This window comes from Sciurus vulgaris (assembly GCF_902686455.1).
Source record: "Sciurus vulgaris genome assembly, chromosome: 2".
Lineage (NCBI taxonomy): Eukaryota > Metazoa > Chordata > Mammalia > Rodentia > Sciuridae > Sciurus > Sciurus vulgaris.
This window is the reverse complement of record NC_136462.1, coordinates 117,448,289-118,360,389: the sequence shown is the minus strand read 5'-3', so window position 1 is coordinate 118,360,389 and position 912,101 is coordinate 117,448,289. Positions and strand designations below refer to the sequence as shown.

The following is a 912,101-nucleotide window of genomic DNA, read 5'->3' as shown; positions in this document are numbered from 1 at the left end:
TGTGCTAATATCCACCATCTTGCTGCAGAGGGAGAGAGCCTTGCAAGGGGTCGGTAGGTGGGAAAAGGGTGTGAGGGCATCTTGATCCTGGCTCATCCAGCTAATCAGCCCGGCACCCACTGGGATCCCAGAGACAACTCAGGAGCACTTATTGGAACCCAATACCAACCTCGTCTATGACTCCACGGAGCACCTGGTCCCATTGGTTTGGCAACCAACAGGGCCCTGCAGCTTCTCAGTCTTCAGTCTCACAACCATGCCCTGACCACCAACTGGCCCAGTGCCTGCAGCTATGTGGCTGGCACACAGCTTTCAATGTCTAGTCCTGACTTGCCCAATACAGAACAACTTTTCAAGATAGGTGCACAAGTCCTGGTGCTCAGGCCTCAGAACCTCCAGGGAGAGAGGTTCCTGATTGGGAAGTTGAAAGGGCAGGGACATAAGAGATACAATTTAGAGACTAAATTATAGACCAGGAATTCTGGGGTCCAGAAGTGAGGAAAGGGACTAAGATTAGGCTCCTGTGTCACATAAGTGGACCCCAAAGGAGAGTCCTGGGGTGCAGTCTTCCAGAGTGACTGGGAATTTCTATACCCTGCCTCTAGAGTCCTGCCTCCAACTCTAATTCTCCCACCTTAGTAACTGTCATCATCCTGAGGGTGGAGTTACCAGCAAACTCCAGACAACCCCTCCTATCAGAAGAGAAGGGAATCAGAGAAGATATTGAACTCCAACAGAAACAATTGTTCAATTTTCCTTCAAGACTTTATTTTCTTTTCCCCAATTTTTTTTCTTTTTTTTTTTCTTTTTTTCTTCATTTTCTGCTCTCACATCCCTATCATCTTTAAAGTCAAGTACCTTTTATGCTTCAGGGACCTGAAGTCTGAGAGGTTTGACTCGTATATTACAGTTTTTGTTGTGGTTTTTTTAAATTTTGATTTTTAAAAATTTTTCTCACTCTATTTTCCTCTTATCCGTTCCCTCAGAGTCTCTTTCTCCCTTTTCTCACGCTAACAACCAACTACTTTTGATTCTGTTTCACCCTTCCTATGATCTAATACCTCTATAGCCTCACTGCTTACCTCATTAACATTACATCCTACACCCTTCTCCCATTCACTTTGTCCACCATTAGAAATTGTAGACCCTATTGCAAACTTATTATTTGTACTGTAGATAATAATCGAACTCATCATCTCTGTTTATTATGACAATACTGTTAGCATCTTAATAGGGTATATTGGTCAGGGCTTTCTAGAGGAACAGAATCAACAGGAAGTATAATTATGAAAAGGGGATTTATTAGATTGGCTTACACGACCAGAAGCTGGATAGTCCATAATGACTATCTGCAGCTAGAGAGCTGTAAGAAACAGCAGCTGCACAGTCCAAGACACAGAAGCCCCAGAACAAAAACGATCAACAATGCTACCCTAGTCTGAGACCAAGGCTTCTGGAAACTACCTAGAGAATCACTGGTAGAGTCTGCTTTGGAGGAGTGAAGAAGTGAGAGTCTGATATCCTCAGATGATCTAAGCAGCAATCAAGAACCTGTTCAAAAGAGCCAAGCTTGCATCTACACTTGCTTCCTTGTTCTTCCAACTTTTATTCCATCCTATTGGACGGTGCTACCCATGCTTAGGAAGGGGCTCCATTGCAGTTCACTATCCCACATTTCAGTCATTCCTAGACACACTCTCATGGACACACCCAGAAGCCTCTTAATCATCGGCATCTCTTAATCCAATCAAGTTGACAATTCAAATTAACCATTACATACAGGCTATTGGATTTAAGGCTGCATATTGTTTGCACTGAGTGCTGTTAATATTTATCTCCCCCACTTAAAGGTGAGTTGTTGAAAACCTTCAGGGACACTATAAACCTATAGGAGGGAAACTGTAATACCTTGGATCCTCACTGCTTAGAGAGGAAGATACACGAACAACATGTAAAAACAAGGAAAGAAAATTCCCCCAAACAAACCAAGATGCTACATTAATAGAATCTATTGACAGAACAGTAGAAGAAATGTCAGAAAAAGGAGTTCAGAATGTACAAAATTAAAATGATCTGTGAAATAAAGGATGTTATAAAAGCAAATGCAGGCAATGTATGATCACTTCAACAAAGAATTAAAAGAGCAAATGCAGGAAGCAAAAGATTATTTCAGTAAAGAGAGATTATGAAAAACAAACAGGAATCCTTAAAATGAAGGAAACAATAAATAAATTTAAAAACTCAATAGAATGTATCACCAGCAGACTATATCACTTGGAAGACAGAACCTCAGACAATGAAGACAAAATATTTAATCTTGAAAACAAAGTTGACCATACAGAGAAGAGGTAAGAAATCATTAACAGAACCTCCAAGAATTATGAGATAACATGAAAAGACCAAATTTAAGAATTATTGGAACTGAAGAAGCACATAGATAGAACCCAAAGGAATGAACAATCTTTTCAATGAAATATCAGAAAATTTCCCAAGCCTGAAGAATGAAATGGAAAATCTAATACAAGAGGCTTACAGGATACCAAATATACAAAATTACAACAGAGCCATACCAAGGCACATTATAACAGAAATGCTCAACATACAAAATAAAGATAGAATTTTAAAGGCCCTGAGAGAAAAGTATCAGATTACATATAGGGGGAAACCAATTAGGATATCAGCAGATTTCTTAGCTCAGACCCTAAAAGCTAGGATGGCCTGGAATAACATATTTCAAGCCTTGAAAGAAAATGGATGTAAACCAAGAATCTTATACCCCGTAAAACTAACCTTTAGACTTGATGATGAAATAAAATCCTTCCATGATAAACAAAAGTTAAAAGAATTTACAAATAGAAAGCCTGCAGTACAGAACATTCTCAGCCAAATATTCCATGAGGAGGAAATGAAAAACAATAATGAATGTCAGCAAAAGTAGGAACCACACTAAAGGAAAAGCCAATCAAAGGGGAAAACAAGTCAAATTAAAAACCAAAAAAAGTCTTTTGACTAGGAATACAAATCATATCTCAATAATAACCCTGAATGTTAATGGCCTAAACTCATTAATCAAAAGACATAGACTGGCAGATTGGATTTTAAAAAAAGACCCAACAATATCCTGCCTTCAAGAGACTCATCTTGTAAAAATATACATCCACTGAAGGTGAAAGGATGGGGAAAAACATATCATGCACACGACTCAGTAAAAAAGCAGGGGTTTCCATCCTCATATCAGATAAAGTAGATTTCAAGCCAAAGTTAGTCAGAAAGGATAAGGAAGGACATTTCACACTGCAAAGGGAACCATAAATCAACAAGATACGACAATCATACATATTTATGCCCCAAGCAGTGGAGCATCTATGTACGTCAAACAAACCCTTCTCAATTTCAAGAATCAAGTAGACCACAACACAATAATACTGGGTGACTTTAACACACCTCTCTCACCACTGGATAGATCTTCCAAACAAAAACTGAACAAAGAAACCATAGAACTCAATAATACAATCAATAATTTAGACTTAACAGACATATATAGAATATTCCATTGATCAACAAGCAAATACACTTTTTTCTCAGTAGCACATGGATCCTTCTCTAAAATAGACCATGTGTTATACCACAAAGCAACTCTTTGCGAACACACAAAAAAAGAGATACTACTTTGTATTCTATCATATGATAATGGAATGAAAGTAGAAATCAATGATAAAATAAAAAATAGAAACTACTCCAACACCTAGAGACTAAATAATATGCTACTGAATGGGTAGCAGAAAACATCAGAGAGGAGATAAAAAAAAATTCTTACAGGTAAAAGAGAACACTGATACAACATATCAACATCTCTGGGACACTATGAAAGCAGTACTAAGGGGGAAATTCATTGCATTGAGCTCATTCAATAAAATAATAAAAAGTTAAAAAAAATGACCTAACATTACATCTCAAAGCCCCAGGGGGGAAAAAAAAAAACAGATCAACATCAAAAGTAGGATAAGACAGGAAATAATTAAAATCAGACCTGAAATCAATGAAATTGAAATAAGACAATTCAAAAAGTTGACAAAACAAAGTTAGTTCTTTGAAAAAATAAAGAAGATTGATAAACCCTTAGCCACACTAACAAAGAGAGAGAGAAAACTCAAATACTAAAATTCATAATGAAAAAGGAAATATCATGACAGACACTATCAAAATACAAAATATAATTAGAAGCTATTTTGAAAATCTATACTGTGACAAAATAGAAAATCTTGAAGACATCAACAACTTTCTAGAGACATAAAATCCACCCCAACTGAATCAGGAGGACATGCACAATTTAAGCAGATCAGTTTCAAGCAATGAAGTAGAAGAAACCATCAAAAGCCTACCAACCAAGAAAAGCCTGGAATCAGACAGATTCTCAGCCGAGTTCTATAAGACTTCAAAGAAGAACTAATACCAATACTCCTCAAAGTATTCCATAAAATAGGAAAGGAGGGAACCCTTCCAAACTCATTCTGTAAAATTAGTATTACCCTGATACCAGAACCAGTCAAGACACATCAAGGAAAGAAAACTTAAGACTAATATCCCTGATGAACATAGATGCAAAAATACTTAACAAAATTCTGGTAAATCACATACAAAAACATATTAAGAAGTTAGTGTACCATGATCAATTGGGGTTCATCCCAGGGATGCAAGGTTGGTTCAACATCCAGAAATCAATAAATGTAATTCATCACATCAATAGACTTAAAGTTAAGAATCTTTTGATTATTTCAGTAGATGCAAAAAAAGCATACAGCACTCCTTCATGCTCAAAACACTAAAAAAAAAAAAAAAAAAAAAAAAAAACAGGGATAGTAGGAACATACCTCAACATTGTAAAGGCTATCTATACTAAGGCCAAGGCCAACATCATTCTAAATGGAGAAAAACTGAAAGCCTTACCTCTAAAAACTGGAACAAGGCAGGGATGCCCTCTTTCACCACTTCTAGTCAACATAGTCCTTGAAACTCTAGCCAGAGCAATTAGACAGATCAAAGAAATTAAAGGGATATGAATAGGAGAAGAACTCAAACTATCACTATTTGCCAATGACATGATTCTGTATTTAGAGGATCCAAAAAATTCCACCAGAAAACTTCTAGAACTAATAATGAATTCAGCAAAGTAGCAGGATATAAAATCAACACTCATAAATCTAATGCATTTCTATTCATAAGTGATGAGTCCTCTGAAAGAGAAATTAGGAAAACTACCCCATTCACAGTAGCCTCAAAAAAATAAAATACTTGGGAATCAATCTAATAAATGAGATAAAAGACCTCTACAATGAAAACTACAGAACACTAAATAAAGAAATGAAAGAAAACCTTAGAAGATGGAAAAACTCCTCCATGTTCTTAAGATAGGTAGAATTAATAGTCAAAATGGCCATACTACCAAAAGCAATATACAGATTCAATGCAATTCCAATTAAAATCCCAATGACATACCTCATAGAAATAGAGAAGTAATCATGAAATTCATTTGGAAGAATAAGAGACCCAGAATAGCCAAAGCAATCCTTAGCAGGAAGAGTGAAACAGGAGGTATCACAATACCAGATCTTAAACTATACTACAGAGTAACAAAACGGCATGTATTGGCACCAAAATAGACAGACAAAATAGACTATTCTTACCAATGGTACAGAAAGAACAACACAGAGACAAAAACCACATAAGTATATACTACTCATACTAGACAAAGGTGCCAAAAAACATACAATGGAGAAATGTATGTTCCGCAAATGGTGCTGGGAAAACTAGAAATCCATATGCAGCAAAATGAAATTAAACTCTTATCGCTCACCTTGCACAAAACTCAACTCAAAATGGATCAAGGTCCTAGGAATTAGATCAGAGACCCTGCACCAAATAACAGAAAAAGTATGCCCAAATCTTCTTCATGTCAGTTTAGGCCCAGACTTCCTTAACAAGACTCCCAAAGTACAAGAAATAAAAGCAGGAATCAATAAATGGAATAGATTCAAAGTAAAAAGCTTCTCTCAGCACAGGAAACAATAAAAAAATGTGAAGAAGAGCCCACAGAATGGGAGAAAATCTTTATCACATGCACTTCAGATACAGCACTAATCTCCAGAATTTATAAAGAACTCAAACTACTAAACCAATAAACAATAACCCATCAATAAATGTCCTAAGGAACTGGGCTGTCACTTCATAGAAGAGATATACAATTGATCAAACAACATATGAAAAAAATGTTTAACTTCTATAGTAATTAGAGAAATGCAAATCAAAACTACCATGAGATTTCATCTCACTCCAATTAGAATGGCTATTAGGAAGAATACAAGCAACAATAGGTGTTGGAGGATGTGGAGAAAAATCCACTCATATATTTGCTGGTGGGATTGCAAATTGGTGCAGCCACTCTGGAAAGCAGTATGGAGATTCTTCAGAAAACTTGAAATGGACCCACCATTTGACCCAGCTATCCCACTCCTTAGTTTATAACCAAAAGACTTAAAATCAGCATTCTACAGTGATACAGTCACATCGCTGTTTATAGCAGCTCAATTCAGAATCCTAGATTGTGGAAACCAACCCAGATGCTCTTCAATACATGAATAGATTAAGAAACTGTGGTATATATACAATGGTATATATATATATATATATATAATATATGGATTTTATATATATGGATATATATGTATGTATATATATCTATATTTGTGGTGTATATATATATCACACAATCTATATTATATATATATATACACACACAATATACTCAGCCATAAAGAAGAATAAAATATAAATGGCATTTGCAGGTAAATGGGTAGAGTTGGAGAATATCATGCTAAGTGAAATAAGCCAATCCCAAAAAACCAAAGTCCAAATGTTTTGCCTGATAAGTGGATGTCGATACATAATGGTAGGGTGGGAAGAATGGAGGAACATTGGATTGGATTGTGTAGAGGGAGATGATGGGAGGTGAGGGGGCAGGGGGCAGAAAAGATGATGGAATGAAACAAACTCATTACCCTATGTACATGTATGATTACATGAACGGTGTGAGTCTACATCATGTACAACCAGAAATGTACTCTATTTGTACAATGAATCAAAATGCATTCTGCTGTATATATAACTAAATAGAACAATAAAAAATGACTCATCAGTTATTGTAACTCTATATGCACCTAACGTTGAAGCACCCAGTTTTATAGAAACAGACATTATTATTCTAAAGGAAAAGATAGGTTCCAATACAATAATAGAGGGGAATTTTGAAATCCCACTTTCATCAATGGACAGATCATCCAGACCACCCTCAAAAAAATTAAAAAAAGAAACAGTGAAATTATACTTTTTCAAATGGACTTAACAGAAATTTACAGAACATTCTCTCATATTCATCATATGGAACTTCTTCATTCATCAACATATGGAACTTTCTCTAAAACAGATCATATATTAGGCCACAAAACAAGTCTTAACACATTAAAAAAGTAAGAATCATGCCTGTATCTGTCCTGATTACAATGGAATGAAACTAAAAGTCAACAAGAGAAACTTCAGAAATCGTACAAATATATGGAGACTGAAAACATACTTTTGAATGAAAAATGGGTCATTGAGGAATTCAGAAGGGAATTTTAAAATCATCTTGAAACAAATGAAAACAGAAACACACATAACACATACCAAAAGTCTGTGGGATATAGCAAAAGGAGCACTGAGGGAAGTTTATAGCAATGAGTGCATATATTAATAAAATAAAGGATAGTGGGGTAAAGGAGGTTGCTTCCAAGCTGCTCCATGACATGATACCAGAAAAGAAAATAAACAGCTTCTTAGTAAGTTGGGTAAAAACAGAAATTTTAGTGGGATTTCATACTGGACTCTCAGAACAGCTTGGGGACTCAGAAGTTAGGATATAATAAAAGAAGAAAACCCACCACCAATGTGGCAGTCACTGGAGCTGACCCATTGCAAGCAAATCAGGAAGCGGGGCTAAGAAACCCACATTTCAGGTGGCACTGTGGCATGTCTTGGTAAGGAGAAATCAGAGATCAAGGACATTGTCAGACTGATCCAGAGGGTGAGCTACACTATATCCTTGTGCGGGAAAGACACCCATGCATCTTCTGGTTGTCCATGGACAGTAGGCAGGAACTGTTTTTCTGGTGCTATAGAGGCTGGTGGTTATGGGAACAAGTCCCAGAGCCCAGACTTGTGTAATCCAAGCTGGGTGCAAAAACTAGACGAGTCCCACCACATGACTCAGAGTGCACCTAGGAAACCAGGAGAATTCAGGCAGGAAGACTGTTTTACCCAGTAAAGACAGGTCATTGAAACCCAGCAATCCTGGGTACCTTTTATCCTTTGAGTCTGAAGACTTGCAGGAACAACTAGGGCAAGCCAGAAATTTGATCAGGTGGGTGGGAGTGACTGCGTGCTTCAGGACGAGCCTAGGAGGCTGGAAAGGGCGGGGTCTGTGGGTGGTGGAGGGGGCAAAGGATTGGCTCCTCCACCACATGAGTGGAACCCTGGGAGTGGAGACTCCTGGAGTGCAGACTCCCAGCGTGGATTGGCAGCTCCTAGGCTCTGGAAGTGTTTTGATTTAAATCTTCAGAACAATCTCCATTCAACCAAGCACCTGGGTCCTACCTAGACCAGAATGCCACCTTCAGTAGCTCCACCTGTGGGAACTCCTCTCACAGAACTCTACAGCAACCTCATCCAGAGAATAGGGCAGACAACACTCTCCAAACTGCTCCACCTCATGCTGCCAAGAAGGGAAGCCAAGAGTTTTTGAACTTCAACTGGCAACTGCTGCGCAACATAAAAGGAGGAAGGATTGACAACCTGACACTACTATTCTTGTGCACAGTACATACCTCAAGAAAAAATGGAAAGAAAGTCATTTGAGAACAGAAAATGACAATATATTCTCATTGACAATTTTTGACCAATGCAACAGAAACAATTCCCTAATTTTTCATCAATCTTTAAAAGTTTTTGATTTATTTTCCCCTCTTCTCTCTCTCTCTCTCTCTCTCTCTCTCTCTTTTTTTTCTTTGATTGTGCACTGAATCATTCATGGATATTTGTGTGTGTGTATGTCTGTGTGTCTCAATTTTCTCATTTCTAGCATTTTGTGAAGGTAGTTATCTTTCCTGAGTCTGTCTTTTGAGGAGCAGGGTTTTTGATTAGTATATTTTGGTTTTGTTTCTATTGTCATCACTTGTCTATTTCTATTGATTCTCTCTTTTGCTACCAGCCAAATTCTATTTTTCTCTCTTTCACATGTTCTTTAATTTTTTTACTTCTACTTTCTCTCCTTCTCCCTCATAATCTTCACATCCAACATCTCTTCTGCATTCTGCCTGTTCAACTTTTGAAATAGGGAACACTTTTAGAAACTTACTGTTTTTACTGTTGGCAATTGTTTATTAAGTCATTTCAGCGTATTGTACCAGTTAACACTGTAGATGTCATAAAAAGAACTAAGTATTTAGTTTAATGCCATATATTGTTTCCATTGGTTGTCATTATTTGTCTCCCCCAAAACCATCAGACAATGGAACCTTCAGGAACATGATAAGTTCATAGGGTAGAAGCTCTGCCACCTCAGATTCATACTGATAATGCACAAACAATATGAAAAAGCAAGGAATAAACCATTCCCAAACAAACCAAAATACATGAATAACAGAATCCATACACACCACAGTAGAGGAAATGTCAGAGAAGGAATTGAGAAAGTTCAGAGTTAAATTGATCTAAACATATTAGAAGAAAATGTAGGCCCAACTCTATAACATATTGGCTCAGGAAACAACTTTTTAACAACACTCCTAAAACACTAAGAAGTAAAATGAAAAATCAGTGAAGGACAGCATCAAATTAAAAAGCTTCTGAACAGCAAAATGAACAAGAGCATGAAGAGAGAGTTCACAGAAAGGGAAAAGATCTTTGCCACCTGCTCCTCGGGGTATTAATATCCAGAATATACCAAGAACTCTAAAAGCTTAACATCAAAAAAAAACTAAACGAATAACAAAAACCCCAATCAATAAAGGGGCAAAAGAATGAAACAGACACTTCTCAAAAGAAGAAATATAATGGTCAACAAATATATGAAAAATGTTCAACATCTCTAGAAATGCAAATTAAAACTACACTGAAATTTCACTTCACTCTAGTCAGAATAGCCATTATCAAAAATATGAGTAACAATAAATCTTGGCAAGAATGTGGGAAACGGGTACACTCATACATTGCTGGTGGAACTGCAAATTAGAATAAACACTCTAGACACAGATGCAGACCAATGCAACAGAAAGAGACCCTGAAATAAACCCATACATCTAGGGCCAACTGATTTTTGACAGACACCAAAAACACATATTGGATAAAGGACAACCTCTTCAACAAATGGTGCTGGGAAAACTGGACATCCATATGTAGAAGATTGAAACTAGACACTATCTCACACCCTGTACAAAAATCAAATCAAAATGGATGAATGACCTTTTTTTTTTTTTTTTTTTTTTTTTTTGCGGTGCTGGGGATCGAAACCAGGGCCTTGTGCTTGCAAGGCAAGCACTTTACTGACTGAGCCATCTCCCAGCCCTGGATGAATGACCTTAATGTAAGAAGTGAAAGTTTGAAAGTACTACAAAAAAACAGGGGAAACACTCCAAGATATTGGCACAGACAATAATTTCATGAAAAAGTTTACAATAACTCAGGAAACAAGCAATAATTGACAAGTGGTATTACATTGAATTAAAAAACTTCTGTGCAGTGAAGGAAACAATTAGCAGAATGAAGAGACAATCTGTAAAATGGGAGAAAAATCTGATTATTTCAACAGAGGATTAATATATGAAATGTTGGGACTAATGACATGTTAGCTAACTCAGGCTGACTCCTTACTTCCTGGTGAGTGAGCAAGATCAAGGCCTCAAAGGCGGTTTCAAAAGTTAATGACGATAAATCGGACCACCGTCAGGGATTGGTTAACAACACTTCTGCGAACTTGATCAGCTCGTGCTTGCCATATAGTCCTATGGGACTCTCTCCTGCGCAAACCCCCTCACCCCCCCCCCCCCTGCCTTGCTGACCTTTAAGCTGATTGGTTCCCGCCTAGCCTCCACCCTACATAAAAGCTATGTGACTTCCTCAATAAACAGTTCCTGCTATGACTGGTCTCCCTGACAGGTCTGATTGTCCTCTGCTGGGAGGGCTGGGTGCGGGGGTCAGTCGGCCCTACCTTTCCCGGTCTGACCTTGTTGGGGAGTGTTCCCTTCCCTTGTCTCTGGCGGAGAAGAGCAAGGGGGCTAAAGACCCCAAACAATGAAATACAGAAATAACCCAAAAAAGTTAACAACAAACACATAATCCAATAAAAGTGGGCAAATCATCTGAAAAGACACTTCTCAAAAGAAGAAACACAAATGGCATATGAAAAAATGCTCAGTATCATTAGTCATTAGGGAAAGCAAATCAAGACTACTGAGATATTGCCAGGCATGGTGGCGCATGTCTGTGATCCCAGCAGCAGGGGAGGCTGAGGCAGGAGGATTAGGAGTTGAAGCCAGCCTCAACAACTTAGTGAGGCACTAAACTTAGTGAGACCCTGTCTCCAAAGAATATACAAAAGGACTGGGGATGTGGCTCAGTGGTTAAGCACTCTTGGGTTCAACTCCTGGTACTAAAAAAAAAAAGAAAACTACTGAGATATTATCTCAACCCAGTTTATTAGCAAAACCCAAAAAGATAATGAATATTGGACAAAGAGGAATCCTTGTACATTGTTGGTGCAATATAAATTATATAGCCACTATGGAGAACAGTATAGAAGTTCCTCAAAACTAAAAGTTTCCTATGCTCCAGCTAACCTACTCCTGGGTATATTAGGAAGTGAAGTCAGCAGAAAAGGAGATGCTTGCATACCCATTTATCACGGCATTGTTCAAAACACCCAAGGTATGGAATCAACCTATGCCCGCCAACAGATGAATGGATAAAGGAAATGTGGTACGTATACACAATGGAGTATTATTTGGCCACAAAGTAGAATGCAGTTCTGTCATTTGCAGCAAACTGGGTGGAACTGGAGGACATCATGTAAAGTGGAACAAGCCATACACAGAAAGACAGGTACTGTGTGTTTTCTCTCAAATGCGAAAACTTAAAAAAAAAAAAAAATTGTCAAACTGAAAGTGGAATAGTGATTACTGGAGTGATTACTGGCGACTGGAAAGGGTGTGGGTGGAGGAAGCAGGGAGTGGAGGGTGGTTGGATATGATCAATGCACACTGTAGTATGCACCAGTAGTGTATGTTAGTAATAAATAAATAAGAATTTTATCATTTTAAGGCTAGACAGGCAGGGAAGACAATGAGTCTGTCTGGTGCAGAAAGATCTGCTAATAGAAGGTTGAGGATTTTCACTGAAGGCAGAGCAACGAGTTGCAATAAGAAGAATTCCAACCTATGTAGTTCCCTCTCTGCATGATTTTGGGAAAATCATTTGCCCTCTCTGGGTGTCAGTTCTCCTATCTGGAAGTTAGATTTCCTTTTCTGGATAAGTCCTACTGACTCTCAGTTCTTAGTGTAAAAGTCAGTACTGGAATGTTTCTCTTCTGACCTGACCTGAAACTGTTTTAGGTGTCTTTTCTTACCAACAGTTTCCAGTATTCATTGTATTCACTGGCAGGCTGTGGGTGTCAGCTAGCACATAACAAAAGGTCCTGGGCACTTAGATATTGATGAGAGGGTTGAGTAGGATCAGAGGTTCCCAAATGCCAGACCAGGTTTAAGGTGTAATGGGAAAAAAAAATAGTTTTTCCCTAATGCCACATTATCCAAACCCTAAAATTCTGAGATCATTCTTTCATGTCTTTTCATATTAAATTTACATTAGGTTTAATACAGATAGTGAATTCTAATTTTTTTTTAAAATGTCCTTAATTACAAACAACAAACCCAGAAATGACATTTTAAAAGCTTACCCCTGAGATTATTGTCTGTAACAAACCTTTCTGATTAAGACATGAGAGCAGAAAGTATAAGGAGATGCAAGTTATAAACAGGCCAGAACTTTTTGGTTTTGTTCAATTGTTCTTTCTTCTGGATTGTGTGGAAGTGCAGTGTCTCAAAGTCAGGAACAGAGCCTTGAAGTAGAAAAGGACATGTAATATCTGACGGTTGAATCTTATAGGCATATTGGACTCCACAAAGAGTGTCACTCCAGGTTCCATGCGGCCATTCATCCTGCATTCAGCAGACACTGAGTACCCAACGCCATTATCCTAGGTGCTCGGGTTACAACAGAGAACGAGACAACAGGATCTCTGTACACTGTGGGCAAAAAAAACCAATGATGACCACTGAATGCAGATCAGACATCCATAGTGTCTGGGTTTGACTCTCAGATGATAATTATCAATTCAGCATTTTTTCATATCTTTAGGTCATTCTGTACCTCTTCCTATCTTTAAATATCCCCTTGGAAGTAGAGATGTATCTCATGAATCTGAACTACAGTTTCAGTTGAAAAGAAAGGCCTGCATAGGCCCACGAGGACATCTTCTGAGGTGCTTCCCCACCAGAGGCATTCTGGCATTAAGGACAAGAAAAGAAGCTTTCAAATTATCCCCTCTCCTAGCAAGGACCCTAAATGCAATGAAAGAGCCATTACCCCATCAGAATTCAGTAGGGCCCATTTACCACATAGTTGAATAAATGCGAAATCAACTGACAGCTGTGCCATATTAGTGAGGAAAACACCAGTGTACTCCAGGTGAGAAGGATTTGGTATGAAATTAGGAACTGACATAAACACTGGAGGAACAGCAGTCTGAGAAGTTCCCAGGAAGGTCAAGAAAGCCAATACTGGAGTCAACCCAAAGTTGTAAAGTTCTCAAGTGATCACCTGGAAGCTCCTACAGTTCTAAAGAGCTACCTACTGTGAAATCTCCCATCCCCCCCCCCCCCCCCCACGCTAGCTGAAAACTCTCACCAGAGTAAAAACACTTCTCTTTTGTTTTCAAATCTCCTGTGGGGCCTTCCATAAGCAAATCACAGCGGAAGGGCATTCTGAGAATGTGATATGTTAACTTTCTGGCTTGACAAAATGCAGGATAAAGTTTGGTCCATGCTCATTGCACCATTGTTTCTGGACCTGTGGTTAGGCAGAACATTTTTTTAACATACCATTAGCATTTTATCATATTTTAGAAAAACTATGTAATCAACATTTTAAAATTAGTTTCTTTGACCTTTCTACGATAACTTTGTTTTATAAGGGTTTCAACTTCTCATTGCCTTTGTTTAATGCTAATTAAGAAAGATCAGATTCATAGAACTTTTTTTTTTAAAGCTCTGTTAAGTCTTAGCTAACACCTGATGAAGTGGATGATGGTACAAACACTGAACAAGGACAAATATTTTAGTGAATTCTGGAAAGTAGATACTAGGAATAAGCTCAGATTTTTAATTTGCCTGAGACTTTTTTATATAGTATTGTTTTATTCATTCATTTGGCTTCACTATAATTAGTGACTGGGATAATGTGCTAGAATTTATAACATGATTCTGACTTGTTACTGTAGACCTTACATCTTTGTTAATGTAAACTCTAAATCCTTTGTCTTCTTCTTCTTCCATTCCACAGTGCCATGTCTCCTGAGTCATATATATTTTTTTTTAATTCATGGACTGATCTTTGGTTTTAGAGTATTTTTCTTTACTTCCTGACCTTAGAAATAAAAGTAGAATAGCAATCTTCTAATCCTCCTAATAGACATTCCATTGAATGTTTTACTTTGGTTAGTTAACCCGAATGCCCTTCGGACTAGCCCCCAGTCTTTACCTTATCACCTTGACTAGATCAATAGTTTTGTTTTATGTTGGTTTTTTTTTCCTTAGTTTCTTTTTTCCCCCACATTTTTATTGATGCATTACAGTTGTACAAATTAATTATGTTGTTATTACATAATAATACATGCACACAGTTTAACAATATAATTTGACCAGTATCACTCTGTCACTTCTGCCTCCTTCCCCACCTCCCATCTCTTGGTCCCTTTCCTTTATTGATCTTCCTTTGAATTTTAGGAGATCCAAACCCACCTTTCTTTTCCTTTTTCCTCTCTAGCCTCCACATTTGAGAGAAACATATGGCCATAATGTTCTGAGTTTGACTTAATTTTACTTAACATAATAGTCTGTAATTCCAACCATTTTTCCTGCAAATGCCATAATTTCATTTTTCTTTATAACTAAATAAAACTTCATTGTATATATATACCACATTTTCTTTATCCATTTACCCATTGATGGGTACCTAGGCTGGTTCCATAGTTTGTGAATTGTGCTGCTATAAACATAGGTATGCATGTATCACTGTAGTCTGATGAGTCTACTTCTTTAGGATAAATACCAAGGAGCAGTATAGCTAGGTCATATGATGGTTCCATGCCTTATCTTTTGAGAAACCTCCATACAGATTTTCATAGTGGTTGTACTAATTTATAATCCTTCCATAGTGTAAAAGAGTTCTTTTTGTCTATATCCTCTCCAGCATTTATCATTTATATTCTTGATGATTGCCATTCTGACTGGAGTGAAATGAAATCTCAGTATAGTTTTGATTTACATTCCCCTAATTGCTAATGATATTGAATATTTTTTCATGTATTGTTGGTCATTTGTATTTCTTCTTTTGAGAAGTGTCTTTAATTAATTTGCCCATTTATTAATTGAGTTATTTGATTTTTGGTGTAAAATTTTTTGAGCTCTTTCTAGATTCTAGATATTAATCCTCTGTCAGTAGCTAGAACAGTAGCTAGCAAAGATTTTCTCTCATTCTGTGGGTTCTCACTTCACCTTCCTTATTGTTTTCTTTGCTATGCAGAAATTTTGTACTTTGATGCTCTTCCATTTGTTAATTCTTGACATTACTTCTGAAACTTTAGGGGTCCTATTGAGAAGCCATTGCCTGTGCCTAAAAGCTGAAGTGTTGACCCTACATTTTCTTAGAGGAGTTGTATAGTTTCTGGTCTAATTCTGAAGTGTTTGATCCATTTTGAATTGACTTCTTGCAGGGTGAGATATAAGGGTCTAGTTTCATTCTTCTACATGTGGATAACCTGTTGTCCTAGCACCATTTATTAAAAAGACTGTCTTTACTAAAAACAAACAATGTATGTTTTAGGCACCTTTGTCAAGAATCAGATGACTGCATTTGTGTGGGTTTATCTCTGTCTTCTATTCTGTACCATTGACCTGTGTGTCTGTTCTTATGCCAGTACCATGTGGTTTTTGTTACTATAGCTCTGTAGTATAATTTGAAATCAGGTATTGTGATGCCTCCAGCATTGCTTTTTTAACTTAAAATTGCTTTGGCTATTCTGGTGTTTTATTTTTCCATATGAATTTTAGGACTGTTTTTTCTAGTTCTGTTAAGAATGTCATTGATATTTTGATGGGGATTGTATTGAATCTGCATATTGCTTTTGGTAGTATGGCCACTTTAACAATATTAATTCTGCCTATCCATGAACATGGGAGGTCTTTTCATCTTCTGAGATTATCTTTAATTTCTTTCTTCCATGTTCTGTAGTTTTCATTATAGAGATCTCTCACCTCCTTGGTTAGATTTATTCCTAAGAGTTTTGTTTTTCTTTGAGGCTATTGTGAAAGGAGTTGTTTTCCTGATTTCTCTCTCCACAGATTCATTCTTAGTATATGGGAGAGCTATTGATTTTTGTATATTGATTTATAACCTGCTACTTTGCCAAAAATTTACTAGCTCTAGTGGTCTTTTGGTGAAGTTTTTGTTTTGTTTTGTTTGATCTTCTAGGTATTGGATCATTATCATTTGCAAACAGTGATAATTTGACTTCTTCCTTTAGTATATTTATCTCTTTTATTTCCTCCTCTTGTCTAATTTCTCTGGCTAGAATTTCTAGCACTATAATAAATAGCAGTGGTGAGACTGAACATCCTTGTCTTGTCTCATATTTTAAAGAAAATGCTTTCAGTTTTTTCCCATTTACTGTGAAGTCAGCTTTGTGTTTCTCATATATATATAGCCTTTATGATGTTGAAGTTGGTTTCTTCTATCCCTGGTTTCTTCAGTGTTTTTATAATAAATGGGTGCTGAATTTGTTTGCAGGCTTTCTCTGCATCTATTGAGATTACTAAGTGATTTTTGTCCTTGTTATGTGATAAATTACATTTATTGATTTGTGTATATTAAACATCATCCTTGCATCTCTGGAATAAAATCAGCCTGGTCTTGGTATGTAATCTTCTTAATATTTTGTTGAACACAACTTGCTAATATACTATTTTTGCATCTAAGTTCATTGGGGATATTGGTCTGTGATTTTCTTAATGTGGCCTTATCTGGTTTTGGCATGAGTGTGATACTGTGTTCATAGAATGAATTTGTGAGTGTTCCATCCCTATTTCATGGAAATAATTTGAGATGTATTGGCAGTAGATTGTCTTTGAAGCTTGGTAGAATTCAGCTGAGAATCCATCTGGTCTTGGGCTTTGCTTTGTGGAAGGCTTTTTATTACTGCTTGTATCTCATTATAGGTTATTGGTCTGTTTACCTTTTCTGTGTCTTCTTGATTCAGTTTTGGCAGATCATATTTGTCTAGAAACATATCCATTTCTTCTAGGTTTTCCAGTTGATTGGAGGATAAACTTTCAAAATAATCCTTAATGATCTACTGGATTTCTGAGATGTCTGTGGTGATTTCTGCTTTTTCATCTCTAATTTTGTTAACTTGGTTTTTCTCCCTTTTTTTCTTTTAGTTAGTTTGGCTGTGTGTTTATCAGTCTTGTTTATCTTTTCACAGAACCAATGCATTGTTTCATCAATCCTTTGTATTATTCTTTTATTCTCAAGTTCATTGAGTTTGGCTCTGACTTAATAATTTCCTTCCTTTTGCTGGTGTTGGAATTGGTTTGTTTGTTTCCAAGGGAGTTTTTTTTTTTTTGTTTTGTTTTGTTTTGTTTTTTTGTTTTTTTGTTTTTTTTTTTGGGCGGGGGGATTTCTGATTTTCTTATGTAGGCACTCATAGCTATAAACTTTCCATTAAGAACTGCCTTCATAGTGTCCCAGAGGTTCTGGTATGTTGTATCACTATTCTCAATTGAGCCTAAGGATTTTTTAATTTCTCCCTTGATTTCTTTCATCCCCCTTTCATCATTCAAAAGAGTATAGTTCAATCTCCATGTGTTTATATAGTTTCTGTAGGATTTTTTGGTGTTGATTTCTAATTTCATTCTGTAATGATCTGGTAAGATGCAAGGAATTATATAATTTTTTTGGTATTTACTAAGAGTTGCTTTGTGACAAAAATGTGGTCTATATTTTGGGGGAAAGCTTCCATGAGCCACTGAGAAAAAAGTGTATTTAGCTGTCATTGGATAAATATTCTATAGTTGACTGTTAGGTCCATTTCATTTATAATATTTTCAGTTCCAAGAGTCTTTACTGAGTTGTGTCTGGATGACCTATCTAATGGTAAGAGACCTGAGTTGAAATCACCTAGTATCATTGTACTTTGGTCTATCTGGACCTTCAATTGGAGTAATATCTCTTTTATGTAATTAGTGGCACCCACATTAGGGGCATAATACTTATTATTGTTTTATCTTCTTCTTTGGATTATTCCCTTCATTGTCTCTTTTTATTAATTTTTGTGTGAAATCTGCTTTGTCAGATATGAGATAAGCTACTCCTGCTTGTTTTCAGACCCTGTTTGGCATGATATATCAATTTCCATTCTTTCCACTTTCCAAGCCTGTGGCTATCTTGCCTGTAAGGTGCATCTCTTGCTCATAACATAGTTAGGCTGATAGAATGGATTAAAAAACAAGACCCATGTCTTTTAATTGGAGATTTGAGACCATTTACATTCATTGTTGTTATAGAAAGATATTTATGTATTCCTGCCATTTTATTTATTATGTTTAATTTGGTCCTGTGTCTCATTTACTTAGCTACTCTTCAAATGAGATTTGTTTCTTTGTGAGCTCTGGGGTTGCTTTTCATTTCTTCTGTGTGCAATATTTCTTTAAGTTCTGTAATGTTGTTTAGCAGTCATGAATTCTTTTAGTTATTGCTTATCTCTGAAGATTTTTATTTCATCTTCAATTTTGAATTATAGTTTTGCTGGATACAGCAGTCAACTGACAGTTACTTTCTTCCAGGACTTCAAACACATTGTTCCAAGCCCTCCTGGCTTGTAGAATTTGTGCTGAGAAATCAGAAGTGATTCTGATTATTGACTTGCTTCTAATAGGTGTGACCTGATAGTTTTATCTTCAGACTTCTAAAATTCTATCTTTGTTTTGCATGTTTGGCATTTTAATTATAATGTATTGTGGAGAAGCTCTTTTTTGATCTTTGAGGTTCTGAATGCCTCCTGTATCTGGATTGTCCATATCATTCTGAAGGTTGAAAAAATTTTTGTTACTATTTCCCTGAAGAGTTTAATCCATTCCATTAATATCTCACAGCCCTCTCAATTCAGTGATTCTTAAATTTGGTCTTTTTATATCATCCTACAGTTCTTACATGTTTTGATTATGGTTACTTTTTTTTTTTTTTTTTTTCTGAATGTTCAAGGCTGACCACTTTGTATTCCATCTCTGAGATTCTGTCTTCAGCATGGTTTACTGCATTAGAGAAACTTGGAACAGACACTTAGATTTATTGTGTCTTTCATTTTCAAGATTTTTGTTTGGTTCTTTTTCAGTATTCCTATCTCCTTGTTGAAATTCTCATTCATATTCTGTCCTGTCTTCCTTAATTCATTCAATTCTTTTTTCTGTGTTCTCTTGGCATTCATCGATCATTTTATGATGATTCTTTTGAATTCCTTATCTGATATTTCATCCACTTCAAACTTTTGGGGGTCATTTGCTGGTGAATTATCACCTTTAGGAGGTATTGGGTTAACTTGCTTTTTCATATTTCTTGTATTTATGTGTTGGGTTTTAGGCATCTGTTGAAACAGATTTCTCTTCCACTCTTATGTGTGTTCTTTTTAGGGCATAGACTTCAGTTACTAAGGTCCTAGAGTGATCTGGATTGAAGACCCCCCCCACACACACACACACACAGTGTGGTGTCCCCAGCCTTTGTGTTATTTCTTTCTGTTTTTGCTGCAGCAAGTGTGGATGTCCATCAGTGTTTCCTGGGGGTTGACCACTGGCCATTTCTAGTTGGGGCTTGGTTAGTAGTTTAGGTTTTTGTCTATTTCTATTTAAGTATAGCTGAAGATTGAGTGTTATTATTTTGTGTGTGGAGCAAGGAGCTTATCTTTTCATTGAGTTTAGTTCAGCAACAGAGTTTCTACCCTGTGAACTGTAGTGTCCTCTAGGTTCCCAGCACTTCAAAGAGTAGTGGGAAACAAATAATAGCAACAGCCTCACAGAAAAGCAGTACTTCTGTTGCTTGAATCCTGAGTCATGGAGCGACGAGAAATGCAGTGTTTCTCTAGCCTACCATCTTGAATGTCCCTGATAACTTGTCTTTTGACAAGTTGGAGAATAGTCCTCTTTTCAGTTCTATCAAAGAATTTTCATGTTATTTCTTGTTTACCAGTAAATCTAGGCCTAGATTTTTCTTTCTGGAAAGGTTTGTTATGAATCCAATTTTTTTAGTATAAAAAAATTTTTTTAATATTATTCACATTTTTAATTCTTTTTGACTATAATAAGTGGGTTTTTGTAGACATTTTTCCACTTTGTCTAACAGTTGTCTAAAGGTGTTCATAGTATACTACCTCTTAACCTTTTCATGTCTATAAGATATATTGTGATATCCACTGTTTCATTCCCAACTTTGGTGATTTTTTTTACCTCTATTTTTGTTCATCAGTCTTGCCAAAGTTTTAAAAATTCTTATTAGTCTTTTAAAAGACTATATTTAGGCTTTGATCCTCTTCATTTTTTCCCCCCTTTGGGCTTATTTTTTTTTGTTCTTTATCTGGTTTCTTGAAATAAATACTTAACTTTTTACTATTTAACTATAACTTTAAGGTAGACAGAGCTTACACAGGTTTTTATATTATTTTTTAATTTAAAATATTTCCTAATTTCCAGTGTGGTTTCTTCTTTGACCATGAGTGTTTTAGAAGTCTTTTTGTTAATTTATGAATATAGGCATTTTAATTTTTTATTTATAATTGCACTATCAGAAAACTTAAATTGCTTTTTCAATACCAATGACATTCTTCAAAGAACTAGACAAAAACAATTCTAATATTCATTTGGAAGAATAGCCAAAGAATTTTAAGCCAAAAATGCAATGCTGAAGGCATCACAGTGTCTGACTTCAAATGTACTACAAAGCTATAGTAACAAAAACTGCATGATAATGGCATAAAAACAGACACATAGGGCTGATGTTGTAACTCAGCAGTAGAGAGTGCTTGCCTAGCATGTGTGAGGCACTGCGTTCGATCCTCAGCACCACATAGAAATAAATAAAGGTATTATGTCCATATACAACTAAAAAAAAAAAAAAAAAAACAGACACATAGACCATTGGAACAGAATAGAAGACACACACAAACACACACTGACACAGGTGCCAAAGACATTCATTGGAGAGAGAAAGGACAACATGTTCAACAAATGGTGCTGGGAAAACTGGTTATCCAATGTACAAGAATGAGATTAGATCCCTATCTCTCTCCCTGCACAAAAGTCAAATCAAAATGGATCAAAAACCTAAGAATTAGATCAGGACTAATTATGTAACTTCTAGAAGAAAACATTGGGTCAACACTCTAGCTTTAGGCCCAAGCAAGGATTTCTTCAGTAGGACTCCTGTAACTCAGGAACTAATACCTAGGATTAAAATATGGGATGGCACCCAAATTAAAAAACTTCTGCACAGCAAAGGAAATAATTAAGAATGTGAAGAGAGAACTGACAGAATTGGAGAGAATCTCTTTTAGTTACTCTTCTGACCAAAGATTAATATCTAAATCTTTAAAGAGCTCAAAAAATTTAACACCAAAACAAATAAATAACTCAATCAGTAAATCAGCAAATGAGCTAAACAGATACTACCCAAAAAAGAAATACAGATCACCAAATTGAAAAAAATGTTCAATATTTTCAGCATTTAGGGAAATGCAGATCAAAACTACACTTCAGTTAGAATGGCAGCCATCAAGAATACAAACAATAATAAATGCTGGAGAGGATGTGGGGAAAAAGGAACATTGTACATTGTTGGTAGGATTGTAAATTAGTATAACCATTGTGGTAATCCATATGGTGGTTCTCAAAAGGCCAGGAATGGAACCACCCTGTGACCCAGTCCTTGGTATTTATTCTAAAGAATTAAAAATCAGCATACTGTAGTGGTACATGCATACCATGTGTATAGCAAAACTCAGAAAGTCAAGGGTTGTATGTTTTCTCTCATGGAAGCAGAGAGGAGAAAAGGAAAAGAAACAAGGTGGTGGGGAATCTTACAAAAATTAAAGGGGGACCAATAGAGTAGAGGAAAGGGACCAGGACAAGGAAGACAGGAGAGAAAAGGGGAATTATATTAACCAAATTATATTGTTTTATCCCATGCATACACAGATACGTGATAATGAATCACACTGTTATGCACCAATAAAATTATGAGATAAAAACAATAAATAATTTTGTCATTTAAATTATTTCAGCCCTTGGAATACTATTGTCTTCTTGTACGTGTTTTTAAATAATGAGTATTCTGTAGTTAGATACTAAAGTCTGTATGTATCTGCTAGATCACTTAACAGTAAGCTGTTCAGTTCTGTATCCTGATTGGGTGTACATACTTGTTTTATCAGTGCTGATTATAGTATTTCTGTCAGTATTTTATAGTTTTTTAGTATTTATGTCAATAGTTTAAATATTTTGAAGCTATTTCTCAGGTACATACAGATTTGAAAATACCTTTTTTAAAATTTTTTAGTTATAGGTAGACACAATACCTTTATTTTATTTTTATGTGGTGCTGAGGTTTTAACCCAGGGACTCATGCGTGCCAGACGAGTGCTGTACCACTGAGCCACAACCCCAACCCTGAAAATACCTTCTTTATATCTTGAACTGTTGTCACTGTGAAATATCCCTCCATCACAGGTAACACTGCTTACCTTCAGTTTTATATTGTCTAATATTAATACATCTGTATCAGCTTTCTTATTAATAGTATTTAATATGCTGAGGATCAAACCCAGAGCCTCTCACACATGCTAGGCAAGTGCTGTACCATTGAGCCACAAGCTTTCTGAATTCTTATGTTTTCTGTGTATCCCTTAAATGTCATTTTTTTTCTTTCTTTTGTTTTTGTAATAGGATTGAGATATATCACTAGCCCTTTCTAGTTTTTATTTTGATACAGTGTCACTAAGTTGCTGGGCTGGCTTTGAAATTGTGATCCTCCTGCCTCAGGTTTCCAAGTTGCTGGGATAATGGAGTACATACCATGCCTAACTTGTTTTCTTAATACAGGCTGATAGCATTCCAATTTCAACAGGAGCATTTAATCTATTTACTTTTAATATAATCACTAATATATATATACACACACATACATACATTTGGGTTTAAATTTTATTGTTATGTGCTTTTTATTTGTCCTATCTGATGTATTTTCTTTTCTTTCTGTCCTGTTCTTCTTTTTTCTTTTGATCACTTATTCCATTTTTGTTTCTGTTAGAAGTTGTACACACTTTTAAAGCTATTGTTTTTGTACTTAAAGATCACATCATAAATCTGTAACCTATCAAAGTCTGTTCATTGGTACTTTTATTTTTTTCCCCAGATAATGCACAAGGATTTTAGTATGTGACTTGGTTATCATTATTGTATATTAATTATCTGCTTATTTTAAATCCAAAATATATTTTATGTGGTCAGTATTCATTTAGACTCACATATTTACTGTTGTCATTGCCTTTTATTTATCCTTGCATCTCTTTTCTTATTGGTCATTTTCTGTCTGTTTTTTAGTATTTCCTTTAGCATGGGTCTGCCAGTGTCAGATTCTCTTCTTTAAGATAGTTTTATTTCACCTTCATTCCTGAAAGTTGTTTTTGCTATATATAGAATTCTAGATTGAGAGTTACTTTTTCCTTTCATCACTTTGAAAATATTCCGTTTTCTGCCTTCCATTATGTCTGTTGACCTTTGAATCTAGTAGTTGCTCCATATTTGCAGGTAATTGATTTTTTCCTCACTATTTTTAAGATTTTCTCTTTCCTTGGATTTTTAGCAGTTTTGTATGTCTAGATATAGATGTCTATTTGTTTTTCTATAGGATTTCTTAAATCTTAATATCTTTTTTAAATGCTCTGCCATTGTATTTCTTGTATAGGATCTATGTTGTCTCTTCTAGTATTTCATTTAAACATGTTAGATCTTTTTATTGTTTTTTTTTTTTAACCTTCTTTGATCAATTTTCTATTCTTTTTGTTTTCTCCCTGCTCTATTCTAGAGTCTTCTTCAGACCTCATTTTCAGACTGCTAATTCAACATGCCTTTCTCTCTCTTTCAGTATGGTTATTTTAAGTCTAATAGTCACAACATCTGGAGTTTTTGAGGGTTTTTGTTTTTTGTTGTTTTACTAGTTTTCATTTATATCGTCTTGTCTTATTTTGTACTTGGTTATTTTTGACTTGAAAAATTACTTGTAAAACTTTTGAGGCCTAGGATGATGCTACTTTTCTGATCCACTACTAAGAGTCCTCCACTGTTTATCTTCGTTTATTTCTGCCAAAATTTAAGTTACTGGCAATCAGGAATTACTTTAATCTAATTTTAGGAATTATAGTTTTCTGGACCATTCTGATGACTTGAAGCCAGGCTATAGTGTCTTCAAGGATTGTTAAAATTTCAGTTTACCCTTATGTCTAGAATATAATTCTTGGGAATCCCAATGTTTGGCATGGAGGTTCTACCAGGCAGCAACCCATATACTTTTTATTTTCTAACTTGGGGGTTGGCAAAGTTTTGGTTTTATTAAAGACAAGAAAATATATATTTAAGGCTTTGTGGACCGTACAGTCTCTGGCACTGCTATACAAAACAGCCATAGACAATGAGTGAATTCCAGTAATGTTTTGTTTACAAAAATGGGCACAAAGCTAGATTTGGCTCATGGGCCAAAGTTTGCCAACCCCAGCTCTAGCCTGTCAAAAGCTCTACTCAGACTCTCTGCCACCTCTTCTGAAATTCAGATTAGTTCTAAATGCTGAGCTAGCTTCTTCTTGTTTCTACCCTTTTAGCTCTCCAGTGTTTTCAAACATATACATATGTAGATTTTTATGTTTGGCCTAGTTATTCTTAGCAGGAGATTTAATATGAAAAACCTAATATGCTGTACCAGAAGCTAACATCAATGTGAGGTAACCCCTTTTTAAAAAAACAAGGAGATCTCTTCCCCTCCCTGATAACAAGAATGGAAATTTATGAGGAAATATATCTCACTAGCATTCTGTAATATATAAACTTTTTTTAAACAAAACCAAGTTTCAAGATGTTTCAATAGTCTTTCTAAAGAGATTGTATATTCCAGTATTACAGAGACCTGGTGTCCATCAGAACACCAGGACACTTTAATAATGGAAATGCACTTTAATGATTACCACTGGTTACCTGTGGCCTATTGAACACTTGAAATGTGGTTGGTGTGAGCAAAACTAAATATTAAATTTTAATTGGCCTAAAGTTAAATAGCCACCTCTGACTGTTTAGTTTGGAGTAGGTGCAGCTTAGATTAAAAAAAAAAAAAAGAATCTCATCTTAGTACACAATGGGTTCTTACACTCCCACTCACTGATGTGTCTATTTTCCAGTGCTCTTGCAAAAAATCTTTTGACCTAAATGTGTTGTATTTATGATGTCTCACTAAATATCCTAGGTCCCACAGAATGTTTCCATTTATCCCTACCATTCTTGTGGTGTGATGGAAGTATACTCATTACCCCAATTAAACAATGTAAACTTGATGAAGTCAGTCTATTTTCTAATATGAATTTTTACCTGCAGGGAAAGGGGCGTGTTCGTCGAGGAAACTATCCAAGTCCATCCTCTCCAGTTACAGTTCGGTTGCCTTCCATGTCTGATGTCCCAGAAGAGACCTTGACTAATGAGGCAACCACAGAAACTGACATCACAGAACAGCAGCAAGTAGCTATGCAGCAGGAGGAGAGAATATTGACTGAACAGATTGAGAACCTACAGAAAGAGAAGTGAGTGTCCAGGAGGAAGAAGAGAGATCAGTTCTTGTCTTTTTCATTTCCTTCCTTCTGTTCTTCATCTTTCCTTATATTATCAAACACATTAAGGTGATACAGAAGACAAAGGCATGTTGCCGGTACTCAGGTAAAGTGTGAAAGTTGTCATCTCAAAAAAGAAATTTCCATGAGCTGGAAGACTTTATGCTGCTATAATGATCATTCTGAACAGGCTAACTATGAGGAATTTACACTATCCACAGAGTAATTTAGTCTTGGTTAAGATTCATCTGGTATAAGTTAGGAAAACCAAGATGAGGTACTAGTGTCCTGATATGTCAGGGACAAAAAGAAGAATAAGAATCTCACGTTAAAGCAAAGTCCCTTTCAAGGGCATCACAATTCTCCAAAGGAAAGTTATGGCTATGGGTCCAGGAACTGAATGGTAGGTGCTGGGATACTGTGTTTCAGTTTATGAGAGAGACAGATAAGAAGCTCTGTTACCTCCATCATCACTAGGGTGTAGGGTTGGGATGACACTACCCCTTAGAGATATGAATATCCCATAGTTCTCCCTGAGTGTACTATGCTGATTCTGGCCGACATGGATGAGTTTTAAGGAGTCCTAAAATTATCTTTGTTCTTGAGTTCCTGGAAATTTCATCTGAGGTCTCAGAACTTGATTCACAAGGGAATATGAGATATTAAAGTACTTTTTGTCAGGATTGATTAGACCATAGGTCAAGGTAATATACACTGCCTAGGGATGACAATTTGGTAGAAGAGTGAAGACCTTTGGTGAAGTTGATATTAGAAGTATCAAAGAATAAATAATAATTTGCTAAGAGGGGGAAAATCTTTGCTGAAAGAGGAAGAAGTTTGAGCAGCCTCCAGAAGTGAATTCACATGGCAGTTGTAATCACTATAGTAAATTACTGGTGAGATTGTCCTTGAAAAGATTGTCTGTGTATCTCAAGCTAGGTAAACTTCAAGGGAAGCTGAGAGGGGTCTGACAGGGAGACTTGATTACTTGATTTAAAGGGAAGTAAAATTTGGAGGGATAAAGAAGTGATGGATAACCCTAAGATTCCATCTCACCCCAATTAGAATGGCGATTATCAAAAATACAAGCAACAGTAGGTGTTGGCAAGGATGTGGGGAGAAAGGTACACTCATACATTGCTGGTGGGGCTGCAAATTAGTGCAGCCACTCTGGAAAGCAGTGTGGAGATTCCTTAGAAAACTTGGAATGGACTTACCATTTGAGCCAGCTATCCCACTCCTTGGCCTGTACCCAAAGGATTTAAAATCAGCATACTACAGAGATACAGCCACATCAATGTTCATAGCTGCTCAATTCACAATAGCCAGATTGTGGAACCAACCTAGATGCCCTTCAATTGATGAATGGATAAAGAAACTGTGGTGTATATATATATATATACATATATATATATATGTATATATATACATACACACACACACACACACACACAATGGAATATTACTCATCCATAAAGAATGATACAGTTATGGCATTTGCAGGCAAATGGATGAAATTGGAGAATATCATGTTAAGTGAGATAAGCCAATCTCAAAAAACCAAAGGATGAATGATCTCGCTGATAAGTGGATGATGACACATAATGGGGGGGTGGGAGGGGTTAGTGTTAGGGTTAGAGTTAGGGTTAGGGAGGGGGGCAAGAATGGAGGAAGGAAGGACTGTATAGAGGGTAAAGAGGGGTGGGAGGGGTGGGGGGAAGGGAAAAATAACAGAATGAATCAAACAACATTACTCTATGTAAATTTATGATTACACAAATGGTATGCCTTTACTCCATGTACAAACAGAGAAACAACATGTATCCCATTTGTTTACAATAAAAAAAAATAAAAAATAAAAAAGTGATGGATAGAGAATGGAGTACTGGATTCAAAGCTGGTGTATTTACAGGGGATGATTAGCTGCAGGATCTACCCATTAGAGAAAGTTACATTTATAAAGTAGAGAAAAAGAAGGTGCAAACATAAAGGAACTTTGTAGTAGGATTTCGAAGTGGAAGTGCATTTTTACAAAGGTATTAATTGAAATAGATTTTGAGGTATTATCAGGCAATAGGGAGAAAGCAAAGACTAGAAGCCAGATGCCTTAGGTAATAAGGTATGTGACTGAGGTAGGTGGGTGGCTGTGATGAAGAAGAATAGAGCAGACTATGACTATGAGATAACACAATGCTTGAACGGCTAGAAAACATCAGTGTTTTACTTTATCAAGAGGCCTCTCTGTGACCGTGATAGAGAATAAAGGCCATATCCAGTTAGGAAAGTTAACGGAAAATAGTTTAGGAACTGGAGGGAATTTAGAGATTATCTATTTAATCTCTTTGTTTTCTGGATGAGGAAGCTGAGGTCTAGAGAAGAGGAAAGAGTTTAGAACTCTGATACCCTGGTTTTCAGTCCAGAGTTCATTTTTAGCAAAAGATCTCAGCCTACCCTTAACCTTGTCATTGGTCCTAGGTTTGTTGTTTGTTGTTGCCTTGTCCTTTAATCTGTATGGTTGCAGCCTTCACTGTTACTTTGGTATACTGGTCTTCATCACTACCCTGGATGCGGACAATAAGAAGTACTCTTTGCTATTTGGATTCTTAACTTTATAAAAGGTCTTTCTTTCTGTTACTGTCCTTACTATCAAATGCTAATTAATTTATTGGTTGTATCTTACAGGGAGGAACTGACATTTGAGATGCTTGTACTGGAACCCCGGGCCTCTGATGATGAAACCCTTGAGTCTGAAGCATCCATCGGGACTGCTGATAGCTCTGAAAATTTAAATATGGAGTCAGAAGGTACCACCTCTGAGAGATCAGGTAAATGAGCATGTTAAACTGAAGACTTAAGATTTCTTTTATAAAGTAAGAATAGAATTCTCAAGCTAAGACAGAGTCCTTTTAATGGTGTACTGACCTTACATGAAAAGGTGACAAAGTCCTAAGAATGCATTTATCTTTATAAAGCCTCCATATAAATTGTTCACCAGACCACCTCTTCAGTGTAGTGCAGTTTTTGTTACTGTTTTTTTCCTGACTTACCAGAGAAAAGCCAGTAATCACATGTTTTACTGTCTCATGCCCCTTTGCTAAGAGTAGGATGTAAGATGGGACTATATGTCAAAGAAGGCATTTTTTTGGGTAGTGTGTCTCAGGGAGGCAGAATTTACTGTACATCCAGTTTTTTAAATGATACTTTTTGGACCTCTGCTGGTAGCATAGTTGAACATAAGGACTTCCTCGGGGCTGATTCTGAAATGATGTAGGAGAGCCCTTTTTGAGTTTTGCACAGAGTAGATCATCCTGAACCCTCCAAATTTTAGCCCATTTGGTTTCATATGTGAACAGAGGCACCTATTCAATACATCACAGTTTTCTTTAGAGGGAACTGTAATTTACAATTTGTTCTCTCTTTGTATTAGAGAGAAGCTTAGCCCTTAGCTCCCTAAAAGCAGCTGGCAAGTCTGAACCATCAAGCAAGTTGAGAAAACAGCTAAAAAAGCAGCAAGACTCTTTGGATTCAGTGGACTCCTCCATCTCTTCTTGTCTATCTAACACTGCATTGTCTCATGGCACCAGAAAACGATTTCAGATTTATTCTAAATCTCCATTCTTCCGAGCTGCCTCAGCTGGTGAGGCCTTGGGAATGGAAGGACCTTTGGGCCAGACCAAATCCCTGGAAGAGAGGCCTCAGTTCATCAGCAGAGGAACCTTCAATCCTGAAAAGGGCAAACAAAAACTAAAGAATGTGAAAAACTCACCTCAGAAAACCAAAGAGACCCCGGAGGGGACAGTCATGTCTGGCCACAGAAAACCTGTGGACCCAGACTGCAGCTCCACCCAACAGCTAGCTCTCTTTGGCAGTAATGAGTTTATGGTATGAACTAGCAGATGTGTATCCTTTGTGGCTAGAGTGGTAAACACATCTCATCTTGGGGCCTCTTGTCTCCTCAGGCCACAATAGTCATTCCTAATTGTGGTCCTGCCTCTTGTCTCAGCGTATGGCTAAGACTTTATGTGCTGAATTCCTGGGCCTCCTACAGAAGTGGAAAGGCCTCTTTGAAGTCTGCTGGGGATTGTGCCAGCTGTGCCTTGGCTGCTGTATTTGAGTTGAAATTTCACTAAACAGAGCCACCTTGGGCTTGGGGATTTTTGTCAGCTATATGTGCCTCTTCCCACCCTCTTCTTTCCCTTCTCAGAGAGAGAAGTTGAATTGGGGGAGGAGGGGGTGTTGTAGACCTAAGGGATCATCTGAAATTTTGCGATTTCTGAAATTTGAAGAAAACATAAGCTTTCTTAACCATGAAAGCAAAAAGCCTTTGGGTTTATTTTGGGATAGTTCGGAACTAGGGTAAAATATGATTTTTTTTTTCCTATGGAATTTATAAATGAAAAGCCTAAATCCTCTATCTTAAAATTTTAATTTTGTGATATTTTGGGAAAAGTAAAAAAGCTCTTGTTTCCATTAAGCCATCAGAGCCTGTCTCAGATATCTGGTTATACAATGAAGATGAGAGTACATGCTTTGTTTTTTGATGATGTTTAATGTCAAAATAATCAATGCTGGTTTAACTGCTGGTTAGTTCCTGCCAAACATATTGCATGGACTGAAGTTTCAGTAGTCATACTGTTCTCATATTCACTGATCCTAAGGTCAAATTCTTCTAATTTTTGTTTAAATGCCCCAGAGACAATGATCCCTAAACATAAAGTTTCTTCCTAATCCATCCAGGTTTTTCTCTTTGTATAGATTAAATGGAAGACCACATATGAGCCTATTGTCTTCTGTGGATTCCCACCACAGATTCAGACAAATAATGTGACCATTTAATCACTTCTCTCAAAATAGTCACACAAAATATTGCATGATAAGTGTTAGAGAAAGCTGCCAAAATATAAATATTTTTAATATCATCCATCTAATTTTCATCTTCTTTTCCTCAGACGATCAGTATTAAATAGATGGAAAAAATCAAGAACTACTTGAAGCTATTTTTGTTAATATACTGGTTACTGAAGTTTACTGTAAATATATATGTACAGTATGCATATTTCTTTTTAACCTTGTCCTTCCCTTCTTCCTATGGAGTTTCTTCCCACAGATTAGGGGCCATTAGATAGGGGGTGAGAGCCACTCATCTCTGGGTTGAGGGAAAGTAGGACCATCTTTTTCATTACTGTTGATCTCCATACACCTAAGTTACCATACTAGTTGAAGCATCTTAGCATTAGAAATTTGTTTTTGCTATTTATAATGTATGAAAAATGAAACATGATGCCCTTTCTTGAGATAAGTATGTGAAAATGTATATTTTTAAAGTTACTAAATGCATCTTGTCTCACTACCACATGCACTGTTCTGAAAAAGAGCCTTTACCACCTATAACCAGAATTTTGGTTGTTCTTCCTTTTCATCCTTTGCTTTGAAGTTATGTTTTGTTAAGGCAGAGTCTCTCCTGTTACACAACACTGAACCTCATGCCACTGCCTCAGTGGTCATTGGCCAGCCCCGCAGGTCAACTTAGAGCACTATTCTGCGTGGCAGCTAAAGGTAGCAGGAGTCTTTCCTCTCCCTGATTGGAGTTTAGAATTAATCCAGGGAAAGGAAGCTTTTAAAATCTCCATAATAATGATGCTTCATCAGTGAATGTTGGGTTTTATATCCCACAGACATCTGCCACCTTGTTCATGTTGTCCTGATGAGTAATGAATGTTAAGGCTTTTAAAGTATGAAGTTCAGAGATGCTCCTAGAGGAAAGCACCTCAACATGACTGTGTCCAGCTAGGGTGCTGCTTCCTGGGCCCTATGCCCAGCTGCACAGTCTGTGTTTCAGTATTCTTAGGAGAGTAGTGTGCTGCTGGGCATTAACTGTTACTTTCTACTTGTTCCAGAATGTTGGTTAAATACCATATTTAAAAAAAAAAAAAAAAGATGACCCTTGTGAATTATTTCCTTTGTCCCAGAAAAAGGGCCTAGGGAACACATCTGGGCACATGGTTCTCCCATCTAAATCTTTGTATGGCTTTTTTTTTTTTTTTTTTTTTTTTTTTTTTTTTTGGTAAGGTAAGTTTTTGGCAGTTGAAAAAAAAAAAAAACTACTTATATAGGTCACTTTATAGGAACTAGTTGATGGATGTTAAGAGACTTTATAATTTTTCTCAGGGACTTAAAACCTGAATTTGAACAAAATAAATAAAAGATATTTGTTTTTTCAGTTGCTAGATTTGTGGATTTCTAGTCATTTAACAAGCTACCAGAATGGGGCCAGGGGGAGATTCATGCAATTTTAAGAATGTCTCAGCAAGTGTGGGCCCCCTCTTTGAGGGAGAGAGAGGTGTCCTCAGAATAACAGGCATCGTTGGCCTGATAAAGAGATGAAGCCATAACTCTTTAACTGTCAGAACCAAATGCTATGTCTATTTCCATTTGTTCTTAACTGATCCTCCGCATTGTTAAAGTTGTGTCACCACAAAGTGATGCTGTATTACAATCACTCATGATTAGTAATTTAACCTTAATATATTATGTTCGATTTGTGGTTTCCTATTGCTTCTCCTTTGCTTCTTTTCTTTGATCTCAGTTGCCTGAAAGAAAATCTCCACATGGCAGCAGTGGGGCAGCACCACATTTGGAGCCCATACTAGTCACATCATATATTTCCAGTCCCAAACAAAATCTGTTTTTTTCTATTCTTCCCACTAAAGCTAAAATATCCCTGTAATTGCATATGTATCATGGAAAATGTAACAGAAGCAGAGAAGTATAATTCCATTCTAGATCACAGATTGAAGCACATTAACAGCAAATGCAGGATTCAGGAAGTGACTTACATAGTTTCCAATGTACTTTGTACTTCCTGCTATTTAATTATTTGTCCACACTTGGCTTCTTAAAACAGAAAGGGATATATAACCCTCCACTATGAGCCTTGCAGAGACAGAAGGGCCTTAGGTTGGGGGATGGGATGCTAGTGCCCCCCACTTCCCATGCTTTGGAAATTTGCATAACACTTACCCTACTGGAAGACTAATGAAGACTTCTGTTTGTGTTCCATCATAGTAGGATTGTCTTCAGGGTCAAAGATGGGTTCACAGAAGGGTACTATAAAATTATGGTCTAGCAAAGTTCTGCAGTTCCTTCAGTGCCTGTGGGCCATGTGTTTTTAACTGTTAATGAATGTGTACCTTTCACAAGCACTTTGCTGAACTAGAGAGAAAAAGGGAGTCTAAGGATGTGTTCAAAATAAAGAGTTTTAGTTATAAAAACAAACAGTCCCGATGGCTTTCTCATCTGCCTCTTTCTAGGGTTTTGTTTTTGTTTCTTTGGTGGGGAGCTAGACTTGAGGCTTGCATCATTCTGTATTAGAAAAGCATGTTATGCCCACCTGTACTCTTGTGATAACTCCCCAGCACTGTCCCCAACACCATGCTGGCCTTGGTGGTAGAATTCTTGGTATTTGTGGGAGTTCGCTTTGCCCCTGAAATACTTGTAACCACTTTTCTTTGGAACCACTCCCACATTTGCTTTGGTGTTAAAAGAGTATCAGCAAAATGATTATAGAAATGGAAATATTAGGTCTTATTGATCTCTTGTTTTCAAAAATGCTCCACCAATGAGCCTGTCATCTTCTACCCATCCATTCTTACTGCCTATTTATCGGCCTTCTGAGGTCATATAAAAGTTGGACCTCTTGAACCAAGTATTTGTATTTACTATGGGAAAGGTGTGGACTGCAGATTAGTATTATATTATTTTAATGGATTTAAAAGTAATTTATAAGTATGCCGAGTGTAAATTTTTAAAAGACTATGTATTATAAAAGGACATATCCTGTGAAATATATATCATTTTACTGTTTAATAGAATAATTCTATAAGAAGAATGATTTATCTCACCCACAGAACTGATTACATTCCTGATGCAACCAACTGGCACTTTGTAATTTCCTTTTTTGGTGGGGGGCAAGGCATCATCTGTATAAAGTGCAGTTTGTGTCACTCAAAGTATGCACTGTATGGCTACACAAAAGCAGCTTGATGAACAAATCACCCCATGGCTCATTAAAGAACAAAGCTTCCAGAAGCAGCAATATGTGTGCTTTGTTTTCCAAATATCCTATCTCCCACCCCCAACTCTTAACCCCCAAGGAACAGCAGTGACTTCTTAGTTACAGTGATGAGTTTTAAGGAAAGGGCCCAACCCCAGATTGACAAAATGTGGAGGTGACAGTTATTAAAACTCAACTGAATTCAATTGAAAGTGAAATCCAAGGGGTCACTTTTTCTGCAATGGATACTAGCTGCTGACAAGACTTAATTTAGCAGGGATTTGAAGATGACTGGATAGAGATACCCAGCACTCACCTATTCCTCCAGAAGGTAAAAACAAACAACAGGTGTGTAACTGCATTTGGAGGTGAACAACCATGGGAGAACACTGGACATTAGCAGAGAGAAAATGAAACCTTATAAGATCCAGAGATCTAAGACAACAGTATAAGAAGACAAAAAGTCTAGCACCTGCTGCCCCAGCTCCATAACTGGAGGGGCAAGCCATCCTTCTGCACAGATAAGGGTAAAAGAGTCCTAGCAAACTATCATCATGTAGACTGGCAATCCTAGCTATTGGAAAGTATCACAGTCCTCACAGGTTTTATATTATTATAAAGAATTGTTTTAAGTTACCTGAAATCTGCAGATTTTTTAAAAGTATTTTACATCATACAGTGATGCCTCCAGGGTGCTATAACCAGGAGCCCTATTTCAAATAAGGATCTGTTATCTGAATTTGGGTTGCTCCAGGGGCCTGGAATCCCTGCATATTTCTATCTTTGGGATCCCAAGGACTTCACTGCACTGGCTCAGCCAGTAACTGCCACAAAAATCAAATGTGTTTCTGTAGTGTGACCCTGGATCAAACCTGCTCAGTGCCCTACACCGTCGGAGGATAAGTGTTGCAACATGGAGGGTAACAGTGCTGCCCTTGAGAACTGGGAGATTTGGTAGCTTGACCTCTGAGGGGAGGTATGTGTCCAACCATGCAGTTTATGCTGGGTGCTGGGACTGAAGGCAATCACCCATGTGTTTCCCACCACCCCTATTTCCAGCACCACTCTTGGGCCTCTAAGAAGATGGGGAAAGAGCTCCATGCGTTCACTGTTGCCCTGCCTTTTGGGGTGTGCTGTGGTGGCCTTGAGCATCACTGTTGTTCTTGTTTTCCCCACCCCACTGGTACAAGCCTAAGGAGGTCCGGAGGTCCAGGGAGAAATTTGACCCAGTGCTGCTTGTGTCTTGTTCTCACTCTTGGCTGAAGGAGTCAGGGTAGGGGGAACCGAGCTGTCACCCTACCTTTGGGCATGCACAACCAAAGGAGGCCCCAAGATTTCTGCCTAGCTCCAGCTACAATCTTAACTCCTCTTACTCTTAGTAGGCACTGTAGCTCAAAGAGTTGAAGGAAGAAAAGGCCCTGCCATCACCCCATCTCCAGGTGTGTATGACTTTGTGGGGAGGGACAAGGTCCTGCTCCTTGGTGGGCACACCCACAGTAGCAGTAGATAGGAACATCAAAATTCATGCTGCTACCACACCTACATACCCAACGCCTTGTCTGACTAAGCACTACTATCATGATGGAGTAAGTACCACAGAGGATTGCTGTGTCTCCTACCACACCTCTCTCTCCCTTCACTTGGGTCTCCACCACCATTTGGTCAGAGGACAAGTGCTTCAGGCCCCTCATCACTACTGGTGCAGCCATTGCCAGATAATCTTATAAGTAACCAAGTCAACATTAATAGTGCCTGGACAAACCCCAAGTAATAGGGGCCATCACCCCCTTTGCAGGAGTAGCCACACAGAATGCACCCCACACACTGTTATCTATACCACACCAGCCTGAACTGCTGGAGGGTTCCAATTCCTGAGTGGCCTGCCAAGACAGTGAATCTGACTTTTGACATGGGATGGACTATGCCCAAACTCACTAATCAAATCTAAAGATACTACAGGGAGATTTCACTATGGTGCCCAGGTGGAAATAAAGCTAATGTTGCATTGCCAACCAATACCAAAACATCTTCAGGAAAGCAGCTTACTAATAAAAGTGGAAAAGATACCTGATCCACTTTATACACAAATCTCAAAAGCAGGAACATAAGAAATATGAAAAATAAGGTAATATAACACCTCTAAAAGATTGAAACCCCCTAGTAACAGATTCCAGGGAAAATGAAATGAGTCAAATTCTTGATTAAGAATTCAAAAAAATGATTTAAAAATAATACAATTAAATGTTTAAAATTAGGAGGACAATGCAAGATACAAATGAGAATTCCAAAAGATTTTGAAGAAGAACCAAACAAATCTTGGAAATGAAGAGCCTATTAAGTAAAAATATTTAGTTGAAAGCCTCTGCAGACTAGTTAAAGCAGAATATGTGACCTTGAAGACAAGTCATTTAAAATTCAGACAGAAAAAAAAAGGAAAAAATAAAAAGGATGAAGATAGCAAGATATTTAGGACACCATTAAACATCTGCATTCCTGGAATATCTGAAAGCAAGGAGATAAAGATTAACTAATAGGTCAGGAAACTACCTCTGTAGTTCCACTGCTGTTCTGCCTGCAGGGTGTGCTGGGGTGGAGAGAGTGGCTTTGAGCATCACCATAAAAATTATTCAATGAAATAATGGCAGAACTCTTCACTAATCTTGGGAAAGACATGGACTTCCATGTCCAGAATGCTTACAGGACTGCAAACAACTAGAAAAGATGATCATGATGATATAGTTAAACTATCAAAAGTATAGGACAAAAGAATATAATTTAAAAATCTACAAGAGAAAAGTACCAAGTCACATGTAAGGGCAATATCATTAGACTGACAGCAGATCTCAGTAGAAACCCTACCGACCAGAAGGAAATGGAATGACTTATAGGTACTAAAAGAAAATAAATTCCAACCAAGTTTACTATACCCAACAAGGCTATCCTTCAGAAGCAAAAAAAGAAAGACCTTCCAAGATAAGCAAAAACCAAGGAAATTCATGACCACCACACCCAAAAGATGCTTAAGGGAATCCTTTACCCAGAAATAAAATAACTACCATGATGTTAGCAGGTGAAAGCATAAATAGTAGTAGAAAAGTAGATTCACAAAAGAGAAATAGAAAAGAATCAAACATTATCAATACTGTAAACCATCAAATCACAAAGGTGAATAAGAGAGGACAAAAAGAACAAAGACTATTCAAAATAACTAGAAGAAAATGGACAAAATGTCAGGCATCAGTGTCTACCTTTCAGTAAAAAACTTAAATGTAAATAGTTAAGTTCTCCAATTAAAGGATAAAACCAGATGTGATGGCTCATGCCTGTAAGCCCAGAGGCTTGGGAAGCTGAGGCAGGAGGATAGCAAGTTCAAAGCTAGCCTCAATCAAAGTGAGGTGCTAAAGAACTCAGTAAAGACCTTATCTGTAAATAAAATACAAAATAGGACTGGAGATGTGTCACAGTGGTCAAGTGCCCCTGAGTTCAATCCCTGGTACAATAAAAAAAAAAGAAAAAAGAGAGAGAGAGACTGGATGAATTGATTAAAAACAAGACCCAACAATATATTATCTACATGAAACTCCCTTCACCAGTAAGGACACAGACTGAAAGGAAAACTATGGAAAGTGATAAGCAGATGGAATCCTCAAGCAAGCAGGAATAATTACACTTATATCTGACAACATAGACTTTAAGACAAAAACTGTTAGAAGAAACAAGAAGGTCACTATATAATAATGACTCATCAGCAGATCTCCAGTGCCAGCCTGGCACCACACAGATGCCAGCGCAGCGGCTCCCCATCTACCAATGCACTCAGATGCCGATGCCACCATCTTTAGTTGGGGCAGCTTCCATCCTGGGACATTATCAAGGTACCTACAGGTTAGCCACTGTTGTGGCCACCAACTTGGGATGTGGCCACTTACATCCAGGAATATCAGTCAGATCCTGAAAGATCATTACCAAGGGCCCTGAAAGCTTGGTTGCATCTGAGGTATCCATGCTAGGTGTGCTAATATCCACCATCTTGCTGCAGAGGGAGAGAGCCTTGCAAGGGGTCGGTAGGTGGGAAAAGGGTGTGAGGGCATCTTGATCCTGGCTCATCCAGCTAATCAGCCCGGCACCCACTGGGATCCCAGAGACAACTCAGGAGCACTTATTGGAACCCAATACCAACCTCGTCTATGACTCCACGGAGCACCTGGTCCCATTGGTTTGGCAACCAACAGGGCCCTGCAGCTTCTCAGTCTTCAGTCTCACAACCATGCCCTGACCACCAACTGGCCCAGTGCCTGCAGCTATGTGGCTGGCACACAGCTTTCAATGTCTAGTCCTGACTTGCCCAATACAGAACAACTTTTCAAGATAGGTGCACAAGTCCTGGTGCTCAGGCCTCAGAACCTCCAGGGAGAGAGGTTCCTGATTGGGAAGTTGAAAGGGCAGGGACATAAGAGATACAATTTAGAGACTAAATTATAGACCAGGAATTCTGGGGTCCAGAAGTGAGGAAAGGGACTAAGATTAGGCTCCTGTGTCACATAAGTGGACCCCAAAGGAGAGTCCTGGGGTGCAGTCTTCCAGAGTGACTGGGAATTTCTATACCCTGCCTCTAGAGTCCTGCCTCCAACTCTAATTCTCCCACCTTAGTAACTGTCATCATCCTGAGGGTGGAGTTACCAGCAAACTCCAGACAACCCCTCCTATCAGAAGAGAAGGGAATCAGAGAAGATATTGAACTCCAACAGAAACAATTGTTCAATTTTCCTTCAAGACTTTATTTTCTTTTCCCCAATTTTTTTTCTTTTTCTTTTTTCTTTTTTTTCTTCATTTTCTGCTCTCACATCCCTATCATCTTTAAAGTCAAGTACCTTTTATGCTTCAGGGACCTGAAGTCTGAGAGGTTTGACTCGTATATTACAGTTTTTGTTGTGGTTTTTTTAAATTTTGATTTTTAAAAATTTTTCTCACTCTATTTTCCTCTTATCCGTTCCCTCAGAGTCTCTTTCTCCCTTTTCTCACGCTAACAACCAACTACTTTTGATTCTGTTTCACCCTTCCTATGATCTAATACCTCTATAGCCTCACTGCTTACCTCATTAACATTACATCCTACACCCTTCTCCCATTCACTTTGTCCACCATTAGAAATTGTAGACCCTATTGCAAACTTATTATTTGTACTGTAGATAATAATCGAACTCATCATCTCTGTTTATTATGACAATACTGTTAGCATCTTAATAGGGTATATTGGTCAGGGCTTTCTAGAGGAACAGAATCAACAGGAAGTATAATTATGAAAAGGGGATTTATTAGATTGGCTTACACGACCAGAAGCTGGATAGTCCATAATGACTATCTGCAGCTAGAGAGCTGTAAGAAACAGCAGCTGCACAGTCCAAGACACAGAAGCCCCAGAACAAAAACGATCAACAATGCTACCCTAGTCTGAGACCAAGGCTTCTGGAAACTACCTAGAGAATCACTGGTAGAGTCTGCTTTGGAGGAGTGAAGAAGTGAGAGTCTGATATCCTCAGATGATCTAAGCAGCAATCAAGAACCTGTTCAAGAAGAGCCAAGCTTGCATCTACACTTGCTTCCTTGTTCTTCCAACTTTTATTCCATCCTATTGGACGGTGCTACCCATGCTTAGGAAGGGGCTCCATTGCAGTTCACTATCCCACATTTCAGTCATTCCTAGACACACTCTCATGGACACACCCAGAAGCCTCTTAATCATCGGCATCTCTTAATCCAATCAAGTTGACAATTCAAATTAACCATTACATACAGGCTATTGGATTTAAGGCTGCATATTGTTTGCACTGAGTGCTGTTAATATTTATCTCCCCCACTTAAAGGTGAGTTGTTGAAAACCTTCAGGGACACTATAAACCTATAGGAGGGAAACTGTAATACCTTGGATCCTCACTGCTTAGAGAGGAAGATACACGAACAACATGTAAAAACAAGGAAAGAAAATTCCCCCAAACAAACCAAGATGCTACATTAATAGAATCTATTGACAGAACAGTAGAAGAAATGTCAGAAAAAGGAGTTCAGAATGTACAAAATTAAAATGATCTGTGAAATAAAGGATGTTATAAAAGCAAATGCAGGCAATGTATGATCACTTCAACAAAGAATTAAAAGAGCAAATGCAGGAAGCAAAAGATTATTTCAGTAAGGAGAGATTATGAAAAACAAACAGGAATCCTTAAAATGAAGGAAACAATAAATAAATTTAAAAACTCAATAGAATGTATCACCAGCAGACTATATCACTTGGAAGACAGAACCTCAGACAATGAAGACAAAATATTTAATCTTGAAAACAAAGTTGACCATACAGAGAAGAGGTAAGAAATCATTAACAGAACCTCCAAGAATTATGAGATAACATGAAAAGACCAAATTTAAGAATTATTGGAACTGAAGAAGCACATAGATAGAACCCAAAGGAATGAACAATCTTTTCAATGAAATATCAGAAAATTTCCCAAGCCTGAAGAATGAAATGGAAAATCTAATACAAGAGGCTTACAGGATACCAAATATACAAAATTACAACAGAGCCATACCAAGGCACATTATAACAGAAATGCTCAACATACAAAATAAAGATAGAATTTTAAAGGCCCTGAGAGAAAAGTATCAGATTACATATAGGGGGAAACCAATTAGGATATCAGCAGATTTCTTAGCTCAGACCCTAAAAGCTAGGATGGCCTGGAATAACATATTTCAAGCCTTGAAAGAAAATGGATGTAAACCAAGAATCTTATACCCCGTAAAACTAACCTTTAGACTTGATGATGAAATAAAATCCTTCCATGATAAACAAAAGTTAAAAGAATTTACAAATAGAAAGCCTGCAGTACAGAACATTCTCAGCCAAATATTCCATGAGGAGGAAATGAAAAACAATAATGAATGTCAGCAAAAGTAGGAACCACACTAAAGGAAAAGCCAATCAAAGGGGAAAACAAGTCAAATTAAAAACCAAAAAAGTCTTTTGACTAGGAATACAAATCATATCTCAATAATAACCCTGAATGTTAATGGCCTAAACTCATTAATCAAAAGACATAGACTGGCAGATTGGATTTTAAAAAAAGACCCAACAATATCCTGCCTTCAAGAGACTCATCTTGTAAAAATATACATCCACTGAAGGTGAAAGGATGGGGAAAAACATATCATGCACACAGACTCAGTAAAAAAGCAGGGGTTTCCATCCTCATATCAGATAAAGTAGATTTCAAGCCAAAGTTAGTCAGAAAGGATAAGGAAGGACATTTCACACTGCAAAGGGAACCATAAATCAACAAGATACGACAATCATACATATTTATGCCCCAAGCAGTGGAGCATCTATGTACGTCAAACAAACCCTTCTCAATTTCAAGAATCAAGTAGACCACAACACAATAATACTGGGTGACTTTAACACACCTCTCTCACCACTGGATAGATCTTCCAAACAAAAACTGAACAAAGAAACCATAGAACTCAATAATACAATCAATAATTTAGACTTAACAGACATATATAGAATATTCCATTGATCAACAAGCAAATACACTTTTTTCTCAGTAGCACATGGATCCTTCTCTAAAATAGACCATGTGTTATACCACAAAGCAACTCTTTGCGAACACACACACAAAAAAAGAGATACTACTTTGTATTCTATCATATGATAATGGAATGAAAGTAGAAATCAATGATAAAATAAAAAATAGAAACTACTCCAACACCTAGAGACTAAATAATATGCTACTGAATGGGTAGCAGAAAACATCAGAGAGGAGATAAAAAAAAATTCTTACAGGTAAAAGAGAACACTGATACAACATATCAACATCTCTGGGACACTATGAAAGCAGTACTAAGGGGGAAATTCATTGCATTGAGCTCATTCAATAAAATAATAAAAAGTTAACAAATAAATGACCTAACATTACATCTCAAAGCCCCAGGGGGGAAAAAAAAAACAGATCAACATCAAAAGTAGGATAAGACAGGAAATAATTAAAATCAGACCTGAAATCAATGAAATTGAAATAAGACAATTCAAAAAGTTGACAAAACAAAGTTAGTTCTTTGAAAAAAATAAAGAAGATTGATAAACCCTTAGCCACACTAACAAAGAGACGAGAGAAAACTCAAATACTAAAATTCATAATGAAAAAGGAAATATCATGACAGACACTATCAAAATACAAAATATAATTAGAAGCTATTTTGAAAATCTATACTGTGACAAAATAGAAAATCTTGAAGACATCAACAACTTTCTAGAGACATAAAATCCACCCCAACTGAATCAGGAGGACATGCACAATTTAAGCAGATCAGTTTCAAGCAATGAAGTAGAAGAAACCATCAAAAGCCTACCAACCAAGAAAAGCCTGGAATCAGACAGATTCTCAGCCGAGTTCTATAAGACCTTCAAAGAAGAACTAATACCAATACTCCTCAAAGTATTCCATAAAATAGGAAAGGAGGGAACCCTTCCAAACTCATTCTGTAAAATTAGTATTACCCTGATACCAGAACCAGTCAAGACACATCAAGGAAAGAAAACTTAAGACTAATATCCCTGATGAACATAGATGCAAAAATACTTAACAAAATTCTGGTAAATCACATACAAAAACATATTAAGAAGTTAGTGTACCATGATCAATTGGGGTTCATCCCAGGGATGCAAGGTTGGTTCAACATCCAGAAATCAATAAATGTAATTCATCACATCAATAGACTTAAAGTTAAGAATCTTTTGATTATTTCAGTAGATGCAAAAAAAGCATACAGCACTCCTTCATGCTCAAAACACTAAAAAAAAAAAAAAAAAAAAAAAAAAAAACAGGGATAGTAGGAACATACCTCAACATTGTAAAGGCTATCTATACTAAGGCCAAGGCCAACATCATTCTAAATGGAGAAAAACTGAAAGCCTTACCTCTAAAAACTGGAACAAGGCAGGGATGCCCTCTTTCACCACTTCTAGTCAACATAGTCCTTGAAACTCTAGCCAGAGCAATTAGACAGATCAAAGAAATTAAAGGGATATGAATAGGAAAAGAAGAACTCAAACTATCACTATTTGCCAATGACATGATTCTGTATTTAGAGGATCCAAAAAATTCCACCAGAAAACTTCTAGAACTAATAAATGAATTCAGCAAAGTAGCAGGATATAAAATCAACACTCATAAATCTAATGCATTTCTATTCATAAGTGATGAGTCCTCTGAAAGAGAAATTAGGAAAACTACCCCATTCACAGTAGCCTCAAAAAAATAAAATACTTGGGAATCAATCTAATAAATGAGATAAAAGACCTCTACAATGAAAACTACAGAACACTAAATAAAGAAATGAAAGAAAACCTTAGAAGATGGAAAAACCTCCCATGTTCTTAAGATAGGTAGAATTAATAGTCAAAATGGCCATACTACCAAAAGCAATATACAGATTCAATGCAATTCCAATTAAAATCCCAATGACATACCTCATAGAAATAGAGAAAGTAATCATGAAATTCATTTGGAAGAATAAGAGACCCAGAATAGCCAAAGCAATCCTTAGCAGGAAGAGTGAAACAGGAGGTATCACAATACCAGATCTTAAACTATACTACAGAGTAACAAAACGGCATGTATTGGCACCAAAATAGACAGACAAAATAGACTATTCTTACCAATGGTACAGAATAGAAGACACAGAGACAAAACCACATAAGTATATACTATCTCATACTAGACAAAGGTGCCAAAAACATACAATGGAGAAATGTATGTTCCGCAAATGGTGCTGGGAAAACTAGAAATCCATATGCAGCAAAATGAAATTAAACTCTTATCGCTCACCTTGCACAAAACTCAACTCAAAATGGATCAAGGTCCTAGGAATTAGATCAGAGACCCTGCACCAAATAACAGAAAAAGTATGCCCAAATCTTCTTCATGTCAGTTTAGGCCCAGACTTCCTTAACAAGACTCCCAAAGTACAAGAAATAAAAGCAGGAATCAATAAATGGAATAGATTCAAAGTAAAAAGCTTCTCAGCACAGGAAACAATAAAAAAATGTGAAGAGAGAGCCCACAGAATGGGAGAAAATCTTTATCACATGCACTTCAGATACAGCACTAATCTCCAGAATTTATAAAGAACTCAAAACTTAACACCAATAATACAAATAACCCAATCAATAAATGTCCTAAGGAACTGGGCTGTCACTTCATAGAAGAAGATATACAATTGATCAACAAACATATGAAAAAAATGTTTAACTTCTATAGTAATTAGAGAAATGCAAATCAAAACTACCATGAGATTTCATCTCACTCCAATTAGAATGGCTATTAGGAAGAATACAAGCAACAATAGGTGTTGGAGGATGTGGAGAAAAAGATCCACTCATATATTGCTGGTGGGATTGCAAATTGGTGCAGCCACTCTGGAAAGCAGTATGGAGATTCTTCAGAAAACTTGAAATGGACCCACCATTTGACCCAGCTATCCCACTCCTTAGTTTATAACCAAAAGACTTAAAATCAGCATTCTACAGTGATACAGTCACATCGCTGTTTATAGCAGCTCAATTCAGAATAGCTAGATTGTGGAACCAACCCAGATGCTCTTCAATACATGAATAGATTAAGAAACTGTGGTATATATATACAATGGTATATATATATATATATATATATAATATATGGATTTTATATATATGGATATATATGTATGTATATATATATATATATTGTATGTGTGTATATATATATATACACACAATATATATATATATATATATATATATACACACACAATATACTCAGCCATAAAGAAGAATAAAATATAAAATTATGGCATTTGCAGGTAAATGGGTAGAGTTGGAGAATATCATGCTAAGTGAAATAAGCCAATCCCAAAAAACCAAAGTCCAAATGTTTTGCCTGATAAGTGGATGTCGATACATAATGGCAGGGTGGGAAGAATGGAGGAACATTGGATTGGATTGTGTAGAGGGAGATGATGGGAGGTGAGGGGGCAGGGGGCAGAAAAGATGATGGAATGAAACAAACATCATTACCCTATGTACATGTATGATTACATGAACGGTGTGAGTCTACATCATGTACAACCAGAGAAATGTACTCTATTTGTGTACAATGAATCAAAATGCATTCTGCTGTATATATAACTAAATAGAACAATAAAAAATGACTCATCAGTTATTGTAACTCTATATGCACCTAACGTTGAAGCACCCAGTTTTATAAAACAGACATTATTATTCCTAAAGGAAAAGATAGGTTCCAATACAATAATAGAGGGGAATTTTGAAATCCCACTTTCATCAATGGACAGATCATCCAGACCCACCCTCAAAAAAATTAAAAAAAGAAACAGTGAAATTATACTTTTTCAAATGGACTTAACAGAAATTTACAGAACATTCTCATCATATGGAACTTCATCATATGGAACTTCATTCATCAACATATGGAACTTTCTCTAAAACAGATCATATATTAGGCCACAAAACAAGTCTTAACACATTAAAAAAGTAAGAATCATGCCTGTATCTGTCCTGATTACAATGGAATGAAACTAAAAGTCAACAAGAGAAACTTCAGAAATCGTACAAATATATGGAGACTGAAAACATACTTTTGAATGAAAAATGGGTCATTGAGGAATTCAGAAGGGAATTTTAAAATCATCTTGAAACAAATGAAAACAGAAACACACCATACCAAAAGTCTGTGGGATATAGCAAAAGGAGCACTGAGGGAAGTTTATAGCAATGAGTGCATATATTAATAAAATAAAGGATAGTGGGGTAAAGGAGGTTGCTTCCAAGCTGCTCCATGACATGATACCAGAAAAGAAAATAAACAGCTTCTTAGTAAGTTGGGTAAAAACAGAAATTTTAGTGGGATTTCATACTGGACTCTCAGAACAGCTTGGGGACTCAGAAGTTAGGATATAATAAAAGAAGAAAACCCACCACCAATGTGGCAGTCACTGGAGCTGACCCATTGCAAGCAAATCAGGAAGCGGGGCTAAGAGAACCCACATTTCAGGTGGCACTGTGGCATGTCTTGGTAAGGAGAAATCAGAGATCAAGGACATTGTCAGACTGATCCAGAGGGTGAGCTACACTATATCCTTGTGCGGGAAAGACACCATGCATCTTCTGGTTGTCCATGGACAGTAGAGGCAGGAACTGTTTTTCTGTTGTGCTATAGAGGCTGGTGGTTATGGGAACAAGTCCCAGAGCCCAGACTTGTGTAATCCAAGCTGGGTGCAAAAACTAGACGAGTCCCACCACATGACTCAGAGTGCACCTAGGAAACCAGGAGAAATTCAGGCAGGAAGACTGTTTTACCCAGTAAAGACAGGTCATTGAAACCCAGCAATCCTGGGTACCTTTTATCCTTTGAGTCTGAAGACTTGCAGGAACAACTAGGGCAAGCCAGAAATTTGATCAGGTGGGTGGGAGTGACTGCGTGCTTCAGGACGAGCCTAGGAGGCTGGAAAGGGCGGGGTCTGTGGGTGGTGGAGGGGGCAAAGGATTGGCTCCTCCACCACATGAGTGGAACCCTGGGAGTGGAGACTCCTGGAGTGCAGACTCCCAGCGTGGATTGGCAGCTCCTAGGCTCTGGAAGTGTTTTGATTTAAATCTTCAGAACAATCTCCATTCAACCAAGCACCTGGGTCCTACCTAGACCAGAATGCCACCTTCAGTAGCTCCACCTGTGGGAACTCCTCTCACAGAACTCTACAGCAACCTCATCCAGAGAATAGGGCAGACAACACTCTCCAAACTGCTCCACCTCATGCTGCCAAGAAGGGAAGCCAAGAGTTTTTGAACTTCAACTGGCAACCTGCTGCGCAACATAAAAGGAGGAAGGATTGACAACCTGACACTACTATTCTTGTGCACAGTACATACCTCAAGAAAAAATGGAAAGAAAGTCATTTGAGAACAGAAAATGACAATATATTCTCATTGACAATTTTTGACCAATGCAACAGAAACAATTCCCTAATTTTTCATCAAGAATCTTTAAAAGTTTTTGATTTATTTTCCCCTCTTCTCCCTCTTTCTCTCTCTCTCTCTTTTTTTTCTTTGATTGTGCACTGAATCATTCATGGATATTTGTGTGTGTGTATGTCTGTGTGTCTCAATTTTCTCATTTCTAGCATTTTGTGAAGGTAGTTATCTTTCCTGAGTCTGTCTTTTGAGGAGCAGGGTTTTTGATTAGTATATTTTGGTTTTGTTTCTATTGTCATCACTTGTCTATTTCTATTGATTCTCTCTTTTGCTACCAGCCAAATTCTATTTTTCTCTCTTTCACATGTTCTTTAATTTTTTTACTTCTACTTTCTCTCCTTCTCCCTCATAATCTTCACATCCAACATCTCTTCTGCATTCTGCCTGTTCAACTTTTGAAATAGGGAACACTTTTAGAAACTTACTGTTTTTACTGTTGGCAATTGTTTATTAAGTCATTTCAGCGTATTGTACCAGTTAACACTGTAGATGTCATAAAAAGAACTAAGTATTTAGTTTAATGCCATATATTGTTTCCATTGGTTGTCATTATTTGTCTCCCCCAAAACCATCAGACAATGGAACCTTCAGGAACATGATAAGTTCATAGGGTAGAAGCTCTGCCACCTCAGATTCATACTGATAATGCACAAACAATATGAAAAAGCAAGGAATAAACCATTCCCAAACAAACCAAAATACATGAATAACAGAATCCATACACACCACAGTAGAGGAAATGTCAGAGAAGGAATTGAGAAAGTTCAGAGTTAAATTGATCTAAACATATTAGAAGAAAATGTAGGCCCAACTCTATAACATATTGGCTCAGGAAACAACTTTTTAACAACACTCCTAAAACACTAAGAAGTAAAATGAAAAATCAGTGAAGGACAGCATCAAATTAAAAAGCTTCTGAACAGCAAAATGAACAAGAGCATGAAGAGAGAGTTCACAGAAAGGGAAAAGATCTTTGCCACCTGCTCCTCGGGGTATTAATATCCAGAATATACCAAGAACTCTAAAAGCTTAACATCAAAAAAACTAAACGAATAACAAAAACCCCAATCAATAAAGGGGCAAAAGAATGAAACAGACACTTCTCAAAAGAAGAAATATAATGGTCAACAAATATATGAAAAATGTTCAACATCTCTAGAAATGCAAATTAAAACTACACTGAAATTTCACTTCACTCTAGTCAGAATAGCCATTATCAAAAATATGAGTAACAATAAATCTTGGCAAGAATGTGGGAAACGGGTACACTCATACATTGCTGGTGGAACTGCAAATTAGAATAAACACTCTAGACACAGATGCAGACCAATGCAACAGAAAGAGACCCTGAAATAAACCCATACATCTAGGGCCAACTGATTTTTGACAGACACCAAAAACACATATTGGATAAAGGACAACCTCTTCAACAAATGGTGCTGGGAAAACTGGACATCCATATGTAGAAGATTGAAACTAGACACTATCTCACACCCTGTACAAAAATCAAATCAAAATGGATGAAGGCCCTTTTTTTTTTTTTTTTTTTTTTTTTGCGGTGCTGGGGATCGAAACCAGGGCCTTGTGCTTGCAAGGCAAGCACTTTACTGACTGAGCCATCTCCCCAGCCCTGGATGAATGACCTTAATGTAAGAAGTGAAAGTTTGAAAGTACTACAAAAAAACAGGGGAAACACTCCAAGATATTGGCACAGACAATAATTTCATGAAAAAGTTTACAATAACTCAGGAAACAAGCAATAATTGACAAGTGGTATTACATTGAATTAAAAAACTTCTGTGCAGTGAAGGAAACAATTAGCAGAATGAAGAGACAATCTGTAAAATGGGAGAAAAATCTGATTATTTCAACAGAGGATTAATATATGAAATGTTGGGACTAATGACATGTTAGCTAACTCAGGCTGACTCCTTACTTCCTGGTGAGTGAGCAAGATCAAGGCCTCAAAGGCGGTTTCAAAAGTTAATGACGATAAATCGGACCACCGTCAGGGATTGGTTAACAACACTTCTGCGAACTTGATCAGCTCGTGCTTGCCATATAGTCCTATGGGACTCTCTCCTGCGCAAACCCCCTCACCCCCCCACCCCCGTGCCTTGCTGACCTTTAAGCTGATTGGTTCCCGCCTAGCCTCCACCCTACATAAAAGCTATGTGACTTCCTCAATAAACAGTTCCTGCTATGACTGGTCTCCCTGACAGGTCTGATTGTCCTCTGCTGGGAGGGCTGGGTGCGGGGGTCAGTCGGCCCTACCTTTCCCGGTCTGACCTTGTTGGGGAGTGTTCCCTTCCCTTGTCTCTGGCGGAGAAGAGCAAGGGGGCTAAAGACCCCAACAATGAAATACAGAAATAACCCAAAAAAGTTAACAACAAACACATAATCCAATAAAAGTGGGCAAATCATCTGAAAAGACACTTCTCAAAAGAAGAAACACAAATGGCATATGAAAAAATGCTCAGTATCATTAGTCATTAGGGAAATGCAAATCAAGACTACTGAGATATTGCCAGGCATGGTGGCGCATGTCTGTGATCCCAGCAGCAGGGGAGGCTGAGGCAGGAGGATTAGGAGTTTGAAGCCAGCCTCAACAACTTAGTGAGGCACTAAACTTAGTGAGACCCTGTCTCCAAAGAATATACAAAAGGACTGGGGATGTGGCTCAGTGGTTAAGCACTCTTGGGTTCAACTCCTGGTACTAAAAAAAAAAAGAAAACTACTGAGATATTATCTCAACCCAGTTTATTAGCAAAACCCAAAAAGATAATGAATATTGGACAAAGAGGAATCCTTGTACATTGTTGGTGCAATATAAATTATATAGCCACTATGGAGAACAGTATAGAAGTTCCTCAAAACTAAAAGTTATCCTATGCTCCAGCTAACCTACTCCTGGGTATATATAGGAAGTGAAGTCAGCAGAAAAGGAGATGCTTGCATACCCATTTATCACGGCATTGTTCAAAACACCCAAGGTATGGAATCAACCTATGCCCGCCAACAGATGAATGGATAAAGGAAATGTGGTACGTATACACAATGGAGTATTATTTGGCCACAAAGTAGAATGCAGTTCTGTCATTTGCAGCAAACTGGGTGGAACTGGAGGACATCATGTAAAGTGGAACAAGCCATACACAGAAAGACAGGTACTGTGTGTTTTCTCTCAAATGCGAAAACTTAAAAAAAAAAAAAAAATTGTCAAACTGAAAGTGGAATAGTGATTACTGGAGTGATTACTGGCGACTGGAAAGGGTGTGGGTGGAGGAAGCAGGGAGTGGGAGGGTGGTTGGATATGATCAATGCACACTGTAGTATGCACCAGTAGTGTATGTTAGTAAATAAATAAATAAGAATTTTATCATTTTAAGGCTAGACAGGCAGGGAAGACAATGAGTCTGTCTGGTGCAGAAAGATCTGCTAATAGAAGGCTTGAGGATTTTCACTGAAGGCAGAGCAACGAGTTGCAATAAGAAGAAATTCCAACCTATGTAGTTCCCTCTCTGCATGATTTTGGGAAAATCATTTGCCCTCTCTGGGTGTCAGTTCTCCTATCTGGAAGTTAGATTTCCTTTTCTGGATAAGTCCTACTGACTCTCAGTTCTTAGTGTAAAAGTCAGTACTGGAATGTTTCTTCTGACCTTGAACTGGTTTAGGTGTCTTTTCTTACCAACAGTTTCCAGTATTCATTGTATTCACTGGCAGCTGTGGGTGTCAGCTAGCACATAACAAAAGGTCCTGGGCACTTAGATATTGAATGAGAGGGTTGAGTAGGATCAGAGGTTCCCAAATGCCAGACCAGGTTTAAGGTGTAATGGGAAAAAAAAATAGTTTTTCCCTAATGCCACATTATCCAAACCCTAAAATTCTGAGATCATTCTTTCATGTCTTTTCATATTAAATTTACATTAGGTTTAAATACAGATAGTGAATTCTAATTTTTTTGTTAAAATGTCCTTAATTAGCAAACAAACAAACCCAGAAATGACATTTTAAAAGCTTACCCCTGAGATTATTGAGTCTGTAACAAACCTTTCTGATTAAGACATGAGAGCAGAAAAGTATAAGGAGATGCAAGTTATAAACAGGCCAGAACTTTTTGGTTTTGTTCAATTGTTCTTTCTTCTGGATTGTGTGGAAGTGCAGTGTCTCAAAGTCAGGAACAGAGCCTTGAAAGTAGAAAAGGCACATGTAATATCTGACGGTTGAATCTTATAGGCATATTGGACTCCACAAAGAGTGTCACTCCAGGTTCCATGCGGCCATTCATCCCTGCATTCAGCAGACACTGAGTACCCAACGCCATTATCCTAGGTGCTCGGGTTACAACAGAGAACGAGACAACAGGATCTCTGTACACTGTGGCGAAAAAAACCAATGATGACCACTGAATGCAGATCAGACATCCATAGTGTCTGGGTTTGACTCTCAGATGATAATTATCAATTCAGCATTTTTTCATATCTTTAGGTCATTCTGTACCCTTCCTATCTTTAAATATCCCCTTGGAAGTAGAGATGTATCTCATGAATCTGAAACTACAGTTTCAGTTGAAAAGAAAGGCCTGCATAGGCCCACGAGGACATCTTCTGAGGTGCTTCCCCACCAGAGGCATTTCTGGCATTAAGGACAAGAAAAGAGAGCTTTCAAATTATCCCCTCTCCTAGCAAGGACCCTAAATGCAATGAAAGAGCCATTACCCATCAGAATTTCAGTAGGGCCCATTTACCACATAGTTGAATAAATGCTGAAATCAACTGACAGCTGTGCCATATTAGTGAGGAAAACACCAGTGTACTCCAGGTGAGAAGGATTTGGTATGAAATTAGGAACTGACATAAACACTGGAGGAACAGCAGTCTGAGAAGTTCCCAGGAAGGTCAAGAAAGCCAATACTGGAGTCAACCCAAAGTTGTAAAGTTCTCAAGTGATCACCTGGAAGCTCCTACAGTTCTAAAGAGCTACCTACTGTGAAATCTCCCATCCCCCCCCCCCCCCCCCAAGGCTAGCTGAAAACTCTCACCAGAGTAAAAACAACTTCTCTTTTGTTTTCAAATCTCCTGTGAGGGCCTTCCATAAGCAAATCAAAGCGGAAGGGCATTCTGAGAAATGTGATATGTTAACTTTCTGGCATGTGACAAAATGCAGGAGATAAAGGTTTGGTCCATGCTCAATTGGCACCATTGTTTCTGGACCTGTGGTTAGGCAGAACATCATGGGGGGGAGTGTGTGGTGGAGCATAGCTGTTCATCTCATGGTGGCAGAGAGAGAGAGGGGCCAGGTCCCCAAATCCCCTTCAAGGGCACACTCCCCAAGTCACCTAACTTCCTTCCATCTATGCTCCACATCTAAAGATTCCACCACCTCCCAATAGCACCGTGGACTAGTGACCACACTCTCAACACCTAGACCTTTGAGGGACAAGATCCAAATCTTAACATGTGGTTCCTGGCATCTCTGCAATGAAGAAAAGCCCTTAGAGGAGGGAGGGAGGGAGTGACATTGATGCCAGGTTGGTAGCCATCAATCCAGCTTATGTACCTCCTGGAACTCTCTAAGTTTTCCTCCTGGAAAGCCTCCGATCTCTTTCCCAGTATAATTTTGCTGTGTTCTCACATCCCAGACACCAACCTGTGAAGTTCAGCAGTCCACCTTTGCAGTCTTCCATGTTCTCAAAAGCCAGACTGTCAGATAAATGTGCCAGGCTTATCTGCTCATATTTCAACTGTGGTTCTTACCAAGGTGCCTCTGCCCAGGGTTTACATCTTAGGGGTAAAACTTTTGATGGGGGATCAGAGAGAGTAGAATGGCATTATAAACATTAGATGACCTAAGCAACCAAGACCAGTCTGATGTTTTTAGAAAATAGAGAATCTCAAGCAGCTTGCATGCTCTGGGCCAAATCTAGCTTGTCATTTGCAGTGTAGACATGATAGCACTGCAGCTGGTATAATTTGAACACAAGCCAAAGGGCAGGGAACCCCTAGGATGTCTCACATGACCCTTTCCTTCTTGACTCATGCATTTCTTCTCTGAAGGCAGAAAATGCAATGGAATTATTCAGCTGATTCTGGGGTGGAGGGGGAGAAGGGAGCAGGCAGTGTCAATTAAACAGCACTAAGTTGAGACACACCAAGGTGTCAGTCCTAAGCCTCTCTGTTTTTTATTATAAATGGTGGTAGTCAGTCCTTCCCCCAGAGTTAATCTGAGATTAAATAAGAATGTGTATTAAGTGTATAGCTCACTACCTGCCATATACATTGCCTGTTATGTTTTTAACATACTACGCTTAAGTGGAAACATAAATATATTTTAACTTTTTAAGTTCTTTTCTGTCTCCTGAGTCTGTCTTTGAAAGGGATAAGGTTTTTCTGAGCTTCATCTCTCAATGAGGAATTAAGAAGTGATAGACCTTTTCACAAAAAACTTCCAGTAACTGCCTTGAACTGAGTTGGACAATGTTCACCTTTATTTATGAAGGGGATGAAGAAAGATAAGGAAGATAAAAATTGAGAGATGCTGGGAATGGTCAGATGCCATTTTGGTTGTTTAACCCTGTGGGAGATTTTCCCACTGAGCTTGAATTCATTACACTTGGACTTTGACTTGGACAAACTCAAAGACCTTGTGCTCATTCTTGTCTTTGAAGGGAGAGCCTTGACCACACTCACCTTCCTGTTTGTTTTTTCACTTTTTGATTTTTAAGTTGTTTTGGTACTGCGGTTTGAACTCAGGGGTGCTGTACCACTGAGCTAAGTTGCTGAGGCTGGCCTTACTTATGATCCTCCTTCCTCAGCCTCCTGAGTCACTGGGAGTACAAACATGAGCCCAGCTATTTTTTTTTTTTTTTACATGTTTATTGAGGTCAAACCAAGTACAGTGAAGTCTTAAATGCACAGCTCAAGGGATTTTTAGGTTACGAATCCCCTTATGAATCTACCACCCAGATCAAAATGAAGGGCATTTCTAGTACACCAGAAGGCTCCCTGGGCCCCTCCCTCATCAACACCCAGAGGCAACCACTACTCCAGCTTCTACCACTTTCAGTCTTGCATGGTCTTTGACTTTGTGTAAAAGGGACCGGTGTCTGGCTTCTTTCCTTCAACTTTCACGCCTAGGAAACGTATCCATGTTGTCACACATATCTGTAGTTCATTCTTTTTTATTGCTGATTTCAGTATGTGAATACACCACAATATATTAATCCATTCTACTGTCAGTGTGGTATTTGGGGCTATTATGAATGAAGCTACTGTGAATATTCTGCCCGGCACACATACCTATAAGTGGAATTGCTGGGTCAAGGAGTAGGCAAATGTTTAGTTTCAGCAGATTGTTTGCCAGAGTGTCGTAAACATTTACTTCCACTCCCTCTAGTTTTTGAACATATCACAAAGGAGCTTCTCCATGGGCGTATTCCCAATGGTCTTACGGAAGAAGAGGAGCTCAATGCGTTCAGAGGTGATGAACCTCAAAGACGGGAGGAGTAGGAGCAACTTCCCAAACCTGAACAGGAGAGAGGGACCATCGGTTTTATTGCCAGCTTCTGAGCACTAATCCTTGGGGCAGCACCCTCCCAGGAAAGGCAGGAAAGGAAGTGGGGAGAGGATCCCATTCACTAGAGGGCTTGTCTCCACCTACCCGGACGCCAGAAGTGGGATGAAAACAGTGAGTGAGTATTGTTTATCACGTGTAAAGGTTATAAAGTGAGAAGTCATTTATATTAATCCTGTATATGAATATGTTATTGTAACTGAATATTATAATTACATGATCAGTTTTGTATATAAAAATATAAATTCCTGCCCATAAAATGCATAGGATGATAGTTGCCATTACTGGAAATGAAATCCAGGGAGAATTTGGGTGACTGAGATACTCATGGAGCAAAAAACTCACTATAGTCTTAAATAAGAACCATTTGCTAAGGCAGGGTCCCCAAGGCAAAAAGAGACAGATGGGGGATCAGACATTCCCTGGGTAGATGGCCTGCAGCTGGGCCAGTGCCCAGCATCCAGGAGAAACCTCTACAAGGGGTGACTGTGGAGCCAGCACCCACCTGTAGCTCCATGGGAAGACCCTCCACTACCCATGAACCACTGAGCTCACCTAGGGGCTTCCTTTCTCCTGTGATGTCAGGTAAGTGACAATGAGCCATGATACCCCTCCTATCTGCCTCCTCCTCTTCTGTCTTTCTGATCTGAGGAGTAGGAAGAAGTAACTGTATAATCAACTAGATAACTGTTCTCAGACCACGAGTATATCACTTAATGGATCTTAAGTTAAATTTAATGGGACACAACCTACCTTTTATTAAAATAGAACTAGAGTAAATTATACAAAGTAAAGGTAGGTATCACTTGGCAGAACTTTCAAAGTCTATGTGTATATTAGTTTACAACAAAAACGCATTTCTTCTGGAGTCTTGCATTTTATAAAACTGAAATAATCCAAGACCACTATCTTAACCCTCAGTTCTGCCTCTAGTAGATAACAGGAAATCTTAACCAGCATTTCAAAATTTGATACAAAACCAATAGGCCAGGATATCTCTGGGAGCTGGTCTCAACAGAAATTTGGTCTTGGAAGGCCAGCGGCTGCTGAATGTCTGGCTGACTACTCCTAGGATGCTGTGTCAGGTCTCAAGGTACTAGCGACAAATTTTTCTCCCTTAATCTTCCTGTGCAACTCAGTGTAGACCTTGTCTACTTGGACTCTCCTGAAAAGGAGTTTACCTCCTCTTGGGATCAGGTCTCAGATGGAAGTGATTTGAGGATGCTCACGTTAGCTCTCTTCTTTAGTGACTACAGCCAAGAGCCTCCAGAGAATGCCGGTGAGATCTAAATAGGCCACAGGTGCCTGGAGGCCAGTGGTCCAGCCTTGCCAAGGATCCTGTGTATGTCCTGGTGCTGGGTCAACTTGGGCAGTCCCAGGGCACTGGCTTCTACCTCACTCTCCCCTGCCACACTCAGCCTACAGCTCTTCCTTCAAACCCAGCCAGGACAGACCACTTTCCATGTGAGTGCATGCTGGCTTATGCAGTGCATTGCTACAGGATGCCCACTGCGCCTCCCTCGGACCTTGCCATGTTCCCTCAAAGCCATCTTTTCTTTTCAAATTCCTCTTTATTGTTTGACTACTTGCTGCTCCCAAGTAGTTCCTCCTCCCTTATTCCTTACTGCCATCTAGCTGCCAAATCTGACTCATTCCAACTCCCATGGCAGTTATGGCCACTCCCAAAGATCAGAACTCCATGGAATCCCTGGAAGGTGGTAGCAGCTGTTATGCCCTCCCTGGGAGCACACTCTGTCCCCACTGCCATGCCTGGCTTCATGAGGTTCAGCCTGTATATGATACCTTCCTCTCAAAAACCTGAAGGGGCTCCCCTCTGCTTCCCACATCAGATGTGGCCATGGGTGGGCACTCAAAGTCCTGAACAGTCTGGTCCCAAGGAACCTTTCTGGCCTAACCTCCCATTTTCTTGCTGGCAGGAATCTGTTGTAACTTCTGAACTGGACTCCTATGAAGGGGCTTCTCTGTGTAACTTTGTAAATCATGCTTCTCTTCTGTTAGACCCACTCTTCCTCCCAAGTTCAGCCTATCTTCACTAAGTCCCTCCTAATTCTGCCTGCCACCTGCCACCCCTATGAGTCTGTGTCTCCCAGACACATGTAACCTTCTATACCTGACTAGGGAAGTTCTGTTGTCAGTATGGTCAGGTATCCCTGGAAGGCTGCAGCTTTGTTTTATGAATTCCTGATCCTCTCTTAGGGTCTGGCACTGTGTCTGGCCCAGGGGAGATGTTGGAGATGCTGGTTGAATGGAGACCCTTGTCCTGTCAGGGGACACCAGAGATGATGTGAGAGAGGCGTGCAGGGTAAAAAGAGGAGGGAAAGAGGGGTGGGTAGGTATGCACTCAGATCACCTCACAGGCTGGCTGGGATGATGGGCCTTGCTGTGCTGGCTCAGCATCACTTGGGACTGGTCCTGCAAGGCCTCCACATGCTCAGGATCCTTTAGGCCCCGTGTCTCTGGGGAGAAGTGGCACCTGTGAGCTCCCCCTCCAGGGCCTCCCCAGCCTGCTCTGCTCCTCCCAGTCATCCAGAAGGGGACCTCTGGGGAAGGGAGTGAGGTCACCCCTCTCTCCTCCTGCCCCTCCCCCAGGGAAGAAGCCAGCACATTTGTGCACACGTGTTGGGTTGTGGGAGAGTGAGGGGCAGAAAAATGTCACTGGAATTCCTATTCTCCATCCCAACCATTCCTCTGGAAGGTTTGGGCCTAGATGCAGTACCTGGTTTGAAGAGGACCAGGGCCTTCATACAAGCAAACTCCGTGGGGTCCACCGCCAATGCCCGGAACCGGCAGATGGTTTCCTGCAGGAATCGTGTCTCCACGCTGGCCAGTGTGAACCGGCCCTGAGAGCTACCAGTAGCAGAGGCCTCTGGTGGGGCCAGTAGTGGGCAGCTGTCCAGGGGCAGAGACCACTGTATGGCTCCAAGGAGGAAGAGTTCACTCCATGCCTCTTCTAGCAGGATAACCTGTGCTCAGAGGGTGTGAATGTTACAGTGCATAGCTCCTTCAACTGGCCGGAGCCTCTGCCACCTTCTCCAAGAATGGAAGGGCTGGTCCCAGGTGCTCAGAATGCTCTCCTGACCTCTGCCTGACATAGGTCCTGGCATTTGGCCCTATCTGGCCCAGCTGCCTTGGTTCTGAGACACTATGGGTTCCATTCAGAGCTGGGACATTTATGAAAGCCTAGAATCATGGGATGCCAGGCAATCTCAGAGCACACCTAAGAGTGTCCAAGCTGAATATCCTCAAGAGACACCCTGAATCTTCTGAGATGCTCTCTCTAAACACACAGACTGGCTGAAGGCTCAGCCCTCTGTGCCTCTTCCAGGTTCATCGAACTCTGCTTGCCTGTTAGAAGCCCTGAGTCCGTCCCAGATGTGGAGAGGTTGGGTTTACACTCAAGCTTGAACCTGCAGGAACTCATGCTCTAAGGGGGCCTAGAGTTGGCCACTCACGGTGCTCAGGACATGGATATCACTCTGTCCCATACAGAAAGTCTGTGGGCCCAACAGTCTATCCAGAAGGAAAGAAGATCCAAGAAGCTGTGGGCATTGCCTTCAAACTCTGGGCCCCTGTGCCCCTGCACATCCTTGGCCATCATTGTCCCCTAGATGTGCACTCATACCCCTGATTATCACCAACTCAATCATATAGGTCTTCAACTGTCACTCTCTGAACTGTGCACAGCTCCACTCCTCATCAGCCAGCACAGGGGTGTATGTATCCCCAACCTGGATGATTCTCATGGCTGCTGGCCCCAGCCCAGCTCAGCTCAACTCTAGCAGGTAGGCTGCACAGCATACCTGATCCCGGAAGGGCAGGTTGGAGAACACGGGCAGATTTTTGGCCCACTTGACAGCCATGAAAAGCAGGCGAGCTGATGTCTCATGGATACTGTCCAGGCTACAGGGGGATGAGGGGAACTCAGGGTCATTGCTGGTGACATCAATATTTTCATCAGCTGTTGGAGAAAGAAGTTGTGACCTTAGTCTCTGCACCATGGGAGGTGGGAAGAAAGACTCAGGTCCTGGTTGTGAGGCTTTAGGGTAAACATAGGTCTGTCCCTCAGCCACCCTCCCACTTACCATCCTCTGGCTCCAGTTTAGCGCAGGTTTCGGCTGTTATGAGGCTGGCCATGAAGTGGTGGCCCAGGGCTCTGGCTGTGGATGTAGGTGTGGAGCCCTGTGGGCTGGGCCCTGCCTGAGCTGGAGAAGCCACCAGAGACTGAGGGTGGGGCTCACCATCTGACTCCATGCTGTCCAGCCGGACCTGGGCGGTACTTCTGGGCTGGCGCTCGTTCTGCACGGCTAGGGAAGGAAGAAGGTTCAGGACCCTGCCAGGGTCAAGTTGTCTGTCTCTTCTGTCTTTCTCCACTCCCTGTGCTTCCCACTCACCATCCTGGTTCATGCCTGCTTGCAAGCACTTCTTCAACCGGCAGGCCTGGCACTGGTTGCGATGGGCCTTGTCCACAGGGCACATTCCTGCCCCCACCTGACACCTGCAGGGGACAGGGGGCCCCGGGGGTGGGGGTCAGTGTCCCAGGCCCTGGACCATGGATTTGGACATTTTGCCCTAGTCCCTTCATCCCTGACCGACCTCTACCTGTCCCAGGCACCCTCAGGGGCAGGAGCCAGCAGGGCTTACCCCCCTCACCTGTAGATGAGCCTCCGCCTCACACTTCTCTTGAAAAAGCCGCTGCAGCCGTTGCAGGCATAAATGCCATAGTGCTTCCCGCTGCTGCTGTCCCCACATACACGGCAGTGGAGTGAAGCGCCCACACCTGAGCGACAGAAGCAGCAGCTGGGCCCAACCCCCTCCACCCCTCCACCGCCTCCGCCTCCACATTCCTCTCCCTGTCCACAGGTTCCTGTTTTCCAACATTTAGATACACCCTTGTTGCTCCCAGCTGGAAAAGCATCTCCCCACCTTCCTCCTTCTGAGACCAGTTTTCAGCAAGGCTACACACCCTGCCTCCACTTCCCCAGCTCCCATTCCTTCCCTGTGGGTGACTTTAGACCCCCATAAAAACATTCTTGACCTCACCTCTAGGGACCTCTTTGCTGCTAGTCCTAAGGGTGCTTCCCTGCTTTATTCCCTCCCCCCATCAGCACAGTTATCCGTCCTCTCTGCCCACCTCCATGTTTCTAAGATTCTGGGCACACCAGCATGTTCCCTTCACATTTTCCCAGAGTCCTTGGGGCTGGGACTAAGTTGGTCTGGCACATTTTCTGCTCCCTAAGGGCCCAGTTCTCATCTCCAAGAAAAGCCATACCTGTCAGATCCTCCCCCAGGCCCCACCTGCCTGGAGACTCCTTCCTGGAGGCTGTCACTGTGGCAGGCACAGCTGTGGTCATGCTGGAGCTCATCGGAGCTGCTGGCCTGGCCCTGGAGGCTCAGGGCTGCAGAGGACACTGGCTGACTGGCTGGCCCAGTGTCTGCCTAAATCTCCACCTGCCCCTCTCTATTCTTTTCCCTTTTATTTCTGCTTCTCCCTCTCCCAGGTTCTGACCATCTCCCTGAGTTCTATCTCTTCTCTGTCTGGACTCAGGAGCTTCCCAAACTTCCCCAGACCCCTTGCAGCAGCGGCTCTGGCTGGAGCAGATTTCTCTCAGGGAGCCACTGGGCACAGTTTATGATCCTCTTAATCTTTACTGTCTCCACAGAGGATCAACTGGCCACACCTGCAGCATTACCAAGGTGCCCCTGGGAGCCAGTTAGTCCTGCTGTCCCCATACTAGCTCTGGGGCTGTCCAGTGTCCCCAGGTCCTATCTATACTGTGCTCTCAACTGTTTGTCATTCAATGTCAAATATTGGAGAGAGGTGCATGGACTCCAGTTCCTCCTTTAATTTTGTGTGTGTGTGCGCACGCGCATGTATGCGTGTGCTGGGGACTGAACCAGGACCTTGCACATGCTAGGCAAATGCTCTATATCCCAACCCATTTTATTTTGACAGGCTCAGGCTGGTCTCAAACTGCCTCAGTCCCTGAGTAACTGGGATTACAGGTATGTACCACCATGACTTTAATCTTTTTGAGGTGCTTAGCACGTGTCTGAAGGCAAGTGTGTGTGTGTGTGTGTGTGTGTGTGTGTGTGTGTGTGCGCTCACATGTGTTCACGCACATGCATGCACCTGTGTGTGGCTTTGTGTTTGTGTGGGTCCCTGTGTGTAGGTGCTCACTTTGAGTCCTGAAGAATCAAACCCTCTGCCCTGATGATTCTCACTTCTTGATAAAGGCCTGCTTTATCAAGTGATTTGAGGATTTTGCCCCCCTGCCCAAAAGGCCAGCAATTCTCAGATGCCCATGGAATCAGTTCCAGTGTAGGGTCTGAGGCTGGCTGGAGGCAGGAGGCCTGAGAGGTGGCAGACAAAAAGCTGACAGGCATTTTTATCACCCACCTGCAGCACTGGACCTGCAGAACAGGAGGGAGTGAGGAGAGAGGTACCTGGATCTGGCTCCAGGATCTCAGGTAGCATTCCCGTTCCTCGCCTGACCTGGTCTCCAGTCCCTAGGCATCTGGTCTCTGCTGCTCCCCAGGCCTAGCTTCCCAGCTCAAGGCCAGTTCTGAGGGGTGGAGTGGGTACAGATCAGACGCTGGGTCCCTGCAGGCGTGGGGACTGACTCAGGCTCACATTCTTGCTCCATCACTTCCTGAGCAAGGGTCAGCCTGCCTGCACTTCAGTTTCCTCATCTGTGAGAAGGGATGACAGCTGTAATGTAAGGGGGACATAGTACTGGTGGTTCTCACAGTGTGCTTCAGTGTCCGGTACTTAATAAAAGCGTTATAAATGGGGCTCTTGCTATTACTCACACTTCTCAGGGTCACTGAGAAAATCAGAGCAACACTCAGTAAATATCTTTTCTTTTCTGCCCCTCCACCTCCTCCTCAAGCCCTATCCCATGCCCCAAACAACAGTCCCATGTTGGCCTGGAGGGGACACCCATCCTCAGCTGACCTCTGCTCACTGCAGGAGGTAGGCTGGCCTGGGGTGGGGAGCTAGCCCAGCCTTAGAGCCCGGGGACTCTGCAGTTTTTGGATGAATCACAGAGTTAAGGGAACAGGAGCAGTGGGGCATGGCCCTCATGTAAGTGGGGTTAACCCTCCCTGTGACAGAGAAGCACTATTGGGGATTTGGAAAGTCAGTATGGAGGCTTTGCAGGATAATCTGCTTTCTGGAGCCTCAGAAGATCGAGGCCACAGGGTGGAGGTCCCTCAGCTGTTCTCCTGTCTTCTGTCCTCACCCTTCTTGCGCTCCTCCTGCCAGTTGGCCCCTTAAGACCCTCCATGGACAAGGTCTCCAGCCCCACCTGGCAGTCAGAGCCAAGGCAGTGTCCTTGAACTTGGATGAGCACTCCCTGTTTCCTGAAGGTGCTCTCCTGATCCATCTGGAATGTGGGTCATCACCTGAACTTATCATCACCCCCACATGCCCAGAGGTGGCCCCAGAAATTTTTTCACCCTCTCCATGGGCACTCTGGTGCACATTCACTGCTTCCGTGACCACTTGATCCCAGACTCCTACCTATTTCTCTGCCCTGAGCTCCCCACGTATAGATCCACCTGGGTTCCACTGTGGAGTCCAATTCCACTGTCCCCACAGCCAGCCCATCCCCAACTGACCTGCACAAAGATGGGAACAGGGTCCCAGGATTGAGGGATCACTAGTGCAAAGAAAGAATGACTAGGGATGAGCTGATAGTCTCTAACTGAGTCAAGGAATGGGCAGAGGAACTCAGGAATCCTGTGCAGGAGGGAGGGGTCAAGATGGCGCTTCACCAGTCAAGTGCTCCATGAGGTCCCTGCCAATAGTGAGATGGAGAAAGTGAGTGGGAAGAATTCTTACACAAATACTTGCAACGTGATATTCAAACCTTGAAGCAACCATAGGCAGGAGCTGCCCTTATTAGCCTCAACTCACAGCTGAGGAAACAGCAGAGGAGGCTAAGTAATTTGATTCAAGTCACACAGTTACTGAGTGGTGGTAGAGGCTGAATACGAGATGAGGATTGCACACTTGCATTTGATCCCCAAACTTCTGCTCCCCACAGAATCCTCTCCAAGGAGCAGCCCGAGTAGCTTAGCTTCCTTTGGTGTTTGCAGCCAGAGTAGCTGAGCAGGGGCCAGGGTGGAGGGAGAAACCAGAACAGCACACAGGCCACGAGGGAAGGAGACAGGCTGATAGGGGATCACTCAGGAGAGATTCCCCCGCCCCCACCAAGGGAGATATTTAAAGAAAAATATTTTAGGAGAGGAATTAATTTTTAAAAATGGGAGATACAGAGGAGAAGGCAAGGGAGAGAGGGCGAAGCCTGAGATGGGTATGAACCAACTGCTGATCCACCCTGCAGTCTCACAGGAGACACCAGAGCACACCTGGCTGTGGGCAGCCAGAGCCCAAGAAGAGGGGCTGCTCAGGTCTGTAGAGGGGTCATCTGAAGAAATTAGGGGGTCCAGGGCCTGAGGGACAGGCGTGGGGCCAGCACACCTCCTCTCAATTCCAGTTTTGGTGGGATTAGAGCAGGTGCTATGTAACAAGGTCAGTGGGATGGAGGGGAGGAAGGCAGCTGGCTGGGATCCAAGGGCAGAGGGTGGAGTTTTTCCCTTTTCTGAGGCACAGCAGGCCTCTTTGGGGAGTGGGGACACTGAGCAGGGGCTAAGGAGGGAGGGCAAGTTGTGAGGCAGCCCTAGTGGGAAAGGGGCCCAGCAGGGTTTTGGAGAGCTCTGCAGACAGCCAGTTAGGGACCTTGACTTTATGGGTGTGTGGTCCTGGCAGGTATAGGATTTTCCCTAAGGCTCTCAATGGGGTGGCAGATACTGGGAGAAGGCAATGTGAGGACTGATCCATGGCACAGGAGACTCAACCAGAAGGACAGTGGGGAAGGTATTGAAGTCAGGTCCAGGGGCTGGGCTGGGAAGGGGTCTCTCCCACTCTGCTCCACCTACCCATCCTTTAAGACCTGTTCAGATATCACCTCAGCTCACCTGTTCTCTCCTTCTAGAAAGATCCTGTTCCAGGTCATGTCCTTCATGTTGAATTTATTCCAGGTCAAGTTTCTTTGTCCAGATGGGAGATCCAGGAGTGGGTTTATTATTTTAGTTTAGCAGAGTATGTGGATCACAAGGTCCTTAGTGGATGGGAAGCCTTTAAGTCCATCTGTATTTTTCTGATATTCTGTAGTGGGTATGTGTTAGTTAGAATGACAAACAACAACAGCGAAAACCCATTAAAGAACCTGCAGTATCTGCCTGCCTATGCTTATTCTATTTATTTTTATTTGATTATGTCAACTCCTCACATCATTTCAATGCCAGCTGAGCTCCTGTGTAAACCTGGTCCTCCATTCTGGGGTCTCTAGCAGGTGAGGCCTGGCCTGAGCTGAGCCCTGTGCAGGGGAAAGCAGAGCCTGGAGATTGAAAGGGGGTGGCCCCCAATCTGTGACTGCCAGCTGCTGGGGCAGACGCCAAAGGATTACTCAGCTCAAAGCCTTGAATCTGCTGACGGAAGCTACCAGAGGCCACCTTATCACTAATACAATTATTCCCCCAGGGGACAGGTCAGCAACTTCCTCTGACTCCCTGAAGGCCTGACTGGGTGGGGGTGGGGAAAAAGGGGGTGTGCATGATAAAGCTGCACAACTGACCTCCTTCTTGAGGTCCAGGCAGGTAAATCCCCTGCCCCAGGCTGCTAGGGACATCTAACACTGCATCACTAGGTCCCGGGCTTAGGCATGACTGGGGTCCTGCCAGAAAGCAGGCAGTGGCTCCTGGATGATTTGGCCACTCATCAAGCTGACTGACCTTGATTTCCATCCCAGCAGCTGCAGGCTTTGGGTCTGGGAGCAGTCCTGTTCACAGCTTAGGGTCCTAGGAACATGTTTTTTTCCTGGGAGTTCTTGAAAATGCCCCCCTCTGTACAGTTGTCTTCACTGTCTTTGAAGCAGAGCTAGTAGCAAGTGCATTGGCTCCAGAGCTGGCTACCCAGAGACTCCATTTCCGGGAACCTTCCCCACACACAGTTTCACAAAGATTTAATTAAAATTGCAGCTGTGGCAATTTTAGTAAAACACCCATCTGCAGACAACCAGCTAAATTAGGCTCCATCCCTGCCGAGGAATGCCAGTAGCCATGGCAAATGGTGGCGTTTCTATACTCATTTACATGAAAATATGCCCACAGTGTTTTTACTTCAAAGCCAGTTACAAAACAGAGCTTATAGGTCAATTTCATGTGTCCCAGGGGAATTTCTGGCCAAGATCATGGGCCGTCTTTCTCCTTGGCAGGACCTATGTGAATCAATGGCTTCTTTCTCTAGAGTGAGGAGTAGAAAGCTCAGAACTCGAAGAGGCAGACACCAGCAGGAACACTTCTCAACAAAACCTCTTTTATCTCTTCTCAAGATAACATTTAGATATAATCAGATACTCCCTTGCACAATGTTCCCAGCCCTTGGCTAGTGAAGTCCCCTTGAAACATTTCAAAGTCCTGAGCAGAACCAGAGGGTCCCTGTCCTGTCCTCGGATGGGAAGACATAAAGCAGTCTGTTCTGGGGCTTCATGACCAGGTGACCCTCTGCCTCCTTTGCACTGGAGATGACCGAGACAGGGATGTATCCAACTCAGCTGCTCTGTCCTCTTGGGTCCTTCCCCCTCCCCCAGGTGAGCTTCTCGGGTTCTCTAGCAGAGTATTCTAAAGACTCCATGGCAGAAATTCTCACCACAAGCAGAAATTTCCCTTTCTCATTTGAAAGTTTCATGAAAACATGTATTGCAATTACAGTCAGGGCAAAAGAAAGCTCTTTGCATTTTTAGAAAAGAAAAAAGAAACTTGGACTCAATATGACCTATAATAATACTAAAAGGAAATATTTATGAAGAAAGGAAGGGTGAGGATGCAAAGTGGGTCATGGCTCATTTTCTTTCCCTCATTAAACTAAGGCAGAGAAAAACTCTTTAGCAGCTGCTCAGGCCTGGACCTCCGCTGACAGGAACAGCTGCAGCCCACAGTCGGGTGGGCCCATCCTGGGAATTCCCCTGCACCTGTTGTACCAGGTGTAAAACCTTCACTAAAGAGAGAATCTGTGGACCCTAGGGAGTGGGGCAGGGTGAAGAGCTATCTGAAAACTAGCACAGAAGTATTTTAAAAATTGAACATCAGGCATAGCCATGCCAATGCACACTAGCTCACTGACCCTCCTAGTTATGATGTTTATTTCTTCCTAGAAACAAAACAGCCTAAGGCAGGGTTTTTCAGTCTTGGCATTATGGACATTTCAGGCCACTTAATTCTCAGTTGTGGGAGCTGACCTGTGCATTGGGATGTAAATTCAGCTAAATTTAGATCTAAATTTAGATCCCAGCATTAGCTAAATTCAGTCTAAATTTAGCAACAGCCCTGGGCTCTACCCACTAGATGCTAGGAGCACCCCAGTTGTGACATCCAAAATGTCTTCAGACATCACCAAATGTCATCTGAGAGGGAAAAGCAACTTGGATTGAGAAGGGAGATTTTGCATGACTGGCCTCAGCTATGTTCATTCATTGCATCTGTTCTCACAAATGCAGGAAGCACATGTCCCAGAACTCCTGGGGCTCCTCCTGCCCCAGGGAGCCCCAGGCTCATGGGGCTGCAGCACTCTTCCTGGTTTCATGGTGTGCAGACTCAGGAACTGTCAGGAAGGATGATCAAAGTGTCCAAAGAGTTTTCTCTGAAGCAATATTTTGTTATTTTATTTTTCTCTTTATAGTTTTCTGTATTATGTGTTTAGTAATGACCATGCATTATAATTATAATCAAGATAAAATAAAACTTTTTTCAAATTTTTGAAAGAAATCAGTTAATTTGAAATGTGAATAATTATAAATATATATTAAGAAAATTATATTTATTTCTTATATCTATTAAGAAAATTATGTGCCAGACCCAGTTCTGTGTTTACATGTGTAAACTTAATCCTCAGAAAACACCATCGGAGAGGTATTATCATTATCTTCATCTTACAGAGGAGACTGACATCACAGGGGAAGTTTAGCTACTTGCCCAGGGTCATACAGTGAGTAAGTGACAGAGCTGGGATCTAAATTAAATCATATAAGTTGGCGATTTTATGAGAATTTATCTGCTCAAGGATAAGAAAAAAAAAATGGGAGTAAGACTTTCTGTGTGGGAAAACTTCCATGTTTTCTGTGTCTGCGTTTAACGGGGTAGCTCTGGGGTGGCACTGGGCATGACTGGGAATTGCTGTAGTCATGTGTGTATGCATCTGTGTGCAGGAATGCACACGTGGGGTGAGACTGTCACGTGGTTATGGAGGGCTGAGATATGCCGTGCTGGCACAAGAAGGTCACCGCACTTGTCTATTGTGGTTTGTTCTTGAGGTCCCAGATAATGCCATGACAGCTGCAAGGATTTAAAGAAACTTCTCGAATGGAACTCCTAAGATGAATAGTATTCAAAGGTGACATGGCATATTTTCCTACATGACTTTTGATATTAAAGTAAGTTCTGTTTTCTGATATATATTATTAGCTCTATTTATTAACTTGGCAAAAATGCTAAATTGAGGTAACGCATGTCCAGTGTCCCTCCACAGAGATGAAGGATATGTTCTTCAGAAAGACATTCTAGAAAAAGCACATGCTCAAAGCAATTCTTCCTAAGACATAAGCTACAGGATGGTCCTGGTGGCACAGCTGCACCCTGCTCTGGCCACAAAGGTCTCAGGATCCCTGAACACAGCACACTTCTTCCCAATACACGGCCTTCACAAAAGCTGTCCCTTCTTGCACTATTTAGGCAGAATTTCTTACATGAACTCTGCATCATCATCAGTACTGAGAGTTAAAGTCAGGGGCACTCAGTCCTTTTTATTTTTTAATTTTGAGACAGGGTCTTGCTAAGTTGTCCAGGCTGGCCTTGGACTTGAGATCCTCCTGACTCAGCATCCCCAGTCTCTGGGATTATAGGCCTTGCCATGGTGCTAGGCTTTGGCAGTCTAATCTCAAAGGTGACTTCTAACAGTAAATTTGTGACCTATCTTTTTTTTTTTTTTTTTTTTTTTGGTGTGTGATTTATCATTTATTCCTAGAACATGATCTTAAGGTAAGGCTCCTGCATGAGGCAGTGAAGTTTAAAGTATTTTTCCTTTAATGGAAATGTAAAAGTGTTTTGAAAATAGAATGTTTAAAACAAATGCAATCAAAGCACTTTAGTTTCTATGATGATGGCATTGCAGTTATATTTAATAAAAAAGAATCCTTATCTGCTGGAGACTTATCCTGAAGTACTCACAGAAGTTTCTCAGTGTCTTGGATTTGCTTTTGAAGCTTACAAAGTTAAAAGGCAATGAATGAATGAAAGGAGGTGAGTGAACTGAGAACAATTGAAGCTGACAGCTGATGAGCGTGAGGAGTACTTATATTTTATCCATATCTGTTATTTCTAATTTTGTTTGTAATTGAAATTTTACATAATAAAAATGAAACAAGAAATCCGGTTGGTGACTTTGGACATACTCCCCAAGTCTTTTCTCCTTTCTGCCTCTGCTCCCACCACCTCCATCCTAGGTCTGTCTTCACTGACAGTTCTTACCTTGCTATGATGCCGTGTGTGAGGCCCCGCGGCGGCTTTGAGCGCCTTGGTTGCTGCGTGCCTCAGCGCCCTCTCCCAGAGCGGCGTGCGTGCTCCCGGGGAAGGAGCGCCTGGCTTCCTCTGTCTACTCCTGGTGTTGGCGACTTGGAATGTCCTTTCCCTCCTTCTCCAACCGACTCCAACACGGGCTCCGAGGTCTCTCCTCAACCCTGATAGTTCCCCACATCCCAGTCATGATCAGAAACCATCATTCATTCATGATTGCCTGTGACCTCCACCGAGAACGCAAGCTTTATGAGAGCAGAAAACTTGTGTCTTGTCGAAAGGCCTGATAATTACTTGTTGAGCGACTACGTGGATGCAAGCTAGCTGCCTGGGGTCCCTGCAGATTGCCGCTCTTGCAGGAGAGGGTCGACCTGCCCAGCTGGTGTCCACTGCTCCCACCAGCAACCAGGCCTCTGCATGCTGCTGCCCACTCCCCAATGGCCTGCATCGCTGGCCATTCCATCTACACATTTACTTGCAACTGAATAAAAACCAATTTAGAGACTGTGGGAAGAAAGATGTGAAAACAAAGAATTGCTGATAGTTGATAAGGAGAATGCGTTTTAATAGATGGGATTTATCTGGTTGGCACAGAAAACTGGACAAAGTAAAAACCTCCCTGAGACTGGAATGCTCTTTTCCCAGATATGGTTCTCTAGTTTCCAGTGATGTTTCTGTTGACCAGAAAAGCAGCCCCTGGTGTGTGACAATGGGTTTAAAGGTGGGCTCAGCAAAGGGCGCTGGCAAGGGTGGGTCCTTTTGTCACTTCCACCAGAGCATCCTTGCTTTTGATCTCTTATACTTGGTAGAATTTTGATTGCAGAAAGGTTTCCTTTTCCTAAACAGGGACAAGAGGATTGCAGGAGATTTGGGTAAGAGATTACTTATTAGCTGGGTAGGGTGGACAAGTCTCTTCCCCTCTCTGAGCTGCTACAATGAGTAAATAGTTAAAGTCTTACCTGGGTGAGGGCAGAGGACTTGAATTAAGGACCCCTCAAGTTCTCTACAGATGTAACTTAAATGTACCAGTAATCACAAAATATGGGTGGTCTGGCCCACTTGCAACGCCCAGAAAGACCACTAGATGGAGGCATTATTCTGTGAGAGAAGATTTCCTGGCTTTGGAGAATGTTTCATTCCTCCCAACTCTAGGACGTTTGTAGGAATATGAAGTCGCAGAAATGAAAACATCATCAGTACACACTTGCAACTTGAGGCAGAGGGTTGAAGCTCAGTGACAAATCCTGGCAAAGTTGCCCATTGTTTAATTCACAATTTCTTTTTCTCTACCAAAGAACTAAAGAGAAGCTTATATAATGGGTTCATGAGACATTTTCTAACATTGAAGTAGCATCTCCATCCCATTAGAACATTCGTTATGCATTGTTCTGATACATTGGTTCATGTGTGCTAGAACTACTGACGTTTCATAAACATCCAGAATATGGGTGTTGAATGGAATGGAATTGGATTTGTTGTATTGAATCATCAAATGGGACCTTGGCATTAAAATATACAGTATTTCCAAAAACAGGATTTTATATTTTCCTATAAGAATTGTTGAGATGGAGACAGAGTTTTTGAATATACTTTTTTTTTTTTTTTGTATTCTACAGGTGATTTCTCTAAGGATCGGGTTACCAGAAATTGGTGAGCAAGGAGCGGGAGGAACATTTATTGAATCAAGACAAGGTGCAATTGTTAGGTTAAACCTGGAAAACCTATAATTTATGAGGGTCTATTACACACTGATGACATTCTGCAGTCATATTTGGTCAGGGGTCTTCGTCATGCTACACTTTACTATAGGAAAAGGAAGTATGACAGCAATGGGATTAGGCAAACACTGTTGGGACAGAGAGGGCAATTTACTCAGCAGATGCTCAGAGCAGGGCAGGATGAAATGAAGGAACCTGGTGAATAGACTTCCAGCAGCCACGAGAGGCAGGGAGCTCTAACGTGCTTGGAGAGGTAGTGGAGATGATGGTGGCTGCCCGAGGGCATTTGTGAAGCTCAAGAGTGGTGATCAGGAGTAATGCCCAGAACCTGAGAGCCTGGGAATTTTCTGGACAGAGATCTATCTGCTGCTCTCCCACAGTGCAGTTACCACCGGAATAACTGAACTACTTCTGAACCAGGCTGCAGCACCTGCAGGGAGCCCACGTGGGAGCCTTGGTGCTCTTGTGGATAGGCCTGGGTAGGTAATGACTGGCCCTTTGCCATCTTGAGTGCTGCTGAGGCTGTAGCAGCTGAGAGCTTCCAGCACTTCCTGAGTTGAAGGGTAACTCTTTTTTTTTTTTTTTTTTTTTTTGCCTGGGTATCCTTTTTTTTTTTTGGTAACTCTTAATAGTAAAATAAAAATGAAGTTGCTAACTGAATAAATCACTACTTCAAAACAGAATTAAAACCAACATTGATAAGAGAATGCTTTGCCGAAACTCAGTTGCCCTTTGCAACATGGAGACAGGAATCAACTGAATGGTGGGAGTTGCTTTGGGTAGGGCAAGTAATAACAATGACCTTGCCACTTTTCTCTGTGTGCTCTGCTGCATTATTTTCATATTTGCTTAGCTCATGGCAGTTAAGGAATTATGACCTGACTCTGGTGCTGGATTAATGGTGGCATTGGGATAAGGTGGTTTGTCATGAAGCCATGGATAATGTGCGCAGGGGTGGTACCTGAGAGTTGGGTTGATTGTGAGCAGCATTATTCTGAGCTTTGAGGAGCCACCAGGCAAAATGATACTGAAAGCCAGCCTGACAGCACCTTTGCGCTCATGTGGAAGCAGCAGCCAGGAATTCCATGGTCAAGATAAGAAACTTGAGGCTGGCATTGGTATCAAGTTCAAGCAAACTTAATTTTTTGGGTCCCAGGACCTTTGTTACCCTTCCTCCCTGACTCGCTTCTAGACAGGATTGACCCTGGGCTTAGAGAACAGATATTTGGAATGTATATATTAGGCAGGACATAGAAGTAGAGGTGATTCCTTGAAGCATCTTCCTTGGAAGCAAAGATATTTATATGTGTAAATATCACAGGAGTGTGTGGTCCATTGTCCTGAGTCTGAGAGTGGGAGAATCTCTGTGAAGCCACAATAATCAACAAAAAGATCTGCCATGATGAACACCACATGTTCAGGAAGCCAGTTCTGGCTGAAATTCAGTTTTAAAGGAAGTTTTGCCTCACATATGAGTTTGTGTGATGCTTTGAGACAGGCAGTCCCATTCAGAGGAACAAGATAAGTTCTGAAACCAGACAGACTCGGGTTCGAGTTCCTCTATCATGTATGATCTATGCAATTACAAAGAAGTTCCTTACCTGGCTGATACCTGGTTTTCCCAGCTGAAAAATGGAGCAGAAAGTACCCAGTTGCCCAGGGGTCTCTGAGTGTTAAAGGACACATGGATGATGTTGCACAGAGATGCTACAAGTGTAAGCTCTTTAACCATCTGATCAGAAGTAAAGTCTGTGTCACATCACCCATTCCAGCTATCAGGACCTGGAGAGCCTGTAGTATCTATTTATAATCTGTTCTTTGCATAATCCTGGCTGCACTCCCCCCCGCCCCGAAAACACTCCAACCCTTCCAGAGTGTCTCCCTGTCTTCAAGTGTTTTAGGTTACACAGCATTTTGTAGGATCCGTGGGATTTATGCATTTATAATGCCCAAAGTAGTGCTGGGCACATAGCGTGTGCTCAATAACTATTTGTTGATTGAAGGGAAGATGACAGCCTAAACCTTTGTTGGAGTGGCTTCCCAGTGGGCAGAAGATGCAGACACTGCAGTGTTTGAAGTTCTTTGGCTCCTATCTCAAGGGGTGCAGTGATCAGACATCATTCCCATTTTCCTTCTCTGTTAACAGAACCCCATTGTGTCCAGCAAAGTCATGTGTCTAGAAACCAGTGATGGATCCTGACTGGTTCAAGCTAATCAGGGCAAAGGAATCCCCAGTTGCTTTTGCAGGTAGGAATGGCCACATTAGATTGTATTTTGCCCAATAAGATCTAAGAGGAAGTATGTTGAATACAGGACAGGGTTCTGGGAATGTTTAGAGACAAATGCAACTGCAACTGCTCTTCCTATGTTTTTTCCTGAAGACAGATGTGATAGCTGGAGCAGAAGAAACTGTCTTGCAACCACAAGGAAGGGGCTCAGAGAACTTCAGAGAAGCTGGCCCTTAAACTGTTGATTTACTGAGCCACTACCAACAACTGCCTCCATTCAGATTTCTTGTTAGAAAAGAAAAACCAGCATAGTCAGATTTTCTTTTATGTATGGGCAAATGAATGCCTAAGTGATACACAGATGACCTGATTAAATCACACACAGCTCATGAGCACAGAGCCTTAAAGCCATCTCAGCATCCCATTATTTCATTGATCAGAAGGGTTAACTGGTAGATTGATAGAATCTAGACTTTGCCAACACACTCTCCATCAAAATACCAATGATATTCTTTGAAGAACTAGAAAAAAGACAGTACTGAAATTCATTTGGAAAAATTAGAGACCCAGAATAGCCAGAGCAATCCTTAGTGAGAAGAATGAAGCTGGAGGCATCACAGTATCAGATTTCAAATTATACTATGGAACTATAGTAACAAAAACTGCATGGTACTGGCACCAAAACAGACATGAAGACCAATGTAACGGAATAAAAGACACAGACAAATCCACATAAACACAGTTATCTGATACTAGACATAGGTGCCAAAAACATACATTAGAGAGAAGATCCTTTTTTAACAAATAGTGCCAGGAAAATGGAAATCCATATGTAGAAGAACAAAATTTGATCCCTAACTCTCACCTCAAAGTGAATCAAAGACCGAATCAGAGCAGAAACCCTGCACCTATTAGAAGAAAATATAGGCCCAGCATTCCAACATGTTGGTTCATAAAACAACTTCCTTAACAAGATTCCTAAAGCACAAGAAATAAAATGAAAAATCAATAAATGGAATGGCATCAAATTAAAAAGCTTCTGCACAGCAAAGGAAACAAAAGCATGAAGAGAGAGAGAGTTTACAGAATGGGAGAAGATCTTTGCCGCCTGTTCCTCAGGACATTAATATCCAGAATGTACCAAGAACTAAAAAACTTAACACCCACACAAGAAAAAAAAATCCAAAAACCCAGATACAACAACCAAATAACCCAATAAATAAATGGGCAAAAGAACTAAACAGACACTTCTCAAAGAAGAAATACAAATGCTTAACAAATATATGAAAATATATTCAACATCTCTAACAATTAGGGAAATGAAAATCAAAGCTACATTGAGATTTCATCTCACTCCAGTCAGAATGGTAATTATCAAGAATACAAATAATAATAAGTGTTGGTGAGGATGTGGGGAAAAAGGCACACTCATACATTGCTGGTGTGACTGTAAATTAGTGTAACCATTCTGGAAAGCAGTATGGAGATTCCTCAAAAACTAGGAATGGAACCACCATAAGACCCAGTTATCCCACTCCTCAGTAATTACCCAAGAGATTTAAAATCAGCATACTACAGTGATGTAGCCACATCAATGTTTACAGCCAAGCTATGGAACTAACTTAGGTGACCTTTAGCAAGATGAATGGGTAAAAAAAAAAAAAAAATGTGGCATATACACAATGGAATATTTCTCAATCTTAAACAAGAATGAAATTATGGCATTTACTTGTAGATGGATGGAAACAGAGAACATTGTGCTAAGTGAAATAAGCCAGTTCCAAGTAAAAGGTTGAATGGTTTTTCTGATATGTGGAAGCTGATCCAAAATATGGGTCAGGGGGAGAAAGAAAGAGAGAGAAAGGAAAAAAAGGGAGAGGGAAACTCAGTAGAATAGAGGAAAGATCAGTAGAGTAGAGAAAGGGGGTGGAGGGGGATGGAGGAAGGAGGAACTGAGAAAGGGAAGAAGAGTAGAATCAATCTGATGGAACCTTTGTACATGCATACATGAATATCCCCAACATCAAGTATATCTGTGAGACACTAATTTTTAAAAAAAACTATAAATAAGTTGAGAAAGATCAGTAGAGTAGATGGAGGGGAGCAGAGGAAGGGAGAAGGGGAGGGGGGGAAGTGCCGGAGACTGAATTAGAGCAAGTTATAGACTGTGCTTTTGTGATTATGTCAAAATGTGTCTTCATGTTAGATATAACTAGAAAGAATTGATAAAAAAAAGTCAATTAGGCTTCTATGCTAATTAAAAATTTTAATTAAAAAATCAATTAGAAAAAAGAATCTGCACTTTGCAGAAGACAGTTGTATAAAGAACCTCAGAAGTCATTTGCTCATCTTCCCAGCAGAGCCTGCAACATTCATAAAGCAGTAAGAGTCTCATTGTTCTAAGTGTGGTCCTGGCCCAGCAGCATCGGCAGCACCAGGGAGCTTGGTTGGGATCAGGCCCCAGCACAGGGCTCCCAAGTCAGCATCTAAATTTAACAAGGTTCCCAACTTAGACACGCTCTTCCCAGGGGCCCTCAGCCCCTGCTGGTATATCCTGAAGTTTGAAAATACTTGAACAACTGAATAACTGAACAACACTTCAACAACTGAACGCTGGGATTGTGGGGAGGGGACTCCAACATCACAATAATTTTTTTATTTTTTTGAAGTTCCATTTTATTTCATTACATAATGAGGCTTAAAAAAAAAAAAAAACCTAAGCCAGATCCTGCCATTTAATAGCTGTGTCTTCAGTCATATTACTTATTCTCTTTGAACCTTCATTTATTTTTCCGTAAATATTTTTCCGTAAAATGGTCACAAAAGAATGCTTGCTGCAAAAGAGTTGTTGAGAAGATGAAATTAAATGATCTCAAGGGCCTAGATGATACCCAGCACATAGTAGTGCTCAGCAAATTAGTTTTCTGGCCTCGATGATAAAGATCACCTGGTACCTGGAATCCCATGCAGATTTGCAGGCCTGTTCTGGTATAGGGAGAGGCACCTGGAGGCTGACTGAATGAGCAAACCAGGTGATTCTTAGTAGGCAAATTAGGAAAACATTGCAAAAGGTGAGTGTTCTCTTTTTTTTTTTTTTGACCCATAACTTTTTATTTTGGAAAAATTCAAACTTCAGACATGTATTGTATAAAGATCATGTATACCCTTCATTAACAGGCATTTGGTCACCTAAATTCATTTCACCTTACTTGTGCATTCTCTCTCTCCCTCACACACACACAACACCCACACACACAAAACACACACACACACACACACACACACACACACAAAACACACACACACACACAAAACACACACACAACACACACACCGTACACACATGAGAGCAAATGGCAGACACCAAGAGATCCATTGTCATATACATCACATACTTCTGCTTCCACACCCTAAGTCACAACCAAGAAGTTTTATACAGATTCAGTCCTATTGTATTACATACTATCTACATTCATAAATTTCCTCTTCCCTAAGTTTTCTGATCACTCATTTTGTGAGGGTCTCACTGTTTTAGTTAGCTTTTGTGCTGCTGTGACTAAAAGATGTGACCAGAACAATTTTAGGGAAAAAAACGTTTATTTGAGGGCTCATGGTTTCAGAGGTCTTAGTCCATAGAAGGCTGGCTCCATTCCTCAGGGGTGGAGGTAAGGCTGAGCATCATGGCAGGAGAGTGTGGCAGAGGGAAGCAGCTCACATGACGATTAGGAAGCAAAGAGAGAGAGACTCCACTCACTAGATACAAATATATACCCCAAAACCACACCCCAATTCCCCCCTGCAAGGTGAATGGAAGCAGGAGAAGGTAGCATCTTAGGTTAAGATAATGTTTTTGAGAATTATTGGTGGAATGTTGTATTGGACAAGAGTCAAGAACAGAACTTTCAGGCCCTCTTCGGACACATGCTAGTTAAGGATGACTTTCAGTCAGCGTTAGGATCCAAATCATCTATATTATGCACAAAGATAACCTGAAAGACTTGCCAAACACCTTGCTAACATTGAGACCAAGGTGAAGTCAGGTTAAGGGGAGTTGGAAGGAATTTAATTCAAGTGACAGATGGAGCGACTGATGCAGAAGAGTGATGCTCAGTCTTTACTGCACAGTAGAATTACTTGGGGAAGGTTTAAGGAAATACATGTGAAATTGCAATCCTGGGAGGTGGTGTACGTGCCCAAGTGTTTAAGCTTCTCAGGTGATTCTGACACACAGTCAAGGTGCAGGACCTGGGTCAACTAGCAGGCTTGAGTTCTTTTGTTGAAGGGTGTGTCCTGTTCCCAATTGGCCCAATCGCCTGGAGAGCACCCAAGTTATCATCTGACCAGCCAACTGGCCTATAAAAGGCTTGATTCTTCTTTTTGGAGGCAGGTATTGGAAATAAGATGGATAAACCATGAGTAAGGTCAGAGAAAACACATGTTAACAAAGCAGATCTTTTAACCAGTTTATTGTATTTTTACAATAAAAATAAATTAGTCATACACAAAAATAGTTGTCATTTTTGCTGAAGAGAAAAACAGACTGTATTTACTCATATAATTCACCTTCTACTCTCCACCTTCTTACATAATAATTTAACACTATGAAGGAGACATGGAATTGATGGGAGCAGTTAGTGGGCTTCTTGCTCTTAGTCATGCAGTTCACAGGACATCTGTGAGGCCCTGGCCCAAGCAGTCCCCAGCAGGGACTGTGGAGGTGTTGTCAGACCCAAGGAAGGCTGACACATCCTGCCAGGCGACCCTGCTCATTCACAGCTCTGACCAGTCCTCCTGAGCAACAGATGCTGGTGAGCCTAACAGAGGAGGAACAAAGAAGGGATGAGAAAGACAAGGAACATTCCTTCTCCAAATGTTGGGGGGTGAGGAGAAAGCAGATTATATGAGGAAATATAATATTTAAGACAGAAAGGCGGCAATCCGGTTCACGTAGAATACCAGGGGTGAAAGTCCCTTGGAAGAGTCAAATAGCAGAGCAGTCTATATTTGATCTTAAACCCCAAGGAATTTGGTTAATCAGTATACTAAACATTTGTAAAAATGGACTTAGAATCTCTAAGGCATTATTGTGTGCAACATTCCAGGAAGCTGGGTTAGTAGGATCAGATGATTTTACACAAATGTGGATGGCATATGTAAATAAATACCTATTAGGTCCCTTTAAAATTAACATACTCTAAATAATAGAACTATTTTGGTGTAGTGACTCATTCTGCACATAGAGTTCAGAATACATATTTCCTATAAACATTTTGTATTTACAAAGAACAAAATAATAAGTTATAACAAATTATATCCTTCTGTCAAACTGGATGGCGGGGAGCCGGGGGTCAAGGCAGGTGGGAGTTTGTTTGTGTAACAGAATGGATTTTCTCTCACTGAGGTCAGGGACTCATTGTCTGGAAGATGCTGAGAAGGTTGGCTGGAAGTTTCTACCCTCTTGTGGTCATTTTTCCACAGTAGGACGGGAGTCTGAATAGGACCAGGAATGGGGGATGGTGCAGAATTACTTTGCACCAGCAAAGGTGCAGGAAAGCAGAGGAGGTGAGAAAAAAATGGTAGGTAAAGGAGCCCAGCCTGGCGGAGGCTCAGCCAGTCTGATGTGTGATCCCAGAGAAGTAGCGAGGTCCACATCATGCCTCCATACTTCTCTGTGGCACAGGACCAGAGGGGGCAATCTGACCATGTTGCTAGTGATGCTCAGAGATACGAGGCCACAATCAGCTCACGGGAGGGGTGCACCAGCGAGCTTGGAAAGACTGAGAGGGTGGCCAAAGTTAGGAAGGGGAAGTATGTGGGTTAGGGCACTTGCCATCCTGGAGAGATGGATCAGAGAAAGCTGTGCTTCTTACAGAGTCACCAAAGCCCAGACCTGAAAATGATCTTGAATATCATGTTGCCCAGCCAGATGTCTTAATCCCTCTCCTGCATCCCAACATATGGCCATTTGGCCTCTGCTGACACCTCCATGATGGGTCAGTCACCACCTGCCCCATAGTCCCTCTACCTTCAGCAGGATCCAACTTGTGGATGGTTGGTTTTTCTGCAAGAGCTAAAATCTGGCTCCTTGCAACTTTTACCTCCTGGTCCTAGGAATGGCTCTCTTGGTGCCTGAGTCTCTTCTCCAGGCTGCATGTTCCAGGAGGTCCTTTCTGCTGTTTCTGATCATCTGCACTCTTCACTGGGATTGGACATTCTCATTTGAACGCTACACATGATCAACAATCTTCCTAAAGTGTGACTCTAATGATCACAGACAAAACACACTTTAGGAAGACAAAACTCTTGTCCATGTTTTCTCCTACGTAGTCTAAATGTATCGTGGGTTTTATTAAATTTTTTGGTGGCTCTCTCCTGCTTTCTCAACACACTGAGCTTAGTTACCTGAAACTCTTTTATATCTCTCACACCTGGTTACTTGTGTAGTTAAAAATTTTTTTTCCTAACTTAGACTTTTATGTTGCTTCCAAGTGACTTGTGAAACTTTGGGATTTATTCTAGCTTCCTTGCTCTTACTTGATCCAGAACCTCTTACCCAAGCCATTAGCTTTCCAATTTCATGACATCCATGATTTTTATTGATAGAGCATCCATTTTTCTATCTAAACTGTGTTAAAAATGTCTTATCTGTCAAGGGATCAAATGTTGGTCTTTGCCTTCCAGGTGGTTACAGATCATTCAGCTTGTCTTAATGTAGTTGTATTTCTTTTTACCACCTACATTTATGCTTTCTTCCACAATAGAAATTGATATTTCAACTCTAAAATGGCTGTATTAATGAGGGGGGGGGGAGACAGTGGCTTAGGAAGTTTGGCTTGAATTTGAGATTCTCCTGCCTCAGCCTTCTGAGTCACTGGGATTGTAGGCATGAGCCACCATGCCAGGTAACAGTGGCTTGGAAAGGAAATATCATATCTAGATTTCTCTCTCTGCCATACAGATCCATGAAAATAAATTAAGCTGGTGTCCCTTTTACCCCTTTATAAAGCCACATTTTCTAGAAGAAAAAGTGCTGAAGGTAAATAAACACTTTGGGAATAAGTGGGAGATACATATTCAAGGACACAAAGGAAAAAACAAAACCCAATAAAGTCTGGGCCAGAGAAGTGAGACAAAGGGCCAGAGGGGGCAGTTCTGAGCATGCCTGCCACATGGTGGCTCCCCAGAGTGGGGATGAATCTCCTTCACCCTGGTTTCCCACCAGCTGGCAGGGGATGGACCCCAGTATGGCTTTATGAAGGGAACTGATATCCTCTAGTGGCCGGGTTTACAAGGTGTCTTGCTGTTGATGTGATTTCTTGTGAGGTCCCTTTTCTGTGGCAGGAACTGCAGGTGGTGGAGAGAACCAGGAGGATGAACGGAACAGGTTAGCCTCTGCTGAGGCGGCAAGAGGCATCATTTCCTTTTCTGATAAGTCAAAGTAACAAAGCAAACTATTTTTATTGGAAGTTTTGCTGTGTGTGTGTGTGTGTGTGTGTATGTGCGCGCTTGAGAGAAACATGTAATAGATTTATCTAATTTAAAAATTCAGATCAGGGAATGGGGCAATCCAATGCACAGAAAAAAAAAGTGTTAAGATAAAAATTTAACTTCCACATTATGGCAATGAAGGGAAAGTGGAGAGGCCTGAGAAGGAGATGGCAGATAATGAAAGGACAGGGTGAAAAAATGGGACTGAGGAAGGAGACAGAGCCACCTGGAAGGAGTCATCCCGAGGTGTGCTTTTCTCATTCTTCCTCCCAGGAAAGTGGTCTGGAAACATCCAAAGCTCTGACTGCATGGGTTGTGCTAGGGAGAAGGGCATTTGGATGCCCGAATAAGAAACTAGGGAATTAGCAAGAATTGGCTTTCTAAGACAAAAATGCCAATAAGCCCTCTGTTCTGTAATCTACAACCTTCCAAAGACTAACAGACTCCTAGAACATCTCAATTGTTTGCTGTAAGAATAAAAAGACCCCTCACTGAGGTGCCCTTTCCCCAGCTGAAAGCACGTCTGTTTGTTCCTACCTAGCTGTTTTCATGGGAGGGTCATTGTCCTTTAAAGGAACTGTTAGGTAACATTCAGGATCACAGGACACTGTTTCATGTCAAAGAGACAAAACCATGCTGACCTTGCCTGGTCATGAGAATTCCTAAGTTGGAGGACTGGCATGTGCCCCTCCCATTTGACAGAGAAGTTCCTTTGGGGACAGAGAGTCCCTGGGATGTGGTGGCTCTGTTGGGCAGCTTTGATGGCTAGAACATTTTCCTTCACTGGAGCTAAAATCAGCCTTCCTCTCTTCCAACCATTCATCTGTCCCACCCCCCAGCAGGTAAAGAAAACCTCTTCTGGGTAATCCTTCAAATGACCAGCTTGTTTAGTGAGATCTGGAAGCAGCTGCATTATAGAAAAACTTCCCTGTGACAAGAAGCAAAAGCAAGTGGCAAGAGGGAAACAGAAGGCACTGGACAGAAACTGTCCATATGTGTGGCTTCTCACATTTTTTTGCTTGGTCAGCAGGGCAGGCAGGGCCTCTGCTGGGCTGTGGAGCTGTAGGAGTCACATGAGCATCAGGGGGTATGGGGATGCTGTGGGAAATGGTGTCTGTGCTCTCCAGGAAGAGGAGCTGGAAGAGACCCTCAGAAGGCCAAAGGCTGGTGGGAATCCTTGTGGGCTAGGCTGGTACTATCTCCTCCCAAAGCTGCAAATGATCATCAAGTTGGCAGAGTTTCAGGTAAAAGAGCTCATGGGAGAAACACAGTTGCTAAAAACACAGGCTTGCTTTATAAGGGAAACATGCCCAGGGCCAAGAATAAGAGAAATTTTCTGTAAGTTTACAATTATTTATCTTGATATGTTTCTTAATGGATGAAAGAAAATAAAAGGTTGCTCTTAACTGGCTTTTCAGTTGGTTCACTTTTCAAAATGTGCTGCACTCTGCTTGAGATCCAAGGCCTCTGGAACTATGTAGTTGGTTAAGTGAGTCAGGAAATACGGAGGGGCTGTCACAGCTCCTTTTCCCAGGCTGGCTGCATTAATATGGATCTTGGTGGTCAGGTCTGGGGGGAGGTAAGAATTGAGTCATGGGGGAGGGGAAGGTAGTATGACGTAGAGGTGTTATTTGGGACCTACCAGCTAGATTTTCTACTAGGCTATGTGGTGAAGAGCCTGGAGAGGTGCCTAAGGAAGGCCAGAACCGGGAGCCTAGGGCTGTGTGCCTTGGGAATCTGCTCTGCCACATGGAAGGCCCATGGCCAGAGGGATTTGTCACTTGAAATGGAACCAGAATTCCAGGCAATCACCTGGTTCTCCCGGTAGCTTTCTCATTTCATGGAACAGTTCTGCTTAGGATGGAGTTTAGCAAAACCTGCAGAGTCCTGTAACCAGGACCCGTAACTTTATGGGGAAAATGGAAACAGACATCTGAATGCTGGGGATCAGGACTTGACCTCATGGGTGGAGGAAAGAATTCAAAGGCCTTGGCTTTACTGGTGGTAGGAAGCCTCAGCCTTTTGGTCAGAGATGAAGCTGCATCCTTCGGACCAAAGACCTCTACAGTCGCAGGCTGGTTATTGGTAGAGGTGCTGTGGGGCAAGGGTTTTGTTCAGGCTACTGGACAGGCACTCAGTTCTGCCACTGAAGGGCAGGTCAATTACCAGAGCCGAGCCTCGGTTTCCTCGTCAATAAAGGGGGATGATTATCCCCTGCCTCCCATTCTGGGGTGTTGTGGCAACTCATGAACTAATATCTGTAAATACACCTGCTAAACAATGAAGCACTACATTAATGTGAGATATCTGTGTTGTAAGGCAAGAAAACAGTCTAATGTCTTTGAGAATGAAAACAGGCACAGCCAGGCTGAGGTGACAGAGGGTGTGCAGGTCTCAGCAAGGCTTGGTGGGGCTTTAGGACAGCGTGCTGCCTCTGACTTTCCAAGGATGCTAATTTTGGAAAGGTCAGTAGCACCAGGGATGAGGCAGGGCTTGGTTAGTGGCCTGTCTGCTTACTTGCAAAGCACCAGGACAGGAGTTGGGCTGAGAGCTAGAGTTTCCCACTGCTTGGTTTTCAGAGAGCATCATTAGCAGATGTCAGGTCTCAAGGAAGGGGTCATCAGTACAGAGTGATAATTAAAGGACCCACTGGGGCTTTCCAACATCCTGGGCACAAAGCTCCTGGGTACCCTGTGGTACACTTGACCGAAGGCAAGGGTGGTGATGAAGTTGACTGGCAGTGTCCTGGGCCAGGGAGCCCTGGTAGAACGGCAGCCAGCTAGGCACACTGCTTACAGCCCCCAGGAGGGCAGGGATGCTGCCCCACTGACGGGAACGCGGGGTGTTATCTACTCCCCAGGACTCCCGCATGCCTATTGGCCACACGGGTGCAAGAGGCACAGCAGGCGGTCTTGTAGTAGTTGTAGACACAGAGGCGCGCCTGGACCACCACGTTGCAGTTGTAGTACTTGTCTTTGCAGTTCTCGTCTGTAGTGGGAGAGAGAACACAAGACACCTGAGCCCAAGAGGCAGCCTGGACCAGTGCAAAGAGGAAGGTGGTGGATGTGGCTTTTCTTCCTGTTCCTGCTATTTTGTTAATCTTGTAGTTCCCTTTTTCCCTTAATTTGATTTTACATAATTGGTAAACAACTAAATTCTTTTTCCCCCTTGAAGAGACAGCGTGGGCAAAAATAGACGACCAAATTGGAGTTGTAAAAAATATTCATATCACATCTTATTAGTTATAAACCTTTGCCAAATGTGTGCCAGCTGAGTGACAGGCCTTCAGAACAGACGAATTTGTTATGCCAGTCATTCCTGGCTTTGAAACTTGCATAATCAATTCCAAGGATCTGGCAATTCAAACTATCTTTAATTATCCATATCTGTGTGCCTGAGACAAGCAGGCAACTTAACTTATACAACTATTCTTTTCAATATTGCATTTATAATAAGACCTTAAAAAAACAATATAAGGGACAATTTGTGATCCAAACTTAAATTAAGTTTCAACTCTGCAGTGTTGCCAATGCAAATGAACATGTTTGCGTGTATGCACAAACAGTAATTACGTCGATACTTGTTCCTCGGCCTCCTGGCTGGACATTGTGTTTTATACTGATGGTAACACATTCTCCTAAAATGTGTTTTGGATATTTTCTCATGATTTTTCCTATACCCTTCCTTTCTCTCTTTACTTTTCCCTTCTTTCCAACTTGGACTTGACATCCTAAACAAGAAAATGCCTTTTAATTTATTATGCTCTCATGACCAGCAATAACATCTCAGGGTTTTGGGTCTAGCTTATGAAGGCTTTAATCGATTCCAAGATATATATATATTTTTTCTAGCATTTTTATAGTGTGTTCTCTGTTAGGATTTTTAATCTATTAAGCACTTGTTTTTATTTGTATATGGCATGATGTAAGATTCAAGGTGTCCTGTTTATAAAAAAAAAAATTGTCTCAATACAATGGAAAGTTCTCCTTTCCTCCCTTACTTAACTTTCAAACTTTATCCTAGTTAATTTCCCTTACATAAAAAAGTCTGTTTCAGAATTCTGTAGTGTAACAGTTGTCTGCCTCTGCCCGTATCAGTATTATGTAGTTTTAGTTTCTGTAGCTTTATAACATGTATAGCTAAATGGAGAACTGCCACAGTTGGAATATGGCTTGTCCCCCACCTTTTTGCAGATGTTTAATCCCCAGAATTGTAATGGTATCAAAACTTGGGAAACTTGATCTGGCATGGTATTTAGAGGCTGGGTCTTGAGAAACAGATTAGACGTAGATAAGGTAATTGTGACGGAGTCCCATGAGTGAATCCTGGTGGCTTTCTTTTTTCTTTTTTTTTTTGGGCGGGGGCGGGGGGTGCTGGGGATTGAACCCAGGGCCTTGTGCTTGCAAGGCAAGCACTCTACCAACTGAGCTATCTTCCCAGCCCCCCCGGTGGCTTTTTAAGAAGAGGCACAGAGACCAGACAGAGGCGGTATGCTCCCTGTCTCTTGCCATAGGATGCGACGGGCTGCCTTGGGACTTTGTTAGCAAGAAGGTCATCTCTCCAACTGAGCTAATGCCAGGAGCTCAGCTTTGAGACTCCCAAATGTGAGATAAGTAAATCTCTTTTCTGTTTGCTGCTGGGAATTGAACCCAGTGCCTTATGCATGTTAGACAAGTGCTCTACTACTGAGTTACATCTCCAGCACACCTCTTTATAAAGTTAACCTGCCTCAGACATTTAATTATAGTAACAAAAAGTGACTGATCTATAAGGCAAGCTCCACTCAGGATACATCTTTTATTATCTTTATAATATTGAATCTTTCCATCCAGGGACATGTTGGTTGCTCTATTCATTCACATTTAAATTTTACATGGTTTTCTTATTTATTTATTCTTCTACACAGGTTTTATATGTTTCTTACCAATTTTCTTCCTATGGTATTTATATTTTTGGCTCCTACTGGGAATAGTCACACTCATAATGTTTACTCATTGGTCAGGTCATTGTAGTCCATAGGACACTCTTGACTATAGAGCATCAATTCTGTAACAGGCACAGACTTCCTGGGATAGGAAGGACATTAGGTCACTATACTAAATCCTCTGACTTGGCCCAGCAGGAGGAATCCACTACATGACAGCCTACTGATCCGTTAACCTGTTTCCTTTAATGTTACTGTGAAGACGAGGAGAGTAAATAGGTACCTAGAAGACCCGGAAGAATTCTAACAAAGGGGCTTTGTTAGTCAGTTTTTCTTCCAGGTGACCAAAATGCCTGACAGGAACAATTTAAAGGAGGAAATGCTTAGTTTGGCTCACAGTTTCTTAGGTTTCTGTCCATGGTTGGCTGATTCCATTGCTTTGGATCTGAGGTGGGGAAGAACATCATGGTGGAAGGGCGTGGCAGAGGAAAGCTGCTCAACTCATGGCAGCTGGGAAGCAGAGCAGGAGGAAGGGGCTGGGAACAAGATATCATCCCAAGGACACACCTTCCAAAACTCTCTCCCTCCAACTAGGCTTCACCTCCTACAGTTTCTAGCACTTCCCAATAGTCCATTCAGATTATGAATTCAACAATAGATTAATCCACTAAAGAGGTCAGAACCTTCATGACCCATTCACTTTCCAAAAGCCCCACCTCTGAACATTGATGCACTAGGGCCCAAGTGTTTAACCCATGAGCCTTCGTGGGACATTCCAGATCCAAACCATAATAGGGTTTTATGGTTTAGATATGAGGTATCCCCCAATTAGTTCGTGTGATAGACAATGGGAGAATGTTCAGAGGAGAAATGATTATGAGAGCTGTGACTTAATCAGTGAATTAATCCATTTGATTGATTAGTAAGTTGAATGAATTACTGGGTGGTAACTGTAGGTAGGTGGGGCTTGGCTGGAGGCAGTAGGTCACTGGGGATGTGCCCTCGGGATTATATGGCTCTTTGCTCTCTCTCTTTCTCTGTTTCCTGGTTGCCTTGAGTTGAGAAGCTTTCTTCCATCATGCCCTTCTGCCATGGTGTTCTGCCAACTGACCATGGACTGAAAGTCTGAAACTGTGAGTCCCAAGTAAATTTTTCCTCCTCTAAATTGTTCTTGTCAAGTATTTTGGTCACAGCAATGAAAAACTGAATAATACACAGGGGTTCAGCACATTTCTACTCCGAAGCTAGTCCTGACAAGCCTGGTAACATATTCTGAGTAGACTGTGGTGGGGTTTGGGGACATCCAATATGCCTCTGAAGTTATATCTTTACCCACCTCACACCTTTCTTTGTCCAGTAGATGTGTAGGTTACCCTCTTTAGTTTTTTCACTGTAATTCAGTTCCTCTGCAAGGATTAGGACCATTCCTCATGAACTGCACCCCACAAGGAGGCCTAAATTTCCCAACTCTGCCTTCCCTAACCAATGTCTTCTTCCAGGGAACTGGACCCAATTTCCAGGTTGTAGGTTGGGGCCTTCTGAATTGCAGAGCTGTTGTTCCCTGTAGGACTCCAATCATGTGGAGCCAAACTCTCCCACTGTGATCTCTCCACTCTTGATTTTAGATTCTGGATTGTGCCACACAGACATCTGATCAGACTCTCCATCACGGTCTCTGTCTGTTCTTGGCTCTCCCCCTCCTCCTGCTCAACCAATCCACTGTGAGGTCTCAGCATTCTTCTTCATGGACAAGTGGCACTAGTTTGCATGTACGATTAAAAGTTGGAAATGTCACTACTTTAACCTTAAGAATGATGGAACTAAATCTTTGAATGCACTATAACTTTAATGAATTCATGCTGAAGTTTCTCCATTGGTGGGTGGCTAGGATAGCCATTTATGCTGTGAATAGTCATCTTAAACCATTTAACTTACAATGTCAAGAGTATTTTGACCCCTGAACTCCATGACTGCGCATGAGGTCATAGACACACCTACATGGGTTTGGCATTTTCAGAGTTTAAGAAAGATGAATCTTTTCTCTAACAAGAACTTAAGGGACTTACCAACTTCAGGGACACAGTCCTGGGGGTTACAAGATTCTCTCTCTTCTGGTTTCAACTGAGGGTCACAGAGATTACTTAGGGTCATATCATCTGACAGACACCTCACTTCCCGGACCCTGAAGCCACCCTGGCAGCTCTTGGAGCACTGCATGGCAACAAAGGGGAAAAGTCAGATTTCTTGGCAGGCCATCAGCTCCACACACTGGAGAGGAGAGACATTGGGAAACTTCAAACATTTCCAAAATGGAGACAGAATATTAAAGCAAACTCCTGTGCACCTATCAACTCATGCTGTGTTCCATCTGTACCCCTCTCCCTGCTACTCCTCAAGCTGTCTTGAAGCAAATATAGACATCATATCACTCCTTCCATAATATTTTAGTTTATAGCTCCAAATGACAGGGACCCTTAAAAATTATAATACCATTGTTACATCTAAAAATCAACAGTTCCTTATTATCATCAAATATATATTCAGTGCTCCTATTTTAACTTGCCTTATGAATCTCATAGGTTTTTAAAAAAACTTGCTTTTCTTTAAACACCAGGATTCACATCAGGTCTGCACATGGCGATTAGTTGATATCTTTTATGACTCTTAATCCACAGGTTTCTTTTCCAATGACTTTTTCCCATGTACTTAAAACATTTTTTGGTAAAAGAACTGAGTTTTTGTTCTGTGGAATCCCACAGAATGGATTTTGCTGATGGCATCCCCATGGTGCAGTTTAATATGTTCCTCTATTCTCTTTATTTCCATCAATTGAAAACTGGATCTAGAAGAGGCCTCAGGTGCAGGATTGATTTGGAGTTGTGTGGTTCCCTCTCCTCTGGGGATGTTAGCAGCCACTGACATGCAATGCCTAGATCCTTAGATCATTTGGGGCTGAAAAATGATTTTGCTCTCATTTCTTCTTAAGAATCCCTTTCCCAAATTTACTTTTTGCTTATTGGGTGGTACAGTTAAAAAAAAAAAAAAAAAAAGAGTAAATGCTTGATTCTTTCTCTTTATCACTTTTCAGAATAATGAGGTGTTTCTCTAACATCTTGTAATGGTGACCTATTAGTTTGTTATGCTCTTTGAAAAATGATTTATTTATTGTTTTTGGCTTTTTTTCTGCAGGACTGGGGATCAAACCCAAGGCCCTGTGCATATTAGGCAAGTGCTCTACCACTGTGCTCATCCTCCAGCTCTTAAGAATTTTTTTTTATTGCTATAAACCTATTACAAATGAATGGATTTAAGTATATACAATGTATTTCATTGAATTAATTGTAGTTTTATTCTTACTAATGCTCAAACCATCCATCAGTGTCCAGCAGAAGACTATAAAAGTTGTCTCTTGACAGCTGTTTTTTAGAATTTTCTTGCTACTTTTTTGCTATGAGAAGCTTATATCTGCCGTCTCAGATCTGGAACCAGCCTTTTCTTTAAGAATCCCTGATCCCTTCTAGTGGCAAGGGATATTTAAAAACTGCATTCTGGATGTCAGGAGTGCCCTTTGCACTGCATTTGTCACTGTTCCTAGGATTTTTCAGTGGATGAAATGAGAAACTAGAAAACAATCTTGAAAGATACATTAATTAATAAGTTATAACACAGTACCTTATTTTAAGTTACGATCTATTACCTTTGACAACATTCTTTAATCCTATCAACTATTGTTCCTAAGCAGTGTGGTGTTTCTCAGAATGCAGACCAAGGCTGACTGCTTCCTGCTTATTAAAAATGCAAATTCTTTGTCCAGGATGGACCCAGACTTGGCCTTTTCAAACAAGGTCCCCATATGATTCTTATGCACACTGAAAGAGTCACTGCTTTATGCCCTCTACAATTTAGAAGTCAAGATCATCCAAGCTTTAAGTTCACCCCCACTGAGCAGGGGGCACCCCAGCAGTAGCTAGTAAAGTATATTGCTACAGAGTCTAGAATCCACTCTTCAACTGAGCCCAGGCCTGGCCCAGAGGCAACTCTGAGAGGCTAGCAGAGGAACACTGTATTAAGACAATGTCTATCAAGAGCATCAGGACTTACCATGCTCCATTCTGTGCTAAACCATTTAGCTCCACAAGGTTGGAGGTGGCAAGACTGTTGACTGGGGGGTCTTTCCAGGAAGGAACATTCATAGGGATCCAGCACTTCAAAGGTGTCTGCGTTCTTCCTCACACAAATCACCTCCCTCTGCTGAGTGCCACTCCCACACCCGATGGAACACTGGAGAAAGCAACAGAGGAAGATGGTGCCATGTGATGGAACACAGACAAGAACTACTGTCCATCAAGGGACAGCACCCACTCTGCCACCAATTCAGTGAGGAAGAACCCAAGGGAACCTGAAACTGTTTCTGGAGGAGAAGTTACATGTGGATTCCAGTCTTCCTAACCGTTCTGCTCTGGAATGGAGAGTCAGTGTCCTTGGGCTGTCACAGCTCAAGGGTGCTGGTCCTTGATACCACATTGCCTTCTGTGCTGGGATTGAATTGTTTCTCTTAAACTCCCTACAGGAACCTGACAGCCAGTTAATTTGGCTATTTCTATCCAGTAGACTGACACTTCTCAGAGGTACTATAGCATGGATGAATTAACCTCTCAGAGCCTACACACTTGAGGATAAAGGACTACCTTAAAATTCTTTGAACACATAAGCTGAGGAAAAGGCCCCAGACTTGGGGCAATGTCCCCTATGGCCACTCCTCCCTTCCCAACAGGCAGGCCCTGAATCCTGCTCCTTTCCCTCTGCTCAGCCTAGTGCCATGGGGTCCAACTGAACTTGTGACTGCTGAGGTCTAATACTACAGTTTCACAGAGGTTTCTTCTGTTGCCTCAGTTTTCATGGATATTTGGTATATTTAGAGTCCCATAAACAGTCATCTCTGAATTATTTGGGGATTTAGGTCCTAGGTGCTTTGCTACCAATAATATTTAATTAAAAAAAAAAAGAAAAGTCTGGTTAAAACCTGCTTCACCCAAGACCCTGTGCTCTGAGCACCCTGGCCAAGTCTCTTGGTACCCTGGTCTCTCAGCTAAGAACTCTTCATGCCTAGCACTGCCCTGGGGCTCTGGTGGGTCTGGGGGGTGAGTGGGCAGGGGAGTTACCCCAGCTTGTACTTTTCAAGCTCTTGCCACATCTCTGCTGACTCCCCTCCCTCATTCACCTGAGAGGGACACTGGGCCTGGGGCTTCACAGAAAGGGATGAGAAAGGTGCTGGCTTGACATACTCCCCACCCCCTCAGATCCAGCCTGCAGGGCTTGGTGTCTCCCTGGGAGTCAGCTCCCACGGCGAAGGTTACTTGACTTGATGTGTGATTCTAAGTGGGATCTCCAGTCATCCGTTCCACCCTCTAATTACAGGTGCATAGAATCCGCCTCAGAAGGCAGCGCCAGTGTGGTCATTTAGAGGCTGAGCTACTCCTGTTTGCATTAGGGCTAGGGAGCTTTCTTGGGGGTGCCCTGGGTATTGCTTACAAACCCCAATCCAATCTCTTTCCTGGGGGTACCTTGTACCTCTTCTCTAGCTTCTCTTGCTCACAACAAGATTCCCCTGACCCCTAAGACCTGAAAGAGGAAACAACAGCAGCACTGTGGGAGGGTCCCCAGTACATTGCCGTGTTTCTGTTTCTGGTCAGCAAGTCCTGGGATGCAGGCTCCATTAGGACCTTGAGAGATTCATAGGTTGATCTCCTGCCTGTGTTTTGTGCCCTGGGGAGCTGCAGGCACTGGTTTGGCCACGCTGTCTGCCCACCCTGGAGGTAGCAGGGATTGGAGAGATGGCAGCAAGTCACAGCAGAGCTGAGGCAGTCAGGTTCCAGCAGCTGAGGACATGAGCAGTGTGTTCGTGCATATGTGTTGATCTACCTTGGCACAGTGGCATGTCTGGCCCTAGCTGGAGCCATGCTTTGTGGGATTGGGTCAGTACTGAGGGCCAGAGGAGATGGACCAGGGCCTGGGTCTCAAAGGACTCTGGAGGACATAGGGCTACAGCTCAAGGATAGGTCCATCTTAGCCCATGGATGCCAGGAACCTGGGCTCCTGACTGCTTGGGGCTGGAGGTGTGGTGGCAGTGGTGGCAGCAGCTGTGGGCACACTGCAGTAGACTCTGGAGCATGCATTTGTCTTTTCCTTTCCATTGTGGCGTGTGTCCCTTAGGGGGACAGTGCTGCAGCTATTACTTAGCCCTGAGCTCTGGGTTTTATAAACAATGCAGCTCAGGGTCAACTCAGCCTCAGTCACCTTGGGTCACCCAAAGTGGTGCTTCCAGCTTGCAGTCCTATGGCAGAGACCCTCCCCTTTCCAGCCTGCTCCTCCTCCTCTGCTGGTAAGCTTGGGCCCAGGGCTCAGCATCTCTGGACTTGGGCAGGGGCAAACATGTCAAAAAACTGGCAGAAAATGGAAACAGAACTAATATTTATTAAAGGTTCCCCATGTCCCAAGCAATGAATAACTCCCTGTATGTGCTGCATCTTATGAAACCTGTTAACAGCATGAGGAGATTGGTACTATCCTTATATTCAGACGAGAGAATAGGCTCAGAGAGGGATTAAATTACCAGCTCCAGTCAGAAAACTAGTGAGAAGTGGAGCCAGAATCAGTTATCAATGTGTCTGACTCTGATGCTCACCAGAGTAGGCATTGGAGGTACTTGAATTCTCTTTTTGTCTGAATTTTCTGAAATTTTATGGATCGTATTATAAGAACATTAAAGAAAAATGGAAAAGAAACATTTTTTCCATGCTGTTTACATAAAAACTATATTTTGAAGTGGTTGAGATCATAGGGTTTATATATTTTCGTGTTCTATTTTCACTTGCTATTACCTCACATACGCTTTTTATATCCTTTAATGATCATTGTCATTGGTACATGATCTTTTACTAAGTTACGACATCCCATAATATCCCCAACCATCCTGCTGTCATGAACATCTCTGTTGAAAAAGCCTTTTTCTTGTTAATTATTTCCTTAAAGCAAATCCCCCGGAGTAAGGTGACTGGGTGAAGGCAAATGAACATTTTTATGGGTCTTGACTTTTATTGCCAAATTGCTTTCCAAAGGGCTTGTATCAATTTACAAGGACAAGGCAGTCCAGTTTTTTCAAGGTCTGTTTTTAAAACTACTTAAAAAGAAATAAAATTCTATATGGAGCCAGAGGTCCTGATAATGTGTAAATCATAACCGTCAGCCAAAATGTCCTTGGAGAACCAGCCAGCCCCGGGAGCCAAATGCTAAGTGGTCCAAGAACTCAAACACCAAGGGGAATCACAGAGGGGAATCAGAGGGAACCACTTGCCCCTTCGCCTTCAAAGTTGGAACAGTGAAGAAAGAATTAATTCATCAATCAAGTTACTTTATTAAAGTATTCAGTATTATCTGTTCTTTATAATGTACAACTCCAGCTTGTAAAATTTTCCACTCTGACACCGTGAGTGCAGACGAAGCTGACCTAATTAATAGTAAAAATATGAGAGCAGCAGCAGAAGCAGCAGCTGTAACTTCCTGTGTTTATTGTAACTTCCTGTGTTTATCACCTCATAGGCAGGGTCATTGCCAGCATTTTATAGATAAGGAAACTGTGCCAGACCATAAGCTCCCTGAGAGCAGGGCTATTTGTTTTGCTCACTGATGTAGCGTAAGTGTTGAAACGAGCACACAGTAGGTGCTTAATGAATACTGCCCACTGCATGAGGCACCAAAAGCCCAAGTAGCTTCTCCAGAGTCACAGAGAGCCAGTGCACAGCTGGGATTCAAAGCTGGGACACCTGCCACAAAGTTCTGGTTCCTAAGCCCTCTGGATGCTGCCTCTTGCATAGGATAGAGAGACACACCCAGTTCAGGCCACTCACCTGACTCCAGCTCCCAGCGAACCATTCCACCTTGCCAGTACAGGGCCCATTGTCACATGGGGTGGCCTCCGCTGGCCGGTTGTTCCCGCAGCCCTCCAAGGGCAGGCTGCTGACGTGATTGGTCATGCACACCACTGAGCGAGTCCGCACTCCAGCCCCACACTCAGCTGAGCACTATGAGAAAGGAGGCCAGGTTAGAGAGGAAGCAGCCCAGGCTCTGAAGCCTCTTCCAAATGATGCCAAGGAGGATGGATCACCTTATTTCTCTGTCAAATTCTTTCCCTAGATACAACTGACCACTTCCCATGCACAGCCTACCCCATTATAGTAGCCTCCCCTTATCTGCTAGTTTTGCTTTCTATAGTTTTGGTTCCCCACAGTCAACTGTAGTCTGAAAATGCTAAATAGAAAATTCCAGAAACAATTCACAAATTTTATCTGGTCCCAATTAGCTTTCTTTTTCCAGACGAATGTTCCATTATTCCATCCCATACACTTCATGCTGCAGAGCCAGGGTGGCCACAGTTCTCTGATTGCAGGACAGGTTCGGAGCGCCCACAGTGAGCTGTTTCCTTGGCCTGGAATGCTCTTCCCATCCCCAGGACCCCTTTAAGCTCAAATGGTCATCTCTGTGAAAACTTCCTTGATCACCCAATTCAGGGCACTTATTAGCATCAGAATTCTCATGGCACTCTGTAGTCTGTCTTCTTTTGTGTTATTGTTACTTGTGTCCTAGCTCTTTATTTTTTTCTTTATAGAAATAATCTTGGCAAGGAAAGGGACTACTAAATCATTTTTATTTCCTTCTCAGGTCAGCATCTTATCCATGGATGAATCCATGAATATGAGCTGAATAAATGAACATGGACTTGGGTCCTCCCTTGCTCATTTCTCTAACACCTTTGTCCTGTAGGTGGTCATTTATAGCATGACCAAAGCCCATTCTAAAGGTTTCTCAGTTTTCTTTTCTTTTTATGTTTTGGTGTTGGTGATTGAACAGAGGAACGCTTTACCACTGAGCTACATCCTCAGCCCAATTTAGTTTTTATTTTGAGACAGGGTCTCATTAAGTTGCAGTGGGTCTTGCTAAGTTGCTGAGGTTGACCTTGAACTTGTAATTCTTCTCTGTCAGACTCTCAAGCTGCTGGGATGACAGGTGTGTGCCCAGCTAGGTCTTCTTTTAAGGACAGAGTTAAAGTTTGGTTTCTACCAATTACCACTTAAAAATTTGTGTATGTTTTTAAGGTCTACAACATGATATTATGGGACACAGAAATGGTAAAAGGATTACTATAGCAAAGCAAATTAACATACCCATCATCTCACCTAGTTACCCCCCTTTTTATGGCCATAGCAACTAAAACCTACTCATTTAGCATGAACCCATATATAGTACAAATTTATTATCTATAGTCCTCATGTTGTACATGAGAGCTCTAGATTTTTTTCATCCTACATATCTGCTATTTCATATCCATTGCCTATAGTTCCCCATTTCCTTTTCCATCCACCCTTAGTAATCACTATTTTGAGGAAAGGAAAAAAATCCTCATAACTTCATTTCATTATCAAAATTTCCATTTCCATTTTTGTCTTCTGCTGTCTATTCTCATAAAACCACACCTCAGGTGAACAGTCAAACATTTACATGGCTTCTGCTGAGCTGGGCCAGACTCTTCCTGGAGGAAACCCCCTCTGGATAGAAGGGTTTGCAAAGGGCCAGAACATGCCACCCGAAGTATGCTGCTTCAGCGTACTAATTCTTTTGAGCTGAAGGCAATTGAGAAATAACAGAAGCAAGAAGGGCTCTCTGTCCTTCCCTTTTCTTCCTAAAAGCAGAGCATGAATTTCCAATGAGAAAGGTGTCTTTCCAGTATTAGGAAGAAGAGAATATTTTTATCTCTGAGATGAGTCTGCATAGACTTAATCAAATAATCCTTATCTTCCATTACTTCCCCCTTATACTTCTTTGTCACTTTCTTATAACTTACTTGAACCCCAACTCCTTCCCCTTGTTTAGTTACTTCTCTACAATTTATTGTTCTTTGTTAAAGTGGTATATTAACCCTTGAGTGCAGATGCTTCTTTGGAATATTTGCTTCTTTTCCCATGAAGTTCTTTGTGTCACACAAACATATTAACATCCAATAAAATTTGTATATCTTCCTCCTGTTGATATTTTGCTAGTTTAATTCACAGGCTGCAGTCAGAAAAATCTAAGAGGGTAGAGGACACGTTTTCCTTCCTTTATGTGTTTACATATGCATTTTATGACTTTTGCTCTTTTTGCATTATTATTAGAAATCTGAGACAATGAATCAGTTCCTTAGGTTAAGAATATTCTGTTAAAATAATTGGAATAGTATAGTCTGGAGGGTTTTCTGTTTCAGTTGTGCATGATCGGGTCTTCTTCCTAACTTTAAAATTCAAGGTATTTATACTCACTCTCTTGTAAAGAATACAAAGCAGCTGGGTGTGGTAGCGCACAATCTCAGGGGCTTGGGAGGCTGAGGCAGGAGGATCGAGCGTTCAAAGCCAGCCTCAGTAAAAAGAGAGGTGCTAAGCAACTCAGTGAGACCCTGTCTCTAAATAAAATATGAAATAGGGCTGGGAGTGTGGCTCAGTGTTCAAGTGCCCCGAGTTTAATACCCAGTACAAAAAAAGAAAAAGAGCAAAGCAAATATCGATTATCTCCATGTTTATCCTAAAGATATTTCTTTTCTTTCTTTCTGTCTGTCTTTCTTTTTTTTTTTTTTAAGACTATCTTGGGGAACTCAGGTACAGGAAGGTTCTTAAAATTTTTTTTTTAGTTGTAGATGGACATAATACCTTTATCTATTTATTTTATGTGTTGCTGAGGATCGAACCCAGTGCCTTACATGTGCTAGGCAAGCGCTGTACCACTGAGCCATGACCCCACCCCGCTAAAGATATTTCTTCCCACATAATTTTACATCTGACTAGATGTAATTTCATCTTCTGCTTTCCAAACCTAGAACTCACAGGCATCTGGGAAAATTTCTCCATATTCCTAGGTGGCTTAATTTAGAAGACTGTTAAGGACGAATGAGAGGTCATCACACTGATGGGACCTGTAGAGAAGCTTTGCTTTATTACACCAATGGCAGTGAAAAGCACAACTTTAAATGTGAAGGGCCCAATTAGGGCCTGGCCCAGGAAGCCTACTAGCAGAAATGGGGGGCAGGGGAATCCCTCTCGGCAGCAGGGACTGAGTAAGCTTTAAAGTAAGGCAATGAAGACACACCCATTCGTTTTCTCGGGTCTGTCCCTCTCTTTAAAATTGTCTATTAATTTTTTTGCAGTACTAGGGATTGAACCCAGGGTTTCATAGGTGGTAGGAAGTCCTCTACCACTAAGCTACATCCTCAATCCTTTTTATTTTATTTTGACATAAGGTTTTGCTAAGTTGGCCTTAATCTTGCAATCCTCCTGCCTCAGCCTCCTGAGTAACTAGAATCATAGGTGTGCACCACTCTGCCTAGCTCTGGTCTCTCTTCCTTGAGCTCAGTGAATCAGAGGCTGTGTCTCAATCATGTGTGGTATGCGAGAGGTGCTCAATACATGCTAATTCTCAATAATGAAAAATTGCAAATATAGACTGAAGCTTAATAGGGTTGATTTTTATATAAAGCGACTATTCAAATGTGGAGCACTGCCATCAGGTGGTCAGTCCTTTCATGGAGAGTGAACCTCTTGTAAGGTCAATTGGTGGCTCAAAGGTCCAGCGTAGACATGGGACCTATGAAGGACGAAGCAGCCTGCAGAAAACTCCCCACTGTGCCAGCCTCACCTTGGTCATGATTTCCAATGCATTAATCCTTAAGGTTCACCTGGCAATGTTACAGATGAGAAGACTGAAGCTCAGAGACTCAGCAGTTGCTCAAGGTCAAATAAGAAGTAAGTAGTGGTCAGGTATGGTGGTGCACATCTGTAATCTCAGCGACTTGGGAAGCTGAGGCAGCAGGATTTCAAGCTGAGGCCAGCCTCAGCAATTTAGCAAGGCCTCAAGCAACTTAGGGAGACCCTGTCTCAAAGTCAAAACTAAAAAGGGCTGGGGATGTTGCTCAGTGGTTAAGCACCTCTAGGTTCAATCCCCAGTCCAAAAAAAAAAAAAAAAAAAAAAAATGGCCACAGAGATGATGCCAAAGGCAATGAGCTGTCCTTAAACCCAACAGCATCCTCCTACCACTTAGCTATTTCTAAAGTTCTAAAGTAAGAATGGACATTTAGGGATAATTATATATTCTAGGGGTAGACAAAGCAAAATTTATTTACTTACATCCTAGGCCCAGACTTATATGTCTTGAAATATCTTTTCCATAAAGAACAAAAATGTTCTCTAAATAGAAGAATAAAGGATTCATTCTTTGCTCTATTTTAATTGTAAGCTAGGGACTAGATGCAGCAAATACTTATGTTAAGATAAAAAGCAAATTGACATTAAGGGGAAATTTAGAAGTTGTTACTGAAGGGGAAATAGCTGGTGTGAAAATCCTTGGAAAATTTATGTGTAGAGTTTTACTGTACTAAATAAATACACAGATGCACAGAGCAATGAGCCAAGGTAGTTTGTTTTCCTGTCCACATAGTTGCTTTATCTTTATATACTGCAGTCTGAGTCCAGCTTTTTTCAGAGAGTAGCAAAGACAGAGAGATGGAATTAAAAACTGTAATGATTCCCAGCAATAAACTGATTATTAAAGCGCTCTTAGTTTCTGTTGGGGACGTTCTAAGTTGAAATAATCTTTCTTGAGAAGTCTGTTAAAATGTATTATGAGTTCATATTATGCTTCCATAACCTTTGGTCCAATAATTCCACTTCCTAGACAATGGTTTAGGGGAATAAGAAAAAGCACATATAAAGAGTGATGCAGAAGAATATTCACTGAATATCCTTTGAAGGTCCCATTTAAAATAGTAGAAAATTAAAAAAAAACATGGGGGACTGGTTCAATCATAGTATGCAGGGGGCACTCGGATTCTGTAAAGGACAAGCAGGAGTTGGTGGCACTTTGTTTCACTGTAAAAGGAAACCTCCCCATACGGTGAGCTGCGTGAGAAACAGATCAAAGTGTCTGGACACTGGGAGAACTTCTGACCCAGGAATCAGAAGAACCTGAACAACCCTTGGCAGGGAGGTGCAGAGCATCCCCACGCTGGCAGGGAGCTGACCAGCGTGACTTCGCCAACTCCTTCCAGCACTGATTCCACACCACTGCCCACTAATGTCTGGGCTGGAGGCTTGGAAAGGGGGGGTATGCAGGCAGAACTGGGGTGAGCTCCTCTGGACTCAGCGGGAGGGCCAAGTCTGAGTTGGTGGCCGCCTTAGACTAACGCTCACTTTCCATTTGTTTCCTTTTTGGCGGAGCCTCCCAGATGGCTAAGCTGGTGCCCCTTACCACCTCCTGAGACTCAGGGCCCAGTCGGCTCACCCTAAGGGCTCAATGTTTGCACCAAAGGCTCTCTATCTGGAGGGGTCCTGGGGCTCAGGGGCGGCCGCTGTGCGCCACGAGGAGCACTGAATCCACAAGAAGACAAACCCCTGCATGAGCGTCTCAGGCCCATCTCTGAGGGTGGAGCAAAGGCTGCATTCACAGGTTGGCCCTTCTTTCTGAATAACAAACTCTGATATGGATTATGTGATGATGAGAGGACGAAATTAAAGGACACTTGTTATCTCTTTCCCTTCTCTTTTCCCCACCCCAATGTATGCTCTTTAATTTTGCTTAGTGTTTTTTTTTTCAAAAAATAAAAATAAAAACTTATTTTTATTGTTATGTATATTTATACATAAGACTTGTCATTGTGACCATTTTTAAACACTCTTCAGGGCACTAGGTGCATTTTCTGTGTGGCCCTCACCACCCATCTCCAGAATCCCTTTCTCATAATAAACCCTATTTTTGCCTGTGACAGATTAACTCAGTCTAAACCTGGCTTCCCTTGCATACAAGTCACTGCTGGACTACTAGTTAACTACGTATGCCTTTGGATTTTTCTTTGACACCTGGCACCTGAGAGCCTGAGGGAACCAGGCTACTGGGGAGAAGAACAGTGTCTGAAATGTTCTTAGTTTTTAAATAGCAGAGCAGGTGGGGTTGGGGCTGTGGCTTAGTGGTAGAGCACTTGCCTAGCATGTGTGAGGCACTGGGTTTGATCCCCAGCACCACATAAAAAAATAAAGTTAAAAAAAAAGCAGGGAAGGTGCCTACCATTTGCTGAATGTCTATTATTTGCCAGGCACTCACAAAGCATGAAAGATGTGATGTAATCATGCACTATATTTAGTATTTCACTTTTAAATAATCATGCACAGTGCTAAGGAGAGTTAAGTTCATTTTTTTCACACTCACTCCTCAATCTTGGAGCCTCTCAATCCTCAGATGAGGATACAAAGCATGTAAAAATTAATCTCTGGTCCTTTTTTACCAAAGTCAGAAACCAGCCTTGGAAAAATGGTGGAAGGAGACAGAGATCATTACCCTATGTACATGTATGATTACACGAAAGGTGTGAATCTACATCGTGCACAATCCTAGGAAGGAATGACGTACCCCCTTTATGTATAGTGAATCAAAATGCATCTGTAAAAAAAAAAAAAAAAGAAATAAATCAGCCTTGGGATTCTAAGCTAGTGATTTGTCTTTGTATGACTTGGTGACACCCTAGGACATGCAGCTCTTGCCCTCGAGCTCAGCAGCCTGGCCCAAAGGCCGTCTGCCACCGACACACTCACCCTTTCGCTCCACTCGGTAAGGAACCAGCTCTTGGCGCAGGGTCCCATGTCACAGTTCTCGATGTCATTTGGCCGGAGCTTCATGTTGCATTCCTCATCATCGACCACGTCCCCGATGTTGCTCACACACTTCACGTCGCGGGTCCTCTGTCCCACTCCACAGGGCACTGAGCACTAAAACACAGCAAGCTTACATCAGTGGCATGTGTCCTCCCTCTTCATCACCTGCATCCTGAATGGATAATTGTGGTGAGGTCCCCGGTGTTGCTAGGTTCCCTTGGAGGATTTCCAGCCCTAGAACACTTCACACCTCTTTTCTCTAGGACCTTCTGAGAAATCTTGTCTACTTTATTCTGATGGCTCTCAGTCTTTCCATCTATAAAATGGGAGCATTGGCTATGCTAACGGTTGCCAATCTTCACTCCACCACGACACCTGGGTCAGGTGAGGTTGACAGGCACAGGGCTCCCATGGGTTCACCCATGAAGTTGACTGGGGGTGATGCACAACAGCCTGAACTATATCGAGCTGTTGGTACATCCCAGAACTTGCAAACACAGTAAACCAGCACCCCAGGGATGGGCTCCCTCCTGCGGAGCTGAGGGTTATCGTGTCTCAGGTCCTGGTGGGAAGAGGTGGGAGAGTGTTGGTGGGTCCTGCAGGCCGTCTGCAGCAGGCGGCCCCACCCCATACCGAGGTCCAGTCAGTCCGGATCTGCCACTCGCTGCAGATCTTGAGCTGGCAGGTGCTGGTGGTCTCAGGCTTCTCCAGGTGCTGGCAGCGGTAGGGCTGTACCGTCAGGCTGCGGTTGGCATACACCTGGCGGCACAGAACCTGGCGGTGCTGCATGCCCAGGCCACAGGTTTTGCTGCATTCAGACCACTCCCCGATGTCCCAGCTGGCTCAGGAGCAAGGTGGGGGTGGGGGGCAGAGAGAGAGAGAGAGAGAGAGAGAGAGAGCCAGCCTTCAGTTAGCAGAGGGGAGCATGAGTCCAGCCTGTTCAGAATCATCATAGGGGAAGGGAATTTTGTTTGACATGCTATTTACCAGTGACCAGGGCTCAGATTCTTTTTTTTTTTTTTTTTTTTCCAGTGCTGGGGATTTGAACCCAGGGCCTTGTGCTTGCGAGGCAAGCACTCTACCAACTGAGCTATATCCCCAGCCCCAGGGCTCAGATTCTATGCAAAGGTATAGAAAACTGAGAAGGTACAATGGATTTCTATCTAGTAAACAAGGCAAAACAAAACCGAACAACTCCAAAAGGGACTTTAATTGCCCTGTGGAACATAATCCCAGTTTGGAACTAAGAGACCTCCCTCCAGCAGCTCTGCCTTTGCAAGGACTCCACATCCGTTTTGCACATCCTCCTCTGCTGTCCCAACTCAGTGATTAGTTGTGTAATGACATCAGCACGTGTTCATTATGCATTTGGATGAGAATATTTTTATTTTCATTATTCAGAGAATTAGGCTTTGGCCTTTTAGGGTCTTTCCCCCCATTCTCTGGAAGTCTCTAACCAGGCTAAGACCTCTTCCAAGACACTTTTCCTGAATTTTCCAGGCCACTCTTAGCACCCCCTCTCTGTACTCAGCTCACCATAGCACTGACCATACTGGGTTCCCATTCTTTGCTTCCTCCTGTTTTCCTTACCAGGCTAAAACCCAATTGCCCCAATTTCCCAAAGAGCGGGCTTCCTTGCTCAGTGTGCCCACTTGCCAAAGGCCAGCAGCTCCTGGGTTTTCCCAGAAAGGCAGGCTTGCCAACAGACCACGTGGCATGCATAGCCCAAGTCTGGTGTTTCCAAATCGGATTTCGACTAGTTTAATAACTCCATTCTATCTGCTCCTAAGGTCTCATGCATACCACCCAGAAGTGACCCGACAATAAGTGGCCTAGACAGAGGCCTCTTACAAGGCTGGGCAAGGGAAGAGGTTGCAGGGCTCCTCCTCGGGGGTTGGCTTCATGCTGGAGTCACAGAAACTCTCTGGAACCTCTTCGTGAGTATTTCTGTGCACACAGCGGAAAACAGGGTACTGCGATCCTGTAATGACAATGAATGCGCCAAGGTCATCTCCACACACTTGAAGGTGGGCTCAGGGACAGGCGCAGGTGTCAAGGCGCCAGTGAAAGGAGGACATTCCCACAGGCCCTGCTTCACTTGTGTGCTGACATGCACCTACTCACAGGACTCCACCAGGGACCGTGGTGTGCAAAGGAGTCACACTCAGCTCCTGCCTCGAAGAGCTTATACTCTATTTGTGGACATGGTTTGAATATGTTCAAAGGCTGATAAAAACAGTTTTCACAATTGTTTGAAATAACAAAAAAGAGCTCATTAGGCTGGGAATGGACACAAATAGTTATTTTCTAAGGTGCTCTGGAAACATCCCAGATAAAGTGTCCTGGAGGGGTCAAGCCATGTTTCAGAGAAAGACTTGGGCTTGGGGAGTTTAAGTGCACCTGTATTGGGGCAAAGGGCCGTCCAGGTGGTTAATCTGTAATAAAAGTATCTGCTTGAAAACTGATTTTCTAGACCAGGTACACACATGCGGCAGGTTGAAGAAAAGCTGGAAGAAGATTCAAGAATAGCTTCTACCTCCCTTTGTAACATATTTCTACATTCCTCTAATAATTCAATGGCATTCCAGTTATCAGGTGCATCTGCTTCTCATGAAGATAGTGGGCTACTCAGGGGCAGGCCTAGTTCTTATTCATCTCAGTAACCCCAGGACCTAGGAGAGTAACAGGTGCTCAGTACGAGCTTGTTGAATGAATATTTATCAGAGGTTATTAGAGTATGGATCTGGAATGTCCCCCAAAGCCTCATGTATTCAAGGTTTTTTCCCCAGTTGCAGCAATATTTGGAGGTGAGTTTTTGAGATGTGATTGGATCATGAGGGCTCTAATCTAATCAGTGGACTAAACCACTGGTGGAGTCATAATTTGATAGCATTAGTGGAAGGTGGTGGAAACTTAGGAGGTAAAATCTAGTTGAAGGGAGTAGGTCCTCAGGAATGTGCTCTTGGGGACTTTTTTTTTTTTTAACCCCCAGCACCCTGCTACATGCTTCCTGGCTGTCATGGGCTGAGCAGCTTTCCTCTGCCATGCCTCTCTGCCATGATGTTCTGCCTCACCTCAGGCCCAAAGCAATGGAGTTGGTTGATCATGGACTGAAACCTCTGAACCCATGAGCCAAAAGTTAAACTTTCCTCTTCTAAGTTGTTTTTCTCAGGTTTTTGTCACAGTGATGAAAACCTGACTACATAGAGGTACTATACCTGTTTTCTAGTATTTTTCTAAAAAAATACTGTCTCAGGTCTTTGTTTTAAATACACAGCTGAGTTTCACTGACTTAGTTAGGATAAAACTATTTTGGATAACAAGCCAGAATTTGTTACGTGGAATTTCCAGCTCTCAATTCAGTTCTATCTTCCTCTCTGCTGCCGCCTGCTGACCACACTGGGGTATAGCGGATATTAAAGAAGGGAGAAAAGAAGCCTGTGGAATAAACTGCCTGAACCAAGCTTCTGAGGATGCTTCTTCACAAATAGCTATCTACCTCCAGTCCAGGGAGGTGCACAATTCCTGCAGGGAAGAACACTGTAATTTACTCTAAAGCTGCTTATTTCTGTTGCTAATTGGCCGGGCACTTATATTTTCTGGACCTCCAACTTGCTACAATTTTAATTGTAATGAGAAGGTTTTTAACCCAAGTGTCTCGTATGTCATCAGTCATGCAAGTGTCTCAGATATCCTTCAAACTGACTTTGTATGACCACAGCGAGCCAGAGGGTAGTTCTTGTAAGAAACTTGACAGTTTGTAAGATAGTTTTGAATCTGAAATGATCATTTGTTTAAATGACTCTGGTAGTAAAAATTTATAGTGCAGCTATAACTTGAGACCATTATTTAAAATAACCTTCCAATTAGGCCCAATTATTAGCTCAGTAAAAAGCAGTGCTGACTGTAAAATTAATGGGAAACAAAAACTTTTGTGGAATTAAATTTTGTTCAACTACGTATCTCCTTCCATTAAACAGAAGAGATTTCTAATTAAATTCAACAAACATTAAGCATATTGTGCTGAGTTAAAAAGAACAAGACCCAGCTCACAGCTTGCAGTGTGCCCACGTAGGACACAGCTATTGAGAGATTAAGTAAAGATCTTATTTAGCTTATTCCTTTCCCTCCAGACCATGTGGGTTTAACTTTTCCACTTATAAGTTTGTGGATTGGAAAGCAAAAGTCACTACCCCAACCACTTGGCACTCACATGGGGGAAACCTAATATTTTTAGCTAAAACGATACAGGATACCATAGGAATGCTCTTGCTTGGAAGGATGGGTCCTGCTTGGGGACGTTTGGCAGGTGGCCACTGCTTGCCTTTCCCCCACCATTTTATTGCCTTTATGTGCCTTGTCCATTGTCAATGGTCCAGCTCCATGGAAATGAACCAAGGAAATGAAATCAGAGGCTCTTTGTCTCTCTGATGGTGAGAAAATACCAGATCTACAATTCTGGACTCCAGAGACATGCAATGGTTTCTTTCTTTAGGTGAGTTCTTGTATCTGCAGAAAGGGAGACTGTCACTCAGAATGGCACCTGGCCACCTCCCATTGTTCAAGATTATAATCCAATGATTCCTCTCACTGCCAGCAAGCAAGGACAGGGTGGTGAGGGCAGGTGCTGGCTGGGCTTCAGGCAGAAGGACAAAGGTGGGTTTGGTTTGTCTGGCTTGGATGTGGGAATGTTGATCAAATGAGAAGTATGCTATGTTAGAATTGGGAACTCTCCCACAGGTGATTAGGATATAATAAATGGGGTTAGTCAGTGAATTCAAGGGATGGTGTAGAGGTCAGTGAGACATTATGGAGAGATAGAAGTAAGATGAATCAAGTAAAAGATTAATAAGTCTAGGCTTGAACCTGCAGGAATCAACTGAGCCACAACTGGACCTTGACAGAGGTCTGGGGAGTGACCATATGGAGTATGGGCCACTCTTGGATGCTGCCCCGAGAGGATGACGCCATGACTGCCATGGTGCTACTGAAGCATTACAAAAAGGGATATGCAAATGTGAGACACAGACATGTGTGCTTGGTTCCCCTAGGGAGGGTGGGGCAAGAGTCTGGGAGATGAGATCCCAAGAGGTGTGGATTTGGGTGGTGCAGGAGTGGTTGGGCAGTGCTGGCACTTAGAATCTCTTGGTCACAACACACTTGATTCTCCTGCTGGTGACCGTGATGACTGTGAGGTGAGCTGTATGTTCTGTGCATCCGCATTGCCTCCCTGGCCTTGCACATCTGGTGACATCACTTTAGAGGGAGCACAGGAGGGGCACCATTGGGCTGCTGGCATTTGTCACGTGAAAGAAAAAGAGAGCTAGGACTATAAGTAAAGGGAAAGGTAGGGGAAGAATACACCTCCTTGTGTGTTTTATTCCCAATGTACCTCTGCAGTGTCTCTTTGGGCCCCAAACCAGTATTGTTTAGCAAGGAAAAGAAGAGGGTAGGAACGTCACCTCAGATACTCATAAGTGGCCGATGCCAAGTGTGGCTGTACACAGGCACAGGTGGTTGCGTACAGGCTAAATATTTAAAATGAGCAACATGGATGCTAAATTCCATACTTCACAATCTGGTAAGAGAGTCTGTATGAGAGTCCACCATGTCAAGGAGAAATGCTACCTCAGAAGGTCATACAGAGTCATATGGAAACCTAGAGACACAGATTATTTATTTTTGAATACATAAATCCACATTCTTTATGTTACTGACATAGCACAGGGGTAAAGGCGAGGATAGAATTGTGTACCTAGGATATAACAAAGATATAACTGCTCTTGTATCTTTTCTAATCGTTCATAAGTCCACATTTGAAATGTAATGATCTATTCATTTATCCTAGACACATTTGAGGAGTGCCTGCTGGGCTATGGTACCAGGTGCAGAGGCTACAAACTGCCTATGCATGGAGCCAGCCTAGCCAGGCAGGGTGGGGACAGATATGTGTCCTGAACTGCTGGGAGTCCCAGATGCAGAAGCGCCTACCTGTACCTTGCAGAATCGGGGAAAGCTTCACAGAGGAGGTGGCGTCTGAGGTAGGTAGGTCTAGGAGCATGAACAGGAGTTTGCTGTTCATCATTCAGAGGATAGGAAAGAGAGTTTTGACCTCAGTGTGGATCACATAGCCAGGGTGGGTTAGGGGCCAAAGTAAATGGAACCTTTGGATAAAGGGTTTCTTCATGTCAGGTATAGAACAGAGAGAGGCCTGCTGAATGGGCACCTAGACAAGGAAGCAGCATCAATCCAGTTACTGCTGGATACAGAGTCTAGAGGATGTGTTGGCCAAGGGTACATACTTCTGTCTTTATCTCACTATGTCCACAATGCAATACCTTACGGTGGCTGGGTGAGGTGAAAGAGAATCTTCTATTTATGCCACCCTTGATATAAAACCACATGATAATTTTCAGCCTTTTAATGACTTTCCCTCATTTTCATCTAGTTCTGTGTATCTGGTTCCTTTAACAGGCATCACACCACTATATAAATGGCAGAGTATTTTGGAAATAATACATTATGATCTTGGGTTCTTATGTTAATTACATTACATACTACTTATCTATAAATGTCATGGCCAGAGTTTCATTAAAATGATTTTGGCCTTAATGCAGAATTATCCCTAGCTTTCTGCCTCTCTCAAGACACATTCTATAGGCATTTAATTTTCCCTCATAAAGCTTACAGAAGAAGTTGGGTTCAATGAATTGCCAATCCACATTCTTTGCACATGTATCAAGCATGAGCACAATAAAATTGAAATAAAACCTTATAAATGAATACTCGAGTTACCAAGTCATTATGGAATGGCAGAGGTTCTGGGCAGGAGGAGGTCCAGCTCCCAGAAGAATCTAAGACTTAAATTTTATTCTCAAAGCCACTAAGTCAATGCTCTTATGAGGAAGACAAAAGCTTCAGAAGCAATCGTAAGAGGGTTTTCCATGTTCTAATTATGTCAAGATTTCCAAATTTCATTCTCTCAGGTTCAAGTCTCTTGAAAAAAAGAAAAAGAAAAAAATTGAAAAAAAGAAAAAATTTTTTTTTCTTGAAAAAAAGAAAAAAATTCCCAAATCACTCCTCTGGGTGTATCGTACAGTGTCCCAGGTTGTAGAAAATCCTGGGGGACACAGGCTTTTTGTTTCTATAATAAACTCTCTTCAGACAACAGTCATTTCAGGGGCAATAATAGAATTTTAGAACAAATGAGAGGTTATTATTACATAAATGAAGGGAATGATAACTACACAGTTCATAGACGTATTCTTGCAGTGAGGATCAAAGTTACTTTGAAGCAGAAGCAGAGTTCATTTCCTATCAAGGGGCCAATGTCACATAAGGAATTTCTGGATACCACGATCCACATCTAACCTAACCTTAGAGTTTCCAAGGAAATGGAACACTGGGTTCATGTTCAGGCCTCCTGTTGACCCCATGACCCAGCAGTATTTTGCTTTGAGCTTATCAAAAACCTGCTTTACCGAAATGACACCCAAACTCCATCCATCTCCCAAATCCTATAACTCTCTTTTGATTGGAGAGACACCCCACGCTTCTTCAGCTTTCTAGTTTCCCTTCCTGCAACGAGTTAATAAACCTGACTGTTGGGTAATAGGTTTGTCCCTGGAAGTCCCAGCTGACTGGGTTAGGATATTGGAGGAATCTGGAATTAATATTTTACTGGGAGAGTATGGAAAGGAAATGGTGACTGTAAAAGTTAGCTAATTAACACCCCAAGTTCCCAAAGTAAGTTTTTTCCCTGAAATTCTTAGATTTGAGCGAGTTTCAAAAGTCATTTGTGTAAACCTTCTACAACCTTGACTTGTGCATCAATTTTTAGATCTGAAATGTGCAATTATTAATGAATATATATGCCCAGAAAAGGCTTAACTCAGCAGCTCTGGGTTGCTCAAACTCTGCATATTGCATAGAAAGGCCTAGTCTCATGATTGGCTCTGAATCAGCTGCTGGGAGATGACCTTGGAGTCCTTGGAATATTCTATTGGCAAGTGTTTTTCTATGCCTGAGATCTTGGGTTGTGGTGTACGGATTTGTCAAGATAATTTATGGTGACAATGTGATTTATAGTGACTGTTTTTGTATGCCTCAAGCCTTGGTACATTGTATTGGTTTGACCTTGGGGTGCTAAGGCCTGAGTAGCTAATCGCCAGCCATGTGGAAATTACATGATTATGTGACCAGTCCCCCCAAAAACCCTGGATACTGAAACTTGGGTGAGCATCTCTGGTCAGCAATGCTCAGCATATGTTGTTGCACATCACTGTTGGGAAAATGAAGTACATCTCTGTGTGACTCTACTAGGAGGGGACACCTGGAAACTGACACTTGGTTTCCCCTGGACTCTGTCCATGTGCTGTTTCTCTCTGCTGATTCTAATCTATATCCTTTTACTGTTATAAAGTGTAAACATGAGCACAACAACCTTTCTGAATCTTGTAAGTCCTCCTAGTAGATCATCAAGTCCAAGGGTCATCTTGGGGACCTCTAACCCAGTATGTTATGCTAATGAACCATCTCACACGTGGGCCATCTCACATGGAAGTGAGGATTTGTCACACCCCATGGGACATACCTTCCTTGCTTGGCTTCTGCAAGGACATCCTGTCCCACAAGTAGGCTCACCTTTCCCACAGGTTGTGGAGCATTCTGTCATCCCCAGCTGCTTCCAGTTGTGATCCCGGCTTCGCCGCGGGGGCTGTGGTGCTGGTGGCACCAAGTTGTCTGGTCGATGGGAAGAAAATCTATCTGGATGCCTGACTGGGAAGGTCTGCACGGATTCTGAGGTGAATATTTCAGGTGCTTCACCATGCAAATCTTCCTTCTCTCCGTCCCTCTCTTTCTCTTCTCCATCTTCCTGGCTTCTACCTTCTGCTTCCAGCTGGCCATTGAAGGGTTCCCCTAGGAGAGGCCGGTGCACACACACAGAGAAGCAAGATCATTTGGACACAGAGCTGAAAGAGGAAATTGCTTCAGCATTAGAAATTACATGGCATGAGATCATTTCTAATCTGCAACACTAAAGTATAGGATATTTAAAATAAAGACACTAGTTTTCTTAATATTCAAGACATGACTAAAAATCAGTAAGAAAAGGATGAACATCCCAATAGGAAAATTACACAAGGGCCATGGAGGTGCAGTTTCCATAAAAAGACAAGCAACAGTCAAAAGCCACAAGAAAACTTCACTCCTAACAAAAGAACTACATCTGAAGATAAGAAAAAAAACATCGATTGCTCCATTTACCTAATGATAAGGATTAGAAAGTTGGGAAACCCCAGAGTCCTAAACTTCTGGTTGAAGGTGCAGGAAAACACTTAAATTCATTGTCAGTGAGCCTGCAAATAGTTGCCCAATTTTGGAGGGTGATTTGGCACTACATAACTACAATTTAAATTAACATATACCCCTTTGACCTCGTGATTCAGCTTCTAGAACATTTGTCAGAAAAATATTCTCATTCTTTGATGTAAAGCTGTGCATACAAGCATGATTACTAAAATGGTTATTATTTGAAATAGCAAAACAGAACAGACTGCCGTGTTCACTGAGAGTAGGGATTAAAATATATGATGCTGCAACTACAAAATGGAATACTACGCAATTGTTTTTTAAAAGAATGCAGCTCATCTGTGTTCTGGCATGGAGATATTGACTGTGATATGTTGTTTAATGAACAAAAAAGGCATAGAATTCACTGTGTATACATAGGCACATGCAAATGTGGCGGGTCACTTTTTGAGATGTTGATTTGTATTTGGTTCTCTATCTTTTTTCCTCCTTTTTTCTCCCCCAGACTGAAAGGGGAGCCATGCCCTTACATTTTTGTGCTTTGGTTTTTGCAGGAGAGAAAAGTAAAGCTGCATTGTGCCTTTAGCACAGGGCAGCGGGGCTCTCAGAGGGTAAAGTCAGCTGAGGAGAAGGAGGAAGAGAAGAGGTAGGGGGAGGAGGAAGAGGTAGGTAGGGAGGGAGGGAACAGGGAAAGGGCTGTTTTGTTTGTTTGTCATTTCCACAATCTCAGAGGCCTGGGGACTCGGACCCGGGCCTCCCGCGTGAGAGGCAGGCACTCTAGGAGATGGGCTATATGGCCTGCACGGGAAAGGGCTATTTTGAACAGAAATATTTCCAACGGAGGAAAAGTAGGAGTCTGAGGTGTGGGGTTTTCTGAGTACCATGACTTTTACATGCACCAGGCAGCGACCCAGAAGGAGGCCACATCTGGAGTGGGGTTGGGGAACTGGCTGCCAGCCTCATCAGCATTCTTGTCCCCAACACAGGCTGGGAGCCAACCTGCACTTCCCTTGAGGCTGCTCCTGTCACCATCTCAGTGGAGTTGGCATGGACAGACCTCCAGAGGGTCCAGCCAGTGCTTTGGACCTTTAAGATTCTGGGATCTTTCCTCGTATCTGACTGTGTGTGCATGGGTGTGTGTAGCCCCCACGCTGACAGACCAAATTTTCTACCAGTTTCAAAGAAGGTTGAAAATGTGGTTGGATTTAAACGGAGTGATGGAAAATAATATTCTGTGATATTCCTCATATATTTGAGATTGTAGACAAAGATTTGGATTGTCTGCAAACATGTTTGTGTATGTGTATAAAGGGCGTGGCAGAGTCCCATCAAACTGTTAAGAGAGGTTCCTTCTGGGAATGGGATGGGGCTGGAGGCTGTTGCTTTTTTATTTTTATTTTTTAATTATTTTATTTTATTTTTTTAGAGCAGTTTAAAGTTCAAAGCAGCACTGAGAAGAGGGCACAAAATTCCATATGTCCCCTGTCCCCACACATGCCTCCTTTACTATCAACATCCTGCATCAGAGGGTACACTTGTTACCACTGATGAACTTAGATTGCCACATCATTATCACTGGAGTTCATAGCTTGCACTTGATGCTTACATCTATAGGTCTGGACAAAAGCATAATGACATGCATTGGCCATTATAGTGTCATATAGACAGGTTTACTGCTCTGAAATCCTCTCCTCTACTGGTCATTCTTCTCTACTCCCACCCCTGGCAACCACTGATTTTAAAAAATTGTCCCCTTAATTCTGACCTTTCTAGAATGTTATATAGTTGGAATCAGTAAGTATATAGCCCAGATTCACTTAGTAATATGTATTTTAGGTTCCTCTGTGTTTCATGTTTTTTTTTTTTTTGTACTGGGTATTGAACCCAGGGGTTCTTTACCACTAAGATATATATATCCCCAGTCCCTCAATTTAAAAATTTTTAAACACGGGTTCTCGCACAGGTTTTGATAAGTTGCTGAGGCTGGCCTCCAACTTGTGATCCTCCTATCTCAGCCTTCCGAATCACTAGGATTACCAGTGTGTGCCACTGTGCTTGGTCTCTTGGTGGCTTGGAACCTGATTTATTTTCACCACTGAGAGCTGTTCCACTGTGTGGATATGCCATTGTTTACTCACCTACTGAAGGACATCATGGATGCTTCCTAGTTTTGGCAATTACGTGGCAGCTGTTTTGACTTTATATATTTCCATTTTGATTGAATACTGTTCAAGCATGGATCATTTTAATATAAAATAAGGAGGCAAATTCTAGAGTTTCTATAAAACACAGTTAAAAAAATATAGGGCTCTCTCCACCCTTTATCAGTGAGTGCTTTCTTACTTTGTTGGCTTTAAATCACCTTGTACCAACCTTGCTGATTCAACAACAGAATGAAGACCAGACACATGGACATAAATGATGTTATGCAGATTGTTATTAGACAAAAACATTTAAAAATCTTTTTAGTATCTTATATGTGCTGGGCACTAAGGAAAAATGAAGATACCCTTTTTATTCAATTTCTACCCACATCTCCAAAAAGATGACTTTTGAATGTAGTTTTTCTTTTTCCCTTTGTTGTTTAGACCGGGAATTTGTTCAGAGAAGTTACCGACTTTCCTGAGGGTTCACGGAAAGAAAGTGGCAGAGCTGGATTGAGACTCTGGTCTCCTGACTATTGACATGGGGATGGAGCCTGGTTCATATGCCCCCTTCCCTCCATCACTTTTTACAGCTGCTCCCTTCTAGCCTGCTCTGCTCCAGGAAGCTGATCCCAGAATCCCCATGCTATTTATTCACTGAGGTCCATTAAGCCTGTCACCAATTATCATCATCCTGTTTGACTTCAGTCTATCCAACTGTCCCTAAAAACAAGCAACAGATCCCAGAAATCCCAGTATTTTGCCATCTGTGCTTGATTTCTCAGACTGTGTTTCGCTCCTGGAAATGGCATCCAAATTCTGTGTGGGTATTGTGCTGACCTGGAATTTGGACAACACCCCTACCCCATGTGCTGGGCACCTACCACAGACTGTCTCCAGGCAGCCAGGGGGCTCCTCCCTAGTCCGTGGCCATCAGAGAGCTTAGTCATCCAACCTGTAGCCCACAGACAGATGGATAGGCCAGGTCTGGCACCTGTTTCCTCTCTTCCTAGGACAGGTGCTGGACCAGGTAACTTCCAGGCAGTATAATAGCACAGGGTGGTCACATAGGCCAGCCTAAGGTTACTACCCTGGTGTGGAACTTGGACAAGTAGCTCAATTTCCTGCAGCTTCCATTCCCTACTCTTAAATGGAGGCTAACTATAGCATCTGCCTCTGAGCACATTGGCAGAACTCAAGTGCATGTGAGTGATTAGTCTGAGGCATTTCCACAGTCTCTCTGGGTGATGGGCTCGCTCATCACCTCGTGGGACCATGTCTGCAGAAAGCAGCACCATACCCAGCACCACCACTTTGTCCCCTTTGGGAAGCTGCCAGGTGGGTCATTGGGTGTCAACTTGTGATCTTTTTTTGATAGGTCAAACTGGTTATTAACAGAAGCATCAGGGGATCAAGAGAAATGACATGTAATAAACAGATAATCCACCCTGCCCCCAAGCAGGTCCATGTTCTAATTCCTGGAACCTGTGAAATTTATTACCTCATATGGCAAAAGGGACTTTGAGGAAGTGATTAAAGATTTTGAGATGGACAGATTATCCAGGATTATATGGGGGGGGGGGGGGGGGTGGGGCTCTGTAATCTTAAAGGTCCTTAAAAAGAAAAGAGACAGGAGGATGAGACTTGAAGGTGCTATGTGCTGGCGTGAAGGTAGAGGAAGGGACCAGGAACCAAGGAAGGCAGTAGGTGCTTCAGGCTGCACAATCAGGGGAATGGGTTCTCCTGGGAGCATCCAGAGTGAGCCTGGCTCTGGCCCTGCTCACACCTTGACTCTGGCCCAGTGAGATCCCTTCTAGACTTCTGACCTCTGAAGCTGTAAAACAGTAAGTCTGTCTCATTCTGAGTCTCTAAGTTGGAGGTAATTTGCTACAGCTGCCATAGGAAATTAATGTGCAAAATCTCAAAATGCTGGATTAGAAAGGCAGACCCGGATATGTTCACCTTAGTTTTTGAATTAAGTGAACAAAACCACCTTATCAGTAAGACTTAATACTTGTGGTAAATTATGCCATGATATTAAGGCCCACTGACTTTGAAATATATGCTCATAGTTTTCTCTGTGTTGACTGAGAGAGAGGAAGCACAAGAAGGGAGAGAGGCCTTTAAAAGGAAGTGTCTCAGTGCTTGGTGGCACTGAGGGATTTTACCTGGTCTCCTGTGAGGTGGCACCTGTGGGCTGATGGCATTGGTTCCCATGATAACATACTCGTAGTGGACTCCTGGGTTGGGCTGCTGGTGTATCATCTGATGACAGAAAAGTCAGTGTCACCGCTGTGGCAGACATGTGCATCCCCTTTCCTGCTGGCTGGGGTTTCAACGGTACGAGTAGCACTGTTGCCACATGAGAAGGTTCAGTCACATCTAGTAATGTTAGTGACCCTTTGGCAGATTAAACCAAGTTATTTTCAGATGGCTTCTCATCATTCGAAGAATGAAGAACTTCATTCATGAGCAGATCAGAAGCAAACTAGGCTAAGAGTCAAGATTTCACAAATACCAAATAGGAAGATGGAAGGAACAATAGCATAACCTTTCAGTTGGATTTTGGCCATTCTAGGCCATGGCTTTGAATGTGCTCATTGCTCTCTATATGTCCCACATAGATAAATATGTCTATACTGCAGGAGAACCTGCTTGAACACTAGGTGGTGAGGCACAGCATGCAAACAGAGCAGGCCTGGAGCATTAGGTTTCTTTAAAGTGCTCTACTTGGCTGGGAGGCTGGCACAAGGCCTGCCTCTTGTTGGCTTTCTGGGTCCCACCCCCTTTTCATCTATGGCATGATCTAGAATCACAAAGAGACGGGGTCGAAAAAAAGGTTCCTGAGTCATATTCTTTCAGGAACCAGTGACAAAGACACAGGACAGCAAGCAGGAGGCTGGTGGAAGTCAGCCCTGGAAGAGGGTCTGGGATGAGGACACAATGTACGGGAGCATGGTCCCTGGAGTAAGCCCCTCCCTATCGTCTCTGGAGCACAAAGTCTTCAAGCCTGTGACTGTCATGGGGGGAGGCAGGGCTTAGGCTCAATGAAGAAAAAGAATGAGGATTTACAGTAAATGAGATAAGCAAGGAGATGCCGCCATGTTTTGATATTCCCATCTTGGGTGCTTTATGAAGTGGCTCTCCAGCTGGCACCTGTATCGCCCAGAACAAGTCTCCGAGTCCCACAGTTTTTGATTTCTTCATCTGGAGAAGGAGGAGGTGAGAATCTCAGTTGGTTTCTTAGGTCCTGGGTTCCTACAGGCACCGTTGACTTGCTCTTGCATGGGGGTGCTGTGCCTGTCCTTCCTGTTTATACCATCATCTCTTGCCCCTGCCTTCTTGGGGAGTGGGTCTCCATCCCATCAGTCACCCAAAGGTGGGCAGACATGAGACGCAAGGAGCTTCCTACACCACGAACAGATCCCAAGTCATGGGTGTTGTGTGGGGATGGGGCAGTGAGCATAGAGCCCTGAAAGACACAGTTGTGAGTTCCTGCTGTCTACCCCAACCCCTTCACTTCCCTTTCACACTCTGTTTCTGCCCCAACTCCTCTCCTGCGTCTCTTCTGCCAGTCCAAGCCTTGTCCTGTTATGAAATTATTGTTGGCTGACTTTCCCAGACCACCCACAGCAGACCTTTCACAACCCTAGTCTCTGATACCATTTCAAATTTACCCAGAGTCAACCCACCAAATGGACAGCTTAAAAAAACAAAACAAAACAAAAAAACCCAAATTGACTATAACAAGGCTTTCTTTGTAATTTCTAGTCCACTACACAGACCCAAGAGGAATAGACACAGAATTGTAGAGTGGGAGAAATAATCACAATGCAATTAATTATATTTCTAAAACTCTGACCCAGCAAATATTATGTAGACCAGCATGGCTTTGGGGACAGTAAGAGTATGTATATTTATGGTGAGTGCATTCTTTTTATCCAAATGTAATTTTAAGCTTTTATTTCTTGTCACCCTTTATTTCCTGATCTTTTCAGGAGAATAGATTCCAGTTGTTACTTTTAAAAAAACAGGGATCTTTTAAAACTCTTGGGCAACTTGTATTTTAGTTTTAAGTAAAGTAAATCACAGTTCTCTTTTGTGAAGCAGGGAACTTCTAGTAAACCTCCATATTGCTGCTCTAAGCTTTATTGTTTTATCTGGAGTGGTCTGGAGTGCTGGTTTCTCCATTTGCTTTAGCAGAGTTTGAAGAGGGCTGGGAGCTGGGAGCAGTTTTGTGCATTTGGCATTTGCTTTCTTTGCCATGAAAAGAAAACATGCCAAATTAGCATTAGGAGGGAAGTTCCTGGAGGAGATCCAGTGCTCATGAAATAAAGGATATGTTTGCCTCTGATTTGGTTCAACAAGTAAAATTGGTTTTACTGGGTCAATAAACTCTGAGGGTACTAAGCATCTGGTAGAGTTTAAAGTTTCTATGAGCGAGGTGCATTCAGGGGTAAATGACAGCGATGAATGCCAAGGATTTAAGGGGTATCTCCAATAGGCTCCATGCAAATGATTTTATTGAGCCCAGGCAATGATTTATTGCTTATTTGTTCTAAGTGTGTTCTTTGGAAACAACCAGATACAAAATCTAGAGAACAGTCCAGAACCGTCCAAACTCACATAGACATCCAAGATCTCGTTAGTGGGACCTTCGGCCAAAAAGGACTCTCCAGCAGTGCTCGAAATCTCATTTGGACGCTTGTAGGTGAACATGGTCCCTCCGCCCTCGTATTTCCCGGGACGGTCAATCGCCCAGTTCCCATTGATAATGGAGCGGCCAGAACGACTTCGTAAGGCTGTGGAGAAAAACCAGAGAGTCCCTCAGATCAGCCGGATATGCACAAGAAACTGGATTCACTCCCCCAGCCGCTGGCCTATTCCTCTATCCGGGGTTTTGGTACAGGCTTCTGTACCCCGCGCGCTGATCCACACGACTGACCAGGATAAGGCATTGAGAACACATCCCCTGGGGCTTCCACCATCTTTAACCCTCTCCATTCCCCTCTACCACTTGGACTTGGTATAGGCATGAAGGAAGGGAGCGGTTGGGAGAAGAGGATGCAGAAAGGGAAAAGGAAAGAAGAATGGGAGGAAGACAAAAAGAGGAGGAAGGGCAATGAAGTTGTGTTATATGCCGTTATCCAGGTGAGAGATTGCCCACGGGCAGCCCAGTCTCTGATTCTGGCCTGTAGATAGGCTTGATGTAGCTTATGGAGTATTTCTCTTTTAAAATAATTGAGCCCAAATTTGAGAATTGGGAGAATTTATATAAGAATTTAGAGTTCTAGCTTTTCCTGTAAAGCAGGAAGACATGTAGCATTGGTTCCACATTTGCTGGTGGCGACCAGCTGGAGCCTAGGAGAACTGACTTGTTATAGGGGATCTGTGTGCTCTGATGTGCCCCACTCCTCAGCACTGTCTATTGCTCCTCAACACTGAGGCTAAGTCTCAGTTGATTACTCATTTGTTTATTAATATGATTTATCACTTAGTATCCTGCTTGCATTTTTTTCCCCAGTAGAACAGAATTTTTCTTTCTTTATATTTCTATGTCTACTAATGATGGCAAAGCTCAAGACAGGACCAGACGGTTGCATGAGTGTTTCTTCTATACCCGGTCAGCTAACTTCTGGGGGCACTGAGGCTGTGGGCTGTGCTAATGTCATCCTTACAACATTGCTGAGCAGATGTATTGTCCTCATTTTTTCAGAGATGGTTTCAGAGATGTGAGGGGACTTGTTGAAGTTCATGAGGACCAGAGTGACAGATCTGTGCTATGAAATCACACTCAGGAGGGAGGTGATAAAGGAGAAAAGGGGCAAGGAACAAGGTGTTTAGATCAGTGGAGAAGAAAGTAGAATTTCCTCAGATCCATCTGACACCCTGAAACCAACAAGCCAATGGTGGATTGGGCTTAGAGATGTTCCAGTTTTAAATGTAGTGTACTATGTAGTGGACCTGGGATGGCCACTGGCTCTTTGTACCTTCATTTTATAGAATATCCTTATTTAAATTTTTAAAATTTAGTACAAAAATTTTATTCATAAAAGTAGAATACTACAATAAATCCCCACATAGACATCAACAAGCTTCAAAAATGCCCAATTTAAGGCTTATCTTGTTTCATTTTGCAAATCCCAGACCTTATTGATCCTTAAATCTTTCAGTAGGTATCACAAAAATATAAGGACTCTTTCTTTCTTATATCCACTTTCAGCAGCATTTCTATGATGGGTCTTCCCAGACACCAGGTCTACACAGGCAGAAGCTTCATGAGGGGACAGAAGAGTCTCCAAACTCAGGCATCTTCCCCTGTACACACCACTCTTGACTGACTAGTTGCCATGGCTACTGGGAGAGCACAGCAGGGAGCTCAGAATACTTGTTATAAAATCAGTTCAGCTGACTGAATGGCAAAGAAGGGACAGGTTTGAAACTGTTATTTTTTTTTTTTTAATTAAAATAATTTTTTTAAAAAGTAAGAACCACATTTCTTGAGAGTGATCCAGACAGTACTTTCATTTCTACACTTCCCACTAATTCCTCAACCATCTCCAATCTGGCTCTTGCCCCCATTATTTCGTTGAAAAAATTCAAATGAATGTCACCAAGGTCTCCATGCTGCTAAATCTAATGTTTATTTTCCAGGTCTCCTCTTCCTAGATGAAGAAGCAGTCCTGAGCATTGCTTCAATGGACTGCAACACTCTCCTGCTTGATTCTGGGATCCTGCACTCAGCTTGCTCTCCTTCTGCTATGAACCCATCCTGTTTTCTGTTTCATTGCTCTCTCCATGGCCACTAAATATTAGCATTCCTTACGATTGAGAGTAGCTGCCATGGGCTCTGTATTCCCTCTCTGAGCAAGTTCATCTATGCCACGGCTTCAATTAGTACATGCTGGTGACTTCCAAAGTTAGTTCCCAGCCAGACTTTGCCTCTGGTCCTAGACTTTTACATCTAATTCCCTACCTATAGCTTTGCTTGGGAGTCTTAAGGCTGAACTCCTGCTGAACCTTTCAGTTTCTGATTCCGGGAAATTGTACCACCATCCGTCTAACTAGAACCCTAGGATACACCTTAGGTTCATTCTCCCTTCTTTACCTCTTGTATCTAATCCATCTTAAGATTTTATTTAACCTCCTCCATATTTCTTGAACCATCTACTTCTCTTCATGTGCACTTCCATAATCCAGGGCCAAGATACTATCAGATCTCATCTGGACTCATTCAAGAACCTTCTAATTGGTCTTCTTCTTTTCTTTTTCTCAGCCAGACATGATTTTTTTTCTTCTTCTCAGAATTCAGATTGGATCACCAACTATGGCTCAAACTCCTTGAATGACTTTCATTAAATCTAAGAGGTAAAAATAAAGCAAGTCCAGTCATTTTTTATACCCAGCTGATGTAGCCCCAACCTCACCTGTCTCTCTGTGCTCTTTTCTATGGTATTAGCTCATCAAAGACATCATGTTTTCTTCACAATGCTGTTCTTTTTTTCTGGAAATGCTGCCCCAACTCTAAATCCTGTTCATTCCTTAGATGTTGGCTGCCCTGGGTAGGTCTTTTCCCATCCTGTCCTGCCTGCATCTCCCTGGTGTGCTTTACAAGATGCAGGAGGCTTCCTTCAAGACCTTTAACTCAGTTTGCATATAAACCTATCCACAAAACTATTTGATTAATGTTTATTTCCCAGGACATTGTAAGTTCCCAGAGGGCAAAGACTGTAGTGTTTATTCACTGATAGGGCTCAGCACAGTCCTCACAGAGTGAGTTCTTAATATATATTTGCTGAAAAAGGTAGAATGATCAAATGAAAGACAGGTCAAGAAAGACAAGTAGGTGATTCACAGAAAACCACGTTCAAGTATACTATAAGCAAACAAAATGTTGTTCTGCCTTACCTATAATTTAAGAAATGCAAATCAAAACCACAGTGAGATATATTTGATCCACCAGGTTGGCAAACATTAAAAAAAATACTACTGCCAGTTTTGAACATATTTAGCCACACTGGAGGGCAATTTGATTACACTGGTATAAGTATACAAAAATATTTTCAATGAAGATATTTGCTGCAGATCTTTTAAAATAGAGAAAATCAAAAGCAACTTAAATTCCTATCAGTAAAAGATTGCTTAAATAAATTATAATGCTAGATATTCACACAATGAAGGACCAAGTGGCCCTAAAGAGGATGAAGTGATATGTATACATGGGTGTGGAGAGAACTTTGTGATACATTTTAAAATAAAACGCTGTTTTTGGTATGACTCCATTTGTGTATACTTTTATATAAAAGCATATATCTATAATATGCACATGAAACTATTTAGAATAGCCTGGTTATAAAACTGTTAACTTTTGGAGATGGGAACTAGAACTTAAGTTGGGATGGGGGATGAGAAAGGAGACATCTATTTTCCATTTTATCATTTTACTACCATTTAAAATTTGTTTTCCCATATGCATATATTACTTTCATTAAAACTTAAACACTTTTAATTGATATAAAGAAAAGGTCCAAACAGAAGTACTCCTGTGGGGTATAGTCATTTCCCCCCTTTTTAATAGCTTCTCCTTAAAATCCCATTCACAGCATAAAAAAGCTTAGACTTGAGATAGTTTCTGGCTAAGATTTTATTGCTGGGAATGGCAATTTTGTAGAAGAGGTTATTATCTGGAAACCAAAAAGTCCATTAAAGAACTATTTGAAATATTACACAGAAGAAAGCTGCAGGAGCTACCCTAGGAAATAAAACAGTGAGACCCTGAACCTTCTTACCATTGACTACTACTACCCACACAGCCTCTCTAAAGGGTTAGATGAGTATTTAACCAGAGAATAGCAAATGATTTTAAATTCACATTTTTAACAAATGTGGTCCCAATTCCACATGGCATGGGCTGGCTTCTGAAACAGCTCCAAATCTAGCCCCCACCTGGCCTTGCATATAGAAAACAGCTGCATCTACAATTTATGTGTCTGTAAGCAGTTCCAGGACCAGTAATGTTGTCCAGAACCCCCTCGCAAAAGATGCAGGTGGGCCGTGGCTCTTGCTAGAGGGTGTGTCCAGTGAAGACCAAGCTTCGGTATTGCTTGATCAAGAGGAAACCTCACAGCTCTGTCAATGTGAGGAAATCTTTACTCTTGCTTGACATTTGGGTTTCATTCCAGTTTTAGTAGTCAGTTCCAGGCATATACTTTGGGCCTAAATATCTGTATCAACAGAACCCTTCTCTAAGAATCATACAGGAATAGTCTATATATGCAGGCACTGATTCTTATGAGAACTGATTCTTTTTTGTTTTTGCGGTGCTGGGGATTGAACCCAGGGCCTTGTGCATGCAAGGCAAGCGCTCTACCAACTGAGCTATATCCCCAGCCCTGAGAACTGATTCCTGATGCCACAATCTTAATGCCCACTATAGATAATGATCAAACCCTTTGCTCCTACAACCATATGAAGAATGTCATTCCCTTGCTGGGCACATGCCTGTAACCCCAGCACCTTGGGAACTTGAGGCTGGAGGATCGAGAGTTCAAAGCCAGCCTCAGCAACTTAGCGAGGCCCCAATCAACTCAGTGAGGCCCTGTCTCTAAATTAAAAAAAAAAAAACAAAAACAAAAAAACAAAATAGGGCTGGGGATGTGGCTCAGGATTGAGTGTCTCTGAATTCAATCCCTGGTACCCACCCCCACCAAAAAAAAAGAAGGTGATTTCCATTTAACAAACAGATCTCTGTGAACTAGCTATCTGTTTCTTCCTTTGAGAAACAAAGGTTAAATTCTTCCTAGTGACAAAATCCCAAGCTTCTTAATGTTTCAGCAGTTCTGTCCAGGAAGTAGCAAAACAAGTTCCAGGTCAAAGTGAGCAGACATCACTGATCACTGTCACAATGCCAGCAGAAGGCCTGGAGCTGGTTCCTTTGCCATCCCGGTCTATTCCACAAGCCACCACGGAAGCCGATATGTGGGCACGCACCCAAGTGACTCAGACAGCATTAGCTAATCTGGTAAGTCTGAGAATGGAATACGACTATGAACTTCATATGACCACCTTGGAGGGGTCTATGGATTCCATCTTTATTTTAACAGCCTCCAATAGATATTTAGCATTTCCTTCTGTTATCAATGTCAGCAACAAACCATAAGTGTATGTTCTGTGACTTTTGTCACGTATTACAGATGTTATAGGTATTTTGAAATTTTATTTAAAACTCATCACTACTTTGAAATTGCAATAATTATTAGACCCTCCTGTGTATCTCCTATTTTAATGTTAAAAAAAACCACATTATTTTAATGTAAAATTTCTTTTTTAAAAAATATTTTTATAATTACATTTCAATATAATTGGTTTCCTTTGTACTCTTCCATATTTTATTTTGTGAATTTGAACATTGTCCATAGATTGCCAAGGAGCCTTGGTCATATCGGAATATTCCTATTTAAGAATTCTAATCTCAAAAATGTCCTCCTCTCCTCTGGACCAACATGGTAAACATATGCAATGATACATAAAAATTCTGTTTAAGACAACAAAGTAAATGTATCTTCTTAGGCAGACTGGGTCCAGTTTGATACAATGTTCAAATCATGGTTTCTGTTAAACATATATGCACACCTATCACACAGTAATTTTTCAGTTTAGATTCACTTTGGCATTCTGAGTTGGATAAACTTGAGCCTGAGTGATTGTCACACATTTGGATGGCAATCATAAGCTTACCAGAGAGAGAAGGTTGGCTTGTTTTCTGGCACTCTATAATCCCAGGTTGGGAGGAGTTTAGATAAATTGAAAGGCCAAAGCTTTGTTCATATTTCATTGCTAAACGAGTTAGGTATATGGCTAGTTCTTATTCCTTAAAATATCCAAATAGCTGATTTATTTTGACTCCAAATTTCCTTTGAATATTTACTGACTTTAAAGAAAGTTTGTGTGTTTTTAAATCTCAAGTAAGGTTGTATGAAATAGATCCTGTGGTTTAAGTAAGAAAATAATTATGCAAAGAAGTGTTGGGGACCTGAAAAGAGAGGACACAGCCCGTCTTTGGGAGCTCTGACTCCTTGGGGCCAACACAGCATGAAGAGAGTGATGGCGACATTTCCAAGGAATACAACGGATCTGGGAGCCGGGGCGTCTGAATCAGGATCCGCACTGTGAGCTGTGGTTCACCAGGGGACAGGGGCAGGGGCACTGAGAACAGAAGAGACAAAGGTAGAGGCTGGGAGGAGTGGGCCTTGGAGGGATGGCGGACTGGTGTGACTGGGGTGTGGAATAGGAACCCCTGCTGTAGGTGAAGGGAAGACCTGGGCAGCTTTGAGGGCTTGACTGGGCACAGGGGAGGCATGGAAGGTTTCTGATCAGGTCAGTGCAGCTGAGATCTGGGTGTAGACGCTAACCATGGCTACAGAGTAGGAAGATGGGTAGAGTCTAGAGTCTGAAGTCCAAATGTTCATTCATACCACAAATGGGCCCCTGAATATGTGTCACATCTCTTCCTGCTCGAGGACAGCACCTGCCCACGCCATGCTCTCCTCTACAAGTTCAACTGTCCACTTGCCACAGCACGGAAAGTTACGTATGCACTTTAGGGGAAATTCCAGGAGGATGATTCCTCCAATGGGTCTCTTATAGCTCAATTCATTTAGCGATAAACCCAGTATCTTTCTTGTCCCAATGTAGCCTGCTTCTTGATCACCTCCTTTAAAAAAAATTCTCCCATTTTTCAGACTCCTGTTTTGGCGGTCTTCTGTGACTCGTCTCTATTTTTCTTCCTCCCTAGCTAGTCACTCACTAGGCATATCACCTCCTTTAAACTGCTGCCACATTGGTCTCCCTCTCCTTCCTCTCCTGCCTAGTCACCTCTCACATCGAGGTTGTCTTAGCCTCCCATTTGGACTACAGCAGAAGCCTGATCATGGACCTACCTGGATGCTACCCTAGGTTAATCTTCCAGAAATACCCATTTCCTCTACCCCTAAGTTTCTATGCCTAAAAGATAAAGTCCATCCTCCTCTGATTCATAGTCAAGGTCTTTTGTAATTTGACCTAACCTGCAGTCATCTCACACAGCCCCCTTGTTTTGATTCAGTCAAGTACAGAAAATGACAGTAATTTATGCCTTTGCTTTTTTAAAACTTCTACTGTGATTTTTCATAAGCTAAGATCCTTGTCTTATTTAGTACTTTAACTAATAGACACTCAGCAGATGTTGCTGAATAATGCCAGAGTCCCAGGCTTATCCTGCAGGTCTTGTTCAAGTACTGGTCATTTAACAGTGCATTTATTCCTAGGTCTCATGCTGTTCTCTCTTTAGTGTCTATGCTCTGTCTAAGCACCCCGCCCCCCATAAACCTCAAGAGCAGAAAGTGGGACTCATCAGACTCTTCAGCTCATGGTGCTTTTGCTGTAGGAGTTTGCCTCTCTTATTTTATTTTCCCCTTTATTCTGGGTTCCCTTGTCATCACCCTGCCAGACCCGATGATCAGCTACATGATACATGTTATAAAACTTACATAAATGTTACTGCTTTGAGGCCTGTCTTGGTTGTGGTCAGGGACGTCTAGGTAATCATTTTCTAACTGCTGCAGGGTTTTGCACAGTGTATACCTTCCTTGGTTTACCTATCCAGCCTCCTAGTGCGGGACTGACTTTAAACTTTCTCTTTATGATCCTCAGTGACAGGAAGGAATGGGTATTTAGTGAGAACTTGTTGGGTATTGGAAAATACCAGAAGCCAAGAGGGCTGATTTTGAAAAACAGCAACCCCCTCAATAGCAAGAGGAGAAGTATTTAATCAGCGTCCTTGTCTGGATACAAATTGCAGCAATAGACACCCAAGGAGGCATCCTCTGGGCACAGCCAGGGAAGAGAACAGCTGTCCGAAAAACATGTCGCATATATTGGAGGTGGGATTAGAATTCAGTTTCTCCTGCTTCCCATTCTGGTAGCTCTGCCCACAGGTTCCCATGAAGGAACTGTACATTGGGATCCTGCATGTGGGGATTCAAGGATTCCACAAGGTGATCAGAACACACCAGAAGAGAAAAGAATCGTTCAGCATATTCATCAAGTGGGGAATCCCCAAGGGGCGGGTGGGCCCTGCCTGACTTTGGGAGGAAGGTAGTGGTGGTCAGGTGGATGGTACTAACCTGCCGTCAGATGTGCCCCACAGCTGGGCAGGGTAACTCGCTGGCCAGGCCCTACCCCACCAGTACTGTTGGCTGAAATTTAAAGGACTGGTCGTTCAATAGGTCAAAGAAACAAAACAACAACAACAACAAACAATAACACACACCCCACTCTACAAAATAGGAAAGTGCTCGACCAAAAGAAGCATGAGACGGACATTACTGCACAGCTGTGTGTGTTTCTGTGTAACTGCAGAGCCGCAAAGATACTGGGCTGACTTGAATGCTGTCCTTCCAAAACCCGTCCACGCAAAGCCCTGAATGTGACAGGGTCTTTGCAGATGGAATCAAGTGAAGAAGATGAGGTCCTACTGGATGAACCCTAAGTCCAATGTGGCTGGTGTCCTTAAGAAAGAGGGCCATTTGGACAGACAACAGAGAGATGCACAGAGAAGGCTTCTTGACAACACAGGCAGAGGCTGGAGTCAGGCAGCCATGAGCCAGGGCTCATGGAGGGACTCTGCCTCAGGCCTCCCACCAGGGAACCAACCCTGCTGACACCGGGCTCCCAGGGCTCGAGAAAATGAATTTCTGTTGTTTTAAGGCACCCAGTTTGTGGAATTTTGTTATGGCAGCTCCGGGAAATGAATACAGATCCCTGTTATCTAATTCAGGGTTGTAATATTTTGGTGGCTGTGGACTGATGGCTACTGAAGTTGGCTTGCATCTGAGTAAAACACCAATATTTGAAGCCAGGATTTTAAAATTCAATAGATCTATTCCAAATAGCCAAAAAAAAAAAAAAAAAAAAAAAAAAAAAAAAAAAAATCCTCAGGGCCTAATTCCAAATCCTTAGCACCAAGCCTGGGGTTCATTTGGGATGATACTGGGGGATAATCAGAAGGGTTGAATTTTGCATTTTATTTTGTTATGAACCAAAATATTTGTCTATGATTTTACACACACACACACACATGCACACACAAATGGCTCCCACATTCCTCTCTAAATACTTGCTCTAATTTTAAAGAATACATCAGTACACAACTATACTTAATTCCATTTCTGTTCCAGGCACTGTACAACCCAAAACCACTCAGTGCTGGGGATCTGGGTATTTGTTTTTAATTACAAAAATGGTGACTAAAAGTGGAAGTTCGAAGCATCAGCTTAAGTCCAATGAAAAGAGGCAAAATCATGAGGGAAATTCCAAAGAGCCCATCCAGAGTTGTAACCAACCATCACAGTCACTGAGGACCTCAAGACAATGGTGCTGATTCATGCTGGACTAGTAAATCGGTCATGGCAGCAGCTGTCAATCTAAGACACACAGGAGGTCCTTGGATGCTAACATAATAATGAGAGTTGGTTGTAGAGACACAAATGAACACAAACTTGGGTGTTTTTTGAATATGAGAACTCTAAGCAATAACTGAATATCAATTTTAATATCCTTTTGGAGCAAATGTACAGAAAGAAATTCCTGTTACTCTGTCAGGTTATTACTCTTGCACATGTCACTCTTACAAGACTGAACACTTATGTCTCTGGAGTTACAAGGTCACACATTCAAGGATGGCAGCTCATCCACTCACAGTTTGAATGGGTAGGGAACATTCCTGTAATAATAGTACTTTAAAACATTATTTGTAGATAGAACCGAATGGATGCAAACTCAGATGTAAAATCACATTTTGAAGATAATACACAAGATTTCAAGCAAACATTGAATTGGGGTAGAATAACCTGGGATTAACTCTTTACTCCCAGGTAAGGATTAACTTTCTGAGGCTACTATGGGCTTATTGGGAACGTGTAAGTAGCACTACTGGAGTGGATTCATCTCTGGTCAGTTTGCAAATTTAACACTTTCATTGTCTTATGCTAGGCCCCTCTATAATCTAATTTTGGTTGAAAATTTTTTTATTGGAAAATTTCAAACCAACAAATTCTCATGGGTCCATCACCAAGCTTAAGAACCATTAATGTCCAGTCATTCTTGTTCCCTCTCTAACTCCATAGTTGCTTCCAGAACTTTTTACCTTCTCTGGGAGGAAAGTCTTCTTCTTTCCTCTGGAAGTAATCACTCAAAGAGTCCAAGAACATAGATATTTTTTAAATCTCTACTTTCATTTCCTTTCCAAATTGGGTTAAGGAACACAAGGTGGAGCTTGAAATGGACTTAACTCCATCAGAGTCTGCAGCTGCAGTTGGGGCACTGAGCACCAAGAGATGGATGGGCCTAGTTACAGTGGCCTAGATCTAGAACCATGGTTTTCAAAGTGAGAGAGATCCTTAGACTTACAGTATTGGCAACATCTGAGAACATGGTAACAATAAAAATTCTCAGGCTACACTTTTGACTTTCTAGTCCATTTGGAGTTGCTACAACAAAATACGTGATGTTGGGTGATATATAAAGAAGAGAGAATTATTTGGCTCATGATTCTGTGACTGAAAAGTCCAAACAGCATGGTGCTGGTGTCTGGCCAGGGCCCCCTGGCTGTATCACAACATGGTGGAGAAGCAGAAGGGGAAGTGGGCAGGTGTGTGAGTGAGACCAAGAGGGGAAGTGCCAGACTTGCTTTATGACAATGTACTCTCACATCTCATGGTAACCAGTCCATCCCATGAGAGTGAGAATTTACTTCTGCAAGAAAATTATTCTTACCTCTTTTTTTTTGTACTGGGGACTGAACCCAGGGGGCACTTAACCACTGAACCACATCCCCAGTCCTTTTTATTATTTATTTTGAGATAGGGTCTCACTAAATTGCTGGGGATGACCTCAAATTTGCAATCCTCCAGCCTCAGCCTCCTGGGTTGATGGGATTACAGGTGTGTACCACCACACCTGCCTTATTCTTTCATCTTATAGGCCCCAATACCTCTCAACACCGTTACATTGGGGACCAAGCACCAACATGCAAACCACATCCTGAATCAGAACCTCTGGAAGTGTATTCAGCAATCTGTGTTTTAGCAAACACTTCTGCTGCACACCAAGTTGGATAACTGCTCAGGAGACTTGGATAACTTGAGATACGAACAACTGCAAGGATGAGTGACATGATACCTAAGCCACATTCTGTGAATACCAGGTGCACCTGTGCAGACCATGCACATTCACATAAGCATATGCCTACTTAAATAGCCTCAAACTTACTTCTACATGATAAATGAAATATAAGCATAAGAAGGATATATACAAATGAAAATCCCAAGGCAAAACTTAAGCATCCATCCTTATGCTACATTTTATCTTGTTTATTCTGTTTGTAAATTTTATTATAAATTATGTGCAATAGATATTGCTGAAACATGCCCATTTTAGGTCTTAACCCATCCTGAGGCCTACCTGATGGTCATTCAACAGATAGCTATTTACTGCCTATGCTGTGCTAGGCTCTGTCCTAGGAGCTGGGGACATACTAGGGAATGAAACACATTATCCCCCAATTGTTTTTGCCCTCATGGAGCTTACATTCTAGTACTTATGTAAACTATCTTATTTACTTTTTATAATCCTGTGGGACAGAGTTTTGTAGGCGAGAAGAATTAAGTTCAGAAAGGTTAAGTACCTTGCCTACAGTCACACAGCAAACAAGTACCAGAGCCATGACTTGACCCCAGAGTTGCTGACTTCTTCTATGGTCCACTCTTCCATTTCTCACTGGAACAAGGAAATATGGTGGGTGTGTAGGAAACTGAACATAACAGCTACTCACAAGGTTGGAAATATTTTCAAGTACGCATCCAGTTTATCTACAAATACTTTAACTTGGTTAGGTCCCCTAAAATATTAATACTTTCCTTCTGCTATAATATATTCAGTCATTTCTCATTTATTACTTAACATGGCTCAAATAATCTCTTTACAGCTTGGCAGAAGTTAGAAATGAATTTATTTGGGATAGGAGTGGGATGAGAGATGATATCTAAAATCTACTTTGATCTCCAAATTGTGGCAAAGATTACAGTAACAGACTGATTCTTCCCTGATGATACCCTGGTTGTTATGGTAATGGGAGAGGACTGTGAAATAGTGCAACAAAGCCTCACGTCTTTTTTTTTTTTTGGTATTAGGGATTGAACTCAGGGGCACTCAACCACTAAGCCACATCCCCAGCCCTATTTTGTATTTTATTTAGAGACAGGGTCTCTCTGAGTTGCTTAGTGCCTCACCGTTGCTGAGTCTGACTTCGAACTCTTGATCTTCCTGCCTCAGCCTCCTGAGCCACTGGAATTACAGGAGTGTGCCACTGTGCCCGACTTACAGAAGTCTTTTACAAAACACAAAATACATACTTCCATGCTAGATGGGAGACACTTAATTATGGCATTAATGACACCTAAGATTCTGTAAGCCAGACCACATGTCCTTTACAGAACTCAAGAGCAATGGCTGCCGAGTGGAGCAACATGGGGGAAGCAGACGCTGTGTGGGCACAGTGATCTTAATATAGCACCTACTGGAGCCCCGGAGAGGACATGAGGAGCTCCTGAGGTGAACAATAAGAAAGACCCAGGCAGCTCATGAGGGCGGCTCCCAAGGGCCAGAGTAGCACCGCACAGCCCTGGAACAGGGAAAATTTAATGCTTGGCAAAAAGACTATGTGAGCTGTCCTTCCCGGTGAGAGTATTTGGGATCCCAGGGATTTCACTGATAGGACCCTGGATGAAGACTCTTCCAGGCATTGTTGACTTCACCCTTTTTGGCTAAATTTCCCAGGTTTCATTAGCTAGAGAAATCTGGGTCACCTTGTTTTTCATCATAATGTTAAACCAGGATCATGGCATTATGCTGGTTCAAAAAGTGATAAAACTTTTATGTATATGAACTTGAGATGTTTTAAAACTCGAGTCTCAGCTCCCTGAAAAATTCCCTTGTGTTACCACTTTTTAGTTAAACCCTTCCCCCATCTCTCTTCCCTGGCAACCACTGACCTTTTCTCCAACCCTTCATTTGCATTTTCCAGAATGTCACAACAAAGTGACGTCTGTGTTCTTTCACTCAGCATTATGCATTTGAGATTGATCCATGTTGCATGTGTCATAGCTTACTCTTTTTATTGTTGAGTAGTATTCCACGTTGTATGAGCACACCACACTTCATTCAGTTGAGAGTTGTTTCTAGTTTTTGGTGCTGCAGAATAAAGCTGCTTTAAACATTCATGTGTAGGTTTTTGTGTGAATTATAGTTTTTATTTCTCTAGGATAAATACCTAGGCATGGGGTTTCTGGATAATATGAAAAGCATACATGCAACTTTATTACAATGCAATCCCCATCAAAACACCAATGACATTCTTCCCAGAACTAGAAAAACAATTCTAAAACTCATATGGAAGCACAAAAGACCCTGAATAGCAGATCAATCTTGATCAAAAAGAACAAAACTGGAGGCATCCAGCATCTGATTTTGAGATACACAACAGAGCATAGTCAGCACAGAAACAGAGACATAGACTAGCACAACAGAACAGAGAACCCAGAAATAAACCTATGCACCTATATTCAACTGATTCTCAACAAAGGCACCAAAAACATACAATGGAGAAAGGACAGCACCTTGAAAAATGGTGCAGGGAAAAGTTGAAGACTGAAGTTTGATCCCTCTCTCTCACTCTGTACAAAAATCAACTCCAATGGATCAAAGACCTGCATAAAGAGCTGAAACTCTAAAGCTATAGAACAAAACACAGGGGAAACATTTCAAGACATTGGTATAGGCAATGCTGTTTTGGATAGGACCCCAGAAGCACAGGAAACAAATGCAAAAATTAACAAGTGGAGTTACACCAAACTAAAAAGTTTCTGCATCAGAGTGAGGAGGAAATCTACAGAAAAGGAGAAAATCTTTGCCAACTATTCATCTATCTGAGGGTTACTATCCCAAAACTGATCCACTATCAATAAACTAAACAATAACAAAAGCTACACAATTAATCTAATTAAAATGGGCCAATGACCTGAATAGATAATTCTCAAAGGAAGAAATACAAATGGCCAAGGGATACATGAAGAAAATGCTCAATACCAGTGGGTATCAGGGAAAAGCAAGTCAATACTATAATGAGACATCGTCTCACCCTAGTTAGATTGGCCATTATCCAAAAAACCCCAAATTAACACATGCTGGTGAGGCTGTCAAGAAAAAGGAACACTTACATACGGCTGGTGGAATGTGAATTAGTACAGCCACTATGGAGAACAGTATCGAGGTTCCTCAAAAAACTGACAATAGAACTACCACATGGTCCAGCTAGTCCACTCTGTGTATATATCCAAAGGGGATGAAGCCAGAATACATAATAGACACCTGCATATCCATGGTTATTGCATCCTGTTCACAATAGCTAAGGTATGGGATCAACGAGGTGCCCAACAACAGATTAATGGATAAAGGAAATGTGGGTATGTGTACACACACACACATATACACACACTGTAGTATAGTCATGTGTAAAAAAGAATGAAATTCTGCGACTTGCAGAAAAATGGATGGAGCTGGAGGACATTATGTTAAGAGAAACAAGCTAGACAGAAAGATAAGTACAGCAAGTTTTCTTTTACAGTGAAGCTAAAAGCATCAAGCTGAATGTAGAATAGTGACTAGTAGAGGTTGGAAAGGGGTGTGTCGGGGCGGGTGGGTAAAGGGTGGTAGAATCTGATCAGTGCAAGTGGTATATGAGTGTATGGAAAATCACACTGAGCCCCACTAATGTGTATGATCAATATGCATCAATGAAAAATAAGAAACTGCCAAATTCTTCCAAAGTGGCTGCACCATTTTTCATTTCTGTCATCAGAATGTGAGAATTACTTTCCACCCTCACCAGCGCCTGATACTGTCAGATATTGAGTAGGGTTGCTTTTTCCTTTTGGTTATTTTAATAGCTGTGTTGCTGTCTCTCATCATGGCTTTCATTTGCATTTCCTTAATAACTAACGATGTTGACCATATTTTCATGTGCCTATGTGCTATCTGCAGAGCTCTTGGATGGAGTGCCTTTTCCAACCTTTCCCATAAGTTTTAAGTGGATTGTTTGCTTACTGTTGAATTTCAAGGTTTCTTCACATATTATGAATACAAAACATTTACAGAGGCAAACGTTTTTAATTTTGGTGAAGTGCAGTTTGTCAATACCTTCTTTTTTATGAATCTAGTTTTGGGTGTCATATCTAAGAAATCTCACCTGAGATCACAAGGAGTTTAACTTGTTTTCTTCTTTACAGTTTTACCTTTGACATGTAGTTCTATGATTATTTTGATTTCATTTCTCTTAATGTGGGAGTTATAGAATGAGGTTATAGATATATAGGACATTAGTTATAGATTGAGGTTTGTATCTATGTATTTATGCATATTCAATTGTTAAAGTGCCTTTTGTTTAAAGGATGACCTTCACCCCTCTCCATTGAATTTTCCGTGCAACTTAGTAAAAACTCAATTTTCTGTCTTTGTGTGGTTATACTTCCAGACTCTACTCTGTTCCAGTGATCTGTGTGTCTGTTCTTTGACCAATACCACACTCTCTTGATTATTGTAGCTGTATAACAGTCTTCAGATCAGGAAGTATGAGTCCCCCAAATTCGTTCTTATTTTTCTAAATTATTGATTATTTCAATTTTGTTGACTTTCTAAACATATTGTAGACTCCACTTGTTGATATTTAAAAAAATTCCTGTGGGAATTTTGATTGGGATCTAATTAAATATATTGTCACTTTTGGGGAGAACTTACAAATTAACAACACTAAGAACAACAGTCACATAAATTTAAGTTCTTTCATATGTTTTGAGTTTTCAGTATATAAATTATGTGACATATTTTGTTATATTTGCATCTGAACCTTTAATTTTTTGTGCTATTATAAATGGTATTAAAACATTTTTCATTTTCAATGGTTTCCAATTGTTCATTACTTGTGTATTGAAATACAATAGATTTATTTGTGTCATATCCTGAGATTATACTAACCTTAATACTTTCTTCGAGTAGTATGGAGATTTCATAAGATTTTTACACAGATGGTCATGTTTTATGTATTCCTTTCCTGACTATTTGTCTTTTCTTTTTCTTTCCTTAAAGCTCTTGGAAAAAATTTCTAATAAAACATTGAACAGGAGTGTCAAGACTTGTTCCCAACTTAAGGTACAAATATTCAGTCTTTCATCAGTTTTTGTAGCTTCTTCTCATCAGGTTAAGGAAATTCCTTTCTATTTCTGATTTGCTGAGCATTTTGTGTTTTGTTTTGTTTTTAACATAAATGAATTTTTTTTCTTTTGTTGTGCTGGGGATCAAATACGGGTCTTGTACAAGCAGGCAAGTGCTGTACACTGATGAACTACATCCCCAGCCTTGATTGTTGAATATTTAATTGCTTTTTCTGCACTAGTTAGATAAATATGTGGCTTTCCTTCATTAATCTGTTAATACAGTGAATTACAGTAATTGAATGTTAAAAAATGGACACCAAAATTGTACATTTGTATGGGGTATCATATGATATTTCAATATATGCACACATTGTGTAAGGTTCAAACCAGGTTAAACATTTATCTCCTCAAACATTTATCATTTCATTACAGTAAAAGCATTCAAAATCATTTTTTCTAACTTTTGAAATATGTTATCTAGAGTCATCTACTATGCAAAAGAACAACATAATTTATTTTTCCCATCTAACAGTAATTTAGTACCAACAGTTCCCAGTACTTCCCTAGTAACTGAATTTTGAAAGTTGGACCAGCCTTGCATTCCTAGGATAAATCCCACTTGATTGAGATGTATTACCCTTTCTATGTATTTCTGGATTCTATTTGCTAATACTTTGCTGAGGAGTTTTACAATTATGTTCACAAGGGTTAGTGGTCTATAGTTCTCTTTTCTAATAATGTCTTGTTTGGTTTTGGTATCAGTGTAATGAGGCCTCATAAAATGAGTTGGGAAGTATTCCTTCTCTTTGATTCTGGACAAGATTGCAGAGAACTGGCATATATTTTTCTTAAGTGTGTGATAGAATTAGTGAAGACTTGCTTTTTTATGTTAGAAGGTTTTTCAACTTTTTGAACATACTTAGGACTATTCACATTATTTGTTTTTTGTGAGTGAGTTTGATAGCTTGTGTTGTTCAAGGAATTTATTTCATCAAAGTTGTTTACTTTATGGACAGAGAGTTGTTCACATTATTCCCATTTTTTTCCTTTAATATTTATAGAATCTTCAGGGATATCTTCTTTGATTCTAATATTGGCATTTTATGTCTTCTTTTTTTTCAGTCTTGGTTAGTCTGATAGAGGTTTATCAGTTTTGTTTTAATAAGAGATTTATTGAGATATAGTCCACATATCAGAAAATTCATATTGATCTTAAAGTACATACAGTTTACTGGTTTTTATTCATAGAGTGGTACAATCATCACTACCATCTAATTTCAAAATACTTCCATAACTCCAAAGAGAAACCAATACCCATTAACAATCACTCCCTGTGATATTTTTCAGACTATTTGATATAAGGCCTTCTCTTTATTTATGTGGTGCTGAGAGAATCAAACCCAGTACCTCATATGTGCCAGGTAAGCACTCTACCACTGAGCCACAAGCCCGGCCCCATCCTCAACTGTCCTTTTAAATGATTATTAGATTCAGGGAGGACTAACTTTGGAAATCATTACTTGAATCTAGGTAGTGGTACTTGATTTTTTAAAAGAAGTATGACTTGCTTATTTGAAGAGTATTATTATATTGATTATCAGAATAATAAATGTTATTAATGGAAATCAAATTTTAGTGAAAACAATTTCTATATTATCAATTCATTAATCTCAATTAAATGACAAAAGATGATAAACTATGGCAGACTATAAATGAAAATTTCCTGTAAACACGAGTGTCAGCTTTCAGATTTTTTCTTCTTTGAATTGCTCGGGATTGAACCCAGGGCTTTCCAAGTACCAGGCAAGTGCTCTACCACTGAACGACATCCTCAGCTCAGCTTTCCTTTCAGACCTGCTTAGTGACAGATGTAACACATTCAGTTAACTTCACTGAATAATGTAGAAATTAGGTCAGAAAACACCATCCACATTGAATTTGTCTTTTATTTCAGTCATGTTAGTGAGAGTGATGTGGTATCTAAGTGGATTTGATTTGAATTTATTATTGACTAGTGATTTGAGCATCTAAATGCTTATTGAACTTCTTTTTTTAATCTTTGGAGGAAGACCTATTTAAATTCTTTGCCCATTTTTAAGTTGCACTATTTGCCTTTTTATTGTAGAGCTGCAAAAGTTCTTCACAAATTCTGTATGTAAGTCTTTTATCAGATAAATAAGTCTTTTTATCAGATAAATGACTTACAGATATTTTTTCCCATTCATAGGCTGTTTTCACTTTGTTGTTGGTGTTCTTTAATTTTGGGGAAATACCATTTATTATCGCCTTCCTTTTGTTGTTTGTGCTTTTGGTGTGTCACATGTAAGACATTACCACCTGATCCAAGATTATGACTATGTACTCATTTTTTTATTTTTTTGGTACTAGAAATTGAACCTAGAGATACTTAACCACTGAGCCACATCCCCAACCCTTTTATTTTTTATTTTGAGACAGGGTCTCACTAGGTTTCTTACAGCCTCACTAAGTTGCTGAAGGTGGTTTGGAACCTGTGATCCTCCTCCCTTAGCCTCTGGAGCTGCTGGGATTTACAGGCATGTGTCACTGTGCCCAGGAATCTACTCTTCTATTTTCTTTGAAGTTCTGTAGTTTTAACCTCACATGTATGTCTTTGATGCATTTTTGAGTTAATTCTTGTAATGGTATGAGATAGGGGTTCAGCTTCATTCCTTGTCATGTGGATATTTAGTTATCCCAGCATAACTAATGTTTGATCCCCATTTGGAAAAGTTGGTTACCTTAGTTGAAAATCAATTGACAAGGAATGTAAGGACTCCTTTTGGACTCTTAATTGTATCCATTGACATATATGTCACTCCTTAGGCTAATACTACACTGTCTTGATTATTGTAGCTTTGTAGTAGTTTTGAAATTGAGATTTGTAAGTACTTCATTTTTGCAAGATTGTGTTGGCTTTTTAAGTCCCTTGCATTTTCCACATGAATGTTAAGATTAGCTTGTCAACTTGCAAAACACAGCTGGGTTTTAATAAGGATTGTGTTGACTATGTAGACTTGTTTGGGTAGTATTGTCATCTTAACAATATTAAATACTCAATTCATGAGTATGGGATATCTTTCCATTTTGGTGTCATTAATTCCTTGGTCTTCTTTAATTCCTTTAAAATGTCTCATAGTTTTTATTGTCTAAGGATCACATTTTTTGTGTGTGTAAAACTTATTCCTAAGTATTTTATTTTTTCCATTGCCTGTGCAAGTGGGCTATTTTTTCTTTTTTTCATATTCTGATTATTTGACATCAGTGGATAGCAATGCAATTGGTTTTTATATATTGAACTTGTCTCTTTCATCCTTGCTAAAGTTATTAATTTGAATAGCATATTTTTTGACAGGGAGCTACTGGGGATTTAAACTCAGGGGCACTCGACCACTGAGCCACGTCCCAGTCCTAATTTGTGTTTTTATTTAGAGACAGGGTCTCACTGAGTTGCTTAGTGCCTTGCTAAATTGCTGAGGCTAGCTTTGAACTCACAATCCTCCTGCCTCAGTTTGCTGAGCTGCTGGGGTTACAGGCATGTGCCACTGTGCCTGGCTCCCATTTAACTTTTAATCTATGTATACTATTACATTTAGAGTGGGTTTCTTGTAGACAGCATGCTACCAGACCTTTCTTTTTCAACTTAATTTGACAATATCTATCTTTACTTGATTATTCAGATAATCTACATTTACAGTAATTACTGATTGTGTATAAGTCTACTATTTTATAGTGTTCTTCTTGCCTTTCTTTGTATTTTGTTCCTCTGTTCTCCCTTTTCCTTTCTTCATTTGAATTTTAATGAGTTTTAGTACTCCATATAATTTATCTATTGGATTGGTCATAACTGTACTATTTTTTAGTGTTGTTTGGGGATTATACTACATGATTGTCACAGTTTTATTTAGAGTAATATTTATCATTTCAAATGGAATATAGAAGACTTTCAACAACAATGGGGGAAGCCATCCATATGTGAGGGAAAGGAATTATATGGGAAATCTCTGCCTCTTCCACTCAGTTTTGCTATGACCATAAAACTGCTGTAAAAAACAGTCTCATCAAAAATCTGAGGGCGCATCCACGATGGTGGACTAGAGGGTGACTGCATCTCCTGTTGCTCAGAAACCAGGATTCAAGAAGGGAGGCATTGAGAGACTCGGACTAAAATAGAGCCATGGGGTGAGTCTCCCCCACTAGGTGAAGCTTGGCCTGGGTGGCAGGCCCAGATAGGGGCGGCTTCTCAGAGCAGGGCAGGGTAGCTAGAGTCTTCCCCAGGTAGCCCTGCTCCCTCCGGTGGTGGGCTCCTCCCACACGGCCAGCTTCTCGGAGGCAGGCCACCCAGTGAGAGCCTTTCTGCACAGAAGCAGCTCCGAGTCCGGGAGCCAGCAGCGAGCTCTGGCCCGCAGGGCAGCTTCAGGGACAAGGACAGGGCAGCCAGGGACTTCCCTAAGCAGCCCTGCTCCCTCCGGCGGCAGGCTCCTTTCACGGCCAGCTTCTTGGAGCAGACCGCCCAGTGAGAGCCTTTCTGTACAGAGCCAGCTCCAAGCCCTGGAACTAGTAGCGGGCTAGGGGCAGCTTTCTTTGGAAGCACTGCATTATCAAATTCCTCCAAGACTTCAGGCTACTGAAGGCTGGGATGTAATATACTGGAAATCTACAGGGACACTATTAAGCCAATAGAGGAATCTGCAATATCTCAGAGTCCCACTGACATCTGACCAAAATGAGAAAAAAAGGGAAGAAAATGTCCCAAACAAACCTAGATTACTATATCAATAAAACCCAATGACAGCACAGCAGAAGAAATGACAGAAAGGGAGTTCAGAATTGTACATAATTAAAACAATCAGGGAAGCAAACGAGGAGATGAAAGAGCAATACAGGCATGAAGGAGGAGATGATAAGAGCAAATGCAGGCATTAAATGATCGCAGTAACTCAAACAGTTAAAAGAGCACATACGGGAAGCAAGAGATCATTTCAATAAGAGAGATACTGAAAAAAAACAACAAACAGAAATCCTTGAAATGAAGGAAACAATAAACCAAGTTAAAAACTCCTATAGAAAGCATAACCAGTAGGATAGAAACCTGGAAGACAGAACCCCAGACATTGAAGACAAAATATTTAACCCTTGAAACAAAGTTGAACAAACAGAGAAGATGGTAAGAAATCATGAACAGAATTCTACAAAAATTATGGGATATCATGAAAAGGCCAAATTTAAGAATTATTGGGATTGAGGAAGGCTTAGAGGAACAACCAAAGGATGCTGAACAACTATTCAATGAAATAATATCAGAAAATTTCCCAAACACTGAAGAATGAAATGGAAAACCAAGTACAAGAGGCTTATAGGACTCCAAATATACAAATTACAACAGACCCACACCAAGGCACAGTATTATAAAATACCTAACATACAAAATAAAGACAGAATTTTAAAGGCGCGAGAGAAAAGAATCAATTACATTTAGGGGAAAACAATAAGAATATCAGCAGATTTTCTAGACCCTAAAGCTAGAAGGGCCTAGAACAACATTACCAAGCCCTGAAAGAAAACGAATGCCAACCAAGAATCTTATACCCAGCAAAACTTACTTTCAGATTTGATGACAAAATAAGATCTTCCATGATAAACAAAAGCTAAAGGAATTTACAAAAAGAAAGCCGGCATTGCAGAACATTCTCAGCAAAATATTCCATGAGGAAGAGATGAAAAACAACGATGCAAATCAGCAATGGGAGGAACTAGCCTAAAGGAACAGCCAAATAAAGGAAAAACCAAATCATGTCAAAAAACAAAAATGAGTCAAATGACTGGGAATATAAATCATATCACAATAATAACCCTGAATGTTAATGGCCTGAACTCATCAATCAAAAGACATAGACTGGCAGATTGGATTAAAGAGAAAAATCCAACAATATGCTGCCTGCAAGAGACTCATCTCATAGAAAGAGATACCTAGAGACTAAAGGTGAAAGGATGGGAAAAAACATACCATGCACACGGACACAGCAAAAAAGCTGGAGTATCCATCCTCATTTCAGATAATGTGGACTTCAAGCCAAAAATAGTCAGAAGGGATAAAGAAGGACATTACATACTGCTTAAGGGAAGCATAAATCAGCAAGACATAACAATCATAAATATCTATGCCCCGAACATTGGCTCATCCATGTTCGTCAAACAAATCCTTCTTGATTCCAGAAATCAAATAGACCACAACACAATAATACTAGGCGATTTTAACACACCTCTCTCACCACTGGATAGATCTTCCATACAAAAATTAAATAAAGAAACCATAGATCTCAATAACACAATCAACAATTTAGACTTAAAGGACATATATAGAATATACCATCCAACAAAAAACGAATACACTTTCTTCTCAGCAGCACATGGATCCTTCTCTAAAATAGACCATATTTTATGCTACAAAGCTACTGTTAGCAGATACAAGAAGATAGAGATACTACCTTGTATTCTATCAGATCATAATGGATGAAATTAGAAATAAATGACAGAATAAAAACAGAAACTTCTCCAATACCTAGAGATTAAATAATACACTATTATATGATGAATGGATAACAGAAGACATCAGGAGGGAAATAAAAAAATTCTTAGAAGTAAACGAGAACAAAGACACATCATATCAAAATCTCTGGGACACTATGAAAGCAGTACTTAGAGGAAGATTTATTTCATGGGGCGCATTCAACAAAAGAAGTAGAAATCAACAAATAAACAACTTAACACTACAGCTCAAAGCCCTAGAAAAGAAGAGCAGACCAACACCAAAAGTAGTAGAAGAGAGGAAATAGTTAAAATCAGAGCCAAAATCAATGAAATTGAAACAAAAGAAACAATCAGAAAAATTAACAAAATAAATAGTTGGTTCTTTGAAAAACTAAACAAAATTGATAAACCGTTAGCCACACTAACAAAGAGAAAGAGGGAGAAAACTCAAATTATTGAAATTTGGAATGAACAAGGAAATATCACAACAGACACGAGTGAAATACAAAACATAATTAGAAGCTATTTTGAAATCTATACTCCAACAAACAGAAAACCTCGAAGACATCAACAAGTTTCTAGAGACATATGAATTACCTAAACTGAACGAGGAGGACATACACAACTTAAATAAATCAATTTCAAGCAATGAAATAGAAGAGGTCATCAAAAGCCTACCAACAAAGAAAAGTCCAGGACCAGACGGGTTCTCAACCGAGTTCTACAAAACCTTTAAAGAAGAGCTCATTCCAATACTTCTCAAAGTATTCCATGAAATAGAAGAGAAGGGAACCCTCCCAAACTCATTCTATGAAGCCAATATCACCCTGATACCTAAACCAGACAGAGACACATCAAGGAAAGAAAATTTCAGACCAATATTCTTAATGAACATCGACGCAAAAATTCTCAACAAAATTTTAGTAAATCGCATACAAAAATATATTAAAAAGATAGTGCACCACGATCAAGTGGGTTTTTATCCCAGGGATGCAAGGTTGGTTTTAACATCCAGAAATCAATAAATGTCCTTCACCACATCAACAGACTTAAAGTTAAGAATCACATGATTATTTCAATAGATGCAGAAAAAGCATTCGATAAATACAGCACCCCTTCATGCTCAAAACACTAGAAAAAATTGGGGTAGTGGGAACATTCCTTAACATGTAAAGGCCATCTATGCTAAGCCCCATGGCCAATATCATTCTAAATGGTGAAAAACTGAAAGCATTCCCCCCTAAAAACTGAAACAAGTCAGGGATGCCCTCTTTCACCACTTCTATTCAATATCGTTCTTGAGACTCTAGCCAGAGCAATTAGACAAACCAAAGAAATTAAAGGGAAACTAATGGAAAAGAAGAACTCAAACTATCCCTGTTCGCTGATGACATGATATATATTTAGAGGAACCTGGAAATTCCACCAGAAAGCTTTTAGAACTCATAAGTGAATTCAGTAAAGTAGCAGGTTACAAGATCAATGCTCATAAATCCAATGCATTTTTATACATAAGTGATGAATCTTCAGAAAGAGAAATTAGGAAAACTACCCCATTCACAATAGTATCAAAAAAAATAAAATACTTGGGAATCAATCTCACAAAAGAGGTGAAGGATCTCTACAATGAGAACTACAGAACACTAAAGAAAGAAATTAAAGAAAACCATAGAAGATGGAAAGATCTCCCATGTTCTTGGAATAGGCAGAATTAATATTGTCAAAATGGCCATACTACCTAAAGTGCTATACAGATTCAATGCAATTCCAATTAAAATCCCAATGATGTAGCTTACAGAATTAGAGCAAGCAATTAGGAAATTCATCTGGAAGAATAAAAAACCCAGAATAGCTAAAGCAATCCTCAGTAGAAAGGGCAAAGCAGCAGGTATCGCAATACTAGATCTTCAACTCTATTACAAAGCAATAGTAACAAAAACGGCATGGTATTGGTACCAAAATAGACAGGTAGATCAATGGTACAGAATAGAGGACATGGACACAAACCCAAATAAATACAATTTTCTCATACTAGACAAGGGGCCAAAATATGCAATGGAGAAAAGATAGCCTCTTCAACAAATGGTGCTGGGAAAACTGGAAATCCATATGCAACAGAATGAAATTAAACCCCTATCTCTCACCCTGCACAAAACTCAACTCAAATGGATCAAGGACCTCCGAATCAGACCAGAGACCCTTCATCTTATAGAAGAAAAAAGTAGGTCCAAATCTTCACCTTGTTGGTTTAGGATCAGACTTCCTTAACAGGACTCCCATAGCACAAGAAATAAAAGCAAGAATCAATAACTGGGATAGATTCAAACTAAAAAGCTTTCTCTCAGCAAAGGAAACTATCAGTAATGTGAAGAGAGAGCCTACAGAGTGGGAGAATATCTTTGCCACTCATACTTCAGATAGAGCGCTAATTTCCAGAATCTATAAAGAACTCAAAAAACTCTACACCAAGAATACAAATAACCCAATAACAAATGGGCTAAGGAAATGAACAGACACTTCACAGAAGAAGATGTGCAAGCAATCAACAGATATATTAAAAAAGGTTCAATATCTCTAGTAATAAGAGAAATGCAAATCAAAACTACCCTAAGATTCCATCTCACCCCAATTAGAATGGCAATTATCAAGAACACAAGCAACAATAGGTGTTGGAGAGGGTGTGGGGAAAAAGGTACACTCATACATCGCTGGTGGGGTTGCAAATTAGTGCAGCCACTCTGGAAAGCAGTATGGAGATTCCTCAGAAAGCTTGGAATGGAAGCACCATTTGAGCCAGCTATCCCACTCCTTGGCCTATACCCAAAGGACTTAAAATCAGCATACTACAGAGATAAAGCCACATCAATGTTCATTGCTGCTCAATTCACCATATCCAGATTGTGGAACCAACCTAGATGTCCTTCAGTTGATGAATGGATAAAGAAACTGTGGCATATATATACAATGGACTATTACTCAGCCATAAAGAATGATAAAATTATGGCATTTGCAGGCAAATGGATGAAATTGGAGAATATCATGTTAAGTGAGATAAGCCAATCTCAAAAAACTAAAGGACAAATGATCTCGCTGATAAGCAGAATGAGGACATATAATGGAGGGTGGGAGGGGTTAGCGTTAGGGTTAGGGTTAGGTTTAGGGTTAGGGTTAAGGAGGGTGGTAAGAATGGAGGAAGGAAGGACTGTATAGAGGGAAAAGAGGGGTGGGGGGGGAATAATAGAATGAATCAAACAACATTACCCTATGTAAATTTATGATTACACAAATGGTATGCCTTGACTCCATGTACAAATAGAGAAACAACATGTATTCCATTTGTTTACAATAAAAAAAAAAAAAAAAGAAACTACAAACCTCCCAATCCAAAATAAGTCCAAGCCAGTTAGGGAAATTTTTTTTTTTTTTTTGGGTGCTGGGGATCGAACCCAGGGCCTTGTGCTTACAAGGCAAGCACTCTACCGACTGAGCTATCTCCCCAGCCCCTAGGGAAATCTTAAAACAAACAAACAAACAAACAAAAAAACAATAAAAAAACAAAATAAAAACTATTAATATGTAAGTCCTTCTACCTTCCCCTATTTATGTCTGCCATATTTATTTTAGCTACATACATTGAAGTCTGTCTAATGTTACAATTTTGCTTTTGATAATCATGCACATCGTATAGAACTTAAGAGGATATGACTTTAGCTTTTTTTTTTTTTTTAAGCTCACAATAATCCTGTAACAGATAAGAGGTTAAAAAGAAATCCGTTTTGAGGGCGGGGAAACTGATAACTGAGATGCCGTGTCTGCATGCATACATCCAGCTAAGAGCAGAACCTGGACTCAACCCTACATCTCTTCACTTCCTATTTCTTCCTCCAATACTAGGCTGCCGTTTGTTCCTCAAATGTAAGTTATGGTTGTAGTACAGAAACTAGAGACTGTGCAACACAGAAGGTGCCATAAAATTGCAAAAAGACACTGGCAATGAGAACTCCTGCGTTCAAGACCTGCTCTGCACACTGCTGGGCATAAGGAAAGAGCTCAATCCAGGTGCAGCTTGGAAAACAAATCTTGGGAACTTCCAGCAAAGAGTATATTACAGCATTCTTCCTGTAATAGCAAAGTGAACCAGACAAGGTGGCTTTTACATCTACTTGTGGCACCAACGTAATAAGCAGAAATGGACCTGGGTCTCATTTCTAAGGCACTGGGTCAACCACAAGCTGTCTGATGCTATTCATGTTCCCAACTAACAAATAGCTTGGTTCCATGGTCATTTATCTTGGCTCTCCTCCATTTAGGATTTGCTACTTCTATTCATCAAAATAATCAAGATTCCAACTACAGATGGTTGAGTATGGAATTTGTTTCTGTGGAAATTCTATTTCCCTTCCTTGGTGGTTTTAAAAACTGTGTTCCTTGGAGTTTAAGAGATTTTCATTAAGTTTCCAGATTTCCATGAGGTATCCTCACAGGTCATCATGGAGAAGAGAGTGGAATGGAATGGGGTGTGGGACAATATTGTTTTAAATATTTTATATGAACAAAGTGTTCCTTGGTATTAAAGAAATTTGGAAGCCTCCACTTTAGAGCATTGACTTGGTGCCCCTACCCCTGGATGGGAAGGAACGTGAATTTCAACTACTTTGGTCTAACCATCCTTTGAAGGCATGAACTCATCCTCACGGAGTGACATCCAGTCTGGATTTAAGAAGCTTCAGTGGCAGGGAATTCCCCGCTTGTCTGTAGCTCATCCCCACCTTTGCTTGGCCTGATGCCATCCGTCCTTCTGTAGATCACTGCTTCTCAAATTCACCTGTCCATGGTAATAATCATCTGGTGAGTTTTTAAAAAAAATAACCGAGGCCTGGGCCCCACCCCCAGAGAATCTGGTTTAATTGGTTTTGGGTACAGTCTGGACAATGGGAGATTTAAAATCTTCCCAGATGATTCTAATTTGTAGTGAAATTCGGGGCCCACTGCCTTAGACGAACTGAGATCTGTACCTTTCAAATGCTCCCCTTCTGGAAGGCACAGATATAAAGTCAAATCTATCTTCCACCTATGAACCTTTAAAACACCCAAAGAGAGCTTCACTTTCCTCCCAGAGTCTGTCCCTTCCTATTAAAATCCTGGTGCTTTCTGGAGGCCTCCTCCTGCGACATGTTGTCTGGCTTGGTCTCAATGTCTGGGGACCCTGGGTGGCTGCCATGGTATACACTGCACCAGGATGGATCTGATCATTTCATTGCTACAACTTTCTATGGTGCACTGCATTTGGGCACTAATTACAGGCTGAGGGCTAACAACAACCAGAAAACCAAATCAGAAAATTCCGTAGACAATTCACCTTTACATTACTGTAGCATCTCAGAGCTCGCAAAGTAAATTCACACACCTTGTTTCAATTACTTCTCCCCTTAGCTGCCCTTTTTCCAATCCTGGTTTTCAGGTGAGGGGAGGGGTTAGTTTTAAAGCAAAGTAATCCAAAGCTCTCACTTCCATATTTGGTGGTCCTTACACCGGGCCTCACTGTGTCCCGCGAAACTGTGCAGTCCATGGTAGGCCAGGGACAGGGCCTCACAGAACACAAACCTCCGATTAGTGCTGCTGTTTTACATGGCAGTTCTCCAGGGCCACCCAAGCACTATGAGTTGTGTGCAGCACCATAACCACAGGATGGGGGTCTCTGCCAGGTTTCAGGGCAACATTCTACGCTCCTCATTCTGGATGCTGATAGAAGTTGTGTTGTGACTTCAAAACCCCCTGGAGAAAGGCCACCACGTGCACGGGTGAACTCAAAACGAACAAAACCCACGTCAGAGTGGCAACCTGTTGGGCAAAATTTCACAGTCCATCTCATGATGGACGCTTCCTGTATATCCACGAGAGGCCTTATGCTCCTTTTGCTCCCCGACTTGCCTTTGCCATGACTTAGAAAACCTACTCTAGCAGTGACACTTTAACAATATATCCTTTCAGTTCTAGCTTAGCTCTGTTCCTGGACGTCAGTTTTCTGGTTGCACACTTAGAATATTCTCAGGATTCCTTCATTTCAAACTCCCATGGCTAACCCAACAACAGACCTTAATTTCCCTTATTTCACGGATTGGACTGTCACTCTCTGTCATTACTTAAAGAGTGATATCACTGGTGGAGCAGGAGGTGTGGTCTATTCCAGGCGCATTAAAGAGGTGCATTATCAATGGGGGATTTCAGAACAATCATAAAACTGTCTGGAAGTTGGTGCTTTTTCTTATCACTGTGATGAAATATCCCTCCTGTTGGGTTGGAGCCCTCACTCTATCCCTCTATCCCTCTTCCTCTGCCTTGGCATGCCACTGGTGCCATTCAATCACAGCTGGCCATCCCAAGCTGACATGGCCCTGCGTTCTGTTTTTATGTGTGCAGTGTGTTGGGCAGGACAAAAGTCACATCTCACCAGGCTCAGGAGGTCATCTACAAAATTTTGTCAACAGTTCAGATGGAATGGAACTTGGTAACTCTGTTAGAAACAATATAGTCCTAAAACATAGGGCAGCTTCTATGGCAGAACAGAAACCCAGAGAAAGCTGGATTTTAAAGGCTCCAAGAATATAGTTTGCACAACACATTGGTTATTCCCAAACACTGGAAAGTATTGTGCTGGAAAAAGAGGGCATGAAATTGTTTTTATTTGAAAGGCATTTGTTTGAGAAAATGATGGTTTCTCCAAGCAAAATGTTAGCTTGCTTGGTTAGAAGTTAATTACAATATTTATTGCTTAGAGCCAGCCTGGAATTTTGGCTTGAATTCTTAGAAGCCTATGATTCAGGGTGGAAATTACCTATTCAACCCAAGGCCAGCGAGCTAAATGTTGATCTGATAACTGCTTATTTCAAAGGGACCAAGAGATAAGAAATAGTCTCTGACAGTGGAAAACAAAACTGTGGTTTGAAATCCGGGAACATTATCACGGAGATGCAGGAATGTTTGTTATTGAGATTGGAACTAAATGAGGAAATGTTTTAAAAGAATAAAGTGGTTAGTTGCCTTGATTCCCAAATTAATAATGTCCTTGTTCTTTTGATATCTCTAATACTTACATGTTGGTTTAATTAAAATATTTGGAGGTTGAAATCCAATGCAATCAGAGAAATCATGCATTTGATATGTGGCTTAATGGACTTTAGCTTTATCATTCTAATCTATCTTTAAAAGCAAACATTATCCTTGTTGCTCATCTTCCTTCAGCCCCATCTTCTGGGTTGACCAGCCTGTTTGGGCCTCTGGACATCACAAGTTATGTCTCCTTAAGGCCTGTTTGACCCTTAACGTGAGGTCCCAAGTTTCCAGCCTCAGTCCTTTGGTTTTCTTCCTGACGCATGACCTGATCCTTAGGGCATCAGAGCCCGCCCCTGCAGGGCTCTGGAGGCTGTCCCTCCCACCTGAGCTCAGGACTTTAATTCCAACTGTGGATGGGCTGCCTCCTTGACCTCACTCCTCCTGCCTCTCTCAGGATCAGCTTCTATCATGTATCCCTTTCTTCCATCTCTACTCTTCCTCTCTGCTCCCCAAGAAACATTTTAAAAAAAGAAAAGAAAAACCTCATCTTGCCTCAATCCTGGCACCCCTTAATCTTTCTTTTCTTTTTCACTGTCAAGCTTCCTAGATAACATTTACTCTGGCTGCCTCACATCAGCAAAAGTCATGAGTCATGTTCTAGTGGCTGGATCCAGCTGCCTCTTTCCTCAGGGGTCATGTTTGTGGCATGTGAACTCTTTGTGCTAGGACACAGGCTGCTCCTCCCTGAATCTCTCTTGTCCCTCACCTCTAGGACACTGCATCCTTAGGTCCCTGCCTGCCTCTCTGACCCACCCCTCTTCCTCTCCAAACAGAGTTGTTGCCACAGTCCTTGAAAGGCAGCTCTGTTCACCAATGTACCACCAGAGCAGTTAGGGTTTCTGATCAGTTTCTACATATCCCTTGAAAAATACCGACTATTCACTTGAAGAGATAACTCTAATTTCTATCTTTGGTCCTGATCTCCTTTTTGAGCTCTAGCACCAGGTTTCCCATGCCTACTAGAACATTCCCTCACACAGTTCATAAATGCTGCCACATGGATACCTTCCAAATCCAACACATCCTTTCCCCTCTCAGACCACTGCTTCCGGTTCACTGGCTCAGGTGTCCTCCTACTCATCTGCTGGAAACATCTGGTTTTCCCTGGTTCTTCCTATATTCCTGGCATCACATCAATTTGGAACTCCTGTCTTCCTTATTCTGCCACATGTGGTCAGGACTTGGATGCCTCCAGGCCTCTGCCTACACTGCATTTTATCTGGAGGGCTCACCCCTTGGAAGGAAGGTGCTGCATGGAGAGATATATATTTAGGTAAAGGCTCAGTTTGAAGACCTTTCATTTAGCAACATGGACCTCAGTTTCCTCACACATAAAACAAAGCTTTAGACAGGCACTCTCTGAAGTTTTGTGACTCTCTGGATGCAATTTCTCACCATGTCTGCACATCCAAACCCTATCAGTCCTGTAAGATTCACAGTAATTGCCTCCTTCTTTCAAAGCACTCTCTGAGCCCCTCGGCACCCCACCCAACTAGAAGGAAGGTCTCCTCACTCTGGATTCCTGTAACACTTTATATAGTTCTTTTAAGGGAATCTCTGATTGTTTACTTCTTGTTTCCCTCATTGGATAAACTGACTACTCTAAATTCTTGGAAGGAAGAGCCCACATCTCGGTCTTCTTTCTTAAATCTCTGTATACCACAGGCAACCAGGGAATAGTTATTAAATAAATGAATGACTGCAAAATCCTTCCTCCTGATGAAAAACCTCTGGTAACTTCTAATTTCTCCTGCCTGCCATCCTGGCACAGGGTGGAAGAGCTCACGTATTCTGAGAGCTAGAGTAAGAGGTAGGCCAGCCGGGCAGCCGCTGGGGGTATCAAACTACAGGAAGCTCTAAAATCTCTCCAGGATAGCAATGGCTTGCCAGAAAGGATGAGGGCCCTCCTGTGTGCAGTAAGAGTGATGTTCTGCATCAGCTGCCTGGGGTCAGACCCTCTTCCACCATGGTGTCATGCTTCAGTTAACAACAGAGTTCGATCCAATGCCTTCCAGAAAATGAGGGTCTGCTTATCTTTAGGGCTTTAGACTTGCTGGTTGGGGTGCAGAAATTGGGTACTGTGGCATTGGACTCTCTTTCCTCACACAGGGCTCAGCCTCTCCTCCAATACTCACTGCTTTCTTCCTGATTCGAAGCTGAAAGTAAACTTTCTCTACCTTCCCAAGCACCCAGGCCAAGCACTTTACACCACAACCCACAAAGACAGTGTCACTTCCACTTATCACTCAGAAAGCTACAGTCAACAGGTGTCCCATCTGGACCAAAGCTGACCTTGGGCTCTGGTGTTCTTGCTACTTTCAGGGTATCATCCTTTCCTGTTCCATCATGTGTCACTGTAGTTAGGGACTGTGTCTAACTGGCCTTTGCATGTCCACATATAAGTGCCTGCTTCATAGTGGTCGCTAGATAAATGTATAATAATTATAGTTTATTATAAACTTGCTATCTTTAGCTGGTCATGTTGAGCTTTTCAGTTAGGTGGTAAATGCTAAGAAAACTGGCTTCTCAGGGCAAAATCACTTTTGATTTGGTTAAAAACTGTATTGACTAAAATTTGCCAAGATTCATGTCTCTTACCAGACAGGGGGCAGAATACAGTCCTGACAACCTTTTCTATCCACCACTAGACCACAGTAGAGCCTCAGGCCTGCAGCTAAGCCCCATGGCTGGACTGAGCTCCTGTGGCTGGACTGAGCTCCTGTCGTTGCCCTGACACACATATGGCTGAGGACCAGCTTCTCTGGAGGAGCTGCCTTCTGTGGACTGACCAGCAAGAGGTCCAAGGGTGGGTCTGGCTTCAGCTATCTGTTGTGTGTACCAAGCCCCTGGGGCCCTGTCCCTGGTGCTCTTTAAGACCTCTATGAAATCTGTCCCCTCTCTGCTGTGTCTCAGCTCATCACCAGTCATAGGTTCTTCACTTGCTGACACAGGCCTCTACCCAAGAATGCCTGAGTAAAACATTAAGATGCCAATGAACAGCTGAGAAAATGACACAGCTAATGGGAAAATGCTCACTCTCCAAAACAAACAATCATAGAAGAGTGGGGGCCAGAAGCCTTTCAAGAGTAGGTGTCAGATGTGCTCCTTCATTTGCTCAACAAACTCTCCCTGAGCCCCTACCATGTACCATGTGCTGTGCTGGGAGCAAAGGATACAGCACTGGGCAAAGGCACCCACTCTGTCTTCTCGGAAAAGACAGGTTTCCGAAGGGGAGAATCATGGGAGAGGGGATCTCATTTAGATGTAAGGTCAAGGATGGCCGCTGGAGAAGTGCCTGAGAGTGGGGAAGGAGCAGCTTTGTGAAGTGCAGGGAGGGAACAGCCTGTGTAAAGACCTCAAGGCAGGAAGAACTTGGGTCAAAGAAATTCCTGCAGATCTGGCTGATGGCTTTTATTCTCGTGAATAGAAGTGACCACATTCACCCTTCTGGAGGCAGCAGCAGGGTGGCAATAACATTCCCAAATAACATTCTGCATAGCAGGGGCAGAAATTGGCTCTGATAAAAAGCAAGAAACATAATGAGACTGAGTCCCAGCATCCAGGGTCTTAAATCTAATACAACTGACTCACAGTCTTGGTCCTCATATTTAAAATGTTAGGATTGAACTAAAAAAAATCTCTAAGGTCCCTTTAAGTGAAAAATTCTTTTAAAAGATTCAATTTAATTAAAATAATAAATTCAAAATCATGAAATGAATCAATTAACTCAGAGTTTAAATATGATGATGAGCTCCAGAGACTTGGTGGCAATTTCCTCCCTCCTTTCTCTGGTCCTGTTGCAAAGCTCCAGGCTTCGGGTCCAGTGGGAGGCCCTGGATGAGGCGCTGTGCTTGGGAAGAATCCTGAAGAGCAGGGAGACCAAAGTGATGGCGCTCCTGACGCCTGTGGGGACTCACAACGTGGCCTGCAGAGAGACAAGCCCTGGGTTCAGATGCTCAGATGGGGAGGAGGCCTGGCAGGGGGCATCTGGTTCAAAGGCACTTTCCAGATTTGATCTGTAGGCTGTACAGCAGTGTTAACTCTGGCAGTTTTCTTTTCCATATGTTTTTCATCAGAACAATTAAATTTTTTTTTTATAATCACAGAAATCATCATCATTAAAAAAAAAAATTCTGTCCTAAAAGAAGGGGAAGTTCTCCTCATCCTCAATCTCACTTCACTCCACCAGCATAACCACTGTAAATGAGTGGTGAGGCTCCTTCTAGACCTTTCTGTGCATATGAAGATGCAGACATAAATATGATTATGTATCGTTTCACATGGTGCATTGTTAATGCAAATACGGGACTTTGCTATACATTTTTAGCCCACTATCACTTCAGGTTCTTCATCCCATGATGGTATTTAGAAACAGTTACTCCATTTTTTTTAAATGGCAAAGAGGATTTCATAGATGGAAATAACATAACATTTAATCATTTTCCTATTGGTTAGTTAGATTATATTTAATTTTTCATTTTATAAAAACTGGGTGCAATGAGCATCTTGTACAGGTCTTTTTGCTCTCAAATGATTATTTTTCTTGATCAGGGTTTGCATACTGTGGTATGAGTATACTCTCAATAACACTTGATGAGAGTTGCTAACTTCCCCCCACATCTCTCTATTCTGTATTTTACCCACATCTTAAATTTCCGCAATTGGATAGGCAAAATTTGTAATGTACTGTAACAATTTGCATCATCCTGATTATAGTGGGGTTAAATATGTTTTCATATATTTTTAGGTAATGGGCATGTCCCCCCTGGGAATTACTTGCTTAAATCCTCTGCCTCTTTTACATAGGGTTGGTTTATCTTTTCTTAATGAAGTGTAGGAACTTTAAAAAAATATTTATTAGGGATGTTACACATTAGCTCTTTGTTACATGTTCAGAAATATTTCTCAGTCTTTAATGAGATCCTTTGACATAGAGAAGTCTCTCATTTTTATTAAACCAGATTTATAAATGCTCACAGAGGTTGAACGGGATCTTGTTAGAAAGGCTTAGGGTCTCGTTAGAAAGTCTCCCCTCCCCACATGATTTAAAAATATTTTCCTGGGCATTTTTGTCAATTTCATTTTTCTCTCATATATTTATAGTTTTTATCTTGGTATATTGCATATTTTTTCATAATGATAACTAAATTATCCCGGGGCCAATTATTGAATTGTCTAACCTCTTCTCAATTATTTAAAATGCACCTTTTATCATATACTATATTCTTATACATGCAGGGGTCTTTTTCTAGATGATTCTTTTACTACAAGTTCTTTGGGAAGTCTGTTTGCCCCACATTGATTCAATTGCTCTGGGCTTATAAAATTTGGACATATTCTCACGCCATCTTTATTCAATAACATTTGGCTATTCTTGAACATTTGCTTTTCCAGATGAACTTTAGAATCAAATAGTTTTCATTAAAATTTCATTGGAATGTTGATGTGTTTTTAAAAATTGAATTTTGGATTAATTTTGGGGAAATATATGACTTTCATATGGAATTGTCTTAGATAGAAACATGAGCTATATTTTAATTTATTTAAGTTTTCTTTCATTTCTTCTGGTAAAGTTTCATCATTTTCTTCATATGGCTCTTATCCATTTGCTCCATTTATTCCTAAATACTTAAGATTTCTGTTGGTATTGGGAATAGTAGCTTTTTAAACCTATGTGTTCTATAAGGTTATGGCTTATATATAGAAAACTATTGATTTCTGAGTGTTTACCTTGATCTGGGTCTGTCTTGAACCTATGATTAAGGCTGATAGTTTTTTGTAAGCTGTTAATAATTTTTTGGTAAAAATGTAATTTTCCACAATACTTATACCTCATTTATTTTTCTTGCTTTATGTCACTAACTAGAACCTTTGCAGTAATATTAGGTATTTCTATATTTCCCTGAAATAGGATTGTCTCTTGTTTCACCATCAAGTATGATGTTTGTTGAATTTTGATAGATGCTTCTTATCAAATTTAGGAATTTTATCTCTATTCCTAGCTTATTAAAAATTTTATACAGATTGATTGGTATATGCTATCAAGTCATCATTTTATCATCTATTAAAATGTTATTTTCTTTTAATATATTAATGTGGTAAAATATTTCCTAATATTAGCCATCTTTTTCTTCTTAAATTATTTGAAATTTTAAAATCAACTACTGTTCCCCCTCCCCCACAAGCTTTCTGATGGGATTGATTGTTCATGAAACAACAAGAATTGTCACTAATATGGAAAATGAATTCCATTAATGACTGAATGCAGGACCAGCCATCTCTCCATTTCCTTCTCTGGCAGTTTCAGGCATGGAGTGTTAGACATTTCTGTTGCATCATGTCTTGGTTATTGTGGTTAATGCTGCAATGAAGAAGGGAATGCATATGCCTCTTTCGGATCCTGACTTCAAGCTGGAAGACCTGGGCGTGCACTTGGAATTGAAGGTGGCTTTGGCAAACTCTGGCCCTTCCCTGTCAAGCAAAATGTGGAATGTCCAATGCAGAGAAACAAAGGGAATGGCATCAAGGAAAAGAACCCCAAACCCACTTTATCCAAGTATGACTGACATACAAAAAACTGTATATTTAATGTCTACAAATCGATACATTTGGAGATAAGTGGAAGCATCACTGCAATATGTGCCACAAACATGGCCATTTCTTCTGAAGTTTCCCCTCAATCCCTTTAGTTATTATTATTTGTTCATTTTAGATATTCATGACGGTATAGTGTATTTTGACATAGCATACGTACATGGAATATAACTTCCCATTCTTGTGGTTGTACTTGGTGTGGAGTTACACTGGTCGTGTATTCGTATATGAACACAGGAAAGTCACTTCCGATTCATTCTACTGTCTTTCCCTCCCCCGCCCCTTTGCTTCATTTCCCCTTGTCTAATCCCCTCCTATTGTGTGTTAGCATCTGCACGTGAGAGAGGGAATTGGGCCTTTGGTTTTTTTGGGATTGGGCCTATTTCACTTAGCATGATAGTCTCCAGTTATTATTATTTTTGGTAAGAACTCAACTAAGATTTATCCTCACCAAAATTTAAATATACAATATTTTTAAAAATTTTTTAGTCGTCAGTGGACCATTAATTAATTAATTAATTAATTAATTTATATGCTGGTTTTTTTTTTCAGCATTCCAAAACAAATTTATTGTCACCCTAAAAAAATTTATGTTTTTAAAATTTATTTTTATTGTAAACAAATGGGATACATGTTGTTTCAGTTTGTACATGGAGTAACTGCATACCATTTGCATATTCATATATTTACATAGAGTAATGATGTTTGATTCATTCCGTTATTTTTTTCCTCCCCCCCCACCCCTCCCACCTCTCTTTTCCCTCTATACAGTCCCTCCTTCCTCCATTCTTGTCCCCCTCCTACCCCCCATTAAGTGTCATCATCCGCTTATCAGTGAGATCATTCTTCTTTTGGATTTTTGAGATTGGCTTATCTCACTTAACATGATATTCTCCAATTTCATCCATTTGCCTGCAAATGCCATAATTTTATTATTCTTTATAGCTGAGTAATATTCCGTTGTATATATATACCACAGTTTCTTTATCCATTCATCAATTGAAGGACATCTAGGTTGGTTCCATAGTCTGGCTATTGTGAATTGAGCCACAATGAACATTGATGTGGCTGTATCTCTGTAGTGTGCTGATTTTAAGTCCTTTGGGTATAGGCCAAGGAGTGGGATAGCTGGCTCAAATGGTAGGTCCATTCCAAGTTTTCTAAGAAATCTCCACACTGCTTTCCAGAGTGGCTGCACTAATTTGCAGTCCCACCAGCAATGTATGAGTGTACCTTTTCCCCACACCCTCTCCAACACCTATTGTTGCTTGTATTCTTGATAAACACCATTCTAATTGGGGTGAGATGGAATCTTAGTGTAGTTTTGATTTGCATTTCTCTTATTACTAAAGATGTTGAACATTTTTTCATATGTTTGTTGATTGCTTGTAGATCTTCTTCTGTGAAGTGTCTGTTCATTTCCTTAGCCCATTTGTTGATTGGGTTATTTGTATTCTTGGTGTAGAGTTTTTTGAGTTCTTTATAGATTCTGGAAATTAGCGCTCTATCTGAAGTGTGAGAGGCAAAGATATTCTCCCACTCTGTAGGCTCTCTCTTTGCATTGCTGATAGTTTCCTTTGCTGAGAGAAAGCTTTTTAGTTTGAATCTATCCCAGTTATTGATTCTTGCTTTTATTTCTTGTGCTATGGGAGTCCTGTTAAGGAAGTCTGATCCTAAGCCAACAAGGTGAAGATTTGGACCTACTTTTTCTTCTATAAGATGCAGGGTCTCTGGTCTGATTCTGAGGTCCTTGATCCATTTTGAGTTGAGTTTTGTGCAGGGTGAGAGATAGGGGTTTAGTTTCATTCTGTTGCATATGGATTTCCAGTTTTCCCAGCACCATTTGTTGAAGAGGCTATCTTTTCTCCATTGCATATTTTTGGCCCCTTTGTCTAGTATGAGAAAATTGTATTTATTTGGGTTTGTGTCCATGTCCTCTATTCTGTACCATTGATCTACCTGTCTATTTTGGTGCCAATACCATGCTGTTTTTGTTACTATTGCTTTGTAGTATAGTTGAAGTTCTGGTATTGGGATACCCCCTGTTTCATTCTACCTGCTAAGGATTGCTTTAGCTATTCTGGGTTTCTAATTCTTCCAGATGAATTTCATGATTGCTTGCTCTATTTCTGTAAGGTACGTCATTGGGATTTTAATTGGAATTTAATTGCTGTTTTGAAGATCAAGCTCAGGGCCTCACACGTGCCAGGGAAGTGCTCTACCACTGGGCCACTACCCCAGCCCTACAATATAATATTGTTAAGTGTAAGTCCTATAGAGTTCCAAAGACCTCTGGAACTTAGTCATCTCTCATAACTGAAACTTCATACCCTTTGACTAATACCTCTCACTGCCTCTCCTGGCCAGCCCCTGGCAAGGACGACTCTGCTCTGCTTCTACAAGTTTAACTATTTTAGGTACCTCATATGAGTGGGGTCATATAGCATTTGCCCTTCTGTGTCTGGTTTCTTTCACTTAGGATAGCATGTTTTTCAGATTTATTCATGTTGTCACAAAAGTCAGGATTTCTTTCTTTGTCGAGGCTGAACAATACTCTTTTGTATGCATATATGACAAGTATATATATGGCTGTTTAGATTGCCTCTATGTTTTGGCTATTGTGAATAATGCTGCAATGAACATGGGAGTGTCGATATCTCAAGGTAGTGATTTCAATCCCTGTGGACATATACCTAGAAGGATTGCTGGATCACATAGTAGTTCTATTTAGTTTTTTGGAGAACCTTCAAAATATTTTCCATAATGGCTGTATCAATTTACATTTCCACTAAAAGTGTATAAGGATACACTTTTATCATTATTCTGTTAACACTTTTTGTTGTTTTTTGATAATGGCCATCTTAGCAGGTGTGAGGTGATATGTCCCAAGGTTTTGATTTGCATTTCCCTGATGATTAGTGATGTTGAGCATCTTTTCATGTACCTAGCAGTTATCTGTGTGTCTAGTCAGGTTCTTTGATTTTTTTTTTCTGCAATTGAGTAGTATGAGTTCCTTGTATAGCTTGAATATTTATCCCTCATCAGATGTACAGCTTACAAATATTTTCTCCCATTCCATAGCATATTTATTTTGCTGATTATATCCTTTGCTGTGTAGAATTTTTTAGTTTCATGTAATTCCACTGATCTATTTTTGCTTTTGTTACCTGTGTTTTTTGCAACATATGCACCAACTCATTGCCAAGGCCAATGTTGAAAAGCTTTTCCCCTTGTGTTTTCTTCTAGTTTTGTGGTTTTGGATCTCATGTTTGAGTTTTTTAATCCACTTTGAGATTTCTGTGTATGGTGTAAGATAGTAGGGTCCAATTTCATTTTTCTTTTGCATGTAGATATTTGACTATGTTATTTTTTAGAAAGAGGATAATAGACACTAAAGGCTAATAACATTACTAAATATTAAAATAAAATATTTGCAGAAACATTGCTTTGAAAGTTGAAGCAAAATACCAGATTTGAAGGTACAAAATAAGATTTAAGATATACACATTCTTGGCTATGAAAAATTCCTAAATATTTAGTTTTCTTGTTCCCCACAAAAACATTTCCTGCTACCCGTTTTTAGGTAAGGCCTTGCAAGAGTCTATAGGTCCAAATGCTATCTTGAATCCTATGGGGCTGGCTGGGCTATATCCATGGGGTCAATCCTATGACCTCATGAATGCCTCAAGTTGATGTGAAGAATCTGTCTGGCCAGTTCTTCCTCCCTCATCGCTCCTTGACTTCCTAGTTCACTTTACCCAACCTTTCCAGTCTCACCTTCCACCCACTTCATGGTTACTCTATGTCCTAGAAGTTCCAGACACTGGCTCTATAACACTTCTGGAACATCCTGTTCCCATTTCACGTTAACGTACTTGCCGATTTGTTCTCTTGGCCCTTCAAGGTCTTTCTCTGTTCTTACCTAGAGAACTGTATTTATCCTTCACAAATTAGTTCAGAAGTCAACTTTTTGAGGGCTTTTGTCACCCCTTTTCTCTCCTCTCTACTCCCTCGAGGTAGAGTTTATTTTTCCCCTTTGATTCCATCTCAGCACCTACCTCATTGCATTTCACAGGGTTGCCCATCCTTCTGCCTGCCTTCCAGACTCTGAGTCCTCTGAGGGAAGTAAATAAGATTCATTTATCTCTTTGGCTTCCCCACATATTGTAATAAGCATCAGAGGGTTTTTGAAGAGTGTGCCACAAAACCCTGTGGTCTTGGGAGCATCTTGAAGGACCCTGCAGTGTAAGGAGGGTTGAGCTGAGGAGGCTGCAGGTCTTCGAGCCCCACTCCCAGTGACAGAGCTACTTTTTGTGTCTTCTTTATGTACTGAAGCGGGGGCTGTGCAATAATGCCATCTACTAATTTTTCACGGTTATAAAAACAATAAAAATGAGCATCCCCACCCATGTCCACTTTCCATCTAGAAAAAATACCAGGTCTAGCTTTCAAAAAACTTCAATGATGAGATCCTACATCCTGTTGCACAAAATGGACTTAAGTGTTGTAATTGGAAAGATGTGATATTCTACAAATAACCAGTAACATTTCCCCTGCAAATACCAGCTCAGGTTTTGCAAACTCAGTGCAGGTTTGGAAATACCACATTTACATGGTGCATTTTGGACTCAGGGACCTGGATTCTACAGATTTCCATTCTATGGTGTTTCTAATCATCCTATTTTTTTCTCACCTTTCACTTGGGTCCCAAATATGTATACCTTTATAGCAGACTCCCTCAGATGACCCCATCCTTCCCCCTGCTGGCTGGCCCTGGAATCCTCTGCAGAAGCTTTCTGGGAGACAAGGTGTCTATGTCTATGTGTGTATGCACTCGCTTCCCCTCATTGTCCCAATGAACACTGAGTTTAATGAAGGATGCTGAGTCCCACAGCATGTGCTGCCTCCCACTGGTTCATTGCTGTTTCTGGATTTCATGTGCCCCTCAGAAGTCATTCATGCCACTGTCCTCCACTGTCCTCTTCTAACTGTCATCTCACAGTTACAGGACAGCTACACCACTACCTTTTTTTTTTTTGGTACTGGGATTGAACCCCAGGGTGCTTCACCACTGAGCCATATCCCTAACCCTTTTTTATATTTTATTTAGAGACAGGGTCTTGCTGAGTTCCTCAGGGCCTCACTAAATTGCTGAGGCTGGCTTTGAACTCATGATCCTCCTGCCTCACTCTCCCCAGCTGCTTGGATTACAGGCATGTGCCACCTCATCTGGCTACCACTTCACTTTTTAATTGGTTTCTTTTCAAGCTCTTAGATTTAGCATTCCTTCTGATGTTTTTCCTGCACACCCCGTCCTGCTCCCCTGTCCTGGATGATGACTCTTATCTGTGCCTATCTTCATTTCTCCCTCCTCCCTTGCCCCCATTTCAAAGGCTGCCTATTCAAGTCACACTGAATCTGCTGCATGCTTTGTTTTTAGCATTTTCCTGCTTAGGGTAGATTTATTTGAACTTGGAAGTGGTCTTAGGTCTTAGATGGCACTAGTTCCCTCCTTCTCTCTTTCCTATAACTCTCTCTTAGGTGCACTTAGGGTTGTCCTCATCACCAGGTGCACATCGGCTCTGGGTGGGTGCCGTGGGGTGTTGTGGGTGGTTCATTGTCCTGTGGGTTCTACAGAGGTGGTCCCTCATGCTATGACGGGACTGTGTACTACCTCAGAGTTGGGCTTCAGGCTTCTCCAAACAAAGCTACATGTACACAGCGTGACCTGATATTTGCACTTTTTCCTGGGACATGATAATCATTTGATTTTCTTCTTTTTAATGGTTCTTTTGTTTTGGAGCAGATAGTTTCACTCAGTTAAAACCTGAAATAATACTTACAGCAGCATTTCTTACAGCAGCATGTGAGTCCACAATTATTTCAATTAAAATGTCAATTAAACTATACAGAGAAGGGGAAAATGAAGTTGTTGAGTAACTTACTGAGCAAACTGAAGGTAAATGTTTAACTCTTGGAAAACTTAACAATGCTAAAAGAAAATAGGATAACCCAAAGTCAGACTTAAAGGATGCCAGACCTTTTAAAAAGTCACTAGAGATAGCATATCTTGGAGGCAAATGATGAAAAGCTAAACAGATCCAAATCTACATTAGGTTAAAATACTTTCTAAAGGGGGAAAAAAAGGAAAGACATAAATGTAAACATTCAGAACTAGATGAACTCACTGTGACGCTACAACAATAAAGTGACCAGTATGGAAGTGGATATCCATTTGACCACTGGTGGCTTTTCAAATGGAGCATCTGACCAGGAATATTTCTTTTTCATATGGTTTTCACCCCAGGGTTGACCTTCATCTGAAAGGGGATCTTCATGCTGGCCTCCACTGAGTCCCATTTGACCACTGGCTTGTTCCATTGCCTCTACCTCTAGTTCCTTGCTGCCAGTGGATTCAAGGGGACAACCCTAAGATGAGGACTGGCTTGTCCTCCCTCCTCCCGGACAGCACCTCTGTACCACCCAGGAATGTTTCTGCTGAGAGTTTTTCTGGTCTCCACACCCTTTGTTAGCTGTGAGAAAGGCTCCTGATTTTCTTCTCCTGCTGGGTTCCCCCACTTTGTCCCCATATCCTGAAATTAATATTGAGTTAAGATCAGAATGTCTGCAGACAAATTGATTACTAAACATCCAGAATCACAGCAAGAAATCTGAGATGTTTGAATCTCTCTTCAAAAGCAATTTTGACTTCCCTATTGTAATTGGTTTAGGAAACTGCTCTTCCTGAAATGATTCTTCTTTGCTCAATTGGAAGTTTTGTGGATTCTCATTCCAGGATAATGATGTATAGAGTTTATTTAACTACCTAAAAGGTAGTTTGAAACATTATACATTGCATAGGTCAGCAGGTCTCAATTGTCTTTAATGGAACGTGAGAACAGGTATGAAGCAGGATTTCCTATTTCCAGGAATTGAGCCAGCAAACCTCCTCTGCAGCACCTGGTTGTCTCTCCCTCCCTTCCCACTCTCTCCTGCTGCTTTCCTAAGAGTGCTTTCAGATGTCAGAGCTGCACTTGAACTCAGGGACTCCTGGTCAGCCCCAAGCACAGAGCAGGTGATTGAACTGAATTCACCACAGCCTGAGTCTTAACCACCAGCTCACTGGTAGCTCCCTGCAAACAAAATTCAAAGCCCAATGTGGGGCTCCACATCTGGGGCTCCCTCCACTGCTCATGGATGCTGCTTCTAGAAGATCAGAGCTAGAGCTACTAAGCATCCTGAAGAACCAGAGAAAGCAGGCCATGCCAGGTCTATAAATCATCTTAGATCTGACTGGGCATATCTCCTTGGGGATAACGAGAAGTTTAAAAAAGTTTTCGAAGGTTAAAAATACTTTGTAGAAACTTCCAGGAGGATTCTTACTTTCTTTGTCAGATTTTAGACAATTTATCTGTCAGAATCTCATTGAGGAAGAAGTAAACTGAAGAGCTCTGCAGGTCCTTATAGGCAGAGTATCAGAGTGTAGGATCCCTGGGAAGAACCTAAGACCCAAAGATGGACGAAATACTTTTGTGTGCTTCATCTGAAGGGCCAAGATGGAGAGGAGGCTGGTAAACGGCCTTGCTCTAGAGAAGAGTCACAAACATGTGGTTCTGAAACATCTGTCACAACATCAAATGGAAACGTCAAAGTGAATGACATAAAAAAATAAAAAAAACCTGGCAGGAGGTGATTATTCCAACATGTTAACATTTTGCTCACAAGAGTAGGTTTTTAAAAAATTATAGGCACCTCACAAGGAAAAAAAAAAACACCTAAGGTTATTAAACAGGTAACTTAATAGAAGAGTGTTATTTTTAATTATGGCAGTTTTAATTTCCCCTTTTTCCTTCATTATTTCTGCTAATAAGCTTGTCATTTGGGCTGGAACTGATTATAAAAGTTTGGGAAAAGATTTTATTACCTGGAATCACAGTTTTACACATTAGCATTTTACTTTTCAGTTTTATGAATCAACTGCAATATGGAGTCTCTTTAACAATTAGGACACAATTCAGAATATTACTTCATTCAAGCATGTGAATGCACTCCTCTTAGGGTGAAGTCTGGGTCCCAGTGATGACTAATTCCATACAAGTCCTTAAAGGCAGAAAGGAAAGTGTTCTTTTCTATCTGTGGGAACTACAGAAAAAGTTAAGGGAAGAGTTCTGTATGGGGCTTAACACAGAACTGGGTTATAAAGGCTTCCTATCAGCTAGTAAATCAAAGCCACGCACTAAATCTTTATTGCATGAAGAAGGTACAGTTGGGAACTGTGGAAAATAATGAAGAAATGGGAAAATGCAAATTTGTGCTCACTTTTTTTTTTTAATCAAAAGGCAAAGTAGAAGCAGTTGTTTTGTAGAATACATAAGAACATATGTGAGCAAAACAAACTTTTACAAGAAACTATAATAGAAGCACAACTGTGACCTAAAACTGACTGGGTCATAACAGACTCTTAATAAATGTCCAATGAATTAGTGAACGAGTGAGTGAAAGAATAAGCATCATCTGCATTTGTAATTTGCAATTATTTGCACTCAAATATTTTCGACAGACTAATGGTTGATACAGATGAATTTCTGAGATGCAGTTTTTAAGGTTAATTTTTGAGTTTAGTTCCTTAAGTGGTGATTCATTTTCTCTTATGCCTGTTTCCTAAAAATAGAAAATACTGTCAAGAGGAAGCAGTAATGCTCTGTTTATGGTCTTCTGGACTAAACAGCCACGAATTCACAACTTTTTAAAAAATAAAAGCAGATCAGCATAACATCCATAGAAAATAAAATTCCCATTTAAAAAAGGAGAACATTAAGAAGTGGATTAAATGGTCCTTAGGCTCAAGCAACTGAAGAAGGTAAACACCTAGTAAGAAGGTGGTACTTTAGTTTTTATTCTCTAAAAGTTAAGAACCTCCATCTAGCTTTATGCTCAGAGTTGACTGAAATTTTCCTAACTAAATGTTGGAGGAGGAGAGCGACATCCAGCTTTGGCACTTGCTAAGAGACAGGCTATGTGACTGTCATTGTCCTGGTTACTCCTCATCTGCTGCTGTGGAATTCCCTGTTAAGATGGTCAACTAGTAAAGAGTGACCATCTATAACTCTGACTTATCCATAACTCCTAGTCAGTTTTTGGACCCACCAGGCCTTCATTTAGGGCAGGGGATGGCAAACTATCACCCATGGTCCATATGTGGCCTGCCAACTGCTCTTGTCAATAGTTATATTGGATATAATAGTCACTGATTTTGCATTATAGCTGGAAAGCTGAGTAGTTGTGACAGAGACCACGTGGCCCATGGAGCCATATTTGGCTTTTTACAGGAAAAATCTAGTGCAGCATGTCTGGAAACTTTCACCTTACCCTATTGTGGCTCCTTCTGCCCCCTGAGGCTGAAACGACAGAATATACCACCAAGGTCATTGCAACTGCCACCTCCTCCACCACCATCACCACCACCACCACCAATACCACCACCTCCACCTCCTCCACCACTACCAAGTTCACTTTCACAGTTTCAGGGATTCTTCCTCTTTCCTGACCTTAACAGCAAGATGACATGGGGAGAAACCATGCCATCACTCTCTACATCGCCAGTGTTTTGATTTCATGGTTTAAGCAGGAAGATGAACTGATGAGGTGATGAAGGAATTGGGCTCTGGCCAACTCAGAGCAAAGGTTCTCCCTGTGGAAAAAACATGGCCACCATTTTTTAACGAGAAGCCCTGCAGCACCATCAAGGACACAGAGGGAGAACATTTTTTCCTACTTTTCATGCTGACCCAAGTTCTCAAAATTGTACCAACCACATTCTCAGAAGGAATAAAGTCAGATCTTAACCACATAAATATAACCTCTTAAATATGTGAATATTAGTAAATGCCTTAAATAATTTGGGCTGCAAGGTAAAATTTATATATAGTGGACATAGAGTTTCAGTTCAAGAAGATGAAAAAAGTTCTGTGGGTGGATGGTGGCACTCCATGTGAACACACTTCCACGGAGCTGTATGTTTAAAAAAGGTAAAAATTGGAAATTTTATATTAGGTTTATTTTATCATGATTTTCAAAAAAGTTCCTATCAGAAGAAGATGTGGGAAGGGTCAGTATGGGACCTCTTTGTACTATCTCTGCAACTCTTCTTTAAATCTAACATTATTTAAAAATAAAAAGTTTCCAAAAAATCATACATATTTCTATTTACTTAGAACAGTGTTTCTCGAAAAATGGAAATTCAGATCCTTCCAGGGGGTCTGTGAGCTCACACAAATTTCCATAATAACACTAAGGAATTATTTGCCCTTTTCTTTCCCATTCTGTCATGAATATAAAGAACACAACAAAATTATTGTTACAGTTTCAGATTCCACATTACAACTAACCTTTAAGAAACTATCATTTTTTTTTTTTTTTTTTTTTTTAGTTTGGTGTAGTATCAAAGGAAAAGATCCACAATTGTCTGAAAAAACTGCTAAACTATGTCTATATTTTTCAACTATATATGTGCAGCCAGATTTTCTTCATATACTGTAGCCAAGACAACATATCACACTAGATTGAATGCAGAAGTAGATCTGAGAATCCAGCTATCTTCTGTTAAGTCAGACATTAGAAGATATTTGGAAAATTATTAAGTAATGCCACTCCTTTCAATTTTTTTTTTGCTTTGGTAAATATTCTTCAAAAATTGATATGATATAATGAATTTATTATTGCTATATTGTAAGAAATTAATAATTTTCAATTGCTTAGAATATTATCAATATCAATGAATAAAAATATATAAACCAAAGCTGGGATAAGATTTTCCAGAGTGGTGGGGGGTCCTGAGCTGAAAACATTTGAGAATCAGTGACTGAGAATATAGCAAAAATGAAACTGCTACATACTGAGTTTATAAGATATGGTCAAAGTTTTAAATACTCCTATTTCTTAAAGAAAAAAAAAAAAGGAAAGGAAAAAAGAAAACCAAAATATAAATCTTAAAATAGAATTTTATGAATTAAAAAGGAAAACTTGCATTACAACCCAGGAGCTATTCTCCAAAATTAAAACATTTTATAAAGAAAAAAATCCAATAAAACCCAAATAAACAATTTTAGCACTAAAAAATAGATTACATCAAGGACATTTTAATTATAAGTGAATGCTATATGTAATTCTATACTACCACATTGGGAAAATCTTCATGAAAAGATAGATTTAAAAATTTACCAAGTCGACTGGATCAAGAAAACATGATAGACTGATATAGAAGGATTTTTTAAAGTCACAATAAGTGATTTCTTCCAAAAAGATTCTAGGGCCAGATATTTTCTTCTTTTCTGAATTCCATCAAAAATCTAAAGAAACAGAGTATTATATAAACCTCTCCAGAGCATATAAAAATTGGAAGTCTAACCTGAACTACCCCTTAGAGAGGCAGTAAAAAATGAAAGCCAGAGGTCAAATCTCCTGAATGTAGATTTAAAAAATTCTAAGGAAGGTACTAGGAAACAGAATTCAAGAGAATGTTAAAAAAAAGAAATCACTGAGCAAGATCAAGCAGAGCGTATTTCAGGAATGTAGGATGATTTAATATATGAAACTGTTAGGAAAACAATTTAAATAGATGGCAAAATGGCATCTAAAACTCATCCTGGTAAAAAAATAAACATTTACAAAATTAGAAACATACTTTTTCAACCTAATACTGAGCATGGAGTCATGTATGCATTTAAAATATTTATTGAGCATACACCTATCTTTCTTGATAGTGAAAAACAGAGGTACTTACATTAAAATCAAAGACAGATTAGAGATGTCTGCTGTCACTAATCACTGCTTTAGAAGTTTTGGTAACTATCATAGAAAAGAAATCAGAGGTATGCTTATTGGAAAGGAAGAGACAATGTTATCATGATTTCTATATGATATGTTTATATTATTAGAAAACCATGAGAATCAATTAAAAATATTCACAATTTATAAAGTTCAATGAGGGGTCTAGAGACAGATAAATGTAGGAAATCTGTACTTTTTTGTTTTACATATTGAGAATAACTCTGAAGATAAAATATGAACAGATTTAATTCCCTATCATTATCATCATATCACCACAAAATATAATAAAGTACCAAAGATCAGTCTTCACAAGAAATGCTTGGCAGGAAATTTCAAAGCTTCATGGACAGATATAAACTATTAGAATACATGGAAATGATGTTGTGTTCTCAGACTGAATATTTTGACTCCATCTCTTCCTTCCAAGTTGGTAACAGAACTAACGGACTCTTGGTGTGATGCAGGTTCAAATTCAAGCGTCAGTTCTTTTGAGAGATGGACAAAACCTAATTTAAATAGTTCCCCCCTCCTCCAGTCAGTCGGCCCTTTTCTTCTTTCCTGGCCTCATTTCCTTGCCATCTGAAATGATTTTTTTTTTTTTTTTGTCCTTTTGTCTCCTCTACTAGAAGAACAACCCAGGTGTGTCTTTGTACTCTGCTATTCCCAGTGCTCAGAACAGAGTCCAGCATACAGTAAGTGCTCAATACATGTTTACTGAGTGAGTGTTACAAAATCACATGAAAAAAACCAATAGAATAGAGGGAGGTGGGAAGGCAAGGGGGAAATGCTGGGGGATGATAATGACCAAATTATATTGCTATATTGTGTACAAATATGTAACAACAAAGTCCATCATTATGTACAAGTATCATAAGGCATCAATAAAAATATGGAAAAAAAGAAGTGAAAGAGGGAGACTTGCCATGTGAAATATTTAAACACATTTCACAGCTATAATAGTCAAAATACTCAATGTGATATAGAAATATCTGGCAGATAATCAGGACAGAACAAATAGCCATGAAACAGACCTCGGCAAAGTATGAGGGCTGAGCACATTGTAAACATTCCAGTGTTAAATAAACGAATTATTCAACAACTTGTGTTAGAAAATTGGCTGAATAATAAGGGGAAATCTACATCCTTGTTGTATACTATACCTCAAGGTAGATGTTAAAAATGTTGAGCCCCCCCACCCTGCCAAAAGGGAAAGAAAAAGCTAGATACAAAATAGTTCATACTGTATTATTCCATTCATTTAAGGCTTCTTAAAGGCAGTTTATGGTTGAATAAAACTCCATCGTGTATGTATACCACCTCTTCTTTGTCTATTTACAATTACAAATTCTACAGTCAGGTTTTCAGTTTGCTTCTTTACCTAAGGACTCAAGCATGTAAGTAAGCATGTTATCTCAGGTTGATTCAACATGATTTATCAGAATTCATGTCTGGCATTCTGTCTTTTTTTTTTTTGGGTGCTGGGGATTGAACCCAGGGTCTTTTGTGGAAGGAAGCTAGAAAGGAAAAAGGAAAATAAATGTTTGGGGAGTGAGCCGGGATCCTATGAAAATCAAAGGGAGATCGATAGAGGAAAGGTACCTGGGGTAAGAGGAAAGGAGGAAGGGGGAAGTGTTGGGAATGATACTGGCCAAATTACGTTGTTATATTGTGTGCATGTACAAATACATAACAAATCCCATTACTATGTACAACTATAAGGTCTAATAAAATATATGGAAAGAGAGAGAGGAAAAAAAAGCAGTTTAAAACTGATCATGGTATTAACAATCAGAGGATGGGGGTTCTCTAAGGAATTGGCTGATGACTCTGTCCAGCGGGGAGGCTTCTGGCACTAAACAGGTGTCTCTTTTTCACCTGAGCTTTGAAAGAGGGGATAAAGTTCTGTGATAAGCTTATTTATCGTTACTCAAGTAAATAGGTCCATAAAGACCTTGGATTGAACCTTCTAGGAGGGATCTGGATCACAGGGGCTCTAAGGAGTCCCCTTGCTGAGCAGCACTGAGGGTCCATGCCCATGACTTTCATGTGCTCACAGCCGAAATCCCATTGTTCTCTGGGTTCCCTAGGGGCAGCTGAATGTTATTAAAGACCAACATATCACAGAATAGAAAGTCAGTATTTGTGTTTTGAAAGTAGAACATTTAAAGCCCTCATTCCTCACCCAGACCTTAAATGCATGCATTGGTCAACAACTGATTGTACCTACAAAAATCTTTGTCCCACCTTGAGCCAAGAACTGCATTAGAGGACACCAGACTTAATGGGTACAATCCAAATAGCTCTGATCTACTTCACCATCAATCATAAACGCATAAGACTTTGATTTCACTATTGGCCTGATATGGTTTGAAAAGAAAAAGTCTTTTGTGTTTGAAAGGTATTTATTTTCCAGAGAAAATCTCAAAGCACAAATATTTGGATTGATAGCCATATCATCCTGGACTAGTTTGTGTAATAGCAACAATAAAAGTTACAATAACATCTGATACTCATTGAATAAGTATTTGTTCTAGTCACTATCCTGTGTGTTTTACCAGTTTTCTTATTTAATCTTCCCAGCAATCCTAGAGATGGTTATTATTACCAATTCATTTTACAGATAAAATGATATATGGAGGGGAAGTAACTGACACAGGCCATGGAGACAGACGTGCATGCTGAGTGTAGAACACTTAATCAGCATGAGCCTGCTTGTGTTGAAACTGTGAGACTTTGTACTTTGGCTCCTTTTGCCAGTGATATTGGTTAACCACTAGTTTTTCTTAAAATTCCACATTTGTCTTAGCCATGCACAGTGTTCTGAGGAGAGGCTTAGGACAAGGTGGGGTATCCTTTTGGAAGAAATCTCAAGTCAGTTGATTAGATCCTTTTTTTTTTTTTTTTGATGAACTAATTAAGACATACTAATTAAAAGTGATCTTAAGGGTTAATAGTTTTCTTATAGCAATTCTAGAAACTTAGCCAATATGTGATTTATTCAACATAGTTTAAAACAGAGGAATGCAATGTACAGCATCCATGCAGGTGAGAGCTGCTCTCAGGATCAGGTCCTTCCCAGGGTGAAGGTCTAGACCCTGTTAGCTCTTGTGGATCCCGAACTGACCAACAAGGAAGGCCTGGGCTGGGTTTCCAAAGTGTTGTTTCAGAAACAAGGAAAGGGCTTAGCTTTTCTCTTAAATGCAGTGTGGATTTCCCTTTGTTTATTATTCCTCTCTCATGATTCACTTTTTAAGTAGCACTGAAGTTCCCAACTCCTGAAGTTGCTTGTCAGTCTCTCCTTCCCTCATTTACTCCAGATCATCACAAGATGCCAAGAGCAGTTCATCATTCCATGATCTAGCAGTACCTTGGTGTGTTATGTTCTTCGGTAATAAGATGCTTAACTCATATTTCCTGATTAAACATGCATGTGCACAAGCTCTGGTTTTGAATGAAGGTTGAGTTTATTATTTGGAATCACTGAGCTCACTGATACACTTGTGTTTTGGCTTACTAGTCACCTCGTCGAGTGCAGACTCTTGGTATGGACCTGGATTTCTGTAGCAGTTACTGTCCCTTCCCCACCTCCCCTACTACTGCCCCAAACTGTCTTTGGAGTAGAGGCACAAACCTATCTCAAGCCTCCTCCAACCCTGTGGCTTCAGTGGCTGACCACTGATCAGATTTAATCCAAAGGATGTACTTTGGGATGAAAAGTATTCCACAGTCTGGCATCTGGCCACATCCTGTAGCTTCAGATGCCAAAGCCACATGCACTAAGTTAGTCACCAGATCCAGAGCATGCCTCATGTCCCCTTCTTCTCTACCTTGGCTCATGCCACTGCTTCAGACAGAAATGCTCTTTCTCCTACTTCTTTCTGCTAAAAGCTGGTTCATCCTCTAAAATGGTAGTTGAAGGCCAACTGCAACAGCCTTTCTTGAACATTGAGTTTTACTGGAGCATGGCCATGCCCAGGCATCCACATATCTATTTCTGCCTTCTCACTACACAGCAGAATAGCAGCAACAGAACTATAAGGCCCAATGTATCTACTACATGGCCTTTCCAGACATAGGCTGTCACCTTCTGAGCTGAAAGCCCAGTTTGTCTCCTCCCCAATGTGCTTTCTCAGATTATCCTATTAGAAATAATGTCTCCTTTTTCTGACTTGACTAGTGCTGAGTCTCTTCTCAACGTCATCACAAGATCCCCAAATGGACTGTAAATGCTTTGCAGGACAGGGACCTTGTATTGTTCAATTCCAGCTCTCTGCAATACATTGCACAGAGTAAGGGTTTATAAATGTCTACTGAAATGTTTAATTCTGTTGCATAGATGTCAATAAAAGAGCAATTTTTACTTAAAGAAAATCAGTTCCCAATTCAGATTACATAAATACTAGAAAATAAATGAAAAGATAAAGATAATCAAGGAGGCAAATTTTGTCCCCAAAACATAAAAAGTACAGGTGTGATGGCAAGACAACAAGGGAATTGAATGGGTAGGGTTATGTGAAAGAATATTTTCCAAGGAAGAATATGAATATTCACTCAGTTCAGAGAGATGGAGTGGATCTGACACTTACATAGTTTCTAATTCAAAAAATAGAGTGTGGCTCAGAGAAAGAGGAGAGTAGAATGAGGAAATGCCAGAAGTTATCCTTAGAGTTGATGCTAAAACAGCAGGAGAAGACCTAGTAAAGGCAGAATCTGGTTAGTTCTGCTCAAGGGAAGAAGGGAGAGGCATGCTCAGGGAGGATTCCTGAGGGAAGGCAAGACCTGGGGAGAGGAGGGAATGGGCTCTCACTTCTGAAAGTTTGATCCTCCTAGAGGGCAAGGGAGGGCCCAATGACAGCAGTGGCCTTGGAGTGGCTGGTGGACTGTCATAGCTGCATAAAGACAGTCTCGAGAGTCTTGTGTTCCTCAGGTGTTGCTTCTCTTTCATGAAGTCAACTGTGGTTACTCAATGTCATTTAAACCTTAGATATTTCTTCTAATGGCTTAATGAGTATTAATCCCTAATGTGGGAGATCAATGATTTAACTCTTTGCAGAAAGTCAGACTTTGATTTAGAGAGGGAAGCCTTTAAATGGTCCAAGCAGGTGAGGGAATGGGTGGATTTAGACACAGTGCTGTCCACCCTGGCTCATGTGTTCTGAGCTATAGCCTAAGCCAGATAGGAAGCCTGGGAGTGGTCAGCAGCCCTGCTGCTGATCTCTCTGGAGATGCTGCTGCCTGCAGCAGGCTGGGACACAGTGTTACTTTTTCTGCAACGATGGAGATGTCAAATCACTTCCATAAAAATCCAAGAGTCAGACCACTCAATGGCTGTTTCCTGCCTTTGAGGAAAGTGTCCCATTAGGTGTGGAAAAGCAGGTGTAGGCACTTTGCATATTTCTGAGACAGACAATATAAATGAAAGCAAAACAAAACAAAACTAAACTAAACTAAAAACAAAACTCCACAGCTTAACATTTCCCACAAAATAAATGCACAAACAGGCAAACTCAGTCTTATACTTCCAGGGGAGCTAGGTGCTAACTAAAAAGTAGAACACGTGAAGTGACAATGAACACGTGGGGGTGGGTGGAGTTGATTTCATTTTGTTCCAGTATATCTGAAAGCTTTTCAAGGCCGAGCAACTGTGGAAGGAAAAAGAAAGCCCCTGTAAACAGATGTAAGGACATCAGAGCTCTCCTAAATCAAAGGGAAGTGCACTGTCAGACACCAGGTGGAAAGTATGTAATACAAAATTAAGTCCAGGAGTGCTAAAACAAACAACAGCATCTTTCCAAATCACAGCAAGAGGGCATGGGCTCTTTGGCATGGGCTCTTTGTTTTGCAAAGCCTGGGTTTTGGATAGGAATCATAAAAGCTTGTGCTGAAGGAAAGGCAAGAAATGAATCCAAATTAAAAACAAATTCTCAAGATCACCTTTCTCATCTGCAGTGTTGATGAGGAACATCCAGCCCAAAGTTAGGACACGCTTTTGAGTGTTTCCAGTTTTGCTTCTCCCCTGGGGCTGCCACGACCCATGGCGGGTAATCAGGAGGGTCAAAAAGCCCATCTCTGTGTCTTGTCATGGTTTCTGAAAGCAAAGCCCTGGTGCCTGCCATATCACCTGCTTAAATACTCTCTCAAGAACACATCTGAAGTGCTGAGGAGGAGGTGGAGAAACTGGAACTCGGAGGGGAGGTACAATGGTCCAGCCACCATTCAACTGTGGAAAAAAAGGTTGGATACTTCTCAAGAAGTTAAATAGAGAATTAACATGTGACCCCGAAAGTCCACTCCTAGGTATGTGCCCCAAAGAGCTGAAAGCAGTGGATTCAAATAGGAGTTGGACACCAAGGTTCATAGCAGCCCTACTCACAGTAGCTAAAAGAGAAAAAGAGCCCAAGTGTCCATCAACAGATGAACAGATAAACAAAATGTGGTAGGTACATAAAAGGATACAATTCTGATATATGCCATAATGTGGATACGTCTTGAAAACATTATGCCATATGAAGTAAGCCAGAAATCAAAGGACCAGTATGTGATTACACCTGCACAAGATATCTAGAATAAGCACATTCATGAAATAGCAGAATAGAGGCTGTTGCAGGGCTTGGAGGAGGGAGGAATTGGGAGTCATTGCTTACTGGGTGCAGCTTTTGGGGATGAAGTAGAAGTTCTGGAAATGGATAGTGGTGATATTTGCACAGCATTGAGAAGGTACCTAATGCCCCTGAATTATACATATAAAATAGTTAAAATGGTTAATACGTTTATACAAATTTTATGCAATAGAAAAAGTAAAAATGATGAAAGGATTTCTTTCATCGCTCCAAAATGTTCTATTTGGAGCTGGATGTTCTTTTAGAAGCAGTTCTAGAAGAAGTCTGCTGAGAAAGTGAAAGTCTGGTGACCAGGAGGACATAACTATGGTGGTCCAAGGGTGAGACCCATGGTTTCAATCAAGGGTGAGGGAATGGTGAGGAAAGGGAGGGAGCAGTGTGCAAAGGAGTCCAGTAGACCACGTCTTTCTTCTAATGGTGGGGGAGGAGAACACAGACACCCAGCCTCATTTTCCTTGCCAAAGGTCATGGTCACACACACAGAATGTAGGCCTTGAGCAAGGCCTGCACCTGGGTAAATTCCAGACTCCACTGTTCACAAACCATTGATTACATGGAGGTCCCTCAGTCATGTTGGCTTGATGTCCTCACCTGTGAGATGTGAGTGTCAGCACTGGTTCCCGCTTTGTATGAATGTTGTTAGGATTAAATGAGACTGTGGGAGCAGGAATCTAACAGTGTACTGCAAGGTAACGTGAGTGGGGTCTCATGACCACAGTGGGCTGAAGGTGTCCAAGCAAGACCCTGAAGATGGGCCACACACAGCCTGCATGGGCCTCAGGAGAGCCAGCACTGTCTTCATCTCCAAATCCTCAATACTCAGTACAGTTCCTAGCTCATGGCAGATCCTGGAGAGAAAGAACGTCTAAGGCTGGCCTGCTTGTCTTCAAGGAGTGCTCAGCCTCACTGGGAAGAGCACAGACTTATAAACAGATAAGGGTAATAAAATATGGTAAGTGCCAAACTGGGATATGATCAAAGTCCCATGAATCTAAAGAAGAACTTTCTTTGCTTTTCCTTTGATTCTTCTGCCATGTATTAAAAAAGCAAGAAAGACTCCAAATGCCAGAAGGGCAGGCTATGGAAAGCATTTGAAGCTGGAACTTCTGTTGTTGGGGCTGTTTCCCAGCTGGTGAGAGATAGCAACCTAGAAGCCCCTGCCAATCCATTGAGTGAAATCTTGAGCGTAAACTGAAAGAAGGATCTTGGATTAGAAATGAAGACTTCAGAATGACTGGATGGATGCAAACTTAATTGTAGATAACTAATTGTTCCAACAGCACCTTATTATCATTTTTAAAACCCCATTCTGAAATAAGTACCCATAAGTCTTCAGGACCAAAAGCCATCTTAGGTGGCCACATCGGCCAGGGTTTCCTGTCTCAGCACTATTGATGTTTGGAGCTGTCCTGTGCTTTGCAGGATGTTTAGCAGCAGTCCTGGTCTCTATCCCCTAGATGCCAGTAGCACCACTGTTCCCCTCTAGTACCCCAGTTAGAACAATCAAAATGATCTCTAGCCATTACTCAACATATTGAAGGGTGCAAAATAGCCCCCAGATGAGACCTAGTCACATAAGGAAATGGTCTTCTACTCTGAAAGGACATTGGAATGACCTGAGAAATTAAACAGTCCTGACATCTAGGCTGTGCCCCACACCAGATGAATATGCAGGTGAGACTCCAGGTATTGGCATATTTCAACCATGCCTCAAATATCATGCCTCCTGTGAGTCCAATCGGCAGCCATGGTGAGAACCCCTGATCTAGGGAGAAAGGGGAACTATCAATTATGAGAAGCTAGGTGTTTTACATGATTAAAGTTAATAGTTCTATGAAATTATAATTGCTTTCTGATAATACCTATGAGGTTACTGAGTCTCAGAAAGATTAAGGAACTTGTTCAAAAGCAAATCCCATCTGGAGATGGAAGTTCTGCAAAGGTCAATTTCAAAGGGCAGTGCAGACTGTAAATGGAAGATAAGGCCAAGAACTAGAGGCAGATAGGTGCAAGAGCAGAAAAATGCCTCTCAAAGTCCTGCTGCAGTCTTAAGTGAAAGAGTAAACACATCACCATACAGTTATACCCCAGAGAAAGCATTTTCTGATTGAAACAAGGTCAGTCCAGGAGAGACACCAAACAAGCATACTTTAGTTTCTCTTTTGTTCTGTGGGAGGAAGAAACTCCTAGACAGACACAGGGTACAGAAGTTACCAGGATGCTCAGCTAGAGCAATGAGATTTTATGTTTGAGAAGAAAGGTACACTCTTTTACACCTGTGCTGCCATAATCCTGGTTGCTTCTGGCAGCAGAGTAGCAGAAAAAGCTATTTTCCATTTAGCCACCACATGCTAGGCAATTCGTTTGTTTTTAATCTTATTGAATCCTCACATCTCTTTAGGAGAGGTGGCTTTGTGTCTGCTTGCCTGTCTGCCCCTTGCCTATGCACACTCGGAGGAGACCTGCCACAGCAAGTGGACCTGCTCCATTTGGAGGAAAGGCATATTGCAAAAACAGATGAAGATACTTGTGGAGGAAACTCAATGTATTGATACTAAGCAACATTCATCAACTTCATATACTTAAACTGAAAACTAAGGATCAATCATTAGATACTCAGGAGGAAAACAGACGTTTCCAATAAAAATATGTAAAAAGCTAGTTTTTAGAAGGAAAAATTCCTTGCTCTGATAAAGGCGTCCATCAGAGACCTAAGCAAACATGTTAGTAGCATTCTCAAATGTCAGAAATCAGATAAGGAAGTCAATTATTATAATTATTTCCAAAATGTTTGGCGGTCTTAGTTTCTAAGTACAACAAGGCAAGAAAGAAAGTATGAGCAAAATATTTTAAAGGAAGATAATGATAATATTATTTATAGATGTCATGACTGGCCATTTATAAAAACCTAAGTAAAAAAACTAAAAATCTAATAGAAGTATTAAAAGAGTCTAGAAGAGCATTCAGATTGAAAATAAATATATAAAATAAACTGATTTCACATATACTCACATGACTAATTGAAAACGTAATGGAAATGAAGATGTCATGTACCATATTTGCAAAAACTATAAATTTCATAGGAGTAAACCTAATAAAATAGATACAAAGTCTAGATGAAGAAACTTTATTAAAGAACACATAATGGGAGACATACTATTCTCCTAAATCTAAAGACTCAGTGTTGTGAAGACATTTTTTCCCCACCTCAAATTAATCCATGTTTACTGCAATTCCAACCAAAATCTCAACAGAATTTTTATGGATATGGCAAGATGATATTAAAGTATTTTTAGAAACAAATGTTCATGAAATCTTTGGAAAAGAACAAAGTGTTGTTCTGGGTTTGTGACTCAGTGGTAGAGTGCTTGCCTAGCACATGTGAGGCATTGTGTTTGATCCTTAGCAGCACATAAAAATAATAAATAAATAAAGGTATTATGTCCATCTACAACTAAGAAAATTGTTTAGGTAGGGAATTAATTAAATGTTTAGGCAGAGAATTGAGCTACAAAAGAATAAAACATAGGGACTGGGGTTATGATTCCGTGTTAGAGCACTTGCCTAGCATGTGTGAGGCACTGGATTTGATTCTCAGCACAACATATAAATAAATGAATAAAATAAAGGTCTATCAACATCTAAAAATATTTTTCAAAATAAGAATAAGACATATTATGAAACTACAATGCAAACAGTATGGTACTAAAGCAGAAGAGACAAATAAATGAATGGGCCTGCACTGAGAATCTACAAGTGCATCTAAATATACTTTAATTTAATATATGGTAGAGATGGCATTTCAAATTAATAGGAGAAATTTAATAACTGGTGTTGTAACAACTACCTATGTGGAAAAAGAAAGTTGAATTCCTACTTCATACCACACACACACACACACACACACACACACACACACACAAATGATTCCAGATGTATTATATATTTAAATATAAGAATACAGCCATAAAAGTAATAGAAGAATACTTAGAGAATAATTTTATGATATTAGAGGTGGGTGGGTCTTCCTAGGTAATATAAAATCTATCAGCCATAAAAAATGATTGACAGACTTGACTATATAAAGATTAAACATTTTCACTAACACAAGATAAAGACTAATATTTGCATTAGATATGAGCAGAAAGTGGTTATTACTCACAACATATGTGACTTCTGAAAATCAGTAAGAAAACTACAAACAACTTAAAAATGGCAAACTCAGATTATGTTGTTATATCATATGCATGTGTGAATATATAATAATTCCCACTATTATATGCAACTATAATACACCAACAAAAATATGCAAAAATAAATATGGGAAAAAATTCTGAAAGCAACAAAAATAGCAAACTTGTAGGAGTACAAAGAATGATAAAAGTTAGTATTCAGAAAAATGCAAATAAAAAGGATTTACAGAGCTGGAAATTTAGTACATTCATGTTTAGTGTTGGTAAGGGTGTGGAAAAAGGGTTCTTTTATATACTTTTGGTGGGAGTGTAAATTAGTACAACTACTCTGGAAAGGAATTTTTTTTTTCTTTCAGAATTTTGCGTTCCATTTCATCTGCAAATTCTACTTCCAGGAATGTGTCTTACAGAAATACTTAAGTGTGAAAGGATATGCATCTTAGGATATTCATGGAAGCACTATGTGTTAGAGAACCTTCCTTTAATTTCTTCTCCAAGAACTTTGCTATTTCTTCCAGAAACAACTTTTCCAGTTATTTACCTTGGGTTTTCTTGTTCACTCTATAGGCTTCTAAAAATGTAATGATCCTTAGTTGTTCATTCATGCTGTTTTCAGTTACCCATTGATATGTAGGACAAGAGCCATGAGAAGGCTGCCTGAGAACCCCACACACATCATTAGTGCTTATTAGCAGGCCAAGTTCCAGAGAGTGAGGGGATGGGGTACCAGTCAGTAATGGCTCCTTTCTCCAATTCCAGAATCAATATTGATGTCTGTACTTGGAGCATCAACCCTTCACCCATGTCCTATTTCCTTCAGTTTCTGAATGAGGAGGTAGTTGCCAGCATTCTGAATCTCTATGTGTGTGTATGTGCTAGGGTGGTGTGTGTGGGGGTACCTATTCCATCTTTAGTTTTTTTTCAGAGGAAATCAAAGTTTAGTATGGTTCAATTGGTTCAGCTTATCAATGTCATTATGTATCCTTCAACTTTACCTCCTTCCTCCCAGGCTCAATAGTTCCTGGGCTCTGTCCCACAGGTCCCTCCTTAGTATAGTCACTGCTCATACTGAGCCTGTGATGCCACTGCTCTGTCCTGTTAATGAAACTTCTTCCATCTGCCTTCTGAATTTCAGAAATTTGTTACCATCATTTGTGCATAGATGGCCCCCTTCCATTCTGCTTGGTGATTGTAGGTTATAGATCTATATTTTTATTCCTTTTGTCTTATTTTGATGGAATCTTGGGAGAAGGGGAAGAAAACCTCATGTGTTCAGTTTGCCATCTTAAGCCCAAATTAAAGTATTATTTGCAATATTAGAAAACCGAAGACAATCTAAACATCCCTCAATAGGGAAGGACCTAAACACATTATATTACATCTGCTATGTGGAATACTCTGCACTCAAAGAAATGAATTAGCTTTATATGCATTGATATGAAAAGATGCCCATGATATTAGTATTAAAATAAATAAGCAATTTCAAAAAGTGTGTATGATAATATTGACTTTAGAAAATATATACTTTCATTTGTATCAAGGGATGGAGAAGACACACTGAGCTGCTAACAGTAGCTCCTTACCACTGTCATAACAGTTGAGGACAGCAGAACTAGTGTAGGATTCCCATCAAGAGGGAATTTTATCTTTTTGCTTTAGATTGGCTGTATCACTTGAAAATTTTACAACATACATGAAAAAAATTTCTTTGGGATTAATCTTCAAACAGACTTAAAACATCATTTAACATTAAATATTTTTTAAACATTCTAATCTTTCCCCATATAGAAAGTTCCTCAACTAATAAAGTTTGAAAATAATAGATGGTCCATGATACTTCTTCATTTTTAAATGCTGATCATTTCTATTGTTTAAAAATTGTATGAGCACAGGCTTAAAAGTAAATGTATTGCCAGTTTATTTTTAAAAGCTTACAGACCTTCAAAAATTCCTTTCAAATCTACAACTCTATGACAATGTAACATGTTGCCAGGTGGTAATGTTCTGAATAATCAGTTTCTGCTTGGTATGCTTTCATGTCTGATTTCTTAACTGTTGCATAATGACATTAGTAAACTGAACTGACTGAACTATGTCAAACTTGGATAGTTTATCTAAAATAATTTTACAACATCTTATTAAGGAAGAAAAAATTAATATAAACTGCCAATCATTTAAATAATGTCAGATTGAACTTTTTCCCCCCAAATAGCAGGATTGAGAAAAATTCACATATAAAGGGAGAATTCCTAGCTTAACAACAGATAAAGGGAGTTCTAAAGTTTTACCTCTTTAAAAAAAATCTATAAATCTAGAACCCATTAACAGTCTAATTTTGGAGGATTTTAAATAAATTCAAATAAACACAGAATTTGGGAGCTCAAATGAGATGATTAAACATTCTATAACCTGAAATATGCATGCCATTAAATGTCACAGTTTCCCCAGCTTTGCTCAGAGAAAACAGTAGCATCATGACATGGTGAGCTAGCTACCTCCCCCAGCTCTACATGGGCCAGTCCTCCTATGGCAGGGCAGGGACCAGACACAGACTGCAGAATCAGAGGCTGGCAGGTCTGGTTTTGTTGGCCAAACTCAAAATTAAGTTCAATGTACCATTGCTGTTAACATATTAGCCAAGATCTCTGGTGTACATGCCTCCTCTACTTGGTTTTTGATTTTTAAATTTCAGTTTTCATACCCGAACTCTATAACTGTATCTTTAGTAACTACAAATCCTTTTTTAATCAAGAAAAGTAAACAATGTTCAGTTTGAAAAGGCAGAAGACTACTTGTGGAATTGCTTCAGAGACTTAAGTGCCATAAATATATATATTACTTCAGTATGTTGTATGGTATGACTACTATCATTATCCATATAAGTAGGGTAAGTAATTTAAACCTTGAAGGCTTTAGAATCTTTAAAAGTGAGATGATTATACCTATATCTCTAGCACTAAAAATGCAAGTATACAAGTCTGACCATTTTTATAGGAATCTATTTTCTATTGCTATCAAATTTAGGGATTCAGTCACTGAAAAAGATTAAGTATTTCACACAAAAAGTTTGAATGCTATTACAAATAACTAAAGATAATTCTGGAAAACAACAGGGCAACTGAAAGAACAAGTTGTACAATTTCAAAAAATAATGATTCAAAATTGGAATAATTAATTTCCTTTAGACTGCTTATTCGACAGAATAAACTTATTCAAATGGATGAGATGATATTGTGTATGAAGTCGAATTTTACAGGAAATTGCAATTTGCAGGTGTGTCCAGGTGATGTAAGTGTGACAAAGCATTCTCTCTCTGGAGCCTGCCTGCTATTTCTGCCCTCTCTCCTAGCCCACGTGGCATCACGTAGTGCTGCCATGGACACGAAGGTTTTCTCGTGCACCACACTGGTCTCTGGGCATGGAAAGCTGAACTTGACCTCCTGAATCACCTGCCTATTGCCTTTTGCTACTTCTATTTTCCCTTTTCCTCTTCTTCATCTCTTTTAAGGAGAGAAGGAGTTTTTATTTTATGAAGTTTTTAAAAAATTTGTTCTAATTAGTTATACATGACAGAATACATTTATGCATTTTGACAAATCATACATAAATGGAATATAATTTCTTATTTTTCTGATTGTACATATTGTAGGATCATTGCAGTCATATATGTACATGAGGTAATAATGTCTGTTTCATTCTATTGTCCTTCCTACCCCCATACCTCTTCCCCTCCCTTCACTCCCCTTGACCTAATCTAAAGTACCTCTATTCTTCCCTAGTGCCCCCCACCCCTATTGTGGATTGGCATTTGCATATCAGAGAAAAACATTCAACCTTTGGTGTTTTGGGTTTAGCTTATTTCACTTAGCATGATATTCTCCAACTCCATCCATTTACCAGCAAATGCCAGAATTTCATTCTTCTTTAAAGCTGAGTAATATTTCATCATGTATGTATATACCACATTTTCTTTATCTATTCATCTGTTGAAGAGCACCTAGGTTGGTTCCATAGTTTAGCTATTGTGAGTTGAGCTGCTATAAACATTGATGTGACCATGTCACTGTAGTATGCTGATTTTAAGTCCTTTGAATATAAACCAAGGAGTAGGATAGCTGTGTCAAATGGTGGTTCCATTCCAAGTTTTCTGCGGAATCTCCATATTGCTTTCTGTAATGGTGGCACCAATTTGCATTCCCACCAGCAATGTATGAGTGTACCTTTTTCCCCACAACCTTGCCAACGTATATTGTTGCTTATATTTCCATGAAATTTTCATGTCCTGACAAACTCTCTGGGGCAAAATAAAGGGAGTGGACTTTTGCCCACTGCCTAACAAGTGTCAGGGGCTCTGTTGAGCATCTGTTATCCTACTGATTCTCATGACCACTAATAAGGTGAAGATTTGGATTCACATATTCCAGAAGGAAACAACAAGGGCCTGAGAGCTGTGTCCATTCAGTCACCTAGTGGATAGTCTCTCAGAATATTTATTTTGTCTTCAAGTGTACAACCTGAAAAGTGCTTGTGGAATAGGACTAAGTATGGTCAGGGAAAATTTGCTAACACAACACAAAGCTAATCAAAAGCGGCATTGTTTGTGGGAGCATTTGAATACAATCACACTTCAAATCATCCCAGGAAGGACAATTTCCGTTCTAGGAGACAGGATGTTTATGGAGATATGATCTCATAAAAGTACAAAAGAAATGAGGAAACACACAAAGACTTTTTTTGTGTGTGTGCTATTAAAAATAACATGAACCACTCACTGGGAAACTAGGCATTCTGTCACTTTGGTGGCTCCTGGATTTGCCAGAGCAAATATAATAGTTTTCTGCTTTACTTGGGCTTGTCTCAAAGACACATCTGCCATCCTTCCTCCTCCAACCAATAAAACCAAGTTAGCTTTGGAGTTAGCTTTGACTGCATTTGGCTGGGTGGGGAAGGGAGGAGCTGTAGAATGTGGTGGTCCTGGGTCTGGAATTATCTTCTGGAGTGATCCTGGTACTTGAAAGTTGCAAAATTAATGATCTTTCAACTGTTGCAACTGTTTTATGCCCAATAGTGTGCCAGTGGAACTGAGGTTCTGAGACTACTCTTGGGTATCATCTTTTAGATAACCCTACCTGGAACTAGACTGCCTGGATTCGAATCCCAGGTCTACCTCTTTCTGGATGTGTGATCTTGGCAAGTTCCAATAACCTCCCTGTGCCTATTTCCTTATCTTTAAAATGGGATTGGGAATAGCTCCTATGTCCTAGAGATGTTGAGAGGATTCAAGATTTTAAACATGGAAAGCATTAAGAATATTGCCTGGCACATAGTTTGTGTTGGATAAATTCCTGATCAATGAATAATTAAAAATAAAAATATTGCTTTTCACTTAATGACATTAAAAAATGGCTTCCTTATATTATCTCTCTAATTTGTACATGCTTACATGAATTGCGAATCAGCAAAAACTAATTCTTTGACTGGTTTGCACTGGAAGGAATGCAAATGGCCTGGAAACCCAGAAGTAAATATTAACAAAGATCTCCTTTAGTAGGAGAGTAGATTAAAAACAGCCTTTTAGTACTGATGATATTGTCCAACATGATTGCTGAAGAGTTCTACAGCTCTCCAGATGATATACGTACTACTAATGTAAGAGACCTGTTGCCCAGGCACATGAAGCAGAAAGAAAGAAAAGTACTTTGACTTTAGACCTCCAGAATCTGTGGCCTCTGGTCACTTTGATCCCCAACAGAAGGAAGATCCACAGACCTACTGGTTCTATAAAGAGCCCTTCACATCTCAGAGGGTCAATGTAGTCTGTTTTCCACTTCACAACCATGTTTCTCTCAGGAGGAACAAAATCTGGTTTAAATGTGTCGATATTCTACATTTAGTTGCAAGACGGATTTTCCCTTTCTTTATCATTTGGGACTGCCAGATGGACTTGGGGGTTCCTCAGTGGAACTCTCTACATGTCTCAAGGCCTCTGGATACTACCATGTCCATCTCACCACCCTGGAAGGAATATATCAAGTTGCAGCAACAGATGGTTTCCTCTGGAAGAAGACCACACTTACCCAAATAGTTGTTGCTCTTGTGCATCTCGGTGATGTTGATTTTTGTGGCTCCTTGGGGAATCTCTACAACGCGATGGTAGCCCAGGCTGGTGAGGGCATGCTTAAACACCCCAGACACAACCTGACAGCCTGTATTATCGCCTCCGCATACCCCGCATTTGTCCACGACTTTATCGGAGCCTAGGTAGTCATCACAGCCAATGCTCTGCAAAGAGGTAAGACAAAAGAGATTCTTGTAGCATGTACCAGGAGCATCCAGGAGCAAAAGGGAGAGGGACGACTGAAGATCTATTGGTAGGAATCAAACTGACCTTCCTGCTCTCCTTGCACTGGTAGATAAGCAAGTTCATGCTTGCAGTCACTCAACAGATATTCACGGAGTACCTACTCTGAGCAAGAACTGCCTTTCCTATCGATTGCTGAAATGTACATTCCAAGGGCAGGGTGAGGGCCACAGACAATAAAGAAGTGAATAAAACAGTACATTTGCTGGTGGTAAGTGGGCTGGAGAAAAGTCACACAGGGGGAAAAATAGGGAGGAGATAGGGCCTAGAAGTCTATTTTTGCAGGTTGGACAGTGAAGTTGTTCTGTGAATTTCCACTGGACTATGGGAGGGCCAAAGATGTTCTATGCTGTACATTTCAAATGGAGAATCTTTTTGGAACCATGATAAGGACTAACTTAAAATTGAGGTTGGCCTCCAAATCTTCTGTTCCAAATTACAGACACAACAAATACATAGCAAAGTATCCCGCCCCAAAGTTGTGTTCCCTGGCCCAGTTTTTTAGGAAATTCAGCAGTCTGAGATCTGAATCTTCACTGATAACTGGCTCTGGAAAGTTAAGCTGCAGGAATTTTGCTTGGTTACTCCAAAGTACTTTTCTTAGAGCAAAAGGCCAGAAACACCAACAAACAGGATGGTAAGCTTCTAAATAATGGAGAGCTCTTTGTATAGTCAGTCTTGTTTAAAGAAACTCTGTCTTTCCTGAATTATCCCCCAAAAGAGTTTCCATTACTCATTTAAGATCTTTTGGCTTTTTCCACCCCCACCCCCGTGTTCCTGTTGGGACAATTTTATTTTGCATTAAAAAAAAATCAAACTTAGAATAGAATAATCTTCATGGAATCTTTCTCCACCTCTGGAGCTCATTCCACAGGGCTCATGATCATGTTTCCTGAACCCAAAATTGGGACTCATGGTCTGAGCAAAGAATTCTGTCACATTTCTGTGGGCAGATGGAAGTAAGCAGAATGTAGTTTGAATGATGAAATATTGGGATTACAGGATTATTCACTGACTTATGGGGATACAGAAAGATGCTTGAAATCAGAATGGTATTCTGAAACTTGAGACATATGTTCTCTGACTCACAGCCTTGTCTTGGTTCTTGAGTTCTAAGAGTAATCATCAGACCATTCTGAGGGACAACATGATCATCAAACCCTCCAAAGCCCACTTTAGACTTGATTAAACAACCCTGGGTCTGTTTATGTGGGTCTTACAGGTCAATCAATGTAGGCAGGGTCAAATCAAAAGACGCTCATTCATTCTTGCCCCTCTAACTTCATGTTTGATTGACATCTTTCTGCAGGCACTGTATGTTTGCATTATTGCTTCCATATTCCTAAGTGCACATCAATCCATCAATAATAACTGGTGTTGTTTCACAAATAGCTTCTCTGTAAAACATTATTTCTGACAATAACAGAACATCATCTCAATATGTTCATCCATACTCAATTAGCCTTTCAAAATGCCATCTAGGCTATGTATTTCTCCTCCCTCAAATATTTCTTGACCCTGCCCCATGCACATTTGAACATGAAAATAAGGAAAATGTCTTCCTTGCATGATTTTCATACCCCCATTGCCTTGGTTCTCCTTTACTTTGAAACAAGGAGATACACTACCAACAGGCGTTTGGTAAAATAGAATCCATGTTGACAAAGCAAGGTTCTAACTTATTTAAGGAGATGGCTCTCACTGTGATGGATGGGGAAGATGGACAGAAGAGCCCATCAGCACTCACTTCTTGCACTGTATGGCAGCAGCTCACTCTCTTCCCTTTTCCAACCTCTGGGCCATTCCTGCTAACCCTGGGCCCAACTAGTCCTAGCTTGAGCTCATTCTCAAGGCATATGTGTTTAAGGCAGAGAAGTTAAGAGCAAAGCATGCTTACAGAATGACAAGGAAAAAGGGTAGGGCCATTAGGAGGGATGGAATGAGGCTGAAGAATGCAGCAGAATTTAAGTATCTTATTTGCCAGGGTGAAGAATTAGAATCTTAGCCTATGGAACCACTGGATGTCTAAAGGGAGGAAGGGCCATGCTCAGACTTACAGATGGTGATTTTGGCTGCAGGGTGGAGGGGGTCCAACCTAATGGGGGGAGTGTGAATAGGCAGTTGAGTGAGTCTCTCTCTTGTAGATAGGATATAGAGGATATTTCACAAATGAACAGGAGTCACCAAAGCTGAAACAGATATTACATCAATCCTTGGTCCCAGTTCAGTTAGAATGGGATCATCACAAGGAAATCACACAAATCTGCATCACTTTAGACAACCACAGGCACAGACAAAACGTTAGTTGATCTTGTGAATCAGACATTACATTCAAATACTGTGCGGAGTCAGATGGATCCTACACCAGATTTCCTGTACTATATGGTCACTCTGGATGAATCTAGACAGGGGGAGGGAGGGCTTCAGCAACTTTCCCTACTAAATGTCCTGCATCCTGGAAGTTGGCTTCAGGAAAGGGTGCGGCCCCACAAGTGATGCCAAAATCTAATAGTGACAACCTGTCTCCTCGGAGCCCAGCTGGATTCTGAGCACCCATGGTTTGCTTCTCAAAACAGAAGTCAGATGAGGGGTAAGCAAATGTCCCTGAAGTGTGGAAACAGCCTTCAAATGTTCTAGTGGCTGCCAAGGCCTCTGAGAGACTGAGTTGCTATGAACTTACAAAGTACCCATATCCACTCCACAAAGCAGAAAGGCCAGTTTCAGAATGACAACTGGGAAGACAACATGTTTTTAAGACCTTTATTTTTTAGTTGAGGCCACAGGCAAATTACGTATGTGACAATTGTCCCTTTCTGCACAGGGCTATTACAAGGATCGTATGATGAAGAATTGAATCAGATATAATTAGATATAATTTGGATTGGCTGAAGAAATTACCTTTGGGCTGAATGATAAGAGAGGCCAACCATGACAAGATCTAAACACCTAACATGTATTTTATCACTGACAGTGTTAAGTGGCTACACCAGGCCAGCCATCTGGGGACTCCCAAGCTGAACCAGACATAGATCCTGCCTTTGGGAATTTGAGTCTTATTGATGATTAGACATATACATAGATAACCACAAGTCATCAGGCAACAAGGACTCTGCATTCTCTATGCCATGCTGGTGGAAGATCAAATTTCCTTTAGAAAGTTGTTAATGAGTCATTGAGTACATATAGTCTGGAGGGTGCAATATCTCAGCCTGAATTAGGGGAATGGGGATGGAGGAAGAGGGTTTGAGAGAAGTCTGGGACACAGTGAAGAGGCCTTGGTGACCCATAGGTCAGGAGAGGAGGGAGGGAGCCCTTCTCCTCCCCCTCTCCCCTCCCCTCAACATTGTTATGTTGTTCACAGAGACTTAACTATATATTCCAAGCTCCTCTGAACATCTATCTTTCTCATTTAATCTTAAAAGCAGTCTGTGAGATGCTAAAAACTATAAGGAACTAAGACTTAGGACAGAGATTAGGTACCTTGCTCTTGGCCATGCTGCTAGAAAAGGGGAGCCTGATTCCATACCAAAACCCATAATTTTAACCATTAAGTAAAGACTGGAAGTCAGAGAATTAGTAGTCACGCTGAGGGTTCTAGTTTTGTGGAGGGAGCAGATGTGGAAGTGACCTAGGTGTAGAGTACAAGTTCAAAGCACTGTTGCCAGAGAGCCCTGGGGAGAGCCTGGCCGGAAGTGACTCTGCAATCACCTCTTCTAGTCTTGAGAAGGACCAATCACCTCATGTATCTCTCCCACTCTGGCTATTTTAACATTATACTCTACACATAGTGAATAAATATTTTAGCTCATCTTCCTGTTACCTTAATTTATAACTTATTTTATAACCTAATGGCATTGTCTAAATGATGTAAACCGGTGACATTCGTATTATACCATTAACTCAAAATCAGAACTTATTTGGATTATCTCAGTTTTTATATGCACTTCTTTGGGCGTATGGTTCTATGGATATTATCACATGCATAGATTATATGCTATGTTGTTTTCTTTAAAGCAGCTGATGTTCTCTTCCAGAACACTGCTATGTAATTGATAAGTGCAGCTGGTGTCATTTAGCAGGAAAAGCAATTTGAAATGATGGAAAGAATGATGGACCAGGCACCAGGAAGGTTGGGTGTAGTCCTGTCCCAGTCCCTGACTTGCCATGTGATGCTCTATGGGTCACTTCCCTCTGGGGTGCTAAAAACAGTCCTACCACCCTCCAGATCTTTCTAAGCACAATATTCAAAATTGAATCTGGCCTGAATTTTGGTTTGTGTATCAGAAGGCTGATCAATTAGCTTCTGATGTAATGACTTAATAACGGCTGCCTACTTTCAAATTCTTTCAAAGGCACCACCAAAGGGTCTTCAGTGGTGCTAAAGTTTGGCACTACAGTCTGCCATTTCCAGGTTGTTGTACTGGCTCTTGCAAATGCTGCCTCTTTGGGCATGTCAATGAGATTTTTCTGAGCCTCTACTTCTAAAAAAAATGTGACTAGGGATAGTGTACTAACTATCTGTTCAGACTGTTGAAAAGATCAAATGGGAAAAACATGGAAAGTACTTAGAGCAGAATGCTTCACTATGGTAGCTTCTCAGGAAATGCTGGGTTTAGTCATCATTGTCTTCATAGATTTGATTAAATATCATTATCATGTAATCACTGGGCCCACCCCTATTTGCATATAGCATTTTAATTTTCTGTTACTTTTTAATTTTCCATTTGGATGAATTGGGAAAAGTCTGAAGATTAAAAAAAAAGAGAGAGAAAGAAAGAAAGAGAAAGGAAAAAAGCCATGGTTGACCATAAAGGCAAGAAGTTTATGCTCTTCCTGTCTTAATAGTACTGAGAAAAGCCAGAAAGAACATCTGTTCCCTGATCTACCTCATTTGGTATTTTTTTGCTCACCACGTAGTTTAGTTCTGAAGAGGTATTTCTTTCCGTTGCAAAGGTGATAGACAAATATCATATATCCTTAATATTTTTCTAGTGATTTTTTTTTTGCAATAAGTTGTAGGAAATTTTTACATGTTATAAGCCATCATAGAAGAAAGCACTTAAGAATTACCCCCAATTTTGTGCCAAAATTAACCTAAATGAAATTTCCTGAGGGAAATGAGTAATCTGGATGACATATTTGGTGGTGAATTTCACAGGGAGGAGGCCTCTGTCCATCATGGCAGGGAGGCTGGTGCCAGGCAGATAGTGGAGGTCCGGTTCCCTAATGGGAAGCAGATGTTTGTGTGTTCTGCATGAACACATGAGCCAGGGTAACCTCGACTGGCTAGTTAGATGACCTCGACAGGTAATACAACATGCATTAACAATCATGCCATTACAACAGTGTGGGAGAATATTAAAATGACTCGTTGCTAACACCAATTTACTTTTATTTATGGTGAGCTAAATAAAATATGTATTCATGGCAATACATATGGAGGCCAAAACTTCTATTCATAACATTCTGTTGAAAGAAATCCTTTGCATATGATAAATATCTCTCTCATGTTACTGTTGGGAATGTAGATCAATAGCACCTTCCTGGAAAGCAATTTAGCAATATATACTGCTTGATGCAATCAATTCTTCTATGAATTCATGCTAAGAAAATGATAAGAAACAAGGCCAACAATTTCACTATAAAGGAGTGCATCAGAGTATTATGAACAATGGAAAATTGGAAGCATCCTAAATGTTCAATGTAGAGAATTAGTAACTTCCTGGGTAGTACTAGATGGATCTTTTTCCAATTGTTATTCTCATTAGAATCTTCTAGTATTTGGCCTTGTACGATTGACCTCAGCATTGTTTGGCAAATGTTTCCTGAGTCAACCCCAACTGTATGCCAATGTAAGGTTAGGCAGGGCAGACAAGAAGGTGAAACAAACAACAGATGAAATCAGAGGTCAGCAAACCACAGCTTCCAGAACAAATCTGGCCCACCATCTGTTTTTGTAAATAAAGATTCATTGGGACATAGACTCTCCCATTTGTTTGCTTGGATGACTGCTTTTGGGCTACAGTGGTAAGGCTGGGTAGTTAAAAATGGACAGTATTGTCTACAAAGCCTAAAATATTTATGATCTGGCCCTTTACAGAAAACTGTTGTCAACCTCTGGTCTAAATGGAAGAAGGACACAATCAAATCACTTCATTATAGATTGCAAATGTGGAGAGGAACATGGGTCCAGAGTCCTGAGAAGCCAAGATTGAGGTTCAGCAAGATGCTGCCAATTTACCTCTGAGTGCCCCATCCTATCTCATCTATGCCTAGTTTGATTTGCTCCAATTACTAATCATAAAACAATGCAGAGTTATCAGCTTCTATCATAGTGCTTTTCAACTTTTTAAAGTAGGAATATCATCCTTTTCAAACAAAACTTCACGCAGAAGTTTTGCATGAACTTATACAATGAGAAAAGCAAAACATCTTTGATTAAAGAAGGCAGCTAGGGTCTGGAAGCCCAGTGTCTCACCTTCCTGCCTGCTCTTCCTCCACATGGTTAGGGTTTCTCAACTCCAGTTCTGCTGACATTCTGGCCCTGAAAGTTCCTTCTTGTGGAGGCTGTCTTACGTGTTGTAGGATGGTTGGCAGCATCCTGGCTTCTACCTATTGGATATTAGCATCTTTCCTTCTCCACATGAAAAAAAAAAATGTCTCCAGACATTGCCTAATGTCCCCTGTGGGAGCAAAACCACCCAGTGAGAGCCACTGTTCTCGTTTATTCCACAGCTCATTTGACATCCAGGAGCACACAATATATCCCCCAGAAGGCTTTGAAACAATGGTAATTTCACAGAAGTGTGAAAACAGTCTTTGTAGAAGTCAGGGAAGCTAATAAGCTAGTAACATTTAATCGTCCAATTAAAAAAAAATATTTCCTAGACTTCTAGAATTCTCTAAGATTGCCTTAAACTTTAGCATAAGTAGGATTATGTACTGGAAATAGCACAGTATTTGGCACATAGTAGGTTCTTAATGAATATTTTGCTGAATGAAGAGTTGCTGCTTGAGAAACCAAGAGATCAAAGTTGCAGGACCATTTTTCTCTTTGAACTAGATCATTTCTAAGATCACTCTGGTGCCAAATTGTTTCTGGAAAAAAAGAGATAAAGCCCTGATGTGAAGAATACTGCCATGTTTAAAGTCAAGGAAATTTGCTTTATGTAGACAAAATTAAACTGGAACCAGGAATCAGTGGAAAAAAATTGACAATGTCATTCATTTGAAGAGAAGAAATGGTCCATGGGATAAAAGGTATTTTGGCTTCTCTAATGAAGGCAATTTGGAAACTAGTGATCTGCTTTTAATCAAGCATATGGTTGTTACATTTCAGTACCTCATCCTACTTCATTAGGGAATAGCTCCTCACCAAGCAACTCAACTGGAAGAAAATATTGGCACTGCTGTAGGATAAAAGGAATCAAGTGCAGAAATTTTTAGAAATCTGAAGAAAGGATCCCTGACAGGCAAACATTTTTGTCTCTGTAAAAGAATTACCACCCCTTTCCTTCCCACTCGGGTCATCTTTCCCTCAAGGGTTGGGCTATCCTAAACTCTAAAATTCCAATGATTTCCTTTCATAATCTTCCTCACTGAACTTCACTCTACTTTTAAAATCTAAGACGGTATGGTGAATTCTGTTTAAAGAGACCATAAAGTATCTGACCAGATTGTATTATAATTTATTAGGGACTCAGGAGGAGCCAGCACCAGGAAAACCCATGTGGGACAGGTCTGTTAGAAGCTGTGAGTCTGGATTGCTAAGGGGTCAGGACTAGGAAGTTTCCTGTAGAAAGGAGAATGGGGACACTCTCTGCACTCCACAGGCCTCCTGGGTGCAGGCAGTATGAGTCCACAGGCTGGCTCACAGCCAGAGGCCCTCAGGGGACCAGGTGAATCCCAAGACCTTAAATTAAAGATGGAGATGCTTGCGGGCATCCTTGTCATTTCCTTTCCACATGGCCCACCCGCAAACATGCCTGTTTGCATTTCTCTCCACAAGATGGCACCTATAAGCCTTTGTAAGTGGACATCATCTAAACAATTCATTTAGGGACAAGAAACAGTGGTTGAACATTTAAAGGGATGATTGTTGAGAAACAAAAGAGGAAGGGCAGACCCAGAGTTTCAGCTGATTGTATAATAATAATCTTGGTGTTCTTATGTGTAAGTTACTGCCATGTTAAGGCAGATATCATTTCTTAAAATGTTTTTATGAAACTTTAAAAATGTGGGTGGAATATGCAGGCCTTTTATTTCCAGAAAGTTTAAGAAAACACTTAAAAATCTATGTAAATGAATCACAACACTGGGGGCTGTATGGGCTTTTTAGATGTCACTGGGTGATCTCCACAGAGAGTTGATAGACTAGCTGAGTTTCTGGGATGAGATGATGAGAGAGAAGGTTGGCGCGAGCACAGTGTTTTGAATTCCAAGACTCTCAAGTGGGAGGATGGCATGCTGAATGCTGTTTTCAGAAGGTGCATGGCAGACACAGATGGTGGCCCGGAGATGAAGAGACTAGGGTTTGAGAAGCACATGGTCAACTGCATTAGGATGGGCACAAAGTGACAGGGGCTGGGCCAGAGAGATGGGATGAGAACAGAGGGCAAAGGTACACTAATGCTGAAGGAAGGACGAACTGGACTGAAGGTGGATAGTCTACTGCAGGTGAAGAAGTAGAGATGACTGAGGTCAATGTCCTGGGACCTGGAAGAATATCAGTGTCCCCCAGGTCCACAGTGGGGTAGAGGGTCTGAGTGTGGATCTTGACCATCATTCTTTCATTCATTGAATTTAGTCACACTAGTTTGCTTGCTCTCCTTCTTTCACTGGAACTTTCCTCTAAAACCAGAAACTTTTGTTTTTAGCTCTTGGATGGGAATCCTTCTAAAGTATATTTTATACTCCTCAGTTTCCTTTTCTTTTTTAAAAGTCAAAAGTAATAAACATTATTTCGTCTTTTCCAGGTCCTTGTTACTCAAGGTGTGGTCGGGGACCAGTCACATAGGCATTGCCTCAAGACTTTTTAGAAATCTGGGGTCCCATCCCAGACCTACTGAATTGGAATTTGCATTTTAACAGCATCCTCAGGTAATTTCTGTGCACATCCAAGCTTAAGAAATATTGCTCAGATCCAAGGGTTGGCCAGCTTCTTTTGCAGAGAGACAAAGAAGAAGTATTTTAAGCTTTGCTGTCATGTGGTCTCTATTGCAACCTCTCAGTCTGGCTATTGTAACATGAAAGTCACCAGGAGACCTAATGGTTGGGCTGTGCCAATAAAACTTTATTTACATAAATAGGTGACAGCTTCATTTGGCTCAATGCTAGATTTGGTTCACCTGTCAGGTTTGCCAGACAGACTACAGCTCACTGACTTTGACTATAGATGACCCCAAAATATTCTGAGGTGTGAGGGATTGTCACCCTCTATGTTTAAGTAGCTCCACTTGCTAAAAAAGACTCCGCTTTTCCCCTCTGGATGTTAGAGGTCACTTCTTACAGCAGGAAGCCCCTTTCTTGTCTTTCTAACTCATTGATTATTGTCATCTGGAAATAGCTAAAAGGTAAATGAAATAGTCCAGAACTTTCTGGACCAAAAGATGTGGGCCTTGGTACCAGTTATATCACATCTTCTCTGAACGTCTGGGGCAAGTTACTCATTGGCTCCAAGTGTGTGTTTCCTCATCTTTAAATGATGTTTCTCATACTTCTCTGCTTATGGGACAGAGGTTCTGGTAGGTTGAAGACAGAGTATTAAAAAAGGGGAGTTAGTAACTCATAAAGCATCCAGCAAATCAGAGCTATGAGTCATTTTCGTTACTCCTATACTATGGAGTTTCAGGACTGCTCGGACGTTCTATCCCTCATCATTTAATTCCCACAGCAATCCTCTTTGTTAAGAACCCAGGTCTTAGGGAGACTTAGGAACTTGTCTAGTTCCGTCCATCCTTGGCTCAAGAGCTAACTCCCATCACTATACACACTTCCAGGTCAATGAGAAGCTTATGAGGGAGATTTTGTGCTTCTTTATGGGTTTCCTGACAGTCAAATTAAAATAAATTTTTTCTTGTTCATATGCTCCTGGAAGACCGAAGCTGCTGCAATCTGGGGTCATTTGACCTTGTAGGTCACTTCTTGTTTACTGATGTTCTTTCTCCTTTTCTCAAATTGCACCCCAACCCCCATGTGACAACAACTCCCCTTCCAGTCAAAACAAAGACAACACAACCCGACCACCCTTTGGTTTCACACGGAAAAGAAAAATGCCTATGGAAAGCTTTTGCCTGTGAGGGTTTTCATGGGTGCAGAGGTGAAGAGAAGACGTTCACAGTCTCCTGAGAATCCCTGTCCTGGAGGGGGAATGCTCTGGAGCTCCAGTCCCTTGCCTTACAGATGAAGAAACCAGGTCCCAGGGGGTGAAGGGACTTCTCCAAGTTGGCAGAGAGAGGACCGACTTCTTGCCTGGAGACTCCTTCTCATGACACTGAGATGCCCTCCTGATTCTTTGGAGGCAGATTTTTACTATTTCCTCACATCTAATGGTCTCCTTTTCTTTTCTCTTACTGTGTTCCTGTAAGGAGGTGAGAACAGTTTTATCCTATAATCAACCCAGCAACTCTCCTTTTAGAGAGCAAACCACCACTGTGAAAATCCTTGGATAAACTGCTCGAGGTGGAAGATGGAACCCCCAGGCCTGGGGTTGGCAGAAACCAAGGCAGCAAGAAGTGATGGCTAATCTGAGAGGAAAGGGACAGAGAAGGGAGGCAGGAGAGAAAGTCGGAGATGGTCATTGAGAAGTGAGAGCGAGGGTCGCTAAAGATGAACCTTGAATCTGAAGTTTGCTTGTGTGAATTAAACCTCTTTCTGTTTGCAGCCCTGCCAAATCTCCATTGAAATTCTACATCTAGGTTTACACTTAGTTTTCTGTCTTTAGATTTCCTGGTTCAGTTCCTTTCACTCCCTTTCCATTTCCATAATCTGAAATAAAAATTTCTGTGATGGCCCCATATGTTGTCCTTCTAGGTCTGTGGCTGTTCACCTAAGAGCATCACTAATGCACCCGACACTTTCTGAGCCTTACTTTCTTTACCTATAAAACAAGGGCATTCAAGGATAATTCATAATCTCTTGTGAGACTTAAATGAAACATGCAGATAAAGTACCTGGCTCAGAAACAGTGCAGAGCAGGGGCTGGTATGCCTTTCATTCTCCTTGAGTCTGCCTCTGCCTCTCTCAGCCTCCCATTCCTTGGCAATCTGGCCATGGGATCCCTTATCTCACACAAGGTACATATACTTCCACACCAACAGAGCAGGCTGGTCTGTTTGCACTGTCCCCTGAAGTCCCACTTCTATTTACACACAATTCTTGAGTAGTCTTTGAAGTCAAAGCTGTAACAGGTGAACTGCTACAAACTATTTGTGTTTCATAATGTTCTGAGATGATAGTGATCAAGACTTCCAGAGATTTCATATAACTTTGCTACCTTTCTATTTTTTAAAATAAGTATTATCTTCTGTTAGTCCTTCTTGGTTTGTCTTGGAGGCCAGCTATGGAAAGCCTCAAAAGTGGAACAGGGGTCTGTTCATTTTGGAATCAGCAAGGGAGGTTGTTAGATGGAGCCCATAGCTAGGGCAGGTTGGAACACAATCTTAGACAAATTGTAGCTAGAAATCAGATGCAAGCAGAGATTCAAGCATCTCACAGGGATGCAGGCAGTAGGAAGCCTCTGGAATATAAGACAGCTCTTTGCTAGAACACTTACCATGTGCTCAGCACCTCACATATATTATCCTGTTTAATCCTCTTGACAACCCTGGGAGGCAGGGAAATATTATTGCTATCTTACCAAAGCTCAGAGAAGGTCATATGTCAAAGCTCACACAAAAGCGGTGATGTGGGTTTGAAGGAAGGGCCTTCCTCTTTCTCCTTGTACAGTCCTTGAGGACAATGGAAGCTCTTTCTTACCTGTAAAAATAAGGCCTGATAGGCAGCTGATCAAGGGATATATACACCAGATTGTTTCTCCTGGCTGTTCTCTGGCTTTCCCCAAGGCCCCTCCTGATGGCCCTACTCCGGTCTAAGTCCTCCTTTTCCATAAGGACTAACTGAAGTGTTTCAGCCTCTTCTGTAGCATCTCTTTATTTTCCAACTTCCAACTTCCCTGAAGACCTAGGCAGTGTCCATTCACCCAAGTGAAGGGACATCTGTACACCCTTCCTCCCACCATGAGTTCCTAGGTCCCAAACTACCTACACATGAAATAGTGGCTACACATGAAATAGTAGTAATTTTTCTCATTTGTGTTCCTGGGAATGGAAACTGTTGGTTTTCCAAGTCAGGAAATATTTACGATTCAAGAAAAAGCACCAGGTTCCTTGGGAGATGTTATTACCCAACTCAAAGGTTCGCTCAAATTTGGGGCTAGAATGACTAAGAGATTAAATAAAGATAATTCCTTCTTATTCTCTTTTTGAACCATAGATGCATCCAATATGAATACTTATTTCACTAAGAAATAAAGACATTGTGTTTCGTGCATTCTCAGAAGGAAGAAATTTGGCTGAAATATTTAAACACGAAGGCTCCTTCATGCTTCTTTTGAAGGATGGCTAAGAACAGGGTTATCTGTCAAACTCAATGTGTTCCATAACAATAAGTCAGGTGGCGGCCAGATGAATAATGCTCATGCTGCCAGAGCATCTTCCTTCTCTTGCAGCTTTCAACCAAAAGGTAGGACAATAGCAGATCTAATGCCCAGACATGGTTTCCAAGTGACCATATACTAACAATATGCACTTGTGTGGATAAATATTTAGGACATGCAAAGCACTTGGATAAACACTGATCCTTCACCTTTTTGGTGGAACCTTGAAATTCTTAATTTTCACCAGTCCCTTCTTTAAGATCCAGATCATATTTATGAGCTTTTAAATCATGCCCCCCAGATGTGTAAGCATAAGAAAGGCTAAATGTGGTGGTTTCAGGTAATCCATCCTGCATGTGGCTGTGAAATTTATCTTCCTAAGATGCTGCTGTCATCATGTCATTCCTCTGGCTCAAAAGGCTTCCTGATGTCAGCTGTCACTTAAACAAGCTGATTATTTCCGCTGAGGCATTATGCATATATTTGTCTCTGATTTTAATTGGAAAGGAGTGCCTGGGGCTATAGTTTAAGGATAAGCCTTACCCCAGGTGGGGATAACTGAGTGAATGTCAAGTTTTGAAAGTAATCCCACTTCCATATGCTTTGAGAGTAAAAATACTTTGTTAAAGTGACCATAACTATTAATTAGCAATAGTAATTATTAATTTCATATTCTGAATTCACTGGGTTATTTCATAAGGATAATGAGTGTTTATGTTTGTAAGAAGCATCTGACACATGGAAGGAACTCACTGCATATTATGTTTTATTTAAAGTCAAGTTCAAGATAACATCGAGAACAAATTCCAAGAAACACAAACAAATGATATCCATTCCTAGCTTAAACAATAGCTGCCCTGGAATGTTATTTAGCTAAAGAATGGCCTGCGTACACTTTAAAGAATGTGGAGTGGCAACAGATATGGAAGAAAAAAGAAAAGCATTTCTCCAGCAGAGTAAAACAAACCCTAGTTCACAAAAGAGCCAGAGTTAAAAAGAATCAAAGATTCAATTTTGACATTTGATGGTCTCTGATCTCTTTGGATCCCACAAATAAAGCTGCTCTCATTGTTCAGAGAGTTCTACAGAGATGCTCACAAGCACCAAGAAAAGCAAGAGGAAGAAAGGAAACGTATTTGTTGAACATCTAATGGGGTGGAAATATTTACCACCATCTTAATAGAGGAGGAAAGAGAAAGGTTAAGTAACTTGAGTGAGATCACAGAACCAAGCACCAGGATCTGAACCCCAAACTTAAAGCAGAGGTGGAAGCCAAAGAGGCAAGGTTAATGGGTGAGCACAGGGCAGGTGGTGGTGAACAGTAGACTCCAAGAGAAGAGATGCACCATCACCGCCTTCCCCTTTACACTCAACAGGAAATGCCAGTTTCCCAGAGGCCTTGAGTTCCTTGTTGTGCATTGCCCACACAGCTGCCTGAAACCCTCCCCCAAACATTTCTTCCTGTTGGAACAAGCGGGGACAAAAATGCTTTTCTCACCATTGCACTCCCAAGGGCTTGGGACTCTAAATTTTTTTGGATAACTTCAATTTTGTCTGGTGGCTCACTGTGCCTAAAGCCTCCAGAATGTTCTTTGATTGTCAGAAGGGAATCAAAACTCAAGGCATTATGAACTTAGAGGCCCGGATTTCCCAAGTACCATCTTCTCTTTGGGTTAATTGGAGTCATCCTAGCAACTCTGGAGTTCCCCCTTCTGAGGTTCTAGCCTCTTTGAGGCTGTATTCTGCATAAGGTTAAAGGCTGCAACAAAATCACTATATTCTTTCAATATATTCAACGCGTGTTTTTAAATTTAGGAAAAGAGCCTATTCCCTTTAAGATAAAGGAACGTCTAGAGCTCTTGAGCAGAGACAGGCTATAAACTTATAACTTATAGAAGCTGCTGCTGTAGAATATTGACTTTGAGTTGTCAGTGCCTCCTGTGGGTTCCATGAGTAACCAAGGCATTGCTGTTGAGCTGACAAATGAACTGAACTGCTAGAGAAAGTTGCTGGAAAGGTCTACTTGAACAGTGGAAAGTCCTTGCCTCATATAAGTTGTTGGTGGTGACCATCACCAACTTTGCTAAAAAGTTTGCTAAACTTTGCTAAAAGTTTGCTACAAAGCTATTCAGATGGTAACTTGCAAGAGGATTTCTTCTTATGTTAGCTGAAAACCATGTCAATCAGCATAGGTGAGGTGCTTGTCTACCTTTTTGCTCTGACTCATTGACAAATTGAACCAGTTTGTTTGTTTTTTTCCTTTTTAACAAGCTAAAATATCAAGGGAACATAGTACAATGAAGAGTGGCATTGGGTTTGACCAAGCTGGCTATAAGATCGAATTTGGATTTCCTTTTAAATTTGGAGTTTACAAGTACCAGTGTGCATTAGTAAGAGCTGCTATGTCTCCTTGTTGAAGACCAGAGTTCTCTATTCTAAATTAACATCACTTAAATGCACCAGAGCAAAAATAAAAGTGAGCCTAAAATGAAAGACATCTATCCTTTTCAGAAAATACAGCTGTGAAATTTCATTTCATAATAGATTTCTGTAATATTAAGAAGAATTATGATTGTAATGTAGTAAAATCAGCTTTCCTTGCAAGTATTTCACTAAATATAGAATGCTAGAATTATAAGATTTCTGAGTAGAAGACAGCATGATGGGTTTGGGGAGCGTAGCAAGTGGGACCACAGTTCAATCCTTAGTACCACATAACGCGCGTGCACGCACACACACACACACACATTCACACACAGAGAGGGAGGGAGAGAGAGAGAGAGAGAGAGAAGGAAGAATACATAGAGGTAATCATCAAGTCCTGTGAGACCTGGCTGGCAGCCTGCTGTTTCCTGGAAAACTTCACTGGGGCTAATTTAACCCTCAAAATATGTTTGCTAAATGAGAAAGGTCAGTGGCTTTCAAAGTATCCAAGGTTCTGCTTTAATGTCTTCATGATCTTTAAAATGTATTTTTAAATATATTTTTATCATGAAGAACTATCATAAACATCATACACACTCACCCACAGTACCTGCTGAAGGACAACACCCGGGACATCACAATATTGATTCATTTTTGTGCAGCCCTCCAGGCATACTGCTCCCATTTATACTTAATCCAAGAGATTACCTGTATACGATTTACATCGTGAATCAAGAACTCCTCAAGAAATGCAAACTGAGGCAAAATTCAGAAGCAAATTGAATGCTGAGGCATCTAAATAATTTTCCATATTCCCTTTGCTAATTTTTTATTTTTATTTTTTGTACCAGGGATTGAACCCAGGGGCACTTTACCACTGAGTCACATCCCCAGTCCTTTTTTCATATTTTATTTAGAGGAAGGGTTTGCTAAGTTGCTCATGGCCTCACTAAGTTGTGGAGACTGGTTTTGAACTCGTGATCCTCCTGCCTACACCTCCCAAGCCGCTGGGATTACAACCATGTGCTACAGCTTCTATTTGGCAAAATAACCACTTGCTCACAAATTGCCTGAATAATAGTTAAAAGTTAATGTTTTAATAAAAATCAATTCATACTAACAAAACATTAGTGATGTTTAAAAATTTGTTTTATGTACTTGGATTCCCCATAGCACTTCCTTTGGAAAGAGCATTACTGCTAAGACATTTGTGAGTCTCCAACAACCTGGGTCTGCTCTTGATGAGCAGAGCCCTTACTGGCTTTTGCTGAACTAGTATAAGAAAAAACAAAAAACAAAAAAACAAAAACAAAAACAAAAAAACCCCTATGTGTTAAGCCACAAATATTTTGTCATTGTTTGTTAATCAAGCATAACATAACCTATTCTGATCGACACAGAATTTCTAGTTAAACTCTGGGTCAAAAATTTGTTTAGAATTTCATGCACAGTCCCAAAGACTAAGTCATATTAATTTCCAGTAGCTGATAAGGTCAAACTGTGCCCTGGCTTCTTCCTTTCAAATGCCCCAATAAGAGGTGACAATCCCAACTTTCGTGGTAGCACTATATTGATACAACCTCTACCTTTAAAATACACATAACATAAAGCTTACTGTCTTAAGCATTTTTCATGTATAATTCAGTGGTATTAAATGCATTCAAAATGTTGAATGACTGCCACCACAATCCATCTGCATAACACCTTTTCATCCTGTAAATCTAACTCTATACCCACAGAATACTAACACCCTGTTCCCTTCTCCCTGCTAGCCCAGGCAACTACCACGTCCACTGTTACCCTCTCCACTGCCAATAACTTGAGCAAGCATCCACTATCACTCCATCACTTCCCCCTTAGCCTTCTGCCACAGGCTGTCACCCTCACCAGGTTACTGACATTTGTCTTCTTCAAAGGTGCCAAGGACTTCATCTTCCCTGCATTGAGTGGGGACCTCTTGCTTCTTGCCCTCCACTTCTTGAATTCTTCTCTGCCTCCCCTGGCAGGGGGTCTTCCACGCTGTCCTTTCCTGTGCTGTGCCCAAACTGGGGACTTCCAAAGACTCAGACCTCAACTGTGTTTTCCTGTATACGACCCAAGCTGTTGTTTTGAAAGTCAAATGCTTTAAGAATTTATGAAAACAGGGGAATTATGGAAAGTAATATTCCCATAATAGCTCCCCAAGAAAAATGAAGGAACAGTGTAGCTGAGGAGGAGAGAGGGGAAATTGGCCAAACATTAAACCTTTACCAGGGCACCTTTTCCCAATAACAATGGGCCCTGAGGGGATAAAGCAAACTTTCATCACTTCCCAGGTTCATCCCCAGCCTCTCCACCAAAAGCAAACATTTACCTCTTCCAAGCCCCAGTGCATCTTGAAGGAAGGAGGCAAATACTGAATGCTGGGCCCTGAACTTTGACCTTCTCCCATCGCAAATTAGTCCTAAATGGAGGCACAGCAAATACTAAAACTCTGGGAAACAATGGATCCTGGAGAAAGTAAAACAATGGGCAAGATTTGAGTACTCAGCCCTTGGGGTCTGGACTTGGAATGTGTTTGAACCTTGTTACAACTACTCTCCTAAGTTACAGTTTTAACCTGTATAACTAGCCCCTGACTGTCCAAACTGCACGTCTGCAGACTCCAGTGAAACTACAAAAACCTAGATTCCTTCTGTAGCTGGTGGCCGGCCCCATATCCAGAAAATGGGCCCTCCCGTGCCTGACCCATGGACCTCGCTGCAGAATAAAGGAAAGCTTGCTGATCCGAGGTTTGCTTTCCATCTCCTGCCTCCGTCATTTGTGGGCCATGAGCTTATAAAAACTGTTCCAGTTTTGATCTAAAACGTTAAGTGCAGGTGCCCTGAAAGTAAATGAGCAGTCAAAGGTCCATAAACAATGGTTAAAAGGAATCATTCAGACTTGAAAACAGCAGTGATCCTTGACTCCCTCCCAAGAGAACCAGTCACCTTCAGAGTGCTATCGGTGAGCTCACCCAGTTGCTACCTCCTCTACCTCAGCTCCGAATCCAAAAGTTCATGTATCTGAGAGAGCCCTGAGGGGCCCATGTTTTCCAGAAACAGCCCATGGATTACATTTGAAAAGCTTCTACTAATAATTGTCCTTCTTCTTGTTTACTCAACCTCCAGGAAATTCAAGCTGAGAAATTCCAAAGTGTGTCTAAGAAATACAACTTAAACCTAGAAAGTAATTCTGAGGGAGAAAATCCACTGGGTTCAGAGCTTTTCTCTTAGGAACCTGCTCACACTTGAGAAATCCCCCAACGACAGGGTTTGCTGGACCCGCAGTCCACTGTGGACTTGGTGATGTCATGGGAACCCGAGAAGGGAGCTGGAAGTGGCTGATTCCTGGGGGATTGCCCAGGGTCAGGGGTGAGGGTCAAAGGCTCAGCTGTAGGTAGTGCTCGGGAGTGTGGAACAGAAAATGAATTCCCTGTGCTGCTGAGAATGGAGGGACAATGGAGCAGAAAGTGGTGGGAGCTTCAGTCCAGGGTCAGGAAAAAGAAAGAACTGAAATGGAATGAAAGAGTGGGTGTGGGTTAGGGGTGGGCTGGGTACAGAGCACTCCTACGCTGACACTTCTGGATTTCATTTCTCCTTAGTTAGTCCTTACACTAACCCATGAGGCAGCTATTATTTTTTCCTATTTCACTTCAATTAAGGAACGAAGTTTCAGGAAAATTAAATAGTTTGCTGAAAGTCACAGGTCAGAAATTCTGGTCTGTTTCCAAAGTCCATGTGTTTCCGTTGTGCCAGGATAAGGAAGGGTTAGGAGCAGGAACATCAAGGCCGACAGACCTCACTGAGATCTGGTTGGGACTTGCTATATATCAGCTCTGTGACCTTGGGCAAACTGTTAAGTCTGCCTAAGCCTCAGTTTCCCTATCTATGAAATGATCATATTAGCACCTATCTCATGATTTTTCAAAAGTCAGATGAAGTAAATGCATGCATTAAAAGTGTCATATTGTCAACATCTATAACCTAAATTTCTTCAGCATTATGATTGAATTTTTTAGTATCATCTCCAGAATCACACTTGCTCCAAATCATGCCACTGGGAAAGAAATTGATATTTCTATTTCTTTGATAATGGGCAATCTTTGCATAGTATGTTTTTGACTCACTATTCATTAAAGCATTTGGTAACTACAACATGTTTTCCAACCAATCCACAATGTGTTCCCTTTAGAGAAAGACACGAGAAAACACATTCAGTTCTCTTGCTTTCTAGCAAAGGAGAGTTGTAAACTGGTCTATTTTTTTTTTTTTTCTTTCACAGAAAATCCAGCTGCTATCTTCAAGACCATCTTCTCACATGATTACTTTTCCCAGATAGCTTTTCATTTTCCAGGGTGCCTCAAATACAGCCTGTGTGCGTGTGTGTGCGTGTATGTGTGTGTTCCCACTCAATAAATTTCCTGCCTGGCAGAGAATGTTAATGGCTTCTATGAAAGAGTCTTTTTGTCCCTTTTTGTCTAAGAAGCTTTTTCATTAGAATCCTGGAAGTCAAGGTAAATGCCATGGGGATACAAGGATCTTGGCTTTTCTCCGATGTCCAAATTATCTCCGGAAAAATGAAGTCCTACATTCCCTGTAGTCAATTAATGGAAGTGACAGCTCTGAGAGCTTCAAATCTGGCCTTAATTAATGGGCTCTACACAAATGTGACCAAAGCATATTTGCAAAGAAGGGGCTTTAAATAGCATCAAATGTTGGTGAGCACAGGGCCATGCGATGGCAGGAAGCAACTGGCCATCTTAATGGGTTAGAGCTTTTGTGTGTTAACAATAGTGAGCAAACCACAGCCCAGCTGAGGGCCATTAGGACAGTTGTCACTGGGGTGGTGTGTGGAGGCTCTTAGAGAGTCACTAGTCAGAATAGAGAAGAGTAAACACACGGCATGACGCAACCGAATTAACACTGGCACCCACAAGAGTGACCCCAGGAGGTGTCCATACAGCTTGCATGGAACGGCCTCCCGCTTCAGCTTGCTGCATCCTCTCCTTCAAGACCCTCTTCCCTGACCTCTGAGGCAAGCTTCGCTCTTTTGTGTGGACTGACCTTTCTTCAACGTGTTCCTCCTGCTCCCTCAGTGAGGTAGGCCCCACTTCAGGGCTCATCTCTGATCTGGTCCTTTATGTGAAGGATTCCCTGGGGAAGACCCCATCTCCCAAATCACCTGGGGGATTTAAGAATGTCACTCGACCAGCTACCGTCAAAGTGCTGGGTGTGCCCTGGGTCTTGTGTGTGTTCACAGGCTTCTCTAAATACTCACACCAAAGACAGGGGAGAAGAGAGAGTATGGCCTGATGCTCACGTGCTCCTCTCAGACACTTTCAGCCTCAAAGATTGATCTAGAAGCTGGTGATGCAGACACAAGACTCCAGATTCTCAACTCACACAAACCATTCTCCTCATCACTGCGGTTGTGGGTTACGTGTGCCAAGCCTCTGTCCCCCAGGTGCTTCACTCACTGTCCCACTCAATGCTTGTGACCACCCAGCAGAGTGGTACCTACAATCCTGTCATTCAACAGGTCATTTGCACAGTCCAATAACTTTCTCCAGCTGGGGAGCTGGGAAGCAGCAGAGGTGGGATGAGATGGGGCTCAGCTACTGTGAAACCCCATCCATGGTGCTGCCTGACCTTCCTTTCAGTTATTTACCTCCCAGTCAAGCAGAGGGAAACAGACAAATGAGTTCACGATTTGATTATTAATACCCAGCAGGAAACCAAGCTAATTGGAAGATAAATATTAATAATTTATATAAATATCCAGGTGAGCTATCTGGTCAAGGAATCAAAATTTGTCCCTTCAAAAGAAATACAACTGACAAACACCATGCCCTGTCACTTACGTGTGGAAACTAAAGTTGGTCTCAAAGAGGAGGGGATGGAATATTGTTCACAGAGCTGGGAGGGCGTGGAAGAGGAAGGGGTGGAAGGAGATGCTAATGAGCACGAGGGTACGGGTGGATAGGAGGAATGACTTCTAAGGTTCTATGGCACAGTACGGTGACAATGGTCAACCACAATTAATGAATATTTCCAAACAGTTAGTAGAAAGGGTTCTAAATGTTCTTAATACAAAGCAGTGATATATGTCTGGGGTGAGATGCTGATTACCCTGAGCTGATCATTACTTATCGTATGCACATATTGAAATGTCACTTTATACCCTATAAATATGTTCAATTGCCATGTGTCAATTAAAAAAAGAAATGCATTTAAAAAAAAAAAAAAAAAGACAGGAAGCCCTGTTTCTAAGTCAAGGCACAGTGCTTCCCAATTAGACCTGTCCTCACCCTTAGTGGTATCATTCCCAAAGTTGGGGATGGTCATCTGCATACCCAGTAGATCACTGTTGACTTAAAATAAGAAACTGAAGACTCTGGCTTTTAGAACAATGCAATAAAATATTTTTGGAAGCATTTTTCAGTTGAAGGTCAACCAGTGCCCTGAAGTACTGAAGAGTCTGGTTTCAAGGCAGTTGGTCTTTTAGTTGCTTTCCTCCTTCATATCCTCTTTCCTTTCTTAGCCCCTCTTGACCCCCCACAAAAGGAAAAGCTATGGGATAAGAAGCCAAACTCGGGAGACCTGTGATAGAGCAACTGCCTTTCACAAGGTCTATCTCTCAGGAGGCCTGTGGCCACAACGGGCTCAACAAGAACTGAAAGAACCTGGATAGCAACTTCCTCTCGCTTGGGAATTAGCCTTCGTCATCCGCCTCTGTGTAGTCGGGGAAAATGTCACGTGTCAGTTGTTAGTGCAGGCTTCTTGTTAGTGTAAATAAATAAGGTCCTATGTGAGATGCAGAAAAGAAATTAATCAGGACCAGGCAATGCTTCCAAATAACTTAGAGCATTTGCTGGGAAAACAACACTTTAAAACATAACAGGAAAAAAATGTGCAACACTTCAGTCCAAAGCATGTAAACTGTGGACAGAGAAGTTCATTCGACCAACATTCAGAGTGACTTGAAAACATGCAGACATTTAAAACACAGTGAGGGAAGCCAGTCAGCACTCTCCCGTCATGGGAAACCAAACCAACAGGCTGGGGGACCACTGGGCAGCCAAAGAAGCAGGTCCAGCCCATGTGGTGTTTGAGTTTCAGCCTGTTGGCTGCAGACAACCCTGGAAACTTTAATCAGGACTCACATGATCCTAAAACACCTGAGAGGTTCAGCTGGATGCCAGAGAAAGGCAGACATTTCGGGGCAGGGGTGGTGACTGGGAGCACAGACTTAGACAATGCCAAAAGGGACAGGGAAGTAGATTTTCAAATAGCAATTCCAAGGAACAGAGAATAGGACTTCTTGACCCATTGGATGATGTGGCCAAACTAATGATAGTAGCTAAGATTTAGAGAGTATTGTACCCATGACTCCCTTGTTAATGAATTGAGATGTCCCCAACCCTACTTCTCTATGAATGGGGGTCATGAAGCCAGCCTTGCCTTCCCAGATCTCAACACTGTGAGTGTGTCCTAGGATTGCTCTGGTGGGCTTTCAAAGGCACAAATGCCTGGGCCTTGCCCCCAGGACTCTGACTTACTTGCTCTGGCATGGGCCTGGCCATGGTACTTGGTTAAGTGCTCCGCAGGTGATCCTGCTGAGTGCCCACTGCCTGAATCTCATAGGCCCTGCCTTCTACTCAGAGGGATCCTCTTTCAAGTTCATTCAAGGCAGAGGTTCTCAAGTGGCAGAGATTTGCTTTCCCAGGGGACATTTGAAAAGGTCTGGAGGAATTTGTGATTGGACACCTGATGGTGAGTGAGGGTGAGGGAAGCCATCCATGACTTGTATGAGAACCAAGCATAGTTGAGCCATTAACCAGGAGAATCTGGCCTCAGGGACTCACAATTATTGAATTGTTCAAGAATGCCTGAGTCATGTGGTTATCCTGTGTTGGTTCATTGCTGAAGTTCAAATATAAGCATTGGAAGTGGGAGTGACCCACTAGAGCCAGATGGCTTGTTTACCTCCACCCCCCATCCTATTTTTCGCGGAAGCAGCTCCTACTGGTCCCTTTTGATCTGTACCGATATAAATAAACCAAGCGCGGGCTCCTTCCTTTGTTAGAGCCAGACCCTTCTGGACAGCTCACTCAGTCATGTCCCTGCCGTTAAGATAATTCTGTCTTCTGTCATTATTTCTGATAAATACATTTCATAGCTTTCACTTCGTGGCCAGCCCAAAACTCTGACAGGAACCCTTTCCTTCGCCCACGCTGGATATGCAGTAAGAGGAGGGGCTGCTGTTGACATCTGGTGGGTGGAGCCCAGAGACACTGCTGGACAAGCTAGAATGCACAGGGTACCCTCTGCCATACAGAATGGTTAGTCTGAAAGGTGGATGGGGCCTCTGTGGAGAAGCCCAGCTGCCACAGGCATGGAGACATGGAGACACGTTCTGCCTTCAAATCCCTCAGCAGAGGCCCTGTTTGGAGGGTCGCATCTCTGTGAGGCCCCTTCTTGCCTGGACAGGCTGGGCTGTGGTTTACTGTGTGGCAAAGATGGTTCTGCCACACCCTTGCGGACTTGCCCTTGCAAACTCGCTCGTTCTCCCATGCCCTTTGGTGCCCGGGGAAGATAGGGGAAGCTGCCTCTGTCTCCAGAGGAGGAAGCAAGCTTTGTGTTCTCCTGCACAGTCACGCCCAAGACACTCACACCTCTTTAATTACATAAAGAAATTTCTCAAGGAAAGCATGACAAGAAACAAGAACCCTGAAATTGGGGGTAAAATATAAACAAATGTTTTGGCTGATGTAACGCACATTTTTTAATCACAAAGTGTGTTTTCAGAGTGTTCTGAGCCCTGCCTAGAATGGCTCAAATTAAAGATCAAAGGCAGTGCCGTGACGAGCCTGAGTCGAGCTCTGGGCCAATTTACCATGCCCCGCCCCTCCCTGGAAATATCCATGTGTTCATCCATTTGCCTAAGAAGTGCTTGTCTGAAGCACCAGTCAAGACAGCAAGTGATGATTAAAGCCGAGAGTCTTTTTTTCCTTTTTTTTTTTTTTTGGACTGTTTGTTTTCTTTTTTATTGGGGGAGCTTTGGAGTGTGGTTAGATAGCAACAAATTTGAAGAAAAGGAAGAACACGATTGAGAGCCAACTTTCAAAGACATAAGTTCGAGGTTCATAGAGTGGAAAATATCGAGCGATTCCAACTTGAGGCAGGAGGAGGGAAGCTGGCCAAGGGGGACAGAGGCCCCTCTGAGCACACAGAAGGCCTGGCCACGTGCACTTGTGGGTGGGTGCAGAGGAACCTCTATGGGTCCCAGAGCCAAACCATCACTGCTCACACAGGGCTGGCTGTCCTGGGCACAGTGACCAGAAGCAGTAAGATCTTGAATGCTGAGGTTGCCAGCAAAAAACTCCAAAAGATGCACTAGCAGCTGCCTACAAGATGAATTTATTTGGGATGGGAATGGAAAGGTAAATAAGCAAAGAGAAGCTTCCAGGGAGGCTGGTGAAACCATCGGTGTGAGATGTGGCGTGGGAGCTGCAGGTGGGACAGGCAAGTCAGGCAACTGATGTCATAAGGGGATAACTGTGTGTGGGGGGAGTCCAAGAGTAGTAGATATCATTTCCTCTAGAGTTGAGCCTCTCAAACTGTTTTCACGGAGTAAGACTGGAGATAAAACCAAGGTGTGATTGGCGCTGAGAAGAAACAAACACGGGATATGTGATGGCAGGTGGCGGGGGAGGCTGCTTCCAGGTGGGGCAGTCTGGGAGGGTGGTATTTATTTGAGTGTGGCCCCAAAGACAGAAGGAATGTGAAGGCACAGGAACAGCAGGGGAAAGGGCCTCAGGGTCCCCTGGGCTCTTCTGACTCAAAGCAGGATCAATACTGCCAGTTTTTTGAACAGTGCTCATGGGACGTGGCCTCCCCGCTGTCTGGCTGCTTTTCCCTGGAAAAGGCCCAGTTTGACACAGTTCCCACTGAGAGAGAGGTCCCAGTATCTGAAGCCAGTCAGTGGTGCAGCTCCAGACTGACCGGGCAGCGGGAGCCGGGCTGTTCCATGGCTGGTTCAGGACACTTCTCCTCACTTCTCCGACGGAGCCTCCCTAGTTTCTGGCAGTTCCACTACACTGTTTATTCATGTCGAGCCAACCCGGTGACAGATTGGACATAAAAGGCGGCAGAGGGAGAAAAGTTGGGTGTTTCAAGGGTTTGGGCCAGGAAAATCGTAAACTACACACGTTACCAGACCTTGTGATAACTGTTTTGGTTCAGATTCCCTCTCGTAGGCTACACAAATGTCTTGTTTATCTTCATGGCTCATATGTCTAGAACAGTCTTCAGTTCACTGAAGACACACTGCAGATCTTGAGGAACAATGAGATAACCATCCCTAGATCCATCACTTCTTCTCATTTCCCAGGGAGGCCCTGCTGTTCCCTCGGTTGGGAGTCAAGGTGGAGGCTACCCCCAGTTGTATGAATTCCAGGGCCATTTCCTTCATTTTCTCGTTTTTCTCATTTGGCAAACAGTCAAGTTCATGTGCAATTGAAGAATCCTGAATAACCTGATCAAGACTGATACTCAATTCTCAAAGTGACTTGTCAGCCTCAATATCCAGAGTGTTGCCTGTAGGTCAACAGCACCTGCATCACCTGGGAGTTCATTATAAATGTAGGTCCTCTGGCCCCACCCCAAACCTCCTGAAACAGAATCAGTACTTTTCTAAGATCCCCATGAAACTCATGTGTACACACTCAAGTGTGAGCAGCCCTGGTCTCCACCAAAATGAGCCTAGACGCAGTGTACCTTGGTTCAAATTCTGGTTCTGCTATTGCTGTGCAACCTTGGGCAAGTGCCTTAATTTTTCTGAACCCTGGTATCTCCATATTTAATATGGGGATAAATAATGCATAAATTATGCAAATAATGCATAATAATGAAACATTAAGGAGGTCATAGACATATAACTTTCCAGTGTAGCATCTGGAGTATAGAAGGACCCAGTGGTGTCCACGCATGACCCTTTATAAAACATTTTCCTGAGACCCAGTCTACCTGCAGTCCCCACTTGAGTTTCCTTTTCATCGTCAAAATTAAATTTCTCATACATTGCTGGCAGGAATGCAAATTGGTGCAGCCACTCTGGAAAGCAGTATGGTGATTCCTCAGAAAACTTGGAATGGAACCACCATTTCACCCAACTATCCCACTCCTTGGTTTATACTCAAAGGACTTAAATATCAGCATACTACAGTGACTCAGCCACATCAATATTTATAGCAGCTCAATTCACAATGGCTAAACTATGGAACCAACTTAGGTGGCCTTCAACAGATGAATAAAGAAAATGTGGTATATATACACAGTGGAATATTATTCAACTTTAAAGAATGAAATTATGGCATTTGCTGGTAAATGGATGGAGTTGGAGAATACCATGCTAAGTGAAGTAAGCCAAACCCAAAAAACCAAAGGCCGAATGTTTTCTCTGATACGCGGAAGCTAATTCACAATACCAGGAGGGAGATAGAGAAGAATAGTTACTTTAGATTAGATAGAGGGGAGTGGAGGGAGGGGAGTGGGTATGGGGGAAGGAATGATAGTAGGGTGAAATAGACATTATTACCTCATGTACATATATGCTTGATCGATGTGATACTGAAATATGTATAATCAGAAAAATGAGAGAATATACTCGAGGCATGGTCTATTAAAATGTATAAATGCATTCCACTGTCATGTACAACTAATTAGAACAAATCAAATAAAAAGTTTTAAAAAATTCTGCTTTGAGTCAGGAAATTCTCTTTTTGAATCCTCCACAAAAACTCCTCCAGCAAAGGAGGACTCACAGCTCAACTGGAGGAATCTCTTTATTTTGAACCTCACTCTACTTTCCCACACCCTTTCATAACACAGTGCACTGAAAATAATCTTTAAATGTAAAATATCTATCATAAGGTGATCCTGATCACGGGCTGTCTTCACTGTCCTTCTCAAAGATAAATCTACTTCTTATCCAATGAAAGGGTTGCCATTTAGAGCCAAAGTGCTGACTTACGTCCAGAGCTATGTAAACTCAGATTTTCCCGGAGAAGTCATTGTGGGCGCAATGGTCCTTTGCTGCCTGAGGTCCAAGTCAGTGATCCAAGAAAAAAACCAATGACAGAATTAAGAATGATTGACTCTGTCACAAATAAAGACATCAGGAGTTTTCATACTACACAAACACACACGAACCGAACGTTTCCCTCTTGAGAGAATTTCTCTCAGGACAGATGCACTGCTCAGAGACACAAGCATGTAAGTCCCTTTAACTCATCCTGACAGCCTAGTGGCAGGATGGCTCCCCCTAGAGGATCATCAGGGCACTACTTCCCTTCCTGTAACCCCCACATGAACAACAACATCCTTTTCTTCCAGGAATACCTAATAAATAAAATGGGCGCCAAAGCTAACGCAATACAAAGAGATAACATATGTAGACCAATATCCACTCAGCAAACTGATATGGTAATAAGAGAATCCACCTGTGACACACCTTCCACTCCCAAACACCAAACCCAGAGATTGACAGATAAGTCCTACTAAACATTCAAGGAATGACGTCCCCCAACAATTTCAAAGTTGTTCTTGCTTATAGAAAAAGGAAAGCTTTCTATTTCATTTAACGTTGTGAATACATTTTTGATTCCAAACCAGGCTAAAAACAGTGAAAGAAAAGAAAATGTTCCCCACTTTAAAATGGCACAATCTTGAATACTAGCTAACGGAATACAGGAGTGTATTAATATAATACACTATAATTCAATGATTTTTATCCCAGAATGTAAGGATAGTACAAAATCTGATATAATCTACCAACATAACTCATTCATAATTTATTATGCATTATCAACATAATTCATTCTATCTTTGGTACCAAAGAAGAAAACTTGTATGAGCATCTTAAAGATGAAATTTGAATAAAGCATTAAAGTTCAATTCATATTTAATATTGAAATTCTTTGAAACTTAGAAGGGTATTTCTGGAACCTTAAAATGATTAGCTACCAAAATCTACCAACAGAAAATACCACTTTCAATGGAGAATATTTAAGACTCATTCCCTTTAACCCATTAAATCCTAATGTTCCAGATATGGGACACCTATAAAAACAAATTGAGCAACAAATATATCACTTATAATGACTTCTGAAATAAATAAATATTATGTTTTTGGAGTTTAACTTTGAGAAAAGTAATAGGTGAATGCTTAGAGTGCTTGAAAAAATATATGTATTTTTTTCACATGAAAATACAAATAATATATATGCTCTAGATTATAATTTCTGGCCTATTTTAATGAACATGTGGCAATTTTATTGAAATATTCACAGAACTGAGAGATTGGGACCTAATGGATTAAGATCTGGGAGAAGAAAAAGATGCTCACAATCACCACACCATCCAGAGAGATGGAGGTCCCAGCCAGTGCAATGGACACAGAGAGGAACTAAATAAAGTCTAGAAAATATGAAACCATATTGCATTGTTTGCAAATGATATGTTTGTCTAAACAGAAAACACAATGAATCCAAAAAATGTTAAAAGTAGTCAGAGAGGGCCAGCCATGAGTTGGCAAGCTATGCAGTACCATACCAAAAACAACTATTTTCTATAACCAACTGCAAAAAGAATATACAATAACACTCTTCACAATAACATCAAATACTATTTAGGAATAAAGCTCATAGTCACTGTCTATGATCTTTGTAGAAAAGATATAAAAGTCTTTTTATAAGATATAAAGGTAGATGTAAATAAGGAGAGCGATGGGCCACAATCATGAAAGGATAAACCACACTGACTTGTCTATTTCCAGTCCTGAAGATCTCTCTAGACCTTCTCCAGGGAGTGCTCCCCAATCCTCCAGGCAGGGCAGGGACAGCCAGTCTGTGCCATCCCAACTCCCCTGCCATTCACCTTAGCACTGTATCTTGCCTTGGTCTCTTCCCCTTCCCCAGAGTCTGCAGCATTGATCATCCCTGACCTGCACTCCTAGCTTCCTGCTCAGTGCTTGGAATATGGTGGCTGCTAAATTAACGCTTATTACAATGAATGAACACAAGAGTCACAGGTCCTTGTTTACATGTTCCTACTTATTTACTATCCATCAAGATAAACACAAGATTCATTTTCATCTAAGAGTAATGGATAAGGTTATGAAAATAAATAAAGGAAGTTTGAGAAGATCTATGAATCTTAGAAGTTTTTCACAGTCCCTATCCCTGGTCTCTAGTTCCTAACTCTGTTCTGTGTTCTCTTGTTCTCTTTCATTTAAGGACTGAGTTTTTCAAATTTCTCTTCACCTTCTTTTTCATTTCTAGATGGCACACCGCACTTCCTCTAAGAAGATCTTTCCTTTTGAGATTTAATCTGTTAAAGAGCCCCCAATTTACCCAATGGGGGATCTCACCTTCAAGGACCTCATAGAACAGATTGATGAACTGATCAAAGGTCTCACTTCACCCACTAGACAGAGGCTCTCAAATTCTGGTGAATCCTATAAGCTGTAAAAGGTAAGTAAGCCTGGATCCCACCTCAGCCTTGGAGGTACAGCCCAGAAGCACCTGTGTGCTTACTATTTGTCAAGATCCCCAGATTATTCTGACACAGGACAACTTCCACATGGATTCTCTCTATAGGCAAGCTAGCCAGACCTTTTCAATGGACTTAAAGGATGACTTCACAAGACCATATAAGTTGGATTCCTGGCCATGATGATACTCTGTGTCCTTTGTTTAGACTGAAACAAGAAAACCAGACTAGACTTCTGTTTAAGTCATCATAAAACACAGGAAGGTGTGGAAATAGTACTGGATTTACACATTAACACCAAATGAACCCCAAACGTGTTTCAATTAGGCCACACACATAAAGCCTTCCATATCGATTACTTTCATGAAGAACTGAGGAGCCACTCCATGGCAACAAATGCATTGACAGATTTATTGGAAAGCTTCTCCTCACCAAAAAGTACTTTAAAATATTCCCCCAAAATGTGATTGAAGTCGTTTATATGTTGAAGAGAGGAATTTAACAATGCAACATGTTCTTCCATTTTGTTGCTGTGGACGCTGTCAGGTGTTACTCAGATTCACTTCAGGGTGAAGCTGGAGAGTCACAGCTGAGTTCCTCCCTACAGCTGACATCAGCAGAAGGAGGCTGCTTGGCTCAAGGTCATCCTCCCTTCCTGGGAGCAGCAGCGTCCATCCACTCACTGGTTGATGGAGGGGTGGAAAGGCGCTGTTCCTTTGCTGACCTTGATTGGGACAACTCTGAAAGGTCATTTTGGCTCTAGACTTCCATGTAGGATCAGGTGAGGTCTCTGCTGCCTCTTCCCATCCCCACATCTCTCAATCCAGGAGAGTGTTATTCCTGAGCACTCTCTCAAATAAAGCTCTGTGCACAAATCTTAAAGTCTTGTTTCTTGAGTAACCTGATCCACGACATCTGTCTGGGTCATGAATTATTTCACTGTTGTAGTACTTGTCTGATCATATTTTAAATGCTTATGACAAAATTTTATGACAAAATGCTGCTTTTTTTTTAAAAGAACTACCATAATATTCACTATAGTACTAAGCAAAATAAGTATCAACTAGTTTTCATTTCTACCTTTCAAATATTTCTAATGTCCTTCTTTATAGCATGGGCTCAAGTATCAGATGGCTTAAGTCAAGGTCCTAGTGCTACCAATTACCTAAGGAAAATCATTTAATTTGTTATATCTCACTTTTTTCATCTGCAAAATGGGACTCAAATAAAATACATTTTAAAATTTATTTTAAATTACCTATAAATTTCCACTGGCGAGTGGGGAAGTGGTTCTTGAAGGAGACCTAGGAGACTGGCTTTGGTAAGTCAATAAGATTTTAAATGTGGTAAATAAAATATTAACTTGGGATAAAACAGAACTTCTCTCATGAGGTTGGCACATGCCTGGCACAGGAGCCTGAATGAGTAGCTGCTGCTATTGTTAAAGGCACTGCTCTGGTGACCTCAGTCGTCACCGAACTCCTTCATTATTACAGTAGAAACTAGTCTTCTGCCTTTCAGTTTTCCTCTCTATTATTCTTTCCTTCCAATTTTATCCAACACTACCAAATTAACATTCTTAAAATGTAGCTTTCATTCTATCACTCCTCCACTCAAAATTCCCCTGGGACTCCTGATTTCCAGGACCTTTATAAACTGGCACTGCAATAGCCATCCAACCGTGGTTCTGATGGAGAAGACTCCTCTTCACTGGTTCTGGATCCTTCACTTGGTCTGGATCACTCTCTCTGTTTTTTTTTTTTTTTTTTTTTTTTGTCAGTCTAATCCTGCCCAGCTCCAAGCGGATCCCCTCGATTACACTTCTTCTCACTTTAGTTCCATGGCTGCCCCTGTTCTGAGATTTCACTTCCCCTAACCTTCTCCCACACTTCCAATACTGCATGATTGAAGGTATCCTCTCGCTTTATAACTGAGTCAAAAATCTCCCCTGATAATCTCTTCATCAGGATTTCCTACCAAGATTGTTTTTCTGAGCTTTTCCATTGGTCCTTAAATACTTTCCATATCTTTACAAATGACAAACGGATGGTAATAAAATGATGGGATGGATATCTCAAGGAAAAAAAGAAAAGATTTAGAACATGTTAAGATTAAAAAGTGAATCTCACCCATAAATAACACACAAGACCAAATGCTGGGCTGGGATGAGGTAAGGAGACATATGGAATTTGTCTAAAAGCAGTCAACTGGCTTCCAGATTTGGGGGATTGATGCCTCTGAGTTATTTTTGCTGGTAGAGATTCCAGTTTATGAGTAATATGTGGGGCAGAGTATCCACAGTCAACAGTTCACAAACTCTTGAAAAAGTCTCTCAGTAGAAAAGGTTTAATTAAACTTGACAGAAACTATCTAGCAGCTTTCGTAAGTAATTGCTATTACCCAAAATAGGACCAACTTATAAATTGCATGATTTCAGAAACGATGAATCAATAAAAATGTTTATAGAAATAGCATTTTGATTAATTCCTTCAGACTAACAAATTCATGGCACATGTGATAGAGTGAGATTTCTATTGTCAATTAGGAAAACTCAGAAATCAAACCCAGCCCTTGACTAAGGCCCTTTGGATAAATGATCCCAGATTTTTGCACTGGGAATCACTTTCTAAGCAGTTTCTCCAAAATCAACTGCTCCACACTTTTGTGCCTTATTCCTAAGATGGTCAGGTTCAAAATTGCTTCAGTTTTTCAGCTAGGCTAACAGTCAAGTGACACTGATTACAAATAATGTGTCATGATCACTAACAAAGCTTCGTAAACCAAGCAACAAGTTATTTATAAGTAACCAATGACTTCTTATTCTGCATATAAGCTCAACTACCATGACAAAAAAAGTAGCAGTTATTTCTCCTCTATTGCTAAGTGAGAATTCACATTTATCTAGATCACAAATAATAACTATTTTGTGTTATATGGTGCTGTGCTGTAGCAAATGACTCTTGAGCTTCTATAAGAATCTAAAGCACTTTTTTTGTGTGGGGGGCAGGTACCAGGAATTGAACTCAGGGGCACTCGACCACTGATATATCCCCAGCCCTGTTTTGTATTTCATTTAGAGACAGAGTCTCAATGAGTATCTTAGTGCCTCACTTTTGCTGAGGCTGGCTTTGAACTTGAGATCCTCCTGCCTCGGCCTCTCGAGCTGCTGGGATTACAGGCATGCACCACTGTGCCCAGCTCTAAAACACTTTTAAAGCCATCAACAGACATGAAAATACTTTCACAATAGTTAGTGTCCAAATATATCTATTTTAAAATAATTACTATATGATAGCTTTAGTAACACTGAACTAATCAAACCATCAATACCTTAACACTCCAAAGGAACTTTACATGCGATTATTTAATGGCTACAATATTACCATGTTGTTCCCATAAACAACCTATTTTTTTTTCAAAATGCTTTATAGTTAAGGAATGAATACACAAGACAACTAACTAAACTGAAATAAAGTTAGCAGGGCATAGCATCTCAGGGTTGAAAAGGACCTTTGGGGTCACCCCAACCAATCCCTGCTAGGGGAAAACTGTCCTAGCAGCTTGTGGAATATTTTCCACATTGATGATCTCTACTAAAGTTAAAAGGATGACATTCTTCTGTTTTCAATTAACAAATTGACAGCAATCTTCAATTTGTAATATAGAAGCTCTTAATTTATATTTATTTCCGTACCTTTCACACATTTGATTATATATAGCATTTCCCAGACATCTAAATTACCATTAACTCTAAGTTGCATCCTGACTTCCCAGATGTTAAAACAAAGAAAAGTACATTTTAGAACTAACAACATATAGTAGTTTTAGTATTTAATTATATGTGCAAAGAACTTGTAACATGTAATATGGAGCAAAGGACCTAGAAATCATCTTGTCCAGCATCCTACATCCCTATTTTAAACATTCAGAGATTTAGGGCCAGAGAAGATTTTTGTCCAACAGGACACAATAGGGAGTAGGTAATAGGGAGACCTGAAAGCAGGTTGGACTACCAACCAGAAGTTAACCTCGCTGGTTGTTAAATCTTTTAAACCATCCTCTCTACTTGAGGGCCAACATGTCTTCACTACCAGTGGTGGTCAGCAAGGAAGGGCATCTGGGTGGAGGGGCAAGGTATGAAGGATGCTATGGGATATTTCTGTCCAACCACCCCAGGGCTTCCCTTCTTAGCCTTGCACAGTGTTATTCACAGAATTCATAGGTCTAATTGTGTTGTTTGTCACCACAATTATCACTAGAGCAGCTTCAGCTGAGTGGCTGGGATAGAGCACTGAGCTGCTCTTGATGCCCTCCTCCGACAAGTCATTATTCATGAAGATTATCATCATTTTGGTAAGGAACCTATCTCTGGTTAAAATGCCCAGGAAAATCTGGGAATACCAATCTGACCAAAGCTGGACCAATAGTTTTTCTATATTAATGCATGATGCAAAAATTGTGGGTCTTTATAGATAGGCATAGCATTCATACGTCTCCACCTGTGCTTTGTGTCAGGGACAAGAAAGAAGAAACTACTAAGCTTTCAGATATCAACAATAAGTTAGATACTATACTAAGCATTTGACATTACTTATGCTTAATTCATAACTCCATTTTTTTTTGTATGAAAAAACAGAATCAGAGATTGTTAGGTAACTTCTCCAAGTTAGAGTTGGGATCTGAAGCCTCATTTGCTGGACCCCAAACACTGGGTTGTTTCCTGTATGTCTCCTACTTATGACTTTTAAAGGTCTTTAAACTACAGCATCAGTACAACTTGTAGTACATTTTTTTTTTTTTTTTCTGACTGGCTACTAGCCTGCACAAGAATTTCTAAAGAGCATACATGTGATCAGTCTTACAGGCTGATCACATTTGATAAGAAAAAGATGTTGAATATCTACTCAGGACAGCAGAACAGAAATAATATTAAAACATATTTAAATAACTTCAAATCTTGATCAGGACTTCCAAATAGGTGTTAACTGAATGAGTTGAAAAAAAAGAGCAATTTACTATCAAACAGACTTCCTTCCACATGTGTGCGCAAGTTGAGCACGACATATCCAAAATACTTGGGACCATGAAATGTTTTGGATATTGGAGTCTGGAATACTTGCACTTAAATAATGAGATATCTTGGGGGAAGCACCCAAGTCTAAACATGAAATTCACTTATGTTTCATGTATACCTTACACACATAGGCTGAAGATAATTTATACAATATTTTTAGTGAGCCTGTGTTGTGAGGTCAGGTTTGGAACTTTCTACTTGTGGCATGGTATCAATCCTCAAAAATTTTTGGATTTTAGAGCACTTCAGATATTGAATTTTTGGATTAGGATGCTCCATTGGTATTAAATATCACCTGTCAAATAAAGTGGGTGGTCCTATTTGTTTCTATGTCCTATTTGGGGCTGTACATTTGAAAAGTCACAAAGTGGCAGAAGAGATGGGGGCGAAGGAAATTTCAATTTATATTATCATGAAGTGGGATTTAAAAAAAGTGATTGTGCCAGGTAAGCAGAATGTGACCAGGACACAAGTCATTCAACAGTTAGCATTCATAGAATCTCTGGAGCAGTCTACTAAAAAAAAAAAAAAAAAAAAAAAGATAATGAGTTGATTCATGCATAACTATCCTGGGACCTCTGTTCTCTGAAGACTAGGCTTGTCTTCCCAGATGCCAATGACCTCTGCTCTGCTGGGTTTAGGGACAGCCCTCCTGGGTGCTCCACACTGCCTTCATTATTTGTGTTTAAATCCTGGTTTGGCTTTATACTAAATTTGTGAAATATGTAAAGATGTTGAAAAGCATAGAAAATAATCCAAGTATTCACCAAGTTAAGTTATAGTCATATTTGCTTAGATCTTTTCTTTTTTTAAGGAAGAACATTAATAATGTTGAAGAAATTTTGTTTCCTTTTCCATCCTCTCCTCTCCCCAGAGCAGCTTGTGAAACCAGGGTGTGTCCATGCGCTTAAAGGTATGTTTTGTGTTTTATTTAAAAAATTGCATAATGGTAATGTACCTTAGGTGGCTGGCTCTCTTCCCTCTGTTGTTCTTGAGATCTCTCTGCGTCCACACTCTGGATCTAGTTTATTCCTTTTAGCTGCTGTTGAAGTGTGTACATATGGGACAGTTGCCTGAAAGTCTCCATTGAGAAGTGGGCTTGCCTGCTTTTATGGTGTGCATATTTTCAATTTTTACTAGAAAGTCTCTCTTCCTTTAAGTTTCACTTATCAGTTCACATTGTTCTACTTCTAAATAATTCTACCTCCAATGGTACTAGGTGAAGGGAGAAGTTTTATGAAAACTGGGGTTAAATGAGCATCATAATTTTCTTCAAAAGACCACTTTAGATACTTCTTGGTTTTAGATCTTTCCATGACTCAATGTGTTTCCAAGCTTTGGGCGAAGACCAGAGATGGAAAGAAGGCCCTTGTTGTTCAGAGGTGTGTGCTGATTGTTTAGGGTCTTTGGACATCAGCTCATGCCAGCTGGGTAAGGATTGGTAAATGGCTCCTTTGAGGAAAAAGATAAACAGAAATAAAGAAATGCCAGCACTAACTGGAAAATTGTTTTCATAATTCGATTTTGTTTTACATAACCTTGCTCCCCAAATGTTAGCAATTTAGCTCAAAGAGCTGTTAGTGTTATTAAATAGTCACTAACTGTTGGAGAGAGACAGCTCAGCAAAACTCACGAATCGAGAAACCATTTTATGACCATTGTTTCACCTCTGGGGTGGCTTGCTGCATTTCGTTCCAGGTCCCCAGAGCCCAGAGGTAATAACATCTGTATTTTTAAGACCAGCTTTGTACCACACCTGCATATCAATTCCCTTTTTTGACTTTTGCCTCTAAACCAAAGCCAAATGTTTGGCTACAGATTTGGTTTCCAGGCCAGTTGAGTATTAAAGGCAGCAGCTCCAAGACTTTGCTGGTCCCACACAAAAAATTTTTAAGTGATGTTAATTGAGTCCTGGGAAAGTTTAAAAACTTTGAATGCTTAGAGGAAAAGGAGATGAAAGGAAGTAAAAGAAAGGAAGAAGAAAAGGGGCAGCCAATGAGAAATTATGACAAAAATGGAAGTTAAATCTAAATGATGGTAGAAAATTTCAAACTGAAATAATTTAAGAAAAATTATAGTTTAATTTCATGTGCTTCCTTTAATTTATTTCTGTCTTCTATCTGATTTTATTTAAAAGATAGATTATTATTAAATTCTAAAACATTCTAAAAATTCTAAAAGAAACTAGTAGAGAGAAATTTGAGGAATTTAATAAATTTGAAGAGTTCATGTTAGTTGATTTATCACTATAAATTTCTGCTGATATTTACCATGATATCACATGATAAGATGTGAATCAATTTTCTAAGTAGCAAATTTTTTTCTAATAATTAGAAGTAATTATAGTCAGTCACAGTGCCACATGCCTGTAATCCCAGCGACTCAAGAGGCTGAGGCAGGAGGATCAGCAGTTCAAACCCAGACTCAGCAACTTAGCGAGGCCCTAAGCAGCTCAGTAAGATCCCGTCTATAATAAAATACAAAAAAGGGTTGGGGATGTGGCTTGGTGGTTAGGGAGCCCTGGGTTCAATTCCTGGTACCAAAAAAAAAAAAGAAGTAATTATACTTTGATCATTCCCTGATTCCCTGGTAACCAGAACAACTCCACTTTTATATCTATAATTATAATGCACTAATTAAAATAATAATAATAATAATAGATCAGTAGAGCAGAGCAAGGGAAGGAGGAGTGAAGGGAAGGGAGACATACTAGGGAATGGGATTGATCAAATTATTAATGTGCATGTACGAATAAGGTGTAATGAATCCCAGTATTATGTATCATTGTAATGCACTGATAAAAAATAAATAAATAAAAGAGAGTCACTTTACCTAATGAGTAAACTTTTTCTAGTCTTTCCAGTTTCTATTACAGATATTGGTGACTATGAGGAACTGACCTAAAAAATAATGTGAATGGAGCATTCAAATGGCTTTGCCACATAGTGGCCCTCATCTAGAAAGGCTAGATGAGGCTAGATGTAGAGAATAAATCCTATTCCTCTTGAATGAAGGAAATGGTTGTGGGCGCTTGAAGTTGTAGACCACTGAGTCCAAACTTCTCACCTAATGCAGGAATTCCACCTACACTTCCTTGTATGTGTTATCAGCCATTGCTAGAACATTTGTAGTGAAGGGAGCTCTTTACATCTGGAGGCAATTTTATTTTCTAGAAAATTCTCCCTTCCAGTGCATTGAATGTTCCCATCACTTGTACCCATTGCTCCAAGTTCTGCATTGCAAGTGGTACAGAACAGGTCTATCCTTACTTTCCAAAGCTTTGCATTGTGGCCTCCTCCTCCTCCTTCTACCTATTCTCCAGGTTAAACCATACCATCTTTCTCTCAACTGTACTTTTTGGACAGGGATCCTAGAATACTGGTCCTTGTCACCCTCCCTTGGGTATGTTCTAGTTTATCACAGCCCTCCTTAAAATAAGCTGCTCAGAACAGAGCAACTGGTCTAATCAATAAAACAAGGATGTCCATGATTGCTCAGGACCCTCCATTTGAGGCGGGGTACCAGGGATTGAACTCAGGGGCACTCAACCACTGAGCCACATCCCCAGCCCTATTTCATATTTTATTTAGAGACAGGGTCTCACTGAGTTGCTTAGTGCCTCACTTTTGCTGAGGCTAGCTTCGAACTCTCAATTCTCGGGTTTCAGACTCCTGAGCTGCTGGGATTACAGATGTGTGCCACTGGACTAGGCTGACCCTCCTTTTTTATTAATGCAATCTACAATTATATTTGCTCTTTAAATCTTTCCATTGCACTATGTTTTCTAATTGGAGGTCAGCTCAATATTCTAGATGAATTATAGAGTTTAAAACCACTTATTTAAGTCCATTCAAGATATTTTTAAACTACCATTAACTATCTGTAGTTCCCAAATTATACCCATCTTCCATTTTGAAAATGTGGATATTTTGTATTGTGTGTCTGTTCTGGGCAAGAATAAATCCTTTTTACTCCTCATAGCAACTCAGTGAGGTAGGTATTTCTATCCATGTTATAGGCAGTTACATTTTAAACTCAGGGCTCCTACAATGAGCGTATTTGACTCTGATTTTTTGTTTTGCTGCACTACTCACCTGTAGGCCAACAAGATGGGCAAAGTATCCAGAGACCTTTTTCTTTTTCAAGAGTCCCAGTGGATTCAGGGTCTTCCTGACTCCATTTTCCTAAATTCTACCGCCATGTTCATACTGGGTACAGGAGCCCCTTCTACCTACCGGCACCGCCATTTTAGATGCCTGAACTTGTAGCTTCATGAGTTTCTTTGAAAGTTTCCTGTTTTTTTTCAGGAAAGTTTGAAACTTTTCCTGGTTCTCAGTCGCATTCTTCATCATAGAAAAATGAACTGAATTTAGGGGTTTTGCTTGGTTGTCTTGTTTTATTAATTTATTTTACCTACCTACTTATGTTTAATTTTTAATCTTTCATCCTTTGGGAATCTTATTTTCCTCTGGAGTGTCCAACTATGGGAACCTGTTTTTCTTTTCCAAAAAACAGAGATTCTGTGTATCATAGAAATCTCATTTCCATTTTTTACTGCTTACAGTTAGAAGGAGGAAGTGAACTAGCCTGAGGGCAGAAGTGGAGAGCTATACCATGTTGGCCAATTGTGGTCCTTGCAAAAACAAATCCCTACTCCTTACTACTTTCCATAGAAAGTACCATGATCCAAGAACTCTTCTGAATTATTCTGAATTCCAGCCCTTTCTCAGGTTCTGTTTTTTAAAGCTGGGTGGTGTGTTGGTAAAGATGGTGACGTCTCCTTACCCTGCCAGCACACTTCATGCACAGGCCTCTTATACTGGTTCTAAGAACTCAGGGAGGGAAACAGGCCTAGCCCAGCACCCAACCTTAAACTGAAACCTGGGGTGCTGGGGGTTCACCTACAGTCTGGTGGGATGTTTTCTATCCTTTCAGGTATAAGTCCTACCTTTAGAAGAAGGAAGAAATAGTCTCTTAGATTCCTTGTCTTTGGAGTACAGAAATTAAAATATCATGTCTTCATCTCCATTTAAAATCACATCTTTTAGTGGGGCCCTTCTGTAAGGATTCTTAGCTATACTAACATCTTATTCTTGTACTTGAGTATGTCTTCCAATTAAGCTTTTCTAGATTTAAATATTTTCAGAAACTATTAAATATCTCAGATTTAGGACTTTTCAATGAGATGATTCTGTGATAAGGTGGGAAACAAATTTTATTCTTTTCTCCTTGACATACCAGTATAGTGTTGAGCCCAAGGCCAGAAAGGGAGTTAACACTTCTGGTGTAGGCTCACCAAATTCTTAACACACCCATTTACAATAGAGGGCCACTGGAACTGCAGATAAATGAAATTTCTCAATAAAACATATACATCTTTCAAATGATAATTGTATCAACTAAGTCAGGGAAGGTTTCTAAGGACCATTTGAGGGTATTAGAGTGAGACATTTCCACAGAATAAAGCAAACTAAGTTAATTAAACTCTACTTATTTGAGCAGGACTTGGAAGAAATAAATCACCTTTATAGACATTTCAGAAAGTCAGAGGGAATCAGAGATGATCCTGATGTTTTAAGTTCAATTGACCTGAGAAATTTATAATTCCACTTAGAGAAAGAGAAATGTAAGGAGGAGGCAGCAAGTTCAGTCATCTTCCTTGGTTGTCCTCTAGTACATTAAAAAACATTCGGAGGTGGGATCACACCCATTAAGCAGTTGGGGATAGATAAGATGAATGTATGGCGACCTCCCATGTGGAAAATGGAGACTGGATGGGCTGACTCCAGGAGTATGTAGGAATATGTAGGAGGACGGGGAGAATTCAGAATCCTCTAAGTCAGGAGAATACAATTCTCAAGAAGGTCCTGAGGAAGTGGGAAAAAACCGGAAGCTGTGAATATATCAATTGGATTTGATAATTAGGCAGTTTCCTATGTCCTCAGAAATATGGGTAACAGAAAGAAATAAATGGTGGTTAGTAAATAAGAAGTAGGCTAAGTTCTTCCCAAACACTTTTAGAAGAAGTGTTTGGAGCAGCCAGGAAAATAATTAGCCCAGAGTTGCTGAGTTTTAGGGAAAGGCAAGGCAATTCAGGGAGTAATTTTCAGGTGACTTCTATTGTTAAAAGTTGCATTAATAAATATTCTCTATATTATGGGGAGGATAGAGAAAAGGATATATTTATTCCTTGAGTTCACAGTCTAGTCTACATCAATAGACCCCCAATCACAGCACAAATGGATACAATGTACGTAAATGCAAAGCCAGACAAGTCATACTTAACCCTACATAAAAGAGGCATGTGGGTCACTTGGGACTTTGACCCAAATATGATACTACTTTCCACCTAATCAAGACTGGTTTATTGAAGTACCTAAGTTCTGCACGTATTTAGTTGTTTAGATGGGATATGCTCCTGTGTGTTGATAGAAGACCTGCAGACCTCATCACTGCCAAGGGTCTGGGTTCATAAACAGATTGCAGGAGGAAACATGAAGATGTGATCAGACGAGCATTGCTTAGGTAGATGTGGGCAGTTATGACAATGAGAGGGTCAGGTAAGGAAGAGAGGCTTGGGTAGAGAGATTGTGACTCACATATATGGCTCCGTATGTATCTTCTGACTATAGAGTCCCTGACTCAACATTGTCAAAAGTAAGAAAAGATGACTGACATATCAATAAGTCCTATTCCTATTAATGTCTTAATTCTCTAAATCAGCGTTTCCTAAAGACATTCTGAATCTGCAGGATCTAAAAAATGTTAAAATTGAAAGAAATGAACAAACAATAGGTCTAAGTTTGGGAAATACTAAATTATACAAAGTGAATCAAATTTCCTTTACTACAAGTTATCCTAGTCTTTACTACGTCAGCAGGCACAGGATACACAGCATTTCCTGAATTTATTTGCATGTGAAACTCTTCCTGTGTGTAATTTATAAGACTTGAGGTCCTGGAACATGTTCTGGAAGAGGCTGCTCTTCACCAGCCCTGGTATGCAAATGTTACACCCTTGATTGTGGTCATTAGCAAATGAAAGTACATTTGCTTTTCCATTAGCCAAGATGAATGTCACCATGCTTCATAATTAAGGAAGTAGAATCCACAAGCTCTTTACCCTGTTTATACATGTGACCATGTGATAAGGAACTGAATTAGACAAATAATATTCCTCTAGATAGAATTATTGCCCAAAGCACAATTTGTGAGTTTGCTAACTCCTTCTTACTGATGGTAATAACATTCTGTCTTTAGCCACATTTAGTAACCATCAGAAATTCCAAGAAAGCAACACTTGTCCATCTTGCTTCAAGTTCTCTAGAGTATCCTGGATTGGGCCTTTGGAATATATCACTGTGCCGACTCTGTTGGGAAATAATTTCACAACTGGAGCCTCTTTCTGAGTGTGACCCTTTCAATTGTCAGATTCAGAAGGCAGAGCAAATGTGAGAAGAAGTTGAATGGCCTCCCATTCAAGTCCCACAGCAATGTGTCAAAAGTTTAAGCAGCTGCATATCCTTCTTTCTCTGTCAACAGCTGTGCTGTGGAACCCATCCCCTTTCATGGGTGTCCACCCAGAGAATAGTCTAACAAATATTAGCTCACACTAACAATCTGAGCAGTCACACAGAGCTTGGGACACAGTTCTGATTTCCTCTGGCCTGCCCTTTGAATTCTAGGTTCTCCATTTGAAATATCCATTTGTAGAAATCCTTGAAGTCAAGGTACCATATTATGCTAGAGGTGTGCAGATTGAGTCTGGCATCATTTCCACTGGAGTGTGATTAGTCAAAGTTGCGAGCTCATCTGACCTTAGTAAGCCTCACTGTCTCCTTTACAAATGGTACTAATTCCCCTTTAAGGATTATACCGACAAAGGCACAAAGACATTGGTCATTCACAACCCCATTCCAGTGGGCCTTAGGCTTCTTGGCCCCTTCCTGACCACACAACTGGTATTTCCCAAACCTTTAGAGCTTGTCCTTTTCCAGGAAACTGGCTTAAAGGGATGCCTTTCAAACAACCCAGTACTCCTGGGATCCACATGTCTTAGCTGCAGGTGATATACAACATCCACTGGCTTACATACCGAGACCCAGCCGCAGTTCTTGGCAAAGGCACTCACTGAACTGCTCAGCTTAAAGGATCCAAGACCCAACCCCTGTCTAATTTTTGAGCCTAATTTATAGCCATTTCCCACCCTTCCCCCCAATTTACATCCACATCCAGCACCCCTTGGGATGCAGGCATTCCAGACTTGTTCCTGCTCCTTCATCCTGTTGTGAATGCTCCTGACTCCAGGCTTTTACCCCTACTGTAGGCTCTGCCTTAATTGTTCTCCTCAGTAGCCTGGCAAGCAGCATCTTGTAAATTCCAACTGAAATGTCACTTCTTCTGAGGCCCTCCTTGACCTCCTTAGGCAGGGTTCATCCTTCTCCCTCCTCCACACATAACATGAACCGTTCACCTGTCACCTTAGACAATGGTGGTTGTTACTGATCTGGATCTCCTACATCTGGACTGTGAGCTTCTTGAGGGCCCCCTGTGCTTGGCACAAAGTAGGAATTTAGTTCATAGGATGTTCACTGAAAAAATCAGAAGAACTGTGGAGTTTTCACTGTGGTCGGGCATAGGAAATGCCAAGGGAGAGTCAGCTTCCCTAGGAAATGTGGAAGGTGACAAGTAGAAAGTAGCAAAATGGGAAAATGGTCCCACCCTTAATCTATTTCTAGAGGGAAAATGGGAATAATTTCATATTCAATGAAAAATTTGGAACCCTCCAAATGCCTGATGCAGAAAACAGGAGATCAGTACAGCAATCCTAAGAAACTGGAAAGGTAGGGAATGAAGAAGAGAATCTGTTCAGTGGAACCGCCCCCGCCCCCATACTTGCATCCTATTTAGTGATTCTAAGGCAGGTAAAGTGGCATAACTGAGGCTCCAGTCAAGCACATTGGCTGTAAGTTCAGTGCCTTTTCTTCTACAGTTTCTAAAAGCACTTTTAAATTTGCCATGGCTTCTTAGTTATCTGCTAAGAATAAAGAACAGCACACTGTTTATTCGTGCAATCTTCTCCATACCCCAGTCTTTCTCCTTCTCTTCATACACACACACAAATACATTTACATAAATGTAATGCATGCATACACCTGTGGGTGGATGTTACTCAGCTAGGGAATCCTTTAGACCCCAACTTCCATGACACAACTCCCCCATTGCTCTCCACCACACCACCCTCCAATTTCTATTTGAGGAGTGACTCTCAGAGGGTTGTCTTTCATTAGGTAAGCAAAGAAGTATAAAGATGGGCATTTTATACAACATGGTGAAGAAGATGCTATTAAATATATGTGTATACCGCAGTAAGCATATGTGTAAATGTATATAAATCACTCATGTTTATATTTAAGCACAGAGAGTATTAGTAAATTACTAGAACCAGGAGTGTCCCAAATATCTGATACCACATGAAATTCATATCCATGGGAACCCACTTCCATTGTAATCTCCCTGTGGTTAATCTCCCTGGACTCTCTCAAAGGGCAGTCCCTTTGATAATTTGAGCCCTGTTGCCACAGGATTTTTGTTTTGAAAAAATTCCCATTACCCCAAGTGTACGTCCGTTCCTTCCTAAGAATCAAAGTTCTTCATTGGTGACTCTGTGCTGTTCATACAGGCTTAGGAATTGTGATGTCCTGTCTCAGTAACAGGAGTAAAGAATGAAAAGCCATGGGCAGAGGTAGGAGAGGGCAGAAGGCCTCCTATGTAAAAAGGGGCCTGGAATGGAGGTGACCCACCCCACTAGGTTCTCTGCCTCTCTGCAATATATATTTCCTCTTGAGATGTGCAAGTAGTCATTACTGTCAATTCGATGCTTTCCTCTTATTTAATACAGTGCATTCTTTAAGTGAAGGAAGAAATGTGCATGACTGGATGTGTTTGGAAACAGATTATTTAAATCTCTTTGCAAACAGTTTTAATCTCTTTATTGTGGAGGACCGTCTTGGATGTTACGTCAGAGAACCTGTATTTAATTTAATTTGCTTACTTGGCCCCAAACACGTGAGAGGGAGTTCACGTTCTCACAGCACCTGACATATAGTAAGCACTCAATAAACGGTAGTTCTTGAATGTTACTTTTCTTGCACTCTATTCCTCCATGTGTGACCAAGTGAGATTACTGGCTTCTCTGGGTCTTTGAAGAAAGCAAATCAAATCCATGTGACTAATCTGGTCACAGCTCAAGTTAAATCTTGAAGTGACCCTGGACCCTGGAAGTACATTACTGCTGACCTTCAGGTCTGAAAAACTCAAGAGATGAGGGGGAATCAGAGTTGTAGCTAAACTAAGAGCAGCTGAGCTTCATCACTAGTGAAATGACCACTTCTATAATCAGAACTGCACAACACTCTTTAGAAAGTGCAGTGGTCAGTTTTGTTAACCAATTTGTATGAACTCACATGTATGTTACTTATTAGCATTAATAACTTACATCACATTTTTCTGTTCTTTGGTTTTCTTTCCCTCTCCAAATAGCCAGTCCTCAGTTGGTAAAAGCTCTGCAGAAGCAGTGTGTTCTGGGGTTAGTTGGCAGTGACTCTTTAGAGTCATCACCCGCAGAGAAGCTAGCACTAAGAAGAACAGGCAAGAGACCCTGGAGTTCATGTCACTTTCCAGATTTAAAATCCTCCAGGGGTCTGCTACCTGTACAGGGAGAGAAGGATGTAGTTCCTGAGTTAGCCAACCTGGGCCTTGGCTCTGTCTCTGTGCCTTATAAGGTATGTGACTCCAAGGTAGTGAAAGAGTCTGCTGGCCTCGTTTTCCTTATCTGTCAATTGGGATAATGGGATCACACTGCATGAGAACACTCATTGCATGAGGATATAGTGAGGATTAGTTTGATGTCAATCAGATTTTAAATTATAATTTTCACTTTTGGAGAGTATGTGGTAAAAAGCTGTCATCTCAACACAGATGGGAAAGACTTTTGGGGAAGCCATTCAGTTTTGAAAGTCAAGAGACTTCAAATGCTCATGCCTTTGGCCCAGTCATTCCTATTGTGCAAACTAATCCAGAACAAGGTCAAGGATTTATAGATATGTATGTGTATCACAGCTTTGCATTTACATAAAACTGGAAACAACCCAAATGTGCAGCATGAGGTGAATGATTAAGTTATTGTATACTCACATGATGGAATATCAGACATTACTTACATGACATTGTTAAGAAATTTTTAATAATGTGGGAAATCCCCTTTGTAAAGTTAAGTAATAAAAGACGATACCAAGAAGTATATCAGATTGCTAAGAATGGAGGATTGTTTTCTTCTTTGTACTTTTTGGGTTTTAAAATATTGAAAGGTCAAAACTAAAATGAAAAAAAAATTGAAAACCTTAGCAAAGGGCCCACCACTCTGTAGGCATGTAACAGTTCTTGGTCTTTCCCCTTAGGTATGGTCTCTACTAAGTGACAGATATCTGGTCTTACTCTTCTTTCCTACTAATTTCCTGCTATCCTCTTGATTCCAAGCACTTCCATAATTCTCAACTCCTCTACCTCCCAGGACCTTTCATGCTCCTCCACATGCCCTGGTGTTTGTCCATACTGGAAGAGTTGCAGGTCCCCTACCCACACCTGCTTAAAGCCCATTCAGTAGGACTCAGATCTCACACCTGCACTGAGACCCACTCTACCAACGCTGGGCTCTCCTGGGCACCCTCTCACCCCCCAATTAAAGCCCTTATTAAGTTGGTACTGTGATGACTCCACACTTCTGCTTCACCAAGATGACATGATCTCTAGCGTATGGACACTGCACCTCTCTCACCTTTGAATCCTTAGCACTGGGCATAATACTTGGGCCTTAGCACTTAGTCAAAAGACATAGGAGAATCTCCCCTTCCAATACCTTAAGTTAATACAGTCACCTCTCAGGGCCCTTGTCATTTATAAATGACATTCATCTTTGTCTTGGAAAGTTCTGGCAAGCTAGCTACCTGCCTGTGATCTTTCTCATTCTCACATATTTCCAAGACAGGAAACTGCCTATTCCCAACCTTTGGAATGGCTGTTAGGAGCCCACCTCTCCTTTGAAATGTGGTTTTCTCTACCACCTCGGGGATCCACATTTAGCCACATCAGTTCTCTGCTCTTGGTTGTGAGCTGGTGACAAAGCATCTCCATTTGCATCTCCTTCAAAGTTTTCCAAACTCATCTTGCCCTGGGGTCCTAGCTGGCCTACCTTTCTCTATCAACACATTTCTGTTGGAGTGCCAATAAGTTGTGGCTCCCCTCAAAACTTGGGTATACTCTTTCTTTTCACCTCACACATCCTTAAAAGCCAAGCTGTCATCCAGGCCTGCCTGTTTTCCCCCTCTGAAAAGTCTTCAGAGTTTATCCCTATTTTCAGGACAACCACATTACAAGTGTCATTTGAAATGTGTTTCTTCTGGGAGGTCTTTGAACAGTTTATCCCGCCTCCTTGCTGGAGTTTGCTGCCTCCAACTGCACTCACTCTGCTGCAGGAGCTTAAGTGACAAGGAATCCAGAATGAGTTATCACACTCATTTAACTGCAAAGTCTCCCCCCTGCCCCAGAAGCCAGACGCCAACAGCAGAAACAACATAACTTCTGTGGTCTCTGGCTAGCCACTGTACAAAGTAGTTTAGAAGGAGGTTTCTTGGAGAAATTTCTCTTGCCTTTTGCTTTTCACAGGAACCAAGAGGAATGCTGAGTGGGGAAAAGAAAACCCCAAAAGTCCCAGAGACAGCACTGTTTCTTGAACTTGCTGCACACAAATTTCTACCCTCACTACATGGACATCTCCATTGTCAAGGTTATCAATGATGCTCGGCTACTAAACATGATGGCCAACTCTGACACTAGCTTGTTACTCCTTCATCCTTGAAATACTTGCTTCAGTTGGCTTCTGGCACAGTACACTCCCTTGGTGTTTCTCTCTCTCTTTCTCTCTCTTTCCTGCCCTCTCATTGCTACTCTTCAGTCATGTGTTTTCTTCTTCATGTCTTGGACTTCAAATATTGGAGACTTCTAGGGCTCAGCTCTTTGACCTCCTTCTTTCCTGTCTACACCTGGTAATGTCATCCGGGCTCTTGGCATTAAATACCTCATTTACATCTCCAGCCTGAAGCTCCTTCTGGACCTCAACTGTATGCTAGCTGGCTCTCTAACATCTCCGCTTAGGGGTTCAAAAGGCCCCACAAACTTCCTAATCTAGAATCTAGTTCCCACTCTTCCCTCCCACATTTGCTCTTCCTTGTCTCCCAATTTCATCTGTTAACCGAGACCCTTCCAACTGGCAAGGCAGAAAACCAGCCACACACCGCCCTGACTTCTACCACCACTGTGTGACCCAGCACCCTCGCTTCTCACTGTGTTTGCTCAGTAGTCAACTAGCAGGAGCCCTTTCTTCTGTTCTGCCCACTCCCTGTGACAGTCAGAACGATTTGTGGTTGAAACCCCTGCAGGCTGCCATCTCCATCTGCATAAAGGCCCAAGTCTTGAAGGGATCTCTACTTAGGTGACCACCGAAGTTCTCATCTGAAGTAGAACATTCTTGAGCATAAAATAATATCCAGACAGTAAGTATAAATCTGAATTGTTCCAGGAAAACAAGATATTTATCCTTTCTAGAATGTCCTACACAACCTGGCCCCTGTCAACTTTAGGATGTCATTCCTTTTTCTTTTCCCCATTGGTCCTTCTGCTGGGGTCATGCTGGTCTCCTTGTTGTTTCTGAAACAGGTCCAACATATAGCCTTCTCTGGGCTTTTCTGTTCTCACTACTACCTGGCATATTCTTCTCATATCTGTCAACAAAGCTCACCCTCTCATCTCCTTCAGGTCTCTGAGCAACCACTGCCTCCCCGTAAGGGTCTACTTTGTCCATGCTACCTTGTCCTGCTCCCATGCATTTCCTATCAAGCTTTCTTGCTTTATTTTTCCCCAAAACATTTCTTCTGCCATCATTGGTGAAGCATGTTTTTACCAAATATGGAGTTCTAGGTTGACAGTTTTGTTTTTTTTTTCTCCTTTGTCACTTTCAAAGATGACATCCCACTATCTTCTGGTATGCACACTATAAACAATATTTTATGCACCTTAAAATGGTAAACAAGTAGCACTAAATAATACATACACATTTCCAGTCCAAGCTTGCTGGAACTTTCCCAGAACTTCTCTTAGAAGGAGACATTTGTTGATTTTATGCAGGTAGTATATATTTTGCCAGGTGACTGACATCCAAATATTCAATACCTTTCTGATTCTTCCTCTTCAATTCCCTATGTCACTTGCCTGAAGTATATCCTTGGACTTTAATACATTTTTGTCTGAGAGTCTCAAACTGTTTCATAGTAAATCCAATTATATATTTCATAAGGCAAATTCACCATTGTGGAAGATTTATGACAAAACTGTGTGACAATAAGTAGAATAAAAGGTATCAAAGCAGTCTGAAAATTACAAAGTGCTATAAAAATGCCCTGGATTGCTAGCATAGCTATTCTTCCAGAATTCTCTGTGCACAGCAATCAGATCTTGCCTTCCTAGAGTGGACAGAAGGAAAAGGCCATTCTTGTCTAGGCCGAGAGTCTGGGTGATATTCATGAAACTCTTGATTCTTCTTCCAGTGTCACCACCCCAAACTCATTAGGTCCTAAACTTATTTCATGATCTTCTCCTCAGCCTGGGCCTCTCCTTTCCAGTCACAGCTTTGCCTACTGCCCACATCCTTCTAGCCTCCAGCCTGGAAAAACTGGAGTTTAAAAGGAGAGAAACTCCGGAGTGTTTGGTAGCTCCTCCCTCTTCATCTGCTGCTGAGCTATTCCAGGGGAGCCCCTCACCCACATTTTGCCCTCTGATTTCAGTTGCCAGCAGTCAACCAAGGTCTAAAAATATTAAATGAAAAATTCCAGAAGTGAGGGATTTATAAATTTTAAATAATTTTACAGCATGTTGTTAAAATTCTCTATTTTATTATTAGTTATCATTGCTAATATCTTACTGTGTCTAATTTATAAACTCATAGGTATGCATGGGTACCTATGAGAAAATAGTATACACAGGGTTTGGTACTATGTGTGGTTTCAGGCATCCACTGGGAGTCTTGGAACATATCCCCTGCAGATAAGGGGCAACTGGTTTTCTTTTTTCTAATTTTTGTCCATAGTCAGCACTTCTTTCCATTAATACTACCAAACCCATGGGCTAAATTATCTTTAACTCATGTCCAAGGTCCTATCTTCACACTAACCCACCAGAAACTTGCAAAAATAATCTTCCTTATGCACCACTTCCTGATGCACCAAATCAAAATACCCTCACCAGAGAACAGAGCATTTCAGCCTCCTGCCACAACCTCTCCGCTGTCTCCTGCCTGCTGCTGTCCCTGGCCCACTAATGACACCAAGAATATCCCAACATCAGACTCCACCAGCCTCTGAACCCCTGGAAGTCCACAGACTAGCGTCTCTATCCTGACTGACCAGAGGTGGGGTCCATAATTGGTCCTGTTATCTTCAAAGCCAGTATCTTATTATAAACTGCAACTCGAAACATCACTGTGTCTCCTGCCACACTGGTTCCACATGATAACTGCCAGACAGTTTCACTGCACTTGCAGCAAAAACACATTTCATTCTTTAACCAAAAGTTTGTAGCTGTCCTCCCTGATAAGCCCTATTACATCCCGAAAGTACAGAAAACAGCATGATAGACAGGAAAGAGCACAAGCTTTGTAGCCAAGAAGTGCTGGGTTCAAATCCCAGCTCCTGGCCTTGGAAAGGTTATTTGATCTCTTTGAGTTTAGGTTTTAACCTTTATTATTTTTTGATATAATTTGTACACCATACACATTACTCTTTTAAAGAGTACCATTCAGTAGTTTATTCAAAATTTATAACTATCATCAGTATTCCATTCTAGAATACCTCATTGCTCCTAAAAGAACCCCTACGTCCACTAGTAATCACTCCATATCTCCTCCTCCTCTCAGACCCTGGACACCTACAATCTGTTCTGTCTCTATGGATTTGCATGGTTCTCACATTAAATGATCTCTAAATTTACCTTATAAAGTTCTGAGGATGGAGGTGGGTTTTGTATAGCTTCCAGGTCAAATCTGGCATTTAAGAGGACTTTACTAAATTACCATTGGCATGTTTTTTCTCTTTCCACATTTTTTACTGGTGCATTATATTGTACATAATAGTGAGATTTGTAGTTACATATTTGTACATGCACACAATATAACAAATAATTTGGCCAATATTATTCCCCAGAACTCCTTCCACTAATATTATGTTAATTGCTCCTCTGCTCCTTCTGACTCCCAAGTATGGAACCCTTAAGTGCCGACAACTCACATTCTTTATCATCAGTGGTATGTAGCCACCTCTTTTCTTACCCCTGGGCTCATTTCTGACTCCTTGATGTCTGCTTCTCCAGACCCAACATTTAAGACCCAGCGGAAATCCTACCTCCTACATGCAAAAGCTTCTCTGGTATAACTCTGCTTTTCATATGGTTTTCCTAAGCTACCCTGAAGAGGGAAAAAAGCCTTCCAGCTGAACTTTAAACATTCCCAATATAATGAGATTCTGGCCATGACTCCAGGCTAATCAAACTTGTGTTTATTCTAGATTTTGCTATGTGACACATACAGCCTGCACATACACACAGCTGCTTAGTTACAATAAAGAGAAAGGGTGCTATGATATTTTCAGGAGGGGTTTCTGATCTCGTAACCATACTTCCATGACAAGATGACGCCCAAGCAATAAATAGTGACATTTCAGTAGCCCCATACACAGCAGCTCTATTTTTCCACATTCTTGTGATTCACAAATTTGGAGCCATCGAAGATTATAACCTCTTCAGAGTTTATTTGTCTTGGAAACCTTTTTAATGAGTTTGACATTTTTATTAGGCTCAAAGTCATCGACCAAAGCCTGGTGCAATTATAGTCATTTATAAAGTAGCCAACATGAAAAGAGGCTTGGCAGGCCCAGGACAATGCCTTGCAAAGTCCAGCAGCCTGGGAATACTCCCCTGTTTTCCATTCCTTGTTTTGGAAGCACCATGGTGGCCTTGGGGGGCAATCCCTAGAGTCTGAGGAGATGACTCCTACTGCTCTTTCTAGCTGCCAAGTGCTTCCATTTGGGGCTGATTTCACAATTGCATCAATTCTCCCCACTACCTTCAGCCAAACCCTTGAGGGAATAAAGATAAGATCTGCTCCCACACACAGCAGGACCCAATCAGTGACAGTCTTTAGTATAACAGACTTGTTAATGGTTCTGGTTAATGGTTTAGTAAAACAGTGGTTAATGGGTCCTTGCTCTGTAGTTAGATGGACCTAGGTTCAAATCTCATTTATATCATGTACTCCTAAAAATCTCATGGACTCTTTTATTCTTTTTTTGGTACCAGGGATTGAACTCCAAGGCACTTACCGGTGAGCCACATTCATATATATATATATATAAAATTTTTTTTTTTTTTTTTTGACACAAGGTCTCACTAAGTTGCTTAGGGCTTTGCTAAGTTGCTGAGACTGGCCTTGAACTTGCACTCCTCCTGCCTCAGCCTCCTGAATTGCTGAGATTACAGCTACCATGTCCAGCTCACTCTCATGGATTTTTGAGCAAATTATTTTCTCCAAAACCAAGGTTCCTCGTCTTCAAGATGGGTATAATAATAAGGAATTCACTGAGATAATACATGTAAAGTGCTTAACATGGATTTAGAATGAAGCAAGTGCCCAATTAATGATGACCACCATTACTGTTTAGCTGTCAGCCTCATCATCGTCAGACAACACACCCAGACACAAGTTGGGGGAGGGCATTCCAAATGGTTGGGAGAGAACGATTTAAGTAATCCCTTGTCATTCCATTTTCAGGCCCATCCATCTAAAATATTAAGAAAGTGCCTTGTATGTACAAAGAAACTACTGCACTGGCACTGTGGGCATGGTGACGATTAGGACACTGATTCTTCCCCCAGGGATCTTCCAGAAGAATCCAAGTCAGGTATTAAGACAAAGGAGATTAAAGAAATCCAAGAGAAGGGCAAACAAAACCACATGGGAATTCAGAAGGGGAGTGCCTGGAGGAACAGAAGTCAGAGAGAGCTTTCTGGAGGAGGTGCACCGGAGCCACTGAAGCAATGCCAAACTTCGACCATGGGAGACAGGCACACCAGGAGAAAGGCAAGCTTCTGAAATAAGGACAGAGCTCTCTGTGTGAGTGACAGTCTTGTTTAACCCACAGTATCAACTGTAGCTAATTAGTGGTATTTTCCCAAGACTACTCTGCTATAAAATCTTAATTGCTGTTTTAGTCTTTCAAAAAAATGTTTTTGCCGCTCAAATCAGTCACTTTGGAAGGGAAATTAAATAGGCTTTCACCAGATGGAGTCATAACAGAAAGATGACACTAACTAAGCCTGGATGTTTCAGAATTTGAGATGTGAGAGCTTATAGGCAAACAGAGAGCCAAAGTGTCTCTCGGTGAGATTTGTAGCTCTGTCTTTGAAAAGGAGCTTCCCATACCAGGGCGCATTGTGGGGAGGACATTGGGGCTTTATGCTGCTTCCAGTCTTTAGGCACAAAGCGGCCTCTCCACACAATGGGAGAGACCACATTTGCCCTTGAATGCACACGCATTCCTTGGGGCCCTGAGACCAGAGTCCACCGGAGCAGCTAAGTGGCAGAATGTAACAGCTCTTACTTTATAAAATGCTCCTCATCAGGTTTTATGAAGAAAATGGAGTGGGCGCTGGCCAGGGGGTGTGCATACCACCAGACTGGTGGAGTGTGATTAGCCTGCGTTATGAATTGGGCAGGGATCTGGGTGTAAGGGCCTTTCCATCCTCCAACGCTCCACAGCCTTTCTTTGTTTTTCTTTTTTTTTTTACTGGTGCATTATAGTTGTACCTAACGGTGGGATTTATTGTTACCTATTTGTACCTGCATACAATATAAAAATACAATTTGGCCAACTTCATTCCCCAGCTCTTTCCCCTTCCTCCCCTCTTCCCACTCATTGATCCCTTTCCTCTACTGATCTCCCTCTGATTTTCATGAGATCCCTCACCTTTCTTTTCCTTTTTCCTTTCTAGCTTTCACCCTTGATCTTCCAAGTTTGGCTTATTTGGCCTAACATAATGATCTCTAGTTCCATCCATCTTCCTGCAAATGTGATAGTTTCGGTTTTCTTGATGGCTGAATTAAGCTCCATTGTGTATGTAGACCACGTTTTCTTGATGGACACCTAGGTTGGTTACATAGTTTTTCTATCCTCCACAGCGTTTCTGTGACCTCACAGGTGGCCAAGGTGTGGTAGAACAGTGAGGAGTTGTAAGCTTCAACTTTAAGAGCTAAGAGAAAACAGCATGATGTATAGGAAGGGATCTGGTGTCTCAGGGGTCTGGCTTGCTGTTAGGTGACCGATGTCAGTGAATACACTGATAGGAACTGCACTCCGTGCATGACATCGGCTCAGTGGACTTGGAAACTCACCAGGAGCCAAGCATTTCTATTTCTACTTTTAAAAAAAAATTTATTTTTACGGACTGCATTTTGATTCATTGTACACAAATGGGGTACAACTTTTCATTTCTGTGGTTGTCCATGATGTAGATTCATTCACACCTTTTGTGTAATCATATGTGTACATAGAGGTAATGATGATTTCCACTGTATTGGAAAAAAATACAGTAGATCATCAATAAAGCATTTATATTGCACATACCATGCAGGCGTCACTGCGCCATGCCAAACATAATGGGCTGGGTTCAAAAGAATATATGACATGCTCTCTGCTCTCAAAGATCTATAGTACAGTTTGGGAGACAAAATTAACTACATAAAGTATTTATGGGCCTTACCAAGGTTTTGAAATGGTCCTAACTGAAAACACTGACTTTACCCGCAGGTGGAGTTCAGAGGGAGAACAAGAGTAAGTTTGAGTAGTCAAAAACCTGTTGTGGGGGCGGAGCTTAAGCTAGGTCATTCCTAACACAGGTGACACAGATTCATCAATCTCTAAAAGGTAATTTCTGAGAGAACTAGTATGAATTTTATTTATTACATTATCTCTTTACTCAGACACCTATGAGGTAGTTACTGACCAAGGTGGTTAGTCAAAGGTGAGATGGGATTTGAACCCAGGTTCAAATCAGGAGTTCTTGAGCTCCACCTAGCGGCACAAGTGTTGTTATATATTTATACCTGCACACGCTGTAACATTGTGAAACTTGCCCAAGCCCTGTTCTTATTCTAAGAATTATAAAGGTAATTTGGTTCTTTCAGAAGCATATTCAGATAATATGACTTTTCTGGATCCTGCATTAGGTAACAGGAAGGGATTGAGAATGAAAAGCAGGATTCAACACAACAAATTTATTGTTCAATGAGTACTAAATTTAGAATTTATAAAGGATCTTCATTCTCCCACTTGAAAGCTCAACTATGGAAATACCATTCTTGGCATTGGTCAGAGACATCTGCCATCTTGAACAGCAGCAATTCAATTAGCAAAGATTATGGATAAACTCAGCATAGGACAGTGCTCCTTATAGTGTCATGTAGGATTTTCTCAAACCCTTGAGGCCTGTTGGTTCCTGTCTCAAAAAAGTATCTTAATGACTGCTAACATCCCTGAATCCCTGACTGTGAGTGAAAAGACTCCAGCACAAAGTGCAGGTGGTGTGTGATGGGGTGATAGAGGGAGGGTAGCAGAGCATGGGGGCAGCAGACCCAATGAAATGTGCAACCGCTCTCCCCAGCCTTCAGTCAGATCCTGGCCTTTACAATGCACCCCTGAGTGTATTTACACTTGATATCATATATACCTTCTGGCTTTTCTCTTCTCCCTCCTCCCCTCCACCTCTCTTTTCTGGCCTTTCTCAATACCCATCAACGTCTACAGATTACAGGTCAAACTCTTGGTCTTGGGGATGTGTCCTACCTGACCTTTCAACTTCATGATATAGCAACACTTGCCCAATTAACACTTCCATGGTTGCACCCATTCCACCCTCGGTTCTTGCTCTTGCTCCCTAGGACTAGAAGGCATTCTCACTCCTCTTCTTGACCAACTCTTAGCAGCCACTTAGGGCCTAACCTAAAAGTGACCAGCTCTGTGAGACTTGGTCTTCCTAACCCTACCATCCATGAGAGCCCCTCCCACCTGTTCCCCTGGGCTGCTTCTTGCTTGTCTTAGTGTGTATTAGTGAATACTTTTTGCTCTTCCTGGTGGGCTGGGAGCACTGGAACTATGGTTTATTTTTCAGGGTGAGCCAGGGGCCTATCACAGTCTCTGGCCCTGAGTGGACACTCACACAATGTCTCAGAGAGGAAGGAAAAGCAGTTCAAGGGGATACCTGAACCCACTCCCTTCAGGGCCAACACAGACTCATTCCCTGATGAGATACAATGCATGGCCCTGGGGGCTTGGAAGCTGTGCTTGAAGGGGTCTGTTTTTCCTCCCAAGAAGGCCATGGATGGAACAGGCCCTTCTGACCTGAGGCACTGAGCTTGTTAAAACCCCCTAAGTATCATTTGATTACTTGGGGGAAGTATGTAAGAGAAACTTAGTTATGGTGGGTAGGCAGCTTGACCAGGGCCTCCTTATCTTGTTCTTTCAAGTGAAGCATGAAGGATGTCTTCTCTGGACACAAGTTTTTTGATGAAAAGTTTTTTCTTTATAGATCTTAATGTTATCATCACTTCTGTTTTTATGTCCTTTGCAATATGTATTATCTATAAATAGAGATGGTACAAATATTTTTTATTAGAAAGTCAAGAAGAGCTGTACATAATCATAATCATCCTATCATCTATCTATCTATCTATCTATCTATCTATCTATCTATCTATCTATCTATCTATCTATCTTTCTATCTATCTATCTTTCTATTTAGCAAATCTTTGAAAACTTGCAAAATACCCATCAGATGCTAAAGAGTCAAACTGTCAGTGTAAGCCAGGTTGTTTTTACACATTTTTGCTTACTCAAGAAAGGAGATTCTGAGTAGCACCATGGAAGACCTATGATAGAAAGCATACCCAGGAATTTGAGAAATTTGATGCTACAATTTAGAAATAATCTAAATAGTCTATGGTTCCACCCAAAACAAGATTAAAAGCACAATATTGTTGGAACAATAAGAAAAGAAACAACTTCAAAGCTAAACTTTCAAGCAAAGAATTTGGACCAAAAGAAAAAAGTGAAATCTAGCTAAATATTTTGGTTTAGCAATAGTTCCTCTTTGCCTCACCCAGTCCAGTTCCCTAAAGCTTGTGGCTTCAATGTTCTTTGGCTGCTTTCCTTTGTCCCCACCCCCCTTTCTGGCTGAAGCTCTTAAACAACAGCATTCCAAGCCTGGAGGGCCAGGGTCACCCCAGGGCCCTGTGAAGCACTGCTGTTTGCCACCTCCATCTGCTCCTGCAGGCTTCTGCCCTCCCCAAACAGACAACACCCCCAGCTAGAAGTCTGCAGGATTCTAACCCCACCTGGCAGAAGAGGAGACAATGGTTTTATCACTGACAGATTGGCCAAATTGAGTTTAAAGAGCTTTATCCAAACAAGTATCAACCTAGAACTTTTCAGCAGTAAGAAACTTTAGAATTCAAAGAGCCACCCCCACTTCCCCTGCCAAAGTGACTCAATCTGAAGGAACTAGATAGAACTTAGATAAAACTAAATATCTTAGTTTATCCCCATGGGCCAGCCTTAGGTTCATATTATGAACAATCAGTACCTCACAGTTTATAAAATACAAAGCTCTTAACTATAAGCTTCTGCTGCAATGGAGGAAAATGGACGCTTGGTGTATTTATTGGATTAGAGAAACAGATGGCTACTTCTGGAATGTGGGGGAAGATTTTCATTAAAAAAAAGAGGATCCTCTGGATAATTATCATGTATTTGTCCTTGGAGAACAGAGAGCAAGTGAGAGAAAACCACAATGATGTCATGATTTTGACTACATACCCACCCATCACAGGGTGGCACACACTGGGTTATTTAGACAAGGTCACTTTCTCCTCAAACCAGTCAGCAAAATAGAAGTGGCCTTAATGCTTTACTCATTGCCACAGACACAGTGATGCCTCCAAAGGCATGTTTTTAATAAAGGAGGGAACGCATACTCCTCAGAAACAAAAACACAAAAAGGAATACCTCAAGAACATTCTGGTTATGATTTTATAAACATAAAACAAACCAAACAGAGCCTTTAACTAGGGGAGGGGGGAAGCAGTCATGAGGTTAGCCAGAGGATTGTGACCTGACTTTAAGGGTTAGGAGATGCTGAAATGGTCATCAATAAAAAATGGGCTCTCTCAGCAAACTAGACTCAAATCCTTCTGTTGCTTACCCAGACAGGGGGCAAGTTTTTTGGGTCTTGCTCGCCTGGCCTACAGAATGGGTTATGGCAGTGCTTACTGTCTTTAACTAGAGGGAGGGCATTGGTCTTGGGGTGATGGAGCGCTTCTAATAATTCAAGGAAGAAACGTTCTCCACTCAAGTACATTTGCAGTTCATTATGAACAGGAATCTTTGGAAATACAATAACTAGGAAAGATGTATCTGCCTCCTCTGGACCTGCATACACACATATGCTATTTTAAGACCTCAGAATTTACAAAGCTCTAATGATATTGCTTGGTAAAACAAATCTTCAGAATTCGCAGTCTGACTTTGGGCCCTTTCTGCCCATGATGCCTTGAATCATCCTCTGTGATATCTAGTATCAATACCCAGTACCTGATCCCAATCTGATTAAAGAAGATGCACACAGTTTTAGTTGAGTAAGAATATTACCTGATATGTTGCACTTGGCTCATCTTTGTCCTTGGCTCCACACTCCTCTTGTTCACACTGTAGCCAGTTCCCAGCGCTGGGATGACCCATCCCTTACACAGCTGTAAATGCTTCCTCCTCCTTCAGTGCCCAGCTCAGAGGTCACCTCTTCAGAGAAGGAGTCCCTAATTCCTTCCCTCCCAGGGGACACTCTACTACTCACTCACCTTGCTCCCAGCTCTCTGTTCATCCTTTATGCATAAAAATACTGGGGCAATAGGGAACCCCACTGATTAGGGGAGATGGTATCACCTAGTCACAGGTAGGTTAGGCTGGATACTTCTGGGCTGGGGAAGAGATTGGCTTATAGAGAGGTGGAAAACCAGCTGGGGAGATCCATGAAGGCTTGGCAACAGGCTTGGGAGCAACTCTCCAGTTGGTGCCTGTGCTGTGGAGGGTGGGAAGAGGACAGTGGAGGCACCTGGCTGGAAAAGGTGGCTGCCATGCCATGCTACACTCAGAGTCCCCATGCATGAGCCCCACCTCAATACTGTCTTGGTGACTTTATTTATTTATTTATTTTTATTAAAATATTTTTTATTTTTACAAAGAGTCACTGGTTTGGGTAAGAAGAATTTCTAGCCACATACATAGAGGGGAGGGGAGATAAGACAGAGGGGCAAGGAAGCACAGAGGCAGGCAAGGAGCCTGCCACCACCCTGCAGTGAGTACCACCCTGACTCCAGCAAGTCAGTGGGGTTTTAAAAGCCATCTATGAGGCTTTCTCATAGGTTTTTTAAAAAAATCATATTGATGCTAAGGGACAAGGCTGGCGACAGGATGAAAACCTCTCTCCATTCAACTTGACTTTGACTTGAACTCCCTCTGGAAAGAACTTGAGCTTCAAACCTTGATTCTCCCAAGTTTCACACCCTTGGAAAAGTTAAGTACTGTCTGCAGGATTCCGATTCCTCTACGCTCCTCCTGACCTCACAGAGCTGAGTTGGCACTTGACCAGAGAGGGTACTCAGCTCAGCGCCCACGGCATGTGGCTGCTGGCTAAATGTCACTCAGTCCTCTGGTCAGTGAGCCCCTGCAACATCCGATTAGCAATACCTGGATGCTCAATGTTCTTCTAGCACAGACTGTTCTTAACTGACAGGCAGGCCATGTTCCAAACGGTTATGTGAAAGCTGAGCTACCAACACATTTTCTTACAATGGAGACTGGGTTCCCAGACCTGCCCATGAAAGCCACTCCAGCCCATAGTGGACTCTGTCACTGCCTGATAGATCAGAATCCAACTACCAAGGAGGAGAGAGTTTCCACGGGAGCATGTGTTCTGAATTACCCCTGTGATGCCAGGCATACAGCTTCTCCCTGCTCCTCCACAGAGAGGTGGCGGCTGACTGGTGGGTTGGCAGGGCTGTGTGGCTCTGCACGTGCCGAGATGGCTCCTGCAGTTCTCAGGGAGGTACTTGGGGAGCTGCTGGCAGCCACCTTCTCTCTGCTGCTGTGGGCTGCAGCTCGTGCCCACGGTGCCCCTCAGTGATGGACAGAACATGCAAGAAGGACAGCTCAACAACCATCTGCTCAAGAACCTTGAATCATGTCCCTGCTGAAAGATCCAAATTTCCTCTTCCAGTTTCCCAGGACTTCCAAAACTTGCTTCTTCCCATGATGATCACATGCTGGCTTGTAGAACATGTTCTTTTCCTTTTCAATTTTATCACCAAGTGATTTAGAGGGAACATTGTGAGCTGTGGAGCAAAACTAATTCAAATCCTGGATACAACATGTAGTAGCTGGTGTTCTTGGACAAACAAGCTAGTCTGAGCTCTTTTTCTCATCTTTAAATGAGGGCTATCAACACCTGCCTCACAGAGTTGTTGGGAAAAACTATATGAGATGGTGTTCATAAATACACAACAAGGTGTCTGTCACACACTAGGCCTGCAAACATTTTTGTCTTTCCTTCCATTACTTACATAGCAAAGCCACTTCTAAGAGTACCACTGGCTTTCTTGCCTTTTTCCTGTTACATGCCCACTTTTCTGTTTGTTAGTTTGAGGTATACGGGAGATGTCTAAGTTCGTTGAATTTTTTTGCTTAGGAAAACGTCTGGCTCCAGTCTAAACATCACTCCTCACAAACGGGCTAGCCACAAACATTCTTCTGGAAGGTTGCACTGGGCTTCATTCTTCCAATAGCAGCCCTCAGACATCCCCTGAAGTTCTGCCAACATGAGCCCACCAGGTGGTGGCCCTCGAGGTCTCCATTTCGGTTTCATTTGTCATACATGGAACTTACTATACATGCCCCAGGGAATGGCCTGTTCCTACATGGGAAATGGGAGGGAACCAAGAGGATAGTTACAGCAATAGTCTTGCTTTGAGAGAACTGAAATTGATTGCTTAATCAAAAGCTTATATAGCCTTGTGTTATGACATGCATAAATGAAAAACGGAAAAAGATTTAAAGGAGGACAGTTGGGCTTGGTCAAAGGTAGGTCCGATATGCCAATTTGAAAAAGTGGAAATGCCCCAACTGACCAGGTTCAATTCCCAGCTCCAGTATACAGTGCTGGTTTGTTGGAGACAAGTCACTGAAATTCTCAGCTTTCTGAGGTTAATAATAACAAATGACTGCCCTATTTTGTGACAAAATGAGAGGAATTCTATATAAGTGCTTTCCTATTTTGAAAAACCCTTCCCAAATGTACAGTATTGTTATTGTAGCTTTCATATGCACTGCTGTATGGGCATGGCCTCTTCTTATCATGCCCTGGTGCACACGGCCTTAAAGCTATGCTGTTGCAAGTCTCTAAATCAGGCCTGCACTAACTCGCAAATAATCCTATAATTCTGCTCTAAACAAATATATTATGGAATATTTCAAGTCTGCAGAAAAAAACAGGGAATGATGCCACAAACACATAGATTCTCATCACCCAGATTTGTTTAAACCCAACAGCTGTGGCTGAAAGCTCTTCTTCCTGACCCTGTTCTCCTCTCTTTATCAGCCACTATCCTCAATTTGACATTTATCATTTATATGATAAACGATATACATATACTTCAACTAATATGTACAGATCCATGAATAATTCATAGCATTGTTTTGCATGTTTTAAAGTAGAGATGAATAATATAATAATACATTTGTAATTAAGAAATAATTCTTTCATTTCCGACTTCTTTTAAAATTTTTTGTCCATGATGATACATCTAGTTTTACTCATTTTTAACCATCACTCTGTACTCCATTACATGCATAATCCACAAACTATTTGTCCACTCTCCTGAGAAGGGACATTGAGAGTGTTTTCAATTATTGGTGATTATCAACAGTGCTGCTAGCAACATTACTGTACTTGTCTCTGTGTACACATGTGCAAGAATTTCTTTTGGTAGCATTTTTCATTTTCTTTTTACTGAAAGTCACAGAAAAAAACATGCATTTTATATCACAGCTTACTACACAAAACATGTAAGCACATACACATAAATTGAAGTTATTTGAAGAAATAAGGCTTGTTATTCTTGTTGCACATTGCATCCTATGTTCTCTAATATATTTAATTTCATTCTATTCTGTATTTTAAATACTGATTGAAACCCACTAAACTTACTTAATAAACCATCAATGGGCCTAAGGTATATACCCCAACACAGAATTACTGAAGGGATAGGTTATGTGAATCTCCAACTCCTTATTATAATACTATTTTAAATTGTTCTCTAACTGAAAACACACAATAGGTCCCTAGTGCTTAATACCCCACTATAAATTTCTGGGTCTCTCTCATAAGGCTCTCCATGACTCATCTACCTCCTTGATCAAACTGCAATGCTCACCAATTAATCCTCTGACAGGTTTTCCTCCTGCCCCACAACGTACTTGGTTCCTGCCTTTATTTAGACTGTGTCCCCTGCCTTTAGTGCTGTGGTCTGAATACTAATACCCATCTCCCCAGTGTGTATTCCCAAGCTTCTGTAGCTCAATACTGCCCTTGAACTCAAGATGCATTGAAAAGTACCACTACTATATCTTCCAACCTTCACCTGCGGCTCACCTTTCCCAGTGACAAAGATTCTTGATGGTGCAGACATGCCACAGTGAAAGTTCTTGCCTTAGAGTCACAGGAACTTACCCTTGAGTTAAAAGTCCCATGTGCAAGCAACTGGATTTTTCACCTTGGGTTAATCTTTCAAACTCTCTGGGCTCCGGTTTTCCTCACATAGGAAATGAAAATGTGCAAATTTTTTTTAAAATAGGAAATGAGATCACAACTTTGGAAGCACTCTGAAAACTGTTAAAGGACAGAAAATGGCTATTCCCATGTGCATTTTTATACCCTCCACAGGGCCTTGCCTGCAAAGGGTGTGATGTATTGGTTCTGATAAGCAGCTTTCCTCCAAGGATGCAAACAGCTCCATGAGGGAAATTTGGAATAGTGTGGAAGGCTGGGATGAGTCCCAGATTTCCTGCTCCGGTTATTACACATGCCATGGACAGCCCAAGGATTAAGAATGTGAAGAAATTTATTCCCATTATTAAGTGATAGTAAATGGCACAGCTGATCTTCAGATTTAGAGATTATCTGGGTGACCTGAGCTAATCACATGGACCTGAAAAGTATTATTTTTCTGACTGGCCACTGGTTTGAGCATGAGGAGGATTTGTCACACTCTTTCTGGTTTGAAGATGGATTTTAGTCCAGTGAGGCCCTGAGCAGGAAACCTAGCCATTATGTGACAAGACCTCTGGCCTAAAGAAACTGGTATAATACATTTATGTTGAGGGCAGTGATATCAGCAGGATGGAAAAATAGAGGTCCTCAGACCATGTTTTCCCAGAGAAACAAATATTTGACAGTCATCCATTAACAAGTATGCTTTCTTAGGAGCTCTGTCATCCAAGGAAGTTATGAAATCCTGGTGCAGCCCAAGATCCCGGGGTCGGGTGGGGGGCAGGTCTGTGCTTGTTGGTAGATCCTCCAACAGTGGTCCCATCTGTGAACTAGAAGCAACACAGTCTCCTTGTGGGCTCAGCCTTGGCCCTAATTGTCTGTAATCCTGTCACAAGCCTCTTCTATCAGGGACCTACCCATCTGTGCCCCTGGTAACAGGGTCTGCCAACATTGGACCTGACTGTGATCCCTTAAGCAGGTCCCTTAAGGGGCATGCCAGGGACCCAGTGGAAGCCACACCTGTTCATATCACTGGTAATAGGCTTGTCAAACCTTGACTTGCCTATAGATCTGACTCAAGTCCTATTCTACCATGTTCCCAAAGGCAGGCCCATCAGTCAAGAGGAGGTTTTTACTTGCTGAGAACAGTCTGTAAAGATAGGAAGAGGTGGTTTCTACTTCAAATGTATAGACACCAGTTCAAGGTTACATGGATCATGACAAATCAGGCACGCATGATACCATAAAAGGAAACTAGTAAAATGTCAGTAACCTATCCTAAAGAAATGCAGATCCAAGAACTTCCCAACAAAACATTAAAATCAACCATTCCAAAGAACTCTAAGATCTACAAAACCACAAAAAAGAACCAAAAGCAACAATGTGCTTAATAAAAAAAAAAAAAAAAATCATAGAAATCTTAGAACTGACAAATTCAGTTACTAAACTAAAAAATTCAATAAAGAGCTTCTATAGCAGACTTACTTATGCAGAAAAACCAATGAGCTCAGGGCAGATCGTTTGAAATTATTTAGCTGGAGGAACAAAAATAATGAAAAAGTCTGAAGAAAGGCTACAGGGACTACAAGACACCATCAAGCGAACCAATATATTCATTATTGGTGTCCCACAAGGGGCACAGAAAGAGAAAATGGGAGAAGGCTTATTTAAAGAAATAACAAGAAACTCTCCAAGTCTAGAGAGAGTTGAACATCAAATTCATGATGCCAAAGAACTCTAATTATGTTGAACATTAAAAGATCATCACTGAGACACATTACAATCAAAGTATCAAAAATCAAAAACAAAAAGAGAACTTGAATGTAGCAAGAGAAAAGTAACTCATTACATACAAGGAGCCTCCATGACTATTAGCAGATTTCTCAGAAGAAAATTTGCAAAAACCTAATTAAGTTCTCTAGACTACAAGAATGTAAGAAGATATATTTTCCAAAAAAATGCTAACCAAGAATACTACATGTGGCAAACTATCCCTCAGAAATGGAGAAAGAAAGACTTTCTCCGACAAAGGAGGAGAGAATTCATCACTATCAAATCTGCCTTATATGAAATGTAAGTCTCCAAGTTGAAATTAAAGGACACTATATAGCAACATACAAACATATTAAAGTATATGATACTCACCAGTATAGGTAAGCATATAGTTAAATTCATATTACTTTAATCTTGTAATGGTAGTACATAAATCACTTCCAACTCTACTTTAAAAGCTAAAAGATAATGTATTAAAATGTATTATAATTACAGTAATTTGTTAGTGGATGCACAATATAAAAAGTTGTAAATTTTGACATCAGTAACACAAAGTGTGGAAGAAGAGAAGTAAACGTGTAGAGCTTTTGTATAAATCTGTTATCAGCTGAAAATAGACTGTTAATAGCTATAAGATGCTTTATAAAAGTCTCAAAGCAATCACAAACATAAAGATCTGTTAGATACACAAAAGATGAAGAGAAGTAAATCAAAGTGTATCATCACAAAAAAAAATCCTCAAATTACAAAGGAAGACAGCAAGGAAGAAAGGAAAGAAGGAGTTACAAAATAGTCAAAAACCCACAACAAAAGGGCAATAATTATATTAAATGTACATGGTTTAAATTTTCTAATCAAAAGACAGAGTGGTTTAGTGGATTAAAAAAAAAAGAAAATACTACTACATACTATTTATAAAAGACCCACTTTAGCTTAAGGGCATACATTGGCTAAAAGTGAAGAAAAGAGATATAACATGCAAATGGTAGTCAAAAGAGAGCAGAGGCAGCTATACTTTTACCAGACAAAATGGATTTTAAGTCAGAAACTGTCACCAAGAGGCAAAGTTACATAATATGGAGCTAATTCATCAAGAGGATATAATAATTTATCTGTCTATGTATGTATGTATGTATGTATGTATGTATGTATGTATGTATGTATCTATCTATCTATCTATCTATCTATCTATCTATCTATCTACCTATGCATCCAACACTTATATAAAGCCCATAAGAACAGGACCAAAGGGGAAACAGCAATATGATAATTTCAGGATATTTTAATCCACTTTCAAAAGTGGATAGATCATCTGGACAGAAAGTCAATAACAAAGCAATGAATTTGAATAACACTATAAATTAAATGAACTGAACACAAAAATGAAGAATATTCTATCCAACAGCAATAGAAAGAGAATACACCTGTGTGTGTGTGTGTGTAGTACCTAAGACTGAACCACTGAGCCACATCCCCAGTCTTTTTTTATATTTTATTTAGAGACAGGGTCTCACTGAGTTGCTTATAGCCTCCCTAACTTATGATCCTTCTGCCTCAGCCTCCTGAGGTGTGTGCAACTGCACCCAGCTATAATATACATTTTTATCAAGTATATATGAGATAGTCTCCAAGATAGATCAGATTTTAGGAAAATGTCTTAACAAATTTAATGGGATTAATATTATATCAAGCATCTTTTAGATTACAATGGTATAAAATGGGAAATTGATAACAGGAGGAAAATCGGAAAAATCACAAATATATGAAAATTAACCAACTCACACCTTTGGATACTGAATAGCCTATAAGTCAAAGAAGAAATCAGAAAGGAAATTAAATATATATATATATATATATATATATAGAGAGAGAGAGAGAGAGAGAGAGAGAGAGAAGCAAAAATTGAAACATATCAAAATGAATGAGATATAGTAAAAGCAGTCTAAAAAGTAAAATTTATAGCAAGGACAGCATTACTTGGACACTAGCACCAGACAAGGACACTATAAGGAAATAAAATTGCAGGCCAATATCTCTGATGATCATCAAAGTAAAATCTTCAAGAAAATACTAGTCAATTGAATTCAAGGACTTACGAAATAATCAAATGGTATTTATCCCTGTGATGCAGATGGTTCAAAATACACAAATCAGTAAATGTGATATAAACTAACAGAATGAGGGACAAAAACCATATGATTATCTCAATAGATGCAGAAGAAGAATTTGACAAAATTCAATGTAGTTTAACAGTTAAAAATTTAAAACAACCCTAAGGTATTAAACATGGAAGGAATGTATCACAACAGAATAAGGGCCATAATTAAGTAGCTCACAGTTAAGAACACAATAAAAAATCTTGAACTTTTCCTCTAAAATCAGTATTAAAAATGCCCACTCTTGCCACTTCTATTCAATTTAGAACTAGAAACCTTAGTACAATAAGGCAATAGAATGAAATAAAAAGCATCAAACTGGAAAGAAAGAAGTAAATTCTCTATTTGCAGAGGACCTGGTCTTATATAAAGAAAACTCTAAAGACTCCACCAAAACAAAAAACAACAAAAACAACAGAAAAAACATATGTTAGAACCAATAATAAATTCAGTGAAGTTGCAAGATACAAAATCAACATACAAAAATAAGTTGCATTTCTACATAGTAACAACAAACTATCCAAAAAATACCTGAATAAAACAATACCATTTATAATAACTGCCAAAAAATGCTTAGGAAAAAAATTAAACCAAAGTAGTGAAAGATCTGTACACTGAAACTATAAAACACAGATAAAAAAAATAGAAAAAGATACAAATAAATGGCAAGATCTCCCATGTTTGTGGATTGGAAGAGTTAATATTTTTAATTGTCCACACTATTGAAAATGATCAACAGATTCAACACAATCCCTATCAAAATTCCAATGGCAATTTTCACAGAAATTGAAAAAAATACTTTCTGAAATTCATATGATACCACAAAAGACCCCAAATAGCTAGGGCAATCTTGAATGAGAAGAACAAAGCTGGAGGCATCATACTTCCTGATTCAAAATATGATATGAAGATACAATAATCAGAACAGTATGGGCATGAAAACACGTATAGACCAGTGGAACAGAACAAAGATCCCAGATATAAATGTATGAAGATAGTCAGTTGATCTTTTGCAAAGGTATGAAGAACACACAATGTAGAAAGTAAAACTTCTCAGTGAATGGTGCTGGGAAAACTGGGAGTCCACTGGCAAAAGGATGAAGCTGTATTCCTGTCTCACAGCACATAGAAAAAAGGCAACTCAAAGTAGATTAAGGACTTAGATATAAAATCCAAAATAGAACCACAAACTGTAAAACTACTAGAAGAAAACATAAGGAAAAAGCCCCATTACATTGGTCTGGGCAAGAACTTTTTTAAAAAAATATGACCCTAAAAGCACAGGCATAAGCAAAAAATAGACAAATAGGATGGCATCAAACCAAAGCCTTGTGCAGGTCCAAGAAAAGAATTAATAAAATGAACAGACAACCTACAGAATGGAAGGGATATTTGCAAATCATTTATGTTGTAAGGGGTTAGTATTCAAGATATATAAGGCATGGGGACAGCTCAATAGAAAATTTAATTCACAGTGCAATAAATTAAATAATCTAATTAAAAAATGAGAATCTGAATAGACATTTTCTAAAGAAGACATACAAATGTCCAATAGGTATGTGAAAAGTCCTGGACTTTTCAGGAAAACCAAAACCACAATGAAATGTCATTTTACTCCTGTCTGGATGGCTGTTATCAAAAAGACAGATGACAAGTGTCAGCCAGGACAAAGGTGGACCCTTGTACACTGTTGATGGGCATGTAAATTGACATTATGGAAAACGACATGGCAGTTCCTTTAAAAATTACAAAGAATTACCACATGGTTTAGTAATCCCATTTCTGGATATATATCCAAAGGAAATGAAATCATTATCTTGAAGAGACACCTGCATTTCCTTGCATCATTCACAATAGCCAAGGTATGGAATCAACTAAGATGTCCATCAAAGGATAAGTGGAAAAAGAAAATGCAACATATACAACAGTGAAATACTATGTAGCCTTAAACAAGAAGGAAATTCTTCCATTTGCAATACCATGAATGAACCTAAAAGACATTATGTTAAGTGAAATAAGAAAGTCAAATACAGCATGATCTCACTTATATGTCAAACCTACAAAAACTGAACTCATACAAGAGAAGAGAATGGTGGTTAGCAGTGACTGGAGGGTAGGGGAAATGGGGAGACATCAGTCAGAGGGTGTGAAGTTTCAGTCTTGCAAGATAAATAAGTTCTAGAGCTTTAATTTAGAGTGTGGTGACTATAGTTTACAATACTGTTATAGAATTGAAATTTGTTGAGAGTAGATCTGAAGTGTTTTCACTTCACACAAAAAAGAGGTATCTATGTGAAGTGATGGATATGTTAATAAGATTCATTGTGTTAATCATTTCAAAATTATCACATGGTACCCCTCGAACACATACAATTATTATTTGTCATATCTCAAAAAGCTTGGTTGGGGGCAATCAGCTGGCCATTCAAAGACCTAACTCCTTTTCCTAAGTCATTTCTCACACTATAACCTGGACAAGACTAGGTCTTCCCGTATCTCACTAGCTTTTCAAGTTCAGCTCCCCTATCACCTTTCCTACTTCTCTGAAATTATCCTCAGAACTGCCTCAGCCTGACATCTATATGTGGCTTGGCACCTGATTTGCACAAGCTACCTGGGCTTTACAACAATTATCCTAGGAAGGCACAAATTTCTTGAGGTCAGGACATTATTATATTGTGCTGTTCTTTTTTAAATCTCTAATAAGTCACGTTGAGTTGTATACTGTGGTTGCTTAATAAATGCTGGGTTAGTGACATTGATTTATAGAAACAAATCTGACTGAGCATCAAAAAACTCACTAAACACATTTAAGTTGATTTAATTCTCTACCTTTTTGGTAGTTTGTTATATGTCATTAAAATACTAATAAATAGAAAGTTAGGCAGGTTTAGTTACTAGAGAGGTTTTCCATTTCTCTATCTGAAAAATAGGTGACTTTCATTGCTTTTGTTTTTACCTTCCAAACCAGGGTGATTCCACTTCTCTGAAAGCTATGAATAGGGAATAAAACCATTGTTGAGGGCAGGGAGGGATGGAGGACCTGACCCGAGGGCTCCATGCCATGGGGACTCAGGTACTACTGCAGAGCAGAGGGGAGCAGTGCACTTTCTTAAAGCCATGAAAAATTGCTTTAATAAAATAACAAATCTTCTGAGCTGGGCTAATTAGGGCTGAGAAGGGGAATCCCAAATGTTAAATTATTACTTTCACACCTTCTGGGGACTTCCGATAGGCAGATCATCAAGACAGCAGGGCTGGGTTCCATTTTGGAAGGACATGCTGGCCCTAGGCAATGCTCTCTCAAACGCCAGCTGTTCTCGAGCAAGTTAATTATAGTTTCTGTGCTTCTATGAACAGCTAGATGTTATGGAGAGTGCAAAAGAAATAAAGTAATAATAGTCTCCTACCTAGATCAGTTTATGTGTTAAACTGAAAAAAAATACTACTGATCTCATAAGAAAATAGTTAATGCAATCCAGAGTTCCCAAAGTAAATACTGCAGTCAGCAAATATCACTACAATGCTCCTAATTACTTTACTAATAATATTAGCTAATAATAATTACCATCACAATATAACCTAACCAGTATTTTCCCTTTATTATTTAGCTTATCAAATGGCTGTCAGCTTTCCTAGGCTATTACCTCTGAATACTTAAGACTATACTAAAACAAACAAACAAACAACCCCCCCCCAAATCACTAAAAACCTACGTACCTGATTTTCAAAGCTTATATAATTCAACCTTTAACTTAAAAAGGTAAATTCAAAAGAAATCAATGAACAGAATACAAACGGCACCATAATTATCAAACCGGTTGACATCCAGAGCATAATCCCCACTATAAACCAGCAAACCTGGGGTCATCTGAAAGGACAACAGTCAGTCAGATGTTGGCGCCAACCATTGTGTTGCCCGGATGACCACTTGCAGGCCACACAGGTCAGCAATCCAAACTGGTTTTCAAACTTGCAAAGAGAGCCCACTCAGAGTTCCATGAGGGGCATGAAGTCAAAATTTTAGGAAAGCTAAAATGTCATAAACCAATTCCATATCAATTGTAAACCAATTCCATATCATTTCACAGTTTACAAAGCATTTCTCCATCTTGAAAGTTTCTCCAAACACCAGTTTGTTTCCACCTCCATGAATCTAAAAATTGTCACCACCTTTCAGTCTCTCCCTACTTTACAACTGTCAAGTCCCAGAATTTTAGAGAACTTAGCCATCATCATGTTAAACATGTGAGAACCAAAGATGAGAGAGGTAAGCATCCTGCCCTCCCTTGAGCTCCTTGGACCTTTGCTAAGAAAGTTTTCCTAATTCCCAGAACACACGGATCAATGGATCAGTCACAACAAGAGTTCATGGAACATGCCTCTTGCCTGGCATGAATCTAAAAATGATATGAGGGATTTAAAATAATACATAAGACAAGTTTGCCTCCTACAAAAGTGGTTACATTCTAGTCCAGTAAACAAGGTGAAATAATTTTGAATATGAGAAATATTTAAAGTATTAAAGTTTTTTTGTTAAGACAATCATAGAATATACTCTGAAGACATGTATAGTTTATACTGCATAATCCAGTACTTTCCCCAAATGTCATTTATAATATAAAGAATCATAAGTATTTTTGAAAGTATTTGTGTATCATTCCAACATAGGCTTGGGGATGTTTATAATAAAAACATTATAAAGTTGGTAAAAAAAAATGTAAGTTTGGTTAAAAGAAGAAACCTGGAAACAAAATGAATTAATCTTAAGGGCAAATAAAGTTGTTCTGGCTGAGTATAAAATCTGAACTTGAAGCTACAGGCAGCCAAGTCATAAAAGGTAACAGGTTGTTATCTTCTTATCTGAAAAGAGGAGAAAAGGAAAAGTCACAGGACATTAGAAAGAATCCTAAAACTTCCTTCTACAGACTTGCAGGTTTAGTGTGCAATACAAGAGAAAGTATCTTTAATAACAGTTTTAAAATAAAGCAAGGTAATTGGTTGTTTCCTCTTTTGATCTTCATAAAAGCTAAGAACTCAATAGTAGAATGTAGTTCAATAGAGATGATGTGTGCAGGGGGCTGAGCTATGAGGTCCAAGGAGCCTCATTTGCTCAGAGTAGATTCAGAATTCTCAGTTGGGGCTTGGGGAGGACAAAAACCTTGGACTATTTTCCTAAATGTCTTTTGTGTAGAAAATGATTTTTAATGGGAGTCAGGCTGTAAATGATATGAGGCTATATAAAGCACATACATATTCACGTACACTGAGAAGAAATAAATACTTCTATATTTGTACCTGTTCTTACTTGACCACAAGTTTCCAGAATTTTGAGCTTTTAAGCCAAAATTTCAAGATGTACAAAAGGAACTTTAAAGGCTCTGCATCTGTCCACTTTTTTATTGTCAAGTAGAAACTTGAAATAAAGAGTGCGTACCATCAAAATCTTACTATTATCTCATAATAGCACAAAAATAACAGAAAAGATATAATCTCAGAGTAAAAGAGAATTTATGATAATGAATAAATTTAGCCTCACATAAGACTCTACAGATGGTCTTCCTTTTGACATTTTGCTCAGGATCAGGACAAACTGCATTGAGAAGCTTTGGGAATCTCTGTCCTCAATGGTAAGTTCTTTGCAGGCAGGCGCCAGCTCACAAGCAGTGATACCATTCCAACTCTTTTCATTCCCTTGCCAAATATTTGTACATCCAACCCCATGTAAAGAGACATATGCCACATGCTTGTAGGGTCAATCATAACTTTTCCACAGTCCTCTGGAAAGAGTCCATATAGCTGGGTCCATTTTAGAGATAAAAATGATGTAGCGTCACCTAGTGGTACTAAAGGTAACTGCAGGCTTTCAAAAATTCTAGATAAACCAATTTCCAGGTATGAAATTTGGCTGTGTAGGACTTCCAATACAACTAATTACAAACAAACAAACAAACAACAAAATGTCATGATTTTAGTACATTTTAAGGTATGTGAAGGCAATCTTCTTGCTCATTGAGTCAATGATTTTCATTTTTATTGGCTACTGTTTCTAAAAAGGATTTAAGGCAACTTACAAAAATATGCAATGCAATAAAACAAAATAAAATTTAAACTAAGTAGGTAGGAGTTGTGTTAAAAGGAACAATGGTATGAAGCCAAACATGCAATCAGTAGCAAAATATATGCCACAAAGTCTTCATAATTGTCAACAGCGGATCACAAACACGTCAATACTGGATCACATACTCTGTTCTAAACTTTATAGCAAACAACTTGAAAGAAACCAATTAGCTTCATAAGTCACAAATACATAAGATTTTTTTTTTTAAACCCAGTTTCAGCAAAGCCAGGTATGCCTAGTAGTCCCATGATGTAATGAAAAGAACAATGTCCTCAACAAGAAGTTGGGAGTAAATATGAGAGTGAGCTGCCCAGTTCAGTTTCCCATAGCTTTCCCTAGGCATGGGCTGACACATCCCTAAAGCCCCATCAATAAAGGAAACTTGATATTGGATCATAATGCTCTGGTCCAGGTATGCAGCTTCTGTCAGTCCAACTTGGTCAGAAGATAGCAGGAGAAATTGCCTAGATTGTATTAGCCCAACACAATCACCATGGTAGATTTCAAAGAGGGCTGCACTCACGCACATTTCTCTGCGTCGTAACTGTGGTAATGTGTCCTTGTGGGTCCTGCTATACAGAGGCAGAATCTATTTCCTCACCCCTGGAGGATCTTGCAAGCTTCTGCTCAAAATCTAGGAATTCTAACACTGTCATGTAAACAAGTCTGGGAAAGCCTGGCAGAGGATGAGAGAGGTGGGATTTGTTCACCTTTGTCACCTGGGTGGATGGCCATCAACGGCCAGACACGTGAGCAAAAGCTCTCTTAGATCAGTTGTCTCCTGGCCAACCACAGACACATGAGTGCACCCAGCTGAGATCAGCCACACACAGCCTGGCTCTGCAGAACCGTCTTAACTGGCCCCAAGACTCAAGGACAAATCACTGTCATTTTAGGACTCTCTTTTCTGTCTCAGATTGCTGCAACCATCATGCCCAGATGATTTCTTCTTAACAGCTCTTGGGTCCAACTGCTCTCCTCCATCTATTCTGGCGCCCCTCAGTTGATCAACTCTTCCTTAGGTATGACATACAGAGGTTCAGAGAGGTAGGAACTTCTCAGGAAAGTGCACTGAGACAGGGATTCAGACACATATGTGACAGTCCCTTATGACACTCCACTTCATAGTCACCACTGTTCACTGTGTCAGTGAGAGGAGACAGGAAAGCCAGTTTTGGGTACCAAGAGGTTGTGGGTGAGAGAGCCAGGTTCCCCTTTGACTTCATGACCTTAGATACGTAGCTTAGTGTTTCCAAATCTTTTCCTAGAAGGGGATTATAGTAATATCTACCGGTGTTGAACACATCATGTATGTTTGCTGTTGTGTTAACACACCATAGGGGCTTAATAAATGCTGGGCACACACTTAAAGAGATGCACCACTGCCCAATGCACTGGTTTGAACTAGGAGCTGTTATCTGCCACCAGCAGGGCTGGTCAGTTGGCTGCTACTCAATGGGTGCCTACTATGTGCCAAGGTGCTGGAATGAAGGAGTGAGTTAGAGATGTGCAATGTTACTTTTTCAAGGATCAAAACCTTGGTTTCACATCTTAAGTTAATCCCATCTGAACTGCAGTTCTCTCTGACCTCTCTGAAATTCCTCTGAGAAGCATATTTAAAAGACTAAAAGACCTTCTTCATTCAATAGACATTTATTAGGCACCTTGCTTGTTCCAGGCACTCTAGTAGATGCTGGGGATACAGTTGGAAATCAAAGGTAATCAATATGACACAATTAGTATTAAGTTACTAAATGAAGTCACAACTAGCAAGGCTGCAGGAAATCAATCAGAGCTCATATTGACATTTATTACAGGTCATAATCCTTCAAAAATGGCTGATTCATGACCTACCCCGACGGCAGCGGAGCACATGTGAATGGAGCACATTGTAGAAGGGAAATTAGATTATCCTATTCCCTGAAGAATAATTAATTTATACAGTGGATTTGAGGAAATATTTTTACATTAAAACAGTATGGTGTTTAACTTATTTCACAGGTGGCATTTTGGGGAAAAAGAGACCTATTGAATAAAACCAAACTATGTAATTCACAAAGCAGAGATTAAAGTTTCCAAAGGCCTAGAAACATTCCACTAGCTGATTGGTGCCTGAAGTCAAAGACCTTTTCAAAAGGTCATTTTTGCTCTTGGCTAAAACGTAATGTTTGTTGGGTTTAAAATCAATAAGTCTCATCTATGTTCCTTCTTAAACTCCTCTCCTTTGGGTTTCTGCCTTCCATTCTCACTGCTGTCCCCCTTGGCGGTCTCCGCCTGGGATCCTGTAAGAGCCCCTTTCAGATTTAGCAAGTACTGAGTATCCACTGTGTGTCAGGCGCTGGGCAAGGCTCTGGGTTGAGGTCAATAAACATCATGATTCCTGAGCCTGGGTGGCTCAGAGTCCTCACTTACCAGCTGTTCCCAGAAACCCTCCATCTGTTGCCTCCCACCACCACAGTGAATTTCCTGAGGAGCATGTCTGCTGAGCTCAGGCCCCAATGTGCTGCCCTTGGCAGCTTCACCAGCCTCTTTCCCTGGTATCACTTTGTCCTTTAAGAACTGTCTCAAGAGTCAGATATTCTTGGGGAGTTTTCTCCCCACCACTTAATACCACCTTTCAAACTTGGAAAACAGTAAAACAGACATAATGCTAAGATTATCCCAAATATGACCTAGGATGTGATGACTCAGCCAGCCCTCTTGGGCTCTGCGGTGCCAGAGGGGCTGGCTCCTAATATTAAGTATCACTTTTAGCAGACGCAATGCATGCCTGGTGCCAGCACTCCACACCCCTCTCCCTGGGGACACATGGGTGTCTTTAATTTCTTTATCCGAAGAACCAGCTCTGTGCCAGGCATGCACTCCACGCTGTGAGTGGCCACCATGCAACAGCAGCTGCCTTAAAGTTGGGTTTGAAGTAAAAAGGTTGAAACCGGTTACAAGTCCTGCACACAGGAAATGGTTTGAATGACAGCTTTGCCTGCACGATGGAATGTCACACAGCTACCAACAACCAAGGTTTTGAAGACAATTTAATGATATAGGAAAACTGTTTGTAATATGATTTAATTATTATCCTCCAACTGGAAATTCACATCATGGGCAAGGGTTGAGGATACATAACTACTGAAAAGCATTCTTCCATAAATCTAACATTAACAGTAATAAACTCATTGTGATGGGATTTTATTTCTAAATTTCCCTCTGCAGTCTCCCTCTGTCTGTCTCTTTCTCTCAACGATGACCACAAATTTCTTTTGTAATAAAAAAGATAAACATTTTAGGAGGGAGAGCAGGTTGGATTGGCAGGGCACTTGAAGCAGATGAAAAAATATCCACTCTTCTAAGATGCTAGAAGAAAGAAAATATAATTCATGGAGACACTACCAGGGCACTTCCCAGATGTCAGGCTCGTGAGTGAAAGAAGCCATTTGTGGTCACCTATAGCAGTTGAGTCCCACCATTGTGAGGAAGAACAGATGGCTACACAGAAGTGCAAGAGTGCACAGTATAAAAGGATCAGTATGCATGGAAGACAAGTATGTCTGTAGATAAGAGCAGAGACTTCCTACGGAGTCCTTGTAACCCTTGTAAGGAAAGAATGAGGTGGATTAGTCTTATTCAGCTACTCTATCCCCCCATGGGACTTACGGGAGAATCCTGTCCGAGATAGGTACTCCAAATGTGTTCCAGAGGCTAAAACAGGCATTTTTTTTTTTTTTTTTGAAAAGTGTACCAGACATCTGAGGATTTGGTGAGGCGACCTTGCTTAATGCAATGGGAACATGGAAATCACATTTTGAAATATAAGCCTGGGGATCTCTTTTTTCCATTAAATAAAGAATTTCTTGGGATTTGCTAAACAGTTCTGTCTTATTCAATTCAGAAACTTTCAGGCAAAGGGATGCCAGAAACAAACCTGGAGCCTAAAGCTAGGACAGGGTTTGTTTATTTGGGCACAGGAAATGAACATGCAGTGTTCTACCCCCCAGGGAAGCCCTTCCATGGAGACACAGTCAAGAAGCCAAGATGTGCACATGGGATCTTTGGACTCAGAACAGGTTTTTTTTTTTTTTTTTTTAAGTGATTTCTTCACCAGTTCTGGTGCCAATTTCAGGCACTTCCCAGCTCTGAATCTTCCTTAGAAAATCCACAGAAGATGAAATATATCCATCAACTACCATCAAGACATGTCCCGCTGATGCTGTGGAGACGCCCTGTGGAACACCTCGGGCTCAAAGAGAGTTCTGGCTTCTCTCAGCCTTGTAGCCTGCAGGCCCCCAAGCAGGCTGGGATGACAGCGAAGGTTAAATGATCCACAGAGGCGCAGAGTCCTACCACAGAGCAACTGCTAATGCGAAAATGACTAGGAACACCCCCGAGTGCAGTCTGGGAAACCGCCTGGAGCCACAGAGACCAGGAGACTGCAGGCTGTCGCAGCTGGAAGGAATCTTCCCAGACAAGTCATCCACATTCTCACTTTGCAGTTGAAGCTCTGAGAAGAGAAGGGACTGGCCTGGCAACCCACAGCCAGCTCACGGTGGGCCGAAGAATAGGAATTTTAAGATCCTAAAGACAAACATTTCTATTTCCATCACCAGGATTTTACTCCTGAAATCCTAAGTATAAAAGGTATATCTGAAAGCTCTGGATTTACAGTCTAGGTCCACCAATGATTAGCAATGTGGCCTTACTTACCTTGTGGAAAAATCTCTTTCTGGTTAATATCTCATAGACTGCTGTGAGTCATTCCGTTACATACAGAGGAGAGCTTTCTGTAAAGCATAAATTCTACTTTTAGAATATAAGTAGCTGGACATGCACGGTGTTCCTTTGTCATGATTTGCTTGGCATATATGAAGACTTCAACTGATGTTAGGTAGAATCGCTACGGGGCCTCATAAAGAGTGGTACTGGGTGAAAGGGCTAATATTTTTTATGCTCTTTGTCTTATTTCCCCAATTTACTTAGCTCAATAACCCACTCCAAATGAATTAGCTTTATCTTTTTGTCCTGTGAGTCACATATTTGATCATGTTTCCTTCTTTGCCTTTACTCTTAGACAGATCAGAGTAAAAATTCTGACCCATCCCCAGTAGGACCTAATGGCGTGGATTTGTGGTACCAGTCTTATATTCATGTCTTATCTTTTCTACTCAAGTTTCCCCTTTGCTCCATCCATTTTCTTCCTGAAATTTTCCTATACATTACATTCACTAAGTTTTAAAAGGTCGTTTTAAATCCTTTTTAGAAGAAGGCATCTTAAATAAATAACTTTTGAGATATGCTGAGTCAACAACATTGGTTATTGGAATAAAAAAGAAACAAACAAGAGTGGGTTTGGCTTTCAACTTTCTCTCTTTCTCCTTGCTTTCCTCCCCTATCTCTCTTCTGCCCTCTGACACCAGCCTTAATGTTTTCCTTGAAACACAAAACCAAATGGCAAAGGAACACTTAGTGTGGGTCTGTACCCATGTCTGTGAGTATCAGAAGGCAGAATCTTCACTTCGGGGGTTCTGCAGAGAAGAAAACAACGAAGACCTTAGATTTCTGACTGTTAAACCACATTTTACCCTGGATACCTCCAGCAAAACATCTATATTTAGAGAATAAGAATTTTAGAGAGATGTTGCGATTAAAAAATATGCAGATGAGATAAAGTGCTTTTTCATTTTCTCTCCATATTCAAGAAATACATGCTCATTTAAGAGAATTTTTGGTGTATTCTACAGATAAGCAGTAAAATTAATTGCTAAGAAACATGCACAGGCTGGGTGTGGTGGTGCATAACTGTAATCCCAGCTGCTTGGGAGGTTAAGGCAGGAGGATCATGAGTTCAAAGCCAGCTTCAGCAACTTAGCAAGGCCCTAAGCAACTCAGTGAGACCTTGTGTCTAAATAAAAAGGGTTGGGGATGTGGTTCGGTGTTTAGTGCCCCTGGGTTCAATGGCTGGTACCAAAACAAACAAACAAACAAACAAAAAAAGACAAAAAACACAAAACCATGCACAGGAAGAAATACTTTAAACACTGGAAAAGAGAGAGGGAGAGAGAGAGATTGATTACAGCTATGAAAAGTTCTAGAAGCTACTTCTACCAGTATGGCTTTCATTTATTTTTTTGTTTTGTGTGTTGTGAAAAGGATCCTGAATCCTGGTTCAGGGGATCCAGTTTGGCCTTTGGAGACCTCTCATGGCCCCAGCCATGTAATGCAGGAGTCCTCTATCTTACAGCCTTGTGGGGCTGATGGACATCCGGCTCCTGTGACCACTTGAAGAGCACATGAATTCTACTGACTTTGCGATTCTCTGGTGACTCATAGCACATCTGATGCATGGGCAGGAATTCTAAGGTTTTCCAAAGCTGTCAGGACCTTCATTGTGCAGACCAGGGAACCCTACTTTTTAAGAAACCTTCTTTAGGTAACACTAGAAAAGAGCCAGCCACATGGCAGGTCTGTGATGAGTCCCAGGTTGGTCTCTTTTCACTGGGTAACTGGCTTTTGTGCTTATGTGTGCCCATCCTACGGCAATGGAAGGATTCAAGGGAGCTTTCAGAGGCATACACAAGTAGGCTAAGGGAAAGTATCACAGGGATTGAGGCAGAAGCAAAGCAAATAAGATAAATAAAGAGTAAGGTGGATACAAAGTTTACATCTCTTTAAGGTGTGAGCCAATAAATACCGGAGGGCATAAAATGCTTCTGAGCTTCAAAACAGCCAAAACCAAGAGGCAAGCTTGATGGCTCATCAAAATCAGGGTTTGTAGGTAAATCAATCACACACAGGTGTTCAGGTTTCCCTGTTTTGGGCTGCGAGAGACCCTCCTCTTGGGGACCCCTGTGAATGGCTCCCCATTGCCCATGTGCCTGCCTGCCTTCCACACTCAGCTCCGAGGGCAGCTTGCTGGAAGACCTGAGACTCTCTGCCTGGGGACTTTGTTCTTCTTGGGAGCAAGTTGGAAGTTCTTGGAGAGGCAATGCTCCAGAAGCATCCTTTGATTATAGAAAAGAAGCTGGCAGACAAATATGCTGGTTTCCTTTCTCCTTTGCTAGATAATTCTAAGATGTGTGCTACACTGACTTCCAGAAGTCCCCAGCAGTGGCTTCAAGGTCACTGGCTTGATAACACACTTGTGTTGGGAATCATCCCTCTCTAACTGCTCCCCTTAGTACGACCACTTACCAAATGAACTAGGGGCACTCGGATCTTTGGCTATGGTCTGTGCCTGGGAAATCCAAACTGAGCAGGGACTCTGTGGGTTCCAGTAAACAGTGGTCTCACAATGCCTCCAGTGAACACAGTGATGACTGTCACACTTGGCCTCTCAGGAGGTCCTCTCACACAGCTGAGGGCAGTTCCCATAACCAGTGCCAGGCTATCTGGCAGTGTCCTGGGCGAGGGGTCCACAGCCCAGACGGAACCTTTGGCATTGCTGTGTCCGGTTAAGTCAATTACTTTATTTGCCCAGCAGTTTCTTAATGTCTAACAAGCGAGCACTGGTCACTTGTCCTTTCTGGTTCTACAATTCCTTCACATAAAATATGCCACATAAGTTTTTAGGAAGGAAAAAGAAGTCACAGTGCTCTCTGCTGATGTGTTTTTCAGAGACTCACAGTCCGTTTTGTGCAAGTCCTCAGGGTGAGAAAGCAGGGAGTTGCCCCCAGCAGGATGACAAGCCAATGTCTGCAGTAGCTGTGGCATCTCTCAACGTGATAACGAAGGGAAGGGTGTGGGGAGGGAGGAAGCAGGGGCCCAGGGGTAAGAGGGAAATTTGTGAACCAAGAGAGGAAATGACAGGGCCTTTTGGAGGCACAGTGGCCAACACAATCTTCTTGCGGAACAGGGAAGGAGGAGCAGGGAATGATGGGGCAAACAGTTCAGGTCTGTACTATGGAAACTCAGGGTGGGCGGATCATATGTCTAAGGGATAAAGGAGAATTCTAGCCCCACCTGCAACAAGTTAAAGTCAGCAAGCTACTTTTCTAACCCTCAAATGCAACAATAATCCTGATCACAGAGGGTTATGATGGCGATTAAATGAAAATATCTAACACCTGGCCACAAAAGAGATGTTGAGTAAAGGCTGATGTTGCAATCTGTTGTCTGATCCTGAATTCAGGAAACACTTGGACACCACCTTTGACCACGAACTTCTCAGCACTCTCAAAGTAGATATTTTGACTCAGTTATTTCTAAGCTAGTTTGCATTTTTATTTGATTAAATCCCTGTAAAGAGAAAACACACACAACATCCAAATCATGCACTGTTATAGAATAACCATGCCTTAAGGATACTTGGATTCACTATTGAATTTCGGGAAAAAAAATCTAAAATAAAATCAAATGAAATGGTTTAGTCGTTACTTTAAGAACCAGCTATGACCATATCAAGTTATTCCCCTCCTTGGACATCGGATTTCCCATAACTAAATCACAGGGCATTGGGCCAGATGGATTTGAAGTGTTCTTTCAGGTCTTCGGTTTGTTTTAATTCTAGGACCCCCTGGGAAAGCAGAGAAATGAGACCTTTATGTGCTCATAAAGAGTTACTTCTGTCTGCTACCATAACGCTTGTGTTCAGAGTAACTCAGAAGTCAGTTTAGGGGACCTTACCCTTAATGGGGCCTTTGCTTTTCTTTCCTTGTCAATAAATGAGAGAATGTTTCCCCCTTGTTACAATTCCCCTGTAATTTATGTCCTATGGTCTCAGAGGTTCACTCAGGGTCCAGGAAAATCTTCCTGTGATTCCCTCCACAAGTTTGATGTTTGCAATTAAAAAAGAGAATCCCAAGAACAAACATCAGAGATAATAGGTCTCTCCCATTAGGTCCAATATGTCTGTCCAGGCTCAAGCTCAAACTCACCCACCCCGACCCCCAACACGCCAGCCTGCTCATTTCAACAGATGTTCTCTGTATTCTGTGTAATTAGCACCTCATCATGTACTTTGCTAAGTTCTAATTGTCTGCATCATATAATTGAGCAGTGACTTGCATGAGGGTAAACTGTGTTCCTCTGATATGTGTGAGCAGCCTGATCTAACACGGGCTCTGGACCAGACAGATGGGGATCCAAATCTTGGGTCAGCTCTTAAGGACTTTGTGGCACAGGACATATTACGTCGGTACATCTGTGATGAATTTATAATGGACATCTGTGATTTTTATCTACTGATGCATCCCTTTTTCTGGAAATACCATCCTGACATTATTTTGTGATCTGGGCAAGTTGAATCCATCAACCAGCTCCAGGGCTGTGCCCAGGACTTGAGTTAGCCAATTGATATATTGATCTCCAGGGGCTTGGGATGCTCATGTGGCTCAAGACAGCTTGGAAAGAGTTAGCTCTCAGAATTTGCTGGAAATGCAGTTGCCATCCTTTCAGTCAAGAATCCCAAGTCCCAAACATTTAAAAACCTAAAGTGTCTTTATTATAGATGGGGCTTTCTTGTTATTTATTTATTTGTTTATTTGTTGGTGAGTTTCATATTCAAACTCATTTGGTAGCAAAAGATGGCTTAATTGATGAGACATTATTAAAAATAGTCTTCATTTAATGCCACATAGCATGACTATTCAGGCTGTTCATATATTTGACTAAAACCTGCTGAGTGTGTTATGTAACATACAATATATGTACCATATTACCAAACTAATATCCACAAATATTAAACTTGAAAACACATCTGTTTTACAGAAGAAACATGAACTTAGACTTTTTACATTTGTACGTACTATTCTCTCTGTCTGGAAAGTTCACCTGCCCACCTCCCACCAATCTTCTTCAGTTGACAAATTATTATATATGACCCAACCTAAATGTCCTCTCCTCTGTGAGGCATCCCCTGACTCTCCTCAGCAGAATTAGTCATGCTGTCACCTGGGTTCTCATGACATTGATCCACATGCACCATAGTGGTTTTCACACTATATTATGGCTCTCTGTGTGCAAATCTGTCTCCTTCAGTGGGCTCTGAAGTGCAGGGACCCATTTTTGAATCTTCAGTTTCTGGCATAATATCCAAAATAAGTACAGGGGCCAAAAGGTGATCTTACCTTGACTACTTCTTGGAGAAGGAAAAATGGGTGGAAATTTTATAGAATCATCAAAATACAAACATCTAGTTCTACAAACTGTGAAACAGAATCTATTCTGTGGTTCTATAAAAACTGTATTTTCTATCAACATAGAAAGGTAAAATGAAGAAAAACTCAGTGCTCTTTAGAATTGGTCTAATGACACATCAACTAAGACAACTCATGGATAGGCCCACCCGCCACCTCTAACAAGCCAGGGCTGCCTCCCATTTAGAATTCAACTGACACTTCTGAGAGCTGGCATATTGTGTGGCCTCAACAGACACTTGCCACACGGGAAGAAGGGCTTGCTTTTCAGTTAGATAATTATGGGAGATGGGAACACTAACTGGGAAGGGGGCCTGACTGGATGGCAACATTTTTTGGGGTTGCACAGAGTCATATTTATTAAGAACATTGACAGATATACTCTGAATCAGAGAAAACAGGGAACATGTATATACTAGAATCAGGCCATTTAGACGCAACACAAATGACATGATTTCATTCTTCTTTATGGCTTAACAATACTCTTGTGTATATATACCTTATTTTCTTTATCCATTCATCTGTTGATGGGCACCTGGGCTGCTTCCATACTTTAGCTGTTGTGAATACTGTCACAATAAACATGGGTATACAGGTAGCTATTTTGTATGCTGACTTCTTCATTTCCTTCAGAAAAACACATAGGTGTGGGATAGTTGAATTATACAGTAGTTCTATTTTAGTTTTTTTGAGGAAACTCCATTTTATATAGTAGCTGTACTAATTTACATTCCCACCAACACTGTATAAGGGTCCCTTTTTCTCAGCATCATCACCAGACTTTGTCATTTATTTATTTGATAATAGTCATTCTGACTGTGGTGTGATGGAATCTCAATGTAGTTTTGATTTACATTTCTGCAATGGCCAAAGATACGGAGCATTTTTTGATGTATTCATTGGCTATTCACACTTCTATTAAGAAGTGCGTATTCAAATCATTTGCCCTTTCTGATTGGATTACTTGTTCTTTTGTTGTTTCTTGAGTTCTTAATATATTCTGTATATTAATCTTTCGTCACATGAGTAGCTGGCAAAGATTTTCTCCCATTATCTAGGTTGTCTCTTCACTCAGTTGATCATTTCCTTTGCTGAGCAGAAGTTTTTAATCCGGTGTAATCCCATTTGTCAATCCTTGTTTGTCTCCTGAGCTACTGGAGCTCTATTCAGGAACTTGTTGCTGTGCCAATATCTTGGAGTGTTTCCCCTATGATCTATTTGAATAGTTTTCAAGTCTCAGGTCTTACATTAAGGTCTTTGATCCATTTTGAGTTGACTTTTATGCAGGGTGAGAGACAGGGGTCTAGTTTCAATCTTCTACATGTGGATTCCTGTTTTCCCAGGACCATTTGTTGAGAGGCTGTCTTTTTGCTGATGTATGTGCTTGGCACCTTTGTCAATAATCAGTTGACTATAGATGTGTGGCTTTTTTTCTAAATCCTCTATTCTGTTCCATTGACCCACAGGTCTGTTTTAATGCCAGTATCATTCTGTCTTTTTTTTTTAAAAATAATTTTTAGTTGTTGATAGATATTTTTATTTTATTTATTCTATTTTATTTTATTATTTTATTTAATTATTACTTATATGTGGTACTGAGGATCGAATCCAGTGCCTCACACATGCTAGGAAAGCACTGTTCCACTGAGCCACAACACTAACCCCCACTTTGGATACTATGGTTTTGCAGTATAATTTGAAACCAAGTATTGTGATGCCTTCAGTTTTGCTCCTTTTACTCAGGGTTGCTTTGACTATTTGGGGTCTTTCTTGCTTCCACATGAATTTCTGTATTATTTTTTCAGGTTCTATCAAGGATACTATTTTGATATTTTAAATGGGAATTGCATTGAATCTATAGATCACTTTTGGTAGTGTGATAATTTTAACCATGTTAATTCTTCTAGTCCAAGAACTTTTAGAAGAAATCTTCTAGTTTCTTCAATTTCTTTCTTCGTTGTTTTGTAATTTTCATTGTAGAGGTCTTTCACCTCCTTTGTTATTCCTAGATTTTAATTGTTTTTGAAGTATTAGAAATGGAATTACTTTCCTGATTTCTTTCTCAGGAGTTTATTATTGGCATGTAGAAAGCTACTGATTTTTGTATGTTGATTTTGTATCCTTTTACTTTGTTGAATTTCTTTAACAATTTAAAGAGTCTTTGGGTGAAGTCTTTGGGGTTTTCTAAGTATAGAATCATGTCATCAGCAAATAGGGATTATTTGACTTCTTCCTTTCCTATTTGCATTACTTTTATTTCTTTGTCTTGCCTGATTGCTCTGGTTAAAATTTCAAGTACTATATTGAATACAAGGGTAAAAGTGGACATCTACATCTTGTTCCTGAACTTAGAGGAAATGTTTTCAGTTTCCCCAATTCAGTATCATGTTGGTTATAGGTTTGTCATATGTAGACCTATCATGTTGAAGTAGAATTCCTAATTTATTCAATACTTGTATCATGAATAGATGTTGAATTTTATCAAATGCTTTCTTTGCATCTATTGAGATAATCATGTGATTTTATCCCTAATTTTACTTATGTGATATGTTATGTTTATTGATTTGCACATACTGAACCATCTCTGAACCCCTAGAATGAAACCAACTTGATCATGGTGTATGATCTTTTCAATGTGCTATTGAATTTGACTTGCAAGTATTTTGTTGAGTTTCTGTGTTTATGTTGATGAGAGATATTGATCTATAGTTTCTCTCCTTCCTCCCTTCCATTTTTTTTTTTTTTTTTTTTTTGGTTATCAGTAGTATCAGGGTACTACTGGCTTCATAGGATGTATTTGGAAAGGTACCTTCCCTTTGTATTTTATGAAATACTTTGAGGTGCCTGGGATAGTTCTGTGGTAAAGTGCTAGCCAGGTATGCGTGAAGCACTGGGTTTGATCCCTAGCATTGGGGGCAAAAAAGTCTTGTAAGATTCAGCAGGGTATCCATCTTGTCCTGGGCTTTTTTTTTTTTTTTTTAAGATTTTTATTATTGCTTCAATCTCATTACTTGTAATTGATCCATTTAGGTTTTGAATATCCTTTGTGTTAATTTTTGTAGGTTATATATGTCCAGAAATTTGGTGGAGTTTATTTTTCTTGACTGTCTTTCTACTTCAGTGTGCTTTCTTTCTCAGGAATAAGAGCCAGAATGATTAAGTGTTATTTGGCTTAATCATTATGATGTGTATCCAGCTTTAAGTATTGGCTTATTTGTGTGCCTGTATGAATATGTAACAATGAATCCTACTATTATATATAATTACAATGTACCAATAAAAATTTTTTAAAGTATTGGCTTAGAATTCTATTAATCATCAAAATGCTTCATAATTAGAGGGCGCCCTTCATCTGAAAAACTTAAAGTGCTTACACATAGTTCTTACATGTTTTTAATGGTGTTTGGGATTTCAATTATCTTTGAATGGTTTTTTCAGAGCATCAATATGAAATGGTTCCAAAGTAGCTGCCTTCACAGTACTAGCTGTTCTTCACATCCTGAGGCTTATGCTGAAGTTCCTGTAGTGGTTTTGCTAGTAGATATCCTAGCAAAGCTCTGTGCCTCTTGTCTGACAGGTGTCCCCATTAGTCATGACACAGCTTTTCCATCTCAATATGAAATTATGATTCAGTAAACACGTGCTGCATGTAAGTCACGCAATGCTCTGCACCACTAGATGACGTGGGATATAGGAGAAGGTTCCCTAGCTGTGGGTGCTTACAGGCAACCTGGGAGATCAGATGCTCATTGGGGTAACAGAAAGAGGGAACTGAGGTCAGACTAGAGCCAAAGACTGATGTTATGGAATATGTCAAAGTAAAGGACCTTCTAAAACCAGAGATGATGTGCTCCAGTGTCCTGGGAGAGGTGGAACAGGGGTGGGCAGGGTGCAGGAGCTATGATCAATTGGACACAGCATGGCATCCAGACCCTGGCAATTCTCAGATTCCTACTTCTCTCTCATATCTCCTGGGATAAGAAAGCTAGACTGTGAGGTCAGGATCTTTTTTTGATACAGTTACATATGCCAATCCCTTGCAACAGGCCCAGCACGTAGTAGGCATTCCATAAGTAATATGTTGAAAAATGATAGTGAAGTCTTGGATCCACCCTTTCCTCTCCTTCCCTGCCACCTTCTAACAGGTGCAGATGGTTGATGTTCAAGTCTAACCATCACTACAGGGTCAGCATACTTGGAGAACAAACTCTGCACACTTTTGGCCTCTTACAAATAGTTTTGAACACATTTGTTATGGTTTAGATAAGTGTCTTCCACAAGCTCATATTTGAGACAATGCAAGAAAGTTTAGAGATGAAATTATTGGATTATTGGAGCCTTAACCCAATCAGTGAATTAATCCCCTGACAGGGATTAACTGAGTGGTAACTGTAGGCAGATGGGGTAGGATTGGAGAAGGTGGGTCACTGGGTGTGCCTTTGGGGTATGCATTTTGTCCTTGTTGAGCAGAGCTCTCTCTCTGCCTCCTGATGTGATGTCCTGAGTCACCTTCCTTCAACACACCCTTCCTCTATCATCAGGTCTGCCTCTCCTTGAACCCCAAAGAATGGAGTCAGCCCATTATAGACTTAGATCTCTGAAATTGTGAGCACCCAAATAAACTTTTCCTCCTTTAATTGTTCTTGTCAGGTCTTTTGGTCACAGCGATGATAAAACTGACAAAAACAACATTTTCTATATCAGGTTTAAATATAAGTGATTTAAATATACAGGCATTCTTTCAAGTTTCCCCAAGCTTTCACTCACCCAAAGGTCTCAGATGCCGCAATAGGACCTGTTGAGATTATGTTGCTTCTAGACCATCCTGAAACTACTGTGTGGTCCTGGGCAGACCACAACCCCTCAAAAGATTCCAGAGACTCCTATGTAAAATAATTAGGTTAGACTAAATGACCTCCAAAGGTCCTTCTCCAGTAATGATTCAAGACTGGAATTCAGTGTGTAGCACACGTATTGGCTCTCAGGAAGAGAGAATATTTTTTCATTTGAATTCCAGTTCTACCCTTTTGCTGAGAAAATCAGAGACTTCACAGCCCTGTCCTTCACCAAGTAGGAAGGACATGGGCAGCTTGTTGTAGTGTTAGGAATTCTGTTTTCATTCATTTCTTTCCTATTTTAAAGCATCCAAATATTTTCTTCTCTATCCCTCCCATCAAGACTTGGACTTCATCAGATTTGGGTAAGGAATTTGGAGGTACACTTCATTTTAGGTTTCTGACTATAACGAGCTCTCCAGCACCCCTTGTTTCTATTTCCATTCTCATGGATGCATTCCCCTCCAATTTCATGAGCATTCCCTCTCAGTTCTCTCATTTCCATTCTGCTGTAATTTGACAAATCCCCCCTCATAGCATTACACAAATTCCCTTGCTTAACTAAAGAATCCTCCTCCATTAGACTTGAGATATCAAAAAAAAAATTTTTTTTTTACAACAATGATCACTGCTGTCCATTGAGCCTCCACTCTGCACCAAACGCTTCAAGTGGAAATCATCTCCTTCATCTTCACTACAACTCTATGAGGTGATATGAGCTTCCTGTTTCAAACGTGATGACAGCCATGCTCAGGGAAGTTACTGAGCCTGCCTAAGAAAAAACACACGGAGGCCCAGGGATTCAAGCACAGGCCTGGTGTCTCATAGACTGTGGGGTTTCTCCCACTGTACGAAAAACACTAACTCTATTCAGGGTTTCATGATACATATTTGTAGCTTGGAGGTCAATCTTAGAGAATTTAGAAGTTGAAACATATTTAAGAAATCATTTAATTTTAGTGCGTTCTTATAGAACATGAGAAATTCAAGAACATATCCAAACGGAAGAGAGGAATTAGATATAATGACATGGAAGAACACACACATATTATATACATCTATATTTTTAATACACATGTAAATTATATTTTTGCAAAATTCCATGGAACATTTATAAAAAGTGGTATATTTGACCACAAAAAGCCTCAATTCCTTTTTTTAAAGCTGGAACTATATTGTGTACAACATGTCCCCAGTTACCTCCCATGCATTATATTCTACTGTGAGTATTTAATATTCTAGTCAAGAGTTTAAAAGAAGAAAGAAGAAGTATTTGTCATTGTCTAAATATGCCCTTACCTTACCCAGTTCAACACTCTATCACGTTGTTCCTGAGGCTGAGAACACCTTCTTCCAGTATCTGTCTAGGGAACGTCCCGCCATTCTCCAGTCCCATCTCCAATGCTATTTTCTCCCTAAGGCTGATCTGATCCTCATGAAAGGGTGTGATAGGCGCTGGGTTGTGGCTCAATGGTAGAGCACCTGCCTAGCATGTGTGAGGCACTGAGTTTGATTCTCAGCACCACATTAAAAAATGAATAAATAAAACAAAGGTATTGTGTCCATCTACAACTAAAAAATTTTAAAGGGTGGGATATATTTATTAGAGTGACTTATAGATTAGTCTTCACTAACCTATTTGTTGGGGCCCACCTTAGAGGGAAGAGGGGGGTCTTACTTCATGAATTCCACAGCACTTAGCACAAAACCTTACATACAAAATGGTATTCAATATGTAGATTTTAAATTTAATTCAGAGTTGCTTATTTTGCCTTAGTGGAATGTAAGAAAATGAAAAAAAATATATAGATAGGCAGATTTCAGTACATTCTAATATAAACCACGCTCTATCTTTTACATCAGCTACTCATTTTGTCCCTTAAATATGCCTGGGTTGAAATTTCAGCATTCTTTCTGTCAATTCATATTAGCTTTCTAAGCTAAAGTAAATAAATTCATATAATATAATGAATCAGCAAATATGGCTTTTTAAGTAAAATAATATTATTTTTAAAGGAGAAATGCCTAATTGAGTATGCATGCCAACAGCACAGTATAAGAAAATAAGAAAAAAAAAGTCACCCACTATAGCATTAGTTTTGAGACTCAATAATATTTCCATTTATAAATCATGACTTTCTATTAATGCACCCAATAGTTTCTTGGCAAGTATTTTTTTCTTAAGAAATGCAAATAAAATTTTGTTTGAGCCTGTCACGATATGCCAACCACAATTAATCATTTTTCTCTAATGTAGCTAATACAAAGGAAAGCAAAGTTAAAGGAAGGTGCTAAAAGCTACTCTTGCATTTGTATCAATCTTTACAGTTTGTAAATCAGTTTCATTGACGTGATCTTATTATTGTTCCTTACATGTCATTAAGACAAGTATTATTGTCCCCATTTTGTAGATGTGACAACAGAGGACTAGAAAAATAATTTTCTTAAGAAACTACTTTGGGAGAAAAATTTAAAGTGGGAAAAGAAGAAGAAGAAAAATGTGTCTTGCGAAGGGTCAATATGGTAGACTGAGCAAAGGTATTTGTTTTTCTCTTTCCTCTCCAAAATTCCATTCAAGTGTCAGAAAAGATACACATGTGACAACAACTGTAAAACAAGAAAGGATACAATCAGCAGATAAAAATTTCTGAGGAACTTCTGGATGTTAGGAAAGTTTATGTTGGCAAGAAACCACAGAAGAAGAAACCACCAAAACAAACTATTGAAAAGAAGAAAAAATTCTAAACTCAGAAACCTATGGTACAATGAGCAGGAGGGGCTGTGGAGTAAGAGTGGTCATTAACACTAGACACAGACTGCCTGCAGGCTGACTTCATCCCTGCCCATCCCCTCCACAGACCAACAGACAGCTGGTAGGAGATGTCGACATGTCTTCCTTAAACACTGATAAATGAAGCAGACAAACTTTAGTAAAGATGAAGACTCAAGCAACTCAGTCTGGAAAGTCCATTAATAGATACATAAAAGTTTCTGTTTACTGTAGCACTATTCACAACAGCCAAGATATAGAACCAACCTAGGCATCCACTAATGAATGAATGGATAAAGACAACGTAGCACACATACACAATGCAATATTATCCGACCATGAAAATCAAATCTGTTATTTGCAGTGACATGGATGGAACTGAAGGACATTGTCTTAAGTGAAATAAGTTAGGCACATGTTTTATCAGCTTTTTCACTGCTGTGACCAAAAGACCTGACAAGAACAATTAGAGGAGGAAAAGTTCATTTTGGAGTTCAGGGTTTCAGAGGTCTCCGTCCATAAATGGCCAATTCTATTCCTCAGGACATGAGATGAGGTGTAACATCATGGTGGAAGGGTGTAGAGGAGAAAAAGAGCTCAGGCATCATACCAGGAAGGAAAGGGAGAAAGAGAGAGAGAGGGAGGGAGGGAGGGAGAGAGAGAGAGCGCTCCTCACCACTGACAAAATATAAACCATAGGGTATATCCCCCACTGAGCCACCTCTAGCCACACCCTACCTTCCTGCAGTTACTACCTAGCTAATTCCTATCAGGGGATTAATGCACTGATTGGGTTAAGGCTCTCATAACCCAATCATTTCACCTTAAAACTTTCTTGCATTGTCTCATGCATGAGCTTTTGGGAGACACTTCATATTTAAATCATAACAGCACAGATAGACAAATATTCCATGTTCTCACTTACATGTGGAAGCTAAAAAGGTGATCTCAGAGTCAGAGAGTAGAATAGTGTTTTCCAAAGGCCAGGAGGTGATACAGAGATCAGCTGTGGCTGGAGAGGAAGAATAGCTTCTAATGTTCTGTAGCAGTAGGATTGCTATGACTGACACCACTCATTTATAATTAATTTATAATTAATGGTGTCATCCTAAAAGAGAGGATCTTGAATGCTGCCAACACAAAGAAATGATAAATATTTGAGATGATACAATACCAAGTACTCTGATCTGATCATTATACACTATATACATATATGTATATTTAAATACCACACCATACCCCTTAAGTATATACCACTATTATTAATTTAAAAATTTAAAATATATTTCAAAAAGTCCCTGTACCCAATATATGCAAAAACAAAACCAGAAAGGCTAGTGTAAGAAAGAAAAATTTACAGGCCACTCTTGAGTATAGATTTTTAAAAGAAAGGTCTTAAAATAGATGTTTAAGGTTAATTTAATAAAAAATTGAAATAGCTCATAACTAAGTTGGATTTATTCCTGGAATGCAAGGGTGGCTTAATATTATAAAATCTATTTTAGTAATCTATCACACTGACAGATTAAAGGAAGAAAACCAAATGATCACCTCAAGAAACATAAAATGTTTTAGATAAAATTCAATAGCTATTCATGATTAAAAAATAAATTACTGACTAGGAATAGAAGAGGTTTATCAAACTGACAAAGTGTACAACCAAAAATTTACAGCAAACTTTATTTTCAATGGCAAAATGTTAGAAGTTTTCTCTTCAAATCAGGAACAAAATAACACTGCCTCTATTCAACATTTTACTGGAGGTCCTAGCCAGTGGAAAGATTAAAAAATAAACATACATTTGCAATAACAAAAATATAACAAGATAGCAAGGAATATATCTAAAATAAAACAATGCAAGACCTTCATGTAGAAAAACCAAACATTGAAAAATGTTAAAGGAGATCTAAGTAAATGTAAAGCTTATACTATGCTCATGAATAGGACAGCTCAATATTGGAATGTTCTTATATTGAACTACAGATTCGGTACAATTCTGATAAAAATTCCTAAAGGATTCTTCAAAGAAAAACTGATAATATAACTTTAAATTTCATTAAGTTATGGCTCGTCCAAAGAATAAAGTGGAAAGACTTGCCCTACACACATTGTGCTATAGTCATTGAGGCACTATGTTACTTATGTTAATGTTACGTTAATGTTATGTTAATAATTAATGGAAGGAACAATGGAGGCCAGAAAAAGACACACTTGGCTAGGGGCTGGGGGTGGGCATGTAGCTCAGGGGTGCTTGCTTAGCACGTGTGAGGCCTTGAGTTGGATCCCCAGCACCACAAAATCCAAAAACAACAAACAAGACACACAAATATGGAAACTTGATATTGGGCACAGATGACAGTGCAAATTTGGTAAAAAGACAAAACTATTCAGTAAGTGGTCCTACCAATATGGAAAAAATTAGATTAGGTCTCTTATTCACACATTTTCTATGGGAAAATGAATTCTGAGTGCATTAAAAATTTATAAGTGAAATTAAAAGCTTCAATAATTTTAGAAAACAAAATAGAAGACTATGTCTATAAACTTGGGACACAGCATTTCTAAAGAAATAGAAAGTGCTAACAGAAAGAAAACTAAAAAATTTAAACACACTAAAGCTGAAGGCTTCTGTTTAGTGTATGATACTATAAAATTTTAAATACAAGTCACAAAATGGAGAAAATATTACATGGAACAAACAAGCAAATGATTCACATTTAAAATATATAAGGAACTCCTAAGTCGGTAGTGAAAAAGAAAAGAACCAAATTTAAAACTAGAAAATAGATATCAACAGGCATTTCACAGAAGAGGAAACATGGTCTGCACAGAGATACAAATCATGTGGTGCCAACAGTTAGTGATCAGGAAAGTGTCAATCACCACAAACCAAGACCCTTTTATGCCTGATAGGGTAAAAATCAGCCTATCTGATAATGCCAAATATTGGAAAGAAGATAAATCCTTGAGAATTTTTACACACAGCTAGTGGAAATGAAATGATAGAACTTCTGTCAAAATCATCTTGACATTATCTTGTCAGAGTTGAGGCAACATGTATTCTATGACCCAGCAATTAGACTCCTAGGTATATATACCCTCAAGAAATCCTTGTACATGCATGTGAGGAGGCATGTTCCAAACGCTCATAGCAGCATTATTTATATCAGAAAAAATCCAGTGGGAAAAATCTAAATATTTTTTCCCAATGGGAAAAAAGGTGGTATATTTGTAGGGAAGAACACTACACTGCAGAGAAATGGAACAGAGGAAGCGCTGGTACATTGAATAATGATTCAAGTTGAATGAGGAGTTCAAGGTACCATGTTTATATGACTTAAAACCAAACAATATATTCTTCAGAGACACATGCATGTGTGCTAGTGTTATTCTTAAAAGCAAGGAAGCAATGACCATAAAATTCTGGATGATGTTTCTCCCTACAGGACTGTAGTAAGAGGGACCTGGTGTGGAGCAGCTTATAGGACTGGAAATGTCTGATTTCTTCAGTTGAGAGGTGGGCTCACAGATGTTTGTTGGATTATTCTGCTTCATAATTTGCTTATATACTAAATATATTCTCATATATATTAAATATTACACTTTTTTAGAAACAAGAGAAGTGGTTACAAAGGTACTCAGAGATGAAAGGCTTTTGAATTTATTTTACAAAACTATTAAAACCATGGTCTAGCACAATAAAAGAGCCACAAACCAATAATACCTATTTATAAAGAAAAAAACTGAAAATGAAATATTCGTAAATCAAACCCAGTAGCAAATTTAATGAACAAATCATCACAAAGAGGATAATTAATTCTATGTCAGCAAAGACAGTTCAACGTGCAGAAACCTCTAATATAAATCACCATATAACTAGATTAAAGGAGAACACTCATGTGGACGTTTTGGTCAAGGCAAACAATGTTGGGTAAAATTCAACAATTCCTGATCAAAACTCAGAAAGGGGCTTACATTTGGAATAAAATTTATTTACCTAAAATATCTGGCAGTCATCATTCTCAGTGATGAAATATTAGAGGCATTTCCATGTAAGTCTAGAAGGAGTTGAAAATGTTGGTTTTCTTTGCTCTGATTCAACACTGCCTTCTGGAAGGCCCAGCAATTGCAATAAGACAAGAGGCAGAAGAGAGAGGCACAGATATCAGAGAAGAAGAAAAAGTATTCATAGGTTGTACACATACACACAAACTCATAGGCAATACATATACCCAGAGCATTATGTTTATAAGTGTATAGGTATGGTTCTGGAAGGTGCCAAACAGTGAACCATGGCTTCACTTGCGGAGGGAAGAAGGAGCAGAAAGAGTGAAGGTAAAGAGGAAACTGGAACTTTTATTCTTTTATAGTTTACTGTTTGTTTTTGTTTTTAAAATGACAGCTTTCATAAATTAAAAAAAAAAAAAAAAGATTTAAACATCGAAAGTTAGATCCAAGGCTCAGACTCAGGCCATGTGCTGTCACATTCCATGTAGTGGGTTTTGTATTTTAGAAATACAGAAAGAGAAAGAAAGGTGGAGCTACTGAGAATTGTGCCACCAAGAATTAGTCATTAAGGCCATTATGCTGATTTCTATTTGAAAGTAATATTCCAGGGACCAAGAGTGATCACTAGCTTATGAAGCAACTCTACAATCATAATATAATTTGTCTTATTCCTTAGGAAATACTTATAATAATAATCCGTGACAATAAAATGTCTTAAAATAGTGACCCAGATGATACATCCTAAACAGATTTTCTTGAGACTGTAGATGCAGACTGTCTCAAACTTTCAAAGCCACAGAGAACTTCCGCTCATAAGATGCGCTGACTGACGACAGATCGACCATGTCCCTCCCAGAGTATGCTTCCCAGTTATACCTTCTTTCCAGAACACACCTTGTCCTTTCTTATTTCTAGTGGTCTACAAATGTTTTCCTTTGCCTGGAATGTCCACCCTCCCTCCCTCCAACTTTTACACTTAAAATGCTCACCCACCCATCAGAAACAAGCTAACATAGCTGTCCTGACTGCTCTCCTTCAGAAGATCTACTTCCAAGGTTGGCCCCTGGCTGGCATCTAGGAACATGGATTTGGGGAGGGTCCTGCTATTCCTGAAACTGACAGGAACAGTTCTCTGTGCCTATACTATACGGACATGGTTTATGTTGAACACCTGTTTTCCTTCTGGGTGTCTGCAAATTTGGTATATAACAGGCAGAGGGTGCCTATGTGGTCAGTCCTAATAAAGACTGTAGGTCCTGAATCTCATAAGCTTCCTTGGTTGCCAGCACCTGCTTTCCCACCCCAGCCAGCCTATGGCCCTCTCTGTCTTTTATATCCTTCCTCAGAGGCTGGACAAACACGTTTTGGACAATGGCAGCATTTTATAACCATTGTTCTACCACTTGCTTTTCTTACCTAACAACATACACTGAATAGAAAATATATTTACTGTTGACTTTTAATCTTAAAAATTGATTTATAATTCACAGACCATAAAATGTATTTAAAGTATGAAATTTGAGGCTGGAGGTATAGCTCAGTGTTAGAAAGCAGGGACCTGGGCTCAAACCAAACCAAACCAAACCAAACCAATAAACATACAAAAAACCCTAAACCAAATCAAGCCAAGCCAAACCAAACCAAACCAAAACAAAATAGGATACAATTCAGTGATTTTTAGTATAGCTGCAAAATTGTACAAGAATCTCTACTAATTCTGATTCATTTTTGCCACAAAAAGAAATCCCATACCCATTAGCATCTGGTATATTTATTTTTAATTTTGATGAATTTTGCCATATTGGTTCATCAAAATAAATTTTAAAAACCTTCTGACCCACTCTGGTAATTTATCTCATATAATATATAGATCTGAATGTTTCTATGTGCCTCTCTTCCCCTCTTCCTCCATATAACATATCTCACTGACCTTATATGAGAAAGTCCACATTCAGGAAAGAAAAGGCAAGTCTTCCACCCCCTACCCCTCCACCACCATTCTGCGAATGCTGCACAGAAACTGGATCCCAACAGGTCCCCACACTGACAAGTGCACTGAGTCCAGGCTGACTAACCATTCCTTCACAGTTTTAAAGGATGTATCCAATCTGCCTGAGCTTTTGCTACCCTAACCTTGTCAAAGGCATTCTAGTGACCTCAGTGTTCTTATTTTAAGGAAAGCAGGGACTGAAGCTATACCAGGTTATCCTGTCCTTGCGATGGTGCCAGCCACCGGATGCCAAACAAGACTTGCCCTGCATCATGCGCCCCTCCCTGCACCTGCAGGCCCCCACTTATCTGGAAGAACCGTGCACCCTAGAAAACTGACTGTGAATTTGTTGCTTGGCTGCCAGCCCCAGGCTGAGAACACAGCCAGCCAAGCAGCCCGAGGTGGACGACGCCTCCTTCCCCTTTCTTCCTCTCCTCCTGTGTTTTTAGGAACGTCCAGGGGGAAGATAATTAAAACCTGCAAGAAATCCGGCTGGCAGAGAAAAAGAAAATCTTGGTGACGACGCCACATGTTTATGGGTAAGTTTTTTAAGTAACACGGCAATAAAAAAAGAGGCTCTTATAAATAAATGCCACATTCTTCAAAGCTCTGTATAAACGACATTCTTTTTAAGGAGGTGGGGGGCTTATGCATACTCATGTTCCTTTCTCGTCTTTTCATTTCCAACAATGGAAAAGGAATCCTAATTGTACAATTTCCTAGGAGCATAGGAGTTATGGAGCCAACAGCATGGGAACACACACACACTCATATGCACACTGAGGGAAGCAAGAAAGAAAAGAGGAGAAGACACTGGAAGATGGTTATTTCATAGAGCTGTTGGCACAGAACCAAGGAGCAGAAGGGCAGGCATCTCCCCACCTCTGCTAGGGTTTTTCTGACTGTTGAGCACCCCACTTTTAACTCAAAAGACCGAAGCTTTGCGGTCCTCTCCTGAGTGAGCGTTGAGTGCTGTCTGACCAACATCAAGATCAGAGTGAGCCTGGGTGATCCCCTTTCATTATTCCTCTGCTTTACTGATTGTAAGGTGAAACACAGCCGGCTGCCTCTTGCCTGTGACACAAGGCTCAAGGACTCACATTCCAGAGTGGCCCTCCCCAGGAACCAGCTGTGGGCAGGTAACTGAAGCAGCCCTTTGCTTTGCTGTTAATAAGAGTAATTGGCACGCCACTGAGGGGCTGCCGGAGCACTGTGATTTGCTCCGTAAGGGGGTCTCCCTTGACCATATGTGCAGGCAGCGGTGATAGAAATATTTTCCATATGAGCTTTCCTCTCGCCTGCTTAAGTGCTCAGGGCTGAGTTAGGCCAGCCCATTTGTCATTTACTCTACACAGTAAAAAATCAACAGGGAAGTTGCGAACCTCAGCTACAACTAGAGGGCAATGGTCTGCTTTCAGCTTCCAGCATCACTAACCCATTCAGTTCCTCAGGCTCCCATTCAAAAGCTCAATCCCCCCACAGGCCCAGCATGTATCTGGAGAGCAGAGGACATGGGTAACTAACAGGCGAAAAGCCTACAACAAATGACCCGTTGCTGCACGCCTCAGAGCTGCACGTCTATTTTGAACAGAGGAACAAGCCTGCTGAAACCACAGCTGGCTCTGCAGCCGGGGCTGGGGAGCACTCTCACTTCCAGACCTCTCAGAAAAGGGAAAGTAATTACATTAGGCTTTCAGAGCCAGCTTGGTCCCTGACAAGGCTAACAAAAGGCAAAGCTGTGAAGTGGCCTCGTGGCCTTTTCTAAGAGATACACTTTTCACTTGGCTTTCCAAAGAAGAAGACAGATTCAGGAGAAAGGCTGTCCCTTCAAAGTCAGGCATCAGACTCTGAGCTTTTCCATCAAGGCAAGGAGCGACAGGAGTGGAGAAGGCACACTGGCCATAGGCTTATTTGCAGGTGAGGGTGGATATACCCAAGTTCCTTCTGGGCTGAAGGAACATCCCTTCCCATCTCTGTCTGCCTCAGAAACTGGCTCCCAGAGGTCTCAGTGATGTTCAGAAATGTAACCAGTAAACACATGAGCTAAACCAATAAGAATAAATCATCTTCATAGGCCTTAAAAATGCCTCTCTCTATGGTAGATTCGAGCACACTCCTAGTCCCATTGGACATCACTGTCCCTCCTCAAACCTACAATAGAAAGTTATACACAGATCTTCCAAACACATCAAAGCAAAAAAAGAGAAAAATGTGGTGTAGAGGCAGGAAAGAAAGATCAATCCCTCTTGCACACATATTCTCTCTGTAGCACAGGAGAAAATTTCCCCAAAGGGAATTTCCTTTCCTGCCTTTGTACCAGTCCCTACTGGAATCTGACATGCCACATATTTTGTTCTGCAACAGCATCTGTCACCCAGGCCAACTCCCCAGTGTGGCAACTATACAGACAAGCTCAGAATGAGATTTTAGAAAGTACAGGGTTCTTCAAAAAGAAAAGAAGTCTTCATATAAGAAAAGGCAAGAGAAATCTAAAAAAGTAATATCAAGCATTATTCTCTGCACACCATAAAAACCCACTGCCTGATCCCTGTTGGTAGATAGAAGAGGAAATTTAATGCTGACAAAAGTATAACTTCTGACAAGATATTTTATTTGGCTTACCTCTCCCCCAGGTCTTGCTAACATTGCTGTTTGAACGTGGAGCAATGTTAATATCAGGTAGCTGACAAACATTATTACCCAAAGTTAGAGCTACCCTAGAGGAGAACTCCGTCTGCCAAGTGCTAACAGCTAGCAGATGCACTTGTGTCTCGGGATTCCAGCCCTGGAGTTCCGCTAGGCACCGCGCTGGTTCCCTCGGCTCTCCCTCACTGTACTACCCGGCGCTCCGAGCTCAGCCTCTGCTCTGAAGAAAACTGGTAAGCTGATCTCTTCATGTAATAACTTCTCCCGGCTGGGGGAGGGGACAGGAGCCAGCTGGGAGCTGGGGGGCTGCCTTTAACAGAAAGCAGAAAGGGGAGGGACAGAAATGATCAATGTGGAGGTCTGCATCTGGTCTCATTCATAAAAAGGGCTCCAAGGTAAGCACTTCTCATGCAGGGGGACAGCCCCTGCCTCATCAGTTGAGGCAGGCAGGAGGCAGCGAACTGCAGCAGGATGAGCTCCAGGCTGGGAGCTGGGAGACTGGGGCCTTCCTAGTCCAGAATCTGGGGCTGACAAGAGCTGTGTGTACTGGACCAGCTGCCATCCCTCTCTGGGTGTGGCTGCTTGTTCTCACTAGTACAATCAAGGTTGGGTGGCTGACTTCTGAACTCCCTTTTAATTCTGATGTGATGGTTACAGAGACCTAGGCAGTCTAAATCTAAATTATGAAGTGCAGCCTCCAAGGGGAAAGAAGTAACCAGGGTGTTGTGTGTTTATGCACCAGTCACATGGATGTGAATGGACCAGAATTGGGGAATCCACTATATTTTCCTCTTGCTGCATTCCTAGGCCACTGTGCCTAATTACTGTTGACTCTGATGTAAAGATAAGTGGTAAGGCAGGAACAAGTAACTCCCAGGTGTTAGGTAAGGCTGGCAGAATGCATGCAAATATAGGATGGCTTTAAAGACAGAAAAGAGCTACCTCTTAATTGCTCAGAATGACCATCAAAGTGGTCACTGAGGACATGAGGAGTGTAGGGAGCAGGATGGAGAACAGGTCTTGCTAAAGCTGACATATGGTCTGCTTGAGACATAGTTCAGGGTCAACTCTGATTCAATGCAATAGCAGGGATCATGGTTCAAATGGGTTGAAAACTAAGCAAGTATTGGATGCTGTCTAGAATGGGCATACAGAATCCTTCTGAGCCTGCTGGTGTCTGCAGGGGATAGAATGACAGTGTGGAGCAGTGGAAAACAGCCCGGGATCCTAGAATCAGGCAGGTGTCACTTCAAACCCCAGTTCTCCTAACTCCCTGTGGGTCTCAGGGAGCCCCAGCCATCCTCCTGTGAAGTGGGGAAATACACTCCAGTGGTCAGGATGATTCACCAAGAGATCACCTGGGCACAAAACTGGGATCGTTTGTGGCACAGAGTAAGTGCTAAAGACACGGTCTTTTCTCTTTGATCTGAAATAAGTATCTGCACTCAGTCCCAGAAAGTAAACTAACAAACACTTGAAAAGCCTCAGGTTATGGGCATTTTCCTGCATTAATGAGGAAACTTTAAACCTACTGCAGTTTTCAGTCATCTCAGGGAGTTTATTATCACCAGTAACATGATGATTTACTAGTGAGGAGTTTTTCTGGGGTTGGAGGGAGGCGGTTGGGTGAGAGGGACTCACAGTTCCTTCTTCCAGGGCTGTGAGAGGCTGATGGTATGGTGAAGGGAGAAGAAGGCAGAAATGCACTTCTCCTTCCTTCTTATTCATTATTATTATTCAGTGTTGGGTCTGTTCCGCTACCAAGTTGAAGAGGCACTTGCTATCGGTAACTTTCCAGAAATGCAAGAATTATTTAAGAAAGTCAAAGTTCTTGAAAGACCAGGATGTTTCCTAGCCTTGGAAGCTTTCTGTAAAGGGTTGGATAGTAAGGATTTTCAGTTTTGCAGGCCATATGTTTTCTGTGCCAACTACTCAACTCCACCATCATAGAACAAAAGATAAACAACACACACATAAACAGGTGTGGCTGCATTCCAATAAAACTTTATTTATAAAAGTAGGTGGCAGACCAGAGTTGACTGTAGTTAACTAACCTCTGGTCTAGACACTTGCCAATCACCCTTCAGTCCATTGCAATGTGACCTTTGACATCTCTGCTCCACTAGAAGGGCCCTGAAATTGTCACCAATAGCCCTTTTGTCACAAAGTACAAAGGACAAATTTTCACCATATATATATATATAATATATATATAAGTATATATATAATATATATATTTTATTTATCTTTTAATTTTTTACAAACTGCATTTTGATTCACTGTACACAAATGGGGTATATCATTTCATTTCTATGATTGTACACGATGTAGATTCATACCATTCGTGTAATCATACATGTACATAGGGTAATGATGTATATCTCATTCCACCATTTTTTATACCCCCTCCCTCTAATTTCCTTCTACATAATCTAAAGTTCCCCCATTCTTCTCTCCCTCCCCACCTCCCCACCCCCATTATATATCATTCTCCACTTATCAGGGAAAACATTTAGCCTTTGGTGTTTTGGGATTGGCTTATTTCACTTAGCATGATATTCTCCAATTCCATCCATTTATTTGCAAATGCCATAATATTATTCTTCTTTATGGATAAATAATATTCCATTGTGTATATATACCACAGTTTCTTTATCCATTCATCTGTTAAAGGGCATCTAGGTTGGTTCCACAATCCAGCTATTGTAAACTGATCAACTCTTTTATATTGATTTCTCTGCAGCATGAGTCATGCTCTCCTTTTTAAAAATATTGTGGTAAAATACACACAACATAAAAGTGACCATTTTAAACATTATTAAGTGTACAATTCTGTGGTACTAAGTACAATGTTGTGCAACCATCACTGCTATTTATTTCTAGAACTTTTTCATCATCCCAAGCAGTAACTTTGTACTTATTAAACAATACCTCTCTACTTCTTACTGCACTTGACCTCTAGCAACTTTAATCTACTTTCTTTCTCTGTATGTTTGCCTGGTCAGTATTTCACATATGTGGAATCATACATTGTCTTTTTTTGGTCTGACTTTTCACTGAGCATAATATTTTCAAGGTTGATCTATGCTGGAGTGTATATAAAAATTTCAGTCTTTTTTAAGATTGAATGATATTCCATTGTATGGACATACCACATTTGTTTATCCACAGATCTGTTGACGGACACTCGGATTGTTTCTACCTTTTAGGCTATCATGAATAATCCTGCTCTGAACACAGGTATGTATCTGTCTGAGTCATCACTTTCAGTTCTTTTGGATATATATGCTGAATCATATAATAATTCTATGATTAACTTTCTGAGGAACCACCAAACTGTTTTATACAGTAGTGGCACCATTTGCCAGTCCTACCAGCAATACACAAAGGTTCAATTTCTCTACATCCTTGTCAACACTTATTATTTTCCATGTTTTGATATTAGCTATCTTAATGGGTATGATATATATTTTCTCCTTTTTGAACCACTCTGTTCCCATGGTTTCCTGGAACCACTCTCTAGTTTTCTTTTGCCTTTGATTATCCAACATTCTTTGAGCATGTTTTATCCTTGGAAGAAAAGGAGGAGAGTAAAACTACCATGTTCCCAAAGTACCTCTCTCCATCCCAAGGATCTAGTCAAGTTAAGGGAACAATGGTATGAAGCCTGGCTCAGAATATCCAGATAAATGTTTTCTAGAAGGATGCTGACTTTCTATCATGTATGCTGGGAAATAGGGCAAGTTAGTGTCATCTGTAGGGAGCTGCTTTCTCATATGCAGTTTTGCACTTGGGATGCTGGTCATACAGGGACAAAGCAGCTAAAATAGTATTTCTACTGCTTCTGTAACCCACCGTATAAAATCCCTCTCCCTGCAATAACTGGCATGAAACAGACCACCTTGACTGGATGCGCACAGCTGGTGGCCACTAGATAGAGTGGAGAGGGATGGGAGGCACTATTTTCTGGTGAAGCACCAGAGCCACCATGTGGTACACCTGTCCAAGCTATTGCCACTGGACTTTCTGTAAAAGCACCTCTCCAGCCCGTTGCCACTAGACTGTCCCCATAAGCATTTTTCAGTAGACCCTATGTACTACATTCCATCTCTTGGTATCTCCTTTGGTCTCTCAGCAACCTATCCTACTGACCTAGCTCAACTGGGCCATGGTCAGTATAGGGCACTATAATCCTAGCATTATTATAAGAACTTTTCAGATAGTGTCTCAGAAAATTCTGATACCAGCCTTATTGGACTAAATAACTTAATGTCACACAGTAAGTAGATGGCAGAGCCAACATTCTGCCCTAAGAAGCCTGCTCCGGAGTCAGTCTCTTCATGTCAGCACTGCACTGCCACCATTTTTCTGGACTCTCTCCATTCTCCCGACACCTCCTGGGCCAACTTCCTAAATGTTTGTGTTCTAGGCCCTTTTTCTTCTCTGTCCACCCTCCTTGGGCCATTTCACCATTTCACTGTCCTTAGCCACCCTTATACACCCATGATTCTGACCTGTAGGCCCACAGATCCAGGTACCTAGTGGATATGTGGTTATCTCAAATGTACTCCAAATTCAATGGGTCTAAATCAGAATTTGCCTTTCCCTGAAACCTGTTCTTTCTGCCATTTCCTCCATCTTCATGAATGACATTATTACCCATGATTCCCAAGGATGAAAAACAGGATGTTATTTTGGTCCTTCTACCTCCTTATTTCCTTACCCAAACCATCACCAGGCCTTTTCATACTTCCTTCTAGAGCTCTCTCTGGATTCCTTCTGCCCTTGCTCCTATTTGGTCTTCTACCATTTCTTCTTGTAGAAGAGATCTCTTCCCATCTGCAGCAACCTCCTTGTCTTGTTTTTTTCTCTTTCCAGCCTCCTTCCCCAGCACAACCACCGAGATTCTTCTAAAAAGTGAGTCAACATGTAACTCTTCTAATTTGTTAAATCTTTTTATTGTGAAATAATTATGTATTTATGGAATAGTTGGGAAGATAGCACAGAATGTCATGGTATATTTTCAAGCAATCCCTTCTAATATTAACATCTTAAATAACTATGGTATATTTATTAAAAAAACTAAGAAGTTACTGTTGTTACAATAATATTAGCTAACCTACAGACTTCATTCAGATTTCCCCAATTTTACTCCCTAATGTCCTTTTTCTGTTCTAGGACCCAACCCAGGACACCACATTGCATTTTGTCTTCATGTCTCCTTAGCCTCCTCTGGTCTATGACAATTTCTCAGTTTTTCTTTGTTCTGACCTTTTGAAGATTACTACTGGCTAGGTATTTTTTAAGATTATCTCTCCATTTGAGTTTGTTTGATGTTTTTCATGATTAGACAAGAGTTAATATGTTTGGGGGAAGAATTCATGGATGTGAAGTACCCTTCTAATCACATCTGTCGGAGGGATACCATATCAACGTAACATCTACCTCTGGGGTTGTTAGCCTTGACCACTTGTTTACAGTGGTATCTTCCAGGTTTTTCCATGGTAAAGCTACTATTTTTCTTTTCCTTTCCATATCCAATTCCTTAGAAACAAGTCAGTAAGTCTAGTGGGATTAAACTCCACTTCTTGGAGGGGGGGAGTATTGAGGAATATTTGGGTATATGTTAAAACCATCATGGTAATTAATAAATATTTTGGGGTAGATTCTTTAGATATTTGAGGCTATGCAAATTTCCTGATTCCCCTTAAAATTAGTTTTAATACTCATCTGTAGATCTTGCATGTAGCAATTATTCCTATAGTGTTCTAATAGTAACTGTTTCCCTTATGCTTTCTACATTTATTAATCAGAATTCATAAGTACAAACATTTGTCTCTCCTTTCCCATTTATTTATTAGTTCCATAATTTATACTCCTCTGCTTTAAAATATTCTGATGACTTTCAATTAGGGATGAAATTCAAATCTCTTAATATGATACTGATAAGACTGCAATATGGTCTCTCCTTCTGCTCATCCAGCCTACTGTTCCTGACTTCTGCTCACACAGTCATCTTTTTAAAAAATCTTTTCAGTTGTAGATGGACACAATACCTTTATTTTATTTATTTGATTTTTTATGTGGTGCTGAGGATTGAACCCAGTGCCTCACACATGCAAGGCAAGTATTTCACTACTGAGCTACAGCCCCAGCCCCACACACAGACATCTTGAGCTTCAAAAATTCACCCCAAACATCCATGTGCTTGTGCTCCATGTCTTCTTTCATATTAAATCCTTCCTGTAAAGTTTCATTCCTTCAACCTCACTGAGTTAGTGCCGATTGCTCTTTGCCTCTGAAAACTCAGCTCAAACTGTTTATAATCACCAATTATTGGAAAACCCTTAAATGTTCATTGGTAAGGACTAATGGAGTAATTTGTGACATCTATAAAATGAGATACTTGGCAGCACTTAAAAATAAAAAGGAAAAAACTAAGTTTGCTTCCACTGAAGTGCTCTAAGCAATAACCTCTGCTCTGATTTATTACTATACATTTCTGCTAAGCAATAATTCTCTGTCTAGCAAACATTAATGCAAATTATTAAAGTATTATTTCAAACTTATTTTCTTACAAAATGTTACCACCAGATATTAAAACATAGCATGAAACTATAATAATTAAAAACAGTGCCAAATATGGCCAGTGAAGGAAGGGACAAATCATTTACTTAACTAAACATGTAAAAGAATTTGGTATGCAATCAATGAGTCAATTTCATTCAACAAGGAAAGGATGGAAATGGTTGGGAATATGGCTAACCATTGGGAAGTAAATAAAGTTATTTCTCTAACTTATACCATATGCCAAAATAAATTGCAGGGTGGATTAAAGATATTATGCAAATAATATACATATGAGAAGAGTAAAAGAAAATAGGTCAATATTTCTATATTCCTGGGATTAGGGAAGGACTTTTATGCATAGTTACAGCAAAGGCAGAAATTATAAAAGGAAAAATTTATACATTTGTGCATATTTAAAAAATTCTGAAAGTCAAAATTATCATAAACAAATTAAAAGACAAATACATAGCATTAATGAAACCCGACAAATGCATTTAAATTGAACTGTGAAAAGGGCTGCAAAGAAAAGAGATGGTGATGTAAGGGGTTTGTCCTCATTAGGAAGATGGCTTGGGATAGGAGCAATAATGGCAACCAGAGACGGAACAGGTGTGCAGGAAGAGAGGGTGAGCGAGAGGGAGCACAGTGTCTACTTGGGCAGAAACGACAAAGGGAGGGACAGTGAAAAAAAGTTTTGTCTTGTTCCTAATGGACACCTATTGTAAGGGCAGGGGCAGAAGTTACAGGACAAGATTTGCATTTTACAAAGGCCACCATATTATATGGAAAAAGGATTGGAAGGATATAAGAGAGGAAGCTTGGAGACCAGTTAGATTTTAGTCTAGATGAAAAGGGATATGAGCTTAAAGCAGGATGGTGGAAATAAATGAAAAATTTCAAGCCAAATTTACAACATACATAATGGGGAAAAGTTTGTGTCCATAATCTATCTTTTAAAAATCTCACAAATCAGATAAAGGCAATTTTAACAGTGAAATGTTGGAAGGAAGTGATGTCCAACCACAGGAGAGCTGCAAACTCCACTATGGCATACTCCCCAAATAAATCCTACCCAATCATTTAAAATGAACATATCATATACCTACTGATACTGGTACATTTTGATGTTATGCTATAGGACAGCAGTAGACCACACCAGTGGGGAAGAAGAGTCTTTTCAAGAAATGGTTCTGGGGCAAGTGGATAAAATTGAACCCCTACCTCACACCACACATAAAAATTAACTCAAAATGGATCACGAATTGTACATCATGGTAACTGCAGTTAATAACAATATATTGCATATTTGAAAACTGCTAAAAGAGTAGATTTTAAGTGTTTTCATCACAAAAAATAAGAACATGAGGTAATTAGCCATTTCACAATGTACACATATATTAAAACATCATGTGGTACATCATAAAATATTTTTTTATTTGTCAATTAAAAAATAAAACAAAATGAATGAATCATGTACTGTGGTAGGTCCCAAAGAATTCTAGAAATTGTGAATATGTTACATTAAATGGCAAAAGGGAATTAATGTAGCAGATGGAATTAACATGGTTGATCAGATGACTAAAACAGGAAGGATACTTTGGATTACCCAGGTGACCCAGTTAATTGCAAGGAAGAACAAGACAGATGAGGAAGTTAGAGTAATTGGACGTGCGAAGAATGCAACCTGGCATTGCTGGTTTTGAAGGTGCAAGACAGCTGTGAGCCAAGGAATGTGGGCAGCCTCTAGAAGATGGAGGAGGCAAGAAGATAGGGATTCTTCTCTAGAGCTTTGCCAGAGATGCAGTCTTTTGGACACTCTGATTGCAGCCCAGTGAGACCCATTTTGGACTTCTGACCAGAACTGTAAGATGATAAATTTGTGTTGTTATAAGTCACCGTTTGTATTAATTTGTTACAGAAACCAATATTAGGCCTACATGTAAAAGCCTAAAACTTTAAGAGTTCTAGAAGAAAACACAAGAGCAATTTCATGACCTTGGATTAGGTAAAGACTTCTTAGGTATATCACCATGAGTGACAGAGGAAAAAAGAAAAGTGTTACTTTATCCAAATTGCAGATTTTGCTGCTCATGACTCTATCATGATATTGAAAAGATAACTCAGAATGAGAAAAAATATTTGCAAATTACGTATAACAAGGGACTTGTATCCAGAATACATAAAGAATTCTTAAAACTTAATAACAAAAAATAAAACAAGAGCCCAATTTTTAAAAGGGCAAAGGATTCGAATAGACATTTCTCCTAAAAGAAAATACGAATGGCCAAGAAGCATAAGAAAAGAAGTTGAACATCACTAGTCAATAAGGAAATGTAAATCAAAACCACAAATCACAATAAGATATTACTTCATAACCAGTAATCAAAAGTTCAGGTGTATGGAGAAACTGGAATTCCTATATACTATTGGTGGTAATGTAAAATGGTACAGCTGCCTTGGAAAACAGCCTGGCAGAAGCACCATAAAGTTAAAGGTAGAATTTCCACATGACCTGGTAATTCTACTCTTAGGTATACACACAAGAGAAAGGACAACATGCGCCTACACAGAACCTTGGACGCGAATGCTCATAGCAGCATTATTCATGATAGCCAAAAAGTGGAAACAACTCCAGTGTCCCTCACCTGATAAATGAATAAATAAATGTGGTATATCCATGCAACAGGGTATTATTTGACTATAAGAAATTAAATACTGATGCCAGCCCCATGATGGATGAGCCTTGAACATGTCATGCTAAGGGAAGGAAGTCAGTCCCAAAAGACCATTTGTTGAATCATTCCATTCATATGAGAGATCCAGAATAAGCACATTTACAGAGACAAAAAATAGACGAATGGTTTCCTAGACCTGAGGCCCATAAGGAGGAACCTGGGAGTGACTGCTAATGGTTACGGGATTTCTCTCTGGAGTGGTAAAAGTGCTCTAAAGTTGGATTGTGGTGATGGCCGCAAAACTCTGTGAATATACTAAAAAACAGAATGGTACATTTTTAAATCAGCAAATTGTATAGTACATAAATTAGATATCAGTAGGGCTGTTTTGTTAAAAAGTAGGCCATTATATAGCGTCCCTTTTGGATAAACATAAAAGGTGATCACCATATTCTTATTTTTAAAATTTTAGTTATTTTCTAGTTTTATTTATAGTGAGCAAAAAAATAAATATAGCACCCCCCCCCAAATTATTCATTTAGAAAAACAATGAAATAAAAATGGGAAAGAATATGAATAGGCAACAGGTCAATGAAGATATATGAAGGCAATATGAAAATGCGATATGAAAAACATCAGTAGTAATTACAGAAATGTTAAGTCAAATAACGTGGCTACGCTCATGTACTACACTGAAAATTTCTTTGATAAATATACGTTATTGGTAAGTGTTTAAAGAAGTGGGTGGTTTGACACAGGGTTGGTAAGACTCTCTGTACTTTAAGGTACTTTAAGGGCTAGGCTTTTTTTTTTTTGTTGTTGGTACCAGGAATTTAACCACTGAGGCACGTCCCCAGCCTTTTTTATTTTTTATTTTAAGACAGGGTCTCACTAAGTTGCTTAGAGCCTTGCTAAGTTTCCAGGTCTGGTTTTGAACTTTTGATCCTCCTGCCTCAGCCTCCTGAGTCACTGGGATTACAGGTGTGCACCACAAGGCCCAGTTTCTATTATTTCTTTGATACTAAATCTTGGTCCTCAAGGTCAGCTTAATTGAATGCAATGAGCACACAAATCATGTGGAATCTTAACAAGATCTTAAATCAGTACATCTGGGGTGGGGCCTGAGAGTTTGGATTCTAGGAGGCCCTAGTGATGCTGGTGTCCTTGTTAGATGGGTGTCCATACTTGGAGTTATAAGGCTCTAAGCAAGCAATATTAGAAGGTTCAATAATGCATACACTTTGAATGAACACCAGTTATTTTTTATAGGAAAGGTATGAAAAGTTTTCATCTTGGTATTGTTTATAATAGTGAAAAATCTTAATGTACATGTTTAATTGCAGAATCTCAGTTGCTTTACTGTATTTTTTTTTACTAGTACTTAATTATAAAAATAACATGCTGTAATATTCATTGACACCAATTCATGTTTACTTTTTTGGTGTGACAATTTTGTGTTAAGTGAAGAAAAGTTACAAAAAAAGGATTTTGTAAATGAAACCATTTTCATTGTAAATATGCATATAGAAAACATGAATAGAAGACTATCCTCCAGCATGTTAATGCTAGCTACCTCTGAGTGGGGATTTTTACTTCCTCCCCTTTGCCAATCTATATTTTTTATTGTTCCATCCACAAACACACAAAATTTTTATTATAAAAACGAGTACTGAAATTGATTTTGATCCTGCTCAGATTGCTGGGGATTTTCCTCCCTGGCAGCCCAGCTCAGCCAAAAGATGCAACAGCGCCATCTAGAGGTTATTCCCTAAAACTGCAGACACCTGGTCCCAGAAACCCAGGGAAGGTGTACAATAATGACTCAGTAAATACAGTTCAAATTGCAAAATGCACACATTTGTCAGTTGAATATCTCAGAGGGCTAGCTTTACCATCACCAAAGGTATTAATTCTCTGTGTAAATAAAGGACTTTAAAACCTTCACCAATAGGGCTGAGAAAATATTTCTAGTGAATTAGCAACAGGGAGACAAACAATTTGTTAGTTTTCTTCCAAGTGTCTTTTCACCCTACTCCTTCTGACATTAATTTTAATTAAACAGAGCTAATCTTCTGCTTTGAATTGGATGGAGATGATTGTTATTTTCTGGTTAAAAAAAAAAGGAAGAGAGAAAATAGCTTTGCATGTATTAACGGATTTGTCTAACATCTATATCACAAATGGACAGCACCAAATATTCTGTAGAAAAGCTTAATGAACATGTATAAAGTAAATTCTACATTACACAGTCCTGCCTGTGGAGTACTGGCCAGTGCTAGGAGTCTTGGCATTTCTGGGGCTGAGAACTGCCTGGTCCCGTTTCTCTTCCTGCCTCGCTTCCTCCAGGCCACAGCAGGAGAGCAAGTGCCAAAGTTTCCAGTAATCACCACTGCATTTCTGTTCATGACACAGCAACTCTGCAGTGTGACCTTGTTCACTCCTGACCCCTGGTTGGGCCCTTATTTTAGGCAGTAGAACTCACAGAAATTTCTGAGAATGTGGAGAAAGTACTGTAAACTGGAAAGATTGATGTCATAAAAGCTCCAGGCTGGAGTGATGAGTGAGCTGGAGAAGAGAACATGAAGGGAGACACAGGGATGGTTATAAGTCCATGAGGGGGTTCTGGTGCTCCCTCCACCCACACCATTCACCACAATTCAGGTTCCTGCTGCCTAGTTTCTGCTTCTCTTATTTGGCAGATGGAAAATATCTATGGGTTGGATCTTACATATCTCCCAAAGGCTCATATGCTAAAGGATCGATCCCCAGATGTTGGTGTTATTGGGAGGTGGTGGAAACTTTATGAGGTGTGGCCTTGTGGAAGGGAGTTAGGTACTGCGGGCATGTCCTTGAAGGAGGTACTGGGGCCCTGGCCCCTTTCTCTCTCTTTTTGCTTCCAGGCCACTATGAGGTGAGCAGCCTCTGCCACCACATACTTCCTTCCAAGGTGTTCTGCCTCGCCCCAGGCCCCACAGCAACAGAGTCAACCGACCATGGACTGAAACCTCTGAAATTTTGAGCCAAAATAATCTTTCTTCCTTATAATTTAATTATTTCAGGTATTTTCCCCACAGCAATGGAAACTAACAATATATGAGGACCTAATTCAGAGAAAAGAGTGAAATAAGTGATAACTGAATTGAAACAATACCTCTCCCTGCATTTCAACAAAAGAATAATGATAACATTTAATGAGTGCTCAATTTACGCCACTAGGCACTATACTGAGACCATGAATGTCTTGTGTCATTCAAATCCCCTAACGAGTTGAAGTTCAGGTCTTTTTGCTGATGAACAGACCAAGGCTTAGAGAAGTGAAACTCATGATCACAAAGCTAGTTGGTCAGTGGCAAAGTGGAGATTCTAACCCAGGGTCTCTGTCTCCACAGCTGAGGCTCTTACCCATGGTGCAACAAAAGAGTCTTGCTGACTCCAGTTGTGAAATATGTCCTAAATCATCTATTTCTATCCATTTGTGTCATCTCTACCAGTCACCATGATCTCCTCTCACTTTTTCAGTAGTCTCCTAACTGGTCTCCAAGCTTCTACCCTGAGTGACATTTTAAAACAAAAGCAGAAAAGGCAGTTTCCTTATTACTTCAAAGGCTTCTGATTGCCCTTGGGTTAAATGAGAGATTTTTTAGTCCTGAATCAGGAAGTCCTTAGCCAGGGCCCTGAGGCAGGAGTATCTGGCCCCATAGTACACCACTCACCACCTGGCTTAATTTGCTGGTGTTTCTGTAGTTCTAGCTTCTTCCTGCTGCAAACATTCACATTACTTTTCCTATAGCTGTAAACTCTTCCCTCCCTTTGCCCAGCAAGGACTGCACATCATCAGGGGCTCAAACTGAAGCACACTTTTCTGATGAGGAATTCTGACTCTCAGATCTAAGCACCCTACCTCTGTCCCCTTTCTCTCTGGCCCCTGCTCTTCTTCTCTGGGCCCTTTCATTATTCACAACACAGATTCCTCATGTGTTAAATAATCTCCTCTGCTAGAGCATAGGGTTCATGGGCGGGGGAGAGGGACACACTGTAGGTGCCAATACACATCTACTAGGCAGATACTACCCTATTCGAAAGGGCTGAATCTCTTATGTGAGATTTCCCTAGTCAAGGCACACTGGATGAGCTCCTTTGCCACAGCAAAAACACCACCATCTAGCAGCATTGATGCGTGGGGCAGCAGTCAGAGGTATTACTCTGATGGTCTCTGAGAGTAGTAATTTATACTCTGAGCACAATTCCAAAGCAGACTCCCACATGCCATAACCATGATTCATATTTCATACAATCAATACACACAGCATGTTTGCATGTTTTGAACAGAAAAACCATATAATTGTTAAGGTTTTTAGGAAAAGTTGGAAGGTTTTAATATGATTGTGCATGTTCTTTAGTATTTATTGTGTTAGGTTTTAGGCATTAGGCCAAGAGGTAGACATGATCCCTATTTACTTTTCAGTCCTATAGCTTATGTCTCCCTCATTTCCCAGTTGATGAACTTGAAGACAGAGAAAGGGTAAATTGTTTTCAGCATACTTTAAGACAACATGGAAATGTAAGGGATACTTTGGATAAATTTTTAATAATTTTCTCGTTTCTGAGTTTTGAATAATGTTGAAAATATAATTTCCTTTATTTTTCCTGTCTTTACTAAGCTCCCCCTTCTCAATCCAGCACCTGGCATCAGGAGCGTTTAATCTAATGTAAAACACAATACTGCAGTTAATCACTAACCTGAGCTATCAGCTGAGTCTGTTAGGTGAAAAATCAAACAGACCTCTTGCCACAATTCATATGTCATATGATCAACACATATGGCAGGTTTTGAATAGATAAACCATGTAGTTAGTTCTTAGACAATTGGGAAATTTGTTTTCCCATGGTGAAAAAGTATAAAATGGTGCTTGCATGTTCAGAAGAATGTCAGATGCTTTCAGAAAAGGGGAAAGTTTTAAAAACTCATCTCCTGTTTCGTCCAATTTATTCGTTAAGGTGTAGCTGCCTGAAGTCTTTATGGCATGGCATGCTTATTTCTTGTTTGGTTAGAGAGCCTAACTGATACTTTGGGGAATGGATCAGTGGTTTGCAACCTTTGTGTGTGTGTCCATAGGGCACTTTCAAATACTCTAAAGTTTTGGCTGTACATCTGAAAGGCATTACTAATGAACACTGATTATAAAAAGGAAAGTTTCAGGAAGTTAACAAAAAGTTTCCACTGTTGTCACTTTATTCACTTTTTTTGCCCTCCATTTGAGAAGAATTGTTACTGACCTGACCACATGGTTTTTTTTAGAGTCATGAAAGGAAATATTTGCATATTCCAATAAGTAGCTGTCTTAGTCTATTTGTGCTACTATAACAAAACACTTGAGACTGAGTGATTTATAAATATATATATATACATATTTCTTGTAATTCTGGAGGCTATAAGTTCAAGATCAAAGCACCTACAAGCTTGGTGCCTGGTGGGGGCCTATTCTCTACCTTCCAGACCGTGTCCTACTGCTGTGTTCTCACATGGACAGCAGGCAGAAAGGGAAAGGTGAATCCTGTGTGGAAGCTCTTTTATAAGGCCCTTAACTCCACTCACAAGGAGGGAGTCCTCATGGCCCAATCACCTCCAAAAGCCCCACCTCTTAATATATGTCACTGGAGATTAAGTTTCAACGTGAATTTCAGGGGACATTTGGGTCATGGCACTGATCATTTTTTCTATGTAGTAACTTGTCGTGATTCCTGCACACAGTACATTATACTTCATTCTGTGCTACTCCCATAACTTGTTGAGGTCAAACTACCACCTGACAGACACAATTAGAATCTATTTTACATTGGAGTAAAAATAAATTTTCCATCTAGACCAAAATTTGGTAGAATACCAGTGTGCTGGCTCTAGGGAGTCATGTCATCTAATTGGAAATAAGTTAAATAAAAGCCACAACATTTGCACAAGTGATGTATTACGCTTCCTTTCACAAACACAGTTCTTCTTCATCCAGCCCATAAATATGCCTAGAGAGATTCAACATTGTGTTTCCAACATGGCATTGAAGAAATAGTTTCTTTCAAGAACAAAAAAAAAAAAGCTAAACACAACTTTTTAAAAAAAAGACTAAATCTAAGAACAGCTCAATAAAACTGCCAAGAATGCCTAAGTTTCTGTCTACTTGGTAAACCTTTAAGGGACTGTCTCCTAACGAGAAAGAAGTAACTTGAAAATATTCTGCCTGTGCCAGTAATGTGTGATTTAAGAGAGGAAATACTTAGAGGCTTAAGAGACCTTTGCAGGGAGCCTGGAAGCTGGCTGCAAGTTTGGAGACATTTGCATTCCCTGGAATCCAGGCTCATTTCTCTCTGGGAACCACCAGGAAGTAAAGTCCATCAACTGAGATTTTAGAAGGACTCTGAAGCCAGCCATGAATCAGAACAAAATGAAACTTGGTGCAAGTGGGTAGCAATTTATCGTGATGTTGTTCTAGTCTACAGGGAGAAAATTCAGACATTTATAGTGAAATAGTGTTGGGTCAGTGAAAATGCTTCAGCATTCGATATCCAGGGACAGATAGCATAGTCGATCGGGTTGCTTTCTATTTCCATGGCTCAATAGTTTACTGTTTACTGGGAATCTGAAGAGTGTCAGATGCCGGAAGGTCCTACACAAACGACACTCAGCCCCTACCTCCAGGGTCTTAAGGTCAACAGGGACTGCGGTGAGTCTGTAGGGATGCTATAGCAAAGTTGCACTTAAGAGACCAGTGAGAGTTCTCTGCTATTCTAAAACCTCAACAGATTCTGGCTTTTTAGGATGATTTAGGATACAGACTTCTAAGTCCTGTTTCCTTTGAGTTGGAATGTTCTGTCTATGGTCTAGGATAACAGTAGTCAGTTATTTCTAACTCATTACTTGGGAAAACATCCCAGTAATCCACAAAATCAGTGCATGAAGTTCTTTCTGCATTATAAATCTGTGTCCCTGACTCTTGACTGCATGGTTTGCATAAACTTATCTATGGGCATCTTTCAGTCATCTCCCCTGATGGCCCTGTGCCTGAGCCTGATTTCATCCAGTCTTTCCTCTGCCTTCTGCATATTTCCATTGACAAGTCTTACCAATGTTTCAAATCCAAAACATCTATAATTAAATCCACAGTCTGGTGGGTATGAGTGTCAGTCTTAACATTAGGCTACCTAAGGTCAAATCCAGGTCATACCACTTACTGGCAACTAAATTGATCTCTATGGGTATCATGTCCTATTTTCCCCCCTCCATACCAGGGATTGAATCCAGGGACACTTAACCACTCATTGAGCCACATCCCCAGCCCTTTTAATTTTTTTAAATTTTGAGACAGTGTCTCAATAAGTTGCTTAGAGCTTCACTAAATTGCTGAGGTTGCCCTTTAACTTGTGATCCTCCTGCTTCTTAAGTGGCTGGGATTGCAAGCGAGCACCACCACACCTGGCTTGTGCCTCTATGTTCTTTTTCTACAAAATTAGGTGATTGATAGTCCCTATTCTTTAACACTATCATAAGAATTAAATGAGGTATTACATGTAAAATATAGCATGGTATCTGATCATAGTAAGTGCTCAGTAATTTTTATAATTTGTTGCAAAATTGATGTCTGTATTTCTGTCATTGGTAACAACTAGTTTTCTTGTAAATTTGGCAGAGAGAGCATTGGAGATTCTAATATTACTATGCCATGGCAGGGGGCTGCTGCTCCTGGTTGGCATGGAGATGGATGGGAGGGTGGGTGGGAAAGTCATGTATATAAAGCAAGAAGGTCTCTGAGCTCACCCCTATCATCCTCTTCTGCTCATGACATGCTGGTCATTTATAGCTCCCTGTTCCCCCTTCCTGAGCTCAGCAGCCTCCTAAGACAGCATGAGCCTCAGCCTCCAGGGGATCCAAGCTGCTACAATGGTTAAAATGTATCTGTCACACCTCCTCAGAAGCAGCAGCTTCTGCTGTGGAAAAGGTACAGAGAAGGAAGAAATCAAACCAAAATCAGTTGCACAGACTATTAAAAACCAAGGAGCCACTGTATGAGCCCTCAAGTGACTTGTGCCAGTTGTGGGTGCCGGTCTCTCTGGCTCTCCTTAAGGCCAGCAGGGGTCTTAGGAAGCAAATCTGCCCTCAGAATAGCACTCGACTCAATTTTCTTCACACCATCTTTCTGTCCTTCACTTGTATTCCCTTTTCTCAGAGGACCTTTTCCAGAGGTGTGTGGACCACTACTTCCTTGGAATAATCTAAATAAAATACGTTCATGGTCAAACAGGTCTGGGAGAGACTATCCCCCGGGGAACTCTGTACAGGTTTCAGTAAACATGAGGATGTGAAAGGCTTAGAGAAGGCCTTCAGGACAGAAGCCTGTTGGCCCTATTTAACCCAGGGTTCCCCCAGATGTTTGTTATTAGAACCATTTTCCCTGACCCAATATCTCCTCATATCCCAAGATTGAGTGTGCTACTGCACACATTTTTTTGAAACATGACAAATTAAAAAAAAAAAAAAAATGTTTTTCCTCTTACTCATGACACCAATTAGTCACCAAGTCCTAACTAATTCTTTCATCAAGTACCTCCTAGTTCCACCTCCTCCTCTTTTTTCTCTGGGCTTCCACCCTGGTTTAGCCAGTGAGCCCAGTGCTTCGCCCCCTTCCCTGGCCATCCCTGCCACCTGGCTCCCCCATCTAGCCACCTTCCTATTCCATTGATGTCATTTTAGTTGGTTGAATGGCGATCCCCAAAAGACATTCCTATGTCTTAATCCCCAGAACCTGGGATGGGAGCTTGTTTGGAAATAGGGTCTTGGCAAATGTTACCAAGTTAAGGATCTCAAAATGACATCATCCTGGGTTATCTGAATGGGCCCTGAATCTAATGACAAGTGTCCTTTTAAGGGATACAGAAAGTCACAGAGAGAAGGCCATGCACAGATGGTGGCAGAGATGAGAAAGATGCAGTCCTGAGGAACTGCTGGAGTTACCAGAGTCTGGAAGAGGCAAGGGCAGCGCTTCCCCAGAGCTTTAGAAGGAACACAGTCCAGCTGACACCCTGACTTGGGTGTCTGGCCTCCAGAACTGTGTGAGAATGAATTCCTGTTGTTTTAAGACACCACCTTTGTGGCGATTTCCTCGTGACATCTGTTCACCTATCTCCAAAAGGAAGCAGTGTGTGACTGTGCTGATTGGTCACTGAAGTGTTGACCCCCTGTTCCCACGACGTGCCAGGCAACACCATGTGGCCACCACTGTGATGTCGCATCCATGTGCACTGCCCAAGTGCAAGGGATGGCAGCTGGGAAGGCTCACTGCCCTTGTCCTGCTGTCAGGCTAGAGACTCATGAAGTTGTTGGCTTCAAGATCTCCACATTTTGAACTTACTAGATCCTCCTTCTCACCTCCCTGGTATATCCCCACAAAACCCACTCCCTCGTCAAACAGCACTTTAGGACAGACATCCACAAGCTCTGCCATGGAAGCCTTCCAATTCTACTTAGAGACAGAGGTGTTAACGAATGCACTCTGGGCGGCGCACAGAAAGTGAACGGTGATTCTGGTTTGCTTGTTCTCTTTGTATTTCTCTCTCCACAATCAGTCAGTCAGTAAACAAATGTTTGTTGAGCACATGTTAAGTGACACTATGTCCTGAACTGGTCATATTTAAATATGAGATTCTGAATGCATCTCTTTCAATCAATCAGCACTATTTTTCACTTGTCTGAACACTCAGTTGGCAGGCATGTTGTCCCCCTTAATGTCATATGTCCTGGATCTCCCTCAGCCACACTCCTAACCCCACACCATTAAGGAGAAATATCCTTCATGTTCTCTCCAGAGCTGTGCATGTCTGGGGAGGCAGCCCAGAGGACAGTTTTGAATTTGCTTCTACTGAGGCACTATAGTAAAACATGTTGGCTAATCTAAATAAATATTGGCAATAAAAACATTACTAAAGTTTGAAGAGGTTTAAAGACATACATAAAGTGTACACACAATTTTAGTTTAGACAGAAGTGAGTGCGGTAAAGTAGGAATTAGACCTGCCTCTGCCCTTTTCCAGCTGGGTGTCTCTCTGGCTTCTTCCCTCCATCTCAAACAGTAGCAGGTTTCCTCATCCGCAAAGCCTGGTCCACACCAGGAATTACTGTAACCATGTGCCTAGGATGAGCAGGTTTTGTGAAATGTCAAGACAAGAAGCCCCTAACTTTCAAGGAATTTGTTACACACAGACTGGCTCACCACATGGTGAGCTAGACATGCCCCTTACCAATTTTTGTAATAATTCCTTCAAACAAAGAGCCCTTAGGAAGAAGGATCTCATCTTATTCATTTTGATGTTTGGAGTCTGGAACACAGTAGGTACTCAATGAACATTTGTAAAACTTCTCTTCTTCATGAAAAATTTCTCCAAAGAGCTCTGAGGAACATTCAGAGACAGTAAAATCTGATCCATCAGGTGGGACAAAAGAAAACAGTGATTTGCAGGTTAATGATTATTTTGGAATACCAAGGAGACACTGGGAGTAACCCAAGAGACCATCTTCTTCCTCATAGCTATTTGGCAGAGAAACTCACAGCCCTTCCACAGTGGTTCAATTTTCCTAGAAGCCTAGGTATTTTGGAATCAGAGAACCAGACGTGGTTAAAAAGCAACTTTGCCAAGATCACAGAGATTAAGAAAACTGAGATCTGATCATCCACCCACGTTTTTGGATAGGAATAGATGAATTTCAAAGAAAAATACATTTTCTAAAGTGATGAAATGGATTGAATTAAATATGATACCTAGAGAATCTTATGTCATTTATTGAAATAATTTCTTTTTAAGATATCCTATATTTGTTTTCTTTTAAAATCATGGAAAACTAAACCCTCCAAGTTATCCACAATCCTACCACTTTTTGTCTGGGGGAAGTGTAGGGAAGTAGACAGTTTTTTGGGTGTTCGTTAAATGAAATGAATAGGAGGGGGAAGTCTTATTTATTCTAGTAGTGTTACTTTCAAAATCAGAAGTGGAAGACAAGTAACTGATAACTTCTTTCCTTTCTAGTTCCAATATTCTCTATTCACAATATTCCATTTCCACCTTTGTCTTCCCTGAGTCTAACACTGTAGGTTCCTCCCTGGCCTGGTAGTCCATCTGTCAACATTTCAAAATCAGTATAGTCTTGAAAGGACACCATTGGCCGCTCATGCCCAAGATTTCTCTTCCAACTTTGTGTTGCTACAGTCATTCATTCTTTTTGGACTTACAAACTCTTCTTGGGAAACACTCCCCGGACCCAGTGTATGTCAGCTTTTCACTTGTAGCAGACTGCATGAGGATGCGACCACTATCTAGTGTCCAGTTGCCAGGATTCAAATCTCAGGTTCATTTACCAGGTGTAACTTTGGGCAAATTGTGTAGCACTCAGTTGGTCCATCAGGAAAAGGAGAGTGAGGATAGTGGCTATGCATCAGATGGTTGTTTATTGAAGGAATAGATGTGCTAAGTGCTCAGCACAGAAACCGATACCCTGTAATACTTAATGGGAATCACAGAAGACATCTCAGAAATGTTTAAATCTGCACATCCTCCCAACCTAAGGGCAGTGGGATAGAGGGGGCCTAGGTGCTGCCTTGTGGAGAGGAACCCAACCTTGTTCTGCAAGCTGCCAAGCTGGGGATGGGGAGGCCCAGCAGGAAGGAGCAACAGCTCAGAGGCCCCACGCTTACAGAGTAAACAGGTCCAGAACCTCCCTGTAGTGTTGGCCAGGGTGAATGGTGCCACGGGGCCCGCCTGTTTACCCCATCAAACTCCACCATCACGTTCTTTCATCCTGGTCTCATCTCCAGAGCAGGACTGTCCCCGCTTCCTTAATGAGATGGCTCGCCAACCCTCCTGCTGACCCTCTCCTTCCACTGTGACCTCTAAAACATCTGTCATCCAGCCACACTGCCTTATAGCTACAAGTTTCTGAACTTTGTGTCCCCATTTCCTATGTAAAGTGGGTTAATAATAATATCTACCTTATCTTAATAATATCTTAATAATATCTTAAGATAGCTAAGAGAATGGAAAACATTATTGCAAGAGAAGCACCTAGAACGCTGTTAGATCATACACACCAGAGAAAAACTAGCTACCATTACTTTGCTTTGCACCTCTGTGAAAGCAGCAAACCCCCTGTAGCCACATTTTCCCCCCCAAATGTTCCCTTTCCTTTCTTCCCCCACCAGGGCCTGGCTGACCCCTAAAGATCTCCCCTCACATCTCAGTGTCTGGAGGTGGGATAAAGTCTTTCCTTGCCCTCCCTCTTCAAAAGCCTTCAGTCCCTCTGAAATTCATGTTCTAACCATGTTCTAACCACCCCCCTTCCTGTTGTGGTACTGTATACTCTATTCCCTGCACAGAAACCATTGTAATCTTCTGAAAATTAATTCAGATCTTATGCCTCTTATGCTTTAGGATGGTTCTGTGATGTTCTCTTATACCTGGATCAAAATCAAAAGCCTATCTGACCTTATATGGTATCACTCACCCCCACTAGTTACATGGCAAAATTGGCCTTCTTGCTCTTCTGGAGAGATATGACCTTTCACCCCAGGGCCTTTCTTTGTACTTGCTGTTTCCTTTGCCTATACCACCTGGACTCTAGATCCTTCATATTATTCAGGTCTGAGTTCAGAAGTCATCTCCTCAGGGAACCCTTCCATGAACCCCAAGATAAGACAGCTCCACATTCACTGCTACTTGGCTTCATCTATTGTTCATGTGGCTCTACTGACATTTGAAATCATAGCTTTTTTTAAACTTCCAGTTTTTCTGTCTTTCCTGGGATATAAGTTCAGTAAGATCCGTAATCCAGCTTTTATTGTTCATTGTAGAATACCTGAATCTAGAAGAGTGCCTGACCCAAGTAATCTTTCATAAACATTTGCTGAACAAATAAACACAGAACAGTGGGGTCCAAGGACCACACAACTCTGACATTGGACAGCTCTGGGCTTGAATCTGAGCTCTGTCAATATATTGGCTATGTGATCTTTGACAAATTATTTCTCATGTCCAGACCAAATTCCTTCAACCAACTAAACCACGGAGGAGGGGAAGTCACTCCATCAGGGCCACGATGAGATGGTGTCTATAGCACCTGATCCATTGCCTGGCAGATTCCAAGCCCTTAATGAATGCTGGTTATAGTTACTATTATCCAGAGAATGACAACAACCTGAGACTTCATTACGATTAAGGATATCTACACTTGGATATGTTTCTTTTGTTCAGAGTAGAGCAGTACAGAACCACTCCCTTTTCAAAAGGGGCTTCCACTTTTGGAAAAAATGCCTACTTTTGTCTGAGAGAGTGCAGATCATCCCATCACCTTCCTGAGAATAATCAAGCCCATATTTAAGGGTGTAAGGCCAACGGAGGAAGGATCCCCAGGTATCATAACTTCTTGTATAAATTAGCAAGAGGAACTGGATTTTCCATACCCTAATTGAGTGCATTAAGAACAGGGGATTAAAGAGAACATGTTTCCCTGCAGGGAATAGGTTAACTTTCAACTCCATTCTCCTAAGGAAGAGCTTATTTGTGCAATCAAATAATGCATGTACGTTCCCCCAGAGCATCCTGCAATTCTGAGGTCTCACTGATCCACTTCTTTACTTTCCTGCCTGGGGTCTCTGGATAATTAAAATAAGAAGGGTCTGATCTGTTCTTCTCCTCGACATTTGTGCTTAATGGAAGAACCCTGCATATTCCAGGAGCGTTCCCCTCCTTCTGGGGACCCTCCAGTAGCTTCAAAGCTTCAGCGGGAGTTGTTTGCTTTTTTGTTTTTGTTTTTAATAGAAATGGCATCAAGTCTTTAAGGTGATTCTTCACTTCTCAGCCTGCTCAATAAAGGTAATCAGTTACACAAAGGGAAGTTTGGACCTTTGTCTATGGGCCTATAGGGAAGACTAATGAAGAAATCCGTTTTCAATTTTTGTCACAGAACAGTGACAGAGAAGAGAAAGGAAGTATGAGATTGCAAAAATCTACTACGATAGCAGAGATTTAGGGAATGTTAAACTGAGCTTTTGGACCCACGTAGATGTGGCTGGGTCACTCGGCACTAACTCTCCAGTTCTTGCACATGCTTATTAGGTAAATTGGGCCAAAATGGCAATAATGGCACCAAAAGGGAAATATGTGTAAATAGCATGAGTTAATATAGGTGGCAGCCAGAGGAGCACCAGATACGCATGTTCTTCTACTGCCTTCTGTCCTCGCTTTTTTTGGTGTTCTGAATCTTCAAGAAGCCAGTGGACCTTGCCCCAACGTCTTGAGGTTACTTTTTAAAGGAATGCTAATCACTGCTAAACATTTAGCCATCCTTTTCCTGAGGTACCCTGACCAGTGTTTCTGCTCAGTCCTGAAACTCCAGGCAGGCCCAGGATAAGTGCCCCATTAAAAAACCAAGGCCTCTGACTATTGGTTTGATTTGGGTTGTAAATGTAGACAGTTGTCCTCTTGCAAGGAGAGCAATTCGCAGGTCATTACATCTGCTGATCCTCTGAAAAAGATGCCAGGATTTTGCCAGAGTGTGCCCTGAAAAATAGCCAAGGCACAAATTAACACCCACTTTCTGGCAATGGGAATCATTCCTGAAAAAGCCACTTCCGCAAAACCTGAGGCAACTTGGAATAATCCGGGAGCCAAGACACAATTTATTACTTCACAAAGAACACAGAATTCTGATCCAGGAGCAAACTAGCTGCTGGGTTTTTTCCTTTCCCACACAAGCTGCATTTCAAAGGCCTGACACTCTCAATTTACAAGCCAGGCCTTTGCGAGGAATGCTTTAAATAGTCTGAGATTTATTAAACGCCATAACTGAAGATGAAGAAGAGACCAGGTCATCTTAGAAACAGGGACACTGAGGCCCAGGCAGGGAAAGTGAGTAACTCGCACAGGATCAAACAGCAAAAACTGATGGTGAACTCTAGAACCAAGGCCACTCCTCTGTCCAGCTGCCCCAGTACGTCTATAGAACATCAATCACGCTCTAAATTAAAATCTGTTTTTTAAAATTTATCTGATATACAAAAATATAAAATAATGTACATATCAATGGCATAGTATGTAGGCAATACACACATACATTATGTAACGCTTAAATCAGGTTAAGCATACTTATCTCCTCAAACGCTTACCATTTCCGTGTGGTGAAAACTTCCAAAATCTTTCTCGAGCTTGTTGAAGTGAACAGTACAGAATTGTTATCTATAATTACCACACTGTGCAATAGTACCCAGAGTCAGAGTAACATTTTAAAAGAAATGTTTTTTACTTCAAACTAGCAGAATTCAAAAGGGATTCGGGCATTACTTGGGGGATGGAGCTGGACAGCATCAAAGACTTTTTTCTAATCCCCATAGATTATGTTTCTATAGAAAGAGGGAGTTAATTTGACCTGAATTTCAACTTCTAGAACTTTCCTTAAAGAAATACTGAAAAGGTGAGCAAACAAGATGTTCAAGATGCTCTCTTACCAAAGAGTAGTAGGTAGTAGCAAGAAGCTTGAAACAACTATGTAAGAACTGAGATTGGGATGAACAAATTTGAATAGATCCATCCATGGATCTATTTCCATGTTATGTATGAGGAAACAACATCTATTTATACCCTCTAATAGAAACCTTCACTGATTATTGTTTAAAAGGAACATCATAAAATGGTTTATATGCTATGACCCAATTTTTGTTAAAATGATATATTTTTATTTACCAAAAATAAGAAATATTGCAGATTATCATGGGATTTTTAATTTGAAAAATGTAAAGCTCGTAACAGGTTTGTTATTTACTACTCAAGGTAGATACCAACAGAAGAGTAACCTTAATTCCTTCTCTTCTGGCAGGCTCCACTGGCCAGAGGGTGATACTTATCTCTACTCCAACATCTGTCAAGCCCTCCTAATTATTCCTGCAGGTGGCTAGATGGAAATGACTCTTTCCATCTCAGCAGGTGCCATTACAGACCTCAAGTCCAGGTCAGAACTGTGACCTCAGCAACTTTGTCCTTTGTTCCTCTATATCTGCTTCCTTCTGCCCCTAGTTGCTGTGCCTGGTCTTCTTCACCTCCCTCCTACACTGAGTGGGTGATGTAGCCAAAGGCCCCTGACTGGGACATCAGGTAGACTGAGTTCAAACATTAGCTCTCTGTTTGTCTGCTGCCTCTATATATTTGCAAGTGTCTTCACTGTTTTTTTTTTTTTTTCAAATTCTAGGATTTAAACCCAGGGCATCATACATGCGAGGCAAGCATTCTACCATGGAATGACATCTACAGCAGTTTTTAAATTTTATTTTTGAGACAGGATCTCACTAAGTTGCCCAGGCTGGTCTTGAACTTGAGTTCCTCCTGACAGTCTTGAGAGTACCTGGGATTATAGGCATGCATCACCATGCCTGATTGTCTTCACCTTTGAGATTCAAAGGTATGATTTACACATAACATAATGCATAACACTCAAGTGTACAGTTGTTTTAATAAACATTTACAAATCAGACATACTTACACTCATGTAACCACCACTTTAAATCAAAATATAGAACATTCCATCACCCCAGAAAGTTCCCTCCTGCCCCTTTCAAGTCAATTTTCCTAAACTGAGGCAACCACTTTCTGGCATATATGACCATAACCTACCCTAGAACTGCATATAAATTAAATCCTATAGATCAACTTTCTCATGTCGATTTCTTTTGATCAAGGTAATGTTTTCAGATTCATCAATGTTAGGTAAGTATTTATTTCATTTTGTTGCTGAGTACATCTATCACATGCATAAACTGCAATTTTTCCATTCACCTATTGCTAGCTATTATGAATAGAGTTGCTATTAATTCATGCTCAAGTTTTCTGTATGTGTGCTTATGTTTTGGTTTCTCTTCAGTAAATACCTAGGAACAGAATTGCCAGTTCAGTTCTCCAAAGTGGATGTGCCCTGTCCATGCCTGCCAGCCATGTGTGAAGGTTTCCTTCTCGTACTCACCAACATTTAGTATCTCCAGTCAAGTTACATGAGTGACATTGCAGGAAGGTTTCCACTTGCATTTTCCTGATGGCTTATGATGTTGAGCATCTTCATGCAATTATTAGACATTTATACATTTTTTCTTGTTAAGTGTCAATTTAAGCTTTTTGTTCATTTTATTTGGTTGTTAGTCTTTTTAAGATTATGAGTTCTTTTTATGTTCTGGACACTGGCCCTTTGTTATGTGAGATAGTTTTAAAGATACTTTCTTACCTTCCTCAAACAAAGTGAGGAACAAAGGAGATAATGCTGTGACAGTCTAGAAATTTTATCCTGATATTTATAAGGGGCAGTAAAGCTGGACAAAAGGCAATGCCAGGATGGCACATCTCCCATGTGCAGAGTTGATGGGCAGTCATCAGCTCTTACCATCTTGGAAAGCCTCTAGCAGTGGCGGGTGTACGTATGGTCTGGCACATGGTTCCTCTGATTCTCTGTCTTCCTATATACCATTTTCCCATCAGCCCCTGTTAAGCTTATCGTTCCTGACTCTTTGCTTAAATTTTGGGTCAATTTCTTTGCTGCAATCCCTATTACTTTCCCTATTTCTGCAATATTGGGTTTTGAGCTTGCTGCAACTACGATTTATGTTTTTATTTTCTTGCATGACTTGCCACTCATCTTAGCCCGGCTTCCTTGCTGACCACCTGGCTCCAACACATGGTCTTGCTTTAATCCCCCAGGTGTTTCTATTCTGGACAGTTTGCAAGGTTTCAGGTCCTTAGCAGTGTCTTGGGTCCAGCCTACTTTTATTGTCTGCATGTCCTGATTTGCTCATGAGCCACAAGACAATTCCAGATTCCCTACCCAAGAAATAACATTGTGGAGTATGAGGTGGATTCGGTTTCCCAGGATAAAATATTAGCTTTGGCTTTAGTATTTAAGGTCTTTAATGAATAACTTCTTGCCACCTTTCCTTATCTCATTTTTGTTGACTTTGAAATAAAAGTTCCAATGGGAAAACGAATTTGTATTTTTTCTTCACTAAGTGGGGATCAATCAAAAATAGTGCCCAAGGATCACGAGAATTGATGATACATTGCTATTTCAATACAAGTGACTCTTAGCTAGAAGAAAGAATCCAGGACTCCTTATATGTTCGTTCCTCATTCATTATCAATTGACCTGCTAGATGTGAGGTGTTGTGCTTAGAAGTGAAAATGTAAACAATTCACATACAAAAACTTGTACTGAGGTGCCTATTAACTGATGAGGAAAGTTGACAAATAAAGAACTTTCCTTCTACAACCTAAGAGTCACAACTTACAAGGTGCTTCAGGAATTCAGGGGAGGAATGGAAGATTTATCCCTGGAGGCCATCAGGATATTGACAGTAATGGGGAGCTTTCACTGGAAAGGCAGTATTTTGAGCTGTGCATGCATGTAAGGATAAATAAGAATAAGACAGAAAGACAAGGAAAACAGGAAACAGTATCAACAAACACATTCTTTCCAAACCCTAAACCTACGATGCTAAGAAAAACTAGGTTTAGACATCATGTCTAGGTAAGTTATGCTGGGGTGAAGTATTTCCCCCTGCACTGCTACTTGAAGTGAGTAACATGAGAAAATTGGCAAACATGCAAACATGGATGGTCTCGGTCATAGAGCTTCCCGGCCTGTTCCTTCTTTATACTGGCTAGTTTGATGGATTGACTAATACCTGCCCCTACAACTAAGCTGTGTGAAAACAAATTACAGGTCTGTTTTGCCCATTGTTCTAATCCCAAAGCCTATGCCTGTCACAGCATAGGCACTTTATAGAGAGAGATGTGTACAAGAGACCCTGACCACTAGATGGCAGAGGGTGGCATTGCCCTTGCAGGCAGACCATGTACCCCAGGTGGCAGGGTTCTACATCTGATTTCTATCTTTCCACTGTTATCTACTGTTAACATTTTGATTCTTGCTCTGCATATTTAGAACCATTTAAGCCATTACAGTTTGAAGGTGATCTTAGAATACTGTATGCCTGTTTCAGAAAGGACTTTGAGGGCGGGGATATAGCTCAGTGGTAAAGTACTCACCTAGCATGTGCAAGGCCTTGGGTTTGACCCCCAGTACTGCAGAAAAATCAACCAATCAACCAGAAAAGACTTTGAGGGCAATTCTTTTGAAATAGGAAATTTTAAGTTTCCTAAGACATCTACGTATTTCCTAGGACTGAGTCAAACAGGTTGAACATCCCTACTTCAAAAATCCAAAAACCAAAATACTTTTGACTGCCAGCATGACATCACAAATGGAAAAATCCACACCAAGAAACACTAATTCGTGCACAAAATTATTAAAACTATGGTATAAATTTACCTTCAGGCTATGTGTATATGGTGTATATGAAACATAAATGAATTCTGTGTTTAGACTCAGGTCCTATCCCCAAGATGTCTCATTATGTATATGCAAATATTCTAAAATCCAAAGAAATCACAAATCTAAACATTTCTGGTCTCAAGCATTTTGGTAAAGGATACTCAACCAATACTACTTTTATCAACAGGGGCTGCTTTGAGGGCAAGCAGCCCTTCTGAGGAGTCTGACCCAGAACAATGTAAATGTACTTGACATCCAACTTAACATGAAAATGGTTAAATACCACCTAAGGCAGAACTTGCTCTTTTCTTGCAAAAATGCATCCCCAGGGCAAATGTACCTGCAGAATAGGTTTGAACAGAATGAATGGAGAAGGGCAAAGAGCAACCTGACTGTCAGGGAACTGCAAATCAAAACCACAATGAGATATCACTTCACATCCACTGGGACAGCTAAAATCAAAAAGACAGATAATAACAAACATTGTCCAGAATGTAGAGAAATTGCAACCTTGATCCATTGCTCATGGGAACGATAAATTGTGTATCTGCTGTGGAAAACAGTCTGGCAATTCCAAAAGGTTAAGCAGAGTGTTGCCACATGAACCCTCAGGAAGGGAATTAATGCCTGCATAAAGAGGCCGGAGGGAGCTTGTTGGCCCCTGTCGCCATGAGCGGGTGCAGCAGGAAGGTGCCATCTATAAACCAGACCCAGGCCTCCCCAGACACTGATTCTGCTGCTGGCACTTGATCTCAGATTTCCCAGCCTCCAGAACTGTGAGTCATAAATTCCTATTGTTTATAAATTACCGTCTGGGTTATAGCAGCCCGAATGGACTAATAGAGGAGCCGAAAGTGAAATGGACCCAAATGATCATCGGCTGGTAAATGGAGAAACAAATGTGGTCTAGCAATACAATGGATTTTTTTTTTTCCCCACACAAAGGAGTGAAAGATTGGCACATGCTACAGTAGGATGAGCCCTGAAACCCTTTGTTGTGTGAAAGAAGCCAGTCAGTCACAAAATATTACATTATTCCATCTACATGAACTATTCCAAGAAGGCAAATCTATGGAGACAGAAAGCAGAGAAGTGATGATTGCCTAGGGTGGGAGGGGAGGATTTGATGAGAAACGGGGAGTGATTCACAATGAGCACAAGGTTTCTGCTGGTAATGAAATGATTATAAAATTAATAGTGGTGGTGGTTGCAAAACTTGTGAATAGAGTGAAAACCATTGAATCACACACATTTTTTTTTGGGGGGGGGGAGGACGGGTATCAGGGATTGAACTCAGGGGCACTCAACCACTGAGCCACATCCCCAGCCCTATTTTGTATTTTATTTAGAGACAGGGTCTCACTGCTTAGTGTCTTGCCATTGCTGAGGCTGGCTTTAACCTCTCGATCCTCCTGCCTCAGCCTCCCAAGCCACTGGGATTACAGGTGTGCACCACTGCACCCAGCTGAATCATATACTTTTTTAATATAGGAACAATATAGTAGGTAAATCACATCTCAATAAAGTTGTCATTAAAAGAGAAAGCAGGCAGCCAAGTGGAATACTGAAGAGAAGCAGGGACAAAGTTCAACCCTGAAGACAGGTTCAAGTAGCCCCGCTCTCTGCAGGTGAGGGGCCCAAGGGAACATAGGAACCACTCCTGGTCTTCACTGCTCTTTTGCTGTGTGCCTGGCGGTATAGGAATGATGAAGCTAACTCTTAGGAAACTATTGATCTGTGCTATCTAACAAGGTAGTCCTGAGCCACATGTGACTAAATTTTTAAAATGAAATAAAATTTAGAATTCAGTTCCCTATCTGCAGTGGCCACATTTCAAGTGTTCAATAACCAGGTAGCCACACTGTGCAGAGAGCAAAAGCTCCACCAATGCAGGTTTTGCTTGTCTGCTTGTTATTTAGGGGGTTTTGGTGCTGGGGATTGAACCCAGGGCTTCATGCATACTCAGGACACACTGTACCACTAAGCTCTACCCCAAGCCCTGGCGGAAGGTCCTTTCAGACAGGGCTGCTCTAGATAGTTCCTGGGGCCACTGTGGGCCCAATCATTTCCTGCAAAGCCTTTTTGCTCCCTTGAAAGCCAAGAGTTAAAAGAACTCCTTCAAGAATGCTGCAGCTAGAGCTCTGTATCCAGACCAGGCAAAGAAGCAGGTCACTGTGAAGAAGAGGGCCACACTAAGCCCCATTCCTGTGTGGCTGTGTCGCTCAACACACACAGTGGCTCTGACCTGCAGGGATTGGATAATTTTTGTTTAAACACACACACACACACACACACACACACACACACACACACACACACACACATACACACACAGAAGGAAAAGAATTCTAGTACTGTTTTTATAATACTTGCAGAATAATAAACAACTGTTTAATGTTCTGTGTAGCAAGATTGAGCTCCCAGGGGAACAGGAGGGAAGATAAATCAATATTTACCAGTAGTCTTTATCCTATGTTAAATATTAGCTTAAACTTAAAACCCATGGTTTTGGTTGCTGCCTCTCCTTCAGGGCCACATTTCTGGTCTTTTGCTCTTGTAGGGAAGTAATCATTTCAAAAGCAGTGGGAAATATTTGAACCATGTCCATTATATATGTTTTACTGTCGTCTGTAACAGCTATTGTAAATGTGGGGGTCACAGGAAAACATGGCCCGATTGAAATGGTTCAACCTCAGCAACTCAGTCACACATAAATCTCAGTGGGAGTCACGGGCAATACTAATAAAGCTGTAGGGTGAGCAAAATTAAGAGCAATTTGCTAGAATGCTCGAGAAAACCTGTGCACTGAACTGGAGGTTTCACGTTTCACAGATTTTCATTAGCTTTCAAAGTCAGAAACATTGGCAGTTGCTGCTCGGTATCGACAGATAGAATTGGAAACTTCACACTGAAGAACTCAGTGGGCATAGGATCTGCCACTTGTTCAGTTTGGGTGGTTGCATCTCTGATTTCTTAGCTGTGAGGAGAGCAACAAAACTTAGTCTGCAGAGAAGCGAGAGGAATATTTCTGTGGGAATTACAGAGTCAAAAATAGATAAGGCATTATATAACACTACTAGATGGTCAAAACAGCATATTTCCCCTTGCATATTGAAATATATTCATGGGCATGACCCTCCCGCGGTCTCCAATAAAGATACTTTATAAACACCAACTAAATAAAATTCCCTACACCATCTCCGTGGGGGATGTATATTAAATACTGAGGTTTTCATATCAATGCTACAGCTAAGCCCTGAGAGGTGAAATAACTTGCCTTAAATCACTAAGTGTCAGGAAAAGCCCAGGTGTGCCCGTGTTTGAACCTGCTCTGTAAAGCCCCATTATAGCTGTTCAGAAGATGACAAGAAATGCAATCACCAGACAAAGAATTTTGGAAGCTAAGTGGTTATGTAATCAAAGTTGCTTAAATGATTTATGACTGGAAGGATCAAAGAATTAATGTTACAAAATGAAGCAAAAGCCAAAACAAAAGCAGAAGGATCAGTGTTGGAGGTTGAGATTTGGTGTTCCCACGTTTAACTCTTTTGTGAAAATGAACCCCCCAAATGCTTACATATTTGCAATGAAAGTAAAATGGATTTCTTTTTCCTGGAGAAATGACCAAAAATAAATAAATAAATAAATAAATAAATAAATAAATAAATAAATAAATAAATAAATAAATAAATAAATAAGATGGGTTTTTCAATTCAGTGGAAGGACACTGGCCTTAGAGAAATCTAATTCTGCCACCTCTGGCAGGGGAGAGAATCTATTATGATTGTTTTAAACCAAAAACAGAGAGAGGTTGGTGGAAATGGCCCTCACCTCTAACACGGTTAGTACCAAAAGCCCATTAAGACAACCTAGTTACCATTTCCACCACCAGGCCACAAACAGTACAACTACCCCCTTCTTCCTGGTTCTCCTGGCTTCCCATTATTTGCTGCTCTTTCTATTTGATTGGCTCCCCTGAGAACAGAAGCCATGACTGATTTATCCTTCTCCCCACTCGGATTCTTCCCCATGCTCCTTATACAAAATATCACTCGATTACCCAGACTCCTTGGGCTCTGGTATAAGAGCCAAGCCGGTAGCAATATTCGTTATGTTCAAATAAAATAACCATTTCTATTTTCGATGACACCCTGGAGGTAAATCATGAGACTGCCAATCCTCCCTTCATGATGCCAAAGACCCTGCCAGCTCTGGCTGTCTGCATAAGGATCATTCCCAGACTACTGGTGGAGACCCGAGGGAGACCTGGGTCCAAAGCAGAAGAGGAGGGTGAGTTGTGAAGAGACCTGGTTCTTCTATAGGTCAGTCTTATTCCTGTTCTAGGAAGTGTGACTGCACCTCCTCTCTGCTTGCTCCCAAATCTTACTTAGGTCATAAGCAGACACCATATCCAGCAAAGGCCGCCCCTGACCACATAATCTAAAACAGCCCACCTTAGGGCTCTCTCTAGTCTTTCTTCTACTTCACTTTCTTCAGAGAAGCTATCACCTCTGCCATTCCATGTTCATGTATTTATTGAAAACATTATCTGGGCTGGGGATATAGCTCAGTTGGTAGAGTGCTTGCCTAGCAAGCACAAGGCCCTGGGTTTGATCCCCAGCACCACAAAAAACAAAACAAAACAAAAAAACATTATCAATCTCCCCTGTGAAATACAAGCTCCATGAGGGCAGCAACTTTTGCCTTGCTCACTGTTGTATCCTCACTGCCTACTCCAGTATCTGTCCTTTTGCAGATACTCAATAAATACTTACAGAATAAGTTATTGGATGAACAGGCAACTATTATTCATTGGGAAAACATTTACTAACTACCCAATCATAACCATGTCACCAATTATTGGGTGCTTACTAGACACTGTGCTGAGTACTGTCAGGAAGCTCATTGGGTGTTCTGTCAACACAGCAACCATGTCAATGGACTATGTTCTGTTTTTAATCACTCAGAAGTCCCTTGGCCTCATACAGCAGTGACACACATCTTTAGGGTAATTCATCACCTCCTCTTCACTCCCGTTAGGAAAGCTTATAACTTCTGCCAATATGGAGATTAGAATGACTTCTACTGTATTTATTTCATTCTTAAAAATATCTATAATATTTGGATCCTGGAGCCTGAAGAAAAAAAAATATTTTTTAAAGCCAATAACCAGATTTAAGTGTTTTCACTCAGTCTAAATAAGTCGGTTGTGTAGTTTGGTAGATGAATTCTCAAAATAGGTAATAGAGGCTGAACTTTTCTGGGAAATATAGCTTCAGACTTAATGTCTAACTAAGATCAATGACTTTTCACTCATTTGAAGTTCTAGTTAACTTCATATCAAGTGGCTGGGTTCTGACTGGAGGGTTCAGTGTGGCAAAAGCAGTCAATAAAATCTGTAGGGTTTAGAGTCCAACAGACCCAGGTTTGACTCAAGTTCTGCCACTAACTGTGTAAAGTTAAGCAAGATGTTCTATCTCTTGAAGTTTAAATGCCCTTGCTGCTTAACTACCACTGTGTAACTTGCCTGTGATAATTTGATTCGGGAGTTAAATGTAACCCATTTACAAGCCGGGTTAACCTATTACGGTTCCACAGATGCTAGAAGAAGGTTTGAGAGTCCTGGATAAGGACACGAAGGACTTCATTGCTCGTGGCACAGCAAGCAGCATAAGCATCAGTATTTGCATTTGTCCCCCATTCCAGAGGGCAAAGCGGAAAGGGCAGGATAGACACTGTGCATCTAACAGAGTGTCTGCCTTTCAGGCCAGGAGCACAGAGCTTGACAATGCGCTGTTTTTATAGCAAGCAATAAGCAAGACTGCTCTTCATCCTGAGGGTGCTTACCTCATTTCTAAACACTGTTCACTCAAAACACAACCCTAAAGAATGGCGCAGGTAAAAAGCAACCATGGCCTCATATTCTTGGCATATCCATCAAAACAGGTGGGAGCGTGAGAAACCCGTGGAGGACTACAGCCCAATACATAACAACTCGATTAAATTATGCCCCCCCCACCCATACCTGCAACGTGGTACCCAAAGACATCACCTGTCTCTCCTTGCTCTTTCAGGCAGGCTTCTTTTTATTTATCTTCTTTTTGTATCTTCATGCAAAGAATTCTAAAATGTTTGTGCTAGAAGTCATTTTTCAAACCAAACAGTTTGAAGTTTTAGGAAGCTATTAAAAATCCCATAGGTTTTATTTTTTTAAGGCATGAAGAAGTGCTTCATATAATGATAAAGAAGCAGGATCCAAAATAGTATTTAAAATTACAAAGACATCACACATGTGTGATTTTTTTTTTTTTTTTGTCTTAAAATTTCTGCATTGGAAATATGTCATTTCGCTCTTTTAGTCAGAAAAAGAGAAGTAAAAGAAATGTTCTGGTTCAGCCCCTTCCCTTCACAGACATGGAACTAAGGAGCAGGTGGGCTAAATCACCTGCCCCAGAGCCCCAGCAGGACCTTCGCCGAGCTGGTGCTGGAAGACCCAGCCTCTGATGCCAATGCTGTGGCTTCTAATTGTCTGCTAGGGTCTTGGGAGAGGCAGCGGGCAGAGCCGGGTAGGGAGGGTCTGGGCAAAGTAACCATGACCATCTGAACTTGGGGGAGGAAGCCCTTGGCAGATTGAGTGCCTGCTGGCAGCTGGACTCCAATTTCCCCACCCACTACTACAGTGAACAAGAGGGAGGAGATGAATTCCCTTGGGCCAAGGTTCTCATGGCAGGCTGCTCATTGTTAATAGTTGGCAGCCAATGGAAATGTAGCTTAACACAGGGCAAAAAGAAAGCCCAGAGACTGCAGCAGGCAGGGCTGAGGTTGGCTCTGGCGCAAGCTCCTGCAGGGCTGGCTTCAGCCTGAGCTAGCTGAATTACTTGTCTAGACAGTTCCCATTTCCCTGGATCACTAAGTGGTCCTCTTGCCCCCTTAGCAAGACTCACAACTCATGTAAAACATCTTTCTCAATCATACATTGGTCCCTCTCTTTTCCCCCCACTATTGTCTTTAAGTGACCTTATTGAATCATTGTGCTCTTTCTATTTTGGTACCAATGACCAGGCAGTTTCCTAATTGCAAGAGAACCCAATATAAGTTATTGGAAGATCTAATTGGGGAACTGGCTAATTGGTTCAGTGGAATTAGAGTGAACCCCTTGGAGCTTCGTGGCATTTGTCTGTAAAAGTCTTACAGTTTAATTCTGTCTTGCTAACATGGGGAGTACATTTGGGGAGGGGATGTAGCTTTTGGATGCCTGTGGCAGGCAACTCATGGTAACATTCCAACACTGAATTGGACTTTTCTCCAGATGAGTCCAAGATTTGTTCTTTGGCTTCATGGAACTTGAGGTATTGAGGGAGGCAGATGAAGTCCAAGGTGGCAATATGATGAGTGACTGCCAGGAACTGCTGATGCCTTCCCTCCTCTCCTCAGTACCCACTTTGCAAACTATAGGGTAGTGGAGGGAACAGTGTCCCAGCTGAGAATATACCTGAGTGAGGCTGAAAGGAAAACACACAGTGCAGGACAAGCCTTCCAAAACATTTCCCACAAAACCTTGTTTTCTACAAATGGTGCCCTAAAAATAGTGCGGCTTATGGGAAAAGAACCATTCAAAACTTGTGCAACTTTGTCATCAGAAGCCAGCAAAACCAGCAACTGGGTCCTGGGATCATAATGTGACATCCTAAGTAGGAAGCTTAGAACTCTGGAGTGAGCCTCCAGGCATATAAGAACCTAACAAGGTTGGCAGGCTGGCCTGCAGGTGGGAGGAAGGCCTGGAGCAGATGTTGGAACAGCAGGGCCAGAGAAAGGGGCATGGGCAGAGGAATAAGCAGACATATCCTGGAACCCCACCAAGCCAGAGGCAGCCCCAGGCAAGTGCTCATTTCAAACTGGCTTAAAATCAATCTGAAAAGGCTCCTGTCTATGCAGCATCCTTCTGAGGTACATACATGTGGACAAATTCTACCCCCACTGGACTCCCCAAGTCTAGGAAAAATTATGGATGAATCAATCTAACTGCTATGGTATAATGATTGACATCATTCCTCCTACCTGTCAATTGTGAACTAATCAATGTTACACTACATGTTATATCCGAGCAGGCTGTACTTTATAGGACTGTTGAATCTGGAAAACAACAAACCCCAAGAAGCAGGCAAAAGTTCCTGCTGTAGTGGAAGCCTCAGCCAGGAAAGACAACCTGCTGTCAATCATAGTGATAGGAAATAGAAACGTGAAGGTTTAATGTATCATTTTGTGTGAACTACATGAATTGTTACAACCTATGATCCTATTCTTGTACAGGATGGGATGTCCACATGGGGCACTTGCGCTAGAGGGGACTAAAGGTTTGATAAGTAGGCCACTTGCAAACCACCTGGTTTTGGTTGGCATGGGGGCTACAGAGTGAAGCCAACCTATGGAAACAAATTTACTGTGTCTGCGCCAGGTGGATGGGAGGTTCCTCTTGCATGCATGTGGGAAAGTGGGAGGGAGGGCATCAATGCCCTCCAGAACCTTGCTCTCACAAGGGTCGGAAGAAGAGAGTAAGCAGATCACTCAACCCCAGGGTGGCACCGTGTACCACATAACATGCTGTAGCACCTGCACTACAGAAGGAAGAGCAAAACAAAAAGATTAAACTTGCCTGCAAAGAGATTTGATTCCTAAGACATAAATCAGCCAAACCGCAAAAGGGAGTTAAGGAATAAGATGGGCATGAAGTAATTGGACCATAAACTCCTTGAGGGCAGAGACCAACTCCTGACACAGCACCTGCACAGAGAAGGTGCACAGCAATTTCTCCTGAATGAAAGAAAACAGGTAGTATGACACTGTAGGTAGGAGTCACATGCAGAAAACATGCTTTTCAATTTTTCCCCCTTAAAATAAACAAAAACACCGTTTTGCCAACCTAACATTTTTTAGAAGATTTCTCATAATTTAAAAATTTCCTTTGTGTTTGTTTCTCAAAACAAAACAAGAAGCTGAATCTCCTGCCCACACAGAGAAAACAGGCATGGTTTCTAGTCTTCTTGACAATCCTTAGACCTCTTCATTAAGCCTAAACTGATAGCTATTAATCACTCAGGGGGTGTCAAGAGTTTCTCCTACTTTCCAAATTATAGTACTTTCCTTATGCAAGATCAGATAACTGTATTATTTGGCACTTCATTATAATTTGCCTTACCTATTTGAAACTTATTTTTCCAGCGCTATTTCTGTTCCTATACAAACTTGAACCACTTAAATTTCCTCTACTTTTGCAAATTTTATTTCAAAGTTGGAAACTTTTGATTATTTTTTAACTTTTGCTTTTAACCACTGTTTTTCCATTTTTCCATTTGCTATTTTAATCACAAATTGTGCCCCTGTTTGGTTTGGCTCTCCACTTTGGGCTGCCATTTCCCTCCCATCTTGTTCTTTTTCTATATCTAATTTTGCATTTTGGTTCTTTAGTTTCCTTCCCCAAGCCCTAAGAAAACCTTTTAAAAATACGTGACTGTCTTTGACCTGCTTAAGCAGATACTCAACAAACCCCTATAAAGAGAGTTTCTGGTAATAAGGAAAATAATTGTGGGAACAGGGTCTCAGTGAAGATACATTGGGATGAATGGGTCCTGGGTGTCTCTGAGTGTATTATAGAGTGTTCTCTATACCACTGCTATCAGCTTGGAAAGATGGCAGGTTGGTCATAAGGAGGGAAACATGCTGGAGTGAAGAAAAGAGGTTAAAAACCAAGGTCAAAAAATTAATCAAGGCTAATATGATCAGCGATGTCATGAACATCATGTGCCCTCTAAAATGACATAACAAAGGTTCTTTACTTCTGTGGTATTCTCCCCCAAACCCTCTATCCCAGTATAACCATGAGGAAACATCTGACAGGTTCATTTTGAAGGACATTCTACAGCATAGCTGGCCAATCATACTCCTCAAAACTGTCGAGGGCATGAAAAATAGGAGAGACTGAGAAGCTGCCACAGAGCAGAGGTTAAGGAGACACGATGACTGAATGTAACGAGGGATCCTGGATTGGATCCCAGAACAGGAAAAGGATAGTAATGGAAAAACTGGTGAAATCCAAATCAAGTCTAGAATGCAGTTAATGGTCTTGCACCAATGTTAGTTTCTAAGTTTTAACAACTGTACCTTGGTAAATTAAGCTGTTAGCATTAGGGGACATTGAAACTGACACAGGGGTACAAAAGAATGCTCTATACTTATGACTTTTCAGTAAATCTAAAATGATTCCAAAAAAAAAGTTTATTTTAAAAAAGTTAATCCAAATTACATTATTATCCAGTTTCTCAATTTGAGCCCTTAAACACAGGCTTCACTTTCTATGGGAAATACTCCCAAGGGGTGAGCTGGGAGTCCTGCAGTGGAACAGTCCAGACCCAGGCCAGGTCATGAGGCCTTTGCTGTGTGGGATGACAGGGAAGAAGGGTGTGCACTTGAGTTGGGGTGAAAGTGTTTCTCATGTCCTATAGAGCCGTGAACTTACTCCTGCCTGCCCCCTCCCCTCATCTCCAGTCACTCTCACATTAGCAACGCAGGCTTCTTTCTATTCCTCGCATATGCTGGGATCTTTCCTGATGCCTCATGCTGTTCACACTTCCTGGACTGGTCCTTCCAACAATCTTTACAAGGCTTCACATGAGGCATTAGAGAGGTTTCAATTCCGATAATCTAAAGTGACCTCCAGTCACTGTGACATGAACCTGTTCCAGCAGCTTCTGAACATTCCTGGTTTATGGCTATTCCTATTGCTTCTGGAACTCTGTGCTGCTCTGAACTGTCTATAAGTCTATGCAACTAATATGCTTTTCTTTTACATATATATGCATATGTATATATATGTGTGTATACATGTGCATATATACATAATGCAAATATATACCATAGAACTTGTAAGTTCACTTACACCACATAAGTCAACTGTGTGTGAGTTCACTTGACTGCAAATTCCCTGAGCTGGTGGGCATTCTGACGTGGCCCCAGCTCCACAAGGATGAAGCAGAAGCATGTTTGCAATTAGTACCGAAGTCTCTAATATTTTGACCATGTATAAGAAAGATTCCACTTATAGAATGATTTGTTTTCTATCTCCAACTTTCATTTAAAACATTTCCTACCTTTATTTGATCTGAAGATAGACAACAGCCAAGAGCCTGAAGTTCATCTTCTGAGAGCACCTTGCTTTTTTATACACACACGCGCACACACACACACACACGCGCGCACACACGCACACACACACACACACAACATACACAGTATTATATACAGTTCAGAATACATTATGATCTGGTCTGTTATTTTTCAAGTCAGCAGTTCCAACCCTTTTCATATTGTCATTTCTAGTGTTTTAATTACTCCAGGTTCCTGCATCTCTCTAACTTGTAAAGCATTAGACTTGATACATTCTGACCGTACATGGTTAATTTCAAATTGGAAGATTTTTAGTACGTTTTGTAACTGTGAAAACATCCTTTGCTCTTGCTTTTTAATCAATTCTTGAGTTCCTTCTCATCTGTGACCCACAATGACCTCTAAATTGTTTTCTACCCTAAAAGGTCTCAGAGAAGTGCATCCATTATTTTCATTCATTTCCTGGCCCTAATTCTGATGAACTTTAGTACTTCTTTTTAGCTTCAATAGCACATAGAAAGTGTTGAAAATGTATTTTTAAATGCTTTCTGGACTAACCCCATATTATTACATTAGGGCATCTCTAAAGAGCCCTGATAACTTAAGGAACAGACTTGCCCCATTATGCTCCATTCCTTTCAGTAACTATATCAACTCTAATGACCACCCTATTTATCCTTGTACAATGGGACTCTAATTAGGATCCAGTTCCCACAAATGTTCTGGAATTTTATGAAAATATTTCTCTATGAGATCAGTATCGTGGATTAGTTCTACTTTATTCCTAAAATCAATCAATGTCAAGGCCTCATTCTCAGTTTTATATTTAAACATGTCCCACATTCCTGGGCAGATCTTAAGCATAGTTAAATAGGTGTGTTCTCTGCATGAATTATTCCTTCTTTGGTGGTAGAAATTATGTAACTTGTACTAAATGGAGGAAGCAGAGATGGGAAAGAGAAGCCACGAGATGACTCAAGAACACCAAAACAAAAATGGTCCCAGAGGTTCAAAGGGTGTCCAGCGTGTGAAGGGTTGTCTGCATCTTTAAATTAAAATCTGCCTTCAAATGTTAGCTGTTCAAAAGACACAGGCTTTAGTGAATTAAGTCAGAGGACACTGGACTGTTCTATCAACTCAGCCCTGCCACTGCCACGATGACACGCCTTCTCCAAATGACCTTGGCGTCTCCTAGCCCTGGTATGAAGGCCGTCAGCAGCTCACACTGGCAGAATTGGACAATAGCTGCATGGAGGAGGGACATGGAGGGCAGGAAGGAAAGACTGAGAATGAAAATGAAAATGACCAGAACATAGGCTCAGAGATCCGACAAGCCCCCGTGAGGCCTGCCCAGGCTCTGCCAGGTACCGGCTGTACAGCTTTAATAACACAGTTGCTCAATGTGAATTTCAGCTTCTATTTGTGCAAAACAAGGGCACTAACACTCATCTCATAAGTTTATACTAAAAGTAATATATAGAAAAACATGTATTAATTGCTTTCTTTCTCTTTTCCTGCCCTCTGTAAAAGACACACACACACACACACACACACACACACAGAGCTTTGGTGGTTTTATTTTCATGCCCTTGTATCATTAACAATAATCTCATTGTTATATATGAAGAAATGTGCTAAAAAGACAGCTACATCATGTTCATGGATTGGAAGATTTAATATTACTAAAATATCTATACTACCTGAAGTGATCTATACAAGCAATGCAATTCCCATCAAAATCCCAATGGCATTTTTTACAGAAAGAGTAAAACCAATCCTAAAATTTACGTGGATTCACAAAGGACCTGAATAGCCAAAACGATCTTGAGGAAGAACAAAGCTGGAGGCTTCACACTTCCTTGTTTCAAAACACATTTCAAAGCTACAGTAATCAAAATAGTTTGATACTGGAATAAAGACAGACTTAAAGAAAGGGCATAGAATAGACAGTTCAGAGGAACACTCACATACACCATCAAATGATCATCAACAAGGGTGCCAAGACCATACAATGGTGCCAAGTAAATGGAATTTCCACCTGCAAAGGAATGAAGTGTAAATCTTACATATATACAAGTACTGAAAATTGATTAGATTCAGACATGAGATTTAAAACTATAAAACTCCTAGACGAAAATTTAGGGAAAAAGCTTTATGACATTGTATTTGACAATGATCTCTTGGATCATTGACAACACAAGCACAGACACACACACACACACATACACACACACACACAAAGGAAAGAAAGAAAGAAAAAATGGACAAATGGAATTACATCAAACTTGAAACACTTCTGTGCAGCAAAGTAAGTAAACAATAAAGTGAAAAGGCAAATTGCAGAATGAGAGGAAATATTTGCAAATCATATATCTGAGATGGAGCTAATATACAGAATACAAAACAGAACTCCTACAAATTAACAACAATGAAATAATCCAATTTTAAAATGGACAAAGGTCTTGATTAAACATTTTGTCTAAGAAGATATACAAATGGCTAATAAATGCATGAAAAAATGCCCAGCATTAATAGCCATCAGAGAAGACGCAAATCAAGATCACAATGAAAACTCAATCTCACACCTGACAGGATGATTACTATCAAAAAGGTCAGAAAATACGATACTAGTTAGGATGTGGAGAAAGTTGAACCCTTCTTATGCATTAGTGGAAATGTAAAATGGTATAGCTGCTATGGAAAACAGTATGGCAACTCCTCAAAAATTAAAAAGAGAATTGTCATGATTCAGCAATCTCATTTCTGGATATCTATCCAGAATAAATGAAACCAGGATCTTGAATAGATATTTACATACTCATATTCATTATATTATGATTCACAATTGCTGGAACATGGAAACAACCCAAGGGTCCATCCATAGATGAATGGATAAAGAAAATGTGGCTTATATATACAGTGAAATATTATTCAGTCTTAAAAAGAAATAAATCTCACCACATGCTACAACATGGATGAAATTTGAAGATCCTATGCTAAGTAAAATAATCCAGTCATTAAATGACAAATCCTGCATGGTTCCACTTAGAAGAGGTATTTAAAGGAATCAGAATTTTAGAAACAGAAAGTAGAATGGTGGTTGCCAGTGGCTGCAGAGAAGTAAAAAGGAAGTTGTTCAGTGGATATAGAGTTTCTGTTTCGTAAGATGAAAAAGTTCTAGAGATCTGTTGCACAACTATGTAAATATAGTTGACACTATTGCAGTGTACACTTAAGGATGATGAAGACGGTAAATTTTATGGTTTCTTTTTAAAATGAAAAAATAGTAATAATTGTATGAAGTACCTAAGACACTTAAACATGGTTCTCAAGTTGCTCAGAAGATAAATGTATAGAAAACAGAGTATGATGCATCCTATGCGACAGAAAAAAATGTATCAGGGGCAATATGTCCTTCAAAGACTCAGCGTTGCAGAAATCACTACTCCTTGAGTAGACAGGGCAAAAGGAGAGTGGCTCCTGAGGGTGGCTCCCTCTTGGGCCTTGAAGGAGGGACTGTGCTCAGAAGGATGCACTGCTACCAGAGAGGACAGCATTAGGCAGAGCCACAATGGGAGGACAGCATGCACGTGGACTAGGAGTTCCACAGATTGGACTGATTAGATGTTGAAACTCTGTGTTTGGAAATAATAAGAGACAAGGTGGGAACGGAATGACCTATGTGATCAATGCCAAGCTACAGTACAAGAATTGATGTGTCATCAACCAATACTAATAAATGTTCTTGAGTTTGGTGTTCAGATGACCAAGGTCATCTCATATGAAGGTGAAATTAGTTACAGTGCATAGGATCCAAGGAAAATGCAGAACTGAGAGGCGGAAAGCAGCAGGGGCCTCCTGCCATGTCTGGGCTCAGGGTGGTGGTGGGAGGGGAGGAAGGCGGGATTCCAGACAGACCACAAGGAAGAGCAGCACTGGGTGAGGCAGCCAGGGGGGTTTATTAAAAAACAGAAACAACAGATCATTGTTTCCCAACTACTATCAGCAAGACATCATCATATAAGCACAACTGGGGTGAAAAAATGTGAAATATTCCAAAATGCATTTCAGGTGCTTGCACACAGCAGGAAGGTTTTGTGGGTCTCAACTTGCAATGGACCCTAAAATGTTAACATTTTAATTAGGGAAGAAATAATCAGCTTTTTCAAGAGGAATGAGCTGTTCCCCTCTTAAAGCATGATAAATTACATGCTCTATGGATTATTCCCATGGATTCTTTCTATTTAGAAAGTGTTACAAAACTTAATATTGTTTTGAGTAATATAATCTAACAGCAGGGTTTCTATTTGTTAAAATTATTTAATCATAAAATTCAAGTATTATTATTTTTTTTTATCACCAACTCATGTTGGTGTCATGCTACCCCAGTTAGGAGAAGCACCTAAATCACTGAGAATCACCCACTTCCTTATAAAAATTCCATTTCCTTGAAATATAACTTTAACCCAAACATGTTTAATTCCTCACTTTGAAAGCCCCATTGGCATGGACCAGACATTCCATCTACCAACTGCGTTACGTGGAGGATCCCAAAGCAACATTCTCATGCACAGAGCATCAAAACCATAAATTTTTCTAAACAATGACATTAAAACCCTGTACAGAGAAATCTTTAGAGATTATATTCAAAGACTGACAATCTTATGTTGATAAACAAAGAAAAGAATTAGCCAGATACTGCAGTGTTCTGGGATCTGTGTAACCCAAGGAAGGCCCTTGGCAAGTAAGGCTTTTTTGTGCAGGGCATGTCAGTCAACTCCTGGAACAAGAAGTAACAGAGTAAGCACTGTAAAATAAAGTTATTAAAACACACACGCACATATATGTGTATATAAACTAACTACATATGTATACATATCACATCATGGACATCTATACCTTCAAACATATAGCCAACTCCCTTTCTCCTCTTCTTATTAATGGTGCATTTTGAAGAACATTCGACTGTGTATAATTAGAGTCTTAACTGCAGAAGGATTTCCTTTTGGGTGCAAAAACTTCAGAATCTATGAAGCATCCTTCCTTTTAGAAAAATGCTCTTCCGGGTTTGGAAGCAACATCAGCGCTGGCCTTCCCATTCCTGGGATGGAAAGATCTGAAGTCCGCCCAGTGTTCATGTATTTCCTTCTCTCTAGTTGGTAACTAATTCATCACCCTGCTCAGAGCCCAGATTTTCCAGAAAATGTTCCTGGATGGTTTTTCTCACTGTCTCACCCCAACTGGAAAGGAGGCAGGGGGGTCACACCAGTCTCTGAGTCACTTTCCCACACTCATTCTCCCCTTCTTCCTGAGGACAGAGCCCCAGATTTATTCCACATACTAATGTACCTGGTTAATGACTATAGATCCTACCCTTTCTTTTAGCTTGGGGTGTCCATTGGGATGTCAGTGGAAGCTGTAGGGTGAGTTTCTGGGAAAGGTATTTAATGGGGAACAGGTAATAGTGTACTTTTTGCCTTTTTCTCTTCCTTCAGTCTGCTGACTGGAATGTGGTTCTGTTAACAGGAGCTCCAACAGCCAGCATGGGCCCTGAGCAAGATGAAAGCTGTATGCTGAGACGACAGGACAAAAAGACTCGAGACACTTAGGTTCCCTACTGCCTATGTGCAAACTTCTTTTAAGTGAAAGAAAAAGAAAACCACCTTTGGGACTATAGGCCACAATTAGCATAGTCATTTTCAAGTGTTCTGAGCTCCAAGTTGATTTGATTCCAATTAACATACTTTATACCAACCTCTTTCATTGTCAAATTTTAATATGAGAGACTTATTTTATTGTATCATGAGGGAACATTGGAATCAAAAACTGTAGTTCAGGCAAGTTACAGGTACAATTATCCATTCCTAAATTAGCTTAGCTTGACCAGTGAACATCTCAGATTCACATAGAACAAATAACTTAGGAAACCAAAGGAGACACCCAGTCATGGCCCATCCCTTCCTCCAGGGGAGTGGCATCTGCTGCCAGGCAGAGCAGCACGGGGTTAGGGGTTGACTACGCAGGGAAGGGGTGCGTGGAACCCTGGCTGCTGCTCAGAGTAAAAGCCGGAGGAGGTTCTGCCCTGAATGCTTCCAAAGCCTGCACTTCTACAAGGTCCCTCCAATGACTCTCCCTGGGTCCTGCCAGGTGCACATTCTTTTCTTGAAATGAAACCCTATGGAGAAACTAAAAATGAAAGGACAGTGAGAGGCCTTGGGGACAGGGAGACGTGTTTGTGACATAAGAATTGTACCAGGAATTAAGCTTTAGATTTAGTCCTGTAGAGCCCACGTGGGAGGCGTCTCAATCCACATCCTCGCCCATTACAAAGGTAATACTATTAACCCTCATCTGGGTCCTTTACAACATCTGCAGTCTGCAGTTTCCATGGCCCTGCGGAACTTGAGCTTGTCCTATTTGATTGGCTGCGTGCATATCAGAAACCCTGAGCACAGGGGAAAAAGGTTTCATTCGTTCCTGAGTCATTTTTCTAACAAACTACACTATTACTGCTTTATTTTGGTTCAGAGCGCTATTGGCATGGTGGTGGGATGGATGTTAGGGATATTCATCCAGTCATAGAGGGCGGCCAGAGTCCACTATCAGATCTCTGCTCCAGGAGAGGCGGCTTGGCTCTCTGGTTAAAGATACATCGGTTTGCAGGTCTCTGCACTGGAGGGCAGGGCTGGCACTGCTCCAAGCAGTAGGAGGGGAGGGCTCCATTTTAGCATTCTCAAAAATAACCCGATGATTCAGATTTATGGTGAGAAAAGCGAGTTTGGGCTGCTATTGGCAGTTGGCAGCTTGAATTGTTAGCAGTTTCTGCCTTTCGAGGAAACCGTGAGTTAGGTCACTAGCACTTCTTCTCCCTGCTTTCTGAAAAGCAATAAACCGTCCACATTTCCTCGGCCTCCCTCCTTTCGCCCGCCCTGCGCCTGAGCCGGGTCAGCTGTATCAATACTCTGGAAGGTGCGGGGCCCATTAAGCGGAGAGGCGGAGGGGCCCCTTCCCCCAGCACCTCATCAGAGAGCGTAAATCACCTCCCAGGCCCTGAAAGAGAAACATATGCCAAAAATATGCCGATTTACAAAATGTTTTCATATCTTTAGGGTATTTTATTTCTCCTGCTTCTTGTGACATAAATAGCACATAACCCCGACCCCGGGATTTTTTAATAACCAGCTGTGAAATTTCACTAGCACTGGCATAAAAATCAAGAACCGAAAATAATTCATCCCAATGTATAGAGGCTTCTGTCCTCCTCTGATGGGTCTTTGATTTGGTAATGGTTTATAAAGCCACTCTTCTTCCTGAACTGAAACAGAACTTAAAAGAAAAATATCGAATTCATTCACAGGCACCCTCCAGACGGTATTTCTCTTGGGATCCATCATCGACCGGTGGGGAGGGGGTCAGAACAGGGAGCGGTAAAGAGGAAACCTTGTATAATACAGACTTGGATTGCTTGAAAGCCTTTTTAAAATATTTAATTAAAAACCAGTGTTGTGTTGGATTGGGAGTTTTACGTGTTTTGTGGGCACCTCTGGAATGAGATACTGGGGCCAAAAATGATTTGGCACCTCTGACAAATTTAGGGCACAAGGTTTCCCAGCACAGAAGGTAAGGTTAAAAAGGAAAAGATGGGTCAGAGATGAGCCCGATCTTCCCCTTTTTTAAAATGTTAGCGTTCATCTATTTCATTATAATTTAAATAACACCCTTGGTATAGGAAGCTGTTTGGAAATACAAACAGTAGGTGCAAACATAAGAATAATTCTCATAAAAATTTTTCCCTTGCATAGGTACAGTTTTTCAAACCTCCTCTTGTTGGATTAGCACTCTAATTTTCTTAAGAAGTAGGTCTTCATAATTTTCAGTCAACTGAAGTTACAGTCCCATCACTCAGGTGGCACTTAAAATCAATGCTATAAACTAGGAAAGGTCGGGGTCAAGACAGCCCAGGACAGCCCTCCCCTCATTAGTGCTCGCAGTGGCAGTGACAGGACCTCACAGGGTAAAGTTCATATCCAGTGCAACCTTGAACTAGCTGTGCTCTTGGGTAAGTGACCACTCAGAGCCTCCATACCCACAGCTGTGCCAGTGGTAGCAGCCCTTCCCCATAAGGTAATGTGGCTGATTTGACATTGTGTGTGTGAGTGTGTGTGTGTGTGTGTGTGATGGTGGGGCGGGCACCTAGCTGAGTGGCCAGAACACAGTGGTAGCTCAGGACACACTGGCTGTCTCAATAGAAGTGCTGTCCATAGGACAAAGAGTTCATGCCAGGCGATCCAGCTGTGTTGAGGATATGGAGGTCCCCGTGTTAAACCAAACCCGAGGTTCATACTCTAGTGCTGATACATACTAGTAAATGACTCATAACAGGATGGTAAGCATCTTGAAGCCTCAGTTTACCTAGCCTCTAATGGGGACAATGGTCACATTTTCTTCACAGATAGTTAAGAGTGCATGAAGGAAGTTCTTGGTACCTGGGTGCTATGCAAACAAGGATTATGATTTGATTTGAGATGGTTCCAGTCTGACCTCAGAGGAAAGGATAAAAATTATTTTTTAAAAAATCAAAGAAATGGTAAGAGTGAGAGTTATACAGATGAAGCAATGTTTAGCAGCCTCAGAAGAGGCTGTGGATGGTCACATAGTTAAAAGTCAAACTCCGAGTCTCTGTCACCAAACAAACAAAAAACACAACACAATCCTAGTACCATCAATTACCCAGAGAGCATGGAATCTGAAGAAGATCAAGTTGGTTTAGTGTTGATGCTTTTATGCAAACCTGACTAAAATCTTCTAAACCATTGCTACCCTGGAAAGCCCAAGAAGGGTTGCTTATTTTAAGATGTTAAGAACAACCAAGTATCTCAGAAATACCTTTGTATTAACTCCTCTCAGCCAAGATGCTACCAGAATTCACAAAATTTTATTCGGAAAGTCTGATGTTTGGAGCAGTTTTCCGATGGGCTACTTCACTCATTACAGTAATAAATACTTCATGGAACTTTGTCAATAGTTCATGACATGGTTTCTCAAATAAATACAACATTTCATGGGTGAGCAAAAGGTTTAAGCATGGCATTCTTCAGAAATAAAGTTTTCTACAAACAAGTCAATCTCTGCTTCTAGGTTCTGTGAGTGTGGGGCCCATTTAGAGGTTTCTTTAAGCACAATAGGGAGCTTTTCCACTTTGAAGAAGATGCTGGGATAACTCGGGGCCTGAGCAAAGAAGGGAAGGGTGTTTGTTTCCCCCATTTCCACGTTCATTTCCTGGAAGTTTTCCTTCTCTTGAGTTCAGGGAGATAAAGTCAGGTCCTCAGCAGCTGTGCTTTCTCCCACAAATATGTTTCATGGGGTTCCCTTCGAAACCAAACCTAAAATTATAAAACCTGCCATACTACTTTAGACTAATGGGGCCCCATCCACTGTGGTTATGGATGCTGGGACAACAGTGTCTTCAGCAAAGCTGTCCAACATCCAAAGCACCAAGTGACAATATTCATAACCTATAAACAGGTCTTGCAGAACATGGAGAAAACAACAAGCAACCCAACAGGAAAATATGCAAATGGCTTGGGCAGGTAATTCAAAAAGGGAACAGAAATGATAAATATACAGAACTATTCCATTTACCTCACTAGTAAGCAAGGAAGGCAAACACAAATTCAACATCATTCCTCAAGTTTCCAAATTTGTAAAGATTAAAATATAATTATGCTTAGAGTATGGGGAAAGGTCACATTTGACATTCTAGCAATAGTTAATAGTGAATGAATCTTTGTGACAGGCAATTTGGCAAGTACCATAAAGATATTCATATCCTTCCACCAATGTAAAATCTACTTCTTGGGGTTTATGTTGAGAAACTATGCAAATTAGCACACACCATAGTGCAACTGGAGTTGGAAACTTTCTCTATAAAGGGCCAGATCATATATTTTTTAGGCTTGGTAAGTCATCTGGTCTTTGTGTAACTATTTAACTCTACCACCAATAAAACATTCACAGAAAATACACAAACGGGTATGGCTGTGTTCCAATAAAACTTTATTTATAAAAACAAGTGCCAGAGGACTGGATTTGGCCTATGAACTGTAATTCACCAGCCTACATGGTACATATTATAATAAAATATAGAAACACCTAAATATCTAGTAATCTAGAAATGATAAAATATTTTATGCAGCCATTCCAACTCTTTTCCTTTTTAGGTGATATGGTAAAATGCTTATATGAAAAACAAAAACAAACAAAAAAACAGGACACAAGACTGTAGGTTTAGAGTGATCCCAATTTTCTCAAGGAAAGAAAAAAATGTAAGCATGGAAAAAGGATTAGAAATAAATATACAAGGATTTTAACAGTGATGATGGTTTTAATTTTCTCTTTTACACTTCTCAGGATCCAAGTTCTCTGCAATGTGTATGGGTTTAATTTTTAAAATAGAAAAAAAAGTTTGAAGTGACAGAAGTGGACTTCTGGTGTGTGCACGATTGCATAACTCAGCATTCTCTCCTCCTTCGTGTGAAAATAATCCAAAAATGAAAACAAAGGGGGAAAAATGTTTTCCATTTTTGGCAAAACCAGGAGACAAACACCCAATTTTTAAAGTGATACATAGAGCAAGCAAATTTTCTCCAGACCTGCAGAGGAGAAAATGTAAACAAAAAGAGAAGAGAGATTATGGAGGCAGCATATTTCATAAAGTCCTACAAGTAAGGCATTTCTGGAAGCAGGGGGCACTGCTGAGGGTCTACGGTCTATCCCTCCTCTGCAAAGGTACATCGGTAGAAGGCAGTATGTGGGGCAGCAGCCAGAAGCTCCAGGGGTTATGGGTCTGAGGCTTTTACAATGTGAGGGTAGTCCCTTTTAAAAATAAATAATACAATATTTAAAATATAAAATGAGGTACAGACAAGAGTAATTACTTTAAGTGAGAAAAGAAATCACAATGAATAAATTATAAAGCTGATATATTCTACACACATCACTAAAATCTAGAAAAAATATAATTCCAATAATTAACTTCAAATAATAGAGGTGAGTGCTTGAGCCACCTCTACCATAACCCACTTCTATAATACCCCACCTCCATATGCCATTTTTCCCTATTTTTAAATTGTTAGTTGCATAGCTTTAATCACTTCTTCATAGGCTAATAATTTTAAACATGCAGGAACTCAGGGAATATTGTTCCCATGAACTTTTCTGGAGAAATTTCTAGAAGATGAACCTCAGCCAACTGAAAGATGACTGAAAACTTCATGACAAAAGGACTAGTGGGATGCTCTGAGTAAACTAATTATAAACCATAAATTCAGGTATTAGAAAAGGAAAAATACTCAGATGGATGCAAAGCATAAGGAATAAAGTAATAAAAATACAGAGGTATTAATGAGGTAGAATAACTCACAAATATTAGAATAAATGAATTTACCTAAACTGACTCAAGAGAAAAATCTAAACAGACCAATTTCCATGGTGAGGTGGGAAGAGGGAAGTTGTTAAAGCGCCTCATCTCCTAAAAAGTGCCAGATCCAGCTGGTTTTATGTAGGATTTCCACCCAACTTCACAGAACATAAAATCCCAGTTATTTAAGTTATTCTAGAATATAGAAATAGAATGAATTTTGCAAATTTTCTGATATGAGCAATAAGAAAACGCAAGAAAGATTTCAAAAGTTGAATTACAGACCATCTCTTATGAATACTGATGCAAAAATCTTAAATGAACAATTAACAAACAGAATCCAGAATATTGAAAGAACAATGAATGCATCATAATCAGGTGCTAATGCCAGGAATAAAAACAACTTAATACTAGGAGATGTTTTCATATGTTTTATCATATTATTGTTTAAGAAAGAAAAGCATAAATCAATATTCTTGATAGAAATATGCAAACACATAAGAATGTTCCCTAAATAAAAATAAAGAAATAAATATAACACTGCCCAAAATTTGCATTATTACTGAAAGGAGAGATATAAGAAGCATCTTTGATGAGGTCAGGAAAAGGGCAAGAATTGAACTCTTATTTAACTTTGCATTAGAAGTAGTGGCTTGTGTAAGTGGATAAGAAAAACAAACTGGGGTAAAGTATTTGACCAACAGGATGTAAAATCACTACTTACAGATGATACAGTTATATACTGAATACCTGAAGGGGGGAAAATAGCCCTGTACTAATGAAAGAATTTAGGAAAATAAAATACAAAAATATATAGAATTCAATAACAGTAATAACTAGATAGATGACATATTGGAAGAAAAGGCAATTTACAATAGTAATTTAAACAGATAAAATACACAGGGTTCAATATAAGAAATGTGAAAGCCTCTTACAAAAAAGCTTTAAAGTATTTCTGAAGGCCCCAAAAGAATACCCGTCTTAGTCAGCTTTTTCTCTTTTGTACTAAAAGATCTGACCAGAACGATTTTAGGGGAAGAAAAGTTTGAGAATCAGAGTTTCAGAAATCCCATCCACAGAAGGCCAGCTCCATTCCTTGAGGATTGAGGTGAGGTTAAACAGCATGGTGGAAGAGTGTGGCAGAGAGAAGCAGCTCACATAGTGATCAGGAAGCAGAGAGAGAGACTTCACTGGCTAGACACAAATATACACCCCAAGCCATGCTCCAGTTCCCACCTCCTCCATCCGCACCCTACCACAGTTACCACTCAGTTAATCCCTATCAGGGAATTAATTCACTGATTGGGTTAAGGCTCTTACAAATCAATCATTTCTCCTCTGAACCTTCTTGCATTGTCTCATACGTGAGTTTTGGGGGACACCTCACATCCAAACCATAACAACACAGGAACAAATGTAAAGTTATTCCATGTTCTTAAATGGTTTACATTCAATAGAATGTAATATATAGATCAACAGTTTCTCCCCTTGGAAGACAAAAGGTTCTGTGCTGGGTTCAGGGAGTATGTAGACACAAGTTCAGCAGGAATTGCTCTGTACCACATTGCTTATATTCTGGTTGACAATTTCTTCGGGTTCTGCTATCAAGACATTTACAAAATCAATTATGTCTATCAAGACTCAGAAGATGTAATTTGATTTAGCAATGCTGACCTTCTGTAATGCAGTCTCCACCAAGTAGTGGGGCCGAACACAGGCCTGCAGTTAGCAAAAGTGACTCGTTCCAGTGCCAGAGGGAGACAATAAAATCTCTTGCATGCTTACAAGAATGTGAAACGATGCATCTTCCTGCTCCAAACACAGATAAATTTGATATCTCTCTCTCTCTCTCTCTCTCTCTCTCTCTCTCTCTCACTCACACACACACACACACACACACACACACACACACACACACACACACCATATAGCCCAATTCAGAGTAAGAAAGGGAAATCCCAAGGTGTCAGAAATAAAGAAAAAACACAAAGTCACAGTGCTCTGGCATAAAGCTGAATGTCTTACAGTGGTACCAGACCCTAATAAACCCTGCAGGAATGGGATTTTGATGCCATTTTAATATAGTCCACAAGTGAAACTATAGCCATCCACTTTCCTGCTAAAAGGAAGCTGGACCTGAGGGGTGTTCTCAGCATATAGCTGAAAGCTTTATGAACCGGTGGGGAGCCGCTCAACAGGCAGTGCCTTAAAAAAAAACCCAAAAAACCCCACTTAGGATTTAACATAAAAGAGAGTTCTGTAGGATCCTCAGAGGGAAACTCCACAGGTGCTCCTCTTGAACCCAGGAAAGGACCCCTGCTAAACTGGAGTACACCCTAAAAGTACAAAGCACAGGACTACTCTCACCACATCCTACCACCATCAGCATACTCAAACACAAAGGAATTAACACCCAGGGGCTGCTGGCAAGAGGCCCTTCAGAAAGGGACTTACCACCTAATCCTAAAACATACATATATATAGAAAAAGGAGTGAAAAAAATAAAAAGAAAAAGAAAGAAGAGAGAGAATGAGGGCGATAGACCACTAGTCCACTAAAGGCCTCAGTGAGACAGGTACAATCACAATGGAAAAGCAATAAGTGAGGGGAAAAATGAACACTTATTGGGAGCTGTGGCCCAGGTATTATCCTATGTGTAACTTTCTCATTTCATTCATATGACAACTACTCTGTGGGGTAAAATCATTATTCTCATTTTTTTTTTTTTTTAAACTAGTCCTGGGAGAACTGAACTTTCCCAAGATCACATACTGGCATTGAAATTGGAATCCCATACTAGCGAACAGGGAGAAACTATAGCTGCTAAAGAAAAAAACTGAGAGCTTAAATCTCCAAGGAAAAAGGAGAGAATGAAAGAAAGTTTGATTTTAAAGGAAGTTAGGATATCCCCTTCAACTCTGTCTGAAAAAGAGATATAGCTCACCACAGAGGAAAGGGTTTATAAGAGTGCTCAAGACTAAATATAATGCAGTATATAAAACTGCCCATGTCCCCAAACTGAAATCACCTCTTACTCATGCAATCATTTTAGCAAGAGAGGAAAAAATGATCTGACTTCAATTTGTTCAGCATTTATTTTCTAAAAAAGGATATTTGCCACAAGTAATCACTGTGAAAAGGGAGCTCTGCCTGGTTAGAAAGTTTTTAATCATGAAATGGCATTTGATGGTGTAATTATTTCCACAGCATGAAAAACAAACTTGTCACTGAGCTGTAGCGCTCAGAGAATGAACACAGAAAGAACGGTTTGCAATGCTGATACACATGGTCGCTCATTTTACAGGATTAGTCTGAAAATATCTGTTAATAAAGATTTGCCATGCTATGACAGGCATTATAAAAGACTGTAGGAAACCTAGTTTAATTCTTGTGCTGTTTCTCTTCCTTTTCTTTTTCCTTAAAAGCTGGGGGACCTTGGGTAAGTTATCTGGGTTGTGGTCTCCTCTTCTGCAGAAGGCAGGATAAAAAGTATAGGATCTCCAGGCTGCTTCTGCCTCCAACTCCACTTTCCTCAGGCCTTCTTCTGCCCAGCAAGATCAGTAACATCAAATGCTCAGGAGGCAACGGTGAGCTCAGTTTTCTCTTAATGATTTCAAAACACTTTAAAGAGCAATTTGCAGTAAGTTCCTTTCCTACCACTGAACCACAATCATTTTGAGCCAAAAATAGTCAGTGATAGAGAACTGTAAGGGAGAAAAGAAATTGGAAAATTCTATAGGGGGGTTTCTAGTTTGACCTTAACTTAGAATGTGAGGCCCAGCGATGGAGAGGGAGATGGCTACTAGGGCTGACCTTGGCCTGGAACCCATCTCTTCTGTTTTCTCACCTAGGGGTCCATGCTATGTGGAGGAGAATCAGCTCAGCTGAATAATGGCAGGCCAGAAATATATGCATGGATCTTGAGCCAATGACCCTGGCAAAAGCCATTGATGTTGACGAGGATAGCAGAAGGGACAGTGGAGGTTACTCATGAAACACCCTTCCTCAGGCCAGCGTTCTCTTTCAAATCTGGAAGCTCTAGTTCCTAGAGGAAAAGGGAAAAAGAGTTGGAAATAGAGTGTGTGAGTCACAGAGTGGTTTAAACATCTGTGGAAGGTCAACAAGCAATGGTCTGGAGAACAGAGGGCTTGACCAGAGGTCAGAGTCTGATATGGGATGATGTAAGTTACCTCAACCAGAATCTTACTTTATTAGGCAAGAAACCCAGGACATCTGAAAATTCCAAAGCTTTCAAATGTTTTGGAGGAGAATCTTTTTTTTCTTTTTCTTTTGTTGGTGGTGCTGGGGATTGAACCTAGGGCCTTGTGCATGGAAGGCATGCACTTTACCGACTGAGCTATATCCCCAGCCTGAGGGGAATCTTGGCTCCAGGTCTCAAGCCACCACGAGATTTCATTCTGTCATGAATTCTATAGGGTCATGGACAGGCCACATCATGTCCCTGAGCCTCAGTTCCCTTATCTGTAAAGTGATTAATAACTCCCAGTTCCACCAACCGCACAGAGGTGACAAGAGGTGACATAAGATAAAAGGTGTGTTTAAAGGATGAGGAGAAGGACAAGGAAGAGGAAGAGGAGGAATTCTGTGATGATGATACCTTTGACACTTGATTGGAGTTGGGGGTAAGAACTTTGCATTAGGGTGAGATAGATGAGGTTAAAAAGCAAGACTCTTACAACCATGTACTCTTCTGAACCTCGGTTTCCTCAACCTTAAATTTGAAATAATAACAGTTACCTATCTCATTGGAAAAACAATTTCAGAGAGACCCACGGCCAGTTTATTCTTCTGATGTTACTCATGGAAATAGCAGCATGGGGCCTTTCTGAAAGTTAATTTAGAAAAGCAGAACGATTTTCTGTGGATGCTCTCCATGATTAAACGATGCTGATGGAATCAGTAAAATCAGCAGACAGAAGCTCCCTGGTGGTTAGAACATTAGAAATTTCATAGGAAAATATTCTAAAAGTTTCCTTTTGGGACTATAGTCTTGCCTCCATCTCAGTTTCAAAATCCTGAGAAAGCCCAGGTTCAGAGAAAAGCTATTTGATGGGCCCAATGTGAAATGTACACCAATCGAATATATACTTGAAAGGCTCTTAACTCCCTTTTCAGAACATTTTCTCATTTCTTGCTCACAACTCTGTGAGGCAAGCAGAGTGAATGTTGTCTCTACTTCCCAAAAGAAGTGTGAAAGTTAAGTTCACATTACTTTCCTAATTGTCAACCAGCAAAAAGCTCTTCTCATGACACCACTTCTCTTACTCCACTCAACAAGTGTAAGAACATTACTCTCACTGAAATAAAATGTCCAATCAAACAACAAATATGCTTCAACAGGAACCATTAATCTTTCACTTATTATGGAACCAACATAGGTAGAATAAAATTCAAATAAGATACAAACCTCATATTTCCATATATTCACATATGTGAAACTTGGGGAGAGTTTAAAAAGAAGGTATTTGCATTAATTAGCTTCATGTCACTGTACCAAAATACTGGAGATAATTAACTTATAAAAAAAAAAAGGTTTGTTTTGGCTCACAGTTTTGGAGATTCCAGTTCAAGATCAGGCAGACCTGTGGTTTTGGACTTCTAGTGGGAGTGCTGGCAAGGGCAGGGAGCATATAGCAAAAGCAAACTGCTCACCTGTGGCCAGGAAGCAGAAGAGGAAGAGGAAGAGGCCTGGGTCCACCATGCTCTTCAGGAGCACACCCAATGACCTAAGGACCTCCAACAAGGTCCCTCCTACAAGTCCAGACTACTTTCTAATAGCACCACCCTGGGGACCAAGGATTTAACACATAGACCTTTAGGGGACATTCAACATAAAACTACAGCAATACTGGAGGAAAATTGAGGGGCTGATACTGTGTAACCAATCTGAGGCCCTGCACCCTGAAGTCAGCCCAGATTACCTTGTATCTTTCTCTGTGTTCCTGGATGGTGCTTTTATGAGTTATGAAAGATAACTTTTTAAGTATTTTACATTTCTTATTATGTAAGATACTGTTTATTGGCAATATCTACACCAATTGTCAATATTGGTTCTTTTAAAAAATTTCTTCATCAGAATCACTCCCTCTTACCAAGAACAGGCACATTAGCGATGCTGGCCAATGAGATATAAGCGGAACTCTGCTGGGCGGGGCATGGCAGTCCTGTGGAAGTTGCAACACTGCGTTCCCCTCCTGTTTGTCTTGAACCCACACCATGGCTGGAGCTGTAGAAGCCCTCTAGTGATGGTGGAGGAAGGCCAAGAGAATTAGAGGAGATGATACCCTGTTAAAACACCAAACTAATGTTCAAACTGGCCACCTCCAAACTTCTTGTTATGATAGGAAAATACATTCCTCTTGGTTTAAGCTACCATAAATTGGTTATGATTACTTGAAACCAAATATTGTGATCAGACTATGGTCAGAAGGAGAAGGGATTATTTTTTCCCCATGTTTTCTAAGTGGGCTCCACATGTTGATGTTGAAATTTGGGAATTCTCAAGCCTTCCTTCCTTCCTTCCTTCCTTCCTTCCTTCCTTCCTTCCTTCCTTCCTTCCTTCCTTCCTTCCTCCCTCCCTCCCTCCCTCCCTCCCTCCCTCCCTCCCTCCCTCCCTTCCTTCCATGTTAAAACTAAAAGATTGAATTTTCAAGTAATATTTGGAAACACCACGAGTCCTTACCTTCTCAATAGTCCCTTGGTGGGGGCTGGAAGGCAGGGATCACCCAAAACTTTCATTTATTAGAAACCACAGTGCCCTCATATTGTCTATAGAATGAATGATTCACTTAACAAGGAGCAAAAATAATACTCCAGCAAACCGATGGCAGGCAGTAGCTATTCTACCCCGCCGTGAGCACACGCATAAGCTCTCGGCTTCTCTTTCTTTCCTTCCCTTTTGCTTTTTGAGTAATTAAAGACTCAATGAACAAATGAAAAGGAGAAAAAGACTAAAGCGGGAAGAAGAACGAAAAAGTAGAAAAGAAGAGAAGAAAGAGAAAATGATGAAAGAATCGGGAAGAAGCTTTTTTCTTCTCTTTCTGGGCTGTCAGAAAAAGTCATTCTCCATGGTCATTACTCTTTAGAATCGAATGAAGGTCCTTGGTTACCTGGAATAATCCCTGGCAGTGCAATGAAAGAATTGATCTCCTCGAATTTTTCAAATGTTATTGTTTATTTTTTTAAAATTCATTTTCACAGCAATTCTCAAGGTGCAGTGTGTGTATGTGTGTGTGTGTGTGTATAAAAGGTATATATCAGATTTTATAAATTTACTTAGAAACTAAGAGGCAGTGGTTACGTGTATAAAAATCAAAACTTTATATATGCTTTGACCTTTGATCAAATTCCACTTCTACTAATTTACTCTAAAAAATATTAATCGGGCAGGTAAATTGCACACATAGAGGTGTTCATGGAAATGCTTAAAACAATGGAGACAACTGTATACACCAGTGTTTGGAAACATTTACTGCCTATTGTGTCCCTGTGGCCCAAGATCTCAGGCTATGGACTAACTTTGGTTGTGTAACTTACTTTGGCCAATGGAACTCTGGTGACCTAGATGCAATCCAAGGCTTTAAAACAGATATGTGACTGGGCTTGCATGCTTGTAATTTTGTGATCACCATGAGAAGCACATAAAACACTAGCCAGCATTACTATGAGAAGATCCCAAGAGGGGGACGAGAGACTCATGGTACAGTGGCCCCACCTGTGTCACTTGGCATCAAAATCACCCATCATTCGGCAAACTCACGAGCAAGGAAGATGTGCTGACTTCTGTGTAATACAGAGATTTTGTGGTTATTACACAGGTATATTATGACAATAGTTGACTGATATAGAACCTAATTTTTAAAAATTAGTAATTTAACAAATTGTAATATATATAATGCATTATATACATATGTCACTGATGTTAGTGATCTATTTAAATTATATTTATATAGATAGAGACATGAAATCTATCTGAAATATATTAAGGAAAAAAGCAGGTTACATATAATATAGATTTCTTTTATATGCAATATAAAAGCACATGTGTGTTTGCATACACAGGGAAGAGTCTGGAAAGCAATACACTAAATGTTAACAATGCTTTTCTCTGAGTGGGAAGAATATAAATATTTTCACTTTCTTCCTTATGAATGTCTATTTTTGCATTAAAAAATAAATTTTTAGAAATTTTAAGTCAGAATAAAAATAATTGCTATCTCACGTAGAAAAACAATTAAAACTTACAGATAAGTCTGAGTATAAGTTACCAGGTATCATTGGCCTTAACAAGAAAAAAACAACTGATTTGTTTTCCTAAACCTCCTGAAGAGTTAAAGCTATGTTGTGTGTGTGTGTGTTGTGTATGTGTGTGTGTGTGTGTGTGTGTGCATGCACACTTTAAATCTGGCAACTAAAGGCTGAAGTAGGCTTCAAAAGTTTAACCAAATTCCATTCAAAATACGAAAAAAGAAAAAAAAGAAAACTCTGCCTGTTTCTTTCTCAAATTTGTCTGTTTATTACATCAACTGATGAAAATTCCTTGTTTCAGATTTTGAGTTGCATATCTGTGACCAAGTGCTTGTATCCTTTCCCAAAGGTAAAGTTAAACTTCTCTCCCGTGTCTAACTCCTGATGAGTTGTCCTTGATCTACCCATAAATCCCAAATCCAGAAGCAATGATTAGGAAACTGCAGACTCTAATAAAAATAATTTCATTAGTGTCAGGGAGAGAGAAAGCCTACCTAATTAAAAGGACTAAGGTTTGGTATCAAAAACAGAAGCTACGAATATAATGAGTACCACAGACAAAGGGACATGGCAAATGTTCTTTAAGTCTACTGGGAATCTGTGCAAAGCATGTCCTCCTAGTATCCCTTCTCAGGTACAGGGCTGTCAGTGCAAACATTTAGAAAAAAATTAAAAGAAAAAGAAAGAAGGGAAGAAAAGAAAAGTTACCAGTGATTGGCCAGCATTTGCAAATCCAGATGTGGCTTGCAAAAATTCTCTGCCTAATTTTCCCGCAGGTGTTTCTGTTCCCCTAGACTGCCATTGCACTACTGGGGGCCCACTGCTCTCTGGTGTTAAGGATTATAGTTGTTTCAGTTACAGGACATGAAGCAGACCTGTGGTTTCAGGAAATATTAAAGACCTGTTCACTTGCAGAAAAATGACAGAAACTTTCATCTCTGTTAACCAGCAAATAGTCCCTTTTTCTAATGGCCCATTAGGGAAGCCCAGGAGGAACAGGTTCTCAGGACATTTTGCCAACCTGCCCAGCATCTGGAAAAGGTCCATATGGTTCTTGTCCCTTGCAATTACTAATTTGTTTGCCAGGGACCTCCCATTATCAGAAATACAGTCATACGTGCACCCGCGCGCGCGCGCGCACACACACACACACACACACACACACTCACACTCACACACACGTCACATAATTATATCAAGTGTAGGTGTACTAAAAGGTACAAAAAAGTGACTTGGATTTTGATGGCTACTTACAACTGAAATTCTACCTACCTACAACTGAACTTCTCTTCAATCAAAGTCTAAGATTTAATTCTTGCTTCACAATGCTGCATTGTTTTATGACAGCTTCCTAGATGTATTGTTAACTGGATTTAGTTCATCTTTTGGGTAGAGTCCACTGAATCATGTTGTCTACAAACAGTTGCATCTTTCTACTAAATAAACATACTTCTACAGATACTATATGTTTGTGTTCATTTATGAAAATATGAGAATGGAAATATAATTATGTACATGTTCTATTCCACATTAAAGGCAGCTTATAGAAATATATATCATAATACCAGAGAGTGTAGATTTAAATGAGCAGATGAGGACAATAACGCCAGGAACATAGAAAGCATAAAACAGATTGTTGTGCCCAACCACATACTTGCTAGAGGTAGATGCTGGGCTTTCTGGCTAGTTAGATGACATGGCATCTGAATGACGAGAACAACCCCTTCTTGGGACAATGACAGCTAATCCTACCTGACCTGAGAAATTTTTCCCATCCATCCTCATTAAGAGGCTGGTGTGGAAAGTAATGAGCACATCTTCAAGGAAAACAGAGCATGATGACAGCAAGCAGATGTATGGGACTGTTTCTTACAGCAGCACCAAGAAGACTGAGAGCCATCCTTGGGGACCAGAGCCATTTGATGGGGGGCACAGCTCTGCTGCATGGTGCCTGAGCCAGGGCTGGATTTGGGAGCATGCAGAATAATTGTCTATAGCAATTTTTTTTTAGGAATAACTTTCTTTTATTTGTTTTAATTAGTTATACATGGCAGTAGAATGTACTTTGATTCATCATAATGGAGTATAATTTCTCATTCTTCTGGTTATACATGATGTAAAATACCACTGGTCATATAGTTACATATATACATGGGTAATAATGTCTGATTCATTCTACTATTCTTCCTACCCTGGTGCCTCCTTCCCCTCCCATCACTCCCCTCTACCTAGTCTAAAATAATTCTATTCTTTTCTAGACTGCCTCCGTTGTGAATTAGCATCTGTATATCAGAGAAAACATTTGTCTTTTGGTTTTTTGAAATTGGCTTATTTCACTTAGCATGATATTCTCCAGCTGCATCCATTTACCAGCAAATGCCGTAATTTCATTCTTTAAGGCGAGTACTACTCCATCATATATATTACTCACCTACAACATTGCTATTAATTGCTATAGGTGTTTTAATCGATTTTATATCCATTCATCTGTTGAAGGGCACCTAGGTTGGTTCCATAGTTTTGCTATTGTGAATTGAGCTGTATAGCAATGTTTTAAGATGCAGAATTTAGTCCTTGAATGAAGACTTCCTTGAGAGTGGGAAATACAGGAGAAGGAAAAGCAGGTCAGGTGCATGGGGTGATGTGATCAGTTTTAGGGGTGCAGAACTTTCAGCGAGAGGCATGGGGTAGAGGTGGGGAGGGAGACCAGGGCTGCCTGGTGGTGGAACCTGGAGCCTCCTCCAGTGAGAGGGAGGAGATATTGGAGAGGTGCTCAAGAAGCACAGGAAGCAGCAGCTTTGATTTCTTTACCATCATGTGTAGCATAAGCTTCCCAATACGGCCTCCAAATCCTGATCCCACTTCTGTAATTTTCAAGTGTCTCTTGCTATCTGTCCATCTTTTCATCCTGGGCACCAAAGCTGCCTTCAGCGTGGGAAAATTAATTCAATATCTGGGGCGTGTGGGTGGCACGTCCTCTTCTTTCACCTCTGGGAAACTCCTAAATGTTCTTAATGCCATGTTCTGCACATCCATGCGGCTTTGCTGGCCATCTGTTTATGTCTTTACTCATGCCACATTAAGCATAAGAGGGAGGCAACTTTCAGTGGAGCCAGTCACGTCACACCTGGCCTCCTCTCAACTTGAAACTTAGGCTTTGTTTTTCAGATGTTGTTTTGTAAACCAGGGTCTGTACTAAAAATTATTTGTATGTTTGCCTTGGTGGAGTGTGCTGTTTGGGGGACCCAATTTGCTTACTGGGGAAAGGCTATGAGCAATACATACAGGTAAAAGTGGGCATGGTCAAGTTCCTTAGAAACCTGAGTTTGTATCCAATCACATGATGCACAACATCATTTCAGACAATGATGGACCATCACGTGAGTGACAATGTTCCATGTGATTATAACAGGGCTGAAAAATTCCTATGGCCTAGTGACATCATGACCATCATAATGTCACAGTGCAGCATATTTCTAACATGTTAATGATGACATAAGCAAATCTATTGCACTGCCACTTATATAAAAGTATGGCACGTACAATTGTGTGTAGTACGTAGTATCTAATGATAACAAGTGACAAATTTGCTACACTGTACTGAGGCCTCTTCTACCTCTTGGGACCTGTAGGCTGCCTTAACAGAACACTGGGGCACTTGCCAGTTTAGAACATTTGAAGTTATTTGGAGGGAACTAAGGGTAGCTGAGTATCAAAAATAGAGAAGGGATGGGACAAACAACCTCAGGAATGACTTGGGTGGAGCAAATAATAATCTGAGCTACCATTTAATGGTATAAGTGAATGTTGACAATGTACTTTGTTAGGTAATTCCCACACACATTACCTTATTTGATCATCACAGAATACTGATATATGCCCTAAGAGGCTTAAGATTAAGAAACTTGCCCAAAATCATAGTTGGTGAATGGCTGAGTGGGGATGGGGCTTTGAACCCATAGACCATCCCTTAGTCATTCTTTTATGCTTAGTCCCTGACACCTGCTACTCACAGAGTTGTCCATAGGATGGCAACAGCAGTAATATCTGGGAACTTGTTAAAAAATCTGAGCCTCTGCCTCAGAATCCTAAATCCAAATCTACATTTTGACGAGATCCCCATGTGATTTGTGGGCACCCAAGTCTGAGCATGACACGCAACCCTGACACACCGCCACTCTAGTCAATTAATTGTCACTGAAGAGGTAACACATGAAATAAATACACCAGTTTGGTAAACAGCAAACTGGGACAAAAACTGGGGAGCAATTTGGCAATGTTTACCAAAATGTAAAATGCACTTTCCTTTTAACCCAGAAATGCTACTTTGAGGAATTCTTTCTTCTTGTAAACACACATGTGCAGATCTATAAACAAAGGTGGTAATTGTTTGGAATAGCAAATGACCACCCAAAAAGCACATCCACAGGTGCATCAGGCAGAGTTTCAAGAAGAGGCAGACATCCAAATTATGACAATCTTAGGAGGGCTAAATGAAAGGATCGTTAGCAAAGTTGTGGACAGGGACCAAGAAGAAGGTGTAATGCAGGGACTGTCAAACCTGGATGTGCACCAGAGTCACCTGGAGGGCTTGGTAAAACAGAATGTTGGGCCAACTTCCAGAGTGAATCAGTGGGTCTGGGTGCAACTGGGAATTTCTACTCCTGACAAATTCCCAGGTGATGCTGATTTTGCTAGTCCAGCAGTGACACTGTGAATCACTTGCTGTTATTGTTTGGATCTTAAATGTCCCCCTGAAGGTTTGATTACCTGCCTGCTGTGCTCTTGAGATATAATGGAACCTTTTATGGGTGGGGCCTAGTGTAAGGAAGTTAGGTCAGTGGGGGGGCATGCCCTTGACAGACTTATCAGGACCCTTGGTTGTTTCCCCCGCCCCTGTCCTTCCTGGCTACATTTAGGGTGGGCAGCTTTGCTTCACTATGCACTCCCTGACATGATGTTCAGTCTTATCACAGGCCCAAGAATGATGGAACCAAATGACCATAGACTGAAATCTCTGAAGTCACGTACCAAAATAAATCTTTACTCCTTGTCAATTGTTTTTCTCAGGTATTTTGTTATGGTAACAGAAGTCTGACTAACACACGTGTAGTGAAATAAGCTAGAACTAGCAAAAGTGGAGGAGCTGCCACTGGCCCATGGGAGAGAGAGATTGCTGGGATCTGAGAGAATCATCTGAGTGGTCACATAGAAAGAGCACCTAAGATGTCCTTGCAAGGATTGAGCCAGGGAAACAAATTCCCTAAGAGGGATCTAGGAAGAAAAGAGGCCTGATGATGCAGGCGCTATGGAACAGATTCCTGCAGAAGGGGCAGCAGGAAAGAGAGCAGCTGACGGATGAGAGGGGCAAGAGGAAATATCTGGTATAACAGTGGACTGGTTGCAAAAAACTATGGCAAAGTCCGCAGTTTAGAGCAAGAATAAAATAGTAAGATGCCAAACAACATGCACTGTTCTGCTCCCATTTGTGTGCAAATAATGGATAATATCCTTCTAAGGGTGCAAGAGCAGCTGCCTCTTCCTCTGTGGGACCAATCAGGACACTGGGATTCTGTGGTGGGTAAAGCCTGAGGGGTCATGGGTATAGCTGACCATAGAGCCACACGAGGAGAAGCAGCATTAAAAGTTGCTTAGCCACATGTAAGAAAAAAAGAAATTAAACCCTTATCTCTCACCCTGTGAAACTCAACTCAAAGTGGATCAAGGACTTAGGCACTAGAACGGAGACCCTGCTAGAAGAAAAAGTAGACCCATCTTCACCATGTCAGCCTACGATCTGACTTCTTTAACAAGACCCCTAAAGCACAAGAAGTAAAATTAATAATCAATAAATGGGATGGATTCAAACTCAAAAGCTTCTTCCCAGCAAAAGAAACAATTAATAATGTGAAGAGAGAGTCTACGAATTGGGAGAAAATCTTTATCACATGCACCACAGATAAAGCATTAACTCTAGGTTATATAAAGAACTAAAAAAAACTTAATGCCCCAAAAAAACCAAATAACCCAATCAATAAATGGGCTAAGGAATTGAACAGACACTTCACAGAAGAAGTAATATGATCAATTAACAAACATGAAAAAATGTTCAACATCTCTAGCAATTACAGAAATTCAAATCAAAACTACTCTAAGATTCCATCTCACTCCAATCAGAAGGCAATTATCAAAAATACAAGCAACAATAAATGTTGGTGAGGATGTGGGGAAAAAGGTACACTCATACATTGCTGGTGGGAATGCGAATTGGTGCAACCATTATGGAAAGCAGTATGGAGAGTCCTCAAAAAACTTGGAATGGAACCACCATTTCACCCAGCTGTCCCACTCCTCAGTTTATACTCAAAGGACTTAAAATCGGCATACTATAGTGAGGCAGCCACATCAATGTTTATAGCAGCTCAACTCACAATAGCTATATTACTGTGAACCAACCTAGAAAACTGTAAAGGAACCAACCTAGGTGTTCTTCAACAGATGAATGAATGGATAAAGAAAATGTGGCATGTGTGTGTGTGTGTGTATGTATATATATGTGTGTGTGCATTTATATGTGTGTGTATATATATATATGATGGAATATTACTCAGCTTTAAAGAAAAATGAAATTATGAAATTATGGCATTTACTGGTAAATGGATGGAGTTGAAGAATATCAGGCTAAGCAAAAAAAAGCCAATCTCAGAAAACAAAAGGCCAAATGTTTTCTTTGATATATAGATGCTAATTCACAATAAGTGGGGGTGGTACTAGGGAAGAGTACAGTTATTTTAAATTATTAGGTAGAGGGGAGTGAAGGGAGGGGAGTGGGTGTCAGGGTAAGAAAGAGAGTAGAATGAAACATATTATTACCTTATGTACATGCATGACTGCATGACTGATGTGATCCTACAACATGTACAATCAGAAAAATGAGAAATTATACTCCATTTGTGTATGATTTATCAAAATGCATAAATGCATTCTACTGTCATGTATAACTCATTAGAATAAATAAAAATATAATTAAAAAAGGGTGCATGTAAAAATAGAAGGGAATCCAAGTTGAAGAGGAGAATGGGGAGGGAGGAGGAGAGGAAAAGGGGAGATGCTGGGAAATGAAACTGACCAAATTATGTCTTGTGCATGTATCAATATGTAACAATGAGCCCCGCTATTATGTATGATTATATATAATGAAAAACTTAAAACATTTTTTAAAACAATAAAAAGCTTAAAAAAGAGAGAGAGAGCTGCTTAGCAAGGCCTGGCACAGAGACCCTGGGAAGCTTTGAAAAGCAGCATGCAAGCCAGGCCCGCAGATGTCCTAATCTCACTGGCCTGGGGTAGTTCCTGGGCTGGAAAACAAGAATGTCCCCAGGTGCTTCTGCTGGTCACTGTGCTGGTTATTTTCTGATGGGAGCTTCCCACTGGTGGTGAGTGAAACATCACCTCTGCATCAGATGGCATGCACAGGGACATTGTTGGCTTCACTCAAACTATTCTGAGTTCAGTGTCCCTCACTTTCAACAGACCCCCACAGCAGAGGGCAGTGCCCTTGATTCCCCCTGACCCCAGGCAGTGGCAATGGAAAGGGAATGCTCCCTGTTTCTATTCCCTGTGTAGGAGCTAGGGGCACAGTTGCAAGATCACCCTCTTTACAAGGGTATACTATGTCTTACAAGCGCGTTAGGCATTAGTGTCAAGGCTGTTATTATTATAAGAGCAAATAACACATTTACCAACAGGTAAATTTGAAGGCTCAGGAACAACAGCAACTGAGTAATTCAATCCGGAGTCTCAGTTGGGGTGTGAGCTGGAAAAAAAAAGTTGTGGTCCTCAAAATAATATCAAGTGGGCTAAAACCAGGTTATGAACTGAAAAACTGAATACAGTCAGTAAAAAGTGCAAAAAGATTGGGTGACATTAGGAAAAAACTCTGAAAGTGCATACTATTCAAAATGGACCTCACCAGTCACAGCATCTGCAACCAGTATACCTGCCCAAGCCAGGTAGTCTCCCCACCAGAGTTACATAAAACAACTCTCAATACCTCCTCCACTGTTTCAAAGGTTATGCTCCCTCCCCCTGAGAGTTTTTCTAAAATTGGAATGCAACGTTTACCACTCACACAGTTTCAATTAAGATGACATTTGCTTTATGAGAATAACATGCAGTCAACCGCCTGCAAGATCAACCTCTCTTAAAATCCCAAGCCTGTTTCCAGGCAGGTCAGCAAGCAGGACTTTCAAAGACACATCAAGAGAGGGGGTTGTTTCTGGAACACTCATCTTGGAATGAAGGAAAATTCCTCAGGGAGACCAATGCTGGTTTGTCTGCTATGAAATTCTGCCCATTAGGGGAGCTAAGCCTCTGTTCACTAAGAAATGTAAAGAAACCTTCCACTGGGGGAGTTCTAAGAGGGAGTTATGAATGAGGACAGAATTAAAAGATTACTGGCGAAGTCTGAGTCTCATTGGAAGGGCTCTGCGCCCAGATGGGCCTTTCACAGATACTCCTTACAGTTCCTCTAGAGTGGATTAACTTGATGATGACAATGATGATAATTAAACAACAGCAATTACTGTTGATTAAAGACCTAATATGTACTAGATGGTGTTCTAAGCCTTTGTATTCAGTTTAGAAGCATATCGTTACATAAAACCCATAATGCAGATACTGCTATTTTCTCCATTTTACACAGGAAGATATATAACAAAGGTATTCAAGGTCACATGGTGAGACAGTGGCCAAGAGGGATCCAAACCTACTGTCTGCCTCCAGAGCCCAGACTGTGCAGCACTACCCCCACTGTCTCAGAGCCAGTGTGGACAGAGCACCATGGACGATCCAATGTGAATCCATGACCACACTATAAGGAAGGTTAGAAGGTTTTACTACCCTGTTTTATAGAGAAGGGATCTGAGGGATAAAAAGTCTCAGGGACTTGCCTAAGATGACATACCTAGTACATCGCTGAGCCACTACATTTTATTTTTTTCATTTTGCAAAATGCAAACATCTGAACAAGGTAACAGTGTAGGTAAGGCCAGGCAAAAGGGGGAGGGGGAGAGAGTGGCGGCAGAAGGGCCTCACTTAGGATCCTGTACATTAGCTCACAAGCTGTGGGGGAGGTAATAGCACTAAGTTCTGCCTCAGGGGTGAAGCAAACAGAATTAAGTATATTTTACCATCGCAGAGGGAATTGGAGTCCTGTAGAGACAAGGACAATCTGGAAACCCTCTCACCTATCCGGTCTCTGTGGATATATTTCTGCACACCTCCACCTTCTTGCCCTAACAATGACTCTGAACCTTCCTGTGCAGAGGGCCAGTGTGCTCATGTCCAGAGGTCAGGGTGGGGTTGAACCAAGGAAGGAATAACTAGGGTTGGGATGGGAGGAGCACAGCAAATCCTGGGCCAAGAGCACAGGAAGGTCTGAGCGTGCACAAGTCATCAGGCCCAAGGGTTATCTGAAAACCAGCAAGTGTTCTCTGCTTAGCAGAACTAAAAACAAAACCAAAACTGATCGCCACCTGCCCCTGCCAAAAGTAAATAGCCTTATAAATTTAAATATACTGTAAAATTTTTCAACTATATAGAAGAGTTCAAAGTTCCAACTCAGCCACTTACCACCTTTGTGATCCTGAGCTAATCACTAAATTTGTCAGTTTTCTCATCTGTAAAATGGGGATAATACCAGTACCTCCTCATAAAGTCATTATGAAAATTAAATGAGTCAATACAGGTGAAATACTTAAACTAGTACTACTTTCTGCCATATATGTGTTAATAATTGTTGTTATTATTTTCTAGCTGTAGTCCCTACTTGTGAGACAGAGCAGGAAAAGCTCTGATTTTCCCTACCAAGCCTTCCCATCTAACATGCTGCTTTCAAAAGAATGTTTCCACCAATAACCAGATTCAGGGGCTGCTGACTCCTCCCTCAAGCTTTCCTGCCACCCACTCTTGCACAATATGACCGAACTTAATCCCTCTATGACCTTTCTGGTGGTGGTAGTGAGCATGTCCACTGTGGTTTATGAGCTGAGTGCAGACAACAGCACCAGCAGATCACTGCGTCAAGTGTAAACCCAAGGGCAGGGCCAAAAGCAAAGAACTAACAAGACATGCAGAAATCCTGGGATGGTGCAGGAGAGCCCACCCATTTTGATTATATAAGCTTTACTCCTTGGAGCCTTGGGGAGCAGTCCCAAGATCCTGTCCCACGTCCATTATCCTTATGCTCAAGCATGAGCCCCAATGAAGTCTTGTTCAGATGGTATTTCTTGCTTGCCTCTTCATGACGCCTATTTCAAATTAAGCAAAAGAAACCAACACTGAAGTGGTAACACTAAGAGCTGGTGAGACTGGTAACACTTGGATTTTAAATGCTCTTTATATTGAGATTACTGAAATGGAGCATTCACCTGACTCCAAGAGGCCAAGCTCCGGGAAAGAAACAAAGTGTTCAGTTTTTCTGGTCACTCTGAATGGGAGTTTGTAGAACTGGTTGATGTGGTGGCACATGCCTATAGTCCCGGTGACTGGGGAGGCTGAGGTGGGAGCATGGCAAGTTTGAGACCAGCCTCAGCAACTTAGTGAGACCCTGTCTCAAAAAAGAAGAGAGAGAGAGAGAGAGAGAGAGAGAGAGAGAGAGAGAGATTAAAACTCCAACAGACCACTAGATTCTGCTTCATAACCTCTGGATGCAAATCATTATTCTAGATCAAAGCTCTAACTTTGATAAATTAATAATATTATGAGTCACTTCTAGGAAAAAAATACAGTTGTTTTTATTTTTAAAACCACTTTCTAAGGTAGGAAAACTCTTATACTTATCTCCTGAACATGTGAGGCCATTTCATGCCTTTATACCGATGCGCAGATTGATTTCTCTGCCTGTAATACCTCCATCTCTACCTACATATAACTAATGAACTCCTATTTATATGTCAAAATCCAACCAGTTGTCTCCTCTGTCCCTCTTCCGTGCTGTGCACGTATTTATATACTGTATTTATTTGTGTACTTTTCTCTACAGTGTAACTATGTGCCATTCCCCTGCCTGACTCTCAACTGTCTTTGTATATTCATCATTTAGCACCAGGTGCTCATCCATCTATTCCTTAAACACAGTGACTGAAAGCCTACTACATGTCAGGCACCACCTGAGACACTAAGGAAGTGTAAACAGTGAGTGAGACCAGCAACATGGAGATCATGGGGAGGGGGATAATCAGACTCTGTGTTTCCTGCCTTCATCCCCCAGAAGGGCAGTCTTCCAAAGATGTATTTGATGCAGATGTGCTGAGCATAGGTTGCACACATATCCAGCTAAGCATATTCATATGAGTGCTGTTTCATAGATGAGTGCCGTCTGTGCCTCGCCTCACTGGAAGGGGGCTGTCCAACCACCATAAGACATTGGATATCAGCTTCTGGGCCTGGAAACCATCCTCTGGGATGTGTCCGTGGGACTGTGGGGATGGGGCAGGCATACCATGGACATTCTCGCATTGCTGTCTCTGTGGACCTTGACCTGCAGACATGTGCAGACATGTGTACCAGTTCTCAGCATACAACTGAGAACTGGTACATTGGAGACTGTGACCTAAGCCAACTGCAGCAGTGGTGCACGTGTGGAGGCCAGTTCATGTGTGCAATCAATGATGACCACTGGGACAGACCCATGACAACACCACAGGGCCCCAGCAATGCAGGTCATGAGAAGTTGGCATGCTTTTTAAGACAGAGGAAAGTTTATTCAACAGAATTCTCTTTGGAAGTGAGTTGTAGGTATTTGAGAATAATATTTAAACAAGCTCTTAGGTTAAGTGTGAGGACTAGAGGGAGACTGATCTCAAACCTGGCAGAGTGAGAAAAGGGATGGGAGTCCATTGTTACAGGTGTGAGTCTGCTGGTCACCCTTAATATTTATTCTCTTTCTTTCATAGTAATAGAAACCCCAAGTGTTAGCAAATCAAATGACTGCCCAGAATAATGATGACACTTCCCAGTCCACCTTGAACTAGAGACGGCCATTGGACCGAATCCTGGCAAGTAGGATAGAGGCAGGTGCAGTGTCTGAGAGTGAAACCTCTCAGACATTCTTAATGAACAAGGTTTTTGCTGGCTGGAATGTACATGCATGGCAGGAGCTGCAACAATCGCTCTGGATGATGAGATGATCTTGAGAACAGAAGCCAGGCATGGAGGAAGAAGACAGAAGAGGGTTTGATACTGGAAACAAACAACTGTCCCACATTTTCAGTCCCAGATTTTTCTAATGTAAGACAGTAATAAGCTCCTTCAGATCACTGCTGTTATTATTATTTCTTCGATTATAGCTAAGATTAAATGTTGCTGGGAAATAGGAAGAAGGGAGTGGAATGGGGACTGAGGCAGTGAAGGGACCTATAGGCAATGCCTTGTTAAAGTCACCTTTATGGTATTCAGGACATGGTACCCCAAAACATGGCACCTTGGCAGACTGGATTTTTGGTTTGTTTTGTTACCAAGAATGAAAACCAGGTGGGGCTTAACCACTGAGCTACATCCTCAGTCCTTCTTTATTTTTTATTTAGAGACACTGTCTCACTGAGTTGCTGAGGCTGGCTTTGAACTCATGATCCTCCTGCCTCAGCCTCCTGAGCTGCTGGATTACAGGCATGTGCCACCACACCTGGCCTGGTATTGGATATTTTAAGTTGTGGGCATCTGAAGGATAGCATGTGAGGGTGGAGGTCTCTCCAACCTTCTCCCCTTCTTCCCTGAAGCAAGTCAGAACACCTAGTGCAGATCGTAAGACTCTCATGCGAGAGGTGCTCCCTCTATACCCTGAGAAAAGGCATATCCTTACCTCTGAAGACTCAGGAACACAACGAAGAAGAGAAACAAAAGGGTCTTGCTAATTTCTCTCAGTTTGTCACCATTATCTTGTACTCTTTTGCTCTATCATATTTCTCTACAACTATCCAGTCTTCACCAAGCCTAACATAAAAATATACAGGTTTAACCACTTCTTTGGACATTTATTTCTTCATGAAGGTTCTTTCCTTGGGTCACGTAAAATCTATACCAAGTAAACTTTTAGGCTTTTCTCTTGTTAATTGGTCTTTTTGTTTTAGAGACCTCAACTTTGAGCCTAGAATGGACAAAGAAGAGATATTTTTCCTCCCCACCATGTCTCATGATCAACCTAATCTTTAGTAAAGTGAGTTAATATATGAAAAGTAAGCACACCATGTGGATTTTTGTGGAAAATGGATTTGGGAGCTTTGCTGATGAGGATAGAACCCAAAGATGATCCATGAGGTTGCAGACATGGAGAGACAGAGAGAGCAAGCTCTGGAGTCCCTGGAAACTCAGGGGACATGCTGTGGAGCATGCAGGCCTTTCTGCCTGAGTTTAATGACTTGCTCGGGGATAAGTGGCCCCTTTTGGGACCTGGGTTACAAATGCAAGGGCAGTGTCTCAGAGGGGCCACCAAGTACAGGTCCAGGTAGGGAAAACTCACTTGCAGACAAAACTCCTTAGCTTAGACCAGAGGCCCCTGAGGCAGAGGTAGGAGAGCTCCTGTCCAGCCTGGTATGGCTAGACAAGGGCATGAGGGGAGGCCTGGGAGATAAGCTGAGGCCAGGCTGTGGAGGGCCTTAGCACTAGCTAAGGGGCCATGAGGACAGAGACCCTCGGATTTTATCAGAGGAGTTGAGATCAGCAGTACCTTCCAGAAAGACAGCCCTAGCTGAGGCAGGTCAGAGACCAGCCAGCTGGAAGCAGAAAAAGCAATTACTAGGGTACCACAGCAATCTAATCAAAAGGTGGTAGTGGCCTTTAGCAGGGGGCAGGAAGGGGCATCAAGAGAGATCCAGGAGGGATGAAGCAGAATGAAGAATGGAGGGTGACCCTGAGCGCCTCCCCTGGAGAGGCAGGTAAAGGACATGGCCTCTTTGTGTGTGTTGTCCTTTCATAGGTTCTGGGGCTGGGGGTGGAGGTGGGACATTGGGAGCAGGTGGGTAGATACAGCACATGCAGATTTGACCCTTTATGTCCTCTTCAGGCCTCTGCCTCCCTTCCCATTCCCTAGGGCTAAGTGGAAGAAGAGAAGAAAAGGAAGAGGAAGAAACACCTTTCATCATTCTCAAGGAGAAGTAGATCAGATTCTCTTCTCTGTATGCAGTTCACCCTTGGTGCTGCCACAGGGATCCATACCACCTTCCCCTGGAAGTGCCAAACACCACTGTGAATAGGTGGTATCTTTTTTTTTTAAATTTTTTTTATTGTAAACAAATGGGATACATGTTGTTTCTGATTGTACATGGAGTAACATCATACATTTACATAGGGTAATGATGTTTGATTCATTCTGTTATTTTTTCCTTCCCCCCCCATCCCTCCCACCCCTCTTTTCCCTCTATACAGTCCCTCCTTACTCCATTCTTGCCCCCCTCCCACGCCTCATTATGTGTCATCATCCGCTTATCATTGAGATCATTCTCCTTTTGGATTTTTGAGATTGGCTTATCTCACTTAGCATGATATTCTCCAATTTCATCCATTTGCCTGCAAATGCCATAATTTTATTATTCTTTATAGCTGAGTAATATTCCGGTGTGTGTGTGTGTGTGTGTGTGTGTGTGTGTGTGTGTATACATATATATATATATATATATATCACAGTTTCTTTATCCATTCATCAATTGAAGGACATCTAGGTTGGTTCCACAATCTGGCTATTGTGAATTGAGCAGCTATGAACATTGATGTGGCTGTATCTCTGTAGTATGCTGATTTTAAGTCCTTTGGGTATAGGCCGAGGAGTGGGATAGCTGGGTCAAATGGTGGGTCCATTCCAAGTTTTCTAAGGAATCTCCACACTGCTTTCCAGAGTGGCTGCACTAATTTGCAGCCCCAACACCAATGTATGAGTGTACCTTTTTCCCCACATTCTCTCCAACACGAATAGGTGGTATCTTATCTGCCACTATTTTGAAACCAACGTGACAGAAGCCTTCTTCTTCGTTCCCTCCTCTGACCAGCTGATATCACATGCTTTGCAAATAAAGCAACAAAGCAAGTTTTGGGAAATAGTTCATTAGGTTGAACTTCTCCTGAGAAGAGAGGATACCAACCAAATCACTGATGAAGTTAGATTTATAAGTAGGTAACTGGGGCCAAAGGGATTAAAAAGTCTGGACAAATGTGAATCTTGAATTAAAATGTATGTCTTCCAGATTTTAAATAATAAGTAGCCCTGTAATCCTCTTTTCTTTTTCTTCTTCTTCTTTTTTTTTTTTTGGTACTGGGTATTTAACCCAGGGGTACCTGACCCCCCTGAGCCACATCCCCAGTTCTTTTTTTTTTTTTTTTTTAATTTTATTTTGAGTCAGAGTCTTACTAAAGTTGCTTAGGGCCCCACTAAGTTGCTAAGGCTGGCCTTGAACTCATAATCCTCCTGCCTCAGCCTCCGAAGCCGATGAGATTATAGGCATGTGCCACAGCACCCGGCTGAGTCCTCTTTTCTTTGGACTCATTAAATATGAAGCCAAGGAGGGAGATTAGGGAGAAAATAATCACAAATTCATCATTTAGCTTCATAACATAGAAAGAACTTGAATATCCTCCCCCACAAAGGTAATGGGAACAGCTTCCCAAACCTGCCTTTTCTTCTCCCTCCTACCTCTCACAGCCACCCTGATTAACTGTGGCAAAGGTGTCAAAGTAGGGAGTCATGGCCAAGGCAGTAGGAGTCTGCACTGCGAGTTCGAAGGAGGCTCCTCTGCTTATGGCTATTATGTAATGACTGCCTCAATGGCACTGCACGTCCTGTGGGAGGCCCTGCGTCAATGAATGAAAATCTCGTTTGCTTTAAAGCAAAATGCAAGAAGAGATTAGTAAGTTTGAAAGTGAGTAGAATCAGGGTGGTTTACTAAAGAATCTCAGAGGCTAAAAGTTAAGATTTTCTAGTTAATATTGGCACGAAGGGGGAGTTTGATTTCTACTATCTTGAGCCACTCACCCACCACAAAAAAGGTAACTCAGGCAAGGGCCACGCATAGGTATAAATTTTACTAAATTTGGAAATTTGGGGATATACAGTTTTATTTATTCATTTAGGAAAATAAACTGACATTGAAAATGCATGTAATATTCACTTTTCTAGGTAGGGAATTGAGGATTTAAGGGAAGAGGTGGTGTTTTTCACCTCTAACCCCAAATGAAGGTTATAATTTTGGAAGACCTTGGAACAAATGGCAAGTTGGTAGCTGGCTGCCTAACGGGGGCTTATGAATAAGTATCCTGTGAATTCTTGGGCAAAAATAATAATGGCAATCTCTCCAAACTGGGGAAATTATGTCTAAGGAATTTTTGATCTAGAGGGTAGAAGTTGAAGCTTTAGAGGGGAGAATTTCCAGGTGAGGTGATGAAACTATAGTTACAAACAAAGAGTGTGCGCCAGGAAAAAGTGCTGAGGCCCACGTCTCCCATGAAAAAACTAGGGTGAGCTGATGGGGTTTGCTCCATATTAAAGGGCCCACAAGCCAGGCGTGGTGGCACATGCTTGTAATCCCAGCAGTTTGGGAGGCTAAGGCAGGAGGATTGTGAGTTCAAAGCCAGTCTCAGCAATTCAGTGAGGCCCTAAGCAACTCAGTGAGGCCTTGTCTCTAAATAAAAAATAAAAAAGAGTTGGAGATAATGGCTCAGTGGTTAAGTGTCCCTGGGTTCAATTCCCAGTATCAAAAAAAAAAAAAAAAAAAAAAAAAAGGGCATACAAACCAATCTATAGGCTGCAGTAACACAGTAACCTTGGATTGTGCCCCTGGATGGTATGTTTTCACTGGTATCATGAATGATGGTTGTGACTCAGTATTACAAATCAGGGGAAAAGAGAGTATACCTTCTCCTATTTCACAGGCAATAAACAGTACTGGATTGTCATCACCTCCGGAACTGGAACCCAGTCTTTCTTCCCATCACTGCCTTTTCAACGTTTATAACAGGTGAAGGGTCAGGGTGGAGGTAGTGTGGTGTGCCAGTGGAAGTCACACCCCAATGGGGAACAAGGACTGAGCTAGAGTGGATTGTCCAAACCAAGATGCAATGTGCAACCAGGGTATGAAGCCAGAGAAAGGGCAAAATCCAAGTCCTAATGTATATGGCCAGGCAACGAGATCATGAGAGAGGCTGGAGTTTGAAGGACTTGCTAAGATGGAGCAGAAATGACAAGGGTGGCTTGTTACAGATTCATGTTAAGGAGTTTGGGAGTTGCTCAGGGTACATTAAAAAGCACTCATGTGGAATAGACATAACGTGCATAGAAACTTACACTGGGGAATCAAATATTTGGTAATTTGAACTAAGAAAATTCTTGAACTTGAGGACAGAAGCATGGTAGTGAATGAAGTTAAAAGGTGAGGTGCAGGAAGCCAGGACCGCTAGGAAAGTAGCTACTTAGGAGTGAAGAGGCTTGGAGTCTCAGGATTAGAATAAGCAATGAGATACCCTCTAGTCTTAAAAGTCAGGGCAAGGGGTCAGTCAACAGCTCTATCTTCATGCACCTAGCCTTTCCCTAGACTGAGCCAGGAGGTTCTGTCCTCAAACAGAGTACAGAACAATTCCCAGTTTGCTCCATTCTCTTTTTCTCTGGAGCAAGAAGCAGGTCACTACAACTGACAGCTGTGGATGTCAGAGACCCAGAATGTATTGATTAATCAAGGCATTTGGCAACGTCTCTCAGGAAATTCTTGTGGACAAGATGGAGAAATGCAGACCAGATGACAGTATAATTTGGGCGACTCATAGTTGGCTGAAAACTTGTTCTCAAAGAGTGTTGATGGAAGGGGGAAGGGAGGGGTCCCCGGGCCTGCCAAATGGCACAGTTGCCGCTGCTATTCCACTACTCATTACTCTGAGTGACTTGGATACGGAGATAGGAGGAATGCTGATCAGGACTGCAAAGGACACAAAGCTGGGAGAAATAGCTAATATGATGAAATTAAGATCTAAAAGTTAGCAAATATCAAAATGACTTCAATGGGCTAGAAAAATGAGCTGGACCAAAGAGAAGGAATTGGATGGAGATAAACCTTTCATTTAGGTTCAGAAAATCAATTACATGCATATAGAATAGGGAAGTCCCAAACTGATAACAGTTCCCTTCAACAAAAACTGATTATTTTAGTTGATCACAGCCAAAAATAATCCAAGAGTATGTCATGGCTGCAAAAACAGGCTAACACAATCTTTGGTTATATCAATAGAAACACGCATCCAAATTGATTGGAAGAAACTGTCCTGTTCAGACATCTGGACTGGCACAGGGCCTTGCCAATAGACAGCTTTCAATAAATACTTGTCACACAAATGAATGGATACCACATTTTCAGATGGACCTTGAAATGAAGACAGTAAGGGATTTGGAGATTGTTCTAAGAAGAGAAGGCTGAACAAACACGGAATGTTTAGCCTGGAAAGACTAAAGAGACCCGCATGAGAACAGATTTCAAATATTGAAGGAATTTCACATTTGGTTTTGTGCCAGATGGAAAAAATGAAGGGTCAATGGTCAGCAGATACACAGAGATAAAAGCTCTGGTAGATAATAAAAATGATTTTTAATAAAAACAATCAAAGGTAGGGGAAGTAGGTGTTTCCTCATTGAAGATATTAGAGCAGGACAGCCATCTATTGCATCTTTAGAGTTAAGAATATGTTCCTGCACCCATTGTAAATTATTCTTGGAGGGTGTCTATAAGAGAGATGATACTGGGATACTTCTGGTCTTGTTCCTTCAGCTCCCAATGAGCTTCCAGTTCATTGGAGGTGGCTTGCCAACACACAAGCTTCGTGCCAGGCACTCTTGGCTGTGGATTTCAAAGCAGCGGCTAACAAAAGAAGTTGGCCTGCAGTCCAGGATGGCAGCCCGTGAACGGTAACTTTGTGAAAGCAGGTTCAGCTCTGATTTGTTTGTTTAATTTCCCTCAATGTGGACACTAGCGAAGAAAACTCACAGTGCCCATATGGTTTCATAATAGTGGAAGAAAATCCCACATGGAAATTGTGATCAAAAGTATACACTAACCTTGACTCTTTTGGACCACATTAAATGTTTAGAAAGGAATAGCTCTTTTAATAGGATGTCATTTAATATGACATTGTTCAACAGCTATACTTAATACTGATGAACCTTACAGATCCCAACAGGACATTTGGTTCTTTATTTGAACTAATACTATGAAGATTTTCTACTAAAGGGGATTGGATATTCTAAAAGGCCATAGAGGATGTGGTAGCCCATCTCTAAGCTGGTCTCCAGTGATCCTTGCTTAATGGCATTCATGTCTGTCACAGACTGGATCTTAAATGCCCCCAAAGTCCTGTGTGTTAAAGGTTTGGTTCCCAGCGTGGCATCACTGGGACATGGTAGAACTTTCATATGGTGGGCCATAATGGGAATCCTTAGGGCAATGGGCCATGCCCTTGAAAGGGAGAACAGAACCCGGTCCTTTCCTCTTCCTCTCTTTCCCATCCCTGCCATGAGATGAACACCTTTGCTCTGTTGTGTGCTCCCTGGCATGATGTGCTGCCTTGCCACAGGCCCAAAATCAATGGGGACAACTGACCATGAATGGAAGCCTCTAAAACTGCTGACCCAAATAAACCTTTTCCGTTTATCATCTCAGATATTTGCTAAAGTAAAAGAAAGCTGTCTAGCACAATGGCCTTCTACAGTTCTCCCACACATTGAGAAAAGCTAACCTTTGCAACCAATAAGATACTGCTGAAATGATGAGGTGTGTGACTTGCTAGGCTAGGTCATAAAATACACTGGGACTGCTACCTTGCGCCTTCTTGGGTCATCTGGGAAAGTCAGCTGCCATATCAAACACTCACACAGCCCTATAGAAGTGCAGGTGGTGACAAACTGAGGCCTCCAACAGCCAGGACCAATCTACTAGGCACATGTGTGAACCTTCTTTGAAGCAGATCTTTTAGCCCTGGGCAAGGCTCAAGTGACTGCAGACATAGAGGACCTCCCAACTGCAACTTCGCAAGGGTCCCTAAGTCATAAACCCTCAGTTAGGCTCCTCCTGATTCTAGAAACGATGTGGGAAAATAAATGCTCATTACTGTTTTTAGGTTTATAAATTTTGGAATCATTTACCATCCAGCAACAGGTAACTAATGTAGAAGGGCTAATGCTGAGCTATAATTGATGAAACTTGGGATTGGGAGGATGGAGCTCATTAATGGACACACAAAGGCATGGGTTCAATCCCCAACCAAGAAGAAAAAAAGATAAGAAAAGGTAAAACTCATTTTTTTTTATAATGCTTAAACATAGATCTATTTGGGACATAGAAAACCTTACCAAAGACAGCTTTCATCTTGTCCTTCTAGGTCTGGCTCCCCTGTGCAATGAATACTTGGGTACACATCTCCAGCAAATGACCAGACACCAGCAAGGTAAGGTGGCCTTGCTATTTCTCATCAAATGTGGTGGACCTGTGCTCAAATAGGTAATGCTTACTGTCACAGGGAGCTCTTTGTGGACTGCCAACTGTCTCTTTTCACCAGTCCAGCAAGAGAAAGGCCAAAATATGGACACTACGAAGTGTCTGTTGACTCTAAATAGTCCTGGGTAAATCATCTGAAACTCAAGCGCATTACTGTCAGCTTTGGACATGAGTTCAGAACTTGAGGTGTCATGAACCAAACAACTGTTTCTAGAATGTGTAAATGTGTCCACATGCCAGTCCGTCCTGCTGGCAGGCAGAGGCATAATAAATTTGATGTGTAATGTAACTCATGCATTAATTTTGGGAGAACAGGCCCGTTACTGGAGTGCCTTTCAATATACCATTTAATCTACTCCTGGGGTTACTTGGGGCTAATGGCAGACTTTTAAAAAATTACAAACAACTTGTGTGTCTTCTCTTCTTGCTTATCCACTTACATTTTTGTGAAGACTAGAAAGCAGTTTATTTCTTCTACTAGAATGAGTAAGCTCAGAACAATTAGCTTAGGGGTTTAAACTCTGAGAATGTACTGGAGAAAGAAAATTATACCATCAGTATTAAGGGCCATGAGATCAAAGGGGACAGCTCCAGATAAAAACAGGAAAAGTCTGGGGCACTTACAGTAGAGACTTCAGTGTGGTCATGTCATAAATCAGAGATATGTTCATAAGTAGAGAATGCTGGCCACTCCAGGGTCTCAAAAGTGACAGCTGAAAAATTAGAAGTATAAAGCTTATTTGCTTAATAATATCTCCCTAGAATGTATTAATCCACCCTCTACTCTCTAATTCAGAGTTGTGCACAATAAACTAATCCTTAATAAGACAAAATGGTACTTCAGTTATTACATATATCTCGTGTGTGTGTGTGTGCTTAAAAGTTTATAAGTTTGAGTTTGAGGATTATAGGTGATTTTTTGCTTTTGGAGTATATGTTTCTTCTTGGAGTTTTCTAATTTAAAAGTTATTAAAAAAAAAAAAAAGCAACAACAAACCTTGTTTTCAATATTCTGTTTCAGGCAATAGACACAACTTTTTGAAGAAAACCTACAGAAGAAATATTTCAATCTACTTGAGTCAAGCAAGGTGAGCAGATAAAACCCCTGCCAGAGACAGTACTGAGGCCCATTGCTGGGCACCAGTTCAGGAGCATGTTGACCAGACAGAAAATAAGGGGGGAATGAGAAGACTGAAGATTCAAAGGGAACCAAAGAAAACAAAGTGAGGAGTTCACTGGCGAGCTATCTGAAGTGTGCCTTCAGTTTTCTCAAATATAATCTCCAACTATTTTTAGTAAAAGATTTTTTCAGAAGTAAAACATGAGACATTAATGCTGATAGAGTTAAGGATTCAAGCAGAAAAAGTCCAGCAAGTTAGAGAACTTGTGAGTGGCGATCTACCCTGGGTTCCTTTGTAAGTGAACAGCAAAGTCAAGGTTTTCAAAGAACAACTAAGCTTTTTAAAAAAACTTCTGTGTGAACTAATAAAACAAAAGTTTGGGAAAACCTCACAGAATAATAACAACCCTATTTCGGTAACATAAATGTCTTGAGTAGTTTTTCCAATAACATTTAAGAATGAACAAAATATTTTTGCCTTTATTTCCCTTTTGGAAAGTTCTAGGATGTCTAGTGTTTTGAGACATGATAATTACATGACCAGTTAACATTTACATTAGACTTTCTAGTTCATAAAGTTCTTCTGGTGCCTTACTTTATTTGCACTCAATAACAACACCCCCTGAGAAGTAGGTATAATATTTTTACATGTGAGAAAATGGGGTTCAGAAGTCAACGAACATTTATCAAGTGCCAGCCAGGGTGCGCTGGACTCTGCAAAGTACTTTTTATGTACTATTGTAGATAGCCCTAATGTAGTTCTTTAAAAAAAAAAAAATGACACTCATTTGAGAGATTTTTAAAAAACCCTAACATTTGGAAAGGGAAGTATGTTGCCTATGATAACATCACTACGAATATACTAAAACCCACAAGATAAACCTTGGCTCCAAATCCTAGGCTCTTTCCACTACATAACAATAGATTCATAAACTGCATTTCCATGTGTATTTATATCATAAAACCCATGTTCAAAGGTTATATGATTTTGGGCAAGAACTGAATTTTCCTGAGATTCAGCTTTATCATCTGTGAAAGAGAAATACTGATAAGTTATAATAATTTACTATGTCATTAAAGAATTAAATCAATGCATATGCAAAAGAGATGTAGTGTAAGATTATATTTTCACAGATTGTATCACTTTTAATATTTTATCACAGAACTGGAAAAGCCCCAAATCTTTTGGAAAAGGATTCTGGTAACTGCTGATTCCCAGATGCCTTGAATTCATTTGTTCCTTCCACAGGTGTGCCAGGCACTGCCCCACGTGGTGCTGAAAAGCCACGGTGGACAGGAGGGACCTGGACCCCACTCTCACAAGGCTACGTTCTAGTGGCCAAGACCTGCCACAAACATACAGCCAAAGGAAAACTATGTACTTAGGCACGAAAATAGATGGAGGGAAAATTAAGCAGTGTGCTGGGGTAGAGTACGGCAGTGATGTGGGGTAGAGGGGCTGACCTTGGAGATAAGTTCGTTGGTCAGGTCAGAGAAGCCCTGCAAAGACCCAGTGTTATGGTTTAGGTGTGAGGAATCCCCCACAGTTCACCTGTGAGACAAGGCGAGAAGGTTCAGAGGTGAATGACTGGGTTATAAGAGCCTTGACCCAATCTGTGAATTAATCCCCTGACAGGGACAAACTGAGTGGTCACAGTAGGCAGGTAGGGTGTGGCTGGAGAAGGTGGGTCCCTGGGAGTGTGCCTTTGGGGTATAGATTTTGTGTTTGTTGAGCAGAACTCTCTCTCTCTCTCTGCTTCCTGGTATGATGTCTGGGCCACTTCCCTCCACCACACCTTTCCACCATGATGGTCTGCCTGGCCTCAGACCCCGAGGAATGGGGTCAGCTGTCTTCTGACACCTCTGAAACTGTGAGCCACCAAATAAACTTCTCCTCTAAAATCATTCTTGGCAGGTCTTTGGGTCAGGGCAGTGAAAAAGCTGACTGAAACTGCCAGGGTCAAGGACTCTAGACAGGTATCACTGCAAGTGTCAAGCCCCTGAGGTGAGCAGCCTTGGCAAGACTCGAGAACAAGAAGGCCAAGGTGGCTGTGCAGGGTGAGAAGGGGCACAGGAGGCCAGAGCCGTGGGAATGAGCCAGGTCTCACAGGGCATGGTAGTCCATGGCAAGGAGTCTAGATTGAATTTCAGGGGATGGTGGCTCCTTCCTAACCCCAGGTGCAATGGACAAAGTGGAAACACCTGCACCCCCACCATCCCAAGGTCAGTTTCTTTATAGAGGGAATTCCACACATCCTGGTGTCCTCATCCTCGTCCAATGGGTGTTCATGACTTTCAATGTGATAAGGTTCACCAAGAAGTCTGGAAACTACAGCTCTTTGGAGGAAGGCCACCTATGGCTCTGGGACGTTAGAGCAGCAGTAGTTTATCAACAAATCCAAATGTCCCAAGATGGCATTTTATGTGGTTGTGGGATCCAGGATGCCGGGTGCAATCAGTTGGTCTGGGATCACAGTGATAGGGCACAGTCAGTTGGTCTGGGGGTCCTGGTATCAGGGAGCAGTCAGTCGATGTGAGGGCCCCAGAGGCAGGGAGAGATCAGTTGGGCTGAGGGATCCTGGAGATGGGGCTCAGTCAGTCCGGCCAGGGGTCCTACGTGGCCTGGCTGTTGTCTCAAAATGGCAGCAGCCACGTGTAATCAAACCTGCAGGTACTGTCACAGTGAACTTCCAGGCAACAGCAGGTAGCTGGAGCTCCGCTGGCGGTCGGCAATCAGTTTGCTGACTGTTGTTGGACGACTGGGAGGTGAACCTTGTGCGTTGGGTGATGGATAGGTTTAAGACAGGCGATGGACAGGCGAGAGGCAGGCAAATGGCGGATGATAGGTGCCTGACAGTGAGCAATCTGCACTCAAAAAAGGTGGCGATATGCTGGCAGACTGCAAGTATCACAGCAGACATATGGGGTAAACACCAGGGCATCAATAAGCAGCAAAAACTGCCTCACCAAGAAACAGATATCCTCTGCTTGAAACCGGAGTTACGGAGCGACAAGGAACGCAGCCTCCCTCTAGTCCGCCATCTTGGATCTCCCCTGATTGAATTTTAAATCACTGAACTGAACAAATTGGTTTAGTTCAATTGGGAAATACAAATATATTTTTGGGGAGAAAAACAAGCAATGAGGAAGAATATATTCTTCCAGATATTGGAACACATATAAATCAGCAAAAATTAGGATTATGAGCTTCGAGTGGGGGTACACACCTATGATCCCAGCAATTCAGGAGATTGAGGCAGGAGTTTGATCGCAAGTTTGAGGCCAACCTAAGCAATTAGTAAGACCCTCAGCAACTGAGCAAGATCCTGTCTCAAAATAAAATATATAAAGGGCTGGGAATGTGGCACAGTGGTAAAGCAGCCCTAGATTCAATCTCCAGTGCCAGAAAGAAAGGGAGGAAGGGAGCCCAAAATGGCATTTTAAAGGGAACATTTCTTGGTTGCTGTTATGAGAAGAGGTGATAATGGAGGGAAGCCACATGCTGTCATCCACAGTGGAAGTTTAGCTTTCCCCTCATCAACTAGGTCTCCTCCCCATTTCACCCCAACTCTCAGTTTCTAGAATTAGGCTGCTGTGAAGGAAGCAGAGCAGCCCAACGTGGAGCTCCCAGACTCGAAGTCCCGTGGCTGAAGTTCAATTTCTGATTCAGCTGCTCAACATTACCTCACTGCAGGCAAACTGCTGTGTGCCTCAGTTTCTCCACCTGTGAAATCAGGATTATAATAGAACCTAACCTAACAAGATTGTTTGGGGATAACGTGCTTAGCACAGCACCCCAGTCACCTCCAGAGAGTATCCAGCATGCTCTTCCTCTTTCTTTCAGTATGACCGCTTAGGCATGCCACCCTCTACCAATACTTTCAGGAAGCTCCTTTTGCTTCTGGTAAAAATTCTCTCATGAAGTGGAAGGAACTGCAAAGGAGAAAGAAATGCCTATGATGGCCTTAAACTCTGAGGTAAAAGGGAATATGCGGGGTGGAAAAATAAACGAATAAACACGATGTGCTGCCTTAGCACTCTTGGGTTGATTAGCAGGGAAGGTTTTCAACCTATTTATTTAAGTAATCCAAAAGTAAATCACAAGAGGAAAAGAAAGGCAGACAAGTTCTTTCCTCATACCAAACTAAACACCGCAAAGTAGCGTTGCCATTCATACTAGGGGATTCTAATTAAGGAAACTGAACTCTGACTTGGCTTACAAAAGGTGGCCCATCCAAAAGGTCAGTGGGTCACACAGGGCTGAGATGGACCCTTGACTCTGGCAGGCTCAGAAAGTAAAGAAACTGACCTCAGTGAGTCAGGGCAGGATCGACAGCAGCCCCTGTGGTTCAAGAGAAACAATGACGCCTAAGCGAACTGTCAGGGAAGAGCACAAAGAACGGCGCTCCGGATGCCTCAATCCAGGGCCACCGCAGGGGAAGCAAGCAAGTTTGTCACTGCCACCTCACCTCCCTTTCAGCATCTACTTATGTCAAACGTCTGCCTCTTCTCAGCGTCCTCATTCCTCCCCCCACCTCCTAACTAAATCGGGGTTCAACTGGAATGGATTGCATCCCCAAATTCACATTCACACAGGCCAGGTGTCAGGCCAAAGGAGAACTGCATTCTACTGAAGGCCAGTGGAATGAAGTCCTGGTGCTGGGAATGAGGCTTCAGGTGAGATGTGGACCCACCTGAAGAGACTAGCTGGCCTGGAGTGTTGGGTGATGGCTGCTAGAGACAGGAGCCTCCTCAGCCAGGAAGCAACGGGGCCAAGGGGGAGCTGGCAGAGATGAGGGAAGCTACTCCATTGGGCTCCTCTTCAAACCACACCTACCCTCAGACCAAACCCTCCAGACCAACACGCCAGCCAGGCCCACACCTCCTGGTCCACCCAGCCACACAACAAGCCCGGGAACACCACCTTCCATGCAACCTGTCACTCCCCTCCCTTCTGATTTAGCCACCGTGTGCTGCTCCATCAGCATGAAGACCCTCCAGCCCAGAGGGGCAGGAGGCGGGCAGCAAAGTTCTGCCCGCTCCCCAGCTCTCCTGCTTCCTGCTCTCAGACCTCCAGGGAGCACTTAGGGCCACAAAAGAGGACTTCGTTCAAAGAAACCAGTTAGGAGCTAATTCACAGTAGAAAACCAACTCCAAATGACCAGCAGGTAAGGTGTGGATGGAAGAGAGAGGGAGCCTTTAATCCAACCAGAGAAGATCTACACTAAAAATCAAGATAGAGGGTCCCAAGGGTGTCTGGCTTGAGAAGAAGAATGTTTCTATTACTCCCTTCCTGAGCCCTTCCACTGAGCATTGGAGACTTATTTATTCAGTCAGTTTAATAAGGCTTAGTAACAAATTCTCGCTCATTTCGCTCCTCTTTGGAATGCCCTGAGTGTCAGGGAGAGATGATTAGAGAGAGGAGGGCAGAGGGAGGGGAACTGGGCTGCAAGGTCTCTCTGAGAAAGCCTTCTTTTGCATCACCTTCCTGACCAGTTAGAATGAATTTTAACAGGCTATGCTTTTCCTGGGACATTTTTTCTTTGAACTCCCAGGCTTCCCTTTACTGCAAGTTGCTATAATATGAACCAGATTTTTTTTTCTCCCTCTTGTTTGCTTAAAAGGCGTTAACTATAAATTAGAGTATCTTAAGAGTGAGGTGTCACACGTGGGGCCTCAGGCTCCTTGGGCCCAGAGCCCCACGGCTGGGAGAGGGGCCAGGCCGCCTCTGTCTTTGGCAGCCAGACCCCAAGACCCAGGCCAGGGATGAACCCACCCTCCCTTTCAAAGCTATCCAGTTACCTCAATGTACAGAAACTGCCTTGTTTGCCTTGAACATTAAGTTTTATTCCTTTTTTCCCCTTTCTTTCTTAGAGGAGCAAGAGAAGGAAGAGGGGTTTAAATGTACATTTCTTCTGAGTTGTTTTCTAACAAGCATCCACCCATTGAGGAGCCCAGGTTCATTTGAAATGCTGCCCTGTGTGGCAGAGCTGCCTATGCTGTTCCTTGGGGGGCGGGGGCTGCCAGCGGCCGACACAAGGAGGCAATGACCACACAGTCAGCTCTTAAATTTTCCTATTCATTCGATTCTCATCAGTGAATCTTTACAACTGCACAAACCCACTTCCCTTACAGTTTGGATATTGTGCCCTCAGAGTCACCAAAAGAGACATTTCTCATTTTAGTGGAATTCAGCTTTTTTTATGACACCCAAGTTCAAAGCTGCTACTCAATGTCCAAACTTAGGGAACAGTCACTATACCAACTGTTCTGTGGATATGAGTGAAGAGACAGAGAGAGCAAGCCCTTTGGTGTCTTTCCTTCCTTCCTTCCTTCCTTCCTTCCTTCCTTCCTTCCTTCTTTCCTTCCTTCCTTCCTTCCGTCCTCCCTCCCCTCCCCCCCCCCCCCCCCTCCCTCCCTCCCTCCCTTCCTTCTTTCCTTCGTTGAGATAGACCCCAGGAGTGTTTTCCAGTGGAGCCACATCCCCAGCTCTTTTCATTTTTTATTTTGAGACAGGGACTCCCTAAGTTATTTAGGACCTCACTAAGTTGATGAGGCTGATATTGAACTTGTGATCTTCCTGCCTTAGCCTCCCAAGTTGCTGGGATTATAGGCATGCACTACTGCACCCAGCTCTGGTGTCTTTTCTTACAAGGACGCTAATCCCATCACAGAGGTCCCACCTTTGAGACCTCACCTAAACCTCTTTAACCTCCTAAAGGCCTCTTCTGCAAAACCACCCGCAAAGATTCAGGCTTTAATACATAATGGAGCCATCTGTTTTAGCACTGGGAGGGAAGAGGAGACTGGACGGCAGGGGCTAAAGATTCAGGTGTGAGCTGTGAGCTCTGCCTTCAGCACGTGCGGCCTCCCACCCAGCTCAGGGCAGAAGCACCCGGGGTGGAATTAGAAACCTCCAGAGTTTTGGGAATCCAAAGTCAAAGGGACTGTGTTCCCACACAGTAAAGTGCGAGCAGGGAGACCACCCCAGAGTGTCCCCAGCAGCACAGGTCAGCTGTGGGAGGAAAGAAAGAGCGGTGCGGTGAGTCTAGGCAGAGAAGGGAGCTGAGACCGTGGCCCAGAGGCCAGTGACTGGCTGTAGGAGGTGTGGAGGCCTGAGGTGGACGGCCTGGGGCTGGGAATTGCAGGGGGCCTGGGGATATCAGTGGCACTCACAAGGCCCGAGATGGGTCTGACCTGTGAGGAAGAGCATGAGATAGGACTGGAGCCCACCAGCCCCCAACTGTACTGTCAGACAGATCAAGAGCTCCATGACTGCAGCAGATGCAGAGAGGCAAGAGGGGCAAGACCAGGCAAGCACACGGGCCACCCGGCCAGCAAGAAGCAGCAGAGAAGGACAGGGACAAAGTCCCTTCCCCCAGGACCACAGCACTATGCAAATTTCCTCCTGGTCTACCCTAGCTTGACGCAGGAGAACAGATGAGAACAGAAAAGAGAGGGAACCCTTGAGAAGGAGGGAGGGGCTGAGCGCGTAAGACCTCCGAGCCAGGAACGACTGTCTAGAAGATGAAGTGCCACCTCTCCCCAAGTCCCCACACCTCTGTCATGCCTACAGAGTGGAAATGGGGCCCAGTTATGAACAAAGTGGCATCTCAGAGTGATAGCTCAGACCAGTTGATGGCTAATTCATACTTCTTCCTCTACCTTGGGTGCTCTAAGAATTATTAAAAGTCCATTTTACACATGAGAAAACGTGCTCAGAGAGTAGCAGTAGCCTGTCTGTGAGCACACAACTTTTAAATGATTGACGCTAGACATGCACTTGATCTTCTGGAAGCTCAATGTGCCTTCCATTTGTACCCTGCTCTATTCTCCTTAGCTTTTCTGAGTAGGTACAGCTCTCCCTGGTGGAAATGAGGGCAAGAAAGGACTGTGGCCACTTGCATTACTCTTCTGGGCTCATGATCACAGCGTGCACCAGCAGAGTGAGCCTTCACTTTTCTTCCAGGCATAGAAATGCTGACCAGCTTTTGGAACACGTGAGGACATATGGACACGAACTTCCACCCTCACTAACTACAACTCACAGGTCGCCATCCCTGTGAGTTCTTAAAAACAGACTGCTGAATTTATGTATTTGCCCAATGTATAAACCCTCCTCTCTTTGTTCCTTCTTTTGATTACGTCCAGATTTACAAATCACAGGTCCCTTCGGGCCACCCGTGTCGTGTCCTTGCTGGATGACCATCCTGGGGCAGAGCCCCAATCTACCTCTCTGCACTGTCTCATCGTTTTGATACGGGGAGTTGGTTTTCTTCCCCCCTACTTTTAACCTTGTTTTTTTTCTTTTCCCCCTAAGTGTCTACAAATATTATGAATCTGTGGCAAAGGCTGCCCAAAGGCCTAGGCAAGGACTTCAGTCAGTAAGTCTTACAGACACAAGTTGATGTGAAAATGACCTGCTTTTCATTTTCTAGTACTTTTGTATTTTTGATGCAAACCAATTCCCTCTCAATTAAGTCTTACTTCTAAAATGCAATTTTAACTTGAACCTCGCTTTTACTGTCTAATTTTCCTTCTCATTTTATCCTGGGTGATTTTTACAATTCATTATAGTTATTATGTATAGTTGGTATGTAATGGGGACAACTGGTTAACCTCACGGACCTCTGTGACTTTGCGTCAGAATGATAATGATACTAATAATACCTGATTTTGTTCTAGTACTTACAAGTATAGCAGGCACTGAGCTAGATGGTTCACAGAACAGTCACTCAATTTTCACAATGAGTGTGAAGCAGATTCTATTATTACCTCCGTCTTTCCGAGGTGGACCAGGGCCACACAGTTGTAGGCGATAGGATCTAAGCTGGAACCCAGATCTCTCTGACTCTAACGCCCATGTTCTTCACTACTCTATTGTACTGCAGTACAGAAATAGTGTCCAATGTACCCCCCGAGTAATTGGGTCAGTCAGCAGAACAACAGTTCTACGTGAGTAGTGTTGAATAATAATGTGTTCATGTTTATAAGAGTAATTTCAAAGCAAGTCCCCTTATTACTAATTCACTGCACAAGGCTTTTCCATATGAATACCAAAGTCCTACATGGCCACTGAGTCTCCTATGTGATGACCATTCAGGGCATGTGGCCAGCAAGAACAGGCTTTCTGGGTGCTACAGGGGTGCTGAGGCTGCCCGTAGGCCAGGAAGGCAGGCTCAGGTAAGGCCAGCCAGCCTGTTTCCTGGTTCGCCTGCGCTGGTCCCTGCAAGGGAGAATGAACAGAAGGCAGGGGGATTTCTATGTAATCATCAAATGTGTTTACAGCCAGTCCCCAGTTTTCACCACCTCTCTTCTGACCAATCCATTCACCCAGCCACGCCTGAAAGCCACTGATGCTTAACTTTTCACCACCTTGACTCAAGAATTTGTCAGTTTCTAGCAAGTGGTTAATAGTAGAGGAGGGTGGATTCCCGATCAATGTGTGAGTGCCATCTAGTGGTGAAGGAGGTAACTGCAGGTCCAGTGGGCACAACCGTGATTCCTACATCTTTCTAGAAGAGCGTGCGGAAAAAGCATTAGGATCCTCCTGACATGAGGGTATCTAACAAACAAGGCAACCATGGTGTTTGTTTTTGGAGACTTTGTTATATAAAGTTGTAAGAAAAACAAGTCAACTAAACTAATTTCTATCACCTCATGATCATATGCACTGAAATCACTGAAAGCCACAGAATGTTACAAAAGTTAGACTTGGGGTTGAAACTAAGTTGCCGAGGCTGGCCTTGAACTTGTGCTCCTTCCGCCTCAGCCTCCTGAGTAGATGGAATTACAGGTGTGCACAATCACACCCGTCATTTTCTTTTTCAACAAATTTTAGAGCATGTGTCTGTAATGATGTGACAGGAACTGGGCCAGATACTAAAAGACAGTCTAGTCTTGAGGCCCTGGTGGTCTGGTGGGATCAGGTCCAGGGCGGGTGAACTCTTCAGAAGGAAGGAGGTGGCCAGAGAAGTCGCTCCCAAGGTGATCCTTAGCAGAGCATTCAGGAATTTGCCTGGCAAGGAAGGGAAGAGGGCAACAGCAGACACGATGGTTTGTCAACACAGCGGCGCTTTCCCGTTCCCCAGCTGACGAGCTGTCGGAGCCTTGGTTTTCATTCCATGTCCTCTTCTCCCCGAACCCCTCCTGACTTCATTAAATCCCTCTGCTGGTCACTGGTTTAGAGGTAGCATGTGACTGGTTTAGAGATGACTCTGAGAATGTGATGGTAGGTTCCAGAAAAACTTTCTTTATTCAGAAGAGGATGCTCCAGAAAGAATGGGCTCCTCCTTCTGATGAACCTCATGTCTTCACAAGGTTCCCAGACCTGCAGCAGACATCCTGAAAATGGAACAGAGTGAGTCTGAGTAGCCCACCGGAGGCCGGAGTCCACCAGAGTAGAAAGATGAAGGGACGCAAGTCCTCCATGGCAGCCCTGACTCGCTCCATTAACCAGCCCTCGAGCCACAAGTGCCTGCACTGTGTTACGTGAGTTCCTAGCTCCTCCACGTGTTGAAGCCAGTGGACTGGATTTTCCGTTACCTGCAGTCAGAAGTATCCTGCCATAAAGGCATTCCAGGCTGAAGCAGGAACACATACTGAAGAGCTGAGAGATATATCAGGAAATGGCATTTTTTCCTGTATTTTTGTTGATGCATTACAGTTGTACATAACAGTGAGATTAGTCATTACATATTCCGTGCATGCAACCTAACAGTATACTTTGGCCAGTATCATTCTCCAGTACTTCCCCTCTTCTTCTCCTGCTGTTCCCTGTCCTCTTCTCTACTGGTCTCCATTTGATTTTCATGAGACACCCCCCCCTTGGCTTTCTTTTCCTTTTTCCTCTCTAGTTTCCACACGAGGGAAAATATACAACCCTTGGAGAAGATGGCATATTTTAAGAACTAGAGGCAACGTCGGGCCCAGTGGTACATGTCTGTAACCTCCATGACTGAGGCAAGAAGATCACAAGTTCAAGATCAGCCTTGGCAACTTAGCAAGAGCCTCTCAATATAAAAAGGGCTGGGATGGAGCTCAGTGGTAGAGCATCCCTGGGTTCAATCCCCAGTACTGTAAAAAACAAAAACAGAACAAAAACAACAAAAAGTCTAGAGGAATCACGGACCAGTCAATGAGGTAAAAGAATAGAAGAATAGTGGGACAAAATGACCTGGCAAAATAATGTGGTGACCTGAAGACGGTAGAGGAATTATTGGCAGTGTCCTGGCACAGCAGAGACACATTGAGATCCATATTGTAGAAGTTGATTGGCAATTCTGTATACAAAAAGGCAACATTGAGACAGGAAGATCATTAAAGGGTTTACTTTACTCATCATCTACACAAGTAAGATGAAGACTTCAAGACAGGAAGTGATGGTGGGAAGACCTATGGAGTGCAAAGTACCAAAAGTAGCCAAGGAGCTAGTTTCCTTGGGGACACATGGCCATGTGTGTGGCAGGGGAAGGAAAGAGGAACTGAGGTTGAAATTCATGTCTGTCCTGGCTGACTAATTGGATATCGTTCATGAAGACAGGCCAGCTTCATGCTGGTAGAGTTATTTTCCTTTGGGGGAATTGAGGGAAATAAGGGTGAATTCTGTTAACTCTCCCGAGGGTCAGGGTCCCTGTTAGACCCCTAGGTGAAGCTACCTGCATGCAGTTGCTAAGGCAGGTAAAGGATAGACTTGTCCCCAGATCAAATGTACCCTACGCTTAATACTTTGACGTGCGTGGGAACCACAACAACATAAGAAGCCCATGTACTGCCATGGATGATATTTGAGTCATACAACCTTGAAGAGAACTTTCTGAGCCTTTAGCAGAATCATCACTTCTGTCCAGTGACCAAAACAATAATCTTGATCAATGCTTTGAGCCCTAGACTTGTGTATCCAGCTGCCTACTTGCTACCACCATTTGGAAATAACTAGGAGGACCATTTGAGGATGCAGAGAATCCCTTGCTAATCAAGTTGATGTGGGGTGAGGACACAGACTCTGAGGGTACCTCTGTACTAGGGGCTGTGGGACCTGGGGGTATCCTGGTAACTCTTGTGAAGAATGAACAGATGAGGGGCTGGGGAGATAGCTCAGTTGGTAGACTGCTCGCCTCACAAGCACAAAGCCCTGGGTTCGATCCCCAGCACCACAAAAAAAAAAAAAAAAAAAAAAAAAAAAAAAAAAAAATGAACAGATGTATGAGGCTGGTAGCTCCAAATGAACAGGGCTGTGTCCCATGGCAATCTCAGGGCTTGCTGAGTAGCAGGTTGGTTCATTTACTCAAATAAACATCTGAGGAAGGACTATATGCTGACTCACTGCTAGACAGTGGAGGATCAAACATGAGTAAGACAAGATTAGTCCTTGGTTCAAGGTTAGTTCTGGGCATCCCTGAAGAGGCAGATGTATGCATCAAAAAAGGACAATAAACAACGACAAGTGTTTTCCTAAAGCTCTATTTGGGACACAGTAGGCAGAAGCAGCTACCCTCTCTGGGAGCCCAAGAGTAAAGGCATTATGGAAGAAATGACACCCGAGCTGAGACTTGCCAGGTGGGCAGCTCTTTGGCAAGTGCATGGGGAGGAAGAGGCATTCTGGGTAGAAGCAGGGGCAGAGCCCAGCAGCACAGAGCAGAGGGGTGGCCTAATCAGAGAGCTATGCTTGGTGTGGTATGGCTGCATTGTGAGGGGGTTAGGTCACCGAGCATCTGAATGCCATGCTAAAGACCCCAGGCTTTCACTTGCAGACGGCAGGGGAGGCACAGAGGACCCAAAAGCAGGGAAGTTGTTTACCCTGATTTAAAATTTAGAATCCCTCTGTCAGTAAAGTGAAAGCTTATCTGAAAAGAGTAAGAAAAAAGGCATGGAGACCAGTAAGGAGCCCCCTGCAAAGGTGCAGAGAGCCAGGCTGAAGAGCAGGGGTGAAGCAAAATTCCAAGAGAGCCAGGAAGGGGCAGGCTCAGTGACTGCAAGGAGGTAGAACAGACAGGACTTGGTCACCACTGGATGTGGGGAGGTGAGGGAAGGAGGCATCCAGCTGATCCAGCTTGGGAGACTAATGGAATGGAGGTACCCTGGCCAAAATCAGAAGCCCAAGCATGAGTGAGACGGGAAGGAAATATAAGGAGCTGGGTTTGGACCATGGTGGGCCTGAGATGCTGGAGCCATCCAGGTGGACGTGGACAGCAGTGTGTGAGTCAGGAGATCAGGAGGCAGGCAGGGTTGCAGAGGACACACTGGTTCCCTGGTACATTTCTGTCTTCTGACCAAGGATTAAGTTGATATGTGACTGAACAAAACTAGTAATGTCACCTGTGGCTGTAGAAGGGATGACATCACTCCAGAACATATGGATTAATTCAGAGTTTTAGATTTTCCACTGAATTCTTCAGAATTTCTGAGTTGTCATAACTTAGATGGAAGGGGTCTAGCAGCGGCCTTGTCCAACTTGCACTAAATGTAAACACTCTTGTCTGGCATCAGTTTATCCAGCTTGTCACCTGAATCCCCACTGTTCAGCACCCATTTTCTGGGAATTCATGTTTTGAATGGGGAAGGCAGTAGTAGCAATAGGAGAGGCCGTATCATGCCAGGAATCCTATTTCTTAGGAATTGTTTCTATGTTATCTCAAAAAGTACCACCTTGGCCTTGGGTCATCAGGACAGGCCGATTCTGATGGACAGGTAGTGCCTGTTGGTCAACACGAGGGTGTACAGCAGTCCTTACATCTAGGACTTGCCTCAGACCCTTTTTTCTAAAAAATAAAATAATAAAATAAAATAAATAGAAACATTCCAAGGGCATTTAGTATGTCCCTTTGCTTCAGTTTGGAAATTACGTTTGCCCATTGTGCTTGAATTCAATATAGACCTTCAAAATTTAAGCAGTGTATGCCCAGAGGGAATGGCATAGGGTATGGCTTTGAACATGCACCTTTTAAACTTTTCAAAAAGAATAGCATATGGACATTTTATTATTTAATTTTTAACAAGTGATTCAGGATGACGCTGTTCTGTAAATGCCCAGCAGGGGGACTTGACAGTGACAATACACAGGAGGGGTTTTTTGGTTGGTTTGTTTGCCTCTGAACTTAACATGCATTTTCAAAGTGCTTCCTCTTTGCAAATTCAGTTTCAGTGCTTCCTCTTTGCAAAATTCAACATTCCTTCCCCTTGTCCCAAATTCAGAAGTACACTGTAGCTGCTGAGCAACATCAGGGGGAAGTGCTGTCCCGTATATGCAGAGGGATCTGTTTTTCTTTTAATTGTAGTTTGAACCTCAATTGATTGGAGCCCTAGTTGGGTAAAAAGACCTACCAGCAGAGGGGACCGCTTCGCCCTCTGGTTACAATGTTTATGAGAACCCAGAGCAGCTCAGGGAGGCCAGGAAGGGGAAGGGCAGCATATGACAGGTGTCAGAGCTCAATCTAATCTCCCTAAAAGGAAATGCTTTGAATGCAATAAAGAAAATAGAAGATCTTTCAGTTTTTCCATCTCCAACTTTATGTTTTGAAAGATTTCAAACCTAAGGAAACAGTTGCAAGAATAGTCCACCTAAATTCAATTAGTGGTTTGTCTCCTGTGCTTCCCCCCCACCCCCCGTTTCCCCTTCATCAATTCTATCATCATTTCTTTCTTTCTTTCTTTCTTTCTTTTTTTCCCTTGTTGTACTAGGGGATTGAATCCAGTACTTCACACATGTTAGGCAAGTGCTCTACCACTGAGCTGGATCCCCTGCCCTTCTTAGTTTTTATGCTGTCCAGGCTGGCCTCACACTTGGTGATCCTCTTGCCTAGCAGCAGGAGCTGGGATAACAGGCATGTGCCACCATGCCTGGTTTCTATCATTTCTTAAGCATTAAGCCCTCTGGGGGTTCACTGTTTATCAGGGAGGTCAGACTTGTGAACCATGCAATAGGAATGAGAGAGACTATGGGGATTGGGAACACAGAAAAAGGAGCAATAATCCATGCCTGCCAGATTCAGGGGTGTGTCACTGACAGGTGACCTACGTGGAAGATAAAGGAAGAAAAGGGTTTCTAGGCAGAGGGAACAGCCCATGTGAAGGCCAGGAGGAACCAAAGACTAAAGTCTGAGTTTTGATTGTGCTGTTCTTAATCTTCTTCTTTTATCTTTTAAATTTAGATGGCAACAAGGGTTCACAGCTATTGCTAAGCTGTGGCCCACATCATACTCAGCATCTTACGTGCATCTTCTCATTTAATCCTCACGACCTTGTGGAGTCAGTACTGCTATTACTCTCACTTTACTAAGGTGGAAAAAGTGGCTCAGAAAAGTTAAGAAATTTAACAAAGGAGACCCAGCTTGAGTGGCAGAGTGAATGATCCCTACTGAAGGTCGGTCTATCTCCTTAAAGCTGTACAGGTGAAATGCTCTTGCCCAGGACACCTGAGACTTCCAGGTTCGGGGGGTGGGGGGCGTGTGGCTTACGTAACCTTTCCCACCTTGGGGTCTTTTCAGGCACATGGTCTTCTTCATATGAACCTCACACAATCCACATTTTCTATTCATATCATGACACAGATCCTGTTGCTCATTAATCCCAGGATCATCACAAAATCCTGGACAATTTCATATCTGTTACTCTCTGTCTTTGCTACCCTAGACATCAAGATCCACACAGATGAGTCCAGACACAACCCCCCACCCATCACCTCCTATTTCACCAGCAAGGCCACTTAGTGTTCACAATGAACATCACACTGAGCCCAGATCTTTACACATGAAACAGTATCTCATTTAATTCTCTCAGAATTTTATGTAGTGGTCTCCGCATCTTTAATTAACGGTTTGGGTCTCAGAAAAATTATATAACATGCTCCAGGTAACTTGACTTGTGAATTTACACCCACACCTGGCTTTGAAAGAGCAAAAGGAGGTTTGATCTGGAAACAATCAAACAAAAAAATAAAACTGTTGTAACAAAGTCTGGATAATGGTTGATTTTGTTTCTGTACACAACAACCCACAGGTGTCATTTACAGTTCTTGGCATTGTCAACAAGGAGAAATCATCCTTCTGGTTCAAAATTTCCCCACTTTTTGCCCCCCACTGCTCTACTTCCTTTTAGTTTATTTCTAGCCCTGATTTGAACAGTAATTTACGCTAATTTTCCTTAGGAGATGCTTTGAAGATGGACATGTAATTTCAGAATTGAACACTAGATGGCACAATCACCACTCTTATAAAAACTTCCTTACCGGTCCTTTCTCCATAAAGTATCAGGGGAAAAGCCTTCAACAACTGTCTGGTCTCACCTTGACTTGATATTTACTACACATATGATCTATAATGGCTGAAACACAGCATTAGCACACACACTTCCCCTCACTCTGAGGATACCAAATGTCCATGGGGGAGGAAGGAGGAAGAAAGAAATGAAAAAGCTCATTTTTTTCCAAGAGCACACCAAGTACCACTGAAACTTCAGGCAAGGCACTTTAGTTATATCATACATTTGAAACCTCACATTGGATGTGAGAGGTATTTAAATTAGGCTTCTAGAAACAGGAAGCCCAAAGGAGAAAGATTCTTCATTCCTGAAAAGCTTATCACTCCTTCACAAGGGAGACAAATACACATTCAGGTTTTGTCAAGTACAATTTTGAGAAAAATGCTAGTATTTAGAAACCAAATGTTTGACTCTGTGACATCTCCAGAACTTTTAAATGATAATTATGGCTATTACTGATCTTCCTCCCTTTCGTGGAATCCGGGGAAAATAATCCCTCTCAAGGTTTTATTAGGAGACCAGGTCCTAAAAATCCTCGGGCATTGCAATTACTAGCATCTTCCTTGGAATCATGAAAATAAACCATGATAAAAGTATGTGGGAAAATAATAAATTTCTAATCATCAGGAGATGGGTTGGTAAATAAAAATTTGATATGATCCATATAAGATAAAATAGAACTCATGGAAGATACTATTTAGTGAATGTCAGAAAATTACATCAAGAGCTGTGCTGCTCACAACAATTTTTTCCCCTCTCAAATCTAGTTTGTTCTAAAAAGTAAACAGTTACTTGAATACTTATTCTGTGTCTTTCAATAAACTTCTAATTACTTTATTTTCCTTACGCTTTACCCCATAGGACCTTTATCAGACTTTTCATGGTTTTGTCACCTGGAATACTGTTCATGATTGAAATTTCTGCCATTCTGACCCTACAAGTCACAGAAGATTCATTTTTCAATCAAGTAAAAACATAATGTAAATATGAAGTCTTTCAAAGGCTCCTAAGCACAGGTGGCTTTTCCAAGTGATAAATGAAGGTTTCCATCTAAAGGTATTATCGCCACGCAAAGAGCAGGCCCACCTGTCATAACTAAATTTCAGTGTTTTCTTTCTCTTTTAAAATATCTGTTCCGGGATGTGTGAGCAGACATATAGACCAATGGGATAAAACAGAAAGCCCAAATCAAATAATTCCACACAGTGGTAAAAATGGGGGTCTTAAAATAACGGGGAACTACTCAATTATGGTACAGGCAGAACTAGGCAGCCATCTGAAAAATACTAAAATCAAATTCACACCTTGCAAGATACACTAGGATAAATTATAAATGGATTAGTGTAAAATATAAAAAAATGTGCCAGATGAAGTGGCCCACACCTGTAATCCGAGTGACTCCAGAAGCTGAGGCAGGAGGCTCACAGGTTTGAAGCTGGTCTGGGCAACTTACTGAGACCCTGTCTCAAAATTAAAAATAAAACTGGGGTTGTAGCTCAGTGGTAGAGTACTCCTGAGTTCAATCCCCAGTTCCAGGAAATAAATAAATAAATAAACACATGGAACCATAAATTTCTGAAAGAAAATACAGGAGAAAGTTGTTGTTTTTAACAATTTCACAGTGTAGAAAGTCTTTCTAAATCACACAAATTCAGAATCAAAAGATAGAAAATTGCTCAATTTGCAATTTTAAACATTTAAAACTTCTGCACAGCAAAAAAAGTAAACCAAACCTCAGGAGCCCAGGGCTATGTAAAAAGGCTTCAAGCTAACCAAAAACCCCAAAGAAAACCCCTTCAATTTATATCCTAAATAACCTCTTTAATGTATGAAAAACTCCTACTAGTTAAGAAAAAGATCAACAACCAAAAAGAAAAATGTGGGAAGATTAGAAGAAGACAGATCACACAAAAGGAATGTAAATGGTTCCTGGGTCAGGAGGGCAAGGTCAGGGGGACTGAGGCTGGCAGGTGAGAAGCCTCAGGCACACCTTTAAGGAGACCCTGAGAACTGAGCAAATGCATCTTGGCTTTTGTATCCAAGACGCCTCAATCACCTGAACCTCATTCCAGGCCCAAAATGGTGCTTAAATATCACTCAAAATAAGATAAAGACAAATGAGAACTACATAAGACACGATTTTCCACCTATCAGATTGGCAAAAATCCAAGAGCTGGATAAGAAACCACCCCCATTCATTACTGGTGAGAGTGTGAGTTGTTCCAATTGCTCTGCAGAGCAATATGCCACCTGCCAGTTATTAAAGTCACAAATCCACATGTGCTCTGGACTCCCCTCTAGGAATTTATCCATCAGATACTTGTGAGCATGTACAGAAACCCACATACAAGTGAATTTACGGCCACACTGATGGTAATGGAATGACATACATGTGCATCACAGTTGAATTACGATTAGTTCATACAGGGCAATATCGTGCAAGCATGTAATGAAGGATGCTGGTCTTTAGGTATTGAAATGGAAATCACTCCAAGGTGCATTAAGGGAAAAAACCAAAGTACACCACAGTGTGTGTGATACACTATCATATGTGTCAAAAAGAAGGGAAAAGTAATATAACATGAATTGACTTGTAGACACATAAAAATATCTGTCTTAATAAAGAAAGTATCAAAGAGTAGTAATTTCCTGTTGGAACATGGGGAACAGGGCAGATGATGGGCAAGGGTCATATTTTTGATCTTAGAGTCATGTAAATACCTTATCTATTAAAAATACAAAATACATGGTGGTGCAAGCTTGTGATCCCAGCTACTTGGGAGGCTGAAGAAGTAGGATCCTCAAGATCAGGAACAATCTGGGCAGCTTATCAAGACCCTGTCTCAAAATAAACAATAAGAAAGGGCTGGGGTGTAGCTCAGTGGAAGAGGGCCCCTTCTTTAATCCCTAGCACTGCTAAATAAATAAATAGAATAAAATTTAAAAATCGTACCCTGTGTGTTTGCCCTCCCATACGCATGCCTACCTAGAGGCAGCACGCCTCAGGCTGTCTTTTAAATGCCTTCCTATCACATTAGTTGCTGCTCATTACAAGGTTTGACCTGACTTTTGGCAGGAATTTACACGAGCTGCCCAAACTTGGTGTTAGGATGATAGATGTTCCTTGCACATCTTCACCCAGACTTACAGGCTCCACAGAAGTCATCATTAGACTGAGCAGATGGTGTCAGGAATAATAAGAGTAATGATGATAAAGACTGACCTTGCATTGATACTACCAATAAATAACAAGCTGATTCAGCAAGAATGCATAGGAACCAAAGGAATAGGGAACTGCACTCACTTTGGTCCTTGAGTCTGAATAGAAACTGCACGGTTTTCTGCAGCACAGCTTTCTGCACTCCTAAGATTCTCCTCCATGCCTTGGGGAATGGTATCTGGATTGCTGACCTGGTATGTGGCATTGCACAGCTCCCCAGTGCCTGTACCATGATGGATGGTTTTTGGACGGTGCTGGTCTGTGCTTGGTTGAGGGGCAGGGGTGAAGGTAGGGGTGGACTATTTGACCCAGAAGACTTCTCTCTACTGAAACTTCCCTCATTTCTCTCTTATAAGTGCCAGTCACCAACCCTGTTAGAAGGATTTAGGGAAAGGGCCCCTGAACCTCTCTATCACTGTGGTCTAGAAAGGACCAAGAGGAGGGCTGGGATGGAAGCTCTGGATGTCCTGTCCCAATATGACAGAAGCAACCTCTCTTTTATCTGTTTTACTCCTGGAGATCCTGGCTGATCCCAAAGTCCATTCATGACTCATTATATCATCCTGTCTCCCGGGGAGGATTTCCGGGCCTAGAGAATGATTTAATGGAGCCGTTCCATGGCTAAAGACGCATGTGTTCAGAAAGATGTGTGGGCTCTCCGGTGGAGAGCAGACCAACCCAGGAGAGCAGGCAGCAAGCACGCAAGATCATCTCCTCGCATGTCAGGCCCTGAGCACCTCAGATGTGCTGGGTCCTGGGTTAAAGGCCTCACTGCATTTCCCCAAATCCCTCAGGTCCATAGTGTCACCGCTTGTCACCTGGACCTGGCCCTCCTCAAAGACCTTCCTCTAATGCTCCATTTAACACGTGCTTCCCACATTCACCCGCTGTTGCGGAACACAGTTAGCTGCTAGTGTGTAATTCTTTTGCTTATAAACCAACTTTTTGCTACTTTCCCCACCATATATTAAGCTCAATGAGTGGCAGGAACCGTGTGAATCTTTTCCACTGTTTTGGTGCCGGTGCCTGGCCCAGTGTAGGAGGGCCAGCAGCTGTTTATTGAATTAGTAATTATGTGTAGTATTTAAGTGTTTACTAATTATTTAAGTATGTATTAATCAAGAAGTCCAAACGATTTTTATGTTAGGTAGTTGTTTCAGTGAACATGAGAAAAATGAGAAAAATAATAGGTAATAGGAAAAATAAAGGTAGAATATGATAAATTATTTCATCAGTTTTTTGTTTTTTGTTTTTTTTTTTTTTGGTACTGGGGATTGAACCCAGGGACACTTAACCACCGAGCCACAGTCCTAGTCCCTTTTTTTTTTTTTTTAATATTTTTTCTTTTTAGTTGTCAATGGACCTTTATTTTATTTATTTATTTTTATGTGATGCTGAGAATCAAAGCCAGTGCCTCACACATGCTAGGCAAGCCCTGTACCACTGAGTCACAACCTCGGCCCCCCTAGTCCTTTTTTAATTTTTTTTTTTTTTTTTGAGGTAGGGTCTCACTAAGTTGCTTAGGGTCTCGATCAGTTGCTGAGGCTGGCTTTGAATTCACAATCTTCCTGCCTCAGCCTCCCAAGCTGCCATACCCGGCCATTTCATCAGGTTTAAGTTCAGTTTCAATTTGAGAATTTAAGAGGTCCTAAGAAGAGAGTAAGGGCTGTGAAGTTTAGTGCTTGGTTCTTCCTGCTGTTGATTATTTTCAGGAAAGGAGGTCTCACACCAGTTTCTAAATCGTTCCTTTGTTCATTCATTCATTGTATTTTTAAAGTACATTTATTGGATAATTTTATCTGTTAATCACTGGGGATACAAATATAGTCTCTCTCCTTTGGGTGCTCAAATACATGTCCAAATAACTATAATACACTATGATGAGATTTAATAGTCACAAGTGGGAAGTACTTTTAGAACACAGTTTACTTGGGGTGGAAATAAGAAAAGGAGTCCACAAAGGGTCACCTAAGCTTGGACTTAACGTGTATTAATCATGCAACTACCTGGCAAAAGAGGACAATTTACCCCATGCAATTATTCTCTTGGTTTCCTCCAGGTAACAATATAACTCTAAGCAAAGTCCACAAAATAGAACTAGTAAGCACAGCGGGGAAAAAAGCAATTTAGAGCAAATGGGTAGAGAAATGAGCAAGAGCAACTGGTTTGGTTCAGGAAGGCACAAAAATGTTTAAAAAGGAGGAAGATGGAAATTTGGCACCTACACACACACACACACACACACGATGTCATCCTTTCCTAGTTGGGGCAATAAAATGGTCCAGAGCTTATCTCTGAACCTTTGCAAACAGTGGTCTTGCTTTCATTCATTGAATAGACATGAACCTGTCTGCTGATATGTCCCGATGGAAGCCAAGTGGTGTCCCAGTACATGCTGAGTGTGGGCAGAAGGCGGGGCTGCAGGAAGAACCCTACAGCCAAGGGTGATAACTGACTGTGGGGGTGTTGGGAGAGGGGAAGGTCAATGAGCGGGGGGCTTCACAGAAGGCTCTGGGGGAGCATGTGCTCACACTTTTCTAGGTTTTTCTATTAGCTCTGAAGAGGCTCAAGGCATCGTGGTGAACAACAGAAAAAACCAAGGTGAGGGAGACAGGCACTTGAGTAGGTGCCAAGAGCTCTTGCAAACCTTCAAGACCTTGGGCTCTGGGGACACGGCCAAGGGGGGGTTTCTCTTACTTGTTTAATCTGCACTCAACTGCCCATCCCAGGTCTAAAATGAGGAAACTGCACTAGATTCAAGACTACTCTCATTTGGGTGATATCCAACATACTGAGTCACAAAGTACCTTAATTCATTTAGACATTTATCTTAAGAATTTGTTCAAATGGTAGGCTAAAGCCAAAAGTGTACACAGAACTATACTCCAGGTTGACAGGATGCATGTGCCTTCCCATTGTGGAGGCCCAAACTGGAGGCCCTGTTGGGTCAGGGAGTAACTCATCCCAACCTGGCCAACACTGGAGCCAGGAGGCCTGGACTTCATTCCTTTGGCGATAGGGAGCCCCAGATGGAATTTAAGCAAAAGAGAAGCATATCCTGATTTGTGTTTTGGAAAAACAGTACTTTTAGAAAGAAGGCATGAAGAATATAAACCTAGGACGGGGTGAGCACATGGTTGTTTTTGCATTACAATACACTACATTTTCTGTTCTCATTAGGTTCAGCCTGAAAAACCAACATTAATTGTAAACGTGTATGTAGCACTTAGTATGTACAACTCTCTTCATCCTCATGACAGTGAAGGTGGGATTAATAGTCACTACTTGACTTTGCCATTGAGGAGGTAAAGGCATGAGTGAAATCATTTGTACATAAAGTGTGAGTGCTGTGTCTGGCACATATTAAACTCCCAGAAATGGCTCCTTTCTGTCTTGTTTCAGCTACAGCACTTGTCCCCTTTGTGATTCTAAAGCCACCTATTCTTGGCAAAGCACCTACTCAAGAACTGTTCCTTCATGACCACAGACTTTTTTTTTTTTTTTTTAAATAGCAGGGACAGAGATAGGTCTTGGAGTGATCCTGACTCTGTCAGGATCCTTCAAGTTGGGAAGCCTAGCATTTCTGAAAGTTGGTCTCCAGAAAGCTAGGGATTTTTTTCCTTAGTCCTTTACCCAATATGACCTTGTTCTTTCAAATGCCTGATACACTTTCAAGTTAAAGTTCCATCTATTTTTATTGAATTGTCAGCAAAAATAATCCTACACATCAAATAAAATTTGGAATTTTCAAAAACAAACAGTTTAAACCTAAGATCAAGTAAAAAACAGTACAGCTAATAAGCTGCTTAAGACAGAAATTATGATCACATTCTCTGTTAATTGGCCTAAGTGCTATTTCATTCCCATAAATGACATCATGACTGGGCAGGGCTAGAATTGTCTTTGAGGCCTCTCTGAAGACTGGTCCTGTATGACCATTCGATGTCAAGGGGGCTGGGGTGAAGCAGGTGCAATCTCTGCAGCCTCCTATACATCTCCTGCTTTTGGAAAGGCAAAGTGGGAGCTCTGGTGCCCTTTCCCTTCAAGCCCATTTATATGCAGCCAGGGACCTGGAGCCAAAGTTTGGAATCCTGTCCCTGTCAAAGAAGGGAGAGCATCCCAGCATGGAAGGACTGGAAATGGATCCTCCATATTCTTCTGTGTTCTACCCTCCACAAAACCAGTCCTAGGATTGTCTGCTTCCTTCCCACATCCTTCCAGCTCTGAGGTCCAACATGCAAAGGAGCCTCAGCAACTGGGCAACATGGCTGTACCAGGAGCTGGAACTGAGCGCTAAACTTAGACCGGGTAGGCCTGGACCCTTTATTAGCCTTGGTGTGGGACAGGACACTCCTCCCTTTGCCAGTTTGCAGGTTTGTCAGATATTCTCATTTACTGCATCCCACTCTCCTTAACTTCTGCTGCATACCTGGCTGTTCTCTTGAACTTCACGTGGTCAGGGAAGGTTTGTGGTACCATTGCGGAGACACACACATTCCAGGAGCACTGTCTGTGAGTGACAGCTTTCTCAGCCACAAGGCAGGGAGACAGAGATAGTAATTTGAATTCCAGGCTGCCAATCAAATTCCCAGAGGGCACTTTACCCTTTGAAAACTGCAAAGTGAACAGAACTTCAGCCTGGGAAGCAAATGTACTTTCTATTTAAACTGAAGTTCTAGGGAGGTGGGAGTAGTCACAGCTCTGCCAACTTCCATGATGGAATTTTAGCAAAGGCACAGAGAATAAATATGAAGAAGAATCAAAGTGGTCCTTGTAACATCAGATTCCTATTAAGATATCCATATGTTTATCTCAGCCTTTGAGCAATTATTATTTGCAAACCGTGTTGCCCTCTAGTTTGAAAGTTTTTCATCAATTAGAAGAAATCCATAGCCATGTCCTTATCAGTGTTTGCTTTTCTTTCATATCACCAGTCCAGAGACCCTTACTGCAACACTGAGAAAAAACACTGCTTCCCCTGTGAAGAGGCCCAGCTCATCTTCCCTCCAAGTCATCTCACCACCCATATTTATATGCCTGGCCCTTCGTTGATTTGATTTTAATCAAAGGATCCCTCAAAACTTTGCTATTTAAAGTACTATCCAAGGACCAGCAACGTTAACATCACATGGGAACTCCTAGGGAAAGCAGACTCAGGTCCTTCTTCAGATCTACTCCCTCAGAATCCACATGCCCTGGGCATGCACACTACAGTGTGTTAACACTGCCCTCAAAAGATAAGAGGAAGCTAATGAATCTCTAATCTGCCCCCCCACACTCCCCCCTGCCTCAAAAAAAGCAAATACTTTTGCATAGAACACTCAAATATCATCAGATAGATGTGAGTGCCAGGTTCTGTTATGAGGGTCATGATTCGTCACTATGACATGGGAGGTTAAGTATCATCCTCCTCAACTTGAAGAAGATATACAGGGTGCAGAGAACTTAAGCAACTTTTGCAAGATCACACAATAAATCAGTGGAAGATACAGGATTTGGATCCAGGCAGGCTGACTCCAGAGCACAAATTTCTAACCATGATACCACCCCTCCTCCTGGCAGTGCCCCTGCATTCAGCAAATTAAACAATTGATTCAGGACCTGAAAGAGAAGACTAGATTACTCTAAGGTTCATTATATTAGGGTCAGTGGCATTTAGAAGCAGTGCACATCAGAGATGAGGATCTCAGAATTCCCTTGGGTTATCATCTGGGGATGCCAAGGCTTGAAGAGAGAGGATGTGTGAAAACCAGTGGTTTTCCCAAAGGAGCAGAAAATTGGAGGCCCAGACATATCTGAGCCTCTAGTGAACTTCCCAATGTGCTTCCCGCCTCCTCTGTGCCACATCCTAATTCTTTCAGGGTTTAGGTCTTCCAAAGGCATTTCATACACATCAGATACCAAGTGAGGGCTCCTACCTTTCCTAACTTTCATTCCAAATATGAGCATATTGATTCGGCTTTGACAAGATATTTTGTATCCTATTTGAAACCTCCATTTAAAAGGTGAGGTATGAGGGGAGTTTGTGCTTATAAATCACACTTCAATAGCTCTAATATCAAATAGATGTGGTGATTGACATTCAAAGTGTAACAGGAATGTTCAGATGTTATAGCCAAAGAACTCTCTTCCTTTGATGAAAGTCAGTCCTGCTAGCTATTGAGTGTTAATTAAACTAGAATCTTAGTCTGGGCTCCAGAGTCATTTACTGCTAGGTCTTAGATCCACTAATGCTTTTATAGATGAAAGCAAGGCAGAAGTCCAGGACCAATGGATGTGGCTCTCGAACCTGGGCCATCCCATCTGAGATGCCTATTTTTAACCAAATGGTGCGTTCTGTCAATGTTGAATATCCACAAGGAGTGTCTCCAACCCGAATGTTTGTAGAATATGGGGCGGGGAGTTTTTGGAACAGACTTCAGAAGCCCAAGGAGGTGGAAAACTCTTCCTGTTTAAAGTACAACTTCGGCTATAAAAGGCACTAAGCAACTTTCCTTTGGAAGCCTGCCTTGTGTGGGGGAGGCAAGATAAAACAGGCCATCCCCTTAAAATGCCAACCTTACCATGCCACCCTTTCTGGACTTACCCGGCAGTGCCCTCTCCATAACCTCCACTTCACAGGTAGGGAAGTTGTTCCAGGCCCTACCAGGCAAGATTGCCCCCTCCCTTGTGAGGTGTGTGGTGTGAACATCAATCACTTAACACCTGAAATATGCCAGCGTGAATTGAGGCAACTCCCAAAGACCAAAAGCAGAGAGCTGACGAGCGGTCCCCACCTCAGCCCTCTTCTCCCAGAACTCAGTGCCCCCGTGTGGACTGGGGAGCTGCAGCAGCCCCTCTATGAAAACAATAGATCGGCAGCCATGGAACAAACACCCCAAGAATCCACCCTGGACACGCAGTCCAGGGGACTTACCTTGCACTGTCCGGACACGCAGATGGCCGTACCATTCTGGTCACATGGGGTTCCATCAATGACCTTCTCTGCTTGCCGCACATAGAAACGGTAGCCCATTGCCTGGCAGTTCAGCTCACACTTGCGATTGCCCTTCACTGCACAAAACAGAAAAAAGAGTCAGTGCTGCAAAATCAATCAGCACCTTTTATCCCTATGTTTTTTGTTGAGATAAAAATTCACATAACATAAAATTAACCATTCTAACTAAAGTGTACGTTTTAGTATACTCACGAGGTTGGACACTAGTACCACTATCTAATGCCAGAACATTTCCATCACCTCAAAAAGAAACCTCATGCCTGTTAGCTGCCACTCCAATGCCTCCCTCCCTCCAGATCTTGGCAACCACCAGTCTACTTTCTGTCTCTCTGGATTTTGCTTATTCTGGACATTTTGCAAGTGTGCACTTTTTCAAGTTGCAAGGAAGTACTGATCTCCCATATTTGATGGCTTAGGGAAGGGCTGCATCTTGATCTGCTGGCACAGTGGAGACTCACTGCTGAGTGAATAGCACAAAGGATTTCATCATGCAAGTAACAGGTTCTGCTTTTTGACACTGTCCTGCACTTTGCCACTATCATACTTATATCAGCAATCCCACAATTTTTATGATATGACCTATACAGTTATATCAGCTTTGTGATGCTCTTTTTAAAGGCTCCTGTTTCCTGTAATGATTCGTCCACTATGAGATAATTTAAGGACTCTCTCCATCATCTTAAGTTGTGTTCAAAGTCCTAAACAATGGACAAAACATCTTCCAAGCGAACCTTGCCTACCTTTATGGTCTCATTTCCTGCCATTGTTCCTGAAATCCACATTCTACACCCAACCAATCGTTTCCTCTGTCTAGCCATTGCTCAGCTGTCCCTTCTGCCCTTCCCTCACTTGGCTAGCATGCAATTTGACCTTGCTTTAGTGCCCAGGTCACCTCCTCTGTAGGTCCCCCATGGACCCTGATTCCACCTGTGCACCCCCCCATCACAGGTGGGTTGGGCCTCTTCTAGTACAGCATGAACCATGCTTTATTGTAGCAGGGGTCTGAGGGGGCCTGGGAATGTGCCTAGTTTCATCACTTTTGCATTCCCAGCACCTGGCAGAGACCTTCACACATAGCAAACACTTCAAATCACTGAGGAATAGAAGGGATGAATACGTGCAAGTTGCCCCCATATTTTGTGTTTTTTTTTTTTTTGTTTTTGTTTTTGTTTTTTAATTTTGGCCTTTCTCTCCCCTCCCCCTGCTAGATGCATTCCCTTGTGTCTAGGTCTTTCTCTATATCTTTGTTACTTCACACAGAGCTTGGCATACAGAGGTGCTCCATAGATGCTAACTTAATTATTCCATCAAGGAACAATTTAGCTGCTTCCAAAATAAGAAAGAGAAAAAAAGTTTAGACAAGATCTATTTCCATAACCAAAAGAAAGAGACAAGCCAAGTACACATTGATTTTTTTTTAAACTGTTTTTGGAGACAAGACTAGTGCTATGCTTAGCTATAAAGAGCATGTTCTAGGGTCGCGCCTTGTCAAAACATCTGATTACCAGATTGGGCAATACTGACTTTTTCCTACACAAAACAATACATCATATTTTCCCTAGTGTGGCTGCCTGACTGTCATGGAAATGAACTTCCTTCTATTCCAAAGCCATTGAAAACCACTAACAGGAAAGAACATGGAGCCTCTGGGACTACATGGTTCATGAAAGATTGAGCTGTGTGTGCGCACTCTGAACTCTTAGAAGTTACAAGACTTGCTTTCCTACCCTGGCTGTCCTAAAGATATAAGACCTGATCTTGGAAAACAAACACAGAATAAGTGAGGCCCTAAGCAACTTAGCAAGATGCTGTCTCAAAATAAAAAAATAAAAAAGGGCTGGGGAGGTGGCGCAGTGGTTAAGAGCCCCTTGGTTCAATTCCCAGTACCCAAACAGAGCAAAACACAACAGAAAACAAGAATACCAAGAGGGAAGCGTCTTTGAAAATTACCCCAAACCAGATCCTTTTCTAGATTTAGAAAACCCCAAGGGCTAGGGGCACAGCTCTGTAGTAGAGTGCTGGCCTAATATGTGTGAGGCCCTGGGTTCAATCCCCAGCACTGCGAAAGAAAAGGAAACGACAAGTTAGAAGCAAAACTTGTCTCCTACAACTTGCTTTCTCTTTTCATCTATCAAGATCCTGTTCCTTCTCTTCCCAGGTTCTCTGGGACTAGCCAGGCACATCACATTTCAATAGAAGTCATCTGTGAAAGACAACCTCACACAGGGCAGGAATTTGGGGTTCTCACTTCTCTTGGCTTCTTCTCAACAACTTCTGTCCTTTGGGATACTATCTGCTGCAGCCGTAATTTTTTTCCCCAGTATTTGCAACCATAACACAAAAGAATATTCTGAGGGGGGAAAAGGCTAAACATGAAACAGTCGTGGCAAAATTTCCAAGTGGTTAATTGAAAATAACCCACAGGAATGGTTTAGATCCAGGCTTTTCCCTCCTGTGGCTCAAACCAATTCCTGAGAGTGACCCCTCCCTGTGTGGCTTAGATGGTGTTCCTGCCTTCTCAGATTTGCAACCGGGAGATAACTGAAACCTGAGCTCATGTGACACCCTGACAAAATTGCCCAGAATCCTTTTGCCTTAAAGAAACACTCACTCTAGTGTTTCTCGTAAGAATACATCAGGATGCCATTAGACCCTGTGTACACCCCCCAGCCCTTTACAGTTCCACATAAAAGCGCACACGAAGGCCTCACTTCATGCCTTTTGCTTCTCTCTCATACAAAGTTACAATCCTGGGGCTGGAGTGTAGCTCAGTGGTAGAGTGTATGTTTAGTGTGTACAAGGCCATAGGTTCAATCCCTGGCACCATTAAAAATAAAAATTGGGCTGGGGATATAGCTGTTGGTAGAGTGCCTGTCTCACACGCACAAGGCCCTGTGTTCAATCCCCAGCACCACAAATAAATAAATAACATAAAATAAAAATGACTGATGCCAGAAGATTTCATCATTTATCCGCCCACAGAAAGGGGGAAACAGGAGAGGAAGCACAAGCAGGGAGCCAGAGGAAAAGCACAAATGGGTGTGTACTTCTCTTCCCTGTTTTACTCCCTCCTATTCCTCTCCCTCTCTGTTCTCATCCTAAAAGTCCTCCTGGCCCCCAAAAGAAACACTTCACATTCCACACTGAGTGGTTCTCCATGTGGTTCTGGGACCAGCAACTCCAGCATCCCCTGGGAACTTGCTGAAAGTGCAGACTCTTGGCCTCACCTCAGGCTTCCTGAATCAGAAACTCTGAGGATGAGCCCAGGACACAGTCAGGTCCAGAGCTTCTGCTCTAAGGAAGATCAGGCAGTGAGCAGACTTGGGAGCTCCAGACTATCCTTATTTGAACAAAGATGCTCCTCCACTCCCACACCTAAATTTAAGAGACAGACATCATCGCCCTAGGTACATGTATGATTACACGAATGGTATGAATCTACTTCATGTACAACCATAGAACCGAAATGAAGTACCCCATTTGCAATGAATCAAAGTGCAGTTTGTAAAAAATGAATAAATAATTAAAAAAATAATAATATAACCCCCAACATAAGCATTCTAATTAAAATACTACCAAGTATCTGGATCCCGGATACTAAAGAAGTCTGTGATCATGGAAGAAATGCTGAAAAATAGAGAAGCAAATTTAAATTACTTAGAATAAAGCAGTTAGTAGCTAAATGGTTTATCTAAAAATAGAAGTTAAAGATTTAAATTAGTTATTGAGTTCCATTTCTTTGGAAAAACCCATGGATGTAAGAATAAACAGTTTTGGTTTTGTTTTGTTTTTAAGAAATAAACCTGACAGGACATAAAAAAATGTACAAAGGAGTTAATAGTTTCAAAATGTCAAAAGCTAGATAGCAGAAGGACCCACAGAAAAGATTTAGCCGGAAGAAAGCTGGTGCTAAGCAGAAACTGAAGCAGAAATGCCACCTCATATTGCAGAGTCTCCTATTTGGAAACAGAAGGGATTTTAAACCAACAAATCTGTTGGGATGTTTAAGAGATAGAGGTTCCATTTTCTAGAATGGCTGCCTAATGCCTCTGGAAATTAACTTATTCATAAACGCAAGAACACGGGAGTGGTTATCCCTGTATCAGAAAAAAGAGATTTAAAAAATGTTACTAGAGACAAATAAAGACATTTATTTATTTATTTATTTATTTATTTATTTATTTATTTATTTTTTATTGTAAACAAATGGGATACATGTTGTTTCTGTTTGTACATGTAGTAACAGCATACCATTTGCATATTCATACATTTACATAGAGTAATGATGTTTGATTCATTCCGTTATTTTTTTCCTTCCTCCCCACCCCTCCCACCTCTCTTTTCCCTCTATACAGTCCCTCCTTCCTCCATTCTTGCCCCCCATCATCCGCTTATCAGCGAGATCATTTGTCTTTTGGATTTTTGAGATTGGCTTATCTCACTTAGCATGATATTCTCCAATTTCATCCATTTGCCTGCAAATGCCATAATTTTATCATTCTTTATGGCTGAACAACATTCCGTTGTATATATATACCACAGTTTCTTTATCCATTCATTAATTGAAGGACATCTAGGTTTCCATAGTCTGGCTATTGTGAATTGAGCAGCTATGAACATTGATGTGGCTGAATCTCTGTAGTATGCTGACTTTAAGTCCTTTGGGTATAGGCCGAGGAGTGGGATAGCTGGGTCAAATGGTAGGTCCATTCCAAGTTTTCTAAGGAATCTCCACACTGCTTTCCAGAGTGGCTGCACTAACTTGCAGCCCCACCAGCAATGTATGAGTGTACCTTTTTCCCCACATCCTCGCCAACACCTATTGTTGCTTGTATTCTTGATAATCGCCATTCTAATTGGAGTGAGATGAAATCTTAGGGTAGTTTTGATTTGCATTTCTCTTATTACTAAAGATGGTGAACATTTTTTCATATGTTTGTTGATTGCTTGTAGATCTTCTTCGGTGAAGTGTCTGTTCATTTCCTTAGCCCATTTGTTGATTGGGTTATTTGTATTCTTGGTGTAGAGCTTTTTGAGTTCTTTATATATTCTGGAAATTAGTGCTCTATCTGAAGTATGAGTGGCAAAGATATTCTCCCACTCTGTAGGTTCTCTCTTTGCACTGCTGATAGTTTCCTTGGCTGAGAGAAAGCTATTTAGTTTGAATCTATCCCAGTTATTGATTCTTGCTTTTATTTCTTGTGCTATGGGAGTCCTGTTAAGGAAGTCTGATCCTAAACCAACAAGGTGAAGATTTGGACCTACTTTTTCTTCTATAAGATGCAGGGTCTCTGGTCTGATTTCAAGGTCCTTGATCCATTGTGAGTTGAGTTTTGTGCAGGGTGAGAGATAGGAGTTTAGTTTCATTCTGTTGCATATGGATTTCCAGTTTTCCCAGCACCATTTGTTGAAGAGGCTATCTTTTCTCCATTGCATATTTTTGGCCCCTTTGTCTAGTATGAGAAAATTGTATTTATTTGGGTTTGTGTCCATGTCCTCTATTCTGTACCATTGATCTACTTGTCTATTTTGGTGCCAATACCATGCTGTTTTTGTTACTATTGCTTTGTAGTATAGTTGAAGTTCTGGTATTGTGATACCCCCTGTTTCATTCTTCCTGCTAAGGACTGCTTTAGCTATTCTGGGTTTCTTATTCTTCCAGATGAATTTCATGACTGCTTGCTCTATTTCTGTAAGGTACATCATTGGGATTTTAATTGGAATTGCATTGAATCTGTATAGCACTTTTGGTAGTATGGCCATTTTGACAATATTAATTCTGCCTATCCAAGAACAAGGGAGATCTTTCCATCTTCTAAGGTCTTCCTTAATTTCTTTCTTCAATGTTTTGTAGTTTTCATTGTAGAGATCATTTACCTCTTTTGTTAGATGGATGCCCAAGTATTTTATTTTTTTTGAGGCTATTGCAAATGGAGTTGTTTTCCTCATTTCCCTTTCAGCTGTTTCGTCGCTTGCATATAAAAATGCTTTAGATTTATGCGTGTTGATTTTACAGCCTGCTATTTTGCTGAATTCATTGATGAGGTCTAGAAGTTTTCTGGAGGAGGTTTTTGGATCCTCTAAATATAGAATCATGTCATCAGCAAATAGTGACAGCTTAAGTTCCTCTTTTCCTATTCGTATCCCTTTAATTAAATAAAGACATTTTAAATGATACAAGGTTATATCTCTCAGGAAGATAGAACAACAGAGCCCTAAAATACATGAAATAAAAAGTGGTAGAATTGAAAGAAAAAATAAACAACTCAGCAATAGCAGTTTTCTACTTTTAGAGTCCACTTTCAATAATTTATCAACAATAAGAAAGAAAAGCAACAGGGAAAGAGAACACTCGAATAACACTATTAATCAAGTGGGCTTAAAAAATACCTATAAACCACTCCACCCGACGACAGCAAAACACACATTCTTCTCAAGTGCACATCAAACATTCTCCAGGAGGGAACAAGTAGCAGCCATTAAACAAGCCATTAAACAAGACTCAATAAGTTTAAAGGACTGAAACAATAAAGGGTATGTCCTTTGACCACCTAGACTGATCTTAGGAATCAATAGCAGAAAGCCATTTGGGACAACTGTGTGGAAATTAAACAACACACTCCTAATGAACAATCAAGAAAACACACACACACACACACACACACACACACAAAGAAAATGAGAAAAATACTTTGAAATTAATAAAAATGAAAATATAACATACCAAAGTTCATGGGCTGTTAGCCGTATTGGTGCTTAGAGGGAAAACTTAAAACTATAAATACCTGTGCTAAAAAAGATCTCACATCAATAAGAGTTCAGAAACAAATCTTTACATTTATGGTCAATTGATTTTGACAAGGGTTCCAAGCCAAAATCAATATGAAAACAATAATCTTTGCAACAAATGCTATTGTGACAAGTTTGCATACTATATGCAAAACAATGAACTTACCATATACAAAAAAAGAACTCAAGATGTATCATCAACCTAAATGTAAGCACTATAGCTATAAAATTCTGAGAAGAAAATATAGCCATAGGGCTGGGGTATATAGCCCATTGGCAGAACACTTTCCTAGCATGCTCAAGGCCCTCAGCTCAAATCCAGATTCAGAAAGAAAGAAAGACAAAGTAGAAGGATCAGGAGAAGGAGGAGGAGGAGAAGGAGGAGGGGGAGGAGGAGGAGGAGGGAGGGAGGAGGGGGAGGAGGAGGAGGAGGAGGAGGAGGAGGAAGGGAGGAGGGGGAGGAGGAGGAGGAGGGAGGGAGGAGGAGGAAGGGGAGAAGGGGGAGAAGAATAAAGGAGAGAAGAAAGAAAGAAAGACAAAAGAGAAGAGAAGAGAAAAAAAGAAAAGAAAAGAAAGTACAGGCATTAATCTTTGTGATTTTAGATTTGGCAATGGTTTCTTAGATGTGTGATAGCAACAGAACAAGTGACAAAGAAAAAAGTAGGTAAATTAGATTTCATCATAGAATTCCACTGAGAAAATGACATGAAAACCCATGGAATGGAACAAAAAAATTTCAAGTCATATATCATATATGGGACTTATATCCAGAATCTATAAAGAATGCTCAATTAAACACAATAAGATTTTCTCAATAAAAAAGGCAACCCAATTAAGGAGTGGACAAAGCTTTTGAATAGATGTTTCCCCCAAGGAAAATATACGAATTGTAATAAGGACACAAAAAGCTGCCTGACATCAACAGTCACTAGGGTAATAAAAATCAAACCACACTGAGAAACCACTTCACACCTAGGAAGCTAAATTTTTAAAAAAGAGAATAACCAGTGTTGGCAGTAATGTAGAGAAATTGGAGCTTTTGTATAAGACTTGACAATGCTGGTGGGGCTGCAAAATGTAATCACTTCTTTGGAAAATGTGGCAATTTTCTTCAAAATAGTTACCTTGTGACCCAGACATTCCACATCTAAGTTTATACTCACAAGAAAGGCAAACATATGTCTACACAAAAACTTGTATGTGAATATTTGTAACAGCTATCTTAGTCCAGTTGGGGTGCTGTAACAAAATAGGTCATTTATAAGCAAAGGCAACTTATCTCTCAGTTATGGAGGCTGTGAAGTCAAATATCGAGGTACCAGCAGATTCGGTGTCTGGTGAGGGCTCCCTGCTTCCTACATGCGGCTTTGCTACTATGTCCTCATGTGGCAGCAGAGGCAAGGGTGCTCCGATGAATTCTTTTATGAGGACACTAATTCCATTCCTGAGGGTGGAGCCCTTGTAATTTAATCACTTCCTATCTTAGTCTATTTTCTGTTGCTATCACAGAATATCTGAGACTGAATAGTTTAAAATAAAAAGAGTTCTATTTAGCTCACAGTTCTAGAAGTACAAGAGCATGGAGCCAGAATCTACTAGGCTTCTAGGAAGGGTCACATGAGACTCCATGCATGACAGAAAAGCAGAAGGGGAAGTAGATGCATGTGGAAGAGAGGCAGGGGACAAAGGGGTAACTTACATTATAACAACCTGCTTTTGAGAGAACCAATACGTTCCACCAAAAACTAATGCAGTCTCACAAGAAAGACATTATCCCTGTCAGGGGGCCACCTCCCAACACCACTACGCTGGAAATCAAATTTCAGTGTGAGTTTTGGCAGGGACAATGAAGCCACAGCACTTTCTAAAAGTCCTCACCTCTGCACAACATCATGTTGGGTATTAGGTTACAACAGATGCATTTGGGGGGGATACCAACATTGAGACTAGAGCAGGAGCAATATTCAGAAGAACTAAAAATGGAAACAACCCAAATGTCCCTCAACTGATGAATGGTTAAAGAAAATATGTTGTATTCATACAATGGAAGATTATTTGGCAACAGAAAGAAATGAAGTATTCATACATACTATGACACAGACAAATCTTCAAAACATTATGCTTAGTGAAAGAAGCCAGTCATATAAGGAGACATATTGTATAATTTCATTTATAGGAAAATGTTCAGCATAGAAATATCCATAGAGGAAGAAAGTGCATTGGTGGTTTCCAGGGATGGGAGAGAAGGGAGAATATAGCACATCAGGTAATGGGGTAGACTTTCTTCTTAGGGTGATGAAAACATTCTGCATTGTCCCCAGGGAAAACCCCATCTAGTGACTTGTCCATGTGGTACAAAGACCCTCCCTGTCTCAGATTCAGGTAACTCTATAGGTCTCTCCCCTCACAGACCTTCCCAGGGGACTGAGTCACAGTTCAACGACTTCCCCTCTGTACTATCCTGCCTCCTACATCACAGGTGCTATGCCCAATAGACACTGGACACAAACCTCAGCCTCAGGACAGTGTCCTAGAGACCTGACCTAGGTCAGCGCCACATGGTCTATACTGTAGAGTGGGCACAGTCATTATCACATAAGCAGTCATTACCCAGCTAACCAGAATTACAGCACCATGCTATTGAGAGTGTGTGGGATGGGTGTGTGAGGAGTCAAAGGAGCAGCTAATGAAAGAGGGCAAAGCCTATATTTTTAACCGAAAAATTTTTAAATGGAAAAATCTAGAAGTAATAATACAAGCATGATTTAGATATAAGGTAAATATTAAAAGAATAGCTAAAATAGGGAGTAAGACATACTGGTGAAGGAGCAAATCGAGAACTCTTTGATGTTATATGATAAACACATGCATATCTTTAAAAAGTAAAAATTAATTTCAAAAAATGTTAAAAATCACCTCAGCAATTCAGGTTCTGAGAAATGGAATCCTTCTGTGCAGTTATTATCAACGGTGTCTCCCAACTCTATTCAAAGTTAACACAAAGCATAAAACTCCTATGCTGTCTTTCCAAGACCTTTGTGTAAGTGGAAGAGAAAAATGTTGCTTTCTAAGAGAGCAAAACATGGGGAAGTTCTCAGTTTTAGTGAGCTTTGCATTCACTCTGAGGAAGCAAGCGGGAGCTTCTAAGAAGGATGGATGGAAAAGTGGCAGGAAGGGAGGTTTTAGCTAGTCCCACCAGGGCACAGTGTTCCCCCTCCGATCAACTGGGGAGGAAATTTCAGGTAAGCTCGGAGGAGTGATTCCATGCATGACTATGGGAGTCTATTCTTAGAGAATGGGTAACATCTGGGCGTACTTTCAGATCCAGTCAAACTTCACAAGTTCACTCCAAGTTTAGCACTGAAGTCCTCATTTCCCAGGCTCAAGTTCCATTTTGGGGGTAGAATATATGATATCCCTGTTCAAGAAAAGCAGCCTCGTAAACACAGCCCATAAAACTTGGATGTGGCAGGTTGCTTACCCAACACATGCTGACGAGTGAAGTGTAAACGAATTAGAAACATGTGGATGCAGGTCACGAGTGTGTGTGTGTGTGTGTGTGCAGGACTTAAGTAAAATAAAAAGGTGTTTGCTCAAAGCAGAGCCACAGACACGGTTTGCAGTATTTGGTCTGGGGAATAATCCAGAAGCAGCCAGAGCCAGAGCAGTGACTGCATTATCTGTGTGGTATTCCTCCTGTTTATGACAAAGGATCTGCCTGCTGTGGATTTCAAGTTCTGCACTAGACTCAGATGAATCCTCTTTAAACTGATTTCCCCAGACTGCATTTTCCAGGACAAAGTTATGGAAAATAAGATGAATAGAATTCTTCAAAGAGCCCAGACTCTGCTCAGAAATTTAAAAACGGTTATGAAAAAGTCAGAAGAGGGATGAGACTGTCGAATTCTTAGCTTTTCCTGTTCTGAAAAGGAAACTGTTTCGGGAGCATTCCATTACTGAAGCTTAAATGCAAAAACATGCAGCTTATCAATTACTTAGTATCCCAAAGCTTCCATCCCACACTTGGAACTATGCAGTTTAAGCTTTAGAAGTTCACGTGCAGTGCCCTACTGAATCTTATTTAACTGACAGCCTTAATAGGCTTAGGTATCAGGATTAGAAACAGTGAACAAAAACGTCTTTTTTAAACCTTAAAAACATCACTGGCTCAATGTGCCGTTCCTCCTGGTATTGCTCACATTTAGACATAGTTCTGTTGGTTACAGTCTGATTCAGTAGTTCTCAAACTTAAGTATACATTAGAATCACATGGTGGGCTTGTTAAAACAGATTGATGGACCCCAGCTTGAGTTTCTGATTCTGTAGATCTGTCCTGCGGCCTGAGAATTTGCATTTCCATTAAGTTTCCAAGTGATGCCAAGACTGCTGGCCCAGGAACCACCCTTTAAAAACCGCTGCTCTAAATGATGCTAACGAATATGGATGGAGGAAGGAGACCTACCCGCAACCAGTTCCCTAGTTGACACCCTGGGAATACATTGCCAAAACTGGCACACAAAATGATTTTTAGCTACCTAAATAAAAGGTTACAGCTGTATACGTGCAAGCCAGTCAGTCAAGGTTATAGCTGTCAGGAAGACTTGCAAAGAAGGAATGCTTTGAGTTGTCACATATGGCGGCACTTTGCAGAAGTCAGAGAGAGAAAAGGAACTCCCGTTTCCCTAGCATCTACATTTGAATTCAGTGGAGTGGTCTAATCCACATCTAGCATTTACTTTTTATTCATCTTCCTTTTACTGAGTACCTACTATATGCCAGACTCTGTATATAAATTAACGCAGATAGTTCTCGCCTTTGAGGATGAGGGCTCTGAGGTTAGGACAAGCTCAGCAACTTACTCACGAGCACGTGGTTGGTACAGCAGAGCTCAGCTTTAAGCAGGTCTGTGTGACTCCAAAGCCCTTGTTAACTCTGCATCCCACCCTCACTACCCCATGCTGGAAATCAAAGCTACTCCAGAGCTTCCAGCTGCTGTGCTGGGTGGCCAATGGGTTACAGCTATGATGCCACAGGGACATGCCTCCACCACCCCAAAGTCACCTACCGGAGGCCATCCCAGCTGGATCTCCTGGTTATCTGGGGATCTCCTGTTCCCCAGAGGGTAGCTGACTAAAGAAGCCTGGTCCCTGCCTCACTCCCATGGCTCTCTAACGTGGCCCATTTCTGTTCTGGATTTCTAAAGCCAAACCCCTGTCTCCTACCCAATTCCCTGGTCTACTCCCATCCATTCCATGACAGGTGTAGAACTGGCTGGGTCTGTCCCAGTGCTGGCTGTGGGGTTTGGATGTCAGCCCTCCCTCTGTCTCTGCTTCCTCCACCCTCTAGCTCCCAGCTTCCCATCCTCAGCTGGTGGCTTGCCAACCACTGATGCACATTTTTAGGGCACAACCCACTTTTCTGAAGGACAGGACACATTTCTGAGAGTGGCAGCAAACACTCTGGACTCCTCGTGCATTCCCTGTGTCTGATCAGACACCAGGCTGTGTCGTTGATTTCATTCTGGATTCTTCACTTCCCATTTGCTCTTCCTGCCAACTCCAGCCAGGCCTTATCAGCCAGTGCCAGAACGGCTACGTGTCCTCCCATCTCACTTCCCTGACTCCAAGCTCCCTGACCTCTCCCCATTTGTCCACTTCAGGCTGTATGGTCCACAAACAGTCCACCACTCCTGAAGAGCTACCCTCCAGCTACCTACCCTCCTTTCCACCTCACTTCCAAATGTCCCATGCTCTTTCCCATGCCGGTGGCCTTGCACAAGCTCTTCTCCCACCTTCTGTTCTTGGTCTAAATGTGCTCTACCTGACCTTCCAGATGTGGCTCGGTTGCCTGTTCCTGGAAATTTCCTCTCCACATTTATTCCTACTGATCTTGCCATCTCTACCTCACACCTGGAAAGAACCCAATTATCACCTAATTCTCTCATGTTACACAATAGAAAACTGAAGCTCAGAAATATGAAGACTTGCCTGGAGTCATGCTGTTGGTCAATGACCTCACCATCCTTGAACACATTGAGATTTGCTAAATTAATCATGGTGACAGCTAACATGGATCGAGTGCTTACCCAGGTACTAGGTAAGACACTGCATATATATAATTTCATACTGTCCTTACAAGTCATCGTTTGTGTGGCTCACTAAAAACCACACTACTAGAAAGTGGTAGAGCCAATGGGATTCAAATCCATGTTTGACTCAGAAACAAAAGACTTAGTCCCAGTGCCCCACTGAATTATTAATTCTTTCATCTGAATACATATTATCTAAGTAAAAGCTCACCTCCTCAAGGTCAAGGACAATGCTGGGCATGGTGTCAAATATGGAACAATGCTTATTCGTTCACCCAACAAACACTTATTGGGCACCTATTGTATGCCACGCACTGTGCTGGGATCTAGGTATAATTGGATTTCTGTGACAGTCTCTGCCCTCATGGGACAATCAGCGTTCAAGGATTTGTGAGTTCACTCACTCAGAAAATTTTTGAGAGCCTACCTTGTTCCAGATACTATAGTTAAGTGCAGAGGAAATGATAAAAAAAAGACCAGGTCCTTGATTTCATATAACTATAATCTCATGGGGATGATAGATATTAATTAAATAGTCACATGAATAAATGTAAAATGATAACTGTGAAGGATAAGTGGGTGTTTAGTGTGTGAAGAGAAGAGCATTCCAGGCAGAATGTATTAGTTGACTTTGTGTTGCTGCAATGAAATACCTGAGGCAAATAAATTATAAAGAGAAAAGGTTTATTCAGCTCACAATTTAGGAGGTTCAAAAGCATGAGGCCACACAATCTCAGTTCCAGTAAGAGTGGTGAATGGTAATGGTCCAGAGTGTGTGTCAGAGCAAAAGGGTTACATTTCGAGTCAGGAAATGGGGAAAGAGAAAAAGAGAGCAAGATCAGGGCCCCATAATCCCCTTTGAGGGCACACCCCCAAGATATAAGGACCTTCTGCCTCAGAACCTATCTTCCAAAGGTTACACCATCTTCCAATAGCTCTACCTTTGGGACCAAGCCCTAACATATGGATCTTAGGAGGACTCTCACACCACGTCCAAACCATAGCATAGAGATCTACCAAGAGGCCAGGAACATGATTCATTCAAGGGACCAAGAGACAATCTCCATGCCTGAAGAAGAGGGCAAGCAGAGAGTGACTGACAGCTGAGGAGGTACAGAGGTAGGTCAGCAGTCCAGGTCATGCGAGACCCTTGTTCTTTCAGGAAAAAAAAAAAAAAAAAAAAAAAAAAAAAAAAAACACTTAGGGCTGGGGATATAGCTCAGTTGGTACAGTGTTTGCCTCATAAGCACAAGGCCCTGGGTTCAATCCCCAGCACCGCAAAAAAAAAGAAAAAAACAAACATCTCAGATCCTGTGAATGCCATAGCTTGCCCTCTGCAGGCTTTTCCAGAGGGAACTGGGAATAGCAGTAGCTTCCAATTTGTAGAAAGCTCCTAGACAAGTAGCTTCATGTGATTTCATGGGAACTGGCTAAGCCAACTTTGTCCAAATTACCCAAACTTCTTCTGAACACTTCCTTTTGCGCTCATGTCATAGTAAATCTAAAGCTGGAAAAATGCTGCTGAAAACAAATGTCATTATGGAAAAAAACACCATGCTGTTCAAACCTCTTCAAGCTGTGTGACGTGTGGTGTTGCATTTTAAAATGTAATAGTTAATAAAAAAAATGAAAGTCTGAAAGGGGTTCTGTCAGTAGAATGCTAGTTTGGCCAACTGTCAGGAAAGCAGCTTGACAGCTTCAATGGAAGCGGGAGGTCATAACGAGCTTCTTATGGTTGGGAAACCATATATCTATCAGAGCAGAGATATATATGTTAAAATGTGGAATACATACATCTCCTCCAGAAAAACTATGCAGGTTTTTTTCTCTCTTAATTTTTTTGTCAAGGACAGACGCTGTCAAAAGCTGGAAGAAGGAACTGGGGGAAGTGAACTCTAGTACAAACTGCCCCGTAAAGGTCTCAGAAACCAGAGAAACGCAGGTAGAGGAAGCAGCAGCACTTCTAAGAGGAATACCCAGAGGGAGACAGCCTGACTTCCCTTCCCTTCCTTTCCACCTTAGCAAAATATGTATGTGTGTGCGTACGTCAGTGTGCACATGTGTATGTGTGGATTTATGAACAATGCATGTGTGTGCTTGTGCATGTATGTGTGTATAACTGCATGTGTACACATGAATGCATGTGCATGCACGTTCAAACATGTATCTTTCAGAGTCTGTTGGTACAAGGCCAAAGTCATCAACGGCAATAAGAAGCAAATATGGGGTAGCTCTTCAGGTAGAAAAACTTAGTGCCGATGCAGAAAATCTACACGCCTGAACACCCAGCAGTGGATTCAGCAAAGGCTCTCTGTCTAAACACTGGAAAGCAGATGCAGGAAAACCCAAGGGAAAGAAGGTTTCCACGGGGAGAAAGTCTGGGTGGCTTTAGGAAAGGAATGTTTTAGAATGACATCTCAGAATTCAGGGGGAAACCTCAAGGAACTCCAGCTCACATCATCTCAACTCCTGACCACAAACAGCAGCCAGTGAGCTGGGAATCGTCTGTGCTCCTCCTGGGGTCCCTGGGCTTTGTGCCTGGGAGGTGGGGGAGCTACGGGGATTTCTGGATGGGATGCTCTCTGCTGTGGCAGCCTCCAGGGGAGCTGGCTTTCTCTGGTGGTTTTCAACAAAACCATGGAGTGACTTTCTCCAGGTCACCCCTCTCCTCACAATCTGCATGCGCTTTTCACTCTCTGAGAACCTCTGTGTCCAACCCCTAAGATGGCTTCAAGGACACTGCTCTCTACAGTTGGGTCTGATGCTAACCACTCAACTGCTCTGCCCGCTGTTCTGGAAACACACCACTGCATTCACACCCCGGTGGCTCTGCTGCTTTTGCTCGCCCATCCAGAATGCCCATGACACTCTAATCTCCCTCCACAAACCCCACTTTTGCACTGGGTTCTAGACCTGTGACCCCTGAGAAGCCTTTCATCCTGTCATTTGTTTAAGGAATATCTGTCTAGGGGTGAGTAGAAGGGGGTGGAGAGGGACTGACATTGATGTTATTAAGTACACAAAAATGCAAATAGCCGCATAAACTATAAGTTGTGGCAGGTGCTGGGCAGGCTGGGTCTCCCAGGGGATCTGTGATAGAGGAAGCAGCAAAGGCCCTGTGTGGGAGGGGAGGGGAAAGGCCAATGTCGCTGAACAGTAGGCTGGGGCAGCCTGGGGATCAGGCCTTCCTCCAAGTGTCCAGTTCAACAATCTCTCTGGATCAAAGTTGCTGTTAGGGAACAGACGGATGAGGACGGTGGGAACATGAGGTTAAGAGAATCATTCTGTGAAATGGGCCCACCATGCTGACCCCCACATGCTTTCTTTTCCAAGAAGCAATTTACCTGCAGCCCTGCCTGGCCTGAGTGGACAGCTATACCACATTCCTCAGCAAACTACCTGTTATCTGCAGGAGAAATGCAGGCCCAAGATCATGTCGATGAGAGGAAGCCAGGAGATTTTTGTGACCAGATCCTGAAACTCTGGGAGGTAAGGATAGTTCCTTCTAATCATAAAATCTGTAAGAATGTATGGTTAAGAATCCAATTAGAACTGGTCATCATGGGCCAGTGTGACCTAGAGTTGCCATGACAGGGGGACTTGAAAGTCTGATGTCACCCTGCTTCAGTCAAAAGTCAAGAGGTGGACCTGGGCAGGACTCTGAAAACTTCTTTGGGATCGCCAATAAAACTGGAGTGCAGGAGACCCACTCTCCCCCTTGAGAGTATCCCCTTTCCTTTTTCCCTATTCCTTCAATAAACTCATTCCTGTTACTCTGAGAAACATGTCTTAAATATTTCTGACTTGATTGCAAGAATCAGGGTTTGAAGAGCGGGGGGTCTTCCCACTGCCTCAGTTTCTCAGAAGACCCCGGTTCCATAACATTTCCAGGTAAAATGCAGAAGGCTCAGCTAAAAAGCTCAGGTCTGTAGTATACAATGCATGGGACTTATTTACACTGAGTGTTTAAAATAAAAGATATTACTACCTGAAATTCATTTTAACTGGGCGTCCTGTGTTTTTATTTGCTAGTCTTCCTCTGGATACAACCAAAGAATTAATCTCTATAGAGGACCCAACTGTATTCTTAATCACAATGGTGCTTATCTTTTAGTTAGCCTGACATCTTCCATCTCACTGATCTCCTGCATCCAGGCCTCTGAGAGCAGGAAGAGTCCTAAAGAAACCAGGAGGCATGGAGTTGTTCAAGGCCACAGACAGAGACCCACTGGGGCTTTTTTCATGCTTCCCTGCTGTGCATGGGACAGCCCTGAGCACATTCAAAAACAGCTTAATCAATTGCTTAGTTGAATTAACAAGCTCATTTACATGCCTCTGTACAGAGGGGAATGAATAGACACAATCCCAGACACCCAGGAGCTTTCAGAAGCAAAATAAACAGCAAGCCAGACAGAGTAGGAGCCATCTGCACATGCACAAACACAGGGACAGACACAAAGAACACCAGAAAGTGGCTGCTTCTTCTACCTATTACACCCCAGCATTTTTCTTGAGATTGTACAAGAGCTCGGGAACCAAGTCTCGACCCTCTATGGTGGCTTGGAGAATTTATTCCTGATGCCCATTGCATTTAGAGGGCAATTGTGGAAAATGTTCATTTTTACCTTAAAATGGAAACTGTGACCCTGAAGGGATTCACTGGCCAGCCTCACTTGACCCATTGCGGTCCCAGTTATTTGCTAATAGATTTTTTTTCCAAGGCCCTCTTTACAGGCAGAACACGTTCCATCCAAATATGCACAATCACCAGAAGAAAAAGGGGGGCGGGTCCCTCCACCACTATTTACCAAACCAGTGCAGCCCTCCACATTCAGCTCCACATTCAACGGAATGCAGGGGGAATAATCCCCCTGTAAGCTTGGCTTTCATTCCTCCAAGGGACTTTAAAAGACGTCAATCCATCCCAATCACAATCAAATGCAGGCAGCATTTCACTGCCCCAAAGACAAACAAGGGTCTGGACAAATGAGAAATGGAGGTTCCCTTGAGGCAGCATGAAAAGGGAATTCAGCAGCCCAGGCTCCCTCTCAAAAGAAGCAGCAGGAAGGATGCTCTTGTCAGGGCCACACAAAGCGTGTCGTGAGCTCGTCATGCCAGAACCTAATTGAAACCTCAGGCTGAAACAGTACTTTGTGGTATTTGGGGGAAAAGGATGGGCAAAGACGAAAAGGAAAAATAAAGGATGTGTACAGAAGAAGCATGAAAATGTAGCCCACTTCTTGACTGTGGGACAACTTGGATGGTGGCCATTGAGTTAAATGAGGTGTAGCCTTGCTCTCAAATTCTCTGAGATCTATGGTTGCTTTGCAAAAATTGGCCGCCGCCAGCATTATGACTCTATAGCCGATGCAAATGTATTAAAAAAAAAATGCAGCAGGGTAGATGCTAGTTAGACCTTCAGATAAACTACCTAGTGCTTGAGAATCTACTAAACTGCATAAATAAAAAGACAAAGAGCACAACCTTTGCCCAGTCCTTACCTGGGTTTGCATGTGGATTCTAACTAACTGAGCATGTGTTACAGGCAAGTTGTGTTTGCAAGCTTTGCTTTTCTTATCTGTCAAAATGGCTATTACAATGCTGATCTCAGAGATCTGACTCAAAGTCAAATAAGCAAAGGAACGTTGTAAAAGCACAGGTGCTCAATAAAAGCGAACTTCCTTTCTTCTGTCCTGAAACTGGATGCCCAGGGAAATGGTGGAATGTCTGCATTTGGAAGCTTTGTAAGAACTGCAGACACAGAAACATCCACCTTTATCACAGTGCTGCAAGCTTTGGCGGGAAAAGCCGAGCCAGGTGGCAGTCCCCAGCAAATTCAGGCTTTATTAAAAGTCTTCTTTCGCCCTTGGGTAGGGAATTGCTAGGATATTGCCAGAGCCCTTCTGAACTGCCTGTTCTTTTAATTTTCTTTGATAACCATCAGAGGAACATGGCCAAGTTAAAATATGCCTGGAAGAAGAGTAGGCAGGGCAGCTCCCTGGCTTTCTGGCTGCACTTCAGGGTTCTAGCTGCCAGGTAGCCAAACCTAGGGAACATCATTCAGGGTCTCATTACTCTGTGTTCTTTCTCTTCATGACTGTGGCATATAGCCACCTGCAAGTTCCATTTCATTACTGGATCCACACAGAGTTTTAATCTTCCTTCTGGAGAGAGTCTCCTGTTTTCTGAAGGGCCCCAGTCTCCTGCAATTCAACCATCATCCACTGACAAACACACGTCTTAATGAGGGACTCGCTACTCTCCCTTTAGCAAATGTCCCCACCAACAAGGCATTCTCAGTTTCGGTGAAAAATGTGACAGCCGACTGGGATGGCTGGAATGACACCCGCCACCCTACATGCCCCCCTGTGTATAACCGCAGTCAGCAAACCTTCGTGATATGGATCCCTTCCTGTGTAGCCATAGGCTGATGCTCTGCTTTTCCTTGGATAGACTTGGCCAGCCGCGATGACCTCAATACAGGGGACCCGGGGGGCGGGCAGAAAAAGAGAATGCTCTCAGAATGCCCTTTATGCTTGCCATGAAAGAACATATTTCTGAGTAACCCCAGCTCCTACCTACTCCCCTTCCCACACTGTACTATTAGATCAGGATCCAAGAGACATCACTGGGTGACTCCATATGGTAAATTACTCCCCAAGGCAGGGCTCTGACAAATGGGCAACCACCAGGGTAGATCCAGGACAGGCAAGGTCTTTTTCTGTGGGTTGGAGTGCTGGAAGGTGGAGGAAGGCTATATGATGAAGGACAGAGGGAAATACTAGAGCCAAAGTTAGATTCAACCTCTGTAGGCTAATGAAAAGTCAAACTTCCTGGGGCTTGTCTCTGCAACCCAGAGGTCTCCCAACACTTCTGCCCTTAACTGCTTTCTAATTCCTTCTTGGTTTCTTTGTCAAGTTAAATTCACACGAAAAGCAGACAGTCCTCTGAAAATCAAATTAGATAACATAAAAGCTCTCTTAAGCCTTTGGCCTAGATTCTATTGGGCCCATCCTGTTTGGGTTATGATGCAATTTGCTTTTTTGCTAGTAGGAGTCTAAAGGCCAATGTTAACATTTCCTGATTCATATCTGTTGATCAGAGAACGGAGGGATTGCTTAGGATATGTTGTTGGTTCTGTGTTATCATTTCACCCTTAAAAATGGAACCAATACCTCATACCCATCAGGATGGTTCTTATCAATAACAAAACAAAACAGAAAATGACAAGTGTTGGCAAAGATGTGGAGAAATTGGAACCCTTGTCCATTGTTGGTGGGAATGTAAAACAGTAGAGCTTTGGTGGAAAACAGTGAGATGGTTCCTCAAAACATAAAAAACAGAATCACCCCATGGTCCAGTAATTAATTCCACCTTCGAAGTTATGCAACCCCAACAGAAAGCAGTCTGGAAAAATAGTGTAGGCCCATGTTCAGAGCGACATTGTTCACAGTAGCCAAAAGGCAGAAGCAACCAAGTGTCTGTCAGTAAATGAATGGATGAACAAAATGTAATATAAACATGCAGAATATTATTCAGCCTTTAAAAAGAGAAAAAATTCTGACATGTGCTGCAGCACAAATAAACCTTGAGGACATTATGTTGAGGGAGATACGTCACCAAAGGCCAGTACTGTATGATTCTACTTAGATGAGCCACCAGCACAGAGGCAGAAAAAAGAATGGATAGCAGTGTCCAGGGCCTGCAGGAAGTGGGAGAGGTGCAGTTTGAGTTTGGTGAGATAAAAAGAGTTCTGGAGATGGATGGCACCACGTGAATGTGACTTACCCCTCCTGAACTGCATGCTCAGTACGTGAAGATGGTACGTTTTATGCTATGTGTATTTTATAATTTAAAAAACCCAATATGCCAGAATCCTTACAAAACATCCCCGCATATCATGTTCCAAGGGATCTAATAAAACAGGTGACTAAAATTGGTGTCTAAATTCCAGGAGCTGAGATGATTTCCACCCAGACCCAACTGCCCTGCAAGGATTTGCTTTCCGGCTTCTACTCTTCCCACCTCCATTGAAAGCTGGGCATCCAGGAAGAGCTGAGCAGGAGAAAACCTTCAGAATGGGTTCTGGTAAATGGGAAAATCAGCCATCCTTCACAAATGAAGGGGATGGTGTGGGCCCCGAGCCCAGGAAGCCAGTGTGAAGGTTCCTGCATCCCTGTTCCTAAGGACAGGTTTCTACAGCTCCACCGCATTTTCCTTTTATAAAGTACCTGGCACACAGTGGGTTCCATATAGTTTTCATGAGCAAATTAATGAGTCACAAGAAGGATAAGGGGGACAAACCAAACAGCTATCCAGTAGAAATCTAAGATGCCCTCAGGAGTGTTAAAAACCCAAATTGATTGCCTCTTTCTAGACAAATTCGAGGGATGATTTATGTATGTGAAACAAGGTCAGGTAAGTTCTTGTAAAGTACGTCTCCAGTTTTACTGTGAATGTGAGATACCCTGAGTGTGGCTTTGCTTGGTCCACAGTGTACATGTGGAAACCCCCAAAGCTGCTAACTGTTGACAACCAAATAACAAAGGTCTCTGGCCCTTCCCAGGGGAGACAAATAGTTCTGGGTGGAGAAAAAGGTAGAAGATCAAAAGAAAGTTCAGAGATCCCTGGCTGGCAGGCAGCAAGAGGGCCTGGGCCTGGGGAGGGTAACCTTAGCTTGAACCCAGAGGAATTTGGAAAAGGGTGTGTGGACTGGCAAGCAAATCTGTAAGATGCTTCTTCTAAAGTGTGCTGCTCAGGATTCTAAGCTACATGCTTAAGATGCCCTGATCAGACCACAAGATTGATTTCTAAAATTTTGCTGTATATATTTACAAGTATATACAAGGAAAGATTTCTTTCCTTTTTAAATTAATGATAGCACACACGGTAAGTTTGGCATGAACATGGTATCTTGGCACAACTGGTATAATGGTTTCAGAAAGTAAAGCAGATGCCAGGTGACACAATCCACAGGCACTGACCCATTCATCCCTCTCCTGGAATTGATTCCACATGAAATGCTGAAAAGAGCCTATCTTCATCTACCTGAAAATGTATCTGGATGAATTTTGAGTTCTTTTGTTTAGTCATTTGGAAAGAGACCCTAGGGAAGAAAAACAAGTTCTAAAACAACCCCCTTTCGGCCAAAAACCACACTGTCTGTCTACAGCTGATCCCTGGGTAAGTCCTGATTCTTAGGTGTCATTGGGTTTGGAATGAAAAAAGCCCGGAACCTCAGCATCCTGCGCAGATATGAAAATGTTTCCCTAACACCTGAGATCACCCAGACAACAATGTCAAAAAGACCCCTTCCTCCAGCTCCAGGCAGGTTTTTTAATGTTAATGAGTTATGCTGGGAGGCCCGTGGCCAGGGCTCAGCTATTCAGTCCTTCACACACGTGATGAAAGCATCCAGCAGAATCCTCAGAAGCCGGCCACAAAACGCAGGCAAGCTGTGAAAACAACTTGACCCTCTGCCACGGCCACAAGGGAATCGCCAGAGCCCAGGAAATAAAGAGAAAAGACAACAAAAACAAGAAACCTGAATAAAACCTTGACTCCCAAAGTAGCAGCACTGTGATGCAAATGCCCCGGAGGAGGAGAAGGCAAGCTGGAGGCTCTTCTGCTCACAGTTTGCAAACACACAGCTCAGAAAACAAACGAGGAGGCCAAAGGCCCTCAGACAAGGAAACAGCTGGCCAGCGTTTCCATGATCTAGCAAGCACACTCTGAATTAGAAGCCTGCGTCTCACTTAAAATTCTTCTTTAAAATGCTACTGATTTAAAGCTGGCGTCTACTTGTTCTAGGGGTCCTCACTGCCTCTCATGCCTAAGGAACAAACCATCCTGTCTAGGGAGGGGGAGTCTGGAGCGGGCCCACCACTCAAGACTTCTCTTTCATGTGGTAACATCTCCATCTGCTGGAAATTCAAATGTCTGCATAAGAGGCAAATCATGGGAGTTTTGTCTTCCTGTAAATCGATGTCGAATTTACATTTCTATTTTCTCTTTCATATGTGTCACCATTTTATTGAAAGCATCTGCAGCTTTCCCCTCCTTCTGAGGTCCCCAATGGCCTCAGCCCCATAGTGGTTAGAGCACCGTGGTCTCACCCGCTCTGGGCTTCCTCCCCACAGGCGGGCAGCTCCCTCCTCTTCCTTGACAATGGTCTGAGCCCCTTGGTTGAATCTGGAAGCAGTTTACCTGGAGGTCAGAGCTTTCGGTACTCCTTGTGCTGGTGTTCCTTTGAACTTTGACCTTAGCTGTTCACAGCATGAGCTCCTACATTTGGCTGGGCAAACTGTTAAGCAACTGCCTGTTTCTTCTTTGCTTTTTAAACCCACAAACATTTAGGTAGCTTTCCACTCCGTCCTTTCTGGTGCCACCAAAGTCCTTGCTCTTCTGTAGCCAGGCATTTATTCAATCTTGACTAAACACCCAGTCAATAAACAGCCTGCTATGCTTTGGGTCTTAATGTCTCCCAGGTGGTCAAATTCTGGTCCGCTAGAGTTGCTCCTGGGAGGTGATGGAGCCTTTGGGAGGTGGGGCCTAGTGGCAGGTCTTTAGGTGACTGGGCAACCGTAGGACTCTAGCCCCTTCCTCTTCCATTCTTTTGCTTCCTGGCATGAGAAGAGTGGTTTTGCTCCACCACATACTCCCTGTCACTGTGCTGTCATGGGCCCAAAGCAATGAGGCCAACTCTCATGTATCAGAACCTTCAAAACTGTGAGCCAAATAAACCTTTTCTCTTTATAAGTTGATTACTTCAGGTATTTTGCTACAGTGACAGGAAGATGACTAATACATAGCTCCAGAAAATTCTAGAGCATACAGGTCAGGAACCCTTCCTGTCCTCAAAAATCATGAGTCCTCTGCTGTCATTTCTTTTTTTTTTAGTTGTTAATGAACCTTTATTTTATTTATTTATATGTGGTGCTGAGATTTGAACTCAGTGTTTCTCACATGCCAGGCAAGCGCTCTACCAGCGAGCTACGACCCCAGCCCCCTCTGCTGGCATTTCTATCTCTTCATTATAGCTCTTCATTATCTAGCTCCTTATTCATCCCTTTCCTCTTCTTCCTTTGCAGCTTAGTCTCCATTCTGCCATGACTTTCTTTAAAGTAAATGAATGAGCAAATCCATTGATAAATTATTGCTTCCTGGTGTTCAACTCACAGTTTGAACTTGATCAGCTCTCTGGGCCTCCCTCTCCTTCTCTGAAGTAAGGAGGTTGGGATGATCTCTAGTCCATTTTCTTTATGGTCAGAGGACAAAGGCACAGATGATTAAAGAATCTGTCTGCTTTGGAAGTCACTCATTGACGATAAATATGGCACAGAGACTGGCAAGAAACAGCCTCCTCCTGGGAATGGAGGGCTGGCGAGGATGAGCCCTGTGGGAGAAGGCCAGGCTGTGGGAACACGACAGCCACACAAACCCAAGACAGCAGGACGCCACCGCCTGTCCTGAAGCCAGAGAACCTGGTACTGCCACGATGAGCAAGAGCTTGCCCCGCTCTGCACTGCGTCAGTGGAAGTGGACCTCAAGGATGAGGACACGAGAAAGGAGACCACAGCAGCCAGTCCAGGAGCAGAAGCCTCGTAAGTGTCTGACTCCCCCAACCAACACGAAATGAGCCAGCTTCGCAGGCTCCCAAGAGAGTCAGGTGTATGAAGCAGTCACCCGCCACAATAAGAGAGCCATTAAAAATGATGCTTTCATTGTGGCCAATGTCCCCGATAATTCAATTAAAAAGCAAGAGTCTAACAAGAGGGCAATGGTGGGTTTGGCAGGACTGAGTCCAACTTCTGGCACTGTCTTCACACAGTTGCTACAGGACATTGGTCTCCTGCCTGTGTCCCCACCGAGATTCTGAGCTTCCACAGGATGATGGGACCTTTTATCCCTGTAGCCTCAATAGAGGTCCCTGCACCCAGCAATTTAGAATGCTTTCTGAATTGGGGTGGATCCACCAGAGCCCATGCTAACAGTCTGCACCTGAAGAGAAGCTGGTTCACATGCGACTTGCCAAAGCCCAGCCCCTCACACGCGTGGTGGGAGCTTCCCAGGCCACCTCCCTGGTATCCCCTTCTTCCTCAGCATACTTTACTTCCTCCTGACAGGAAATTATCAAAATGTAGTGATAGTATTAGAAAAAGACACTTTACTGCCATGTGCCAGAAAGTAGCCATGGTGAATATGCAAATATATATCTACACAGTTACAATATTTTAAAATGAAAATAATATACCTGAAATTTAATGCTTCCCCCTTAGATGAAGTATCCCGTGGCAGTGTACAACCTGAACAACTATGCAAAGCAAATGATTTCTTCCTGGGATCTATGTGGCTCATCATGAAAATTCTAAGCCTTTAAGTAAGTGGCAAGAGGTAGAATAATTTACATTCTGCTATCTTCGTGTTGGCCTTAAGAAGTCACTGATGGAAAGAAGTGGGAGGTGCATGTGTGTAGGTGTGTCAGGGGACAGGGAAGAGGGCAAGAGTGTGATCCCAAGTAGAAGGGAACAGGATTCCTAAGAATGACTTCTGTCACAAAGCTCCCAGCCCCAGGATGTCCGGCAAATTCGTCAGCAAGAGGATCTCCCTGGAGATCTGCTCTTAGTTTAGGCACCACACAGATGCATTTGGGTGCTGTGCTTTTACCCACAGGCACACCTCAATGGGCCTGTTGTCCTTGGCCTTCTCCTTTCTGTGGAATTAACACGGCAGACCACGCTTCTTGCTCCTTTGCATCCCGGTCACTGCAGCCTCCTAACTCCCTCCCATGAGCTGTCCCCACCTGGTTCTACTTCCCCAGAGGGTCGAGGATCACCCGCAGAGTCCACATCTCCTTCCTTCACTCTCCTCTCTCCTGCTATCCCGGAAGGGGAGGTCCATTTCTGTTCATCCAGCCCATACACTACCAGTGTCCTGGGTCGCCACGTGCCTGCTCATCTTCCCCACCAGGAGATCCTGCTTCCTCCTCAAACCCACGGATCACGCATCCCACGTTCTCAGTCCTCCCCCCAGCTCTGCCCTCTTCTGTCAGGACTATTGTTACTCCAGTGCCTCTGATTCCCCTGGCCCTTACCCCCATGTGAAGCCAGCCATCCTGCCCAGCTCACTCCCTTTCAGGAGCGTCTCCAGCCTTCCTCTTGTACATCGGTGTCTCTCCACTCCCACCACCAGTGCCACACAGGCCTGGAGAGCTGAGCCTCCACTCCACCCTCCCCTGCTCATCGCCCTGCACACCCTCCAGATCAGCACGCCCACCTCCCCCAGCAGAGCATGAAGCCCACACTCCAGAGCTGTGGGATTAAGATCCTGTGCAGCCCAATCCTATGTTTTGCCAACGTGTTGATCCAATGTGTTCTTGACCCATCAGACCAGCGTACATAGGGCACCCAATCATATTCTTCATATTATGACTTCAGTTCTTTGTTTCTACTAGTGCCATTACCTGGGATCCTTTTTTGGAGGACTGGGGCAAGCTGAGGAGACAGCCAGGACTAGGGTGTGAATGTTAGCTGCCTGACTTGGGGGAAGAGCTTATAAATGGGAGCAAGGGGGACAGATTTATTTTTCTCAGGGCAGACCAGAATTACATATGTCCAAGGAGAGCCGAGTGATCCAACCTGGCTAGTGGGTGGCCTCCAAGGGTGGCTAGAAGAGGTCACAACTCAGAAAAATGGTGGAGGGTCTAGTCCAATAGTGACAGGGCAGGCTATCAACCAAGACCTAGAGGGTGGTCAGATGGGCTCCAGTAGCTGGTTAGATGGCCCAGTCATGGTAAGCACAGTGTCGATGGGCAGGTCACCCAATATGGGGCATAGGAGGAGCCTGGGTCCTGGCAAACCAGAGCATGAAGGTCAGAACAGAACCCATAGCCAGGCAAACCCTCAGACTGGACCACTGTGATCATCCTGCATCCATTCAGGATTGGTGCTGGACTGGGGACAGCAGCTGCAAGGGCAGGAAGAATCCTCACTCCTGTACCACAGCAGACACCATTCATAGATTGTGGCAGTTCTTCACCCCAGCTCAATCACGGCCTCAGAATGTTTGATGTGAGCTCCAAACAGCCACGACCAACCAACCCAAAGTAGCACATGAGATCAATTCTGCTGGCTATCCCTGTTCCAAAATCACAGGGTAGGGCCAAATCAGCCTGTGAGAGCTCATGAGCCCCAGGGGTAAATAACAGTCACAGTAGCAAGGTGCTAGGCCAGTGGTTCTCAAATGTTGATGGGCATCATAGTCTCGTGGAGGGTTTATTAAAACCCAGATTGACAGGGTCTCCCTTGGGAGTCTCTGATTTAGTAAGTGTGGGATGAGGCCAGAATTTGCATTTCTAAAAAGTTTCCAGGTGATGTCAATACTTCTGGTCCAGGGACCATACTCTGAGAATCCCTGCACTAGGTAACTACTTCATCTGTCTGATCTTAACATAATGCCCAGGGCCAGCTGGGGTTCTTTCTCCTGGGCTTAAAATGACCTCTTCCATCTCCACTCCCAGAGAACATCATCAATACTGTTCATAGAATCTGTCAACAAACATGCATTGTTCCAGGGGTGACAAACAGACAGGCAAAGCCCCTATTCCTACAAAAGTCACAGTATGGGGACAGAGGAAGGGGAGAAGATACAAACAATTTAATAGGAGATCATAACTCAAGAGTGGAAAGTGGTACCAGGGCAAGTACCGGCGGCCCTCGGGATCACATAGCCAGAGCCTAACCCAGTCTTGGAAGGTCAGACAAGGCTGCTCAGAGGAAGGCACTGATCTGGGGCCTGAAGGGTGAGAAGAAAGCAATCAGGAAGAGGGGGGAAATTGTAACTTCTGTGTCATGTTGTTACCTTTTGCACACACTTGTGCCCACATGTACCTACTGTGCTTCAAGATCTCCCCACCTCCACAGTAACCTACCTGGACAAAGAGATCACCTTTACTCTCCACACGCATTCCTCATGGTGCTGGGTCCCCAGCAGACAGTTTTTATTCAATAACTGAATGCAAACCTTTGCAACCATCTGGAATTTTTCTGTATTTAAGGGACCAGGAAAGGAGGAAACAGAAGTGTGAAGAGGTGTGGATTTGGTTGAAATTCTCTCAGTGGGCTTTCAGTGATTTCTGTGGCTGCAAAGATTTCACTAATTACTTGCAGGACAGGTAATCTGACATCGAGTCCCTACAACACACCCCGCCTCAGTTCAGCATGCTCATTTAACCCAGCAGCGCATCTGCAGATGGTGATTGATGGTCTGTGGTCCTGGCCTTGGATCCAGTGGCGGCCCAAGCCACCATCTGTAAGGAGTCTCTAGCTCGAGGAATAGCTTGTCTACGGAATTGTTTTGCACGTTTATAAACAAAGATAGGGCGTTTTCCTTTGCTGCCTTAATTTCAAGTGATTAGGTTGACCTCATTCCTGCAAGCAACCTCTTTCTTAGAATTCAAAGGTTGAAGGTCAGGGCCATTGCTCATCCTCAAGATTCATTCCACAGTGCAGCTCCGAGGAAGCTGCAGGGAGGTCCAGAGCTCTGCTGAGGTCAAGGCAGCCTTTCTGACAACTGAGTTAGTAAAACGTGACTCCTTCCCCAGAACTAACACTTTCTTGTTTGGAAACTCAGATGAGCATTCTCTTATCATATCCCCTTCCTTACTGCACCCATTTGATCTTATACAGAATGTGATAGCTGCTGTTTCACTTTAGGTAGGATAAAATATGACAAATACCCACTAGCCCAGAATTCTTGTCTTTTACCCATCTTTTTCTACCCTGGAGACAGTACAGAGTCTGATACATACGGAATGCTCAACAGAGGAAAAATGAATGCAATAAATTAAGGTATTGATTCAGTGGTCCATCTGAAAGGAAGAAAATGAACTGTGTGTTTTGCAAAGAAACTTACAGCTCCCTCTGTATCCTCCATTAGAGTGCTTTAAACCCTCCACGGTCAAGGGCACTGGGGGAGACGGTGCAGCACTGAGCACCAGAAATGTGTGCCTGCACCACCTTGGGGGAGCACACACATCACCCAGCCCATGCACAGCTGTTCTAGACCAGGAAATACAAGCCACATTCTGCAAAGCATCCCAATCTACCCTCTGACCTAGTTTGTAATTGAATTTGGTCCAGTGTTCATATAACATCCTGATGAAAGGGTTACCCTGGTGACTTCACAACAGATTGCAGACCAACAGTTCTAGCATTTTAAAAATAATGGCTTTTAATTCCCAGGGACCAGGGTGCAGCATTTGTGTCTGCACAATGTTCTCTCCAAGAAACACTAGTTCTCAATGAGAGCACCGTCTTTCATGAACTGCCTGTGACCCTCAGGCTGAAAAACCAGAGACCCACCCGCCAGAGTCAGAGGCTGAGGAGGACCATGGACCAGGAACATCTGTCTGGACCCTGCTGTTCATGGAGAGGCCTGTGGTTTTCCCAGGGACAGGTCAGCAGCAGTGCCAGGCCAAGAACATGAGTCCTGACTCACCATCAAAGTTGTTTTAGAAGCAGAAGGAAGAGATCTTAGGGGTCTAGAAAGGCTCTCCTGCTTGCCTGGAAATGCAGTCATAAACAAGCAGTTGGGTTTCAATATGCCAATGTGTCTCAGTGATCATTTGCTGTTGTAGTTGTAAGCACCCCCAAAATGTTTGTTTGGTCACTGGGATCTCCCTAAAGGAGGAGCCATGAAAGCCCAAATTAAGAGAAAGTTCCAGAACTCTTCCTGAAAGCAGCAAATACAGTCTTTTCAAGTATCCATCAGTTACTACAGCTGCCCGTGCACCACGCCACAGCACAAAATTCACTACATTCTATAAATCAGAATACACTCACGCTTTATTTCTGAAACCATCCCCACAAAGCAAAAAACTAGAAATTAGTAATAAAGGAATTACTTTAAATCCACCTATTTGCAAATTACATGTTTTTTTTGTACCCAGGATTGAACTCGGGCACTCAACCACTGAGCCACATCCCCATCCATTATGAATCCTCTATTTCATAATGTATTCACAGACAGGGTCTCACTGAGTTGCTTAGTGCCTTGCTTTTGCTGAGGCTGACTTTGAACTCTTGATCCTCCTGCCTCAACCTCCCAAACTGCTGGATTACAGAAGCTTCCCAACCCTAACACTATCTGAATATTCTTGGATAAGTCATTTAGACATTTTTTTCCCCTTAATTTTTTCTCCCTAAAAGGAAATTGTTACAAGGATGAAAGAGAGAACAAGAAAGAGAGCCTGGCAGAGGGTAACAAATGTTGTGACAGCACAAAGGACAAACTTGCAGAAGTGGATCCAAATGTGGCTGTCTTATCTCATTTTCAGTTAAGATACTGACATAGTTGAAGCTCCATTTTGGGTTTTTTGTTTGTTTGTTGTATTTTGGGTACTGCAGATTGAGCCCAGGGGTGCTTTACCACTGAGCTATATCCCTAGTCCTTTTTAATTTTTATTTTATTTTATTATGCTGAGGCTGGCCTTGAACTTGTGATCCTCCTCCTTCATTAGCCTCCCAAGTTGCTGGGTTTACAGGCCTGAGCCACCACACTTGAATGGAAGCTCCATATGAAGGGACAAAAATTTCAAAGTTGACAAGCCAACTTATTATTACATGACTCTTGAACCCCTTATTTTTTTGGGCTTTGAGAAAATGGAGTTTGAAAGACCATTTCTTTGGAAAGAGTTGTGTTGGCATTTCCTCCTGTCAGGGCAGAGGGATGGCTCCTTCTCCCTCAAGGTAAGGGAAAGGGCTTTGATGAGACCATTGGAGGGCTTGACCACTGGAGGGTCTTTACGATTACTGGCACACAGAGATCTGGGTCTAATTCCTGCACAGGAAATTTTTAGATTTTCTAAAATCTGAAAGCTCAGAAGCTCTGATGGTACAAGCAAAGGAGAAGTGCCCACTGAGAGCTCTTTTCCTGGATATGGTCAGGGCACATGATTGGCGAGTGTTTCTTGCAGACCAGGTAGAAGACATGCTGGGGAGTCAGTCTGGATTCTGTTTAAAATCACAACTAAGAGGGTTCTATGGAAGTGACAAAACTCCAATGGAGAGGCAGAAAAGGGTGATTTTCTTCTCCTGGGAAAATCAGGAGAAGAAGGGGTGGCCGGCCAGAGGAAATGCAGCAGGAAGATCGGTGTTCCCAGTTGGGGCCTGTCAAGAACGCATGCTCAGGAATTGCAGCCACTCTCCCACAAAAAGCACCAACGGGCACCCTTGTGAGTGCAGGGATGTGTTCCCTTGCTCTTCCAGCAACCGTTCACCAACCACATGCATCCCAGGGCATCACGCTGCACACTGAATACCTAGGAGCAGGTCGGAGAGAACACGTGCTACCTGGGCTCTCACTCAGACAACCATAAGTTTAAGGGAAAGACCACTGCTGAGGTTGTGGCTGGGGAGGTGAGGGTGCACCTGGCCACTGCCCACCCAGAGTCCCCTTCCTCACGCTCTGCTGGCCCACCATCAGGAGCACATGCTGAACTTCAGGGTTCAACACTTCTCTGCTGGCTGCAGAGACCCAGGTTTGACAAACACTGAGTTAAGAAACTAAACTATCGAGTGAGGACAAGTTCACCTGCCCACTATCTGTGTAGGAAAAGCCAGCATTTATAACTGGTGTTTGCTTTGTGGCGCTGGAGATGGAACCCAGGGCCTTGAGCTGCACACTGCCATAAATTTTGTCTTTTAAGATAATTGTGTAAATGGGAAATATTTAAGTGAAACCCAGAAGAACCCATCCCAAGGACCCAAGGTGTCCATAGCTGAAGTTAGAGAAAGTTTACGAGGAGGAGCCAGCAAAGGTCATGCTGGACCTTGAGCAACCACTCAGCCCTGCCTGGAATGCCTGCAGGGCCTGGGGCAGAGAGAAAGCTAAGCACGGGTAGGCGCTGGGCTGATTTTTCAAGAGGTGCCAGAGTCAAAGGCTCCATTCTAAGGTGGGAGCAAGGTCACCTTCAGCTTTTAATGCAGGAGGTGGACTCAGCTAAACCCAGCAGCAGAGGACATCAAGGAAGGGTGCAAAGGGAGCTGTCCTGCCAGAAGACTGAGAAGGGCTGAGGCCAGGAGGTGATAATAACCCAGAGCCAGGCCCTGAAGGCAGCCTGGCCAGAGCAGGGGAAGGAGAGGGGGCCGCCAGGGCAATGAGACCAGCACGGCAGGCTCTGGGATAGGCTTCCCAGTGAAGGTCCCTCACCACAGTGCTGGGTGAGTGAGGACTTTCTGCTGAGGCTGGTGTGGAGAGCAGGCTCTGAGTTTCACTGTGATGTATAGAACAGCAGTTTTCAGGCTGTATCTAACCCTGAGTTACTCTCTTTTGTAAAGCAGATATTTTCCACGAGTTATTCCATTTTGATCCCAAGTACTGAGGTAGAATGACTCCGCATCTTGTTTGTACCAGTAAACAACCACCATCTACCTGGCACAACAATAAGGCACAAACTGGTATTATGTGTACTAATGAAAATGACCATCTGCCATTAATCGGAAGCACATGAATGAATGGGCATCAGAAAAATCAGGCCCATGAACTTATCAAAACACAACAGACCACCATATAAAGAAACCCACTCCTGAGACCCATAAAAGGACGAGACCACTGAGACGGATATAACAATACCTTGACCCTGTCACCTGGTCATGAGTCTTGGCCTGGAAAGTCACCCCAGCAACAAACCTCTGAATCTCTGTCCTTAGACTTCAGCAGAGCATGGGTTCTCCTGCTTGTGACATCCATGCATGACTCCTTCCAGGCTGACATTCTGAAACTGCCAGTCTATCTGGACCTGGGCCTAGAATAAGTTCCTGTGCTTTGACAGCTCTATTCCCTGAGCTGGTTCACAGTCTTATCTGACCACCTACAGTGACTCTTTGCATTCTTATCTGCTCTCTGCCTTTGCTCTCAGTTCTCCTGAGCCCATGTGGACACCTTAACCCTTTCTTAGCCTTTGTTTTATATATATATATATATATATATATAAAACAGTAATATATACATAATTATAATATGTATATAAAGGTAAAGTGTGATGTATGATTTGAGTGTTATTAATAGTTAAGATCGGAATAAAAGAACCTGTAAGAACCTGTGATCACCTGATTTATGACTATCAGGTGACCCTCAAGGCCTTGGGGACCTGCCATGCTGAAAGTGATAAAGCCTGTAAATTTATTGTCATTTAATGAATTCTGACATTGTGGAAAGACGTAGATGTGTTTGGTCCATGTTAATGGTTTAACTTGCTAATGACAGTAGGAGAGAAGAAATTGAAAATTAAAAAAAAAAAATAGGTAGAAAGGAAACAAAGGAAAGGAAAAGGGAGGAAACCTTGTACCAAGGTTCCAGGTAGCTTCCCTCCTAAGCCAGCTCTATCTCCCAGGCCTGGCTCTTCCAAATTTCTGGGAAATCAACAAATCTTCACTTGCAATCTTAAAGTTACTGGAAGTGCACCCATGTATGAAAATCCACCTGTTCACTGTTAAGTAGAACACCAGTACAGGTATTTTAAAAACTGAGCAAAGGGAAATATGAGATCTATAATATGATTTACTTCCCCAATGTTATCTGTCCATCGGATAAGGAGAAACTGTCCACCTAAGGATCCCGACAATCACCAGACCACTATAAACCATTTCGTGATCACCAGACTGATAGCATGCTCACATACTTTCCCATGTACACCCCTTACCAAGCTTCCTTTAAAAGGAGAGCCCAAGACCCCAAAAGTGCACCTTATTCTCAATATGACCCACATTCTCCCTTGAATGTGGACTGCTTGCTTTCCTAATAAATCTGTCTCAGTATCTGACACATGCTGGAATTCTTTTCTGTCATGCATGTTAAGGTCCCCTCTCTACAACCTCCTTGGATTCCCTCCAGTGACCCTGTCACCCTGGTCACCAACTTGAGGGAGGATATGTAAAAGGAGAGAAAAAGGAACTGGAACTGCCTTCACAGGGAACTGGTTCTAGCTTGAAGAGGAAGCTAAGTTTAGAGTGAATCAGAAGTTCTGATTGTTATACAGACTAGACACCCCCTTACCCCCCGTACTGAGGACCGAACCAGGGGCACTTTACCACTGCGGTGACTATTTTTACTTTGAGATAGGTTCTCATTAAGTTGCCCAGGCAGCCTCGAACTTGCGACCCTCCTGTTTCAGCTTTCTGAGTCACTGGTCGCCACATGCACCACCAAGTGGGGCAACTGGACAATTCTCACAACTGAATTGAGATGGCTGGCAAGTTCCAGTGGTCCTGGGAGTTTTTACTACTTGGGACTGATGAGAAAAGTCATGGGACTACCTGAATTTTCAACCCCGGCCAGTGACACTTCCTTCTGAACTACTTTTGGTGGGGAGGGAGGAGGGAAGGGAGGAAAGGAGAAAGAGAGGCATACAGTTACATTCCTTGAGTTTCTTGTTCAGGTTGCTCCATTCCAACCAGGGCTCTCCTGAGGATTCCAAGGGCCCCAAAGTAAGCAGGACAATAGATCTCCTCTCATTTTATAAAACCTCTTCCCTGTTCCCCACCTCCTCCCCAAGATTTCTATAAACTATCTGCATATTGTGCTGTTTACGATTCTCCCTGGAAAAAGGGGAGTCCATGCCCCAAGAGGGATTCCAGAAGACATGAAACAGATGGAAGGAGGCTTTTTTTTTTTTTTTTTTGGCGGTGCTGGGGATTGAACCCAGGGCCTTTACCAACTGAGCTATCTCCCCAGTCCTGAAGGAGGCTTCTTAACAGGTGGGACAGCTAGGGCTAGCATGGCTAGAAGGATAGGACAGGAATCCTAAGCAGGCACCTTATGAGTGTGCATGGGGAACGGTGACAAGTCAGGGTACCGACGGACCTCTACAGGCAACAGAGAGTGCGGAGCTAGAGCTTTGCTTCCCTGGGGAATTCTCCCACGCAAGCCACTCCCACATGGGGTGGGGCACGGGGCATACATTTCCATGAGCTAAAGTAAAATGGGCATCATTTTCCAATGATCTGACAATATATTGTTTCCAAGGAAGAGAAAAATAATGGGAGATGTAATTTAGGTGCCAATTTTTTTTTTTTTTTTTTTTTTTTTAGATCCTAAGATATTTCCTTGTTTAGGTGGAAGCAACAGGTGAAAATATTGGTGGTTCAGGCTCTACCAAAAAGCTGTACACTCATACATTGCAGGTGGGACTGCAAATTGGTGCAACCACTCTGGAAAGCAGTATGGAGATTCCTCAGAAAACTAGGTATGGAACCACCATTTGACTCAGTTATTCCATTCCTCAGTATAAACCAAAAGGACTTAAAATCAGCATACTGTAGTGATGCAGCTACATCAATGTTTATAGCAGCCCAATTAGCAATAGCTAAGTTGTAGAACCAACCAAGGTACCCTTTAACTGATGAATGGATAAAGAAAGTGTGGCATATATGCACAATGGAGTGTTACTCAGTCATAAAGAAGAATGAAATTGTGGCATTTGTGGGTAAATGGATGGAACTGGAGACTGTCATGCTAAGTGAAATAAGCCAATCCCCAAAAGCCAAAGGTCAAATGTATGCAGATACTAACACACAGTAAGGGCGGAGGTGAGGGGAAAGCACAAGTTCATTGGATTAGACAAAGGGGAATGAAGGGAAGAGAGGAGGGATGGGAACAGAAAAGACAGTAGAAATGAACCAGACCTAACTTTTCTATGTTCATATATGATATACAACCAGTGAAACTCCACATCATGTACAATCATCAGAATGGGAAGTTACACTCCATGTATGTATAATATATCAAAATACATTCTACTGCCATGTACAACTAAAAGGAACAAATAAAAACTTTTTAAAAAAGCTTCAATTTAGCAGTTTTAAAGAATATTTTATCTGTGTTCACACACATATGTTCCATGATAACCCACCTCCCAAAAAGTCTGAAACCATGTCATACTGTTTCTCATTTACTCTGACCACAGCACAAGGCCCTCATCCTGATGTGCTTTAAAGCTCAGTGCTATACAATGGCCAGGAAGAAAACAACAAATGGTCAAAAAGTTTATGATGAAAATAAACAAAATCTTATGAGACCCAGAAATGGGAATGTACAAAACATCTGCTCATCCATCAAGATGAGACGTAGAGGCCACCTCCTCCAGGAGGTCCCCAGAGGGAAACTAGTTCTCACTGGAACCACCACCTCTCAGCTTTCCAGTCACCTGTGAGGTGGATATCAGTTTCTGCAGTCGAACAGATAAAGAAACCAAAGTTCAGAGAGGGGAAGTAACTTGTCCGAGGGCATGTTCGGTAGTGAGTGTCTAACAAGTGTTCCAGATGGAAGGTGGGAAACTGACATTTATCATACGTGGCTGCTACCAGGCAAAGGGCTAAGTATAAGTTAGGTGCCATTTGTATAATACGATGGCCTCTGAGACATTTCATATCCCTCAACCACAGTTAGCAAACTGGCCTGGCCTGCCCAATGTTACAAGGGGTGGTTAAGCAAAAGGCTGGGCCCAAGGCAGGCTTTCTGACTCTAATCAATGTGATTCTGTGTCACCATGCTACCTCTTCTGTCATGTCCCTGGAGTTGCCCACTGCACCCCACTTCCCCCAGTCAAACCTCAGTCCTTACCTGGATTTGCTGCTGGTAAATGTGTCTCCCTCCTGCATTTCACCTTGCTCTCTCAGCTCAAAACCTGCCATAGCTGCCCGTCATCTACCATACCACATCTGAAAACCTCTTGCCTAGATTTCACCATCTTCTATAACCTATATAACGTGATTGCATTGAACCCTATTACTAAAAGATAAAATTGTGAAAAACTTTAAAAAGCAGGGCACAGTGACGCACACCTGTAGTCCTAGGAGCTCAGGAGGCTGAGGCAGGAGAATCTCAAGTTCAAAGGCCACCTCAGCAATTTAATAAGACCCTGTCTCTAAATAAAAAAGAAAAGTGCTGGGGATGCAGCTCAGTGGTTTAGTTCCCCTGGGTTCAATCCCTAGTACCACCGCTGCCCCCGCCAAAAAAAAAAAAAAAATCTTAAAAAATAAGAAAAAAGGTTTCTGAGAAAATATACTCAGAGAAAAGATTTCTGAGAAAATAAGGTGGCATTGTCCAAGGAACCCTTTCTGGATCATTAAATTTTAGAGGTCTGCTCCTTTCATTGTCTTTAACAGAGCTACTTTTACAACTGTATAAATTGCAGGAAACTGATAGTAATGCAAATAGTTTTGTCAGGGGAGATGCAAATGTAAGCCTTCCCTGCTCCCCAAGAGGTCAGTTTTACTGAGGGAGAAAATTCTTTACAGATCTCCTGGTGGCCTTAGTGTATGTCTGCTCTCTCCTCTGAACCAGTTAGAACATGTTGGTTCCCTCAGTAATTCATGAAATGGAATCTTTGATATATGTTCATTTTATATTTGAAAGTGAGTCATGATTTTTTTTTTTAATATTATTCCTTAACACCTATGACTGCCTGAGATCACCAGTCCATATTATTCCATTCCATTCCATTTCTGTAATATGTTGGCTCTTCTTTCCTTTTCAGGTCTCTTCTCCCAAGGGACCACAAATACACACGTATATATCCACAAGAGACACATGCACACATTCACAAGTACACACATCAGGAACACCAGCATTCTTCCAGGGAGAGACAGGGGAAGAGAAGAAATCAAAAAGGGAATAAACTAATGAATTAGACAAAGGTCAGCAAACCTTGGTCCTAATGAAGGGGATCCATAGAACATTATTCTATCCAATGATCTGAAGCTGCAATGTTGATAGTTTATTGGTTCTAATTCTTGCTTTTGTTTTGTTTCATTTCAGTTTTCAAAAATAAGATTCATAAATTCTGAAACTTCAAAAGATACAAAAGAGTAAACAGTGAAATGTTCTACTTCTGTACCCCCTGAACTCATTATGAGGAACAATATTATAAATTTCTCATTTCCTTCCAGAGATACTTCATGCATATCTGAGCAAAGATGTGTACATATTTATTTTTCTACTCCCGTTTTACACATATTTTTTGTTCTAACAACACTTTGCTTTGGAAATTCATCCAGATCAGCACATACAGAAATTCTCAGTCTTTCAAGATTTCATATCATTCCTTTGTATAGATGAAATGTAATTAATTTGACTTGTTTTCTTCGTACAGCATTTAGATTGCTTCCAATCTCTTGTAATTACAAACAAGGCTACAATGAATAATCATGGGCATTCATTGCTTCCTCCAAATATAAGAATAGCTATAGACTGAGAAGTAGAATTTCTGGATCAATGAATATATGTATTTGTAATTTTGATAGGTTGCCAAATTGCTTTCCCTAGAGGAGATCCCAAAATTACAGTTCCAGCTGCTTGGTCTGAGGAAGACCACACCTTGACCATCACAGGTGACAAGGCTTTTTGATCTTCAGCACTCTGAGAGGGGATAAATGTTCTTGATGTAATTTGAAATTTCATTTTTCTCATAATGAATGAAGCTGAACATCTTTTCACATAGTTAGAAAATATTTGTGTTTGCATCTCTAAGAACCATATATTCAAGTATTTTGAGTTCATTTCTTTTGGGTGATAGGTCTTTTGGCAGAAAGAGGAGTAGCATTTTAAAATCCACCCCAAGTGACATGGCCATGAGAGTGTCTGGGGACAGAGAAATAAGTCAATTAATTGTCACTTAAAAACTCTGCCCCAGATAAATGGACCCAGTTAAAGGACTACATGAAGGTGTTACCCTTCACCAGCTCCCCATTAACTACACGATCAAGTCCACACCCCTTGGAATGACATCCATGGTCCTCCAGGCTCTAGAAACATCAAATAGCATGTACTTCTACATCAATGAAGTCCAACGAAATCGGACCCAGTAAATGCAGCAATAGTAGAATAGAAATTTTAAAGGCAAAAGCTTTTATGGTTTTGGTGACTGCTGGGATAAAGATGGCCACAATTAATACATTTCCTCACCATATACATCTTCTGTTTCTTATATCAAGAGATGGAGCCTAATAACCCATCCTGTTGGATCTGGACTGGCCCTACTACATTGCTTGGCTAATAAAATGTGGTGAAAGTGACAGTCTGAGGCTGAGGCAAGGGGATCACAAGTTCAAGACCAGTCTCAGAAACTTAGGCTCGACGTGTAGCTCAAGTGGTAGAGTGACCCTCGGTCCAATCCTCAGTACGACACACACACACACACATTCTCTCTCTCTCTCTCTCTCTCTCTCTCTCTCTCTCTCTCTCTCTGCAACTTCCAGTTGGACCTTCAGAATGCTTGCTTGGGGCTGCCACATGAGTCTGTCAACTCTAAGACCACCATGCTGGGAGGAAGTTCAAGCTGGCAAAATGGAGAAGTCATGTGGGGAGAGAGAGGGGACCAGTCAGCCCCCAGATCCTCCCAGCCTAGGTGCCAGACACGTGATGAAGGAGCCCTGGATGCCTCCAGCCTCGGCCACCGCCTGAGTGTGGTCAACCTCCAGGACAATGACAGGTGATGATAATAAGCAGTAAAGGGTTGTTTTAAGTCACCCCATTTTGTGGTGGTTTATTCCACAGAAATGAGAGGCAAAACATAAAGGAAACACTAGACACCATGTAACAGAGTGAGAAGTACAAACAATGGATCATCCCAAACCCAGATATCAGTCTTAGCTCAGCTTACATCTGATGGCCACGGGCAGGATTCTTAGCCTCACTAAGTCTCAGTTTGTTCATCTACACTTCCTGCCTCCCAGGGTTATTGTGAAAATGGATGAGACAACATAAGGGAAGTCACTTAGTAATGACTGCAGAGGGTATTGTAACAATAGATGGAGAATCAAAGATAACTTGTTAATGGCAGCATGGGAATACAAAGGACGCAAGGGGTCAGGAAAGAATTTTAGGCAGAAGTCTGGCATCCAAGAAGAATGTCTCATACATCTGTGACACCAGGCCTCCTAGCTCCACTTGGACATGCACAAGGTCCTGAAGATGAACCGCCTGACTGATTCTACCAGAAGAGAGAATGCAGGGGGGAGAACTGGAGGGTGGGGAATGGTATTGACCATTTAGACTGAGGATTATGTCAATTTATGCTAAATTAAAGTTAGGAGTGAGAACTAGCCTTGCTATTATACAGCCAGCATGCTACAGTATGATCCTTTAACCAGACAGCTGACAGGATCGGCTACACTGAGGCAGGCTGCATAGGGGAGGGACACAGGAACTCATTTTCGCCCTTTCCACTAGATGTCAAGCCCTGAGCTAAGTGTCTTCACAGTTTCTCTCTTAATCCTCTTGTGAGCTCTATTAGTTCATCTATTTTATACCAAGGAAGCAAAGGCTCAGAGACACAAAGTAACTTGCACTAGGTCATCGAGATAGGAAGTAAAGATGATAATGACAATGGTTGTGATGATGCTAAAGAGAGTCATGTGTCACTTAACCATGGGGATAAGGTCTGAGAAATCCATTATTAGTTTCATGTTACATGAAAACCACAGAGTGTACTTAACAAACCTGGGTAAGCAAAATCTTGGAAGGTATGCTATTCTCCAGTCTGTCACTGCACTGGGTGCAGCAATTCAGAAGAGCATCTTGGGAGAGGAGCGGGTCATGCATGACTTCTTATAGCTCCTGAAGAACACTGCAATGTTCTCACTGGTGTACTTGAAGGCCCTGGGTTCTCACTTGCAAGCTCACAAAGGGCTTCAATTTATTGCCAGCAACACTGCCCCCCAAGCAAAGCAGTTATCCTTCCTTAAAAACCTTGACACCTGGAATTTACATGGCCTCCTTATGGACAAAAGTCCTTCCAGACACCTGTTTCCACAGTAGGCAACTTTCATCTATACTGAAGATTTGCTCTGGCAACTAATTTTCTTCCACCATTAGCTTACGTAGAATTTCTAAAAGTTCTTCAGCTGTCTCCCACCAGCATTCACAGACACCACTCACATTCAACGATGCAATGAATATTGATTTCTGAGCCCTTCCAACCACCAGAGTTGGCAATGAATTCAACATCATCAACCAGAACCAACCTTCTCTTTCAACCTCACAAACAACCTTTTTGCTTTGGTGGTGATCACCAGGTGCTGAGAGAGATGTGTTCCTGGGTCTGCTCTTCAATCCAAGTCCTTAGAATTTGCTCCATGTGTGATACAGGCCCTTCTTAAACTTTTGTTGGTCTCACTGTCTTCAGTGAGCAAATACATCCAAAGCTTCCTTCACTTCTTATCGTTCAAGTTCACAGCTACAGTGCAGTGAGACATGCCTGACTGTCCAGCAATAACCAGCACCCATGTGCCACCTGCATAAGCCTTGATCACTTTTAACTTTGTTTCCAGGTCAATCACTTTATGTGGCCTCTTGCTAGCAAAATAAGCAGTGGATTTTGTATACTTAGGGGCCACGATCAACAAAGCAACAGGGAATTAAATCAAGTGTGAGAGAAGATGATGCCATTGAGGCAGTAAATGGGACATCAGAGGTTGCTGTAGCCATAACTGTTTAATACTAAGCTTTTTAAATAAAATAGGAGCACACTCTAAAATAAAAACTAAAACTTTAATATGGTACATGCCGAAATCAGTAACCTGGTCATTTATTACTGTCATCAAGCACGGTACTTTCATGCCACTGCAGGGCAGGTCTGTTTATCACGATAACACGAGTACCATGTTGTGCTATACTACTAACAAAGGCTCAGCCTCATGCAATAACTGTTCAGTTCCATCATAATCTGATGCGACAGCCCTCAGCTATACGTGTGGTCCATCACTGACTAGAGCACTGCTACTCAATGCATGACCATCATGTCGATCAAGTAGCCGCAGGCTGTTTTAAGGGCTTTATGTGCATGATTTCATTTATTCCTGATGGCAAACTGAAGACAATACTATTTTTGTATCTATTTTACAGATGGGGAAACTGTGGCACAGTGAAGTTAAGTTTTTGCCCAAGGCCATATTGTTAATAAGTGGCTTAGCCAGGATATCAGTTTTTGAAATCTAGCTCCAAAGTTGAAGCTGTTGGAAGGCCCATGATTGCTCTTGTCTGTCACACTATTAGGACAGGAAAGTCCCATAAAGTGGTTGGGAAAGCCATCTAATGGGATTTCTTTCTTTCTTTTTTTGGGGGGAGGGGGTTACCAGGGTTGAACCCAAGGGTGCTCAACCACTGAGCCACAGCCCCACCCCTTTTTATATTTTATTTGGGGTCACTGAGTTTCTTAGGGTCATCCTAAATTGCTGAGACTGACTTTGAACTCACAATCCTCTTGCCTCAGCCTCCCAAGCCACTGGGATTACAGATGTGGGCCATTGCACCCAGTCCTGATGGGATTTCTATTGGATAGAAAGTCCCAAGTTCTATTCTACCACACTCCACAATTAAAGCATCGTCACTAACAGTTACCAAATATTTCTTGGACGGATAATAAAAAGGTCTCACTGTAAGTACAAACCTACTGTGAGAACTACCCACTAAGCCTCTGTGAAGAGAGAATTAAAGGAACAGCTCTGAAGGAGGGCCAGAAGAGGGACTGACCGCACGGTGAGGCAAGACAGACATGTCTGAGGATTCCCAGCCAAGTGTAACTCTCCCGTCAAAGCCAACAGAGGGGGAAGGCAGCAAGGCGGCATGATGGCCTTTGTTTGAAGGGAAGGGAAAAGCTAGCCAGGACCTGAGGAAAGGAACCGCCACCTCTCCCTGAGGAGACTCGGCCTCCAGTTCTCCTGCAGCTGAGCCCCAGTCTTAGCAGACAGCAAAGCCACTTCTTAGAACCTCGCCCAAATTTGAGGTATTTGCTAGGAATCGTAGCACGGGGCGAAATGAATGGTTTTTTCCTCCTCTTCAAATCAGTAAGACACTTGGTAGTGTGATGGGGAACAGGAAAAACCTCAAAACAGATTATTTTACAAAATAACATAACTCAATTATTTTCAGACGGCCGAAAGGGAAAATCCATTTCTCGCCACATTTAATTTTCTCACTCTCTTTCCTTTATCCTTCCCAAATCTCCATCCCTGCATCTGGAATGTGATCCTGAAGTGCGCTCCCTCTCCTCTGCCAGAAAGGACTCTGGTTGCTGGATTCTGCCAAGACACTTAATCCAGCCCCTGCCCTTATTAAAACTGCAGGCAGGCCAGTGAGGAGGGGAGGGGGAGCAAGGGCGTGGGGCTCTGCTCGGCCTCCCCAACGCCTCAAATACTTTCCCCAAACCTGGCAGCCACGCCCGCTGCTCTGGCTGCTGCAGCCCACGCCCTCTGGAGAAGCCGCCTACAGGGAGTCCCACCTCGGGCTGATGTGCTGAAATACACACTGAGCAGCCAGCCTGTCAGCTCCCACCCGGGCCAGGAGTGGTAGCCAAGGAAACACACGCTCACTCACAAGGCCATCCTAATGACATCCCGGCGACTGTGCAGATGTCCTGGGTTAGCAGCCTGCCATGCAGTAGCCACCAAATTCAGAGACAGTGAGCAGCGAAAGCAGCTAGGGCGGGAGGCAGGGGGAAGAGGGACATTCCTTTGTATCTTCTGCACCTGTTAGCTAACAATGAGCCACCACTGCATGCCAGGAAGAGGTGGTCCCTGGGCGGAGTGTGCAGGACACCAGCAGAGTGGCTGCCATGTTCTGGGCACCTACTAAGCACTGGGGACTTTGGCACAAATGGGGTCTTCTTCTCCCAAAGCCACAAGGAAAATGCTGTCCACACTTTTGAGATGTGCAGTCCCTCTGTGCTGCTGCCCCTGGCTGGGCCTGACTGCCAACCTCACATTGTCCCTTGATGTCTTCGTGGTATATGGTCCTGAAAAAGCTCTAGGAAGAAAACTCCCTGGGGAGAGAGCTATGGATGTGGAGAAGGTTGGTGTAGGAGAGAAGGGCACTTCCAGACTCCTGCATGCTAGGCCACCTGTGACAGACCCCATTGACCTAAGTCAGAGCTGTGGGGCTCCAGGGAGTGGAGCAGCCGCCTGAAGAGAAGATACCTTTCATGAACTTTGAGGACCTTGACTTCAGCTGCAGCTTGCTGAATAAAAGTTAGTATTCTGCTAAAACTCCCTTCCTCCCTTTTTTCTCCCTCCCTCCCTCTCTTCCCTGTCTTTCCTTCCTTCTCTCTCTTTTTCTGTTCATCTATCCAGCAAATTTTCACTGAGCACCACTTTGAACCAGGTAATGTTTTTCAAGGCTCTGGGGACACAGTAGAGAATGAGACTGACGGTTCTTGGCTCTCAGAGAACTTCCATTCTATTCAGGGTGGAAGAGACAATACATAAATAGGAAAAAATTGCCTCTGCCATGTGGGACTGTAATAAGCACAAGAGATCTGGAACAGGGGCAGCAGGCAGAGAGTGACCTGAGGGCCACCTTACGCTGGGTGCTCATGGAAGGCCTTTAAACCCCAGAAGCCATCATCCACAGAAAGTCATCAGCCTCATTGGCAAAGACACTAATTAGAATGAATAAGGAAAACATAAATTAGAACTTGTCTGACTCCATTTTTGACATGTAAGGAAAACACTGCATGCTCTGCCCTGGGCCCTGCTGATCCAAACTCAGCCAAGCAACGGCATCCTTCTTAGGCCCTTCCCACCCATTAACTCTGCTCTCTGAGGCCCTGACCTGACTGCCCCCCAGGCACCTTCCCAGCTGAGCAGCTTCTCTCCACCCCGACTGTCCAAGAGCAGGGCAGAGCCTTTACTTCATTATCCTTGCCTTGGGCTCCACTGCCCAAGATATGACCCAGGAACCCTTGGGACTACAGGTCCACACTTGCCACAGAAACAAGAAATAAACCCCTGGGCAGACAGGGAAATGCAATAAACCTACAGCTATCCCTTTTGAGCACATTCATGTGCATAGCACGCATGGGCGCACGCACACACACACACACACACACACACACACACACACACACACACCAAAAGAAGGAAAATTTCACATTAGCCAGAGGAAAGCATGTCTTGTTCAGAAAGTCATCAGGTTTGGAAGCTAATTTCAAGTGAAGAAGAGCTCCTTGGTGAGTTGGGTGTAAGAAGGCCAGGATTAACTCTCACCTTCTGCTGTGAGAATGTTATATCTGTCTTTTATTACATGTGGTTTTGCACCAGGAAAACCTTTACTTAAAACATGATTTGATCTGCAGTGCACTGAGATCTCCATATAGAGGATTATTACCTCAAACAGGGTCATGGATGTGAAAGAATCTAGCCAGGGCCTGGATTGTGGTTAGCATTTGACATATGTTAGAACATGTGTAATTTTTATTCCACAGGGTGGGTTGGGAGGGAATCCTCAGATGCCATAGATTTATCCACTTACCCCACCTGAGCACAGGCACCATTCAAGCACAAGAAATGCTAAGATGAACAAGAGGACTGGGGAGTTTCCTAGAGGGACAACATATAAAACCAAGTGCTTAAGCATAACCAGAGTTGGATGTGCATGTGAAAGGCATTTATTGACCACCACCCACTACTCCCATCTTGTCTGGGCAAGGATTTATTATGCACTGGGGACACTTAGGAAAATCCAGTCTCCATTTCTTAAGCCTGGGCAGGTCATGTGGCCTGCTTAAGGCTACACAGCAAGTCTATGAGTTGTCTGGTCTGCTCAGTCTATGCTTATTAGCAACTGCCGAGGTAGAAATCATGTTAGAACCCAAAAATGACTAAAGGTAAGACTCCATGAAAGCATCAGTGCCTGGCACATAATGGGCACCCAGGAACTTTATGTTGAAGTAAAAAAGAAGGGTCATTAGTTCATCAAACACTACCTGAGCTACAGTTTGGAGAAGTAATGATCTGGGTTCAAAATGAAAAACCCAAAATGGCTTCTCCGGACTTATCTAACTAGGTCAGTCTAAAGCCACTATGGTGGCTCCCTGCTTGACATTCCCTTTCCTTGGCTTCTGGACATTTTTCCCTCTGGTGTCCTTTGGGGCTTTCTGGCTTCTCAACCTCAGTCTCTTTCATCAGTTCCATTTCTGGATAATTCCTTGGTACTTATACTCCTCAGGTAGTTCTACCCTCAACTTCTTCCCTCATCCATCATCCAACGATGTCATTGGATCTCTTTACTTTGACAATGTTAGACTGTCTTCTGTTCCCATATTACTTTCCACATTTTCAAGGGAGGGAACTGAAGCTCAGATGTCACAGCAAATGACAGACACAGTATTTGAATCCAGCTCAATCTAATTGTTAAGACCATGCCTCCTGGCAAAGAGGCAGAGTTTATCATCCAGGCATTGAAGACGTGGGAGGGACATAATGTTGTATGGATAGCCTATAAATCAGGGGCTCCGCTTACAAATGGGGACTAAGAGACCCTTGTGTGAATGATATCAAAGCATGCCTTCTCCACAGATGTGGCACATATGCATGTGTCAGTAGAAAAAACATTCTAGACCACACTTAAAGAGTGTCCTAGATCTCCTGGAAACTCATCAGTGACTCCCTCTGGGTCAGGGGCCTCAGATCTAAGAACTCAGCCTGTAAAGACTCAGAAAACACCTCTGAAGTATTTTAAAGAAAACCATAGCTTAGGTGTTCCTTCTCCCCTGCTCTGACTTGCTCTAGTAAGAAAACTGAAAACTACACCACATTTTGGATTTTCTTTTTTAGGACTGATTGTTTGTTAATTAAAACTGGACACTTGATTTTTATTAACATGGCTTATTTATTACCAAAACCAAATCAGCCCAACCAACCACAGATGATGTGTCATATGAAGATTTTATCTTCTTCATCCCTCACTGCTCTTCTAGGAGTGATATCCCTGGATGAAAATGGAGTGGCCTTCAGTGTAGACACTTTATGGTTATGCATCTGTTGATCCCTGTCTTTGGACTGGGATTCTGTGATCACTAAATAAAGCACCAAGTGGAAGTTCAGTGAAGTGTCTGGTACATGAGATGAAGTTGAATGAGTGTGTTATTAGCAGCAAAGTCCCTGGAAAGCTGCCTTGGTCTGCCTTGAGAACCCTGCCTCCTGGTCCTGCCACCTCCCTGACCTCTCAGAAACCACACGGACCAAGCGGCATTACCCTGAGTATTTGGGCTTCTCATTCATCCTTCACGCCCTTTCCTTTATCTAGAATGTCCTTCCACCAACAGGTCCAGATGGAAAACTCCACTGAGACCCAGCTTACGTGCCAAGATTTCCTTTACCTTCTCCCAACACTCTGGTTGGAATTCATTTTTCTTTCATGCGGTTCATAAGAGCACTATGGAAAAACCTCAACCATGGCACATGGGACATTGTGTCACCATTATTTACTCTCCTCCTGTGTATCTCCGAGCTTCTGAAGCAGGACCTGTAGGTCTAACTAACATTTGTATTCCTAGCAGATCACATGGGGTCTCCATAAATGCTCTTTGCAAAAAACCCAGTCATACCAACAAATCCTTTCTAAGTCCCCAAGTATCCAAGGTATCTTACTAAGGTAAGCCTTAGCAAAGTTTCACCATGTTCCAATTTACCTGGGTTTTAAAGACTCACACTTCCCAGCCCCATTTGTAAGGCACCCAGAACACACAGTAATGATTGCTACTCAGCTATGGGGCCATGACTATGGGAAACATTCTGCGATTTATCTCCGTACAAACTTGTTGCTAAGGGGAAGAAACAGGTCTCCTTCTCAGAAGGAATAGCTGGCAACCAGGAGGCTTTGGATAAACTCAGGCCATGCATCTTCAGCCAGAACTGTACCTCGTGGACCGATCATCAAACCTCAACCTGGCTGAGAACTGCATGTTACAGAAACAAGAACACCAGGAGTGAAGGGCCTGCAAGCTTCAGTCTTTCCAAACGAACATTCACCATGTCTCTGGTTGGGAAAGGATGCTAAACAAAAAGAGAGGACAGGAAAGCATCGACTGTTCAAATCATGGACCTGCCAAACAAAGACACATTGTAACCTTTTCTTCTGCTAAATTACTAGGCCCACTTTAGAAGCCAAAGAGGAAAGATGTGTGAGAAGCAGAGGGTTGGCGTGATTCTTCAAAGGGAATTTTATTGGGTAGCTGCACGAATGTATTGAGAAGTATTAAAAAAAAAACCAGGGTAAACTGTGGGTGGAAAAGCCAAATGACAGAAGGAAATGGGGTTCCTAATGCAGACCAGAGTAAACAAGTTTCAGTTGCTTGGTAATTAACTCCTGAATCTATATGGACCCTGGGAGGGAGTAGGAGACAAAAGCATAAGCTGGGAGACATGTTGCAGGAAGGAGACTGGCTTCCATGCTGTTTCCAGCTCAAGCTGGAAAAAACCATCACCAGCCCAGGGAGGGTCAGTCAAATGCTGTCCCCACTCTTTGGGGAGAATCTATATAATACACCAGAAGTAACCAGGGCTCAATACAGGTAATGAAGGCAGAGAACCCATGAGGGTAGCATTATTATTTTGAGGTTACAAAGAGTTGCTTAGTTTGTGTAAAAGGAGGAACTTAAGAACAGGTGGCTGGGAGAAGCCCTGAGGTTGGAAGTCTCATGAAATCTGTAAATTGAGAGCAAAATCAGTATTGAGAGGGCAAAATCAATCAATAGAAACAACACAGTTTAAGGGGTCCTAGGGCACACATCTGTTTTTCTTATGTATACTTTCCCTTAAAAAGGGATTTTGCTTTTCTTTTTGGTTTGGAATAATGGTGTCTACATAGTATTATAGTGGGAAACGCAAATAGGAACCAGATTGGCCCTGCCCCTCTCTAGCTGAGTTCAGGCCTCTTGCCCCTATTCCACAAAAGGCAGTCTGGGCTGGATGATCCCCAGGTCTTGCAGGCCTCACATCCTGTGATGGATTACCATCAAGGCTGAGCTGCAGTGCAGGGCTGTTCTCCGACAGTGCAGATGGACTTCCATTATTCCCGGGGTTGATTCCCAACCACTCACCTGATACCCCAAGACCACAGCTGGCCTGCCGAGCACTTCCCAGAGGCCACTGGTCCCCCAGCCAGTGCTCAGAGCAAAGCTGTTCCAACTGCAGCGTGTTGACAGACTTGTCTGGGCTCCTGGAACACAGGGACCTGGGTGGCCTCACATGTCAGATCAACTTTAAGGGAATAAGCCACCTCTCTTCCTAGTGGTGTTTCTTAGAATTACCAACAGGCTGAGTTGTGAAGTATGTTGAGTGTGCCCCGGGATTCACCTACAACTGTGAGTACACTCACACAGAGCAGCTCCCACATCTGGGGTGGTATGCCTTAGCCACCAACTCTGGGTTTTCATCCCACCCCGACCTAGGCCCTCAGTTTATCCCTCCTGCTCTCCTCTGTGACCTGCTCCTAAACTTTCATGGACATCTCAGGCTTGTGGGCCATTCTGTCCAGCTGAACTTCTTGGAAATCAAAGAAATTCAACTTCAGAGTTCTATAGAGGGCTATGTTGGGGAGAATTTTATTTTTAAGGGATGAAGGAGTAAAAAGAAAACTCAAGGCACAGTATGTTCAGTCTAGCAGTTACAACGCCGTGGCTCCCTGGTGCCAGATATCCAGAGGGGAGGTCACTGGATTAGCCATTCACAGCCCCAGGCACAGAGCTCAGGGCTCCTGATTCCCAGCAAAGGCCTCGGTTCATCCTGCTCCACTTCTGAGCTCAGCAGGGAATGACTGTCTGAATTCTAGGGCGCTCGGCTTCCCACCAAGAACGGCTTCAAAGCAAAGGTGCCAAAAAGAAACATTAAACAGAAACCAATATCCCCTCATTTCATAAACTGGAAAGCATGACTTTGGGATATTTTTAGTGAGTGACTGTGGTCAAACTCAAGGACAAAACCGAGTTCAGCTTCTAATAATGAAGCTTAAGTTAATGTACCTCACCTTGGTTTTGGCATCGCAATCCCCACTCTACCTTTTTTTTTTTTTTTTTCCTTCTTTTCGGGTACTTTGCAGTTTATATAATTATAAGGCTGGAAATCTATCACACCAGCTGGGCAGGGATACACCATAAACGTGCTAGAATAAAATATAGATGGAGATTTAATTATCATGCTACTCATGCTTTTTAAATAACAGCATGTCAGCACTTCCATAAACCGATTTGCATTACGTTAAAATTAATGGACTGGAAACCTGTGCTCCTGCTGAAAAGGACCATACCCTTCTTTTCCTCCCACTCTCTACCTCCTTCCTCCAGCTGTGAGTCCCCCACACTGAAACTCCTCTGCAGTTATAAAGCCCCTGTGGCCTCTAAGAGTAAGGACCCTTATCCTCTCCCAAACCCACTGGCTCAGACACGCAGGGCAAACTGGGATAATCTTGGACCAGCAACGGCAGCAGCAGTTGAGACTCATTAAAACACAGAATCTCAGGCCCACCCAGACCTACTGAATCCAGAATCTGCATTTTAAATGTTCTAGGAAGTTCTTCTGCATATTAAAGTTTGAAAAACACTCTTTTAGAGGAGGAGGCCCAATGCCAAAGGTTGAATGTTGGGGAACTAAAAGGACTAACTGGAATTCAGGTTCCAAAGGATGACCTAAAAAACAAGCTTTTCAAAAACTCAGGTGAGCAGGACTGATTACTCTCATTTTATAATCACTGCAGTTATTAGTCCAACATTTTCCAAAACAGTGTGCTGGTGTGGAGAGAGGTTAGTTGGCACAAAGAACTCCTAAGGGTTTGGATGACCCAGCTGATCACCTGAACAATAAAACACTAAGTTGAAATCAGGAGGAGGGCAAACCAGGAAGGATCAATGTTAAATTAGGGGGGGAAACAGAAGTTTATGCAGTATATATACCAGAGCTGACCCAATGAACTCTCACCAATAATAAAATGTTTTATGTTTATGCTGTTTAAATGTGGTAGCCACTAGCCACATGTGGCTACAATATAGGTAGCATGACATTTTACATTTTATTAAGTTTAATTAGTTTATTTTATTTAGATTTCATTAAAGAGTTACATGTAACTTTTTTTTTTTTTTTTTTTGGTACCAGGGATTGAACCCAGGGGTGCTTAACCACTGAGCCACTCTCAGTGGTTATATTTATATTTTATTTAGAGGCAGGGTCTCACTGATTTGCTTAGGGCTTTGCTAAGTTGTTGAGGCTGGCTTTGAACTCATAATCCTCCTGCTTCCACCTCCCGAGCCCCTGGGGTTACAGGCGTGCACTGCTGCACCTGGCTTGTCTGCCCTTCTCCACAGCACAGGTTTATAAACATACCATGGCAACCTCCCAGGCTCACCTCTGGCCTGGACGAACCAGCAGGGTTTTCATCAAGGGAAGGGTTACTGATGGGACACCAACGGTACCAGTGAAGTAAGGCAGAAAGGCTTGAATGAGCAGGTTTATACATGTAGAAAATGAAGATCTTGATGAAGTCAAACTCTTTGCCTTTAAAAGTATGTGTTCAGGGGGCCAAACAAGGAAGATGACCATCTGGTGTTGGCCCAAAGCAAGGTGCCAGAATCCTACTGGGAAGAAGATGGTATTCACATGAGAGGGTGGCTTGGCACTAAGAGGCATTTTCACAGGGTGGGATAATGGGGACAGTGGAAACCAGCTGTATTCAGGGTGATTGAGCAATAAATAAACATAAAAATAAAGGGAGCTGGATTTCTCATTATCAAAGAAGAGAGTTACAAATAAGAGAGAAAAGTACAACCACAGTTTTCTACTGTCAAAAAAGACACAGGATTCAGCCTGAAATGGCTCTCACTGGTCCAATGCAGGACAACTGAGTCTCAAAGTAAGTAATGACAGTAACAAATGATAATCCACTGAGCAAAAGAGAAGCCCACTGTCCATACTGATACAAAGAAATGACTGATAAAGGAACAAACTGACATCATGTACCTCCAGATAGGATACAATAAGAACCCACCTTCACTCCTGTGACTTTCTTGCCCCAAATCCATAACCTGAATTGAATCATGAGGAAATATCAGACAAGCCCAAGCCGAGGACCACCTGGTATGATCATGGTCTGCACTCCTCAAAAATACCATGGTCCTAAAGTCAAGGAAAGACTGAGAAATGGTTCCAGAACAAAAGAAGACTGAAGAAATCTGACAACTAAACACAGTGTGTGATTTTATTTTATTTCATTTCATTTGCTTATTTATTTTTGCTGTGTTGGGGATGGAATCCAGGATTTTGCACATGTCAGCAAGAGCTCTACCACTGAGCTACACCCCCAGACCTACAATGTGTGATTCTGAACCAGACACTTCCACCGTATGACCTTACTGAAACAATCGGTTAAATCGAAGGATGTCTGAAGTTAGATGGTAGTAGTACACCAATACTAACTTTCTGATTTTGAGAGCTATTTTATGGTTATATGGTCTTTGTTTATTGGAAACACAAAAGTAAGGGTGATGATGAATCACATTTATTCTCATATAGTTCGATCACAAAAGAACTCTGGAGGTCCAGGGTTTCAGCTTGTCTATAACTCTGAGACTTTTCAAAATAAAAAATTTAAGTTAAAACTACAGACTATATTCACCTGTTTCTGGCCGACGGACTGTCAAGTCTTCGGGGCATCTCAGAAAGATGCTTCCCTGGTAAAAAGAATCACATGAAGGAAAGGCGCTTCCCTTCCATCTGACACGGACATTTCGGTGTCCAAGCTGAAGGCTCTTTGGTGACTGCCTTGCAAAGGGGAAAACATGACAAGAAGCTCGGAGAAGCCACCCAGAGACCTGACATTGTCCAGTGACTGAGTTAACAAGTCTTCTAATTGGCTATATCCAGTTTTCTTGTTACATGTCATTTATTACCAAATCCAAATTGTCTAAAAAAAAAATTCTTTCTAAACTGTGTTCAAACAGCACTGGTTCTCTTATGTGAAGAAAGAGGTCAAACACACGGTTCAGACTCTCCCCTCACAGGTGTCTGGTTTCTGGGACTCCCTGTTCCAGCTTCCCTCCTACACCTCCTCCGGCCCAAGATGGGAGCTGCTGGCACAGGAAATGACCTTCCTATTTGGCAGGCTGCTATCACACCACTCCTTACTCACAGTCAAGCCCTCCCTACACACACACACACACACACACACACACACACACACACACACCTGCATGCTGAACACAAGTGTACTATACAGGTATGAGAAATCACATTATTACAGCCAGTGTCACAGACCCTGGTTAGACTAAGAAGAATCAAGGTTAAAGACAAAGTTTTTTTTTTTTTTTTTTTACTTCCTCCTTTGATAGTTCCTCCCTGAATATTTCACCCCCTGTAGCCTGGACACTTCTCCTTATACTTCTCCCTCCTGACCACCCACATACTCAGAATTCCTGGCTTGTTTTCCCACCATCACGCCTAAAGGGCACCTCCCGCCTCAGCAGCTCTTGCAAGCTGGACCTGAGAAATAGATGTCGATACCACACCATTTTCAAAATCCTTCCCATGACCCCAGATTCTGATGGGTGGGTAAAGCCCATGTTTGGTGAGTCAATCTCATAATGCACAAGAGAGCATCCATACATAGCAGAGAGCATAAGAAATCTTTCTGAATGCATGATACCATGTGGTACTTCCATATTTTTTTTCTGAGTATGAAATGATTCCCCTACTTGAGGTCAGAGAACCATTTATACATTTACTTTACTTTTTTTTTTTTTTTCCCAAACTAGCAAGGAACAACTGAAGACAGGCTTCCAGCATGGTGCTAGGGGTCAAGGATAGGAGAGGGACATGAGGGTTTTGGAGCAGGCATCTAGCTCCCACCCCGCGTGTGTGGCCTGGTGAAGTGGCTCAAACATTTTTCGAGAGGTTGCCAATGTGGTGAGTTGGATGCTGCCCACTGTCCCCAAAGAGGCCCACATTCTAACCCTGGAACCTGCGAAGGTAGCCTCCTTTAGAGTCTGCAGATGCTGTTAAGAATGCTGAGAGGAGATCATCCTGGGTTTAAGGTGGCCCTAAACCCAATGTCAGGTGTCCATATAAAAGAAAAGCAGAGGGAGATTTGAGTCACAAGACACAGAGCACGGAGATGGAGGCAGAGATTGCAGTGATGTGTCCACAAGCCAAGGAAAGTCCAGGGCTGCCAGAGGCCCCAGACACTGAAAGGAGCAAGAAAAGCTCTCTCCTGACAACCTCCAGAGGAGACCAGCCCTGCCAATGCTTTGACTTTGGAATTCTGCCCTCTGGAATAGTGAGAAAATCATGTTTTTTCCTACTAAATTGTGGTAATATGTTATGGATACTAACGCAGTGGACAAGGCAGGTCATTTTGGAGTGGGCTTTGTCCAGAGAAGAAACAGTTTCCCCTTCCAGTTATGGTATCATGAGACCATGAGGCACAGACACGAAGCCTGGCCTGAGGGGGAATGGAGCTGTCGTGTGGTATGCAGCAACAGCCGCCTCTCTCAAGACCCATTTTTGTATGCAGAACTGCAGAGAGGGAGGAAAGAAGCTGAGAACTTCAGGTACAAACCTGGGGACAAACACCTTCTGGAACTCAAGACTTGCTACTTCTCTGGGGGTCTGGTAGGCCTGAGACAGAAAAGCCCAGAAGCGAATTCAACTTGAGGAAAAGGGGCATCTATTAATGCCCTGGGCCCCAACCTGCTCCTGTGGGTAGAGTGGGCAGCTTGGGCCGGTGCTGGCGGCCAGGTGAGGCTCCCTCCAACACAGTCACCAGGGATGAGTGCATGACCAGGGAGTACCTGCGGGCAGAGGCGGAAGGAAGCACTGGGAAGTCAGGGGAGGAAATCTGGAGAGGGGACAACATTTAACTGTGTGGGCAGTTCAACAGGAGGTCAGAGGAGGAGGGCCCGCTGCCCAGACCGCGCCTCTGCTGTTTCTTCTCTTCTCCCAGGCATTCTGGACACGGTGCTCTCCAAGAAACTTAGGAGGCACCAAGGCCTGTGCTGGGGATACAACCTTACTTCTTCTTCTTTTTTTTTTTTTTGTTGGTTCTTTTTTTAGGTATACATGACAGTAAAATATATCTTGATATGTTTATTTTAGCATGGAATAGATCTTATTCTAATTAGGATCCAGGTCTTGTGGACTAGGATCTTACATGATGGTGAGATTAACAGTGGTTTATTCACATAAGTACATAGGAAAGGTGTATTGGATTCCTTCCACTACATTTCCTATTCTTATCCCCCTCCCTTCCCTTCATTCTCCTTCATGCACTCCTTTGAACTTCTATTCTTGTATCCCCACCCCACTGTGAGGTAGCATTCACAAATCAGAGAAAACATTCAAATTTTGTTTTTTTGGGATTGGCTTATTTCATTTAGCATGATAGTCTCTGGATCCATACATTTACTTGAAAATGTCATAAAGTCATTCTTCTTTATGGCTGAGTAATATTCCATTGTGTATATATACCACAGTTTATCTATTCATCTGTTGATGGGTATGTAGGTTGGTTCCATAGCTAGCTATTGTGAATTGTGCTGCTATAAACATTGATGTGACTGTGTCACTGTAGTATACTGATTTTAAGTCTTTTGGATATATACTCAGGAGTGGGATAACAGGGTCAAATGGGGGTTCCATTCCTCGTGCTTTCTGGAGTGCTTTCTGCACTAATTTGCAGAAATTTCCTAGTGCTTTCTGCACTAATTTGCAATCCCATCAACGATGTATGAGCATACCCTTTTCTTCACATCCTCATCAACAATGTTAACTTGTATTCTTGCTAATTGCCAGTCTGACTGGAGTGAGATGAAATCTCAATGTAGTTTTAATTTGCAATTCTCTAATTGCTAGAGATGTCAAACGTTTTCCATGTATTTGTTGACTGTATTTCTTCTTCTGAGAAGTATCTTCTCAGTTCCTTTGCTTATTTATTGACTAGATTATTGGGTTTTTTTGTTGCTAAGTTTTTTGAGTTCTTTATATATCCTGGAGTTAATGCTCCGAGGTACAGGTGGCACAGATTTTCTCCCTGTTGGTAGGCTCTCTCTTTACCTTCCTGATTGTTTCCATTGCTGTGAAGAAGATTTTAGTTTGATGCCATCTCATTTATTGATTTTTCATTTTCCTTCTTGCACTCTAGGAGTCTTGTCAAAGCTGACGTGTTGGAGTATTGGGCCTACATTTTCTTCTAGTAGGCACAGACTGGTCTAATTCCTGGGTCATTGATCAACATTGAGTTGAGTTTTGTGCAGGGTGAGAGATAGGGGTTCAATTTCATTGTGCTACATTTGGATTTCCAGTTTTCCCAGCACCATTTGTTGAAGAGGCTGTCTTTTCTCCAATGTATGCTTATGGTGCCTTTGTCTAGAATGAGAGTACTGTATTTACGTGGGTTTGCCTCTGTGTCTTCTATTTTAGTCCATTGGTCTTCATGTCTACTTTGGTGCCAATACCAGGCTGTTTCTGTTACCATAGCTCTGTAATATAATTTAAGGCCTGGTACTGTGATGCCTCTTGCTTCAGTTTTCTCATTAGGGATTTCTTTGGCTACTCCAAGCCTCATTTTCCAAATGGATTTCATGACTGCTTTTGCTATTTCGCCTCTCTACCATTCATGCACAGCATGAAAGTCTCATACTTCCCACAAAAGTCTTCCCTAAAACACCAGCAGCCTCTGTTCCAGCTGCCCAAGCATGGTTTAAAATCTCATCAGCCATGTTATTTTTAAACTACAGAAGGAAAATGGGATTTAGTAGATGTTACTAAATAAAGTCTACTGTCCTTTTTAAAATATATTTATGTATATGTAAAGCATTTCAACCAATCCATCATATAATGTATTAGCTTCTCTGTCTGGATGTCACTCTCTTTGCTGGAGATGTCTGGAAGTATGGCCATCTACCATTAGCATGTTAATTATCATGTGAGACTAGGAGTAATTTCTTATTTTCTTCTTGGCTCTCAATTGGATTGTTTGAATTCTTCATACTGGACACATGCTACTCTTAGGAAAAAAGATGAGGACATTAAGGTCATTAATCTCAAAGAAATATAGTAAGAATCTAGGGAGTGGAAATAAATAGGAATGAAGGAAGGGAAGAAGGGAGGAAAAAAGGAAGGGGAAGAGAAGACAGAGAAAGCAAAGTTAATGAAAAGAAATAAAACATGAGAAAGGTGGAATACTATCATGGGAAGAACTGAAGAGGCCACGACCTGCATACTCACCTTAGGAACTCTAGGGACCAGTGTGGACCCTCCCACCCCATTTTCACAAGCAAACCCCCAGGGAAAGCTATGAGAAATCTCTAGCAGCTCACTAAGGCCCAACGCCAACCTACAACCGTCAGCCCGGGAAGTCGGAGGCTCCCAGGAGAAGGGGAACAGCCACACACAGAGCTCCCTCAGCTCATGCCTCAAGGGCTTGGTCTGAGAGGCACAGCCCTGCAGCTACCAGGTGGATGGCATTTTAGACACTTTGTTCAAGCTTCCAGGACTTCCACCATATCTTGGTCTTTAAAGCAATCTTTAGCAAGTCACTTAGCCTCTCTGGGCCTCAGGTTCCTCATCTGTGAAAGGGGATAAGAGGCCCATCCTAACAAGGTGTGAACCCAACAGGCACAACCAGGACACGCTGCCCTTCCTCAGTTGCATGCAGCCCCATCAGGGACAACCAAGCAAACTGGCAATCGTCAACTGGTTAAGTGCTAAACTCCAAATGCTGAAATGAGCCTGGAAATTCAGATCGATGTCAATAATAATCAAGACTGAGCACTAATGTGCTTTATCCATATCTACCATTTCATTCTCATAACATTCCTATGAAGTGAATAGTTTTATGATTCCCATTTTACAAATTAGGAAGTCGAGGCTGCTATAGTTTGGGTGTTGACTGTCCTTCAAAGGCCTGTGGTTAAAGACTTGGATGATAGAGTGGTGATGTTGAGAAGTGGTACAATCTTTAAGAAGTGGGGCCTTTGGTCATGCATGGTGGCGCACACCTGTAATCCCAGACCCTTGGGAAGATGAGGCAGGCAGATCACTAGTGCAAATTGAGGGCAGCCTCAGCAACTCGGCAAGACCCTGTCTCAAGATAAAATATAAAAAAGAGCTGGAATGAAGCTCAGTGGCAAAGCTCTTGCCTACCCTGTGCAAGATCCTGAGTTCCACCCCCAGGACCATGAAGAAAAAAAGTAGGACCTTCAGGAGGTCCTTGGGTCACTGGAGGCGTGCCCTTAAAGGGGACTGTGGGACCCTGCCTCTCTGCTTCCTGGCCATGAGGTGAGCAGTCTGCTCTGCCGAGCATTCCCTGCCACTGTCATCTAACATGTCTCTTTACTGACCGCTCAGAACTCTGACCCTGGTTTCCAGACCAGGGTCAGTCTCTGGCCTCAGTTCTGACAGTGCCAAGCTGAGGATTTCTGTCTTTCCTAAGCCCCTCTATGTCAAGGTGGAGGGTCTCTTTTACCTTGCCCATTCCTCTCTTCTCACCACTCACACAGTGTCTGTCACTGCAAGAGGCTGGGTAAGGGCACCTTTTTCTTCAAATAACCTCAGCTTTTGGTCACAGATTAGCCAAACCCAAATAATTAAGCTAGCTGGAAAACAAGAGCCATACTCAAGTCCTGATGTGCTGAATATGCGTTTGTAACTTCTCAGACAACTGCTTCCCAAACCTCCCTGCCTTTCTCTAAAGACACCATAAAAGGAGAAATCAGAACAGAAAGAACTTCCCTGCAGAGCAGATCCACATATTAATTTATAACAGTCCACATACTCTCCGCATTACCTCACGGCCGGGTCTAGGTTCCACACGTGAGGATAAATCGAGACAATGTGAGACTCCCTGATATCTGAAGGTGGTTCACACCCAGGTCCAAGGAGAGTTTATCATATGACACATAAGCAGACTCTTGGCCTTTGGATTCTCCTGTGCTATTCTGGAGTATCCACAAAGGAGAGCAGGGCAGGAGGTGTCTGGGGCTGTCACCTGAGGAGTCCTCCCATTTCATGGGTGCCAAGATTGTAGGACTGCACAGGTAGGAAGTCACAGAGTTAATTAGGGAAACTCTGGGATTCAAAGCTCAAGATTCTGACTCTCCAATGTCTAAAACCATGGTGCTCTGTTGTCCAGGAGAGTGACTGTAGTTAACAATAAGGTATCATATATTTCAAAATAGCTAGAAGATAGGATGTTGAGTGTTCTCACCACAAGAATTATGTTTGAGATGACGGTTATGCTAATGAACCTGATTCTATCGTTACACAATGTGTACATGTATTGAAACATCATATTTTACCCCATAAATACATGCACCTCGAGTCAATCAAAAATCAAATAAAAGCCAGGTGTGGTGGTACACACCTGTAATCCCATCTACCTGGGAGGTTGAAGCAGGAGGCTAGCAAGTTCGACCAGCCTTAGAAACTTAGTAAAACCCTAAGCAACTTAGTGAGAACTTGTCTCAAAAAATAAAAAGGGTTAGGGGTGTAGCTCAGCGGCAGTGTCCTGATTTCAATCCCCAGTACCACTTTAAAAAAAAAGAAAGAGAAAGAAAGAAACTATCTTTAAAAATGTACTTCAAACTTAGTTTTGAGAGAAACTTTTGGAGTGGGGGAACAGTTTAACAATAGACTAGGGAAGGGGAATGTGATTAAGAACAACCCCTTGATAAGTACTACTGGGTGTTTTACACAGATTTTTCTATTCAGCCCTCATAGTCCTTCAGGGAAGTTATCACCACCACCAATTTATATGGTGAAGGAACTGAGGCTGAGAAAGGCCCAGAAACTTCCCCATAGTCATTAGGAAAGAGAATCCAGAGTAGAGCCAGGTTTGACCTTCCAATAAATCTGCTCTTCTGCCTATATCACACAGTATTCAGAAATCACTTCCAGTCCCTCAGGCCTTCCAGGATGGTCCCCCAGGCATCTCAGCCCTTTATCAGGCCCACTTGGAGGGCTTCAAAGACCCCATGTGCCTGCTTCTCTCCCCCAGGGCACAAACTTCTGGGAGCCTCCCAGAGCTCAGTGAGGACTTGCTGAGTGAATGCTGCCCAGGCCGAAGGCCCACGGGCTCCATCACCCCATCCTGGCTGAGAAGCCTCTTAGAGATTCAGCAGGCCAGACCAGTTTATCCAGTTTCAGTTTAGGACAACTTTTCACATGTTAACTTGTGATCCTTGTGAGCTAGGGTTTAGCTCACAAGGGAAGTATTTGTGGTTTCCCCCGTGGTGGCACACTAAGACTACTCAGCCCTCCAGAGACAGGTTTCCTTCCAGATGTTTTGGACTTGTCCTGCTCCTGGCTCCCCCATGGGTCACTACCTCACTCTACTCTGGGGCGATAGGGACTGTAGTGCAGCCGCTTGTTCCCTGAGCCTCCATACTGGAAGTCCCTGCAGATTCTACCTCTGGCCTGGTTGCCGTAGCCACTATCATCTCCCAGAGTTCTCTCTTGGATTGGAAAACCACTTTGCTTTTTAAACAGATTTTAGGCATGGAACTAGGGAAGGGACTTAGCATTGTACCCAGCCAAGCCACAACCCTCCGCTGCCCATCGAAGGGCTAGGGAGGGTGGCCAGTATAGTCCCTTTTCTTCCTTCCCTCCCCTTGTCCCTCTCCACCCAAACAGAGCCTCTGCACACAAGTGTGCACAAATGTATTTTTTTATGCCTTTTAAAAAACAGCCTAATTCATTAAGAATTCTAAGGGATGAGGATACTAACAACAACAACAACAAATCTGGGGATTTGTTTTAGGGGGTTTAATCTTAAACATAGTAGGAAGGTCTGTCTCTTTGAAATACCATGTCCAAACCCAACAGTCTTGATTTAAGCAAAGAGCCACCAAATAAATGAAGAAGATGCTGGTGCCGGTGAGCGCTGGCATTTCTTGACCGTGTTCCTTGTGCCACGCACTCCTCTGTGCATCTCACATGTATTGTCTCATGTAATTAATAAAAGATGATTCTGCCGTGAACGTGACCAGGGATCCAAGATTCATTTCTCAGATCCAACGTGTTTCCCAGATGGGCGCAGCCCAAGCCACACAAGACAGCTGCATGCCAAGAGTGCGCTCACCCGCCCAGGACCTGAGCACCAGGAATTCTGCTCAGGAAGGAGGGCCTTTCTGAAATCCGTCACAGCCCTGGCCCATCTGTTCCATTCTGTCATTTAGCCACATTCTATTTCTGAATGTGCAGCTTCAAAAGAAGCAGACTCGTAACACACTCTCCCTTTGTCCCAGAAGGACAGTCAAGCTTCCATGAGGATATTCATTTTCCTTCTTCTATCTACCACATTTACTGACAGTTTTGAGAGCTATGAGGGCCACAAATCTATGTAGCGACAAATCCAGATAATGCCAAGGGCATAATTTAAAAAATCAGAGAGGGGAGCTGTTCTTCCCCTCTCCTGAGCTCAGGTCAGACACTGGCATGCTGAGTCATTTGCCCTGATGAGCCAGCATTTGGCCATAACCTTGGTCAATACCAATTCTAGAATTATTTGGCCCTTGGGGGTCTTTGGCTCCATGGATTCTGGTACACCCTTGCACAGGAAGCCCCCATAGCTGGGGAATAAGAAAATAATGTTGACAAAAATAACAATAAAAAAGAGAGCTACCAATTATATTGGATGTTCAGTAAGTACATAGGAAATGTACCAAATGCTCACAGACACTCTCAGACCTCATCCCTGAACCCTCCTATCACCTTCAAATTAGAAAGCCTGCTGATGTTTACCTCTTAGAGAAAAAGCTCTGGAGTAATCAAGCTTTGGTTTCAGGGCTGGATTTTGAAGAAGTCTTAACTGCTGCCCCACTTGTGAGAAGGAGAGAATTCCCTTGTTTTTCAGGTTACAAATCATGAAAAAAATGATCCCTGTTAATATGCTTTGGATGCACTTGTGGAAAAGAGCTAAATAAGTTCTCAGTTTATGGCCATTATCGTGGCTGATATACTGCTCTGGCTTCCTGCTTGCTGGGTGTATCTTATCGCCCTGTCCTCCATCATGTGAAAGCTGGAGCTTCAGGAGAGTCTCTCTAAATGCTTGCATGGACTCAACAGGCTTGGAGGCAATGCCTTTCTTGAGGGCAAAGGTTGTGTCTTACTTATCTCCAAATTCTGCATTTTTGGCATAAAAGAAACAGTTGATGAATGTTATTTGGGGATAAAGGACCAGAGGGAGGGAAGGAGAGAGGGAAAGAAGTCACAAGCTTCCATAGCATCATCTTGTCAACTGAAGCTGACACTGGTCCAATGTCATCTACTAACCTCTGTAAGAAAGGTTTGCTGTCTGCTTGGTACGACCTTAAATACTGGGTCTGATGCAAATGGCGCCTTTATTGAGTGGGGAATAACATTGAGTCAAGTATGAACCAAAGACTGCGAACGTCTGGCTGGTTCTTGGGAAAACAGAAGCATCCATGCTGATGCCATGGGAATGCCCCTCACATCTCTGCCCTTTGCACTGACCAGCTGCCAGCCACTCAAATCCACATTTTTCCTGTTCAAAACTGTAGATGCCAGAATGCCAAGGCTGCCGGCCAGAGAAAAACAAAAGCTCAGCCTAATTAGAGCATGTTGAGGGTGAGAAAGCTGAAGCCCGAGAGGCCACACATCAGAGCTGGGAAGCTAAGGGGCAGCTGTCTGGAATCTTGATGGGCAGTTCTCCACTGCCATGACATGGTAACAGTTGCAAGGACAGGAACAAGGGGCTCAAGGTTGGCTGGGACCCACAGAATACATGCCCGATCTCAAAGCCAGGTCTCAGAATGCTCCTCCTAAAGGCCTTTTCAGTCCCTAGACTCCAGAGGAAGGAAGCTCACACCCTTGGGCTGAGCTGCTAACACTTGCATTACCTCATCTTCAGCCAGAAAGCATAATGCCCAAGAGCTCTTTTGTCACACCCTTGTGGGCAGCAAAGAGAGAAGATGTCCTTTTCACTCACACAGCCCAGCCTCCTCACAGGAGGACTGGGGCATCTTCGAATGTAGATTGGGTGAGCAAGACTGAACCCAAGCTTGCAGCTGACAGACTGATTCACTGTGCCAGGATCCAGTGAGGGGCTTCTGTGTATCGGCACCATGGTCCACGCAGTGTCACAAAACAGACCCTGTCCTCAGGGTTGATAATCTCTACCTTGTGACAACAGTTGGGTTGTAAAACATTAATATCATAAGACTTTAACTAGGATTCATATCCCAGGCATGCTGCCCTCTAACTTGCTGGCCTTAGGCACCTGACTTCCCTCAGTTCTGGGGCAGACGAAATTAAGGAAGCAATTTGAAATACCTCAACTGAGTCCTTTCCTCCCCCACGGCTTCCTGATTTCATGCCTGGTATTCTTCCTCTACATTCTACGACCGTAAATGTCTGTACATATCTGTACCCACACACATAGATGTCATCCTCACAGATGCATCTGCATCTTTCACCTTTTTCTCACTGCCACCCGCAAGGCGGGTATTTGTGGCACCATGAGAACAAATGCCCTTTGCAGACCTCCAACTGCAGGCTGTGAAACTGACCAAGAGCCCCAGCTGCTGTGCTCCGAAATCCCTCATTACAGCAGTCCTGGCACCAGGCTGTGCTTCCCATGGTCTGCTCTCAGGATCCATGGCTGATCCCAGTAGGGGTCCTAAGGCAATTCTGTTCCCAGGAGACCCAGGACTCCCCTGACAGGTGACTTTGACTGCAAAACTCCCAGATGGCTTTGCTGAGTGCCCCCTCCCTTTGTGATGTAGGACCCTTCCCACTAACCTCCTCTCCCGTGTTCCTTTGTTCGAGGTTAGATTTACGTGGCTGTTGGACCATTCTCCAGGCTGTTTCCCCTAATAAAACCCTGGCACAGCTAATCCTACCTTGGTGTCTGCTTCTTGGAAGACCCTGAGAAACAGGATTGTACTGTGTCTACTATAGACAGGGAAGCTGAAGTTCAAGGGACAGGTAACTAGCTCAATGTCACATAGGAGATAAGAAAAGAACTATATTGCAGGATGAGCAGTTTTGAATCCAAATCCACAGGCACCTCCTACTCCTTCCACAAGAAGCCCTGGAGATGGGTCCCAAGGTGTTTTCTGGGATGCAGCAAGCCTATCCCCAAGTCCCCAGCTCCCACAACTGATTAGTGGTGGGCCAAGAACAAAGCCTAAGTTTTCATCATCTAAATCAGGGCTCCCTCCTCCCCCCGTCATGCTCTGGAGCCAGACCACAGAGCAATCCCTGCTAGAGTGGACCTCTGTGGCGACCCCGCCCTGTGGAGCCTGTGGAGCCACAGCAGGTTTTTGCATTTACTAAGTGTGCTTGGAGACAATCATTTCATAAAAGTTAATCCACTCTGAGTTGGAGCCAGCTGAGACTGATAACTCCAAGTCTCCCAAAATGCAAAGTTCAAAAGCAAAGCCACATTTCTTCCCAGTGATCTTGGCTGCCTGAGACCTGACTGTCTTCAGATGAAATCGAGTGTTCATGTGGCCACATCCAAACTTTCTTGGCCTACCCCAGTCAGAGATTTCAGAGCTGCTTTCCCCAAAGCCAGGAAGAGTCCGAAGAAGAACAGCCACCCCTCCATCACCATAAACAGGCCAAACACACTCCCTTTTGTACCTAGGTGGCTGGGGAGACGCCCAAACACCACCTCAGGAAAACCAATCAACACTGACTAAATGGTTGTAGCAGAAAAGTGGAAGGGGAGACAGACAGTTTTGCTGGCCGAAGGCCACTGAGAGGAAAACAGGAGAAATGAGCTTAGTTCTGTCCATGTCCCCAGAGGCTTACAGGTAGGAGAGCAAATTAGCAGGACCTTTCTCCCCACTCACCAAGGCTACATGGCCAGCGACACCCAGCAAACAGACTTGGGTCTATGTCATTCAAACCTCTGATCTGTGGGCCGATGTCTGTTTTATTTTACCAACTAGCCTCTTTCACTCTTGGCAACCAACAGAACGGTGACAGCAGCAGCAGAGGCAGAGAGAGCAAGTGAGAAAAGGAGAGTGGGTTTATAAAACCATATTTTAGGTCAGCACAGGACTGCTCTCTTCAACTGAGTCCCAGAAGATTTGAGAGGTCAGGAAGGAAAAGGCTAACAGTTATGGACGGCTCTACTGCAGGCCAGGCACTGTGTGCTAATTGATTTACACACATTATGTCATCTAATCCTCACAGTAACTCTAGGAAGCTGACACCGTTATTATTATTTCCACCTTACAGAAGAAGAAACTGAAGTTCAGAATGGTGAAGCAGTTTTCCCCAGGACTCCCACCTAATAATAATAATCTGAAGCTGGATTTTAACAGAGTCAGTCTAACATTAGAATTTACCCCATTGACTACAACAATATACTGTGTTTATTGACTACCCACTGTGTGCCAGGTCTTGTAATTGTATGACTTCATGTAATTCTTCTAATAACTTTACAAAGTATGTGTCTTACTCACTTCTGAGAAGTGAGAACTGGACTCAGAAAGATAAACTTAATAAAGTTCATAGAGCTCTAAGTGGGGGACCTCAGATTGAAATCATGTTCTGAGTGGCTGTGGCCTAACCATAGTAGAGCACTAACCGAGCACTTAGAACGTGCTGAGCACCACTTGCCTATGTCATCCCGTTTCATTACCACAGCCCTGTTGGAGAAGTGGGTTTACCTCAGCTTCATAATGTTCAACCCGAAGTTCAGGAGGGCAGGGCCACACCAGTCCTCTAGCAAAGCTGGAGTTCTAATGAGGTCTGCCATATTGCCTGCCCACACAGTAAATCACTAGAGATCACACCCCCCCAATGTGCACCTTTCCACTCCATTAAAATAGGCCTTTGGGCTGATGGACTCTTTCAGACAAGTAATTACAGAAGTGGCAAAGGATGTTTCAGGGTTTCACCCTGAGCAGGAATCCCTCAAAGAACCTTTTGGAAGTTACGGGTAGAGTGGGTCATTCAGAATCTGGCCACCTCTCCCTCCGATCTGAACTTTCCTCAGGCTGGAGCCTCCCACGGTCTGCCTCAGCTTCCCAGGAAATGTCTCTGTCCTTTCAAGTCAGCGAGATTCCAGCCGCGGCCTGACCTCACCCTCAGCCTGGCCCAGCCCCTGTCGCCAGGCAGCTAGTTCCTTGTTTTTCCTCCCATGATGATGGATACAACCTGTCAGGAAAGCTGGGAATATTTTTAGCTGCTAACTGATTTTTATCTAAATTTAACTTTGGGCCATAGCACAGCACCAGCAGACTCACACGCCGAGGGCAGCCAACATTTTCATGGTGACACATCGTAATGGAGACTTAGAACTTCTCAGATGCCCTGGCTCTGCCTAAGCTACAAGAAGGCCAGTGGCTCTTCAGGAAAAGGATCTTGATTATGTAGTACTAACTAGAGCCATTGGATTGCAGGATTAGAGGAAACCTCAGAGGTTACCAACCCCCTGTCTAATGAAAGGGGAAACTGAGGCACAGCAAGCTTAAGTGATTTGAACTACAAAGTTTGGTCTTGCTTTGTCTGTGACACCACATTGCCCCCAGGGAGTGTGCAGGGTGAACAACAACGAGACCTCTGCCGAGAGCTATAACTTTTTATTTTATACATCATAAAATCGAATGTGCTGTGTCACAGAGCCCGCCTTTGTTGAACCTTGATCTCCAGCAAGCAGCGGTGATTGTCTGGCTCAGCATATTTAATAAGCCATGGAAAGTGAACTTTTTCCAAGGTTCAGAGTCAAGAAAAAGTTCCAACTAAACAATGCGGTGAGTCGTTCTCCTCTGCTAGCACATCAGCTCCTGGAGAGGGGGTATGGTCAGTGTGATTCACTGTCATCTCCAGACCCTGGAACAGCACTTGGCACATAGGGGACCCTTGATACGTATAAAATGCAGACTGGCCGAATGAATGAACACATGAGCACCCAGGAGGAACGGAACCACCAGGCCTGAACTGACAGCTGGCAGGAAGGAGGAAGCAAAGCCACAAACAAAATCAAGCAGACAAGCTTTCCCTTCATGCTCACCCAGGTACACAGCAAGCAGTCATTCAGGAATTAGGTGAAAAGTTTTTGCACTATCAGGCAAGAAAAGGCAGATTGAGATCTCTAAATGGTCAGAAGCATTTACACAGAGGGCTTGAGTGTCAGACTGAAGACTGACTCAAAAAAGAAAAGAATGTAGAAAGAAAAGAAAGAAATACAGGAATCAAAAAATATAGCTGATTAATAACAGGGGATCACATGGGTTCCCCAGCCGCATGAGACACTGGAGAGAGGCCTCTCGAGGCGGGGTTTTTGATAATTTTAGTCAGAAAACCTCAGGGTTTGGGGGGAACACACTGTCAATCAGCAAGGCAGGACAGAAAGTGTCCCATCCCTCACTTCAGTAACTTTGTGGTTTCTAGAGTGTGTTTATTGAAATTGAGAAATCGCCATTCCCACAGACATCACTGAATTCATTAACACATTCTGAGACTCAGGTGGTATCAGGTGTCTCAGGCCCCACATTGTAACACATTTATTTTTCACAAGTGGGTCACTAAATATATAAACAGAAAAGCTTGTTATTTGTGTATATTTGAAGGCACGTGATATGGGGAATGGGACAAAGAAAAGAGACCAAGAGAAAAAGCAGGACTTATGCAAAAGAAATCCAAATATACAACTTTATTTATTACATGCCCATTATATGTGCAGCATTGTGAAGAAGGCAGGGGCACATGCAAAGATTAGGAGTAAAAGGAAGGAGATGAGATTCAAAAGCATACACACAATAGAATTTCTTGACTTCAGAGAGATTTACTTTGCAACAAATTTGTGAAACAGTTTTAGGTCAGATAAATGTTACATATCTTCAAACGTAATCAAGCATTAGTGAATTGGTCGTGTAAATTGTGTGATTTGGGGAGTCCCAAGAAGGAAGCCCTAGTGGATCAGGATGGGCAGGGAGGGCTTCCTGAGGGAGGAGGCAGGAGGGAGGGAGCACAGGGGGTGGCCTGTGGGAACTGTTGGCAACAGTGGCAGGCACCAGATAATGTGAGCCCCTCCAGGGTGGTGGGAATTTAAGAGTTCACAGGAGGGAAAATGCCACTGTAAACAATTAAAAGCAGGAAATGTTGGCGTGTCAGAGTGTTTAGTGAATAGCCCTGCCGTGCACGACACTGACACGTACTGGACCTGCCCACCACCGCTGCTTTCACACACGCTTTCTCCTTTGCTCAGCACTATAACCTGGGGACAAGGTCCTGTTCCCATTCCACAGGTGGACAACTGAGGCTCACAGAGATTCAACATCACAAAAGGCAGCTCTAGGTCTGCTGGCCTCCCACAGTTCTGTTCTTCTACTCTATCTCCTTACTGGATGAGTTTCATGCTGTTCACAAATAAATCATCATTCTCTTTCCCTGCCACTGAATCAGCCACGACTGCAGTGCAGACAGAAACTCATTCTCCATTCACATTACAGTCATTCACTTTTCCATCACCGCTGATGCCACTACCACTACTGCCACCATCATCTTCATGACCACCATTACCATCACCGCCATCAGCACAGCGGTCACTACCAACACGGCCATCACCACCACCACCACCACCACCACCACCACCACCACCACCACCACCACCATCACCACCACCACCACCACCACCACCACCACCATCTCCATCATCTCCCATTCACTACTGCTCAATCTGGTCCAGGTACGGACATCAGCTCTTGAAATGCATTCGCTCACAGAGTCCTCACGAACCCCCTTAGGGTAGATGTCATTTATTATCTTCACTCTGGATGAGGAAACTGAGACTTGGGGAAGTTAAATCCCTTGCCCCAGATCACACTAGTGGCCGAGTCTGGGTTCAAACCACATCTTTCTTTCTCCCACGCCATCCGCTTCATGCGATATCCAACTGACTAAATTCTACCCCTGGCAGCCTTGCAGAGCAGTTACATGGAATTATTAAGCAGATGTTCTTGCTCTACTAGAATGCAACGTTTATTATGGAGGCGGAAATTGTTAGAGGATTTGTTATAATGTATTTCACATGCATATCATTAGAATTACTCAAGGGCGAGAAGGGGAAAAAAATCATTCCCAGTAAAATCTTTCTTTCTGGCTTTGATGTCATCATAAACCTAGAGTGGATACTGGACACACTCTACTGTTCCTGGAGATTTTCTTGTTTAATTAGTATCAGACTCAGAAGTCAAATGAACTCCAATTTAGCATTTCCTCTACTCTCTGATCTGGACTTAGCATTTCACCAACTGAGTACCAACTACAGAAAGTCTGAACAAATCACCATGCAGGATTTCTAGCCCATTGTATAGATGTGGAAATCGAGGTTTGCAACCATCACACATCATGGGTCCCTGTGCTCTGTTCTGAGTTCCAAGGAGTGTGGCTTATGACATAGCCCACTTTGAACCCCGTTAGACCATTCTGTGAACCTCTCTGGGTATCCACATCCCCATGTTCTTTTCATCCCTGTTCTAGCCTCCTTCCTCTCTTCCACAGGGCTATGAATTCTGCACAGGTAAATTTCTCAGTCATCTCTCTCCCACCAGTGGCAGCCTCAGGACCTTCCTGGAACCCCAACCAGCCTGAAGCTCTGCAACCAGTTTCCAGAGGAGCTGAGAGGTGGGTGGGGCTTCCCTGCTGCCCCTGCTTTCCCGCCAAGCTCCTCTTCATCCCTCGCTAGAAGAGAAAACTGAGGGTATTGAAGTCAAAAAGGAAAGGAGATCAGACTGGAGGTTATAAATAGAAGTCTCAGTCTTCTGAATGAAGGAAATGATTTCTGCACACACATGAGGAGTTGTTGTACAGTTGTGTGTAACAAGTAAGATCTGGAAATAATCCACAGTTTCCGTAACAGGGGCTAATTATACAAGTCACTTCATCCTCATATAGTGAGATACCATAGCACTATATAAAAGGAAGCCATGGTGTACGCCTTGTTAAAAGGGCAAACATTTGTTCTTGGGAGGTTAAAAAAAAAAAAAAAGAAATCTTGGCTATTACAGTATTTGCAGTCCTCCAAAGAACCGCGACATGTAAATAGATATATAGTATATCTGTGGTATTAAGATTTCATGGTGGTATTGAAAAACTTCCTTAGGAGAGCAATAACACTAAGAAGGTCGAGAAACACTGCTCTAGTGCAGTCACTGGTGACCAGGGTAGGGTAGATGTTAAAGCTGAGCACTGCATGAGAAAAGCAGGGTAGAGCAGCATGACACCACCTTGGTAAAACACTCACTCAAATATGATGCACACGGACAGGGCGACACATTCACATCACTAGGAAAAACAGGACCCATAAATCATCATTGTATTCTTTGAGCTGTGGGGTTACAGATTGTTTTTATTTTCTTCTTGCTCTTCTCCTTCTCTTTCTCCTCCTCCTCCTTTATTTGTGTATTATTTATTGATTATAGAGAGTGTCTCTCTAAGTTGCCCAGGTTGGCCTCAAACTTGTGAACCTCCTGCTTTAGACTTCAAAGTAGCTAGGAATATAGGCCTGCAATACTGTGTCCAGCTTGCATTAAAAAAACTTCTTATAATATATTCCTTATGAGAAAAAAAGGCTGTGTGTGTGTGTCTAAGAAGCAATTGTGGCAATCTGCTGTTCTACTAGAAAACAGAGCCAGTCCTTGATTTTGGCCCTTTATTTCTTTATTTCTTCCTAGCTGGCCTTCCTCTTGTTACCTTGGGACACTCATTCAACATAATAGTAGGATCCGCTGTGACACTGGTAGCTTTCTGCTCAAGATGACCTTCCTAGAACCCCAACCAGCCTGAAGCTCTGCAACCAGTTTCCAGAGGAGCTGAGAGGTGGACAGGGCTTCCCTGTTGCCCCTGCTTTCCCTCAAGCTCCTCCTCATCCCTCACAAGCTGGCTAAATAGTCCCACCTACTCCCCAGATGGCCTCACTGGGACTTGGCTCATTCTCCTGTACTAAGACACTGCCTTTTGCCTACTGCTCAGGCTTCCCGCTTCTGCAAGGCTGGCCACAGGCGAACATGGGTTTTCTCAGCTGTCTTCATGATCTTTAATGCTAGTTGTGGTACTGAGTCTACAGAAGAGCCCCCTATGATCAACGCCTTCTAATCTAGTTGTCCCTGGTAACTGTATGTGTGCTGGGGTGAGAATTGGTTGCAGGAATCCCTGTGGACACCATATCTTAGATGCTCAAGTTTCTTGCATAAAATGGTGTAGTCTTTTCACATAAGCAGTACATATCTTACTGTATACTCTAAATCATCTCCAGATTACCTGTAATACCTGCCACAATGTAAATATCTCTATACATGTATCTAGATATCTACATATCTATATATATATGCACATATATACACATACATATATATATATATACACACATATATATATGTTTAGGAAATACTGACATAGAAAAAGAAAAATCCGCCCACATCCAGCACTGACACCCATTATTATCCCAGATACTTTGACCTGAGGTTAGGTGAGGGCACTGATGTGGAACCTGAAACCTGAAGACACAGTGGCCCACAGTGTTGGTGCCTCCATGGGTCTCCTCTCTCGCTGCATCAGGACTAGGCTGCATCTCCAAGAGAGCACAACAAAGGGAACAGCCCATGATTTTTGAGATAGAGGTTGCACACTCCATCCTGACCGATTGCCTGCTTTAAGGAAAGCCAGCCACCATGTCAGGAGGTTGGATAAGTAAACCTGCGTGAGGCCCGGGGGGATAGGAGCTGAGGCCTACAGTCCATGGCCAGTGTTAGCCTCTGACTGCCACTCCCAGAAATAGGCCGAACCACCTAGCCAAGCCACTTCTGAACTCCTGACCCACAGAACCTCTGTAAAAGAAGTAAATATTGTTGTTCTTAAGCCACTAAGTTTTGGAATGATCTGTCGTATAACAATGAACAACTAATAATACATTTGTGTTTTTAGAATTCTACTACCCAGTACCATAGGAAACAAACAAAATTTAAAATAGGAGGAAGTCACGAAGATTCAACAAGCCTAATAAGTTATTCTGATCTGTTCCTTGGAGTAAATTTCCTCGCTTTTTCCTGTTCCTTTTTCCTGGATGGTTCTGATAACCAAATATCCTCCAGGAAGGGCTGAGTTTGTGGGGTCACCTGTAATCTTAGCCTCTGAGTCTCCCTACCTCATAGACACCCACTTTGCCAGCAAGTGCATCAATGGAACAAGCCAGGAGAGTAGGTTTTAATGTTCCCAAAGAGCCATCAATCCCTTCCAGGCTAATTCCACTGCACTGCGTAACCTGCAGTGGATTTTTTAAAAAGCATTATGAGGTACATTTTAATGTACTCCCAGCTTGTTCTCAACTCAATTTGACCCATATTAAAAGAAAAAAAAAATCTGTGTTATCCTTTTACTCCTTTTTAAATTTGCCCATTAGTTTTAATGGTCTTTGATTGTTATTTTGTTTGCATTTGTTGACTCTGGCATTTATTTGTTCTCGCTGCTTTTCAGAATTTTAAGAAAGTTAAAAAAAATCTGCCCATATTAAATGGACTATAATACTTTAAGATTCTTTTAAATTTTGCTCACATCAGCCCATTTGTTGTTTTAACAGGTCTTAAGTTGTTTCAGCTGTTTTTCAGTTAAATCGTTTAACTTAAAAAATTATCGCCTGATGTTTGAGCATTTCAAGAATGCAATTACGTTTATTTCAGTGCTCTCTCACTCAAAACTGCTTTTGATTTTTAATAAGTTACTTAGTTCTAATCTATTCTTGGAATATGGTTTTAAAGTGCTGCAGGGAGGGAAAAACAATTTTAAAAGATGTGTTAACCTTATGCTTTCAAGGAGAGACCAATTCAAAAGTTTTAGAGAGGAGGGTACAGGAAGATGCTGAAGGTCTCAGCCCCTGCCTTGGCGATCGCCCTCATGCTAACAATGATGGGCAGTCCCATCCCTAGTCAAAGGCATGTCACCTCTCCAAGCCTCAGTTGTACATCTATACAGCAATCAGATATTTAGCATCCACATCAGAAGGTGACGGTTTGCTGTTAGACAGCAGTTTGAGGCTTCACAGGGGACTTCTGTGCATTTCCATGTTGTGAAGTTTGTTTTCAAAAGAAATGTTACCTCGGTACGTGGGAAACCTGCATCAATGAATAGTTGCAGTAGAATAAATACAAAGGAAAGCAGAACAGCATTAGTAAATCCTACCTATGTACTGCACTATTGAAGCCGAGCTCAGCTTGAGAATAAAGACCTAAGGAGCACAACACTTTCCTTGATGTTTAAAAAAAAAAAAAAAAAAAAAAAATGTAGTTGGGTTTGAGAGAGAACTAAAAAAAATAAGAACTAAAAAACTTTGTCACTCTAGGATTTGGTGTGTTTTGTTTTTTGTTTTGGTACTGGGGATTGAACCCAGGGGCATCCTTTTTATTTTATTTTATTTTTTATTTTGAGACCGGGCCTAACTAAATTGCTGAGACTGTCTTTGAACTTGTGATCCTCCTGCCTCAGCCTCCTGAGTCACTGGGATTACAGGCATGTGCACTGTACCCAGCGGATTTGGTGTTTTTAATAAGGTCTCATGATTCCATCTAAAAATCAAGGGATGGTAGTGTGAGAGCACACTTTCTGGAAACAGGTATAAGTAATGGAGCAAAACATTTCTGTAATACTTTAGGAATAGTTTTCTTATATTATTCAGATCTTCTTTAATGTGTTGCCTGTTTCCCAACCTGAGCTGGACTGCATTGAATTAAAAAACCCAAAAGATGAACTAGTCTATTTGAAATCTTAGTAACATTAGGGACCTCCAGGAGGAGGGAGGAAATCTTGACATAAAGGGGAGTCCACCTTGCTGGTGAACAATGGCCCAGGGAAAGGGGAGGAGAGACCAGTTTGCAGGTGGGGAGTAGCTGCAATATGGAGATGCTCAGAGGGTGGTAAATAATCCCAAGATAGCTTTCATCTGGGTTAAATGGTGCCGTTTAATACAAATGCACAAAAGTGATTTGCTAAGCCAGATCTTACACAGAATGGAAAGTGCTATGGAATAATTCCCTTGGACTATGATGAGATTATCATGGGTGACTAGGAATGACCGTAACGCAGTTTACCCTGGTATGGGAAGATGACTCATCCAAAGAATAATTGGGGAACCAGGAGTTCACCTAGGACAGTTGTGTGCAGACTCTGACCTCAGCAAATGAGAACTCCTAAGTCAGCACATTCCAAAGCACATTCTCAAGAATGTTAGCACCTAGAAGTCTCTGTTAAAACAAGAACAACAACAATTACCCAAGTTCTAAAATGGTTCCATGATCCTCTTAGTAGATACTGGTTACCACACTGTCCCCCTGAAACTCTATAATTCACATTAATACAGGAAAAGCTCTGACAACTCCTGTAATAAAGAATTTGTTTATACCTTTGTTTAACCCCCTGTTTGTTACACTTGTTGGCCAGATAAACTTTCATTAATAGCCAAGCAAAACTTATATTCAGGGATGTCCTGATTTCTAACAGGGCACCACTGTCAATGGGACAATCTAGATTCAAGATAAAGATGTGCTCTATTTTCTTGAAGTCTTATAGGGAAGACCAAGAATACTCTGGAATTAAAAGAGAATTTCCTAGAGATTTTAAGATGGACTTTGGGACATTTTAATGAGAATTTGGACTTCTTGCTGCATGTCAGTATTTTAGTGCTCCTAATGTCTTTGGTCAGACATAGCAGAAGTGTCCTAAGGTGACCAGTGAGGCTCATGGTGTGCTGGAAACAGTCCTGGGCCAAATGTCATCAAGTATTGTCACTCAGGAGAAAATATTTTGCAATTCTTTTTTTTCTTTTCTTTTTTTGTGGTACTGGGGATCGAACTGAGGGCCTTGTGCTTGCAAGGCAAGCACTCTACCCGCTGAGCTATCTCCCCAGCCCAATATTTTGCAATTCTAATGTCCCAGCACAAGTGTTAATTGTGAATCCTCAGAGACCTGATTCTAAGTCAGATTCTGCTATCGACCAACATTATGACCTAGGGCATTTTGCAGTTAAGGAAACCGAGACCTGGGAAATCAAGCAAGTTATCTAAGGTTAATCACAAAGCTATGACAATCTCAGTGGCACCCAGGACTCCAACACTCTGCTCATTGCTCCTTCCTCTCTTCAAGCTCTAGCTCCCCTGTCCTTCCACTTCTCAGGACATGACAGCATCTGACTCTCCTCCAGCTATCCTGGGTGTCTATGTTCCTTCTGCTCTAAATCTTGAATTCTATGAGCCTACTTCCTCTGGGCTCTTGACCCCAGTAGCTTCCATTTCAGAATGGAATGCTCCAGTGTGGTCTGGCCTCTCTGGGAGCCCTTTGGATTGCTGATACAATGCTCTCCAGTTTCAGCTATAGCCCCTTGGCTCTGTGCTCATGTGGGTCTGAATGACCTTAACAATTCTTGCCCCATCAATGCCTCTGTGGCCAAACCCTGAGAGCTTTCCAGAAACTTTGGTCTTTTCCATCAGGACACATACAGGAGTCTCTATCTGGAACTACAAACCTTGTGACCAAAGGACAGGTTGATTAAGATGGAATCCCACCAAGATTCCAACTCAGTGTGATCCAGGATCAAAAAGGTCCAGGTGGAGAGGACCTTGAACTAAGCGTACTTAAACCCACACTCCATCCTATTCCTCCTGTAGTTCCTGGCTCTCTGCCTTCACCATTGACCTCCTCTGCCTTCATTCCAAAGGCCATCCATAGATTCTTTCCTCTTTCATGTTGAGTTTGGAAGCTTGATTGTCTTGAGTTTTTGTCTTCCCAAATTCACAGCATTATCTCTGGCTCACGGCATCCTTCCTGGGAAGAAACTGGAACTTCTCATGAACCTCGGCAATGGGTGTCCTAGGCAGATTAAAGGACACTCCCTGAATCCTCTCTCCCTCTTCCACCTCCCAAAAGCCACTGGTCAGTTGTGTTGGGCAAGAAGTACACTACTCCTGGACATATGCTGTAAGCCCATTTCCTCTTTTAATAGTAACAAAAGTGGTGATCAGAAAAACATTCACTGAACACTGTCCAAATATCAAGCCACTGCTAGTGAAGCCTTTTAGGTCATTTACCTCATATAACACCATGAGAACTTTATGAAGGTAGATACCTTGGTTTTCCCCATATATACAGATGTGGAAAATAAAGCTTGAAGAGGTAAACTGTCAAATGTCAATACTAAGTGGTAGATCAGAATTTGAAAAACCAGATCTACCCCAATCTTCAATGATTCCACCATTTCCCTACATAGACAATCTCTTCTTTGGAATAATAAGGAAAAACAAATTTCCCAATGGGCATATTTTGCCATCTTCAAAAGTATTCCACCTCATGCACACAGAAATGGATTTAGAGAAGACAGACACCCCTTTTCTTTTTATGGGACCCTCACTTCTAATTCTGTAAATCACAAAATCTGTTTTGGAGGTAAAAGAAGTAGAGGTTCAATCACATTCATTTCAACCATTTTCGAAACCAACATCCAGTTCTGAAAATTATCCCTCAGCAGCAGTTCAGACTATTCTTACACAAAGCAAACACTTAAGCAATCTAATCTCTCTAAACATTTATATTCCACCCCATCGTTTTAAAACTGTGGGTTCTGCCAACACTTTCTGAGGGACCTTGAAAGACAGTTCCCATGGCTTATTTTGTGTTGCATGAAAATATAAATGTCAGGATTGGCAATGGTTTATTAGGTTCCACTGATAACTACAAAGTATAATACTTTGGGTCTGTTCCCAACATGGGTTCTCCCACAAGAGGCAAAAAAATAGTTTTATTTGAGAATTCCTAGATTTCAGCCCTAATGTCCATTATATTTGCCTTCTTAGAACTCCACTGAGAACTTGGAATATAACTGCCAGCCAGATCCTGCTGTCTAAGGGGGTTCAACATTCTCAGGCACATGGAGTCCCACTCGGTTCCACTGTTGGAATGGAGGGAGTTCATCCCCAGGTTCAGTTCTATCTAGTCCTTCAGTTATGAGGAGCCAAACCTGGAAGCAGGAGGTGAGCTCCTTCCTAACAGCAATGGGCTTATGTTGGGTGGGGCACTGCATTTAAAGAGCCAAGATAATGCCCAGGCCTGCAAAGTCACGGTTCTGCATCTCTCATTCTCAATAAAGGTATGTGGGTTCCTGACCTACCAATTTCACAAAAGTGGACAATCACCTCAATAACACCCTGGGCTTTCCCATTCATTCCCGGAAACCTTTTCCACTCTCTCTCCCTTCATCCCCCTTTCCTTTTACCCAATCTCTCCCTCCTACTCCCCCTGCCCTTTCCTTCTTCCTTCTCTTTTTACATTTTTATTTGCATTAAACCCTTACCCTAAGCCAGGCACGGTACTAGGTGCTAAGGAGACAGCAGGAGTACAATGAACACCATCCTGCTCTCCTGACGAGTGGTTTCTGGATCTGAATAAAGGGAGACCCTTTTTACCTGTTGTTCCTCTAATCATTTTGTCTCCCTCCTGAACACTTAGCTAGATTATTTTCCTGGATCCTGTGTAGTCAGGTACCATCATATGACTTGTCTGAGTTCCAGCCATTGGAATAAGAGCAAGGTAAGAGCATTGGGTAAGAGCAAGGTATGCTACCTCCAGATCTGGCCAATAAAAACTGCTGCAAAACTCCATAGTGTTCTCTCTCACCACACACAGCCCCACGGCAGAGGATCCACTGGAGGTCACCAAGACTTTAAGGACAGTGGACCAATGAGGAAGGAACTGAGGTCCTTGAATGACTGTGGATCAGAGCATACCCTCCTACCCATTCACTCAGATTATGGTTTATTTGTTTGTTATAGTAGTGAGTTTACCATAATGAAAACCCAAGTCAGAAGATTAAATGGCTATATTCTGTTTTTTTGTCAAGGCTCCTAAGGTTCCTATTCCTATTTGCCTGAGAATATTTAAATTTTGCCCAACTGAAGGGTCTCAAACTTCACACGAATAGTAACCAATAGGTAGCAGCTGAGTGTTGTTTCTGCAGAATTTAACAAGGTTTTTTTTTTTTTTTTAATTCATATATGCCAAATGCATTATGAAAAATAAGTGGTTAAACTCAAGGGTGCTAGAATAACCTAGCCAAAAGGAAAAGATAAAAATTATATTCATAGCACTCTGCAAAAATAAATTGCATGTGGATTGAAACTTAAACATATGACACAAGACTTCAAAGCTTTAAAAGTGTAAATAGGAAAAAAGTGTTTGCTATAAACTGACACAAGGCAAAGGAAAAAACTGGGGAAAAGTGATTATATTTAAATAAAATCTCAGTTATAACAAAAGACCTCATAAACGAAAAGATAAGCAATAGTTTAAAATGGGAGTCACAGAATTATGGCCCATGGCCTATAATGTGGCCCACAGCCTGTTTTCATAAATAAAGTTTTATTGCAACACAGTCATGTTCATTAATTTATGTATTGTCTATGGCTGCTTTCAAGCTGTAATGACAGAGCTGAGTGGTTGCAACAGAGACTCTACAGCCTACAACACATAAAACATTTACTATCTGGCCCTTTAACACAATGTGCCCTGGCCCTAGGTTTGTAAGAAGTTATTTGAAATACACATAACTTACAAAGGTGTATAGTATATGCGTGTGGGTGTGTGTATGAGAGAGAGAGAGAGAGACTCATGTAAACATGAGGCAAATGAGAACGGCCCACATGCTCACCAATGTGATTCTAACAAATTGTGAAGTGTTTACACTCTGCAATGTCATACATCAGGAGTGGATGACATTTGCATGTACTGACAAAGATAAATTTCAAATGAAAGTTGCAAAAGGTTACATACAATGTAATTTCATGTTAAGAACACACTGAACAAATAATACATATTTTATTTAGGTGCATACCTATGGCACAGAACTATAAAAACATGTGGTGAAGGATTTTAATCTGCACAGCAGATTAAAAAGATGAAAATGGCAAAATGGAAGCATGCATTCAAAACTACTAGTGAGTACACTGATTTATTATTTCCTACACTTTTCTATTCATTTGAAAGATTCTAATTTAAATGATGATCCTATAAAATATAAAAAAGCACACAAAAGCCCAGATCCCTACTCCTGTGTAAGCCTGTATAACTACCAAAATTACAAGGCAAAGACATGTGTGTCCCCCAAAACTTAGGAGCACTGTGGCTTTGAAATAAGATGCACTTGAGTTTAAAGACCAGCTCACCATTTACTAGGTGTCATTTCAGCTCAAAAGATTCTTCTTCCTCTCTTTGAGAATAAAGGTAATCCTGTAGATTTGTTATGAGAATTCAATGAAATAATCTGGGTAAAACACTTTGCACAACACTGACGCAAAACAATTGTCCCATTTATGGAAGATATTATAATTACTCTTTTTATTTGTATAAGTAAGGTCCTCTCTGAGCATACATTTGAATAATCAATATGAAAAATCAATAAGATCAACAGTACTTAGAAGTTACCCTAAAACACAAGAAGTTTGTCCAAATAGGTAAGAGAGCCTTGGCTAGAGTGTCTAAGTATGGACTGTGAAGAGCAATTCATAAATGTGAATTCATATTTGGAAGGGGCCCATCTGCACAGTCTCAAGAAGGAAAGTCCTTGGAGCGTGAATTATCTCAGCCCAGGAATAGCATGTCCTGGACAAATAGGATGAGTTCCTAGTTTTTGGACATATATAATCTGATCATTAAAAAAGAAATATCAAGGGCTGGGGAGATAGCTCAGCTGGTAGAGTGCTTGTCTTGCAAGCACAAGGCCCTGGGTTCGATCCCCAGTACCGCCAAAAAAAAAAAAAAAAAAAAAAAAAAAGAAAGAAAAAGAAATATCAGTCTCTCTGAGACCTTAAGCCTTCCTAGGCTCTCTCTGCTCAAATTCAGTAATCAAGAAACCTTTCAATAAAAATTTGGTAATATCAGTAACTACCATAGTGATTGGCACTTTACATATCATGTCATGCAATCCTTACTGTAATTCTTTAAGATGTCATGGTTACCACCCTATTTTATGAATAAGAAAACTGAGCCAAGCATGGTGGTGCATGCCTGTAATGCCAGCAGCTCTTGAGGCTGAGGCAGGAGGATCTTGAGTTTAAAGCCAGCCTCAGCAACTTTGTAAGGCCCTAAGCAACTCAGTGAGACCCTGTCTCTAAGTAAAATATAAAAAAGGGCTGGAGATGTGTCTCAGTGGTTGAGGGCCCTGGATCCAATCTATTGGTGTCAATAAATACAAAAAATAAAAGAAAGAAAGAAAAATGAAGACAGGTTCTACAAAGTTGAGTAAAATTACATCAAGTCATATCCATTAAGTAGAAGGACTGAGCTACCAATCTTTAATTCAGACTTTGTCCAGGTTATGTGCATTACACCATATTATGCTACTTGCTCTTCTGTTGGAATGACTGGCTTCCTCTATACATAATCCTTTAAGGAGAAGAATGCTGGGACTAGCTAATGAATCTCTAGGTTACCAGATGATTGCATTTCTTATTCCTAATAATTTAGAGCTCGTACAACTCTGATTATGCAGCGGGAATAATGAACTCCAGAATGTTGTATTCAGAAAAGAGTTCCCACTTTGGCAATGCTGCTGGGGAGGGCCAGTCTCTTTCTTCTCTCACTCTCCTATTCTCACATCTCTATCACTTCTCTGTTCAAGTTCAAAATATTTACTGCATAATTTAGACAACTGTAGAAAAAGAACACAGTTTACACAAAAGAAGTTGGTCTCAGAGGGAATATAATTGACAATTATATGATACGATTACTTAGCTCAGTAAAGCATGGAAGACCTCCCTGAACACTTCTAGGTTACACCCACAAACCTGCAGGAACTTGACTCAGCAAACCAAAGAGGAGCTGGCACAAATTATTTGGCACAAGTATTAACAGGCACCTCATATTTCTCCTCGACAACCTCATAGTTCCACCATTGCTAGAGTAAAAGTAGAAAGGTCCAGTTCTGATCCAGCAATCTTTGTTAGCCAAGGTGTTAAATAAGTGTTTCCATAGTTCTATGTCTATGTCTTTATTCTGATACCATTTTTTAAAAAGACAATTCATCCCATAACTTTTTAGCAGGCTCTCAAAATCTCTCTCCTGTCTATGCACCTGATCCTTGACTCTTACACAAACAAACTATTAAAATCTTGTAATATAAATTCTGGGACTATTATTTTAAAAAGATTTTTTAAACAGTAATTATTCAAAACACAAAGTGAAAATGTGTTACTGGGTGCCCACCAAGCTTTGGTGTCAATAAATACCAGTCAATCCATCATGTAAATATTTTAAAAAATTATTTCAGTAAAATCTTCTTGGAAAACTCATTCAGAGATAACAATGTCCACAATATGATCACTCAAACTATGGGCGCCATCTTGAAGGTCTACAACGCAATGCACAATTCTCATATAATTCCAGTACAAAACATTTTCACAAGGATACAGTAGCCTAAATTTCCTAGAGAATAGAAATGTGGTGCTAGGAAAGTACACAGATGTTCAACTTTGAAGTGATACAAGATGATACCAAAAGTTGTTCTGAACACATCCCACCATGTTTTAGCATCTCTCACCTGTGCAGAGTCTAGATAGATGACTTTACCTACTGCCACTTACCTATGTGTTATCGAGTTACTTTTTATTTGAAAAGACTCTCCCAGGACCTCATGATGAAAGTAGAGTTACAGAATCATAACTATGAAAGTGCAACTTTCAGGCTGATTTCCCGTTACTCTCTTTCAGCAGAATCATGGGCCATTTTCAAGAAGGATCTATCTGGTCTGGGAATGGGAATTAAATTCCATAGGGATAAAATAACATTTCCCATACTAGAGGGAAATCATTCTTAGTGGCAAACATAATAAATGCAAGTACTCCTACTAAACCTTACCATTACATTTCTAAAATTTTATTTATAAAATTTAGACCGTATGGGAATCTGCTCCCAAGATAGGTTCTAGGACCCACAGTGCTGATCACCTATTCTAAAACTTTGAAATTATCCTTGACTTCTTGTTCTGCTTACACTAAGACAAAAATCTTCCTAAATTTTCCTCATAATTTCTCATTCACTTTGATTTCCACTTGGCAAATTCTCCTACATTCACTTTTTGGGGCATAAGGCAATACATACATATTTGTATATGTTGTCACTGTTAGTGGATTCTTCTACTAAGAATGTAGTAGGACCATGGTTTTTGTGGTGATGGTGGTAAAATACAAAGACAATATTTTTGAAATAAGATGTTTCTATTTTCCCCAAAGCTCTTTAACCCTTCAAGTGGAAGCCTCTACATCCTCCCTTCCCAACAAGAACAGAAACAGCCTGAATAAAGGAGTTTCACTAGTACTTGATGGTAAGAATAGTGTTTTCTGAATCCCTGATCCCGGAAGTCAAGGTGGGTGGTGGGGAGAGGTGGAGACACAGAGAACCCATAAAGAATAGCTGTGGACCATGAACTGACTTAAGTTTGAGCCTGCATCTTCAGAATGATTATCCCACAAAGACTGTTTTTAACTAGACAAGAGAGAGTGAAAATATAAGTACACTTGAAAGTACAGTTTTATATTCTGCATTCTTTTAAAATAAGACTCTGTAAGTTAGTTACAGAAATACTTTTAGAAAGCCAAAATTCTGTTCCTCTGAGTCTACTGCATAAATTTCAAGCCTGCTTCAAGAGGCATATTTATCATTTAAAATAACCAAACCAAGTGGTGGTGATAATTGTGATGCAAAGAAGATTATGCTGTAAGCATGGTTTGCCTGAGGCTGGGAACATAATCACTTTGCTCTTTCAAAAGAAAAATATATAGTATTTTCTTATAGTAACTGATCAAAATTGGCATTACCAAGCCTAAGTTTTGAGATAAGTTGTTCTAGCATAAATCAAACACAAGAAAAAAAAATCCAAGTAAAATTTAACCCCTTTCTCAATAAACGGTGACTGTTAACAATCCTTTAAAAGAAAGAACTATAATGATATGGCTAAATGATCCTTTCTAACTCACCCAAAAACATTTCTGAGGGCCAGGATTCTCTAAAGGTGAGAGAAGCTATGTTATTTTCAGTATGTTTGCCTTCAAAGCTCTTCCAGATAGAAAAAAATCCTCCAAAAAAAGCATCCATGTGCCTTGCCATATGTATTGGGTCATAGGGGCTAATTAACTGATGGCTTTAATGGGATTTTGCTAGTAGAAGCTGCACTGTGTTTTTTTTCTGAGTACCTGAGTCCTTGTTCTGTTAGAGACAATGGACATCAGCAACAAACAAGTCAAGGCATGAAGGTCACAGAGAGCCAATGCCAGTAGAGGTTGAGCATCCCTAATTCGAAAATCCAAAATCCAGCATGACAGTATGGGTGGAAAATACCACACCTGATCTCATGTGACAGGTCATAGTCAAAACATAAGTGCAGTAAAAATTCTGTAAAAAATTACTTTCAGAGTATGTGTATAAGGTGCATATGAAACATGAATTAACTTTGTATTTAGACTTGAACCTAGGTCATCCCTAAAATATCTCATTATATCTGTGAAAATATATTTTAAAAATATGAGATTCCAAACACTTCTGGTCCCAAGAAGACAAGGGATACTCGACCTGCACTACTTTGCTGAGATGGAGGAAGACGATGCAGATCGTGAGCTTCAGCCAGAAAGTCAGCCGCTTTGGGGAAGGGATGAGTATAAAAAAATCAAAAAGAAAAAATGACATGATTCTGCTAAGAAACTCTTTTTTCCCAAGGCAGACTCTGTCTTCTCCTTAACACAATGTTTTTAGGAATTTATTCCTCCTTTACTCCAAGGAATAGACATCGAACCCTGCTGGGTACACAGTCCGGCAAGCAGAGTTATGGCGATGGGCAAGATAGAGGAAGTCACTGTTCCTATGAAGCTTTCATTCCAGGGAAAGAAGTCAGCCAGCTCCACAAAATGCCAGATGCTTATACATGAGGTAAAGACAATAAATAGGTAACATTCTAGAGAGTGGTGCTTCTCAGAGGAAATGGCAATTGGATGTGGCACCTGAATGACAAGGAGGGGGCCACAGGAAGATCTGGGGTTCAGATCATTGCAAGGAGCACTGCTGGAGGAGTGGGGAGAGGGCAGGGTGCTGGCATGGAATGAGCAAAGGAAAGGGTGGATGAGGTCGGAGGTCAGAGCACATGGCATGGGAGGTTTTATTGGTTTGCTGGGGACACCATAACAACACACCACAGACTGGGTGGCTTACACGGGACAAACTTGTTTTCTTATCATTCTGGAGGCCGGAAGTCCCCAGTCAAGATGCCAGCAGGGTTGGTTTCCTCTGCAGCCTCTCTCTTGGCTTGCAGATGGCTGCCCTCTTGCTGCCTCTCTTCATGGTCATTCCTCTGTGAGTATGCCTCCCTAGTGCCTCTCTCCATGTGTCCTGGTCTCCTCTTCTTATCAAGACACCAGTCAGATTGGACTGAGGCCCTTCCTAATAGCCTTCTCTTAACTCAATTATTTCTTTAAGGACGTATCTCCAAATACAGTCACATTCTGATATTCCCTGAGGAAATTAGGGTTCAAATACACGAAATTATAGTTCAGTCCTTAACAGAGGTAATGAAAACAAACAAACAAGAACTTCTGGATTTTTTCCCAAACACAATAGGAAAGCAGAGGAGGATTTGAAGCAGGGTCATATCACAAATGGTAACTGCTGCTCTACCGGGTGCAGCACGGACCATGGGGAGCAAATGCAGGCGGGCCAGGTGGGAGGGTATTTGCAGCAGCCTGGACAATAGGTCTAGTAACACGAGCATGGTAGCATGGATGGGAGAAAAGAGGACAGACACAGGACATACCCACGAGGAAGAGAAGACAGGGCTTGCTGATGGATTAAACAGAAGTGACCAGAGGCCTTCAGATCATTTGGTTTGAGCACCTGGGTGGACTGAGATGGAAACAGCTCGTTTTATCCTGCACATGTACAAAAGAGAAACAAAACATCGATGTGCAAGGTTATGACCAATTTTAAGTCTAGGATAAGGATGTGTGGAATTATAAAGCAAGGCTAAGTGCACAGTTGGAAGGAAAATCAGCAACTGCACTCTGTAAATCCTAGGAACAGAACAGGAAGTATTGAGAGCAAAGCACTTTTCTAATTAGTTCAAAAAGCTTCTAGGAAAAGGTCAGATTCTAGGAGCTATTTAAATGATGCACCCATGCCAGAGAAGGTTGGATGTCTTCCAAAACACAGCATCTTTTGTAATAATAGAATTTTTAGCTGAGCTGGTGGTCATCTCCTTCCAAGATTACATTTCCAGGCCTTTCTTGTGGCGAGGTGTGTCCGCGTGAGGTACGTGTGGCCAATGGGATGTAAGCAGAAGTACCTTCCGCTGACTTCCTGAAAATCTCCATTTTAAAACAGAAGTTCTGTGTGTCTTTCCTCATCACCTCCCCTTCTTTTTCTCTACCCTGCTTCCTGAAATTGAACATGATGGTTGGAATGCTGACTGTAACTCGGAATCTACGAACTGGGAGCAAGGCCTGGGGATGGGGGCGAAGTTCCAGGTCTAGAGCACAGCACCACTCCTCCACTGGGTGATCTTCCTCTGGGCTTTTAACTAAGGGAGAAACTCACTCTGGCTTGTTTAAGCCATTCTATTTTGGGTTTCTGCTACTTTAACACTGAACCGAAGTGGAGCTGATGCAATAGGCAGGAGATAATTGGCACATTGTGGTGGAGAAATTACACAATGTTCCAGGCATTTTTTTAAACTTAGTGATAACTAGTTTCTAACAGATCTCTCCCAATCCCATGGTATAAGAGAGTCATAAAGTCTGTGTCGGTTTCCTAAGATGAAATCATGCTAAATGGAGAGAGGTAAAATTGTAAGAGCAGAAATCCTTAAGTTAAAGGAGACAGGGCTCCAAGGACCATTGTTTGAAAACCACTGCTCTAAGTGACAGTGATGCACTGACCAGCTGACAGTTTCCTATGGTCTACCAGTTGAAATCCTTCCTCGAACTTTTAGGGGTTGTATGAATAATAAATATTATAACAAGTTGCACATGTGGGGAACCATCAATGCTGGACATTGATTTGAGAATACAAGTATTAGAAAGTCAAGTAGCAGAAGACAGCATCAGGGGCTCTAGCTAGCCATATGCTCAGTGTAGGAGGGCCTACATGCCACACGTTCATCTGTCACACACACACACCTGCTTGTTAAGAATCAAAGAACAAATGTACACACACACACACACACACACACACACACACACACACTATTCAAACAGTGGTGTTAAGATCATTCGGTGGGGAAAAAGAGTGTCTTCAACCAGTGGTGTTGTGACAACTGTATATCCACATGAAAAAGAGTGAAGTTGGACCGTTTACAAATATTAATTCAAAGTGGATCAAAGACAAATGCAAAATCAATAAAATTCTTAGAAGTAAATATAAGTCTGAAGCTTCATGACCTTGAATTAGGCGATGGTTTCTTAAATAAGACACCAAACACGTATGTATCAAAAGAAAAAATACATATAAAGAACTTCATCAAAGTTGAACACTTCTGTGCTTCAAGGAATACCATCAAGAAGATGAAAAGGGAACACACAGAGTGGAAGGAAATATTTTCAAAGCACATATATGGTAAGTACCCAGGATATAAGAAGAATACTTCTAATGTAATGATGGAAAAACAACTCAATTTTTATTTGGGCAAAGGATTTAAACAGACATTCTCCCAAAGAAGACATACAAATGGTCAGTAAGCACAAGAAAAAATGGTCAGCATAATTAGTCACTAAGGCAAAACAAAATAAAACCACAATGAATATGACTGTACTCCACACTAGGATGGCTAAATTTGGGGCTCAGGGGCACTTGACCACTAAGCCACATCCCTAGCTCTAGGGTCTCACTGAGTTACTTTAGCACCTCGATTTGGCTGAGACTGGTTTTGAACTTGCCATCCCTCTGCCTCAGCCTCCTGAGTTGCTGAGATTATGGGTGTGCACCACCTCACCCAGCTAGGATGGCTACAATTTAAAAGACAGATAATAACAAGTGTTGCCTGGAATGTAGAGAAATTGGTGTCCTCATACAGTACTAGTGGAAATGTAAAATGGAATAGGTGCAGTGGCACTTCCCCAGTTCCTCAGCAAATTACAGAGTTACTGTATGACCCAGGGACCCACTCCTAGGAACTTGGCCTTGTCCACACAAAAACTAATACATGAATGTTTACAGCAGCATTACTCATATTCACTAAAAAATGGAAATAACTCACATGTCCATAAGCAGATGAACAAAACATGATGTATCTATATAAGAGAATAGTATTTGGCAATTAAAATAAATGAAGAACTAATGTATACTACTACATGGAAGACGCTTGAAAACATATTAAGCTAACTAAAGGAAGCCAGTCACAAGTTGCCATATGCCATGTGATTCTATTTACATAAAACATCCAGAATATGAAAATTCACAGTAAAAAAAAGTTGATTAGTGGTTACAGGGGACTGGGGGGAGGTGGTAACTGGGAAATAAGATTTGGGGAGATGATGGCAATGTTCTAGAATTCAGCTGTGGTGATGGCTACACAACATTGTGAGTATAATAAAAACCACCAAATTGCACACTATGAAACAGATAAAATGAGGAATGTCATGTTATGGGAACTTTACCTCAGTTAAAAATAAATGAAAAATGAAAAAGAGAGAGCTATCTTAACCTTTCAAACCAAGACCAAAAATTGTTTCTACTCTACTTCAGTAAGCACTTAGGTAGGGGGCAGGTAATGTCAATGTGAAATCCTGTTATTTGACTTGAATCCAATTATTCTCAGAAAGTAGCAACTTAAAACTATGATTGAAACCTCTATAGTCAGGAAAAAGTTAAGAAAGGGGCGACTGTCATGCTCAAACCCTGCGTCTTCCAAAGAAAGGTCTGAATTAAGGATTGGCCCTTGGTGGACTCCTGGGAGATCGTCTCCAACCCTCAGAATACTATCCTGGTGAGAGTGCTTTTGCATGCCTGAGAATCCCCCACACCTCATGTTTAGAGTAAATGCCTATTTTGCCTGCCTGAGGCCTTGAACACACACTGCACCAATGTGACCAGTTAACTTTATACTCAAAATTATATTTATGGTGAATAATTGTCTTTGCTCTGGGGTGGAAGGGGGCAAAAGGGGACAGAAATCTGAGTACTGAGGCCAATCACATGGGTGCTGCATGCCTATGTGTCTGACCTCAGCAAAAACCCTGGGCATTAAGGCTTGGGTGTGTTTCCCTGGCCCTCACAGTTCACATGTATGTATGAACTAGGCACATCACTGTGCAACACCACTAAGAAAAGACACCTGGGGTCTTGTGTCTGGTTTCTCCTAGACTCTGCTCCATGCACCTTCTCCCTTTGCTAATTTTACTCTGTATCCTTTCAATATAATAAACCATCACTGTGAGTATAAAAAGTTTAAGTCCTGTGATTCATTCTAGCAAATCATCAATGAGTGTGATCTTAGAGACCCCTGACAAACTTAAAGGTTTAATATGTTGGTATATCCAGCATATCTAACATACAAGTCAATCACATGGATGTAGAGACTGGGCAAAGTACTAAGGCACATGTGGGAAAGATGGTACCTAACATGCAGGCCACATGGTCACTGCTGTGACTATAGCAAGATGGCAGCCAATCTACTACGTGCAGGACCTGAGCATGTTGGCTGCCAGTCTTACAAATGGCTTTGGAGGAGGTGTCCAGCAGCCCACAGGCCAGAGAAGATGGACTCTTAGTTAAGAAAAACAACTCTCACAGGCAAGAACCCTGGAAAGACCCCCTTGAACAAAGGAGGCAGAGTGGTCCCCACAGCTGGATGAAGATGGTTTCAAGAGGAGGGCCTGAGAAGTGGCTGCAGAGTGACCCTTAGAGAGAGGAAAAGGGAAATAATTCTGGGATGGTGCTTAAATATCCTTCCAGACATGAAATCGATGTCAGCTTAGAAATTTGAGAAATTTGTGCTTCTCTTTCAGACTGATATTTCCAAAGACTGCTCTGTGAAGAAGTGTAACAGGATATTTATATGTGTTTCACGTATCATACAAGGATCTCCAATAAGTTTGGGAGACACCGGGTTAAGCAATTTAAAATAGTTTATTTCTTGTTATTTGCTTCTAACCACAGGACTTCTCAGAGCTTTAGTCTGCTAATACACTATGAAAGGTCAAATAGGAATATTACAAGCAGCACTCCTGACTTTATTTGGCCACCTAATTCTTTTTCAAGCAAAATTTCAAGGATGTACTATTTTATTGGACAAATTGCTCATGTGGTAGAAATAGAAAAGCATACTCTGCAAAACGCATATGCCCTCCCTCATCCCTGAACACTTTTAAGCATTCACCTTACTTTGTTATCTTAATTTCTTAGTAAAGCACCTGAGAAGCAAGAAGGTAAACTAGAATGATCACAGACTTTTAAGAAAAACAAACCTGGGAATGACCTTGGTTTCTGTGGATGTGGTAATCACATTTCTCAGGGTTGTTAGGAGGATAAAAATGAAATAAAATATTTGCATAGCTCAGCAAGGGGCTGGCCATAAGAGAAGATATCAATAAATGTGTAGCTCCCTTCCTTTCTCATCTTGATGTCTGCAAACCCTGATAGCTATTATTCTGGGGAAGGCACACATCTTCACACTTCCTGCAGTGTCAACAGGAGGACACACACTCCAGTCAGCCAGACAGTGGTGGTGGCCACCAGCTGACTCTAGAACCAGAGATCCGGAATGCTGGGACAGTGGTGAGTGGGAATTCAAGTTTAGACATGGAATGAACTGTGAGGGAGGCCTTTCTCAGCAGGGCAGGCCCCAGGGTTAATGGAATACGTGGCACCACTTGGCTATTAAAGTAAATAGCTTTCCCTCTCCTCATCCACTTCTCTTGGACTACCTTATTCCCCTTCAGGGGTGACCTTGCTAAGAAGGCTAATGACAGCTACCACATCGGAGGTTAGGTACCAGACAATTTATTATAACCTCATCAATTTCCCAGGAACTCAGATTAACAAATAAAGAAAATGAGCTGAGAGTGGTAGGAAACCTTTGAAGGTCACAACTAGTATGTGGCAGTCCAGATAGAAACCTCCAAGTGTCTGGCTCAAATCCATGTTAACCACTACCATGGACTCACTGTGGACTCCCTACTCCCTCACAATGGGCCCGTCTACTTTCCAGCCCTGCAGCCAATCCTGGAGGTGGTCTTGGGAAGACAGCTCACCCACATCAAGAACCTGGGGTCTGAGTGTAATTGAATACGCCTCCATCTCCCCACGGTTCCGTCATATGGTAGATTGCAGCGGGTCCTCTCAGACTCAAGTATGGCCTCTAGAGACTGGTAATGGCTTGGGCTAGAATTTGTACTTTGATGTGTTGGGCAACAAGATAAATAGAGCAAAACGTTCTGTCCCAGGTTGGTACACAACTGACCAAGGGATTTCCATTTTCCCATCACCCATCACCCATCACCTCTGGGTTGGAGGAAACGTTTCCTATCTCTTTATGGTTTTCCCCAGAATCCGTATCAAAAAACACTTACCACCTTTCACCAGCAGCAGAACAACTGGGGAAAGGAGCTAAGGAAAACAATATAGGACCACTGGTGATGTATGGAAAAGAGGTGTCACAAAAAAGCCTCATGAGTTTATTGCCCCGGCCAAGGAGAGAAAATAGTATTTATTGGAAACATGTATTTGATAGCATCTGGATTCATTTAGTAAGCATATTTATTTCATAACAACATGAGCTCATGATGCCAGGATGATTAATGAGCTTTTATATTCTACCACTTTTTTGCATAAATCCACAAGTCTGTTAGGGAGATTAATTATCTGAGATGGGGCAAATATGCATTTTGGTTTCTTCTTTTTAGCAGGAATCTCTGATATGGAATGTAGTTCACCACAGGCAGGTTGGAGATCACTAGAACGCCCAGGAGCATCTTCAAAAGCAGCAGTGCCTGAATCCTCTGAAAATAATGCTGAGGTTCTTAGGTAATATGCTTGTGCTTCCCCAAGGGAGATACAAAGTCATCAGGCTGGGCAAGAAAAAGAAAGGAGGAAAGAGAATTTGGGCTAAAATTTTAGTGATAAGACTGAAAATTTTATTGTCAGGTATTTTTCAGTATGCAGGATAGCATCTTAATTTTAACTACACTGGAAATAGAATATACTGCAACAGAAATGCTATTCTATGGCAAACATCAATGATGTCTCTCTTGAACTCCAACTGGGTTCAGGGTCTGAAGCATGGGTTGTCATGGCACTGTCTGACCATGAAAGGAGACAAGGCCCCCTCCTCCCCTTCACTCCTGGCCTGGTGAGGGACAGCAAGGCACTAAGAGGAGAGGCCCTGGCCTTTGTGTGGTAGCACACTTTAGGTCACCCCACCCCCTTGGTGATTTCTGGGATGAGGTGGCCACCTTGGGAAGCATCCTACCCATGAAGAGGAATGTCCAGTTTGAGCCAGTGTTCCCCTTTAGCACCTTGGTACTCTTTCTTGGACATGGGTCCTTCTCAGCTTCTTGTCTTGTGAGCCTAAAGGCAACAACTAAGGTGAACCAGGGAAAAGCAACCAGACACATCTGCTTTGGGTTCAGACAAAGCAGTGTTAGAGGACCCACATTTCCTGGTGGTCAGTGACTGACCCAAGAAACAAGTAAAGTATCTTCCCCAAGGACTCAAGACATCAGCACAGGACCGAGTTATAAGGAAAGGTCACCAAGATGAATGGTGTAAAATGCAAGACTTCTATGAGGGAACATCAGTAATAAGAAAGCCTGAAATGAAAGATTCTAGAAGAGACCACCCATTCAAGATCCAAAACCCAATATCTATTAGGCCTCCAAAAACAAAAAGCAGAAGCCCCATCTTAAATGTGCTCTACATACAGAACTGGTTTGTCTGAACTCCACATTTATAAGTCAGCAGATAATCTTAGAGGTCATTTATCACTTACCCCACCAACTTCCCTCTTTAGTCAAAACAGACAACACTGTTGGACAGAGATTTATAAAAACTTAGCCCATGTTGACTGCCTACTTTCTGCCCTTACCTCCAATTGGAGTCTGTGAGGACCCTATCTGAAGGTTCTGGCTGAGATGGGAACTGTATGGTGTTTGGAAGGTACTGGCCAAGATAGGAAATGTAGTGGTACCTGGGTGTTTGTGCAGTCACTCTGTGCTGACTGCCAATCACTTGTGGAACTTTTTATAAACATAGTTCCAGTGTTTCCCCAGGATCTCCTCCTTAGGAATCAGAATGGCAAAGAGTTATGAGAGATACACAACTCAGTCAGAAATGCAGGACTTACAGCAGGGTGTGCAGGGCCATGCTCAGGCTGTCTTTACTGGGGACCAAACTGTGAACTCACAGGGAAGCATGGGGAGGGGCTGCAAGGCCCTCCTGAGTCCTTTGTACAACAGGGAAGTAGGGCATAGCCAGCAGGCACAACATTTTGGGGGGCCACAGTGTAGGAAAGGGGAAAGGTAGGTATTATTCAGCTTTACAGCTGATGAATCTCAGTCAGCTCAGAGGAAGGGGATGACAGACCACTACACACACTTTCCTGTTAGTCAAGCAGTGGCCAAAGAGGGATGTGCCCAGCAAGTTAAGCATAGCAGGAATGCATTTGGAGACAATAATCACAAATTTATGCTACCTACTTTGCTGGTTCATTCCCCAGCAACACTCCTGCAAACCACCCTGCTTGGATCTTGGGTTGGGAGTAGATCCTTTTGAAGGTGGTATGGCCCCATCTCATGTACCAAGTCAGTCACAGGGCCTGCTCTGAGCCTCAGCCCAGGGCCTCTGTGTCAGTTTGGGCCTGCAGCCCTCTGTCACCCTGACTGGCATTCTCAGCTACAGGTTCTGGCTCCAGTACCTTCTTCTGGCTTCTTTGGTCCTCTGGCTTTCCCTCCTGAGCTCACCAGGACTTGTCTTCTCTATGTGGGTGTCAATGTTGCTCTGCCTACCCCCACCCTCCACCACTCTGGCATTCTCTCCAACATGGGGTGAGAGGCTCTGTCTGACCCCAGGATGATGGAATGCCCCCAAACAAGGGTGAGAAACTCTGACAGGGACAGGAGACAGTAACACTTGGCAGCTCACCCCTTACATGTGGTAAAATTCCCCAAGTGTAAACCTACTACAACTTAAAATCACGGGCTCTGAAAATATGTCCCCAAACCACCAGTCCTGACCTTGCTCCCACAGATAGACCCTCCAGTTCTTACTGAAACCAGAATATTCCTGAAGTTGCTGTGGTGGACCCTGTGAGCATCGGGCAGTAGAGTTTAGACCCCAGAGGATCCTGACTCAGGAGGGATCAGAGGGCATCCTATCTGTTCTAATTAGAATTAGAACATTCTAATGGCATGTTCTGCAAAGAATGAGTGACATATCCACTCCTCCCACAAGTTTCATTGCTTAGAAGAGAAGATATTTACCTTGTAGGAATGCAGGCAGGCCACAAGTTCAAATAAGTTAAAAAAAAAAAAAAATCCTCAATTTTAGAAATTCTGCATCTTAACTTGATTTTCAAATTACTGGAGGAAGGCCCCAGGTAGCCCAGAGAAATTACTTTTAAAGATATATTAATCTATTTTTCAAGAAAAAAAAGCAGAAGAATAACTTTAATGTTCCTGTGGAAAAAGGACAGTCCAATATAGCAAGGAGAATCTTTAAAAAAGTAGAGTAATGAAGGAAAACTAGGCCTTCCAAATATTAATACATACTTCAAAGGAGTTATAATGGCATCTTACTAGTCGAATATTACAATTATATAATATATCTTATAATATAGAATGCTGTTAGAGTTATTCTAAATTTTTTATAATACTGATCATTTGATAACTGAGAGACATTGCTTTAAATTATTTACATATATTCACTTGTTGAATCATCTGTGAAGACTAGATGATATCACTTATGAAGTAGGTATAGTTTTATCATTCCCAATTTACAGATGGGAAACTAAGGTTTATAAAAGTTAAGCAACTTGCCCAAGGTCATGCAGTCATAGGGTTAGGAAGTCCAATCCAGACTGTCTGAAACCAAAGTTAATGACTGCTTTCAACACACTTGGCTGCCCCCTTAACAAAATCAACTAAAATATTCATTGACAGGGTACCTTTTAAATGAGTTATTGTTGATATACTCAAAACAATATTGTGTAGGCCTAAAACGAGGACTGTTGAGGGAAAAAAAAAAAGCAATTTGGAAGAGTGCTTGTGATATATTGTGAAATTTTTAAAAGGAAGAATAAAAGATGTACAGAAACTCAGTAAAATCATGAAAAATATAACTAGGCAATAAATCAAAAGAAAACATATATCTATGGAATCATGCAGGCTGATTGACCTGGACCACAGCAGAGATCCCATTCCATATCAATTAAATTAAAGCCTAAGACTGGGAGCCAGCTAAGTCATTTTTTAAATTTTTATTGGTGTATTATGATTATACATAGTAATGGGACTGATTGTTACATATTTGTACATGCACACAATATAATAATATAACTTGGTTGATATTGTTCCTCAAGCATCAGTTGTTTTTCAAGATCCCCAGGAAATTGATTCTAACATTCCATCATGTTTAGAGACCTCTGAGAATTCAGAGCCAGGTAAAGGAGCCTGAAGAAAATAAGGCTCCCTCCAAAATCTAAAAACAGTTTTAATTAGAAAAATATAATATGCAATTTATAAAGAGAAAAATAAATGATCAAAAAATTCAAAGATATTAAAAAATTTAGGATGTATTTTTTTACCCTATTAGAATAGCAAAGATGGAAAAGAATAATCATTCCCAACAAAGATATATGTCCAAAGACATTGACTAACACATTGTTTTAAATAGCAAAATCCTATAAACAATCTGGAGAAACATCAATAGGTGACTGATAAAACATATAATGACCTAGCTATTAAATGGGGATACTTTGAGCCACTAAAATTCACAATTTTAGGCCTCTCTTTGTTGGCCCAAAAGCTGTTTACCATATATTACTAAATGCAAAAAGATCCATTAAGTGAAACTGGATATAGCATGATCCCAGTTTTTGTTAAAAAATAAAGCTTTGTGTAGAAGCAAAGTTAATGGAAGTTAACCTGAATGATGGAATTGGAACTTTTTTCTCTCTTGCCATTAGTCTCCATTTCTGCTTAAAAACAAAGAAACATCCTCCCCGTAACTTTTAATGAAAGAAAAATATTAGGTAGTTTGGGGGAAATGATCTTAGGATAGAGAAGTGTTCCTTTGTCCTTCAGTAAAGGCCCAGATTATCTTCTGTTTAAAAAAATTTTTTTTTAAATATTTTTTTAGTTGTAGATGAACACAATACCTTTATTTTGTTTGTTTATTTACTTTTCTGTGGTGCTGAGGATTGAATCCAGTGCTTCACATGTGCTAGGCAAGTGCTTTACCACTAAGCCACAACCCTAGTCCCACCAGATTATTTTAAATGAAACAAATTATATCTACATGTCACCTTCTCCTTCAGCAGATTCTTAATCCTAAAACGGAACTAAACAAACTTTCTTTTGCACAATGGTAGAATCTCAGAGCAAAGAGTCCCCTGGTGATAATTTCAGAAGCTGGGAATGGGATTCTTGGGAACATGTTTATCAAAGGTACTTTGAAGTTGTTTTAGAACTTGCCAGCACAATCCATTTATTTTATGATCTTGCTTATAATTTCTTACTTTGGAACTTAATGAAGTTCTTGCATACTGTTCTCCCCCCAGACATTACACGAAGAATTGAAGCCAGACAAAGCAATCAACAACAACACGTTATACCCTCTAGATTTTTACTGGCAGATTTTACTCATATCCTAGTATCTTTATGGAGAATTTTAGGGGAGGGGAATTGATAAGTGTTAGGGGTTTAAAAAGCTGAACTCTGCCTACTTATGTGCTGAGGGATTTAGTGGGAAAGGTGATAAGAAAATTCTATAAATAAAGCACTATCCAACTATCCCAAGTCCCCTCATGTCCCCGTGAAGTTCTGAAAGCTCCTGAGTTAGGAAAGCCTAACTAGAGAGAAAATTGGAATGATTTTCCAGAACTCCATTCAAGGAGGCATTGCAAAGGGTTGGAAGGCCTCTGAAGAGGGGCTTATGGTGCTCATGATGACCACAGGAGGTCTGCTGAAGTGACAGTAGGTGGTCACTGAAATGGCTTCTAAAGTGGGCTCCTGTTGAGCACATTGTTTTCATTCTGCTCAATGTGGCCTGCGAGTTCCAACTAGAGGTGAAATACACACTGACAGGGAAGCCACCGCCGCTGTTGCCGCTGCCCTTGGAGGTTCTCCTTTCTCTCCCTTCACCCAGCACAGTTCTCCTCTAAAGATTGTGGAGCAAATATTTGAAGAATATGAAGCATCTGCAGTCCTTAGCTTGCCCCTATCAAGCTACAAAGTATTTTGAAAATAAACACTACAAGATGACCTAAGTTTTAAAACCTCAAAATATGGTAAAACATTTCGAACAGTTCCATAAACAGTCATCCTTCCCCGGCCTCCTCTTTTAATTACTCTCCTCTATGCTTGTCCCCACTGAGCAGCTCAACAGGCTGGAGCACAACTAAGACCAGAGACTCGGGAAAGGCCAGGGAAGAACCAGAGAGCAGCAGGCAGGGGCAGAAGAAAGGGCCAGTGGACAGCTGGGGGATCCCAAGTATTCCCAGGCCAAGAAGACAGACCTGCAACCCTGCCCTTGTCTCCAAGACTGAAGCCCCCAAACCCCATGCCATGCTTATTGCTCTGAGAACAAACTGAGGCTGGAACTTTGTGGTCCCTGCTGAGTTCCATAGGGGTGGCCGTCACACACTTGTGCCCTTGGGTGCCCGAAGGCCCATCCTCCAACTGGTCCCTTTATCTCTTTAAGGGCTTTGGAAGATCAGGGGAGGGCCACCTCTGCCTCCAAGCCAATGTCAGGATCAGACTTATGAACAGAAGGCGCCATCAGCTCAGCCTGCACCTAGAATCCTTTACAGCCCTCCATTTTCCTCATTGTATTCTGGGAGCCCAAATCTAGCTTTTCTTGGCCACTTTTCATCTCCATGAGTCCTGGGAAGGCCTGTTTTCTGTCTTCCCAGACCAACCCTGCCTAGAGAGGTGAGGATGAAACTACCTCATTCGGCAAATTAGCCCCAAGTCGGAGCATTGAATCATGGTTCCTATTAGACCAGGCATCGTCTCTGAAGTCTCTGGAAATCCCAATCCATCCATTCCTTAGCTGCTTTCTCAAGGCAGTCCCCACCCTGCCACCCCTGCCCAGTCTCACTAGAGGGAGCTTTCCAAAGTTCTCAGCCAGCAAGACCTCATTCAGCTCTGTGCACGTCCAAAGGCATTGAGGAATGGAGATAGCAGCTCACCTCAGAAACCAGATGGGTCTGTCTGCCATGGCGTCCTGTCCAACACTGGGTTATCCTGGCCACCACTCTCCCAGGCTGCCCACCATGGGCTTAATGGGGCTGGGTCAGTCCCATATGAGAGACAGATTAGGGCAAGTCCCTTTGTCATTCCGCATATGGCTCCATCTGCTTATGCATGATGGGGTTTGGACTGCTGTCCCTTGTATGGGCACTGCAGACTTTCATGGCCATAGGAGTTCTTTGCTATCCAGGTGTGTCCCGCCACCTGGGCCTCTAGCTACTCTGAACTTTCCAGAGCCCTAGCTAAGTCCTCCCTTGGTGCACCTCCTTTCCCTCTGTCCATCTTCCCTGGAGAAGCCTGGGCCAAGTGTTATTCGGGAAGATTTTCAACACTGCCACTGGGTTCAGCCTGTCACTTCCTTTCTTTACTACAACAAACACGATCACCAGGTTAACCTAGAGAATCACCCTGAGGGGACTGGGAGAAAAAATCGACATAGTGAGCAAGGAACAAATTCTAGCCAGAAACTCATGCTCTGAGAGTCCATCTTTCTTCATCTTTCCATTGGTGGCTTTGGATTGACCCTTCCATCTCCCATGGGGGCAGAATTCTATGAGCATGATTCACTGATCTTTCCCTCAGTTTTACATGCTAATAGTGGATAACATTAATCTTGAATCTCTAGGCAGCTCTTCCATTAAATTGGAATTGCTTTCTCATAGTTTATATTAGAAAGATGTCCATATACTAAAGCAAACCAGAAAAAAAAAAAAAAAGAAAGGGCCAGTGGAGATGCTGGTCCCCAGGTTGAAGGCCAAATGAGGCTCAAGGAGCAGGGAAAGACATAGAGGGGGCAAAGGAAACAGGTGCTGTGCCACCCAACTTATTTCTGGTAGATGAGGCCTGTCTACCTGCTACTGCTTCTGACAGCTTATTGTAAAGTATCTGTCAATCTATCTGCCTACCTAGCTATCCATCCATCCATCCATCCATTCATTCAGGAAGTTTACTGACATGACTGAGGTCACACAGCTAGCAAACAAGTCTAAGTCTTTTGACTCCCTGCCACTGAAGCATAACCAAGTTGTAATTAGTCTACTTAATCTTGGGTTGTCTAAGAGATGATGGTCCTGAGATAAGGGCTAGAACATCTTAGAAGGAACACAACAATCCAAGGGATCCTAGAAATTGCCCACAATGGGAGGCATCATTGCAAAGGAGATCAGAGGCACTCAAGGATAATGAGCACCTCTGACAGGTATGGGGTGAGTAGCTTCCACGCTTCATCTGACCTGAGCATTAATCCTGCAAAGTAAGCATAACTATCCTCATTTCACAGAGGAGGAATCTGAGGCTCATGGCATTAAGAAATGTGTCCAAGGTCACACAGTTTGCAAGGAAATAAAATCCACATCTGTTCAATAGCCATGCTCTTTTGGAGAGTCATATAGAAACCACAGCCATCTAGGAATAAAGTCATCTCCAGCCTTGAAGTCAGGGGGAAAGGGTTCTAGGCTGGGTCTCAACTTTCCTCATGGAAGCAAGTTACCTAATCTCCCCAGGGGAATTGCTGATGAGACCACTGATATGCACACTGAGGGCATGCAAGGGCAATGACAGTCCTTCCTCAGGTAGGGTGAGGAAGGTAGAAGAGGAAGATCTGGATCTCACAAAGCCTGAGAGGGCCCCTGGGCTGAGGACCCCAACTAGGTTGGATGGTCTCAGGAAAGAGTGGGCCTGAAGCCAAGGTCATACCAGGGACCTAACAACGAATGTTTTGTTTTCCTAGTCATGCCTGAGATTGAAATGAAAAGTTGGCATTGGCCCACAGTGTTGAAGAGAAATTGGCCATAAAACTCCAGATTGGGAGAAGGAGATTCAGTCACATTGAAGGAAGAGATATCTAGGGAGGACTAGAAGAGAAGAAATGAAACCTCATCAAATGAAAGACAAAATAATGAGAACACACAATGTGTAGCTAATTTCACACAGCTGGTACTCTGGTCCAATAGCAAAACAACTGGTGTGCTTTTAAGTGGGTACTGCACAACAGTGACATGGCTGGTGAATAATGGAAGGGTCTTGAAAAAAAAACCAAAGTTCTGCCATGATGTCCTGCCTTACCTTGGGCCCAGAGCTATGGAGTTGGCTGACTATGGACTGAACTTCTGAAACTGTGAACCAAAATACATTTTTTCACCTCTATGTTGTTCTTGTCAGGTTTTTGGTCACAGTGACAAAAAAAAAAAAAAAAAAAAAGTTAACTAAAACAGAATCTAATGCCAAAGTCTAAAGAACAGCGTCAGGGAAAGGCAAGAGATTTTTCAGGGAGAAGTTGGTAGGCCATAATTATACTTTTTGAGCATCAAAAGACACTATAAAGAAAATTTAAAAACAAACAACAGAATTGGAGTAGAAAATATTTACAAATCATTTTTCTGATTAGGGTCTAGCATCCAGAACTTACAGTCATGGGTCCATAAAGAAGTTCTAGTCAATGACAGACCACAAACATGGTAGTAGTCCCATAAACTTTCATTAGCTGGTGACATCATAGCCATCTTAATTTCATAAGCACAATTTATGATGTTTGTGCAATGATGAAATCACCTAATGATGCATTTCTCAGAATGGACCCTTGTCATTAAGCAACACATGACTGTATAAAGAATTCTGATAACTTAACAATGAAAAGACAACCCAATTTTTAAAAATGGGCCAAGAACTTGAGTAGACCTTTCTGCAAATAACTTAGAATAATAGCCAACAAGCACATGAAAAGAAAATCGACATCACCAATCAGTCAAGAACTGCAAATTAAAACCACAATGATATACCGCTTTATACCCACTAGGATGACTGTGATTTAAGAACAAAACTTAAGGAAGAGAAAGGACAAAGGTATGAAGGAAATTGGCTAATCTTAGGTTGTGTGAATTCCACCTCAGTAAAAATTAGAGGATGAACAAATGCCCAACAAGGACAGGAAAAGATGTATGGTACTAGAAGAGAGCACAGGGCAAGAGGTAGCAGAGTAGGAAGAAAGAGCATTCAGCTGTATTCTAATTACATTTCACTGGTTATCTCATCGAATCCTCACAAGACACTCCAGGATGTCCATGTTATCAATTCTATTTTTCAGATAAGGAAATGGAACCTCAGAGCCATTAAGAACATACTCACATCCTAATAAATGGCAGGGCTGGGATGAGGCTTCTCTACCAGTTACCAAAGTAACAGCAACCAAGATTATGACTTCAAGGAATAGGATGGAAAACTGGACCCTTGATTTTATGGCACTTTTACAATGTGATAACACATAAAAACCTGTGATAAAATTTTATGTCTATGAAGCCAGGGACACAAAGCCTTGGCCTGTACTGAGGATAATGCAGGACAGGTGCTGCGCAGATTTATGCAAGCTGCTTGGCCAACTCCTTCAGCCCTGCTCTGCATAACAGCTTCTCTGATCTAAAGACAAACACTAAAAATGGCTTGGCAGGAATGTGTGTCTTGCCCTAGAGGCACAAACTAATAGGGACAACTGGTCTCAGGGAGGCTTCACAGGTCACCTGGTCTGAGCAAGTTCAAAATCACACTCACTGAACAGATGTATCTGAATCACTTGGGGACCTTGTTAAATGCAGATTCCTGGGCCTCCCTCCAGACATCTGGGGGAAGGGGGTGGGCCCAGAAATGAGAATTTTTAAAAAGTTCCCCAAGGGGAGTCCTTATATAATTGTTTGTGAGATTGTAAAGTGGTATAGCCATTTTGGGAACCAGTTTGGCTGTTTTCTAAAAAATTAAACACGGAGTTACCATATGACCCAGTAATTATACCTCTAGATATAGATCCAAGAGAAATGAAAATGTAAGTCCTCACAAACACTTGTATGTGAATATTCCTAGCAGCATATCCATTGTTTGCAAAGTCCATCAACTGGACCAAATGTTCAACAACTGATGAATGGATAGACAAAATGTGGTATATCCTTACAGAATAGTATTAAGCAATAAAACGAATGAACTGCTGATACATACTGCAACATTAATGAACCTAAACATGTTATATTAAATAAAAGAAGCCAGATGTGAGAGGCCATGTATTGTATGAATCTACTTACATAGAATGTCTAAAAGAAGCAAATCTGTAGAAACAAAAAGTAGATGGATTACTTGCTGCCTCAGATGGGAATGGGGATTAACAGGACATGGGGGATATTACTGGCATAAAGAAAATATTCTAAAACTGATCTATTGTGATAGTTGCTCTAAACGTTACTAAGACTCAATGAATTATACCATGAAATACCTGAATTTTATGATGTGTAAAATGTACCTCAATAGGTTTGTTGTTGTTGTTGTTGTTTTAACTCCCAGATGATTCTCATACCCTGGCAGATTTGGGAACTACCAAAAACCAATATATTCATCTTACAATGAGGAAACCAAAGTCCAGAGAGGGAAATGATTCACCCAGGGTCACAAAGTGAGTTAATACAAAGGCAGAACACCTCTGATCTGTGTCTTCACAAAAGGAAACAGAGTGATGGGGGATGACCTGCTGAAATTAACCAAAGGGACCTGCCAACCTCAATGAGTCAGTCCCCACTAAGCCCTTTCCCCGCTTCAATAGCAGGAAGTGGGCTTGTTTTGCTTGGGTGATCCAGGAAAGGGGCTCAGGAAGCAGATGGAGGGCAGTGAAAGGACTGTGGGCTGGGAGTCAGGAGGCCTGGGTTCAAAGCAGCCCGGGGAGTTCATAGTGACCCTGGGCTGGCCCTTCACCTGCCGTAGTCTCAGCTCATTCATCTACCTGCAAACAGTGTGGAGGGCTTCACACTCACAGGATCACACACGACAGAACCATAAAGAAGACATCAAGTAATCCATACAAGAGATGGTTCCAGATGATTTCCTTCCTACCTGATCTGAAACCACAGGCATCTAGCTCCATCTGTTTATCTACAGGCTACAGCGGGAGCATCCCTTCCCTCCTGTGGGGCACTCCTGTTCCCTGACGCAGGCACTGCTCACCCACTCTAATCTGGTCCCAGTCTGGGTTTGATCCAAGTTCCCAGGTGTCATAAAACTCTGGAAAGGTGGAAACAGGACTGTAGTTTTATACAGATATGAGAGTCCAAGACTGAGAAAAATATATATTTAAAAAATAACAACCTTCCAAATGAACACCGACACATCAAATACTGGATTGGGTGTGGTGTTATTACAAGACCAAGAGAATGTAAAACATCCTGTAATGTATCTCAGTAGAAAATCTTTGCCAAGGGAAAGAAATCTGTCTTCTATCTAAGAGGAATGTTTGGTAATTGTTTGGGCCTTGGATAAACTCAGGCCATACATTTTGGCCAGGCGTTTACATTACCAGCTAATCACAGAGCCTCAATGTGAATACAGATATTGTGGGGCAAGAAGAGTCAGCTACAAAGTTGAAGTCACGGCAACATCAACACTCACAGAGAGACGTGCAGCCTGTGTCAGGATGGGGAACATTTAGATCAAGAAGCTCTCATAGAAGGAAAATTGTAAACACTGAACAACCTACCTACGTGCTCTCAGACAGAGCCATCCACGTGGCAGAAGGTGAAGGTGAAAGGGGACCTGTCCAATTCTGCGTGCTTCGGCCACGTTTTGTTTGCTTCACTAGATGAAAGATAAATCTGACTTCTTTGAGGAAGCTCTTTGTGTCCATCATCATTAGCTCCTGGTAACTGAGCTGGACAGCGACTAACAGGAATTCTCGATAAAAGGTCACTTGGGACTAACAAGAAGACAGAGCAAACAGAGGCTCACTGCTGCTGTGACAGCAGGGCAGGCGCAGGCTGGGAGAAGGACAGCTGAACCTGAGAGCCTTCAGTTCAGAGAGGTGTTAGAGACTTGCTGAAAATGTCATTTTAAGCTGGGACAGAGGATAAATGAAATCAAAGGGAGATAGGGCGGTGGGTAGGAGGGATGGACTAAGGCCAGGAAAACATAAAGAAAAGCAAGACAAAAAGGTAGGAGAGCAAACATGTAAAACAAGAATGACAGATATGAAGCTCATGTGCTGCAAAGGCCCGCTGCTGCCCCAGGGGTCATGGTGGTCTCAGTGCGTCCCAGGCACATGGGACCAACTGTATTGCATGGGCACCTCTCAAGTCTCCAGGGAAAGCACAGGTTTTCCTTTCCAGTTAAACATGCAGGGGTGACCATCTGCCTTTCCCTCCTCTCCTTCCTGAAACCCTACTGCAAATAAAAGATTTCAACAATATTGGGGGAAAGTGGAAAAAGGAGTTGTAACACTGTGAATCGCACAGGTAGTATCCACCATGTGGGATGCCATGGAGAACAGAGCTAACCAGCCTGACAGAAACCCCAAGAGCCCAGCCTTTGAGGGATGGGGATCAGGATCACAATAGGAAACAGAGCCACAAGGCTCACTTTATACAGCCAGAGCACTAGTTTCCCCCAGTCTGTCTCCAACAGGTGAGAAGTGATTCTCCGGAGAAACCGAAAAGGGGCTGAAGATGCAGGAAATAGGCACTGTGGAGAACAGAGGTGGGTGAGGGGCACTCACCACCAGCCACACACTCACATCCCCAGGTAGGACACCAAAGGATTCTCCTCTAGAGACAGACAGTAGCCTCAGAGGGAAAATATCCACACGCTGATATTTTGTCTGGGGTCCCAACAAAAAAGGGTAGCTCAAAATCTGTTCTCTGTGAGAAAAGGTCATCAGCCCACTATACCACCCAAGCTTGTATAACTTTCAATCTGACTCTTAGTACCTCACTATCAAATACAAATGCTCACTAGAGGTTCTCAGATACTTGGAGAAAGCTCTGACACGGAAGACAGAATCAAAACAAACAGGAACATGACTTAGAGGTGGGGAGAAAGACAGAGAAAACAAACCTTTAAAATTCTATTATATTCTTAGTAAGTACATTTAGAATGCACATGAATCAAGAATAGGATGTCACACTGAAAATAATCAGAAACAAGAAATTATACCATCATAAAAATTAAAGAGTTTAGCCGAAAATCTAGAAGAGTCAAGTGAACTCCCCAGAAAACAGGACCAAAAGTCAAAACATTGGAAAATAAGACAGCTAGGAGAATTTGAGATGCTATCCAAAAAGGAGATCTAGAAATAAAAAGCAGAAAACAAAAATACAGAGAAGGAACTTATCAAGAAACTACCCAACATGAATTTCTAGCTTGGAAGTATCCATTCAAAGGTAAGCACAGGACACAATGGGTTTGTGACGGCCCTCTTCAATGCACCTCACTGTGGAGTAGAAGAATCCCAGAGATTGAGGAGACCTTAAACAGATCAAGAAGTGAAACTGATGTCACAAAAACAGAAGCAGAATAAGAACCGCATTGGTCTTATGCCATTCTTCAAGCAGAATTCTGGAGACACTCTGAAATATATTCAGAATTTTAAGAGACAAATAATCTCCAACACTGATTTCTAAAGCTAATTTAATTATAAGTCAGGTGTGGGATATAGTGAACACATTTTTTAGAAATACAAAAGTTAATAATTCCCTTGGGAAGCTACAAGGATGTGCTTCAGCCAGATAAGAGAATAAATCAAGAAAGCAAAAGACACAGGGTGTGGTAGATGAAAGTCATCGTAATGGAGGATGTTAGCTATGCCCCGAGCCTGGAACACAACCAGTCCAAATTGGAGCAGGAAGGTGGAAGACTAAGGGTAGAAGGTCTCCCAGAAGAAGCCACATGAAAATGGTAGGTTATTTTTATGTGTTTGAGCACTTAGAAAAATTAATCAATGTCAGAAAGTTGTTGCCATGGTTAATTTTATGTGTCACCCTGAATCACAAGGTACCCAGACATCTGGTCAAGCACTTGTCTGAATTTGTCTTTGAGGGTGTCTCTGGATGAGATTAACACTTGGATCAGGAGATGGAGTAATGCCAATTGCCTTCTCCAGTGTGGGTGGGCCTCTTCCAGTGAGTTGAAGGCCTACATAGAATAAGATGGTTGGCCCTCCCTTGAATAAGACAGAGCTCTTGCCTGACAGTTTGAGTTGGGATACTAATCTTTTCTTGCTTCACACTTGAACTCACACCGCAGCCGTTCCTGGGTCTCAGGACTGCAGGTTCAGACTGGAATGTGCACCACTGGCTCTCCTGGTACTCAGGCCTTTGACGTGGCCTGGAACTACCCCATCAGCTCTGCTTGGTCTCCTGCTTGCCAGCTGCAGATCTGGGGATTTCTCAGCCTCCATAATCATGTGGGCCAATTCTTTATCATAAATCTCCTTCTCCATACATACGCATTATTAATTCTATTTCTCTGGAGAACCCGATGAATTCAGATATAGTGAATTATTTAGAAAGAAATGTGATAACATATGAAAGAACCACAGTGAACAGTATGTTCGTAGTCATAATAATGTAAACAGTGACTATTTAAAAGTTCAGCTGAATCTACGTGGGGACGATCAGGGAGGGGAAGGGAGGCCAGAGGACTGGTTGATGTAAGAGAACTCAATCCACAGTTGTCTTACAAGAAGCCAAGAAGAAATATCCAAACTGGATTGTTCATATTGTCTAGAAATATGGAGTAAATGCCAGAAGAAAGAACTCCAGAAGTGGAAGACGGTTGCCTCTGGGGAGTGGGGTGGAATTTGGGGGAGTACTGTTTTTCATTATAAGCCTTTTAGGACTATTGGATTTTTAAATTATATGCATGTGTTCATAAATAAAAGATAATTTAAGAAAGGAAAAAGAAAGGAAACCAGATTTTCAAGACAGATCAATTATGGTATGATTGTACATGTTAAGAAGGATTTGACTGGAGTTGGCAGTAAAGCCAAACCTGCCTGCCACCTTCAGTGCGTGATGACAAGCTTATTTATCTGTAAGCAGCAGCTCTGTGTGAAGTTAAGTATTTTATGGGTTATAAGCAAAATACAAAGGTAACTAATTTATATGGTATAAGTAAAAGAGAGATTTCTATAATTGAAGTATTTTTTAAATTAGGGACTAGCGAATGATGTATCTCTGCCCTTCTGAGTAATCAACACCTAAAACAAATGGAATTACAATGTATTTCACTTCCTTTTGGCAGTAAAGGGCTTTTACAAGTGTTGGATGTCATGGTACACAAGACTATTTTTCTAAAGCAAAACAATCTCATTGATAGCTAAAGAGATCCCAAAGAGACACTATCAGGACAAATGGCAGGGAAATCTATATGACATCCAAATGGAAGCTTAGGGCTTAGAATAACATTTCCAACAGCAGCATCACTCAGGGATTTAAAGGTGCTTTATCGTGCTGTTGCAAACACAGAACTCACCCTAGTCGACTTAAGGGGAAAATGAATGTGGAGGACATTATAGGCAACTCACAGATACTCCAGGAGAACCAGCTACCAGGAACAGAGGACATGTGACTACAGTACCAGACTGACTATAGACTCGGCACTACCACATATGGTCACCTGTGCAACCAACAGGGCAGGGGAAAAGGACTGAGGCAGTTAGCTCTCAATCAGGGATTCCAATGCCTCCCTCCCTTCTCCATCCACCACTGGAAAAAAAGAACTGCTAAATGTTCTTTGGGGTCGAATGCATATCAGCTTTGGGGAAAAGGGAGCCAGGAGGTATCCAACACCTGTGGACACTTGCCCCATGCTCCAGTGTCATCATCTCATTCTTGATTCATCGCCAGGGAGAGGTGAGTTATCCAGCTAGAAAGACAGAACAAGGAATCCTCATCACTCCTCCCTTCTCGAGGCGAAGGTAGAGGCATGTCCTGTGGTAAAGGAAGAACGATCCCCAAATGAGAGTTGAGAAGGTATCAGGAAAGGCCAGAAAGAAGTTTTGGACTTTACACACTATGATTCTTAAAACAGATCATTGTTCATCTGTTTTCTCAGTCAAACAGGGGTCCAGTACTAATAGTAATCAGAGGTCCACTTAATGTCCTCCATACTTATTTAGCAGTTCCCTAATCAATTCCGTTGAACGTTGAACGTCAAAAAGAGAACCCATGAAGCCATCACCCTGGTATCTATCTTGGCCTGGATTTCTGAAGCAGAGCTACTACTTTATTCAGGGAGGAAAATGGGGAATGGGAAAGAGAAGGAGGGAGAGAAAACAGGATAGAATATGTTCCCAGCTGACCTCTGCTGGGTATCCAGTGCACTATCCCTGGGATCATTATGTTTCCATATTCTTGGAAGCATGAAGTGCTGTGTCTTAGGATAGTCCATCCAGATGAGAGGAAGGGAAAATAATCAACTAATTTCCATCTCCCATAGTGAGAAATATTCTCTCATGAGTATCAAGGGGTCCTGGAGTCTTAGTCCTCAGAGTCAATAGGGAAGTTCCAGTGGGGCACCAAGAGACTAGAGCTGCTGGGCTTTGTCCACAGAGGGCAGTTTTGGCAATGACTTAGCCAAGATCCTTAGGGTCAACTGAACAGATCTGAGGCAGCACCCAAGAAATGCCTCAATACAGAGTCTAGTTCATAACTAAAATTTTCATTTGAAATTCTGGCAATATTTAGCTATTTTCCCAAAAGAGAGAGTTACTTTCAAAGAGCAACAGTAATAAATAGAGACCCCGCCAGTTGGGGATTTGCCCATTGAGAGTGGTTTCTTTGTTTCTGTATGCAGAAATCCCCCATGCAGAAGACTGTGGAAGGTCAAAGAATCATTGTAAGGGAGGTCCGAATTCATAAATTCACCAAATGTTGTCACCAGACTTGTTATTTAAATAAGCATCACACATGCATACAGGCACTATTTTTAAATGTGTGTGGATGTTTGTGATTAATAAAATACTGGAATTTACTCAATGAACCACATGCCTATAATCCCAGAGACTCAGGAGCCTAAGGCAGGAGGGCCAGCCTGGGCAACTTAGTGAGACCCTGTCTCAAAATAAATAAATGAATGAATAAACAAACAAATAATAAATAAAAGGGCTGGGGATGTAGCTCAGTGGTGGAACACCCCTGGGATCAACATCCTGCAAAATTAATTAACTAACTGAATGAATACATTCACTGCATTTATAAGGGAACTCTTAAATCGGGATGCAGCCACTCTGCTTGTTGTTGTCTACCTTCTCATTCTGATTCTCTGCCTTTATTTGGCCTGCTCTGGGTCTCAGAGGGAATTCCCTGGCCCTAGGCTTCCAGCTGGGTCTGACCTCCTAGAAATGGGATGGTAAGAGAAGTCAAGGTACTTATTTAGGCTCCCCATTTACTGTCTCAGGTGGTCCATTGACCTTAGCAGTTCATGAGACAAGCCTCAGTTTTCCCACATGTACAATGGGGGAGTTAATCAGATCATCTCTGGCGATTTTCAGTTGCTGTCCATATTTTTACTTTTCAAATCCTCAGAAAGAATAATTATTCAGATTTGTCAAACCAAATAGGTATAAATTCCAAGCTGGTACTTTCTCATTGCTATTAGGATGTTCTCTTTCAAAGGGGGGTCAAAATGACAGGATAAGAAAGTCTCTGACTGGTCTTTTTCTTGTCTCACAGTAAGTATTGCAATTTATTTTACCACCTAAATCTATGGGGCATGCTGCACTTATTGCAGAAATTTACCCAAACACAAAAAAGTCAATTTCTTCTCAAAACTTTTCCCCAAGTTGATTTTGAAGAGTGTGTTAGCCCTCAGCTATGGAAACCATGCAATTTTAGAAACAGAAGGGTAAAATTCCATCTTGAGCTCCACATCTCCTAACACAGTTTATCAATCCAAGAAGAGCTGCACCAACTCCAGCAGCTCAGATCACTGAAAACAAATAGGAAGCATCTGAAATATGCAAGTTTGTGCCCTTGGCATTCGCCCACGAGTGGTCCTTCACTCCTGGGTGGCAGGGGGTTTGTTCTAGTTTCAAAAATGTGCAAGACGATTTTCAACAAGTTATGTTTACCTCACGAGAGGCTATTTTAAAAATCTTTATCTGATTTTAAGCTCTCTAGCTGGGGACTTTTTCTAGGAACATATTCCTATTTCTCTTCACCACGTGAAGCTTGATTGTTTTTTCAGTTAGTGTCTGGAACTGCTTTGGATATAAAACATCTAAATTTAAAAATATGCTCATGCATATCAAAGAAGAATGTAAGAACATTAATATTATCCCATAATGCTTATTACAGATATAGCAATGGGTAAAAGTCTAGATCTGTAGGTTTTTATAAAAACACTGTAGGATAATAAGCAGATTATATTCAGTTTTTCTTGGATGCTAGTATAATTTTCGAAGTATTAAATATTAACACAGTATTCAGTAAAATGATGAACTTTCTTCCATTTCCTTCTGTAAATACAAGCATCGGACCCTGTCATATTCAACCACCCATAAGTTTCTCTTATACTTTTATTTTCCCAAGTATTTCACTTTCTCTGGTATATTTTCCAGGCAATTTTTAGTATTAATTTGCTTGTGATTATGACTTAAACTCAAATATCATGCTTTTCAAACGGGAGTATTCCTACTTATAGGAATGTTGGTCATTTGCTGAAGACTGGAAGTTTGAAGCATAAATGATCAAAAATATGGAAGGTAATAGGCAAAATTCAAAATAATCCAAAATCAACAGAAGTTATTGTGAAATCTCTCCATAATAAAACTGAAACAAATAACAACAACAATAATAGCATGACCCCAAGTCCAGCTTAGTGTTACTGGTCACCATCAATCTAAAATGTATAGAATACATATGTCAAATAAAGAGCTTGACATGGTGGATATGAACATGGGCCTAAATCTCACTGTTTAAAAATAAAGTTGGTGAAAACTGGGTGGGGTGGTACATGCCTGTAACCCCAGCAACTTGGGAGGCTGAGGCAGGAAGATCCAAGTTCAAGGTCAGACGCGGCAACTCAGTGGGACCCTGTCTTGAAATAAAAATTTAAAAAGGGCTAGGGATGTAGCTCAGTGGTAGAGCACTTGCCTAGTATGTGTAAGGCCGAGGTTAAATCCCCAGAGGAAGCCCCCCACAGCCCCCCACCACCACACACACACACTACACACAGTGTTGGTGGAAGAAAGCTGAAATTCAGTTGCATTAAAAAAAAAAAAAAATCTTGTGATGATAGAATAATAAAGAAACCATGCAAATTTTTGAAGAAAAATCCCTAGACTTTTTTTCAGTTTAAGGAAAAAGATTGGAGTTTAGAACATTTCATTGGAAAATACAAATAGTCAAGTACTAAGTTGTTCATAGTTTTCTTTGGGGTCAGTTTCAGAAACACCCGAGGAGGGGAAGCTCAGTCGAGACAACATTTGGTGAAGCCCTGTGGTTGAGATATGCATTATTCTGGTTTGGATCAAAAAGAGATAACCAAGCTAAAAATCTGTCATGCCATAAAACAACGACATTCAAATTATTCAGCAGACACAAGTCGAGTAGCTGAGGGACCTCCTAGCTAGCCGGGAAGTTTTGTATTAATAAGTCCATGTAAGGGTCTTTGCTTGTCCTGTTTGTAATATTGTTTATGAAAACTTGTTAACATGCAAAATGCTTAGCTGTAACACATCCAATGAAGTCATTTTAAAGAAGGTATGATTATTCCATCTCAGTCCATTCACAGTAAGAACAATGCTGACATCTGTGAATATGCAGCAAACACTAGCATTGAGTCTGGCAGCCTGTATGGAGTCTGGTGACAACTACTACTGCTACAGCTTCAGCTTCAGCAAGAGCAACACACTCCTTCTAAAAAGAAAAAAGTAAATGCAGACAGCGGTTGAATATTCTGCTTTTTAGTAACAGTGCAATATAAAGTGCCTCTGAAAATCTGCTTCAATATCTGTAGGAATAGTGGCCATGGGGACATGGAGCTAGCTATTTAGGTTGTGGCCAGCATTCTTAAACTTACTGTTGAATTATTGATTTCCTTAATGGAGGAACAAATGCTCTCAAAAATAAAGGCTAAAGACATGGATATGACGAATTCTTTTGTTATTCACAAGTTGACTTAAGAAACTTTTTTTCTAGAGCTGAAATCTATCACCACAAGGCAGCGCTGACTATTGTAATGAAAAACTGTGAGAGTTACATGAAAAGCTTGGATCCAGGTGTCTCCAAGACAGTTTGTTTACATGCGATGACATGGTTGTCATTTACAGGGTAGCATTAGTACTCAAAATAAAGAACAACAGTTCGTTGTTGTTACTGAAGTCAGAAACACTCGGGGTCTGCCACATTACACAAGTCACTTGGCCTCTCAGCAAGAAAAGTACTTATTGAAATTTCTATCACTCAGAGCCTGAAAATGTAGCGTGAACCATTTCTTTGGCAAGGTTCTGGGCATCTCCCCACATATAATACCCCAACACTTATTTCTGTGAGTTTATGTTCTCAAACTTAACAGCAAGAAAGAAAGAGCAGCTGCTTGGATCTAGAACCTATTATTATGCAGCATGAATAATATTTTTATCAACATAATTTTTAAAATATCCAAGCATCTCATTTTTCCTCTCAATGGTAAGTAATATAAAAAGACTTTTTCTAACAAGAAAACATGTACATATGGTTGTGCAGACTGAAAACCCACGTGTGTTTGTAAGAACGTATAGGCACCTCTACTCTTTCTTTGTGTTACTTGGGACTACATTTCCAGCCTTCTCTTCATTCAAGTCTGGGGTTAAGGGAATTTTAAGAGAAAAGATGCTAAACACTATTCCTGTACTTTAAGAAGAATAACGTAGTATTGACCAAACACAATCCAATTAAATGTGAAATTCCAATAAGAGAACCAAGGACTGAAGGACCCAAACAGGACAGAGGGCAAGATCCTTTTCACCCAGGTTCTCCATTTACATCTCTGGGCCTACTTGCTAGCTGCTTGATCTATCTGATCTTAGCGAAGTTGTTAAACCTTTCTGAACCCAACCCTACAAACCTACATTACACCTATGTTACAGAAGCATTCTCCCATGGGAGCTACTTCCTATAAAGAAGTATAGCACAATTCTTGCTACATGGTAATCATTAAATAAATGTGACTATAACTAGACAATAAGTCTTTAGTGAGCTGGGTACAGGGCCAAGTGCTATTAACTGACTCACAAGCGAAAGACATCTTACTAGACATTAAGAATGTCTAGGACTAGCCAAGGAGATAATGTCAGTATACAAAAAACAACAGGGGTATAAAGCCATATTTGGGAAACAGGGCTGGTTGGTTTGGCAAGTCCATCTTCTTGGTCTCACTGGACTTAAGGCTTGACCAAGGAACCATGCACAACTAGGTTAAAAACATCTGACCTACTGACCTTGGGGTTGTTAGGAAGGTCAAAGAAATAGTGTAAATGAAAATATTCTGGGCATGGAGAACTTAATGTGCCTGTTTTTAGTTATTATTATAATTACCACCAACCATAAGAGGGTGCTCTGTTAGGGTGCAAGGCTAGAAAGAATACTCAAGTGGAATAAGGATGTAGAGGATCCTCATGGATCTGGTCGGCTTTGAGTTTGGGCCTGAGAACAAGATGAGATTTGGATCAGTGACCAGGGCTGCTGGGCATCCTGGGGAGAGTCAGCACATGAGCAGGTTCAAGGTGAGGCACCTGGTGAGAGTGAAAAATGTGAAGGGGAAGAGTGGCGGGTGAGCACCAGGAGCTAGACCGTGTGGACCTGCCAGTCAAGGAACAGAGCTCAGCTGTGGTAAATTGAAACCAAGGCACCCTGGACAGGCAACACTGTCCCTAAACCCAGGCTGCAACAGTGACCAGGACCAACCTAACATTTCATAAAATAATATGTCTCCCTCCCTTCTTTTTCTCTTTCCTTTTGTTTCTTCCCTTTTTCTGTTTTACTTCTTTCTTACAATGGTACCAGGCTGCAGTACAGTTGAACACGGAAATAAATCATTGAACCTTAAACACTTTAAATCCGAACACCAGATAAGGCAGGGCCTCCTGATACTGCTGGACACTAGTTGTTTAGGTTAGATGCCAAACATTTCCTCATTTTGGAAAATGTGCAACAATCTATATGGAGCACAATATCAAAATGTGAAAAGTTGAATAAAAAAAACTTCTTTGGAAAATAAAGTACTACTCAGCTTCACTGATCTCATTTTTGGGGCTAGAAAAATAATGATATTATCAGCAATAATGTAAGATATAGCACTTATTGAACAGGTGCCAGGTGCAGAAATTATTTGTTTAATCTTCTCTAAAACTTTTGGGGTGGATACTATTATTATTCCCATTTTACTAATGGGGAAGCTGAGGCCTGTGGTCTTGGGGCAGGTCAACCTCAGAATCAGCTTTGATGCCATTCCACAAGGGCCTAAGCCAAAACACAGGGAAGATGGCAAAGACTGAGCACACAAATCAGAACCTATGGTTTCGTAGGATTGGCTTATTTCACTTAGCATGATGTTCTCCAGTTCCATCCATTCAATGGCCTATACAAGACCAAGGTAACTCTATTTCATGTACGGCCACAGAGTGGAATCCTAAATAGAATAAGTTATACTCTATGTGTGTGTAATCTGCTAAAATACATTCTACTGTCACGTATAAGTAAAAAGAACAAATTAAAAATAAATAAATAAGAACTTTGTTATCAAAAAGCATTGAAAATTAGTCATTCATAATACAAAATTCCTTTGGTAAAAAACAAATCTCTCAACCAAACAAGTCTATTTCATATATGCAAACTCAGTTTTCAAAAGGAGGAAAGCTTATCTTAAAATTTTCTAAAGCTATGGAAAGGGGATTCCATTTAACAATATACATGAATCCAAAAGACAACTGCATATGCTGAATTTCTATGAATTAAATACTAACTGTGTTTACTGTATTTACTAAAGGACTTCTTTAGGGTAAACATGCAGTAAATATTTAATAAAATGAAAAATCATTTTGCAATCTGAATAGTCATTCAATAATTTATCTGTTTTGTAAATTTGGATTTATAGCAAACTCTTGACATTCCTGAGGCATACATCCGGAACCTTCTCAAATTCCCAGATTCACAAATATAAAAATGTTTATAGAGGCTCCCAGCTTTCTCTTGAATCACATTTCCATGGAGAGTCGTATGTATTTCCTGTTCATAGCCTGACACTACACACTACAAGTTAACCATACTTTCAATTTTCACTGAATGTTTATCTCTCACATGATTGCTATTTTTCATAGATACAAAAGGATTTTTAATAAGTTAACAAGCACTGTTGCAAATGCACAAATGAGTAGAGAGCAACAAAGCTAAAAACCCTTTTCCATATGCATATCTTGCAAAATAGATTCTTTAAATTCATATCTCAGCCAAACTATGTGCTACAGACCCACAGGGGAACTCACATGAGTCACAAACCAACAAGTGAAATCCATGAACACCGAGGGTCTGAACACATTTATTGAGTTTGCTTGGACAAGGGCATGGGGCCTATCCACAGAATTCATTGACCTTGCACTGTTCTTGCTGATCCAAGAGTTACAGAAGTTGTTTAAACCTTTTGGTAGAGTCCAGAAAGTCTGACAATAGAAACACTGGCCACATGAATTATAAGAATTCATCTTATCATTCAAAATACCTCTGCTTTATATGCTTGGGGTTCGTAAAAATCAGTTTTTAGTAATGGAGCCCAGTCACAGCTGGTACACAGGGCATAGTATCCCAGTAGTTGGACCGTCTCGAAACAATGTCCTGGAACTCAATGCCTGGCTGGGTTTGAACCCCGCAAATTACCACTGACTATGAAAGACACACAGCAAAGAGGCAGAGAGTGAGAGTAAGTGAATAAGCAAGAAAGGAAGAAAAGAAGAAAGAGAAGCAAAGAAAGGGGGGAGGAGTACAGAAAACAAAGAGAATAAAAAAGGAATTTGGCTGCCAGTGAGAGAAAGAACAAAATACATTATCATTTCAAAATATATAGCTTATGCATTTCAGAGCATATTTAAAAACGCTATTGCCAAATTTTTGAATTATTTATTTATTTATTCCCCTTCTACTCCAAAGAGGTTTTGCAGTATTTTGCTGCCAGATTAATTTTCCTGAAGCTCAGCTGTGATTGTGTTACTCCTCTGCTCTTCACTGCCTATAAAATGAAGTCCAATTTCCTTAGCCTCCTATTTGAGGACCTGAATAATCTGGCCCCAAACTTCCAGGCCAACCTTATCCGGCACTTCTTCCCTTTATATACCCTTGCTCCAGCCAAAGTACACTTGGTGGTGTTCCCTAGGGCATTCTGTATTTTCTGCCCAAGCACCTCTGCTTATTCCTTCCCTCTGCCGGGATTGCCCTTCCCCCTCCACGTGCGCACGCCCAGTCCTACTTACTCTTGGAAGCTGGGAGGCCATGCACAGGGCAGACACAGGTCATATTAGTGGAGCTTAAGCATTTGTATATGTGCTTTATACACATCATTTCACTGGAACCTCACAACAAAAGGAAGCAATTTCTTAATTTTCTAGATAAGAAACTGGTCCCAGGAGGCTGAGGTTTGTGCCCTCTGCCCAATATTCTTCCTTCTACCCCAAGGGCATCTGTCACACAGAACAAGAGGTGGCCCCAGAAATCAGTGCCAGCATGTCATCACAGTCTTTTGTTTTTAAAGGTGGAGAAGTGCACCTTTCCATTCCATGTGAACTCAGATTCACTTGTCCAGTCCTGAGTCACAGTTGCATTTGGCAGCCCCTGGGGCAGCCCTTGCCAGGTTCCATGAGGCAGGACACTAGCTGACTCAGAAAGGCAGAAGCCCCAGAGGCCCAGGGAGCCAGGGTGGGTACAGACAGCCCACACTCCCCACCTGGAGATGCCATGAGAACCACCATAAATATCAGTGGATCACGTTCTACTCCTTCACATCCTAAGAACATGCTGAAGGATTTTTAAAAGGTGCCATTTATCACCAAGGGTGGGAGAGCACGTTGCTAACACTATTTATACAACCTCCAAAGCTGGCTTAAACAAACATGGCAACTGGTGTAGGACAAGGTGTCCTGACTGATTGATGGGGGTCTATTAAGCATGCAAAGCCTCCAATATCTACATGCTCGCTGGACAAGGGCCAGAGCTATTACGTGATGAGCTGTTATGTAACTTTAAGTACAAGTGGAATTTGGGCTGTACCCATCTGATATGCTTCCCCTCTCTAATGTTTGGCATCAGGAGGGTACATGAGTTGACTGGAATGTAAGAGTCCTCTCCCTCATATTCTCCCTTTTCTAATGACAGGCAGGCCTTGCGGTCACAGCAAAGATAGCTCACAATAGTTCCTGATGTACTAAAAGTGTGCCTCAAACCAAAAGCTTCACTATACCATTTAAATCAAACCCATTTTCAATAGGCTGCTCAATTTAACATCAACACAATCTGCTAGAGCCTGACTTTAGATGAAAGTTGTTTCCTGGGGTGAATCCAAACTTCAAATCAATTCCCCGGACAAGACTCACTTCAGCCCAATAAATTATGGCTCACATGATAAAAGTTTAAAGCAAAAAATATATTAATCCAATAACCATGTGAAATCTATAGTTGCCCTGCCAGTTGCGAGTCTCTGGTCTGTTGCTGACTCCTCGCCTCACTAAACTCCTGGCAAGGCTAGTCCGCCTGGAGTGTCACCCCACAATTCCTTGGCTCTCTCCACTCCTGTAACCTGCCATTTGGTCCCTCCCAAAAGAAACACCTTGCTCCTGTCAAAAACGAAGTACTGCCCTCATCCTGGCTTCACAAAGAAATAACATCCCCAGCAAAGTTTCAGAGAAAAGTTCATCTGAAGATAATGTACAACTGTTTCCATAAATTTTCTCATTAATTACTAAGTAGCAACCCTGAGTTGTAAATTCTGTTGACCTGTTCCAGAGTGGCTAGTCCATTATTGAGCATTTTCGTTTTAAAAAAATGTCTGCTTCTAGAAATCTTTCATTCAAAACTAGAGTTCATAAGAGGCCTTTCCCTGTCTTACTTCTGAACCACAGGCACATAACACGTTGATCAACAAAGTGGTACAGTGGATGGTGGTTGTGATGGTGAGTGTTTCTCTAGACGTCCAAAAGAGAATGAAAAAATACAAATAAAAAACCCAGCACTGCTCATGGATCAGTGGTAATCCGATAACAATGGAGTAGCCATGACTGCTTCTGCTTTGCCTGGGGAAGCTGCAGAATCTACATCATCTGAGACCTTGCACAGAAAGGGCCAGAAACATGATTACTTCAGTGGGTCATCCAAAGACCAGCTAACACTGTCACAGACCAACAGTGACTAGACTGTAGCAGTGACAGTCAAAGAACAGGAAAGAGAGGGGAAAGTGAAATCCCCAGAGATGTCTCCTGTGTTCGACAGAAATTGTTGTGAATAAAAACCTTCTGTGTCAGGTTAATACATGTCACAATTAGTAATCTTAAAAAATATGTTCCCATATATACTCAGTTACTAAGTATTTGGGTTGAAAGTATCTCACACAGTTGCTAGTGAAGCCTAAGTTTGCATTTAGAGATGTGCTGACCCTGCATGTGGCTTCAGGATACATGACAATTGCTTTCCGCAGCGCAGGCTGAAGACAGCTGGGTTGAAAAGCAGAATAATTCACATACAAACAATTGCCACTACCTCAGTTTTCTTTTGCTGCAATAGATACAGCCTCAGATGCAGACAGGAAAGATAATCCAAAAGCAGAATGAAAACCGGACAACAGAGATAGGCCCATTTTTAAAACTATCCCTCACTTAGTTCTTCCACCTCTGGATATACTGCTCCCATGAAAGAATTCCTAATCTAAAGGATCACTCTGAGAAACGAAGCTTGCCCCTGACTATGTCAGCCGTCATAAGTCTTCTCTAGGAAAATTATGTTCAGATGCGTAGTTTGATTTGCATTTACATCTCAAATGTGAACACATTAGACAATGCACAATGACGTGTGCTCATTATATTTATTTGCATCACCCCCACTGCTGTATTTTTAATATCAGAAGCTTAATACAGGCATTTGTGGAAACCTAAGGCATTGTTTGGAAACTTTGTGAACATTTAAGAATCTCATCCCTGTTCAATAAAGATTACAGATTTATCCCAGTTTTTTAAGCAATGTCAAGAATTAGTTGGTACACATATAACCATGATTTGAAAAGCCATTCAGTACAGATGGCCGAAGCAGCATGTGTGTTGCTACTTCCCCTTGCAGTGTCCATACAAGACATCACTAATCCATCCCAATGACATTTCTCATTCCCAAGTCCAGCACATCGGAGTCACACTCAATCAGAATGTGGCACGAGTGAAGAGCCCTGCTTGTTATGACCCAGGTACTTTACTCTAAAGAGCACAGCCAAAATGATAAATAAAGAACATGCTTAAACCACAGGAATATGTTGAAGGAAAGAGAAATATTCACAGGCTGGGGAAAATAAGATCGAGGATGAAAAATGGGCTGCTTTCAAATACCTGAAGGGAAAACCCAGATCTTCAGTTCAACGTGTCTCCAAAGGGTAGCCAGGCCATAAATAATCATTCCAGGCTTACTATAATGACATTATAAAAATGTGTCAAGGCAGATTTTGCCCAGGTAAAAAAAAGGGGTGGGGAGGGAATATATTCTCTTCCTTCTTCTTGGACTAGATACGTAACAGATTTTTCCTTTGGAAGCAAGCCCCACTGTGAGCCATGTAATGTTCTCACTGAAATTTCTAAGAAATGGAGACTGGCAATTATGTTTCCTATTTAACAGCTTCGAGGGAGGGACTGTGTGGATGGAGAATGTCTTTGATAAATATGCAAAGGAGGGGCTGAATTTACTATTTAAATATAAATTGCACATTCCTCAATCACCTGCTAGCCATAAACTCTCTAACTCTAAAAGCCTCTTAATGTTGGTCAGATACTATTTTCTTGACATCAATGTAAGATGCAACACAACATCCCACCCACTCCCTCAGGACATCCATACTGACTTACAACATGGTCATCTCTGCAGAGGGTGGGAGAACCGTGCTACAAGAGATTAAGACAGAGTCCCGGGATCTCCTGGAACAGTCTTAGAAACCTCGATGCAAAAGCACATTTGTTTTTAAAGGAAATGAATCAGTCACAGCTTGGTTGCAGGGACGAAGAAATTTTGTGGTGGCCCCTGTGGTAACTGTCTGTTCTCTGCTCAGTTGACTGTGCTTATAAACTTTTCATTGAATTGGATTCTTTTGTTTTATTCCTAGACCTGGGCTGATCATCCAACCCTCATGAATCTGGGTGCCTACATCTGTAGTACAGGAACACCATGGAATGGGGAAGCAACCTGCCCATCCTGAGCCCCACTACCAGGACTGGGCAAGGCAGTCTTTGTAGAAAGCTGAGTTCTTAGGGGAGAGAAACAACAGGATTGGGTTTCATTATTCAGTATTTTGCAATGAGTTTAAGTTCTATGCTTGGTTTCAAATCCTTATAATTATTCATATTCAAACTAATCTGCTTATTAGATGTTGAAATATACCCAGAGGCTTTTCTTTACTAATTATCCAGAATGACACTGATTCAAGTGCCAGGAAAGAAATTGCTTTTATGAGAACCATTTACATCTTACAGAATACCCTACAGCAGAGGTGATTTCTCCCTCAAATAATCTTTCCCTTTTTCCATAGCCTAAATTTCCTGGTGAACAGACTTAGAGAGATGTGTGACAACCACTTGCCTCATCTGGCACTATCCTTCCTGTTCAGCAAGATCCAAGAAGCAGACATGTTCTAGAGACATTTCATACACATAACCCTATTTGAGGGAAGACAGGAGGAGAGCTAAACCATTGACCAGGATTATGGAAATCAGAGGCAAGGGAACAGAATCATTGCTGACCCCCTTCACTTCTCCCTGACGTTGCCCCTTATACACGATGCAGCGGTCCATGCCCCTGTGTAAATGCACACTATTCAACTTGAATCAAACCAGCACGATGATTGGAAGCAAAGGGGATCCACAGTCCGTGCCATATGCATATAAGGAAGCCTGTCTGGGCAGTCTTTAGAATCACAAACACAACAAGAAAGAAATGAGGATACTCACATGCTGCAGTACAATCCCAATCTTCCAAAGTGTTAATGATGACCACCCAACTTGTCATGAGTTTCTGCTATGGACACTGGTCATTTGAGGCCAATCAGTATGCATGCTCCCTTCTTTTGGCATAGCGTCTGGATTTCCTTTTTAGGAATTTCTCCCCCACTCCATGTCAGTTAGGATGTCCTGGCCTACTCTGGCCAAGAGGTGGGCATGTGGCCTAAACCAAGTCACTTAAGTCTTTTCTCCAGGACTTAGACTCTTGGATGGAGAAACCTTTGTAACTTTTCCCTTGGAGCAGCAGCACACTAGCAACACTGGGTTCTGTCCACCAATCCTTCACAAGCCAGGATCTCCACACTTTCTATTGATTCTCTGAGGTACTGGGTTATCCTTCCAATACAATACTTCTGTATTCGAAGAACCAAAATTTATGTCTGTTGCTTACAGAAAAAAATACCCATGTTTAGATTCTGCTTCCTCACTTCAAGACTGAGGATCCCTATTCCATTGAAGCCCTATGGTTCTAAATGAGTCTAAAAATGGTACAGTTTTTAAATTTTTCACTTTTTTGACCAAAATAATTGCACATATTTAGGGGGCAAGTGTGATATTTTGATACATGTATACATTGTACAGTGAATAAATGAGGCTAATGAACATTGCCTATTTATCATTTGTGAGACAATGTAATAAGAATGTTTAAATCCACTTCTAGCAATTTTGAAATGTATAACACATTATTGCTAATGTGACTATAATCACCTTCCCAGGCAACAGATCACTACTTATTCCTTCTATCTGAAACTCTGTACTCTGACTGACATTGTGCTTTTCCCCACCCATCCCCTCTCCTCTCAGACTCTGGTAATTACCATTCTACTTCCCTCTCTACTTCTGTGCTTCTATGAGTTTGAATTTTTAGATTCCATGTGTAAGTAAGATCATGCAATATGTTGTTCTGTGCCTGGCTTCCTTCACTTAGCAAAATCTCCAACTGCATCCATGTTGTCTCAAATGACATTTGAGATTCCATTTTTTTTAAAAAAGGCTTAATAGTATTCCACAGTGTACATGTATTTTTTATGCTCTCCTCTGATGATGGGCACTTAGGTTGCTCCCATTTCTTATTATTATTGTGCATAGTACTGCAATGGGCATGAGAATGCAGATGTCTCTTTGACATTCTGATTTCAATTCCTTTGAATATATACTCAGTAGTGAGATTGCTGGATCAAGTGATAACTCCATTCTTAGGTTTTTGAAGAATCTCCATACTGTTTTCCACAATGACTTTACAAACTTATAGTCCCATCAACAGAGTACAAGGGTTCCCTTTCCTCCACATCCTCACTAATGCTTGCTATCCTTCACCTTTTTGGTTAACAGCCACCCTAACAGGTGTGAAGTCATATCTTGTTATGGCTTTAACTTGCATTTCCCTGATGATTAGTGATGTTGAGTATTTTATCATATATCTGTTGTCCTTTTGTATGTCTGCTTTTGAGAAAGGTCTATCTGATCCTTTGCCCATTTTTTAAAATAGGGATGTTTTTCTTGTTACTGAACAGTTTGAATTCCTTATATAGGTTAGATATGAGCTCCTTATCTGATACATGATTTGCAAATATTTACTCTCAATCAGTGGGTTAACTCTTTAGTCCATTGTTTATTTTTTAATTTTTTTTACAGATTGCATTTTGCTTCATTATACACAAATGGGGTACATCATTTAGTTTCTATGATCATGCATGATGTAGATTCACACCATTCATGTAATCATACGTGTACATAGGGTGATGATGTCTGCCTCATTCCATCATTTTTCATCCTTTTGCTATGCAGAAGCTATTTAGTTTGATGCAATTTCATTTGACTGTTTTATTTTTTTTTTTACTTTTGTTGCCTGTTTTTTGGGAGTTGTATGCAAGAAGTCACTACAGGATCAGATTCACCTATATTTCTTTTTAGTGATTTTGCACTTGTTGCTATGTAGAATCAAGTCCATTGTCCCTGAAAATTTCTTGTTCCTCCACTGCAGTAAGAAAGAATATTTAAAATAAAAGAGGCAAGGGTACTAGCAAGTCTTAGTTCTATGATAGTGAAATTTAGATTGAATTCAAATGTCACCCTCCATAGTTGGAAGGACAGAGGGAGAGACAGAGAATGGGAAATGTTTTTTTAAGTATAACATACACAATAAAATGCATGGATCACAAGTGTGCAATTCCATGAATTCTAACAAACTGTATATACCTCCGTAATAGTCATTCCAATCATGACAGAGAATACTCCCATCAACCCAGAAGGCTCTCATGCTCTTTTCCAGCTAATCTACCACCCATACCTGCCTAGGCAAACATTGTTCAGATTTCTATTACCACGACCCTCATTTTCCTGTTCTACAACATCGTATAAATAGAATTGGACAGCATGTACTCCTGCATCCAGTTTATTTTGTTCAACATAAAGTTTGGGGGATTAATCCAACTTTCTTATAACATATCAATAGTAGGTTCTTTTGTACTGTTGAATAATATTCCATTGGATGACTGTATCACAATTTTTTTAATTTTAATTAAAAATCATAAATTTACATAGGGCAATGTTGTTTGATTCATTCTGTTATTTTTATCACTTCCCCCCTCCCCTCCTACCCCTCTTTTCCCTCTATACATTCCTTTCTTCCTCCATGCTTACCACCCTCCTTATCCCTAACCCTAAACCTAACCCTAACCTTAACACTAACCCCTCCTACCCCCCCCATATGTCCTCATCCGCTTATCAGCGAGATCATTCTTCCTTTGGCTTTTTGAGATTGGCTTAGCTCACTTAGCATGATATCCTCCAATTTCATCCATTTGCCTGCGAATGCCATAATTTTATTATTCTTTATGGCTGAGTAATATTCCATTGTATATATATGCCACAGCTTCTTTATCCATTCATCAACTGAAGGGCATCTGGGTTGGTTCCACAATCTGGCTACAGTGAATTGAGCAGCTATGAACATTGATGTGGCTATATCTCTGTAATATGCTGATTTTAAGTCCTTTGGGTATAGGCCAACGAGTGGGATAGCTGGGTCAAATGGTGGTTCCATTCCAAGCTTTCTAAGGAATCTTCATACTGCTTTCCAGAGTGGCTGCACTAGTTTGCAACCCCACCAGCAAAGTATGAGTGTACCTTTTTCCCCACATTCTTGCCAACACCTATACTTGCTCATGTTCTTGATAATCGCCATTCTAATTGGGGTGAGATGAAATCTTAGGGTAGTTTTGATTTGCATTTCTCTTATTACTACAGATGTTGAACATTTTTTCATATATCTGTTGATTGCTTGTACATCTTCTTCTGTGAAGTGTCTATTCATTTCCTTAGCCCATTTGTTGACTGGATTATTTGTATTCTTGGTGTAGAGTTTATAGATTCGGGATATTAGTGCTCTACCTGAAGTATGAGTGGCAAAGATATTCTCCCACTCTGTAGACTCTCTCTTCACATTACTGATAGTTTCCTTTGCTGAGAGAAAGCTTTTTAGTTTGAATCTATCCAGTTGTTGATTCTTGCTTTTATTTCATGGGCTATGGGAGTCCTGTTAAGGAAGCCTGATCCTAAGCCAACAAGTTGAAGGTTTGGACCTACTTTTTCTTCCATAAGATACAGGGTCTCTGGTCTGATTCCGAGGTCTTTGATCCATTGTGAGTTGATTTTTGTGCAGGGTGAGAGATAGGGGTTTAATTTCATTCTGTTGCATATGGTTTTCCAGTTTTCCCAGCACCATTTGTTGAAGAGACTATCTTTTCTCCATTGCATATTTTTGGCACCTTTGTCTAGTATGAGAAAATTGTATTTATTGGGGTTTGTGTCCATGTCCTCTATTCTGTACCATTGATCTACCTGTCTATTTTGGTACCAATACCATGCCGTTTTTGTTACTATTGCTTTGTAATAGAGTTGAAGATCTGGTATTGTGATACCCACTGCTTCGCTCTTTCTACTGAGGATTGCTTTAGCTATTCTGGGTTTCTTATTCTTCCAGATGAATTTCCTAATTGCTTGCTCTATTTCTGTAAGGTACGTCATTGGGATTTTAATTGGAATTGCATTGAATCTGTATAGCACTTTTGGTATACAGATTCAATGGCCATTTTGACAATATTAATTCTGCCTATCCAAGAACATGGGAGATCTTTCCATCTTCTAAGGCTTTCTTTAATTTCTTTCTTTAGTGTTCCGTAGTTCTCATTGTAGAGGTCTTTCACCTCTTTTGTGAGATTGATTCCCAAGTATTTTCTTTTTTTCGATGCTATTGTGAATGGGGTAGTTTTCCTAATTTCTCTTTCTGAAGATTCATCACTTATGTATAAAAATGCTTTGGATTTATGAGCATTGATCTTGTAACCTGCTACTTTACTGAATTCACTTATGAGTTCTAAGAGTTTTCTGGTGGAATTTCCAGGTTCCTCTAAATATATAATCATGTCATCAGCAAACAGGGATAGTTTGAGTTCCTCTTTTCCAATTCGTATCCTTTTAATTTCTTTGGTTTGTCTAATTGCTCTGGCTAGAGTCTCAAAAACAATGTTGAATAGTAGTGGTGAAAGAGGGCATCCCTGTCTTGTTCCACTTTTTAGGGGGAATGCTTTCAGTTTTTCACCATTTAGAAAGATATTGGCCATGGGCTTAGCAGAGATGGCCTTTACAATGTTAAGGAATGTACCCACTACCCCAATTTTTTCTAGTGTTTTGAGCATGAAGGGATGCTGTATTTTATCGAATGCTTTTTCTGCATCTATTGAAATAATCATGTGATTCTTAAGTCTGTTGATATGGTGAATGACATTTATTGATTTTCAGATGTTGAACCAACCTTGCATCCCTGGGATAAAACCCACTTGATCGTGGTGCACTATATTTTGATATATTTTTGTATGCGATTTGCTAAAATTTTGTTGAGAATTTTTGTGTCGATGTTCATTAAGGATATTGGTCTGAAATTTTCTTTCCTTGATGTGTCTCTGTCTGGTTTAGGTATCAGGGTGATATTGGCTTCATAGAATGAGTTTGGGAGGGTTCCCTCCTCTTCTATTTTATGGAATACTTTGAGAAGTATTGGAATGAGCTCTTCTTTAAAGGTTTTGTAGAACTCGGCTGAGAACCCATCTGGTCCCGGACTTTTCTTTGTTGGTAGGCTTTTGATGACCTCTTCTATTTCATTGCTTGAAATTGATTTATTTACGTTGTGTATGTCTTCCTCGTTCAGTTTAGGTAATTCATATGTCTCTAGAAACTTGTTGATGTCTTCGAGGTTTTCTGTTTTGTTGGAGTATAGATTTTCAAAATAGCTTCTAATTATGTTTTGTATTTCACTCGCGTCTGTTGTGATATTTCCTTGTTCATTCCGAATTTTAGTAATTTGAGTTTTCTCCCTCTTTCTCTTTGTTAGCATGGCTAAGGGTCTATCAATTGTGTTTATTTTTTCAAAGAACCAACTATTTATTTTGTTAATTTTTCTGATTGTTTCTTTTGTTTCAATTTCATTGATTTCAGCTCTGATTTTAACTATTTCCTGTCTTCTACTACTTTTGGTGTTGGTCTGCTCTTCTTTTTCTAGGGCTTTGAGCTGTAATGTGAAATCGTTTATTTGGTGATTTCTACTTCTTTTGTTGAATGCGTCCCATGAAATAAATCTTCCTCTCATTACTGCTTTCACCATAGTGTCCCAGAGATTTTGATATGATGTGTCTTTGTTCTCATTTACTTCTAAGAATTTTTTAATTTCCCTCCTGATGTCTTCTGTTATCCATTCATCATACAATAGTGTATTATTTAATCTCCAAGTATTGGAGAAGTTTCTGTTTTTTATTCTGTCATTTATTTCTAATTTCAGTCCATTATGATCTGATAGAGTACAAGGTAGTATCTCTATCTTCTTGTATTTGCTAACAGTAGCTTTGTGGCATAAAACATGTTCTATTTTAGAGAAGGATCCATATGTTGCTGAGAAGAAAGTGTATTCGTTCTTTGTTGGATGGTATATTCTATATAAGTCAGTTAAGTCTAAATTATTGATTGTGTTATTGAGATCTATGGTTTCTTTATTCAATTTTTGTTTGGACGATCTATCCAGCGGTGAGAGAGGTGTGTAAAAATCACCTAGTATTATTGTGTTGTGGTCTATTTGATTTCTGGAATTGAGAAGGATTTGTTTGATGTACATTGATGAGCCAATGTTCGGGGCATAGATATTTATGATTGTTATGTCTTGCTGATTTAGGCCTCCCTTAAGCAGTACGTAATGTCCTTCTTTATCCCTTCTGACTAGTTTTGGCTTGAAGTCCACATTATCTGAAATGAGGATGGATACTCCAGCTTTTTTGCTGTGTCCGTGTGCATGGTATGTTTTTTCCCATCCTTTCACCTTTAGTCTATGGGTATCTCTTTCTATGAGATGGGTCTCTTGCAGGCAGCATATTGTTGGATTTTTCTTTTTAATCCAATCTACCAGTCTATGTCTTTTGATTGATGAGTTCAGGCCATTAACATTCACAGTTATTATTGTGATATGATTTGTATTCCTAGTCATTGGACTCATTTTTGTTTTTTGACATGATTTGGTTTCTCCTTTATTTGGCTATTCCTTTAGGCTAGTTCATCCCGTTGCTGATTTACATCGTTGTTTTTCATCTCTTCCTCATGGAATATTTTGCTGAGAATGTTCTGTAATGCCGGCTTTCTTTTAGTAAATTCCTTTAGCTTTTGTTTATCATGGAAGGATCTTATCTCATCGTCAAATCTGAAAGTAAGTTTTGCTGGGTATAAAATTCTTGGTTGGCATCCATTTTCTTTCAGGGCTTGGTAAATGTTGTTCCAGGCCCTTCTAGCTTTTAGGGTCTGAATTGAAAAATCTGCTGATATTCTTATTGGTTTCCCCCTGAATGTAATCTAATTCTTTTCTCTCGCGGCCTTTAAAATTCTGTCTTTATTTTAAATGTTAGGTATTTTCATAATAATGTGCCTTGGTGTGGGTCTGTTGTAATTTTGCATATTTGGAGTCCTATAAGCCTCTTGTACTTGGTTTTCAATTTCATTCTTGAGATTTGGAAAATAATCTGATATTATTTCATTGAATAGATTGATTGTTCATTCCTTTGGTTTGTTTCTCTAAGCCTTCCTCAATCCCAATAATTCTTAAATTTGGTCTCTTCATGATATCCCATAATTCTTGTAGATTCTGTTCATGATTTCTTACCATCTTCTCTGTTTGGTCAACCTTGTTTTCAAGATTAAATATTTTGTCTTCAATATCTGAGTTTCTGTCTTCCAGGTGATCTATCCTATTGTTTATGCTTTCTATGGCATTTTTAACTTGGTTTATTGTTTCCTTCATTTCAAGGATTTCCGTTTGGTTTTTTTTTCAGTATCTCTAACTCTTTATTGAAATGCTCTTTTGCTTCCCTTATTTGCTCTTTTAACTGTTGATTGGTGCATTCATTTAATGCCTGCATTTGTTCTTTCGTCTCCTCGTTTGCTTCCCTGATTGTTTTAATTATGTACTTTCTGAACTCCCTTTCGGACATTTATTCTGCTGTGCTGTCATTGGGTTTTATTGATGTAGTATCTAGGTTTGTTTCGGACATTTTCTTCCCTTGTTTTCTCATATTGGTCAGATGTCAGTGGGACTCTGTGATATTGTAGATTTCCTCTATTAGCTTATAGTGACCCTGTAGATTTCCAGTGTATCATCTACCAGCCTTCAGTAGCCAGAAGTCTTGGATTAATTTGATAATGCAGTGCTTCCGAAGAACGCTGCCCCTAGCCCGCAACTGGTTCCAGCGTGAGAGACCTGGAGAGGTCTCTTGCTGCCCAGCCCTGGTCCCAGAGGCTGGTTGTAGGTCGGAGGTCTCCACTGGCTTGGAGACTTGTGGCTGGCTCTGTGTAGACAGGCTCTTACTGGGCGGTTTGCCCCAAGAAGCTAGCCTAGAGAGGCGCTTCCCGCCGGAGGGGGCTGGGCTGCTTGGGGAAGTCCCTTGCGCCCTGTGCTGTCACTGAAGCAACCTGCGGGCGGGCCGGAGCTGGCCGGGGCGGGCCGGAGCTGGCCGCGCTGCTTCTGTGCAGAAGGGCTCTCACTGGGGGGCCTGTTCTGAGAGGCTGAAGGATCTGTCCCTGTGGGAGGAGCCCACCGCCAGACTGCACAGAGCTGCCTGGGGGAGACGCTATCTGCCCTGTCCCACTCTAATAAGCCACTCGAATCCGGGCCTGCCGCCCAGCTGAGCTTCGCTGGGTGGGGGAGACTCACCCCGTGGTTCTATTTTAGTCCGAGTCTCTCAATGCCTCCCCTTCTTGAATCCTGGGTTCTATGGCGACTGGAGATGCAGTCACCCTCTAGTCCGCCATCTTGGATCGCCCCCACAATTTGTTATCCAGAATCCTGTTGATGGCTATTTGGGTTGTTGTAGTTTTGAACTATTATGAAAAAAGTACTATGAGCATATTAAAATCTTTTTATGCTTGCTTTCATTTTTCTTGAATAAAATAATTATTCAATGGTGAAGTAGTTTTCTATATTAGCTTGCAGAAAAGCAATAATATACATTCTGCAGGCATAAAAGAAATTGCATATTTTGCATCTTTCCTTGTAGGATAGTATAAGCTCACAGATACTTTTCTGTTAACTCCTTACTCCCTCTCTACAAGCTTCAATCTTTCAATCTACAGACATCCTCATTCCTCTATCATTCTAAACAAACCTTTCCGTTTCCCTTTAAAGTAGCCAATACTCTCAAGATTCCTTCGTCAAGGCAATTTCTGATTTTTAAGAGATGGCTTTCCTCACTGGCTACCCTCTTTAACTTCTTTTCAGTAGAGAAATAAGACTAGAATGGCAATCTTCCAGAACATTCTAGGATGGGTAACAGTCCATTCTACTCTTATTTTCCTGGTTCTCAGTCTCCTTGCCCTTGTGCAGTGTTCAGCAATGTTGACAACCTCTCCTTGAAACCTTTATTCTGACTTTGGTATACAAGAGTAGAGAGATTCTGCAGCCAATCCTTTGGGTTTCAACCTGGCTCTATCACTTACCAGTTTGGTGGCCTTGAGAAAGCTGTTTCACTATTCTGTGCATCTTTTTCTTCTTAAATGATGATAATAATATACTTAGTACATAGGTCACTGTGAGGATTAAATGAATTAGCACTAAGAAGGATGCTCATTATGTAGGAGGTGCTCAATAAGTAGAAGTGACTTTTATCATCTCCTTTGATCCTCATTGTCTTAGACAGCTCAGACTACGACAACACAACACCACAAGGCCGGTACTTAAATAGCAGAAATTTACTTCTCATAGTTCTGATCCAAGGTCAAGGTGACAGTAAGGTAGTTTTACTCTGAGGCCTCTTCTCTTAGCTTATAGGTGACTGCCATCATGCTGGGTGCTCATGTGATCACTTCAGAGAGAGGCCTCTGGTATCTACTCTTCTTCTTATAAGGACACTAATGGGGGTCATGACTTCAACATATGAATTTTAGCACTTGGTCCTAAGGCTTTCTCCCTCATATCTCATGGCTCTGATAATGCCAACTGTGTTCTTGTTTGTGTCAGGGCAGACTGCTGGACTGGCAGGGCAATCAGCAGCACACCTGAGGACCTGGGTACCCACATTCCATCTCTGCACCCACAGAGTTTTAATCAAAGGGAAGAATCTGATGGAAGTGCCTCAGGGCCCTGTGGATATTAGAGACTATGCGGTACCACTAATATTCCCTAGAGCAAAAACTACTATTCTTGCAAGCAGTCTAATAAATGTTGCCTGGACTTAAGCAGAAGACATTCAGGGAATTCTACCAGTGTTTCCTGCCTGTGTTAGTCATTAAGGCTGGTCACAGACATTCCAGTTCTCCTACTGAATACTTGGTGAGATAGTACCTCCATGTTCTCTTTGACCAATAAGATGTGAGCAGAAAAAATGGGAATCACTGCTGGCAGAAATTTTAAGAACTCACACATGATTCACTTGTTCTCTTACTCTGCCCAGTAGAGTTGGAGGTGAGATGCAGCTTCTACCAGCCTGGGTCTCCAAATGGGCAGAACACACACTGCATTGTCCATGTAGCTTGAGCAAGAAAAACTTCTGTTGTGCTAAGTTATCAGTAGCTGGGGTTATTTATTACTGCAGCATAAGCTAGTCACTTGATAGATGCAATTGTCATGTTCATGTCACCAGTTGGCAAGTTCCAATTTGACTTGGCCTCACCTCTGGCTTTTAGATATCTACTTTATTTAGCTCAGCTCTCAGGAACACACAGTGCACCTAAGCTGCCCAAATACAAATCTGTCCCCAGGGTATGAATTAAGACTTAGACCCGCTACTGTATAGTCTGCAATGCCCCAGCAAACCTCTAGACTCTAGGGCTACCAGCCCCCATCCCCCGGACATGAAAACAGGTGAGTAATCCTCCATATTTGCAGTTTTGCTTTCTATGGTTTCCATGACCCAGGGTCAACTGTGGTCCAAAAATATTGAATGGAAAATTCTAGAAATAAACAATCCATGAGTATAAAATTGTGTGGCACTGTGAGTAGCATGATGCCATCCAGCACCATCCACCTGCTGGTCGCTTAGTGACTGTCTAAGTTATCAGATCGACCACCCTGCACTATCACAGTGCTCTGTTCACGGAACCCTTATCTCAAATAATGGTCCCACAGTGCAAGGGCAGTGATGTGGGCAACTTGGATGTGGTGAAGAGAGGCCCTAAAGTGCTTCTTTTTATGAAAAGGTAAATGTTCTCTACTTAAAGAAAGAAAAAAAATTAAATGTAGAGGTTACTAAGACCTATAGGATAATATGATATGTTGAGAGACAGACAATATTTACACAATTTTCATGACAGTGAGTTTATTACTATAACTATTTTACTTGATTATTTTTATTAATCTCTTACTATATCAATTGATAAAGTAAACTTTATCATAGGAAAAAACAGCATATATAGGGGTTGGTGCTATCCTCAGTTTCAGGCATATACTGGTGGTGTTGGGATGTATTCCCCATGAATAAGGGAAGAATTTTCTCCAATGCCAGCATGTAAATGAGAATCTTCCTATTAAACTGTTTCATTCTAGCTACGTTGGCCACACAATTCATTGCCCAAGCCAGTTTGGAGAGTGAAAGAGAGTTGGGACGACAGGAATAAGCCCTCACAAGGATGCATGGGCTCCCTGGTTCTCTTTCCATCCTCTTTACAACATTAGGTCGAGGGCTATGAGAAAAATTCCTAGAGGCATTCTCTAAGGATAGGTCGCCATATCCAGGAAATGCGATTCAAAGCCTAAGAAGAAACATCTGGTGGAATTAATGTGCTTCTCAGAGCTTGAGCTCTGCTTTTACCGTTCTGTGTGGCACTGGACTGAATGAGCGCAGCTGTTTCCCTAAGTAGGCACATGCGAGGGGCAGCAGACATCCAAACAAAACCAAGAGCCCAATGGGAAACCCAGCCGCAAGGCATGTACACCCCACAGAAACATGAGCACCGTCTTCCTCCCGCTGGTCAGCCTGGGAGTCATTTAAGAGGAAGAAGAATTACGTGAAGAAAACAATCTTAGCAGCAAAAAGAATTATTCAAATGAAGCCAAAGTAAATGCAACTCCAGTGACCATGGGCTCCTTCTAGGCAAGTGAGAGATATGGATGTCAGTGAATATTTTAAAAAGATTGCTAAATTTCCTACTAACTGCATTGTAGAACCTGGGTGATTAATCTACGACTATTCTGCATTTCTCTTTACTTGGTAATACACCGGAATTCTAATTAGCTCATTAAAAAATCTCAGTGACTTATGACCAAGAAGTACACACTGATTTTTGTTAATAGAATCTGTTTTTCAGTCTACCTCAAACTCCACTTCCCCATCTTCACTTTATGTATGTGGATCCCCTGTGACAAGGCTGATCACATGACCTGAGTCAGCTCTGTGCCTCGAACTTGGGTACAGGGATGGCAATAGTGTTCCTGAGATGGAAATGGTCCCTGGGCATGATTTTTCTAGCACTGCAGTTACATATCTCACAAGCTGGCCAGCGATAGAAATTTATTATCTCATAGTTCTAGAGGTCAGGATTTGAAATCAAGGTGTTGGCAGGGTCATGCTCCTTCTGAAGTCTCTGAGGGAAGACTTTCCATGCCTCTTCTTGGTTTCCAATGGTTGTGAGCAATCTTTGGTATTCTTTGGCATAAGCTTCATCACTACCATCTGTGCCTCCATAATACCAAAGCCATCTTCCTCCATATGAGTTCACATGCTATTCTCGGTGCGTGCCTCTGGGTCTCTTCTCATGGAGTACAGCCTACTCTATTACAGGGAGATCTATTCTTATTTGACATGTTAATTATATCTATTTCCAAAAAAAGTCACATCCATAGGTACCAGGGGTTAGGACTTCAACATAACATTTGATACAATTCAACCCAAAGCACAAGGTAAGAAAGAATCTCTCCCACTGTGATTGCAAGCTCAAAACCATGTGAGCCTGATTTTGTGTTTGAGAGAAAAGTAGGCAGAACCAAGAGATGGTGGAAGATGAGAAAGGCAGGGTCCTAATGCTTTTGACTCCCTGGATTGCAGCCAAATCAGAATCCCAGTCCACTCTGGGAATTCCCAGTAGCATGAACAACAAAATATCATTCTTGTTTACATGTATTTCATTTAGGTTTCTGACACCTATAATCAAGAGATCCAGTTGATCATCAGGAATGAATAATGCTGTATACTATGAATTCAAATAGTTTCCCATATCTGGGTGGGGTTATTATAAAGATTAGTCATGAATTGAAAACTGTTGAGATTAAGTGATGAGCATATAGGAGCTTATTATTAAACTATTGTACGATCCTCTCTACTTTTACCTATGTTGGAAATTAAAAAAAAAAAAAGCTAAATCACATACATGTTCGATAAATAAACCCTCTCAGGTATCATCCTTAAAGCCCAGCACAAATCAGGTGGGAAAAAGAATAGAATCACACCTAACCCAGACAATAGCAGACCTCCACAGGGAAGAGTTGTAACACATGAAAACAGTACGATGTTTTTCTTTGTTGCCGCCACAGAGCTGCCAATATTAGACTCAAGACTCCCAGGTCTTGAGGTCTGACAGGATGTTGAGGTCTTGGAGAACAGCAGCTGGATTGTGACCACCCCTAACCATGCAGAGGAGGTCCAGAAATGCAGCTTCAACCCCTGGGACATGATGGTATGTCACTGTGCCCTGAGCAGGGTATTACTGAGCTATGTACTGTGCTGGGGAAATTCATCTTCTCCCCCAGGTAGTTACAGGAAAGCAGCTCTTATCCACAGCAGCCATTAAACAAGGATGTGGCTTAAACAAAAGACAGGGTGGGTCACTTCTCCAAATGTTCACTGACAAGTATTATTGTTCCAACATGAGGATAGCATCTATGGTTTATGAAATATCCGTGACTCTGTTCCTCAGTCTAGTCACCTCTTTGGGACCCTGCCTCCTCTTGGAGTAGAGATTCTTTCAATGCCAGTTACTCATTAGAATCACCTGGGATCCTTAAAAAATCCTGACTTTCAGGCTGCATCCCAGACCAATTAAATCACAGTCTCTGGAGGTAGAGTTCAGGAATCAGTATTTCTAGAAGGTTCCTCCATTATTCTAATAAGCAACCAGGGCCTCAACTGCTGCTTTGGGTAGACCTAGAGCCATGAGGTGGCCACTCACTTTGGATGTGTGTCTCACTTCTCCAAGGCTCTTCTACTCCTGGTCAGATCAACCCTACTTCCTGAGTTACTCACATGGGTATACCTCAGTCAAACTATGACCTAGCTCCTTCCTCTTTGTTTAGTTTTCTAGAATTGCCACAACAAAATATCACCAAAGAGGCTGAAACAACAGAAATGTGTCCTCATAGTTCTGGAGGCTGCAAGTTCAGAAGCATGAGTCGACAGGGCCACATCACTCTGGAGGCTGTGGGTGAGGCCTTCGCCTGGCCTTTCCCTAGCACCCGGCAGCTGCTGGCACTCCTTGGTGTTCCCTGGCTTGTACACAAATCTCTGCCTGCATCATCATTCGTTGTCCTCCTGTATGTCTGCGGCCTTCCTCCTCTCCTTATGACAGCGCGTCATTCTACAATAAGAGCCCACCCTACTCCAGTGAGAACTCACCCTAGCTGAGTTATGCCTGTGATGACCATATTTTCAAAGGTCACATTCCAAGACCCCAGGAAGGAAAAATTGAGGGAGATATTCCTTAACCCAACATCTCCTCACCTGCACTAAGTCTTAGACTTTGTCTTTACCAGAACACATGTAAGACCTAGCTTATTGTGAATATAATGCCTTTATAAAAAAGTATTTTGAAATCATTTCCAATTTATAGAAGAGTTGCAAAGATACTACAGATAGCTCCTGTACCCCTTTCACCCAGCTTCCTCTAATCTTATAAAATCATAGTACATATATAAAAAATTAAGACATTAGTACTATTATAATACTATCAACTTAAACCACAAACATAATGTGTATTTTGTCAGCTTTCCAACAATGCCCTTTCTCTATTCTGGGATCCCAAGTGGGATATCACCTTGAATCTAGCATAATACTGTTAAGAATGAAAAAGGTCCCAACCAAGTTCTATGCACAGAATCAAAACTACCCCTTGAGGGTTCCCTCCCTTGCTCACCTCTGACCTCCCACCTACCCTTGTGTTTGCACTCAGCTGGCCCTCGTTCTCATCTGTATGTCTTTCCTACTTGAATCTGATAGTCCCAAATTTTTAAGTTGAACTTGTTCTTAATAATATTGAGGTCAAGGGGCCACTCAGAGAATTTAACAGAATATACAGACTCCTCTGAGGAAAATGCACAGACTATAACAATTTTGCACCCAACTTTGGAGCAGTCAGATGTGGATCTCCCTTCTCCATCCCCAAGGACTTCTACTGAAGCACTACCTTCCACAGTCTGAACTCCCTGGGCGTTGATACTGCAAAACAATCAGCACATCTCACTATAAAGCCCTCTCCAAAAACATTTTCTCCAGATCCTGGACACAGCTGGCAGGGCTCTGTACTCTGGGTTTTGGCCAACACCAGCTGCCTGGCCACTGCCTTGGGTTAAGGCTGAGAAGTACTGTCCAGCAAAGCCCTTCTGCTGGGTCCCTTTAGCCAACTAAGCTGTCAGTATAGAAGCCCTAGCAGCTTGGCTCAACCCAATACCACTTCTGAGCTTATTTTCTCTGTGATGATAAGAAATGTCTCAGAATTCAACACTTTTCAGTTCAAATGCTGTGTTACCATCTGAGTTTTAATAAAGAAAAATGACTGCAGTGTGCAGAGCCATATTGACAAGCACTACTAACTTCAGATCTGTTATTTTGTGAAAGGGCAGCAATCTCGGTCCCAAGGGCAAGGCCTGCCTTCTACTCCTTATCTTTGGAAAGAGCATGGGAAGCCCCCCTCATGTGAAAACCACACAACTGTCAACTCTACAACTCTATGTGCTCTTAGCCCCCCACAACAGCCCTTGCCAGGTACCAAAGAAAAAAAAACTCCACCATTGCTCCCTGCCATAGTGTGTGTGAACCACCTGTTCCAACTGATCCTCCAAACCCAGTTCTGTCCCAGGTGCTCAGGGTATTTGTTTTCATCAAGGGCCCATTGTTGAGGATGGCGCAGGTGTCATCTGAGCTATGCAACCATTGGTAAAGACCCCTCCAGAACCCTTTGCCCTGAGGTCACACTTTCCCCTCCATTGACATTCCAGCCAAGATCACCACCATGCCTCCATCATCAACCAGAAAGCCACAGGGTTGGGGAACAGACAAAAACAATTCTAAAGGAGGGCTGGCTCTGTTCTTACCTTCTGCAAATGGTTCCCATTCATAAAACCGGCCCATGAATGGCTTGTTGTTGTAGGATGCACACTGTACCTCCCGGATACTTCTACTACTTTCTGGACATACCTAATAAAGCAGATATAACATATGCAGTTAGTGTCCATACTTTCCATAGCCCCAGTCAAATCCAAGGATACCTTTCAACTTCAAATATCAGTCTTCTACCTTGAAACCAGGTTTCTGAAATTTTGCTGATCACTTTGCATCAAAAAATTTTAGGACTGGGGGTGTAGCTCAGTGGTAGAGCACTCACTTAGCATGCATATGGCTCTAGGTTTTACCCCCAGCACAGCAAAACAATAAAAATAAAAATAAAAAAATAAAATAATTAAATGCAGATCCCCAAGCTTCTCACAAAGTCAGCTAAGTCAGAACCTCTGTAGGGAAACCGAATCTTTAAAAAGCTCCTTGGATTAAGTTTTTGGCACATGGTAATTTGAAACCCACTAACTCAAACCCTCTGTTCCCCACAGGTGGGTCTGCTCCCCTTCCTCACAGGCCATCAATTTCCACCTGTTTGTGCACACCCCTCTCCTTGCACAGGTTAATATCCACAGCAAACACATCCAGAGACCACGTGCCAGCTCTACTTTAAACATGTCATACATATTAGTTCATTTAATCTTCACAATCACCAATGAGGCAAATATCACAGCCTCATAGATTTTTCACAGATGAGCAAACTGAGGCACAGAGGAGTCACATAGCCAATGAAAGGCAGAGTCTGGATTCAAATCCAAGCAGTCTAGTGCCCACCAGCTCTCTCTCATTGTCCTCCCCATCTTTTCTAACTTCTGTCCACCATCTGAAGCAGGAGTACCTGAAATTTATCACGCAAAAGAATCATCCAGAGATCTTGCTGGAAATGCAGACCCCTGGGTCACTCCCCCAAAGATCCCCATCAGTAAGTCTGGGATGAGATCCAGGAATCTGTATGTTATCAAGTTTATCCAGGTGAATCTGACACTTGAGAGTACTCAGAGAAAACATGCAGCTCCTCCTGGCTTATTTCTTTCTAAATTATAAATGGTAAATAGAGCAGAGCTTGACATAAAAGAAATGTGAAAAATAAAGTAGTAAAATAAGAATCTCTAATTCAGTTTGTGGATGGATCAAGTATGATTTACCTCCTTAATACACCGCCACACTTTAAAAAAATATGGGGTATGCATTTTATCAGAAAGAAAGGGAAAGGAAGTTGACCTCCTAAACATTAAAAAGCACCATGTATAGGAAACCTCTAGAACAAACTGCTAATACAATTGGTCAAATTCCTCAAGGATTTGTTAAAAAAAAAAAAATCTACTGTATGCATTAGAAACACCAGGTTTCCTGGAAAAGGAAGGATCAGAGAGAGAAATGAGACTGGTGGGAGGGTGAACATCTCCTGCTTGGTAGGGGACAGTAGAGGGAGGCTGCAGTCACTGACCTCAGGGTGGTCACAACCCTGCTGCAGCTTGAGTCAAACCATATGGAGCAAGAAGCCTTGCAAAGTAGCATATGATGGGCAAGGACTGGGTGGACAGGCAGGGTGGGCTGAGCTCTGACAACCTGTGAGCCGCTGACAGGCCAGACAGCCCATCTCCAGGGGCTTGGAGCCCACCTGCTGGCAGCCCTTGCTCTACCCATGTAGGCCTCCCACAAAGAGCTTTGGGTTAGGATGATTCCCCCAACCTTTTGCCACAGCTAAGTTCAACTAGGATGTGATCCATGGGACAGCTTGGAGAAGGCACTGGCCCTGCAGCCACACCTGAAGCTGACGTAGAGAAAGAATTACTAAGGGGTTTGTTAAAAATACAAATTCTCAACCCCATCCCAGTTGGAGGGTGATAAAAGGGCCCAGGAATATATGGCTGAGGTAATGCCTCTGGTGGTTTTGGTGCAGCCATCCTGGCACCAAGGTTGTGCAGGAGCGATTAAAAGCCACGCCCACACCCTATCTCCCCAACTACTTATGGATGAGGACACTGAGACCTGGAGAAGTGGCGTGCCTTGCGTAGGGTCCCAGAGTGACAGGAGGCAGAGCCCAGAGGACTGACTGCTCACCCTGACCATAACAAGATATGGGAGGCCAGTTGCTGGCCTGCAGGCTTTCACAACAGAAACAGAGAAGATCGAGTGAGCTAAATGTCCCATTTCTCAAATAACTACATCTATGTAAAGTTAAGCTGCTTCACATCCAGGCTTTAGCCAGAAGCCACCCTTAATTAACCTGGTGGCACTTACAAATATCAGAAGCTGTAGACTGCAAAGACATTCAGTGGTCTGTTTACTAGCTTTCTCTCCATGAGCAAAATACTTCCAAGAAGCCGGACTACAAACCAGTGAACCTTCAGAATCATCTAGAATTGCTTAGCATTTGACAACATAATTATATATTTCATGACTTGAAAAATAATCCATAATCTATTAAATGAAAAATGTTAAAATAATTGATTTTGTGTATTCCCCATATGCACATGTGTATATGTGTGTGTAGACAGTTTAAAAGTAGCTCTGGGAGGTGGGGTTAGAGAAGTTTTCATAATTTTTAGTCTATTTGTATGTCAAATTGTTTGTAATAAATATGTATTTATGCAATAAATATGACAATGTATCAGTATTGAGATCTTCCAAATACATTGGCCCTTAACCAATCCTGATGTACTTGTAATTTATCATCTTGTGGTATGTCACACTAAGGCCTGGGGCTCCTTACTGCCATCCAAGTGCATCTGCCAAGGCAACCAGTTACTTGTGATGGGTCATTCGGGATACCCTGTCCCCTGGTCTTCAACAAATTGTTTATATCTGAGCAGGGCCCAGTTACCTCCTGAGACAGGAGGACTTAATGTGGCATCAGACCCACAGTGGAATGTCAGGTGCTGAGGCAGCAAAGTCACCCACAGTGGCCAGAGTCAGCCAAGTCCAGTACAGTATCCAGCAGGCAGCTGGCACTAGAGACGACAAGGTGCCCTGGTAGATTAGCACACTGTATGTGACCCCAAGCAGGGTCTCACATGAGGCAGGGCACTACTTCCTGGGGAGGAGAGGGACTCAGCAGGAGCAATCCAAGACTCGCCAGGCCCAGTGGTGGCCATGGGTTACTGAGACAGAACTATGGTACAATTAAGGAACACAATCAAGCGATGATTTACAATGGTAAGGATGAGGAAGAGTAAAATTTTCTTTTTAGTACTTATTAAATGCAGAACTTTACCATGTAACTTATGTAGATTAGCTCATTTCAACCTAACAATAACTACTATTCATATTTTATAGATGAGGAAATCAAGGCTAAATGAGCTGCTACATGAGCTTCCCAAGGTAACAGGTCTAGTAGGGATAAAATCAGTATGTGATCCAGGCATGGGGTCTAAAACTTACAGTATAGTGCTGCCTTGATAACAGTGCTACTGTGTCCCTCATGGCTCTGAGGACAAGAAAATTAATTTGTGATGGACCTCCAGACAAGAAAGCCTCAGTTGCTTCCTGCCTATTTTCAGGTCAGGTCTAGGGGCCAACGTCAGATTCAGCCCCAAAGACCTGGTGAAGTGACTAGCCCTGGTTGTAAGAAGCGTGGGCACTGTGGAGTGAGGATTAAGACCAAGCAGGCCTGGGAAATCCTGTTTCATGTTTCTTTTGTAGATTACATCTGTTTGTACTTGTCCTACTATTATCAGCATATAATCTCCTCTCATTTTAACAGACTCTCTGAAGTTAAAACTTCCAGGTTACAGAGCACTTTACATTTGTTACATTTTAAATTGGTTGTTTCCTGATGTCTTGGCCGATTCACCTTCACCTTGTGGGTAATTGACTTTATATTACACTGTGAGCCAGCTTCAACAGGTTTCCTGCAGACAGCTGATCCTTTCCAAGGGCACAGATTCTTATAATCTTCAGGCCAGAAAACTGAGACAGAGGGGAAAGCCACATAGAAAGGGATCCGGCTCATCTGGGATGGGAGCCTGCTAGCCAAGAAATGCTTCTGGGAGATAATCTTCCTCCAAATGACTCCCACCCCAAAGAGGGATGGATGTTTCCACTGGACTCTTAATGGGAGAGAAATAAAGGAGTATTTTAAAAGAATGAGCTGAATCCTTATAAAGCAATACAGGCCCTATCCAAAGTTCCATCTAGACAATTGCCTGGAGTTGCTATGAGTCACCAAGAGTATTATGGAAACTCCGGCTACATTTCTAGTGACCCTGGTTAATCTGAGATGACAACTATGTGTTCCCAACTTCATTGCTTAAGAGGCCACCATCAGTGATCAAACACTTACCTTTGGGTAATTAATTATGTTCGTTTCCCCAGGAGATGAAGAGCACTATGCCCAATGAAGGTGGAACATGACCTTGAAGTCAGCGGGGTCAGATATGCAATTTTTCTTTTTTATCCTTTGCGTTGCTCTGGATTCAATCAAAAGATCAGCTACCATAGCAACCTATGATGTATTTAACATCACCACTGAAAAGTCTAAAAACAGAAATCTAGCAAATGTCCCTCACTGCCATGAGAAAGTGGCTGTGTGATCTTGTCAGACACTGAGCTTCTCAAAGTCTAAATCACTACATCTGAATGATAATCCCCCAAACCCCAATCACCAGGGATTCTGGTGAGGATTAAATTAGCATACATGAAGGGCGATGCTCACAGGAACGCCCCCACGTGTCTGAAGGCACTGAAGAGGGCTGCAACTGTTCCAGAAGCCCTTGGGGCCGAAAGGTCAGTATTTTGAGCAACCGTTCTCTTCCTTCCTTTCTTTTCTGCAGCGTGAAAACGGGATGTATTTTCCAGCTATAGATAACCAGGCACCAACATTTCTTTCAAGTTACACAGCACGATCTCCAAATATTTACCATCTTCTTTCTCAAGTTACACAGGACAAATCCGACCTGAAAAAAAGGTGTGCTTTTTTGCCACCTCCCAGCACTCCCACAATTCTCCAATCAGTGAAATGATTTGTCCAAAGAGTCAGATCAAGCCTTTGGATTTAAAAAAAAAAAAAAAAAAAAATCCAAGTTTTTCTTAGTTCTCAAACTTCTATTTTTTTCCCCACACAGGAGAAGTTCATAATGTTCCCCTAGAGAAAGGTGTTTCCCTTCCATTCAATACACAGGTCAAAGTCTCAAAGGATGTTAAAATGACTAAGTTTATCCATTTATCCAGAGAATCCTACAGTTTTAAGTACTCTGGACACATATGCATATAAACACAGACCTATCCCAAGATGCTTATTTATTTCTGCCACTTTATTTAAATTGTTTACATACCTCTATGTCTAAAAGAAGGCCTAAAAAAGAATGCCTTTTCCCTGCTAAGTAAGCAGTATATGGCAGAATACATTTACTAAATACTCAAAACTCTTACTGTCCTAAAGAATAAATTTCCTTGTGGCTATTTGAGGTATCCTATCAATAAAAATTACTTCCTTCTCCTCTGCCATCTGCCAGGGCAGGGTACGATGTTTCATTCAAAGAATACAGTGTTGTGACTGTACTACAGTGTTGTGACTAATGAGGAAGCAGAGCAGAATCTGTCGAAACAGCCTCTTGCAGGAATCTCACAGGTCTCGGTTTTAAAAAATCGGTAAAAACGTGGAAAAATAAATGTCTAATCTTGCAAAGCAAAATGTTAACTGACCCTTCCTAATACTGGTAAATCAAGATCATAAGATTATTAACATTCTATATGTAGCCAAATGCATAACTAAAAATTAAAATATGGTTAGCAGAGTGAGGAGGTGATGGGGGAGATGTGAAGTTGATATTAGTATATCCTTTAGAATTATGAAGAGAATGATCATAAAAACTAGAAATTCTCCAAATGACTGTGAGCACATTTTGGGAGAGGGACTAGGATATATCTGTCTCTACCACTGTGATATTCCTTACTACTTGTACAAGTTTTTAATAATCATGAGAAGTGACAATTGTAAACAGCTCATATATAGGCATGATTCACAGAACTTTCAGTGGGTTCAAGAAGGGCTTCAAGAAGGCAGAAAGTGGAGTTGCCAAGGCACTGGCATTAACACACATCCCCAGCTAGGGACTCTGGTGATAAGCTCATAAGAAGAGATGTGAATGTGGAGCCCTGAGTCAGACGGACTGTCCAGCCAGTAACTGGCTCCGAGGTTCCTGGCAAGCTTTACACCTTACAGAATTGCACTGAATTCTCACCTGGCCCTGTTTTCTAAGTTTCTCCTTCAAATTGCAGTCAGGAAGTTGTTTGTCAGCTCCTCTTTCAATCAATATCAGATCAGACATGGGGTAGGATTAGAATCTGCCTGCAGGGAGCATGCTCAGCTGCATTTGAGATCTGCCCAACGTCTTCCCTTCATTTCACTTACTTTGAAGCAGAAACAACTCCACTTGGATAAACCCATTGTCAGAAGTCTGTCCCACCCCAGGGAAATATGCTGGAGAGTCAGTGATATCAGAACTCACCACACCTGTGTTTGCTAAAAGCTTCTTTTAGCCCCAGGGGTTCCCCCTTGTAACACTAAGTGCACTCTGTCTAAACTCAGGATCACACCTCCTCTGGCAACAAAGCCCCCTAAAAACTCATAATCTTGTCTCTGCCTCGCACCAGGTGATTGGCCACAGCCCACCTCCAGAAGGCATCAGGATGTCAGCCTGCTCTCCAGGGAAGCAGCCTGATCTCCACTGAAGCCAGGGCACTAAAAGCAGGTGGGGACAGACACCCAGGCTGCCAGCACAAAGGACACAAAGTGTCTTGGTGGGTTAATATATTTAGCAAACACTAATGCAGACTCCAGAATCAGTTCATAGAAAAGGATTTTTTAAAAACTGCATCCCTCAGGCATCTGAGGGATTGAAATTTGGTTTCCCCGTCCCCTGTTGCACTGCTACAAAAACTAACTCTCAAGTCTGGGGATTCAATGTGCTTCCACAAGAAAGACACTGAACCATTTACTGGATTCCTTTAATACTTCCTAGCTTTTGCCATAGCTGGGAAGGTGCAGGCCTGCAGATAAGTCAAAACTACCTTTCTGTGATGTTTCTTCACTGCTAGAGACATACCTGCAGGTGAAGCTGTTGCTCCCTGGAAAAGCACCTGATTGCACTGAAAGGTCCCCGAACACCCACTTCTTGCTTTTTAGCCCTTATAGGAAAGCAAAGGGCTTCCTTTTGGATTCACCTCTTCTTCCTAAAATAACTCTCTCTTCACCCAAAGGTAATCTTCTCTTCCCCAGGATACCCTCACTGATTCCTTCCAAGTCTCGCTAATTCCCATCATCTGGGGAATTTGAGCACCTAAGGAGGGGCTGGGAGTGTGCAGCTCAGTGGAAGAGCACCTGCTTAGAATGCAGGAGGCCCTCCGTTTCATTACCAACTCAAAAGAAAAAAAAAAAAGTTCTTAGGTGGCATGTGTGATCTTTGCTATTATTACCACTGATGAATCCCTCCTATTGCACTGGACTCCCAACTGCTAATCTCAGTATCCCCGACCCTGACAGCCTAACCCCACTCAATTAGTATCAATGGTGGTCCATTCTGTGAACTCACAATAGTGGGTGTTAATGGACTTGGAATCAGACTGACTCTTGCCTCCACTGTGTGCAGGCGGAAGGAGGGAGAAAGCTGCACTAGTTAGACTGATAGCACTCTAAAAGACCACAGGGTGGTTTGTCTATACCAGGACCTATACCTTAACTTCCTCATACACAATGTAGGTTTAAAAATATTATTCCACCACAAAGAAGAATAATATTATGGCATTTGCAGATAAATGGATGGAATTGGAGAATATCATGCTAAGTAAAATAAGCCAATCCCAAAAAAACCAAAGGCTGAATGTTTTCCCTGATAAGTGGATGATGATATATAGTGGGGGTGGGGAGGTGGGAGGGTGAGAGAAGAATGGAGGAACTTTAGATTATGTAGAGGGAAATGGGGGTATGAAAAATGGTGAAATGAGACAGACATCATTACCCTATGTACATGTAGGATTACAGGAATGGTATGAACTACATCATGCACAACCATAGAAACAAAATGATGTACCCCATTTGTGTACAATGAATCAAAGTGCAGTCTGTAAAAAATAAAATTTTTAAAAATCTTAATTTTAAAATCTCCATTCAGAAGTCATTAGTACTAATATTTATCATTGAATTGGCAGTATTTCATAGATGTTGTCTAATATGAATCAAATAATCTTAAAGACATGCTAGAATGCTTAAAATTCCCAGATGCCATCATGATAAGGTTGGGCTTACTATTAAACACAGGCTTTGGAGGGTGTAAAGAATTCACTGGCATGAAGTTGGTCATATTAGTTTCTTTCTCATCATTTTAGAACTCTGCCCCAGGAATGATTACATTGAAGCTGCATCGCAGTGGAAATACTGGGTTTCTCAGCAGGTTCATCATATCATCAGGCAAAGGGAAAGGACTTTGAATCACAGTTAATGCAGAGGACAAAGGGGAACTGGTAGAAAGTCTGGCTATTTCGTCCACGAGTTTCATGCATTACCAATTAGAACTTGGACCATGCTCAGACATGGAGGCGTTTTACTCTATTCCTGTCTACAGAGGTAGGGAAGTCACGGTCACCTATCCAGGTCTATTTTATTTACTAAGTCTGTGTCAGCACCTTGCCAAGACTTAAATATCCAACCACATCTGAACCTCACATCAACTCTAAGGGGTAGGGATTATCATGATCTACATTTTACAAGGGACCTTGGAAGGTTAAGTGATTGCCAAGGAGACTTGGCTCACCAGTGTGGAAGCTGGGATTTGCATCCAGCCCAGCATCACTCCCAAACCTAAGTGCACGGGCACTATGGCACATTGCCTTGTAGGTCTAACATCTAAGGAAACCAGTTAGTTAGAATCACTTTCTGATTTCTCACTGCATGTAAAGACGTTTCTCATTCATCTGTCTCATGTACAATGGTGAAGCCAGGCTCATGAGAATTTCTGCATTTTGAGATATTAAAGAATAAATTCTGCATTAATTGTGTGATTCTTTACAATGGAAAGGAGGTGGGAGGGACCCAGAAGACATGGCTGCTCTGAGATCATGACACCATTCTGCCTTCCTGTCTTGGACTAAGCTGTCAGATGCTCATTCCTCTTCTCTGGCCATCCTGGAAGCCTAGCTCAACTCTTCCCTCTATAGTGGAGTCCTCCTCAGTTCATGATCCCTGCTCTGTGCTCCATGTGAAGTGCTCCAGCACAAGCGTGGTAACCAACAGGTAGCTACATGCGGACCTCTCTTCTCCTCTGGACCATCAGGAGGCTGAGGCAGGGGCCGTGACCAGTGATGAGACACTCTGCACAGCATTGACCCCTACTCAGACCACTCCTCATGTTTATTCCCATGCATCTCAGAACTGGGCCCTCTGCTGTTGGGAGTGTTAGAAAGGCGGTGTTCCATCAAAATTGGAGTGGGATATACTGTTAAAGGGATGGTATTCTGAAACTAGTGGAGTATTTCCAACCTGTCCTGGACTACAACTCAATCTTCTTCTTCTCCCAGACAATAACTAGGAGTGATATCTAAGTACATGCAGTTTTGTTTTTAATCTTTGGAGTGGACATAAATAATAACCCACATTTCCTGTGAGGTTAGTAAGATTTTTCACATTATTTTACACTTTTTTCTTCTTTGAGGATTTGGGGATTCATGTCATCTCTTCATGTTGGACACTTGGGAGGATATGGACATTTCACACAAGGTCAGTGATGCTAAGATGCTAGAGCACATGGTCCATCTGGGGAGGTCTTAACACATGAAGTCTGAGGCTGCTCTCCTTGGAAAGGCCTGTTGGCAAGGTTGGTCCATGGCTAGGAACTTGGATTTCAGGAAGTCTTCCATCACTCTCTGAAGGGTAAGAGCGGCCCACTGTGCCTGAACTATATAAACAACCTAGTTTATACTGAACATCTGCTTTCCTTTTGGGAGTCTGGAATTTTGTAATATACCAAACAGAGAGCAACCATGTGACCAGCCCCCATTAAAAACTTTGGGTACAGAGAATGAGTGTTCCTGGTGACCACTTCACATTGTTGCAGGACTGTGCTCATCCTCACTGGCAGAGTACTCTTGGGAACTTGTGCCTGCTTTCCTCAGGGCTTGAGTCCATGTGCCTTTTTCTTGGCTGATTTGGCTGTGTATCTTTTCACTGTGATAAGCCACAGTCCTGAGTAAGACCACATGATGAATCTTGTGAGTCCTCCTTGGGAATTGTCAAATCCAGGGAGGTCTTGGGGACCCCTGATAGCATTTTAAAGTACTCACAGAACATCACAAGAAGTCATGGTGTTATAAAAAATATGTAATCATGGGACTTGTGAGGAATGACATCTCTCAAAAAGGGTAAAATGGATGTGCACCTGGGGCAGTGTGGTACACTGTGAAAAATGTCAGTGAGAAGAAGGAATTAAGCCTACATGGTCCTGTGTCAACATGAACTTCTTTGTTTTGCCAACTTTGGAAACACCAGAGGACATCACAAACTCACAAGTTTCTGAAATTTCTTGAAATCCAGTCTCCTCAGCGATGCAGCTACCCCAACACCCAGGGACGCCTGGCTGTACATAGGGAGAACAGCCCTGCTGTTGGCAGGATGGGCCTGGCAAAAAGAGCCTGCTTTAAAAATGCGAGTTAAGCGAAAGAAGTGCTGAGCAGATGTCAGACACGTTAGGCCAAATGTTCTGTCTCTTTTTCTTTCTCTTTATGGTTTACTTGGTTTTCAAAATTAAGAAATGTACTAGTCAATGGGAAAATGTGTTCTGCTTTACAAAATTCATTTAATTTTAACAGAACAACAATGGAAATTCAAGAACAAGGACCATGTCGGGTCATGTATGCAAGAAATTCCTAACTTTTTGATTTACAACGCCCTCTTTTACATCACCTCACTTGATCCTTATAATAACTATGAAGTAGAGAATATGACTTTTTTTTTATCTCCCATGGTACCTAGTCTGTTATAAGATGTTCAATTAAGATGTTTGGTTGACTGATTAGTGATGGCTTTAGAAAAGTTACTGCTTTATAAAAATTAATAATTTCTGAAGTCTGTCAGTGGAAGAACAAACTAAAAGCAATACAGGCATTCAGAGGAATTATTAAGATCACAAATTAAGTCATTTCTATGGACTCTATAGCAGGAAATATATTTTTAATGAGGAAATTGAAGCTAATATATAACAGCTGGCCTGTTACCCAGTAACAGAGTATTAAGGCAGATTAAATTATTAATGAAAAATATAGCAACTCAGAAATTTAACCTCTTAACACTCTCTCATTCCTTTCTCTTTTATACATGACCTTTAAAATGATATTAAAAACAACACATTTGCTCACCTTACATAGTTTACATAGATAATTAGCTCTCCCATTCACTAGCTGTGGAATCTTCTACATGTTATTTAACCTCTTTCCAACTATAAAATGGAAAGAGAAGCAAACTCATAAGGTTAAGGATGGAATGAAATGGGGTAAATAGAAAAGTGCTAAGCACAGATCCTGGCTTCTTATGAATTTTTAATAAAAGTAGGTATTATTAATGCATGAAGATGGAATCAATAAATATTTATTAAATGTCCAAAGCATGTATTCAGCCTTGATAAAACAGTACAGCTATATAGATTCTTCAAATATTGAAATACTCCTATTCAGTTAGTAAATAACTGCAGCCCAGAAGGCTTTAAATGCCATCTGTCACCCCAAATGTCCCAGCTCCTCCCCTAAGATAAGGAGACTCTTATGACCTCTCTATGAGACACCTCCATGATAAAATACCTAAAGTTTATATGTCTGGAGTAGCAGGGAGTCTACAAGAAACTTACTGGGTTGCACCTCCCCAAATACACACTTCCTTGGCACCACTGCTGGTTGCCCTAATTCAACCAAATTGCACTTGACCCACAGACTCATGAACAAAGAAAGAAATATTGTTGATATAAGCCACCAAGAATCTGGGGGTTGATACTTGTTACATAGCAATAGCTCTGACATCACTAGTAAGTGATTTATCAATACATGATTCTATAAGCTATGCATAAATTTCTAAAGCAATAACTTTACAAAAAAGTGAAGAACATAGGGAGATTATATAAAGAGGAAAGAGGGAAAGTGGTGTATAAAAAGATCTCTTAACATGGTCTAAAACTTCATGCCTTTGCTGTCCTCCATGTGCCCAGTGCCAACTGACTGGAAGGGAAGAGGAGCAGCGGGTTCCAGGCCCAGCACCAGGGGTGTGTACTCACGTCGGTATTGCAGAGCTTGTACTGCCGATAGGCCCCGATGCACGAGATTGCTGTAGATCGCAGAGGCTGAGAGAAGCTCTGAGAGGCTCCCTGGGCCCCCATACCATGGTTGTTGCTTGTTTCTGGGCTGTGGAAGAGACTTGAAGCTGCAGGGAAGCCTTGGTCATGGGTCAAAGGCAGCTGGTATATGGAGTCTTCTGAGGTCTGCAGTCCAGTGCGAGGACCACTGTCACTTTGGTACAGAGGTGCATGATGGGTGAGTTGGTAGGCTGGTGGGCTGTAGCCATGCCTAGGAGCAGATGTCCCTTGGGACCTGGAATGCCGAGGTGAAGGCCTCTGTCTCCGAAGCCTCTGTGGCGTTGTGTGTGTAGTGTCAGTCTGCAGTGGTAAGATGTACGGGGCCTTACCATAGCCATACTTTCCAGGACCAATGGGACCTCGGTTCCTGTTCCTAAAGACAGACATACAAGAGAAGAGATAAACAGAGACACCTGAATTTTCATGTTTACTCAGAAGTTCATGGTAGAAGGGACCAGGTAGGAACAAAAGCTTGGGAGAGAGCCTGTGGTGGAACTGGGAGGAAGAGTGGGGGATCCGAGAAGGGAATGTCAAGGAGGCTGCGGAGTACAGTGGAGGTGGGACTCAGGTGGGTGAACAGCAGATGATGTCAGTGGTTGGGGATGAGTCTGGAACGATAAGCTGTCGTCAGTGTGTGCATCTTATGTTAGGAAGTTTGTGCATTTTTGTAGGTTATAGGGAGCCAGTGAAGTTTTTTGGAAAAACAAAGATGTCATTGCAATTACAGTCATTGTAACTGTCTGTTCACTTTTTTCCTGCAATGATCGGAGTGGGTCGAGCAACTGACTACGCCATCGTTCTTGAAGCAGCCCATACTAAGCAACAGGTAAATGGTCATCCTCATGTTGGCATAGATCTTACAATTTTGTAAATATTTTCATAAAGGTCTTATTGCTTCGTGACACTTAATGAAAATCATGGAAAGAGTGGCATGCTCATAAATGTTTAACAACTGCATGTCCAGGGAGCACAAGGCCTTGAAGCATTTGTAAATTTCCATGGTCAAATACTACCACCATAGCCAATTTCAAGTCACTGGTATGAAGACAAAATCTGCTCTAAGGAGCAGATAAAAACAAGTTCCAGAGCTGGGTTTGCAGCTCAATAGTTGATAGAATCCATGTTCTGTATGCACAAGGCCCTGGGTGCCAATCCTGGAGAAAAAACAAAAACAAAAACAAACACAAAACAAAACAAAAACAGACTAGCTCCAGCACTACATGCATTTCAATTTATTATGCAACTACTATTTGCAAAATACAAAGCTAGAAATCTTGAAGAAATACAAAAATGAGTCAAAGTTCCCAAGACCCCAACCTTATAACTGAAAGCAACTAGACCATGATGCAGGGTGGGACAAGGGTCACTGGGGCAATACAGCAGTACTTTGGGGATTCTAAGACATCAGGAAGCACATCTATCTTGGGGAATCTGAAAAAGCGTAACAGTCACTGTTCCAGTACTCTGTGGAAGGACTTAAGTCATCTGACTCTTACTCATTTGTAAAATAACTGAACTGAATTAAATGACCGCCAAGGTTGCTCCAACTCTAAAATTATATGCTTCCATAATAATTAATTTTACATTTATGTAAAATTGGAAATGTGCCCAAGGGTTTCTACAGGATGGCCCCATTAAAATAAGCACATTAAAATAGCAATCAAGGTGAAACATTGATTTCTGCCCTCCTGCGGAAATTCTTTCTTCACTCTACATAACCACTGAATATAAAATTTAACAGAGCACAACTAATTATTAACATCTTTATCACTAATTGTACCTTCATTCTTAGCTGATATGGTTTTGAATTAAACCATGAGGCAGTGTTTATTTTGCCTTTAGGCATTTCTCAATTAATTTTGGCAGCACTTGGGACTCTGTTAATGATGGGGGCAATTAAGAAGTTAGTCTATATTTATATATATATATATAAAACTTGGATGTAATTTGCCTTTTTCATTCTTGTGGCAGGCCAGGTAAAATGAATGACATCATGCAATGGCAAAAGAAGGGATTTTATGCATGATGTTTTTAACATCTGAAAGCCTACTCAAAATCCCAGCCTCAAAGGAGGCACTTGGTGATCATAGCCAAAGCCAATGAAGAAATGAAGACACATGCAGTATTGCATCTTAAACTTGACCATGCCCAGGATCACGTGGGATTTGTTAAGCTGCAGATTCTGGTTTAGGAGGTCTGGGGAGTAGCATGTAGTCTACATTTCCAACAAGCTCCTAGGAGATGCCCAGGCTGCTGGTCCACAGACCACATCTTTGAGGAGCAAAGTCACTAAGCTGAAATTCTAAACAAAAAGGTCAAAATTCAGCAGGAAAAACCTATCATTTTTAGTGAAGATTGATAGCAATGACATTAAAACAAAAAACCTCTGGGTTTGAGGCATATTTAGAGATCTGTTCCCTGGGAAAATGCTGCCCAGTTCTTGCCCTCCTGGAGGGCACCGATGAACCACGCCTGACTTGGTCTTACCCTTGGGGAGCCGAGGAAGAACCTGCTGTTGGCTGACGACTTGTGTAAGTGTCTTGCCCAGGGCTGCCCATCACCTCTGTGGGGTAACATACACAATCACAAATGTCTACTTTTGTGTTCACACTGCCTTGTGGGGGGCTCTGGTTAATTCCAAGAACCATTCAAATTCTACCAAAACAGCACCATCATTGAAAGGATGATAGTTCAAAAGCAATGACCACTAAAAGCAATAAGCAACCAATTAGTGTGTGATGAAGGAATCCTTGACTTTCTGAGTCCTTGACTCAGAACACTTGGATGAGTGACAGATTTGTTCCTAGTTGGCCACGAGAATGCTTGTTTTCCTTATGATGTCACAGTGAATAATCCTGGTGGTTCAGAGTGGCCTCTTCCCCACCAGGACAGAGTCCATCTGGTCACTTGCAGGGGGCCTCCATAGAATGAGGCAGATTTATACAGAGTTGTGACAATAAGCACAGATGTGGCCAAGAGGACCTGTGTGGCCAGTTAACTCCTCCAGGGCACATATGGTAGGTGCCCAGGATGGCTGTTAAGTTGATTCATTCTGCTTGATCTCCCAGAACCCAGCTGTGGAACTTTGGGTTCTCCACTTGTCAAAATAGTGGCTAATTTCTAAAAGTTAAGTCTCGAGAAGGAAATAGAAAAAATAGAGTTTGGGATCAGAGATGAGGAAGTCAGAAGAATGAAGTGGTTTCTGACACAGACCCTGGAAGCCAGGATTCCTGGGTTTGAATCCCAACTGCAGCTTGCTAGTTTGGAAACTTTGGTTAAGTTACTCAATTTGTGTGTGTCTCAGCCTCTTCTAACAGGGCCAGGACCAGAATGCTTCTGGTGAAACACCCAGGACGCACCATTTTGGGAGATGGTCTCAAGGTCAGGCAACTATTGCCCAGAACCTGAGAGTGAGGTCAGTTGCTTTAAATATTGCACCCTACAGGCCCCCTGTCCCACTCCAAGCCCAGGACTCACCCTGTACTCACTTATAAATTAAGTTGGTAAGACTGGAAAGCGTTCCCTGTCTGAAATGCTTAGGACCAGAAGTATTTCAGATTTCAGTGTTTTTTGGACCTGGGATATTTGCACAGATTTTACTGGTTGAGCATCCTTAATCTGAAATGTTCTAAAATATGAAATTGGTGGTACCCTCCTAATGGGTAGTCATAAAGATTAAATGATTTAATAAGATCAGAAGTCTTAATGCCTCCCAAAGATTATGCACCATACAAGTATTTGCTTAAAAAAAAAAGTTGTAGTCTGGCCAGTTACTAGCTCTACAAACTTTGGCAAATAATGCATCTGCAGTCTTTCTACCTATAAAATGAGCCTCATGACCATTTCACATTCTCTAGGAAGGCCATAATTAAAAAGACAGATAATAATGGGAGTTGGGGAAGATAAACTGAAACTCTCATACATTCCTGGTGGAATATAAACTGATGTAGCCACTTTGAAAAACTATCTGGAAGTTCCTCAAAAAAGTTCCTGTTACTATACACCCCAGCAGTTTCAATCCTAGGTATATACCCAAGAGAAAGGAAAATACACCTTTACACATGCTTTGCACATGAATACCTATAGCAGCAATATTCATAATAGCCAAAAGGTAGAAACAACCCAAATGCCTAGTGACTGAGGTACAGATAAACAAAATGTGATCTATCCAGAATGGATCATTATTCAGTCACAAAAGGGTTGAAGCACAGATATATCCTGCCACATAGATGAACTCCAAAAACATCTAAGTGAAAGAAGCCAGACATATTGTATGAATCCCTTTGTATAAAATGTCCATAATGGGCAAAACCACTGAGACCAACAGTGGTTGATGGAAATGGGGAGATGGAAATGTGGGAACAGTAGGGAGATGGAAATGTTCTGTAATGAGAGAGCAGTGATAGCTGCTTAACTTTTGCACATAAAACTTGTGAATCATCTAAAGTGGCAAAATGTATGCAAATTAAATCTCAATAAAGCTGTTACTTTTTAAAGATGAGAGCATGAGTAATTCCCATCTTATCTACTTACAAGGATGTTGTAAAGATCAAATTGAGGTTACCGATTAGGAATATATTGTTTGGATCTGAAAGCAGTCTATCATTTGTTTTCTATTGTTTGTTTCCACACCATTTAGAAAACCTTCAGGGAGCAACTTCCATGGGCATCTGTTGAGCACCAGTTATGGTCTAGATTTTCCACTTGTTCACATTTCCGGTCTTGACAACATGAGTGTAACCCCTGCCCCCAGTAGGACTCAAGAGACACTAGTCAGCAGTGGTGGGTAGGAAGGGTTTCACGCCAGGTCCCTGTCTCTGTGGGTGTCTGGGAAAGTCCTTGTCTCTTGAGGCAATGCCGTGAATGGCACTTCCTTACAACAGGCTGGCTGACACCCAGGGGCCCACTCTGTACCACATGCAATTGTGTGACGTTAATGCTGAGCAGTGTGATGATTTCAGTCTCCCTCTCCCAACTCACTTACCCTGGAAATGTGCCACCTCCAACCATCCCTGTGACAACTCCCACATTTCTATTTCCTGCCTGAACCCCTCCCCTGAGCATCAACCTCATATGCCCAAAGAACCTCTAGGCCAGAGCCTGTGAGCTGCACAGGGATTGCCAGGGGCTCTTGTCAAAATACAGCCTGTGTTTCAGCAGATCTGGAGTGGGATCTGAATCTGCCTCTGTAACAAGCTCCCAGGGCTGCCAATGCTGGGGTCCTGGCACAGCACCACGATAGCGCCACTAGAAATCCCCACAGACACCGCCAACCCAACACATTCAGGCCTGGACCCACCATCTTTCCCCACAACACTGCTCCTGCTCTAGTGCTCCCAGGAATTCTTAAACTTGAACAAGCACCAGAATCTCCCGATGGCTTGTTAAGAAGGGCTGTTAGCCTACCTGCCAAGAGTTGGATTCTGGTCCAAGAGGGCCTGAGGTGGATCTGCGAGTGTGCCTTTCTAGGCTGCTGATGCTCTTGGTCTGAGGACCACACTGTAAGAGTCGCCCCTCAGTCTCATGCCCAAGTGCCACTGTCCCCCAAAGTCGGCTGATCTTCCCTTCACCTCTTCTCTCCATGGGAGGTTCATACTCCTCTGCTCAGTCACCATGGCCTGCAGGACATGGCTCCCACTGCCCCTCGAGTCCACCAGGTTACTGCGTGGACTACTACTCCCCTTGCAGGTTCCCCACAGGCTCTCCCAGTTTATCCTCCAGGCTCTGTCCTCGTGGTTTCTGCCTCCCCGGCTATCATCCCCAGCACCAGTGCCTGAAACAACCTCCTACCTGTACCCTAAGACTTTGCTGAAGCATATGTTCTCAATGACATTTTTCCTGATCTAAACTCTACCTTGACCCTCCGGTCCACAGAATGGATGTTCTTTCTCCTTCTATCAAACGCCACTTAACTGTCATAGCATAGTCATCTTTTATAAGGTATATCTGTTTACATACCTGCCTTAGCTTACTAGACTGCAGGGTCCTTCCTGGAAGGGGCCACATCTTATTTGTCTTTCAATCCAAAACCACTACAATGACCAGCACAAAATAAGCGCTCGATAATCAGTGTGGAAAAACTGAAATAAGGGATGATTGGTTCCAACCACTATTGCCAAAGGAGGACAATCCCCCTACCCACTTTTACATTTAATTTCTGTTACATGAAATACTGTATTTTATTAAAGACAAACTACTGTAGCCTTGTGAGGACAAGGCAACCTCCTCTATGCAGGAATTGGTGTCATCGATTAGGTGAGAGCATTCCTGGTAACAAACACCTAGAGAAGAAACAGGTCCTCAGACTACAAAGAGGGACCCAGCAGGGACTGGGACTTAGCCTTTCTTTTCAAAAGGAGCAAAGAATTAAGAGGTCAAGGGTGTTTCGTGCTTGCCTGTCAGAGCTGGAAAGCCACCCAGGCAGGGCTGTCAGCAGCCTATGGCTAGGGGATAGCTTCCCACCTCTTTTCTTAGTTTCCAATACAGAATGGAATGGGAGAGCGAGAACCCTGCCTTCCAGAAGCTGGGCTGTCTGTAGTGGTTAAACTTTCCATGTTTATTTCCATTCTGTCTCCCCTCAGAGCTCAAGTCCCTGTGAGAGGCTCGGCCTCTCCCAGCTGTGCTAACATGAACCACACATGGGCCACAGCATCCCACACAGCAGCAACCCCTGGCCCACTGGCCTGCAGGAGCCACAGGAGAGGAGCCGGGACTCAGGCACGGAGCTGGGGAGGAGCTCAGCTGCCTGCTGGTGCGGAAGTTCTCCTAGCACTGCTTCGCCTTGGAAGGTCTAGGTTTTCCAGCAGTGACACGGGTGCATTCTTTGTATCCAGGCATCTGAGTGAAGCTGCTAGAAGGAAGAAGTTCTCGCACAGAGAAGATGGGAAGGAGGCTGGAGGGGCAGAGGCCTGTTTATTACTGGAGATAGCTGACTACATCAGGGGTGGATGTACGTCTGTGCACAAGATTCTGTTAAGAACACTGAAGATCCCATCAACTCTTACTATGAGGGATAATGTCTATATGATTTTAAAGGTCCTTTATGCCACATTTTCACATTGCACTGTTGTGATGTATCAAAACTAAACTCTCATGAAGCCAATCTTTGGGGCCAAATTTCCTTGCCCAGTCTCAGCACCAAAGACAGACCTGAAGAAATATGAAACTAAGTGTTATGAACTCCCAGTTACACATGCTGGGGGTGTGGGGGGCACTGATCTGAAGGTTGTGTCTATACCAGGCTCAAAATGTGCATGTGCACCCTCCCCTTCTCCTGCCATAGAGGAGACAAAGCAGATGCTTCCGCTCTGCAGTGCAAGCTAGGAGAGGGAGAGGGAGGTGCGATTTACAATGACTACCATCGGTCAAAGTCCATTAATATGAACAAATGTATTCTTTTTTTGTGGGGGTTGGTGTACCGGGCATTGAACCCAGAAGAACTTAACCACTGAGCCACATCCCCAGCCCTTTTGTTTGGGGGTGGGGTACCGGGTACTGAACTCAGGGGCACTCAACCACTGAACCACAACCCCAGCCCTATTTTGTATTTTACTTAGAGACAGGGTCTCACTGAGTTGCTTAGCATCTCACTTTCGATGAGCCTGGCTTTGAACACTCAATCCTTCTGCCTCAGCCTCCTAAGCTGCTGGCATTATAGGCATGCACCACCACACCTGGCATTTTTTATTTTGAAACAGTGTCTCACTAAGTTGCTTGGGGCCTCATTAAGTCAAACCTTAAAAATGTTTTTTATAGACACTGAAAAAACCCAGACTGAATAGTGGTAATTACACCTAGGAGTTATTCTTCTCAGTGCCTGTAGAGATACAGAGATGTGTGTTTGGGGATCCTCACTGCAGCCTGGGGAACTGGCAGGACTTTCTCTGAAACCCTAGCAGGACAATGGTGTAAAGAACCAGCCAGTGCATTTCTCTCAGTAATCCCTTCTCTCTCCTCCAATTCTTGTAAAATGACATTGAGGATTACAGTGCCAGGAAAGGGAAGACCTGAAGGTCCTCACCAGGAGATCAAAGGTTTTTTTAAATTTGAAAAACTGGGTTTTGTCAATCCAAAGTTAAAGTCTAGGCACCTAGAGCAGAACTATAGTTCATATGACCCGCTAAGAAGGAGGCGTTATGACCTTGGAATTATCCTTCCAAACCAAAGGCAATTAAGATTTAAGCAGCAGGCAGAAGAAGGAGGAACTGAGAGGCCGTAACCAGAGAGCAGGCCGGGAGCCTGTGGCCCGAGGTGTGGAACAAGGGAAGCACCCGGCATGCTGAGGGGCCTGAGGACAGAGGGAGCTGCATGATTGTGGGAAGCCTGAACTCAACGCGGCTCAGGTCAGGATGTGTGAGGAGGGCATTGTGGTGGAGGGGCCCAGTGGAGAGTGAGTAGGCCACTCTGAAGGTCTTGATGGTTCTGGTGAGAGCACAGGGCATGTGGCCCTTGGGGACTGGAGGCCAGAGGTATCAGCAGCCACAGCAGCAAGGGTGGATGGTGAAGGTGGCCAGTGAGACAAAGCACACAGCTTGCTCCCTTCACCCTCATCTGGGAGGCCAGGTCAAGAGAAGGGACAGTAGAAGGAAGGAGAAGCATTCTGAGTGAACTGAGCACAAACCCTGAACAGATCATGCCCATCATGAAGTGTCTCAGCATCTGTTTCCTGCAGCAGACTCAGGGTCAGGGACCAGTCCCGGCTATGGAAAAGTAAACTGTGCTATGACCTGAGTTGTGGCTGTAAATTATGGACCTGATACCAGAGCACTGTTCAAAAGGATGAGGCAGATGTGCATACATTGACATAAAAAGGTCTCCAAAACACAGGGGAAAAGAAACAAGACACAGCAGACACTAAGCCGAGGACACTAAGTGTGCTCCCATTATGTTAAAAAAAACAAAAAACAGAAAAGAAGAAAATTGTATGCAGTAAATGTATGTCCAGGATACCTTTTGGAACCAATAAAAATGAAATTTGAGCCAGGCACAGTGGCACATGCCTGTAATCCCAGTGACTAGGGAGGCTGAGACAGGAGGATTGCAAGTTCAAGGACAGCCTCAGCAATTTAGTGAGATCCTGTCTCAATATAAAAAAAATTAAAAGGACTGGGGATGTGGCTAGTGGTAAAGCAGCCCAGGTTCAATCCCTAGTACCCATCCCCACCAAAAAAGAATCTGAGCAAAGATTTCCTCTGGGCGTCAGACCCAATGGGGTGGAATTAAGGCAGACTCGTTTGCCCTATTTTTTTGTATTGCCGATTCCCCCCTTTGCACAATATAGAAAAGAAAAACACTAAATTGCTTTCCTCTGAATTTCTCAAAATACAATCCTTTACAGATGTAGGGAAGACCCTAGAAGCAGGTGTAGAAGTCTCCTGGCAGAACTCTCCCAAGGCTTGGTTTGCTCCATAAACAACATCAAAGAGAAAAATCCAGTGAGTAATTACAATTCTTAAATATACAGATATACTTCACCTACACATCACCACTTATATAAAGCTAAAAGTCCCAAAGACTGGGGAGGGGATAGACCTTGTTAGGGGAGAATACAGTCTTCTGGGATGTCACTGTCATTAACAGAGAAGTGGTGTCTCCCAGAAAGATTTTAGATCAGCAAGGACCACAATCAAGTCTCACATCCAGATGGAGGCTTCTGAGAGTCTGAATGTCCTCAGGCCACACACCCCATGTAAGGAAGAGCCAGGACTCTATGATATCCAATCCTATATTTTCATTAGTAGCAAACACCTCCACACATATTCCCAGTGTGGCTAAAAGCATCCCATCCATCAGGCACCCAAGTTTGGAACTTTAGATACTTCTGACTTTTCTCTCCACTGGCCTAGTTATTATTCTCCATTTAAAACACCTATATGGCTCATCTCTGTCTGGAAAACAAGTTCAAACCTGAATTTTAACACACATTAGATTTGATGTCATGTCACCACCTTTATCATCGGCTTGTGTCTATATCCTCAGGCTCAACTCCAGTCTTCAACTCCCTCCCCCCAGATCCTGGACCAAACCTGACACTTTCCAGCCACAATGAACCACTTGCCACTTCCCCAACCCCCCAAATTCTCCCTTACCTACTTCCATACTGGTGCAGCCTTCCGGGCCCAACACAAACATCGGTTCCTTGTATGCTTTGCCTCAGATGCTTTGGGCTCTTGCAAGCCATTTACTTCTCCGGGCCAGGCTTATGGTTGCTTATTCATGTGTGCACATAATCCCTGAGCTAGCCCTATGTGTGACACAGAAGCACTCTGTCAATGTTTGTTGAAATAATACATGTGAGAGACCAGAGCTTAATTGCTCAGCATTTCTAACTGACAGGTCAATAAGGCTACTACTGCTTTGGATTAATTAATAGAGACAATCAGGCTCTAGGTTCTAATAAGTAAGTCAAGGCAGCCTCACATATCTGGGCGAGAAGCACAGAGAGCTAGCAAAAGTGGGTTGGTGGCCAGTGGCCATCTAGAGAGATCTAAGAACTGACATTAAAGAGAGAAAGAAGGAAAGGGCAGAGCTTAGGACCAGAAATGTGTGTGTTCCAAGGAGCCACAGATCTAAGGCGAGCTGGATGGGAAGGAGTTTGCAGCCCGAAACTGGAAAGAGCCTTGTTTTCCTGAGACTTGCCCTGATTCACTGTGACCACCTGCCAAAGGGAAAAAGGATATCATGTGCTAAGTTCAAAGAGGCTGAGAGCAAATGGTCTCGGCTGAGTGCAGATGTCTACTTAGAAGTTCAGAAGGCTGAAACTCCTGCCAGGACTGTTCTAGGCGATAAATTATCTGGTGTCTACAGAAGATAAGAGACAAAACTCTGACCACTTGGGGAAATAAAAATTAAGATGACGAAAACAAAAGCCTTCCTGGTCGACTACTGTGCCGCACACTCTATCACATACGTTGGCCATGGTGTGACCAGACCTGCTGCCTCGGCTTCCCACCAGGTGGGTGAGGTCTGGGTTGAAAAGCCAGAGTGAAAAGCAGCTGACAGGGTTGCTCTGAGCCTTCAGGAAAGAAGGATCCCACAGGCTCACACAGGTCAGGGAGGAGGGGAGGGACATGGGGGAAGTGACGAATTTGTTCTGTTAAAGGGAAAGATGTCACAGATGAACTCAGGACTACTTCAGAAGTTGGGAGCTCAGCAACATAGGTGAAGGAAGCAGAGAGGTAGTTTTGGTAGTTCATGACTGAGTTTAAAAGGCCCGTTTGTACCAGGAATTCAAGTGTTAACTCATTCTTTCTCATTGGCCCAGATGTGGAATACCTATAAAAACTTAAATTGAGCAACAAATATACCACTTGCAGTGACTTTGGAATGATTATGTTTGCAAAATTGAACACTTGGGAGTTAATGGGTTAAGAGACTCTATCCTCAATGATCGACCCATTGGCCTCCCAGGAGGTGAGGTTCCTGGGCCTCTCCCCACTCTTCCCCCATCATCCCACCAAAATAAAACTGAGCAACAACCTGCAGAAAAGACCCAGTCTTCCTGGGAGCAACAACCCCAGCAGGTGACAGACTCTTACCCCTGACATAGCCAGCAGGCTTCTTTTCTAGGATCATGCTTGAAAAATCAGTCAAGTGTCCCTAAGAACAAGTCATCCAGAGTGCCCACCAGTGCTGCTATGCTTTAGAGTGATGGTGAGGTTTCGGGGATCTTCAGGTGCCTTATTCAGCGTGGGCCCAGACAGATGGAATAAGGACAAGTGAGGGGACATTGAAGGAAACCAGTTTCAGTACAACAGAAATCAATGGTCAAATGGCTGCAGGGATGCTGTTAGTTCAGCAGGTTATTCACCGTACAAGGACACCTGGAAGTTGCAATCCAGTGGTGAGATGAATTGACCAGAGAAAGAGGCACCTTTCCAGATTTGCACAAAGATAGGAAGTGAACTAGCAGAGGACTAAGAGGAGTTTCAGCCAAGGCAGAGTTAACATTAGAGAGCTCGAGCAGACCATTTCTCCAGCCTATGCTGTATCAGGCAGGACATCCCTGGAGGTGAGGAGGGTAAGGGATCAACTAGGATGTGGGTGGTAAGAAAGAGCCTAGGTTTTCCAGTATGATCACAGCCTGCGTCATCCTGGGCCAGTCACTCCACAGCTCTTCTCTCCGGCAGTTGAATGAGGATGTCACTGCCCACCTCACCTGGCTGTTGTACTGTCAGTGCAATAAACAGCTGGAGCGCCTAGCGCAGGGCATGGCCTTCAGTAGACATTCTGGAAACATGGCTATCTGAAAGCTGCACCTCTCTGAAGGCGAGAGCCGCAGAGCCTCCAACTTGACTTGTAAGGACCGCCGCAGGGGCAGACCGCCAAAACGGGACTGAGAAGCACAGAGACAGCTTTGCCTGAAAGAACAGTCGACGCATTCATTTCTCCAGTGTAAGTAAGAGGAGCCCTCTCGGGACTCGAAGCTATTGCTAGTGTGAGTTGTAATCTGAACCTGACTGGCCCTCCAGGACTACAGAGGTTTAGGGGAGACCAAATGAGATTACCTGTGGGGCACAGTGCCTGGCCAGAGCAGATGCTAAGCAAATGTGGGTTCCTAACCCTTCTTCCCTGGGGACCCTCAAACAGTGCCCCCTGCCCCAGAGGCTAAACCTTTGCAGGTTGAAGAAAACTGAAGAACTATTTTCTGCAAGTTCTGCTGAATTCATTAACACAACAGCGATAATGATTCTAACACGACTTAGATTTTTGGGGATCTTTTATGTGAAAGGCCCATGGAGGAAGCAATGGTATTTCTCTCCTATTCTGGATGCCTCTCCCACTCTGAGTTTTTATACAGCTTTCTATGTACCCACATACGATATATCACTTCATCCTTTATTATAAATGTGAAATAACTCAAGCATAATAAGCCTCTTCCTGCATTAGAGGAAGTTATTTAGGTGATCTATCACCCTCTGTTAGTTGAAGGAGGAATCTATTCTAGAGTTTTACTCCATCCCTAAACATAATTTAGCATAGAGTTCTTAAATAATGTATTCAGTATTCCAGTAGCTACTACATTAAACGCCTGTCTGCTTTACCCATGTTCTCCCAGACAGCAAAGTAGGTCATCATTCCTATTTTATACACAAGAAAATTCAGTCTAAAGGACATTAAACAACCTGGCCAAGGTAGCATGTCTGTGTGAACAGATATCATTGTAATATTAACAAATGTTGCTGAGCAGATGAAGCTCAAACAACTGCAAGATAGTACACTTTCTAAGTACCAAATTCACATTCATAGAGGATTACAGAGATGGGCTATTTGGAATGAGGATTTACTGGACTGAAGGGAAATGACTCTTTTCCCCAAAATCCAGGAAGAAAAACTTTTCAGCAGTAGGTCACAGTGAACTATGCTCCAACCATGGAGGAGGAAAAGGGGGAAATGTCAGCCAACTGCTGCTGGATCCATAGGGCCACACGAGGACCAAATGTTTCCATAGGGAAAAAATTCATGAGCAATGAAAGAAAATATTGTGTGCCTGGAGTGCAAACCATAAAGGTGGAAAGGAACGCTCTAGGGGCAAGGCCCGGCCTGAGGGCATTAGGTGGGAATGGAGTCAGGGGCCAGGAAGGGAGAATAGCTCAGTGGTTAAGAGCAGGGGCTTAGAGGCAGAGTCTGGTTCAAATTCCTGTTGTGCAACCTACTAGCTCTGGGACCCAGGGCTCATCACTTTGTCTCTCCAAGCACAGAATTCTCGTATTACAAAAGGGTCACGATGGATCGTTCATGCAGAAGAGTGCTATGAAGGGGCTCAGAGCCTCATCTGGTATGTCAGTTTCCTCTAGTTGCCCTAACAAACCCTCCTAAACTCGGTGACTTAAAACAACAGATATAGTCTTTCACAGCTCAGGTGACTATGAGTTTGAAATCAGTGTTGCTTGCCTGAAATCAAGGTGTCAGAGGGCCATGTCAGAGAGACTACAGTCACATGCTGCATAACTTTTCTGTGAAGGACATACACCACAGCAGTTTCCCCAACTGACATCACTGCAGCCATCTCAGTCCCTGTAAGCACACTCCATGATGCTTGCATGATGTGTGTCTGTTTCTTCATCTCTTCCAGCTTCTGGTGGCTGCCAGCAATCCTTAGTATATAGCCACATTGCTCAGTCTTCAAGAGCAGCATGTTCAAACCTCCCTCTATTCTACCTTCACATTTTCTCTGTGTCTGTGCTTCAATCTCCCTCTGCTCAATTTATTTTTTTTTTAGACACAGTCTCAACTGTATTGCCCAGGCTGGTCTCAAACTCAAACTTAAGTAATTCCCCCACCTCTGACTTTCAAGTAGCTGGAACTACAGGGTGTGCCACCATGCCCGACTGCTCTGCCCATCTTTTATAAGAATACCCATGATTGCATTTAAAATCCTCCCGAATACTCTAGGAAAATCTCCCCATCCCAAGATCCTTAACTTTAATCGCATGTGTGAAAACCCTTCTCCCAAACAAATTAGCATTTATAGTTTCCAGGGATTAGAAACTGGTATGTTTGGTGCGAGCGGGAGTTATTCAGCCTGTTACACAGAGTACCATCAGTCGTTGCTTTTGTTAACAGAGATGAGCCAAAAGAACTACACATACAGACAAGGACCTATGGGTTGATAAGAAAGCAAGGATCTGAAGAGCTTTCCCAGGGCTGTGAGCATTCTATCCTGAGAACCAACAGGGAGGCTGAGAGTGATACAGCTCAATCACAATAGCTGCCCCCCAAGCCCTCTCCTGTGGTGGTACATATCTGCACCCATGTTGTAGGCTCAGGGTGGAAGGTATGCTGGAGTCAGGCAACCCTGCATCCAGGTCCCACTTTGTCCTGTACTAGAGCAGGATGCTGGGGACACCTTTACCTCAGCTCAGGGGCCTCCACTGTAAACCAGGTCTGGCTGAGACCAAAAGAACCCATACCAGTGATGTGGCACCTCCCAGCTGTAAAGATGACTGCCGTGACTATGACTGTATCCACAATACGTGCAGGCTCCTGCAAGTGGGATGAGTAAAGGAAATGCCAGGAACTTACACTCAGGAAATTCTCCACCCCATCCTCATGTGGCGGCAACCCAGGCTGCCACCAGGTGTGCCCTGAAGGAGAAGCCCTAGAGGATTCCAGATGCAGAGCTCCATCCCCCTTCTGGGGCACACATACTTTTTCCATTGCCCGTCATATCTTTCTTCTCCAATCGGAGTTATGAATGGCTTGGAGAGGGTTCAGTGCAGCATTCTTAAGGCGAATGTGATCTTTGTTCTGATAACTAATGAAATACTTCTGACACTTAATGAAATGCCACAAGAAATGAACAAGGACTCTTTGGAGGCTTGTCTGAGATCAGAGTAACTCAAGCTTTAAATCTGGCTCCAATCTTTCCTAACCTACAGGCAGAAATGTACATACCAGTGGGCCCAGCTCTGCTACAAACCCTCTTGCTGAAAGGGCTAAAGTTTCCAATTTAGAAACCAAAGCATATTAAAACACCATTTATCTGGTTAGCATCAAGAGGTAACTTCTTGTCAGACAATTCAAGAACTAAGTGGAATTCCTGTTTCAGAAAGGAAGGAAGCGCAACTTTCCTTTGAGGAGAAAAAAAAAAAAAAAAAAAAAACATGGCAGACATGGACCTTGCATTTAGATACACCTACTTCTCTGCTAACTACCCAGGATGTCCCAGAAGGTTTGCCAAAATGGAACAGAGTCAAGGCCAAAGAGTTCCCTTCTCCTTGCCATGTGGTTTCTGCCCCTGCCCTGTATGTAACCAGACTCCTCAGGTATCCATGGAGGGTCAGGAAATCAGCAGGTGGCCCTGTGAAGTTTAATTAACAGCAAGTTCTCCTATCCAGCTCCATGACTGGGCCCACTCAGCTCCAGGCACCCTCAGGACAGAAGTAACATATTGCTGCAGAGTTATTAATGATGAAATGCAAATAGCCTCCAACACAGTGTGCAGGAAAGGAGGAGCTGGAAAAACAAATGATTCCTACCTGCAGCCAGGCACAATTCCTGAGGGAGGTGGGAATGGGTGGGTGGAGCCTGTGATGGAGGTCTGCTCCTGTCTATCCTGATTTAAAATGAATGACCCTTTCAGAAAAAATACATGTGTGCATGCACACTAACATACATATATTCATGTGTACACATGTACATATGCACATACAAAAAAACCCCACAGAAAATATGGACACTCTTACAAGAAATTACAGAATTATTCCCAAAGAGTACCTGGTCAATGATAACAAAACAATTGAGCCATGTTGTTTCTGAATAATATCTTGTGTTTTTCAAAGAACCTTTACAGTTGTTACCTCATTTGACCCTCACAATAGGCCTGTGTGGCAGACAGAGGACATATAATTACCCATGTTTTATAGATTACATTAAGTGATTCCCCTAGGTCATCCAGTTAGCAAATGATGGAGCTGAGACAGGAAGTGGGGCCTAATGACTCCCAGCCAGAGATTTCTACAAGGTTAAGACATGGGAGTCCTTCTAATGGAAGAGGGCTGAAGCCCATGCGGAGACCAGCAAAAAGAGGTCGGACGGATGAAAGACACTTTTCAGTAAACTTCATGTGATGAGCTAAAAGTATGAATAGAAGAATTTAAACAATTGTGATATCAATGTATCTGGAGAGGAGAGAAACCAAACATTCCAGAGGGATGTTGGAAAACGTGCCTAAGAGTTACATCTCCCAGTCACTTCTCTTCCCATTATATGAATGGAAGAAAGGATGGTGGGAATGCTTAAAACAGAAACCAGCCTCGATAGCAACATGGATATAGAGCGAGAGACCTCAGGGAGTAGGATGAGACCCCTTTGGTTACAAATGTGGAAACTAAGGCCCAGAGCAATGAGGTGACTTCCCCAGGATCAAAGCATTATGAGAGCCTGGAACTGAACTCTGAGCTTGAGATTACAGATCTTCTTGTCCTATGCCAGCTGCCTCGAGCATCTATTATCTTTAACTTCATTACCCTTACTATCCCTAATTAATACCAGAAATCCAAATAAAGACCCTTAAGGATAAGCGTGGAGAATGCATGCTTTTTACTCTTAATTTTTCTGGGAAACAGAATTGCCTAATTCCATGGACAACAACCAGGGATGATGTGGGAAAGGGCAGGATGTCCTGGTAGCACAGAAACTTCTCTGTTACTTGGGAATTCTTAAGGCCCCCAAATACAAGTATTTTTCTACTGCAGTAGGCCAATCATGCACCCACCCCAACCCAAGTATATTCATCAGAATTCTTGGGAGCTATCAGTGCTACCTTATACGGTAAAGAGACTTTGCATTTATGATCCAGTTAAGAATCTTGGGACAAGTTGATTACCCTGCATTATCCGAGTGGGCCCATTGTAATCACAAGTGTCTTTATAAGAAGGAGGTAGGCAGATGAGAGTGAGAGGAGATGAGATGACAGAGTGATGGGAAGAAGGGCCATCAGCCAAGGAAGCGTCCAGATGCTGGAAAAGGGAAGGAAATAGATTCTCTCCTGAAGTCTCCAGAAGGAATGCAATCTTGCCAATACCTTGATGTTAGATTTCTGACTTCCAGAACTGTAACAGAAAACATTTGTGTTGTTTTAAGCAATTAAGTTTGTGGTAAGCATTCCAGCATAGGCAGGAAACTAGTACATTTATTACAAAGCTAGAGGAGCAGGCCTAGCTCTCTAGCCAATGAACACTGGCTTCTTGAGATTGATAGGGTGGTGGGTGACTCCAAACACTGAAAATCTCAAGGACATTAAGAACAAACTTAGATGGACTGTACATGGACACATCATTTTGCTTTCAAATGGAAAACAGTTGGTCATCTGTGTTTATGGGGCTTGTCTTTCTTGAAGAATTTCTAGTTCAATCCCCTAAGGACTGCTAGAAAGTTCCTCCCTGGAAAGGAGCCTGTGGACTTCCCCAGGCTCGCCTGGGTACTCCCTCATTCTCAGCCTGTGCTCCAGCCCCATCAAACTATTTACAGCTTCCACGGGATGACGTGCTCACTCATGCCTCCAGCTCTCCACCCTGGCAGTCTGCTCTTTAGGGGAGTGCCCGCCTCGTTCCTGGGCTCTGCTATAATCCTTCTTCAAAGTTCAGCTCATTTACCTCTTCCTCTGTGAAGCCTCACCTGCCTCCCTCAGTTCTCTTCTGCCTACCTGTCTCCTCCCTTCCCACACCCTGAGCATCCTCTTGCTAGATAGTGCCCTGGGCACTAGGTCTTGTAAATGTCTGTTTGCTTGTCTTTCTCCTCTACTCCACCAGCATAAGCTTCTTGAGGACAAGAAACACCTCTTCTTCTTGTGTCACCAAACTCCTGACATCCCCCATCTACATCGAGTCATTTCTAATTCCTTCCCAATATTTCCTCCTGAAAAATGCAAACTCACCCTCTGCCATGAAGTCACACTGATTTCCCAAGAATGAGTCCTATCTTTGCTCTCACAGCCCACTGCTCATCTCGCAGGTAGAATAACTTGTTACACTCCATCAGGTGGTTACACCTGAACTGTTCACTCATTAGACACAGAGGTCCTTGAAAACCCTGCCTCTTCCACGTGTCAGTCCCTTCTATGTCTAGCACAGTGCCTGCTCCACAGAAAATATGAAGGAACAAAGATTTAATGAAAATGAAAACAAAATAGGGAAAAAAAAAAGCAATGCTCAAGTCGTCTGTATTAATTAAGCCCTCAGATCCAGAGACAGCCTTAAGAGCAAGTAACTTTACATGAAGGCTTTGAGTGGCCACTTTGCAATGACTGCTAGTTGGTGTTTCCTCTGGCTTTCCCACATAGGCTTTGGAGTTCATGGTCAGTCATTTTCAGTGTTACTCTGCAGGGGTAAATACTGTAGGAAGACTTCATTTTACATCTCAGATTAAGAGGTATTTATCAAACAGCCTAATTAGCAAGTATTACCTTTAACTTTGAGAAAAAGATTTCTGAGAGAGGTATGACATAGTGCAGACTGGGATTTAAATCTGCCTCTCCTGCATGCCTTCTGTGTGGTCTTGAAGTAGACACTTACTGAAACCCTTCAGCTGGTTATCTGAAGTGGGAACAACTGGTCTACCACACAGACTGTGATCTTAGGGAGATGAGATGAGATAAAATACTACCTGTGAAACTACTGCTGATGTGTTTGGCACATGGAAGCTCGTCCTCCATCTGAGGTTCCCCACTCTGTGCTAAACACTGTGAATCACTCAGTTCACAGCAACCGAATGAAGCAGGAAAAGTTAAGCAATGATGCAGGATACACAGTTAGGAAGAAGCAGAGTCCAGTGGCGAATCCAAACCTATCAATTCCAGAAGCTGAATTCAGAACCATCATGCAGGTTACAGCCTCTCCAAAATTTCCAGCTCCTGGTTTCCTATAATGCAATGATCTTTTCAGTCACCAGTGATTGAGAGCTGACCACAAACTGCTGCTGTGATGTGAGTCTGGATGGCCTGGGCGAGAATATCCCTGACCCAACCAGACAGCTCCCAACAGAAGTAGTTCCAGGCCTTGCCCCTATCCATCACCCAACGCTCGAGGTTCACCTCCCGATCGTCCGACAGTGGCCAGCAGATTGACTGCCAGTGGAGAACCAGCTGCCTGCTGCTATTTGGAAGTTCACTGTTACAGTACCTGCAGGTTTGATTACACGTGGTGCTGCCATTTTGAGACAACAGCCAGGCCCTGTAGGACCCCTGGCCGGACTGACTGAGTCCCGTCTCCAGGATCCCTCAGCCCAACCGATCACTCCCTGCCTCGGGGGCCCTCACATCCTCTGACTGCTCCCTGCCGCCAGGACCCCCAGACCAACTGACTGTGCCCTATCACCGGGAACCCAGACCAACTGATTGCACCTGGCCTCCAGAATCCCACAACCACACCAAACATACCCGACCTCCAGGACCACTGCCGGACCAACTGCATCCTGTCTCCAGGACCTCCAGCTGACCACGTCCATACCCTGAGCTGCAGCTCCCCATTTGCCAACACATTTGAAAGCCAGAGCAGCCATCTTGGATAATCCTGGAAGCTGTAGCTCCGATCTTTGGGTGGGGCAAATCCCATCCTGAGACGCCTGCTGGAGGCTTGAAGCTCATTGTCAGGTACCTCTCATACATAAGGCTACTGAACACTGGGAGGTTTCATTAGTATATGACTATTATACAGTAGATTTTTTTTCTTTTTCTCCTTTTTTTAAAAAAAAATTAAGTTTTTATTTCTTTACGTTTCTGCTTTCTTTTCCTTCCGTTTACCTGTTCCCTCAGAGTTGCTTTCCTCCTTATTTACATGATGCTATTGTTCCCATAGGGGCTATTTGGTCTAGGATTGCATAGTGTCTGATTTGGGCACTGCTAATATTGATCTCCCCTTAAAGTAAGGATTTTGGACACCTATAGAGCCACTATAAGCCTATAGGGGGAAATCTGCAATACCCCAGATCTGCAGCGCTAGAGGGGAAGATACATGAACAACATGAAAAAAACGGGAAAAAAATGATCCAAACAAATCTAGATTCTATAGTAATAGAATCCAATGACAGTATGTTAGAAGAAATGTCAGAAAAGGACTTCAGATTATACATGATTAAGATGATTCACGAAGCAAAGGATGAGATAAGACAGCAAATGCAGGCAATGAATGATAATACCAATAAGCTGAAAGAGCACCTGCAGGAAGCAAAAGATAATTTCAACAAAGAGATAGAGATTCTCAAAAAAACCAAACAGAAATCCTTGAAATGAAGGAGACAATAAACCAAATAAAAAACTCAATGGAAAGCATCACCAACAGACTAGACCACTTGGAAGACAGAACCTCAGACAATGAAGACAAAATATTTAATCTTGAAAATAAAGTTGCCCAAGCAGAGAAGATGGTAAGAAATCATGAACAGAATCTCCAAGAACTATGGGACATCATGAAAAGACCAAATTTAAGAATTATTGGGATTGAGGAAGGCACAGAGATACAAACCAAAGGAATGAACAACCTATTCAATGAAATAATATCAGAAAATTTCCCAAACCTGAAGAATGAAATGGAAAATCAAATAGAAGAGGCTTACAGAACACCAAATGCACAGAATCACAACAGATCCACACCTAGGCACATTATAATGAAAATGCCTAAGATTCAAAATAAAGAGAGGATTTTGAAGGCCGCGAGAGAAAAGCATCAGATTACATATGGGGGAGACCAATACGGATAGCAGCAGACTTCTTAACCCAGACTCTAAAAGCTAGAAGGGCCTGGACCAACATATTTAAAGCTCTGAAAGAACATGGTTGCCAACCAAGAATCCTATACCCAGAAAAACTAACCTTCAGATTTGAAGATGAAATAAAATCCTTCCATGATAAACAAAAGTTAAAAGAATTTACAAATAGAAAGCCTGCACTACAGAATGTTCTCAACAAAATATTTCATGAGGAGGAAATGAAAAACAACAATGTAGGTCAGCAAAGGGAGGAACTACCTTAGAGAAAAACCACTCAAAGGAGAAACTAAGCCAACTTAAAAACCAAAAATAAGCCAAATGACTGGGAATACAAATCATTTCTCAATAATAACCCTGAACGTTAATGGCCTAAATTCATCAATCAAAAGACATAGATTGGCAGAATGGAGTAAAAAGAAAGACCCAACAATATGCTGCCCGCAAGAGACTCATCTCATAGAAAAAGACACGCACAGACTAAAGGTGAAAGAACGGGAAAAAACCTACCGCGCACATGGACCCAGTAAAAAAGCGGGGGTTTCCATCCTTATATCAGATAAAGTGGACTTCAAGCCAAAGTTAGTCAGAAGGGATAAAGAAGGAAGACATAATGATAGTAAATATTTATGCCCCAAACAATGGTGCATCCCTGTACATCAAACAAATCCTTCTCAATTTCAAGAATCACATAGATCACAACACAATAATTCTGGGCGACTTTAATGCACCGCTGTCACCACTAGATAGATCTTCCAAACAAAATCCAACCAAAGGAACCATAGAACTCAATAACACAATCAATAACCTAGACTTACTAGACATATATAGAATATTCCATCCATCAACGAGCGGATACACTTTCTTCTCAGCAGCACATGGAACCTTCTCGAAAATAGACCATATGTTATACCACAAAGCAGCCCTTAGGAAATGCAAAAAAATAGAGATACTGCCTTGTGTTCTATCAGATCATAATGGACTGAGAGTAGAAATCAATGACAAAGTAAAAAAAGGAAATTACTCCAACACTTGGAGACTAAATAATATGCTATTGAATGAAACATGGATAACAAAAAACGTCAGGGAGGAGATTAAAAAATTCCTAGAGGCCAATGAGAATGATGATACAACATATCAAAATCTCTGGGACACTATGAAAGCGGTACTAAGAGGAAAATTCATTGCATGGAGTGCATTCCAGAAAAGAATGGAAAGTCAACAATTAAATGACCTAACATTACAGCTCAAAGCCCTAGAAAAAGATCAGAATAACAGCAAAAGTAGTAGAAGACAGGAAATAATTAAAATCAGAGCTGAAATCAATGAAATTGAAACAAAAGAAACTATTCAAAAAATTGACATAACAAAAAGTTGGTTCTTTGAGAAAGTAAACAAAATAGACAAACCCTTAGCCACAGTAACAAAGAGAAGGAGAGAGAAGACTCAAATTACTAAAATATATGATGCAAAAGGAAATACCACAACAGACACCACTGAGATACAGAACATAATGAGAAGCTACTTTGAAAATCTGTATTCCAACAAAATAGAAAGTACCGAAGACATTGACAAATTTCTAGAGACATATGCTCCTCCCAAACTGAACCAGGAGGACATACATGATTTAAACAGATCAATATCAAGCAATGAAATAGAAGAAGCCATTAAAAATCTACCATCCAAGAAAAGCCCAGGACCAGATGGATTCTCAGCCGAGTTCTACAAGACCTTCAAAGAAGAACTCATTCCAAATCTTCTCACAGTATTCCAGGAAATAGAAAAGGAGGGTACCCTACCGAACTCATTCTATGAAGCTAATATCACCCTCATACCCAAACCAGGAAGACACATCAAGGAAAGAAAATTTTAGACCAATATCCTTGATGAATATAGATGCAAAGATCCTTAACAAAATATTGGCAAACCATATCCAAAAACATATTAAGAAAATTGTGCACCACGATCAAGTGGGGTTCATCCCTGGAATGCAAGGATGGTTTAACATCCGTAAATCAATAAACGTAATCCATCATGTCAATAGACTTAAGGATAAGAATCATATGGTTATTTCAATTGATGCAGAAAAAGCATTTGACAATATACAACACCCCTTTATGCTGAAAACACTAGAAAAAATCGGGATAGTAGGAACATACCTGAACATTGTAAAGGCTATTTATGCTAAGCCCATGGCCAACATCATTCTTAATGGAGAAAAACTGAAACCATTCCCTTTAAAACAAGACAGGGATGTCTTCTTTCACCACTTCTATTCAACATTGTCCTCGAAACTCTAGCCAGAGCAATTAGGCAGACTAAAGAAATTAAAGGGATACGAATAGGAAAAGAGGAACTTAAGCTGTCACTATTTGCGGATGACATGATTCTATATTTAGAGGCTCCAAAAACTTCCTCCAGAAAACTTCTAGACCTCATCAATGAATTCAGCAAAATAGCAGGCTATAAAATCAACATGCATAAATCTACAGCATTTTTATACACAAGCGATGAAACAGCTGAAAGGGAAATGAGGAGAACAACTGCATTTGCAATAGCCTCAAAAAAAAGAAAAAAATACTTGGGTATCAATCTAACCAAAGAGGTAAAAGATCTCTACAATGAAAACTACAAAACACTGAAGAAAGAAATTAAGGAAGACCTTAGAAGATGGAAAGATCTCCCATGTTCTTGGATAGGCAGAATTAATATTGTCAAAATGGCCATACTACCAAAAGTGCTATACAGATTCAATGCAATTCCAATTAAAATCCCAATGATGTACCTCACAGAAATAGAGCAAGCAATCATGAAATTCATCTGGAAGAATAAGAAACCCAGAATAGCTAAAGCAATCCTTAGCAGGAAGAATGAAACGGGGGTATCGCAATACCAGAACTTCAACTATACTACAAAGCAATAGTAACAAAAACAGCATGGTATTGGCACCAAAATAGACAGGTAGATCAATGGTACTGAATAGAGGACACAGACACAAACCCAAATAAATACAATTTTCTCATACTAGACAAAGGTGCCAAAAACATGCAATGGAGAAAAGATAGCCTCTTCAACAAATGGTGCTGGGAAAACCGGAAATCCATATGCAACAGAATGAAATTAAACCCCTATCTCTCACCCTGCACAAAACTCAACTCACAATGGATCAAGGACCTTGAAATCAGACCAGAGACCCTGCATCTTATAGAAGAAAAAGTAGGTCCAAATCTTCACCTTGTTGGTTTAGGATCAGACTTCCTTAACAGGACTCCCATAGCATAAGAAATAAAAGCAAGAATCAATAACTGGGATAGATTCAAACTAAATAACTTTTTCTCAGCAAAGGAAACTATCAGCAATGCGAAGAGAGAGCCTACAGAGTGGGAGAATATCTTTGCCATTCATACTTCAGATAGAGCACTAATTTTCAGAATATATAAAGAATTCAAAAAACTCTAAGAATACAAATAATCCAATCAACAAATGGGCTAAGGAAATGAACAGACACTTCACAGAAGAAGATGTACAAGCATCAACAAACATGAAAAAATGTTCAACATCTTTAGTAATAAGAGAAATGCAAATCAAAACTACACGAAGATTCCATCTCACCCCAATTACAATGGCGATTATCAAGAACACAAGCAACAATAGGTGTTGGAGAGGATGTGGGGAAAAAGGTACACTCAGACATTGCTGGTGGGGTTGAAAATTAGTGCAGCCACTCTGGAGAGCAGTGTGGAGATTCCTTAGAAAACTTGGAATGGACCTACTATTTGACCCAGCTATCCCACTCCTCGGCCTATACCCAAAGGACTTAAAATCAGCACACTACAGAGGTACAGCCACATCAGTGTTCATAGCAGCTCAATTCACAATAGCCAGACTATGGAACCAACCTAGATGCCCTTCAATTGATGAATGGATAAAGAAACTGTGGTATATATACAATGGAATATTACTCAGCTATAAAGAATAATAAAATTATGGCATTTGCAGGCAAATGGATGAAATTGGAGAATATCATGTTAAGTGAGATAAGCCAATCCCAAAAATCCAAAAGAGGAATGATCTCACTGATAAGCGGATGATGACCCTTAATGGGGGGTGGGAGTGGTACAAGAATGGAGGAAGGAGGGACTGTATAGAGGGAAAAGAGAGGTGGGAGGGGTGGGGGGAAGGAAAAAAATAATGGAATGAATCAAACATCATTACTCTATGTAAATTTATGAATATGCAAATGATATGCTGTTACTCCATGTACAAACAGAAACAATATGTATCCCATTTGTTTACAATAAAAATAAATAAAAAAAAAGAAGTATGGCACATAACACATATACCTACAAAAAAAAATAAATAAATATATAAGTATTGGCTGAGTTAGTAGTCTACTGTAAAATAAAAGAAGTGTGAAAATTAAAAAAAAAAGAATATGTGATCTGAAGTTTAAAAAAATATGAAATTGTATACTATTGAGACACCACACACAAATACTTGCATATGAAATGTAGGTGTAGGAAATACCAATTTTTCCCTATATTTATAGAACTTTTTAAAAACATTTTACTGTTTTTATAAAAAAAAAGTTTATTGACACACATCTGAGCCATATTTGTTTCAGTGACTTAGTAATTGTGCTTGTGAATGTGCTGAAGGCTGATTCAACAAAAGAAAAAGCACACCAAATGTTCACGGCTGATCATCTTCAACAATAAAAAACTTGAGCATCAATAACAGGGAAAGGTGGTGTTCAATAACGTATCGCCAGTTTTCCTAATTACTAATTTGGATTTTTTTTTAGAAATAAAAAGATGTATATTTTTCACCTAAAATAAAAAAAAAAAGAAGTAGTTCCACTTCTCCACAGAGGGTTGTAGGGAGCCCACCTCTTTCTGTCCCTGAACACTTGAGGAATGTGACACTCTCCCTCACCAATGGAGATGGAAGCCATGATTTTTGCAGATGGGACTCTCAGGTCCTAGGCACCCACAAGTGTCTCCAGTAGGTGAAAGCTGAGATTTGGTAAAATCTGCTGTGGAGGAAGTGATTGTTCTCTCTCTAGAAAATTACTGATTCAAAGCCATGGAACATCCCATTTACCAGATTCCAGCTGGTTAACTGACAATCAGGACAACTGGCTAATGTAAGCCAGCATAAGGAAGGAAGCCCACAGGGAGGGAAAGTTCTACTGCGGAATAAGCCCTTTGGCAAATGGAGTGGTGAAAAAATTACCTGAGACCCTCAAACAGGAGTGGGCACCACTCTCATAACCTGTCCCTGTGGAAACTGAATGAAACTGGCCAACATTTTCAACACACGTCTATAAGGTTGCATACTTGGGTTCTGAGCAACAGGGACTCTATCTGGATGCCATTTTCACTAGAGTCCTTGAAAATGGGAGAAAATTCATCTTGACTTCAACATTATCAAAAAGAAAGATCTTCCAAAGACTTGAATAGACATTTCTCCAAAGAAGATAAAAGAATAGTAAGCACAAGAAAAATATACACCACTAACCATCAGGGAAATGCAAATCAAAACTACTACAATGAGATGCCTCTCCACAACCATTAGGATGGCCACTAACCCAAAATCAGAAAACAGGTGTTGGTAAGGATGTAGAGAAATTAGAACTCTTGTGCATTATTGCAGGAATGAAAAATGGTACAGTTGCTATGGAATACAGCATGGCAGCTTTTCAAAAACTAAAATTAGAATTACTGTATGATTCAGCCATCTGGGTATCCAACTGCAAGAAATGAAAGTGAGGTCTTGAGGAAACACTGGTACACCCATGTTCACAGCAGTATTATTAATAATAGCTAAAATATGGGAGCAACCCAGGTGCTCATCCATGAATGGATGGATAAGCAAAATGTGGGGGAGATAAATACAATGGTATATTATTCAGCCTTAAAAAGGAAGGAAGGAACTTCTGACGCATGCTACAACACAGATAAACCTTGAGGACATTCTGCTGAGTGAAACAATTCAATCCCTAAAAGGTAAATGCTATACAATTCCATTCGTATGAAATACTCAGAGCAGTCAAAATCATAAAGGCAAAAAGTAGGATGGAGGTATGCAGGGGCTAGGGAAGAGAGGAAGCAGGAAATCATGGTTTAATGGATGCAGAGTTATAGTTTTAGAAGATGAAAAGAGGGGAGTTGGGGGAGAGCTGGCAGTTCTCTGTTTAACAAGCCACCCCACCCCACTGTAGGAGATTCTGCTATGTGCTCAGCAAACTTGGAAACTTCTGCTAGCTGACAGTAAGTTTCCAAATTATTTGCCACAAAAACTTGAGGTTCCAAAGAGAGACCTTCAGACCAATGGTTCCCAAACTTGGTTGGACTGGAATCCTATCAATGTCTAAGGATGACCCACAGATTCTGAGGTCGCATTATGGAAGTCAGGATTTCCACAATATATGGATGTCAGAACATCAGTCAAGGCTAAAAATCACTGTTGGGTCTGGGTCAAGATCCCAGGTTTCTACAGCAGTGCTTTTGAGGCTTCTACCCGAATAGTACAGCTTTTATCTGTGTTACAAACTGAGCCTCCACCTAAGACGAATTTTGCAGAAAGGATTCTCATGCTTAAAGAAACAGAAAGTTTGCAAACAACTGCTGCAAACAGTATGAGCCTTGAGATCCCATAACTTGATTTATATTTACCTTTGTGTCTGTCCTAGGGCCTTACGACATAGTAGATGCTTAATAAATATTTGTTGGAAGGTCAAATACTTATATTTGCTATCTGGCTCCAATTAAGTTTTCAGTTGCCTGGCATAGCAACCTAACTATTTCTTAAACATCTAAACCCCAACAGCCGTTGCCTCAAACCTCAAACCTGAAACAGAGAGTGGAGCAGACAGGCATCCAAAGAACATGCCGATGTTTCTCCTTGGGGTCATATACACTGTACAAATGCCTAATGACTGATAAATATAAGCAAATGTGATTTTCATCAGCCAAGAAGCGCATGACATTCATTGGCAGCACAGGCCTCCCAGGCTAATATTTGGATTGTTTCATCTGAAACTGTCAAATTATAAGAGCATGATAAAAACTTGTAGGAACCTCATAGTAAACAGTAACTGGCCCTTTGTCAATAAGTTAGAAGAAGAAGAAGAAAAAATGCCTGCTGCCAAAGCACACCGGCCAGAATGCCTGCAGCACAGGCCAGTGGCCAACAAGAGCCTGCTCCCTGGGCAGCTCTCCTAGGTTCTCAACCACAGAGACTTTCAAAGAAGCCCCTCTCCCATCCAGGCGCCACCAGACCCCAGCCCTCCACCCTCACAGCCACCACAGCAGGAAGCTGAGTGCTATAGGGACCTGGGAGTCAGCCACGCCACCTTCAAATCTCAGTTCTTCCACTGGCTTTCGGTCATTTAACCTCCTAGGTCTCCAGATCCACCATGGTTCACATCTTCATCAGGTCTGTAGAGCAAATGACTCCCTGGGTTTAAATCCTGACTCTTCACCTACTAGCAACGTGGTTTGGGGCAAATTACTGTACTTCTCTTTAGAGGTATTGCCTTACCTCTAAAAGGAAAATGATATTAGCATCTATCTCATGGAGCTTTCAGTGTAAAGTTATAAGAACAGTGCCTGGCAAGGTACAGACATTTCAATAAACCCTAGCCATCATTACTGTGCAATTTTGAAATCAGGAGATTAGAAAACCAAGCACGTGTCTCTTTTTTAATATATATATTTTTAAATTATTTATTTATTTACTCATTTATTTTGAGAGTTTGGTAACAAAACTCATTGGGCAGCAAGCTTGACCTTCCCTGACCTCAGGCAGTTATTTATGGACTCCTTGTTATCCTACTTGTGTGAACATTTATGCTTCACTGCTGAAATAAAACTGTTTGATTGTGGGATGCTGTCCAATACCACAGAGGGAATGCCATTCATATGTGAAATATACTATGAATTATCTCTCTCAAATTTGGATGGTTCTGAATTTTAAAACATATTGGCTATAAGCATTTCAGATGAGGAACTGAGGAACTATGTTTTGGGGGTGTGTTTGAGGTGAAGGGAGACAACACACACGAAGCCCTTGGGTTGTAGGAGGAACAGCCAACAAAAGTCCCAGAGTGCAAAGTTGAACATTCCAGTTTCTATGCAGAAAGGGCTGGCTGGCCTTTCTTTTTACTCTTCAATGCCAGTCCATGGCACACACTTTACTTGACTCCTATCTACCCAAAGTTGGTTCCTCCTTCTGAACTTATCTGAGGCACCCTTCTCTGTGAAATGGTCCTCAGTCTCCGAACTCTTACTGTACCAGGTCAGGAGCCTGGCAGGTAGATGGAGGGTGGATGGACTGCATCTCCTTTTTACCTGCAGGCAGCCAGCAGCATATCAGCCTGGGCTAAGAGCAACTGTCATGCAGCATCTAGCTCTTGGGGGAAAACTAGTCAACCACGCTGATGCCCAATGGTCAGAGTATCAGGGCAGCCCACTTGACATGCTCAGTCCCTGACAGATGGGCATTAAAGTGGTTACACAAACAAGTTACGCATTTCTTAATTATAGAGAGATATCTTATGCTTTTTGTTCTTCTTGTCCATGTTTACTTGTTTTTGTTGTTGCTGTTTCTGTATTAGTATTTTTTCAGAATCTATCAGGGACTCGCACACCCCAAATATACTGTTGAATGAATGAAAGTAATCTGTAAATATCTTTTGATTCATTCACGGATAAGCTCCTTTCAGTCCCTATATTTGCCAGGGGCACTACCTAATTTGGCATATTTATGCTTTTTAGAGCTGTACCACTATGTTGATGCCACTATGCCATTACTAGAGTTTATATTTTATTGACTTAAAAATATTTAGGTCCCTAATTCAACACATCCTTAAAGCACTATGTTCACTCAAAATATTTTGGAGAAACTTTCTAATGAAGTTCACAGAATCCTGAAACCCACAGCTTGGGAAGAGTTAAGACTCCAAGTTAAGAGTTAAGATTTCAACTTGCCCATGGATTGTCTCTTGGGTTAGAAGTTTCTCTGCTTGCATCATTAGCTCAAATCCACACAGCCTGCGATCAGGGATCTCTTCTCCTCCCTGCACCTGGGCAGCACTGGAACCCAGGTATCTCCACGCCCTGTCCCCCTCTTACCCTTCCATGTAAGAGAGGCCTTAGCCCTTTAAAAGGCTGCAATAAATCAAAAGATAGTGGATCCAAGAATTCCTCCCCACTGCGCAGAAACAATGCTGCTTTCTGTGGTGCAGAGCACAACGTTCAAGGCAAAGGCAGGGACAGAGAAGTGCAGGTGGGTGCGTGGGTTTTGGCGGGTGCATACCTTCTTTCCGCGATGGGTTGGCGGCCCTGGGTCTGCGGGTGCCGGCTGCCGCGCAGCACCGCTGATACCTGGCGGCCAGCGTCTGGCACAGCCGGGACACGCAACTCCTCCCGGCCCCGGTGCAGTGGCACCGACGTGCGCACTGCAGATACGACGTGGCCTGCGTAGGCGCGTGCTGCTGCACCAGGCCGTGGGCCGCCTCGCGCGCGGTACGAGCTGGGCAGGCAGGGCCGCGTCTGCTCCATCACGCCGCCGCTGCAGCTGCGAGAGCAAGCGGACCAGGGACCCCAGGCGCCCCATATGCCCGGGGCGCCTCCGCTGTCCTCCAGGGCTCCCTCAGCTGTCGCTACCCGCTGTGGGACCTGCGAAGACAGAGGTTTGTTAGGAGACTAGAACCCGTAAGGCTTTAAGCAGCGCTGGTTTATCAACTAGGCACAAGTAGGCACGGATTCTGTTTTAAAATCAGAAGAACAGGATGAATGTAATCCAGCCTGGGTCGTAGTCATCTTGTGAATTTGGTCATGAAATAGATTTTTTTTTTTTTTTTTTTTTTATGGAGGAAGGGACCCACAAAGGCAAAGAAGTCCAGGACCCTCAAAAGTCATACTGCTGTTCTGGCTTTGGGTGTCATGTGGTGCCCTTGCCTCTTAACTGTGGGCTGCCCTATCGTCTAGCGCAGGTCCTCTGGGTCTGGCCAGAGGGACTGGACTTCCCTTTAGCTAGGTAGGAGTGCCCTGTTTCTTCCTGTAGTAAAGGTAATAGACAGCAGAACAGAGGTCATGTTCTAGAGCCAGGCTACCTGTGGTCACATCTCTGTGCCACTTTCTAACAGTATGAATGGGAAGGTTCTGGGCCTCTCTGATGTCACTGCATTGGAAAGGAGGATGGTACTGGTACCTACCTCATAGGCTATAAGAAAATTTAGGTTGGGTCATCATGTGTTAGGTCATAGTGGAGCTTGATACCACCTAAGTGTTTGATGGTAAACATAATGATACTTTTCTGTTTCATGCAAATAAGAAGAGATTAAAAATGACAGAAAGTTTGCAAGTTCTATCCAAAGTGTTTTTCTATTATTCTTCTTATTCAGTTAACTGTTCATTTGCAGAGACCTACAATGCCAGGCTCTGCACTAAGAGCTGCTACACTGTGGCTCCTTCGTTATGCAGATGTGCTCTAGCACCAGCTAGCCATATCCCTGGTGCTGAGTTGGGTGCTGAGGACCAAGAGGGTCATTCAGGTGGCCCTGATCCAGCAAGAACAGAGCACTATGCAGCTAGGGCACAAAGGTGGTGAGGCAGAGGCTCCTGGGAGGGCCTGGCTTCCCTGGCTGGAGTGGCACAGCAGGGGGGCTGAGAAAGCCTCAGAGAGGACACAGGAGTGATCATCATAGCTATGGCTATTCAGGCACCTACTTGATGCCAAATGACATATGTCATCTCTGAATCCTCAAAACAACCCTCACCACCTTCCAGAAGGGAAACAGGTTCCGAGACATCATGTGACCTGCCCCAGACAACTTGCTGCAGTAGAGTCTGGACTCGGATGTACCCTTCTGCTCTCAGTGATTGCACTTTCTGGTACTTCTTGCTCTCTCCTCAGCAGACAGTTGCTACTGCCCTTCTGGAATGTCCTCTCTGCCCTTGGAATGCTGAGCAACTTCATGACTTTTCTTACAATGTGGGATTTTCAGTGAAAACCATGGGCTTATAGCTGCAGTGCAAAATGCCCACAGATTATCTTGGATTTTTTTTTTTTTTTTTTTTTTTTTAACAATCTTGGCTTTGGGCAGCTCTGATTGGCCCAAGAACTCACAGACTTGCACAGTATGCTCTTCTGTCCCCACAGTGAACCCCTGAAAGCAAGACAGCCCAGGGATTATCTTTCTCTTTGTGCAGAACAAACCTGAGAAACTAAACTCCTTGACACCCAGACTGAGTGTGGTACTAGGCCTGCAGCTGTGATGACCTTCCAGGAACTGGTCACTGTGCCTGAGGTAAGTGCCAGGAAGTGTTCACCACTGCCATGGCTGTTACTGTGGTCAGTATAAGCCAGGGCTCAGCTCTAGCCATGAAGCCATGAAGTTTGTATAATTGAGATCACCTTTCTTTGACTCTGTTCCAGTGCACAGAGTGGACTCTGGATAATCTTTGTAGCTTAAGTTGGGTTCCTGAGGGTTCAAGGAATAAGTAGGGCTGGATGGGTGAGGAACCCAGAGAGCCCAAGGAGCAAACAAGCATCCAACCAGGGGATCAGGAGCCCCAGCCTGGCCACACTGAAGACAGTCACAGTCCACAGCCAGCATCCACCAGTCAGTTCATGGGAGCTACTTTCAGAGAGCCAAGGGAGGTTACAGAGGACATGGGGTGGGCCAACTGGAGATGGAGTCAGAGCAAGAACAAGATGGACGTGAGAGTCCTGGGTGACTGCTGGGAGCAGTGATTGGAGGGCTGCGGTGCAAGTATCAGGCGGGGTGCACACTCAGCCCATGCCTGCTGAGCTGGGCGCCCATGACAGAAGATTCTCTGCCTGCTTATAATACAGAGAAAAACAAACAAAAATAAGCATTGCTCTTTCTTCTCCTCCCTGCCACATCCTGATTTATAATATTAAACTGGGAGTAGATTTACTGAGGTGGTTAGGAAAAAATGTGCCTCAACGGGCAGGTCTGGATCTATAAAGTCACACCTAAAGTGTATTTAGTGGGTTGATCTTTCCAAAGATCGTTCTGCATGCTTAACCCTAGACCCATATTTGGGAAAAGGGTCATTACAAGTGTAATTCAGTTAAGGACCTCAAGATGAGATCATCCTAGATTATCTGGTGGGCCCCAAATGCAGTGGATGTGTCCTTATGAGGCACGGAAGAGAAGACAGACTCGGAGGGGCCGAGAGTGTACCTGCTGCAACAGATGGAGTGATGCAGCCAGGAACCAAGGAACGCCTAGAGCCACCAGATGCTGGAGAGGCACGGAAGGAGTGCTCCTCCCAGGAGTTCTGGAAAGAACTCAAGTTCTGGTGACGTGTTGATTTTGAATGTCTGGCCTCCAGAATTGGGAGGAAATATGTTTCTGCTGTATTAAGCCATCAAGTTTGTGGTACTTTGTTAAAATAATAGTGTTGGACATTTGGGTCAAGGAAGGAAAATGTACCAGCATTGGTCAGGAACCTCCTCCATGTGGGGCACCAGGCGTAGGCACAGGCACATGTGGATGGCCAGACTCTGTGGAGGAGGCAGCAGTAGGACCGGGTCACACTTTCCAGAGCCCCTCAATGCCCCACTCAGCCACCCTAGGAAGTTGGTATTATTCTGTTCCTTTTACAGAGCAGAAACAGAGGGCCTGAGTGGCAGCCTGGCTGTCGAGGTCACAGTGAGAAGCACCTTCAGGACTAAAACTGAGGTCTCCTAACTCCTGTTCTGGTGCTTCAGTTTGTTTCTTTTTTTCCTCCTGCATCACGTTGCACCCCTGCCTGTGTTGTTGTTGGAAAACAGAAGGGCAAAATGAGTAGGAATAAATCCACTTCTATAGTTGTTCTAGTGGAAGGATAACTGGGATAAACGAACAAAGGCAGAAATAGGTTTCGGGCCCATTTGGGGATTTCAGTTATCCACCACCTCCTGATCCCTGAGTAACGCAGATAACTAAGACAATGTCTGTAATATTTGGATTAGACATGCAGCTATACTAAAAATCCACTTCCGAGAACTAATCCTACCCTTAATTTAGTTTCCTATTGCCAAATTGGGCAGGGTCCCTGGGGGAAGAAAACATGAAACCGCATTCCATCCTGTTCTATTCATGAAAAGTCTCTCATTTATAGTTGAGTTATGGTGAGTGACTAGAAATTCCATCTGAGTCCCCATGGTAGGACTCCAGCCACATGCTCCAGCGCTGCGTTTTTATAGTACATAGCCAGAAAGAAAGGGGGAAAAGACAGAAAAACAGAAAGAAGGAAGGAACGAAACAGAGAAAGGGAGGGAGGGAGGGAGGGAGGGAAGGAAGGAAGGAAGAAAGGAAGGAAGGAAGGAAGGAAGGAAGGAAGGAAGGAAGGAAGGAAGGAAGGAAGGAAGGAAGGAAGGAAGGAAGGACAGGAAGGACAGGAAGACCAAATCAAAGAAGACTATGGGGAGGAAGGCTGGGAAGTTAGCCACCTAGTCTCGTTGATCCTCCTCACTGCCTCCCCCCCTTCCCAGCCCTTCCTCTTTGCCGACAGTAAGTTTTCTGTGAGGTCAGGTGCAAGGTGGGGAATCTTTCGAGTACTTTGAGATAAATAATATTCTGAAAATTAGGACTAAGAGAATTTCTGCTAGTCAGTGACAAACACAAAAAGCAAAGAACAAAATCACAATGAGACAACCAAATAATTGACACTCAAAGCTTTGTCACCTGCAGCATGCTGCCCTTCCCCATGTGGCAGGTAGGGACTGGGACAGAAAACCCAATGTGCTTCTAAAGTGCGCCCTGAACTGCTGGATTCCTTCATTTGTAAAGAGTTACAACAAAGAAAAGGACAACCCGTGGCGATGGCAAGAAGGGTGTGACATGTGATTCAGAGGCATAGTGAGGTAAACATATGTATGTCCCCTAAATTCCTAGGTGAAGCCCTGACCTTCAGGATGATGGTATTTGGAATTGGGGCCTTTGAAATTTAGATGAGTCCATAGAGTGGCCCCACGATGGGATTAGGATACCTCTTAGGAAAGGAAGAGAGAACAGGTGATCCCTCACTGCTGCTCCCTCTCGCTGTTCTTCTCCCCATCTACCTGCCTCTGCCTCTGTTTCTCTCTCCCTTACTGCCATGTAAGGGCACAGGGAGAAAGCAGCCCCCTGCAAGCCAGGAAGAGAGCCTCACTGGGAAGCTGAATCAGCCAACACCTTGATCTTGGACTTTTCAGCCTCTGGAACTATAAGAAATAAATTCCTATTGTTTAAGCCCCCCAGTCTGAGGTGTTTTATTATGGTAGCCCAAACCAACTAATACAAGGGCTGATTAAAAAAAAAAATGTATTATCTAATTTGACCTTATAATAGCTACATGAAGAAGTTACCATCCTCCTCCCTGCAGAAATGAAAATCAGAGGACAAATTGCAAAGTTTGCAAACTTCCCACCCGGATACCAGGACACCTCCTGTGTAGAGTTCCAGCAGTGTCTGAAGTGATCTTAGGAGTCACACCCATGCAAAGAGTGATTGCTTTTAAATGATCTCATACCCATAGACCAGTGGGCCTAAGGAAATTTAGGGTAAAGTTACTTAAGTGATTAAAAAAAAAAAAAAAAGAAAAAAAACGACTAGAAAAGAAATGAAACATCTTCCATCATGGAAAACATGCAGGTGCAAGGAACAGAGTGGATTATGAAGTTCACATTGGATGGCCTCATCCTTCTACAAAAAGGGGAATGAGCCTCCAAGGAAAGAAGGGGAGAGACAAATGGGAGGGTCACAGAGAGAAGAGGCAACAAGGATGGGCAAGAGCTTCCTCTGCCTGAAGTGCTTTAACTCAAACCCTGGCCTGACACTCACAAGATTCACTTCAAGGGTTATTTCCATTTTGCAGATGTGGTCATGGCAGATCAGAGCGGCTGGCAGTGTGGTCCAGGGGATGAAGTGTAGGGTTTGAAGAGACCAAACAATACAACTCTGTCAGTGTTCTTGGGTAGATGGAATGGAATGAATAAGTAGGGCATCTAACATGACACTTCACCAGAAGAGACACAGAAAAACCTCCATTTTGTCCCTTTCTTGGAAGAATACACAACCAGTCATAAATTTTATAATGTGCAAGAAGCAGATCCAACCCTGGAACCAATTGGTGTCCTCTCCGATCCATTGGAGGTTTTCAAGGCCAGGGATAGGGTGAATATAGGAGTAAGATTATAGAATTGAAAGAGGGACTTATTCAAAGTAGACATACCATGCAGGTATCCTTTTCTTAGAGAGTACAATGTGCCCTATCTGGGGTGAGGCCAGAGTCAAGGGAGACAGGTATTTTGGATAAAATCCTCCAAAGCATCTGATACCACCTTCCTCTTTTAAAGAAGATTGCTTGGCATTATGGCGCCTCTCTAAATAGTCACTACAGGGCATGAGCCAGGGAGCCAGGGGAAGGGGGAAGGGATGACATTAAGAGAAGGAGGGCAGACACATTTCCATTTAACTCAGCTTGGACTGTGCAGTGTTAGGGGAAACTAGTATCCCCCAAAGATTTGTGCTTTGGAGACAGATGCTGTAACTGAAAACACTTTGGGATCAGCTCTATGATAGTGTTGGTTAATGCTAGGCAGGGACATTTGAGTAAATATATATCCTTGGGAAGATGTGATGGAGGGCAGCCCTTGGGCCCTCAGGAAATCACCTCTCTGCACTGGGTGTTTAAATGCATTCTGGGGCCCTGCCAGCTAAAGCCAAGTTGGGCAAGGTAGGACAATGAGATACTTTCTCCCTGGAATTTGTGTCTCCAGCAGAGTGACCAAGAGACCAGTGGCTTCGGGTCCTTTGCTCCAGCAGCAGCTCCCCTGATCCCACCATTTATGCTGAGACCATCTCTGGGCTGCTACTCTCTGGTTTGCTCACTTCCCACCTGCTTACGAGACTTGTTGAAATAAATTCACCGTTGCTTTTGTTGGTTTATGTTGCTTGCTGTGTAGAATGCTAAATGACATCTAAATGATTGCAAATATTATACATATAAAACAGGAAATGAGCTGGGTCTAGCTTTGGCACAGGACTTGGAGAAGAGAAAGCAGTTATCAGGATGACCAGAATCTGGAAAAGGTTGGTCTGTATTTGGCAGAAAGCTTGGGATTAAGAAAGTCCAGGGCTGGAGGAGATGTATGGAGACAATAGTTGACCAGAGCCAGAGTGACCAGAAAACTAAGACTGTGAAAAACACTGGGGACCAGTCAGAGGTTCCCAAGACAGGCAGCAGGTAAGCTTGGACCAGAGCAGGAGGAACCATCAGAGCTACTGTGGCAGAGTTTTACAGCCTTTTTAAAAGGGATGAATACAAGGGATTAAATACAAAGATGGTCAAATAAATTGGGGCCTGTTTACTCAACAAAACATCGTGATCATGAACAATACACAGTGCAATATAGGAAAAGTCCAGTTATACAATATTAAGTTTAAAAATGCCAAATGCAAACTTGAAACTATACCATGATTATACTAATGTAAAGATTCTGTGAGCCCATGAACAAAGCCTGGAAGGGGACCTGGAAAAATGAAAACATCTGATCTGTTACTGAAGCTGAGCCCAGGGTAAGTTTTCTTGTAATTTAAAAAATTTCAGTCATGGTTATAATACTGCCTGCTCAATAAATAAAAATAAGTAGATTAAAGGGAGAAAGATTCAGAACAGATTGTGGGGGGCAGGAGGCACAGAGTAAACCAAGAGTGGATGGTAGTCCTAGTCCCAGAGAGCCCCAGAAATTCCTGGTCCCCACCAGTAAGCCCATGGCTAGGCGCAGCACTAATGTTTCAATGTATTTGGTTTCGGTACTAATGTGAAATCATGTAAGATTTCACTGGTTTCTAATTCTCTTTCTACGAAATTAAACCTGCCATCTGTTCTTCATAGAAAACGAGTCACGTGCAAAGTCTGACGTTCTCAAGTCTCCTTCTGGAAGAGACTGGAAAAAGTAGATTTGGTTTTAGCCACATAACCAAGTCAACACCCGAAAGCAAGCGTTACCAAAATACACCTTGGAGTTTGAGTCGGGAAAGCAAAGTTCTGGCAAGTTGAGAACAAATGAAAGCAGAATCACTTTCGGCAGCTCAGCTAGGATATGTGTTTCCTGGGACCCTATACAGGAGCCCAGGGAGGAAGTGCTTCTCCACAGGGGCTACCCAGGCAAACCAGATCTAAATCAAGGACCCTGCTATGGTTTTCTCTGAGATCAGGATTCAGTGTCACAACTTGGCACCTATCTTGACATAACACACTGTAAAAGGCCCCAAATCTCAAGAACCTCAGAGATGGAAGACCGGAGTAAAGCACACCCAGCCTTGACTATTGGGTCAGAATCCCCCCCAGTGGTAATTGCTCATATAAGTGAGTTCTATAAATGCATTTCAGAAACCATTAAAAATGCATTTGCATAAAATCCAAACAAAGGAGGAGAAGCAAATGGAGTCAAGGAAGAGAAAGAAATGAGGAAAGAGAAAGGTATGAGCCACACAGAGGAAACACCACTGGAGTGAATGACATGCACCCACCATGAACCAGCAAGCAGGCTGGTTTGTGTGCCCCGCAAATTCCAGGTCTGTCCACCATATTCTGAAATCCCCTTTGTCCTTCCAGTTGGAGAATCATTATTGTCAATGATCTCAGATATATAAACTCTGCCAGGCTTGGTCATGTATGCGTTACTCCATACGCATACCAGAGAGCCCCCAGATACATACTGTAAACCAAACATGGAGAGCAACATCAACACACCCTGGTCCACTGGGTCTCCTAGTCCCATGCTGTGTTTCTCAGGGCATGATCCCCAAGGAAATTTACAACACAATCACCTCACGAATACTGAGGCATGCGGATTTCTGATTCCCACACCAAACCTAATAGATAAGAACCTCTGGGACAGGGCCCAGGAATACGCATTTTCAAAGAAACCCCTATGCTTTGAATGAATCCTCTGGTGTGAGAATCACTGGGCTCACCCTTCCGTCTTTGGGCTCCACTGTGGGCTGATACTTCCTTCACCCCCAAATGCTCTAACCACATTGTTTTACTGCCTTCAAGTTCCCTGCTTTGGGACCTACCTCTCCTGCTTCTGCCATTCAAGTTGAGGCCAATTCAGATTCTATCATGTGAGACAGGAAAACATTCATGAAATGACACCTGCCTAACATGGTGTGTCTACACTGAGCAGTTTCCATGTGAAACATACCTCTAAGAAAAGAGACACAGCAACAAGCAGGAAATGCAGAAAGATGAAAGAGGGAAGGACACACTCGTGGGAAACTCTGGACTGGACCCTGTCTTCTGGTCCCAGGACTGTTCTTATTCACTTTGTGATTTGGGGCCAGTCAGCCTGTGGCTGTGAACCTCAGAATCCACATCAGTAAAATGAGCCGGTTAGACTGATGGACGCTGAGGTCCCTTCCAGGACTAATGGGCTTTGATTTTTCCTGGAAGAACTCCTGCATTCCTTGCCACTTATTGATTTGCTTATAATATCTCAAGAAAGAGGCAATCCCAGGTTGTGCCCAGGACTCCCTCACCAGCAAACAGGCTCCAACACAGATCTCTCCTAAACACGGTGCAAAGGAAGCCTGGATGCAGTTTCACAAAATTCAAAGTCAAAACGATGCAGTGAGGTCAATATTTGAATATGATCTCCATAATCGGAAACACTCCCCCCTTCTGAAATTGACCTCTTTCATCACCAGCCACATGGAAATCATCCTCAGTTATAACTAGAAAATAACACAGAGCATGTGCCTGGGTACTGTGTTGCTGTGCAGTTACTTGGGAAACAGAAGCAGATGTTTCTGTGCAATGCCTGGGTGTGCTCTTTTGTGCAGTGGCTAGCCCATTTGGCCTCATGCTCTCAACAGCAATTGCCTATTTGCAACCCAAGCCAACCAGGACAGTCAAAATAATGTGTAATGCACAAAATAAAGAGTGCTGGCTTCTGGACCCAGAGGCTGATTTGGGGAACAGCAACCTTCCAGCCGAAAATTCAGCCTGGGAATTTGGCCATCTGCATCACTATTCAGCACTCTCCAGAAAACCACAGGGATCACTAGGCTCCCATAAGGAAGACAAATGGAAAGCATTTTTTCTGGAACTTGTCAGCATCCACAGTGGAGCAGAGCACAGAGTAGGTGCTCAATAAACACTTGCCAAATGAGTGAGGCTGCAAGTGGATTGAGGTGGAACCCTCCTTGGATTTCCTGCCTCTGAGTCTCCCTTGCCTCCTCTGGTCTCCCTGTGCCAACAAAGCTATTTTCTGGAAAACAGCCCTACTATGTTACTCTCTTGCTTACCAATGTCTCAGGTTTTCACTCTCCAAAGGTTGAGCTCCAAATGTATTTGCCATAGAATTCTAAACCTCTCATAATGTGATCTCAGCCTTCCCTCCCTGCTTCAACTCTACTGCTGCCCCAGTCACATTCACACCCACAACAGGGGGGAAGTAGGGCATGCCCCTTCTCCTCTCCACCCTGGCTGTTCTTTCAGTTCAGATGCTCACTCTTCTCTGCCTGTGAGCAGACCTTTCCCACCCACATCTGATGGTCTCGCTCCTGTTCCCCGGGCCATGGCGCACATCCTTTTCCATAGCACTTACCGCCTGCACCGTAATTATCCTTGAACACAACTGTCTCCCCAACAGCACTGAGCTCCCCAGGGCAGAGATTATGACTTATTTTATCTTTGTGTTCATACACTTTCTCTAATAGGATCCTATCCACAGTCTGTCACCTGGCAGGCCCTCAGGAAATACTGGATGGCCGGATGGATGGATGACACATTTACCAACCACCCTCTTTGTCCTTCTACCCATCTGTTTGTGCAAGGTCAAGCACCTCCCTTCTCTATAGCAGCACATGCCATGGCTGCTCAGCTACTTGGCTGATGATCTATGACACCTCCAATGTTCTCCATGCTCCATGTGTCTAAATGACAGGAAGCTGATAATCCAAATGACAATCCTCTCTTTAAGCCACATCACTCAGTATTTGCTCCCTGGCTCTCCCCTGTTTGATAAAACTGTCTTTCCCTTTGACTTCCAGGATACCACACTGTCCTGGTTCTCCTCCTAACCTCTAGGCTGTCTCTTTGCTGGCTTCTCCTCCTCTATCTGCCCCTCAAATGTTGGGGTTCCATTCTTGGTCATTTCTCATCCAAACCTTCTTTCTGGGAAAACACTGTAGCATCAGCAATGATCTTCATGCTCAAGTCTCCCTATTAACAAGTAGCCCCAAATTCTCTCCCAGACACCAGACTTCCATTTCCAACCACCAATGAGACATAGACACCAAGACAACCTATGGGATTTTCATGTTCATTATGTCACCTAACCAAGACCTGAACACTCTCCATCTTCAGACCTTTGCAGATGTGTCCCTTCTTCCAACCGTCCCCCAAACTGGACACAAAATGCTGCCAGTTCTACCTCACTGTCCCCTTTTCTGCATCCCGACAGTCCATGGCTTGGTTAAGTCCTCACTCCTGTTTGCTTTTACCTGACATTTACCCATCCCCCACTTCAAGAATTAAATTCTTAAAAATCACACCAACCAAGTTCCATGTTGGTTGACCTGAGCTGCCCTCTGCCTCCAGGACTGAATGCAGTTATCCAGGTCCTTCACTCTTTGGCCTGATGGATTCCTACTTATCTTTTAAGACTCCCCAAAGGTTGGATTTTACACCCTCCTTGCAGAGTAGCCCAACTCCCCAGGTGGGAACAGCTGCTCTCTCCTTTAGCTGTCCACAGCATTTCGAGCACACTTCACTATGTTCCACTATAATTTCTGTGTTTGTGTCTCACACCTGAAGCTGTGAGACAAAAAGCAGGCATAAATTTCTTAGGCTTATTGCTTCTAGTGAATTACAAACTAAAAACAATTTACAAATGGAACAAATACAAAATTAAAAACCAATAAAATTCCAATTAACAATATTAACTTAATGGATTTGGATGGTTAATGAAATTATGTCAATATTGTTAGGTGTGACTAGAGGATATATTTAAATCTTTTAGGTTTCCCTGGTTGACTAGATTCTTCTGAGCTTGAGTATGACAGACATCATTTGAATTTTTTTCCTTTGGAAAAATGAATTTGCTTCACACCGCCAGTCCATTTATTTATTTATTTAGTTAGATTTTTGGGAAGGTCGATCTATGAGGTTGATACATTTTAAAATGATGCTTAATGAAAAAAATGTAACTACTGCTAACTGTTACACTTACTGCTAATAAGTTATTGTAAACAAGGCCACGAAAGACAAGACCCAGGCAATACAACTGCAAAGCGGGCCTGGCTCTGACCACTACAGGACAGTCTTAGAGACTGATACCCCATGTGGTATCTCACTTCTACACCTTTGTATGAATTGCAAGCCTTTAAAACCTATTCTCACTGAAAGGAAGCATTCAGTTAATAAATTATCATTTAGACTATCTGGAATGGATTTTTTATGAATATTTTCAAGTTATTACCAAAATAGACTTTAAAAAAATCTAAGCTGTAGACTACTAAGAATCTACCCAAGACTCAAGGGGCTATGGGTCCTTAACTTATAAAACACTGTCTTAATCACAGATGAGGCTCAGAGGTAGGATTTGAACTCAGCTTTGGCTGATTCCAAAGCTCAGATTCCTCTCACTGCCCCATACTGCTTAACTGTCAAGGCTTCTGTTAAACCTAAATACTGGGTACGAAAGAATTTTGTAAAAGATAAAGTTCCATAGCATTGTTAGTTTAGAGTTTAGCTATTATTCATAAATGAAAGAAAATTATAAATTGTTTTTGGAAAGTACAAAAATGCTTTATATACTTTTTAAATGTATACCTTTATAAATGTTTTATGAAAGGAGCTGACATGTTTTGGGCAATGCCATGTCTTGCAAAATGCAATGCCTCTTTAAAAAGAGAATAATTATGTCAGTTCTTCCCCTACATCTAACAGGTTACAACACCAACCTGGTAATATTTGATTAAGGCAGTGAAGACACTATTTACATGCTCTGTTGGAAGCAGGCTGCTGCAATAGGCGGACGGAAAATCAGGACCTCTCCAACAAAGCAAAAGATGCTGATTATCAGGGAAAATGCTATTAGGAAGGTCAGGAGTACCGTTGAGCAGCCATCCTTAAAAGAGGTGCAATAATTTGGGATTCAAACAAATTTTCCAGCTGTACCATTTCCAAAATCCAGTTGGATTCCCTGGTTAAGCTTCTGAGATCTTTCCAATCACATCTAACAAGCCATAAAATCTGTTTTCCTGTATTTAAATAATATTTATTTTATTCTTGAGGAAAGAGGCAGTCAATGTCTACTGAACGTCTACTATGTGCCATGTACTTTACTAACTTACTTCATTTAATCCTCAAAGTTGGCTCCCTCTTGTCCATCAGACTTTGATTCAAATGTCGCCCCCTTATAGAGGCCTCCCCTGGCCACAACATCAAGAGTAGTGAGTGCATGTGGTACGTGTGTGCAAACACATACCTACAGAATCACATTGCTGTGTTTCGACTTTCTCACAGTAATTATTACAGCGTGAAATGTTCTCATTTGTTTATTGTCTTTTCCACCTCTCTGGAATACTGATGCCTCACTGTGTGTAGAGACCTTTTGTATCTTAGGCCCCAGCCCCTGTAACAGAGCCTGGCACATAATAGGTGCTTTATGGTTGTTGAGTGGCTACACCCTGCCAGGTAGGAAAATTCTGCCTCTGTTATGGCCAAGAAGCTGATGTAATCTGCCTAAGGTTAGGCTGTTAGGAAACCACACAAAATTCCAACCCAATCTCCCTGTTGCAGAAGCCATGAGGTGTCCAGGGTCTGGACTTTTCTAACTGGCACTGCCAGGAGACACCAGATATTCTGGAAGAAATCATGTGCCATCTCCCACACTATCGATTCCTTCAAGTTTTTTTTTTTTTAAAGGTAGGAAAGGGTTTAATTTTTCCCTAATGTTAAGTAAATTAAAACAACCCATTATATTTTGAGACAGAATGTCATGCTCTGATTAATGTTTAAATAAAACAGTAAAGCTGAGTGTGGCGATGTACACCTATAATTCCAGTGGCTTGGGAGGCTGAGGCAGGAGGATTGCAAGTTCAAAGTCAGTTTCAACAGCTTAGGGAAGCCTTGTCTCAAAATTAAATGAATAAAAAGTGTTGAAGATATGACTCAGTGGTCAAGAGCCCCTGGGTTCAATCCTTAGTATCAAAATACATAAATAAATAAAACAGTGGACTTCAAGAGAGCTTTGAGACCTCAGGAAAACACTTTGGGCTACCTACAGGCTATACGTGTACACATGTGAGTCCACGTGCCCACAACCACACTCCTGTGGGGGGCATTTTGGTGGAGGGATTTGAAAAGCCCTGTACTGTACTGGTCAGCACCCAAGAGCACTGAGGTTGAAATGATTTAGCAAAAAGGACAAGGAGCCAATGGATGACCACCCTCAACAATGATTTTCGAGACCATGAGAGGTAGTTCTACAGAGAAAGGTGACAGGCTTCAGGTAAGGGGCCTGGGTGAATAGGCAAAAGCAGAGACCATTAAAAATAGACTGTGATTCCAAGAGTGGTTACAAAGTCTCTTTCCCAAAGCAGTTCAAAATAAAGCAGATCTGTCTTTCTGGGATGGCTTGGGTGTGGTCTTTGCCTGAAAGAGAAAATCTCTGGAAATTATTTCCAACTCAAGAACCTCTATGGTCCAGACCAGCAGCAGCAGCCAAATTGGGAGCTCCCACCACTATTTCTGGAAAGAGAAGAAGGGCCCCTCTTAACAGCCTGGCTTGATCTGAGACTGCTGGCTCCACATACCCACAGAAAAGGTTACCCAGCCCGGATCGCTTGCTCAGGCAGGGAACCTAGTACTCCAGCCGTGCCTGTCCCACCAAGGCAGGCTCGTTTTACCACTCTGCCCATGTTGTTCCCACTCTGGACCGTGTGTATAGCAGGAAGGAGCCCTCTCAGCAGCTCTCATAGGCTTCCCCAAACATTTCAAGTCTCCCTGGCTCAGAATCAAGAATCCCACTCAGAGCCAAAAGCTTACAGCCCATTAAAAACTCTGAGCAAATGCAAACACTCTCTCCATTAGACAAGGAAGAAACAAAACCCATGTCTTGGGACAGAGCTAGCAGTTGCTGAAACTAGACTAGGGGCCAGAGTCCCTGAAGAGGAAATATCAGTGTATTAAAAACCACAGCTATTTCCAATACTCAGAGTCAATTACATGGGAGACCAAAGGTGCCCTTGGAAGTACCGAATAGGCAAGCCGACTCTCCATGTTCCGGGCAGCCTGATGGGGGCAAATGGCAGCTAAGTTTGGATTTTCTAGCTGAAATCCAAGGAGACCCAGAGTGTTTAACAATAAGAAACCCACATTAGTACATATTCAAAGTCATCTATTGCACACACTGAGCCTGTGAGATCCACAGCATCCTCATTTAGGAGAGCTGCTAATCTATTTGGTTGGACTCTAGACACTGAAAGACCAAGTGAACAGAGGCACTATTTTGGAAACCTCCATCCTCTGACCCACCTCATGGGGTCCTCCTCCATTTCTTTCTTTCTTTCTTCTTCTTCTTCTTCTTCTTCTTCTTTTTTTTTTTTTTTTTTAACAACAACCTGAGAATGTTAGTCATTGCTTTGGGCCTCAAGAAGACAGAAGGCTCTATTTAGGCCTCAAGTCCAAGCTATATATTACACTTGAAATTCTACGGGGCTCTGCACTGGGAGTCATTAGGCACAGACCCAGATGAAGTGTTTCCAGGTATTTCATTCAACATACAAGTCTTCATACTGTGAATTGGATATCATAAGAAAGATTCAGAGCAAACATGGCCACCATTACACAGATATTGGTCACGAAGTTATTCCATTGGGAAGCCAATCTGGAGTCCAGGTGGAGTGGCTGCTCCCCTGAGTTCCAGAGCTGTGGGACTGGCCATGGGTGTGGCATCGTGTGCCTTTGTGGTCCCTGGTGGCTGTGGATGGAACAGCACTGTGTTTTTGTTTTAAGCTCCCCCACACCACTGCATTTCAATTTTGTGCTTTATTGATTATAAAAATGGATTATGATGACAATAGCCTATAGTTTTTACCAAAATATACTTTGTGTCCTTTAGAAACATTTTATTAACTAAATTCGTACAAAACTATTTTGTTATCCAAGTATAAAACTCTCAAACACACTTTTCTCTATTTGGAACTATGACTTTGATCACTTGATGTGGACCATAAGAACTCTCCAGAACATGATGTTTTAGAGCAAAACACAGCATACTTTGTTTCCCAACTGCTGCGGTTATTGGAGTCTCTCTCCCAGTCAGGATTCAGGCATTTTGGGGTCCCTGGTCATCATACCACCTGATCATGTAAAACTCTCATAACAAAAATTTAGCGCTAACATGACACAAGAAGTGCTCTGAGTGAGTCCCACAGCCGATGGGAAGCCAAGCCACGCCAGCAGCCCAGGATTCCAAGGCTCTGCCCACCACCCCTCCCCCCAGTCAACTGACAAGCAAGTCAGAGAAGCTGCAGACCAGCCTGTTTGGGACAATAGGGACATAGTTAGCAACAGACTCATGTGAGGAGGGACAGGCTTCTGGCTGGAGGGACAGGCTTCTGGCTGAAAGAACAGCCACAGGAATGAAAGCGAAGCCTCTGGACTCAGGAATGTGAAGGGAGCTCTGGAAAATGCCCTCCAGCACCCCCAGCAGGAGTTGCCTCTGAAACTCCCAACTGAAGGAGAATCCTGGGGACAGTTCTAAAGGCTTCTAGAATATCTACAGCTGCTGTGGCTTCTAGAGTCAAAGTTCTCAGCCAGAGGCAATTTTGCCCAGCAGGGGACATTAGGCAATGCCTGTAGACAGACAGTGGTCACAACTGGGGTAGGGGTGCGACTGGCATCTAATGGGTGGAGGCCAAGGATCCTGCTAGACATATGCTACTATACAATCAAAGCCCTCCCCCAACCTCACCCTCACACAATTATCTGATCCACATCTCAGTGATGTTGAGGGCAAGAAACCTTGCTCTAGAGTAAGCAAAGGAAGTACGACTAACACCTCAGTCTTTTTCTCTGCAGAGTCCCAGTTCTGACACTTGTGAAGGAGAGAAATGCAAAGGTCCCAGGTCCCTGGAGCACCGGCATCACAACTGAGAGGAGGAAGGAAATGGGTCACAATATAAGAGGGAGCAAAATCCAAACAGAAAAGGCTCAAAGGGGATGACAATGTGGAATGCAGGTGGAGACCCTGAGCTATGTCCCTGAATTTGCCTCTAATGTGCAGCGGCACCCGTGAAAAGCACCTGGGTGGTCCACTTTGCTTCTTCATACTTCTCTGGTAGATGCTGATGTGGGCTGTTTTCCAATAAAGTCACCAATAAAATAATACAGCAGGGGATTCCCAGTGAGCCTATTCATGAGAGAACTTCTTATGCCAGTTGATTAAACTTGATACTACTGAAGTCAAATTGCGAAGATGTCTCAGACCCTGGTTGAACAACTGGGATCTCTTTTCCTACCATATCCAGCTTCTAAGTCACCCACATAATCCTCTGGGACTTTCTCTTTGTGGCGTCCACCCCCACCCTCATAATCTTCTGATTCATGAAATTGCTGAGCAGGGCCCTGTAATGACCGGTCATATGTGAAGCTTATTCAAAGGTACAAGGGTGACCCCTCTCAGGGGAAGGTGGTGTGTGTCCACATGCATAGTCGAATTACTCTACCTACAGTCAACACATCTCAGCTTGGATTTCTGAATGCCAGGGATACCTGGCCAGGTAGACAGTGCAAGATTAGCAAGCACCTTACCCTAGTTTGGAGCAACCTTCTGACCCATAACACACCTGCTAAGCCCAAAGTGACACTAATTTATACCCTCCAACCATCTGGGTAAACTGTGGCCACTGTTCCACAGAGGAGGCATGGGTGACTCCTGAAGTTCCTCCTGGATGACATGAAAAAATTTTCCATGTCCAGGATGTTGGCTTAACACAGGCAGATCCCAAAGGGAGGGGGCAGAGCTGCCAGGCTCACAGCCACAACCACAGTGGCTTTTCCTGCCCCTGCTTTGATCTCTTTTCTCACCATATCCAGCTTCTAAGTCACCCACATAATCCTCTGGGACTTTCTCTTTGTGGCGTCCACCCACACCCTCATAATCCAGTCTTCCAAGGGTACCAAACACAAAGGCCAACTTACCACTTCCCCACCTCCCAGACCCCAGTGAGGTAGTACAGGCAGCAACAGGTGGCAGGTGTTTAGCAAGACCCTTTGGCAGATAAACACAGAGACCTGTGGTCCAGCACAGGCAGCGGACATAGCCTTCTTCTTGTTGGCTTCAGAGGACAAGGGCCAGTGCACACAGCCCATAAAGCATGGAGCCCAGCTGGCAGAGCCCACTCTGCTCTCTTAAATTTAGAGCAGTCTGGGACCCTTTCATCTGCCTTGGAGTACACCGTGTGCTTTCCCAGGGAACAGTGAGAAAGAGCACCACCAACCAGTGAAAGGGGGTCTGGTCTCTGAACTTGGGAAAGGAAAATGAAAGAGAACTCTGTGGGAACCTGTGGGCCTGGAAGCACACTAAAGGCGTAAGTTCTAGAAATAGCAGATTCTCTGTAGTACTTGAAGACCACATGAGGCAGCAGAAAGCAGGTGACAACCAATCAGCCCAAGCCACTGAACAGAGAATGCCACTCCCACGGAGGCAGGCACCCCGGAATCTGGCAGGGAGACCCAGAAACAGCCCTGCATTATTTTACTGGTCAACATGTGTTCCAAGCCCAATCGAGCTATTAAACTCCAGGTATGAGAGAGTGCCATATGGCCTCATCTGATTCCCAGGACAACTCAGCCAGGCAGGTGTTATTATGCCCTTTCTGCAGGAGAGGACCCAAGCTCCAAGAAGGACTCTCTTGAACAAAGTGGAAGAGCCAAATTTGAACTCAGGTCTGTTTGAAGTTATCCTGAGGTCTTCAAGAGCAGGGACTTGTCTTTCTGTCTCCTCTGCTCCAGATGCAAAGCCAGGCATGTGAAAGCAACCTAATGGGAATGCAGCGAGCTGAACTGAGCCCTTCCAAGTTCCTGCAGCAGCACTAACACTGACTTCTCTGAAATGTGTGGCAGTTCTGACAACCCACTTGGAAACAACCCCTCCACTGGTTGCCACGCACGCTGCAGTGCCATCTTAGCCCTCTCCCTGCCTCTCTGACAGTTGCTCCTCTGCCATCTCTTACGTGACTCCCTTTAGCTTCTCCCCATAATGTAGCATGTTTTCTCCTTCCCATGATCCTGCCACACCTACAACTTATCTAGAATTTGAACAGATGACATGATTGACAATCACCACCTGGAGTGTGTGCCACCAGCGTGATGCCACATTTCTGAAACTCATCTCAATGCCTTCTCTCCTGATCCCTCAGGATCACCTTCTCCTTATGACCCTTGGTGTCCTGGTGGAAGTATTGCCACTCTGTCCATATCCAAGGCTACAAAGCAGAGACATTATTTTCCCCCCTCAGTCTCCTTCACCCACAAGTTTGGTCAGTTATCAAGTCATCTTGATTCCTCCAATAATTTCTCCATTTGATCTCTTCTCTCAATTTGATCATAACTCTCCTATTTAGGGCTCCAGAGTTCACAGTGAAAAGCTCCACCTACTTTTGCCTGAGCTTTGAAAGTCTTGAGTCCAAATGTTGGTCTGACATTTATAAGCTTTATGACTGTGTGATCTCTTCAGCATGGGTAAGTCCTTGCTTTCTCACTGGTCAAGTGTACCCATCTTGCAGGGTTATTAGTTATGGTAGATACTGCATGTATGCAGTGTCCAGCATCTAGGGGGTGCTCAATCATTGGTTATTATTATTACCAGCAACAGGTCTCTCTATCACCCATCTTTCCCCCATCCCTATCTAACCCACAAGTACTTCCAGAACAACCTTCCTATTCCACCATCACCCCTTTGGCTCAAAGGGCTTCAATGGGCCCCCAATGTCCGGAAAACAAAGTCTTTCATGCCTAACCTGGTATCTAAGGTCTCTTCATTTGGGCTCCACCCTCCTTTCTAACTGGACCTGTTAATGGCTGTTCCTAGCCACCCACTACCCCCAGCCTATAAATGCAAAGTCTTTCTATACACCTGAGGTGAGTACATGTGGTATTGTCAGAAAACCTCATTTACTTCCAGGTTCCCAATAGACCCCTTGTGATAGTCAGCTTTCTTCCACCATAATGACGTAGGTAATTAACTTATAAGAGAGAAGCTTTATTTAGCTCACAGACTGAAGGTTCCAGTCCAAGATCAGGTGGAACCATGGCTTTGGGTCTCTGGTGGTGCTGCTGGATAGCAATGGCAGGGGCACGTGGCAAAGCAAACCCACTCACCTTATTAAGCCAGGAGGCAGAGGAGAACAAGGAAGGGGCTAGGGTCCCACAGTCCTCTTTGAGAGCACATCTCCACTGATCTAAGGATCCACTGATCTTAGGGCTCCATCTCCTAAATGTTCCACAACCTTCCAATAATGCCACTCTGAAAACCAAGCTTTTAACACATGGGCCTTTGGGGAATAGTCACCCAAACCTACCACCCCTCTAGTAGAAAAAATAAATGTCCTCCCTGCCTGCCTCCATCTGTCGAACTCTTCCCAATTCTACCTTCCCAAACCACCTGGATCCCCGTATAAAGCTTATCCTTTGTTAAACTAAGTATTGCTCAGTTGTATTTTTATGTTTGGGGCTAGAAAACTGTATCTTTGCAAACATCCCTATGGATTTTCACATTTCTTAGCGCCTCCCATGGACCAAGTTCTATTAAGTTCATTCACAAACATTACTGCTTTTCTACCTTTTACAATGGATTAAGGAGATGCCTTGCACAGAAATGCAGTTGATAAGCATTTCCTGATATAAGGAAATAGCTATCAATGGGAGCATGGAGGGTTGCCCCATACTGTGGAATTCAACAGACATGGTGCCAGCCTTATCCTGGGACCCTGCTCACAAGGTTAGGTCTCATTTCTGTTCCAGCCTCTCTGGCAGCTGCCAGCATTCCCAGACCAGCTCTTCCATTGGAATTCCAGGTGTAGCATCCACAAAGTGATAACTGTTCAGGCTTTCATGCTCCTGCAAAGAAGCCACTGGCATGGACCTAATGTAAGAGTGGCATGTGGGATCCCCTGTGAATGTACTGCAGACCAAGAGCTGCTGGTGTCCAATAACCAGAGGTGTGCACATATTTTGAGGCACTGAAGGGACACCATAAGCCAGGTGCAACTTTGGAGAAGGAACAGATAGGATCTGAATAGGTTTGTGGGGGCCTCTCCAAGCAGAGCCACACTCAGAGACAAGCCTTGGTTTCTAGGAGAGAAAGAGTGAAAAACAGGAATCAGACCCAACAGGGTACACAGGATGGATCACTAGAGAAGCTGTACCTTTACACTCCCACAGGTGCCCAGAGTGGCCAAATTTACCTCCCAAGGGAGTATGGAAAGTGATAAGCTGTTTCCAGAGCCCCCTGCAGTGTCCTCAGCACCAAGGACTTGGGTGCACAGGTTGCTGCTACTGCTGGGAACTGGCTGGGACTAAGCCAGAGGAGGCAGCTTCTACCTGATGTCAAGAAAAGTGAAAGAGAGATGCGAGTATCACTTCTTATCATCTATTGAAGAGAAGCAAGAAACAGAACATACATGGACTGTGCTATGGTGTCCTTACCAACCCAAACAGTTCTTCCTTCAGATAACCATGATTCCATAGCACTGGCCTAGAACCAAGTTGAGGAAGGAGCTAGAAATTCTAACAGGGATATTTAAGTTATACCAATTGTTTCCAGGTTTATTTCATTGGCTGTCAGATCTCAGGGTAAGAAGTGTCAACATTGTACCAGATGACATGATGCTCATGGTTCTGTATGAGGCTCACCTCCACTGCCTCTCCAGTCACCAAGCTGTGCCAGTCAGTGAGAGGCAGGCTTTAAGCTAGGGAGGGATTTCCTCTGACTGTGGACACCCTGCCACCCCAGAAGACCCACAGCAGGGAAGTGTTGAGTGTAGCACTAGGACTCCTGGTCAAAAGCAGGAACTGCTGAGTGCCCCCAGGAGTTCCGCCCACCCCACTAAAAGTCATTTGTATTCCTGTGCAGTCAGCGGTTTGCAGCCAGGTTTGGCTGGGGAGGTCCCACTGCTCATTTCTCTCCTAAACCTCCCTGGTGTACGGCCAAGTCTCCATTTTACTCAAACTTTAAAAACAGAAACGTACGAAGAAAAACGATTCCCAGGAAGGATGGAAAACTAATCTAACGAGCAACTGCAGCTGTGCAGAGGGCTGCTGGGGATCTGGGCACCTTAGCAGAACAGCGCCCATGGGATGGGGTGGCGTCTCACGTCCTTATGCACATCGTCCCGTACATGGACAGCTGTCACGGGCAAGAGGATGAAGTTGGAATAATTAGCACCCATTTGCAGGACACTGTAGGCAGGACGCAAGCTAGAACTGTAGGATGCTGAACCAAGTCTACCTACAGTTCCCAGCCTAGAGGGCTGAGGACCCAGCTTGAGGAAAACACTGACATACATGAAAAAACGATCGACAACGGGTTCACATTAAAATTCAACGAAGGAATTTAAAACACAGTCACAGCAACAAAAAACGCGTTTGGAATTCAGTTTAGAAAGGTCAAGACGCCTAAGCATGAGGAGTGATGTCACCCCTGGGGTCCTGGATGTCACCAAGGATTTGGGCAAAAAATTTAGAGGAGGAAAAGAATGACCCAGCAGCAAACCCCGGAGTGAACTGATTCATACGGAGCTCTTACATAGAAGGATAAAGAGAGATTGCAAAGGAGGCCTAGGCAGAGGCAAGAAAGCCCATGTGCCAATGGAGGGGACAGTCTTTATATGCACTGGGCAACCACTCTGGTGTAAGCAAGAGGCCACTGAGTCTAGCACTTAAAAGTGAGGGCCCAGAAGCCCAGAGTGTGCTGTTATTTCTGTTCCACCATTTACCAGTCAAGGTTCCTAATCATCTTCAATCCTTCTCCTCACAGGTAAAGTAGGGATGATGGTAATAGTATCTACTGATGCCCAAGGATGCTGTGAGGTTTTAATGGAAAAGTAAACACTGTGCCTTGCATACAGCAAACACTCAATAGATGTCTGAAGTCAGGGAAAGAAGTAAGAGCAGGTTGCATCTTTTGAGAGAAATACAGTGGATGGAGATGAGACTGGGTGTTGGGTGGCTCTCTGGAAGGTTTTCACAGTGACCCAGCACTAAAGCTGCAGAGGCCAAGGTAAGGACAGCCCGTGTGAGAGACCGCAGGCAGGAAAACGGGCCACACAGGGCCATCAGCTGGATAAGAGGGCTTAATCCAGCTGAGGTCCCACACCTGGGAGATTAGAAGAGATGTTGGCATTGGAATAAAAATAGGGCAGCTAAGAGACAGGGCCGATTCAGTGTGTGCAGGAGGAAGTTCTGTACAGATCCTATTGGAGATGGACTCAGAGCACAAGTCAGGCCAGCTCATGGATGTGGAGAAGGGACTCCAAGGGAAAGATGGCGTGCAGAGAGGTGCTGAGGAACAAGATGGTGACATTGGGGGAAGGCTCCCATGTCAGGGAGGGAGAAGGTGAAGAAGTTAGTAAAGGAAACAGAGAAGGAAAAGAGAGGAGTCAGAAACATTAGGAGCCCAAGAGCCAAGAGGATGGTCCAGAGAATCAGATGACCACAGGCAACTAAGGGAACAAGTGCTGCCAAGGAGGATCCCAGGGACTTCCAAAAGAGGTGATTTTAGTAAAGCTACAGCGGCAGCCATGGAGGACAGAGTGGGTTGGCACAAAGTATGGGGTTGAGTACTGGGAGTCTCTGTGCCAAAGTGCCTCCTCTTCAGGGGTGCCATGCACCCGTAAACTCACAAAACTCCCAGGCAGTAAAAGGAGCAAGGAGAAACACCTTCTGCTGCTCTTATTTGCTTCCTTTGACTCTGCTCCAAGAACATGGCTTCCTTTTGAAAATTCTGAGATAGGAGCTGTCACCCATTCCAGCCTCCTGTCAGGAGTACCCAGAGAAAATAGTGGGTGTCCACAGGCCTCGGGTTGGCAGAAAAAGAACGGAGGTGTGTGGGAAGAGAAGCAGGGTGCCCGGCAAGGCGAATCTACAGGGAGAACTCTAGAGTTCGCACGGCTTCTATCTGCATAGCACAATACCTCTGACCCAAGCCCTGCCTGTAAGCTCAGAATACCTGCCAAGGCCCCACCTCCGGACACACAGATCCTAGGAAGGGCCTCTGAAGGGCCCAGCATCAATAATGTTTGGTTTTTGTTTTTGTTTTTTAACTTCCAAGGTGATTCTAACATACAGCCAAAGTAAAGAACCACTCCCCAAGGGATTTCCTTTAATGAACAGTTAAGGCCCAAATTCCACAGACTTCTAAAGTGATTGATTTTTGGAAGTGTCAGTCTGTCACAGTTTAGCTTGTGAGCCAACACTATTTGGTTGGTATTGATGAGCTGCCGGGAGATGTCAGGGACCCTCAACCAGGATGCAATTAAAAAGAAGTTAATGTATGACGTCTGCCCCCAGTTGGGGTGGGGGAGCGGGGAATGGCTAGGATGTGGCCCAACTAGGACTAGCTTCTCTAATCCTATCATAGCCTCGCCAAATAGACTCCAGCCAGCTGAGCATTTGAAGTACATAAACTCACCATCCAGCAGTCCCTGGCTTGAATGAGCACCACCAACTTCTAGGACAGAGATTCCGAGTGTATTCCCCTGGCCAGCAGCCTCCGACCACATGAGGTGCAAACTCATAGGCCCATGCTGTAGGGGTGGGGCAGGACGTCTCCAGGAGAGGCTGCCCTCTGCTAGAATTTACTCGAGGGGCCTTAAAATCCTTGCAGATTGTTAAGCTCCACCAGGACCCACTAAAACATAATATTTGGAGGTATCATGGAGCAGCTCTGCTCTCTGATAGTCTGTTTCCTGAACAGCATTCCTAGAAATAACCAAGTCTGATATCCATGGAGACCTGCTCACCAGGAACCTGCTCCAACACATACAGCCAGTCACTCCAGCTTCTCTCTCACCTCTCCAGAGCTCACTTTCTTCTTCTGCACAAGAGGGGTGCTCTGATCTCAAGTGACTGAATTGCTGCAACGATCATGAGATGAAAGCATCTCACTCCTGGTGTGGTCGGGTACTGGATGCTCAATGATTTTAGTGGAAAGAAAAAAGGAAGAAGCAGGCACAAGAAAAAATAAATAGCTTCTCTGTATGTGTGGAGCCCCACTCTGATTACAGACAGTAGTCAGGATGATGCAAAAGATGATGACCCACTCAAAGCACAGGTAACACTCCACAGCCAGCCATTCTCTGATGGCCCCTGAAGGACTGTGCATGTCCTGACTGCACTGTGGCTCCTAGAAATGTCTCCTTTGGTTTTGTTTCCTATCAAAGTCTTGCTAAAACAATTATTTTAACATGTTAAAGAGGCAAGCTCATGACTCTTGGCTGGAGGCTTTTGCTTAGTGGAAACAAAGTCACCAGCACATCTATTTGTCTCACTTTCATGTGCAAACATTTTTAATTGGTTTAGTTAATGGAGTGGGACATGGGCAAGGGTCAGGCGGAATGTCCTGTAGGTGGGGAGCAGTGTGGAGGCAGCTTGGCAGGGCAAATCCTCTATCTGCCACTGGGGATTGGGTGACAGGTCCTAGGGTGGGATTGAATCTTCCTGTTCACGGTGGGCATTTCATGCCAGCACCCCTATGGCTTTCTTCCCGCCTCTCCAGGGCTCTCTCCTTGGGGGAGCCTTCGTCTGTGTGGCCCCTGACAATCCTGAACATTCTCCTTTCCCCACACTGTTCCAGGCCTTGGTCTGGCCTCCTCCTCCGTGTCCTTCCCATTCTTTGAAGCCAAGGCTAAGCCCTGGGCCTACACAGGCTGCCCCTGTCAATCTCAGCCCTGGGTGGCTCCCTTCCTCCTCCAAAGATACACATCCCTCTATCTCGCGTCTCTACTTTATTTATGACACACTTTCCACCCCTTCTAGCTTAGAAGCACTTGACAGGCATGAGCAGGGTGACCATGTAATTGGCCATTAAACTGAATCACTTCTGAGAGGGAAAGAGGGTGTAATTAATAATCATATCAGGATAACAAGCATAAAAAAGAACTATCCCAGACAGAGCAGGATGTCTGGCTACCCTAGTGAGTCCCATCTTATGTATCCTTAAATCTCTCTCAGCACTTGGGCCTTCTGAATGAGAGTTGACAGAGTGAAATGCAGGGAACTCCGCTAGCTCTGGATGGAGGTTTAGAAGATTAATCTGGTGATGCTGTGCAAGGAAGAGGAGAGCTAGAATAATAACAGCTCAGTTATGAATAGAAATGAGTAAGAGACATGCTGCTTTTATTTCTTTCTCTATAGAAATGCAAATGCAGCCCAAGGGCTGATGTAAGGTTGAAACAAGTCTTGCATGAGAAATGCGGTTTGCATAGTTTAATACAATTTAATATCTACTCATGGCCAGCTAAGCATCTGTCTCTAATTCCACAGCCATGGTCCTTTCAAAGTCACTGCCTTTGGATGTAAGTTTCTCAGAGAGAAAGAGCCTGTGTCCAATGCCTGGAAAGCAACAGTATTTGGCCACTAAGTTCCCCTCCATCCCCATCAAACAGCTTTTCCTATTTTGTTTTAGCTCCGGGGGGAAGGACAATGGACAAGTCAATCAGTCCAGATCACCCTGCTCAGGGAGGAGTGACACCTGACAGCCATGCCCTTCACTAAGTCCACAGGCACAAAGGCCCAAGGGTAATGGGGGCTGCATGGAAAATGCAGCTCTCATCAGCCCTTGGGGTTGCCTATTGTTTTTGTTCTATTTTCCAGAAAGTACTTTGGTGGAGGAGAAAGGGTGTGGAGGAAGGGAGGCCCTGGCCTATCAGCAGATATTTCAATGTAGTCTTCCCCTCCCCCCATTTGATGTGGGATCAGCCCTTGCAAAGTAGAAGTCATCAGACAAGGGGCACAGTGGGGGGCTCCAGGTTTTTCTCTCCAGTCACACACTCCACCTGCCTTCCTAGGTGAAGAAGGCTGCTTCCCACCATCCATGTCCCATGTACGGAACAAGATTCTACCTCTGGTTTCCTCTTATCTGTACCCACCCACTGCGAACTAAAACTATATAGAACAGAAGCTAAGATGGTTTTCCTAGTGCAAGGACCACCTGTCAACTCCAAATACAAGACCAGCAATGACTAGTTAATGAAGGAAATTTGAGAAGTGGGACTATTCATCTATTCCTTAGCTTTCACTAAGCAGTAGAGGCTTGCATTTGAAATACAAGGTGGTACCTCTAATTCCTTAGTAACTGGTATCCCCATTTTACAGACGATAAGATACTAGTCTCTCCAGTAGGTTCTGGGGATATAGGCTTGAATCAGACATAGTCATTTCTTTCAGGGCCTATAAAGGACAAAGCAAATGTCACAGAGTTTAAATCACTTGCCCAAGCCTCCTTGAAGTCCAGGCTGTTAGACTGAAAACTCAACACCCTGCAGATCCTGCCAGCCTTCACTTTCCCAGAGAGGCCCAGCTGTTATTTCCCCTTGTAAGCCAAAGCCGGAAAGCATATGAACAACCACTTCCCCAGTCACGTGGCAGCATTACATAATTAAGTGGCCCTGCCACCTGAGGAGTGGGGCAAACTACAGTGCAGTGAAAGGAAGCACAGGTGGCTCTTTCATGAAAGTAGATCATAAGATTGCAATCCCTTAACCACAGGCAGAGCCAGATCCTATAAATGAGGTTGGTTGTCCCAGGTGACAGTGCCCCCTGGCACACCAGGCCATGTCATCCATTTGTTCTGTCTTTCTATTTGCTATTCCCTGGTCCCAGAATCGCCTTCTTCCTTCTTACCCCTGGATAATTTTTTTCCATTGTACATTCTAATTAATTTTCTTTCAAATTGCTCCTGGATAATTCCTACTAAGCTTTTAAGAATCAGCTTAGAAATCTTCTCTTTGAGTCTCAATTTCTTCATCTATTAAAAAGAAAGAACAGTAGTTTCTACCACACAAGTTGTTGTGAGGAATAAAAATAAGGTACTGTGTAGCAAGCACAGGGTCAGCATGCAGAAAGGGTTCAATAAATGCACACTTGTAATCGCACACTTGTAATCCCAGTGGCTCTGGAGGCTGAGGCAGAAGGATCACGAGTTCAAAGCCAGGCTCAGCAAAAGTGAGGCACTAAACAACTCAGTGAGACCCTGTCTTTAAATAAAATACAAAATAAGGCTGGAGATGTGGCTCAGTGGTCGAGTACCCCTGAGTTTAACCCCCAATACCTCCAAAAAATAAAACTTAAAAAAGAAATAAACGCGGGTTGTCACAATTATCATCATCACTCTCCACTGTGATCCCAAACTCTCTTGCCAGACCTGAACCATGGCACCTCCCATCTACACTGCAATTGCTTTTTCCTACCTCCCTCTTTAGGCTCTGAGCTGCCACATCCCTGGTGCCTTGTGTACTGCCTGGTACACAGCACATGCTCAATAACTCTTGCAGATTGAACCAATGAGCATAAGCAAAATGAACCATAGGGCCTTCTCCTGCAGGCCTGAGAGTCTCTGATGTGCCTTCCATATGAAAGGCCCAGGAAGAGATTAAAGAGAATGGCATGTTCTCAGTGCTATACAGAAATATTCTCAGACTCTACATAATTCATTTGTACTTTGGCATTTTATGACCTTGATTTTCTCTGAGAGATTTCCCCAGATGCTAAATTTTTGTTGTTGTTATTGTTAATTACAAAGGCAATGGCTATCAAAGACAAGGGTTATAATACAAAGCAGAAAATTAAAGCAGACCCCCGTGGCCTTGGCAAAAGGAAACTAAGGTAGGCCAAACAGAATGCATGTAATACAGGGATTTATGGTCCAAATCATAACCTGTTAGCATACACTAGCAACGTAACAGAGGAAAAAAGTCACCACACCTTCCGATGGCAAGCGCATTTAGAACAATATTCAATACAATAAAATTCTAGTAAAGGCCCGCTTTAGTCATAATTTTTTTTAATTGCTTTATTTTTTCTATACTGAGGATTGAACTCAGGGCCTGGCATGTGCTAGGCAAGCAAACAAAGAGCTACATCCTCAGGCTTTTATTTATTTTATTTTGAGACAGTGTCTTGCCAAGTTGCTGAAATTGGCCTTGAACTTACAACACTCCTGCCTTGGACTGTCAAGTAACTGGGATTACAGGCGTGTGCCACTACACCCTGCCCACCCTAATTCTTTATATTGGCTTATAGGGAGTCCTGTGCTGGGACACAATGAATGTATATTAAAAGTGATTGCTTGCTACAGACTTAATAGTTTTTTGTGTTTTTTTTGTTTTGTTTTTTGGTGCTGGGGATTGAACCCAGGGCCTTGTGCTTGCAAGGCAAGCACTCCACCAATTGAGCTATATCCCCAGCCCTCTTAATAGTTTTAAAGAAGTTAGTCTTAAGGAAATTTGGACTGTAGGAAAATAGGTGTCAGCAAGGTTAAATTCCAGGTCCTAAAGGCTTAGCTTGAAAGTTTTCATCCAGTTTAAAAGGTTGTTTTACACCTCATGTGAGCCTTGATGATTAGCAGAAACTCAAAGTCAGGATAAACCAGGGAAGGAAAGGATGCAGTTTTCAGCCTGGGGAGAGCCAAGAAATAGGGGTGAGGGACAGCTGGGTCTCAGCTATGACATCATTACCATGAAAACAAAATGGAGCAAGACCACTTCCCTCACTTTGCAGGTCAGCAAGGGGCTAATGCTGAATGTAGATATCCAGATGGAACATGAGCTCTTAAATCTAATTAGAGACATTAAATCTGATGGGACATTCCAAGGAAAAATTTGCCACCTTCCAGAGACCAAAGGAAACAGTGCTACATGAGATGACAGAACAGGTATCTCTTGGCTTAAGCATTTTGAATTCAGGCTTTTGTCAGTTGGTACCAGTGGACTTCATGTCTCCAAGCTGAGGTTTCCTTATCGATTATGTGGGGATAAAAATATCTGCCTTAGAGGTGAAACAGAAGAAGTTACCAGGCCAGTGCTTATAGAGAGCTTAGCACAAGGCCTGGCAAACAGCAAGCACTCTCCTGTGCTAACCTAACTGACAGTGCTCACTCTCAGCAGGGGAACAAGAGCCCTGGACCAAGGACTATGGTTGTCCCATCTCACACAGCAAGAGGCCCTGTGTATGTGGTCATGGACCTCTGTTTCTTCTCCACAGCGATAAGCAGTGATTCCCTAAACTATAAAGGACTGGAGGCTGCCTTCAAGGATGAACAGAAGTCCTAGGAAGTCTGCAGCTTCTTTCTCTTTCTAGAAAAGCCTTAGGTTAAAGAGAAAGAGTACACTTTAAAGAGGAGCTCATTTCTGCTAAGGAGACCTCAGCATAAAGCAAAAATGACCCTGTGTTTCTACTCATGTAGTCTACAAGGAGCATGTAACATGATTCTTCACAAACAAGTCTAGGGAAAAGATGAAACCATGTGGTCAGCAGACCCCGCAGACAGCAGAGGCCATAGGCTTCCTCTGCAGAAGCACCTACCAGTTTAATTAGGTGGTCACCAACTACATGCAATTTTTTCCCCCAGGGCACATTTGGTAATACCTGGAGACATTTTTGGTCACTATAACTGGAGCAGCATCTTACTGGCATCTAATGGGTAGAGACCAGGATGCTGCTAACCTTCTAACAGCACATAGGACAGATCAGCAAGAAAAAATTATCTGGCCCCAAATCTGAATAGTGCCAAAGATGAGAAAATCTGATGCAGATAAATCAGGCTTGGGTAGAGATGGTACCTGTGACTTTAGAGGGTAAGTAATGTGAGAAATATACTTGATACTCAGTTGCAGAGCAGAGCTGGCATTTGTCACAATAGCAACGATACTTACATAATATTTACTATGGAACAGACAGTATTCTAAAGCCCTTATGTTGGCACAAAACCTTGCCCAAGGTCCAGAATTATTAAGCAAAACTGGGATGTCAACTGGCAGTCTGGCTTCAGAGTCCAAGTTCACATGACACTTCCTTGATAAAATAATGCATCAATAGGGAAGGACAAATGGACCCCGTTGTAAGTAAAAACTTGCATTACATACACTAAAATCAAGACCAAGACAATAAAATTAGGAACAAAGGCCACTGACTTCTCTGTGTCTCCTAATGGACCAAGGAGAGAGAAGCCCTAGTAGGGAAGGAAGACAGGCAACACATGAAGACTGCACTTGCCAAAGTCCCCCTTCCCCAAGAATCAGAAACACATTCAGAGCGGGAGCCATTAACACTCACTCTAGGACAGTGACCTGAAGACTGTGCGATGATTCATATTTTTCTCCCAAAGTCTATGATTTGCGGCTTAAGTGATAAGTTATTCTGTCTGTCAAAACTTTGTTTTAACTGTAATCTGGCCTGGAAACATAACATAGTGGGGAATTTAGAAGTTATTTTAAAAACACCTTTTTATGGTTTGGATTTTGTGTGTATAAGTGTGGGAGGGAATGGAAATTTTGAGAAAAAAAATTAAAGCACATAAAATATTCATTTTTCTTAGAACCATTTATAGTCCCAAAGTCACTTTGTTAGGATCAAAACACACAAAAATATCTGCTCTGTATAACTTGGCTTGTTTGTAGTAAGATCACATTCGAGATATGAGTATTACAGTTTGTTCAGACAATAATAACACATTTATAACAGTATTTATTTTTAAATACTGTTATAAATGGAACTACAAACTTCCAAAGGAAGGAATTTATACTCTTGGGTTGTGAGTAATTCCGTGAAGCAGGCAAAAATACCCAGGGGTGGAGGGGGATATTTCCCATTAAAAAAAAAAAAAAAAAAGTGTTTTTTTTTGTTTTGTTTTGTTTTGGTTTTGTTGTTGGTTGCATTTTTTTTTCCACTCTGAACTTAGTGGCAATTAATAATAAAAAAGAGTTCTTTAAAAAATCAGGGCAGAGCATCCTCGATGGATTCTTGGATATCAGAGCCCTCCTCCAGCATGGTCCAAAACAACTCTTCCAGCAGATCTGTCCCAGCAACTTCATAGAGGGGCAACTAAAAGTCCTCATCCACACCTTCAGTCAAAGACCTTACCCAGGTTGTGCTACCAAACAAAAACTTGCTTTGGAAACCAACATTGAAGAGTCAAGAATCCAGATTTGGTTTCAGAATCAAAAAGCTTAAAGATACAGATTCCAGAAAAGAACAGAACTTAAGAAAGCTTTAGGTCAAGTGAAGGCTATGGACAAAATCACCTCCAAGGACAGATTCAAAGTAAAGAAGTCAGATGGTGTCATAGTAACTGCAGCAACTCTCAGTTACATGCCCTCTTCAAAGCTTTTATGAGCAACCCTCACTGGAAGATCAATTCCAGAGAACAACTTGATGAATCAATTGAGGAGCCTGAGTCAGAAGTTCAAATTTGGTTTCAAAAGCAAAGATCTAGATTCTCTATCCACAGAAAACAAGAACTTGATGAATCCTTAGAAGACTAGGGACAAGATCTCTCACATATTGAAGGCAAAACGGAATCAACTTCACCAGAAACTCTGGAGCTAGAATATGATGGACACAGAGACAAATTCAGTGTATCTGATATCAGCAACATGGGCCATAAACCTCTCTCACAGTCTTCCTGGGAATTTACCCTCCTGCTACAACGCCAAGCTAAGTCTTCCAGAGATGATGAACAGGACTTCAGTTGGCAGAGACAGGAACCAAAAGCACCACACAGACCTATTGATTGGCATGGCTTCAAAGTTCAGCAGAACTTGAGAAGAAAATAAACTTAGTAATAAGTAATCATTTTCTAGTTATCACACAATGACTGATTCAGGCAAAAAAAAATCAATTGGTATTAAATCTTTAACATCACTTCTTTCACTTTTTTTAAAGTGAAACTTGATGAAGAACATGATACCTACATCACCTCAAAGAATCTCCACATAATACTGGTTTTTAATTGACACATAAAAATTGTGCATATACCATATGATATTTCAATATATGTATGTATTGTGTCATATTCAAAGCAGGGTAAGCAAATCTATCTTCTTGAACATTTATCATTATTTTTGTATGTGGTGTCAACATTCAATATCCTTTCTTCTAACTTTTATTGAACATACAGTACAAAAATGGGGAAGATATCCCATTTTCATGGATTGGAAAAATCAATGTTATTAAAATGTCCATGGAATCAATATTGTTAAAATGTCCACAGAACCCAAAGTGATTCAGTGTAAATGCTAACAACATACCAATGTCATTCTTCACAAAAATAGAAAAAAACAATCCTAAAATTTGTATGGAACCACAAAAATAAAATAAAATAGCCAAGGTGATTTTAAGCAAAGAGAAAAGAGCAGGAGTCATTATAGTACTTCAAATAAAAATACAGTGCAAAGTTATAGTAAGCAAATAGTATAGTCTTAGCATAAAAATCAGACAAATGAACCAATGTAACAAATTGGAGAACTTAGAAGCAAACCCATGAATCTATGGTGAACTGATATTCAACAAAGGTGCTAAAAGCATGCATTAGACAAAGGAAAGTCTTTCAGTAAATGGTGCTAGAAAATTGGATATCCACACACAAAAGAAATAAGCTAGAACCCTGTCTCTCAACATACACAACAGTCAATTCAAAATGGACTAAATACTTAAATGGAAGACTAGAAGAAAACAGGGTAAATGCTTCAAGACATTGGCACAAATATTTTTTGGATAGGACCCACAAAACAAAAGACAAAATCTTAAGTAGACAAATAGGAATACTTGATCAAGAAGTTAAAAATGGAAAGTTAAAAAAAAAAAAAAAAAAAGTCTGCCCAGCAAAGGACAAAATCAACAGAGTAAAGAGAACCTATGGAATAGGAAAAAAAATTTGCTCACTATACATCTCGCACATTCTTATTAATCATAAAAGTAAAATTGGTAATTTTATGGTGGAGAAACCTGGCCTACTGCACCCTAACCACATGTCAATTGAACTACTCCAGGTCCCTAAGTAAGTAGAATCATACACTTGTCCTTTTGTGTCTAGTTCATTTCACTTAGCACATCTCCAAAGTTCATCTGTATTGTATCATGTGTCAACACTTCCTAACTTTTCAAGGTTGAATAATGTCCCATCATGTGAATGTACTGTGCACAGTCAGGTACCACATGATATTTTGGTCAACTGAAGACTGCATACAATAGCATATATCATGTAGTCTATGTATATAAGATATACCACCTAGGTTTGTGAACATACACTCTGTGATGTTTGCACAATGACAAAATCATCTAATGATACATTTCTCAGAATTTGACTGCTTATATATTTGTATATATTATATACAACATGTGAGTTTTTTCCACTTTTTGGTTGTTAAGAATAATGCTGCCATCAACACTGGTATACAAATATCAACTTCTGCTTTCAAGTCTTTTTTTAATTCTTTACATATTTAATATATATAATTGTTTACACACACACACACACAACACACACACACACACATATTTAGTTGTAGGTGGACACAATACCTTTATTTTATTTTTATGTGGTACTGAGATCGAACCCAGGGTCCATGCATGCTAGGTGAGCACTCTACCACTGAGCCACAACCCTAGCCCTCAAGTCTTTTGAATGTATACCCAGAAATGAAATTCCTGGACCACATGTTAAGTATTTTTTTTTTGCTTTGCAACAGACCCTTTTGTTTTCTTTTATTTAAATTTTCTAGAGCTTTGTTGAGGTTTATCTGAGATACAATATACTCTACATATTTAAAGTACACAATTCTGAGTTTTGACGTGTATATTCATGAAATCATCATTGTGATAAAGATAATGAACATATCCATTGATCAATAAATAAATGAATAAAATGAGGCAGAGGTTATCACAGGGAAAGAATACTCAAAGCTCAATGTGTATTATTTTTGCCATAAATAGTGGGGTGGTACCCCAGTTTCTCCAGCTTACTTTATCCCAAAGGTCTGCTCCCATGATGGACCCTTAGAATCTTCTGCAAATAGAATCTGTGACACAAGTTATTCTAGGTTTCTCGTATTTCTCTCTTTTTTAATGTCTCTATTTCTGTTCATACTCCTTAAAGTCAATTTTGTCTGATATTAATATAGCTGTTCTAGCCATTCCAACTCCACTTTTCTTGTGATTAGTGTTTGCTTGGTATATCTTTCTCCATCTCCCTGCTTCTTTTTTTTTTTTTTTTTTTCTTTCTTTTTTTTTTTTCTCTCTTTGGAGCTGGGATCTTGCTGTGTTGCCCAAGCCAGGTTCAAATTCATGGGTTCAAGTGATCCTCCTGCCTCTGCCTCCTGAGTATCTGGGACTACCATGTTTCATTTCTTGATCTGGAGCTTCACACTGGAGAACAACTCTTTTCACAATCCAGAGAGGGAAAGATTAAAGTAGGTAAGAGTTAACAACAGGTGTCTCCGATAGAGCCACCATAATGGAAAGGGAAACCACTAAAACTTCCTTCCAGACTTTCCAGCACCAGGTTGTCACTAGGATGGTTGGGGCCAAGATTCCTCCACAGAAGGAGAGACCTTGTAAATTCCACAAGGCCAGAAGAATAGAAAACCAAGTCACATGAAGTCAGCCACAGTTGGGAAGGGTACAGGGTCCAAGATATTGGGTAGGCAAACCCTGTCACAGTCAAGGAGTCGGTAAGCATTGGCAGAGCTGGTTGTTCTGTGTTCCCCTTTATGCCACCTCTCATCAATAATAAGCATACTCAGAAAAAATATGTTTCTCAAAGGGAATCCTGACCTTCAGCAAGAGACAGGATAAAATGCCAGGTCTACTCCATTATTGCCAAACCGAAAACCTGAAGGACATCTTTCTGCAACATTATAAAGGACTTTCCAAAAACCTTTGGTTCCATGTCCAAGTCCTGAGCTCACTGTTCCAATTATAGTAAAAGCAAATCTGATTTTTCTGTCATTAGGTTTGAATCTGAGAAGTTTTGCAGCATGAATTAATCAACACTGGAATTCTTCCCTCATCAAGGTCTTTGTACCTTAGTTTCTTCATTTCTCATAAGAAGAAATACTCCTCATTTTTTCAGAAGCAGCCAGTTGCATTTCTGCATTGGAAACAAAAGGCCTAAGAAATACCAGCAGGAAGAGACACAGTACTGCTTCAGAATCAGCTTCAGACTCGGTACCGCTCTGGGGCTGGATACTCTTAAAGCACCTCCTTGCTGTTCTTTGAAGAGCATCTTTCTTTCCTGTTCCTTCCCAAAGGACAATCAATCCAGTTGCCATTTCAGTACTGGCATTAGGTCCACAGAATTGTCTTCTTCCTCCTTTTTCTCCTCCCTTTTTTAACACCTTTTTATAACATACATAAAGTTTTAAAAGTACATAAAATAGGCTCATTTTAAATGTATGAATTCTTGTCCTTTTAAGAACCAAGTAACCTCCTATGTCAAGATTTAGAATAATACTTCCAACACCCTGGAATATTCCCTCATGCCCCTTTGCTAGTCAATAACCACCTCCACCATTGGCATCCACTCTTCTGATGTAATTTTCACTGCAGATTATCTGCCTCTTCTTGAGCTATATATGAATGATATCGTACTATAGGTACTTTTGTGGCTGGCTTCTTAAGGTCAATATAATGATTGAATTTATTTCTCCTTATATGAGAAGCCTTTTTTTTAAGTTTAATTAAAGTACAATTGACATAAAATAAACTGTACATATTTAAAATGTATAATTTGTTAAACTTCCTCAGATGTATAAAGTCATGAAGCCAGTGACAATCAAGGTTATGTGCCTATCTATGACATTGCCTCTTGTTAATCCTCTCTTCTTCCCTTACCCCACCCCACAAACACAGAGCATACCTCTTGGCTATTTGTATGGTTTTTTTTTTGTTTTTTGTTTTTTTTTTTTTTTTTGAGGAATGCCTAATCAAGTCATTTGTCCATTTATGAATCAGGTTGATTGATTTCTTCTTGTTGAGTTTCAAGAGTTCTTTATATATTCTGGATATCACTCCCTTATCAGATATATGATTTGCAAATATTTTCTCCCATTCTGTATTGCCTTTATACTTCATTGAAGGTCTTTTGAAGCACAAAATTTTTAATTTTAATGAAGTCCAATTTGTCTATTTTTCTTCTGTTTTATTTACCTTTGGTTTCATGTCCAAGAAATCACTCCCAAACCCAATGTTCTGAAGACTTGTCCTATGTTTTCTTCTAGAAGTTTTATAGTTTTAGGTACTGTATTTAGGTATTTGATTAATTTTGAGTTAATTTTTGTATGTGGTGTTAGGTAAGGGTCAAGTTTCATTCCTTTGCATATGAATATCTAGTTTTCCCAGAACCATATGCTGAAGACTGGTCATTGGATGGGCTTGGTACCCTTATAAAAAAATCATTTGACCATATATGCTTGGGTTTATTTCTAAGGCTCTCTATTCTATTGGTTGATGTGTCTGTACTTTTACCACACTATTTGATCACTACAGCTTTGTAGTAAGTTTATAAATCACAAAGTATGAATCCTCCTGATTTATTATATTTCCAAGATTATTTTTGTTAATTGGGATCCCTGTGATTCCAGCTGAATTTTAGGATGAATTTTTTCCCTTATTTCTGCCAAACATTTTGAGATTTTGAGAGGGATTGCATTGAATCCATAGATTTATTTGGGTACTATTGACATCATAACAATATGAAGTCCCCCAATCCAGGAGCATGGGAAATCTTTACATTTATGTATATCTTCCTTTATTTCTTTCAGCAATGTTTTATAGTTTTCATTGAAAGAGTCTTTCACCTCCTTGGTTAAATAACTCTCCAGGTATTTTACTCTTTTTGATGCTATTATAAATGGAATCGTTTTCTTAATTTCCTTTCAGGATCATTTTAAGTGCACAGAAATGCAACTGATTTTTGCATGTTGACTATATCCTGTTACTTTGCCGAATTCATTTATTAGGTGTTTTAGGCAGCTTTTTTGCTGCTGTGACTAAAAGACCAGATAAGAACAATTTTAGAGAAGGAAAAATTTATTTGGGGGTTTCAGAGGTCTCAGTTCACAGTCAGCTCCATTCCTCAGGGCTGGAGGTGACAGAACTGTGGGAAGCCATCCTTGTCTAGCAGAATCAGACAGTTCCCTGTCTAGTTCCCCTACAAGAATGGCTCCCCTAACTCCACCCTACCCTGTCCATCACAGAAGAAGCTCCTCCTCGTCTTGGCCCCCTTTACCTGTGTGCTATAAATAAAAGAGAGCTGGGCTACTCCATGTTATTAGAGGCCAGAGCTGGTATGGCCAGACCTGCCACGCCCCCTCTCATTTAAAAGGAGTATTGGCTCTTGTGTGTTTATTGATTAGATAAGTTTATGGATAATTGATTGATTTATAACCAACCCATCCTCTGGCAGTTACCCTTTTCTCATCCACCGGGGACCTCCACACAGAACATCATGGCAAAAGTATGGCAGAGAAGAGGCTCATGGGATGATCAGAAAGAAGAGAGCGATATTAAGCTCAAGTCACCAAATACATACCTCAAAGGTATACTCCCAATAGCCCATCTCTCCAACCACACCCTACCCACCTTCAGTCACCACTCAGTTAATTCCTATCAGGAAATTAATTCACTGATGGAGTTAAGGCTCTTATAATCCAATCATGTTCTTGTTTTGTTTCACACATGAGCTTTTTGGGGATGTCTCACATCCAAACCACAACATTAGGTCTAATAAGCTTTTTGTGGATTCTTTAAAGTTTCCTAAATAAAAGAGCATTGTCATCTGTGGCCAGAAATTGTTTTCCTATTCTTTTACAATTTGGATGCTTTTTCTTCCTTTTTCTTGCCTAAGGACTCTTCTAGAATTATCAGTACTGTGTTGAATAGAAGTGACAAAAATGAGCGTCTTTGCCTTGTCCAAGCTCTTAAAGTGAAATCTTTCAGTCTTTAGTCACTAGTTGTTTGCTGTTGGTTTTTTATATATGGCTTTTCTTATTGAGGCAATTTTCTCTACTCCTAGTATGTTGAGTTTAATTTTTGTATATGTTATTGTACAAAATATTGACTGAAGTACACTTTTTGTATATGGATATCCAATTCTCCTAGTACTATTGGTAGTTAAACACTATTCTTTATCCACAGAATTACCTTTATGCCTTCATCAAAAATCAGTTGTGTACCAGGAACAGAAGCACTCACTTATAATTCTGGTTACTCAGGAGGATAAGGCAGGAGCGTCACTATTTTGAGCCACCTCAGAAACTTATCAAGTTCTTGTCTCAAAATAAAAAAACCTGGGAATGTAGCTCAGTGGTAGAATGCCCAATACTGCAAAAATAAAATATCAGTTGTCCATACAGGCACAGATCTACTTCTGTACCGTATCTGTCTCATCACGTATTTGTCTATCTTTATGCTAATAATATGCTATATTGATAGCTGTAACTAATAATACAAATATTATATAGAAGAAAACTTCCAATCTCACTTTTCTTTTTGAAATGTGATTTGGCTATTTTAGGCCCTCTGCATTTCCACAAGGTTTTTAAAATCAGTTTGTCAGTTTCAGCAAAAATGTCTACTGAAAATTTTATTGGAATCATGTTAAATCTATAAATTTGGGGGAAATTGTTATCTTAACAATATTGAGTTTCTTGGCCCATAAACATGCTATGACTCTCCATTTGTTTGAGTATTTTTAGGACTCTGAATTATTTCCTTTTTCTGTCTTGTGAGCAAAAGTTCTGTTTTGTTACTTGATAATTGCTTTAGAGTATATAGGATATATCTTTGACTTATAGTATATCTTTAAGTAAAACGATACCATTTCACATATATTGTAGGAAGAACCTTACAACATTATATTTCCATTTGCTTTTTCCTGGCATTTACACTAAGACTGCATACATTTTACTTATGCACATGATTATTATTTTTATTTAAAGTCAAACTTTAAAAGATATTTAAATAAAAATAAAAAATTCTTACGTATAATCATGTACCACATAATGATGTTTCAATCAAAAACAGACCACATGTACAATAGTGGTCCCATAAGACTGTACCTCCTAGTGACACCATAGCCATCTTAGTTTGTGTAACTATATTCTATGATGTCTACACCATGGTGAAATCCCCTAATACATTTCTCAGAACACATTCCCAGTGATTCATGACTGTATTTGCCAATGTTGTTATCATTTCTGGTCATTCATTCTTTTGTGTGGATCCATATATGTCCATTTAATATGTTCCTTTAGCAATTCTTATATGGTAAGTGTGATACAGCATTTTATTTATCTTTATTTTACTTTCATTTTTAACGATATTTGTAATGGGTATAGAATTCTTGTTTGACAGTTTTATCTGTTCAGTATTTTAAAGATGTTGCTCCACTCACATGAATAACAGAAGACAAGGAATCTACTGTCATCCTTAACTTTGTTTCTATGTAATTAATGTGACTTTTTCTTCTAGAGGCTTTAAATTTTTTTCTTTATGACTGATTTGGAGCATTTTGATTATTATTGATGCCATATTCTTCACATATCTAAGGCTTGGAATTCATAGATACTATTGAGTTCATAGTTTCCATCCAATTTGGAAGATCTTCTAATATTATTCCTTCAACTGTTCTGTCGCTCCACTTCTTTTCTTCATGATAGTGCAACTGCACATATAGTAGGCCACCAAAAGTTATCCCAAAGCTCACTGATGCTCTCTTTATCTTATTAAATTTTCTTTTCTGTCTGTGTTGCATCTTGGAGAGTTTCTTTCTCTGTGTCTTTTTTTAAATGTTGACAAATTTAATTATACATATTTTTAAGAAAATGCCATAATCAAAATCAAAATGGACTCAACTACAGAAAGGCAAACAAAAAAAGGTCACTGTGAGCAACATTATTTCAACTTATTTGAAAACTTTTACAAAGGAGAAATTTTTAAAAAAAAATTCCCTAAAACATGAAAGAAATTAAATTTAAAGCTAAGTATGGTGGTGCACGCCTATAATCCCAGTGGCTCAGGAGACTGACGCAGGAGGATCACGAGTTCAAAGCCAGCCTCAGCAATGGTGAAGCACTAGGCAACTCAGTGAGACCCTGCCTCGAGGTAAAATACAAAATAGGGCTGGGGATGTGGCTCAGAGGTCAAGTTCCCCTAAGTTCAATCCCTGGTATCGACCCCAATTAAATTTATAGCTAAAATACTGTCCCCATCCTATCCCACCCCAGTCACATAAACAATATTCCTAGTTTTAACAGGTGAATTATAAACCAAAAAACAAGAACTACATAATTCAAATATTTAATGAGTTAGAGATTGTGAAAAAAAAGCAGAAATCCTCAAAATGAAGGAATCAATAAATTAAATTATAAATTCAATGGACAGCATCACCAACAGACTAGACCATTTGGAAGACAGAACCTCAGACAATGAAGACAAAATATTTAATATTGAAAATAAAGTTGACCATGCAGAGAAGATGGTAAGAATCCATGAGCAGAACTTACAAGAATTATGAGATAACATGAAAAGACCAAATTTAAGAGTTATCAAGATAGACGAAGGATCAGAGATACAAACCAATGGAATGCATAATCTTTTCAATGACATAATATCAGAAAATTTCCCAAAACTAAAGAATGAAATGGAAAATAAAATATAGGAAGCTTAAAGGATCCCAAATGTACAAAATTACAGCAGATCCACACCAAGCCACATTATGACGAAAATGACTAAAATACAAAATAAGAATAAAATCTTAAAGGCCATGAGAGAAAAAAAGGAAATTACTTATAGGAGAAAACCAATTCAGATCTCAACTGATTTCTCAACCCAGACCCTCAAAACTAGGAGGTCATGGAACAACATATTTCAAGCTCTGAAAGAAAATGAATGCCAACCAAGAATTTTATATCCAGCAAAATTAAGTTTCAAATTTGAAAATAAAATAAAAAGCATCCATGATAAACAAAAAAGAATTCACATTTAGAAAGCCAGAACTACAGAACATTCTCAACAAAATATTCCATGAGGACAAAGTAAAATTTAAAAAGTGAAAACCAGCAAAGGGAGGAACTAAAGGAATAATCAAAGGAGAAACTAAATCAAATTAAAAGTCAGAAATAAATCAAAAGACCAGGAACACAAGTCATATCTCAGTAATAACCTTGAATGTTAATGGCCTAACTTCATCAATCAAAAGAAACAGACTTGCAGATTGGATTAAAAACCTAGACCCAACAATATGCTTTCTCTAAGAGATTCACCTCATAGACAAAGACTTTCACAGACTGAAGGCGAAAGGATGGGAAAAAAACATATCACTCATATAGATTGCATTTATACAAGCAAGGGTTTCCATCCTCATAACAGATAAAGTGGACTTCAAGCCAAAGTTAATCAGAAGGGTCAAAGAGGATCACTTCATTCTATCGAAAGGAGCTGTACAGCAGCAAGACATAATGATTGTAAATAATTATGCTCTAAACAATGGATCATCGATATACATCAAACAAACCCTTCTCAATTCCAAGAATCAAATAGACCACAACACAATAATACTGGGTGACTTTAACACACCTCTCTCACTACTGGACAGATCACCTAAACAAAAGCTAAATAAAGAAATTGTAGAACTAAATAATACAATCAATAATTTAGACTTAACAGACATATATAGAATATTTCATCCATCAATGAGCGAATACACTTTTTTCTCGGCAGCACATGGATCCTTCTCTAAAATAGACCATATCTTATGCCATAAAGCATTTTTAGTAAATACAAAACAATGAGATAATACCCTGTATTCTATCAGACCATAATGAACTGAAATTAGAAATCAATGATAAAATAAAAAATAGAAGATACTCTAATAATTGGAGACTAAATAATACACTATTGAATGACAAATGGATAGTAGAAGAAATCAAGGATGAACTGAAAAAATACTTAGGGGCAAATGAGCATTGGTCAAATGTTTTCTCTGATATGCAGATGCTAATTCACAATAAGGGGGGGTACAGAGAAGAACAGAGTTACTTTACATTAGGTAGAGGTGAGTGAAGGGAGGGGAAGGAGTATGGGGGCAGGAAGATGGTAGAGTGAAACAGACATTATTACCTCATGTACATGTATGACTGCATGACTGATGTGATCCTGCAATATGTATAATCAGAAAAATGAGAGATTACACTCCATTTATGTATCATCTATCAAAATGTATAAATGCATTCTACTGTCATGTACAAATTAGAACAAATAAAAAATCAATTAAAAAAGAAAAAGAAAATTTTTGAACTAAATATTGGTAAATTTATTAAATGATGCATATGAAATTTTTTATTTGTTCTTTTTAGTTATACAGGACAATAAAGTCTATTCTGATAAAATTACACATTCATAGAATATATCTTACTCTAATTAGGGTCCCAGTCTTGTGGATGTACATGATGGTAGGATTCACAGTGGAGTATTCATATATGTAGCAAAGTTATGTCAGATTCATTCTACTGTTTTCCTATCCCTCTACCTTCTTTTCATTCCCTTTTGTCTAATCCACTGAACGTCTATTCTTCCCCCAACACCCATTATTGTGGGTTAGCTTCCACATATCAGACAAAACATTCAACCTATGGTTTTGGGTGATTGGCTTATTTCACATAGCATGATAGTCTCCAGGTCCATCCATTTACTTGAAAATGTCAAAAAGCCATTCTTCCTTGTGTCTGAGTAATACTCCATTGAGTATGTATACCAAATTTTCTTTATCTATTCATCTGATGAAGGGCACCTAGGTTGGTTCCATAGCTTAGCTATTGTGAATTGTGAAGCTGCTATAAACATTGAGATTACTGTGGTACAGTAGCATGCTGATTTTAAACCCTGTGAATATATACCGAGAAGGGGGATAACTGGGTCAAATGGTGGTTCCATTCCTAGTTGTTGTTTTTTTTTTTTTTTTTAAGAATCTCAATACTGCTTTCCATAGTGGTTGCACTAATTTGCAGCCACACCAACAATGTATGAGTGACCCTTTTCCCCACATCCTTGCCAACATTTATTGTTACTTGTATTCTTGATAATTATCGTTCTGACCAGAATGAGATGGAATTTCAGTGTAGTTTTAATTTGCAATTCTCTAATTGTTAGAAATGTTGAACATTTTTTCATACATTTGTTGACTATTCACGTTTCTTCTTTTGAGAAGTGTTGGTTCAGTTCCTTTGCCCATTCATTGATTGGGTTATTTGTCTATTTGGTGTTAAGCTTTTTGAGGTCTTTGTACATCCTGGAAATCAATGCTCTATCTGAGGTGCAGGTGGCAAAGATTTTCTTCCATTCTTTAGGCACTCTCTTCACATTTGTGATTGTTTCCTTTGCTATGAAGAAGCTTTTCAGTTTGATGCCATCCCATTTATTGATTTTTGAGTTTACTTCTTGGGCTTTAGGAGTCTTACTAAAGAGAGTTCCTAAGCTGACAGGTTGGAGTATTGGGCCTACATTCTCTTCATTTACTGCACTTCTAGGCGCAGTGTTTCCAGTCTGATTCCTAGGTTTTTGATCAATGTTGAGTTTTTTGCAGGGTGAGAGATAGGGGTTAAATTTAATTCTACTACATATGTATTTTCAGTTTTCCCAGCACCATTTATCAAAAAAGCTATCTTTTCTCCATGTATGTTTCTGGTGCCTTTGTCTAGTATGAGATAACTATATTTGTGTGGGTTTGACTCTGGGTCTTCTATTCTATTCCACTGGTCTTCATGTCTGTTTTGGTGCTAATACCATGCTGTTTTTATTATTATAACTCTGTAGTATAAGTTAAGGTCTGGTATTGTGGTGCCTCCTTCAGTTTTCTAAGGATTACTTTGGCTATTCTGGGCCTCTTATTTTTCCAAATGCATTTCATGACTGCTTTTTCTATTTCTGTAAGAACATCATTGAAATTTTAATGAAATTGCATTGAATCTGTATAGTACTTTCAGTAGTATGGCCATTTTGACAATATTAATTCTGCCTATCCAAGGACATGGGAGATCTTTCCTTCTTCTAAGTCTTCTTCAATTTCTTTCCTTAGTGTTCTGTAGTTTTCATTGTAGAGGTCTTTCACTTTTTGGTAGATTGATTCCCAAGATTTTTTGTTTTTGTTTCTCTTTTTGAAGATATCACGAATGGGATAGTTTTACTAATTTCTCTTTCAGCTCATTCATCATTGGTGTATAGGAACACAATTGATTTATGGGTTTTAATTTTGCATCCTGTTACTTTGCTGAATTCATTTATGAGGTCTAGCAGTTTTCTGATGGAGTTTTTTAGGTCTTCTAAATATAGGATCATGTCATTGGCAAATGAAGATAGTTTGAGCTCTTCTTTTCTTATTCATATCCCTTTAATTTCTTTCTTTTGCCTAATTGCTCTAGCAAGAGTTTCAAGGACTATGTTGAGTAGAAGTAGTGAAAAGGGGCATCCTGTCTTGTTCCAGTTTCTAGAGAGAATGCTTTCAGTTTTTTCCTGTTTTGGATTATGTTGGTGTTGGGTTTGTCCTATATCGATTTTACAATGTTGAGTCATGTTTCTACTGTCCTTAGTTTTTCTAGTATTTTAAATATGAATGGATGATGTGTTTTGACAAACGCTTGTTCTGTGTCTATTGGGATAATTCTCTTATTCTTGTCTTTAAATCTATTTAATCAGTTAATTAATTTATTGATTTCCATATATTGAACCAACCTTACATCCCTGGGATGAAACCCACTTATCATCTTTTTAATGTGTTCTTGTATGCAATTTTGTCAGTATTTTATTAAAAATCTTTGCATCAAAAAAATTTTTTTTGCATCCATGTTCATCAGGGATGTTGGTCTGAAGTTTCCTTTCCTTGCTCTGTCTTTGTCTGCTTTTGGCATCAGGGTGATACTAGCTTCATAGAATGAGTTCAGAAGAGTTCCCTACTTTCCTGTTTCATGGAATAATTTGAGGAGGATTGGTATCAGTTCTTCTTTAAAGGTCTGGTAGAACTGGGCTGAGAATTCATCCTGTCTTGGGCTTTTCTTTGTTGGTAGGCTTTTGATGTCTTCTTCAATTTCATTGCTTTAAATTGATCTGTTTAAATTTTCTACATCTCCTTGGTCCAATTGGGCAGGTCATATGTCTGTAGGAATTTGTTAATGTCTTCAAGATTTTCTAGTTTATTGGAGTATAAATTTTCAAAATTATTTCTGATAATCCTCTGTATTTCAGTAGTGTCTACAGTGACATTTCCTTTTTCATAATGAATTTTAATAATTTGAAATTTTCTCTCTTTCTTTTGGTTACTTTGGCTAAGAGTTTGTCAATTTCCTTCATTTTTTGCAAAGAACCAACTTTTAATTTTGTTGATTTTTTGAAAATTTTCCTCAGCTTTATTCATTTTGGCTCTGATTTTAATTATTTCCTGTCTTCTACTGATTTTGGTGTTGATTTGTTCTTATTAAAGGGCCTTGTGATGTAATGTTAGATTATTTATTTGGTATCTTACTACTCTTTTAATGTATGTGCTCAATGCAATGAACTTTTCTCTTAGAAAGTGTCCCTTAGATTTTGATATGTTGTATCACTATTCTCATTTGCTTCTAAGTACTTTTTTATTTCACCCCTAATTTCTTCTGCTATCCATTCCTCATTCAATAGTGGATTATTTAGTCTCCAGTTGTTAAAGTCATTTCCATTTTTATCTTATTGCTGATTTCTAATTTCATTTGATTATGATCTGATAGAATACAAGGTATTTTCTCTATATTTTTATATCTACTAAGAGTTGCTTTGTGGTCTAAGAAATGGACTATTTTAGAAAATGTTCCATATGTTGCTGAGAAGAAAGTGTACTCAATTGCTGATGCATGAAATTTTCTATATATGCCTGTTAAGTCCAATTATTAATTGTATTTTTTAGTTCTATAACTTCTTTATTTATTGTTTGGAAGATCTATCTAGTGATGAGAGAGGCTTGTTAAAGTTGCGCAGCATTACTGTGCTGTAATTTGATTGTTAATATTGAGAAAGATTTGTCTGATATACATAGATGCTCCATTGTTTGTGGCATAAATATTTACAATCATTATTTCTTGTTTCTGTATTATTCCCTTAAGCAGTATGATATTACCTTCTTTTTCTCTTCTGATAAATATTGTCTTGAAGTCCACTTTATTTAATATGAGAACAGCAACTTTTGCTTGTTTATGAGATCCATGCAAATGATAGGTTCTTTTCCCCATCCTTTCATCTTCAGTCCATGGGTGTCTTTGCCTATGAGGTGAGTCTCTTGGAGACATCAGTAAAAGACTCGTATTGTTGGGTCTTGTTTTTCAGTCCAATCTGCCAGTCTGTCTTTCGTTTAATGAGTTTAGATCATTTACATTCAACATTATTATTGAGAGTTTAATTTTTTACCTGTCATTTTGATTTATATCTAGTTTTTAATTTGAATTCATTTCTCCTTTGATTGACTATTCTTCTAATGTAGTTCCTCCCTCTGCTGGTTTTCATTTTTATTTTTCATTTCTTCTTCATGAAATATTTTATTAAGTATATTTTACTTTTGTTTACTGTGGAATAATTTTATTTCATTTTCATTTCTGAAGTTTACTTTTGTTGGGTATAGTATTCTTGGTTGGCATCCATTTTCTTTCAGAAGTTGGTATATAATATTCCAAGACCTCCTTTTAGGGTAAGGGTTGAAAAATTCTTTGAGAGCTAGATTGGTTTATCTGTAAACATGACCAGTTATTTTTCTCTAGCAGCTTTTAAAATTCTATCCTTTTTCTGTATGGTAGGCATTTTCATAATAATGCTTCTTGGAGTGGATCTGTTGTGAGTTTTGTATCTTTTGAGTCCTATAGGCCTCCTGTATTTGAACTTCCATTATATTGTTAAAGTTTGGAAATTTTTCTGATACTATTTCATTGAAAATATTATGCATTCCTTTAGTTTGTATTTCAGAGCCTTCCTCTCTCCCAGTGAATCTTAAATTTGGTCTTTTAATGTTATCCCATATTTCTTGAATATTCTGTTCATGGTCTCTTAACATCTATTCTCTGTGGTCAACTTTATTTTCAAGATTATATACTTTGTTTCTGAGACCTGAAAAATCTATCTTCAAAGTGGCCTAGTCTATTGGTGATGCTTTCCAGTGACTATTTAATTTTTTGATTCCTGAATTTCAAGGATTTCTGATTGGTTCTTTTTCAGAATCTCTATTTCTTTATTGAAGTGATATTTCACTTCTTGTATTTTCTGTCTTATTTCACTCCTTACATCATCTTTTACCTCATAGATCAGTTTACAAACTTTCTAAATTCCTTCTCTGACACTTCCTCCACTGTGGTGTCAATGGAGTCTGTTATTGAGGCTATTTGGGTTGTTTGGGAAGGTTTGTTATCTGGATTTTTCATTTTGCTTTTGTGTCTACCCTTCTATCAGTATGGATCTGAAGCAACAGAGTTTCTACCCAAGGAACTTATAGTATCCCTGAAGGTTTCCAGTACCTCACAGTTAAGGGAGAGACAAATAACAACAACCACCAATACAAACAATATACAGCATTAAACTAAATACTTAGTTCCTACTATGACATCTACAATGTTAATTGACACAATAAATGGAAATGATATGATCAGCAATTACCATCAGCAAAAACAGCAAGCTTGTAAGAGTTTCCAATATCAAAAGGTGAACATGTAGAATGCAGAAGATATGGGACGTGATGTTTATGAGGGAGGAGGAGAGAAAATAGAAGTAAAAAATAAAGGATGAATGAAACAGAAAATAGTAGAATTTGTTAGCAAAAGAATCAAGATGAATAGACAAATGAAAAACAATACAAAACAAAATAAAAATATACTAACCCTAAACCCTAGCCCTCAAAAAACAGAGCCATGAAAAATAACTATCTTCAAAAAATTCTAGAAATAAGAAAAAAAGCAACAAATATGTATATATATAAATGTCCATGAACCATTCAGTACACACACACACACACACACACACATCCAAAAAAAAAAAAAAAAAAAAAAATTAAAAGAAAGAAAAAGGAAACGAGAAAAAACTGGGTTCTTGATGAAAAACATTAAAAAATCATTTCCATTGCAGTGGTCAAAAATTGTTGATGAGAATATATGTTTATTGTGTTTCTGTTTCTTCTAGAGGTATGTACTGCACAGAACAGTAGTGGCTACAGATTATCAAATCCTTCCTCTCTGCATTGCTCATCAAGTTGCCCCTTAGAGTTCAGAAATTCTCAGCTTCCCTTCTTAGCAATATATAATGGGGTAGGTTGGAGAGTGTTGTCTGCTCCAGTCTCATGGTGGGGTCTCTACAGAGTTCTGTGAGAGGAGTTCCCATAGGTGGAGCTTCTGAAGGCAGAGCTTAGGTCTAGTTAGGCCCAGGTGATTTTTTGAGTGGTTATTGGTCTGAGGATCTTAAATCAGTGTACCTCCAGGGCCCTGCCACTGTCTTTCCATAATGGGAGATTTCACCCTAGGAGTCTCCCCTTGGTTCCACTTGTGAGGTGGAGGAGTCAATTCCTTGCCCCTCTGCCATCCATGGACCCTGCCCTTCCTGGCCTCCCAGGTCTTGCTCCAAGCATAATCATACCCACCCACCTGTTTGAATTCCCAACCTGCCCCAGCTGGTCCTGTGGGCCATCAGACTTAAAGATGGGGATGCCCTGGGTAAAACACTCTCCATGCCTGATTTTACCCTGGTCTCTTAGGCACAGTCTAGTTTGTGGGGCTACAAACTAGGGTTAGGATTAGGGTTAGGGTTAGGGTTAGGGTTACAAGGTCTGTTTTTTGGAACCAGCTCAGATTTCCCAGCTTCTAGTCCCCATAGTCACTGGCCAAGACAGCATGGTGGCTCCTGCCTCGGTTCTCAGCAGACAACTGGGAAATATGAGGCATATTTCCCACATGAGGATACTGTGCAATATAGCCTCTGGATCAGTCCAGCAGTGTCCTTGATCTCAGATTTCTCTTTTCCAAGATACCCTACAGTGACACCTGAAATACAGCGTCCCTTAATCCCCCTCCCAACTTTGTCTGTGGTAGGTCAGCTCTAGCACCTGCCACCACCAGTGGTGAACTTTTTTCTTTATTTTGTCATTGCCAACTTCCTGAGTCCCCAAGCTGCTCTGGGTGACCAGTATGAAATCCCAGTGAATTTCCTCTTTCACCCACCCCACTGATAAGCTGTTTATCAGCTATTGTGGTCTCACACTACAGAGTAGCTTAGAAAGCAACCTCCTCTACTCAGCCATTTTCCTCTCTTGAGAGTTTCCTTTTAGATCTTCAAGCTTACTTATTTTTCTTCTGCAATATCTGATCTATTGTTAATGCCATCCTATGTATTTTTCATCTTAGGTTCTGTCCTTTTCATTTCAAAAAGTTTGATTTGGGTATTTTTCTAAAACTTCTATGCCTTTAATTATTTTTTAATATATTGAATACAGTTCTTATAACTTAATATCCTTATTTTCAAATTCTAAAGTATATGTCACTTCTGAGTTGGTTAGAGTTGATTGATTATTCTCCTCATATGAAGAAGAATGTTAATATTTTCCTGCTTCTGCACATAGCCTGGTAATCTTTGACTAAATGTTAGACATCTTGTTTTTTGGCTTTGCTTGGTGCTAGGTATTTTCATATCCCTATACTCTTGAGCTTTGTGCTAGGATACAGTAAATTACTAGGAAACAAACAGACCTTTTCAATACTGCTTTTATGATTTATTAGTCAGGTATAAGTAATGTACAGGCTAAGGTTAGTTATGCCAGTACTATTTCATTAATCTATTCAGTGTCTCCTAGATTGGGTTTTAAAGTCTGACCACTGAGAACAGTAACTATGCCTGGTGTTGCATGAATGCTAGGCACTGCTCTCTTTCATTCCTTCAGAGGACTATTTCCCAGCCTTGGACCATTTTCTTACATGCATGTACTGATCAGTACTATGCTACATCCTTGTGGATCCATTTTTCAGAGGAACTCTGTAGTCTTCTCTCTGTGAAGTTTTCTCCTCTCTGGTACTCTGTCCTGCAGTCTCTCACCCTCTTGGTGTAACTCAAGGAATCCAACAGGTTCTGCCTGGAGTACTCCCTGCCCACTGCACTGAGGGCAGAAAACTCTCAAGGAAGCAAGTTGGGAACATTTAGGAATCAATTCATTGGTTTCCTATCTCTGAGTAATCACTGTCTTTTGTTGCCTGAATTCCACAGCCTTGAAAAATATTGTTTCATACATGTTACCAGGGTGTTTTTGGTTGTTCCAGGTGAGAGGGTATATTTTGACCCTCTTGTTCTATCTTGGTCACTGGGATCATGTTTTAAGTGTGAGTGTAAACCCAACCCATGATGCTCCATTTTTGCTGGAAACAAGTTTATTTTTGTTGTTGTCATGTCATTGCTATTTGATAGTCTCATCTTGCAGATGAACTTATAAGTTGTTTCCAGTTTGGAGTTATTGTAAATGCAACTGCTATGGACCTTGTTATGCATGTTTTGGTGAATCTTTATGGTTTAGTATAAGGTAGTCCCAAAAAGTTCATGTGTGAGACAATTCAAGAAAATTTAAAGGTGAAATGATTGGCTTATGAGAACTTTAAACTAATCGGTGCATTAATTCACTTGAATGGATTAACCGGGTGTTAGCTGTAGGCAGGTAGGGTCTGGCTGGAAGAGGTGGGTTACTGGGGGCATGCCCTTGGGGTTTATACTTTGTTCACTGATGAACACAGCAGTCCCTCTTGCTTCCTGGCACCATGTCCTTAGCCACTTTTCTCCTCCACACCCATCCACCATGACATTCTGCCTCACCTGTGGCCCAAAGCAACGGCATGGGCTGTCTTAACGACTGATACCTCTGAAACCATGAGTCCCAAATAAACTCTACTCCTCTAATTGTTCTTGTTAGATCTTTTGATCACAGCGATTACAAAGCTGACTAAAACATGAATCTATGCCTTCCTCCTTTATGGAGAAGGAGGGTCGGGTAAGTACCCAGAGTAGAAAAGCCAGGCTGCAGAATAAGGAGTGCTCCTCAGGATGACAGGCTACCTTGTTTTTCAAAGTGGTTTACAATTTTAAACTCCCACCTGCAATGTATGAAAGTTCCTATGGCTCCTTATCCTCGTCACACTTAGTACTATTTCTCATTTTATCCATTCTGGTGGTGTTACATTGAGACTTTAACTCGTATTTACCTAAAGACTAATGATCTACTGAACACATATTCCTGTGTCTATTGGCCACTTGGATATCCCTTCACATGAACAGTCTACTCTCAAGTCTTTTCTCTATTTTATATTGGATCGATTCACTTTTTGTTAGTGATCTGGAGGGGTTTTTTATATATTCTGAATACAGATCCCTTATCAAATATATTATCGTTATCTTTACTGTGTCTGTGGTTTTATCTTTTTACTCTTTTTAATGTGTGTCTCAATTTTTAAAAATCCTCAATTCTTTTATGGTTAGAGCTTTGTGTGTCTTCTGAAAGAAGTTTTTATCTACCTCAAATCACGAGGATATTCTGATATTTTTCTTCAAGAAGCATTTATTGGTTTTCCTTTTCTTGAGTACAGCAGCAATAATGACAAGCTTTGTGTAACCTAAAACGTCTTTTTGCTCTTCTGCAGGCTTTCTGTTCAATATCCAACTGCGAGACACTGTCAAGAGGCAATTTAAAGTCACTGGTTGCACATCCTACCGCGCTAATCATGGCTGTGACCCATCACGAGGGCCCCTGCTATTTGCGTTGTGACCTGCTTATCAGTTAGCAAAACAAATATTTTACTTCACCCTTACTTCATTCTGTAGTGTCTCTGTTCTCTATGTTTGAAAGCTTCTATAAATACATGCTGAAGAGCAGTTCCCTTTGGCTAGTGGCCCTGGCAGTATTTATTTCCTTCTAGTTTCCAACATTTTCTACATTTTCTATAGTAAGCATGCACATTTATAATTTTTGAAAAGTAAACTTAAAAGCTGAGCAGTTGTGATTAAAATGTATGCATTTCTATTTGCAGTAGCTAAAGAAACAATGTTTCATAACTCTTTTCTGTACAGAGTGTTTTGGCCACACACATTATGACTTTTAAAGCAACTTAGTGTCTGTAGGACAGGCAGTCCAAAAGTTTCATTAATTTAAAAGCTTTCTACCATCTACATATTTTCCCTAACTAATTTCCTATGATTTTTATTAAAGTCTTGGCCAAGTTTGTTTGTTTGTTTTTCTATGCTCTTGGTCTCACTTTATCCACAAATGAAGCCATGAAAAGTTTTGAAAATATAATCATCTCCCAAGTGTCATTAATTAATCACCAAGAATGGAGCTGAGCAATCCGTTGTGATACTATTCATATGACAGGAGTAAGGGGAGGACTTATGGATGGAAACATCTGGAAAGAACTACTTACACTCTGTACCAGGGTCCTCTTTGCCTGCATTATTGTGGGACAGTTTTACAGAGCTGTATCTAGTCACCTGAGCAGCATTGAGAAATGCATAGTTTACTTGACAGCATTTGCAAATGATATCTTTTCCTCAGAGTCACTTACACTATGGAAATGCTCCATATGCTAAGGCTGGGCACACCATTGTGATGGGGAAGAGAAGAGTTGTCTTTTAGTAGCTACTTTTCATATACATACTAAACTACGATATGCATAAATTAAGAATGCTGTCCCTTAAGAAGTTCCATAAATGATATTCTAATCTTTCCATTGCTCTCTGCTAAAGATTGGGAGTAGATTTTATCACAAAACAATGGGTCAGCAAGAATTCAACTATGATACATCTAAGTAATGAAAACAATTAACAATCATAAATCTTACGCTAATGAAAAATATATACTTGCCCCCAATTCCTTTGTGTTTCCTAAAGTCCCAGGAGGAAAATATTTCCAACTCCAAATTCCCAAATATATATAATTCCAGTTAACTTATTTCTGTCCTGACTGGAAAGCAGGGGCTGGTTTGTTAAAAAAAAAAAAAAACTCCTGTTTTTACAAATAAAGTTTTATTGACACACAGTCATGCTCATTCATTTGCATATTGTTTCTGGTGGCCTTTGAGCTACAAAAGCAGAGTTGAGTAATTGTGACAGACATTATAGCCCAGAAATCCTAAAATATTAAATAGCTCTTTATGGAAAAAGCATTGCCTAATTTCTAATTTCTCATCTTGTTAGAATAAATTGATGCTACTACTGCCAGCAGTGCTTCTGCTGCCAGGATGACAGCTACAGTCGTACAAAGTTCCAAAAATATTGAAAAGAAATCCACCACCCAAGAAGGGATTGAATGCTTTCTTCTCCTGGATAAATGGCAATGACCTTGGCAGCCAAAATGCATATATTTATTATATTCAACACCTGTTCTAAAATGTATGTCCTCCATATAAAGAGATCTATAAATGATTTTGAAAAAAAAAATTTCAAACTCTTCCACTGAAAAGTTTTTAATAATATTTTGACAAGAAGGTGCTACATAACAAAATGTGATACTTTTTGCTCAGTTTTTTAATTCAACATTCTAAATAACTAAAACCTTTTTTACCATTTCTCAGAACACTTTAAGAAGGTTGAAGGGAACTTTTGCTCTAGCTATATCATCCAGGTCAACTTGGAAGAATAAGAGAGGCAGCAAAATATATTGATCACTTATAAAATTTTTTTAGCTAAAAGAGTCTATTTGAGTGACAACAAATAAAAGAATGTTGGTACAAGGAGTCACTTATTAACAATCACAATAATTCCAAACATGAATAAATAATATAACTTAATAATAAAAACAGACAGTGGTCCTTTTTGATTATTGAAATTATGAATGGAGATGAGGCGATGGAGTGAGGGTGATATAAATTTCCAAGCAAATCTAGCAAATGCTGCTTAGACCTTGGCTAGGTTTTCCATTCATTTGGTCAGTTAGTCTTTAAACAAGTATTTTATTGAGCACCTACAACATGCCAGTCTCTATTCCAGGACTGGGATTATGGCAATGAATGAGACCAGTAAGATTCTACCTTCACAGAGCCAATTCCTAGTGGGGGATACAAAACAATAGAGGACTATTCCTGGAAGAACAGAGCCAGAACATAATCCATTGACCTAAAAGAATTAGAATAAACACCAAGAACACCAAGAACTGCTCTGGGAAGGGTCATGTCTAGCCAAACCAGAACATGTGGTCCCTTCCTTTGAGTCCTATCTCCCCTGGAGTTCCCCTATGAAAGGACACAGGCACCTCATTTCTGCTTAGATATGAATGGCTGCTCTCCTCTCAGAAATCTGGATTTCCTCACAGGTAGATCAAGGAGATTGGGGGACATCCTCTGAGTCCTATCATCATCTATTTCTAAGGAAACATTGGTCACACAGCTGCTGGGTCATGGGACATCATCAGGTGTTGAGCCTCGGTGGAGAGCTCACTCACTGTGCAGCACACACAGCCTGAGGGGACGCATGCCTAGTACTCTCCATCTGCCCCGCCCCCAGGGCTCTGCCCACCCTTCTCCACCCAGCCCTGTGACCAGGAGGCTGGCCTTTGGGGACTGCAGCAGAGGTTTCTTTTCTCTGTCTTCTGATCAGATATGGCCAGAGTCACCAGCACAGGAGGAGATGGGGTAAGAGGAAGGAGGAGGCCAGCTCCCTCCCTGCCGGGCCACCAGTGGCAGGGGCTCTGTGCCTCTACCAAAGATCATGGCTCCCAGTTAGGGCCTCTCACATAGTCACAGCTCTCTCCAATCTTCCCATGCCCTTGGCCTCGAAGGTGCTGCTGGAAGAGTAAAAGCTCCCACATCCCTCGGTGATTCTATCCCAGCCCTTCCAGTGTCTTCCACCTGCTCTCACTCTCCTCTCCTTAACTGTCCCTTCTAGGAACAAGGAGCAAAGTTGGCACTGCCCTCTGGTCAGAGACTGATTCTGGGCACCAGCTCTGAGTTTAAGCTCCAGGGATTTAGAAAGGATGGGAGGATTGGTGAATATTTTGGAAATGGTGCTTCTTCTTAGAACCAGCAGTGACTCACCTCCAAATAGAACAAAACTCAGGAAGGTAACCGAGTGACTCCAGGGCTTCTGACAGAGGAAAAAGGACTCAGGATGGCCATGACCTACCTTCCTGTGTTCAGTGGAGTGCTGTGGGCAGACGAGCTGGAGTCCAAGCAGCAGAAGGGAACCCAGGGCACTGGGAAGGAGAAAACAGCAACAGGCAGGGCTGTGAGAATGCAGTTGGCAGCAGCCCCTGGAGCGAGGCAGCATCCCTGTCTCATCATTGCAAGGGAGAGGACAGTCCAGTCAGGGTCTTGGGACTGACCCTGTGAAGACGCAAAGGACCTGCCCACACCAGGGGAGGCAGCCTGGTGCTGTGGCACGGCTGTGGCATGGGCAGGCTAGGATCAAAGCCCAGCCTACCACTCTGCAGCAGGGCTTTTTTTTACATCCATGTGTTTAGTCTCTTGTAAAATGGGGATAACCACAGAAGCCAGCTCAGAAGCATGGAGGAGGACTGGACAAGGCAGTCACCATGCCTGACACAGAGCACATGCTACTGAGGGGCAGTGAGATCAGCCTCTGAGTGGGGGTCCTGGTCCCCACCAGGGAAGCTCCTCTTCTCACAGCCCAGGCTTCCCTTGGAGCCTGTCCTTTGCCCGCCGTTAGCCCTTTGTTGTTACACGTGTTCTCCATGGATGGGATTAGCTGTGTTAAGCCCCACTGTCACCAGCCCTAGTTAGGACTTAAGAAAGGTGTAGAAGTAGGAGCTGGCTGGCGCCATGATAGCAGTCTGCTGGAAAGAGTGTGACGCTTTGGATTACACATTGAGGCTACCACTTCATGCCACCACTCCCAGTTGGGTGCTCCTGGGTAAGTTAGTATCGCTAAGCCTTAAACAGTCTCATCTTCAGTGAGGGTCACTGAATGTGGCAGAAGTGAAAACACCCAGCATAGGTAATAAGTCAGAAGACAGATAAGTGTTGCCGATGAATTTAAATGCCCAGAGTCTTTTGACTTCAAATCATCAAGAACATTATTTTAAGAATCCCTGAAAAGCGGCCTAATTTGAACAGTTTCTAGGGCTTAACCCTGAGGACAATTAAGTTAAATGTATCACAGTCATTCCCCAACCTTTCTGAGGTCTCTGACAGCTGAGAGATGTGGAATACCACCCTGTCCTCTGGGGCTGCAGGTGAGGAAAACCCACCTGAGTCTTGAAGTTAAGGCCTGTGGAGTCAGATGAGGCTTCCACCCACCTCTAGAATCCAAAATTGCCACCCAACCCCACTTTGTATGTAAATGAGTTGAGACCCCAGGAGAACACACAAGATGGACGCAGATAGATTGATTAGACCGCAGGGCCTGTGATGAGAAACAGGAATGGACAGTACGATACCAAGATGCCAAATGCATCCTTCCTGCTCTTAGAGAAGACCAAAGGTACTAAGTATGTGTATTTTCCAAAGAGAGGGGCTGACTATCTATTCAAGACCTACAAAGGTGGTGTCCCCATTCAAAGCTGCAGCCCCTTACCCACCTCCCGCCTGTAGGCACAAGAAGGATGGAGAGGGAGAGAAGTTAGCTGGGTGTAGGGAGATAAATAAATAAATATATATATATATTTATTTATCTCTATATATTTGGTACCAGGGATTGAACCCAGGGTGCTTAGCTATCAAGCCACATGGGTATGGATATGTTTGAAGAGACATGCAGGAGTGCTGAGCTCAGCCCTGCCACTACCGTAGAGTGAAGAAAAAGTCGGAGCTACCTCCCAAGCTGGGGGGCAGGGGTGGGCAAGCATTCAGAGAGCTGGATCTGAACCCCCTGGCATTTGGGAGTAAAAGTGTTGGTGCCAGACCGCCCCCCCCCCCACTTTAAAAATATAGGTCATTGTGTGGCTGGAGCATCAGGGACAGCAGAGTGGAGAGAGGAGAGCGGGTAAGAAGGGCAGCCTCTAGCGCCTGGAGGGCGGAGCTTTCTGTAGGGCACCCCGGGAAGATGCTAGGCCTAGCTTACCCAGAAAGGACCGCTGAGGAAGAGTGCTTACCAGGGTGAAGGGACCCCCTAAAAAGTGGGAGATGCCTGTGGAGTACAGGGACGGAGGACGGGATGGGTCTAAAGGGATCAGCCAGCCCTCACACAGCTGGCCCCAGAGGATGTTGTAGCAGGAATCCCTAGTGAGGGGGAGGGTCTCCAAAGGACAGGCAAAAGTGCCTGTGAGAGGAGAATCTGGAACTTAAAGGCAACTGCCCTCCGAGGACAGCAGCACCGTATCACAAGGGACAACAATCCCACAGGTATTGTCTCTGCTCAGTTGCCCCTCCTCTCCTCTGCTCTGCTCCATCCTGGAGGAATCAACATGGCAGGGGGACTGGGCGGGGTGGGCGGTGCAGTGTGAAGGGCCCCCTTCCCCACTACAGGCTAGACCAGGTCCAGCTCAGAGAAGGAAAGCTTTAAGTTGAATGAGAGACCAAAATACTTATATCTGACTAGATTTCCTTTTTAATGTATACCATTATATTTATATACAACACCCTTCTAGTCAAGGGATCCATTTGCAAAAATATAATGTGCAATTAGTGGTGGAAGAATCGAGACTATTAATAACTTGCTGAGGCTCTCCACCAGTGCTGTCCAATAGAACTTTCTTTGATGAGGCAAACCTCCCCCTCTCCTGTCCAATGCACAGATACACAGAGCTATGCAGTTCAGGACACAGAAAGCTAATGGTGCAGGTCTAGACGGTCCTATCAGCAATGTCCTGGATTAATTCAAAAATTATTTACTAAAAGGATAATTATTCAACCAATTTTGAACTTTTTAATACTTGAAAATGATACCATTCATTAAGCCTGCAATGGATCAGAAAAGCTGCCCAAGATATCCTCCAGGGATAGGGCAGGGGCTTCTAAGAGATTGGAATTCTTAGTGGTGGGGAAAAGTAAGGTTATTTTTTAGCTGTAACCATATTAGATCCAGTTTGTCCCCTAAGCCAAGAACATGTGCATCACAACTTGGGAATACACACTTCTAAGTAGCAAGACCTTGGGCAAATTACTTTCCATGCCTCAGTTTCCTTATCTATGAAACAGGAGTGTAATATAACCTGTCCTGCCGACCTGAAGTGAGTTAATGTTTGAGCAAGTACGTTTTGAACCTGTGCCTATAAATCTGAATCATTTGTAACACATTCTGGCACTGTGTACTCATTTAAAAAGAAAACCAGATTGGTGTGGTTTCATTAAAAAAACAAACAGCAGCTCCATAAATGTGTTACACCTCAGCCCCTCTAAGCTCTTGGCACACCCTGTAGCCACATATTTGTAATGCGCTCAGGAGCAGCTTTGTATATCCACTGGCCCCACATTGCACCCATAGCATTCAGAAGAACTTGGGCAGGAGGAGTGAAAGATCCTCTAGGAGAGATTCCAGGTTACCCTCCATGTCAGAAGAACTGCGTTCCAAGCTGCCCGTCGACTCTACAGCTTCCCTCACCTCCTTCAGGTCTCTGCTCCAATGTCAGTCTCCATAAGGATTCCCTGTCCCTACATAAAACTCTCCCAGCACTCTTTCTTTGCCTCCATAGCACTTACTGTCTCCTATGTCATGTCTTCCCATATCTTTGTTTAAATTTCTCCCTCTACTCACTAACATGTAAGTGTGATGAGATTGGGGAGTTTATTTTGTCACACTACCTTATTTCCCAGCACCTAGCAGAGTGCCTGCCACCTAGAAAGAGCTTTGTGCACTGAGTGCACAACTGTGATCCCAGCAAGGCTGAGGTAAGAAAGGTTGTAAGTTTGAAGCCAGTCTTGGCAACTTAGTGAGACCCTGTCACTGAGGCTGGAGATCTGGAGATGTGGCTCAGCAGTAGAGAGCTTGCCTAGTATGTGCCAAACCCTGGGTTCAATATCAAGTACCAAAAAAAAAAAAAAAAAAAGGAGCATTAATTAATGATGCTTTACTATCCTGATGACATCAGAAACCTCAAGATAAGTGGAACTAGTGTGGATGAACATATTTCACAATTCCAAAGCAACTTCATCAGAATCTTTTAAAAGTTCTTTTATGAGGAATTTGTAAAATTCAGTTCTCTTTTTGCTCCTTTAGAATTTCTATGTGACCCCTCCTACCCACAACAATTCTAAGATTCCCCAGCAAAATGGTGCCCGTTGTCTGGGGGCTGAGGCAGGAGGATCATTAGTTCAAAGAGTCTCAGCAATGGCGAGGTGCTAAGCAACTCGGTGAGACCCTATCTCTAAATGAAATACAAAATAGGGTTAGGGATGTGGCTCAGTGGTCGAGTGCCCCTGAGTTCAATCTCCAGTACCAAAAAAAAAAAAAAAAAAAAAGGTGCCTCTTGTTGCACAAATGCAACTCAAGTTATAGTTCCATGTTCAAATACTTCTTTTCTTCATCTAACTGGACCCTGGTGATGCTAAAATGCATAGGGGTACCCAGCGAAATTCACTCTGGGATAACATCTGAGTTATTCAATGGACTATGCTCTAAATGGAATAAAATAAATTCTCCCAGAGGGGAAATTATTCTTCGGGCTGCAATAACAGGCAGCCAGAGCAATATATAACCCCAGGGGCCAGAGGAAACTCTGCCAAAGGCTGAAGGTTTCCCACCCCTGCTTGGCAGACTCCCCGTAGGCTACCCCACCCTGCTCACACATACCTCGCTAATTGGTAGTCTGTAGCTGTGCCCACACCTCTTCAAAATACTGACAATCTAGCCCAAATCCTTGTTCTTCCTGACCCAATTCGAAGTTACTGTTGGGGGAACGAGAGTGCGTGTGTGTCTATGCGCGCAGCACGTGTGTTATTTCACTTGGATAGTTTGCTTTGGCACAGGGCTCCCAGCTTGCAACGTTTTGACAGATTGAAGGCTACCAGGGCCTTTGGCAAACAAATCACACCTCCCCTCCAAGCGGCGGAGGAAGCCACATTCCTACCAAGACTTTCCGATTCACCTTGCAGTCGAAAGTACCCAACGTTTCACACCAACCAAAAAAGAAGAAAAAAAAAATAGTTACACCATTTACCCGCTGCTATTCTAGACTTTAAGCACTCTATCATTTCATTTCCTCATGTAGAAAATAATGCTCATTGAAATCTGATACAAGATTTCCATCATGGAACCGGGGCTCTGGGCTTCTGTATTTGCCTTGGCCAACCCTACTCCAGCAGCCCCAACACCCAACCATCCTCAGCTATAGTGACCATGTTCCAGCCACTGTGTACCTCGGACCCCTCAGTGAACTCAACACCACTTGAGCATATCAAGTATCAAAACAAGGAAAAATAAATCTTTACTTCTTTTTTTTTTTTTTTTTTTCTTCAGTTAACACATACAAAGAAATATTTTGAGAGCAACCTGATCACTTCTTAGAAAAAGAAAGCCAAAGCCTTAGCGTTGAAGTGAAATTCCCACCTAGTGCACTTTGGAGATAAAAGCATTTTGCTACTCATGCGTTGTACCATGTTCATCTCAGCTGCCTTCCTGACAGCACTGAAGAGTAAATGCAATGAGGGAGGGAGGGAGATGGGGCAGAGCTGGCAGCACCAGCTTGAAGCTACCTCCAATCTCAACATTCGCAAGAGGTATTTCATTTAACCTTCACAACCATTCTATAGGAAGCTTATTAGACCCACTTTGCAGGTGAGGAAACCGAGGTACAGACAGGCCAAGTCATTTATCAAAAGCACACATGCCTATTAAATGGCAAAGCCTGATTTCAAATGCCAGCAGTCAGACCCTTGGCCCTGATTCTCAACCACTGTACTCAGGGGCCTCATTAGAACACAACATATTTTTTTTTTTACAAACTAAACATTTGCCATTTTATTGCATTCACTTTCTTTCCCAGCCTGTATGAGGCTGTGGCTTCAGTCTTTTTTTTTTTTTTTTCCCCTGCTATTGCTTATAAGAATCACCAGAATATAAAATAGATGCAATAAGGCCTCCTTTATCCAGCCTCACAAAGGAACATTCCAAGTTTCAAAATAAATGAAGCAAACCATGCAAATCTCAAGTTTTTTAAAAATGCATTCTATTTATTTTCCCTGCTCTCTTCTGCTTGGTATCCTGAGGTTAAGTAACCTTTCTTAGCTACCAGGAGTCACCAGTGTGCGCGCAACGTGTGCAGCACAAGGGGCTGGTCTTTGGAACACAGGTGGTCTCTGAAGCACAATGAGGCCAGGCTTGAGAGTCCCAGACACCTGGAGCTTTTAAAATCCAGTCGGCAATTTTAAAACTTTGCGATTCCGTTTCCTTTCTTCCCACTGTCAGGGATTGCTGACCATGATGTGCCTGCATCTTCTTAACTCGGCTCCCTTCAATTTGTCTTTAGAAAACCAAGCTTCTGCCAAAACAAGACCAAAGAGGCTTTGGGGAGAGGCCTGCCTGGCCTGTGTGGAGTAAAGCATTTCTATTTTACAGAACTTAGAGACACCTATTCTAGCTGCAGACCAGTTTTTATTGCTTATTTCCAGGTTCTCCATGCTTGCAGCCATTTGTGTTTCCTGGACATGTGTGGCATTCTCTCACAGCACAGCTTGTTCAGATGCAACACCCTTTGGTCAATGCCCCTGCTAGGTGGTATGTTCCCTGAGGAGCTGCTTTCTGATGCATCTTTGCAGCGAGTGGAACGATCAGCCTGGTCTTGATCCAGCCTCATGGTTAATAGCGATCAAAGAAATCAAAGAAGGAGAGAATGAAATGAAGGGAGAAAAAAAAAAAAAGCGAGAGGGGAAATATTACTGAAGAAGTACATGATGATGCCAAGACAGGGGCACTGTTCTTCTAAGACAGTGTTATGTGTATCCCAGAATTCCCTGCTGGAAAAATAGAAGACACGGGAAAAGGAAGACAATCCTAAAAGAAAGATTTCTACCAACTGGAGCTATTGGTTCCAATCCCTGGGGAGTCAAGTCAGTGTTAACCTGAGGCATATAGATCCACCTGGGGATGGAAGGAATGGGTAGCTGGCAGTCCAGTGATCACACCTTGACTCCATTCAAGCTGTTTGGGTACAGAATGTTCTAGCAAACCCCACAGTCAAGTACTGAGTGATGAGGACAGGGTCCAGGTACAGGGCTGTGCCAGGCAGAAAGAAAAATCAATACTGTCTGGATGCTTGCCGTCATTTTATAGGTAGGGGTTTGCCAAGGCAGTCCTCCAAAAAACTGTTTTATTTCCTCCTGGTCTCTGCCTACCATTCAGATGGCTCCTACCAGGCTTCCCACAGACAAGACCCCAGCAGGTTCTTCCCCAGCGTACTTGAGCACATTTCCCTTTAGAGTTGTCTCCCATGGTGCCATCCATGTTCCCAAACCTGTTTATGCCAGTTGCTAGTGCTCTGTCATTACATGAAATACTCAGCAAGTACACAAACCCACAAAACAGACCAAGAAAGAAAGAGGACTTGTTAGTTGTTTTTACAAAGTTGAATGCTTTGGAAAGACTCAATAAGGGCGAGAAGCCAAGGGGGGAAAGAAAAAACCTACTGGCAAATTAGGTGTGGATGAGACAACTGCAAATAATTAGGGGCAAAAATAATAAAAACCTAGAATCATTTTGTACTCAGATTGCTTTGCAAATGTCTTTAAATTCTCACCCCCTCCCCTTTAAAGAAACCCAAGTGGAAACCTCAGATAGTGCTTATGGGTGCAGTTTGCGCAAGAAAGACAATCGGGGTTTCATGCTCAAAGAAAAGCCCTTGGCCCTACATCAAAAAATTGGTGAGTGCATGTACATGTGTTTTAAGTTAGAAATAAACTGTTGAAGGTGTGTGTGTATTCGTATGATTCCCATGCTTTAACCTTCATCCATAATTAACTAACATCCTGGTCAAGATAAAATTTCTACCTTCTTTCTTTCACATAAAAGGTCATTATTTGTTCTTTCGATATTCAACCAATGTTTATTGAACACCAACTGCAGGGGCCAAGGGGGTTTGAGTTGCCAACCACACCAATTCTGACCTGCCTCTTTAATATGTGAAGTTCAGTACTTGACACCCAGGCCTGGCCTCTTCTCCACTTTGCTCTCCCGCTTCCCCTTCCTCCCCCTCCTCCTCTCCTCCCTGCATTGTCCTCCTCCCTTTCCTCTCTGCTTCCTGATCACTGGCAAAGGGGCATTGATTGACCCCCTGACCCTTCTAATTATCACATATTTCTTTACCCCTGAGGGGAATTTCAGCTTTTCCCAAATTAATTGTACCTCAAGTATCGCTGCATTGGACTTCCTCACACACACAAACACGTTTTCTTAGCCCCCTGCTCTGCTCCCTTCTGTCTGCGGGGTCTTTTTCGATGGCCCCAAGAGTGGCCACCCTCCTCTCTCTCATTTCCTCAATCCCTTCTGGTTGTATTTCTAAGTGGAATAGCTGACAGGCATTAAAGTAATACTTTACTGAAGTATATATCAAGGAAAGGAAAAACCTTAAGTTTTCTAAGACTAAAACCAGACACTTGACCTAAGGCCATCAACTGTAAAACCCTTAAAATGATCCAGAACGCTCCTTCCTACGATCTATAAAAATCACCATCTAACCCTGTAATCGCTCTAATTACATCTGTATTTCTTCAAAAACTACTGTTCAAAATAAAAATCGCCAAATCAATTTTATTTCCTGCCCATTTAACCACCTCTTTGGCATTTAATGGTTTTATTTTCTTCTATGTTTTCATTGGAAACATAAAATACGACAGCTCTATTTAAGTATGCTAAGAGGCAAAATGAAAGGCACCTGACCAGGCTGGCCCTGGAGATCTCGACGGTGGCCGTGGTAGGTAGCCATCACAGTGACCATTCAGCCTCGAGTGAGAAAGCTGTGTTTCCTTTCTATCAATTGCTGAACAAACAGATACAGATATAATCGTGCCTGCAACAAAGGTAGAGGATTTGGAGAAAGTTTTTAAGAAATACAAACCCTAGGGCTGGGGAGATAGCTCAGTCGGTAGAGTGCTTGGCTTGCAAGCACAAGGCCCTGGGTTTGATCCCCAGCACCGCAAAAAAAAAAAAAAAAAGAAAAGAAATACAAACGCTTCCATTTCCTCTCTGATTTGTGACAGATGACAAACATTCTTAAATCAAGCTTTGACCTATGCTTTGGTCTAACTGGATTTCACTCTCCCTGAAATTTTCATGGCATACTAAACTTACCCAAGATTCATGACCCACCAACCAGCTCGTCTAAAGTTAAAATCTTAGTGCCTCTTCTGCTACTGGGTTTGCCTGGGATTGTTCTTATTACCGCAGACTCTGAGCAGGGCAGAACTACCCTTGCTACATTAATACTCAGGCTGCTGTGTCGCTTTCAATGAGGGGGAAACTGACTTTCTGTTTCTCTGTGGTTTGGCAAAAACTGGGGAGGGATTTTTAAACTAAATCTCTGCATATCAGAATTGTGAATCCCCTTAAATGTTTTTTCCTCTCAGGGATTTTTCTTGGCAGCTAACTCCTAATTGCAACCTGCTTTCCCCATAGGTAGAGATATTCTCCAGCTTTACCAATTAATCTTTAAGCATTTGGTTACTTTGATTAAATAATAAAAATTCCTTAATGTGTGGGGCGGGGGCAGGGTGTTTCTCAACTACCAATTTTGTCAGAGACCTCTGGTGCTGAAAGTAGTCACATCCCTTTTCCCACAAGACATTTTGGAAAATAGTCAAACAAAAGACCCTCCCCTGGTTTTGTTTTTCTGTTTAAAATGCATTTACATGGTCCTAGAAACAGAGATGCAAAATGGTTAATGTGTACCTGGTTGCTCAAAAGGGGATTCAATGGAACCTCCAATCAGGATCCCCTATAGAATCCCTCAGCCTCATAATTCACATTTTCTTTCTGAGTCCTGACAGCGGACTCGGTGAAACATCCTGCTGAGCCGCTCTTTTCAAACAAACTCTTCAGCGGGACCCTGAGGCTGGAGGCCTGTCAGGACCTCCAGAGCTCCACCCCAAAGGTAGCAAGGCCACATCCACTTTCAGTTACTCCTATCCTGCTATTGTGGGATATTTAAATAATAAATAAATGGAATAAATGTGGGCCATTTCTCTGAAACAATGCATAGCTGGAGGTGAGTCCAGCCTGTGCCTCTCACAGGGAGATGGGCATCACACCACATGCGTGCTCAGATTATCAAGGGAGGCTAACTGCAGGGGCATCAATTAGAATTCCAGAACATCAAGAGAAATTTTGCAAAAGGAACTTCTCCCAAGAAACGCCCTTCCCATGCAGCCTGGCCACATTTTTTTGAAGATCCTTAAGTATTCTTAGGAATATTTTTGATGACAGCCAGATTTATACCTGCTTCTATGTGGTGAACCCACCTCTCATCCCATGCTGGCTCTTTCTGATCCCGTTCAATATCTGACCCTGACCTCTACTTCTTTGGGCCCACTGAGTCCTAGTGCTGTCATATACTGTGGTCCTGAAGCTCCAAATGATCCAGTGACATTTCTTGCTGCGCTATGGTTTTATAACAGTATTTTGGGGGCTTCCACAACTAGATACACAGTTCACGTCTTGAAATGTATTTTAAACTTTTTTAAACTATGGTTTTAAAATACACACATGCAAATTTATATTAGACACCAAATATTAACCTTGAAGAGACCATCAAGCATTAACTTGGGTTGCCTAGCTGATGACTGGATATACACAGGCCTCAGAGTGAGCTTTTCCTGCCTTCTCTGCCTGTATCTGATATTCGTGTGACTATGTCATTGATGGAAAGGTTTGTCGATCTCTTTCTCTGAGGGATTTTGCATTTCAGGCCTGAACATATCTGCTCATGTAAATCATACACGCATTTACTTACATATGCACCATATGCACACATATGCACCATACTTGATTAAATGGCAGGTATGGGCCTGCTTGGGCAATCACATGTGATAGCTTCATAATAACTTACTACCAATCATTTTAGTTTCAGTGTAAGTTCCAGGTATTTGGGGCTAATGTGTGGTCATGGCAGCAGGGGACACTACAAGACGTCCTAAATAATTCCACTTTGAAAAAGAAAATTCTTCCTTCCCTTCTTTCAGGATTCTGAATCAGTTTACTTAAAGAGCTTCCAAATGGGGACTGGGGACTGGATATGGGGAAGGTGGATACAGAATAAGGGGAAAACAGTGGAATGAATCTGACCTAACCTTCCCATGGACATAAATGAATATACCATTATGTATGTCTATAAGACATGAATTTAAAATAAACAAACAAATGTAAGTAAATAGCAGAAAGATCAATAGAGGAAAGGGAACAGGAAGAAGGAAGAGAAAGAGAATAAGGATAAGTACTGGGGATTGAATTGAAGCAAATTATATTCTATGCATTTATAATTATGTCAAAATGAAACCTAATGTTAAATGTAATTAATACTAACCAATAAAAAGTGAAGGAAAAAATAAAGAGCATCCCAAGATAGTAAAATGACCTTCATCACAGAATTGTTACCAACTACTGCAAATGCTTATCTGTATGGATAAGGATTTTCTTAAGTCTATAGAGCTAAACAAATGCAAATTAAACTAGACGCTGAGGCAGATGTACAAGTGATCATCCAGAAATCCTGACTTCAAATTTTGGTATTTATCACAATTACTTCATGGATCTCAGTGTGTCAATTTAAATTTGTGTTAATAAATAGGTTAATAAAATACTGGCATTGTCTATTTTATATATTGAGAACTTACACAGGATTTTGATCAAAGAATTTCAAACAGTCTTTCAGCTTTTTTTAAAAGTTTGAAGCCTGGACTGCACCTAAGTGGTAGCACACGTGCCAGCGTATACGAGTCGCTGGGTTCCATATGCAGCACCATAAACAAAATAAGTCTGAAAACAGCCCAAATAACATGGTTATAGTTCTAGTACTTGGAGTCCTTAACCTGACTCTGCACATGAAGAAAGGTTACACCATGATTTAAGTTCTCTGAGCAATGGCTTTCTGATCTACAAAGTAGGGATAATAGTACTTGTTCAACTTACCACTCAGTGTTGATATAAGAATCAAATTTTGCAGACCTTATTGCAAACCTGTTTATTTTACTGAAGATAATATTTGAACTCATTTTGTTTATTATGACAATTTTGTTATTGTCCCAATAGGGGCTATTTGGTCTAGGATTGCATAGTGTCTGATTTGGGCACTGCTAATATTGATCTCCCCTTAAAGGAGACCTATAGGGCCACTATAAGTCTATAGGGGGAAATCTGCAATACCCCAGATCTGCACTGCTAGAGGGGAAGATACATGAACAAAATGAAAAAGCAAGGGAAGAAAATGATCCAAAAAAATCTAGATTTTATAGTAATAGAATCCAATGACAGTATGTTAGAAGAAATGTCAGAAAAGGACTTCAGATTATACATGATTAAGATGATTTGCAAAGCAAAGGACGAGATAAGAGAGCAAATGCAGGCAATGAATGATAATACCAATAAGCTGAAAGAGCACCTGCAGGAAGCAAAAGATCATTTCAACAAAGAGATAGAGATTCTCAAAAAAAAAAAAAACAAAAAAAACAAAACAAACAAACAAAAAAAAACGGAAATCCTTGAAACGAAGGAGAAGGAGACAATAAGCCAAATAAAAAACTCACTGGAAAGCATCACCAACAGACTAGACCACTTGGAAGACAGAACCTCAGACAATGAAGACAAAATATTTAATCCTGAAAATAAAGTCACCCAAGCAGAGAATAGGTAAGAAATCATGAACAGAATCTCCAAGAACTATGGGACATCATGAAAAGACCAAATTTAAGAATTATTGGGATTGAGGAAGGCACAGAGATACAAACCAAAGGAATGAACAACCTATTCAATGAAATAATATCAGAAAATTTCCCAAACCTGAAGAATGAAATGGAAAATCAAATACAAGAGGCTTACAGAACATCAAATGCACAGAATCACAACAGATCCACACCAAGGCACATTATAATGAAAATGCCTAAGATTCAAAATAAAGAGAGGATTTTGAAGGCCACGAGAGAAAAGCATCAGATTACATATAGAGGGAGACCAATACGGATAGCAGCAGACTTCTCAACCCAGAATCTAAAAGCTAGAAGGGCCTGGACCAACATATTTCAAGCTCTGAAAGAACATGGTTGCCAACCAAGAATCCTATACCCAGAAAAACTAACCTTCAGATTTGAAGATGAAATAAAATCCTTCCATGATAAACAAAAGTTAAAAGAATTTACAAATAGAAAGCCTGCACTACAGAATGTTCTCAACAAAATATTCCATGAGGAGGAAATGAAAAACAACAATGGAGGTCAGCAAAGGGAAGAACTACCTTAGAGAAAAACCACTCAAAGGAGAAACCAAGCCAACTTAAAAACCAAAAATAAGCCAAATGACTGGGAATACAAATCATTTCTCAATAATAACCCTGAATGTTAATGGCCTAAACTCATCAATCAAAAGACATAGATTGGCAGAATGGATTAAAAAGAAAGACCCAACAATATGCTCCCTGCAAGAGACTCATCTCATAGAAAAAGACATCCACAGACTAAAGGTGAAAGGATGGGAAAAAACCTACCATGCACATGGACTCAGTAAAAAAGCGGGGGTTTCCATCCTTATATCACATAAAGTGGACTTCAAGCCAAAGTTAGTCAGAAGGGATAAAGAAGGACATTTCATACTGCTTAAGGGAACCATAAATCAGGAAGACATAACGATAGTAAATATTTATGCCCCAAACAATGGTGCATCCCTGTACATCAAACAAATCCTTCTCAATTTCAAGAATCACATAGACCACAACACAATAATTCTGGGCAACTTTAATGCACTGCTGTCACCACTAGATAGATCTTCCAAACAAAATCCAACCAAAGAAACCATAGAACTCAATAACACAATCAATAACCTAGACTTAATAGACATATATAGAATATTCCATCCATCAACAAGCGGATACACTTTCTTCTCAGCAGCACATGGAACCTTCTCGAAAATAGACCATGTGTTATGCCACAAAGCAGCCCTTAGGAAATGCAAAAAAATAGAGATACTGCCTTGTGTTCTATCAGATCATAATGGACTGAGAGTAGACATCAATGACAAAATAAAAAAGGGGAATTACTCCAACACTTGGAGACTAAATAATATGCTATTGAATGAAACATGGATAACAAAAAACGTCAGGGAGGAGATTAAAAAATTCTTAGAGGTCAATGAGAACGATGATACAACATATCAAAATCTCTGGGACACTATGAAAGAGGTACTAAGAGGAAAATTCATTGCATGGAGTGCATTCCAGAAAAGAATGAAAAGTCAACAACTAAATGACCTAACATTACAGCCCAAAGCCCTAGAAAAAGAAGAACAGAATAATAGCAAAAGTAGTAGAAGACAGGAAATAATTAAAATCAGAGCTGAAATCAATGAAATTGAAACAAAAGAAACTATTCAAAAAATTGACATAACAAAAAGTTGGTTCTTTGAGAAAGTAAACAAAATAGACAAACCCTTAGCCACACTAACAAAGAGAAGGAGAGAGAAGACTCAAATTACTAAAATACATGATGCAAAAGGAAATATCATGACAGACACCACTGAGATACAGAACATAATGAGAAGCTACTTTGAAAATCTGTATTCCAACAAAATAGAAAGTACCGAAGACGTTGACAAATTTCTAGAGACATATGCTCCTCCCAAACTGAACCAGGAGGACATACACGATTTAAACAGATCAATATCAAGCAATGAAATAGAAGAAGCCATTAAAAATCTACCATCCAAGAAAAGCCCAGGACCAGACAGATTCTCAGCTGAGTTCTACAAGACCTTCAAAGAAGAACTCATTCCAATACTTCTCAAAGTATTCCAGGAAATAGAAAAGGAGGGTACCCTACCGAGCTCATTCTATGAAGCTAATATCACCCTCATACCCAAACCAGGCAAAGACACATCAAGGAAAGAAAATTTTAGACCAATATCCTTGATGAATATAGATGCAAAGATCCTTAACAAAATATTTGCAAACCGTATCCAAAAACACATTAAGAAAACTGTGCACCACGATCAAGTGGGGTTCATCCCTGGAATGCAAGGATGGTTCAACATTTGTAAATCAATAAACATAATCCATCATGTCAATAGACTTAAGGGTAAGAATCATATGGTTATTTCAATTGACACAGAAAAAGCGTTTGACAAAATACAACAACCCTTCATGCTCAAAACACTAGAAAAACTCAGGATAGTAGGAACATACCTGAACATTGTAAAGGCTATTTATGCTAAGCCCATGGCCAACATCATTCTTAATGGAGAAAAACTGAAACCATTCCCTTTAAAAATGGGAACAAGACAAGGATGTCCTCTTTCACCACTTCTATTCAACATTGTCCTCGAAACTCTAGCCAGAGCAATTAGGCAGACTAAAGAAATTAAAGGGATACGAATAGGAAAAGAGGAACTTACGCTGTCACTATTTGCGGATGACATGATTCTATATTTAGAGGATCCAAAAACCTCCTCCAGAAAACTTCTAGACCTCATTAATGAATTCAGCAAAATAGCAGGCTATAAAATCTACACACATAAATCTAAAGCATTTTTATACACAAACGATGAAACAGCTGAAAGGGAAATGAGGAAAACAACTCCATTTGCAATAGCCTCAAAAAAAAAAAAATACTTGGGTATCAATCTAACCAAAGAGGCAAAAGATCTCTACAATGAAAACTACAAAACACTGAAGAAAGAAATTGAGGAAGACCTTAGAAGATGGAAAGATCTCCCATGTTCTTGGATAGGCAGAAGTAATATTGTCAAAATGGCCATACTACCAAAAGTGCTATACAGATTCAATGCAATTCCAATTAAAATCCCAATGACATACCTTACAGAAATAGAGCAAGCAATTGGAAGTTCATCTGGAAGAATAAGAAATTCATCTGGAAGAATAAGAAACCAGAATAGCTAAAGCAATCCTTAGCAGGAAGAATCAAACAGGGGGGTATCGCAATGCAAGAACTTCAACTATAATACAAAGCAATAGTAACAAAAACAGCATGGTATTGGCACCAAAATAGACAGGTAGATCAATGGTACAGAATAGAGGACACAGACACAAACCCAAATAAATACAATTTTCTCATACTAGACAAAGGTGCCAAAAATATGCAATGGAGAAAAGATAGCCTCTTCAACAAATGGTGCTGGGAAAACTGGAAATCCATATGCAACAGAATGAAACTAAACCCCTATCTCTCATCCTGCATTCCCCCAGTGCTAAGTTTCAGAATCCCACCCTCCTCGCTGGCTGTATGCGGATTGGGCAGTTCTCACCCTAGTGCCTCTGATTGGACAGGTGTTCAGGCCCTGGCCCCTGACACTGAGCCTAGTGAACCACCTCTGAGTGACAGTCCAATGTGGTCAATCCAGGAATTAATGAGAACAGATCACAGACTTTGGGCTGTTGCTTTTGGTTTTAGTGATACTAGGGACTCAACCCAAGGGCACTTTACACTGAAGCAAATTCCCACTCCTTTCTAATGTTTGAGACAGGGTCTCATGTATTTGCTTGTCTGGCCTCAAGATCAGAGGCACGCACCACCATACCTGGCTTTAGTTTTTGTGTTTGACTTGCTGTGACTTGAACCCAGAACTTCAGCTTCAGTGACTTTAAGGCAGGGTTTTCTTGCAGTAGTGGAAATTTGTATTTATCATTGTATATATGGTCATAATGACTTATGAATTATATATGTACATATGTTTCATGAATGGAAATGATATAATGGAAATTACTTTAAATTCCAAATAATGTCTCTGATCTCTGGTATTATGTGAATTCTGTGGTTGTTTATTTGGGGGGCCAGGTGCAGCACCCAGGGAATGGTCAGAGGGATGCTAAACCACTAAGCCAAATCCCCAATTCTTTTTATATTTTATTTAGAGACAAGGTGTCAGCTAAGTTTCCTAGGGCCTTGCTCAGTTGCTTAGATGGCTTTGAACTTGCAATTCTCCTACCTCAGTAACCAAGTGACTGGAATTACAGGAGTGCATCACCACAGTGGTCTCCTGTCTCAATCTTTTCAGTCACTGAGAGAGCAGGCACACCCCACCACACCTGGCTATTATTTCTTTGTGTGTTTCACTTTTGAGTTGCTAAGAATTGAACCCAGAGCTTCAGACTGCAGCTATTTTAATGTTGGGTTTCATTGCAGTAATAGGATTTAGACTACCCAGGATGGTAATTGCATTTAATTTTGATTATAAGGCCATATTAATTTATTATGTGTTATTCATGAATAAAATTTTCTGAAATTAAAAAAAAAGTCAAATTTTAAAATTTAGGTGGACATCATAGAAATTTGAGCAGAAGCGATCAGAGACCTCACCTTTTAATAACACCAGATGGATGAGGTAAAAAGTTGGGGGGTTGTAACCAGAGTGAAATATTTTTCAAAGTTCTTCAAATAATTCTATTACACAAACCATGGTAAAAAGTACTCACTGATCTAGTCCCACTTTTAGTTTAAGAAAACCTTGAGGCCTAGAGAAGGTATCCTAAAAAAATAGCAGACCCTATCCCTAACCACCAACCTCAGCCTAGCACATGGTGTCCAGGTCTGGGAGGCCCTTCCAAATAGCAAACAACCACACACCTGTCCATACTGTATCAAAATAGTAGTGGCATGCACACTCTTAAAACCAATTGCTTCAATTGTTTCAAGAAGTCATATAATAAGACACAAGTATCAAATCTCTTTTTCTCCTGGAGTTGTTTTGTTTGCTTTTTTCTGTTTTTGTTTTGTTTATTTCAGTCCTAGGGATGGAACCCAGGGCCTCACGCATGCCAGGCAGATGATCTACTACCAAGCTACACCCCCAGTCCCTCTTTTCTTTTGAAGAGCTTCTTCACTTACCCAAATGAGCCCTTGAAATGGGAAACCATGGTGTTACAGGTCCAGGCTGACACAAGGGCTCCTCAGAGGTGTTGCCAATTCTCCTCAGCAGGTGGGAGTGATGTTCGATTCTACAGAAATGAACAACATTATTTTTAGCATCATATTCTCAGGAAGATTCTAGAGCCTAACCAGGTCGATGAAACCAGAAATAAACAGATGGAAGATACTGAAATAAAAATAATGCCACTGCCAGTCACGGGTACCAGGATTTCCCAGTCAAAATGGGATTATGTGTGAACATGAGGTGACAAGTTTACAGAACTTCAGCATCGCACCAGACCCACAGAGGATGTTCAATAAATTGTTCTCAGTATGATTAGCTCTGACTTGAAGTGATGTGGGAATTGGCATTAGGCAAACCAGCACTGGAAACCCGGCTCTATCATAGGTTACCTGGCCACAGAGAGTCACTTCACATCTACGTTTTCCCAACTGTACAATGTGCCTAACAATAAAAAAAAAATACTGATACATGCTACGACATGGATGAACATTGAAAACATACCGAGTGGAAGAAAACAGGCACAAAAGAGGACACAATATATAATCCCATGATAGGTGATATAATGGGCCTGGGAGGGTAAGGAGGAGTTAATGGGAGGGTACAGTATTTCTTCCTGGGGTGATGAAAAATGTTCTAAAGTTATTAGTGATGGTGGTTGCACAACCCCATGCATATACTAAAACCCACTGAATTATATACTAAATTGATGAAATATATAAATTATATCCCAACAGAATGGTTTAAAAAATATACTGCAGGCTGAGGACATAGGTCAGTGGTAGAGAGCTTGCCTGGCATGCCAAAGGCCCTGGGTTCAATGCCTAGCACAGCAAAAGAGCAGCAGTAGCAACAGCAAAAGTCCTTCCTAAAGAACTATTGCAGATTATTGTGAAGATTAAATGAGGGGACACATGTAACATGCTTAGCCAGGAGCTGGCACAGAGTGGTAGTGTAAATGGTAGCTCTGATGCTGTCAATGCAAGAAGAGAGCAAGTGGCATTGAAGACTACGCTATCGCAGTAAAGACAGGCAGGTGACACCTCTTGCCTACAAACATCACGTTATTCAGATGCCCTCGCTAAACAGAGTTTCCAGACATTGTCAAGCAAGCCACTAGTTTCAAAGGCAAATTATAAATAGCATCAGAAAGCTTGGGATGGGAAGTTTAGTTGGGATATAATGGAACTTGAGAGTAGAACAGAGCACGGCCCAGCCTCCTCTCCTCCCACTTCTTGCAGGAAAGACAAAAAAATGAAGCAAGGTTGCAAGGTGTGCCAGGGATCCTCTCTCACAAAGGCAGAGCTTCCTGACACCATTGCTCTTGCATTCTTCCCAGGACTTCAGGGGTGGGAAGATAAATTACAAGGATTTACAAAAAGACAGTCATGAGAATCAGACAAGTCCATTCACAGGGGAAAAGAATCCAGATTTTAAAAGTTACCACCAGCCTTTTCTGAGCGTTATTAAGAAAGTAAAGCCTCTTAACTGCAATCACCCCTAATTAGCCATCAGCAACTCATGAAATTACTCATGGCATTGAAGACCCTTAAATTCTTGGTTCTCAGCCAGAAGTTACACTGAGATCCAGCAGGAAGAAGGCCAGCAAGTGCAAATTGGAACAGTTAAACTTCTCTGAATCCAAGGCGTAGTCTTCTTGCTCTTGGCTGCAGAGCAGGTATGCACAGAGCCAGGGGATTTAATTTGGAAGTCAGATGAAGCCATTGCCAAGTTCCTAAGGACCATTGGCTAATCAATAATTATTCACTCAATAGGAGAGGTGCTCAGGTGCTCACTGAGGTGCCATGGGATTCATAAGAGGGATGAGTCAATTCAGGTTCTTATTCTTACAGTCTAGCTTAGGTGGATTAGTTTGAGGGACAGAGATTGTCAGGGAAAAGGATGGTGTTACCCAGAGCAACACAGGTAAACACTGTTCACTTGGACCCCAAGTCCAAATCAAGCTAGTTCAAAAGAAGGGGGAGTCTCTGTCGAGGGCTGGCCTGGCATCAGCAAGGAAGATGGGACACTACATCAGGCCTTAGCTTAAGTGGATTGTAAAGGAATATTCTAGGCTTGTTGGTAAGAGTGTGCACATTGTGATCTGAAAGGCCTGGAAGTGAGACCAACATCCCCATTTATTAACCAGGTGGCCTTTGACAATTAGCCTGTCTTTCATTTTCCCATTTGTAAAGAGGGTTTTTAACCATCTCATAGGGCTATAGTGAGTATTAAGCATTTATGGATTTATGGAGAATGCATGACCCGCATGCTACACACACACACACACACACACACACACACACACACACACAGGGCAGGTGTGTGGAACTTACAGTCCAGATGCTAGAGAGCTATATACTCTAAGTAAACAAAAACCCAGGTATAAAACTACAATTGTGGTAAAAGCCATGAAAGAAAGTCCCAGGTGCCTCAGAAAAATATCCTGGGTGGTGGTTACAGAAGCTCCTCTGAGGCAGTGACAGGAGGAGTACGCTGAAGGAAGGGGCAGGGCGTCCCAGGAGAGGCAACCCTGTGGGGAAAGGTGCAGGAGGAAGGAAGGAAGAAGGAAGCCATGGGGCCAGAAGGCAGGGGACAGAGGGGAGCAAGCTCAGAGCTGGCTCTACCAAGGGAATCCCCAGCTCATGGTAAGGAAGAGTGAAGGGACACAAGGGAAGGAGGTGTCAAAAGTGACACCTTACAGATTTAGGGTGGACCCTGGAGGCGGCCAATGGAAGTGTTCATGATGCTTTCAGAATTCAGTCAGGAAGGGAGGAGCGGTGAGGGAGGGCGGCGTGGGGTGGACTGGTGGTCTCAGGGGTCTCCAGTGGGAGGCTGCCAAAACAAATCTGAAGATGCCAGCCTGAAAACATCTCAAATGATCAAAACTCCTAGAAAATACATTTACAGCCACTGCTGATACCACCAACCTGGGCCGTCCTCTGCATGTATTATGCCTCCAGACTCTTGCTGATAACAGAAGGAAGCCATTCTGATCAGCATGTACTTTAAAATATGGCTTATACTTCAGAGAGGCCAGGAGCGAGGAGGAAAGGGATGGAGAGGAAGGGAGGAGGGGAGGAGATGGAAAGTACTGGGGGAAAACCAGCCAAATCACTGTGTCCATGTATAAATCCTGCACGTGCGTGCGCACGTGTGTGTGGTATATATGTGTGTTGTATATATAGAATTAATTATAGTACATAATTATATATTAATTATAATGCAATAATAGAATATATTAATGTATATAATTATATAGAATCTATTAATATATATAATTATAATGCAATAATAGGTATATATCATTATATAATTCATTCTATTAGTACATAATATTACACTATTAAAATTAATTAGTGTACTAATTAAAATAATAATAATAAGGGAAGGGAGATAAGTAGAGTAAAACGAGTAGATCAGGGGAGGGAGGGGGGAGGTAAAAGGAAATTACTGGGAAGATAAATTCTGTGCATGGACAAATATGGCATAATGAATTCACTGTTGTGTATAATCACAATGCACCAATTTAAAAAGTTTTAAGAATAAGGCTTCTTTCATCTTTGTCTCATCCTTTTAAAATTTCCATTTTGAATATATTTTTATGTGGTCAAACAGTACATTGATAGGTAAAAATAACCACACATATATAGGCATTAGGTGTGCAAACATTTTCTGATGTAAAAATTTTTGACAATCAGTGCAATTAAAAAATGTTCTTGGAGGCCACTACTCTCACATGGTTTTTTGACCAACTTAACTGCTGGTCACTTTTATACAACAACAAGGTTAAGGCACTTGCTCTGGGAGAATCACCAGTTCTGCCATTTTTCTCCAGGTTCACCTAAGCCCCCCCATAAGCACCATGTTAAGTCAGCTCTGCTTTTCAAACTGCAGACCACCATCCATGAGTCTGTCCTGAAATTAATTTTGTGGCTCATGACCAGCATTTATTTAAAGGAGCAGAATGAATGAATGAAACGAAGAGAAACACCAGGGTTTGTCCCCCATAGGGAGGGTACCTATTTCTTCCTTTTTTTGTCACTCAGAGTGACAAAAGTTCAAAGTTCTCGCTCTGGAAGACCAGAGACAGCAAAGAATTATAGCTGATTGTGGGGAATAAAACTGAGAAGATGAGACAGAGCCATGTTCTCCACAACATGCGCTCATTTTTGATGCAATGGGTAAGAAAGGGCCATTGTCAGCTCTGGAGGAGGCAGGGACCTAGTAAAATGAGGTTTCCCAAAAATGTTTGGCAACAGTGTGCTGAGCAGATTGAGTCAACACGCTCTCCGTGGGGCTGAGTCTGCCTTTTGAGGTCTGCTCCACTTGATTTACAGCCTCCACAGTGAACAAAAACCCTAACGCACTAGTTTCTGGTAGCACATAGGCTCCCTGGGAGTGAAGGCCCCATCTTCTCTCTGTTCCACTAAGGTACTGCATGAAGACGGAGCACATCATCTAACCTGGTCCCACAGATGTGGTTCCATGGCAGGTTCCACACCCTAGAAGTTCTCAAGACTCAGGGCGACCAAGGGTCAGGATGGATCTAAGCCAGGGCAGAAAATGATTCTCTTAGCCCCAGAAGATGCCTCTGTGCCTGAACTGTGACACTATGCAGCTGTGCCCCCAACAGCCCACCTCTGAGCATCTTTCCTGCCCCTTCGTCTTGAAACCTGCCAGAACTCCTGAAGGCCCCACCTGACTTCAGCTGGCACTTCTGAAGCAAAGGCTCTGCTCAGCCTCTCAAGTCTGGGTCAGCAGGGCCCATCTCCAGATGATGGTTCCTCCCTCCAGCTCCCACACACATGCCTGGAACTCCCACAGTGTAAAGCCACCACCCAGACAAACAAAAGCACTCGGCCCTGGGGAGAGGAAGTGACTCACCAGCAAAGCATGAGGACCAGAGAGTTTAGAAGGAGGTGGTTCCAGAGCCCCATCCAGCACCCAGCCACATGGGACAAGGACAAGTTCTCAAAATCTGCCCATTTCTCAGCAAAAACTGCACCTCAGGGTCCTCACAGGACAGGAGCCTACAAACTGGGTCGAGGTGCGGTCTCCTCCTTTCTCCACCAACATCTGCAACAAGCCCTCCTGCCCCTGCCACCACTTATGCAAAACTGCTTCTCAGGCATCTTGACCACAGCCTGTGGTGCCACTTCCACCCCCGACCTGACACTCTAGCTGTGTGTGCCAGGATGTTGGCTCCCAACATTGGGGTGTGCCCTGGCCAATTTGTCTCCCATTATTAGGGAAGTGGAAAGAGTCAGGAATCAGCTTGCACTAAGCACGTGAAATGGGACACAAAGCATGGCTACCTAATTCCCAGCAGAGCAAGCCACACGGCAGCCAGGGGTGTCACAGGCACAGGGCACCGCCACCTGATGAGGAACCAGGTTTGGGGAAAGATGATTGAGAGGACAGGAAGACTTGTGGAGCCTTAAATAACAAACAAACAATCCCAAAACCAAGGGGACTTGTGCATCTAGAAATGTGCAAATCCTGTCCTGCAGAAGGAATTCTGTGAATAACTCAGCCAAAGACAGAGGATCCAACAGTGCCCCCTGTGCCAACGGGGTATGTGTGGCAGGGAACAAGATGGCAGGTGGAAACCAAGGAGGAAGAGATTGGGAGAAGACTGTCCTACACTGTGTGAGGTGGTGGGCAGACAAGAGCAAGGATGCGCAGTGTCCCTACGCCCCCAATCAGAAAACATGGTGGGCTCGAGAATGAGCTTTGGCTGGAGAAGGGAGAAAGCCACAGAAAATAATGGCTAAAAAAGCCAGAGGCAGAAATTGGGGTCTTCCTCAAGGTAACTGCTGCTTACGATGAGAAGATTATCCAGAGTCAGTGGGAAAAGTAGAGGGTGGCTTTTAAATAGTCATTATTGACAATATAGAGGGCAAATGTGCCAGCCAGTGAGAGACACAGGACAGGGTTGGGGAGCTTAAGAGAGAAGGACCAGGCTTTACAGGTCTACACTTGATCTCACTGGATGGGAAGCTTCTAAAGGCAAAGGATTGTTATTTGGGTTGCATTTATAAACATCCCATCTCCAGACACCCTGCCCAATACCAGGTGGGCATGCAATAAAAATTGAATGGATGAATAAATGAAGCAGGAATGGCATGTGTTTCCTATAGATTTCTACCACTTAGGAAGCAGGAACCTTGGCTGATTTTTCTCTACCTATAATTGCTGGTGCTCAGTACATGTCTCCACACAGACCTAGGACCTAGAGGATTAACTGGCCACAGATGCCAGCTACCTCCATGGAGGTTCCGACCCTCCCAAGTTATCTGGTGCCAGCCATGAATCCCCACAACCTTTCCAGGAAATCCTGCCCCAGGCTGTATGGTATTTAGGAAAGCTGACCTTGGGGCCCCAAACATGGTATATTTCTAGCCTCTTCCTACAGCCTGAGGATTGCTCTCCTGACATGTATGACATGGACGTGTCACTGGCTTATAGTCTCTCCTCCTACACTCATGGGGCCCATCCTTTTTTTTCCCTGTCACATTCAAACTTAGTTAAGAATTCATTTCTTGCCACGGAACCCCCATACCACAGACTGGCCAGCTTGTCCCCGAACGAGAAAACACACACAATCCACCTTAGGAAAAAATGTTGAGCTCTATTACAACTCCTTGGCCACTTTCAAGCAAACACATTACTGTAGGCTTTGTTACTCATTAAGGAAAACACCTTGCTTCTCCTTGCTCACCTGGAGAAGTCAGGTAATCAACACAGATTAGTTAAGGATTTCAATGCAAATTGCATCATTTTCATGGTCATTAACTTTGGTGTGGTTTATATTTGTTTTTCATTCTCAAAAAACATTTCCCAGGTAACTAAGGAAAATATTCAAGGGCAGAAATATCAGACAGGCAAGATATTTAAAATAAATGAGCCATTTGTTCCTGCTTCCGTACAAATTTGCAGTTTCAATTTTGGATGGCATGACAATGCAGGCCGAAGGGGCGGGTAGGGGCTTCTGGGGCAAGTGCACTTTCTCTCCCCCAATTATTACTCAGTCATTTGACTTGCAGCATTTGATAAGTCTAGTTACATTTCTCCCTTTCTGAGTAACTTTCACGTGTAGAACTTCAACCTGGCAATTGTCAAGGGTGTCGTTATCACTTGGACTTGTTTTTCTTTACTCAAGACATGGGACATCTTCCTCAAAAACTTATTATATATATATTTCTGGTACCTAGCACATAGCCTGGGGCACAGTAGTTGTTTTGGGATGACAGAGAGGCCTCCCATTCAACCCCACTAGAAAGGTCTTTGATTGAAAGCAGGATTGTGCTATTTTTAAGATACTAATGCCCAGCCCACTATCTGAACAGCAATGTTACTCTTCTACAGAAACTGCTAATTGTTTCTGAGTATTGATGACATGCTCCATCCTACTCCTAAAGCCCTGACATCCCATAAACAGGCCTAATGGGATGCAGGCCACCCCACCTAGGAATCAAAGACACCTGGAGGCATATTTCTCTTCTCTGTGGCTCAACCTTTCCCCAGTTTATAATCCCTGGGTTGTAACAATTAAAGGGAAAAGATCAGACTACTACAGACAAGTGCTGGCTGGGAAACGGGGCCTTCCCCAATGATGAGCCATCTCATTCCAAAAACTACTGTGTTCTCCAGCCACCTTGGCCAAAGGCAAGTGAACACGGAACAAAAGGAAGCATTGGCACAGGCCACTTTCCCTTCTGATACCAGGCCTTCCCTTCTGTGTAGTACAGGGCCTATTCCTGCTTCTCACAAGTGGCCCCTACAGAAGTGTGGCAAGCAATTACGTACATCTGCATGTGCACACACATACACACTGACACACACATGCGTGCCAGGGAGGAGGGTGCCGGGGCATTAACACTAAGAATAAACTCAAAGAGAGCAAGTACTACATTCATCCACAAAACAGATCCAAGTGAGACTTCAGGGCAAAGTTGAACATAGCTAATGTGGTTTTCTTTTAGAAAAAAATAATACGTGTGTGTGTGTGTGTACATATATATGTGTTTTATATATACATACACATATATGCATATATATATATAATTATGCATGTTCCCTGAATTCAATCCCCAGCTTCACAAAATAAAATTATTCATGTTTATTGAGGAAAGTCTAACTATGGAAAAATGTAGAGGAAATCCATAATTATTCATTGTCTCATAATCCAAATTAACTATTATTAAATTTCTGGTGTTCCTCTGTTTAATTTTTTTCCATGCATAATGCTTACACATATTATCTGTAGATTTTTTTTTCATTTTGGCACTGGGGATTGAACTCAGAGGCATTCAACCACTGAGCCACACCCCCAGCCCTATTTTGTATTTTATTTAGAGACAGGGTCTCACTGAGTTGGCTAGCAGCTCACTTTTGCTGAGGCTGGTTTTGAACTCAAGATCCTCCTGACTCAGCCTCCTGAGCCACTGGGATTACAAGCATAAGCCACTGTGCCCAGCTATCTGTAGATTAGATTTTTGTATAGATTTTTTTCTTTCTTTCTGTTTTTTTTTTTTTTTTTTTTTTTTTTTTTTTTGAGGGAGGGACAGGGAATTTAACCCAGGAGCGCTTTACCACTGAACTACATCCCCCAGTCCTTTTTGTTTTTTATTTTGAGACAGGGTCTCACCAAGTTACTTAGAACCTCATTAAGTTACTGAGGGTTAGTTACCCCTAACCCTAACCCCTGAACTTGCGATCCTCCTGCTCAGCCTCTGGAATATCTGGGATTACAGGCGTGAGTCACCACATCCAGACTTACATATATTTCTACAAAAAACATAACACATGCAGTTTTGTATTCTGTTTTTCACCTTAAACCCTAAGCACCTTGTTAGTAATATTAAAAATAATTTTTAATCCCTACATTATAGTCCATCTGTAGATGCCAAATAATATATCTAATAATGTTCTCTTATCATTACTGTCATAAGATACCTAAAGCAGGCTGCTTATGAAGTAAAGAGAGACCTTTTAGCTCACAGTTTTGGAATCTGGAAGTCCAAACAGCATGGAACAGGGTCTGGTGAGGGCCCTCTGAAGTATACCATGTCATGGCAAGAGTCTGTGTGTATTTCTGTCCACACGGTCACTCACTCTCCTTGCAACGCCACCAGAATTCAATTGTGGGGGCTTGCTTGACCCAAAAGATGTATTCTAATCTAATCACTCCCCAAAGGCTCACCTCTAAACACCATAGTCAATTAAGTCTCTACCCTCTTAACACCATTAACACTCTGGGGATTAAACTTCTGCATTAGTTCAGGGGCACAAATCATATTCAAACCACAGCAAGCACCTTTGTTTAAAATTATTTATGTTTCTCTGTTCAGTTCCTTAATTAGATTACTAAAAGTAGAATCCCTAAACCAAGAGATGTGACTATTTCAGAATAGTTTTATCTTTAAAACTATACACGTGGATTTCTTTCAAAAAGAATGTATCAACCCCAAATATCACATGTAGTGCATGAAACTTTATGATCGTTATGGTTTAGATATGAGGTGTCTCCTAACAGCTCTTGTATAAGACAATGCAAGAATTTTCAGAGCTGAATTGATTAGACTACAAGAGTGTGACCTAATCAAAGGATCGATCTACCATATAGATTAACTGAGTGGTAACCGTAGGCAGGTAGGGTGTGGCTGGAGGAAGTGACACTAGGGGTGTGCCTTAGAGGTTTCCTTTTGGTCCTGGGTGAGGTGAGTTCTCTCTCTACTTCCTGGCTCTCATGTCCTGAGCCGCTTTCCTCTGCCACACCCTTCCGCCATGATATTCTGCCTCACCTCAGGCCCAGAGCTACTGGGTCAACCGACCTGAACTAAACCTCTGAAACTATGCGCCAAAACGAACTTCCCCTCCTCTAATTGTTCTTGTCAGGTCTTTTGGTCAGGGTGACACAAAGTTGACTAAAACCATGATTATAACCTGTCCTATTTTGATTAATCATTAGATAGGATAGAATAACTACTGCAACAAACCACCCCAAAATTTCAATGTCTTAACACAATATAAGGACTTTTTGTTTGTTTGTTTGTTTGTTTTCTTAATTCACTGTCCCATGTGAGTTAGCAGGGACATTCTGCTCCACACAGTCATGTAGGGACTCAGTCTCTTCCTACCTATTGTCTAGGTCCTCAGAGTCCTTGGCTGGATTCGTTCCATCCAGACAAACAGGGACAATGAGAAAGTATGGCAGACTGAGCTCGCAGGTCCAGAAAGGAGCTTAAATCACAGCCACTCATGTCCCATGACTCAGTTTAGTCCTGTGGGGGAAACTACCTGCAAAGGAACATAGAAAATGTGGCCTACCTATATTCCCAGGAAGAGGGATTTCATTATTTTGCAACCATGATTCAAAAATGAATAAGCTGACACACAAAAGAAATAGATGCGTGGTACATGGTATCACAGCTAATTAGGGGCAAAAGCTAGGATTAGAGATTTTTAAAAGTCGCACTTGTTAAGTGGATAACCTGTGACAGATCATGCTAAATACTTTTCAAACATTGTTTTAATGAACTCTCAAGACAACCCTATGAGATAGGTGCTATCTATCGCTGCGTCCTCTTTACAGAGAAGGAAACTGAGGTTGAAAGCAGTGAAGCAAGAGGCCCAAGATCAACCAGCAGAAGTGGCAGCAGCGTCACTGGATTCTTGAAATCACAGTGCTTGTTTTAGTCAGCTGTTTCACCACTGTGACTAAACGACCCACCAGAACAATGGTAGAGGAGGAGAAAAAGTTTATTTGGGGGCTCATAGTTTCGAGGTCTTAGTCCACAGAAGGCCAGCTCCATTCCTTGGGGCTCGAGGTGAGGCAGAAGAGCGTGGCGCAGGGAAGCTGCTCACATGGTGATCAGAATGCGGAGAGAAAAAGACTCCACTTGCCAGATACAAATATATCCCCCAAAGTCACGCCCTCAATGTTCCACTTCCTCCAGCCACACCCCACCTGCCTTTGGTTACCATTCAGTTAATCCCATCAGGGAACTAATTCATTGCTGGGGTTAAGGTTCTCATTTTTCCTCCAAACCTTCTTGCATTGTCTCACACGTGAGCTTTTGGGTGACACCTCACATCCAAGTCATAACAGCGCTACGTCAAATGCCCCCAGGTCTCCTGACACAGGGCATCCATGTGCATTTCTCTAATGTGCTGGTCCACGTTTACCTGGTGCAGAACATGCAGGCTGCAGCCATGGCCCTGCCAGCAGGGATGTGTGTGGACCATGCTTTGCCCTGTTCATTTCCAGACAGCTCCCGCCTTGAGCTCAGGATATTTCCTCGGTGCCCCCACGCATCTGCCCTCCAGCATGCATCCTGGCCCCGTGTGCATCTGCCACCATAAATCAGCCCACCACGCTCTGTACCCTTGGTGCTTCTGAATGTCAGGCGAAAGGATTTGCCTTTTCCTGCTCTGCTCCTGAGGCTCAGGCCTCGACATCTGAGTTATGCTGTTATTTTTTTAAGTGAAAGAAATCTAGTCAATGATTTGTAGCAATCACTGCTAGGCAATTCCTGTTAAAAGGCTCTGTATATCCTTACAGAAGGAAGCAGAAGCCTGGCAAATTGCTCTGATATCCTTGACACGATTCTGTGATGAGCCATTGTTAGGTCAAGATGAATCAGGTGTGGTGATTAAAAGACTATGACAATACAAATCAGACAGCCATTGTGTAAATTAGGAAATACTTTCAAGGAAACCAAGAAAGGCAAGTCACTGGGCATCAAAGGTCACCCAGAAGTCAAGGACAGTAAAGTCAACTGGGCCTAGAAAGAGTTGATCTGTTTCCAAATTCTTTTTGTTGAACTCCCTGGGCACAGCTGTGATGCACACAAATCTGCTCTCTTTCTATCACATCTGTCGGCCCTGTTGGCTCTCCGCATTACCCAAACCAGGCCCAGAAAAATGTCAGCAACAGCACAGGCCTTGTGCTAACAAGCCGTGCACCCTGCTCAGACTCTCAGCCCTGACTTCTGCTCAGAGTCTCACTCTGAGGTCTGGAAAGCCCACCCCACTCGAGACCAAACCTCCCCTCACACCAGACAGCTCCCTGTGCTTCCCACCTCCTCCTGCTGACGTCCACCTCAGAGGGAGGCGAGGCTGGGTCACCAGCTGCACGCCAGGCCCTGCTCCTACAGCGGCGACCTCACTGTCCCTCCAGTAAGGAGAGGAGAGCTGGAAACCTCCTGGGGCCTGTGATTCCCCTCAAGTGGCTTAGGTTCCATCCTTTGCCAACTCGCTCAGAGGTCCTCTTCTTCACACCATCTTCCCTGGCCTCCTCCAAACCTTCAGCTAGCCGGCGGCAGTGAGCGTTCTTCTGACTTTCCTATGCACCTCTCTCAAAGATGGGGGGCAAAATTCCAGGGTGAGCATCCCGTTCCACTGTCCTGTGTACCGGTGCCTCCAGCAACACCCCGCCATTCACAGTGTAAGTATAGAAGCCAGAGAGACAAATTCCTGCTACTTCATTCTTCTTTTTCAAAAGCTTGACTGATGTGTCTGGGTGTAGATGTCTCTGGGTCTGCGCTATTGAGGGCTCACTCAACTTCTTGAATCTGCCTAATTCCACCCGGGGCTTTTTTAGTCACACCCTATTCCTCCTCTCCTAGGACCTCACAGACACAAATACAGGACCTTTTGCTACAGTCCCACAGGCCCCCGAGGTTCTTTACTCTTTTTCCCAGTCCATTTTCTCCTGTTGTTCATTTGGACAATTTCTATTGTTATAGCTTCAAATTCACGATTCTTTGCTCTCATTCTGCTTTTTAGCTTCATCCAATGAGATTTTATTTCAGTTATTGTATTTTTCACTTTCTTCTTTTTGGGATTAAAAACTTAAAGACATAAAACTGTAAAACTATTTTTTTTTTTTGATCCCTAAAGCACAGGCAAACTACATTTTACATTTTACATTTACATCAAACTAAAAAGCTTCTGCAGAGCAAATGAAACAAATAACAGTATGAAAAGATAACCTACAGACTGGGAGAAAATATTTGCAGACCATATAGTCAATAAGGGATCAATAGTCAAAATATATGAAAAAACTCAAAAAGTCAATTGCAAAAAGAGAAAAATAATAGGCAAGGGACCTGAGTAGACGCTTCTCAAAAAAAAAAAAAAAAAAAAAAAAAAAAAAAAATGGCCAAGAGATACATGGAAAAATGCTGAACATTGTTAATTTAGGAAAATACAAATTAAAACCATGATGATATGTCATTCATACCTGTCAGAATGGTTATTATCAAAAAAAAAACTCCAGTCAGAATGGCAATTATCAAGAATACAAGCAACAATAAATGACGAAAAGAATGTGGGGAAAAGGTACACTCATACATTGCTGGCGGGAATGCAAATTAGTGCAATCATGGAAAGCAATATGGAGATTCCTCAGAACACTTGGAATGGAACCACTCCTTGACACAGCTATACCACTTCCTAATTTATACCCAAAGGACTTTTAAAAAATCAGCATACTATAATGATGCAGACACATCAATGTTTATAGTAACTCAATTCACAATAACTAAACTATGGAACCAACCTAGGTATCTCCAACAGATGAATGAATAAAGAAAATGTGATATATATACACAATGGAATATTACTCAGCCTTAAAGAAGAATGAAATTGTGGCATTTGCTGGTAAATGAATGGAGCTGGAGAGTATCATGCTAAGCGAAATAAGCCAATCCCAAAAAAACCAAAGGCCAAATGTTTTCTCTGATATGCAGATGCTAATTCACAATAAAGATGAGGGGCTAGGGAAGAATATAGGTACTTTGGATTAGACAGAGGGGAGGGAAGAGAGGGGAGGGGGAATGGAGGTAAGAAGGACAGTGGAATGAATTGGAATATATATGCATATATGATTACATGACTGGTATAATTCCACATCATGTACAACCAGAAGAATGAGAAGTTATACTCCATTTATGTATGATGTGTCAAAGTGCATTCCACTGTCATGTATAACTAATCAGAACAAATTTTAAAAACAAGGAAAAAAAAAAAAAAAAAACTCAAGATCAAAAGTATTGTCTAGGATGTTGTTTTAGTCAGCTTTTTCCCTGCTGTGACTAAAAGACCAAAGTAGCACAGTCGTAGAGGAGGAAAAGTTTACTTGGCGACTCACGGTTTCAGAGGTCTCAGTCCGGGTTTCCAAGACGGCGGACTAGAGGGAGGCTCGTTCCTGGTCGCTCCGTAACTCCGGTTTCAAGCAGAGGCTATCTGTTTCTTGGTGAGGCAGTTTCTGCTGCTTATCAATCCCCTGCTCTTTACCCCATTTGTCTGCTGTGATCACCTGCAGTCTGCCAGCATATCAACGCCTTTTTTGAGTGCAGATTGCTCACTGGCAGGCGTCTATCATCCGCCACTTGCCTGCCTCTCGCCTGTCCATCGCCTGTCTTACACCTATCGATCACCCAACGCACAGGTTCACCTCCTGATCGTCTGACAACAGTCAGCAAACTGATCACCAACCGCCAGTGGAGCACCAGCTGCCTGCTGTCGCCTGGAAGTTCACTGTTACAGTACCTGCAGGTTTGATTACACGTGGCTGCCGCCGTTTGGAGACAACAGCCAGGCCCTGTAGGACCCCTGGCCAGACTGACTGAGCCCCGTCTCCAGGATCCCTCAGCCCGACTGATTACTCCCTGCCTCTGGGGCCCTCACATCGACTGACTGCTCCCTGCTGCCAGGACCCCCAGACCAATGAACTGCGCCCTATCACCGGGACCCCAGACTGACTGATTGCACCTGGCCTCTAGGATCCCACAACCACACCAAACACACCTGACCTCCAGGACCCCTGCCTGATCAACCGCATCGCGCCTCCAGGACCTCCAGATGACCACGTCCACACCCTGAGCTGCAGCTCCCCATTTGCCAACACATTGGAAGCCAGAGCAGCCATCTTGGATAATCCTGGAAGCCGGAGCTCCAATCTTTAGGTGAGGCGAATTCCATCCTGAGATGCCTGCTGGAGGCTTGAAGCTCATTTTCAGGTACCTCTCATGCATCAGGCTACTGAAAACTGGGAGGTTTCATTACTATATGATTGTTATACTGTAGATTTTCTTTTTTCTCCTTATTGAAAATTTTTAAGTTTTTATTTCTTTACTTTCCTTGCTCTCTTTTCCTTTTGTTTACCTGTTCCCCCAGAGTCTCTTTCTCTTTTTTGCATGCTAACATCCAATTTCTTTTTATTACACTCTCACCCTTTCTATTATCTAGAACTTCTGTATATTCTTTTCTTATCCCATTAACAGCTACATCCTACATCCCTCTGCATCCTCTTTGTCCTCCATTAGAAACTGCAACCTTATTGCAAATCTGTTTGTTTTACTAAAGATAATATTTGACCTCATTCTGTTTATTATGACAATTTTGTTATTGTCCCCATAGGGGCTATTTGGTCTAGGATTGCATAGTGTCTGATTTGGGCACTGCTAATATTGATCTCTCCTTAAAGAAAGGGTTTTGGAAACCTATAAGGTCACTATAAGCCTATAGGGGGAAATCTGCAATACTCCAGATCTGCACTGCTAGAGGTCTCAGTCCATGGACAACAGGCTTCAATCCTTGGGGCTCGACATAAGGCAAGAACAACATGGTAGAAGAGTATGGCAGACAGAAGCATCTCACATGAAGATCAGAAAGCAGAGACTCCACTCACCAGATACAAATACATACCCCAAAGCCACGCCTCCAATGACCCACCTCCTCCAGCCACACCCCACCTGCCTCCAGTTACCATTCAGTTAATCCCATCAGGGATCAGTTCACTGATTAGTTTAAGGCTCTCACAACCTAATCATTTCCCCTCTGGACCCTCTCTTGTTGTCTCACACATGAGTTCTTGGAGGACATATCACATACAAACCATGTCAGAAGTGGAGAAAAGGGAACTTCTGTGCATTATTGGTGGGAATGTGATAATGCACGGCCATTGTGAGAAACTGTATGGAGGTTCCTCAAAAATGAAAAATAGAATTACCTTATGACCCAGTAGCCCTCCTTCTATTTCCCCACAATAGACTTCAATCAGTTTGCTGAGGAGATGTCTGCACCCCCAGGTTCACTGCAGCATTCTTCACAATAGCCATGTTACAGAATCAACCTGAGTCAATCAACAGAGGAATGGAAACAGAAAATGTGGTGCATACACACAAAGGAATTCTATCAGTCATAGAAAGAAGGAAATTTCTGTCATTTGCAACAATATGGATAGAACTGAATATTATGCTAAGTGTAATAAGCCAGGCACAGAAAGACAAATACATGTTTTCACTTATAAAATAATTGAACTCGTAGAAGCAGAGAGGAGAATGGCCGTCACTGAGTCCTCAGCATGGCGACCACGGGAGGTGAGGGCCAAAGGCCCAAAGCCTCAGACAGGAGTAGTAAGCTTTTTATTTTAAGTGTCCTCACAGCATGGTGAGGACAGTCAATAATACTCTATTGTACATCTCACAATTACTAAGAGATCACATTTCAGATGTTCTCACTACAAAAAGCAAGACATATTTGAGATAAAGGTCATATTGTTCACTTGCCCACTTTGTATTCATAAACTGTAACATTGCTTTGAACCCATAAATATATATAATCATAAATTGCCATTTTTACAATAAAATTGGTTTTAAGTTTTTAAAAAATATAATTTCAAGAGCTGGGATGTGGCTCAGTGGTAGAGCATTTGCCTGGCACATGGGAGGCCCTAGGTTCAATCCCTTATAATGTAAAAAATCAATAAAATTTCCATTTGCTGAGTCTTTTTTCTTCCATTTCTCGGCTGAAACTTCCTTTTCATTTGTTTCATGCATATTCATAGTTGCTCACTGAAGCATAGTTATGGTGGCAGCTTTAAAATCTTTGTCAGGTGACTCTCACAACTCTGTCATCCAGTATCGGCATCCACTGTCTTTCCTCCTTCAGGTGGAGATCTTCCTGGTTCTCCTGTGGTGACTGAGTTTCTACTGGAACCTGGGTATTTTTGGTTCTGTGTTGTGAGCTCTAGGTCTTCTTTAACCTTCCACTCTAGCCGAAGTCCTCTGACGCTGCTCCAGCAGAGGGAGGGAACTTTCTCATTGTGGCCAGATGGGGACAAAAGGCCATATTCTCCATTTGGTCTCCACTGGCACCAGAGAAGGAAAGAGGAGCCCATCACCTTTCTGGGCAGAGGTATGGGTTCCAGGTCCCCCACAGGTCTCCACTGGCATCATGGGGGGAATCTAAGTGGGATGCCTTGTTATTGCTGGGTGGTGGTAAGAATCCTAACAGTCCATGAGGCCCCCTCTGGCCACCCCAACGAGGAAGGAAGAGACATTTTATTGCCCTTGTTTGAGAGTGGAGGTCCAGGCTTCCTGCATGCCTCAACTGAGAAATGAGCACTTGGAAATGTTCTAGCCTATCACTGTTCATTTAAGAATGAGAAATTAGTGACCCAGAGATGAGCAATGGCCATATGGCAAATTAGTGCCCAAGTCAGGACTCAACATTCATGCCCTTGGCTCCAAGACCATTTGTCCATAAACCAAAGAGCTCCCAGCCCACAGGAGGAATGCCAGCCCCCACCCAACATAATAATGAAAACTCTCAGTGGCCAAAGGATAGCAGCTGCCTCCCTTCACATCCTGCCAGACCCCAGGCCAGAAAGCACATATGGCTGCGTGCCATCACCCCCTAAACAACACAAACACACGTCTGCTCGAGACGGGCCTTCCATCCAACACACACAGCAAAAGCAGGCTCTCGGGCCAAGAACCACAGCATCACAGTCACCTTCAGGGCTGGTGGTCTTCCATCTGGAGAGGATCCTGGCTTTCCTTCCGCTGAAATCCCTGAGACCAAGATACACCCAGGAGCTGTGGAACTCAGAGCAGCCAGCAGGCCAGGCGCCCTCCTCCTGGCTGAGAGCTGGGTCTGCACCCAGCGGGAGTCGCCTTCCTTGGACCTGGGGCCTCTCCTCTGGCCCCGGCCACCAGGCTCAGCACAGTGCCGCTTATTCTCTAGTAAGGGAAAGCTGGTGACCCCAGAGGGGAAACTCTGCTTTCTAACAGTCTTTGTTTTTGTTTCCATTTAAAAAGGTTAGTGACTTTATTGCATGTGGAAAGAACCAAAGTCACAATTTCAAAGAGGCTCAGCATGTTTTGGAGCTGACCAAATACACAGAACTTTGAAATGGGGGGATAGGGAAGGGAATAAAAGGAACAAAATTTATTCCACATTCACCATGGGCCAGATACACACTTTGGTGCCCCCCTGTGCCCTCCCCTAGCTTTCACAATAAAATTTCCAGCCAGATTCAAGTTCCAAGCTCCTTACCATAGGCCATCGGACTGTTGGGAATTAGACAGAGTTGCTGGACTCCAGGATGGCACAGAATAATAAACAAGCATAGGAATACTGTTTGAAACATGAACTAGAATGACATGCAATGAGGTCCTCCCTCTGTATCCTCAGAATTGGTTCCAGGAGCCCCACAGATACAAGAATCCATGGATGCTCAAATCTCTTATATAAAAGGGGGGCAGTATTTGCATATGACCTATGTATATCCTCCTGTGTGCTTTAGACCATCTCTAAATTGCTTATAATACCTAATTTAATGTAAATGCTGCATAAATGGTTGTTACACTGTATTGTTAGGGGATAAAGACAATAAAAAAGTGGAAAGTATGTATATGCTCAGTACAGATGCAATTTTTTTAACAAATATTTTCAATACTCAGTTGGTTGAAACTGCAGAATTTGTAGATATGCAGGTTGACAATATTAATAAAGTCAGGGGATGCCAAATTTTTTTAATAATATTTTTAAATAAATTATTTAAATTTTTTAATTCATTAAACTACCTATGTAAGGAATTACAAACTGTGTTAAAGCGATTACCTATGTTGGTATTTTGCAAACTGGTAATCCCACAATCTTTTGCTAGAACTTATGAATTGAGCTATACTCTCATGAGCACTAGAATCTCTGTGATTTTGTTAATTCTTGGGATAGTTTAGCACTCATTCTTATAATTTAAAACAATTTCCAAATACTATTGTCACTGAGACCAAGCATCAATAAACTTGCCTGTGGGGCAAACCTGACCCATCACAGGTTTTTATCACATTTTCAAATGGTTGATTAAAAATCAAGAGAAGTATATTTTACGGCATGTGAAAATAATGTCACAATGATGAAATGAGATTTGTAGTGTCCATAAATAAAGTTTTATTGGAACACATAAATGCCTGTTCATTTATGGACTGTCTGCGGCTTCTTCCTGCTCAAAAGGCAGAGCTGATTAGTTGCAACGGGGACCACACAGCCCGCAAGGCCGAAAGGTGAACTCTCTGGCCCTTGGCAAAAAAAAAATCTGCCGACCCCTGATCTAGACAGTCCATCAAATAGTGGTGCTGGTGCCAGATGAAAAACACGCTGGGACAATGGTGATGATGATGACAGACACAGCCAAGGAACCATCACATTATACAGAGGGGCAATTTACAAGGGAGCCCACTGTGGCACGTTAGAGGCTCTGCTGACAAGATGAGAAGCAACATTAGAGCAAAGCGATGCATTCGGAGACTGTGCCATGCATGCGGGCTTGCTGTGCATCTATTCTGTGGGGAAAATGGTCTGAATTATGAGAGATCTGAATTCTGTGAGGTCTTCAAGAATATAGCCCTCCCATAAAACACCCAGCTGGGCTGGGGCTGGGCTCAGTGGAAGAGCACTTGCCTCGCGTGTGTGAGGCGCTGGCTTCCATCCTCAGCACCGCATGTAAATGAATAAAATAAAGGTCCTTCGACAACTAAAAAAAATTAAAACACAGAACACAACTGGCTTCTGCTTCCTTTCTCCCTGCCCCTCTCCTATGCCATTTCCTCAATGTGGATTGTGGGACCCCTCGAGTCTCTTTGAATTCCCACCAATCTGAGTCCTGTGCCCTTCCTCTGGGTCCCCCAGGCTCTCCGCTGGATAATCTTTATCACAGCAACTTTCCTGTCACCTGCCTCCTCCTAAGGCTGTAAACACCTCTTCCTCCAAGGCAAGAACATCTCTTCTTCATCTGAAAGATGGACAGAAGTTCTAGTACTCACTAAGGTGTGAACAGTAGGCACTTCATGTCTGCTAGGGACTGGATAAGTGTCCCCCTTGTTAAAGGCTTGGATCACAGTCTGTGGCACTACGGGGAGGGGAGGGACCATTTAACAGGAGGGACCTAGTAGTTAGGCCACTGGGGGTATGTCCTAAAGGGGATATTTGGACCCTGACTCCTTTTTCTCTCTTTCTCATTGGTTCTCGGCCACCATGAGGTGACCAGCCTCCTCTTTCCTATGCTCCTACCATATATACAATGGTGCCACGGGCTCAAAGCAACAGGACCAAGCAACAATAGACTGAAGCCTCTAAAACTGTGAGCTCAAAGAAAACTTTCCTCCCTATATCCTCAGGGTTTGGCTTGGTTTGGTTTTACAGTGATGGGAAGCTAACAGCGTGACAGCAGGAATGAGCCAACACTGTACGGACACTACCTCCACTACTTCCTGTAGTAGGTACAAAGATTATCAGCCCACTTCACACACGAGGAGATGACTCAACAAGGTCACACGAGCAGCAGCCAGGACTGGGATGCACACACTTTACCAGGCACTGGCTGTCACCTGAGGCACAGTGGGGGCTGGGAGGAAGCCTGAGTGACAGGACACACGGTCAAGCCCATACAGAGCCGCCACTGCTGATGGGTTCGACTGCAGAAGCTAAGACCTTCCACTTCAAGGGACCTCTGGGAACATGGATGCAGTTTCCTTCTATGAACTCAGAAACCCTCACCCCGTGGCACTTCTTACATCCCGGGCTAAGAGGGAGGTGTTGAGTTCCTCTGACCTGAGTCTGAAAGAACAGTAACCAACAGGGAAGGAGAGGTTGGTTGGCAGCTAACACCCGTTCTGTTTCTGGTACGCTCGAGTGCAGGCTTCCAGGTGCATGTTCTCTGCCAGCCCATGAGAAGCTCCTGCTTTTGACCTGGTGATCACGTGGCCTCAAACAGAATTTCCAAAATGGAACATCACATCAGAAATGGAAAAACAGCAGCAAACTCAACGCTCATGTTGATGGTACTGATTCTCAGATTAGGAAAAAACTAGAAACAACTCAAATCCCTATCAGAGGGCAGGGAAGAGCTAAGGGAACTGTGGAGAGCGAATGATGAGCAGCAGTATGCTTAAAAAATGACTAGGTCAAACAACAATAATAGGTGTTGGCGAGGATGTGGGGAAAAGGCACACATTTACATTGCTGGTGGGATTGCAAATCGATGCAGCCACTCTGGAAAGCAGTATGGAGATTCCTTAGAAAACTCAGAATGGACCCACCTTTTGACCTAGCTATCCCACTCCTTGGCCTATACCCAAAGGACTTAAAATCAGCATACTACAGTGATGCAGCCACATCAATGTTTATAGCAGCTCAATTCATAATAGTGAGATTGTGAACCAACCTGGATGCCCTTCAATAGATAAATGGATAAAGAAACTGTGGTATATATACACAGTGGAGTATTATTCAGCCATAAAGAATAATATTATGGCATTTGCAGATAAATGGATGGAATTGGAAAATATCATGTTAGTGAAATAAGCTAATCCCCAAAAACTAAAGGCCAAATATTTTCCCTGATCACTGGATGATAATATATAATGGGGGAGGTAGGGTGGCGGGTGAGAGAAGAATGGAGGAACTTCAGATTATGTAGAGGGAAATGAGAGGGAGGGGGTATGTAAAATGATGGAATGAGACAGACATCATTACCCTATGTACATGTATGATTACATGAATGGTATGAATCTACATCATGCACAACCATAGAAATGAAATGATGACCCTGTTTGTGTACAATGAATCAAAATGCAGTCTATAAAAATATATATATAAATTTATATATAAAATATACATATATATAAATAAATAATATATATATATATATAAATGACTAGGTCAAATGTAGGCAAGGTTTACACAAAACCTTATTAGGTTAAAAGATAAATGTGCACATGTTAAGTTAAAATATAACCATGTATCAAGGAGAAAACAACACTATAAGGCAGTTGGTGTATTACTCACATATGTAAAAAGAAAGATTTTTTTTGTTACTGAGGAACTCACTGATTTGCTAGTTCCCCCAGAGTACCTGTTTTAGAGTAGGATGACAGAGTTCAAACATTACTCTGATACCTACTTGCTCTGTGAGCCTGTGCAAGTACCTTAACCTCTCTGAGCCTAACTTTTCTAGGATATTGAATAGAAATAATATCTAGCTCACACAGATTGAAGAGAAAAATTATATAAATTCTCACAGATAAACCCAAACACTTGACATGGAGTTCTGCGATTGCTAGCTTTCTCCCTCAGCTGGCCAGAAGACCCTCTGAAATTCAAGCAGAGCAAAATCTTGGGTCTCAACCAAATCATCGCTAACTTAAGCAGGCCTGGGTGCCAGCCAGTCTGTTGAACACTAAGTGGAGCTGGTGGGTCAGCACCCACCATGTAATGAGACTTCAAATTCACAGCCACTGCTCTGCCCTCCCCAACCAGCCCAGGCTCACTGATGACCAGCAAGAAGCTCACTACAGGATCTCAAAAGGGCCTCATGTCCACTGTCAGGTTTGACCCTCCTATCAACCACTAGTTGAGTGTAACTCTTATCAGCTGCAATACAGGATGAAGAACCGGAATGCAGATAAACCAGAAAATGGGCAGACCTGGGATCTGCTCCAGGCCAGACTCTCCACTGCTCCTAATTTTGCAGTCTTTACCCTCATCCACTTCTCTTGGGGTTGCTGGGTCACAGCAGAGCTAGCAATGCACAGAGCTGGTGCAGAATCAGCCTGTGCCACCAGAAGTTCAGGCAGATGTCACTATCCAGCCCACCAGCAATCTGCCTGTCTGGCATGGAGGCAGGGGCCAGGGGGCAGGGTGGTGTAATCAAAAGGGCAGCAGGAGGTCACCAAGCCTGCAGCAGAAGGAGGAGCCAGAATTCAAGGCATGTAGGGTTAGGGGTCAAACAAGTAAGATCAATCAGAGTTAAGTCATGGATTCACCCAAAGCAAGCCTCAGAGGCCTACAGAGGAGCTGTTTTGCATCCTCTGCAAGAGATGATTCTGGGATTCAATTGGAGAGGCAAGGAAAAGATAGCTAACATTCAAGTGCCACTTGAAATGCCTGAGACTCCTTTTAAGCATTTTACATTCTCATGAACCTCGCCCAGGGTATTCAGTATTTTCACCTTCATTTAATGGATGGAAAAATTACAACATATGAGTCAAGGAAATTGCTGGAACCTAGGCTTGAACTCAGGGAGCCGGTTGGGCAGGGCAGTCACACGGGCACCACTGAGTCGGGCCTGACCTGGAGAGGAGGAAGGTCAGGACCAGGAGAGGATGTCCAGCCAGGACCAGACGCCCTCCCCTACCTTCCTTCAGATGACAAGCGGTGCGAGGAGCAGCATTTCGGGGGCGGGGGGGGGAGTACATTTGGCAAGCACAAACTTGTAACTTGCTGATATGATCGGAAGTTTTCCAAGAAGGAAGCAAGGTGGGGCAGCCTCCCAGCAGGCCGTTTAGCCATTGTCACAGGAAATTAATCTTCTTCTTTCTCCTGACCGTGCCTCTCAGAAAAATGGTTCAGTCAAAGACACGGCTCGTGACCACCCCCGCTCGGCAATCACAGGGCTGCATCCCTGTCGTATGTCAAAGAAGATGCTCCCTCGCCTCAGATACCTGCAGGTAATTCCCCTGCCGTTTCCCTGCAGGGCTCAGAGGGCTATGGCCTAAAGGGTTAACATCTCATTTCCTCTCTTCTTTCAAGCCTTAATCCCCATCCTGAGCTGGGCACATTCCAAGCCCACCTGGAGCAGGTCAAGACGAGCTCCCAGCCCATGGCTGGCCCTTCATTTCCCCTGGCAGGAGATTAGATGAGGCGCCCATTAATCACTCATTACTTTGGTCCTCCCCGCTGGCCAGGCCTTGGGCAACTGGCCAAGAAGCCCAGAGGGTGGGGCAGTCTGCCTGCTGCCCACCCCACTGTATGACGCCTGATGCCACCCTTCCCAGGACAAGACACAGAGAGGCACAAGTCTGTCTCACTGCCCTGTGGATCATGGAACACACCCAAGAAGCGTGGGGCTCAGGGCTACGGCCTAAGGGATCAGAAAGGCCCACGGAGAACACTCCATGTGTTGGGCCCTCCGCTGAAAGAGGAGGTGAAGGGAACAGGAGCAAGCAGAAGGAGGTCCTCTTCCAGGATGACTACACATCAGCAAGAAAACTGCTCTGCCTGTTTCTTAAGTTGTTCCTTATGGAATTTAAAGGGAAACTGGGGACAGGGAGTGGAGAGAGGAGGGGATGTTGCATGGATAATTATTATTACTGCACAGCTGGCAAGGTTCATTTGCTAGGTTCAAATATAGGATAAAAAACAGCCTTTCTGACACGATCCCCTGGACTGAGGGGTCTGAAGGCACTGAGATTTCATATATATATATATATGCTTTTTACTTTAGTAACACATATATTGATATACTGAGCACTGACAGGCTGCCAAGTAGTGACCAGTCACAGAGTAGACAAGAATGGTAAGAGGACTGACCCTGACCACTTACTCTGTGCCAGGGTTTTGCCTAAGGCGCTGCATATCAGTGCACTTCGTCCCATCCAGCCCTCAAGGCTTTGGCTATCCCCTTGTTACTTGTGGGGAGACAGAGGATGGGGTGGGAGGAGGGCAAAATAAAGGCCTGTTGGATGAGAATCTGTCAATGGACAGACTCTACTCTGGGGAATGAGAGGAGGGGAGCTAGCATGTCAAGTCCCATCCTATTTGGCAAATCCTGACCCCCTCTTCGTGTCCCCAGCAACTTGGGCTCTCAAACCAAGGCAGCCTGCTCTTTCTCCCTCAGCACTTGCTCAGGCCCCCAAAGAAATTCACAGTGAGTCCGTGGGGGTGGGCTTAGATGGCCTTCTGGTGGGATGAGGCTGAAGGGAATGTGCTTTGCTTTCAGGACTGAACTGAAGACCCCTTAGACCAAGCAAGAACACCCAGTTTTCCATTGCTCATGCCTTAGAGTCAAGGTCAAGGGCTCTGTTAAAAAGGAAGGAGCCACCTGCAATAAATAGAGGCATCTTAACTCTGCACCTGTCACTAGAACTTCATTTTAAAGACAGCCCAGGGCAACAGTTTCACACCTGAGTTTGATGAAGAATCACCTGAGGCAGCCTTTAAAATGCCAGTTCTCAGGCTCTGACTCCACGCTAGAATCTGTTTATTTTTTTCCCACCAGATCCTAATTCTGATTTAGATATAGAAAAGTGGGTAGGGAGACACTGCCTTGCAACATTTAGATTAGTAGAGAGGAAATGTGAATGGGCAGTGGGGAGGTAGAGTAGAGTAGAAGGCAGATAAGATCAAGATAAAGAGGATGGGAAGCAGAGTGAGGGGTTCGGGCTGGGAAGGGTTGGGCAGCTCTCATTTCAACAAAGTGGACTTGAGTTAGGCAACATCTGAAATGCCCAGGTGAAAGCTGGCTTTGGTTCGACATTGTCCATACCAGCACGCACATCTCTGGGCCTTTGTTTCATCTCTTGCTGCTCGGCATACCCCAGGCCTCCCAGTCTTTCCATCTCCTTGAACTCCTCCTTGGACTGCAAAACCCAGCTGTAACTGACCTACATCCTCCCATGCAGAATCACTTTCTCTCCCTCATCTCTGTCTCCTTGATGTTTTGCATGTGTGCATACACACACACACACACCCTTGATTGCTTTGCAGTTATTTCTTTGCTTCTCTTTCTCCCTCCAGTGGTCATTTATCACCGAGTAGCCTGCCAACTCCTTGAGGGCAGTGATGCAGTCTTGTTCACAGTGTAAGCCCCAGCACGCAGTGACAGTCCCTGGCACACGGCAGATGCTCTGAAATAGCTGCTGGAGAAAAATTCGACAGAAATGAATTCTGCGGAGCCATTGTGATGTCATGAGAGGAATGATGTGGTGAAATCAGAATTTTAGGAATATTAATCTGTCAGCATGAAAAAAGATGGATTAAAATGAAGACAGCGACTCGTGGCTGGGAGTCAAGAGGGGAGATTATTACTGTAATTTGGATATGGCTTAAGGTGGGGGCAGGAGGCATTCCTTGAGATATCACAAAAGAATGTGGAAGGGACTTTGTGATGAATGAGTTATCAATGTAGGGGACAGTACACCAGTGTTGGGGGCACTCTAACATCAAGGGATTCTTTCTGCAACTGGGATAAAAGTGGTACCCTGGAAAGCAATGTGGGAGACAGAGAGGGACAGAGCAATACCCAGCTTCTCTCTAGGACATTGATTGCATCAAAACAAGCATTCGTAAATAAAGACTAAAACTCCAGGTCAAAATCTCCAACCCTGACCTTACCCCCAAACTCTGGGCTGTATTTTCCATTCTCTGACAGCTAGTTAAAAATATTTCTTCATAGCACAGGGTGCTAAAAAGAAGATAAGACCAAGCTGGGGCCCTGCCCAGGGCTGGGCACCAAGGGGATCACATGAGTTCAACTGGCCAGCCCTCCCCACAGGAGACCCGCACAATTGCTTATTCAGTAGTGGCTCCTATGTTCTGATCACCCAAACTCTTTCTCCAGGCCGGGACCTCTGGGAAATCCCTGCTGCAGCCCTGCAGAGGTTTATAGGAAAGTCCCAGGACTCCCATCTGCTTCCTTGCATTAATTTCAAGGGCTAGGATTTTGTTTTCTAAAGGAATTCAACTATGGTGCCAACAAAAATCTATAGGAATTGAGTAGGACTGTATTTAAATTACATTCATAAAATGTTTACTCTTTTGTATACTGAAACCAATAAGACCCTATTAAGCCCAGAACTCCATCACCTCCAACTCTATCCAGTCCAAGAATATTAATGTAGCAAAAGACTAATGCTACATTAGTAGGTTTCAAAAACTGAGTGAGCTTTAAAAAACATATTTAGACTCTGCCCGGGTGCCTTCAGCTGTGAAAGGATAGTTGAACAAACTGATTCCTTGGACCCCTCTCGGATATCTACTTCTTATTCCAAATTCCAACAGGCATCCAATGATTGCTTCAACTACCCAGGTCCAAGGCTTCAGTTCACTTACTCCCAAAGAGGGCATGCACTGTGTGGTGGGGGTGGCAAATGCAGGAAAAGAGATTCGAGCGTGCTCTTTTACTAGACAGTAGTGGAGGCTGGGGGTCAAGGTACTGGGTGTGGACTGCTTAAAAATTCACTAGACCCATGAATTTCAGATGCTAAGGGGCCTGAGAATGCCCTGAAATTCCCTTCCTAATCAGGGCTGATGCTATTTCAAAGAAAAAAAAATTAACTTCCAGATGTCTAAAACTGCAAGGTGCAAACTGTGCAAAAGCTAATTCTGTGGTGTGACAAGGGGGTGCAGGTATTCGGCTTCACTTGAGAAAGTGTCCCAAGCTGGCATAAACAGCCCGTGTACTTAGGCTCCCAGAGGCGCAGCCTTGCAGAGGCTTAGCAGAGACTGACACACGGATCTGAGGCTTTCTAGAAAACAGCTTGGCCGAGGCCCCAAGCAGGAGCCCCAGACGCGAGGAAGCGAGGCTGGGGTGGGGGACGCACCGGCAGCGTGTATATTCGCAGATCCCCCTCCGACCCGACACAGGGAGCTTCATGCCCCACCCCGAGGACGCCAAGTTTGCCAGTCCCTAGACTTTCGGAGTCAAGAGGGTGGAGGGGTAAGCGAGGGCGCCCAGGCTGATCTAGACTCCCGGGAAGGGACAAGAAGGATAGAAGCAGGCGCAGCCGTCGGCACGGACCCGGCGCGCACTGGCTTCCCAACCCGGAGTGGGCGCAGTCCCGAGGGACGCCAGACACACCCACTGCGCCCGGCCGCCCACGCCAGTCCCCCTGTAGGCCAGCGGGCGCCGGGCTAGGGCAGCTGCCGGGCCGGGCCGGGCCGGGCCGCGCGGGCGGCGCGCAGGGAGCGCTGGGCGCGCGGCTCTGCTCACCTGGCGGTCCGCGTCCGGAGCGGCCAGCGGCCGCCTAGCCTCGCCTCGCCCCCGCGTGGTTCCCGGCGCCGGGCAGCCTCAAGCATCAACGCATGGACGGCCGCCCCCACCGCCCTGCGCCCGCCCGCCACGGGCTCCCTCTGCGCCCCGATTCCGTGTCGGGCTGCGCGGGCGGCTAGCGTCTGGGGCGCGCGCCGACAGCTCTGGCTCGGAGTTTGCGATCGGGAAAGCGGGATCCGCGCTCCCTCGATCCCTCCTCCCTCCCCCACTCCCGGCCTCCCGCTGTCATCTGGAGCCGCTCCTGCCGCCCCCTGGCGGCAGTCTCGGGAAGGACCGGCCCCCATTCCACCCCGCGACCCCAGAGGGTTCGTCTTAGACCATGAAGGGGATAGATCGCTCAGCTGGACAGGAGGCATCATCCAGTAGAGGGGAGGACCATCTAGACAGAGCTATGAAGGCCGGACGGTGGCGATCGTGCGAAGGAGACAGGTCCGGGCTGGCCAGGACCGTCTCAGGGAGGAGAGGGAGAGGACGGCAGAGACCAGGAGGTAGGTTAGGGCCAAAGAGTGGAAGGTTTGGATCCCCCCTTAATCTTATCCAGAGATTTGTTGGGAGCCATTGAAGGACCCAGGCACACGAGAGGGGCAAGGGCATCCTTGAATTTTGGGACAATCATTCTGGCTGCAACAGAATGTGCTGAGGTTGAAGTACACAGTTGTTGAGGAAAGCTTTACAGTAAACCAGAGCAGTGAAGACGGGCCCGTGAAGAAGGAACACACACACACACTCTCACACACACGCGCGCGCGCGCGAGCGCGCGATAATACTGGGCTCCTGAGGGTTAAGGGAAAGGCCAAGAGCCTCCATGCTCCAACTAGGGTTAACAAGTGGAAGATAAAAGCATACTCTCGCAAAGGCAAAACAATTCGGCATTACTTCTTAGGATACTCAAGGCAGTAGCTTGTTGCAAAAGAAAAACAATAAAAATCACATTTCAATCTGTATTTCCAATCCTTTCTTTTTACTAATTGGGAACTACTGTTTCAAAGAGGATATGATCAAAGTTACACAGCTAGTTAATGGCAATAAATAAATAAATATGTAGGGCCCAGTTTCTTGACTCCTAAGGCTGTGTTAAATTCTTCAAATTCAAATACAGGTATTTAGAACTGAGGAAGTAGGAAATTGAGTGGCTGTGAGAAAATGTCTCTCCTTTTCAAAAGGCAGGCAGGGGGCACCCTAAACGTTTGAAGAGGCGTCCAGGTATAGGCGGCTCCCTTAATATGACTCAGCATGTTTGTTTATGACTGCCACTAACGCCTGCCCACAGGGATGTTTGAAAGTGCAGGTGTTACCTGTGCCATAACGAAGGTGATAGAATGCAGGCTCCTTGTCCCAGAGCCAGACCACACCAGGTATGAGTGCAGTGTGCTTTGTGGGGGCAGAAGAAAGAGCAATGGGAAAGAGAAATTAACAAAAGGTCAAGGGGCAACCCCAGAGGTCAAGCCAAAGAAAGACTAACTCTAAGGGCCTGCAGCCTGGGCAGGGCCTGTGCTGATCCCAACTGATTCAAATGGGATGAAATCATTCCACACTTGACCAAACAAATTTTGATATGAGTGAGGACCTGGTGTGATTTGGATTAAATGGATTCTAAGTGTCATAGGTCCCACAGGTCTAGAGCCAGTGGATCAAACAGATCTTGTAAATTCTGACCAGTTTAATCATTGAAAACCAATAAAACATTCCACAATGTTCTTTCATGCCACTGAATTGTGCACTTAAAAATGGTTAAATTTTATGGTATGTATATTTTTACCACCATTTCAAAAGAGGAAAACAAACCTCATATTAACTTGTTCACACTGGATTGATTTATTAATTCATTGAAGAGACATTAATTGCAGTGCTTAGTGTGGCCTTGGTGCTAGGAGGCAAAGGCGAAATGGAGAAAGCAGTACAGTCTAAAAGGGGCTCAGGGAAAAGCAAGATACAGTAGAAAACCATATTAGTAGATGGTAGGTATGACGGGAGAATATGCAGAAACATCTGGGGACTCAGGAGCAATCTCTACCTCAAGACAGAAAATCTGGGATGTCTGGGTGAACTGAGCTGATGAGGGAAGGTCATCAGATAGGTGTGACATGGACAGAGCTCAGGAGCATAGGATGTATATTTATTTATTTTTAATGAATTTTAGACTTTACAGTTTCAAAAACAATACAGAGAGTTCCCTTATAACCCTGTCCCTCTTCCCTTAAGGTTAACATCTTACATAACCAAAGTATAATTATCATTGACCAAACTTAATCCAGCTGACTCAGGCTGGCTCTCTAGAACGGATTCTGATCCACTTCAAACTTAGCCAAATTGTTTTGACCGTATTTTGCTTGTATGTCACAGAATATTCTCTTTAATTAAAGTCAAGACTATACTTACTCTAAACAGAGAGAGATTTACATGATGTAGGAGCATCAGTGAAAATTTATGCTAAAACAGTTAAGTTTTTAATTTTTCAGTTTTGTGATATGTCTACTTTTACCCAAACGTATATGTATATATGAATCAGATTGGGAGGATTTGATCCTTGTGTATAAATTAAGCTACTGTTCCCTCACCAAAATAGAGAACAAAAGGTAGGTGCTTCCAATCACAGTCAGAGGCCAGTCCAGGGTCATTTAACCCAAGTATCTGCCTGACATGTCAATGTCATCACTATATAGAGTCTTAGGAGGTGACCCTCTTATACATCTGCAGTGTCTACTCCCACTGGCCCTAAGTGACAGACAAAACACATAATCCCTCTGTTATGTGTCAGTTCTGAATCCATAGAAGAGTTGTGTTTATACCTGTCATCCCAGAATAATTATGCATTAGTTATTAGTCGTGGCCACCTCACTCCATCACCCCAAGTGGGGTGGTAAATGATGGGGTCATCCTGCAGGGCACCTCCACCACCCCACCTCACTAAGTCTGCTGTCTGCGGACAGCCACATCCACAGAGTGCTCAGCCACCTCTCCTGTGGTTGCCAGGCCTGAAGCAAAGTGTCCAAACATGGCCAGGCCTCCTCAGAGTGTGAGGAAGCACTCACATACAGCCAAGCGCCACTGCCTGGGTTGTCAGAGCAAGTGGAACTGAAATCAGAGCAGCGTGCGAACAGGCTGCAGGCAGACAGTGTGGAACCCAGCCCCTCACTTCACTAAGAAGCACTGAGATTGCCCAAGACGGGAGACTATGCAGCATGTCCCACATTTCTTTGACTGTGAATCCTTTTACCAACAGAACATTTCTCGGGGCCAGAGTTTGAAAAATTGCACTTGGAAAAACCCTGCTCTGAGCTTTTGATACACCCTAGTGTTTTCATCCAGATGGCACTTCAGGGGGTTCTGTCCTGGCAGGGAAGGAATCTACTATATCATTCCCTACTCTGCTAGCATTTGGAGGTGGAAAGAAAATAGACATATGTTCAAACCCCCTAATTTCAGGCTCCAGTTGAGGTACCAGGATCCCTCGCAATGCTTGTAAAATTGCTCCTTTCATTTTCTAGGCTGTAAACTTATGTACACTGGAAAGCCAAGGCAAGTTTGTGCCCAATGAATGAATAATAAGGAGACTAGGGGAGCATGATAAACAAAACCCAAAATACTTTGAGAGCTGGTAAACTTGCTGCTGTTGTCAATTTAAACTATTTCTAAGCATCTAGGGGCGAATTTCCTCCCGTTTCCCCCCTTAAGCCAGTTATTTTTCTTCCTCCTCCAGGGGACTGGGATGTTGTCCTACAGACTGAGTTCATGCTCCTGCCTATGGCTGGTCCCCTACTTGACCTATGACCCAAAACAAGGCCAGAGAATAAATAATCTGCAGCTACAAGCTCTAAAGACATCAGCAAACTGGTTTCTAGATGGAATGTCACAGATTCCCAAGAGGCATCCCAGGGTCATCAAGCACATTTTGGATTATCTAATTCTCTTCCCTTTCTTGCTTCACTCCATCCTCTTTCTCTCCCCACATCCAGTGGGAGATAGGAAAGTTCCTATTACCTGGTACAATACAACTTTTGGAATTCCAAATATTCAGATTATTTCTCTCTTTCTCTTCTGCACTTACAGCCAAGAGGCATCCTTTGGATTTGAAGTCTCTTTATTCCAAGAGTAGCAACATTAAGCAGAAAAGGTGACATAGTGGCCTCTGGACTCACAGGTGAGAACAATGGCCATCTACGGAGTAAGTCCATCTGCAAATGCCTGCTTCTCTCAAACAGGACTGCTCAGTAACCCATCCAACCCACACGTGCTGAAGCCAACTACACGTGATTGAAAGGAGAATGAGAAACATCACCCAAAGTACAATGGAGACATATGGGAGAGACAGTTCTAGACAGAAGGAAGTGACTTGCAAACATCCTGAGGGAAGCAGGAGAGCCCTGAGTGTCCAGGAAAGCCCAAGTGAGCAATGAGGGAGGCCAGGCAGAAGGGTGATAGGGGGTCTGATGTTCTCACTTGACAACCACAAAGGCATGGCTCTGTCCTGTCAAAGCAGACACAAGTCTCAGGCTGGAGCAGGGCACTGGAACCCCTGTTGTCCTGGATGCTGAAGTTAAGGGGGTTCCGTGGTTCCCAGAATGGAAGAAGGGGTAGTAACTTGGGGTAGAGGCTGTCAGTCAACAGATACAGAAGTGTATTGTTTTCTAACAATTGAGAAGCTTCCCTCCGCAAATTCATTCCATGTCAGTGGTAACATTTTTGGTACCGTTATGACCATGTTTATGTGTTGCATCATTTTCAAATGAGCAAGAGGAAGCCTCAGAGGATTTTTAAGCAGGGGTTGACATGATCAGGTCTGGGTTTTCCCAAAGAGAGAGGGGGGGAAAAAATCCCTTTTGTTATTAAAAAGGTTGGGGGTGGGGGAATGCAAAAACATCATTCCACAATTCTCTTGTAATGAAAAAAACTAAATGTAAAATAAAACAAATCCATCATTATAAAGGAATGCCCTCTGTTTGCCTTTCCCCTGCTTCCTGGGAGACTCTCCTAATAAGGTCTTGTCCTTCACCGGCTGCACATGCTGCTGCCTGGTACCTCCTGTGACCGGTTCTGCAAATCTCCAAGACAGCCAGCGGTCTAGAGTTCTCGGCCAGGAAGCAGTTTCTGTGTTTGAAGCTAATCAGCTTACAGTGTGTCTGAAATTGCTGTCACCTTGGCCTCATTGGCAATTTTCCCTCTTTAGCAAACTGGTTTTCTTGTTCAATGAATTGATTTTTATAAAGTGTCAGAGATAAGGCATATCCAACCATTGCTGGCCAGATACAGCTTGCATATAAAACTAGGATAGTACAGAAGGTGGAGTTAAAAGCTTTCCAAGTTCTTTGGTTGACCTTGCCTCACTCACCTTCACGTCGCCTCTCCAGTAGGTGGAATGCTTACTGGATGCCGATTGTGACATCTCACCAAGCTTGGTGGCCTAAGTTTCCAATTTTACCCCATTAGTGCTTCACGTGTGTGGTTCTCTTCATAATGGTGGAAACTTTTGCTTGTGAGAAGCAGTTTGGTGTAGTAAAAGAAGACTGTCAGTCTTCCACCACTGTACCAGCATCACCCTCTGGCCATTCCATTATAGAAACCACCAACCCTGGAACTTTAGTCACCTCATCTATAAAATGGAAAGAACATAGTTACACCTGCTGGCAGAAAGGGGGCCAGTTCACACCACCTTTTGAAGCCCCTTCCAGCTCTCAGATCTATAAATCTCTCAGACATTCTGCAATAGGGAAATTAAATGACTCGTTTTTGGATCCATCTGGGAAAAGATGACACACACAGAGAAGTATGTGACCTCTTTTTTAAAAAAATTTTTTTCAAAGTGCATTTGAAATAGCTTCTTTCATTCCTGGTAACGTAGAGGATTATCATGCAACTACAGCACCACATAATGGCCTCAGGAGAAAACTCCCACAGCCTGTGTCCTGAGTCATAAAAGACTGATTGATAGAGCCATTGTGCTCATTGATTTGGGTAGGACTAAAGATCACCATGTAGGTGACCCTGGAATGGTTCCTGTATTTCTCTTGAGTTAGGTGCCATTCCAAAAGCTAAAGGATCAGTGTCCATGGCCAGCTTCTTCCTAAGCTCATCTTTCCCTATTGGAATGGAATTCTACAGGTGGAAGAGAACAGTTTCTCCTATTCAGATAAGGACAAGAAGGTCCAGAAAAAAATCAGTTGCATACATTCGCACTATGTGTTTGATGGGAAACCAGGACCCAGCTGGTAGGCTTTGACCTATTTCAGTGGGCCCCCTCCCCACGGTCCTACCCCTCCTAAATCCACGGGTGGAGAAAAACAGTTCTCATGCTGTCAGAAACAGGCATCACATCCATTAAAAGCATCTTAAGTTTCAAATATCATAGACAGGAAAGCTGAGCATTTTAGGCCTCACTTGAAGCACATTTCATCTAATCAAGGTTTGGGGGTTTTGTTTTTTCCCTGTATGCCCTATCTTTCTCGCAGCTTGTCCAGAGACCCTGCCCAGAAATATGGACTCAAGTTTCTACTGCTATCCTTGTCTTTTCCTAACTCATCCTTTCTCCAGAATTCTTCTTCTGTGGACCATAGGCTTGTTCAGGAAGAGTTCTGAGGCCTGAGAAGGATGTCTTCCAGTGCATCGGAAGGGTCCCACCTCTGGCACCCAGCAGCCGGAGCCCCCAGCCTGAGCCCCAGGATTGCCTCCTTACCTCATGTCTCCATCATGATGAGCTGCGTCTGTTCCTGTCTGCCATTGAGCAAGCCACGTGAAGGTAAAAATCATCTGATGTCCTTGATAGAGACCTCTGGAAGAGACTTCCTTATCTGGTGTGTGTCAGGGAAGGCGTCCTAGAGCAGAAGGGTAGAAGGAAGGCTGCAGAGTCGAATGGACAGAAAATGAAGCTATGATTCAGGAAAACTAACAGCTGCTCATTTTAATCTGGGTTCTAGCCAGGTGACCTTGAACAATCACCTGCCCTTACTGAGCCTCAGTACCCTCCTTGCAGAGAAGGTGCCCTCACTTACTGCCCACTTCACTCAAGTGTAGAAATGGGTAGAGACGCTCCTGGGCCTGCTACCCTCCAGCTTAGCATTTCGGCCTAGCAGAGTTTGTCTGTATACTTGGTTCGTCCCTTCTGTCTACCTAGCCATATTGCCATTCTTCTACTGTCACATGAATGTTCCAGAGGGCGAATGAAGTGTATGGGACCAAGCAGAGAAAAAACATGAGCAAGAACAAGCACGTAGATTAAGATATAAGCTTCTCCTGACCTCGTCCTAGGCGTGGAAAATAACACATTGGGGGAAAAAGCCCCACACCATCCTGATGCAATCAGATACTGTGTGCAGGTCACAGGGTGGGCCAGAAGGTCCCTTTCTTTTTCTTTATTTTCCTTTCTTTCCCTCCCTCCCCTCCCCGTCCTTCCTTCCTTCCTCTCTCCCTCTTTCTCCCTCCCCCTACAACAGGTGTTGCCAGAGGAGAGAGAAAAGAAACACATTTTCACAAGATTAAGTTTAATTGGGAGGTCAAACTTTTTTCTTGTCAGCATCTGAAATTCCCTTGACGCTAATAAAAACCATCTTCTCTGTAATCGTTTCATGAAGAGGAGGCATTCAAGTGACGGAAGACTCATGGATTTTACAGTCAGACAAGTGTGCACCTGGATCCTGGCTTCGCTAACTAACTGCGTGACTCTGGAAGAGTGACTTTGAAGAATCTGAGTTTTTTTCTATCTCAAATGGAGATAATGATCCTTGAGGTTTTGGCAGTCTCACCATTTCCTCCTCAGGGACAAGGGAGGACTTCACTTTCTTGTTTCCTTGATGTTAATTGTAGCCATGTGATTCACTTTGGCCAATGGAATGTGACTTATCTTTTTTAAAGAACACAGCTTTTTAAAAATTAAAAAATAAATAGATAGAAACTGGCAAATGCTCTAAGACTCAGTGTACAGATAATGATGTTCCCTTCCCACTGGAGCTAGGACTATTGGAAATCTTGGTTAGCCTGACACTCAGAAGAGTGGGACGAGTAAGACACCCTCATCCCTTGTTGGAACTTCTGTTTTATTAAACTACTGAGATTTGAGTTTGTTTGTTAGTGCAGAAAACCTAGCACACTATGACTGATACAGTAGTTATTACCATAAAATCTGATGGCATTTGTAAATGCAACTTAGAAATGCCAAAGTGCTTGGAAGGCTTTGTTATTTCACTACGCAGAGGTGTGAGGTAAGGGGGTAAATTCTTGCATAGGTCAGGTCAGCCACAGAAAGCTGTGATGAAAGAAAATTTCTGAAATGTCCTAAATTTCATTATGAGGGCAGAGAAGCGAAGAGATAAGTTAATTAGTTAATAGCCATGACCCAAAACAACAAAAGGCTGTTCCCCATTGCTGAATGTATGTTGAAACCTTGACTTACAAACCCTGGTGACCAACCTCCAGGTACCACTGCCTCCTGCTTATGTTTTGAACTACTAATTCCGACCAATCCAGAAGTAACAAGTACTCTTCATGGACTGTCCAATTCTGAGATTGTCCGTGCTCTGTGTTACCCTGTGCCCTCTGACTAGAGCCAGTGTCAGTTCAATGTAAAAAACTTATGCTCCCCTTCTCCAAATTTGCATTGTAAAACTCCCTTCGGCTCTTACCAGACATTTTTTCAACTGCTATCTAGCTCTGATGATGGTGGTTGCAGAATATGTCCCAGGATTTGGTTCTTTTCTGGCTCACATCCATAACTATTCAATAAACCCTTTATTTCAGAGACTCCCCTTGGTCTCAAGAGCTTGAGTTTACTAGCTACAATTTTACTCCAGACTATTTGTCTCCACCAGGGGCCAGAATCAGGATAGTCCTGAAAAATCTCCAACAATTCTGCCATGGCACCTAAATACCACCTTTGCCTTTGAAGAAGCTCCATTATTGGTAAAGGACCAATCCTAAGTCCTGAAGGGGAAAGTTAGGGAGATTGGTCAGTCTCTGGGAAGGGGAGGAAACTCAGTAGGGGAGGCTTAAATAAACCACCTGGCCATAGGCCTACCTGTGTATACCCTGAGTAACTATCATTTGTCATTTTATGACCTCCAGCCTTCTGTTTAAAAAGAGACAAGAAAGTTGAGGATGCATGGTTCAAAGAGCAGAGGGAGCAAAATAGCCACCAAGGAACCCAAGAGAGTCAAAAACTAGGTAACATCAGGCAGAACCTCTAACCATGTTCCGAATGTCTTGGGTAGGGATGGCTAGACTCCAGTCTTGGAGCCAGTTGGCTATTCTAAGAGCCTATGGGCTCCTTCTCCGATTCCACTGAGGTTGACTTAAAAACCACAGGATGTGTTGGATGTCCATCACTATATCTGATTTGTCTTAATGAAAATAGATTATTACCTTAAAAAGAGGCCAGATGCTTAATCCCATGATAAGAACTGTCACCAGAAACTGTAGGGCAGGGGACAGGAAGGAGTCCAGCATGATAGGAAGTCCAACAAAGATACTGAAGATGGGAAGGGAGACCAGCCCAAAGGACCAGGGGATGGGACCACCTCTAGTAGGCCAGTGAGGAGGCTAGGGCAATTTCATAAGTATGGCAGGTATTATGTGCAACTGTGCTTATTCCTTCTTTGCTAGAGGTAATTGAGAGCAAAAAACTCTTAGACACCTGTCGATATGATTGTGGGGACCTCTGTGTGAACCTGTGATCTGGTACAGTCTTCTTGATAGTTATTATCAGACAATCATGGATAAGAACCCTTCTTCCATAATCTCCTGGCTCTATTTAGTTTATAGAGTTGGCACAAGTGATTCCATTTTAATTCTGACTAGGAGTCAGTGTTAAAACATTTTTTGCCACATTTGAGCAACCGGGAGGCTTAGAATGAGTGATTCTTAGGCTAAACTTACCTGGAGTCCATTGTTAAATATAGTCCTATCCAACCTGAAAGTGATCTCTAGCATCTTAAATACTGGGCCAGATTATCTTGTTAGGAGTTGCACTTCTGCAGAATGTTAAGAGGCAACAGTTACAAACTTTTGCAATGAAAATACAAAGCAAAACTAACAAGAGTGAAAGACATTCAGTTTATATAACTCTATAGCTTCAGTCTTAAAAGTTATCTTAATGTGTTTACAAGAAGATTTTAAATTAGCCAGATCAAACAAGAATATCAACTTTATCATCCAAAACCCAAAAGTGAATTTGCCAGAAAATATGCCATAAGATATTATCACAAGCTTGCTTTAAAAAAAAAAAAAAAAAAAAAAAAAAAAGTACCAGGGTAAATATCTCTGCCAAATGGAGTAGTAACAGCAGGCACTCCCACCAAACTGCCAAAGCTACGTATTTCTAGGCAGATTGTCTTGGTGATTTTGAATTAAATTCTGCCTAAGGCTGTCTTCAGGACCCATTTAGAAAGAGGCTTTTTCTGGAGGATGGAACTAGAGTCAGTGCTCAGGAAATGTTTTGGGTCAGCAATGCGTTATATATTTAGGGAGATTGCTTTCACAGAAAGATACCCCCCTTTTATATGTCTTGGAAAACTCCAAACACCAATGGGTATAGGGCAAAGGATAGCTTGACCATTCCCACACACACGGCTCCTGGATGAGTTCCTTTCCACCCAGGAACAGGTTCTGTTCTTCTGATGTGGTTTCCTATGAGATTATTCGTGCCATGGGTAAGTTGTTATGACTTCTCCAGCAAGACCCTAGTCATGGCCAGGCATGGTGAATCACACCTGTAATCCCAGCTTTTGAGAGGTTAAAGCAGGAGGATCACAAGCTTGAGGCTTGCCTGGGAAATTTAGCAAGACCCTGTCTCAAAATTTAAAAAATGAAAAGGGCTGGGGATATAGCTTAGTGGCAAAGCACCCTGGATTCAATCCTCAGTAAAAAAAAGACGCTAGTTACCTAGAAACACCCAGAGTGGGCATTTGTCTTCTTTCTTCAGAATCTAGGGACCCTCATGTAAAATAATTTCTAATAGAACTGTTGCTGCAGCCAGCAAATCAATCCCTTAGACTCTGTCAATCCAATTATCAAAAATACAGACCAACATCCAAATTAATAGACAAAAGATTTATGTAATGTAAAGCAATCACATTAAGCTTGACATGGTGGTGCATGCCTGTAATCTCAGTGATTCAGGAGGTTGAGGCCAGAGTATTGAAAGTTTGAGGCCAGAATGGGTAACTTAGCAAGGAATAAAGGTTTATTTTGTGCTCGCAGTTTCAGAGGTTCAATCCATGGTCAACCAACTGCATTACAATGGGCCTTAGGTGAGGCAAAGCATCATGGAAAAAGGTGTGCTGGAAGAAAGCTACCCAACTTACTATGGTCAGAAAGCAGAGAAAGATGGGGTGAGGAACCAGGGACAAATATAGTCCCTGAGGATATGCCTCAGTGACTTACCTCCTGTAGCCATACCCACCTGCCTACAGTTACCATACAATAATCCACTGAAATTATTACTCTATCAAACAGATTAATTCACTGACAAGGTTACCATGAAGATCTTAGCTGACAAGGAAAAATATAATCAACAAAGACTAACACAGGAAAAATACAAATGTTAGAATTATCGATGATTTTTAAAGCAGTAGTTATAATCATACTTCATGAAATAAAGGCAAACACTCTTGAAACAAATGGGAATATAGGATATTTTAGCAAAAACAGCAATAAAAATGGAAGATATAAAGACAAACCAAATGTAAATTTTAGAAAAGAAAACCAGAAAATAAAATATTTCTTGAGTAGAAGTGAACTTGAAGATACATCAGTAGAAATTATTTAATATGAACAACAGAATTAAAAAATTGAGGGAAAAAAACTATTGGAGCCTCAGAGACTTGCAGAAAAATACAAAAAAGTTTAATCTTTGTGTCATTAGACTTTCAAAAGGAAAAGTTTTTTGAATCAGAAAAAATTTTTAAGCAATAATGGGGGAAAAACTGGCTGCATATTCCCAAAAAACACGAACGAATAGATGCAGAAAGTCAATGAATCCCAAACAGAATAAAATCAAAGGAATGTATACATTATAATCAAACTTGTGAAAGCAAATAACAAAATAAAATTCCTGAAAGCAACAAATGAGAAAGATTCACTTCATGTAGAGAAACAATGATTCAATGACCTTTCCCATCAGAAGTCATGGAAACTGAAAGTAAGTAAAATATCATTTTTTAATGAAAGAAAGAATTGTGAATCCAGGATTTCATATCTAGTAAAAATGTCCTCCAGAAATGAAAAGGTAATAAGGTAATAAAGATTTATTTATTTATTTAGATACAGATTCTCACTGACCTCAAATTTGTGATCCCTTTCACTGATCTCCCACGTTGCTGGGATTACAGGCATGTGTCACTGTACCGACTAAGACATTTTCAGGTAGAGGAAAAACAGTAGAATTCATTGTCACCAGACCTCTTCTATGGGTAAATTCTTCATGGTAAAGGGAAATTATATCAGGAAAAATCATAACTATATAATGAAGAAAGGGCAACTATATGGCAAATATTTGGAAAATGTAATGGAATTTAAGTTCTTTAAGATATATGTGGCCATTGAAAGCAAAAATTATAACAGTGATGATTATCTGATGGAATTTTTAATGTATACAAACGCAATACCATGATGACTATACCATGATGACTTTGTAAAGCAATGATGCCAAAGGTGATGGTAGGTTTCTATTCACTTGAATTATAAAATTCTTTATAGACTGTGAAAAAATAAGAATGTATACTATAATTCCTAGAGCAATTACTAAAATGTTCAGAAATATAGTACAAATATCAATGAAAATTTTAAATGGAATACGAAAAACCATTCAAATCATTCAAAAGAAAATAAGGGGGAAATGAAAGCCAAAGGAACAAACATAAAATAGATAATAAAATGGTGATCTAAATGTAAGCATATCAATTCTTATATTAAACTAAAATGGTAAAAACATATATTAGTTATCTGCTGCATGTTACCACAAACTTCGCTAAAAACAACACACATTTAGTATCTCATGGTTTCTATGGGTCAGGAATCCCAGCAGGCCTTAGCTAACTGCTCTGTTCCAGGGCCTCTCATGAAGCTACAACCAAGATGTTGGTCAAGACTGGAGTCACATTTGAAAGCTTGACTAAGGAAGGATTCAACTCTAACCTTGCTTATGTGGTGGTTGGGAAAATTCAGGTTCTCTGGGACTGATAGACTGATGGCCTGGGTTCTTAGGTGATGTTGGCTGGAAGCCACCCTCAGTTCCTTGCCTTCTGAGCTTCCCCAACAAGGCAGCCAGGGAGTGAGTCTATTGAGAGAGTGTACTAGTACAATGGAAGTTACAACCTTAGGTCACATAGCCAAGGAAGTGACATCCCATCGCCGTCAGCATATGCTATCAGTTAGAAGCAATCCACAGGACCTGTCCATACTTAAAGAGAAGGGATTAAACAAAGGCATACATTCAAGAGGTAAAGATCAATGGGGGCCATTTACCTGGCCACCTGACCTACCAGTTAAAAGAAACTCACTTTACTTTAAATATCATGATATAGGTATGATCAAAATAAAAATATGACAAAGATAAACCATGAAAACATTAATCAAAAGAAACCTTGATTAGTATTTAATTATCAGACTTCAGAAAAAGGAAAATTACCAGTGATAAAAAGGAAGCATTGCATGATGACAAAACCAATTAATTCACAAGGAAGACGGGGCAATCCTAAATGTTTGTGTACCCAACTATAAAATTCAATAATACAAAAACCAAAAACTGACATAACTGGATGGAGAAATGACAAACCCACCAATAGTGCTGAAGATTTCAAAACTCCTCTTTCAATAATATAAAGCATATGGAAAATCAGCAAAAATATAGAACACTATCATCAAACTGGCCTAACTGATATTTATAGACCACCCCACCAAAAGCAAAATACACATTCCTTTCAAGTGTACATGGAACATTTGGGTCTTCTCGTGCATGAAATAACTTCCCCAGCCTGCTAGGAAGCAAGGCATGTGACCAGAGAAGTAGTGGGTAGTGGGGGTGGTGCAGGGGGTAACATTTTCTTGCTTCATAATCCAGGCAAGACCCAACCCTCCTAAAGGTCACTGTGGGACCATGAAAAGGCTGTTCTCATTTTAATCCAATTGCAACCAGTTTAAACAATTGGGAACAAATTTTATTTGCAGAGAATAGTTTGAGCACGTTTGATCTGATTAGCCCCGGAGTGTAGGCTTGTAGGGTCTGGTTTTTAAACACCATGTCCAATATTTTCTTTCTGTCTAGGAAATATACTTTTAAAAATGTGGTTCATATGAATTACCTTTCCACTTCAGTTAAACTATGAATTGCATTATAACTTGTCTTCTCCTTCAGCCTTTACCTTCTGTACTAGTTTTCTTTCTATTTATGTCCTAGTGTGTTATTTGGATAAGTAAATATGATTATGTATCAGACCAGGTGGTTTCTAGGCAGTCGACATCATTCTGAATTTGTTTCCACATTGCCCATCAACCAGGAAGTCTGTTACTACATGAGTGATGAATTTTCCTTTATCAAATAATTATTTTGTTCAGAAAATTTTCAAATTGAAAACAAAAGGGTTTATTGGAAAGTTGTATTCACATTACAAAAGGACCGTTCAGCAGTTCATGTTGTCAACATATTTACCATAAAAGCAACACTGCCTTAGTGTTCCATGTCCTTGCAGATCGGAGAAATTCTTTCTCTTTGAAAATGTGTCCTACTGTGGGTCTGGTTCCTCATGAGTTATTTTTGGGGAAGTAATACAAAAGCATTGTCCCCAGGGAAAAAAGAGGTTCCCCAAAAATGTCTTGGTGAGAAGTTCAATATGGGAACATGAAGTTCACTACCACACAGAGAAACTCATCTCTAGATAATTGGGGGGAAAATTTTTTGGCAAATAACCTGCCCTAGTTTGATTAAAACTTAGGACAGTATACAGTGTGGGAAATAATATTTGTGCCCAAAGTAACCTATGGATCAATGAAAATTATAAATTGTGTCCTGAATCAATAAAAAGCTTACTTTTGATCTTTTAAAAATATAGACAGTCAAAGCCAGGTGCAGTGCTACAGGCCTGTAATCCCATCTATTTGGGAGGCTGAGGCAGGAGGATTGTTTAAGTTTAGGGCCAGCCTGGGTAACTTAGTTAGACCCTGTCTCAAAATAAAAAATAAAAAGGGGTGGGGATGTAGCTTAGTGGTAGAGCATCCTTGGGTTCAATCCCCAATACTGAAAACACATACACAGAGTAGCCCCTTCATATCCACAAATTCTGCGTCTGTGGATTTAACCAACTATGGCTAAAAAAAGATACTAGGAAAAAATTGCTCTCTACTAAACATGTACAGTCTTTTCCCCTTGACATTATTCCCTAAATGATACAGTATAACAACTATTTACATAGCATTTACATTGTATTTGGTATTATAAGTGGTCTGGAAAGGATTTAAAGTATATGGGAGGGCTGAGTTGTGGCTCAGTGGTGGAATGCTTGACTAGTGTGTGGGAGGCACTGGGTTTGATTCTCAGCACCACATAAAAATAAATGAATAAAATAAAGGTTCATCAACATCTAAAAATTATATTTAAAAAAATTAAAAATGAAATACATGGGGAGGATGTGCATAGATTCCTTGCAAACATTGCATCGTTTTATTTAAGGGATTTTTGAGCTCCATGGATTTCGGTCTCCTTAGTGCCAAAAAGTGATAAAATGTATAACAACATCTATAATCTATCCATCTCTTTTTTCCCATTGTTAAATAGTTAATAATATATCTGTGAAGCCATCTGGCAATGTTACCAGATTGATCAAAACTGTTTGAGCTGGCATTCTCCAATTCAATGGGGGCAGGTTGAATCTGACCTCTTTAGAACCCATTGGAACTGGCTTTAATCAACTAGTTGCTTCTTAGAGAACCAGTTGGTTTCCCTTAGAAATCTGAGGTTCAGAGTGGCCAAGCTCCTCTGAGCCTGCCCTGAACCACCCTGACTCAGATTAAATCATGTAGAACGCCTTAATCTGGTCTGAAGAGCAAAAAAAGTGGGGACTGTAGGGGACTTAGGGTAGCAGAGTAAAGAGGGTGACAAGATGGGGGTATTCTGTCTGTAAGCCTCTGGATCCCTGGTGGAAACGGAGACTCAAGAGTCAAGACAGCATGTTTTGTCTGTATAGAAATATGGATGAAGATCCCAGAGGAGGTAGGAGGGCAGAGAATTGAGGGACTAGGTTAGAAACAAAGACATATTGTAATTAAGTTGGGAGATTACATGGATGTGGTCATGGTTAGTTTTAATATCATATGAAAAAATATTCTATCATAGAGCTATAACTTCAGTTAAATAATTTATGGAGCTGATTATATTCTTTTGACAATTCTATCAAATTTCCAAGAGCTGGTCCCCCTCCCTGAAACATCTGGAGAACACGTGCACTTCTGTGTCCTGTCCTCCCCATCCCTCCCCCACCCCACAGAAGGATGAGGATGGAGAAGGGAGGGAGGCCTCTGCCAGCAAAATGCCTCCTGTTCAGGGCTGGATCCAGCGACTGCCTCTTCCCCACTCCCTGTTGTCATGTGACCAGTGTCAGGGCTGTGGCAGAAGTCAGGCAGTCATCACCAGCCCCCTCGACAGACTGACCCTAACAGTTAGGGTGACCATGTGTCCCTGTGTGCCATGACAGTCCTGGTCTATAACTGATCCCAGGGTCATTATTAATAGTGGCTTCTGTTGCTCAGTTTGGCAACAAACTCTATGATCCTGGCTCCTTTGTCCCTCTGCCCTTCTCTTCCTTCAGCCACAGAAATTTTACCCATTTAAAAAAAATTATTTTTGTAGATGATTACCCATTCTTATAACTGAAAATTCCTTCCTTTGAAGATAACTTCAGAATTTTCATCTCCTCGTCCTGAGCCCATAATTTCCATGTAGATATTAAAACAATGACCTCAGTGCCAGCAGACATGACACAGACTGACCATCCCCATCGCCTACTCTTGCACCCACAAAAGTGTCATATGAGTATTTATTGAACCCAGTCCCAACACTAAAGATAGGAAATATTTGTTCTCTTGTTGGAAAATAAAAGTGTATTTGCACATGCTGCCAGGGTTCCTCTGGAAAGGATCCAGGGATCGTTCCCAAAATTCCATTTCCAGGTGTGTGCTTCTTTAAGGAAATATTGTGCGGCAGGGAAGGAACACACTGTGCAGGGTGCCATTGGCTGTAGGCGTTGCTAGGGCAGACAGGCCTTATTAGTGCATAGCAAAGGAAAGAGTCACAGGGGAAACAACATGAACGGGCAGCATGCATGCTCCACTGCCTGAAGAAGCCATAACAGGTAACAGACATTTCCAGAGTGTGGGCATTGAACAGTCTGACTCTCTGGACTGCAGACCCGCAGCAAGCAGGGCTGGTAGGGAAGAGGTGCTCTGTTCTGGGATTGGGGAATGAATCCATATTTCCGCTGGGCTCCAGAGCTCCCCTAAAGCCTGTTTGGCCTTAACTTTAGCCCTAGAGAAAACTGGGGTCCTGCTTCTTTGGAGCCTGAGAAGCTTGGCTGTCTGGCAGTTGCAGTGTCAAGGGGTACAAAGGAGACAGGTCAGAAGCTGTGGTTGACAGAGGCAGATGCAGCAGCCCCTGGCAATGGGCAGCTTGTCCAGAGTGAAAGCTAGGGCTGATTCATAACCTGTGCCCACGAGGAGAAGAAGGACCAAGTCCCGTGGGAATTTGTGAACTGGCTGCACAGTGTGCACAATGCTAGATACTGTCCAGCTCAGATGGCTGTGCAGATGAGAAGAGGGAGTCTGTCTTGGGTCAGATGTCCCCAAAGACAGATTCTGAGATGAAAATTCTGGAAGATATAATTTACCTGGTAGGCGATCTCAGGAAGTAAGCCCAGGAGCAGGCAGTTGAAATGGGAGTTGAAAAGGGAGATGGTTGTTAAAGGGCTTGCTAAAGAGGGGGTTACCGCTGTGGGCAACAGAGGATCCTCCAGGAAACTCTGGAATGTGCCTTGGCATTACCCGTGAAGGGGTGGAGGAGGGGTTTTTATCCACCAACTCCTGCCCCTTCCTTAACTTACTGGCACCCTGGCCTAAAGGACCCTATCCTCTCTGAAGGAGAGTCCCATTCTCCCTTCAGGAAAAGGAGAGAGAGAAGGCAGCAAGAGAAAAGTGAGGCTGGGGAATTAAGAGAGCAGAAACACACACGGAGTTTGGTCGGCATCAAAGCCCCGACATGCCGCCATGGATGGATGTAGCTCAGCCATGGAGCACCTGCCGAGCATGCGAGAGGCTCTGGGTTCCGTCCTCAGTTCTCAGGGAGAAAAGTCTAGACATGAAAGACTGGAAACCTAGGTTTCCCGGGGTGCAGTGCTTCCCCCTTCCCTCCTCTTCCACTCATACACCTGCTCCCTCCTGCCCACCCCCAACAGCCCACAGTCTCCACTCAGCTGTAAGGGTGAACAGGAGAACTGGAGTTGAAGCTTTTATTGGCAGCTCCATACAGAATCTTTAGACAATCCTAAAATGATGCCACTGGAGCTTCAGCTTATAGACTGCTTTCTCAGGGGGCAGGGTGATCCAGTGGCCAGGAGAAGGTCCACTTTCCTCCCTTGTTAAATGTGTATATGTATATGAATTGTTTCCTTTTCCTTCTCCTCCTCCTCCTCCTCCTCCTCCTCCTCCTCCTCCTCCTCCTCCTCCTCCTCCTCCTCCTCCTCCTCCTTCTTCTTCTTCTTTGGTGCTGGGGATAGGACCCAAGGTCTTGTGCATGCTAGGCAAGTGCTCCACCACTGAGCTACAGATGTTGACGTTTTCTCATCTATAAAACTGGGTAAAGCAATAGCAAGCTTCCCATTGACTTGCTGTGAGAATCAATGGGGCAATGTCTTTATCATATCATCTGGCACATAGTCAATACACAATAAATTCTAGCTATTTTTAATTCTCACTCATTCAACAAATATTTATTCAGTCTCTTCCACATGCCAGGCCTTACTTCAGGCACCAGTGTACATTAGGGAACTCTGTAGACTTAATTATTGACATGAAATCTAGATTCTATTGTCTTAGGGATAAATAATGAATAAATTAACAACTTATAATTTCAGGTAACATATATGCAAAATATATGAAAAAACTATGTAATGGAAAAAAGTAAGATGCAGAGATCCTGGGGAGACCATTCTAAGCAGCAGGAGACATGAAAGCCATGAGATGAGAATAAAGCTAGTGGGTTGAGAAACATAAGGAGGCCCGTGTAGCAAGAATAAGGAGGGCACAAGAGAGGGGATGACAGTGAGGGGCAGATGAAGTGGGGCCTCCTGAGTCATTTAGATTTCATTCTAAGTGTTGTAGTGTTGACATGATTTGACTGACTTTTTAAAAATATAACTTAAGAGGCAATGGCAAGAGTAGATGGGGGAGGGTTGACAGGAGAAGCTGCTGGAGAAGCAGCAGGGAAATGAGTTATGAGACCATTGGATATGCAGATAGGAAGTGACCAGCAGATGAGGCCAGATGGTGTTGCTGATCACCTTGGGAATCGTGGTTTCTGCATTACTGTGGAGACTCAAGCCTGAGTGACTTGGGTGAAAAGAGGAACAGGAGGAGGAGAAGTAAAGATGGCAGCCATTCTTGAGAGGTGTTCTGCTCTGAAGAGAGCAAAATGAAGTCATAGGTGAAGGAGGGAGTAAGGTGGTCAGGGAGAGAGTCATTTACTTGTTCATTAACTTTTTAATCTAATAATGGATGCCACTACATGTTGATATGCTAATGGACTGAGCCATTAGAAATGGGAAAATCAAAACAAGAGAAAGATGCCAAGTCCTTGAACAGAAAAGAGGGACAAGACACCTGTGCAGAGATGGCAGGTTGGCCTGGACTGAGGCAGTGGCAGGTCATCTTTTGTAACAGGAAGAGATGCACAGGATAGAAATATAGCTGCGCAAAACATTCCTAGATGCTTGGGAAAATGGCTTCTTCTCTCTAGAAAAATTCCAAACATTCAACATAAGTACCTGTTATGTGGTTCAGCTGGAGGTGGAGGGTTTGTGTTGCCTGCCAAATAATGATTTGGGGTTCATGGTCAACCCCATCAGAGGAAAAGCAGAGGTCATGAGGTCAGAGGCAGTATTCATTTCAAACTAGGTAAACCTTCAGTAAAGGTTGGATTGACTTGGATTATGAGAAACTCCTATCATTTGTTGAAGATCTCCTTAGAAGACATATATAGTTGGCACAGAAATCCATCATTCTGGAGGGTGCATACAGCATCCACAGTTGCTATTTTAAATCTTCTGAGAGAATCTGTCTGCAGATGGCAAACAGGTAAGGATGGAGCTCTCCATCACTGAGAGCTGAGATTGGCCACCAACATGGCCTCTGTTCAGCAAGATGTCCTCCTCTTAGTCCTGCTTACTCATCCCACTGGGTTAGACTGCAGGTTCCTTGAAGGAGGAGGTGGTGGCTTAGTCAGTATGTGGCCTTCCTCTCCTGTTCCAGGCTCAGTCAATGTGTGTCAGTGCCAACATTGATGGGGCCTGCTCCCACAAAGGAGCCCTTTTCACATCATGTTCCCTTACAGGATTCATTGAAACTTGAAGCCTGGACCCCTTAATACCTCTGATACAAAGTCTTTTGGAGTTATCCATGAGGAAAAGCTTCCATGTTAGATGTCTGAAGTTCCAGTATATTCCACTGGTGATGTGGCCCTTCCTGCAATAGTTAAGTGTAGGATTTTCTTATTTTCCTTCAAAGCCCATGATGTTGGAGGAATGGGAAATAATGTTTCTAAAAGTCCTAGGTCAGTTTATCAATAATACAGAGGCAGAAGATCATGTTTTGTGTTTTTGTTTTTGTTTTTTAACTTTGGACTTAAAGTTAAGACTTCAAGTTATAACAACCTCGGGAGGTCCACACTGGAACAACAATCCTGAGTGGTCCCTCCACCCTAATACACAGTGTGGTGGGAAGATTTTGTTGACCTGTCTGCTCCTTCCCTGGTCCCTGCCTCACCAAGAACAATCTCTCCTGTTCTCACCTTAAGCCCTGAAGTCACCTGGACATTCCTGCTCCTTGAGTCAAAAGTCTATAAGATCTAATTTTCCAGACTTCCAAAAGTGTGTGTGTGTGTGTATGTGTGGGTGTGTTGCTGGAAGTTGTATCCAGGACCTCACACATGTCAGGCAAGTGCTCCACCACTGAGCCACATCCCCAGCCCAACAATGTCCTCTTCTTGGCATGACTCCTGTGCTCATCTTCTCATGACTCCTGTCCACCCTCTCATCTTCCCAGTGATATTCATAAAAAAGGGGCTGAGGATGGAAAAATAGACCCAGTCTGTGGGGAAGCCTCCACACCTCAATAGCTGTCTGGGAACCCTGAACTTAGTACTTTGCTTAGTACATGAAAACTTGTTTTTCTCTATGGGATGATTCAGAAAAGACGCCATGCTTTAGAGCAACTCTGCATCCCAGGTGGTAAATGTAGTTGGGGGAAGAGATCATGAGTGAGGAGGGTCCCCAAACTTGCATCGAGGTGCTCTTGGGGAGGAATATCAACACATCCAGTTGTGAACCTTACTTTGCAGAAGCTCAAAATAGGCCAAAGACTCTGCTTTAGTTAGTTAGTTACATTAGCACATCTAAAGAAGGAATGTGTGGAAACCAGGTTGAAGTAGATGAAAACTTGGCATCTAGAAAGAGCTCAGGCAGAAGCACTCCTGGGAGGAGCCCATCCTTGCCCTGCCCAGGGAGACTGTCCTGACCTGCACTGTGGGCCTCAGCTCTTCACTGTCACCTTCTGGCTGGCTCAGGAGGTAAAATACAAAAGAATATCTGTGGAGTCTCCAGCACCAACCACTACTAGATCAAAATGCTTCTCCTTTGCCTCTGCTTCCAAGACTGAGAACAGAGTGCACCCAGGAGTGAGAGGCCTGGTACATGGAAGCAAATATTCATGAGATGGGGGCCTGCATGGGACAGGAACACCAAGCTTGGATCAACAGAGCTATCCAAACTCAAATCAACACCCTTCTTTAACACCACATTTTACAAACTACAGTGAAGAGGTATCTGAACATTAAGGTTAGAACCCTGTCCTACAGCTTGAGTGATTTAGTTGTGTCAGGGACCCCCAGGATCACCCCAGGTTCAGTCATTTGTCCAGCATATATCATGCTCCTCACTAAGATTACTGTAAAAGAGTACAAAGCAAAATCGGCAAAGGAAAAATTGCACATGGGGAGAGATCCAGAGGAAACCAAGAGCAAGTTCCCGAGTCTCCTGCCAGTGGAGTCACACACGACAAGCATTATTCCTCCTACGTGTGAAAGGTTGCTCCCTGCACACTCAACAGAGATTCCATGTTGGGGGTTGTAATGGGGATTGGTCACCTAGGTACCCTTTGCCTAACAGGTATCAAAATTCGAGACTCTCAGAAGGAAAGGTGCTCAGTATGAACCACGTTGTTTGTGCAGTGTAGGCACCATGAGCAACCCTCATTATTGATGAAGGTTTTATAAGAGTTTTGAACTGTTTACTGACCAAATTCCCACAGAACAGCCAAAGAACCACTTTGCAAGTGGGCCTTTCTAGGCATGGTGTTTCAGCAGCTGATTGAACTCTTTTCTGCACAAATGCAAAGATTAACATTATGCTGTCTGTAGAGTGACACTGTAAAGTTCTCATTCACAAGTACAGTTTCAGGTATTAACAAATCCTTTGCTATCTTCTTGATGACTTAAGATAAAGCATTCCTCCAAATATTGATGTGGTTATATTTTTTCCTACCTAGAGGATCATATGTATGACAGCTGTCAAGATTCTAGGGCCCCGAGTTGGCAAAACAGAACATATCCATAATCCCACCACCTACCCCACCTTCTGCCACCACATTGTATCATGACCCTTCACTGAATTGGGTTTTGATGCAACCTACTTGATGTGGAGGACTAAATATTACCCAACAAACAGTTCTTTTTTCATCCTTGTCCAAGCCAGAATTGACCAGCATAACCTTCCTAATCCCTGGTTCCCAAACCTGGAAGGGCTCACACCCATTAGCATGGAGAACTCCTTGAGGGGACTCTTTTGGAGGCAGCACAGAGAGGAGTCCTCCCTTCTGAGTCACTGGGCACCTCCCCTCGCTACCTCCTCTCTCCCTATTGCACTGTCAACATCCACCTCCTTCCACAGTGGGACATCAATGACTTACCTTTGCTTTTCAGAAGCAAACAGTCATCCTAGCTCAGGTTGGATCAAAGTGAAATGTTCTTCAGACATTTATTCAAACACCCTGTGATCTGTGAACTTTACCACCCTGAAGTCAATCTTGAACCCATGCAAAGGTCATGACTGAGTTGCTCTTGGACCCAGGGAAATCCTAATCCTGAACTCCATTTCTCATAATAATGACTTCACCTAGTTTATTTGTCTTTTTTCAAAGGGCAGAGTTTAGGGAAGCAGTGAAGGGAAAATTGTGTCTATGTAGCTCAATTGGTTCATTCACTGAAGCCAGATTTGGGTGTCCTTTTCACATTCAGAACATTACCCCAGTGGGAAATCCCCTTCTGGGATCTTTTTCCCTCCAAATTTAGAATCTGAGTTGTCTCTGTGTGGGACTGGGAATATTTCAGGATAAATGACATCACGAAGACCCAAAGAAACAGATGTTCAGACTTTCTGTGCCCCGTGAATTCAGTTTCGTGCCATCTACTGGAATGGAAACTGTCCAGGCCAGCGGGAGGGAGTTTCTAAGATGAATGGGTGGGAACGCCTGCTTTCGTTTCATTAACTGAGAAAGGCCTAGGCTGTTACTAAAGACATCCAGAAATGGGCATGAAGAGCTAGCTCTCGAACCCACAGCAGGTAAGGACTCTGGCTCCACTGAGATTTGCAAGTGAGATGCTGAAATAATTTTTCCACTCCACTCCCTCTCCTCTACCTCCAGAAAGACCTGGGATATTTTTAGCAGAAAAAATAAATGTCCCACAAAAAATGATCATAAAAATACCATGTGTGGGACAGGGCACCTTCTCACCAGTTTCCATGAGATCCCTGGAGTGACCATTAAACAAAATTTGAAGTCAATATGGAGAGCCCTACAGGCACAGGCCCGCACTGGTCTGAAAAAAGCTGGGGAAACGAATACAAAGAAGAAACTGGCCAAAGGACCCCACGCATGATTAGGGGGTGTGTGGGCTGTGCAGATTCACAAAGCACACTCTACTCTTCTGTGATCTCATGACATGACCTCTCCGGGCACATCTTTCCTGACCTTTCTGTGGTATCGGACACATTCTCCCTGCCCTTGGCCTCTGTGGAACTATTCTCTTCATAGAACAGTTCTGCAGCAAGCTGAACAGAGTGAGACTGATTTTTCTTCCCAGGCTACTCATCTCTTCATTTCCCTCCTCAGTTAAAGGCACTTTCATTCAGTACCTCTAGCCCAAACCTAAGTCCTCTGTCCTCCGACTTCTCTCTCTTACACCCACATCCATTTTGTCGGCAAATCCTGTTGGCTCAGCTTCCCAAATATCTGGAGATCAGATGGTCCTCCCCACCTGCCCTGTCCAACCTGGCCCACGTCCCCCACGGCTCTCCTGGTTGTTGATTGAGCCTCCCGGCTCTTCCCTGGTTTTGCTCCTGCCCCTTGCACCATGGGTCTCTTAGACTGATACCGTTAAAATCAAGGTAAAATGATGTCAGTCTCTGCTCAGAGAATTCCAGTGTTTTGTGGAGGGGAAACCAAAGTCACCAGGAAGGCCTGCAAGGCCTCATGTGAACCGGCCCCTTGCCAACGCTCCTCTTTTCCTCCTTAACTGCCCGTTTGCTCCACTGCAACCACACAGGCTCCATGCTGGGTTTCACACTCCCAGCCTCACTCTTGTCTCCTGACCCTTGCCTTGCTGTTCCCTCCACCAGAAATGCACGTCCCTCAGATGCCCTCGCCACTCACTCCTTCACTTTCTGCAGGTCTTTACCCGAATGCCACTCCAACCACAGTCGCACGTGACTGATGTGTTTGATTCCCTTCTTCATCTCTCTCCTAGCACCTACTACCATCTAACCTACTACAGAGAAACCTTACTTTACTTATCATTTATTATCTATCTCCCCTGCAGAATATACGCTCTGCGGGGAGTGGCCCCGCCAGGGCGTGGCTCCGCAGGGTGTGGCTCCCTCTGGATTGCTTTTGCGCTGCACCTCCAGCCCCATCTGTTACTGAATAAAAAGACCAAATGAATGGCTAAAATCCACACGGCTGCTGACTTTGCTGCTGAACTGTTTGACGTCCGCCTCTCCTGAGCCCTCACATCTAACTAGATATTCGATTGCTCTGCTTCTTCCTCCACCAGGGTTCTGACTTCAGGGAAACTCCATAGTGAACTGATGTCACACAGTCTCTGCTCCCTCAGGAAAAACATGACAAACTCTCAAAGCCATTCAAGGCAAGTGACTTTGACAAACTCCAAGCCTCTGATTCCTCTTTTGTAGAGTGTGGGCTCCCTCACATTGACTCCTCTTCAGTCCCAGTGAAAACGGCGTGAAGTCACTGACCTGTCAGCAGCATTTTTCCAGGCGTTGACAGAAGGCAGGCGCTCTTCGAACACGCTTCCCTCCCCCACCTTCCCCCATGCCTCTGGTGGCTCCCTTCACTGAGCAACCCACCTCCTCCATGGGTACATGATTTCTTCAAGTTACTCCCTGGTTGCAAATTCTTCATGCTCATTCTGAAGGAGGAATATTTCATCGAGTGCTTCCACACAGAGACAATCACACTAAATGAAATCATAGTACTTGGCGACCCAAGCCCACAGGGAACTATGAGGGGTCAGTTCATCAGCTGGGCTGTTTGATCCTCTTGGAGACCTCCAGGCTCCACAGGCTCTTACTTATCTCTGAGTCACTGTGAATCCTGACCCCAAGTCTAGTGTGCCCTTCCCCTCTTCTGCCCTTAACCTATCAAATAACAATACACCACTCAGGACCCTCCCTGAAGGCAGGCCTTCCTCTGGAAAACTCGCTGAGACCCTCCCCAAGGTGGGTTTAGCCACCTGTCCACTATGCTGAGATTGTCAGGTGCTTCCACACTATAGCACCGACTATGCTGAGTTGCCCTTGGCTGTTTAGTCATCTGCCTCCCACCTCGGATGTGAGCCCTCGTGGGCAGGAGCTGTGTCCTATTCATTGGGCGAACTCCATGCCTAACATATATATTTGGCACACAGAGGTGTGGAATCAATGCTTCTGAATGAATGAGCAGGTGAATTGGTGGAAGAGTGGATGAGTGGATACCTACATGAAGAAATGTAACACTCCTCCAGCCCAGGTGGAGCTCATGAAGGCAGATGTGAGGGGTGAGGAAATCATGCCTGTCAGGAACAGACCCACATGCCCCCGGCCTGCATCCTGGGTCCTTTCTCTCCCCGCACACACTTGTTCTCTCTGAGCTGCCTTGCCCATCTGCTGGCTTCCATTCCCATCCTAGTAGCATTGATTTCCACAGCAATGGTCCAGAATTCTGTGCCCAACTTAAGACAAGCTTTTCCAAAAATGTGTTTCTTGCCTATGGCTTTTTATATGAATTTTTATAGCTACTGTTTCTTCTATGACATGGCTTGTCTCTCAGGATCCTGGAAGTGTTTACCTTCCTGGAACAAGCAAGTTTTCTCTTTGAGGAGAAAGTGTATGTTGTACCCTCTGAATCTCTTCCTCTGAGAGGCAACTGCTGCATCCTGTTCTAAAAGGACTTAGGGGCTGGGGATGTAGCTCTGTGGCACAGTGTTTACCAGCATGCACAGATTCAATCTCCAGTGTTCCCCCAACACCCGAAAAAGAATGTGAAGGAAAATGTATCCCCTGTTCCCATAGAGACATGGTATTTCACAGTGACAGAAGACAGAGAAGCCAAGTTATATTCACTTGCTTTGCAATATGGTATAAAATGTAAATACTGAGCCTGGACATGTAGGGCAGGTATGAGGAACTTCTGGCCTCTATCTCCTAGCTCAGTGTTCTTCCAACCTTTGGCAAATGTGACAAACTGTGATTGCATTAACAAGAAAGATTTTTATCAGCCAGATATCACCCAGTTTGGAAATCACCCAGAGCCAGTTGGAAGGCACAAGGGTGGTGAGACATTTTACAAGCACGCTCTGGTTGTTCTACTCCATGAATCAGAATTCACTTGGGCTTCTTCCCTTTCAAATCAGCTCTTTTTAAAATGCCTGTCCATTCTCCAGAACCTGTGCTAAGTTTTCAGGGAAGTTTTTTGCTTTCGGCTCTTGTTTTATACTGTCGACTGAAGTCATAAAGTTACAAGACATGAGAGAGGGAAAGACCCTGAGAGATCATCTGGTCTAACCTCCTCGTTTTACAGGCAAGGAAACTGTCAGAGTGACTTTAATTTTGTATTTTATGAGGGCTATTTGTGTTGACGTGATTGACTGCTCTGCTTTGGAGACTGAAGATTTGCAAAGGGAAGCATAAAAAGTGTCAGTGCACTTCCTGACAGGAGGGCGAGGAGGTGGCAGCTCTCCTGTTCTAATTTCCTATGCCACACCCTCCACCGGATGTAAAGCAAGATCTTGCTACATGCTTTACACCTTCCGGGATCGGAGTGGCTACAGCTGTAGGACAATGCTACTTCTCTTAGGAGAGCATGGACTGATTCGAGGTGACTTCCTGCCAACGTAAAGGACTGAGACCTCTGAAGCAATAACACATTCTAGTAGTTAACAGTCCCCACTGTTTCCAGAGAGAGTTTCTTTCAGGGTTTCTGACTGGTTGGGTTTCTTTATATGGATCTCATCCTGCACACTGTAGCCATGCAGTCTCCCATATTTAATAGGTACTGAGTGTTAGCAGAGAATGTTCTTTGACAGCAAGACATGGCTTGGTGTAAGAGTGGGGTACACCTTTGACTATTGTGGTGCAAGAAGCTGGTGGGCTGAAGCTTGGAATCATTCTGGATAAGACACAAAATGCAGAGCGAGAGAAGCAAAATTGAACACTGTTTACAGAGCCACAGGATAAGATCAGAAATGGAAAACTGGTTTCACCTCAGTCTGGGATTGCCTACCTGGAACTGTACTTAGAAGGGCCACAAGGCTGTCAGTGGAAGGAATACCGTTATGGATTAAGGATGCCACCATTAGACTTGGGATAGGGAGGGGTAGCAAGCATACTATGTCTTTTCTTTTTCTTTTCAATTTAACATTATTTTACCCAAGAATGATATACACACAATTTTAAAAGTTGAATAGTGCTTCCAAGGTTTTTAATGCAAAACAGCAGGTCTTTTCCATAATCTTGCCAGCAGGCTCCCTCTCCTCATTGAGGAAACCATGTTAACAATAAACTTTGGTTAGAGAATGCTGTGGAAATATTAAAGTATGAAGATTATTCTGTGAAAAATTATGGGTGATTTGAGAGTAAAAGCAAGAAGCTATTGGCACCAGTTAGAATATATAGCAAATATAATATAAACTGCCTTTTGTAATCCATCCAGGATGGCATGGATTGAATGGACTGAAAATGGCAGGGTGAATTAAATGGTAAATACTTTTCAACCACCAGAACAAAGTCCTGTAAGGGAGTCCTGTCATTGAGAGAATGGTGGTGGTGGTGTGGGGGTGTCATTCCCCCTAGCTGGGCAAGTGGGGATGACTAAAGTACCTGGCCATCCACCTGATGAATCCAGTGGCCTAAAATGGGGACTAAAGCCATCCTGGACCAGGCAGCAGGTGGGACCATCACAGAGAGCAGGCATGGAATGTACCCATCATGTCCACCCTGTCCACTCCCTGATAGTGGCGCCAACCCAGGTGCAGGAACCCAGAAGCAACCTGGCTTGAATGGTGGCAGAGAGGACTTACTGCATCTACTCAGGATCATCTGGTTTTCCTTTTCTAGTCCTTAATATGGTGAATTACATCCACTGGTTTTTTAAATGTTTCGCCAATCTTATACTCAGGGATGATATCCCCAAGGTCATGGTGTATTATCTTTTTATATGTCATTGGATTTGATTCACTAGGATACTGTTAAGGATTTGTGTGTCTGTTCATGTGGTGTTTTGGAATGGGGTTTTCTTCCCTTATACAGTTCCTGGTTTGGGTATCAGTCATGTTGAACTTAAGAATGAGTTGGGAAATAGTTCATCTTCAATTTTCTGGGAGAGTTTGTGAACAATTAATATTCTTTCTTTCTTAAATATTTGATAATTTACTACTGATGTCGTCCAAGCTTGGAGTATTTCCTCATGGGAAGGATTTTAAGTTAAAATTCAGTTCCTTTCATGGATATGGGAGTATTTGGTTAATCTATTTCTTCTTGAATGAGCTTTGGCACTTTGTGTGATTCAACCAAGTGGTTCATTTCATCTAAGTTACTGAATTTGTGTGTGTAGAGTTGTTCTTCCCTTGTTAATCTTGTAATTACCATAGAAATGATGCCACTTCCTGTTTATTGACATTGGAAAATTAAATCTTCTATTGGTTTTAACCTATCTGACTACAGATTCATCAATTTCATTGATTTTTTTCTTAAAGCAAGTGTTTGGATTCTCATTGATTTTGGGGGCCTCTTGAACCACTGAGTCCTGAACTCCAAAACAAATCCCAAAGTTTCCAAAAGGATGAAGGTCACTAACTAAATCAAAGTCAAGACTGAATCAATATAGCCTACAAACCAAAATGGCAGGAGATAACAAGTATCTATCCATGATGCATTTTTAATATTCTGCTGGATTCATTTAATTAATATTTATGGAGTATTTTTTATTTCATTTTTATAACTAAACCTAATATATAGAAAGGCAAGTTTCATCTATAAATATGAATACATATATATGCATATAAATATATTCATACATATTGTATGGTATTCTTCTTGTCCAGTTTTATCCATGTCCTCTTAGGATGTTAAAATGAGCCAGAAAGTTTTTGCTCTTTTTCTATTTTCTTGAATAAGATTAGAGTATGTTTTTCAGTCATTTTTTTTTTTTAATATCGTCTTCCCCCTGGAGTCTTTTTAAGTATATTTTTTTCTAATTACCCCAAAATAAAAATTTAATGCTACAGATATGCTGTATACCTCGGAGAGTCACAGACTATTTTAATATCTAAGGTTTTTTTTGTTCCCTCCCCCAAAGCCAACTCCTTTCAGTATCATTGAGTTTGTACAGTTATCACCTGGAAAGCCTTCTGGGCTGCAATTTTTTGAAAAGGAAAACTTTGGTTACTATTTTATTTTTTTAAATGCTTGCTGGTCTATTTGATATTTACATATACTTTTTTTGGTCCATCCAGCACTTAGTTTTTATCCCAGCAATACAGTGCTATTCTTTAGCCAGGACACATCAGTGTGGCCTCCCAGCATCCTGGCAGCCGCCTTTCTGGTGTGGGTCAGATACATATCTTGATTAGTAGTGCCTGAGCTCTCCCTTACATTGAGTCATTTAAATACTACCTTCTAGAATAAAACCTGTCTAATATAAACACATTAAAATACAGTTATTCACAATATTCTTTTTTTTATTAAAAATCATAAATTTACATAGGGCAATCTTGTTTGATTCATTCTGTTATTTTTTCCCTTCCCCCCCACCCCTCCCACCCCTCTTTTCCCTCTATACAGTCCTTCCTTCCTCCATTCTTACCACTCTCCTTATCCCTAACCCTAAACCTAACCCTAACCCTAACGCTAACCCCTTCTACCCCCCATTATATGTCCTCATCCGCTTATCAGCAAGATCATTCGTCCTTTAGTTTTTTGAGATTGGCTTATCTCACTTGGCCACAATATTCTTTTATTATTTTTAGATTTCTTGTTTATCTGCCATTTATTCCCCTTTAATCATTTTGCATTTTATTTATGTCCTTTCTTTTATCTAGATCATTCTTTTCAGAAGACTATTTTGTTATCTTCTTCCAACTTTTAATTTTTCTGATCTTCATTGTTGTTACTATGGTTATAGATTATATCATAGTTTTTCTTGTTTTTTAATTTCTGTCCTTAATATGTTCTCCTTTCTAATTTGTTACTTTGTTCTAATTTCCCCCTTCATCTTGAATTAAACACTTAGCTCATTTATTTTCAATCTTTTTTGACTCCTGATAATTTTGCTTACTGTTATGGTTTAGATATGAGGTGTTCCCCCAAAACTCAAGGTGAACCGATTAGGTTATGAGGACTTTAACCTAATCAGCACATTAATTCCTCGATGGGATTAACTAGAAGACTGTAGGCAGGGAGGGTGCGGCTGGAGGAGGTAGGTCCCTGGGGGCATGCCTTTGGGGTATATATCTTGCCCTTGTTGAGTGGAGCTCTCTCTCTCTGCTTCCTGATGTAATGTCTTGAGCTGCTTTCCTCCACCACGCTAGTGCAACGTGATGTTCAGCCTCACTTTGAGCCCCAAGGAATGGAGCTGGCCATCTACAGACTGAGACCTCTACAACCATGAGCCTCAAAATAAACTCTTCCTCCTCTAATTGTTCTTGTCAGGTCTTTTGGTCACAGCAATGAAAAAAACGATTAAAACACTTATATTTGTAAATTTCCCTCTAAGTACTGCTTTGGTTGTGTCATAAATTTTGTCTTAAGATGCTTTCAGTTTATTCCATTTTCTATTACATATTCATGAATTATTTTTTAATCTGAAGATTATCTAATTGTATACTATTTCATATCCAGACCTGAGAGAGTTTTAAAAAGTTATTATCAAGAGCTGTGAAAAGAATGGATTTTGTCCTACTTGAAGGTTAACAAGTTAACCAGTCCCAATTTTGAAAAAAAAAAAAAAAAAAAAAAAAAAAAAAACTTGCAGAAGACTCCATGAGACTCCTGGGTCAGAGACAAAGGACTTAGCCACTTCATTTCTTCATTGGTTTCTCTCACCTCCCCAATTCCCATGAGATAACATGAAAGTAGAAGGGAGACTATTAGAGAAGAGGAGAGGGATAGGGGAAGGAAAGTGGGTAGAGGCTGGTAAGGGAGGATAATGGTATGGGTTTGGGTATGATCTATGGGTACAAGAGAATGCTGCAGGCAGGTGTCCATCACAGCTGAAGGACTCTGAGCTTAGACAGCTCCAATCTTTTCCAAGGAAGTTATGAGCCAACCCACCCAACATTTGCTCCAGAGGAAAATGACATCTTCATTTTATCGGACAGCAAATAAACCTGCTCTGTGCCACAGAGGGAGATATCGCTTTATTTTCCAAGGCTGTTTCCAGAACAAAAGCTGACAGTGTCTCTACACATAACATACAGAAACACTACAGACTCATGGAGAATTGTCTCCTGACATTTACTCTTTTGTAGTTTATTTCTAACATGAGTGCACTGTAATCAGAGAATGTAATCTATGTAATATCCATCTCTAGAACTATTTATGGAGCAGGTAGGGGAAGGTCTCCTGGAACAATGATACCACACACCACAGAACCTGCAGACCCCTTTCCATGCTCAGCATCTTCACCAGAATCTCATTCATACTCTTTCCAAAATTCTTGAAAAGAAGATTAGCTTCAAGAGATAAGAAGTGATAACCTTCTTAGGTTGCAGTCTTCACTGAAGGTGAAGAGAGACAGGGAATGAGGAGCCACTTGCTTTAGGAAAGCAAGTCTCATACAGGTATCCTCACCAGATTCTCATCTTGCAGAGTCTTCACTGTCCTGATTCACTGCTCCCTGCCTTCCCAACCCTTCCATCCCCTGCTTGTCCCTAGTGCACACACATCTGGCATCTGCACTGCTGTTGCTAATTTCTGTTCTGCAGAAGTGATGTGACAAGAAAATACCCTGCCAAAGCAAACATGGGGCACAATTTACCCTTTATGGCTGCACCTAGTGCCCCACTACATCCCAATCCCAGACCCCAATTTACTCTTAGCTCTCCTCGAACCTTATCATTTTTTTTAATGTGAATTCCTCAGACTAAGATTTCCCTCCCTGTTTCATTTTCTTTATCCTAGCTGTACATTAGCAGGATTTGAGGAACATTTTAAAAGATAAATGTGCTCAGATTTTGCTTCTGGAGATTCCTTTACAAGGGCTTAAGGAGGACTTCTGATTATCAATGATTTATTTTATTAGGTTTCTGTTATTGTATATGAGTAGAATATATTTGGACACATTGTATATAAGTGGAGTATAAGTTCTCATTCGTCTGGTTGTACACGATGTAGAGTTACACAGGTTGTGTAATCATATATGCACATAGAGTGTATCAATGATTTTTAAAGCTCTGATTCTAAGGTGCAAGAAAGGGATTCCATCACTGTCTCTAGTTTCATCTGGGTTGATTTGGGGAAGGGACCTCATAGCCCAGATGTCTTAATTTTCTTACCAGAAATTGAAAATCTGTATATTGTTTAAAGCTTAAATTATTGAATGCATGTACCTGATAAATAAATGTTATACTATAGAGACCCCTGCATATCCATGTTTATTGCAGCACAATTTACAATAGCCATGTTATGAAATCAGCCTGGTGTTCATCAATGAATGAATGAATAAAGAAAATAGGGTATATATACCCAATGGAGTATTATTCAGCTATAAAGAAGAATAAAATCATGTCATTTGCAGGAAAATGGATGAAACTGGAAATCATCATGCTAAAAAAAAGTCAGATTCAGAACAATGATTACTTCATTTTTTTTTTTCACATGCCAAATGGGAAGGGAGACAGCATGTAAGTAGAAGGGAGTCTATTAGAGAAGAGGAAGTGGGCAAGAGAAGGGAGGATAAGAGAGGAAAATGGGGGTGGTGATATGATCAAAGTATGTTCTATGCATATACAAATATGTCAAAATGAAATCCAATTTTCTGAATAATTAAAATGGACTAATATGTTAAAAACAAGTTATCTTGATAATTTAAGATGATTGATTAAATTCTCTTCAATCTTTAAATTCTTTTAAGATGCAATTATAAATTCTCTGTAGCTGATTTTTTGAACGCTTCAAATGTCATAAAACTTGCACAAATGCCATGACTACAAAGATTATTATTACACTTATACTTGAACCTATTCTAAAGCCTCAGAACAATGGACTTATTCATTTCTTTGATAATTCATGTGCTTGTTTTATACCTTCCTAGGGGATACTAGTATACTTATTTTAATATCTTACTAGGGTTTCAGTAATATATTTTTATTTCTTCCCAGGGGCAGAGTTATATTGCTAGACCCCAAAGTGCAAGTCCATGTGCTCAGCCCCTCTAGGCTGCAGGATTTGGGTTTGTGGCAGATCCATTTTCAGTCTGGGCGTAGGACTCATCATCAGGCAGAGTTAACTTCCATTGTTACCATAATATGGTTTTTAAGGTCACACCTTCACTTAGGTATTATTATTATTTTTTTACAACCTGGTGTCTTTCAGGAAATTATGTACTTTAAAAGTCTCACTTTGCCAAGTTACAAAACCTGATATTCTATCAAAATGACATATTTACTTGGCATGTTACTTTTTTAAAGAATTATGTATTCTGCATTGGTGTTTTATTAAAATGAGTAGGGTCATCTAATGTTTTCATTTCCTGTGAGATGAAGCATTGGGTCTGGGTAGTATACTCTCTGTCTGGCATTTTTGTCTAATTTATCTCTTTGGAAGAACCTTGCTGTGAACTGAATAAACATTTATATTCCCCCAAATTCATACACTGATATCCGAATCCCCAAGGCAATGGTATCAGAAAGTAGAGCCTTTGGGATTAGGTCATGACCACTCTCATGAATGGGATTAGTGCCCATGTAAAAGAATCCCCAGAGAGCTCATCTGTCCCTTCTACCACAGGGGAACACAGCAAGGAGCAGCCATCTGTGAGGAATGGACTCTCACCAGACACCAAATCTGCTGGTATCTTGATCTTGGTCTTCTTAGGATCCAAAATTATGAGAAATAAACAAAATGCTATATATATCAGTTTATGTAATTTTGTTACAACAGTCCAAATGGACGAAGAACTGGTTGGAACTTTTTTATGTGATCACTGATCCTGATTAAGTATTGGGGTTTCTGTCCACTTAAATTATTACATGTTATTTCAGTACAAACAAAGCAGTCCTCTCTCTTTCTGATGGAATTTCTGTTAGTATCCTGGAGTACTTAATTTTATTTTTTCCTCAGAAACAAATATATACATATATATTTATATTTTTATAAAATAGTAATTTAGTGGGAGAAACAAACTAGCCATATAAAAACAATGCCCATTTGTTAAAATCCATTAACAAGAGATATATCCATAATTGGCTACACATTTTTTATTACAACTGTATTTTTGTACTAATGATGTTAATTTTCCTTTTTTAGGGTATAATTGTGAATCCATGGCCTTTCCTAGACTTAACTTGCTCCAAGTACCCATAATAAAAATTACATATTTTTTGCTCACATGGTCACAGCTTAGTCAATGGAAACATTTAATTGGATTCTTTGGCTTTTTGATATCGTCCCCCACCCCCACCCCCCCTTTTTTTTTTTAATAAGACTCTTACTTTCTGGTACCAACAGGATATTTCAGGCTCATTCTGATTCTTTTTTTTTCCCCCTTCCTTTCCCAGCACAAGGAGCCAACTGTCCTCTGAAGAGTCCTGCTTTCTTTTACTTGACAATAGTATTAAACAGTGGGCCCAAGAGGATGCAGTTGAAAGGAGATGGGTGAACTTTCTGCCAAGGCTGTTCAACCATTTGCATTGGAAAATGTAACTTTAAAAAAATCATGGTTTCCAGTGATTTTTTCAAATTTCAAGATGTTATATTGCTATACCGTACTTTTGTCAGTAAAGTGTATCTCCTGGCACAGACACTTTCTACCTAGTAACAGCAGTCAGATCAGTAAACATTGAACTAGTAAGGTCCAAGTCTGCCCTGCCTTGAGGGCTTCAGGATGGTAGGAGATAAGCTGGAGGGAGCACACACCTCTATCTTTGGGCCTTCCCACCTTTGCTGCTTTTTGTCTGAATATCTTACCTCCCTTGGCACATAATAACACTAGGAATAATTTACAGCAACAGAGATAAACACAGGGATTTAAAAAAAATGTTCATGGAGGTGTTGGAAGACTGAGACACAACATAAGAAGACTGAAAACTGGAGACCTTCAGATACAAAGGGATGAAAACAAATTCATTGATCAAAATGAAGTCCAAGGCTAGCCCAGGGTTTAGCATGGAAAAGGGCAAGAATAAAGGGCACAGCATAATACATAGTTACAAACTCCATGCATTTGATATTCTCTTTGTTTCTTATAATAAATAACTTTGAGTCATGCTTTTCCTGTAGCTCTAATACTTGCCTAAATCTCCATTTTGAGTGTGCTTTTCATGTGGATTTTGTAATATTTGGCAGTTTTTTGAGAAACTAATGGAGGAAAAAAGGGAGATGTGCTCTTTTGTGATGAGAAGGGTGTGGGAGAGAAATCTCTGAGGGTATGGAGCAGGAAAGATAGCAAGAGGATTATGGAGAGATTTGGGACCAAAAACAAAGGGAGACAATACAAATACAGAGACAATGATTGATGTTGAGAAAGGATTTGCAGCAAGATTTGAGAAGCAGTGAGCAATGTGGGGAGAGGAAAGGAGGATGAAAAATGGAGTGAGCAGTTCATACAGTTTCTTTCCTAGATTTTAAATGTAAATCACAGATTTACTGATTGAAACAACCACAAATTTGAATAGTTTTAACTGAATTCAAATCCACCACATAGAATATAGAATAATTAAGGATCACACTCTGTGGGATTAAGTGCATATTTCTAGTCTCTGTTTTGTTGGATACTATTGGGTATCAGTTATTGGCCTTCTCATGTTTGACTGTAGCATCTTCATGGCCACTGTGGAGGGTTACACTTTGTTTTCTGCATCTCACTTTCTGTCAATCAGGGTGCCAAATATCTCTGCAATCTGACATATAGAGCTGGGATTAGCTGAGAGTCAAAGTTCTGACTTGCCTGAAAAATGGTTGGTCAGTCCAGTCCTGTCACTATCTCCATCAGTGTCAGAATGGAAGCCAGAAACATTATTCTTTTCTTTTTTTTCCTCTTAGATTTTTATTGGTGCCTTACAGTTGTATGTAACGATGGAATTTGTTGTTACATATTCGTACATGCACATAATATAACAATATAATTTGACCAGTATCACTCCCTAGAACTTTCCCCCTCCCTCCCTATCTTCTACCCCTTGGTCCTTTTCCTCTACTCTTCCCCCTTTGATTTTCATGAGACCCACCCCCACTTTTCTTTTTTCCTCTCCAGCTTTGGCATATGAGAGAAAACATGTGACCCTTGACCTTCTGAGTTATTTTGCTTAACAAGACGGTCCATTCTCCTGTAAATGACACAATTTCATTTTTCTTTTTGGCTGAATAAAACACTTATCTGATGACAAACACCTAGACTGGTTCCATAGTTTGGCTGTTTGTGTATTGTGCTGTTATAAACATGGGTACGTAAGGATCATTGTAGTACTATGACTTTAATTGTTTAGGATAAATACCAAGGAGTAGTACAGCTGTTTCATGATAGTCCATGCCTAGTCTTTTTTTTTTTTTCTTTTTTTTAGTTGTAGATGGATGCAATACCTTTATTTTATTTTATTTATTTTTATGTGGTGCTGAAGATCAAACCCAGTGCCTCACACATGCTAGGCAAGTGCTCTACCACTAACCTACAACCCCAGTCCCATGCCTAGTCTTTTGAGGAACCCCAATACTGATTTCCATAGTGGTAATACTAATTTACAATCTCATCAACAGTGTAAAAATGTTCCTTTTTCATTGCATCCTCTCCAGCATTTCTTATTTATTTTATTTTATTTTATTTTTTATTTTGACAGAATGCATTTCAATTCTTGTAAGCAAATGGAGTACAAATTTTCATTTGTCTGGTTGTACGTGATATAGAATCACACCATTCATGTAATCATACATATACACAGGGTAATGATATCTGTCTCATTCCACCATATTTCTTTTCCCCGCTCCCTCCTCTCCCCTCATTTCTCTCTACACAATCCAACATTTGTCCATTATTCTCTTACCCCCGCCCCATTATGTATCAACATTCACTTATCAGAGGAAACATTTGGCCTTTGGTTTTTGGGGATGGCTTAATTCACTTAGCAGGATATTCTCCAACTCCATCCATTTACCTGCAAATGCCATAATTTTATTCTTCTTTGTGGCTAATATTCCATCATGTATATATGCCACAGTTTCTTTATACATTTGCGGGGGCGCCTGGCTCTCCTTACAGTGCTTGACAGAGTTCCACTGAAGGATGATTGCAAAGACTAAAAGGATTGCATGCCAGATGTATGCCTCCCTAGCTCAGATGTCATTCTGTGGAGTTTTCCTAATAATATATTACTCACTTCAGTCTGGGGATCTTGCTAGAGGTGATGGGAATAATTCTACAAATTTCCAGAAAAACTTCATGGAGACAAAACACACGTTGAAACCCTGTGATGATTAACCTCACAACAGCAGAATGTTTTTATTATGTCAAAAACCAAACACTGCATTTACTGGCACAGCCAGAACCTGTTGGGGCACAGAAACCTATAGATAACAATGTTTCCCCAAGTTCTAAGCACAAAGTACCTCCCACAGTAGCTACTAGATATGGACCAGCTTATTTTATCAATGGCAAGCCCTGGTGATTAAGTAAGGATAATCTGTAAGGTTACTGGTTTCTCATAATCTTGTGGTGAAAACAATTTCTGCCTATGCTTTGGAAACTTCTTTGATTTTATTAGTCACAAGCCTGTCATCAAAGCCTGAAGAAAAATGTATATAAACCCAGCCTTCCCCAGAATAAAGTAGGAATGATTGCACCAGAACTAGAGTCTGTGTCTTTCATTCTCCATCCATCGCCGACGCTGTCTCCCCACGCCCCCTTACCAGTGTGGAACCCATGGACTCCTGCTAGGGCTGGACCCCGGCATACATTCATCTGTTGAAGGGCATCTAGGTTGGTTCCATATTCTAGATATTGTGAATTGAGCAGCTATAAACATTGATGTGGCTGTGTCACTACAGTATGCTGATTTTAAGTCCTTTGGGTATAGACCAAGGAGTGGGATAGCTGGGTCAAATGATGGTTCCATTCCAAGTCTTCTAAGGAATCTCCATACTACTTTCAAGAGTGGCTGCACCAATTTGCAATCCCACCCACAATGTATGAGTGTAACTTTTTCCCCATATCCTCACCAACACCTATTGTTGCTTGTATTCTTGATAATAGCCATTCTAATCAGGGTGAGATGAAATATTAGGATAGTTTGGATTTGCATTTCTCTTATTACTAGTAATGTTGAACATTTTTTCATGTATTTGTTTTTCATATATTTGTTGATCACTTGTATATCTTCTGTGAAGTGTCTGTTCAGTTCCTTAGCCCACTTATTGATTGGGTTCTTTGTATTTTTTGTGTAAAGTTTTTAAAGTTAGCATTTTTGTTATTTGTATTCTTTTTTAAATTTTTGTACTGGGGAGTGAAACTGGGAATGTTTAACCACTGAACCACATCCCCAGTTCAGTCCTTTTTAGTTTTCATTTATTAATTTTTAAAAATTGCATCAAGCTATTATTGCTAATAAAAAATCCAAAGTTAAAATTAAGCTTCTAAAACATGATAAAACATATACCCAAGGGTTGGGGAGATAGCTCAGTCAGTAGAGTGCTTGCCTTGCAAGCACAAGGCCCTGGGTTCGATCCCCAGCACCACAAAAAAAAAACAACAACAACAAAAAAACCCAGGAAATATCATTGCAAATGATGAAATGCTAAAGTTGTTTTAACAAAAATCAGGAATAAAATGGTGCATATCATTCTTGTCATTGTTTTACAGGGTCTGTTAAATGAAATATGTCAAGAAGAAATATGATTTTTAAAAATATTGGGAGGATTTTTTTGTTTTTCTCAAATTTATTGCATTTCTGCCAAAGTCAAGAAATGTTTGTAAAAAAATTAATAAAATTTGCTAATTATAAAATGTCTATTTTAGAGGAGGATGCATGTGCTGTTGAGAAGGTGTATTTGCTTGATGATGGATGAAATACTCTATATATGTCCATTAAGTCTAAATCATTGATTGTATTATTTAGTTCTATAGTTTCTTTGTTTATTTTTTTGGAAGATCTATCCAGTGATGAAAGAGGTGTGTTAAAGTCACCCAGTATTATTGTGTTGTGGTCTATTTGATTCTTAAAGTTGAGAAGGGTTTGTATGATGTACGTTGATGCTCCATTGTTTGGGGCATATATACTTATGATTGTTATGACTTGTTGGTGTATGATTCCCTTAAGCAGTATGAAATGTCCTTCACTATCCCTTCTGGTTTAAAGCCTACTCTATCTCATATGAGGGTGGAAACCCCTGCTTGTTTATGTAATCCATGTGAGTGATATGTTTTTTTCTAACCTTTCACCTTCAGTCTGTGGATGTCTTTTCCTAGGAGGTGAGTCTCTTGAAGACAGCATATTGTTGGGTCTTTTTAAAAAAATCCAATCTGCCAGTCTATGTCTTTTGATTGATGAGTTTAGGCCATTAACATTCAAGTTTATTATTGAGATATGATTTGTGTTCCTGGTCATTTTGGTTTATTTTTAGTTTTTAACTTGACTTAGCAGAAATATTATTCTTATAAATACTTAAAGCCTTCAATGTCTGCATTACAACTTCACAAAATGCTCTGCTGTTGGCTACCTCTCCCTTCCTGTAGTCCAGTTTCGTATTTAGCTAGATCACATGACCAGTGTTTCACAGAGCCCGGTGGAAGAATGGCTATCCAGCTCTGCTTTCAGCTTGGGGAGAAAGGTATAGAGTGTGGACATCTGAAAATGTGTAAAGCTAGCATTTTTAAAGCCCACTGAAAAATTTCCTTCTTGCTCTCTTGTTGCAAAACCATTTCTTCATGTTACTAGGGGGCTTATATCGAGTACAGCATGATTGGATGATAAGGCTAAAATGGACTCTTCAGATCACAGGAATAGGGCAAGGGGCTCTTGGTTTCAGTGACAAAATTGGCCAAAGCGCCCTCCTGGGTTCAATCCCCAGCACCGAAAAAAAAAAAAAAAAAAAAAAAAATCGGCCAAAGCACTGGTCCCAAAACTTGGTAGGGAGAAGAGCCATGTGGGAGCCTATTAACATTGCTGGTCCCAACCCACAGAGATTTGGTCTGAGGAAAGCAGATAGGAATACATGACTGAATCCTAAGACTCCCACGAATGATTCTGAGGTGGGCATCCCGAGGCTATTCTTTGAGAGATGTTTTCTAGCTTGATGACACTAGGTCTTTGCTTACGTTTTAGAAGGTGTCTCATCATTTCTGAACTCTGTGTGATTCTCTGCTTGTGTCAGGCACAGGTTGGTCTAAGTCTACTTGGAGGCTACATACCCTACTGTTACCATCGTTGACATAAGTTCTCAGGTCAGATACCTGATCTCTGTTACACTTGGCCTATGGAGATGATATAGATTTATTATGAGTTTCATACTTTACTTGGTGTTATGGTTTGGATGTGAGGTGTTCCCCAAAAGCAGGACATGTGAGACAATGCAGGAAGGTTTAGAGGAGAAATGATTGGGTTGTAAGAGTCTTAACACAATCAGTGAATTAATCCCTAATGGAATTGATTGAAGTGGTAGAGTGTGGCTGGAGGAGATTAGAATTGGGGCATGGCTTTGGGGTACACATTTTGCATCTGGAGAGTGGAGTTGCTTTCTCTCTCTCTCTGTTTCCTGATGATGCAAACTGCTTCCCTCTGCCATGCTCTTCAGTCATGATGTTCTGTGTCACCTTGAGTCCTGAGGAAAGGAGCCAGCCTTCTATGGACTAAGACCTCTGAAACAGTGAACCTTCAAATAAACTCTTCTTCCTCTACAGTTGTGCTGGTCAGATCATTTAGTCACCGGAGGGAAACAGCTGACTAAACCACTTGGTCTAGGTGGTCCTTTCTTCCATTGTACAATGTGTCCTAGTAAGCCTTCTAAGAATCAAGAGCTCAATAGGAAAACAGGGTGGGGAGGACTTTGATTCCCAGAGAGCTAAAAAAAAAAAAAAAAAAAAAAAAAGGAGTCTAAACTCCATAGTAATGCCATGCCTTTCAGATATGTTTCCAGCATTTTGTACATGTTCCTTACATTTTTTTCTTTCCTTGTTCTTCATGACAATTTCATCATGTATAATGATTTCCATCTTTGACTCTATTATATACCTATGAGGTTTCACTTCTTATCACTAGTATCAGAATTCACATTTTCTCTTTTCCACTTGCTTTGCTGAGCACACATGGTGATTCTTATAAGACTGAACATTTGGCTGCCAGGGAAGGCCACTCTAGAATAGCTTAGAATGTTCTTGATGACTGACTTAACAAACTCAGAACTTTGCATCTGGAAGGTGCATAGGGGTGTCAATGCTGAGGGCTTAAATCTGGAGGATGTACTGTCGTTCAGAGACAGAAACTGAGAACTGTCTCTGGAATGGGAATCAAATTTAAATAAAACTAATTTGTCTATACAAAGCCCAAGCTAATCATCCGGATATTTTGCTAAATGCTAAAGATATAGCAGTAAAGGGACAGACACTGCCAGGGAACTTACAGGATGAAGGAGGAGACAGGTATGTAATCAGGAAATTATAAGGAAACCCTATGAAAGAAGTCCAGGTGCTGTGTACCTGCTGAAGAAGTCACCTCACCCAGACCAGGCTGAGTATGGGTCAATGAGGTGACAAAGAAGAAAGAGATGTTACAAAATATCCAAGGCCATAGAAACAAGAGATAGCATGGTAGATATGGCAAATATGTAGTTCTGAAGATGTCTACAGTATTTCCCATTTCACACACTCCTTTGACAATGAGACTTTGATACCCCACTTCTTGAGAGCTGTGCTTACATGCTCTTGGGTTTGAAGGGAATTATATGTGACTTCTGAGGCTAGGTTGTAAAAGATGTTAGAGTGTGGGACGCTTGCTTTTAGAACCCAGCCACCATGCTACGATGAAGCCCCTGCACAGCCATGTGTGGGTGTTCCGGGTGACAGCTCCAGTCTTGAGATTCCAGTCAGTAGCAAGCACTAAACACCAGAAATACAATGATCAAATCTCAGATTATTCCAGACCCTAGCTTTTGCATGTTCCTCGCTAAGGCCCCAGATCATGCAGCGAAGACTACGTTCAGCAGTGGAGAGAACCTTAATCATCAGGCTTTTCCTCCATTTCTCTATAATTTCTTACCTCTCACCTTCTAGGTGTGGTTGGTTTCTTTCATGGTATTAAAGGAGTTGCAGGGGCTCCAGGATTCATATTTGCACATCTTCCATTCACAGTAAGAGAGAGAGTCATATAAACAAAACAAAACCGAAAGAGACTACATGGGCCGGGGCTGTAGCTCAGTGGCAGAGTGCTTGCCTAGCATGTGTGAGGCACTGGGTCCCGTCCTCCGCACCACACAGAAATAAATTAGTAAAATAGAGGTATCATGTCCATCTACAACAAAAAATATTTTAGAAAAAGACTACACTTTTCTCTGATAGAAACTCTCAGAGGAATTTCATACGTGGATTGGCTTAGGCCAGATTTGCTGTGCAGTGACTGAAGTAAAAGGGAGACTAATCAATCAGTATGGCAATCAAGGCCAATCCCTAGAGCTAGGAAGTAAAGCTGACCCCACTCAACCGAATTTCTGCTACATTGGTAGAGGAGAGTATTAAAATCAAAAACATAACTGGGTGCAGTGGCGCATACCTATAATCCTAGCAAGTCAGGAGGCTGATGCAAGAGGATCACAAGTTCGAGGCCAGCCTCAGCAACTTAGTGATAACTTGTCTCAAAATAAAAATTAAAAGGACTGGGGGTGTGTTCAGTGGTAAAACATCCTTGGGTTCTATCTCTAGTAATCCCCTCTCAAAAAAAAAAAAAAAAAAAAAAAACTGCCAAAAACAAAAGCAAAACCCAAACATGAACTCTTATGTGTGTTTCTCAAACCATTTTCTTCAGACCACTGGTGGACCCTGGCAGTCTAAATGAGTGGGCTGAAGGCAGTTTGGCCAAAACTACCTTTTAAATTCCTTTTGCCTACATCCCATAGATTTGGAATATAAATTAATTCTAGTTTTCACTGAAGTATGGAAATATTCTTAGTTTTATATTCTTAAAGTTTTTCTTCACTCAGAAAGTCAAGAGTTGAATGTTTCCTCTTCTGTGGGTGCTAGAGAGGAACAGGAATTAAAAAGGGGGCATCTCATGAAAATAAAAGGGAGATAGTGGAGTAGAGGGAAGGAGGAGAAATGGGAAAGGGAGGACTCACAGAAGGAAATTAATCAAAATGTCATTTGCAGATATGAACATATCACAATGAATTCCACTTTTATGTCTAACTATGATGTACCAATTAAAAAAATTAATCAATAAAATAATTTTTTCCATGTTCCAATCAGTTGTTTTCTGCTGAGAATCAGTCAGTCTACTTCCTTGGGGCAGTGTCCTTCTCACCGTTTACACTCTACTGTCCACTTGACTCTGACTTCTGGGAGGCGGCATCTGTTATTGCTCAATTTCATAATTCCAGCCACAGCACGGTGCCTGACAATGTATTAAGTACTCAATAAATATTTGTCAAATAAATGTTTCCCTAATTTACATACTTCTTGTTCTGTTGTGTGATCACCCCCAATTCACAAAAATGATTTGTTGAAGGAAAATTAATACTAAAATGCAAATAATATAAACTGAAATAGTGAGCTCACTCCAGTGAAAATACAGGATGAGAAAAGTAATGTAAAAATGAGAATAGAATCTGCAAATATGATGATTTTACCCAAGAAGATGAAAAATAAAAGTGTGAATGGAAAGTGCAAGAGTAGTTTGTTTTATGGAAAAATCTGAAGTTCATTTAACTGGTGATCGTTTCACCCCCAGCTCTTAGATATTTATCTATTGTGGAACTATTAAATAGAGGTCCCAAACCACTTTATGTAACTGTCAAACAAAGCAGCACTTCAGTAAATAAATTGAATTTTCACAGAACAAATAAAAAGTAGTGCTTTTCAATGTAAAGTTGATAAACTTTTCTACTAAAGGTCAAGCAGAGACTAAAACTGCTGAGCCACTGGTGTTATATTCTCAGAGTAAAATAGATAAGAGCCATATCATTATCTAGAAATTGTAAACTGGCCATAAAGTTAATGCCAAATATTTTGTTTGAATAGAAAGTTGGAATTCCTTTATCGATTGTTTTTGTTGGATGTTGCATCATATCACTGGCATACAATGTGGAGACCAATTACTCTCACGTGCATGTACAGGCAGATATTTATGGTTCTGTTAAAGCCAGGCTGTGCAGTATGACTCAGAACTTGGCAATCTGTGTGGTATGTAAGAGGGAAGGATGCTCAGTGACACTCTTCTCCAGGGAAATCTCCAACTGGAGAATATTTTCTTTATTTGTCTAGTTACTATTTTGTGAACCATGCCATAAACTGAAAAAGAGGCATTCAGATTGTTATGATTATCAGCTGTGTTTGTAGCAAGGAAGGTTGCCAACAGGTTCCAATATGTTAATAAAAGAGATCCACTACTGCACTATTCACAGAGAAAACACTGGTGGCTTGTATTTTCTTGGTGATGAGAATAAAAATAATTAAAATGAAGCCACTAGTTATATGAATTTTCCTCATGCTAGGGGAAGGGACAGGCAACAATATGGAATGCATGAGGATGATGGGGTCCTGATCTCTGGGAATAGGTGAATAACTCAACTCCGACTGAGCATAAAAAGGGAAAGTCCTCCGACTGAGCATAAAAAGGGAAAGTCCATCAAGGTTACCTCCTTAACTTAAGCTGATCTTGGGAACTAAGGCTCAGTATCCCAAAATAATATAAAGAAGGTGCAGTGGTGCACCTCTATAATCCCAGAGGCTCAAGAGGCTGAGACAGGAGGATCACAAGTTTGAGGATCACAGCCTCAGCAACTTAGCAAAGCCCTAAGCAACTTAGTGAGACCCTGTCTTAAAATAAAAAATAAAAAGGAACGGGGCTCTGATTCAGTGCTAAAATACTCCTGGGTTAAATCCTCAGTACCCAAAACAAACATATAAACAAAAAACAACAAAAGAAATAATACAGTGGGCCAGGCGTGAGGAATAGATCACCCAGTCCCCTAGACACTGAAAGGGGATAAAAGAGCAGATCAACCAAAACAAATTGTAGCTTTCAGCATAGTAGGAAATGGAAGAGGATTGTTTTGTCAGCAAGGAGGCATGATTTTGAGGATCATTCATTCAAATTCTCTTGCTTTGCTCCAATTACCCCAGGTAGTTAATGCTCAGTAATAATACAAACTAGGAAGGACAGAGAAAAACTAGAGCTCTCATCAAACACTAGAAGCAGCAGGAATTTTTCTATATACCATCCTTACTTGATAAGCCAGTTCAGCTAGTGAGGAAGGAAACAACATGTGTGAACTTCCCAGTGGACCAACGTGGCTTCCAACAAAGTATATGTGACCCCAATACCTGACCTTGCTTCCATTCCAGAAAGTCTATAGTATAATACTGGGTGATAGGATTGGAAAAGAGAGAAGGGATCTGAAAGTTCCCAAGATGAATTATCAAGTGAAATTTCTCAAAGCAATCAACAGTTATAGCAAAATGTCAGAGAACTGAATCTTAAATTTATGGTTGGGTCATGTCAGAATTTAGAATTTCCTATTCATGGTATCATTTTTACAGAGTCTTGGAGTCACATGACACTTGAGTAAAGTTTCTAAAAAGGATAAGAAAACTAAAAAATAGTACAAACCAAATAGCCTGTCTTTTAAAACAGAAAGATCAGAAAAGATACTGATTCATGCCCAAGTGGAGGATACCATTTAAGAATTACATTCAGAAAACAAACAAACAAACAAACAAACAAAAATAAAAACTTAGCTCTTGGAAATTATGTAATAGCAAAATTTCAAAATTCATTATGGGAACTTTCTGTTTCCAGTAATGGAGAACCATGTTGTTTGACTTAACTATCAACACTGAATAGAAATTTTGAACAGTTAGATAAAATACATCTAGATATTTTTAAAACATCAAAAACAAGATGAGACAATAAGGAATTTCAAGATCAAAAGAAAGGAAAATTCGGAAAGGCAAAGGAACACAGAAGCCACATGGACTGTGAAGATGCTTGCCAATCCTGGAAAATGAGGGCCTTTGTTACGATGAATCACAGAGGGGTGGGGACAGAAATGGAATTTCAAGCCCTGAACTTGGTTTATGGTAGACCCAGACTAGCAGTGACCCCATTGGTCTACTTTGCTGTATGAATATTATACTTCTAATGAGAAAAATTCCCCCAAATCAATAATATATCATGGTTATAGAATACAAAATCAATATAGTAAATTATCATTGTTTATGGTTATTACCATCTATGAAGTTGCTGAAAAGCTGTATTAGCAAATACTGAATGTTTGCTTGCTCCTATGGAAAAAGCAGAGTTATATTCTCTGAGGCAATACTATTTTCCCCCAATCAATACACTATTCTGTTTTATGGGTACTTCTGTTTGAAAAGGTCTTTTAAAATGTATATTGTTGATTAACATTGAGTCCATTGACAACACCACTAACTCACTAACCTAAACAAAGCTTACCTAATACATGTACCTCACAACTTTCTTGCACTTAGGAATATTACATTTTGAGCACTACTCCTAGGGGAGTTTTTAACAGCAAAGTCACACAAAAAAGAATGAAAATGCTATTAACAAGACAGTACATATAAAATGAAAAGGAAACTTGTTTACATTATGAGAACTGAAATAAGAAGGTAGAGTATGGCTTACTTGATCCCAGCTGGGAACATGTCTATAAAATGTCTGTGTCTTAAACTTTCCATCATTCTGGGCATGTCTACAAATATAAGTGAAAGTTTCATAAGTATTGATTTTGGGGTTATGAAAATGTTAGCTAACAAGCAAGTTCAAATACATAATGGTAAATCAAAGGATCAACTGTATAGAAAAAACAATTGTATTACTAAATCATTGGAATTGAAATTTTAATATACCTTCAATATATCAAAAATGCTGTTAGTCAGCTTTCTGTCTATGACAAAATACCTGAGAAAGTCAACTTAAAAGGAGGAAACACAGATTTTGGTCTCACAGTCCATGGCCATTGGGCCTTGTTGCTTTGAGCCTATGTGACACAGTACTTCATTGCAGGAGAGTGTGGGCAGGAAAACTGTTCACCTCTTGGTATCTGGGAAGCAAAGTGAGATACAAAAGAACCAGGGTCCCAATATTCCCATCAGGGACATGCCCTCAATGACTTACCTTTCTTCCACTTAGGCCCCATCTCCTAAAGATTCCACCACCTCCCAAGAGTGCCACAGGCTGGCAGCCAAACCTTTAGCATACAGGTCTCTAGAGGAAATTTAAGATTTAAACCATAAATAAATGCTAAGGAATACATTTACTTCCAAGTAAAATTGAGATTGAAACCTACAACCCTGAACAATCTATTCTTTGCACAAAAGCTAACAAGTGTTCTTTCTCTCTGTGAGTCTCTCATCAAATTGCAAAAAAGGAAAACTAGTCATCAGAAAAAATAATTTTGAACAATCTAGAGATACATCATATTTCATGATGATGATAGTTTATTAAAGATCTTCTCCAATTCATCTATAGATTCAATAGAATCCCAATAAGAATCCTAACAGTCTTTAAAAAATGTATTGGCAAGCTAATTTGTACAGAAATGCAAAGATATAGACTACCTAAAACAACTTTTTAAAAGAACAACAATGTTGAAGGAATTATATTACTTGATTTCAAGACCTATATTCAGCTATGGTAATCAAGACAGGGCAGTATTTGTGTAAAAATAGAAAAAGGAACAGAAAGAAAGTCTAGAGAGACCCACAAGTATGTGGCTCAATTGATTTTTTTGAAAAAATTGTCAAGACCATTCAATGGGAGAGAAGAAACTCTTTGAACCAATTTATGCTAGAGCAATTCGGTTTCCATAGGGAAAAGAAGGTGAAGTCTGAACTCTACCTCAAGCCAGTCACAAAAATTAATTCAAGAAGAATCATAGTTGTGAGTGTTATAGCTATAACCTAAAGCTTCTAGAAGAAAACAAAGTATCTTTGCAAATTTGGGGCAGAAAAACTATTTTGAGAAGAAGTCATAACAAGAACTTGGTATGAAAAATGTATGAATTGGACTTTCATAATTCAAAATGGATGTATTGTGTGTAGAAAATAAAATATAAAGAACTCATACAAATCAATAAAAAGACAATTCAAGTAAAAAAAAAAGGGGGGGGGGGCAACAGACCCGAAAATTTATTTCACCAAAGAAGATAAAAAATGATCACATAAAAATGTGTTCAACATAATTAGACATTAGGGAAAATAAGATTAAAGCAACAATAAGATGGCTGGAAAAGTCATGAGGATAGTTAAATATTTTTTAAAAGCTTAGAACAACTAATGTTGGCAAATAATGTAAAGCTATTAGAACTCTATACATTGTTGGAGAGAATGTACAATTGTAAAACAACTTCAAAAAGATGCATGGCCAAGTCTTATAAAGGTAAACTTAACAACTATTCTCTGACCCAGGAGCTCCACTGCACAAAAGAATTTGCACAAAAATGTCTTTGTTCATTAGAATCTCAAGTTGGAACAACCCAGTGGAATGGATGAACAAACTGTGATATCTTTAAACCAAGCAAAGAAAAATAATGAATTATTTATATGTAAGACAATATGGTTGATTCTCAAAAACATTATGTTGTGTAAAAGAAGTGAGGCACAAATGAGTGCATACTGTGTGGTTGCATTTGCAGGAAGTTCCAAAACAGACAAAGCAATGGAAAAATTGAAATAATTGTTTATCAGGGAGGGCAGGGGTCGACTAAAAGAGCTTTTCTGAAGTGATTAATATGTCTTGTATCTTCACTGGGATGTTGATTATATTTTCAAAATTAATAAAATTGTATACAAGTGCATTTCACTGTCTGTAAAGTTCATTTTAAGGGGGAAAAAAGAAACCCTGAACACAATCTCTTCTTTGCACAAAAGCCACCAAGTTTCCCCAACCCCCTTTCACACAGCAAATTGCAAAAAAAGGAAAACTAGCTGTCAGTGGGTAAAGGAAACAACTCGAACCTCTATTCTCTGCTTGTGGGAGAATTTGACACAAATCATTTTGGAGAGCATTTTGACAATACTGAATACAGCTCAATGTGTGCACATGGCCCAGCAATTCCACTGCTAATTGTGTACCCTGCAAACATATGTGAACAGGGACATTCAAAGCAGCAAATCTGTACTAGTTTTAAACTAGAAAGCTCTTGATGTGATAAATAAATCAAGGACTGTCTGTGTGACGACTGAATATCAAATAACAAATGAAAGATCTACTTTCATCAATGAGGATAATGCTCAGAAACGTAACACAGAGTGAAAAGAAGAAGGCATGTTGCATTGTCCCATTTATATAAATTTGGAAAATATAAAAACTCAATTAAATAAACTCCCTATGCATTTATGCATAACAGGCATAGTATGAAAACATGAATGAATGAATAATAAGTGTGAAATTCAGTACAGTGGTTACCTTTAGGGAGGAAAAGAGGGTGCACGGGGGCTCCATCTCTACTTGTAATGTGTTATTTTAAAAATCTGAAGCAAATGTGGAAAATATTAAGATCTGTTATGCTTGGTGGTGGATGCAGGGTATTTTATTTGAGATACTACTCTGCATACATTTCTGCATGTTGAAATATTTCAAGATAAACAAAGAAGTCAACTCTGTGACTACTGAGCTTACAGGGACTGGTTTAAGGAATTAATAAATAGTTTCATTGTCTCCTGAAGAGAAATTACAAACTATTTCACACCCCTATAAGTTGATATCTTCTTTAGGAGTCATCTACTCCTTAGCTATTTGAATACGCTTTCACTCTTTCCATAAAGGATTTGAGGTAGCTTGAAAAAAAAAAAAAAAAGGCACATACAATAAGTAAGGAAAACATTAAGGAGAAAATCAGGATCAAAGATAACAAATATTCCATCAATACTGGTGGACCATAGTTGCTGTGATCAAATTTCAAACTTGGCTCTGAATTTCTTGGCAACAGTAACCACTCCATCTCTAGCTGACCCATAAAAGCAGGTTAGAAAAACTAACATTTGTTCTTCCAGGCTTAAACTTAATGTTTTCCTGAGCAGTCTCTATTCTGTTTTGTATTTTGCCTTACTAACTAGCCAGGTCTCTCCCTCTTCTTTTATCCTTCCCTCCTTTGTTCCCTCCTTTATTTTCTTTTCTTCCTTCTTTCCCTTTTCCCTTTCCTCTTTCTGCCCCACCCCTTCAAGAATTTCTTATTAAACAATCTGGAACCCAAGAGGATCAAACCTAGTTTTTGCCAAAAAAAAAAAAAAAAAAAAAAAAAAGATGATCAGGACATGTTTTGGTCTGTCCACAAATTATTAATTATAGACAAGCATGGCACCAAAATATGGAAAGACATAGGTGAATTATTATCACTCTATAGATAAGCTTAATCACAATGAAAGAAATCATAAAGAAAAAGAATGAGAGATTTGGCCACACGAAAAAGCTAAGATAAATTAAAAATCAAAACTAAAAGGCACATAAGCTATGATTATCATTTAACCAGTGACCATTTTGTTCTCTTAAAGATAATATAACAAGTACTCCAAATAATAATAAACACTATTATTATTATAATCATTATTTGTGATACTGGGGAAGAAACCCAGGGCCTCACATATGCTAGGCAAGTGCTTTACCACTGAGCTACATCCTCAGTCTGATGACTCCAAATTTTATAATCTGGTCCAGCCCACACTGCTTAACTCTCAACTCCTATATCTACACCTGATAAACACCTGTGCTTGGATATTTAACAACCATTTCAAAGTCTATATGTACAAGATGAACTCCCTGATCTTACTCCTCAAAGATGCTGCATTCATGCTTCCGTTTCACTTGATGGAAACTGGATCTTTTCAGTTGTCTAAGCTCAAAACCAAGGCACCATCATTCCCTCCTGCCTCCCACACCCCACATCCAATCTATCAGGAAATCTTGTTGGCTCTGTCTCTAAAGTGCAAGTCAGATCCCCTCACTTCCTGACACCTTGATCTAAGTACCATACCTTTGCCTTCTAACTGGCCTCCCTAATTTGGTTCTTGCCCTAACCCCTTCTTCATGTTGATTATCTAACAGTAGTGGTATGAATTCAGTCAACATTTTTTATAATATATGTATATAAATATTTAAAATATATATAGTATAAATATATATAGTATAAAAATGTTGGCTGAATTCATACCACTACTGTTAGAAAATACATATATATCCAAATATGTAGTACTGTCCATGTGCTCATATACATTTCACACTAATATCTATACTGTACTTAATGTTCTTCAATGTGCTGTACATGTAGGATTGTTTGAGAAGTTCTCATCTAATCCATTTGCTATTCTTCAGCATAATAACAAAACATAAAAGCAAATTGGGAAAGACAATGGGTATCATAATTTTTCCTAAATGCCAGATCTTTAAGACTTACAGTGAATGCAGGTCCTGTCTACTATTTATTGACTGAAATATCCTTGGATGAGTTATTTAATACTCTATGCCTCAGTTTTCAAATGCTCAAATAGGGGTAACTAGCATTCATATATTATAATGTTAGGTGATTAAATGTGATGTTGCATATGAGGAGCTTATAATAGTGTAAGACACTGCTCAGTGAATCTTCCTTGTTACGGTTATTGCTATTCATCATGGAGAATATAAATTGCAGGGTATTCCCTGTTCTGAACAGAAATAGATAAGGAGAATGGCAGGGCTGTACTGGCTCACATGCCAGGATTTCAGTGGAGTGAAGTGGGGAGCTGATACCATCCTCAGACTCAGTAGCACAGTTAACTAGCCAAAGATCTGACAGCATTCTTGGTAACCAGTCCCAGATCCGGCACTTAAACATCCAGTTGCTAAACCAGATTGTGGGAATAGTATATCCCTGGTTGGGGGATCCTGGATGCTTCTACTTTTGAGAAAGCCACAATATTCTATTTCTGCTTGAGTTCCTTTTTGCAAACAAAGCGGTCTTCCAGCATACCCTAGAACCTCTCCTCCTTCCCTGGAAATCCCAAGTAGAAAGGGCATGTTCCATGAATCATCACTCACTCGTAATATAGGATGGTCCCTTAATCCCAGACGCAATAGACCCAGGTCCTCCTAGTCCTTTCATTTGGGGTTATCCTCTCTTAGGAACTCAAATAAGCAAAACAAGTTTGGAGGATAGAACTAGATGGAAGGACACAGCCACTGGTAGTTTAGGACCAGATAAAGTAAGGATTCACGAGCAGAAATCAGTATGGGGTAGGGGGAGCAAACAGGAAGAAATTTAGGTACAAACAAAGGAGAGACCAAAGCTGAGGAATAGGGTGGCTTGTTTTCCAGAACAAGACAGAAACCTATTTCTAGGCCTGAAGCAGAAGGTGTGGGTGGAGCCAGCAGTGTTGGACAGGCTTCCTGCCAAATCAGCCAGTGCTGTGACTTTGGGTCCCTCAAGTTCTCAGAAGAACTGGGGAGGGCTAAAGAACAAGTCAGGGATGGGAGGATTCGGCAAGGAGAGAAAAGAAGCTGGTTAGTTTGTTTATTAAACAGCTAGGCTGTTTACCTGCAAATCCCACAGCCAGCGGTAGTTCCCCACATTCCTGAAGGGATACAGGTTCTTTTATCTTTCCTATTTAGTGTAAGTCCACCAACAGGATATTCTTAATTTTCCTTTTAACATCACCCTCAAGCTGGGATTTCATTTCTACACCAAACAAGATAAAAACCCTAGGAGAGATCACCAGTCACCAGCCAGATGAGAAATGGCCCTTGTTCCAATTTGGAGAGGCTGAAGGATCACCAAGAAATGCTAACAGCTCTTCCTGTTCTAGGGTACCAAATTTATGGTTCAACTGGTGTCCAAAACAGTTAAGAACAGCTCTGTTTATTGGTTGGTTGCGTGTGCCGGCATTGTGAGAAATGCTTTGCATGCACTATCTCCTTTGGTTCTCATAACAATCTTAAGAAGTAGGTACTATTATGAGGAAACTGAGGATCAGATGGGTCTTAAGTTAGTACACTGGTAGCTTAGTGCCGAAATGTTAACCCACAACAGTGTGACTTAAAGGTTATGTTCAGAAAAAATATGTTTGACCTATTAAACCTGGGCACTCCTTCTCAGGGAGGGTGACCTAGATATCTTAAGGATGTGGTTCCTTCTTGGGACTACAACAGCCACACACCCCTTGTTCTTCCAAGCATCACTGTCTGTATGATTTTGCTGTTTTGCAACTTTTAGTTTTCCCACATCCTGGTGGTCCTGTTGACATGATGGCAGCTAGGTGAAAGCTGAGCAAAGTGGAGAATTCCTATTTACTGACCTGTAAGACTTTTTTCCTGAAATTGTATGTACCATCTCTAGTCATGGTAAAAGGCTGCAACCCCCTGCTCACTAGCATGAATGAGGCCCAAGCACTGCTCACATCTTGTTTATCTGTTTGATCTTCCAATGGAATTTTAAAAATTAGAAACTTTCATCCATGTATCCTTAATACCTCTAAGGTAAAGGTAGACATACACACCTATAAAAAGAGCCCATGGTGGTCAATAAGAAGGAAACGACTTTCAGTGAAGCAAACTTACTGATCTGTGACTCAGGATCCTTTAATATCAAGCATTTTCTTCCTATCCCAGTATTGACCCATTGTAATATTCTCTGCCCACAGTGACTCCCAGGCCTCCCTGTGGTTCCTTGAGGATGCATCCCTTGAGGAATGGGGCCTCTTCCTATGTAGGTGAACAGCAGGGATCCTACTGTTCATAGCAGAACATAAAGATACATCAAATATGACAATACTGACTGAACTAAAGAGGCAAAAATTTTTTTTAACTAATGTATTAAGTTTATTCTTCACTCATAAAAAAGAACATATTTTTGGCTTTGAAATCATGACATAAAGTAAAAAGGCAAACAAATGAAAACCATCAGCTGAAAGTAGGTAGAAGCAACTCATGCTGACCCATCAGCAAGTGCCATGTGCTTTGGGCTATAGCGGAGGCTCTGATCAGAGTAAGAACGGAAGGTGCATTGCCAGCCTAACACCCAAGCCATCTGGTCAACACATATATGAAATGAATCCTCCATTTTTCCTGCTTTCCTTCTTAACCTTTAATTATGAGAACAATAGGCAATATGTTTTGATGCTACTCTTCCTATTTTGTAGGATAATGTTTTAACATATTTAATCTGCATATTTTCAACCTTTTAAAAAAAAGTAAAACTGCCAAAATCAACTGTAACTAAAAGCCATCTCTACTTTTGGTCAGTTATTTGCTGTAGGCAGAGCTTCATATAGGAATTTTTATTGCGGATTTCTATAACTGCATCCCTAACAAGCTCAATGAACATCTGTGGCCAAAGCTTCTGCAAAGCTTCATTTTTCATATTGATTTCTGTGGCTTCCTTCACAAGATCTTCTATATACATCTTGCAGAATTTCTTTTTCTCCTTTATTTCCTGTTTAAAAAAAAAAAAAAAAAAAAACCTGTTTAAAATCATAACCGATCCAAAAGCCAAAGCAGTGATTAGCTGATCTAGAGAAACTTGAAATAATCAATTCCCAACTGCAATCACTAGATCATTACCACTATTTCTCCTATCTCAGTTTGGTGGCTTAGCTCACACAAGTCAGCTGAATGCACAGTCTCATGGCTTCAGTGGCTAAGGTGGCAGTGTAGAGACACTCGCAATTAGTATTAGTTTAGTTAATATCCACATACTTTAAATAATCATACTCTGAATTTACTCTCTAGGTTGGGAAAGCATACAGCGGAATATTACACTAACATGTGGTCTTGACCTCTGGATAAAGTTGGAGAAAAGTGTACAGGAGGAAGAGAAAATATATAAGCCTGAATGTGGACCTCTAAATAATGTTCCTTCTCAAGTTCTAGGTTTAATTGTCTATAAATGAAAAACCTAGTTCTAAACATGACAGAGAATTTTGGGACAAGAAGATATTTGGAATTTAGGCCCCAATTTCATCACGGAGTCTCAACAAAAGCTATTTTATCAGGGCTGAAAGTATAACTCAGTGGTAGAGGGCTTGTCTAGCATGCATGAGACCCTGGGATCCATCCCCAGCAAAAGCAAACAAATAAACACACACGCACACACACTCAGAGTTGAATTTAAGAATTCAACATTTATTTTGGCTATTGATACTGCTGGAGAGTGTCAAGGTTTGATCATGAAAGGTGTCATGTGTCATATCTGGAAAAATCAATGCAACACATCATATGATCAGAATTAGAGGGAAGTAATTCATGTCAATGAAGAAGGATGGAAATAATAAATGTTGACCATAGACTTGGGAAAAAGATCCACTTAAAAAAACTCAAAATCAAAACACCAAAATAATATCAAGATTAATTAAAATGCTAAATTTAGACTATTACAAATATTGTCATTAAAATCATACTTATGAAGATTTTTAATTAAAAAACTGCTTATAATACAATGTTAAGTGAAAAAAGAAAAACTTAAAATTTGATAGGGATTGGGTAACATGAGTACATGCATTTCAAAACTCAGCAATAGTACACCTAAAGTTTACATTTCAGTATGTAAATTTTACTTCAAATTAAAAAATTATATCAAATATTGAACTCTAGTCAATGATATGCATGCTGAATTATTTAGGAAGAAGCATATCAATGTCTATAATTATTATGAAAAGATTTTAAAAAACATGAATAGATACGGGTAGAGGGATGGGAGATTCGTCAATGAAACGACTATAAATATATAGTACAATATAAATGGTAGAACATAGGTTTTGGCTGTATAAGTGTTTACCATTAAATTCAACTTGGCTGTATGTTTGAAATTTTTAGTAAAAAGTTGGGAAAGAATACATGGAAAACTATTGAAAAAAATCAACTGAAGTGTCAGTAAGAGTGTCTGAGTATTTTCCCCTCTTTTTTCAACTTTCCTTATTTTTTCAAATGTTTACTATTTTTACAATGAAATATATTTTTAAGTTCTTCATTAATTAATATAAACTAGAAGATTCAAATTGCACTTTGTCGAGCAGAGGCAAATTCTGGAAATTTTCTTATGACATGTAAGACATCTTAAAATAATCACCCAGCATTCAGGGGTCAACACGCTGATGTGATACTGTTCATGGGCTGAAGCAACAGATTATGGGCTGTCCTATCATAAAAACATGCACAGATTTTGATAGGTTATAAACAATAATGGTTCCAGCTGGCTGCTTCTTTGATGAGTCTAACTTCTCTTACTCTGAAACACAGTCTGGAACTCAGTCACCTGCACTAAGTTAGCTTGATGAAAACAGCATGAGCTGCTCCTTTTTAACATTCAGTAAACTTGAGCTACACAGGAACTAGCAGCATGAAGGACAAGTGTGATTCACTAGAGATCAGTAACTAAAAGGGCAATCTTTTACAACAAGCAATGCACTTTTACAGGTAGAAGGCATAGAGCATATTTAGTAAGTGCTCTATTACACATTTCTGAATTTCTTAGATTTTAAATTTAAAAAAAGACAAAGTTTCATCATTAAGACTAGACAAAATTTTATAACAGCTTAGGGATCACAAAAATAAAACTTTTAAATGTTGTATTTTGTCACATCATTTATACATAATACAAATTAAAATTAACTTTTGATAATGGACACACGTATAATTTTTGGTGCTTTAAAATTTCCTGCTACAGTTGCTTCTATTGTTCCCCAATGAACATGTTGATACAGAATTATATTTGCCATAATAGCCCTTAATTTAGTAATTGTGTTTGAAAACATTTTTATCTCTTCTCTCCTCCAAGCCAATTGCTCTGTATGCCTGTGCAGCATACCCTACAAAAACTCATCAGGTGTCTGCCAGGACTACACACTCTGCCTGTCCAAAACAATCCCATGAAGAGCACTTAAAGACATAGCTCTCTCGCCCTGATCCATCAAAGAGCTGTTATTCTTTGAATGTCTTTTTCCTTCTCAAATGCTTTGATATACCTATTTCTTTTAATCCTATAATATTACTAGGGGTTCAAAAAGCAAACAGTTTGTAAATTCAATCCTGATGAGATGAAATCTATATAATATTGTTTATCTTATTTCATTGAACTAGAAATGTGTTGTTGCAAAGATGGTTTGGAAAAAATATAAGTAAATGGTGGAATTGTTTTAGAAAAATTTTAACTATAATGGTATTTGTGTTAGTTTTTAATCTGTATCTCCATTTTTCAAATAGGAAACAAGGTCAATAAAGGTTGGCAGAATTTATCAGGATCAGACATCATCTATTAAAACTTCCTTAGAGAAGATTTTAATCTAGATCTTGAAGAACTGGCAGTCTAGTTGGGAGATAGCCTACATAAATTAATGGAAAACTAAAAAATAAAATAGTAATTTAAGTGCTGAATGAAATTGTCATCCAGTAAATATAATCAGTGCTCAGAAAAAGAAAGCACTCTTTTCACTGGGTAGTCAAGTCAACAGAATATAATGTAAAATAATCCATGATAAGAAATCAGAAGGTCTCAGTTCTAGAGGCAGCTCAGTCAAAAATTCACCATGTGATGCTGAAAAATTCACTTGAGTTTCCAGTTTTCCTTATCCAAGAACAGAACCAGATTCTTTAAAGTCTCTTTCAGTATTCTTCATCCATCTTGAATCTTTTTTGTTGAGTTAAGAGAATGGATGGACAACTACCAAGTGACAGAGCTTTGCCATGTATAATGAAAGGGTCTATTTAACTTGATTTGTGAGGAACACACCTCAACTGATTCTCTCAACAACTCAGTATGTACAAAGAGAGTCTGAGGACTTTGTGCTCAGTGAGTTAAGTATTTTTCAAGATGTGGGGAGTATAGTGTAAGTGAAGGAATGCTGGCCTGTGAGTTCAGAGAGTGATTAAGGGACTTGGGCAAGGTCTCTCAGGTAATAAGTGGTAATCAGGGGCTCAAGTCCAAGTCTCCTGACAGCCTAGTGTTCTTTCCAAAATATTATGTGGCTTCAGATTTCTTCTTTTCCCTTTAAATTTCCTCAAAACAGGAGTCAACATTCCCTGTTTTTCCTTCTTCATTGCTTATTTATTGATCAAACCACTTTAATCAAGATTTTGCTCATATGACTCCACTGCAGTTATTTCTATTAAAAAAAAATCCCAATGACCTTGTCTGCTAAATTTATCAAATTTTTCCTTTACATTTTGTGCACTTGGAGTATTAAAAAATCATAACCCACCCAACCAAGGTCATAAAGATTGTCTCCTATTTTTAAAATAAGAACTTTAAAGTTTTGCTTTTGATCTGGAGTTAATTTCTTGGAGTACATGTGAATGTGTTCAATATGTTTTTTCTGATTGGAGATCCCCTTTCTTCAGGATCACTTGTTAAACAGACTGTCCTCACTAATTTGCAATGCTTACTACCTGCATCCGTTCCCCCATCAGCATGGCATAGTTCTGGCCCTCTGCTTTGTTCATAAGTCTAGTTGTTTCTCCCTCTGTTGCTTTAGTAATTATCTCTTTATAATAATGCTTGATATCTGCTAAGGCAAGTTCTCCCTGCCTTTCCTCTTGAGTATTTTAGTTCCTTTGCTCTATCAGACAACTTTTAGGATATGCTGGTGAAGTTCCACAATAACCCCATCCACACCTGAATTAGAACTGATATATATTTATGAATAAATTTAGGAAGAAATAACATCTTTTAAATGTAGAACATTTCTGTACATTATTTAGTTTTTCTCTAGTGACTTTCAACAAAATATCATAATTTCCCCAATAAAGGGCTTATACATATTTTATTACCTACTTCTCAGGATTTGTTGTTATGGTAAATGGTATGTTATTTTAAATATATTTTTGAATAGACAAAACAATGCATACTGGGTTGTTGGACCTTTATCTTATTGATTTCTAACAGCTCTTTATAATTTAGGGATATGAGTTGCAAACTATTTTTCCAGTTGGTCATTTGTCTTTACTTATTTGATCCCCCTGAAGACATTTCTCATTCCAAGGATAAGCATTGATTTTCCATGGATTTTTCTAGAAGTTTCATTCTTTCATTTTAAACTTTGGAATCTCTGACCCATTTGGAATTTAAACTGGTGTAAGATAGTATGTCTGAATCCAGCTTTTCTTTTTCTCAAGATAGTTCCTCAGTTATCCCCAAATCATTAGTGGATAGTCTCCTTGACTAATTTGAGATTACTCCGTAATCATATGATGTCATCTTTTGTAATTGGAAGTGAACCTGAATTTTTCATTCTATTCCATTAGTCCTTTTCTTCACAACAACCCTATTTAAGTTGCTAAGCCTTTGAAATATGCTTTAATATCTAATAGTGCTAGCTGCCCTCTCATTGTTCTTCTTTTTCAGCATATTGGCTATTATTATTTTTCCACATGTACCTTAGGATCAATTTGTTTATAAAAAGCCTCAACAAAACATTTTTTATATTTTTATGTGGTTCATATTACACTTTTAAGTTAACTTAAGGAAAACTGACATATTTTGCTTGAGAGCCTTTTTTCTTATTTAAAACATAGTAGGCTTTTCTATTTGTATAAATATTCTGTGTACTTAATTTTAAAGTTTTCCTTATATACATCTTGCATATTTATCTTTAGTTTATTTGTCCATTTTACATTACTATAATGAACTGAGGCAGGCTAGTTTATAAAGCAAAGAGCTTTATCTTTGCTCACAGTTCAGAAAGTTTAACATTGAGGGGTAATCTGGTGATGGCACTCCTGGTGGCTTTGTCCTGAGGTAGTACAGGGCATTATAAAGCAAGAGACATGGAGCGCATATGTCCATCTTTTGGTTTTTCTTATCCTATAATGCCACCAGTCAGTCAGTCATAGGAGTGCCACATGATGACTTTAACTAAACATTTCTCAAAGGCCCTCCCTCTAAATACCATGGTTGAATTAAGTTTTTACCTCTTAATATCTCACAATAGAGATAAAATTTCAACACATGAACCCTTGGGTGACAATCCTGTCATATCCAAACCAGAGCAATTTAGTATTTTATCTTTTTGTGTTGCTACTTTAAAGACTTTTCTTCCACTATATCTTCTTTCTGCTTATTATTTGTAATATGGAAGGTATTCATTTAAACTCTGTTACTGAATTTTATTACAGCTTTTTATAGTTTCTCAATTAATTCTCTTGAAATTTCCAAGTATTCAGTAATACTGTCCACTAAGTTTCTGCCTTTTGAAGTTACTGCTGATTTCTTTCTTTTACCTAAATGTATTGTGTCAATAAATAATGATGATGTTAGGTGTTCTTGTCTTGATACTGACTTCAATGATGTATTAGTGTTCTATTTCTGTGTGACAAGTTAACTTACACTTTGCAATGTAAAACAACATACATCTATCAGCTCAGTTTCCAAGCATCAGGAGTACGGGAATGGCTTTGCTCGGTGGTCTGTTCAGGCATTCATAAGGCTATAGTGAAGGTGTGGAATATTCAGGAGGTGGGGCCTTGTTGAAAGAAGTTAAGTCACTGGGTGGTGCCCTTGAAGGGTATACTGGGACCCCAACCCTTCCCCTCTCTCTCTTTCATGGCAGCCACGAGGTGAGCAGCTTTGTTCTACCACAAACTCTTTGCCATGATGTTCTTACCACAAGCCCTAAACAACAGAGCCAAGACTGAAACCAAGCTGAAACAAATCTTTTCTCCTTTTACGTTGATTTTCTTAGAAAATCTGACCAACACAGATTCCAAAGAGACATTTCAGAACTAGGAGAGAAGTGAAGGGAAAGGAATATAAAATCTAATCAAATGAAGTTCTGAATCTTCCTCTATAACAACAGTTTTGACATACTGGGTTTTCAGCTACAATATGGCATCAATAAAGAGTTCATAATTGTTTTAAAAACATTTGAAAACCACTTATCTGGTTGTTTCACTTCAAATTTGATCAGGAGATACATAGCATGTGTGCTCACTTGCTCTCACTCTCTCCTCTCCCTCTTTTCTTTCCCTATGCGCACACGCATGCACACACACACACACACACACACACACACACACTCACACAAACCCCTGTGGTAAGGAGATATATAAATACAACTTTTTTTTTTGGGGGGGGGCAGGGTACTGGGGATTGAACCCAAGGGGCATAACCACTGAGCCACATCCCTAGTCTTGTATTTTTTATTTTGAGACAGGGTCTTTTTATTTTTGAGATAGTTGCTTAGGGCCTTGCTAAGTTGCGGAGGTTGGCTTTGAACTTGTGATCCTCCTGCCTCAGCCTTCGAAGCTGCTGGGATTATAGGCATGCTCTACTTTGTTCAGTGATACATCTATATCTTTATTTTATTTTATTTTTTGTGGTACTGGGGATTAAGCTCAAGGACACTCTACCACTGAGCTGTTTTGAGACAGAGTCTTAGTAAGTTTTCCTGGCTAGCCTTGAACTTGCAATCCTTTGGTCTCAGTCTCCCAAGTCTTGGAATTACAGGACTGCACCACAGCAACTTAGTGAGATCCCAATCTCAAAACAAAATAAAAAGGGCAGAGTATGTAGCTCAGCAGCAGAGCAGTTGTTTAGCATATGTGAGGCCCTGAGTTCAAACTCCAGTACCACAAAAACAAACAAAAATTCTGTTAAAGAATCTTAAAACTCTACTGTGACTTAGGCGTCCTGTTTCTTCAGCTTTCCTGTAAGCTTCATCCAGGCAGGAACTGCAGGCTTTTCTTCTTTGTAGCTCCTGCAGTGCCATAATATTGTATTACCCCAATAAACCTTGAACACATAAAGAAATAAAAGACTGGTTCCAGTTTCCCTGGCTAAGTATCTCTACTGGGAACACAACAGGTTATATTACATTATTAAGAACACAGAAGTTCAAGGTGTAGAATGAAATATATGAATTAAAACATCAAGAGCCCAAGACAAGAGAATAGAGATGGAGATTCTGTGGTGTCCTCTGCTGGTCTGGCACAGGCTGGTTAGCTACCCACACAAGCCTGTGTTTCTTTTCTTAATTCACATAGATGAGGATCCTTGGTCCAATTTTTGGTATAGATTTCTTTTGAACATTCTTTTCTACTGAAAAAAAGATATTGGAACCATGTGCTCTTCTTCATCTCAGGGCTCTACTTCTTCCTATTTTCTTGGTGCCTACTGTCCTCAGCTTTGTGAGACACACAACACCCAAGCCTCCAGCCACATGGAAAATATCCAGGGACTAGATTTCAAAGATCAATGGTATTTTACCTCTAGCTTTTCATGATAAAATTCTCTTGTGGTATAATTGAGTGTAGCACGATTTGTGTTTTCTCCCACAAGTCTTTTGCTGTCATTATTTTCTTCAATGACAATACCAGGTTTTTTTCCTTTGGTTTCTAGTAGATACCGAAATTGCTTTTTCCTGTAGAAAAATAGTAAAGAGATTTTGAGGGTTGTTTATCAGACTTAATAAAATGTCTATTTTTTGTTGACTTTAGAGGGGAGCCTATGTTTTCTGAACATCTGCTTTATGAATCTGATTTTATTACTTATTTGCACTCAGTTTGGTATCCCATTCTACAAATTAAGGTATTCAACACAATTTTTTTATTTTGTTCTACAACTACCAATCATTAAAAAAAAATGTCTCAAGTATTTCTAAAATGGAAAAAAAAAATCTTTACCTTAATAAAACACACACACACACACACACACACACAAAATAATCAGAGCACAAAACAATTCAATTATGGGGGTGTAGTAGACCAAATTTTTAGTTTTTATAGAATATAAACTATTCTATAAAACATATAAATTTTTAGTTTTTATCGAATATAAACTATATTCTATAAAACATGTGCTAGTTATCTCTTACAAATCACACAAATAGTTCATGATTTCATATGCAGTTCAGTAATTTTACTCATAGCTAGAAAATGAAATAGGATACCGATTAAACTTTTGTTTTGAAAAACAAAAACAAAAAACTGAAAATCTCCAACCATGGGCATATCAGGCAAGATCCTAGTAAGTGGTTAAGTAATGAGATAGGAAGCCTCATTTGATCATGAAGAAGGACATAAATAGTGCTCACAGAATTACTTATAGAGCAATCAGCACTGAATTCCAGAGGACTGCCGCTCATCATCCAGGAAGGCTGATTTCTGGGTTCCATCATTGAGGGTATCTCTGAATAAAGTAATACTACCACTTGAGTATTGAAGATTGGGAGCAGAAGAGGGATATGTCTTTAAAAAATCCCTTCCTTTTTTATTTAAAAGTATAACAATTATTTTAGAAATTCTTGTGAAGTATGAATTTTGAAAGGCATAGAGAAACAGATAAATATCATTCATTAGTCTATACCTCATAAGTTTATATAAATTCATAACATTATTCACATTGGACATATTTTTGAGAAGCTTTTCCCATAAATTTTAGAAAACGTAAGATCATACCATACATATCACTTTCTATACTGTTTTCACTTAATATTATGTAGTAATAATATTACATTTTCTATGTAATTAAAAATTATAATCAGTGAATGAATAAAAAGTCATTTGTGATATAGATCACAATTTACCTAAACAGTCTTCTTGATTTTCTAATCAAGTGTAGTAGTATAATTTTCTCACTTTTGTAAAGAAATAAGCATGGTATATAGATCTTTATTTGAATTTATATTTTATTTGATTTTTACATTAAAAAGCAATGCCAGCTTTTTTTTTGGTCTTTTCAAATGCTTAAACTCTGTTTTGAATATTACATCTTTAACTTTCTTCAGGATTATTTTGCTATTCTTTTTTTAATTTTGTAAAATACATGTTCAGTTTCATAATTTAAGTCTTTAATCTTTCCTAATATACTCAGTTCAAGGCAAACATGTTTCCATTTAGCACCACTTTAGTGAACCCACAAGTTTTGAAATGTGGCACTTTTATTATATTTCAACTCACAGTAGTTTCAATTTTCCATTATGTAATTGTGTTTAACTCATAGGTCATTTAGAAATATGTTTCTTAATTTGAAAATACATAGGAATTTTCTGGTTGTCTTTTTGTAACTGGGTTAAAGCTTAACCACATTTTGAAAAAATAATTTGTCTATGTGATTTCAATTCTTTTAATCTGTTGACATTTGCTTTACAGATAGTACTTGATCAACTTTAAAAAATGTTTCATTTATACCTGAATGCGTATTATTGGAGGCAATGTTTTTTAAATGTTAGAGGTCAAATTTGTTATCATATCATTCACATATTTTACTTGGAGGTGATTAAAACTTCTCACTCTAACTGTGGACTTGTAATTGTGTCAATTTGGGGTCAGAAGTTCTCAAGGTTATGCTAAAAATGCACACAAAATTAAACTTGCTATATCTTTCTGGCAAGCTGAACCTATTACTTTGAAATGATCTTCTTTATTTATAGAATTGCTTTAATTGTGAAGTCTATTTAGTCTTTAGTGGCTGCTGTTTTTATTTTAGATGTCATTGATATTATCTTTTCACCTTTTTTTTTTTTTTTTTTTGGTACAGGATTGAACTCGGGCATTCGACCACTGAGCCACACCCCCAGCCCTATTTTGTATTTTATTTAGAGACAGGGTCTCACTGGGTTGCTTAGTGCCTCACTTTTGCTGAGGCTGGCTTTGAACTTGCAATCCTCCTACCTCAGTCACTGGGATTACAAGCTTGCGCCACTGTGTCTAGCCTTTTCACATTTATTAGTGCATTATAGTTACATATAATATTGGGGTTTGTTTTGACATAACTATACAAGCATGGAACATAATTTGCTCCAATTCAGTCTCTAGTAATTCCCCTTTCCCTCCTCTCCTCCCACTCTCTGTTCCCTTTCCTCTATTGTACTGGTCTTCATATTTATTTATATTTTTTTAAGTGAGTGCTTTATAGATATACCTAAAGGTGAAATTCATTGTGCTATATTCGTATATGTACATTAGATAGTTTGGTCAATTTCATTTCACTGTTCCTACCATTCCCATCCCTCCTCCCTTCCCCATTATCCCCTACCTCTATTGCATTAATTTCTCTTTTATTTTCATGAGACTTCTGCCCCCTACTTTCCCCCCCTTAATTTGTTCTAACTTTCACATATGAGAGAAAACATTCAACTCTTGATTTTCTAAGTCTGGTTATTTCACTTAGCATGATGTTCCATTTATCAGCAAATGCCATAATGTCATTCTTCTTAGCAGGTGAGTAAAACTCTTTGGTAGAACACAATGAGAACTTTAGCAGTTTAAGAACTGACAGACAGGCTGCAGTTTTGCATGCTGACACAGAGTAGCTCTGCTTAAAAACATTTAACCATAGATGTCTGCAGTAACTAACAGGTACCTGTAAAAGATAACAAAGTAGCAGAAGCAGGAAATAATGTAGCGGGGACAGAAAATTCCCCTTTAGGCTGAATGTAGTAAAAATCACTGAACTGTAAGAGACAAGAGTCCCTAGGCTGTTGACACCCATATAAGGAATATAGAATGCACTCTCCAATAAAATTGCACTAATTCTCTTGCTTTGATGTACCCAAAACTTGCTTATGTATAAAAGTAAAAGCCCTGCTGCACTTGGGGCTCAGACTTTGGAACTTATCCCTCTGGGCTATGGTATCACTAATGAAGTGTTGCTTGTAGATTCCAGTGTCCTGATCCTCATTTCCCACTATATTTCCATTGTGTATATGTACCAATTTTTATTTATATATTTTTCACACTTCTTTACTTACAAATTTTATACAACTTTATGTTTCAAGTGTGTCTCTGTAAACAACATATAGTTAAACTTCATCATTTTGTTCAGTCTGGCAATCTTTGAGTTTTAATCAGAAAAATTAGTATATTAGCTATTCTTCACATGACAATATTTTGGTCAATGACAAATGACATTATAAGATGGTAGTCCCATACAATTATATAACCTAGTGATGTCATGGCTGTTTATATAAGTAAACTCTATGATATTTGCATAACCACAGAATCACCTAACAACACACATCTCAGAATTTATCCCTATCATTAAGTGATGCATGACTGTGCATTGAATATAACACTCATTATCCTGTCTTTTGGCTTTTACAATAGCTATTTTAAAGTCTACTGTTAATTCACACTCCATTGAAGATGACCTCTTTCCCTGGTTGTTTGTAAATCTTTCACCTTATTTTTAGTGTTCTGTAGTTTCCCTGTGATGTGACTGTGTGTGAATTTCTTTTCATTTATATCATTTGGAATTGGTTCACTTTATTTAATGTGTGAAGGTTAGGGTAATTCATCAGTTCTGAAATTGTTTTTTTTTTTTTTTTTGTTTGTTTGTTTGTTTGTTTTTTTGCCATTTATCTCTTTCAATATTGCCTTTATTCCATGCCATTTAATGTTTTTTTTAAACTCCAAATACATGTTAAACCTTCTACCCTTATCCAAATTTATTAGCCAGTTTCCCATATATTCTATCTTGCTTTCTATTTGTGATGCATTCTGAAAAATTTCTCATAGCCCATCTCCCAGCTTAGTGAATCTCTTTTCAACTGTGTCTAATAAGCTGTTAAACCTCCCTATATGAAGTTTTAACTTTTTTGTTGTATTTTTCATGTATAGAATTTCTTGTGGTTTCCTTTAAGGTTTGATGGATTACTTTTTAAAATTTCTTATTATCTCCCAATATTTTTAGCTTATCTTTTATGTCATGAAATATACTAGACATAGTCATTTTACAATCTATCAGTAATAATATCTAAAGTATTCATGGGTCTGTTTTTGTAGTCTTATTATTTTCTATATGATGTCTTATTTACTTTTATGGCTGGTTATTTTTATTATGTGCTCTTATAATTTATCTATGGGCATTCTTTGAGAGAGAATGAAGGTAATTTTCTCTAAAGAGAAAATACATTTACTTTCTCCACATATCCAGGGATCATGATGTTTAAAATTTAATATTATTTTAAAGTGCCCATTTGATATCAATTCAGGATGCAAATCTATATGAGGATAGCCTTTTGTTTATATCTACTTAGGATCGACTTTCTCCTTTTCTACTTATACCAAGGCTACTTTCCTTGGACAGTTCTGAGTGGGGAAAAGGGGCATACTTATTTTGGACACACTTTATGTTAACAGTATAGCCACTGGGGTTGTAGCTCAGTTTTGGGACTATCTCAATTTATATTCAGTGCTTTAAATGGGGCTCTGGGTTTTGAGCACCATCATTCCCACTGCTTGAGGATAGCAAAACCAAAATTTAAATTTTCTTTCTTTTTCTTTTTTTTTGGGGGGGGGTGTGGGGGTACCAGGGACTGAACTCAGGGGCACTCAACCACAGGGTCACATCCCCAGTCCTACTTTGTATTTTATTTATAGAGAGGGTCTCAATGAACTGCTTAGCACCTTGCCATTGCTAAGGCTGGCTTTGAACTCAAGATCCTCCTGCCTCAGCCTCCCAAGCTGCTGGGATTATAGGTGTGCACCACCATGCCCAGCTGTAAAATTTAAGTTTCTTGAAATGGCTCTGGGTCAAATAGCTTCTATGATATTATGAAATATATATTGGTTCTTCCTCTCTCTCTCTCACCACCCTTTCTGCCCCCATTCCCTGGCAAAAAGTTCCTAAAAACTTTGAAATTGTTGGAGTGGTTAAGTGTTTCCTTTATGCTAATAAGATAACAAGAGATTGGGGGGCCTCTATGTAGCTTCAAGATGGGGGCCGTTTACCAGAAAGACCAAGGCACTATTAGAGGATTGATTTTGTTAAGAATTTTGCATCTCTATTCATCAGGGATATTGGTCTGAAGTTTTCTTTCCTTAATGGGTCTTTGTCTGGTTTTGGTATCAGGGTGATACTAGCTTCATAGAATGAATTTGGAAGGATTTCCTCCTTTTCTATTTCATGGAATAATTTGAGAAGGGTTGGTGTTAGTTCTTCTTTGAAGGTGTAGTAGAACTCAGCTGAGAATCCATCTGGTACTGGGCTTTTCTTGGTTGGTAGGCTTTTGATGGTATCTTCAACTTCACTGCTTGAAATTGATATAAATTTTCCATGTACTCCTGATTTAATCTGGGTAGGTCATATGTCTCTAAAAAATTGTCAGTGTCTTCACTATTTTCTATTTTATGAGAGTATAAAATGCAAAATACTTTGATTATTGTCTGTATTTCATTATGTTCATTGTGATACTTCATTTTTCATTGTCAATTTTAGTAATTTGAGTTTTTTCTCCTTTCTCTTCATTAGCTTGGTTAAGGGTTTATCAATTTTATTTATTTTTTCAAAGAACCAATTTTTTGTTTCACCCATTTTTGGGGATCTTTTTTGTTTGTTTTAATTTCACTAATATCAGCTCTGATTTTAATTATTGTTTTTGGTGTTGATTTGTTCTTCTTTTTCTAGGACTTTGAGATATAATGTTAGGTTACTTATTTGGCAACTTTCTATTCTTTTAAGGAATGAGCTCAATGCAATGAACTTTCCAGTTAGAACTGCCTTCATAGTGTACTGAGATTTTTGATATGTTATATCACTATTCTCATTTACCTCTAAGTAATTTTTTATTTCATCCCTGATTTCTTCTGCTATCCATTGCTCATTCATTAGCATATTATTTAGTATCCAGGTGTTAGAGTAGCATCTATTTTTTATTTTATTGTTGATTTCTAATTTCATGCCTTTATGATCTGATAGAATTCAAGGTATTATCTCTATTTTTTGTATTTGCTAAGAGTTACTTTGTGTCCTAAGATATGGTCTATTTTATAGAAGGATCCTTGTGCTGTTGAGAAGAAAGTCTATTCAGTCATTGATGGATGAAATATTCTATATGTGTCTGTTAAATATAAATTAATTGCATTTTTTTTAGTTCTATAGATTCTTCATTTAATTTTTGTTTGGAGAATCTATCCAGGGTGAGAGAGGAATGTTAATGTCACTAGTATTATTGTGTTGTGGTCTATTTGATTCTTGAAGTTGAGAAGGGTTTGTTTGATGTACAGAGATTGTCCATTGTTTGGGGCATAAATATTTACAATTGTTATGTCTTGTTGATTTATAATTCTCTTATATCTTTGTTCCTTCTGATTAACTTTGGTTTGAAGTCCACTTTATCTGATATGAGGATAGAGAACCCTGCTCGTTTAAAAGATCTATGTGAATTATGTTTTTCCCCCATTCTTTTACCTACAGTCTGGGGAAGTCTTTGCTTATGAGGTGCATCCTGGTGACAGCATATTGCTGGGTCTTGTTTTTTAACACAATTTGCCAGTCTATGTCTTTTGATTGATGAGTTTAGGCCATTTATACTCAATGTTATTATTGAGAGATGATTTTTATTCCTTGTCATTTTACTTCTGTTTTTTAATTTGAATTAATTCTGCTTTGATCAACTATTCTTCTTGTGTACTTCCTCCCTTTTCCAGTTTTCACTTTTATTTTTCATTTCTCCTTTATGAAATATTTTCTTGTGTATGTTTTGTAGTATGGATGTTCTAGTTGTGAATTCTCTTAACATTTGTTTATCATGGAAGATTTTTATTTTATCATAAATTCTGAGGCTTAATTTTTCTGGGCATAGTTTTCTTGGCTGGCATGCATTTTCTTTCAGAGCTTGGTATATATTAATTCAAGACCTCCTAGGCTTTAGAGTCTGGATTGAGAAATCCTTTGAGATCCAGATTGGTTTTCTTCTACTTTAAATGTGACCCGTCATTTTGCTCTGGCAGCCCTAAAAATTCTATCCTTATTCTGTATGTTAGGTATTTATATAATAATTTCCCTTGGGCTGGGGAGATAGCTCAGTTGGTAGAGTGCTAGCCTTGCAAGCACAAGGCCCTGGGTTCAATCCTCAGCTGCGCGCAAAAAAAAAAAAAAAAAAAAAAAATAATAATGCCCCTTGATGTGGTTCTTTTGGAATTTTGTATATTTGGGGTCCTGTAAGCCTCCTGTATCTGATTTTCCATTTTATTATTTAGGTTTGGGAAATATTCTATTATTTCATTGAAAAGATTGTGCATTCCTTTCATTTGTAACTCTGAACCTTCATTTATCCCAATAAATCTTAAATTTGGTATTTTCAGGTTATCCCATATTTCTTGGAAGTTTTGTTCATTGTCTCTTAACATATTTGCTCCATGGTCAACTTTATTTTCAAGATCCTCTATTTTGTCTTCATTGCCTGAAAAAGTCTGTCTTCCAAGTAGTCTAGTCTGTTGGTGACACTTTCCATTAAATTTTTAATCTGTTGTAATTCCTTCATTTTGAGGATTTTTGCTTTTTTTTTTTTCAGAATCTTTATTTCTTGAAGTGATCTTTCACTTCCTGTATTTTCTCTCTGATTTCACTCCTTACTTCACCTCACAGATTACCTTAATTATGTACATTCTAAGTTCCTTATCTGACATTCCTTCCACTGTGGTGTTGATGGATTCTGTTATTAAAGTATCTTGGTTTGTTTGGGGCAATTTGTTCCCTTGCTTTTTCATGTTGTTTGTGTGTATACCCATCTAACAGTATGGATCTGAGGCACCAGAGTTTCTACCCTGTAGACTTATAGTGTCCCTGAGGGTTTCCAGTTGCTTACCACTTGGGGGAGATAAATACTAACAACAACCAATGTGAACAATATACAGCACTTAACTACCTGCTATGCATCTAGAATGTTGTCACGATAAACAGGAATGATATGATTGATTATTGCCCACAATAAAAACAGTAAGTTTGCAAAAGGGTTTACAATTTTGAATGGAGGATAGGGAGAGAACAGAAGTGATGAAAGATGTGATAATTATAAGGGAGGAGGAGAGAAGATAGAAATAAAAAATTAAAGGAAGAGTGAAAGAAAAAGAGAGATTGGCTGTTAGGAGAAGAAAAGAGAGAAAGAAAATTAAGGGAAACATAAGTGAGAGAAAAAAATATAAAGAAAAATTTTTAAAATAAAAAATAAAAGAATACAAAATAAAACTAAAATATACTAATCAAACATCCTCAAAAATGTGATTAATTGCCTTCAATTGATGAATGGATAAAGAAACTGTGGTATACATATATACCATAAATGCATTCTACAGTCATGTACAACTAATTAGAACAAATAAAAAAAAAAAACCCTCCCAAAAAGAATAATCTACATAGAATTAAAGAAATTATTTTTCAGAAAAAAAAAAAAACTAATCCATGAAAAATAATTGGCTTTAAAAATGCTAGAAGTGAGAAAAAAAAATATGAATATGTATAAATGTCCATGAACCATTAAGGTCACAATTAAATAGAGAAAAAGGAAAAAGAAAAAAGAAAAAAATCTTGATTAAAAGTTAAAGAATTATTTTCATTTGAGTTCAAAAGAGTCTCAGCTTCCCTTCTCAGTAGTGTTAGGTGGGGTCATCTGGAGTATGATGCCTGCTCCAACCGCAGGGTGGGGTTGCTAGAATGAGAGAGTTAATTCCATTGGTAGAATTCCTGGAGGTGGGATTTAGGCTTAAGCAGGATCCATATTCTTCGCTAGTGTCAATTGGTGTAGAGATTTTAAATCAGTACACCTCTAGGGCCCAATAATTGTCAGTCCATGCTTGAAGACTGCACCCCATGGATCTTGTCTGTGTTCCACTCATGATGTAGGAGACGGTTCTTAGTCCACTCTGTCACCTGCGGACCCCATTTCCTGGTCTGGCATTCCGTTTCCAAACTCAATCTGTCCTGCTCCTGCCCTTTCAAAACCCTGGCCTGGTGCATCTCTCTCAGGTAGTCCTGCAAGCAGCCAGATTAGAGAAGGAGGGAGAGAGCTGCATGGGTTTCCACGACCAGTTGTACCCTGAGTAAACCTCTCTCCACATTGATTTTCTCCCGGTCACTTAGGCATACTTTATGTCATGCATCATGGGTTTGCCAGGCTTGTATTTTCAGGCCAAACTTGGGTTTGCTAGGAATTGGTTGCCCCAGTTCCTGGCCCCCACTGTGGCTGTGAAATGGTTCCTTCCTCTGTCTTCCACATGCAGCTGGGAGAGATGCAGTTTCTTTCCCATACAAGGATGTTGTGCAGTGTACCTTTTGGTTTAGTCAGGCAGTGTCTTTGATCTCTAACCTCTCTAAGACATGCCTCAGTCCTCCTAAAATTGCAGGTTCCTTTAATTCCCTTTCCCTCCTTTAAAGCTCATGGAGGGACTGCTTCTGGCCGCAGCAGTGGCTGTGGCGCTGAAAATTTCTTCCTTATTTTATTACATCCAACATCCTCCCCCTCCATCAATTTTTGTTGTTAATTAGTACTTATTATCATTCCTGAACAGGAAAGAAACTCAGCAGACTTCGGATCTTTCAGGATGTGGGGGAATTTTTATTTTCAGGTTATTAAATTTTTAAAATATTATGCACTATAGTATTTAGACGAGTATAATTTTTACTGATTTCTTTTTACATCATCATTTCTTAAAGTCAATGACTCCATTAGGTTTTTTTTTTTTTCCCCCAGAATGATTCTAAGGGTTCTAGATGGAAGAAACAGATCAATTGTTATACTTGAGTTAGATTTGAATTCGGAACTGAGCTAAGTGGAGAAACTGGGGTAACATAGAAAGTATTCATTTTGTTGATATAAATTATAGGAGGGCAACATGGCTCTGAAGCCACGTTTTAGGGAGGGGAAGGAACTTTCCAAAACCCATTACGAGTGAAAGTGGTATGATACTGGGATAACAATCTCCTGTTATCCATGACTACAGCAAAGTTGGCAGCTTCCTTGGTGGGCTGCTTCTATGGTATAGTACTGGGAGTCGTCTCTGGTGGCCCAATGTACAGACTGCTTCCTCAACTCTTCTAAAGATTTTTTAGATATCTAATTCTTATGTATCAACTGTCTCCTGCATATGCTAGCCAGAGGAACTTCTATAATCTATAACTGAATCATGGCTGATACATCATCCTTGACTATTCTCCTTCCAATCATGCTATGTCCTGTAGATCAGTGTCCTGTCAGGCAAACCTTCTAAATGTTTGTCACATCATACTCTTCTCCACTTCCACTTCCTTAGTCTGGGTCTTCATAATCTCTCTGCTTAAACTATGACCAGCCTCCTGATTGTTTTCCTTCAACCTCTGTCTGCACACATCATGGCCTTTCTAGAACATAAACCTAAACACATGATCATTGTGCTTAATTACAGAGAATAACTTCTCATTTTGTTTTTGTACAGATTGCAAGTTCTCAGATCATAGTCGATTTTTCTATCTTCATATCTTATCACTTATGCACAATGATTCCATGCTCTAATTATATTGAACTAGTTACAATTCCTTATACTTTTATGGGTTTTTTCCCCTATATGCCATACCTTGAAAACTCTAATTTCTTAGGAACTAGATAAAAGGCTATTTGTTTCATGAAACTTTTCCCAGTGTTGTTCCAAAACATGGTTAGTCTCTTCTATGCTGAAAGATTATATTTTTTTGTATATCTTTATCTTATTAGACTATAAACCACACAAGAATAAGGCTTTGTCTTATTTGTCTTTATGTCTCCTATACTTTGAATGAGGCCAGCCACAAAAAAGTCTAGGATACGTGTTTGTGTGATGCACACATGGAACAGTTAAGAAGTATGTGGAATTTCTTTCTTTTTCTAGTGCAATAGTAACCTATAAAAACTTTAAAAAATAAGGGTTACCTGGCATCACCCAGAATTGAAATCATACGGTACTGAGGTAACTCAGAAGATGCTACATGTGCTAGGATTCCAAAGAGCCTTTCAGCCATTATCATGTCATTCTGTGTCACCTGAAGAGAAAAAATAGAGAGGTGTCCAAAATGGTATTGTTTCTTAGTTGGATACAATATAATTCCAAAGATATATTTACATTAAATATTTTCTTTTAGGTCAGGAAAGCACATTCTCCTGGACTAGAGGGAGAAGAGTTTTCATTGATATTTTTCTTTCTTCCTTGAACCTAAAGAAAATGAAGATGTACAAAAATGGCTCATGGAAATCTACTGGAGGGTGATTAGTTAGCTCTGACTTAGAAGGTGTGTTTCCTGAGAATGCCTGAGAGGTCTTAAATTCTTAATGAAATTTTTCCCCGAAATCCTATAGCCAGATTTAATGGTAAAATTCCCATGTGTCAGTGGGTGAGATTTATTTTAATAACATGTCAAGGGCAAGTCGTGGTGTTGTTCATAGCTTGCTTATAAGGATAATTTAGTTCCTTCCTTGAGAGATGGAATTCTCACAGGAGGAGCAAGGATGCTGCTATTCACTCATTTATATCAGCCTTTCTCACCACAAAGAAAAACTTGTCACAAGTAGATCCTGTGAGGATTCACTCCTGGGTCAACCAAGCTAGTACTAAAAGCTGAAAGCAGAACTTTGGTTAATTTTTATTGCTTTATTTAATATAAAATAGGGTTGCTTGCATTTTAAATAGTGTCAGTTTGTCTGCACTATATAATTCATGATTCCCAACCAGGGGGCATTTTGCTCCCTAAGGAACATTTGACATTATCTGGAGACATTTCTGCTTATCAGAACTGGTGGAGGTGTGCTACAGAGTGTAGTGACCAGGGCTGATGCTAAACATTTCAGAATGCACAGGGAAGTCCCTACAATAAAGAATTTTCTGGCCTGAAATGTCAATGAAGCTTAAGTTGAGAAACTCTGGTATAAATTTTGGATCTTTAGAAAATTTAGTCCTAACATTAGCTGTTAAGCTAATACTACCCAGACATCTTCTGAAAAATACACCCATAATTCACATACACATAAATGAGTGCAGAATGACTCTTACCCTGGTCCCTCAAATTCTTTCTTTAGCTGACATCTAAGTTATTTGGTCCACTATAGTCACCTAGTGGCCAATGCAGGCCACTACTCCATCTTTTTTTCTTGATGTTCATAATTAATTCTACCTCAAGGAATATCATTATCTCTTATACAAAGAGAAGTAGAAATGTTGTGTATATTATCATATAATGTCAAGAATTATATTATTGGGTATATATGTTTAATATTTCAATAAAGTATAAATATTCCTGAAATTGATGTTTTCAAAAATTTATTTTGAAATAAATTTTCAAAATAAATAAATAAATATATATATATATATATATTTTTTTTTTTTTTGGTACAGGAATTGAACCCTGAGTTGCTTAACCACTGAGCCATATCCCCAGCCCCCTTTTTAATTTTTTTTTTTTTATTTTGAGACAGGGTCTTGCTAAGTTGCTTAGAGCCTCACTAAGTTTCTGAGACTGGCTTTGAACTTGTGATCCTTCTGCCTGTCTCCCAAGTCACTGGGATTACTTTATCAGTTATTTCTAATTCTTCTTGACTTTATATAATTTTATTGTAAGAATGGTTATTCCTCTAATAGTCTTCAGGGTTAATTGGGGTAACAGTTCAGCCATTAATGAGGGAAAATCACTTAGCAATATCTAAAATAACCATTCTATTTTCAGTTCAGACTAACTTCTGAAAAAACCTTTGGGACTATTTAGCAGGGCCTACCAGGGACTCACAATCTCTCTTTGGGGAAGTCTGAAGGGTCCAGAAGCATACACAAGACTGAACCAAATCTCTTAACAGTCATGTGAAGGTTCCAGATTTGCCTGATATCTTCTATAGATGGCCGATACTGTGGTCATGGACCTATCATGGTTGCTGTAGATTTCATATGGCTGCTTTTACATCAACCCAGAGATCTCCATTCTCCTAATAGTATGCTAGACTTCTGGAATCTAGGCTGGACATAGCTGTAGTCTACCAGTTGTAGGGAAATATAGCAACTGTGCCAGCAAGGTTGACTATAGTTCATTTTATAATAAGGAAGTTTTCTGAATTTTTAGAGATATTATAATAAAACTAACAATATGTGAAAGGCTTTATCTTCTTTTGGATGATAATTTAAACTCAGTAGAGGTAGAGGGATAGTTTCTTTTTTCTTCCAAATTAATAGTTAAAGTGACCATGGTCATTGAGTAACTGGGAGATAAACCTGTGACAGCTGAATCAATCTAAAAATAATTTTTCATTGATAATTTTCCAGCTACTCAGATTCAGATCTGCGTTAGCCAATACACTCATGATACAGGTAGCTGCTACCAACTATTAATAAAGCAATCCAGATACTTACTTATACTTTATTTTCTCCTCTCTCTCATTCACATTCCTCCCTTCTCTCCCTCCTTCTCTCTCTCTTTTTCTCTGTCTCTCTGTCTGTCTGTCTGTCTCTCTCTCCATTTTATTCCTTTACCTTATTACCTGACATTTAAGTTTTACTTCCTCATTCCTTCTTGCATGCCAGGCAGTATACAAAGCACTTTGAAAAATACAAAGATCACATTACCTATCAAAGACTTCCTTTTTTTCTTGTTTTAAACTGTCACTCCTTAACGAGGCTCTAAGTAACTGAGTGAGACCCTGTCTCTAAATTACACACACACACACATACACACACTCATACACACACACACACATACATATATAAAGAGAGGGCTAGGGATGTGGCTCAGTGGTTAAATGCCTCTGGTTTCAATCCCTGATATCAAAACAAAATAAATCATAAAACGTAAACAAACAAAAAACTGTCACTCCTACTAACTTTTTATCTGAGTACTTACTAACAATAGTAAAAGTGCTTATTACTATTCACCATGAACTTATTGCTATTTTATTTTAAAAATTTGTCTAGTGCTTTAGAATTTGGGAGTAGATTTTTAGATTTTTGATATTTAAATGTCAAGATTAAAAAAAACAGTATTTCTCAAAAGTTCTACCATTATTACCTAGATTCTTAACCATTTTTAAACACTATTTTCGCCAAAGGGAACATTTTTATTCTGCAGTTTGCATATTCCTTTGCTTACCTCTGTTCCATTTATTTTCTGCATACTAAAATGGCTCAGCCTAAACAGTACATAGTATTTCCAGAGCGTAAAATTGACAACTGGATTTCCTTGAGGATCAATTGTCAGCTGGTCAATACGACGAAGTTGTGCTAGTGCATTAAATTGCTGCAGCATTATAAGATTCGTTTCCTTGAATTTAAGGTGCTGCAATAATAAAAAACACACACAAAAAATCTGAACATTGAGTTTAATCATCTTAAAATATTAACATCAAAGCTTCAGTGATCATTCCCTAAGTAAATCTATAAGCTTTGGGCTTAGCAAATATGTCTTCAATTACATTAAATCAACTAGATTACATAACTTTAATCCTGCTATTGCATCATTGATGGAATCCATCCAATATTTAATTCTGGATGATTCCTTCTGCAAAGGATATCTTCACTTATTAAAAAACTAGGATTCTTAATAGTTATATAAACATGAAATAATTTGGAATCTTTCAGACATTACAATGATTCTACATGTTTTATATTGAAATTAAACTAACAAAAGAAAAATTAGAAGGAAAAATTTCAAAACTTTATAAGACTTAAAAAACTTCTAAAAACTAGTTTTATTCACTGTTACATGTATCTTGCCAAATACTATGTATGCTGGTTAAGGTTATAGAAAAATCAAATCTTTACAAATGGAATATTAAAACAAGTATTTTGTGAACTTGGAGGCTCTTTCCTAACATATTATCTGTACCTCTACCTATCTTATTTAAGGAGGAGGAAGTAGGGAAAAAAGTACAAAAGGGAAGTGAGGGAAATCACTCAGCTGACAGAGAAAAACTACATTCATAAAAACTCAAGAGGGAACTCATTATAAAAATTGCAGTTTCTGAAAATGCTTAATAATAAATAATATAACACCATAATTGGAGAGGCTAATTTCTCAAAGCAAGTTTAATGTGTTACTAAAATTGTTTTCAAAGTTGTTAGGGGACTACTGTAAATATTATATAATAAACTACTATATGTTACATAATACATGCCTAGTATTGTCTCATCAATGCCAGGTACAATACCTGAATATAAAATAGGACTATGCAGTTCTACTGAATGCTTTATAAAGTAGAAATATAATTTGAATAAAATTGATGGTGTTTCATACTAAATAAAGGCTCATTTTCAGAGATAAAATTTCTAATGCTAACACAAAACTACAAGATCATTTATGACTACTAATTTAAATCCTAGCACCAGAAAATCAACACAAAAGTTTAGTCTCCCTTCCTGCATAAATAAAAGTTAAAACAGGCCTTTGGCTTGAATATACAAGTCATGATTAAGAATAATCCAAAGATACTACTAGAAGGAAATGTTTACCAGAGAATTAGGAAACTTAATCTTCAGTTTGGGGAGCACTTGGACAATTTCATCAAATTCTATGAATGTGAAGGAGACTGTTGTGACCATTCCTGCTGTTTGAACACTCCAATTTCGATCCAGAGATTCTAGTGCTCCTGAGCCATACAGGGAAAGTGTATCTCCATCCACTTCGACAAGGTGTGTGTCTGTGACAGATAAACCTAATAAAGCATTGTTGAGTCCTGAGTCTAGAGACCTGGGGACACCAAAATATAATTTGAAGTGAAAATCTTATTGTGCAAAGTAAATAAAAGAATATAAAGACACATTGGAAAAGCTCTTTTCAGTATTATATTCATTTTTTTCAATTTTGTAATTAATTTTCAATAGACTGTGGAAGGTTTATATTATTCTAATCACATATTTTAGTTAAAAATAGGAATTGAATCCAGGGCCAATCTACCAATGAGCTACATCACCAGACTTTTTTATTTTTATTTCTTATTTTGAAAAAAGACCTTAAAAATTGCCCAGGCTAGCCTTGAATTTGTGAAAATCCTGCCTTAGTCTTCCACACAGCTGGGATTACAGGCCTGTACCACCACAGCTAGTCCATTTAATATACCTTTAATATGTCATGGATCTTTTTTCATGTCAATACAAACAGGTTTTTCCAATCTTTAAAACTATAAGGTTGGAAAAATGTATTTTATTAAATAATATTATAAAGTAAGAATCATAATATGAAAACATATTGGAAAACATAATAGCTATTTAGTTTACTTCTTAGATGCTAGATTAAGTAGTATCTTTGTGTCTTTCTATTTTTGAGTTCCTCAATGTTTTTTGAAATTTTGTAAGGGTATATACCAAGTATAATTGTTAAAGATTGAAGATTTCCTCCCCAGTTTGAAATAAAAAATAATGAAAAACAATCCATTATTTATATTATATATTCACAAAATACTTTACTGAACATGTAACTGTTAGTATTTCCAAAGTAGAAGCAACATTATCCATAAAAGGCTACCTAATTAAAAGGAGCTAAAGAATAAATAAATACCTTGATCCAACTCAAAATTTTGTGAATATAGATTGAAGTATTTACACAGCCTCATAATTTAAGCACTACATGGCTTTCGTTGTAAATGTTTTCATTCTGGCATTTCTGCTTTCAGGAACTATTTGCTTGCCTGTGGGTTGTTTTCCTTTGTGCTGTGATGCGCTTTTGTATACTCTTCCAATATGCCAATTCTCATACTGTATATGTGTTTATAATTTTGCCTCTTCTTACAGAGTGAATTTGTTGAAGCTAATGACTATATATATATATATATATATATATATATATATATATATATGATTAACTTTGGGGAAGTATAGTAATGGGCTTTACACAATTTGTACTCCATTAATTAATTATTAAAGATAAGACTGACAAACCATTATTACCCTATTGGTTTATCATACTGACTTTGACAGTACCACTTAACCTTTTACATATTTGTTTATTTAGTAACAACCAAGGTAGCAACATCAGTATGTCCTAAGTGAATATGCAACCAAGAAAATATAAAAAGACTTAATTTCTACCAAACTTAGGGGCTGAAAAGAGACAATAATCAAACATTCAATGAGCAGTAGTATATGAAGAGTCTTAGATGACAGTCTTAGAAAGGTAAAGGCTGATAGCACAAAAAGATAAGGATGAGTTCCATTTATTGTACTTTGGGTAATACACTGAGCAAGGTAGAGGGTATAAGCATTACTGGAATAGGACAAAGGATAGAAGTTTGAGCGTTTCACTGCCACTAAAATGAGGAAAACTTGATGAAGAGTGCATATTCCTACTGTAGCACTTACTGCATCACATTGCAATTACCTGTTGATTTTTCTGTCTGTCTTACTAAACATTGTGATCCTTGAAGGCTTGAATTTTGCCACATTTGCTATAGTGGAGCCAACATCTGCCATAGTTTCTAGCACATTCTTCACCTGATACATATTTCTTTAATAAATTAATAAAGTGAGAAAAACTTTATGAGGATCTATTGAATTTTAAGAAGAATGTTCCTCCTATACCTGTGGTTTCACAAATGGTGCAGAATCAATGATATAGGCACAGAATAAGGGTATTATTAGCTACAAGGTTGTCTCAGGTTTGGCAAAGACATAATGAAGGAGGATGCCTGCAGGGATCTTCATTGCTGCTGCGGCCCATGTGGACTCAGTGCCACGCTGCAGCTCCCCATCTATTAACAAGTGGTGATGCTTCTGCCTGCCATCATGGATTACCTCTGATCTGGACGCTGCCATCTTTAGTTTGGACAACTCCCATCCTGGGACACTGCATGATCAAATACCTTTCATGCATCAGGCTACTAAAGACTGGGAGGTTTGAATAGTATATTACAGTTTTTTTCTAGATTTTAAAAAATTATTATTATCCCTATATTTCTATTTTTTTATCATTTTTTGCACTCTCTCTATTTTCCTCTTATCTGTTTCCCTGGAGTCTCATTATCCCTTTTCTCATGTTAGCAACCAACTTCTTTTGATTCCGCTTTCACCCTTCCTATGATCTAGTACCTCTATATACTCACTTCTTATCCCATTAACATTATATCCTACACCCCTCCCCATCCTCTTTGTCCATCATTAGAAATTGGAGACCTTATTGCAAACCTATTGTTTATGTTGTAGATAATAATCAAAATCATCATCTCTGTTTATTACAACAATACTGTTAATGTTTTAATAGGGGCTATTTGGCTTAAGACTGCATATTGTTTATATTGTGGGCTGCTAATATTGATCTCCCCCTTAAAGGTGAGGTATTGGAAACTTGCAGGGATACTATAAACCTACGGGGGGAAAACTGTAATACCTTGGATCCACACTGCGAGAGGGGAAGATACACAAATAGCATGAAAAAAACAAGGGAAGAAAGTTACTCTAACAAACCAAGATGCTATATTAATCGAATCCATTGACAGAATGGTAGAAGGTCAGAAATGGAGTTAAGAATGTACATAATTAAAATGATCCACAAAGTAAAGAATGATATAAGAGAACAAATGCAGGCAATGAATGATAAATCCAATAAATAGATATAAGAGCAAATACAGGAAGCAAAAGACCACTTCAATATAGAGATAGAGATTCTGAAAAAAACCCAAACAGAAATTCTTGAAATGAAGGAAACAATAAACCAAATTAAAAATTCATTAGAAAGCATAACCAACAGGTTAGATCACTTAGAAGACAGAACCTCAGACATTGAAGACAAAATATTTAATCTTGAAAACAAAGTTGATCACACAGAGAAGATGGTAAGAAATCATGAACAGAACCTCCAGGAATTATGGGATAACATGCAAAGATCAAATTTAAGAATTATTGGGATTGAGGAAGCACAGAGATACAAACCAAAGAAATGAACAATCTATTCAATGAAATAATATCAGAAAATTTCTCAAACATATAGAATGAAATGGAAGTCAAATACAAGAGGCTTATGGGACACCAAATGTACAAAATTACAACCAATCCACACCAAGGCACATTATAATGAAAATGCCTAACACAAAATAAAGATAGAATTTTAAAGGCTTCGAGAGAAAAGCATCAGATTACATATAGGGGGAAACCAATATGAATATCAGCAGATTTCTCAGACCAGACCCTAAAAGCTAGAAGGGCCTGGAACAACATATTTCAAGCTCTGAAACAACATGGATACCAACCAAGAATCTTATATCCAGCAAAATTTACCTTCAGATTTGATGATGAAATAAAATCCTTCTAAGATAAACAAAAGTTGAAAGAATTTACAAATAGAAAGCCTGCATGAGAGAACATTCTCAGCAAAATATTCCATGAGGAGAAAATGAAAAACAACAATGTAAGTCAGTAAAGGGAGGAACTACCTTAAAGGAAAAGCCAACTAAAGTAAAAACCAAGTCAAGTTAAAAAACCAAAAATAAGCCAAATGGCCAGGGATACAAATCATATCTCAATAATAATCCTCAATGTTAATGGCCTAAATTCATCAAACAAAAGACACAGAATGACAGATTGGGTTTAAAAAAATACCCAACAATATGCTGCCTTCAAGAGATTCATCTCATAGAAAAAGATAACCACAGACTAAAGGTGAAAGGATGAGAAAAAACATACTACACACACAGACTCAGTAAAAAAGTGGGGGTTTCCATCCTCATATTAGATAAAGCAGATTTCAAGCCAAAGTCAGTCAGAAGGGATAAAGAAGGACATTTCATACTACTTAAGGGAATCATAAATCAGGAAGACATAATGATCTTAAATATTTATGCCCCAAACAATGGAGCATCTATGTACATCAAACAAACCCTTCTCAATTTCAAGAATCAAATAGACCACAATACAATAATACTGGCAGACTTTAACGTACTTCTCTCACTACTGGACAGATCTTCTAAACAAAAACTAAATAAAGAAACCATAGAGCTAAATAATACAATCAATAATTTAAACTTAACAGACATATATAGAATATTCCATCCATCAATGAGCGAATACACTTTCTTCTCAGCAGCACATGAATCCTTCTCTAAAATAAACCATATGCACAAAGCTACTCTTAGCAAATACAAAAAAAAAAAAAATAGAGATACTACCTTGTATTCTATCAGATCATAATGGAATGAAATTAGAAATCAATGATAAAATAAAAAATAGGAACTACTCCAAAACCTGGAGACTAAATAATATGCTATTGAACTATGCATGCACAGCAGAAGACATCAGGGAGGAGCTAAAAAAAATTCTTAGAAGTAAACAAGAACACCGATAAAACAAATCAACCTCTCTGGGACAGTATGAAAGCAGTGCTGAGTGGAAAATTCACTGCATTGAGCTCATTCAATAAAAGAATAAAAAGTCAACAAAAAAAATGACCTAAAATTACATTTCAAAACCTTAGGAAGAACAGATCAACACCAAAAGTAGTAGAAGACAGGAAATAATTAAAATCAGAGCTGAAATCAATGAAATTGAAACAAAAGAAACTATTCAAAAAATTGACAAAACAAAAAGTTGGTTCTCTGAGAAAGTAAACAAAATAGACAAACCCTTAGCCACACTTACGAAGAGGATAGAGAAAACTCAAATTACTAAAATTCGTGATAAAAAAGGAAATATCACAACAGATACTACTGAAATACAAAACACATTAGAAGCTATTTTGAAAACCTATACCCCAACAAAATACAAAATCTCAAAGACATCAACAGATTTCCAAAGACATATGATCCACCCAAACTAAATCAGGAGGACAAACACAATTTAAACAAATCAATTTAAAGCAATGAAATAGGAGAAGCCATCAAAATCTACCAACCAAGAAAAGCCCACTACCAGATGGATTCTCCGGTGAGTTCTGCCACACCTTCAAAGAACTAACACCAATCCTCTTCAAATAATTCCATGAAATAGAAAAGGAGGAAATCCTTCCAAACTCATTCTATGAAGTTAGTATCACTCTGATACCAAAACCAGACAAAGACCCTTAAGGAAAGAAAACTTCAGACCAATATCCCTGATGAACACAGATGCAAAAATTCTTAACAAAATCCTGGCAAGTTGCATACAAAAAAAAAAAAAAAAAAAAAAAAGATAGTGCACCATGATCAAGTCAGTTTCATCCCAGGAATGCAACAGGAATGCAAGGTTGGTTCAACATACGGAAAGCAATAAATGTAATTCATCACGTAAATAGACTTAAAGTTAAGAATCATATGACCATTTCAATAGACGCAAAAAAGATATTTGATAAAATACAGCACCCCTTCATGCTCAAAATACTAGAAAAAATAGGGAAAGGTTATCTATGCTAAGCCCAAGGCCAGCATCATTCTAAATGGAGAAAAACTGAAAGCATTCCCTTTAAAAGCTGAACAAGACAAGGATACCTTTTTTCACCACTTCTATTTAACACCATCCTTGAAACTCTAGCCAGAGCAATCAGACAGCCAAAAGAAATTAGAGAGATATGAACAGGAAAAGAAGAATTCAAACTAGCACTATTTGCTGAACATGGTTCTATACTTAGAGGATCCAAAAAATTCCACCAGAAAACTTTAGAACTCAAATGAATTCAGCAAAGTAGCAGGATATAAAATCAATATTCATAAATCTAATGCATTTCTATTCATAAGTGATGAATCCTCTAAAGAGAAATTAGGAAAACTACCCCATTCACAATAGTCTCAAAAAAATAAAACACTTGGGAATCAATCTAACAAAAGAGGTAAAAGACCTTTACAATGAAAACTATGGAACACTAAAGAAAGAAATTAAATAAAACCTTAGAAGATGGAAAGACTTCCCATGTTCTTGGATAGGCAGAATTAATATTGTCAAAATGGCTATACTACCAAAAGCACTATACAGATTCAATGCAATTCCAATTAAAATCCCAATGACGTACCTCATAGAAATAGAAAAAGCAATTATGAAATTCATTTGGAAGAATAAAGAGACCCAGAATAGCCAAAGCAACCCTTAGCAGAAAGAATGAAGCAGGAGGCATCACAATACCAGACCTTAAACTAAACTACACAGCAACAGTAACAAAAATGGCAAGGTATTGGCACCAAAATAGACAGGTAGACCAATGGTACAGAATAGAGGACACAGCGACAAACTCACATAAATACAGTTATCTCATACTAGACAAAGGTGCCAAAAACATACAGTGGATAAAAAAATAGCTTCTTCAACAAATGGTGCTGGGAAAACTGGAAATCTATATGTACCGAATGAAATTAAATTTCTTTCTCTCACCCTGCACAAAACTCAACACAAAAAGGATCAAGGACCTAGGAATTAGACCAGAGACCCTGCACCAAATAGAAAAAAAGTAGGCCCAAATCTTCATCATGTTGGCTTAAGACTTGACTTCCTTAACAAGACTCTCAAAGCACAAGGAAAATAAGCAGGAATCAATAAATGGGATGGATTCAAGCTAAAAAGCTTTTTCTCAGCAAAGGAAACAATCAATAATGTGAAGAGAGAGCCTACAGAATGGGAGAAAATCTTAACCACATGCACTTCAGATAGAGCACTAATCGCTCAAAAAACTTTACACCAAGAATACAAATAAACCAGTCATAAATGGGCTAAGGAACTGAGCAGACGCTTCACAGAAGAAGATATACAAGTGATCAATAGGTATATGAAAAAATGTTCAACATCTCTAGTAATAAGAGAAATGCAAATCAAAACTACCATAAGATTTCATCCCACTCCAATTAGAATGGCTATTATCAAGAATACAAGCAACAGTAGATGTTGGTGAGGATGTGGAGAAAAAGGTACACTCACACATTGCTGGTGGGATTGCAAATTGGTGCAACACTCTGGAAAGCAATATGGAGATTCCCTAGAAAATGGAACCACCATTTGATCCAGCTATCCCACACCTTGGCCTATACCTAAAGGAATTAAAATCAGCATATTAAATCACACAGCCACATCAATGTTTATAGCAGTTCAATTCACAATAGCTAGATTGTGGAATCCACCTAGATGCCCTTCGATAGATGAATGGATAAAGAAACTGTGGTATATATACACAATGAAATATTACTCAGTCATAAAGAAGAATAAAATTATGGAATTTGCAGGTAAATGGATGGAGTTTGTGAGAATATCATGCTAAGTGAAATAAATCAATGCCCCAAAACCAAAGGCCAAATGTTTTCTCTGATGAGTGGATGATGATACATAACAGGAGTGGGGTAGGGGGTAAGGGAAGAATATAGGAATGTTTGATTGCGTAGAGGGAAATGAAGGGTGGGGAGGGGGTGGGGGAAGGAAAGATAATGGAATGAGACAAATATCATTACCCTAAGTACATGTATGATTACACAAACAGTGTGACTCTACATTGTGTACAACCAGAGAAAGGAAAAGTTGTACAATGAATCAAAAATAAAAAATAAAAAAAAAGAACGTGAAGGTGGAGAAAAAGCTAATTGACATAGGGATGCCTTGGGGCTACAATAACCAGCAAAAGTAGTTTAGTTTAAATCGGAAAATGATGGGTCACTAGAGTTATATATCAAGAACATGAATAAATCCTTTGGGACATCTTATCCTTATTATATATTTGAAAATACCTTGCTTTTATTTTTTATATGATTAAAAATTCAACAAGAGACTTCAAAATAAAAAGTCTATCATTAGAAAGGGATTATTTATTTTGTGTAAACTTGGTCAAAGAAACTATTGAGAAATAAGTGAAATAAAATTGTTTACAATTGTCAAAACAGTAATGTGATTACAAAAGCAGAAGAAAGTTATCTCTAAATTATATAGATCTCATGAAGTTTTTTTTCAAAAAACAAATATGAGTTTGCTGGGCTACAGACTGACTCATCCTTTTCAATAGGAAATGTAGCACCTGTTAATCCATTTCAGTTATGTTTTGAATGACTTTGAGTTTAACCTCAAGCCCTAGCCAGTATTAATAAATTTGCTCCTCTTTGGGGGGGTGTGTCCTGATTTCCTTAGAGAAGACTTAGAGGATTGGGGATGTCGCGCAGCCGTAGAGCACTCATCTAGCATGCTGGGTGCAATCCTCAGCATGGAAAACAACAACAACAAACTTAGTAAGTGTTTTAAACAATGTTTTAATGTTGGAGATTGTCCATCCAGTTTTCCTTGTATATATAGTATATATCTTTTTAGTTATAGGTTTCTAGATATTAATTCATTCCTTCACTCATTAATTCACTGAACATCTGAAGAAAGCCCACTATATACAAGGCACTATGCTAAGAATTCTGGCATAGCTCACTAACTTATCTCTATTGATAAGGACAATTGGTATAGAGATCGTGTGCAAGTTTTGGGATATATCAAACTTACCACTCACTTTTATTGGGCTATGGTTCCAGAAATATGAATTCCCTAATCCTACCCTGCAATCAATACAATAAACACAGGAGACATAATTTCTAAATTGAAATGACCTCAACATCTCATTAAACCAATAGTTTTTTTGTGGAGAGCTTATTATGTGTCAGATAGTGTTCTAGGCCCTGGAGTTATAAAAATAAATCAAGATATATTTGCTCTCAAGGAGCTCCCATTCTGGATGGGGGATGAAAAGGAAGAGAAGTACATACATCATATGTACATATAATGTGCTTATTGTCATATAATGAATATTTAAACCATATGCTATGGGAATACAGTAAGGAATGACTAATTCTTCTAGAGGGAAGAAATCAGGTTTCAAAAGGAAGTAGCATTTAAACTGATTCTTGAGTGATGAATAGTAGAATTTCATCAGGAGTAGGAGGAGAGGGGCATAATGAAGAAAAAACATAAAAGTCTGACTATATGCAACATATTCATGTAAGTATAATTTCAGTATGGCTGGAACACTGAAACATAGGACTGGAATGCTGAAATATGTAGGAGAATAGCAGCTGGAGATGAAGTTGAAAAGTCTGATTTTATCTTGTAGGGTTGAGGAACAGAAAAAAGTTTTTAAATAAAAAAGTAATAAGACCTTTCAATACATGTTTTTAAGCAACTTCAAAGCACCATGCATGGAGCTAAATACTGGTGCTGGGGATATAAAGATGCAAGAAATAAGATGAAGTGGGCCTTCCAGGATCCACTTCACAGTTGATAAACTGTGTGGCAGATACAGCAGAGAGAAGCTAGTTGACACTACCGCACTGTAAGAAGACCAGTGCAATAGTGTCGACTAGTCCTTACAAGAATATAACAGAAGAAAAAGTGGTATGGTGTAGTAGGAATGACCTTGGCAAGAAAATCAGGCCTTAATTCAAATTTTAGATTGCTTGCAATTGATAGATGATTTTGGGGTTAGTCTTTTCAATTTCTTTGAGTTTCAGTTTCATTGTATGTAAAATACCGCAGACAGTGTGACATCAAATAGGAATTATCTACAAGATTTTTAGTGGTTAATTTCAAGTTGAAATGTTAATCTATTGACTTGATCTTTATATGAGAATGAATTAGAAAAATATTGTATTCCTTCTCAATTAGTGAACAACCCGAAGAAAAGACAGGGTGCATAACTTAAAGCAATAAAGTAATGAGTTCCTGAAAGGCAGGCTAAATGTAGAACATACTCCTAAATGTCTAGATGGAAAAAAAGACAGTATTTTAGAGGTTTATGTATTTTTTTTAACCTTTAGTCTTTTTACAACAGGCTAGAACAGAAATACTTAAAATCTTTCGGAAGATTCTTTTCCTAGCGAATAAGTGGTGCTGATTCCTATAATAACTTATTTTATGAATTTCTATTACAACATTCATAGGTGTGGAAATTCATTTTATGCATTATATTTTATTATAGTAGTGTTGGCTAAAATACCAGTGTTCATAGACAGGAAATGACCAAAAATAAACCAGTTTCACAGCACACATCCAATGTAAGCAAAGAAAACATTACACCAGTATTTTCCCATTCCTGCCAGGCAAAAGAAACCTGCCATCTGTCATTTCACTGTAGAGCTGTCCCAAGTATAGTGAACAGTGAAATCATTAATGGGATATAGTAAAGTTTTAAAGAATTTCTTCTCTTTATGTGTCTATAATGTTTTCATGGACATTTGTTTCCAGGCATTTAGTTACACACCCATAAGCCAAAGGTCACAGACACTGGAACAAAGAATTAGCCACTTTTTTGGCATTAAAAAATACTAAAGACTATAAATGATTACTTAAAATGGAAAACTTTATGCAGTATTAAAAAACAAATTGAAACACTAAGGAAGAGATTTTGTGGCTCTCTGGAGTAGCTCTCTACCCTCAGAAAGAGTGAGGTTCATATCATTCTCAAAAGATAAATTTTAATTATATTTTTAAACTTACAGAAAATGTAGTAATATAACTTCTAACATTTAAAACTCTTCACTTTGCACTTTCATATAAAAGAGCAGATTGACAAACACATGTGTTTAAGACCTTATTAAAGAATAGTAAAATAACTGACAAGATATAAACTCACAACAAGAAGCACAATAGGGGAGGTAGCAGGAGATTTCAGCAAATTTATGGAAGCTGGAACATAAAGACTAGTTATAACACAAAGGGGAGAGAGTGATGACTTTGAGTATGTAATGGAGATAAGAACAAAGATGGCAGTCAAACTGCTTGAATGAACTGTGAAGAGAGTAAATATGATGGAGGACAGGAGGCACAGGGGCATTAATTGAAGATCTATAAAAGGTAATTGCCAACTACCTCTCTCACTGCCAGGAAAACACTCCGGTGGAATGGCATTACAGATCAATGAGAAAAGAGAAGAATACTTGATAAATACCATTAGGGTAACTAGCTATTCCCCTGGTGGTGGTAGGGAATCAGACCTTAATCTCAAACACACACAAAAAAATTCCAGGCATAATACAGACTTTGGAAAGGTCAAATTTTAAAACTTCAGGAAGACAAAAATGAGTGAACATTTTTATAATATTAATGTAGTAAATAACTTTTTTATATGTTTAATTTAAAGGTAAAACATTAAAGGAAGGTATACTTTTGGTGTTTTCAGCATATAATCAGTATTTAAAGTCAAAGGCATGTATAACATTACTTAGGGGGAAATCAGAGAGTAATAAGAAAGCCCAGGAAAGGGTCAAAATCTGAGGAACTCTACCATTTATAGTTTGAAAGAATAGACATACTTGAGACTCTGAGAAAAAAACAACAACATAATACCAGAAAAAAAGGTCAAAGGTTTCAAATATGACATAAAATAATAAACTCTAAAGAATGATCCAAAAGGAAATAACAAGACTATATTAGGTCATAGAAGCAGCAGACTTCAAGAAGAGTAGGTTCTATTCAATAGCCAAATAAGAAAACCAAAGGCCGAACATTCTCTTTGATATGTGGATGCTAACACACAATAAGGCAGTGGGGGTAAAGTTCATTGGACTGGATGAAGGGGAAAGAAGGAAAAGGAGGGGGGACAGGAATAGGAAAGACAGTAGAATGAATCAGACACAACTTTCCTATGTTCATATATGACTACACAACCAGTGAAATTCTACATCATGTACAAAAGCAGGAATGGGAGCCTAATAAATTGTATGTATATTTGTCTATGTATGTATAATATGTCAAAGTACACTCTACTGTCATGTATATAAATCTAAAAAGAACAAATTTTAAAAAAAGAAACTAGGAATATAGTACAGGTAGCAAATTTATTTGTTCACTTTTTAAAAAAAAATTAATCAGAAACTTCAGAAAAAAACAATCTCTGTAAGAAAGTCATAGTTCAAATATAAAGCAAACTAAAATAGAGCAAGTGTTTGGACAACTTTTGAAGTATAATGAAGAGGACATTCAAATTCTACACTGTGAGAGAGGTGACTTATCACATACAAGGGATCCTCAATGAGAAACACATGATTTCCCATAGAGATCATTGAGGCCATAGGCAGTAGGACGATGTAATTAAAGCACTTAAAGAAAAAAAAAAAAAGTTAACCTAGAATTTTATATGTGACAAAACTGAACTTTGAAAATGAGAAACAAAGATATTTTCTGATAAATAAAAGCTGAACAACTTAATTGCTAGGAGAACCACCCTATAAGGAATATTAAAGAAATCCTTTAGGCTAAAATTAAAGAATACTTGGTAGTAAATGGAAGTCATATGAAGAAATAAAAAAAATCAGGAAATATAATTATGTATGTAAATATTAAAGCCAGCATTACTGTATTTTTGGTTGATAATTCCCCTTTTTTCTATATGATTTAAAAGGCAAATGCATAAAATAATTATAAATGCATGTCAATATACACAAACTTAAAGATGTAATTGTAATAATAACAACATAAGGGGGAGGATACATCCAGAAGCAAAGTATTTATGTACTACTTCAACTAAATTGGTATTAATTGAAATTAGATTGTTACACATTAAAAGACTAATTGTAGTCTCCAGAGTAATAAGTAATAAAAAATTTACAAAAATATAATAAGATGAATGAGAAGGGAATAAAAATAGTACACTAAAATTAATCAAATATAAAGGAAGGAAGTCATAAAGGAATTGAGGAATACACACACAGACACAAAAACAATAGATAGAGCACAAATAGAAAAATGGTGCTTCCTGCACAGAACCAGCTCCAAGTCACGCCAGCGGTGAACTCCGGCCTGCAGGCAGCTTCAGGGACCAGGACAGGGCAGCCAGGGACTTCCCCAAGCAGCGTGGCTCCCTTCAGTGGGAGGCGCCTTTCAAGGCTAGATCCTCAGAGCAGACCGCCCGTGAGAGCCTTTATACATAGAACCAGCCACAAGTCCTGGAGCCAGCAGAGAGCTCCCACCCACAGACAGCCTCTGGGACCAGCGTAGGGCAGCCAGAGACTTCTCCAGGTGGCCCTGCCCCCTCCGGCCACAGGCTCTTTCCACAGGGCGATCCAAGAAGGCGGACTAGAGGGTGACTGCATCTCCAGTTGCTCCAGAACCCAGGATTCAAGAAGGGGAGGCATTGAGAGACTCGGACTAAAATGGAGCCACAGGGTGAGTCTCCCCCACTGGCAGGCCCGGATAGGGGCGGCTTATCAGAGAAGGGAAGGGCAGCTAGAGTCTCCCCCACGTAGCCCTGCTGACTCCAGTGGTGGGCTCCTCCCAAATGGCCAACTTCTCAGAGCAGGCCACCCAGTGAGATCCTTTCTGCACAGAACCAGCTCCAAGCCCTGGAACCAGTAGCAGGCTAGGGGCAGCTTTCTTCGGAAGCACTACATTATCAACTTCCTCCTAAAACTTCAGGCTATTGACGGCTGGGAGGTGATACACTGGAAATCTATAGGGACACTATAAGCCAATAGAGAAAATCTGCAATATCTCAATAGTCCCACTGACATCTGACCAATATGAGAAAACAAGGGAAGAAAATGTCCCAAACAAACCTAGATACTATATCAATAAAACCCAATGACAGCACTGCAGAAGAAATGTCAGACAGGGAGTTCAGAAGGTACATAATTAAAACAATCAGGGAAGCAAATGAGGAGATGAAAGAGCAAATGCAGGCATTAAATGACAACACCAATCAACAGTTAAAAGCGCAAATACGGGAAGCAAGAGATCATTTCAATAAAGAGTTAGAGATATTGAAAAAAAAATCCTTGAAATGAAGGAAACAATAAACCAAGTTAAAAACTCCATAGAAAGCATAACCAATAGGATTGAAAACCTGGAAGACAGAACCTCAGACATTGAAGACAAAATATTTAATCTTGAAAACAAAGTTGACCAAACAGAGAAGATGGTAAGAAATCATGAACAGAATCTACAAGAATTATGGGATATCATGAAAAGGCCAAATTTAAGAATTATTGGGATTGAGGAAGGCTTAGAGAAACAAACCAAAGGAATGAACAATCTATTCAATGAAATAATATCAGAAAATTTCCCGAATCTGAAGAATGAAATGGAAAACCAAGTACAAGAGGCTTATAGGATCCAAATATACAAAATTACAACAGACCCACACCAAGGCACATTATTATGAAAATATCTAACATACAAAATAAAAACAGAATTTTAAAGGCTGCAAGAGAAAAGAATCAAATTACATTCGGGGGGAAACCAATAAGAATATCAGCAGACTTTTCAATCCAGACCCTAAAAGCTAGAAGGGCCTGGAACAACATTTACCAAGCCCTGAAAGAAAATGGATGCCAACCAAAAATCTTATACCCAGCAAAACTTACATTCAGATTTGATGATGAAATAAGATCCCTCCATGATAAACAAAAGCTAAAGGAATTTACAAAAAGAAAGCCAGCATTGCAGAACATTCTCAGCAAAATATTCCATGAGGAAGAGATGAAAAACAATGATGCAAATCAGCAACGGGAGGAACTAGCCTAAAGGAATAGCCAAATAAAGGAGAAACAAAATCATGTCAAAATCAAAAATGAGTCAAATGACTGGGAATACAAATCATATCACAATAATAACCCTGAATGTTAATGGCCTGAACTCATCATTCAAAAGACATGGACTAGCAGATTGGATTAAAAAGAAAAAAATCCAACAATATGCTGCCTGCAAGACACTGATCTCATAGAAAGAGATATCCATAGACTAAAGGTGAAAGGATGGGAAAAAACATACCATGCACATGGACACAGCGAAAAAGCTGGAGTATCTATCCTCATTTCAGATAATGTGGACTTCAAGCCAAAACTAGTCAGAAGGGATAAAGAAGGACATTACATACTGCTTAAGGAGGCATAAATCAGCAAGACATAATAATCATAAATATCTATGTCCCGAACATCGGCTCATCCACGTACATCAAACAAATCCTTCTCAATTCCAGAAATCAAATAGACCACAACACAATAATACTAGGCGATTTTAACACACCTCTCTCACCGCTGGATAGATCGTCCAAACAAAAATTGAATAAAGAAACCTCAGATCTCAATAACACAATCAACAATTTAGACTTAACAGACACATATAGAATATACCATCCAACAAAGAATGAATACACTTTCTTCTCAGGAGCACATGGATCCTTCTCTAAAATAGAACATGTTTTATGCCACAAAGCTACTGTTAGCAAATACAAGAAGATAGAGATACTACCTTGTACTCTATCAGATCATAATGGATTGAAATTAGAAAAAAATGACAGAATAAAAACAGAAACTTCTCCAATACCTGGAGATTAAATAATACGCTATTATATGATGAATGGATAACAGAAGACATCAGGAGGGAAATAAAAAAATTCTTAGAAGTAAACGAGAACAAAGATACATCATATCAAAATCTCTGGGACACTATGAAAGCAGTACTTAAAGGAAGATTTATTTCATGGGGCGCATTCAACAAAAGAAGTAGATATCAACAAATAAACGACTTAACCCTACAGCTCAACTCCCTAGAAAAAGAAGAGCAGACCAACACTAAAAGTAGTAGAAGACAGGAAATAGTTAAAATCAGAACCGAAATCAACGAAATTGAAACCAAAGAAACATTCGGAAAAATTAACAAAATAAGTAGTTGGTTCTTTGAAAAAATAAACAAAATTGATAAACCCTTAGCCACACTAACAAAGAGAAAGAGGGAGAAAACTCAAATTACTAAAATTCAGAATGAACAAGGAAATATCACAACAGACACGAGTGAAATACAAAACATAATTAGAAGCTATTTTGAAAATCTATACTCCAACAAAACAGAAAACCTCGAAGACATCAACAAGTTTCTAGAGACATATGAATTATCTAAACTGAACGAGGAAGACATACACAACTTAAATAAATCAATTTCAAGCAATGAAATAGAAGAGGTCATCAAAAGCCTACCAACAAAGAAAAGTCTGGGACCAGATGGGTTCTCAGCTGGGTTCTACAAAACCTTTAAAGAAGAGCTCATTCCAATACTCCTCAAAGTATTCCATGAAATAGAAGAGGAGGGAACCCTCCCAAACTCATTCTATGAAGCCAATATCACCCTGATACCTAAACCAGACAGAGACACATCAAGGAAAGAAAATTTCAGACCAATATCCTTAATGAACATTGATGCAAAAATTCTCAACAAAATTTTAGCAAATCGCATACAAAAATATATCAAAAAGATAGTGCACCACGATCAAGTGGGTTTTATCCCAGGGATGCAAGGTTGGTTCAACATCTGGAAATCAATAAATGTCATTCACCATATCAACAGACTAAAAGTTAAGAATCAAATGATTATTTCAATAGATGCACAAAAAGGATTTGATAAAATCAGCATCCCTTCATGCTCAAAACACTGGAGAAAATTGGGGTAGTGGGAACATTCCTTAACATTGTAAAGGCCATCTACGCTAAGCCCTTAGCTAATATCATTCAAAATGGTGAAAAACTGAAAGCATTCCCCCTAAACCTGGAACAAGGCAGTGATGCCCTCTTTCACCACTTCTATTCAACATTGTCCTTGAAACTCTAGCCAGAGCAATTAGACAAAGAAATTAAAGGGATACGAAATGGAAAAGAGGAACTCAAACTATCCCTGTTCGCTGATGACATGATTATATATTTAGAGGAACCTGGAAATTCCACCAGAAAACTCTTAGAACTCATAAGTGATTTCAGTAAAGTAGCAGGTTACAAGATCAATGCTCATAAATCCAATGCATTTTTATACATAAGTGATGAATCTTCAGAAAGAGAAATTAGGAAAACTACCCCATTTACAATAGCATTGAAAAAAATAAAATACTTGGGAATCAATCTCACAAAAGAGGTGAAAGACCTCTATAATAAGAACTAAAGAACACTAAAGAAAGAAATTAAAGAAAACCTTAGAAGATGGAAAGCTCTCCCATGTTCTTGGATAGGCAGAATTAATATTGTCAAAATGGCCATACTACCAAAAGTGCTATACAGATTCGATGAAATTACAATTAAAATCCCAATGATGTACCTTACAGAAATAGAGCAAGCAATTATGAAATTCATCTGGAAGAATAAGAAACCCAGAATAGCTAAAGCAATCCTCAGTAGAAAGAGTGAAGCAGGGTATCGCAATACCAGATCTTCAACTCTATTACAAAGCAATATTAACAAAAATGGCATGGTATTGGTACCAAAATAGACAGGTAGATCAATGGTACAGAATAGAGGACATGGACACAAACCCAAATAAATACAATTTTCTCATACTAGACAAAGGTGCCAAAAATATGCAATGGAGAAAAGATAGCCTCTTCAACAAATGGTGCTGGGAAAACTGGAAAACCATATGTAACGGAATGAAATTAAACCCCTATCTCTCACCCTGCACAAAACTCAACTCAAAATGGATCAAGGACCTCAGAATCAGACCCGAGACCCTGTATCTTGTAGAAGAAAAAGTAGGTCCAAACCTTCAACTTGTTGGCTTAGGATCAGACTTCCTTAACAGGACTCGCATAGCACAAGAAATAAAAGTAAGAATCAATGACTGGGATAGATTCAAACTAAAAAGCTTTCTCTCAGCAAAGGAAACTACCAATAATGTGAAGAAAGCCTACAGAGTGGGAGAATATCTTTACCACTCATATACTTCAGATAGAGTGCTAATTTCCAGAATCTATAAAGAACTCAAAAAACTCTACACCAAGAATACAAATAACCCAATCAACAAATGGGCTAAGGAAATGAACAGACATTTCACAGAAGACGATCTATAAGCAATCAACAGATATATGAAAAAATGTTCAACATCTCTAGTAATAAGAGAAATGCAAATCAAAACTACCCTAAGATTCCATCTCACCCCAATTAGAATGGCAATTATCAGAACACAAGCAACAATAGGTGTTGGTGAGGATGTGGGGAAAAAGGTACACTCATACATTGCTGGTGGGGTTGCAAATTAGTGCAGCCACTCTGGAAAGCCGTATGGAGATTCCTCAGAAAGCTTGGAATGGAACCACCATTTGACCCAGCTATCCCACTCCTTGGCCTATACCCAAAGGACTTAAAATCAACATACTACAGAGATACAGCCACATCAATGTTCATAGCTGCTCAATTCACCATAGTCAGATTGTGGAACCAACCCAGATGCCCTTCAGTTGATGAATGGATAAATAAACTGTGGCATATATATATATACAATGGAATATTACTCAGCCATGAAGAACGATAAAATTATGGCATTTCCAGGCAAATGGATGAAATTGGAGAATATCATGCTAAATGAGATAAGCCAATCTCAAAAAACTAAAGGACAAATGATCTCACTGATAAGCGGATGAGGATGTATAATGGGGGGTGGGCGGGGTTAGCTTTAGGGTTAGTGTTTGGTTTAGGGTTAGGGATAAGGATAAGGAGGGTGGTAAGAATGGAGGAAGGAAGGGCTGAATAGAGAGAAAATAGGGGAGCGAGGGGTGGGGGGGAAGGGAAATAATAACAGAATGAATCAAACAACATTACCCTACGTAAATTTATGATTACACAAATGGTATGCCTTGACTCCATGTACAAATAGAGAAACAACATGTATCCCATTTGTTTACAATAAAAGAAAGAAAAATGGTGTATATAGAAGTTCTCAAATATCAGGACTTGATGAGATTAAAATTTCTAATTAAAAAGCACTGATTAGCAGAATAGTTTTTTTACAAAAATATCTAAGTATATGTTGTTTGCAAATTAATAAATAGGTAAAATTGAAAGGATAGCAATAAATATTTCATGCGAATAGTAGCTAAGAAAGAGCTGTGGTAGCTACTGTCATTATACAAAATAGATTGTATATGAAAATTGTTCTGACTGGCTTGGTGAAACACACCTATAATCCCAGCAGCTTGTGGGGCTGAGGCAGGAGGATCTTGAGTTCAAAGTCAGCCTCAGCAAAAGAGAGGCACTAAGCAACTCAGTGAGACCCTGTCTCTAAATAAAATACAAAGTAGGACTGGGGATATGGCTTAGTGGTCGAGTACACCTGAGTTCAATCCCCAGCACCCCCTGAAAAAATAGTTCTAAAAGACAGTTTTTTATAAAAGGATAAATAAAAGGATAAATCCCTTAAGAAGATATAGCAATTACAAACATACATACCTAATCCTCAAATTATATGAAAAACAGAGAGAAATGGGGAAATATTTCCATAACAACAGTTGGAAACTTTACTACCCTACTTTCAATAATGAACAGAAGATCAACATATATATAAACAGAGAACTTGAAGAACACTATAAACCAAGTAAATCTAATAGACATTATATATAATGCTCTAACCAATAAGAGAATATACAGAATATACATTCTTCTTAGTCCATGAAATTTTCTCCAGGATAGACCATATGTCAAGCCACATAATGAGTCTCAATACATTTTAAAAGGATTAAACTAATAAAATATATCTTCCCTGACCACAATGGAGTAAAACTAGAAAACAGTAATAACAGAAATATGGAAAATTCACAAATATTTGGGAATTAAACTCCACACTCTTAAAAAACCAATAGGTCAAAGAGGAAAGCACAAGAGAAATCTGAAAAATAATAGCCAATAGTGTACAAAGTGAGAAGAAAAGTAAAAAGAAGAGTGATAGACTCATTTTGCACTGTGCAGATTTAAGAGCTACTATCTATAGTGGATGGAATAAAAAATAGAGATTTAATTATATATTATGAGAGTTACCAGTAAATGAACTATAGATATATTGTTTGGGGAGGAAAAGAGTTGAGCTGAATCTTCATCTACTATTATAACAAGTATTATATCTAAATCTCTAAATTAAAAAATAATATCAAATGAACTTAAAGACTTGATAGAAAAGGAGTCTTTAAAAAAGAGTAGCCCCAAAGATAAAAGGAAAACCAGGTGAATATGATATAAAGAAAGATGAAGAAAAGAGCCTTTCAACAATGAACAGTCACCTATGTCAAATGCTGTTAGGAGGTCAAGTAAAATGACTTAAAATTTAAAAGCCAACACAGACATATTCCAGTTAAAAGCCCTTGGTTGAGATGAGTTCAAGCTCCAACTTTTATATGTAAGATTTTATAGGAATCAGATAACCACAAACTAAACTGAAGAAAAGTCTACAATCGCCACAAGTTATAAATAACTGATCTTGCATTAAAGTCTGTATCAGTTATTCAGTATCTATCCCTAAAGGTTTTTTTCCACCTTCATATATAAATATCTTCATTTACTAGTTCTTAGGTCATTAAAAAGGAGTCAGATCATGAGTATGCAATAGTGTTGCCATGGCACTTTGAACTTATTTATTGAAAATAACTTGCCAAAAATTGTGGATCCATTTCCTAAGGATTCTTTGCTACTTAGATATTAAAGAGAAGTTCATTTCTTTTCCTCCCCTTGTCATTGCTCAAGCATTCTATGTGAGCTTTTTATTTTTTCTTCTGAGAAAGAGGGGAAAAAGCCAATGTGAGGGGAAATATGATGATACTGGTGCTTTTTTTTTTTTTTTTTTACCAGGGACACATCTCTTCTTCTCAGTGCCTCTCACCAAGAAGGTACCAATCAGATGCCCTTCCACGCTTGAGTTCCCTATACTTTCTTACTTCCTCTCTACTGAACGTACACATCACTTTTCTAACTTTCTCAAACTCTTCCTCTATGTTTCTTGCTTAAAAAGCCTCTGACTTCGCAGAATTCCCAATAAAAATTCTGAAAAATTTGGTAGTAACTAAAAGGCACAAAGATTGTCACTAATAGGTATTTCATTTCTCTTGATTGCTTGTTTTTGAGACCATAAAAATAAAGACTCCATAATTTTAAGTTATTTTAGAGAGTTACATACGTTTTGGCCAAAAGCTAAAAGTTCAAATGTCAAGAAAGAAACATTGTCTGAAATCCACCTATCAGAGTTAGTTTTTCCAGACAGAAGAGCTATTTAATAAAAAAAAAAAAAAAATACTCCTGCACTTACTGTAGCTGTCAATACTGATAAAACCTGAACAGGGAACACCCCAACAAGAGCAAAGTATACATGGTAGAGACCAGGAGGTAGAGCTGATTATTTGTTGAATACTTTGAGTCCTGTTTCTAAACTCAGTTACACATCAGTAACTTCAGTCTACAGTAGGAGTTTCAATTGTTCTCTCCTGTAGTGACCTTTACTTCTACTGTTCCAAGAACCCACTTCCAAGGCCATGTATAACATTCTTAATGTTATTCCCTAGATATAATCTACCTCTAAAATTTTCAACCCAAGGACTTAGGAGGCTTAGAAAGGAGATCCCAAGTTTAAGGACAGCCTGAGCAACTCTCACCCTGCTCAAAATAAAAAATAAAAAAGGGGTTGGGATTATAGCTCAGTGCCCTCTGAGTTCAATTCCCAGAACTGAAAAACAAAAACAAAAAGAAAAACAAAAACATCAACTCACTCTGACCGTAAATTCCAACGATTCTAATTCATTATGAATCCTCTCATTTCATGTTACTAAGGTTCAACTTCATTTAGATTTTCAATTGAAGAAATATGAAATTTTCTCTCAATCTGTTGACAAGCCTATTCTTCAATTCCTTAAAATCTAGCCTAGAATACATGACCATCATTTTTTAATATTTTATCAGTTATTTTTAGTTATACATGAGAGTATAATTCATTTTAATATAATTATATAAGCAGGGAGTATATCAACTTCTAATTAGAAACCCTGTACCTTTCCTTCTCTTTCTCTTTCCCCACCCTTTGCTCCCTTCTCTCTAATGATTTCTCTGCCACTTACCAACAATTATTTTTTAAATTAAAAAACAAAGAATTTCTTGTGGATGAACATGATGGTGGGAATCACTGTGGTATACTGTATATGTAAATAGGAAAGTTATGTTAGATTCATTCTACCATCTTTCTTTTTCCTATTCCCCTTCCTTCCTTTCATTCCCTTTTGTCTAATTCATTGAACTTCTATTCTCCCCTCCAACTCCATTAATGTGGGTTAGCTTCCATATATCAGACAAAACATTCAACCTTTACTTTTTTGGGATTAGCTTATTTCACTTGATAGTCTCTAGATCCATCCATTTACTAGCAAATGTCATAAAATCATTCTTCTTCATGGTTGAGTAATACTCCATTGTGTATATATACCACATTTTCCTTATCCATTCATCTATGGAAGGGCACCTACCTTGGCTCCCTAGTTTAGTTACTGTGAATTGTGCTGCTATAAACATTGATGTGGCTGCATCACTGCAGTATACTAATTTTAAATTCTTTGGATATATACTAAGGAGTGGGATAACTATGTCAAATGATGTTCCATTCCTACTGTTTTGGGGAATCTCTATACTGCTTTCCAGAGTGGTTGCAAAAATTTTCAGTCCCACTAACAATATATGAGTGTACCCTTTTCCACGCCAACATTTATTATTACTTATATTCTTTATAATTGCCATTCTGGCTGGAGTGAGATGAAATTTCAGTGTAGTTTTAATTTGCATTTCTCTAATTGTTGAACAGTTTTTCATGTATTTGTTGACCATTCATATTTCTTCTTTTGAGAAGTGTCTGTTTAGTTCCTTTGCCATTTGTTGATTGGGTTGTTTGGTGTTTTGGTGTTAAGTTTTTGAGTTCATTGTATATCCTGGAGACGAACACACACCTACCTGAGGTGCAGGTAGCAAACATTTTCTCCCATTTGTAGGCTCTCTCTTCACATTCTTGATTGTTTCCTTTGCTGTGAGGAAGCTTTTTAGTTTAATGCCATCACATTTATTTATTTTTATTTTACTTTTTGTGCTACAGGAGTCTTGTTAAGGAAGTCAGTTCCTGAGCTAACATGTTGGAATGTTAGGCCTTCATTTTCTTCTAGTAGGTGCAGAGTCTCTGGTCTCATTCCTGGGTCTTTGATCCACTTTGTATTGAGTTGTGTGCAAGGTGAGAGATAGGAGTTTAGATTCATTCTACTACATTTGGATTTCCAGTTTTCCCAGCACCACTTATTTAAAAGGCTATTTTTTAATCCAATGTATGTTTATGGCACCTTTCTTGAGTATCAGATAACTATATTTTTTTGTGGGTTTGTCTCTGTGTCTTCTATTTTAGTGGTCTTCAAGCCTGTTTTGTTACCAATACCATACTGTTTTTGTTACTATAGCTCTGTAGTATAATTTAAGGTCTGGTATTATAATGCCTCCTGCTTTGCTTTTCTCAGTAAGAACTGCTTTGGCTGTTTCTGGCCTCTTATTTTTGCAAATTAGTTTCATACCAAGAGCAAACTTTGTTATTTTAATGGGAATTGTATTAAATCAGTATAGCGCTTTTGGTAGTATGGACATTTTGACAATATCCAAGAATGTGGGAAGTCTTCCCATCTTCTAAATTGTTTTCAATTTCTTTCTTTAGTGTTCAGTAGTTTTCAATGTAGAGGTCCTTCCCCTCTTTTGTTATTTTATTTTTTGAGGCTACTGAGAGTGGGAGAGTCTTCTTATTTTTTCTTTCAGTGTACTTATCAATAGAGTATAGATATGTGATTGATTTATGAGTGCCGATTTTGTATCCTAGTACTTTGCTGAATTCACTTATGAGTTCTAGAAGTTTCTGGTGCAGTTTTTTTTTTTTTTTTTGGCTCTTCTAAACATAGGATCTTGTCATTGGCAAATAGGAATAGTTTGAGCTCTTCTTTTCCTATTCATATTCCTTCAGTTTCTTTCTCTTGCCCAATTTTTCTGGCTTGAGCTTCAAGAACAATGTTGAATAGAAGTGGGCATCCCCGTCTTCTTCCTCTTTTTAAAGAGAATGCTTTCAGTTATTCTGTATTCAGCATGATGTTGACCTTGGGTTTGGCATATATAGCTTTTACAATTGTTTCAGTCAGTTTTTTTTCACTGCTGTGACTAAAAGACTTGACAAGAACAATTTTGGAGGAAGAAAAGTTTTCAGAGGTTTCAATTCATAGACAGTAGTCTCCATTCCTCAAGGCTTGAGGGGAGGCAGAACATCGTGGCAGAAGAGTGTGGGGGAAGGAAGTGGTTCACATGATGATCAGGCAGGAGGAAGGGAGGGAGAGAGAGAGAGAGAGAGAGAGAGAGAGAGAGAGAGAGAGAGAGAGAGAGAGAGAGACCACTAACCAGATACAAAATATATACCCTAAAGACATGTCCCCAATGACCCACCTTCTCCACCACACCCTACATGCCTTCAGTCACTATTCAGTTAATCCCATCAGGGAAACAATTCATTGATTGAATTAAGGCTCACATAATCCAATCATTTGTCCTCTGAACCTTCCTGTATTATTTCACACATGAGCTTTGGGGGACACCTCACATTAAACTACAACAACAATGTTGAGGTATGTTTCTTCTTTCCCTAGTTTTTCTAGTGTTTAATAAATGAACAGATGATGCATTCTGACAAATGCTTTTCCTGCATCTATTGAGATAATCATGTGATTTTTGTCCTTAAGTCTATATATGTGGTGAATTATATTTATTGATTTCTGTAAGTTCAAACAAACTTGTATCACTGGGATGAAAACCATTTGATCATGGTACACTATCTTTCCAATGTGTTTTTGTGTGCAATTTGCCAGTATTTTATTGAGAATTTTTGCATCTATGTTCATCAGGGATATTGGTCTGAAGTTTTTCTTGCTGTATCTTTGTCTGGTTTTGGTATCAGGGTGATACTAGCTTCATAAAATGAGTTTGGTAGAGTTCCTTCATTTTCTGCTTCATGGAATAATTTGAGGAAGACTGGTGTTAGTTGTTCTTTAAAGAACTGGTAGAACTCAGCTGGAAACCCCCCAGTCTGGGCTTTTCTTTGTTGTTAGGCTTTTGCTGGCTTCTTCAATTTCATTACTTGAATTTGATCTGTTTAAATTTTCTATATCCTCCAAGTTCAATTTGGGTAGGTCATATACGTCCAGGAAACTGTCAATGTCTTCAAGATTTTCTAGCTTATTGAAGTATAAATTTTCAAAAGGGTTTCTGATAATCCTCTGTATTTCAGTAGTATCTGTGGTGATATTTCCTTTTTCATTATGAATTTTAATAACTTGAGTTTTTCCCTCTTTCTTTTGGTTAGCTTGGCTAAGGGTTTATTGGTTTATTAATTTTGTTTATGCTTTCAAAAAACAAACTTTTTGCATGGTTGATCTTGTGTATTATTTCTTTAATCTCAATGTCATTGATTTTGGCTCTGATTTTAATTATTTCCTGTCTTCTATTGATTTTGATGTTGATTTGTTCTTCTTTTTCTAGGGCCTTGTTATGTAATGTTAGATTTTTATTGGGTCTCTTTATATTCCTTACTATGTGAGTTCAGTGCTATGAACTTTGCTCTGGGAACTTCATAGTGTCCCTGAGATTTTAATGTTGTATCAGTATTCTCATTTACCTCTAAGTATATTTTAATTTCACCCCTGATTTCTTCTGCTATCTATTCATCATTCAAAAGTGTACTAGTCTCCATGTTTTAAAGGGGTTTCTATTTTTTATCTTATCATTGATTTCTAATTTCATTCCATTATGATCTGGTAGAATGCAAGGTATCATGTCTAGTTTTTTATAATTGCTAAGATTTACTGCTTGGTCTGGTTAATAAAATGATCCATATACTGCTGAGAAGAAAGTATATTTAGTCATTGCTGGATGAAATATTCTATATGTGTCTGTTATTTCCAAATTAATTGTATTTTTTTAATTCTATAGTTTATTTAGTTTTTGTTTGGAAGATCTATCTGGTGATGAGACAGGTATTTTAATGTCACTCAGTATTATTGTATTGTGATCTGTTTGCTTCTTGAAGTTGAGACGGGTTTGTTGGATGTATGTAGATGCTCCATTGTTTGGGGCATAAATATTTATGATTGTTATTTCATATTGTTCTATGATTCCTGTAAGCAGTAGGAAATGACCTTCTTTGTATCTTCTGACTTTGGTTTCAAGTCTACTTTATCTGATATGGGAATAGTAACCCCTGCTTGCTTATGAGATCAATGAAAATGATATTTTTTCCCCATCCTTACACCTTCAGTTTATGGATGTCTTTGCCTAAAGGTCAGTTGCTTGGAGACAGCATATTGTTGGGTATTGTTTTCTAATACAATCTTCCAGTCTGTCTTTTGACTGATGAGTTTAGACCTTCTGAATTCAATATTATTATTGAAAGATTATTTTATTCCATTACTTTGATTTATTTCAAGTTTTTAAGTTTAATTAAATTCTTCTTTGATTGACTCTTCTTCTAGTGTAGTTCCACTCTCTGCTGGTTTTCATTTTTATTTTTCATTTCTTCTTCATGAAATATTTTGTTGAGTATGCAGCCTTTCTAGTTGTGAAATTTTTTAGTTTTAATTTATCATGGAAGGATTTTATTTCATCTTCAATTCTGGAGCTTAACTTTGCTGGCACAACATTCTTGGTTGGAATGTATTTTCTTTCCAAGACCTCTTAGGTTTTAGGGTCTGGGTTGAGATATCTTTTGAGATCAGGATTGATTTACCTATAAATGTGACCAGTCATTTTTCTCTAGCAGCTTTTAAAGTTCTAGTTCTGTAAGTTTTGCATTTTCATTACAATGTGCCTTGGAGTGGGTACATTGTGATTTTGCATATTTGCAGTCCTATATGCCTCCTATATTTGATTTTATTTTTCAATCTTAAGGTTTGGAAATTTTTCTGATAGTATCTCATTGAAAAGATTGTGCATTCCTTTAGTTTGTATTTCAGTGCCTTCATTTATCCTGATCAATCAATTTGTCCTTTTAATGTTATCCTATATTTCTTGAAAATTCTGTTAATGGTCTCTTAATATCTTTCTCCATGATCAGCTTTATTTTCAAGATTATATACTTTGTCTTCATTGCCTCAAACTCTCTTTAAAGTGGTCTATATACTGGTAATACTTTCCACTGAATTTTTAATTTGCTTTTTTGATTCCTTAATTTTGAGGATTTCTGATTGATTCTTTTTAAGAATCTCTGTTTCCTTATTGAAATGATCTTTCACTTTTTGTATTTTCTCTCTGATTTCACTCTTGACACCATCTTTTACTTCATATAACAGTTTATGAACTTTCTAAATTCCTTCTCTGACATTTTCTCCATTGTGGTGTCAGTGGAGTCTGTTATTGAGGCATTTTGCATTGTTTGGGATGGTTCTTTTCCTTGCTTTTTCATGTTGTTTGTGTGTCTAACCATTTATCAGCATGAATCTGAAGTAGTAAAGTTTCTATCCTATGAATTTATAATGTCCCTGAAGGTTTTTGGTACCTCACAGATTAGGGGGAGACAAATAATAGCAACAACCAATTCAAAGAATATACAGTATTAAACTAAATATGTAGTTCCTACTATGTAATCTACAAAGTTATTGTAATAATAAACAAAGGTATGATTAGCAATTCCCATCAGAAAAAACAGTAAGTTATGTATTATGTCTGGCATTAAAATCAAACAACATGTGTCATCTATGACTTTCACAGCATTAATAATTCCCACAGCATTAGTGGTTGAGGCAGGCATTATATAAGCCGCTTATTGCTAAAATATGTTAATAATAGAGTTAAATTAAGAGGGAAGAATAATAAGTGGGTAGAAAAGAGTTGGTGATTTCAAAAGGTTGACAGGGAGAATGCAGGAGTGATGTCAGATGTGATGGTCATGAGTGAGGAGGAGAGAAAATAAGAGTAAAAAATTAATGAAAGAGTGAACAATAGAATCTGGCTGTTAACAAAAGAAAAGTGAGAATGAGAAACAAGGGAAACAGACAAATAAACTCATCAAAACTCCTAACCCTCAAAGACAAAGAAAAATGACTGACTACCTTCCAAAATTGCTACAAATGAGAAAAAAGAAATATGTATGTGTATAAATGTCCATTAACCATTGAGAGAGAGCATGTTTGCACACATACATGAGAGAGAGAGAGAGAGAGAGAGAGAGAGAGAGAGAGAGAGAGAGAGAGAGAGAGAGAGAGATATCCTTGAGGAAAAAATTAAGGGATCATTTCCATTGAGGTGGTCAAAATAGTCAACGAGAATATATATTCACTGTCTGTGCCCAACTGTCTTTCTTTCTGTTTCTTCTTAAGACATGTACTGAGCACAGGCATAGGGGCTGTGGACTGTCAAACACTTCCTCTTTTTATGTTGCTCACCAAGTTGCCAGCTGGAGTTAAAAAATTCTCAGCTTCCCTTCTGGGCAGTATGAGGTAGGGTGGGATAGGATGTACTTTCAGCTGGGGTTTTGTCTGCCACAACCTGAGGGATACACTCCCAGAGTGGGACCGCTGCAGAGTTCTGTGAGAAGAGTTCCTGAAGGCAGGGCTTAGGTCTAGTCAACAGGTGCTTTGTTGGGTGGTGACTGCTCCAGAGATATTAAGTCAATGCACATCTAGGACCTGCAGTTGCCAATCTCCGCTGGGAGCTGTACCCTGGGAGACTACCTGGGTTCCACTTGTGGGACAGGGAAGCCAGTCCTTCATGGTTTCTGTTGCCTGAAGAAACTGCCTTTCCAGGCTTATCACGCTTAGTTCCTGAGTGTATTCACAGTCCCCAAATTTCCGACCTGCTTCAACTGGTCCTGCAAACTGCCAGACTCAAAGTGGATGAAGAGTCAGGATCCCCTTGGCCTCTCTGACTTGTATTCCCTTGGGTAAAATATCTCTAAGCCCGTTTAGCTCTCTTTCTTAGGCACAGCCTAGGTCACATGCAGGTGCCTGGCACAACCATGTAAAGGGCCCATCTCAGATCTCCGGGTTCTCATAAGCTGCTGGCACAGCAAGGTTGCCTCAAGATGGCTCCTGCCTCAGCTTTCCGGGGACAATTGGGAAATATGAGGCATCTTTCATGCACCGTATATTGTGTAGTACAGTCTCTGGATCAACCTAAGGCAGACTGCCCCTCAGATCTCAGGATTTTCTATGCTAAGTCTGTCCTTTGTATTTCTCAGCACTTTCCCTCCTTTTGTGCTAATGCTGCTGCTACTGCTAGTAGCTTGGCTTCAATGCTGTCTTTTTTCTTTTTTTATGTACCCCAAGTTTCTAAGTCTCTAAGGCACTCTAACCATCCAATATTGAGTTTTAGTGAAACCCCTCTTTCACCCACCTGCCACAGAAGTAGTATTCCTGATGCTTGAATCCTGAGTCATGGAGCAATAATAAATATGGCTTTCCTCTAGTCTGCCATCTTGTGGTCCAGACTCATCATTTTCATCCTTTTGTCATCCCCATTGAGGCTTTTTTATTTCTTGTCTTCAACCCCTTACCTCCTTGCTCTTTATCAGACATTGGTTTCTCTACTGTGTTCAAGTTACTATGTGCTTCTAGATCAAATTCACCCAACAATTCAGAGTGTAAGTGCTATAATTTCAGTGTCTCTAACCTCATTTTAGTTCCTCAGAATTTTCCTTTTAACATTTAAATATCTTCTCACTTAGCCACCTCTCAATATCAACAAGACCATGAAAAATGGAGAGACATTCCATATTTCTTAAAGTATGTTATCATCATAACAATGTTAATTCTTCTGAATAATAAATCAATATATTTAAAATAAGATTCTCAACATTTATTTTATATTTAGATTCAATGATTTTTAAAGTTTACATGGAAGAGCAGGTATGTGAGAACTGAAAATTAAAAAGAACTATCCCTATTAATTATTAAAATTTGCTATAAAACAACTATAAAAGAATCTGGTATTGGGATCAAAACAGATGAGTATATTAATAAAATGGAATAGACAGTCCACAAATATATCTACATATGTACATGACTTAACATAAAGATAGTATTATTAAAAAAGAAAAAATATTTAATTAAGAAAGACTACTAGAAAATTGACCAGCTAATTAAAATAAATCAGGTTAGACTCTCATCTAACTACCTATACTATAAAAATAAATTCAGTATATTAAAGGACTTTTAAAAATCTTATTAAAATTTTAGGATAACATATGCAAGATTACTTGAATAAATGCAGAACTGGAAAACCTTAAGTAGAAAAACATTTAAAAAATCAGAAATAGCACTTATGCATATTATTTTATAAATCTAAATACATTTAAATTATAAAGTGTTAGAGCTCTAACTCAGTAAAATTATATTTTGATATTTAAATGGTGTTAAAAATACCTCTAGGGCTATTCAGAGTGGTATATTACATAAATCATCAATCAGAATTTCTATTTTTGTTGCCTTATTTCTTTAACTGAAACAGCTCTTACATGTGGTTTCCCAACTGAGCTAGAGGAAATACATTGATTAATACAAGTTAATCCTATAATTAAAATTTAGAAAGTTTGTCTAAAAATATGGCAGACTCTCACTCCAGAAAATATGGAAAACATTATTTAAATGCCTCCAAAATAATTTCCTTTGGTACATTCTTTGCAAGTGACTAGCTTAAAGAAGTCTTGCTAAAAATCTGAATTGAAAGTCATACTATATTTAGTTTGAAATGTGTTTCAACATTTGGTTAAGGTAACAAAACAAATGGGTTTCATTAAATTAAAACTTAAATATATTTTATCTTTTATTTTTGATTTTACTGTTAAATTATGTATATATATTTAAGTTACATATATATCATAAAGAATATATATGCTATAGGCTTTATGCCCCTCTCATTTACTTGATTCCAATATGCTTTCTTGACAGTAAATTAAATATGTGGAGTCTAAACAACGTAGTTAGAACTGATCATTCTATGACACAAGAAAAGAGGTGTGAAGCCGCTGGAAGAAACAGATCATATGGAACACAGCTGGAGTAAATAATCAGATTTTATGCTGATTTGCTTACTACTGCTTATTAATGAGTAAGGTTTTGTGCTGGCTGCTAGGGATACAACAGTGGTCAAGAAAATCAAGATTTCCTTTTCTTATGAAATTTGTATTGACATCACTGATATGAAACAACTAATTGTCAGCTAGTTATTTAATTGTGGCTAGAGTAAGTACTAAAGAAGGGGAAATGCAGGATACTGAGAGAGAACAGAGATAACTGATCTAATCTCTGAAGTTAGAGAAGGTATTTGGGGAATGTGAGGGTCAAACAAGACAAGGATGGGGAAGTAGGGCAAGGAATTGGTATCTGGGCAGCAGAAGACTGTTCCTATAAGAAAGGTTCTAAGGCAGGAAATAAATGAACTAAGAGGAAGTCGGTGGGGTTGCAGCCCCAGAAGGTGGTGATGGTGAGGGATGGCACAGGTGAGGTGGCCAGAGTGCCTCATAGGATGTATTAAATAATCTAGATTTTTTTCCTATGAAAAATAGGAAACCACCAAAGGGTTTCTTTTTTTTTTTTTTAAATTTAAATCAGGGAAATCTTAGAGTCAGATTTATATTTTTAATCTTTCCATCTTATTAATTTATTTCCCCTTTCAGTAAGTTTTCTTATGAAAACTACTCTTTCAGAATAATTACATGTGAAAAGTTTTCCCATCTCCACTCCAAATTCAATTCTCTAAAGATACAAGTATCTTGAAGAATACCACTGCATACCCTGTTTCCTCTGGAAATGCAGAGATGGTACTTCCGTCACTCTGACAAGGGTCCTGAGGAGGAGAATCAGAATCTTTTCTATCTGGGTTTGTAGAGATATTGGCCACTCGTTGTTGCAAGTCCCACTTTCGAGCTACGTTGTTAATTGTTAACCTTTTCTTCTCCTATAAAAAAGTTAATTGTAACAAGAATTATATAGTATAAACTTTTGAAAGAGAATCCAAGGAGTATATTGTTGTACCTTCTTAAAACTCTTTTGAAAAAACTTCCTTACACACAGCTACCCAATACACATTCTAAAACAAAGTTCAAGAGGCCTATCTTTATCTTGTATATGCAAATATATCAATAATAGTCTATCATCCTAAAGAAAAAAATATACAAAATATAATTAGTACTTAGGAACTTAATTTATTAAAAATAAACATAACCACTGGATAGCGAAAATATACTACCTGAAATTTTAATTTGACAGAAATTTATATGCCTCTGTCTTTAAACATAGCAAGGAAAACTAATAAACATTTAGATTTTCCTACCCAATAATTAGGACAAATATGATGGAATAATCTTTGCAGGAGCAGGGGGATCAACCAGCATTTGAAGTTTCATAGTATAAACTGTTATGTCAGAGAAATAAAAAAAAAAAATACTGTTTGAACTACTAAAAGAAATTATGGTTGGCGTAGTGGTGCATGCCTGTAATCCCAGCGACTCTGGAGCCTGAAGCAGGAGGATCATGAGTTCAAAGCCAGCTGTGGCAACTTAGCAAGGCACTAAGCAACTCAGTGAGACCCTGTTTCTAAATAAAATACAAAAAAAGAGCTGGAGATGTGGCTCAGTGGTTAAGCACTCCTGGGTTCAATTCCCAGTACCAAAAAAGAGAAAAAAGAAAAGAACAGAAAAGAAATCATGCTAGGCTGAAATTCTGCTAGATATCTAGAATCATTCTAGAAGAAAAGGAAAGAAATTAATCCATCATATGCAATGGATGCTTTACAGTAGTGGTTCTTAAACTTTAGAGTGCCTGAAATCACCTAAAGGGCTTTAAAATCAGACTGCTGAATCTCACCCTATTCTGATTAAGTGTCTTTGGACTAGGACCTATGAGTCTGAAGTCTAACATGCTTCCACTTCATGCTAGTATTACTAGTTCACAGACCTCACTTTGAGAACTACTGACTTAAGACATTAGAGGTCAATTTTCTTACAGAAACCCTATTGAGAAAAGCAGATCTAAGTTACTGAAGGAAATTATACTAGATTATAATGTTTAAATCCCATTTATGGATAAAAAGTATTAGTGCCAGTTAATTTTTCACTACCAAATGTTATCATTTTAAAATGGTTTATCAATTCGATCAGGATGCCAAAAATGGGTATTTTCTCTTTCTTCTTTCCTATGAATATAATCTTCCAATGAAAAAATCAGCTGAGTATGATATTCATTGCTCTTATTTGTCTGTTAGGAAGAGTCTCTGTCCATCTCCTCAGAGCCTATATACATGTAGAATAATTATTTTTAGTTGTGCCTCTCTTTTCTGTATTTCTTTAAGATTCTAGCATGTGTGTGTGTGGCATTGGGTAGGAATGAAAAGTGATGTGACTTGCTTAATTAAATGAAACTTTTTAAACTTTGTTTCTCTATTTAAAATGTTTTGAGGCCTGGGGTTTTTTTCCCTATTATTTGGTCTTTCAAATTTGTATAGTTAAGTGGGTAACATTTATTATGTGTATAATTTGGAGTTGTCTTGATATTTTATAAATGTCCTCCTTATGTAATATAAGTAGGATTCTGCTATTTTACTGTAAAAACATTATCTCCCTAATCTGTAATAAAAAGGCATCTTACCTCAAGGAATTTTACTTCTGTTATTTACCGATGACTATGCCAAGTCAATTCTTAATCTAAGCAATGCTGTTATTTTTACTCAGTGCCAAGGTCACAGGATCCATGAATTTGGCTTTCTGGCTGACACGGTTGGCAGAGAATAATATACTTACTGAGGTTTAGATAACAGGGCTTAGAAAAAAGGCACTGAAATAACTTTACACTATAGGGTATGTTAACAAATTTGTAACAAGACAGTCTTTGAAAGTGCAAACATTTTCTTATACCCATAACAAAGTTAAGCTTCCTTTACTTGGGTTATTAAAATCAAATCAATACCAGGTAGACTAAGAGAATGGATAATTTTATTGGGGACAGGAAAAAGGAGTGTAAGACAGGATTGTATCCTGAGGTCAGGTGGGGATCACTGGCTGGCCAGGAGGCCACAAGAGGGCTCTAGATATCTACAGAGCAAGGGAAAAAAAAAAAGCCAAAGAAAAGTGGATTATGTTATAGATTCTCCATGGCAAAAGAAGGTACCCAATGCACAGTTTATTCTCAAAGATCATTTAAATATTTGGCATATCAGCTATAATTATGTTTGGAATTGCTAGATTGTTGTCAATTGCCATGTCTATGTTAAAGTGACTTAGATGATGCAAAATTTCAACTTCTTCCATTTGAGTCTATTTACAGTCCAGGCAAGACCACACTGGTATATGCCATAAATACCACTTCTCTTCATTCCCAAGGATGCAAGAAAAATAGAAGAGGAACAAGGTAGAAGATGCAGATTTATTAAATCTTGCCCTTCTTTCTACTCAGCCCATCCCATTTTCTTAATGATTAATATGTAGTACTACATGAAAATAATCCTCAGAAAAGGCTAAATATCTGTCATGATTCCAGCTCTGAATGAGGGCTTGAATCCAGATCTACTGGTTCCTCACGCTTCTCTTCTTATTAAAAGTAAAAGAGCTAACTAAGTAGAATTAAAGAGTTCTACTTAGTGACTTTTAAGGAAAACATTAGCTGTTTTCCAACATTTTCATAAAAATGTTCCAAATATTCTTTTAAATGTTTGCTAAATATTTAATGGTACATTTCCCCACATGCTGATGCCAAGAAGCAACTGAATTGGGTATATAATAATTTTTTTCAGTTGAAAGGTGAAGTCAAGTATGATTTGGTGCTATAGGCAATTCTACTTAAACTGGAAGGAAGCCTTATAGATAAATAATTAACAGAATTTCTTTGTTCATTCTTCCTTTCCATACTCTAGAGCTCATACTAGAGTGTTCTGTAAGTCTAAGATCTTTATTTTCTGAACACATGTATGCACGTATGTTTTTTCATTCTTTCATTTATTTACTTGTTCATTTATGTATCTGGCAGAAGCAACTGCATGATAGGGAATACTATTTTTTTAAATGAACATGTAACGGTAAATCTCACTCCTATAGATTTTTAAAAATACTACCTATGGTTTTATTTCCTGTAAACCAGGGTATTTGGGGCCAGCTCTTGGGGATATTTCAATATAGGAAAGAATAAAGTTCTGTTGGCTGAATCAGTAAAAAGGCAGAGATATCAGAAGAGGGCTTAGGCAAATCTAATTAATGGTATAAGGGGTAACAAAAATTTGGAAGGACTCAGAAGGTTAAAGATAATAACAGGTGAGGAAATTAGAGCACATTTAATTATAGTAAACTCTGGTTCCTCTATTTTTGATCTTGTAATCCTGGGTTGAGAGGGTTTGGGAACAACTTTTGTTGTTAATACAGAAATCATTTTCAGAGTAAAACACAGATTTCAAGTGTACAGTTTGATCATTTTTGACAAATGCATGTACTTGTTTAATTCATATCCCTATGAAGATAAAGAACACTTCAATCATCCAAGAGAATTCTCTGTTTTGCTAACCCTACTTCATAGAACTATATGTACCTCCTAGTAATTTTTGGCATTCTGAACATCATTTTAATTTTAAAGAGAAAAATACCTAACCAGGATAAGAATGAAAACTGGTAATCAGGGTGATAGCCTTAGTTTTAGAACATAGTCCAGGCAAATCCTGTCTTTATAAAACTTAATATAGAATTTTTTACAGAAAACATTTTATTTAAGGAAAATATATTCAATAAGCTCGCTCACTTAAAGCAGTTTTAAAACAAATTTTCATTCCTAAATTCCTCAAAATCTTTACCACTTCTGTGGTAAAGGAACAAACTGAGAAAATTTTAAATTTAAACATCTATAAATTGGGGATTGCAATTTCTTGGCAACTTACTGAGGCCCTAGGCAACCCACCAAGACGCTGTCTCAAAACAAAAAAGTAAAAAAGGGATGTGATGCAGTGGTTAAGTGCTTCTGGGTTCAATTCCTGGTACAAAAAAATAAAGCAAAAAAAAAAAAAAATCACTCAAAACAAAACATGTAGCAGAACTCCTCAAAAATAACAGTAAAGCCATGTGTGGTGGCACATGTCTGTAATCCCAGAGACTCAGGAGGCTGAGGCAAGAAGATTGCAAATTCAAGGCCAGCCTCAGCTTAGCGAGGTCCTAAGCAACTTAGAGAGATCCTGCCTCAAAAAAATAAAAAGGGCTGGGATGTGGCTCAGTGGTAAAGTGCCTCTAGATTAAATCCCTAGTACCAAAAAAGAAAAGAAAAACCACAACAAATATATATATGTATATATATACATACATGTGTCAGTTAAAAAAATGCATAGGTATATCAGTAAAGATGACAGTATTATAGTGCCATTCAAGTTGAAATTGCACATGCCAGAGGATGGACGCACATGGTGATGCACTGGTTTAAAACAAATGCTGTAACCTCTATTATATTTATTTTTCATCTTTCAAAAATTTCCAGCTCTTGCATTTGTTTTATAATGTATATTGTAATTACTAAGTGCAGGTTTATTTATAGATAGTAACTTATAAAAGTTCTAGGAGTGTTTGTTTACAAAAATTATACTACTGAGAATAATGCATAATTTAAAGTTTAGAAACCAATCTTCCAATAGATAAGCTAGCTAGTTCAGTGTATGTGCATGTGTGCACGCACAAGGACTCAGGCAGCAGAGAAAATACCTTAAGCAAAGATTGTTTATGACTTTCCCGCTTCTTCTCTTCCTCTTTTTTGGCTACTACAGATGCCATACGCCTTTCTTCTTCCTAAAAAAGAAAAAAAAAAAAAAAAAAAGTTTTGCAAAAATACGATGAAATATTTAACCAGTTTTTAATGTTGAATATTTTTGGTCCTCAAAGTCTGATTTTTCTCCTTAAGGGATACACTGCTTGCTAACAGAAAATAGGTCCTCAAAGAAAAAGTTAGTATGTTTTTCTTTAGTTTCTTCTTCCTTCCTAATCCTTAAAAAAAAAAAAAAATGCATTCTTAACTCTACTCCAAACTCTACAGGTAAGATGAACCTAGGTAATTAATATAAACAAAGAAAAAAGAGTAGAAGAAAGGAGGCGTCTTTTGTGTATTTCTCTTTTTATAATTTTTCTTTGAAATTTTGTCAATCATACCTCAGTAAAGTTGGAAAAAATAAAGATTATGAAATCTATTACAATTCAGTTCACAAAATTAAAAAAAAAATCAGTCATAATTCCAATACTCTCACAATTTCTATGTATAGGTTTGAATATTTTACAATGAGTACATTTTGTAAAGTAGTAACCTGTTGATACAGATTGTACCTTTTCCCCCTGAAGAATGTCAAATTTTAATAAGTTATAATAATTTAACTTTTTACTTTTCATTACCATAAGATTTATAGGTAGTAAAAAGATGTTGTAATTTGAGAAAACAATTTCTTCCTTCAAGATAAGCTTGAAAATACCTCAGAAAAACTATAAAAAGTAACTTGGTACAACTAAATAACTAAGCAGTACTCTCATAAATGAAATTAATTCAATGGTGAGGGTATTCAACATTAGATTACACATAGTTGAAGAGAGAATCAGTCAACTGCAAAAAAATTAGGGGAAAATTTCCTATATGCTTTCATAGTACCTGGTACCTCCATCAAAGCACTTAATCTGCTACATTTTAATTATTGATAGCACCATTCTTTCTGCCTCCTGCCCCATATGGTAAGCTCTATGAATATATCAGACTTAAATATACATTAAAGGAATGAACTATACATCTTCACATGTCAGTTCAAGAATTTCCTAAATCTATAACTGATAATCATATGGTATACAATTTCTAGGAATTTTAGTTATGTTTGTATATTGACTTCCATAAATGTAGTAATAATTTACATTTCCTACTAGAAGTGAACATTTGATTAAAACCTGATGGACAGTCAGAACTAAAGGCATTAGCACAAAAAGATATCAAATATTCCTGTATATTCCCAAGTTCAGGTCACACTGTGAGATAGTACTTTCTGCCCCCTAGAAGATAAGTATGGCCATATGACTCACTTTGGCCAATGTCATATCAACAAAAGTAACATGTATTTACTTCTAGATGGAAGTTTTCAAAGACAAGTATGATGCAGCTGTTTTCTCTCTCGCCTCTACTGTAGTAAATAAAAGAAAGCTCTAGATGGGGGGTACTTGGAAAGTCTGAGCCCTCCAATGACAAAAACTAAAAACAAGGATCCCAGGCTACATACCATGGACAGATAGATTATTTTGAGCCTGAAATAAACTTGTTGATTTAGCCCACTGCAGTTAGAGAAGTTGATACCAAAGCAAAATCTAGCCTGTCCTTACCAAGACATATGTTATATTGGAATTAAGGAAGGTCAAAGCAGCTATGAAAATATATTCTACAAGGTGAGCCATTATACTTGTTCCTGACTTAAGGTAAAGACTGAAGATAAAGAAATATACTTAAAAAATACACAAAATATACAAACATAAATTATCACAGAGTTAAAAAAGAAAACTAGAAAAGCATTCACTAGAAGATTCTAATTTCAGAAATGAGGAAACTATGCTCTAAGAAGTTAGTAACTCATATGAGGTCACACAGTTAGTGACAACATGAGGATCAGAACCAGAAGCCATGTCTTGCTATGAAAATTGTAGTGTATTTTTATAATAAAGATATATTTAAGTTTTTAAAAATTAATTTTAGAGAGATGAAAAAAGTGAGATCAGAATTCATTAGAAATCCACCATATGATTTAGTTGTTGTAAAGGGAATAGAAATTCAATGTGAGTTTTGACAAATTTCAAGTGCTTTTTCTCAAAATGGAAGATAATTCTTAGTCCTTTAAAAAGCTAAATAGAGGTAATGAGGAGAAATAAACTAAATAAAAAATTCAGGCTGGGTGCGGTGGGACACATCCATAAACGCAAGGGGAGGGGCCCAGGAGGCTGAGGCAGGAGGATCATGAGTTCAAAGCCAGCCTCAGCAAAAGCGAGGTGCTATGCAACTCAGTGAGACCCTGTCTCTAAATGAAATACAAAATAGGGTTAGGGATGTGGCTCAGTGGTAGAGTGCCCCTGAGTTTAATCCCCAGTACCAAAAAAAAAAAAAAAAAAAAAAAAAAAAAATAAGAACACTGATTCTTAGCATCACAAAATAGCCGGTTTAATGATCATATCAAATTCTTTTATACAATAAATACTGATTTGGTACCAACAGAGTATAGCCTATTTCAGAACAAACTTGAAAGAGCAAAAAATATACTGATGTTCAATGTTGAATCATCTATAAAATGTGAACCAGAAACAGATTGGTTATTCAAAGAGCCAATTTCAAGCAGTACTGGAAACTGTATGGATCACGTACTACACATACTTAAGCGATGATTTCATCAGATTTTCACAAAGAATTTCAACTTCTATTAAAGGCAGTAGAGTTTTAAAAGGAAATCTAAATTTTGGAAAACTGGGTTTTTACCAATCAATTTAAATATTGAGTGTTTTAAGGAATTTTTACATCTGATGGCTGTATTTCAGCTCAAATAATTATAGAATAACTAAATTTAGAAACAAAAATAAACCTTTACTTATGAAATAAACTATAAATCTGTTTGTAAGACAGGAAAAAAACCCTGTAAAATTCTGGCACCTTCATGATAATAGTCCAGTCCCAATGTCTGGGACAAAAGCCATATCCTTTATGTAGCAAAAGAAAGGGAGAAGATCAGGACCAAAAAAAAAAAAAAAAAAAAAAAAACTACATCTACATTTTTCCTCACTTTAGTTTGACTATGAAAACCAATATAGAAATAATTTTAAGTTAATTAAGTAGTGCAGTGATTTAATAGGTGTTTGATAACCTAGATTATACTTTGCTAGCAGATTATTACAGCTCTAAAACGATGTATATATTATGAGAAGTTTTGCTCCAAAATAAATAGTAGTCCTAATATAGGCAGCAATTTATTCTGTGGAATTTTTAAAAGTACGAGCAATGCATTTTTTAACCACATACTCTAGAAACATCCATTGTTTTCCTTGAATGTGCAAAAAATTGAAACATTTTAAAATCAAGTTTTTTTGTTCTAGAAGAGATAGAACTTATTTTTCTTTCACCCAATCTCTTTTAACAGAGAAAACTAATTTTTCCAGTGTCATAGGTAGTGTTAAATAAAGATTAGAAGCCATGCACCTGATGTTTACCGGGAGGCGAATTAGCCATTAAAAACTAACAGCTGAGGGTCAGGGGTTGAAAACACAATAGGTTATGCTGCTGTAACAACTTCTAAGGTGACACTGAATTATAATAAGAAAAGATTATTTTTTGAACATGCAAATCTACTGCAAATGTCTTCAATGTAGTCGTTAAATGTTCTTGGGTGCTATTATCAATAGCATCTTCAACTCAATATATATTTCCATAATGACCACTACAGAGGAAGAAAGCACAGAGAATCATGCATTGGCTTTTAAATACTTCTGCCTGAAAATGAGATACAGTACTTCTACTCACATTTTATTGGCCAAAGCAAGTTACATGGCAACACAAAACTTCAGAAGGGAGGAGAAATGCCATATTTCCACGTCAAAAAGGAGAGGAGAACCAAATCATCATGTGTTAGTAATGTCTACCAAAAGAAGAAACCTACTTTTGTCTGGAATGAGTTATTTCATTTTTTTGAAGGGGCAAACTGTAAACATGTTTTTATTATGTCAACTAAATGTGGATTTAAGGTAGAAACTTTGAAATTTTGAGAATTGTGAGAATTGTGCCTGCATTCCCAAAGTGCTGCCTTAGAAATAAAAGGAAGAAAATTCTACTTCTCAGAATTTTTTTATATGGTGGCCCTTGTTCTAGTTCCTCAAAATGTCTTCTTTGTTTCTCTCTCTTCTCTCTCCTCTCCTCTCTTCTCCTCTCCTCTCCTCTCCTCTCCACCCCTCCCCTCTCCCTCTCCCTCTCCCTCTCTCTCACCCTCTCCCTCTCTCTCTCTCCCTCTCTCTCTCTCCCTCTCCCTCTCCCTCTCTCTCTCTCCCTCTCCCTCTCCCTCTCTTTCTCTCTCTCTCTCTCTCTCTCTCTCTCTCTGTCCCCCCTACCCACCCCATAGTTGTGAAAGTAGTTAAAGGCCACAGCATTAGCTCCCTTATATCTTCTCCTTTGTTAACTAATCAAACCAGCTTCCCTGGAAATGCTCAAATTGTTGTTCTCCTCTAAAACTAATAATAATTCAGGAGTAATCTGATTATTGAAGAAAAAAATGGGATGACTGTCTTCATTTCCCAATGTCTTTATTTCTATAAATGAATATTATTTTAAGTAACATTAACTTAACAATCACTTCTTGGAATTAATTCAGGTTGAGCTTATCAATTCCAATGCATTGTTTTCACACAACTGCTAAGTCTCATCCTCCACAACCCTGCATTTGTGCTGCAAATTGTTTTGTCAGATTGTCATTATGACAATATTTTCAATTTATCTGTTTTTTCTTAAATTTTGTTAAATTCTACTTTTCTAGATGAGGGGTCAACAAACTTTTTCTGTAAAGGACCTGATAGTAAATAGTTTAGGTTTTCTGGGCTATATAAGATTTCTATTTTATATTCTTCTCTGTTCTTCCATTTTTAACAAAGTATGTTTTAAAACTATAAAAAAAATTCTTAGCTTATAGCTAAACAACAGCAGGATGCAGAATAGATTTGCCTGCAGGCTATAATTTGCCGAGCCCTGTCCTAGACTAATGGGTTACTTTTGGATTCTGATTTAATCAATCAATATATAAGGATCTCTTGACTTCTTCTGTTAGTTTCTGTCATTTACACACTCTACCAGAGTAACATTAGAATTTTCTCATTTAGACCTTAACAAAAATGTTGAATAGAACAGGCAAGAAGAAAACCCCTCGTGGCACATCAGTACAGATTCTCTAAAGGATGGCATCAATTCATTCCTTCATGTTTTGTAGATACATGGGAATCAAAAAATCCACTTAACCATGTTATTACACAGCTTATTCAAAATGATGTCAAAAAAGACTTTTCCAAATGCTTTGCTTAAATACCAAAACACAATCAGAGACACTTCTCTGAAAGGGTCTATTAATAATTACCCTTATTTTTTCATCACACATTTATATATGCATTATAATGTACCCCATAAATGTGTCCAGATACTACATCAATTTAAAAAATTTTTAATGTCTAAAATAGGAACCTAATTTTGTTTTGTATGGATTGCTTTTAGTGAACTAATGCTGCCTCCTAGTGATCAATTCCTTAAGTACTCAAAACCATCTTTTAATAATTCAGTTTATATTTCTTTCATAATATTAGGTTGATTGTCATAATTTGGAGAATTTATATTCTTTTCTTTTCTTTAAAAAACAAATGAGTTCACCTTAATCCTCAGCTACTCTATTATTCTACACCATATCCCAGAGATGACCTCCAATGGTCTAGCAATTTATTCAGTTCTCTAGATCAAGGATTAACAAATTCTAGTTCACCGGTCAAATTCATCCTGCTAATTGTTTTTGTAAATAACACTTTATTTGAATAAAGTCATACTCGTTAAGTTATATGTTGTTCACTCCTTTTACACTGCAATGCGAACGCTGGGTACTTTCAACAGAGACTGTATTAGCTCACAAAGCCTAAAATATTTACCTTCAAGTCCTTTATAGGTGAAGTTTGCCAATCCCTGCTCTAGATGAGCCTGGATTCAAACTTATTTATTCACCTATCCTAGGCTTCACTTTTATCTTATTAATCTTTATTCTGTTCTTACTAGACAAACTCCCCTTCTTCCTAGAAGAAATAACAAAAGAAAGATAGGAGCTGAAGCCAGCAATAGATAATATCATCTTATTTCTTGTTATTCCTGTGCATCAGATGCCTAGAATCTCTTACTCAAATCTCTTGCTTCTCATCACCCAGTCCATCCTCCCAAATTCATCCTTTAGGCTGCTATCCAGCAGGACAGTATTTTATAAAGGCAAACGATTTTACCTACCTTAAATTCTTTAAGGGGATCCTCCTATTATGTCCAAGACAAAAAATATAAACTCTGCATTACGACATAAAATGCCCTATACCTTGCCTGTAGAGGGACTGTCTCCCACTATTCTCCTCCATGTATACTCAGTTCTTAGCCATGTTGACTGATATCAGCTGCTATGTTCTTTCAGCACCCTTTGCATTTTGCACACCTTTATTCTCCATAGATATATCCTCATTCCTTGTTATTCTTCAAGTTTTAAGTCAAATATATTCTCCTTCGGAACTTTTCCTGTATCTCTGGCAGACTCAGGAGTTGCTTTGCTCTTCAATATCATTTTTGCCTAGGGTGTCCATGCATGTATACATATGAGAGTGTGTATGTAAGCATATAAGTGTGCATTTAAGCATATATAAGCACGTGCATATATATACACATGTATGGATATGCCATATACATGGATATGCACAAACACACACACATATGATCTAGCTGTCTTATCCAACTTGCATTGTCATTTTGCATCATCATCTGACTATAAGTCTATCTCTGTAGTAGATCAAGGAGTGGCAAATTCCAGCTCAAAGACTTCTGTAGCAGACTGTAATTAACTCTAGAGCACAATTTGTGACTCTGATATTGTCATTTTTAGTGTCTACCACAACCCTATTATAGAAACTCTCAGTTCATGAGGCTTAAGAGTTTTATCAGGAATTTTTTCACAAGTGCCTTTAGGTCAAAAGAAATATACAGCAGCTCCACTTACTAAGTAGAGAGATCCAAACAACTAACCAAGCAACTTAGTAGCCATTTGAAAAAATAATATATGTAAATTGAAAGAAAAATATTAATACCATTATTAAATAATCACAAATATTTACCAATGTAATGTGTGTAATCTGTAGGGCATTTCATAACTTCTCAAATATCAGATTTATGCATCAGATTGGATATTGTTACCCTCACTCCCTGTTTCACACTGGTTAGGTATACTATTTGTTTTTATCATAATGACCACTGAAAACTCAGCTTTGTAAGGGTATGATGTGATGTTAAAATGGTAAACCATCATGAGCTAGTAGTTTGCTCTGTGACTTACAGATGCCAAATCTCACTGTTTCCTTTAAAAACTTAAAAATATTCCACAATGCCTAAGTGAGTCCACACAGTTTAGAATCACAGCCTTAGTGCATAGAAGATCCTTACATATTTGTGTAATTCACCTCAGCTAAAACATTTATACAGTACATGTACCAAAGTTGAATCAAGATTTTGTTTTTAAAGAGAAAAAATTGTTAAAGAATGAATGTCAGAAAATTTTTAGCCAGATGGTAAATATTTGGGGCTTATAGACATAAAATCTCTAGCAAATACTCAACACTGCCACTGCAACATCAAAGCAGACACAGACAATAAGTAAATAAACAGGCACCATCAAATGAATAGGAATTTGCTCCAATAAACTTTATTCACAAAAACAGGTAGTTAGTTTCAAATACCTGCTATCAGGAATCCTTTAAAAGGTCCATTTTTTCCACAATCAGGTTAACTAAAAAGTTAAATAGAAAGGTGAAACTAAATATCATCAGTTCACACTGATATGCATAAATTTAAATTTCTATAAGAAATGGGATTACAAAGGTAAAGAAAAGCTTCACAAGGAAAAACCTGGAAAACACCATCAAAGTAAACATCATCAGTAAATGAATAAATATGAATCATATCTCTTGATAGGATGCAATGAGAACATAAATTTACTTTTATGACATTTAAGCCAGACCCATAAGTAAAAATTTATCATGAGCTAACAGCAGAAAATATGAATTGAGAATTATACCAAATAACTAACCTATAATCTTCATAACTTTCAAAGTCATGAAAGAGCAAGGAACTATTCCAGAAAAACAACACCTTACTCACACACAAACATACACACAAACACAAACATGATAACAAAATGCATCTTTAGCACTGGACCATTTTGCTATGAAGAACACGATTAATATAACTGGTGAAAGTTGAATGTGGCACAAGAATTAGATGCAATTTTTCAATGTTTATGTCTCAATTTTATAGGTTATACAGTGGTTTTATAGGAGATGTCTTTGCTTACAGAGTTGTTGGGGAATCAAGTCAGCATTTTACTCTCAAATAGTTCAAGAAAAAACATCTTTGTACTGTACTTCTTTTCTATAACTTTGAGAGTGTTTCTAATTTTTAATTTTTAAAATTAAACCACGAAAGAGCAGATATGCTCTATATTTATGTTTATATGCTCTATAAATATTGTTACTCTTTAATTATCATTACAGATGCCCCCATTCTACTTCCAGGTGACCTTCCCCCATTTCCTTACCAGGCAGACACATCCTATGGAATGTGAAAGAACAATGAATATATACAGTATCATTCTCCTTTATTTAAGGAATGAAAGTTAAGTAAATTTCACTCAATCAATAAGACTTTATTAAACATTAGTAAGTTCAACTACATTCTCAGCATTCTGTGAGAAAGAGAAGGAAAAGGAAAAAAAATTATAGAATATCTGTATGTGTTAGGAAAAGAAAAGGGAAGAATGGTTACTGTCCTAAATACTATATTGGTTGGGTAGACAAGTGTGACATACACATTCACTATGAAAAACACCTAATTAAAAACTAATTTGTATAAATCTGCTCTATAGCTATCTTTTCCCACTAGTCTCAATCTCATCAGGAAGAGCAATCAGAAGTATCAAGGATGCTTAATTAGAAAGACCTAAAGGCAAGGGTAAAAATTTATCCCTAATATATAAAACAATGTTGATAGTACAGATCTAATTAATCTGAGAGGACAAAGAATCATATGTCCATGATGGAACAGAGAGAGAGGGAGAACCCTAGGAGGTTCTTCATGTAGATTATTCATCCACACTTCAATATTTGATAGCCTCCCTCAATGTCCATAATATTGCTAAATCATAAATGAAAAAAAAATGCACACACTGTGAAGCTGGTATACAAAGAACAAGTCATTTGACCATTGAGTAAACCTAGATGACAACACAATCCACATCAAAATTAGCAGACACTAGAAGAGAAAACACAGAGGCTTGGGATTTTTTTTCCTTAGGACAGAGATGATCAAACTGAAGTTATTAATAGATATTTTTTGAGAAAAATAAATAAATTTGGAATACAATGAAACAAAGTCAGGCAAGTCTTTTTCTTAGCGAACTTCTTAAAGTTCTCTATGCAAATATGCACTGAGTACCTAAAAAGAGGGGGCTAGCATATGCATGATTATACTGAGATCAGCAGCCATATCAAAATATTGAAGTAAAGCAAATAGAGAATTAATTTTTAAAAAGAGTTACATTGGGAGGTACAACATTAACAAAAATAACTCCATATAAAACTTTCTAGGAGCCTCATACCCCTCCAAAGTTTGATACTTTATCTTCACAACAACTCTATGTCACAGTGTAATTATGATTTCTATTTTACTTGGAGTAAAATGAGATATATAAAGATCAACTAAATTGCCAAAGTTCACATGGCTGAAAGCAGTCAAACCAGTATTCAGACTCAGACAATCTGGCTCCTATGTCACTCACTTAATGAAGTCCTTACCATCCATTCCAAAATAAATTATTAGTTTGATATTAAGCAAGAAAGTAAAATAAGCATGATGGTTAATTTAAATAGAAGGCAAGGAATTTACAAAACTCTCTCTTCAATGAAATTGGAGATGGGGGCAGGTAGTAGAAATTGGAATTTTAATTATGAAATATACAGTTATGATAATGCATAGTTCCATAATTGACTAAAATTAAGAATTTCAAGCAAAGGGTAGGCACATCAATTTCCTAATCCACCTAAGGAAAACAATATGGTAAACACTTTGAAAATGTTCTCACCGTGATTCTCTTCATATCTAGCTGGCGCAGCTGCATCATATTCTGAAGGACAGTGTGTTTGTACCATGACTCTTGAGCTATTGGGTTGCCATCAAAAGTGATGTCTGATAGGGAAGTAGAGTCAGCAAGACAGGAAACACTGTCAAAACTATAGGAGAAACAAACCACTGGATTATTCTGAGGCCTTCAAATAATACTTTAAATTCTGTAACAGACTTTTAAAAGAATAATTTTAGAATTACAGAAAAATTGAGAACATAGTACAAAGAGTTTTCATATACTCCACCCTCAGTTTTCCCTATTAACAACATATTGTATTAGTATAGTACACTTGTTACAATTAATGAGCCAACATTAATACAGACTTACTAACTAAAGTCCAAATTTCATCCAGATTTCCTTAGTTTTTACCTATTCTTCTTTCTCTGTCCCAGGATCCCACTCAGGATACATTACATGTAATTGCCAAGTTGCCTTAAGATCCCCTTGACTGTGACAATTCTCAGACTTTTATTGTTTTCAATAGCCTTGACAGTTTTGAGAAACCTTGTCAGCTATTTTGTAGGATGCACTCTGTTAGGATTTGTTGGATATTTTTCTCATGATTACACTGGGGTTAAGGTATCTATGTTGACTTATCACTGTTCATATTCGCCTTGATCATCTGACTCAGGCAGTGTTTTTCAGGTTTCTCCAATGTAAAGTTATCATTCCCTTCCCTTTTCTTATACTGAAACTTTGAAAGGAAGTCACTATACAATGTGCACCCTACACTTAGGAAGGAGTTAATTTCCCTCTCCTTGAGGTCACACTATCTAATAAATTATTTAGAATTTCTCTTCCCAGGAGATTTGTATTTGGGGATCCATTTATATATTTTTATCAGTTTAGACTTATGGTTATTTATTTTATGCTTTGGGTTACTGATAATACTACTTTACTTATTTTGTTGTTCCAATTGTTCCTGTTTGTGCCATTTTAGAAATTCTTTCAATTAACTCCTATATGTTCCTTGACTCCCATCAATTTGGATTATTATTTTTAGTGCTTCCTTAATTTGTGGTACTATAATGTTTTTTGGATTCAAATATTTCCTGCCTAATTCTTAGAATCCACCTCATCTCTAAGGAACCACAGTTCCTGTTATGGGAGAATGATATTAGAAACAAAGATCTAGGGACTAGGTACACTTTTTGCTAATGTGGTATCATTTCTTTTAGGTCCTCTCACTCAGCTGAGAGAAATACACACACACACACACACACACACACACACACACACACGTATACATACATATATCTTAACATTTCTTTTTATAACCATCTGTATCTATATTAAGCTAAACACAATTCATAGTGATGTCTCCAAATCTAATCTATTACCACATGGATTATCTTAGCCTACTGTCCTTTCTTGTCTGAAAATTCCTACTGCAACAAAGAGAAATCTGGCTTCTACTATCTGCTACCTATTTACTTATTCAATTCCAGTATACCTGTATAGAGGTATCAGAAGTTATAAACCGTACTCACAACGGGAAATAATTTTACCAACTTAAATACAGTGATTAAGTATAATTCCTTTTGCACTGAGTCTCACAGATTAACTTCTCATGTTATGTAAGTCAGTGTCTCTATCCCTTACCCCTTCATGGAAGTTTTTTCATACATTTGAAATATATTGTTAGATTCTCTGCTTAAGAGTTTGCATTCCTTTCATGGATCTTCCAAGTGCCTAAATTTTAGAAATTTGCACACATTGAGGTTCATGTTTTATCACTGTAATGTTCTACAGGTTTTGACAAATGCATAATGTCATATATCCACTATTAAAGTATCATATAGAATAGTCTTCATGGCCCTCCAAAATTCTCCTGTGTTTTATCCATTCAATTTTCCTCCCTTTCCCCCCAATTCCTGGAAATCACTGATCTTTTTATTGTCTCTACAGTTTTGGAATTTAAGGAATGTCAAATAATTGGAATTAAATACTACTAGCATTTAGCTTTTTCATATTGACTTCTTTCATTTAGTTATGTGCACTTAAAGTGCATTCTTCCATGACTTTTCATGGCTTCATACTTAATGTTTTTATCAATGAGAAATGGTCCATTGTGTGAATGCAGCAGTTTTTTTTAATTTTTAAATTTGTTTGAAATAGTTATATATGACAGCAGAATGCATTTATGCATTTTGATCAGTCATACATAAATGGAATATAATTTCTCATTTTTCTGATTGTACATGTTGTAGGATCACATCAGTCATGCAGTCACATATGTACATGAGGTAACAATGTCTGTTTCACTCTACTATTCTTTCTACGCCCATAACCCTTCTCCTATCTTCACTCCCCTCTACCTAATCTAATTCTTCCCTAGTGCCCCTCCCCCACTTATTGTGAATTAGCATCCACATATCAGAGAAAATATTCGGTCTTTGGTTTTCTGGGATTCGCTTATTTCTCTTAGCATGATATTCTCCGACACCATCCATTTACCAGCAAATGCCATAATTTCATTGTCTTTAAAGTTGAATAATATTCCATTGTATATATATAAGCCACATTTTCTTTATTCATTCATCTGTTGATGGGCATCTCGGTTGACCATAGTTTAGCTACTATGAATTGAGCTACTATAAACATTGCTGTGGTTGTCTCACTGAAGTACACTGATTTTAAGTCCTTTGGGTATAAACCAAGGAGTGGGAGAGTTGGGTCAAATGGTGGTTCCATTCCAAGTTTTCTGAGGAATCCCCATATTGCTTTCCATAATAGGTGCACCAATCTGCAGTCCCATCAGCTCTGTATGAGCATACTTTTTCCCCCACATCTTCACCAACATTTATTGTTGCTTATATTCTTGAAAATTGCCATTCTGATTGGACTGAGATGAAATCTTAGTTTTGATTGGCATTGCTCTAATTGCTAGAGATGTTGAACATTTTTTCATATATTTGTTGATCGATTGCCTTTCTTCTGTGAAGTGTCTGTTCAGTTCATTAGCCCATTTAATGATTGGGTTATATGTTTTTTTGGTGTTAAGTTTTTTGAGTTCTTTATATATCCTAGAGATTAACACTTTATCTGGGGTGCATGTGGTAAAGATTTTCTCTCAATCTGTAGACTCTCTTTTCACATTACTGATTGTTTCTTTTGCTGAGAAGAAGTTTGGAGTTTGAATCCATTCCATTTATTGATTCTCATTTTTACTTTTTGTGCTTTAGGGGTCTTGTTAAGGAAATTAGATCATAGGCTGACATGGTGAAGATTTGGGACTACTTTTTCTTTTGGTAGGCGCAGGGTCTCTGTTCTAGCGCCTAAGTCTTTTCTTTTCTTTTTTTTTTTTTTTTTTTTTGCATTGCTGGGGATTGAACCCAGGCCCTTGTGCTTGTGAGGTAAGCACTCTACCAACTGAGCTATCTTCCCAGCCCCTAGTTGCCTAAGACTTTAATCCACTTTGAGTTGAGTTTCATGCAGGGTGAAAGATAAAGATTTAATTTCATTTTGTTACATGTGGCTTTCCATTTTTCCCAGCACCGTTTGTTGAATAGTCTGTCTTTTCTCCTGTGAATGTTTTTGGCACCTTTGTCTAGTATGAGATAATTATATTTATGTGGGTTTGTCTCTATGTCTTCTATTCTGTACCATTGGTTTATGTGTCAGTTTTGGGGTCAATACCATGCTGTTTTTATTATGTACCTCTGTAGTATAGTTTGAGGTCTGGTATTGTGATGTGTCCTGCTTCACTTTTCTTGCTAAGGATTGCTTTGGCTATTCTGGGTCTCTTATTTTTCCAAATGAATTTCATGATTGCTTTTTCTAGTTCTATGAAAAATGTTCTTGGGATTTTAATAGGAATTGCATTAAATTTGTATAGTACTTTTGGTAATATGGCCATTTTGACAATATTGATTCTGCTATCCAGGAGTATGGGAGGTCTTTCCACCTTCTAAGGTCGTCTCCAATTTCTTTATTTAGTGTTCTGTAGTCTTCATTGTAGAGGTCTTTCATCTCTTTTGTTAGACTGATTCCCAAGGGTTTTTTTTTTTTTTTTTTGGGGGGGGGTACTATGAATGCGGTAGTTTTCTTAATTTCTCTTTCAGTGGATTCGTTACTGATGTATAGGAACATGCTTGATTTATAGTATTGATTTTCCATCCTTCTACTTTGCTGAATTCATTTATTAGTTCTCAAAGTTTTTATTACCCTGATACCAAAACCAGACAAAGACACAGCAAGGAAAGAAAACTTCAGACCAATATCCCTGATGAAGATAGATGCAAAATTTCTCAATAAAATTCTGGCAAGGGCTGGGGATATAGCTCAGTTGGTAGAGTGTTTGCCTCGCAAGCACAAAGCCCTGAGTTCAGTCCCCAGTACTGCAAAAAAAAAAAAAAAAAAAAAAAAAAAAAAATTCTGGCAAATCGCATACAAAAATATATTTAAAAAACAGTGCATCACAATCAAGTGGGGTTCATCCCAGGGATGCAGGGTTGGTTCAACATATGGAAATCAATAAATATAATTCATCATATCAATAGACTTAAAAACAAGAATCATATGATTATCTCATTAGATGCAGAAAAAGCATTTGATAAAATATAGCACCCTTTCATGTTCAAAACAGTGGAAAAACTAGGGATAGTAGGAACATACTTCAACATCGTAAAAGCCATATAGCTAAACCCAAAGCCAACATAATTCTAAACAGAGAAAAATTGAAAATCTTCCCTCTAATGACTGGAACAAGACAAGGATGCCCTCTTTCACCACTTTTTTTTTTTCAACATTGTCCTTGAAACTCTAGCCAGAGCAATTAGAAGAAATTAAAGATATACAAATAGGTAAAGAACTCAAACTATCACTATTTGCCAATGATGTGATTCTGTATTTAGAAGATCCAAAAAAATTTCAGCACAGTTTCTTTATTCACTTATTAAGAACAGCTTGGTTGATTTCTTTTTTTTTTTTTTTTTTTTTTTTTGGTGAAAATGAACAAAATGCTATAAATATTCATCAGCAGCTTTTTGAATTTACATGTTTTAATCTCAATTTGGTAAACACCCATGAGTGCAATTGCTAGATCATATAGTAAGACTGTTTACTTTAGCTGTGTAAAAAACTATTGAACTGTCTTCCAAAATGGCCATGCCGTCCTGCATTCTGATAAGCTTCCTATCTTCACCAGCATTTGGTATCTGTCCAGTGTTTTTGGATGCTCTTCCAGTAGGTATGTAGTCATTTCTTATTGTTTTAATCTGCAATTTCCTAACAATGAAGGATATTGAGCTATTTCATATGCATACGTGACATCTGCATGTGGTTTCAGCTCTTTTGCCCATTTTTAATTGGATTCTTTTTTAAAAATTTTATTTTATTGGTTCTTTTTAGTTTTACATGACAATAGAAACCATCTGACACAATTTTAAAAACATGGAATATATCTTTTTCTAATTCAGTCCCCAATACCTCTTCTTCTCCTTCCCTCTCCCAACCCCATGATACCTACCTTGCCTCTACTGATCTTTCTGCCATTTACCCATAGTTGTTTTTTAATTAATTTCTTGTGGGTATACACAATGGTGAGATTCATTGTGGTATATTCATAAATGTATATAGGAAAGTTATGTCAGATTCATTTAACTGTTTCCTTTTCCCATTGCCCCTCCTTTCCCTTCATTCCCCTTTGTCTAATCCAATGAACATTTTTTTTTTTGTATGCCACCCCTTACTATTAGTTTCCACAAATCAGTGAAAATATTCGACCATTGGATTTTGAGGATTGGCTTATTTCACTTACCACGAGATCCATTCATTTACCAGCAAATTTAAGGTTGGGTATTGATGCCTCCCACTTCGTTTTTCTTAAGGATTTCTTTGATTATTCTGGGCCTCTTATTTTTCCAAATGAATTTCATGATTGCTTTTTCTATTTCTATGAAGAACATCATTGGCATTTTGTTGGGAATTGCATTAAATCTGTATAGCACTTCTGGCAGTATGGCAATTTTGACAATATTTAATTCTGCCTATTCAAGAACATGGGAGGTCTTTCCATCTTCTAAGTTCTTCAAATTCTTTCTTTAGTGTTCTGTAGTTTTCAATGTAGAGGTCTGTCCCCTCTTTTGTTAGACTGATTCCCAAGTATTTTATTTTTTGAGGCCACCGTCAGTGGGATAGTTTTCCTAATTTCTCTTTCTGTCAATTAATCACTGGAGTACAAGGACATGATTTATTTATGAGAGTTAATCTTGTATCCGGCTACTTTGCTGAATTCATTTATGAGTTCTAGAAGTTTTCTGGAGGAGTAGCTTGGGTTTTCTAAATATAGGATTTTGTCATCAGCAAACTGGGATAGTTTGAGCTCTTCTTTTACAATTCATATCCCCTTAATTTCTGTCTCTATCCTAATTGTTCTGGCTAGAGTTTTAAGGACTATCTTGAATAGAAGTGGCAAAAGCAGGCATCCCATTATTGTTCCTGTTTTCAGAGAAAATGCTTACAATTTTTCTCCATTCATCAAGACATTGACTTTGGATTTGTCATATATAGCTTTTATGATTGTTTTAGTCAGCCTTTTCACTGCTGTGACTAAAAGACCTGACAAGAACAATTCTGTAGGAGGAAAAGTTTAATTGAAGGCTCAGAGTTTCAGAGGTCTCAATCCATAGACAGCAGGCTCTATTCCTAAGGTCTCAAGGTGATGTAGAACATCATGGTGGAAGTGTGGTAGAAGGAAGCACCTCACATGATGACCAGGCTGCAGAGAGAGACTCTACCCACTAGATACAAAATATATATACCATAGGCATGACCCCCAAATGACCCACTTCCTCCACTCACACCCTACCTGCCTTCAGTTACCACTCAGTTAATCCTATCAGGGGAATAATTCATTATTTGGATTAAGACTCTCATAACCCAATAATTTCTCTCTGAATCTTATTGCATTATCCTACACATGAGTTTTGGGGGACACCTCACATCAAACCATAACAACAATGTTGAGGTATATTCTTTCTATCCCCAGTTTTCTAGTGTTTTAAACATGAATGGATGCTATATTTTGACAAATGCTTTTTCTGCATATACTGAAATAATCATGTGATTCTTGTCTTTATGTATGTGGTGAATTACATTTGTTAATTTCCTTATGTTGAAGCAAACATGCATCCCTGGGATGAAACCCACTTAATCATGGTACACTATCTTTTTAACATGTTTTTGTATGCAATTTGCCAATATTTTATTGAGAATGTCTGCATACTTGTTCATTAAGTATACTGATCTGAAGTTTTCTTTCCTTGCTGTGTCCTTGACAAGTTTTGGTATCAGGGTGATACTAGCTTCATACAATGAATTTGGAAGAGTTCCTTCCTTTTCTATTCTGTGGAATAATTAGAAGAGGATTGGTAATACTTCTTCAACAAATGTCTAGCTGAACTATGCTGAAAATCTATCCAGTGTGGACTTTCGTTTGTTGGTAGGTTTCTGATGGTTTCTTCAATTCCGGTACTTGAAATTAATCTGTTGAAGTTTTATATGTCCTCCAGGTTCACTTTGGGTAGGTTGTATTTATCTAGGAATTTGTCAATGCTTTCACATTTTCTAGCTTGTTGGAGTATAAATTTTCAAAATGGTTTCTGATAATCCCTCTGTATTTCAGTAGTGTCTGTGATGATATTTCCTTTTTCATCATGGATTTTAATAACTTGAGTTTTTCCCTCTATTTCTTTTGGTTAGCTTGGCTAAGGGTTTATCTATTTTGTTTATGCTTTCAAAAAACAAACTTTTTGCATGGTTGATCTTTTATATTATTTATTTAATCTCAATTTCATTGATTTTGGCTCTGATTTTAAATATTTCCTACCTTCTATTGATTCTGGTGTTTATCTGTTCTTCTTTTTCTAGGGCTTCATGATGTAATATTAGATTTTTATTGGATATCTTTATATTCCTTACTATGTGAGTTCAATGCTACGAACTTCGCTCTGGGAACTACCTTCATGGTGTCCCTGAGATTTTGGTATGTTGTATCAGTATTCTCATTTACCTCTAAGTATATTTTTATTTCACCCCTGATTTCTTCTGCTATCCATTCATCAGAAGTGTACTGTTTAGTTTCCACATTTTAAAGGGTTTTTAAAAATTTTTATCTTATTATTGATTTCTAATTTCATTCCATTATGAAATGGTAGAATGCAAGGTATTATCTCTATTTTTAATATTTGCTGAGAGTTGCTTTAAGGCCTAAACTGTGTTCTGTTTTATAAAATGATCCATATTCTGCTGAGAAGAAAGTGTATTCAGTCATGGTGGATGAAATACTCTATATGTCTGTTAAGTCCAAATTATTGTTTTTAGCTCTGTGGCTTCTTTATTTTTTGTTTGGAAGATCTATCCAGTGATGAGAGAGGCATGTTAAAGTTGCTCAGTATTATTGCATTGTGGTATATTTGCTTCTTTAAGTTGAGAAGGGTTTGTCTGATGTATGTAGATGCTCCATTGTTTAGGGGATAATTATTTACGATTATTATTTTTTGTTGTTCTATGATTGTCTTAAGCTGTATGAAATGACTTTCTTTGTATCTTCTGATTAACTTTTGCTTCAAGTCCACTTTATTTGTTATGAAAATAGTAACCTCTGCTTATGATATCCATGAGAATGATGTTTTTTCTCATCCTCACACCTTCAATCTGTGAATGTCTTTGCCTACAAGGAGAGTCTCTTGGAGACAGCACATTGTTGGGTCTTGTTTTTTAATCCAATCTGCCAGCCTATGCCTTTTGATTGATGAGTTTAGACCATTTGCATTCAATGTTGTTACTGAGAGATGATTTTTATTTCCTGTCATTTTATTTCTACTTTTTATGTTGAATTAGATTCTCCTTTGATTGGTTATTCTTCTAGTGTAGTTTCTCTCTCTGCTTCATGGTTATTTTTCATTTCTTCTTCATTAAATATTTTGTTGTGTATGCCTTGTAGACCAGGCTTTATAGTTGTGAATTCTTTTAGCTTTAATTTAGGATTTTATTTCATCTTCAATTCTGAAGCTTAATTTTTTCTGGGTAGTATTCTTGGTTGGCATGCATTTTCTTTCAGAACTTGGTATGTATTATTCCAAGACCTCCTAGGTTTTAGGGTCTGGGTTGAGAAATCCTTTGTGATCAGGATTGGTTTACCTATAAATGTGATCAGTAATTTTTCTCTAGCATCTTTTAAAGTTCTAGTTCTGTAAGTTTTGCATTTTCTTTACAATGTGCCTTGGAGTGGGCACATTGTGATTTTGCATATTTGCAGTCCTATATGCCTCCTATATTTGATTTTATTTTTCAGTCTTAAGGTTTGGAAATATTTCTGATAGTATCTCATTGAAAAGATTGTGCATTCCTTTAGTCTGTATCTCAGTGCCTTCATTTATCCTGGTCAATCTTGAATTTGTCCTTTTAATTGTTATCCTATATTTTTTGAAAATTCTGTTCATGGTCTCTTAACATCTTTTCTCCATGATCAACTTTATTTTCAAGATTATATATTTTATCTTTGTTGCCCAAAACTCTATTTTCAAAGTGGTATAGTCTATTGGTGATGTTTTCCATTGAAATTTTATTTTGGTTTATTGATCCCTCCATTTTGAGAAATTCTGACTGGTTCTTTTTCAGAATCTCTATCTCCTACTTGAAGTGATCATTCACTTCTTGAATTTTCTATGATTTAACTCCTTACATCATTTTTACCTCATATAACACTTTAACTATGAACTTTCTAAATTCCTTCTCTAACATTTCCTCCACTGTGGTGTCAAAGAAGTTTGTTGTTGAGGCATTTGGAATTGTTTGGGATGGTTTGTTGCCTTGCTTTTTCATATTGTTTGTATGTGTCCCCATCTATCAGTATGGTTCTGACTTCTAAGTGAAGGACTACATTGTGAGCTTCTTAAGAACCTGTGTTGGGTGATTATACAGATGAAGATATTTTAATTCACTGTGTGATCTCTGTTGATACAAATATCACTCCCACTTTAGGCAATGCCACTAAGCCCTGTTTACTATAGGGCTATAGTTTTTGGGCCAGGTCTCATTCTAGTCAACCTTTGTAGTTGATCGCTGCTGTTTCTCAAGTTTAGGTATTTACCAAATGTCTCTCAATTTTGGTTTTCCTTCACTGCTTCCCCTCTTACTGCAAGGAGATCCAGGAATGCTGTCTTGCTCACTTCTACCATCTTGGGCCTCCCATCTTTGTTCTGTGTTTGAGTTTTAAAGGTCTCTTTATATTATGGATATGTGATTTATCAGATATATTTTGCAAAATTTTATTTCAGTCAGTGGCTTATCTTTTTATTCTCTTAGCAATGTCTTTCACAGGGTAGAAGTTTTTAATTTTAATATGTGCAACTTAATTGATTTTTTTTTTTTGTGGGGGTACTGGGATTAACCCAGGTATACTTAACCACTGAGCCATGTCCCTAGCTCTTTTTTATATTTTATTTTGAGATAGGGTCTCACTATGTTGCATAGAGCCTTACTAAATTGTTGAGGCTTGCTTCAAACTCATGCTACTCCTGCCTCAGCCCCCGAAGCTACCAAGATTACAGGTATGTGCCACCTTGCCCAGCTGATTTTCTTTTAAATGGATCAAGCTTTTGGTTTTGAATCTAAGAGCTTATTGTCAAATCCAAGCTTGTCTGATTTTTTCCTATGTTTTCTTCCAGGATTTTTATATTTTGTAATTTACATTTAGGCCTATGATCCATTTTTAGTTAATTTAATAAAAGATGTAAGACCAATGTCTATGTTCATTTTTTCCCCATATTGACGTTCAATTGTTCCAGAACCATTTGTTGAAAAAGTATTCTTTCTCCATTGAATCAACTTTGCTTCTTTGTTAAAGATCACCTGGCTGTACCTATGTGGGTCTATTTCTGGGTTTCTACTTGGTTCAGTTGATAAATATATCTGTTCTTTTACTAATACCATGATGCCTTGATCATTATGGTCTTGGTAACATAGCTTTGAAATGATTCTAAATACACAGTTTGCTATGTGAATAGCATGCTTTCCTGTGCTATGAATGTGGAATGTAATCACCCTCCTCATGAAAACATTATATCACATCTTATCAGATTATATATGTGAGTTATCAGCTTTGACTATCAGACTCCAAAACACATATAAATCCACAATTTTGACAGACATTGAGAGTTTAGCCTATGAGAGGGCTACCCTCTATTGGCCTTTGAACTATTCTACAAAGCCTCACCCACCAACAACAGCACTGCTTGCTACTGTTGAGCATCCTTGAATGTGGTCATGGATTTCTGCTGTACTGATTAAACATTCCTACCCAAAAACCTCTCATAGGAAGGTACTGCTCAAATCTCAATTTGACTTAACATCTACAAAGGTGTGATTGCATCCTACTGGAGCAACTAGGATGTAACTGTTGGACTCTAAATTGTATCTCACTCACTATGCAATATCTGTACCTCATCTATAAAGTGTGTTCTCTGTGAGATTTATTCTTGTTATGTGCCCCATTTTTGAGCACTGTAAATAATAAAAAGTGAATCCCTTTATATGGCAATAAACTGGGATTAGAGAAATTGTAGTTTTATCATCTTCTTATTTTAACCATATAAAACATTCTTAAAATGGGCTAATGTGAGTCCTCCAACTGTGTTCTTCCTCAGTATTGTGCCACTATTCTCAGTCTTGGCCTTCCCATCTGAACTGTAAATTCCATTTCTTAATATCTATAATAACTTTCTGGGATTGTGATTGGGATTTTCATTTTTAAAGAAAGGAATAATCACTTTTCTAAATATTATAGCACCTTGGTAAAGCTTATTTATATGGGAGGTCAGTGACTCAAAATACCTAATATGAACACTAGTGCTTAAAAATATTTTATTTGTTCAGGCTTTGTATTGAAAATTCCTTCTATGTATTAAGAAAAACTAGAAGACAGAATATTTATGGTACATAAAATAACCTAGCTAATGGCAATTAAAGTGGAGGCAAGTTTTACAGCAAGAATAAAGTTCACTGTTTTTTATTGTCATAGTAAAGTCAAGGTAAAAAGATACTTTGATATTAATTCTATTAGCTCAAGAGTTTATCTTTACTGATCTAAAAGGTAAAGTCACAATGTGTATGCACTATATTGTCTTTGAGAAATGTTTGCATGATTATGACATTTTAAAACCAGGTTGATATATGTAGACGAAAATGAGAGATTGTAAATTTACTTAATAATCATTTCAAGTGTAAGTTAATTTGAACAAGTATGGTAATTTTTCCCATTTGGCATGAACCAACTTCATTTCTTTCATGAATATAAAAAAACTTAGAAGTTTCTGGTAGTTGAGATAGTTGTTTAAAATATGCCTCTCTCTTCCCCACAGTTGCTTACATAAAGCTTGAATCAAAAGAATCAGTACTTCTGATAATTTCAAAACTGAAATACAAGGCAATGTTTTATTGCTTCCACATTGGTAAAATGAACTAACTTATCACATGCCCTTCATATATATTTTCTATGTGTATTTCCTATCTGTTAAATGATATCATCATTACATAAGCTGCCACTCTACGCCAGTCCCTCTCTCAGAAACCAAGGTTTGGGGCAGGAACTATGAAGAGATTTTAAGCCAGGGGGACTAATATGATAAGAACTGCACTTAAAGGGTTGGGGATATAGCTCAGTTGGTAGAGTGCTCACATGCACAAGGCCCTGGGTTCAAGCCCCAGCAAGAAAAAAAAAAAAAAAAAGAACTTCACTTAAGTTAAGAAAATCACATTTTAGTAACATTGTAGAGGGTAAAACAGTCAGGACCTAAATATCAGAAACTATAATAGTTGTTGTAAAAGTAAAGAGGAGATAGTTTCTGTGGAAGTTTATAATGTAGAATGGATAGATATTAGTAATCATTTGGTTGTGATAAGCGGGATCTAGAATACCACCAAGGTTTTTCTCTCAGGAAAACACTTGCAGTTGTGCTTGTAAGAGTACATGCTTTGTCAAAATTAATAGATCCTACACTTAAAATTAATTCATTTTATTACATATAAGTTCTGTCTCAAAAACTGACTCCGAGAAAATAGAGATTAAACTGTAAAAATACATATTTAACAGGTCACTTTTATCTCCTTTATCTGCAACACTGGAACACGGGTGGCCACTGGCTATTAGGACATGTTTCAAAAGGGACTTCACTAAGTTTTCCTCCAACTACCATAGTATAGGAACTATAATTTCAATCCTAATATATTAATTAATGTGAAGAGCAGAAGCAACAGAGCCAGAAGATGGTCTATGTTGAAGATTATTTCCCCTCAATGGCCCAATATAACTGAACAGAATTAAACTTTAAGCTTCTTGCGGTTCAGAAACATACCATGACTGCTGCCAGTACACCTAACCTATCATTCAATAAGTGTGTAATAAGGTTTTGGTGAATGAATGAAAGCAAATAATGAATTGAAATTATTCCAAAGGGCTTATTCTTGATAAAAATAAATATATGCTTTATTACACTAATCTTGGAATTACTACTTAAAGATATGATATTAAAGATTCATTATGAGCTATATACATAACTAATCAGGTAGCTGCACTAAAAAATGGAAACAATATTCCCAGAAGCATAGAGTTTGGATAATTTCATTTTATTGTAGGTAGGTTATAATTTTATTATTTACTATTTATACAGATTAGACTGCAGAGAGTCTATGATTTAAGTCTGTGATTTATTTCTTATCATTACATATAACTTTAAACCAAATTTATTACAACTGTTCCCATCCCTATCTCTTACAAATTACTCTGGGGAGTAAAACTGGTCTAATAATTTCCAATCTAATTAGTCTAATAATGGGGGGTTTTATACCTATAACTAAACAGTATCTTCAGTGAATTCAAATACAAATCACATTTGTATGTATAAGAGAAAAAATATGCTCAGTGAATGTAATCAATATGAAGCATTTCAGAGATCAAAAAGACCTATAGGTGCCCATTTGATCTATGTTTACATATCAAGCACAAAAAAGCGGGCATCAGGAATGGGAGAATCACTGCAATCTTCAATAGGTATTATCCTCACAGCCAACTCCCAGGTTAGTTGCTAGTGCAGATGATGACGTCTTTATGCTTTGAACAGTTTTATTAAAGTAACCATAAATTTGTATTGGTCCAGAAGATTCCTCGCCGAATGTCATTTCCATCTGCCAGGCATTTGACCAATAAACATGCCAGACATTCCTGGAAGCACACTGACGAAATGCATATAATTTTAAAGACCTTGTCTAACCAAATGGAACAATATTCTTAAGTATGAATATAGGATAATGAAGGGTTATATTCCAACTAACCAAAGAAAATCAAAATCAGACTGTTTGAAAAAAAAAACAAAAACCTGGAAATAGAACAGTAAGTATAGTGGCGTACTGGCAACAGTCTCCCTCCACCCGCCTCTCTTTGTTAAGAACACTCAGTTGCTCATCTCTTCAGAGTAACAAGAATGGAAAAGCTTTGGTCCAAAAGCTGGGCTGACATTTAACTCATATTTGACTTTAATCTTTTTCCAGATTACTCATACATTTGTTCTTCCCTAGTAGTCTCCTCCCAATGCCACATCTGCTTCCTATCTGCTAAAGAACCTATAGAAGAACAATCTGTCCCTACTGACTAAAATTCACATCTCAAAGGGAAAAGAAAATATTTTAAAGCATTTTTTGCTTACATAATAAAATATAGAGAAAGAAGTAAAATTTCCATGTATGTATGTATGCTGCATAGGTATTTAACTAACAATTCTCAAATATCTGTCAAATATCTCAAATTGGAAAGTTACCCCTATAAGTAAGTTATGTACTTTAGAAAAAGGGTTTTTACTCTTTCATATCAATAATGTATCATGAACTCTGAAATACTATGAATGAAATCATTAATATTTCTCAGTGAGAATTTTACTAAATAGTTTCTATGTACCTAGCAGGCACAAATGAAATGAAATCTTAGAACAAATATTCAGGTGTGCTTTTAAAGTCTTACATATAGAAAACTGACAAAGCATAAAATAACTAGAGTGATCTATAAGAATATAAGTAACTATTGAAGAGTGAAGCGCAGTTAAAGAAAAAAGAGTGTACAATGCTGGTGTTTGCACTGCTGATAGAATGACTTAAAATGTTGGACAAAATAAATTTGGAAAAAAATCTTCCCAAATGCATTCATGACCTACTAAAACAAATCGGGACTACATGAAGCAAAAAAAAAAAAAAAAAAAAAAAAAAAAAAAAAAAAAGAGAGTAAAGATGGAAACCCAGAGAGGTGAGCAGAAGCTAGAAACTAGCCTTTATGGTCTGAAGGCATTTGCTGAAACCTATAAACTTAAGCTTTGGTTTATATGATCATCAAGGCTGGAGGACAGAAGACAAATTCTAGGAGACACACAAGTCAGAGAGTCTAACTCCACACCTGTCCATAAATTTGGGAACTGAAGGGCTACATCCTCAAAATGGAATGAAATAGTTAAAAAACTTTCCTACCTGCTATCCCAGAAATATTGCCTACTTCAACATTTGGGGCTAAGTAGAAAGGAAGGAAAATTCTTCCTTGATTACTTTCAACCACAAACCACAACTTGAAGCCGGAATCCACACTAAATGTGTGGTCTAAGATATTTCAAGAGGAGAAAAAAATTTTTGAAGAAGTCCAAAACTGCTTATGCCTATGAGAATCTGACAAAAACAGATTAAATTTCTCTATGGGGGAAACTATCCCAAAGGATTCTCAAAGATAAAGTACCAAACAACAACAGGAAAACTAACTCACAGTTCAAAAGGAAATAAAAGCACTCTGGTTGACAGTCAGTAGAAATAAGTGGCATAGTCATATTGGCTAAGATTTCAAATTCAAATAATGGGATTATCAAAATATTTTTTAAAACTACATTGCAAGCAATAAAAACAGGCTTGAAAATAGGAACAAAATCCATGCAAATCTGAAAAGACACCCTCTGGAAATAAAAATTTTTAATTAGAATTAAAATTCAAAGATAGTGGACAGAGATAAAGGGAATAACTTTATCCTGTCTCTTCTGTACCAACTAGTCTTTGGAGTATATGTTCTTTACAGAAGAATTACAGGTAGAAGAGAAGAAGACAAAGAAGAAAGAAGAGGAGAGAAGGGAGAAGAAGAGGAGGCTAGAATATTACAACTTTGTAATTCCTATTGCAATAATGCAGCCCCACAATAATTACCAATTACTGCTAAATACTCCAGTTAATGGTGATGGAAAACTTTATTAATGTTACTAATACAATCAGCTAACAGCTGAGCCTAGAAATCAATTTTAATATTACTATAAGTAAAATGAACATTAATTTCCTTTCTCTCCTTTTTCTTTCCTCCTTTTTTAAAAAGTTTTCTTTAATTTTTATTATCCCATTTCTCTCCTGGTGCTGAATAATAAGCAATCATCTATGTGATGCATGTTCATTACCGTTAGTCACTGGAGTTCTTTTTCATGCATGCCGATAATAGGGGTTCTTAGGCACTAACAGGTTCTTCTAAGGAATTTAAAGATGCCATCTAATAAGAAGTCATTCTTTTTAGATCACAAACTAAAATTATGATTGAGATGATAATTTTTTTTTCACATTCAAGAAAAAGATCTCCAAATTTCCTTGGGGAAAATATGAAAATAGTTTGACTTATTAGTACATTTTAGTTACACAAAATAGTGAAGTTCATTTTGACATAATCATATATTCATTGAATACAATTTGCTCCATTTCAGTCTCCAGTGTGTCCTCTTTCCTTTTGCTCCTCCCTCTCCATGTTTCCCTTCCTCTATTCTACTGGTCTTCCTTCTATTTATTTAGTGTTTTTTAAAATTGTGCTTTATAGATATACATAAATGTGAAATTCACCATGGTACATTCATATATATACATAATGTAATTTGCCCAATTTCATTCTGCAGTTCCTTCCTTTTTCCCATCCCTCCTCCCTGCCCCTCTTACTTGGATATTTGAGAAGCAAAGTCATACCAGAAAGAAACAAATAGAAGGCTGTAGATATAGATAGGAAACATAAAGAAGATGAAAAGGGAGGAGATAGAGACAAAGTTAGCCAAAAGTAATAATGTTAAATTGTGTCTTTAGATATCTTTTGTTACAACAGTATCATTGACAACAATTCAATAAAGGGAATAACTATTATTTCTATAATGCAAAATGTGATAAGGATAATTCTGAAAGGCCTACTCATTTTAACCACCTTCAAGATTTATATTAATTTAGTAATTATACTGACCATAATGCCAGTTGAATAATCCAAGTATGCAAAGAAACTAAGTAAAGCGGTTATTGTTATATCTATTATCTGAGTGAGGAAAAGTAAGCTCTGGAGAGGTGGACTGACTTGTCCAAGAACACCAGGTTTTGGAATTCTCTCATTCCACAGCACTGTTTTATGATGTATGCCTGTTACCTTTACAGGGAGTATGTCTTGTTCAATGCTTATTAAATTTTTTATTATCCCTCTACCTAACTATACTAACAAAAACATTTACATATGGTATATTTCTAAGTGAAAAAACAGGTTCTCCAAAATGCAGTCACCTTCTGGGGTCCTGAGGCTTAGGACTTCAATACATGAATTAGGAAGGGACACATAATTCAGCACATAACACTCACACATAAATCTCTACATGTATTCTTAAGCTTGATCTCCTTTTATCCATACCCATAATTTTCTTCTTTTTCCAAAGCATAAACTGACAAAGGTCTTGACCTCTAATAAAAATGGCAGTTATCATGGGAAAGTTATACCAAATTTAACTTGCTGCATGACCCACACAGAAGGTTGTCAGCAAAATTTCAATGTGAAACTGGTTTTGGTGAACACAGCATCATTTCCTCTAAGATTTCATTAGAACATTAAATATTCATATAGTATTTTTGACCTTCACAACCAACTTTTAATATAGTAGCATAATGAATCATTGCTATTTATCTCTTCCTACTGTGAATAAAGATTTGATACATCATTTCATATAATAGTCAAGTGACAAGAATGCTATATTTGTTTTCCTCTATATTGAATGACATCATTTTATGATACATATACATGTATATATACAAACAAAAACATATGTTTACATATATACATGCATATATATCATATTCTTACACTCATGGGCAAGATAGTAATTTCTATATATCTAGCTTCTCAAGTAATAAATAATTCCAAGTGCTGGTTATCTAAGTCTATACAGGCACAGTTACAAAGCTAGGTAAAATTTAACTTCACATTATAATCTTTAAGATATCTATAGCCTTGGGGATAGATAAGATAATCCAAAAATAGACTAACATTTATACTGAAATCTTTTTTTAAAACTTAATAAGAAAAAGGACCTGAGATTATTGTAGAGGTAGAAAGATGAGTAAAACTTAATTGCTCCCTTTAAGGAAATTACATTTTAGTAGAAGAAAAATAGGAATATACACATAATATGTAAATATATATATATGCATATGAGGAAAGGCAGAGGCATAAACTGAACATTCCAATTCACCTCCCAAAAAATTAACATAGAACAAGAACACAAAATTAATGTCTATAACACAAACTAAAAGCTGAAGAATACCCAAATATTAAGTCACTTATAAGTACAAAAATAAACACTAAATCCCAACAAACTCTCTTAGATACATCTATTGATGGTTCGATGGACAGAAAAGGAAATATGGGAGGAGGACTGTATGAAAAGGAGAAGAAAGGAACTAGCAGTGACCTGAAACCAAACTGAAATCATCATCAGGAACAGTGTAAAAATACTGGAAAAGTAGAAGTAGATCAGAGCATGTACTTTCAAGGGCATATGCTTATTCAAGGTAGTTGCCCTCAAAAGTCAGGGCTTTTGACAAGGAAAGGGAGGTAGAGAGCCCTTTAGAGACTGGATGATGAAGAGGGAAAAGAGGGGGAAAGGGCAAAGAGGAGAAATGTAGAGCCTTGCAGGACAAAAGAGAACCAAAAAATAAAGTAGGACCAAGCAACACACAACTACTTCTCACCACAAAAAGAAAACAAAACATTGAAGGAACTGTACATTGTTACACTGACAGAAGCAACATCCTTGCACTGAGATTTTTATAAACCAAACAAATTTGCAAAATAAATAGGCAAAACAGAATAAATCTATACAAATCATTTTAAGAACAGAAAATGAAACTCACTCAGTTTCTCCCAAAAGTAACATAAAGAAAAAAATCATAACACAATATTCCAAACTGAATGAAACATCCTTAATTATGTATCTGGAGTAAAGAAAAAACTGTCTTGAATAAGAAATTAAAAAATTTAAAAAAAAGAAATTAAAAAATTAAAAGCAGAAATTAACAATATGAAGGAAGAAATTAAGAGTTGATTGTATCCTTCGTTCAGTAAATCAAAGACTGAATTACAAGGTTCAAGGGAGAGTACAGCCAAATATTTTACCAAGCAGCACTGAAGAAAAGCAGAGAAATAATCAGAAGAATGAAAATAAGGTAAAGAAGGAAAGTGGCTGAAGTAGAAGAAAGTCACAGAAGAAAACAAATATGTGTAACTAGAGATCCTAAAGAAAAACAACAACTGAATAGAGTACCTAAAATGTTAATCCAAGAAACTTCCTGTAAGTAAGAAAAGACCTAAATGAACACACCAAAATCACCCAACAAATGCCTGGGGAAACCAATCCAGAATAATCAACTTGAAAACATGCTAAAAAAGCTATTAGACTTTAAAAATAAAGGGGAAAAAAGTACTCAGATCTTTTAAGCACAAAGATCAAAACTGAAATCAGACTGACATTAGATAACTCTAAATACAAATTTATGATGCAGAACAACAGTGAAACAGTGTTTTAAAAAAAATCCCCAAGGAATGAATGAGTTAACCAAAAATATTTAGAAAAGCTGTCCTTCAAGTGTCAAAGTACAGAAAACCAGTTTTAAACAGACAAGATAACAGAATATTCTATACTCAAGAGCCTCGGCAGAATATACTGGGTAAGCTACATCTATTAAGAGATGACTGGGAAAACTTGAGCAAAAGGACTGACAATGAACCTTTAACAAATAATGTAAATAGAAAACTAAAATAAAGACAAGAATGTGGGAGGAAGGACAACATGCTATGTATTGAATATAATGTGTTTTATATTCTGGAAAGGAAAAATGCAACTAAAAATGAAAGATGGGAGAAAGAGGAAAGTAAAATAAGTTCTTGATTATTGTACAGGCAGAGCAAAAGAGTTAAACAGTATTAAAATGATAGGGCAGGAGAGGAGTTAATAGTAGGGAACTAAGGCCATTTAAATGATATTAGGTACAAAGAAAAATTCTTGAAATATTCTAGATATTAATCTCTTGTCAGAAGAGTAGCTGGCAAAGATTTTCTACCATTCTTAAGGCTCTCTTCATACTCTTGTTCCTTTGCTGTGCAGAAACATTTTAATTTGAAGTCATTTCAGTTATTAATGTTTGTGTTTATTTCTTGAGCTTTAGGAGTCTTATTAAGGAAGTTGGTGCCTGTGCCAATATGCTGGAGTGTTGACCCTGTTTCCTTCTAGCAGTTGAAGGAAGTATTTCTGGTCTAATTCCTAGGTCTTTGATCTACTTTGAGTAGACTTTAGTGCAGAATGAGAGATAGGGATTCAGTTTCATTCTTTTAGATATGGGTATCCAGTTTTCACAGTCTTTTTTCTCCAATGCATGCTTTGGCACCTTTGTCAAGGAGCAGATGACTGTCTCTGTGTTTTCTATTCCACTGGTCATCAATCAACATCCATTATTTGAAGAAAACACTCAAGAAAACAGAAGTTGATGAATACTTTCTTAACATGATCAATGATAATGGCAGATAGCCCTAACATCAGCCCACTATTTTACTTAATGTGGAAACATGTGAGGCATTTCCACCATGATCAGGAATAAGGCCAGTGTCTTCACTAATCTATTACAACGCAATATTTTACTGAAGGTAATAGGCAATGCAATTAAATTTGAGAAATAAATTAGAAGTATAAGACTTGGAAATAAAGTAAAACTATCTTTGATTGTAGATGGCATATGGTATACATGGAAAACCATAGAGTTGTGCTATCCCATATGTTAGCCCCTAGCCACATGTGGCTACACCTGAAACATAGCTACTGTGACTGAGGAAATAACTAGTTCGCTTTATTTAACTTTTTTATTTATATTCAAATAGTTACATGTGGCTTGCAGTAACCATATGGGACAGACCAAGTGTAGAATATTTCCATTAGTAAAGAAGGTTCTATTGGACAGTGTTGCCATAGGGATAAAACTAACCAAACAATAAAAGGCTTAAGAAAGGTAGCAATATATAAAATTAACAGAGAAACCATTAACCTTCATATACACAAACAATAATCAGTTCAAAGACATAATGTTAGAGAAATCATAATAAAAACAAATACTTAGAAATAAACTATAAAATATGTAAAAATCTATATGAGGAAAGTTTTAAAACATAACTGAAAGATACAAAAGTAGACATAAGTAAATGGAAATATATTGCTTTCTCTTGCATAGGATTACTTAATGTAAGACAGGTCAGTTTCCCTAATTTATAAATTTAATGCAATCCCAAGAAAAGTACTAACAAACTTCTTTTTTTTATTATTTATTTATTTTAATTAAAAATCATAAATTTACATAGGGCAATATTGTTTGATTCATTCTGTTATTTTTCCCTTCCCCCCATCACTCCTACCCCATTTTTCCCTCTATACAGTCCTTCCTTCCTTCATTCTTACCACTCTCCTTATCCCTAAACCTAAACCTAACCCTAACCCTAAAGCTAACCCCTCCTACCACCCCTTATATGTCCTCATCCGCTTATCAGCGATATCATTTGTCCTTTAGTTTTTTGAGATTGGCTTATCTCACTTAATATGATATTCTCCAATTTCATCCATTTGCCTGCAAATGCCATAATTTTATCATTCTTCATGGCGGAGTAATATTCCATTGTATATATATGCCACAGTTTCTTTATCCATTCATCAACTGAAGGGCATCTAGGTTGGTTCCACAATCTGGCTATAGTGAATTGAGCAGCTATGAACATTGATGTGGCTGTATCTCTGTAGTATGCTGATTTTAAGTCCTTTGGGTATAGGCCAACGAGTGGGATAGCTGGGTCAAATGGTGGTTCAAATGGCTTTCTGAGGAATCTCCATACTGCTTTCCAGAGTGGCTGCACTAATTTGCAGTCCCACCAGCAATGTATAAGTGTACCTTTTTCCCCACATCCTCGCCAACACCTATTGTTGCTTGTGTTCTTGATAATCGCCATTCTAATTGGCGTGAGATGGAATCTTAGGGTAGTTTTGATTTGCATTTCTCTTATTACTAGAGATGTTGAACATTTTTTCATATATCTGTTGATTGCTTGTAGATCTTCTTCTGTGAAGTGTCTGTTCATTTCCTTAGCCCATTTGTTGATTGGATTATTTGTATTCTTGGTATAGAGTTTTTTGAGTTCTTTATAGATTCTGGAGATTAGCACTCTATCTGAAGTATGAGTGGCAAAGATATTCTCCCACTCTGTAGGCTCTCTCTTCACATTACTGATAGTTTCCTTTGCTGAGAGAAAGCTTTTTAGTTTGAATCTATCCCAGTGGTTGATTCTTGCTTTTATTTCTTGTCCTATGGGAGTCCTGTTAAGGAAGTCTGATCCTAAGCCAACAAGTTGAAGGTTTGGACCTACTTTTTCTTCTATAAGATTCAGGGTCTCTGATCTGATTCCGAGGTCCTTGATCCATTTTGAGTTGAGTTTTGTGCAGGGTGAGAGATAGGGGTTTAATCTCATTCTCCTGCATATGGATTTCCAGTTTTCCCAGCACCATTTGTTGAAGAAGCTATCTTTTCTCCATTGCATATTTTTGGCCCCTTTGTCTAGTATGAGAAAATTGAATTTATTTGGATTTGTGTCCGTGTCCTCTATTCAGTACCATTGATCTACCTGTCTATTTTGGTACCAATACCATGCCGTTTTTGTTACTATTGCTTTGTAGTAGAGTTGAAGATCTGGTATTGCGATACCCCCTGCTTCGCTCTTTCTACTGAGGATTGCTTTAGCTATTCTGGGTTTCTTATTCTTCCAGATGAATTTCATAAATGCTTGCTCTATTTCTGTAAGGTACATCATTGGGATTTTAATTGTAATTGCATCGAATCTGTATAGCACTTTTGGTAGTACGGCCATTTGGACAATATTAATTCTGCCTATCCAAGAACATGGGAGATCTTTTCATCTTCTAAGGTTTTCTTTAATTTCTTTCTTTAGTGGTCTATAGTTCTCATTGTAGAGGTCTTTCACCTCTTTTGTGAGATTGATTCCCAAGTATTTTATTTTTTTCGATGCTATTGTGAATGGGGTAGTTCTCCTAATTTCTCTTTCTGAAGATCCATCACTTATGTATAAAAATGCATTGGATTTGTGAGCATTGATCTTGTAACCTGCTACTTTACTGAAATCACTTATGAGTTCTAAGAGTTTTCTGGTGGAATTTCCAGGTTCCTCTAAATATATAACCATGTCATCAGCGAACAGGGATAGTTTGAGTTCCTCTTTTCCAATTCGTATCCTTTTAATTTCTTTGGTTTGTCTAATTGCTCTGGCTAGAGTCTCAAGAAGGATATTGAATAGAAGTGGTGAAAGAGGGCATCTCTGCCTTGTTCCAGTTTTTAGGGGGAATGCTTTCAGTTTTTCACCATTTAGAATGATATTGGCCATGGGCTTAGCATAGATGGCCTTTACAATGTTAAGGAATGTTCACACTATCCCAATTTTCTCTAGTGTTTTGAGCATAAGGGATGCTGTATTTTATCAAATGCTTTTTCTGAATCTATTGAAATAATCATGTGATTCTTAACTTTTCGTCTGTTGATATGGTGAATGACATTTATTGATTTCCGGATGTTGAACCAACTTTGCATCCCTGGGATAAAACCCACTTGATCGTGGTGCACTATCTTTTTAATATATTTTTGTATGCGATTTGCTGAAATTTTGTTGAGAATTTTTGCGTTGATGTTCATTAAGGATATTGGTCTGAAATTTTCTTTCCTTGATGTGTCTCTGTCTGGTTTAGGTATCAGGGTGATATTGGCTTCATAGAATGAGTTTGGGAAGGTTCCCTTCTCTTCTATTTTATGGAATACTTTGAGAAGTATTGGAATGAGCTCTTCTTTAAAGGTTTTCTAGAACTCGGCTGAGAACCCATCTGGTCCCAGACTTTTCTTTGTTGGTAGGCTTTTGATGACCTCTTCTATTTCATTGCTTGAAATTGATTTATTTAAGTTGTGTATGTCCTCCTCGTTCAGTTTAGGTAATTCATATGTCTCTAGAAACTTGTTGATGTCTTCGAGGTTTTCTGTTTTGTTGGGGTATAGATTTTCAAAATAGCTTCTAATTATGTTTTGTATTTCACTCGTGTCTGTTGTGATATTTCCTTGTTCATTCCGAATTTTAGTAATTTGAGTTTTCTCCCTCTTTCTCTTTGTTAGTGTGGCTAAGGGTTTATCAATTTTGTTTATTTTTTCAAAGAACCAACTATTTATTTTGTTAATTTTTCTGATTGTTTCTTTGGTTTCAATTTCGTTGATTTCGGCTCTGATTTTATCTATTTCCTGTCTTCTACTACTATTGGTGTTGGTCTGCTCTTCTCTTTCTAGGGCTTTGAGCTGTAGTATTAAGTTGTTTATTTGTTGATTTCTACTTCTTTGTTGATTGTGCCCCCATGAAATAAATCTTCCTATAAGTACTGCTTTCATAGTGTCCCAGAGATTTTGATATGATGTGTCTTTGTTCTCGTTTACTTCTAAGAATTTTTTTTATTTCTCTCCTGATGTCTTCTGTTATCCATTCATCATATAATAGTGTATTATTTAATCTCCAGGTACTGGAGAAGTTTCTGTTTTTTATTCTGTCATTTATTTCTAATTTCAGTCCATTATGATCTGATAGAGTACAAGGTAGTATCTCTATCTTCTTGTATTTGCTAACAGTAGCTTTGTGGCATAAAACATGATCTATTTTAGAGAAGGATCCATGTGCTGCTGAGAAGAAAGGGTATTCATTCTTTGTTGGATGGTATATTCTATATATGTCTGTTAAGTCTAAATTGTTGATTATGTTATTGAGATCTGAGGTTTCTTTATTCAATTTTTGTTTGGACGATCTATCCAGCGGTGAGAGAGGTGTGTTAAAATCACCTAGTATTATTGTGTTGTGGTCTATTTGATTTCTGGAATTGAGAAGGATTTGTTTGACGTACATGGATGAGCCAATGTTCGGGGCATAGATATTTATGATTGTTATGTCTTGCTGATTTATGCCTCCCTTAAGCAGTATGTAATGTCCTTCTTTATCCCTTCTGACTAGTTTTGGCTTGAAGTCCACATTATCTGAAATGAGGATGGATACTCCAGCTTTTTTGCTGTGTCCATGTGCATGGTATGTTTTTTCCCATCCTTTCACCTTTAGTCTATGGATATCTCTTTCTATGAGATGAGTCTCTTGCAGGCAGCAAATTGTTGGATTTTTCTTTTTAATCCATTCTGCCAGTCTATGTCTTTTGATTGATGAGTTCAGGCCATTAACATTCAGGGTTATTATTGTGATATGATTTGTATTCCCAGTCATTTGACTCATTTTTATTTTTTGACATGATTTGGTTTCTCCTTTATTTGGCTATTCCTTTAGGCTAGTTCCTCCCGTTGCTGATTTGCATTGTTGTTTTTCATCTCTTCCTCATGGAATATTTTGCTGAGAATGTTCTGCAATGCTGGCTCTCTTTTTGTAAATTCCTTTAGCTTCTGTTTATCATGAAAGGATCTTATTTCATTGTCAAATCTGAAAGTAAGTTTTGCTGGGTGTAAGATTCTTGGTTGGCATCCGTTTTCTTTCAGGGCTTGGTAAATGTTGTTCCAGGCCCTACTAGCTTTTATGGTCTGGATTGAAAAATCTGCTGATATTCTTATTGGTTTTCCCCCCAATGTAATTTGATTCTTTTCTCTCGCAGCCTTTAAAATTCTGTCTTTATTTTGTATGTTAGGTATTTTCATAATAATGTGCCTTGGTGTGGGTCTGTTGTAATTTTGTATATTTGGAGTCCTATAAGCCTCTTGTACTTGGTTTTCCATTTCATTCTTCAGATTTGGGAAATTTTCTGATATTATTTCATTGAATAGATTATTCATTCCTTTGGTTTGTTTCTCTAAGCCTTCCTCAATCCCAATAATTCTTAAATTTGGCCTTTTCATGATATCCCATAATTCTTGTAGATTCTGTTCATGATTTCTTACCATCTTCTCGGTTTGGTCAACTTTGTTTTCAAGATTAAATATTTTGTCTTCAATATCTGAGGTTCTGTCTTCCAGGTGTTCTATCCTATTGGTTATGCTTTCTATGGTGTTTTTAACTTGGTTGATTGTTTCCTTCATTTCAAGGATTTCTGTTTGGTTTTTTTTTTTTCAATATCTCTAACTCTTTATTGAAATGATCTCTTGCTTCCCGTATTTGCTCCTTTAACTGTTGATTGGTGTGATCATTTAATGCCTGCATTTGCTCTTTCATCTCTTCTTTCATCTCTTCTTTCATCTCCTCGTTTGCTTCCCTGATTGTTTTAATTATGTACATTCTGAACTCCCTTTCTGACATTTCTTCTGCTGTGCTGTCATTGGGTTTTATTGATATAGTATCTAGGTTTGTTTGGGACATTTTCTTCCCTTGTTTTCTCATATTGGTCAGATGTCAGTGGGACTTTGTGATATTGCAGAATTCTTTTATTGGCTTATAGTGTCCCTGTAGATTTCCAGTGTATCACCTTCCTGCCTTCAGTAGCCTGAAGTCTTGGAGTTACTTGATAATGCAGTGCTTCCAAGGAAAGCTGCCCCTAGCCCGCTACTGGTTCCAGGACTTGGAGCTGGCTCTATGTGGAAAGGCTCTCATTGGGGGTCCTGCTCCGAGAAGCTAGCCTGGAAAGGCGCCTCCCGCCAGAGGGAGGCGGGCTGCTTGGGGAAGTCCCTGGCTGCCCTGTCCTTGTCCCTGAAGCAACCTGTGGGCAGGAACTCGGCACTGGCTCAGGGACTTGGAGCTTGGTTCTGTGCAGAAAGGCTCTCACTGGGCAGTCTGCTCCAAGAAGCTAGCCTGGAAAGGCGCTTCCTGCCGGAGGGGGCTGGGCTGCTTGGGGAAGTCCCTGGCTGCCCTGTCCTTGTCCCTGAAGCAACCTGCGGGCAGGAAATCGCCGCGCTGGTTCAGGGACTTGAAGCTTGGTTCTGTGCAGAAAGACTCTCACTGGGGGGCCTGCTCCGAGATGCTGGAGAATCTGGCCCTGTGGGAGGAGCCCACCGCTGGAGTGTGCAGGGCTGCCTGGGAAGACTCTAGCTGCCCTGCCCTACTCTAATAAGCTGCCTGAATCTGGGCCTGCCACCCGGGCAGACCTTCACCGGGTGGGGGAGACTCACCCTGAGGCTCTATTTTAGTCCGACTCTCTCAATGCCTCCCCTTCTTGAATCCTGGGTTCTGGAGCGACTGGAGATGCAGTCACCCTCTAGTCCGCCATCTTGGATCGCCCTGTGGAAAAAGCCTGCGGCAGGGGGTGGGGGTGTGGGCGGGGGGGCAGGTCTGCCTGGAGAGGTCTCTGGCTGCCTTGCCCTGGTCCCAGAGGCTGCTTGCAGGCTGGAGGTCTCCGCCTGCTTGGGGACTTGTGGCTGGCTCTGTGTAGAAAGGCTCTCACTGGGCGGTCTGCTCCGAGAAGCTAGCCTGGAAAGGTGCTTCCCACCGAAGTGGGCCGGGCTGCTTGGGGAAGTCCCTGGCTGCCCTGTCCTGGTCCCTGAAGCAACCTGCAGGCAGGAACTTGCCGCGCTGGTTCAGGGACTTGAAGCTTGGTTCTGTGCAGAAAGGCTCTCACTGGGGGACCTGCTCCGAGATGCTGGAGAATCTGGCCCTGTGGGAGGAGCCCACTGCCGGAGTGCGCAGGGCTGCTTGGGGAAGACTCTAGCTGCCCTACCCTACTCTAATAAGCCGCCTGAATCTGGGCCTGCCGCCGGAGCAGAGCTTCACCGGGTGGAGGAGACTCACCCCGTGGCTCTATTTTAGTCCGAGTCTCTTAATGCCTCCCCTCCTTGAATCCTGGGTTCTGGAGCAACTGGAGATGCAGTCACCCTCTAGTCCGCCATCTTGGATCCTAACAAACTTCTTAATAGAGTTCGGCAAGCTGTATTAAAGGTAGCAATTCAAATCACTGGAATAAAGATTTTTCAATAAATAGCTGAGGGACAACTGGGTAACTCATACTTCACATCATCCAAAAGCATAAATTTCAATAGAGCAGATATCTGATGTAATACTGAAAACATACAGGAACTAGAAGAATACGTGTGAATTTTTCTTTAGTATACACATACTTGCTTATTTGTTCAAAATAAACATAGGGAAGGATAAACCAGAAATTTATGAGATTAGTTATATAGAAAGGTGGGTAGAAACAAAAAGGAAAAGAGAAAGTTGGGAATGGGTACAAAGAATGGAGGAGTGACAGATCTCTGAATGATACCATTTTGTATAGTTCTGAGTCTTAGAACCATGTTATTATTACATAGACTAAAAATAAAATATGTTGAGAGGAAAAATCAATAAAAAATGGAATACAAAAGATAAGCAAATGAATCTAACTGTTCAAACAAATAACAATCAGTGAAAATGGCTGAGAAGATCTAACAAAAAAAAAAACCCTTTTGAACACATAGTATTGATTACATATCTTTAGGCTAAAGACAAATACGGTATATACAAACATTGAACTCTACCTACTTAGTAGTTCAGACATCTCCCTTAGAAGTAGGGTTAGTAACTGTTTTTTACATATTCAAGGACTGAGCAAAGAAGTAACCATATTATCCATGTAATTTAATGTCAGAAAAAGTATGAGAAGGGAATGGTGAATGGCTAAATAAGCCCTGTGGTGTTGGATTGTAACTGAAATTTTCAGCATGAATTCATGAAGGTATCCAGTATGAAGTTATAGTTGTGTTTTGTTTGGTAGGGGGAAAAAAGTCTTTTATCTTTACTTGCTCATACATAAAAAGTTATTTAAGTGTTAATATATTCTGAAATATCAAAACATTGTCATGACCATAATTATCACAATTAATACATCTATCACTTTAATATTATATTTGTGTGTATGTTTCTGTGTGTGTGTTGGGAACATTTAGGATCTACTCTCTTAGCAATTTCAAGTATATAATGTGTAATTGTTGACCATGGTTACCAAGTTGTACATACATTATGTCTTTAGAACTTATTCATCTCATAGCTGAAATTTTGTGCCCTCTCACACAGATTTTCATATATACAAACTGACGAAGACGTATGACTTGTGTATGCAAACACACACACACACACACACACACACTTCCTAATACAATAGAAGCAACTATCTTCCAGTAACTATGAGCATACCTACCACTCAAATTTGGTTTCTAAATACCATCCTCCACTAAAGAGAATTAGAACTTACAGAAAAGGCTGATTCAAAATTATAAGATGCGCCTGAAACATCTTGGTACCCCAGACAGTGAAAAAGTGCTCAAAGATGAGGACATATCAAAAGATGACAGGAACCAGCTTGACAAATCACAGAAAAATTGAGTATTGAAACAAATAAAAATAGTGAAACATTATAACTGTCTTTATTTCCCTGTATATAAAGAATTTTTACTGAAAGAGTTACAATTCCAAAGGGCTAAAAGTATGACTCACTCTAGTAAATACAAATGCATTTTTAACAGACACTTCACAACTTTAAAAGGCAGAACTCCAAAAATTAATGCTTCAGTGATAGAATGAAAGATAGTGGTTGAGACAAACATGCTACCAAGAGTGTTATGAAGTAAAGTCAGACTTAAGAGTTATGTATCTAACCGATTTTTAAAAATTTCTTTTCGGGTTGGGGGGATCAAATCAGGGCCTTGTGCATGCTAGACAAGTGCTCTACCACTAGCTATATCCTTGCCTTTATGCTTATCCTTAGCATATTAATTTGTATTTGAGAAAAGTGACTCTCTGAAAAAGGACAGGAAGACCATGCTGTGGAAGAAGGGAGAAGCTTTGATATCTAGGTCAGGCAGACAGATGGCTCTGTGAGGTGAGGGAGACTGGAAGCAGAACACACGTGAACACACACGTGCCTGTGCATGTGCTTGCACACACGCACTGAGGAAACTGGATAAAATATGACCCTAAAATGAAGGGCTAGCTAGCTTTAACATTAATGTGAGCAAAGAATGAAGAACAAATAATTTACTGAATATCTACTGTTACTAACTTCCTATCTAGTTTCCGTTTCCTTGGTAATAGAACACTTCTTTTCTGTAACAAACCTAATCTGCAAACTGATCTCCCTGCCTCGTCCTTGGGGTGGGGAACATATGTCCCAGGATTGAGCATTCAGCGTACCCTGTATGTCCTTGGTCAGAGTGATCAGTGACCTAATTAAGTACAATGAGAACCTTCTGCAGCGGAGGTTCCCAAACTGTAATGTATGTTCAAATCACCTGGGGATCTTTTAAAAATGATATTCTGATCCAGGAGAGTGGGCTTGAGATTCCGGACTTCTATTAAGCTATACTGTGATGCTAACACTGCTGGTCTAGGGACACAATTTTGAACATTAAGGCTCTTCAGAAACATTCTTCTGGAGGTATCAAGGATGAAGTAGTGTTTATACCAGAAATGCTAAGTGATAGACTATGATTCTCAGGCTGTTGAGTTTTCCACAAGTCACAGAGTTTGTTTTATGTTTCTGTCACTTGTAGCTTATGTGTTCTCTATCACTATAACATACAATCATAGAAGCCAAAAGCTATGTTTAATCTTTGTCACTCTCCATGATGTTTTATTTGGTGTTTTACATGAAGAGATATATAATCAAGGTCCTTCAACAACCATCTGAGAAAAATAAGAATTCTTTAGATGAAAGAGATAGAGAAGATATTTTAATGAAGTGGTAAAAATTGTGAAGGAGGAGGATCAACTGGCTACCACTCTTGAAGTAAAAGTAAAACATCACCTTGTATACCCCTAAGATAGTTTATATCCTACACCCACTAGCTATAAAACACTGGAATCACTTTCAAAATTCCTGAAGTGATCATTTTGGAGAATAACAAGCCAATACTCCTGAAGTGCAAAATAGCAAGCTCCCAAAATAAAACAAGCTGGGGGAAAAAAAAAAAACCAGCCAAAAAATACTACCTTGCTAACAGATTTCTTCAGTGCTTCCTAGGAGATTTTAAACTACAAACCATGGTCTCTAACTTGAGAGTCTACAATTGAATTTGACAATTTCTTTTTCAGCTCTAAGAAGAAAGTTTTTTAAAAAAAGGAACTAAATAGACTTTTCTCCAAAAAAAATGTACAAATCTCCAACATTTGTATATGAAAAATAAATCATCAGTGAAATGCAAATTGAAACCACTCTCAAGTTTGTTAGAATGGCTATTATCAAAAAGACAAAAAATAAGTATTGGTAAGGATGCAGAGAAGAAAAACCCTTGTACACTGTTGATAAGAATGTAAAACAACCATATGGAAAATGATATGGAAGTTCCTCAAAAAAATTTAAAACAGAACTACTATATAACCCAGAAAGTCCTATTTCTGGGTGTCTATTTTAAAAAAATGATTACATCAAAGAGACATCTGCCCTCCATGTTCACCACAGCACTATACAACAGATTGACAGATGAATGAATAATGAAAATGTAGTATATGTATGCAACATAATACTATTCAGCCTTAAAACAGAAAGAAACCTTGTTCTTTGTGACAATATGGATAAATTTGAAGGACATAATGCTAAGTGAAATAAACCATACCACATGATATCATTTATATGTAAAATTTAAAATACTTGAACTCCTAGAAGCAGAGAATAGACTGGTGGTTACCAGGGCCTCAGGGGTGGTGAATGGGAGGTGAATTGAAAGCAAATTTTCAATTAGACAAGAGAAGTTCAGGATATCTACTATATGACATGGTATTATCACAAAAGTGGTATGTACATTAATGGATACATTAATTAGCTTGATTTAATAATTTTACAATGTATGCATATACTGAAATATGAAAACATCAACTTGTATACCATATATATCATTCACGTATATATAAATGATAGTTTTGAACTATCCTCCAAATGTTTACAATTAAGTCACTAATGGTATCTTTTTATGCATGTAGGGTGAACAAACCTATTTTACTTTCTTTCAAAGCAAGAATACAGAAGTATTCTACTTATTATAGAGAACCCCAATTCCTTTACTTACATGCAAGTAAGATTTTTTTTAAAGGAGAAAGTAATCTCCTCTTTCAACCTAAAGTTTCTTTCAAGATCAGGTATCTATTTTCCTTCCTGATCAAGTTACGTTTCAGCACTCCACAAGTCATCTTTAATACTAAAGATAACATGGAGAAAGAAAATAATTAAACCCATCTAATAACCTCCCCCCACACCCTTCTTACAAAGAAAACACCCTCCTAAAATTCATTTGGAAGAACAAAAGACTCCAAAGAGCTAAAGCCATTCTAAGCCAAAATAGCAATGCTGGAAGTATCACAATACCTGACTTCAAATTATACTATAGAGCTATTGGACCAAAAACTGCATGGTACTGGCATAAAAACAAATACATAGGCTAAAGGTATAGAAGACACAGAGACAAACATATATTGAAGGACATACCGTATTTTAAACAAATGTTGCTGAGAAAACTGATTATCCGTATGTAGAAAAAAGAATCTAGACCCTTATCTTTCACCCTGCACAAAAATTAACTCAAAATGGATCAAAGATCTAGGAATTAGATCAGAAAATATGCAATCTCAGAAAAAAACATAGGATCAACATTTCAACACATAGGCACAGGTAACAACTTTCTCAATAGGACCCCTAAAGCTCAGGAAATAATGTCAAGGATTATAAACAGGATGGCATCAAATTAAAAGGCTTCTGCACAGCAAAGGAAACAACTAACAAGTGAATATGAAGAGAGATCCTGAAGAATGAGAAATATGTGTGTGTGTGTGTGTGTGTGTATCTATACATATATATACACACATACACGTAGAGAGAGAAAAAGAACTTAGAAACTTAACACCAAAATCCCCCAAATAATCCTATTAATGAATGGGCAAATGAACTAAACAGAAACTTCTCAAAAGAATAAATAAAAATAGTCAACAAATATATGAAAAAATGTTCAACATCATTAGCAATTAGGGAAATGCAAATCAAAGTTACACTGAGATTTCAACTCACTCTAGTCAGAATGGCAGCTATCAAAAATACAGACAAATCAGGTGTTGTGATGCACACCTGTAATCCCAGTAGGCTGAGCCAGGAGGACCACAAGTTCAAAGCCAGCCTCAACAACTTAGAGAGTTCCTAAACGACTTAGCAAGACCCTGTCTCAAAGTAAAAAATAAAAAGGGCTGGGAATGTGACTCAATGGTTAAGAACCCCTGGGTTCAATTCCCAGTACCAAAATAAATGCAAATAATAATAAATGCTAGAGAGTATGTAGAGAAAGGGAACACTTTTATACCGTCAGTGGGATTGTAAATTAGTACACCCATTATGCAAATCAGTGTAGAGGTTCCTCAGAAGACTAGGAATGGAACCACCATAAGATTCAGCTATACCACTTCTTGGTATTTATCCTAAAGGTTTAAAGTCACCATACTATAGTGATAGATACATATCTATGTTTATAGCAGCACAATTCACAATAGTCAAACAATGGAACCAGCATAAGCACCCTCAGTGAATGAATGCATAAAGTGTGATATATGTACATACACACACAATGGAGTTTTATTCAGCCAAAAAAAGAATGAAATTAATTCACATACAGAAAAATAGATGGAACTTGAGAACATTATGTTAAGTGAAACAAGCCAAACTCACAAGGTTAAGAGTCATGTTTTTTCTCATATGTGAATACTAGAGAGGAAAAAGGAAAAGAAAGAGGTGGGTGGGGGTCTCATGAAAATAGAAGGGAGATCAGCAGAATAGGGGAAAGAGAATGAGGTGGGGGGAGTACTGGGGAATGTATTGGCCAAATTATATTGTTATATTATGTGCACATATGAATTTGTGATAAAAAAAGTCCACACTTATGTACAACTGTAATGAATCAGTCAAAATACAGAAAAAAATGTAAACTCCCAAAAGAAGTAATATATCTGATTGGAAAGCCTAGGAGAATGCAGAGCCATTGTGCATACATAATAATCCTAGGATCTCTTAATTTTCTTTCAAGTCACCCAGTCTCCAGGATGGGGATGTTCTATTCGTCTCCACTCCTCCCAGAGAAGTAACTTTTTCCCAACTCCTCTACCAGTTAATGAGAGAGTGAGCAAAAAATCTAATTCAGGAAAGATGTATTACAAAGACTGTTTGTAGGTACGCATCTAAACTGCACTGAGCTCCAATTGCCTGGTACCTGAATTCATTGATTCTAAACTTAGAGCTGAAGAAAAAGGGTATGACAGTCCATCACCCTTTCAAACATCAGGTCAGCAACTTCTACCAATCCTTATAAATTTATTCCCAAATCATTTAACATTGATCTTAGATTACATGTATTTCTGCATCACAAAGAAGAAAAAAGAATTTTTTTGAGAATGACATGATTTTGCAGTCTTAGAAAATGATTCTGGTTTAAGTAGTTATTTCCTTAACATATTCCATAAAGAGTAGAATGAGACACATCAAGGAAAGAAAACTTCAGACCAATATCCCTGATGAACATAGATGCAAAAATTCTCAATGAAATTCTGGCAAATCACATACAAAAACATATGAAAAAGATAGTACACCATGATCAAGTGGGGTTTATCCCAGGAATACAGAATTGATTCAACATATGGACATCAATAAATACAATTATCATATCAATAGACTTAAAAACAAGAATCATATGATTATCTCAATGAATGCAGAAAAGCATTTGACAAAATACAGCAAACTTTCATGTTCAAAACACTAGAAAAACTAGGGATGGTAGGAAAATATCATAACATTGTAAAAGCCATATATGCTAAACCCAAGGCCAACATCATTCTAAAATGGAGAAAATTGAAAGCATTCCCTCTAAACACTGAAACAAGACAAGGATGCCCTCTTTCACCACCTTTACTCAATATTGTCCTTGAAACACTAGCCAGAGCAATTAGACAGAAGAAAGAAATTAAAGGTAGACCAATAGGAAAAGAAGAACTCAAACTATCACTATTTGCCAATGATATGATTCTGTATTTGGAAGATCCAAAATAATCTACCAAAAAACTTCTAGAACTAACAAATGAATTCAGCAAAGTAGGAGGACATAAAATCAATACCTATAAATCAAATGCGCTCCTTTACATCAGTAATGAATCCACTGAAAGAGAAATAAAGAAAACTAACCCATTCACAGTAGCCTCAAAAAAAATTGGGACTCAATCTAACAAAAGAGGTGGAAGACTTCTACAATGAAGACTACAGAATACTAAAGAAAGAAATTGGAGAAGAGTTCCTGGATAGGCAGAATTAATATTGTCAAAGTGGTCACACTACCAAAAGTGCTATACAAATTTAATGCAATTCCTATTAAAATCCCAAGAACATTTTTCATAGAACTAGAAAAAGCAATCATGAAATTCATTTGGAAAAATAAGAGACCCAAAATAGCCAAAGCAATCCTTAGCAAGAACGGTGAAGCAGGAAGCACCACAATACCAGATCTCAAACTATACTACAGACCTATAGTAATAAAAATAGCATGGTATTGGCACCAAAACAAACACATAGACCAATGGTACAGAATAGAAGACACAGAGACAAACTCGCATAAATGCAACTATCTCATACTAGACAAAGGTGCCAAAAACATTCACTGGAGAAAAGATAGCCTATTCAACAAACGGTGCTGGGAAAAATGGAAAGCCACATGTAACAAAATGAAAGTAAATTTTATCTCTCAACCTGCATGAAACTTGACGCAATGTGAATCAAAGACTTAGGCACTAGAACAGAGACTCTGCGCCTGCTAGAAAAAAAAGTAGGCCCAAATCTTCACCATGTCGGCCTACCATCTGACTTCCTTAACAAGACCCCTAAAGCACAAGAAGTAAAATTGAGAATCAATAAATGGGATAGATTCAAACTCAAAGATTTCTTCTCAGCAAAAGAAACAATCAATAATGTGAAGAGAGAGCCTACAGACTGAGAGAAAATCCTCAGAGAAAGCATTAATTTCTAAGATATATAAAGAACTCAAAAAACTTAATACCAAAAAAAATATAACCCAATCAATAAATGGCTAAGGAACTAAACAGACACTTCACAGAATAAGAAAGACAAGTGACCAACAAATATATGAAAAAATGTGCAATTAGCACATTTCTCTCTAGCAATTAGAGAGAAACCAATCAAAACTACTCTAAGATTTCATGTCACTCCAATCAGAATTGCAATTTTCAAGAATACAAGCAACAATAAATGTTAGTGAGGATGTGGGGAAAAAGGTACACTCATACATGGCTGGTGGTACTGCAGATTAGTGCACCCATTATGGAAAGCAGTATGGAGATTCCTCAGAACACTTGGAATGGAACCACCATTTGACCCAACTATCCCACTCCTCATTTTATACCCAAAGGACTTAAAATCAGCAACTACAGTGAGACAACCACATCAATGTTTATAGCAGCTCAACTCACAACAGCTAAATTATGGAACCAACCTAGGTTCCTTCAACGGAAGAATAAATAAAGAATACACACACACACACACACACACACACACACATACATACACACACAATGGAATATTACTCAACTTTAAAAAAGAATGAAATTATGGCATTTGCTGGTAAATGAATGAAGTTGGAGAATATGAATATCATGCTAAGTGAAATAAGCCAAACTCCAAAAACCAAAGGTTGAATGTTTTCTCTGATATGTGATCCTAAATCATAATAAGGGAGGGGGTTGTGCTGGGAAGAATGGAGTTATTTTGAATTAGGTAGAGGAGGGTGAAGGGAGGGGAAGGTATGGGGGTAGGAAGGATAGTAGAGTAAAACAGACATTATTACCTCATGTACATATATGACTGCATGACTTATGTGATTCTACAATATGTACAATTATAAAAATGAGAAATTACACTTCATTTATGTATGATTTATCGAAATGTATAAATGCATTCTATTGTCATGTATAATTAATTAGAATAAATTTAAAAATTAATAAATAAAATGAAGACTAGATATACTAATTCATAGTTCTTTTAAGACATTTCTACAGGCAGATAAAGTAATAAAGACAAAAGTATGGGGCCTTCTAGACAAATAACAGGATATTTGAGAGGAGTTTAAAGAATCTAAATAAGGTAAGATTTTTAATTGATTTCTAAAATGTTCATTTTAAATACCAGCAGGGCCTCTGACACAAAAGCCAATCTGGCAATTATGGATAGAATTAAATCATTAATTCTTAAATACAGGAATGATATATAAGCATAAAAATTTGAAAATTTGGTAGACAAAATTTGCAATTTTGGCCATGATAATACCAAATAACTCTTCCAATATCAACAGCTATGAAATGAACAAAGTATATAATTCTAATGTTGAACAGACAGCATAGGGTTATAATCCTTGAGGGAAAAGAAATACAAGAAAGTCACATTCATCTTGGCTTTCTGCCTGGAAGCACTTTACAAATCACAGAACATGGAAGTCATGCCAAAGACAGAAGACAGGTCTCACTGGGTAGATGAAACAGAGGTCAGAGTAGGGTCTCTGGAGACTACTGTAATTTGGATGGTAGGGAATGGAGAGGAGGGAGCTATGCAAAGATAAAAATCCATAGGCCTGCAAAGAGGATCCCTGAATATCTGGTTGAAGATTAGGATGCACATGCACAAGGTGAGACTTCATAAAACCCAGCAAAATATAACTATTAAGGAGCCATGAAGTCAAAAAGAGTATCTAGGCCAAATGGAGTTGGGAGATGATGGAATTCCAACTGGCAGTCCCAGAAAGGTCATGCTTCAGGTGTAGGGATACTCTATGTTGATAAACAATATGAATATCTTCATGTTTCTGCATGGTGAGGGCTTTCTGAGCAAAGAAAATTAGCACCTGGATTAAAAGATGGTTGAACAGAGACTTCAAGAGTGATAAAGAAGGTTCGTTTACATTAGGAAGAGAAGGTGTCCCCCCATCCTACTGCCTCTGTCTCTCTCTTCTCTAGAGGGAAGAGGGCTCAGCTACTAAAGCAGCTCCTATATAAACACTCTGAGATTAATAATTTGGGATTCCTCTTACATGTTAGAGATTCTCTACCATCAACACCAATACATGTAGATAACATCTGCCTTCATCAATAAGCCTTGAGAGATAAAATACAGCATGGGAAAACAATGCAACATACTCTGTAGTAAATAATCAGTATTCCTGTGATCCAGAAATCTTATGTTTACTATCAGGATAAAATAAATATTTATATAAGAACATATTAATCTAGTTCTATAATAAGTTTCATACATTTGGCCTATTCAGTACAAAAATATTGAAAGACTAAAAATAAGCCTCAGCAGGATTGATTTGATTCTCTAGTAGGTAATCAAAACAAAACTTGATACTTCTAAATTAATATAACAAAACCCATAATCTCAACAATATAATATCCACAATGCCAAGAACACAATCAAAAAATTGCCAGATGAGGATGAAGCAATAAACTTTAACGTACATTAGTGAGAGAAAAAAAAGAGACACTAGAAATACTACCAGATGACACAGATTTCAGAATTAGTAGGTAAAGGTTTTAAAACTTATTTTATATAGATAAAAAAATACCTATGTAAATACAAATTAGACATTTTTGCACTATGGAAAGCTATCTTCTCTTTGCATCAGATGATTGGGAAACATACCTGAAGCAAGGTTTCAGTTTTTCTCCAAGAAGGAAATTTAGATCTACTCAAATGTTCAAAAAGTATATCATTAAAATCTTAAAACCACTGAAGAAAGTCTTTGGTCTGGAAGACTTGAGACAATTGTTAACCATAATCCAAGTGGAATATGAAACAATCTTAATTTGGCTTCTTTGCCTTATTTACTTTCTGGCAGATTTATGTCCCAAGGGAAGTCATGATGAATTAGCTGCAAACTGAATCCTCAAACAACTAAATAAGATAACCTACTGAATAGGCTGTTAATAATTGTCTATAAATAATGAAAAGCACTGAATTAAAATTTGACTTTACTTGTTCATTAATCAAAACCAATAATTGTTTCCCTCCTGATGTCTTCTGTTATCCATTCATCATATAATAGTGTATTATTTAATCTCCAGGTATTGGAGAAGTTTGTTTTTTATTCTGTCATTTATTTCTAATTTCACTCCATTATGATCTGATAGAGTACAAGGTAGTATCTCTATTCACAACAGCATCGAAAAAAATAAAATACTTGGGAATCAATCTCACAAAAGAGGTGAAAGACCTCTACAATGAGAACTACAGAACACTAAAGAAAGAGATTGAAGAAAACCTTAGAAGAAGGATAGATCTCCCATGTTCTTGGATAGGCAGAATTAATATTGTCCAAATGGCCATACTACCAAAAGTGCTATACAGATTCGATGCAATTACAATTAAAATCCCAATGATGTACCTTACAGAAATAGAGCAAGCAATTATGAAATTCATCTGGAAGAATAAGAAACCCAGAATAGCTAAAGCAATCCTCAGTAGAAAGAGCAAAGCAGGGGGTATCGCAATACCAGATCTTCAACTCTATTACAAAGCAATAGTAACAAAAACGGCATGGTATTGGTACCAAAATAGACAAGTAGATCAATGGTACAGAATAGAGGACACGGACACAAACCCAAATAAATTCAATTTTCTCATACCAGACAAAGGTGCCAAAAATATGCAATGGAGAAAAGATAGCCTCTTCAACAAATGGTGCTGGGAAAACTGGAAAACCATATGCAACAGAATGAAACTAAACCCCTATCTCTCACCCTGCACAAAACTCAACTCAAAATGGATCAAGGACCTCGGAATCAGATCAGAGACCCTGAATCTTATAGAAGAAAAAGTAGGTCCAAATCTTCAAAATGTTGGCCTAGGATCAGACTTCCTTAACAGGTCTCCCATAGCACAAGAAATAAAAGCAAGAATCAACCACTGGGATAGATTCAAACTAAAAAGCTTTCTCTCAGCAAAGGAAACTATCAGTAATGTGAAGAGAGAGCCTACAGAGTGGGAGAATATCTTTGCCACTCATACTTCAGATAGAGCACTAATTTCCAGAATCTATAAAAAACTCAAAAAACTCTACACCAAGAATACAAATAATCCAATCAACAAATGGGCTAAGGAAATGAACAGATACTTCACAGAAGAAGATCTACAAGCAATCAACAGATATATGAAAAAATGTTCAACATCTCTAGTAATAAGAGAAATGCAAATCAAAACTACCCTAAGTTTTCATCTCACCCCAATTAGAATGGCGATTATCAAGAACACAAGCAACAATAGGTGTTGGCGAGGATGTGGGGAAAAAGGTACACTTATACATTGCTGGTGGGACTGCAAATTAGTGCAGCCACTCTGGAAAGCAGTATGGAGATTCCTCAGAAAGCTTGGAATGGAACCACCATTTGACCCAGCTATCCCACTCGTTGGCCTATACCCAAAGGACTTAAAATCAGCATACTACAGAGATACAGCCACATCAATGTTCATAGCTGCTCAATTCACTATAGCCAGATTGTGGAACCAACCTAGATGCCCTTCAGTTGATGAATGGATAAAGAAACTGTGGCATATATATACAATGGAATATTACTCCACCATGAAGAATGATAAAATTATGGCATTTGCAGGCAAATGGATGAAATTGGAGAATATCATGCTAAGTGAGATAAGCCAATCTCAAAAAACTAAAGGACGAATGATCTCGCTGATAAGCGGATGAGGACATATAATGGGGGGTAGGAGGGGTTAGCGTTAGGGTTGGGGTTAGGTTTAGGGTTAGGGATAAGGAGGGTGGTAAGAATGGAGGAAGGAAGGACTGTAGAGAGGGAAAAGAGGGGTGGGAGGGCTGGGGGGAAGGGAAAAAAATAACAGAATGAATCAAACAACATTGCCCTATGTAAATTTATGATTTTTAATTAAAAAAAAAACAAAAAACAATAATTGTGTGCCTTCTCTGTGCCAACTGTGATAGATACTATGATAAGTTGAACATGGCCTACTTGGACACATATAAAACAGACATTATAATACTCTAAGAGGTAAAGGAGTATAAAAAGGATATAATTCTCTTTGGGATGTGGATTGAAAAGAAAATAATTCTTGTTTGGGATTTCAGTTTTGATCATAAAAGATAAAGTTTCCTCCAATAGATCAAACTTGAAAGTTCTGCGGATTGAAGTACATTTGGAGGGTTCTGCCATAATGGATTTTGAATTTGTTTAGGTCTTTAAATTAACTGACCAACTTGGTTGTCATTTCAATAGTGTTGTTCATGTACTTTTGCTTTAAATAATTACCTTCATTATATTTGGGATTTTTATTGTATCATACTTCCAATTCATATTGGAAGTATTTCTATAAGTTAAGTGTAAGCAATAGCACTGGAGAAGACTACTTATATACTTTAAATCTATTTCTAAACACAATTTACATTTAATCTAGTTAAACCTTACATTTGTTTCTGAATATACACTGAATTTCCTTGCATTTGTAGAACAAAATAAACAGGAAATCATCAAGTACATATTGGTCTCAATTTATTATCTGCTTGTTTCTGAACTGTGGAAAAAAATCACACAATATTTAATCAGAAGTAATGTTAAGACTCAAGTTCCTTCCTTTTAGTAATGTGTCACAAAAATTTTCTTGCAACTTCTAGAATCTTCACGTTAACAAAACCCCAGAGGGCCTTTGGTACATCAGTGCTTTTAAAAATGTGAATTCATTACCAGCCTCTCAACTATGTATGTGTGAATCCAGAATGAGACAAGGTGTGCAAACAGCCTACTCCCAGGGCCTTAATTTGATTTTAGTTCAAGAAGCATTCTTTTTAGAAAAGCACATGTATATCTTTGTACTCATGAAAATGAAACAAATAATAATAAATAATAATGAAATAAATAATAATGAATATATATGTATATATAAATATACACATGCATATACACACATATATATCACATATATCATATATGTGATAGTTAGGTTTTTGCCACTGTGACCAAAATGCATGACAAGAACAACTTTTTGAGGAGGAAAAGCTTATTTGGGCTCATTGTTTCAGAAGTTTGATCCATGGTTGGCTGATGCTATTACTCTGGGCCTGGTGGATGACTGCTGCTCCATTCATGGCAGCCAAAAACCAGAAAGCAAAATGGGGGAAGGGGCCACAGGGAAGATGACCCCTTTCAGGGCACACTCCCAGTGATCTACCTCCTTCACTGGTCTACAGTTACCACCCAAGCCAGAATGGACTGATTAGGTTACAGCTCTCATAATGTAATCATCTAACCTCTGGATATTTCTGTGTAAACATAGGAGCTTTGGGGGAGTATCTCATATTCAAACCATAATGCATGTGTGTGTTGGGACAGAAGGTACAGTTAGAAAAACCCTTTATTTTGGGGAAGATTAATTTCAACATTTCATAAAGGGGAGTTGGACATCTCATGGAGTATGACTCCCCACATTTCATAATGTTATAAATAAAATCCATGACAGCACTTGTGTCTTTTATCTATAGAATTAATTATTTAAATGACCATAAATGCCGATATAAAGAGTATAATAAAATAAGGCATGTAAAAAGAGTTTAAAAAGTAACTACTACCCATTTGATTTTCCTGTCTTTCTTTCCCTTAAAAGTAATACCAGCCTGGCACAGTGGCGCACACAGAAGCTGGGAAAGGTGACAAGAGACTGCAAGTTCAAAGCCAACCTGAGCAAAAAGAGGCACTAAGCAACTCAGTGAGACCCTGTCTCTAAATAAAATACAAAAATTGTGCTGGGGATGGGGTTCAGTGGTCAAGTGCCCCTGAATTCAATCTCCAGTACTTTGCCCCCAAAAAAGGAATGCCAAAGGAATAAAACAAACAAGACAGAGAGTACCTGTTACCTTGTATGTTTACCCCCTTTTCTTTTTCTTTCTTTCCTTTTCCTGTCTACTGCCCTTCTGTATGAATTCTGATTCATTAATAAGCTGCAAACTTTTTGCCAAATCTGTCCTCAGAAAACACCATTCTGCTGCTTAAGATAATAAGCAAGAGGCACGAAAACAGAGAAAATTTTAAAAAAGAAAAACAGTGGAGTCAAAAATTGCTGTGAAAACTGCTTCCTAAGGTAAAACCCAAGATCACATACCCAACTTTGCAATATCCTATAAAAACTCTGGCCCTCCTTCTATTGGGGAGTCACCTAGTTTCCAGGTGCTCCCTGATGGGCTGATTTGAAAACTTATGGGCTGATTTGAAAATTAACTCAAACATATCCCATTTTGTTCAGACAACTCACCCTGTGTGAAGCTGGTCGGTCCCCTTCCACATAAGCCCATTCCCATAGAAGCTAACACCTCCACCCCCATCTACTTGCACCCTGACCACAATATCCTTGCTCTAAGGGACTAATGAAAAATTGTTTTTCTGAGAATGTAATTTCTGAGAATGTGACTATATGACTCCTTGTAATTATGATTACTCCTCCTGCGCCATCCTTCTTCATGGTTTTAGGCCTTATAAGCATATTTCTACCCCCAGTCAGGGTGGAGGGTTGCAGAACTGCTCGGTTCTCTGCACACTTGGCCCCAGCTGACTTTTGTCTTTACCTCCAAAGGACCCAGAGAATTATTTAGAAATTTGGGAATAGCACCTTAACAAATTAAGCCTTTGATTTATTCATGTTGCTTACATGATTTCCTTTGGCAATCAACTTTACATGCAATTTAATGCATTAGAAGACATAAAGCAAATATTCACTTAAAAATGCTAATTCAAAGCAAAAACTTATAGCTCTTATGATCATATAAAATAGTAGAAAGATAAAAAGGTATATGAAGAGCTTTCTCTCAGCAAAGGAAACTATCAGTAATGTGAAGAAAGAGCCTACAGAGTGGGAGAATATCTTTGCCAATCATACTTCAGATAGAGCACTAATCTCCAGAATCTATAAAGAACTCAAAAAACTCTACACCAACAATACAAATAATCCAATCGACAAATGGGCTAAGGAAATGAACAGACACTTCACAGAAGAAGATGTACAAGCAATCAATAAACATATGAAAAAATGTTCAACATCTCTAGTAATAAGAGAAATGCAAATCAAAACCACCCTAAGATTCCATCTCACCCCAATTAGAATGGCGATTATCAAAAATACAAGCAACAGGTGTTGGCGAGGATGTGGGGAGAAAGGTACACTCATACATTGCTGGTGGGGCTGCAAATTAGTGCAGCCACTCTGGAAAGCAGTGTGGAGATTCCTTAGAAAACTTGGAATGGACCCTCCATTTGACCCAGCTATCCCACTCCTTGGCCTATACCCAAAGGACTTAAAATCAGCATACTACAGAGATACAGCCACATCAATGTTCATAGCTGCTCAATTCACAATAGCCAGACTATGGAACCAACCTAGATGCCCTTCAATTGATGAGTGGATAAAGAAACTGTGGTATATATACACAATGGAATATTACTCAGCCATAAAGAATGATAAAATTATGGCATTTGCAGGCAAATGGATGAAATTGGAGAATATCATGCTAAGTGAGATAAGCCAATCTCAAAAAGCCAAAGGACGAAAGATATCGCTAATAAGTGGAGGATGACACATAAAGAGGGGGAGGGAAGGGTTAATGTTAGGGTTAGAGTTAGGGTTAGGGAGGGGGGCAAGTATGGAGGAAGAAAGTACTGTATAGAGGGTAAAGAGGGGTGGGAAGGGTGGGGGGAAGGGAAAAAATAACAGAATGAATCAAACAACATTACTGTATGTAAATTTATGATTACACAAATGGTATGCCTTTACGCCATGTACAAACAGAGAAACAACATGTATCCCATTTGTTTACAATAAAAAAAAAAGAAAAAAAAAGGTATATGAAGAAGTTAATTTCTAATGTTCATATATCTACAGAAATACTCATAGGATAATCTTACAATTTCAAATTTCTATTTTCAAATTTCTATTTCAATTTTTAGTTCCCTGAAATCAGAAGGAAATCTCCAATGTTTTCAATAACACTGTAACCTGACAAGAGTATATCGTGTAAATATCCATCTATATAGTCAGTATCTGTTTATCATGAGATCAACAAATATTCTTGAAACTAACAAAAATAAAATCCCATTTCAAATGCAACACAAAAATAAACAGTAGTCAGAAGATAACTGATTAAACAGTAATTCTTAATTAATGGAAAACATTAAAATAAGATTATATATTAAAGTACAAAATATCAACCAGAGCACAATCATCTAACAAACTGAACATCCTAAAACCAATGAAGGAATGAAGTTGATTCATTTAAAACATTTTTCTATTTTATAGTATTTTAGAATAATTTCTACTTTTTGATCTCTTCTACTTTTCTACTTTTGAAGCAGCACATTAATAAATTAATAAAAAATAAGATGTACAATGAAAGATTATATAAAAATAATTTTAGAGAAAGTTCCATGTTTTAAATAAAATAAATTTTGATCCAATAGTTACATTAACCCTGAACTTGATAAAACAAATATATCTTACCTCAAAGTCTATTTTTCTGAAATGGTAGAACAAATCTACTATTAGTTGTGGATATATCTTTTCACCAATTTTGTGTCTAAAAGAATTCAAAAGCTGGAGCAAGGCTCTATAGTTGAGCAGTTTTGTTCACAGCAAAAAATAAAACAGCAATGGATGAAAAAAAAAGTTCCTATTTATAAAACTTGTTTTTGCAACTCCTCTTTAGATGATATCCATCACATTTAGAAAAATTCAATTAAATGTCTGAAAGTCAGTCACATTAGGAAACACCTCAAGAGGAGTTAAGTAGATAAGTGGGTACTATTGATAATGAAATTTATACAAGTATGTAGTCATTGCTCATATTTAAAACTTTTCTTATCAGGTAGTCAGAATACATCTGTGAGTAGTTGATTTATGCTGTTTCACTCAGTAAGAAGATTCACATACTTTTTCTGTTAACTTGAGCCACCAAGGAAAAATTCTAACAGAATGCTGGACACTAGAACTAAGACAACGGATTTTCTTTAAGTCAAAATAGCATAGGTGACACTTCAAATCCTTCAAGAATAAAAGGTCTATATCTCTCTCAACTATAGGAACACTTGAGGTATCAACCTGAGCTCAGAACAAATATCAACACATTCTGAAGGTCAGTGAAATAATTTCCTCCTTAAAATACCAATTGATACTAAATGAGACAACTGCAGGGCCATCTGAGGTTCTCTGACTTTCCTAAGTAGAAACTGTTTTGTTTTGTGGGGTTTTTTTAAAATAAATATAATTCACATACACAGACCACAAAAGTGGAAGAATTCAGCTTTTGGAAAATGACTTCCTGATAAAGGAATAATATGAAAGAATTTCCTTAAAATTTTGAAAATAACCAGGAAGATATTCTTTCCCTGGAGAATGGTGATGAAGAAAAAGTCACACCCAAAGTTTGTGTTTCAGTGACCTTTAGCCATTCTATAATTACTAATAGAAGTTACTAGACTTTATAACAGCATTGCTTCCTCAAAAAACAAAATGGAAACCTACCTTAAGTTTCAATGAAGAGGAATATTGGCCAAATTATAGTAATACTGTGTGCATGTATGAATACATAACAACAAATCCCATCATTACATACAACTATAATGCACCAATTTTAAAAAGTGGGGAAAAAAAGTTTTAACAACATCATAAAGAAAAAGCCCAGCCCAAATAGCATTGTCTTACTATGGGAAGGAAGGAGGATCAGAAGTCTCACCCTGGCATAAAGAAGTATTTCATCATTGACGTGGTTATAAAATTCCAGGGCATGGTGATAATAAAAAGCAATATTATTTTGTATGTTTTATTATTGTTTAAAAATACCTTACAGATGCCATAGCTCCATATTGCCCATATCTGGAGCAAACCATACCCACTACTATCCCCTTGATATACCCATTGCATAACTGAAAGGTTTTGTCTCTATTTTTTTATATCCAGAAGTTCTGGGCAAGATTATTACTGACAAACAAATTAACATGGAAGCACGAAACAACTGCTGAGAGAACTTTTGATTTCTTATAGCTTTGAACCTCACAGGTTTAGGCATTAAACATAATCCAAATGCTCTAGCAATGACATGAAAAAGGACCCACCAAAACAAGTTCTTTAGCTGCACAAGAAAATCTATCCATTTGAGGGATTAAATTCTTCTTGCAATTTTTTAAATATGCTAGTAATTTTACTAAAAGCACATGTCTGCTAGATGCTGGAGAGGATGTAGTGAGCAGCATACTTGCCAAGTTTACAGTTAAAAATGAAAGTACAATAAACTGTGAACACTGCCATAGAGGGAAAACAGAGTAACCTATAAAATCATGTTGTAAGATTCTATCCTCCTTTTCGAACTTTTTAAACCCAACCTATAGTATGACACACATTTACATTGTAACACAACTCAGTATCTCCATAGTAAGATAATACACACAAATGCATGCATAGATACACCTATAAACAATCAAAAGTAGAAAATTTTCATAAAACAATATTTGCCCTTACAATGTATGACAAACTCTGATATTTTCTACACTACTTTAAGTTTGCTCCTCTTGAACCCACTGCAGGAGAGTCCAAATCTCCCTGAAAAGATATTCTTTATTTTCCTTCAATAACCAAAACTGCCAGGGGACTGTAGGAGCAGGTGTCCTTATGCTCAGCTGCATGGTTGGCAGTCTTGCCACCCCTCCCACAAGCCTGGCTACTCAGCTGCAGCTTCTGCTGCCCTGAGGTGCAGCCAGGGGGCTGTGCTGGGCCTTCAGAATGAGGTAGAGAGGTGAGGCAGGATCAGAGGTCGGGCTGTACAGGACAACATCCTCCCCTCCCAGGAGGGATCAGAGAGGAAAACAGGAGTTGCCTGTAGTGGCAGCCATTGCTCCCAACCCTCCTGTTGAAGAGCCCCAGCCCCACAGACAGCTCTGGCCACCTGCTGGACTGAGAGTCACAGCCCTGAGTCTGGGTGGGCTATGATCAACATTGCTGCTCCTTCTAAAGTCCCATCAGAGGTGGAAGCAGTCAGGACTTAAGTACCACTGCTTCCACAGAAATGATGGGAGCTGTCAATCTAGTGGCCACTTCTTCAGTGATCAGGCAGAGCTGTCATCATAACAGCTATAGACAGCTACAGATGACTACACAGAGAAATTTTGCTCAGACTGGGACAGCTTCGGACAACCTGTGGCCACCTTTGATGACTCCACCTTTCTGTCAACTCAGGATATGTCCACCCACCTTCAGGATATCCATCCTGGTGGATGAGGCGCACCTCCCCCACTCATTACTACCAGGACAGGAAGGCTTGGTATGCTTGCCCAAAACAGAAAGGAGACAATGTATATGGGTGGTCCCACCTTTCTTTGCATAAAAAAGCAATCCTCTCACTTTCATCAGGCCAGTCCAATGTTTTTTCATTTTTTTCTATCTAAATTGAGCAAAAGAATTGACAGCCAACTGGTAATAGAACTACTAAGTTGAATTTAGGAGTCCTGTATGTCGTTTGAACTAAAGTTTAGCAAACACTGAGCATAGATATTTTTAGGTCAGCTGTATTACAAGATAAAGACACAAATTTCTAAGCCACACCTAAAATATTAAATTAGAATCCACTGAAGGTAGAGCCCATCTGCATTTTAGTAGATGATGATTATGTATATTAAGGTTTAAGAACATTTGATATTATTTAATCTGAGACCTAAAGTATGACCAGAAGCTATTCAAACAATGAAAAGGTAGGTACAAAGACCAAACAAGGAGGTTTATGATATGTTTAAGGAAGTTCAGTGGAAAAGGAGTCTAGGGCCATATGGAAAGGCAATCAGGATGGACAGGAAGACGTGATTCATTCTGTAAGATCCCTCTTTCTATAGTACCTCAAGAGTAATACATGAGGATTCAGTCTCAAACAGGAAAGAAGTCCTGACACATGCTACAACATAGATGTACACTGTAGAAAATATGTTAAGTGAAATATGCCAGACACAAAAAGACAAATACTGTAGGAGTCCACTCATTTGAGGTATCCAAAGTAGTCAAATTCATAGAGACAGAAAAAATGGTACTCTCCAGGGGCTATAAGGAGGGGGCAATGGAGACATATTGTTTAATAGGTATAGAGTTTCATTTTTGCAAGAAAAAAAGAGTTATAGAACAATGTGTAAATATAATATTACTGAACTATACACTTTAAAAACAATGTGGTAAATTTCATGTTATGTGTATTTTAGTTCAATGAATAATAATAATAATAATAATAATAATACATGAGATCAAGGGTCCTAAGCTGATTTTTGACCTTGATTAGTGCTTTACTCTTTTTCCACTGACACTGAATTCCCTTGAGTTCTAGAAACAAAAGCAACCATTCCCTTGTAGACAATCAATGCACTATAATTATGAGCTCCTTCTTCTTTTGTTTTAAAAAAAAAACAAAGTTGTAAAAATTTTCCACATTGGAGAAAGAAAAGAGAGAAAATAGAATAAATTAGCACTTAACCGTGTAATAAATAGCAAAACTGTCTCACTAGAAAAGAGATAAAATTAATGAAACACCTTGTTTGGGCTACAGATCATAAACTATCTCCTGAGGAGAAAAACATTATCTCTGACAAGTTTTTGCTTTAAAATCTTTTTCTTATAAAGGTTTTGACGAACTTTTGCACAAAATAGTAATCTCAGAAGTTAATAAATAGTCTTATTTTGGGGCAACATAACTCAATGGTTCCCAAATCAAGTACTGAGCTGCACATTAAAATCCTCTAAAATCAGAGTGATCCCAGCAGTGAACCAGGGACTATATGTTTTCCAAGTTTCCAAGGATATTTTTGTGTGCAGCCTATAAAGGAAAGTCAGTGATGAGCATAGTTTCCTGAGTGCATGCTCTTCTCTCTCTTCACCTTTCAATCTCTTTGAAATGACTAATTATAAAAGTATGAAAATATCCATAGCAGAAAACCAAGAAGATTTCTGTTGATAAATTGGAACACTAAAGAATTTCTGGAGAATATAAAAGCAGATAGAATCAGTAAAACCCCAAATTGCTAAAAAGCCTGTAATGGACATGATTATTATGTTATAAGTAAGGATCACTGGCAGAGCTTCAGAATATTCCCTTGATCAAAGACAGCAAACATTAGGAGCAGATGTGGGTCCAATGTCCAGATAATTATTGAAGTTAACAATTTGCTACCTTTCCTCAGAGTGGCTGACTCCTGAACTATCCCCAGGTTGAAAATACTAAGAGAAAATGACAATGCTATAGGTAAGTTCTGCTGGCCAAAATGAATAAAGGAATCACAACTCCCAGAAGGCAAGTTTCTCGAGTACATATAGTTTAAAGAAAAATACCACTACTGAGTAGATATTTGCCTCTTTTCCTCCCTATGTCCTCTGCAGGCAGAGATTCTGCATTCACCATGATTTGCATTCTCAAAGATTTTAGAACTTATGTAGAGGAAATAAATCTACCTAGTAGTCCCTAATTTATAAATATGAATTCCCAGCCAAAACATCATAGAACAAACTTTTCTATTTATTTTTTTAAATAACATATTACTACAACTAAGTTCACCACTTCATTAATTGTATATATATAAATATATATCATATATAAATATATAAATGTATATAAAACTGTATTATACCTAGTTTTATGTGTCTCTGTCTTCCTCATTGGGTTATGAATGCTCTGAGGGATACTTAATCAGAAGTACTGGTTCTATTGGCTACATAGATAGAGGTCTGTCCACCATGCTCACAATGAACCTGCCATTCAGTATAGGTAGCTAGTCATCCTACATTGGAGCCCTCTGAACTCCATTGGGTGTCATCAAATTTTGGGATTTTCTGTATTTTCACAGGGTACCTAATAGTTGATGTGAATGACCCAATGAAAATTCAAAAACTTGGTGAAAACCTAGGAAGTCCTGGAACAGATCAGTCAATATATTTCTGTCCCCCAAAATGGTTATATATTTGGATGTTTTCATTTATTGGATGCTATCTGAGGGTTCTCCAGAGAAAAATCTTAAAATGTATTAAGTTTTGGTTTTACACTGCTGCTTCTACTCTTCCTGACCTATGTGACTTCTGGACCACTGAACTATAAAACCTGGCAACTCTATTATGCCAGAATCTAATAGGGTAATGGGGACTTGAAAATATATTACTGTTGTCACTCCAGGTTATCAGCTCACCTAGCTATCTGAGATATCTGTGTCTTGAGTAAAGTTATAGAAAAATTATCAAGGCTTGTTCTCTCTGATTTTCCCCTTTCAGGCCCAATTTATTCACTATACAGTCTCCTAGACCACATGTGTCAGCAGGAACAGAATAGAAATATAATTTGTCTCAAAAGCAGATCAGCTGGAAACACTAGAAGGTATAAGACTATGCAGAAACACAGATAATGTAATTAGTAAGAAAATGAGAGCCTTGAAATTGTTGACTCATTAATGTCTCAATTTCTTAAGAAATCATGCTTTTCTTTTTAAAACATATTATAACTTATAAATCCCCTTTATCTTTTTCTTTTTTTTGAGACAGCGTCTTGCTGTGTTGCTAGGGTTAGCCTTGAATTTGTGATCCTTCTGCTTCAGTCTCCAGAGCACCTGGGATTATAGGTATAAACCATCATGACTGGCAAAAGAATTATTTATTTGTTTATTTATTTATTTATGGTGTTGGGGATCTACTGCTAGGTAGATGAAACGCAGTCTTCCAGATTTTAAGAAAAACATTTCTCATCTATATACAGTTAAAACCAACTCTCTACATATCTAGAAGTTTAGAAGTGTATCCTGGAGACTTGGGAGCATCATAACACTTATATACCCAAATTTATTTCTCTGTTTAAATTGCTTCCTATAAACAAGGCAAAAAGTAAGATAAGTGATTACTTCTCTCACAGGTTGAGGAAATTTAAGGGTCTGGAGTACCTTTAAAATATTTTTTCTTTTCTCAAGAGTTGTCAATTGTTCAGGTAGAAATTACCTAAATGAAAATTGAATGTTCCTTCTATTGTCAATAAAAAGAAATCCTATCTCTCTAAGAAAATAGAAAGGCATATAGAATACTGCATTCAATGTAAGCTGAAAAGAATATGAAAAGTCTATCAGAAAACTTTAATACTTTTTCCACAGAAGGGGGGGGGGGGAGATTAAGGGCATTTTCTTCAAATAATACCTCTACAAAGATCACCAACTTGAGATAATCCCTATCTTTCACAGATAAAGTGGAGGAAAATAAATGGTTTCAACACAAGTATGATAGAGGAGGAAAAAGGTAAACAGAAAAACAAAAACAAAACTACACTGATTTTTAACAATCAAATGCATAGAATCAGGAAGAGATATGCTCTAAACTTTTTTATACTCAAATTTTCCTTCTTGTAAAAGCAGGTTTAAAGAACAGCCTTGAAGTGCAACTAAAGCAATGGGGACGGTCATAAAGCCTAGTTCAAACTAAGTAGTTACAGAGAAGGAAAAGATAGGAAGAATTAGGGAAGAAGTAGGGGTCTTTCTGCATGGAAAAGTCTGACTGTATATCTCAGTTTCAGTTTTAAAATCTGCCACATTGACACCAGTTCGGACCATCACAATATAAAGAGTGATAATGTTTTAAATATCTGAAAAACAAAATATATGCATATATATTTTAATATGCTGTCTCGTAACAGCATTAATTCTAAGTAGAAATACTAAGTTGGAAGGCAGTTATGGCCTAATTAACATGCATCTCAGTGACAAATATAGCCTGCTTTATCAAAATTGCTTAGTAGATATATAAATTGTAGATTATAATTTATGAAAGAATTTCTAATTCAACTGATTAGGGCAATGAATGTCAAACAAAGGACAGTATATTTTACAAAAGAATAACTCTAAGGTATAATTAAATAAAAAGCATATGCTACACTAATTTCATCATTTTAGCAATAGAGGTAATAATATACACAAGAGCTTTGTTTTTCTACAAAGAAGTTTGTCACAAGACTATCCTATCATTTTCAAATTTAAAATCTTCCATGTCAATAAAATTCTCCAAGGCATTTATGATTTCAAATTAAAGTGCTCAAACCCATACAATCAAGTTATTAATAAATGACAAGTTGGGAGTTTCCACTTACCTAGATATATTGTTGAAGCTGAGAAACAGACGTTGGAGGCAGGGCAAATTATCCACATCTCTCTAGAAGGAAAGAGAAAGCAAAATATATCAATTGAAAGAAAAAAACCTATTATAAATGCCTTCTTGCCCAGTTGTTGAAATATATAGTCATTTCTATTTCTTGCAACCTTGCTACACCATTGATTTCTACTGGACATTGAGCTCCATTCTTCTCCACTGCAGATTAAATGGGAGGGTTTCAGTACATCCGCAGAACAAGCTGCACCACTCGCAAGGTAAAAAGCACTGAAGAGAACAGAGAGAGATGCTGCAGCTAGCCTCTTTAAGCATGCTTTTGGGAAAGATGCCAAAATGCTACTTCAGCATTTACTGTAGCACAAACATAGTATGATCAGACATTTGTTAAAAGTCACTTCTAAAAGGAAGTCATTCAAAGCTTTTTTTTTTTCTTTTACATTTATACAATTAGCCTTTCAAACAATAGTAAGAATTTCAGAGCTATTCACCTCATTATCCTTAAACCTCTGGAAATATACCACTCAGTTACAAATGAACTAAAACACTGACAATTCCCCTCATGAAACTAAAAGCAGGTCATAGTGTCACTGAAGGGCACTATAAGGGCAATTTCCAATCTAAGCACACATCAAAGGCTCTTACAGTATGATCAAACATTTGTTAAAAGCACATCACTGCTGTTTAGTTTCCCTCAGCAAACACTGAAATGCTTGGGCCCAAATCATACTAAAAAATAAATATGAAATGAATACAAACAAAACTACCTAATTTCATTAAGCAAAAAGACACAAACCTTCTGAAACGACACATATAGTAACAGAATCATAAGAGAAAGCTTGGTAATTACCTAATTGACAACCTCATTAATAATGAGAAAAAGTAAACAGTTAAGATCGCTTTAGGAGCAGGAATAGGCTGATGGAAGGTAGCCCAAGGGTACATACTGTCCTAGAGGCTGAAACAGGACAAGATTCAGTTCTCCTCAATTCCAGAACTCTTTAGAACACTATACACTGCTACTTATATAAAATACATTTCATTTTTAAGGATAGTATCATTTATAATAATTCCCAGTTACATGAGCTTGAATAATACAAATGTCAACAGATGCTTTTACAAACTATTGTGACCAATATTTAAACTTTTGGTGGTGGCACACTCCTGTCATCCCAGTTAGTTGGGAGGCTAAAGCAGGAGGATCATACATTTGAGGCTAGCCTTGGCAATTTAGCAGGACCCTGTCTTTAAAATAAAAAGGGCTTGGGATGTAGCTCAGTGGTAGAGTGCTTGCCTAACATGACCAAGGCCCTGGGTTCAATCACTGTTATGAGGGGGGAAAAAACACCTTGTTTTATAGTTTCCAGAAGTGATTATCTTCCTTCCTTCCTGTCATTTCCAAGACCTTAGTAAGAGATTGGCAAGTTCATTAAAATTATGTGAGCTTAATTAACTTTACCCAAAATGTTGCACTTATTTATTTTTAAAAACTTGTTATACAGAGAAAATATGAATGTGATAGAATTGTGGCAGCTACTTCTTAATGACTGTAGAATCCCCCCACAGTGGGTAATGGGTTTTATATGTTGGCAAACTTCTCGAATCATCCAGTTACCTCTCTCTGACATTCCTCAAATGGAGGAGTGGATAGTGGTAAGACTCATTTTCATCCAGGGGCCTATTTTCCACAGAAAATAGAAGCTTCCTTTTTATTGGTTTCTAGAAATGTGCAAGCCAAACTGCAAGCTGTTCCTGTACTCTTGGGAACCTCTTTTCCCAAATTCTTTCTGAACTCTGTTCCTGAGCATACTAAGCATTATTGCTGATACCCAACTATGAGAAACTGTAGCCTGGATCTCCTTTGAATCAAGGAATCTTTTTTAAAAATTACATTTATTTCTTTGATCTCTGATATATCACCTATAGAGACTATAGGCATAATTTTTGCAATTGAACTTTAACCTAAATTATATCTGACTATAATTTATGAGAAAAGGTTTTATAAAAAGTTTATTTGATAAAATCATAATGCTTTGAATTTATCTTCATTTACAAAACAAAATATTACCAGAAGTCCTTATGAGATTTTCAAAATAATTAACTGTCATTACCTGATAGCTATATAAATATTCACAACAAACTGAAAACTAAAAATCAGAATTCAACTATATATCCCTATAATCACATATAATTATCCTTTCAAGAAGTTTAAAAAGTAAACTAATTGCCCATAATTATCTCTATTGTTCCAAATTTCACTTCTGTGAGGAAATAACTTTTCTTTAATTTTTCTAGCAATTTTGAGACATACTTTTGTAATAAAATTCTAGTATTACAATAGATAAAAAGAATGTCATATTTATTGTGTCGATTACCTAAGTATAAATTATTTATAGAAAAAAAGACCTGTTACTATTAGAAAGATGGCTCCTCTAATAAGAAAGAGTACACCATTGATGGAAAAAAAGTATAAAGTTCAAGTAGTAGGATTCAACATCCCAGAGAGGCAAAGGAAAATCCAAGAATGATGTGTGTATGGCAGGCCTGAGAGCACCCAGTCTACATTAGAGGTAGAGGTAGAGGACATGGCTCCAGAAGGAGCACCTCCAATGGGGAAACAGATTACCTGATGTCTTTGCCCATACAGAGGGGGAGTTTACTGTACTGTTGGAAAGTTTGGATATTAATTAATGATAGCCAAACAGAACCCTTAGTTAATGAGGAACATGAGATAGTTATTAGTCCCAGGGAAAACAAATGTTTAATACCATGATCTCTCACTTTAAAACTTCACCTTGCTGTATTCACCAATCCTAATCTATATCTTAAATTTACCAATAACTCTCGCATTGAAAGACCCACCCTAAACTAGAATCCCAAGAAATCTCAAAAATAAATATCCTGCCTTTGTCCTCAAAGAGGCGACCAAGATTACACCAAGGTATTATGCTTGAAGTTTGGCTTTATCAACAGGTTATTCTGGTGATGAAACTATCTTTTTTTTCTTTTTTTTTGCGGTACTGGGGATTGAACTCAGGGCCTTGTGCTTGCGAGGCAAGCACTCCACCAGCTAAGCTGTCTCCCCAGCCCAAAACTGTCATTCTTCAATCTGCTTATCCCAAAAATGTAATAGAATTTATTTTAGAAAGACAGAGAAAGGAGAAATGGGGGTTAAGGATTACATAAGGAAGCTATGTCTCCATGTCTTTGAGGAAAAGTCAACACATTTATTTCACTGTCAAGCGTTAAACACTCCCAACATTTCTCTTTTTTTTTTTTTTAATTTTTTTTTTGTAGTTGTAGATGGACAGCATGACTTTATTTGTTTATTTTTATGTGGTGCTAAGGATTGAACCCAGTGCCTCCCATGAGCTAGGCAAGTGCTCTACCACTGAGCCACAACCCAACATTTCTCCTTTGGAGGTAAATATTTCACAGGCAGAGAAACTACTACAAAACAGACTGTTAACATACCTACAGTGAGAAAAAGAAGATGAAATAAAATGTTTACATAGACAGGAATATTTATAGCTCCTATTATTAATCTGCTCAGTCATATTTTTTGCATTTAATAACACTGAAAATCACATTCAAAATATTTTTGAAGTAAGACCTAAAGTCATTTTATTTATTTTCAAAAACATAATCCTTTTAAAAACAGACTTAAATAAAAATTATTTGCAAAAAGATTGTTGAGAAGATTTTAATTCTTTAGTTTTCAAGAGAATAATGACTTGTCATCTGAGAAACATGCTTGTCCATTCTGCTTAGACACTGTTTTCCATATTCCTAAACTTTGTAAATGAACTAAATGACTCAGCAATTTGACCATGTGTGGAACATCTATTACTAGAGCTATTTTTAGAATAGCTCCTGCAGAGGAATAAGGAAGAAGCAAGGTGAAAACACAGGTTTTTGGGCATGCACCAAACAGAATAAAAATGGCTATCATAAAATCACAAGTACTCTCATTTTTTATACAAAAAAGTCAAGAGTAAAAATATATAAAGGTAATTATTTTAATTTAATTTTAAGAACCATAAATGGATTTATTAACAAATCATGGAACAAATTTGAAAACAGAAAAAAGTACTCCTTTTCATTAAAAGATTCAATAAATTAATTCCAATATTAATTCCATAACTGCTTGCTATAGTCATCACTTTGCACATGTGACATGAAGAATAAAAACTCTAAGCCATCATATCAACTTTTCTAAGCATACATTTAAATGCCAATGGAAAAAATCCACTATCAGGCCCTGTAACCCAAAGGCATTAATAGGCTTCCCTGCTTTTTTACTTATTTACTCCCTATTACATGGCAGTGCATACCTTCTACACATGGTTGTAATCCCTGAAGAAAAAATTAAAGGGGAACTAAAAATAAGACTAGTAACCAAGCACTAAAATATTAACTAGGAAGATTTTCAGTCCTTATAAACTAGGACAGCTAATTTTAACAGTTATGAGGGAAAAGATTTTTTTAAAGCCTCAATTTCAAAATCATGGGCCTTCCTTCACTTGAATTTATAGTTCAAATTTACATTATTGGCATGATCTAAGAAAATCCCTCACAAAATGATGGACCCTGGCATTTATGTCTCTAAGATTCTTGGCAAAACTGGAAAGATACAAATCGAACTCAGGTTTTGCAGTCTTCTGAGTATCTCAAACTACTGACCTATTAAAAAAAAAAAAAAATACCATGACCAAGACTGAGTAGAAATTTCAGACATCAAATGCAGAACTGCCAAAAAAATTAAAAGAATATAATTGCTCAATAAGGACTATGGAATATATATATATATATATATATATATATATATATATATATATTTAAAATCATTAAATACATGAAAGAAATGAAACATGAGAAAAAATAAGGTACTAGAACTAAAGAAATCTGGGCATTTATGAAAAAATGTAGAACTTTTAGAAACAAAAAATGTCATTATTAAAAACTCAGTATATTGTTAGACTGAAAATCAGATCAAACAAGCTGAGGAGAAAGTCAGTGAATTTGAGGGTAGAAACAAACATTAATAAGAATACAGAAATGCAGCAGAGAAATTAGAATGGTGGAAATTTTATAAAAGAGAGATTAAGAAAGCATAGAATGAGAATGCCCATGAAGTATCTAGTAGGTGTTTAATTACAGAGAATATGGAAGGTTTAATATTTGAAATATAGATGCAGGATATTCCCATAATTAATGAAAGATATGGATCTGCCAATTGAGGAAACACAAATATTGGGTATGCTAATAAAATTAATGTATTTTATCAAATCTAAGATATAATTATACAACTATCTTTTGTAGTACTTGGAGAAAAAATTTATAATTAACTTCAGGTAGAATATTTTATCACTAAATAGAATGGTTTGGGCATAATGGTAGACAAACATAATGAACAGAACAGAGAGTCCAGAAAATTATCCATTTGATTATCACTTTATTTTTGTAAAGACCCATAATTGGAAAGCAATGTCTTCAAGAAAATAGATATCCCTGTGTGAGACAATGAACCATGACACAGCATACACAAATTTAATTAAAAGTGGATCACAGACCGAAATTGGAAGATAAAACTAAAAATCTTCTGGAAGAAAATACAGAAGAAAGTAGTCATGACATTTGGATAGGTAAAGATTTCTCAAAAAATAACTAATGATAAAAGAATACAAATGAATAAACCACCTCACTAAAATTCAAACCTTCTACATATCAAAAGCTTAGTTGAAAGAGTAAAAAGGCAAGTCATGAAGAAAATATACTCAATGCATATAACAAAGAATGTGCACCTAGAATGACAAAAAGATAACTCAATTTTTTAAATGGGCAATAAATTTACACTGATATTTCATAAAACATGACAAGATGGCTAAAAAAAATTCACTATAATTAACCACCAAGAAAAAGCAAATTGAAATCACAGTAAGTATCATAGAAGTGCTAAAATTATAAACTAACAATGCCATTTGTTTCTAATAATTTTTGTGTGTGATGATTTCTGATAAATGTAGATACCTATTCACCCTATGGCTCAATAATGACACTCCTTAGGTATTTACCTAAGAGAAATTAGGGCTTATGCCCAATAAAATAAATATATAAAGAAAAACTACAAGGATATCCATAGCAGCTTTATTTTTTTTGCATTTTGATTTATTGTATAACAGCTTTATTTTTAATAGCCTGAAATTGGAAATAACCAAACTATCTGAACAGAAAAATGAATAAGCAAATTTTATTATAGTCCTTCTACAATGTAATATGACTCAGTAATTTTTTAGAAACTTCTGTTGCACACAACAAAATGGATGACTATCAAAACATGAGAGCATTAAAATACATACTCTATATACAGTCATGTGCTGCATAACGATGCTTCTGTCAGTCTCTGGCTACATATACAATGGAATAAGCCACATAATCTAGATTTAATGTGTAGTACGCTATACCATGTGGGTTTGTGTAAACTCTTAGGATGTTCATACCATGAAAAAATCACCTAAAGACACACATTTCACCATGTGTCCCCTTTGTTTGTTACATGGCAAATGACTATATGTATATACTTTGTAAAAAGTTCATAAACAGGTAAAATTAATTCACAGAGACAGGAATCAGAATACCTCCAGGGCAGAGGAAGTACTGACTGGAAAGGGGCATAAGGGGAACTTTCTGGAGTGATAGAAATGTTTTATGTATCTTGATCTGGGTGGTAGTCACATGAAGGTACTCATAAAAATCACTGAACTATACAGTTGTTCAGATTATACAATTCATTGCTCCTAAATTACACCTCAATAAAGTATGAAGGAAAAGTCTCTACATTTATAAACTTCCAAATCACTTTTCAACTAATGATGTTTATGCTTTTCACATATTATTGTCCTCTCTCTGTTAAGAACACTAATAATGCCATATATCCTAAGTGGGCTACAAGACTGCCAAAAAGATTTTCTTGCACACTACTGCTACTCATTCTGTATATTTTGCTATTATAAGATAAAGCAAGTGCCAACATGAACTGTTCACACAGCTTCTTACTTTAAAATTTCATTCATCTATTTTGAAGGTTTTTCTCAATTTCTCCTGCCTTTAGTTGCATTGATTAGCATGTAATAGGCAACCTCTCTAAACATATCTCTGCAATAAAATGTAACACAGTTCTATCAATACATGGTTCTCTTCTTTTAAAATATTTAAGTGTTAACTAGCCAGGAGGGTTTCTTTCAATGAAAAAAAAAATTTGTTTCACTAATAATAGATTATTTTTCCTGCTTTATCCCCATGCCTTTTTGAATACAGAGTAATGTTTCATTCCAAGGTCAAATTATGATGTATTCTTTTAAAATACATTCCAAAATGTGATTAAATTCAAAACATGTGGTACAAATAATTGAAATGACAGTAGTATAAACAGATACAACCAAGTTCACACATATTTAGGCAATGAAATTGCTGTATCCTATTTAAAAGTGATTTAAAGAGGCCACTGATTCTAAGATAAATCCATGTTTCAGAGTTATTGAAAAATGGAAAAATGTATGCCTCAAATTGGCAAAATATGATAGTTTCACATCTAAATATATCATTGTGAACTGAAGGACTTTAAAAAGAAATATTATGACCTTAAGAGCAAACAGGAAAAGAAAAAGATTCCCTTATGGGGAAAAGGGAGAGGACAGTAGACATTTTAATGACCATAACAGAAGCTCAAAGACAATGGAATATGATCTTCGAACATCTGGGAGAATAATAACTGTCAACCAAGTCAAATCATCAGTCATAAATAAAAACCAGTAAGTTCTTTTTTTTACAAACAAAAAACTGAGAGAACTTATTACCACTAGAATAGTGTTAAATAAACTTTTTACAAATGAAATCTTTGGGGAAGAAAAAAAAAAAGACTGCAATAGTGAAAAGAGTGATAGTCCCAACTAAACATGTGGATTAACTCAAACAAGCACTGATTGAAAACAACAATTAAAATGTTTGATGTGGGGGTTAAGAGATAAAAAGAAAATATTAGGCAACACTAACATAAAAGAGGGGAGGGGTTACTGAATTAAATGATTCTAAGGTACTGATCTGAGAAAAGGGTAGAGATGTGTATTAACTCTATGGTTTAAGTCAAGTGTGTAACTTAAAATATTTTAAAAAACAAAGTGAATAAGAAAGAATAGAAAAATGCTATCAACCCAAAATAAGACACAAGGGGGGAAAAAAGCACAAAAAAAGCAGAACAAATATGAACATAAAATAATACTGAGGTCATGAACGTAATATAACAGTAATCACAAGTATATTCTCTCATTTAAAGATAGGTTCTCAGGTCATGTGTTTTTAAAAAGGGAGCTGTACATTCTTTATAATAAAAAAGTTGAAAGTTAAAGAATATTTGAATATTCTAAGAATAAATAAGAATAAATTGACATCGCTTCTGCAATATTCCTGCCAAGAAGATACGAGCTGAATCTAATCATGAGGAAACAACATTAGACAAGCCCAAACTGCCTACAAATTGTCTACTTCTAAAAAGTCAGAGGCTAGTACTCTTCATAAATGTCAACATCATGAAACACAAAGATTCAGCTACTCTTTCACATGACCAAGGGTACATGTTTAACAAACTGAGTGTAAGACATAATCCTAAATTTTTCCTCTGCTATAAAAGGCACAAGTGGGACAAATAGAAAAATCTGAGTGGGACCTACAGATAAGATAAATAGTATAATAATGTTAATTTCCTGATTCTGATAATGGCACTGTGTTATGTAAGAGAAGTCCTTATTTTTAGGAAATACGTACTTAAGTGTGTGGCAATACAGGGGCAACACGTCTGTAACTTACTCTTAAATGATTGAAGAGAAAAAGTATATATAGACTGATATAAAGAGAAAAAGACAATAAAAGCAAATATAGCAAAATGTTACAGAACGTGGGTTAAGGGTACTTTATAATATTGCAATATTTTCTGAAATTATGTCAAATTAAAATGTTTTAAAATGTTGTTAAGAAAGAAAAAAGATATACCAGGAAAAAAATAACCAAAAGAATGCTGGTGCTAACATTAAATTAAATAAATACTAAGGCAATAAGTATATATCCCAAGTGCCTAGGACATAGTGCTTGGTACTATGCTCATAATGTAATTTCTCAGTGAAGAAGTTATAATGTTAGTATTAACACATAATAATAAAAGGAATTTACCAAGAAGACATTTTACTTTCAAACTTGTATGCACCAAAAACATAACTTCAAATATAGACAATAAGACAAATTTATTGATACTAGACAAATATATTGATAGTAAGTATTGACTATAAATATTGACCACATATTGGACAATAAGCAAAAGTCAGTACACTTCCAAGAACTATAATCCACATTCACTAGTCACAATACAATTAAATTAGAAAATAATAGATATAAAAAGAATAAGAAATCCATACCTTTCAAAATTTTCAAATACACTTCCAAAGAACACACAGATCAAAAAGATATAATGTATGTTAGAAAATATTTAGAACTGAATGCAATACAAATTCAAGACCTGTGAGCAGAAGGTAAAGTGGTTCTTAGAGAAAAATGTATAGCCTTAAATGCTCATATTAGAAAATTGAAGTCTGGGCGGCCGGTTAGCTCAGTTGGTTAGAAAATTGAAGTCAAAATAACGATTGTCCATTATAAGAAGTAAAGGACAGAAGGGAAAATAAAAACAAAAAAATCTTATTCTACAAATTTATAAAAAGGTTCAACAAAGAAATTCAAAGATTCTTAGAAACTACTAGTAAAAAACATTAAGAAAAAATGTAAATAAACATTATTAGATATAACAGGGGACACAACTACAGACAGAGCCAAAAGGAAAACAACAAAAATGTAAACTTAGGTAAAAGAAAACTAAAAAAAATCAAAACAGACAACCATTATAATCATTCAGTCAATACCCAGTCTATTTTAACATAAGTTTTACCAAACATCCAAAGAATAGATCTTCCTTATCTCATATAAATTGAGATTTATACCAAATAGAAAACTAAAATGGAAAATCAGAGAATATACAAACAGGAAGCAAGTCTCGATTTATTCTATGAGACTAGACAGTATTGATATCAGGAAAATAAAAGGAAAAGAAATTACAGGCCAATTTCATCTATTATCATAGATATAACTATTATAAATAGAATATGAACAAAAAGTTCCAGGAATATATATGTGTGTATGTGTGTGTGTGTCTAGATATCTATATAGAGATTTATACATATATATCTCTATATATCCAGTGTATGACCAACAATGCTAGAATGACTTAAAACATCTTGAAATATAATTTACAAAGTTAGTAGATTAAACAAGAATCTATATGACCAATCTAAGGTATAGGAAAAAAGTATAAACACCAAGCAAACTTAAAACAGAAGATAATTTCTTCATACTAAAAAATGGCATCTAGTGACCATATATAGTGATATGTTTCCTTTAAAATCAGGAATAAGGTGAGAACATCCATTTTTACTTCTCTATTCAGCTTTGCATTACAAGGTTCCTCTAGTTCAAACAAGTATAAATAATAAAACTGTCTTAGTCCTTTCAGGCTGCTACAACAAAACACCCTAGATTGCATAATGTATAAGCAACAGAAATTCAGTCTCAACAGTTCTGGAGGCTGGACAAACCAAGATAAGGTGCCATCCATTCAGTGTATAGTAAGGGGCCATCCCTCATAGATGGCATCTTCTATGTATCCTCATTTGAGTGAAGGGGCAAACAAGCTCCCTCAAGCCACTGTCATAAAGGCACCAATCCAATTCACCTAATCACCTCCTAAGTAACTACCTCTTAATATGATTGCGTTGGTGACTAGGTTTCAACATATTAATTTTGGAGGAAAACATTCAAATACATAGCAAAATTATGTAATAATTAAGGGGAAACTTCTAATTATTTGCAAAAAGTTAACAATAGTTTATATAGAAAATCAAAGATAATCTGTTGATAATCTGAACTAAGTGTTCAGAGCAAGGTTGTTAAGACATAAGATCAATGAACAAAAATCAACAGTGGTTCCTTACACTAGCAATAGTAAGAGGTCTATTTCTTACCAAAAATGTTTACAATAATACCAAAAAGTGTAAGCTATTTGGAAAGAAATATAACAAGAAGCATATAAGCTAACTAGGGAGAAAAGTATAAAAATCAGTAAAGAAACTGGAAGACTCAGTATCCTAAATTGACTCATGTCATCAAATTCAAAGAAATTCAAAAAGATCAGTAGGGCTTTTCTTGAAAATTGATATGCTACTTCTAGACTATATATGGAAAAACATAAAAACAAAAGTATTATCTTTTTTTAAAGGGAAGGAAAGAAGGGGAAAAGGGAGGGAAGGAAGGAAGCAAAGAGGGAGAAAGGTGGCAAAGGGAAGGGGAAGAAGAAAGGGTAAAGGGAAGTAAAGGGAAGATAAGGCTGGGAACCTCAAACTACTAGCTTTGAAGACATAATAGAGTGGGGAGGAAGATGGCGGATTAGATGGCACTTACCAGCATCTCCCCAGCACAAGATTTACAAAGTGAGAAGACTGCTCCTCAGTGAGGTGGGTAACAAAGGGAACTCACTGAAACTTAGTACTGGACTTTAAGAGAAACTACAGAGATACAGAAACTCAGAAATTTCAAACAGAATAAAAGAAATAAAGTGATACAGAAATGCCAGCTTGACTGGCAGCCATGGTGATTGCTGCTGAGGGGAAGGGCAGAGCATTTAAAAAAAAAAAAAAATTTTTTTTTTTTTTTTTTTTGGCTTGGAGGAGCCTGTGGATAGCGAGGGAGACTGATTTTTTATTTTTTATTTTTATTTTTATTTTTGTATCAGGGATTGAACTCAGGGAACATTTAACCACTGAACCACATCCCCAGTCCCCTTTTTTTCTTTTATTTTTTAGTTTGAGACAGGGCCTTGCTAAGTTGCTTAGGGCCTCACTAACTTGCTGAGGCTGGCTTCAAACCTTCAGAACCACTAGGATTACAGGCCTGAGCCACTGCACCCAGCAAGACACTGATTTTTTTTTTTTTTTGATTCATTGTACACAAATTTGGTACAACTTTCATTTCTGTGGTCGTACCCAAAGTAGAGTCACACCATTTGCGTAATCATACATGAGGACATTGATCTTAATGAACACAGAGTCAGTGGGGAAAGATGTTCAGTGAAACTAATCAAAAATCACTCAGATTCCCAGGGTGGAGAGTTCAGAGGGAACTGAGATCACTGACCTGGAAAATGACTGCAGACATGGCCCTGGAACTAGCAATAAATGCCATGTGGCAGTCAGCAGAGATAAACTGGGATCACATAAAGGAAGTAGCCAACAGTTGCATTTTACCACCTGTAGTGTGTGTCTGAACCAGAATGACTGAAATAGCCACAAAGAAAATTATACTGGACTCACACAGGTTCTGAATAGCAAGGGGAAAAAGCTCATTTTGTCACTGGTGTCCCAAAGAGATATTGGGAAGACAACTATAGTGGCCACCCAGGAGTGCCTGCAGATACCAGGTAATTCACATTCATGGCAGTAAAGGTGAAACTTGTGAAATGTCCTAAGAGTGTAAAATCCAGAGGCCTTGGAGATCCAAACATCCAACAGAGACCTGAATCAGCATCTACCAGCAATATGGGGTGTGACTCCAATACCAAATAGCCACCAACAGAGTTCCAAAATTTACCCAAGACTAAACCCAACTACTGGAACTTCCCATTTAGAACTCTGCATCACCCCACTATAAGATTACACAATTCATCAGCACTCCTTGGTCTATTCCACCCTATACTGGGAAACTGAAAATCCATTCCTGCCAACAGTTTTGACCACCACAGTGGAAGCAATCCCTTTCATTCTTCCTTTTTAAAATATTTTTTCAGATGTTGATGGATCTTTATTTTATATGTGGTGCTGAGAATCAAACCCAGTAGCTCACACATGCTAGGCAAGTGCTCTACCACTGAGCCACAACCCAGCTCCACTTATCAAAATTGTTTTTCTTTTTCTTCTTTTTCCTTATTTCTATTTTCCCATCCATATTACCATTTAAAAAATTTTTTATTCTTAAACAAATTTTTTTCAAGTATCATTTCATCATAAGGTATTGTTTTTTACTTTTTTCCACTATACATGATTTTATATGTGTATATGTGTGTGTGTCAGGGAGCATGTGTGTTCTTGCTACACTGATGGATTTGAAAAAATATATAGATATTCATATAATATTACCTTCACATTAATAGCTTTCTTCTGCACTTGTTTATTATTTAGTCTTGATCTGACTGAAGTGGGGTATGACTATATGAAGGTTTGAGTTGATTTGATCTTACATTTGTGGGTTTGTTCATACCTTGGTTCCTGTCCCTCCTATCACCTCCTTTTCATTCTCTTTTCCCCCTAACAGTCAAACTTCCTATCACCTTTTCCTCTCTTTCCTTTTTTTTTTAATTGTTGATAGACCTTTTATTTTATTCATTTATTTATATGTGGTGCTGAGAATCAAACCTAGTGCCTCACACATGACAGGCAAGCACTCTACCACTGAGCCACAACCTCAGCCCCCCTCTCTTTCCTTTAGTCACTATTTTCAGTTAATTTTTTATTCATTCCTCTTTACATCCAACATCTGCTACATACCTCCAGCCTCTCCTCGGATCACTTTTTAAATATTTCAAACTTTCTCTCAGCTTCTTACCCTTTTTTCTTTTATTTAACAAACAGAAATTCCAGTAAATAATATAATTATATAGTTTATGAAATTCCTACCCCATTCATGTTATTGTGATTACTAATACAGTAGATGACATAGTAGACACCTGCTGTTGAGTGCCTGATGTAGTTCACAACTTTTTATCATTAGTACTGATGTTAAATGCTAACCCTACTATTCCGCATAGGTGGCAACTAGTGTTACAGATGTCAAAGTAGACACCAGACATTTATATTAAGGCTATACATCTATTGCTGACATGAGTGTGATCTCTGGCACCTCTACTAAGAAAGGTTGGAAAATGATTGGGACATTTCATGATCACAGAGTAGAGATCCTGCTGCCGAGAAATACAACTCTGCCAAGTAACAGTGAATGTTACATGATCTAACATTACATCAACTCCTAGAATTGGGGAGACAAAAATCTCAAACTAACAACCACACCCCAAGGAGGAACAACAGAGGGGGAACTCCAGTTCACCCCTTGACATGTACTCATACACCAAAACCAGAAAGAAATCCCAAAACAAAAAAGATAACTACACACAAAAGGACATGTGTATAAGAGAGAAAAGGAAAACCATCTCAATTGCTGCCCAAATCCAAGACTTCTGAAAATGAGGAAACAGGAAAACAAATATTCCTCCAAATTCACAATCCCTTAAAAAAAGATCCCACAGAGATGGAAGGAGATGAAATTTCAGAGAAAGGTTATATAAAAAACCTGATTATTAAGATGTTTAATGAACAAAGAAAACCTAAGGAATGAAACAAGAGAGCAAATACAGAAGATGAAAGACCATTTCAATAAGGAAATAGAAATATTGAAAAGAAATAAATCAGAACTCCTAGAAATGAAAGGCACAATTAATCAAATTAAAAATTCACTTGAAAGGATCACTAACAGATTAGATTGCATAGAAAATAGAACTTCAGCCCTTGAAGACAAAACTTCAGCCCTTGAAGACAAGCCATAGGAACTTCAGTACACAGAATGAAATAAAGGGGAAAATGACAGAACATGATCAGAATATAAGAGAACTCTAAAGCAACATCAAGTAACCAAACCAAATCACAGGGATAGAAGAAAATAAGTTAAAGTCATTAAGAATATTTTCAATGAGATAGTAATAGAAAAATTTCCCCATATCAGAAATGAGAGACATCCACATACAGAAGGCATACAGAACCCCAAATAGACCAAATCAACAAGAAGCTGCTCAAAACACATAATAATCAAAATGCCCAACAAAGAAAATAAGAAAAGAATATTAGAGCTGCAAGAGAGAAACATCAGGTCACATTTAGAAACAAACCAATAAGGCTATTTCTGACTTCTCAATTCAGACCCTAAAATCAAAGAGGGCCTGGAATGATATATTTTAAGCTCTAAAAGATAAAAATTGCCAACCTAGATTGCTATACCCAGCAAAGCTCTCTTTCAAATTTGAAGAGGAAATAAAAAACTTTCCAAGGATAAAGCTAAAAAAATTTATGACTGCCAAGTCAACACTACAAAGAATACTCAAAGTTAAACTGCACACAGAGGAACCTAAAAACAAAACCCAAAGTTTCCAAATAGAGGTATATCAATAGAAGAATAATCTACTAAATGAAAGTCAAAACAGAATTAAATATAGCAAAAAATCAGAACATCAGAAACTACACATTTCTGAACTAACACTGAAAGTAAAATTTTCTCAACTCCCTAATTAGAAGATATAGTTTAGCAGAATGGATGAAAAAATAAGACCTAATTGTATTTCATTTGCAAGAGATTCGTCTCATAGGCAAAGACACACACAGCTTGAAAGTAAAAATACAGAAAAAAAATTCCACAAAAATAGAGTCCAAAAATAAGCAGAAGTAGCTCTTCTCATATCTGACAAAACAGATATCAAGCAAAAATTAGTAAGAAGAGACAAAGAAGGCCAGTACAGCCTGATAAATAGAATAATCCAACAAAAAGATATAACAATAGTAAATATATATGCCCAAAATGACAGTACACCCAACTATACCAAAAAACAAAACAAAACAAAACAAAAAAAACCTTCTCCTTGACATTAAACCCCAAATGGGCCACAATTCAATGACACTGGGTGATTTCAACACATCCTTATCACCAGTAGACAGCTTATCAAAACATAAAATCAATAAAGACATTTCCAACCTAAATAATACTATAAATAAATAGTCCTAATAGATATCTACAGAATATTTCACCCAAGGACAACTGAATTTACCTTCTTCTCAGAAATTCATGGAACCTTTTCCAAAATAGACCATATTCTAGGTCACAATGTAAGTCTTAGAAAATATAAAAAATTGATAGAAACCTATGCATCCTATCAGATCATAATGGAATGAAACTAGAAATCAAGAGCAAAACAATAATAGAAAACACATGAACAAATGGAGATTAAATAATACTCTTTTAAATGAAGAATGATCAAAGAAGAAATGAGAGAAGAAATCAGAAATTCTTAGAAGCAAATGAGAACAGAGATACAACACAGTAAAATCTCTGGGACAGTATGAAAGTAGTTCTAAGAGGAAAATAAAAGAGGAAAATTTATAGTATTGAGTGCCTACATTTAAAAAAAAAATAGAGGAATTCCAAATAAATAAGCTTATGCTCCACCTCAAGGCCTTAGAAAATGAAGAATAAACTATTTTCAAAATTAGTAGAAGACCATTAGCCAAACTAACCAAAAGAAAGAGAAGACCCAAATAAACAAAATTAGAGATGAAAAAGGAGATGTCACCACAGACACTTGTGAAATCCAGAGGATCATTAAAAACTGTTTTGAAAGCTTATGCTCCACTAAACTGGAAAATTTTAGAAGACATGGACAAATTTCTAGACACATATTACCCACCTAAATTGTACCAGAAAGATATAGAAAACCTAAACAGATCATTATCAAGTAATGAAATTGAAACTGCAATTAAAAGTCTTCCAACAAAGAAAAACCCAGGACCAGGTAGATTCTCACATGAGTTCTATCAAATCTTTACAGAAGAACTAACACCAGTCTTTCTCAAATTATTCCATGAAATTGAAAGGGAAGAAACAGTCCCAAATACATTCTATGAAGCCAGTGTAAACCTGATACGAAAACTAGACAAAGATGTATCAAAGGAAAGAAAACTATAGACCAATACCCCTAAGTACACAGATGCAAACATTCTTAATAAAATGTCAGGAAATCACATTCAAAAATACATCGAGAAGACAATACAACATGATCAAGTGGGTTTCATTCCAGGGATACAAGGATTATTCAACATATTATATTTATTCAGCTTAAATAGAATTAAGGACAAGAATCACAAAATCAACTCAATAGATACAGATAAGGTGTTTGATAAAATCTAGCACCCGTTCATGTTAAAAATTCTGGAGAAGCTAGGAATACAAGAAATTTACCTCAACACTATAAAGACTATCTATGAAAACTCCCAAAACCAACATTATACTGAATGGAGAAAAACTGAAAGCATTTCCTCTAAAATCAGGAACAAGACAAGGATGTCTACTCTCATCACTTCTATTCAATATAATTCTCAAAACACTATCTAGAGCAATTGGGCAAGAGAAGGAAATTAAAGAGATAGAAACAGGAAAAGAAGTCAAGCTATCTCTGTTAGCAGATATATGATCTTACCCTAAAAGACCCCAAAACTTCACCAGCTTCTTTTTGCTGAAAAATCAGCAAAGTAGCAGGATACAAGACCAACACCCATAAATCAATGGCTTTCTTGTACTCTAACAGTGATTCTGCTAAGGAAGAAATCAGGGAAACCATCCCAATCTCAATAATTTCAAAAAAATACTTGGAAATTAATCTAACAAAGGAAGTAAAAGATCTCTACAATGAAATTGTAAAACACTGAAAAAAGAAATTGAAGAAGACCTTAGAAAATGAAAAGATCTCTCTTATTCTTGGATAGGAAGAATTAATATTGTCAAAATGACCATACTGCCAAAAGCAATATGCACATTTAATGCAATGCCCATCAAAATATCAGTGACATTATTCATCAAATTAGAAAAAAAAAAACAATCCTTAAATTCATCTGAAAGAATAAGAGACCCAGAATATCCAAAGCAATACTGAGCAAGAGGTATCATAATACCTGACCTGAAATTATAGTACAGAGCTATAGTAACAAAAATAGCATGGTATTGGCATCAAAATAGACATGAAGATCAATGGAACAGAATAGAAGACATAGAGACAGACCCACACATAATACTTGACAAAGGTGCCAAAAATATTAGTTGGAGAAAAGACAGTCTTTTTAACAAATGGTCTAGGAAAACCAGATAGTCATATGCAGAAGAATGAAATAGATTCCTATCTCTCAACCTGCATGAAAGTCAAATCAAAATAGATAAAAAATTTAGGGTTTAGGCCAGAAACCTTAAAATTGCTAGAAGAAAACATAGGGTTAACACTCCATCATATTGGTGCTAGCACTGACTTCCTTAACAAAACCCCTAAAACTCAAGAAATAAAATGAAGAATTAATAAGTGAGATACCATCAAATTAAAAAGCTTCTGCACAGCAAAGGAAATAAAAGCATATAAAGAGAGCCTACAGAATGGGAGAAAATCTTTGCAGGTTGGTTCTCTGAGAGGGTATTAATATTCAGAATGTATAAAAAACTCAAAAACCAACCCAATCAACACATGGACAAAAGACTAAACAGAGAGTTTTCAAAAGAAGAAATACAAATGGTCAACAAATATATGAAAAATGTTCAACATCTCTAGCAATCAGGGAAACACAAATCAAAACTACACTAAGATTTCATTTCACTCCAGTTAGAATGGCAATTATTGAGAACACAAACAATAACAAATGCTGGCAAGTATACGGGGAAAAAGGTACACTTGTATATTACTGGTAGGACTGCAGAACAGTACAACCACTCTGGAAAGCTGTATGGAGATTCCTCAAAACACTAGGAATGAACTACCATATGGCTCAGCTATTCCACTCCTTGATATTTATCCAAACGAATTAAAATTAGCAAACTATAGTCATACAGCCACCTCAATGTTCACGGCAGCACAATTCACAACAGTAGAATTATGGAATCAACCCAGATGCCTATTAATATAGATGAATAAATTAAGAAATTGTGGCATACATACACAATGGAGTTTTACTAAGCCATAAATAAAAATGAAATTATGGCATTTGCTGGTAAATGGATGGAAATGGAGAACATCATGCTAAGTGAAATAAACGAGGCTCAGAAAATCAAGGGTTGAATTTTTCTCTCATGTGTGAAAGGAACCATACAAGCTTAAAAGATACTTAGTTTGACATGTATGAAATTTTCAAGAGAAAGACTGGCAAATGAAGAAATGAACAATAACTTTTCTACATCAAAAACATCAGGCCAGGTGCAGTGGTTCATGCCTGTAATCCTATTAGCTTGGGAGAATAAGGTAGGAGGACAGCAAATTCAAAGACAGCCTTGGCAACTCAAGAGGCCCTAAGTAACTTAGCAAAACTAGTCTCAAAATAAAATATTAAAAAAAGGAGGGACTAGGGATGTGGCTCAGTGGTTGAGGGTCCCTGTGTTCAATTCCCAGTATCAAAAAAAAAAAAAAAAAATCAGAAGTTTCTCTTCGCGATGGTGAATTAGGCAATGGGTCAAGAAATAAAAAGCATAATAAAATTAGTAAATTCATGGATATCATAAAAGTGATAGCTGTCTTCACAGGCCAACATTTTTGATAAAATTACTGAAAAGCTGGGAAATTGATGGGATCTGAGTGGAGAGAACTGTGGTTCACAACTGAGGGGAGATGTTGTACTTGATACTGACATTCTTTCTTGACAGGGAGCCATCTTAGTCCATGCTGAGAGTGAGGACAGACAAAGAGCAGGCATACACTATAGTTACAGTAACAAATCAAGTAGATGTGTGAGTGAAGCTATTCCTGGAACACCAACAAATCTACCCCACTCCCACTCCTATCATCTGCATGAAGCATGTAGATAGCAGCTCCCTGAAGAAATTCTTAGTTGAAGCCCCAGAACTGTCTCTAAACAAGTTGAATTATTTGTAAAAGATAGGTTGGAGAGTGTGGGTCTTTCATCTATGGAGATGGTTAATGACTCTACAACAAAATCAGAGGGAAAAGAAAAAGAAATGGCAGTTTCTCCCAGCACAAGAGAAACAAAAGTCCACCTATCCCCCAAAGTCAAATATTTCTTATTTGGGCAATTACACTGAACCTGCCTTTCCTTTTTCACTCACCCTCAAGGGAAGGTCAATGTGTGGGATTCAATAAGTCACACAATCCAGTGATTATTTTATAGAGAGATCTCATGGTAAATAAAAGACTTATTCAGCTGCACACAACACTTAGCCACTACTTAACATGGTCCTTCATTTAAGCATTAGCAGTCATTGAACAAAATCAAAACCATGAAAAAAAAATTAAGTGTGCTAACTGTGGAGAAAGGAAAAATTAAATAGAGTATATTTATATTCACAAGTTCCTATAACTAATATGCATTGTACCCATCATTCTGATAACTATATAATATACATGATACTTTTGCCTTTTTAATTTTTAAAAATTAATACAATTCCCTTTCCATAAGATGTTACTGTTACCTAAGCTAAAAAAGAAATTATTACTGATAATACTCATCTGGAAATTTAGTAAGCAATTTCCCGGATATGCATTATGTACCTTCCAAAAGAAAGCCAAAATATAGACAGGAATGTATTGCTAGTGCTAATAGATTTCTGTTTCCCACTCTACCAAAGCTTTTTGGATTCTTACCAGACCCAGTGTTCTAAGGACAGATTAAGTCCTGACTGAGCAGTTTCTGAAGATTTAGCAATGCAATGGGTTAACCCCATCTAGATATCTTTTAAGATAAATACTCCAGTTCCAATATTCATATCCTATCTTGGGAAGGACAGACAGAATTTAGAAGTTCTAGAATAAATCCATGTGTTGGAGAAGGTTCTGGAATGATTCTAACCTCCTAGAAGATAATGAGCATTACTAGGGCTGAATTTTCGGGGAAAACTTCAAAATGAAACTAGAGATAAGGCATCTTCTGTCTCTCAACCTTTTCCAGTATACCACTTACAGTGTATTTAATTCTTGACTAAGGACTCAATGTTAGATTGTGCCTTTACAAGTGCTTCAACAATAAAAGAGCAAACATAATGCCGTTTTTCTTTTTACAGTGTTTAAATGAAGAAAATGTGTTAAGTCCTTTTTCAGAAACAACAATCCAAAAAAGATCCTAAAGACAATCTAGCCCTATGTTTTGTTTTAGAAAAAAACTAAACTGAGGCCCAGAGAATGTTATTTATTCAACATCACACAATTAGAAGTGAAGCTGAGACCAGAACTAGGCCTCTGAGGCCCTATGCAATGCCCTTTCCACTATATCAAGTAGCCTCTTAAAAAACCACAAAGCATATGTTAATATGGATCTTCACAACCCCACTTCTCCTCTCCGCACCTTTCTTTCTTAGTGAAAAAATTTCTTACCAATCCTTTCATTCACCAATAACCTTCCTTCTTTCTAATTCTATACCCATGACAAAACAAGAAAGGATTCAGTATTCATTTAGTGATAGCTGATTCATTTAGTGATAGTACTTCTATTCTGTGTGTGTGTGTGTATATATATATATATATATATATATATATATGATTCACATATTCTTTAAAATAGAAAACCTTAATATTTTCCAAATCAGCATATTATAAAACTTAGTAATCATATCCAAAATTTAAATTCAGAAAAATATAAATAACTTTAGAGTCTAACTTTGTATAAAGCAATGCTGTAACATTTGTATAATTTTCTAAAAGGGCACATATAGATTTTATTGTAACACTCACCACAGAAGTGATTTGATTGTGTCGCAGGTTAAGTTCAGTTAGTGAATCCAGTCCATTAAGATTATCAACATGACCCAAAAGGTTCCTGGCAAGATTCAAAACTCTCAAATCACACAAATGATTGACATTTTCAATTCTGGTAATCTGTTTAAAAAAATAAGAGAGGAATTATTAGAATATCTCATATATACATGTTATAAAAAGCACTCAAAGTCATTGTATTTAGTGACAAATTCATATGAAGACATTTTAACTCTATTTCCAATTTCCTATGATGTAGATAATATGAGATCATTTAACTAAAGGATCACATTTTACAATTTGATTACAGTAAATATTTCAAGTAAATTTCATCAAATAATCAATCAATCCACATTGGGAGGAGTTCTAAATGCCCAACACTGCCAGGTTCTATAAGGTTATGGACTACCTGCCAAATAGAAACTTACTATGAGCCCAGGGCATAACCTCACTGTGTTTTGACAAAGAAATCTTCCCTCTCAGAGAAAAGGCAAGGAAAGAGAATAACACCAAATTCCCCTTGTTAACTCAGAGATCCTGAGAGCAGTCAAGAGTCTGAATGGAATAATTCAAGAAACCATGATCTCCAGTGGAAGTTGAGAATGGGTATTGTTTTATTAGTAGAAATGTTTGAGAGAGGAGACAGAAAATGCTTAGTCAGGGCACAATATGGTAGACACTAAATATTTAGAACAAGAGGATTTGAATCATGGAATATGCATAGGCGCATCAGCACTGAACTGCAGCAGAGGAGTCTGAGTTCATCACCATGAAATGATGAGAGCTCACCATGATTTTAAGACCCATTATTATTAGATAGTAAGCGTAGCACAACAGGATGCATTTTTGCATGATACAAAAAAGGATCCTCATCAATCTTGATACAATGTATTTAAGTAACAATGAATCATCATGACATTTTTATGGTGAACATTAAAAAACATCAGTCACTAGAGATTTTTCTGCCCACTTGTACTGCTATCACAGCATTATCTGAATTTTTTAATCTAATACTTCAAAGAACATGTTAACTACAAGAACTTTTTTTAGATTTATAATCTAGTTTCCATGTTGTTTTTTGGATATTCTTACATTCAAGAAACATCATCTAGGTTCCATGTAGTTTCAAGAGAAACATTATGTGTTTATTGTAAATTCACTAATAGATAAAAGTAATCTGCGATCATGTTTAAAATATGTTTTGATTTTTTACCTAATTGATATAAAATGAATTAAAATTGGAAAAGAACAAACAAGGTTATAAATATTTGCAGATGGCAGAACTATATAATGATATAGAGTAAAATATGTCAAAACTAAATAGGTGATATAATTTGGAATGTATGGAATTAGTAAAATTGCAAAATAGACACTGTAGAAAAAGATATCAGTACTCTTAGCATGAGTTAGAGAAATTCTTCCAAAATATAAAGGAAAAACAGAAATAGGAAGAATAAAAAGATGGGAATATGGAAAACAAGCAGTATAACTATAATAAACATAAATGGAAAAGAAGCAATGTTTAAATACATAAAATAAATTCTACGAATTCAAGACAGATATAAATATATAAAGTAAATATGCACAATTGTCTGATCTGTTGCTATGGTTTGTGCCCCTCAAAGGTCCATATGTAAAGGTTTGGTCCCCAGGTAGGTGATATTAATAGGTACTATGGACCTTTAAGAAGTGGGGCCTAGAGGGAGGTCTTTAGGTCACTGGGGTGTGCCCTGAAGGGTGTTTTGGGACTTCACCTCATCCTCTCTTGCTCTGCGTCCAGGGTCAAGAAGTGAGTACTCTCTCTAACATGTGCTGCTTTTCTCGGAGCCAAAACAAATGCCACCATCTTATTGTGATCCTTTAGAACTACAAACCAAAATAAACCTTTTTTTTTTCTTTTGCTTCACAAGTAAAAAAAGAGCCTGTAGTCATGTATTTTGGTATAGTAAATCAAAGCCAACAAATACATTTGCATAGTGTGTCTTTTCCCTTCTGCCAATAGTCATAGACATTTCTTTTAGAAAACTGCCTTTCAAAAAGAAAAAAAGAAAAAGAAAACTGCTTTCTCCAACTCCATAGTCTTGGAAGACTTGCAATTAGAATTCCTGCATTTTTCAGTACTTCCCAGTTTGGAAACTCTGTAAAGAAATGCTGTTAATTTTTTAAATATAGCTATTAATCTATAATTTTAAAAAAATCACTGGGGATATTGTCTGGCTTCTTGATTTGCAATTCAATGTACCAAAACAACTCTCAGTAATTCATTGCAGCCACACACAAAGTCAAAAGCTTCAGGTAAATTGTGGTATAACTTAAGAGCATAAATTTCAATTGGTTGATATGGAAAGATAATGGGAAAGTTGGAAAAGAAAGCCCAATTGTGAATAATACCAATTAGAGAAAAGAGTCCCAACATTGACTACAGTGTTTCTTAACAAATGGAGGGCAGCTGGATGATTCAGTTGTATCTTTACATGTAGGAGTAACCCACATTGCTCTGCTTAAAGACAACCTTCCTACCTAGAAATATAGAAAGGGCAAAGGTTTGCTCTCAGGCAAGCAACCACAGGAAGGGAAGAATCTCCCTGAGAAACACATCACCAGAAAAATGGAGTCTTACTGAAGCATCTGTGCTTTCTTGAAGCAGCCCTAAGAGAACAAAATCTGAAAGACCAAGAACTGGAATGTCCCCTAAAGGTTCATGTGTTCTTGAGAGGTGGTGGGAAACTTTAGGAGATGGGCCTAGTCGGAGAAAGTAGATCACTGTGGGAGTGTCCTTAAAGATATCTTGTCCCCACCCTCTCCTGACCAGCTCCCTCTCCCTCTCCTTCTCTTGCTGGCCACAATAAGATAAGCAGCTTGGCTTTACCACACCTTCCTTGCTAAGTTGTTCTCCTTATCACAGGCCTTAAAGCAGCAGAGCCAATTGACTCTGAACACAAAATAAATCTTTCTTCCTTTAAATTGTTTAGTCAGGTATTTTATTACAGTGACAGAATTTTAACACAAACAAAATACATAATTGAGAGTCAACCTACTCAGATTCCTCTATTCACATATCAAATGCTATCTCTTGATTTGTCTACTTTTAAAAAACTTATTCAATTATGACCTTATAATATCCCTACTGATACTACTTTCATGCCACCATCACTTTTCACCAAGATTACTGTGATTAGTTTCTCAAGTTTCTGTATCCACAGATAGTTCCCCTCTCTCCATCTTTTTCCATTCCCCAATACATTTCCTAAATACCACCATCATTCCTCAAAACATTTTTAAATCCACATACCAATTGTATTTTATTTCATAATGTGCACTAAGTGGTTTTTATTTCCAATGGAAGTAAATTCAAAAGGGAAAAAATATTCACTTGATTTCTATTTATTTTTTACTACCTGATGCTAAATTTTTAGAACCAGGCATTAATTGTCTCATCTTGAATAGTCTATCTCCTAACTTTCTAGAAATCCAAGGTTACTAAGACTGTTCATCTTTGCTATGAAAGATTATGAACTTTTGCTTTTGGAATTTAGCTATTTTGAAACAAGACTCAGATTTTCCATTTAAAAGTTTCTTCTTGGTCATTGGGCAGAGCTAGCCGGTCCGCCTGACCCCCACACGGAGGTCGGATGCCATCGCTGAGCCTGCCTGCCTGCCCCCCTACTGCTGAGGGACACTGCACTTGCCTGTGTGCTGACTCAGTGCACCCCCGCTGGGGCTCCCCAGCTTCTTTGGAGGCTGGTGCAGGCATTTTGAATTATTCCTCAGGGCGAGGCCATCATCATCGGAAGGGCAGCTCCCTTCCTGAGACACCTACAGGAGACTGGAGGCCCTTTGTCAGGACTCAGGATTCAAGAAAAGGAGGTATTGAGAGACTCAGGACCAACTCAGAGCCACCAGGTGAGTCTCTCCCACTGGGCAAGGCTACCTGGATGGGTCAGTAATCCTGGAATGCAGGGAACTTCATGGAGTAGAGTTGCCCAGTGAGACTCCCCCGCTGCAGCTGTGAACCCAGATAACCAGGAGCATTGTAGAGGAGGACCGCCCAGCAAGAGGCTTCGGTGCAGAGTGAGGGTCCCAGGCCTGGGCAGTAGGTCCAATCCCCAGGGAACGTTGTAGAGGAGTGCCACTTCGAGAGAGAGTCCCTCGCAGGCCCCCTAGACCAGGTAGTAGTTGCAGGCCCCAGGGAACATCGCAGAGGAGGGCTGCCCAGTGAGAGTCTCAATCGCAGGGCAAGGTTCCCTGGCCCAGGAGGTAGATCTAGATCCCTGGGATCATCGCAGAGGAGGGCTGCTCAGCCCAGGTGGTAGTTCTGGACCAAAGGGAACCTCTCGGAGGAGAGCTGCCCAGCGAGACGTCCCCACTGGGTGAGTCTTCCCCACCGGGTGAGGCTTTCCCACCTAGGTGATAGAACCAGAGACACAGGCCCAGACCAGACACGCCCCAGCCCATAGTCTAGTCCCCCTTTTGACTGACCATCAGTCAACAAGTGGAGGCACCTCTTCCCACCAGCAGGAAATACACCCCACCTGAAGGCCACCACCCCTAGAGGGGCAGGTTCCTTGTGTATCATTGCATTATCAAGTTCCTCTAAGACTTCAGGCTACTGAAGGCTAGGAGGCGAGTTATTGGAAATCTACAGGGACACTATAAGCCAATAGAGTTTCACTACTAGAGGGGTAGATACCTGACCAATATAAGAAAACAAGGAAAGAAAATGTTCCAAACAAACCTAGATGGTACATCAAAAAAATCCAATGACAGCATGATAGAAGAAATGTCAGAAAGGGAGTTCAGAATGTACATAATTAAAATGATCAACAAAATAGAAAATCTCAAAGACATCAACAGGTTTCTAGAGACATATGAATTACCTAAACTGAACCAGGAGGACATACACCAGACAGAGACACATCAAGGAAAGAAAATTTCAGACCAATATCCTTAATGAACATCCACGCAAAAATTCTCAACAAAATGTTAGCAAATCACATGCAAAAATATATTAAAAATATAGTGCACACGGTCAGAGATGCAAGGTTGGTTCAACATCCAGAAATCAATAAATGTAATTTACCATATCAACAGACTTAAACTCAAGAATCACATAATTATTTCTATAGATGCAGAAAAAGCATTTGATAAAATACAGCATCTCTTCATGCTCAAAGCAGCAGAAAAAATAGGGATAGTGGGAACATTCCTTAACATTGTAAAGGCCATCTATGCTAAGCCATGGCCAGTATCATTCTAAATGGTGAAAAACTGAAAGAATTCCCCCTAAAAACTGGAACAAGGCAGGGATGCCCTCTTTCAACACTTCTATTCAACATTGTCCTCGAAACACTAGCCAGAGCAATTAGACAGACCAAAGAAATTAAAGGGATACGAATAGGAAAAGAAGAACTCAAACTACCCCTGTTCATTGATGACATGATTATATATTTAGAGGAACCTGGAAATTCCACCAGAAAACTTTTAGAACTCATAAGTGAATTCAGTAAAGTAGCAGGTTATAAGATCAATGCTCATAAATCTAATGCATTTTTATACATAAGTGATAAATCTTCAGAAAGAGAAGTTAGGAAAACTACCCCATTCACAAAGGCCTCAAAAAAGTAAAATACTTGGGAATCAACCTAATAAAAGAGATGAAAGACCTCTACAATGAGAACTACAGAACACTAAAGAAAGAAATTAAACCTTAGAAGATGGAAAGATCTCCCATGTTCTTGGATAGGCAGAATTAATATTGTCAAAATGGCCATACTACCAAAAGTGCTATACAGATTCAATGCAATTACAATTAAAATCCCAATGACGTACCTTACAGAAATAGAGCAAGCAATAATGAAATTCATCTGGAAGAAAAAGAAACTCAGAATAGCTAAAGAAATCCTTAGCAGGAAGAGTGAAGCAGGGGGTATTGCAATATCAGAACTTCAACTCTATTACAAAGCAATAGTAACAAAAACGGCATGGTATTGGTACCAAATAGACAGGTAGATCAATGGTACAGAATAGAGGACACGGACACAAACCCAAATAAATACAATTTTTTCATACTAGACAAAGGGGCCAAAAATATGCAATGGAGAAAAGATAGCCTCTTCAACAAATGGTGCTGGGAAAACTGGAAAACCATATGCAACAGAATGAGATTAAACCCCTATCTCTCACCCTGCACAAAACTCAACTCACAATGGATCAAGGACCTCAGAATCAGACCAGAAACCCTATATCTTATAGAAGTAAAAGTAGGTCCAAACCTTCAACTTGTTGGCTTAGGATCAGACTTCCTTAACAGGACTCCCATAGCCCAAGAAATAAAAGCAAGAATCAACAACTGGGATAGATTCAAACTAAAAAGCTTTCTCTCAGCAAAGGAAACTATCAGTAATGTGAAGAGAGAGCCTACAGAGTGGGAGAATAATTTTTGCCACTCATACTTCAGATAGAGCGCTAATTTCCAGAATCTATAAAGAACTCAAAAAACTCTACACCAAGAATACAAATAATCCAATCAACAAATGGGCTAAGGAAATGAACAGACACTTCATAGAAGAAGATCTACAAGCAATCAACAGTTACATGAAAAAATGTTCAGGTCTGGGAATATAGCTCAGTTGGTAGAGTACTTGCCTCACAAGCACAAGGACCTGCATTCAAATCCCCAGCACCACACACAAAAAAAATGTTCAACATCTCTTGTAATAAGAGAAATGCAAATCAAAACTACCCTAAGATTCCATCTCACCCCAATTAGAATGACGATTATCAAGAATACAAGCAACAATAGGTTTTGGCGAGGATGTGGGGAAAAAGGTACACTTATACATTGCTGGTGGGGTTGTAAATTAGTGCAGCCACTCTGGAAAGCAGTGTGGAGATTCCTTAGAAAACTTGGAATGGAACCACCATTTGACCCAGCTATCCTACTCCTTGGCCTATACCCAAAGGACTTAAAACCAGCATACTACAGAGATGCAGCCACATCAATGTTCATAGCTGCTCAATTCACAATAGCCAGATTGTGGAACCAATCTAGATGCCCTTCAACTGATGAATGGATAAAGAAACAGTGTTTTCATATATATATATATATAAAATGATATATATATAATGGAATATTACTCAGCCATAAAGAATGATAAAATTATGGCATTTGCAGGCAAATGGATGAAATTGGAGAATATCATGCTAAGTGAGATAAGCCAATCTCAAAAAACCAAAGGACGAATGATCTTGCTGATAAGCAGATGATGACACATAATGGGGGGTGGGAGGGGGCAAGAATGGAGGAAGGAGGGACTGTATAGAGGAAAAAGAGAGGTGGGAGGGGTGGTGGGAAGGAAAACAACAGGATGAATCAAAAACTATTACCCTATGTAAATGTATGATTACACAAATGGTATGCCTCTATTTCATGTACAGAGAAATAAGATGTATCCCATTTGCTTAAAATAAATAAAAAGTTTCTTCTTATAATTATGGAACCTTGAGAAATAATTCATATGGTATGAATATTTATTCTTAATACACAGTCTATCATAAACATGCTGACATATAAGATATATAATACAGGTGAGCTAACAAGGAATTCTTCATCAACATGATGGTTGGTGAAATAATTCCTACCCACAGTATTTAGACTGAATGACGGCATTCATTTACCAGGTGCACTTTTAAGATCCTGGATAGTTCCTATGAACTCTTAAAGGTATATTGTAATTCAAAAATCACATACTATGTTTTTTATTTCTTATATATATAATTTAAAGTAAACCTAAGAAAGATTGCTACATAAAATATTTCAATTATAGTTATAGTTTTAAAAATAGTGTGCTATAAGATAAAATACCAATTCCTTCAATTCATTAGCATGACAAAACCAATTAAAACCCACAAAAGAATGATAGCGTAAAATCCAAAGTAGTGGTTACCTCTGATGAAGAAATAAGGCGATAGAATAAAAGAGAAACACTTAAATAGCAGAACGTGTAATAGTCTAGTTCTTGAGTTAGGGTTGCATAATGTGAATTTTAAAAATAAGTTATTAAAAACTAAATAGAAAATTAAGTTGTTATAACCATAAGTGTTTCAAATGTTTTATAAGCAATTAACTGTTAAAAAGTTACCATATCTTGCAAAAATAAACTTAATATCTTACAAATTTCAGTGACTCAGTAAAGCAACTCTTAAAAAATTCAATGTATGATTCTTAAAACTTTTCCAAAACCAAATTGCTTGGGCATTTTTTCAAAGGAAGAAAAGGGCTTAATACCTGATTTCCATGAAGGTCCAACACATCTAAGCTTTTTAGATTCTCCAAGTTTGAGATTTTCTTGATTCTGAAAATAGAATAAGTAGAATAAGTTGAAGAAAAAATATGAACATATCACATCTATCATGAAAGCAAAGCATGCTAAGTTGTAAATATTTTACATTTACATTAACATTTTAATATTTTAATTTACTCTCTTCCTCTCTACATACATACATAAAATAGTTACATGCATTCAACAATATATTTCTTTTGGTTTAATTGTAATTTTAAAGATGCAGTGCTACTAGGAGGAAAGATATAAAAATGTACCTTTAGAGAAAAGCAATTCTACTTCTAAGAACCTTAGGTCAAAGAACTAACACAAGGTAGTACCTTCATCTTAAAATACAATCTAAAGTCCTTATTTCTGCCTATAAGGCACTAAACAATTTGGCGGCTGATTCTTCTGCCAGCTTCGTCTACACCAGTTTCATTCTCTTGCTCTGTTCCAGCCACAGGGCCATTTTTCCCTATGTCTCTAACATAACAGGTTTATTTCTGCCTTAGATTATTTATCCTTACTGTGCTTTCTGCTCTAATGTTCTTCTCCCTGACTTTCACGTTGTTCATGAACTCACATTATTCAACTCTTAGCTCAAACATCTCAGAGATGATTCTATCTAAAGTAGTTATCCGTCTTATCCCCATAACTTTCTGCTTCCCCAGCTTTAACTGACTTCATAGCATTAATCATTGTCTAAAATGATATTATTTACATGTATGCTATTTTATTATCCCTGTGACCATACCAAAATGTGAGCTTCAAGAGGAAAGAAATTTTGACATGTTCTCTACTCTGCCTCAGTACTCATATAGTTCATGGTACCAAGTAGGTGCCCAATACATATTAGTTTAATAAATGAACACACTAACTAAATGAATAAGTTTAACGTACAAGGTTCCAATTATAGAACTGTCACACAAATTGCACACCATCTCTATTAGACCTGCTTTGTTTGTAAAACACTTAAATTTATTTAGAACTTTTTATTTCAGAGCTAGCCTTGGCAACACAGCAATGTCTTATTTTAAAAACAAAACAAAACAGAATTTTATCTTTAAAATGCCCCCTCTTCCTCCCTCTTATAGGCCTATCCATTACCTTCTCGTTCCTGCCTTATATCTACTTTACCTGTCCACCTATCCCCAACTGGACTCTTCTTACAATAAGGACAAGGAGTATGAGCAAATTTTTTTGTTCCTAGAGATTTTACTTTATCCTACTACCATTATTCAGTAGACAGAATGGAGAATTGGCAAAGAAAGGACAAAATCTCACGCAATCCATCATTCTTATCATGTGTCTATCACTTTTTACTTCTGCTGTCATTATTTACTGCCTCATAAAACATTTCTACCTTACTAAATATTTCCAAAATCTGGCGGGAACCAGAAAAAAAATTCTACAAAAGTTTTCCTTTTCCAGCTTTGCTCTTGAAATACCTAAAACATTTGGAGAAAATTACAGCACCCTACTAAACTGGCTTAGGACAGAGTCAAGTTTTCTTAAAGCAATCTGACCTCAGAGTTACTAGTAAACATTTTTATTTAATTATGTTTTGCTCCCAAGCTCACATCCCTAAAACAGTGATTCTCAAGTTTCTTGTATATCAGATATACCTAGAGGGCTTGCTAAAACATTAATTGTCAGTCCTCTTATCCTCTTTGGAGCTAGTTTTGTCATTGTGCTGGTTTTGCCTTATAGAGCTAATTAAACTATTGGCCTGTGATTATTATTTTTTTCTGAGAATTAGACTTTGAACATTTTGAAAATTATGCACCAGGGATAATAGAGATTATTTGAGCTCAAAGTTCTCTCATCTAGATAATCAGTGTAGTCTGTTTCTGTATTTACCAGAAACTCTGAGTACCTTTGAGGCACTTCAATCACAAGAAACTTCATGTGCAGTATGTCTTCCCACAGAATTCCATCAGGGCCTGACATACTCCTTCTCTGCTGTGACTTCAAACATTCTTAGCTTTGATACATAGTTGTTTTATGAATCTCAGTGTAGATTCTAATTGCCAGAGTGAATAGAAAGAAAACAGGCAAGACAAATCACTCAATAAGTAAAATTAAAAACCATCAACTAAACATCTTGCTATCTTCTCATGAGTTGCCTTTGTCATGGATTCTCTCCTCACTCCCAGCACCTGAAATATCCTAAAAGTTGATCCAATTTTAAAGACTTCAGAAGCTGATGAAGGTATCATTTGACCTAAGAGGCTACTGGTCAGATTAGGTATTAAGGTGAAAATTTTTCAGAATCCTATTCATTTGCCAAATTGCTAAAGATTTCTACATTAACAGCAATGTAACCTGAAAGAATTTTTTTTAAAGTTTTTTTCAACAGAACCTGAAGCTAGAAATAGACTAGGCTCACCCCTAACCTTGGCAGCTACAGACCACCAGGAATACATCACAGCCTCTGCAGGTCACATTACGTTACTGATGCCAGGATGAAGACCCCACCACAGGATCTATATGAAGGCTCAGCTTCTCAGGAGTTAGAGACAAGTCTTAAGTGAGAAATTTCAATGAGTCAAAAGGAAAGGAATACAGGATTCTAGAATCTGACAGACAGTTTTATATCTATAGTCCTGGGTGATCAGAAGATAGAGTTCTATTCATGAGTCTGTGATCATGAAGGCACCAAAAATTTGGAAAGGAAAAGCAGAGAGTAGTCAAGGCAGAAAAATTAGAAGGCAAGAATTTCAACAGCAAAATGGGGTTGGGAGTTCTTTGGTAATAATGTCAACTTCGCGTACAATATCTGAGCAGGAGTCTTTCTAGTTTGAGAGAGTTTTGGTGGGGCTGTGTGAGCCTGGAGGCATGTAGTTGCTCGGGATTTCCATATGTAGTTCTACTGCTTTGGACTAAAATATGCTGCAGTGGCTTGCAAGGTGGAAGAGAGACATCTTCATGGACTTGACCAGCAGGGGCAACAAGTCACCTGAGACAAATAGGAAGAGACAGGGTGGCAGATGTGCTTCCCTTTTCACCACAATTCTCAGCCAGGTTTCCTAATACTCTCTACAGTACAGCCTCAGAGCAGATCTACATCCTTATTGTTCACAGGCCCCTTATTGTGACAGTCAGCGGGCAACAAGCAATTTGTGAGGATGTGGGAAGTTATCTTGACTCATTTTTTTTCTGAGTTAAGAACACTGATAGTTTAGAACTGTTTACTACTGTTTAGAAGTACTATTTACCCACCTTACATGAAAAAATAAAGCAAAAGATGACCAAAAGAAAACAAATAAACAAACAATAACAATGAAGGAAGATGGAAAATTAGAAAGAAGAGTTTGTATTGGGTTGCTTTTATTTCACTGAGATAAGAATATAGTAAAAGATCACTAAGTCCCTTATAATTAGAAGATCAGAGTGACCAGCACAGGGCGCCAGGGACTCCCCCAAGCAGCCCAGCCCCCTCCGGCGGGGAGCGACTCTCTAGGCTAGCTTCCCAGGGCAGACCACTCAGTGAGAGCCTCCTGACGCAGAGCCAACCACGGGTCCCCAAGCCAGCGGAGACATCCGATACACAAGCGGCTTCTGGGACCAGGGCTGGGCAGCCAGAGACCTCTCCAGGCAACATTGTCCCCCTCCAGTTGCAGGCTTTTTCCACGGGGCGATCCAAGATGGCGGACTAGAGGGTGACTGCATCTCCAGTCGCCCCAGAACCCAGGATTCAAGAAGGGGAGGCATTGAGAGTCTCGGACTAAAACAGAACCACGGGGTGAGTCTCCCCCACCCAGCGAAGCTCAGGTGGGCGGCAGGCCCGGATTCGAGTGGCTTATTAGAGTGGGACAGGGCAGATAGCGTCTCCCCCAGGCAGCTCGGTGCAGTCTGGCGGTGGGCTCCGCCCACAGGGACAGATCCTCCAGCCTCTTGGAACAGGCCCCCCAGTGAGAGCCCTTCTGCACAGAAGCAGCGGGGCCAGCTCCGGCCCGCCCCGGCCAGCTCCAGCCCGCCCCACTGCCAGCTCCAGCCCGCCCGCAGGTTGCTTCAGTGACCAGCACAGGGCGCCAGGGACTTCCCCAAGAAGCCCAGCCCCCCTCCAGTGGGAAGCGCCTCTCTAGGCTAGCTTCTCGGGGCAAATCACCCAGTGAGAGCCTGTCTACACAGAGCCAGCCACAAGTCCCCAAGCCAGTGGAGACCTCTGACCTACAACCAGCCTCTGGAACCAGGGCTGTACAACAAGAGACCTCTCCAGGTCTCTCTCCCTGGAACCAGTAGTGGGCTAGGGGCAGCGTTCTTCGGAAGCACTGCATTATCAAATTAATCCAAGATTTCTGGCTACTGAAGACTGGTAGGTGATACACTGGAAATCTACAGGGTCACTATAAGCCAATAGAGGAAATCTACAATCACAGAGTCCCATTGACATCTGACCAATATGAGAAAACAAGGGAAGAAAATGTCTGAAACAAACCTAGATACTGTATCAATAAAACCCAATGAGAGCACAGCAGAAGAAATGTCCGAAAGGGAGTTCAGAATGTACATAATTAAAACAATCAGGGAAGCAAACGAGGAGATGAAAGAACAAATGCAGGCATCAAATGAATGCACTAATCAACAGTTAAAAGAGCAAAAAACAGAAGCAAAAGAGCATTTCAATAAAGAGTTAGAGATACTGAAAAAAAAACAAACGGAAATCCTTGAAATGAAGGAAACAATAAACCAAGTTAAAAACGCCATAGAAAGCATAAACAATAGGATAGATCACATGGAAGACTGAACTTCAGATATTGAAGAAAAAATATTTAATCTTGAAAACAAGGTTGACCAAACAGAGAAGATGGTAAGAAATCATGAACAGAATCTACAAGAATTATGGGATATCATGAAGAGGCCAAATTTAAGAAAATTGGGATTGAGGAAGGCTTAGAGAAACAAACCAAAGGAATGAACAATCTATTCAATGAAATAATATCAGAAAATTTCCCAAATCTGAAGAATGAAATGGAAAACCAAGTACAGGAGGCTTATAGGACTCCAAATATACAAAATTACAACAGACCTACATCAAGGCACATTATTATGAAAATACCTAACGTTCAAAATAAAGACAGAATTTTAAAGGCCGCGAGAGAAAAGAATCAGATTACATTCAGGGGGAAACCAATAAGAATATCAGCAGATTTTTTAGTCCAGACCCTAAAAGCTAGAAGGGCCTGGAACAACATTTACCAAGCCCTGAAAGAAAATGGATGCCAACCAAGAATTTTATACCCAGCAAAACTTACTTTCAGATTTGACGATGAGATAAAATCCTTCCACGATAAACAAAAGCTAAAGGAATTTACTAAAAGAAAGCTGGCATTACAGAACATTCTCAGCAAAATATTCCATGAGGAAGAGATGAAAAACAACGATGTAAATCAGCAACGGGAGGAACTAGCCTAAAGGAATAGCCAAATAAAGGAGAAACAAAATCATGTCAAAAAACAAAAATGAGTCCAATGACTAGGAATACAAATCATATCACAATAATAACTGTGAATGTTAATGGCCTGAACTCATCAATCAAAAGACATAGACTGGCAGAATGGATTAAAGAGAAAAATCCAATAATATGCTGCCTGCAAGAGACCCATCTCATAGAAAGAGATACCCATAGACTAAAGGTGAAAGGATGGGAAAAAACATACCATGCACACGGACACAGCAAAAAAGCTGGAGTATCCATCCTCATTTCAGATAATGTGGACTTCAAGCCAAAACTAGTCAGAAGGGATAAAGAAGGACATTACATACTGCTTAAGGGAAGCATAAATCAGCAAGACATAACAATCATAAATATCTATGCCCCGAACATCGGCTCATCCATGTACGTCAAACAAATCCTTCTCAATTCCAGAAATCAAATAGACCACAACACAATAATACTAGGTGATTTTAACACACCTCTCTCACCACTGGATAGATCGTCCAAACAAAAATTGAATAAAGAAACCATAGATCTCAATAACACAATCAATAATTTAGACTTAACGGACTTATATAGAATATACCATCCAACAAAGAACGAATACCCTTTCTTCTCAGCAGCACATGGATCCTTCTCTAAAATAGACCATGTTTTATGCCACAAAGCTACTGTTAGCAAATACAAGAAGATAGAGATACTACCTTGTACTCTATCAGATCATAATGGACTGAAATTAGAAATAAATGACAGAATAAAAAACAGAAACCTCTCCAATACTTGGAGATTAAATAATACACTATTATACAATGAATGGATAACAGAAGACATCAGGAGGGAAATTAAAAAATTCTTAGAAGTAAATGAGAACAAAGACACATCATATCAAAATCTCTGGGACACTATGAAAGCAGTACTGAGAGGAAGATTTATTTCATGGGGCGCATTCAACAAAAGAAGTAGAAATCAACAAATAAACAACTTAACACTACAGCTCAAAGCCCTAGAAAAAGAAGAGTAGACCAACACCAAAAGTAGTAGAAGACAGGAAATAGTTAAAATCAGAGCTGAAATCAACAAAATTGAAACAAAAGAAACAATCGGAAAAATTAACAAAATAAATAGTTGGTTCTTTGAAAAAATAAACAAAATTGATAAACCCTTAGCCATGCTAACAAAGAGAAAAAGGGAGAAAACTCAAATTACTAAAATTCGGAATGAACAAGGAAACATCACAACAGACACGAGTGAAATACAAAACATAATTAGAAGCTATTTTGAAAATCTATACCCCAACAAAACAGAAAACCTCGAAGACATCAACAAGTTTCTAGAGACATATGAATTACCTAAACTGAACGAGGAAGACATACACAACTTAAATAAATCAATTTCAAGCAATGAAATAGAAGAGGTCATCAACAGCCTACCAACAAAGAAAAGTCCGGGGACAGATGGGTTCTCAGCCGAGTTCTAGAAAACCTTTAAAGAAGAGCTCATTCCAATACTTCTCAAAGTATTCCATAAAATAGAAGAGGAGGGAACCCTCCCAAACTCATTCTATGAAGCCAATATCACCCTGATACCTAAACCAGACAGAGATACATCGAGGAAAGAAAATTTCAGACCAATATCCCTAATGAACATCAACGCAAAAATTCTCAACAAAATTTTAGCAAATCGCATACAAAAATATATTAAAAAGATAGTGCACCACGATCAAGTGGGTTTTATCCCAGGGATGTAAGGTTGGTTCAACATCCGGAAATCAATAAATGTCATTCACCATATCAACAGACTAAAAGTTAAGAATCATATGATTATTTCAATAGATGCAGAAAAAGCATTCGATAAAATACAGCATCCCTTCATGCTCAAAACACTAGAAAAAATTGGGGTAGTGGGATCATTCCTCAACATTGTAAAGGCCATCTATGCTAAGCCCATGGCCAATATTCTAAATGGTGAAAAACTGAAAGCATTCCCCCTAAAAACTGGAACAAGGCAGGGATGCCCTCTTTCACCACTTCTATTCAACATTGTTCTTGAGACTCTAGCCAGAGCAATTAGACAAACCAAAGAAATTAAAGGGATACGAATTGGAAAAGAGGAACTCAAACTATCCCTGTTCGCTGATGACATGATTATATATTTAGAGGAACCTGGAAATTCCATCAGAAAACTCTTAGAACTCATAAGTGAATTCAGTAAAGTAGCAGGTTACAAGATCAATGCTCATAAATCCAAAGCATTTTTATACATAAGTGATGAATCTTCAGAAAGAGAAATAAGGAAAACTACCCAATTCACAATAGCATCGAAAAAATAAAATACTTGGGAATCAATCTCACAAAAGAGGTGAAAGACCTCTACAATGAGAACTACAGAACACTAAAGAAAGAAATTAAAGAAAACCTTAGAAGATGGAAAGATCTCCCATGTTCATGGATAGGAAGAATTAATATTGTCAAAATGGCCATACTACCAAAAGTGCTATACAGATTCAATGCAATTCCAATTAAAATCCCAATGATGTACCTTACAGAAATAGAGCAAGCAATTATGAAATTCATCTGGAAGAATAAGAAACCCAGAATAGCTAAAGCAATCCTCAGTAGAAAGAGCGAAGCAGGTGGTATCGCAATACCAGATTTTCAACTCTATTACAAAGCAATAGTAACAAAAACAGCATGGTATTGGTACCAAAATAGACAGGTAGATCAGTGGTACAGAATAGAGGACACGGGGAGCTGACGAAATAGCCTCCTTTGGAGAGCGTTCGCCTAGCATCCGGAAGGACAGTGGTTCGAATCCCAGACCGATCAAATGAGAAGAAAAAAAAAAAAAAAACCCAGAATAGAGGACACGGACACAAACCCAAATAAATACAATTTTCTCATACTAGACAAAGGGGCCAAAAATAGCCTCTTCAACAAATGGTGCTGGGAAAACTGGAAAACCATATGCAACAGAATGAAATTAAACCCTTATCTCTCACCCTGCACAAAACTCAACTCACAATGGATCAAGGACCTCGGAATCAGACCAGAGACCCTGCATCTTATAGAAGTAAAAGTAGGCCCAAACCTTCAACTTGTTGGCTTAGGATCAGACTTCCTTAACAGGACTCCCATAGCCCAAAAAATAAAAGCAAGAATCAACAACTGGGATAGATTCAATCTAAAAAGCTTTCTCTCAGCAAAGGAAACTATCAGTAATGTGAAGAGAGAGCCTACAGAGTGGGAGAATATCTTTGCCAATCATACTTCAGATAGAGCGCTAATATCCCGAATCTATAAAGAACTCAAAAAACTCTATACCAAGAATACAAATAATCCAATCAACAAATGGGCTAAGGAAATGAACAGACACTTCACAGAAGAAGATGTACAAGCAATCAACAGATATATGAAAAAATGTTCAACATCTCTAGTAATAAGAGAAATGCAAATCAAAACTACCCTAAGATTTCATCTCACCCCAATTAGAATGGCGATTATCAAGAACATAAGCAACAATAGGTGTTGGCGAGGATGTGGGGAAAAAGGTACACTCATACATTGCTGGTGGGGTTGCAAACTAGTGCAGCCACTCTGGAAAGCAGTATGAAGATTCCTCAGAAAGCTTGGAATGGAACCACCCTTTGAGCCAGCTATCCTACTCCTTGGCCTATACCCAAAGGACTTAAAATCAGCATACTACAGAGATACAGCCACATCAATGTTCATAGCTGCTCAATTCACTATAGCCAGATTGTGGAACCAACCCAGATGCCCTTCAATTAATGAATGGATAAAGAAACTGTGGCATATATATACAATGGAATATTACTCCGCCATGAGGAATGACAAAATTATGGCATTCGCAGGCAAATGGATGAAATTGGAGGGTATCATGCTAAGTGAGATAAGCCAATCTTAAAAAACTAAAGGACGAATGATCTCGCTGATGAGGACATACGGGGGTGGGGGGTAGGAGGGGTTAGTGTTAGGTTTAGGGTTAGGTTTAGGGTTAGGGATAAGGAGGGTGGTAAGAACGAGGAAGGAAGGAATGTATAGAGGGAAAAAGGATGGGAGGGGAGGGGGGAAGGGAAAAAAATAACAAAATGAATCAAACAACATTGCCCTATGTAAATTTATGATTTTTAATTAAAATTAAAAATTAAAAAAATTAAAAAATTAAAAATAAAAAAAAGAAGATCAAAGGGACCCTGAATAAGGACAAATAGATTGTTATCTTCTAGGCACAAGTTATCAAAACAAACAAGTTATTTCTGAGAAGTCAGAGAAGCATAATAGTAGAATTAGGAAAAAAAAAGATAGAGGTATGATTTTAAATTGTTGGAACCAGGACTAGCTCTTAGATACTGCTTAAAACCAGAAAAGAAGATTAAAAATATCTTTAGAAAATAACTTGACCCAAAGACTAAATCAAGGACATAAAGGCAATGGTACTAAAGCATCAATAAAGCTAGACAAAGCTAGACAAAGAACTCAATAACTCCAAGAATTAGAAAGTAGTAAAGAAGTGTTGGGGAGACATAACAAGAGCACCTAACAGGGGAAGTCATAAATACCTGACAAGCTAACTGCTCTCCTCACGTTTCCCAGTGATGTGCTATGGTGGCACACTTCTCCGCCTACAGTTTGTACACATCTGCCTTTACCAAAATCACTTGATCTCTCCATTTCTACATCTGCAAAATGAGAGAGCTGATCTCTGAGGGTCATTTCAAGCTCTAATATTCTATGATTCTATAATTCCTCCAGATTTTCTCCAACTACATAGTGCTTAATTTAATGCTTGAACTCATTGTGGGTGATAAACCACAAAGGACAAATGAGATCTTAAAACTCTGGAACATGATCTTGGAAAAAGTATTTTATATTATCCTTGGGCACTGAAAATAAAGAGTGCCAGGCTAAGAACACAAACATGGCACTTTGGTATACTGAATAATTCAAAACAAAGGAAACAGAAACCTGGAGAAGTGGGAAGGTCACTCTCTGATATTCTCTCACCTTTCTACTCTAAGGTCACAAAAAGAATTATCTGACCTACCTCCCCTGAAAGGATGTAATAAGACCCTCAATCCAGATGGGTCCTGCCCTATAACCAGAAGAAAGGAATGAAAACACAAACATCAAGAAGAATCTGAACAAAAGGTCTTACTAAGTTCCCCCCAGTTTAACACCATGGTATCATACTCAGTCACACTTGCACATGAGTGTCCACTTATCATCAAACCTAAGCATAAAAATAAATACTTTTCCCTGTTTCTTTGGGTCTTCATTTCTGAGGACTACTGTGTCACACAGAACTTACATTAAGTAAAGTGTTATGCTTTTCTCTTGTAAATCATCCTTGTTATCAGTTGTAAACCTTGCAATGGGCAAACAAAAGATATTACTCATTTTTGAACTTTATTAAACAGCCCTTCTTTGTAGGTATTTATTATATTAAGTGAAATAAGCCAGACTCAGAAAGTCAAAGGTTGAATGTTTTCTCTGATATGCATAAGCTAAACAAAAATAAGGGGGGGAAAAAGGGGATGTTCCATCAAAACAGAAGAAAGATCAGTAAACTAGATGAAGGGAATTGAGTGGGAGGGAAAAAGGATGGGAGAAGGGAAGAACAGTGGAATGAATTTAACCTAACTTTCCTAAGTACATATATGAATACACCACAGTGAATCTCATCATCATGTATATCCACAAGACACTAACTAAAAACAAAAACAAAACAAAACTAAAAGTAAATAGCAGAAATATCAGTAGAGGGTAGGAAATGGGGAGTGAAGGAGGGGAAGGAAAAGAGAAATACTAGGGACTGAATTACAGCAAATATTTTGTATGCCTTTATAATTATGTCAAGATGATTCTCAATGTTATAAATAACCTAAAATCCAATAAAAAGGGGGAAAAGCTATTTAGTAAAGCAGAATCAAGAGAAAAGTCATGAATAAATCTCAAGGAAATGAATTAGGAATTATATAGCTGTACTACGTAATACAGCTGTATAAAAGGAATGGAAAGAACACAAACTATAACATTAATTAATTCATACTGAAATACCCATCTGAAAAAAGTCCATCACTGATTTGACAATCACAAAGTAGTGAGTGTCTAAACTCAAACACTTAAGAAGTATGGCAAATGTGACACAGAAGGCTAGAGTGAATACACATGTTTAAAACATGTCCTAAGAAAGCATAAATTTAAGGCCAAAGTCTTCTCTACTTCTATATAAGATAGATATGATACTGGAAATCAATGGAAATAAAATAATATTTAATAATATTAAAATAATAATAATAAAATAAAATAAAATAAATGTTTGTTATGTGACACATTTTCAAACTGAATCTCATAAAATAAATTATAATTTAATCTTTAATCCTTTTTTTTTTTTTGGTAGTTCTGGAACCCAGGCTTCATGCCTGGTAGGCAAGCATTCTACCACCAAACCACAATCCATTCACAAAATCTTTCAAAAGTTTAGTCTAAAACTTTCTAAGATCTTATTCAATTCTGAGCTGTCATCTAAATACCACAGGATTCAACATTAGTCCTATACTTAACATTATGTTACAAATAAAAACAGCTCTATTAAGAATACCTGTTTTTCCCCAAGAGAAGAACACGAAGGGATCTTAGAGTAGAAAGCCCACTAATTTCTTCAATCTGGTTATCATATAAATCCAAAAATATTAACCTCTGTAGATTTGAAATATTTTGGATCCGAGTTATAAAATTGTGCTGAAAGTTCAACAAACGAAGATGTTCTTCTCCATCGATGATAGGGCATACAGTTAGCTTTTGCCTAGAAAGAAATTTTTAAATTTAGTAAGATCTTGATTTTGCAGCCAGTCTCCTGTCAAATATTATTAGTATCTTTGCATTCCCATAGTATGAGAAGAAAAAGGTAAGTTGGACAATTTCCAGCTCCCACATAGTATACGTTCTACATTTACTGTAAAATCATGTACAGAAAAGCTAATAAACATTGTCAAGGGTAATTATTAAAATTAAGTCTAAGCTTTCATCATATTTAAAAAACCCAATGTCAAATATTTCACAAGATTGACTTAACATCAGAAAACTTTCAAATGTAATTATCTTCTGTGATAGAGGTTTAGATGGAAGAACAAACCATGGCATGTTACCACAGAAATGCCTTTGGTATTAATCCACTAAGTCATCAGAACAAAAACCACATAAAAGGGTCTCTTGGATTCATAAGGCTCGTGAGTTGGACAAAATTTTCACAATAGCAAGAAATTCAGCCATCTATTTTTCACTTTGATGGAAAAAAAATTATCCTGAAAATGCTTACTAGTAACGTAGTCCTTACTGCACATTTCCTCAGAAATTTAAATGTAAACTTTACATGTTTAACATTAACTCTAAATTTTGCAGAACATTTAGAGTGCTACAGGGTAGGAAAAACTTTAATAATATGTATTCAGTTGTCTTTAAAACAGTAAGCCTCTTGAATGTAAAAAGTTATAACATATCACATGTGACATATATAAGTACAGTTCCTTGAAGAATTTTACCAATAAAATAATATTGGCAGATAAGGGGTACTGATGATTCTATTCTGAGAGGTTCACAGGAGACTCCAAGGAAAATACAGCTTTGTATGTGAACAATTCTAGTGGGGAGGCTTATTAGAAATATTTTCATTTATTAAAAATCAAGTTAACATAAGCTTTAAAGAAGATAAATCAGAGTGCTACAAGCATAAATGAAAAATGTAAGTGAAGAGAATCATTCTCATAATGAAAACAATTGATAAGCAGAAAAAATAAGTGACTGTTAATGAATGAAAAAGAAATATTTTTAAAAAATAGGCTCTAAATAAATTAGTTTAAAATAGAAGAAAAGTGAAAAATACTAGGTGATAGTTTAATCCTTTGAATGTGTAGATAATATTTAAATTTTATATAATGCATTAAATTATTCTTCCAAGTTGATACTTCTGGTATATGAATTATAAATTAATAAATCATAAGTATTCTAGTTTAAAATTTATACCTTTGTGTACCAACTTAGTAAAACTTAAATTATTTCCTTTTTCCTTTTTTAATCTTTATTTCTCAAATGTACTTATACCCCCCAACTTCTATTTCAACCAATTATTGAGTCAGATATTGCTGAGACAGGAAAAGTAATAACCTCCTACCCTCCCCTTACACAAACTGCCAAAGCTTGCAATAAAATCACTTGCTTGGGTTTCAAATACAATGGCAGAGTTCCAACTCCAAAGCTCACCCTGTAACCCTGTCACTCCACCAAAAGAAGCAAGCAAAGATACACAATAAGCAATGGCCCAGTACCCTCCAAGGGAGCTTATGCTCATAAAACCTACAGGCTGCTACATCTCCTACCCCATTAATGCACATGTCATGTACTGGTACATTACACATACTGGTAATGCACATATATGAAATTATGCTTTTCCTTCTGTTTTCTTCTTACAGTTCCTAGGCTGTCTTCCTGGTACTCCAGACCTACCCTAACTCCCAGAATAGCCAGGGCCTAGCTCTTCCAAGATTTCTTCTCAGGATTAGATTCTACTCTTGACCCCTTAGTCTACTGGTTAAGAAGCCATGCAGCATGGCAGAGATCACTGCTGTTAACCACTGGTTCTCAAATAATGATTCCTGAGTTAGTTCCTTGTTGCTGGCCCAGCTTTCATGACTGCCCATTCTAGATTTGGCCAAACTATGCCAAAATTTATGACATCTTTGTGATGCCACCAGTTCACAATCAGTCTTTGAAGCAGTGAGTTTCCTGGATGCTGACTTTCTTGATAAGCAAATCTCCACCTCATCAAAGTCTTCTTCTCCATCCCAGAGGCCATGCTGCCAAAGATTCATCTTCACAATTTCCTAAATCATCCCAGTTACAACAGAAGCACTTAACTTGTTATGTCACAGTCTTACAAATACTAGTACCTACTGAGGTACAATTCTTGAGTAGGCTTTTAAAGACTAAGAGGAAAATTATCATAAAATCCCTTAAAACATTAAAATGATACTCTGAAAGTTATAAACATTAGGCAGGATTAGGATCTCAAAATCCATTAATCTGGTGGCACATGTCTATAATCCCAGTGGCTTGGGAGGCTGAGGCAGGAGGATTGTGGGTTCAAAGCTAGCCTTAGCAAAAGCAAGACGCTAAGCAAATCAGTGAGACCCTGTCTCTATGGCTGGGGATGTGGCTCAGGGGTTGAATGCCCCTAAATTCAAACCCTGGTACCCACCCCCAAAAAATCCATTAATCTTACAAAGATGCCTTAAGAGACACTTCCCTCAAATGTAACTTTGCTTACAAACAATAGATACTCTTGGACCCTCCAGAGAGCTTTTTCCCCTGACAACAAACAGGCAGTCCATTACAATTTGTTGTCATGTGTGTACTGCTAAGCTGAAGGTATAATTAACAGAGATGTTTTCTCTGTTGGTTATTCCACTCAGGTAGGAGTTGGGATCTTATCCACCATTGTAATATCGATAACTTCTTAGCTATAAAGATGGATATAAGTCCTAAATATATTTATTCATTTATTAATATTTTTCAAGAACCTATTTTGTATCAGGCTTTGTTCTAGGTACTAGGGATACAGAACTGAATAAAAATCCCTATGCTTGTAGAGCTTACATCCTACTAGGAGGAGATAGACAATAAACATAAGTAAATATTTAATGTGTTATAGGATAGCAAGTATTAAGGAGAAAAAGCAAAGAAGAGGGCTGTGGTATGTCAGGGTGAAAGGAGCTGTACTTTTGGAGAAGATGGCCAGAGAAGTCATCCCTGAACTGATGACATCTAAGTAAAGACCTGAAGGAGGTAAGGGAGTGAGCCTATAGCTATAAACAGAAAGATCCTTCCAGGGAGGGAGCAGCAAGTATTGAAGCCCTCAGGTATAAGAATGCTTGGTGGATTCAAGGAACAAGGAGGTGGGTGTGAATGCAGCAGAGTGAGAGGATATTGGGCCCAATAAGCCCACATGAGGACTATGTTGTAAACTTTTTTTCTATTCTAAAAGCTATTTTCATCAATGTCATTGCTATGGTTTGAATAGGTGTCAAAGGCCCGAGTGTTAATGGTGTGGTCCTGGTCCCCATCCTGTGGTACTATTGGGAAGTGGTGGAACCTGTAGAAGATGGAACCTAGTGGGAGGTCCTGGGTTCTCAAGGGTATGCTCTGAAGGGGATATTGAGATGCTGATCTTTTCCTGTTTCTCTCTTTTTCTTTTCACACTCCATGAAGTGAGTAGCTTGCTCCACCATGCATACCTTCCATGATGTACTGTCTCATCACAGGCCTAAACCCAATGGGATCAACTCACCATGGAATGAAACTTTCAAAACTATGAACCAAAATAAATCTTTCCTCTTTTTAGGTGGATTATCTCAGGCATTTTGATATAGTAATGTAAAACTGACTAACATAACTGTATTTTGGAATCACTATAGTACTCTTTTGGAGTATAATCAAATCCTTTTATATATAGATATAAAATTCCTCACCATACCTCTGGCAAGATAAAAACAGTCATTGAAAAAATGATTATATTTAGATAGGAGAATGGGACAGCTAAGGAATATAAAGGAAGAAGATCTTCACATCTTTCAAATCCTGTACCATGTCTATGTATTATCTAGAACGAATGAATGAATGAATAAATAAATAAATAAATAAAATTGTCCTCACCTTTCTAGGGTCAACCTGTCTGAGTAAAGAATTTTCTCTTCAGAAGAACGGTGGAGAATAGGAAATGATGGCATTGATGAGCTCACCAAATTAATATGATCACCTATTGAAAATGATATACAAATTACTTGATTATCACAAAATCTTGGAACTAAAGCCACCTTATATTTGGAGAATTTTGGCACCTATAAACATCTTTTCTAGGAAGTTTCCATAGCTTTCCATATTTGAAATTACTAAATTTGAGTTTGTTTCTTTCCTCCTCAAACCTAAACTACATTTCTGTGTAAGCCAAATAATTTTTCCCTTGCCTTACAGATTGGTTGATAATATAGAACTGCTCTAGTGCTATCTTTATACCTTTATAATTCTGACCCCTGGTACTAAATTTTAATTCTCTAATAACTGAGATGATAGTCCCTCATTACCAGATACATTTGGGCCAGCACTATGACATCCCTGCCGGATTCTGGACTTTGAAGGTGTCTGAATGGAAGAATCTCCAAATGCTGATAAGGAGCTTGTGGCAGTTTTCATTTCCAGCCCACAGAGTTCTGTCACGTTTGTTGTGGATGAGATGCATGATGATTTATTACGAGGCGAAGGACTTATTACTCTTCCATCTCCTTCAAAATACCAAAAAGTTTATCACAAAGCTACATAACACATGACTTTGCTATATAAAATACACAGAAAGTAGTCTTTGATAGCAGATGTAAACCTCACATCCCATCAATTTTTCTTTGTGTGTTCAGCTAATATTAGTAGAGATTATTGCAAAGATACCAAAATGGATATCAATAAATCTAGTGCACTTATAATTCAGGTCCACAGGGGATATGACATTCCTGTAAGGTTTATGGGTTCTTGATCAATTATGTCCCTGACATTAAGCAGCTTTTAATCTAGTAGACAAATGCATATGAAATTAATAAATTAATAAATGAACCCACAAAATGAAGAATAAAAATAATAATACATTTGCACATAAGGGTTTCTCACTAAATGAAGAGTGTTACAGATGGGTTTGAAGCAAGGTGGATATTATTACTCAAAGAACTAAAAGAATGTAGAATGGTTAAGAAGAAATGATGAAAAGTTCCACAAAATGAGGTAAGATTTGAGTGATGGGTCAAAGGTGTGGCTACTTGAGGAAATTGACCATATTTTCCTCTATAAAGAAAAAAATCTACTGAAAGCAGCAATTGATGTGGAAGTGCTTAAAGGGAGCAATAAACAGTAAAATAAAACTTGAGGTGATCACAGAATACTGCTTCTCAAACTAACCAATAAGGTCAAAAGAGGAAAACCAAATCTAGGAAGCTAAGCATAGTCATAGGGGGGCCATCAGACACTATGATAATAACTTAAAATCAAGTTCCACGCAGATCATACTGAAAAGCTGTAAAGCAATGATATTTGCTAACTTCTTCAGATTTGCAAGACATAAACCAAAACATCTCACACCCATCTTCTCGAACAAGATAATCAGCACTCACATTTTGCTTTTCTGAACAACATGAAATATCAAGATGATTAATAATGATGTTCTAGAGTATAAGCATTCAGAATTGATAACATGTTTACCAATAATCTGATCTTATGACATGACCACCTTCTGGTACAATACCTAACCAAACATGATTCAGTAAAGTGATTTGGAATAAAAAATCAGATGGCTAAAAACAAACAAAAAACTGCAGTATAAGATTAATTGGTTAAAGATAACCAGTCAGCTAAAGATGATAAAGGAAAAACTCAAGACAACAGACAACCTCAATTACTCTTGTTAACATTAGAGCTAGGTTTTTGGAATTATTTTTTAAGCCTTTAAGCCAAACATGAACTTAAGAGGTAGCCTAAAACTTTATAAGACTTAGAATACAGAGGCAAAAAATCAAATAATAAATTTCATTTACACTCAGTGAATAAAAGAATTTTATCCTCATTCTTTATAGCTACTATCATATGCAAACTTCATAAACACTATCAGTGTGATGAGCTTTCTATCAGTGTGATATACACCTTACAATACTATTAAGAAACAAAATTGAATCAGTAGAAAGGCCTTAAAATCCACACACAAAATCTTCTAAATGACTGAGGACCAGAGAAATCTTCAGTTAAAACTTTTTCTTATATGGATATGGGTATAACCACATCACTATGCCACATCACTATGTGGTAAAATTTTAATTGAAATGTTTCCTCTATTATTGCTTAATTCTTATATTACTATTTAACTTACAAAATACAGAGTCCTTGACTTCCCAATTAAATTTTTTAGTGCCTTAAGAGATGAACCTCATTTTACATCCCTTATATTCTTGAGAGAATCTAAATTCAGTAGATAAATTATAATCAGTAGATAAATTGTTTTTCCAGTTTACTAAAACTTCATTGGGACAGGAGGAGGAAAATGGAGGCCACCTTAGTTGCTGCTAGAGGAGAGGGACCTGCACCACCCTGGGGGCTAGAGGCCATTACACTTAGACGTGGAGAACCCGGAAGTCTCGGAAGGGACAACTAACTGTTCAATTTGACAGGGGCATGGTTCTGGGGGCAGAATCTAGAACAACCACTGCTTCCTATATTGCCAGTCTAGCAACTGACAAGCTGACTCCTATTCATGACCATATTTTCTGCTGCTGTTCAGGTTCTGCAGCTGACACCCAGACTGTGGCAGATGCTGTCCCTTATCAGCACTGAACTGAATGAGCCTCCATTGGTGCACACAGCAGTCAGCCTCTTTAAGGAATGTGTTACCAGTACCGGGAAGATCTGATGACAGGAATAATTATTGCAGGCTGGGATCCTCAAGAAAGAGAACAAGTGTACTTAGTTCCCATGAGCAGTATGATGGGAAGGTAGTCCTTTACCACTGGAGGCTCAGGGAGTTCATATATCTATGGCTATGTTGATGCTACCTACCATGATGACATGACCAAGGAAGAGTGTCTGCAGTTCATTGCCAATGCTCTTGCTTTGGCTATGGAATGGGATGTCTCCAGTGGAGGGATGATCTGTCTAGCAGCCATTGAAGAATTGGGGGTAGAATAGGCAGGTAATTTTTGGAGAACAGATACCCAAATTCACCACTATCACTTCACCACCTCCCTGAATTTGGAATTCTAGGATGTAAAAAGGTTTACTCCGTACTGATACAAAATTTAATATACAGTTTGTCAAAGAAAAAATTAACTGGAAATCAATTGTGTGTGTGTTATTTCTTTTAAAAAGAAAATCAGAATTCTTGTATCTTAATACAAAGATGCTGAATTAATTCCTTCATAAGTAGTATCTCATATGTGTTAAAAGGCATAATGGTCCACAACTGGTAAGAATATTCACTGTGCTGTACTCTACATACATGGGTAGATGGACACACAAGTGGGTGGTAAACAGATGGGTGGCTGGGTAGATAGTATAGTATATTGCCATATATGTATATCCACTCAGCCTTATCTTTCAGATTGTTTTAGTAACCAAAATCCTGACTCTAGATTTCCTAGTGATTTATCATGATCTTAAGAGTCAAGCAGTGTCTCTTCCCTCCACACATATATTTTAACATTCTTAACTCTTAATTTAGTGATTTTGAATAAAGTATTTCAAGGAAAAATTAAATAGGTTTATATTTCTTTATAGTAATTCTAATTTGTACTGCATAGATCATTACTTACATATAAAACTATTCATTTCTTGGGTTCACAAAAATTGATACATCCACTTTATTTTCTCCTTAGCAAATATATGGTGATTCTTTATCACTACATAAATTTATGAAGCTAGTTGTCCACAAATCTGAATACCAACTCCCTACTCTAACTCAAGAAAAACGTGGGGAGAGTATTTAAGTTTGGTTCATGATTTACAGAAAAATAATTAAGATACACTTATTAAAAATGTGAAGGAAATTCACAACGCAAGTATAAAAAACCCTAATTGAGAAATTCCAGGTTGACATACATATCTTTATGCCTAAAACAGTGCCAGATACACAGTACATACTCTATAAATATAAACTGAACTAAATCAAAGATGGCAAGAAAGATGCTTCCAGAATTACAGAACTGTAATTAGGTTGGTGCCAGTTCAATAATTGGCAAAGATAAGAACATAGGACATATGTAAGAGAAAAGACAGGCCAGATTAGATGAGCCCCAAAGGAAGGCACAGGAGTTTCAAAGCAAAAAGAGAAAACTAATCAATATTCAAAATTGCCTCATGTTGAATAATGAGATGGACAATCTAGGGGTCTCTACTGATCAACTCTCTCATACAAACTCCGAGAGATAGAGGAAGCACTGTATGTAAGAATTTTGAATTGTTTAACAATGGCATATCATAAATAGCTAATATCCAATCATAACTCAAATAAGCTAAAGGGATTTTTTTCCTTAATTTAAACATATATTTCAGAAATATAACCAGATCATATTAAGTGGTACTTGTTGAAGGGTGGTTAAAAAACCACATCTATCAGAATCACTCGAGGCATTATTAAAATGCACATTTCAAAATCCCATCCAAGACCTGCTAAATCAGAATAGGGAAGATGGAGGGGAAGCACTAAGAATCTGCATTTTTAACAAGATCCCAAATGATATACACCAAAGTCTAAGGCCTTTGATATAAAATGCTCATAATTATATGTGACAGTAAAGGAAAAAGATTGTTTTCTTTTTTACTCTTTGCTTTCCATTTTGCGCTGTTTCCTTATTTCCTAATATTTGTGTTAATTACCCAGTTTTTCTGTTCTACTATAATATCTGGGACATTCTCCATTCTCTAGTGTAGCTGACCCTCAAACTAAAATAACATTTTTTTCTGTATTAAAAATAATCTATTGAGCTACATATTAAACCAACTGATTTACATAAATACAAACCAATTTGGTAACTAAAGAAACATTTCTTTCTCTCTCTTTTCTTTTTTTCTTTTGCAGTACTTGGGATTGAACTTAGGGCCTCACTCATGCTAGGCAAGTGTTCTACCAGTGATCTATTTCTCCATCCCAACCATTTCATTTTTAATTCAAGTTTATTTCAATCTAGAAATTAAAAATTATTAAACAATTAATATTATTCAAAGAAAATGAACTATATCTGATCTCTACTCAACTGACAATACCTTGCCTACTTGAGTAGTTTCTTTCAAGGTCATGTTGTAAGAGTCTTCCAGGAAATGAAGATGTTTCTCTATTAATCTTGAATTCAACCTGAAAAACATTATTTAAGGAAAAAAATGTTTGGAGAATAATTTAATAGGAATTAATGGGCATAATTTTAAAATAACGTAAAATTGGTAATATGCTACAACAGATGAACCTTGAAAACATCATGCTGAGTGAAAGAAGCCAAATGCAAAGGGCCACATACTGTATGATTCCATTTATATGAAATACCCACAATAGGTAAAGCCATAAGAATAGAAAGTATATTTGTGGTTTATAGGGATTCGGGATAAGCAGGGGAATAAGGAACAACTGCTTAATGTACATCAGATTCCATCTGGAATGATGAAAAAGTTCTGGAACTAGATAGAGATGATGGTTGCACAACATTATGAATCTACTTAATGCCACTCAGTCATACACTTCAGAATGGTTTAAATTGGAAACTTTGTTATATATATTATACCACACAAAAATTAGACTCAATTTCATGAGATCAGATGAAAGTGAGCTCCAGTCTGAGGCACTTCCAATGTCTTTTCACTGTCACCACAAAAACAATGATTAAAAGAAGCGTTTGCTCAATAAAAAAAAGAAAAAGCACACACTAAAAATAAAAACATTTTAAATGATGTTGGGAAAATCACTTTGCTTATATTATTATAATTCCTTTAAAAGTCCAATCATAAGATAATAGAGTTGTATATATAAACCTCAGAATGGTTTTCACTAAATTGATTTTAAATAATTATCTGGTAGGAAGAATGAGAAAAACAAAACCAAAACAACCTCTTGTGATTAGACACCAAAAAAACCTTAAATATGTATTGTAAAAGAATTGTGATGCTTCTCATTCATCCATACTATAAACATTATATTAGTATTTGCTTTATATCCTAATGAATTACACGAGTTAATGGTATTTTCCCATAACATATATCGACACAAGAGAAAGGGATGGTTTGGAAAAGATCTGAATGAAACACAAAATTCCTAGAAACATTATAAAGGTAGAATTAGGAAAGCTTTGGAGGGACTTCAGTATGTTCAATTATAATAAGGAAAAGAAACTAAGTGTTTATTGGAGATAATCAAAAGGTCTATTTTCCATGTGCTCATCATTTTACATATATATATAATGTGTTCAGTTGCTGCCTTCTTGAATAATGCCACCCACCCTACTCAGACTCACCTCATTCATTACCCTCCTCATGCTGTTATTTGTAAACTCTGCCCTTTAAAGTTCTTCCAGTGACATCAATTTAGAAACCTTACAGGAAATAACTGAATTGTGATGGCCAAAGGTCTCCAGTTTGGTTAAAGAAGGAAACATGAATTTGCATCTTGAAATACAGTGGTGTGGGAGGTGGGTGAGTATTTTTGAGTGTTGAGGTAAGACAGAAGAGGTAGACAAACATGCTTACCTCAAAATTTTAGAAACAAAATTAAAAGCCAGAAATTCTGGAAATGCCATAGATATAATGGGACTAGTATACACCCCCCCAAAAGAACCTCATTTTCATAACAATCTGAAAACATTCTATGTAATTTTAAGCCGAACATATTTCCACAGTTAACCTAGTTTCTCTTTCCTGTTTTAAATGGATTGTGTAGTAGTTATACCTTCCCAAATTACCACATTTTAAACAGTGTAAGATGTCATTCTATAGTAAGACATACCCTTATTTCATCCACTGTTAAAAAAAAGAACAATTTTCTCAATTAGACTGACATGACACCAATTTTAAGAAGGATCTTTATTTCAGAAATGTTTAAGTGTCGAAAAACTTACCTCATATAACCAACGAAATGGACATTAAGTTTTAAAAGAAGGCAAATTGGTTTATGTAGGCAGAAAAATCAACTTTACATTAGAGACTAAAGCAAATACACTTAAAGTTTCCAGTTAAGAATAAATACTCTTTAAATCATGATACTGATGGTATACAACGTAAAATGATCTATCTTCAATTGAAATACCAATATGCTTAAATCTTACTTTGTTTTTTTCAGGAAGCGATGATGTTTGAATAACCAGATGAAGCCCACAATTCACCTGAAATGTAAAAATTAAACCATAAAATTTGCTCTTAAATCACGGACATACACACACATACTTCCCCCAAAATGGGATAAAGACATTATAAAAAAAATTGAATACAATAGAATACTTCATTTTTGTTGGTTTTGGGTAAATGATAATTTTCTGAGAATTTGCTAAAATCAATAAAATCACATCTAAGAATTAAAAGGTCTCACTGATTTTTTTTTTTTTTTTTTCAAAATGTCGGCACCAATTTAACCCTCTACTTAGTATCCTGGGATTTCGAGAGTTGCCATGTCAGGTCTAAATAAATAAATCAATGGGGCAGGTGAAGGAGGTAGCCATACCTAATAATAGATTCTTTTATTAATTTAAAAAGAAAAGGAATTAACTGGTAAAGGGAATTTACATGAACCTGGGTCTTTCACAGCAGACCAGCTCCACCTTCTGGGGATCCCAGATCCAGGACAAGCCTTTGAATACCCATCATACAATATTAAACACTCTCCAAGTGCCTTGGTCCAGCCCACGAACCTCAAGCCTCGGTCAGACAATAGCTTGAGTAGACCTAGCGATCCTGGTCCTAATAACACAGCCCATCACCTAGGACAAAGACGCCAGTCAGAAAGGACAATACCAATGGGAAGAAAAACCAAATAGGAAGGCCCAACCTACGTTGTTTGCAGTCCGGCCAGAAACAGAGCGGTATTTCCCGGGAATCATGGCAGGAGACAGTTCAGGATGTTAGATCTGCCTTCTAGGTGACGCTACAGCAGAGATTCAGAGAGACCACAAGGGGTCATCTCCCAGGCAACCGGCTCAGGGGTTACCATAGAAACTACCATTTCCGGTCTGGTCCCTTCCCAAATCGCCTGGCCAAAACAGTCGTTCGGCCTCTGGTTGTATTTGTAGGGGTCGGGTGCGTCAGCACTTCCTGGTTCTGTTTCCCTTGGCCTTATAAAAACAGAGAGGGAGTACTGGGAGGAGGATTAGCTTGGGAAGAGGCCGGGCACATCGGTGGCTATGACAACCACCACTTCCGGTCCGTTGCTCTTTAGGGCCCACCTCAACACCGCCCGCGCGAAATTTGTATCCTTCTGCCTGTCTACCTGCTCGCGGGGGAGCATTGCAGGAACGAGAAAGAAGAGGAGAAGGAGGAAGATATCAAAGACCTCTCGCATTTGGAGCCCAGTTCGTCATTTCGGTTGACCCGAGGCAGTGAAGGAAATAGCCAGACCCGGAGTCTGCAGGTGACAGGGGCCGGTCGCGCTGAGACCCCAGCGAAAAGCGCGTTCGAATGCGGAGGGCAGCCGATCCCGGCCACCCTGCACTGTGAGCGACCAACAGGCCGGCCCACTTCGTGACCGCCCACTGTGGCAACACCACCAACTCTGGGAAGTCATTGTTCAGCTTCCCCAGAGACCCGGTCGTGCGGCTACGTGGGACCCCTTAGTGCGCGACTGCCGAGCCGACTGGAACCCAGGACCGCTCCGTCATCTGCCTCCCCTGTTTCGATGTCTCTTCGGTTATTCAAAAGAACCTGCGCTTCTCCCAGCGCCGTGCCCACCTTGCACCAAGTACCCTTGCCACTATCCCGGGGGAGAAAGCGGGAGGAGTGCTGCAGGCAGGTAGGCGTCCTGAGGCTGCCAGGAGCCAGCCTCCTGAATTCGCCTGCGCACCAGGAAGAAGTTGCGGCATCACAGGTAAAGGGAGTCCTCAGAGCCCAGCCAGAGTCGTGGAAGGATCCCGGACTGTGGCTGGGCTTTTCCACTTAGTGTCACTTTGGGAAAGGCACCTCACCTCACAGGTTTCTGTTCTCATTTGTAAAATACGGAGCGGGCTTTAGAGGTGATTCCCAAAGTCCCTTTTAACTTTAAAACTGGAATTAAGTGACTCCGTTAATTTTTACCTGCCCCTCCTACAAAACTCATACACACAAGCCCAGTCCTTCAGAGTGTAGGGTTGCCTTCACTCTCTGCTCCCGAGTTTTAAAATAGAAATGGCAAATATTTTGAGCAAATGTTTCAAGTATCGTAGTGCTTAAAACTGTGTATATATTACATAAGTGTGAAGAATTTCAATTATATATGTTAAAAATGATAGAGGAATATACAGCAGGGCTACTGATTGCAGATAAAACTTGCTGGTAGACAGTCCCTACTCACCCCTTTTTCTTTTTACTGAGACTAGCTGCCTTTAAGTTAAATATTCCTAGTGAGCTGAATTTCCCATCTTGCCCTCCTCTGCCTGCTTTTCTAAACCTTGTAAACATTGATTACACTTATTTTGCATCTGGTTACTACTACCTTCTTTCCTAACTTCCCATTTGAAGATTTCCAAGCCTTTGTTATAATCAAACTTCAGTCCTATCACCTTTAAATTAAATTATGGCTCATAATTAAATATAAAAGGTATTCATTTCTAGATCTGGACAAATTTCCCCAAGAAGTCAAGTTACCTGTAATATATTTTGGCTTTAAACCACAAAGATATTTGTGAAATTTTAGAGCCAAAGGGAACCTTTAGTGCTCATCTAGTCAAAACCCACAATTTACGCATAAGGAAGTTCATCCAGAAGGTCCAGGGCCTATAATCCTTACTCTAGGTCCAATTTGCCAGATCAGTACTTTTTGTACGAAAACAACCTGTTTCCTACGTTGGAGTAGGTGCTTACAACCCTTTAATGATATTCTGCATTTTTTATGAAGAACAAACTTATTAACATAATTTGCATGTCCCTGCATCCTTTTAGCCCCTAGTGTGATATACCAGCCCTATTCAAGGCCACTGTCTTTGAATATCCTTGTTGCTCATTTGTGGGTGTAGTGCTGACCTTTTCAGTTTGGGGACATACTGTATTCCTTCCTACCAACAAGACATTTTTGCTCAACTGTTCATGTAATGCCCTGGAATTATGCCTCTCCTGTGCAAATCATCACCCATTAAGTTCTTTAAAAATCAGCTCAAACATCTTTCCCCTTAGTTATATGTTATTGTCACCTAGTCTAAACGCTTCATAACACAGATTCTTCAGTAGCACACATCACAATTGTCATGAAATACATGTGTAATTTTTTTAATATTTGTCTCACATTAGAGTGTAAGCTCCATGAGAGCAGGGTTCAGGTATAATTTCTTTACCATTGTATTGCCAGTGCCTTGAACATTACCTTGCAAATTTAAGGAATTCAGTACATATCTGTGGTATGATCACTTGCTATAAGAGCACTTTTTTTTTTGCTATATAATAGAAATTTCAATTCTCTGCCAGTTTCCCTTTTACCAAGCTGTATATGTGTCAAGACATCTGCCTTTTCCTTGAACCAGCTATCTACCATCACTAACTTTCAAACTTTTCCCAAACATATATAGGTACATCCATATATAGATAAATACATATCATAGCAAGAGATAGATACTAAACATACACCACACACCCCATACCATTTTTTGTGCCCTGTAATTATGCCACCAAATAAAAAATTGGGAGAAGAAAAGCCAGGCTAGTTTGAAACGACCAAAAATGTTATAATATAACAACAAAGGATAACCATTGAGAAAAAGATCCAGAATAGATACCAAATATGTTTTCCAGTTAGTAAGAATATCCAGCCAACATTTCTAACAACCTATAATACATTGATATACTTGTTGAGTTAGTAGGATACTAAGTGTAAGTCCTAATAATCATCACTTTAAAAATATATAAAGAAAAATTTAACTCAGGTTGATAGCAATACAATTTATCCTGGTCTGGACAAAAACAAAACAATAACATCAAAAGTTTGCCAAGAAAGTTTGCCTGTGTTGACCCTTCTTCCCAATCCCAAGATCAACTGAAAATCAAATTTCCTGTCACTCTACAACGTTATTATGGCACTGTTGGAAACAGCCACCTAAGTGCTTGGTGTTACATATAGATAAATAAAAATATGAACGTTCCCTATGATTAGAGACGAGAAAAATAAGAGGTCACCTTGGAGGAAAGAAAGGGGTTCTGAGGGGCACTGTGCACTGGCTGACATTTTTGCCTTATAGGGTAATGATTAATTTTCCTTGGCTTAATTTTGTATCCTTAAAGAAACACATTTTTTAAACTGTTTAGTTGAAGTGTAGCAAATATATAGAAAAGTGAACAAATCTTAAGTCAACTAGTCACTAAATTATCTTCAAATTGAACATGTAACAACAACCCAGGACAAAGAAATAGAACATCTCTGTACCCCAGCATTCCTTTATCACCTCAGTCCCAGCCCTTCCCCCTCCTCAAAGGCAGTCAAGTTTGATTTTTTTGAATTTCATATAAAGGTAATGCTGTTGGCATTTTTTGTGTGTCTGACCTATTTTGGTCAATATTATGTTTGTGAGATTCATCCATATGGTTGCAAACAACCATAATTTATTTTCATCATTATATAGAATATTCCATTGTATGAAAATACCAAAATCTATTTACCTGCCTCCTGTTGTAGGACCTCAGGTTGCTACCAGTTTGGGACTTTTATAAATAACACTTCTATAAGCATTCTTGTACATGTCTTTTGGTTCACTTGTATATATATTCTAATGGTATATACCTAGAATTGCTGGAGTTTAGTCTTATATTAAACTTTAGTGGATAATACCAAATAGTTTTCAAAAGTCGTTGTACCATTTTATACTTCTACCAGCAGTATTAGAGTTCACACTGTTCCACATTCTTACCTAAACTTGGGATTGCTAGTTTTTCACTTTTGAGTTCACATATAATATGTGTAGTAATGGTTTTACTTTGTATTCGCTGATTACTAATGAAATTAGTAAGGAAACAAAACACACTTTCTACTGTTAATTGAACATTTGGATAGCCTTTTTGGTGACAGGCCTGTTTAAGTCTAGCTCATCGTTTTCTCTTGAATTCTCTTTCTTATTGACTTAGAATTCTTTATAAATTCTACCTTCAAGATTTTGATGAGTTAAATGTTTTAAAAATCTTCTCACACTGTGGCTTGCCTCTTAACTCTTAATAGTGTCTTTTGATGTACTGACGTTCTTAACTCTGCTGTGGTCCAGTTAAATAGACTTTTTTCTGTTTACTTAATACTTAATTCTACTATGATGTTTTCTATAAACTTTGTTTTTTTTTTATTTTTCATTTTTCAGATTGACAATGCATTCAGAATTTATTTTCATGTGTGGGTGTGAGCAGGATTTAAGTTTCATTTCCCCAGCCTAGGTACCCAGTTGACTCAGCATCTTTTATTGAAAAAAATCAGCATTTTCTCATTGCCCTGTACTGCCAATGTTTTCAAAAATCAAGTGTCTATAGATGCATAAGTCTCCTTTCACATATTTTACTCTACTCCATATATCTGTTTGCTATCCTTGCACCATTATCACATTGCCTTAATTGCTGTAGCTTAGAAGAATTAATATTCAATTGACTAATTTCTCTTATCTCATGGATATATTGGGTATGTTGGCTATTTGGGACTCCTTGAATTTATTTCCATATACATTTTAGAATTGGTTCAGTAGTTTCCACAAATTACCTACTGGGATTTTGATTTGATAAAGATACTAGTCCTGAAGCCACATAGTCTTTCTTTATAGAAAGATTTTTAATGATGGGTTCAATTTCTTTAATAGTTAGAGGGTTATTTAAAGGATTTTGTTGTTTATCCATTTTGATAAATTATATTTTTCTAAAAATTTGTTTCATCTAAGTAATCAAATGTCTTGACATAAAGTTGTTCACGATAGCATTATAAAAAATTTAATGTGATATGAAGTTGTTTTCATTTTTCATTATTTTCCCCCTTAATCAGCTTCACCAGATGTTCATTGATTTCTATGAAACTTTTCAAACACTAGCCTTGCCTTGTTGATCTTTTCTGTTTTTATTTCTTTTTCATTTCTTTCTATTATTCCTTCCTTCCCTCTACTTTTTAAATTCCTTTTAACTGTTTTTTCTTTGGGTTCTTTAAAAGTTAAATAGATCACTGATGTTTCAGAATTTTCATGGTGAATGATAGGTGAAGCAGCTAGATTTCACATGCTTATTTCCCAAATGTAGAATTCAGTAGAATAGTGTTGACAAAGAGAAAATCTTGCTCTTCAGTGATTAGATGTTAGAGAACTTTTGTGGAATAGTTTCCTGCATAATGTTAATAATGCCAATCTATCAAGTTTACCTAATTTTTCTAAACTTAATATGTGCATTAAAGATCATAAATTCCCAGTTAAGCATGGCTTGACTGAATTCCACAAGTTTTAGATATGGAGGATTTTTTATTATTATTTAGTATAAATATATTCTAGCTTCCATTGTGTTTTTCTCTTTTATTGAAGGGCCCCTTAGAAGTACATTTTAAATTTTTCAAACATTCGTATTTTGTAGTCATTATTTTACAACAAATGTCTAGGTTGATTACACCATTGTCAGAGAAAATACAATGTATGTATTTAATCTGCTGAAATTTGTATTAGGTCAGAGGCTTTTGTGTTCTGTATTGACATGAGTGTATGTTCCACAGCTGGGTGGTGTTCCAGATATATCTACAAATCATAGTTAAATTTCCTATATCCTTTGGTATTTTGGTCTAGTTATTTGGTTAATTATTGAGAGATGTATGTTACAAATTTTCCACTGTGATTCTGAATTACCACTTTTAATGTTTTATGAACAATTTTGTGTTATATATTTTGAAACCTTGTTATTAGGAACACAGTGCACCAGCTTTCTTTTGGTTAGCATTTGCATATGACATTTTTCACCATCATTTTACTTCCAATCTTTTCTGTGTTCCTAAGATTTGAGGCATTACCCTACCCCTTTGAAGGGAAGACATATTTTCCCCCTCTGGCTGCCAATAAGCTTTTCTCTTTGTTTTCCAATTTTACTGTAATACATAGGTTTGGTTTTCTTTGTTTTTATTTTGATAAATTCAAAGGGTTCATAATACCTTTGCAACCATGTTAGTACCTTCTATTCATTTGGATCAATTCTCAGCTGTTATTTGTTCAGATACTTCCTCTACCTCATTTTCTCTCTATCCTGGTCTAGCATTATGTGAGTATTATGTTATACCTTTTCATCTTTTGCCCTATGTCTTTTATGAGAATTTGTTTTCCATTTTCCTTTTGTTTCTCTCTGCCTCACTTTAGATATTTTTTAAAAATCATGTTCCATCAGATTAATACATACCTGTATATTCTACTCCTAAACTTTTACTATAAAGAAGCAATCAGATGGGTACACAGAAAATTTATATTCAAACATTTCTAGTAATATGTATTATTTTATTAAATTATACCCCATCTGCTTAATAGATTTCTATACAATAATAAAAATTATGCATTTACTTCTAAGTATTTTTTTATTTATTCCCTAATGTCTTCTGCTATTCATTCATCATTCAATAGTGAATTATTTAGGTTCCAGTTATGAGAGTAGTTTCTACTTTTTGTTCTATTGTTGATTTCTAATTTCATTCCATTATGATCTGATAGTATGCTGGGTATTATCTCCATTTTTTTTTTTTTTTTGGATTTGCTAAGAGTTGCTTTGTGGACTAAAATATGCTATAAATTTTCAGATTTTACCTACACAATTGCACAATTGTCTCTTTTCTGTTGTAAATCTTCACTTCAAGATAATTTGATCATTGAGTATCAGCAAATTTTATTCTCATTTAAAGAAAATTTGCCTACTTAACAAGATAATAAAGACAATTCTGGCCACAAACTTACCTTCACCCTACTTTTACTTTTATTCTTTTCTTTTTTTCTTTTTTTTTTTTTTTACCCTTTTGGTGGAAATCGATTATAAAACAAAATCATACCAGCAACATTTCCAGATCTAGATTAAGCCTTGATGCCAGCTGCAGTAACTGGCACACGTCTGTAATCCCAGTGACTTGGGAGGCTGAAGCAGGAGGAACATGAGTTCAAAGCCAACCTAAGCAAAAGTGAGGTGCTAAGCAACTCAGTGAGACCCTATTTCTAAATAAAATACAAAACAGGACTGGGGGTGTGGCTCAGGGGTTGAGTGACCCTGAGTTCAATCCCAGGTACCGCCCCACCCCCCCAAAAAATTAAGCCTTGGGTATGGGACTACAGCCACATTTGATACTAGTAAATGATTTGGGAATGAAGGCAGGACATTTTCCCTTGGCGATTTATTTTCTATTTATTTATTAGTTTGTTCTTTTGTAATGCTGTTTGATTTATAGATCCATCCTTCTGAGCATTTCAGGTATAGCTACAACTCTTACAAAAATTTTTTAAGGGAATCAGTTTTGAGATATAGTTTCACAAACTTGAATCCTAACAAAGGTATTTGCATGTTTTCTGCTGTAACAAATTAATTAGCTCAATTAATTTAGATTAGAATTATCAGCATTGTGTAAAAAAAAAAAGCATTATATTTCTAATGTATTTCCATTACAAGAGCCAGTTTTTCCTCCATCAATACCCCTTTTTTTGAATCCCACATTTGGGAGACAAGTATGTGAAAATTAGTTATTTCATCTACCATTTACCAGAAAAAACTTCTATGGCAATTTTGCACCATTAACTAAATTGTTGTAATGGTATCTCAGAAACTTACCATAATTCTGATCTTCTTTTGAAAATAACAAAAATAAATATCATTTTACAGCTCACATGTCTTGTTTTAGTCCTGCATGATTGGAAGAATTAGTCTGCTTTCTTTCCTTCAAGGTTTAAATATTATATCAAAATGTTTTTCTTCCAAAGGTAATTTCGTGAGTAATTTTTAAATATTTAAAAAAAATTTTTTTAGTTCAATGGGCCTTTATACATGGTGCTGAGAATTGAACCCAGTGCCTCACACATGCTAGGCAAGCACTCTACCACTGAGCCACAATCCCAGCCCCATGAATAATATTATTTTAGTCTTAAGAAAAAGAATAATAAAGTGTAAGTAAGAGTTGTGATAATAAACAATGATTTTGTGAACTCAGAATTATTATTTTTATTAAAATCATACTGTTGCTATTGCTACTCTGGCTTGAATTTCAAATGGCTGTTTTTTTTTGTTTTTTTTTTTTTTTTTTTTTTTTTTTGCAGTACTGGGGATTGAACTCAGGGCCTTGTGCTTGCAAGGCAAGCACTCTATCAGCTGAGCTATCTCCCCAGCAAAATGGTTGTTTTATATTTTAATATAAGCATATAAATCTTCTAAAGTTAACTGCCATCAGTAAGTATCTATTGTCCCTTGAGTTTTGAAACAACCTATTCCCTTAATTCAAGCCTTAATCAATGTGACAGGTCCATTCATCCCCACTTTCACTGTCATGAGTCTACTTCATTTCTACATGTTAAACAGCTTTGGTAGCCATGTCAGCACTTTTTAAAAAAAACCTATTTCTTGAATTATTTTCTCCCATCAATTGGAAATT

The 912,101-nt window shown here is 40.2% G+C and overlaps 3 protein-coding genes and 1 pseudogene across 10 annotated transcripts; 1 reads left to right on the top strand and 3 right to left on the bottom strand.

Moving 5' to 3' along the window:
- Positions 1-54,493: 54,493 nt before the first annotated feature.
- On the bottom strand, positions 54,494-60,419 carry NR2E3 (nuclear receptor subfamily 2 group E member 3; the record flags this gene model as incomplete). Its single annotated transcript, XM_079129701.1, has 8 exons — positions 54,494-54,987; positions 57,407-57,512; positions 57,773-58,019; positions 58,857-59,014; positions 59,139-59,360; positions 59,448-59,551; positions 59,707-59,833; positions 60,326-60,419. The coding sequence occupies 8 exons, from the start codon at positions 60,417-60,419 to the stop codon at positions 54,855-54,857; spliced, it is 1,191 nt and encodes a 396-aa protein (XP_078985827.1). The 3' UTR covers positions 54,494-54,854.
- Positions 60,420-78,504: 18,085 nt separating this feature from the next.
- THSD4 (thrombospondin type 1 domain containing 4) lies at positions 78,505-669,493 on the bottom strand. 4 transcript variants are annotated; one of them, XM_079122620.1, is made up of 18 exons: positions 669,231-669,493; positions 641,119-641,228; positions 623,318-623,387; positions 567,423-567,784; positions 536,820-537,270; positions 524,547-524,649; positions 388,490-388,626; positions 181,507-181,711; positions 115,853-116,028; positions 113,395-113,491; positions 108,414-108,689; positions 101,622-101,751; positions 100,404-100,608; positions 99,711-99,884; positions 92,954-93,127; positions 89,148-89,327; positions 87,113-87,257; positions 78,505-83,110 (listed from the first exon to the last, which is right to left on the bottom strand). In XM_079122620.1, the coding sequence occupies exons 2-18, from the start codon at positions 641,145-641,147 to the stop codon at positions 82,968-82,970; spliced, it is 3,057 nt and encodes a 1,018-aa protein (XP_078978746.1). In that variant the 5' UTR covers positions 641,148-641,228; positions 669,231-669,493; the 3' UTR covers positions 78,505-82,967. The 4 variants fall into 4 exon arrangements, with proteins under 4 accessions (XP_078978746.1, XP_078978747.1, XP_078978748.1 ...); XM_079122621.1 differs by lacking the exon at positions 669,231-669,493 and adding an exon at positions 653,271-653,600; XM_079122622.1 differs by lacking the exons at positions 567,423-567,784; positions 623,318-623,387; positions 641,119-641,228; positions 669,231-669,493 and adding an exon at positions 546,986-549,177.
- Positions 669,494-720,750: 51,257 nt separating this feature from the next.
- Positions 720,751-904,292, bottom strand: LRRC49 (leucine rich repeat containing 49). Of its 4 annotated transcripts, XM_079122652.1 has the most exons (18): positions 903,373-904,292; positions 902,653-902,709; positions 900,611-900,698; positions 895,906-896,103; positions 895,478-895,580; positions 891,372-891,575; positions 879,277-879,343; positions 870,969-871,112; positions 849,282-849,343; positions 795,699-795,846; positions 785,506-785,589; positions 780,577-780,740; positions 750,488-750,613; positions 748,624-748,861; positions 747,266-747,451; positions 744,075-744,184; positions 732,680-732,833; positions 720,752-724,918 (listed from the first exon to the last, which is right to left on the bottom strand). In XM_079122652.1, the coding sequence occupies exons 1-18, from the start codon at positions 903,418-903,420 to the stop codon at positions 724,715-724,717; spliced, it is 2,385 nt and encodes a 794-aa protein (XP_078978778.1). In that variant the 5' UTR covers positions 903,421-904,292; the 3' UTR covers positions 720,752-724,714. The 4 variants fall into 4 exon arrangements, with proteins under 4 accessions (XP_078978780.1, XP_078978778.1, XP_078978781.1 ...); XM_079122654.1 differs by lacking the exon at positions 895,906-896,103 and having other exon boundaries at positions 720,751-724,918; XM_079122653.1 differs by lacking the exon at positions 750,488-750,613 and having other exon boundaries at positions 720,754-724,918.
- On the top strand, positions 897,692-899,955 carry LOC306653127 (proteasome subunit beta type-6-like; annotated as a pseudogene). The gene has a single exon. The product of its transcript is annotated as a proteasome subunit beta type-6-like (transcript).
- Positions 904,293-912,101: the final 7,809 nt, after the last annotated feature.

Bases quoted from the DNA above. Each gene is read 5' to 3' on its own strand.
- THSD4 (XM_079122620.1), bottom strand. From the start codon at position 641,147: ATGGTTTCCCATTTCAAGGGCTCATTTGG. The intron at 113,492-115,852 runs GTGAGTTTGGAC...TTCTGTCATCAG, and splicing joins ACGAGATCTTGGATGTCTAT to ATGATACACCAGCAGCCCAA. The intron at 93,128-99,710 runs GTGAGTGTGTCG...CCTTTCTCATAG, and splicing joins TTACCGAGTGGAGCGAAAGG to TGCTCAGCTGAGTGTGGGGC.
- LRRC49 (XM_079122652.1), bottom strand. From the start codon at position 903,420: ATGATTCCCGGGAAATACCGCTCTGTTTCTGGCCGGACTGCAAACAAC. The intron at 744,185-747,265 runs GTAAGCAAAGGA...TTTTCTCTTCAG, and splicing joins AGAAAATAAATGGAACAGAG to GTGACACAGAATGACATGAT. The intron at 732,834-744,074 runs GTAACCCTTATT...ATTTTTCTACAG, and splicing joins TCAATTCTGGGTGATGCCAG to GAAAAAGCAATTTCGGTATC.